Source organism: Homo sapiens, chromosome 16, assembly GCF_000001405.40.
Source record: "Homo sapiens chromosome 16, GRCh38.p14 Primary Assembly".
Lineage (NCBI taxonomy): Eukaryota > Metazoa > Chordata > Mammalia > Primates > Hominidae > Homo > Homo sapiens.
Window position 1 is genome coordinate 11,654,630 of NC_000016.10, and position 981,090 is coordinate 12,635,719.

At 46.5% G+C, this 981,090-nt stretch overlaps 8 protein-coding genes, 7 long non-coding RNA genes, 1 other non-coding gene and 3 pseudogenes across 81 annotated transcripts, besides 93 other annotated features; 6 read left to right on the top strand and 13 right to left on the bottom strand.

Moving 5' to 3' along the window:
- Positions 13,499-13,918: a silencer, noted in NCBI's record as "silent region_7206". NCBI's record gives its function as "represses an Ori minimal core promoter by ATAC-STARR-seq in GM12878 lymphoblastoid cells {active_cell/tissue: GM12878}" and the evidence as "EXISTENCE:reporter gene assay evidence [ECO:0000049][PMID:35858748]".
- Positions 13,826-24,523, top strand: SNN (stannin). 2 transcript variants are annotated; one of them, NM_003498.6, is made up of 2 exons: positions 13,826-13,911; positions 21,346-24,523. In NM_003498.6, exon 2 carries the CDS (start codon positions 21,431-21,433, stop codon positions 21,695-21,697), a length of 267 nt encoding a protein of 88 aa, NP_003489.1. In that variant the 5' UTR covers positions 13,826-13,911; positions 21,346-21,430; the 3' UTR covers positions 21,698-24,523. The 2 variants fall into 2 exon arrangements, with proteins under 2 accessions (NP_003489.1, XP_016879230.1); XM_017023741.2 differs by lacking the exon at positions 13,826-13,911 and adding an exon at positions 18,508-19,056.
- Positions 15,026-15,125: an enhancer, noted in NCBI's record as "active region_10455". NCBI's record gives its function as "activates an Ori minimal core promoter by ATAC-STARR-seq in GM12878 lymphoblastoid cells {active_cell/tissue: GM12878}" and the evidence as "EXISTENCE:reporter gene assay evidence [ECO:0000049][PMID:35858748]".
- Positions 18,050-18,869: an enhancer, noted in NCBI's record as "H3K27ac-H3K4me1 hESC enhancer chr16:11766535-11767354 (GRCh37/hg19 assembly coordinates)". NCBI's record gives its function as "activates a minimal SCP1, AML or CMV promoter by ChIP-STARR-seq in naive and primed H9 embryonic stem cells {active_cell/tissue: H9 hESC(naive and primed)}" and the evidence as "EXISTENCE:reporter gene assay evidence [ECO:0000049][PMID:30033119]".
- Positions 18,408-18,477: a silencer, noted in NCBI's record as "silent region_7207". NCBI's record gives its function as "represses an Ori minimal core promoter by ATAC-STARR-seq in GM12878 lymphoblastoid cells {active_cell/tissue: GM12878}" and the evidence as "EXISTENCE:reporter gene assay evidence [ECO:0000049][PMID:35858748]".
- TXNDC11 (thioredoxin domain containing 11) lies at positions 24,454-88,228 on the bottom strand. 12 transcript variants are annotated; one of them, NM_001303447.2, is made up of 13 exons: positions 87,848-88,228; positions 81,388-81,604; positions 79,353-79,450; positions 76,016-76,145; positions 66,948-67,041; positions 49,041-49,121; positions 45,823-45,935; positions 43,496-43,696; positions 36,661-37,453; positions 33,674-33,816; positions 33,228-33,337; positions 29,536-29,616; positions 24,454-25,208 (listed from the first exon to the last, which is right to left on the bottom strand). In NM_001303447.2, exons 1-13 carry the CDS (start codon positions 88,099-88,101, stop codon positions 24,566-24,568), a joined length of 2,958 nt encoding a protein of 985 aa, NP_001290376.1. In that variant the 5' UTR covers positions 88,102-88,228; the 3' UTR covers positions 24,454-24,565. The 12 variants fall into 12 exon arrangements, 8 of the variants coding, with proteins under 8 accessions (NP_001290376.1, XP_011520817.1, NP_056998.4 ...); XM_011522515.3 differs by lacking the exon at positions 49,041-49,121 and adding an exon at positions 59,725-59,844; NM_015914.7 differs by lacking the exon at positions 49,041-49,121.
- Positions 26,590-26,946: an enhancer, noted in NCBI's record as "nonconserved acetylation island sequence 94". NCBI's record gives its function as "activates a minimal heat-shock promoter by reporter assays in Jurkat T cells {active_cell/tissue: Jurkat}" and the evidence as "EXISTENCE:reporter gene assay evidence [ECO:0000049][PMID:17135569]".
- Positions 73,900-73,959: an enhancer, noted in NCBI's record as "active region_10456". NCBI's record gives its function as "activates an Ori minimal core promoter by ATAC-STARR-seq in GM12878 lymphoblastoid cells {active_cell/tissue: GM12878}" and the evidence as "EXISTENCE:reporter gene assay evidence [ECO:0000049][PMID:35858748]".
- Positions 87,676-88,345: a silencer, noted in NCBI's record as "silent region_7208". NCBI's record gives its function as "represses an Ori minimal core promoter by ATAC-STARR-seq in GM12878 lymphoblastoid cells {active_cell/tissue: GM12878}" and the evidence as "EXISTENCE:reporter gene assay evidence [ECO:0000049][PMID:35858748]".
- Positions 87,676-88,730: a biological region, named in NCBI's record as "ReSE screen-validated silencer GRCh37_chr16:11836693-11837215".
- Positions 88,208-88,730: a silencer, noted in NCBI's record as "fragment chr16:11836693-11837215 (GRCh37/hg19 assembly coordinates)". NCBI's record gives its function as "represses an EF-1alpha promoter that drives an FKBP-Casp9 reporter gene in an ReSE screen in HepG2 liver carcinoma cells {active_cell/tissue: HepG2}" and the evidence as "EXISTENCE:reporter gene assay evidence [ECO:0000049][PMID:32094911]".
- On the top strand, positions 88,385-89,877 carry TXNDC11-AS1 (TXNDC11 antisense RNA 1). The gene has a single exon (NR_186412.1). It is a non-coding gene; the product is annotated as a TXNDC11 antisense RNA 1 (long non-coding RNA).
- Positions 89,878-95,967: 6,090 nt separating this feature from the next.
- ZC3H7A (zinc finger CCCH-type containing 7A) lies at positions 95,968-142,629 on the bottom strand. Of its 8 annotated transcripts, XM_011522463.3 has the most exons (24): positions 142,495-142,629; positions 141,590-141,786; positions 127,658-127,759; positions 126,796-126,835; positions 124,537-124,734; positions 122,122-122,280; positions 121,823-121,903; positions 121,691-121,729; positions 120,351-120,384; positions 119,607-119,890; positions 116,154-116,358; positions 114,402-114,466; positions 113,686-113,872; positions 112,788-112,949; positions 110,860-111,056; positions 110,424-110,524; positions 108,849-109,030; positions 108,042-108,118; positions 107,281-107,414; positions 106,777-106,882; positions 103,802-103,910; positions 101,608-101,741; positions 98,040-98,203; positions 95,968-96,877 (listed from the first exon to the last, which is right to left on the bottom strand). In XM_011522463.3, the coding sequence occupies exons 3-24, from the start codon at positions 127,723-127,725 to the stop codon at positions 96,688-96,690; spliced, it is 2,916 nt and encodes a 971-aa protein (XP_011520765.1). In that variant the 5' UTR covers positions 127,726-127,759; positions 141,590-141,786; positions 142,495-142,629; the 3' UTR covers positions 95,968-96,687. The 8 variants fall into 8 exon arrangements, with proteins under 8 accessions (XP_011520765.1, NP_054872.2, XP_047289952.1 ...); NM_014153.4 differs by lacking the exon at positions 141,590-141,786; XM_047433996.1 differs by lacking the exon at positions 142,495-142,629 and having other exon boundaries at positions 141,590-141,899.
- Positions 114,403-114,512: an enhancer, noted in NCBI's record as "active region_10457". NCBI's record gives its function as "activates an Ori minimal core promoter by ATAC-STARR-seq in GM12878 lymphoblastoid cells {active_cell/tissue: GM12878}" and the evidence as "EXISTENCE:reporter gene assay evidence [ECO:0000049][PMID:35858748]".
- Positions 129,049-129,108: an enhancer, noted in NCBI's record as "active region_10458". NCBI's record gives its function as "activates an Ori minimal core promoter by ATAC-STARR-seq in GM12878 lymphoblastoid cells {active_cell/tissue: GM12878}" and the evidence as "EXISTENCE:reporter gene assay evidence [ECO:0000049][PMID:35858748]".
- Positions 133,555-133,814: an enhancer, noted in NCBI's record as "active region_10459". NCBI's record gives its function as "activates an Ori minimal core promoter by ATAC-STARR-seq in GM12878 lymphoblastoid cells {active_cell/tissue: GM12878}" and the evidence as "EXISTENCE:reporter gene assay evidence [ECO:0000049][PMID:35858748]".
- Positions 141,861-142,020: a silencer, noted in NCBI's record as "silent region_7209". NCBI's record gives its function as "represses an Ori minimal core promoter by ATAC-STARR-seq in GM12878 lymphoblastoid cells {active_cell/tissue: GM12878}" and the evidence as "EXISTENCE:reporter gene assay evidence [ECO:0000049][PMID:35858748]".
- Positions 142,328-142,865: an enhancer, noted in NCBI's record as "H3K27ac hESC enhancer chr16:11890813-11891350 (GRCh37/hg19 assembly coordinates)". NCBI's record gives its function as "activates a minimal SCP1, AML or CMV promoter by ChIP-STARR-seq in primed H9 embryonic stem cells {active_cell/tissue: H9 hESC(primed)}" and the evidence as "EXISTENCE:reporter gene assay evidence [ECO:0000049][PMID:30033119]".
- Positions 142,328-142,912: a biological region, named in NCBI's record as "H3K27ac hESC enhancer GRCh37_chr16:11890813-11891350".
- Positions 142,503-142,912: a silencer, noted in NCBI's record as "silent region_7210". NCBI's record gives its function as "represses an Ori minimal core promoter by ATAC-STARR-seq in GM12878 lymphoblastoid cells {active_cell/tissue: GM12878}" and the evidence as "EXISTENCE:reporter gene assay evidence [ECO:0000049][PMID:35858748]".
- BCAR4 (breast cancer anti-estrogen resistance 4) lies at positions 165,201-174,203 on the bottom strand. Of its 5 annotated transcripts, NR_024049.1 has the most exons (4): positions 173,693-174,203; positions 169,898-170,110; positions 167,005-167,126; positions 165,201-165,668 (listed from the first exon to the last, which is right to left on the bottom strand). It is a non-coding gene; the product is annotated as a breast cancer anti-estrogen resistance 4 (long non-coding RNA). The 5 variants fall into 5 exon arrangements; NR_131222.1 differs by lacking the exon at positions 169,898-170,110 and having other exon boundaries at positions 167,009-167,126; positions 174,070-174,203; NR_024050.1 differs by lacking the exons at positions 167,005-167,126; positions 169,898-170,110 and having other exon boundaries at positions 173,693-173,762; positions 174,070-174,203.
- Positions 167,018-167,518: an enhancer, noted in NCBI's record as "H3K4me1 hESC enhancer chr16:11915504-11916004 (GRCh37/hg19 assembly coordinates)". NCBI's record gives its function as "activates a minimal SCP1, AML or CMV promoter by ChIP-STARR-seq in primed H9 embryonic stem cells {active_cell/tissue: H9 hESC(primed)}" and the evidence as "EXISTENCE:reporter gene assay evidence [ECO:0000049][PMID:30033119]".
- Positions 167,519-168,019: an enhancer, noted in NCBI's record as "H3K4me1 hESC enhancer chr16:11916005-11916505 (GRCh37/hg19 assembly coordinates)". NCBI's record gives its function as "activates a minimal SCP1, AML or CMV promoter by ChIP-STARR-seq in primed H9 embryonic stem cells {active_cell/tissue: H9 hESC(primed)}" and the evidence as "EXISTENCE:reporter gene assay evidence [ECO:0000049][PMID:30033119]".
- A 5,017-nt stretch (positions 174,204-179,220) lies between the features above and the next one.
- RSL1D1 (ribosomal L1 domain containing 1) lies at positions 179,221-196,913 on the bottom strand. Its single transcript, NM_015659.3, has 9 exons — positions 196,779-196,913; positions 195,650-195,789; positions 193,039-193,177; positions 192,066-192,214; positions 191,872-191,973; positions 187,278-187,371; positions 187,066-187,191; positions 185,066-185,356; positions 179,221-183,484 (listed from the first exon to the last, which is right to left on the bottom strand). The coding sequence occupies exons 1-9, from the start codon at positions 196,881-196,883 to the stop codon at positions 183,158-183,160; spliced, it is 1,473 nt and encodes a 490-aa protein (NP_056474.2). The 5' UTR covers positions 196,884-196,913; the 3' UTR covers positions 179,221-183,157.
- Positions 183,808-183,993: a silencer, noted in NCBI's record as "fragment chr16:11932294-11932479 (GRCh37/hg19 assembly coordinates)". NCBI's record gives its function as "represses an EF-1alpha promoter that drives an FKBP-Casp9 reporter gene in an ReSE screen in K562 erythroleukemia cells {active_cell/tissue: K562}" and the evidence as "EXISTENCE:reporter gene assay evidence [ECO:0000049][PMID:32094911]".
- Positions 196,075-197,274: an enhancer, noted in NCBI's record as "BRD4-independent group 4 enhancer chr16:11944561-11945760 (GRCh37/hg19 assembly coordinates)". NCBI's record gives its function as "activates an origin of replication core promoter dependent on BRD2, P300/CBP, MED14 and CDK7 cofactors, and independent of BRD4, by STARR-seq in HCT116 cells {active_cell/tissue: HCT116}" and the evidence as "EXISTENCE:reporter gene assay evidence [ECO:0000049][PMID:35650434]".
- Positions 196,075-197,581: a biological region, named in NCBI's record as "BRD4-independent group 4 enhancer GRCh37_chr16:11944561-11945760".
- Positions 196,843-197,029: a silencer, noted in NCBI's record as "fragment chr16:11945329-11945515 (GRCh37/hg19 assembly coordinates)". NCBI's record gives its function as "represses an EF-1alpha promoter that drives an FKBP-Casp9 reporter gene in an ReSE screen in K562 erythroleukemia cells {active_cell/tissue: K562}" and the evidence as "EXISTENCE:reporter gene assay evidence [ECO:0000049][PMID:32094911]".
- Positions 197,047-197,581: an enhancer, noted in NCBI's record as "NANOG-H3K27ac-H3K4me1 hESC enhancer chr16:11945533-11946067 (GRCh37/hg19 assembly coordinates)". NCBI's record gives its function as "activates a minimal SCP1, AML or CMV promoter by ChIP-STARR-seq in primed H9 embryonic stem cells {active_cell/tissue: H9 hESC(primed)}" and the evidence as "EXISTENCE:reporter gene assay evidence [ECO:0000049][PMID:30033119]".
- Positions 197,582-198,115: an enhancer, noted in NCBI's record as "H3K27ac-H3K4me1 hESC enhancer chr16:11946068-11946601 (GRCh37/hg19 assembly coordinates)". NCBI's record gives its function as "activates a minimal SCP1, AML or CMV promoter by ChIP-STARR-seq in primed H9 embryonic stem cells {active_cell/tissue: H9 hESC(primed)}" and the evidence as "EXISTENCE:reporter gene assay evidence [ECO:0000049][PMID:30033119]".
- Positions 213,499-262,025, bottom strand: GSPT1 (G1 to S phase transition 1). 6 transcript variants are annotated; one of them, NM_001130007.2, is made up of 15 exons: positions 261,413-262,025; positions 243,365-243,406; positions 243,211-243,252; positions 241,929-242,156; positions 240,325-240,358; positions 236,433-236,510; positions 232,941-233,121; positions 232,148-232,302; positions 231,842-231,982; positions 230,552-230,645; positions 228,386-228,466; positions 222,778-222,951; positions 221,457-221,546; positions 221,132-221,300; positions 213,499-218,542 (listed from the first exon to the last, which is right to left on the bottom strand). In NM_001130007.2, the coding sequence occupies exons 3-15, from the start codon at positions 243,230-243,232 to the stop codon at positions 218,490-218,492; spliced, it is 1,500 nt and encodes a 499-aa protein (NP_001123479.1). In that variant the 5' UTR covers positions 243,233-243,252; positions 243,365-243,406; positions 261,413-262,025; the 3' UTR covers positions 213,499-218,489. The 6 variants fall into 6 exon arrangements, with proteins under 6 accessions (NP_001123479.1, NP_001123478.2, NP_002085.3 ...); NM_001130006.2 differs by lacking the exon at positions 261,413-262,025 and adding an exon at positions 260,740-261,327 and having other exon boundaries at positions 241,929-242,153; NM_002094.4 differs by lacking the exon at positions 261,413-262,025 and adding an exon at positions 260,740-261,327.
- COX6CP1 (cytochrome c oxidase subunit 6C pseudogene 1) lies at positions 249,124-249,564 on the bottom strand (annotated as a pseudogene).
- Positions 260,457-260,506: a silencer, noted in NCBI's record as "silent region_7211". NCBI's record gives its function as "represses an Ori minimal core promoter by ATAC-STARR-seq in GM12878 lymphoblastoid cells {active_cell/tissue: GM12878}" and the evidence as "EXISTENCE:reporter gene assay evidence [ECO:0000049][PMID:35858748]".
- Positions 260,547-260,786: a silencer, noted in NCBI's record as "silent region_7212". NCBI's record gives its function as "represses an Ori minimal core promoter by ATAC-STARR-seq in GM12878 lymphoblastoid cells {active_cell/tissue: GM12878}" and the evidence as "EXISTENCE:reporter gene assay evidence [ECO:0000049][PMID:35858748]".
- Positions 260,771-261,708: an enhancer, noted in NCBI's record as "H3K27ac hESC enhancer chr16:12009257-12010194 (GRCh37/hg19 assembly coordinates)". NCBI's record gives its function as "activates a minimal SCP1, AML or CMV promoter by ChIP-STARR-seq in naive H9 embryonic stem cells {active_cell/tissue: H9 hESC(naive)}" and the evidence as "EXISTENCE:reporter gene assay evidence [ECO:0000049][PMID:30033119]".
- Positions 260,771-261,716: a biological region, named in NCBI's record as "H3K27ac hESC enhancer GRCh37_chr16:12009257-12010194".
- Positions 260,877-260,946: a silencer, noted in NCBI's record as "silent region_7213". NCBI's record gives its function as "represses an Ori minimal core promoter by ATAC-STARR-seq in GM12878 lymphoblastoid cells {active_cell/tissue: GM12878}" and the evidence as "EXISTENCE:reporter gene assay evidence [ECO:0000049][PMID:35858748]".
- Positions 261,317-261,466: an enhancer, noted in NCBI's record as "active region_10460". NCBI's record gives its function as "activates an Ori minimal core promoter by ATAC-STARR-seq in GM12878 lymphoblastoid cells {active_cell/tissue: GM12878}" and the evidence as "EXISTENCE:reporter gene assay evidence [ECO:0000049][PMID:35858748]".
- Positions 261,657-261,716: a silencer, noted in NCBI's record as "silent region_7214". NCBI's record gives its function as "represses an Ori minimal core promoter by ATAC-STARR-seq in GM12878 lymphoblastoid cells {active_cell/tissue: GM12878}" and the evidence as "EXISTENCE:reporter gene assay evidence [ECO:0000049][PMID:35858748]".
- Positions 262,767-263,267: an enhancer, noted in NCBI's record as "H3K4me1 hESC enhancer chr16:12011253-12011753 (GRCh37/hg19 assembly coordinates)". NCBI's record gives its function as "activates a minimal SCP1, AML or CMV promoter by ChIP-STARR-seq in naive H9 embryonic stem cells {active_cell/tissue: H9 hESC(naive)}" and the evidence as "EXISTENCE:reporter gene assay evidence [ECO:0000049][PMID:30033119]".
- NPIPB2 (nuclear pore complex interacting protein family member B2) lies at positions 272,634-322,014 on the bottom strand. Of its 11 annotated transcripts, XM_047434581.1 has the most exons (11): positions 321,939-322,014; positions 301,515-301,608; positions 287,354-287,485; positions 282,911-283,039; positions 279,196-279,295; positions 278,888-279,032; positions 276,761-276,766; positions 275,821-275,922; positions 274,756-274,816; positions 274,611-274,646; positions 272,634-273,250 (listed from the first exon to the last, which is right to left on the bottom strand). In XM_047434581.1, the coding sequence occupies exons 3-11, from the start codon at positions 287,414-287,416 to the stop codon at positions 272,744-272,746; spliced, it is 1,149 nt and encodes a 382-aa protein (XP_047290537.1). In that variant the 5' UTR covers positions 287,417-287,485; positions 301,515-301,608; positions 321,939-322,014; the 3' UTR covers positions 272,634-272,743. The 11 variants fall into 11 exon arrangements, with proteins under 11 accessions (XP_047290537.1, XP_047290535.1, NP_001342443.1 ...); NM_001395854.1 differs by lacking the exons at positions 276,761-276,766; positions 287,354-287,485 and adding an exon at positions 309,262-309,397 and having other exon boundaries at positions 272,706-273,250; XM_047434579.1 differs by lacking the exons at positions 275,821-275,922; positions 276,761-276,766.
- Positions 308,448-308,617: a silencer, noted in NCBI's record as "silent region_7215". NCBI's record gives its function as "represses an Ori minimal core promoter by ATAC-STARR-seq in GM12878 lymphoblastoid cells {active_cell/tissue: GM12878}" and the evidence as "EXISTENCE:reporter gene assay evidence [ECO:0000049][PMID:35858748]".
- Positions 310,129-310,248: an enhancer, noted in NCBI's record as "active region_10461". NCBI's record gives its function as "activates an Ori minimal core promoter by ATAC-STARR-seq in GM12878 lymphoblastoid cells {active_cell/tissue: GM12878}" and the evidence as "EXISTENCE:reporter gene assay evidence [ECO:0000049][PMID:35858748]".
- Positions 310,369-310,808: an enhancer, noted in NCBI's record as "active region_10462". NCBI's record gives its function as "activates an Ori minimal core promoter by ATAC-STARR-seq in GM12878 lymphoblastoid cells {active_cell/tissue: GM12878}" and the evidence as "EXISTENCE:reporter gene assay evidence [ECO:0000049][PMID:35858748]".
- Positions 310,581-313,439, top strand: TNFRSF17 (TNF receptor superfamily member 17). The gene is made up of 3 exons (NM_001192.3): positions 310,581-310,825; positions 311,566-311,712; positions 312,941-313,439. The coding sequence occupies exons 1-3, from the start codon at positions 310,696-310,698 to the stop codon at positions 313,216-313,218; spliced, it is 555 nt and encodes a 184-aa protein (NP_001183.2). The 5' UTR covers positions 310,581-310,695; the 3' UTR covers positions 313,219-313,439.
- Positions 313,879-314,114, bottom strand: UBL5P4 (ubiquitin like 5 pseudogene 4; annotated as a pseudogene).
- Positions 318,127-318,627: an enhancer, noted in NCBI's record as "H3K4me1 hESC enhancer chr16:12066613-12067113 (GRCh37/hg19 assembly coordinates)". NCBI's record gives its function as "activates a minimal SCP1, AML or CMV promoter by ChIP-STARR-seq in naive H9 embryonic stem cells {active_cell/tissue: H9 hESC(naive)}" and the evidence as "EXISTENCE:reporter gene assay evidence [ECO:0000049][PMID:30033119]".
- Positions 320,769-321,420: an enhancer, noted in NCBI's record as "H3K27ac-H3K4me1 hESC enhancer chr16:12069255-12069906 (GRCh37/hg19 assembly coordinates)". NCBI's record gives its function as "activates a minimal SCP1, AML or CMV promoter by ChIP-STARR-seq in naive H9 embryonic stem cells {active_cell/tissue: H9 hESC(naive)}" and the evidence as "EXISTENCE:reporter gene assay evidence [ECO:0000049][PMID:30033119]".
- Positions 321,915-322,374: a silencer, noted in NCBI's record as "silent region_7216". NCBI's record gives its function as "represses an Ori minimal core promoter by ATAC-STARR-seq in GM12878 lymphoblastoid cells {active_cell/tissue: GM12878}" and the evidence as "EXISTENCE:reporter gene assay evidence [ECO:0000049][PMID:35858748]".
- Positions 322,105-919,658, top strand: SNX29 (sorting nexin 29). 23 transcript variants are annotated; one of them, XR_001752024.3, is made up of 23 exons: positions 328,767-329,081; positions 344,668-344,729; positions 348,362-348,414; positions 372,691-372,815; positions 388,268-388,448; positions 391,755-391,825; positions 393,743-393,991; positions 397,218-397,593; positions 406,899-407,017; positions 414,428-414,503; positions 424,204-424,286; positions 472,004-472,067; positions 475,001-475,129; positions 544,972-545,054; positions 623,304-623,407; positions 701,534-701,650; positions 743,817-743,872; positions 748,819-748,900; positions 823,090-823,230; positions 860,880-860,990; positions 870,073-870,212; positions 906,292-907,296; positions 908,630-913,674. XR_001752024.3 is itself a non-coding variant. In XM_047434881.1 (22 exons), exons 1-22 carry the CDS (start codon positions 322,178-322,180, stop codon positions 872,735-872,737), a joined length of 2,625 nt encoding a protein of 874 aa, XP_047290837.1. In that variant the 5' UTR covers positions 322,105-322,177; the 3' UTR covers positions 872,738-872,768. The 23 variants fall into 23 exon arrangements, 22 of the variants coding, with proteins under 22 accessions (XP_047290837.1, NP_115543.3, XP_016879363.1 ...); XM_047434881.1 differs by lacking the exons at positions 328,767-329,081; positions 906,292-907,296; positions 908,630-913,674 and adding exons at positions 322,105-322,184; positions 872,542-872,768; XM_011522738.4 differs by having other exon boundaries at positions 906,292-913,674.
- Positions 372,773-372,842: an enhancer, noted in NCBI's record as "active region_10463". NCBI's record gives its function as "activates an Ori minimal core promoter by ATAC-STARR-seq in GM12878 lymphoblastoid cells {active_cell/tissue: GM12878}" and the evidence as "EXISTENCE:reporter gene assay evidence [ECO:0000049][PMID:35858748]".
- Positions 413,243-413,537: a silencer, noted in NCBI's record as "tiled region #15429; HepG2 Repressive non-DNase unmatched - State 12:CtcfO". NCBI's record gives its function as "represses a minimal TATA promoter and a strong SV40 promoter by Sharpr-MPRA in HepG2 cells {active_cell/tissue: HepG2}" and the evidence as "EXISTENCE:reporter gene assay evidence [ECO:0000049][PMID:27701403]".
- Positions 413,432-413,531: an enhancer, noted in NCBI's record as "active region_10464". NCBI's record gives its function as "activates an Ori minimal core promoter by ATAC-STARR-seq in GM12878 lymphoblastoid cells {active_cell/tissue: GM12878}" and the evidence as "EXISTENCE:reporter gene assay evidence [ECO:0000049][PMID:35858748]".
- Positions 420,750-421,300: an enhancer, noted in NCBI's record as "H3K27ac-H3K4me1 hESC enhancer chr16:12169236-12169786 (GRCh37/hg19 assembly coordinates)". NCBI's record gives its function as "activates a minimal SCP1, AML or CMV promoter by ChIP-STARR-seq in naive H9 embryonic stem cells {active_cell/tissue: H9 hESC(naive)}" and the evidence as "EXISTENCE:reporter gene assay evidence [ECO:0000049][PMID:30033119]".
- Positions 426,608-426,903, top strand: RPS23P6 (ribosomal protein S23 pseudogene 6; annotated as a pseudogene).
- LOC642696 (uncharacterized) lies at positions 433,082-435,311 on the bottom strand. Its single transcript, XR_109256.5, has 2 exons — positions 435,140-435,311; positions 433,082-433,556 (listed from the first exon to the last, which is right to left on the bottom strand). It is a non-coding gene; the product is annotated as an uncharacterized LOC642696 (long non-coding RNA).
- Positions 433,484-433,553: an enhancer, noted in NCBI's record as "active region_10465". NCBI's record gives its function as "activates an Ori minimal core promoter by ATAC-STARR-seq in GM12878 lymphoblastoid cells {active_cell/tissue: GM12878}" and the evidence as "EXISTENCE:reporter gene assay evidence [ECO:0000049][PMID:35858748]".
- Positions 435,230-435,279: a silencer, noted in NCBI's record as "silent region_7217". NCBI's record gives its function as "represses an Ori minimal core promoter by ATAC-STARR-seq in GM12878 lymphoblastoid cells {active_cell/tissue: GM12878}" and the evidence as "EXISTENCE:reporter gene assay evidence [ECO:0000049][PMID:35858748]".
- Positions 442,061-442,994: an enhancer, noted in NCBI's record as "H3K4me1 hESC enhancer chr16:12190547-12191480 (GRCh37/hg19 assembly coordinates)". NCBI's record gives its function as "activates a minimal SCP1, AML or CMV promoter by ChIP-STARR-seq in primed H9 embryonic stem cells {active_cell/tissue: H9 hESC(primed)}" and the evidence as "EXISTENCE:reporter gene assay evidence [ECO:0000049][PMID:30033119]".
- Positions 442,061-443,217: a biological region, named in NCBI's record as "Sharpr-MPRA regulatory region 9869".
- Positions 442,923-443,217: an enhancer, noted in NCBI's record as "tiled region #9869; HepG2 Activating DNase matched - State 1:Tss, and K562 Activating DNase unmatched - State 8:EnhW". NCBI's record gives its function as "activates a minimal TATA promoter and a strong SV40 promoter by Sharpr-MPRA in HepG2 cells, with weak activation in K562 cells {active_cell/tissue: HepG2 | K562}" and the evidence as "EXISTENCE:reporter gene assay evidence [ECO:0000049][PMID:27701403]".
- Positions 466,599-467,098: an enhancer, noted in NCBI's record as "H3K4me1 hESC enhancer chr16:12215085-12215584 (GRCh37/hg19 assembly coordinates)". NCBI's record gives its function as "activates a minimal SCP1, AML or CMV promoter by ChIP-STARR-seq in primed H9 embryonic stem cells {active_cell/tissue: H9 hESC(primed)}" and the evidence as "EXISTENCE:reporter gene assay evidence [ECO:0000049][PMID:30033119]".
- Positions 488,103-488,397: an enhancer, noted in NCBI's record as "tiled region #3169; HepG2 Activating DNase matched - State 8:EnhW". NCBI's record gives its function as "activates a minimal TATA promoter and a strong SV40 promoter by Sharpr-MPRA in HepG2 cells {active_cell/tissue: HepG2}" and the evidence as "EXISTENCE:reporter gene assay evidence [ECO:0000049][PMID:27701403]".
- Positions 488,103-488,640: a biological region, named in NCBI's record as "Sharpr-MPRA regulatory region 3169".
- Positions 488,140-488,640: an enhancer, noted in NCBI's record as "H3K4me1 hESC enhancer chr16:12236626-12237126 (GRCh37/hg19 assembly coordinates)". NCBI's record gives its function as "activates a minimal SCP1, AML or CMV promoter by ChIP-STARR-seq in primed H9 embryonic stem cells {active_cell/tissue: H9 hESC(primed)}" and the evidence as "EXISTENCE:reporter gene assay evidence [ECO:0000049][PMID:30033119]".
- Positions 493,356-493,913: an enhancer, noted in NCBI's record as "OCT4-NANOG-H3K27ac hESC enhancer chr16:12241842-12242399 (GRCh37/hg19 assembly coordinates)". NCBI's record gives its function as "activates a minimal SCP1, AML or CMV promoter by ChIP-STARR-seq in primed H9 embryonic stem cells {active_cell/tissue: H9 hESC(primed)}" and the evidence as "EXISTENCE:reporter gene assay evidence [ECO:0000049][PMID:30033119]".
- Positions 493,503-493,797: an enhancer, noted in NCBI's record as "tiled region #497; HepG2 Activating non-DNase unmatched - State 23:Low". NCBI's record gives its function as "activates a minimal TATA promoter and a strong SV40 promoter by Sharpr-MPRA in HepG2 cells {active_cell/tissue: HepG2}" and the evidence as "EXISTENCE:reporter gene assay evidence [ECO:0000049][PMID:27701403]".
- Positions 508,609-509,109: an enhancer, noted in NCBI's record as "H3K4me1 hESC enhancer chr16:12257095-12257595 (GRCh37/hg19 assembly coordinates)". NCBI's record gives its function as "activates a minimal SCP1, AML or CMV promoter by ChIP-STARR-seq in primed H9 embryonic stem cells {active_cell/tissue: H9 hESC(primed)}" and the evidence as "EXISTENCE:reporter gene assay evidence [ECO:0000049][PMID:30033119]".
- Positions 606,724-607,230: an enhancer, noted in NCBI's record as "H3K27ac-H3K4me1 hESC enhancer chr16:12355210-12355716 (GRCh37/hg19 assembly coordinates)". NCBI's record gives its function as "activates a minimal SCP1, AML or CMV promoter by ChIP-STARR-seq in naive H9 embryonic stem cells {active_cell/tissue: H9 hESC(naive)}" and the evidence as "EXISTENCE:reporter gene assay evidence [ECO:0000049][PMID:30033119]".
- Positions 629,667-629,796: an enhancer, noted in NCBI's record as "active region_10466". NCBI's record gives its function as "activates an Ori minimal core promoter by ATAC-STARR-seq in GM12878 lymphoblastoid cells {active_cell/tissue: GM12878}" and the evidence as "EXISTENCE:reporter gene assay evidence [ECO:0000049][PMID:35858748]".
- On the bottom strand, positions 642,568-642,694 carry LOC124900383 (small nucleolar RNA ACA64). The gene has a single exon (XR_007065251.1). It is a non-coding gene; the product is annotated as a small nucleolar RNA ACA64 (small nucleolar RNA).
- Positions 656,383-656,890: an enhancer, noted in NCBI's record as "H3K27ac-H3K4me1 hESC enhancer chr16:12404869-12405376 (GRCh37/hg19 assembly coordinates)". NCBI's record gives its function as "activates a minimal SCP1, AML or CMV promoter by ChIP-STARR-seq in naive H9 embryonic stem cells {active_cell/tissue: H9 hESC(naive)}" and the evidence as "EXISTENCE:reporter gene assay evidence [ECO:0000049][PMID:30033119]".
- Positions 656,891-657,397: an enhancer, noted in NCBI's record as "H3K27ac-H3K4me1 hESC enhancer chr16:12405377-12405883 (GRCh37/hg19 assembly coordinates)". NCBI's record gives its function as "activates a minimal SCP1, AML or CMV promoter by ChIP-STARR-seq in naive H9 embryonic stem cells {active_cell/tissue: H9 hESC(naive)}" and the evidence as "EXISTENCE:reporter gene assay evidence [ECO:0000049][PMID:30033119]".
- Positions 658,697-659,197: an enhancer, noted in NCBI's record as "H3K27ac hESC enhancer chr16:12407183-12407683 (GRCh37/hg19 assembly coordinates)". NCBI's record gives its function as "activates a minimal SCP1, AML or CMV promoter by ChIP-STARR-seq in naive H9 embryonic stem cells {active_cell/tissue: H9 hESC(naive)}" and the evidence as "EXISTENCE:reporter gene assay evidence [ECO:0000049][PMID:30033119]".
- Positions 659,745-660,432: an enhancer, noted in NCBI's record as "H3K27ac hESC enhancer chr16:12408231-12408918 (GRCh37/hg19 assembly coordinates)". NCBI's record gives its function as "activates a minimal SCP1, AML or CMV promoter by ChIP-STARR-seq in primed H9 embryonic stem cells {active_cell/tissue: H9 hESC(primed)}" and the evidence as "EXISTENCE:reporter gene assay evidence [ECO:0000049][PMID:30033119]".
- Positions 660,433-661,118: an enhancer, noted in NCBI's record as "NANOG-H3K27ac hESC enhancer chr16:12408919-12409604 (GRCh37/hg19 assembly coordinates)". NCBI's record gives its function as "activates a minimal SCP1, AML or CMV promoter by ChIP-STARR-seq in primed H9 embryonic stem cells {active_cell/tissue: H9 hESC(primed)}" and the evidence as "EXISTENCE:reporter gene assay evidence [ECO:0000049][PMID:30033119]".
- Positions 660,433-661,157: a biological region, named in NCBI's record as "Sharpr-MPRA regulatory region 2664".
- Positions 660,863-661,157: an enhancer, noted in NCBI's record as "tiled region #2664; HepG2 Activating DNase matched - State 5:Enh". NCBI's record gives its function as "activates a minimal TATA promoter and a strong SV40 promoter by Sharpr-MPRA in HepG2 cells {active_cell/tissue: HepG2}" and the evidence as "EXISTENCE:reporter gene assay evidence [ECO:0000049][PMID:27701403]".
- Positions 662,175-663,106: an enhancer, noted in NCBI's record as "H3K4me1 hESC enhancer chr16:12410661-12411592 (GRCh37/hg19 assembly coordinates)". NCBI's record gives its function as "activates a minimal SCP1, AML or CMV promoter by ChIP-STARR-seq in naive and primed H9 embryonic stem cells {active_cell/tissue: H9 hESC(naive and primed)}" and the evidence as "EXISTENCE:reporter gene assay evidence [ECO:0000049][PMID:30033119]".
- Positions 677,618-678,118: an enhancer, noted in NCBI's record as "H3K4me1 hESC enhancer chr16:12426104-12426604 (GRCh37/hg19 assembly coordinates)". NCBI's record gives its function as "activates a minimal SCP1, AML or CMV promoter by ChIP-STARR-seq in naive H9 embryonic stem cells {active_cell/tissue: H9 hESC(naive)}" and the evidence as "EXISTENCE:reporter gene assay evidence [ECO:0000049][PMID:30033119]".
- Positions 686,693-687,892: an enhancer, noted in NCBI's record as "BRD4-independent group 4 enhancer chr16:12435179-12436378 (GRCh37/hg19 assembly coordinates)". NCBI's record gives its function as "activates an origin of replication core promoter dependent on BRD2, P300/CBP, MED14 and CDK7 cofactors, and independent of BRD4, by STARR-seq in HCT116 cells {active_cell/tissue: HCT116}" and the evidence as "EXISTENCE:reporter gene assay evidence [ECO:0000049][PMID:35650434]".
- Positions 694,031-694,120: an enhancer, noted in NCBI's record as "active region_10467". NCBI's record gives its function as "activates an Ori minimal core promoter by ATAC-STARR-seq in GM12878 lymphoblastoid cells {active_cell/tissue: GM12878}" and the evidence as "EXISTENCE:reporter gene assay evidence [ECO:0000049][PMID:35858748]".
- Positions 694,241-694,290: a silencer, noted in NCBI's record as "silent region_7218". NCBI's record gives its function as "represses an Ori minimal core promoter by ATAC-STARR-seq in GM12878 lymphoblastoid cells {active_cell/tissue: GM12878}" and the evidence as "EXISTENCE:reporter gene assay evidence [ECO:0000049][PMID:35858748]".
- Positions 694,391-694,460: an enhancer, noted in NCBI's record as "active region_10468". NCBI's record gives its function as "activates an Ori minimal core promoter by ATAC-STARR-seq in GM12878 lymphoblastoid cells {active_cell/tissue: GM12878}" and the evidence as "EXISTENCE:reporter gene assay evidence [ECO:0000049][PMID:35858748]".
- On the bottom strand, positions 712,352-717,972 carry SNX29-AS2 (SNX29 antisense RNA 2). The gene is made up of 2 exons (NR_188406.1): positions 717,903-717,972; positions 712,352-712,840 (listed from the first exon to the last, which is right to left on the bottom strand). It is a non-coding gene; the product is annotated as an SNX29 antisense RNA 2 (long non-coding RNA).
- Positions 715,877-721,418, top strand: LOC105371087 (uncharacterized). The gene is made up of 3 exons (XR_933083.4): positions 715,877-718,280; positions 718,373-718,399; positions 719,040-721,418. It is a non-coding gene; the product is annotated as an uncharacterized LOC105371087 (long non-coding RNA).
- Positions 731,359-731,859: an enhancer, noted in NCBI's record as "H3K4me1 hESC enhancer chr16:12479845-12480345 (GRCh37/hg19 assembly coordinates)". NCBI's record gives its function as "activates a minimal SCP1, AML or CMV promoter by ChIP-STARR-seq in naive H9 embryonic stem cells {active_cell/tissue: H9 hESC(naive)}" and the evidence as "EXISTENCE:reporter gene assay evidence [ECO:0000049][PMID:30033119]".
- Positions 732,763-733,057: an enhancer, noted in NCBI's record as "tiled region #12750; K562 Activating DNase matched - State 8:EnhW". NCBI's record gives its function as "activates a minimal TATA promoter and a strong SV40 promoter by Sharpr-MPRA in K562 cells {active_cell/tissue: K562}" and the evidence as "EXISTENCE:reporter gene assay evidence [ECO:0000049][PMID:27701403]".
- Positions 750,787-750,886: an enhancer, noted in NCBI's record as "active region_10469". NCBI's record gives its function as "activates an Ori minimal core promoter by ATAC-STARR-seq in GM12878 lymphoblastoid cells {active_cell/tissue: GM12878}" and the evidence as "EXISTENCE:reporter gene assay evidence [ECO:0000049][PMID:35858748]".
- Positions 752,413-752,542: an enhancer, noted in NCBI's record as "active region_10470". NCBI's record gives its function as "activates an Ori minimal core promoter by ATAC-STARR-seq in GM12878 lymphoblastoid cells {active_cell/tissue: GM12878}" and the evidence as "EXISTENCE:reporter gene assay evidence [ECO:0000049][PMID:35858748]".
- Positions 771,623-771,917: an enhancer, noted in NCBI's record as "tiled region #5052; HepG2 Activating non-DNase unmatched - State 7:EnhWF, and K562 Activating DNase matched - State 8:EnhW". NCBI's record gives its function as "activates a minimal TATA promoter and a strong SV40 promoter by Sharpr-MPRA in HepG2 and K562 cells {active_cell/tissue: HepG2 | K562}" and the evidence as "EXISTENCE:reporter gene assay evidence [ECO:0000049][PMID:27701403]".
- Positions 780,939-781,626: an enhancer, noted in NCBI's record as "H3K4me1 hESC enhancer chr16:12529425-12530112 (GRCh37/hg19 assembly coordinates)". NCBI's record gives its function as "activates a minimal SCP1, AML or CMV promoter by ChIP-STARR-seq in naive H9 embryonic stem cells {active_cell/tissue: H9 hESC(naive)}" and the evidence as "EXISTENCE:reporter gene assay evidence [ECO:0000049][PMID:30033119]".
- Positions 781,627-782,313: an enhancer, noted in NCBI's record as "H3K4me1 hESC enhancer chr16:12530113-12530799 (GRCh37/hg19 assembly coordinates)". NCBI's record gives its function as "activates a minimal SCP1, AML or CMV promoter by ChIP-STARR-seq in naive H9 embryonic stem cells {active_cell/tissue: H9 hESC(naive)}" and the evidence as "EXISTENCE:reporter gene assay evidence [ECO:0000049][PMID:30033119]".
- Positions 784,127-784,628: an enhancer, noted in NCBI's record as "H3K27ac hESC enhancer chr16:12532613-12533114 (GRCh37/hg19 assembly coordinates)". NCBI's record gives its function as "activates a minimal SCP1, AML or CMV promoter by ChIP-STARR-seq in naive H9 embryonic stem cells {active_cell/tissue: H9 hESC(naive)}" and the evidence as "EXISTENCE:reporter gene assay evidence [ECO:0000049][PMID:30033119]".
- Positions 804,821-804,980: an enhancer, noted in NCBI's record as "active region_10471". NCBI's record gives its function as "activates an Ori minimal core promoter by ATAC-STARR-seq in GM12878 lymphoblastoid cells {active_cell/tissue: GM12878}" and the evidence as "EXISTENCE:reporter gene assay evidence [ECO:0000049][PMID:35858748]".
- Positions 813,479-813,980: an enhancer, noted in NCBI's record as "H3K4me1 hESC enhancer chr16:12561965-12562466 (GRCh37/hg19 assembly coordinates)". NCBI's record gives its function as "activates a minimal SCP1, AML or CMV promoter by ChIP-STARR-seq in primed H9 embryonic stem cells {active_cell/tissue: H9 hESC(primed)}" and the evidence as "EXISTENCE:reporter gene assay evidence [ECO:0000049][PMID:30033119]".
- Positions 858,042-860,143, bottom strand: LOC124903644 (uncharacterized). Its single transcript, XR_007064992.1, has 3 exons — positions 860,111-860,143; positions 858,850-858,928; positions 858,042-858,130 (listed from the first exon to the last, which is right to left on the bottom strand). It is a non-coding gene; the product is annotated as an uncharacterized LOC124903644 (long non-coding RNA).
- Positions 863,610-864,269: an enhancer, noted in NCBI's record as "H3K27ac-H3K4me1 hESC enhancer chr16:12612096-12612755 (GRCh37/hg19 assembly coordinates)". NCBI's record gives its function as "activates a minimal SCP1, AML or CMV promoter by ChIP-STARR-seq in primed H9 embryonic stem cells {active_cell/tissue: H9 hESC(primed)}" and the evidence as "EXISTENCE:reporter gene assay evidence [ECO:0000049][PMID:30033119]".
- Positions 868,080-868,580: an enhancer, noted in NCBI's record as "H3K4me1 hESC enhancer chr16:12616566-12617066 (GRCh37/hg19 assembly coordinates)". NCBI's record gives its function as "activates a minimal SCP1, AML or CMV promoter by ChIP-STARR-seq in naive H9 embryonic stem cells {active_cell/tissue: H9 hESC(naive)}" and the evidence as "EXISTENCE:reporter gene assay evidence [ECO:0000049][PMID:30033119]".
- Positions 872,123-872,623: an enhancer, noted in NCBI's record as "H3K4me1 hESC enhancer chr16:12620609-12621109 (GRCh37/hg19 assembly coordinates)". NCBI's record gives its function as "activates a minimal SCP1, AML or CMV promoter by ChIP-STARR-seq in primed H9 embryonic stem cells {active_cell/tissue: H9 hESC(primed)}" and the evidence as "EXISTENCE:reporter gene assay evidence [ECO:0000049][PMID:30033119]".
- On the bottom strand, positions 876,288-956,513 carry SNX29-AS3 (SNX29 antisense RNA 3). 6 transcript variants are annotated; one of them, XR_007064988.1, is made up of 4 exons: positions 956,109-956,513; positions 913,531-913,670; positions 901,724-901,910; positions 891,684-899,837 (listed from the first exon to the last, which is right to left on the bottom strand). It is a non-coding gene; the product is annotated as an SNX29 antisense RNA 3 (long non-coding RNA). The 6 variants fall into 6 exon arrangements; XR_933080.4 differs by lacking the exons at positions 913,531-913,670; positions 956,109-956,513 and adding an exon at positions 906,295-906,517 and having other exon boundaries at positions 891,684-897,978; positions 898,448-898,638; XR_007064991.1 differs by lacking the exons at positions 913,531-913,670; positions 956,109-956,513 and having other exon boundaries at positions 891,950-892,097; positions 892,227-892,280; positions 892,360-899,837; positions 901,724-906,292.
- Positions 891,447-891,506: a silencer, noted in NCBI's record as "silent region_7219". NCBI's record gives its function as "represses an Ori minimal core promoter by ATAC-STARR-seq in GM12878 lymphoblastoid cells {active_cell/tissue: GM12878}" and the evidence as "EXISTENCE:reporter gene assay evidence [ECO:0000049][PMID:35858748]".
- Positions 892,461-892,580: an enhancer, noted in NCBI's record as "active region_10472". NCBI's record gives its function as "activates an Ori minimal core promoter by ATAC-STARR-seq in GM12878 lymphoblastoid cells {active_cell/tissue: GM12878}" and the evidence as "EXISTENCE:reporter gene assay evidence [ECO:0000049][PMID:35858748]".
- Positions 892,671-892,720: an enhancer, noted in NCBI's record as "active region_10473". NCBI's record gives its function as "activates an Ori minimal core promoter by ATAC-STARR-seq in GM12878 lymphoblastoid cells {active_cell/tissue: GM12878}" and the evidence as "EXISTENCE:reporter gene assay evidence [ECO:0000049][PMID:35858748]".
- Positions 893,001-893,070: an enhancer, noted in NCBI's record as "active region_10474". NCBI's record gives its function as "activates an Ori minimal core promoter by ATAC-STARR-seq in GM12878 lymphoblastoid cells {active_cell/tissue: GM12878}" and the evidence as "EXISTENCE:reporter gene assay evidence [ECO:0000049][PMID:35858748]".
- Positions 893,727-894,196: an enhancer, noted in NCBI's record as "active region_10475". NCBI's record gives its function as "activates an Ori minimal core promoter by ATAC-STARR-seq in GM12878 lymphoblastoid cells {active_cell/tissue: GM12878}" and the evidence as "EXISTENCE:reporter gene assay evidence [ECO:0000049][PMID:35858748]".
- Positions 894,307-894,446: an enhancer, noted in NCBI's record as "active region_10476". NCBI's record gives its function as "activates an Ori minimal core promoter by ATAC-STARR-seq in GM12878 lymphoblastoid cells {active_cell/tissue: GM12878}" and the evidence as "EXISTENCE:reporter gene assay evidence [ECO:0000049][PMID:35858748]".
- Positions 937,509-938,028: an enhancer, noted in NCBI's record as "H3K4me1 hESC enhancer chr16:12685995-12686514 (GRCh37/hg19 assembly coordinates)". NCBI's record gives its function as "activates a minimal SCP1, AML or CMV promoter by ChIP-STARR-seq in primed H9 embryonic stem cells {active_cell/tissue: H9 hESC(primed)}" and the evidence as "EXISTENCE:reporter gene assay evidence [ECO:0000049][PMID:30033119]".
- Positions 957,977-958,356: a transcriptional cis regulatory region, noted in NCBI's record as "candidate enhancer chr16.1337 targeted for multiplex CRISPR interference". NCBI's record gives its function as "positively regulates CPPED1 gene expression with high confidence in K562 cells {active_cell/tissue: K562}" and the evidence as "EXISTENCE:mutant phenotype evidence [ECO:0000015][PMID:30612741]".
- Positions 958,517-959,716: an enhancer, noted in NCBI's record as "P300/CBP strongly-dependent group 1 enhancer chr16:12707003-12708202 (GRCh37/hg19 assembly coordinates)". NCBI's record gives its function as "activates an origin of replication core promoter dependent on BRD2, BRD4, P300/CBP, MED14 and CDK7 cofactors, with strong dependence on P300/CBP, by STARR-seq in HCT116 cells {active_cell/tissue: HCT116}" and the evidence as "EXISTENCE:reporter gene assay evidence [ECO:0000049][PMID:35650434]".
- Positions 958,847-958,986: an enhancer, noted in NCBI's record as "active region_10477". NCBI's record gives its function as "activates an Ori minimal core promoter by ATAC-STARR-seq in GM12878 lymphoblastoid cells {active_cell/tissue: GM12878}" and the evidence as "EXISTENCE:reporter gene assay evidence [ECO:0000049][PMID:35858748]".
- Positions 959,167-959,326: an enhancer, noted in NCBI's record as "active region_10478". NCBI's record gives its function as "activates an Ori minimal core promoter by ATAC-STARR-seq in GM12878 lymphoblastoid cells {active_cell/tissue: GM12878}" and the evidence as "EXISTENCE:reporter gene assay evidence [ECO:0000049][PMID:35858748]".

Here is a 981,090-nt window from a genome sequence, read left to right on the forward strand (position 1 = left end):
CCCATCGAGGGCCATTGAGTGACTGGCAGGCCATTGACAGCCCCGGAATAGAGGGCAGCAGAAGAGAGGAATCAAGAATGGCTCTGGTGTCGGCCGGGCGCTGTGGTTCACGCCTGTAATCCTAGCACTTTTGGAGGCCAAGTCGGGTGGATCAGTTGAAGTCAGGAGTTTGAGACCAGCCTGGCCAACATGGTGAAACCCCATCTCTACTAATAATAACAAAAATAGCCAGGCATAGCGGCCACGCCTGTAGTCCCAGCTACGCAGGAGGCAGGAGGCTGAAGTGGGAGGATCTCTGGAACCCAGGAAATGGAGGTTTCAGCGAGCTGAGAGCTCACCGCTGCACTACAGTCTGGGCAACAATGTGAGACTGTGTCTTAAAAAAAAACAAAAACAAAAGCAAAAAAAAACTGGGCACGGTGGCTCATGCCTGTAATCCCAGCACTTTGGGAGGCCGAGGCAGGTGGATCATGAGGTCAAGAGATCAATACCTTCCTGGCCAAAATGGTGAAACCCCATCTCTACCTAAAATACAAAAATTAGCTGGGCGTGGTGGTGCATGCCTGTAGTACCAGCTACTCGGGAGGCTCAGGCAGGAGAATCGCTTGAGCCTGGGAGGCGGAGGTTGCAGTGAGCTGAGATGGTGCCACTATACTTCAGCCTGGTGACAGAGCAAGACTCTGTCTCAAAAAAAAAAAAAAAAAGATTGAGAATGGCTCTGGGGTATCCGGCTCAGCGACCAAGGAGCTGACAGTGCCATTTACCGAAGGGGGCAGGTAGGAAAGGGGCAAGTGAATCCACAGCCCCAATCTTCACAGAGGTGTTGTGAGGCTCGAATGAGATCTCACAGGCCTTTGGGGTCAGATGCAGCTGGGTTCAAATCCTGCCTCCTGCCTTCCGAGCCAGGTAGTCCTGAGTCAGTGACTCTGAGTCTGGGTCTCCCAGTCTGTGAAATGGACCGTGAATCCTGCCTCCGACGGGTGGGCTGTGAGGGGCAGAGGGGCCCAGGCTTCCGGTGCCCCCAGCACAAGACCTGGCGCGTGGTAGGTGGTCCATGCCTGGAGCAGAGTAGGAGGTCCGTGGCCTTAAGGGAGGTGAGTATTCGTATCCCCCACTGGCCACAGATCCTGCTCACACTCCCCTGGGGGAAATTCCAGCTCAAAGAGTACCTGTCTTGGGGCTGGGAGAGGCAGAGACCATGGAAAGACCCCGAGAGACCGGGAACTGCCTGTGAGGGGTTTTCCAGGCTGCAGAGAGAAGAGTCTGACAGGCGAGGGGAGGTGAACACACCACCCCTGCTTGAAACCCTCCATGCCTCCCCAGGGTCACACTCCCCAATGTCACTCACCTTCCAGGCCTGGCCCACACCCTCCAACCCCATCTTCTCACCCTCCCAGCCACCCTAGCCCTCTATGTTCCACCTCAAGCCTTTGCACTGGCTCCTCCCTCCTCCAGGAATGTTCTTTCCCTATTTTTTTCTTTTCTTTATTTATTTATTTTGAGACGGAGTCTTGCTCTGTCACCCAGGCTGAAGTACAGTGCCGCAATCTCGGCTCACGACAACCTCTACCTCCCAGGTTCAAGCAATTCTCTTGCCTCAGCCGCCCGAGTAGCTGGGATTACAGATACAAGCCACCACGCCCAGCTAATTTTTGTATTTTTAGTAGAGATGTGGTTTCACTATGTTGGCCAGGATGGTCTCTAACTCCTGACCTCAAGTGATCCACCCGCCTCAGCCTCCCAAAGTGCTGGGAATACAAGCGTGGGCCACTACACCTGGCCTTTTTTTTTTTCTTTTAATGAGATGGGATTTCACTCTGTTACCCAGGATGGAGTGCAGTGGTGCAGTTATAGCTCACTGTAGCCTTGACTTCCTGGGCTCAAGAGATCCTCCCACCTCAGCCTCCCAAGGACTGGTAGTGCTGGGATTGTGTGCTGGGACTACAGGCACACACTATCATGCTTGGCTAGTTTTTTCTTTCTTTCTTTTTTTTTGGAGGGATAGGGTGTGGGGGTGGTCTCCCTATATTGCCCAGGCTAGTCTCAAACTCTTGGCCTCAAGCAATACTCCTGCCTCAGTCTCCTAAAGTGCTGGGATTACAGGTGTGAGCCTCTTGCTCTGGGCCCCAGGAATGCTCTTTCCATGAGTGGCTTCTTGGTGTACTTTAGGCCTCAGCTCTACGTCCTCAGGGGATCCCACCCTGGCCCCTTCTCTATTGACGTCCCAGCCCCACCCACGAGTTGTCCCTCTCTGAAACTACATTACACAACGTATTAATTAACTTACATGTTCCTATGCTGACGGCTTCCACCGCTAGAAGGTCAGCGCTACGGGGGCTAGAATTTTTCTTGAGACGGAGTCTCACTCTGTCGCCCAGGCTGGAGTGCAGGCACCATCTCAGCTCGTTGCAACCTCCGCCTCCCAGGTTCAAGCAATTCTCCTGCCTCGGCCTCCCGAGTATCTCGGATTACGAGCCCCTGCCACCACACCTGGCTAATTTTTGTATTTTTAGTAGAGACGGGTGTTTCACAATATTGGCCAGGCTGATCACGAACTCCTGAACTCAAGTGATCTGCCTGCCTTGGCCTCCCAAAGTGCTGGGATTATAGGTGTGAGCCACCGCGGTGGGGAAGGGGGTCTGGAATCTTGTCTTGTGCATGGCTCCACCTGTAGGCCTTTTCTTGTGCTTCCCCAGTGGCTGAGCCTGGGCTGGGGCTGCCTGGGAGGAATCCTCCAGGAGCCCCAGGTCCCCAAGGAGGTCTTGGGAGGGCACCCAGGCTCTGAGCCCCCAGAGATGGTCAGTCCACAGCTCCAGGGCAGGGCGGGGCTCAAACCTCTCCTCTCAAAGACTTCCCTGGGCCTATTTCCTGCCTATTTCCAGGAGGGAGAACGGTCTTCATTCCTGGAATATGTTTTCATGTCTTCACCTCCAGTGTCCCCAAGTCCATGGCTCTGCCCATGGCTTCACGGACGGCTGGCCACTGGATAGGACTTGGAGGCTCTTCAGACCCTTTTCCTGGGATCGTCTGCAGCTGGCCTCACCCTGATCCCCTGCTCCTCTCTGCACAGTGACTCCATCACCCGTTCTGTTGGCTCTTTGCTACAAATCCTCCTATATCTATCAGCACCTCTTCATCTCCGCCTCAGTCCAAGGCATCAGCCTTTCTCACTCAGGGACTCCAGGGGCCTCCACCCTGCTCTCCTGGCCTTGCTGTACTATTTTCTATACAGCAATCTCAGCCAGCTCTTTCAGATTTCACGTGGGACTGGCCACAGTGGCTCACTCCCGTAATCCCAGCACTTTGGGAGGCCGAGACAGGGGGATCGCTTGAGCCTAAGAGTTTGAGACTAGCCTGGACAACATAGCAATACCCCATCTCAATTAAAAATAAAAAAGGGGCCAGGCACAGTGGCTCACACCTCCCAGCATTTTGGGAGGCCCAGGTGAGCAGATCACTTGAAGTCAGGAGTTCTACACCAGCCTGGCCAACACGGTAAAACCCTGTCTCTACTAAAAACACAAAAATTAGCCAGGCTTGGTGGCCCACACCTGTAATCCCAGCTACTTGGGAGGCTGAGGCAAGAGAATCGCTTGAACCCAGAAGGCAGAGGCTGCAGTGAGCCGAGATCTCATCACTGCACTCCAGCCTGGGTGACAGAATGAGACTCCGTCTCAAAATAAAATAGAGAGAGAGAATGGGTAGAAAGTCACATCACTGGAGAGGGACCGACTCCCCACACCTACTAAACATGAACCTGCATTTATTGAGCGCCAATTACAGGCATCACCCTGTGTTAGAGAGAGACATGGTCCTTGCCTTCAGAGACAAAGTTTGGGGCTGGGGGGCACCTTCCTTATTTGCTTCCTGTCTGCCTGCCTGCATCCATTCATTCATTTCCTTTCAATAAGCATTTACCAAACAGGCACGATGGCTCACGCCCGTAACCCCATCACTCTGGGAGGCTGAGACAGGCGGATCACTTGAGGTCAGGAGTTGGAGACCAGCCTGGCCAACACAGTGAAACTCCGTCTCTACTAAAACTACAAAACTTAGCTGGATGTGGTGGCATGCATGTGTAATCCCAGCTACTCAGGAGGCTGAGGCAGGAGAATCGCTTGAACCCGGGAGATGGAGGTTACAGTGAGCTATGATCACACCACTGCACTCCAGCTTGGGTGACAGGGTGAGACCTCGTCTCAAAAAAAAATAAAAAATAAAAAATAAAAAAAAGCCTTTACTGAGAATCCACAGTCCCTGGGTTACAGAGCTGGCACAGACTAGCAAACTGGTTCCCTGCCCTCAGGGGTCTCACAGCCTGTTGAGGTCCACAGTGAGATCTGGGCTGGGCTGTGGGAACACAGAGCAGGGTTGCGGGCTGGGCTTTTCCAGGCAGACTCTTGACTGGTGAGAAGGAGCCTGCAAGGAGGGGGCAGGGAATCCCAGGCCTTGGGAGCAGCTTGTGCAAAGGCTGGCAGCCCGAAGGAGACACAAGGAGCGGGTGACCGTGTGGCTGGCATGGAATGAGGAGGCAGGAGGAAGAAGACAGGGCACGAGGGCAGTTGGAAATGCTGTGGGGGCCTCAGCGGCCCCACGAATCTCAGCGGGAAACAGGGACCTGGAGCAGCTTTCCTGGTCCTACCCAGAATCCCAGCCAGGACAGGCCAGGGCCTGCCTGAGACAGCTCACCAGGCTCCAACCCTTCCCTCAGGGGCCGGAGCGGAGGGGACAGGGCTTGGCAGGGGCCCCGAGCAGGGCGGTCAATTTTTCCTGAGTCAGGAATCGCCCTCCTGGGGAGGTCTTGGCTCTGCTTGGAAGGGGTTCTCATTTCCTCCCACGCTCCTCCCCACCAGAGGTGCTCAGTCTGCCCATGCACCAAACCCATGCTAAAGATGGAGAAACTCAGGCTCAGCGGAGTCAAGCTCAGAGCCAGGTGCGGCAGAGCCAGGCTTGAACCCAGAGCCTGTGTGGCTCAGAGCCCAGAAAAATGTTCCCTGGAGAGCTCGTCCCAGGCGGGGCAGTCTGGTTCTAGAGCAAAGGTCCCTCCCTGAGCCTTGCAGGGCCTGGCAGGCTCGTCAGGGCTCAGGAAGACCACAAAAGCATCAGCTCCCTTGCTTTTTCCCGTTTTTTTTTTTTTTTTTTTTTGGTGTTGTTGTTGAGACAGGGTCTTGCTCTGTCACCCAGCTGGAGAGCAGTGGCACAGTCTCAGCTCATTGCAGCCCAACCTCCCAGGCTCAAGCTATCCTCCCACCTCAGCCTCCCGAATAGCTGGGAATACAGGTGCTCAACCACGCCCAGCTAATTTTTTGATTTTTTTTTTTTGTAGAGATGGGGGTCTCGCTATGTTGCCCAGGCTAGTCTCAAACTCCTGGCTTCAAGGAATCCTCCTGCCTCAGCCTCCCAAAGTCCTGGGATCATAGGCGTGAGCCACACACCTGACCTATGTCAGTATTTTAGTATAAAATACTAATTATTTAGTATTAACCGTCAACAAGAGCTCACCTACCATTTGGAAGTGCCAAATTCCAGGGCTTAACATTTCCTTCAAGCTAGTAGTCTTGATTTTTTACTTTTTTGAGACAGGGTCTCTTACTCTGTCACCCGGGCTAGAGTCCAGTGGCACAATGATGGCTCACTGCAGCCTCAGCTTCCCAGGCTTAAGTGATCCTCCTACTTCAGCCTCCCAAGCAGCTGGGACCATGCCCTGCTAATTTTTAAATTTTTTTGTAGAGACCGGGTCTTGCCATATTGCCCAGGCTGGTCTTGAACTCTTGGCCTCAAGCGTTCCTCCCACCATGGCCTCCCAAAGTACTGAGATCACAGGCATGAGCCACCACACCTGGCCCTCAAGCTAGTCATTTTTATTATCCACCTGTTTACAAATGTTGCGTGTGAACCTGAACTGTTTTTTGGAAATGGCCCCCACATCACAGGGTTGTGGCGAGGATCAGATGTTGGTGTAAACTCCGGCTTCTGTTATTCTAGCTCAGCAGTACCGTGTCTTTATATGTTTCCAATTATTTGTTAAAATCAGAAATCTACGTGTGCCGATGGGGAGTAAGCTTCAAGATATATATTCAAGTGAGAAACGGAAGGAATAGAACAGCATGTATGGAACATGGCCATCTGTGTTTTTAAAATTGGAATGTGTATATGTATACATATATATGCCTGTGTTCACGCAGAAGATCTCTGGAAGGATGCACAGAGGAAATGGATCGTGCACCCCCTACCCCCACCCCCATGCCTTCCTCTCCTTCGATCTTCTCCCTCGAATGTATGCAGCATACGATGCATTTTCTTCTTTTTTTTTTTTTTTTTGAGACGGAGTCTTGCTCTGTTGCCCAGGCTGGAGTATAGTGGTGCCATCTAGGCTCACTGCAAGCTCTGCCTCCCGGGTTCACGCCATTCTCCTGCCTCAGCCTCCTGAGTAGCTGGGACTACAGGTGCCCACCATCACATCTGGCTAATTTTTTGTATTTTTAGTAGAGACGGGGTTTCACCGTGTTAGCCAGGATGGTCTCAATCTCCTGACCTCGTGATCCGCGCGCCTCGGCCTCCCAAAGTGCTGGGATTACAGGTGTGAGCCACCGCACCTGGCCTACATTTTCCTCTTTCTTTATTGTCTATCTCCTCCAGGAGAATGGACGCTCCATCAGGGCAGGGGATTTTTAGGGTGTGTTTGCTGCTGACTTCAGCACCTAAACTTGTGCAGCCCGACCCAGCAACCCCAGCCGCAGGTGGTGACCAAGCACCGGAAACGTGGCTGGTCTGAATTGAGAAGGACATAACAGCAAAATGCATATGAGTTTGTTTCAGGTTTTTGTTTTGTTTTGTTTTTTGAGATGGAGTCTCGCTCTGTCGCCCAGGCTGGAGTGCAATGGCGCGATCTCAGCTCACTGCAACCTCCGCCTCCCAGGTTCAAGCGATTCTCCTGCCTCAGCCTCCCAAGTAGCTGGCAATACAGGCATGTGCCACCACACCCAGCTAATTTTTGTAGTTTTAGTAGAGATGGGGCTTTGCCATGTTGGCTAGGCTGGTCTTGAACTCCTGACCTTGTGATCCGCCCGCCTCAGCCTTCCAAAGTGCTGGGACTATAGGCGTCAGCCACCATGCCCAGCCTGTACCCGTAGCTATGTATTTACACATGAATACACAATGTATGTATAAACATATACATATATATATACATATATATATATATATAGAGAGAGAGAGAGAGAGAGAGAGAGAAGTCTAAATACCATATCTGTAAATGTAACCTTATGTGAAATTAGGGGGCCAGGCGTGGTGGCTCATGTCTATAATCCCAGCACTTTGGGAGGCTGAGGTGGGAGGATCACCTGAGTCCAGGAGGAGTTAAGACAAGCCTGGGCAACACAGTGAGATCCATCTCTACAAAAATAAAATAAAATTAGCCGTGCATGGTGGCATGCACCTGTACTCCTAGCTACTTGGGAGGCTGAGGTGGGAGGATCACTTGAGCCAAGGAGTTGGAGGCTACAGTGAGCTATGATGGTGCCATGGCGAGAGAGAGATAGAGAAAGAGAGAGAGAAAAAAGTTACATAAAAAAATAAAAAGATTCCAGCCAGGCACAGTGGCTCATGCCTGTAATCCCAGCACTTTGGGAGGCCGAGGCAGGTGGATCACCTGAGGTCAGGAGTTCCAGACCAGCTGGCCCAACATGGTGAAACCCTGTCTCTACTAAAATACAAAAATTAGCCGGGCGTGGTGAAGCATAGCTATAATCCCAGCTACTCAGGAGGCTGAGGCAGGAGAATCGCTTGAGCCCGGGAGGCGGAGGTTGCAGTGAGCCGAGATCGCGCCACTGCACTCCAGCCTGGGTGAGTGAGACTCCGTGTCCAAAAAAAAAAGTTCCCTGCCCAGGGCCAGCTCATTGTCCATCTACCTCCACACCTGTGAGCTTCTCTGGTTCTGGGACTAGGTTGTATCCATCTGGCGCCTGGCACCTTCTCAGAGAGGCCCTCCCTACTTCCGTCCTGCAAGGGCCCCCCCATCTCTTACCTTACTATTTCCCTTTCTCCATAACATGTACACTTGTTTCTGCATTTATCATCTGTCTTCCCTCAGGAGAATGTAAACCCCACAAGGGCTGGGTTTTGCCTGCCTGGCTCACAGCTGTCTCCCCAGCCCCTAGCACAGTGCTTGGAACATAGTAGTTGCTCAGTTAAAACTGACAGAAAAGGCTGGGTGTGGTGGCTCATGCCTGTAATTCCCACACTTTGGGAGGCTGAGGTGGGAGGACTGCTTGAGCCTAGGAGTCGAGACCAGTATGGGCAACATAGCAAAACGTGTCTCTACAAAAAAAATACAAAAGTTACCTGGGCGTGGTGGCACACACCTGTGGTCCTACTTACTTAGGAGGCTGAGGCAGGAAGATCGCTTGAGTCAGGAGGTGGAGGTTGCAGTGAGCCAAGATAGCGCCACTGCACTCCAGTCTGGAAGACAGAGTGAGACCCTGTCTCAAAAAAAAAAAAAAAAAAAAAAAAAAAGATTGGCAGAAAGGATGAATAACTGAGTGAGTGAATGAATGAATGAACCAGTGGGTAGATGATGAGCAGACACCACTGTTCAGTGAGTTTGTAGGGGGGAAGGCAGAAGGAAACACAGGGCAGGCTGAGGGCAGGCTGGGGGCAGGGAGCACCATGGGCAGGGCATGCTGTTCCCCCTCCCTCGGTCTTCTCCTTATCACATGAACCCCAAAGACCCCAGAGGTGAAGGCCAGAACCAGCCCAGGCCCCGCTCAGACATGACAACCCAGATGGACTTTTCCAGAGGATGCAGGGACCTGTGGGATGGCCCCATGTCCTGACTGAGGCTCTGCTGTGCCCACCAGGAAGCGGACCCTGACTTATTTATTCTTTTCCCAAACACACTGATTTAAAAAGCAGTGGGGTCAGGGTGCAGTGGTTCACACCTGTAGTCTCAGCACTTTGGGAGGCCGAGGCAGGCAGATCACCTGGGGTCAGGAGTTCGAGACCAGCTTGGCCAACATGGGGAAACCCCGTCTCTAGTAAAATTACAAAAATTATCTGGACCTGGTGGCGGGGATCTCTATTCTCTGCTACTTAAAAGGCTGAGGCAGGAGAATCAGCTGAACCCAGGAGGCGGAGGTTGCAGTGAGCCGAGATTGCGCCACTGCACTCCAGCCTGGGCAACGAAGTGAGACTGTCTCAAAAAAAAAAGCAATGGGGGCTGGGCGCCGTACCTCATGCCTGTAATCCCAGCACTTTGGGAGGCTGAGGTGGGCAGGTCGCTGAGCCCAGGAGTTTGAAACCAACCTGGGCAACATAGAGAGATTCCATCTCTGCAGAAAAAAATAATAGCCCAGGCGCGGTGGCTCATGCCTGTAATCCCAGCACTTTGGGAGGCCGAAGAGGGTGGATCACTGAGGTCAGGAGTTCGAGACCAGGATGGCCAACATGGTGAAACCCTGTCTCTACTAAAAATACCAAAAAAATTTAGCTAGGCGTGGTGGCAGGCATCTCTAATCCCACCTACTTGGGAGGCTGAGGCAGGAGAATCGCTTGAACCCGGGACGCAGAGGTTGCAGTGAGGCGAGATTGCGCCATTGCACTCTAGCCTGAGTAACAAGAGCAAGACTCTATGAAAGGAAAGAAAGAAAGAAAAGAAAGAAGAAAGAAACGAGAAAGAAAGAAAGAGAGAGAGAGAAAGGAAGGAAGGAAGGAAAGAGAAAATAATAATAATAAAATTAGCCCAGTGTGGTGGTACATCTGTAGTCCCAGCTACTCGGGAGGCTGAGACGGTAGGATTGTTTGAGCCTAGATGGCAGAGGTTGCAGTGAGCCAAGATCACGCCATTGCATTCCAGCCTGGGTGACAGAGTGAGATCCTGTCTCAAACAAAAACAAAACAAAACAAAAAGCTGAGTGGGGTCACACAAACCTGTGGTCCTAGCTACTTAGGAGGCTGAGGTGGGAGAATCCGGGGAGGTCAAGGCTGCAGTAAGCAGTGATTGTGCCACTGGACTCCAGCCTGAGTGAAAAAATCAAGACCCTGCCTCAAAAACAAAGAAAATAAGAAATAAAAAGCAATGGGTATGTCATTACCATACACAGAAACACAATACCCACATCATACACAGAAGGTAACTAAAACATACACACACAGAAACCCACACATCATTCAGTTCTAGCTGCAGAGTGTCAACTGCCCGGGATTCTGAGCCTGAGGTCTGTGCTCTCTCCTGGACATAAGGGGGCTGAGCCAGCCTTACAGAGATGCTCAGGCCACACTAGCAGCAAAGGAGGCCTTGCCCCTAGAATGGGGAGCTGCTATGGGTTTCAGAGGTGAGTGATGCCCTCTCTGCCTTCCACCTAACCTCACCCTGCAGACCTCACCAGTGGTTCACATCTCACCCTTCAGGAAAAATCCCCTCTGGCCACGCAGTTTTCATTTTGTTCTCAGGCCTGGATCCCTTATAGAGATGCCCCAGGAGCAGAGGCCCGCCCACCCGAGCAGGGAGTCCCAGCTGTAGAGTCTCCCTTGAGGCTGAGGCCTCTCCACCCCGCCGAGCAACCCCCTTCCTTGTCCCAGCCCTTATAGCGGCTGGGGGAGTGGGCAGAGGGCCAGGCTGGTACAGGGCACACCAGCTGGACCCCAGCAAGCCCCAGGGAGCTGGGGTGAGCTCATCCCAAGCCCTCAATTATCCTCCTGGCTAATGAGCATCTGAGAACCTCCATCCCATTCTGTAAGGACGAACCCCGGGGACGTGAGGCCAGATGTCACTACGGAGGGAGGTAGAGGAAATGGGCTTGGGGGAGGGGCGCGATACTTCCTGCCTCCTCTTTGTTGGGGAGAGAAAGGTGGGGCTGCAGCAAGCAGTTAGGGTCGCAGTTAAGCGCAGGATCCTGTAGCCCATCTCATGGGCTCCAGTGCAGGCTTGGAGCCCACTACCTTGTGACTTTCAGCAAGTGAACTCGCCCTTGCTGCTCAAAGTCTGTCCCTGAATCATCAGCACCACTCGGGAACTTTTGAAAAATGCAGGATTTGGGGCTCAGACCTAGTGGGTCAGAAGCTGTATATTTTATTTTATTTTATTTATTTTGAGACAGGGCTCACTGTCACCCAAGCTGGAGTGCAACGGTGTGATCACAGCTCACTGCAGCCTCAACCTCCCAGGCTCAAGCAATCCTCCTACTTCAGCCTCCCCAGTACCCGGGAGTACAGGCGCACAACGCCACGGCCAGCTAACTTTTCTTTTTTAGAGATAGGAGTCTCACTACATTTCCAGGGCTGTTCTCAAACTCCTGAGCTCAAGCCATCCCCCTGCCTTGGCATTCCCCAAAGTGCTGAGATTACAGGTGTGAGCCACCGCACCCGGCCTCATCTCCATTTCTCAGACGAAAAAACTGAGGCACAGAAACGTTCGGCTGTTTTTCCAAAACCACCCAGCAGGAAAGCCTGGAATCTGGCAATCTGACTCCCAGCTTCTATGCCATGCTGAATCTCCCTCACCATTTTCCCCCAAGAATCTTTCCCCTCTAAGTGTCCCTGCCTCCCCTGTCATCGTGTTGCCAGTCCTGGCTCTGGGGTTCTTAGCCTGCCCCTCCCAGGTCCTCACCACTAATGAAGTCTCTGCCAACTTGAGGCGGGGACCACAAAGGCTGCTGGAACTGGCTTTGTGGGAAGAACCTATTTCCTTCCATTCTGGGCTCCTAGGTGTGGCTGATGGGGCAGGATTTGGGCAGATGTGGGGGCGGAGCTGTTCTGAGATGCCCGGCTTTGGCCTGTGGGGCAGCTGGCTGAAGCTGGGCTCTCCTCTGCCTTTCTGTCCTCCCTTCCTGCGCAACTCCCAGCTCACCTCCTGTGCCTGGCTTCCTGACTAGGCTGCCGCTGAACCCGCCCTGGAGTTCTGCAGTCCGATCATTCATTCATTCAACATCCATGTATTCAGCACCCACTGTGTGGCAGGCACTGTTCTGTAGACACAGCAGTGAGTGCAATACACCTAGTCCTGGGAGAGAAGACCAAAAGTTCATCACACAATGTCAAAAATGTACAATTTCACAATGGGTAGGCTGGGCATGGTGGCTCAAGCCTATAATCCCAGCACTTTGGGAGGCCGGGGCAGGAGGATCACCCAGGAGTTTGAGACCAGCTCAGGCAACAACAAGAGACCCTATCTCTACAAAAAATTAAAAAATTAGCCGGGCATGGTGGCATGCACCTGTAGTCTCAGCTACCTGGGAGGCTGAGGTAGGAGGATCGCTTGAGCCCAGGTTACAGTGACCTATGATTGCACCACTGTACTCCAGCCTGGGCGACAGAGCAAGACCTTCTCTCTAAAAAAAAGAAAAAAAATTGCTTCGTCAAATCTGCCCACATTCATAGATATAGGCTGAGTGGGACGATGGCTTGAGCCCAGGAAGGAGTTGGATGGAGGCTGTAGTGAGCTGTGATTGCACCACTGTACTCCAGCCTGAGTGACAGACCAAGACCCCGTCTCAAAAACAAAACAAAAAACCCCAAGGGAGCTACTCTTGGCTGGGCGATCAGGGAGGGCCCTCCTGAGGAAGGGGCACTTAAGCTGAGATCGGGAAGATGAAGTAGAAGAGTTCCAGCTGCAGGGAGCCACATAGGCAAAGGCCTGGCGGTGGGAAAGGCTTGGTGCACTGGGCGCAGGGAAGAAAGCCCAGCGAGGCTGAGTGGAGGGAGTGAGGGCCTGGCCACCTCAGCCTCGTGAGCCCAACCCGCCATGCTCTTCCAGAGGCTTCTGCTTGAGAATGGGAAAGAAGTTTCCAGCAAATAAGGCCCCCGTTCCCAGGAGGAGGTCCCAGCTCGCCCTGCCCCCTCCTGTCTTCTCAAGTCCCCTGGGCCACAGAAGCCTTGAGGGACCCACCCTCACCCCTTCTGTGGGCCCCAGGGCTGGGGTGTCCTCTCGCCGATGGCCTTCTTGGGGTGGATGAGTGGAGATTACTCCAATAACTGGAGCCTCTGTCTTCCCAGGTAGACAGGCCTGGCCTCAAAACCCTCTCTCCATCAGGAGCAGGCTGTGGGACTTCAGCTCTTTGGAGCCTCAGGTTCCTCATCTGTAAAATGGGAAGATTCTTTCTTCCGGAGTCATCTTAATAAAATGTGTTGGGCTGTTTATACAGGGCAGGCATTTGGTGGGGGCCAAACCACCGGGTAATTATGCTAAAAATAACTATGATTATAGGTGGCAGAGGGGTGCAAATGCCTCACAGCCTCATCCCGCAGAGGAATGAGAGCTTCGTCAGGGCCGGGACCTTGTCTGGCTCGTGGCTGCTCCCACGACGACTGGCGTGGCAGGCACGTGGTCAGTGTTCCGCCATCGACTGACTGGGCGGATGAATGATACATAAATGAATTCGCGAACGACTGATGCCCAGCTTCCTCCCGAAGCAAGGTCATTCACCTCAGCGGTCGCGCCTCTCCCCTGCCCCTGCCCCGGATTCCCCGCCGCTCTCAGCTCTCGAGGAGTATGCAGCACTCTTCCGTGCAGCGTGCCTCAGTTTCCTCCGCTGTAAGCAGGCGGGACCAAGGCAGCCTGCCGGGGTCAGGATGAGGCTGGCAGAGGAAGGGCGCCTGTAGTGGGGCCCCGTACCCACGGGCGCCCAATCCGCGCTCGCCAGGGCCGAGCCCGCCCGCCGCGCGCAGCCCCCGCCCCACCGCCTGCCGGCCCCGAGCACACGTGACTCCGCCCCGGCCCGCCCCGCCCCGCCGTCCCAGCGCGGGCTCCCATTGGCCTTTCTGGGAGGCCCCGTCCCCAGCCGGGGAGGAGCCGGGCCCCGCCCGCCGCAGCGCGGGGCTCCTGCGTCCCGAGTGCGCGGCGGCCGGACCGGGCGGGCGGAGCCGGGCCCGCGGGGCTGCTGCGGGGCGATCGGGCCGGGCCGCTGCCGCGCCATGGTGAGCCGGGCGGGGCAGGCCGCGCGCTCGGGCCGGGCGGGGGCGCCGGGGCCCGGGGGCGGGAAGGGGGAGGCCAGGACGAGGAGGGGCGCGCGCGGCGGCGGGGCCGGGCCGGGGTCTGCGGGCGGGGGAGGGGCGGCCCGGCGGGCGCGGCTCGGGGGAGGGTCCGTTCCAGGGGCCGCGCCCGCGGGCTGGGGTTCTTTGTCAGCGGCGCTGCGGCGAGATCCGGACAAAGGAGGCGGCGGGGGGCGGAGGCCGCTTTGTGGGGATCGCGGGGCGCTCGCCCCCGCCCGTGCAGCCCCCGCCCGTCCTCAGCTACGCTCCCGCCTTCCCCCGGCATTTCGGGGTTCTTCAAAATTCTGGGAGCTCCGGGGAGGGCTCCGGGGATAGGGGTCCAGGTGACGTCCGGCGCCCGTCTCGCGGGTAGGGAAACTGAGGCCGGGCCGCAGCGTTCGGCGCCCGGTTCCGTGGGCAGCGGCTGCGCGGCGTGGGCATGCCTAGCTCCCCTGGTCCCCGTCCCACACCCCGCCTCCGTCGGGCCGATTCGAGCTACCTCCCCAGCTGCCGTCCCCTCTCCAGCTGTCGCCCCCTGGGCCGAGCCCCCTCCTCCCTGGAGCCTCGCTTTGCTCCTCCGTGGAGTGGGGGAGACGCCGGCGCCGCCGGGCAGGGTGGAACGGGAGGGTGCGCGGAGCGCGCCTGGCACCGCGCCTGCCACGCCGCCCGCGCTCAGCACTCGGGAGCCGCCGGGGCGCTGTCACCCCTAAGTCCCCAGCACCCAGCCCAGGTCGCCCAGCCCGCCCCAGCGAGGGCCACACTGGGGTTCACCTGTCCGCGGCCCCTCAGGCACGCGGGAGAGGAGGTAGGGAGAATGTGGCATTTTAGAGTCAGGGTCGAAATGCGGGATTTTGGATGCAGGTTGCCTGGGTTTGAATCCCTGCGCGTCTACTTTTGAGCTGTGTGACCTTGGGCAATGGACTTAACTTCTCTGAGCCACCAATTTCTGTATCTGCCAAGAGGGAACAGTAATAGCTCAACTGCCCTGTTGTCTTGAGGCAGAAAGGAGACATCTGCGTGAGCTGTTTATCTCAGTGTCTGGCACATATAATTGCCACCAACTTTCTCCGGCATCTACAAGCAAAGTTGTTTGGCCAAACAGGCCAACCCTGGGGCAGCCTGTGAAAATGACCAGCGGGTGATTCACAGGGTGGGGGCATGAGCCTCTGGCCTGGCCCGAGGAAGACCCCGACTGACCTTGGGGCAGTCCCGGTTCAGAGCTCTGCGGGCTCCCGCTTCCTCTTTTGCCACTGGGGAACCTAGGGGATTCTGGAGCGAGTTTCCTCTTCTGAGGATGGGGGTGTCATGGGTGGGGGTGGAGGATGAGATAACACTGGCCAGAGAGCTGGGCACAGCCCCATCAGTGTCAGTCCCACTGGCATCCGGCCGTTCTTGGTCCTGGCTTCTGGAGGGCTGGGGCCTTGTGTGATGCGTCCTTGTGTCCCACTGGCTGCTGGAGGCCCAGGGCAGAACGGACGTCCCGCCTCGTCCTGGCTGTGTCCAGCAGTGCCCTCTTCTCCCTACAACCCTGTTTTCCCAGTCAGAACCTGGGGCAGGAAACGTTTCTGGTTTGTGACCCGGGGTTCGCTGAAGAGTTTGTTGGCACCCTTGGCAGGTGGCTTTATGGGGGGAGGCAGTACTGAAAGCCCCGTAGGGATGGCTGGTCCCCTGTAAGCAGGGCAGCCCTCCTGGCGTCTGTCAAGGAGCCTCAGGAGGTGGCGGCTGCAAGGCGGGGGTGTTTTGCTGGTGGTGAGCCCGGCAATGCTCATGATGTGCCCGGTTGAGTTAGGAGGAGGCAGCGTGTCCCTGGGGAAGGGGTGTTTGTGGCACTGGGCCTGGGCCAGGCTCTGTGCCCTTCTGGCCCTGGGGGTGGGCTTGGGGATCCCTCGGGCTCAGTGTTCTCCCTTTGTCCCTGCTGTAGCACACAGGAAGGTGTGGCTGGTGACATGCAAACCTGGTGACCTCATGTCCCTTTTGTTTTCACTTTTCTTACCACTTCTCATCCTCCCCACGACCTGGTAGATGAGGTCAGGGACTCGTATCCGCTTTGCGCATTGAGAAACTGAGGCCAAGAGGAGCAGCTTGCTTGGCTGGGCGGAAGCAGGCCGCAAAAGTGAGTGCTGGTCTGGGAGGATGGAGGGGACTCCAGCCTGCTCTACTGCGGTCTGTGGGCCCCCCGGGCCTAGAGCACATGGAGTGGCCTCTGGAGTGGGATCAGGCTCAGACAAGCCGGGGTCCTGGGAGGGAGAGCAGGACAGGAGGATACCCGTCCCCTCTCTGGTAGCTGGGGCAGGGACTGTCCATTTGAATGGCTCTGACGGGGTGGGGTTCACCCCCGGCTCTGCCCCCATGCTCCTTGGGTCCCAGTTACGGATCTCTGTGGGCCTTGGCAAACCCGGCAGGACAGTGTCAGTAACACCTGCAAGCTTGGGCTGCTGGGGAGGAGTGGCCAAGGGCGGTGCAGGCCCCCGCTCACCTGGCATGGCTCAGGCTTGTCTTGCAGTTGTTATTCCTTGGGACATGTGTGGGCTCTGCCGGGAGACAGAGTGTGTCCTGTGCTGCAGTTGACCTCCTTTGGGGTTGTTTGAGGATGCTGGGGCAGGGGGTTCTGGAGAGCCTGGGCCTTGGATCTTGCTTTTATAGTGGGTGGGTGGGATCCGAGAGTCAGGACCCCCTTGGCAGAGGATGGCAAGACTGAAGGCACATGGAGCAGGAGGGTGTGTGTTTGGGGGATCCAGATGGCCTTGGGCTTCAAATGCCAGGCAGAGGGGACACTCCAGCCTGCCCAGAGATGGAAGGCCCAGGCTGTGCTCTGGGTCCTGGCCCCTCTGCACTTGGAAGACCCCTTGGCTCTGCTGGGCTCCCCTCTGGGCTCCCATCCTGCCTTCTGGCTTTTTGCTTCACCTCCCTGCGTGCGCCTCAGTTTCCTCACCTGCCAGATGGAGATGCTAGGGTGAACAAAGGTGGCTGCAGCCTTTCTGGATCAGATGCTGGTGGGAATGAATGTGAGCTGCTGTCATGATGGTTGTTGGGTGGGCCAGGATTCCCATGTGCCAGCCTGGGCATCTCCCCAACCCAAGCTGTGGCCCGTCCCTGTCCCCTGCATCCTGTGGGCTTTACTGGATCAGGGCGAGGGGTTACCCAGCTTGCAAGACACAGCTTTGCTCAGAGGGGCTAGAAAGGAAGAACAGACAGGTGGGGTCCAGCCAGGCACAGGGGCTTGTGGGGACCTGCTGCCCTCCGCGCTTTGAGTTTCCCGGGGCTCTGCTTGGCCACCCCCTTCCCTCCCTGCCTGCCAGCAAGCATGGAGCCAGCTGCCCTTCCATGGGCTCAGGCCTGCCCTAATCCACTGGCACTCGCCGTTCTGTCCCCACACTAGGCCTGCAGCCTTCTCCCATGCAGTCTGCCGGCTTTTTTGAGTCTGTTGGGACAGAACATGGGGACCTGTGCTCAGGGTTCTGGGAGTGCCCTGAGTGTCAGGGACCCCCCCACCTATGATCCCCCTGAGAACAGGGTCTCCTCTAACTCATCACTGTATCTGCAGGGAGGGAACACTCAACAGACCATTCACTGAGCACCTACTGTGTACCCGTGCAGGGCAGGGGTACAGCTGTGGGCGGGACAGACGGTGCCCTCCTTGGACTGCCTTGGAGTCCAGTGCGGGGAGTGAGACAGCAGCCAGGGGACAGCCCCTGAGCCTAGAGAAGGGCAGGTAGCAAGGAGAGCAAATGAAGTAGGGCAAGGCTGTAGTGGTGGGGTGTGGGAGGAGGGGCGCCTGGGTCCAGGGTGGTCTGGGAGGGCAGCCTGCAAGAGGCGCCTTCTGAGAAAGTCCCGAATAGGAAGGTGCCAGCCGTGGGGCGGTCAGGGCAGAGGTGGGAGCGTGGGCTCGCAGCGGAGGGTGTGGGGACGCCTGGGGAGGCAGGGAGCTTGGATTCTCTTTGGTGCTGGGGAGGATTCTGAGTGGGGAGAACGCCATCACATTTTTGCAAAGATCGTTTCTCAGGAAACATTTGCTGAGTGAATGAAGGAACAGATACGCACTCGGGAGGGCCGGACCACAGGCCAGGCGTGACTGTGGCTCAGTCACTGGGCTCTGTGCTCGCGGCGGGGCAGAACCCCACATCTGGCTCTGCCCATGCCTCCTGGCCTGGGTTCAGGGCAGCAGACGGGGTTTTGGGGTCACCACTCCTCTTAGAGAATCCCTTTGAGCTGGGGCCGCCTGTGCCTCAGTTTCCTCATTAGTCCTGGGGCCAGTGGTTGAACTGGGGCCCTTGAACTCAGGTGCCTCCTGGCCTGCCCACCTGGCTTTGCCCCGCCTATCCCAGGTCCTGGTGCCATTGTTTGATTTTCTACTTCCTGTCCCTGAACCACCCCCACCCCCAAACACACACACTTCCCCTTCCGAATTGATACTGACTTGTCTTCCTGTCCAGAAACCCCAGGGGAGGGCAGGCACCCCAGCAGGCCCTGGGAACCAGAGGTGCAGGGGAGAGGGAGGTGGGAGGTGGGAGGCACAGGGCAGGTTGGTGTTCTTCTTGCAGGGAGAGAACACAGAGGTTGGGACGAGTGTAGACAGGCTCACCCAGCCATGGTGGGAAGGCTGTCTGTGGGGTCAGAGGGGTCCCCTGTCCAGTCTGGAGGCGTGAGAGAACAGCTAAGTGGGGTTGTGGAACCGGATGGTGGCAGGGGAGAGGCCAGGGTGGTCTGTACATGCAGGGGACAGAGCAGGGCCACCGTGGAGCTCATGGCCCGCTGGAGGGAGAGGTGGGCGCTAATCAGGTGGCCATGCTCCAGAAGCCAGGGTTGCATGCCAAGGCCACTGCTCCGGAGGGAAGGAGCCCGGCCGGGTTGGGAAAGCTTCCCTGCCAGAGCTGGTATTAACCGGGTCAGGGTGTCTTTCTCCAGCCGGGCCATCTGCGTGGTGGGGGCTGCCCTGTGCACGATAGGTGCCAGCAATATCCATGGTCTCCCTACTTGATGCCAGGAGTGCCACCTGCCCCCAGTTGTGACAACCAGAAGTGGCTCCAGACATGGCCAGATGTCCCCAGGGTGGGGACACAGTGGCCCCCAGTTGAGAACCACTGAACAAGGGTAAGCCGCCAGAACGTTCTGGGCAGGGGCAACTGCCTGGGCCAGGGCCTGGTAGGAGGGTTCGTTGCGGGGGTCAGCGTGGCTGGCGAGCAGGGCATATTGGGGATGTGTAGTGTTCGGTCCTGCAGGTCATTGTGAGGACTTGGAAGGCGTCCTGGCTGCAGTGGCCCCTGAGGGTGGGCAGGGAGATCCTTAGCGCCTGCGGCAGCCTGTCTCCTGGAGTCAGGGGGAAGGCAGTGGAATGGAGGGAGGGCACCTCCTCTGCCCAGGGCCCTCTGCAGAAGCTGCCGGTTTCCCCGGGCCTGGTCCCTGGACAGACGCTGGGGGCGTTGACTTAGCTGCCTTTGTCCTTCAGGCAAACCTGGCTTCTGGGGAAACTCCTGGTTGGGTAAGAATCATTTCTCCTTAAGGGTGCTGTTCCTCAAGGACGCAGCAGGTTCGACCCTATTTGGAGGGAAAACCTCCTTCCAGTGCTGTCTGCCTGTGCTGATGTCAGTCTTATCCAAAGGGAACAAAAAGCCAGACGTGTCGTTCTGAGTGCCGACCGCACGCCCAGTCCTGTGTAGAACGCGTCTCGGGCCTGTCCTCATCCTCACTGACCCCGGGTGCAGCCAGCGTTTGCTCTGTTTGTGGCGAGCGAGGCAGGAGAGGGAAGAAAGTGCAGGGTCTTGGGACTCCAGAGAACCTGCCAGCCTCAGCACTGCGGGGCAGCAGAGGCAAAGCCCTGGCCTCAGCATGCTCTCACTGGCTGTGCCTTGGGTGTCACCTAGAGGGTTGACAGGGTGCCTGGAGCTGGGGACTCTTAGACCTTATGTGCATTCCATAGCCACACTGTCCTCCGCCACTTGGCAGGCCCACCCATGGGTGAACTCCGTGGCTCGGCCAGGTGGAGGTGGTGGTCCCAGCCCTCCAACTTCTGGCGTCATTCTTTCAACATGTGGAGCACAGGCTTGGCCTGGCCTGGGAGGGGCCTCATCCCCGCTCCCACCCAAATCAGCTGGTGCCCCGACTCCTGGCACTTGCCAGGGGGACCCTCTCTGCCTTCAGAGCCTTAGCCCTCACCGTGCCCCCTGCCAGGAACACTATTCCCCATCAGCACCGCCTCCCTGCCTCCCACCTGCCCACCCAGGTTAGCATCTTGGCACCTGGTTGCTGTGTTCCTGACAATGGCACCCTGTATTGTGAGTGACCGGCATTTGGGGTACTAACCAGTTACAGTCTGGCGCCTGCATTAGATGCTAAGCACCATCAGGGAGGGAGCCTCTGTCTCACCCTCCCTGCCTCCCCGAAGCTTTCCCAAGTGCCTGTCTCCATCTCCCGGGACACTCTACCCTGTTGCTTCCTTGGTTGGCCTCCGTCCAAACCACACAAGGGACTCTACCGCCCAGCTTCCTTCTCAGATGGTGTGCCGCGTTCCAGGGGTCTTCCCAGGCCCGATGCAGTGCCTGGTGACAAAGGCTGTTGTCCAGTACACCCTCTCACAGGTGTCCCCAAAGGACCTGCCTGTTCTGTATATGATGTCTGTTTGGGAGAGGGACTGATGTCATTGTCATTTCTTTTTCTTTTTTTTTTCTTTTTTTTTTTTTTTTTTTGAAGAGACTCTTGCTCCTGTCGCCCAGGCTGGAGGGCTAGAGCGCAGTGGTGAGATCTCGGCTCACTGCAACCTCTGCCCCCCAGCTTCAAGCAATTCTCATGCCTTAGCCTCCCAAGTAACTGGGATTACACGCATGTGCCACCATGCCCAGCTAATTATTGTATTTTAGTAGATACGAGGTTTCACTATGTTGGCCAGGCTGGTCTCAAACTCCTGGGCTCAAGTGATCTGCCGGCCTCAGCCTTCCAAAGTGCTGGAATTACAGGCATGAGTCACTGCACCTGGCCATTTATCTGCTTTCAAACCCCCATCTCTGGCCATTAGGAGGCCCCAGTTGCCCTCAGTCCCTGAGTGGTCATGAACACTGAGTTGGGGCTGGGCTTCCCGAAGGCACACCTTCAGCTGAAGAACCAGAACCATGTCTGGCCCTCTGGCATCCTTTGCTGCAGCTGTCGCTGTCGCAGTGTTCCCGGCTCTGCCGCCAGCGAGGGTGACTCACCTGCCTGGTACAGCAGCACTCGGGGTTTCAAAGGTCATGAACAGGAGCTGGGTGAGCGTGGGTGAGCAGACGCCTTCGAACGCCGGCCAGCATGCTTTTTGTCAGGGTGAGGGTGGGATGGGCAGGTCTGAGAACGATTAAAAATAGACCCCGTGGAAGTGCTAACCGCAGCTCGTCAACCTGCTTTGTCTTTCAGGACTCCCGTGTCCAGCCTGAGTTCCAGCCTCACTGAGTGGCCACCCCCAAAGTGCTGCCAGCCGAGGAAGCCCCCAGCACTGACCATGTCTATTATGGACCACAGCCCCACCACGGGCGTGGTCACAGTCATCGTCATCCTCATTGCCATCGCGGCCCTGGGGGCCTTGATCCTGGGCTGCTGGTGCTACCTGCGGCTGCAGCGCATCAGCCAGTCAGAGGACGAGGAGAGCATCGTGGGGGATGGGGAGACCAAGGAACCCTTCCTGCTGGTGCAGTATTCGGCCAAGGGACCGTGCGTGGAGAGAAAGGCCAAGCTGATGACTCCCAACGGCCCGGAAGTCCACGGCTGAGCCAGGATGCAAGGCTCCTGGTCCTGTTTGCAGCCGGCCAAGAGGCGCTGGGAGGGGCAAAACCATACGGATGCGCTGCTGTCTGAGAGGAAGGGCTGACACTTGCTGGCATGGCCTCTGCGGGCTTCGTCATCGCATGCACTGATGCCCGGGGACCTGGCTGTCCTGGGCTTCCCCTCGGCCTCCAGGTGAGGCTGCCCATTGCAGGCACTGGGCAGGCCTGACCTTGCTGGGGCTCATGGCCCTGTAGCGCTTTTGTTACTTGAATGTCTAGCTGAGCCTGTTTTTGATGGAGCTACTACTGTAATGCGTGAACTAACAAACCTGTGAACTGTAAATAGGCCCCTGGAAGCACGTGCTTAAGCCCTTTTGCTGATTTTTAAAAATATCATCTAGCGCACACGGGACTGGTATTCTGGCTGTACTAATGACAAGCTGAGTCAAGACCCTGGAGGGTCATAGGCTTGTAAAGGCCCACGCCACACTCGGCAGGGGTCTCTCATGTGTGTCCATCTGCGTGTATGTCAAGGAAGTGAGATGCCAATTTGGGGTCTTGAGGCTGACCAGTTGGGGTGCTTGGGTGATCTCTGCTTCATTAGTCATGGGTGGAAGAAAAACCACACCCCCCGCACCCCTCCGTTCTTTCTGCATAGACTCACTTGTTAAATAGCAGTTCTGTTGAGAGTGGAGTTACTGCAGGGAAGCTACCGGACCTGCCTGGGAGCCAGTGAAGGGCGAGTCAGGGCACGCGTCCTGGAGGCTGCCAGCGTCCTTGTAGCAGAGCAGTTTCTTGCCGCTTGGGTCTTCAGCACGCCAAGCCCCCCACCAACCCTCCACCCCGAGTGAAGGCTTCGCTGAAATTGCTTTGGTCCTCATAGAGCCTGTGGTGGCTACTTTTGGTCTGAAACCCACTTGGCCCAGGAAAGAGAAAAGGTTGTATGTTTTGTGTTGGTGTTTCCTATTTTCTGCACTGGAGGGGAGGGGACTGTTGAGGTTCTGTCTTTTTTCTTCTTTTCCTCTTCCCTCTTCACATCACTTGGCTTCCTTTCCTCTCTGATGACCGTCCGCCTATGGGGTTCTGACTTCACTTTCCTCAGCGGGTCTCCAGTCCCCTGACCCAGCTCTAAAGGCACTTAGGACCCAGGGAACATTTCTCACGTGCACATTCCCCTAAGAGCCACCAGACTGCTTCCTGCCAGCCTGTGCTTGCGGCAGGGAGCCGGGGCAGGGCAGAGGTGAACTTGAAGTTCAGGACTTGACTCTCCCACAGGTGGTGAGCTGGTGGCTCTCTGGTGAGCTAGTGTCTCCACAGCCTGTCTCCAAGGCCTCCCCTATGTACATTTCAGTGAGCTCACTTTGATTTTTAATCCCACCACAAGCACATACTAATTTTATTTATGATTCAAATGTGACTCGTGCCTGCCCATCCCTGTAATAGATGGAAGGTCAGCCCCGGCTTAACCACAGAGCACTGGCCCTTCATGGCTGAGCTCAGAGCTCTGGCCTCCTGCTCAGACTAAAGGCACCTCCTCTGGCCTCACCCAAGCCTCTTCTAAAAACCATGTTGAATGAATCCACGTTCTGGAACCCCGAGGCGGGAGAAGTAGGGAGCTGTTCGTTTAAGCAGCATACACCTAAATTGGGGGTTTAAACATTAAGTAGGAGCTTGGGGTGGAAGAGGGACAGCCGGCTGGGCCACCTGAGCAGAAGGTGGTAATGAAACACCTCAGCTGGGCTCTTGGGAGACCTTAGGAAGCAGGAGAGGCAACACCTCTGGCTACTGATGGTGTGGCAAGTTCAGAAGAGGTGGTGGTGGGGTAGGCGTGATGTCAGCAGAAGCCCTGCAGGCTGGGTGGGCAGGACACGTGGTGGGGGCCACTGAAACCAGGCCTAGGAGGGAGAACAAGTTCCAAAGGTGCCGACTGGAAGAAGGGGGTAAAAGTTTGCTTTGGTGAGTGAGAAAAGGCTGGGGCGTGTGATCCATCCCCTCACGTTTCAGAACTTCCAGGCTTTCTACCTCGACTCTCACCACAGCCAGCACATACACCTAGGCTGTTTTTCCTTCCTCCACACCTGAGGGACGCAGCAACAGCTAGGATCTGCATTTTCAGGTTCCGAGCCTGACCCCTGGAACTGACCAGCGCTCGATTGTCAGCCTTGGCCTGGGGTTTTGACCTTGCCAGTGAAGTTTCGGTTTTGAAGTGATTAAATGTCACTTCCTCATCAGTTTCACTTCTGGAGGTTTTCTTATCCTACTCCCTGGTGCCAGGGACGTACCTGGGAGTTTGAATCAGGCCCATTTGAGCGTGGCAGCCGTGTTGGGTGAAGGTCCGGGGCTCGGTGAGGCACTGGGGGGGTTTTCGGGAGGAAAATGAAAATGCTTCTAGAATGAGTGAACCACATCATAGCTCTCACTGTTTTTTCAATAGCTACTTTTTTTAGCAGACACCAGAGCCACACTCAAATGGCTAAGTAGGTTATGACCTCTCTGGATTATTTTTGAATGCCCAACTGTTGCATTCAAGTTTTCTGACTAATAAGAAATTAAGCATTCATCCTTCGTATCACTGCAGAAGCAACAGTGGGGGCACAGGGAGGGAACTCTTGACACTGAGCCACTAAAATATGGACTAATTTTTTGGACAAATCTTCAAACGGACTGTGCTACTGTATTTGTCTCAAAGCTACCAAGTTTGTGCAATAAGTGGAAGGGATGTCATCCTTCTTCAATAAATGCTGAATGACATTCAAGCTGATTTTCTAGACCACTGAGAAAATCTTTATTTACAATAAATTTCAATAAAATTTGCATAAATATATTCCCAATGTACAATTTTCACCTCTGATTTCTTCATATCATTTAAAAAGTTAGTCTGTCCTGTTCTCCTTATTCCTTTCAGACACCAGTGTGGCGCTGACATTGGCAGGTGGAGGGGAGCTGCCAGGGAGCTGGGGGGTGGCTGAGGGCTCAGGCTGCTTGGGGTGGACCTCTCTCTGGGCCGCCAGGCTTTCAGCTCCATCCCTGCCCTCCAGTTTCCTCTCCATGGTCGCCACCAGGATCTTGAGCCACGTGTTCTCGGTAAGGAGGTTTTCTGAGGCATCGGCCAGCTCCTGCAGCTTGCGGGCCAGCTCCTGCAGCTCACGTGTCTTCTGCTCATAGAGGGCCTGCAGCTGCTCACTGTGTGCGTGGAGCAGGCTGTGCTGCTCTTCCAGGGCCCGCTGCTGCTGCCGCAGCCGGTGCTCATCTCTGCGGGCACTGGAGAGCTGGGACTCCACCTGCACTTGTGCTCGCTGGAGGCTGCTTATTTCTGCTCTCAGTTTCTGGATCTCTCTCTCCAAGTGGGAGATGTGCCCCCGCTGTAAGACTGCCTCGCTCTGAAGACACTCCTTGGTAGGAGAGTTAGCCACATTCTGGGGGCTGGAAGCAGGGTCTGAGTGATGCAAAATGAACCTCAACAGGTTTGGAAGGGTGATGGGGACGTCTTCGGGGTATTTCACACTTAGGTCCTTTCTGGAGAGAGAGGGAAAGGAAGCAAAGACAGGAGTCACACCAACACAATGAGTCCAAAAGCAGGCTGTACCTGAGGCCAGGCCATCTACTTCTCACCAAGAAAAGACGTTCCGTGGATTTTACTTACTGAAAGTAAGGAAAATGTTGCCTGGGCAAGAAATTCTCTACAAAGCTGAGGCTGTCCCATATGCTCGTTCTGTAATTAAGATGGCTTATCTGTTCCTGAAGCCAGAGCTCAGCTTCACCCACACCCTCCAAGAAAGACAAGAGCTCCTAGGCCCAGGCCTAAAGCCAGTGATGCAGGGCCCCAGGAGTGTGTAGGCATGGGGCCTCTGTGTGCTCGGAGATGCCCAGCGGCTGTGTCAGGAAGAGCGTCCAGGGGAGGCAGGAGTGTCCCACCTATGTCCCTCTTGTGCCCACTGACAGTGCCCGGAGAAAAAGGAAGAACTTGAAAGATACCCAGTCTGTTTCTTCAGCAAGCATTTATTACACATTCTCTAAGGCAGGGGTTCTCAACTGGGGGTGACTGTACCCCCATTCCCCAGGTACATCTGGCTCACACCTGGCAACCTGATAACTGGCAAACAGCCCAACCAAAGGACTATGAATTCAGGCTGCCCAGCCCTGAGAGCACAGAATAAGGAAGGAAGGTGACATAGAAAGGGGTTTTCCCTACAGCTTTGTTCCAGGTCCTGATCTAGAGATCTAGAAAATTCCTCTTCAGAACTTGTCATTTAATCGTCTGATGATGTTTCTCTCACATATCTATTTACCTGTGCCTGTACAGCCTGGCTGCAATTGATCAAAACTACCAGCTTTATGCACTTAGGTATGAGGTGGGCCGGCAGCCGAGTTTGTCTCCCTCAGGTGTTAACAGAATGGAAGTCAACAGCAGGGACTCCAGAGCCTGGCTGCCCAGGGCCACTGGACCCGGCCGTAAATTGTTTTATAATTTTGGGGTAAACATTCAACCATCCCCTCCTTTAAAGCTTAGTTTTCTTAACATATAAGCTTTCTTCAAGTGGGGCCCAGCCATTCAAATGACAAAGCTGGGTGTGGTGCTGTGTGCCTGTAATCCCAGTGCTTTGGGAGGCTGAGGTGGGAGGATCGCTTGAGGCCAGGAGTTTGAGACCAGCCTGGACAATATAGTAAGGCCTCATCTGTATAAAAAGTAAGATAAAAAAATTAGCCAGGCAAGGTGGCACACACCTGTAGATCCAGCTACTTAGGAGCCTGAGGTGGGAGGATCACTTGAGTCCAGGAGTTCAAGACTGCAGTGAGCCGTAATTGCACCACTGCACTCCAGCCTGGGCAACAGAGTCAGACCTTGTCTCAAAAACAGAAAACCAAAAAACCCCACAACAACTGAAAACACATCGTGGCCCTGTCAAGTGGGCCCATGGAAGAATACCAGACGCTGGACCTGCCCCCACGTTCTGCGGCACAAGCCTGGTCTTGTAAGGCAGAGTAAACGTGAATTACTTCCCAGAAAAAGCTGCCAAGATCCCTCAGGATGTCTACCTCCAGACATTTACAGGACAGTGACATCCGTGAGCATGCTATCTGCTAACTAAGAGGTCTTGGTGCACTCTCCATCAATGTCCCTAATGGGCACACTAAAATACTGCCACACTTTGTGAAAGTAGCAGGGACAGAGAATGTCAACAGTCTACTTCCAGGAAAGCAGTCATGTGAAACTATGGTGGGAAGAGGTCCCCATGTCTATGCAACTCTCCTCTAACCCTGAGGGAGTGGCAGGGCACACCTCTAAAAAACTGTGATTCTTCCCCTGGGACACATCAGAGTCTCTTGGTGGACAGGAGCACCCATCTCCCCCTCATCACCCTGGCCCAGGGCCAGGCCAGAGCACCTATATTTTGCAATGTCACACAGAGTCTGACGCAAGTGCTGGCTGGAGGAGCACCTGCTCGGTGGAGCAAGTGGCTCCAAGATGCCTCTGCACAGGAAGGCTATGTCTCCCTCAAGGCCCCACCCCTTCCTCTTCCTCCCAAGGACAGGCTCTTGCATTTTTTTCCTTCATGATTTTTATAAATCAAGACATGCTCTTTGTAGACAATTTGCAAGGGATGTAAAAACATACAAGCAGCACCTTCAAATCACTTGCAATCTCACTCCTCTGAAGTCATCAATGTTAACACCTCAACATTTTCCCCTCTGTGAACATCTCCACCTAGCACATGCACAAGTTTATATTTTATCACAGTAAATATACAATTTCATATTCTTTTCACTAAAAATAGCATAAGCAGGTGGACAATGAAAAAGGTCTTACTACATGTTATCCAACAGCCTTTTTCATTTCCTCTTTTGCAAGCTGTCAGCTCACGCTGCTTGCCCATTTACCTTCTGGCTAAACCAAACACTCGCTTGGGACCAGCTCATGATGAGCATACTTTACTTCTACCATTTATTTTTAGGAAATGAGAAAAATTCCATTCCAAAGCCATAAAGCTTTGGTTTACCAACATCCTTACATTAAAAGAGAAGTGGACAGTCTTCTTATGTTCGATATTTAGAAACGACAAGGGTAAGGGCCTGCAGCAAGTGCCCAGCATGGGGCCGGAGAAATGCGCACATCTTCACGTTTCCCACACCAGGCAGCCTAAGAACGAAGGTCACTCAGCCCAGACGCAGGCCTCCAGATGACGCCCCACCCTGCCACCTGTTCCGCCTGTGTCTCTCTACACAGATGCATTTCTGCCAGCTGCTGAGAACTTCTTCATTAAAAGGCATGTGCTGGGTGCTAAGATTTTCATATTTTTTCAAACTATGCTTGGAATTCAAAAATTATACGTCATTAAACTACATGCCCAACTCCTGGCCCACACAGATGAAAGTGTTAGTGTTACTGTCCGTGATTCCTGGACTATGTGGTAATTTAAACACTTCTTAGAAAGAAAAAGCCTCATCACAACTCAGTCAGCAGTAGAAAAGGGTGAGTCACATTCTGTTTTTAGTGCATGATGTGACAAGACCCTACTACCACAGAAGTACTCCCGCAAAAATTCTTTGAGATACAAAGCAAAAACCAAGGGAATGATTCAATAGATATGAAGGAAACACTCTCCTAGAGAAACATGACAAGCTGAATCGCAAAAGGGAGGCAGGAAATTAAAACAGCAAACGTCATACATGCGAGCCAGGGAACTCCCTAAATGATGCTGCAGACACTTTCCCCTGGAGAGAAGATACTGTCAAAGTCATGTGAGTGGGTCCCCAAAAGGACTCAACTTTCTAAAAACCAAAGGGAATCTATAAAAAGGGAGCAAACATCCAGTGTATTAGGCTCTAAAGGACCAAGAGTTAATTTCTTTTTCCACTAAAACATCTGCATCTACGTTTACTAACTGGAAGTCCGCTCCCCCTTGTTAATGTCCTGCTTGCAGGGGCTTCCGGGGTAGTTGCCGTTAAGAACTGCACCTGGAATACTGATTAGGCAAGTGTGAAAAAATCAAGCGACCATCCCATGGCGGACGTTCACAGCAGTCTGCACGCATGGGAGAAAACCCCTTTGTAGGCCTCCTGGAATCCGAGAAAAGGACGTGCCATGGGTAAGAAAGCCACCCTGTCCTCTGTACGAGAGGGATGAGGAGCTGCTGGGAGGCCAACTGAGAGACAAGCAAGTGGAAGGCTTGGGGCAGGCAGGGCTCCACAGATTCTCTGCTGTTTTGCCCCACACAAACATTGCACCACTGCACTCCAGCCAGGGCAACAGAAGAATCCTGTCAGTCTCTGCGTCCTCCATATGTTCATACAGGCCATGAAAGCTAAGAATTCTCACGGCCACATTCAAGCTCGGGTAAGAGATAGACTGGGAAAAACAACCTTTAAAAGATCCATACCACACATAACATCCTGACACTACAACCCTTTTATGTCCCTAAGGACACTTTTTTTTTTTTTTTTTTTTTGAGGCAGAGCCTCGCTCTGTCACCCAGGTTGGAGTGCAGTGGTGTGATCTTGGCTCACTGCAACCTCCGCATCCCAGGTTCAAGAGATTCTCGTGCCTCAGCCTCAGAGTAGCTGGGATTACAAGCATATGTCACCATGCCTGGCTAATTTTTGTATTTTTTGTACTGATGGGGTTTCACCATGTCGGCCAGGCTGGTCTCAACCTCTTGAGCTCAAGCAATCTGCCTGCCTCAGCCTCCCAAAGTGCTGGGATTACAGGCATGAGCCACCACGCCTGGTTCCTAAGGGAACATTTTTTGAACATAATGAATGATTTACATCTTAAACCCATTTCATTTTCAGACCTCCACAAAAGAATCCCAACTGCCCACCAGTGACAAAAATTTGGCATTACCTGTTGCAGGGAAAAAACAAGACAGTAGGAAGACGATCGACCATAAATTCCCAAGGAAGGTCATTCTGAGACACGTCAATCCTGGTAAAGGGAAAGAACAGAAATGGCAGATGATCAGCCCAAGAAACACCAACTTGAAAGAACCTTCTCAGATAACTTCAAGAACCTGGTGCATTTTTTACACCCCACATTGGGCTAGTCCCTTCTCGATGAATGTACTACCAGGTGTGAGCTGGGCGCTGATACTTCCAAGACATACAACATTCTACTACGTGGACGCTTTCCACTGAGTGGCAATGTGATGTCCTGAAAGTAAAAATGAACTTGCAGAAAATGCCGCACTGACACCTGAGGAGTCATTCACTCCTCACCTGACAGGATCTAGCCAAGTATTTTAATCCCTGAATAGCTCTGGGAAAAGAAAGGAAATCATTGAGCAAAATACATCAAGCCCCTCTGAAGATGGAAAATTATACCCTCTTTATGTTGTAAATCTGGATAGAGACCAAAAACAGCCTATTTTCTTAGCAGATTTGACATTAATTTTCTAATACAGAAAATGACATCTGTACTAACTCACCCAGCCTGTGCTCAATCACTGTGGGAGCTAACCGCAACTGCTCTAGAGGCCTGCCCCGGGCAGCTGGCACAGAGCTGGGCACACAGCTGGGCGCCCACACTCGGGCTAAGCAGACATGGAGCCACAACAGCATCCTTTATGGAAGGGGCTGCATCCTCCTTGCGGAGGGGCTATTCAGCTACTATTCATAAACAGTGCACACAAAAGATGAACATGTTTTCAATCTTTACCTTGACAGAAGTTTTTAGAAAGCATAACTGGGGGGAGTGAGGGTGCGGTAAGTGTCATGTATGTGTCCAAAAGGATGAAATTTGCTTTTCAAAAAATGGCACAACCAGGCTGAGCACAGGGGCTCACGCCTGTAAATCCAACACTTTGGGAGGCCGAGGTGGGTGGACTGTTTGAGCCCAGGAGTTCGAGACTAGCCTGGGCAACATGGGGAAACCCTGTCTCTACAAAAAATTGGCCGGGTATTCTGGCACATGCCTGTAGTCCCAGCTACTTGGGAAGGTGGGAGAATCACCTGAACCTGGGAGGTTGGGGCTGCAGTGAGCTGTGATTGCACCACTGCATTCCAGCCTGGGCAACAGAGTGAGACCCTGTCTCAAAAAAACAACAACGCCGGGCGTGGTGGCTCACGTCTGTAATCCCAGCACTTTAGGAGGCCGAGGCAGGCAGATCACGAGGTCAGGTGATCGAGACCATCCTGGCTAACGCGGTGAAACGCCACCCGTCTCTACTAAAAATACAAAAAATTAGCTGGGCATAATGGCGGGCGCCTGTAGTCCCAGCTACTCGGGAGGCTGAGGCAGGAGAATGGCGTGAACCCGGGAGGCGGAGCTTATAGTGAGCTGAGATTGCACCTCTGCACTCCAGCCTGGGCAACAGAGCAAGACTCCATCTCAAAAAAAAAAACAAAAACAAAAAACAACAACAGCAACAAAAGGCATAACCAAATGAAAACCATTTACCAAAAGTTTACTAACAAAACAGCACTCCTGCCTCACCTGTGCCAGCCTACCTAAAACATTAGTGTTCCTTTCTAAACAAGTGGGAGTGAACACTATATTCCATAATTAAATGCTTTTTCTCACTTGATTCTTACTTCAAAGAAAGCAAACTATAAAATTAAAACATTGTAAAAATCCACTCAGAATTCCATTGGGCTAAATAAGGCCCCCCTTTCTTATGCAGGCTGCAGGCTTGGTCTATATGCTTACTTTTTTTTTTCTGAGACACAGTCTTGCTCTGTCGCCCAGGCTGGAATGCAGTGGTGCAATCTCAGCTCCCTGTAACCTCCGGCTGCTGGATTCAAGTGATTCTCCTGCCTCAGCCTCCTGAGTAGTTGGGACTACAGGCACGTGCCGCCACACTTGGCTAATTTTTTATTTTTAGTAGAGACAGGTTTTCACTATGTTGGCCAGGCTGGTCTCGAACTCCTGGCCTCAGGTGATCCGCCCACCTCGGCCTCCCAACATGCTGGGATTACAGGCATGAGCCACTGCACCTCGCCTATATCCTTACATATTTTTAAGAAGAGTTGTCATATATTTCATACTCTGTTCTTTTCCATTAACTGTATGAAAAGCACTGTTGAAGGATAAAAATTCCATTAAATGCCCAGCCATAATTTACTTAAACATTCATCTCCTGGTGGATGTAAACAATGCTATAATGATGAGCTCATGCTTCTTCGGAATTCCTATTCCATTACTTCTCCAAAGTAAAATTAACTGGGTCAAAAATGTGTTAACTGTTTTTGTTGATTTCTTGTAAATGTTGCCAAAATGCTTTCCAAAAGAGTTATGGCAATGTACTCATTCCATTAGATACATCTGACTGCAGTTTCCATTTTATTTTATCAACACAAGATTCTGTCACTTAAAACCACTGATTACTTTAATATGTTAAATGATACTTTGTTACTGTTTTAATTTACATTTATTAGGTTATAATTTCCCCACTTGTTTATTTACTCTCTCCTCTTAAAAGAAAAACCTGCTCACATCCTTTGTTCAGAATGGAATCGGTCTCAGCCATCTTCTAAACCATTTTAATTTCCGGGGAGGCTGGAGTATGAATGCCTGATTTAATCCTGGCCCCTCATTTGCAGCTTGAAACTCTGGGCAACTTGTCGAATCTTTCTATGTCTCAGTTTCCTCCTCAACACAAATAGCACTTTCTTTTTTTAACTAGAGTGCCTTCACTAAGCGTCGCAAGGACTCAGTCAGGTAATATGTATATCAAAAACTCTCCCAACATAGTAACTCCTCAGATTTGATTCTAATTATTACTTACAGTGCATATAACAGGTGACACAGAGACACTGGAAAATATATTAATGGTCCCCCTTTTTGTCTGCTTTCCCTGTTTTCACTGCACGTATTTCTAGTGGAATCTGTCCATTTTTCTCTCTTTATTTTTCCAACTGCTTCCACTTTGGAAAGTTTCCATCTCCCAGAGGAATCAGCAAATCCTATTTTTTGTTTTGATTTTTTTATATTTAACTCTTATCTATCTGTAGGGTTTTGGGGGAGGTGGGGGGTTAAATGTGAACAGTTTTCCTCACCCAAAACTGCTTACTACCCCATCTAAAGACTCTGTATTTGAGCCTTCTTTTCCCAAAAAATATTTTTAAAAATTTTGTTTACTCAAAAGCGCACATACAGTACCCATGGAATCACAATACCAGAATGTGGATATCTATTGGTCTTTCCTTTTAATTTCACAAATGAGATAAACCAGGGCTGGTGGAGAGATCTGCTTGGGATCCCAGGACCCACTGGCATTGCCTGGGGCAACTGTCCCATGGTATTCCACGGGGCCATCCTGGCAACCAGGTCAGTGCTCTCCCCACAGAACTGCACTCAGCCACCTACGAATCTAGTCAGGGCTAAACATCAACATCATGGAAGGAACACTCAGAATTCATGAGGAAAAGTTCAGTTTCAAAGAGGCTTTGCTCATGGCTTCAACCTGACAATTAAATTCAGCCAAGTCCTACCAAAGGTTAATGGAAAATGGGCAGACCCTCACACACCATATGGCTAAGCTGCAAATAAGAGTGAAAATGGGCATACAGCCCAAAGCGCTGCAGAAGAGGCCTGCTTACCTTGCCACAGTGAATGTGTCCATGGGCAGGTTCCGAGCTAGCTGGATGAAGATGTGATTGAGGGATGGACAGAAGCCGCACCACGGAGCGTAATAGAGCAGGAGAACGTCCTGTGGGAAAGGGAAGACAGATGTTACTTGCACCGGGAAATGGGCTCTTCTTCATTTCTTTCCTCATTGCTTAGAATCCAGCAAGCACCCGAAAAATGCTACCTATGCAAATATTACAGTGAAAATTTTCATCTTTAGGTCTTTCCAATACTGTGCTTTCTGGAGCACTTTTCTGAAATTTAAAAACCACATGTAATTCATTCACGGTCCATAATTGGGCCATCACGTGGTTACTCTTCTATACATCAAAAACAGCTGCTCACCCCAACAACTGTAGTTTGGAAATTATTTTAAGAGGGACAGATGGCTTAACTTTTGCCTCTCATGACTCCATACCTGTTTTTGAAGGACTACTTCCCAAAAGGTATCAGTTGTCACTTCAGTGATTAAATGCTGAGACGGGAACTGGGCAGAGCCACTTCCAATGAGATGCCTTTTCAAGGGACTATAGAGAACGCTGAAGTTTTGAATAAAAGACTCTAAAAATAAAGAGAAAATGAGATCAACTCTCCTCTAGATACAAAGAGAATAGCTGGCCTACTTTTAAACTCCACATTTTAAAAACTCAAATGACTTCATAGGCTCACATTTTTAACATTTCACCTATCAGCAAAACCCCAAACAAAGCTGCCCGGGTGGCATCAGGTTTAGCTCTGGTAGTATTAACTCAGCAGACAGTAATGTGGATAACAAAACACTATGCAATGTTAGATGCTCTAATATTCATAGACTATTCTTTTTTTAAAAGGACTGGTCCACAAATAGACACCAAGTGAGACTGTATAAATCATCAACAAGCCACCATCTTTTCAAGAAATTTCACCCTATAATACTAAGACCTTTAAGCTTAACCACAAATGTGACAACTGCACAAGCTACAGTAGTGTGGAATGTGTTTAAATGCTCATTAATTTGAGGACAAGGAGCTACAGTTTTTTGTTTCCTTTATTAAGGTTCTTTAAGTTTCTTTTTTTAAAGGTTAAGAAAAAATTATATGTAGTGGAAAAATACATAAAACCCATAATAATCAAAAACCTGATTTGAACCAACAGTTTTACCACAAATTCTGCCATCTTCAGAGTCCTTTGCTTCATCTGAAACAATACTAATTTGAATTTCACTTTTTTTTTTTTTTTTAAAGAGACAGGGTCTCACTCTGTTGCCCAGGCTGGAGTACAGTGCTGCAATCATAGCTCACTGTAGCCTTAAACTCCTGGGCTCAAGCGATCCTCCTACCTCAGCCTCCAGAGTAGCTGGGACTACAGGCGTCCACCATTGCACTCAGCTAAAGTTTCAGTTCTTTTTCTTTCTTCTAACTCCCTCCATTTTGAGGTGCAATGGGCAATGCAGCGTGCAGAATGGAAGAGGAAGTGAAGAATGTCATGTGAATACTAAAGAGAATTCATGATCAGCATCTGAGAAACACTTAGTTGGCTATGTTTTTGAAACATGAAACCAAGAATTATTTCCTAATCTGAATAAAGCCTAAATTCTGAAACTAGCCTAGAGACAGCTGATTTATGAGTTAAGTCTCTAAACCAACAATGACACACAGTAGGTGTTTTTTACAAGCTCCCTAAGAATTCTGTCACTAACTGCAGGACAAAGAACAGCTAGGCTAAACATTTCAGAGAAGATACAGAAGATGGAAAGAAATCTAAAGAAGGCTTCTTTCAATTACCCTTAAATTCAAAGTGAACACATTATGAGGTCATTAAACACTTGAGCATTACTGAATGGAATTCAGGAAAATCTAATACAGACTACCTCAAAAATACATGCTTGTAGGAACACTGACCCCATTTCTCTGGAGTCTCTTTCCCATTTAAAAAAAAAATGCTTGTTTCATTTTAAGAAAGCTCAACACATCAAAATGACTTTAGATAACATGAATTGGGAGTAATCTATAATATCGACAGATTTATGCCCTTCAAAAAGTGACTGGTCACAGGGTTCTTTTACACAGTGAGGAACTCTTGGATTTATAATATGTAACTTGATATAGAAAAATCAATATTTACATAAAGCCTTTTCACAAATGTGTCTAATGTAAGAAACAAGCTTCACCTAGATTTGAAAGAGGATGGCTAAAAAGACTCATATGTAGAAGCTCTGAGTCTACTGTTGAGTTCATACTTTAAAACTTGAAATGAAAGGTTTCCTTCCCTACCAAATTCCTCCTTTCTCCATTCGGCATACACTGACCCTCCCTCCCGTTTCCAATGAGGCTGAACTAACGTGGCTTTTGAATTCTCACTTCATTGTGTGTAGTCAAGGGCATCAGCAAATTCCTGGGAACAGGCCAGGGTGGGTCAGCCCAATGTTGCTGCCAAGTCCCAGGGGCAAGCTCTGGGTGCTTTCTCATCATGGAGCCTTACTCCTCAAAAAGTGGGTTTTGCTGGTTTGCGACTGACACTTATTTATTTGCACTTTACACTTGTTACAGTGTAGGTACCCCAGGTCCCAGCAATATTACTCAGTACATTATGAAACAGCAGCAGAACAAATTAGGTCTGGTGGCCTTGATCCTTAGACATTTAAGCCTATGAGACAAAAAGGGAGGCAAGGCGGCTCTACTTCCTTCTTCACTGCTCTCTTTTTTTGGAGACGGAGTCTTGCTCTGTCGCCCAGGCTGGAGTGCAGGGGCGCGATCTCTGCTCACTGCAAGCTCTGCCTCCCAGGTTCACGACATTCTCCTGCCTCAGCCTCCCGAGTAGCTGGGACTACAGGCGCCCGCCAACGCGCCCGGCTAATTTTTTTTTTTTTTGTATTTTTAGTAGAGACGGGGTTTCACCACATTAGCCAGGATAGTCTCGATCTCCTGACCTCGTGATCCACCCGCCTCGGCCTCCCAAAGTGCTGGGATTACAGGCGTGAGCCACTGCGCCCGGCCACTGCTTTCTCTTTAAGCTCCTTTAGAACAAAGCTGCTGTCAAGGCTCACTTTCATCAGCCCCTAGGACATCCCACCAGAATAGCTCTCCACCTCCCTGCCTGTTCTAGTCCCCAAGTCCCCACTGCCTGCAGCTGGTTCTACCTTAGACATGTGACAGAAATCGCCAATTTAGAAAGTGGGACTCTTACCCCCACCATGGGCTAAATGACAAACTTATCCAAAATTCAGAGTGAGGAAGTTTCTGTTCCATTTAATAGACAAAATTAGCTTCTTTGAAAATTATGACTGATGGTGGTCTAAAGACTTAAAATGAGCTACGAAGGTGACATCACCCCACAACTAAATGTAATGAGAGCCATCAATAAAATTTACCCATATGAAGTCAAGCAAAATGTACAATGCTTGGGGAAATAAACTGCCTGCAGTACCTAGGGTGAGCTTCATCAGTGCTTGCTTTGGATCCAAGATGTAATGAGATTCTTCTTTCACGTCAACAATTGCCGCAAATTCTTTCACCTGAGTGGAGCTCGGAGCACCCAGTCTCTCTGCATATAACCAAAACAAATTTGAATCCAAAAGGTAGATGTTGAGAGTCTTGTTGGTTCTGCAGCTCAGGCCTGTGAAGTTTGTGCTAGTCATGTCCACTTCTGGAAAGAGATACCTGTTCTCCTCAATGTGAGGAACGGAGCTTGGGGCATCAACCTCACATTTCTTCTCAAGGGAAGAAAATGCAACAGTAGGGGCTTCAAAGACACCTTGTTCAGAGTCGATGAAGCCTGACACACCCCTGCTTATGGTCCTGCAACATGCAGTGTAGTAGCTGAAGGGGCTATAGGAAGTTAAAAAATTGCTGCATTCTATGCTGTCTGATGCCACATGATAAAAGGTCTGCTCCTTGAGGTAGAAAGAATCCAGAGCTGCTGCCATTTCAAAAAAGCTGCACTGTGGCACGCTGACCGAGCTCGGCTTCATGCCCCCGGAGGTCTGGTTGACACAGAGTTCACAGACGTTGTGGGTCCTGGAGAAGGAGTGCCACTGGGGCAGCACCACAGTGTTGCAGCAGGGGGACGCTGTGATCGTTGGCGGGTCTGGCAGCTGTGCCGGCACTTCCAGGGCCAGGGACTCCAGCACTGGAGCATCCACCCGCCGCAGGTGCTGAAGGAGACGCTCCACCACCTGGTCCCCATGACAGTTGTTGTACTCCAAGGCCACTTCGGTGATCTGAAATACAGGGCAGAGTTGGTGAAGGGCTTGGGGATGACTGAGGGACTAGCACCCCGTTAGCCACGTTTCACTTTCTGTAATTTCAGTTATCCATGGTCAACTCCGGTTCAAAAATACTAAATGGAAAATTCCAGAAATAAACAAGTCGTAAGTTTTAAACTACATGTCGCTCTGAGTAGTGTGATGAAATTTTTGCCATTACAAAAACTGCGAGCCATCCCTTTGTCCAGCGTGTCCATGCTGTGGATGCTGCCAGCCTGTTACTTAGTAGCCAACGCAGTTATCAGATCAACTGTCTCAGTATCACAGTGCTTGTCTTCAAGTAACCCTTTATTTATTAGAAGGGCCCCCAAAGTGTAAGGATAGTGATGCTGGCAATTCAGATATGCCAAAGAGAAGCCAAAAATGCTTCCTTTAAGTGAAACGGCAAAAGTCTCAATAAGGAAAAAAAAAGAGGTAAGGATGTTAAGATCTTCGGTAAGAACGAATCTTCTACCCATGAAATTGTGAAGAAAAGTGAAATTCGTGTGTAGTATATACAGGGTTCAGTACCATCTGTGGTTTCAGGCATTCATTGGGGGTCTTGGAACGTATCACCAAGAATACGCAGCAGGGTAGATGAGAGTGCAGGGGGAGATGGTTACTATATTTTTAAAAATACAACCCCAGGCATGGCACTCCTGGGCCAAATGGTACGCTGCCCATGAGATAAAACCTCCACACAATCTGGCCCGTTTGGCTTTCCAGTCTCACCCTACCCTCTTCAGAACAGACCAGGCCCTCCTGCAATGCCACACCTTTACGGAGTCCTGGCTGGGGACACCGGCTCCTCCATCTGTTCCCAAGGCCCAGCACCAGGGCAGCTGCTTCAGGGAAGCTAGTCCTACTCCCACTCCAGGAAGAGCTAGTTTTTGCACCTCCAGTGTCCCTGAGACCCCTTCTACAGTCTCACAAGCTTCTGCTGAGACATCCCTCTTCCCCACAAACTTACAGAACCTCACAGGCAGAAGCCACATTGGATTTATCCTGCCATCCCCGGGGCCTAGCACAGGGCCAGGCACATAACAAATGCTCAGTAAACCCCTGATGAATGAGTGGCAGCTCAGGGTAATGCACACAATCCTCTGTCTTGGTGAGATTTGCCACTTTACCGTCAAGCCAGTATTGGCAATTTGAATTTATATTTTATTCTAAGATTCTTCCATTTCCAAAAAGAATATTTCGTTACCCACCTCCCATTCTGGTTTCCTGAGAAAGACATGTAAGTTATAATCCAAAGGCATTTACTCTCTAAAACAGAAGAGTCTGTCAACTTGAATCAAATCTCACCACAGTTAGTTACAGGGTGCTGTCACTCAGGATTTTGTTTCGCTGTGTGTGTGTGTGTGTCTGTGTGTCTGCATGTGTAAAACAATTCAATGAGTGTAATTTCCAATTTAAAAACACAAGTTTTATAAAAATAAAAATAAAAAAGTTTTATAACGTAATATTTATAGTTAATTCAAAACATACATATTTGTACACAAAAATAAATTGTTTCAATAGTTCTCGGCATAAAAAAAGTCACTTTATAACCCACCAGAAAACTACTGGGTCAAGAAAAGAAGTCACTTTAGATGATAGGCCAGTGCTTGAAATTTTATTTCCCCTGCACAAAAACATCTCAGTGGTTTTTGGATGAGGCTCTGACAGCATGCAGTACTAACAAGGTCAAGCCTATATAATCCGTGAAGAGCCCAGATGCCCTCTGGCCCCATCCTGGTACTGTTTTAGATTCAAAGACGCAGTAATAGACAACTACTCCCACCCACTCCCGCAAAAACCTCCATAAGACTTCACGATTTACTGTAATCTTTTACAGAAGTCCAAGTAGGAGATCATTAATTATATTATAGAGAAGAAAATTCCTTGAAAAATCTTTCTTCATCTCTTTTAGCTTCAGTATCTCATAAACAAAGCAGCCACGTAAAGAATATTTTTAATTGAAGAAAGTATTCTGTCTACAGCAATGCTTTTTTTTTTTTTTTTTTTTTTTTTTTTTGAGACAGAGTTTCACTCTTGTTGCCCAGGCCGGAGTACAATGGCATGATCTCAGCTCACTGCAACCTCCCACTTCCAGGTTCAAGCAATTCTCCTGCCTTAGCCTCCCAGGTAGCTGGGATTACAGGCATGCATCACGACACCCAGCCAATTTTTTCTATTTTTATTTCGCCTGGTTAATTTTTTGCATTTTTAGGAGAGACGAGATTTCACCATGTTGGCCAGGCTGGTCTCGAACTCCTGACCTCAGGTGATCCACCTGCCTCGGCCTCCCAGGGCTGTAATCCCACTGGGATTGTAAGCATGAGCCACCGCGCCCGACCAGCAATGCTTTTTTTTGAGACGGAGTTTTGCTCCAGTTGCACAGGCTAGAGGGCAGTGGCACCATCTTGACTCACTGCAACCTCTGCCTCCCAGGTTCAAGCGTTTCTCCTGCCTCAGCCTCCCAAGTAGCTGAGACTACAGGCGCACACCACCATGCCTGGCTAATTTTTATATTTTTAGTAGAGACGAGGTTTCACTATGTTGGCCAGGCTGGTCTTGAATTCCTGATCTCAGGTGATGTGATCCACCCTCCTCAGCCTCCCAAAGTGCTGGGATTACAGGCGTGAGCCACTGCGCCCAGCCAGCAATGCTCTTAAAGAGTTAGGCATTATCATTTTTCTCCTATGAAGGGGAATTTATGTTTCTATTCCTTTTACCTAACAGGCAGTTTTGAAAACACAACTCATGTCACATTCTGTGTATCACTTGATGTCATTTATTTCATGTGAATAATTAAGGAAATCTTGGCAAATAACTGTTCGCACAGTAGATGTTTCCTTCTATTTTCTTTAATCAGGGAAATCTGTGAGCCTGAACATGCTAACCACGCCTTTGCTTACCAGATTCAGACGATGTGAATGCCTCAAATAAACACCTTTAAAATAGGAAACAAGTCACGAAGACTCTTTGCTGGCTGAGGTAAGCATTTCCTTTGATTAACAAGTTGTGTAATACACACTGTGATGTCTTATAACCTCTCTAGAACTCTCTAGAGACACCAGGGTGTCAGTGGCCTCACGCCAGTGTCAGGATCTGTACTTTTGCATGTGTGTGTGGGTACACATGCAGGTATGCATGTGTGTAGAAGCAGCTACCCACTATGGGCTTGGTGCGGCCACCATATGGTCACTCCTGACTGGCATCCTACATGCACCACAGCACAACTGTCCAGAATGTTGGTGCTTGGTATGCCCCCAACTCTATTCCACTCACTCTAAGATGACCTCTCTCTTCTCAACAATGCAAGCATCCTCAAAGTTCTGCCCAATATTAGGCCTAAGGTGGTAATGAAAAAGTAAAGCCACCTAACTCTTTCGTGGTCAACAAGCTAATGAATTTACAGCTCATCTTGCGTAAGTACAGCGTTCATCCTTCCCACCTTACCCAAAGGCTTCTTCATCTCTAGTCACTGTGTCACAGTTTCCCCGATCATAGACCCTACTTTCCACCCTCCACCTCTACCACCCAAGTTCAGGTTCTTACTACTTCGCAGTTTTCTGGAACCCTCCTGCCAGAAAAACGTTCGTAATGATAACGCACAGCCCTGGCTGCATCTCTTCACTGTCAGTAAGACTTGTATGGGCCAGGTGCAGTGGCTCATGCCTGTAATCCCAACACTTTAGGAGGCCAAGGAAGACCGATCGCTTGAGCCCAGGGCTTTTGAAACCTGCCTGGGTAACATGGCGAAACCCCATCTCTACAGAAAAATACAAAAATTAGCCAGGCGTAGAGGCGTGCACCTGTAGTCCCAGCTACTTGGGAGGCTGAGGTGGGAGGATCACCCGAGCTCAGGAGGCAGTGAGCCGAGATCATGCCACTGTACTCCAACCTGGGCAACAAAGGAAGACCCTAACTCAAAAAAAAAAAAAAGAGAAGACAAAGACTTGGATGACTATGGTTAATCTTGAAATCCTCAGAGAAGTCCACAAGGCCCTCTCCTCCAAAGGCTTTTTCAAGATCTCTCCCCAGTTAGCCCTTCCTGCAGACCACAAAACCCGGCCTCCTTCCTAACACCTAAACCTGCAGCAACTCCCGTCCCTCATGTCTCTGCTCAGGGTCCTCCTTCCCGTAAGTTTTTCTCAACCCATCAAGATCCTGGCTGCCCCTACAAGTCCGTCTCGAATACTTCACCCATCCAAAGCCTCTGCTAACTCCTCCCCTGCCCGGAACCCCGCTTTCTGAGATGGCACCCTCCCTCCTCTGGTTCCTCCTGACCCTGGGCCTGATCGTCCTCTACTTTGAATTATAGGCAGGCTTTCACTCCCTGTACTGGACAAGCCTCTAAGACCACAGGACAAGATGGTGTCGCATCTATCCTTTCTCCCCTGGAGCTTCCCAGCACAGTGCTCAGTAAACATTTGCCAAACTGACCTGAAACAAAAAGGGAAATGTGCTGGACAGGCACTTTGCTTGTCTGAGTAATTCATAATACGGTGAGATGCCACCTCGTGTTCGGTCATCTCACCCACATGCTGAAGTTAAGGGAACGCACTCACCTCACAGAGACAATGGGAGCCCCAAAGAAAGGAGTCACAGGCAAAACCATGATAAAAAGGAGGCCTGTTGGTAGGTGGAGGATTTGCAGACTGCTGGAGGGGACACTCATTCAGAAACAACAGGCGAGAAAGAGTCTTCCCACCAGGTGCCTAAATCCAACCACAACCCTCTGGGCAGAGGCTGTGGGCTCCTGCCACAAAATACAACCCAGCCAGGACCCTGACACACCCAAACCAGACAGGAGAGAACTCTCCAAATCCACAACCACAGCCACACCACCTTGACCGAAAACCTTCCTTTCCTACAATGAGCTTTAAGGCTCTTAATATTAGATACAGTAAAGGCCTAGTCATTTGAAATGGTGCCTCAGTTCACAAAATATCCATGTAGTGAAAATTTTCTAAAGAAATAGTTTTATTACTTTGAGTCCTCCCTAATTAGAGGGGAAGAAACAAAGCTATTTCATTTCTCTCCTCTTTCTTCCTCTAAACCAAAGAGCAGCATTCATTCAGAATACTCCCCAGAGGGAATCATAACTTGAGCAAAAAGACTCCAGCACAGCAAAGGGAGGGATCCACCTGGGCGAGAAGTCCTGCCTCCCTGTCCCTCCAGGCAGGAGGCCAGGCCAGCGCTGAGGGGCTCAGGTCTGCTTAGCTGGCCAGTGGTACACTGGCTGTCTGAAATTGGTTTTGGCCAATTAAGGGATCCTTGAGGGAGTGAAAAAATAAAAACCTCAGTAAATGCAATTTTGCCACCCCAGGCTCGCTCTGCATACTGTGCCTGCTGTCTCTCCAGGCTCGCTCTGCAAAATGTGCCTGCTGTCTCTGAGCGCCTCCAAATGCTCCGTGTGGAAAATAAACTCACGCCCAGAGCAGGCGCACCAGATGAAGCCGAAGACAGGCAGGAACAGCAGGCTCCGATGGCGCTGCCTCTGAAAACCACTCTGGCTTCTGCACGACAGGGAAGGTTCAGAGAAACAAGGTGTCCCAACATCGCTGCTGCTGCTCGCTCTCCTCTGCTGTCCTGAGGATGGCCAGGGCTGGCAGTCTGGCCAAACCCCCAAGACAATGGCATCTCCTAGGCCACACTAAACTCGGCCTGTGTTCCTGCCACTCCCTGTTTCACCCCCTAAACAGGAAGCTCAACAGCAGCCACATCAGAAGAGGGCATTTGGTCCTTCTCTAGAAGGGCACGGTGTGGCTTCCCTGCCTCTTCCCACTCACTCCAGACACCAACAGCTGTCAATAAATATGGCCAGAGAGGCTGCGGCAGTCCCTGTCCTAGACACGGGCTCTCTCCTGCCCATATGGAGGGGCAAAGAGCAATGCTCAGAGCCACAGCTGCCCCTCGTGGCAGCCATTAGCTGCCAGAGTAAATGACTGAGTGTGGGATGAGAGGAGCCAGGTAGATGAGGCTTTCCTACTCCTCATGAGGTGCTTTTCACATCACAGCTCTTACCTCGTCTATTAAAGGATGACTTTCGGCCAGGGGATTAAAAGGTATGAACAGAAACAGCGCTGGTCCTTTCTTCAGCTCGTTATTCAGCAGGAGACTCTTGCCTCCGTGTGGCCGCAGCCACCGAAAGAGCGTCTCCTGGTTTTCTAAGGCCCACTTACAGATGTTCTCAGCTGTGTAGTTCAGGACCTCCCTGGGGAAGACCTGTGAAGGACAAAGGCACAGAGGATAAAGGAGAGCTCGTGAGGTGGGGCAAGCTCAAGGCACATCAGTGCTGTTCCAACCCCACCACTAAGGGTGAGAAAACCCAGGCGTGGAGCGGGGCCTGGCCCCACTGTGCAGCTAACACCCGCTTCTCCAGAGACAGCATTTCCTCACAAGTGGTTGAAAAAACAAAAGTGGTTGCAGGAGGTGACTTCCATATCGTGTGATTCATCTTTCTGCCTTGAGACAGACCCACCTATCAACAAATAATTCTCCCTGCCAGCTGGTGGCGATAACAACCTCTATCACCCTGTCCAAGGACAGGTATTAAACGTCACTGGGTATTCATAAAAGGACCAAGACATATCTAAGGGAACAGAAACTACAGAGTCAAGGATCATTTAGATTTTGACCTTGGTCCTTCAAATGCTGCCCCCAAGGGCAGCATGGAGCCTCCGTGCGGCACAGGCTGTCTGTTCTGCTCACCTGTATCCTCCGGGCCTAGACGAACACCAGGCACACAGCAGGAACTCAACACATGTCTTCAGCAATCAAAAATGACCTAAACTTGCACAAGGCCACGGATCATATTTTACGTGTACGAATAAATGAAAGAGACACCTAGATTTTTTGCTTTGTTTTGCTATAAACAACCAATGTATGTGAACATAAAATTATTTTTGAAATTCTAACAATTTAAATCACTGGCTTCAAACAGAACTACCAAAGGGGTGCTTCAGAGGGTTCTGAAAAATGAGATATTTAAAACTCCTCAAAACGAAGATTTAAATTGACTCATAACAGAGACTAACCACTGCTTGTGTTTTTAAAAATAATGGTATCCCAGTATTATTTCATTTGATAAAAGGAATTCTACTGCTACACAAACCAACCAACCTTAATCACTACCAAATCGAAGCAGAAACCTGATATATTTTTCCATCTCATAGTCCTACCTTTCTTTCCCCATCTACTTTTAATTTCTTTCTCAGTACCCTTTACTATAAATAAATATATGTAGGCTGTGTAACATGCTAAAAATGAAGGATGTAGGAAAATGACAGATAGCAAAAGCAGATGATGTCAAAGCAGCTTAGGCAGAGGCACAAGGAGCGTAGGTGGGCAGCAGAGAAACAACCACAGCAGTGATTGTCAAGGTGGGACGATGGGAGTTTGAAAAACCATACTCAAACTACACTCAAACATTTCCATTCGGAAAACACAAAAATACATTTGACTTTTGGAATATAAACTGCAAGAAGTAAAGCACAGCATCTGGGCTACGAGAGATATGCAGAAGCCAGGGCGACTGGCAAGCAAGGGGGCACCCCTGGAGTGGGCCCAACAGCCCCTCCGAAGGCACAAGACTTAGACATTGTGCCAAGGGGGGCGCAGGTTTTAAAGGCTGGGTACACTGGGTGCAGGGAAATTGATCTGTATATGACCTGTAAGTTACTGACAGTGATGCGAGAGAGACAGAATACTTCAGGAAAGTCAACTCAGTGATGTGACTTAGGAAGCAGCAACAGAGTAGACGCATAGGACTGAGCAGGACACAGGTCAATGCTCAGAAGCAGCTGAGTTCAGGCTGCTCCACAGAAAGCAAATGAAATCGGGGAACAAAGGCGACAATGGAAAACTGACGCTCTCTGGGATGAGAAGCCATCAACTTCTCACTGTGACTTGACAAGAACTTCAAAAATCCATTACATCAGCTAAGGAGAAAAGCATGTCACATTACTACTCATCATAAAAGAAACAGATAAACACAGAACATCACTCAGTGGAAGCCTAGCTTCTGAAAACACGGGCTCAGAGTAACAATTCTTCAAGAGAGTAACTCTGCAATTTTATCCAAGAAGAAAAACTTTAAAGTCTGTACCAAAATCTAAGAATACAAATAAAGAATTTCTATACATTAATTTCAAGAGCCCTCTAATGCATGGGTTCTTAACCTGGAGCCTGGGCTCTAGGGTGGGGCTGTAAGAACTCTCCATCCATATATAAAATCATATGCGCTTTTCTAGAGAGTGTCCATAGATTTTAACCAATTCTCAAAGGAGTCTGTGACCTAAACAAGGTTAAGAACCACTGCGCTAACATAAACGTGATTTCAAAATACTTACAAGTGATGTGTTGAAATGTCTATGTAAATACACACTTCCAGAGTGTACTAAGGATACCAGTTTCGCAAGATGTTTATTTGTGATAACCCCAAATCGTACTGTTCCTAGGTAATCTGAAACAGAAAATTTTCCTTTATTAAAGAAAAGGCCTGTGCCTTAAAACAACCACAAAACCCAGTGATCAAGTCTTGAAGCACAAACCCCTGCAGCTAAGCTCCTTCTGGTAACCTAGCCTAGAGAGGGAAGGAAGAGGCGCTGAGGAACCTCTCCTCCTGAAACCGACCTCGGCCCCTCAGATGTCAAGCCTGCTTCTGAGAGGATGTCTCTGACTAACGTCTCTGACAATCACTTGTGCTGAGGAGTCCCCTGTGTCCACCTATGATGGTCTGACCTGTCCCCATTGATGACAGGCTGAGGCACATGCTGTTCTCTTTGTCTGGACACTTCTTGTGGCTGGTTCCTTGTCATTACTCATCTCAGCTCCTACTTTCTGTGAGAAGCCTTCCTTGACCACCCCACCTAACAGCTAATATTTAGGGGAGAGAGTTTACAAAGGGAAACTGGGCTCCTGACCCATTCAGGTACTCCCTTTACCAATTACCCTATTTTTTATAGCACTTATTAACATTTGCATAATCTCATTCATTTATTTAGATTTCCTTTGGCCCAATGTCCTCTTTTTTTTTTTTTTTTTTTTTTTTTTGAGATGGAGTCTCGCTCTGTGGCCCAGGTTGGAGTGCAGTGGTGCGATATCGGCTCACTACAACCTCCGTCTCATGGGCTCAAGCAATTCTCCTGCTTCAGCCTCCCAAGTAGCTGCAATTACAGGCGTGTGCCACCACACCCAGCTAATTTTTGTATTTTTAGTAGAGACGGGGTTTCACCATGTTGGCCAGGGCAGTCTCGAACTCCTGACCTCAAGTGATGTGCCTGCCTCTGCCTCCCAAAGTGCCAGAATTACAGGTGTGAGCCACCACACTCGGCCCAATTTCCTCTTCTGACTGTAATTTCTGTGAAATTAGAGACTTTGTTTCATGCTAGTATCCCAGCACCTACAGAAGTGCCGGGGTGTATAGTTAAGAGGTCAAAAAATATTTATTAAATGAACAAATCTAGCATATATAAAGACTTATACAAATCAACAAGGAAAATTGTTAACATGGACAAACCACAGAAAAGGAAATATGTATACATGGCTAATAATTACTGGAAATAAACTCAACCTCACTATCCCAAAAGGAAGCAAATTAAAACAAAAGACTACTTTTGACCCTCAAATTGCCAAGAATTTAAGACAAAGGAAACATCAAGTATTGATGAAAGTAAAGAAATGAGTATTTGATGTGATGCTGGTGGAAAAAGGCAAAACGGCACAGCCACTCAGGAAAGCAGCTGCTGTACCGACTACAAGAATGGACACAGCTGGGATTTCCACTGCTAAGCATCCACATGTTTGTTAGGAGTCACATGCAAGGATATTCACCAAGAAACATTCTGCAAATGTTAAAAACAATGAGGCAGGACTATACACCACAAACAGAGGCTGAAAGAGTAGACTTTTGATGTTAACAAAAAAAAAAAAAGAACTCACACTTATAAAAGTTATGTGTGTGTATGTGTGTGTGTGTATGTATGTATGTGTATATATATATATATATATATGTTTTTTCCCCTACAGGCACATATGTTTAGAAATGTATAAAGAATCTAAAAGGATAATGAAAGTGGTTTGATGTTGGAGAACGAACATCAACAGGGACCTTATCCTTATGTGTGAAGCTTTCATTTTTTTTCATGGAGTATAATATTTGTGTGATTATAAAGTATTTAGTGTTAAAGGAGGGTGAATAAGATACTGCAGAAAAAGGTACATTCTTTCCTATCCCCTTTTTGCTTTATTAGCACATGCTAAATAAAACATCAGTTAAACTACAGGCCAGGCGCAGGGGCTCATGCTCTTAATCCTAGCACTTTGGGAGGCCGAGGTGGGTGGATTGCCTGAGCTCAGAAGTTCAAGACCAGCCTGGCCAACATGGTGAAACCCTGTCTCTACTAAAAATATAAAAATTATCCGGGTGTGTTGTGGTGGGCACCTGTAATCCCAGCTACTTGGGAGGCTGAGGCATGAGAATCACTTGAACCCAGGAGGCAGAGGTTGCCGCGAGCTGAGATCCCAAGATCGTGCCACTGCACTCTAGCCTGGGCAACAGAGTGAGACTCTGCCTCCAAAGTAAATAAATAAATTTTTTTTTAAAAAACAGTTAAACATCAAATATTACCAAATTATACACAAGTAGCTAAGATATAAAAATATTGAGGTGTTAAACCCATAAAGTTTCCAGTTTTATCCCATGACCCCATCTTTCAGTGGTGTGGTCCTCTCTCCCTCAGGTAAGGAGTGGCCGACAAGGATGAGGTCGGAGTGAGTATGTCCCTACTGCCAGAGTCAATAATTTTTCATACAAATCTGATGAGTGTAAAATGGCACAAAACAAAAGAAATACAGGACAAATAAGCCAGGCTGGGGAAAGGGGACTGGAAACGGGAAGGCAGGGCTGAGGAGGCCTGGCACTGAGTAGGCCTTTTTGTATCTGACTCCTAGGGCCACAGTGATGTATCACACACCCTTCACACACTCCAAAATTAAACAATTAGTTAAAACCAAGCGAGATGTGGCAAACCCAACGTGGAATACAGCACGTACAAATAACCCTAACTATTGCAAACGGGTAACACCATGGTGAATGGGACAGGAAGAAAGAACCTAAGTAACTGGAAAACAGTATCTTGACTGGATGCTGTAAAACTAAAGGCAAAAAGAACTGTACATAAATGCTGTAAATCTAGGTAGTAAATGTGTTTCTTAAAGAGGTATAAGTTAGCAATTCTGAAACTATGAACTTATTTACTTCTTTGTGGTAAGTACATTATACATAATTACAGCCAGGACTCTCACTGTTGCAGTAAGAAGTTATATATTAATAAGAGAAGGCTAAAATAAACCCTGTGATGTTAAATTGAAATCAGAGAGAATGAGTATAAACTTAAGGCTTTTGATACACACACACACACACACACACACACACACACACAGAGGGAGAGAGAGGGGATGGATAGAGAAATACAGATATATGCACATGTGTGGGTATAATACACTTCCTAGTTCTATCTACTGAGAAGACCTAGAAGTAATGACATCCTAATACCAAAGAGCATACCTAGCACGTAGATCTTGGTTTCTAAATGCCATTCTCCAGTAAAAGAAACCAGGGCCCTTGGAGAAGAGGTTGATTCCAGAGCTGGGGTGAAGAAAGTACAAGATAAGCCTGAAATATCTTGTATCAGAAGTAAAGAAGTGGGCTGGGCATGGTGGCTCACGCCTGTAATCCCAGCACTTTGGGAGGCCAAGGCGGGTGGATCACCTGAGGTCATGAGTTTGAGACCAGCCTGGCCAACATAGTGAAACCCCATCTCTACTAAAAATACAAGAATTAGCCGGATGTGGTGGCACGCACCTGTAATTCCAGCTATCTGGGAGGCTGAGGCAGCAGAATTGCTTGAACCCGGGAGGTGCAGGTTGCAGTGAGCCGAGATTTTGCCATTGCACTCCAGCCTGGGTGACAAGAGTGAAACTCCGTCTCAAAAAAAATAAATGAAGTAAAGAAGTGCTCATAAAAGGATGGGGGTTTGTCCAAAGGACCCAGGAGCCAAGCTGAAGCCCTCCTAGTAGCCAAAGTTGGAACAATTTGAGCAACAAAATAAACAATGACAGTACACAGAATAAGATAAATACCCATGACTCCATAATAATATTAATGAGAACAGTCAGCTCTTCTTTAAGGGAGAATTCCACTAATAATGAAAAAAGAATGAAAGAAACAGAAAATAACCATTTGAACACCAGAGTAATTGTTGCAGGCAAGATCCACTGATGGAGGCTAAAATTCATGAGCAGAAGTTTGAGGATATATTTACATAGTGTCAAATGATCTTCCCCCAAGGTATTTATTTATTAATTACAAAGGAAGAGATAGTAACTTTTCAGTGGAGAAACACAGCAGACACTACTTTAACCAACTGATCAAAGTTAATGTCACCAGTAGGAGACACACTGACATCATATGAACCCCCTGATAAGAAGTGCTGAGAAGTACCTATTTCTATGGTATTGCTGTCAAAAGACATGACCTATTCCAGTCACAAGAAAACAGACAAAATTGAGCAATTTTCTACAAAATACCTGAGAAATATTCTTCAGAAGTGTCAAGGTTATAAAGGACAAGGAAAGACAGAGGATTTGTCATAGGTTGAAGGAAACTGAGAAAAAAACCAACACATTGCGATATGGGATCCCAGACTGGATCCTGAAACAAAAACAGACACTAGTGGAAACATGGAGACAATTCAAATGAGGTCTGCAGTTTAGTGAATAGGACCGAACCAATGTTAACTTCTTTTTCTTTCTTTTTTTTTTTTGAGACAGATTCTTGTTCTGTCGCCCAGGCTGGAGTACAGTGGTGCATCTCGGCTCACTGCAACCTTAAGTGATTCTCCTGCCTCAGCCTCCCGAGTAGCTGGGATTATAGGCATGCACCCCCATGTCCAGCTAATTTTTCTGTATTTTTAGTAGAGACAAGGTTTCACCATGTTGGCCAGGATGATCTCGAACTCCTAACCTCAAGTGATCCACCTGGCCTCAGCCTCCCAAAGTGCTGAGATTACAGGTGTGAGCCACCACACCCAACTCTAACATTGACTTCTTAGTTTGTACAAAACCACCTAACAATTGGTTATGTAAGATGTTAACAATGGGGGAAACTGGCTAAAGACAGGCAATTATGGAACTCTCTGTTTTATTTTTGCAACTTTTCTCTAAGTATAGAATTAGTTGAAGATTTTTAAAAACTTTGTTTAAAGGGCATGGCATATAAGTCCAGATCCCAAAGCTGTCAGAAGAAACAGACCAAAGAGAGGACGTGATTTAGTAGGACCAAAACACCACTCTCCAGAAGCAGCTGATCTTGGAGGACAGTCACAGTTAAAAGAAGAGAAGGAAAAGCAGCCAGTAAGGAAATTCATTTGATAGCCTGCCAAAGTCACCATCGTGATTTATTAGAGCAGAGAAATAAGAAGTGACAGCCTGACCCAAAAGTTAAAAGGGGCCATTCAAAAACCTGTTTAACTGCCTTAATAAGAATGGACAGTCTGCCCATACAGAACAAATTCTAACATGCTCAAACATATTATAATTTCAAAACTTTATTTTTCACACATAACAGAAATGTACAAAAAACACGCTTCTATTTAAGTTCTAGCATATGGTGGAAATCTTGCTAGAAGCAGCAGCTTAAATTTGCAGTCTCACGTGAACAAAGAATACTTAGATTAGCAGAGGAAGTTTATAGCGTAAAGATGACACAAAAAACCAGCATGTCACATCTCCTTATCCAGAGTGTTTTCTGATAAGCAGAGCTCCAGGGCTTTCTACGACAGAAGTCTTAGTCATTTATAAAATGAATTATTTTGTCCTAAAAGTAATGAATTTTCAATATTTTAATTAAGAACTTGGAATTTGTTGGACAATTAAAAATAAACTAAGACTCATACTCTCCCCTCCTCTACTCAAAAAGGTCTAAAAACTGCAGTATCCCATTCGATTAAAAAAAAAATTCTCCATTAGCCTGGTAATTGGCCAGTTCAAGATCTCTGTTAACCATACAGTGACAACTGGTGTCAATGATCACTGCAAGATGTAATGAAATCTTGAAGGAACATCTGGGTAAAGAATTAGTTACTAACCAGTTTCCACAGCTGCTCATGCAGGTGGCTAAGAAGGTCAAGGTGACCACAGCCAGCATGTCTCTTGGCGCCACTCACCCCTCAGGGAGGGAGGGTGCTCCTTGGCTGCTTGCTACAGAGGGTGCTGAGCCCTGGGCCCTGTGATCGTCGGCTACAAGGCTGTGCACACAGGCACCATCTAGACCCATCACAGCACATCTCCCATGGGCATGGGCTGGGGAACCAGCACTATTATGCTGATGCTAATATTGTTTGCTGTGCTTTGAGCAGAAATGGTCTTGTGCTTTGACTCATGAAATCTTGCCTACTTTTGGCAGGCAGGCAGGTTTACTCCTGGTCATCTCTTGTGAGTGTGGGATTCTTCTCTGCCCCTAACAGAATGTTCTTCTCTTGCTTCCCACACCCTCCCCAAGTATAGCTTTGGCTGCCCTTCTTGTGCCTCCCGTGCACCGCTGTCACCATTCACCTCATGACAGCTACCAAGGGTTCCTGAAAGACCTGAAACTCCATCTGGTTTCCACTCACATTCATCTGGCTCACTATCCTCTAGTTTGGATAAAAGCTTTTTGGTTTTGGACAACGTTTTAATATATGACTACAGCTGACCCTTGAACAACATGGGTTTGAACTGCGTGGGTCCACTTACATGCATATTTTTTTTAACGAAACACAGATCCAAAATACAGTATTTGCAGAATTTAAAACCCACCTATATGGAGAGCCAATTTTCATACAGGCAGGCTCTGAAGGGCCAACTGTGGGACTTGAGTATGCAAATTCTGGTATATTTGGGGATCCTAGAACTAATCCCCAATCTATACCAAGGGAAAACTGTATTTTAGTTTAGTATCATATGACTTAAATTTAATTTTAAATATTAAAATGTCAGTTTAGGGCTGGATGCGGTGGCTCACACCTGTAACCCCAGCACTTTGGGAGGCCAAGGTGGGTGGATCACCTGAGGTCAGGAGTTCGAGACCAGCCTGGCCAACCTGGTGAAACCCCATCTCTACTAAAAATTAGCCAGGCTTAGTGGCAGGCGCCTGTAGTCCCAGCTATTTGGGAGGCTGAGGCAGGAGAATCACTTAAATGTGGGAGGTGAAAAAAAAAAAAACTCCATGATTTTTATACTGATTATATGTTGAAATAATTTGGATACACTGGGTTAAATATTAATTTCACCTGTTTCTTTTATTTTTCCCAATTTTTTTTTTTAAAGACAGAGTCTCACTTTGTCACCCAGCCTGCAGTAAAGTGGCCCAATCTTGGCTCACTGCAACCGCCACCTCCCAGGTTCAAGCGATTCTCCTGCCTCAGCCTCCTGAGTAGCTAGGATTGCAGGCGTGCACCACCATGCCCAGCTAATTTTTATATTTTTAGTACAGACAGAGTTTCACCATGTTGGCCAGGCTGGTCTCGAACTCCTGACCTCAAGTGATCTGCCTGCCTCAGCCTCCCAAAGTGTTGGGATTACAGACCTGAGCCACCGCACCCAGCCTCACCTGCTTCTTTTTAATTTTTAGTGTAGCTACTAGAAAAGTTTAAATTAGGCTGGGTATGGTAGCTCACATCTATAATCTCAACAGTTTTGAGAGGCTGAGGCAGGAGGATCACTTGAGGCCAGGAGGTCAAGACCAGCCTGGGCAAGAGAGTGAGACCCTAGCTCTAAAAAAATTTTTAAAAATTCGCTGAGCGTGATGATGTAAGCCTATAGTCCTAGCTACTTGGGAGGCTGATGCAGGAGGAATGCTTGAGCCCAGGAGGTCAAGGCCGCAGTGAGCTATAATTGCACCACTGCACTCCAGCCTGGACAACAATATGAGATCCTGTCTCAAAAAACAAACTTAAAAAAAGAAAATTTTAAATTAGCTATGTGGTTCATATTGTATTTCCATTAGATTATGCCAGAGTGGTAATGATGAAAAAGCAAGATTCATTTATCTCAGGAAGACAATTAGCCTGAGATGATAAATCCAGCAGCCAGCAAGTCTTAATAATTGGCACTTATCTGGTAAGATCACATGAGACAATGTTTCTTGAATTTTTTTCATGAAAATCCATCCAACAGCAAAGAATAATTATCTTTAAGAACGTGTCCCCTTTTCTTCAAAAAGGAAAAAGTGGGGCTCTAGACCTATGACTCTAGCCTGAGCTTCTGAAATTAATTCTCTCTCAGAGGCCTATAGTAAATAGCACTTGGTGTACTACAAAGTACCCAAGGATACACTGAAAGAACAGAGAGAAACTCCAGGTCTGAACAATGTGGAATTCCTTACATTAGGGAAGGTCATCTGCTATCATGGAGACTTCTGCATGAGCTCATCTCTAAGGCATCATGGAACAAAATGGAATATCGGGTCAAGAAAAATGCTTATAAAGGTAACTGCTAACAAACCAACATATGCTTCAAAACAAAATACCACTGGATTAAGTCACATGGCATTTAATCATCATGGATAAGAAGTCATTTACTCCATGGGGAAATTCTTCTCATTTCTTTAAACTGAAAATAGTGGTATACCAAAAGGCAAACCTGTATCATAGTACCTTCCATCTGTTGGGAAACAATTCTCATTTTAGTCTGTTAATTTTAACTTCTACTTTCCCACTCTTCTTTCCAAAGTCAGAAAAAGGAGAAAAATAGGATTATTTTAAAAAGGGATTAAAACAACCCCTCTAATTTTAATATTTACATAGTGATTCACTTTTCAAGTTCTTCATAACCATTTCCTGGTGATGTTATATATTTCCAATAAAGTGTCCATTAAAATGAAAAAACCTTCGAAGAAATGTAACATTACAGAAATGCTTGTTTTCAATGTATAAACTATCATTACTTGCATTTTCCCCCTAGAAATGAGACAGTGAAATGTGCATAGTTTCAAACTTCTTAATATAAAGCACAAAGCAATTATTTAGAAAAAAAATCTGGCATTTGGACATCACAGATACATTGTGGTGTTTGCCAAGATATTACTAAACTAACATGTAACTTATAAGCTGTGATTCTTTTTTTTTTGAGACAGAGTCTCGCACTGTCGCCCAGGCCTGGAGCGCAATGGCGTGATCTCAGCTCACTGCAACCTCTGCCTCCCAGGTTCAAGTAATTCTCCTGCCTCAGCCTCCCGAGTAGCTGAGATTACACCACCACCATGCGTAGCTAATTTTTTGTATTTTTTTTTTTTTTTTTTTTTTTTTTTTTGAGACGGAGTCTCGCTCTGTTGCCCAGGCTGGAGTGCAGTGGCGCGATCTCGGCTCACTGCAAGCTCCGCCTCCCGGGTTCACGCCATTCTCCTGCCTCAGCCTCCCGAGTAGCTGGGACTACAGGCGCCCGCTACCATGCCCGGCTAATTTTTTTGTATTTTTAGTAGAGACGGGGTTTCACCATGTTAGCCAGGATGGTCTCGATCTCCTGACCTCGTGATCCGCCCGCCTCGGCCTCCCAAAGTGCTGGGATTACAGGCGTGAGCCACCGCGCCTGGCAGCTGTGATTCTTTCTGTATGTGAGCTAGGTAGGAAGGAAAGAGAAATGTAGTTCCAAGTACATGATTTTAGGAGAAAATAAACTGTAGTACTAAATACGCATTGTTACATATACTTAACCTGACAGTAAAATAAACACCCTCACACCAATTGTTCTCATTTAGTAAGTCTAAAGCACCATATTAAAATGATCAATTCAGGCCAGGCACAGTGGCTCACACCACCACGGTGAAACCCCGTCTCTACTAGAAGTACAAACATTAGACAGACGTGGTGGCACATGCCTGTAATCCCAGCTACTCGGGAGGCTGAGGCAGGAGAACCGCTTGAACCCAGGAGGCAGAGACTGCAGCGAGCCAAGATCACACCACTGCACTCTAGACTCAGTGACAGAGCAAGACTCCATCTCAAAAGAAAAAATAAAATGATCAATTGAAAAACTTCCCTTGTATGCACTTCAATTAATTTTTTTTTTTTTTGGTAGCCCTCAGGGGAAGGAAGGACTCTGCAAACTAAATATATCCACTGAGAAACCTCCTCCACCCCATTTCAGGCTGTTCTTAAGGTCTAACACAGGAGTCAGCTAGATGAGGTCTCTGTCACGTTCTCTTTTTCCCCTCCAAACAATGCTTTAAAAATGTAAAAAACATCCTTAGCTCCCAGGCCTACAAAAATAGGCCAAGGGCCATTGCATTTTCAAGATGAAGTGTCCCTTACAGATAACTAGGGCAAAGCTCCCTTATTTAACAGATGGGGAACCTGAAACCTGAAGGCCAGTGAGAAAAGGCCGCTGGGCCATGATTATACCAGGATACTTGCTATTAAAATGACTAGAGCCAGGCGCAGTGGCTCATGCCTGTAATCCCAGCACTTTGGGAGGCCAAGGTGGGTGGACTGCTTGAGCCCAGGAATTCAAGAGCAGCCTAGGCAACATGGCAAAACCTCATCTCTACAAAAATTAACTGGGTGTGATGGCGTGAGCCTGCAGGAAGATCACCTGAGCCTCGGGAGTTTGAAGCTGCAATGAGCCGTGACTGTGCCACTGCACTCTAGCTTGGGCAACAGAGTGAGACCCTGTCAAATAAATAAATAAACATTAAATAAAATAAAATGACTTCAGGACTCATTGGCCCCTGTCTATCTATGCTTATTGTTAGGAAGATACCACTAAAGCCCAGGGAAAACTAGAAACCAAGACAGGCTGCTAAGCGGAAGACATGGCCTATTGTCTATTAGTGCAACAGCAGCTCCAAGAAAGAAGCTGGGGTGATGAAAATCACAGGACGTCCAGTGTGCCGGACGTCATGCTAGATAGTCAAGAGTTATTAATCCATAGAACTTCCCCTAGGCCTTGAAAAATTAGGAAGGCAGACATTAGGCAGGGAAAAACATTACATTTAAAGCAGTATCACAGGCAAAGCCAAGAGGGAATCACCATATCATATCACCTGCTGCACCTCAGTAGAGCAGAGGAGCTGCAGAGAAAACAGAGTAAGGGTGGAGTGAGTGAGCTCTGCACCAGGGTTCTCATCTCAGCTCCTGTATTTACTGGCATGTGACGGTACTGGCTTCGTGTTGTTGCTGTAACAAATAATGGCAGACACACAGATGTATTTTAAAGTTCTGGATGTCAAAAGTCCAAAATGAGTCTCACTAGGCTAAAATCAACCCTGGCCTGTTAGCAAGTCATGTTCCTTTGGGAGGCTCTGGGGGAGAATCCTTGACTTTTCCAGCTCCAAAGGTTACCCACATCCCTTGGTTTGTGGCCCTTTCCTCCTTCAAAGCCAGTGACAACTAGACTGTCCATCTCACATTACACTCTGCTATTTTGCCTCCAATTTTGATTCTTAAGAATCCTTCTGATTACACTGAGCCCACCCCAGTAACACAGGATAACCTCAGTGTCAGCTGATTAGCAATCTAATTCTATTTGCTACCTTAATTCCCCCTTGCCATGTATATAACCTATTCGCAGGTTCTACTGAGTAAGAAGCGGAGCTTTTTAAGGAGCCCTTATGAGCCCTGCCTACCACACTAACCCTGAGCCAGTTAGCAACCCCTCAGAGCTTCGGTTTCTCCATCTGTGAAACTGGAATAAACACTTCCTACTTCAAAGGGTGACAGTGAAGACTGTGTCATTCAGGTAAAGTGCCTGGCTCATGGAAGTGCTCAGTCAAGTATCAGCTTATCTGGTTCAACTGTATATAAAAGGTGGCCAAGGACAGACCAGAACTGGGCTTGTCTGCACGGAGCTGTTTGACTGTAAGTTTGTGACTTTATTATGTCCCTAAGATTATTTTCTAAGATTGTAATGCTTCTAGTTCTTTATCTAGGAGTCTTATCAACTTCCAAACATGAAAAAAACAAACTTGGAGAAACAGGATCAACACCCACACCAATACTCTAAAAGAGTCAATTTAAAAGGGTAGAAAATATCACTACATAATTAGAAAGTGAAGGTGCAATTTTTCAAATACCTGGGATCGAGGGATCAAAATCTCTCTAAATGAACACTAAATTTGGCTCTGAGCTTCCTGAAGCCAAGGCACAAGTGGACACACCTGTTGCTTTCCCCAGCCCCATCAACCTTCCACTCTGCATGCGGTTTCTTCCATACTTAGCTGCAGGCTAAGCCTCCCACCCCCCAGCACCCATCTCCACTGAGCCATCTTCCCGTCTCCACCTAAGGAAGGCTGTCACAGACCCATCACTAAATTCTCATTGTGAGCAACCCTACTTCTTGGCCACACTGGCTGGTGGCTCCTGCTGATGGCAGGAAATGAGATACATTCATCATTATAGCTATATCACATACCAGATCCTCAAATGGTTGTTGAATTATTTAATAAGAAATCGTACTTCTGATTCTAACCTCACGTGCTGAGAGGATCTTTTTTGGCCTTAGTTCTTATTTATAAGACTTAAGAAATAAGTCATTGTGGGGCACAGTGGCTCACCCCTTTAACCACAGCACTTCTGGAGGCTGAGGTGGCTGGACTGCTTGAACCCAGGAGTTCAAGATCAGCCAGGGTAACGTGGTGAAACTACATCTCTACAAAAAAAATAGAAAAATTTGGCCAGGAGTGGTGGACGCCTGTAATCCCGGCACTTTGGAAGGCTGAGGTGGTTGGATCACCTGAGGTCGGGAGTTCAAGACCAGCCTGACCAACATGGAGAAACCCCATTTCCACTTAAAACACACACACACACACACACACACACACAGAAATCAGTTGGGCATGGTGGTGCATGCCTGTAAATCCCAGCTACTTGGGAGGCAGGAGAATCGCTTGAACCCAGGAGGCGGAGGTTGCGGTGAGTCAAGATCGTGCCATTGCACTCCAGCCTGGGCAACAAGAGTGAAACTCTGTCTCAGGAAAAAAAAAAAAAAAAAAAATTGCCAGGTTGCCAGGCGTGGTGGTGCATGCCTGTAGTCCCAGCTCCTTGGGGGGCTGAGGTAGGAGGATCACCTGAGCCTGGGGAGGTTGAGGCTGCAGTGAGCCATGATTGTGCACTCCAGCCTGGGCACAGAGTGAGACTCTGTCTCAAAAAAAAAAAAAAAGAAAAGAAATCATAATGGAAATAAAAGCATCTCTCACAAAATATACAAGGATTCCTTTGCTAAAATAATGTCAACTGAATTAAACAGTCAGTTTTAGGTGTGGGGACATAAAGTATGGAATTTTTTTTCCTTTTTTTTGAGACAGAGTTTTGCTCTTGTTGCCTAGGCTGGAGTGCAATGGCATGATTTTGGCTCACTGCAACCTCCACCTCCCAGGTTCAAGAGATTCTCCTGTCTCAGCCTCCCAAGCAGCTAGGATTACAGTCATGTGCCACCATGCCTGCCTATTTTTGTATTTTTAGTAAACACCGGGTTTCTCCGTGTTGGTCAGACTGGTCTAAAACCCCTTACCTCAGGTGATCCATGCGCCTTGGCCTCCCAAAGTGCTGGGATTACAGGTATGAGCCACAGCGCCCGGCCCAAAGTATGGAATTTTTAATATGTTTATTTTAATCTATATTAGTCAGTACCCAGAAGGGTCTCAATGCAGGCAGATAGTTAGAAAAAGGTCTCCCCCATGAGTGAGTATAGTGACAACAAATGAAATTACCCAAGAAAAAAAAACGATCCTAGAACCCATGCCATTTGCCGAGAACTGTTAAACTCAATGTCTGGTCCAAAGACCCAAGAGTTAGGTCCAAAAACCTGAGAAAATAAAGCAATCTCCAAGCCATCCTTGCTTGTCAGTCCCTTGTTTTTTCAATGCCTTTTAAAATGTCCCATACTGAGCAAGAAAACCCTATCCTTCAGATTTTTTTTTTTTGAGACAAGGTCTCACTTTCGTCACCCAGGCCAGAAAGCAGTGGCATGATCTCAGCTCACTGCAGCCCTGACTTCCTAGGTTCAAACCATCCTCCCACCTCAGCCCCTAAGTAGCTGCAACTACAGGCTAATTTTTAGTATTTTTTGTAGAGACGGGGTTTCGCCACATTGCGAAAGGTTGGTCTCAAACTCCTGAGCTCAAGAGATCCACCTGCCTCAGTCTCGCAAAGTGCTAGGATTACAGGCGTGAGCCACCGTGCCCCGCCAAGATCTTTTGATGCTGTATAAAATCTCACCATCTGGCCGCGCTCGTTGGCTCACGCCTGTAACTCCAGCACTTTGGGAGGCCGAGGTGGGCGGATCACGAGGTCGGGGATCAAGACGATGCTGGCGAAAACGGTGAAACCCCGTCTCTACTAAAAAATACAAAACATTAGCCGGGCGTGGTGGCGGGCGCCTGTAGTCCCAGCTACTCGGGAAGCTGAGGCAGGAAAATGGCGTGAACCCGGGAGGCGGAGGTTGCAGTGAGCCGAGATCGCGCGGCTGCACTCCAGCCTGGGCGACAAAGCAAGACTCCGTCTCAAAAAAAAAAAAAATTTCCAATCTGACAGAACAATACTCCAGAAAAGCTTTCTTCGCTTGGAGGAGGGCACTTTTTATGCGTACCGACTCAGTTCTACAAGCAAATCTCGGCAGCATCAGACGCCACCTGGTGGAGTACAGGGACACTACGCTGGAATCAAAGTTCTTCCTCCATTTAATACCTTTCCTCTAAAACACTATTTCCCAAAGGGAGTTCCTTAGAAAACTAATGCTACTAATGCTACAAGGTTTCCTCATCAACTGAGTTTAGGAATTCCCAAAGGTGGTAGAAGGGAGTGGAAACAATATTTTGGTTAATAGTTTAGTGTGGCCGGGCGTGGTGGCTCACGCCTGTAATCCCAGCACTTTGGGAGGCCAAAGCGGGAGGATTGCCTGAGCTCAGGAGTTCCAGACCAGCCTGGGCAACACAGTGAAACCCCGTCTCTACTAAAATACACAAAAATCAGCCAGGCCTAGTGGCGTGTGCCTGTAGTCCCAGCTACTCGAGAAGCTGAGGCAGGAGAATTGCTTGAACCCGGGAGGCGGAGGTTGCAGTGAGCAGAGAACGGATGTCTCAAAAACAAAACAAAACAAAACAAAACAAAAAAATAGTTTAGTGTATTTCCAAGATGGTATTTAGGTACCATGTGAATTTCAATTTGATCTCTACAAAAAAAAATTGTTGTAACTTGCTGGTGTGTTGGTGCACACCTGTAGTTCTAGCTACTCAGAAGGCTGAGGCAGAATCTGATTGCTTGAGCCCATGAGTTCAAGGTTACCACTGCGTTCCAGCCTGGGCAACAAAGTGAGACCCTGTCACGGCAAAAAAAAAAAAAAAAAGAATGAACCAGGCAGGGAAATTCCTACACTATGGTCTATTGAGCCTGAAGGGCCAGGCACAAGAAGTGGAGAAGGTAGTGAGAGGGGATCCAAAGTGACATTTAAAATCCCGTAGCTAAAATCTTTCTCACGCGTCCTTTACCAGTCATACATTCACCAAGCACGGTGTGGAGCTGTAGGAGCAACAAAACAAAACCCTGCCATCAAGGTCCTCAGTAAATATTATCTGAAAAATTAGCTCCTATTCTGGTGGCAGAGAGATTCAGTCCATTGGACAGGGAGAAAACCATGCGTTACAAATAGAAGCAGGTAGGAGGTGCACGGGAAAGGGGAAGAGAAAGACTGGGCCTGCTGGTCAGTCAATGACATCATTTCTTGTGTGGATTTTTTCACTAGAATAGGTAAAATACTTATCTGAGGTGCTTTCAACCAGATGGCTTAGTTTCTAATTAAGGTATAAAGACTATTATTTTACTTGCACGCAAAGTATTTCTTTACTCGCTTTATTACTTTACTCACACACAAAGTATTTCATGATTTGACCTTATAAAATAAGGATTTATATACTTACCTCTACCCTCCCCAAATTTAAAGATAAACAAACACAAACACAGAAAGGTTAAATATTTTGTTCCAAGTTTACAGACCTCACCAGGAGCAGACAAAGGGTAAGGACCAGGCATTGCTGCCTCCCAGCCCACTGCTTTTCTCCCTAGACTGCACTGCAAGTCCTTTTGTAGATCAGATGAAAAATGGGGTCAAAATTTGCTGCAAATCTTCTCTTTTAAAAAAGCCACTGAATTATAGCAGAGTATGACAAAATGTTACCAGAACACATTTTTACAGCAAATAATGAAATAATCATCAGATTTTTAAAAATCAAGCAAGCAACTTCAGAATATGACCCCTCTACCAAATTTTCTTTTGGCAATAAAGTAGCCTCTCTGCCAAGATCAAATGTAAAAATGTTACAAGAGGAACAGGCTTTGCAGTCCTGGAGGAGTAAAGTACAAGAGAGCTGATTTCCTCCAGGCTTTTGAAACATATACAAAGATTGCCAGCCCACAATTAATCATCTAGCACTGTGAAATGATTAAACATTAATGAGAGATATGTAAGACCTACTATAAAAAATTAAAAGGAAGTTTTGAATAAATGAATAATCATGCTGTGCACCTAGAAAGGAAAGCTAAATGTTATGAACATGTCAATTATCTTCAAGTCAATTTATATATTTAACATAATTTCAACAAAATTCCAGCCAAAGGCACGGATGGACATAAAAGAATATTCCACAAAACACAAGAACTACAAGAAGTCCAGACTTGACCAAGTAATAACAATTTACAAAGTAAGAACTTAGATTATGTTTACTCAGACAAAAATAGGTATCCAGACCAAAAGAAATCACAGAAATAGACCCAAATCCATGGAAAAATATGTTCTGTAGTTAAAGCAGGCATCATCAAGATTAGAAAGAAAGGAAACATCATTTTATAAATGAGAGAGGGAAAAATCAACTGTGCTCTATATTTTAAGCCAAAGTAAAGCCAGGGAGCATAAAGTGCTAAATAATTTTTAAATTTAAAAAAGAAGAAAATAAACTAATATAGTCATCAGATTTTCAGGAAAAAAAAAAAAAAAGCAAGAAAAACTAACCAGAAGGCCAGGCGCAGTGGCTTATGCCTGTAATCCCAGCACTTTAGGAGGCCGAGGCAGGTGGATCACTTGAGGTCAGGAGTTTGAGACCAGCCTGGCCAACATGGCAAAAAGCTGTCTGTACTAACGGTACAAAAATTAGGCGGGCGTGGTAGTGGGCGCAGTAGTGGGCGCCTGTAGTCCTAGCTACTTAGGAGGCTGAGGCATGAGAATCCCTTGAACCTGGGCGGAGGTTGCAGTGAGCTGAGATCATGCCACTGCACTCCAGCCTGGGCAAAAGAGCGAGACTCCAAATGAAAAAAAAAAAAAAAAAAAAAAGAACCAGAGATTTAACTTTTTTTTAAAGAAAATACGAAAGCACTACATAAATAATAATAACAGAAGTAAAAAAGGCTAACACAGGCTGGGCGCAGTGGCTCACGCCTGTAATCCCAGCACTTTGGGAGGCCGAAGCGGGCGGATCATGAGGTCAGGAGTTCAAGAACAGCCTGGCCAACATGGTGAAACCCCGTCTCTACTAAAAATACAAAAAATAAGCTGGGCGTGGTGGCAGGCGCCTGTAATCCCAGCTACTCGGGAGGCTGAGGCAGGAGAATCACCTGAACCTCGGAGGCAGAGGTTGCAGTGAGCAGAGATTTCGCCACTGCACTCCAGCCTGAACGACAGAGAGAGACTCTGTCTCAAAAAAAAAAAAGAAAGGCTAATACAATAATGGACAGAAATATGCACAAGAGTTCCTGTCCACAACACCTTAACAGGTGGACCAAGGTAAACTGACAGATCAGCACTGAGGCCGAGCCCTGGAGAAAAAAGGAAACAGTTAAAACAACAAGAGAAGGCAGTTACTATTAGAGTGCTGAGGTGGTAAGTGAATTTCCTTTCTTTTAATGTGTAAAAATAGCAAATGTTTGACAAGTTGCGTTAAGTGGGGGGTAAAGGACCACAGAACCCGATCTTATAACCCAAGCCTCGCATGCTGGGGGCCAGGAATAAGCTCTCCTCACAGCACACCCTACAGCCCTGTGATGCTTCAGACATGGTACTCTCGCAAATTATTTATGCACTGATGACCAGCTAGCTTCAAAAAACAAATGTAGAACTTTGAAGTGGCCTGGCTATTTCTAAGACAATTTAAAAAAAAATCATTAAGGCAGGGGAAAGGCATGTGTATTGTATAAATGCTGGTAGCCAGCTGAACCAAGGCATCTGCTTTCTACTACAACAGTCTAAACACTTCTTCAGTTCAGTTCTCTATAACTAAATGTTATATGTGTCAAATGTTTCTCCAGCCTTGATCTGTACATACAATCTAAACATGACATTGACCTAGAATTTAATTTGAAACTGTATCTTTTTTTTTTAAATGTGCATGTGTTTCTCCTACCTCTTACTGCACATCTGCTGTTAATAATAAGGAAAACACCATTTGACTTCAGGGTAGAAGAAAGGGAGAAAAACCCCAGATGCCCAAGGCAAGATTTACTTTAGGGAATCCTTCATAGTGCACATATTACAGAAAATCATCATTTCCAATTGTGTGAATTTAGCCACAAAAAAATGGGGTGAAAAGGATTAATTAGAATTAATTAATTAATTAATCTCAGCTCCTGCAAACTTGCATATGCAACAGAATTTTACAAGCTCCAACCAGAATCACAGGATAGGGAAGAGATGTAGAGAAAGTAAATCAGACCACATTTATTATGAAAACAACTAGCACATAAACTTGTCAAAATTAGTGATTTGACCAAGGAGGTTCATTTTGAACCTTTGAGTAATTTTTAACCATTTATCCCTTTCAACCTTATTTTATATCTATTTTATTTATCACTATTTACCCTTCTTTTGCTGAAAGAAAGGAGAAAAAGGCTGCTGCCTCTTATTAGAAGGGTATTCCTAAAAGGAACACCTTTTTAGAAACCTCTGAATGAAAAAATAATTTAAGATGAGTAATGTATTTCTAATACGGCATAGCAGCACACAATATAAGCCAATCAAATAACAAAACATGCTTCTACGACCTTGAAATGGCCTCTTCAGCTCACAAACTTGAATGCTACCATCACTTTAGTGAATGACTCTAGGTTACCCTTTTATATAGTCTTCATTAAGGTCTGTCTTCTGTGAAGGGCTTTATTTAATTTTCCATGAAGAGCTTTGAATGGATGCTTCTTAAGCTTATTTAAGCTGGCAGTATTTTGTTTCCAAAGTTCAAACTTCCATTTGCTAAGTCTGCTTAGTCACTTGAAACTGTGCAGCTCAAAGTCTTTCAATTAGACAGACATACTTATATGACAGCTTTTCTCCCCCTATGTCTCCCAGACAAACAATGTGAATATAGTAGATTCTCTGTCCATAAAACCTTCAAGGTATATATTAAAATTGCCAGTCATATAATTGTTTCATATATACTGTTTTAATATTCCAAAAATAAAAATAATAAAAGAATAGTTACATATTTTTGGTTGATCTCCTGGGGGAAGGTAATAGGGTCATTAATGTGATCACTTGCTTGGCAAAGACTGACTGAGACCCTGCTTTGTGCCAGGCTATACAGAAAGAACACTAACATGAGGAACATGGTCCCTACCCTCAGAAATCTTACAGTCTAGGGAAAAAGACATTAAATAAATCATCTTGTAACCACATACATAAATGCAAACTGTGTTAAGTGCTACAAAAAAACAACAGGGTACCCAAGTTAGACTGGGGTAGTGGTTTCAGTTATTTAATTGTGGAAGCGATATTTGGGCTGGGCCCTGACAGGTGGAGAACTGAGCCCTAGGGGTGGAGGCACATTCCAGGAAGAAGGACTAGCATATGCAAAGGCCACAGTCTGAGGAAGGAGAAGCGAGTGGATACCAGTTATGTGTCCACTGGTCTGGTCCAGGTGTGGGTGAAGGGGCGCAGACTGGAGTGGTAACAAAGGGGATGGAGACAAGCGAGCAGATGAGAATGGATCTGACACAAGTGACAAGCTGTGGAGTCAGGACTGAGAGAGAGCATACAACAACATAAAACAATTGGGAGAATATGACCTTTCACTTAAAAACCAGGACACCAAACAATATACAATTCAACTAAGTCAAAGAAAAATACAGATGTGAGAAGCTGGCAGTAGCCTATGCTGTAATGTGACATGCGTTTTATACCTATAAAAATACTTCTCAGAAGAAATGTATTGCTAAATTACAACCTATCTGACAGATAAAATAACCACTAAAAATGCTGACCAAAACTTTTAACTATACACACAAAAAAAGATTATGATGTAATAATTTTTTTTTTTTTTTTTGAGACAGAGTCTCGCTCTGTCACCCAGGCTGGAGTGCAATGGCGTGATCTTGGCTCACTGCAACCTCCGCCTCCCGGGTTCAATCGATTCTCCTGCCTCAGCCTCCCAAGTAGCTGGGACTACAAGCACGTGCCACCATGTCTGGCTAAATTTTTGTATTTTTAGTAGAGACGGGGTTTCGTCATGTTGGCCAGACTGTTCTCGAACTCCTGACCTCAGGTGATCCACCCGCCTTGACCTTCCAAAGTGTTGGGATTACAGGCGTGAGCCACCGTGCCCGACATTCATATCATATATATATATATGGTTTTTTTTTTTGAGACAGGATCTCACTCTGTCCCCCAGGCTGGAGTGCAGTGGTGCAGTGGCGCGATCTCGGTTTACTGCAACCTCTGCCTCCTACGTTGAAGCAAGTCTCCCACCTCAGCCTCCCAACTAGCTGGGATTACAGGTGTGTACCACCACACGTGCCTAATTTTTGTATTCCTTGTAGAGACGGAGTTTTGCCATGTTGGCCAGGCTGGTCTCAAACTCCTGGACTCAAGCAATCCACCCGCCTAAGCCTCCCAAAGTGCTGGGACTACGGGCATGAGCCACTGCGCCCAGCCTCAAGCTATATTTTTAAAAAGCAAAACATTTGCGAGACTATATGTGAAACAGAACAGTATTTCCTGTTTGCTAATGATGGAACACTAAACAATGTAATTATTAAAAATACACTGACGGCTGGGCGCAGTGGCTCATGCCTGTAATCCCAGCACTTTGGGAACTGAGGCAGGTGGATCACCTGACGTCAGGAGTTCGAGACCAGCCTGGCCAACGTGGCAAAACCCCATATCTACTAAAAATACAAAAATTAGCCAGGCATGGCGGCAGGCACCTATGTAACTCCAGCTACTCAGGAGGCTGAGGCAGGAGAATCGCTTGAACCCGGGAGGCAGATTCCAGTGAGCCAAGATCACGCCACTGCACTCCAGCCTGGGCGGCAGGGCGAGACTCCATCTAAAAAAAAATAAAATAAATAAAAATACGTTGAGAAAAGGAATCAAGCAAATTAGAATATATATTCATAATAACACATGGAAAAGATGTAAGTAACAATTCTACTGAAGTAACAATGTCTTAATATGAATCATTTTTTACCTTTCTTTAATGAATGTAATGCTGAGGTGAAGAAGGTCAAATAACCAGGAGGCTGGGGTGAGCCACTGAACTCAAAGTACCCGAGTACTCCAGGCTGCAGGAAAAAGAGCAGAATTAGGTAACTGAGGCACTGTCAGCCACAGTGTAATGGAGGATATTTTAAAGCAAGACATATTACAATTTGACAATTAATGCATCTTGTTGCCTTTCATTTTTTCAAAAAGCCTAAGCACATGATAAAAATTTCAGGTTGGGGTTGAACATCCCCTCCATTTAAACAACAAACAGGGTAAGGGATGGAGTTGCAGTAGCTTTGACAGGATTGTACAGTGGTCATTCAGGGACATTCAAAGCTGAAATTTCCTTCTGTCCCCATGAGTAGGTCTTTCCACACCCTGTTTGTTGACAGTACAATTCTCCCAGGCTCAAAACTTTATCAGTAAGTTATGTCCTCAATCGCTTTTAACAACTCCAGACAAGCAATGGCAATAATTTTCTTTTAACCTTTCTTAAGTTTCTTCTTGAATCTCTCTCTCTCATTGACTCCAAACATACCTTCACACTTTGCTGGAAATCAGGGTTAATCTTCACCTGTAATCAAGCCCCTTCAACAGGAAACAAACCACAGAACCCCCGCCAAAACCCAGCATTCCACAGTGGCAACTCTCCTTTCCCTCAGATCTGCAGAGGACCCGCCTCTGGCCCTCTGGCTCCTCCACCCTACACATTCATTTCCACCTGCTCATTCCACTTCTCTAAGCTGGGCGTAGAATGCCCCTTCATTCTGCCAAACCAATTAACTGTCCCCTACCAGATATGTTCTGCCTTCCTGTTTACAATCACTTCTTCCTTCTTGGAAGGCCCTGTGGCACTCATTCAGTCAGGTTTTATTCTGTAATAATCGTATCTGTCTTAAAAGTCAAATTTTGAGATCCCTGAGGAAAGAGTGCTGGACTTGGAGTCAGAAGACCTAAGCTCAAGTCTGAGATCTAGTGGCTGAATGAACAGCCTCGGGAGAACCCTTCAATATGAAACCTCAGTTGCCTGATGTGGAAATAGGAACAATTCTTCACAGGGTTAGGCAAAGAGCAAGCCTGATGAACCGTAAAGCACTAGGCAAATGAAAAGAATCCTTTTGAGCCCAAAAGCACTTGGCACTACACTCTATATTAGTAAGTCATTGTGGAAATGAACTTGATCATTGAAACAAAATTGCATCCAAAATTTGGTGGAAATTTGATCTGTTGGTAAAGTTTAAAATCAATATGTTATAAAAAAGAGGAAACTTTTGATCTGTAGTAGAATATACTATCTTTCCAATCTAAACCACTTGCTTGTTGTAAGATTCAACTGTAAATGAATCAATTGGTTTTCATTCTGATAGAAACTTAACATCTAGGCTGGGTGCAGTAGCTCACACTTGTAATCGCAGCACTTTGGGAGACCTAAGAGGGAGGATCATTTGAGGTCAGGAGTTCAAGACCAGCCTGGTCAACATGGTAAAACTCTGTCTCTATTAAAAAATACAAAAATTAGCCAGGTGTGGTGGTACATGCCTGTAGTCCCAAATACTCGGAAAGCTGAGGCAAGAGAATCCCTTGAACCCAGGGGGTGGAGGCTGCAGTGAGCTGAGATCATGCCCCTGCACTCCAGCAGGTGGGGGAGAGAGCAAGAGTCCATCTCAAAAAAAAAGAAAAAAAAGAAAAAAAAAAAGAAACAGATTCTCACTCTGTTGCCCTGGCTCACGCCTGTAATCCCAGCACTTTGGGAGGCTGAGGCAGGTGGATCACTTGAGGTCGGGAGTTCAAGACCAGCCTGGCCGATATGGTGGAACCCTGTCTCTACTGAAAATAAAAAAATTAGCCAGCCATGGTGGTGCACGCCTGTAATTCCAGCTACTCAGGAGGCTGAGGCACAAGAATTGCTTGAACCAGGGAGGTGGAGGTTGCAGTGAGCCAAGATCGTGCCACTGCATTCCAGCCTGGGCAAAAGGGCAAGACTCCATCTTAAAACAAAAAACAAACAAAAAAAAAACCCACAAAACTATGAACTAACAGAAACAGTACCTATGTGCACAACATTCAGAGTAGAATTTTACAAACAATATGACAATGTTGGGTACCAGCATTCTACAATTCTGTCAAAATGCTCATGTTTTCTGTCATCTGGCAATTTTACTTAACTCTCTTCTTCCCCCTAAAAGATTCCCGAGCCTTTCCCCATCCCATCTAAATTTAAAACAATTTTGTTACCAAGCTGTTAGGAATAAATGAATGAATGTATGCTAAATAAGTGTTCTTAAATGGATACAGAAATTCATGGAAAGATTCTTAAAATATTTTGCCTGCAGATAGAAGAGTTTGAAATAATAATACTGTTAGCATTTGGTGAGTAAATTATAAAGTACAAGTCAAATGAATCTGTCAAGTGCTTTAAAAAATAAAAAAGAGGCCAGCAGCACTCACGCCTGTAATCCCCTCAGATCACTTGAGGCCAGGAGTTCAAGATCACCCTTGGCCAGCCTGGTGAAATCCCATCTCTACTAAAAACACAAAAATTAGCCAGGCGTGATGGTGGGCACCTGTAGTTGCAGCTACTTGGGAGGCTGAGGCAGGAGAATTGCTTGAACCTGGGAGGTGGAGGCTACAGTGAGCAGAGATCGCACCACTGCACTCCACCCTGGGCAAGAGAGGGAGACTCTGTCTCAAAAAAACAATCAAACAAACAAATAAATAAGAAAGTAAGCACTACTGATGTAGAAGCTACCAATACCTAACACAAATGATGTCCAAACAATACTGAAATTAGAGGAGCCAGAAAATTAGTCACTGAAAATTAAATGACTATTGCTCAGTCCTATTCCCTTTCCAATCAACTTAATGTCCACTGAAATAAAAATGACACCGGCCAGGTGTGGTGGCTTATGTCTATAATCCCAGGACTTTTGGGGGCTGAGATGGGAGGATCACCTGACCTCAGGAGTTCCAAACTAGCCTGGGCAACATGGCAAGACCTCATCTCTATAAAATAAAAATAAAAATGACACTGGTTCTGTTAGTATACGTTGTCCACAGTAATCGACTTCATTTTCCTCTCTCTATTTAAATTGGCAGGAAGAACATTCAAGGAAGAGGGATTCCACAACTGGAGTAACTGAAGTAAGTAGAATTTCTTTTTCTCTTTTTTGGAGACAGAGTCTTTCTCTGTCGCCAAGGCTGGCGTGCAGTGGCGTGATCTCCGCTCACTGCAACCTCTGACTCACAGGTTAAAGCAATTCTCCTGCCTCAGCCTCCCGAGTAGCTGGGATTACAGGCGCCCGCCACCACATCCGGCTAATTTTTTGTATTTTTAGTAGAGACGAGGTTTCACCATGTTGGCCAGGCTGGTCTTAAACTCCTGACCTCATGATCTGCCCGCCTCGGCCTCCCAAAGTACTGGGATTACAGGTGTGAGCCACGGGGCCCAGTCAAATTTCTTAACATGGTTTGCAAGAAAATTATATAGAGCTCTTAATCTCCCTTTATGGGATCTCCTGGCAAGTTCATTTCAGTTTTTAGCTACATTCATTATTTACAAGGGAAGTATCATTGTAGTGCTTACCTGGGTAGAAAATTATAGACCATACCCTGCCTGAATATTGTGACTATCATACACAAAATAATCCCAGTTCTGCAGAATAAATGTGAATGACCCAATTAATAACAGGAAATGGCAAAACTCTGCTGCTTAAGAGCCATGGCATCATCCTTCATCCATATTTATTCTTTTAAGTATTCATTTAGAAAAAAAAAAAAGCTAACAGCCAAATTAAGGAGCCAACATCGTCAAAATGTTCTACCATAAAAGAAAAAAGTTTCAAAAAATGACATTAAATAAATATTTGAAGTTGTAACCCCTGGGTAGATACTGAAGTTTCAATTCAGGAACCTTAAATATTTCTTTGAGGAAGGAACATGATAGACAAGAATTTGGGGAGCCACAAGGCTGGGCTGTCGTCCAGTCTCCATGTAGGTAAATCACAGCCTCCCTGTACCTTAGCTTCTTAATCTGTTGGAAGGATCCACAGTTTCCATCTACCTCACCCAGCTGTTTGGAACATTTAGAAATAAGCACTTGAAAACTGAAGAGCACTTCACCATGCATAGTTTATGCATTACTTCTTTGCTAATAACAACTGAAGTATTTCAGGGTTTACAAAGTTAAGAATTTTTAGTACTCACCCTTTAATGGCTTTCTGTGATGTTTAAGTAACTTAAAGGCAAAACTGTTGTCCTAGAAATTGTTTCTGGTCTCAGAGTCTTGTCTTTGTTTTGTTTTGAGATGGAGTCTCACTCTGTTGCCCAGGATGGAGTGCAGTGGTGCCATCATAGCTCACTGTAACGCCAAACTCCTGGACTCAAGCAATCCTTCAGCCTCAGCCTCCCAAGTAGAGCTGGGACTACAGGCATGTGCCACCATGCTTGGCTAATTTTTAACATTTTGTTATAGACACAGGGTCTAATTTTGTTGCCCAGGCTGGTCTTGAATTCCTGGCTTCCAGCAATCCTCCACCTTGGCCTCCCAAGTGCTGGGGTTGCAGGCATGAAGCACCTCGCCAGGCCTCTTAGAGTCATAGTTTACAAACATAAAACCATGGTTAATGATTAGCGCAATGTGATATTGGTAGGTCTGAGATATCTAAGCCAAATAAAATATTTTCCATTGGTTAAAAACTTCCACTCTTCGGCCGTGTGCGGTGCCTCACGCCTGCAATCCCAGCACTTTGGGAGGCCGAGGCAGGCAGATCACGAGGTCAAGAGATAGAGACCATCCTAGCTAACAAGGTGAAACTCCATCTCTACTAAAAATACAAAAATTAACCGGGCATGGTGGCACATGCCTGAGTCCCAGCTACTCAGGAGGCTGAGGCAGGAGAATCACTTGAACCTGGCAGGTGGAGGCTGCAGTGAGCCAAGATCACGCCGCTGCACTCCAGCCTGGACAACAGAGCGAGACTCCACCTCAAAAAAAAAAAAAAAAAAAAAATTTCCACTCTAAGCAATTCAGTATCAAATCATCTGAATAGGCCTTTGAAAGGATTCAACTATAGGACTTCTAAAAATTAAAACCAAGATACAATTAGTACATTTCTTTTTCTAACAATAGAATAAGCATACATGAATAGAGTTCCATATACATATAATAAAATTTTACGTCAGCGGGGCACAGTGGCTCACACCTGTAATCCTAGCATTTTGGGAGGCTAAGGTGGGCTGATCACTTGAGGCTAGGAGTTCAAGACCAGCCTGGCCAAATGGTGAAACCCCATCTCTACTAAAAATACAAAAACAGCCAGGCGTGGAGGCACATGCCTGTAATCCCAGCTACTGAGGAGGCTGAGGCACGAGAATCACCTGAACCCAGGAGGTGGAGGTTGCGGTGAGACGAGATTGCGCCACTGCACTCCAGCCTGGGAGACAGAGCGAGACTCTGTCTCAAAAACAAGTTTATGTCAATAGAGAATATTATGTATTTCAGGACATCATCACTTCCCAAGTAATGAATGCTAACTATATAATTTTATAATGGTCCAAAATGCTCACAAATATCTAGATTAGAGACAAATTTATAATTAATCAATTTTTTTTCTTTTTTTTTCCTTCCTTAAAATCCAGATCCTACGCAAGAAATTTTTTTTTAAAACAAGGAGGAAATTATCACACATACTCCTACAAGATGTTACAAACATATCTAACAGACACTAAGTCAAGCAAAAAAAAACCAATCCTTCATTATGTCAAACTTCAGAAGTGCCATGAAAACATTAATTATTTTGACCCAATTTTGATATACTTAAATTTAAACACACTTGATACTGAAATCCATATTGATAAAAAATATAAACTGAGATAAGGCTCTTGACCAAAACAAGTATCTTTCATAGTAAGATGTCTTTAAATTAGCAAGTTCCTTCACATATTTAAACTGTATAGGGTTTTTTTGTTTGTGTTTTTTGGAAAAAGTGAGTAGTTTGAGTAAAAAGTTGAGTATCAGAGACAGCTCTACTGATGACACTCTAACTCACCCCTAGCTATAATTTCCACCCGCCCCCCCCACCCCACCATAACCTTCCACCATTCTCTAGTCAAGGCACTGTTTAATTTTCATCTTCTCTCTACTGCCACCATTATAAGCAGATAAACTTTTAACTATTAAATGAATGCCTTTGAGAGCCCCATGATAAAAGACATGTTTTCTTCCTCTTAAGGCCTTAATTGGGAAAACTCAATTCTTCAGAGCAGTAGTTCTTAATGGGGGAATTTTGCCCCCTGAGGGGTATTTGGCAAGGTCTGCAGATATTTTTGGTTGTCACAAATGAGGGGAGAAAAGGGTGCTACCAACATCTAGTGGGTGGAGGCCAGGGATATTGCTAAATATCCTACAAACCACAGGACAGCCCCCCAAAACACAGAATTATCTGACCTCCAACGTCAACTGCGCCAAGGTTGAGAAACCCTAACTTAGCAGAATATTCAAAAGCTTACTGTGTTCTACTCCAGGGACTCCAAAAATTCCTTAACTTTCCTAATTATTCAACCATCAAAACCATGACAGTGGTTTCATTTCTGGATCTAGAATTCTGTCTCTATCTTATAGGCAGTGTGTGTGAAACTGATACATTTTCTAGGCTGTGCTATTTGGTATATTTTGCAAGACAAATGGTTTCACAAGTGTCACGATGGGCTTGACTAGTGAGTTGTTTCACAATTAATAAAGTACTATCTATCTCTTGCCAATGAGACAATCTCATCTCAGTGACAAGCCCAGCAAAAGATGATACTAACCCGATAAAAGCCACAGCTTTTGGGAGGAAGTCATTTTAAAGGCTGACAGAAGTGATCTAGGGACCCCATCTTGGTAGCACTCTTGTGGTTCCCATTTTAAAGGCAGTCCAGTTTAATCACTGTTGTACATCACTCTAAGTGGGCTGCCAAAAAACTTAATGTAATGTTTTAAATGTCATCAGCAGTAATGTCGTCAGTAGATTAGTGAGTCTAACATGAACTCCACACCAATACTTGGAGGATAGTCTTTTAAAGTACTGCTGGGCTGGGCATGATGGCTCACACCTGTAATCCCAGCACTTTGGGAGGCTGAGGCAGAACGATCGCTTGAGCCGAGTTCATGCCACCACACTCCAGCCTGGGTGACAGAGTGAAACCCTATCTCAAAAAAATAAAATAATCCAGCCTGGCCAACATGGTGAAACCCCATCTCTACTGAAAATACAAAAAATTAGCCAGGTATGATGGTGCATGCCTGTAATCCCAGCTACTTAGGAGGCTGAGGCAGAAGAATCACTTGAACCTGAGAGATGGAGATTGCAGCGAGCCAAGATCATGCCACTGCACTCCAGCCTGGGTAACAGAGTGAGACCATCTCTAAATCAATCAATCAATCAATCAATCAATCAATGGAGTACTGCTAAAAGCAGGTCTGTCTGACTCCTGATTCTTCACCATTTTGCTGTGCCATCCCGAGTGGCTCTGGCTGTAACCCACTGAAGAACCATGTCAAAACCCACTTACCACAACTTTACTGTTAGAAGGAATCTCAAGGATACCCTGGCCCAGGCCCCTGATGCCCAGGAAGTGAGTAACCCGCCCCAAATCACAAACCCAGTGAGTGTGCCAAAGGGATCAGGCCCCAGTACCCTGCCTCTTAATATAGCCCTCACCCACCAGCCTGCCCAGGGAAAATGAGAGGCAGGCCTCTGAGGTGCACAGACATCCATCTGCTATCTATGTAATTAAGGAATATTTACTCTGATGCATAGCTAAGAACTAAAAGCAGAATAACTAGATATACTGCTGCTTGGGGAATCTCTGCTAATAGTTAACACATATGTAGTTTCCAACATGACTGAATAAAGCTATACTGATGTTCTGGTGAAAAAATGTGTATCCAATCTATACAGAATATAAATAGTGCGAACAGTAAAATTCAACTAGCCACAATTCTAAACTGTCAGGAAGGTCTGGATATACATGGTTTTTTAATCTCTGTCAGGTATTTATGGTCTTGATTTTGTTGTACCTAAGTATCATTTTACTTGTACTCAAGTATGATTTTACACTTGCTCCAGTGAATTTTTTGCAGAACTACTTTTATAATTTTTTGAGGCTACATCTTTCAATAATCCCAATACTGGCCTCACAATAAGCCATTCTTAACATGCATTAAAGATCCTACAGGGCTGGGCGTGGCGTCCCACACCTGCAATCCCAGCACTGTGAGGGGAGGCCAACATGGGAAGATCACTTGAGGCCCAGAGTTCAAGACCAGCCTGGTCAACATGGTGAAACCCTCTTTAGTGAAAAATACAAAAATTAGCTGGGCGTGGTGGCACTGCCTGTTATTGCAACTACTTGGGTGGCTGAGGCACAAGAAGCACTTGAACCCAGGAAGTGGAGTTTGCAGTGAGCTGAGATTGCACTCCAGCCTGGGTGTCAGAGCAAGACTCTGTCTCAAAAAAGAAAATACCATAAAAATAATTTACCAGGGGTTGAAGTTGGCAGTGGGGAAGCAGGAAAGAAGCTACATCAGGAAAGTTAGAAAACTTTCTGCAATTAAGACCTTCAAATAGTTATATACTTCATAATATGGAAGGGAACATATTTCCAGTTTTCAAAAAAACCAAACTACAACTGACAAGAGAAACCAGGTATCTCATAGTACAATGCTATGAGAAGTGTCAAGTAATATTCTTAGAAATTTGCAGTTGCACATAAATTGTAAGTTAATTCTCATCTACTCTAAGTTAACTGTAAGGCAAGATGAAAATCTGTTGAAAATTCCCTAACGAAAAACAAAGACTTTGCTAGTACTCTATTCTCTTAAAACTCTCTTGGACAAACCATCCTTATAATCAGTATCTCAAAAAGCATTTAACTGGGGCTGATCTATCACATGACCTTTTACTTGCTGCAATTCAGGAGGTATTTTTTTAAACCCCTTTAAAACAAACAATCCAATACAACCCCGTGAAAGGCCTTGAGTATGGAGGAGGAGATATGAAAGACAAGTACCTCGTAGTTTGAGAGAAAATCTAGTAATTCTGATTGAGATGGGATGTAGAGAAGTGGTTTCATCACCCGGCGGACAAACTTCTCAATGTAAACAGCACTCATGGGGCCTTTGTATTCGATTGGTCCAAAACTAGTACCAAAAAATAAAAATAAAAATAAAAATAATAAAAATAATACACCATGCATTAAGCCTGTAATGTATAACTAAAATCATCACCACCACAAAATGAAAGTGTCTTGCTTTGGGATCCAACCAAGTCACAGATCAGTAGCCTGCTTTGCTCAGGAGGTGACCAGAGAATTAAGAACAAGCATTTTGGGTGAGGAGAGGCACAAGCAGCCCCTACCCTTCTATGATCTTGAATTCAACTGCAAACTGAATTGCCAAACAAGGAACATTTACTCTTATCTCTGAAAAAAAAATTAATTCCCACAGTAGTTCTTTTAAAAACAAAACAGAGAGACAACCCTGGAAATTGACCACATGCTAAGGGATTCCAGGATTTAACTATACAATTCAACGCAGGCGGGCAGACTTTCCTTCTACTAGTCACTGTGAGGTAAGGGACAGGTTGAACAGTCAGCCCTTGGCCTACTAAAAAGAAACAGGCAGACAAAGGATCACTGAATGAACCTTAAACCTATTTGAAGCTTTATTACAACAATAACAAATTATGTGAAGGTCTGAAGTCAGTGACCTGTTTAAATAATCTTTCTTCCTTTCCCCTCCAGTTGTGCCTGGGGACACATAGAATTGGATTCAGTGCCGCTAAGTGATACCACCACTATTCAGTTATCCTCCTAAGCTAATCAGAATTCTCACGTGCCTCTCTTCAGTCTCACACAATACAGACACTGCCCAAATATAATTGGATGGTAGGTGGCAAGGGTTGGGGGGTTATGGTGAAATTCAACAACTGCATAATCGTTCTTTTCTCTAAACAGAAATTGACATTAAGCTTACTGTTAACAGCAACAAGAGCCCAGTGAAGAATTTTATAAAGGCTGTGATTATAATACCATAATACATGGTTACAGAAATTCACACACACACACACACACACACACACACGTGATGGGATAAACACAATTCTTCCATGTGCACTGCAGAATGATGTTAAAGGAATATTAGCATGAAAAAAAGTGAAAAACAGCGTTCTCTACATGTACAGCTGGGACACAGTTAATAATTCTACCAAATCAAGACTTACTACAAATTAGTTCCGTTTAAAAATTACCACCACCACCAACCCCATCAACCACCAATAATTTTTAATTTAAAGGAAGAAATCAAAAAAGCATCTAACTTATTTTGTTCCAGAAAAAGGAGCTACCAATCTGGAAACCTCAACCACTCAGGCCAAGAGGCTTTGATGAGTTTTCCTGTTGTGATGTTACAAGGGTTCTAGTGACTTGTAAAAGCTAACAATGCAAAGACAGGGGTGTGGAGGCGGGCATTTCAAGGTGCGTACCACCTCAAATTCCTCATCTGTAAAATAAGAAGGTTGGACACATTTCTAAAGTTCCTTTGAGGTCCCTTCAATCTTTCTGCAAAAGCTAAGCAAGCAAATAGTATATATATGACAATACTGTATACCTGCATATCCCAAAATGACACTTGTACTTGATTCCATGGAACTCTTCTGATTTTAATGTCACATCACGTTATGTCCACCTCTGAGCAGTCTGAAAGGACTACACCCCCCCACTAGGCTTCCATGCCTTTTTTCAAAGCCAAAAAGAAATGCAAGGACCTCAGCAGGGCAAGCTCACCATCCCGTTACAGAGCACAGAGTTAAGTACACCACCTTACACTTACCTTTAAAACAAAAACAGTAACTCTGAGAAAGTATTCCTGTATCCGAAAAAACCTGTACTTGAACCTTCCATGTAAAGGCAGAACCTCCAAGTTACTGGCCAAAAAGTGGGGAAGAAATCTGAAAATGGTCTTAGTGGTCCCTAAGCAAAAACTGGCTTCTTACTACAAATATTAAAATACAAACATCTAATATCCAGAGGAAAATGTGGGGGTAGAGATGGGGTAGAAAAGTGTGTTTTTGCCCAAATACTACCTAATAGTTCCTGGGAGTCAATACTATGTGCCAGACAACAGTTTATGTTACAGACACGGAAATGGGATGGAATGTGACAGAGAACCCACAAATCACTGTTTGTGCATGTTTGCTATAAATCCCCATTGATTATGGCCCAAGAACTTTAGAAGGAAAAAGGAAAGCTCTCTACTGATCAAATCTCCTTTACCCATTTTACTTTCAACAAACTTCAAGCCAATCACCCTGAACAAAGTCCAAAGTCCTATCTCCTATCTCCAAAACTCTTTGAGTCAGATTTTTAGACATTACTTATCATTCACAGCAGGGTCTGGGCTGTACTCTAGTACAGCCTAGGTCGAGACCAGCCTGGCAACATGGTAAAACCCCGTCTCTACTAAGAATACAAAAATTAGCCGGGCGTGGTGGCAGGCACCTGTAATCCCAGCTACTCGGGAGGCTGAGGCAGGAGAACGGCTTGAACCCTGAGGCGGAGGCTGCAGTGAGCCGAGATTGCACCACTGCACTCCAGCCTGGGCAACAAAAGCTAAACTCTGTCTCAAAATAAAATAAAATAAAATAAGATAAAATAAAACTCTTTCCGTTTTTCAGCCCTCTTTGTGACTTTAGAATTGTGGACATGGGCGGTAAAACCCTGTCTCTACTAAAAATACAAAAAAAATTAGCTGGGCAGGGAGGTGGGTGCCTGTAGTCCCAACTACTTGGGAGGCTGAGGCAGGAGAATGGCGTGAATCCGGGAGGCCGAGCTTGCAGTGAGCGGAGATCGCGCCACTGCACTCCAGCCTGGGCAACAGAGTGAGACTCCGTCTCAAAAAAAAAAAAGAATTGTGGACATGGGACTGTGTACTTGTAGTAATTTTCTTCCCAATAGAATAGATGGTAAGATACACTCTGGACTCTGCTATGCCTCCAGATGAAACGATAAGAAATTTTGTGTATTTTTACAAAACACTCTTACGATATCTGAAATGCATTGGAGTAATTCGTACTTTTAAAAACAATGCTGTAAAATGTGTAATGACATGAAAAGATGCTCAAAAAAGTGAGAAAAGCAGTTTAGGAAATAGTATTACTGCCTGATCCCATGTTTAGCTTTAAAAAGGGGGGTGGATTATCCAGATCTTTCTTTTTTAATTTTTGCTTATCTGTATTATCTGAATTTTCTATAGTGAATATCTAATACTTTAATATAGAAAAAATGCAAAATTCATTTATAAACTGGCAAACTAAACTGGAATGAGAGACGCTATTTAAAAAGTTCTTACCTCCGATGATACAGATATATTACAGGAAAATAAAAGAAGTGTTTCTGTTTTCTGCATTTCCCCTGGTTCCACCAACAGTTAATTGCCACAAACAACACCTGCAGAGCCAAAAAAGGTTTTCAAATGACTATGAATAACAACTGAAAAGTTACCAAGATTTAAAAGATGAAATTTAAAAATAGAATGATTCCTCTCTCACTGAAACAGAAACTATGAAAAAAACTGTTTTGAGTTTTCAAAGGTCATAATTTATCACTAAAACAAAAAAGAAAGACATACTCTTATCTATGATGTCCAGGCAGGACTTGGACCGTGTTTACCAATCTTACCATGCAATACAGTTCAAAAGATTTCTGTGTGTTTCCAAAAATAAACCCACTTTTTTCCCTACTGAGTACATGGAATAGTAAGCTCTCAATTTGGAAGGAGCTGAAATTTTTTTTTTAAAAAAAGCAGCAGTCCCTGGATTGCACTACAACCCCCACCACTACGTGATGGTAAACAAACTGCTTCACCCCTTATGCCTGCAGTCCTGCTTCAGAAAAACAGGGCTGACAGCATCGCCTTGCAAAGTGGTTGAGAATTGGCATGGGGCCTGGCACACCAGAATATCATTATTATTATACTAATGCCATCACTCAGAAGGACATACTGCTTAGGCTGACAGTAAGGTAGCTAATTCACACTTATTAATAAAACACAATAGATATCCCTCTTGTGCCCAACATGGGCAACGTGAACTTTGTTCTCTAAATTTGGAAGGCTCCACAGTTTCTAAGAAAAACCAAATGACAGTTCCAAATGAACTTCTGGAACTCAGCTGCCTACACACGTTACTTCACATCAGTGGTTCTGAGCAGGAGAGTCTTAGAAATCTGTGGGATGCTTTTGGCTTGCTACAATGACTGGGGGAAGCTACAGTGCATACGTAGGGCAGGGGTGTTGGTAGATGTCCTGCTACACTCAAACCTGCTTTGCACACGGAAGAGTCGTCCATAGCATTCCAGAGGAGTTCAAAACGCCTGCCAAACACTGATGTTGGGGAAAACCTGTTATTATCAAAGCCCAGTACCTAGCTCCATTTTACATGTGAATCTAAAGCATGCTTTTTGTGTTCACTGAATTTTTCAGGAATGCAACTTCTATGTAAACTGAGAGCAGAAAGGGCTTTGCATAGTTCAGGATTTTACCAAGACTGTTCACCATTTAGGATAATCAATTACTAAGAGCAATGTCCATGTGGCAGGTAAGTCACCAACATATCACCTTTATCAGTCTACGTTTGTAACTATCCCATTCAGTGATTCTACATAAAGGTATATGGACCTGTTCTGACTGTGCACTTACATACTAAAATATATATCATTTAGTTACAAATTACTTTCTTCCCCCCTCACCTCTATGTTACAATCCGTGCATTAGATTATTTTGAAATTACATGTATAGGAAAACTTTATCATCTATGAATTCCTTTTTAGGAAGAAAAAGGGACATCATAAAATACTTATTTTCTAAAGCACAACTGGGGTCCACTGGGCTGAAAACCACTGCCATAACAGGTGACTTATTTGCCTATATATCTTTCTTACCTAGCCCAAAGGTGGCATTCCTTATCTGCTGAATATAGTTCTGGTCCATATATTAAAAAGGTCGGCCTTGTTACAATGCAGTCATATCATACATACATTTTCTTACCTAAAATACCTAACTAGCAAGTATCAAATGGATATGCAAGAACTAGGATTTTCAGTCCCTCTACCTTTTTCAATGCTGAAACCAAACAGTATGGCACCCCAGGATAAGCATTGGCTTGTGTTATGAGATTCAGAATCTGCTCCCACACTTGCCTTGGAGTACAATCGCCACAATTGGAAATCCTTTCTGTTGCTTTATAGAAAGCTCTGTAACTTAGAAACGACTCCTGGAGTTCACCTTGGCAAAGTCTGCCCGTTGGGCAAGGTGTCTCTGTGGGGACATCCTGCCCTACATATAGGACTGACAGTCATTTGATTCTTAAGCTGAATGTGAGCATTACCTGATCTGAAAGCCGACTTGCTGCTTGCTCAATTTCTGCCCTGGCAGCGATGGACTGTCCACACCAAGGGGCATAGAAGAAGAGCAGTACCACCTCTGAATCCCGTCGAACGTACTCTGCATAATCCAGCTGCCCCTGGAAGAGGTCAAGGACTGGAGACCTCAAGGAGAAAAAGCTGACAGGTGGCTTTGCTGGTATTATCACATCTTTTGCTCGACTAAAAAAGAGCAAACACAGAAAAGATTGCTTAGTTTATCTTCTTCTAAAAATAGCTCTGTGGAAGTAGAATGAAGCTTAAAAGGAAAATCCTCTTTTGAATAAGAAAATGGAGTCCCAAAATCACTGCCCTAGAAAGGCAACATCTGGCTGAGCAAATGCAAGACATGAATAATACGTTGGAAACAATTCTCTGAGATTCTGTCCCCTAGGTGTAGGCTGGAAGGGCAGTGGAGAGCAGAGAAGGATGTCTCTGAATAATCCATATTCCTGCTCCCCACATCCCAAAGACTTCATCCTCCTTTTTCTGCAGCCTGGCTCTCCACAAAAGCCACTTATCTCCAGGGCTTTAGAGCCACCAGCATGCAAGCTCAGAATTACGGTGAGGGAGCATGTAAACTACCATTAACAAGATTTCCACGGGAGATGCTTACAATCAACTCAACTTTGAGAAAACATTAAGCTTATTAGCTGGAGTTGGCTTGTACTTATCCAGGGCATTCAGGTAACAGTAACAATTAAACAATAATATACATTCCTCCAGATATATATCATAATCCTAAGACTAATGAAGATAAGTAACAAAGCAACAGCCTATTTAACTGGAAAATGGGCTTTTTGAACACTTGAGCTTCCCACAAGAAACAGATCAGGAGGAAAAAGAAAAGAACGCTGAACAAACAAGTGGTCAGAAGTAACTTTCCCCATCAAGACCTAAAGATCTAGGCCCAGGCTGCATCCCACCAAGTAGAAGGGCCCTAGTAAACACCCTGAGCTGTCCATGCATCTACACTCACATACCACAAACCATTAGGGCAGCTTTGCTAAGAAACAAATGAGACCCAATTATGCACTATCTAAACGAGATAAATAGAGAACATAAACATGGAAACCTAAAACGCGATGAGATTAACCCCAAAGAAAGTAAAGGAGACCAGGCGTGGTGACTCAGCCTGTAATTCCAGCACTTTGGGAGGCCGAGGCAGGCAAATCTCCTGAGGTCAGGAGTTCAAGACCAGCCTGGCCAACATGGTGAAACCCTGTCTCTACTGAAAATGAAAAAGTAGCTGGGCGTGGTGATGGGCGCCTGTAATCCCAGCTTCTCGGGAAGCTGAGACACAAGAATCGCTTGAACCCGGGAGGCGGAGGTTGCAGTGAGCCGAGATTGCACCATTGCACTCCAGCCTAGGTGACTAGAACAAAACTCCATCTAAAAAAAAAAAAAAGAAAGAAAGTAAGTAAAGGAACAAGAAAAGAACAAAAGCCAGACGGTACAAATGGAAAACAAGGAGCACGAAGGTAGACTTAAACCCAACTACCTCAACAATTACGTTAAATATAAAAGGAGAGGCCGGGCGCGGTGGCTCATGCCTGTAATTCCAGCACTGTGGGAAGCCGAGGCAGGCAGACCACGAGGTCAGGAGATCAAGACCATCCTAGCTAACATGGTGAAACCCCATCTCTACTGAAAAAAATACAAAAAATTAGCCGGGCGTGGTGGCACATACCTGTAGTCTCAGCTACTCGGGAGGCTGAGGCAGGAGAATTGTGTAGGTTGCAGTGAGCCAAGATCATGCCATTGCACTCAGCCTCGGCAACAGAGCGAGACTACGTCTCTCAAAAAAAAAAAAAAAAAAAAAAAGGAAGCAACCTAATTAGGAGGAGCAGACTGCCAGACAGGATAAAGCAAGACCCAATTATGCACTATCTAAACGAGATATATCTTAAATATAAAGACACAGGATAAAGGCATAAGGATGGGAAAAGAAAAACTATGTAAATAGTGAGCATAAGAAATCTGGCATGACTCATGAGGTAAAATGATAAACTGGGGTATATTCTTACCCATTTACTTAAATGTTACTCCACAATAAAAACGAAAAGCAAAACCTATTCATATGTACTATAACTTGGATGAGTCTCAAAATGATTATGCTGAGTGAAAAAAGTGCTAAAGAGTACATGCACTATGACTGCATTTATATGAAATTCCAGAACAGGCAGAAGTATCCAACGGAGCAAGTCACCTATTTATTCACTCAAACTAATATTTTAACCTTCAATCAGAGAGCTTTCAGTCTATGCAGAATGCCTTCATAACCTGAAAAAATCACTTACACAATTATTCAAAAATTCTTTACTGAGCAGCTGTGACTGTGCTTTGGGCACAAGCACTAAGGCTGCGGCAGCTAGCACTGCGTGTTGTCGAGGAGACCACTTTCTAGGGGAGGAAGACAGGAAAAACATCAAATGTGTAAACAATAAAAATATACTAAATGCTCACTATGTGAAAAATTTAACAAGGTGATGTACAGAAGGGCATGGTAGCTCCTCTGATGGAGTGGTGGCTTGGGAGGTGCTATAATTTAAGCTCTGAGACCTGAATGACAAGAAGATAGCCACCTAAGAGGTGGGGAGGGCACTACAGGAAAAAAAAAAAAAAGACACGTTTTCAAGAGATCCAAAATTCTGCTCTTTGGAGAAATTACTTTTCTACCATTCAAACTGCACATGGCCAAGAGTCGTGGCTCACGCCTGTAATCCCAGCACTTTGGGAGACAGAGGCGGGTGGATCACATGAGGTCAGGAGTTTAAGACCAGCCTGACCAACACCGGGAAACCCCATTTCTACTAAAAATACAAAATTAGCTGGGCATGGTGGTGCACACCTGTAATCCCAGCCACTTGGGAGGCTGAGGCAGGAGAATCGCTTGAACACGGGAGGCGGAGTTTGCAGTGAGCCAAGATCACGCCATTGCACTCCAGCCTGGGAAAAAAGAGCAAAACTCCATCTCAAAAGAAAAAAAAAATGCAATGTAAGCATCAAATAATGCAATCTGAGGAAAAATGTAGGTCTGACAGTCAACGAAAGGATAAAGAGCAACTCAGTAATTTTGCTCTGCATATTCAGAAGCATTCCTAAATGAGCCAGATAAAGTACAAGGCCAATCAAAAATCAAATATTGGCCAGGGAGAAGAAACGCTCGCCTCTACTCCATCAGAAACACTGGTGAGTTTCTATTTAACTCATCAATCTGCTTCACGCTTTAGAGAAACTATACATAGAGCAAAGATTTCCTGCAGCTATGAGGGGTATGTCTCGGGTACAAAAAACTCGAGTTGGTTGCAAATAAGAAGGCCTGTTGTTGCTGAGCCAGTAGCATGTGCCTATAGTCCCAGCTACTATACTCAGGAGGCTAAGGCAGGAGAATTACTTGAGCCCAGCAGTTTGAGGCTGCAGCATGCCATAATTGCACCTGTGAATAGCCACTGCACTCCAGCCGGGGCAACATAGAAAAAAGGCCTGTTGAAACCCCAATTTTCCTATGAAATTCACACCCTACATCACTTCCTTGCAAAGACCATTCGAGGCAGCTTTGAAATTACAAAATGGAATAAAGCAAAATAAATACATGTATACATACATATGTATCTACACACAGACAATTTTTTTTCCCTCTAAATCAAGGTAAAAGAAAGGTGAGCAGGATGAAGAGACACAGGTAAGTAAAGATTAGATGCCCAGAAACGCACGATTATTCACTGTGGCTCAACCTCAAATCAACCTTTTCCATATTAGCTGGTTTGAATTCAGCCAAGCCACAGACATTGAAAAGAGCAGACATTTATTTCAAGCCTGGAGCTGTTCATAAAAATTAAATTAAAAAAAAAAATCCTAGGCCAGGCGCGGTGGCTCACACTGTAATCCCAGCACTTTGGGAGGCCGAAGTAGGAGGACCACCTGAAGTCAGGAGTTCGAGACCAGCCTGGTCAACATGGTGAAACCCCGTCTCTACGAAAAATACAAAAATCAGCTGGGCATGGTGGCACGCACCTGTAATCCCAGCTACTCAGGAGGCTGAGGCAGGAGAATCACTTGATCCCAGGAGGCAGAGGTTGCAGTGAGCCAAGATAAAAAAAAAAAAAAAAATCCTATTCTCCCTTAAGCCTATCTCCTTATTAAAGCAAAGATCTTAAAACTGAAAGAGGAAAAGCGGGGGTAGAAATGTTAGCCAGTTGCACAGCAATAAACAGTATCATGACACCATTCAATCAAAGATGACCCTAAAAAAATTAATCCGAGTCTATTAAAAGACTGTCAAATTTGCCAGTGACACAGAAAGAAGATGAAGCAGCAGCCATTTACTGGTTCATTCTCCTTGCCTGAAGCAAGAAAGGATCTCATTCTGCCTACTCTAGTAACTGGATTTACTCTCTTCCTTCCTTTTCAATCTCAAAGGACTTCTGTATCAATTAAGCCATGCTGTCTCAGAACAAACATTAACCATTATTTCTAGACTTTAACAAACCGATGTAAATAAACTTCACCCCTGGAGGGGGAAACCTCTCTTCCTAATTTGAACCTAAATGTCACCTCGCAACACTCTACCTTGTAAAATACTTTGTATACTGTCCTTGTGGGAGACAAGAATAAAGTACAAGGTTAAGAATCTAGGAGGTCCTGACAATAAAGGATTCAAATTCCAGCTCAGCCCCTTATCACGTAGGTGTGATTTGGAGCAGGTTCTGAAACATCACGAAGGCTGGACTCCTTCATCTGTGCACTGGGAAAGATAACAGTATATTCAAACTTTAATGGGGATTGTAAGATTTAAATGACACCCATACTAGGCTCTCAATTATGTACTAAATGAATAAATGCTTCATGGAAACAGTGGTTCCCAAGCAGGCAATTTTGCTCCCAGGGGACATCTAACAATGTCTGAAGCCATTGTAGTTGTTACATCTTGTGGGGTGTGCTACTGGTATCTAGTGGGTAGAGGCCGGGGATGCTGCTAGACATCCTACAGTAGTCAGGGCAGCCCCCACAACACAGAATTATCTGACCCAAAATATCAACAGTGCCAAGACGGAGAAACCCTGCTGACAGTACCTGGCCTATGGAAAATGCTCACTGAGAGTTATTATAATTTATCTTTCCACTAAAATCCCCGATCTTTTGACACCTCTTTGACAACTGGCCACATATCGTGCTAAATAAACTCAAAAATGTTCCGAGGTGAAATCACAGATATCATAGTAGCAATACAGATCTTATAAACTGGAATCCCAAAAGACCCACTGTGGATTTGGGAGACCAGAAGTACACCTGAAATATACAGCAAATTTTGTATGTGTGTACATTCCTGAAAAGACACACATGAACTTTCATGTTCCTACCCCCTACACCCCAGCCTACTGTCAGGCCTTTTTATCAATTCCAGGGAAACACCAAGCTTGCCCAGCCTCAGAAACTCTGCATTTGCTGTTCGCTCTACCGTGGACACGCTCCCCCGGGATCTTCCCAGCGCTGGTCCCTTCTCCTTTTTGTATAAGCTTCAAATGTCACTTCCTTAGGAAGTCTTTCCCCACCGCCATCGTTTCTATGCCCTGCATAGCACTGAAGCTTTAAAAAATTATATTTACTTGTTCACTGTCCCATCCACTCAAGGGAGCAAAAAGTTCACCCGGACGAGCGTCCGGCACATAGTAGGTGCAGATAAATAATCGTTAGATCAGGCCGGGTGCGGGGCTCTCGCCTGTAATCCCAGCACTTTGGGAGGCCGAGACGGGTGGATCACGTGAGGTCAGGAGTTCGAGACCAGCCTGGCCAACGTGGTGAAACTCTGTCTCTACTAAAAATACAAAAATTAGCCAGGCGTGGTGGCGCGCGCCTGTAATCCGAGCTACTCAGGAGCTGAGGCAGAAGAACCCCTTGAACCCGGGAGGCGGAGGTTTCAGTGAGCCGAGATCGCGCCACTGCACTCCTGCCTGGGACACAATGCGTGACTCCGTCTCAAAATAAAAATAATCGTTAGATCAATGAGTGCGGGAATTCTAAAAGGGGTCTGGAACTCTCGCAAGGTTGTGGATCACTACACCTGAAGCTTAAGGGGAATGAAATCGGTGAGAAATGAGGGTCCTACAGCCCGGGCCGAAGTGACAGGTCCACCCCTAGTGACTCCAACAGGTGAGGAGCACCCCCGACCCGCCTCCCTCGGCACTAAAGCGGGACGATAGGGCGCAGGGCTCCACCCGGAAGCCTCGCCATAATGTCCGCGGGCGGGCCGGGGCGAGGAGAAGGTGGGAAGCCGTGGCCGCAGGTTCCGGGAGGGGTCAGCCGTCCTGGGCAAGGTCAGGCCCGACTTCCCCGGCTGAGGCCGCTGCGACCCGGCCCTGCAGGCTCCAGGCGGCAGAGCAAGGGGAGCGCCCTAGCGGGGCCCCAGGGTCCGGGCCGCCTCACCTGCAGGTGAACTTGAGGGCGAGGAGCAGCGCGCAGCCGAGCGCCACGGCCCCGCAGAGCAGCTCCGGCCGCTGGCGCGCCATGAGGAAGGCGCCACGCAGCCCGCGACGGAGCCGGCCCGCCGAGGACGCTGTGGCCAGGGTCGGGCTCGAGCTGAGGCAGTCTGAGCCCGCGGGGCCGCCGCCGCCCCCTCCCTCGTCCTCGGCGTCCTCGCTGCTGCTGCTGCCGCCGCCGCGGCCTCCGCATTCCGACATTACATGCTCCCAGTCGCCGGCTTTATACCGCCGCCGCCGCCTCGGGCCCGAAGGCCCGGCCCGGCCCGTTGCTCCCCAATCCCGCAGCTCGCCGCACCCGCTAACCCGGACGCTCCACGTCAGCCGCGCCGCCGCCGCGGGGTCCGCCCCACCTCACACCCCAGAGCACGCAGCTCCGCCCACCGCTCACGGAGTCCGGGCGGGCACCGACACCGCCCAAATCCCCGCCCCCAACGGGCCACGCCCTGCACCCTACGTAAATGCACGGAAGCCTTCCCCGCCCGCAGCCCAGTCTTGGCCCCACCGGTCACGACCCCGCTCACGGAGTCTGCGCAGGCGCCGTCGCGGGGCGTGGAGAAGCTGCTCCCTTGGGATAAGGCCCGCGGGGAATACTTGGAACCTTGACACCGCTGTAGTCTGCTCTCGCCGCGCTGGGTTTTAGGAGCCGTAACGACAATAATCGTGTCCACCATTCTCACTACAGGCCCCGAAGCACGTAGGTGCCGTTTTTTATCCCAACTTAACTGAAGAAAAAAAAAACACGGCCGGGCGCGGTGGCTCAAGCCTGTAATCCCAGCACGTTGGGAGGCCAAGGCGGGCAGATTACATGAGACCAGGCGTTCAAGACCAGCCTGGCCAACATGGTGAAACCTCGTCTCTACTAAAAATACAAATATATTAGCCGGGCGTGGTGGCGGGCGCCTGTAATCCTAGCTGCTTGGGAGGCTGAGGCAGAGAATTGCTTGAACCCTGGAGGCGGAGGTTGCAGTGAGTGGAGATGGCGCCACTGCACTCCCGTCTGGGGGAGAGAGAGAGAGAGACTCTTGTCTCAAAAAAAAAAAAAGGACTTGTCCTCCAATGTCAATAACAACAAACTAGACAAATAAAACTTCGAGGGCATTAAGGCAATATGGTGTTATGCCACAAACAGAAGGCACAGCTAACGGCCAGTAGCTGAGACGCCACCTCTGCCACAGGTCAGCTATGTGACCCACGTGCAAATCTCATCACTTCCTGTCTGGTTCTGCTTCTGTGGATGTAGAATGGGGCAATCAATGGCTGTCTTGCTCAATTGGCCAGACATTTAATGTGTCAACCACCCAGGCCCAACATGTTGTGAGTTCATGTACACCGACCATTTTGCTATTTCTTTTCTATATGTCACTTTTTTTTTTTTTTTGGTTGTTTTTTGATACAGGGTCTTGTGTCACCCAGGCTGGAGTGCAATGGCGCAATCATAGCACACTGAAGCCTTGACAACCCCAGCTCAAGCGATCCACCCCCGTCAGCCTCCCAAGTAGTAGGCAACACAGATGTGTGCGACTACGCCCAGCTAATTTTTTTTTTTTGTGGAGACAAGGTCTCTCCATGTTGCCTAGGCTGGTCTTGAACTCCTGGGCTCAAGCGATCTTCCCCCTTCGACCTCCCAAAGCGTTAGGATTATGTAAAAGCATGAGTCACTGCGCCCACCTGTCACATCTTTTTGTTTCTTCTATACTGCCTTATTTTGTAGAAAGTAGCTATTTTCTCGTATAACATTAATTCCTTTATTTTTAACTTGTCCCTCATCTCTGTTTTGTGTTATTATTACCCTTATTATCTATGTTACAAACCCAACCATACAGTGTTAATCTTGTTTTAAAAAGCTGAGAAAAAATATATAGTTACAGAGTTTTTTTAACCTTCTAATTTGCCACTTATACTTCTGTTGATTCCTTTGTGTAGATTAGAGTTACACAATTTATTGCTAAAGAAAATAAATATGGTCAAAAGTCACCAGTGTCCTCATTCACTGTAGCTTGCTGCAACAGAATTTACCCTACACTTCCATAAGACATCTGACATTTGCACAGGGCTTCATAAGGTCCAAAGTACTTTCGTTGTCTGTGGTTTAATCTCACAAAACCCATAGTCCTTTGTGAGCAAATGCAAGGCAGTGTCTTACTGACCAGAAAACCACCCTGGATTAACAAAAGAATGCCTCCTTTCCTCTTCACTTTCTGAGCAACTGGGGCCCTGCTCTGGCAGCAGAATGTTCTCTTTTTTATTTTTTGTAGAGATGGGATCTCACTGTGCTGCCCAGGCTGGTCTTGAACTCCTGGCCTCAAGTGATCCTCCTGCTCTGGACTCCGAGAGTCCTGGGATCACAAGTCTGAGCCACTGCAGCTGGCCCAGAACGTTCTTCTGAAACAATTATAAATTTGTTTCAAAATACACTAGGCCTTTCGGGTCAGGCTGTACTACTTTTCATAGGTTAGGTCAGCCCTAACTCGTCCACACCAACTTGTATCTGAGTTTTCCATAGCCACTTTTTTTTTTTTTTTTCTTTGAGATGGAGTCTCACTCTATCGCCCAGGCTGGAGTGCAGTGGCACCAGGTCGGCTCACTGCAACCTCCGTCTCTTGGATTCAAGCAATTCTCCTGCCTCAGCCTCCCAAGTAGCTGGGATTACAGGTGCCCACCACCACGCCTGGCTAATTTTTATATTTTTAGTAGAGATAGGGTTTCACCATGTTGGCCAGGCTGGTCTCAAACTCCTGACCTAAGGTGATCCACCCGCCTCGGCCTCCCAAAGTGCTAGGACTACAGGCATGAGCCACCACGCCCAGCCTCTTGGCCACTTTTTATACCAAGATCAAGTTGCTCGGGGTTTGAGGAGGGAATGGGGCAGAGGAATATATATGTGTCATGTGCTGTGACAGTGGTCCCAGAAAATTATGATACTGTTTTTATTGTACTGTTTCTTTTCTTTGACAGAGTCTTGCCCTGTCACCCAGGCTGGAGTGCAGTGGCACCATCTTGGCTCACTACAACCTCCACCTCCTGGGTTCAAACAATTCTCATGCCTCTGCCTCCCAAGTAGTTGGGATTACAGGCGTGTGCCACCATGTCTGGCTAATTTTTGTATTTTTTGTAGTGATGGGGTTTTCCCATGGTGGCCAGGCTGGTCTCGAACTCCTGACCTCAAGTGATCTGCCTGCCTTGGCCTCCCAAAGTGTTGGGATTAAAGGCGTAAGCCACCAGTCCCGGCCCACTATACTTTTTCTATGTTTGGGTAAATTTAGATACACAAATACCACTGTGTTACAGTTGCCTAAGATATTTAGTATAGTAACATGCTGTACTGGTTTGTAGCCTAGGAGCAATAGGCTATACCATATACTATATAGCAATAGCCTAGGCGTGGTAGTAGGCTATACTGTCTAGGTTTGTGTGAGTGTACGCTATGGATGTTCACACAACACTGGTATCACCTAACAATGTTATTTCTCAGAACGTGTCGCTGTGATGCATGGCCATGTATTTCCTCAATATTAACCCTTCCTTGCAGCCAGAGAGAACTAATGCTTATTAATTTTGATTTTTTTTTTTTTTTTCCGAGACGGAGTCTTGCTCTGTTGCCCAGGCTGGAGTGCAGTGGTGCAACCTCAGCTCACTGCAACCTCTGCCTCCCAGGTTCAAAAGATTCTTCTGCCTCAGTCTCCCAAGTAGCTGGGACTATAGATGTACACCACCATGCCCAGCTAATTTTTGGATTTTTTTTTTCTTGAGACGGAGTTTCACTCTTGTTGCCCAGGCTGGAGTGCAATGGCACGACCTCGGCTCACCGCAACCTCCGCCTCCTGGGTTCAAGCGATTCTCCTGCCTCAGTCTCCCCGAGTAGCTGGGATTACAGGCACATGCCACCACACCTGGCTAGTTTTGTATTTTTAGTAGAGACGGGGTTTCTCCATGTTGGTCAGGCTGGTCTCAAACTCCCAACCTCAGGTGATCTGCCCACCTCAGCCTCCCAAAGTCCTGGGATTACAGGCGTGAGCCACCACATCCAGCCTAATTTTTGTGTTTTTAGTAGAGATGGGGTTTCACCATGTTGGCAGTGCTTATTAATTTTGAAAGCTTGCAAGCTTTTACTTACAAAACAGGACATGCCTAACAACACAAGATAGCAGATTATGCAGAAGAAAAGGGCAGGCCCTTGGCCTGGGTACTCTGGACAGTGGTGTTTCTGTTCTTGGAGACTGTATCATCACCACAGAATGGGCTTTCTAGAAATGGGCATTCATCCCTTGCATCAGATAAAGCAGTGTATATTCTCATCTCCCCAGGCCAGCTAAAGAATGTTCTTGAGGCATCAGGCGCGGTAATTCTCACCTGTAATCCCAGCACTTTGGGAGGCTAAGGTGAGAGGATTGCTTAAGTCCAGGAGTTGGAGATCAGCCTGGGCAACATAGTGAGATGTCAACTCTACAAAAAATAAAATACAAAAAACATTAGCTGGGCATGGTAGTGCATGCCTGTAGTCCTAGCTACTTGGAGGGCTTAGGCAGGAGGATCACTTGAGCCCAGAAGGTTGAGGCTACAGTGATACAGTGAGCTAAGGTTGTGCCACTGTACTCCAGCCTGGGGGACAGAGCAAGACCCTGTCTCTAAAAAAACCAAAAAGAAAAAGAATATTTCAAATCTGCCCTAACTGCTCTCCTTCAGTTTCCCAATTGGTGCAGGTACCTGGAACTAAATCAAAACAAAGGTTGGGGGCTCTATGCAAACAGTCCTCACAGGATAGGAAGCTCCAGGAAGGGTGAGTGATGGAGAGGGGTGGGCACCTCTGGGCAGCAGCCCCCTGCCCAGGGCACCTCAGTCACAGGGTGGGAGCACTGTGCAGAGAAGGGGTCCCTGAGGGTAGGAAAGATTCACCTGCAGCTTCCACACCTTCAGGGCAGATGCGACAGCTCACTACAGCCAAACAAAACTGAGGTCACAACTCTTGCAGAGCACTGTTGATATTCACAATAGCCAAAAAGCAGAAACAACCCAAATGTCCATCAACCGATGAATGGATATTTTAAAAATGTGATCCATCCAAACAGTAGAGTATTATGTGGCTATAAAAAGTAATGAAGCACCACCGGACACGGTGGCTCATGCCTGTAATCCCAGCACTTTGGGAGGCCAAGGCAGGTGGATCACCTGAGGTCAGGAGTTCAAGACCAGCCTGACTAACATGGTGAAACCCCCGTCTCTACCAAAAATACAAAAAAATTAGCTGGGCATGGTGGTGTATGCCTGTAATCCCAGCTACTCGGGAGGCTGAGGCAGGAGAATTGCTTGAACCCAGGATACAGAGGTTGCAGTGAGCCAAGATTGCGCCACTGCACTTCAGCCTGGGAGACGAGCGAAACTCCATGTCAAAAAAAAAAAGTAATGAAGTACTGATACATGCCACGACACAGGTGAGCACTGGAGAATTATGCTAAGGAAAGAAGCCAGTCGTAAAAGGCCACATATTATGATTCCATTTATACGAAATGTCTAGGACAGGAGAATCCCTGGAGACAGAAGGCAGGTTAATGGATGTCCACAGTTTGAGAGGCAGGACAAGTGTGTAGATTCTGGGAGTGATGGCTAAGGCGTGTGGGCTTTATTTAGGGAATGAAAATATTCTAGAATTGATTGTGGTGACGATAGCACAACATTGTGAATATGCTATGCTAAACACCACCGAATTGTATGCTTACAAATGGTGAAGTTTGTCAAGTGAATTGTATCTCAGTCATTTTTTAAACATTAAAAAAGAAATCAGATAACATGCCTGAGCTGACACACTAGTTATTACTTTCCTCTACGAATAAAATGGGATTGGAGTTTGCTTGTTCACTTTTTTTTCTCTTTCCTTTTATCCCCTCCCTGCGCACCATGCTCTTCTCCAAAGCTGCTGCAGTAAACCCAGCACTTGCAGGATGGGGGTGTGATCTCACCAGAGTAATTAACATTGACTTCCTAATGCTGAGACCAAGGCTGTGTGGCAGGCAGGGTTCTTAGCTGCAAACCAGAGCATGAAACTGGCTGAGTTAGCAGAAATGGAATTTACCAAAAAGATGGTTCAGAGCTTAGAGAATTGCTGAGAAGGTGGAAAGCTGAAGCACAGAAAATGCAGGGAGAGTTTGGAAAAAAAATCTCAACACTCATATGATCGTCAAAGGTTGTTTTTAGCCTAGATTCCAAAGGTTAAAGCAACTGGCTTTTTAATCATTAAACAGGCTGGGTGCAGTAGCTCACACCTGTAATCCTAGCACTTTGGGAGGCTGAGGTGGGGTAATCACTTGAGACCAGGAATTCAAGACCTACCTGGTGAAGCCCCCATATCTACCACAAATACAAAAATTAGCCAGGCATGGTGGTGTGTGCCTGTAATCCCGGCTACTCGGGAGACTGAGGTGGGAGGATCGCTTGAGCCCGGTAGGCAAAGGTTGCAGTGAGCCAAGATCATGACATTGCACTCCAGCCTGGGCTACAGAGTGAGACACTGTCTGATCTCAGTAACCTCCACCTCCCGGGTTCAAGCGATTCTCCTTGCCTCAGCCTCCCAAGTAACTGGGATTACAGGCACCCGCCACCACACCCGGCGAATTTTTGTATTTTTAATAGACATGGGGTTTCACCATGTTGACCAGGCTAGTCTTGAACTCCTGACCTAAAGTGAGCCTCCCGTCTCGGCCTCCCAAAATGCTGGGATTACAGGTGTGAGCCATTGTGCCTGGCCCAGAGACAACTTTTTATTATCTATTCTCCCTGGAAGAAGAGGATATAAGGAGTTTGGGAGAAATTACATGGAAGGAAAAAATGTAACAACCATCATCAGACTAGGGAAACTCAGCAGAATAACATTACCATTTCATTCTACAGCAAACATCACCCTAACACACGATTATTTTTGCAGTTAAGATGCACCCCTGAGGCCGGGCGCGGTGGCTCAACGTAGTCCCAGCTACTCGGGAGGCAGGAGAATGGCGTGAGCCCGGGAGGCGGAGCTTGCAGTGAGCCGAGATCGTGCCACTGCACTCCAGCCTGGGCGACAGAGCGAGACTCCATCTCAAAAAAAAAAAAAAAAAAAGAAAGATACACTCCTGGGTCGGGCGCGGTGGCTCACGCCTGTAATCCCAGCACTTTGGGAGGCCGAGGCGGGCAGATCACGAGGTCAGGAGATGGAGACCATCCTGGCTAACGCGGTGAAACCATCTCTACTAAAAATACAAAAAGGAAAAAAAAAATTAGCCGGGCGTGGTGGTAGTCGCCTATAGTTCCAGCTACTCAGGAGGCTGAGGCAGGAGAATGGCATGAACCCGGGAGGCGGAGCTTGCAGTGAGCTGAGATCGTGCCATTGCACTCCAGCCTGGGCGACAGAGCGAGACTCCACCTAAAAAATTAAATAAATAAATAAATAAATAAATAAAAAGATGCACTCCCGATGCCCCTTGTTCAGTGACTGGCCTCCACTGCCCCCGACACATGGAGGGAACCAGACTCTCCTAGTATTTTTAGAGAGTCACACATGGTATCCCATGTCACTCCATTTCTCTCACTCCTTGCAGCCATGCCCTCCTCTCTCCATTGATCGGCTCACCCAGAAAAAAGACCCTTTTCTGTTTCCCCACATCCCACACATTCAACGTTCCCATGAGGAAGTGACTTTGCTCAAGGGTTTAAAGGCTTGCTACATCACAGCCCAGTAGATCCTGACTTTAAAGTCTCTGAGCCCTATCAAAGGTGTTATGCCAAACAGCCGTCTTGGTGGTATTCCAGCCCAAGTCTTACCAGCTGACCATTTTTTCTCCCTGCTCATGTAGCTCATTTGAATGAAACACAGGAGCCCCAGGAAGAGCTACCTAGAAGAGCCGATCAGTAAGAGTCCCGGAGCCCAAATTCGGAGGAGAGGAGGACGAAGTCAAAAGCTGCTTTCATGTCCCAATTTGCATTCTGTCAGTCACTGCCTAAATGAAAATGTTTTTGAAAAAACCATCTTGATTTTTGTACCCAGTTTCAACAATTCTTTGTGGGAAAGGACCACAGGAAAAAATGAAAGGCATCTATATATAAAATCTTTATTACAGGCAGTATTGGTCCATACACTAACACAATACCAACAGTACAGGTTTAATCTTTCAAAATCATCATTTAAACAGCAAAAGACCAAGAAATAAAATTTGAGTCAATTATTTTTCAAAATATTCTCAATGCACATTATCCTTAATTCCCTTATTATAGTGAAACATACAAATACAGAAAAATACCCCATTTAACAAATACTAGTGTTAAATGGTTATTTGGCTTAAAATCTGAGTTAAGAAAATCCTTTTTAGCAACCTACATACAGATAAGTAGCAAACTTTATTATATTAAACAAATTCATTCTGCTAAAACATGTAAAGAATTTCATCCATCATGTATTCTGATCCCAGTACAAGTGTTTATTCTCTTACCGTCACGATTCTTATATGAAGGACCAACTCAAAGAGTTGTCCTAGATATAACCTTATCCTCTTCCCCAACACACTTCATCCAAAAGTCTGTTCAACAGATGGCAACCGGGTAGCAGTCACTTCACCATCTGATGCCAGTGGTTCCGTGAGAGCGTGGCCAGGCCTGTGAAACAGCCCATTTTCCTACCTACTGTGGGTTGCTGCTCAGGAGGAACGATATACGCCAATACAAGCAGGAAATCTGCAGCTCCTCTGCTATGTGCCTCAGAACACTTTCAATTTTTCTGGTCAATGCTCTGATTAGGTATCATACATAAAAGCCAGCATATTAGTTTAAATCTTTAAACAAAAAACTATATTTTCCAAAGTCATTATCATTTGGGCCAATTAAGTGATCTTTTCGTGCTTTGTTGAGCTTCATCTTTAGGGCATCTCTTCTTTCTTCCCATTCATGAAGTTCGGCATTTCCATGTGCAAATTTACAGCTGTTTCCTTCTGGGCAGGTGCCATTCATATACCTGTAAGGAGAAGTCAGCTGCTCAGTGTCCATATAAGTTGTTTCTAAAAATCGTGTCATGATTCTTGAAACTGTATATTTCACTAGCTTTATGATTTGCATACAACTTTTAGTTAGGAATCTCAAGCCTAGAATGGTAAATATTTTATAGCCATGACATCTACAATAGAAAAATCAGTACTTTATTTAAATATACTCTATGAAAAGTACTGACTGATAGGAGAAAAAAGACTATAGTTGTTCCTGAATGTAGTAGAAAGAAATCAGAGGCGGCATCAAGGAAAAAAATGTCTTCAATAGTTTTAAGGATCACATGGATCTAAATTAGGGAATTAAATATTAACAGTGATTTAATAAAATAAGCAATTCAGAATTACTTAGTTTTTCACTGAAAAACCTTTTTTTTTTTTTTTTTTGAGACAGAGTCTCACTGTTTGTTGCCCAGGCTGAAGTGCAGTAACGCAACCTCGGCTCACTACAACCTCCACCTCCTGGGTTCAAGTGATTGTCCTGCCTCAGCCTCCTGAGTAGCTGGGATTACAGGCACCTGCCACCACGCCCGGCTAATTTTTGTAGTTTTAGTAGAGACAGGGTTTCACCATGTTGTCCAGGCTGGTCTCGAACTCCTGGCCTCAAGTGACCCAACCGCCTCAGCCTCCCAAAGTGCTGGGATTACAGGCGTAGCCACCATGCCCGGCTGCGTTGAAAAATTTTCTAAGAAAACTTAAACAAAGGAGTGATACATATTAACATCTTCCTTTGATCTAAGTTCTAGATTTTAAATATAATGTAAAAGCCATTTCAAATCTGATGAACATTTACTGTGAGCAAAGGTTGTGGCAAAGGGTTTGAGAATCACAGCTGTGAACACAAAGGTCATTTGGGCAAATTGGAATGAACATGCTTCTCTATTCAATTATCCTAAGACATTTCAAATTAGTATTGGAAGACTATTAAATCTTTTCATATAACCTAAGAAGAGTGAAAGGAATGGTTTGATGAGCAGCGAAACACTTTGAGCCAAAACCCAAGAATCCTTCAGGGTCTGTCAGAGCACAGCAACATTAGAACTTTAACACCCAGGTATTCCGTGTCAGCTGACATGTCCATGAAAATTTGAGGTCAGCAATTCTGACATGGAAAAATTGTAGAAACCTACATACCTATCACAAATACTGAAATAGCCTGTTGGGAAGCGGTGCTGCCAGCAGTACTGGTCGTCCTCGGTGTGGAAAACCTTCTCTTTGTGCTTCTCGGAGGAGATGTGGCCCTGCCACTGCTTCTCACTGTTGCAGTTTTTCCCACACATCCAGCAGTGAAAGTCCACCTAATGTGCAGCAAAGACACATGTCCCATTAGTCACCTGATGTGAGATCCAGACTCAATTCCAGGGAGCCCAGGCTGGTGGGAGAGCCAGGCAAGACATAAAACTCAGGTTAGAAATAGGGACAAGGAAAGGACCACAGCATGGGGAAGCAAGCCAGCACTCAGGACACAGAGAAGAAGGGTGACAAATGCTGCCAGCTGTCCAGGAAATCTCCGGTAAAGAGGCAATAGGAGCTGGTATGCAAACAAGGATGTTTGCTGGGAGAACAAGAGGCAGGTACAAACAAGGATTCAGGGAAGAACTAACACCATGAGGAAAAGCAGAAAGGATGAGAAAGACCAGGACATGCCAACTCCAAAAGGACGAGCAGCAGCTCCCTTCAGTGTACGTGAACTGAGCCACTGCTGTGGCATCAGGAATTTAAAGACACTGCCCCTGTGGGGAACAGACCTATACAAAAGGAAGTGTTATGAGGGGATTTAAGTGCTACAACAGATGCAAACTATAAGTGTTGGATAGTATTTCCCAAATGTCCTGGGCAATAATTATCTGCAACACTGGGTAAAAACAGATTTGAACTCATTCATTGTGGGGTATAAATGAAGACTTTTTATTACTTTATTTTTTTAGAGACATGGTCTCGCTGTCATCCAGGCTAGAGTATGGTGGTGCGATCATAGCTCACTGCAGCCTTGAACTCCTGGGCTCAAGTGGTCCTCCCACTTCAGCCTCCTGAGTGGCTAGGATTACAGGTGCAAGCCACCACGCCCAGCTCTAAGACTCCTTATTATGAAACACCCCAGGTAGGCCTTATTTATTTATTTGTTTATTTTTGAGACAGAGTCTCACTCTGTTGCTTAGGCTGGAGTGGAGTGATGCGATCTTGGCTCACTGCAACCTCCATCTCCCAGGTTTAAGCAATTCTCCTGCCTCAGCCTCCTAAGTAGCTGGGATTACAGGCACCTGCCACCATGCCCAGCTAATTGTTTGCATTTTTAGTGGAGAAGGGGTTTCACCAAGTTGGCCAAGCTGGTCTTGAACTCCTAACCTTAGGTGATCCACCTGCCTCGGCCTCCCAAATTGCTGGGATTACAGGCATGAACCACCATGCCCGGCCCCAGGTAAGCCTTATGATCCAACAAGTCGAGGTGACCTGCTCTAGAAACACCAAGGAGCAGTTGGGCGCAGTGGCTCATGCCTATAATCACAGCACTTTGGGAGGCCGAGGCAGGAGGAGTGCTTGAGCACAGGAGTTTCAGACTAGCGTGGGCAACATGGCAAAATCCCCATCTCTACAAAAAATACAAAAATTAGCCAGGCATGGTGGAGAGCACCTGCAGTCCTAGCTACTGAGGAGGCTGAGGTCGGAGGATCACCTGAGCCCAGGAGGTAGTGGCTGCAGTGAGCCATAACTGTGCCTCTGTACTCCGGCCTGGATGACAGAGTGAGACCCTGTCTCAAAAAAAAAAAAAAAAAGGAAGAAAAAAAAATATATATATATATATAATAAAATAAACACCAAGGAGCACTTAAGTAAAGGTAGCAAGGGAATCAATGTGACAAAGGTAAACATTCACAGGGCATGTCACAAGCAGAGAGACGCTGGGCAAGGCCAGGCCACACACAAGGCCTGCAATGGGCAATGAAACTGGATCTGACTGAATCAACAGAGAGACGGAGGTGCCAAAAAACAAGAAATAAGGGCAGTAACACATATGCTTATGTAAACTTTTAAAACCACATCAAGTGGAACTATAGATTATTTAAGAATAAATGTAGCTGGGCACGGTGGCTCACGCCTGTAATCCCAGCACTTTGGGAGGCTGAGGCGGGCAGATCACGCAAGGTCAGGAGTTTGAGACCAGCCTGACCAACATGGTGAAACTCCGTCTCTACTAAAAATACAAAAATTAGCCGTGCGTGGTGGCCGGCACCTGTAGTCCCAGCTACACGGGAGGCTGAGGCAGGAGAATTGCTTGAACCTGAGAGGCAGAGGTTGCAGTGAGCCAAGATCACATCATTGCACTCGTGCCTGGGCGACAGAGCGAGACTCCGTCTCACAAAAAAAAAAAAAAAAAAAAAGAATACATGTGTTGGCCGGGCACAGTGGCTCATGCCTGTAATCCCACGGTTTTGGAAGGCTGAGGCGGGTGGATCACAAGCTCAGGAGTTTGAGACCAGCCTGGCCAACATGGTGAAACCCCGTCTCTACCAAAAACACAAAAAATTAGCCGGGCGTGGTGGCAGGCGCCTATAATCCCTTGCTATTTAGAAGGCTGAGGCAGGAGAATCGCTTGAACCCGAGAGGCGGAGGTTGCAGTGAGCCAAGACTACCGCATTGCACTCCAGCCTGGGCAACAGAGTAAGACTCCATCTCAAAAAAAAAAAAAAAAATAGAATAAATGTGTCATCCTTAGGTAAACATGGCCTGGAAAAATACACACTGGATCTGTTCCCCTGGGGAGGGGAACATATGGGGTTCTAACTTTATCTGTGGCATTTATTTATTTTATAATAGGAACTACAACAAATTGTTAACATCAGTTAACTTGCGATGGTGGGCTCAAGATATTTGTTATAGTATCCTCTTCACTTTTTTGAAATTTTTAAAAGAAAACCAAAACAGTTAACAGACCACTGGTAACTTAATGTCCCCAAGAACCATAGAGGGAGAGGCCAGACTGCAGGCGTAAGCGGGGAATGTAAGGTCCAGCGGGGTAGACAGCCCACATTCCTGAGCCACCTGCTGGGGCCTCCCACTAGGGAAGAGTCACAGACTCCTCATACTTCACTAATCCATCAGGACAACCCCACTCGGAGACATAAATAATCTACCCAGGGTGCCAGGCAAGTAAGGAGAGAAACCAGGACTTGGACTTATGATTCTCTGGCTCCAAAGTCAGAAGGATTGAAGAAAGGATTTTTTCACATGAGGAGACTTAAGCTAGTGGCAGGAAACCACTAGAGAGAGAAGATGAAGACACAGAACAGAGAAGGGCAGGCAGTGAGTGACGGAGCCGGGTTTTGGAGAAGATGGGAAAGAAAAGAAAGGCCGGGCATGGTGGCTCACGCTTGTAATCCCAGCACTTTGGGAGGCCGAGGCAGGCAAATCACGAGGTCAGGAGTTCGAGACCATCCTGGCCAACATGGTGAAACTCCATCTCTACTAAAAATACAAAAATTAGCTGGGCGTGGTGGCGCGAGCCTATAATCCCAGCTACTTGGGAGGCTGAGGCAAGAGAATTGCTTGAACCAGGGAGGCGGAGGTTGCAGTGAGCTGAAATCACACCACTGCACTCCAGCCTGGTGACACAACGAGACTCCATCTCAAAAAAAAGAAAAGGGAAAAGAAAGGCTCCATCAATGGCTCGGCAAAGAGAGGGTAAATGACGCACGGTACTCACTGTAACTTCAGCATAATCTGTTGGCATGTGAATTTGTTTTCCATTTTCCTTGTTTGACTGACTGGCTATGTCTTCACTTTTTTCATTTTTTTGACTCTTGAGCCATAGTTCGTAAAATTGCTCCATATCTTGTACTAAAGAAAAATGAATTACTTTCAGCAGCAGCAACTAAACTCCATTTAAATACATGCAACTATGTGCATATTTTGTAGCAGTCAGCATACAGTTCAAAAGAAACTCAAGGGGGCTGAAGGAGACTATTATATTAGACATGGAGAGATCACCCAGTTCAAGCAGCAGGTAAACTCTCACGCATAAGAACTACTTTCAGGACTGTTAGATGGCAAATATTAGTTCTCAGGATTAATTAACCCCTCCCTGCATTTGCACGACACTTTGGGGATGTTTAAAACTCAGAAACCATTATAAACAGTATTGTCACAAAAGCCTCACCACTGCCTCTGTCGCCCTACGTTCCACACTCAGTGTCAGAGCTAGAACCACACAAGGCTACTTACGTGGCTTGGGGGACTTGGAGCTGATACACTCCTCACTGCTTACTGAGAAAGATGAGAAACATACTACTACTGGACCAAGATTCTGACCCTGATGGGAGTCCATCAGTCAAGCCACAGTCCCAGAGGGCGGATATGCTGGGCTGCAACTGACAAGACAACCATGACCAAGTCCTGGGCAGTGGCTGCCAGTTGCTTCCTATGGTAAGAACAGGTGTATTCTGCATTATTGCCAAGTGCTAAAGCTGAGGTTTCTCAGCCTCCATGTGGTTGACATTCTGGCTAGAGAATTCTTTGCTGGGGGTATGCCCTGTGCATTACAGGATGGTGAGTAGCATCCCTGGCCTCTGCCCACTAGATGCCTGAGCAACTTCTGCCAGTCATGACAATGAAAATATCTCCAGACATTGCCAAATGTCCACAGGGAAGGGGAGTGGCAAAATTTGTTCCCAGCCGGGCACGGTGGCTCACGCCTGTAATCCCAGCACTTTGGGAGGCTGAGGCGGGTGGATCACAAGGTCAGGAGATCGAGACCATCCTGGCTAACACGGTGAAACCCCGGCTCTACTAAAAATACAAAAAATTAGCCGGGTGTGGTGGCAGGCGCCTGTAGTCCCAGCTACTCGGGAAGCTGAGGCAGGAGAATGGTGTGAACCCGGGAGGCGGAGCTTGCAGTGACCCGAGATCACGCCACTGCACTCCAGCCTGGGTGACAAAGCGAGACTCTGTCTCAAAAAAAAAAAAAAAAAAAAAAAAAAAAATTTGTTCCCAGTTGAGAACCACTGTGCTAAAAACTCTGGTAATGAGGACCTGGTTAAAACTTGGCTTTGTTGTCTGCCTAATGGTTTCTAACAATGTATCATCAGGCAAAGATTAGAGATAAACTAGAAATGCTTCTTCCTTAAGACCAGTGGTGGCAGGAGTCATTGCAAAAGCCTGGTGCGCAAGGGCATCTTCAGTCAGGCCGGACTACATAGCCTCACTCCCAGCAAGACAGCTAGAGGGAATCCCGTCCACACACCACTGACGATCTATGTGGTTGAAACATGGCAGGCAACAGTCAAATCTGGTTGGTTCTTATAATCCAGAGACTGCAGTCAGTATACCTTTCATCAGTTTACTTAAGATTAAAGAATAATGATCCTTGTAGTAAAACATTTTATGGTCAAAAGTGAAAGGCTGTCTGCGGCTCCTCTCAAAGGCTCCCACAATAAACTTGGAATTTGACCAAAATAAACATTCTTTCCTTGGACCTCTGATTCTGAGCCTGTTTGATTAGTAATGCCTCCCTGAAGAAACTGCCAATTCTAACCTGGTTAATTCAGAGGGCAAACTATTTCCAATACGAGCAGATGATCTGATTTAAACAGTCAAGGGAGTACTGAACTTCCCCAGGCCATTTTTTAGGAATACATCTATTACATGTAAGGATGCATGCAGACCTATATATTTATATCCAAATCTGACCTAACCAAACACAGATCAGACGCCACATTCTACCCCACTGAGGCTGTGCCCACATTTTCCAGGCATCATCGCCAACAGAGCTACTGATGAAACGGGGCAACCGTTTAGAATGCAAACTGCTTTCTGTGTTCACAGGAAGCTGGCATATTTATAGAGAGGAAAAGAACTTTCAGGCAAGCTAGCTCAAGGACACAGCTAAAAGATTAACTTACTCCCATTCTCCTTCATGTAAGTCCAAACTTCTCTTTCCTCAGGACTATGAGCAAAGGAACAGTTTCCAACATATTGACATTTTTTCCCAGAAGCAATATGGTTGCACAGCTGTATAAAAAAATAGGAATATGATTAAGACAAAGTACACCTAGTAAAACGGCCTAATTTTTACATTTAAGCAAAAGAAGCATTATTATCCATGCTAATACTTAGTAATCAAATTCTAAAGTAAGATTAATTTGACTCTACTCAAATTAACTATATGCTCTAAATATATGAAATGATATTAAGGTTTCTATCTCAAAATTTTTCAAAAGAAAATGTCCAAAACAGAGTAAAGCATGGAACATTTTCTTACAAGAAAATGTCTACAAACTCACTTACTCAGAACATTTAATCTCCACAATGAACATCCCTGGCCCTCTCAGTCTGACAGCTCCTGTTTCCCTGCCCAACACTAATGATTCCTCCACATCAGCACTTGAAAGCAGTAAAGAAACTGCAGGCTACTCCAAAGGGTACTGAACAGTGCCCAAAACATTTCAGAAATTTAACTTACTTATAACCAGTACTGGAAACTAACCTCGGCCATAATTCACTACATATGCATTATCAGAAGACAATTATCACACTAGCCATACCATGGAGTTACACAGCTTTCAAATAATACCTCTTCAGGTTATTTGTATTTTTATTTAACAAAGTAAATACAGTGATACTGGTAGGAAAATAAAGTGATCGTGATCAGCAGAACGCAGACTTCCCTAAGAATTATGAGCCAGGAACCAAGAAAACCTCCATCACGGAGAATGCATTCTTGAATACCATCAACCTACTTGTCTGTATGAGGTATAAATCCTAGTACAACTAATTATTAGCTTATCTTAGTTTGTGCTTCAACGGCAGCTGGCCCTACATTATTTAGCTTACGTGGCATTAAATGCTTAGCATCTGTCACGTTTTTCAGAGTTTTGGCTAAAACTCGCTCAGCCCCCTTAACACTGTACATTTCCTCCCTTGGACCAATGTCAGTGACCCCACCCTTAAAATCTTCTGCATAAAGTCAGTACTGGATAAAATAGTCATATTCTTTCCCCCGTCAAACCCCAGTAAGTACTTAGTCATATTACTAGGGAAACATTTACCATAGTCTTTCAAAGCTCAATGATAAGGAGCAGGAAGAAAAGCAGGTAAAGGAGAAGGCCAGGCACTGTGCCAGGTGTTTACATAACACCATCACACATAATTATTCCCAATTACAGGTGAGCAAACTGAGGCTGAATAACTTGACTGGGGCCCTTCTGGCAGACTTTGAAGCCCATTGTCTTTAAGCCTCACCACACTCTCTACACACATACACACATACAGTATAATTTCTTCTTTAAGAAAAAAGGTCCCGGGCCGGGCACGGTGGCTCACGCCTGTAATCCCAACACTTTGGGAGGCCAAGGCGGGTGGGTCACTTGAGGTCAAGAGTCCGAGACCAGCCTGGCCAACATGGTGAAGCTTCGTCTCTACTAAAAAAAAAATTACAAAAATTAGCTGAGCGTGGTGGCACACGCCTGTAATCCCAGCTACTCGGGAGGCTGAGGCAGAAGAATTGCTTGAACCCAGGAGGTGGAGGTGGAGGCTGCGGTGAGCGGAGATCGCAACATTGCACTCCAGCCTGGGTGACAGAGCAAGAAAAAATGAAAAAAAAAAAAAAAAAAAAAAAGAAAAAAAGTCCCTTAGCAATACCTAGTATGGCAGGGGAAAAAAAAGAGGAAATAAGCTACTGTAATGTTGCACAGTAGTACACCATGTTCAAAATTAAAGAATAACCAATACTCTAAGCAGCTGCCTCAGGAACCAGGGTTGTTCTCAGTTGTACTCATTTTATCAAAGTACTTGATATACATATTATCTCCATCATCCTTTAAACCACAGGAAATCAAGGTTCCAAATAAACCCCTTTCCCCCTCCTACATAACCCATTAATAAAATCTGAGTCTAAAACCACTTTGGATAAAACACAAACCTACCAACGCCTTGAAAAGGCTGGCTGTGTTACTTGTGTAAGTTTTACAAAACTGCAAGGTACTGTAGGTGGTGAAAAATACATCTACCTCTTCTTCAACTCCTTCTTGCAGTTCAGAGAGAGGCCTCATTTACACGGGGACTCTACAGTCCATCTGCCCTGCTTCTCTGGGCAAAAGGTTCCCTCCACATTTCCTCCATCCAGGTAGAGAGCTTACTACCTGTAGATGCTCCAAGTGTCCCTGTCTGCTAACGCACGTGTGAAGTGCCTCTAGATGCTCTCCAGACCCTCTCTCTCATGAAGAGGAAAGTCCAGGACAACTCAAGTGGTTTGCTCAGACAATCATCTTCAAGATCAGGTAAGGTGCTACAGTGTACCAAGATGAAATGTGGCACTGTGTGAATGAAATACTGTCCTAACTTTAAGTTAGCCTAGTATTTTCTAGTTTTTGAAGAACATGTTCCTCTAACATTGAACATTTTTCTTTGGGTTACTTTTAGAAAGTCTTATAAAGTTAGGTGTCTTGTAGCTACGTATCCCTTGCTGCAGTGAAAGAGACAAGGCATGATAAAAACAAACTCATCAATAGCATTCATAATACTGAAAACCTGAGGTTTGGTATCAAACCAAAGAAATCACAATTAAATAAAATTTGCTCTCATTCCCTCTCCAAAGTAATTCATCTAAAAAATAAGTTAAATTGTCCCCATAACTTTTCCTCAGATCCACTATCTATTTACTTTTTCCAAGTAACTCATAAAATTCCAATCAATATGAAAACTGCTATGGAACCATACATATACTAAAGGGAAGGAAAACCAAAGAGGAACCATTTAAATAGCATTATTACTGACGAATATTATTTAAAGGGCTTGAGTTTCAATCTGAATTACTACTATTTTCTAATGATTTGAAATGCCTAATTTAAAAAAAGTGGCTTAAAAATTACGTATGTACATCAAACTGTAAAGGCATTTGTTTCTTTGTGGGGAGAGGACGGATGTTCATCCACTTCTTACGTTCAATAGACATCACTCTCATCGCACGCCGGTCTTTGGTCCACCTAAGAAAAATGGAGTTCAGAAAAAAACAAAGACACACGAGCAAAAGACATAACACAAAGGGAGAGGCACAAAGTTTGTACCTGAGGAACCAGAGAATTTTTTTCTCAATGCTTCTAAAAGAAATACCTTATGATTCTGTATTTTCACTTCCTATTGTCATTTACAAACACTCCCTACAAACTCTAAACAAATTGATAAAATACAGGAAAAAAACACTACTTGTGAATTCTTATCTACTAGGTCCTAAAAATCTCTTCCCTTGTGTCTGTAATTATCCTAAATTATCTATTTTTCTCTCCTCTCTTCAAAGCCTTAAACTTTTTGCTTATGTGTATAATTTTATACCTACGAAACAGAAAATTACAAAATAGGAATTGTTTCCACACACAATACTTACGAATGCCTTGCTTTTGCACTACAATATTTTCTGTTTTTGTCTGGTTCAATGACTTGACCGTTTCTCAGACACTGGGCGCACACAAACTTTATCTTCATATTAAGAAATCCAGGCATTATTTGATTACCAAGTACCTTAAACAATTAAAAGATTCGTTTTAATTTTTTTAACAGAAAACCAGTTTTCTGATGACAAAATACTAAATCAAGATGCATTTTTTTCACAATAGTATACAATTTCCCATTTTTATCTGACTTGATTTGACCATTATATCTGATAACTAAATCTCCAATTCTCCCCCCAAATGTAAGAGAATATCATAAAAGTAGATGATAGATGCCAAACTTTAATTTATGAAACTCATCTTTGAAATTGATGACTAGAATTGTTTCATTTGGGTCAGGGGTGTTGAGGGGAGAGCAATGGAAAAACGAGACATGCCAGGTGGAAAGCTAAACTATAAAAATAATCTAACCCCCTTACTCCGAGAACCCGTAAAGCCCAGAACTCCAGTTGTTTTGTCAATTAAACTAAATAAGAAAACAGTGTCCTACACTCTTGGCAAGCATTGTGGGCTGCATAATTTTTTTATGATGATCAACTAAAATGCAAATTGTTTTTTCACATAAGAATGACTCACCTGAATGAATATTAAGAAAGTAACTGGACTGTAAGTGTTAACTGCATCCACCAACAACCAACATCTATTACGCAATTCCAGAAAGGACACCAAATGCAGAAAGTACACAAGAGAAAAATACCTGCGCTCCAGGTACATTTGCTTCCAAATTCTGCCAATATCGTTTAGACTCTTGAGCAATAGCATCATGTGAGATACCTGGGGAATGTACAAGCCTTCCTTTAAATTATATCTATAAGAACAACAGCCCACCAATCTGGGTGCAGTCAGACGTGGAGAACCTTCAGCTTCCAATCTATTCTCATACCTCCTAATCCATCAGCAAGGATGAATACCACGTTTCTCTTTTTTGAAATGGAATATACACAAATACAGCTCTTTGTGCCTTCTGAGGAATCTTTCCTCCCAACAATTGCATGTATCAACTTGTATCAGTAATTAATGACATGAGAACACACTCAAAATAGGCAACTCTAAAAATCAAAAGTTTGAAGCTCAGGACAAAATCAATAGCGTCACCACATCTGGTTGATGGAGAAGGGGAGGTCTCCAAATTCCTTTTTGTTTTTTTTTTTTTTGAGACAGTCTCATGTTATCACCCAGACTGGAGCGTAGTGTTGTGATCCTGGCCCACTGCAACCTCTGCCTCCCAGGTTTAAGCAATTCTCATGCCTCAGCCTCCCAAGTAGCTGGTATTACAGGCGCCCACCACCACGCCCGATTAATTTTTGTATTTTTTGTAGAGATGGGGATTTTGCCGTACTGGCCAGACTGGTCTTGAACTCCTGACCTCAAGTGATCCATCTGCCTCAGCCTCCCAAAGTAGTGGGATTACAGGCATGAGCCACCACGCCAGGCCCAAATTACTGTTTCATTAAACCCTGTCTGCTCTTGAGGAGACATACTTCTCAGTCGCACTCAAACCTACCTGTTTCATTTTGCATTATCCAGACTTTCAGTTCCACAAGACTATGGGCATAAAAGCACTCATCTTCCCTTAAACAGCCATACCGAACTTCATGTCGACATAAATCAAGCTGACACTGACCATGAAAAGAACGTATTTTGGAGTATTTTACTGTTGTCTCTCGCAAAATGTGGACAAGGCACCTAAGATGAAAACAGTGACATTTTAATATTGTTCTGCCATAGATTTTTCAAATATATATATATATATATATATATATATATATATATATATATATATATATATATATATAAAGTTCTACACTGACAATACATTTAAAATTTTTTTTTCTCTTTTTTTTTTTTGAGATGGAGTCTCACTCTATCGCCCAGGCTGGAGTGCAGTGGCGCGATCTCGGCTCACTGCAAGCTCCGCCTTCCGGGTTCACACCATTCTCCTGCCTCAGCCTCCTAAGTAGTTGGGACTACAGGCGCCCACCACCACGCCCAGCTAATTTTTAATAGAGACGGGGTTTCACCGTGTTAGCCAGGATGGTCTCAATCTCCTGACCTCGTGATCCGCCTGCCTCGGCCTCCCAAAGTGCTAGGATTATAGGCGTGAGCCATGGAGCCCAGCCCTACATTTTAAATTTTTATCGGAAAAAAAATCATGGGGGCTGGGCACAGTGGCTCACACCTGTAATCTCAGCACTTTGCGAGGCCAAGACGGGTGGATCACCTGAGGTCAAGAGTTCGAAACCAGCCTGGCCAACATGTTGAAACCCTGTTGCTACTAAAAATACAAAAAATTGTCCAGGCGTGATGGCTCACTCCTATAATCCCAGCACTTTGGGAGGCCAAGGCGGGTGGATCACTTGAGGTCAGGAGTTCAAGACCAGCCCAGCCAACATGGTAAAACCCTGTCTCTACTAAAAATGCAAAAATTAGACGGGTGTGGTGGCACGTGCCTGTAATCCTAGCTACTGGAGAGGCTGAGGCAGGAGAATCGCTTGAACTCGGGAGGCGGAGGTTGCAGTGAGCTGAGATCGCGCCACTGCACTCCAGCCTGGGAAACAGAAAAAGACTTCGTCTCAAAAAAATTAAAAAATACAAAAAATTAGCCAGGCCTAGTGGTGGGTGTCTGTAATCCCAGCTACTCGAGAGGCTGAGGCAGGAGATTCACTTGAATCTGGGAGGCAGAACTTGCAGTGAGCCAAGATCATGCCACTGCACTTCAGCCTGGGTGACAGAGCGAGACTCTGTCTCAAAAAAAACAAACAAAAAAACCAAATCACTACATGCAATTGTTGAATTAATTGGGGGGGGTACTTATATTTTAAGCCATAAAATACCTAAATCCATGTCATGAGAAACTATACATCAATAATGCTTTTCTGTTTTACATAATATATTTAGTTAATTATTCACTTTCCAGCCAAATCTACTAAAAGACATTTTAAAATTTTGTCATTGTTCTTCAAAATAACAACATAACGATGAAAGGGCAATGCCTGGACAGACATTACTACTAGTTTTTATTCAGATCTAGAAAAAGAATCTATTTTGTCATTACAGAAATTAGAAACTATCAACATACTTATTGTCTTCAAACTCATGCTTTGTAACCGGGTGAGAACAAGCAGTAGAATTATCTTTATTTCTTTTACTTATCATTCTAGGCTTATGATCAAAACATTTCTGGAATAGAGAGAGAAAGATTATCAAAAAAAATACAAAATATAAATTTTGTACCCAGAATATTGTCCTAGTTTCAATATCATTACAAAATTAATATTCAATATGAAGTTTTAATATTCTTTTTGGTAACAGTAATAGCCAACATTTACTGAATGAATGTTTTATCACATGGGAGGACCAGAGGAATATTTTATTCATAAATATGATATTATTTATCATATAAATAAATGAATATTTATTCATTTACCAAGTGAATGTTTTATCACATGGCAGGACAATACCACTGGGCTTGCAAATTCAACTTTACAGTGGAAAATAAGTTTTGGAGAACACACCTCACAAAGGAATATAAATTCCCCAAGATGCTCCTGGAGAAGTTTGAACACAGTAAGGTTAATCTTTCCATTGCCGCCAAAGAAAGCCTCCCGGCTGAATGCTCCTTTCCGCTCCAGTGTCCACACATCTATCTCCTCTTGGCAATAAGCAAACGTGCAGTGGCCTGAATATCTACATTCCTCCTCAGCAGCAACATCTAGAAAGACAGGGAATGGACAGACATTGAAAACATGGCAATTGGCCTGTACTCCCAGCTACTTGGGAGGCTGAGGTGGGAGGATCCCTTGAGCCCAGGAGTTCAAGGCTGCGGTGAGCAATGATCTTGCCACTGCACTCCAGCCTGGGCAACAGAGCAAGTCCCAGTGTCAAAATAAACAAACAAACAAAAAAAGATGGTAATTGTTTCCTTAAAGCCAATGAATATAAATAACATTTAGGGCATCATTTGAACTTGTCTAACAATTCATGGACAGCCTCAAACAATGATATGCATATTATCTGGGGATGGATCGTATCAACTCTAAAAAAGAGAAGTACCACAAGCCTTAATTATTTTTATCACAGACTGTGAGAAGAGCCTTGATTCTCTCATGGACCACACCTCAGCTGAAAAAAAAAAAAATCATTTAGGGACATTCTAAGCTCATTCACACAAACTTGTTTGACAAACATGAAAATACCAAGTTCTCTCAAAAGCATCTTAAACACTTTTCAAAGCCTTAGCTCAGTGTTTTGATTCTGTTTAGAGAGAACTTAAGGTTTGAGACAGTCTTCTGTTTAAAATCTGGTCATAGGCCAAGCGTGGTGGCTCACACCTGTAATCCCAACATTTTGGGAGGCCGAGGCAGGCAGATCATTTGAGGCCAGGACTTCAAAACGAGCCTAACCAACATGAAGAAACCCATCTCTACTAAAAAATACAAAAATCAGTGAGGCAGGGCGGCACACGCCTGTAATTCCAGCTATTCGGTAGCTGAGTCATGAGAAAATTGCTTGAACCTGGGAAGCAGAGGTTGCAGTGAGCCGAGATTGTGCCTGTGCACCCCAGCCTGGGAGACAGAGCGAGACTCTGTCACAAAAAATTGAGAAATAAATAAATAAAATAAAACCTTGGCCAGTACAGTGGCTCATGCCTGTAATCCTTACACTCTGGGAAGCCCAGGCAGGCAGATAACTTGAGGCCAGGAATTTGAAACCAGCCTAGGCAACATAGTGAAACCCTGTCTCTACTAAAAATACAAAAATTAGCCAGGTGTACTGGCGCATGCCTGTAATCCCAGCTACTCGGGAGGCTGAGGCAAGAGAATCACTTGAACCCAGAAGGCAGAGGTTGCAGTGAGCCGAGATTGCGCCACTACACTCCAGCCTGGATGACAGAATGAGACTCTGTCTCAAAAAAGAAAAAGTTAAATACAACAGTAAAAATAATATAAAAAATATTAACATCTCAATCCAAGGAACTTGCTATTAGCTCTAAACATTTTTTATAACAGTCAATACTGTTATAATAACATAATGTAATAAATTACATATTAATAGATGTTATAATAAATGTAGCAAGCACAGTCCTACACCACATACTGACATTTCAGTCAACTACAGACTGCATATATAATGGTGGTCCCATAAGATTAATACTGTGTTTTTCCTGTACCTTTCCTATGTTTAGATACACAGATACCATTGTGTTACAGTAGCCTCAGTATTCAGTACAGTAACAAACTGTACAAGTCTGTAGTTTAGGAGCCACTGACTATGTCATGGATAGGCTAGGTGCGTCGTCGGCTACACCATCGAGGTTTGTGTAAGTACTCTGTGATGTTCCCCTAATGATGCATTTCTCACAATGTATCCTGTCATTAAGCTAAGCATGACTGTAGTTCATCACTTATGTAATGTATACTAATTAAGTAATTACAGTACATACCTTTACATATATAATATGGTCCTTCATAATTTGTTTTTGTTGGTCTTGGACGTATTTTTTTCCATGATTTATCTTCAACATTCTTTATCCTACCGATTAAAATATCTTTCTTACACTTATGATCTATGTTAGCATGGTAAGTGAAATCCATTAACTTAGGGCCTGAAAAAGATGTAAAGAGGATTGCTTATATGCACAAAAAATATCATTTCATTTTACAGGTAAATTTACAAGCAGACATGAACAGATGAACATCAATTATTAAATTCCCACAGAAATCCCACTTCCACAACCCTAAAATGTAAGTAGGCTACTAAGGTAGATTTGTGCCTTTTATAATGTATCAGACAACACAATGTTCTATTCAACTCCACTCCTGCCAAAAAAAAATACCCTTACTTAACTTTAGGGAAATAATCTGGAGAGGAATTTTGATGGCTTATAAATCAGAATAAACTGTGTTTATGTCACTTGATTTAACGGTAAACATATGAAACAAGCTAACAGAAAGTATTTAATTTTCATATACATTGTATTGTATACTGGTCTTATAATGCTGTTTTCTAGTTCTTGCTCTACTTGAAAATAATCAACTTCTTAAGCATACACTGAGAACATAAGGAGTTTCATTAAAATTTCAATAAGCTTCCAAAAATAGGTAAATATTCTATTCTACATGATTCTATAAATAAAATGACATCAAATAAGAGCAGAGCCTTATCCTATTATACTCCAAAGGCACTAAATCAGTAACTGCTACTTGTTTAGGAAGAATTCAAAATAGGGATTGAAGAACCATAATAACTGATGTTGTTAACATGTATTTACAAATTCCTAAGAACTTTCAAGGTTATGAGCAAGTAGTTTAATACTCTCTGCGTGTTTGTTTGGTCCTGACCTGATTTTACAAAACAGATCTGGCAAGCTTGTCTCAATTCATGGGTTCCTTCGAGGGGATGTCTTGGAGTCACTGATGAAGATGGTTTGGTAACTGCACTTCCAAAAAAGTTTCCAAAGTCATTTCTAGGCTGACTTGAAATTCCCAGGAAATTCTCTGAAGCAAACAAACTACCTGGTCCATTCATCTGCAAGAAAAATAAGAAGAAAAAAAAAAAAAACAGCCAACAAATATTGCATTATCACTGAAGAAAGGAACTGAATTCATCTGAAAAATAAGATAATCTTCATAAACTGAGGTCAGTACTACTCCATCCTTAATGCTCTTCTATCTTAAAAACTGTCTCTTTCTACATTTTTCTCTCTTTTGGTTTCTAGTCACCCCCCGACTTTTTTGATCCTCCATATTATAAGTAATAAGTTCTACTGCAAAAGTACACACGCTTTACATGCCCCGATCTTATATTTCCTTGATTTGTTTATGCTGTGCTAAAGCCTCTTACATTGTCTGCAATACCGATTAATTTGCTATGACAGATCAAGTCTTAAACACAGAGCCGTTATTACTAGATGTTCCAGAAGTCTTACTTTAACACAATTTCCTGCAGCACACACAAAATTTAAGGGAGACTGTCATGTTCATTCAAATAACTCGGTTACTTAAGTAACTATTTTCAATTCAAGCGATGTATTTACAAAAGAGGAAGTGGCACTTACAAGTAAAAGGGAAGAATTACTGTTGTTAAGCGGTGTTCCCTCTCTAGAAGTTGAGGTGGACAGATCTAAAATAATAAAAAAACTTCAACAGACCTTTTCATTCTGATCACGTAATAAGAACATCAGGGCTTAGTAGCTTACTGGCTATGGCCTCCCACGCTATTCTCCCGTCCCAGTTTCTAGAAATTTTCTTGCTCAAGGTTGACACCCAAAGAGGGCTCTAGAGTCTCTGCTTTCCTCTAGAAACCAAGGGCATAGTCAAACAAATTTAAATAAAAACCTACTTCCAGAAAAATAAGCTAAGGCAGGGCCCACCAACTGCAACTACTAAAAACACCAAGAAAATTCTTTATATTCAAAAATGGGAAAAGAGCCTTTCCTTTTGAAAATATGGGGCCAGGTGCGGTGGCTCACACCTGGCAATCCCAGTACTTTAGGAGGCCAAAGTGGGTAGATCACTTGAGGTCAGGAGTTTGAGACCAGCCTGGCCAACATGGTGAAACCCTGTCTCTACTGAAAATACAAAAAAAATTTGCCAGGTGTGATGGCAGGCGCCTGTAATCCCAGCTACTCAGGAGGCTGAGGCAGGAGAATCGCTTGAACCCAAGAGGCAGAGGTTGCAGTGAGCCAAGATTTCGCCACTGCTTTCCAGCCTGGGCAACAGAGTGAGACTCTGTCTCAAAAAAAAAAAAAAAAAAAGCAGGAACTGACCATAACATTTAAAAAAAAATCAGTAAAGTTTTCAATTGCTTTCTTTTTTTTTTTTTTTTTTTTTTTGAGAAAGGGTCTCATTCTGTCACCCATGCTGGAGTGCAGGGGTGTGATCTTGGCTCACTGCAGCCTCAACCTCCTGGGCTCAAGGAATCCTCCCACCTCCACCTCCCAAGTAACTGGGATCACAGGCACACACCATACCCAGCTAATTTTTATATTTTTTGTAGAGAAAGGGTTTCACCATGTTGCCCAGGCTGGTCTCAAACTCCTGAGCTCAAGTGATCCTCCTGACTCGGCCTCCCAAAGTGCTGGGATTACAGGCATGAGCCACCACACCCAGCCTACTTTCTTTTTCTTAGTCTAGCACTCAATTATTTTCTCTCTGCCCTTCTGTCTCCCATATATTTTAATTTCTTTAAGTCAATCTTTAAGTCAATTATGTAAGATTTTTGCCCTTTTAGCCACGTAACAATGCCTTCAAAAAAATATTTTTCTAGTGATTGTTTGAAGTATATATGTTAAACCTAGGATGACAGAAACAGGAGTCAGACTCCAAACTCAGCAATCTCCTGTAAAGTTAAAGCAGCAGCCACGGTTTGCTGAGCTCCACAGATGAAACCTAAAATAGACACATCTGATTGCTAGCATTCTAAATACTGATCTTAAATTAGTGTTTGCCTAGATCAGAATTTAATAGCATAGCCTGTCTCTCAGACCCTTTAAGATGAGATACACCTTTACGGGAGAATACATTGTCATTTCACCCCCAAAACAATAAACTCCCAGCTTAACAAACTATCCTACAGAAACACCAGTGCCACACACATTTCTCTTCTCATGCCTTTGCTCCTGGGTCTCCAGAATGGCACAGCTAAGTCAAGGTAAATTCAAAACTGAAGGCTTAGTCTTTATATTTTTAGCTACAAAGAAAATAATTCACATGTCTACTACCTAGAGTCAGTTAAATAATTGCCAAACAAACATTTTCATTTTGAGAAAATCAACTGCAATTGTTTACAATTTAGATTTGGTTCTTACCTCGTTTGGATTCACTCATTGAAAATGAATTTAAAGAAGAACAAAAATCTTCTAAGGATGAAGTCAAAGGTGGATAAAATTCTGAGAAGGAGGGTGGAGGAGCATACCTCGCACCAATGGGTAAGGTTCCTAACAGCGATGCCGAAAAGGGCATGCTAGGAGAGACACTGGCTGTCTGAAGGGGTCCTCTGACTAAAGCTGACGGCTGCGGAAGAAAAAAAGATGTGATTAAAATTCATGAAGCTGTCATGGGTTTGGCTGAACTACTTTCAACACCAGCAAATAAAAGCATTATTACACTGGGAGATCACGTTACATAACAAAGTTTAGGCCAGGCATGGTGGCCTGTAATCCTAACACTTTGGGAGGCTACGGCAGGCGGACTGCCTGAGCTCAGGAGTTCAAGACCAGCCTGGGCAACACGGTGAAACTCCATCTCCACTAAAATACAAAACATTGGCTGTGCATGGTGGCATGCGCCTGTAGTCCCAGCTACTCAGGAGGCTGAGGCAGGAGAATTGCTTGAACCCAGGAGGCGGAGCTTGCAGTGAGCCAAGATCACGCAATTGCACTACAGCCTGGGCGACAGAGCAAGACTCCATCTCCAAAAAAATAAAAAAAAAAACAAAGTTTAAATCAGAATCAAGATTCGTTTAAAACAATTTTAGCTACAGAACTTCTTTTCAAGAATAATTTTTAAAAACAATTGAGGTGGGATGTCTAACTTTTTTTTTTTGAGACGGAGTCTCACTCTGTCACCCAGGCTGGAGTACAGTGGCACAATCTCGGCTCACTGCAACCTCCGCCTTCTGAGTTCAAATGATTCTCCTGCCTCAGCCTCCTGTGTAGCTGGGATTACAGGCATGCGCCACCTCGCCCAGCTAATTTTTGTATTTTTAGTAGAGATGGGGTTTTGCCATGTTGGCCAGGCTGGTCTCAAACTCCTGACCTGAAGTGATCCAACCGCCTAGAACTCCCAAAGTGCTGGGATTACAGGTGTGAGCCACTGCACCCAGCTAGATGTCTAACATTATAATCCAAATGTTACATTCATGTTTCATCTGCAAAACTTCCTTATGCTTCCCTGCCCTTACCTGACTACAGGGCTCATAAGAATTTGCATCATATGAGGCTGGGCATGGTGGCTCACACCTGTAATCCTAGCACTGTGGGAGGATGAGGTGGGTGGATCACGAGGTCAGGTGTTCAAGACCAACCTGGCCAAGATGGTGAAACCCCGTCTCTACTAAAAATACACAAAAAATTAGCCGGGCGTGGTAGCGGGCACCTGTAATCTCAGCTACTCGGGAGGTTGAGGCAGATAATTGCTTGAACCTGGGAGGTGGAGGTTGCAGTGAGCCAAGATCGCACCACTGCACACCAGCCTGGGCGACAGAGTGAGACTCTGTCTCAAAAAAAAAAAAAGAATTTGCACCATTAAAGAGGAATTGTGGGATATATGTGGTGTAGCAGGAGGATAGGTGATCCAGAGACGGGAGCTGGAGAAGCCCATGAAGATTGAGACAACCTCTCTGGAGGTGTGAACTTACAACTGGACAAGAACATACAACTCTAACTTCCCCAGGCCCCATCAAAGCTGCAACTCACTGAGAGCTTCCACGCACCTTACGTTATGGTATCATATGCTATCTATTTGGTTCTTAAAACAGCTCTCTCAGATACATCCTACTGTGATCACCATCATACAGATGAGGAAAATGATGCACTATGATGAAGTAACTTGCCCAGTATCACAGAGCTGGTAAGAATCAAAGCCAGCTCTGTCAGTCTTTTGCACACTGACACCATCTATTACACCACCCCTGGAAAACAGCTCGGAATTTCTCCCTATCATCACCATCATCCTACCACTGCTGCTACTGATTTATTTTACTTTATGGGAGGGGTCAGAGAAGTCTTTTTTTTTTTTTTGAGACAGAGTATTGATCTGTCACCCAGGGTGGAGTGCAGTGGCATGATCTTGGTTCACTGCAATCTCCACCTCCCGGGCTCAAGTGATTCTCTTGCCTCAGCCACCCAAGTAGCTGCGATTACAGATATGCACCACCATGCCCAGCTAATTTTTGTGATTTTTGGTAGAGGCAGGGTTTTGCCATACTGGCTAGGCTGGTCTCGAACTCCTGGTGATCTGCCTGCCTCAGCCTCCCAAAGTGCTGTGATTACAGGTGTGCGCCACTGCACCCAGCAGAAAAGGCTTTCTATACAGGGATGGACACTAAGTATTTTAGGCTCTGTAGGCCACACGGTCCCTGTTGCAAGGACTCAACTATGCTGTTGCAGTGCAAAAGCAGCCACAGACAGCACATAAAATGAATAGTCACTGATGTGTTCCAGTAAAACTTTACTTACGGACCCAGAAATTGGAATGTCATATAATTTTATTGATTGACTGATTGAGACAGGGTCTCGCTGTGTTGCCCAGGCTAGAGTGCATGGCACAATCAGTGCTCACTGCAGCCTCAACCTCCTGGGCGCAAGTGATCCTCTACCCTCAGCCTTCCAAGCAGTGGGACCACAGGCACGCACCACTATGCCAGGCTGTTTTTAATTTTTTGTAGAGATGTGCCCTTGCTATGGTTACCCAGGCTAGTTTCATATAATCTCCATATGTCACAAAATATTATTCTCTTTTTTGTTCTTCTCTCAACCATTTAAGAATTGTAAAAAATATTCTTAGTTTGCAAGCCATACAAAAACAGGTAATAGGCCAGATTTAGCCTGTGGGCTACAGTTGGCTGAACCCCGCTTTAAAGTATGTGGTTGCTAGAGGATTATCTTTAAGAATAAGAAGTCCTGAGGCCGGGCATGGTAGCTCACGCTTGTAATCCCAGCACTTTGGGAGGCCGAGGCGGGTGGATCACGAGGTCAGGAGATCAAGACCATTCTGGCTAAGGCAGTGAAACCCCATCTTTACTAAAAATACAAAAAAATTAGCCAGGCGTGGTGGCGGGCGCCTGTAGTCCCAGCTACTCAGGAAGCTGAGGCAGGAGAATGGTGTGAACCCGGGAGGCGGAGCTTACAGTGAGCCAAGACTGCGCCACTGCACTCCAGCCTGGGCAACAGAGCAAGACTCCGTCTCAAAAAAAAATAAATAAATAAAAAGAATAAGAAGTCTTTAATCTATATAATTCATTTTTTCTTAAATATCAAACGCCTATTTTTTATCAGAATGTTATCTTTGCCCTTTCCATAATATGAGATCCCAATATGAATTGGAAAAAAATTGGCTAATTACTAGATAGCATTCTTTTTTTATTTCAAAATGATCAAATTAACCAGTTTCAGTAGAGAAGAAAAAAAGTAACTTTCAAGGTTAAAAAAACCCCCAAATTCAGCCTATATGCAATACTGAAAAAGTCTATCAAGTTATATTACAATTTTTAAAAAGTTAACTCTGTCTTCAGAAGAAACTTGAGTAACACTGAAACTTACCATAACAGTTTCATTAGTTTCAGGTGCAGAATCAAGCAGGTCATCTAGTTCATCTCCAAGGACCATATCTCCATCATCTAGAAAAGCTTCTGGCATAGTGAAGGGCATCTTTCCTCCATTTGCCAGCACTGCAGATGGCAGAGCGCTCTCTTCCACTTGTAGTGGCAAAATAGAAGTTAAGGGCATAACAGGAACTGAGGCCAGCTCACTTCCAACTTCATGAGAAAAACTGGGTGCCGGTAAAGAGACAACAGGAACTGCTTCTTGCCTTGGAGTTAATAAATCTGTAACACAGATGGAAATGTACTCAGTCACTTTCATCGTACTTACATAATAATACCATTAATCCCCAATAATAGAGATACAAAGATGAAAATATGAAGGCAATTATAAAAATAATAAAATTGACAGTATAGTAAAGCAATTCCAAACAGATACAGTCACGTGTGAAAACTTATCCTTCTTTCACAAAATGCCTGTATCTCTCTTTGGGCACAGCTATCAGACAGTGGCAAGGCCACAGTGGGTGTCAGTGATTGCTTACTAACATCCAACACTTTTCAGTCACTCACTGGCACATCCAAAGGCACAAAGGGAGCATTGGAAATCATTTTCACTTTCATATTAATACATTAATATGAATATAACCACACAGCGATATTATTTGACAATACATCACATACAAAGACATCAGGTACAAAGCTGGCACTATTCAAATTGTTAAGATGATATGTGAAAACATACCTGGCTCAATATCTTCCACAGAATGGTTCAAAGCCTAGAAATTAAACCAAACAATGGGTTATAATATTTTCAGGACTCTAAGCCATAAAACAATCAGTAAAACTCACCCTAGGCCGGGCACAGTGGCTCACGCCTGTAATCCCAGCACCTGGGGAGGCCGAGACAGGCAGATCACGAGGTCAGGAGTTTGAGACCAGCCTGGCCAACATGGTGAAACCCTGTCTCTACTAAAAATACAAAAATTAGCCAGGCATGGTGGCAGGCATCTGTAATCCCAGCTACTCAGGAGGCTGAGGCAAGAGAACTGCTTGAACCCGGGAGGTGGAGGCTGCAGTGAGCTGAGATAGCGCCACTGCACTCCAGCCTAGGTGACAGAGCGAGACTCTGTCTTGGAAAAAAAAAAAAAAGAAAAAAAGAAAAAACTCACCCTAAGAGAACAATGCAGGTTTCCACAGAAATTCAACTCCCAATTAAGATCCAAGAAATGAATGGAACACGCAAACCTGTATACATGTGGTGTTAGGTGAGGTGCTGGTCTAGCAGTGCTGCCACTTATTTCTCGTGGACCAGCATTTCTCAAAGGCTATTCAGCAGAATAACAGGGATGAATTTGGCCACCAATCATTGCCCAACTCACAATAGCCATTAGCATCCTATTAGCCCCAAGAAAATTTTAATTTTAAAATTAAAAACAAAAACAAAAAAAAACCCTTTGTTAATTTTATCACAAATGACTCCCAAAACTAGTATTTGGCCCTGAACCACTCTTATTGCACTGAAACCTAACATCTATTAACATCCTATAAAATGCCCCACTGGAGCATTCAGGAAATGCTGGTTACAGCTAAAATATATTACTTGAGTTGTAGATGTTCTTTTGTAAAGTGACTAGAAGAGGCCAGAAGAGATGGCTCACGCCTGTGATCCCAGCATTTGGTGGGAGGCCAAGGCAGGAGGAACACTTGAGCTCAGGAGTTTGAGGCCAGCCTGGGCAACATGGTGAAACCCCATCGCTACAAAAAATACAAAAATTTAACAGGCCATGGTGGTGTGTGCCTGTGGTCCCAGCTACTCGGGAGGCTGAGGTGGGAGGATCACTTGAGCCCAGGAGGTGGAGGTTGCAGTGAGCCAAGATCAGGACACTGCACTCCAGCCTGGGCAACAGAACAAGACTCTGTCTCAAAAAAATAAATAAAGTGACAGGAGGGTATTGCCAATTACGTGTTTGAGGAATTAAAAAGGTTCCAAAAATAAACACACACCAAAAATACTAAAAGTAGAATTGCTCCCATCCTTCCCTTTAAAAAAAAATATAATTTTGACAGAAAAAATAACTTTACCTTGGTAGCCCCATCCCCAGGAACTGATTTTAATGAGAGCTGAAATAAAATAAAGACACTAATTTAAAAACAGAACTGACTCCAAGTTCTAAAACAAAATGAAAACACCTTATGCAGAGAACTCCAGCTTACCTCAGCTCTGACATACGCTTTTCTTATTTTAAATCCCAATTTCTGAGCTAGTTCTTGAGTTAGTTTTATTACATGCTCATCCTGAAAAAAATAAGTATGTATAATTAACAGGGTTATATTTACTAATGGTGAAGAAGAATAGACAAAACAGGGAAGTTTCCCATCAAGACACCTGCTTCATTAGCATTTATACCCAACTGAAGCAGGTTGATGGATGACTGGAAAATTTAACTCTTTAAATGCCATTTATTATGATGTAAATGGTTACGATGTAAACAAATAAACTATAAATTCCATACCTGAGGCACTGCTAAGGAGCACTTTGCTACAGCATCGTAAGCCTTTTTGTATCTTCCTAAATCACTTAAAGCCTTAGATTTCCGATACAGAGCTTTGCAGTTACTGGCATTTAAACTGAGGACTATATTGCAGTCCTCCAAAACTTTATCATGGAAACCCTGGTGTGTAAGACCAAAGAATAAAGTCAGCAATCAAACAATTCATTTCTTGCACTGAGGCCTTCCTGTAATAAAAACAAATTAATACCCCATCCTATTACCCTCCCTCTAAACTCCAAGTTAGCAGTATTACTTTTATTTTTTAAATTATTTTATGAAATTTCAAATACAAAAAAGTAGAAAGAATATCATGAATACCCATGTACACACCATCCAGGTCAGACAAATGCTAATATTTGGTCAGAAAGTCCCCAGATCTTCAAGAAATAAAGCTTTCCAGACCTAACTGATGTCCCCATGTGTCCCTCTCCTATTCGCTCCTCTGTAGTTACCCTTTGCTGGAGCACATTAAGATGTCAAACAGAAACGTAACTCCAAACAGCTAACTGATAAGGAATATATTACCCAAAACAAAATAAATAAACAATGAATGCTCTTTAACAAAGAGCTAGGTGACAACACGGATATTTTTCTTAAATTCATGGTTATATTTTACCGAGTATCCACAGTGAAAATTAAAAGCACTTCAGGTTGGGCACAGTGCCTCACAGCTGTAGTCCCAGCACTTTGGGAGGCCGAGGTGGGTGGATCACCTGAGGTCAGGAGTTCGAGACCAGCCTGGCCAACATGGTAAAAACCCCATCTCTACTAAAAATACAAAAATTAGCCAGGCGTGGTGGCGGGTGCCTATAATCCCAGCACTCGGGAGGCTGAAGCAGGAAAATCACTTGAACCCAGGAGACAGAGGATACAGTAAGCCGAGATTGTGCCACTGCATTACAGCCTGGGCAACAGAGTGACACTCCATCTCAAAAATTTAAAAAAGGTGGCCAGGCGTGGTGGCTCATGCCTGTAATCCCAGCACTTTGGGAGGCTGAGGCGGGCAGATCACCTGAGGTCAGGAGTTCGAGACCAGCCTGACCGACATGGAGACACCCCGTCTCTACTAAAAATACAAAATTAGCCAGGTGTGGTGGTACATGCCTGTAATCTCAGCTACTCGGGAAGCTGAGGCAGGAGAATCTCTTGAACCCGGGAGACGGAGGTTACGGTGAGCCAAGATTGTGCCATTGCACTCCAGCCTGGGCAACAAGAGTGAAACTCTTGTCTCAAAAAAAAAAAAAAAAGTTTTAAAAGGAAAAAAAGAAAAAAAAGCACTTCAAAAGCTTTTAAGCTTAAAAATGTGAAAATCTAGTGTGAATTCCTTTGAAGACTAATTACTATTTCTTGATTTAAAAAAACACTCGCCAGGCACGGTGGCTCACGCCTGTAATCCTAGCACTTTGGGAGGCTGAGGCGGGCAGATTGCCTGAATTCAGGAGATCGAGAACAGCCTGGGCAACACAGTGAAACCCCATCTCTAACAAAATACAAAAAATTTGCTGGGCACGGCGGCATGCGCCTGTAGTCCCAGCTACTCGGGAGGCCGAGGCAGGAAAATTGCTTGAACCCAGGAGGCGGAGGTTGCAGTGAGCCGAGATCGTGCCACTGCACTCCAGCCTGGGTGACAGAGCGAGACACTGTCTCAAAAAAAAAAAAAAAAAAAAAAACACTCGTAAGAGTGTTTTTTACCAAGAGTGTTTTACAAGATCAACTGGATCTTGACTAAGATGTTAACTGTGAACAGGGATACCTGAAAGACACACTGACCTGTGAAGACCTGTATCTTCCCTGGATGACTTTTTTATAAGCAGACACACCTTCAAAAGCCATACTCAAATGGGAATCATCAAGGACCAATAACTAAGAAACAAATTATTTCTTAAATCCCTAACCTTCTGTCCAAAGCTAATTTTTATTTTTTTATTTTATTTTATTTTTTGAGACGGAGTCTTGCTCTGTCGCCCAGGCTGGAGTGCAGTGGCACAATCTCGGCTCACTGCAAGCTTCGCCTCCTGGGTTCAAGCGATTCTCCTGCCTCAGCCTCCCGGGCAGCTGGGACTACATGCACACGCCACCATGCCCAGTTAATTTTTTTATTTTTAGTAGAGACGGGGTTTCACCATATTGGCCAGGCTGGTCTCAAACTCCTAACCTCATGATCCACCCACCTTGGCCTCCCAAAGTGCTGGGATTACAGGCGTGAGCCACCGTGCCCGGCCAATCCAAAGCTAATTTTTAAAAGCCTCAAGCCACTCCAAAAGCAGGTAATATGACTTTCTTAAAAACTTAAGAAATTGACTTTTTATTAATGTACTAAGTCATTGAAAAAATTCTTTTCACTCTAGAAACATCATTTTAAAAATTACAACTCACCATATTAGAATAGCAGGCAATACGATTTATATATAGTTTTTCAATTATTTCTTTGGGGATTAAAATTTCTTCAGATTTTGCATAATCAGCTATATTCAAGGCTTCCGTGTACTGGCTTATCGAGTTGTTCCAATCATGTTCCCGATAAACGTCATTTCCTTCATTAAAAAGATTTCTCACGAGAGCACGCAAATATACCTAAAAAAAAGAAAGTTACCACTTGAAGCCTTTTATCAAACAAGATATGGTATAAGTAAATTTTAATTTTTATACCTAAAACTTCACAGGAAACAATGTGACAGAACAGCAGCATTGCTCTAAGAAATTGTGAGATGCAGCCCAAGTCACTGCTATCTCAGCTAGGGATTGAATCTTGCTTGCTTTTTCAAGGGGAAATTCAATTTCTCACTATTAAGAAAAATGCAGCAAAGTACCTTATAAATATTTGTTCACATCTCCAATTCTGTGCCCGCTAGAGAAACCAAGTGGAAGCCCCAAGTCAAAGAGAATGAATAGTTTAAGGCTTTTGAGCAGTATTTCCAAATTGCCTTCCAAAAAGGCCATGATGAAAAATGTTTCTAGTGGTTTACTTTATAGCACCCATACACACTAGGTAGTGTGTGTGTGTGTACACGTGTGTGGGTACCCGTGCACATATATGTAAAATCTACCAATTTCTAGGTGGAAAATGGTATCGTTTTGTGTTTATTTATTTTTTTTAATGGTATCCTCTTTGTATGTGCATGTCTTTACCAGTGAAGTTGAACTATTCCACATTTTTACGGACCCCTTGTATTTCTTTTTCTGTAAATTGCTCAGGTCATTTACTGATTTGGGGGGAGGGGGATGTTAAACTTTTTTCTTATCAAGTAAGTATACACATTCTTTTAGCATGTATAAAAGTTTGTCATTTTCCTTCATTATTTCTATCACGCTTTAGTTTAGTTCTTTTTTTTCTTTTCTTTTTTTTTTTTGAGACAGAGTCTTACTCTGGCACCCAGGCTGGAGTGCAGTGGCACGATCTCGGCTCTCTGCGACTTCACCTCCTGAGTTCAAGTGATTCTCGTGTCTTAGCCTCCCGAGTAGCTGGGATTACAGGCACCTGCCACCACACTCGGCTAATTTTTGTATTTTTAGTAGAGACAGGGTTTCGCCATGTTGCCCAGGCTGGTCTCAAACTCCTGGTCTCAAGTGATCCGCCTGCTTCAGCCTCCGAAAATGCTGGGATTACAGGTGTGAGCCACCACGCCTGGCCATAATTTAGTATTTTAAAAGCTCTTTTTCATCACAAGATCAGAAAAATATTCAACTTGTTTTGTCTCATTTTATGAATTCCTGTCTAAGCTGATTAAATTATTTTAGCTGATTAAATTATTTTAGAAGACTGGACGGATCAACTATTAACAAAACTCGTGACATGCCACTTAACATCTTTAGACCCCAGGTCCACGTGCAAAATGAAACAACTGTTACAGTTTATTTCTGGCTCTAATACTTTTTTATTCCAAATCTGTTTGTAGAGAGCTAAGGAACAAGAGAGAAGAAAAGGGGAGGAGGGAGAGAGGCAGCAAGAAAGTGACATTTAGAAGCCTCAAAACCCTCAGAGGAAAAAAAACACAGGTGAACCAATAGTTAGTAGAGACAAGAGTCTGCAGTCAAAGTCCCAATAAACTGGGCTTTCTCCCTGTTCCTAAACAGCAGATCACTAGTTCTTCCCTCTTGGTATCCAGTCCCCCTTAGCTGCTGTCAGAACATCTCCTAACAGAAAAAAATGTTCCACACACTCTTTCTCAATAAATTCTGTCCCACTTATTTTCAATGACATGAGAAGTAATTTTCAAGTGGCTCAAAAGATAAATTAATTCAAAACCACCCTAATAGAGGAAAGAAAATACAGGGCAACTGTGCAAGTATGCAAAAAAAGAAAAAGAAAAAGAAAAAAAAAGTCCTATATAGAAGGGGTTGGCAAACTTTTTCTGCAAATGCCCAGACAGTACATGTTTTAGGCTCCATGGGCCATATGGTCTCTGTCAAAACTACCATATGTTGCAAAAGCAGCCACAGATAATACATAAACAAATGAGTGTGGCTGTGTTCCAATAAAGCTTTATTTGCAAAAAAATAAAATAAAATAAAATAAAATAAAAGGACAGCAGGCCAGATTGGGCCCACAAGGCCATCATTTGCCAACCCCTGCTACAAATTACAGTTCACAAGCCACTTGCAGAGCTTTCAAGCAGACCTTCCCGGAGTCATTACCGCATATTGCTCCTGTGTTCCTGGATATGACAGCGGTGACCTAAGAAGAAGAAACAAATTAACTGTAATTATCAAGCTCCTTATCGGGACCTGTTCAGCCAGAAGTCATCTTAAATCTGTGGTTCCATTAGCTTGCCACTGGTTCAAGGCATATTTCAAAGACTTCCTCCTCCTTTACTACCATTATTCACAGATGACTACAGTTATGGGAAAAAAAATACATATACATATATATATATATATATATATACTATTCCTTAGTATTTTTTAAGTACAACACTTTACTTTCAAACCTACTTCTATTTTTTAAAAACCCTAATTCTTCAACTGCCAAAAAAGAGGTTAAAAATAGTACAGAGCCACTAACAATATTTGATCCAATTTACTGCAGTATAGAGAGAATGTCTCCTTCCCAGGAAGGAACAAAGAGGCCCTTCTGCCCGGACATGTCCATCCAAACCACAGCTGTCTCATCATTGACATGCTTCAAGAAGTCCAATTAAACACTGAGCTTCTGAACAGACACGTCTGATCACAGAAGCCCTCTGTGCCGCCAGATGTTCATTTTCAGTCACTTTCCACTCAGCAGCACTGTTCATAGAACAAATTCAAATTTCTCAGTCTAACGTTTTGGGGGAGACTAACAATTGTAGCCCTAAAAGCCAGCAAAAGTAACACTTGCTTCCGAATGCAAGAATGTTCAAATGGACAAAAGAAAAAAATATTGCTAGAATATGGAGTTTCTAACCCAAATTAACTGGACCTATTAAACATGACTAAAGAGTTCTTCCTCTCCACAAAACATACATCCACACCAAAGAATTAGGACGCGGCAAGAACACAAGAACTCTGAAGCTCTTACTGTATAAACTGCAGTCCTTCCTTAATGTTCTGCTGCCTTTTTCTTCTCTCCTCGGACACATTGGACATGTTATCCCACACATCCACTTTCTAAATGAGCAATCTGGAAAGAAACAAGGCAAAAAAGCACATAAGGTACCAGGGTCCCTGGACTCCAATGAAAACACCCACAAATCCAGACCTTGTCACACAATCAGCTGTGGACACATCCATTTCTGACTTGACTCCAGGGTCCTGGACGGCAGGGACCGTACAGGAGTCATCTTTGTGGCTCCCCTGTGGTCCGGCACACCATAAGCACACCGTTTTCATATTCTTTTTTTTTTTTTTTTTTTTTTTTGAGACGGAGTCTCGCTCCATTGCCCAGGCTGGAGTGCAGTGGCGCGATCTCGCGATCTCGGCTCACTGCAAACTTCACCTCCAGGGTTCAAGCAATTCTCCTGTCTCAGCCTCCTGAGTGGCTGGGACTCAGATGCCTGCGACCACGCCTGGCTAATTTTTGTATTTTTAGGAGAGACAGGGTTTCACCTTACTGGTCAAGCTGGTCTCGAACTCGTGACCTCAAGTGATCCACCTACCTCGGCCTCCCAAAGTGTGGGATTATAGGTGTGAGCCACAGCGCCTGGCCAGTTTTCACATTCTTTAAGGCTGAATGGCTATGCAGACTTTGTATACCCCTCCTGAGCAGTCTCCAGGAAAAAGTCATGTCTCCCCTTCCTTTCCTCTTCCCTCCTTTGGCTTCAGGTTTTGTTTTTCCCTGTCTACACGCACGCATAAGCTGTCCCTAGAACAGTTCCAGCCTTGTTTTGCTTCTGGAAGCTCTCCAGAAATAAAAAGGTTTCACATCCGCTTGCCTCCGAGGGAGTCTGACTTCCTTGTAAGCCAAGTTTAAACCTTATACATATTTTGTCCCACAAACTTCCAAAATGATTATTGTTGATACAACAGATAAAATAATGATATAAAGTTACTTCCATTGGAATTTTCTGGATATTAAAATGTTATCCTCAATATAACACTTGCAAATGTCAACACATATCATTCTTTTGGGCCCCACCTCCACTAATCAACGTTCACCGAGCAGTTCCCCAAGTTCAAGGAGAGCCACAGAGAAGAGATCTGAGATAAAACATCATCTCCCAGTGGCCCAAACTAGAGTTCCTCAGGCTTGGCATTCTGGGCTAGCTAATTCCTTGTCTTGTGATTGCAGGACATTGGCAGTATTTCTGCCTCTACCCACTATGCCTGTAGCCCCTCACCCCAACCCCACTCACAACCAAAAGTGTCTCCAGATATCGTTAAATGTCAGGGTGGGGAAAGCACAATCAGCCCCAGTTGAGAACAACTGAGACCTAAAGTTAAGACAACATCTTACACATAAACCACGTATTTGGACCCAGGTGACAGGAAGGGAAATTCCACTCATGTTTGAAGTACATTGCTGAAATTTTTTAGTTTCATTATTGCTTGGCATTTACAGTTTTATTTTTAAATCTCATTTTTTTCAAAGTATAAGGGTGAGATGGGGGTTGGAATGTCCCAAATGCTGATAACTGGTGCTAAACCCTTTCTTCTTTGAAACACCGTCAGTTCTCAATATTTTTGTCCTATAAAGTTGGTACTTTACTGAAGTGTTTACATGGGAAAGGATATGACATAGGGGACTTGCTTTAAAATACTCCAGTAACAACAAAAAAGGGGGGGGCTGTGAGGTGGGGAGGAAACAGCAGAATGCTGATAACCAGGGGAGGGTGAGAAGTGCAGGGGATTCTTCAGTACTATTCTCTGGACTTTGTATGTGTTTGAAACATTACAAAATAAGAAGTTTAAGAAGTCCATGACACTAGAGTAAAATGGCACTATTTCTGGAATGTGCTTTTAAAACAGTTTAGCCAAAAGGGGGGTAGCTGGGTGGAAATAAAACAAGAATGCCAAAAATATGGATAATGGTTCCAGCTGGATGAGGGGCATGGAAGCTCATTCCACCCTTCTAGCTACTTGGACATGTTGGCCCATGTCCTTAATAGAAATGCTTTTTTAAAAAAATTTATATATTTTTTTAATTTATAAATGTTTTCTAAAAATTTATATGTACAAAATAATTTAAGGAAGCACTATTTGTAAAAGAAAAAGATTTTTTAAATTAACTCAGGCCACTCATGGTAGCTCACACCTGTAATCCCAGCACTTTGGGAGGCAAAGGCAGGAAGATCACTTGAGCCTAGGAGTTCAAGACCAACCTGGGCAACACAGGGAGACCCCCTATCTCTACAAAAAATTTTAAAAGAGGCCGGGCGCAGTGGCTCGCGCCTGTAATCCAGCACTTTGAGAGGCCGAGGCGAGTGGATCACCCAAGGTCAGGAGTTCCAGAGCAGCCTGACCAATATGGAGAAACCCCACCTCTACTGAAAATACAAAATTAGCTGGGCATGGTGGTGCATGCCTGTAATCCCAGCTATTTGGGAGGCTGAGGCAGGAGAATCACTTGAACCTGGGAGGCGGAGGTTGCAGTGAGCCAAGATCACGTCATTGCACTCCAGCCTGGGCAACAAGAGTGACACTCCATCTCAAAAAAAAAAAAAAAAAAAATTGGCAGGGCATGGTGGCTCATGCCTGTAATCCCAGCACTTTGGGAGGCTGAGGTGGGCAGATCACCTGAGGTCAGGAGTTCCAGACCAGCCTGGCCAACATGGGGAAACCCCATCTCTACTAAAAATACAGAATTAGCCGGGCGTGGTGGCACATGCCTATAATCCCAGCTACTACGGAGGCTGGGGCAGGAGAATCGCTTCAACCCGGGAGGCGGAGGTTGCAGTGAGCCGAGATGGTGCCACTGCACTCCAGCCTGAGCAACAAGAGTGAAATTCCATCTCAAAATAAATAAATAAACAAAAATAACAAAGATTAGCCAGGCATGGTGGCATGCACCTGTAGTCCCAGCTACTCAGGAGGCTGAGTTGGGAGGACTGATAGAGCCTGTGAGGTCGAGGTTGCAGTGAGCTACAATCATGCCAGTGCACTCCAGCCTGGGTGACAGAGTGAGACCTTGCCTCGAAAAAATAAAAAAAAAAGCAACCGGGTGTGGTGGTGCGTACCAGTAGTCCCAGCTACTCAGATGATGGAGGCAGGAGGATGGCTTGAACCCATGAGGTCAGGGCTGTAGTGAGCTACGATTGTGCCACTGCACTCCCGCCTGGGCAAGAGAGTGAGACCCTGTCTCAAAAATAATATTTTTTTAAAAAAACTAACCCAGTGTCTATCAAAAAGGAAATGCCTGAAGAAATTATAGGAAAAAAAAAAAAGATGAGGCATTTAAGTATCCATATGACCCATTTTGTTTTGTTTTGTTTTTTGAGACAGAGTCTCACTTGTCACGCAGGCTGGAGTGCAGTGGCACGATCTCTGCTCACTGCAACCTCCGCCTCCCGGCATCACACCATTCTCCTGCCTCAGCCTCCCGAGTAGCTGGGACTACAGGCGCCCGCCACCACGCCCGGCTACTTTTTTGTATTTTTAGTAGAGATAGGGTTTCACCGCGTTAGCCAGGATGGTCTCGATCTCCTGACCTCATGATCTGCTCACCTAGGCCTCCCAAAGTGCTGGGATTACAGGCGTGAGCCACCGCGCCTGGCCGTTTTGTGTTTTTTTAAAGTGACGGGTAGGTATATATATTGACATATGCTTGTGTAAACATAAAATAGTCCCAGATGGAATCATGGGAGACTACAGCAGTAGTAGAAGACTGAGGCTGGAAAAGGGGTAGGACGAGGTCTTTTCAATCTATGTGTTCAAAACTTTTGTTTTATTTGGAGCCACGTAAATGAATTACCTCTGTACAAAAATTAAACAAATTTTTAAAGTTTATGTATCCTCTGAGCCCTTCCTTGGAAAGATGACTTAAGGGACCACCGGGCTTTTGTTTGTTTTAGCTAAAACAGGGCAATTTACTTAGAGTTCGAACTTTAGAGTTCAGAGGAACCCAGAGTAGTATGCAGGATGCCAGAGCAGTCAGGCCAGAGGGAGGGAACAAAAGAAAAGGATGTCTGAAACCAGGACGATGGCCACACAGTTCAGTGAATGATGTACCTTTCTCTCAGCCTCTATCTAGCCAAGGTAGGGAATTGGTTTGAGGTTGACTCAAAAAGTTAATCTGCTGGCTAAGAATGGACTCCTGGGTAGTGATATCTGCCAAGTTTATAGCCTTAAAGCTATTTTCCCCAGAAAGTGTTAGAGAACCTTGAACCTCAACCTTATACACAAAAGGCGTGTGGCAAAGAGCTGACACCACAAGTAAGTGATTGAAAGGAAACGGAAAATGGATACAGACGTTTTTAATGCACAAAATACACCCCTTTAGCTGTTTATAGATCTAGGATCACAATATCAGGCAATATTTGAATATAATATGACAGAGTATTTCATGTTCAGTAGTTTTTTAAGTTTCCCCAAAAACTTTTATTTTGAAAGTTCTCAAACACACAGTAAAGTTAAAAACAATTATAATACTGTATGCCCAAACCCACAATTAATATTTTGTGAGATCACATCTGCCCATCTTTATCTATCTGCTCATCCTTCTGTTCATTCATCAGTCCGTCTTACTGTTTTAATAAATTTCAAAGTCAGCTGCAGATACCTAAACATCTCAGCACACACACAATTAAGTAGAGATCAATATTTGTTTACAGTTTTGTTTTTTAAGGTAAAACACGCAAATCTTAATGTGAGTTTTGACAAACTCATGTGACCCAGAGCCCTATCAGGATATAGATCAGCACCTTGGGAGGCCAAGGCAGGAGGATCATTTGAGCCCAGGAGTATGAAACCAGCCTGGGCAAGATGGAGAGACCCCATCTCTACAAAAAATTAAGCCAGGTGTGGTGGTACGTGCCTGTAGTCCTAGCTACTCAGGAGGCTAAGGCAAGAGGACTGATTAAGCCCAGGAGTTGGAGGCTGCAGTGAGCTGCTGACCGCGCCACTACAACCCAACCTGGGCAACAGAACAAGATCTTGTCTCTTAAATAAAGAAAAGATATAGACCATTAACTGTCACTCTACAAAGTTCCTTCATGCCCCTTCCCCAAACCACTACTGTAATTTCTTTTTTCCTCACCATTGATTAGTTTTACCTGTGAAATAATCTCCCCCCAACACACACCCCTTTGTGTGTGTGTTTTTGTTTTGTTTTGTTTTTGACACAAGGTCTTACCCTGTCATCCAGGCTAGAGTACAGTGGTGTGATCACAGCTCATTGCAACCTTAAACTTCCGGTCTCAAGCGATCCTCCCTCATCAGCCTCCTGAGTAGCTGAGACTACAAGTGTGCCACCATGCTCAGCTAATTTTTTTAATTTCACAGGGATTAAAAGCACAGGGACTGGCCAGGCACAGTGGCTCACGTCTGTAATCCCAGCACTTTGGGAGGCCGAGGCGGGCAGATCACCTGAGGTCAGGAGTTCGAGACCAGCCTGGCCAACGTGGTGAAACCCCGTCTCTACTAAAAATACAAACATTAGCCGGGCATGGTGGCAGGTGCCTGTAATCCCAGCTACTCGGAAGGCTGAGGCAGGAGAATCGTTTGAACCCAGGAGGCAGAGGTTGCACTGAGCCAAGATCGCGTCATTGCACTCCAGCCTGGGGGACAAGAGCAAGACTTCGTTTCCAAAGAAAAAAAAAAAAGCACAGGGATTACAGGTGTGAGCCCCCTCGTCCAGCCCCATACTCCTTTTTTTAAAGAAAGAAAAAGACGTTTAAAAATATACTATCTTATTTTTGGATACTGTTAAAATCTAGCCTCAATTTTAAAGAAAGAAAGAATTTTACAAAGTTAACCCAACAGTCTCTTTTCTTACTCAGTCTCAGCAGCACTCCCTCCCAGGGGCCCCTCCCTTCAACTTCCACCTCACAGCCTGGGCTAGGTCTGTCCCCACCTCACAGGCCACTCTGTCTCCTGCAAGCTGAGGCTCCATCTCCACAGACCTCTCACCTTGAGAGCCCTGAGGACCCACTCTTGAGATCTCCCCGAGCCATACTCTCCCATAGAGGTCCTCCCTCCATCAGATGTCAAATGCCCTCATCTAGGGCCCCATGACAACTCTCACGTCCATCCCCAGGCAGACCCTCTGGCCTGTTTGACAGTTCCATTTGAATTTCTCACAGACATCCTAAACTGTTCATTTTAACATGACAGTGAAAAGGAATGTCTCCTTCCCATCCTATCACTTAGCCACCCATTTGCCCTTCCGCCCGTTTGCCCTCCTGGAGGGCCACCAACCACTGTTACCAGTCTCAGAAAAGTCCAGACAAATATATTGCTTTCTTTTTTTTCTTTCTTTTTTTTTTTTTTTGAGACGCAGTCTCCCTCTGTTGCCCAGGCTGGAGTGTAGTGGCGTGATCTCGGCTCAATACAACCTCCGCCTCCTGGGTTCAAGCGATTATCCTGCCTCAGCCGCCCCAGTATCTGGGGTTACAGGTACGCACCAGCACACCCAGCTAATTTTTGTATTTTTAGTAGAGATGGGGTTTCACCATGTTGGTCAGGCTGGTCTCGAACTCCTGACCTCGTGATCTGCCTGCCTCAGCCTCCCAAAGTGCTGGGATTACAGGCGTGAGCCACCACGCTCGGCCTCACAAAGATATTCTATAGAACGATTCTGTATCTTGATTGTGGGAGTGGTTACATGAATTTATGCATGGGATAAAACTGCATAATACTACACACACACACATACACACACAGGCACGCACAACCACACACACACAAGTGCTGCTTAAAACCCAGTGAGGCCCATAGTTTGGTTAACAGTATTATACTAATGTCAATTTCCTGGTTGTGACAGTGTGCTACAGTTATATGTCACCATTGAAGGAAGAGGGGGTGAAGGGTTCATGGGACTCCATGTACTACTTTTGAAACTTCCTGTGAGTCTATAATTATTTCAAAATAAAAAGGTAAAAGTATTCTGTGTATATGTTTGTTTGTTTTTATTTTTTTTTTGAGACAAACTCTCGCTCTGTCACCCAGGCTGGAGTGCAATGGCACAATCTCCAGCCTCCGCTTCCTGGGTTCAAGCAATTCTACTGCCTCAGCCTCCCAAGTAGCTGGGATTACAGGCGCACGTCACCAGGCCTGGCTAATTTTTGTATTTTTGTAGAGATGGGGTTTCACCATGTTGGCCAGGCTGGTCTTGAACTCCTGACCTCAGGTGATCGGCCTGCCTTGGCCTCCCAAAGTGCTGGAATAACAGGCATGAGCCACTGCGCCCGGCCGTGCATATGTTCTTTTTTATTCAAACTGGAGCTACCAGTGAGTTCTGTACCCCACTGTCTTTATGTAGTATCTAATCAGTGTGTTCGTTTTCAAAACACACAGCGTTCCATGATATGGTTGTACCATAATTTTACCAGGCCTCTGGTGATGGACCTTCTGGTTGTTTCCAATCTTTAAAGGTCACCATGTACACAGGGCATTTCATACACATCTAAGTATCCCTTTAAAGAACTTTTATAGGATAGGCCAGCCATGGTGGCTCACACCTGTAATCCCAGCACTTTGGGAGGCCGAGGCAGGCAGATCACTTGAAGTCAGGAGTTCCAGACCAGCCCAGCCAACATGGTGAAACCCCATCTCTACTAAAAATACAAAAATTAACCGGGTGTGGAGGCATACACCTGTAATCCCAGCTACTCGAGACGCTAAGGCAGGAGAATAGCTAGAACCCGGGAGGTGCAGGCTGCAGCGAGCAAAGATCATGCCACTGCATTCCACCTGAACCACAGAGTGAGACTCCATCTCAAAAAAAAAAAAAAAAAAAAAAAGAATTTCTAAAGGATAAAGGGCATATGTATTTGTTTATTTTGCCAGCTATTGACACAATACACCAAATGATTCTCCCACCAACAATGCAGAGGATTCCTGGTTCCCCACTTCACCCAGGCATCAAATGTGTGCATCCTTGTGAACCAAAAAAGTGAGAAACAGTGTGGCAATGTGATGAGGCCATGTTTGTTTTAATCTATCATTAGCAAGGCTCAGCGTCCTTTCAAATTTAAGAATCATCTGTACTTCCTTGTCTGTGAATTGTTTGCTCATACCCTCTGCTCATTTTTCTTCCAGGCTGAGCTTTACTTATTTATGGAAGCTCTTTATATGTTGAGGAAAATAGTCCTTTCTGATGTTATTGGTATTTTTTCCAATTTGATGTCAATCTTTTGACTTTGGTTATTTTTGACAGCAAAGGTGTTGTTGTCGTCGTCGTTATTATTGTTGTTTGAGACGGAGTTTCACTCTTATTGCCCAGGCTGGAGTGCAATGGCACGATCTCGGCTCATTGCAACCTCCGCCTCCCAGGTTCAAGCGATTCTTCTGCCTCAGCCTCCCGAGTAGCTGTGATTACAGGCACACGCCAAAACGCCCGGCTAATTTTGTATTTTTAGTAGAGATGAGGTTTCTTCATGTTGGTCCAGCTGGTCTTGAACTCCCGACCTCAGGTGATCTGCCCACCTCGGTCTCTCCCAGGAGGCAGAGGTTGCAGTGAGCCAAGATTGCGCCACTGCACTCCAGCCTGGGCCACAGAGCAACATTCTGCCTCAAAAATAAATAGATAAATAAAACAAGTAAAAAATAAAAATAAAAATCAGCCCAGACTGGTGGCACCTGCTTGTATGTAGTCTCAGCTACTCAGAGGCTAAGGGAGGAAGATCGCTTAAGCCCAGGTCTTCAAGGCTCAGCAAGCTATAATCACACCACTGCACTCCAGCCTGGGGTACAGAGCAAGACCCTGTCTCTAAAATAAATTTTTAAAACACACACACACACACACACACACACACACACACACACACACATCCCAATGCTTGCACTCTGCTTAAGACCCTTCAGCAGTTGCTTGGGACGCTGGATGAAGCCTTGCCTCCGTACGGTGACCTAGCAGACCCCCATCCCCAAGCCACGCAGCTCCTGCCTCCCCCAGCTTCACACATGAGGCTCCCGTCACACTGACCTTTTAAGAGCTCCCAGAACAAGTCAGGCACTCCATGCTTCTAAGTCACTGTGTTTGTTGTTCCCTCTGCCCAAAATACACTTCCCAGCTCTTCACAGAGCTGCCTCCCTTTCATCCATCCACAAGTGGGCTTAAATAACACTGTTAGGTACCTTCCCTTGCCACCCTAAATTGCTGCCTCACCCCAGTCTCACCCCTCTTATTCACTTCAGCAGGTACCTGCTACTTCTCATGCTTCATTGTAAGAACAAGATCTGGGTCCAGCTCAACAAATACTTGAACAAAGAATGAAGTAAGCAGCCCAGTGTAAAGAGAATGCCTCATACAAAGTTCAGAGGCCCAGGAGATAGAAGCTGGTAAAACCATTCACAAGAAGCAAGCGTGAAGAAGGAGGGTGCCCAGCAGGAAATGACTGCATGCAAACAGAGCTGGTTATAGTGGGGCTTGGCCCCCAACCCTTTGGGGAAACAAGGTGGGAAGTGAATCAATATAGTGGGAACTGCCTGGAGACAGCGACGGAAAAAAACCTGAAACCATAAGGGATTCCTCAAGATATACAATGACAAGTTTCACTGATCCCCTCTTCTCCTAAATAAAAAAGAATTCCAGGGAAGAAGGCACTTTGTTTTTTTGTTTTGTCTTTGAGACAGTGTCTCCCTGTGTTGCCCAGGCTGCAGTACAGTGGCACAACCATAGCTCACTGCAGCCTCAACCTCCAGAGCTCAATCTTCCCATCTCAGCCTCCCAAGTAGCTGGAACTACAAGCACATGCCACTATACCTGAATAATTTTTGTATTTTTTGTAGAGACAGAGTCCCACTATATTGCCCAGGCTGTTCTCAAACTTCCAGGCTCAAGCAATCCACCCACCTTAGCCTCCCAAAGTATTGGGATTACAGGCGTGACCTGTGTCTGGCCCAAGGAGAGATACTTTGAACAGTTCATTTTAAAGCAAGAAACTCAATTAAATAAGAATTTCATTAAATTAACTGAACTCTTACAAACTGGAATATCATCTCTCTGGGATCAGCTGATTTAAAATTTGTTACTAATCTTGAAGTTATGTAAGATCTCAAGGTATCCTGGATCTTCAGAACTCCCTTACTATTTACTCAGTGCCTGGTAGGTTAAACTCATTATCCCAAAGTCTAGTACAATGTTGGTAACTAGACAAATAAATCCACATCCATGAGCTTTTGACCTTACATGGTAACTTTAGAAACTAGCTCACATTAACAGAAGACATCAAGGTAAGGGAAATGTGACTGCAACATACTGAGACAGAAATAGTAGCTCTTACTGGACTCCAGGCACTGTTCTACATGCTTTATACGTATTAAGTCATTTAATCCTCCTGCTAACCTTAAGTGACAGGTACTATAAAGAAACTGAAATACAGATAAGTGACGCAGCTGGCCCAGGATTACACCTAGGAAGTAGCAGAGCTCAATTTCAAAGGCAGACAGCCTGGCTCCAAGCCTGAGAGCCTATCCACCTGGCTCTTCTGCACATTACGTGCCAAAGACGCCTGGAGGGGAGTGAGCATCTGTCTAGGGTGGCCCTGGGCTGGGCTCTGAAAGACAAATATGGCTCTGATGAACAGGTGGGCACTTTAAAGCCATTCAGGAGAAATGAAAGAAACACACGCATGCGTGTGCACTTGTGTACACAAAAAGATATGCTCAACAGACGTCATTTAATGCAACTCAGACAAAGCAGAGGGCTTTCACAGGAATGCAGTAGGCCAGGAGTCTGGACATCACTCCAGGGAAAATCTTTCAAGGGGATCTGCTCCACCCAGAACATAATGTATTTAAATACAAATAATATTAAAACAGCCTTACTTACAAGATGTACTAACACAGGACCAAAGTCTCCCAGTGAAGGCAGTGCAGAGGTCACCTAGCACAGCATTTGTACTTTTGCCTAAAAAGGTATCCCTACATTTCAAGTGAAAAATTACAGGCTGGGTGCAGTGGCTCATGCCTGTAATCCCAACATTTTAGGAGGCTGAGGTGGGAGGATCGCTTCAGGCCAGGAGTTTGAGACCAGCCTAGGCAACATAGGAGACCCCATCTCTATAAAAATGTTTAAAAAATTAAATGGGCATGGTGGTGTACACTGTAGTGCCAGCTACTCGGGAGACTGAGGCAGAAGGATTGCTTGAGGCCAGGAGTTTGAGGTCACAGCAAACTATGACTATGCCACTATACTCCAACCTGGGTGTCAGAGCAAGATCCTGTCTCAAAAAAAAGGGGGTGGGGGGGAGGAAAAATGATACATTCCACTCCATATTCAATTCTATCCCCAGACTGAAGCCTGTGTAATATTAATAGCTTTAAAACAACAACTACAAAGTAGTTAAAGTATCATTATTGTCATCCTTAATTGGCAACAGTATATTAACTGGCTCTTGCAACACTTACAAAAGCACCTGGGGCACAAGGCAAGCCTCAGAAGGCTGCAAACCCAGATGATAAGACATTAAAGTTGTTGAAGCTCCTATTGGATACTTTATGAAACAGTTTCTCCCTTTTACTGAAAAGGAAAATTTCATGAGAGACAGTATGCCAAACAACAGCAGGAAGGTAATGTTACATTTTGGCTGGAGTTCTTCCCCCCACAGGAACTATTCACTTTGAAATTGCTGTCAGATTTCAGATTCAGTAAGATACAAAGTCTGTGAAGAGCCTGAAGAGCCTCCCTCTGCGAAGAGGCTCCGCCTGCCAAGAGCCTCCCTCGGCACCCACGCCCTGCTAAGTGGTGGTTCCCAGGAACATCTCATCTTATCTATGACCTCTGTATGGAAGAACTCAACAGGAATATTTCATGTAAAAGCTTCATGACAAATGATTTGCCTGGGGACACTGATACCACCACGATGTACCCAAGACCGCCAGCCGATGAAGTCTTCCCAACCAAGTAACCCCAACACACTCTCACCTTCTTACCAAATGTGCCAGATTAATGTCCTGCTCCAAATTCAGGCCTTTTCAGAAAACATAAAGCTTCCCGCTTTCTATTTGTGAAAAAGTAACCTCGTTGCTTTACATAAACGAAAATCACCTCATTTAATATGCCTTTTGTGTACATGTAAATTAAAACGTTATCACTAGCAGTAATTTTTAAACTTCTGGATTAATACTTTAATACTTCTCTCCTCCTTAAAAATTATCTAAAATTTCTTCTTGATTTGCCAACACCTCACACTTTAAGTAATTTTCATAAGGATTCTGGAGAAAAATATTTTCACTAGAAAAAAAACAAAACAAAACAGAACACTTCCAGACGTTATCCAGAAGACAAAAGTTTGCTCACATCATACTGTCTCTAGAAAGCCCTTTCTAGGGTATCTGTGGCAACAGGATACAGACGTCTTTTGTTTCTTTCTTCCTTTACTGAAATGCTCAAAACTTTCCAACAGTCACTCTCACCATCCCTGGAGTTGAGAGTTTCTATAATTGATTCTCTTCCACTTACAATGACAATTTAACCCACCCCAACTGGCAGGTTTTAAAATCAGTCAAAACTAAGAATTGTGGAACAATGTGGCTGACAAGCCACCATTCTTATTTGCAAAAACTGACAGAATCTGGGGAATGGGAAGGAAAGAGGGTGTAGGTCTGTGTAAAACCCCCAACGAAAAGTCACAGTAACATGAAGAAAGGCAGGAATTCTCCACTTCGTTTGGATGGCAGAAAATCAACGGGCTCTTTGTAGAATAAACACACACACACAAACACACACGCACAAATATTGATAATATTGAGCCTCAACAACTCATGATCTCATCCTGAGACAAACCTCATACAACTATTTGTAGCCTCCAGCATACAGCAGATAGGGAAAATTTTTCAACAGGGAAAATACTGTCCATTAACTTGAATTATTCTGCAAATTAGGACAAGACCCATTGTGCAATTCAGTTCAACAGTTTGGCTCAGTATGAGAAGGAAGAGGCAGTGGATTCTTTGAGAGCTTAAGGGAAGGAGGCCACATGCCATCAGAGAAGCAGGAAAGATAAGCAGATAGACATGTCTTCTCAGGGCCACCACCCATTCAGATGCCCCAGCTGCGCGCTGTCCAGTCGAAATATTGTACAAAATATATTACACAAAATAAGCCATACGTGTCATTGTATGTATGTATGTATGTACGCATGTATGTGGAGAGGGAGTCTCGCTCTGTTGCCCAGGGAGGAGTGCAGTGGCACAATCTCGGCTCACTGCAACCTCTGCCTCCCGGTTCAAACGATTCTCCTGCCTCAGCCTCCCCAGTAGCTGGGATTACAGGCGCCTGCCACCACGCCTGGCTGATTTTTGTATTTTTACTAGAGACGGGGTTTCTCCATGTTGGCCAGGCTGGTCTCGGAATTCCTGACCTCAGGTGATCCACACACCTCGGCCTCCCAAAGTGCTGGGATTACAGACGTTGAGCCACCCCGCCCGGCCCGTATATGTCATTTTAAATTTCCAAATAGCCACACTAAAAAAAGAGAAAAAGAAAAGCAGTGAGATTAACTTTTGTTTTTTTATTTGTTTGTTTTGAGACAGTGTCCCAGGCTGGAGCACAAAGGCACAATCTCAGCTCACCGAAGCCTCAATCTCCTGGGCTCAAGGGATTCTCCCACCCCAGCCTTCCGAGTAGCAGATTCTCCCACCTCAGCTTCCCGAGTAGCTGACTACCGGCGTGCGCCACCACGCCCAGTTAATTTTTTGTATTTTTTGTAGAGACAGGGGTCTCACTATGTTGCTGAGGCTGGTCTTGAACTCCTGCACTCAAACGATCCTCCTGCCTCAGCCTCCCAAAGTTTTGGGATGACAGGCATGAGCCACTGCATCCTGCCAAGATTAATTTTAATGATCTATTTTCGTTAATCCAATTTGTCCCAAACATGACCATCTCAACATGCATTTAAGTATAAAAGATTACCAATGACATCTTTTACTTTCTTTCTCATCCGAAGTTTTTAAAATCAGATGTACGTTTCACAGCTGGGACCGCAACTGAAACTGGCCCCATTTCGTGGGCTCCATCGTCCCAAACGGCGGGGGGTCAGTGGCCACCGTACTGGGCATGGCAAGGTCCTTCGTGGTTCAATACCGAACACGGGCAACTCCTTTTCATCCCTAGACAGGTGGGGACAGGAAAATACCCAACTCCTGGCAAATCCACCCAGTCCCGACTCAGGCTCGACCTCGGAGGCCCCGGCCGGGCCTCAGGCGGCCCCACCCCTTTGCTGCCCAGGCCTGACCGGAAGCCCCGCTAATGGGAACTGACAGGTCCCGGTCCCGGTCCTCCCGGGCGGCGCCCCCGCCTCCGCGGACCCCAAGGCCTCTCCCCGCCCGGCCCAGGGCTGCACCCCGCGCGAAAAAATAAAAAAATCAGAAAGGGGGGTAAAAAAGACGGATGAGCCCCAAATTAATGCGCCAAGCTCTCCGCCGGCATCCTTCCCGCCCCCAAGCCCAAGACGCTGAATCGGGATCCCCGCGATCACCAGAGCAGACAGAAATAACCAAAAAAAAAATTTTTTTTTAGTGAAATCACCAAAAAGGAGACATTTTGCCGAGGGAATGGCAGGCAGAAGTGGGTCACGTTATTCTCGGTGGGGGAAGGGGACGGCGCGCCCACCCGTCCCTCCGCGCGCACAGGCCCCGGCCCGGCTCCTCTCAGGGTCCTCTCGGGTCCGCGGGCCCCGGACCCCGCCGCCCCTCCCCCGCCCCGCCCGCCGTCCGTTAACGGCCGCGCGCGAGCACGAGGCGGCGGCGCGCGCGGGGGGGGCGGGGGCGCGGGCGCGCGCGTTTCCTTCATGCCCGGCGGCGTCCCCCTACCCCTACCTGTGGGGACGACGCGCCGGCCGGCGGCAGAAGGCAGGCGGAGGCGGGCGGCGGCAGGCGGGCAGCGGTGGCGGCGGCGGCGGCGGGGCCTGGGTGCTCGCTCGCAGCTCTCCCTCGGTTAGCGGCGGCGGCAGCGGCTCGGTTGCGCCCGCGGCGGCGCCCTCTAGCGGCGGGAGGCCGCGCTTGCCGCCCGGGAGACGCCGCCATTGGCTGCGCCGGAGCTACGGGCTGGGGGCGGTGGCGCCACGTCTGACTGGGGGCAGGGACCTGGGCGCGCCGTTCAATCCGGAGCCCCGGCGTCGACGCGCGGCCCACTGGGTGAGCCAATGGGAAGGCCACGTTGCGCACTGGACGCGCTCGGACTCAAGACTGATTAACCAGCACCGGGGTTTTCTGGGGCCTCGCCTGGGCCGCGGCCTGAGCAGAAGCGCTAGGAGGTAGAACAGCGTCCAGCGGGGAGAGGAGCTAGAGTCGGCATCGGGAAGCCCACCCTGGAGCCTGCTTAGCTTGACGAGCCCTCAACCGGGGCGCCCTGCTCTGCGAAGAGTAACCCTGCATCCTCAGAACAACCGTGATTGTCTTCATTCCTACATATGAGGAACGGAGGCGCGGAGCCCCACGGCAGCCGGGGATCCAAAGACAGCCTCCCTCCAGTTCCATCTGCCGGCTCTTGGAAGGCCTGGATCCCTGTCCTTCAGGGCCCAGCCCAAATGCCGCCTCGTCCATCTGCATTTTACGGCCAGGTGCCCCGCTGCGGGCACGGCTTCTTGTAAAATGCTCAGCTCAGCAGTGGGCGAGGCAGGGTCCCTGCCCCATGGGATGGAGGGCGGAGATCAGGACCCACAAGAGCCCAAAGAAGACCATTTTGGTCGGTGAAGACCAAAGAAATTCAAGCAGGAGGATGTGACAGGAGCTTTTGGGAAAGCCTCTGAGGAGGTGACAGCCATGCAACCGTGTTCGGGGAAGTGTGCCGCAGGCAGAGGGGAAATGAGTGCAAAAGCCCTGAAGCTGGAGTTCGGTGTCTGGATAACAGGAAAGGCCTGCATAGCTGATGTGTGCCAGAGGGGAGAAAGATCTGTGACACAGGGGGGCCGCCATGTTTAATTTGGAGTTTTGTGTGGAAGGGGGTCATTCATTGAGTCTGAATTGGGAGTTCCGAGGTCTCATTTATATTTTAGAAAGTTCTCTCCTGCTACTATGCAGAGATTGGGCTGTAGGAGAGACAAGAGGGGAAGTGGGGACTCTAGCTACAGTAGCTCTTCCAGGGGTCTGGGTGACGTAGATTTACAAACCAGAGTATTAGCTCAGGCTGCCATGACAAAATACCCCAGACCAGGCAGCTTAGACAACAGGAATTTATTTTCTCACAGTTTTAGAGGCTGCAAATCTAAGGTCTGGGTGCCGGCAGGGCTGGTTTCTGGTGAGGCCTCTCTCCCTGGCTTGCAAACAGCTGCCTTCTCACTGTGTCCTCCTATGACCTTTTCTCTGTGAGCAGGAATCCCTGGTGTGTCTTCCTTTTTCTTACAAGAACAACAATTTTACTAGATTAGGGCCCCACCCTATGACTTCATTTAACCCCAGTGACTACCTAAAAGGCCGTATTCAAATAGTCGTATTAGGCCAGGCGCAGTGGCTCACGCCTGTAATTCTAGCACTTTGGGAAGCCGAGGCAGATGGATTGCCTGAGCTCAGGAGTTGGAGACCAGCCTGGGCAACACAATGAGACCCCGTCTTTACTAAAATACAAAAAATTAGCCGGGCATGGCGACGTGCACATGTAATCCCAGCTACTCGGGAGGCTGAGGCAGGAGAATCGCTTGAACCTGGGAGGCAGAGGTTGCAGTGAGCTGAGATCGCGCCATTGCACTCCATATTGGGCGAGAGAGAGAGTCTGTACCAAAAAAAAAAAAAAAAGTATAAGGGTCCTATGACTTCATTTAACCCTAATGACTGCCTAATATGCCTAATAGCCATATTAGGGTTAGAGCTTCAACATACGGACTCCGGGGTGGGTATGTGCGGAGCGGGGAGCGTTTCAGTCCGTAACACCAGGTAAGTGCTGCAACAGATATTGGAGAGCTGATGGGCTGTGGTTTTAGGGAAGCTCCTCTAAGAAAGGGGTGGATTATACCGGGCGCACTGGCTCACATCTATAATCCCAGCACTTTGGGAGGCCGAGGCAGGGGGATCACGAGGTCAGAAGTTCAAGACCAGCTTGGCCAACATGGTGAAACCCTGTCTCTACTAAAAATACAAAAATTAGCCAAGCATGGAGGCAGGCGCCTGTAATCCCAGCTCCTGGGGAGGCTGAGGCAGGAGAATCACTTGAACCTGGGAGGTGGAGGTTGTGGTGAGTCGAGATCGCGCCACTGTACTCCAGCCTGGGCGACACAGCGAGACTCCGTCTCAAAACAAAATAAGAAAAAGAAAGGGGTGGATTATTCTCGTGACCAGAGGCTGCTCATCATTCAGGCCTCAACTACAGTAGCCTCTCTTGGAGAGGCCTTCACTGACAGCCCATCTAAAAGTTGCTCACTAACACAGCGCCCTATCTGATCTTCCAAGCAGTCATCATGATCTGAAATGACCTCGTCTAGTCCTGTTGCCAGAAGGCTCAGGAGGTCTCTGGATACTGGTGACACCCCAGCCCCAGCCAGTTTCCAGGTTCTTGACACCTTGGAGAGAAAGAATTCAAGAATGAGTTGAATGAAGCAAAGGGCAAGAAGGTTTTTTTTTGTTGTTTGTTGTTTTTGTTTTTTTTGAGACAGGATCTCAGTCTGTCACCCAGGCTGGAGTACAGAGGCGCAATCATGGCTCACTGCAGTCTTGATCTCCCGGGCTCGGGTGATTCCCGCCACCTCAGCTTCCTGAGCAGCTGGGACTAGTACCACACCGGCTAAGTTTTTGGGGTTTTTTTTGTTTTTGTAGAGACAGGGTTTTGCCATGTTGCCCAGGCTGGTCCCAAACTCCTGGGCTCAAGCAGTCCTCCCACCTTGACCTCCCAAAGTGCTGGCATTACAGTTGTAAGACACTGCACCGAGCTGCAAGAAGCTTTTATTGCAAAGTGAACATACACATTTAAGAGAGAAGTGCAGGCATGCCCGTGAGAATGAGTCTTGCACAATGGAGTTTGGGTTCCTAATTTTATGGGTGTTTCTTTTAGTTACAGGATGGAATTATCGTTAGGCATTCTGGAAAGGGAGGGGATTTCAGGGACCTCCACCTCAATTACTGTCTCCTTTCTTCCTTATCTGGGTTTGCTGGAAGAAGCATGGACATGTCACCCTGGCCAGAGTTTTGGCCATCTTCTCTCCCTTGGGTTTTCTGTTATCCTATGGTTTATTTGCCTAGTTCCTGTTTCAGCTGTTTGGGTTTTTCCATCCTCCTGTGACCACCCAGTGCTGTTCCTGTCTCAGGCATTTGGGCGCTTGTTTGTGGTCGGCCTCCAACCCTACAGGAGAGCAGAGACTCTGCTTTTTTTGTTTTGTTTTGTTTTTGCTTTTTGAGACAGAGTTTTGCTCTTGTTGCCCAGGCTGGAGTGCAATACATAATCTTGGCTCACTGCAACCTCTGCCTCCCAGGTTGAAGCGATTCTCCTGCCTCAGCCTCCCAAGTAGCTTGGATTACAGGCGTGCGCCGCCACCTCACCCGGCTGATTTTTGTATTTTTAGTAGAGACGGGGTTTCTCCATGTTGGTCAGGCTGGTCTTGAACTCCTGACCTCAGGTGATCCACCTACCTCGGCCTTCCAAAGTATTGGGATTACAGGCATGAGCCACCACGCCTGGCCCAAACCAGTTTCTTTTGTCCTATATTCTCAGCCCCTTGATAGTAGGTAGCACCCCTTAAATACTTCTGGAGTGGATGTCTCAAGCAAGCCTGAGGCTAAGATCTGATTAGAAGCGTGAGTAGGAGATATCCTAATGCAGTGGTGCATGTAGAAAAGAAAAAAGCCTGATGCGGTGGCTCCCGCCTGTAATCACAACACTGGGAGGCTGAGGTGGGCGGATCGCTTGAGGCCAGGAGTTCAAGACCTGCCTGGCCAACATGGCGGAACCACATCTGTACTAAAAATACAAAAATTAGCCAGGCGTTGTGGCGGGTGCCTGTAATCCCAGCTACTTGGAAGGCTGAGGCACTCATGCCACTGCACTCCAGCCTGGGTGACAGAGTGAGATTCCATCTCAAAAAAAAAAAAAAAAAAAAAAGCTCTTGTGATTGCATTGGGTCCACCTGGATAACCCAAGATGGTCTCTTCATCTCAAGATTGTAACTTAATCCCAATAGCAAACTCCCTTTTGCTAGGTAACAGGTTACTGGGGTCAGCATGTGGACATCTTTGGGGAACCATTATTCTGCCTACCACAGAGAGCAAAGTAAAGGACATCTGCGTATGGGTGTGCCTGCTTCCTGGAATCCCCATCTCCAGCCCTTGTTGAGGTGATGACACTCCCTATTCCCCCACCCCTGGTAGCACTAGGTGCTGTAGTGCTGAGGAAAATAGACTGACTCATTCCTCAGGCTTCCACTCTAGTGGGAGAAATTTTCAGTTTCTTCATTGGATATTACACTGACAAGTACACTCTCTAAGGACCTATTATGTGCCCCATGCCTGAGGGTACAAAGTTGGATAAGACAGGATTCCTGCCCTCACCCAGCCTACGGTCAGGTCAAGGATTCAGGCTGTGTTCATCAGTGATTCTAGGGGTGGCCAGGGTAGGCGGAGGAGTCTGTGGAGCCACCTAGGAGTGACCTCTTCATTCTCTCCAGAAATACTTACAGAGCACTTACTCTGTGCCAGATACTATTCTAAATTCATGGGATGTGTCAGTACAGAACAAAGATCACTATCCTAATGAAGTTTACATTCCAGGAGAGTGAAACAGACAACAATATAAGTAAATCATAGAGTATGTTAGAGGATGCTAAGTATTATGTTTAAAGAAAAAGCAGGGGTGGGCAGAAGCCGAGCACAGTGGCTCCACCTGTCATCCCAGCACTTTGGGAGACTGAGGCAGAAGTTCGAAACTACTTTGGGCACCATGGTGAGACAGTGTCGCTACAAACAAAAAAGGTGGGGAAAGGGGGAGACGTAGAAGCAACAGTACTTAAAGACACTGATATAGATGCCAGATTGAGAAGTATACAGGGTGGTTATCAATGAATGCTATGAAGATACCATAAAGGAGATGGTGACAGGCTATTCTGGGCACACTGCTTGTGGGGTAGCCCTGCTCTGCAAGAAGCGGGGTTTTGTTTTTTTTGTGTGTGTTTTTTTGGGAAAATTTAATTTTGGGCCAGACATGGTGGTTCATGCCTATAATCCCAGCACTTTGGGACGCTAAGGTGGGCAGATCACCTGAGGTCAGGAGTTTGAGACCAGCCTGGCCAACATGGCAAAACCTCGTCTCTACTAAAAATACAAAAATTAGCCAGGCATGGTGATGCGCACCTGTAATCCCAGCTACTCAGGGAGGCTGAGGCAGGAGAATCACTTGAACCTGGGAGGCGGTGGTTGCAGTGAGCTGAGATCACACCACTGCACTCCAGCCTGGGCGACAGAGTGAGACTCCCATCTCAAATAATAATTTTTTAATTAATTGAAGGAGATGATGGGGAAACCAAGTCATACAAAAGGGGTTGCAGAGTCATTCCTGTAGGGGTCCAGCCGGTAACCTAATGAGCCTGCCCAGGGGTCAGCGTAGACTCAGGAACACCCTGTCCACTCTAGCTAAGGTAACAACTGCTTCCCAGGCCTCTCTGTTCTTGCCATGTGGTCTACAAATGCAGTTTTGCCAGAAACTCCAGGCGTATTTCAAGATTAGCTAGAAATTGGGATTTTATTACAACAAATACTCTACTTTGAAAAGTTAATTAGTAGAAAAAAGAAACACTATGTAATACAAATAAGCCATGTCCATAGGCAGCAGTGAGCCCATGGGCCACCCACTTGCAACATCTGTCGTAAAAACTAAATAAGATATAGATAGATCTTAGGACAGACCTTCTAGATTCATTAATGGGAGTTATGATGTAGTCACCAGATACTGTAGTGAATGCCATAAAAAATACAGATGGGGTTAGGTGGGGTGGCTTATACCTGTAATCTCAGCACTTTGGGAGGCCGAGGGAGGTGAACCACTTGAGGTCAGGGGTTCGAGGCCAGCCTGGGAAACATGGTGAAATGCCGTCTCTACTATAAATACAAAAATTAGCTGGACGTGGTAGTGGGCGCCTGTAATTCCAGCTACTTAGGAGGCTGAGGTGAAAGAATCGCTTGAACCCAGGAGGCAGAGGTTGTAGTGAGCCGAGATCGACCCACTGCACTCCAGCCTGGGTGACAGAGCAAGACTTTGTCTCAAAAAATATACGTGTGTGTATATATATATATATATATATATATATATATATATATATATATATTTGTGTGTATATTGTGTATATACATATGTGTATACACACAAATATATTTGTGTATATATAAAAGATATATTTTGTGTATATTTTTTGGGGAGAGGGGGAAAAAAAGGAAGACAAAGTTATGACCAGACACCTGGTCTTTTTTTCTTCTCTGTCTCTCTTTTTTTTTTTTTTTTTTTTTTTTTTTAGAGACAGGGCCTCTCTCCGTTGCCCAGGCTGGAGTGCAATGGCACAATCACAGCTCACTGCAGCCTCAGTCTCCTGGGTTCAAGCAATCCTCCTACCTCAACCTCCCAAGTAGCTGGGACTGCAGGCTTGTGCCACAGCCTCTTTAATTAAAAAAAAAAAGAGAGAAAGAAAAAGCAAACAAGGGCTGTTCTTTCCTATGCTTTTGGTTTTTCTGAAGTATATTAGTTTGCAATTTCAGCCTTCTTGCTCACCTTGAATCCTCCACCCCTCTGCATGTTGTACCTGTTCTCAGCTGTATTAGGAGTCAGTATAATAGGATTATTTCCGGTTGCCTTGGTTTTCCTTTCAGCTGGGCACCAAATTAAGTATCTCAGTAAAATAACCCATCTCCTAGCACCCACCCAAAAAATTGGGAGTTACTTTTCCTTGGCCCGTGAGGTCTCTGGATACCAGCTTCTACACATAAGCAGCAATAGCAGTAGTAGTTCAGCTTTATATACAAAGTTATCTGAGATTCTCAGCAGGAGCTGGCATGCACACATAGCAAAAGTGTCCACTTTTTAAAAATATATTCACTGGCCGGGCGCAGTGGCTCACGCCTATAATCCCAGCAATTTGGGAGGCCGAGGTGGGCGGATCACTTAAGGTCAGGTGTTCAAGACCAGTCTGGCCAACATGGTGAAACCCCATCTCTACTAAAAATACAAAAATTACCTGGGCATGGTGGCGGATGCCTGTAGTCCCAGCTACATGGAGGCTGAGGCAGGAGAAATGCTTGAACCCAGGAGGGGGAGGTTGCGGTGAGCCAAGATTGTGCCACTGCACTCCAGCCTGGGTGACAGAGCAAAACTCCATCTCAAAAAGAAAAAAAAGAATGCACACAAACACACACAAGTTCCCCCCAAAGGAAAAAGGTACTTTGTATTGTGATAAATATATTGACTCATTTAAGCTCTCCCAAATAAATACAAGGTGAACGTTTAAGATGCTATGAGTAGGTGGCACAGTTGTGGAAAGAGAGGGGCTTTGGAGTCTGGGAAGCATGGAGACAAGTCCTCCTTACCCATCTGGGTGGCCCTAAGCAAGTATCTTTCAGAGCCTCGAGGTCATCTTTAAATGTGGATAATGATCCCCCTGGCACGGTGATGATGAAATAACATATATAAACCACCTGGCACAGAGACTGTTCAATAAATAGCAGATCCTTTTTTTTTTCTCGCCTAGAGTTCAGTGGCAAGATCACGGCTCACTGCAACCTCAGCCTCCCGGAGTTCAAGGAGTCCTCCCACCTCAGCCTTCTGAGTAGCTGGGACTACAGGCATGCGCACCACCACGCCTGGCTAATTTTTGTATTTTTTGGTAGAGACAGGGTTTTGCCATGTTGCCCAGGCTGGTCTCAAACTCCTAGGCTTAAGCAATCTGCCCACCTCGGCCTCCCGAAGTGCTGGGATTATAGGTGTGAGCCACCGTGCCCAGCATAGCAGTTATTATACTTTCCATGATGAATGGAGTAATCTTTCCAGCAGTAATCTTTGGGGTGGGAAGGGGTACTTGCACACACACACACACACACCCCATCCCAGAGATTGTGAGGCATGCTCCCTAGTCCCCCTGGGAGTGACTGCCTTGGAAAAAATTGTTCCTGAAGGGCAGGATGGAGGGTCACAATCCCTCATCCTTTTCCACCATGAGGTGGAAAAATGGTCAAGAGTCTCTGCCTTAAAAATGGAGCTTAGGAGATAAAACCCACCATCTAGGGGCCATTATCACCATGTTACCTACTGAAATGAGTTGACCACAGGACCAACCTCAAATAAGAACAAATAACAAAAATGATCTGTTTGCAAGTATTACAGACCTGTACCAGAAAAGAAGTACCTTCCAATTTCTAGCACTCAAAATATGAAAGAAACATTTAGGAAAACATTTAGAGAAGAAACATTTAGTACTCAAAACATGCTCAATGTTTGCCAAATGGCCCCAGGATACTTTGACAGACCACATGCTTTGAGTTTTGTCAGTACTCCTGGAAATCTGTGATAGAATCTTAATGTGCACCATGCAAAGTTTAATATCACATTTCTGTTGAATAATCACTGTGAGGCCGGGTGCGGTGGCTCATGCCTGTAATCCCAGCACTTCAGGAGGCTGAGGTGGGTGGATCTCTTGAGGTCAAGAGTTTGAGACCAGCCTGACCAATATGGTGAAAACCCGTCTCTACTAAAAATACAAATTTAGCCAGGTGTGGTGGCGCATGCCTGTAATCCCAGCTACTCGGGAGGCTGAGACAGGAGAATCGCTTGAACCCTAGAGGCAGAGGTTGAAGTGAGCCGAGATCGCACCTTTACACTTCAGCCTGGGCAACAAGAGTGAAATGCTGTCTCAAAAAAAAAATTAATTAAAAAAAAATTAAACATGCTCTTTGAGGATCCCCCAAGGTGTGGATCTGGGAAATGAACCATAGAATAGAAAGGAGCAAAAACACAGATTAAGGGAACCTGATACGTTGGGATACAGGAGCCAAGACCTTTGTCATTCAGTATGTGAAAATGTCAGGATGTGCAAGTGAGAAACAACTTAAAACCTTAAAATCAGAAGATCACTCCCCACTGACACTGCAGATTAAAAGATACTAATCACTGGCCGGGCGCGGTGGCTCACGCCTGTAATCCCAGCACTTTAGGAGGCCGAGGCGGGTGGATCACGAGGTCAGGAGATCGAGACCATCCTGGTTAACACAGGGAAACCCCGTCTCTACTAAAAATACAAAAAATTAGCCGGCCGTGGTGGTGGGCGCCTGTAGTCCCAGCTACTCGGGAGGCTGAGGCAAGAGAATGGAGTGAACCCGGGAGGCAGAGCTTGCAGTGAGCGGAGATCGCGCCACTGCATTCCAGCCTGGGGACAGAGCGAGACTCCATCTCGAAAATAAATAAATAAATAAATAAAAAATAAAAGATACTAATCACCTCAAAGGAAGCTGCTGGAGAGCTCCTTTAATTCAACTAATCAACAATATTATGCAACGGCTTTTTTAAAAAACATGTTCAAGGATCATACATTTTACTCAGTCTTTTATATAATTTGGCAGGGAATCAAGGCATATTAGGAAATTCACAGAAACCATAAACATAAAAAAATGCATAAGTCCTCAGTTCAGTAACCACACAAATATTTCCGAGAACACATCCAAAGCCACTTTCCCTTCTGCAAAGCTGTTATAAAATGTACTTAGCGTCGGGCATGGAGGCTCACGCCTGGCTTACAGGCGGGCACCTGTAATCCCAGCTACTTGGGAGGCTGCAGCAGAGAATCGCTTGAAGCTGGGAGGTGGAGGTTGCAGTGAGCCGATATTACACCCTGGCCCTCCAGCCTGAATGACCAAGTGAGACTCTGTCTAAAAAAAAATAATAATAATAAAATAAATAAAAAATGTACTTAGCAAGCCAGGCGTGATGGCTCACTCCTGTAATCCCAGCACTTTGGGAGGCCAAGGCAGGTGGATCACATGTGGTCAGGAGTTTGAGACCAGCCTGGACAACATGGAGAAACCCCGTCTCTGCTAAAAATACAAAATTATCTGGGTGTGGTGGCACATGCCTGTAATCCCAGTTACTTGGGAGGCTGAGGCAGGAGAATCTGTTGAACGTGGGAGGCAGAGGCTGCAGTGAGCCGACATCACGCCACTGCACTCCAGCCTGGGCAACAAAGCGAGACTCTGTCTCAAAAAAACAAAAAAACAAAACAAAAAAAACAAATGTACTTAGCACAGACCTACCTCTTCTGCTCTAGGTGGATTTATAGAAAAATTTTAACAGATTTTTAAGACGTTTGCATAGAAGGAATGAATATGAATGTTAAATCAAAATCCTGGTAATCTGATTGTGCTATAAATGTGAAATATCACAAACAATTAATTGGAAGGACATGCAAACAAAAACAAGAACTGAGCCACCTCTGCTTCCTAACATCATTCATCCTTCAAGTGTAATATTTAAGGTATGTGCCTTCATTACAAAAGGTATTTCTGGCTGGGCATGGTGGCTCATGCCTGTCATCCCAGCACTTTGGGAGGCTGAGGCGGGCAGATCACCTGAGGTCAGGAGTTAGATACCAGCCTGGCCAACATGGTGAAACCACTTCTCTACTAAAAATACAAAAACATTAGCTGGGTGTGGTGGTGGACGCCTGTAATACCAGCTACTTCGGAGGTTGAGGCAGGAGAATCACTTGAACCCGGGAGGCAAAGGTCACAGTGAGCTGAGATGGCGCCATTGCACTCGAGCCTGGGTGACAAGAGCGAGACTCTGTCTCAAAAACAAAAACGAAAGATATTTCTGTAAGCACTCACCACTATAAGTGTATACGTGCAGGCCAGGCGCAGTGGCTCACACCTGTAACCCCAGCACTTTGGGAGGCCGAGGCGTGCGGATCACGAGGTCAGGAGATCAAGACCATCCTGGCTAACACGGTGAAACCCCGTCTCTACTACAAATACAAAAAATTAGCCGGGCGTGGTGGCGGGCGCCTGTAGTCCCAGCTACTCGGGAGGCTGAGGCAGGAGAATGGCGTGAACCTGGGAGGTGGAGCTTGCAGTGAGCCGAGATCGTCCCACTATACTCCAGCCTGGACAACAGAGCAAGACTCCGTCTCAAAAAAAAAAAAAAGTGTATACGTGCAGAGAACTAAATATCTCAGCATGCATGTGTGTGTGTTTGTGCACGTGCATTCCCTTTTGGAAGAAAAAATACAAAATGTTCATATACATATTTCATATAAATTTATTATAGGATGCACTTAGATCTCCTTTTTTTTTTTTTCCCAAAAATATATCTAACTAGGTTTTCAGTACTTTTGGGTTCAGGGTGGCTTTCTTAGTGCTTCTCAGTTCAAATGTTAGTTTCTTCCACCTCTTCTGCAGTATCAGTGAAGTCTTTTTTCCCAGCTTGGATCAGCGAAAGGATTTAAAATCTGCTAATTTGGCCAGGTGTGGTGGTTCACGCCTGTAATCCTAACACTGGGAGGCCAAGGCGGGCAGATCACAAGGTCAGGAGTTCGAGACCAGCCTGACCAACGTGGTGAAACCCCGTCTCTACTAAAAATACAAAAATTAGTCAGGCGTGGTGGCGTGCGCCTGTAATCCCAGCTACTCAGGAGGCTGAGGCAGGAGAATCACTTGAACCCGGGAGGCAGAGGTTGCAGTGAGCTGAGATCGTGCCACTGCATCCCAGCTTGGGCAACAGAGCAAGACACTGTCTCAAAAAAAGATAATAATAAAATATGCAAATGTATCCACAAAACGTATGACAATGGTTTGGCACCTTTTTTGCTAGGATGTCAAAATCCAGCAATAAAGTTGTTCTAACCAGATTCGAACTAGTTTTGGTGTTTTTTTTGTTTTTTTGAGACGGAGTTTCGCTCTGTCACCCACGCTGGAATGCAGTGGCATGATCTCAGCTCACTGCAAGCTCCGCCTCCTGGGTTCACGCCATTCTCCTGCCTCAGCCTCCCGAGTAGCTGGGACTACAGGTACCCGCCACCACACCCGGATAATGTTTTGTATTTTTAGTAGAGATGGGGTTTCACTGTGTTAGCCAGGATGGTCTCGATCTGACCTCGTGATCCGCCTGTCTCGGCCTCCCAAAGTGCTGGGATTACAGGCGTGAGCCACTGCGCCCGGGCCTAGAACTAGAATATCATATATCAAATCTAAGCAGTCAAATCTTGCCCAAGTCTTAGTGATTCAAATACCCTTTGGGGACCAGTTCCCTTTCAAGCACTTCACTGGTATTTTCTTTCAAGGTGTTATGAGTGCATATGTCAAGAATTTTTTGGCTGGGTGCGGTGGCTCACGCCTGTAATCCCAGCACTTTGGGAGGCCAAGGCAGGTGGATCATCTGAGGTCAGGAGTTCAAGACCAGCCTAGCTGACATGGTGAAACACTGTCTCTACTAAAAATACAAAAAATTAGCCAGGCTTGGTGGTGGGCGCCTGTAATCCCAGCTACCAGGGAGGCTGAGGTAGGAGAATCAGTGGAACCCGGAAAGCAGAGGTTGGCGGTGAGCTGAGATTGTACCACTGTACTCCAGCCTGGGCAACAGAGCGAGACTCCATCTGAAAAAAAAAAAAAAAAAGAATTTTTTAGTTGTAAGAGACTGTTAAGTAGTGAACCCTAATTAAACAAGGCTAAGGGGAAGAAAGGAAATTTATGAGCTCATAGAACTTAATTGTCCAGGTAAGGTTCGTGTCAGTATCATCAGAAACTCAGGCACTCTCTCTCCTTCTGTCAGTTCTGCTTTCCATTCTCAGGCAGACTCACCCCTTGCGGCAACGTAACTGCCAGCAGTTCCAGGCTTAGGTGGTCTTTTCTCAGCAACTCCCACAAAGCCTTGCTCTTACAAATACTTCCGTAAAACCTGGACCTGACTCTGGCCAGAACTGTGTCACACTGTTACGGGTGGAGGGTGTCCAGGTTCTTGACGTTTTGAAAAAAGAATTGGACGAAACGCACAAAGCAATGAAAGAAAAGCACAGATTTATTGAAACGAAAGTACACTCCACAGAGTAGGGAGCAGGTTAGAGGAAGTGACTCAACAATGCTGGTTACAGAATTTTCTGGGGTTTAAATACCCTTCAGAGGTTTCCCATTGGTATGCCCTATGTAAATGAAGAGGGTAAGTGAAGTTACAAAGTTATTTACTTGGCATACACCCCATGGAAATGAAGAGGATGTTTCCTGCCATAGCTGAAGTGAAGTTACAAAGTTATTTAGTTGGGCATAGAAAGTTGGGGTTTTGGCCTGGAGGTGGGAGAGCGGGGAGGGCTCATGCCTGTAATCCAAACACTTTCGGAGGCGGAGGTGGGCGGACCTTTGGCCAACATAGTGAAACTCCGTCTCTACTAAAAATACAAAAATTAGCCTAGCATGGTGGGGGGTGCCTGTAATCCCAGCTACTTGGGAGGCTGAGGCAGGAGAATTGCTTGAACCCGGGAGGCGGAAGTTGCAGTGAGCCAAGATCAGGCCACTGAACTCCATCTAGAAAAAAAAAAAGACAGTTAATTGGGGTTTTTCCCTTTTATTGAGTTCTAGGAAGTATGTATGTTTGTTTGTTTATTTATTAAAACAGAGTCTCACTTTGTTGCCCAGGCTGTAGTGCAGTGGTAGGATCTTGGCTCACTGCAACCTCTGCCTCCCAGGTTCAAGCGATTTTCCTGCCTCAGCCTCCCAAGTAGCTGGGATTACAGGTGCTCACCACCACACCAAGCTAATTTTTCTATTTTTAATAGAGATAGAATTTCACCATGTTGGCCAGGGTGGCCTCGAACTCCTGATCTCAGGTGATCCACCGGCCCCGGCATCCCAACGTGCTGGGATTACAGGTGTGAGCCACTGCACTCGGCCTAGTTCTAGGAAGTTTTTAGGTTCCCTGCCTCCAGACCCCATTCTCCTGCATCAACATAAGCATCCTGAATCAATCATCCAGGCAGGACGGGCAGGTTATACAGTTTTGTTGTAAACAGTTATGTTAAGGCCAGGCACGGTGGCTCACACCTGTAATCCCAGCACTTTGGGAGGCCAGGGTGGGCAGATCACTTGAGGCCAGGAGTTCGAGACCAACCTGGCCAACACGGTGTAACCCCATCTCTACCAAAAATACAAAAATTACCCAGGTGTAGTGGCATGCACCTGTAACCTCAGCTACACGGGAGGCTGAGGGAGGAGAATCACTTGAACCCAGGAGGCAGAGGTTGCAGTGAGCTGAGATTGGCCACTGCACTCCAGCCTGGGCAACACAGCCAGACTCTGGATCAAAAAAAAAAAAAAAAAAAAAAAAAAAAAAGAACAATGCTCCTTGATAGCTGCTGTTCTACAACACAGAGACTAAGGGGTATTGAAAGATGATCCTCAAAGATGTCCATGTGGTGGCCAGGCGCAGTGGCTCACTCCTGTAATCCCAGCACTTTGGGAGGCCAAGGCGGGTGGATCACGAGGTCAGGAGATCAAGACCATCCTAGCTAACAGGGTGAAACCCCATCTCTACTAAAAAATACAAAAAATTAGCCGGGTGTGGTGGTGGGTGCCTGTTGTCCCAGCTAGTCGGGAGGCTGAGGCAGGAGAACAGCGTGAACCCGGGAGGCGGAGTTTGCAGTGAGCGGAGATCACGTCACTGCACTCCAGCCTGGGCAACAGAGTGAGACTCCGTCTCAAAAAAAAAAAAAGAAGAAGAATCAAATTCAGGGCTGGGTGCAGTGGCTCATGCCTGTAATCCCAGTACTTTGGGAGGCCGAGGCAGACAGATCACCTGACGTCAGGAGTTCGAGACCAGCCTGGCCAACATGGTGAAACCCCATCTCTACTAAAAATATAAAAATCAGCCGGGCGTGGTGGCTGGCGCCTGTAATCCCAGCTACTTGGGAGGCTGAGGCAGGAGAAGTGCTTGAACCTGGGAGGCAGAGGTTGTAGTGAGCCGAGATTGTGCCATTGTGCTCCAGCCTGGGCGACAAGAGCAAGACACCATCTCACACACACACATACACACACACACCAAAAAGGTGAAGAATCTGGCTGGTCATGGTGGCTCACACCTGTAATCCCTGCACTGGGATTACGCCAAGGCAGGTGGATCACCTGAGGTCAGGAGTTCGAGACCAGCCTGGCCATCATGATAAAACCCCGTATCTACTAAAAATACAGAAGTTAGCCGGGCGTGGTGGCCCACACCTGTAATCCCAGCTACTTGGGAGGCTGAGGCAGGAGAATCACTTGAACCTAGGAGGCAGAGGTTGCATTGAGCCAAAATCACCGCACTGCACTCTGGCCTGGGTAACAGAGTGCGACTCCACCTCAAAAATATAAAAGAAGAAGAATCTAATTTGGTAGGTTTAGGGTGAGGCCTGAGGTTTTGCACTTCTTACAAATTGTTAGGCCCTGCCAGTGCTGCTGCTCCAGGAGCCACACTTTGAGAAGTGACGTTCCTCTAGAGAATGTCTAATTTGCCACCTTTAAACCCTATTCCTGCGGCCAGGTGCAGTGGCTCACACCTGTAATCCCAGCAGTTTGGGAGGCTGAGACTGGTGGATCACGAGGTCAGGAGATTGAGACCATCCTGGCTAACACGGTGAAACCCCGCCTCTATTAAAAAAAATACAAAAAAATCAGCTGGGCGTGGTGGTGAGCACCTGTAGTCCCAGCTACTCGGGAGGCTGAGGCAGGAGAATGGCGTGTACCCGGGAGGCGGAGCTTGCAGTGAGCCGAGATCGCGCCACTGCACCGCAGCCTGGGCGATAGAGGGAGACTCTTGTCTCAAAAACGACAACAAAAAAACCCTATTCCCTTTCTTATGGTTTCTGTATTTTCACCTATAAAAGAATAAGATAAACAGGGCGCGGTGACTAATGCTTGTAATCTCAGCACTTTAGGAGGCCGAGGCAGGTAGATTGCTTGAGGACAGGAGTTCAAGACCAGCCTGACCAACATGGTGAAACTCCGTCCCTACTAAAACTACAAAAATTAGCCGGGTGTAGTGGCAGGCACCTGTAATCCCAGCTACTCGGGAGGCTGAGGCAGGAGAATCACTTGAACCTGGGTGGCAGAGGTTGCATCGCGCCACTGCACTCCAGCCTCGGTGACAGAGCAAGACTCCATCTCAAAAAAAAAAAAAAAAGAATACGATATTGGGATTTTACAGTGCTTCCAAACAGAAAAACAGCAATGGTTAAATATGGCAGTTTAAAAATAGCCACATCCAGCCAGGCGTGGTGCCTCATGCCTGTAATCCCAGCACTTTGGGAGGCCGAGATGGGTGGATCACCTGAGGTCAGGAGTTTGAGACCAGCCTGGCCAACATGGCGAAATCCCATCTCTACTGAAAATAAAAAAATCAGTCGGGCGTTGTGGCATGTACCAGTAATCCAGCTACTCGGGGGCTGAGGCTGGAGGATCACTTGAACCTGGGAGACAGAGGTTGCAGTGAGCCGAGATCGTGGCACTGCACTCCAGCCTGGGCAACAGAGTGAGACTCTGTCTCAAAAAAAAAAAAAAAAAAAAAAAAAAAGTCACGTCCTTTCTTCATCAAAACAATTCTCGTTTTGAGGGTGGCGGGGGGCGTGGCGGGGGGGTGGGTGTTGTGAGTTTCAGAGGGCTATGATAGACCACTAGTGACAACTTGTGGCTAGTTCTTATCATTACAATCACATTTTGCGTTCCCTTTCAAATGTAACACAATTACAAAAATCAACATTGGGTATTCTGTTTCATTTACATAGTTTTGTGAAACTAAAATGTGTTTAACTTTTCATTTTGAGATGATTATAGATTCATCAGAGGGTCCCAAGAAATGTATAGGGAAGTTCCACGGACCCTTCTCTCAGCCTCCCCCAATGTTAACGTATTAAATATCAAAACCAAGAAAGTGACATTGGTACAGTCTATAGATGTAATGCAGTTTTCACAGTTATACCTGCTCTCCTTTGTGACAAAAACACTTTGACATATCAAGGAAGATGTATCAGGCCAACAAGAATCTCTTTCTTTGGTGGTTAAATAATATTAAATTCAACAACCAACTAGAAATTCTTAGTTTTGTAATAAAGCAAAATGAATCTCAGCATTCTACAACTTACAGTTTTGTTGAAACAAATCTTGTTGCCCAGGCTAGAGTGGTGCCATCATGACTCACTGCAGCCTCGACCTCCCAGCTCACAGCTCGAATGATCCTCCCACCTCAGCCTCCTGGGTGGATGGAACTACAGGGACACAACGCAACACCCAATTTTTTTTTTTTTTTTGAGACAGCGTCTCACTCTGTCACCCAGGCTGGAGTCTGGAGTGCAGTGGCGTGATCACGGCTCGCTGCAATCTCTGCCTCCCAGGTTCAAGCAGTTCTCCTGCTTCAGCCTCCTGAGTATCTGGGACTACAGACATGCCACACCTGGCTAATTTTTTTTTTGTATTTTTAGTAGAGACAGGGTTTTGTCATGTTGGCCAGGCTGGTCTCAAACCCCTGACTTCAGGAGATCCACCGGCCTTGGCCTCCTAAAGTGCTGGGATTACAAGCGTGAGCCACCACACCCAGCCCCCAACTGATTTCTTGTACTTTTTTTTGTAGAGATGAGGTTTTGCCAGGCAGGTCTCGAACTCCTGACCTCAAGTGATCTAGCCACCATGGACTCCCAAAATGCTGGGATTACTGGTGTGAGTGACCACATGAGGCCTCTAGCTTTGTGTGTGTGTGTGTGTGTGTCTGTGTGTGTGTGTGTGAGAGAGAGAGAGTTTCACTCTTGTTGCTCAGGGTGGAGTGCAATGGTGCAATCTCGGCTCACCACAACTTCCGCCTTCCAGATTCAAGCAATTCTCCTGCCTCAGTCTCCCAAGTAGCTGGGATTACAGGCATGTGCTGCCACGCCCAGCTAATTTTGTATTTTTAGTAGAAATGGGGTTTCTCAATGTTGGTCAGGCTGGTCTTGAACTACTGACCTCAGGTGATCCATCTGCTTCGGCCCTCCAGAGTGCTGGGATTACAGGCATGAGCCGCTGCATCCAGCCATTTTCTTCTTTTTTTTTTTTTTTGAGACGAAGTCTCGTTCTTGTCATCCAGGCTGGAGTGCAATGGTGCGACCTTGGCTCATTGCAACCTCTGCCTCCCAGGTTCAAGTGATTCTCCTGCCTCAGCCTCCCGAATAGCTGGGATTACAGGCTCCTGCCACCACGCCCAGCTAATTTTAGTATTTTTAGTAGAGACGGGGTTTCGTCATGTTGGCCAGACTGGTCTCAAAGCCCTGACCTCAGGCGATCCACTCGCCTCAGCCTCCCAAAGTGTTGGGATTACAGGCGTGAGCCACCGTGCCCGGCCTAGCTTTCTTCTTTTGCTCAGGATTACTTTGGATATTTGGGCTCACTTTGGTTCCACATGAATTTTAGGATTTTTTTTTCTATCTCTGAAAATGTCATTGGTATTTTGATAGGGATTGAAATGAATCTGTAGATCACTTTGGACAGCGTGGTCACTGAAGGGAAAAACACCACGACAACAATGACACAGAAGACTTCTGTAACCAAATGTGTAGGGATTTCTCCCCACACACCAAGCAACCAATCAATTCTACATCAGACATCTGCTGGGTGTCCTCCGACTTTTTTTTTTTTTTTTGGTTGGGGGGACACAGAGTCTCTGTAGCCCAGGCTGGAGTGCCATGGTGTGATCTCGGCTCACTGCAACATCCGCCTCCCGGGTTGAAGTGATTCTCCTGCCTCAGCCTCCTGAATAGCTGGGATTACAGGTGCCTGCTACCATGCCCGGGTAATTGTTGTATTTTTAGTAGAGACAGGGTTTCACCATGTTGTCCAGGCTGGTCTTGAACTTCTGACCTCACGTGATCCACCCTCCTTGGCCTCCCAAAGTTCTGGGATTACAGGCATGAGCCACTGCACCCGGCATTTTTTTTTTTCCTTTTAAACAAGGTCTAGCTCTGTTGCACAGGCTGGAGTGCAGTGGCTCAATCTCAACCTCTCAGACTCAAAGTGATCCACCCACCTCAGCTTTCCAAGTAGCTGGACCACAGGCAAGTGCTATCATGCCTGGCTGTTTTTGTTTGTTTTGTTTTGTTTTTCTTTTTTTGAGACGGAGTCTTGTTCTGTCACCCAGGCTGGAGTGCAATGGCGCGGTCTAGGTTCACTGCAGCCTCCACATCCCAGGTTCAAGCTATTTTCTTGCCTCTGCCTTCTGAGTAGCTGGGACTACAGGGACACACCGCCATGCTTTGATAATTTTTGTATTTTTAGTAGAGACAGGGTTTCACCATGTTGGCCAGGCTGGTCTGAAACTCCTGAGCGCAAGTGATCTGCCCGCCTCGGCCTCCCAAAGTGCTGGATTACAGGCGTGAGCCACAGCACCTGGCCTGTTTTTGTATTTTTTATAGAGACAGGCTTTTGCCATGTTAACCAGGCTAGTCTCGAACTCCTGAACTCAAGCAATCTACCTGCCTTGGCCTCCCAAAGTGCTGGGATTACAGGCATGAGGCACCACGCCCAGCCTCAATTCTGACAGTATCTACCTCACTGATACAGCATCAGGCCCCACAACTGAGGGCTCACTCCCACCAAGCAGCCCTCTCCCTTCCCACCAGTCACAAATCTGAGCCTCCAGAACTTCTGACTTGTTTCAACTTGGTGTTCCCACAACCCTCTCTTTGGGTTCATTTAATTGCTAATGCAGCTTAGAGAACCCAGGGAAACACATTTACTGGTTTATTATAAAGGATGTTACCGGGCAAGAGATGACGGCTCACGCCTGTAATCCCAGCACTTTGGGAGGCAAAGGCAGGCAGATTACCTGAGGTCAGGAGTTTGAGACCAGCCTGGACAACAAGGCAAAACCTTGTCTCTACTACAAATCCAAACATTAGCCTGGTGTGGGGGCTCACACCTGTAATCCCAGCTACTCAGGAGGCTGAGGCAAGAGAATCCCTTGAACCCAAGAGGCAGAGCCTGAAGTAAGCTGAGATTGCACCACTGCACTCCAGCCTGGGCTACAGAGTGAGACTCTGTCTCAAAAAACAAAACAAAACAAAACAAAAAAACGACACACACACACACACACACACACACACACAAGGATGGCATCGGCTCACACTTTGGGAGGCCAAGGCAGGTGGATCACTTGAGGTCAGGACGTCAAGACCAGCCTGGCCAACATGGTGAAACCCCTTCTCTACTAAAAATCCAAAAAGTAGCCAGGCATGGTGGTGGGCACCTGTAATCCCAGCACTTTGGGAGGCTGAGGTGGGCAGATCACTTGAGATCAGGAGTTCAAGACCAGCCTAGCTAACATGGAGAAATTCTGTCTCTATTAAAAAATACAAAAATTTTGTGTTTTTTGTATTAAATACAAAAAATACAGCCGGGCGTGATAGCACAGTAATCCCAGCTACTTGGGAGGTTGAGTCAGGACAATCACTTGAACCTAGGAAGCAGAGGTTGCAGTGAGCCGAGATTACACCACTGCACTCCAGCCTGGGCGACAGAGCAAGACTGTCTAAAAAAAATTAAAAAAAATAAAAAAGATGTTACCAAGGATACAGATGAAGAGATGCATAGGGTGAGGTGTGGGGAAAGGGGCTCAGAGCTTCCCTGACCTTCTTGGGTCAGCCACCCTCCAGGAACCTCCCCGTGTTCAGCTCTCTGGAAGTTCCCTGAACCCTGTGCTCTTAGGCACTGGATAGTTGTGACGAACAACCAGACAGAAACATGACTGGACACAAAGGCCATGATCTAACAGACGAAGTGGAGAAACAGAGCAAGGCTCCAATTCTTCATGCTTTCTGTGGCCCCTTCTTCCAGGGTATATGGCAGGATCTCCTCTGAAGTAGGGGGTATTGTGACCTGCAATCAAAGTAGGTTAGACGACATTCCTTCTTCCAGGGTATGGGGTAGACCCCTTCTGAAATGGGAGTATTGTCACCTACTGTCAGACAAGGTACGTCACCGAATTTACTTTTTTTTTTTTTTGTGGAGACGGAGTCTCGCTCTGTCGCCAGGCTGGAGTGCAGTGGTGAGATTTCTGCTCGCTGTAACCTCCTCCTCCTGGCTTCAAGCCTCAGCCTCCTGAGTAGCTGGGACTACAGGTACGCGCCACCATGCCCAGCTAATTTTTGTATTTTTAGTAGAAACGGGGTTTCATCATATTGACCAGGTTGGGTCTTGACCTCGTGATCCACCCACCTCGGCCTCCCAAAGTGCTGGGATTACAGGCGTGAGCCACTGTGCCTGGCCACAGAACTTTATAGCCAACTGCAAGAAGAAAGGTGAGAAGATTCCTGCCTTGGGGAGAAAAATGGCAGGAGAAAGACAGGTTGTTTTCCAAGACCTGATTCAGAAATCTTGGCTCACAGCATCCTCTGCATCCCAGGTTCAAGCAATTATTGCACCTCAGCCTCCCAAGTAGCTGAGACTACAGGTGCATGCCACCACGCCTGGCTAGTTTTTGTATTTTCAGTAGAGATGAGGTTTCACCATATTGCTCAGACTGGTCTTGAACTCTTGGCCTCAAGTGATCCAGCCACCTCAACCTCCCAAAATGCTGGGATTACAGGCATGAGTCACCGCACTCGGCCGACTTGGATTTTTTTTTTTTTTTTGAGACGGAGTCTCAATCTGTCGCCCAGGCTGGAGTGCAGTGGCGTGATCTTGGCTCACTGCAAGCTCTGCCTCCCAGGTTCAGGCCATTCTCCTGCCTCAGCCTCCAGAGTAGCTGGGACTACAGGCGCCTGCAACCACACCTGGCTAATTTTTTGTATTTTTAGCAGAGACAGGGTTTCACTGTGTTAGCCAGGATGGTCTCGATCTCCTGCCCTCGTGATCTGTCTGCCACGGCCTCCCAAAGTGCTGGGATTACGGCGTGAGCCACCGCGCCCGGCAACGACATGTAATTTTTTGTTGAGTGGGAGGGGAAGACAGTCTCATTGTGTCATCCAGGCTGGAGTGCAGTGGCACAACCTCGGCTCACTGCAACCTCCGCCTCCTGGGCTCAAGCGATTCTCTTGCCTGAGCCTCCCAAGTAGCTGGAACTATAGACATCCACCACTATGCCCAGGCTAATTTTTGTATTTTGTTTTTTTTAGAGACAGGATTTCACCATGTTGCCCATACTGGCTTCAAACTCCTGGGCTCAAGCGATCCACCCACCTTGGCCTCCCACAGTGCTGGGATTACAGGTGAGTGACACTGTGCCCGGCCAGATGGCATGAATTTGACAGGCATCGTTATGACCTGAAGGTCCTTCTGTAGACAGAATCTTATGTTTTAGGGAATAAGAACATTATAAAATTAGAAGGGTTTTTTTTTTGAGACAGTCTCACCCTGTCGCCCAGGCTGGAGTGCAGTGGCACAATCTCGGCTCACTGCAACCTCCGCCTCCCAGGTTCAAGCGATTCTCCTGCCTCAGCCTCCAGAGTAGCTGGAATTACAGGCGGCTGCCACCACACCTGGCTAATTTTTCCATTTTTAGTAGAGACGGGGTTTCACCATGTTGGCCAGGCTGGTCTCGAACTCCTGACCTTGTGATCCACCCACCTTGGCCTCCCAAACTGCTGGGATTACAAGAGTTTTTTTAAAAGCCAGATTTTATTTCTATTTAAAAACAATGCTCAGGAGACTTAGTTCCAAAGACGAAGATGCCAGGGTTCAATGTACAACTACAGCGAGGTGCTAGCGATTATTGAGTGAGTCATGGAAGGCTCTGTAGTTCCTTGGAGACTTCCGCTTTTTCGTATCACTCCTAGTCTTAGCCTCGTGGTTTTCTGCAAGTTCTCGTCGACTGTAACCGTACACAGGGCTGTCACTCCAGTGAGGACAACAAAAAAAGCACCTATGGCTATCATTGTTAATCCAGTAGAGAAAACCACAGAGTCAGAGGGGTCCTGTAGAACAACAATGAGTCCCAGAATCACAGTCGATAACCCTAAGCAGGTGACAAGCAGACATTCAGAGCAAGACAAGCATCGGAACTCCCGTCTTCTGGATAGATTCATCCATGGATAAGTTTGGATAGGTTGGTACATGGTGATTTTTTGCTGCAGTGGTTAAGGGAAGAAAAAGTCTATGAAAGCTCAAATACAAAAAGTGTAAATAGAATCTTTTCTTCTTTTCTGTGAATTGCATCTACTATGCATTCTTTTTCTTTTTCTTTTTTTTTTAAGATGGAGTCTCACTCTGTTGCCAGGCTGGAGTGCGGTGGCGCGATCTTGGCTCACTTCAAGCTCTGCCTCCCGGGTTCAAATGATGCTCCCGCCTCAGACTCCCTAGTAGCTGGGACTACAGGCGTGCGCCACCACACCCAGCTAATTGTTGTATTTTTAGTAGAGACGGGGTTTCACCATGTTGACCAGGATGGTCTCAATCTCTTGACCTCATGATCTGCCTGCCTCGGCCTCCCAAAGTGCTGGGAGTACAGGCATGAGCCACCGTGCCCGGCCCTTTTTCTTTTTTTTTTTAAATGAGACAGAGTCTCACTCTGTCGCCCAGGCTGGAGTGCAGTGGTGCGATCTTATCTCACTGCAACCTCCACCTCCCGGGTTCAAGCAGTTCGCCTGCCTCAGCCTCCCGAGTAGCTGGGATTACAGGTGCCCGCCACCATGGCTGGCTAATTTTCGTATTTTTAATAGAGACGGGGTTTCATCACGTTGGCCAGGCTGGTCTCGAACTCCTCACCTCAAGTGATATGCCCACCTTGGCCTCCCCAAATGCTGGGTTTACAGACATAAGCACCACCTTGGGCCTACTATGCATTTTCAGTCAGAACTCCCTTCACCCTGTCTCATATCCTGAGGGTAATTTAAAGGGCTGGCCTCTAAGAGGCACCCAAATTCCCCTCTGAGGAGACTCTCAGGAGGTCAGAGTTCTTAATGGTTTAAAATACATCTTTTGGCTGGGTGCGGTGGCTCACTCACAAAAATGCTGGTAATCCCAACATTTTTGGAGGCCAAGATGGGAGGACTGCTTCAGCTTGGAAGTTCAAGACCAGCTTGGGCAACATAGTGAGAACCTGCCTCTACTAAAAATTTTAAGAAAATAGCCGGGCACAGTGGCTCACGTCTGTAATCCCAGCACTTTGGGAGGCCGAGGAGGGCAGATCACAAGGTCAGGAGATCGAGACCATCCTGGCTAACGTGGTGAAACTCCATCTCTACTAAAAATACATAAAAATTAGCCAAGCATGGTAGCGGGCGCCTTTAGTCCCAGCTACTTGGGAGGCTGAGGCAGGAGAATGGCGTGAACCTGGGAGACGGAGCTTGCAGTGAGCCGAGATTGCACCACTGCACTCCAGCCTGGGCGACAGAGCGATATTCCGTCTCAAAAAAAATAATAATAAAAAATAAAAATAAAAAATTTATCCAGTTCTGGTAGTACATGCCTGTAGTCCCAGATACTTGGGAAGCTGAAGCAGGAGAATCACTTGAACCCAGGAGATGGAGGCCGCAGTGAGCTATGATTACGCCATTGTATTCCAGCCAGAGTGACAGGACAAGACCCTGTTTCAAATTTTTTAAAAAAGGAAATAAAAAGATACATCTTTACAGTGTGAAAAGAAAACAAAATCTCAGCCCCAAACTCACTATGCCTAGGGGAAAAGTTAAGCTTGGAAATCGAGTCACACACAACAAAATCTGCCTTTCGTTTTGTTCCTAAACAGATAGCTATAAGATAGAAGGCCACACGCCTCACAACGGGGACTTTCTTACCCTGACAATGTAAATTAATAGCTTATCTTCATAGGTAGGAGACAAGAAGAGACTATAAATTGCTGACCCACCCACGCTGAGACCCATGCGTATTTGATTTTTTTTTTTTTTTTTTTTGAGACGGAGTTTCGCTCTTTTTGCCCAGGCCGGAGTGCAATGGTGCAATCTCGGCTCACCGCGACCTCTGCCTCCCGGGTTCAAGCATTTCTCCTGGCTCAGCCTCCCAAGTAGCTGGGATTACAGGCGCCTGCCACCCCGTCTGGCGAATTTTTTGTATTTTTAGTAGAGACAGGTTTCACCACGTTGGCCTGGATTGTCTCGATCTCCTGACCTCGTGATCCACCCGCCTCGGCCTCCCAAAGTGCTGGGATTACAGGCGTGAGCCACTGCACCCGGCCGCATATTTGATTTCTATGTTTATCTACAGGTCAAGTACAGATTGCCCAAGTTCAAGAGAAAGACTTGATTGTTCTTCCTCTCTTTCCTTTTCACATGCAACACGTGGATTGAGTGAGTGCTGAAAGCCTCATTACAATGCTACCCTATCCTTCTCCATTTTTTCTTTTCACCTCTCCCCTCCTGCCCACTTTTTCCCTTTAAATATTGAAGCCCTTTAAATCCTCTTTGGAAAAAGTGCTGACTCCAGATCCTCTTGTGGCTTCTGTCTATTTCCTGGGCATGTCCTCAATGTTAGCTAAAATAAACCTCTACAGTGATTGAGACCTTCTGAGACTTCTGGTTTACAAGTGAAATTTCATGAAGCTATCTCAAGACATCCAAAAAGACTGCTTCTGAAAATGAATCCTCACGCTTGGGAGGCCGAGGCAGGTGGATCGCTTGAGCCCAGGAGTTCAAGACTAGCCTGGGGAACGTGGCAAAACCCTGTCTCTACAAAAAATAAATAAATAAATTAAATAAAATACAAAAAATTAGCCACGCATGGTGGCACGTGCCTGTAGTACCAGATACCCTGGGAGCTGAGGCTTCAGTAAGCCTTGATTGTGCCACTGCACTCCAGCCTGGGAGATAGAAAGGCCCCATCTCAATTCTAAAAAAAGAAGGCTGGGCACAGTGGCTCATGCCTGTAATCCCAGCACTTTGGGAGGCCAAGGCAAGTGGATTCCCTGAGGTCAGGGGTTCCAGACCAGTCTGGCCAACGTGATGAAACCCTGTCTCTACAAAAAATACTAAAATTAGCTGGGTGTGGTAGCAGAAGCCTGTAATCCCAGCTACTCAGGAGGCTGAGGCAGGAGAATCACTTCAACCCGGGAGGCAGAGATTGCAGTGAGCCAAGATCGCACCATTGCACTCCAGCCTGGGTGACAAGAATGAGACTTCGTCTCAAAAAAAAAATAAAAATAATAAAAAGAAGAAAATGGCTGGGTGCAGTGGCTCATGCCTGTAATCCCAGCACTTTGGGAGGCCAAGACAGGTGGATCACCTGAGGTCGGGAGTTCAAGACCAGCCTGACCAACATTGAGAAACCCCATTTCTACTAAAAATACAAAATTAGCTGGGCGTGGCGGCACATGCCTGTAATCCCAGCTACTTGGGAGGCTGAGGCAGGAGAATCGCTTGAACCCGGGAGGCAGAGGTTGTGGTGAGCCAAGATTGCACCATTGTACTCCAGCTTGGGCAACAAGAGCAAAACTCTGTCTCAAAAACAGAAGAAGAAGAAGAAACTGAAGTACAAGGCCAAAGGTACTTGAAGTAGGCTTAACTTCTTCCTGAAGCACCATTACTATTTGATGGTAAATCTATGTTTTTATACTTTAGGTACAAGTGATGAAATTCAAGGCCAGGCATAGTGACTCATGCTTGCAACCCCAGCACTTTGGGAGGCCGAGGCAGGAGGATCACTTGAGGTCAGGAGTTTGAGACCAGCTTGGCCAACATGGTGAAATCCATTCTCTACTAAAAATACAAAAATTAGGCCAGGTGCATTGGCTCACGCCTGTCATCTCAGCCCTTTGGGAGGCTGAGGCGGGCAGATTACTTGAGGTCAGGAGTTTGAGACCAGCCTGGCCAACATAGTGAAACCCCGTCGCTACTAAAAATATAAAAATTAGCTGGGTGTGGTGGCGCACACCTGTAATCCCAGCTACTCAGGAGGCGGAGGCAGCAAAATCACTTGAACCCAGGAAGCGGAGGTTGCAGTGAGCCAAGATCACGCCATTGCACTCCAGCCTGGGTGACAGAGTGAGACTCCATCTCAAAAAAACAAACAACAACAACAACAAAAACAAAAATTAGCCAGGCATGATGGCCCACATCTGTAGTTGCAGCTACTCAGAAGGCTTGAGGCAGGACAATCTCTTGAACCCCAGAGGCAGAGGTTGCAGTGAGCTGAGATCACACCACTGCACTCCAGCCTGGGCAACATGGCAAGACTCTATCTCAAAAAAAAAAAAATCCCGAAGAAGCAAACAAAAACAAGTGACAAGTGATGAAATCCAAGGTCAAAGATTAAGAACATTGACTTGAAGGAGAGGGGACAGTCACGAGAAGGAAATGTATTTTCTTTTCCACCAGCATGAGGACCCAGTAGGTACAAAGTTTACCAAGGGAGAAGCTTGGGTGGGGATAGTGATTGCCAAACGCTCCCCGCAGCTGTGGTTGCTCTTGCCTTGGGGACAGTTCACTCAAGGTCACTGGTTATTAGAGAACATCAATTGTGGATTGCAGAACTCCATAGCCACCAACATAACTCAAGTCCCGGTTGGGCTTTTCACTGAGAAATGGTTGTGTGGCATTTTATCAACACATCACAGGCCCTGTGGAAAAAGGCTTGGCTTCTAATTAATTGGATTAATAGCCAACTTCCAAATCAATTGTTTTTCTTAATGCACTGGCAAAAGTCATTTACGGAGTGAAAACCTGAGAACATCTACTATTCAATCATCTTTCCTGAAGAGATAAGTGGTAAGAGTAACTCTGCCCAACATAGTATGAAGTCTTAGGTTTTTCAAGCAGTAAATGAATACTGAATGAAAGCTAAGCATAAAGATAATACATTAATGGCCGGGCGTGGTGGCTCATGCCTGTAATCCCAGCACTTTGGGAGGCCGAGGTGGGCGGATCACCTGAGGCGAGGAGTTCGAGACCATCCTGTCCAACATGGTGAAACCCCATTTCTACTAAAAATACAAAAATAAAAATAGCCAGGCATGGTGGCGCATGCCTGTAATCCCAGCTACTCAGGAGGCTGAGGCAGGAGAATCGCTTGAACACTGGAGGCAGAAGTTACAGTGAGCCGAGATCACACCGCTGCATTCCAGCTTGGGCAACAAGAGTAAAACTCTGTCTCAAAAAAAATAAAATAATACTACATTAATATAAAATCATGTGGACAACTGGAGTGAAAAAAAATTCAAAGAGAAAAAATGGTAAAACCTTGCTTTTTTTCTTTTTTTTTGGGACGGAGTCTCACTCTGTCGCCAGTCTGGAGTGCAGTGGTGTGATCTCAGCTCACTGCAATCTCTACCTCCTGGGTTCAAGTGATTCTCCTGCCTCAACCTCCCGAGTAGCTGGGACTACAGGCATGTGCCACCACGCCTGGGTAACTTTTGTATTTTTAATAGAGACAGGGTTTCACCATGTTGGCCAGGATGGTCTTGATCTCTTGACCTCGTGATCTGCCCGCCTCGGCCTTCCAAAGTGCTGAGATTTCAGGCGTGAGCCACCGCGCCCAACCGGTTTTTTTGTTTTGTTTTGTTTTTGAGACAGGGTCTTGCTCTGTTCCCCAGGCTGGAGTGCAGTGGCGCAATGTCAGCTCACTGCAACTGCTGCCTCCCAGACTCAAGTGATCCTCCCACCTCAGCCTCCCACGTAGCTGGGACTACAGGCGCCTGCCACCACCCATGGCTTATTTTTTTTGTATGTTTTTGTAGAGACGGGGTTTCACCTTGTTGCCCAAGCTGGTCTCAAACTTCTAGGGTCAGGCAATCCTCCTGCCTCGGCCTCCTAAACTGCTGGGATTACAGGTGTGAGCCACCACATGTGGCCCAGGTGTTTTCTTTAAGTGGGTGATGGTGACGATCAACTCCCTTAGGTATTTAGAGTCCAACAGATGTATTTGAGAATGGAATAGTTTTAGTTTCAAAGATCACTATTTACACAATGGCAAGTAATTATGTCTTTGCAACTGTATACACTAAACATTTTAGGTGTCAGGTTAAATACTAGGTGGAACAGAATTTGTCACAAAATTTTACAGTATGTAGGAACAAAAAAAACACTAATGAAAACAATGACAAATATTGGCCTTTTAGGTTTGAACTCACCGTTAATGGCACCATTTTATTAATTTGCCATTTCATATGATGTTTTAACCCTAAATTGCTGGTAAGTTTTGTAGCTGAATTTTCTTAGCATTTCTGGCTAACTATGCTGTGTTCTTTAGTTTACTAACAATTTTTGTTTCTGATTCCCTAATGTTTAGCCATCCTTACATTCCTCAGATAAGCTCTCCTAAGCTGTTATTATCCTGGTTAAGCAGTATGTGGTATCTTACATTTATCTTAAGACCAGGTGATAGGAGTTTTTCTGGCGAAGAAAACTACTAGGTTTGAGTACCGAAAAAATTACTTTCGCAGAATGAATTGGGAATCTTTGAATTATAATGGCAACAACTCAAGATTTGTATGCATGATATTATTTTATTTTTCGAGATAGGATCTTGCTTGCTCTGTTATCCAGGCTGGCAGTGCATTGGCGTGGTCTCGGCCCACTGCAACCTCCGCCTTCCACACTCAAGTGATCCTCCTCCCTCAGCCTCCAGAGTGACTGAGACTAAGCCACCTTGCCCAGCTAATTTTTGTATTTTTAGTACACACGGGGTTTGCCACGTTACCCAGGCTGGTCTGAGCTCAGGGGATCCACCCACATCAGCCGTCCAAAGTGCTAGGACTATAGATGTGAGCCAGCGCACCTGGCCCACAATATTAAGTGAAATCTCACTGTCTTTTCTCTTCCAGTTTTTAGGTTTTTGTCTCTTCATTCAGTTTTGGGAACTTATTAGTTCCCATTATCTAGACTTAAGAATGTTGTATGGGCCGGGCGCGGTGGCTCACGCCTGTAATCCCAGCACTTTGGGAGGCTGAGGCGGGCGGATCACGAGGTCAGGAGATCGAGACCATCCTGGCTAACACGGTGAAACTCCGTCTCTAGTAAAAATACAAAAAAATTAGCCTGGGGTGGTGGCGGGCGCCTGTAATCCCAGCTAGTCGGGAGGCTGAGGCAGGAGAATGGCGTGAACCCGGGAGGCGGAGCTTGCAGTGAGCTGAGATCGCGCCACTGCACTCCAGCCTGGGCGACAGAGTGAGACTCCGTCTCAAAAAAAAAAAAAAAGAGAATGTTGGTATGAAATAGGAATAATTCTCTTTGATTTTTTTTAGCTTATCTTTCCTGCCTAGGTTATTAAATAGCAAATGTTTGTTTTTTCCCCCTGCTTTGCAGGGGCGTATTGATCTGCCACCTTTTTCAAGAACCAGTTTAGGGCCAGGCACAGTAGCTTACACCTATAACCCCCGCATTTTGGGAGGCCGAGGCGGGCGGATCACAAGGTCAGGAGATCGAGACCATCCTGGCTAACAGGGTGAAACCCCGTCTCTACTAAAAATACAAAAAATTAGCTGGGCGTGGTGGCAGGCACCTGTAGTCCCAGCTACTCGGGAGGCTGAGGCAGGAGAATGGCGTGAACCCGGGAGGCGGAGCTTGCAGTGAGCCGAGATCCTACCACTGCACTCCAGCCTGGGCGACAGAGTGAGACTCTGTCTCAAAAAAAAAAAAAAAAAAAAAAGAGATCAGCCTGGGCAACTTAGTGAGACCCCTGTCTCTACTAAAAGTCTAAAAATTTTTTAAAAGCCAAGCACAATAGCTCACGTCTGTAATGCTAACACTTTGGGAGGCCAAGGAGGGTAGATCACTTGAGGTCAAGAGTTCAAAACCAGGCTGGCCAACATGGTGAAATCCCGTCTCCAATAAAAATACAAAAATTAGCAGAGCATGGTGGCACATGCCTGTAATCCCAGCTACTCAGGAGGCAGTCAGCTGAGATTATGCCACTGCACTTCAGCCTGAGCAACAGAGACCCTGTCTCAAAAAAAAAAAAAAAAAGAAAAAGAAAATAAAAAGAAAGAAAAAAAGAGAAATCCAACAGCCTAACAGAAAAATAGTCAAGGGAGATCAACAAGAGACTAGATCTCTGAAGAAATATAAATCATAACTTAATATAAAAAAAATATACAGCCCGACTAACAATATTCATATTTAAGTCAGTCTTTTAAGTGACTTTCAAACACACTTAACAAAAAGCAAGCTAAAAGTTTTATAAAAGAAATGATAGCTTCTCTCACCTGGTACAGCAGGCAACTTTTTAGTCAAAATAAGGTCAGGAATAGTTTCCCCAAAACAGCCAGACACCCTCTGTCAAGACAAACCGTCCTTAGATAAAAAGATGAGCAACAAGCTGCTGTGTTTCTTTTATACGAATTAGGCTCTTGATTGGATAATTGAAATAACACGGATTCTCACAAGCAGAAATTTTCACACATCAGGTTAGATTGTTTTCTTAATTCATCCAATAATGTAATACCTCAGTTCTATAAACGTTGAAGAAATTCACTTCTCACAAGGAGAGACTGGGGGCAAATGCATATAGCAGTTCACTTGAATGTCCCCACATAAAAAAAAATAATAATAACAACAACAAGAAATAAAAGATCTGTTTTACCCTGGTTGGCTTTCAGTTGACCATTTCATTTGGTTCACCTGCTGAGAATTCGGTAACGATGTTACTGTGAGGCAGGACGACAGGACGACTTCTAGCCACTGTATCCTTCTTAGCACTGTTTCCCAGCACTAACTGAGCAGAAGAATCACCTGGCCTCTTGGTCAAAACACAGATTCCTAAGTCCCGCATGTATACAGTAATTCCAGTTAAGCAGGTCTGCAGCAGGACCAGGAGTGTGCATTTTTCAGAAATACCACCTGCCCCCACCAGAAATCTTTAAATATTTTTATCATGCTCTCAATAATAGACATTTCAGAGGGATGAGTTGAAGGAGGGCTGGCATTTGTTCACTACAAAATCATATCATTGAAGGAATCTTGGAAAATATAGACCAGAAGGAAACAAAGGGAGAAAAATAAGCACAGGAGCCGGGCGCGGTGGCTCACGCCTGTAATCCCAGCACTTCGGGAGGCCGAGGCGGGTGGATCACAAGGTCAGGAGATCGAGACCATCCTGGCTAACACGGTGAAACCCCAGCTCTACTAAAAATACAAAAAATTATCCGGTCATGGTGGTGGGCGCCTGTAGTCCCAGCTACTCGGGAGGCTGAGGCAGGCGAATGGCGTGAACCCAGGAGGCGGAGCTTGCAGAGAGCTGAGAGCTGAGATCGCGCCACTGCACTCCAGCCTGGGCGACCAAGCGAGACTCTGTTTCAAAAAAAAAAAAAAAAAGAAAGAAAGAAAAGAAAAATAAGCACAGGAAAAAATACTGTAAAAAAATCAAGATATTAAATATTAACTGTGCTTATGCTTGGAAGTGGAACTATATGTATTATTATTATTTACAGGTTTTATTTACAGACTAAAGGGTGCAGAAGGCATGAAAATATTTTGTGATACTAATCCCATTTTGGAGAGAAAAAATAAGCACTGGCCAGGCACAGTAGCTCATGCCTATAATCCCAGCACTTTGGCAGGCTGAGGTGGGAGGATCACTAGAGGCCAGGAGTTCAAACTGGACAACATAATGAGATACTTTTTTTTTTTTTTTTTTTTTACATGGAATCTCCCTCTATCGCCCAGGCTGGAGTGCAGTGGCACCTTCTCGGCTCACTGCAACCTCCGCCTCCTGGGTTCAAGCGATTCTCGTCTCAGGCTCCCAAAATAGCTGGGGCTACAAGTGTGCACCACCACGCCCAGCTAATTTTTTTTTTTTTTTTTTTGAGACAGAGTTTCGCTCTTGTTGCCCGAGATGGAGTGCAATGGCGTGATCTTGGCTCACCGCAACCTCCGCCTCCCAGGTTCAAGCAATTCTCCTGCCTCAGCCTCCCAAGTAGCTGAGATTAGAGGCATGCATCACCACATCCGGCTTATTTTGTATTTTTAGTAGAGACAGGGTTTCTCCGTGTTGGTCAGGCTGGTCGCGAACTCCTGACGTCAGTTGATTTGCCTGCCTTGGCCTCCCAAAGTGCTGGGATTACAGGCGTGAGCCACCACGCCCGGCTAATCAGGCTGAGTCTCGAACTCCTGACCTCAGGTGATCTCCCCACTTCTGCCTCCCTAAGTACTGGCATTACAGGCGTCAGCCACCACGTCCAGCCACTTTCTTTCATTTCTGTTTCTGAGGTCCATTGCTCCATTCAGTAGAAAAGGGGTGGCTTGGAGAGGATTTGCCAACCTTCCCATGATTTCCATCACCACATCCCCCAAAATGCACAACCTAAGTTTAAAAGCATAGCAACTGGTCAGGTGTGGTGGTTTACGCCTGTAATCCCAGCACTGTGGGAGGCTGAGGCAGGCGGATCGCCTGAGGTCAGGAGTTCTAGACAAGCCTGGCCAACATGGTGAAACCCCGTCTCTACTAAAAATATAAAAATTAGCCGGGCGTGGTAGTGTGCACCTATAATCCCAGCTACTCAGGAGGCTGAGGCATGAGAATTGCTTGAACCCAGGAGGCGGAGGTTGCAGTGAGCTGAGATCTCACCATTGTACTCCAGCATGGTTGACAAGAGCAAGACTCCGTCTCAAAAAAAAAAAAATAGAAAAAGAAAAAAGAAAATGACCCAGCTGAGTTATATAAGCAGGTGATACTAATCTTTTATTTATTTTTCTTTCCTTTTTTTTTTTCAGATGGAGTCTGGCTCTGTCACCCAGGCTGGAGTGCAGTGGCACGATCTCGGCTCACTGCAACCTCCGCCTCCTGTGTTCAAGCAATTCTTCTGCCTCAGCCTCCTGAGTAGCTGGGACAACAGGCGCGTGCCACCACACCTGGCTAATTTTTGTGTTTTTATGGGGTTTCACCATATTGGCCACGATGGTCTCGAACTCCTGACCTCGTGATCCACCTGCCTTGGCCTCCCAAAGTGCTGGGATTACAGGTGTGAGCCACCGCGCCCAGCCGATACTAATCATTTTAAGTGCTGGACTGCAGTGTTATAATCTGGGGTTAAGTAGAGCCACCTAAATAATTTGCCATTTTTTCTCTCCAGGACCACTATACTGAAATGATCCCTATAACCAAAATTTTATTCATGGTCTTCGATCAGTTGCACTAATTTCCTTAGGATCCAAGGATTGATGAAGGTTTCTCGTGGCTCATAAAGTCCAAATTGGGAATCTTGGTATTTGAATATTAATACTATCTGTAGGCAAGAAAAATCGTAACAATTTCAGAAAAAAAAATGTAGGGAGTGCAGAACTTTCAAATATTTAACTAAATGGCAAGAATTCTTTGCTCTTAAACACCCATATATGGAAAATAGAGCAAGGGTTTTTTGGCCAGGTGTTACGAATAGGATGACACTTAGCAACTTCTTGGTACCCTCATTTTCGTATTTTCAAGGAGACTGAAATACAATGTGATCCTTTCTTTTTTTTTTCTTTTCTTTTTTTTTTTTTTTTTTTGAGACGGAGTCTCACTCTGTCGCCCAGCCCAGGCTGGAGTGCAGTGGCGCGATCTCGGCTCACTGCAACCTCTGCCTTCTGGGTTCAAGCGATTCTCCTGCGTCAGCCTCTCAAGTAGCTGGGATTACAGGCACACACCACTATGCCTGGCAAATTTTTGTATTTTTAGTAGAGATGGGGTTTCACCATATTAGTCAGGCTGATCTCGAACTCCTGACCTCAAGTGATCTGCCCACCTTGGCCTCTCAAAGTGCTGGGAGTACAGGGGTGACCCACTGTGACTGATCACCCGGCCAGTATTTTAGTTATTTGTAGAGACAAGGGCCGGCTATGTTGCCTAGGCTGTTCCCAAACTTTTGTGCTCAAGTGATCTTCCTGCCTCGAGTTCCCGAAGTGTGGGGATTACAGGCATAAGCCACCATGCCCAGCAGGAGCTCTTAAGGTCTGCTTGAATGGTCCTTGTTTTGCTGGGTACAGTTAGTTACATTTTATCATTTTTTTTTTTTTTGAGATGGAGTCTTGCTGTGTTGTCCAGGCTGCCGTTCAGTGGTGCGATCTTGGCTCACTGCAACCTCCGCCTCCCAGACACAAGCGATTCTCCTGCCTCAGCCTCCTGAGTAGCTGGGACTACAGGCGTGCACAACCAGGCCTGGCTAATTCTTGTGTTTTCAGTAGACATGGGGTTTCGCCATGTTGGCCAGGCTGGTCTCGAACTCCTCATCTCCCCACCTCTGCCTCCCTAAATATTGGGATTACAGGCGTCAGCCACCACTTCCAGCCACGTTCTTTCATTTCTGTTTCTGAGGCCCATTGCTCCATTCAGTAGAAAAGGGGCGGCTTGTAGGAGATTTGCCAGCCTTCCCATTATTTCCATCACCACGTCCCCCAAAATGCACAATCTAAGTTTAAAAGTGTAGCAACTGGTCAGATGTTGTGGCTCACGCCTGTAATCCCAGCACTATGGGAGGCTGAGGCGGGCGGATCGCCTGAGGTCAGAAGTTCTAGACAAGTCTGACTAACATGGTGAAACCCCGTCTCTACTAAAAATACAAAAATTAGCCGGGCGTGGTGGTGTGCGCCTGTAATCCCAACTACTCAGGAGGCTGAGGAACGAGAATCGCTTCAACCCAGGAGGCGGAGGTTGCAGTGAGCTGAGATTGCACCATTGTACTCCAGCCTGGGTGACAAGAGCAAGACTCCATCTCAAAAAAAAAAAAAAAAGAAAAGAAAAGAAAAAAAAGAAAATAAGAAAATGACCCAGCAGAGTTATATAACAGGAGATATTAATCATTTTAAGTGTTGGACTGCTATGTTATAATCTGGGGTTAAGTAGAACCACCTAAATAATTTGCCATTTTTTCTCTCCAGGACCACTATCCTGAAATAATAATCCCCATAACCAAATTTTATTCATGGTCTTTGATCAGTTGCACTAATTTCCTTAGGATTCAAGGATTGATGAAGGTTTCTCATGGCTCATAAAGTCCAAATTGGGAATCTTGGTTTTTGAATATTAATACTATCTGTAGGCAAGAAATACTGCAACAATTTCAGAAAATAAAATGTAGGGAGTGCAGAACTTTCAAATATTTAACTAAATGGGAAGATTTCCTGGCTCTTAAACACCCGTATACGGAAAGTAGAGCAACTTCTTGGTACCCTCATTTTAGTATTTCTCAAGGAGACTGAAATACAATGTGATTATATATATAATTTTTTGAGACGGAGTCTCGCTCTGTCGCCCAGGGTGGAGTGCAGTGGCGTGATCTCGGCTCACTGCAAGCTCCACCTCCCAGGTTCTCACCATTCTTCTGCCTCAGCCTCCCGAATAGCTGGGACTACAGGCACATGCCGCCACGCCCAGCTAATTTTTTGTATCTTTAGTACAGATCGAGCCAGGATGGTCTCGATCTCCTGACCTCGTGATCCACCTGCCTTGGCTTCTCAAAGTGCTGGGATTACAGGTGTAAGCCACCACGCCTGGACTTTTTTTTTTTTTTTTTGAGACGGATCCTGCCTCAGCCTCTTGAGTAGCTGGGATTACAGATGTCCACTACCGTATCGGCTAATTTTTGTATTTTTAGTAGAGACAAGGTTTTGCCATGTTGGGCAGGCTGGTTTTGAACTCCCAACCTCAGGTGATCTGCCCACTTCAGCCTCCCAAATTGCTGGGATTACAGGCGTGAGCCACCGTGCCCAGCCACAATGTGGTGTTTATTATACAGTTGGATTGACTTAAATACATTCATGGCATTTAAAATGAAATTTTAATTATTACGATTCCTAAAAAACAAATGAACTAAAACTCAATTACTTCCTTCAGAACAAAAACGTTACACTCAAATTTCTCCCATCAGATCTCATTTGGTTCATTAAATCTCCCTGGTGAAGAGGATGGATTCCAGAAACCCAGTGCCAACAATGAAATATCACCCTCATACTTGGCCCACGAGAACATCATATACCATAGTAGAGATTTCGCCCTCCTCTTGGCCCCCGGGGGAGACTACTGTTGGCTCCTAGCACTATCAGCTGGCTAGGAATGTGTATGCAACACTTCTGAAGCCTTGGAAACATAGTACAGAATGTACCCATTTTAGGATGATTCAACTTTATGATTTTTCAACTTTTTGATGGTATAAAAGCGATACATAATCAGTACAAACCATATACATACCACCATTTTTCAGTACAGTACTCATTACATGTGTCAACACTTTATTATAAGATAGGTTTTATGTTAGATGATAACACCAGCATCTTGCTCAATAAATTGAAGCCAGCTTTTTCAACAGAGAACATTATTAGAATGAAACTAGATGCAAGAACAGGAAAGTAAACACCTGTGTCATGTTCAACAAGACTGAACTACGGAGCAAAGAATCACACAGTGTTGCAAGATCTTGAACTGACTAGATGATAGGATTACAAAAACCACACAGCTATTGCTGGAAAATTATGTCATGCAGAGAACAGACTGGCACGATTACATATGTGGGTTTGTCCTACACAAACCAGACCTTTAAGTGAAACAAGTCTATCCAACCATCTTCCCATAAAACCTAGTTTCTATGGAAAACAATCAATTAAGCTAAACCCCCACATTTTAGATGTATATTCATTTATAGAAGCCCAAAAGGACAGTGGGGTTACAAATAATTTTATATTTTAGATGCTTTCATAATTTAAAAAGTTAACATTACAATTTGTGTTACTAAAATGCAAAAACAGGATTGGCATGCTGCCTCATGCCTGTAATCTGAACATTTTGGGAGGCTGAGGCAGGAGGACTTGAGCCCAGGAGTTCGAGCCCAGCCTAGGGAACACAGGGAAAACCCATCTCTACGCAAGACGTAAAAACTGGCCAGCTGTGATGGCATGCCCCTGTAGTCTGAGCTACTTGGGAGGCTGAGGTGGGAAGATCGCCTTGAGCCCAGGAAATTGAGGCTGGAGCTGTGATGACACTAGTGCACTCCAGCCTGGGGAACAGAGTAAGACCATCTCCCCCACTGCCCGCTACTCTCGCTACCAAAAAAACAGCAAAAGCAGGCTAGACTCCTCTAATTTCAGGGAGAGCTAGATGTTTTTTTTTTTCTCTTTTTTTCAGTTTTGCTCTGCCGCCCAGGCTGGAGTGCAGTGGTGTGATCTCAGCTCACTGCAACCTCCACCTCCCGGGTTAAAGTGATTCTCCTGCTTCAGCCTCCCAAGTAGCTGGGATTACAGGTGCCTCCCACCATGCCTGGCTAGTTTTTGTATTTTTAGTAGAGATGGGGTTTCACCATGTAAGCCAGGCTGGTCTCAGAACTCCTGGCCTCAAGTGATCTGCCAGCCTTGGCTGGGATTACAGATGTGAGCCACCACGCCCAGCCTCATTTTTTTTGAGACTGGGCCAGGGAAGGGGGCAGTGGGCCAGGGACTGTCTCTCTCTGTTGCCCAGGCTGGAGTGCAGGATCGTGATCATGGCCCATTGCAGCCTCTACCTCCCGGGTTCAAGCAATCCTCCCACCTCAGCCTCCCAAGAAGCTGGGACCACAGGCATGTTCCACCACACCCAGCTTATTTTTGGTAAAGATGGGGTTTTGCCATATTGCCCAGGATGGTCTCGAACTCCTGGGTTCAAGCAATCCACCCAGCGTTCCAAAGTGCTGGGATTATGTTGCGAAAAGCTGAGTGTTGGGAGAAGCTGAGGCAGGGCTTGCATTCTGACATAATGTAAAAGAGTCTTGGAATATGTCCAGGGTCAAGGGTCTAAAACCCCTTGTGGTCTTTGGAACACCAAGCTCTGTGCTAAAGGGTGGAAGGCTGCCCTGACGCACCATAATCTAAGCCCAGGGCATAAAATCCCTCGTGGCTTGGATAAAATCCAGGGCCTGTGGCTCTGGAATGTCTAGACTTGCTGGCTCCTTGCTCTCCCAGGATCGACTGTAACTTGAGTTAAAAGAACCTGCTCTCCATCATCTCAAGTAGCAGAGCAAATGCTAAACCATCACAGCTGTAAATCATGTGCTTAATGCAAGGTGCCCTTCTGACCTTCACATTCTCACCATCTGTTTCTTTGTTGGATTACCAATAAATAGTGTGGGCTCCCAGAGCTCACGGCCTTCACAGCCTCCACCATCCCGATGGTCTGCTGGTCCTACTTCTCTCTCAAACTGTCTTTTTCTCAATCCTTTGACTCCACTGGACTTTGTCACCCCCACGACCTGGTGTTGGGTCTGGTCACCCTAACAGGGTTACAGATGTAAGCCACTGCATCTAGCACCCACATTATCTTTGAAAGCAGTTGAGTCTTTGGCATGCAAGAACATTCCTGCACTGCAGTGAATCTGTGAACTTACTACTACGGATGCATACCAATTCACAACCAGTGAAAGGCCACGTACCTAAAAAGGTGTTTACTGCCTCAGAATATACTTGACAATTGTGGAAACGTTAGCAATCTACTCTTCCAAGATTCCTTGGAGTTGTCATACATAAGCAAATCCATATGGACTGAGGAATAAGGAGGAAGAGGATAAGGCTTATGGAAGATAAATCATGTTCTTGCCTCCGGTAGGTAGGATTCAATTTAGTCCCTGTATAAATGACTCCATGTTAATTTCCCTTCCCATATGGATGCTAATCCAGTGACTCATAAGCTTAGACCAACAAGCTCAGCATGAAAGCCAAGAAACTTCTGTTTCTCCTAAATTCCGTAGCCGACTCTCATACAGCGAGACCCTCACTGGGCCACTCTGGGAATGACTACAAATGAATATGATGGAGTCCATGTGAATAATGGTTGAGCAGGTGAGGAAAAGGGTCACATCACAGACCTCAAGTCAGACCCACTGATTTGGAAAGCCAACAGTATACTCAGAAGCAAAGCAATGTTATACTTTGTTTTTTCTGAGACAGAATCTCACACTGTCACCCAGGCTACAGCACAGTGGGGTGATCGTGGCTCACTGGAGCCTCAACCTCTTGCGCTCACTTGATCCTTCCACCTCAGCCTCGTGAGGAGCTGGGAGCACAGATGCATGCCACCATGCCACACTAATTTTTTTTTTTCTTTTGTAGAGATGGGGTTTTACCAAGTTGCCCAGGCTAGTCTCAAACTCCTGGCCTCAAGCAATCCTCTCACCTTGGCTACCTAAAGTGCTGAACAACCACAGAGAAGCACTCTATTTTTCCCTCTATTACATTAGCAAATACACAGAAGGACAATTTAGAAACAGATTATACCCAGGAACATATGTCAGGATTACTTATGGAGGTTTTATTATTTTTATTTATTTTTGAGACTGAGTCTTGCTCTGTCATCAGGCTGGAGTGCAGTGGCTCACTGCAACCTCCGCCTCCCAGGTTCAAGCAATTCTCCTGCCTCAGCCTCCCTAGTAGCTGGGATTACAGGTGTCCACCACCATGCCCAATTAATTTTTGTATTTTTGGTACAGACAGGGTTTCACCATGTTGGCCAGGATGGTCTCGATCTCGTTGACCTTGTGATCCGCCTGCCTCGGCCTCCCAAAGTGCTGGGATTACAGGCGTGAGCCACCGCCCCTGGACTACTTATGGAGGTTTTAAAAAATCTTTTAAGTCCAGGCCTGACGTTTAGAGAAGGTTACAAAGGCGGCCAGGATCTGAGTATTTCCAAAAAGCTCTGGAGGCAGCATTGAGGTTTCCTTCCAGTTGAATCACTGACTTTAGGTCGACTGGGGTACTTTGGGTTTTTTGGGCCATTTTTTGGGGGTGTGGGAAGCTTTTCTCACAGATTTACTAGGAGTGGTGAAAAACTTGGCCTCTGGCTTTTTTGGAGTCTGTCTCGCATCTTTTTTCCCCAGCGAAGGACTTTTTTCCTTCACTGCCTCTTCTTTGATTTTTGGCTTCTTCTCTGGGCTTTTCCCTGGGGTCTCAGACTCTGCAGCTTTTGGGGTCTCAGATGCTGGCAAAGCCTTTCTTTTCTTCCCACGAGGTGTGCTGGGATTAGGACTCTTTGCTGGAGACTTCTTTCCTGTGGCATGTTTTTGAATCTAAGAAAAAAAAAAGTAAGTTTAATATAGAAAAAGCCACAAAACCTGACACTCTAACTCCAGGAGTTACTGTTTTTATTTGTATTTATTTATTTTTCAGACTGAGTTTCGCTCTTGCTGCCCATGCTAGAGTGCAATGGCACAATCTCAGTTCACTGCAACCTCTGCCTCCCGAGTAGCTGGTATTATAGGTGTGTGCCACCACGCCCGGCTCATTTTTTGTATTTTTAGTAGAAACAGGGTTTCACCATGTTAGCCAGGCTGGTCTCGAACTCCTGACCTCAGGTGATCCACCTGCCTCGGCCTCCCAAAGTGCTAGGATTACAGGCGTGAGCCACTGTGCCCGGCCAAGTTACTGTTTTTCAGCGCATGGCCAAGTTACTGTTTTTATTAGTTAACCCCCAAAAGGTACACCTCAGTATGATGACAGAAATAAGCTGTATTCCACTATTAAGAATGAGGTATAGGTGAGGTGGCTCATGCCTGTAATCCCAGCACTATGGAAGGCTGAGGCAGGTGGATTACTTGAGGCCAGGAGTTCAAGAGTAGCCTGGCCAACATGGCAAAACCCCATCTCTACTAAAAATACAAAAATTAGCCAGGCATGTTGGCACACACCTGTAATCCCAGCTACTCAGGAGGCTGAGGCACGAGAATTGCTTGGGCACGAAAGGTGGAGGTTGCTGTGAGCCGAGATCATGCCACTGCACTCCATCCTGGGCAACAAAGTGAGACCTTGTCTCAAAAAAAAAAAACAAAAAAAAACTGTGAAGACCCAGAGGTCTTCCTGGTCCAATCAGAGGAAAACCACCTTTCCCTATGACTGAGGGGAGGGAATCCTGGAAGCACCATGAGGAGCACAGCAGAGACACATGGGAGCAAATCCTGAGTCTTCCAAATGTAGCTGCACATCCCTGGCACATGGTGTAGGGCAAGGGTTCCCAGATTCTCTGTGTAAAAGCCAACTGGTGGCTGAGTGCGGTGGTTCATGCCTGTAATCCCAGCACTTTGGGAGGACAAGGCGGGCGGATCACCTGAGGCCAGGAGTTCAAGACCAGCCTGGCCAACATGGCAAAACCCCGTCTCTACCAAAAACACAAAAATTAGCTGGGCATGGTAGTGCGCGCCTGTAATCCCAGCTACTCGGGAGGCTGAGGAAGGAGAATTGCTTGAACCAGGGAGGCGGAGGTTGCAGTGAGCTGAGATCATGCCACTGCACTCTAGCCTGGGTGACAGAGTGAGACTCCATCTTCAAAAAAAAGCAAAGCAAAAAAAAAAAAAAAAGCCAACCGGTTGGGACTAGGTGTGGTGGCTCACACTTGTAATCCCAGCACTTTGGGAGGCCAAGGTGGGAAGACTGTTTTGACCCCCGGAGTGTAAGACCGGTCTGGGCAATATAGCAAGATCCCATCTAAAAAAAAAAAAAAAAAAAAGGTACAATAAATCATGATATGATAACCACCTTCACAGTTCTTTGGGTTCACTCTAGTATTTTTCATCATTTATTGCTCAGCACAGTACCTGCCTGACACAGTAGCCACTGAACCAATCCATTATGAACAGTAAATATTAAAACAATACCTCTACTTTTTCATTAGCTGGAGTCTTCTTTCCTATTGGTACCAGCTGTGGGATTTCGTCTTCGGATTCATTTGTTGCTTTAACTTGGGCTTTTCCTCTGCCACGTTTTTTCTTCCCATGCTCTGGGGTCTGTTCCTTCTTTGATTCAGGTTTCTTCACTGTAGTATCACCACTTTCAGGTGCCACATCATCTTTACTAAGAACTGATGCAGTCTTCCTAGCCTGCTGCCTCTTCTTCTTCCTCTCCTTTTGTTTTTCAAAATTTCTTTCTCTTCGTTTTCTCCTTGCCTCCTACCAAAAAACACCATACAAACATTTTAGCAGGAACAGTTCTGTTGGTTAACAAACGGCATAGATGTACCACGTGCAGTTTTGATTATCCATAAGCCCCTAAATGGACCTCGATCTATACAGAGAACAAACTCCCTAACCAGCACTGGAACCTCAACCGCAGTTTTTGACTCACAGCCAAACATGCATTTTATGCAGTAAATTATATACCGGCATTTCAGAATCTGACTATCTAAAGTATACAGTTAAGAGACTTTTGTGAAACACAGTATGGTTTAGAGTGTAAAGAATAATACTCAGCTGGGCGCGGTGGCTCACGCCTGTAATCACAGCACTCAGGGAGGCTGAGGCAGGAGGATCACTTGAGGTCAGGACTTCGAGATCAGCCTGGTAAACATGGTGAAACCCCATCTCTATTAAAACCACAAAAATTAGCTGGGCATGGTGATACGTGCCTGTAGTTCCAACTACTCAGGAGGGTGAGGCACAGAGAATCATTTGAACCTGGAAGGCGGGGGGTTGTAGTGAGCTGAGATCATGCCACTGCACTTCAGCCTGGGCGACAGAGTGAAACTCTGTCTCAAAAACAAAATTAAAAATTCATTGGACACAATTAACATGGCTAAAGAGAGAAACACTAGGAGATCAGTCTAACAAATAGCAAAAAATTAAATTTTCTCTCCTTCCGAAAGCTTCTTTTGCTAGAGTACGAGTAATACTGAAAACCTACAAACCAAGCTCAGGAGGTATCTGTGAGCATAACCTCCGACATCCAAATACGTGCACATTAGGTGAACTGGTGTGTTGAAGTTATCCCAGTCCCAGTCCCAACGAATGTAGGTGTATGAGTTTGTCCTGTGATGAAACAGCGCCTTTTCTAGGGTTGGCTCTTGCCTGTTACCCTTTTCCCTGAGCTATCAGGATTAAACTCCAGCCACCTACAACCGTGGATGGGAATAACTGGGTAAATAATTATGTCAATTCCTTTTATTACTGTTTCAAATGTATATATAGCTCACATTTATTTCAATGTTTAATATTTTAAATGTTTTGGTCTTTATTTAGAAGTATGGTGATGTTTCTATGACCGGAAATATGTGGTAGGAACTTAACTCAGGCCCCCTCAAAAGCCAGTTAATCCAGGCCAGGCATAGTAGCTCATGCCTGTAATCCCAGCACTTTGGGAGCCCAAGGCAGGCGGATCGCTTGAGCTCAAGAATTCAAGATCAGCCTGGGAAACAGGGCGACCATGTGTGTACAAAAAATAATTTAAAAATTAGCTGGGCATGGTGAAGCATGCCTGCAGTGCCAGCTACTCGGGAGGCTGAAACAGGATTGCTTGAGCTCAGGAGGTCAAGGCTGCCGTGAGCCTTGATCACGTCACTGTGCTCCAGCCTGGGGGACAGAGTGAGACCCTGTCTCTCTAAAAAAACCCAGCAAGCACTGGATCTAACAAAAATAAAAAAAAAATCCAATTTATCAATAAATACAAGATATTTCTATCTTAATGCGCATTACTAACATCAACTACCTCATGTAAAGTGACAAAAGCATACCCATTTTACCTCATGTAAAGTGACAAAAGCACAACCACCACAAAACCAGAAGATAACTGAAAAGTCGGGCAGCGATGATGGTCTACTTCTCTCCTAGTGACTGAATTTACACCCTTCATTATTCATTCTGTAAGTATTTAAAATTCTACTAACTTTTTTCTTCTTATTAAGCAAAGATCTTTTGGTGGCTTCATCCCAATTGCTGACAAACGAGGAAAAGATGGGAAGTGCAGCCGATTTCTCAGTTTTCACAAACAGGAGTTTCACGCTCTCCCACTTCTGAAACAAAGAAAAGAGTAACATCGTCTACATATACTTTGTTTCTTTTAAATGAACAATCAATTGATGCACCTGTAATACTGTACCTCTGGCAATTTTTCTGAAAGTCCTTTGGTGACAGCAACAATGTTTTCAATGATGTGCTCAATTTGCATTCCAACGTGACCAATACGTATAGCACTGAAATTTAATATAGTATTAGACAAGATTTTAAAAAACCATTTTTCAAAATAAACCAGGCAGGTATATGAGAAATATAAATACATAATCCTCAAGTTTTTCTTTTTCTTTTAAAAAGGTAGAAATATTAATCCCGGGCAACATGGCAAAATCCTGTCTCTACCACACTAACAAAAATTAACTGGGCATGGTGGTACATGCCTGTAATCCCAGTTACTCAGGAGGCTGAGGCAGAAAAATCACCTGAGCCCAGGAGCTCAAGGCTACATACAGTGAGCCCAGATCTGGCGACTGCACTCCAGCCTGGGTAACAGGGAAAAACACAGTCTGAAAAAAAAAACAAAACAAAAAAACAAACAAAAAAATCCCATTAAAATCTTTAGGTTCTAAATATATTTTATTTCATTTTTGAGACAGGGTTTTCCTGTCGCCCAGGCTGAAATGCAGTGGCACAATCAACGTACTGGGCTTAAGTAATCCTTCCAACTCAGCCTCCGGAGTAGCTGGGACTACAGGTCACCCAGCTGATTTTTGTATTTTTTGTAGAGATGGGTTCTCACTCCTGAGCTCAAGTGATCCACCAGGCTGGTATGGAACTCCTGGGCTCAAGTGATCCTCCTGCCTCAACCTCCCAAAGTGCTGGGATTATACACATGAGTCACCACACCCAGCCTAAATATGTTTTAAAGGAAGATTATCATCTTTCATGTACTAGAAATTCCTTCTACCTAAAGTAAAATGTCACATCATGAAGGGGTGACTTTTTTTTTTTTTGAGATGGAGTTTGCTCTGTCGCCCAGGCTGAAGTGCAGTGACGTGATCTCGGCCCACTGCAACCTTCGCCTCCTGGGTTCAAGCAATTCTCCTGCCTCAGCCTCCCTAGTAGCTGAGATTACAGGCGCATGCCACCACGCCCAGCTAATTTTTTTTTTTTTTTTTTGAGATGCAGTTTCACTCGTTGCCCAGGCTGGAGTGCAATGGCGTGATCTTGGCTCACTGCAACCCCCACCTCCTGGGTTCAAGCGATTCTCCTGCCTCAGCCTCCCGAGTAGCTGGGATTACAGGAATGCGCCACCACGCCCGGCTAATTTTTTGTATTTTTTTTTTTTTTTTTAGTAGAGACGGGGTTTCTCCATGTTGGTCAGGCTGGTCTCAAACTCCCGACCTCAGGTGATCCGCCTGCCTCGGCCTCTCAAAGTGCTGGGATTACAGGCGTGAACCACTGCGCCCGGCCTAATTTGTGTATTTTTAGTAGAGATGGGGTTTCACTGTGTTGGCCAGACTGGTCTCAAACACCTGCCCTCAACTGATCCACCTGCCACGGTCTCCCAAAGTGCTGGGATTACAAGCGTGAGCCACCATGCCCAGCCGAGGCAGTGATTAAAGAGCTGGTAGCACCTGACTGTGAGGTTAGGCGCATTGGGAGGCAGGGCCAGAGGAGGTTCTACCTTTATCTTAGACAACCCCATGTCGCTGAGTCCGCCTTCAAGCTGTTCTAAAGGGACCTACCTCCAGGAGGGTCACCTGCTCTCTCTATAGTTCTACTGCTCTACCCAGCCGCCATGTTCAAGAATAAATAGTTCTGTGGCTGGGCGTGGTGGCTCACGCCTGTAATCCCAGCACGTTGGGAGGCCAAGGTGGGCAGATCACGAGGTCAGGAGACCGAGACCATCCTGGTTAACATGGTAAAACACCGTCTCTACTAAAAAAATACAAAAAAATTAGCTGGGCATTGTGGTGGGCGCCTATAGTCCCAGCTACTTGGGAGGCTGAGGCAGAAGAATGGTGTGAACCCGGCAGGCGGAGCTTGCAGTGAGCTGAGATCAAGCCACTGCACTCTAGCCTGGGCGACAGAGCAAGAACTCTGTCTCAAAAAAAAAAAAAAAAAAAAAAAAGAGTAAATAGTTCTTGTCCCTGGTGGAATAGTGTCTTTCAGCTACGAGCAAGACCATCCCTTCAGGTGAAACAGAGTGCAGGCAGAAGCCCAGTGGGAAGCCTGGAGGGCTCAGCGCTGGGGCCAGAAGGAAGTGAGCCAGAAGGAAGGCTCACTGTCGGCACAGTGTCTGCGGAATGAGGAATGAGACGGACTGTTGCTCCTCTCTCTCTTCAGCCAAAGACTGGGCACTGCCCACTCCCTGTGCCTGTCACCACCTGCCTGCAAGCACACCTGAGCATCCCAGATGGAAAGATGGTGGGGGGGAAGAAGGGAGAGGAACAGAAGTGGAAGAGGAAAATAAATTCTTTTGCTGGGGAAAGGTAAGAGAGGAAATAAAGAATGATTTCTTTTTTTCTCAATTGTCTGCAACTTTCTTTAAGCTGTTGCTTTTGCCTTGGAAAATCCCCAGTGGCAGGAGACTGCTGCTCCTTTACCTGCCTTCATGGTACCATCTTCTTCTCCCAGATACTCATGGGTCCCATAAACAAGGCCTGAACTTCTAGCCAACCACTTCCATGAGCCACTACTTTGACATTAGCCTTTAACCAAAGGGGTAGGGGTCTAGGCTCCGTGACCAACTCTTCTAGGCTACTTCATTACACCTGATGAAGGGATTCCCAGCAGCAGGCTAAAGACAACACCAGAGACCACCTGTCCTGCCCACCAGTACCCTGCTCTGCTCTACCTGGAGACACTCCCCTGGGGTCAGGCCTCCCTGGTGAGCAGAGGCAAGAAGTCTGTGTTGTTTTCTGCCGACTGTGTCCACTGGGTCTGCACGGCTCCTGGGGAATCTCTGGGTGGAAGGGCAGTGGCCTACAGCTCTGCCTTACTGGCAGCTAGCCATCTCCACACCGCAGTCAGCAAGTGCAGTACTTCATAAAATGTATTTTCAATACATTTAAAACCTGCCCTACCTCCCCAAGCTGATACACTGCCAATAATACAAACTTAAGTCACTTCTCAGCCTAATAAAATAGCCTGAACCGCATCCTTTGCTCAGCCAGAGGTTGGAAGCAATCACTGCCCTAAAACATCTGTTCTAGTAGGTAAGACTAGGTGTGGGGGCTCCGCCTAGCTCAGTATCCAGGGTAAGGTTAAACCAATATGACAACACACACACCAAATAGGCAGATGAACAGGATAAGTGCTGAATTCATTTAATAGGAAGTTAAACCAAGAATGAGGTGGATCTTCACGTTAAGGGGTAATATGGTGCTTTTAAAGGACAATCTGAGGCCAGGTGTGGTGGGTCACGCCTATAATCTCAACACTTTTGGAGGCCAGGACAGGAGGACCGGTTTTGTCTAGGGGTTCAAGTCTAGATGGGGCAAAATAGTGAGACCCCGCCGCTACAAAACATTGAAAAATTAGCCAGGTATGGTGATGTGTGTCTGTAGTCCCAGCTACTCAGGAGGCTGAGGTGGAAGGATTGCTTGAGCCAAGGAGTTGGAGGTTGCAGTGAACTGTGACTGCACCACTGAGTGCAGTGGCACGATAAAGGACAAGCTCAAAGCCTAGAACTAGTCATGTTCTCCAAGCATTCATCTTACTCTCCTTGCTTTTCTTAGTATCTGGAGCTGCCCCGTCCAATGCAGTGACCATCAGCCACTAGCCACATGTGCCTATTTTAAATTAACTAAAAATTCAGCTTCTAACACAGTAGCCACATTTCAAGTGCTCAATAGCTACATACAAATAGTGCCTACTGTATGAGACAGCACAGATGCAGGCCATTTCCATCACAGTAGAAAGTGCTATCAGACAACATTGTTCTAGAGAACTGAACTTTTTTTTTTTTTCATTTAAAGACAGTCTTGCTCTGTCATTCAGACTGGAGAACAGTGACAAGAACATGGCTCACTGCAGTCTTGACCTTCTAGGCTCAAGTGATCCTCCTGCCACAGCCTCCTGTGTAGCTGGGAGCACAGGGATGCACCACCACACCTGACTAATGTTCTTGATTTTTCTGTAATTGGCTGGGGGAGAGGGTCTCATTATGTTGCCCAAGCTGGTCTTGCACTCCTGGGCTCAAGCGATCCTCCTGCCTAGGCCTCCCAAAGTGCTGGGATTACAGGCATAAGCCACTGCACCTGACCCGAGAATTGATCACTTCTGAGGAATAGATTTTAGTTTTAAAAAAGGATCTGGAGCCATTAACAAAATCTTTTTAAAAAGGCCAGGTGCAGTGGCTCACGCCTGTAATCCCAGCACTTTGGGAGGCCAAGGCGGGCGGATCATGAGGTCAGGAGATCGAGATCATCCTGGCTAACTCGGTGAAACCCTGTCTCTACTAAAAATACAAAAAGAAATTAGCCGGGCGTGGTGGCAGGCGCCTGTAGTCCCAGCTACTCGGGAGGCTGAGGCAGGAGAATGGCGTGAACCCAGGAGGCGGAGCTTGCAGTGAGTCGAGATGGTGCCACTGCACTCCAGCCTGGCAGACAGAGTAAGACTCCATCTCAAAAAAAAAAAACAAAAACAAAAAACAAAACAAAACGAATAAGTATATATAAAATCATTGTCAAATACAAGATTAAAAGAGGCACACATGAATGCCTTTTACCTACCTGCAAGAACCACTTTTAGAAATGTTTAAGACTGTTCCACCTATACAGTCATTGATCTCTCTTGATAAATTCTTGGACAGAAGGTTTACAGATACTGGAACTCTACAAAATAAACACACAGGCATTCAGAACACAATGCATACACACCTAGAAGCTTCATGCTGCTAAAGTCCAGTCATTACTAAGAAACTTACTTCTTTCTTTGATAGAAATGTCTCCCAATGAGTGAGGGTAAGAGCCGCCTAATTCTGGCATCAGTAAGGAAGAAATCAAAACTGCTCAGAAGGCGGAGCTTGGCTTCATAGGATTTATATTCCTTCTTTAGAGTTTGGAGGGAGATAATCTAGGAAGTATAGAGAAGAATAAAAACAAGAAGTTAGGAATCTAAACAAGGAGAAGAAATACTTAGGCAACAATTTGGATTTGGATTTAAAAATGTCCTAGAGCCATGCCTCTATACTTTAATGAACACTTGAGGGCCTAAAATGTGCCAGGCACTACGCTACATGCTGGGAACACTGAGACAAATGAGAAAAGACCCCAGCTAAAGCAACTTAGATCTAGGTGGGCAACATATATATATTATTATACATATGTTGCTGTATGTGCTTACGCCTGTAATACTAGCCCTTTGGGAGGCCGAGGTGGGTGGATCACCTGAGCTCAGGAATTCAAGACCAGCCTGGCCAACATGGTGAAACCTCGTCTCTATAAAAATATAAAAATTAGCCGGGCATGATGGCAGGTGCCTGTAATCCCAGCTATTCGGTAGGCTGAGGTGGGAGAATAGCTTGAACCTGGGAGGTGGAGGTTGCAGTGAGCCGAGGTCCTGCCATTGAATTCCAGCCTGGGCGACAGAGCGAGACTCCAAACAAACAAAAAAACTTAGATACCTTAGATCCAGAGGGTAATAAAGACAAGTACACCAACTACAAAACAGCAAATCAGAGAAAAACAAGATGCTGTGGAAGTACAGAGGAATGACACGAGCCACCTCTTTTATAATTTGCAAGATATAAAAGCTACTGATGTACACGCCACCACAAATTAAATTAAAAAGAGAAAAGTAGAAGAAAAATACTAGGAAATATAGCAATGTATTTGTGATACCATTTCGCCTGAATTAAATCCTCTAAATAACTTGAAAATATTAACCAGGCTTCCTACCTGAGAAACGGTTTTAATTCCATGCTTGTTTAAAAGCTTTCTATAAAACTGTTCTGTCTTTTCAGGAGTTGAATTGGGTTCATCCTTCGTAAATAAACAGATATCTTCTGAATCTGATCGAATACTATGAGGCAAGGTCCTACAAAATACGTGAAAAGAAACCGAGGAAAGCATTATTACACACATTATGCATGTTTGTATCACACAGAATACGCGATAAACTTAGTGTTATTTAAATAACTTTTAGTCATGCTAGTTAAGCAAATAATGCACCAAGAACAACACTTAAAAATACATTTCATGGCCGGTAGTAGTGGCTCAAGCCTGTAATCCCACACTTTAGGGAGGCCAAGGCAGATGGATCACCTGAGGTCAGGAGTTCAAGACCAGCCTGGCCAACATGGTGAAACCCTGTTTCTACTAAAATTATAAAAAATTAGCCAGGCACGGTGGTAGGTGCCTGTAATCCCAGCTACTTGAGAGTCTGAGGCAGGATAATCGCTTCAACCCGGAAGGTGGAGGTTGCAGTGAGCCAAGATCGCACCACTGGACTCCAGCCTGGGTAACAAGAGGCAAACTCCGTCTCAAAACACAAAAACAAAAAACAAAACTCACTTTCAATGGCAAGTAAATCACAAAAACACACAGGCCCAAATATCAATTAACACTTGGGATACAACAAGAATTAAAATATACTTAAAGACTTCCAAATGCTTGCATATATAATTATTATACATATGTTGCTGTATGTGCACACGTACTGTAATGCGCTATAAAAACCTAGCTTAATCAGGACAAGCCTGGTTCAGAATTTTACCTTCTTTAAAACTCTTAGCTCCATAAACATAATAACTCTTTCTTCTTTTCCTTTTTTTGAGACAGGGTTTTGCTCAGTACCCAAGGCTGCAGTGCAGTGGTGTGATCATAGCTCACGATAGCCTCCAGCATAGCTGAGACTCCAGGCACGTACCAGTTGGGTGTAGGCCCAGCTAATTTTTGTATTTTTCGTAGAGACAGGGTTTCGCCACATAGCCTGGGCTGGTCTTGAATTTGTGGGCTCAAGCAATCCACCTGCCTCAGCCTCCCAAACTGCTGAGATTACAGTGTGAGCCACCACACTCAGCCAACATAACTTTTTTTTTTTTTTTTGAGATGGGAGTCTCACTGTCGCCCAGGCTGGAGTCTCTGCAACCTCTGCCTCCTGGGTTCAAATGATTCTTGCACTTCAGCCTCCCAAACAGCTGGGATTACAGACGCCCACCATCATGTCTGGCTAATTTTTGTATTTTTAGGAGACATGGGATTTCGCCATGTTGGGTCAGGATGATCTCAAACTCCCAGGCCTCAAATGATCCACCCACCTCACCTCCCAAAGTGCTGAGATTACAGGGATGAGTCACCATGCCCAGCATAACATAACTTTTAAGAATTGAAACAGCCCAGGCATGGAGGCTCATGCCTGTAATCCCAACACTTTGGGAGACTGAGAGGGAGGACTGCTTGAGCCTGAGTTCGAGACCAGCCTGGAGAACACAGTGAAACCTCATCTCCACAAAGATTTCAAAATTAGCTAGGCATGGTGGTGTGCACCTGTAGTCCCAGCTACTTGGAAGGCTGAGGTGGGAGGATCACTTGAGTCAGGTCAGGGAGGTTGAGGTTGCAGTGAACACAGATCTCACTATTGTACTCCAGCTGGGCAACAGCGCAAGATCTCGTCTCTTAAAAAAAAAAAAAAAAGGAGAGATAAAAGAATCGAAACCAAAAACATGGACTAAACCAAGAGGGACCAGCAAACACAATTATGCCACATCTTACAGAAAATAAAATACAAGGGTTTAACTCATTTCTTATGCTTACAACCTATGTTCTGAAGAAGCATTCTGTATAATCACCATGGATTTCTTTTCCATAGACAGAAATTCACTGCAGTTTTTAATAGTCTCTGTACAAAGGAATAAATTGTAGCCCCAAAGAATTTTTGCTTGACATGGAAAGATAACAGTTTCTAATAAAAAAATAAAATAAAATAAAGCTGTTTAACTTATTCCACCTTTATTCTTTCGAACACCACGTTTTCGATTCAACAGACCTGATTACGTTAGCTGTCCACCAAGCTCTAAGAAAACTGGTGAAATTTCTAGAAAATTTTAGCACATCTGAATTTCTACGGTTCTTTTATTTTTTATTATTTTTTATTTTTTTGAGACAGAGTCTTGCTCTGTCGCCTAGGCTGGAGTGCAATGGAGACATCTCCGCTCACTGCCACTCTCCTGCCTCAGCCTCCCGAGTAGCTGAGATTACAGGCACCCGCCATCATGCCTGGCTAATTTTTGTATTTTTGGAGAGACAGGGTTTTACCATGTTGGCCAGGCTGGTTTTGAACTCCCGACCTCAGGTGATCCGTCCACCTCGGCCTCCCAAAGTGCTGGGATTACAGGTGTGAGCCACCACATCAAGCCTCTATGGTTCTTTTGGACATAGTTGTTTTACTTCACGTCAGATTTTTATTATAAGTTTGCAAAGTTTCCATTAGTAACCATGATGCAATTGTTCGAGTTACAAAGAATAAACACACAGATAAAAACAGCAAAGGTAGAAAATCACAACTTACAATCTGACCCTCAGTTCTTTACTTGGAATTTTCCATAATACCACCATTAAAAATAAACTTTCATTCTCATTCAAAAGCAACCCATAATTGTTTTTCCTGGACTTGCAATGCGTCAAGAGAGCGTCCACTGCCTTTCTAACCTGCAAAGTGGAAATTAGACAAATAAGTGAAATGTTTTCACAATAACTTACACAAATAAATGAAATGTTCTCAATCTAATTTAGCATTTGCCCCCTCCCACACCTTCTATTTTTTCCCTTCCAACTTCTATTTCAAGGGGTAACCTCCATAACCGTATCTATTAGGATCCTGCAGTTTATATTCACAGAAATCTAAGAATCCATCAAACATGCCTAAGTACCCACTTCCAGTACTGTGTGCAGAAGGGCACCTCTTCTACTTAAAGAGATTGGGCTAGAGGGAAACGTGCCCCTCCTGCCCTCAATGATGAAAGCAGTAATCCCAGGAAAAACGCAAAGCAAAATGCATTTAGCATTTACTGAGAACTCCTGGCAATTCTCCTGCCTCAGCTTCCCGAGTAGCTGAGATTACAGGCGCCCGCCACCACGCCCACCTAATTTTTGTATTTTTAGTAGAGACGGGGTTTCACCATGTTGGCCAGGCTGGTATCGAACTCCTGACCTCAGGTGATCCACCCGCCTCGGCCTCCAAAAGTGCTGGGATTACAGGCGTGAGCCACCGCGCCCGGCCTACTGAGCACCTTCTTACCATGTACCAGGCCAAAGCGCTTTACACTCATTACCTCTCCCGATCCTGGATAACGGGGAGCCGAAGGGCCCACTTTAAATAACGGGTAACAGACCTGCAAAACTAAGCGATTCGGTCAAGCGCTAATGATAGGGAAGCTAAGCCAGGTCGCCAGGTCTATCTCATCTAGCTCCACAGCACACTTGCAACCCAATTCACTAGCGCCAGGCCGCAGGACCAGGGAAAGCAGGCGCCCACCCACGTGTGTAAAGGGGAGAGACAGCTGAGGCACACGGCCCGCCAGCGACCGTCCCACAGCCCCGGGGAAGTCCGCCGAGCACGCACTCGGGTTCCGGCACCCTGCGCCTCACGAGGTAACCGCCACACTGCTTCCAAGCCACCCTCCCCAGGAACCACTCACCTGTTCTTTATCCAGCTGCTTCCGTGCTGTCGGGGCCGCTGGAGTCGAGGTGGAGGTTCCAGTAGCGGCTGCAGAAGACAGCGAGGCCGAGGCCGAATCCTCCATCTTGTTTCCACCTCGTGAAGAGGCGCGTGTGCAACCCCACTGCTGGCTTCTGGTGCGCACGCGCGAGCAAGCCCGGCCCCGGAAGCGAGGGGGCGGGAACCGAGCCTCTGTGCGTCATTTCCGGGAGAGCGTGGGGTTTCGCTCTCCGGGGCAGTGGCTGCTGTCAGAATCCCTTCTTTGAGGAGGCACCTGCTCTTCCGCTTTTCTCCAGCTTTCCATGAGCTGTGGGGAGTAGCTTGGGTGTCCTCTCACTCTTACTAGATAGAAATCAAGAAAGCGCCTTGAGGCGAGAGAAGAGTCCCGTCAGGAGGCCCAGTGGGGTCCTCCACACTCCACGGTCCCCGCCTCCGGGAAGGCCGCGCGTGGCATGGGCAGAGCGCGGAATCCTGGCTCCACTGCCCACCTGCCCGTTGACTTTAGGCGACGCCAACCCCAGGCTGGTGAGGAGTCCCTGAAATATAAGGCACGGGAGCCACCCGGAGCCACCCGACCTGCCACGTTAAGCAGCATGAGGGACCGAAAGATGAGTCTGGGCCAGTCTCTTAGGAGCTTCTGGTCTCGCAGAGAGGCGGGAGGTAAGATCCTGTACAAATAAGCGTGGCTGGTCGTGCGCGTGGCTGGCGTCTGGAATCCCAGCGCTCTGGGAGGCCGAGGCGGAGGGATTCCAGGAGTTGGAGACCAGTCCGTGCATATACGAGACTCCGTCTCTCCAAAAATTATAAACATTAGCCGGCGTGGTGGTGCGCGCCTGTAGTCCCGGCTACTTGGGAGGCGGAGGATGGAGGATCTTGAGGAATTCGAGGCTCGGTGAGTTCTGATCCGCGCCACTGCACTCCAGCGTAGGCAGTAGAGTGAGACCTTGTCGCTAAACAAACAGGTTAGGAGTGGAGGCTGGATAACTGACAAATGGAATACCTTAGAACAGGGGAGTCCAATCTTTTGGCTTCCGTGGGCCACACTGGAAGAAGAATTGCCTGGGCCCATATATAAAACTAATACTAATGATAGCCGACGAGCTTTAAAAAAAAAATCTAAAAAAAATCTCGTAATGCTTTAAGGAAGTTTACGAATTCGTGTTGGGCTGTATTCAAAGCCTGGCCTCCAGGGCCGCACGCGGCCCTTGGGTAGGACAGGTTTGCTTTGTAATGTCTTCCTCCCACTCCACCCGCCTCCCCAGAGGTACCCTTACCAGTGTCTCCTGGAACCTTCCAGAGATGTTCTAGGCATGTTTAGGAGATACTTCTCCTTTCTCTTGTTGGATGGGTTTAATTAATTTTTTTCCTTTTTTTTTTTTTTTTTTTTGTAATGGAGTCTCGCTCTGTCGCACAGGCTGGAGTGCAGTGGCACGATCTGGGCTCACTGTATCCTTCGCTTCCCGGGTTCAAGCAGTTCTCTGCCTCAGCCTCCCGAGTAACTAGGATTACAGGCACGCGCCACAACGCCCGGCTAATTTTTGTATTTTTAGTAAAGATGGGGTTTCACCATCCTGGCCAGGCTGGTCTTGAACTCCTGGACTTCATGATCCACCTGCCTCGGCCTCCCAAAGTGCTAGGATTATAGGCGTGAACCACCACGGCCAATTTTTTTTTAAAGAGGGAGTCTTGCCCTGACGCCCAGGCTGGAGTGCAGTGATCTTGTCTCACTGCAGTCTCTCCCTTTCGGGTTCAAGCAGTTCTCCTGTCTCAGCCTCCCGAGTAGCTGAAACTACAGGCGGACGCCACCATGCCCGGCTACTTTTTTTTTTTTTTTTGAGACAGAGTTTCGCTCTTGTTGCCCAGGCTGGAGTGCAATGGCGAGATCTCAGCCCACCGCAACCTCCGCCTCCTGAGCTCAAGCTATTCTCCTGCCTCAGCCTCCCCAGTAGCTGAGATTACGGGTATGCACCACCATGCCTGGCTAATTTTTTTTTTTTTTTTTTTTGAGACGGAGTCTTGCTCTGTCGCCCAGGCTGGAGTGCAGTGGCGCGATCTTGGCTCACTGCAAGCTTCGCCTCCTGGGTTCACGCCATTCTCCTGCCTCAGCCTCCCGAGTAGCTGGGACTACAGGCGCCCGCCACCACGCCCGGCTAATTTTTTTTTTTTGTATTTTTAGTAGAGACAAGGTTTCACCGTGTTAGCCAGGATGGTCTCGATCTGACCTCTGCCCTCGTGATGCGCCCGCCTCGGACTCCCAAAGTGCTGGGATTACAGGCCTGAGCCACCGCGCCCGGCGTTAATTTTGTATTTTTAGTAGAGACGGGGTTTGTCCATGTTGGCCAGGCTGGTCTGGAACTCCTGACCTCAGGTGATCCACCTTGGCCTCCCAAAATGCTGGGATTACATGTGTGAGCCACTGTGCCCAGCCTTTTTTTTTTTTTTTTTTTTTTTTTTTTTTAAGAAACGGAGTCTGGCTCTGTCACTCAGGTTGGAGTGTAGTGTCATGACTATAGCTTACTGCAGTTTGGAACTGCTGGGTTCAACAGATCCTCCGGCTTCAGCTTCCCGAGTAGGTAGGACTAAAGGTTCAGGTCACCACGTCCTGCTAACTTTTACAATTTTTTTGTAGAGATGAGGACAGGGAGGGGTCTCACCATGTTGCCCAGGTTGGTCTCGAACTCCTGGCCTCAAGGGATCCTCCCACCTCAGCCTCCCAAAGTGCTGGGGTAATATGCATAAACCACTGGACCTGGTCAAACTTTTACTTTTTAGAAAAAGACATATAGTAGCCTAGTATACCCATTGTTCCGCACCTTGCTTTTTCTTCTTAATATACCTTGGAGATTGTTCCAAGTCAGTACACAAAGCTCTGCCTCATCTTTTTAAACGGCTCTGTGGTGTTCCACCATGCAACAACACTACAGTTTATTTAGGAACTTTTTTAGGCGCCTTCAGGTTGGTTTCAGACTTTTTGCAACTAGTTATATAAAGTTTTGAGAGATGGAGGAATGAGAGTAATAGGCTTTCCTTCAATTGCTTTCAAAAGGTGTTCCTTCCATGAAAGGATGTTCTGCTAATCTCTAGTAATAGCCTTGTGTTTAATCAAGTTGTAGAAGAAATGTTCTGAAATCATTGGCACCTGCTTCCCTTTGTGTATTCTAGAATCTATTAGTAAGAGTGGTTTCCTTTTAGCACAGCTTAATGAATTGTTACACTGGGCTTTGTTGATCCATGTTTTGTAGTATTCTTGAGAATATGGAGGCTATCAGATGTTCTTTCACCTGAACTTAAGTTTGAGAACCATACTTGTAGGCCAAGGACACAGCATGAATGCTGGTGAAAGTGTATGGAAGTGTTTGGAAGCAGTACATAGCTAGAGCAGGAATGTGCAGAGGGGAGGAATGGGAGATGCAGTTTGGAAAGTAGGTAAAGGAATGAATTCATTATCAAGCTGAGGGTTTATACTCACTTTGGAGAAATTGTAAAGATAAAAGGTTTTTGAACTGGCAGTAGAGAAGAAAAGGTAGTGATGATTTATGCGTTAGGTAAGTTAATAATCTGGTTGTGATATTGTGGTTTTAAAGATGTGTCCTATCTATGGATTCTTTGATACCTCTCCCCTCAACTAATGAGGCTTCGTTTCCCTCCCCTTGAGTATACACTGAACTTAGTGGCTTGCTTCTATGAAACAATATGGCAGAAGTGATGCTATATCACTTCTGAGATTAGGTTATAAAACGACTGTAGTTTCATGGCCCGGGGAAGGTGGTTCATGCCTGTAATCCCAGCACTTTGGGAGGCCAAGGCGGGCGGATCACAAGGTTAGGAGATCGAGATCATCCTGGCTAACATGGTGAAACCCTGTCTCTACTAAAAATACAAAAAGAAATTAGCCGGGCTTGGTGGCGGGCACCTGTAGTCCCAGCTACTCGGGAGACCGAGGCAGGAGAATGGCGTGAACGGGGGAGGCAGAGCTTGCAGTGAGCCGAGATCTCACCACAGTACTCCAGCTGGGTGACAGAGCGAGACTCCGTCTCAAAAAAAAAAAAAGACCGTAGTTTCATCTTTGATGTTCTTTCTCTCCCTGTTTCCCTCTCTCATTTACTCCCTCCCTCATTACTTGTAAGGCAGCCCTGGAGAGAGGGAAGCCAGCTGCCATGTTGTGAGGACACTTGGGCAGCCACACAAGTGAGGTTGGAAGTGGATCCTCCCCGGGTCCAACCTTGAGATGATTGCAAACTCAAGAGGCCCTGAGCCAGAACCACTCAGCTAGGTTGCTCCCAGATTCCTGACCCATAAAAACTGTAATATCATAAATGTGTGTTCTTTTAAGGCACTAAATTGGGGTAATTTGTTATCCATCAGTAGATAACTAGTACAGATTAGTATACCTCCTGTCTTCAGACTCATAGACATATTCACCTGTCTTGGAAAAGTCCTATTAGGACCTTATCCTCGGCAAGTCCCGTCGTGAATCATCATCTTCTCAAACCTGCTTCTCTTCTTGTGTGTGTGTGTGTTTTTTTTTTTTTTTTTTTTTTTTTTTTTTTTTTTGAGATGGAGTCTTGCTCTGTCGCTCAGGCTGGAGTGTAGTGCAGTGGCACAGTCTCGGCTCACTGCAACCCCTCCCTCCCAGGTTCAAGCGATTCTCATGCCTCAACCTCCCGAGTAGCTGGGATTACAGGCACGCGCCACGGTGCCTGGCAAATTTTTGTATTTTTAGTAGAGACGGGGTTTCACCATGTTGGCCAGGCTGGGCTCGAGCCCCTGACCTCAAGTGATCCACCCACCTCCGGCTCCCAAAGTGCTGGGATTACAGGCATGAACCACCGCTCCCGGCCCCTCTTGTGTTTTCTGTTTCCATCATTGGTACCACCAAGCCAAATATGAGAGTTATTCTTAACTCTTTCCTTCTCATCCCCCAAACATAGTCAATAACAAAGTCTTGCTTGTTCCTTTTTTTTTTTTTTTTGAGATGGAGTCTCACTCTGTAGCCCAGGCTGGAGTGCACTGGCGCAATCTCATCTCACTGCAGCCTCCACCTCATGGGTTCAAGCAATTCTCCTGCCTCAGCCTCCCAAGTAACTGGGATTACAAGCGTGTGCCACCATGCTCCGCTAATTTTTGTATTTTTAGTAGTGATGGGGTTTCACCGTGTTGGCCAGGCTGGTCTTGAACTCCTGACCTCAAGTGATTCTCCTGCCTCTGCCCTCCAAAGTGCTGGGATTACAGGCATGAGCCACTGCACCGAGCCCTTGTTTATTCTTTTTAAATGTCTCTTGCATGTATCCAATTCTTTTTATTCCTGCCACGTTGTGGTAGAGGACATTATCATGTATTTGTTTTTTGTTTTTTGCTTAGATTACTGCAACAACCTCTTAACTTGTCTTCCCACATCTACTTTTGCATCTTTTATTTTTATTTATTTTAGTTTTGGGACAAGGTCTCACTCTGTCGCGCAGGCTGGAGTGTGGTGGGGTGATCACAGCTCACTGCAGCCTCAACCTCCTGGACTCAAGTGATCCTCCCACCTCAGACTCCCAAGTAGCTGAAATTACAGGTGTGTGCCACCATGTCCGCCTAATTTTTTAACTTTTTTGTAGAGATGGGGTTCTCCCTATGTTACCCAGGCTGATCTCGAACTCCTGGGCTCAAGTGATCCTCCCACCTAGGCCTCCCAGAGTGTTGGGATTACAGGTGTGAGCCATCACTTCCAGCCTAATTTTGCATCTTACAGTCCATTCTCTACCCGTCGGATGGCGTAATCTTTTTAAAATTGAAATCTGATCATATCAAACTGTGCTGCATCACCTTCATTGGATTCTTGTCATTAGGATGAGGCATATTCCTTAATTTGCCTTGTATGTATCACAGTTTGCATCTCTTGTCTGGCATCCTGTGTAGTTTAGTATTTGTCCAAGAAAATAGTGTTGCAGTTTGAAAGATAAATCATATGGACTGGGCATGGTGACTCATGCCTGTAATCCTAGCACTTTGGGAGGCCGAGGTAGGATTTCTTGAGCTTAGGAGTTCAAAGCTGCAGTTAGCTATGCTTGTGCTACTGTACTCCAGCTTGGGTGACAGAGTGAGACCCTGTCTAAAAAAAAATAAGTAAAAATTTTTAAAAGATAAGTAACATGGTCACTCTCAACATGGTAGGCACTCTTCATCTGGTCCCTTTCTTTTTATCTCTCTAACTTCATACCCTGCCACTCAACCCTTCAATCTTTAAGTCCTAGTTTCAACTCTGCAGGTTCTACTTTTCTTCATACCTTCCAATGTACTGTCACTTCTTCCTGGAACACTATCACCTTGTACCTCCATATCCCATCCCCACATATATTAACTCATCCTTCTAATTTCTGCTTCAGATTACTTCTGGAGAATTGTAGCTTAGATAATCCTGTCCTTTTACCCCAAAATATTTATAGTTTTCCTACTATAATTGGCTCTCCCCCATTTGACGATAAGCTTTGAGAGGGTAGAAGAGAGCCAGTTAATGGTAGGAAAACTACAAATGGTATCTTCACTATTTTTCCTTATTTATTTATTATAAGTGACATAAATAGTATTTCTTTAGAATGAATAATGCATTAGAATGGCCTGAGACAGGGCTTAAGGGGATGAACATAGGAAACTATTGTGGTATCAAGATCTGATGGTAGGGTGATAGTGAGGACAGGGTACTTATACTGCTTGACCTGAGCTTGGACATAGAAGGAGAGAAATGTAGATTACTCCCTAATTCTAAGAGCCTGAAAAGCTGGGCAAATGGGTGGTATTAATAGAACTGGGGAAGAAAGGAGGAGCAGCAGATTTAGAGGGAAAACATAAGATTCCTTTTCAGTAGAGTGCTGTACCACATAATGATGTTTCTTTCAACAACAGACCCACATACATGGTCACGTAAGATCATAATGGAGCTGAAAAATTCCTGTCACCTAGTGATGTCATAGCCATCATAATGTCAGCGCATTCCTCACGTTTGTGGTGATGCTGGTATAAACAAACCTGCACTGCCCCCAAGTATGGCAAATATAATTATGTACAGTACATAATTACTTGATAATAATAAACAACTATGTTACTGGTTTATGTATGTACTATACTGTATTTTTTTTTTTAGGGATGGGATCTTACTACATTGCCCAGGCTGTTCTTGAACTCCTGAGCTCAAGTGGTCCTCCTGCCTTAGCCTCCTGAAGTGTTGGGCATGAGATTACAGGGGTGAGCCACCATGCCCTGCTATACTGTACTTTTTTTTTTTTTTTTTTTTTTTTTTGAGACAGAGTCTCACTCTGTCACCCAAGGTGGAGTGCAGTGGCACAATCTCAGCTCACTGCAACTTCCACCTCCTGGGCTCAAGCGATTCTCCTGCCTCAGCCTCCCGAGTAGCTGGGATTACAGGCGTCTGCTGCCATACCCAGCTAATTTTTGTATTTTTAATAGAGATGGAGTTTCGCCATGTTGGCCAGGCTGGTCTTGAACTCCTGGCCTCAGGTGATCTGCCTGCCTCAGACTCCCGAGGTGCTGGGATTACAGGCGTGAGCCACCACACCCGGCCTATACTATACTTTTTATAGTTATTTTAGAGTGTATCCCTTCTACTTATAAAAAAAAAGTTAACTGTAAAACAGCCTCAGAGAGGTCCTTCAGGAGATATTCCAGAAGAAGGCATTGTTACCATAGGAGATGACAACTCCATGTGTCAGTGTCAGTGTCCTTGAACACCTTCTAATGGGACAGATAAGATGTGGAAGTAGAAGACAGTTGATATTGATGATCCTGACTCTGTGTAGTCATAGGCCTAGGTGTGTGTTTGTGTCTTCTTTTTATTTTATTTTATTTTATTTTATTTTAGCTTGCTTTCTCTCTCTCTCTCCGCCAACCCCCCCCCTCCCACCGCCCGCCTTCTTTCTTTCTTTTCTTTCTTTTTTAGTAGAGACAAGTTCTCGCTCTGTTGCCCAGGCTGGTCTCAAACTCCTGGGCTCAAGCGATCCTACCGCCTCGACCTCCCAAAGTGCTGGGATTACAGGTGTGAGCCACTGTGCCCAGCCTGTGTTTACTTTTTTTTTTTTTTTTTTTTTTTTTTTTTTGAGACAGAGTCTTGCTCTGTGGCCCAGGCTGGAGTGTAATGGAGCGATCTTGGCTCACTGCAACCTCCACCTCCCGGGTTCAAGCGATTCTCCTGCTTCAGCCTCCTGCGTAGCTGGGATTACAGGCACATGCTACCACGCCTGGCTAATTTTTGTATTTTTAGTGGAGACAGGGTTTCACTGTGTTAGCTGGGATGGTCTCAATCTCCTGACCTCGTGATCTGCCCACCTCCGCCTCTCAAAATGCTGGGATTACAGGCGTGAACTACTGCGCCCAGCCTTTCATTTTTAATAAAAACGCTTTAAAAGGGGCAGGTGCGGTGGCTCACACCTGTAATCCCAGCACTTTGGGAGGCTGAGGCGGGCAGATCACCTAAGGTCAGGAGTTCCGAGACCAGTCTGGCCAACATGATGAAACCCCATCTCTACTAAAAATACAAAACTTAGCCGGGAGTAGTGGCAGGTGCCTGTAATCCCAGCTACTGGGGAGGCTGAGGCAGGAGAATAGCTTGAACCCGGGAGGCGGAGGTTGCAGCAAGCCGAGATCACCCCATTGCACTCCAGCCTGGGTGACAGAGCGAGATTCCATCTAAAAAAAAAAAGTTTAAAAACGAAAAAAAGGCCGGGCATGGATCACGCCTGTAATCCCAGCACTTTGGGAGGCTGAGGCGGGTGGATCACGAGGTCAGGAGATTGAGACCATCCTGGCTAATATGGTGAAACCCCGTCTCTACTAAAAATAAAAATAAAAAAATTAGCCGGGTGTGGTGGCATGCACCTGTAGCCCAGCTACTTGGGAGGCTGAAGCAGGAGAATCGCTTGAACCCGGGAGGTGGAGGTTGCAGTGAGCAGAGATTGCGCCACTGCACTCCAGCCTGGGCGATAGAGTGAGACTCCGTCTCAATAAAGAAAAAAAAGGAAAAAAAAATTAAAAATTTCAAAAATAGAGAAAAGCTTACAGAGTAAGGATATAAAGAAAAATATTTTTGTGCAGCTGTACAAAGTGTTTGTGTTTTAAGCAAAGTGTTAACTACAAAAGAGTCACAAAGTTAAAAATGTAAGTTTATAAAGTAAAAATGTTACAGTAAGCCAAGGTTAATTTATTATTGAAGAAAGAAAAAATTTTTAAAGCCAGGCTCAGTGGTGTGTGCCTGTTGTCGTAACTACTCAGGAGGCTGAGGCAGGAGGATCGCTTGAGCCTGGGAGTTCAAGTTCAGTCTAGACAATATAGTGAGACCCCTGTCTCAAAAAAAAAAGAAAAATAAATCTAGTGTACGTAAGTGTACAGTGTTTGTAAGTCTATAGTGGTGTACAGTAATGTCCTAGGCCTTCGCATTCACTCACTTATTCACCCAGAGCAACTTCCAGTCCTGCAAGCGCCATTCATGATAAGTGCCCTATACAGGTGTGCCATTTTTAATGTTTTATACTGTATTTTTGCTGTATATTTTAGATACAGTTGCCTACAGTATTTAGTACAGTAACATGCTGTACAGGTTTGTAGCCCAGGAGCAATAGGCTGTATCACATAGCATAGGTGTGTAGCAAGCCATACCATTTAGGTTTGTGTGAGTACACCGATATTCCCACAACTATAAAGTCATCCAAAGACGCATGTCTAAGGATGTATCCTCATTAAGCAACCCATGACTGTATTTTGAGTTTGAAGTTCCAATGGTACATCTAAATGGATCTGGAATGTGGAAGAGAATATTCCTGAACTAAAAAGAAGGAAATTAGAAGTCATTTTCATGGAGGTGATGATTAAAGCTTTGTTAATAGGTGAGATTGCAAAAAAAAAGTCTAGACGAATAATAGAGTTGTAAAGAAACCTTCAATAACAAACAAGGAGGAAACAGAGAAATAGTTGAAGATGTAAAAGAAAACCAATTTAGGAGGCTGATGCAGCCGGATTACTTGAGCTCAGGAGTTCAAGACTGCCCTGGGCAACATAATGAGATCCTGTCTCTACAAAAAATAGAAAAATTAGATGGGTACGGTGGCATATGCCTGTGTCCCAAATACTCGTGATGCTGAAATGGGAGGATTGCTTGAGCCCAGGGGGTTGACGCTACATTGAGCCATGATTGCGCCGCTGCACTCCAGCCTAGGCAACAGAGCAAGACTTTGTCTCAAAAAAAAAAAGAAAGAAAGAATGAAGGCCGGGCGCAGTGGCTCAGGCCTGTAATCCCAGCACTCTGGGAGGCCAAGGTGGGCAGATCACGAGGTCAGGAGATTGAGATCATCCTGGCTAACACGACGAAACCCTGTCTCTACTAAAAATACAAAAAATTAGCCGGGGATGGTGGCACGCGCCTGTAGTCCCAGCTACTCAGGAGGCTGAGGCAGGAGAATGGCTTGAACACGGGAGGCAGAGGTTGCAGTGAGCTGAGATTGCGCCACTGCACTCCCACTCCAGCCTGGGCGACAGATCGAGACTCCATCTCAAAAAAAAAAAAAAAAAGAATGCAAACCAAGAGGGTGCCAAGTTACAGAAGCCATGAGGGAGTGGAGATATCTGAAGATGTGTTAACACTGTTAAATATTGAAGGTGAGAAGAATACATAATAATAAAAGACCATATTGTCAGCACCACAAGACAGGGTGAAAAAATTAAAAAATAAATAAATAGGCCAGGCGTGGTGGCTCACACCTGTAATCCCAGCACTTTGGGAGGCTGAGGAAGGAGGATTGCTTGAGGCCAGGAGTTCTAGACTAGTCTGGATAACATAGTGAATCCTCATTTCTACAAAAACCAATGTAATTAATTTCAACATTCGAGTACCCAGGTCTCACTGATACCATGAATACTATTAAGTTGTTTCTCTTGGAAAGTACTGAGATATCTCTCTTCAAACTTCTTGAAAATCTTTTTTGGAGGTACATAAAGTTAATTTTATTAGGGATTTGGTAAATCAACTAATTGTAAAGAACATTCGAATATGTTGCTGAATGCTAAACATAAAGTTTAAGAAACTTCACCCTTAATAATGGAACTCATATTCTAGTTCAAAATAAATATTACAATCAACTAGTAACCTTAGAAAACTATTAGACATCGTTTTTTATATAGCACTATTAAATCAGTGGTAACACATGGCCAACTAACAAAAGAAACGCCACATAGTCAATTGGTGATGTCTGGATTATCTGAAAGCAATTTAATACTCAGCATATTCTTGGTACTGAAATCTGCTAAGTAATATTAACCTAAACATAATTGAATCAAAGGTAAAACAATATTGCCCAAATGTAGAATGTGACATTTTAAGGAAGGTACAAAGGACATGGTGTTTTGGGTCAGAAAGATCAGTCTGAATCCCAACTCCATGATTTACTAATTGTTTAGCCTTGGGCAAGGTGGCTTAATCTCCCAAGCCTCAATGTCTTCATCTGTTAAATGAAGCTGGTTCCCTCGGATTTAAGAGAATCTATCTTCACAGTGTCTGTCATGTTCATGATAGCACAAGGTTAGTTCTCTTCTTCCCTTTGCTGAAAATAATACAATCATTATTAAATGGATTGGAAAATGAAATTGTTCATCTTAGGGGCCAAAAGAGCTTAACTGCATTCAAGCAGGGAAGAAATAGCCAATCAGTAAAGAAACTGATATTTGATTCTGATTTGGGGGCGAGGGGGTGGAAGGCTGGGGAAGAGAAACAAGAGAAATATGATATTGCCAGAGAAAGAAATGTAAAGAGGTTTTCTGTAGAAAACCTGACTTTATTAACTTAGGTTTGCTGTTTATTTTTAACTCTTTGTCCTCATACAATCTATGTGGGTATCACAAGTACACCATTTTGCTGCTAGGTATCATAGTGTACACCAACCCCACTTAATACATGATTAACAAACAGGCTTTTTTTTTTTTTTTTTGAGACGGAGTCTCACTCTGTCGCCCAGGCTGGAGCGCAGTGGCGCAGTCTCGGCTCACTGCAAGCTCTGCCTGCTGGGTTCACGCCATTCTCCTGCCTCAACCTCCCAAGTAGCTGGGAATACAGGTGCCCGCCACTATGCTCGGCTAATTTTTTTTTTTTCGTATATTTAGTAGAGACGGGGTTTCACCGTGTTAGCCAGGATGGTCTCGATCTCCTCACCTTGTGATCCACCCGCCTCGGCCTCCCAAAGTGCTGGGATTACAGGCGTGAGCCACCGCGCCCGGCCAGGAATGGAATATTAAGGCCACTCTTAGAAGTGATTTCTACATTTAAAAAAAATAGGTTAAATAGCACAAGGTTAGTTCTCTTCTCCTGCCCTTTGCTGAAAGGGATGCCATTAGTCTCTTTTTATCATTGACGCGAACCAGCTGACAACTTGCAGGACTGTGTTCTTTTAACCAGTACCAGTATATAACTGGTAAATGTTATGACAACTCAAAGTGCATCTTTGTTCAAACTAGGAAAGTTTTTTTTTTTTTTTTTTGAGATGGAGCCTCTCTCTGTTGCCCAGGCTGGAGTGCAGTGGCGCGATCTCAGCTCACTGCAACCTCTGCCTCCTGGGGTCAAGCAATTCTCCTACCTCAGCCTCCGAGTAGCTGGGATTACAGGCAAGTGCCACCATGCCTGGCTAATTTTTGTATTTTTAGTAGAGACGGAGTTTCACTTTGCTGACCAGGCTGGTCTAGAACTCCCAACCTCAGGCGATCCACCTGCCTCGGCCTCCCAAAGTGCTGTGATTACAGGGGTGAGCCACCGTGCCTGGCAGGAAAGTTTTAAATAGCTACTATGCTATAAAGTATTATGCTACGTCATCAATCAGGGATCTATAAAAGGACTTAGAGAAGTTATTCATGCACAGAATTGAATAAATCTACCAAAAAAGAAAAAGAAAAGGACTTAGAGGAGTTATTCATGCACAGAATTGAATAAATCTACCAAAAAAGAAAAAGAAAAGGACTTAGCCCTGAAGTTTAAAACAGTTATTTAGTAGAGGTGCAAGTCAGGTTAGTTCTGCAAGTTAGCCCTAGCAACATGAAAGTCACAGGGACAATCCAGTTTTAGAATTGGCACATCATTTAGAAATGGCACCTCAGGCCAGGCGCAGTGGCTCATGCCTGTAATCACAGCACTTTTGAGGCCAAGGCCGGTGGATCACCTGAGGTCAGGAGTTAGAGACCAGCCTGGCCAACATGGCAAAACCCTGTCTCTACTAAAAAAAAATACAAAAATTAGCTGGGCATGGTGGCACATGCCTGTCATCCCAGCTACTCGGGAGGCTGAGGCAAGAGAATTGTTTGAACCTGGGAGGTGGAGGTTGCAGTGAGCCAAGATCCCACCACTGCACTCCAGCCTAGGCGACAGAGCGAGACTGGAAAGGAAAGGAAAGAAATGGTACCTCACAGGCAATACAGGGAAGACCCTCTTTAAGATTGGAAAGGGAGATAAGGGAGCTCATGTTATTTCACTACCTATTAGGATCACTACATTATCTGTTTATCCTTGTTAAGTTTTATAAAAGTAGATGAAGAAGAGGTGAGACTTTTCTCTCTGGTTTTACTTCCTTGCATTAGAGAAATTCAGAAGAAAGGTATTTGCATTTGCAACTAACCTGTCAAAGAATGCTAATTGGAAAGCAAAATCAAATCTCCCTTCAAGGATAGATCATTTGAATTAGAGAATATTCATAAAATGGAGTATTAGCAAAAAAAAAAAAAAAAAATGAGCTGCTGATACACACAACATAATCTCTGAAACGTAATGTGCCAAAGATGACAAAGTTGAGTTCAAGCTATGTGATTCCATTTATGCAGAGTTCAAAAACAGACAAAACTGTTATAATAGATGGCAAAACAGTGAATGCCTTGGCAAGAGGGGATTGGTTGGAAAGTAGCAGGAGAGCTTTCTGGGGTGATGTGTTCTGCATGTTGATGGGGTGTTTACACAGTTGTATACACTTGACAAACTCATTGTAAACTTAAGATCTGTACTTCTTACTGTATGCAAATTTTACCTTAATAAAAAATCCTCTCCTTTGTCATACAACATCTGTCTTCCGGAACTTCTTTACAAATCATACTCCTAAGAATCTAAATCTTGAAGATTTATTTTTTATCCTAAAACCTGATGTATTTGCCAGGGAATTAACAAAGATAGTGATACCGACTGCTTTTAAGTAACTTCTGTAGTTTTAAAAAATTAATTCATAATAGAGGTACAGATTTTCAGGGTACATGTGATAATTGACACATTCATACAATGTGTACCAATCAAATCAGGGTAATTGGGATATCCATCACCTATTTATCTCCATGTGGAAACGTTCAAATTATTTTCTTGTATTTGGAAATGTGGAACTTGTGTAGTTGATAAGCAAATACAAAGTCCTTTGGGAGTACTGTGCCCAGTTAAGTGGGAGGAAATCCTCATTAAAAATTTCAAACTAAATATACAAGGTACAAAACAAGTTAAATATGGTTTTTTTTTCCATTATGCCCTCTGAATTATTTTTACCAGTTGAGTTATTACCAGTAGCTTGACTCCTGACTAAGCTCAAACCAGAGAACAGAACTTTTAGTGAAAATGCTTTAAACATGTAAACTAATATTACTGTTTGATGATCATCATTTCCATTGAAGGCAAATGTTAAGGGATCAAATGTGGGCAATGGGATGTTAAGAAAATGTGCAGCTAACAAACATTAAATGTGACTCATTGCAGATAGAGGAAATTTTTGGCCTTTTTTTTTTTTTTTTTTTTTTTGAGATGGAGTCTCACTGCCATTGCGCAGGCTGGAGTGCAGTGGTGCCATCTTGGCTCACTGCAACCTCCACCTCCCGGGTTCAAACGATTCTCTTGCTTCAGCCTCCCAAGTAGCTGGGATTACAGGCTTGCACTACCATGCCTGGCTTATTTTAGTATTTTTAGTAGAGACGGTGTTTCACCCTGTTGGCCAGGCTGGTCTTGAACTCCTGACCTCAGGTGATCCACCCACCTTGGCCTCCCAAAGTGCCAGGATTACAGGCGTGAGCCACTGTGCCTGGCCTGGCCTAATATTTAACAGAAGGATCATATTCCAAATAATTCAAAAAGTACACCCATCAGCTAAAGGAATTTTACTTGTTATAGGCAGTCTCTTATTCCTAGCAGAAAACATACGAAAATATTTCTTGCAAGTAATGTGGGTGCACAAAGCCTTCAGAAACAATTTGAAGGAAAGATTGACAGTAACAAGAATTTCACTTAAAAAAAAAAAAAAAAAGACAGCATCTCACTATGTTGCCCAGGCTAGAGTGCAGTGGCAATTCACACGTGTAACCATAACCCACTGCAGCCTCCAACTCCTAGGCTCAGGTGATCTTGCCAACTCAGGAGTAGCTGGGACTACAGGTTTGTGCCACTGCATCTAGCAAATTTCATTTTTTTTTTTTAAAGACTGTTAACAGGCTGGAGTGCAGTGGCACGATCTCAGCTCACTGCAACCTCTGCCTCCCGGGTTCAAGTGATTCTCCTGCCTCAGCCTCCCAAGTAGCTGGGATTACAGGCGCACGCCACCACACTCAGCTAATTTTTGTATTTTTAGTAGAGATGGGGTTTCACTATATTGGCCAGGATGGTCTCGATCTCTTTTTTTTTTTTTTTTTTTTTTGAGACGGAGTCTCACTCTGTCGCCCAGGCTGGAGTGCTGTGGCGCAATCTCGGCTCACTGCAGGCTCCGCCTCCCAGGTTCACGCCATTGTCCTGCCTCAGCCTCCCAAGTAGCTGGGACTACAGGCCACGCCCGGCTAATTTTTTGTATTTTTAGTAGAGACGGGGTTTCACCGTGTTAGCCAGGATGGTCTCGATCTCCTGACACCGTGATCCACCCACCTCGGCCTCCCAAAAAGTGCTGGCATTACAGGCACACGCCTCCACGCCCAGCTAATTTTTGTGTTTTTTAGCAGAGACTGGGTTTCACCACGTTGGCCAGGCTGGTCTGGAACTCCTGACCTCAAGTGATCTGCCCGCCTCAGCCTCCCAAAGTGCTGGGATTACAGGCATGAGTCACCGTGCCTGGCCTGAACCCCTACTTTAATAGCAAGCTTGGTCCCAAGTTTTAAGCTATGATTGGTTTAATGCCAAATACCTAGAGGCTGACTGCCAAAACCTCAAAGCGATTCACCTAAAGACAGTTCAAACAGGAACTTAGTACACAGGAATGAACTGCTGTCATTCAAGTAGCCACTGTGTATGTTACCTTTATCATTAACTTCTTCTTGCCCTTGCACATTGAATGAAAAGGGCAAGCACTATTTGGTCTCTTGATCTTTATTAAAAATCCTGAATGTAGAGGTTCATAGTTCTAATAATAATTGACGTTTCCCCCAACTCTACTGTTCACATAAAACCACATAACTGTGATCTAGTTATTTATTATTCAGCATCCCTAACTTCCTATAGGGTTCTTATTTTTGTTTCCTAAGGTTGTCGTATACATTATACAAAAGACTTGCATGCCATATGCAAGCAGATGACGTTTGTGAATCCCTTATGTGACAGAGCTTATTAGATCCATCCAACAAACCTTTTGGTAGATGGTTCCAGTACCTGATACAAAAATAAAAGGATTGTACAAAAAAGGGCATGGTTTTTGCTTGTTACAACACAGGTAATTACAAACGACAAATCCTTCAAAAGGGAAGATGACAACTTTTATTGTTATTACAAAAGCAAATTTAATTTGTCATTTGAATAATTGCAAGAGCAGACTAAGGGCTTAATCCTCACACAGGCACCAAGTCAGGCACAGTAGGTAGCTACAAATCGTAAGAAAAAGCTTTCTTTCCTACCTAGAGCACTCTTCCATGCTTTGGAATTAGGCTAAAAAACTCAACAAACCTGATCAGTTCCCTTTAATCCTGTTTTTTTTTTTTTTTTTTAAATGAGATCTAGGTATTAACCTGCTGTCTAGCGAAAACTAGTCACTAAGTCCTGGCCTGAGAGATACCCACATTTCCTTTAGAACAAACAGAACTAATACCTGTGTACATTTCTGAGAGCCTGATGTGTGAGTCCTTAAAATGTAGACCTTGCAGGAGGCTTAGACCTCAGTTTCACCTAATGCATGTGGAGGAAATGGAGGTGAGAATAGTCACCTGAAGAGTGCAAGCGCTCCAGCTCCAGCACACACACTCTTCCCTGGGCAGCAGGAAAAGGAGGTAACAAGGACTTGGGCTGACATCTGAAGCACTAAGCTAATGTGCCTGGTAGAGGGGAGCCTCAGGAAGCACAAGATGTCATTCCACCTGTGCTGTCCACAAACCTGAGGTTTCCACATCGTTTTAAAGGGCACAGTGGCAAATGTGACAAGGCAGAAAACAATAACCATTTCAAGGATCACTTAAGGAATCCTGGTGTTTTCTGCCTAATCAGAAGTAGTACCAACCTGCTTTTCCCTTATATTGGAGAACATAAAGGTTTTAATTAATCTCCACTCCCACACCTTCAGGCCCTTATAATAATCCTTAGTAAACAACTCAGCTAGCATTATTGTTTCAAGGAAGCATAGGATTAGAGGTATGTGAGAAGTGTATTTATTGAAGGGAAGACTCAGTAAGTTCTAGGATATTAAAGTCAAGAATATCCTAGAGCCAAAAACCACCAAAAGTTGAACCAAATCTACCTGAACTGAACTGATAGTAAACTGGGTCAAATGGAATCCACGGAATTACTACTGGAAAATAAAAACACTTCCTATTCTTTCTATTCCTATTCATTTACTATGAAACCTAATCTAACCAACTGACTGCTAAATGTAAAGCTAGTTAAGTCTTTTGTGCATGTGCAATTACACTTACTTAACAAGATGCTGCCATGGCGAGATCTCTCACGAAAGAAACAAGATCAAGGATGTACTAGATGGCATCTGCTAGAATCACTGAAAAAGTTAGCTGCAAGAAATAAAAGCCTATTATTTGGAGATAGATAATTGTCCCCTGAATCCACTGGTTGTTCTCTTCCTTACCTATGTCTGTGAAAGGATTAATGGCACAGTTTGATAAGGTAAGCCAACAATGAATATAACATTTAACCATCCTAAAATCAGAGCTATAGTGCTATAACCACATTTTTCACAAAGGGTTTTAAAGTTGAAAGTTGCCTGATGTTAAGACCTGTAATAAAACTGCGTATTTTCCCCTTGACTACCTTAAATCCCTACCCAAAGCAATGAAGCTATCATCCATGAAGTAGCAGTCCATGAGGAAGTCCATGCCAGTAAGAAAAGGTGCTAGAGTGCTGTTATGTGTAATAGTCATCAAAGATCACGGAGTAATTCCAGTCATTACTAGTGTTCCTGCAGATCGCCAAGGGAGCTTAGCTGATTTTTTTCCAGGTTCATCTTGGGAGCAGTTTTTGATCATAGGTTCAACTTTTTTCTTGGGTTGCAAAACTGCATCTGGCTGCAAGTCTAACCCAAAATATTCGCAGCGTATCAGCTGAGAGGATGCCGGCAACTGTTGAACTACATCACAGTTCAAAGTCCCATATTGTGAGAGCAGTACTTGTAGTTTATGTAACCAGCAAATATGAGTTACCTCGTTACAGTGAACAACCTGCACTGTTAGAGTTTAGGAACTTTTGACATTCGGTTATCACATATTTCAAAGATTTTCAACTCACAAAAAAAAAATACATGGGCTTAATTACTCAGTAACACTTTACTATTTGTCACTTAATCTCAAGACAATACACACTCAGTCCAACTCTTTTGGTTTGATTTTACATAGATTTTCACTTACTTCTGCAAATTAAAAACAAGAAATGAGTGCTGTATTTCCCCCTCTCCCACAGTAAGAAACAAGGGTTTAAAATGGCAATTACTTAGATGTTTATTTCAATATTTCTTAAATTCACTTTATTAATTTAAAAAACTAAATAATCGCATGAAAGTTATATAAAGAACATCATTAATGTGAAAAGATGCAAGAAAAAAATCATTCTAGTAGAGCAACGTTAGAGAACAAATGCTTAGGTAATACCCTAAATATGCAGCCAACTACCCTATTTTTGCACTGTTGACCATATAAGCACGTTTGCATTTGCAGAAAACAGAATGACAGCATAGGAATTTGTATTGCTCTATAACGGTCCAACATCTCCACATAATGCCAAGTTCACCTTAGACATTTTATTTACTTATCCAAATGAACAGCCTGTGTAAGCAGGATTGAAAATGCATCAACTTTAAAAAGATGAGAACAATTTTCAAAGCCCATAGAACTTATGTTGCTGGTTAATTTTAGCACTGAAATTTCTTTTGAATAATCTAATCTTGCAAATATGCAAGAATCCAGTGGAATTTTTACAGTTACATTTGTATTTGTATGACCTGTTACTTTTTAGAGGTAGGCCCTTCACAGTTGATATCCAAGTTACTTAAGAGTCTTGGCAACATGCACATAATAGTCTAACAGTGTAAATGTTTTAGTAGCAAACATAACTTATTTTTTAAAAATGTGTTCTATTTAGAAAGGGAACTCTTATCTCTGGAAGTGATTTCCGTGGCTCTTGAACTTTTAAATATTCATTAAAATTCAAGCAATTGCTAGTATTTGTTTTTATTAACATGGAATTACAAAAAGAACTATTATGTTTTGATTAAAGCTCCTATATTTTCCAGAAAAATAAAAGCCCAGAGATTTGCAGACATAATAAAATCTATTTAAATTTCATGCAATAGCCATAATTATAGTTTTAAGAATCTGTAGGACAATAACTTTGCTCTGTCCATAAGATGTAGCCTCATTCAAGAAATGAATGGGAATTTCACAGTTAAGAAAACACTAGGCCAAGTGCGGCGCCTCATGCCTGTAATCCCAGCACTTTTGAGAGGCTGAGGCGAGTGGATCACTTGAGGTCAGAAGTTTGAGACCAGCCTGACCAATAGGGGGAAACCTCGTCTCCACTAAAGATACAAAAATTAACTGGGCCTCGTGGAGGGCTCCTGTAATCCCAGCTACTCAAGAGGCTGAGGCAGGAAATTGCTTGAATCCGGGAGGTGGAGGCTGCAGTGAGCTGAGATCGAGCCACTGCACTCCAGCCTAGGTGACAGAGTGAGCCTCTGTCTCAAAACAAAACAAAACACCCATTAGATTAAGTTTTATGTTCTGTGACTGGAAATACAGTCTGTCTAGGCTTTTCTTTTCTGAGGAGCAAAATTATAGGGAAGAGACTTGTCATTAAATATACAAAGTATCTTATTTAGAGAGAAATCACAATCTAAAAGAGGCTATCTTTGATCAATGGCAACACTCAACATCAAGGGGGCTTTGGATAAACCCACAAATTGCCTCCATTCCTCATTTATTCTCATGAAAAATTTCAAAGTCATGATAATTATAGCAGAGAGTCATTCAATCTAAAACCCACACAATGCTGCACTGTGGTTCATCAAAAACATGGTTAGCAAATTTCAGCTTTACACTTAAGAAAACTCAGTCAATTTCAAATAATTGAGATAAAACTTATACCCTGCTTGATTCTGCTTATCGCTGATAATTTTAGTCTGTTCAGATTCTGATGATTCTAAATATTTTCATTTAGTTGCTAGGTTGAGATTTAGCTTTAACCAGCAAGGATCATCCAACCTTTAAAGTTACTGATACAAAGAGTAAACTGAGTAACTTGTAGAAGTGGCACTTGCAACTGATACGGTTTTCATACTAGAGGCATGCAGCTCTATTTATAAATACTACCAGAGGAATTTTTGCCAGGTCTCAAACATGCTTTATTTGTTGTTAATTCCACTAATTTAACAAGTTAATGGAATTTTCTCTAGGGGTACAATTTCATTACGCTTTACTTATAAAAACTACAGTATGCTGTTCTTTTATTTTAAAACAACTTACTGTGTTCAAGAAATCATGTTACAATATAAATTGGCAAAAAAAAAAAAAATAAATAAATAACTAAAAGACCTAGTAAAGCAGTGTCACATTTGCATAAAGGGATTTAACTGCATGTATGCATTAACCATCAAAAGAAGGGGTCAAACTAATCCTTTCCTTTAATACAAACTTGAACGCTGTGAATGTCTCATTTATAGTGGGTAGGGAAAGAGTTTATAAAAGTCCAAGTAATAAAATGTATTCAATTACTTGGGAAAGTTAAAAAGCTAATGCAACAATGTTACATCCAGATAAAAAACATTATTCAAAAGCAATTCAAATACCGAAAAGGATTTCAAATTGAATATTTTATTAACATGGTAGTTGCCTTTGTAACATGTGCACACACACTCGCACACTCAGAATGATCTGCCTGGGGGAAAAATACTAAATATGCCTAAGGGGAAAATGAAAAATAAAAAAATTCCTGTAGGTTTTCATTATTGTAGGCAATTATGTCCACATCACTTACAAAGCTATTGCCAAATCTGTCCAAGGAAGCAGAGTTTGAAGTGAGGGCTAGGGACAGGAATCTTGGGAAAAATTCAACAGTGGCATAGCAGAGCTCTCAATATGAGAAAGCTGACATAATGTGGACTTTTGCTGTGAATTTCCTCTTTGCAAAATATGGGGAGAGGTTTATCAATGGGCAGAAAATAAGAGAAGGCGGTGTGAAGTAGGCTTCTGCAGTCAATTTTCCTCACAGTATTGTGCAGGGTCATCAAGAAAATGCTTAGTCTTTCTCTGGAACCAGTTTCAGAACTTTTCCAATTGCAATGGTCTTACCTAGAAATGAAATTTTAAAAAAATCTTTCAGTAGTTAACAGCAAGTCTATATAAGATATTAAAACTTATTATTTTAAATCACAAAAATATTTTTTACAATGTAAGTTACTAATTAACTAGCTTTACTGCCAAACCCATGATACTTCTATTTAGGTAGTCTTAATAAGAGGGTCTTATTTGGGGGGGCTGGTAAAGAGATGGTTCCCTGTATCAAAAACCTATCTCCCCCCGTACCCCCCAAACAATTCTCCTGCCTCATCCTCCCCAGTAGCTGAGATACAGATGCCTGCCACCACGCCCAGCTAATTTTTGTATTTTTAGTTGAGACGGGATTTCACCATGTTGGCCAGGCTGGTCTTGAACTCCTGACCTCAGGTGATCCACCCGCCTCAGCCTCCCAAAGTGCTGGGATTACAGGCATGAGCCACTGCATAAAGACAGAGTCTTACTCTGTCACCCAGGCTGGAGTGCAGTGGTGCGACTTCAGCTGACTGCAACCTCCTCCTTCTGGGTTCAAGTGATTCTCCTGCCTCAGCCTCCTGAGTAGCTGGGAGTATAGGTGCTTGCCACCATGCCCATTCTAATTTTTATATTTTTAGTAGAGGCAGGGTTTCACCATGTTGGCCAGGCTGGTCTTGAACTCTTGGCCTCAGGTGATCCGCCTGCCTCGGCCTCCCAAAGTGCTGGGATTACAGGGGTGAGCCACCACACTGGGCCAAAAAACCTCTTTGGATTAAAAATAAGAAAAGGGAATATCCGTATTTGTGGAATATCCACCCAGTGGAGTACTATTCAGTGATACAAAGGAATAAATAACATGTTACATGGTTGAACCTCAAAATCACACTAAGTAAAATAAACTAGACAAAGGACCACATAATTTATAATTCTATTTATGGAGTGTCTATAAAAGACAAATTGAAAAATGGTTGCCTGGGGTGGAGGTGGGAATAAGGGGTGATTATGAACAGGTGTAAGGTTTCTTTTTAGGTGTTCTAAATGTTCTAATATTAGTATATGGTGATGGTTGTACAATTCTGTAAACATACTAAAATTCATTGAATTACATACTTAAAACAGGTCAATTTCATATTATGGAAATTGTATCTCAATAAAGCTGCTAAAAAAAAAAATCCCAAAACCTATCCTTAAGTAACTGTGAAAAGGCACAGCAATCACCACTGACTACAGTGCAGTGAACACGTCCTTCTGGTAGTAATCCTGTGGACTGAAAGGATACAAAACCCATTGGGTCTTGTGGAAAACCTAAAAGCCAAGTTAGCTTTTTTTTTTTTTTTTTTTTTTTTTTTTTTAAAGCCAAGTTAGCTTTTAGGAAAAAATAATTCTAGGGTTAAGAATTCCTGCTACATTAATTGCTTTTCTTCTGTCTTCCTGATTTTATCAGGTTCTGAGTGGTAAACTAAAACTATCATTTTGTTATATTAATAAGATAAACCCAATAACCAGTTTTACTATCAACCAGAAGAGTTCTGGGCCTTTAAAGTAAAATAAACACTGTCTTTATACAATTTCATCCAATGTAAAGTTCAGGAACTGTATTCATCACCAGGGCTTAGCACAGTTCCTGACACTTTGTAGATACAAAGTAGTTTTTGCTAAATGGAATTGGAATGAACATGTGAAATGACTATTCTGTATTTCAATGGAACTATAAAGTTTTATGTAAAGTCTTCTATAGTCTTAAAATGGTTATCTAAGTTAGAAATATTAACAGCTGGGCCGGGCACGGTGGCTCACGCCTGTAATCCCAGCACTTTGGGAGGCCAAGGCGGGCGGATCACGAGGTCAGGAGATCAAGACCATCCTGGCTAACGTGGTGAAACCCCGTCTCTACAAAAATACAAAAAATTAGCCAGGCATGGTGGCAGCACCTATAGTCCCAGCTACTCGGGAGGCTGAGGCAGGAGAATGGCGTGAACCTGGGAGGTGGAGCTTGCAGTGAGCCAAGATGGTGCCACTGCACTCCAGCCTGGGTGACAGATCGAGACTCCATCTCAAAAAAAGGAAAGGAAAGGGAAGAGGAAAGGGAAAGGGAAAGGGAAAGGAAAAGGACAGGAATATTAAAAGCTCATAAGGAAACGTTTCATAACAATCATTTTGTTTTTATGCCAAAGAACTTCATGACCCCAAGATGGGAATGTTAGTTGTTCTGCGTCACCCAGAGGTAGGCAGAAATGGATGCACACAAAAGGTCACAAAGATTAGACCTCTGAAAAATTAGGTGTAAAAAAAAAAATCAATCTCTATGTTCCTTTTAATCGCTAGACATATTACAAAGGATTACATCATAGAAATATCTTAGTAAACAAAATAGCCCTCCAAATCCACTACTCACAAAACATCAAAATTAAGATTCTTCACGTAGAGCATTACTAGATTTGGCATTACTACTAAAGCACGTGGTCAATTCTGTTCAATACATTCAACTCATAAAACACTCATACGAATAAGAATGTGAATCGAAGTTTTCTGTGAACCTGTTGCAATGTGTACTGTACTGAGATGATGAAGATGACCAAAGCTAGGTATCCTGGATATACTACTAGACGTCAGTTTAAAAGCTCTTACCCTCATCTCTTAAGGTGAAACGACCCATCTGAGGGAAGTCTTTAAAGGTCTCAAGGCAGATGGTTCCTGCTGTCCTTAAGCGAGCAATGCATACTTGATCTTGTTTGACAAAACGGGGTCGGGTCTTACTTTTTTCTCCTGATTTTTTGTCTACCAAGCAGATTAAGGCCTAACCAAGAAAAGAGTATGAGAAAATCAGAATAATGCCAAATAAAATAATCTTTAAGAACAGGTGTAGAAATAAAAGTGCATCACTGTTGCTGATTAGAAATTATGAAGATAAAACAGTATTAAAACAGAAATAAACCAATTATCTTAAACTCACTGTTATTTCCACCTCCTCAATACAGGTATGAATATGCAGCACCGCATTATAGCCTGGGCAGATGATGGATTTGTGCTCTATAATCACTATCTGTCAAACAAACACACACATTCTTATCTTTAGCCTTAGGGTAAATAAGAATTCAATGTTCTCAAGCGCCATATAAATCCCAAGAATTAGTGTTACCATCTCACTAGGACATCAACTTAAGTGATTTTTGTGTTAGAGGTGATAGGTTTGTCTTACTAATTTTGTTCACAGGATGGGTCAGGCTGCTTGAACTCAAAGCATGAATTTCAGTATCTTATCCTGTATTTATCTTCTTGGCAAGTCCCTGGTCAACTTTCAAAATACGGCAGGCTGGCTGGGCGCAGTGGTTCACGCCTGTAATCTCAGCACTTTGGGAGGCCGAGGCGGCAGGGGGGCCGGGGGGATCACCTGAGGCCAGGAGTTCAGGACCAGCCTGGACAACATGGTGAAACCCTGTCTCTACTAAAAATACAAAACAATCAGCCAGGCGTGGTGGTGGGCGCCTAAATCCCAGCTACTCAGGAGGCTGAGGCAGGACAATCGCTTGAATCCCGGAGGTGGAGGTTGCAGTGAGCCAAGATCGCGCCACTGCACTCCAGCCTGGGTGACAGAGCAAGACCCCATCTCCAAACAAAACAAAAGACAGCAGGCCAACTTTCTTATCTGGGAAGACTTTCCTTATATTCCCCAAGGAACTAAGCTAATTTTTACCGCTCAGAAGCTACCTAGATGTAAACTTATCCAGCTTTATCCATTTCTCAATATCCAAGGTCCAGTAAAGTAAACAACCTTACATCTGGCATCAAAATCTAACTTGATTAGTTGTCATACCTTAGAAAAGAACTTTAAAAAATTCTGTTATTCACACCAGTCACTTACTCTGTCATTCTCCCAGGGAGGTTAGATTGTTAATAACAGGGAAACCTGTGTGATTTCTTGTCTGGAAAGCTATGTGCTGTCAATGAGCACATAAACCATGACTTCCACAGTAACTGTGCTCTGGTCAAAGTGAATATTAGATACTGTAGAATGTATCATCAGGAGATCAAACATAAAAAGGAACTTACAAAGAATACTCCTTATCCAGTAAGCACTTGTACCAGCTTGAAGACCTTGTATGAGGTGCCTATTGTGGTTATGATATATAAGTGGCTTATAATATTTCCATTCCCCTTCTCTACACTAAGATGGGTTAACTGGCATGTCACAAATAATCAGGACAAAAGGCACTGATATTCTAATTTCATTTAGACATTAAAACCCACTATGACAACAACAATAATTTGTTTACCTGGGCATCAAATGTGCGTCCAGAATGACAAAGATTATTAGGATCACAAAGTATAAACCCTGGAAGAATCTCCTCTTCTTCAATTCCTTTCAGTCTGATTTTGAGGTTTTCACCTGGGGCTACGGTATCAGTCTCTACATCATCGGAAAGTATTCCAAGAACTTCCACGTTGTGCTTTAAAAGAAAACAAGACTGGAGGTTTTCTGACACATTCACTGCATTACGCAACATAAAATGATCTGAATGTCTGTCTGCTCAATAAAGAGTTGCAAGATTTGACTGTAAACACTTATGTTTGTATGACATAAAATCTTAGCCTAGATATGATCAGCAAAAATCATATCCTAGAAGTATAACTGCCAATTAAAGTATTAACGTGTCACCTTTTAAATATCACATTCTAATCATTTCCAACTAGAACACTGTATACACTAGCATTTGCCTTTTTTTACCTTTTCAAAATCGAAAACACAATTTAATATTTGGATTTCAGTTTTATGGATATAATTTTTATTATTATGGAATTCTATGAAGGATTTAATAAACCTGTCTTCTATTACCTATCAATCTCCAAATATCGGAATTATGCACTACTTAAAAATTATTGAACTAAGCTTTAAAAGTCTATCAACTATTTAATGAATACATCATTTCCTTTTGGTGTAATGAAATGGTCTGGAATTAGATAGTGATGATGGCTGCATAGCATTGTTATTTTTTTATTTTGAGACAGAGTTTTGCTCTTGTTGCCCAGGCTGGAGTGCAGTGGTGCGATCTTGGCTCACTGCAACCTCTGCCTCCTGGGTTCAAGCCATTCTCCTGCCTCAGCCTCCCAAGTAGCTGGGATTACAGGCACCCACCACCATGCCTGGCTAATTTTTTGTATTTTTAGTAGAGACGAGGTTTCACCATGTTGGCCAGGCTGGTCTCAAACTCCTGACCTCAGGTGATCCACCCACCTTGGCCTCCCAAAGTGCTCAGATTACAGGCGTGAGCCACTGTGCCCGGCCTAAACTCTTTGTTTCTAACAAAATAGTCCACGGAGCTGGGTAGTCCACATGCCTTTAGCCCCGCTACTTGGAAGGCTGAGGCATGAGGACTGCTTGAGCCCAGGTGTTTTAAGGCTGCAGTGAGCTATGATCACACTACCGCACTGTAGCCTGAGTGACACAGCGAGACCCTGTCTTTAAAAAAAAAAAAAAAAAAAGTTTTTAATGTAAAAATAAAATAGTTATGGAGCCTCCAGTTCTGATGCCAGTATTGCTCCTCAGTACTGCCAGTGCTGGCTGTGGCAGCAAGGTGAAGCAAAAGAACAAGTGACCTGAGAGGAGATACACGGGAAATTTACCATCAGTGACATTTACTACATCAATAATGCTATGCAGGCCAGGTGCAGTGGCTCACGCCTCAGCATTTTGGGAGGCCGAGGCGGGTGATCACCTGAGATCAGGAGTTTGAGACCAGCCTGGCCAACATGGTGAAACCCTGTCTCTACTAAAAATACAAAAGAAAAAAAACAATTAGCTTGGCGTGGTGGCAGGCACCTGTAATCCCAGCTACTCAGGAGGCTTGGGCAGGAGAATCGCTTGAACCCAGGAGGCAGAGGATGCAGTGAGCCGAGATCGTGCCACTATACTCCAGCCTGGGCAATAAGAGCGAAACTCCATCTCCAAAAAATAAAAAATAATAATAATAATAATAAAAAAAAGGCCGGGCACAGTGGCTCACACCTGTAATCCCAGCACTTTGGGAGGCCAAGGTGGGTGGATCACAAGGTCAGGAGTTCAAGGCCAGCCTAGCCAAGATGGTGAAACCCTGTCTCGACTAAAAATACAAAAATTAGCCAGGCGTGGTGGCAGGCACCTGTAATCCCAGCTACTCGGGAGGCTGAGGCAGAGAACTGCTTGAACCCTGGAGGTGGAGGTTGCAGTGAGCTGAGATGGCGCCACTGTACTCCAGCCTGGGCCACAGAAGGAGACTCCGTCTCAAAAAAAAAAGAAAGAAACAAGAGTTTAGAAGTCACTCACCTAAAAAACAATCTGTATCGGCTGGGCGCAGTGGCTCACGCCTGTAACCCCAGCACTTTGGGAGGCCAAGGCAGGTGGATCACGAGGTCAGAAGTTCAAGACCAGCCTGGCCAACACGGTGAAATCCTGTCTCCATTAAAAATACAAAAATGAGCTGGGCATGGTGGCACGTTCCTGTAATCCCAGCTACTTGGGAGGCTGAGGCAGGAGCATTGCTTGAACCGGGACCTGGGAGGTGGAGGTCGCAGTGAGCCGAGATCACACCACTGCACTCCAGCCTGGGCTACAGAGCGAGACTCCGTCTCAAAAAAAAAAAAAAAAACAAAACAAAAAACAAAAAACAATCTGTATCTCAGAACAGTTTCATAAAATATCAAAGTAAAAAATAACCAATTTTTAATTTAACCCATTAATTACTTACTGTGGTAAAATACATGTAACAAAATTTACCATCATAACCATTTTAGGTGTACATTTCAATAGTACACCTAAATTAAATACATTTAAAATATTGTACAACCAATATTCAGAACTCTGAAATCTTGTTATCTTGCAAAACTGAAACTCCCCGTTCACCCGAACCCTGGCAACCACCATCCTACTTTCAGGTGACAAATGTGACTATTCCAGGTACCTCATTTAAGTAGAATCATACGGTATTTGTCTTTTTGTGACTGTTTTATTTCACATAGCATAATGTCCTCAAGGTTCATTCATGTTGTGGCCTGTGTCAGAACTTCCTTTTTAAGGCTGTGCAATATTCTATTACGTGTATGTAACACGCTTTCTTTATCCATCATCCTTTATGGACACCAGGGTTGCTTCCACCTTCTGGCTACTGTGAATAATACATGTATGAACATGTTTATACAGATATCTGAGACTCTTTTGGGTATATACTCAGAAAGAGTATTGCTGGATTATGTGGGAAATCTATGTTTAATTTTTTGAGGAACTGCTATATTTTTTCACGGCACTTGGCACAATTTTACATGACCAACAGTGCACAAGGGTTCCAAATTCTCCACATCCTTGCCAACACGTGTTACTCTGCTTTCCAAAAAAAAGTTTTTAATTGAGATGGGATCTCACACATAGTGAGAGACCCAGCCTGGTCTCAAAACTCAAGTGATCCTCCTGCCTCAGCTTTTCCGAAAGTGCAGGGATTATAGGCATAAGCCACCATGTCCAGCCCTGTGGATTTGATTTTTATTTCCCTAATAGTTAGCAGTGCTAGGCATTTCTTCATGTACTTTTTGGCTGTTTGTACATCTTCTCTGGAAAAATGTCTATTGCAGTCCTTTGCCCATTTTTGAATTGGGTTGTTCAGGTTTTCTGTTGACTTGTAGGAGTTCTTCATATATTCTAGATATTAACCCCATATTTAGATACATGATTGGCAAATGTTTTCTCTCATTCCGTAGGTTGCCAACCCCATGAATTTTTTATTGTAAAAGTCTGGCCTCTTTTTTATTTGATATTTGAGACGGAGTCTCGCACTGTCGCCTGTGCTGGTGTGCAGTGGCGTGATCTCAGCTCACTGCAACCTCCGCCTCCCGGGTTCAAGCGATTCTCCTGTCTCAGCCTCCTGGGTAGCTAGGATTACAGGCACCCGCTGACACACTTGGCTAATTTTTTGTATTTTTAGTAGAGACGGGGTTTCACTATGTTGGCCAAGCTGGTCTCGAACTCCTGACCTCGTGATCCACCCACCTTGGCCTCCCAAAGTGCTGGGATTACAGGCATGGCCCACCCACCAGCTGCCTCTATGTCTTTTAAACTATTCTAGCTCTGTTCCACTGAGATTCAGGAGGACTAAACTGAAGTGAGTTTTTGAGGCTTGCTCAACTCTAGGACATTCTATACCTGCCTAGTGATTAGTATCAAGTGATAGCTTCCACAGAGAACAGCTACTTTCTCTATACTAGTTACTAAGGCCCCTCACTTGCAAATATGTCTGGGCACTAACTTCACTTATGTTTAGAGAATCATACTTTTTTCTATTCTGGTAAAATATAAGTAATAACATTCAACTTTTAAACCATTTTAGTTTGCAATTCAGTGCCATCTAGTGTATTCACCATGTTGTACAATCAATACCACTATCTAATTCTAAAACTTCATTGTCCCAAAAAGGAAATCCTACACCCGTTAAGCAGTCACTCCTTACTTTCCCTCCTTCAGCCCCTTGCAACCACCAAGCTGCCTTACACTTCCATAGCTTTTTTTTTTTTTTTTTTAGTAAAGGTCTCGTTCTGTTGCCCAGCCTGGAGTGCAGTGGTGTGATCAGAGCTCATAAATCATAGCAACCTTGACTTCCTGGGCTCAAGCAATCCTCCTGCCTCAACCTCCCAAATAGCTACGACCACAGGCACGTATCACCACAAGTGGCTAATTTTATTTTTCACAGAGACAGGGTCTCCCTATGTTGCCCAGTGTGGTCTCCAACTCCTGGGCTCAAGCAATCGGTCCACCTCAAACTTCGAAAGTGCTAGGTGTTAGCCACCATGCCTGGCTCATCTCCATAATTTTTGGGACAACTCTACAGACAAAACTGAGTAAGTAAGGGCTGGGTGTGGTGGCTCAAGCCTGTAATCCCAGCACTTTGGGAGGCCCAGGCGGGCAAATCACGAGGTTAGGAGTTCGAGACCAGCCTGGCCAACAAGGTGAAACCCTGTCTCTACTAAAACCACAAAAATTAGCCAGATATGGTGATGCATGCCTGTAATCCCAGCTACCCGGGAGGCGGAGGTTGCAGTGAGCCAAGAATGTGCCACTGCACTCCAGCCTGGCGACAGGGTGAGACTCCATCTCAAAACAACAACAGCAGCAACAACTAACTAAGAACTCAACCTGAGAATTATTTTCACTCATATGTTAGCCTCCAAGTTGCAAAGATAATAGGAAAAAGTAGGCTTTAAAATGTAAACATTTTAGAAGATACTATATATTCTCATCTCCAATGCACAAGGCATCAAGAAACCAGATAATACAATTTGTAAGGTGCCAATTATGTCTAAATATTACATTTGATAATGGATTCTTTTTCTAATTTACTCTGCCTGGAGTTAGCATGGTAAATAAATTCTCACTGAAATCTAGCAAAATCTCCATCTGAAGGTACTGATGACTCAAGTCTGTGGTCCTGCATAAGCAACATCTTTGGAGCTGTTAGAGAAGCCCTGCCTCAGGTTATCTGCAAATCTCAGCAACTGAACAGTCAAAAATGACACAAAGGAGGCCAGGCATGATGGCTCACGCCCGTAATCCTAGCACTTTGGGAGGCCAAGATGGGAGGATTGTTTGAGGCCAGGAGTTAGAGACTAGTCTGGTCAACATAGTGAGACCCCATCTCAATTTTTATTTAAAAAAAAAAAAAATTAGCCAGGCAGAGTGGCACAAGCCTATAGTCCCAGCTACTTGGGAGGCTCAGGTGGCAGGATTGCTTGAAAGTTTGAGGCTGCAATAAGCTATGAATGCGCCACTGTACTCCTGCCTCGGTGACAGAAGAAGACCCTATCTCTTAAAGAAAAAGAAAAAAAATCAATAAATAGATAGGAAACAGCATAACCGATTCTTACCTTGTTTGGCATCATCACAAGCTGCTGGCCTTTACAAATAGATCCTGATTCCAGCTTTCCCAGGACCACAGTGCCCATATCCTGATCAAATGTAAAATAAAATCCAGTTTCAGACTTCTTGGTGCTGTATAACAGCTCAATAGCCCAAAGTGAAATTCTACACTGCTTATTCATAAAGGAAAATCATTTGCTTAAGTAGAAGGCTTAGGTTCATCTTAAACTCAGTAACAAATACTCTATAATAATTTGTGTCATAAGCATATGTATGATCATATTAATAATTCAGTATGCCTATAATTTAAAAAGAAAATGGCACAAGCTGGATGTGGTGGCTCAAGCCTATAATCCCAACACTTTGGGAGGTGGAGGTGGGTGGACCACCTGAGGTCAGGAGTTGGAGACCAGCCTGGCCAATATGGCGAAACCCCATCTCTACTAAAAATACAAAAAAAAAAAAAATTGCCAGGCACGGTGGAATGCCTGTAATCCCAGCTACTCCAGAGGCTGAAGCAGAAGAATCGCTTGAACTCAGGAGGCAGAGGTTACAGTGAGCCGAGACTGAACCACTCGACTCCAGCTTGGGTAAAAGAGCAAGACTCTGTCTCAAAAAAAAAAAAAGGCTGGGCTCAGTGGCTCACGCCTGTAATCCCAGCACTTTGGGAGGCCGAAGCGGGTGGATCACAAGATCAGGAAATCGAGCCCATCCTGGCCAACATGGTGAAACCCCGTCTTTACTAAAAATACAAAAATTAGCTGGGTGTGGTGGTACCTGCCTATAATCCCAGCTACTCGGAAGGCTGAGGCATGAGAATCGCTTGAACCCAGGAGGCGGAGGTTGCAGTGAGCCGAGATCATGCCACTGCACTCCAGCCTGGTGAAACAGCGAGACTCCATCTCAAAAAAAAAAAAAAAGGTGCAGAAAACAACACAGAAGTTTATGTTGGAAGATCTGAACTGTTTGTACAAATTCAGGTTCTCCTGATCTCTAGGCCTGTTTCCTCATATATAAAATTGGAAAAAGCAATACTTGTTAAAGAAATTTAGAACGGAGCTAATTAAAGAATAATGTATTTGAGGAGGGGAAAACATTACATACATTGATACCGCAAAACTTAAAAATTCAAGTTGGAAATCCAGTTAAAAACAAGGAAGTTTATTTTTTTTAAGACGAACATCCAGTGCTGGTGAGGCTGTGGTAAAACTAACACTCATGCTGCTAGTGGTGACAGAAGTTAGCACAGTATTTTTGCGATGCTATTTACCAATATGCATCAACTTTAATAAGAAAATCCTTTGAGCCCAGCAGTTACATCTATGAGTTTATCACTAAGATATGATCCCTGGCTCATCGGGAAACAGCTAAAATAAACTAAACTTGTTGAATAAATTATGGTCTATCTATACCACTAATATAAAGCCATTAAGAAAAAGACATCAATGTTATGTTGTTAATAAAGTTTTTGGACCGGGCATGGTGGCTCATGCCTGTAAGCCCAGCACTTTGGGAAGCCAAGGCGGGCGGATCACCTGAGGTTAGGAGTTCGAGACCAGCCTGGCCAACATGGTGAAAACCGGTCTCTACTAAAAATACAAAAAACAATTAGCTGGATGCGGTGGCACACGCCTGTAGTCCCAGCTACTCAGGAGGCTGAGGCTGGAGAATCTCTTGAACCTGGGAGGCAGAGGTTGCAGTGAGCTGACATCACACCACTGCACTCTAGCCTGGGTGACAGAGTGAGACTCCGTCTCAAAAAAAAAAAAAAAAAAGAAGGCCAGGTACGGTGGCTCACGCCTGTAATCCCAGCACCTTGGGGGAGGCCGAGGCAGGTGGATCACAAGGTCAGGAGATCGAGACCATCCTGGCTGACACAGTGAAACCCCGTCTCTACTAAAAATATAAAAAATTAGCTGGGCGTGGTGGCGGGAGCCTGTAGTCCTAGCTACTCAGGAGGCTGAGGCAGGAGAATCACTTGAACCAAGGAGGCAGAGCTTGCAGTGAGCTGAGATCGCGCCACTGCACTCCAGCCTGGGGGACAGAGTGCAAGATTCTGTCAAAAAAAAAACAAGAAAGAAAAGAAAAGAAAAAAAGTTTTCAAAACTAGAAACAAAATGCACAACAATGATTTCCCCTCCCAGGAAACCCAATTTCTTTAACATTTTGGGTACCTTGTACTTATCCACAATTGGCAGCCTGATTGGTCCATCAACTGATCTATTGAAGTTCGGCAAATTATCCAGATATGGAATAAACGGTAATCCACTGAGAACATAACAACAAAGCCATTAAAGGAAGTCAACATAAATATCAAAATGTTAAGTTACATGACTATAAACAGCTTCTAATAATATTTTCATTCTACTCATGTATTCTTCCCATTCAACCACTTTATTATCCATTTCATCTCACTTATTCCACAGAAAACTATTATAAAACTGCTCAGTATAAGGCTTCCTCATAAACTTATTAAAATTTAGAGAAATATTTTATAGCAAATAGCCTACATGTAATAAATTGACTATATTACTTTTTATGGACTTTTCCAGCTATGAAACCAAGATTCTATAAAATAATTTCCCCTTTAAACATACAGTATTGGCTGCGTGCAGTGGCTCATGCCTATAATCCCAGCACTTTGGGAGGCCGAAAGGCAGGTGCATCTCTTGAGCCCAGGAGTTCGACACCAGCCTGGGCAACATGGTGAATCTGTCTCTACTAAAAATACAAAAATCAGCCGGGTGCGGTGGCATGTGCCTACAGTCCCTACGACTTGGGAGGCTGAGGTGGGAGGATCTCTTGAGCTGGGAGGCAGAGGTTGCAGTGAGCCGAGATCATGCCACTGCACTCCAGCCTGGTTAACAGAGTGAAAACCTGTTTCAAAAAAACAAACCAAAAAAAAGAAACACGGAGTTCAAGAATAAACTCGTATTTATGGTCATTTGATTTTCAAAGAGGGAGCCAAATCAATTCAATGAAAAAAGAATAGTCTTTTCAACAAATTGTGTGTAAACAATTAATATACAAAAACAAAACAAACCTACACATAGACCTTACATCTTACACAAAAGTTAACTCAAAATCAAATACATATCTAAATGTAAAAAACTTCAAAAATAAAACCTTTTGTGCTTCAAAGGACACCATCGAGAAGTGAAAAAAGGCAATCCATAAAGTGGGAGAAAATACTTGCTATAATCATATTGTAGCTGATAAGGGACTGGTAGCCAGTATTAAAAAGAACTCTTAGGACTCAGTAACAAAATGACAACCCAGTTTAAAAATGGGCAAAGATCTTAGTATTTTTAAAGCCAAGGTTACATTTAATATTTTCTTAAATTACTTATAAAGATATATGCTCAAAAGCATATGTTAACATGTTACTCAGCATATGTCTTTATAAGTAATTTAAGTAATAACATCCTTTTCCTTTTTAAAAAAAGGAAAAAACAGTTACTTACATGTACCAAGGACAGAAATCCGACTGCTCTTTGAGATTTGCTCCAGTAAGTCCTGAGCAGGGCATAAAGTGAATGTCCTTTTTGGGATTGAAGCCAACTTTTTTCAAAAATGGCACTAGTTTCTCCTTACATTCTTCATATCTGCAATTATAATGTAACCAAAATAACTCAATTATAATGTAAACCAAGAACTCTAGTTTCCTAAGTAAACAGATTAAGGTTTAGAAAAACCCTAGAGAAAAAGTCGTACAATAACAAAACCATCCTTAATCCCACTAACATAAAATACCAGACATCTACGCTCACCTCTCATTGCTCCAATTTACTGTTGGATCATCCATCTTATTAATTAGCACAATTAGGTGTTTTACACCTGCTGTCTTTGCCAACATTGCATGTTCTCTTGTCTGTCCTCCTTTTTCAAATCCAGTTTCAAACTCTCCTTTCCTGGCTGAGATTACCTAATTCCAAGAAAGGAAACAGTTTACTCCTTCGCCTTCAGGCATACCCTTATGGCAGTAAAACATCTTTCCTTTCAGTTATATCACGAGTTTTTTTTTTTTTTTTTGCAAGAAAATAGAAGCAAACGAGTTATGACGTACCTGCTTTTGAATGTCACAAATCAAACAATGTCTAGATGCTTCCAATCCCCCACATTCCCAAAATCTAGTATACCTGCATATTTTAAAATTCCAACATTTACTTTCTAGCTATTGTAACTACAAAGGAAAAAAAATTGTGATCTACTACCAGTACATTGTGAAAAGCGCAAAATGACTGAAGACCGTATGAAACAGATGGTTTCCTATTCATTTTTTACCCATGGTGCCTAACGGTGGGCTTGGCATTTAATGGAGACTAAGTTCTGACATGGTAATAGATAATAGCAACAGGAGAGAAAAGGTGAAACGTATTTTCAGAAGTAAATCAAATTTTGAAGATTTCTTGAAGAGAGATTAGTATGATGAAAACTGTGACCGTGTACATCATTATATTTCACTGCAACCTGAATTTGAGCTTTTAGAAGATAAATTCAAATTTAAAGATATAAGCGGGGCTACTAACAAATATACAGATGGACTGGAAATGTCTTTCTTACCAGCACAGCCAAATCAGCTTGAGAGGCACCACCAATCATATTTGGGACAAAACTCTTGTGGCCAGGGGCATCTAGAATTGTGAAATGCTTCTTTTCGGTTTCAAAATAGGCACGACCCACTTCTACTGTTTTACCCTTGTCTCGTTCTTCCTGATTTGTGTCTAAGGCCCAAGACAAGTACCTGAAATAATTTTTAAAAAAAGAACAATATTCCTAAGAACATCAGAGTTTTTAGGATATTCTTCACCATTAAAGATATAATGGATGACACACAACACCTAAATCACGAACAAGATTGGTGAAATGAAAATTGAGCCGGGTGCGGTGGCTCACATCTGTAATCTGAGCACTTTGGGAGGCCAAGGCGGCGGATCACAAGGTCAGGGGTTCGACACCAGCCTGACCAACATGGTGAAGCCCTGTCTCTACCGAAAATACAAAAATTAGCTGGGTGTGGAGGAGCCCACCTGTAGTACTTAGGAGACTGAGGCAGGAGAATCGCTTGAACCTGGGAGGAGGAGGTTGCAGCGAGCCAAGACCGTGCCATTGCACTCCAGCCTGGGCGACAGAGCAAGGCTCCGTCTCAAAAGAAAACAAAGAAATTGAAAGAATAGGGCTGGGCGCAGTGGCTCACGCCTGTAATCCCAGCACTTTGGGAGGCCGAGGCTGGCAGATCACCTGAGGTCAGGAGTTCGAGACTAGCCTGGCTAATATGATGAAACCTCATCTCTACTAAAAATACAAAAGTTGGGCATAGTGGTGCACACCTGTAGTCACAGCTATTTCGAAAGCTGAGGCAGGACAATCGCTTGAAGCTGGGAGGTAGAGGTTGCAGTGAGCCAAGATCGTGCCATCGCACTCCAGGCTGGGCAACAGAGGGAGACTCTGTCTCTCAAAAAAAAAAAAAAAGGGCTAGGTGCAGTGGCTCATGCTTGTAATCCAAGCACTTTGGGAGGCCAAGGCAGGCGGATCACCTGAGGTCAAGAGATTGAGACCATCCTGGCCAACATGGTGAGACCCCATCTCTACTAAAAATACAAAAATTAGCTGGGCATGGTGGCGGGCGCCTGTAGTCCCAGCTACTCGGGAGGCTGAGGCAGGAGAATCGCTTGAACCCAGGAGGCGGAGGTTGCAGTGAGCTGAGATCGCGCCACTGCACTCCAGCCTGGTGACACAGTGAGACTCCGTCTCAAAAAAATAAATAAATAAAATAAAACTGAAAGAATGTATTATTTTGATTCAAACCCTTAGAGCTTTTATATAAACGCAGTCAATTATACCATCTAGAACTTTATGGCAAGTTGACTACACAGAAAGACTAACTACAAATGCCAATATCACTGTGTGTTAAGTGATAATGAGCTCCCTTATTACTTCATTTTTATACTCACATGGCACAAAATACAACACAAATAATGGCTGTCTTGAGAGTTAAAGGGTAATAATAAAACTTTTTTGGATGGATGCTGTGGCTCACGCCTGTAATTTCAGCATTCTAGGAGGCTGAGGCAGGCAGATCACAAGGTCAGGAGATTGAGACCATCGTAGCTAACACGGTGAAACCCTGTCTCTACTAAAAATACAAAAAATTAGCCAGGCGTGGTGGCGGGTGCCTGTAGTCCCAGCTACTTGGGAGGCTGAAGCAGGAGAATGGTGTGAACCCAGGAGGTGGAGCTTGCAGTGAGTGGAGATGGAGCCACTACACTCCAGCCTGGGCAACAGAGCCTAGGTCGTGCCCGGCACCCCCACCCCTCTTCTTCTTTTTTTTTTTTTTTTTTTTTTTTTTTGGAGATGGGAGTCTTGCTCTGGCCAGGTTGGAGTGCAGTGGCACCATCTCGGCTCACTGCAACCTCTGCTTCCCAGGTTCCAGCTATTCTCCTGCCTCAGCCTCCCAAGTAGCTGGGATTACAGGTGCCCACCACCACGCCCGGCTACTTTTTGTATATATATTTTTTGAGATGGAGTTTAGCTCTTGTTGCCCAGGCTGGAGTGCAGCAGCACCATCTCGGCTCACCGCAACCTCCGCCTCCCAGGTTCAAGTGATTCTCCTGCCTCAGCCCCCCGAGTAGCTGGGATTAGAGCATGCGCCACCATGCCCAGCTAATTTTGTATTTTTAGTAGAGACAGGGTTTCTCCATGTTGGTCAGGCTGGTCTCGAACTCCTGACCTCAGGTGATCCGCCTGCCTCGGCCTCCCAAAGCGCTGGGATTACAGGCGTGAGACACTGTGCCCGGCCATTTTTGTAGTTTTAGTAGAGACAGGGTTTCACCATATTGGCCAGGGTGGTCTCGAACTCCTGACCTCAGGTGTGATCTGCCTGCCTTGCCTCCCAAAGTGCTGAGATTACAGGCTTGAGTCACCGCGCCTGGCCCAATAAAAGTTGTTTTCCTTTTTTCTTTTTTTTTTTTTGACATGGTGTCTCACTCTGTTGCCCAGGCTGGAGTGCAGTGGTGCAATCTCGGCTCACTGCAACCTCCGCCTCCCGGGTTCACGCCATTCTCCTGCCTCAGCCTTCCAAGTAGCTGGGACTACAGGTGCCTGCCACCTTGCCCAGCTAATTTTTTGTATTTTTAGTAGAGACGGGGTTTCACCATGTTAGCCAGGATGGTCTCGATCTCCTGACCTCGTGATCCGCCCGTCTTGGCCTCCCAAAGTGCTGAGATTACAGGCTTAAGCCACTGTGCCAGGACTAAAACTTTTTAATAAAATAAAAAATAACTGTCCTCAGATATTTTTGAAAACTGAAAGCCACTAACGCACCATGTGGGAGCAATGGTTACTTGCTAAAAATTGCTTCAATATCACACTGCCAGGCAAAAATTCATATAAATTCAAACCATCCGTAATAGTGGGCATTAATTTAGCTTACCTCATCATCTTCACAGCATGTCCTCAATTTTTTATAACAACACTGACTAGCATTTCTCCCGCTTATTTTAGAGGAATATAATTTTATTTTAAAAAAATGACTGTCAATATCCCATTGAGGTAAGGCTTGCTAACTTTTTAAAAATAAAAGTAACAAGGTTAGAAAACAAAAAAGTTGACTGTCTCACCATTCAAAGGCAACCACTGTCAATAATTCCATTCCATTTTATTTCCAGCATTTATTTATATAATGGTCATATCTTAAGTACAGGGATGTTTCCTGCTTCCCCCCAACTGCCACCACAACGCAAGTTCTATTCATGGTTACTATAAATTATGTAAATGTAAGTTTTCAGTGGTTGCAAAATCACCCAATTAAATGGATGGTTTATAGTATTTTCAACAAGTCTATCACCAGATATATGGATTGTTTCCAAATTTCTCTGTGTAAGTTATTAAAGCATTAGGAACTCATCTACTGTGTATTATGAGGAGAGGGGAAATTTCCTTTGTTGTGATACGATTTTAGACTTCAACAATTTATATTTTAACAGGCTCCAAAAGCACTAAGTGGGCATCGTCTCCTTAAAAGTAATTTATAAGTGTCATAAAAGTTTACTATACCAAGTTTCTCTGTTTTTCTCTTTAGCTTCTCTTTCATACTTTTCAAGCGTCCTTTTGTCAACCATTCCAGTCAAATACCTGAAAACATTTAAAGAAAAAAAAAAGTAAACAATTACTCACAAATTACTCAGTGGAATTAGGAAAACGTGAAAATTGTCGAAAATTTCAACGTCAGAAAATAGTTATTTTATATGTGTGTGTCTGTCTAAAAAAATATAAAATATATATATAACATATATAACATATTTTTATATAAAATATATTACACATTTTTATATAAAATATATATATTACATATATATATATATTTTTTTTTTTGAGACAGAGTTTCGCTCTTGTCATCCACCTGGAGTGCAATGGCACAATCTCGGCTCACTGCAACCTCTGCCTCCTGGGTTCAAGTGATTCTCCTGCCTCAGCCTCCTGAGTAGCTGGGATTACAGGCACCCACCACCAAACCCGGCTAATTTTTGTACTTGTAGTAAAGATGGGGTTTCATTACGTTGGCCAGGCTGGTCTCGAACTCCTGACCTTGGGTGATCCACCTGCCGCAGCCTCCCAAAGTGCTGGGATTACAGGCGTGAGCCACCACGCCTGGCCATATTTTTTTTTTTTTTTTGAGACAGGGTCTCGCTCTGTCGCCTAGGGTGGAGTGCAGTGGCGTGATCTCAGCTCACTGCAACTTCCTCCTCCTGGGTTCAAGCGATTCTCCTGTCTCAGCCTCTCAAGTAGCTGGGATTACAGGCGTGTGCCACCATGCCTGGCTAAGTTTTTGTATTTTTAGTAGAGACTGGGTTTCACCATGGTCAGGCTGGTCTCGAACTCCTGACCTCAAGTGATCTGCCAGCCTCAGCCTCCCAAAGTGCTGGGAATACTGGCATGAGAACCACCACGCCTGGCCAGAAAATAGTTAAAGTAAAGGAACCACTGGTGGATGCTAAAATTATGGAAAGTGTAAGTGGAAAAAGGATATTTACAGTCTCGAATTAACAGACAAAGTGGCCTGGTGTGATGGCTCATGCCCGTAATCCCAGCACTTTGGGAGGCTGAGGTGGGAGGATCCCTTGAGGCCAGGAGTTTGAGACCAGCCAGTGCAACACAGTGAGACCATCTCCACATAAATATTAAAAAATTGGCCTGGTGTGGTGATGCATGCCTGTATTCCTAGCTACTTGGGAGGCTGAAGTGAGAGGATCACCTGAGCCCAGGAGTGTGAGGTTACAGTAAGCTATGATTCCACCACTGCACTCTAGCCTGTGTTTAAGAGCAAGACCCTGTCTCTAAAAAAAACAAAAAATCAGGCCAGGTGTGATGGCTCATGCCTGTAATCTCAGCACTTTGGGAAGCTGAGTTGGGAGGACTGCCTGAGTCCATGAGGTTGAGGCTGCAGTGAGCCATGATTACACAACTGCCCTCCAGCCTAAACAACAGGGAGACCCTTTCTCAAAAAAACAAAAAAAACAAAAAAAACAAAAAATAAAAAATGGCCGGGCACGGTGGCTCAGGCCTATAATCCCAGCACTTTGCGAGGCCAAAGCAGGCGGATCACAAGGTCAGGAGTTCAAGACCAGCCTGACCAACATGGTGAAACCTCATCTCTACTAAAAATACAAAAAAATTAGCCAGACGTGGTGGTGCATGCCTGTAATCCCAGCTACTTGGGAGGCTGAGGCAGGAGAATCATTTGAACCCAGGAGGCGGAGGTTGCAGTGAGCCAAGATCACACCACTGCACTGCACTCCAGCCTGGGCGATAGAGATTCTGTCTCAAAAAAAAAAAAAAAAAAAAAAAAAAGAAAAGAAAAGGGAAAACAATAACCTTATAGTGGACAATCTTGACAGATGACACCTTAACCAAGTAATCATGACTAATTTCACCAGTAATAAGGAAGTTTTGATGAATGACTATGGTTATAAGATGTCAACATCAGGGCAGGATGAATGAAGGGAACTTCCCGTACTGTTTTTGCAACCATTCCGTAAATCTAAAATTATTTCAGAATATAGTAGGTTTTGTTTTTTGTTTTTGTTTGTTTTTTTTAAGTAAATATAAGGTGGGCATGGTGGTGCAAGCGTGTAGTCCCAGCTACTTGGGAGGCTGAGGTAGGAGGATCAGTTGAGCACAGGAATTTGAAGCTATAGTGCGCTATCATCCTCCCCCCTATAAATAGCCACTACCCTCCGGCCTGGGCAACACAGCGAGACCCTGTCTCTTAAAATAAATATAGTTTTATTTTTATTTTTTATAGAAATGAGGGTCTCACTATATTGTCCTGGCTCTTCTTGAAGCCTGGGCTCAAATGATCCTTCCGCCTTGGCCTCCCAAAATGCTAGGATTACAGATATGAGCCACCATGCCCAGCCAAGTAAATTTAAAAATAAAATAACAAGTAAATGTAAATGTAGGTACTATAGAAAAGAAAAAAAAATTGCAACAATGTTGTCTAGGCAAGTAAGTCTTATTACTTGTCAAAATGAGATAATAATTTCAAAATAGTTCGTTAGTAATGCATACTTCCTTGACTCAATCCAATTCAAAGCTCTCCTTTCCCTATAGCTTTCATCTGTGTTCTCCACGTAGACATCTATAGTGCAGTGCACCTAAGCATTTGCATGTAGAAACCCAGTGTGACGCCACCAAAACTTACAGCCCATCAGCAAAAAATATACACTGTCCTGAAACATAACATCATATGGCTGTGACACTTCAACCACAGAGACCTGGGGAAGGACCCCTGTTTAACAGCCTGTCTTAGAGTCTCTGTTGTGGAAATGTTCAAAAGTAACTGGCAAGATTACCAATGATGATTAGCCAGGTGTGGTTAATCACACCTGTATGCCAGCACTTTGGGAGGCAGTAGAGGTGGGCAGACCACTTGACCCCAAGAGGTCAAGACCAGCCTGGGCAATATGATGAAACACCACCTCTACAAAAAAACACAAAAATTAGCCAGGCTTGGTTGCATGCACCTGTGATCCCACCTGCTTGGGAGGCTGAGGTGGAAGGATTGCTTGAGTCCAGGAGGTCGAGGCTGCAGTGAGCCAAAATCATGCCACTGCACTCCAGCCTTGGTGACAGAATGAGACCCTATCTCAAAAAAAAAAAAAAAAAAAAAAAAAAAAAAAAAAAAAAAATTTAACTAGGCAAGATGATGGCAAGCCCTCTAGGTCCTCTGATGACACAGTTCAAAGAAATGGGTCTAATTTAGAGAAGCAATTAAAAATTTAGGACTTTTTAGTTATCAAGATTTGTCAATACTAAAATGCATTACTAAAGGCCAGCCACGGTCATTTCATACCTAGGAAATTTCTATAATACGATCAAAAAATTATCTTAGCATTTTAGCTAGTCTACCTGTCTTTTATTAAATCCATATACATTTAAGGAGCTGATGAATGAGGAAAAAACAGTTCCCCCATTCACCAGATTCAAGAGCTGGTTGTCATTATTCCCATGTATGTTATATGCAAAGGAGACCAAGTTTCCCATAATCTAGAGTTCTGTGTTCATTTTTTATTTTTAAAAAATGTAAAAAGCTTTCAGAAACACATTTAACACTAGTAATAATCACATTACAAAAACTACTACTTTTAAAAAAATTAAAGTAGAGACAGAGTCTCATTGTCTTGCCCAGGCTGGTTTCAAACTCCAGACCTCAAGTCCAGTGATCCTCCCACCTTAGCCTCTCAAAATGCTGGGATTATAGGTGTGTTCCACCACACCAGGCCAAAAATCACTTCTTAACATCAGTATTGTGTCCCAGTAATTTTATTTTTAATTTTTCTTTGGGGGACCTGTTTTATCTCCTTTGTGTGACTGTATGAAGGTTTACAATGCCTAAAATTCATTACATCAATTTAACTCTGTTATTTAACAAAAGATACAGACTTACATTATTTGTCCTCCAATGGTTGACTTGCCAGCATCTAAAAGTAACATCAACATGCAAACCATAGGTTAAAACCAAAAACCAATGGCTAAATATGCAAACAACAGCACCCTTTAACATACATAATTAAATCTTCCATATGAATTTGGGGCATAAATCCTAGTTCATTACCCTTCTCCTTTTGAAAATGAGCCTCAAGGCTGGGCTCGGTGGCTCACGCCTGTAATTCCAGCACTTTGGGAGGCCAGCGAGGGCGGATGACCTCAGGTCAGGAGTTCGAGACCAGCCTGGCCAACATGGTGAAACCCCGTTTCTACTAAAAATACAAAAATTAGCTAGGCGTGGTGGCGGCCGCCTGTAATCCCAGCTACTTGGGAAGCTGAGGCAGGAGAATCGCGTGAACTCGGGAAGCAGAGGTTGCACTAAGCTGAAATCACGCCATTGCACTCCAGCCTGGGCGACAAGAGTGAAACTCCATCTCAAAAAAAAAAAAAAAAACCACTTAAAAACACTTTACTGATAAAGAATTTTTTAACAGATTACTCCGAAAGCACAGCGGCAACAGACTATAAATTCCCCAAGAGAAGTTTCCAAGAGCAAAAGCAGCTGAAGAACTGTGAACTAGATTCAGGTGCTTTTCCTTTCACTTACAGCAAATGAGGTATGTGCTCCTTTACACCTTTTTTTCCCCACGAGACGGAATCTTGCTCCGTTGCCCAGAGCTGGAGTGCAGTGGTGCGATCTCACCTCACTGCAACCTCCACCTTCTGGGTTCAAGCAATTCTCCTGCCTCAGCCTCCGGAGTAGCTGGGATTACAGGCTCATGCCACCACACCTGGCTAATTTTTGTATTTTTAGTAGAGACGGGGTTTCACCATGTTGGCCAGGCTGGTCTTGAACTCCTGACCTCGTGATGTGCCCGCCTTGGCCTCCCAAAGTGCTGGGATTACAGGCGCCAGCCACAGTGCCCAGCCGCTCCTTTACACTTTCAAAAGAGTTCTTGCTACTAAAAGAAGGGGTACAGTGTTTCATATCTGGGGGGAAGGCAGAGATAGCTGAAATGAAAGACACATAATTCTGTATTTTTTTTCTCACAATTCTGGGGATAGGCCAGATAATTAGAGAATATCTGAGTAAATTAAATAAATTTGTTCTTTTGTTTTTTGCTAAACCAGCAACCTGGCAAGCATCCAGAAGTTACTCCAAATTATTGATTTCCTGCTTCACACAAAATTATCTGGTAAGGTCAATCCCATTAAAATTAACAAGTTAACTGAGGTTCACATAAAAAAGGGCACATTTTCTAAGATACTGATATATAATACTATGCTGAACTACCATCAATGGTCAATAGACTAATTATATGTTACGTACAATATACTGAAGTTTTTCTTCCAGCATCTATGCCGTTACAGAATTATTCATTTGCCTAAACTTCAGGAAAAAAGTACTTGCAATTTTTTGCCAGCTAAAAAAAATCAGCAAGTTAAAAATCAAGACATTTTCAATTAATTTCCTTCAGTTTCACTAAACATCTCCAGGTAGCTAAAAAGGATGTTCTATGTTTTATGTATCCAGTAACTTTAATTGCTATGAGAGCAGCTTACCTACGTGCCCAATGAATACTACATTTACATGCTCTTTCTTAGGAGCACCTGGCGGTGCAACCACAGACTTAGGTTTTGGGATTTCCTCTTCCTCCTCCATCATTTCATGGGCACTTTCCTCTGGCGGCCTTCCATCTCCCAAGGAACCACCCCCTGGCTCTGCTTCACTTATTTCTTCTTTGTGCTCCCATGATTCTTCTGGAGACATTTCTGTCTCTCCATTTTCTACTGAAGAAAGACATTTTAACTTAGTATTCTGAAAAAGACTTACAATCTATACTTTAAAATACACTAGCTTTAAAACAACAAATGGAAGTTTGCATATGTAGTTCCATTTCCTAATGCCTAGTGACACATAAGCAGGAAAACCTCTTTCATAGCAGAAATGGGTGACAGCTTTCAAGGCAGACTCACTGCTGGTATCACATCAGAGGGCACTGACTCACAGGCTGAGATTGCTATTTTAGCAAAGCTTCATTTTCATAATGGCAAACAAAATGCAAACAAGAGTTCTAACATTCCCAACAGCCTAGTTATTCCAGTGTTGAGACACCCTGATAGTAAGAAAAAAAGGAAAGTTTAAAATCGTGACACACGAGAAATATGAAAGGATTTAGGAAATATTTTCTTTTTCCTCTTAAACTAATAAAACTTTGGCATCAACTTTAATCACGCTGAGAACGTGAAACCCTTAAGAATAAAGTTATAAAAAGGAAGAACATTTTTCACCAAGAAAACAGAACGTGTGGCCGAGCATGGTGGCTCACACCTGTAATCCCAGCACTTTCGGAGGCCGAGGTGGGTGGATCACGAGGTCAGGAGTTCGAGACCATCCTGATCAACATGGTGAAACCCCGCCTCTACTAAAAATACAAAAATTTGCCAGTTGTGGTGGTGTGCGCCTGTAATCCCAGCTACTCAAGAAGCTGAGGCAGGAGAAGCGCTTGAACCTGGGAGGCGGAGGTTGCAGTGACCCAAGATTGCACCACTACACTCCAGCCTGGGCGACAGAGCAAGACTCCGTCTCAAAAAAAGAAAACAGAACAGGTACAGGTATTTAAATTGACTTGACCATTCCTCCACTCAATTTTATTTGCAATCATTAAGTTTATCAAGGCAGTGTTAGTGCCTAGTTTGTTCTACTTTCTAAATACTAATAGCAAAGACTCAATGTGTCTTAAATGTAGGCATTACAATAATCGTAACTTACATAATGCACCTTAAATCTTGAGAGTGAAAGAGTTTCATATTACTGTATTAATATGGTCAGAAATTTTCTTACCAATAGGTTCTGAAAGTTCCATGCTAACAGCTGAATTTGAACCTAGACAAGAGATTGAAATATAATATATATTTACCAAACAGTATCTAGCTTTACACACCATATAGACAACCTAATGTTTTCTCAAGTAGACTTTCAAAGAGTACATCATTACCTTCACACAATGACTGTTCCTCTTGAGAGGATTCCACAGGTGCTGTTTAACAGAAAGAAGTTCTATTAAAAATTGATACTTATCCATCCATTTCACTTATCTTTTAATATGCAGTAAAAACAGAAGTTCAATAACACGACACAAGCCTCAATCAATAACCCCAGATCAATGGCAGCTAACTCAGGCCTTCAAGTTAGAAGTCTCTGCTTAACCTACTTTTCAAAATTCTACTAATTACAGCCAATTTTGAAACATTTTCAGTAGTTTCAATGTATTCATAAAAACATGCTTATTCTTTTGATTTGCTTTATAAACCTTTTCTTCACAGATACTGTCAAAGTAATTTGCAGCTCAGCACAGATCAAATTAGAGATGTGCTCAACAAATACACATCTACTTCCCGTGATTCTCTCTAGGTAACCCAGCCCAAGAAAGCTGTGATTAGCCCTTTTTTTTTTTTTTTTTTTTTGAGACTGAGTTTCACTCTTGTTGCCCAGGCTGGAGTTGGAGTGCAATGGCACGATCTTGGCTTACCGCAACCTCCATCTCCCCGGTTCAAGCGATTCTCCTGCCTCAGCCTCCTGAGTACCTGGGATCACAGGTGCATGCCACCATGCCCGGCTAATTTTGTATTTTTAGTAGAGATGGGGTTTCGCCACGTTGGTCAGGCTGGTTTTGAACTACGACCTCAGGTGTTCTGCCCACCTCGGCCTCCCAAAGTGCTGGGATTACAGGCTTGAGCCACCGCATCCAGCCTGTGATTAGCCCTTTTTAATATTCCATACTCATGTTATCAAAATCCCTGAATAAATTAGATACCTATAAGATAAATGACATGTGTATAAAGTCCTGAAACATATATAAGCCATTAAAAATATCTGCAGAAAAGGTGATTCCAATGATGCCAGTTTTTTCCTATACTAGAACTCTAAAACCAAGCAACAATCCAGTTTCCAGTTGCCACACTGCAAATTTACTTATGACATTACTGGAAGAGATGTAGGAGAAATACATACTAATAACCAAATATCTAAGTCTGCTTTTTGGATTTTAGTTTGTCAGATACAGACAAACCTAAATTATACTCCAATATGAACGTGCCCCTGCTTTAAAGAATCTCCACGACAGAAAACGATACTAAAGAATTAAATCATATGAATCATGCACAGCAAGTATGAAAAAATAATGAATTTGTAACCTGTAAAATCATTGCCCGGAAAGGATCAATACCTGTAAGAGTCAAGAGAAAGTGTTTTGGGCCCAACCTTCAATAGCATCAAATGTTGAGTAAAGTAATTTCCTGTCCCTGATAGGTAAAGGACAACCAAATTGTTTTCTTTTTTTTTTTAAGTGACAGGCTCAGACTGTCACTTAGGAAGATCTTTTTCTTGCAGCTTAAACTACATGAACTAGAGTGGGCAAGACCCCACAGGCAGGAAGACCCACATCACCACTGCAAGAAAGCATGCCATGGAGACAACCAAGCAATACAACTAGGAGGGGATGGGGGCTACACCTGACAGGAGTTGGGAGAAAGGGAGAGTAAAAGGTCTAAGATGACCCCAAGCTGTGGGATGAGCAGGACATTAACAAACAGGGGGGAAACGCATTTGAACCTGGTTTGGAAGGAGGCAGAAACTGTACTTCAACACAATACAGATTAACTTTTTTTTGCTTTTCCATTTTCAAGAAAAGTTTAAGGATAAGGTAAGGAAAAATTACTCAGTTTTCAGAGGAAGCCAGGTAGTACTGAGAGTATCAAGTTCACAGGCCACCCTAAGAAGGAGGTGACTGCATGGGGTACTTCTCAGAGCCTGGAACTGAGCTGACTCCTAGGTTTAACTCCTGGCTTATTACAAGCTGTGCCTGCACTTATTCCACTGAAATTGTGGAAATGATATACCATCTACCTGAGAGGATTGTTGAGGAGTTTATGGGAGGAAATGGGAGAATAATTTGTTTAGTGTCAGTTAAAGAACTCCTGGCGTATTCAACAAATGTGTCTCCATCTGCTATGTAACTACTCCAACTCAATCCTATCAATATGTATTGAGTATCAGCCAGGCACGGTGGCTCACACCTGTAATCCCAACACTTTGGGAGGCGGAAGCGGGGGGATCATTTGAGTTCGGGAGTTCAAGACCAACCCGGCCAACATGGCAAAACCCTGTCTCTACTGAAAATACAAAACAATTAGCTGGGTGTGGCATACACCTGTAATCCCAGCTACTCGGGAGGCCAAGGCAGGAGAATCGCTTGAACCCGGGAGGTGGAGGTTGCAGTGAGCCAAGATCACGTCACTGCACTCCAGCTTGGACAAGAATGAAACTCCGTCTCAAAAAAAAAAAAATTAATAAAAATGAATACATATATATATGTATTGAGTATCTATTATGGGCCAGACAAGGATAAAAGTACTCACAAATCCATATTGTGTAGGGAGTGGGGGATGGAGGGGGTAGCAATTTGCTTTAACTAATTTTTATTGAGCCCTAAGTGCCGACTGCTAGCTCATTCCCACCAAAAGCCTTAGGAAACAGATCCTGTAATCACTACCATCTAACATACAGGCACATCAGAATCAACTGCAGGCATTTCCAAGTTATGCAAGTGCCATCTTCCCCTTCCTCAGATAGTCCCTGCTGAAAATCAGTGTACAAGTAAACTAAGCTCTGACGGACACACAGTTATGATGTACTGCGTATCTTAAGGCAGGAAAATGACGGGTGTGGTGGGCTTCCTCACCACTCTCAAGTGTATCACTAACTGTAACAGCTTTTCAAAACAAAACAGTACTTACACCTGACCACTTAGTTCCTGGCACCAACTATTAGATTTACAATACAGATGGCTCCTCAACTTACAATGGATTGTAAGTTGCAAATGGGTTGGGCATGGTGGCTCACACCTGTAGTCCTAAACCTCTGGGAGTCCAAGGTGGGAGGATGGCAAGAGTTTGAGACCAGCCTGGGCAACATGGCAAAACCCCACCTGTACCAAAAAAAGAAAAACAAAAAACAAAAAACAAAAAACTGTCGGGAATGGCGGCATGCGCCTGCAGTCCCAGCTGCTCCGGGGGCTGAGCCTGGGAGGGTCAAGGTTGCAATGAGACCTGACTACACCACTGCACTCCAGCCTGGGCGAGAGAGTGACACCCTGTCTCAAAAAATAAAAATAAAACCGATATATTTCTACCCTATCTTCATACATACACAGTAAACCTTTACTTGTTCATTCTACTCTGGTCTTATTCATGACTCACATAACATCCAGATTTTACTGGCTACTAATGAGCCTGGGCTTAGAATTTTCCGAGGTTGAACTGTTCATGGCTAGGAAATAGATGATTAGGGTGTAATTTCTCACATCCTACATGGTTCACAGCTGCTAGTAAAGGAAGTTAGAACCCTCTCAAGGAATGAAATTACAGTTTCAAATTTTCCAGTGTTATCTCTATGTTTAGAAACACACCTTTATTAACTATTTAAAAATGGAACAATTTTTTCTAAGTGGGAAAGCTTTCAGGGTTTACCACTGAGTGCAACTGCCATGCCCCAAATTACAAGGAAAAACTAAGTTTGAGACCAGCCTGGGCAACATGGTGAAACCCCATCTCCACACACAAAAATATATATATATATATATGAATTAGGCTAGACATGGTGGCTCATGCTTGTAGTCCCAGCTACTCAGGAAACTGAGGCAGGAGAATCGCTTGAGCCCAGGTAGCAGAGGTCGCAGTGAGCCAAGATTGCACCACCGCACTCTAGCCTGGGTGAAAGAGTGAGACCCTGTCTCAAAAAAAAAAGAGGAAAAACTAGGCTGGGCATGGTGGCTCACATCTGTAATCCCAGCACTTCTGGAGGTGGAGGCGGGCGGATCACCTGAGGTCAGGAGTTTGAGACCAGTCTGACTAATATGAGGAAACCCCAACTCTACTAAAAACACAAAAATTTGCCGGGCACGGTGTCTTGTGCCTGTAATCCCAGCTACTTGGGAGGCTGAGGCAGGAAGCTACCCGGGAGGCAGAGGTTGCAGTGAGCTGAGATTGCACCATCGCACTCCAGCCTGGGCAACAAGAGCGAAACTCCATCTTAAAAAAAAAAAAGCCAGGCACGGTGGCTCATGCCTATAATCCCAGCACTTTGGGAGGCCGAGGCGGGTGGATCACAAGGTCAGGAGATCGAGACCATCCTGGCTAACATGGTGAAACCCTGTCTCTACTAAAAATACAAAAAATTAGCCGGGCTTGGTGGCGGGCACCTGTAATCCCAGCTACTCGGGAGGCCAAGGCAGGAGAATGGCATGAACCCGGGAGGTGGAGCTGGCAGTGAGCCGAGATCGCACCACTGCACTCCAGCCTGGGTGACACGACTCTGTCTCAAAAACAGACAGAGCAGGACTCTGTCTCAAAAAAAAAAAAAAAAAAAAAAGAGGCAAAACTAATAGTATAATTTATAATAAAGGAAGATTAATGACTTGACTGTGGTACTTGGTACATTACCACAAATTTTAAAACATGAAGTGAAGACTTTACCAGAGAACAGCAGAACACCAGTACTGCCTGTGATACACATGATAAACTGGAACTGGATCTTTTTTTTTTTTTTAAGAGATGGAGTCTCGCTCTGTCGCCCAGGTTGGAGTGCACTATCGCAGTCTCGGCTCACTGCAACCTCCACCTCCTGGGTTCAAGCGATTCTCCTGCTTTAAGTCCCGAGTAGCTGGGACTATAGGCGTGTGCCACCACACCCAGCTAATTTTTGTAGTTTTAGTAGAGACGGGGGTTTCACGATGTTGCCAGGCTGGTCTCAAACTCCTGACCTCATGTGATCTGCCTGCCTCAGCCTCCCAAAGTCCCGGGATTACAGTCATGAGCCACCACACCTGGCCTTAAATTTTTTATAGAGATGGTGTTTCAATAGGTTCCCCAGACTGGTCTCCAACTCCTGAGCTCAAGCAATCCACCCACCTCAGCCTCCCAAAGTGCTGGGATTACACGTGTGAGCCACCGCGCCCGGCTTCCAAGACATTTTAATCACCCCAAAAGGAAACCCGTATTCATTTAGCAGTTACTGCCCATACTCTCTCCTAGCTTCTGGCAGCCAACAGTATGTCTGTTTTCTGTCTCTGTGGATTTACCTCTTCTGAATACTTCATGTCAATGGAATCATAGAATATGTGGTGTTTGTGTTGCTTCACCATAATCAAATTTTAACTATCAATCCAGTTTCAAGCCAGGCACGGTGGCTCATGACTATAATCCCAGCACTTTGGGAGGCTGAGGCAGACGGACCACATGAGGTCAGGAGTTTGAGACCAGCCTGGCCAACATGGTGAAACCCCGTCTCTACTAAAATACAAGAATTAGCCAGGGTGATGACAGGTGCCTATAATCCCAGATACTCAGGAGGCTGAGCCAGGAGAATCTGGCAATCTTGAACCTGCGAGGCGGAGGTTGCAGTGAGCCGAGATTGCACCACTGCACTCCAGCCTGGGCATAACAGTGAGACTCTGTCTCAAAAAAATTAAATAAAATAAAAATTAGCTGGGTGTGGTAGCACATGTCTGTAGTGCCAGCTACTTGGGAGGCTGAGGTGGGAGGATCACTTGAACCCGGGAGGTGGAGGGAGGCTGCAGTGAACCAAGATCGCACCACTGCACTCCAACCTGGACCACGGTGTGAGACCCTGTCTCCAAAAAAAAGGAAATGTTTTAGAACTACATAGAATTGCTGGTTGTACAACACAGTGTGAATGTACTAAATGCCACTGAATTGTTCACTTTAAAATGGCTTTATTTATTTGTTTGTTAATTGTTTATCAAGACGAACTATTAGCCCACATATTCATGTGTCGTAGTTCAGGAACACGAGTCAGTGACAAACTTCTAGGTAATTCAACCTGAAGAAATTCTTTATATTCCAAGATTACTTTAAACTGAAAGATACCAGCCTTCCTCATCTGCTCAAAATCTCATAATTTCTGCAGAAATCTGCATATGCCTTCTTTCTTGGTTCACCCACACCAAACTCATACAAAGCTGCAACCCCCAGGGACACCATGAATGCTCCAAACATTGAAATCGCAGACGCTTGGCCAGAAGGCCACACATCTGAGGTTTTGGCAACACTTCGGGAGCCATGGTAGTTACTGTCCTTGATACGTATGCCAACCTCAACACCAACATCATTCCTGACTCATTTTATTTTATTTTATTTTATTTATTTATTTTGAGTCTTGCTCTGTTGCCAGGCTGGAGTGCAGTGGTGCAATCTCGGCTTACTGCAACCTCCGACTCCTGGGTTCAAGCGATTCCCCTGCCTCAGCCTCCCGAGTAGCTGGGACTACAGGCGCGCGCCACCACGCCTGGGTAATTTTTTGTATTTTTAGTAGAGATGGGGTTTCACCATGTTGGCCAGGATGGTCTCGATCTCCTGACCTTGTGATCCGCCCGCCTTGGCCTCCTAAAGTGCTGGGATTACAAGCGTGAGCCACTGCGCCCAGCCAGTTTTATGTTATGTGGATTTTGCTTCAATTTTTTAAAAGAGTGTACAATTTTTTTTTAAAGCTATGATCATGGGTCAAAGGACTTGAATATGGAGAATCCTACTTGGCCAGCATATCCTCACAGCATACGTCAGTCAAGGCCACAGACATCATGGCAGGTAAAAAAAAAAAGCTACGTTTTGATTCAAGTTACATGTTTTAAACACAAATGTTTGGCTAAGTCTTAAAAAGTGCTTGATGCATGTATTTCATAAATCAGCAATTTAAATTCATACTGCTTTAGATACAAAACTAATCTTCAAGCCGGGTGTAGTGGCTCATGCCTGTAAAACCAACACTCTGGGAAGCAAGGCAGGAGGATCACTTGAGGCCAGGAGTTTGAGACCAGCCTGGGAAACACAAGGAGACTTCGTCCTTACAAAAAATTTAAAAATCAGCCGGGTATAGTGGCACAGGCCTGTAGTCCCACGCAGGAGAATCACTGGAACCTGGGAGGTGGAGGCTGCAGTGAGCGGTGATCACACCACTGCACTCCAGCCTGGGTGACAGAGTAAGACCCTGTATCAAACAATAACAACAAAACACAGGCATCCTGAGTGAAACTGTAGTTTTGTTAGCCAAATGGGTGTTCATTAAAGAAAAATACAACTTCGGATCTGTCACAGAAGTGTCTCACATTGCATGAAAGTAAGAAATATGTGTGACAAAATTCTGTCCAAGTTTCTGTAGTGATGGAAATGTTTTATATCTGTGCTGTGACATGATAGTCACCAGCCACATGTGGTTATTAAGCGCTGGAAACATGGCTATTATGACTGAGGAATTGAATTTTAAATTTAATTTTAATAAATTTAAATAGCCACATGTGGTTCTCGATTACACTTTGGATAACAGTTCTAGCTCAAGGATTCTCCTTAATTGTAGTACACACTTGCCTACCTAATCCCCCATTTCTATCCCATTCCCTGTCCATCCCCTACCCTGAAGGGCTAATGATCACTCCCCTAGGACATGACACCTCTTTAAATTAGAGGCACACATGGGGACCAGGTGCAGTGGCTCACACCTGTACCTGTAATCCCAGCACTTTGGGAGGCCAAGGCGGGCAGATAACTTGAGGTCAGGAATTTGAGACCAGCCTGGCCAACGTGGTGAAACCCCGTCTCTACTAAAAAATTAAAAATTAGCTGGGTCTGCTGGCACACACCTGTAATCCCAGCTACTCAGGAGGCTGTGGCGGGAGAATGGCTTGAACCGGGGAGGTGGAGGTTGCAGTGAGCTGAGATCACTGAGTCACTGCACTCCAGCCTGGGCGACAAGAGCGAGACTCTGTCTCAAAAATAAGTAAGTAAATAAATAAATAAATTATAGGTACACATGTATCTTAGTTCTTGTTCCCTAGATTGTAGACTTCCAGAATGAACTGTGGGTGGATGACTTTTTTCTCTACTTCAGTAGTCTCAACAAGTTGGCATGATGTATTGTATAGAATAAATACACAATCAATTTTTACTGAATTACTGTGTTTTCCTTTGATTTTCACACTGGTTCCTTCCAGTCACATCACTTCATTTTTTCACTTTTCTTTTTTCTTTTTGAAATGGAGTCTCACTCTGTCGCCCAGGCTGGAGTGCAGTGGCACAATCTGGGCTCACTGCAACCTCCACCTCCTGGGTTCAGGCATGAGCCACCACAACTGGCCTCACTTCCCTTTTCTGACCAGGACCCCTAGCCTCCATCTGTACATTCATTGCATTTCCATTAGGGCTCAAGAGAGTGAAAACAATTTTAAATGTGCCAACTTTCTAAGAAGGGGTTAGGGAAACACTACACTCAGGAGATGTTGGGCCAGCTGTGGTGGTTCCCGCCTATAAACCCAGCACTTTGGGAGGCCAAGCTAAGAGGGTTGCTTGAGGCCAAGAGTTCAAGACCAGCCAGGGCAACACAGTGATGCTCTGTCTCTACAAAAAAAAATGTAAAAATGAGCCAGGCGTGGAGGCATACAACTGTAGTCCCAGCTATTTAGGAGGCTGAGGCAGAAGAATCACTTAAGCCCAGGAGGTTGAGGCCACAGTGAGCTATGATTGTGCCAATGAACTCCAGCCTGGGCAACAATGTGAGACCCTGTCTCAAAAAACAAAATTAAAGAAAGAAAATTTTAAATTAACTATGTGGTTCATACTATATTCCCATTGGATTATGCCAGGGTGGTAACGATAAAAAAGCAAGATTCATTTAACTCAGAAAGAAAATTAGGCTAAGATAATAAATCCAGCAGCCAACAAGTCTTAATAATAGGCACTTATCTGGTAAGATCACATGAGACAATATTTCTTGAATTTTTTTAATGTAAATCCCTCCAACAACAAAGAACGATCCCATCTCTGAACAAAAATTTGCAAGCTGAGGTTTTTCTTTTTTTCTCCTGTAGACAATACTGAAAAACAGTAAAAGCAAACACCAGAAAGAAGTCTACAGAACACATAAAACAATGTGGATGGTTTTGCCTTAATTACCTAACACTCTAAAAATAAAAAGGCTCGGTACAGACAGTGGTGAACAGAGCTGTTTTAAAGTATTTTACATCAACACTTGCTAAAATGTAAAAAGAAGTAATTTCAAAATATTGCTTTAAATCAGAGCACTGCCTACTTATGACAAATGTCATTCTGCTACTACTGAGACAGAACACAGAGAAATGCCATGGTCCAAGCTCACAGGTCCAGTTTCTGGAGAGTCTCAGTCTACTTTAATACAAAATCACAAGGAAAGCACTAGCAGTCACTACTAGAATAAACTTTGAAATGACCTCGATTCCAAGCCTCACTCCTCTCATGGATATGACTGACCTAAGTTATTTAGCTTTACTGAGCCTTTATTTTCTCATCTGTAAAATGGGTCAACAGTACCTAACCTCAAGAGAATGTTGTGAAGACTAAATAACTGATAAGGGGTGGTAAATGCTCAATAAATTTATTACAGCAAGCACTTCAAAGCCCCAAAATAATTTCAAAAACCTTTAAGAATGAAACATTAGGCAAATGCCAGGGCCACTCTCAGAAAACTACACGCTAGTTGTAGTAATTAGCTCCAGGCATGCCCTTCCCGCCCCCTGTTATTAAACAGCATGATGTGGCAGATCAAGCACTAAACTAGCAGGTAGCAAATCTGCATTCTAGACTCAATGGTGTCATTAACTCTGTGAGTGACCTTAGGCATTTACTTAGCATTTCTAAGGCTCCAGTTCCTTTATCTGAAAATGAAGAGGCTGTACAACTGCTAGGGTCGTATCCAGCGCTAACATTCTAAGAACCTCTTTATTCGGACACAAAAGCAATGCCACATTATCAACCTGATCAGACTTTGCATAGAGTAACTAAAATTCCATTATGTTTTTCAAACAACCCTGAAAGACAGTCTTATGAGCTACAACCTAACTACTTCAAAAACAATTTGAGGCCAGGCGCGGTGGCTCACACATGTAATCCCAGCACTTTGGGAGGCTGAAGTGGGCAGATCACTTGAGGTCAGGAGTGCGAGACCAGCCTGGCCAGCATGGCAAAGCCCCGTCTCTACTAAAAATACAAAAATTAGCTGGGGATGGTGGTGCACACGTGTAATCCCAGCTACCTGGGAGGCTGAGGCAGGAGAATCGCTTGAACCAGGAAGGCAGAGGTTGCAGTGAGCCAAGATCGTGCCAGTGCACTCCAGCCTGGGCGACATAGAGAGATTCATCTCAAAAACAAAAAAGAAACAAAAAACCATTTAAATAACATTTAAAATACACAAACCAAAACCATTTCAGATACCCTCAAAAAAGTACAAAAATAACAGAAACAGCCGGGTGCGGTGGCTCACACCTGTAATCCCAGCACTTTGGGAGGCCGAGGTGGGTGGCTCACTTGAGGTCAGTAGCCACCAAGACCATCCTGGCCAACATGGTGAAACCCTGTCTCTACTAAAAATACAAAAATTAGGCCGGGCGCGGTGGCTCACGCCTGTAATCCCAGCACTTTGGGAGGCCGAGGCGGGCGGATCACGAGGTCAGGAGATCGAGACCATCCCGGCTAAAACGGTGAAACCCCGTCTCTACTAAAAATACAAAAAATTAGCCGGGCGTAGTGGCGGGCGCCTGTAGTCCCAGCTACTTGGGAGACTGAGGCGGGAGAATGGCGTGAACCCGGGAGGCGGAGCTTGCAGTGAGCCGAGATCCCGCCACTGCACTCCAGCCTGGGCGACAGAGCGAGACTCCGTCTCAAAAAAAAAAAAAAAAAAAAAAAAAAAAAAAAATACAAAAATTAGCCAGGCATGGCGGTGCGCACCTGTCATCCCAGCTACTCAGGAGACTGAGGCAGGAGAATCGCTTGAACCCGGGAGGTGGAGGTTGCAGTGAGCCGAGATCACGCCATTGCACTGCAGCCGGGGCAACAAAGGGAGACTCCATGTCAAAAATAAAAAAATAACCGAAACATTTTTCTGCTACCAAAATTAACCACCTAAAGGCAATGGACAAGTAGTATGGTAACATACTGGAGTTCTACAGAAATATTCAACCAGGAAATTACCCAGTGACATTCTGCAGAATGCGCTTTTTTTTTTTCAAGTGAAGCGACATACAATTACCTAGTGGGAATGTGGTTTGGAAGTGAGTGTCACCACTGTTAGGTCAGGTGCTCGGGAAAGCCTTATTAAGTGTTCTTCTCTCTTTGAAAGTAGAATTATGATGGGAAACTGGTTCAACTTAGAGTACTGTAACAACTAGGTTTCCTTAGAACAAAGCCATTTACGAAGGAGCCATATAAATCTACAGTCTCGGCTCACTTTGTTAAACTCTACTGAAAACAAGGCAGAAACTTCTAAGCCTTGAAATGAATCAACAATCAACAGCTAAAAACTGTCAGTTTTCTTGATTGTTCTGAGGACCTCAGATCCTTCAACTAGTAGCCAAATTCTTGTCTCCCGAAGATATTTTAAAACCAAGGGTAGAATGATGAAATTCTAAACATGCCCCAATAGACACACTAGCCAGACTCATAGTAACTGAACTCACTGCTGTTTAATACGAAATAGACAAGTACTGTAAAAAGATAACCAGTGCTCTACCTTCAGCACTCTCGACAAACTTAAAAATACAAAACTTGGCCAGGCACAGTGGCTCTCGCCTGTAATCCCAGCATTTTGGGAGGCCGAGACGGGTGGATCACTTGAGGTCAAGAGTTCGAGACCAGCCTGGGCAACATGGTGAAACCTCATCTCTACTAAAAATACAAAAATTAGCTGGGCGTGGTGGCGGGCACCTGTAATCTCAGCTACTTGGGAAGCTGAGGCAGAACAATCGCTTGAACCTGGGGAGGCAGAGGTTACGGTGAGCCGAGTTAGGGCCACTGCACTCCAGCCTGTGACAGAGCGAAACTCCATCTCAAAAAACAAAAACAAACAAAAAAACTTAGCCAGGCGTCATGGTGGGTGCCTATAGTCCTAGCTACTCAGGAAGCTGAGGTGAAAGATCACTTGAGCCCAGGGATTTGAAGTTACGATGAGCTATAATCACACAATTATACTCCAGCTTGGGTGACAAAGTAAGATCCCGTCTCTAAAAAATAATAAGTAAAAAGTTTTTTAAAATACACACAACCTTGGTGATCAGGCTTTGGCTGCAACTCTGGCCCAGGAGGCCAGAAAAAAAAATACACACAAGGCATTCGCAAAGAACAGTGAGCAGATAATAGATAAATCTTTAGTTTTATGAGAGTGACAAGACTGAGAGGTTTTACGTAAGGGATTGCTGTTCTCGGCTTTGAAAGCCTTCTCTACACTCTCTGCAGGGCTCACTTACCACACTGTGACTTCCACTAGAGTACACTGGGCATCTGATCCCTTTCTAGATTCCTTCAGGACCACAATTTATTCATCTTGGTGTTATTTCAAGTGCCTAGCATAGCATCTTTCATTCAGTGGACTGGTAAATGTTTGTTAATGAGTCGCTAGTACATATATCTGAGCAAAACCAGAAATTCGCATTTCTGGAAAAAAATTCCATTCCAATACTGCTAACTCAACCCAGAAGGTTATCAAATCTCTTTTTCATTCCTTTCTCTTCAACCAGAAAGAAAATACTATCTGAACACTTTCAGACATTTCTTCCCCAGCAAACCAAAGCAAGCAAATCAAGGCTTAAACTTTGTCGTCTACATTACTTCCTTAACTTGTTCAAACTGAAATTGCTGTCTTTTCACGCTGTGCAACTTCAGAAAAGGTAAAAAATAAAGAACAGAAGAATGCAATAAGATATGTACTGACAGCACTACGTAATACCTGCTCCAAAGAGGGTTTTTACACCAGTCAAAAATTCTAACAGTTTAAACAACTGCTCAACTTGGCACAGCACAGCCCTAGATGATGCCTTCGCTTCTTCCCTAAATCCTCAGTCTCAAGCCATTCATACGTGTAAAACCATGAAACAAGAGACAAAAAGGTCAGCCATGGCAGGAGAAGTAACGAAAGGCAGTGTTTACTACTGTGATACTCCAGGGATACTGTGGGGCCTCTCCTCTACCCCATCTGCTGTCCCACTGAAGCCTAAAAACACCTTTATATGAGCACTGTTCTTGCAGGCACTTCAGTCTCAAAAACACATTCTCAAATACAGAATCTTACCTATTATCTACCTCAACAGATAGAATTTAACATATTAATAAAGTGTAAGGGCCTTTCTGGATTAAACAACCATTACTTTGATTTGGAATCCTCTCTACTCTGGTGGCCCTGAAGAGGTCACTTCTGAGATGTTCCAGCTTAAAACTGAGAATATTCTAAAAAGCATCTGCCAAGTGGTGATGGTTGCATAACCTTACAAATATATTAAAAGCCACTGAACTGTATGTACACTTTACTTTTCTTTTTGGACAGTGTCTCATTTGGTCACCCAGGCTGAGTGCAATGGTGCCATCATAGCTCACTGCAGCCTCCAGCTCCTGGGCTCAAGAGATCCTCCCACCTCAACCTCCCAAGTAGCTGGGACTACAGGTTTGTGCCACCACACCCAGCTATTTTTTTTTTTTTTTTTTTTTGAGACAGAGTGTCAATGTCGCCCAGGCTAGAGTGCAGTGGTGTGATCTCGGCTCACTGCAACCTCCGCCTCCCAGATTCAAGTGATTCTCCTGCCTCAGCCTCCCCAGTAGCTGGGACTACGGGCGCGCACCACCATGCCTGGCTAATTTTTATATTTTTAATAGAGACAGGTTTCGCCACGTTGGCCAGGCTGGTCTCGAACTCCTGACCTCAGGTGATCCGTCCACCTCGGCCTCCCAAAGTGCTGGGATTACAGGCATGAGCCACTGCACCCAGCTGTATTTTTTTTTTTTTTTTTTTTTTTTTTTTTGTGGAGACAGGGTCTCAGTCTCACTATGTTTTATGGAGGCCTCAGGCAATCCTCTCACCTCAGCCTCCCAGAGTGTTGGGTTTATAAGTGTGAGCCAATGCGCCCAGCTTGTACAGTTGAAAAGGGTGAATTTTACAGTGTGTAAGTTAAATGTCAATCATTTAAAAAAAAAAAAAAAAAAGGCCAGGCGCGGTCACACCTGTAATCCCGGCACTTTGGGAGGCCAAGGCGGGCAGATCACCTGAGGTCAAGAGTTCAAGACCAGCCTAGCCAACATGGTGAAACCCCATCCCTGCAAAAACACACACACACAAAATAGCTGGGCATGATGGCAGGTGCCTGTAATCCCAGCTACTCGGGAGGCTGAGGCAGGAGAATTGCTTGAACCTGGGAGGAGGAGGTTGTAGTCAGCCGAGATCGTGCCATTGCACTCCAGCCTGGGCAACAGAGCAAGACTCCGTCTCAAAAAAAAAAAAAAACAAAAAAAAAACCTCCTCTTCCAATAAATAAGGCATTCAGCAAATACGGAACACTACAAAACAGAATGTTTCTCTTTAAAATTCAAGTTCCACAATACAATCTGCTAAGTTTTGGAGACAGTGCCTCCTCCAAGTAAGTACTGAGGGCTGCTGGTTTTATTCCATGCTTGTTTCTTAATGGCAGTGAGTTCTGAGAAGCATTAAAGGTGGGATGATGCAAAGAACACCACATCATTACTTTAGAAGCTCTGGCTGTTCTAAAAAGTTCAAGTAACCCTAAAATTACTAAACCAGTTTCTTATCTAACAATAAAAAAAACTAGGTGCAAATTGCAACTTAAATACATCCTATCAGATAAAATGCTTGTTCTAATATACATTAAGCCTTGTCTTCTATATTTTTATTCACTTGGGGACCTCACTTTTTAAGGAGAATCTCTTGGCCAATTTACTTGGCTCTAGAGAACTGTGCTTAAATGAATTACACTTAATTACACTTAAATGGGTTCCACTTAATTATTTCTTAAGGAACCTATATTCTTTAGTTTTCAAAGAGATCCAAGGTCAATACTGAATCCCAAGGTCTGACTCTCCAGGCTCCTTCAACAGCTTTCCCGGCATGCAGTTTAAAAACACACCCAGCACAAATTTCGGCTATGGCTTAACTAAAGAACAGAACATGCTAGCCCTATTGTCCACTTCCTCGCTATCAAAAAAACCTTGCAAACTTTTTGGTTCCCCCTTTGTAAGTTCCAATCCAGGTGTTATTTCCTATTTATCCCCCTGCTTTTTATAAGCACTGATTGTTCTCCGATGCTGGCTTTTTATGGACTTAATAGTCTGGAACATGCAATCCAACAGTCTCAATATAACCCTGGACCTCAACTTAGAAAATCAGTTCTTTTCCAAATAGACATCCTACATAGGATAATTTTTTAAAAACATGAACTGGCATTTTGGTACAAGCAATTGGTAAAGTCGGTAACACCAAAATAGTTTTTTGATTAAAAACAAGAAAGTTGACCATGCTGTACGGATTCTCTTACTGACAGCTACTTCCCTACAGGTTTTCGCATCTCCAATTTCTAGCACTGTCAAAGAGAAAAAGATTAGGTGTAACTACAAATTAGCAACTATCAGGAAGAGAGAAAGCCCGCATAAGAGGTAATACCTAGTCACCAACAGTGACCATTCTAGACCAAGGTTGGTTATCCCCGGATGACTCGCTGGACAGGCTGTAAATGGAGTCCTGAGTCTAGTCAGAGTGGTGCTGGTGGCTCCACAGAAAGGAGGAAGAGCCAAGAAAGAAAATGGCTGGATAAACGGAATCTGCAAAGTAAGGTAGGGAATGGGCACTTTTAGGAGCTGAGAAGTGAACTAGGTTAGGCAGTCAAAATGGCTTGATGTAAGTCAAGAATTACAAGCTAAGCTTCCTTATTCAAGAGGAAAACATTGTCTAGAGCCGTACCACCCTGAAAGTGCTCGATCTCCTCAAAAGAAAACATCAACCACCCACACAAATAAATGCCACTGTCAACAAAACCACCAAATCAACCGTGCTGACGTACATACGTCATCAGAGTGTTTCTCCAGACACTATCCCTTTACCACGAAAGAGCAAACGGTGACAAAAGTTTCTGTAGAAACCAAACTCCTGGAGCACTTTTATAATGTCCACTTATCTAAGAACCACCACAATACAGAACTTTAAAGAGAGAAATCAACAATATGTTCTCACTTAAAATGCGCTGGATGTCATGACCCACCCCACTAACGTCCTGGCTAAATGATGAAAGGACGTTCAGCCTTTTCCTTCCTTTTTCATTTTCTCTTTAAGGAAACACTGATAGTTCCTAAAATAAGCACCATTAGGAAGAGAATACTTAAGTTCACTCATTTGACATTCCCACAAAATCAGTACCTGAAAGCAAGCTACCTACCACAAAATAAGCACCATTATGAGAATACATAAGTTCACTCACCGGATATTCCTACAACGTCAGCACCTGCAAGCATGCTACCTACGACTTAAGCAACCCCTAAGTACGGGAAGATGTTTAAAAACCAAAGTTAACTCGAAATTTTATGGATTAGAAAATGTATGTCTACTAGCTACGGTCAGAAAGACACGTGAGAACTATTAAATTATAACAAATGCTCAAGTGTCTGAAGAAATAGACTGAACTACTGATGCACGAACACAGTGAGTTATTCCAAGCAATCTGAATAAGGTCAACGATTTTACAGCAATGAAAATTCTCTAAACGTGTCGCTGACAAAGGATAAAAGTGTAAGCTTCACTTTAAAAAGACACAAATCAATATAGTCTCCTATCACACATTAAGTGAGGAATCCTAACTTTGTGGCACTTTGTAAACTTTAGAAGCGTACACAATGCTAAGGGTAAAACAGATCTTGGTATTGATAGCCAAGTTTCTGCCCGATCACAAGGCTGCAATGCATCTTGGGATTCCTTCAGGACGGTTGGGGGCCACGGACAGTTTAAACCGTAATTACAGTTTCAATAGTAGAAAACGCAGCAGAAGACGCTCTCTCGGCTGGGCCTAAGGTGAAAGGAAAACTCGGCCATTCGTCCTCCCCAACTCCTGGGATCTCTAAACGCCCACCCAAATGACTCCTGGCTCCATCTGTCCTCATTCTGCGCCTCGTGGCAGGGATCCGCCGCGGCCCCCACTCCGTTCCATACGGTTCCCATCTCAAGTGGGTAACTGCGGACTCCAGAGCAGGGCAGGGGCGCGGAGGGGCGGCACTCGGGTCCGGGTCTTTGGGCGCGCTGCCCGCTGTCCGCTCCCCGCCCGGCCACCGCCGCGGGCCGCCCCGCGAAGGCCGGCTCCCGGGCTCGGGGCGCCCCACCCAGGCAGACGGCGCCACTGTCAGCGCCCCACGTGCCGACCGGGCCCCAGGGCCGCGCGCCCCCGGACCGCACCCCTACGCCATGTGGGCTCCGGCGCCCGGCCGGACTTCCTCCCGCGTCCCGGGCCTTTACCCGCACGGCCTCCCGCGCCGCTGCCGGCTCCGTGGTTATTGGCGGCGCCGCCAACTGGGGGTGGCGGCGCTGCCGGGCCCCGCAGGAAGGACGGCACGAACTCGGCGGCGTGGACGTTGGGCACGAAGGGCTTGGCGTTGACGTTGAGTTGCCGGCTGAAGGCCGCGCTGAGGTTCTCCCGCTGGGCCTCGGCCGCCGCCGCCAGGGAGCCGCCGCCGCCGCAAGGGCCCGGCCCGGGGGCTTCCATGTCCGCCTGGTCCCAGCAGTCAGGCGCCGAGTCGCTGCTGCTGCTGCCGCTGCTGCTCCCGCCGCCGCCGCCGCCGCCGCCGCCGCCGCCACTGCCCGGATCCATGATCGGGGGGGCCGTGTGTGTGGTGGACAGAGAGCGGGAAATGGAGGCAGGGGCGCCCGGCCGGAGAGGAGTGGGCAACGCTGACTGAGGGAAGGCGGCGGGGCAGAAGGGCCGGGAGCTAGCGACAAAGATCCCCGGCGTCGCCGCGGCAGCAGCTCCAGTCCCGACTCCACACTCGCGACGACGACAGAGGCGGCGGCGGCGGCAGCTCAACCCTCCTCCTCGTGTGTGTGAGCGGATCTCCTCCCACCCAACCACCTCCGACGGCCTCACAGCCAACCCCACCCCCGGCGCGGATTGACCCCTCGCCGCCACCCGTACCTTCGCCTCGGTAGTTCTCTGTTCTGGCCGCCCCCGTTTCCGGCTATTTAGCGCGGCGGGAGGTGGAACTACAAGTTCCGGCAGCGCCCGCGCTACCCCGCTGCGGTTTTCCCGGGGGCCGACGGGAGTCGAAGTTCAGGGACAGGGCGCAACCGGAAGCGGCTCCGGCTCCCGGCAGGCAACGCGAGGAGGCGGAGGTCTGGTGGCCGCTCGGCGGCCCCACCTGTCACCTGGTGGGGGGGCAGCGGCAGGCCCTGGTTGGTGCAGCTCTGTGCTGGGCCGAAGACCGAGAGTATTTTAGCCCATAGGAGGGGTCCACTCTGGCCTGCTGGACACAGGCTGGGGGAAAACGGACAGCATCTATAACATGGGGAAGAAAAATACACTCAGCTCCCGAAAATTCTTGTACTCTCTTTTCACCACCTTTCCTGCGTTCTCTGCCTCACAGTCTCCGTACCTTATTCTCTCTCCACCTTCTTTCTCCTCACCCCCAGCCAGATTTTGCCCTTCATTTCAAAGCCGGTGCAGATTGCAAAGCTGATTTCATTTTATGTAATCATTTCGTGGAAGAAACAATAAAACCGTGAGATATTCCGGCTTAAAACTGCAGTGTGGCTCATAAAGCGCTGGGGCCCAGGCTCTGCCCAGGCAGAAGGGATTGTTAACTGGAAAATTTCAATGACTCACCGTTTGTTTGACTAGTCATATAAAGCCTTCACCCAAATTTTTCCATCCTTTCCTCCTCCCCGCCAAAGGGTTTGCAAATTAAACAGAGGATTGCCGTATTCCATGGTGTATCCGGCTTACCTAACAGGGTTATTTTGGTGAGTCTAGCTTCCTTATGCACCATTACGTGAAGTGGTTTCCTTTTGAATGGTCTGATTTGCTCAAGAATTCCCATAGTACTTTTCATCGACTGCATCTTACACTTACAGATTAGGTAAACCTGGGAAAAGAACAAAAGCAAACGAGAAATACTTAAGAGTTCGCATTTAGGCCCTTCATGAAGTAGGAAAAAATGTTGCTCTGAGTACCTGTTAAGCTTTCCTGTAATTCACCCATGTGGAGCCCAAGACAGAGAAAAACATATTGTTAGTATTTTTCTGAAAGGAGTCTAGACAGGGTGCAACTAATCTGCCTAGAAATTACAGACTAAAGAAGCACATACATAGAATAGATGTTTCTGAACAACCTTAGGTTGTTAAAAAAAAAAAAAACCTAACAAAATCCAGATCTAGATCTGTATTTTAATTTTCTTTTTTCTTTTTTTTGAGACGGAGTCTTGCTCTGTAGCCCAGGCTGGAGTGCAGTGGCGCGATGTCGGCTCGCTGCAAGCCCGCCTCCCGGGTTCACAACATTCTCCTGCCTCAGTCTCCGGAGTAGCTGGGACTAGAGGCGCCCGCCATCACGCCCGGCTAATTTTTTTTGTATTGTTATTAGAGACGAGGTTTACACCGTGTTAGACAGGATGGTCTGGATCTCCTGACCTCGTGATCCGCTCGTCTCGGCCTCCCAAAGTGCTGGGATTACAGGCGTGAGCCACCGCGCCCGGCCGATCTGTATTTTAATTTTAAACATCTGTATTGTAAAGATAAAAGAGAACTCAGCCTAATGAGATAGGTCAAAAACGAAGCTGTCAAGTATTTTTCAAAAGAGTCCTAGGCTACAGTAATTTGAATTTAATATTAAACTACCAAGCTTTAGGGATTAAAAAAACACATACCGGCCAGGCGCAGTGGCTCACACCTGTAATCTCAGCAATTTGGGAGGCCGAGGCAGATGGATCACGTGAGGTCAGGAGTTCGAGACCAGCCTGGCCAACGTGGTGGAACCCCCGTCTCTACTAAAAATACAAGTTAGGCCGGGCGCGGTGGCTCACGCCTGTAATCCCAGCACTTTGGGAGGCCAAGGTGGGCGGATCACGAGATCAGGAGATTGAGACCATCCTGGCTAACACGGTGAAACCCTGTCTCTACTGAAAATACAAAAAATTAGCCGGGCGTGGTGTGCGGGCGTCTGTATTGCCAGCTACTCAGGAGGCTGAGGCAGGAGAATGGCGTGAAACCAGGAGGCGGAGCCTGCAGTGAGCCGAGATCGCGCCACTGCACTCCAGCTTGAGCGACAAAGCGAGACTCTGTCTCAAAAAACAAACAAAAAAAGCGATCCACCTGCCTCAGCTTCCCAAAGTGCTGGGCTTATCGGTGTGAGCCACCACACCCGGCAGAGTTTGCCTCTGCTTAATAGGAAGTTTTGGTTATAGCCTATTATTATACCTGAAGACCTCACTGAATCATACTTAACAATGTCCATTTTAAAGTTGGTATTAAGTGACTGTCAGATTTACAGAGAACTTAACAACTGTTATGAAAATTAGAACTTCATTTATGCGAGACCTGTATTGCTATTGAATAAAAGATTTTCATCTTATATTCACAAGAAAAAATACAATGTGTTCTAAATGAAATGCCTTCTCTTTCCAGATTTTCACTCCCCACCCACCCACCCCTAAGAAAATGTCAACACAATCAGCTGACTCAAATAATGAACTACACATCCTTCTCTAAGCATTTTGTCTTTGAATACTACTCTCCTCCATGTAGCACTCCTACAGCACTGAATGATCACTTTCTCATAGGTTAGTTCTTCACATCTAATTGAATTAGCAGAGTTTCCTTCTGCCTGGTACTTTTTCTAGGGACAAAGGCAGAAACTGCTCAGACTGCTGCTTAGAAAAGCAGTTGATGTCATTAATTTCCTTGTCTCTGAATAGGATAATTATGGATATTCAGGAAAAAATCCACTCCATTGGTTTTCCAAAGCTTTGACCTGCCAAACAGAGCTCCAGCGGAAAAGGGAAAAGTCTTTCTTGTTAGTTGTGCTAAGTTGTGTGTAAGTTGTGCGACTTGAGGGCAGGGTCTTACCTTAATCTTCTTTACATTTCCACTGCCTAGTGTAATGCCCGGTGTATAAAAGGTGCTTAATCAATTTAGCTGGGATGATACTGTCCTTTGATACTCATTTAAGACTGCTGACACATAGGGCTAATAATTTTATTTATTTATTTATTTTTTAAATAACTTGAGACTCTTGAGACAGAGTCTCGCTCTGTCGCCCAGGCTAGAGTGCAGTGGTATGATCTCAGCTCACTGCAACTTCCACCTCCCAGGTTCAAGCGATTCTCCCACCTCAGCCTCCTGAGTAGCTGGGATTACAGGTGTGCACCACCACGCCCAGCTAATTTTTGTATTTTTAACAGAGACGGGGTTTCACCATGTTGGCCAGGATGGTCTCAATTTCTTGACCTTGTGATCTGCCCTCCTTGGCCTCCCAAACTGTTGGGATTACAGGCGTGAGCCACCACGCCTGGCCTGTATTTTTTTTTAGTAGAGACAGGGTTTCACCTTGTTGGCCAGGCTGGTTTCAAACTCCTGATCTCAAGTGATCTGCCTGCCTTGGGCTCCTAAAGTGCTAGGATTACAGATGTGAGCCACCGCACTTAGCTATTTTAATTTAATTTAATTTTATTTTTTGAGATGGAGTCTTGCTCTGTTGCCCAGGCTGGAGTGCAGTGGAGCAATCTTCACGCACTGCAACCTCTACCTCCCAAGTTCAAGCAATTCTCCTGCCTCAGCCTCCTGAGTAGCTGGGATTATAGGTGCCCGCCACCCCCCCTCCCCAACCCCCTGGTAATTTTTCTATTTTTAGTAGAGACAGGGTTTCACCATATTGCCCAGGCTGATCTGGAACTACTGACCTCAAGTGATCCTCCTGCCTCAGCCTCCCAACGTGCTAGGATTACAGGCATGAGCCACCACACCCCACCCCAGGACTAATAATTTAGAAAACTTAGGAAAAATCAGAGTTTTTCCTACTCTCACACACAAGTCACCGCTCAACACAGAGTACAGTCCTCTCTGGGTAGAGGAAGGGGATTAGTTCCAGGAGCCCTTCAGATACAAAAATCCAACCATACTAAAATCCCACAATCTATACTGTGTGTATGAAAGGTCAGCCCTCCCTACACTTGAGTTCCTGCATCCTGAGAATCCCGTCTTTTTGATCCTCATTTGATTGAAAAAAAAAATCCATGTGTAAGTGGGACCCTCGCAGTTCAGGCTCACATTGTTTAAGGGCCAGTTGTACTCCACCAGTAAGTGAGGGAGTTTCTACCCACCACCAACCAATTCTTCAACAGACACCAACAGGATAAGCAATCATTTCACTCAATTCTGACATTAACCAGAGTTAGGACAGATCCCACAAGTTAAGGGATCAGTCCCACAAGACTGCCCCCACTTCCAATGCCAATAACAGGTTCCACATTGTGACCTGTGCTTCTGACCAACTGGCTATGAATTGGGGGTTCCCATGACCCCCTCCATGGGTTCAGGGAATTTGCCAGAGTGGCTCACAGAACTCAAGGAAACAGGGCAAACACGGTGGCTCATGCCTGTAATCCCAGCACTTTGGGAGGCCGAGGCAGGCGAATCACCTGAGGTCAGGAGTTTGAGACCAGCCTGGCCAACATGGTGAAACCCTGTCTCTACCAAAAAAATACAAAAATTAGCCGGTTGTGGTGGTGGGTGCCTGTATTCCCAGCTACTCAGGAAGCTGAAGGCAGGAGAATCGCTCGAACATGGGAGGCAGAGGTTGTAGTGAGCCAAGTGCTCCACCACACTCTAGCCTGGGCAACAGAGCAAGACTCCGTCTCAAAAAAAAGAACTCAAGGAAACACTTTACTTACAGTTACCCATAAAGGACATTACAAAGGATACAGAGGAACAGCCACGTGGAAGAGATGCACAGGGCTGGGAAGGGGCATACAGTTCCTATTCTGTCTCCAGGTGTGCCATCCTCAAGGGTCCTCCACGTGTTCAGCAACCCAGAAGCTCTCTGAACCCTGTCCTTCTGGGTTTCTATGGAGGCTTCCCTACATAGCCATGACTGATTGTATCATTGCCCGTTGCTGATTAACTCAACCTTCAGCCCCTCTGCCCACCGAGAGGTTGGATGTGGGGCTAAAAGTTCCAAGCTTCTAATCATGACTTGGCCTTTCTGGTGACCAGTCGTCTTCTAGGAGCCCATCAAGAGTTGCATCATTAGGCAGGGTGCGGTGGCTGATGCCCAGCACTTTGGGAGGCCGAGGCAGGCAGATCACCTGAGGTCAGGAGTTCGAGAACAGCCTGGTCAACATGGCAAAACCCTGTCTCTACTAAAAATACAAAAATTAGCTGGGCGTGGTGGCACACGCCTGTAATCCCAGCTACTTGGAAGGCTGAGGCAGGAGAATCGCTTGAACCTGGGAGATGGAGTTTGCAGTAAGTTGACATCACCCCACAGCGCTCCAGCCTGAGTAACAGAGTGAGATTTCGTGTCAAAAAAAAAAAAAAAAAAAAAAAAAAACAGAAACAAAAACCAAAACAAAACATATACAAAAGAAACAAAATACATGTAGGCCAGATGCTATTACCTGCTGAAGCCCTCCCTGTTCAAAATGCGGATGAGGAAAGCTTGGAGATGTGTTAAAGATATAATAGCCAGCTGGGCGCTGTGGCTCATGCCTGTAATCCCAGCGCTTTGGAAGGTTGAGGAGAGGGGATCACCTGAGGTCGGGAGTTCGAGACCAGCCTGGCCAACATGGTGAAACCCCGTCTCTCCTAAAAGTACAAAAATTAGGCCGGGCACAGTGGCTCTCACCTGTAATCCCAGCACTTCGGGAGGCCGAGGCGGGCGGATCACTTGAGGTCAGCAGTCTGAGACCAGCCTGGCCAACATGGTGAAACCCTGTCTCTACTAAAAATACAAAAAAATTAGACAGCCATGGTGATGCACACCTGTAACCCCAGCTACTCAGGAGGTTGAGGCACAAGAATCACTTGAACCTGGGAGGTGGAGGTTGCAGTGAGCCAAGATCATTCCACTGCACTCCAGCCTGGGCGACAGAGTGAGACCCTGTCTCAAAAAAAAAAAAAAAAAAAAAATCAGCGGGGCATAGTGGCACCTACCTGTAATCCCAGCTACTTGGGAGGCTGAGGCAGGAGAATCACTTGAACCCGGGAGGTGGAGGTTGCAGTGAGCCGAGATCGTGCCACTGCACTCCAGCCTGGGCAACAAGAGTGAGACTACATCACACACACACAAAAAAAGAGTTGTATGATTAGAACAAAAGACACTCCTTTCACCTAGGAAATGCCAAGGGATTAGGAGCTCTGTGTCAGGAACCCGGGTCAAATACCAAATATTAGAACAAATGATGCACCTAGCACCTCTATTGCTCAGGAAATGTCAAGAGTTTTAGAACCTCTGTGCCAGAAACTGGGGGCAGAGCCCAAGTATATATCTCTTACTATATCACAATAGCACTATGACCTTTTTTGGCAGGCTTCTTTCACTTAGCATAATGTTTTCAAGGTTCATCCATGTTGAAGCAGGCATCAGTACTTCATCCCATTTTTTTTTTTTTGAAACAGAGTCTCGCTCTGTCGCCCAGGCTGCTGTGCAGTGGTGCGACCTTGGCTCACCACAACCTCTGCTTCCCGGATTCAAGAGATTCTCCTGCCTCAGCCTCCCGAGTAGCTGGGACTACAGGCATGAGCCACCATACCTGGCTAATTTTTGTATTTTTAGTAGAGAGGGGGTTTCCCTATGTTGGCCAGGCTGGTCTCGAACTCCTGACCTTGTGATCTGCCTGCCTTGGCCTCCCAGAGTGTTGGGATTACAGGTGTGAGCCACCCCGCCCGGCCACTTACTCCCTTTTAATGGCTGACTAATATTTTATTGTATGGATTTTACCACAATTTGTTTATCCGTTGATGGACAAATTGCTTTTGTAACTTAAAGAAGTCAAAAATAAAAGGTTAAACAAGTGAGATCACAGTAAAGTGTGTAGTCTAGTTAGTTGTGCTGTCTTAATGTCAATGTCCTGAATTTTGATAGTGTACTATAGTTATGGTAGATTTTACTGTTGGGAGAAGCTAGGTGAAGGGTACTTGGGACCTCTCTACCATTTCTGCAACTTTTCGTGAGTCTGTAATTATTTCAAAGTAAAAAGTTAACGCAGGGTGCAACGGCTTATGCCCGTAGTCCCAACTACTCAGGAGGCGGAGGTGGGAGGATCGCTTGAGTACAGGAGGCTGAGGCTGCAGCAGCCCTGTTCATACCACTGCACTCTAGCTTGGATGACAGAGCAAGACCCTGTCTCAGAAAAAAAAAAAAAAAAAAGATCCCATGTGAAATTATTCAGACTTTCAGACTTCAGCCTGGGTTCCCAAGTCTTTACCAAAATATTTTTTCTGTCTTCCTTGATTCAATTTGTTTGGGGCAGGAGTACAGTTGGGAAAGGGGGAATTTTTTTCAGCTTTGAGAATTTAAGGCTGGGTATGGTGGCTCATGCCTGTAATTGCAACACTCTGGGAAACTGAGGCAGGAGGAGTGCTTGAGGCCAGGAGTTCAAGACCAGCCTGGGCAATATAGCAAAACCCTGTCTCTACAAAAGATAAATTAAAAAATAAAAAATATAATTTTGTCCGGGAGCAGTGGCTCACGCCTGTAATCCCAGCACTTTGGGAGGCTGAGGCAGGCAGATCACGAGGTCAGGAGATCGAGACCATCCTGGCTAACACAGTGAAACCCCGTCTCTACCAAAAAAATACAAAAAATTAGCCGGGTGTGGTGGCACGCACCTGTAGCCCCAGCTACTAGGGAGGCTGAGGCGGGAGAATCGCTTGAACCTGGGAGGTGGAGGTTGCAGTGAGCCAAGATTGCATCACTGCACTCCAGCCTGGGCAATAGAGTGAGACTCCATCTCAAAAAAAAAATATATATATACAATTTTATAAATATACAACAGTATAAATATAGAACAGTAAAAAGAATCACCATCACTCACAAACTTACCTGGAATCTCAAGATTGCCTTTTTTTTTTCTTTTTCTGAAACAGGGTGCTGCTCTGTCATGCAGGCTGCAGTGCAGTGGCATGAACTTGACTCACTGCAACCTCCACCTCCTAAGCTCAAGCAATCCTCCCACTTCAGCCCCCCGAGTAGCTGGGATTACAGGCACGAGCTACCACACCTGGCTAGTTTTTTTGTATTTTTTGTAGAGATGGGATTTTGCCATGTTCGCTGATCTCTAACTCCTAGGTCAAGCCATCCGCCCACCCTAGCTTCCCAAAGTACTGGGATTACAGGCGTGAGCCACTGCGCCTGGCCGATTGCCAATTGCCAATGCCTCAACACCTTCTTTCATGTTTTAAATAAACAATTTTTTTATTTAAATAAATAAATGAGAAATAAAACAATCTTTTTTCTTTTGAGATGGCGTCTCACTCTGTCGCCCAGGCTGGAGTGCAGTGGCACAATCTCAGCTCACTGCAACCTCCACCTCCCGGGTTCAAGTGATTCTCCTGTCTCAGCCTCCTGAGTAGCTGGCATTACAGGTGCACGCCACCAAGCCCGGCTCATTTTTGTACTTTTAGTAGAGATGGGGTTTCACCATGTTGACCAGGCTGGTCTCGAACTCCTGACCTCAGGTGATCTGCCTGCCTCGGCCTCTCAAAGTGTTGGGATTACAGGCATGAACCACTGAGCCTGGTCTGGTGAGCCAATTTTTATATTTGTTATAGAGACAAGAGAGACAAGAGTCTCCTTATGTTGCCCAGGCTGGTCTCGACCCCCTGGCCTCAAGTGATCCTCCCACCTCAGCCTCCCAAGTAGCTAGGACTATAGGCATGTGCCATCATGGCGAGTTAATTTTTTGTGTGTTTTTATTGTCTCGAGAGAGAGTCTTGCTCTGTTGCTCAGGCTGGACTGCAATGGCGTGATCTTGGCTCACCGCAACCTCCACCTCCTGGGTTCAAGCGATTCTCCTGCCTCAGCCTCCCGAGTAGCTGGGATTAGAGGTGTGTGCCACCATGCCTGGCTAATTTTGTATTTTTAGTAGAGACAGGGTTTCGCCATGTTGGTCAGGCTGCTCTCGAACTCCTGACCTCGTGATCCACCTGCCTCGGCCTCTCAAAGTGTTGGGATTACAGGCATGAGCCACTGAGCCTGGCCTGGTGAGCTAATTTTTAAATTTGTTATAGAGACAAGAGTCTCTCTTATGTTGCCCAGGCTGGTCTCGACCCCCTGGCCTCAAGTGATCCTCCCACCTCAGCCTCCCAAAGTGCTGGGATTACAGATGGGTGTCACCGCACCTGGCCTCTGAGGAGGATTTCATTATAAACCTGCCATGAAGGGAGGGAATCCAATTTTACGAGAGGGTGTAGCCTGGTGAGGCCTGGATGACCTCCGGAGGCAGGGGCTTGTGCCTGGGCTGAGGCCTAAGGGACAATGGGCAGACATGAAGTTGCCCCAGGCAGAGGGTACAGTGTGGGCAAAGTCAGGAAGTGGCAGGGCTTGGATCACTCCAGGAAGAGAGAGGAGTCATGTGTCACAGGAGCTCGAGACCCAGAGAGGGAGGCAGGCAGGCAGGCAGGGACCAAGCTTGGGCACAGCCAGGAAGGCAGGACAGGGCATGGTGGGGCCAATGGAATCATTACCCAAGACGGGGATTTTCAGGGAAACAGCTTAGATAAGGCCAGGTGTACAGTAGCTCCCACCTGTAATCCCAGCATTTGGGGAGGCTGAGGTAGGAGGACTGCTTGAGCCTGGGAGTTCGAGACCAGCCTAGGCAACATAGTGAGACCCCATATCCACAAAAAATTTAAAAAAGGAGTTTGTGTTCCTGTAGTAGCAGACTTGGGAGGTTGAGGTGGCAGTATCACTTGAGCCCAGGAGTTCAAGGCTAAAGTGAGCTGATTGAGCCATTGCACTCCAGCCTGAGCAACAGAGAGATATGCTGTCTCAAAGGAAATACAAATTAAAAAACCAGCCGGGCATGCTGGCGTGTGCCTGTAGTCTCAGCTACTTGGGACACTGAAGTGGGAGGATCGCTTGAGCCCAGGAGTTCAAGGCTGCCGTGAGCTATGATTGTGCCTCTGCAGTACAGCCTGGGCGACAGAGAAAGACCCTGTCTCTTAAAAAAAAAAAAAAAAAAACTTAGATAAGAGGATGCTGTGCCTCCCTGGGGGTCTTCAGTCACCCATGGTCCTGGCAAGAGAGGAGGGCCAGGAGAGAGCTTCACCCACCTGCTGTCCTGCCCATGTGACATCCGCAGGTGCTGCCATGGCCACGACTGTTGTTACACTCGAGCTGAGGAGGCCGGCTGCAGCCCCAAGACAGAGCGCTACTCCTGGCAGTGCGTCAATCAGAGCGTCCTGTGCGGTGAGTCCCCAGCAGCACCATGCCACCCACCCCGAGTATCCCCTGGGCACCCTGGCATAGCCAGATGACTTCCGTGCCCCTGTTGCAATAACCACTGCCTCCAAGTCTCCATAGACCACCCCTTGGGTATATCTAATGTAAGTGATATTTATTTTATTTATTTTTTGAGTCAGTCTCGCTCTGTCACCCAGGCTAGAGTGTGCTGATGTGATCTTGGCTCACTACAACCTCTGCCTCCTGGGTTCAAGCGATTCTCATGCCTCAGCCTCCCAAGTGGCTAGGACTACAGGCATGCACCATCACGCCCAGCTAATTTTTGTATTTTTTCAGTAGAGGTGGGGTTTCACCAAGTTGGCCGGGCTGGTCTCAAACTCCCCACCTCAAGTGCTCTGCCCGCCTCGGCCTCCCAAAGTGCTGGGATTACAGGCATGAGCCGTGGTGTCTGGCCCTAATGTGAGTGATCTTTAACACTGAGCACTTGAAAAAGAAAACCCTGAAGAAACCTAATTCTTTGATGTCTGGACGACAAGGAAGAAGATAGAAATGGCATCAGATAATAAACAGTGTAAATGTTTATCAGAAAGGGGCTGGTGGTCGGGACAAGTAGGAGGATCGCTTGAGTCCAGGAGTGCATCTCTACAAAAAAGTTAAAGGATTTTTTAACATTGGCCAGGCGTGGTGGCACACATCTGTGATCCCAGCTACTTGGGAGGCTGAGGCAGGAGGATTGCTTAAAGCCCAGGAGGTTGAGGCTGCAGTGAGCTGTGATCGAGCCACTGCACTCCAGCCTGGGTGACACAGCAAAATCCAGTCTCAAAAAAAAAAAAAAAAATAATATTTTACATAACCAACCACTTCTAAAGATTAAAAAAACCCCCTATGATTAACAACCTCAGGTCCCTCAGGCAATCATACCAGATATCAAAACAAAGCAATAACATAAGGACTGCAGTATTTATTTTATTTTTATATTATTTATTTATTCTTTGTTAGTTTGTTTTTGGAGTGTGGGTTTTGTTTTGTTTTTTGATTTTTTTATTTTGTTCTACTCAGTTTTATTCTTATTGCTCAGGCTTGAGTGCAATGGCCTGTTCTCAGCTTACTCAACCTCCGCCTCTTGGGCTCGGGTGATGATGGTTCCACCTCAGCGGCCCTCCGCCTCTTGGGTTCGGGTGGTGATTCCACCTCAGCGGCCCTCCGCCTCTTGGGTTCGGGTGGTGATTCCATCTCAGCCGCTCTCCACCTCTTGGGTTTGGGTGGTTTTTCTGCCTCAGCCTCCTGAGTAGCTAAGGGAGGTGTCTTGAGATTATCATCCGCTGAGGGTGGAGCTGAGGGTGGAAGGGGAGTGAGCAGACACTCGGGAGGTGTCTTGAGATTATCATCCGCTGAGGGTGGAAGGGGAGTGAGCAGACACTCGGGAGGTGTCTTGAGGCTCAGGGAGTTATCAGTTATAGAATGTTGTTGAGTTGGAGGAGGTGGCTGGTGGCCCATCCTGTTTTTTAAAGTTTCAGCTGTGAGGTAGGGCCAGTAGGGCAATCCTGAAGAATGACGATGCTCCGCTGCCGCCATTCTGACCTGTAGGGCCAAAGGAGGGAATGTTTTCACACATATTCATTTGATGGACAAAATTACCGCCACCAACACAGTCTGCACCTTCTGTTGCTGGTGATAGATTTTTGCACCTTTCCATCCTCCAGGTTTCAAAATAGCAGTATCAGTGTCATAATATCACCCTTCCACTGAGTACTGCCAACAGCTGGAGGGTAAAGAAAAGTCACTGGGACACACTGTTGTCTCCACATGCCACTGTGTCTGTCTGCAAATGTAGGCAGGCTGGGGTCCTGCCCCAGGGAAGACAGAGTCATAACAGAGTAATAAAGAAGCATGTTTGAGACACAGGAGTGTCTATGTCTATCCTCATTCCTCCCTCACAGCCATCACCAGAGCATGTTTCTTGCACCAGGTCAACAGACAGTAAGAGACAGTAAGAGAGGCATGAAAAGCCCATTGTCCACACATGTTGCAGCTTCTTTTTGGAGAATGTTTTCCAGGCCTTTTATGTTCTGTCTCTGATTCTCAGAACTCTGCAAGGTCAGTGTGACCACCCTGCTCCAAATCTAAGAAAACAGAGGTTTCCAGAGGAAGGAGAAATTGTGCCCAGGGTCACACAGCTTGCAAGAGGCAGAGTGGAAGTTGATTCCAGCTCTGCCTGCAGGACCCTCTCATTTCCCCTCTGTTTCCCTTCTTGACAAAGGATCTTCTTCACTCTGGAGGTGCCACCCATGAGAACAAAGAGCTCTGGAGAGATGTGGATTCCTGAAGAGCTGCAGGGGAACTGGGAGAGGGTTTTCTGACAGAACAATCTCACCTCAAGAAGTCAGTTAGGCATGGCTGTAATATTTCTTTTCACTCCCAGGTAATACCAAATTGTAAGTGCACTAGGACATAAAGAATACTTTTGTCCATGGAAAAATGAGGTGGGAATTCTAAACAAAGCAAGTTTTAAAACTGTGTTTCACTTCAAGTGTACAAGTCCCATCACGTGTAATCATAGGACTCGGCAGCTTTTGAAGGTACAGAGGCCACACAAGAACCAGCTTAGCTGAGCATCATTTAAGGCCTTCATTTGGAATTGTCCCTGTGGGTAATAAGTTACATTCACTCTTCACTAGTTTACAGTCAGGGCCCATCTGCTATTACAAATACGGAACCTCTGACACTTAGAATATTAGATCAGGGGCCCCACTGGGTGGGGATGAAGGTGTTTTTGCGCAACACGGTTACCAACAGGGATGGGACTGTGATGCTTGTAGGCAGCCTTTCTCTCTGCCATCTCCCTCTGCAGGGCTTGAGCACAGAGCTGTAGGGAGAAAAATGTATCCATGTCCTGACCTGGCAGACTATGTCCAAAAGCAAGGAAAACAAGCAAACTTACCCAGTTGCAAAGAGCCTTTCTTGCAGAAGGGGGGATCTGAAAAAGCCAACACATGAGAAATTGAATGTTGAGAGAGTCTAAGGGCCGTGGCATCATCTGCATCAGCACTGAACTATCCTGCAACTGCAGGGAGGAAGCTCCTTACTTTGCATTTGTGGTAGTCCTCTGCCCGCCGCCGCAACTCTTGCGCACGTTGAAACATTTTCCTATGGATTACAATCACTTTCATCAGATAAAGCACCACTTTCAGGATGATTTTAAATAATCTGCCATGTTTCTGTTATCCTCACAACTGTACCCTTACACAATCTATCTCTACCTAGAAAACGTATTTCAGATGGCTATAAGAGTACAGTCTGAGCCGGTCACGGTGGCTGACGCCTGTAATCCCAGCACTCTGGGAGGGCGGGGCGGATGGATCACGAGGTCAGGAGATTGAGACCATCCTGGCTAATACGGTGAAACCCCGTCTCTACTAAAAATACAAAAAATTAGCCAGGCGTGGTGGCAGGCACCTGTAATCCCAGCTACTCGGGAGGCTGAGGCAGGGGAATCACTTGAACCTGGGAGGCGGAGGTTGCAGTGAGCCAAGATCACGTCATTGCACTCCAGCCTGGGTGACACAGCAAGACTCCATCTCAGAAAAACAAAAACAAAAAACTGTACAGTCTGATCCAAACTGTTGCTGTATTGATTCCTCCTCTTGCTTACTGCCTGCTGACTTCTGAGATGATAGTTTCCTTCCCCATTCTCAGTACATCCCTAATTCATCCTTCATTGAGCATCTTTTATCATAAAGCTGTATTCTCTTTGTATTAATATCTTTACCGTGTTTCACAGGGCAGAAACAGCTGGGCTTATAAACAGGCATAGTCCTTTTGAAGGATGTGGTTGATCCTACAACAACACACTTTCCTAAGGATGACAACAACTCACCCCACCCCTAGAATGGCTGGTATGAACCGAGTTTCCACACAGTCTAGCTGGCAATGGGGTCAGGAGCCGTTTTGCTACTTCACATCTTTTGGTCACTGGTAAATATTAAGGTACTTTGTTTTCTGTTTTGTGAACTCTCTCTCTCTCTCACGATATGTCTTCTGACCATTTGTTTCTATTTCTGCATTTACTGGGTCTAAACATTGTACAAAGGTTAAAAACAACACTCCAATGGGCGTTTCCCAAGAGGGTGGGGTTCAGTTTCTGAACTCACATGTAGGTGTGTATTTCTTTCATATCCAATTTCCCATTTTCCTCTGCCTCTGACACCTGCCTCTCCTTTTCTGCATGCTCACATTCTTTCACGCTTAGTTTCCTCAGATTAGAAGGGAGAGAAATGCACACACATGATCCACCAGCCCGTGTGGGATTCCCTCTGCCCTTCTGGCATCTGAAGGCTGTGATTCAAAGATCCCCCCTGCAACCTTCCCACAAATGAACCAACTGATTCTCACAACCGAAGGGAGAATTGACACCTCCCATTGAGGGACAAAAAAAAGTCACACTCTGGCCTGCTGGCAAGTCACCTGTCATTTCCAGCTCATCTTCATAGTTCCATAGTTAGTCCTATTCTTTAGTAAATATAAAGACTATTAAAAGCTTCTATGAGGTGCACTATGTGTGTCTCTGGGGTCAGTCTTGTGCTTGACACAGCGAAAGCTCATTTTAGTTCAGTGTGAAAAACCAGACCTCACCAATTCATCACAACTAACTCCATCGGAAGCAGAGGATTGCTCCTCATCTGACTCCTCCTGTGTGAGACCTGATTCTCAGTCAGAGGCTGATGCCGGAACTGAGACCATCAGCCATAGAGAGATCCTTCCAGAATAACCCCGCAGTTCACTACTGCACTTTGCCATGATTCAGGACTGGAACTTTTGTCATCGACTTTAAAGATCCTGGTTGAGAGAAAAGGCAATCTGAATGCTGGGCGCATCTATTGAATTAGAAATGATCGGAATGGCTCCTAAGTCAGGGTGTTATGTCCTGAAAATAGGTGACAACGGCAAACCATCCACCCTGGTGTTGACTGACTTTAACAAGGTTCAGTTCACAGAGATTGAGGGCAGAAAAAGGAAACGGCCTAAAAAGGGTAAGTTTGCTGTGTTGCCCTCACACCACTTGATTCATGGTCCTGATCCTAAGGATCTCACCTGATACTTGGTTTTATAGGAAGGATGTGTAAAATTCCCAGAACGCTAGGAAACAGGGGCGAAAACACTTCAAAGAGAAAGTTAATGAACTTGTTTCTGACCACAAGGCATCCTTCAGCACATGCTGTCTGGAGTGGCCTCAAACAAGGTGTGTGTGGTGAGGTGCTGAGAATGCAATGGGAGCAGGGTCCTGTCCCCACGCTAAAGAAGCTCACAGCTTAATGCAAATGAGAAGCCAGTGAGGACATCACTACTCCTGCTGTGCACTTGGGAACTAGAAACACAAAACCTGACTCTGGAGGGAAGCTAAGGAAGCATTCTACTCTTGAGTTGACATAAGTGCATCTGAAGCTTCTGATCTCCGATGAGAACAATGGGGGACACCAAACAGAATATAAAACCCATGATTGAATACATCAAATTGCTAACATGGCAGTAAACAGACAAGAGGTGAAGATGGAGAAGAAGGAAACCCAGGACGAAAGTCAGCTTCGCATTTGGAACCCATTTCCCTGAGTTTCATTGCTGAATTCCAGAAGGAACTACTGAGATGCAAAGAAGCACAGCAGCTTTTGCACACATGCGTGGGATTAGATGGAAAACAAGTGGATTGAGGGTCTGCCAATGAAAGCGACCCATACTGAAGTCCACTGGCTCTGGTTGAGACCCAGAAGAGTCATGCATCAGAATAGAGGTGGACAGGAAATACCCTGGCCTTTGTAGGGACTGAGCCTGCACCGACGACCTCAATTGCAGCCTGTATGGAGGACCCCTGACCATCCCCCAGAAGTAGACTCCCATCTCTTCTGCAGCAAGATAACATGCTACTAGGCCTCAATTCATTGCTAAATATTTTTTAACAAGTATCTCACATTTAACAAAAAAAGATCAGTCATATGGCAGCAAAATACAATGTAATATGACCAAAACATGAAAGACTGTGAAAATGAATCTGGAGGTGACCCAAGCATTGAATTCAACAATCCAGGCTGGGTGCGGTGGCTCACACTGGGAGGCTGAGGTAGGCAGATCACCTGAGGTCAGGAGTTCAAGACTAGCCTGGCCAACATGGTGAACCCCTGTCTCTACTAAAAATGCAAAAATTGGGCTGGGAACGGTGGCTCATGCCTGTAATCTCAGCACATTGGGAGGCCGAGGTGTGCGGATCATGATGTCAGGAGTTCTAGACCAGCTTGGCCAATATGGTGAAACCCCGCCTCTACTAAAAATACAAAAATTATCCGGGCATGGTGGCATATGCCTGTAGTCCCAGCTACTCAAGAGGCTGTGGGATAAGAATCGCTTGAACCTGGGAGGTGGAGGTTGCAGTGAGCCAAGATCATGCCACTGCACTCTAGCCTGGGTGACAGAGTGAGACTCTGTCTCAAAAAAAAAAAAAAAAAAAAAAAAAAAAAAAAAAAATTGGCCAAATGTGGTGGCACACACCTGTAATCCAAGCTACTCAGGAAGCTGAGGCAGAATTGCTTCAAATTGGGAGGCAGAGGTTGCAGTGAGCCAAGATTGCACCATAGCACTCCAGCCTGGGCGACAGAGCGAGACTCTATCTCAAAATTAAAAAAAAAAAAAAAGGCTGGCTGTGGTGGCTCATGCCTCTAATCCCAGCACTTTGGGAGGCTGAGGCAGGTGGATTACCTGAGGTCAGAAGTTCGAGACCAGCCTGGACAACATGGTGAAACCCCATCTCTAGTAAAAATACAAAAATTAGCTGGGCGTGGTGGTGGGCACCTGTAATCCCAGCTACGTGGGAGGCTGAGGCAGGAGAATTGCTTGAACCCAAAAGGCAGTGAGCTGACATTGTGCCATTGCACTACAGCCTGGGCAACAAGAGCAAAGCTCCATCTCAGGAAAAAAAAAAAAAGAGACAGAGAAAGGAAAACCAATGCCAGTACTAGCAACTCCTCTTCCCCTGAAAAAATGACAAACAAGAATGTAGGAAGGGAAAGGAATTATACAGCTTAAACTAATGAAGCAGAAAGGACAAACTCAATTTTGAACCCACTGAATTTGCCACAAATATTGTAGAAAATATTCTCAAGGACTTTACAGTTGTCTACTTTGATTGGCACATGGTTCATACAACAATATTTGTGTCAAGGCACATCTTACTGTTTTTTGGCGGTCTTCCTCTTTCCATTGATTTTGTCATGATGGTTGATTTTCGTTGTCACCTTCATCTTACGGATTTTAGCTCTACCTTTTGTTTCCACATGTCTCCGTAGAGTAATGACGTCTTTCAGGCCAATTTTATTTCCTGGAAAGGAAGAAACTCTTTTCTTTGTGTGCATACAAATGGACCTCAGCCCTTGGTGAGAGTGAGGAGAGGAGAAGGTGAGAAACCTGAGGGCAAGAAGCTGTTCTTTCCCTTTCCAGGGCAAACTCATTTCCACACTATGGGGACTCCAACAGAGCCATACCTTCCTGTCTACGGCGGTTGGACCTCCTGGCTCTCTGCTGTACATCTGTGGATACATCATGTCCATTTTCAGACTGGAAGATAGTCTTCAGGAAAGACAACTAGGAAATAATAATATAAGAATGACGGCTGGGCACGGTGGTTCATGCGTATAATCCCAGTACTTTGGGAGGCCGAGGCAGGTGGATCACGGGGTCAGGAGTTCAAGACCAGCCTGGCCAAGATGGTGAAACCCCGTCTCTACTAAAAATACAAAAATTAGCCGGGCATGGCAGCGGGCGCCTGTAATCCGAGCTACTCGGGAGGCTGAGGCAGAGAACCGTTTGAAGCTGGGAGGCGGAGGTTGCAGTGAGCCGAGATCACACCACTGCACTCCAGCCTGAGAGACAGAATGAGACTCTGTCACACACACACACACACACACACACACACACATAAGAATGACATGAGGCTGGCACGGTGGCTCACTCCTGTAATCCCAGCACTTTGGGAGGCCGAGGCAGGCGGATCACCTGAGGTCGGGAGTTTGAGACCAGCCTCACCAACATGGAGAAACGCTGTCTCTGCTAAAAATACAAAATTAGCCAGGCATGGTGGTGCATGCCTGTAATCCCAGCTAGTCAGGAGGCTGAGGCAGGAGAATCACTTGAACCCAGCAGGAAAAGGTTGTGGTGAGCTGAGATTGTGCCATTGCACTCCAACCTGGGCAACAAAATTGAAACTCTGTCTCAAAAAAAAAAAAAAAAAAAAAAATAGGCCAGGTGCGGTAGCTCACGCCTGTAATCCCAGCACTTTGGGAGGCTGAGGTGGGTGAATCACAAGGTCAAGAGATGGACACCATCTTGGGCAACATGGTGAAACCCCGTCTCTACTAAAAATACAAAAATTAGCTGAGCATGGTGATGCACGCCTGTAGCCCCAGCTACTTGGGAGGCTGAGGCAGGAGAACTGCTTGAACCCAGGAGGCAGAGGTTGCAGTGAGCCAAGATCCCACCACTGCACTCCAGCCTGGTGACAGAGTGAGACTCTGTCTCAAAAAAAAAAAAAAAAAATGACCTGAATATACTTCACACAACTGAACTGTACACTTCAACACGGTTAGATGGTAATTATCATCTTATAAGTATTTTACCACAGGTTAACATGTTTCACAACTTGAAAAGGAAGTAATTACCTTCAGCTCTCTGAGTTCTAGAATTTGTAACATTTCACCCCCTGCTCCTTCCTGATCTGCACTGGAGCATCTTCCTTCTGTCCCTGCTCTACTCAGAGTTCACTTTCCCTTCCCTCACATCAGCTTCATTGAGGCTGGTTTGAACTTAACGCAAAACATTCTCACTAATGACTGAATTCCCACCAAGATTTCCATATTATCACAGTATGCTTTTAATCTTCTAAGATATTAAATATTTGTTCTCATCATAGCTAAAATGCAATGCAAATCCCATCTCAGATGTGGGTCAGATACCTATGAATCTCCTGAGGTAGTCATTGAAATGACTTTTTTCTTGAGACGGAGTGTCACTCTCAACCATGCTGAAGTGCAGTGGCGCTACCTTGGCTCACGGCAACCTCCACCTCCCAGATTCAAGCGATTCTTGTGCCTCAGCCTCCCAAGTAGCTGGGATTACAGGTGTCTGCTACCATGCCTGGCTAATTTTTGTCTTTTTAGTAGAGATGGGGTTTTACCATGTTGGCCCATCTGGTCTTGAACTCCTGACCTCAGATGATCCATCTGCTTCAGCCTCCCAAAGTGCTGGGATTACAGGCATGAGCCACCACATCTGGCCTGAAATAATATCTTTCAAATTCTTTGTAGAATTTGTTTTTTCCTGATTTCTGCACATAGGATAAAAAAAAATCATGTACTAGGATTTCGAGAGAAGCAATGGGTAATCTAAAAAGATGAAAAGAGCAACCACGTCAATCCCACAGCTACTGCTAGATTTCATAGGAAAGGTAGCTGGCCCAGTTTGGAGCTAGGGGAAATTTCAAACACATGAAGAAATGAGAAGCCAAGAAATGCCATCACGCATGAATGCTTCATGGCACCCATGATATCCCTGCTTAGGAGGTAATGGTATAGATGACTAGATGACAAGGACAAAGATGAGAGGTGCGAAGTTGTCCAAGTCCAACAGCTCAACTGAACTTTCCTAAGTGGAATTGTTAAAAAGTGGTAAATTTAAAAACTTCCCCTGGCTCACGTGGTGGCTCACGCTTGTAATCCCAGCACTTGGGGAGGCTGAGGTGGGTGGATCATTTGAGGTCGGGTTTTGAGACTAGCCTGGCCAACATGGTAAAACCCCGACTCTACTAAAAATACAAAAATTAGCTGGGCATGGTGGTGGGCACCTGTAATCCCAGCTACTTGAGAGGCTGAGGCAGGGGAATCACTTGAAGCCAGGAGGTGGAGGTTGCAGTGAGCCGAGGTCACACCATTATACTCCAGCCTGGGCAACAGAGGGAGACTCGTCTTGAGGGTGAGAAAAGAAAAAAAAAAGAAAAAAGCTTCCTCCAATTTATACCGAAAATTCTCTGTTCAGGACTAAGTGGCATAGAGAATGTTAAATGTGCCTAGATATCTTCATAACTCATATATTTTCTGTTTTCTACATATCTTGAAAGGCAGTGCCAAATGACGTGTAATTATCTAGGTGGTAAAACTGAAACATACTTCCTCTTCCCTTGAATATCAAAAAGCATTGTGGTATTAGTACTTTTATCTTGGATCATTGTTCAGAAGGAGGTTCAGCCCCCAGACAACCACATTTTTACTGTCATGAATGGCAAGACAAAATGTAGAGCTCAACTTACCCAAAGGAAAAAAGGCTCAAAAGACAAATTATGGCACAACTTAGCAGCCAAATTCTTACCAAGTACAGACTTTTGACATACTGATCTCTCTCCAGTTGCAAGTGGGAACATGCACTTTGAATGATGTCATTCAAAATTACCCTGCCCAGACACACTTTTCATTGATTCTCTTGGAGGGCAGTTCTAAGAGATTCTCTGGGGCTTTCTCTGCATCATGAGACGCAGTGCAGTTGTGCCCTTCACCTTCTGGCAGTTTGTCACCTCGTCCCTATGACCTCAGAGGAACTTTGTCTCAGGCCAATTGTTTGTTCCTTGGGCTCTTTCATTTCCCCTAAAAATCATTTGCTGCCCCTCTAAATGGCCTACATCTCCATCTATCTCCCTCTCCCCTCAGAAGAGGGTGCTCTTTAAGCATCAACCATCCAGCCCTTCTAGCAGTCTCATTTTTCAGCTGGTTCCCATGTTTATGCCTGTTCTATGTTTTTCTTTTCCTGTTAAGCTGTCTTTTCAGCTCATTTCTGCAGTGAATCTTCAGAGACGAGACTGGAAGCTTTCCTTCCACCCATACGATAGAACTATAAAGCAGAAGAGTTTAGAAAGAATTTCCTATTTAAGTGACGAAACCTCATACTCCATTTGTGACAAATAGCACAAAGGTTAAAAAAACTTATTTTTGACCAAAAGCTCTGTTGACATTCTATTAAACAAACACTGACCTATTTAATTTTCATAATGTAAATGGCAGATATTTTCATAATTCTTATGCTAATAAATCATTTCCCTGATTTTTTGGGTAAAACCACATATTCATAATGAAGTCCAGAAATGTGAATTGTTTTATATAATTTATTCTTATTTGTGATTACAAGTATACCTCTACAGAAAGTTAGTACACTCACCCAAAGGTAAACTGTCCAGAGGGTAAGGACAACTTTATAACTTCTCGGAAATGCAATAATGATACGTAACCAAGGACTTCCACCAAAGTCAGTCCCACGATGATGATGGTCAGCCAGAGTATTGATAACCTGGAATAATAATAGTTGAAATAATGAAAAGGTCAATGACACTGACAATATTTCACTCAGAAAGAATCATCCTTAGAAACCGTCAACCTCCTCCAAAAGGTAACCACATCCCTCAGATATCACCGTGGGATTCCACTGTTACAAAAAAGAACAGAAGTTAGAAGTCACATGTTTTTCAGATGGCTGGTAGTGTTTTTAGGCATTGCAAATGTGGGGTGTTGTCTTTCTTGGTATAAAGCAGGGATATCCAATCTTTTGACTTCCCTGCCTATATTAAAAGAAGCAAAGTTGTCTTGAGCCACACATAACATACACTAACACTAACAATAGCTGATGATCTAAAAAAAACCTCTTTTTGTTTTTGAGACAGAGTTCCGCTCCACTCAGTCGCCCAGGCTGGAGTGCAGTGGTGCAATCTCGGCTCACTGCAACCTCCAGCTCCTGGGCTCAAGCCATTCTCCTCCCTCAGCCTCCCGAGTAGCTGAGATTACAGGTCTCTGCCACCATGCCCGACTAATTTTTGTATTTTTAGTAGAGATGAGGTTTCACCATGTTGGCCAGTCTGGCCTTGAACTCCTGACAGGTGATCTGCCTGCCTCAGCCTCCCAAAGTGCTGGGATTACAGGTGTGAGCCACCGTGCCCGGCCATTTTTTTGTTTTTGTTTTTGTTTGTTGTTTTTGAGATGGGGTCTCACTCTGTCACCCAGGCTGGAGTGCAGTGGTGTGCTCTCGGCTCACTGCAACCTCTGCCTCTCAGGTTCAAGTGATTCTTCTGCCTCAGCCTCCTGAGTAGCTGGGAGTACAGGTGCCTGACAGTGCACTCAGCAAATTTTTGTATTTTCTGTGGAGATGGGGTTTTGCCATGTTGGCCAGGGTGGTCTCAAACTCCTGACCTCAGGTAATCTGCCCGCCTCAGCCTCCCAAAGTGCTGGGATTACAGGCATGAGCCACTGTACCTGGCCAAAATCTCCTAATGTTTTAAGAAAGTTTACAAATTTGTGTTGAACTGCATTCAAAACTGTCCTGGGCCACATGCAGCCCGTCACTCATGGGTAAGACAAGCTAAGTATAAAGTAATTATCTTTTCTTTTTTGTTTTGAGACAAAGTTTTGCTCTGTCACCCAGGCTAGATTGCAGTGGCATGATCTCAGCTCACTGCAACCTCCGCCTCCCGGGTTCAAGCGATTCTCCTGCCTCAGCTACTGAGTAACTGGGATTACAGGCGCCTGCCACCACGCTCGGCTAATTTTTGTATTTTTAGTAGAAACAGGGTTTCACCATCTTGGCCAGGCTGGTCTCCAACTCCTGACCTCGTGATCCACCTGCCTTGGCCTCCCAAAGTGCTGGGAATACAGGTGTGAGCCACTGCACCTGGCCAGTAGTTATCTTTTCTTTAAAGTTATTTACTTGTTTTTTAAATTGATGTATAACATTGGATGCATTTATTATATATCATATGGTAAAAGAATCCCTCTAAATAATACTTCTCTCTTGGATTATATGAATCTTTGTCATTTAAATCTCAGCATAAGTAAAAAAAAAAATACAATGAAGAGATTACTTCATTCACAAATAAGTATCAAATTTTAGTGCTTAAAAATTAACAAGGTGGGCCGGGCGTGGTGGCTCACGCCTGCAATCCCAGCACTTTGGGAAGCCAAGGTGGGTGGACCACGAGATCAGGAGATTGAGACCATCCTAGCTAACACGGTGAAACCCATCTCTACTAAAAATACAAAAAATTAGCAGGGCATGGTGGCACGCGCCTATAGTTCCAGCTACTTGGGAGGCTGAGGCAGAAGAATCACTTGAACCCGGGAGGCAGAGGTTGCAGTGAGCCGAGATTGCACCACTGCACTTCAGCCTGGGTGACAGAGCGAGACTCTGTCTCAAAAAAAAAAAAAAAAAAAAAAATTACCAAGGTGGAGATCATGAAAATGGCATGAATAGTGTGGGATTTCTCTAAGATTGTTGATATTAATTCCATTAGACTCTTATGTGAGTGAAGACGAAGACTTCCCCTGAGTAAGTTCAGACAGCTTGTGATAACATTTCTACATCGATTCCTCAGGATTTAACTATATATTCTTGAAAACATCTCAATTTTAAATGTTTCTTTCAAGATGGTGAATTAAACAGAGATAGCCCTTCAACAGGTTGAACTCAGCATATGCTGAGTCTGAAATGGAAATGATGGAGTTAGAGAACCATACAACAATGGTAATGATTTCAGAAACATGGTGTTGAGCAGAACAAAGCAGACACAAAAGAGTACCTATGGCATGGCATGCATCTGTATACGCGAAATTCCAGAATAAGCAAGCTAACCTATGATAAGAAAGAGACTGGCTGGGAAGAGTGAGAGTTCACTTTCTGGGGTGACATAATAGTGTAGATCTTGGCTGGGCACGGTGGTTCACGCCTGTAATCCCAACGCTTTGGGAGGCCGAGGCAGGCGGATCACCTGAGGTCGGGAGTTCAAAACCAGCCTGACCAACATGGAGAAACCTTATCTCTACTAAAAATACAAAATTAGCTGGGAGTGGTGGCACATGTCTGTAATCCCAGCCACTCGGGAGGCTGAGGCAGGAGAATCGCTCGAACCTGGGAAGCAGAGGTTGCGGTGAGCTGATATTGCCCCATTGCACTCCAGCCTCAGCAACAAGGGAGAAACTGTCTCAAATAAATAAATAAATAAATAAAATAATGTAGATCTTGAAAGGGGGTTGGTTTATGCTGGTGTATGTACTTTCCAAAGTTAGTAAACTTACACTTAAGGTTATATATTTTGGCCAGGCGCGGTGGCTCACGCCTGTAATCCCAGCACTGGGAGGCTGAGGCAGGCGGATCACGAGGTCAAGAGATGGAGACTATCCTGGCGAACATGGTGAAACCCCGTCTCTACTAAAAATACAAAAATTAGCCAGGCGTGGTGGTCTACTAAAAATACAAAAATTAGCCAGGCGTTGTAATCTGAGCTATTCAGGAGGCTGAGGCAGGACAATTGCTTGAACCCCGGAAGCGGAGGTTGCAGTGAGCCGAGATCTTGCCACTGCACTCCAGCCTGGGCGACAGAGTGAGACTCTGTCTAAAAAAAAAAAAAAAAAAAAAAAAAAGTCATCAAACCAGATGACACAAATCAAATGACATTTCACTTTGTTTTGGTCCATTTTGTTTGTTAGAGACAAGAGTGCAGCGGGGCCATCTCGGCTCACTGCAACGTCCAGCTCCTGGGCCCAAGCGATCCTCCCACCTCAGCCTCTCCAGTAACTGGGATAACAGGTACGCACCACCAGGCCCGACTAATCTTTTTTGGAATTTTTTGTAGAGATGGGGTTTCGCTATGATGCCCTGGCTAGTCTTCAACTCCTGGACTCAAGTGATCTGCCCACCTCGGCCCCCTAAAGTGCTGGGATTACAGGCCTGAGCTGTGTAATTTCATGCCGCGTGACACAGCCCAGTAAAAAGGAAGAAACCCCGCGGGTCCAGCGTCTACTCACACAGGTGGACTGATGGCTGATAAATTCCAGCAGGAGCCAAAAGAGGAGCCAAAAGAGCATCCACAGCACCCGCATGTCCTGGTCCTTTCAGGGCGCCCTGAGGCGGCCAGGACAGAGGTGGAGGTGGCTTAGGGCAGGGGGAGGGAAGGGGACAGGGACCGGGCCGGATCTGAGTTGGGGAGGGGGAGGGGAGGGGGAGGGGAAGGGGAGAGGAAGGGGGGAAGTAAGGGAAGGGAAAGGAGGAGAAGGGGGCTGTTGGGCACCTGGAGGAGGTGGAGGAGGAGGAGGAGAAGAAGAAAGGGGTCTGGGAAAGGATCCGGTTCAAATTAAGTTCTCAAGCGCTGGTGGAAGGTTTAGCTACAGGTCACGGAGAAGATCAGGGAAGCAACAGGACACGCGGGGCAAGGGAGCGTGAGGCTTAGGGGCAATTAGAGGGAGACAAAGGTTCTGCTATCCACCAAACCTTCTTCGGTCTGGGCCCTCCCTTACCAACCCTGGGGCTTTATACTCCCTCTCCACCAATCCCTGATGACCCCGGTGGTGCCTCACAATGGACGTGCCTCACAATGGACATGCCAAGTAGCGCCCGCATCATTCCAATGACCCCTCCCCCATCTCAGTCTCCCACTCTCCTCCCAAGGACAGGTCCTCTCTGGAACCTTCACAAACCTGATTTCTGGTCCTCCCCAACCAGCTCCCTGTCCCTGCTTCTGGGCGCTCCTTCCTTCCTGAGCTCCCAGGGTTCCTCAAGGTCACTTTTGGCGACAAAACATAAAAAACAAATGATGGCAGGATGGCAGGAAGAACCTCATACCCAAGCAGAGTGCCAGGTTTTACAGCCTCCGCTCAGCCATTCATATCCTAAGCAACAAAACATCAGCAGGATGCGGAAGGTCCCGATAGTAAACCATCTCCATCACATCCATGTAGCCATCTGTCCATCAACCTGTATCTCAGGAACAAATGTACGTACATTCATTTTAAGCATGCATGGTACATTTACAAAAATTAACCTGACTTATTTTGTTCCAGCAAATCTCAATATATTTGAGAGCAATCAAATCACACAGCATGTTTCTGATCATATAACTGTGCTAGAAGTCAATGATTAAAAGCTAATTCAAAATTATTATTTGCTTGGAAATTCAAAGTGCCCTTATAAGACATAAACATAAGAAAGAATCCAAAATGAAACAAGATTGCCTTTCAACTCAATGATGAGATCATAACATGGCAATAAAATGTCTCCCTCTGGCCTGGGAATTCCTCTTTGTGGCACAAGGTTGCATGATCTCAAATCACCCCTAACCCACCTAGACATTTTAACATCCGAAACCGAGTGATGATGTCCTTATCTATATCATCTTACTGCCCGTGTGTGTGGACTTTAAATTCTGAACCCAAATGAGGGGGAGAAAACCAAGTTGACCTTCATGAATGGCCTCTCAGGGACGTCCAAGGAATCTGTGCATTTCAAGAAACAAAGTTCATCAGCTTCTCTCCTAAGGTATTTGCCCACAATACCCAGAGGGCTTGGCAGCATCATGTGTGATGGGTGGGGAGCTCCAAGCAGGTGGGCAGGACCCAGGGGCCTGGTGACCAGGACAGACCCCCACTGTCCATCACCTTTCCTGGCCCTGTCCTCAGCTAAACTTCCCACAGGCCTTCTGCCCGATCACACAGAGTGTGCCCAAACTCACTCAGGCCTCTGGCAGCTGAAAACCACTGCTTTAAATCCCTTTACCATTTACTATGACATAAGGTTATTGTAAACAGGAAATATTCTATTGATGCTACAAATGGAAAGCCAATGCCTTTACCATAAATAGAAAAACAACCCTAAGAAACAAGCAAAACAAAAACAAAACAGGGGCTGGGTGTGATGGCTCACGCCTGTAATCCCAGCACTTTGGGAGGCCGAGGTGGGCGGATCACAAGGTCAGGAGTTCCAGACCAGCCTGGCCAATATGGTGAAACCCTGTCTCTAATAAAATACAAAAATTAGCTGGGTGTGGTGGTGGGCGCCTGTAGTCCCACCTACTTGGGAGGCTGAGGCAGGAGAATAGTTTGAACCCGGGAGGCAGAGTTTGCAGTGAGCCGAGATTGCACCACTGCACTCCAGCCTAGGCGACAGAGCGAGACTCTGTCTCAAAAACAGCAACAACTACAAACAAACAAACAAAAAACAGGGTTAACAAAACTATGGAATTCAATTCTATTTGTATGCTGCAGCCATGTTCCAGCCCTAGATTTGGCTGGGCATGGTGGCTCACGCCTGTAATCCCAGCACTTTGGGAGGCTGAGGCAGGCGGATCACGAGGTTAGGAGTTCGAGACCAGACTGACCAACATGGTGAAACCCCGTCTCTACTAAAAATACAAAAATTAGCCAGGCATGGTGGCACACGCCTGTAATCCCAGCTACTCAGAAGGCTGAGGCAGGACAATCCCTTGAACCTGGGAGGCAGAGGGTGCAGTGAGCTGAGATCGCGCCATTGTACTCCAGCCTGGGCAACAAGAGCAAAACTCCGTCTTAAAATAAAAAAAAAAGCCAGGCACGGTGGCTCATGCCTGTAATCCCAGCACTTTGGGAGGCCGAGACGGGTGGATCACAAGGTCAGGAGATCGAGACCATCCTGGCTAACATGGTGAAACCCCGTCTCTACTAAAAATACAAAAAATTAGCTGGCCGTGGTGGCGGGCGCCTGTAATCCCAGCTATTTGGGAGGCCGAGGCAGGAGAATGGCGTGAACCTGGGAGGTGGAGCTGGCAGTGAGCCGAGATCGCGCCACTGCACTCCAGCCTGGGTGACAGAGCAAGACTCTGTCTCAAAAAAAAAAAAAAAAAAGAGGCAAAACTAATAGTATAATTTATAAGAGAGGAAGATTAACAAATTGGCTGTGATACTCGGTACATTACCACAAATTTTAAAACATGAGGTGAAGATTTTACCAGAAAACAGCAGAACACCAGTACTGCCTGTGATACAGATGATAAACTGGATTTTTTTTTTTTTTTTGGAGATGGAGTCTTGCTCTGTCGCCCAGGTTGGAATGCACTATTGCGGTCTCGGCTCACTGAAACCTCCACCTCCCAGGTAAGAGATTCTCCTGCTTTAAGTCCCAAGTAGCTGGGACTATAGGCGCGTGCCACCACACCCAGCTAATTTTTGTAGTTTTAGTAGAGACGGGGGTTTCACGATGTTGCCAGGCTGGTCTCAAACTCCTGACCTCGTGTGATCTGCCCACCTCAGCCTCCCAAAGTCCCGGGATTACAGTCATGAGCCACCACACCTGGCCTTAAATTTTTTATAGGCAGAGTGCGGTAGCTCACGCCTGTAATCCCAGCACTTTGGGAGGCCGAGGCGGGTGGATCACCTGAGGTCAGGAGTTTAAGACCAGCCTGACCAACATGGCAAAACCCTGTCTCTACTAAAAATACAAAAATTAGCTGGGCGTGGTGGTGCGCACCTGTAATCCCAGCTACTTGGAAGGCTGAGGCAGGAGAATCGCTTGAACCTGGGAGATGGAGTTTGCAGTAAGCAGAGATGACACAGACTCCGTGTCAAAAAAAAAAAAAAAAAAAAAAAAAAACTGGAACAGAAAACAAAACAAAACATATACAAAAGAAATAAAATACATTTAGGCCAGATGCTGTTACCTGCTGAAGCCCTCTCTGTTCAAAATGGAGATGAGGAAACCTTGGAGATGTGTTAAAGATATAATAGCCAGCCGGGCACGGTGGCTCATGCCTGTAATCCCAGCACTTTGGAAGGTTGAGGTGGGTGGATCACCTGAGGTCGGGAGTTCAAGGCCAGCCTGACCAACATGGAGAAACCCCATCTCTACTAAAAATAAAAAAAAAAAAAAATTAGCCAGGCATGGTGGAGCATGCCTGTAATCCCAGCTACTCAGGAGGCTGAGGCAGAAGAATCGCTTGAACCCGGGAGGCAGAGGTTGCGGTGGCCGAGATCACGCCATTGCACTCCAGCCTGGGCAATAAAAGCAAAACTCTGTCTGAAAAAATAAACAAACTAACAAATAAATAAATATATAAAAAGATATAATAGCCAATGAGATAGTGTGTGCTTATAGTCCCAGCTACTTGGAAGGCTGAGGCAGGGACATCCCTTGAGGCCAGGAGTTCGAGGCTGCAGTGAGCTCTGATGGCACCACTGCAGTCCAGCCTGGGCAACATAGTGAGACCGTGTTTCAAAAATAAATAAGCAGGGTGCAGTAACTCACACCTGTAATCTCAGCACTTTGGGAGGCTGGGGTGGGTGGATCACTTGAGGCCAGGAATTTGAGACCAGGCTGACCACGAAGGTAAAACCCCCATCTCTACTAAAAATACAAAAAAAATTAGCCAGGTGTGGTGGTACGTCCCTGTAGTCCTAGCTACTCAGGAGGCTGAAGCAGGAGAAACGCTTGAACCCGGGAGGTGGATGCTTCACTGAGCTGAAATCGTGCCAGTGCAATCCAGCCTGGGTGACAGAGTGAGACTCTGTCTTAAAAAAAAAACAAAAACAAAAACAAAATGCTGGAGTCATGCTGAGCATAGGGAATGTGAAGGCCCTGGATTAAGACAGGCTGAGGGAAGGACAGCTGTGCCCTCTCCTCCTTCTATTCAGCCCATGGGTTCTATGTTCTTACAGAGTGGAAGGCAGAAACCCCTGCATTATTTAAAGCATTATTCTTTCTGTCTGTCTCATTTCTGTCTCTTTCTTTCTCTGTCTCTCTCACATTCAAACATGCATAGTTGGATTTACCAAGTTAAATACAGGTATATTATGACTCCAGTGTTTGTAGCTTGTCAAACCATCCCCTCATGATTTGTTTCTTCCTGTGGCTTCTACAAAAAAAAAAAAAAGAAAAGAAAAAAAGAAAGAATGAAAGAAGAAAGAAAGAAAGGAAGGAAGGAAGGAAAGAACCCAGAGAGCTGGGCATGGTGGCTTATACCTGTAATCCCAGCACTTTGGGAGGCCAGAGCGGGCAGATCGCCTGAGGTCAGGAGTTCAAGACCAGCCTGACCAACATGTAGAAACCCTGTCTCTACTAAAAATGCAAAATTAGCCAGGCATGGTGGCACATGCCTATAATCCCAGCTACTTGGGAGGCTGAGGCAGGAGAATTGCTTGAACCCGGGAGGTGGAGGTTGTGGTGAGCCGAGATCGTACCGTTGCACTCCAGCCTGGGCAATAAAAGCTAAACTCTATCTCAAAAAAAAAAAAAAAAAAAAAAAGGTAAAAAATTAGCCAGGCGCAGTGGTGTGTGCCTTTAGTCCTAGCCACTAAGGAGGCTGAGGCTGAGGTGGGGGGATAGTTTTAGCCCAGAAGTTTGAGGCTACTGTGAGCTATGATTGTGCCACTGTACTCCAGCCTGGGCAACGGAGTGAGACCATATCTTTAAGAAAAGCAATGCATAATGAGATACTACTTCATATCCACTAGGATGACTAATACTCAAAAAGAGAATAATAAGTGGTGAGGCTATGGAGAAACAGAAACTCTCCCACATTGCCGGTAGGAAAGTAAAATGGGGCCTGCCACTTTGGAAAGCAGTTGGAAAGTTTAATAAAAATGTAAAGATAAATTGATCCAGCAATCTTATTCGTAGGTATCTCTGACTGAGAGGAATGAAAGCATATGTTTACACAAAGTAACATAAACTCGCCTCCTGAGTAGCTGAGATTACAGGCGCCCGCCACCACACCCGGCTAATTTTTGTATTTTTAGTAGAGATGGGGTTTCATCATGTTGGCCAGGCTGATCTCGAACTCCTGACCTGAGGTGTGATCCACCTGCCTCAATCTCCCAAAGTGCTGGGATTACAGGTGTGACCCACCTTGACCAGCCTAAATTCAACTATTTGAATTATATATATATATATATATGGTATATATATAAACATATATATAATATATAAAATAAAATTCAATTATATATATTTTAATTAAACAATTTTTTTTGTTCTGATGGAGTCTCACTATGATGCTCAGGCAGGTCTCAAACTCCTGGGCTCAGGATATCCTCCTGCCTCAGCCTCCCAAACTGCTGGAAGGTGTGAGCCACCATGCCCAGCCAATGGTTGAATGGTGTGTGTGTGTGTGTACATAGGTACATACACATATTTTATTTATTTATTTATTTATTTATTTATATATATATATATTTATTTATTTATTATTTATTTTTGAGAGATGGAGTCTCGCTCTGTCGCCCAGGCTGGAGTGCAGTGGCGCGATCTCGGCTCACTGCAAGCTCCACCTCCCAGGTTCACGCCATTCTCCTGCCTCAGCCTCCCGAGTAGCTAGGACTACAGGCGCACGATGCCACGCCCCGCTAATTTTTTGTACTTTTAGTAGAGACGGGGTTTCACCGTATTAGCCAGGAGGGTCTCAATCTCCTGACCTCGTGATCTGCCCACCTCGGCCTCCCAAAATGCTGGGATTACAGGCGTGAGCCACCGCTCCTGGCCACATATACATATTTTAAAGAGTGATCTTCATCAGAAATTCTAGATGAAAAAAATAAAAGTAAATATAATTTTTTAAAAAAAGAATAAGGAAATGTTTTCCCAAATGCCTCTGACAAATTACCCCTTGTGATTTATTGGCCCAAGGTGTGGCATGGGGACTGGCTTGCACTGACCGGCTTCGTCCTGGGTTCTGGAAGGGAGCAGCTGGTCATGGAAGCTGGGGCTAGCATCAGTGCCCGTGAAGCATGTGGGCTGTGGGTAGGGACCATTACCTAATCAAAAAATCAGGGGATTGCAAGAAGGTGAAAGCGGATACTAGGTGGACAACTACTAAGGTGTCAATTACACCCAAGACTGGCCACTAGATACAGACCCCTCCCCCTGCATTCTCCAGCCCGTTATCCACATCCTGTCTCCTACTTCTCTGCCCACTATGGCAAAGGGAGGCAGAGTGGGGGTGGGAAGAGTCACTGCCTAAAACATGGCTTTCCTGCAGGGTGACCAGCTGTCCTGGGACTGAGTGGTTTCCTGGGCCATGGGACTGAAGGTGCCAAAACGGGGGAAGTTCCAGGTGAACTGGGAAGGGTTGGTGACCTGGTCACCTCACCAAACAGAAATAAAGAAGCACTCCTAATGAACTGTGGATCCTGTCATCAAGCACCAATGGCTGCCGATACCACAAAGAGACAATTGGTCATTGTGCGTCTGTGAGGAAAGCACGCTCAACACCATTTTTGAAATATTTTTTGGCAAAAAGACTGAACATAAATACAAACAAGTCTGTAGATCCAAGTACCAATTCATAGGAAATACAGACTGTGGAGTGTGTAAAATGGAAACTTACTGGGCGCAGTGGCTCACACCTGTAATCCCAGCACTTTGGGAGCCCGAGGCGGATGGATCACGAGGTCAGGAGATCGAGACCATCCCGGCTAAAACGGTGAAACCCCGTCTCTACTAAAAATACAAAAAAATTAGCCGGGCGTAGTGGCGGGCGCCTGTAGTCCCAGCTACTTGGGAGGCTGAGGCAGGAGAATGGCGTGAACCCGGGAGGCAGAGCTTGCAGTGAGCCGAGATCCCGCCACTGCACTCCAGCCTGGGTGACAGAGCGAGACTCCGTCTCAAAAAAAAAAAAAAAAAAAAAAAAAAAGAAAGAAAAGAAATATTAGCTACTTCAGAGGTTTGCTGTGAGCATTGAAAAAGGCAGTGATTTGTTGGGTGTGGTGGCTCATGTCGGTAATCCTAGCACTTCGGGAGGCTGAAGTGGGTGGATTGCTTGAGGCCAGGACTTGGAGACCAGCCTGGGCAACATAGCAAGACACTGTCTCTACAAAAAATTTGAAAATTAGCTGGGTGTGGTGCCTGCCGCATGCCTGTAATCCCAGCTTCTTGTAAGGGAGGCGGCTGAGATGGGAGGATTGCTTGAGCCCAGGAGGTTGAGGCTGCTGTGAGCCATGATGCTGTGATCGGGCCACTCTACTCCAGCCTGGGCAACAGAGCTAGACCCTGTCTCAAAAAAAGAAAAAGAGAGAGAAAGGCTTTGGTAAGGGCTTAGTAAATGTCAGCCACAGTAGTAATGACAGCAATACTTGCGAAGCCTTTTCTATTTTATTACTGTGCACGTCGGTGATCTCATGCAATCAACTCAGCAACCTTGCAAAATAGGTATCATCATCTCCATTTAAAAAGCAAGAAACTGAGGCTTAGCAAGGTGAAGTTGTGTGACCAGCGCTACATAGCTGGTAGGAGGCAAAGCAGATTCCCACCCAGGCTCATGTGACACCAGGGTCCTCCTGAGATGTTAGCCTCAGTGAAGTTTTTAGCCCAGATCTTCATCTCCTCTTGCCAGGATTTCTGCTATTCAAATGCAGCCACAGGAATCCGAGAAGAACCCGGATAACTAAATCAGCAGCAGCTTATTCAGGCTGAGAAAATATACAGCAGCCCTGAGAATGCAGCTTATCTTGCTTTGGGCTTACTTTTGAGTGACAGGCTCTTTTAGCCAAGCCCTGGCCAGTCTCCTCACTTGAGCCCTGGCTCACCTGAGCCAGCCTCTCAGAGCCTTATGGAGCTGGCTGGACAGCATTGGAAGTAAAGGGCAGCCTTGCTCCCTCTTCTTTAACACCGTTTAGGATTTCTGTGTAGTTACCCAGAGCGACATTGGGTGTCACCTTTGAGTCACTTGAAGCCAGTTTCCCCCAGAGGTTGATGAATGCGGCCTTTCCCCAGAGATTCTGGTTGTCTAAGATCTATCTGCTTTGGAGATACAGTATATTCATTGCCAACACTTGTGCCCCCGACTTAACAGGAATATCTGGTTCTCATTTGTCCTCAAAGAAGAGTGTTCTCTGCAACCACATAAGCCTTGAATTTGTTTTTTAATTATTATTTTTTATGTTTTATTTTTTCCGAGATGGAGTCTCGCTCTGTCACCCAGGCTGCAGTGCAGTGGCATGATCTTGGCTCATTGTAGCCACCTCCCGGGTTCAAGGGATTCTCCTGCCTCAGCCTACTGAGTAGGTGGGATTACAGACACCTGCCACCACCCCTGGCTAATTTTTATATTTTTAGTAGTAGTGATGGGGTTTCGTCCTGTTGGCTGGGCTTGTCTTGAACTCCTGACCTCAGGTGATCTGCCCACCTCAGCCTCCCAAGGTGCTGGGATTACAGGCATGAGCCACCACGCCTAGCCTAATTAATTTTTTTCTAAGAGATAGGGTCTTATTATGTTGCCCAGACTGGTCTCGAACTCATGGGCTCAAGCAATCCTCTTGCTGCAGCCCCCCAAAATGCTGAGGTTATAGGCCTGAACCACCATGCCCGCTAAGCCTTGAATTTGAAGATGGGCTTCATGCCTGATGACTTTGCAAATGACTTCTCTTCTGAGGAAAGGAGGACGCTAACATAAGGACGAGAGAGAGTTTATGCAAAGTCCCTACCAACTCAGAGCCCTTTTCTCCCAATGTTCTTTGCACTCTGCCCACACATCTGTTTCCAAGCCTGGCTGTGAATAACAGTGAACAACTTGGGGGCCAGGACTCTTTTCTACCGCTCCCTCCCTCCTCTCATCCTCCCTTCCTTCCTTCTCCCTTCCAGCCCATAAATATTTACCAAGTAGATATCATGTGTCAGACACTGGGAACATAACAGAGAACAAAACAAAAGTTCTCTTTCTTCGTGGAATTTACATTAAAACTTCTTATTTCTCTGTATGTTCTCAGCATCTAACTGAGAAGGTGCTGAGAACATACAGAGAAGTAAGACATTGGATGGCTTGGCTAACACTCTTCTTTCTAGTTTTTCCTATGCATATACTAACATATATACATGATTTTTTTGCATGTAAAATATGTTTTATTGTTCTTTAAAAGGATTCAGGGTTTAGTTTTAAATCAGGCTGCACACCTTTCAAATCAATTTGACATCTCTCTCACTATGTCAAACTGGCTTCAGTTAGCAATACCTCATTAAATCTAAAAGAAAAAAAATTCTTTTAAGAAAATTCAGTTTCGAGAAAAATTAACATTACTCGGCCGGGCGCAGTGGCTCATGCCTGTAATCCCAGCACTTTGAGAGGCCGAGGCGGGTGGATCACAAGGTCAGGAGATCGAGACCATCCTGGCTAACACGGTGAAACCCCGTCTCTACTAAAAAATATATAAAAAAAAAAATTAGCCGGGCATAGTGGCGGGCACCTGTAGTCCCAGCTACTCGGGAGGCTGAGGCAGGAGAATGGCGTGAACCTGGGAAGCGGAGCTTGCAGTGAGCCGAGATCATGCCACTGCACTCCAGCCTGGGCGACAGACAAGACTGTCTCAAAAAAAAAAAAAAAAAGAAAGAAAAGAAAAATTAACATTACTCAGAATTCAAAACAAAGTGAGGGCTAATATTTCATGGTTCTTTATACATCCTTCTCCTCAATACAGAACCAGGAATGTAGCAGGCACTGGCACTGATACAGATGGACACTGCACATACACATACACACACACACACACACACACACACACACACACACACACACCCAGCCCCCAAACAACAAAATTCAGAGTATGTCAAAGGGAAAAGGTTTTTTATGGTATTGATAGAAACCCCTGGAGTAGGCCAGGTGCGGTGGCTCACGCCTGTAATCCCAGCACTTTGGGAGGCCGAGGCGGGCGGATGATGAGGTCAGGAGATCAAGACCATCCTGGCTAACAGGTTGAAACCCCGTCTCTACTAAAAAATACAAAGAGGCTGGGCGCGGTGGCTCACGCCTGTAATCCCAGCACTTTGGGAGGCCGAGGCGGGCGGACCACAAGGTCAGGAGATCGAGACCATTCTGATTAACACGGTGAAACCCCGACTCTACTAAAAATACGAAAAATTAGCCGGGCGTAGTGGCGGGCGCCTGTAGTCCCAGCTACTTGGGAGGCTGAGGCAGGAGAATGGCGTGAACCCAGGAGGCGGCGCTTGCAGTGAGCCAAGCCATTGCACTCCAGCCTGGGCGACAGAGTGAGACTCTGCCTCAAAAAAAAAAACAAAAACAAAACAAAAAAAAAAACAAAGAAAAAAATTAGCTGGGTGTGGTGGCGGGCGTCTGTAGTCCCAGCTACTCGGGAGGCTAAGGCAGGAGAATGGTGTGAACCGGGGAGGTGGAGCTTGAAGTGAGCAGAGATCGCGCCACTGCACTCCAGCCTGGATGATAGAGCAAGACTCCGTCTCAAAAATAAAAAATAAAAATAAATAAAAAAAGAAACCCCTGGAGTCAACAGTCTATCTTAGCAGGTATGCCGTTTTGATCTTGAATCTATATGAAAGAATCTGTTGTCATGTACATGATATTTACATTTCAAATGGAAATAGGACCCACCTTAACAATATTCGATGACTAACCCCTACACCCGAAACTTAGTAGTGTACTACGGCCATCTTTCTTTCTCTTTTTTTTTTTTTTTTTGAGACAGAGTCTTGCTCTGTCACCCAGGCTGAAGTGCAGTGGCACAATCTCGGCTCACTGCAACCTCTGCCTCCAGGATTCAAGCGATTCTCCTTCCTCAGCCTCCTGAGTAGTTGGGACTACAGGCACGTGCCACCATGCCTGGCTAATTTTTGCATTTTTTAGTAGAGATAGGGTTTTGCAATGTTGGCCAGGCTGGTCTCGAATGCCTGACCTCAGGTAATCCACCCGCCTCGGCCTCCCAAAGTGCTGGGATTACAGGTGTCAGCCACCGTGCCTGGCCCTTATCGCCATCTTTCTTTGTTAGAACATAAAAATCTACTTCAATGTTTACATGTGCCCAGATGCTATTTGGGATCTCTCTGCCCCTTGGATTCTAAAAAGACTGACTTGAACCCCAAGTGTATTCCCTGTGGATTCTCAAGGTCAAGAGCACTAGAGTGCTCATGTTCTCATGGTCGCTTCTGGTCCCTGTTCAGGTCTCTGCTGAATTCATTCCATCAAATTTATTTAACCATTTGACGGACTTGGAGGACTTCAGTGCTGCATTGAAAACCCTAATTCATTCTGTATTTTTTTTCAAGGTGGAGTCTCACTTTGTTGCTCAGCCTGGAGTGCAGTGGCGCAATGTTGGCTCACTGCAACCTCCGCTTCCTGGGTTCAAGTGATTCTCCTGCCTCAGCCTCACAAGTAGCTGGGATTACAGGCACCTGCCACCACGCCCGGCTAATTTTTGGGTTTTTTGTTTGTTTGTTTTTGGTTTTGTTTTTGTTTTCTTGAGACGGAGTCTTGCTCTGTTGCTCAGGGTGGAGTGCAGTGGAGCAATCTTGGCTCACTGCAACCTCCGCCTCCCAGGTTCCCAGGTTCAAGCGATTCTCCTGCCTCAGCCTCTCGAGTAGCTGAGACTACAGGTGCATGCCACCATGCCTGGTTAACTTTTTGTATTTTTAATAGAGACGGAGTTTCCCCATGTTAGCCAGGATGGTCTCAATCTCCTGACCTCGTGATTCACCCACCTTGGCTTCTCAAAGTGCCAGGATTACAGGCATGAGCCACTGTGCCTGGCCTGAGATACAACTATTTTTCTTAGTTTATTTTTTGCTTTCAGATCATCCTTTTATTTACTTTAATTTTTTTTTTTTTTTTTTTTTGAGACGGAGCCTTTCTCTGTGGTCTGGGCTGGAATGCAGTGGCACGATTCTCCTGCCTCAACCTCCTGAGTAGCTGGGATTACAGGCGCACACTAACATGCCTGGCTAATTTTTGTATTTTTAGTAGAGACGGGATTTCACCACGTTGGCCAGGCTAGTCTCCAACTCCTGACCTCAAGTGATTTGCCCGCCTTGGCCTCCCAAAGTCCTGGGATTACAGGCATGAGCCACCACGCCCAGCCTCATATCATCTTTTTTTGGTAAACAGTGCCTAGCATTCTATTGAATAGGCATACTATAATTTTAAAATTATAGTATAAATGTTAAGCAGTCTTTTATTAATAGGCATTTTGGTTATTTCCAATTTTTTTTTGCAGTTAAAAACCCAGCTCTTTCTAGTAATCTGCTTTGTATCTCTTTCATGCAAAATTCCTAAACGTGGAATTGCTTGGTTAAAAAATATTAATTTTAGGCCAGGCATGGTGGCTAATGCCTGTAATCCCAACAGTTTGGGAGAGTGAGGTGGGAGGATCACTTGAGACCAGAAGTTTGAGACCAGCCTGGGCAATGTAGCGAGACCCCATCTCTGAAAAAAAATTAGCCGGTCGTGGTTGCAAGCCTATAATCCCAGCTACTGGGGAGGCTGAGGCAGAAGAATCACTTGAACCCAGGAGTTTAAGGTTACAGTGAGTTATGATTGCACCACTGCACTCCAGCCTGGGTGACAGAGTAAGACTCTGTCTTTAAAAAAAAAAAAAAGAAAGAAAAAAAAGAATGTTAACTTTAAAAAGACGCTTTTATGTATAATTGAGAAATAAAATTTTTTTTAAGAAGAAAAAAGACTCGATACATATTGAGTATTGGATATTATATTTAAAATAACTTTTTGCTAGGCTGGCTGTGGTGGCTCACGCCTCTAATCCCAGCACTTTGGGAGGCCGAGGCGGTAGGATCACGAGGTCAGGAGATCAAGACCATCCTGGCTAACACGGTGAAACCCTATCTCTACTAAAAATACAAAAAAATTAGCCAGGTGTGGTGGCAGGAGCCTGTAGTCCCAGCTACTCGGGAGGCTGAGGCAGGAGAATGGTGTGAACCCGGGAGGCAGAGCTTGCAGTGAGCTGAGATCACACCACTGCACTCCAGCCTGGGCAACAGAGCAAGACTCTGTCTCAAAAAAAAAAAAATACTTTTTGCTATTTAAAAACAACAAACTTTTATTGATTAAAAATAAATCCCTCACATATCCATCACCCATCAAATCAGGCTGACCTGGTATAATCTATACACGTACCTACATCTGCCTCTCCTGTATTATTTTGAAGTAATCCATTTCATCTATAAAGATTTCAGAATTTAGGCTGGGCGCGGTGGCTCACACCTATAATCCCAGCATGGTGGATTGAGGCCAGGAGTCCGAGACCAGCCTGGCCAACGTGGTGAAACCCCATCTCTACTAAAAATACAAAAATTAGCTGGCCGTCGTGGCACATGCCTATAATCCCAGCTACTCTGGAGGGTGAGGCATGAGAATCACTTGAACCTGGGAGGCGGGGTTTGCAGTGAACCAAGATGGTACCACTGTACTCTAGCCTAGGTGACCGAGTGAAACTCTGTGTCAAAAAAAAAAAAAAAAAAAAAAAGGTTTCGGGATTTAGAGAGAGACTATCTTTGGATAAGAAATTTGCCATTCTGGCCAGGCGTGGTGGCTCACGCCTGTAATCCCAGCACTTTGGGAGGCTGAGGCAGGTGGATCATAAGGTCAGAAGATCGAAACCACCCTGGCCAACATGGTGAAACCCTGTCTCTACTAAAAATACAAAAAAACCTAAAAATAGCCAGGCATGGTGGCACGCCCCTTTATTCCCAGCTAGCTACTTGGGTGGCTGAGGCAGGAGAATTGCTTGAACCTGAGAGGCAGAGGTTGCAGTGAGCTGAGATCGTACCACTGGACTCCAACCTGGGTGACAGAGCAAGACACTGTCTCAAAAAAAAAAAAAGAAAAGAAAAAAGAAATTTGCCACTCCTCCTCCCACCTCTTGCAGATAGTGGCAATGGAAAGTTACCCAATGATGCTTCTTGGGAAGCCTTCCACTGGGAGGATGCTTGGAGAGAAACGTTTAATCCCACTCCACGTATCCCCTCTGGAACTTGACTCTCGTTTTGCAAACAGGAAAAAACCGGTCACCCACTTAGATGACTCAGCCAGCCCCAGGCCTCCTCTGGTCCACTGCAGAGTTCCCGAAGACCCAAATGTTTTGCCTCAGCCACACGTTTTCACTTATTTTTGATTCATTCCAAAGGCAGGCAGGAAATTGCCGCCAGTCATTAATCATGCATGAATCTTTCCTCTGCGCCTCTTCCATGAACAAGACCCATGTTGATGGGCACCTCCCTCTTGTGATCTTACCTTGATGGGCTCTGACAGCAGGTCGTAGGTGTCTCTCTCTATTTCACAGCACAGGTCACCAACACTCAGGCAGGGAAACTGAATTGCTCAAGCCCTGTAAGTGGGAGAACCAAGCCTTGAACCTGGCTCTGTGGGCTCTTAGTGGAAAGCCCACAGGGTGGGTTAAAGGCCTGGTTCCCACATTGCACTAAAAAATGAACACTCTCTGGAGTCCCGCTCTCAGTAGCCATCTGGATGAGAAATGATCTCTTGCCGGGAGCAGTGGCTCACGCCTGTAATTTCAGCGCTTTGGGAGGCTGAGGCGGGCAGATCACCTGAGGTCAGGAGTTTGAGACCAGCCTGACCAACATGGTGAAACCCCATCTCTATTAAAAATACAAAAATTAGCTGGGCGTGGTGGCAGGCACCTGTAGTCCTAGCTACTTAGGAGGCTGAGGCAGGAGAATCGCTTGAACTCAGGAGGTGGAGGTTGCAGTGAGCTGAGATCGCACCACTGCACTCCAGCCTGGGGAACACAGTGAGACTCTGTCTCAAAAGAAAAGAAAAGAAAAGAAATGATCTCCTGCAGAATGCCCAGGAGGAACACTGACTGAGAACCAGATGCTCATGCTGGCATTGGAACCAGGCTTCTTGAGGTCCCCTCCTGAAAACCTCTTTTGCTCTTGGCAGGCTCTCACTCTCCATGCTCAGTTGGCTTCACCCCAGGGGTACCAGGCACTAGGGGGTGGAGGACAGGTACCCTGCTGACCAGGCCCCCAGGAGGGCTCCACAGCTGGCCCTGCCTCCTCATTTAGGCAGCACCAATTGTTGCCAAGATGGCTATTATTTTTATTTTTAATTAATTAATTAATTCTTCTTCTTCTTTTGAGATGGAGTCTCACTCTGTCACCGAGGCTGGAGTGCATTGGTGCGATCTCAGCTTACTGTAGTCTCCACTGCTTGGGGTTCAAGCGATTCTCCTGCCTCAGCCTCCAAGTGGCTGGGATTACAGGTATGTGCCACCACACCTGTCTAACTTTTTCTTTTTTTTTTTTTTTTTGAGATGGAGTCTCACTCTGTCGCCCAGGCTGGAGTGCAGTGGTGTGATCTCGGTTCACTGCAACCTCCGCCTCTTGGGTTCAAGCGATTCTCCTGCCTCAGCCTCCCGAGTAGCTGGGACTACAGGCGTGTGACACCACGCCCGGCTAAGTTTTATACTTTTAGTAGAGACAGGGTTTCACCACGTTAGCCAGGATGGTCTCCATCTCCTGACCTCGTGACCCACCTGCCTCGGCCTCCCAAAGTGCTGGGACCTTGTGAACCACCGTGCCCTACCAACTTTTGTATTTTTTGTACAGACGGGGTTTCACCATGTTGGCCAGGCTGGTCTTGAACTCCTAACCTCAAATGGTCTGCCCGCCTCAGCCTCCCAAAGTGCTGGGATTACAGACCTGAGCCACCGTGCCTGGCCCTTAAATCAGTAGACTTTGAATAAAGGACACTGCCCTTCATAATGTGCGTGGGCTTCATCCAATCAGTTGAAGGCCTAAAAAGCAAAGACCAAGATTTCCTGAAAAAGAAGGAATTCAGCCTCAAGACTGAAACACAGACACCCTCTCTGAGTGTCTGGCCTGCCTGGCTTGCCCTGTGGATTTCAAACTCAGTACTGCAACATCCACTCTTACGTGGATTTTCAGTCTGCTGGCCTGCCCTGCGGAGTTTGGACTTGCCAGCTCCTACAATTGCATGAAGCAATTCCTTAAAGTAAATCTCTGTCTCTAGCTCTGTATCTCCTTTTGGTTCTATTTCTCTGGAGAATTCTACTGATACTTAGATATTCCCCAATTACAGAATCCCCCACACATCCTGCCAACATCAGCTAAGCCGTGTTTTTGCAAACTCTCCCCAAATAACCTGACACAAATCCAAATCCTATGATGAGAACTTTCTAACATTGTCTTTATTGAGTCACTCAGGACTGACTACTTAACTTGTGGGGCCCAGTACACAGTGAAAATGCTGGCTGGGTGCGGTGGCTCACTCCTGTAATTCCAACACTTTGGGAGACTGTGGCGGGCAGATCACCTGAGGTCAGGAGTTCAAGACTAGCCTGGCCAACATAGCAAAACCTCACCTCTACTAAAAATACAAAATTAAGCTGGGCGTGGTGGGTGGGTGCCTGTAATCCCAGCTACTCAGGAAGGCTGAGGCAGGAGACGTGCTTGAACCCAGGAGGCGGAGGTTGCAGTGAGCCCAGATCACGCCACTACAGTCCAGCCTGGATGACAGAGCGAGACTCCGTTAAAAAAAAAAAAAAAAATCCTAGGCCAGGCATGGTGGCTCATGCCTATAATCCTAGCACTTTGGGAGGCCAAGTGGGGTGGATGGCTTGAGTCTAGGAGTTTGAGACCAGCCTGGGCAACACAGCAAGACCCCCATCTTTGCAAAAAATAAAGTTAAATAAAAAACCTAGCCAGGCAAGATGGCATGTGCCTGCAGTCCCGGCTACTCAGGGGACTGAAGTGGGATGATCACTTGGGCCGGGGAGGTTGAGGCTGCAGTGAGCTTTGATCTCACCACTGCACTCCTGCCTGGGTAACAGAGTGAGACCCTGTCTCAAAAACAAAGTAAAATAAGAAAGCCTGTAGGTTGAAAATATTAAGGTTAAAGAGGTGGTAACAATCAGGGTTGGTTTGGGGAGCTGAGCTACCATGGGTGAGTGTTACGGGATAAGGGAAGGAATGAGACTTTGCACAATTATTGCAGGATCTCGGGAGGTGAAGATCTGGGAGTGGGACCAGAGGAGTCACCAACCAGTGGATCTAGAAGTCAGGAATGTCTGTTTGCCAAAGTGGGGCTCTGCAGGGGGAGCTCGTAGAGGGGTTTAGTTTGCCCCTGTATGGCTCTTGCCTCTGTGAATGGGCAGCCAAGCATTTGGTGCTGGGGCTCGGGCCGTGGCAGAAGCAGCTTTAATGGCTTTGGGAGTTTCCAGCACCACTTTGCTTCCTTAGAGCTGTGAGTGACAAGTGAAGCTTGAGGCTGGTGTGAGTACTGGATTCCTCACTGTTCCTTCTATGTCACGCAAGGGCAAACACAGCACTCTTTTGGTGATGTGATTACATCAGCACCTGTCTCATAAAACTTAAAAAAAAATCTTTGTTTCAAAATCATGCTCCTAGCCAGGCACAGTGGCTCACACCTGTAATCCCAGCACTTTGGGAGGCTGAAGTGGGAGAATAGCTTGAGGCCAGGAATTCAAGACTTGTCTGGGCAGCAGAGCAAGACCCTGCCCTTACAAAAAATTAAAAAGGAAAAAAAATTGCTATGCATGGTGGCGTACTATCGTAGTCCTAGCTACCTGAGAGGCTGAGGCGGGAGGATTGTTTGAGCCTAGGAATTCCAGGCTGCAGTGAGCTGTGATCACCCAACTACCTCTAACCGGGTGACAGAGGGAGACCCCGTCTCAAAAAAAAAAATCATATTATTAAAAAAAAATATTCAAACACTGCTAAAGATTTTTCAATGAAAAGTGAGTCTTTTTCTTTCTTTAGATTTTGTCTATTGCCAGAGACAGTCCATCAGTCTTCTTTCTAGCTTTGCAAAAAAAGTCTCCGTTTATGTCTGTCTATTCAGACACTACCTATTTTATTTTTTTAAATTTTATTTTATTTGAGACAGTCTTGCTCTGTTGCCCAGGCTGAAGTGCAGTAGCACACAACCATGGTTCACTGTAGCCTCAACCTCCTAGGTTCAGGTGATCCTCCTGCCTCAGCCTCCTGAGCAGCTGGGACCACAAGCACGCACTACCACACCTGGCTAATTTTTAAATTATTTGTAGAGATAGGGTTTCCCTGTGTTGCCCAGGCTGTCTCGAACTACTGGGCTCAAGTGATCCTTCTACCTCAGCCTACCAAAATGCTGGCATTACAGGTGTGAGCCACCGTGCCCAGTCTGTACTTTGTGTTTTTCACTTAGTGATTTATCTTTCATATGAGACCACATCTGTCTCATTCTTTCTGATGGCCATAGTCTTCCATTGTGAGGCTCCCAGTGACGAACAGTTCTGTTGCTCTAGGCTCTTATGAATAGATGTGATGTCACAGTAAACTACATTGTACCTGAGATTTTAAGTACCTGAGCAAGTATATCTGTCAGACACAATAGTGTTTTCTTTCCAAAGAGTTAGCAAAGCTTTCTTCCCCTGGCTTCTGGCTTCCCAGGTATGGTTCCCTTTTTTTTTTTTTTTTTTTGAGACAGAGTCTCCCTCTGTCGCCCACGCTGGAGTGTGCAGTGGCATGATCTCAGCTCACTGCAACCTCTGCCTCCCAGGTTCAAGCAATTGCCCTGCCTCAGGCTCCCACGTAGCTAGGATTACAGGTGTGCGCCACCATGCCCGGCTAATTTTTTGTATTTTTGGTGGAGACGGGGTTTCACCATGTTGGCCAGGCTGGTCTCAAACTCCTGACCTCAGGTTATCCGCCCTCCTCAGCCTCCCAAAGTGCTGGGATTACAGGCATGAGCCATGGCGCCTGGCCTCAGGCATGGCTCCTATTGGCTGCCTCCTCTTCCTCACCACTCCTTAAATATCTACCATCTGGCTTGCATCAGGGACACACTCAAAGGCCATCAATGACCTGCTTCTTTAGTGCATCGCCCCTGATCTTCCTGTAGAATTTGACTCCACTCCCTAACTCAGGCTAAAATCTCTCCTTGCTTGACTGTTATGGGAGATTTTTTTTTCTTTCTTTTCTTTTTTTTTTTTGAGACACGGTCTCACTCCGTAGCCCAGACTGCAGTGCAGTGGCGCAATCTTGGCTCACTGCAACCTCTGCCTCCCAGGTTCAAACGATCCTCCTGCCTCAGCCTCCCAAGTAGCTGGGATTATGCACGCCACCACGCTTGGCTAATTTTTGTATTTTTAGTAGAGACTGGGTTTCACCATGTTGGCCAGATTGGCCTCAAACTCCTGACTTCAGGTGATCCACCTGCTTCAGCCTCCCAAAGTGCTGGGATTACAGGTGTGAGCCACTGCACCCAGCCTGGGAGATAATTTTTGTTCTCTCCCTATTTCTCTAATCATGTTTGTCCTGTCTCCTTTGCCTGTCTTCCAAAGGTCAGCAATCTGGCAGAGGCTGAGGGAGTGGAGCCTCCTGGGCCAGCTGCTTCAGCTTCTCCCTGTCCTGCCTAGGCAGCCTCTCCCACTTACCTCACCACCTGGACCCCAGAGGAATTTGACGTTTTGATCAATATCTAAGTTCAAAATCTTTCCTAGGCTCAAGTCCTGCATTTAAAAAAAAAAGTATTTTTTTAAATTTCTGCATTTTATTTTCATGATTTTAGCATTTATTATGGACTACTTTAAAAATACAAAAAGAGGCCAGGCGCAGTGGCTCACGCCTATAATCCTAGCACTTTGGGAGGCCGAGGCGGGCGAATCACTTGAGGTCAGGAGTTCGAGACCAGCCTGGCCAACATACTGAAACCCCGTCTCTACTAAAAATACAAAAATTAGCCAGGCCTGGAGGCACGCACCTGTAATCCCAGCTACTAGGGAGGCTGAGGCAAGAGAATGGCTTGAACCTGGGAGACGGAGGTTGCAGTGAGCTGAAATTTTGCCACCACACTCCAGCCTGGGTGACAGAGTGAGACCCTGTTTAAAAAAAAAAAAAAAAAAGGTATGAGCAGTTGTATAATATGCTCTATCTGCCTCCTGGGTGGATACAAATAAAATAGGTAGGGTCTGAATAGACAGACATAAACAGAGGCTCTATTTGGAAAGACAGAAGACTGACAGTGGCTGGGCACTGTGGCTTACACATGTAATCTCAGTACTTTGGGAGGCTGAGGCAGGAAGATCACTTGAGCCCAGGAGTTCAAGACCAGCCTGGGCAACATGATGAAATCTCATCTCTACAAAAAATACAAAAATTAGCTGGGCATGGTGGCATGTGCGTAGTCCTAGCTACTCAGGAGGCTGAGGTGGGAGGATCGCTTAAGCCCAGAAGGTGGAGGCTGCAGTGAGCCCTGATGGTGCCACTGCACTCCAGCCTGGGCAATAGAGCAACACCCTGTCTTAAAAAAAAAAAAAAAAAAAAAGGCTGGGTGCGGTGGCTTGCACCTGTAATCCCAGCACTTTGGGAGGCCGAGGCGGGTCGATCACGAGGTGAGGGGATTGAGACCATTCTGCCCAACATGGTGAAACCCTGTCTCTACTAAAAATACAAATATTAGCTGGGCATGGTGGCGCATGCCTGTAATCCCGGATCATGAGGTCAGGAGATCGAGACCATCCTGGCTAAGATGGTGAAACCCCATCTCTACTAAAAATACAAAAACAAAATTAGCCAGACATGGTGGTGGGTGCCTGTAGTCCCAGCTACTCTGGAGGCTGAGGCAGGAGAATGGCATGAACCTGGGAGTCGGAGCTTGCAGTGAGCTGAGATAGCGCCCCTGCACTCCAGCCTGGGTGACAGAGCAAGATTCTGTCTCAAAAAAAAAAAAAAAAAACCAAAAAAAAAGAGGAAGACTGACAGTAATTACTGCCTCTGGCAAGAGAGAGGAAATCCAGGGTAGGAAAAAGACTTACTTTTCATTGAAAAATCTTTGGCACTGTTTGAATACTTATTTTTTAATAATATGAATTTTAAAAACAAGAATTATCAGTGGCTGGGCGCGGTGGCTCACACCTGTAATCTCAGCACTTTGGGAGGCCAAGGCAGGTGGATCACGAGGTCAGGAGACTGAGACCATTCTGCCCAATATGGTGAAATCCTGTCTGTACTAAAAATACAAATATTTGCTGGGCATGATGGCGCATGCCTGTAATCCCAGCTATTCCGGAAGCTGAGGCAGGAGAATCACTTGAACCCGGGAGGCAGAGGTTGCAGATCGCACTACTGTACCCCAGCCTGGCAACAGAGGGAGACTCCATCTCAAAACAAACAAACAAACAAACAAACAAATAAATAAAAAATCATCCAGGCTAGGTGGCTCATGCCTGTAATCCCAGCAGTTTGAGAGGCCAAGGCCGGTGGGTCACCTGAGGTCAGGAGTTCGAAACCAGCCTGACCAACACGGTGAAACCCCGTCTCTACCAAAAATACAAAAACTAGCCAGGCGTGGTGGCATGCACCTGTCATCCCAGCTACTCAGGAGGCTGAGGCCAGAGAATCGCTTGAACCTGGGAGGTGGAGGTTGCAGTGAGCCGAGATCGCGCCATTGCACTCCAGCCTGGGCAATAACAGTGAAACTCCAGCTCAAAAAAAAAAAAAAAAAGAATAAGTTTTTAAAGGTTGGGGTGCTTGGAGGATGAAATAAAGTAGAAGGGATGGCAGGTTTCCTTGGCACACTCCTTGGGCCTTAAGAAAGTGTAAAGAATAAGAAAAATACAACAAAAGGAAAACAACAAATATCAATGTATCCACCACTCAGCTTAATAAAGAAAATATAATAAACACAGGTGAAGCCTTTTTTGTGCTCCCCTTCTTCCCCACCACTTACCTCAGAGATAATCACTATACTGAATTAGGAGTTTGCCATTTCCTCAAATTTTAATTGAGTCCTGCATTTTTGACAAACATCTGGACGTCTCTATATGGGTATTTCACTCAGTATGGTTAAAAGCAAATTCAAGCTGGGCTTAGTGGCTCACACCTGTAATCCCAGCGCTTTGGGAGGCCGAGGTGGGTGGATCACTTGACCCCAAGTGTTTGAGAGCAACCTGGGCAACACGGCAAAAACCCATCTCTACAAAAAATACAAAACTTACCAGGCGTGCTGGCGCATGTCTGTAGTCCCAGCTACTTGGAAGGCTGAGGTGGGCAGATCACCTGAACCCAGGAGGTGGAGGCTGCAGTGAGCTGTGATTGTGTCACTGCACTCAGCCTGGGAGACAGAGTGAGACTCTGTCAAAAAAAAAAAAAAAGGCAAATTCAAGTGATCCATTTATGTAAACAGAAAAATGCACTATATAAATGTATCTATCTAGAATTCAGGGATCGGTGAAACAAAAGACATCGCATCGGCAGGTCTGTTTGCAACTTCTGGGATACACCAGGTGTTAGCGGTGATGACTTCTGGATGCTTGGACTGTGGATTTTTAAAATGGTTTTATCTGCTCATCTGTATTTCTAAATTTTCAACAATGGAACATAGATTATTGTATTATTATTATAATACCCCAAACCTATCTTCCTCTCAGCCCTCTTTCCACGAGCTCTTACCCTAAATGTCTCTTTTTCTGTCAGTGGCATTGTGCGTCTTCCTTAGTGCATCACCTCTGATCTTCCTGTAGAATTTTTTTTTTTTTTGAGATAGAGTCTTGCTTTGTCACCCAGGCTGGAGCGCAGTGGCCTGATCTTGGCTTACTGCAAACTCCGCCTCCTGGGTTCAAGCACGTCTCCCTGCCTCAGCCTCCTGAGTAGCTGGGATCATAGGTGCCTGCCACCATGCCTGACTAATTTTTGTATTTTTAGTAGAGACGGGGTTTCACCATGTTGGCCAGGCTGTTCTGGAACTCCTGACCTCAAGTGATCCACCTGCCTCGGCCTCCCAAAGTGCTGGGATTACAGGAGAGCGCCACGGCGCCCAGCTTACACCAGACTACTTTTTAAAATGTTTTTGTAAAGTCAGGGTTTCGCCATGTTGCCCAGGCTGATTTTGAACTCCTGGGCTCAAGCAATCCTTTTGCCTTTTGACTCCCAAAGTCCTGGGATTACAGGTGTGAACCCCTGCAGCTGGCCTCAATGTTAAGATCTTAAGGGGCACAGCACAGACCTTGTCTTGTCTATCTCCCTGGCACCTCTCACAGAGTACAGCTTATTAACAGATGTTCCAGAAACTGTTACTGAACATTCGGCTTGATGCTGTGGGCTTGTCTGCATCTTGCAACTGTCACCTGGCTGAGAAATTTCTTCTATAAATAAGCAGTTTCTGTTTCAGATGTGATATGCCCTGATATTTACACCCTGTCTCTTACCCCATCCAAGACTCAAACTTAGAAACTTGAATTAGATGTGGTATTCAAATCCTTAGCTGCCGCGAAGACACAGACAGCCCCCGTAAGAACCCACGAAGCAGGCGAAGTTCATTGTTCTCAACATTCTAGCTGCTCTTGCTGCATTTGCTCTGGAATTCTTGTAGAGATATTACTTGTCCTTCCAGGCTGTTCTTTCTGTAGCTCCCTTGTTTTCTTTTTGTGATCATGTTGCAGATGGCTGGGCAGTGCTCCCAAAATGAATATTTTGACAGTTTGTTGCATGCTTGCATACCTTGTCAACTTCGATGTTCTTCTAATACTCCTCCTCTAACATGTCAGCGTTATTGTAATGCAAGTAAGTAATATTGCTTGAACGATTATTCATTGGTGTGAACTATTCTGTCTATATGGACTGCTTATTCAGAGAATCAACATAATGGGCATGATGGTGAGTTTTCTTGAATCAAAAAGAGAAAGGAAGCAAGGCAGTGATTTTAATGTTTATGGAAACAAAGTAATTATTTGGAACTGAACTTGATATGATTCAGCACTATTAGCAACATAGATTTTTTTTAAAAATCAGCTCTTCTAATTAAGTGATATTTAGAATTTAAAAGTCAATGTTCATTAATTAAGGTGATTGAATGGAAATAATCCATACTTGATTATTTTGCTATCAAAACAATCCATAATTCATTATTTTAGCAAAATAATCAAGTATGACAGCCGGGTGCGGTGGATGGCTCACACCTGTAATCCCAGCACTTTGGGAGGCCGAGGTGGGTGAATCACCTGAGGTCGGCAGTTTGAGGCCAGCCTGGCCAACCTGGTGAAACCCTGTCTCTACTAAAAATACAAAAAATTAGCTGGGCATGGTGGCACAGGTCTGTAATCCCAGCTACTCGGGAGGCTGAGGCAGGAGAATTGTTTGAACTTGGGAGGTGGAGGTTGCAGTGAGCCGAGATCGCGCCACTGCACTCTAGCCTGGGCAACAGAGCAAGACTTTGTCTCAAAATAAATAAATAAATAATAACAATAAAGTATGTGAATATTATGTTATCAGCTCATTATCTGTCTGATGTTCTTTTCATAAAGGTGTGACCAATTCAGTGAAAGGAACGAATGCGATTCTCTGGACCTGTTTGGGACTGAGCTTAATAATTTCTTTGGCAGTTTTCGTGCTAATGTTTTTGCTAAGGAAGATAAACTCTGAACCATTAAAGGACGAGTTTAAAAACACAGGTTGGTTTGATGGTGAATCTTTGAAATCTATTTCCAGGGGATGGCTATTGTGAGTTTCAGTTCCTTTTCTTTTTTTAGCGTTGACTATTTCACTTCGTTACAGCCCTTTCGAATGTGTTAGAACATTGTTACATTAAATGAACTTGGTAGAGGTGAGCCATCTTCATTCTGATTTTGACACCTTGGCAGATTTTCTACAATGTCAGTCTTCTCCAGGATTCTTCCACTGTTAATTACTCTATTGAAAGTACTAAGGCTTTCTTGGGAAACATCAGTCTCTTTGACTAAAGTTAGCACATCGATTAAATGCCACATTATCAGAAACTCCTAGCCAGGTCTGCTACTGTCAGGAAAAGCATATTTGTCAAGATCTATGGTCATGTTTTTATACAAATATAGGTGTTCTTTGCTTGAGTGAACATTTTACTACTGAAAAATGTTAGAAATGAATAACCAGTTGCTCCTGAATTATTTGAGGAATCATCTAAAAAATAATTATTTTTAAGCAATAGAGAACCAGTCCCAGAAAAATGAATGTTCTACTTAAGTGCCTCTTAAGATAAAAATACTTCTGCAGCACCTTTGCTCATGATTGGATTCCCAAGCATGTACAGCCACTGCCCTATTTCTGTATGCATTTATTTATTTATTTATTTATTTATTTATTTATTTATTTAGAGATGGAGTCTCGCTCTGTGGCCCAGGCTGGAGTGCAGTGGCGTGATCTCAACTCACTGCAGCCTCTGCCTCTTGGGTTCAAACAATTCTCCCATCTCAGCCTCCTGAGTAACTGGGACTATAGGTATGTGCCATCACCTCCGACTAATTTTTGTACTTTTTGGTAGAGACAGGGTTTCATCATGTTGGCCAGGATGGTCTCAAGCTCCTGACCACAAGTGATCTGCCCGCCTCAGCTTCCCAAAGTGCTGGGATTACAGGCGTGAGCCACAGGGCCCAGCACATACTCATTCTTTTTTACTGAAAAGATCTGTTTCAAGCTGGGTGTGGTGGCATGGAGCTGTAGTCCCGACTGCTCTGTAGGCTAACGTGGGAGGATTGCTTGAGCCCAGGAGTTTGAATGCAGCCTGGGCAACACAGTAAGACCCCACCTCTAAAAAATGAAAAAATCTCTCTCACATTGCTTTGAGTCCCGATGTGTACTGCTAAGACTCTCATGACCACATTCTCTGTGAAGTTTGGGTTAATGTTTCCGTTTCTACATAATTAGGATCAGGTCTCCTGGGCATGGCTAACATTGACCTGGAAAAGAGCAGGACTGGTGATGAAATTATTCTTCCGAGAGGCCTCGAGTACACGGTGGAAGAATGCACCTGTGAAGACTGCATCAAGAGCAAACCGAAGGTCGACTCTGACCATTGCTTTCCACTCCCAGCTATGGAGGAAGGCGCAACCATTCTTGTCACCACGAAAACGAATGACTATTGCAAGAGCCTGCCAGCTGCTTTGAGTGCTACGGAGATAGAGAAATCAATTTCTGCTAGGTAATTAACCATTTCGACTCGAGCAGTGCCACTTTAAAAATCTTTTGTCAGAATAGATGATGTGTCAGATCTCTTTAGGATGACTGTATTTTTCAGTTGCCGATACAGCTTTTTGTCCTCTAACTGTGGAAACTCTTTATGTTAGATATATTTCTCTAGGTTACTGTTGGGAGCTTAATGGTAGAAACTTCCTTGGTTTCATGATTAAACTCTTTTTTTTCCTGACATCTAAGTTTTTATTAACGTGAGTTTTTAAAAACAAGCATGTATACCAGTGTGGGGGGTGAGGGTGGGAGAGAAAGGTGGGAGGGGGAAAGAATTCTAACCTATTGATAATAAAGCTCCAGTTTTGGCCAGGCGCGGTGGCTCATGCCTGTAATCCCAGCACTTTGAAAGGCCGAGGCGGGCAGATTACCTGAGGTCAGGAATTTGAGACCAGCCTGGCCAACATGGTGAAACCCTGTCTTTACTAAAAATACAAAAATTAGCTGGGCATGGTGGTAGGCACCTGTAATCCCAGCTACTCAGGAGGCTGAGGCAGGAGAATCGCTTGAACCTGGGAGGTGGAGGTTGCAATGAGCTGAGATAGCATCCCTGCACTCCAGCCTGGGCAAGAGGGTGAGACTCCGTCTCAAAACAAAACAACACAAACAAACAAAAAGACCTCCAGCTTCATCTTCTGCTGGATTTTATAGTGCCCCAAAGATATGTGGTCCTTAAAAATTGTATACCACTTATTCAGGAGTCTTGTTCCTGAAAGGGTTGTTCTTGTTACAGCCCTAGTCTGGGCTGTAATCAGCTTCTTAAGGTCCACAATGGTGTTATCTGTGTAGCATTTAACACAGACCTTCTCCACACTATCCACTCTCCACTGAGGTTGTTGCAAACAACCTCAATCATCCTAGCTGATGCTCATCACCTTGAACATGCTGACATGACAATCTTCTCACTAGAGACCTCTAAACGCTTGACTTACTGAAAAAAACAGCATTCTGTAGATCTCAGTAACCAATTTCTTTTTCTTTTCTTTTTTTTTTTTTTGAAACGGAGTCCTGCTCTGTTGCCCAGGCTGGAGTGCAGTGGCATGATCACAGCTCACTACAACCTCCACCTCTCAGGTTCAAGCGATTCTCTTGCCTCAGCCTCCCGAGTAGCTGGGATTACAGGCACGTGGCACCATGCCCTGCTGATTTTTGTATTTTTAGTAGAGATGGGGTTTCACTGTGTTGGTCAGGCTGGTCTTGAACTCCTGACCTCAGGTGATTCACCTGCCTTGGCCTCCCAAAGTGTTGGGATTACCGGTGTGAGCTATCGCGCCCGGCCCCAGTCATACGCTTCTATGGTTAGGGCGCTTCTCTCCGATATACATACATACAGATTTCAGGAAGGATCGGATGTTTCTCTTGATTTTTGAATTTTATTTATTTATTTTTTGAGACAGTCTCGCTCTGTCGTTGACACGGGAGTGCAGTGGTGCGATCTCAGCTCACTGCAACCTCTGCCTCCCGGGTTCAAGCAATTCTCTGCCTCAGCCACCCGAGTAGCTGGGATTACAGGTGCCCGCCACTGCGCCTGGCTAATTTTTGTATTTTTAGTAGAGACAGGGTTTCACCATCTTCGCCAGACTGGTCTTGAACTCCTGACCTCGTGATCCACCTGTCTTGGCCTCCCAATGTGCTGGGATTACAGGCGTGAGCCACTGTGCCTGGCCTTTTCTCTTTATTGTTAAAGGAAAGCTAACTTATGTACTTCTGCAAACAGGAGAAGCCTAGAATCAACCAGACGAATTCAGTGTGCAGTGCACAGGTGGTTCTTGGCCTTGTGAGCTTCCAGCTTAATGAAAGCATCAGGCATTACTATAATTACACAAGTAAATGTGTAATCGCAAACTGTGATAACGGTGCACGACATACTGTTTTCAGCCCAAAATGTGAGTGGTGCTATAATAATCATATCTAACCCTTATATAGTCTTACTAACGTGCCAGGGACTGTTCTAAGTGCTTCACCTGTACTAGCTCATTTTATTTTTTTGAGACGGGGTCTTGCTCTGTTGCCCAGGCTGGACTGCACTGGCATCATCTTGGCTCACTGCAACCTCTACCTCAAGAGGTAGGTTCAAGAGTCTCCTACCTCAGCCTCCCAAGTAGCTGGGATTACAGGTGCCCGCCACCACACCCGGCCTATACTAACTCATTTTAAGCACACAAAAACTCCTGGGTATGGCCGGGTGTGGTGGCTCATGCCTGTAATCCCAGCACTTTGGGAGGCCGAGACAGGCAGATCACCTGAGGTCAGGAGTTAGAGACCAGCCTGACCAACATGGTGAAAACCTGTCTTGTCCCACATTTCCAGTCTTTATTTTTATTCATTTATTTATTTATTTTTGAGATGAAGTCTCACTCTGTCGCCCAGGCTGGAATGCAGTTGTGCTATCTGAGCTCACTACAACCTCTGCTTCCTGGGTTCAAACAATTCCCCTGTCTCAGCCTCCTGAGTAGCTGGGACTACAGTCGCATGCCACCATGCTCAGCTAGTTTTGGTATTTTTACTACAGATGGGGTTTCACCATATTGGTCAGGCTGGTCTCGGACTCCTGACCTCAGGTGATCCACCCACTTTGGCCTGCCAAAGTGCTAGAATTATAGGTGTGGGCCACTGCACCTGGCCTTCCAGTGTTTAAAATCAGCATTTTTTTTTTCTTTCTTTTGAGACACAGTTTCACTCTTGTTGCCCAGGTTAGAGTGCAGTGGTACGATCTTGGCTCACTGCAACCTCCAACTTCTGGTTTCAAGCGATTCTCCTGCCTCAGCCTCCCGTGTAACTGGGATTACAGGCACCTGCCACCACGCCTGGCTAATTTTTGTATTTTTAATATAGACGGGGTTTCACCTTGTTGGACACGGTGGTCTTGAACTCCTGACCTCGTGATCTACCTGCCTTGGCCTCCCAAAGTGCTGGCATTACAGGCATGAGCCACCGCGCCTGGCCTAAAATCAGCATTTTCTTACTCGTTTCTTTTTTTTTTTTGAGATAGGGTCTTACTCCAATGCCCAGGCTGAGTGCAGTGGCATAATCTTGGCTCACTGCAGCCTCGACCTCTGGGGCTCAGGTGACCCTCCCACCTCAGGCTCCTGTGTAGCTGGGACTACAGGCATGTACCACCATTCTCGGCTAATTTTTTTTATTCTTTTAGTAGAGATGGAGTTTCGCCATGTTGCCAAGGCTGGTCTTGAACTCCTGGGCTCAAGCGATCCTCCGACCTTGGCCTCCCAAAGTGCTGGGATTACAGGCATAAGCCACCACGCCTGGCCTAAAATCAGCATTTTCATCTGCTACATTGTTGTGTGCTAGGTCAGTCATGTTAAAGAAAAGGGTCAAACTCTAAAACATGTGAAGAGATTTATTCTGAACCAAATATGAGTGACCAATGGCCATGACACAGCCCTCAGGAGATTCTGAGAACACATACCCTAGGTGGTTGGGCTACAACTTTGTTTTATACATTTTAGGGAGACAAAAAGCATCAGTCAATACATATAAAATGTACACTGGTTCGGTCCAGAAAGGCAGGCCAACTAGAAGCAGGTATGGGGGAGTGGGGTGGTGGGGGGGTGGGTGGTTCCAAGTCATAGGTAGATTCAGAGATTTTCTTTCTTTTTTATTTTTTTAGACAGAGTCTTGCTCTGTTACCCAGGCTGGAGTGCAGTGGCGCAACCTTGGCTCACTGCAACCTCTGCTTCCCAGGTTCAAGCAATCCTCCAGCCTCAGCCTCTCAAGTAGCTGGGATTACAACTGTGCGGCACCAAGCTCAGCTAATTTTTGTATTTTTAGTAGAGATGGGGTTTTGCCATGTTGGCCAGGCTGGTCTTGAACTCCTCACCTCAAGTGATCTGCTCTCCTCAGCCTCGCAAAGTGCTGGGATTACAGGTGCGAGCTACCGTGCTCCTGGCCTAGATTCAAAGATTTTCTGATTGGCAATTGGTTGAAAGAGTTAAGTTATGGTCTAAAGATTTAGAATCAGCCAGGCGTAGTGGCTCTTGCCTGTAATCCCAGCACTTTGGGAGGCTGAGGTGGGTGGATCACGAGGTCAGGAGTTTGAGACCAGCATCGCCAACATAGTGAAACCCCATCTCTACCAAAAATACAAAAAATTAGCCGGGTGTGGTGGCAGGCACCTGTAATCCCAGCTACTCGGGAGGCTGAGGCAGGAGGATCACTTGAACCTGGGAGACAGAGGTTGCAGTGAGCTGAGATCACGCTATTGCACTCCACAGCCCAGGCGACAATGCGAGACTCTGTCTCAAAAAAACAAAAACAAACCAACAAAAAAATTTCTGTGTTAAGATAAGGGATTGTGGAGACCGTAGTTCTGTCATGCCAATGAAGCCTCCAGGTGGCAGGCTTCAGAAAATAGATTGTAAATGTTTCCTACTAAGGAGTCTGTTCTGGGCTGGATGCCGCGGCTCACGCCCGTAATTCCAGCACTATGGGAGGCCGAGGTGGGCAGATCGTAAGGTCAGGAGTTTGAAACCAGCCTGAACAACATGGGGAAACCCCGTCTCTACAGAAAATACAATAATTAGCCGGGGCTTGGTAGCATGTGCCTGTAATCCCAGCTACTTTGGAGTGTGAGGCACAAGAATCACCTGAACCTGGGAGGCGGAGGTTGCAGTGAGCTGAGATCACACCACTGCACTCCAGCATGAGTAACACAGTGAGACCGCATCTTCAAAAAAAAAGAAAAAAAAGCTAGGTGTGGTGGCTCACGCCTGTAATCCCAGCACTTTGGGAGGCTGAGGCAGGCAGATCATGAAGTCAAGAGATTGAGTCCATCCTGGCCAACATGGTGAAACCCCGTCTCTACTAGAATTAGCTGGACGTGGTGGTGGGCGCCTGTAATCCCAGCTACTTGGGAGGCTGAGGCAGGAGAATTGCTTGAACTCAGGAGATGGAGGTTGCAGTGAGCCGAGATCACGCCAGTGCATTCCAGGCTGGCAACAGAGCGAGATTCGGACTCAAAAAAAAAAAAAAATAGCTGGGCGTGGAGGCTGATGCCTGTAATCCCAGCACTTTGGGAGGCCGAGGCGGGCGGATCACCTGAGGTCAGGAGTTTGAGATCAGCCTGGTCAACACGGAGAAATCCTAACTCTACTAAAAGTATAAAATTAGCCGGGCGCGGTGGCACATGCCTGTAATCCCAGCTACTCAGGAGGCTGAGGCAGGAGACTCGCTTGAACCTGAGAGGCAGAGGCAGAAGTTGCGGTGAGCCGAGATTGTGCCATTGCACTCCAGCCTGGGCAACAAGAGTGAAACTGTCAAAAAAAAAAAAAAAAAAAAAAGACTCTATTCTATCAGTAATTCTAAAAGGGAGGAGTCTATCGTGAGGCATGTCTGGCTCCCATTTCCCATCATGGCCTGAACTAGTTTTTCAGGTTGCCTTTGGAGTGCCCTTGGCCAAGAGGCGGGCTTCATTCAGATGACTGGGGGACTGAGAATTTTATTTTTGGTTTATAGCCATGATTTCCATAGCTGGGATTTGGTTCTTTCCACTGTGGGGGCCAAGGGGAAAACTTCCTCTTAGTCCTTTGAAAGTTGCTGAAAAATCAGCTCAGAAAAGGCAGATAAACTGGAGAAAAGGTAGACAAGTTTTACTGACTTGTACCCTGGGGGAGAACCACAGAGTGAATACCTATCCCTCAACAGAGTTCAGCAGCTTATAAATTATTTATTTTATTTTTTGAGACAGAGTTTTGTTCTTGTTGCCCAGGTTGGAGTGCAGTGGTGCCATCTCGGCTCACTGCAACTTCTACCTCCCGGGTTCAAGCGATTCTCCTGCCTCAGCCTCCCAAGTTAGCTAGGAGTTCCTAGCTGGTCTGGAACTCCTGACCTCAGGTGATCTGCTTGCCTCCCAAAGTGCTGGGATTACAGGTGTGAGCCACCGCACCCAGCCAAATTATCACAAGGCTACAAAAAGAATGAGGGCTTGGAACCCCAGCAAAACAGGTTATGGGACTGGGGAGAAGAGGAATTCTGTTGAGGAGCAATAAAGGATCACTGGAGATGGAATGGATCCTGGAATGGAGATTATGCTGTAAACAGTTCTCTTTGGAATTTGAATGATTCTGAGAGGGTCTTTATCTTGTGAAAGCATTTGTTCAGGTGTGGTTACCTTCTCAGTTTTACAGGGAGGGGAAAAATTGTTATTTTTGGTGGGTCCCAAGTTTAGGCAGATGAAGGAACTTCATCCTGGCTTTGAGAGATTTGCTGTGTTATGGGCGAGGCCAGAGAGACTATGATGCTTCTTCAGTCCAGCAGGTCAAAATGCCATATTTTCGGGTACTGGTTTCTAAGCCCCAACGCCACTTTTTCATTATTACAGAGAATGCTGCAGACTGGGGTTGGTGGCTCATGCCTGTAATCCCAGCACTTTGGGAGGCCGAGGAGGGTGGATCACCTGAGGTCAGGAGTTCAAGGCTGACCAACATGGTGAAAGCCGATCTCTACTAAACACACAAAATACAAAAGTTAGCAGGCATGGTGGCACACCTGTAATCCTACCTACTCGGGAGGCTGAGGCAGGAGAATCACTAGAACCCGGGAAGCGGAGGTTGTAGTGAGCCGAGATCGCGCCATTGCACTCCTGCCTGGGCGACAGAGTGAGACTCCATCTCAAAATAAAAAAAACAAAAATAACAAAGACGTATTATGGATCAATTGAGTAAGTCTCCTTCAGCATTAGAGGAAAAAAAGAAAGTAGAGGAGAATGTACTACCTACAGAATTGTTTTTTAAAACATCTCCTTAAGTGTATGCTTATGTGTACAAGGTTATGATATAAAATACATTTCTTCACTCGGGGTGTGGGCAAAACAAGTTGGGAAAATACTCCTTCAGTCCCTTTTCCCCGATGTGTAAAATGGGACGAAACCCTGGACTTCATAACAATGTGCAGGGCGCGGTGGCTCACGCCTGTAATCCCAGCATTTTGGGAGGCCGAGGTGGGTGAATCACGAGGTCAGGAGATGGAGACCATCCTGGCTAACACGTTGAAACCCCGTCTCTACTAAAAAAATACAAAAAATTAGCCGGGTATGGTGGCAGGAGCCTGTAGTCCCAGCTACTTGGCAGGCTGAGGCAGGAGAATCACTTGAACCCGGGAGGTGGAGGTTGCAGTGAGCCAAGATCGCGCCACTGCACTCCAGCCTGGGCGACAGAGCGAGATGCCGTCTCAAAAACAAAACAAAACAAAAGAACGTTGTGAATGTGTCACACTTGTGTTCACACTCAATCCATCACCTTTTTTTTTTTTTTTTTTTTTTTTGAGACGGAGTCTCGCTCTGTCGCCCAGGCTGGAGTGCAGTGGCGGGATCTCGGCTCACTGCAAGCTCCGCCTCCCGGGTTCACGCCATTCTCCTGCCTCAGCCTCCCAAGTAGCTGGGACTACAGGCGCCCGCCACTACGCCCGGCTAATTTTTTGTATTTTTAGTAGAGACGGGGTTTCACCGTTTTAGCCGGGATGGTCTCGATCTCCTGACCTCGTGATCCGCCCGCCTCGGCCTCCCAAAGTGCTGGGATTACAGGCGTGAGCCACCGCGCCCGGCCAATCCATCACCTTTTCTATCTCCACTGCCACCACTGTAGACAGGCACCATGTCTTGCCTGGACAACTGCAATAACTCCTTAACCACCTGCTCTTTCTCCACCCTGCCCCCATTATAATTCATTCTCATCCCAGGAAGAGCCATTTTTGTTGTTGTTGTTGTTGAGAGGGAGTCTCACTCTGTCACCCAGGCTGGAGTGCAGTGGTGGGATCTCGGCTCACTGAAACCTCTGCCTCCCGGGTTCAAGCAATTCTCCTGTTTCAGCCTCCCCAGTAGCTGGGACTACAGGCGCACGCCACCATGCCTGGCTAATTTTTGTATTTTTAGTAGAGATGGGGTTTCACTATGTTGGCCAGGCTGGAATCGAACTTCTGACCTCAGGTGATTCACCCACCTTGGCCTCCCAATCATGCCTTGGGATTACAGGCATGAGTCACCGCGTCCGGCCTAGGAGCCATATCTTAAAACCTAATTCAGATCGTATCACTCCTCTGCTTGAGTCCTTTTTTTCTTTGGTAGAGAACGGCGTCTCGCTACGTTGCCCAGGCTGCTCTTGAACTGCTGGCCTCAAGCGATCCGCCTGCCTCCGCCCTCCCAAGTGCTGGGACCTTCCTAGAATTAGGCAGAAAAGCCCAAACTCCTTCCTCTGGCCTGCAAGGCCCTCCCTCCACCTCCTCAATCTCCTTTTCTCACTCACCCTCTCGAACTCCTGACCTCAGGTGATCCGCTCGCCTCGGCCTCCCAAAGTGTTGGGATTACAGGCGTGAGCCACCGCACCAGGCCTATTTTCTCACTCATCCCCTCGCTCCTGTCAACCCCTCCAGGCAGGGGCCTTGCAATTGCCCCTCCTTATGGAACACTTTCCCTGGGGATCTTCCCGGACTGGGTTCCTCTCATCATCCAGGTCTGGGCTCAGAAGTCGCCTCCTTAGAGAGGCCCTCCGGGATTGCCCATCCGCCTGTGCCCACGCTTTGTCCCGTTCCTCTATTTTTATTTCCTTTCCCGCTCGCATCCCTCTCTGGGACGAAGTCGCCCCATCACTCGTGGGAACCTCAGGAAGGCAGGGGAGGCGTCTTGGGCACTTGGGGACAGCGACGCCTCCTCGCGGGGTCTCGGGTTTACCCTGAGTCTCCAGCCCGCGTAGCCTCAGCACCGCTCTCCACACCGGGTCCGGCGACTTGGATCTGCGCCGCGGTTTACGTTCCGGGTCGGCGGGCGGGGCCTCGTCGGCGGCCAGGCTCTACTTCCGGGGCGGGGCGGCCGGGGCGGGGCTCCTGTCTCCCGGCCTGTCTGGAGCTCGGCAGCCGCAGAAGCGGCAGCGGCGGCGGCGCGGCGCAGGCACCGGCCCGGGGAGAGGCACCATGAGCGGTGAGTGGCGGCCCCGCCGCTGTCACCTGCCCCGGCCGCCCCGGCTCCCGCCGCTCCAGCTGCACACTCCGGCCCCTGCGTCCTCGCGCCCCGCTCCCTCGCAGACCCCCTCCCAGTCGCTCCCTTTTCCAGACCCCTGGCCCCCAGGACTCCCGGCTCGTGGCCCCTGCTCACCTGCGGGTCTCTGATCTCCCGTGGCGGGGCACTCCTGGTCTCCTGACTCCTGTCCATCCATAAAAACCAGCTCCTAAACCCCTGTCCCCAGTTGTTCCAGTCCTGCGATCCCCTTGCCTAGTGTCCAGACCCCCAGTTCTGAGACCTCCCAGGTCTCAGTCTCTCCTAACTCCTAGACCCGCTGCGTCCCAGCTCCAGTTCCAGGTCCCCCATCCCCAGTCATCCCCGCTACCCAGGCCCCTGGTCTCCAGTCCCTGCAGTTTCCACACAGGCATAGTCTTTCTGGACAGTTAGTTTGCTGACCCCAGTACCCCCGTGTCCCAGGAGCTTCTGGTCCCCAGAGGAGCTCAATTCTGCAACCCGTTTGTCTTCCCCATCCCTCTCATCCCTCCCACCCCTGTTCCCAGTGCTTTGCTCTTCCCATCACCAGTTCTTCCCAGTTACCCACTCGGCTTCCCTCTCCGGTCCTGGCTTTTACATTTCGATGATCCTTGCATATTCCATCCTTGTCCATGTCTTATCCTGGCTCATCATTATCATTTAAGATCTCTCTTGCCTTGTCCTGCAGCCCTTCCCTTCTTGTCCCGTGCCCAGCCCATCTGGGGACCGTCACTTCGTCCTTCTTCTTCCCAGTCCAAACTTCTTCCTCTCACCATCGAGGGGGTGGTGTTGATGGGGATGCTGGAAGTGAGAGGGAGGTGGGTGTGGGCAGCTCGTCCTCAATGTTTTCTGAAGTTTAGTCCCTTGACTCTACCCTCCTTTCCTCTGAGGAGTCTTATTGGTGTTTTGGTGCTAAGTCATTCCTGGGTGTTGTATGTGGAGATGGGAGTGACTCAGGGAAGCCTCTCAGCTCTCCCCTGACTGTCCAGCCACTCTGGGATCTGGATTTATTTAGGAAGCCCCGCCTATCCTCCTAGTGCCTGTTTTCCCCTCACTGTGGAATTGTTTCTGAGGATCCCTGCATCCAGCCGTCCTGGCCGTTGTCTTCCACTCAGGCATTTCTGGAGGTTGAGCGGGGGGCAAGGCCAAGGGATACTGCTGTCTTCAATTTTAACTTTTAAAGTTATCTCTGTGGACCTTTTTTGTTGGTTGGTTGTTTAAACAAGTGATGTGCCTTTTGTTTTTGTTATTCAAGGGCAAGATTTGTGAAATGGACAGTCCTAATAATGAGGGGGCTGGTGAGGGGGAGTTTCCTGGGAGATAATCCACCTTTGGTTGCAAATCAAATGATTTTAAGCCTAAGTATGGTTTCTGATTCGTGAATGTTAGTAATACCTCAGTAAAGATGTTATGAGCTGGCTTCCCCCAGGAGCTGAGGTAGGTTGGTGTAAGTGCAGGCCCTGAGGCCAGACATCCTGGGTTCAAATCTTGGCCCTGCCACATAAACCTGTGTTATTTAAGAGTAAGTTCTCGACCATTCTGGGAGTCCCAGCAAAATGAGGATACCTAGTAGTACCTATCTCCTAGGCTTGTAATGACTAAATAACATTCATCAGTTAAAGTGACTGGTACTGTGAATATCACGAGGTGCATTGTCAGAATCTCAGAGCTGCCTGCTGTTGTTTCTGCAAGAGCTCATGTGGGGTAGGAGTGGGGTTGTTTTTGCCTAGTTATGAGAGGAGGGCTGGGACTAGGCACTGTCTGAAAATCTTTTCCTTTTACTATGACCAAGGAGTCTTTGCCACAAGCTCACAGTTCTGGACCCTTTTCGTTTTACCTTTAGCACAAGAGACAATGAAATTGATAAGCCAATAGAAATTGATCAGTTTATCTTTCAAGGAGAAATAATATGAAAACTCTGGTGGCACGCGCCTGTAATCCCAGCTACTTGGGAGGCTGAGGCAGGAGAATCGCTTAAACCCCGGTGCCAGAGGTTGCAGTGAGCCAAGATCAAGCCACTGCACTCCAGCCTGGGCGACAGAACAAGACTTCGTCTCAAAACAAACAAACAAACAAAAAAACAAAAGAAAGAAAACTTTAAAATTTAATTAAAAAATCATTACGTCTGCTGGGTGTGATGGCTCACACCTGTAATCTCAGCACTTTGGGAGGCAGATGCAGGCTGTCACTTGAGATCAGGAGTTTGAGACCAGCCTGGCCAACATGGTGAAATCCCATCTCTACTAAAAATACAAAAACTAACAGGGCATAGTGGCAGGCGCCTGTAATCGCAGCTACTCGGGAGGCTGAGGGATGAGAATCTCTTGAACCCAGGAGGTGGACATTGCAGTGAGCGGTGATCATGCCACTGCACTCCAGCCTGGGCAACAGAGTGAGACTCAGTCTCCAAAAAAAAAAAAAAAAAAAAAAAATCGTTACATCTAAAGCCAAAGAGAAAAGGAAACCAACAAATGACTTTTTAGGAAAAAGCATTAAGGATGAAAACCTTCTTTTGGAAACATTGTAATTGAGGCAGAAAAAGTGGTCTGTGAAAATGGAAGGGGAAGTCCAACGATATATTTTGTTTCTTGAGAATGCAGTTGAAAGTGGGTTTCCCCACTTGTGGGGTGGGTAACTGGTACACGATAAAATAAAGTGGCATGGAAATATTTCCTCTTTCTTCTGTTCCCCACTTATAATATTTTGTTTATTTATTTATTTTATTTATGTTTTAGAGATGGAGTCACGCTCTGTCACCCAGGCTGGAGTGCAGTGGCAGGATCTTAGCTTACTGCAACCTTCGCCTCCTGGGTTCAAGCAATTCTTCTGCCTCAGGCTCCCAAGTAGCTGGGACTATAGACATGTACCACCATGCCCGGCTGAGTTTTGTATTTTTAGTAGAGATGGAGTTTCGCTGTGTTGGCCAGGCTGGTCTCGAACTCCTGGCTTCATGTGATCCACTTGTGAACTCCTGGCTTCATGTGATCCACTTGTGAACTCCTGGCTTCATATGATCCACCTGCCTCAGCCCCACAAAGTGCTGGGATTACAGGCATGAGCCACTGTGCTCCGGCCATAACATTTTATTTTATAGTGTATTTTAAAAACTCAGAATCTAAGTAAGGTTTAAACAGTGCACATTGGTTTGTGTTTTAAATCTTTTAGGTCTCTCCCTCACCTCCTGTTTATTTTATTTTTATTTTTTGGTATTTTCAGAGCCGTGTAAACATCACCATAGTTAATTTCACAACATTTTAATTACCTTAGAAAGAAACTTTGTACCCATTAGCAGTCATTCATCTTTCCCCCTCCCCTCAGACCCTGGGAACCACTCATCTACTTTCTGTCTCTGGATGTGCCTGTTGTGGGTATTTCATATAAATGAAATCATACAGTATGTGACCTCTCTTATCTGGCTTTTTTCACTCGGTATAATTTTCCTGAGGTTAAACCACATTACAGCATATATCTGTACTTCATTCCTTTTTGTGGCCACATTATATTCCTTTATGTGGATATCATATTTTGTTTATTCATGCATCAAAAATGGGCATTTGAGTTGTTTCTACTTTTTAGCTGTTCTGAATAATAATGCTGCTATGAACGTTCACGCACATGTTTTTGTGGGGGCAAGTCTCTTCATTTCTCTTGGGCATGTTTGTAAGAGTGGAATTGCAGGGTCATATGGTAACTGTTTAACCATTTGAGGAGCTGTGTCAGACTGTTTTCTAAAGTGGCTGCACCATTTTCAGTTCTCACCAGCAGCATATGAGGGTTCTGTTTCTCCACACCTTCCCCAAGAGTCTTTTTAATCATAGACATTCTAGTGAGTGTGAAGTGGTATTTCTTCGTAGTTTTGATTTGCATTTCCCTAGTGACTAGTGATGTTGAGCATCTTATCTTGTGCTTATTGACCAATTGTGTATCCTCCTTGGAGAAATGCCTCTTCAGATCCTTTGGCCATTTTAACATTCGGTGGTCTTTTTATTGCTGATCTATAAGAATCCTCTGTAATTTTTAGATACTAGTCCCTTATCAGGTTTATTGTTTACAAAAATTTTCTCCCCTTCCATGGTTTGTCTTTTCATTTTCATTTTCTTTTTTTTTTTTTGAGTTGGAGTCTTGCTCTATCACCCAGGCTGGAGTGCTGGAGTGCAGTGAGAAATCTCGTCTCACTGCAACCTCTGCCTCCCAGGTTCAAGTGATTCTCCTGCCTCAGCCTCTGGAGTAGCTGGGACTACAGGTGCACACCCCCACACCCAGCTAACTTTTTTGTTGTTTCAGTAGAGATGGGGTTTTGCCATGTTGACTGGGCTGGTCTCGAACTCCTGGCCTCAAGTGGTCCGCCTACCTCAGCCTCCCAAAGTGCTGGGATTACAGGCATGAGCCACCGCACCTGGCCAATTTTTGTATTATTAGTGTTGATGGGGTTTTACCATGCTGGCCAGCTGGTCTCCAGCTCCTGACCTCAATTGATCTGCCTGCCTCAGCCTCCCAAAGTGCTGGGATTACAAGCCTGAGCCACCATGCCTGGGCTCTTTTCACTTTCTTGGTGGTGTTTTTTGAAGCAGTCTTTTTTTAAACTACAGGCTGCCCTTTAATCTCTCTCCTTTTCCCCCTTGCATTTGTTGTTGAAGGAAACAGAGTTATTTATCCCAAGGATCCTTTGCAGGCCTCTGCTGATTGCATCCTTTTGGTGTGGCATAAAGTGTTTTTCAGTCTCTTGTATGTGCTATAAATTGGTAATTAGAGTCTGCTGTATTTTTGAGTTGAAAATATTTGAGTAGAGTCAGAGGAGAGATGGGTGCAAAGCTGAATACATTAAGTACAAATAACCAGGCAGTGGAATGGCGCTAGGTAATATATATATACAAGATAAATGGGTATCATGAGGCCAGAAACAACTAAGATGACCATTAATTGGGGAGTAGGTAAACCTAGTGTGCTGTGGACACCTGACGGAAAGCCTCAGAAATGTTAAAAGGATTGATACGGATTCATACACATCACCGTGGCTGCATCTCAACGTTAATGTTCTGTAAGAAAAGCAGGGTGGGTCTGGCGTGATTGCTCACGCCTGTAATCTGAGCCCTTTGGGAGGCCCAGTTGGGAGGATTGCTTGAGTCCAGGAGTTTGAGACCAGCCTGGGCAACATAACGAGATCTCATCTCAATTAAAAAAAAAAAAAAGCAGGGTGTAGAATTATACCTAAAATATATACCTTGATGCAAATTAAAACATACTGAAGACAATATTTATGGATTCATATATGTATGTAGACCTAAAAAGATTATCAGGAAGAAAGATGCCTGCCAGACATGTGTGGGTGGTTATTGTAGGGTGGTGGTCACAATTTGTTTATTTTTCTTTAAAGAACCCAGTAGATAGGAATACTTGATTGCCCACCTCTTCAGACTATGTAAGGAATGCTGATTTTCAGATATGTGTTTGTTGTTACTGGGAAAGTAGAACTCGTAGAGCCAGAAAGTCATTATACTCAAGTTTTGTCTTTTGTAAGTCTTCATCCTTAAGTTCCTGGATGCTCCTTTCCATCAGTTTTTTTTTTTTTTTTTTTGTTTTGAGATGGAGTCTTGCTCTGTCACCCAGGCTGGAGTGCAGTGATGCGATCTCGGCTCACTGCCAGCTCTGCCTCCTGGGTTCAGGCCATTCTCCTGCCTCAGCCTCCCGAGTAGCTGGGACTACAGGCGCTTGCAACCACGCCCAGCTAATTTTTTGTATTTTTAGTAGAGATGGGGTTTCACCATGTTAGCCAGGACGGTCTCGATCTCCTGACCTCGTGAACCACCTGCCTCGGCCTCCCAAAGTGCTGGGATCACAGGCGTGAGCCACCGTGCCCGGTCTCCATCAGTAAAGGAGACACTGAGATTCCTGTTTCAAGGGTGAGGAAAGCCAGGCCCATAGTGATCAAACAATTTGTGTAACAGATGAGCTCTAAGATTCATCATATATCAGAGTTTTGGGCTTAATGGGTAATTTACTGCTGTTTCTTGCCTGACGTTAATGTATATTTTGGCAGCTTTTTATTAAAAAAAATTTTTTTTAATTAACGAATATTTTTTTGAGACAGATTCTCACTGTGTTGTCCAGGCTGGAGTGCAGTGCCACTATCTTGGCTCACTGCAACCTCTGCCTCCTGGGCTCCAGTGATTCTCTTGCCTCAGCCTCCTGAGTAGCTGGGATTACGGGCGTGCACCACCACGCCTGGCTAATTTTTTGTATTTTTAGCAGAGATGGGTTTTGCCATGTTGTGCAGGCTGATCTCAAAATTCTGAGCTCAGGTGATCCACCTGCCTTGGCCTCCCAAAGTGCTAGGATTACAGGTGTGAGCCACTGCGCCTGGGTTACAATTTTTTTTTTTTTTTTTTTTTTGTAGAGATTGGGTCTTACTACGTTACCCAGGTTTATCTGGTACTCCTGGCCTTAAGCCATCCTGTCTCAACCTTCCAAAGTGCTGAGATTATAGTTGTGAGCCACTGTGCCCAGCTGCTTTTTCTTAGTTTTCTGGAATGTTGAAGGTCACAGTTTTCTCCTCGGCACTGACTGGGCCCTCTCTGACAGTAGCTTGTACTTAGAATAAATAATCAGCTGAAATGAATGAATGAATGAAAAAAGAATATTTGTGGTTTTCATTCAAAGTAGAAAAGTGATGCTATCAACATTTTTTCCCCCTTGTGAAGGCACTGGATTGATCTATGATGGTGGAATGCAAGAAGTACATGTTCTACCATCAGCAAACAGTTGACCCCCACCTCTGCTAGCAACTGGCGATGGACTAGGTCCTACTGATGTTGGCTATCTTGCCTCCTGGTTGCTTGACTCCAGGTAACTGATAGGAACTCAAATGCTTAGAGCTCTTAAAATTTGGAACTAAAATCCAAGATTTTATAGATTTCTCCAAATTGTGGCAATGTGAGCATATTTCCAGATAAAGCACCTTCCATCTGCCACTGTCTTGTCTATACATAGGCCGTATATTTGCAGTGGGGGTGATATCACCCCCAAGGGGGTGAACACTGGTTCTCAGGAGAGAAAAAAAACTTACTTGGATGTATAAAGCACAGATAGGCATATAGTACATAAACAGATGTACATTGTATCTGTGGTATTACTTTTTCATGGAGGGGATGATTAGCAAAAAAGTGTCTAAAAAGTGTCCTTAGGGGGAAAGAATGAAAAAGATTGAGCTGGACACAGTGGCTCACACCTGTAATTCCAGCACTTTAGGAGGCTAAGGTGGGAGGATCGCTTGAGCCCAGGAGTTTGAGACCAGCCTGGGCAACATAGTGGGACCCGTCTGCCGGTCTTTGTACACACACACACAAATTAGCTGGATGTAGTGGTGCATGCCCATGGTCCTAGCCACTCGAGAGGCTGGGCTGACGTGGGAGGATCACTTGAGCCTGGGAGGTTGAGGCTACAGTGAGCCATGAAAGTACCATTGCACTCCAGCCTGGGTGACAGAGCCAGACCCCTCAGACCCTGTCTCAAAAAAAAAAAAAGAAAAGATTGAGACTGATATAGGCTGCAGTAATTGTATTATTATCATACAACTTTGCATCTTGCTTTCACCATTAACATTTCAGGACAAAACTTTACCACATTGCTCCATGGGCTCACTATTGATCACTTTTATGGAATGTACAGTCCATCATTCATCATTTTGCATGTAGTACAACTTTTAACTATTGATTCTAGTTGTAGAAACTTAGCCTATCTTCCTCTCTCCCTCTCCTCCCTCTCTCCCTCTCTCTCTCCCTTCCTCCCTTTCCTCTCTTTTTCTTTTGAGACAGGGTTTTGCTCTGTTGCCCAGGCTGGAATGCAGTGGTGATACAATTATAGCTCACTGCAGCCTTGATCTCCTGGGCTCAAATGACCCTCCCACCTCAGCCTCCTGAGTAGCTAGGACTAAAGGTGCGCCACCACACCCGTCTAACTTTTTCATTTGGTGTAGAGACAGGGTCTCAGTATATTGCCCGAGCTGGTCTTGAACTCCAGACCTCAAGTGATCCTCCTGCTTCAGCCTCCCAAAGTGCCAGGATTACAGGTGTGAACCACTGTACCTGGCTTTCCTTCTTTCTTTTTTGTTTCTGTTATAAGTAATGATGCAGTGAACATTTTTTTTTCAAGGTAGTTTTCCATCCCTTAGATTATGTCTGTAGGGAGATTTTCCAAAAGTAGCATTAACATCGAAGAGTTTATCACTTTTGATTCCTTTTTTTTTTGGCCTATAATTAAACTCAGTTGAATTGATTTGATTTTTTCCAAAGTGGTTGCACTAGTTTCAATGCTGCTAGTAAGAATAAGGGCTCTGGTGGAAGCAGAGGTTGGCCAGAAATTTGGGGTTCAACATTCAGCAAACATTGGATGATAGTTTGGTGCATCCTCTATCACTTATCAAAAGGTTGTTACCACTGGGGTCTGTTGAAGCAAAAGGATGTTGTTGGGACCGTGCTGAGTGTGTTAGCCAGGGCTCTTTTCAGTGGAATGTGGCAGAAGCTGATGAAACTGATTTCAACAGCATGGGAATATATGGTGTCTTGTAATGGAAAAGTCTAGACATAGGGCTGGCTTCAAGCTTAGCTGGATCCACGTGTTAAAGGACTATCAGGATTATCTTTCTGTCTGGCTGTCAACTCGTCTTTTCTCTCTGTTGGCTTCACCCACAGGCAGCCGCTCCTCCATGGAGCGGGCTGGCCATGTGGTCATCCTGCAACCCATCACTGTGATTTTGGTTGGCCAGGTCTGGACCATAAGTCTAGTCTGGAGCCTGTGGCTGGGAGTCCATCCTACTAAATTGTCTGGATGGAGGATGAACTTCAGGGGAAGGGCTGCTGTAATTTTGGATGGGGTGGTTAGGAATGTGATGTGGCAGCAGAGGCTTCCTGAGGCAGGTGGCTCCTAGGTTTTCTTCCTGAGCAGCTGAAAGGGGTTGGAATTGCCTTATCTTTTTTTTTTTTTTTTTGAGATAGAGTCTTGCTCTGTCACCCAGGCTGGACTGTAGTGGCGTGATCTTGGCTCACTGCAACCTCTGTCTCCCATGTTCAAGTGATTCTCCCGCCTCGAGCGCCACCATGCCTGGCTCATTATTGTATTTTTCGTAGAGATGGGGTTTCACCATGTTGGCTAGACTGGTCTCGAACTCCTGACCTCAGGTGATTCACTGACCTCGGGCTCCCAGCGTGCTGGGATGACAGGTGTGAGACACTGTACCTGACCAGAATTGCCTTTTCCTGAGGTGGGAGAGCCAGTAGGGGAGCAGGTTAGGTGGGGGCTGAGCAGTTTGAATCCTGCAAGGGGAGTGAGGACTCTTTTCCTTGCCCTGACTTTTTGCTGTCCGGGAGCCCTTCAGAGACCTGGCACTAGTGTTTCCTCTGCTCACCCAGGCAGTACCCCGCTTCCTCCGAGGAGGGAAACTTGCCCACTCCATCTCATTTTTCTTCGCTTGCATCTGTGTTTCTTGGAATCTGCTCTTTCCTCCTACAACTTAAAAAAAAAAAAAAAAAGCGAAAACCCAAAATGACATTAAAAACTATTGTGAAAACAGAATATACCTTTAAATATACATTCCTGGCACATTTAATATTTAAATTTGTAGGTATTCCTCTTCTGCCTTTGTTCAAAGCATACACTATATATGCATTTTGCATAATTGCATTGTATCTCCGTTTGAGCGTTTCTGCTTACATGATAGCACTTATCCACGTTCCTTCTCTTCACGATTCTTTGAAAAGGCAGCATAGCATTCCACCAAATTGATGTACCGCAGCTATTTAACCTCTCTCCCATTGCAAAAGACAGTCAATTCCATTTATGGTGTTCTAGGATAGGATTGGTAGGCGTTTCCTGTGAAGGGCCAGATAGTAAATATTTTCTACTTTGTGGGCCATCTGGTCTCAGCCTCAAGTATTCATTTCTGCTGTCGTAGTTTGAAGGCAGCCACAGACCATGGGTAAGTGAAAGGACGTGGCTGTGTTCCAATAAAACTTTATTTAGAAAAAGTCAGCAGCTGGATTTGGCTCGGGGGCTATAGTTGACTGACCCCTACACTAGGACACTGCAATACAAATCTTCGTGCCCATTGATGCTCAGGAAGTCATTGTGTTATTACGGAAAAGCTTCGGATACAGACAAGTTCTGGATTTAACTCCCTATTGAAGAAGTTGGGCAGTTTTTTGTTTTCTGTCTTATTTTTTTGAGACAAGGTCTCACTCTGTCACCCAGGCTGGAGTGCAGTGGTGCAGTCATAGCTCACTGCAGCCTCAACCTCCTGGGCTCAAGTGATCCTTCCTCCTCAGCTCCCCAGGAGGCTGGGACTACAGGTGTGTGCCACCATACCTGGCTAATTTTTTTTTTTAAATTTTCATAGAGACGAGGCCTTACTATGTTGCCTAGGGTGGTCTTGAAGTCCTGAGCCCAAGCAGCCCTCCCACCTTGGTGTCCCAAAGTGCTGGAGTTACAAGCGTGAGCCACTGCACCCGGCCTGGGCAGATTTTTGAACTTCTCTGACTTTTACTCTTTTTTTTTTTTTTTTTTGAGACAGAGTCTCACTCTGTCACCCAGGCTGGAGTGCAGCGGTGTGATCACTGCAACCTCCACCTCCTGGGTTCGAGTAATTCTCCTGCCTTAGACTCCCGAGTAGCTGGGACTACAGGTGCGTGCCACCACGCCCAGCTAATTTTTGTATTATTAGTAAAGACGGGGTTTCACCATGTTGGCCAGGCTGGTCTTAAACTCCTGGCCTTGTGATCTGTCTGTCTTGGCTTCCCAAAGTGCTGGGATTACAGGCGTGAGCCAGCATGCCTGATTCTGACTCTTACTCTTAATTCCCTTTTCAGAAAATGGAAATTAAAGCAAGTAATGAATGTATAGTGCGTTTCTCAGGACCTGGAACATAGAGGACCAGGTGAAATTGTTATTTGTATCTTTTCTCATTTCCCCTGTTCCTTTTTAGCTTAATTTCCAAGGTGTGAAAAGGGATTTTGATTTATTTTTGTAGCTTTTGATATGCATTGCCACATCGCTTTTCAGAACTTACTGCACCCATAGATTGTTACCAGTGGTGTGTACTTGATTTATCATAGCTTTACCAGCATTGGGGAATTTCACTTTAAATGTTTCTTGGAGGCTGGGTACGGTGGCTCATGCCTGTAATCCCAGCACTTTGGGAGGCTGAGGCAGGTGGATCACCTGAGGTCAGGAGTTTGAGACCAGCCTGAACAACATGGTGAAACCACACCTCTACTAAAAATACAAAAATTAGCTGGGTGTGGTGGCGGGTGCCTGTAATCCCAGCTACTCAGGAGGCTGAGGCAGGAGAATCACTTGAACCCGGGAGGCAGAGATTGCAGTGAGCCAAGATCATGCCACTGCACTCCAGCCTGGGCGACAGAGTGCGACTCCATCTCAAAAAAAAAAAAAAAAAGTTTATTGGTTAATTTGTAGTTACATAATGGTGCCATGTGGTAGTTATTAATAGGCATATAATTTGCATTTCTCCAACCAGGAGGGAAGATATTCTTTCTTTTTTGAGATAGGATTTTGCTGTGTCACTCAGGTTGGAGTGCAATGGTGTCATCAGTGCTCACTGCAGCCTTGACCTATAGGCTCAAGTGATCCTCACACCTCAGCCTCCCTCATAGCTTGGACTACAGGTGTGTGCCACCACACACGGCTAATTTTTAAAAAACTTTTTGTAGGGACGGGGTGTCACTGTATTGCCCAGGCTGGTCTCAAACTCCTAGGCTCAAGCAATTCCCTTGTCTCTACCTCCCAAAATGCCAAGACTACGGGTGTGAGCCACCATGCTTGGCCTATTGTCTCTTTAAAGTTTTTGTACATTGCCATGCTAGTGTTTTTTTTTTATTTTGTTTTCTACAGCAAGAACTGGTGAACTGGGTTGGCCTCCTGTTTTGCAAATAAAGTTTTATTGGAACAAAGCCATTTCTATTCAATTACTGTTATCTATGGTTGCTTTCAGGCTGCAATGGCAGAATTGAGTAACTGTGACAGAGAGTGTATGGCCTGCAAAGCCTAAAATATTTACTGTTTTGCTCTTTACAGGAAATACTTGCCAATCCCTGCTCTAGAGTAATTTTTTTTTTTGAGATGGAGTCACACTCTGTCGCCCAGGCTGGAGTGTAGTGGTGTAATCTCAGCTTATTGCAACCTTAACCCCTTTGGGTTCAAGCGATTTTCCTGCCTCAGCCTCTCAGTAGCTGGGATTACGGGTGGGTGCCATCATGCCTGGCTAATTTTTGTATTTTCGGTAGAAACGGGGTTTCACCATGTTGTTCAGGCTGGTCTTGAACTCCTGACCTCAAGTGATCTGCCTGCCTTGGCCTCCCAAAGTGCTGGGATTACAGACGTGAGCCATGATGCCCGGCCTGCTCTAGAGTAAATTGATGGTCCCCATTCTTTGCTCATTTATTTTGTCTTTGATCTTAGACACCATAAGCCCACATGGATGGCCCGAGCCCATCTGTCTGCATGCAGAGCCTGTCTCTTTCCATTGTGTGCTGGCAGACAGTCTGTCCTTTTGTCCTGGGCCAGCTGTGCCACTTCACCCTACAATACTGGGAGACAGCGCCCTGACTTTGGGGGAGAACGATTGTCCATTTTATCTGTGCGTATGCTAAGTCTAGAGCAGATAAAACCACCACCGCACTCTGCCCATGACAGGAATGAGGCAGCCGTTGTGCCCTGGCCAGTTCTGGTCCTTTTTATTTAAAGTAGCAACTTGGGGAGCCACAGAAGTGAGCTGCACCAGAATCTAGATTCAACAACTGTTGAGTTCCTTCTGTGATGGGAGAGAGTTCGTGAGGCTTCTGTCTATGTCCGAGAGCTCACAATGCATAATCCCTCCCACGATGGGGATTACATCAGCGCTATGGCAGGACTGCAGGGCCATGGGAGCACTGTGTAGAGGGACAGCAGTGTGTCCCTTGGGGGACCCTCTGCAGGAAGGCTTCTCTGAGAAGGGAACGTTTGAGTCAGCCATCGGGAGGCTGTTTTTTCTTTGGCAGCACTTTGATGATGTAGCCCTTTTTCTGTGCTAAGATTGAGCCATTCAAGGAGTGAGCCTGGTTTTGTGGAGGTTGAAGTGTACAAGGTTTGGGGTAAAATGTCAGGTCTGTCACCTCTGAGCTGTTCCTTGGGTAAATGATCAATGTCTCCAAGTCTCAGTTCCTTTGTTTGTTTCACCAGGGCGGCCAGCCCCCACCTTCCAGGTAGATGTGAGGGTTAAACGTATGTCTCAGTATGGCGGATTGGTGGCGGGCCTGGCCCCAGGTGTGTTGTGTTTGTTTCATGTCGAGTTGGCTGGAACATTGTTCTCACAAGAGTATAATTAGGTGCCAACTAACTGACATAAAAAAGCTGGGTTTTCAGCCTCTCTTGAAAAACCAGGAGATGGGGCAATTGCTGGTATTGCTGTGAGGTACTGTCTGCTAGAGCTGGCTAGCAGCTGCCATCTTGAGAGGGGCACCTGCTCTGTTCTTGCAATCTGTGCCTTGCCAGCCCAACCCGCTCATTTCCATGCCTCACCTGACCCCTTGGGCACTGCGGGGGTCCCTCCTGGTCTTGTATGTGCCCCGGGCATATATTGGGCAGCCCTTTCTGCCCCCCTCCTCCTTTGCTTCTGCTTTCTTTCAGTTTCTTTATTTGGAATGGTTGTGGATTTTGGGGGGTGGGATGGGAGTTAAACAATAGCAGCAACACTAAAGTCATCATTGGGCTGGTAGCGCCGGGCATCCCAGATGCCCGCCAGTGTAACTGAGAATGAATTCTGCAGTGACAACAGGTTGATGATGTCCTTGTTCCCTGCAAGACTCTGTATGTGGGGCCTTGGTTAGAGGGCAAGGGAAGATGGGAGCATGATTATGATGCGGGCCTGGTCTACAGCCTGCTGGGGAACTCTCACGTTTAACCATCTAACCGCACGGTGGCTGTAAGGTCTACAAACTCCGACACTATTGTTTTAATTTTTAACCTGCCAGCCTTCATTATTTCTGCCAGGGCAGTGGGCTGTTAAATCCAGCCCAAGACCTGTTCGTTACATATTATCTATGGCTGTTGTTCACACTGCAGTGGCAGAGTTGGGTAGTGACAGCAACCCTTTGGCCCACAAAGCCTAAAATATTGACTGCGGGACTCTTTCCAGAGAAAGTTTGCTGACCCCCATTCTAGGGTATGCTAAAGGTGTAGGTTCAGTGAAAATCAGAAACAAATCATGTGAGGCAGCCCGCCACAGATGCACACGCAGGGCTTAGAGAAATGCTGTGTTCATTGCAGTTTTGCAGGGCACATTGGATGAATCACATAACATCATTGTGTGTATCCTGTAATACTAGTAAGTCATTTATTGTGTATTCATCTGCCCTTCCCGATGCTCTAGCCACTGCATAGATAATTCAGTGCAGGGTAAAGGAAATGAGAGCAAAAGGGCCAGAGCTAGGAACAGCAACTGAGGCAGGGGTGGCTGTCACAGAGGGCCTTTGCCGTGAGACTTGCCGTCTCATGAAGGAAGAGCCATGCCAGGCAGGGGGAGACAGGGGTGCAGGAGGGGCCCGTGGAAGCAAGGCATGGTTTCTATTACATTTATTCATTTTATTTTATAAAAATATAAATATATGTAAATTTATTTATTTATTTTTTATTTCATTTTATTTTATTTTGAGATGGAGTCTCACTCTGTCGCCCAGGCTGGAGTGCAGCGGTGTGATCTCGGCTCACTGCAACCTCCGCCTCCCAGGTTCAAGTGATTCTCCTGCCTCAGCCTCCCAATTAGCTGAGATTACAGGTGCATGCCACCACCTGAGGCTAATCTTTTTTTTTTTTTTTTTTTTCCAGTAGAGATGGGGTTTCACACGTTGGCCAGGCTGGTCTCAAACTCCTGACCTCAAGTGATCCACCCACTTTGGCCTCCCAAAGTGCTGGGATTACAGGCATGAGCCACCTCACCCAGCTGGGAGTAGCTTTTCTATTGTGTGATTCAATATGGGGACTGGGTTCTCCATGCAGTTGCCTTGTCTAGCCCTTGGGAGAATCCTACTGTAGTTGTTCCTTAGAATAGGAACATTTTCTCAGCCAACATCTACCTGTTGCAGTCCTTCTCATAAAAATATTGGGCCAAGAGTGGTAGCTCACACCTGTAACCTCAGCACATTGAGGGACTGAGGCAGGAGGATCATTTGAGGCCAGGAGTTTGAGACCAGCCCAGGCAACATAGCGAGACCCTGTCTTTACAAAACGTACAAAATTAGCCCAGTGTGGTGGTGCATGCCTGTAGTCCCAGCTACTTGGGAGGCTGAGGTGGGAGGACTGCTTGAGCCCTGGAGTTGGAGGCTGCAGTGAGCTATGATCATGCCACTGTACTTCAGCCTGGTTGACAGAGCCAGACTCCATCTCTTAAATTTTTTTTTTTAATTGAGGTGAAATTCACAAAACAAAGAATTAACTGTTGTTCTAAAGCAAGCAGTTCAGGGGCATTTAGTACAGTTGCATTGTTGAGCAATCAGCCCTCTATCTAGTTTCAAAACATTTTCATCACCCAAAGGAAACTCCATATCCATTAAGCAGTAGCTCCCCATCCCCCTACCACCCCAGCCCCTGGCAACCACCTGTCTGCCTTCTGTCTCTATGAATTTACCTGTTCTGTCCTTCCCAGTTTTGCAAGCACGGCTCAGGTTCCCAATTGTTCAGTGAGCTTGCCCTGGTCCCCACCAGGATGACAGTGTGGTGTGTGGAAGGAACACTTGCCTGAGAGTTAGGGAGAGCAGGGCTCAGCCTCCAATGCAGCACCTGCTTGACTGTGTGCCCTTGGGCAGAATTCCTCGCACACAGTGGGCACTCAAAGAGCATTGCCTTCTTTTTCTTTTCTCGCTTGTACCTGCTTAATGTGTTACAAGGATCTCACCAGGGAAATGTCTAGCATGACGTCACCTCCACCGCTGCATGGAGAGACAGCGAAATACCACTATTTAAATATCTGCAGGGCTGGGCGTGGGGGCTCACGCCTGCAATCCCAGCACTTCAGGAGGCTGAGGTGGGTGGATCACCTGAGGTCAGGAGTTCGAGACCAGCCTGACCAACATGGCGAAACCCCATCTCTACTAAAAATACAAAAAAAATTAGCCAAGCGTGGTGGTGGGCACCCGTAATCCCAGCTACTCAGGAGGCTGAGGTAGGAGAATTGCTTGAACATGGGAGGTGGAGGCCTTAGTGAGAAGAGATGGCGCCACCGTACTCCAGCTTGGGCAACAAAGTGAGACTCTGTCTCATAAATAAATAAATAAATAAATAAATAAATAAATATCTGTGTGGCCTTGATTAAGGGGCTTGACCTCTGTGGAATGGGAACCAGTTTACCTGGAGCTCCAGGGTTGCGAGGGTTAAAGAAGGAATATAGCCGGAGTGCCTGGTTGCCTCCTGCTTGTTTTCTCCTCCCCACGTGCCAGGGGTCCTCTTTCACCCTTTCATCTCCCAGGGCAGCAAACACAGAGGCTTGGATTGAATTGCTTTGCCTGGGCTTTGGAGAGAAGGTAGCTAGTTGAAAGGACTTCTGGGAGCCAGAGGTCTTGATACCTTGGGGTAAGGGTTGCCAACAATGATGATAATGATAGCTAATTTTATTAAATGCTTGGTATATACCAGGCACTGTTCTAGGTGCACAATACAATTTCCCTCATTTTATCGTCCGAAGAGGTAGGTTCTATGATGAGCCTGAAGGAGGGAGGTTAAGTAACTTGCTCATGATCACATGGCTGGTGGAGTAGGATTCTAACCCACACTATCCTGTTCTTAATTTCTGCTCTTTCTCTCCAGGAGGTCACTGTAGCTTGAATGGTGACCCCAGGCAGAAGGCTAGAGATTTGTGGTAAAAATTAATGTAGGATCCAAAGGACTCTAAACATTAAACATTAGATCCTGAGAGTTCTAAACATTGAAGACAAAGGCCGGGCGCGGTGGCTCATGCCTGTAATCCCAACACTTTGGAAGGCCAAGGCAGGCAGATCACCTGAGGTCAGGAGTTTGAGAGCAGCCTGGCCAACATGGTGAAATCCCGTCTCTACTAAAAATACAAAAATTAGCTGGGCATGGTAGCAGGAGCCTGTAATCTCAGCTACTTGGGAGGCTGAGGCAGGATAATCGCTTGAACCCAGGAGGCAGAGGTTGCAGTGAGCTGAGATCGCGCCATTGCACTCCAGCCTGGGTGACAAGAGCAAGACTCCGTCTACAAACAAACAACAACAACAAAACATTAAAGAGAGACCCAACTAGGTGACTGACTTTCCCGTGCACATGAGGATTCTGAGTAGAGTTAGGGAGTGTCAGCTGACTGCATTTCTCAGACAGGTTTGTGGACCCCTGGAGGTATTCCCTTGGGTGCCTTTCCATTTTCTGTTTTCATTTTGATGGTGATCTAAATGAGAAATAAAAAGAAGCCTGTTCTTGTTCACCTGGTTGACTGCTGGCTGGGGGCTGCCCCTGGAGATGAGGAAGCAGGAACATGGGGTTTGATCGCTCCTGTGTGGCAAAGTGTTTGCTGAATTTGCACTGGGCCACTGCTGCAGGTTGTGATGGAGGTCGAGGGTGAGCAGGGCTTAGCAGCTGGCAGCTCCAGGATCCCATGGACTTGGAAATGTATCCCTCCTCGGCCACTTCCCATGAGTCTAGCCCTGGGTAAAGGTCTTTTCCTCTCTGAGTCACAGTGTTCTCTACTGAATGGAACCACTTTTCCTTCTTTGTCAAGGATTAAATAGGTCATTTAATGACTTAGCCTGTGGTTGGGATTCGGTAGGTGGGCACATTGTTCCTACTTCTCTCTGAGTGGCGGCAACATTTGAAGCTGGCAGATTCTTCTGGGCCCTGGCGGAGGTGCTGTACTCTCCACTGGATTCAAAGGGAGAAGGTAAGAAGGAGACTGGTAGCATTGATTGCTCTGCCTGCCTGTCTCTGCAGAGTCTCCATAGACTGTAGAGCTGGAAGGGCATGATCTCATGCAGAAACCAGTGGCCAGACAAGGGAAGTGACTGTCCCTGTCACATGGCTAGCAAGCAGGCCAGGCAGGATGAGAGCTCAGGCCTTGTGACTTCCCGTTCAGTGCTCTCCACTGTTCCTCTCAGTTGATAAGTGGTCCTGAGACCACCTGTGCTCCTTGCAGCCTAGTAAACCCCCTTCTCTCTTATTTATTTATTTTTGAGACACTCTCACTCTGTTGCCCAGGCTGGAGTGCATTGGTGCAATCTTGGCTCACTGTAACCTCCGTCTCCCAGGTTCAAGCGATTCTCCTGCCTCAGCCTTCTGAGTAGCTGGGACTACAGGCGCCCGTCACCACACCTGGCTAATTTTTGTATTTTTAGTAGAGACGGGGTTTTGCCATGTTGGCCAGGCTGGTCTTGAACTCCTGACCTCATGTGATCCGTCCGCTTTGGCCCCCCAAAGTTGCTGGGATTATAGGTGTGAGCCACTGTGCCTGGCTGACCCCTTTCTCTTAAGCTCATTCAGGGCTAAGTTGGCCACAGCTGCCCCTTCTGAGGTCAAGATTATCTCACTTGACAGCTTCTTGCCTGCAGAGAGATCACAGCCAGGAAGTGTGAGCCTCTGGGTTGAGACCTGCACAATCTCGGGTAGTTTTTGTATAAAGAACAGGTTTTTCTTTTCTTCCCCCCCCACCCCATCATGAAAAGAGGCTTTGCAGAGTAAGGCAGAGGAGGCTGCTGACATCTCATCCAGAATAATCAGTAGAGCAAAATACTCTTAAAAAAAAAAAAAAAAAAGACATCGAGGATCATTGTGCATACCAGGAAGGGTAGGTGCTAAACCTTTATTATTCAGGTGTGAAAGGAGCCGGCAGTGTCAGCTCCACTGGAAGCTTACGAGAAACACAGAGTTGGCAGGGCACGGTGGCTCACACCTGTAATCCCAGCACTTTGGGAGGCCGAGGTGGGTGGATCACGAGGTCAGGAGTTTAAGACCAGCCTGGCCAACATGGTGAAACCCTGTCTCTACTGAAAATACAAAAATTAGCCGGGCGTGGTGGTGCGTGCCTGTAATCCCAGCTTTTTGGGAGGCTGAGGCAGGAGAATTGCTTGAACCTGGGAGGTGGAGGTTGCAGGGAGCCGAGACTGGGCCACTGCACTCCAGCCTGGGTGACACAGCAACACTCCGTCTCAGAAAAAAAAAAAAAAGAGTTAGGCCCCATCCTCAACCTCCTGAACCAGAACCTCCCTTTTGGGCTGGGTGTGGTGGCTCACACCTATTATCCCAGCTGTTTGGGAGGCAGAGGCAGGAGGATCGCTTGAGTCTGGGGTGAGACCCCGTCTGTATAAAAAATAAAAATAAATAAATTATCTGTGAGTGGTGCCCTGTGCCTGTAGTCCCAGCTACTCGGAGGGCTGAGGCAGGAGAGTCGATTGAACCCAGGAGGTTGAGACTGTAGAAAGCTATGATTGTGCCACTTACTCTAGCCCATGTGATAGAGATCCTGTCTCAGAAAAAAACGCCAAAAAATAAATTGCTGCTTTTTAACAAGATCTCCAGGAGATCTGTGTGGACATTAAAGTTTGAGAAGCACTGCATTAAAAAATTATCACTAGGGAGATGAAAGAGATTTTTATTTTCTTTGTACATTTTTTCCTGATTTGTTATTATTCTATTTTTTTCCTGCATGAATTGCTTTTATGATGAGAAAAAAATAGCAAAGGCATTTCCAGTGCGGGGAACCCTGTCAAGTTTCCAGTTGGCATTGCTCAAGGGCAGGTAGAGCTGTCGGGCTCACTCATACTTGGAAAAAGGAAGAAAGCAAGCCTAACTTTTTTTCTATTCTGGTGTTAGGGAGGGAAGATCAGAATCCAAACCCTGGATTCTGAAACAAAGAGCGTTTGATTGATAGACACAGGTGTCAAGAGGTGTTGGAGGACCTTGGCCAGATGGGTCTATAGCCATCCTGAGCGATGCCTTGAGATGCCTCATGGCTGGTGGGAATGGTGCCTAGGCTATTCTTGATCGAAACCTCTTCCAGAAAAAAATACTAACGGTACTTTTTGAAGAGTCAGTTGTTTTATTGTGTGTCTCAAAGAATCTGCTGACTGGTTTCATTACCAGGCCTGGGGGTAAGGCAGGATCCTTGGTATTGTGGTCCTAACACAGGCTTTAGAGGTCTTGAGTCAGGATCACTGTTCCACCAATTAGTATTCAAATTTCAACAGTCTAACCCCTTTATCATGGCCCACACGATCCTATGTGACTGACATCTGCCCGCCTGTTTGATCTTTCCTTCCACTTTTTTGCTTTTTGCTCAAGCCACAGCAAACTTCCTTCTGGTCCTGGAAGACCAGAGCCAAGCTTGTCCTACCTCCGAGCCTCTCCCCTTGCTGTTTGCTCTGTCTGGAACACTGGCCTGCCCTGTCTTTCCATAGCTGTTCCTTCTCTTCATAGAGGGCTCAGCTCAAATGTCACCTGTGCAGAGAGGCCCTCAGTGGCTGCCTTGGCTAAAGCAGCCTTCTTGCTTCCTCCCTATCCCATCACTGTGTTTGTTTTGTCTTCCTAGTGTGACTCTCTAACACTTTTTCATTGATTAGTTTACATTTATACTTTTTTTTTTTTTTTGAGATAGGGCCTCACTCTGTCACTCAGGCCAGAGTGCAGTGGCACGATCTCAGCTCACTGCAGCCATTGCCTCCTGGGTTCAAGTGATCCTTCCACTTCTGCCTCATGAACAGCTGGGACCACAGGTGTGTGCCACCACGCCCGGCTAATTTTTTGTGTTTTTGGTAGATACAGGGCTTCATCATGTTGCCCAGGCTGGTCTCAAACTCCTGATGTCAAGCAATCTTCCTGCCTCAGCCTTCCAAAGTGCTGGGATTACAGGTGTGAGCCACTGTACCCGGCCTTCTAGTAGGATTTTAGCTCCATGAGAAGATGGATCTTTTACACCATTTAACTCCGGTGTCCTCAGCTCTTAAAACATTGCCTCACATACACTAGAAGTTAAATAAGTCCTGGGTGGATCAACACACACAATCACTTGACTTCCCCGAGCTTCAGCTTTCCCATCTGTGTTTGGGAACCTGGCTTATAGGGTGAATGTGAAGATGAAGGGAGATGATGCATGCATAGTGCTTAGCTTGGTTCCTGGCATGTAGGATGCGCCCAGCACACGGTGGTGGTTGTTATCAACCAGCTGGCCCTGGCTTGACCTGGAGGAATCACTGACCACCTCTGAGATAATGCCCTGCTGCTACTCTCTGGTGCAGCCCACGTAGAGTTGCCCAAGACAGAAGCAGCCTGATGGCAATTCAACGCCTGCAGTGTGGAGCGTCTGCCCTTAGAAACTGAATTTCAGTATCCTTTGAAGTGAATGTGCTCTGTGTCTGGTGCATCATACTCCGGGCTTTGTATCTTGCTTGGAGTCATTGGGCCTCTTGTGGAGATCAGGTGTGGCTCTACCAACTGTCTGCCTGGTGCTTTCAAGTGCTCTTGCCCCAGACCTTCCTAAATGGAAGTTCAGCATATGTCATGTGTGTCAGTTGGGAATGCTTTTGGATGCAAGTAACAGCCCAATGTGCAGTGGTGTGGACAAATAGGGTTATTTATTTTGTGAGAGTTAGCTTGTTTCTAGTCTTGGCTTACCAACTCAGTGATATCAGGGCTGGTGTCTTTGTGATTCTCTAGGTCTTTCTCTCAGGCTCATGACTTCGTGGTGGCAAAATGCTACTCTGGCTCCACCCAACATGTTTATGATTAAGGCATGAAGGATGGTGGAGGGAGTGATGCTCTGCATAGCTCTTCTTTCTATCAGAAATGAATGACTTTCCCAGAACTTTGGGAGCCACTTCTGCTTTCTTCTCATTGGCCAGACTGCTTAAGTTCAACCTCAGCTGCTGAGAAGAGGAGTAATCAGGTTTCACAGCTTGGATTGCTGAAGGTGGCATGGGAAAAGGATGTTGGAGATGATAGTGAGAACAGCCAGTGAGCAGTTCCTGCTGTACTGGGAAACTTATATTTTATTTTAGGCTGCTGGTTGACAACTGGGGGCAGTTTTGATTCCCAGGGGACATTTGGCATTACATGGAGACATTTTTGTTATAACTCAGGGGTTTGTGTGTGCTAATGCCACGTAGTGTGTAGAGGCCATGGATGCAGCTAAACATCTTACAATGTCAGTAGTGCCAAGGGTTGAGAAACCTTTAGACCATTCTAGACATGTTCAGATTTGGGGAAAATTAGTTTAGCTGTTTTCCTTTGATGCAGTAACAGGCAATAGCCAAACTTCATTGTAATGATACAGATTATTGATACCTAGTTGTGCTACTGATTTTGTTAAAGATCAGTAGGAAAGGACTGATCTAGTTGGGGACAGCCGTGTCCGAGCGTCAGAGAGAACTAATTAAGCCTCATTGCATTTTAGGATCACAGAACAATGACAAAAGACAATTTCTGCTGGAGCGACTGCTGGATGCAGTGAAACAGGTAAGCAGAAAGCACACATTTGCCTTTTTGGTCGAGTAATAGTGTCAGATAATTAATGTAGGTCATTTCTTCCCTATAACATACACAGACTAACTCCCACTTTATACCTGGGAACAGTGAAGTGATCTACTCATTTTTCCCAGGAAATGATAGAGCAGTGAACACGGTCAAGGTTGGGTTGGAGGAAGTCCTGTGTCTTGAATTCCCAAAGCCCTCTAGAGGACCCCATCCGTCAGTGATGTCCCTTCAAGAAAGGCACTGGGCCAGGTGCAGTGGCTCACGCCTGTAATCCTAGCACTTTGGGAGGTCAAGGTGACCGGATCACTTGAGGTCAGGAGTTCCAGACTAACCTGGCCAACATGGTGAAACCCTGTCTCTATAAAAATACAAAAATTAGCAGGGTGTGGTGGCAGGCACCTGTAATCCCAGCTACTTGGGAGGCTGAGGCAGGAGAATTGCTTGAACCTGGTAGGTGGTAGTTGCAGTGAGCTGAGATTGCGCCACTGCACTCCAGCCTGGGCAACAGAGTGAGACTTTGTGTCATTAAAAAAAAAAAAAGTCATTGATGTGGGTTTCAAAGTCTCATTGTCTCATTTCCAAGCAGTTGTGTTTGAGGGCAACTCTGAGGGGTGCAGAGGTGGTGGTTTGGAGTTAGGACCCTCGAGCACAAGAAGGCTAGGACAAGGAGGATGGAGGCCACGCCTGAGGTCCTCTGCTGCTGCCCCCAGCTGTGTGGACGCTCCAGGTAGCTTTGCTGTGATTGATGTGATGCTGTTTGTGATGCTTGACTCCGGCTGGGCTTGGAAGTAAGCTTGGATGTGAGACTGGAATCTGCTTGCCGCATGTACCAGATGCATGCTGCTGTTAGCTGTCACTGATCACACCTCCACTGTGTGCCAGGCTCTCTGCTAAGCACTTTATATTTAATCCTTCTAACAACACTGTGAGATTATAGTTCCTACAATTGGTTTCATTTTACGGATGAAGAGACTGAAGCTCAGAGGGATCCAACAACTTGCTCAGGGCGTCATAGTAAGAGGCAGAGCTAGGATCCAAATCTAGGAATTCTAGGAGCTTGCTTTTTGGAAGGGGCAGTTGACGGTTATAATTATGTGTGTAATTACACTATAGGGAGGTAAGTATTTTAATAGGGGTGTGTGTTAAAATTTTTTTTTTTATTTTCTAGAGACAAGGTCTTGCTGTTGCCTAGGCTAGAGCGCAGTGGTACCATCATAGCTCATTGTAACCTCAAACTCCTGGGCTCAAGCAATCCTCCCACCTTAGCCTCCTAAGTGGCTGGGACTACAGGTGCATGCCACCACATGTGCCGGGGTGTACGTTGAGTATTGAAGTGAGCCCAGAGAATGCAGTATCTACGCAAGCCTTGAGGCATTGTATGGTAGGAAGGTCACAGGCTTTTGGCTCAGACGTAGCTGGAATTAAAGGCCAGCTTTATTACTTCTTTAGCTCTGTGTGTACAGGGACAACTCGTGCACCCTCCCTGAGCAGCTCTCTGCTCTTCTGTAACTGGGTCACTTATCTGTGTATGGCTGCTGAGGGAATTGGATTGTTAAAGTAGGTAAAGGGCCTGGACAGAGCCTGGTCCTCTGTTAACATGGTAACATCTGGAGCCCATGTTATTAGCTGGTTCTTTCTCTGCTGCAGAAATGGAAAATATAATAAGGCGAAGAGGCAAGTTGAACTACTTTAAAGGTAGCAGTTAGAGAGAAATAAAGTGGAGCTTATGCCCAGAGCTGCTGCTGTTTTTTTTTAGATGGAGTCTAGCTCTGTCGCCCGGGCTGGAGTACAGTGGTGCAGTCTCAGCTCACTGCAACCTCTGTCTCCTGGGCTCAAGTGATTCTGCTGCCTCAGCCTCATGAGTAGCTGGGACTACAGGTCCGTGCCATCACACCCGGCTAATTTTTGTATTTTTTAGTAGAGGTGGGGTTTCACCATGTTGGCCAGGCTGGTCTCGAACTCCTGACCTCGGGTGATCCGCCCAACTCGGCCGTCCTAACTGCTGGGATTACAGACGTGAGCCACCGCGCCTAGCCTGCTGTTATTATTATCATTATTATTATTATTGTTATTTTGACGGTTAAAGTGTTGCATATGACTTTTTTTGCATGACTTTCAAAAATAAACTTTATTGATGTATAATTTACATATAATAAAATATAGCCATTTAAGTGTACAGTTTCATGTGTTTTGACAAATATGTCATTTAAAATTATATGTATATACACACACACATATACACATACACACACACAGATACACACACACACATTGTAGTAGTTTTGATAATAAGTTTAGGAACCCTGCAAGCGTGCTACCCATAGCAGAGATACTATACCTTTAAAAGAAAAGACAAGTAGGCCAGGCACGGTGGCTCACACCTGTAATCCCAGTGCTTTGAGAGGTTGGGGCAGGAGGATATCTTGAGGCCAGGGGTGTGAGACCAGCCTGGGCAACATAGTGAGACCCCTGTCTCTACAAAAAATAAAAAATATCAGTTGGACCTGGTGGCACGTTCCTGTAATCCCAGCTACTTGGGAGACTGAGGTGGGAGAATTGCTTGAGCCTAGGTATTCGAGATTACCATGAGCTATGATGGCATCACTCCCCTTCAGCCTCGGTGACAGAGAGAGACCCTATTTTTTTTTTTTTTAAAGAAAATTAGAATAGTGGATAATGGTGATGATTGCTTAACATTGTGAATTGAAATTTACACCTAAAGATGGTTAAAATGGCAATGTTTATGTTATCTATATTTTAATTTTACTAATTCAAAAAGTAGCCTGCAGGGCCGGGCGCATTGGCTCACGCCTGTAATCCCAGCACTTTGGGAGGCCAAGGCGGTCGGATCACCTGAGGTCGGGAGTTCAAGACCAGCCTGACCAACATAGAGAAACCCCATCTCTACTAAGAATACAAAAATTAGCCGGGCATAGTGGCACATGCCTGTAATCCCAGCTACTTGGGTATCTGAGGCAGGAGAATGGCTTGAACCCGGGAGGCAGAGGTTGTGGTGAGCTGAGATCGATATTACACTCCAGCCTGGGCAACAAGAGTGAAACTCCATCTCAAAAAAAAAAAAAAAAAGGAGTAGCCTGCTTCTATTTTTCCCACCCTCAGTAAATTGTCATTCCGCACAACCAGATGACTCATATGAGGCTTGATTTGTGCTGTTGTAACGTCATAGCCAGTCATGACAACTCTGGGGCTCGTCCAAAGGGATCCATTCAGCACAGGCTTATAGAAGTTGTAATTATCGCCCGTGAAGAGCTGTGTGTGGTAGACAGTCAGCTGCCGACAGGCAGGAGCAGCTTCCTGGATAATGCACAGATGGCTGTGTGCTTTTGTTTTTCTGTTAGCAATGTTTTCCCACAAGGCTTGCTTCTGTACAAGTGGGAGATAAGGGTTTCCTTTAAGTGGCAGCTTCAAGGCTGGGGTGCGCACCTTCTTAAGTCTTGTGCTGATACCCAGGGGACAGGGACGTCCTCACTTGGCATGCAGAGCTTCTGGTCCCGTGTCCCCTCCCTGACCCTTAAGCCCTGTGTAGGCTGTTTTATGACGTTTTGAGTGTCCCATCCCAACAGCTGATCTCAGCAGCTTCTTTTTCTGTGCAGTGCCAGATCCGCTTTGGAGGGAGAAAGGAGATTGCCTCGGATTCCGACAGCAGGTAAATATGTCACTTCTAAAACCGTTGACCATCGAGGTTGGAAAGGCGGCAGAAGGTGGCCGGCTTCTAAAACCGTTGACCATCGAGGTTGGAAAGGCGGCAGAAGGCGGCTGGCTTCTGGGCTCTGCCTCTGCAGCCAAGAGGTGCAGCGCTGAAATTTGACTCAACCGTGGACTCTGTGCGGTGACTGCTCATCTCCAACACTCCACATTTTCCATAATTCTCTTTCTAGGAATCTATTCTGAGGGAATTATTCGAGATACCTTTCCATATAAAGTTATTTTCAGGGTAATTAATAATTATGAGAACTTGGATGCCTAAATACCCAAGATTTGGGAAATGGTTAATAAAATATAGTGCATTAATGGGGTGGAATGTTATATAGCCATTAAAAATGATGTTTATGTAGAATTTGTTTTCAACAGAAAAATGCATAGGTAGTGATTTAAAAATTACATATATAGTAAAAAGGCATATGTTATAACAAGAGCAGGATCCGAAATTCTATGCGTATGGAGTGGTCCTAGCTATGTTAGATAGCACCTCTGGCCAGAACACACCGAAACGTGGCCTGAGGTAGCAGTAGGGGTAAGAATACTGGGAATATTGCTTTCTAGTATTTTTCACATTTTTTATTGTGATCATTTGTTCCTTTTATGACAAAAATAATTCCTAAAAATGGGCCGGGTGCGGTGGCTCATGCCAATAATCCCAGCACTTTGCAAGGCTGAGGCAGGTGGATCACTTGAGGTCAGGAGTTCGAGACCAGGCTGGCCAACATGGTGAAACCCCGTCTCTACTGAAAACACAAAAATTAGCTGGGTGTGGTGGTGCACACCTGTAGTCCCAGGGTCTTGGGAGGCTGAGGCAGGAGAATCGCTTGAACCCAGGCTAATTTTGGGGAAAATTAAGGGTTTAGGAGGTGGAGGTTGCAGTGAGCTGAGATCGCGCCACTGTACTCCAGCCTGGGTGACAGAGTGAGACAGGATGAGACTGTGTCTCAAAAAATAAAATTCGGCTGGGCGCAGTGGCTCACGCCTGTAATCCCAGCACTTTGGGAGGTTGAGGCGGGTGGATCACGAGGTCAGGAGTTCGAGTCCAGCCTGGCCAAGATGGTGAAACCCCGTCTCTACTAAAAATACAAAAAATTAGCCAGGCACGGTGGCGGGTGCCTGTAATCCCAGCTACTTGGGAGACTGAGGCAGGAGAATTGCCTAAATCCAGGAGGCAGAGGTTGCAGTGAGCCGAGATTGCGCCACTGTACTCTAGCCTGGGCGACAGAGCAAGATTCCATCTCAAAAAAAAAAAAAAATTCCTAAAAATGGCCATTGACATTCACGACCCAGGAAAGGCTGACATCATTGCATAAGCTGATAACATTGGCTGGAAGGAGACACATAGGGCTTGGTAAAGGTAGGAGACACATAGGCATCCAGTCCTTGCTGCAAATGCGTTGTGAGCTCAGTCAGAGCTGATCCTTGCTCTGTAGCCCCTGGGGTGGCAGGAGGGACATTCCTGTGTGGGAAGGAAAGGGAAGGGAACTTGCTTGCTCAATGTTCATCTCATCCTGGAAACTGTTCATGTCCCCCACCCTCTCACCCTAGCCCACCCTCCTGTGTCCATCGTTCCTCTTTCTGTCCTTTCCTACCCTTGTTCTTTTGTAGAATTTTAACAGCCATGAGAAAGCATGTAGACCTTCCTGGAATAGAGCCACGTGGATGATTTGAAACTGGCACAGATTTAAAATGATGCACCCTATTATCCATTCCTTCTTTGCTTAGGTTTTCTCCATTGCACGTATTACCATCCAACAAACTATATATACATTCGGCTTTTTAATTTTGCCTATTACCTGTCACTATAATGTCGGCTCTGTGCAGGCAGGGATGATTTGCTGTCTTGTTTACAGATGTTTCTCTAGTGCCTAGAAGCATCTAGAAGGTGCTCAGTAAAAATTTGTTATCCGGATGAGCGTGTGTATCACATTGTACTGTAGTCAAGCATTTAAATATGTGTGCCACCACGAAGCCTGTAAGATTTGAAGGCAGAAAGGGTGTTTCTCCATTTATTTTTAAAATTTTACTTCTCAGTGTTGTACACAAGCACTTTGTGCCTGTCGTACATTAGATTCTCAGTATATGTTTGTGGCATTAGATCATTCGACTGATTGATCAATTTAGTCCTTCTTGAGGGCCTACTATGGGGCCTGGCCTTGGTCCACACAGGGATCCAAGGTCTGCTTGCATCAGAATCACCTGGGAGGCTTATTGATTAATGATCCTGTGTCTAAGTCCTGTCCTAGTTGTACTGGAGCAGGATGTGTATATGTGCATGAGTGTGTGTGTGTATGCCTGAAGCCGAGGAGCTTGCTGAGAATTTGCATTTCAACAGGACTCCCAGGTGATTCTGCTGGACACCAAAGCTTCCAGTGCAATCACTGTTCCAGGGTCTGGGATGCAAAGGTAATTAGGAAAGACTCCTCCTTCCTGGCCGGGTTGGTTTGTCTGTGTGTATGGGTGTGTGTGCCGTGTGTGTGTCTAAGTATCCATGACTTCTTGACCACTTTTCTTCATTACCATGCTGTCCACTTCCTGAGAGAGGCAATCCTGCTCTGAATGTTGGGTTAATGTATTCTTACACGGGTGGAGTATCCCTCATCCAAAAACCCGAAATTCAAAATGCTCCAAAATTCAAAACTTTTTGAGTACCAGCATGATGCTCAAAGGAAATGCTCATGGAAGCCAGTTGGATTTTGGAGTTTTGGATTAGGCGTGCCTAACTGTTAAGTATATAATGCAAATATTCCACAGTCAGGAAAAATCTGAAATCCGAAACATTTCTGATCCTAAGCATTTTGGATAAGGAATACTGAACCTATATAATAGAATTTACTACCATAACCTTTGTTATAGAAAATGTTCTATTTTATAGTAGAATTTAAAAAGTTAATTCTTTCTGTGATAACTGTTGTTTATGGCTAAAAGGAGTACGTGGCTTACTATTACTAATAATAGGCCAGGCGCTGTGGCTCATGTCTGTAATCTCATTGCTTTGGGAGGCTGAGGTAGGAGGATTGCTTGAGGCCAGGAGTTCAAGGCTGCGGTGAGCTATGATCGTGCCATTGCATTCTAGCTTGGGCAATAGACAGAGACCCTGTCTCTAAAATAATAATAATAATAATAATAATAATAGCCAGGCATGGTGGCTCACGCCTGTAATCCCAGCACTTTGGGAGGCTGAGGCGGAAGGATCACCTGAAGTCGGGAGTTTGAGACCAGCCTGACCAACGTGGAGAAACCCCGTCTCTACTTAAAATACAAAATTAGCCAGGCATGGTGGCACATGCCTGTAATCCTAGCTAAGCAGGGAGGCTGAGGCAGGAGAAGTGCTTGAACCCAGGAGGCGGAGGTTTTGGTGAGCCGAGATTGCGCCATTGCGTTCCAGCCTGGGCAACAAGAGCGATACTGTCTCAGAAAAAAAAAAAAAAAAAAGCAATAATAATAGTTATAGTTTGTGACTACTTTTGCTACATTTTATTTATGTTGATTCCTAGTCCTCAGAAGGAGCAGAAGTATTACCCTTTCTTTTTTTTTTTGAGACAGGGTCTTGCTCTGTTGCTCAGCCTGGAGTACAGTGGTGTGATCATGGTTCACATCAGCCTCAACCTCCCAGGCTCAAGATCTTCCCATCTCAGCCTCCTGAGTAGCTAAGACTACAGATGCAAGCCACCATACCTGGCTAATTTTTGTATTTTTTGTAGAGATGGGGTCTCACTATGTTGCCCAGGCTGGTCTCAAACTTGTGGACTCAAGTGATCCTCCCACCTTGGCCACCCAAAGTGTTGGTATTACAGGTATGAGCCACACTGTGCCTGGGTTATCCCTTTTTTACTGATGAGAAAACAGATTCAGAGAGGCAAAATGCCATAGCCTACGTTAGACGTTTTGGAACGGCTAGAGTTCCATGACTTGTTCTTTCTCCCTTGTGTGCTATTTAGTGACTAAATGGTTTTTGAGGCTGAGTTTAAAAAAAAAAATTATTCTCCTCTACCTCAGTGGGATTCCTTCTTAATATCAGAGACCTGGTCTTACCTTTGAAATGTATTTGGGTAAAGGTGGCACCACCTTCATGTTGGAAAGGCCACATCATTGTCCCTATTCTGTGAGAAAGTTGAATCTCGGCTGGATGCAGTGGCTCACGCCTATAATCCCAGCCTTTTGGGAGGCTGAGGCAGGCGAATCACTTGAGGTCAGGAGTTCAAGACCAGCCTGGCCAACATGGCAAAACCCCGTCTCTACTAAAAATACAAAAATTAGCCAGGCGTGGTGGTGCCCACCTGTAATCCCAGCTACTCGGGAGGCTGAGACAGGAGAATCGCTTGAACCCAGGAGGCAGAGGTTGCAGTAAGCCGAGATCACACCGTTGCAATGCAGCCTGAGTGAGAGAGTAAGACTCTCTCAAAAAAATAATTAAAAAGAAGAAGAAAGTTGAATCTCAAGAGGGAAAGTCAGCGAACATTTAAAAATAACTTAGGACTGACAAGATAGATGAGTTGCCTCCCTTCCTCACCGCTGATAGCTGGCCCGGCCCTGGAGTTGAGCTCAAATCCACTCACTTCCCTCCAACTCCTCTCCTGGCCCGCGGTCCCCATCACCAGCATCTCACAGCATGGCCGCTGCAGCCTTAGGCTCTTCCCATTCGTTCTTGTCCTGCTTCCACCACATTGAATGCAGAATGCAGATTCCCTCACCTCATGCTCCCTTGAAACCTCCCAGCTGCCTTGTCTTTGCTCTTGGGAGAAAGACCCACGTCCTTAACACAGCCTGGAGGCCTCACATGCCCTGCTCTCTGATCCAGCCATCTGCCCTTTTTCTCCTTTTGTTTTTAAAGCTTTTCACTACTTTTTCTTTCTTTTTTTGAGATGGAGTCTCGCTCTGTCACCCAGGCCGGAGTGCAGTGGCGCTATCTCGGCTCCCTGCAAGCTCTGCCTCCCAGGTTCACGCTGTTCTCCTGCCTCAGCCTCCCATGTAGCTGGGACTACAGACGCCCGCCACCATGCCCAGCTAATTTGTTTGTATTTTTAGTAGAGATGGGGTTTCACCGTGTTAGCCAGGATAGTTTTGATCTCCTGACCTTGTGATCCGCCCGCCTCGGCCTCCCAAAGTGCTGGGATTACAGGCGTGAGCCACTGCGCCTGGCCTGCTTTTCGCTACTTTTTCAAGGAAATTTTTTTTTCTTTTTTTGAGATGGAGTTTCGCTCTTGTTGCCCAGGCTGGACTGCAATGGCGCGATCTTGGCTCACCGCAACCTCTGCCTCCTGGGTTCAAGCGATTCTCTTGCCTCGGCCTTCCAGGTAGCTGGGATTACAGGTGTGTACCACCATGCCTGGCTAATTTTGTATTTTTAGTAGAGACAGTATTTCTCCATGTTGGTCAGGCTGGACCTGAACTCCCGACCTCAGGTGATCCTCCCGCCTCGGCCTCCCAAAGTGCTGGGATTACAGGCATGAGCCACCGCACCCGGCCTGGATCATTTTTGACTTACAAAAATGACAGCTTGTTCAAAATAGTTAAAAACAATATGTTTTTCGTATGCCTCTCTTTTTTAAAAGAGTGTGCAGATATCAGGCTCAGAGCCGTCCTCTGGCCATGGCAGAGAGTCAAAATTTATTACATTAATTGTATTTAGTTTTTTTTTTTTTTTTCTTTTTTAACTTGAGATGGAGCCTTGCTCTGTCGCACAGGCTGGAGTACAGTGGCGCAATCTCAGTTCACTGCAACCTCCACCTCCCGGGTTCAAGCGATTCTCTTGACTCAGCCTCCCTAGTAGCTGGGACTATAGGTGCGCGCCTCCAGGCCTGGGTAATTTTTGTATTTTTAGTAGAGACGGGGTTTCACTATGTTGGTCAGGCTGGTCTTAAACACCTGACCTCAAGTGATCCACCTGCCTCAGCCTCCCAAACTGGTGGGATTACAGGCATGAGCCACTGCGCCCGGCCTATGTTTAGTTTTAAGGCTACTGTTTTTATGTCATATGATGCTAGTTTACCATTTACAACTGTGATGGAGCTTTCCATTTTTTAAATTTTAAAATAATTTTTAAACAGGTGTATGTAACTGAACAAAGTGAGTCAAATTCAAGACAAATAAGTAAATAATAGTACATATCCTTACACCGAAAAAAAGCTGCCAAGGTGTTGGTGGATGAGTAATGTTTCGAGTAGAGACAGTGCTAGCAGGACAGAGCAGACCATTGCTGGATTTGGGAGCCTAAATGGTGCACCGTATTTTGCCAAAATACAAAATCCAAGGTGGATGTGTGTGAGCATGTTTTTGTATGTGTGTGTGGGTATGTGTGTGAGAGATATATATATGTATACATGTATATATATATTTTTATATGTGTGTGTGTATATATGTGTGTGTGTGTGTGTGTGTATATATATATATGTATATTTGATCTTGTGAGAGACGGACACCGTGAGATGCTGCCATCTTCACATGGAACATAAAACAGTATTGACATTAGGGGAAATGCAGGCGAGACTTGTTTTTTCCTTCAGATGGAGTCCTGAGAAGCCTCCCCAGGAGGAAGTGGTGGCAGCCGCTGGGCTCTGAAATGCGCGCTTCTCTTTGTTGGTGGTGTTTTCTAGCTCTGTTTTTCTCTAGGAACAAAGACTCGTTCTTATGGTTCATTGAAATTATTCCATGTTCTTTCAGTCAGACTGGCCTGTGAAGAAGCTTTAAGATATCTTTGGAATATTTTGCCCTCTAGAAATAATGGCCCAGGAGCTTTGTAGGCCCTAGAAGTTACCTCAAAGACTAGAAACGTGATTGTTCCGCCAAGGCGTCTTTGTCCCATACGGAATCAGAGGACGTGATCTGGAAGTTTTCCCTTCAAATTATGAACAGGAATGCTAACGGGGGCAGTGGAATCAGCATGGGCTTTGGAGCTTGGCATTTGAATCCTGGGTTTGCCAGTTCTGGGTTGTGTTGCGATTTTGGGCAAGTTTCTTTCTTGCACCTCAATATCCTCAACTCTGAAATGGGTAGTATAATGGTATTCACTTCAGAGGGTTGTTATGAGTCAGTTCATGTGCAACCCTTAAAACATTGCCTGGCAGGTAGTAAGTTTCCAGTAATTGTTAGCTGTTGTGATTTTCATTATAAGGATATGTAAGGTGTTTTGACACTTGGTAGACATTTACCACACACTCACACACTGGATCTCTTTGCCATATGGGTGGCAGTGAGTTGGCTTCAGGTATTCATCTGCATTTAGAAGTTGTTAATTATGGCCAGGTGCAGTGGCCCGCACTTGTAATCTCAAGCCCTTTGAGAGGCCAAGGTGGGAGGATCACTTGATCCCAGGAGTTCGAGACCAGCCTGGCCAACATGGCGAAACCCCATGTCTACAAAAAAACCAAAAATTAGCTAGCCAGGTGCGGTGGTGCAGGCCTGTGGTCTCAGCTACTCAAGAGGCTGAAGCGGGAGGATCACTTGAGCCTAGGAGGTCGAGGCTGCAGTGAGTCATCAACCCGCCATTGCACTCTAGCCTGGGCGATGTGAGACCTCGTCTCAAAACAAACAAACAAACAAACAAGAAATTGCTCTTTTTAATGAACTTTCAGGTGACTGTCAGAAGAAATCATAGGAGAGCATTTCTTCTCCTTTCAAAGCATGCAGAAAAGAATGATTTGTTTTGGTGATTTTTTTTTTTTTAACCTTTTGAGGAATTAGAATCAGTTTTGGACTTTTCAGGAAGCTAAAAACCAAAACCAGCTGCCCTTTGTTGTTCCTGATGTTATTCTTAATGCAGTTGAAAACTGTCACGTGTATCCCCCAGAGGACTTACGAAACGGAATGGCTTTTTCAGGCTTTTTTTTCTCTTTTAAATATCTCTGAATGTTTGTCATGTGATTTTTATGTTCCCTGCATCACAAGTTTCTTACCAGCCTCTAACTAGTTTGAGGTGTTGACTGGATGTTACGATTCTTGTCATCCTGACCAAAAATCCTGGGGTTCATTAATTGGACTCTCCCCCTCCCTTACCCCAAGTACTTTATTTCCACTTTGAGGCTCTGTAGTAGACAGTCCATATTGCATACTCTTTTATTTTACTGCTTGATTAAATGAATTGCTTGGGGTTTTTTTTTTTTTTTTTTTGAAAAAAGATTATTTCTAGCAATGGGGAACCTCCAGGACGTTTAACAAATCTAAGCCCATTTTTATATCTGATTTTTTTTTTTTTGAGACAGGATCGCACTCTGTCGCCCAGGCTGGAGTGCAGTGGCGTGATCTTGGCTCACTGCAACCTCTGCCTCCCAGGTTCTAGCGATTCTTGTGCCTCAGCCTCCGAGTAGCTGGGATTTTAGGGGTGTGTCACCACACCCAGCTAATTTTTGTGTTTTTAGTAGAGACGGGGTTTAACCATGTTGGCCAGGCTGTTCTCAAACTCCTAACCTCAGGTGATCCACCCTTCTTGGCCTCCCAAAGTGCTGGGATTATAGGCGTGAGTCACTATGCCTGGCCCTGAACCTATTTTTATATCTAAATTTAAATTAATATTTGTCTTACTTATATTGATAGTTGTTGAGAAATACTGCCTAGGCCATAATAAACATTATGTTAGCACCGTCATCTTCGTCATGAACCTGACAGTGGAGAGAGGTGGTGAGCATGGGGTGTGAGCTTTGGTGTCAGATATACTTACCTTCATGCCTCCTTCAGCCACAAATCACCAGTTACCAGCTGTGTAATTTTGGACTGACTTAGCTCCTTTAAACCTCGCATGCACCATCTGGAAAATCAGATAATAATAATGATACTCACTTGCTAGGGTTATAGTCAGGATTAGCTGTAATAATATTTGCTTGGTACACCCAGTTAAAACGTAATAAACTCAAAACTTTTTTTTGTATGACTAGACATACCTGTGTTTTTTGACAATTACTAGTAACTGAAGGTTGGAGGGATTGCCTCATTAATTCCTTCATTCAACAGGTATTTATTTATAGAGTACTATGTTGGCATTGGCGATGCAAATTGGATGAGATGGTTGCTGTCTTCAAGAAATTCAAAACTGAATCTGGGAGTTGGACATGTAAATTGTGGGCAATTATGGTGACCTGTAATAAATATTAGTTGTCATAGGGCGACAGCAGGGTTGTTAGCGGTCAAATAGGTGGGATAGGAATTTTAGGCAGAGGGAATAGCAGATGTGAAAGTGCAGGGATGTGGGGCAAAGTGGTGGGGTGCATGAATGAGTGTTGTTTGGTTTGGGAGATCAGTTGGAAAGTCAGCAGGTTCTTCTCTGCTATCACAGGGAAGTATTGGAATGCCATCAGTTAGGGCAGTATTTCTTTTGTTTATTTTTTATTTTTGAGACAGAGTTTTGCTTTTGTTGTCCAGGCTGGAGTACAGTGGTGCAGTCTTGGCTCACTGCAACCTCCGCCTCCCACGTTCAAGTGATTCTCCTGCCTCAGCCTCCCGAGTAGCTGGGACTACAGGCGCCTGCCCCCATGCCTGGCTAATGTTTGTATTTCTCGTGGAGATGAGGTTTCACCATGTTGGCCAGGCTGGTCTTAAACTCCTGACCTCGTGATCTGCCCGCCTCGGCCTCCCAAAGTGCTGGGATTACAGGCGTGAGCCACCGTGCCTGGCAGGGCATTATTTCTTAAACTTAGGCCATTGTGTACCATTTTCACCATTTTTGCCATTTCTATGTTCCATCTGAGCCAGAGGTTGGCTTGAGGTGGAATTCCAAGGCACTGTCTACTCTGGTCTGGTGCTGGTTATATTTTTTCCTGACACACATAAATGTTTATCTGGGTTTCCCTAAAATCGTGTCATGTACTGTGTACCTACAGCGTAGTATGGTACCAATTGGGAAAAAAGAAAGAAAATGACAAAGTCACATTTGCATTTCAGGTAGATAGCTTCTGCCCAGGATGCATGGGTTGGGGTGGGTGGAGGAGTGGAGGTGGGTGGGGTGAGATGGAATCTGGGAGAACCGGGGTTGGAGGGCAGAGTGAAGCAGGGACTGGGGAAGAGACAGAAGGATTGAGGTTTGGGACTGAGCCTTGATGAGATTCAGTGATTACCCAGATGTGGAGGTTGAGAAATAATGTCATGGCTCTACCATGGAAGCTTTGCATAAAACAGCAAAGCCAAATAGCCAGCAAACATATATTAGGAAAATAAAGACACCGAAATTCACTAGTAGTCAAGGAAATGCAAATTAAAGCAACAGTGAGCTGCCTACTTTTCACCCATCAGACTGACAAAACCTCAAAACAACAGTCAAGATTATTGTTAGTGGCCAGGCACGGTGGTTCACGCCTGTAATCCCAGCACTTTGGGAGGCTGAGTGGGGGACAGATTGCTTGAGGCCAGGAGTTCGAGACCAGCCTGGCCAACATAGTGAAACCCTGTCTCTACTGGGGGAAAAAAAAAAAAATATATATATATATATATATATATATATATATATATATATATCGAGAGAGGAGAAAAGGGTGGTCTCATGCACTGCTGGCCAGAAAGCAGGAATGAAAAGAAATATATATTGGTTTTTAAATTATTTATTTTTATTTATTTATTATTTATGTATTTAATTTTGTGATGGAGTCCCGCTGTGTTGCCCAGCCTGGAGTGCAGTGGCATAATCTTGGCTCACTGCAACCTCTGCCTCCCAGGTTCAAGTGATTCTCCTGTCTCAGCCTCCCGAGTAGCTGGGATTACAGGTACATGCCGCCATACCCGGCTAATTTTTTTTGTTTTGTATTTTAGTAGAGATGGGTTTCACCGTGTTGCCCAGGCTGGTCTTGAACTCCTGAGCTCAGGCAATCTACCCGCTTCGGCCCCCCAAAGTGCTAGGATTACAGGCATAAGCCACCGTGCCTGGCCTTTATTTTTATTTATTAAGAAAATGTTTTTAAAGACGGGTCTTGTTATATTGCCCAGGCTGGCTTTGAACTCCTGGCCTCAAGTGATCCTCCCTCCTCAAACTCCCAAATAGCTGAGACTCCAGGTGCATGCCACTGTGCCTGGCTGAGTTTTTATTTTTTTAAAGCAAGCTTTTGGTTTGAATTTTTTGTTCTCTCAGGCTGTGGACTTTGACCAGACTTGGAGATCCCATTGACTATTGGCTTCATGTGATTTCTCGTGTCTCATTTATTCACGCCTGCATCCAGGGGCTCTTGTTTTTCTCCATTCTCTTTTTCCGTTTTGATTTACTGGCTCCTGCAGCAGATTCCTTCTCAGTGCCAGCACCTGTTCCTGATTTTGTCATTCCTCATCCGCCAAGAGTATCCAGGCAGCATTTGCATCTAGACCAAGAGTTGGAGATCTGTCTATACCAGGGAGGACAATTATTGTTTATATTAGTAACATTTGGAAATTATCAGAGCCGGGCGCGGTGGCTCATGCTTGTAATCCAAGCACTTTGGAAGGCCGAGGAGCACAGATCACCTGAGGTCAGGAGTTGGAGACCCGCCTGACCAACATAGAGAAACCCTGTCTCTACTAAAAATACAAAATTAGTTGGGCGTGGTGGTGCATGCCTGTAATCCTAGCTTCTCAGGAGGCTGAGGCAGAAGAATTGCTTGAACCTGGGAGCCAGAGGTTGTGGTGAGCCGAGATCATGCCATTGTACTCCAGCCTGGGCAACAAGAATGAAGCTCCGTCTCAAAAAAAAAAAAAAAAAAGAAAAGAAAAAGAAAATCATCAGAAATTATGATTTACCATTTAAAGATAGGTTATTTTTCCATTTTCTGGTTCCTCTGTACAAAGATTAATTTGATTATTTGTATGTACCTTTCTGCTATTCTCAAACCTTCACACTTATGGTACCTTGAAAACTGCTGCCTTGTGAGTTATCACTGTTGCAAAGCATGAATTTTTTTCTTTTTACTTTTTGGTCAACTATTTTTTTTGGGGGAGAGGGGGAGGGTCCCGTTTTTTCTGTCCTGTATGTTTTCCTTCCCTTTGGGTTGCTTATGTTAATGACCAAGAATTATTTGTTCTATATTTTTCCATGCGTACACAATTATTTACAGATAAAATAGCCATGTATATATACACATATATGTAGCCTTATTGCCATTGTTTTACAAAAATAGAATCATACATAATGCTGTGCATTTTTATTTTTTATCTTGGTACTCCTGCACTGAAACATTTCCAAGTTATAGTTCTTTTTTTTTAATTTTTTATATTTTTTGGAGATGGTGTCTCACTCTGTCGCCAGATTGGAGTGCTGTAGTGCGATCTCAGCTCACTGAAACTCTCTGGTTCAAGTGATTCTCCTGCCTCAGCGTCCGGAGTAGCTGGGATTACAGGCACGCACCACCATGCCTGGCTAATTTTTGTATTTTAGTAGAGATGTAGTTTCCCTATGTTGGCCAGGATGGTCTTGATCTCCTGACCTCGTGATCTGCCCGCCTCAGCCTCCCAAAGTGCTGGGATTATAGGCGTGAGCCACCGTGCCTGGTCTTTTTTTTTTTTTTCCGAGACGGAGTCTTGCTCTGTCGCCCAGGCTGGAGTGCAGTGATGCGATCTTGGCTCAGTGCAAGCTCCGCCTCCCGGGTTCACACCATTCTCCTGTCTCAGCCTCCTGAGTAGCTGGGACTACACGCGCCCGCCACCGTGCCCGGCTAACTTTTTGTATTTTTAGTAGAGATAGGGTTTCACCGTGTTAGCCAGGATGGTCTCGATCTCCTGACCTCGTGATCTGCCCACCTTGGCCTCCCAAAGTGCTAGGATTACAGGCGCCTGAGCCACTGTGCCCAGCCTCCAAGTTATAGTTCTAATGATTCTTTTTATTTATTTATTTTTTTTGGGACAGAATGTCGCTCTGTCACCCAGGCTGAAGTGCAGTGGTGCAATCTTGGCTCACTGCAACCTCCACTTCCCAGGTTCAAGCAATTCTCCTGTCTCAGCCTCCTGAGTAGCTGGGATTACAGGCGCCCGCCACCACGCCCGGCTAATTTTTGTGTTTTTATTAGAGACGGGATTTCACCATGTTGGCCAGGCTGGTCTCAAATTCCTGACCTCAAGTGATCTGCCCACCTTGGCCTCCCAAAGTGCTGGGATTGCAGGTGGGAGCCACTGCCCCCGCCCGGCTAATAATTCTTTTTAAAAGGCTACATTGCATTGCATGTTGCAGATGTACAAACAGTTGCCTGTGGAATACTGACTTTGTTTCTGATTTTTACTATGATGGACAATGAAGCAATAGACATTCTTAAGCATCATTTTTTTTTTAATATACTGAGGATTTTATATTTCTGGTATAGGTTTCCAGGAGTTGGGTTGCTGAGTCAGAGAGCAGCCTCTGGCTTTCGAAACATTTCTACCAGTAGTTCATAAGTCTACCTTTTTCTTTCTTGCCAACAATAATTTCACTGGCACAAGAGTGTCATTGCTAGGTTGTATGGTATTTGCATAGTTAGTTTTATCTAGAGCGGCTGTACCATTTTGCGTTCCCACCAGTAGTGTGGCAGTGATCCAGTTTCTCTGTGTCCTTGCTAGCATTTGATTTTGTCATGACTTTGTATTTTAGCCATTCTGATAGGTGTGTAGTTGTGTCTTATTGTGGTTTGAATTTGCATTTCCCTAATGACTAATGATGTTGGACATCTTTTCCTGTGCTTGTTGGCCATCTGCATATCCCTTTTGGTGAGCTGTCTGTTCATTTCTTGTTCATTTTCTTGCTGTTAGGGCTTTTATTTTTATAGGGTGATTTCCTAGAAGTGGGATTGCTGGGTCAAAGGGTTATGCACCTTAAAAAAAATTATACTGGCCGAACACAGTGGCTCATACCTATAATTCTAGCACTTTGGGAGGCCAGGGCAGGAGGATTGCTTAAGCCCAGGAGTTACAGACCAGCCTGGGCAACATAGTGAGACCCCTGTCTTTACAAAAAAAAAAATTAAAAAAATTAACTGACCGTGGTAGCGCCTGTGGTCTCAGCTACTTGGGAGGCTGAGGTGGAAGATCACTGGGACCCGGGAGGTCGAGACTGCGGTGAGCCATGATTTTGCCACTGCACTCCAGTGTGGGTGACAGAATGAGACCCTATCTCAACAACAGCAACAAAAATTATACTGCCTGATGTCTTTGCAGAAAGGTATAGCAATTCATATTTCTATTCCTATTGGCAATACCTATTTCCCCATGCTCTTGCTAGCACTATGATTGCTTTTGAAGTCCTTAGTCCTAACCTGGGCCTCAGTGTTACTATACTTTCTTGGGCTATTAGTGAGATTGAGTATCTTTTCTTATATTTATTGGCCAACTGTATTTCACCCTTTTGTGGTTGATTTCTTCACCTTCTGTGCTTTTTATTTTTTGAGTTGCTTGTCTTATCCATTTGTAGAAACAGAGTTTTTGTGAATATTAATTTTTTCAGCTATATGTTCTGTTAATATTTTCTCATCTGTCACTTTAGTTATTGTTTCACTGTATTTATGGTATCTTTTTGCCATGTAGACATTTACAAATTTTATGTAATTAATTCTGTGAACCTTAAAATGTTTTGGTTTTCGAGTACTGCATCTTATCCTCAGATTCTTCAGTATTTTTCTCAGTTATTTTTACTGTAAACGTTTTCATTTTTTACACTTAACATTTTTCTTTGATCTTGACCCATCTGGAATTTCATTCTGTCTGTGGTTTGCATTAGGAATTTATCCTTATGAGACAGGAATTTATCCTTATTTTTTTTTCAGCTGCATGATCCTTTGTGTTAACGACATTGGTTAAGCAGCCCATTCTGCCCATCTGACTGAAGTGCTACCATTATTATAGATAAAATGCTTCCATATGTATTAGGATTTTTTTTGGGTGGGGGGGCTTTCTTTTGTTTTGTTCTTTTTTTTGAGACGAAGTCTCTCTCGTCACCCAGGCAGGAGTGCAATGGCGCGATCTTGGCTCACTGCAACCCCAGCATCCCGGGTTCAAGTGATTCTCCTGCCTCAGCCTCCCAGGTAGCTGGGATTACAGGTACCTGCCACCACGCCTGGCCTGTACCCCAGAACAAGGGGTGCCAAGTCCTTCCTGCATTTGTTATTGGAATTGTATTAAGTTTGTACATTAATTTGGGAAAAATTGATGTTTTGAGTTTAATAAGTCTTCCCATTCAGGAAAATGGTGTTTCTTTTTATCTGTTTGATCTTTATGCCGTTTAACAAAATTTTATGTTTTTCTTCATATAGGGCTTGCCTATTTATTTTTAAAAATGATTTATTTTGGCTGGGCGTGGTGGTTCACACCTGTAGTCCTAGCACTTTGGGAGGCCAAGGCAGGTGGATCACGAGGTCAGGAGTTTGAGACCACCCTGGCCAAGATGGTAAAACCCCATGTCTACTAAAAATTAAAAAAAAAAAAATCAGCCGGGCGTGGTGGTGGGCACCTGTAATCCCAGCCACTCGGGAGGCTGAAGCAGGAGAATCACTTGAACCTGGGAGGCGCAGGTTGCAGTGAGCCGAGATCGTGTCACTGCACTTCAGCCTGGGTGACAGAGTGAGACTCTGTCTCAAGAAAAAAAAAAAAGAAAGATATATTTTATTTTTGTTACTGTTATGCATCAAGTTCCTCTCCTCTAGTTTTGTCTACCTAAAGTCAACTTTTAATGTTATGGTGTCTTTGTTTTTCTTTGTGCAAATTTGTGGGGTATATTATCTTTTACACTTTTTTTTGTCTTTTTTTTTTTTTTCCTTTTTGTGGAGAATGCGGTCTCGCGATATTGCCCATGCAGGTCTCGAACTCCTGGGCTCAAGCTGTTCTCCTGCCGATGCCTCCGTAAGAGCTGGGATTACAGGTGTGAGCCACTGAGCCCGGCCTGGGGTATATTATCTTTTATTGCAGTGTTTTTACATTTGTGGGTTAGAAAGATTTAAATCTTTTTGTAGATCTGTTTTTTTTTATTTAATATTACAATCTAACCTTTTAAAAAATGCTATATCCAAGTTTTCTATAAGCATTTTAAATAATTGCATGATTTTTCCTCACCATAACCTTTAAACCATATTTCTTCATTCCTTATCTGTAGTTCAAGGCAATAATATTTCTGGTTCTTGAAGCCCGAATACTTTTTTAAATGCTTGTTTTAGCAAATGAGTTAGGTTCAGAAAAGTATGAAAGCAAGAAAACCATGACCAGTAATGCTTTTTGTTTTTTTGCGATGGAGTCTCGCTCTGTCACCCAGGCTGGAGTGCAGTGGCACTATCTCGGCTCACGGCAAGCTCCGCCTCCCAGGTTCACGCCATTCTCCTGCTTCAGCCTCCCGAGTAGCTGGGACTACAGGCCCGCCACCATGCCCGGCTACTTTTTTGTATTTTTAGTGGAGACAGGGTTTCACTGTGTTAGCCAGAATGGTCTTGATCTCTTGACCTCGTGATCTGCCCGCCTCGGCCTCCCAAAGTGCTGGGATTACAAGAGTGAGCCACCGCGCCTGGCAACTATGACCAGTAAATCTTTCACCAAGTGGCTCTTAATTTTTTTACATAATTCCCTTTGGAATTGTTATATATGTAAATATATATATATAGATAGATAGATAGATAGATAGATAGATAGATATAGATATATAATTTTTTTTTTTTTTTGAGACGGAGTTTTGCTCTTGTTGCCCAAGCTGGAGTGCAGTGGCGTGATCTTGGCTCACTGCAAACCTCTGCCTCCCGGGTTCAAGCGATTCTCTTGGCTCAGCCTCCCAAGTAGCTGGGATTACAGGCACGTACCACCACACCCGACTTTTTTTTGTATTTTTAGTAGAAACGGGATTTCACCATTTTAGCCAGGCTGGTCTCAAACTCCTGACCTCAGGTGATCTGCCTGCCTTGGCCTCCCAAAGCACTGGGATTACAGGCATGAGCCACTGCACCTGGCCTGTATTGTATTTTTCAAGCATAACTGAGACCATACTTAACATACAGTTACCTATCCTGCTTATTTTTCATCTTATGTTATAAAGATATTGACTTATCAGTATAAGCTCTTGGTAAATATTTTAAAGACCTAAATAGCTATTGTTTATCTAACCAGTTCCCCAAGTGTTAAATATTTAGGCAGTTTCTAAACTTTTTTTTTTTTTAAGACAAGGTCTTGTTCTGTCACCCATGCTAAAGTGCAGTGGTGCGATCCCGGCTCACTGTAGCCTCCGCTTCCTGGGCTCAAGCAACCCTTCTGTCTCAGCTTCCTGAGTAGCTGGGACTACAGGCATGCGCAACCACACCCAGGGCTAATTTTTTTATTTTTTGTAGAGATAGGGTTTCAGGCCACTGTGCCTGTAATCTTAACGCTTTAAAAAAATTATTTATTTATTTATTTTTTAGAATAGAGATGAGGTTTTGCTTTGTTGCCCAGGCTGGTTTCAAACTCCTGGCCTCAAGTGATCTGCCCACCTCGGCCTCCCAAATTGCTGGGATTGCAGGTGTGAGCAACTGCGCCCCACCTGTTCTTAGATTTTTATCTGATTTGTAGATTATAGTCTAGGATTGATTTCTGCTCCTGAAATTCATGGATTAAGCATGTGAACCTTTTTGAAAATTAATTAAACATAAATATAGCTCATGGCTCATTTTTTTTTTTTTTTGAGATGGAGTCTCGCTCTGTCCCCCAGGCTGGAGTGCAGTGGTGCCATCTCGGCTCACTGCAACCTCCCCCTCCTGGGTTCAAGCGATTCTCCTGTCTCAGCCACCTGAGTAGCTGGGATTACAGGCACTCGCCACCATGCTCAGCTAATTTTTGTATTTTTAGTAGAGATGGGGTTTTGCCATGTTGGCCAGGCTGGTCTGGAACTCCTGACCTCAGGTGATCCTCCCATCTCGGCCTCCCAAAGTGCTGGGATTACAGGCGTGAGCCACTGAGCCCAGCCTCATGGCCCATTTCAAATGATTGTCATGTAATGGCCTTGTTCTTACTGTCTTAAATCTGAGATATGGCTCATACTGTTGATTGACTGATTTTCACTGGTACAGCAGACTCCATTCCAGCTAACATTGGAATTTTACAAATGACGATAATCCAGTCCATTTTCATGATTGTAGTTGGTTTTCTCAAAAAGGCTCCAGTAAAGCTGTAACATAGTAAAAGAATTGCCGGTTGTGGTGGTTCATGCCTGGAATCCCAGCACTTTGGGAGGCTGAGGCAGGCGGATCACAATTCAGGAGTTCGAGACCAGCCTGGCCAACACAGTGAAACCCCATCTCTACAAAAAATATAAAAATATTAGCTGGGCATGGTGGTGCACACCTGTAATCCCAGCTCCTTGGGAGGCTGAGGCAGGACAATTGCTTGAACCCAGGAGACAGAGGTTGCAGTGAGCGGAGATCGCGCCACTGCACTCCATTTTGGGCAACAGAGCGAGACTCTGACTCAAAAAAAAAAAATCAAGTAAATAGGTCTTTCTGTCACAAGGTTAATTTGATGCAGTTTATAAAAATGCAGCATTCATGGCTGATCCTGTTGTTTTAATGATTGCCATGCAAAAGTATAGGATTCTTAGGAATCTTTTAATAGATTCGTGTGCAGATTAAGCAGTCTTGAAATATAGGACAGGCTGGGCTTGGTGTCTCACTTCTGTAATCCTAGCACTTTGGGGGGCCAAGGTAGGCGGATCACTTGAGGTCAGCAGTTTGAGATCAGCCTGGCCAACATGGTGAAACCCTGGCTCTACTAAAAATACACACAAAAAATGGCCGGACGTGGTGGCCCGTGGCTGTAATCCCAGCTACTCCAGAGGCTTGAGGCAGGATAATCTCGAACGTGGGTGGCAGAGGTTACAGTGAGCCGAGATCACGTCACTGCACTCCAGCCTGGGGAACAGAGCGAGGCTCCATCTCAAAAAAAAAAAAAAGATAGGACAAAGCTCATGAAAACAAATGCTTGCTGAATCTTCACAGAAAACTAGTTGAGCTGGTGCAGTGTCCAGGTCTGCTGGTCTTGGTGGACAGTTTCAAATGCAGCAGGAGGAAGTTACTTCATTTTCCATTCACAACTCTTTTGCTGCTTTATCAGACTTTTACTGAGCACCTGGGGGGAAGTTTTTTTTTTTTTTTTTTTAAACAGCTTTATTGAGGTCTAGTTTATATACCGTTAAAATTGTAAGTATACAATTCAGTGATTTTTTTTTTTCAATTCAGTGATTTTTGTGCTTTTTTTTTTTCTTTGAGGCAGAGTTTCGCTCTTGTTGCTCAGGCTGGAGTACAGTGGCACAATCTCAGCTCACTGCGACCTCCGCCTCCCGGGTTCAAGCGATTCTCCAGCCTCAGCCTCTGGAGTAGCTGGGATTACAGGAGCCTGCCACCACACCCAGCTAATTTTTGTATTTTTAGTAGAAATGGAGTTTTGCCATGTTGGCCAGGTTGGTCTTGAACTCCTGACCTCAGGTGATCTGCCCACCTCAGCCTCCCAAAGTGTTGGGATTACAGGCATGAGCCACAACGCCCAGCCAATTTTTGTGCTTTTTAATAAATTTATAGTGTTGTGTAACCATCGATCACAATTCAGTTTTAGAGCATTTCCATTATCCCCCCAAATTCCCTTGTGCTAGTTAACACTTAATCCCTAATTTCAACTCCAGCCTTAGAGAACCACTGATTAAATGACTTTCTGTTTCTATATCCAAATGTTCCTTGACTTATGATGGGGTTATGTCCTGATAATCCTATTGTAGAGTCAAAAAGTCATAAATTGAACCATGGTTATGTTAAGGACTGTCTGTATTTACCCTTCTTAGCCGTTTCATGGAATCATACAGTGTGTGGTGTTTTGGATGTGGCTTCCTTCCTCTAGCATAGTATTTTCAATGTTCTTCCATGTTGTAGCATGGATCAGTACCTTATTCCTTTTTTTTTTTTTTTTTTTGAGACCAAGTCTCTCTCTGTTGCCCAAGCTGGAGTGCAGTGATGTGATCTCAGCTCACTGCAACCTATGCCCCCTGGGTCCAAGGAATTCTCCTGCTCCAGCCTTCCCAGTAGCTGGAATTACAGGTGCCTGCTGTAACGCCCAGTGAATTTTTCTGTTTTTAGTAGAGTTGAGATTTCACCCTGTTGGCCAGGCTGGTCTCGAACTCCTGACCTCAAGTGATCTACCTGCCTTGGCCTCCCAAAGTGCTGGTATTATAGGTGTGAGCTACTGCACCCCACCTGACTGGTGCTTTTTAAAAAATTAAAATATTCACTGTTGTTAAGTGACCCACTTATTTAAAATAATATTCCTAGTTCATTAACTTGGAATGGAAGTTTGGTGTGATAAAATGGCAAGGAGGCAGCTGACCTCTCCAGTGAAGCCAGAGTGTCTGCAGTAGAGAGTATTCTGGGAACCCCCCAGCCCTCTCAACAAAGTGAGACTCTGTCTCAAAAAAAAAAAAAAAAAAAAAGTAGCTGCGCATGGTAGTGCATGCCTGTAGTCTCAGTTACTTGGTAGGCTGAGGTGGGAGGATCGTTTGAGCCTGGGAGATTGAGGCTGCAGTGAGCTATGATCACACCACCGCACTCCAGCCTGGGTAACAGAGCAAGACCCTGTCTCAAAAAAAAAAAAGAAAAGAAAAGAAAAGAAAAGAAAGAACTCTACTAAAGCTAGTGCTCCTTTCATTTCGTGGGAATTATCATCTACTGCTTCCCATATAAGATGGTTCATTAACTTAATTAACTTCCCATATAAGATGGGAAGCAGTGGAAAGCCTTAGTGTGACCTCGTGTATGACATAGTGCTTCCAAGATGTGTCCACCAGAAGCTAAAGAGTAGATTCCTGTGCTTGGACAGGTGTGCTCTACTTGATTCACTAGTTTTAACTCACCTGGATTCAAATGACCGTTTATACGAAATCTCCTGAGATGCATCTCCCACCAAAATGTACATCAGGTTCATGATCTTGAGTTCCCTGACTGGAGAGACCATGTCGGTCACATTCTCTGTAGCAACCAGGCATGGTGCTAAGTGCACGGGAGCTCACAGTTAGCAAGAGCAGGCAGCCCTGGAAATCAGACCATTAACAGAGAGTGGCGAGCGCTGCAGTACAAAGAAGCTCAGAATGAGGAAACATTCAGGAAGGCTTCCTGGAGGAGGGAATACGTGAGCTAAGTCTTTTTTTTTTTTTTTCTTTTGAGACTGAGTTTCGCTCTTGTTGCCCAGGCAGGAATATAATGGCACGATCTCGGCTCACGGCAACCTCCGCCTCCCGGATTCATGTGATGCTCCTGCCTCAGCCTCCAGAGTAGCTGGGATTATAAGCATGTGCCGCCACACCCAGCTCATTTTATATATATATTTTTTTAGTAGAAATGGGGTTTCACCATGTTGGCCAGGCTGGTCTTGAACTCCTGACCCCAGGTGATCCACCCGCCTTGGCCTGCCAAAGTGCTGAGATTATAAGTGTGAGCCACCGCACCCAGTCGAGATCTGCCTTGAATGACCAGTAGATACGTGCTCAGATCCAAACTGGAGGTGGAAAGGGCATATGGGGAGGGTGTTAAGTAGAACGGCCTTTGGCGAGGAAGGCATCATAGTGATCTAATTAAAAGACTAGCATCCACCTGGGTATTCGTGCAGTGTTAGGTTAGTTGTGACCTGTGTGCCTCTGTGACACAGTACTGATGATGTAACCCAAACCTTGGGGACTGGATTTGTGCAGTTCGCCTGCATTCCATTCCTCTTAGGGCCCTGGTTTTATCTAGAGCTGGCTGGGCAGTTATTGACTTGTGCATTGGAACCAAGCAAACTAATAGCAATTGTTGAGTTGATTGCTGTATTTGCAGAAGATTCTTTTAAAGATAGAGGCTTTGGTTAATTACAGAGAACTCTCAACATACCCCAGAGTTTTTTTGTTTTTGTTTTTGTTTTTTTCTCTCTGAGACAGACCCCTGATCTAGGTCATTGTTGCTATGTGCCATGGTTTTGGTTTCTGTGGTATTTAGAGAGTTTTGGTGGACGTCCCAGCTTTCAGGAAGCCTTAAAATATGTGCTTATGAGGCTGGGTGCAATGGTTCATTCCTGTAATCCCAGCACTTTGGGAGGCCAAGGCGGGCAGATCACCTGAGTTCAGGAGTTGGAGACCAGCCTGGCCGACATGGTGAAACCCCATCTCTACTAAAAATACAAACATTAGCCAGGCATGGTGGCAGGCGCCTGTATTCCCAGCTACATGGGAGGCTGAGGCAGGAGAATCGCTTGGACCTGGGAGGTGGACGTTGCAGTGAGCCGAGATTGTGCCATTGCACTCCAGCCTGGGCAACAAGAGCAAAACTCCATCTCAAAAAAAAAAAAAAAAAAAAAAGTGCCTGTGTGTACAGAGACTAACGTATGCACATCTATAATAATTAAGAGTGATATCTGCCCAGCAAAGAGGTTTGTTTCAATGTGGGGGAGTATTCTGGGATCTCTGGTTCAAGGTTAATCATTGATTTACCTACCCACTGGAAAAAGATTTGTGGAACACACATTATATACCAGGTGCTGAGCTAGGTGCCAGGAATCCAGCAAAGATAAGATAGAAGGTGAAAACCAAGCAGTATGGTTGAGGGGAAGTATTAGATTTGTGATGCCTAATAGGCTCCCTTCTGTGCAGGGCCAGCTTTGGTCATTTGCCAGTGGTGGCCTACAATGCTGGGATCGATTAGTGATGTCTGTCATGGGCACCGAATACAGTGGAAAGGCATGAATGCTGTGGATTTGCTGATGCTGTGTTAGGGGTGTGTAGTGTAGACAGAATGACGAGTAAAGATTGAGTAAGGTAGCCAGAGGACTTTTATCTTAGAATAAAGGATGTTTTTCGTGATGATATGGGGGATGGAGGAAACTACATTGGATCAGCTTGCGAGGATGGAGTTCAGGTACAGATGTCACTGCTTTTTATGCAGTTTTCAGGAGGTCACGTAAATGTCAGCCTCAGCTTCTTCAAGTGTAAAATGGAGATAATAGTACGTGCCTCATCTATATTAAAGTGTTGATGAGAAGAGTAAAATAATGGGTATGAAAATATTTTACTACCCACAGAGTGATAAACACCTGGAGTATTGTTACCATGGGTGTCGGGATGGGTGGAGCAGCAAATGCCCGAGGCCAGGCAAGGCTGAGCCGGATGGTGGTGGCCTCAAGGCCTTTGCACTGGGCCTGTCTTTCCAGCCTGCTGCCCTTGTCATATCCAGCTCGTAATTCCAAGGCCACCTTCATTCAGCCCACAGAATCTAAGCCTGTCCTTGCCCCATCGCCACCTGCCATCTCATCCTGTCTTATTTTCTTCTAAGTTCTGATTAACTGAAATGGTCTGGTTAACTTATTTGTGTACCTCCCTTTGCTAGAAACATGCACATGAGTGAGGCAGAAACCGTGCCTGTCTCACTCTCACTGTCATCTCCTCAGAGCCTAGAACAGTGCCTGGCATGTGGGAGACATTCAGAATTTCTTAACTTTTGTTGTATGAATGAATGGAAAGGGCTCAGAAGTCCACAGACCCAGTTGGGCAGAGGCTCAGGAGCCCTGAGAAGATTGCTAAGATCAAGTGCAGTTGCTGTGACCTCATCTCTTTGTTCCTGAATCTCCTATTTCTTTGGTTATTGAGAAACAAATTCAATTAAATGCACAGTAATTGTAACTTAATTGAAAATTCCATCAACTCACAATCTGAGTTCACAATGTATTCTCTTACAACAGAATAAAGAACAAGAATCAGAATTCATATTATTATTATTTTTAGAGCATGTAATCTCATATAATCTCTTTAGAGCATGTAATCTCTTATATAAAGAATGAGAATCAGAATTCATATATTCTTTTTAGAGCATGTAACAGGCCATGAAATTACACAATGTTTCCAATTTGGCAGCCTGGTGAATTCAGTCTCCAAAAACATAATCTTGTTCCTTAAACTACATGTAATATGAATTAGAGTTAAAACTTGTGAATTGGATGCAATTAACATCCAACCGCTCCCCACACTGAACTGATTGGTTTTTAACTTTTCCCCCCTCTGCACCCCCGCCAGCTGGCACCCGTCCCTGTTCCCATGTTCCTTGTGAATTGTTACTGTGCCAGTCTGATGCATATGGGTAGACTGTGCTGGGCATCCTGAGCTCTGTGAAATGAACATCAACACGGGAGGTGTGTGGAGTGGCGCAGGTCAGTTACCAAGCCTGCACATCCAGGTGTCTCCTGTCTGCCTTCACGCTGAGGTTTACACCTGGCGGCTTACTCACTTCCTGGAGATGCTGGGGCCGCCCTAGTTGCTACTCCCTTTTCTGGGGGGACTGATGAGTCATTGGTTTTCTCACAGGGTCACCTGTCTGTGTGCCCAGTTTGAAGCCGTCCTGCAGCATGGCTTGAAGAGGAGTCGAGGATTGGCACTCACAGCGGCAGCGATCAAGCAGGCAGCGGGCTTTGCCAGCAAAACCGAAACAGGTACTGCTCTGCCTGGCTGTAGCTTGGAGGAGCTTGTCTTCCTTCTGCTCTTTTTCTTTTTATTTATTTTTTAATAGTGGGCAGGGCAGTGATCGCGTGGGACTTGGTGGGGTGGTGTATGGGCACAGAAATCCATGTCTTAATAGTAGTCAAAACGTAATGGTGTTGTCTGGCATCTTAATTTAAATGAAGTCATCTTTTGTGCAGAATTCTCAGAGCCACATGGTACAGTCTCCTCTGGGTTCGGGGACCTGTAGCACACTGGTTTATTTCACCACTGTGGCGTGCCAGTTGCTGGGAAATTAATAATCTGTTTTAATTTGATGCCTGAGGATAGCATGGCATTTCATAATTAATGTCTTCCATACCAGCAACAGAAACCCCAGAGGTTCTGTTATCATCCAATTTAATGTTGGAAAAACATTTCCATGTGAGTGACAAGCATAATGCTAAATAATAACTATTAATGCTTAGTACTTAGTGCAAGACTTGCACTTTGATGTAAATTAACTCATTCAGTTCGATAGCCCTGTGAGTAGTAGGGACTGTTATTACTGCCACTGTACAGATGAGGAAACTGTTCATAGTGATCTGCTTTGGAGCTGAACCTTGAAGTGGATCATGTCATGTAACAAATGTCCTGTGGTCTCCTCCTCCCCTGAGCTTTCAGTTCCAGCCCTGACCACGGCTGCTGCTGGGAATCCCGGAATCTTTCTTATCACTATGTCAGTGTCGTTGCTGAGTAAAATGTGCTGTCTTTGGCTGGTTCCCCTTTCACAGCCAAAAGTTGGACCTTGTTGCATTTGGTGGCGGTGTGTGGAAATTCTCTGCTAACATAATCCTTAGTCTTTCCCTCTCCTTCATGTTGCTGTATCATCCTTTCTTTTTTCTCAACCCTTCAATAGATCTTTTTATTTATTTACTTATTTATTTTTTAGAGTTGGGGTCTTGCTCTGTTGCCCAGGCTGAAGTGCAGTGGTGTGATCATGGCTCACCAAAGCCTGGAACTACTAGGCTCAAGTGATCCCCTTGCCTGAGCCTCTGAAATAGCTAGGATTGCAGGCTTGCACCACCATGCCCGGCTGGTTTTTAAACTTTTATAGAGACAGAGATCTTGTTCTGTTGGCCAGGCTGGTCTCAAACTCCTAGGCTCAAGTGATCTTCCCACCTCAGCCTGCCAACTAGCTGGGATTACAAATGTGAGACACTGTGCCTGGCTCCAACAGTTCTTTTTTTTAAAAAAATTATTATTAAAATTATTTTATTGGTACATAATATTTGTACATATGTATGGGGTACCTGTGATTTTTTATTTTTTATTGAGATGGAGTCTTGCTCTTGTCGCCCAGGCTGGAGTGCAATGGCACCGTCTTGGCTCAATGCAACCTCCGCTTCCTGGGTTCAGGCGATTCTCCTGCCTGAGCCTCCCGAGTAGCTGGGATTACAGGTGCCCACCACCATGCCTGGCTAGTTTTTGTATTTTTAGTAGAGACAGGTTTCACCATGTTGGCCAGGCTGGTCTCGAACTCCTGACCTTGTGATCTGCTCACTTCGGCCTTCCAGAGTGCTGGGATTATACGTGTAAGCCACTGCGCCTGGCCTTGGTACTTGTGATATTTTGATACATGCCTAGAATGTGTAATCACTTTCAACAGATGTTTGCTTTTTTTTTTTTTCTTTCTTTGGGCAGTCTCCCGGGGCTAGGGTAAGTTCAGAGAGGCTCCTAGATCTTTGTTTCTTGTTTATTTCACCAGTTACTCATTTGTAGAAATGAGTTGTTCAATAAACACACAGTTGTTCAATAAAATTATGTTCACTAAACAAATACATCTTGGTTGGAAGGAAGGGCATTATTCATTGCGTGCAGTACTGTATTTCATGGTTCCTGAGGTACCATATACCAGGATCACTCCAGCTTGCTACAGGGAAAGTGATTAATTTTTGAGGAACAAAGCAAAAATTAATGAAAAGTGACCCAGAGCTCTACACAGACTTGGCTTGCTGTCTTTGTAGCCACTGGAAACCCAAGTAGCCAGTACAGAATACAGTATGGAGAAATGAATTATTTTCCATTCCACTTGGGAAAGGAGAAAGAACCACTGCCGTTATTGGCGTTTGATGCATTTGATGGCATGACCTTGGAATTTGATTTTTTTTTTTTTTTTTAGATGGAGCCTCACTCTGTTGCCCAGTCTGGAGTGCAGTGGCATGATCTCAGCTCACTGCAACCTCTGCCTCCCAGGTGCAAGTGATTCTCCAGCCTCAGCCACCTGAGTAGCTGGGACTATAGGTGTGTGCCACCATGTCTGGCTAATTTTTGTATTTTTAGTAGAGATGGAGTTTCACCATGTTGGCCAGGCTGGTCTCGAACTCCTGACTTCAGGTAATCTGCCCGCCTCGACCTCCCAAAGTGCTGGGATTACAGGCATGAGCCACCACGCCTGGCTGGAATTTGATGTTCTTTTAATCACTGATATATCATCGTCAGGTTATAGGTTGGCAGTCAATTACAAGGTGATCGGGGCCATTCAGAATATACCAGAGACACAGTTACTGTTGCTGAGCTGCCTGTAAAATTGAAGTCTAATCTTCCCTGTCTGTTCGGCAGCCTTGGGCAATGAGGATCTGACTTTGAAACACTGCCTTCCCTTGCTTTCTGCGATGCCATAGCCTCTTGGCACACTTTCTTCTTCTTTTCTGATCCTTGTTGGCATATCACTTCCATACCCTCAAATATTATTCATCCTTGGATTCATTGTTGGCTCTTGTTTCTATGCATACTGTTTGGATTCCTTGGTGAAGTTGCTCTGTATGTGCCTGTTATTCTTAGTCATACCCGCAGCCCAGAGCACTTCCTTGAACTCTGTCTCATGAATGTCTCTATTTGGCGTACAGCACGGGCTTGTCAGTCTCCAAAACTGAATTCTGATCTTCATCCATATGTGTTCCTGTGTTTCTTGCTTAGTAAATGGCTCTGCCTTTTACCCAGGTCCCCTGGACAGCTCTTGGGCTTCCTCCCAGCCTTCTCCTTCTCCCTCTTCTCTGCCCCAAAACCAGTCCCACAAAGAGCATTGTTTTCTGTCTCTCACATGGGTCCCTGAGCCACTCGCGGTTCCTCCATCCTCAGTGAATTCTCTTCTTTCTCCCCGACTTGTGTTTTCCTGCCTTCAGTCTTGATCAGCTCTGACCCACTTTGCACATCATGGAGTGGTCTTCTTTAATGACCATCCCACTCCCCCACTTATTCCCCGTAACCCCACTAACTTAAAGCTCTTCTGTGGGTCTCTTGTAGAATCGGGACAAAGTATCCAGTGCGTGATCTGGCTTCTTGGGCTCTCTTCCCTACTGGCTGTATCTGTCTCTGTTCTACCTCTTATGCCGTGCTGTATGCCAGGGCTGACAGGCAGCGGCAGGTCTGACATCACAACTCTTTCATCCAGTTTGCAAATAAATGATGGCCTGAGTCCCACAAGCTCCCCTCCTGCCACGCCCCTGCCTTGGGACTCTTGAGACCTCTCCATAATTCAGCAGCTGAAGCACTAATGCCAGATCCTGTGTGGGGCAGGGCCTTCAGTGCCGCTGCCTGTGCTTTGCTTGGTGCCTCTCAGTAATTTAGATGATTCAGTTCTGTATTTTTTTTTTTTCTGAGACAATGTCTTGCTCTGTCGCCCAGGCTAGAGTGCAGTGGTGCGATCTCGGCTCACTGCAGCCTCTGCCTTCTGGGTTCAGGTGATTCTCGTGTCTTGGCCTCCTGAGTAGCTGGCACTACAGGTGTGTACCACCACGCTGCCTAATTTTTGTATTTTTGGTAGAGATGGGGTTTCCTCATGTTGGCTAGGCTGGTCTCGAACTCCTGGCCTCATGTGATCCACCTGCCTCAGCCTCCCAAAGTGCTGGGATTACAGGCGTTAGCCACTGTTCCTGGCCCAATCCTGTATTTTGAACAGCTCTCCTAGTTTCTGTTGTCTTGAAACTCTTCAAGTCTGGCAGTTCTTTCCCTTCTGCTACCTTCCTTCCTTCCCCAGCTCTCACCCAAGCTCCTACTGGCGAAACTTCTATTCTCTCTTAAAAAAAAAATATGGCCGGGCGTGGTGGCTCATGCCTGTAATCCCAGCACTTTGGGAGGCTGAGGCGGGCGGATCATGAGGTCAGGAAATCGAGACCATCCTAGCTAACACGGTGAAACCCATTTCTACTAAAAATACAAAAAATTAGCCAGGCGTGGTGGCAGGTGCCTATAGTCCCAGCTACTTGGGAGGCTGAGGCAGGAGAATGGTGTGAACCCGGGAGGCGGAGCTTGCAGTGAGCCGAGATCGCGCCACTGCACTCCAGCCTGGGCAACAGAGTGAGACTCCATCTCAAAACAAAACAAAGCAAAACGAACAAAAAAAAAATTGGTAAAATATACATAATGAAATTTACCATTTCAGCCATTTGAAGTGTACAATTCAGTGTAAGTGTACTTAATGTACATTCACATGTCATACAGTAATCATTACCACCATTCATCTCAGAACCTTTCCATTTTTACAAACCAAAACTGTGTACTTGTTAAACACTAACACTCACTCCCTCCACACCCCTGTCCCTGGCAGCCAGCATTCTACTTTCTGCCTCAGTGCATTCTACTACTTTAGGTTCCTTGTACCAATGGAATCATGCAATATTTGTTCTTTTTTGTCTGGCTTTATTTAGCATAACATCTTCAAGGATCGTCCGTGTTGTAGTATGTGTCAGAATTTCCTTCTTCTTCTTCTTCTTTTTTTTTTTTTTTTTGATGGAGCCTTGCTCTGTTGCCCAGTTTGCTGGAGTACAGTAAGTAGCGCTATCTCAGCTCACCACAACCTCCGCCTCCTGGGTTCAAGCGATTCTCCTGCCTCAGCCTCCCAAGTAGCTGAGATTATAGGCACATGCCACCATGCCCGGCTAATTTTTGTATTTTTAGTAGATACGTGGTTTCACTATGTTGGCCAGGCTGGTCTCGAACCCCTGACCTTGTGATCCACCCACCTCGGCCTCCCAAAGTGCTGTGATTACAGGCATGAGCAACCGCGCCTGGCCCAGAATTTTCTTCTTTTTAAAGGCTGAACAATATTTTTGAGGGTATGTAGAGCCCATATTTTGTTTATTCCCATGACAGTTGGGTGTCTTCCACTTATGGGCTATTGTGAATGGTACTGCTGTGAATATGAAGATACAAATACTTGTTTTTTCCACTTTTAGTTCTTTTGGGGCATACACCCAGAAGGACAATGTTGGATCATATGATAATTCTATGTTTAATTATTTTTTAGAAACCATCAGAGGGTTTTCCATAGAGGCTATACCCTGTTGCATTCCCACTAGCAATGCACACGAGATCCATTTTCTCCACCATCCTTCCACATCCTTGCCAACTCCATAGCCTTGCCAGTGTTGGGTTTTTATTTATTTTGTGAGATAGAATCTCACTTTGTCACCCAGGCTGGAGTGTGATCTTGGCTCACTGTAGCCTCCACCCCCCAGGTTCAAGTGATTCTCCTGCCTCAGTTTCCCAAGTAGCTGGGATTACAGGCGTGCGCCACCATGCCTGGCTAATTTTTGTATTTTTAGTAGAGGCAGGGTTTCACCACGTTGGCCAGGCTGGTCTCGAGCTCCTGGCCTCAAGTGATCTGCCCGCCTTGGCCTCCCAAAGTGCTGGAAGTACAGGTGCGAGCCACTGTGCCCGGCCAATGCTGGCTTTTTAAATTAGAGAAAAGGTATATAGCTTTAATTGTATACATGGGGAGAACCAGAGAGTGATTACCACCCCCTTTTTTCATATATATATATGTATGTATAGTAATTTTATTATTTTTTTGTAGGGACAGTATCTTACTATCTTGCCCAGGCTGGTCTCAAATTCCTTGCCCTAAGTGATCCTCCCACCTTGGCCTCCCAAAGTGCTGGGATTACAGGCCTGAGCCACCGTGCCTGGCCTCCTTTTTTCTGTTTTCATAATTGCCATCCTAATGGGTGGAAATGGTGTCTCATGTGGTTTTGTTCTCTTCTCTTCTGAAGTTTCAGAATTGTTTTCAAAAAGCCATTCATGAGCTCCCTACATGGTTCACCTGGACTGTGCCCCTCCTATAGTCCTGAGTTCTTCTTCCATCAAACCTATGTATGGAACTACCCGTTTTCTTTTTTCTTTTTTTTTTTTTTTGAGATGGAGTCTGATCTGTTGCCCATGCTGGAGTGCAGTGGTGCAATCTTGGCCCACTGCAGCCTATGCCTCCTGGGTTCAAGTGTTTCTCCTGCTTCAGCCTCCTGAGTAGCTGCGATTACAGGTGCACATCACCATGCCTGGTTAAGTTTTATATTTTTAGTAGAGACGGGGTTTCATCATATTGGGCAGGCTGGTCTCGAACTACTGACTTCAGGTGATCCGCCTGCCTTGGCCTCCCAAAGTGTTAGGATTACAGGCTCATCCTTGTAGCTCTAGTGTCTTGCAAGATACCTGGCCACCTACACAGTAGATGCCACCAAAGGACTGCATTCAAAATAACCACTTGAAGACCCTGACTTCAGAACATGCTGCTCATTTTCCCAGGAAGCCAAACCCCTACTCTCAGTGGTCTGTACGCATCTTCAGTCAGTGGGAAGCGGTGGTAATATACCCATAACTGTAAAATGAGAGAGACCGACTTCCTTGATCTTCAGTGGGGATTTTTGAAAATGGTTGATTGCACTCAAAGCAGAATTTGTATTTTGCTTCATTGGGTCACCTTGGGCAACAATTTCATTTCTGTAGAAAATTAATTTTGGAGGAAGCTGCATGTGCCAGGGGAGCCCTGGGTCCATCCTTTTGATGGTGAGGGGAAGTCCAGTTCCTCACTCGCCCATCCCTGCTTTCGGTTCCCTGTTGGTGATTTTCTTTTGTATTCATGCACGTGCCAATCAGCTGCTTTTGGTAAGGGAAGCCTTGGAAGGATGTCTGCTAAAGGTGCAGAGAAAATGCAGAGCTCCATTCAAGGTGAAAAAAGTGGTTGACAACTGGCAGAAAGAAGCTGGCTTTAGGGAGGAAGTCAGAAGCCAGGGTGCTGTACCCGTTGGGCTGTGTGTTATCCTGGGTCACTGGATCATGGGCATGTCCACAGGGTCCCTCAGGGGTGGGTTCTTGACACCCAGGGTGGCATGGACTTGGGCCAGTGGCTATTTACTAAGGGGTATGAATGTGTCTCAGCATGTTAAGATCTAGTGGAGCTGGACTGATACCTATTGGCCGAATGTGACCTCTGCCTGTTTCAAAGGTGTTTAATCCTGATGTCTCATAAATTAAGACTCAGGCTTGTAATCCCAGCACTTTGGGAGGCCGAGGTGGGTGGATCACTTGAGGTCTGGAGTTCGAGACCAGCCTGGCCAACATGGTGAAACCCTGTCTCCATTAAAAATACAAAAATTAGCTGGGCATGGTGGTAGGCACCTGTAATTCCAGCTACTTGGGAGGCTGAGGCAGGAGAATTCCTTGAATCCAGGAGGCGGAGGATTCAGTGAGCCGAGACCGTGCCCTGGCACTCCAGCCTGGGCGACAGAGCAAGACTCCACCTCAAAAAAAAAAAGGTAAAAAAGACTCAGTTTGGCCTCTGAGTTGTCAGTTTTTAGATCACAGTTATCCAGCCTGAGTTCCGTGGGTCCTTTGCTTTGCTCCTTTCAGAATGTAAATGACTCTTCAGCTCATGATGGCGTATGCCCCTAAAAGGAAGTGAGATACAAGCTTTAGAAGTCCGTCTTAGAAATTTCCCTTTTTTTTTTTTTTTTTTTTAAATAAGAGACAGGGTCTTGCTCTGTTGCCAGGCTAGAGTGCAGTGGTGCAATCATGGCTCTCTGCAGCCTTGAACTTCCTGGCTCAAGCGATCCTCCTACTTCGGCCTCTCAAGTAGCTGGGACTGCACATGCACGCCACCATGCCTGGTTAATTTATTTCCTACTCTTTAATAAAGGAGGTGGTATGCTGTAAACTCTTGTAGGATGTGGGTGTATTATGCTGAGCCCTGGTTCTGGAAGGCACTCTTGCGGCTAGATGGAAGTTGGTAGAGTGACAGAGCTCAGCCCCTTGTTGGCACTCTGCTCTGCCAATCCATTTGTGCCTTGTGGTCAGGCTGGTTCAGTTTGGGATGTGACAGATTTGGGAGCACTTGTATTCACTGAGTTCTCAGGCTGGCACATGAGTGAACTTGGTTTACCTTTGTTCCTGGCATGGCTGATACCATGTGTGGCTGATTCTGTTAGAGTGTGCCCTCACATTCATCCCTCTGTCTTCTTTGGCTTTGATAGAACCCAGATTTTGCTTGAGGCTGTGGTATGTAGTCCTTTATCTCGGTGAGGGATTAAGCCAGTTTTGAGTTTTGTTCTTTGCTTTCTCTGCTCCCTTGTGATTTTCTGGGATTACTTGTTCTTTCCTGGTAAAAGGGGTGATAAAGCTGGCTTCATCCCGTTCCCTTTCTTCCTGCTCAATTGTAAATGAGATGTCCAGAGTTAGGACAGTCCTCTGGGACAGCGAGTTCAAAAGGTTGGAGATTTTGGCCTGACATAGCCTTTGTATCTATCACTGGCCTATTTCCAGACTAGCCCAGCTCCGTGGGGTTGGATTTTCTTTGTGTGTGGGTTTTTTTCTTTTTGTTTTGTTTTTAGAGACAGGGCCTTGCTCTGTTAACTAGGCTGGAGTGCAGTGGTGCAATCATAGCTCACTACAGCCTCAAACTCCTGGGGTCCAGCCATCTTCCTGCTTCCGCCTCCCAAGTAGCTGGGACGACAGGTGTGTGCCGCCACACTCGGCTCCTTGTAGTTGGGTTTTCTGTTTCCTTTTTTTAGAGATGGGTTCTTACTATGTTGCCCAGGCTGGTCTTGGGTTTTCTGTGTTTTTCTTTCTTTCTTTTTTTTTTTTTTTTTTGAGACAGAGTCTTGCTCTGTTGCCCAGGCTGGAGTGCAGTGGCACCATCTCGGCTCACTGCCAGCTCCGCCTCCCGGATTCACGCCATTCTTCTGCCTCTGCCTCCCAAGTAGCTGGGACTACAGGTGCCCGCCACCACGCCCAGCTAATTTTTTGTATTTTTAGTAGAGATGGGGTTTCACCGTGTTAGCCAGGATGGTCTCGATCTCCTGACCTCGTGATCCACCTGCCTCGGCCTCCCAAAGTGCTGGGATTACAGGCGTGAGCCACCGCGCCCAGCGGGTTTTCTGTTTTTGTTTTTGTTGTTGTTGTTGTTGAGCAATGCTTTGTTTGTTTTGGGGCAGTGTTGTCACATTGATGAGACACCCCTCACCCCGCATGGCTGTGGAGCACAGGTGTTGCTCAGCACCTGGTGTGTTCTTGGTCTTCTATAGATGATTGTCAGATGACTGAAGAACATGCCCTGTCTCACTGCGTTATTTCCTGTGGTTGCAAATGATAGAAAATTCTTTAGATTGATTTAAGAAAAAAAAGATGAAGGACATTTATTTATTGACTCAAGTAATTAAGAAATCATCTTGGAGTTGAGCTGGATTAAGGGGGTCTGCCTTCTCCCAAATCTGTCTCCATCTGTCGTCCCTCACCACCGCTTCTCTGTGGTTGGGTGTCTTTCCGGGTGGGGTCTCGCTACATTATGGGGTGGAAAATGGCCCCAAGTAGCTCCAGGTTTCCAGGATGATGAGAGATCCTACTTCTAGAACGGGGTCGGCACACTCCCTCCTTACGGGTCATATTATAGGGTTTGTGAGCCATGCGATCTCTATCGCAGTGACTCAGCTCTGCCACTGGAGCAGAAACTCAGCCACAGACCATATGGGAGCAAATGGGTGTGGCTGCGTTCCAGGAACACCATGCTTATAAAAACAGTTTGGAGGCCAAATTTGACTCCCAGGCCATTGTTTGCTGACCTCAGCTCCTGGAGGAGACAAGGCCTCTTTTCTGGTGGCTCTGGTAGAACTTGTGCGAAGAGACCCTGTGGTCCAGGGCTGAGACTGGGGTGAGGTTAGTGAGACACTCACTTTGGCCACAAAATTGAAGGCGGTACCAAAAAACTTATCAATCAAGATAAATACTATTTTTATGTAATATTAAAAAAAACGAAAGTTGCATATGCCATGGTTCCGGCCAGTTAATTGCCTGCCCTGGGTTAGCTGTCCACCCCTGCAGTAGGGGGAGGTTAGGATAGTGCTGAAGGATCCCAGTGGAATGTGTTTCCCGTAGGAAAGCGGGGTGCTCTTACTAGAAGAAAGGGAAAGGGACCAGGCTCAGTGGTTTACGCCTGTAATCCCAGTGCTTTGGGAGGCCGATGCTGGATGATCATTTGATTCTAGGAGTTCAAGACCAGCTTGAGTAACATAGTAAGACCCTCGTCTCTACAGAAAAAAAAAAAAAATTAGCCGTGTATGGTGGTGTACACCTGTAGTCCCAGCTACTCATGAGCCTGAGATGGGAAGATCGCTTGAGCCCAGGAGTTCAAGACTGCAGTAAACTATGATTGTGCCACTGTGCTCTAGCCTGGGCGACAGAGTGAGACCTTGTCCCCACCCCGCCCCTCAAAAACAAAACAAAACAAAACAAAACAAAAAAAACCCCAAACAAGGAAAAGGAATGCTGTTTGGTGCACGTGTAGTAGTGATATTAATAGCTGGTTTTCATTGAGCACCAATTATATGCCAGGTATGTTAATAACTATGGCTAACATTTATTCACTGCATTTATTGGATACACTTTACATGTATTCCTATTTCTCATTTTTCCCTCATAGCAATCCATACACGTAGGTACTGTTCTCCCCACTGTACAGATGAAGAAAGTAGAGGACAAAATAAGTTTCCCAAGGTCACACAGTGCCTGAACTAGAATTTGGGACAAGGTTTTTGTCTTCCTTGTGGTCCCCAAGTCTTGGGCATCGGTGATAGTTAAGGCTTGATAGAAACTTTCCCAAAAGCCTGGTGCTGTTAGTGTCCTCTGTTAACAGGTGCCCCGGGGCAGCTCTTCTCAACACCCCTTCCTGGCACTTGTTCTTGTTGGCATTCGGCTTTCAGGTGTTTGGAGAACCAGAAGCCCTTGCCCGCTTTTTGACTTAACCCCATGTTTCAAAGCAGATCAGTGTATATCCCTAAATTAAATTACGGACACCGCAGGCGCTAATTGGCAGGTGAGCTGCGCTTTAAATAGACCACATTAATTCTGGCAGTGGAAGCGGAACCCTGCTGGGATAATTCTTATCATCATCAGCATCACCCTGACTAGCTTTAAAAGGATTCTGTAGCAGTAAGCAATTTGCAGAATTGAAAGGTGAAAACACACTTTAAAGCGTTCATGTAGATTCAAGGTCGGAGGGAGGTGACTGCATTTTTCAAGACAGGCTGCAGGTGAGAGTCACTTGACTGGAAATGTGATGGACGTACCGACAATGGTCTGGGGTATTTCGAAATACGTTGTTGGCCAGCTGGCCCAGGGTGTTGTTGTCGCCAGATTCCCCGTCCTGGTTTCTTGAGTGAGGCGGAGAATGGAAGGAAGGCTGTTTTGTACAGTTGTGTGGAGTAGACTGATCGGATGAGCTTGGGAAGTGGATTACTTTGACATTTAGGGATTGAGACACAAGATAGTCTCGAGGGACCTGCCCTCTTGCTGGTTTTTGTTATTCCTGGGAAGTTTATTCTAAATGATCCCAGTGATTGGCTTGATCCACAAATACTTATGCACACTCATACAGATGTATACATTTAGATGCTGCTAACACAAAAAGGAACCCACGCGAATGCCCTCTGCTATGAAGGGAATTAATTATTAAGCAAATGCTGATTGGTCATCATGGACTGGGCACTGTGCTCGGTGCTTTCCTTCCCTTTCTAGTTACCCCAGTAACCCTGGGCGATTCTGCACTTTTGTGTTGATTTTATGGGAGAGGATTTTCAGGCTTAGCATGGTTGAGTGACTTGCTCAAGGTCATTTGGTTGAATGGACTTTTTCTCTGTTGTCCTGCCTGCTAGACTGGAAGCCCCTTAGGGACGAGTTCTTGTTGTCTCTAGCTGGTGACACATAGCCTAGTTCGGTTCACAGCTCCCAGGAAGAATGCAGTGGATCCTAGTGAAGTTGAATTGAAACATTAGAGTGAATTTAACTAGCCTGCCATGCAGTTTCTGGAGATGGGTGTACTTGCCTCCTTCTGGAAGGCAGGTTCAAAGCCTTTGTCACATTTCAGAGGGGACTGTGAGCCTGTTTAGGTCCTAGATTGGAAGCCAGGTCTGACTGTAAAGACTCAGCTTCCCCTACTTGGAATATTAAACAGTTGTGAACGTGATCATTTTGAAGAAGGCCAAGTCCCCTCATTTTGCAGGGCAGTGTGATTTAGTGGTTTGCAGTGAGCTCTGGGGTCCCTTTCTGCCATACTGTTTACTAACTGTGTTGCTGGGCGAGTCGCTTCACTTGTCCTGGCTTCAGACCTTGTCTTTCACATGGCGATGGCCTTGGTTGTGATGATGTCAGATGTAAAGTGTTTACTGCAATAGCTGGTGCATAGTTAATGCTCAGTAAATAGTAGTTGCTGTTGCTGCTGTTATTATTACTGCCAGCATGAAAAAATGTTAAAGAGGCAATGTTAAGTGAAGAAAATTGATCACAAAATTATGTATACACTAGCATTACAACTATGAAAATATCTGGGGTTGGGCATGGTGGCTCCCGACTGTAATCCTAGCATTTTGGGAATCTCAGGCAAGAGGATCGCTTGAAGCCAGGAGTTTGGTACCAGCCTGCCAGCCTGCACAACATAGCAGAACCTCATCTCTACAAATAAATAAAAATTAAAAAGTTAGCTGGGCATGGGGGTGCGTGCCTGTGTCTCAGCTACTCGGGAGGCTGAGACAGGAGGATCACTTGAGCCCAGGACGTTGAGGCTGCAGTGAGCTGTCCAGCCTGGGTGACAGAGGGAGAGGCCCTGTCTCAAAAATAAATAAATAATAATTAATTTAAAATGTATATAACAAATTTTAAAAATCTGTGTACATGTGGATAAAAAGTAGTGGGATGTGAGGAGATACAAGTAGTTGTAGGAATGACTGTCTTATGGATAAAAACAAACTTTCTTAGGTTTCCCATAACGCCTTAAATCTGTTCCTATCCTCAGACTGAGTAATTCGACATGTGGAAATCTTTCGTAAGGAACTAGGAATGAGGACAATTATTTATGTATAGGGGTGTTCTTTACTGTACAGAGGGAAAGTTGGCCATGTGCCATGCCCTTAGTAGTAGGGAAATAGTTATGTTTTACTGGAAAGCCATCAAAAATCATCTTTGAAAGACTTTTAATTGTAATAGGAAAATGTTCATGCTCTAGACAAGAAAATAAATGAATCAGGATACAAAATTACACATATAAATATGTATGCATATACACTCATACAATATGATGTGGTTTTATTTATTTATTTTTTGAGACAGAGTGGAGTGTTGTGGCGTGATCTCGGCTCTCTGCAACCTCCGTCTCCTGGGTTCAAGCGATTCTCCTGCCTCAGCCTCCCAAGTAGCTGGGACTACAGGCGTGCGCCACCACACCCAGCTTTTTTGTATTTTTAGTAGAGACAGGGTTTCACCATTTTGGCCAGGATGGTCATCTCTTGACCTCGTGATCTGCCTGCCTTGGCCTCCCAAAGTGCTTGGATTACAGGGGTGAGCTACCGCGCCATCCTGTTTTTTTTGTTTTGTTTTTTTTGAGATAGAGTTTTGCTCTGTCGCCCAGGCTGGAGTACAGTGGTGCGATCTTGGCTCATTGCACCTTCTGCCTACCGGGTTCAAATGATTCTCCTGCCTCAGCCTCCCGTGTAGCTGGGATTACAGGTGCCTGCCACCATGCCTGGCTCATTATTGTATTTTTAGTAGAGATGGGGTTTCAGCATGTTGGCCAGGCTGATCTCGAACCCCTGACCTCAGATGATCCGCTCGCATCGGCCTCCCGGAGTGCTGAGATTACAGATATGGGCCACCGTGCCTGGCCTGATGTGTTCTTTTCTTCTGGCTGCTGTAACAAATTAATACACAGTTGTTGGCTTTTAAACACTATAATTTATTCTCCCACAGTTCTGGAGGTCAGAAGTCCCCAATCAGTTTCACTGGGCTAAAGTCAAGGTGACAGCAGGGCTGCTTCCTTCCAGAGGCTTCAGGGCTGAATCCGTTTCTGGCCCTTCCAGAGTCTGCTCGCTGCCCACCTTCCTTGGCTATGGCTGCCCCATTCTAGTCTTTGCTTCTCTGGCCACATCATGTCCTCCTCTTCTGTGTCAAGTTTCTCTCTGCCTGCCTCTTATGAAGATCTTGTGATTACGTCAGCCTCGCAGGGATTATGCAAGATAACCTCCCAATTTCCAGATCCTAACACAGTTGCATAGACTCTTTTACTATATAAGGTAATATTCAGAGAATTCTGGAGCTTAGGACGTCGATATGTTTGAGGATTATAATTCAGCCTACAGCAAATGTTGATTTTTTTATAAAAAAGAAAAGTGCAGTAAAAAAGACTGAAAACTCTTGAAAATGTCAATATTGGTCTTTTCTGGATGAGAGGTTTTAGAGTCATTTTTATTTTTGATATACTCTTCTGTATCTCCCACCTTTTTTTCTTATTTCATTATTGTTTTTGAGGCTGAGTCTTGTTCTGCCACCAGGCCGGAGTGCAGTGGTGCAATCTCAGCTCACTGCAACCTCCGCCTCCTGGGTTTAAGTGATTCTCCTGCCTCAGCCTGCCCGGTAGGTGGGATTACAGGTGTGCGCCACCATACCCAGCTAATTTTTGCATTTTTAGTAGAGATGGGGTTTTACTGTGTTGGCCAGGCTGGTCTTGAACTCCTAGCCTCAAGTGATCCACCACATCAGCCTCCCAAGTGCTGGGATTACAGGCATGAGCCACCGTTCCCAGCTTCAATTTTTATTTTAGATTCAGCGGGTACATGTGCAGGTTTGTTACCTGGGTACATTGCGTGATGCCGAGGTTTAGGGCACGATTGAACCCATCTCCCAGGCAGTGAACATAGTACCTGGTAGGTAGTTTTTCCGTCTGTGCTCTCCTCCCTCTCTACTCTCTCTAGCAGCCCCCAGTGTCTGTTGTTTGCCATCTTTATGTCTGTGTGTACCCAGGGTTGAGCTTCCATTTATAAGTGAGACTATCCAATATTTCGTTTTCTATTTCTGTGTAATTCGCTTAGGATAATGGCCTCCAGTCATCCATGTTGCTGCATAGGACACAATTTTGTTCTTTTTCATGGCTGCATAGTATTCCATTGTGTAAATGTACCACATTTTGTTTATCCAGTCCACTATTGATGGGTATCTGGGTTGATTCCATGTCTTTGGTGTTATCTCCTACCTTTTCCATGCTAAGGGGATACTCTGTTACAATCTCCAACTTCGCCTAGAGGCTTTGTGTGTTCCTCTCCCAGTGCTGAGTGCCCCAGGCCGAGTGCCAGGCGCCTGTGCCCTCTCTCCGTAGAGCCCGTGTTCTGGTACTACGTGAAGGAGGTCCTCAACAAGCACGAGCTGCAGCGCTTCTACTCCCTGCGCCACATCGCCTCAGACGTGGGCCGGGGTCGCGCCTGGCTGCGCTGTGCCCTCAACGAACACTCCCTGGAGCGCTACCTGCACATGCTCCTGGCCGACCGCTGCAGGCTGAGGTACGTGGCCGGGATGCGAACTGGGATGGGATGGAGCAAGAGGTGAAGATCTTGGAGTCTGGAATCAGACCACCTGGATTTTCATCCTAGTTCCCCGATCTGGGGGAAGTGGGCCTCCCTCTGACAGCTCCGGAGTGTTCTGCTGAGCTGTGGAGAAACTTGGGGGAGAATCATTGAGAGACTGCCTGTAAAGGGCTCGGCATGGCACTTGCATACAGCCAGCTTGGATGTGGAGAGAGCTGTTGTCTTAGGACATAGCTTCCTCTTCACTTTCTGGATTTTTTTTTTTTTTTTAAAGACAGGGTCTTGCTTTGTTGCCCAAGTTGGAGTGCAGTGGCATGAACATGGGTCTTTGCAGCCTGGACCTCCCTGGCTCAAGCAATCCTCCCACCTTAGCCTCCTGAGCAGCTAGGACCCTAAGCGTACGCCACCATGCCTGGCTAATTTAAAAAATTTTTTTGTAGCGATGGGGTCTCAGTGTGTTGCCCAGGCTGGTCTCGAACTCCTAGGTTCAAGTAATCTTCCCACCTCAGCCTCCCAAAGTGCTGGGATTACAGGTATGAGCTACCATGCCAGGTGCAGAATTTTAATTTGGGATTCTTGAATTCATTCAATCCCAAACTGAAAAAAACATGGAAATTTTACATTGGGGAAGGAAGTCATTTTTTTTGTTGTTGTTTGTTTGTTTGTTTTTGAGACGGAGCCTCACTCTTTTGCCCAGGCTGGAGTGCACTGATGCTATCTGGGCTCACTGCAACCTCCGTCTCCTAGTTCGAGCGATTCTCCTGCCTCAGCCTCCTGAGTAGCTGGGATTACAGGCCTGTGCCACCATACTCAGCTAATTTTTTGTATTTTTAGTGGGTACGGGGTTTAATCATGTTGGCCAGGCTGGTCTTGAACTCCAGACCTCAGGTGATCTGCCCGCCTAGGCCTCCCAAAGTCCTGGGGTTACAGGCGTGAGCCACTGTGGCTGGCCATGGCCATTAGTTTTGCTCTGAGAATGGTGGACTAGACATGTTGTTTTGTGTCCTTGAGTGATACGGAGCGACACTGACGAATCCTGTTCTGGTTCCTTAAGTAACTTCCCCATCAGCAACGCCCAGATCGTCAACAGTGAAATTTCACTGAATTCCGTAAGTGGGCAGTTTGTGAGTAGTGTGGCATGTTCCCTTGATTTTATGTCTTGCCCTGTGTTCCCTAGTTCAGGTCTCCTCTTCTGCTTTATCTACTGCTGTGGTCACCTCTCTACTGGTAATGTCTCAGATCTTCTGGGATTGTGCACTGGGGCTCTTAAAAATACTCTTAAAGTTCTCTGTTGCCTGTGGCTCCTTGTTCAATTGTATGGCAAGACTCTATGGGTCCAAAATGGGAGTGCTTGGGAACCAGGAGGACTGACACTGATGACACCTGTGTACTGCTCACGGTCAGAGTTCGGAGGCTGAGAATGTCTGGATCTCTAGGGCATTAACCAGCTTTAGTTAAGGAAAACACACTCCTGTTTCTTTCTTTCCTTTTTTTTGAGAAGAAGTCTCGCTTTTTTGCCTAGGCTGGAGTGTAGTGGCGCGACCTTGGCTCACTGTAACCTCTGCCTCCCGGCTTCAAGCGATTCTCCTGCCTCAGCCTCCCGAGTAGCTGGGTCTGCCAGCGCCTGCCACCATGCCTGGTTAATTTTTTGTATTTTTAGTAGAGACGGGGCTTCACTGTGTTAGCCAGGGTGGTCTTCTTGATCTCCTGACCTCGTGATCCTCCCGCCTCGGCCTCCCGACGTGCTGGGATTACAGGCGTGAGTTACTGTGTCTGGCCTACTCCTTTTTTTCGAAGTGAATTTCTGTGAAGCTCCTTCCAGCATATTATTTACGGGTAGTTCAGAGTTACATACTCAGTCTCAAAGTTGAAGTGACCAACAAGAAGAAATGAGTCCAGCAGGTAAGAATCACAGTTGACCTTACCTGGATCACCAGCCACTTCCCCAGCTGGATGTTGGGAAAACACATTCATTTAGATGCACGAAAACAGGCTCAGATTTTTAAAGGATTATGATTTTAGGAATCAGGTGCAGTCAGAATGTCAGCTTGAGCATGTGGTTTGTACGTCTACTAACATTTTCTGGGGAAGTATATTGGAAATGCGCCTCTTCTTTCTTTCTGTTAGTTGTATTCAGTCACTTCAGTGGCTAATTTTTCCAGTCTCTCACTCAACTACAGGTCATGTATCCCTGACTTTGCTTTAGCGAAATTGACTTTTTCCTTGATTAATTTAGAATTCAATGACCTGGCGGGGAAGTTATGGCATTGGGGATTTTTGGTTGCCATTACTTAACAGGAAGACAGAGAGAGCTTGCAAGTTGGACTCGGGAGACCTGCTTTTAAGCCCTGGCTGGACCATTTATTGGCCAGATGACCTTGGACAGGCCCTGTAGGCTTCCTTGACACCCCTACCCCAACTGCCATCTATATTTGTGGGGCATTTTTAGCCTCCTAGCCTTTTCCAAGGATAATGTGGGCTTTCAGGTCTGTAACCTAGGCAGGCATTATATTATTATTATTATTATTATTATTATTATTATTATTTTGAGGTGGAGTCTTGCTCTTTCGCCCAAGCTGGAGTACAGTGGCGCGATCTCTGCTCACCAAGCCTCCAGGTTCAAGCGATTCTCCTGCCTCAGCCTCCCGAGTAGCTGGGATTACAAGCGCCTGCCACCATGCCTGGCTAATTTTTTATATTTTTAGTAGAGATGGGGTTTCACTGTGTTGGCCAGGCTGGTCTTGAACTCCTGACCTCAAGTGATCCTCCCCCCTGGCCTCCTAAAGTGCTGGGATTACAGGTGTGAGCCACCGTGCCTGGCCAAGGCAGGCATTATATTAAATGCCCTGGTTGATGAAGCCGTAGAGGCTCTGTAATTTCTGTCTGAAATGGTCTCTTCTTGTATTAGGCAAATCAGGCGAGCCCTGTTGGCAGGCTTGGATTTCCTGTCTGTCTCTTGGGGACGTTGCTTGAGTGGAAGTCACCCACCTGACAGCTCCCTTCTACTTTGCTGCTTTATAAATACATTGACATATCATGTCTATTTTAGTACTCTAAAGCTGAGGGTCGGCAGGGGGACCAGTGAGGAAGTTGTAGGATGTAAGTGTTCAGTCTTCTGTTTGTAACCAGAAGCTGTAAACCAGCAGAGACCTCAGACAAATCATATCCCTCTTGGGGTGACCAGGTGCAGATCTTCCAGGGAGCCGTCTAATGGAATTTCCTGGTTAATGGACACAGAGAACCACTGCTAAGAACGATTTCCTTTTCTCTTTCAATCTGCAGCACTTTTTATGAAGACTGGTCTTTTGTGATGGATGAAGAAAGGTCCAGTATGCTTCCTACCATGGCAGCAGGTAAGCCTGGCCCAGACCAGGGTGCAGGGCCTTGTGACACTTGGCAGAGGGGCTGCCTTGGGGCAGTTCCACAGCGCCATGGAGTGTTGTGATTCTTCTGTCCCTCAACAACTCAATGAGTCACTTGCTGCTGTCCTTCTTTTACTAGGACTGAATGTTGGTTTTTTAATTTGTATTCCTTTAAAGAGAGAGCCTCACTCTGTTGCCCAGGCTGGAGTGCAGTGATGCAACCTCGGCTCACTGCAACCTCCGCCTCCTGGGTTCAAGTCATTTTCCTGTCTCAACCTTCCGAGAAGCTGGGATTACGGGCGCCTGCCACCATGACCAGCTAATTTTTGTATTTTAATAGAGATAGAGTTTCACTATGTTGGTCAGGCCGGTCTCGAAATCCTGGGCTCAAGTGATCCACCCGCCTTGGCCTCCCAAAGCATTGGGATTGCAGGTGTGAGCCACCGTGCCCGACCACAGTGTTGGGTCCATTTATCTAGAATGGGAGACCCTGGCAGAGAAAGTGAAGATTTGAAGGTTTTTAGTTGGGCTTTGGAGATGTAATATACATTGCGGGGAATTGGAGGTGGGAGACCTACCTTTGAATCCTGGCTTTACCCCTTGCTACCTGGTGACCTGGGCAGATGCCGTAAGCTTTGCTGCCTTTTCTTTCCTCTCTGTGAGGTGGGAATCATGCTGTCTCAGCAGTCATCTTCATGGGGCTGTGAGAGAATCATGTGAGATCAGGAGTCGCACACATGACGAGTCAACATGGAGAGACCCTGGGTTGATGTTAGTCGGTGGACTGTTACGTTGTTCGCCCTTTGACTCAAAGTGTGAAAGGTGGAATCAGCCGGACTGAAGTGGGCAACTTGCTTCCTCTTTCCAAGTTTTTTGTTGCCTCCTTTTTGTTTTTCCTTGAAAATTTATACTAAATCTCAAATATCTGGGGTTGTTAGTCCTGTCCATTGATGAGAAAAAGAATTTGACCATAATTTCCTTTGTAGATCATAAGATGCCAAGTGTAAGTTTCTGTCCACAGTAATGATGATGATGTTAACCAGTGCACATTTGATGGTTTATGGAGCTGAGTGTTTTGTGAGTGATTGCCTTTAATACTTACAATCCTGTGAGGAAGATAATATTGTCCCCATCTTACAGATAAGGTGACTGGAGTACAGGGAGATGCTAAGTTGCTGGACCAAGGTCTTTTTTTTTTTTTTTTTTTTTTTGAGACGGAGTTTCACTCTCGTTGCCCAGGCTGGAGTGCAATGGCAGGATCTTGGCTCACCACAACCTCTGCCTCCTGGGTTCAAGCGATTCTCCTGCTGCAGCCTCCCGAGTAGCTGGGATTATAGGCATGCACCAACACGCCTGGCTAATTTTGTATTTTTAGTAGATATGGGGTTTCTCCATGTTGGTCAGGCTGGTCTCGAACTCCTGACCTCAGGTGATCCACCTGTCTCAGCCTTCCAAAGTGCCGGGATTACAGGTGTGAGCCACCGTGCCCAGCCTGGATCAAGGTCTTGTAGCTAGTAGGTGGCAGTGCCGGGATTCACTCCCAGGCAGCCTGATCCCGGAACTTGTGCCTTTACCTCCTCCCAGTTGACCTCTTATTCATATTCATTTTCCTGGCTGTTAGGGAGAGAACGTGGCATGACTCAACTCCCATGATAACGGATGTCTGCTGACCCCAGTTTCATGGGAGGTTTTTTTTTTTTTTGAGGCAGAGTCTTGCTTTGTCACCCAGGCTGGAGTGCAGTGGCGCGATTTTCGCTCCCTGCAACGTCCGCATGGGAGGTATTTTTATACCTATTTAAGATCAACGTGCCTCCTCTTCTGTACTCTGTTGTCTGCAGCTGTCTTCTCTTGTTGCTGGTATGACTGCCCATCAGCAAGCACTCCAGACTTTTCCCTTTTTTTGGGCAGGTCTGAACTCCATACTCTTTGCGATTAACATCGACAACAAGGATTTGAACGGGCAGAGTAAGTTTGCTCCCACCGTTTCAGACCTCTTAAAGGAGTCAACGCAGAACGTGACCTCCTTGCTGAAGGAGTCCACGCAAGGAGTGAGCAGCCTGTTCAGGGAGATCACAGCCTCCTCTGCCGTCTCCATCCTCATCAAACCTGAACAGGAGACCGACCCCTTGCCTGTCGTGTCCAGGAATGTCAGTGCTGGTGAGTGGGAACGGGTGCTCGAGGCGGAGCAGAGGGAATCAGAATGTGGCGGATGGGGTGGACATATCTTGTCATCTGAAAGTCATTCCAAGGGGAATGGAGTCCAGTGCACTTGCGTTTTCCATTTGTGTTTCTGTTTCTCATCCTCATTCACTCTGAAAGGGCTCTGACGGCCTTACCTAGATGCGAGAATTGCCGGGTGGAAAAATGAACAGCTCAACCATAGCAAACGGAAAGTGAGAGTGTGAGAGACACCGGGAGCCAGATGACGTTGATCCTCATTCATTAATTCCTTTATTTGTTCCTTCATCGTATTCTGTGTGTTAGGCGGTGAGCCGAATAGGAAAGACAGATTACCAGCAGGTAGCCTGCAGTCTCCTTTGGGATGGGTGTGGGTGGGTAGTTCATGACAAAATATATAATTTATGATCCTTAGGATAAAAGGGATGAAAGCCAAGCATAGACTGCTATGGGGAACATCTGCCATTGGTCTTGCCTCTGACTGGGGATGGCATTTAAGGCCTCAGGAAAGAGAGGAGTTGTCAGGTTTGACTCTAGGCTCTGGGGAAGCAAAAGAGTTGATTCAGGCCGGTCGTGGTGGCTCATGCCTATAATCCTAGCACTTTGGGAGGCCGAGGCAGGAGGATCGCTTGAGTTCAAGGGTTCTAGACCAGCCTGGGCAATGCAGTGAGACCCTGTCTCAATTTTTTAACTTTTTTTTTTTTTTTTTGAGACAGAGTCTCACTCTATTGCCCGGGTTGGAGTGCAGTGGCATGATCTCAGCTCACTGCAACCTCCACTTCCCGGGTTCAAGCAATTCTCCTGCCTCAACCTTCTGAGTAGGTGGGACTATAGGCATGTGCCAACATGCGTGGTTTCTTTTTGTATTTTTAGCAGAGACAGGGTTTCCCCATGTTGGCCAGGCTGGTCTTGAACTCCTGACCTCAGGTGATCTGCCCGCCCTGGCCTCTCAAAGTGCTAGGATTACAGGCGTGAGCCACTGTGCCCAGCCTGTTTTTAAAAAATTTTAATTAAAAAATTAAATATAAAAAAAGAAAGTTGATTCAGTTAAGATTAATTTGGTGAGAAGTTTTCAATACCCTTTGATTCCTTTGGGACATTAAGATGTTACTACAGCAAAATTGGAAATTTTGTTGTAGTATGTATGTGTATATATGTAGAGACAGGGTCTTGCCATGTTGCCCAGGCTGGTCTTGAACTCCTGGCCTCAAGTGATCCTCCTGCCTTGGCCTCCCAAAGTGCTGGGATTACAAGTGTGAGCCACTGCACCTGGTTGAAATTGGAAATTTTGGGCTTAAGTACTTAGTATTCTCAAATCTCTGAAACAAGGCAGTAACTGTGGCCATCCCTTTGGAATTATTCATGGTGAAAGTGTAGAGTCCCATGGTGTCTTTGGTACACAGTGGCCTTGTCTGTCTTGCCCTGTGCTTCTCCAGCAGAGACCCTGCACGAACCTTGTAGAAGATAGGGCTGTTGACAGCTTTGTGTAACAGACACTGAAATTTCTACACCCACAGGAGTAGAAGTTCCACCCATTTTTGGAACTCTGCTTTTGAGGTGATCTCAGAGTTGTGCTATACCAGTGAGGCCTCACCGCATCACACATTGGTTTAGACAGATTGGATTTTTGGAATTGGCTCAAAGTGTCTTACATCCAAGTGTGATGATTAAAATAGGGGCACAAAGTGTCTTCTGTGAGTGCTGGTCACTAAGGCAAGCTTGATTTCTTTTTCAGTTAACATTTGCTATATAACAAGTGATTTAAAAATGTAGCGGCTTAAAACCACTGCAGTTCGTTACTTTTTTGTGTGGGTTGGCATGGTGGCTCTTCTGCTGGGCTCTTTCGGCTCACTCATGGGAGCTGGTGGTTAGATTGGAAGATCCAAGATGGCCCCATCCACGTGTCTGGAATCAGTGCTGGGGCAGCTCGGGTTCTACTCATAGCCTCTCATCCTCCAGTCGGCTGAACTGGCTTCTTTATATATGGGGTCAGGGCCACTGTCCAGGAAAGCAAAGGCAAAGCTGAGACCTTTTAACACCTAGCTACTAGAACTCACACAGTGTTATTTCTGCCACTTTTTTTTTTTGGAGAAAGAGTCTCGCTCTGTCACCCAGACTGGAGTGCAATGGCGCAATCTTGGCTCACTGCAACCTCTGCCTCCCGTGTTCAAGAAATTCTCCTGCCTCAGCCTCCCAAGTAGCTGGGATTACAGGCACCTGCCACCACGCCCAACTAATTTTTTTTTTTTTTGTATTTTTAATACAGACGGGGTTTCACCATGTTTGCCAGGCTGGTCTTGAACTCCTGACCTCAGGTGATCCACCCGCCTTGACCTCCCAAAGTGCTGGGATTATAGGCGTGAGCCACCGCGCCCGGCCCTTTCTGCCACATTCTTTTGGTAGAAGCAGGGCATGGTGGCTCATGCCTATAATCCCAGCAATTTAGGAGGCTGAGGTGGGAGTATTGCTTGAGGCCAGGAGTTTTGAGACTAGCCTGGGCAGCACAGCAAGACCTCATCTCTACAAATAATAATAAAATTAGCTGGGTGTTGTGGCATGCACCTGTAGTCCCAGCTACTCAGGAGGCTGAGGGCAGAGGATTGTTTGATCCCAGGAATTTGAGGTTACAGTGAGCTATGATTGCACCATTGTACTCCAGCCTGGGCAATAGAGCGAGATGCCCCAACTCTTAAAAAAAAAAAAAAAAGCAGAGCACTACGCCAGCCAGATTCAAGAGGGTGCAGAAATAGACATCACCTCTGGCTGGGAGGAGCCACAAAGATCCATTGCAAAGGGGCATTGCACAGGAATGGCAGGAGTTTGAGGCTGCTCAACCCTTGACTACACCCCCCAGCTGGTTCTCCTGGTCTCATCTACCAGCTATGAGAATATTTTCCAAAGTGAAGCATTGAAGATCATTTTGGTAATGGTAGCATCCTTCGCATCAAAGTGACTGCTTAGAAGGAACAGTTTCAAGATGTGCTCTGTGGTGTGTTTATTTAAATCAGAGGCAGAGGCCTGCGTCCATTCTGCTCAATCTTCTGTACACAGATTTTCACTGAGGATTTTAAAAAGTCTGAATTCATGTTACAGTGTATTTCTCACTCGAATAGTATTTTCCATAACCTGGAGGTGAGTTGGTTCCATCATCCTTTTGTCTTGCCTCCTTTTTCTTATACTGTATCTTTTTTTTTTTTTTTGCCAGATGCCAAATGCAAAAAGGAGCGGAAGAAGAAAAAGAAAGTGACCAACATAATCTCATTTGATGATGAGGAAGATGAGCAGAACTCTGGGGACGTGTTTAAAAAGACACCTGGGGCAGGGGAGAGCTCAGAGGACAACTCCGACCGCTCCTCTGTCAATATCATGTCCGCCTTTGAAAGCCCCTTCGGGCCTAACTCCAATGGAAGTCAGAGCAGCAACTCATGGAAAATTGATTCCCTGTCTTTGAACGGGGAGTTTGGGTACCAGAAGCTTGATGTGAAAAGCATCGATGATGAAGATGTGGATGAAAACGAAGATGACGTGTATGGAAACTCATCAGGAAGGAAGCACAGGGGCCACTCGGAGTCGCCCGAGAAGTAAGTTTGTGTGTAAGGTGGAGTCTCACCGTCCCCCAGGCTGGAGTGCCGTGGCGTGATCTCAGCTCACTGCAACCTCCACCTCCCGGGTTCAAGCTATTCTCCTGCCTCAGCCTCCCGAGTAGCTGGGATTACAGGCACCTGTCACCACACCCAGCTAATTTTTGTATTTTTAGTAGAGATGGGGTTTCACCATATTGGCCAGGCTGGTCTCAAACTCCTGACCTCAAGTGATCTGCCTGCCTTGGCCTCCCAAATTGCTAGGTTTACAGGCATGAGCCACCACGCCCAGCCTTCCCTTGCACTTTTAATGAGGGGGTTAAGTTCACTGTTTTCTCTTTCTATGGTATTGGGTAAAATAGGTCTGCAAGCTTTATATTTGCCCAGGGTATCATTCATTCTTCAGGTGTTGATTTAGGAGTGTTATTTGGAAGGAGTATTATTTGCTCTTCCCCTGAGAACTGAAAGAGGGGAAAGGAGTACATTTGAGGGCACTTAATACAAAGTTAATGTCAGAATGTGTGCCTTGAAATTCTTGCTTTATACATACATCTGTCATTTTCATTTCACAGGGTTCACAGGGTTTCACAGTCTGATGAGACTGTGCCTGTTATTGTTTTTTATTTTTACTCTGGATTTTCCTTGCATCTGACTTGCCACTAGCACAGGAAGCTCAGGACGAAGGCAGCGTTAGGAGAATAGTTGTGGTATGGTGACTTCTGTGTTTATCTGCAGGGGTGTGAATAGCCGTAACTTGCCTGCACCTGCTGCCTTAACAGTGGAGTTGGCCAGGCGCAGTGGCTCACACCTGTAATCCCAGCACTTTGGGACACCAAGGTGGGTGGATCACCTGAGGTCAGGAGTTCTAGACCAGCCTGACCAACATGGTGAAACCCCTTCTCTACGTATAAAAAAATACAAAATTAGCCAGGCATGGTGGTGCATGCCTGTAACTCCAGATACTTGGGATGCTGAGGCAGGAGAATCGCTTGAATATGAGAGGCGGAGCCAAGATGATGCCATTGCACTCCAGCCTGGGCAACAAGAGAGAAGGTCCTTCTCAAAAAAAAAAAAAAAAAAAAAGTCCCCCAAATACCCCAAATAAGCTAGTTACCTCTTAGGCTTTGTGGTGCGCAGTGCCCTCCTAATCATGACTACTGCAAAATCCAGTCCATTAAAGTGTAAAATGAGGCCAGGTGCAGTGGTTCATGCCTGTAATCCCGGCACTTTGGGAGGCTGAGTTGGGAGGATTCCTTAAGGCCAGGAGTTTGATACCAGCCTGGGCAACACAGCAAGACTCTGTCTCTACAAAAAAATAAAAAGTATAAAATGAATATACAGAAATGTATCTTTCTATCTGACCTAAATCTTATGGTATTGTTTAGGCTGCAGTATACCCTTAGCCCTAAGATTTTTGTTTTCATGTTGTTACAATATTAGGGTTTTTTTTTTTTTTCTGATGAGACTGTGCCTATTATTGTTTTTTATTTTTACTCTAGTCCTCATCTGCATGGATGCTTGTACTAGTAGTGTTACCTTATTGATCATCTGAGATATGCCAGGTGCTGCAGATGATTTATACCCTATATTGTAAGACGTCTAGCAGCCCTATGAGGTTCATGGGTATCACCTCCATTTTACAGACAGAAGAACAGGATTCCATAGGGAGGCAAGATTTGTGAAAGCCATTGGCTAAATTGAGATTTGGATTCAGGTATGCTGTAATCCAAAGCTTATATTGTCAGTTTTTGTTTTTTTTTTTTGAGACAGAGTCTTGCTCTGTCGCCCAGGCTGGGGTGCAGTGGCGTGATCTCGGCTCACTGCAAACTCCGCCTCCCGGGTTCATGCCATTCTCCTGCCTCAGCCTCCCGAGTAGCTGGGACTGCAAGCGTCCGCCACCACGCCCGGCTAATTTTTGTATTTTTAGTAGAGACAGGGTTTCACCCTGTTAGCCGGGATGGTCTCAAACTCCTGATCTCGTGATCTGCCCGCCTTGGCCTCCCAAAGTGCTGGGATTACAGGCATGAGCCACTGTGCCCAGCTATTCTGTCAAATGTTTTTCATGTTTCTACTTAATTATGAATATTGATTTGTTGATGTAATGGTTAATTTTGTGTGTCAACTTAACTGGGCTGTGGGATGCCCAGATTGAATATTCTGCTTCTGGGTGGATCAGTGGGGATGTTTCTGGGTGAGGGAAGTGTTTGAATTGGTGGACTCAGTAAAGGCGATAGCCCTCCCCAGTGTGGGTGGACCTCATCCAATCCATTGAAGGCCTGAACAGAACAACAAGTGAAGGCAGGGAGGGATTCTTTCCTTTCCGCCTGCTAGCTTCAGCTGGAACATGGCTTTTCGGCCCTGGGCCAGGGACTCCCACTATCTGCTCTCCTGGTTCTCAGGCTTCAGACTTGGACTTCACCACACCCCCAGCTTTCCTGGGTCTTCAGCTTGTGGACTGCGGATCATGGGACTTCTTGGTCCCTGCAGTTGTGTGGAGCAGTTCCTCAATATAAACCTGTATTTGTATCTCTCTGTCTCTCTCTCTTCAGGCACACACCCCTTGGTTCCATTTCTCCGCAGAACCGTGGCTAACGCAGTTGCCTTTCAGTCAGATCAACATATTATGACTTGTGAAATGTTTCCCCTTTTGTTGGGTATTTATGCTGATGGTTTTTGTTTTTGCTTTTTGTTATCAGCGGATCTCAAATGAATATTTTCACACGCAAGATTTTTTTCCTACGAGTGAACTGTTTGTTAGGGCAGCTTTTCAGCAGCCTTGTTCTTGCTCATAGGGTATGAATGTTTTTGTACCTGGCATCCAAGTCTTGTGACCTGCTGTGTTATTCAGGGCTTTCTAGAGAAACAGAACCAGTGTGGTGGGGCTGAGGCGGACGTTCTGTGTGTGGATGTGTGTAGTTCCTTCTCTGTCCTGCTCTATTTTTTCTCAATTTCTACCTCTATCTGTACCTCTAACTCCATTTCTATCTCTGTTTCTGTGTCTCTGTTTCCTTTCTTTTTTTTTTTTTTCTGAGATGGAGTCTTGCTTTGTCACCTAGGCTGGAGTACGGTGGCACGATCTCAGCTCACTGCAACCTTTGTCTCCTGGGTTTAAGTGATTCTTGTGTCTCAGCCTCTCGAGTAGCTGGGATTACAGGTACCTACCACACCCCGCTAACTTTTGTGATTTTAGTAGAGATGGGGTTTTACCCTGTTGGCCAGGCTGGTCTCAAACTCCTGACCTCAAATGATCCACCCACCTCAGCCTCCCAGAGTGCTGGGATTACAGGCATGAGCCACCACGCCTGGTCTTATCTTGATTTATTTTAAGGAATTGGCTCATGTGATTGTGGGGCTGGGAAGTCCAAAATCCACAGGTTAGGTGTGTGGACTGGAGACCCAGGGAAGAGTTGCAGTTCAGGTCCAGAGGCAATCTGCTGGCAGAATTTCTTCTTCCTTTGGAAGGTCTGTCTTTTTCCTATCGAGGCCTTGCACTGCTTGCATGAAGCCCACCCACATTATGCAGCGTAATCTGGTTCACCCAGAATCTACTGATTTAAATGTTAATCTCATCTAATAGAAACAGCTAGAATAATGTTTGACCAAATACCTGGGTATTGTGGCCCAGCAAAATTGACACATACAATTAACCCTCACAAGTGCCTTTATTCTTTTTTTTCTGGAACAGAGTCTTACTCCATGGCCCCGGCTGTAGTGCAGTGGTGCGATCTCAGTTCACTGCAACCTCTGCTCCCAGGTTTAAGCGATTCTCCTGCCTCAGCCTCCAGAGTAGGTGGGACTACAGGAGTGTGCCACTATACCCGGCTAATTTTTGTATTTTTAATAGAGATGGGGTTTCACCATGTTGGCCAGGCCTGTATTGAACTCCTGAGCTCAAGTGATCCACCTGCTTCAGCCTCCCAAAGTGCTGGGATTGCAGGCATGAGCCTCTGCACCTGGCCATGTGCCTTTACTTTGTAATCTGGGCCTTTGAGGAGATGCTGCTTGCTGATGCCACTGAGTGTAGCCCCATGGGTGAGGCTGGTGTGTGAGCCAAGGCAGCCCCCAGCATTGTGTGTAAATGCCCAACACAGTGCAGGGTGACCTTCACTTGGCCTGGGCCCTCTGAAGCCAGAGGGCCTCCTGCAGACTCTGGACAGCTCTCCCCGGCATTAAGAGGGATCTTGACTGACCCTTCCACAGAGCAGCCTGGGGAAGACACAGCGGAGTGATGGGATGGCCTGCTGAGTAATGCTTTGATTTTGATTCTAAGCTAGTGTTCACAGGGAAGGTTGAGGGGGCTGGTGCACAGCAGATGTGTGAGGGGAATGCAGCCAGACCAGGAGAAGCTCACTGTGGATTGCCACAGTGTCTGGCAGAGTCTGCTGCCCTGTTGTCTTTAAGACCCTCTGTTGGTCAAAGTTAGGCTTACTCATTGGTTTACTGGTCATTAACCCATTCTTTGATGTCTGAAGAAGTCTTGTTTCTTCTGCCTCTGTATTTATCATAAGTATTAGCTTTGCGTTTTGTATTTTTCTTTACAAGGGATAGTATTTTTATTACGGTCAGGTTTTGTTCTTTTGTTCTTTTTTTGTTTTGTTTTGTTTCTTTGTTTGTTTTTTTGAGACAGGTCTTGCTCTGTCATCCAGGCTGGAGTGCAGTGGCCTGATCACACCCTCAACTCAGGGAACTCCTAGTGTCAAGTGATCTCCCTGCCTCAGCCTCCTGAGTAGCTAGGACTATAGGTACATGCCACCACGCCCAGCTAATTTTTTATAGAAATGGGGTCTCAAGGCATTGCTCAGGTTGGTCTTGATTTCCTGGCCTGAAGTGATCCTCCTATGTTGGCCTCCCTGAGTGCTGGGATTACAGGCATGGGTCACTGAGCCAGGCCCAGATGGGGCTTTTTAAATCACTTTATATGTGCTCTATGATACCGGTAGGGAAGTAGGGGGAAACATAATTCAGAAAGGACTACAAACATATGCTGTGTCTCGCTATTCTGCATCTCACTAGCAGTTAAGCAAATGCAAAGTGAAACAAGACTCCATATTTTGCCCATCATATTTGCGGAGACCTTGGGTTGGCGCCCTGGTGGAAGGGAAAGATCTTGCTGTCAGTGAGTCCTCAGTTCCTGGCACATCCCATAGCATCCACTTGGTGTCTGTGGGATGAATGAGGCTGCAGGGATGGTGCACAGGGGCTGACCTCATAGACAGCTGGAAGCAGTTGAGCTGGGAGCAGTTGATAGCCATGGGGGAAAGCAGTTTGACAAACTGGCATGAACTTAAGGATGTTTATCCCACTTGGTTTAGCAGTCCCAGTGCGAGAAGCAGCCCAGAGAACATACCCTCGATTCAGGGAAAAGTTGCTACATCTAGATACCAAAGTTCTTATTCAGAGAAGCAGAACACTGGAGTTGACCTAAATGTGCAGCCACAGGGGGACGGTTAACAGCAGAAGATTTTATAGTTTAAGCCTTGACATTTTAACATTTAGGATCTCAAACATCTCAAATGATGTTTAAGAGTGTCTAGTGTTATGAAGCTGAGCTAATGAGTACATATATACATACATATACATATATATATATATTTTATATATATATTTTTTTTTGAGCTGGGTTCTCGCTCTGTCACTCAGGCTGGAGTACAGTGGCACAATCTTGGCTCACTGCAATCCCTGCCTCCTGTGTTCAAGCGATTCTCCTGCCTCAGCCTCCCAAGTAGCTGGGATTATAGGTGACCACCACCACTCCCGGTTAATTTTTTGTATTTTTAGTAGAGATGGGGTTTCACCATGTTGGCCAGGCTGGTCTCAAAACTCCTGACCTCAGGTGATCTGCCCACCTTGGCCTCCCAAAGTGCTGGGATTACAGGTGTGAGCCATCATGCCTGGCCTAATGAGTTAATATTGAATGGAAAAAACAAGATAAAAAACTCAACATTTTGCTTCATTACAACTGTGTAAAGAATAGTCCGCACAGCAGGAAAGAAAAAAAGACATGTGGGAAACTGAGTCTGACACAGTAATGTTTTGGATAATGTGGCTGTTGGGTGGTTTATTTTTTCTCTCTCTTCTTTTGGGCATTTTCTAAGTTTTCAAATAACGTGTGTTAATTGTCTTGCTGAGGAGCAACAGTTGTAATAATGAGTGGTTTTAAGCCAATCAAGGCACCAGATACTGAGGCAGTGTCAGCTTCAGGAATCTTTAATGTCACTCATTTTGAGGCAGTAGCCCTTGGGGCCCACTGGTGTTTTTTTTTTTGGTTTTTGGTTTTTTTTTTTTTTTTGAGATGGAGTCTCGCTCTGTCACCCAGGCTGGAGTGCAGTGGCGGGATCTCAGCTCACTGCAACCTCCGCCTCTCGAGTTCAAGTGATTCTCCTGCCTCACCCTTCCAAGTAGCTGGGATTACAAGCACCCACCACCACGCCCTGCTAAGTTTTGTATTTTTAGTAGAGACGGGGTTTCACCATGTTGGCCAGGCTGGTCTTGAACTCCTGACCTCAGGTGATCTACCCGCCACGGCCTCCCAAAGTGTTGGGATTACAGGTGTGAGCCACAGCACCCGGCCTGGGTTTTTTTTTTTTTTTTTTTTTTTTTTTCTCTGTGGCCCAGGCTGGAGGAAGTGGTATGATCTCAGCTCACTGCAGCCCTCGACCTCCCAGGCTCAAGGGATCCTCCCACCTCAGCCCCTCCAGTAGCTGGGTCTACAGGTGTGCAATACCATACCTGGCTAATTTTTAAATTTTTTGTAGAGACAGGGCTCGAACTCTTGGGCTCAAGTGATCCTTCTGCCTCGGCCTCCCAAAGTACCGGAATTATAAATGTGAGCCACTGGCCTGGCCAGCAATCTTTAATGTAACTCATTTTGAGGCGGTGGTCCTTGGGGCTCACTTCTCGGGTTTGGAACCTCATCCTCTTGGGGCCTGGCTTCACCTTGTACTTGCATATGTTGCGGGGAAGGGTCAAGAATTATCTTAGAAACCAGCAGAACATCGCACCTGCCCTGAGGCAGTGGAGTGGCCTAGAAAGGACTGTCTGCTTTTGCTGCCTTCTCCTGAAAGGGCGCCCCTGACCACCTCTGGGTGCCGGCTCCGTGGTCACCAGTGGCCAGGTCAGAGCCTCAGGAGGGCGCCTCTTGACAGATTCCAGAGGCACAGCCAAGGTCATCTGGTTCTCCCCCAGGTTGGGCTCCTGCCAGGACAGTCGCGGGAGCGGCTCTTCTTTTGCCCCCACCCTGCTGTCTGAAAGCCTCATTGTGGTATGGGCATGGTTGAATGATCTGTCTTGCAAAATTCTGCTAGGATTATTTCCTCCTGTGCTTCTCACTCTGTGCCACATGTCTGGCCAAAAGCTAGAGAGGGCTGAAAGGAGACTTCTACCTGACAAGCCTCTAAAATAGGAGCTGGCAATCCCTGCCTGCGGACCAAACCCGCCCCCAAGCAGTGAACAGTTGTTACATTTTTAAAGAGTTATTAAGAGACACCAAGAAAGAAGACTGTGTCATGAAGCCTGAAATATGTACTCTCTGGTCTATTACAGAAAATATTTGTTGATTTTAGAGTAGCTCTAACATAAAGACAAACTATATAAGTAATGTCACTTGTGGGCAGGAGACGACTCGGTGCACTTGAGTTTGGAAGACCTGGGCTCCAGTCCCACAGCCTTGGTTCTGTTGCTTAGTGCTGATGGCCTTGGACAAGCCACACACTTTTTCTTCTTTTGCCTCCCTTCCCTTTGTCTGCCCCCGCACTTCCCTTCTTAAGTAGGTATGATTATGATCTGCTTTGGTCTTCTTTATCTACTGAGATACAGAATGATGTTTAAACCTTACAGTACAGCTGGCTCTCTGCATCCATGGACTCTGCATCCGTGAGTTCCGCATCTATGGTTTCAACCAACTGTGGATCAAAAATATTACCAAAAAAAAACCAATAAAAATAATACAATAAAAATACAGTATAACAACTATTTACATAGCATTTGGATTGTATTAGGTATCATAAGCAATCTAGAGATGATGTAAAGTACATATGTGGGAGGATGTGCTTATGCAAATACTACACCGTTTTACATCAGGGACTTCAGGCTAGGCGAGGTGTCTTATGCCTGTAATCCTAGCACTTGGGGAGGCTGAAGCAGGAGGATCGCTTGAGGCTAGGATTTTGAGACCAGCCTGGACAACATAGGGAGACCCTGTTTTCACAAAAAAACAAAACAAAACAAAAAATTAGCCGGGTATGGTGGCTCACACCTGTAGTCCAAACTCCTCGGGATGCTGAGGCAGGAGGCTCTGCCAAATCCCAAGAGCTCAAGGTTGCAGTGAACTATGATTGTGCCACTGTACTCCAGTGTGGACAACAGAGCAAGACTCCAACTCTAAAACAAAACAAGGGACTTTGAGCATCCTCAGATTTGCAGGGGTTTTTTGAAACGGTTGATACAGATGTAATGCAGATACTGGGGGACGGCTATACTGCAAAAATACCTCCAGGTATTTATTAACATTTCTTGATTGCTCAGAGGCAAGTGCTGCAGGGGCAATTACTCCCAAACAAACCCAACCACACTGCCTGGCGTTTCGAAGATGGCACGCATTAGAGATTTGTACTTTGTGGGTAAGGTGACAGTATAACAGATCATATGAGCATGGTTAATAATTGAGCCGACTCCCTTTCTTGGAAGGGACCCAGACGTGACTGGTCTGATTCTGTCCTTTTACCCACGAGGGGCTCAGATGCAGCGAGGCGGAGCAACGCTAGCCCTAGGTCAGGTGGCTGCTGTCATTTCGGAACGTGGAGCAGATGGCCTGTGATGCATGTGCTGTCCCCTTCCCCAAGCCTTTGTCCCTCCTCTTCACTCGGTGGCTTGGGCTTCCTCCAGCTCCCCTCCTCAAGCCCTGCTTCTTCCAGGCAGCCTTCCATGACCTTCCTGGAATGAGCTTTCTCCACAATCTGAGATGCCATTTACAGCTTCTTGCAGGATTATTTGGTTCATGTTCATGCCCCCCAACAGACTGCAGGCTCCCTCAGGGCAGGATCAACAGTATTCACTGGCTCTTTTGCCACCAGTAGGGAGCACAGTGCCTGGCATATAATAGGTGCTCAGTAAACACTGGTTGAGAGAACAAATGCAAGAGGTCTGGATCTGGACTCCACGCTCTACCTCCCAGCCCACACCTCCTTCTGTTCTCAGCCCTGCCTTGGCCTGGTTAGTTCTCAGGAGGGTGCTGTGGATGCTTGTTGGTGAGTCATGCGGCCTGTGGGCTCTTTGGCCTGTCCTGCAGCTGTATTCTTTCACCTTAGGCCACTGGAAGGGAACACCTGCCTCTCCCAGATGCACAGCTGGGCTCCGCTGAAGGTGCTGCACAATGACTCCGACATCCTCTTCCCTGTCAGTGGCGTGGGCTCCTACAGCCCAGCAGGTGGGTGTCTCCCGATTACTCCTTTCCTCCAATAAGAGCTTTGGCTTCGAGAACCAGCAGGAATGTCTGAGTTCCCTGGACAGGTAGGAATGGGAGCCGGGAGGCACGGGAGTCGGGGTGTGGTTCAGGGCCAGGGGGAGCTCACTGAGATGCAGAAGTGAGAGAGGGCTTGGCTTCTCTCCCTGAACCTGGGTATCCTGAGGTGCTCTCCGTGGAGTGAGTGTTGGGCTGAACCAGCTGGCAAGTCACCAGGGCCTGCAGGCCTGTTTTTCTCCCTTACCAGTGGCCCGTTGAACTTGGTCGTTTAAAAGCTGACCACAAATAGTGACCACGATTTTGCCTCTTTGGAGATGCAAGAAGGTAACTGAACCCCTGTCTGTAAAGGCCCTGCCACCCTGTGCAGAAAAGTGCTTGGGGATCAGGAAGTAGCTTGGTTAAAAGCTGTTTCTGGGCTGGGTGCGATATCTCATGCCTGTAATCCCAGCACTTTGTGAAGCCGAGGCGGGTGGATCACCTGAGGTCAGGAGTTTGAGACCAGCCTGGCCAACATGGTGAAGCCCTGTCTCTACTAAAAATACAAAAATTAGCTGGGTATGGTGGTGTGTGCCTGTAGTCCCAGCTACTCACGAGGCTGAGGCAGGAGAATTGCTTGAACCCGGGAGGTGGAGGTTGCAGTGAGCCGATATCGTGGCACTGTACACCACCCTGTGTGACAGTGAGACTCTGTCTCAAAATAAATAAATAAATAAATAAATAAATAAATAAATAAATAAATATGTCTCTGGTATGGGTAAGCATTTTTGCACCATTCCACACGGTTGAGCACGTGCCCGTGTGGTTTGTTATTGTTTTCTTTAGTGCAGGTCATGGGGAGGACGTGGTTGATCCCAGCTGGCCTGTGGGGTGCAGTGTAATGCAGCTGGCACAGCATCTGGCTCAGAGAAGTGCCCAGTTGCTGTCCCTGCCCTCAGAACACCGCTGGGTCAGAGAAGACTTGGCCCAACCTTCTTAGGCGCCTCCTCGTTTTCTTAGGAAGTGAATGTGCCTTCTCTGGGCCCAGATTTAGGAAATTATGACTGGAGCCCACTAATCACTCAGGAAGCTGTTGAAATTCTGAACTGGGGTGTAGATTCTTCCTGTCACTTGGCAGGGAGCATAAACCTACTCAAACTAGCTGAAGCACAGAGGCAGGGCGGGGACAGTCACTGGCAGCAGGACGGGGCCAGTCAGATGCAGTACTAGCTCTAGAAAGTTGAGTAAGCCTGAGTGCATTACTGCTCTGAGCGTCAGCATTCCTGGCTGTTAAATGAGGCTGAGTGCTTCCTGTCTGTCAGTTGCTGTGTCCTCATCTGGAAAATGGGGATGACAGTGACAATGAGAGCCAGCATTTGCAAAGCCAAAGGAGCCCTGCACTGCAGTGTGGCTGACCCTGATGAACTCATCTGCTCTTGAGCACAGTCCTGTGAGAGTGGGGGGTGTGATTATATCAGCTACCTTTGAGATCCACAGTGAAGGCGCCTTGAGTTAATCTGGGGAAGGTGCCAGGCACATGCCAAGGCCCCTGGTGAGAGCTTCAGGGACATCTTGTCCATGGCCCAGGAGCTGGGGCGTTGGCATGGAGGGGGCTTTCCTGACTTGGTGGGGTGCTGTCATCTTTCTTATGTGGCCTCCCTCCACTTCCTGATGGGGGTCTGCCCACCTCTTCTTTTCCTAGTCCATCTTTTTTTTTTTTTTTTTTTTTTTTTTGAGGTGGAGTCTCACTCTGTCACCCAGGCTGGAGTGCAATGGCATGATCTTGGCTCACTGCAACCTCCGCCTTCTGGGTTCAAGTGATTCTCCTGCCTCAGCTTCCAGATTAGCTGGGATTACAGGCATGCACCACCATGCCCGGCTAAATTCTTTTTGTATTTTTAGTAGAGATGGCGTTTCGCCATGTTGGCCAGACTGATCTCAAACTCCTGACCTCACGTGATCCACCTCCTTGGCCTCCCACAGTTGCTGGGATTATAGGCATGAGCCACCGTGCCCGGCCTTTTCTAGTCCGTCTTTGCTCCCTGTTCATTCTCATGCCCTCCTTGGCCCACACCATGCCTCAGTCACATGACCTTCCATACCAACTGGAATTTCTCATGGGTCTCAGTTGAGGTCCCCTAAAAGTGACAATCTCGTAGGCCTAGCTCATGTTTGCAGGCCAGGCCACCGAAGTCCTGCATTTCTAGACCATCCATGGTCCAAATAGCCAAAGGTTACGGGGTTGGTGACCTTGCTGATGCCTGTTCAGCGGCAGTGTAGATGCAGGCAGGTCATCTGAGGAGGGGCAGGGGCTGGGAGAGAGCAGGTGGTCCCAGGATGTGTCTAGGACCCCTGGGGAGTTTTGAATGTGTGTTCACAGGCTCTGTCTCATGAATCAATTTCCTGCTCACCTTGTCCCGTTCCCCATGGAGGGGTCTTGTAGTTGGGTTCTTGAATTATTGTGGAACCGTGAGGTGCTTGCAGTAGGTGGTCTGATTGTTTTGGCAGCTCCTTTGCCGCTTAGCTGGGCCCCCTGAACCATCAGACATCCGGGTCAGCTCCTTTGCCGCTTAGCTGGGCCTCCTGAACCATCAGACATCCGGGTCTCCTTTTTCGTGCATGTTGGGCTTTGGTCTTAGAGAACCCAGAGCTCTTCCTGCTCTTCTGGGCTTTCTGTAGCAAGTGTGTCCAGGGAACGTAGCTCCCCATCAGCCTCTAGAGTCCTTGCAGATTTCCTGTGGTCCCACACCCGGCTGTCAGCTCGCAGAGTCAGCTCCATCTTCTCACTGCTGATGGGACCCGAGCTCCAGCTGATGTCGAATGCACTCTCTGGAGATGACGTGTGCCGGCGTCAGCCAGCATTTCCCTTCTCTGCAGTAACGATGCTGTCAGGGGGCTTGTGAGCTGGGACAGCCCAGGGGCTGCGCACAGGGGCAGGACATGGCATAGGGAGAAACATTATTCCAGGACTGTGTCAGGATGTTGGACTCAGAGCCAGGGGAATGGGTAGCCTGATTGGGACGCCAGGTTGCATCAAGTCCCTTCTGTCCTGATGCCCCATTTCCATGGGAGGTGTGGGGCCGACTGGTGCCAAGACTCTGCCTGCCTGCCCAGGTGGCCACCGCCACCATTTCTCCTGAGACTCCATTCCTTTTGCTCTGTTTCTGCCTTTTGTCCCTTCTGAGGGACATCTTCCTTCCTTAGAGATATTCTGACATTCCCTCTCATTCTGGAGCCACTTCGTCTTTTAATGGAGACTTCCCACATGGAGGGCTCCTCACCTTAGGAGACTTTTGTCATCTTTGAACACGCTGGTGCCTTTGCAGTCACTGACAGTGGGGATAGTTAGAGAAGGCAAAGGCACTGGCTGGGAGAGGATGCTTTCTGCAGCTGAGTGTTGGGAGGGAGAAAGGAGCAAAGAAGGGGGAACCCTGAAAGGAGTTCTCTTGAATCTTGGAAGAGATAACTCTGTGGTTTAGGGAGGAGTTTTGGAGTTGCTTTTCTTGGGTGACAGAGCCATTCACAGAAGGGGACAGCACCCCAGGTTGCAAGAGGAGACCCCAGACAAGCAAATGAGGACTGGGGACCATGCGTGGTTCCTCTGGGAGTATGTGGTGTCTATACCTGAGCAAAGCAAATTCACCAGCATTGCTTTCCAGTTGCAAGGAAGGGAGAGCTACCCAGGTTTATTTTGAGTGGGAATAGTAAACGGGTGAAAAATCACCTGTCAGTACAAGGTGATATGACTGCTCATCCCTTCATTGAGGGTCCTGTGTTTAGTATTGGGTTTTAGGAAATGCACAATTTCCAAGGGCTTTCTTAGGTTCCTTTGAAACCTTGGGTCCTCAAACCCTTTGTTTCCCCATCAAGTCTAAAGTTCTATTTCTCCTTGTCCTCACGTTGGATCTTGGAAGTTGTTTGTTGAGGTTGAGGACAGACTGTGGTGGCTCTGCCATAATCTGATGTGATTGGTTTTAGCACTTAGCTCTTAGTGGGCAGTTTTACTGTTTTGGTTGTCAGTGTTGCGGTGGCTGGGCGGACACTGCCCTGGTTGTGCTTCCCAGTCAGCTTATACGGGTTGTGTGCTGTTTGGGGTTCCTGGTTTTCTTTATTCAGTCTTCCCACTGGATCACTGGATGCAGGCCTGTATGCTAAAGTGGGTACAGGCTCAGCTCTGCCATTGGACGGACCAGGGTTCAAACCTTTGCACTTGTTAGTTCTGTGATCTTGAACAAGTTGCTTAAATTTTCGGGATCCATTTCCTCATCCGTAAAATTAGATAATGGTATCTGTCTTGGGGGCCTTAAGGATGAGACGGTCTATGCTGTGTGCACCCCAGAGCGTCAGGCCCACAACAAGTACAAGCCATTCGCGGTTGTGCATCGTGAAGGGGCCCGTGGGCAATCACCTGGGACCGTGTGGACATTGTATCCTCACTGAGCGCTCTCATTGAAGGCTGGGTGGGTCCATGCCTTTGCCCCAGCTGTGGATTTCCACTCTGCATGTTGAGTCCCTGTCTTTGCTTCAGGGAATGTAGTCTGACTCTGCATGAGTTAGATTAGCAAGGATGACAGGGAACTGGGGCGTCTGCTGTAGAAGGCCTCTTAGATGGTATGGAGCCTTTGGACCACGGGGCAGTGGACACGACTTGTGAGCCAAGAGGAGGAGGTCATTTTGGGGGCACTGAGCAGTCTTGGATCCCCCTGGCTCTGTGATGGGATGGAGGGTGGGTGCCGTGCTCTTGTGAGCTTACAGCCTAGTGCGACATAAGATGGGGTTGTGAGGGTCAGGATCTGTTGGTAGGCACAGCGGGGTATCCCAGTAGAGTTTTCTAGAAGGCAGTTAGAGATGTGGGACTGAGATTCAAGACAGGTCTGGGCTAGAGGTGAGGGCTTGAGCACTGTCGTCTTCACGGAGGTGAGAACTGTAGCCAAGACCTTGCCAGATGTGCCGAGGGTGACAGAGGGCCTTGGGGCCATGATTCAGGGCCACCTTCACTCAGGAATCAGAGAAAAGATGGTGGGGAGGAGGGCCGGAGATTAGTGTTGGGAAGGTTGAGAGAGGGGAGCGCCAAGTAGGAGGGGATGGTGGGGTGGGGGCTGAGGGAGGGGTTCCTTGGGCCATTCCAGTTGACCAGGTGGGAGGATGAATGCCCGAGGTAGCCAGGATCTGTTATGGGGTGAGTTGATGCCACCCTCACTGAGCATTCTCATTGAGTTTTACATGCGTTAAGATGTAACATTCGGGAGTCTGAGGCAGGAGGATTGCTTGAGGCCAGGAGTTTGAGACTGGTCTGGGCAACATAGTGAGACCGTGTCTCTAAAATAAATAAATAAATAAATAAATAAATAAATAAATAAATAAATAAATAAATAAGCAGGCCAGTCATGAGGGTGCATGCCTGCAGTCCTAGCTACTCAGGAGGCTGAGGTGGGAGGCTCTCTTGAGTCCAGGAGTTTGAGGCTGCAGTGAGCTATAATCGTGCCACTGCTCTCCAGCCTGGGTGACAGGAAAACCCTGCCTCTAAAAAAAGCGGGAGGGGAAGTGGACTTGAACTTCTTGAGAATTTGGAGTCAGTAAATAACTTGATGGAGACAGCAAGGTAGAAGAAAAGGTTAAAACAATTTTTTTTTTCCTGGTAAGTTTCCCTGAAGTTCAGCCCCTACAGAGCTGGGGGTTCTTGGGGCACCTTGAGTAAGCCAAGCAAAGATGGAGGGAATGGCATGGAGGATGGATGAGGAAGGCACCGAGGCGTGCTCTCTCCAGCACCATGTTCCTTGTCCCCGATGCACGGCTGGTTCCATAGTGGTCATTCACTAATAAGTTTCTTTTTCTTTTTCTCTTTTTGAGACGGAGTCTCACTCTGTCTCCCAGGCTGGAGTGCAGTGACGTAATCTCAGCTCACTGCAACCTCCACCTTCTGGGTTCAAGCAATTCTTCCACCTCAGTTTTCCAAGTAGCTGGGATTACAGGCGTGCACTACCTCGCACAGCTAATTTTTGTATTTTTAGTAGAGACGGGGTTTTGCCATGTTAGCCAGGCTGGTCTCGAACTCCTGACCTCAAGTAATCCACCTGCCTTGGCTTCCCAAAGTGGTGGGATTACAGGCGTGAGCCACCGCGCCTGGCCCAAGAAGTTTCTTGAGTGAGCAAGGTTTCTCCTGGGTGATACTGGCCTTAATGTCACCATGCAGCCCAAGGCTTATGGATTTGCATGTTTTCCTGGAAGGAGACTTGAGCATTTATGAAAATTGTTCAGGTCCCTAGCCCGTTAGTTCCAGAGACTACTTATGGCCCCAGCTCTTGTGAATGCCTTTCCTAAATGCACTTAATGCAGGGAAAATTGGCCTTTTTAGAAAGCCGCAGACATTGTCAGGAATTAGACCATGCTGCCCTCTACTGTCTGATTCAAGGCACTACAAGCAGGAGCAGTTTTGTCTTAACAGCAAGCTGATTCATTATACCCGGTTTCTGGCCCTGGTTCTGAATATGGACTTCATGCATAATTCCAGGTGGCTCAAGGTCGAAAATGTCACAGGCCAGGCACAGTTGCTCACATCTGTAATCCCAGCACTTTGGGAGGCCAGGGCGGAAGGATTGCTTGAGCCCAGGAGTTTGAGACCAGCCTGGGCAACATAGTGGGACCCCCATCTCTACAAAAAAAAATAAAAAATAAATTAGCTCGGCATGGTGGCACACACCTGTAGTCCCTCCCAGGTACTTGAGAGGCTGAGGTGGGAGGACCACTGGAGCCTGGGAGGTTGAAGCTGCAGTGAGCCGTGATCACACACCACCACTGCACTCCATCTCAGCCTGGGTGACACAGTGAGACCCTGTCTCAAAAAAAAAAAAAAAAAAAAAGTCACAGGTTAAGGGGAAGTATAGGGCTTTTAAAAAAAAATTTTTAATGGAGCTTCGCTCTTGTTGCCCAGGCTGGAGTGCAATGGCACGATCTCGGCTCACTGCAACCTCTACCTCCAGGGTTCAAGCGATTCTCCTGCCTCAGCCTCCCGAGTAGTTGGGATTACAGTCGTGCACCAACACGCCCAGCTAATTTTTGTATTTTTAGTAGAGATGGGGTTTCACCATGTTGGCCAGGCCGGTCTCGAACTCCTGACCTCAGGTGATCCACCTCCCAAAGTGCTGGGATTACAGGAGTGAGCCGCCATGCCCGGCCAAGTATAGGGCTTTCTGCTTCTACAGTGACTGATGCCAAGTCTGAGATTATCTCTGAACAACAGGAAACAGCTGATTAAAATCCAGCTTGCAGGAGAGATGGAGAAAAATTTCTTAGTCAAGTGATGTAGCAGATGAGCCAATGTCTGCATTGTGTCTTTGTCTTATGGAGAACATGTAGTGAGAAAAGTGACCTCTTTCTGTGATTGCTCTCTCTGCACAGATGCCCCCCTCGGAAGCCTGGAGAACGGGACAGGACCAGAGGACCACGTTCTCCCAGATCCTGGACTTCGGTACAGGTTAATATTGAGAAACCCAGTTGCCTGTGGCATTAAAACATCCTATTCACAGCTGTGCATTTTATTCTTTTTTAAAGATAGGAGTGCACCTGCTAGGATTAAAGGGCAAGGGTTTACTTCACATTTATGTTCAGATTTAGTCTTTTTTTTTGAGATGGAGCCCGGTTCTGTTGCCCAGGCTAGAGTGCAGTGGCGCAGTCTCGGCTCACTGCAAACTCCGCCTCCCGAGATCAAGCGATTCTCTTGCCTGAGCCTCCCAAGTAGTTGGAATTACAGGCACACACCACCATGCCTAGCTGATTTTTTTGTATTTTTAGTGGAGATAGGGTTTCACCACGTTGGCCAGGCTGGTCTCCAACTCCTGACCTCAGGTGATCTGCCCACCTCGGCCTCCCAAAGTGCTGGGATTACTGATGTGAGCAGATTTAGTCTTTACATCACAGAAGATGCAGTTGCCAAGGGTCTTAGATCATTACTGCCTCAGAGAGACTGTATAAGAGATGGTAGATGACGAATGTCAACACCTTTTGGGGCATATCTGGGTGCCTCCTCTATTGTTATTTTCTTTTTTTCTTTTTGAGACAGTCTCGCTGTGTTGCCCAGGCTGGAGTGCGGTGGCGCAATCTCGGCTCACCGCAAGCTCTGCCTGCTGTGTTCACGCCATTCTCCTGCCTCAGCCTCCTGAGTAGCTGGGACTACAGGCGCCCGCCACTGCGCCCGGCTAACTTTTTGTATTTTCAGTAGAGATGGGGTTTCACCGTGGTCTCGATCTCCTGACCTCGTGATCCGCCCGCCTCGGCCTCCCAAAGTGCTGGGATTACAGGCCACCGTGCCCGGCCTGTTATTTTCTTAATTTAAATATTTGTTGATATTTGATAACAAGATTTGACCATCCTAGTGTTGTATATTTAAGCCATTTAGATATTACATAGTATTTGTGAAGGGCTTAGTATGCTGTCTGGCATGTATTAAGCACTATATAGGTTTTCTTTTTGTTTTTTCAAATAAAGTATCTCAAGGGGAAATTGAGTTCTCCCAAGTTGTTGGATGCTTTTTTTTTATTATTTAAGTTTTAGGGTACATGTGCACAATGTTCAGGTTAGTTACATATGTATACATGTGCCATGCTGGTGTGCTGCACCCATTAACTCGTCATTTAGCATTAGCTATATCTCCTAATGCTATCCCTCCCCCCTCCCCCCACCCCACAACAGTCCCCAGAGTGTGATGTTCCCCTTCCTGTGTCCATGTGTTCTCATTGTTCAATTCCTATCTATGAGTGAGAACATGTGGTGTTTGGTTTTTTGTCCTTGCGATAGTTTACCGAGAATGATGATTTCCAGTTTCATCCATGTCCCTACAAAGGACATGAACTCATCATTTTTTATGGCTGCATAGTATTCCATGGTGTATATGTGCCACATTTTCTTAATCCAGTCTATCTTTGTTGGACATTCGGGTTGGTTCCAAGTCTTTGCTATTGTGAATAGTGCCACAATAAACATATGTGTGCATGTGTCTTTATAGCAGCATGATTTATAGTCCTTTGGGTATATACCCAGTAATGGGATGGCTGGGTCAAATGGTATTTCTAGTTCTAGATCCCTGAGGAATCGCCACACTGACTTCCACAATGGTTGAATTAGTTTACAGTCCCACCAACAGTGTAAAAGTGTTCCTATTTCTCCACATCCAGCACCTTTTGTTTCCTGACTTTTTAATGATTGCCATTCTAACTGGTGTGAGATGGTATCTCATTGTGGTTTTGATTTGCATTTCTCTGATGGCCAGCGATGATGAGCATTTTTTCATGTGTCTTTTGGCTGCATAAATGTCTTCTTTTGAGAAGTGTCTGTTCATATCCTTTGCCCACTTTTTGATGGGGTTGTTTTTTTCTTGTAAATTTGTTTGAGTTCATTGTAGATTCTGGATATTAGCCCTTTGTCAGATGAGTAGGTTGCGAAAATTTTCTCCCATTCTGTAGGTTGCCTGTTCACTCTGATGGTAGTTTCTTTTGCTGTGCAGAAGCTCTTTAGTTTAATTAGATCCCATTTGTCAATTTTGGCTTTTGTTGCCATTGCTTTTGGTGTTTTAGACATGAAGTCCTTGCCCATGCCTATGTTCTGAATGGTAATGCCTAGGTTTTCTTATAGGGTTTTTATGGTTTTAGGTCTAACATGTAAGTCTTTAATCCATCTTGAATTAATTTTTGTATAAGGTGTAAGGAAGGGATCCAGTTTCAGCTTTCTACATATGGCTAGCCAGTTTTCCCAGCACCATTTATTAAATAGGGAATCCTTTCCCCAATGCTTGTTTTTCTCAGGTTTGTCAAAGATCAGATAGTTGTAGGTATGCGGCATTATTTCTGAGGGCTCTGTTCTGTTCCATTGATCTATATTTCTGTTTTGGTACCAGTACCATGCTGTTTTGGTTACTGTAGCCTTGTAGTATAGTTTGAAGTCCGGTAGCGTGATGCCTCCAGCTTTGTTCTTTTTGGCTTAGGATTGACTTGGCAATGCGGCCTCTTTTTTGGTTCCATATGAACTTTAAAGTAGTTTTTTTCCAATTTGTGAAGAAAGTCATTGGTAGCTTGATGGGGATGGCATTGAATCTATAAATTACCTTGGGCAGTATGGCCATTTTCACGATATTGATTCTTCCTACCCATGAGCATGGAATGTTCTTCCATTCGTTTGTATACTCTTTTATTTCATTGAGCAGTGGTTTGTAGTTCTCCTTGAAGAGGTCCTTCACGTCCCTTGTAAGTTGGATTCGTAAGTATTTTATTCTCTTTGAAGCAATTGTGAATGGGAGTTCACTCATGATTTGGCTGTTTGTCTGTGATTGTTGTGTAAGAATGCTTGTGATTTTTGTACATTGATTTTGTATCCTGAGACTTTGCTGAAGTTGCTTATCAGCTTAATGAGATTTTGGGCTGAGACAATGGGGTTTTCTAGATATACAGTCACATCGTCTGCAAACAGGGACAATTTGACTTCCTCTTTTCCTAACTGAATACCCTTTATTTCCTTCTCCTGCCTAATTGCCCTGGCCAAAACTTTCAACACTATGTTGAATAGGAGTTGTGAGAGAAGGCATCCCTGTCTTGTGCCAGTTTTCAAAGGGAATGCTTTCAGTTTTTGCCCATTCAGTATGATATTGGCTGTGGGTTTGTCATAGATAGCTCTTATTATTTTGAGATACGTCCCATCAATACCTAATTTATTGAGAGTTTTTAGCATGAAGCGTTGTTGAATTTTGTCAAAGGCCTTTTCTGCATCTACTGAGATAATCATGTGGTTTTTGTCTTTGGTTCTGTTTATATGCTGGATTACATTTATTGATTTGTGTATGTTGAACCAGCCTTTCATCCCAGGGATGAAGCCCACTCGATCATGGTAGATAAGCTTTTTGATGTGCTGCTGGATTCGGTTTGCCAGTATTTTATTGAGGATTTTTGCATCAATGTTCATCAAGGATATTGGTCTAAAATTCTCTTTTTTGGTTGTGTCTCTGCCCGGCTTTGGTATCAAGATGATGCTGGCCTCATAAAATGAGTTAGGGAGGATTCCCTCTTTTTCTATTGATTGGAATAGTTTCAGAAGGAATGGTACCAGTTCCTCCTTGTACCTGTCGTAGAATTCGGCTGTGAATCCATCTGGTCCTGGACTCTTTTTGGTTGGTAAGCTATTGATTATTGCCACAATTTCAGATCCTGTTATTGGTCTATTCAGAGATTCAACTTCTTCCTGGTTTAGTCTTGGGAGAGTGTATGTTTCGAGGAATTTATCCATTTCTTCTAGATTTTCTAGTTTATTTGCGTAGAGGTGTTTGTAGTATACTCTGATGGTAGTTTGTATTTCTGTGGGATCGGTGGTGATATCCCCTTTATCATTTTTTATTGCGTCTATTTGATTCTTCTCTCTTTTTTTCTTTATTAGTCTTGCTAACGGTCTATCAATTTTGTTGATCCTTTCAAAAAACCAGCTCCTGGATTCATTAATTTTTTGAAGGGTTTTTTGTGTCTCTATTTCCTTCAGTTCTGCTCTGATTTTAGTTATTTCTTGCCTTCTGCTAGCTTTTGAATGTGTTTGCTCTTGCTTTTTTTCTAGTTCTTTTAATTGTGATGTTAGGGTGTGAATTTTGGATCTTTCCTGCTTTCTCTTGTGGGCATTTAGTGCTATAAATTTCCCTCTACACACTGCTTCAAATGTGTCCCAGAGATTCTGGTATGTTGTGTCTTTGTTCTCGTTGGTTTCAAAGAACATCTTTATTTCTGCCTTCATTTCGTTATGTACCCAGTAGTCATTCAGGAGCGGGTTGTTCAGTTTCCATGTAGTGGAGCGGTTTTGAGTGAGTTTCTTAATCCTGAGTTCTAGTTTGATTGCACTGTGGTCTGAGAGACTGTTATAATTTCTGTTCTTTTACATTTGCTGAGGAGAGCTTTACTTCCAACTATGTGGTCAATTTTGGAATAGATGTGGTGTGGTGCTGAAAAAAATATATATTCTGTTGATTTGGGGTGGAAAGTTCTGTAGATGTCTATTAGATCTGCTTGGTGCAGAGCTGAGTTCAATTCCTGGGTATCCTTGTTGACTTTCTGTCTCGTTGATCTGTCTAATGTTGACAGTGGGGTGTTAAAGTCTCTCATTATTATTGTGTGGGAGTCTAAGTCTCTTTGTAGGTCACTCAGGACTTGCTTTATGAATCTGGGTGCTCCTGTATTGGGTGCATATATATTTAGGATAGTTAGCTCTTCTTGTTGAATTGATCCCTTTACCATTATGTAATGGCCTTCTTTGTCTCTTTTGATCTTTGTTGGTTTAAAGTCTCTTTTATCAGAGACTAGGATTGCAACCCCTGCCTTTTTTTTGTTTTCCATTTGCTTGGTGGCTCTTCCTCCATCCTTTTATTTTGAGCCTATGTGTGTCTCTGCACGTGAGATGGGTTTCCTGAATACAGCACACTGATGGGTCTTGACTCTTTATCCAATTTGCCAGTCTGTGTCTTTTAATTGGAGCATTTAGTCCATTTACATTTAAAGTTAATATTGTTATGTGTGAATTTGATCCTGTCATTATGATGTTAGCTGGTTATTTTGCTTGTTAGTTGATGCAGTTTCTTTCTAGTCTCGATGGTCTTTACATTTTGGCATGATTTTGCAGTGGCTGGTACCGGTTGTGCCTTTCCATGTTTAGTGCCTCCTTCAGGAGCTCTTTTAGGGCAGGCCTGGTGGTGACAAAATCTCTCAGCATTTGCTTGTCTGTAAAGTATTTTATTTCTCCTTCACTTATGAAGCTTAGTTTGGCTGGATATGAAATTCTGGGTTGAAAATTCTTTAAGAATGTTGAATATTGGCCCCCACTCTCTTCTGGCTTGTAAAGTTTCTGTCGAGAGATCCACTGTTAGTCTGATGGGCTTCCTTTTGTGGGTAACCCGACCTTTCTCTCTGGCTGCCCTTAACATTTTTTCCTTCATTTCAACTTTGGTGAATCTGACAATTATGTGTCTTGGAGTTGCTCTTCTCCAGGAGTATCTTTGTGGCGTTCTCTGTATTTCCTGAATCTGAATGTTGGCCTGCCTTGCTAGATTGGGGACGTTCTCCTGGATAATATCCTGTAGAGTGTTTTCCAACTTGGTTCCATTCTCCCCGTCACTTTCAGGTACACCAATCAGATGCAGATTTGGTCTTTTCATATAGTCCCATATTTCTTGGAGGCTTTGTTCGTTTCTTTTTATTCTTTTTTCTCTCAAATTCCCTTCTCACTTCATTTCATTCATTTCATCTTCCATCACTGATACCCTTTCTTCCAGTTGATCGCATCGGCTCCTGAGGCTTCTGCATTCTTCACCTAGTTGTCGAGCCTTGGCTTTCAGCTCCATCAGCTCCTTTAAGCACTTCTCTATATTGGTTATTCTAGTTATACATTCGTCTAAATTTTTTCAAAGTTTTCAACTTCTTTGCCTTTGGTTTGAATTTCCTCCTGTAGCTCAGAGTAGTTTGATCATCTGAAGCCTTCTTCTCTCAACTCGTCAAAGTCATTCTCCGTCCAGCTTTGTTCCGTTGCTGGTGAGGAACCGTGTTCCTTTGGAGGAGGAGAGGTGCTCTGCTTTTTAGAGTTTGCAGTTTTTCTGCTCTGTTTTTTCCCCATCTTTGTGGTTTCATCTACTTTTGGTCTTTGATGATGGTGATGTACAGATGGGTTTTTGGTGTGGATGTCTTTTCTGTTTGTTAGTTTTCCTTCTAACAGACAGGACCCTCAGCTGCAGTCTGTTGGAGTTTGCTAGAGGTCCACTCCAGACCCTGTTTGCATGGGTATCAGCAGCGGTGTCTGCAGAACCAGGGATTTTCGTGATCCGCGAATGCTGCTGTCTGATCGTTCCTCTGGAAGTTTTGTCTCAGAGGAGTACCCAGCCGTGTGAGGTGTCAGTCTGCCCCTACTGGGGGATGCCTCCGAGTTAGGCTGCTCAGGGGTCAGGGGTCAGGGACCCACTTGAGGAGGCAGTCTGCCCGTTCTCAGATTTCCAGCTGCGTGCTGGGAGAACTACTGCTCTCCTCAAAGCTGTCAGACAGGGACATTTAAGTCTGCAGAGGTTACTGCTGTCTTTTTGTTTGTCTGTGCCCTGCCCCCAGAGGTGGAGCCTACAGAGGCAGGCAGGCCTCCTTGAGCTGTGGTGAGCTCCACCCAGTTCGAGCTTCCTGGCTGCTTTGTTTACCTAAGGGAGCCTGGGCAATGGTGGGTGCCCCTCCACCAGCCTCGCTGCCGCCTTGCAGTTTGATCTCAGACTGCTGTGCTAGCAATCAGCGAGACTCCATGGGTGTAGGACCCTCCGAGCCAGGTGCGGGATATAATCTCCTCACGCGCTGTTTCCTAAGCCCTTCGGAAAAGCGCAGTATTTGGGTGGGAGTGGCCCGATATTCCAGGTGCCGTCTGTCACCCCTTTCCTTGAACAGGAAAGGGAACTCCCTGACCCCTTGCGCTTCCCGAGTGAGGCAATGCCTCACCCTGCTTTGGCTGGTGCATGGTGCGCTGCACCCACTGTCTGGCACTCCGTAGTGAGATGAACCCAGTGCCTCAGATGCAAATGCAGAAATCACCCATCTTCTGCGTCACTCACGCTGGGAGCTGTAGACTGGAGCTGTTCCTATTCGGCCATCTTGGCTCCTCCCTTTTTTTTTTTTTTTTTGAGACAGTCTTACTCTGTCGCCCAGGCTGGAGTGCAGTGGCACCATCTTGGCTCACTGCAACATCCGCCTCCTGGGTTCAAGTGATTCTCCTGCCTCAGCCTCCCAAGTACCTGGGATTACACATGTCCACCACCATGCCCGGCTAATTTTTGTATTTTTCAGTAGAGACGGAGTTTCGCCATGTTGGCTAGGCTGGTCTCGACCTCCTGACCTCATGTGATCCGCCTGCCTTGGCCTCCCAAAGTGCTGGGATTCCAGGCGTGAGCCACCACGCCCAGCCTGGTCATAACATTTTTATGTAGCCTGGGTGACAAAGCGAGACCCTGGATGCTTGGTGGCAGAACTGAAATGGACACCAAAGTCTTATGCCACTGCCATCCTTGCTGCTATTACCGTTTTCTTCTTCTGTCTCTCCTCTTGGCTGTAATTTGGGGTCCCAGGGTGCTATTACATCCTTATTTTCAAACCTAGCTCTAGAGTGGAACTTCCTGACTACCGTAAACCATATTAGATGCCATGGTCTTACCTGGAACAGTCAAGGGTTCTGCTCTCTCAAAATGACATTGCTTGTAGGAAGCTTGTCGCAGTTAGTTCAGTGTCAGAAGGAATTGGTGTTGCCAGACCCTTCCAGGGGGTGGAGTCTTTTTTTGCTATTTATTTTAGAAAATGTGACTAGGCATGGTGGCCCATGCCTGTAATCTCAGCACTTTGGGAGGCCAAGGTGGGAGGATTACTTGAGGCCGGGAGTTCAACACCACCAGTCTGGGCAAGTGAGACCCTGTCTTTACAAATAAAACAACAACAAAAATTATCCAGATGTGGTGGTGCATGCCTGTAGTGTCAGCTACTTGGGAGACTGATGTGGGAAGATCACTTGAACCCAGGAGTTCAAGCCTTCAGCGAGCTGAGATTGCACCACTGCACTCCAGCCTAGTTAACGGAGTGAGAACCTGTCTTAAAAAAAAAAAAATTGGAAAATGCAACAGTAAATGAAAAAAGAAAATCAGTCTTAACCCTCAACTTCATTATGTTGTTGATGTTTTGGTACTTTTCCTCCTAGTCATGGTGTGTGTGTGTGTGTGTGTGTGTGTGTGTGTGTGTGTGTGTATCTCTGTTAACCATGTGATGACCGTGCTGTTCTCACCAAAGACACTAAACTTTATTTTTCATGTTGTAAATTATTTGTAAACATACAGTTGATTCTTATTATTCCCAGTAGTTGTATTCTATAAAGTTGCTATGAAGACTGAACCAGTGCTCCTAGGGGAAGTACATGGTTAAGTTGCTTTGAGGCTCTGGTCACACATTTTGTTTTTGAGATGAACTGTTGCTCTTTTGCCCGGGGCTGGAGTGCAGTGGCGTGATCTTGGCTCACTGCAACCTCTGTTTCCTGGGTTGAAGTGATTCTCCTGCCTCAGCCTCCCAAGTAGCTGGGATTACAGGCATGTGCTACCACACCCAGATAATTTTTGTATTTTTAGTAGAGAAGGGGTTTTGCCATGTTCGCCAGGCTGGTCTCGAACTCCTGACCTCATGTGATCCACCCGCCTCGGCCTCCCAAAGTATTGCGATTACAGGCATGAGCCACCACACCTGGCCTGGTCACAGCATTTTTATCAACTGATCAACACATAACCTGGTTTTATGTCTGTTCCTGTTTAAAGACACCTTGTTTAATGTATGCAGTTGATTCATTAACATTGAATTCACAGCCAGCAGCACTGTAAGCCATGCCTGAATGAAGCATCTCTAACTCACAAATTATCTCCATACGGCACATCACAGCCTTCCTGTGCTTAGGAACTGTCGGCAGTACCACTTCAGCACTGTGCTTGGGGACATTTTAAACAATAAAATCAAGTGGAAAAAAAGGCCGGGTGTGGTGGGTCATGCCTGTAATCCCAGCACTTTGGGAGGCTGAGGCAGGTGGATCACTTGAGGTCAGGACTTTGAGACCAGTCTGGCCAACTTGGCGAAACCCCATTTCTAGTAAAAATACAAGAATTAGTCGGGTGTGGTGGTGCGGGCCTGTAATCCCAGCTACTTGGGAGGCTGAGGCACAAGAATCGCTTGAACCCAGGAGGTGGAGGTTACAGTGAGCCGAGATCACGCAAAAGAAAGAAAAGTGGAAAAAAAAATGCTAAAAACATGGCAGTAAATAGACAGCAAAGAGGATGCTTGTTTACGGTGTGAGATCTGAGGTCCCAGCTGTTCGACTTCAGCTGAGATTATGCACATTAGGGAGTGAAATTATTGGCCTCTGCACGTGTTCATGAATGATTGTGAAAGCACCTCAAGTATTGACTTTGGGGTTACAAATAAATTTTAGTGCGTAGATGAATTTCCAAATACGGAATCTGCAGATAACGAGGCCTGACTAATTTCCAATGACTGCCTCTATCCCTTCTAGTAGAGGTACCGGAGTAAACCGACCTCTGCTAGTTTTTGGAATGGTGAGGGTGTGTACTTTCAGTGGCCGAGTGTAACTTCCTCCTGCCTGCTTTTTCCTAGTGTGGAAGCCAGCTCTCCAGGCCACGGAAGTCCTCTGAGCAGCCTGTTACCTTCTGCCTCAGTGCCAGAGTCCATGACAATTAGTAAGTACTTTCGCAGCCCCCTCCACCAGCTCTGGGATGACTTCTGGCCCACGTCTCATGGCGGTGCCTTTGTGCTTCTAACCCTGTGACTGTGGGTTCACGTCAGGTGTGTACGTCCCTGGTTGTAGACTGGAGGTGTGGTACGTGCTTGTGGATATCCAGAACCGTGGTTAATGCGTGGCGCTTGGGCGTGTGCGCGCTAAAGGGCGTGCCTCAGGATGGAGCAGCCTTGCCGTAGACTTCTGTGGTTCCAGGTTTTGGGGTTTGCCTCCCATAATGCAGTTAGCTACAGAGGACCTATTCTAGTTGGATTTCCTTTGTAACTCTGAAGGACTCATTTTTGTAAGTGAAGAAGAATATGTCTCTCCAAGATGATTAAACTTTGCTAATGATCAGGCTTCAACTGTTTCCAACTTTACTACCTAGAAAAAGTATTAGAGATATAGCAAGGAAGACTAGGTTTGAATGGCTTTGTATAACAAAGAATAAACCAACTGTTATGTAAACTGACGGGTGCTCCTGGTATCTCACTGGTGGCTTGAGCCAGCATTTGTCCCATGGCCTCCCCTGGAGGCAGAGGGGGCACTTGTTCCCAATTAAAAAAAAAAATTAGCTTTTGTTGCTAAGGAAGGAAGAAGGCGTTTGGGAGGCACCTAGCATTTTCTGATTCAAGGGTGAAGCAGGAAGTGAGCAGACACTATGTAAACCAACAGTTGGTTTATTTTTTGTACACAAAGCCATTCAGACCTACTCTTCTTGAAGTTCCGGTGGTTAAGGAGATGTGATGGAAATTTCTCTCTATCCAGAGGTAGATGGGCTGGGGCTGGTATGTGGCTCCACGGCCATCAGAGACCGGGACTCCTCCTGTCTTGCCTTGTAGACCAAAATAGCCATTTTAGCTCCAGCCATTTCATTCTCATTCCAGGCGGCAGGAAGGAGGAGAGAGCAGAGAGACTTCGTCTATTTCTACATATAGGATTCAGGGGCCTGAGCTTGGATAGGGAAAAAAATTACAATGTTTTTCATTTAGCTCTGGGTGAAATATAGTATTTTCTTCAATCATGATCATTCTATTTTGATGTAATTGGTTTCCTTTGTGATATGGTATGTTTTATATATTTTAATACATTTTCCTGAATAGGAGCCCATGGTTATTCCTAGATTACAAAATGGGCTCTTGGTACAAAAACGTTGAAGCTCCCCCGACCTTCACTAGAAGGTGCTTACAGTATACCACTCGTGTCTTGGGCCAGCATTCATGTCATGGTCCCCCTTGGCTGCAGAGGGGGCAATTGTTCTTGATAAAAAGGAAATTAGTTTTTGTTGCTAAGGAAGGAAGAAAGAGTTTGGGAGGCACCCAGCATTCTTTGATTCAAGGGTGAAGCAGGAAGTGAGCAGACACCGTAAGGCTGCTGCGTGGGAACGGCTGGCCGCACTTTTTGTATGTGAGCATGTGTGGTTTACTGTGGCGCTGCTCAGCCCTGAACTCCGCTGAGCAGGTGTTAATAGATCACTCAGTCCATGGGACACAGGGTGGGTGAGTATGTAGCTGGCTGCTTTTCACCTGTCAATCTTTTGTTTACCACAGTACTGTTACTTACCCTATAGTTTACTTTATTATTCATTTTTATTTATTTATTTTTTTGTAGAGTTGAGGTCTCACCATGCTGTCCAGGCTGGTCTTGAACTCCTAGGATCAAGCGATCCACCCGCCTCAGCCTTCCAAAGCGCTGGGATGACAGGCATGAGCCACCGTGCCCGGCCTACTACAGTTTACTTTTTTTTTTTTTTTTGAGACAGAGTCTTGCTCTTGTCTCCCAGGCTGGAGTGCAATGGCACGATCTCAGCTTACTGCAACCTCCACCTCCTGGGTTCAAGCGATTCTCCTGCGTCAGCCTCCCAAGTAGCTGGGATTACAGGCCCACGCCCGGCTAATTTTTGTATTTTTAGTAGAGATGGGGTTTCGCCATGTTGGCCGGGCTGGTCTTGAACTCCTGACCTCATGATCTGCCGGTCTCAGCCTCCCAAAGTGCTGGGATTACAGGTGTGAGCCACCGTGCCCAGACTGTAGTTTACTTTTAATGATGCACTTAAACAAATTGAATTCCTTTATTTTTTGAAAAAGGAAGCTTTATCTCACTACTGTAAATGGAGAGTCACTATGAGTTAACGAAACCAGCAGGTCGCTGTAAAATGAAGACAGTGGAAGGAAACTATTACTAAGTGTGCCTGGCGTGGTTGCCTGCCCTGGGTTCCGATTGATACCCACTCTTGTTGTTCAAAAGAGAGATGAGTGCTGCTTCTTTTTGGCCCCGGCCTGTGGCAAGTATCTCAGTCTTCATACTGCTGGGAAGCTCTGTAACCACCAGCAAGACCAGAAGTGGGGTGATCAGCAGTGCAGGAAAGCCCATTTGGGTGCAGTCCCCGCACCTAGCCCTTTTGGAAGTGCTTCTCCAAAAGGGAATTGTGCCGGAAAAGTAGGGATTGAAACCAAACAGCCACATCCTGCCATCAGGATGCTCTTTATGGCCCCACTGACCAAGAAATCACAGCTTCTGTACTCAGTGATGACTGCTTGACTTCAGTTGAGGACAACAATGAAGTTCTGTAGCCAGGCGTGGTGGCAGATGTCTGTAATCCCAGCTACTCGGGAGGCTGAGGCAAGAGAATTGCTTAAACCCCGGGAGGTGGAGGTTGCAGTGAGCCGAGATGGCGACACTGCACTCCAGCCTGGGTGCCAGAGCGAGACTCTTTGTCTCAAAAAAAAAAAAAAAAAAAAAGAAAAGAAAAGAAAAGAAAAAAAAAGCTAAAATAAAAATTTCGGGGAAAAAAATTTAGGGATAAAACCTTGGTGAAGTTCTGATTGCTGGATTTGGTCACAAAGATCATGCTGTTGGTGACATCCCTGGGGTCCGAGTTAAGGTTCTCAGAGTAGTCAGTGTAGCTCTCCCTTGGTCCTATGCAAAGGCAAGAAGGAAAGACCAAGATAATACATTTTGATGGTGAAAACACAGTAGAAATATATTTTTATAAGCCAAAGGCAAAGAGATGTGTCAGCGAGTCACATTAGGTGTTGAGGCTATCCTGTTACTGAACTGATGGTAATGGAGAGGACTGAGGATGAGAAAAGAAGCCACTCCTGTGACTTGCTGGGATCTAACGCCACATCGCTTCCCAGCACCTATGATTCTGTCTCTGTGTGGGTGGCACCGTGGTGTAGATGGACAAGACTTGACTCTGGCTGTGAGGCACAGCTACTGTAAAGAACACTGCGTTTTGATTTATGGGCATTTTTTTTTTTTAAAGGACAGCAGCCCCGAGATCATGCCTGCGAGCCTTTGTAGGCACCGTAAGTAGGGCTGCAGGCATCCCTGTGTGCCCTGGCAGGTGTCTGACATTCTGTTTCCCAAGAGTTCCTGCGGCCGGGGCTGAGGTCCCAGCATCTCAGATAAACACGGTTTGCTTTGTCAGCTGCGTCTCAGGTCCACATAGAGCATGGTGTCTGGGCCTTCCTCAGCCGCTTTCTGTCTTTGAGGAAGTCACTGGCCTTGCCTGTGCATTTTCAGTGATGACATACATGCCCTTAAACATGCTCGAGTTAGGCCAGTGACAGAGGCGTAGATTGTTTTTCTTGTTTTGACTCAGACAATTTTTTAGAAACTATATCATTTTATTATTTGGCATTTTGAGCAAGTTTGGGACATATCCAGAGCTTATACCTTGAATCTCTGAAGAAAAAAATGTCACCATGTCTGCATTTGAGCCTTGATACTTGGTAGAAACGTGGTCTGTGGTTAGGATTGTGTGTGGGTGGCTGGGACAAGGGGCTTCTGTCTTCTGCGGTGCCTGTACCTTTAGGAGTCTTCAAGGACAGTGCTGTTGTCTACCCTGGATGTCATCCAGCACAGATGAGGGGTCAGGAATCCTAGAAATTTTGAGCGAAGGGTGGTTTTCACTTGTGTTTTCCCACCCTGCCATCACCTCCTGTGTCACATGCAAGAGGAGTAAGAAGAGTGGGTCTGTCTGGGTGTCCGGGGTATTTGCTTGGGCTACCATAACAAGGGGCCACAGATAGGGTGGCTTCAACAACAAAAACTTATTTTCTCGGCCGGGCACGGTGGCTCATGCCTGTAATCCTAGCACTTTGGGAGGCCGAGGTGGGGGGAATCACTTGAGGTCAGGAGTTCAAAACCAGCCTGGCCAACATGGTGAAACCCTGTCTCTACTAAAAATACAAAAAATTAGCATGGTGTGGTGGCTGGCACCTGTAATCTCGGCTACTCGGGATGCAGAGGCAGGAGAATCGCTTGAACCTGGGAGGCAAAGGCTGCAGTGAGCTGAGATTGCACCACTGCACTCCAGCCTGGGCGACAGAGCAAGACTATGTCTCAAAAAAAAAAAAAACCCCTCAAAACTTATTTTCTTACAGTTCTGGAGGCTGAAAGACCAAGATCAAGGTGCCAGCAGGGTTGATTTCTGGTAAGGCCTCTTTCCTTGGCTTGCAGACAGCCACCTTCTCTCTGTCCTTATGTGGCCTTTCCTCTGCAGGCACATCCTGGTGTCCCTTATCTCTTCTTATAAGGGCACCGGTCCTGTGGGATCAGAGCCCCATGCTTATGACCTTATTAACTTTGATTACCTCATTAAGGCCTTGTCTCCATATAAACTCCGATTGGGAGTTAGGTCTTCCACTGGTTCATTAGGGAAGGGATGCAATTCAGTCCATAGCATGAGTTGTCCCAGGAGTGAGTGTCGCAAATGCCGTCCCAGTTCAGATGGAGCATCCCATTGCTGCATGTGAAGCACCTGAGATTCTCCTCTAGAGCAGTCACTGGACTCTTGGAAACCCCAGAGGAGCTTGGCAAAGAAACTCATCAGCTCTGCCCCACAAAGCAGCGAATGCTTCACTCACATCCCGCCAAGTGGCTTCCCTGGCTTCGTGTAATAATCTGTGGAGGTGGCTGCCTCTGTACTGTAATTGAGCTAGAGCTAGGTAATTTAATCCTCAGTGCCTGCGGATAATTGTGAAGTCTTCTATCGAGCAACCTTTCCCTCTCAGGTATCTCTGAAATTGCAAAGGGTGTTTTGTCCTGAGGCATTCAGAGGGACTGTATTCTTGTGGTTATTTACTACTGAAGAGAAGATGGTGTATCCAGACCCACATGATTGTTCTCCTACTGCAAGGCCCTCTGGTACTTCAGAAAATACAAAAGCCTGTTATGAAAAAGTTAATTTTTTTTTTTTTTTGAGACGGAGTGTTGCTCTTATCGCCCAGGCTGGAGTGCAGTGGCACGATCTCGGGTCACTGAAACCTCCGCCTCCCGGATTCAGGCTATTCTCCTGCCTCAGCCTCATGAGTAGCTGGGATTACAGATGCCCGCCACCACACCCAGCTAATTTTTGTACTTTTAGTAGAGGCAGGGTTTCACCATGTTGGCCAGGCTGGTCTCGAACTCCTGACCTTGTGATCCGCCCACCTCGGCTTTCCAAAGTGAAAAAGTTAATTATTTAGCAAAGCAGTAAAGACAGTTTGGAGCAAACTAAAACACCCATAATTCTGCCTCAGGGATGCCTTGCATTTCTGCAGGTAGGTTCCCAGTTCTTGTTTCGGGCACACGGAGCTGTACCTGGGGTTGGAGTTGCAGCTGTGCCTGTTGCTCTCGGGAGGCCATGTGCCCTCAGGGCCGGGAGGGCACACTCGGAAGCTCAGCTGCCTGGGCTCAGGTTCCAGCTGAGTGGCCCCAGCCCCCTCAGTACCGTGTCCTTATCAAGATAGAGTGACAGGATCAACACCCAAATCATGGGCGGCCATGAAGATAACTGTGATGTGCTTAGAACAGCATCAGGATCAGAGTTAAGAGTCAATAAATAGGCCGGGTGCAGTGGCGCACACCTGTAATCCCAGCACTTTGGGAGGCCAAGGTGGGCAGATCACTTGAGGGCAGGAGTTTGAGACTAGCCAGGCCAACATAGTGAGACTCTGTCTCTATAAAAAATAAAAAAAATTACCTGGATATGGTGGTGCGTACCTGTATTCCCAGCTAATTGGGAGGCTGAGGCAGGAGGATTCTTTGAGCCCAGGAGGTCAAGGCTGCAGTGAGTTATGATTACACCACTGCACTCCAGCCTGGGTGACAGGGCTAGACCCGTCTCAAAAAGAAAAAGAAAAAAAAAAGAAATCCCCAGGGCAGTGAGTGTCTTCTGTCCCCTCTGGGCCCTTTCCCCTTGTCTGAAGTCACCCGCATGGCCAGTGGCTTTGCTTTTCTGCCTCCTCTTCTGTCAGCTCTTACCACCAGTTCCTGACAAACCCTCAAAGCAAACTTCTGGAATGCTATGGGCTTGTTAAGAACACAGCAGGTCCGAGGAGAGTGGCATTTGATTTGTTTTGGAGGCCCCATATTCCTTCTCCACTCTTCTTCCCTTTCCTTTTGGACGGCGTCTCGCTCTGTTGGCCAGGCTGGAATGCACTGGTGTAATCTCGGCTCACTGCAACCTCCGCCTCCCAGGTTCAAGTGATTCTACTGCCTCTGCCTTCGGAGTAGCTGGGATTAAAGGCACGCGCCACCACACCCAGCTAATTTTTGTATTTTTAGTAGAGGTGGGGTTTTGCCATGTTGGCTAGGCTGGTCTCAAACTCCTGACTTCAGGTGATCCTCCTGCCTCGGCCTCCCAAAGTGGTGGGATTATAGGCGTGAGCCACCGTGCCCAGCCCCCACCCTACTTCTCTAATAAAATGTGTCTGTTTATTATTCTAGTTCTGACTAGAATAATAATCTATCAAAATAGAAGCTAGTAAAAGTAACAGTATATTCTGGTAAAACTGACTGTATGCCATGTATGGTGCTGAAGCATTTTTATTTATGTTTTCTCATTGAATCCCCCAGCAGCCTTCTGAGGTGTAGGTTATATTATTCTCTTTTGTATAAGAAAATGAGGCTTAGGAGGGTAAGTACCTGCCCAAGGCCTCATGGCTAGTAGAACAGATAGTTACTGAGCACCTACTGTGTGCCAGACATGGTGTCTAGCTATAGTAAGTGGTGAATCTGTGAGAGACCCAGGTGTTCTTACTCCAAAACCTACACTCTTGCCAATTCTTTTTTTTTTTTTTTTTTTTGAGATGGAGTCTCGCTCTGGCTGGAGGGCAGTGGCGTGATCTCGGCTCAGTGCAAGCTCCGCCTCCCGGGCTCACGCCATTCTCCTGCCTCAGCCTCCCAAGTAGCTGGGACTACAGGCGCCCGCCACCACGCCTGGCTAATTTTTTGTAATTTTTAGTAGAGACGGGATTTCACTGTGTTAGCCAGGATGGTCTCAATCTCCTTTCCTTGTGATCTGCCCGCCTCGGCGTCTCAAAGTGTTGGGATTACAGGCGTGAGCCACCGCGCCTGGCCACGCTCTTGCCAATTCTACATTACCTAAGGAGACACGTTTCATTGTCACCAGCCAGGGCAAGCAGCAGTGGACTAGTCATATGTAGGCATCCAGGTCTGAGAGCCTTAAGCTTATCATTACTATTTTTGGAGGCAGGGTCTCTGTTGCCCAGGCTGGAGTGCAGTGGTGCATTCCTGGCTTACTGCAGCCTTGAACTCCTGGGCTTAAGCGATCCTCCTGCCTCAGCTTCCCAAGTAGCTGGGACTGAAGGTGCATGCCACCCCGCCCGGCTGTGTTTTAATGCTTATTTTGTAGAGATGGGAGTCTTGCTATGTTGCCTAGGCTGGTCTTGAACTCCTGGTCTCAGATAATCCTCCCGCCTCAGCCTCTCAAAGTGCGGGGGTTACGACATGACCTACTATGCCTGGCCAAACACCAAATTTTAAAATGAAGAAAAATTTTCTTTTTACCAGTTTAATTTAACTATTGTCATTTTTAAAAAACTTAATTTGCGGCAACAATGTTTCAATAAAATTTTGGATTAAATAGTCCCATGGGTCCCAATCTGGGGGACCAGGAGGTACAAATAGAAGATGCGGGTGAGAGAGAAACATTGTGAACCAGAGTAATGGAGGCTGACACAGATGCAGAGCAGTTGGGTCTTTCTGGAATAGCACGTGTCTCTGCCTTTGGCTGCGATATTTCAGCTCTGTTATTGGCAGGCTTTAATAACAAGCAGGGTAACCATCATAACACTTAAAACTGATAGACAAATGTGGTTCATGAGTGTGGAATGAGAGGCATTCTTGGTGGTAAGTAATGATTACGGGGCCGGGCATGGTGGCTCATGTCTGTAATCTCAGCACTGTGGGAGGCTGAGGTGGGTAGATCACCTGAGGTCAAGAGTTTGAGACCAGCCTGGCCAACATAGTGAAACCCATCTCTACTAAACATACAGAAAACAATTAGCTGGGTATGGTGGTGGGTGCCTGTAATCCCAGCTACTCAGGAGGCTGAGGCAGGAGAATCGCTTGGAGGCAGGCGAATCGCTTGAACCCAGGAGGCGGAGGTTGCAATGAGCCGAGATCGTGCCACTGCACTCCAGCCTGGGCAACAGAGTGAGACTCTATCTCAAAATAAACAGATTAATAAAGTAAATAAAAATTAGCTGGTCATGGTGGCACATGTCTGTGGACTCAGCTTCTTGGGAGAATGAGGCAGGAGGATTGCTTGAGCCCAGGAGTTCGAGGCTGCATTGAGCAGTGATCATGACACTGTACCCCAGCCTGGGCAACAGAGCAAGACCTGCCTCTTAAACATTTAAGGTAATGATTAGTACTCATTAGATGGTAAAGCAGCCGTCATTATGCGAGATGCCTCTCTGAAGTTATCCTGGGCTTTACAGCAACCCAGAAGGTACAGGCATTACTGGTCCATTGTACAGATGAGAAAGTCACTGAGGCAGAGGCCAAATACAGTGCTCAGAGTCACACAGCCAAACTTCTGGGGCTGCAGCTTCCATATCCAGCTGTATCCTCTTTCCCTCTTCCTCCTGGTTGACGTGGCTGGGAAGCAGCAGTGTTTTGTGTTCGATAGGCTAAGCTGGCAACCTGATTCCTGCTGGTGGAGCTGCTGCCGCCTCTGCAATACGCTTTTGAAGGAGGACCTGTTGGGCAGTGGGTCCTCATGGCTAGACCCTGTGCAGGGGGCCATGGTCCTTTGGGGGGTATGAGCACTGCCCTGTCTCGTTCTGGCTTTGCTTGTGTCTCTAGGCTAGGCTGCATGACTGGGAAGGATGGGTGCTCTCCACACAGGTCCTGCCGTGGGTGTCTGAGGCTGCAGGGCACCAGCTCAGTCTCTGCAGCAGGCCTCACAGTGTCACTGTTTGGGCCAGGCAGAAAGCTAGAGAGAGACAGGAGAGGCAGGAACAGATCTGGTCAGCTGATCCAGCACCTGCAGAAGGCTGCAGCGGGACCGGCTCTGCGGGGTCAGAGCAGGGGCGGGTGTTGGGTGGGTGTTTTCATGTTGCTAGGGGGAGGTGCCACGTTGCCAGGTGTCCCTTGTAAGCTCTGCAGGGTGCTTTTAGGACATGGGTGCTGACTTGTGCTGTTTGACAGACATAGACTCTGTTCCCACTTGTTCTTATACTTAGAAAGGATTTTTAGCTATCCCTCCCCAGCCCTCATTTATATGGGAAGGCTTGGCTCAGGGAGCGTAAGGACATTGTGGTCATGCTATGTGAAAATGGCAGAGGAATGGCGTTTCGAGTGTTGACAGGAGTGCTTTTCTTTTTGAAGAAAAAAGAGAGATTTCTTTCTTTGTATTTTCTTCTGTTCTTTTACTGTTTGCTGGATCCCTTTTTCCATTCAAACACAATTTATGGCCGGGGCAGTGGCGCACGCCTGTAATCCCAGCACTTTGGGAGGCTGAGGTGGGAAGATGGCTCGAATGCAGGAGTTCAAGACCAGCCTGGGCAACATAGCAAGACCCTTCCTCTACAAATAAAAACATTTAAAAATTGGCCAGGTGCAGTGGCCCATGCCTATAATCCCAGCACTTTGGGAGGCTGAGGCGGGCGGATTACTCTTGAGGTCAGGAGTTCGAGACCAGCCTGGCCAACACAGCGAAACCCCATCTCTACTGACAGTACAAAAATTAGCTGGGCATAGTGGTGGGCACCTGTGGTCCCAGGTACTAGGGGGCTGAGGCAGAGAATTGCTTAAACCTGGGAGGCAGAGGCTACAGTGAGCCAAGATCATACCACTGCATTACAGCCTAGGAGGCAGAGTGAGACTTTGTCTCAAAAAGAAAGAAAGAAAGAGAGGAGAGAGAGAGAGAGAGAAAAGAGAGAGAGAGAGAGAAAAGAGAAAGAGAAAGAAAGAAAGAAAGAAAAAGTGTGTGGTGGTGGCACCTGGCATCTGCCTGTAGTTCCAGCTACTTGGGAGGCTGAGGTGGGAAGATTGTTCGAGCCTAGGAGGTCGAGGCTTTAGTGAATAATGATTATGACCCTGCACTCCAGCCTGGGTGACAGAGCAAGACCGTCTCAAAAAATAAAATAAAAAAATTAAAAAAACCCAATAGAAAAAAACCTGCAACTATTTCTGCCCAGTGTCCATAGTATAATATGATCGCCACACTGCTACTCTTGGTTTATATACTGATGAACAAGAAGCAAAGGTCCTGCCCTCAGAAGCTGTCAGAACTGTGGGGAAGACAAGCAGCAAGCATTAGAAAGGCAAAGCCTATGCCCTGTTTTAAGGCATGTTTCAGGAAAGGGCTTCTCTCAGATGTCAGCGGGGCTGAGGTCTCAGGATGGGGGGTTTGGCCTGTTTTGGTGGCGGGTGGTACCGCTGGCATTGCGCTGCCAGAAGTGAGGGGGAGAGTGAGTTGGAGGATGCTGGAGAGGGTGGCTCGTGTAGATTTTATCCCACGTACAATGGGAAGCCAGTGGAGGACTTGAAGCAGGGGCGATAGGATTTACTCACTTCCTCTTGCGAAGAGCAGGCTCTGAAGCCTGCTTGCCACGCAGAGCACACTCAGCAGTGCGTTCCTTCCGTCCTTCACTGCTCCTTCCCTCCGCCCTCCCTTGTACAGGCAGTGCTGAGGGCTCCCCTGTGTCTCGGGGTAGGGAGTCCTGAGTTGACTTAGCGGCCATACTCTCAGGCTGCTGACAGTCCTGTCACTGCCCTAAGCACGGTGCCCTAACACCCGTGAGTCATAGAGCTGTGCTAGGTGCAGCAGGAGAGACGCGTCCCAGCGGGGAGTTCTGGAGCCAGGATGCGGGGTGGGGCGGTGCGCGGGCCGGTATCAGAGTCCTGGCTTCCAGCCTCAGCTCCACCACTTCCTAACTAGATTTCTCTTTCTTTTTTCCTTAAAGACTCTCTGGTCCCCTGTCCTCATTTGTGAAATGAGGACATTCTCACCGGCGTCTCAGGGGTGTTCTGAGGTCCAAACGTACTAGCTTAGTAAGGCATTAGACTTGAGTGTGGAACCGGGCATCCTTTGTGATTGGAGCCTTCTCAGCTACCTGGAAGCTTTTACGGTGGGGAGCGGCGGGGCTCTAGTTCTTCCGGGTTAGGACTTTGCGCAGGAATGCAGAGGCAGTGGGAGGGAATGGGGGTAAATGTTCCGTGCCGCCTCACGCGGTTATTGATGGTAGGTGGTGGCGTTGCTCCAGGGAGGCCAGTTCCTCTTGAAGTCACATCTGGAGACCCCCTTGGGACCAATTTTTAAGCCCATTTGGTAGCTCCCCAAGGGTTCAAGTGCCAGCTCCAAACCCTAGTCCCGGGGTTTAGGGTTTGAATTCTAGGATGCTGCCTGGTTTCCCATTTCCATCCTGGTTTCTCTCCAGATGGCCTCTGCCAGTCTTCACATATCAAATCCATCCGTAAGTTCATTCCTATTTCTGGGGCAATTCTAGATTTTCCTTCAAAGAGTGCCTGGAAGGCCAGGTATGGAGGCTCACACCTGTAATCCCAGCACTTTGGGAGGCTGAAGCAGGCAGATCAATCACCTGAGGCCAGGAGTTCAAGACCAGCCTGGCCAACATGGTGAAACCCTGTCTCTACTAAAAATACAAAAATTAGCCAGGTGTGGTGGTGCATGCCTGTAATCCCAGCTACTCGAGAGGCTGAGGCAGGAGAATCACTTGAACCCAGGAAGTGGAGGTCGCAGTGAGACAAGATCACACCACTGCACTCCAGCGTGGGCGACAGAGTGAGACTTCATCTCAAAAAAAAAAAAAAAAAAAAAAAAGAAAGAAAAAGAAAAAAGAGCGCCTGGAAAATAGTAATAATACAAATACTTTCTTATTCATTTTACCTACCATAAACCAGGCTTTACCTTCACTAATGCTTAATCTTCATAGCATCCGTGTAAAATAGGAGTGCTAGACTTGTTCTGTAGTTGAAGAAACTGAGAGGCTTTGCTGAAGGTCATACTGCTATTGGGTGGTGGAGGCAGGGTTCACACCCGCTCCCCCTCCTTGCCGTTCCTGGAGACCCACAAGCTTGTGTAATGCCCCACCTTCAGAGAAAAGCACCCAGGTCTCAGGATGTCCCCTTTGCTATAGACTGAATGTTTGTGTGCCCCTAAAATTCCTAGGTTGGAATCCTAACCCCCAGTGTGATGGTGTTAGGAGGTGGGCGTTTGGGAGTTGATTAGGTCATGAGGCTGGAGCCCTCATGAGTGGGATTAGTGCCCTTAAAAAAGGGACCCCAGAGGTTGGGTATCATGGCTTATGCCTGCAATCCCAGCACTTTGGGAGGCTGAGGCAGGAGGATTGCTTGATCCCAGAACTCGAGACCAGCCTGAGTAGCACAGATAGACCCTGTCTCTACACACACACAAAAATTAGACTTGGTGGTGCGTGCCTGTTGTCCCAGCTACTTGGAAGTGAGCCCACTTTGAGGTGAGCCCAGGAGTTTGAGGCTGCGGTGAGCCAAGATCATGCTACTGCACTCCAGCCTGGGCAACAGAGCAAGATCCTTCTCAAAAAAAAAAAAAAAAAAGGGACCCCAGAGACCTTGTTTACCCTTTCTGCCATGTAATGATGACACAGCAAGAAGGCGCCATCAGTGAACCAAGAAGAGGACCCTCACCAGATCCCGAATCTGTCGGTGCCTTGATCTTGGACTTCCAGCTGCCAGAACTGTGAGAAAATCAGTCCCTGTCGTTCACAGTGCACCGGGTCCATGGTGTTTTGTTTTCGCAGCCCTACTCGGCGGAGGTGCTCCTGCAAGAGGCCCTCTTTCCCTGGCCGTCCATCTAGAAGAGCGCAGCACAGGCAATCTCATCCCATCCCCCCAAGTGCAGCACTTCCCTGGCTGCTGACTTCAGGTTTCAGAGCCCCCTGTAACCTCACTCCCCTCTTTAGTTTCTTTCCTGTAGCCCCCACTGGGATACAAGCTCCCTGAGTAGACACACTTTGTCTGCTAGTTAATTGCCATTTTCCTCCTCCCCCAAATCCTGCCTGACAAGTAGTTGTTCAAGAGACATTTAAAGAAGGAAGGAAGGAAGGAAGGAACAAAGGAACTAATGTTTATTTTAGTTCTAACAAGCATGGAGAGTTAAAAGTGCATTCTGCAGGAATGAATTGAAACCGAGTTCCCAGAGGGCGGGCTCCAGTCTGTTATAATCACCATTGTGTCTCTATCTCGGGATGCAGTAAAGGCCTGGTAATATGAGTTGCTCAAGGGAGTGGATTTTCACCTTTTTTCCTCTTGTGTCAGGGAGATGCAGCTGGTTGTAGTGGAATGATGCATTACAAACTATTTGCTCTCAGTGAATGGGAACACTTGGTTTTGATCCTGGCTCTGAGAGTAGTAGGTCGCTTGACCTCTCTGTGCCTCAGTTTCGCAAGCTATGAAGTGGAGGAGGCTTCCCTCAAGGATTCTTTGTGGTGCTGACCATCTGTTCTGGGAAAGGAGCCAGAATATCCACATTCTCATTTGCGGTGATTAAAGAACCACTCTGCTGAAGTTTCTCATGACTTGCCTGACCTCGTTAGTTTCTTTGATACCAAAGACAGGTGTCTTCCTTTCCCCCTTGCCTACTGTCTCCTTTACACATGTGGTGACATTCAGGTGAATTTGAATGGCTTTTGGCTAGGCAAGCCAGTATCAGTAAACACACTGGCTTGGACATTTGGCCCATAACTTTTTATACCCGAGGCCAGGTGTTGGCCGATGTGGGAAGAGGGCTGGAAAGAGGCAGAATGGTATTTGTGTGAGTGCCAGACCCCTGTGGACTGTTTTGCTGAGATGCTGTCTTATGGAGTTTGTAGAGGTGAATCAACAACTGTCTTTGTGAAAGGCAAATGTCACCTTCAGGTTTTAATTCTGAGTGGCCAGCAGCCCTTACATTGCCACTGTATATCATCAGAGCCACTAGAATATTAGATATGTAAATCCTTTCTGCACTTTACACATCCTTTAGTTTTGTAGGGCCCTGATGTCAGTGATCACGGCAAGTTGAGAAGCAATGTGTTGGGATGGAAAGAACATGGGTCAGGCAGACCACAGCACTGCTGTTCAAGAGCTGTGTGGCTACGTGCAGTGGTTCCTGGCTGTAATCCCAACACTTTGGGAGGACAAGGCAGGAGGATTGCTTGAGGCCAGGAGTTCAAAACCAGCCTGGGCAACATAGTGAGACCCCCTCTCTTTACAAAAGAAGAAGACAGAAAAGCCAGACATGGTGGCACGTGCCTGTAATCCCAGCTACTCGGAAGGTTGAGGCAGGAGGATCTCTTGAACCCAGGAGTTGTAGGCTACTGTGAGCCTTGATCGCACCACAGCCTGGGTGACAGAGTGAGACCGTGTCTTAAAGAGAAAGATCTATGTGACCCCGGGCAAATGCTTTAATTTCTCTGAACTCGTTTTCCCAGTCCTTGAAATGGTGGTAATATTATCCCCTTGGTGGATTCCTGGGAGTTATATGAAGTGTCTGTTGTATCTGGGAACCTCATTGGAGGCTCATAGATAGTTTTAGAGATTTCAGATACCTCTTGCAATTGTGTGCAAAATCGTGCTTGTGTGTTTGTGCACATACGTGGATTTTCCTGGGGAGAAGTTCCTTTGCTTTCACGACTCTCCTTCAGAGTGTTCCAGGCTTTAGAAAAAAGTAAGAAACACGAAACACTTCAGGTAGTTAGCAGGTGGTAATTGCACATAGTGTCTGGGGCAACACTGGCAATCGTGGTATCATTATTTTTGTTTTTACTGTTCTGCTTGCTGATGTTAAACCAGCTACACTGGCTGTGTTCTTACGCACATCCCTACATGTATTAGCAGTGGGAACCTGGGCAAGTTATTTAAGCTAACTGTGCCTCAGCGTTCTCGTCTATAAAATGGGGCTATCATAGTACCCCTCTGACACAGTTGTGAGGATTAAATGAACTAACAGATGGAAGATACTCAGAAGATACACTATGTAAATTACCACCTGAGCTATCGAAGGGTGTTATATGCTATGTAAATTATACCTTGATAAGAAAAATTGGAAAAAAAATCCAAGAGAGTATCTGGCATCTTAAAGACTGAATAACTGGTAGGTGTGATCATTAACAACACCCTCAAAGGGTACGTTGCTGACGAATCTTCCTGAAAACAACATCTGGGCCTTATTGTTGAACTGCAAATAGGTTGACCTGATTTTCCATCTTACTGAAACCATCCCTCCTGCAGAGGCCCTGAAGTTCCCTTTAGCTGGTATCTACCCCTCAATCCTCCCTCTGGTTAAGAGGACATAAACCAGGCTACTCTTTCTATGAGGCCTGAAAATTGGAAGTGATCACGCAGGATGGTGGTTCTTAGCTGGGGGTGATTGCAACCCCCAGGGGACATTTAGCCATGTCTGGGACATATATGGTTGTCACACCTGGGATGAGGGTCCTTCCGGCATCTGCTAAGTAGAGCCCAGGGATGCTGCTGAACGTCCTGTGGTGGACAGGACAGGTCCTCCCAACAGGACAGCTCCTCCCAACACAGCATTATCTAGTCCCAAACGACAGTACTTGAGAAACCCCAAGACAGAAGGAAGCAGCAGGGCCGTTTTCCAGGAACCGTATTTTGTCTTAGGCTTTTTTTTTAAAACCTCTCGCCTCCTGCATAGGTCAAGGAATGAAACTTAGGAAAAAATGAGCCTAAAGAAAATGATAGATCCCAGGGAGCATTTGTTTGTGTGTGTGCGCATGCATGTGTGTGTGTATGTTTGGGAGCTTTTTCGTGCCATCACTCCTGCAATGAAGATGATGATTTAGGAAGGCAGTAGATGCATAATGATACAGACCTGTGGAATGCACCAGACTAAGTGATCCTGACTCCGTAGCTGCGGAAGTACCGTCACTGCTGCGGAAACCAGCTCACTGGTACTACTTTACTAGATCTTAATCAAAATTCATTCAGTTGATATTTGTTGGTGTTTACAACAGCCTTGTCTCCCTTCACCTCCTTTTTAACAACAAAGTTTCTACTCTTGAGTTAATTTCGTTTGAATATATGGTTATTTGGGAGCTGGAGGTTGCAAGAAAGCGGCTCAGGCTTTATTCCTGCCAATTTCAGGAAGAGCCACATTGGAGCCACCAGGGGGCGCCCTAGTCTTTTCTCTGCCGCTTTCCTTCCGCAGCTGCGGGTGGTGGTTATCTGAATTTTTCATGTCCAGCGCGGTACCCCTTTCAGTGGTGAGGTCGCGAGTGGTGGTGGTGTTGAGAGCAGTGGTCTTTTCTAGTTGAAAAACATCAAGCATGCATGCAGCTTTCTGTTCACCATCAGTATAGCACAGTCATGCATTGCCAGTCACTTTGTGGTCCTGTTCTAAAAGGGAATTTGCAGCTCATCAGAAAACATTTCCCCTGTGTCATTGCTTTTCATGAGATATAATTGATTAGCTGTGGGTATTCAGCTTTTGAATCCCGATTGTTGCCTTCTTGCCCCTTTTTTTGGGGCTGGGGAGTGAAGGTGATAGAGTCAGGTGAGCCCAGACCATCCGGCCCATTTGTTTCCTTTTAATTTGTTAGAGCTTTTGATTGTGAGCCAGGGCAGAGAGGGCAAGAAAAACATCCTTACTTGTCAATAGGCTGTGTTGAGGGGGTCCTTTTTTTTCCTCTTGGCTATTATTGGAAGAGATTCTCAACGCTAGTGAGGCGTTCTGGCTCATCGCCTAGCAACACAATTCCAAACATTCGGCAGCTCCAGAAATGAAGTTGAGGAGTGCTGTAGTAACATCAGAGAGAGATGCGAGGCCCCGCAGCCAGCTGCTTGCTTGGCTAAGGGCTTCATGATAAAATTTTAGGATGAGATGGTGGGGCAGTGGCCGTTAAATCGGCTGCAGTCTGAGCCCCCTGCCCCTTAACTGCCGAGAAGTGAACCTAGGTGACGTGGCCAACACAGATCCCTCACGCTGGGCATCTTTCTTTAAAGGGGAAACTTCCCACTGAATTTTGTGTATTAGCCCTTCAGTGACTGTCTTAGTGTCTTAGTAATTGGAAGGTTCCAGATGGCATTTAGACATGCCTCACTTCTTTATCATCTGTTTATTCATTCACCAAACATTTACCAAACATCTCTCATGTGCTGGGCGCAGTTCTAGGTGCTGAGGAGCCAGAGGTGGGGATCCAGCTTGGCCATGCACAAGCTCTGTGTCACATGTTAAAATTTCCCCATCATTATAATGCAGATTTAAGAGTGCCAGCACCATGGGCTGTTGTGAGGACTAAATGAGTTCATACACAGAGAGTGCTTTGACATTGCGCTCAGCACTCAGGAGATGTTAGCTCTTCTCACATGGGCCCTGCCCACAGAGCATTCTAGTGGAGTTTTATGGTAATAAAGAAATGATGAATGATTGGATGGGGCAAAACGGGAGGCAATGGGGTCATGTGGGAGTGATGTACTCTTTGTTATCTGTGGCACTGAACAACCGCCACTCGATCCACCCATGGGAACGAGTTCCCCGTGAAGTGGGAAATTCCTAATGGAAGTTTTAGGTTATGCAGTACAGCTCCCAACTCCTTACCTGGAAAAAGACCAGTGCTGGATGCTGGTCACTCATATAGACCCTGGATTCCTTGCTCCCAGGAGGGGAAGGAGGAACCGATGACAGCAGGATGAATGTAGCAAGGATAGGGTGGCTGAGGTCCAGAGGGTCACAGGAGGGAAAGGTTAAGGGCTCGGTGCAGGGGAGGTCAGGAGGTCTTGCACAGATGGGGATGCTGGGCCAGAAGGGAACCTCCCTGCAGTGTGCAAAGGGGGCTGACAGTGATCTTCCAGGCTGCACCTCTGGTTCCGTCACTAAGCACTGCAGGATGTCGGGATGGGCTTGAGGAGCTGTTGTCGCCATTATGAAGCCCTTGAGGAAGCATTGGTGATGGTGCTGCCGAGTACTGAGTCTGTCCTTGTCACCCGTTAACTCACGCATGTCTGCGATCCTGTGAGAGCTTGCGGTGATCCCCATTTCACAGAGGAGACGGGAGTGCTTAGCGGTAGATAAACCTAGCCAGCATCACACAGCCAGTGGCCGGTGGAGCTGGGTTGCACAGCTAGGCTCTTACTCCGGGAAGAATATGTTTTAGCTTCACCTGGAGACCCTGCACCAAGCCAGAGGGCATTTTGAAGGGGCTGTATTTCAGGCCGACTTCCCGCATCTGGCTGGTTGTTCCCTGCCTCACCAGGCTCTCACTTGTCTGTGGTTAATGATCCAGGCTGCAGTGAGTACACAAGGTCTCAGTATCATTTCTGTGCTCTTGGTTTGGGCCACACATGATTTTTTTTTTTGGTCTTTTTTAGCATTTGTTCATTTTATTTGAGGTCTGCTGCATTCCTCCTGACCTCCCTAACAGCTCAGACTCTTAATTTGTTTACAGACTTTCAGGAAGGGCTGTCCCTGAACTCTAAGCTAGGATCAACTTTTGGTCTGGAGGTTTCTAGCCGGCTATCTCAGCTGGGCCAGGCAGCAGCTTATGTAACCGTTTGATGCAATTCAGAGCCAATCCAAAATGGGCCTCTCGCTCAGGGGATGAGACGCGGTCAGACTTGTTTGAAATGTCAGCTTTGTTTGAGCTGGGACAGCTCAGTTTGTAAAGTTGGAAGGCGGGGGTGGTGGGGAGGCAGCTGGGTGTGAGTTTATTGGGAAGGAGTAGCCTGACTGGGCTGCTTCATTAAAGTTGGGGGAGCTGCACCGCCCTGGAGGAGAGCACCCCAGGCTCCTGCAGTCCCACATGAAGGGCTCACGTCCTGGCTTTGCCATTTACTTTGTCCGTTTCCTTATTTCCAAAAGGAGGTGAATAGCACTTGCCATGTGCAGTGCCCGCACACGCTGGGCCCAGAGGACGCTCAGTACGTGGCCGGGGTGCTTACGTTTTGGTTGCAGCCCAGCAGTTCTAACCCTTCCCCTGCCCCCTCCTTCAACTCCTTTTCCTCCTCCTCTTCTCCCTCCTGCCCTAGACCTTAAATATTAATGTTAAAAATTTGTATTTAAATTTTTGTTTTGCATAAGTATATATTTACATGGAACAAAACTCAAAAGGTACGTATGGGATACCGTAAAGGATTTCTCTTCCACTCCCACATCAGCCACCTTGCTCCCCGTCCAGGACTCTAACCATTGGAGTTCACCTTCTGGAAGAACGTCGCTGCCCAGTTGAATAGGGGGTTGGGCATACTGGAGCTCCCACTTGCAGTGGCCACCGCGTGCCCTTTGATGGGACGTTACATTGCATTTCAGCAGCACCCAGCTGCTTCCAGGTGTCTGTACACACCGTCGGTTTCATGTGCGCAGACGATTCAGTTTCATGCGCGCCCGATTCAGTTTCATGCTCTTCCGTCTGCCGGGACACCCTCCCCTCTCCTCCTCTTTTGCCTGGGTCGTGCTTATTCATCCTGTAAGACACAGCTTAGGCGTCACCTCCTCCAGACAGACAGACACGTGAAGATCAAGAGGCTAGCTTTGTCATCAGTAAAGCTGGTTGGAAAACAGAGCTTTGAACCTGTGGGAAGGTGGGCTTACAAAACCTCGTCCCTGAGTCTAACAGTCAGAGGTAGAGACCCCCCTCAGGGCAGTTCCTGAGCACACCTTGTGGGGAGGTGAACAGGTGGGTGGGCTCTGAGAGAACCCACAGGAGCTGAGCTGAGGAAGAGCGCCTCCTGTCTGGCCCAAGTGGGCCAGGTCACTCCCTGCATTGTGGGAGCAGAGAGTACGGGACAGAAAGAGTGAGGGTGGGAACTGGGGAGTGGGGACCTACTTCATGTGAAAATGGGAGGTCAGAGAACTGGTGGCTCCCCTCCAGCACAGAGCACTTCATGAGGAAAGAGACACTTAGGTTTCAGGCTGTTGTTAGATACATGGCTGTGGCTGGTGACTTTGCTGAGGTTCTGTTTTCTCTTCTGCAGAATGGGACTAATTACCTGTCTTTCACATGTTTGCTGTGAACATTGGCTAAAATAAAGTAGGTAGAGAGTGGTGTCTGAGTCTGCGAGGTGGTCAGCTCAGCACTAAACCCAGGGCCCTTGGTTCCGTTTTCTTGTACTGCCCTTCTCCCTGATTCTTCTCGAACCTCCCATCTCCTCTTCCACTGAAGGAAGGAAGAGGCACCGTGATTTTTGAATGGGGTTGTGTAGCTCGTAGGGGAGTTGGGTATGTGTGAGGAAGGGCCAGTGAGTTGGTGCTGCATTGTTCCTGGGTAGTTAGGTGACAGCTGGCAGCTCAGTATTTAGTGACCTAAACAGGGAGGCTCCAGGGACAGGAGCAGATGCAGCCTGTCTGAGGGCGGCTCTGCCCTTGGCTCTTGGGTCCCCCACAGCGTTCTGGCCCGGACTCCCGGTGAGGGTGGAGTCCTGTCGGCCTCCAGAAGGAAGCCCAGTTCTGACCATGCCCTCTACCCTTTTGTATTCAGACTCCCACCAGCATCTGGGAGGACTTGCACCAGCCTGCTGTGCCCTTTTGATTCGTGGAGTGTGGATCCCTGGGCTGAGGGACGGAGCAGAATGCCTATTGTGCCTATGTTCCTGGGGTGCTAGCCCACCTCCCTCTGTGGTGCAGTGCCCTCATGACTGCCTGGCTCTGAGATGGAAGGACCCTAAATGCAAATCCATCTCTGGAGTGGCACTCTCCTGTGAGCGCTAGGCATGATGAACCCGGGATGATGGTACTTGATCAGTGTGCAGGCACTGTGCTCAGTACTGGACATGGATTTCCCCTGTCTAGTCCTTGCAGCGACCCCATGCAGCGGCTACTGTTATCGCCTCTCTCTCATTGAGCAGAATCAAGGCTCAGCGATGGAGGAACTTGTCCAGCATAGGGAGTCCTTGGTGGGAGAGCATGGGACTTCAAAGCCCACCTCTTAAACTGTGAGCCCAATACCTTCTGGCTTTTCATCCTTCAGTCATTCATTCACCAAATGTTTACAAAGGCCTGCTGTGTGTCAGGTGCTGTGCTGGCTCTAGGCAGGGTGTCTCCACTGCGGCACTGTCGACCTTTGGATTGGATCATCCTTGGCTGTCCTGTGCATTGTAGGAAATTTTGCGGTGTCTCTGGCCTCTACGCACTAGTTGCTGGTAGCACCACCACCAGTTGTGACAGGCAAGTGTCTGTGGACAGTGCCCAGCGTCCTCCAGGGGAGCGGGGTAGGTAAAACTGCCCTTGGTTGAAACCCGCTGCTCTAGGAATCCATAAGCAGAAGAGACATGTCAGGTGGGGCTCTGTCCTCTACGGTAAAGTAAAGATGGACAAGAGGAAGGACGGTGCATGCTGGAGGGGCTGCTGTGTCCAGATCGGGCTGTCTGCAGAGGCCTGTCTGACAAGGTGACTTTTGAGTAGGGGCCTGAATAAAGTGAGGAAGAGATCATGGGGATGTGGAAGGAAGAGTGTGCTTGGCAGAGGGAACGGCCAGGACAGAGGCCCTGGGTGGGGGTGCTGGGTGTGGCTGGGGCAGGAGGAGATGAGGCAGAGAAGTTGGGGATGGGGTGGGTGGGGTGGCCTCAGCTTTCACCCTGAGTGAGTAGGGGTGCTGCTGGGGGCATTAGAGCAGAGGTGGTGAGACAGGTCATCTGGCCCCTGGGTGGACTGGGGGACAGCAGGGAGGGCAGCTGGCAGGTGGGGGTCACAATGTAGGCAGCAGATGCTGGCCACCTGGGGGAGGGCTGGGGACTTTTTGATTAGGAGGATGACCTTTGGGTTTTCTCCACATTGAAACGATCAGTGCAACACCTGCCCACGGTGAAAACACCCATCCATGGCCCATCTCTTCTCAATTCCCAGGACGAAGAGTGCCACGAAGAGTGCCTCTCCAGTCTTTCAGCTGTTACTTCATTGGAGGGACACTCTTCTTCTACCACCATTTCTTGAATTGGCACGTTTTAGACATTACCAGTTTCCTGCTGGAATAGGTAGAGGTTGTGCGTGCGCATCCTGAGCATCCTGCTGGGCTGAAGGGAGCAGCCTATTTTGTTCTCTCCTTTCTCAGGGCTCTGCATTATTTTCTTCTTCATCTGGGTGTCCTAATGTACCTTTGTGGCCCCCCCCAACTTTTTTTTTTTTTTTGCCTTGCAGAACCTTTAGCATCTCTCTCATTCTGTTCTTCCTCCTACTAAATGGTTGACCCCCAATTTTATTTTTTTTTTTTTTTGAGACAGAGACTCGCTCTGTTGCCCAGGCTGGAGTACAGTGGCGTGATCTTGGCTCACTGCAACCTCCACCTCCCGGGTTCAAGCGATTTTCCTGCCTCAGCCTCCTGGGTAGCTGGGATTACAGGCATGCACCACCATGCCTGGCCAATTTTTGTATTTTTACTAGAGACAGAGTTTCACCATGTTGGCCAGGCTGATCTTGAACTCCTGACCTCAAGTGATCTGCCTGCCTTGGCTTCCCAAAGTGCTGGGATTGCTGGCACGAGTCGCTGTGCCTGGCCTGACCCCCAGTTTTAATCATCTTATGTTGGCAGCTGTAGTTTTAGTCATAGCTGTCTCTTGGTAATAATGAAAAAGGAAAGTATCTTTTTAATTTAAATATACTTTAAGTTCTGGGATCCATGTGCAGAATGTGCATGCTTATTACATAGGTATACTTGTGCCACGGTTTTTTGCTGCACCCATCAGCCCGTCATCTACATTAGGTATTTCTCCTAATGTTCTCCCTCCCCTAGCCCCCTACCCTCAGACAGGCCCCAGTGTGTGATGTTCCCCTCCCTGTGTCCATGTGTTCTCATTGTTCAACTCCCACCTATGAGTGAGAACATGCGGTGTTTGGTCTTTTGTCCTTGTGATAATTTGCTGAGAATGATGGTTTCCAGCTTCATCCATGTCCCTGCAAAGAACACGAACTCATCCTTTTTTATGGCTGCATAGTATTCCATGGTGTATATGTGCCGCATTTTCTTTATCCAGTCTATCATTGATGGGCATTTGGGTTGGTTCTAAGTCTTTGCTATTGTGAATAGTGCCGCAGTAAACATCCGTGTGCATGTGTCTTTATAGTAGCATGATTTATAAACCTTTGGGTATATACCCAGTAATGGGATTGCTGGGTCAAATGATATTTCTGGTTCTAGATCCTTGAGGAATTGCCACACTGTCTTCCACAATGGTTGAACTAATTTACACTGCCACTAACAGTGTAAAAGCATTTCTATTACTCCACATCCTCTCCAGTGTCTGTTGTTTCCTGACTTTTTAATGATCGCCATTCTAACTGGCGTGAGATGGTATCTCATTGTGGTTTTGATTTGCATTTCTCTAATGGCCAGTGATGATGAGCTTTTTTTCATATGTTTGTTGGCCACATAAATGTCTTCTTTGGAGAAGTGTCTGCTCATATCCTTCACCCACTTTTTGATGGGGTTGTCAAAAGCTGGAAGCATTCCCTTTGAAAACCGGCACAAGACAAGGATGCCCTCTCTCGCCACTCCTATTCAACATAGTATTGCAAATTCTGGCCAGAGCAATCAGGCAAGAAAAAGAAATAAAGGGTATTCAGATAGGAAGAGTAGAAGTCAAATTGTCTCTGTTTGCAGATGACATGATTGTATATTTAGAAAACCCCATTGTCTCAGCCCAAGATCTCCTTAAGCTGATAAGCAACTTCAGTAAAGTCTCTGGATATAAAATCAATGTGCAAAAATCACAAGCATTCCTATACACTAATAATAGAGAGCCAAATCACGAGTGAACTCCCATTCATAATTGCTACAAAGAAAATAACATACCTAGGAATAAAACTTACAAGGGATGTGAAGGACCTCTTCAAGGAGAACTACAAACCACTGCTCAAGGAAATAAGAGAGGATACAAACAAATGGAAAAACATTCCATGCTCATGCATAGGTAGAATCAATATTGTGAAAATGGCCATACTGCCTAAAGTAATTTATAGATTCAATGCTATTCCCATCAAGCTACCATGCACTTTCTTCACAGAATTAGAAAAAAACTGCTTTAAATTTCATATGGAACCAAAAAAGAGCCCATATAGCCAAGCTAATCCTAAGCAAAAAGAACAAAGCTGGAGGCTTCATGTTACCTGACTTCAAACTGTATTACAAGGCTACAGTAACCAAAGCAGCATGGTACTGGTACCAGAACAGATATATAGACCAGTGGAACAGAACAGAGGCCTCAGAAATAATGCCACAAATGATCTTTGACAAACCTGACAAAATAAGCAATGGGGAAAGGATTCCCTATTTAATAAATGGTGCTGGGAAAACTGGCTAGCCATATTCAGAAAACTGAAACTGGACCCCTTCCTTACACCTTATACAAAAATTAACTCAAGATGGATTAAAGACTTAAATGTAAGATCTAAAACCATAACAATTCTGGAAGAAAACCTAGGTAATACCATTCAGGACATAGGCATGGGCAAAGACTTCATGACTAAAACACCAAAAGAAATGGCAACAAAAACCAAAATTGACAAATGGGATCTAATTAAACTACAGAGCTTCTGCACAGCAAAAGAAACTATCATCAGAGTGAACAGGCAACCCACAGAATGGGAGAAAATTTTTGCAATCTATCCATCTGACAAAGGGCTAATATCCAGACTCTACAAGGAACTTAAACAACTTTGCGAGAGAAAAACAAGGAAAGTGTATTCTTAATGTTTCCTTGTCTCCATGATCATCCTTCTGTGATGTTTTTGTAATCATCAATTTATTCTTCATTCCTAGAGTCCTAATTATGTGATTAGAACCTTTCTAGAATTCGCTGCTAAAAAAGATGAACTACACTTGCAAAAATGACCTATACTCGATTCAGTTTCCTGGAATTGGAAGCCTGCATTCCAGATGAGGCAGCAGAAAAAGTCAGAGTTTGTTTCCTTGAAACGGTGGCTACCACTTGATCCCATACCATCTGGCAGTTGTGTGTGTTGTTTGAAAATCAAGGCATAGTTTGATGCTTGTGGGTACTGAGCTGCCAGGAGAATCTTCTCAAGAAAAATCAGGCACAGAGATCACCCAGGCTATGGTTCTTTGAGGTCAGCGCTTTTAAAAAACTTGTGTCCAGGTGTGGTGGCTCATGCCTGTAATCCCAGCACTTTGGGAGGCCGAGATGGGCAGATCACCTGAGGTCAGGAGTTCGAGACCAGCCTGGCCAACTTGGTGAAACCCCATCTCTACTAAAAATACAAAAATTAGCTGGGCGTGGTGGTGCATGCCTGTAATCCCAGCTATACAGGAGGCTGAGGCAGGAGAATCTCTTGAACCCGGGAGGCAGAGGTTGCAGTGAGCTGAGATTGCACCACTGCACTCCAGCCTGGGTGACAGAGCGAGACTCCATCTCAAACAAACAAACAAATAAACAAAAAAAAAAAACCCAAACCAAGAAACTTGTTGCCACTTTTTCTTTGACCTTCAGGTTCTCCAGATCTCCAGGATCATTCCCAGGATTAGCTGTGGGTTGGGGCCATTATTTTCATAAAGTGTAGTTGGAAGTTTCCTTAAATAGTGGGTGTACCTGTCACTGTGAATACTGGAAACCTCTTGTTATGTTTATCCATGCAAATCTTTGTTAAAAATAGTTGGCAACCCTTGTCTTTATTGTTGTGCATTGTATGCAGAACTTTCTTTGCTTTCCAGACATAAGATCCAAAAGACAAATTGTACTGAAGAAAGCGAACTGGAAAGAATGTCAAAGACTTGCCTTCTAGGGCTGGGTCTGAATGTCTGCTGGGAATGGCGGTGTGATTTGAAGAGTTGGCTCCAAATGCAGATCCACTCGGGTTTTATTAATGCTTCCTTCTGCAGGGTCCCTGCTCATCCACATAGGAAGGAGATTGAGGCTTACTTTGGAATTCCAGGGAAGTCAGCCTCAGTCTTCAGAGCATGAGGCAACACCGTGAGCAGTTTCTTAATGGTGAGGGTCACAGTTAACCCAAAAATGAGGCCAGACTGTGCTGAGAGTCTAATTTATTTCCTTCCTTCCTCCCTTCCTCCCTCCCTCCCTCCCTCCCTCCCTTCCTTCCTTCCTTCCTTCATTGTCTCACTCTGTCGCTAGGCTGGAGTGCAGGGTCATGATCTCAGCTCACTGCAACCTCTGCCTCCTGGGTTCAAGCGATTCTTGTGCCTCAGCCACCCGAGTAGCTGGGATTACAGGCACACACCACCACACCTAGCTAGTTTTTTGTTTTTTTCTTTTAATAGAGGTGGGTTTTTACCATGTTGGCCAGGTAAAAACCTGACCTTGTGATCTGCCTATTTCAGCCTCCCAAAGTGCTGGGATTACAGGCGTGAGCCACCACACCCGGCCAGGAATCTAATTTCTAAAGTGCATTTTGGGAAAAAAAAAATCCACCCACAAATCTTTATTAAAGAGTGACCCTTATTAGTCTATATGTGATTTTCTTCTTTTCTAAGTAGCACTGGTGACTCAGGTGATGCATTTTAGTGATGGAAAAACTCAAAACACAGAGACAATGCTGTGTTTCCAGGGTCTCCTAGCCCTTCTCTCCTCCTGCCCCAGAAGCCTTCAGGCCCAGCAGTGCGGTGTGTGGTCCTGCTGCACAGGTGAGCCACAGTCCTTGGAGTGGAGAGATTAGCTTGGAAAGAAGAGATCTGCAAAGCTCTTTTTGGGCGAATATTAAGTTTGGTGAATGAGTGGAGAAGTTGGGTGGGGGACTGCGACCATATTTACCAGCGAGCTCAGCGGTGGGCGTCCTGGCTGGCCCAGCATGAGAGGAGATGAAGAGTGATTGCTTCCTGGAGGAGTCTGTACTAATCCATCTTCATAAGCCTCAGCCGTGGCTCCTCTGGAGGGACAGAGCCAACGTTTCCATCTAAGTAACGCGAGGGAGGAGGGAGAGATGCTGAAGCAAGATTGTCACAGCTTAATGATACGAAATGCTCTCACCGGGGACTCTAGAAACTTGGCTTCTGTGAGTTTCATCTGCTCACCCCTGCCCTGTGTGGGCTGAGGGAGGGACTGAAAAGCTCCCCTCCTAATGTGTCAATGGCTTTGCCAGGAATTGCATCGGTGGTGTGTCAGGCGGGCTGTTGTCTGGTTTCTGTGACAGAGACCCTGAGCAACACTGGTTTAGACAAGGTAGAATTTTCTTTCTTCCCACTTGACAGTTTGAAGCCCAGTCCACTCTTCTTGGTGGTGCCATTACATTTCAGATGTTGCCCTTGTCCACGTGTCCATCACATGCACATTTCTGCCAGAGCGGAGATAAGGCCCCCTCCTCGGCCCCCTCCTTTTCTGCTGCTGCTTGTTTTTCTTTTTCAGACAGGGCCTTGCAGTCACCCAGGCTGCAGCGCAGTGGAATGATGATACCTTATGGCAGCATCCACTTCCCGGTCTCAATTGATCCTCCTGCCTCAGCCTCCTGAGTAGCTGGGACTACAGGCACGTGCCACCATGCCTGGCTCATTTTTCTATTTTTTTTTTTTGGTAGAGACAGGGTCTCACTGTGTTGCCTAGGCTTATCTATGACTCCTGGGCTTAAGCGATTCTCCTGCCTTGGCCTCTGAAAGTGCTGGGAGTACACGTGTGAGCCACCATGCCTCGCCCCTTTTATTTAAGGGTATACCCCCAACTTCCAGTAGTGCTTCCTTTTTTTTTTGAGACCGGGTCTCACTCTGTCACCCAGGCTGCAGTGCAGTGGCACGATTATGGCTCCCTGCTGCCTTGTACTCCTGGACTCAAGCAGTCTTCCCACTTTAGCCTCCCAAGTAGCTGGGACTACAGGTGCATGTCACCATGCCCAGCTAATTTTGAAATTTTTTTTGTAGAGATGAGGTCTCACTGTGTTGCCCAGGCTGGTCTTGAACTCCTGGGCTAAAGCAATCCTCCCTCCTCGGCGTCCCAGAGTGCTGGGATTCCAGGTGCGGGCCACGGCACATGGCCCTGCATCACTTCCTATTAACCTCACCTTGGCTGGAATTAGTTAAACGGCCACAGCTGCAAGGCTGCACGTGAAGGCGAGAGATGTCTTTATTCTGAGTGGTCACCTGGCCAGCCAAGGCGCTTCAGTTACTACAGAAGAAGAAAATGGGTGTGGGGACAGCTGGCATCTGCTCCAGGTGGAAGACAGCACGGGCCAATCTGACTGACCACAGCACTGTGGGTTTTTTTTTTTTTTTTTTAAAACGTTTTTGCTTCGAAAGAATTTAAGACCTGGTGCGGTGGCTGATGCTTGTAATCCCAGCACTGTAGGAGGTTGAGGCAGGAGGATCACCTGAGGTCAGGAGTTCAAGACCAGCCTGGCCAACATGCCGAAACCCCGTCTCTACTGAAAAATACAAAAATTAGCCAGGCATGGTGACTGAGGCAGGAGAATCTCTTGAACCTGGGAGACAGAGGTTGCAGTGAGCTGAGATGCGTTCCTTCATTCCGGCCTGGGCAACAGAGTGAGACTCTGCCTCAAAAAACAAAAACAAAAACAAAAAAAAGAGGAGTTGCTGGTTATGTGGATAGAAGAGAATCGAGGTGACGAGTGGGTGGTGGGCACCGTGGATGTGATGACTGCCTGCCCTGTCCAGGCATCTGCTTGTTCTGGAGTTTCATTCTCAGACATCCTCCCCAGGCCCAGAAGCAGGTGTTCTGCTACCCGTCCATAGGAATTCTTCATTAGGAATGAAGAAACTGTGTGCCACAGGGATTGATTAACAATCGTGTTTTAAGTGATAGAATTAGGTACTGTTGAAGCTATGAAATGAATTAGGCTGTGAGCTTTTTTTTTTAAGGCCAAAGATTGATTGACGGTAGTGGAATGAGACTTCGAAATTTATTAGGAGTTGCTAGAAAAATAAGGAGGGGAAAGGTCCATGTTGAACCATAGAGATTTTCCATTTGACATCAATTGCTCTTTGCTGTTCCAAGGAGGATAATTATGCTACCCGAGCTGAGATGCAGATGGGCCAGGCTCTTTTTGGACAATCTTTAGGGTAGGAGAAGCCCTCCCAGTGGTAGAGGAAGTTGACTTTTACTAGCCTTGTCTGGCATTCTTTGATGAGCTATGGTAGAGGTTAGGAAGGGCCAGGACTGAGGTGGGGGAGAATGCCACCTGGCTCTTGAGGCTGGGACCCCAGGCCTGATGCCCTCCTTATGGAAGTTCCATGCCAGGCCAGGGGGAGACTCCATGATGGTGAGTGGCTTCCATGAGAAAAAGACAACTGGGCTGGACTTGACCATGGGAGAACCAAGTCAGCAGGTGCACCAGAAGGTGTCACGGCACCTGGAGGCTGGTTCTGGCTCCAGACTTGAACCTTTTGAGTCTTGGAGGTGCTGTGTTTTCTCTTTTAGGAGAGGGGTCAGAGGCATCCAAGCTTGTTGGGTGACTACTATATCTGGGCAGTGTGCATGCGGGAACCTCCATAGCCTGTAGCTCTCTTAATACCTACAACAGCCCTGTGAGTTGAGTGATCATGTCCCTGTGCCCCGATGCCACAGCTGGCCATCAGGGAGGTTCAGTCCATTACGTAGAGTTATGCTGGTGGTGGCCAGTGCAAGGGTTTGAACCCAGCCTGAGCCCTGAAGCCTCTGCTCCATCCATACACACGAAGCTGTCCCTGTCTTGTTCGTTTTCTGTTGCTTATAACAGAGTACTTGAAGTTGGGTAATTAATAAAGAAAAGGAGGCTGGGCACAGTGGCTCACGCCTGTAATCCCAGCACTTTGGGAGGCCGAGGCAGGTGGATCACACGGCAGGAGTTCAAGAGCAGCCTGGCCAAGATGGTAAAATCCCGTCTCTACTAAAAATACAAAAATTAGCTGGGTGCTGTGACAGGCTCCTGTAACCCCAGCTACTTGGGAGGCTAAGGCAGGATAATCACTTGAACCTGGGGAGCAGAGGTTGCAGTGATCCCAGATCATGCCATTGCACTCCAGCCTGGGCAATAGAGTGAGGCGCTGTCTCAAAAAAAAAAAAAAAAAAAAAAAAAAAAGAAAAGGAATTTATTTCTTAGAGTTGTGCAGGCTGAGAAGTCTAGAGTTGAGAGTTTGTATCTGGTGAGGACCTTCTTGCTGGTGGGGACTCTCTGCAGGGTCCTGAACTGGCATAGAGCAGCAGATGGGGAGGGGACTGAGTGTGTGAGCTCAGGTCTCTCTTCCTCTTCTTAAAAAGCCACCACTCCAAAAATGGGCCCACTCCCGTGGTACCCCATGCATCCATTAACTCATTCATCCATGAGTGCATGAATGGTTCAATACACTCATGATTGCCAAGCTCTCATGACACAGTCACCTCTTAAAGGCCCCACGTCTCAGTACTGCTACTGGGGCTTAAATTTCACTGTGAGTTTTCGAGGGGACAAACATTGAAACCACAGCAGCCCCCTGTCAGTGGCCTCACTACAGCACTAGTCCTAATTGTCTACATCCGGGACCCTCATGCATGCACCACGAAGCTGCTGTCATCTGGAGCAAGGAGGGACATGGTGAGTAGGGGATGCCCAGCCGTGCAGACTCTGGAAAGCTCCTGCAAGAAGGCTCAAGGGTTAACCTGTTGAGCTTCCATTGCCCTCATCTTTTTTTTTTTGACACGGAATCCCGCTCTGTCACCCAGGCTGGAGTGCAGTGGCGCAATCTTGGCTCACTGCAACCTCCGCCTCACAGGTTCAAGCAGTTCTCCTGCCTCAGCCTCCCAAGTATCTGGGATTACAGGTGTGCACTACCACGCCCACCTAATTTTTGTATTTTTAGTAGAGACAGAGTTTCACCACGTTGGCCAGGCTGGTCTTGAACTCCTGCCCTCGTGATCCACCCGCCTTGGCCTCTCAGAGTGCTGGGATTATAAGTGTGAGCCACCGTGCCCGGCCCTCGTCTTTAAAATGAGTGTGATCTCACTGTCCTGCCGTCTGCACTGGGCAAAGTGAATACGGAGGCTCCGACCCTAAGCTGGACCTGTCACTGGATGCTGAGCTTGCGGGGAGGTGTTTCAGAACTGCAGCTCACGTGTCTAAAGCTGCAAATGGCTCTCAGATGACTCTCTTCCTGCATCCCTGCTTGGAGATACTTTCCCCTGAAGCTCCTGAGGCAGGAGAGAGGTGGAAGCATCCTTTATTTCCTGGGGTGAGGCAGCCCTTCCTCCCATGTGTCTAACGTCTCCTGCAGCCCAGCATGTCGTTCCCCACTTAGTCTGATTAAAGACTAATTTTCTAGCTCTGAAGGTGGAACTTAGAACAGACTTTTTCCTTTTCTCCAGGTGAGTGGGTTTTGCACAGATGACTCAGACCATAGACTGTGATGAACACAGAAGCAAGAGTCCAGCTTTTAGGGCCACCTTTTGGCCTGCTGAGCCCTGTGACGAGGAAGGGACGGCCTTTTGCTAGGGAAGAGCAGGTGTGGTGGCTGGGCTGCTTGACTCCCTTTGGTTTCTGAAGGCTTAGTGGTTGGGCTTGCGGTGAGACAAACGCCCAGGCTTTTAAAAACACCCTGCTCCAGGGTGGTCAATGTCACTTCACACAATGCCTTGGTATCTAAACCAACCTCTGGACTACAGCAGTTGTATCATCCAGTTTTCTGTTGACAGTCTGTGGACCTGAGCCCTTTTAAGACAGTGTGGTGGCCTGAGGAAACAAACCTGATTATTAACAAAAAATGGTGTTTTTCTTTTTTAATTTTTTTTTTTTGAGAAAGGGTCTTGCTCTGTTGCCCAGGCTGGAGTGCAGTGGTGCGATCATAGCCCACTGTAGCCTCAAACTCCTGGGCTCAAGCGACCCTCCTGGCTCAGAGTAGCTGAGATCACAGGTGCACGCTACCACGCCTGGCTAATTTCTTATTTTTTGTAAAGATAGGGTCTGTAGTGAGCTATGTTGCCTCAAACTCCTAGCCTCAAGTGATCCTCCCACCTTGGCTTCTCAAAGTACTGCGATTACACGTGTGGGCCAGAAAGCAGTGTTTTTCTGAGGGGGCCAAGGTCTTAATACAATGGCATGTTCACAAGGGCTACTGAGGCGATCTGCTGCATGCCCCTGCACCCCAGCAGGATGGTGGTTTATCTTGACAGGTGCATGCACACACCTGTACCCTTCCACCCCTGCACCAGTCAGCTCACTTCCCTGCCCAGCACCCTGCTGTGGCCTCGTTCTGCACTTTAGCACAAAATCCATGTTTTTGCTGTGGCCTGCAAAGCCTGCGTGATGTGACCCCTGCTGCCCTTTGCCTTCCATGACCTGTGCTTGTCACTTGCCAGCCACACTGGCCTTTGAGCCGTTCCTCAGACTTGCCAAGTTCCTTCTTACCTCAGAGACTTGAGGCAGGCTCCTCCTTCCCTCCCTGCGCAGGAGTCCACTTAGCAGACTTCCCTTTACGTCTCAGTGACACAGTGGGGAGGTTCCCGGCCCCTTCCCACTGCAAGGAAAGCAAGTGCCTGCTTCCAGCCTCCAAGATGGCAGGCAGCAAGGAGAATGGGTTGGGAATGGCTTTGGGCATAGCCACCCAGCAGAGCTTGTTTAGTTGAGTGTGATGGAGAGATCACCTAGACTGAATGGTGTGGGTAGCAGGTGGCAGGAGGCATGAGAGTCATTTCAGATGGTTTAGGAAAGCCTGAGTGAGAGCGAGAGATCTTCAGGAGGCTGCTGGGGTAAAGCAAAATCATGGGAGTACGGAGAGGTGAGATTTGAGAGTGTGTGTGGGTTGCTTCCCCAGATCCGTGTCGCCTGCTTCTCTGAAGATCTGAGATGGGGTGTGTGGTGGGGGGTCTAGGAAGCACTCACTGCATAGCAGTGAAATGCACAGTCTTCATTCCGGAGCAGGGCGTCCGCAGACACACCCACCCCGTGGTCATCGTTCCCAGGGCTCTGCTGGCAGAGGATGCACACAGAGGTTGTGCGCAGAGGTTGCAGTGGTTTGCAAAGGTCCAAAGCTATGTGACTGCTGAACTCTGGGAGCTCTTGGAGTTTACTGCTGGGTGAAGCTGGGTCAACTGCCCAACTGTACCTTCACCTCCCTTCGTAGAAGACAGGGTCGGGGTGGAGGAAGGGGAGCTGCCAGCTGCCAGTCTGTCCTGAGAGTGCCCAGTCACGAGCCACAGGTGCTTCCTTAAGTTTGGAGCTCTGTTCTGGAAGCAGCAGTGTGCTCCTGCCCCTACCTCCCCTCCCTCTTAAGTTTGAATCAGAACAAAGGCAGTTCTTGGTGAGGAGGCAACTCAGAAACAGGGGGCAGGGCAGACTTCGGGCACCTCCAGTGTCATCTCTGCGTGGCTGCTGAGGTGGAGATCTGGGGCTGATTTAGTCCCATCCACGTGTATTCATGAAGGTGCTGCCATCAGGCAATGTACTAGGCTGCATGCGTGAGGGAAACGCAGAAGGCATGGGTGGAATCCTGCTCACAAGGGACTCGCCATTTAGCTGGGGAGGCTGTGAAGTGAATGCCGAAGACGACAGCAGCCCCAAGCGGGAGAAGTGGCTTTGTCTCGTGAGGTCCAGGTCTCTTCTGGCAAGACAGCTTGTCTGAGCTGGGTTTTCAGTGTGAGTTTCGAGTGAAAGGGTGCTAAATCCTTGAATGTCAAAACCCACTGATTGTTCAGTTTCCAGTTATATTTTTGCTCCAACATCACTGGTCCTCAATAGCCTACTGTCCTTAGCTTAGAAGTGCAGGTACCTGCACTGGGTACAGCTGGATGTATAATTGCCATTCTCTTCCTGCCGGAGGAGGATGGAATGGAGAATATTTCCCCTGTATTCCACATGTTAAGAGATCACCTCTGCACTGGATTCATTGGAGCACCTGGAAGGAGGCCTGATGGAAACCACGCTGCCTGGGACAGCGTGGTGGACTCTGAGTCTCAGGAGATCCACATGATTCCCATTGTGTTTGTCCAGTTATGCTCTGAGTGTCTCTTGTTGCTCCGCATTTCTGGGCCTTGCTTGCCTTGACTCCAAGACTGGGCAGCATCCTCTGCTTCCCTTCCCTGCTCTCCAGGACTGAGGAAGTGGATTGAGCAGTCACTCCTTAGGCAGGCATTAGCACGGCATCTTTCATTTTGCAGATGCCTAATCTCTTTTCCCCATTGAATCACCTCCATAATTTGGGAGGTTGTCAGGAGGTGCCGTCATGCCCATTTCAGAGGTGGGGAAACTGAGCCTCAGAGCAGACAAGCCACACATCCATGGCTGCAAGGGAGGTAGAGTCGCCGAGCCGGGCTGGAACCTGGCCCCTCCTGACTACATGGCTCCTGTGTTCTGTCTAAGGATGTTCTGGTTATTTCTCAAAGTGTCAGGTGCAGAGTAGGATGGTGCAGAGTTGGTGAGATTCACTCCGGGTGTGAGATCTGCCTGCACCCTCTCAGTGGCTGGCTGCATCTAATTAATTGCAGATTATGTGTGAGAGTCTGTTTGAGAATTGCCCGTGCATATGATACCACAGCCTGAAGGGGAAGGAAGCTGTGCAGCTCCGCATCCTCATTATTTATGAGTATTTCGCATGCAATTAATCTTCCTTGCCACCAGTTAACCCCACCACTCCACTGTGCATGAGGCCAGTGACAACAGATGTTGGCCTCGCAGCCCCAGGGGCCATGGCAGACTCAGGGCTTTAGACGGGTCGGGGTCATATCTCTGCTGGTTGCATTTGGCCGGCGAGCGGCCAGCGGACAGGAACAGATGACGAGGACAGCTAATGTGCCACATTCACTTGCAGGAGCCAGAAACTGGTAGGGCTCATCTGCTATTCCTGATGAATCACAGCATCTGAGAGCTAGAAGGATTCTAGAAGATGAGCTTGTGTAACCTCCGCATTTTGTAGATGTAACATCTGAGACCCAAAGTGGGTTTGAAATGCCATGCCAGTTAGAGGCTGGGCCCACAGTCCTTGTCTGTTACTTGCCGTGACATCACATGTCTTTGCTTATAATGTCATTTTTCTCATCCTGTATATCTCCCACCTTGCTGGCCACGTTGCCTCCCGTGCCAACTCAGTGTAGGTTCCACATAGCATATGAGCTGTGACTCATTTGGTTACAAGGGACAGAAACCAGCTCAAGCCAGCTTAAGTAAAATAAGGGAATAATATCGTTCCCCTAACTCCAGCATCCAGAGGTACAGCTGCAAGTAGGCGTCCCTGGATCCCAGGGTTGGATGGTTTTCAGGTCTACCCCTGAAGGGCTCTGTTAGGAGGAGAGAGGTGCAGAGAAGCACACGTCCATGACCTGTGGCCATGCTGGCTTTGCCCCAATCCTGTTGAGGCTCTGTCTCTAAAATGACATGATGGTCTTGAGAATGTTGATTTGTGCAGAACCAACATGAAGCCCTGGCCTCCTCATTCTGAGATCCCATTCGGGAGACAGTGAGTATCACTGTGGTTATGGGTTCCAGTGTCAGATGGCCCGTGTTTCAGTCCCGGTTCTGTATCGTCATTCCTTTTTTTTTTTTTAATTTTGTTTTTGTTCTTCTTGAGACGGAGTTTTGCTCTGCTGCCTAGGCTGGAGTGCAGTGGCATGATCTCAGCTCACTGCAACCTCCGCCTCCTGGGTTCAAGCGATTCTCCTGCCTCAGCCTCCCGAGTAGCTGGGATTACAGGTGCCCCCCACCATGCCTGGCTAATTTTTTTGTATTTTTAGTAGAGACGGGGTTTCAGCATGTTGGCCAGGCTGGTCTCAAATGCATCATAATTCCTTTGTAATTTAGGGCAAATCACTTCATATGTCTCAGTTTCCTAATCTATAAAATGGGTTTGATTCTAAACACCTGCTTCGTGGCGTGATTTGGAGGGTCGAATGAGATAATTGACACATAGTTTCACCCTGTGCCTGGCACTCGGCTGGTGCCCTGCTAGCAGTTGCTATTAGGAACACTTAACTTCTCTCGGTCTTTCCATCTGTGAAATGGGGGATGACACCACCAGTTCCATCAAATAAGGGACTCGCTGGTTCCTTTAGTACAGTCAAGCCCAGACCTAGCCTTCAAGGTTGGCAGTGGATGAAAAATTGCCCCTGGCAGAAGCTGAAGTCCGTCCCTCCCCCTCCGTTGCTTTTTCCTTCAGCCCCCCTCGCTGCTTTCACTGCTGCTGGTGTTGTCTTCTTCTTGGCTGGGAATCCCATCCTATCTGTGGTAGGGACTGGATTCTCCTCCACAAGTACCGAAGGAAGAAAGTGGGTTTCTCAGTCTCCCTAGGGTTTATAGACTCATGCAGCTTTGAGAGCCAGGCCAGTGAAACCCCAGGCAGGGATGGGACACAGCAGGGTCAGACATGCTCTGACCAGAGAAATTCAGGGGAGTTTTTGCTGCCTCTACTGTATAGCCCAGGCCTTGCCCCTGGGTTGCTCCACCTTGATTTGTGTGTGTGTGTGTGTGTGTGTGTGTGTGTGTGTGTGGTGCTGGGTACTAAGTGGAATCACTCTGTAAAGGCACATAGAACAGCCTGTTATTCACAAGAGCTCATGTGAATATCTTTGCAGAATGTGCCATCTCTTCTTGCAGACCTACTGATTTTGTGTTTTGCAGTGAAGAATGGGTAGGCTCCACTATGCACGGTTTCACATTTATCTGGAGCCATCTAATTAACACCTGTACTCCACTTGTCACCTGAACCTGGTCCTTTGGCGGGTTTCTGCAATATGTTCCTCCTCGAGGCCTTTCTTTGTGAAACACATGTGTACCTCGCTTGCAGCTCTCTGCCCACTGACGGAGAAGTGAGTGAGCCTCTTGTGTAATTGATGGATAAGCCCTCCACTGCACCCCGCAAGAGGAGTATTCTTAGGGGAGCAGCTGTCTTCCTTTCCACCCTCGTCCCACTCTCCCTAACTGCTTTTTCAACTGGATCAGTAAGGATTTAGTGTTAAACAATATTTGGATTCATTGTGGTGAAATAATCCAAATTGACCGTGCCAGGTGATGGAGACAAAGATATCTGCCATACTAATTTCCAAACTCTCCTGTAAGTGCAATATAGTGATTTTGAAAAACTCTCTCTCCTAATTGTGGGAAACAGTTTGGTGGATCCTTAAAACGTTAGTGGAATTACCGCATGTCCCTGTAATTCCACTTCTAGGTACACATCCAAAAGAACTGAAAGTAGAGACTCAAACAGGTAACTATGCACAAAGGTTGATGGCAACATGATCACAATCTCCAAAAGGTGGAAACAGCTCAGTATAAATGTCCATTATCTGAAGAATGGATTAACAAATTGTGGCATATCCATACAGTGGAACATGATTCAGCTATAAAAGGAATGAGGGGCCGGGCGCAGTGGCTCATGCCTGTGATCTTACCACTTTGGGAGGCCAAGGCGGGGTGGATCACTTGAGGTCAGGAGTTTGAGACCAGCCTGGCCAACATGGTGAACGTCATCTCTACTTAAAAAATACAAAAATTAGCCGGGTGTGGTGGCGGGCACTTGTGGCCCCAGGTACTTGGGAGGCTGAGGCATGAGAATCACTTGAACCCGGGAGGCAGAGGTTGCAGTGAGCCAGGATCACGCCACCATACTCCAGCCTGGGCCACGGAGTGAGACTCCTTCTCAAAAAAAGAAGGAATGAGGCACTGATACATGCTTCAACGTGGATGAACTGTGGAAACAGGCTTAGTCAATACATGCTTCAACACAGATGAACCGTGGAAACAGGCTTAGTCAATACCTGCTTCAACGCGGACGAACCGTGGAAACAGGCTTAGTCAATACGTGCTTCAACGAGGACGAACCATGGAAACAGGCTTAGTCAATACCTGCTTCAACGCGGACGAACCGTGGAAACAGGCACGGTCAATACGTGCTTCAACGAGGACGAACCATGGAAACAGGAGTGGTCAATACGTGCTTCAATGCGGATGAACCATGGAAACAGGCGTGGTCAATACGTGCTTCAGTGCGGACGAACCATGGAAACAGGCGTGTTCAATACGTGCTTCAATGCGGACGAACCATGGAAACAGGCGTGGTCAATACGTGCTTCAGTGCGGACGAACCATGGAAACAGGCGTGGTCAATACGTGCTTCAGTGCGGACGAACCATGGAAACAGGCACGGTCAATACGTGCTTCAACGCGGATGAACCGTGGAAACAGGCATGGTCAATACGTGCTTCAATGCGGACGAACCGTGGAAACAGGCGTGGTCAATACGTGCTTCAACGCGGACGAACCGTGGAAACAGGCGTGGTCAATACGTGCTTCAATGCGGACGAACCGTGGAAACAGGCGTGGTCAATACGTGCTTCAGTGCGGACGAACCGTGGAAACAGGCGTGGTCAATACGTGCTTCAATGCGGACGAACCGTGGAAACAGGCGTGGTCAATACGTGCTTCAACGCGGACGAACCGTGGAAACAGGCTTAGTCAAAGGAGCCAGGCAAAAAGACTCTATTAAAAAAGAAGACCACATAAGAGATGATTCCGTTTCTGTGAAGCATTGGAGTACGTAAATTCATAGAGACGCAATGTGGATCAGAGGTTGCCAGGGAGGAGGATGAAATGGGAAGAAATTGCTTAATGGGTAAGAGGTTTTGCTTTGGCGTGGTAGAAACGTTCTAGAACTGGATAGTAGTGATGGTTGCACAACATTTTGAACGTACTAAAGGCCACTGAATTGTTCACTTTCAAATGGTTAATTTTATGTGATATGAATCGTACCTCAGTACATGATTTTTAAAAAACCTTCAGTTTGGCGGGGCACGGTGGCTCACAGCTGTAATCCCAGCACTTTGAGAGGCTGAGGCGGGCGGATCACAAGGTCAGGAGATTGAGACCACCCTGGCTAACACAGTGAAACCCTGTCCCTACTAAAAATACAAAAAAACTTAGCCGGGTGTGGTGGCATGTGCCTGTAGTCCTAGCTCCTTGGGAGGCTGAGGCAGGAGGATTGCTTCAACACGGGAGGCGGAGGTTGCAGTGAGCCGAGATCCCACCACTGTACTTCAGCCTGGGCGACAGAGCGAGACTCTGTCTCAAAAATAAAAACAAAGAAAAAAAACTTTCAGCTGTGCCACCGCTCCCCACCCGCTTCTCACTAGCCAAGTAAGCCTTTCGCTTAGTTCCATTGCTTCTACTGCTGGAAGCAACCTCTGCAACTTTGTGCTTTTAATTCTGGTGAGTACTCCTTTAAAGCTAAAGTGCTCATGATGCCTTTTAAAAGAAGACTGTAGATAGTAGATATACAGACCACCTTTTTTTTTTTTTTTTTTTTTTTATGAGATGGAGTCTTGCTCTGTCACCCAGGCTGGAGTGCAGTGGCACCATGTCGGCTCACTGCAACCTCCGTCTCCTGGGTTCAAGTCATCCCCTGCCTCAGCCTCCCGAGTAGCTGGGATTACAGGTGCCTGCCACCATGCCCGGCTGATTTTTGTGTTTTTAGTAGAGATGGGATTTCACTGTGTTGGCCTGGTATCAAATTCCTGACCTGACGTGATCCGCCCACCTCGGCCTCCCAAAGTGTTGGTATGACAGGTGTGAGCCACCGTGCCCGCCCTAGAGACCACCTTTTGATGCCTTGATATGAAATGAGAACATATATGTGGAAAGGTATAAAATTAAGAGACACCCTCGACCCTCACCTGAGTTACTGCTCCTAATAAATTCACGCATACCTGAGTGCTGTGTTTTCTAGCCTTCTGTGAGTGGGACAGGCAGGGTAGGGATGCTCGGACTGTCTGTGGTCTCTGATTTAGTCACTTCGAGGCTGCTGTGGGAGTTCCTCTGGGGTGTCCATTCACTGTCCCCTGTCTGCCTCCATTAGATCCCATCTCAGGCCCCTTCCAACTCTACACTTCTGACATTCACTGATGTGGGTGGAATGCTGCTTTGTAAAAATGGCGGTGCAAATGTGTGCTAATTACCTTGACATTTCCAAGCTGCTTGGTGCTCAGAACTCATACTTTAGGACATGAGGCTCACAATAGTGATCCACAGCTTGATCTCTTGGACCTGTGTGGTAAGAACCTCAGTTTACAGTGTTTAAAAATCAGATCTGTGTAAAAATGTGACTCCTGGCTTCTCTCAACAACTCAGGACTGGTGGCAGCCATGTCCCCGCATAGACAGTGGATTGGAGGCAGGGACTGCTCCTTAGCCGGGGTCCTCTCGTCCCACTGTACCCTGTGAGGACTTTGCTCCCTGGAGGCCCTGTCTGTATCCGCTTTTGGGATGCCTGCCTTAAGGATTCGTAGTACAAATCTTTATAAACGCTCACTGTGTGTGTTTGTGTTTGAGAGTGCGCACATGAACAAGAGAGAGAAAACCAAAAAATTACAAATCTGGAAAAGTTAATAAAGATCTAGAACCTTATCAAGATTTTGCAAGGGGTTTTTCTTCTGTACCTTGTGACTTTCTTCCATTTTCCATCCCATTCCCATGAGTGCCTCACATTTGTGTTTTCTGTTTTGAGATTATAATTATGTAGAAACCATAGTTCTAAAACTGGAAAGGGCCAGAATTTAATCACACTTTTGATTTTCCAAAAGAGGACAGAGAAAGACTGGGAGAACTGCCAGAGGCCACACCCTGGGAACTGGTGTGAGTCCTGAGGCTGTGCGCTGCCTCCCAGGAGCCGGGCTGGGCCTGGCACTGCCCGCTTGGGGGGACAGGCCTTCAAGCAAGCTGGACCAGGTGTGGGTCCTTGCCTGGCCACTTCCTGGCTGTGTGGCCTGAGGCAAGTCACTTCCCTTCTCCTGGTCTCTGTTGCCTCATTCAGACAGCAAGTGTAATCATGCTTGCTTCTCAGAAACCTTGTGAGAATTACATGAGATCGTGTATTTCAGGTGCCTCTCGCATTGCTGGGTGTGTATGAAACAGGCAGTGTGTGGTAACCACTGGCCATCTGAGCCCTGCGAAGGGGTCTTGGGACATTTTTTCCTCCTTTATCTTAACAAATTGAAAAGAATAGAAACTCTGGGTGGGCTAGGGGAGGAGGGTGGCAGGAGAGAGAAACAGAACGAAAAGTTAGAATGGGCCTGAGTAATTTAAAAGTTACATTTTAGAGCTCGATATAGTTTATCCTTTCTTTTGGAGATAAAAGGAAAGGGAGTGGGTAGGCAGACAAAGATATAAAAAGCAGGATGTTAAGTTTGAAAAATGATGATGTAGGTTAAGTCCATCCCTGTAGAGGAACATTCTTTATTTGTGCATGTGCCCTCATGAGCTCTGTCTTTAAAGATAGCTGAGTATGGGCCGCAGGGGAGTGTTTGTAAAGGCTCTTTGAGGTCTTTGGAAAAAGATGCTATATAAAGCCAGGGAGTTATTGCACAGATCTATGTATATATGTGAGAGAGTGTGTGTGCGCACACATGCGTCCACACGTCACCCTGTCTAGTCATCGCAGTCAGCAGTCTCTTCCCTTTTTAATTTTGAAAAGGCAGTTGAAGATCAATGAGTCTCAGGATAATTCCCCCCCTGGGGGCCTTTAGTGGCTGAAGAAGAGACGCCTCTCACCCCTCCCTTGGTGTCACTGTTTCATTGCTTTATATAGCAGCCTCCGAGGCCGTAATCATTTGTGTGAATGGGCCTGTGCGTCATCTGGCTGTGTGTCTGTGTTTATGTTTGGGTCCCTGGGGACTGGAGGCTGGTCCCTGCTCCACTGTTGTTTTTGAAATTGAGCATTCATGTGGTCACTGCCGAGAAAGGAGGGGAACGGTTTTGTAGGCTCGTCCTGTTTGAGGTCATGGTAATGATGTATGGGACCGTGTCCCCTCCTCCCCATGCCTGTCGCATTCCCGAGATGCATAATGGAAAAAGCTCAACGGGAGCCTGAATCTCTGTCACTGGGGCAAGAAATTACAGCTGTGAACCTGCTGGTTAGTGTTCTGTGCCGAGGCCTTGAACTTATGATTAACGTGGTTGACGTTTCTGTCCAGCTCATCCCATGCTCAGTTCCTGGAGCTGAGGGTGGCGTTTTAGCAGTGGGCGACTGTCAGTCATTCATTTGTTTATCAATTCACTTACGCATCTTACCTTTGATCATTCACCAGGTCTCACGTGTGTTCTGTGCTGGGCACTGGGGCCCCGGTACTCAAGTGACCCACAGGCTTGGGGGTGGGGCTTTGGTGGGCAGAGGTGCAGATGGGCACCTCTAGCCCAGGGGACAGTGTGCTTTCGTGGAGGTGCATATGAAGAGCAATGGGAATCACTGAACTCTACTTGGATTGTTTGGCTGTGAGGACACAGAACCCATGCCAATTTAGAACACAAGGGCACAGAACCCCATAGGGGCTCCCCCAGAGCCTGGGAGCCGAGAGTCCTGCAGAAGCCAGCATGGCCATTTGTGCATGACTGCTTTATTCCCTGTGGCCATGCGGTCACTGCAGGTCGGCCCGCACTTCTCCCGCTGGCCCTTGGGTAGCCGCCTTGGCTGTGGTGGTGCAGCAGGAGACGAAGGCAGGAATGAGGAGTTCACTGAGTCACCTTAGGCTACAGGGCTCTGTAGTAGCGCTTGACATTTCCAACACCTGCCGCTTTGCCAGACTCGGCACTTTCTCTGTGGCTGAGTGGGCTTGCCTTGAAGGGCTTTGCTGGCTCCCCTTTTTGGTGGCCCTCTGCCTTGTGGCTGCATCTGCATTTGTCTCTGTCCAGGCCTCTGTACATGGCGACAGAGGAGCCTCCAGCCAGGGGTCCTGGGCCCAGTTTAGGGTTTCATTTAAGGGTGGGTTTGTTTATTTATTCATTTATTGTTTATTTTTTGAGATGGAGTCTCACTCTGTTGCCAGGCTGGAATGCAGTGGCGCGATCTTGGCTCACTGCAACCTCCACCTCCCTGCAACCTCTGCCTCCCGGGTTCAAGTGATTCTCCTGCCTCAACCTCCCGAGTACCCAGGACTACAGGCACGCACCATCACGCCTGGCTAATTTTTGTGTTTTTAGTAGAGACGGGATTTCACCATGTTGGCTGGGATGGTCTTCATCTCCTGACCTGAAGTGATCTGCCTGCCTCAGCCTCCCAAAGTGCTGGCATCACAGGCGTGAGCCACTGTGCCCGGCCAGGATGGGTTTATTAAACTGGTCTTTTGAGCACTTGGCTTTCGGCAAGTCACTATTTCAGTGTGTCTCCACAGTCACCGTGGTGGAGTGACTTGGAACTCTTTGCTCTTGGGCCAGATGCCTCTGTCGCCACCTTCCTTCGCGTCTCTTGTCAGCCTGTGGCACATCTGAACTTCTGGAAGACTCTACATGATGGGCTTGGTTTGAGTCAGTAGGTACCCTTGGTCTCACTGATTACAAGTGGGGTGGGTGGGACTGGAGGCCTGTGGAGGCTGAGTCTCTGAGCGGAGGCAAGAGTAAGACAGGGCAGGCCCACGGACTCCCACGACTGCTATAGCCAGCAAGCCCCAGATGCTCAGAAAAGGCGCTCCCCAAGCAGAAGCTTGAAGGACAACCTGGAGTGAGGGAGGGGGCCAGGCCTTCCAGACACTGGGAAACAGCCTGTGCCAAGACACAGAGGCACGAGAGAAGGAGAGTGTGTTCAGTATGGTTGGAGTCTAACCAAGGGGGAGCAAAGGAGATGGGCAGAGGCTGGAGCGGCAGAGAGGACATGGGTCTGGAGCTCAGGAGAGGGCCTAGGTGGAGATGTGGGTGTGTGCAGGGTGGAAGCGGTGACTGAACCCTCGGCATAGATATAGCCTTATATTCACATAGCACCACTGAGGCCGGGCTCCAACTTTTTCATTGCCTATCATCTCTGTTATTAATAATTTAAAAAAAATTTTTTTTCTAGGCGGAGTCTCACTCTGTCACCCAGACTGGAGTGTGGTGGCATAATCTCGGCTCACTGCAATCTCTGCCTCCCAGGTTCAAGCAATTCTCCCGCCTCAGCCTCCCAAGTAGCTGGAATTAGAGGCGCCTGCCACCACACCCAGCTAATTTTTGTATTTTTAGTAGAGATGAGGTTTCACCATGTTGGCCAGGCTGGTCTTGAACTCCTGACCTCAAGTGATCTGCCTGCCTCAGCCTCCAAAGGGCTGGGATTACAGGCATGAGCCACCGTGCCCAGCCTAATTTTTAAAAAATTTTAACTATATGACAAAAATTGTATGTATTCAGGGCATACAACATGATGATTTGATGTATCTCTGTATTTCGTTATGACTACCACAATCAGATGAACATATACGCCACCTCCCCGAGTGAACATTTTTTTGTGTTAATGTGTGTGATGAGGACACTCAAAGTCTGCTCTCTCTTCAGATTTCAAGTAAACAGTACCATAGTATTGTTAGCCAGAGTCCCCGTTGCTGTCATGAGATCTGCAGAACTTACTCATCTTCTAACAGAAAATTATAAGAGGTACATTTTGGCCAACATCACCCATCTCTCTCACATCCTCATGTACATACATATACATATACATCATATACATATATATCATATACATATACATCATATACATAATACATATATATCATATACATATACATCTATGCAGGGGAATAATATTCAGCCGTAAAAAGAGAAGGAGTCTGAGGCAGCAGTGGCCCTCCTGCTGTTCCGTTTCTCTCCGTCTGCAGTGTCCTGTGTGGGTACAGCCAGCGGCCCCAACTGATTGGCACAGTGTCACAGCTGCTGCAGAGCTGCCTTCAGCCCTGAATGAAGAAGGCTGAGAGTGGGGCATGGAGGGAAGAACTTGCGATGTTCTCCTAAGATGGGCTGGCAAATGTTTTCTGGAAAGGGCTGGACAGTAGATATTTCAGGCTGTGTGGGCCCCATGGTCTCTGTCAAAACAACTCATCAAAGCAGACTTGAACAGTACAGAAGTGGGTGGGTGTGGCCGTGTTTGGGGAAAGCTTTACTGGTCCCTGCTTTATCCTATGAGGTTGGTGATACCAGCAACCTTTTCCAGTGGAAGGAGCTGAGAAGCAAGGATGATATCATTTGCTGGGATCTCAAACCGAAGTGTGAGGGACATGATATTCAAAGGTAGATCTGATTAGAAAACTGGTGTTCAAGCCCGGGCGCGGGGGCTCACGCCTGTAATCCCAGCACTTTGGGAGGCCGAGGCATGTGGATCATGAGGTCAGGAGTTCAAGACCAACCTGGCCAACATGGTGAAACCCCATCTCTACTAAAAATACAAAAATTAGCCAGGCGTGGTGGCAGGCGCCTGTAATCTCAGGTACGTGGGAGACTGAGGCAGGAGAATCACTTGAACCCTGGAGGCAGAGATTGCAGTGAGCCGAGATCATACCACTGCACTCCATCCTGGGTGACAGAGTGGGACTCCGTCTCAAAAAAAAAAAAAAACTGATATTCTTTCTACACTGCCAGTTTACTGCCCTGAGGAGCTTAAAGTTCCACAAACAATGGACCAGTTTTTTCTTGCGTGTGTGTTAGATGTGCCCTTGATGTGCAGATACTATAGCAAAATTATTATTTCCTTAGCGGAGTTGGTCTTTTGTTTCATGTTAAGAAAGATGGCATATATGTTTGTTCAGATACTTATGTAGTTTTTATTGCTTCATTTCACATATTTAAACATTATTGTACCAGAAATGTATTTCAGTACATTACAGGAGCAGAGATTCATTGAAATCTGGTGTCTTACTTCCTAAATGGTTCCTTGCTCAGCTGCATTTGTGGATGAATCCATCCTGTCCACAGCATTTTCAATGCTGCTTTTTATCTTAGATCAGTTTCCATTGGTTGAAATTGACATTCCCCTGTGCTCTTGCCTGGTTTTGTGGTTCTGTCTTCTGAAGCCAAGCAAGGAACCAATGTTGAGATGGATGGTTGTTTGCCTTTCAGCGGTAGGAGAGGGGACCCCGCAGCATGGCCAGGCTCTGCAGAGGCCACAGTGCAGGAGCGCTGCTCTGTTTCACTCGAAATGTGAGCTGTGGCAGGTCATAAAGAGGAAGGAAATCACAATGATAGAGACTAAACAAATCATGGGCTGCGCGGCTCAGGGGAGAGGAGAGAAAATTACATGTTCGGGAGCTCCTCTGCTCGTGTGTGTCACTCGTACTTGGCGAAGTATAATATTTACCTGATCTGTGGAAATCACCCCGATGTTACCTACCAGCTTTACTGCCCAAAAAGAGTCACAAAACAGCCAATGAGGCAGCGAAAGTGAATGTGTGTTCAGGTTCAAGCCCGTTGAAAGAACATTTTGGGGGGCATGCCAGCTCTCGGTCCCTTTCTTTCTTCTCCACCGTTAACCTGAACATGATGTCATAGCTGTGTGGGGAAGGCGGAAGGTCTGACAGCTCGTCTTTCTATGATGGATTTTTAAAAGATTCCCACTACCAGAGTACTGCTTTGGCTGCACTTGTGATATCAGTCATTTTGATGTTGATAAAAACACAGGTGCCTCGTCCAAGAGGCTGGAGATGCACGGTGTATGGGACCTGGGAGGGTAGGGAAGGGTGAGGCTAGGGTGATACAGTGGATCGGGTCGGCATCCATCGTCCTCTGTTTCTCACAGGTGGTTGCTATGCAGTGATTTGGGCTCCTGCAAGGGGGGCTTGTGGCTGAGATCTCTCTTTTTTTTTTTTTTTTTTTTTTTTTTTTTTTTTTTTGAGATGAGGTCTCACTATGTCGACCAGGCTGGTCCTGAACTCCTGGGCTCAAATGAACTCCTACCTTGGTCTCCCACAGTGTTGGGACTGCAAGCATGAGCCACCGTGCCCGGCCTACATCTCTTAAGGCTACTTGAGGCAGTACTTGCCAGGCAAGCATTGCTGTCTCTCAAACTTCCTGGGAAACAGTTTTTTCCTCCTAGAATTTCCTCCTGGAATATAACATTTTCAGCTATGAGGTCTGAGTAGCAGCACTGGGGACCCCCTTCTCCCATGCCTGCAAGGCCCAGAACCCAGATACCTGCTCTTCCAAATGCCACATCGCTGTCTGGGGCTGATTTCCCATATTGCCGGTGGTGATCTTGTTTCACACTTCAGAAAATTCTACTATCTAGTCTGCTGCTCTAGGGCATAGATCATTTAAAAAATCTTTTTTATTTCTCAAGGTTGAGGTATACAGGAGCTCAGTAAATCCCCTAACTCTTGAAAATATGCCCAGTTTAACCCACTTGGGCTTGTGAACCATACGGCTACCTTATCTCCATCTTCCTATCTTCTGCTGTTGCATTTCTGCAAAGACTTGTAGTGATACTGATCAGTAGTACTTGCTAAATGCTATTCTGTGCTGGGCACCATTCCTAAGCATCTCACTTACATATTGTCTTACTGAATTCTTACAACACTTCTAGGAGATAGTAACTGTTAAGATCTCATTTTATAGATAAGGGAGGTGGTGCTCAGAGGGGGTTGCTAACTTGCCCGAGCTGCAGAGGCAGGATTTGAACCTGGGACCTGACTTCAGAGACTGTGCTCTAAAATCCAGGACCCTGATCAGCCGAGTCTCTTAGACTGTTATAGGAGTTATTTTTGAAAGGGAAAAGGGAACTTATCTAGACAAGTCATCCTTAATAGCATATAATCCAGAGAGGTGAGGGCATGCTGTAACAGGCAAGACCTGCCAATTAATCTTGACTTTGTTTTCTTCCCTTAGGTGAACTGCGCCAGGCCACTGTGGCCATGATGAACAGGAAGGATGAGCTGGAGGAGGAGAACAGGTACCGTGATTTTCAGGCTTGAGGAATAGCCTCTTTCTTTGACATTCTGCCTCTGGGGAAGACAGAATATAACAGATGAGGGACATTTTGCTTTCTTGGCAAAAATTGTGACTGGCTATTTCTTATCGTCAGGGATATGCCACTGTGGTATCTCTCTTTACTGTGGTATCTCTCTTTTGCCTGATATGTAAGAAAGAAGTGAGAACCTTATGATAATGGCACCTTCATAGAACAAGCTAAGAATTTGGTAGAGTGATCATTAATTCTTTTTTAAAAAACAGCCTTTATTGATATTTAATTCACATACACTATAATTCACTCATTTAAAGTGTATGGCCAAGGCAGGTGGATCACAAGGTCAGGAGTTCAAGACCAGCCTTGGTGAAACCCCGTCTCTACTAAAAATACAAAAATTAGCTGGGCGTGGTGCTGCGTGCCTGTAATCCCAGCTACTCAGGAGGCTGAGGCAGGAGAATTGCTTGAACCCGGGAGGCGGAGGTTGCAGTGAGCCGAGATTACGCCATTGCACTCCAGCCTGGGTGACAGAGCGAGCCTCTGTCTCAAAAAAAAAAAATAAAATAAAATAAAAAAATAAATGAAGTGTGTAATTCAGTAGTTTTTACTATATTCACAGGAGTTAACATCAACACAGTCAATTTTAGAACATTTCATCACCCCCGAAAGAAGTCCTATACCCTTTAATTATCACCTCCTTAGCCTAGGCAGTCTTTTTTTTTTTTTTTTGAGATAGTTCTGGCTCTGTCACCCAGGCTGGAATGCAGTGGCGCGATCTCTGCTCACTGCAACCTCCACCTCCCGGGCTCAAGTGATCCTCCAGCGTCAGCCTTCTGAGTGGCTGAGACTACAGGCGCATGCCACCATGCCCGGCTAATTTTGGTATTTTTAGTAGAGTTGGGGTTTTGACAGGTTGCCTAGGCTGGTCTTGAACTTCTGAGCTTCAGTAATCTGCCCACCTTGGCCTCCCAAAGTGCTAAGATTATAGACGTGAGCCACTGTGCCTGGCCTCTAGGCAGCTGTTAGTCATCATTAATCAAAGGCCTGTCTATCTACCATGTTGCAGGCATCTGAGCACTTATCTTAAAGTTTGCCCAAATCAGGGATACTTAGGGCAAGATGAAATTCTGGCTCCCATCTGACTTATCTTGACTGTGGGGTGGTCATAGAGGGCTTACCTGCAGTTACCCCCTGAACTTCTGCAAGCATGATTCAACTGCCTCCCTGGGACGTGGGGAGAGGGGGGTGTGTGTTCACGTCACCCTTTCTTACTCACACGCTCTTTTACACACAGTCATGATTCTCCTTCAAACCTCATTTTTGGTCCTGCTTGACAAGCTTCTCTCTTGTCCTTTCTGGAAACATATAAAAGCAAACAAACATGATTTCTAAAACAAAAGAGGATGTCTTCAAAAGGAATCTTTAGACCGCACCATTTTCCAAGTAGAATAAACTTTCAATAGAGGGCTTGCGCCATTGAGGGATTCTTTGTCCATGCTCCAGCTGGGGCTGTTATCTTGGAAGAAGCCATAGATTTTGTCTTACCTTGTGAAGAACAATAGTCACTGTCTGTTACTTTTTTGTACTTCCCAGAAAGAAAAGAAAAATTATACCATGTTTTTGTCAGGGAGCCCCAGGCCCCAAGAGGGGAATTTCCTCAAAGCTCTCAAGGAACACAAGTCTTGGAGATTTCAGTGAATGATCAGAGTGTGGTGGGGGTCAGATGTTTTTGATTATATTCTTTTTTTTTTTTTTTTTTGAGACGGAGTCTTGTTCTTTCTCCCAGGCTGGAGTGCAGTGGTGTGATCTCGGCTCACTGCAACCTCTGCCTCCCGGGTTCAAGCAATTCTCCTGCCTCAGCCCCCCGAATAGCTGGCATTACAGGTGTGTACTACCACACCTGAGTAATTTTTGTATTTTTAGTAGAGATAGGGTTTCATCATGTTGGCCAGGCTGGTCTCAAACTCCTGACCTCAAGTGATCCACCCGCCTTGGCCTCCCTAAGTGCTGGATTACAGGCGTGAGCCACCCTGCCCGGCCTTGTTTTTGCTTATATCCTGATGTCACGTGGCAAGTGTCCTCTGGATTTAGTATGTAGATGTACCATGGTTGGTAATTGTTTTCCAGAAACAGCCAGGTAGAATGAAGTAAATGGTTAGCAGCACCATGGTTGGCTCTCTCCTAGGCGGTCACTGGTGATGGTTTCTAGAAGACCTGCTGTCTTCTCCTTTATTTAAGACCAGGGATGACAAATACACAGGTGAATCCTGTGCTGGCTGCCAGCCCCCTGTTGGAGGGTTAACAAACTTGGGAATGTAAAATGCTATCTCTGCTATCTCAGATGCTTTAGTGATATAAGATATTTTTTATATATGCTTGTTTCACCTGAAGTTGGCAATGAAACAGGCTCATAGTGTGTTTTATAGGCACAGGTGGAAATGAGACTAGACGTTTATGAGATAATCTGAGTATATATTCTATTTTTATGCCTCAGATTATTGTTTTGGCCTCTCCTGGCATCCTTTCCTTGGTTAAATCTCTGACCTGGTGTAGCTGTGACAAAATGGTCTCATTGTAATGTGCTACACCTTTGAGTGGGGTATCTGTAAAGGGACTTGGCTGGAATTTGCTCACCTCATTGTTTTCCCTTGATTTAAGCTGTCAGAAGGCTGGCCTGCTCGCAGGCAATCAGGGACATGGAGCCCAGGCCATAGATGACTGTCCCTTAATTCTTACTCTAAGGCTATCAATTAGAGTTTGCTATCTCCAGTTCACATGAGATAGACTTGAATTATGGTTTATGCAGAGCCTTGTGGAAAACGCATGGCTTAGGACTTGACTTATGTTAGGAACTGTGTCCTGGGCTCAGTGGGGTCTGGGTTGACAGCTTCTGAACAGATGGGTCCCTCTCTTCCCAGATCACTGCGAAACCTGCTCGACGGTGAGATGGAGCACTCAGCCGCGCTCCGGCAAGAGGTGGACACCTTGAAAAGGAAGGTGGCTGAACAGGAGGAGCGGCAGGGCATGAAGGTCCAGGCGCTGGCCAGGTAGGAGAGGGTGAGGGATGGAGAGGTAAGCACGTGGGGGCTTCATTAAAACCTGAGCATACTGGGCCGGGCACGGTGGCTCATGCCTGTAATCCCAGCACTTTGGGAGGCCAAGGCGGGTGGATCATAAGGTCAGGAGATCGAGACCATCCTGGCTAACACAGTGAAACCCCGTCTCTACTAAAAATACAAAAAATTAGCTGGGTGTGGTGGCGGGTGCCTGTAGTCCCAGCTACTTGGGAGGCTGAGGCAGGAGAATTGCTTGAACCCGGGAGGCAGAGGTTGCAGTGAGCCGAAATCACACCACTGCATTCCAGCCTGGGTGACAGAGCAAGACTCTGTCTCAAAAACAAAAACAAACAACAACCAACCAAACAACAACAAAAAAAAACCTGAGCACACGTTCACCTGGACTTTTTAGTTAAAAAAAAAAAAAAGCCGGGCATGATGGCTGACACCTGTAATCCCAACACTTTGGGAGGCCGAGGTGGGTGGATCACGAGGTCAGGAGATCGAGACCATCCTGGCTAACACGGTGAAACCCCGTCTCTACTAAAAATACAAAAATTAGCCGGGAGTGGTGACGGACGCCTGTAGTCCCAGCTACGCGGGAGGCTGAGGCAGGAGAATGGCGTGAACCTGGGAGGTGGAGCTTGCAGTGAGCTGAGATCACGCCACTGCACTCCAGCCTGGGCGACAGAGCGAGACTCCGTCTCAAAAAAAAAAAAAAAAAAAAAAAAGATAGCGACTAAAGCAAAAAAAGTGTGTATTTTAATTTAACTTATTTCATTGAGTAAATAGTATATATGCACGTGGTTCAAAATACAAAAGGTGAACCTGTGCAAGTCCCCTTCTCTTATCCCAGCCACCCAGTTTGCTCCCTAGAGGGGGTCATTGTTACTGTTCCCAGAGATATTCCCTGTACACACAAGCAGATAGGTGTGCATATACTTTTTTTCCTTTTCTTTCCCTTCTCCTCCTCTCTTTCTTCCTTAATGTGAAGTGGTAGCCTGTCCTATGCAGCATTCACTTGACATCTCAGAGATTGCTCTCGTTGGTCTGCGTGGGGCTGCCCTCTGCTTTTTAAGAGCTCCTGACATTTCCTTGTCTGACTGCATCAGAATTCGTTTAACCAGCCTGCTGACAGCGAGGCACCGAGATGGTTTCCAGTCTTTTGCTGCTACTAATAATGCCACAGTGAACAACCTTTGCATTGGTTGTTTTTTTCCTGTATGAGTATATATTTTGGAAATATTCCTGGAAGTAGGATTGCTGGGTCAAAGTGCAGCGCATTTGTAAGTCGGACAGGGACCATCAACTCGCCTGGCACGGGTGTGAGCCGCATGTTCTGCAGCAGTGTGGGAGAGGGCCTGCTGCGACGCAGCTGTGCTCTCACAGCCATGGGATCCAACTTCTGGGTCTCTGATAATGCCAGGGGTGGAAATGGTGCTGGCAGAAAATTTTTCATTACCATTTCTCTAATTAAGAGTATGGTTGAGCCTCCTTTTATTTAAAAGCCATTTTATTTCCTTTTCTGTCACTTTGTTTATATACTATTAAAGAAAGCTGCAAAGTAAACCACCCCAGATCCCAACTTACATGCATCTTTACTGAATTTGTTCATATACTAACATTTTTCTTTAACTATACATGTAATCTATGCCTGTGATTGTTTAGTCTACCTTCTAGCACTGCTTAGGAGTGCAAAAGCAGCTTTTATTGTTTCCATATAGGCCTCATGTTAACCATTTTTATGTACCTGGATGTGGTATTTGATTGAGTGAACCCGCCATATTAAATTGCCCATTCCAGATTGGAATGATGAATTTAATATGGTCAATTTAGCATTCAGGTTGTTTCCAGTTTGTCCTCATTTTAGGAAAGATAAGCAGTTTATTGCTTGTTCTGTAAATCTACTTTAAAATAAGACCACGAGATAAACACGTCTTGTGGATGTGCAAGGGAGCCCAGAGTTAAGTCAGTTTATAGCAGCAGCATTTACCTCTCTGTGCTGTTAGATGCTGTGAATGGCTCTAATGTAATTGTTTTGTATGTCTTATTGAATGTTGGCGCTATGATCCTATGTTGGATTTCCAATCTTTGAGCTTTTCCCCTTTCGTCACATTTTAAAATGATAGCTCAAGAGCATCAAAGACAGTTTAATGACTGTTATAAATAGTGTAAAATGTGCCTAGTTCGGCATTTTCTCACCTGGACCACCCTTTTGCCTGGCCATGCTAGAGTTTTGCCGCATAATTGCATTTAATGTTCACAATAAAGTCTGAAGTCTTTAGAGGTTCTGGTTCTTAGTCAGCAAAGAGAGACAGAATTATATGCCCTGTCTTTTTTTTTTTTTTGGATGGATTCTTGCCCTGTCGTGCCCAGGCTGGAGTGCAGTGGCATGATCTCGGCTCACTGCAACCTCTGCCTCCCGGGTTCAGGTGATTCTCCGGCCTCAACCTCCCAAGTAGCTGGTATTACAGGTGCCCGCCACTATGCCCGGCTAATTTTTTATATTTTTAGTAGAGATGGGGTTTCACTATGTTGGCCAGGCTGGTCTTGAGCTCCTGACCTCAGGTGATCCTCCTGCCTCAGCCTTCCAAAGTGCTTGGATTACAGGCGTGAGCCACCATGCCTGGCCTCCGTGTCATTTAATGGCTTGTATTAGCAGTCAGCGTAGTCTTGAGTCTTTGCATCATTACTTGCAAATTGTGTGTTTCTGGGTGAATTGCTCAACTTCTGCACATATGTGCTTCCTCATCTCAGGGATGGAGAGGATGATCTCATCTAGCTGAAGGGGCTGAATGAGGAGGAAAAGATGTGAGGGTGCATATGGCAGTGGACATGAGTGAGGCGTCTTAAGTGTATTCCACAGGAAGCGTGTTTTAGTGCATGACAATTGTTGGGAAAATTTTATCCCATAGATGGGGTAGATAAAATCAATGTCCTAACCAGGCAGTTTTATAATCCCTATTTAAGCAGTGGGTTGCTAAGAGTTTAAGGTGTCTGAAAGTTTGCAGTCTGTAGGCAGAAGGAACAGATATCTGTAAAACAGACCAGTATTTCAAAAGGAAAAACTAGAAGCAGGGAAACCGATCAGCTGGGTATGTAAGTTTTGAAAAATTCCATTGCTGACATGTTCCAGATAGAGTTAACCTCTGCCAGTGGTCAGAACTTTCTTCTTGCTTCTGGCCAGAGTAAAAGCAACTGTCAGTGTTGGCTGACAGTGGCTTGCTCGGGCAGTTGTTGCCTGGGGGTGGGGATGCCGTAGCTGCTGGGGCACAGGGCAGGGCAGTGGAGTGTCGCAGGCTGGAAGGTGAGGCTCATTGCGCCGGCGCCATGCTTTCCTCAGGTGTGTGTGTGTTTAGGTGCAGGTTTCACAGTGCAGGTGGATACAGCTAGGGCTTTATGGTCCAGGTGCCTGCCTTGTACTGACGGGGTCAGACCATGGCTCTCCTGCTTACTAGTTGTGTGACCTTGGATGAATTACTTAACTTCTCTGTTTCTGTTTCCTTAGTGTGGGTTTTTTTTTTTTTTTTTTTTTTTTTTTAAGATAGTATCTCACTCTGTCACCCAGGCTGGAGTGCAGTGATGCGATCTCAGCTCACTGCATCCTCCGCCTCCTGGGCTCAAGCAATTCTCCCACTTCAGCCTCTGAGTAGCTGGGACTACAGGCATGCACCACCATAGCCAGCTAATTTTTGTATCTTTTTGTACAGACGGGGTTTTGCCATGTTGCCCAGGCTGGTTTCAAACTCCTGGGCTCAAGTGATCTACCCACCTAGGCCTCCTGAAGTGCTAGGATTACAGGCATGAGCCACTGCTCTTGGCATGTTTCCTTAGTTTTAAAATGGTAATAAGTAAACTCTTTACCTCATAGAGTTTTGTTGAATAAATAAAACGAGAGACCATGTATTGGCTCAATGTGCTTGATAAATACTCAGTAAATGTTAACTATCATTATCGTTTTTCTTAAATATAATAATTATGGCACCTTACTTCATCAAAAGTTCTATTTTAACAGCGATAGTGCAGAAAGAATTAGGAGCTAGTCTATCTCCTACTCAGAAAAGTGAGATATTCGAATGCTAAGTATGCGCTTGTGTATATGTGTGTTTCACTGGCTCTGAGTTCATGGTTGTAAAACTGAGCATCACTGAGCAAACCCAGCATTTGATTACACATTCCTTTTGCTAAGAATTACTGGCTTTCCTAGAACAAGGTCATGTAACTAGCCTGGTGCTTTTTGGCCCTGGGCAGCTGCGAGTTCCTGAGGCAGAGGCATAATAATCATTTGCAATTAAGGCTCTGTAAGTCACATTCCTTGAAATAATCGATTGCCTTGTTTCCTTTTGAATTAAGAAAGCTCAAGCTATGAGACATATGTTAAAAAAGACACACATTTACAGGAGGAAAAGTGGCTTTGAAGGAAGCAAGTAAATGGGTTCTTGAATTATTGTGGGGGGTCATTTTCCAATTCTTGTCATCGTATTATGGCAGTGTTAGCTCTTGCTGTGTAACAAATTATCCTCAAACTTGGTTGCTGAGAACAACAAATATTTATGATTCCCCACAATTTCTGTGAATTAGGACTCTGAGGATGGCTTAGCCAGGGCATCAGGGTCTCTCATGAGGTTGCAGTCAAGCTGTTGGCCAGAGTTGCTGTCATCTGAAGGCTTGACTGGGGATGGAGGGTCCACTTGCAAGCTTCATCCTGTGGCTGTTGGCAGGAGGCTTCAGCTCGTTGCCACGTGGGCCTCTCCGTGGGGCTGCTCCCAACACAGTAGCTGACTTCCCAGGGTGCGTAACCCAGGAGCAGGAGAAGAGAGCGCACCCAAGATGGAAGCCACCATGTTTTTAACAACTTGGCCTTGGAGGTGACACATGATTGCTTCTGCTATATTCTGTAGTCACAGTCAACCTTGGTTCAGTGTTGAGGGAAACACACAGTGGTGTGACTAGCAGGAGGCAGGGGTCACTGAGGCCACCTTGAAGGCTGCCTGCTACACTCATCAGGTATCTGCTTCCTCCTGGGGCAGATACTACTTGTATTAATGTTAGGGTCATCCAGAGAAACAGACCAATAGGATGTATGTATATCTCTAGAAAGGGGTTTATCGTAAGGTATTGGCTCATATAATTATGGGGGCCAAGAAGTCTCACAAGCTGCCCTCTGCAGGCTGGAGAGCCAGAAAAGCTCATGGTGTAGTTCAAAGGCCCAAGAGCCAGAGAACCTGTGGTGTAGGTTCCAGTCTGAGTCTGAAGGCATGAGAGCCAGGAGTGCCGAGGGCAGGGGAAGAGCCATGTCCCAGCTCAAGCATAGGCAGGGAGAGAACTCACCTTCTTTTTCTTCTACTCAGGCCCTGCTTGGAATGGATGATGCTTGCCCACATTGGTGAGGGCCATTTGTTTCACTCAGTCCACAAATTCACATGCTAATCTCTTCCAGAAACATCATCACAGGCACACTGAGAAATTGTGTTGATCTAGCTATCTGGGCATCCGGTGGCCCACACACATGGATATGCAAAATTAACCATCACACTCCCCCAATTTTCCTTGGTGGATCTTTGCTCCTTCCTTTGTGTCCATGTGGTTTGATGGGGCTGTCCCTGCCCTCTGCCCCTACAGGGCTCCAGAGGATGGCAGCCCACCCAGGCCTGGACAGTTGGGTTGCTCCATCCATGAGGGCTTTACAGGAGGGCATGTGACCAGGATGGTCTGATAAGAGCCAGTTACTGCATTCTTGAGAGGATGGTGCCAGCCAGTTCTCTTTGCTATTTTGTTGGCAGCTATCTTTGCTATTTTGTGAGGAGATTCTAACCCCACGTGAGAACCATGTGGTGGAGAAATGGAGGGAGAGAGAAATCAACAGTTCCTGATAGTCTCATTTGAGCTCCTGGATCCAGTCTTTCCTGAAGCTGTGTTTCCTCTGGACTTTTCATGTATGTGAGCCAATAAATTGCTTTCATTCCTTGAGCCATTTGTGGTGGTTTTTCTCCATTATACTCATAAGAGTCCTGACTGAAGAGGCCTCTTGTTTGGTTATTAGAGATTGGAGCACGTGTATTTTCTCTGCACCTAAGTAGACATGTCATCTCAACAATCAACCTGCCAGGTCCAGGAAGGGGCTTCTGGTTGGTTGAGAGTCACCAAGGTGGTGGAGAAAGTGTTCCTCGGGGGGAGCCCCTTGGACTGCTTCTCAGAGCACCGCTCCAGACTTCCCTTCGTGTATGTCACTGGGACCGGCCTCGCAGTTACTCTTCTGTCGTGACTCAGAGTGCCGCTGCAGACTTCGCTTCTTGTGTCTCACTGGGGCCAGCCTTGCGGTTACTCTCCTGTTGTGACTTTTCCCTCCTTCTGTGCAGTTCTGCTGCACTCACATGAACATGTTGTCAGTGGTATGGCCGGGGCCATTCTCTTCATGCTTCTGAGCCTCTCTGGTTCTTTAACTATTTAGAAACTTAAAGTGGGGCTGGGGTGGCATGGAACACTCTCCCTCCTTCCTCCCGTGCAGTGGCATAAAGCACCCTGTTGATGCGTCACGGTCACTGCTGGCTTTGGAGGGCCGTGTCCGACCCTTACCTAGGGAAGCAGCACAGCACAGTGATTCTGGTCTTGGCTCTGCCACTTGGTAACTTCTTAATTCTCAGTTTCCCCACTGATGCTAACATGCCTTTGATGGCAGAAACCCACACCAAATTAGCTTGGGTCACCAGGGGATTTTTTTCTTGCAGTAGCTGGGAAATCCAAGGACAGGTCACTTTCTTCAAGCACTGTGGGACCCAGGTCCCCCAATGACACCAGTGCACTCTCCATCTTCCCTTGGCGCCGCCCTCTGCGCACTGGTGTCATGCTTAGGAAGGCCCTCTGCATAGAGCAAAGATGGCCTCTGGTAGCACTGAGACTCGCACAGGATCCAAAGGGAAGAGACTCTTTCCTAATGTCTGTATATAACATTTTAGGAAAGGTTTTTGTTGTTATTGTTGTTGTTGTTTTGAGACAGAGTCTCGCTCTGTCACCCAGGCTAGAGTGCAGTGGTGTGATCTCAGCTCACTGCAACCTCCACCTCCTGGGTTCAAGCAATTCTCCTGCTTCAGTCTCCTGAGTAGCTGGGATTACAGGTGCCCGCCATCACGCCTGGCTAATTTTTATATTTTTAGTAGAGATGGGGTTTCACCATGTTGGCCAGGCTGCTATTGAATTCCTGACCTCAAATGATCCACCTGCTTCAGCCTCCCAAAGTGCTGGTATTACAGGCGTGAGCCACGGTGCCCAGCCTAGGAAAGACTTTTTAGCGGGCATGTTATGGCTAAGAGTCAGCAGAGGGCCATGATTGACAGTCTTACCAGGTCCCCAAGGCAAGCAGCGGGCAGCAAAAGCATGTCTCTTGCATTTTTTCCTAGGATTGTTGGGACGGTTACATCAGCTGAGGCTCCTAAGCACTCAGCATAGCTCCAGGCCCTCAGTAAGCGCTCAGTGAATGTCACCTAATTTCTTCTTCTTGGCTGGTGTCTTGGCTGTAGGTGGCTGGGGATGCTGAGGCGAGGCCAGAATCTCTTGGGCCCTTTCCTTGTCCAAGCCTCCCCTGCAGTGAGCATCTTAGAGCCCTTGGCCCCTGGCCTTCACTTGACCTTCAGCTCCTCCTGGTGTTATTTTTCCAGCCCTGCCTGCCCAGTGTGTGTCCCTTTGTTTATTTGTCCCTGCTGGGCTGCTGAGCAGTGAGAACTTCCTTGACAGTGTTGTGCATGTGAGATTGAGAACTGTACTGTACATCCTGGAATGGCCTTGGGAGCCCTGCTCAGATCATGCTGTCCTGCACCCCAGGCGACCTTTATTGGCTTTCTATGAAGGCTTTAAATCTCACACTCCACCCTGAGGGTCAGCCTCTGCCTTCCTTTGCTTTTAAATCATTGGAGAAATATGAAGACTATGTCCTTTGTAAAAAAGGACAGTACATTTCTTCAGTGTCCATTCAAAGGCACTGATTATATTTTTATCACAAGAGTCAAATGGTGGGAATTGAGAAGGTCAGGCATACTGATTTGAATTATGGGGAATACTGGCTTGAATTCCAGCCCAGCTTGGGCTAGGGATGGCCTTTGGAATCAAGGGTGTGGGCCGTTTCATTGCTATCTCCCCAGTTCAGAACACCTGCTCTGGCGGGAAAAGCCAGTAGGCTTCATCCTGCTGCCAACTCTGGTAGTCGCTGCCTGGGATTCTGGCTGAGAAGGACTGGAGTGCTGTCAGGACTCAACAGAAAAGAGTGTTGTTATTGATTAGCAATGTCTGCCATGCCCATGGGAAGGGGATGTGGTAGCAAGCCTGCCAAGAATTTGCCATCCATATGCTAGCACTTCTGGAGTCTTGGAAACTGCTTGAGATGAGGTCCCCAGGCCAAGATGGCAGCATTGTACACGAGACTGAAAAAAAAAGAATTTGTCACTCTTTTTTTTTTTTTTTTTTTGAGGTGGAGTCTCACTCTGTCTCCCAGGCTGGAGTGCAGTGGTGCGATCTCGGCTCACTGCAACCTCCGCTTCCCAGGTTCAAGCAATTCTCCTGCCTCAGCCTCCTGAGGAGCTGGGACTACAGGCATGTGCCACCATGCCCAGCTCATTTGTATATTTTTAGTAGAGATGGGGTTTCACCATGTTGTCTAGGCTGGTCTCGAACTCCTGACCTCAAGTAATCTGCCTGCCTTGGCCTCCTAAAGTGCTGGGCTTATAGGCGTGAGCCACCATGCCCAACCTGTCACTGTTTTATGAAGCCCACATTATTATATTCTGTTTGGTAAAAGAAACATGCTTTGGAGGAATATCTTAAATTCATAATGTAAAATAAAACAAAACTTTGCTCTTAGGCTTAGTAGAGACCAGAAATAAGACCCAGTTTTTGTTACATGTCTTTCAAAAATTAACATTTGCTTTGTTACCTGATTTAGGAAGCCTGTGTTTATGGATGAGAGGAGGGGAGGAAGAGAGGGGTTCTTTCACTAGAAGAAGAGTTGCTGTAGTGGACATGGTATTATCACTAGGCTGCTGGCAAAAGGCACCAGAGCTGCCTCTTGACTTTCTAGGTATGTAGGTGAGTAAACTTTTTTTGTTCAAGAGAGTTTGAGTGGGGCTTTCTGTTTCTGACTACAGGAATACAGAAGGCTTTGTTGGTCAGGCACGGTGGCTCACGCCTGTAATCCCAACACTTTGGGAGGCCGAGGTAGGTGGATCACTGAGGTCAGGAGTTAGAGGCCAGCCTGGACAACCTGGTGAAACCTTGTCTCTACCAAAAATACAAAAATTAGCTGGGTGTTGTGGTGTGTACCTGTAATCCCAGCTACTCCAGAAGAATAAGAGAATCACTTGGGCCCAGGAGGCAGAGGCTGCGGTGAGCTGAGATCGGCCACTGTACTCCAGAGCCTGGGCGATAGAGCGAGACTCTAAAAAAAAAAAAAAAAAAAAAAAAAAAAAGGGAGGAAGGCTTTGTGCAGCATCTCCTGCCTGATCGTGAGACCGATCAGGTCCCTCTGAGATACGCTTCATGGGAGTAGGTATTCCTGAATAGCGTTATTACTGACAGTCACAGTCCGGGTTGTCATCCACGCACTGCCTGTCTTCCCTTTTAGACTGTGCGATCCATGAGGGCAGTGGCCCGTCCTTGCACCTAGCACAGTGCCTGGCATTGCTCAGTCATATTGGCTAAATGAGGGATTGAAGGGACCGTGGGGCCAGTGACTGTCACTTGGTATGAGTGTCACTGAGAAATGTCAATTCTTCCAGCACCTTAATTGTTCTCCTCCTGTTGGCATCTTCTCTTGGCACAAAGCAGCCAGTTAGGCTGGGCTTTAGACCTGTGGATGGTCGTTTGCCCCAAGATGTATTTTTAGTCATTTTCTGGGAATTGGGGCTTTCTGGAAGCCCCTCAGCCATTCATTGAAATCTTACCATATAGAGGCCAGGTGCAGTGGCTCACGCCTATAATCCCAGTCCTTTGGGAGGCCAAGGTGGGCAGATAGCTTGAGCCCAGGAGACCAGCCTGGGCAACACGGTGAGACCCTGTCTACACAAAAATTACAAAAATTAGCGGTGCGTGGTGGTGCATGCCTGTGGTCCCAGCTACTCAGGAGGCTGAGGTGGGAGAATCACCTGAGCCCAGGAGGTCAAGGCTGCAGTGAGCTGAGATTGTACCACTGTACTCCAGCCTGGGAGACAGAGAGATACCCTGTCTCAAAAAAAAAAAAAAAAAAAAAAAAGGAAAAGGAATCTTACCACTTAGAGTCAGTAGTAGGTGACAGAAACCCACCCTAAACTGCCTAAGAAAAAGAGCAGTTGATTCGCTCATGAAACTTAAACCTACAGGAGAAGAGCTAGCTTTTTGCTGGGCTGGATCAAAGCTCTCAGGGGGTATCACGCATATCATGCAGTCCCCATGACTTTCCATGTCTCCTCTCTCTTTCCCTCGGTCTTGGCTTCATTCTTAGGTAACTCTTCTCTTGTGGTGACAAGAGGGCCCCCAGGGGCCCCAGCCTAAATCCCATCAGTTTAACAATGCCAGTGGGAGGAGAAGACTTTTTTCCAGTAGCTCTGGAGAAGTCTTGGGATTCACTCTCTCATTTCCCGGGCCAGCTGTGTTACTTTTCCTGCCCAAGCCTGGGTCCCATTCCCCCTGGAGCTGGGGGTGGCTGGCTTTCCCTCACCTGAACTCCGTGGAGCAGGAACAAGGATGGAGGAGAGTTTGCTTAAAAGGAAAACCAGGATGTTCCTCCCATCAGATTGGGGGTGCATGCGGTGAGGTGCAGCCTGCAGATGTCCCTGACAGTGGGTTGCTTCCACAGAGGGCTTGTGACGCTTGGATTCTGTCCATTTTCCAGAGTGACACTACCGTGCTGTCACTCTTGTGCCAGCTGTCTTGCGCACCCTGTCTTGGTGGGTGAAATCTGGGCTCAGCCATTCTAAGCGGTAGCCCGAAGGTCTCTGTGCTGTGTTCTCCATTGTGCTTTTCCTTGGCTAGATATTTCGGTCTGATATAATCTGACATTATTAGCAAACCGCTGGTCCAGCTACTTTGGCATATTTGGACTTGATCTTAGAAGACTCAATATCTGTTTTAAATAAAAATATTTGGTAATGCCCCCTTCTGAAATGAAATTTATAGCGAATATAACCTACTTATACAAGTAATTTAAAAAATCAGTATAACACTCTAATATGAAAGAGAAATGAAAGGAATTTATAATACAAAATAGATTTCAGTACATATTGGTCTGGCGCAACTGTGCTAGAAAACATGCTGACGCTAAGTGCTTGCACCTCCTTCTCATGGATGAGTTTTGATTTTAAGAAGTTAAGAAGATCAGAAGTCATTCTTTAGAAGGAGTCCAGAAAAAGAGCAGAGAGTGGGTGAACCGTAAAGTAAACCTGGCATAGTCAGTATATATGAAAGGCATTCCTTTCTAGGCTCAGATTATGAGTAAGGTTTCCGCCTACATGAATGGCCACAGGACGATTGAAGTGTTGCAGGAAGTAGGCTGATCTTGGTTGTGTGGTACTGCCTTGGCCTTTCAGGACAGTTAGTATCCTCGGCTCTATGCTGTAAATGCTGGTAGTGCTAATGGAAAGGGGTCTTGATTCAGATCCCAAGAGAGGGTTGTTGGATCTTGTGCAAGAAAGAATTCAGGGCAAGTGCTTAAAGTGAAGGCAAGTTTATTAGAGAAAGTAAAGAAGCAAAAGAAGGGCTACTCCGCAGACAGAGCAGCGGCATGGACCAACTGACTTAGAGTACTTATGGTTATTTCTTGATTATATGCTAAACAAAAGGCAGATTATTCATGAGTTTTCCAGGCTCGGGGCAGGATTTCCTGGAAGTGACGGTTCCTCCCACTTTTAGACCATGTAGGATAACTTACGGACATTGCCGTGGCATTTGTAAACTGTCATGGTGCTGGTGGGAATGTCCTTAGCATGCTTATGCATTCTAATTAGCACATAATGAGCAGTGAGGACGACCAGAGGTCACTTTTATCACCATCTTGGTTTTGCTGGGTTTTGGCTGGCTTCCTTACAGCATCCTGTTTTATCGTCATGGTCTTTGTGACCTGTATCTAATGACACCAGTCCTCCTGACCTCCCATCTCATCCTGTGACTAGGAATGCTTCACTTCCTGGGAATGCAGCTCAGTGGGTCTCAGCCTCATTTTAACCAGCTCCTATTCCAGATGGAGCTGTTATGGTTCAAACACCTCCAACAATAGCACTCATCATCCTCGTGATGACCCAGACTGTCCCCACGGCCCCCAGTGAGAATCTCTGCTTTAGCTCTTTCCCAAGTGTTCTCTTTTTCAAGACCATTTACAAATGTATTGGAATTTTGTGTGCAAGGTCCCTTTCAGTTGCCCCGATCTTTTTGAGTCCTTGTCTAGAGACTGGATCCAGTCCACACTGAACCCACTGTTGAGCACCTGCTGCATATGTGACCCACTCTGGCTCTCCCACCTCTCGCCTCTCCTTGGGCATGAAGCTTGCTTCCCCAAGGTCGCTGGCTTTTTCCCTTGGCTGAGTCTCCTGAGCTGAGTGAGTTGTGCCCTTCGCCATTGTTAAGCACATGCTTGTCAGCAGCTGGCTGGTCTCATGATGTACCCCAGAGCAGCCAAGGAGCGTTGAGTGCATGGGGTGGGTGGGGCTGGTGTTGGGGGCTGGGGGTGAGTACAAGATACACATGTCAGTCAAGAGGGAATATGGCTTAGGAGGAGCTGTTTTCCTGCAGTTTGATGCTACTGATGAAATTCAGTCAAGATGAACGATTGATATTGTTTGTTTGTTTGTTTGTTTTTGAGACGGAGTTTTGTTCTTGTTGCCCAGGCTGGAGTGCAGTGGGGCGATCTCAGATCACTGCAACCTCTGCCTCCCGGGTTCAAGCGATTCTCCTGCTCAGCCTCCCAAGTAGCTGGGATTACAGGCGCCTGCCACCACGCCTGGCTAATTTTTTTGTATTTTTAGTAGAGACGGGGTTTCATGTTGACCAGGCTGATCTCAAACTCCTGACCTCAGGTGACCACTGCCTCGGCCTCCCAAAGTGCTGGGATTACAGACCTGAGCCACCGCTTCTGGCCGATATTGTTTATTTGTTGATTCACTCTTCAAACATTTACTGTTCCGTGTGAAGCTTAGTCAATCAGAGAGAAACACAATACAGCTGATTCTGTCCTGTGGGTGCTAGAAATTGAAGGGAAGGATATGCAAGCAAAGAAAATTTTTTTTTTTTTTGAGGCAGAGTTTCGCTCTTGTTGCCCAGGCTGGAGTCCAGTGGTGCGATCTCAGCTCATTGCAACCTCTGCCTCCTGGGTGCAAGCGATTCTCCTGCCTCAGCCTCCTGAGTACCTGGGATTACAGGCATGCGCCACCATGCCCGGCTAATTTTTATATTTTTAGTAGAGGTGGGTTTCTCCATGTTGGTCAGGCTGGTCTCGAACTCCCGACCTCAGGTGATCCGTCCACCTCGGCCTCCCAAAGTGCTGGGATTACAGGCATGAGCCACTGCGCCTGGCCGGCCACAAGCAAAGATTTTAACCTTCAGTCTGACAGCTCCAGGAGTTCCATTTTCGTGGGGCTACTCTGAGCAGGAAGTGTCGTATGGGGCAGGTGTGGACTTGAGTCCTGCTTCTCAGGGTTAGGGCAAGGGTGAGACAAGTGAGGCACCTACGCTGCTTAATTTAAGGCGGTGCTCGTCCTTAGTGTCATGCAAGGGCTTCCACCGCTCCTAGATGTGGGATCTGAGATGGCCATTTTACCTCTCAGGCTCCCTATCTAGAAAACCACGGTGGTAACAGACCCTCCCTTAGAGAGAGGATGAAGAGAGATTGCATGTCAAGGGTTAAGCACATTGAATACCCTGCGTAAGTACTGAGTAACAGACAGCCATGGTGATTACTGTTGGTTTCATGGAAGTAAATTATGCCTCCATTTCAAGCCTGCAAAAAGTCATTCTCTGCAGTTAATCTAGCCTGCTGTTGCTCAGATGTAACTAGCTTCCTAATAAAGAATTCTCTGGGTTGAAGAGCGAAATATGTTGCTTAAACTTTGCTGAACATCATAGTCACCTGGGGAGCTTTTAAAATGGTTATGTCCAGGCTGCCCTCCAGACCAATTAAATCAGAATCTCTGGAGCTGAGGCCCAGACTCTCAGGTAATTCCAGTGTGCAGTCAAGGTTGACAACTGGTGGCTTAGAGCAGAGTTTCTCAAACCTTAATGTACCCACGAAACACCCGGGGCTCAGGTTAGAGATTAAATTCTCATTGAGCAGGTCTGGAGTGGGGCCTGCTATCCTGGAGTTCTAATAAGCTCCCAGGTGACACTGATGCTGCTGGTTCCTAGACCACACATTTTAAGTAGCAAGGACTTAAGAGAGGATGCCAGCAATGATCTGAACGGATAAGCTCATTGAAAACCTTAGAAAGGCTGATTTTTAGCTCAGAACCAAGTTGGGAGCTAATTTTTTGTTGCTTGGCTGGTTTGAAAAATATAAAGAATAGTATGACCCACTGCAACAATTAGCACTACTAACATTTGTCATTTTTGTTTTAGATTTTATTTTTAAGTAAACCATAAACAACATGTAGGTTTGTGCTATGGTTAGAAGGTTGTCCCTCTAAAACTCATGTTGAAACTTAATTACCAAGCAACAGTATAAAAAGGTGGTACCACCTGAGAGGTGATTAGACCATGAGCGCTCCACCCCCCATGGAGGGGAGGTGCGATTCATGCTGTTATAAAAGGGCTAGCTGGGCTCCTTTTTCCGTTACTGCCTTCTGACCTATGATGACGCAGCAAAGGTCCTCGCCAGACGCCAGCCCCTTGATCGTGGACTTCCCAGCTTCCAGAACTGTGAGAAAAGAAATTTCTGTTCATTATAAATTACCCAGCCTCAGGTATTCGGTTATAGCAGCACAAAACAGACTGAGACGGCTTGCTTTGTGGGTATTTATTTTTTTGAGACGGAGTCTCGCTGTGTTACCCAGGCTGGACTGCAATGGCGCGATCTCTGCTCGCTGGAAGCTCCTCCTCCCGGATTCACACCATTCTCCTGCCTCAGCCTCCCCAGTAGCTGGGACTACAGGCGCCTGCCACCACACCCGGCAAAGTTTTTGTATTTTTAGTAGAGACGGGGTTTCACCGGGTTAGCCAGGATGGTCTCTATCTCCTGACCTCGTGATCCGCCCGCCTCGGCCTCCCAAAGTGCTGGGATTACAGGCGTGAGCCGCTGCGCCCGGCCTCTTTGTGGGTTTTTAAGGATCTGCCTCTGAGCTTTCAACGTGCGCCCACTGTTCTGCAACTTGGTTTGCTCACCCAATGTAAAGCTGAATGGTTTCAGATTAAGATATACACAAGTGGGATTCTACCATGGAATTCTGCCATACCTGAGATTTCTTGAGGGAACTCTTGTTTTCATACTTAAAAAAAAAAAAAAATTACCTTTAAATTGTGAAAGCAGCATAACAACTCAAAATGGGGAAAAGAGTCCCAAATCCCATGACTGTAGCGTGATAATTATTTCCATTCTTAGTCCACTTAAGTATATTTTTACATAGTTACACCACTGTTTGTTGTGTACATGCAATTTACATTCTGTTTATTTTATTCTGTTGCTATGTAGATTTCAAATTATGTTTAAATACAAGATTTTTTTTCCCTGTTCATAAATGTAATGTGTACGTTCGAATCCTTAAGGTTTTTCCCTTAAGTTAGGGTATTTTTCCCCCCTGCATATGAAAGTAATTTGCAAGTTAGAATTCTTAAGTCCGGGAATACCAGAAAAGTTTAAAGAGGAAAATCACCTGAACACAATTACCATCAATGAATTTATTATTTATGGGGCATTTTATTCCAGTTTATTTTTATGCATATATGTATTTTATATAATTCAGGTCATTCTGAATCTATAAATTGAGGGTCTACTTTGAAAAGTTTTTTATTACAATAATACAGTAAACAACAGACATTGTCTCATGTTATTCAGTTCCATGGATGTCACTTGATGGCTTTGTGGAGTTCTGTGTTTGGATATGTCCTTGTTTCTCACATCATTTTTCTTAACCATTTTTTTCCCTTGTAGGATTAGTATTTCTATGAACTTGTATTTTTATAAACCTATTCCGCCTTTTAAAAATCATTTCCTTCAGCTAGATTCCAAAAAGTGAAATTCCCATGTTAGAAGGTAAGCATGTTTGTAAAGGCTCTTGATCTTGTGTTACTAAAATCCTTTCCAAGAAAGCGGCCTCTCTTTTACCCCTACAGCGGTGAGTGAGAGAGCCTGACCAGCTGTGATTTGTAACGGCTGTGTAGCATTCCTTAGGGTACTTGGTGGTTTCCACCTCGATTTGCATTGCAGCTGCTTCCAGTGTGAGCTTATAGATAAAGGCTGCAGTGACTATCTCAGTATCTGTGTGTATTTCTCTGTCCGTTTCTTTCCTTAATGTGTATTTCCCCAAGTGGGATCTCAGGGCAAAGTATATGATTTTTTTTTTTTTTCTTTTTGAAGGCAGAGTGTTTCCCTCTTGCCCAGGCTAGAGTGCAGTGGCACAATCTCAGCTCACTGCAACCCCCACCTTCCAGGTTCAAGTGATTCTCCTGCCTCAGCCTCCCGAGTAGCTGGGATTATAGGCACGCACCATCATGCCCAGCTAATTTTTGTATTTTTAATAGAGATGGGGTTTTGCCATGTTGGCCAGGCTGGTCTCGAACTCTTGACCTCAAGTGATCCACCCGCCTTGGCCTCCCAAAGTGCTGAGATTACAGGTGTGAGCCACTGCACCCAGCCAAGAGATATGAATGTTTTCATGGCCCAAGTTCTTGGCGGCAGGCTGAGGTGGGAGGGCCTGCTCATCAGAAATGGAGCTAGTTCTACTACCATTCATCACTGCTTGGCTCCTGCATCTGTGGCTGTGGAAGGTGAAGGTATCCTTGGCATGAATGATTTCTCAGCTCGTTTTTCTTTTGGGATTAATGATGTGGGACTCCCAAAGGTGGGAGAATGGAAATGCCAAATGCTTTAATGTTGAAATTTAAAATAATGGGAGCACCTTCTCAAACATGACCAACAGTGGAAAGCCATATAAATTTCTTCATGAGCCTTTCAGAATTTTGTAACCAGTATAGGTTTCCTAGATAGTTTTTTAAAATATAAAATGGTAGAGACAGCATAATGGGAGAGGAACAGAAGCTTGGTGGCATCTCAGAGCAATCACGTACAAGGGAGAAAGCCATGTGCTTGTTTATTTTCTCTAATGCTTCTAGAATCCAATCAAAGACTCAGGTTTTGTTGACGAACTCAACTTTTTAGGGAGCAAGCAGCAAGGTATATTTGCATGAACATCTGTGTTTTGAAGCGCGTGCCCGCGTTGAATGGTTGAGCGTCAGAGTCATTAGTACCCAATGCCAGATGTTCCCTGAAAAATCTGCACCAAACACAGACTTGGGCAGTTCATCAAGATGTGAAAAACATGCAGCTGTTAAGGGAAAAGGGAGAAGGTTGTGTCTGAAATGTTGCTCCAGCCCATCGCTTTCCCCCATCAAAGGACAGAAGCAGGAGGAAATAAAAAAAAATTACCAAAACCCATAAATATGACAGAACTCTTATGAAAAGGTTACGGTAATTATTCACCGGGGAGGGAAATGCTTTTCCCATTCATTAATGCTTCATTTCTTGTCTTTTCTAATGAGAAGTAGGTAGAGGTGTCTAGAGAGAAAGAAAAATAGCAGAATGGTTTTGAGGGATACCAAAAGAGCCCAGGAAAGGTGAACAATGGGAAGAGAGGTGTGGCCACTAAGTAAATGCTGGTGTTTGAGTTACTTCCGAGAAATGGTTGGAATGAAACAGCTGGATGTAGCCGATCCAAGGAGCCGCAGCCCGTGGCTCAGTTTAACCCCCTTGACTTTCCCTCTTTGCCTCCGGAGAGGCAGAATTTGCAGCCTGATTATTCGTAGAAATAATTTTTCAAATCTTGCCTTTCCGGTACGGTTCACAAGGTGGCAATTTCCATGTCACTGAACATGAAGCCTGGGTCTTAAATATAGCCAGGATGTGAATGCCCTGCAGGCGGTGACAGTGGCAATGTGACATCACTGCCAAGCAACTTCTTTTTATTTTGGAGCCTGGGAGGGGAACAACAGGAAGCTGGGCAGAGGGGAGATATTCTTGGCAGCAGCAGCAGCGATGCAGTTTAAAGAGAGACAACTGTCAAGGCTAGTGACTGAGCAAACCAGAGTTCGCTGAATTCGTACTGGTGCCAAACATAGCCGAAGCAAAGATGTGTGAGACTCGTACCTGCTGCTGCTCAGCTCCAGCCACCAAGTAGCCATCATGAAAATGTTTTATTTTAAGCAGAAGAACTTTCCTTCAAATGCATTCTTACTTGGAAGCTCTCTGAGACCCGAGAGAGCTCCCTGAGAGCTGAGCCACACAGGTTAAAGTGGAGAGGTGGGGTCCTGGAATGCCACCCATGGAGCTACAAAATGCCCTTTGTTATCCATGTTGAAAAGGCCACTTAAAAATGGCGACCTAGCGTGGGATAGGCTTGCCTTTGAGCACATTCCCTCTTGTTTCTGGTAATGTGAGCTAAGGAGCTGTTAGGGCTGAACTAAATCCACAGATGGTCTCTGCCTCTCTTTCTGTATCTGGCAAGGCTCTTTCCCAAGTTTGTTAGGGAGTTGACGTTAGCTACATCTTAGTAGATCTTGTTTTTCTTGTTTTTCACTCATTTGTACCTCAGATTTTCTTGTCCAATCTCCCCCTCCCCTGCATGATTAGTCCCTCTTATTTTGCTTAACTTTTTCTTATTTCCATAGCATTTCTTGTTTTCTAATACATCACTTCTTAGATTCATGATTTATCACTGCCTTTTGGTCTTAAGTTTTAAGCCTCATGAGGGCAGGAGCCTTTGTCTTGTTTTATTTTATTTTATTTTTCTGAGGTGGCATCTCGCTCTTGTTGCCCAGGCTGGAGTACAATGGCACGATCTTGGCTCACCGCAACCTCCACCTCCCGGGTTCAAGTGATTCTGCTGCCTCAACCTCCTGAGTAGCTGGGATTACAGGCATGTGGCACCATGCTCAGCTAATTTTTTTTTGTATTTTTAGTAGAGACAGGGTTTCTCCATGTTTGTCAGGCTGGTCTCGAACTCCTGACCTCAGGTGATCCACCTGCCTCAGCCTCCCAAAGTGCTGGGATTACAGGTGTGAGCCACCACGCCCGGCCTGCCTTCGTCTCATTAGTTCACCGATAGATCTATTCCAAGGAGCCTGGACAATGCCTGGCACATAATAGAGCTCAGTGGATGTTTGTTGAATGAATAAATGAGCATTTGTCAGTTACTTCTAAGTTGTTGTTCTGCTGTGTTTGGCTTATGTTTCCAAGGTGATTTCATTTCATGGTCTAAAGTGGCTGCTGGAGCCCCAGCCCTGACACCTGTGTTCTTGGCAGCAGGAAGGGTAAAGCAGGAGAAGGGGAGAAAGTGTGTGCCAACTTCTCGTACAGAGGTTACCGCAAGTCACTCAAACACTTTCTCTTACTTCTCACTGGCCTGAACTTACTCTGCTAGGGATGCTGAGAAATGTGATTTCTGTTTTTTAGTGGAGCACATTGTCACTCCAAATAAAACAGAAGGCAAGTAGTGGTCTGTGCTTAGTGCCTGGTACATAGTAATCTCTCATGAGGAAAATTCACTTGTTTTGTTACCCGGGGTCATGAGGGAGTATATGCTCTGTTCTGTAGTCGTCAGTAGATCAGATTGTCCCTATAGTGATTAACAAATGACCTTTTGATTCACAAAGACCTTGACTCTAATCCCTGCAGTAAGCACTTGCTAGCATTGTGACCTTGGGCAAGTTACTGTACCTCTGTGAGCCTCCGTGTTTAAAAATCATGAAAATGGGAAAAATAATAGAACCTACCTCATGGGTATTGGTGAGGATTGAATTACATAATGCAGGTAAAGAAGTGTGGGGCTGCTGTCTGAGACACAGGAAGCTAATAAATGAAGGCAGTTCTATATCATCCTATGATCTTTACCAGCCTCAGTCAAGTATGGTTTCTAGGTGCTCAGGACTCAAGGATCACAGAGACATCCTTCTGGAAGTTCCCAGAGTGCACTCCAGTTAGAACAGTTTGTGCCAAGGGGGAGAGGCATGAAGGAAGATGCTGTGTCAAGGAAGCTTCAGGTTGCTCCCTGTGGCTGTATCCTGGAATTCTGGAGTCCAGAGTACGTTTGGGGAACGATTGAGGGTGGGGTTTCTGCAAGGGTGGCCTGGGAACAGATTCCCAAGGTCCCAATGAGGAGTTTGGCCTCGGTTCTGTGGATAGTGGGCAACTATTGAAGGCCTTTAAGGAGGGGGAGTAATTGATCAGATCTGTTCGAGGGACAGAGCCATAATCCCCTCCTGGGCATTGTGGAGAAGTGGATAGGAGGAGGCCAGGGTCGGAGGGGCTGGAAGTTCTTTGAGCTATTCAGGCGAGAGATGATGATGGTCAGATCCAAAGCAGGGTGAATGCTTCTAGAGAGAGAGACTGGGTAGATCAACCATGATAAGTATGATTCCAGTTGTTTGGTTCTTGGATTAGAGTCTGTCTTCCCGGTAGACTTTGCTACCAGGGGTTAAGGATGGATAAACAAGATGTGAATGAATTATTTGCCTAGCTCCTCAAGGTACGAGGCCAGACCTAACCCAGGCCTTCACCAGCACTGGCGTCTTCAGTGAGATTGTGCCGCCTTTGTTAACCTGAGTCATTGAGGAGCAGACCTTTTGAAGAGTGAGTCTGCATCACAGCTTTAACAACCTGAGCCCTGTGGCAGGTAATTGTGACCAGGAACAGCGTCTAATGAGCTAATTTTTGTCCAGTGATCACATCTTGAGATAGTGTGCGTGAGCTGCATCCCTTTGTAATTGCCACGGTCACAGTATCGGGAGGCCCCAAGTCCGTGAGGAGGAAGTTGTCTTTGGGTCACCAGCAAGGTCACAGCCTGTGGTTTGGGTTCATTTGTGCAGATTGGGGCTAATTTGTTTTTGCTCTTTTATCTGAATTGGAAATTGCTCAGCCAGGCAAGAGATACGGTCATTTAACAGACAGAAGCGCTCAGATGGAGGAGGGTATGAGGCCGGATAGGACCCCTGTTTTCCTCCAAAGTTCATGGTTACTGGGGATGTGACCTTGGCTTTCAGAGGACCTTCCCAGCAAAGATACCTTTCCCCTGTCTGCTGTATGGCCACAGAGTCAAAATGTTAATATGTTTGTTTCTGCTTTTTATTTAAAAATTTTTAAATTATGGAATTTTTCAAACATGAACAAAAATAGATGGAATAGTGTAACAGCCCCTGTGTACCCATCCCCCAGTCTTCGCAGTTACTCACTTGTTATTACTCTTGCTTTGCTGAGCCTGTTACACTCTCTGCTTTGTTTTTTGCTTAACAACTTACAGCAAGTCCTAGATGTTACATCAGCTATAAATACTTGCTTATATATGAATCTCTTACAGTAAGACAAAAAAATTATCACCACACACACACTATTACACAATAAAATTAGCAACAGTCTCTTAATATCTAAGTTCAAAGTTCCTTGATGGTCGTTTACAGTGGCTTTGTTTGAGTGGGTTCTGATTTTACTTTTCAAAGTGTTAAGTCAGCTCATGCCATTCTTATGTGTACAACACTCCACTGTACTCAGAAAAAAAAGAATATCCACCCTTCTTTCCCTGGCCTGCATGTTCTGCGTGATCTGACCGGGGCCTGCCTGCTTCCTGTTAAGCATCTTCACTGTTTGTTCTGCCCGGGACTCGTACCCCACAGATCTTCAGATCTTTGCAGGACGGTTTCTTTTCAATTCCTCTGAAGAGAGGGTGGTCCTCCACCTCAGTCATTTCCCCTCCTCATTATGGTTTTACATTTTCTCACACAACCTACTCTTCTACATTTATTTGTGTTTTTTTGTTTGTTTGTTTGTTTTGTTTTTTGAGACAGAGCCTCACTCTGACACCCAGGCTGGAGTGCAGTGGCACGATCTCGTCTCACTGCAACCTCTGCCTCCCGGGTTCAAGTGATTCTCCTGCCTCAGCCTCCTGTGTAGCTGGGATTACAGGTGCACATCACCATGCCTGGCCAATTTTTGTATTTTTAGTAGAGATGAAGTTTTGCCTGTTGGCCAGACTAGTCTGAAACTCCTGACCTCAGGTGATCCTGAGGCCGAGGCAGGCAGATTGCTTGAGCTCAGGAGTTTGAGACCAGCCTGGGCAATGTGGTGAAACCGCATCTCTACAAAAAATATAAAGAAATTAGCTAGGTGTGGTGGTATGCGCCTGTAGTCACGGCTACTTTGGAGGCTGAGGTGGGAAGATTGCTTGGGCCCGCGAGGTGAAGGTTGCAGTAAGCTGAGACTGTGCCGTTGCACTCCAGCCTGGGCAGCAAAGCAAGACCCTATCTTAAAAAAAAAATGCATGCAATAATACACATGAAAAGATTCACATCGTAGAATCTTTGGTTTCTGTGATACTTTTCTGTTAAGAGGTGGTACCAAGCACATGTTGGAATTATTACCTCCCACATCCAGACCAGGTAACTGGTTTACAGATTGGGAAGATGGGACACCTGCAGATGGTCATTTCAAGGTTTGGCCTCAGATGGGCATGTGGGGAGCAGGAGACAGTGTGGCTTCATGGAAACTGCCCTGGGCTTTGCATTGGGGTCTTTGGAAACCCTGCCCTATCTTAGCTCTGTAACCTGGAACGCGTTGCTTTCCTTCTCTGAACCCCAGATTCACCCATCAAATGGGGCAAACCACCATCTTCAAACCAGTGAGAGACACGGTGTTTCTGAGGCTCTTTCCATTTTCCTGCAGAAAAAGACTGACCTGTACTAGTAGCAACTTTGCTGACCAGTCAGGCTGAGAGATGAACGCAGTACATACACCACAGGTCCCTGGAACAGATGCCACTAATTCATTATTGACAAAACATAATAGCTCTATTATTTTTTACATTTTCCGGGTGTTTTCTGAACACCAGTAATGGTTCTGTCTCACATAGGTCAGCTAAGTTAATCGTCGTGGTTGCCAGTGAGCAAGGTCCTTTTGTGTTCTCAGTTCACAAGAGGGTGACAGGCTAAGAAGCTTGCTCAGGACCCCGCACACAGTGGCAGGGCTGGAATTTGAATGCAGACTCTGCTAGAACGTCCCCTGCCATCCATCCATCATGGTCATTAGGGTGGTTTTTATACTTGGTGATTGTCAGAGTGTCTCTGTAGTCGTGTCTATTACTATAGCTTTCTTTTGTGCCCCAGCCTTGGCTGTTTTTAGTCAAGGATAATAATTGTTTAAAAAGAGCTGGGCACTGTGGCTCATGCCTATAATCCCATTGCTTTGGGAGGCCAAGGCAGGAAGATCGCTTGAGCCCAGGAGTTCGAGGTTGCAGTGAGCTGTGATTGTGCCACTGCACTCCAGCCTGGGCAACAGAGCAAGACCCTGTCTCTGAATGAATGAATGGCACATCCTTTATTTTTAGCTGTACAGAGGGTCATGACATCTTCCAAAATATCGTCTAATTCAGAGCCTTCCATGTTGGTACCCACTCTGGATCTCTTGGCCGGTCTTGTGTACAGTCTGGAGGCCCCTGGGGAGATCCCCCCATGTTTTTTCTTTCTCTCACGCTCCCTCTGAATCTTTGTCTCAAAAAAAAAAACAAAAAACAAAAAACAAAAAACCAAACCTCTGGCTCTGTTGCCCAGGCTGGAGTGCAGTGGCATGACCTCACCTCACTGCAGCCTCTGCCTCCTGGGTTCAAGACATTCTCCTGCCTCAGCCTCCCAAGTAGCTGGGATTACAGGCGTGCACCACCACACCTGGCTAATTTTTTTTTTTTTTTTTAGTAGAGATGGGGTTTCAGGATGTTGCTCAGGCTGGTCTCGAACTCATGGCCTGAAGTGATCCATCCATCTCAGCCTCCCAAAGTGCTGGGATTATGGGAGTGAACCACTGTGCACAGCCACTCCTCCTAATCTTTATGGTGAGCTTTTTGAATGCAGCTTTTTCCAGAAAGTTTTATGTAGCAAGCCGGTGTGACAGGAAGACAAATTGTTGAGCTTTAAATTGAAGAAAAACAGAAGGCAGTTTGTCTGATGTGTTCCAGTTCTGTTCTTCTACCTTCTTCAAGTTTGAATTATGGAGACGGTGTCCTCCCGCTTTGAAAGTTAAACTGCTGGGAGGTATTTTATTGGGGAATGTTCTATTAAAGCATTAAGAACAATTAGATGTAAAGTCCTCTTTTATTTTTATGGAGTTTGACATACAAATAATTAGAAGTTTGGGTTTTCCCTCTCTCCCTACCTTCCTTCTCTTTCCTTCTCCCTCCCCACCGACCCCACCTCTTTTTTCCCTTTCTTCCTTAAGGGAATTCTAAAACCCTGGAATGAAGTGCATTTTGGGAAGAATTTGGTAGCAGGCTTTCTGTAATTGCCCACAGAAGGAGAAAAAACACATTTACCTATTTTTAGAGGTGAAAACTGCTCCTCCAGGCTTGAGGGCTTTTCTAGGGCAGGCTGTCCCCCGTTCTGAGACCCCCCACAGTGGGAGCTGGCTTCCCTCTCCCCTCTGACACCCCTGAGGTGGAAGCAGGCTGTTTTTTTTGGAGATTCTGGCAGGCTTTTCTACCTGTCACAGCACTGGCTGTGGTTCCTAATTACATACGTGTGTGTCTGATTAGGGTCTGTCGCCCCTATTAGACTCAGAATCCCATGAGAAAGGGTGTTCTGGCATTTCCCCCGTCTCCAACTCTTCATCCTCAGGCCTGAACTCTGTCTTTCACCCACAGCAGGTGACCGGCAGGTGCCTTAGTCCATCCGGGCTACTATAACAAAACAAAAAGTACCAGAAACTGGGTGGCTTATAAACAACAAATAGATCTCTCATGGTTGTGGAGGCTGGAAGTCCAAGATCAAGGTGCCAGCAGATGTGGTATCTGGGGAGGGCCTGTTTGCTGGTTCATAGATGGCACCTTCTCCCTGTGTCCTTACATGGTGGAAGAGGTGAGGCTGCTCTCTGGGGCCTCTCTTACAAAGGCACGAATCCCATTCATAAAGGGCTCCACCCTCATAACCATAGGCTCTTTAAAATGCCGCACCTCCTAATATCATCATCTTGGAGGTTAGCATTTCAGCATATGAATTTGGCAGTGGGGAGAGGACACAAACATTGAGACCACAGTAGCAAGCATTTAGGCATGAAGAATGTCACGGGAACAAGGCTTGGCTTCTCATTCTGCCTCCCACCCCCCTTGCCCTTCTGCCAGTGGCTGCCTCTGCTGGATGCCTTGTTCTGGACTTCTTGCTTGTCCTGCCCCCGTTGGTTGCCCCACCACCCCTTCCGCGCCCAGGGGACTCTGGCTCTTGTTGCTACTCTGCAGACCAGGAGAGAAAACTCCATCCCAGGAGGAAATGTATTTGGTTAGAAGGTTTGTAACAATGTAATTATGCAGCTGAGTGTGCTCAGGTATATTCTATGTATTAAGCTGATAGAAAAATCCTGTGTTAAGTCGGTGGATTCAGAAGAACAGGCGCAATTTAGCAAGCCACTGGGAGGAGCAGCTCACGTGAAGAGCCACAGAATGTTTCTCTTCTTGAGAGCACGGGGATGAGGTGAGCCAGGGACATGGTCATTAACAAGTGGAGGAGGGGATTTGGCTTGGTTAAAGGACCCTGGACTCTTTCCATTGCCTCAGTTACAGGCCGTTTTCTCAGGGCAATGATGTTTTCATTAGAAAAGCCACAGACACACTGAGCCAACTATAACTGGGGACCAAATGAGAGGCCGCTTTTCTATGCTAGCTGCCTCTTGAGGGCAGACTGTGGAGTTGGAGATGCGTTTGAGTAGAGGGTGGTGGCATGCCGAGATGGAAAATGAAAGGGGTAGATGCAGCTGGGAGTGTGAGAGCAGGGAGGGCCCAGAACCTTCTGCAGTTCATCCTCCTGGAGAGTCTACAACCACCATGGGTTCACTAAGTGATCGTGAGTCCCAGGGCCTGTCTTGTTCCAGTGACACTGCTGCAAGGAAGGGTCCCATGCTAGAGATGGCTGGGCCCATCCTCATGAGATCACTCCTCTGCTCAAGATCCTGCAGTGGCTCCCCACTTCCTTCGAAGTAAAGCCAAAGCTGGTGAGTGGTATAAAAGGACTTGACATGATGCAGTGCTCCCATCATCTCTCTCTGCTCCTCCGACTCCTCCTCGTGTTCATCTGCTCTGGGCATATTGGTCTCTTTGCTGTTCCTTAACGTGCGTGGCGCACACCCCCCCACATCTCCTTGAAGCCTTGGCTCTAACGTTTCTCTCTACCAAGACCCTCTTCCCCCAGAGAGCTTCTTGGTTAACTCCCTTGTCTCTTTCTAATCTATTTTATTTTATTTTTGAGATGGAGTCTTGCTCTGTCGCCCAGGCTGGAGTGCAGAGGCGCGATCTTGGCTCACTGCAACCTCTGCCTCCCAGATTCAAGCGATTCTCCTGCCTCAGTCTCCTGAGTAGCTGGGACTACAGGCACCCACCACCACACCCGGTGAATTTTTGTATGTTTGGTAGAGATGGTGTTTTGCCATGTTGGCCAGGATGGTCTCATCCTGACCTCAGGTGATCCGCCCACCTCAGCCTCCCAAAGTACTGGGATTACAGGCGTGAGCCTTGTTGGCCCAGCCCTCTTGGAGTCTTAGGAAGGGGCGCAGGTTGCCTGGGTTTCCCTCCTTGCCTCTTCCTGCCCCCAGAGAGCACCATGAAGCCCAATGAAGGTGGATATGGGGCAGGAGCTCGCTGGGGCTCTGGTGTGCAGGAAGGTTTCCCTGTTTGTCTTCAAAACTGATTTTGTAAGTGCTGAGAGCCGTGTTTTGTTTCTCTACCTCTATGGCCTCATCTGCAAGGCAGGCCTCTCTAGGTCCTTAGCAAATGGCTGTCCAGCCGACTTGGCCAAATGAATGAATTGATTCTCAGGGCTGTCTGTTTATCCAACGTCAGGAGAATGGGAGTGCAGGAGCCCAGGGCATGGTCCCTCTGGGCACTGAGTTTCCTCGTGCCCCCCTCCCCTGGAGCTCGGGTGTGTGTAGATGCATGACCAAGGACCAGGGGGCATTTTCACTTCTGTGGGGTGGGCCTGCCGGGTGGCTGGGCAGGGAGGCCCCTGTTTTAGTCGTGTTTCTCCTGGGAGCAGAGCCTGTGTCAGGGGCTTGGATTTAGGTGCTTCTCTGGGAGCTGATCCTAGGAAGCTACAGTGAGGGAGCCGGAGGGTGAGAAGGGAAGGAACGGCAGTCAGGAAAGGGGATTTCTTGAGATGGCTGCAGGTGGGCAGCCGGAGAGTCCCCCGAGGAGTGTGGAGAACATGCCTCGCAGTCGCCTCGGAAGGATGGGGCATTCATCCACCAACATCCACCCCCCATAGGCTGATGGTTGTCCCCTCAAGGTGCTGGCTGTCTCCACCCTGCTTCCACACTATCCAGCAGGGCTGGTCCCCTTCTCTGGCTCTGGAGAAGGTCCTGAGGGCAGCACAGGGCAGACCTCATGGTTATGGAGGTGGGAGTGAGTAGGCGATGTGCACACACTGGCCCTCCACAGCATGAGGGCGAGAGGTGAGCCGAGGGCAGGGGACGTGGGGTCATGATGTCTCCTAAAGGAACTTCTCTTATTGCCCAGGGCGGGAGGTTTCACAGCAGCCGTTTCCTGGGTGTCCTGCTCTCCCAGAGTGCTCTGCAGTATTATCCTTTTACCTCAGGCCACTGTGTAGCACCATGTAAAGGGTCTTATGCCTTTACATTGACACGATTGGAGCCTTTGAAACGTGGTTATGAAGCAGGCTTGATTTTCTGCATTTTTCAGATGAAAAAGCAGAGACTGGAGGTTTCCTATCTTGGTCAAGTTCATGTGAGCTCGTAAGTGAAGAATCCAGGAACTGAATTCCTGTCCCTGACCCCAAATTCCTTGCTGGGAGGGCTTGAGTGGTGCCCTATTCCCTACACTATGAAGTGGAGACAGTGTGCAGGGCCATTCTCTGAAAGCCCTTTGTGCCTCTGGGCCTTTGCATGTGCTTGTCTCCGTCTGCCCGAGGGCTGGCTTCTGTTCATGCATCAGGAGCCAGCTGCAGTGTCACCACCTCTGTGAAGGCGCCGTGATTCCCTCCAGTGCTTCATCCTTTGTGTTTTCCCAGCATCCCAGACTTGTATTATAATTCACATTACATCACAGCATCTGGTATAAGTTCTCAGGTGCTAGGTACAGTGACCAACTCCAGCTGACCGTGCATGAGTTAAAGCGTTGCTGCTGCTTTTTTTTTTTTAGAGACAGTTCTCACTCTGTTGCCCAGGCTTGATTGCAGTGGCGCCATCATGGCTCACTGCAGCCTCTACCTCCCAGGTAGAGCACTTTTAATTTTTTTAATTTTTTTATTTTTATTTTTTGAGAGAGGGTCTCGCTCTGGCACCCAGGCTGGAGTGCAGTGGCGCAATCTCGGCTTACTGCAATCTCCGCCTCCAGGGTTCAAGTAATTCTCCTGCCTCAGCCTGCCGAGTAGCTGGGATTACAGACGTGCGCCACCACACCCGGCTAATTTTTGTATTTTTAGTAGAGATGAGGGTTCACCATGTTGGCCAGGCTGGTCTCGAACTCCTGACCTCAAGTGATCCACCCACCTCGGCCTCCCAAAGTGCTGGGATAACAGGCGTGAGCCAGTGCACCCAGCCGGTTTTAATTGTCACAGATGTGGGCACCCAGTAGTCCTGCTTGAGCATTCTCACATATTTTGTGGTCCATTTGCCTAATGATTCATAAGTGCCTCACAGGCCAAGCTCACATTAGTTCTTTTCTTGAACATTGATATGATGCCTCACCCAGGCTGTGGGCCAAAAGGACAGCGTGGCATGATGAAAAGAACATGCAACGTGCACCGGAGACTCGGGGTAGCCCGAGTGGAACCCTGCTCCCTCATTTCCTGCCGTGTGACCTCAGGCAACTTTGAGCCTGTTTCCTTATTTGTGAAATGCGGATATGGGGATTGAGTGAAATGGGGGAACCCTTAGCTCAGTGCTTGTCTGTTTAAGTATTGACTTCTGTCCCACTTTCTCTAGTTAGTGCCCAGTAAATTGTTGACTTGATCTCAACTCAGAACGAGGATCTTTGCCTGTGGCGTGGAATCATTTCTCCAATCATGGAGAATGGGCGGAGAATGAGATTTGTAACACACCTGCCTGTTAGTTTTAGATGAGCCCTTCTGGAATTAATATGGTGTAGGCTTGGGTAGAAAGCACATCTTGTGCATAACTGCATTATCTTAGCAATTAGCTGGAATGAAGGTTCCATGTGCCCTCTACTGAGGACACCCGTCTAACAAAGGGTTTCTTTGGCTCCCAGCAAGGCTGGCACCCCTGCAGATGTATGACGATACCCAGCCAAGTTGATCTCTCTGCCTAATCCCTAGTTCCAGGGATAGCCTGTGGAGCATTGTAGGGAGTTGGCTTCATTCCTCACCCTTCCATTCTTTCAGAGACGATGGCTCAGCACACTGTATGTTGGGCTGCTTCTCAAGAACTAATTCCCAGTAACTAGCAATCCCAGTATTGAGTAGATGCAAGATGATTTTGAGAACTCTCGCTGTTCTGTTTCTAGGCTTCAACTTCGGATATCTTGGACCAGGCGTTTCTCCCTAAAGCTTTTGCTGAAGTTTCACCAAAGGATTTTATGAGACTGTAGGTTCCATGGACCACATCTGCATAGAGACATGGCTGTGTATTTCACAAGTAGGAGAATAGAAATCCCCACTGGGGCTGGGCACGGTAGCTCACACCTGTAATCCTAACACTTTGGGGAGCCGAAGCAGGAGAATCACTTGAGCCCAGAAGTTTGAGACCAGCCTGGGCAACATAAGGAGACCCTGTCTCTATTAAAAATAAGTACATTTAGAAATAAAAATATAAAAAGGAAAGGAAATCCCCAGTAGGACTGGGAGAACTCATACCTCATGGGTAGTGGGCTCAGTGGCCTTGGTGAACACTTAAGAGAGGGACAGGAAGTACAAGGTCCTTTGCTGCTACTCCCTTATCCCGTGCTTTTGCAGACATTACTAATCAATCACTGCACTCTTTGTAGCCCTAGAATCTTAGAATCCAGTGCATCTAGGCAGCCACTTCCAGTCATAGGCACCAATTTTCTTTACTGAAAATCTATTCTTCACCTCTCTTGTCTCTGGGAACTCTAAGTAAGTCCCTTTCCAAAAGCGCAGGCTAGTCAGATGTCTCTAACAAATGGTTCTAGGGCCAAGTGGGAATGATGAGATTTGCCACAGCAGGGAATAGCACCGTGACTCTGATGTTGCCAGGTGTGGAAATGATGCTGGTGAGGCCTGGGTGGTGGTCTGGATGCCCACTGTTTGCCCCATTGCTGGGTCTGCTGGACCCCACGAACTGCCTCCACTCCACTTTCTGACTGTATTCATGTTGCTGAGGGGCGTCAGGGGGCATGGTAGGAGTAGATGTTAGGTTTTTAACATGAGGAATCTTCATTTTAGTTTAGATTCAGGATCTTTCAGCCCTCTGAGTCTATCCCCTTGGTTACATAGCAGAGAGGCTTATGTGCTCTGCCAATTAGCCCACCAACTTTAGAAGGTCACAGCCAGAAAAATAGTCTTGTGCTAATGATTTAAAAATAACTTGGTGTTATTATATCATTCCATTCCTGTGAAACATCTAGGATAAGCAAATTTCTAGAGACAGAAACGAGATTAGTGGTTGTCAGGGGCCGTGGTTGGGGTGTGGGTGGTTGGGAGTGACTGCTAATGGATATAGGTTTTCTTTTTGGGGTGATGAAAATGATCTCTTCATAGAATTGTTGTTGTTGTTGTACAGTCTTGCAAATATGCTAAAAACCACTGGACATGCACTTTAAAAGGGTGAATTATATCTTAAGGAAGATTAGAAAAAAGTAAGGAGATTTTGTACAAAATAAAATCAAGTGTTAATAACAGCTACTACTGAGCACTTAAAAACGTAACTTCATGGCAGAAGTGTTAGTGCTGTCCCCCATTTCTTGATGGCATTATAGCATCAATGTCTGGACTGTGGGAGCTTTCTCTTTTGGGTCTGAAATATTGAGATCTTGACTGCTTTCACTTCTGGCCTTGTGCCGGGAGTAGCGACTGTATGTGTGATTTCGAGATATGCAAATCATCCTCTTCTTGCTTTCCTGATTTTTCTCAGGATTGCTGACATGCTACAGCTGATCAAAACCCACACCCGAGTACATTTTTGACAGAGATACAGTGATGATTTCATCTTTCATTTTCACCTCCCTCTATCAGTCCCGCAATGATTTCCAGTGTCTGATACCTCGTCACGTTCTGCGGTTGATAATACTATCTCAATTCATGGCCCTTGAAGCCATGTTGACCACCTTTCTGACCTTTGGATAGACAGGGAATACCAGATGGGCTGCGTTTTCCCCTCGGATTTTCTTTCCAGCCTTTTCCCTTTCCACTCTCTTCTTTGCCCCGAGGCGCAGCTTGGTGGACTCCATCACGAGGTTCCCCGACCTCTGACTTATGGTTGGCTTTGGCCCATGTGGTCACTGGGAAGCTCTGCCAGGAATGACTTGAGGCTGGGGCAGTTACTCTCTCGTCTTCCTCTCTGCTGGAGGCTGCAGCTTCTTTAAGTGGCATGGCATCACTGCCCAATTGATGCTGGGCTCCAGTAGCCACTGTCTACCTTACCCTTCAGGCCTGAAGGAGCGTAGGGTGGGCATCTGATACGGTTTGGATGTTTGTTCCCTCCAAATCTTACGTTAAAATGTGATTCCTAATGTCAGAGGTGGTGTCTGATGGGAAGTATTGGGTCACGGGGACAGGTGGGTCCCTCATGAATGGCTTAGCACACTCCCCCTTGGTCATGAGTGAGTTCTTGCTCTATTAGTTAATGCCAGAACTGGTTACTTAAAAAGAGCCTGGCACTTCCACCCTCCCTGCCCGCCCTTCTTCTCTTGCCTGTGGCACGCCAGTTCCCTATGCCTTCTGCCATGACTGAAAGCTTTCTGAGGCTTCACTAGAAGCAGGTGCTGGACCGCGTTTCTTACACAGTCTGCAGAACTGTGAACCAAATAGACCTCCCTTCCATATAAATTACCCAGCCTCAGGTATTCCTGATGAGCAATGCAAAATGGACTAATACAGTCTTTCCACAATTGTCGGCCCCCGAATCCCTCACCACCCCTGTTGGTTTCTTTTCACCTTGCTCCTCTGTAAATGGTCTATTAAACCTCACCATCAACCCCTTTGATGGTGCCATGTACTTACTTCCTGCCGGGCTTTGACTGAAACACCAGGCTTGTTCCAACTGGATGGCTTTGCACGTGATGGCTCCCTTCTTGAACACTCTTCCCTCAGATCTCAGCACGGTCGGCTCCTTCTGAGGGTGTCCAGCCTCAGCACACATGTCAGCGCCTCCGAGGGGCCTCGTCTGTTTACCCTCTCATCGTCCATCCTAGTACCATGCGTCATTTTCTTTATATCACTTTGACCCTCTGAAATGATCAATACTTGGTTGGCTGACTGGGCTTGTCCAGGGCATCCACACCCTCCTAAGTAGATGAGGAGTTGGCAAATATATTCTGTTGAGGGGCAGAGGGTAAATATTTTTGGCTTTGCAGGCCATATGGTCTCTGTCACAACTACTGAAGTCTGCTGTTGTAGCAAGAAAGCTGCCAGAGACATTACATAAATGAGTGGACATGCCTGTGTTCCACTAAAACTTCATTCACAGAAACAGAGCAGAAATGTGTGGTAGGCACATTCTATTCAATAAAGCTATTTAAGAAGCCACAAAAAATACACAACAGGCTGGATTTGTCCTGTGGGCCATAGTTGATGACCTTGAGCTAGCCTGAAGGCAGTGGGGTCTTGTGTGTCCTGTTCACTTTGGGTCCAGTGCTTTGAACGGGGCCTGGCTCGTAGGAGGTGCGTAGTAACTGTTCCCTGAATGCAGACCCAGGAATGCCTGTTCCATGCAGGTCATGGTGCTGGGCAGCGGCAACACCCTGGAGGGCCGGCAAGCACGTGTTTATCACACAACATAGTTGTTGCTTTGTTTTTCTTTTTTTTTTGAGACAGTCTCACTCTGTTGCCAAAGCTAGAGTGCAGTGGTACGCTCTTGGCTCACTGCAACCTCCGCCTCCAGGGTTTAAGTGATTCTCTCACCTCAGCCTCCCAAGTAGCTGGGGCTACAGGCATGTACCACCATGCCCAGCTAATTTTTGTATTTTTAGTAGAGATGGGGTTTCACCATGTTGGCCAGGCTGGTCTCGAACTCCTGACCTCAGGTGATACGCCCACCTTGGCCTCCCAAAGTCCTGGGATTACAGGCGTGAGCCACTGCGTCTGGCCAGTTGTTGCTTCTGATGGTAGATAGGAATGTCCTTTGCGGAGCCCCCAGGGTGAATTGGGTCACCCTGCTGAGAAAGGCGGGACTGGCCTCCCTGAGGAGGGAACACTGGAGCTGCGTCTGGAAGGCTGATTAGGGGTTTGGCAGGTGGGTGAGGTGGGGTAGCAGGGAGGAGGGCTTTACGAGAAGCTTGAGAGGGCCTGGTGTGTTTGACGGACTAGACTCTGCTACCCAGGGTGTTGAGGGTGACTGGAGAGGAGCTCAAGTGGACAGAGGCCAGACCAGAGGCCTGCACACCATGCCTGGTGGTGGGTCATTATCCTCTAGGCGATGGAGCAGCACTGAGGATGCAGCACCGATGAATTCACATGGTTAGAGAGGCGTTTCCATTGAGAGCAGTGTGGAGAGTCATGGAGGGGCTGGTGGCAACAGGAGACTAGAAATCTCCTGTAGAAGCTTCCCTCTATAGAAGCTTCTTGCCCCACATGGGTCTTGGTCTAGGGTGGGGTCTTGGGAGGATTTGTATTTGTTAAACCGAACCTTTTGTTCAGCCAGGGCTGAGGACTGTTCCCTGCCTCGGCACATCCTGCGGTCTCTGTTGGAGAGAACGGACCATAAGCTGATGCAGGCTCTGTTTCTGGCTTGCTCGATGGTGGTACTGTTCCGTGGTGCAGAGGATGAGCAGGTGTAGGTGAGGAGAGGGTGTGTCCAGATTTGGACATTCTACAGGAGTGGGGTGGGGAGAACTGAGATGTTAACAAGTAATTGAAAAATGAGGTCACAGGTAGTACAGCTCTCAAGAAGACAGTACAAGATGATGATGTGAATCTGCAAAGGACCTATGGAGTGGGAATATCTTTTGGTTGGGAGGGTTTGCTTTCTTAGTTGGGGAAAGCATTTTGGAGGTGCGGTGTGTGTGTAGGGGCACAAAGGAGCCAAGACTGGAAGGATGAGGAGGAACCAGCTCTCCCAGTGTCTGGGGGAAGACAGGGAAGGGCATATGCAAAGGCCCTGGGGTAGGGATGAGTGTGGGGTATGGAAGAAATGTCAAGAGGGGCGCAGAGCAGAATGTGAGAGGGCAATGAGGTACGAAATAAGGCATTTGAGTGGAGTTTGGAAAACAGAATTTCCAGTTGACCAAGATTTCTGGTTAATAGAGTACTAGTTATGCTGGTTTAAGAAAACCCGTGCGATAGTGAATGACTGTAATAAGGATTTATAAGATGTACTTGGGAATCCTTGATCCTGTAGGTTCGTGATTTTGAGAAGTTCAACTGCTACATTTTTGCCCCTGGCCTAGCATTACAACCTTGAGAAGATTGAGTACTGTTTACAAGTATGTACTTTTTTGGTTGATAATATTTCTTGAAACTTCTCACTTTGAAAGGGGCCATACAGCATTTGGAAGCTGTATGGGCAGCCTGAGCATTTGGCTTGGATTTAATCATGGGATTTTCTTACTTTGGGCAGCAGAATTCATATAAGTGTGTTTATTCATGCCTTTTTTTTTTTTTTTTTTTTTGAGATGAAGTTTTTTGGCTCTTGTTGTCCAGGCTGGAGTGCGGTGGTATGATCTTAGCTCACTGCAACATCCGCCTCCCGGGTTCAAGCAGCTCTCCTGCCTCAGCCTCCTGAGTAGCTGGGATTACAGGTGCCCACCACCATGCCCAGCTAATTTTTGTATTTTTAGTAGAGACAGGGTTTTACCATGTTTGTCAGGCTGGTCTTGAACTCCTGACCTCAGGTGATCTGCCCACCTTGATCTCCCAAAGTGCTGGGGTTACAGGTGTGAGCCACCGCACCCGGCCTTATTCATGCCTTTTTGACTCACTTCTCCTGTGGCTGTTCTTGAATTTGCATTTGCCATCATGTGAGTGAATCAAGAGTTTGTCGTGTTCGGCCTTTTGAGGAACAGGATAAGGACCACTTAGCAGAACTTTTGGAGACATACTGGCATCTTATTAAGTGGGAAATACATGGTTTCACATGGAAGTGAGTATAAATCGAGTAGGCCTGTGTTTTTGCTTTGGAATCTCTGTTGCTCATGTGTTTCCTGCGTAATTGTCCTGAAGAAGAGAGGAGCTTGAGTGACATGCATTCTGCAAACATCTTGCTCCCTTTTGCAGTGTGCTTTCTAGTTATTATGTGGTGCATATACAGCTTGTGAAGTTGTTCAGCAATTTAGTGGCATAAAAAGATAACCTGCTTGTCAATTTTTGTCTCAGGTCAAGTCACTTATGCCTAAGAAAAGATGAAAAATGATACATGTAGGCAAAATAGTCAATCCTTTAGTTTGAGTCTGTATCAGCTAAACATTTTTTGTAAGCCTCCTTTTACAGGTTTGTTTTTTACCATTCAAATATTAAATATAAACTTTACTTATTTTTATTTTATATTTTGAGACAGAGTCTTGCTCTGTCACCCAGACTGGAGTGCAGTGTTGCAATCTTGGCCCACTGCAACCTCTGCCTCCCAGGTTCAAGCAGTTCTTCTGCCTCAGCCTCCCGAGTAGCTGGGATTACAGGCGCACGCCGCCACCATGCCTGGCAAATTTTTGTGTGTTCAGTGGAGACGGTGTTTTGCCATGTTGTCCAGGTTGGTCTCGAACTCCTGGCCTCAACTGATCCACCTGCCTCGGCCTCCCAAAGTGTTGGGATTACTGGCGTGAGCCACCACACCCGGCCAGACTTTGATTCCCTTCTGACTGATGAGAGTCAGCCAGCTCTGCTGCACACTAGCCATGTGACCTTGGATCTACCACCTCACCTCTCTAGGCCGTGTTTGACCCTGTCTAATGGGGCTACCTTAGGGGGTTGTCGAGAGTTGTTTGAAGTCCTTATCCTGGTGTTTAATGCATGGAAGCATTTAATCCATGTCATCTATTCATGGTAGTAGTATTAACAGTAGTAGTCATTGCCGTTATCGTAATAATAGTAGCAGCAGTCTTGGTTAAAAATGTGATTTGGTGGTTTGCCAAAGTGGATACATTAATTCATTGATGAAACAAACATTTATTGAGCATCTCCTGTGTGTCAGGCACTGAGCAAAATACTTGGGATACAGAGATAAGTGGGTAGGGCTCTTGTGGAAGAGCAGCCAGGCAAATGGGAGAGACAAATGAGGGGGCCATGATGGGCATTCAGAGCAGTGAGCGCTGGAAGCAAATTAAACAGAGGGTGGTTTGGGAGCACAGAGGAAGAAATCTATCCATGGGCTGTGGTCAGGCAAGGCTGAGCCTTGAAACTGGAGGGCTAGCCAGGTTAACATGGTGAAGGAAGGGCTCTCCACTTGGAGGAGCTGGCGAGCAGGAAGGCGGGGGGCATAGGCAGCCGAGTCTTGTAGTGTGCAGGGGAGCGTGGCGCTCAGTTCACTTGGAGCTGATTATGGTATTGGGCCATTTCCTTACCAGAGCCTTTCCCCACCTACTTCTCAGGTGGCTGGACCAAGAAGGATATGAATTGTTATGTAGACACAGCTCCTGGAAAACCCAAAGATCCCGTGTACCCACCCTCCTTTAGAGGCCCCGTATTTATTTGTTTGATGATTGCCACCAGCAGCTTCAGGCATCAGAGTTGGGTGTGTGTGGCTGTTGAAAACCAGGAAGTCATGATCCACTTTCATTCAGTGCTTCCAGCAGATCTCGTGTCCAACTTAATATTGTGAATTTAATAACTGTTGGTTTGTTTGGACTATTTATATGCTTATTTTGCAAAGCAAAACTCAAGCCCTACTAGGAAGAAGAAAATGCTCCGTCTTTGCTTTGGGTTGCTGCATGGAGCTCTCCTTACGTGGATCAGCCAGTGGTTAAGGAAGGTGGTAAACTGGGGACTTTCTGTTACAGTCTTCCACATGGCCCATTTGCTCAATGCATGTCTTTTTTGCTTCCAAAGGAATTTTGACTTTGTGGGGCATGCTATGATGAAGTCTTGGCTTTGCTGGCTGAACCGAGTATATTGCCTTCCTGGCCATCTCATAGCTGGTGAGGTCGTTCTTCCCATTTGGAAACTGTTTTTTCTTTGTTTCCCTCATGAGAAGTCTGGTTCCAGTGGCCTATGACTGCACCAGCTGGTTGTCTGGCCCAGAGCTGGAGTCACCTGATGGTCCTTGTCTGAGCTCTGCCGCCGATGCAGATGAGGTTGCAGAGAGGTGGCTGTGGGGGCCACCTGTCTGGCCCTCCAGACTGTCCAGGTGTCAGATGTCACAGAGCCTCTGTGGGTCCAGGTAGAGCTCTTGATATTTCTTGTTCCTTCCCTGAGCTCACCTGGTTGCCCTTCTTTTTGTCAGGGTTGACTTCTCCACCCACCACCACCACCATCATCAATATGATCATCATCATAGTAGCCACCATTAATTGCCCAGGGTTGGGAGGTGCAATCATTGATTCCATTATCGCCACCATTAAGTAATGATGATTATGATGACTGCAGCTCACATTTATTGAGTGTTTAGTGTGTTTCAGACATTCTTTTAATCCTCCCAATGAGGTAGGTAGAAGTACCACTGCCCTCTTAGAGATGTGGGACCAAGGCACAAAGAAGTCATCACTTGTTGAAGGTAACAAGCCGGGGAGTGAATGAGCCAGGATCCAGTTTCAGTGTGATTCTACATCAGGGGTTGGCAAACTGTCACCTGCAGGGCCACCGTTTATTTCGTGAATAAGGTGTTATTGTAACCCATTTGTTTAGGAATGGTCCTTGGCAGCTTGCATGTGGCAGCAGCAGAGGTGAGTAGTTACAAAGGAGACTGCGTGGCTCACAGGCCTGACCCTTTACCAAAAGAGCTCACCTGGCACCCTGTTCTGGAACCCAAGCTCTCAGCCAGCACGCTGCGCTGGCTCTCAAGGAAAGACAAAATCACCAGGTTTCCACAGTGTCCCAGGCACTGGGAGACAGTCATGAAGTGGCGTATTCTGGTGAGGAGGCAGACAGTAATGATATACTCACTTTAGTACAAAGAGAGAATTGCTCTGAAGGAAAAGTGTAGGCTGTCAAGAAAGCAGCAAACACAGGCAGCGAGTGCTTGCATGTCTATGCTGGAGGGCGGGGATCCAGGCAGTTTCGCTGGTGGAAGTGACATTTGAGCAGATGAGGGTGGAGGGAGGAGCCTTTGGGGGAAGGAAAGGATGTGCAAAAGCCCAGAAGTGAGCAACCATGACCTAGAGGAAAGCGTGATTCCCCTTTGCATGTGAGGAAACTGGAAGCTTAAGGAACCCTTGTCACGGGTCACATGGCAAGCTGAATGGTTGCTCAGAGAATCGAACCAACTTTGTTTGAATCTAAGCCCCATGTTGTTGCTCCTATTCTAGGTTCCTCTGCTCCTAGGTCCCCACCTCGTTACATACCTCGCCCCAGCTAGCATCTTCCCATAACTGAACAGGCTGACGGGTGCCCTCGTGACCTTGGAATGTGCCTTGGCCGTAGCACAGGGGCATTGGCGTGGTTTCTGGAGCCAGCCTACTGTACATTCCTGGTTTTTCCCTTTGCTTCATCTCTCATCACACAGAGGCGCTTCAGCCACATTTCTGGTTCACCTTTGCTGCTAGAATCTTCTTAACAATAACGTATTGAGTTATTATTAGATCGTTACATAAATTTCTATCAACGCATTCTGGTAGATTTGCCCTCTAGAGAGCTCCTTCAGGAGAAAAGCTCTTAGAAGAGTGATGTGAGGGAGTGAGTTCTTTGCATGCCGGTTTCTTCTTGCCCCAGATCATCCGGAGAGAGGGCAGAACCTTGGCACCTGGGTTGTGGGGTGAGGAGGGTGGTGGTCCCCTTCTGACCTGCACGTGCTGGGGAGAGCTTTTACCAGAAAGGGTTTTCCGTCACAGCTGAAGGATGGCTTTGGAGGTGATCTCAAGACTTGGCCTCACTGCTGAGGGGTGTGAGGTTTCTTGTGCAGGTGATGCAGTGTTCTACGATAACATTGTCGGGATAGCTGCACAGCTCTGTGAATATGCTGAAAACCACTGAATCGTATGCTTGAACTGGGTGAATTGTTTGGTATGTGAATTGTATCTCACAGCTGTTCTTTTAAGAAGGAGAAGCCTGACAAAGCTTCAGGGAGGCTGTCCGGGAGCCCCAGTTCTAGGGAGGGTGCCCTGTAGGCTCAAAGCGCAAGTGACGCCGCCTGGTTTGTTCATGGCCCCGTGAGGCTGTGACACTGAAACAAGCCAAAATGTAGCTCTCGTGGGTGGGAGCTGATCACGGGCTTCCTTTTCAGAAATGACCCCAGGAGGCCATGTGGGTCTTGTCAGTGGGCACGGACTTGGCTGGAGGGCCTGGGCTGGGGATGGTCCTTTGCCGCCTACTGCCTTGGTGAAGTGGCTTTGTCTTCGGGCAAGGCAACATGGACGTACTGTGTGAACAGGAGGGGATGGCAGACATTTAAAATGCATTCATGGCCAGGCGTTGTGGCTCACGCCTGTAATCCCAGCACTCTGGGAGGCCAAGATGGGTGGATCACCTGAGGTCAGTAGTTCGAGACCAGCCTGGCCAACATGGTGAAATGCTATCTGTACTAAAAATACAAAAAATTAGCCGGGAATGGTTGTGTGTGCCTGTAATGCCAGCTACTTTGGGAGGCTGAGGCAGGAGAATCACTTGAACCCCAGAGGCGGAGGTTGCAGTGAGCTGAGATCATGCCACTGCACTCCAGCCTGGGGACCATCCAGGGTTCAACAGCCGCCTCCTGGGTTCAAGTGATTATCCTGCCTCGGCCTCCCAAAGTGCTGGGATTACAGGGGTGAGCCACCGTACCTGGCCACATTCATTTATTAAATATTGGTGCTGCAGGAAATGGTAAAGAAGGTGGATAAGAAGCTCAAGTTCTAGATCGGGTTTCTTGCTCTCCGTGCCGACACTTGGGCTGGATAATCCTTTGTAGTGGGGGCTGTCCTGTGCACCTCTGACTTCTAGATGCCAGGAGTGCTCCTCCCTTCCCCGTTATGAGAACTAAAGAAGTCTCCAGATGTTGCCCAGTGTCCCCTGGGGTTGAAATTGCCCCAGTTGAGAAGCCTGGCTCTAGATGGTGGGGGCAGATCCTGTGGCGGAGGAGCCATGGAGAACACATGGTGTGAGAGTGGCAGCGCATGTGATGGTGTGTGGGTGACAGGGAGCGGGTTCCTTAGTGAATCTCAGTGAACGTGTGTATGTGAGCTGGCGACTGGGGAGGCCGTGTAGCGTTTGTGGCAGTTGAGAGCACTGGATCCAGACCCATGGAGCAAAGCCAGCTCTGGGTCTCCTCTGTTACGTGGGGGAGACCACTTAGCCCTGAGGTCATCAGTGGGGGAGGCGTGTGGATGGGTGTGCCTGCCTGCTGGTATGCGTGTATCAGAACAGAGAGGAAAAGCTCAGGCAGAAGGAGGAGGGTAGATGGGCTGTTCGTGGGGCTGTGGGGGTGGAGAAGAATGCTCTGACATGGGACGGAGGCTTCTGGGACTTCTCACGGATTGGTTACAGAGGGAGCTGTGGAGGGCGACAGCCAGGATTCTGGTTTAAGTGGCTGAGTGGGTGGTAGACACGGTCCCAGAGAAGGGGTTCTGTGGGAGAGGAGGCTGTGTGAGTGAGTGAGTGTGTGTGTGTGAGAGGAGTGTGAGTGTGTGTGTGAGAGTGAGAGCACGTGTGTGTGTATGGGGTGTGTGACTAAGGAGTATGAGAGTGTGAGTGTATGAGGAGTGTCTGTGCGCGCGCGCGTGCTGTTTACAGGGCCTCCGAGACATCCCGGAGGCCCTGATGGCTGGAGAGAGAGCCGTAGGATTTACTGACGACCTGGAGCCCAGGAGAAAAATCCCGGCCAGCGTGTTTAGGGTGTTAGGGGCGCAGCGTGATTTTACATATCTTAGATCACATAGCAGCTTGGAGGAGAGCTTGGAGGGACCTTTCACTAGGCCCGGTGCTTGTTTGCGGTCTATAATTCCTTCTCTAGCTCCTCATGGACCCTGTGGGACAGCCTCACCCTCCTGCCTGGTTGACACGGGCTCTTTGAGAGCTGAGAGGTTCCTACTGACCTGTATTATTCCTGCTGCTAATTGGAGGTTTTAGAAAGCTGCCCACACTATCTTCACGTGATGACTAAGAGCGCCAAATGGAACCCAGGTCTGGGGTCTGCCGTTGCATCCCTAAACCTTTCTGAAAAGGCTTACTTTTTTTTTTTGAAGGGAGGGAGGGAGAAAACACGCACAGTTAGTCCCATCTTTTGGATCATCCTGAGTCAGATAGCAGCAAATGTGTGGTTTTGAAGTCATACCAGAGCATGGGCTTTTTCAGCAGAAGATTCTCACGTTTTGAGCCTGTGCTTCAGAGGGAGGGCTCTAGGGAGGGCAGGAGGTCTGCTGAGCACCCAGCTCTGGCTGTAGCTGTGTTCCACAGGCCGTGGGTGGGTTTCTGCCTTTACAGTGGAGAGGCTGGTTCAGGGCTTAGCCCTCTTCTGGGGTAGCGTTGCCCTCCCTGGGGAACCTTGGCAAGTGCCAAGAGCCACAGGCAGCCCAGATTTCAGGACAGGGAACTGAAGAGTAGATGGATTTCTCCTGACCGAAAGGATAGGGAGGCCTTAGCTTGGGCATTGTACAGTATTTGCTTGCGTTCCTGTTTCACTAATGATTGTTATATGTACTCAGCCTCTAATGTCTTGTGGTGTGGTGGTATGGCCCAATTGTTAGATTTGGTAGAAGACCTAGTTTTGATCATCAGTTCTGCTGCTTTCTGGCTGTGCACTGTCAGGCAATTCCCTGACCTCTCTGGGCCCCAGTGTCCAGTGAATCCCAAGCCTCACAGGACATTGACGAGGATGCGGTGAGAATTCTGAGATTGCCAGCAGACATCCCCGCTGCTGCTTATTAGTGGTGGTGTTCTACGTTACCACTTATTTTTCTAAATTACACCAAAAGCTTTGAGTCTTTATTCTGGAAGTGTTACTCTCTGTTTTAGCAGTGTTTTTATAGACTTAACAACATGAAGTGTTGCCTAAGAATGAAATGCAAATCGGTACCTGGTGGCTCTCATTGTGGCTTTGCTTGTCAGCTGAGAAGTAGGCCACGTATGTTTCTGAAAAGGAAGATGGCAAACTCTTCTTGGGAATTCAAGATGGGAAGAAAAAGAAGGGAGGAGGAAAGGGGCGAGGCTGGAGGGAAAAGGTGGAGACAGGCCAGAGGGTGGCAAGGTGTCAGTGCAGGGCTGAGATCTGTCATTTTACTCTTCTGCTGGGTGGTACCTCCAATATCTCTGAGTCCCCCAGGGCCAGGAAGAGAAGAGGATGCTGGATGGAGGAAAAGCTTGGGTGGGATCCCACCTCTACCATCTGGCAGAGGGGTCATCTTGGTCACCATCCTTCACCTCTCCTTCACCTCACCATCATTCACCTCTCTGGATCTCAGTGTTCTCATCTATAAAATGGGTTTATAATATTCTCTTCCTTTCAGCAATGTTGAAGGATTAAATGAAATCAGGCAAGGTGCTTAGAATACTGCCTGACAGATATTAAGGGCTCAAAGAATTGTCATTGTCATTAACATGATATTATGATAAACGGACTTGACTTTTATAATCCCTCGAGATAGGAAGGACAGATGATCATGCCATTCTCGATTTAAGGGACATGGGCACTGAGATTCAAAGAGGTAAAGTAATGGATGTGAAGTGGCACACAGGGCAGGGGTCAGTCAGTGTTCTATGTGAAGATGGGAAATACTTTCAGCTTTGTGGGCCGTATGGTCTTCGTCGCAGCTGCTCAACTCTGCCATTGTAGTGTGAAAGCAGTGTTGAAGTCAGGTGAAATATGGAGATGAATCTACATTTAAAACGTTTATTTGGGAAGCAAGAATTGGAATTCAGGGTGTACACACAGACCAGGTGGTCTCTGGTAGGTCCAAAGAACAAAGAGAGGGTTGGAGGTTTTCTAAACAGGAAAAATGTTCCACATTGCTCTGCAAGGAAGTCAATTGGCGCCGGTAAGTTCTGTGGAACCGACAACCTCTGATTGGTGAGTGACTGCCGGAGATAAAGCTGGTCTTAGAATTGCAGCCAGTTTCAGTAGCTATTAGATAAAAGTGGGTTCTGGTTCCAACAGGCGGTTCCAACAGCCAGGCTTGCAGAGAGTTACATTCGTGGAGCAATGTTATATTCCCTGAGTGCTTTTCCCTACTGGCCACTTGACTCTGTTTTAGTTGGGTGTGACAAGAATGACCCAGTTTGTGTGATCAGCTTTCACAAGCAGGCACAGATACTGTATGCTCTAATGGCATGCCTGTGTTTCAATAAAACTTTATTTACAAAAAACAGATGCTGGCTGGGTTTGGCCTGTGGGCTCTAGTTTTTGACCCCCTGACTTCAGTGCCCAAGTGCTGAGTGAGGTCTTGAATCTGTATCTTTTGGCTCCAAATTCTAGCTCTCTCTCATTCTGTCATGTAGCTTCCTCTACGTCCCAATCAGGAGAAGCTTATATCTGTTAACCAGGAGCCAAACACCTTCTGCTTCTGGAGCCAATGCTAATGTTTGGGAGAAGGGAAGGCTTCATTTTCCAACCTCTGTGATGCCTGCAGAGATGTTTCCTTGCTTATAACTTAATGCGATTTGATCCCCTTGACTTTTGGATGGGTGCTGCTGCCCCTCTGCTTCTTATTTATTTATTTAGAGACAGAGTCTCACTCTGTTGCCCAGGCTGGAGTGCAGTGGTGCGATCTCAGCTCACTCTGCCTCCCGGCTTCAAGCAATTTTCCTGCCTCAGCCTCCTAAGTAACTGGGATTACAAGTATGCCCCACCATGCTGGGCTAATTTTTGTATTTTTAGTAGAGATGGGGTTTCACCATACTGGCCAGGCTGGTTTCGAAATCTTGACCTTAAGTGGTCCCCCCCAACCTTGGCCTCCCAAAGTGTTGGGATTACAGACATGAGCCACTGCCCCCGGCCCCCTGTGCTTCTTATTAGTGGTTCTGCAGAAGCAAGTCTGAATAACCCAAGGTCATTATTGGGAACTGCATGTTCCTGTTAACTCCCCCTCTAGAGGGCAGATAGATGCTTCCCTGGTGCACTACTGGTATTACAGAGCAGTGTCTCCTGGGACATGTAGCTAGAGCGTCTCCCCTGTGCTTCTGAGCTGTAGGAATTATGATGTGGGAAGTTTGGTGCAGTGAAACTCATCAAGAGAGCAGGTGGTGGGTACACAGTTAGCCTAGTGACCTCTTTGACTGCAGAAACTCAGGGCAAGAAGACAGTGGTCCCATCTTGGCAAGATACATCGTTTGAGATTTTCAGCCTTGACCTCTGCCCAAAGGAAAGGGCGAGAGAATCTAGCTGTTGCTGCCCATTTGAGCTCTGGGCAGATGGGAGGTAGGGAGATTTATCATGGGATTTTGGCCAACTCTGCAGCGGCATTAGCTCCTTTGTTGACCCAAGCTGGGCTGGAAGAGGAATTAACAATGACAGACAAACCAACCTCTTGTGGCGTTCACCAGTTTTCAAGGCAGCATTTGAGCCAGCACAAAAGAATTCTCAAAGCTTGTTCAAGGGAATAGGTTTATTTTCCACGTGATAATGCTGTTGGTGCTTTATAAATGATGAACAATAAAAAGATTAGGAGGTTATCAAATGACATGGATGTGGGATCTGTGCCATGTGGCTTGTTTGAAAGTTGCTAAGCTCTCCCCTCCTCTTAGTAATAAACAGCATGTTGAAGGAGGTTTTATGTTTGGCATTTTTGCTCTTTGGATTTTTAGGGGGAAGAAAGTGGTCCTATAAATGGAAAGTATTATTACTATTAAAAAAAAAACAACCAATTATCTTGTCCCTGAGGTAAGAGGGCTAGTAAACAGCTTAGTGTCCTCTCCTGAGAGGTCTCACAAGCAATGCTAATTATATTTCATTTACTGCTTAGGTGGCTTCTAAAGGGAGATTGACTTGGGAATAATTATTTGGGGATTATTCTGTTTTTAGGGTTTATGTTCAGGGATTATCTAAATTTTTACTGATCTATTACTAGGTTGCATTTTTATAAACTTCCTCTATTATAAATTTGTAGCAGGCAAATTTGGCCCCTGGCCAGAAGTGGGTCACTCTTGGTCATGGAGTGAATTATGTCCGCCTACCCCCCGAATATATATGTTAAGCCCTAACTCCCAATGTGATTGTATCTGGAGATAGGGCTTTTAAGGATGTAATTGAAGTGAAATGAGGTCATAAGTGGGGGGCTGGCCGGGCATGGTGGATCATGCCTTTGGGAGACCATGGCAGGTGGATCACTTGAGGTCAGGAGTTCGAGCCCAGCCTGGCCAAAAAGATGAAACCCCTTCTCTGCTAAAAATACAAAACAAACAAACAAACAAACAAAAAATTAGCCAGGGATGGTGGTACACACCTGTAATCCCAGCTACTTGAGAGGTAGAGGCACAAGAATCTCTTGAACCTGGGAGGCAGAGGTTTCAGTGAGCCGAGATGGTGCCCCTGCACTCCGGCCTGGGTGGACACAGCAAGACTCCGTCTCAAAAAAAAAAAAAAAGTACGGGGCTGTAATACGATAGGACCGATACCCTTATAAGAAGAGGGGAGGTTGGGTGTGGTATAATAGCTCACACCCATAATCCCAGCACTTTGGGAGGCTGAGGCAGGAGGATCACTTGAGGATCTCTTGGAGTTTGAGACTAGCTTGGGACACATAGGAAGACCATGTTTCTACAAAAATAATTAAAAAAAAAATTAGCCATGGACTACCCTTGTAGTCCTAGCTACTTGGAAGGCTGAGGCAGGGAGATTGCTTGAGCCCAGAAGTTGGAGGTTACAGTGAGCTATGATTGTGTCATTGCGGTCCAGCCTGGGCAATAGAGCAAGACCTTGTCTAAAACAACAACAACAACAACAAAACAAAGAAGAAAAATGATATCAGGGGACACACTGGCAGAGAGAAGATCATGTGAGGAGTGGGGGGAAAAGGCAGCCATCTACAAATCAAGGAGAGAGACCTCAGAAGAAACCAACTCTGCCAACACCTCAGTGTTAGACTTCCAGCCTCCAGAACTGTGAGAAATACATTTCTGTGGTTTCAACTGCCCAGTCTCTGGTATTTTGTTATGGCAGCCCTGGCAGACTGATAGACATTAGTGATGTCTCTTCTCCCAGCTTTTGACAGGTGCAGGTTCAAATCTTGGTTCTGCTGCTTAGCAGCTTGAGTCTTTAGACAAGCTGATAACCTTTCCGTGCCCCGGTTTCCATTTATGTGAAATGGGAATAGTGAATGTTCCAGAAACTATGTCTAGTCAGTCCTCAGTATCTGTGGGTTTTACATCCATAGATTCAACCAACTGCAGATTGAAAATATTCAGGAAGAACATACAAAATATCAATACAATAATAGAAAACAACACAAATAAAAATCCAAAATAGTATACCAATTATTTATATAGCATTTGCATTATATTAGGTATTATAAGTAATCTAGAGGTGATTTAAAGTCTACCGGGGGATGTGTTTAGGCTATTTACAAATACTGTGCCATTTCATATAAGGGACTTGAGCACCCTTGGACTGTGGTATGTGAGGTGGGTCCTGGAGCCAATACCCCATGGATACCAAAGGATGTGTCTGTGTGTTGTTTTAGTGTGAATTGTGAAAGAGATTGGCTACATCTGAGTGTTGCTATCAAATGTTGATTCTCATTTGTTCTCAGTGATTTGAATTTGACAACCTGGGGATACACATTTTACTAGGGTTTATGACTGAGGCAGTGTGGTGTGGGGGAAAATTTGCAGGTCCTGGGGTCGGGCTGTTCAGGGTTTTTTTTTGTTTCTGTTTTTTGTTTTCTGTGATGGAGTCTCAATTTGTCATCCAGGCTGGAGTGTAGTGGCTCAATCATAGCTTACTGTAGCTTCCAACTCCTGGGATCAAGCAATCCTCCTACCTCAGCCTCCTGAATAGCAGAGACTAGAGGTACACACCACTACACCCGGCTAATCATTTTACTTTTTGTAGAGACATGGTCTCCTTGTGTTTTCTGGGCTGGTCTTGAACTCCAAGAGATCCTCAAGCGATCCTCCCACCTCAGCCTCCCAAAGTGCTGGGATTATGGGTGTGAGCCACCATGCCTGGCTGAGTTCAGGTTTTTCTCTGTTTTACTTCTGTGTCGGTGTGTCTAGCTGCTTTCCTACTCACAGCCTCAGTTTACTTAGCTGTAAAGTAGTAGGAGGAGAGTGGAATTGGGCTGGATCGTTAGCATTCTTGTATGTGATGCCAGTTATATGATTTTTATGGCTCCATTTTAATTATCGAGATGTGACTAGGTCCTCATGACCCTCCTGTGGTCTTTGTCCCCACGTGTGTGTGTTTATCTGTGTAGGTCTTAATGAAAGTTACACCTATCATCTTCACAAGCAGACTGTCATATTCTCTCACAGCTGCAGTGCTTGTCTCAATGCCTGGTATATAATAGATGCTTAATTATTGTGAATTTTTTAATAGCTGTATTAAGATGGGATTTACATCTCTTACAATTCACCCACCCACCTATGCAATTCAGTGGTTTTTTATATATTAACAGTATACAATTATTTTTTTCCAGTCTTTTAAAATGAGTGAATGAATTCTGTATCTGGTGCTTTGTCTGTAACAGTGTTAACTTCAATCAGTCAATATTTGCCAAATGCCTGCTGTGGGCGGGGTGCTGGTCTCAACACTGGGGAGATAGCAGTCCGACAATCAGATGAAATTCCCCCTGCCCTCACGGAGCTTAGGTTCTTGTTGGGAGAACACTCTGTGCCTAGATATGATAGTTTTTTGGCATCTGTTTTTTGTCTAGCTTTTCTCCAGCTGTTGTGCAGAGATGGTTAGCTGGCTAGTGATAACCCGTAGTCTACTTTGTCTTAGACCTCGTTGTCCTCACTGTTTCAGACATTGCTGGTAAATGCTCTATGTCATCTTAGTTTTCATATGATCAATAGTCACTAGACATGGGGGAGGGAGCCAGGGCAGGAAATGCCAGGCTGGAGGTTACAGATGCTGCAGGCTCAAGGGGACAAGACGCACAGGGACCCTGGCAGGATGAGCATCTCGTGGTTACAGGGACCGGGGCATGGGCTGATGGGTTCCTCTGGGCTCCCTTGCTTATGTTCCTTCCATTTGCTATGATGTGGGGGTGGTGGTTATGTTGGAAGGGCGCCGGTGCTGGGAGAGGCATGTAAACTGTTAGCAGCCAGAAGAGGTGGGAGGTTTAAGTCATGCTCATTGGAGTGTGATGCTGGAGACGTATTGCTTTCTGTTCCATGGAATGCAACCCTCAGTCAGGACGGCACCCAGCTGTCCCCAGATTTCGCAAAACCAGCCTGGCTTTTGTCTTCTGTTGAGTCAGCCCAGGACACAAGGGGCCAGATGTCCTGAATGTTCCGTCATGGTCCTGGAAAAAACATGGAACCCCCAACAGTTGGGAAGCTCGCTTGATAGGCCTTCTGACTTTTTGTATAGGAGATCAGAGATGAGTCAAAACAGGACCTTCCAGGGTATGGCCCGGGCCCTCTCTGTTATCGTGCATACGCAATGCTCTTAGTGGTGGTCGCCTGTCTTCAGCATCCAAAGTATCAGACAGTGTGTGTAGTTTTCCGACTTGAGTAGTATTTTCTTTTCTTTGTACAGTTGTGCATGTGTGACTTGGAAGGAGCATATTTGACTAGATGACACATGGGCTTCTCTGGAGTTCCTGCTCTGATCGTAATAGTGTATTATTTTTCTGAGGCTGTGTCTGTATTGTGCTAGAAAGCAAATGAGTTATTATGGATCATTCCAAGTGTATTATCCCATGTATCCCTGAGATGCTTTGTATGTGAATGCTTTGTATATGGGTTAAATATAAAATAGCATAAATAAATAACCCTGTAATACTGAGTTTGAATGGGAAATTTCAGTGTGAAATGATGAGGTATTTTAAAATTGTGTTTGTGTGTCTGTGTGTGTGTATATATATATTCCTATGTGTAGATATCTATAAGGTTTTAGAATAACACTACTACAACAATATAATTGCCAAGAACATATAAAAATATTGGCTTGTGAGGGCCGGGCACAGTTGCTCACACCTGTACTCTTAGCTTTGGGAGGCTGAGATGGGAGGATCACTTGAGTTCAGGAGTTCGAGATCAGACTGGGCAACGTGGCGAAGCCCCATCTCTATACAAAATAGAAAAAGTTAGCCAGGTGTGGGGGTGCACACCTGTAGGCCTAGCTACTCGGGAGGCCGAGGCAAGAGGATCGCCTGAGCCCAGGAGTTGGAGGCTGAATGAGCCATGATGGCGCCACTGTACTCCAGCTTTGGTGACAGAGTGAGACCCTGTCTCAAAAACAGACAAACTGGCATATGTTTCCCTGTTTTCTTCCATTTTAAGAAAATATTCATTTTAAATCTACTTTACCTGAGCCTATGGCCAGTATATACTTTACTCATTCCTTTTGAATCCTGGTCTCATCTTGAGTTTATGTTTAATGCTTTCCACCAGTTCTCTGTTGGTATGTTGCTAGTCGTTTAGGTTATTGCAAGCTTCATCTGTGACGGATTCTGCAAGGGACTGTTGATGGTTACAGTATTCCCAGAGTTGTTACACGTTGTTACTAGTTTGTGCTCTTTATACTTACAAATCAGTATTGTGGATCCAAAAATTTGTAGGTCACATTTTCTGAGAGTCTTAAATATGTTACTACATTTTCTTGAGGCATTGCTGTCAAAGTCTTCTCCTTAGAAGACTTGCCCAAAGGAACTCTTCTTTCTCTAAACGTCAGCGATTTTACTAGACTATATCTAGGTGTTAGTCATTCCGTCAGTATTTTCAGGTACATGGCATGTTCTTTCAGTCTCTTTCAATGTGGAACTTCGGGTCTCTTTATTCCAACAAAGTGTTTTTGAATTGAGTTTTTAGTACCTGTTATTTTGGTTTCTTCTCCAGGGGCTTCTGTTTTCTGTTCATCTTATTTACCTGTCTTCAGTATTTGTCACTTCCTCTCAAATCTATCCCTTTCTTCATATCCTTTTCTTTTTCTAAAAAAAACAAACAAAAAACAAACTTGCTCTTTTCATCTTCTAGGTGTTCCTTCTAGGTTGGTCTTCATTTCTGAAATACTTTCTTTAATGTTCTGAGTTTGGTTACCTCGCTGCATTTTTCTGGTTCTGGCGTACGTTGTTCTTTTATGTCATTTTTGTATTGTCTCCAGCTTGTTTTGCAGTAGGTCAAAGTCACTTGAGAATTTCTGGCGCATCTTTATCTGCAGCTATATTCTATTACTTATTCTGTTTCTCCTCATAATATTGTGTATGGTTTTATTGGATACTTCTTTGTTGCTTCTCTGTCTCTTTTTTTTTTTGAGATGGAGTCTTGCTCTGTCGCCCAGGCTGGAGTGCAGTGGCGCGATCTCGGCTCACTGCAAGCTACGCCTCCCGGGTTCACGCCATTCTCCTGCCTCAGCCTCCCGAGTAGCTGGGACTACAGGCGCCCGCCACCACGTCCGGCTAATTTTTTAAATATTTTTAGTAGAGACGGGGTTTCACCGTGTAAGCCAGGATGGTCTCGATCTCTTGACCTCATGATCCACCGGCCTCGGCCTCCCAAAGTGCTGGGATTACAGGTGTGAGCCACCTCGCCTGGCCCGTTGCTTCTCTTTATGTGTAGTTAGGAAGTGAAACTTTAGGAGAGAGGCGTGGTAGAGGGAGCAGAGCTCTCTCTCCTGTGGATTTCGTGTGGTGTTAGGCATACTGCAGCTTGTTTTCTGAGCTTTCCTGGCTCTTATCCCCCATTTCATCTGGATCTTCTTTTTCCCTCTTCTCTAATGTCTCGCTCCTGCTAAACTGTGATTCTGCTTCTGTAGCTTTTTCCCTCACTGCAGGGCCCAGTCCTGGAAGGGAGTCCTGACAGTACAGATTTGAGAGTCAGTGGAGGTGGGCCTGGGTTACCGTGGATCTCCTTGCGCTCACCTGCTAGGGGAGAGGAAGAATCTCCTGGCTTTACTGCACTTCTCAACGTGGCCCACCACGCTTTTATGAACCCCGAATATCTGAGACAGGCCTCAGTTAATTTAGAAAGTTTATTTTGCTAAGGTTGAGGGCGTGCCCATGACACAGCCTCCGGAGGTCCCGAGGACATGTGCCCAAGGTGGTCAGAGCATGGTTGGGTTTTATACGTTCTAGGGAGACATGAGGCATCAATCAACATATGCAAGATGAACATTGGTTCGGTCTGGAAGGCGGGACAACTCGAAGCAGGGCTTCCAGGTCCTAGGTAGATTAGAGACAAATAGTTGCATTCTTTTGAGTTTCTGATTAGCCTCTCCAAAGGAGGCAACCAGATAGGCATTCAGCTCAGTGAGTAGAGGGGTGACTTTGAATAGAATGGGAGGCAGGTTTGCCCTAAGCAGTTCCCAGCTTGACTTTTCCCTTTAGCTTAGTGATATGGGGGCCCCAAGATTTCTTTTCCTTTCACTTTCCTTCCAAGGAGCACCTGTTGGTGATTTGCGGGGAGGGGGCTGCCGGTGATTTGGGGGCCTGTTGGTGATTTTGGGAGGTCTGTTGGTGATTGAGGGGGGGTCCTCCTCAGGGCTTTTCATCAGATCTGTCGCTTGCCTCTGTGTTCTACGCAGATACCATGTAGGCCTTGTGGCTGTGACTTTATCCTTGCCTGCTTATATTTTGGGGTTTATGGGGGTACCTTGTCACCTAGCGTTGTTGTAAATGCTGTCTGTGGGCTTCTGCCTTTTTTTTTTTTTTTCTGGAGACGGAGTCTCACTCTGTCACGCAGGCTGAAGTGCAGTGGCACGATCTCAGCTCAATGCAACCTGTGCCTCTGGGGTTCAAGCGATTCTCCTGCCTCACTGTTCTAAGTAGCTAGGACTACAGGCATGCGCCACCACGCCTGGTTAATTTTTTTGTATTTTTAGTAGAGATGGGGTTTTTGCCATGTTGACCAGACTGGTCTTGAACTCCTGACCTCAGGTGACCTACCTGTTTCGGTCTCCCAAAGTGCTGGGATAACAGGCATGAGCCACTGTGCCCGGCCTAGTTTTTTTTTTTTTTTTTTTTTAATGGGGATTTTGAGAGATTAAAAAATTATTCTGCTGTCACTGTCGTCTTTCCAGAATCTATTTCTAAACGGGCATTTAAAATAATACTAATCCCCCTTTGATAATAATCCCACTGGACAAAGCACAAAGGAAGGAAGCTGCCAGCAAGGGTGAAATTAAAGGCGAACAGGCAGCTGGTAATAGGCCAATTGATTACGGTGGATTAGAGCTCATTTTGCTTCACAAAAGTAATTACTCTGATGGCTGCTAACGCTTGCTCATTCAGAGCAGAGCTTCCCAGCCACTGTGCTGCAGTTGGTTCTTGGGAGGGCTGAGATAGTGATTCCTTCAGCACTCAGGGTAGTACTGAGGTGGCAGGAGCTCCGCACCCCTGCCAACCAGTTACCTCTAGCCTGAGTTTCATCTGTTTACCCTCAATGGGACATAGAAATGTCATCCTGAGGCCCGATGCAGTGGCTTACACCTCCCAGCACTTTGGGACGCTGAGGCGGGTGGATCACTTGAGGTCAGGAGTTCGAGACCAGCCTGACCAACATGGTGAAACCCCATCTCTACTAGAAATGCAAAAAAAAATTAGCCAGGTGTGGTGGTGGGCACCTGTAGTCCCAGCTAGTCAGAAGGCTGAGGCAGGAGACTCCCTTGAACCTGGGAGGCGGAGGTTGCAGTGAGCTGAGATTACACCACTGCACTCCAGCCTGGACGACAGAGCGAGACTCTGTCTCAAAAAAAAAAAAAAAAAAAAAAAAGGACATCATGAGCTTTGCAATATGGATTTATTTATTCATCACTCTTTTTTCATGGTTGGGGGTAGAGACAGGGTCTCACTTTGTCACCCAGGTTGGAGTGCAGTAGATCATAGCTCACTGCAGCTGCAGCCTCCTGGGATCAAGCAATCCTCCTGCCTCAGACTCCCAAGTAGCTGGGAGCACGGGCGTGCGCCACCACACTGGGCTAATTTTAAATTTTTGTTTTAGAGGTGGAGTCTCCCTATGTTGCTCAGGCTGGTCTTGAACTCCTGGGCTCAAGCGATCCTCCCGCCTTAGCCTCCCAAAGTGCTGAGATTACAGGTATGAGCCATGGCACCTAGACAAATACTTTGTATTTTTTTTAAATTTCCTTTTTATTTTGAGAAATTTCAAACCTGCTGAAAAGTCCTAGTACTATAAACTTGGATGTACCTACCGTCCACCTAGATTTACCAACTTTTTTTTTTGCATATTTCTCAGTGTTTTTCTAAATAAATGAATAAACACAAACATACAGAGATACATACTGTGTATAGATATGTATGTGTGTATGTAAATATACTTTTCCTAAGCAATGTGAAAGTTGTTTCAGACATTGTGATTCTTTTTCCCTGAACTCTTCTGCACTTCTTTCCGAAGAACAAGGATATTCTCCTACATTACCCCATAGGAATGTCAGAGGCATTTGAACCAGAACAACTCCATCTGGAATAGGGGCTGGGTAGAATGAGGCTGAAACTACTAGGCTGCATTCCCAGATGGTTAAGGCATTCTAAGTCACTGGATGAGATAGGAGGTCGGCACAAGATACAGGTCCCAAAGACCTTGCTGATAGAACAGTTTGCAGTAAAGAAGCCGGCTGAATCCCACCAAAACCACGATGACGATGAGAGTGACCTCTAGTCATCATCACTGCTATGTGACAGTCCACTAGTGCCATGACAGTTTACAAATGCCATGGCAACATCAAGAAGTTACCCTGTATGGTCTAAAAGGGGGGTATGCACCCTGTGTTTAGCACGTTATCAAAAAATAACCATGACAATGGGCCACCGGCATCCCTCGGGGCTGCTCTGTTGATGGAGTAGCCATGCTTTTATTCCTTTACTTTCTTAATAAACTTGATTTCACTTTATGGACTCACCCTAATTTCTTTCTTGCGTGAGATCCAAGAACCCTCTCTTGGGGTCTGGATCAGAACTCCTTTTCTGTAATAGTATTATGCTGGAGAAAAAGGACAGTAACTCCACAGTATCTAACATACGGTTCATATTCACGGTTCCCTGATTGTTCCTAAAGTGTCTTTTATAGCCATTTCTTCCCAAGTCAGGATCCAAACAAGGTTTGTATGTTAGCTTCAGCTGGATGTCATCAGATGGTCCTTGAGGCTGAGTTGCGTGCCATGCACCGTGCTGAATGTTGGGCTGTAGAAACTAGGCAGGCCCAGAGTTGTTGGTTTTCAGGAGGTCATGGCTGAGGAACAGCCTTGTTACAAACAAAAGCAATAAAGGTTCAGATCTCCTAGAGCCTCCTGCTGGTAGCCTTATTTCCAAGAGTTCCGATTTACCTTGTAAATAAATGGCATCCAGTTCCCTCATGGTCTTCAAACTCTCCATGCCTTGTTAGCTTCCTGGAATCCACAGAATCCTTTCACGCTTGGGCACTGACCTGTAAAAAGCCATCTTAAAAGGCTTCCAGGTACATTGTCTTGGCTCTCTTGAGTTTTGAACTGGGAGCCTGGAGGCCAGAGAACAGACACTCCCTAGAAATGCCTTCTGTAGTTCTCATGTAATTCATCCCCAAGGCATGGGCTGGAATGGAACATAGCAGAAACATGTTTTACTCAAGCGTAGACTAGCAGCAGTGACAGACAGCTTGAGGGAGTCTTGTTTTCCTTTTGCTGTATCAACTCTTGCAGTCATTAGCTGTCAAGGGGAAAATCATTGTGTTTCCTCAGAAATGTGGTTTATTTGGCTAGATCCTTTGGGACTGGTTTGTGTCAAGGGCAAGGTGTGTGTTTGAGGGGCCAACAGCAGTTCTGCTGTGGATGCTGAACCATCAGCTGTCACAAGAAAGGCTGTTTGTATGAACCTGGACTTAGAATCCTGTGGCCACCTTATTTTTATACCATGTTCTTGCTTTGGTTCTGAGATTCCCAGTCCACAGCTGCCTGTAGAATTTGTAGGATTCCCAGAGTTCGTATGCAGTAGGGGGTCTCAAACTGGAATTCCTACAGGGGCCAGGTAGATAACGGAAGTGAATAAATCAGCCACATGTGAGAGACTAGGGAGTGGGGAGGGATCTTTGGGGGAACTGGAGGGTACTTGGCTGGTCTAAAGGGGCATCAAGTCCTTAGTGCCAGCCCTGGTTGCTCTGAGGGTGCCCAGGCCCCTTGTGGTCGGACACTTGGCTTTTTCAAGAGAAACCTAGATTTTTAAGGGAAATGTCCTGAATTTTAATTATTTGCACAGAATTTAAAAGCCACCTTCTTTCCCTCCCTCCTCTCTGTCTTCCTCCTACTCGCCCTGCAAACGTGTGTTTCAGTCAGCCAGGCCAGTGGGGTGTGGTTCTCCTGTTGGATACGTGGTGATGGTCCCCCTCCTTCAATCACCTTTCTCTCTCCCTCTGTCTCTGCTGCATGGCCCACATCGTTGTATTTTGTTGTTAACTTTTTATCCTTACTGCATTCGCAGTCCATGTTTCTGCCTGTAGTCTCAAGAGGCCGAGATTTGTTGAGACGACTGTGACTTGTGCAAGAGCCAGATTGAGTTTTCAGCTTGGTATTCAGATTCGGGACATCTCACCCTCCAGCTGTTATCAGCAACAACAACTGCAACTGTGCAGCAGTCGCAGTCCCCAGATGCTATGCCTCTGCATTGTAGGAAAGGGACTCATTTGAGGTCAGATGCTCAGATGCAAGTTGCAAGATAATAGCGATTGTACCTCCTTGTTCCCAAATGTCACTCAAAGTGTTTCCTAGGTTCTGTCACTGCCTCTGCTGGAATTGTCACAGAGGAGACAGGTGAACTGCACCCCTTAAAACCCCAGTATTTATCAAAGTAATAATAGTAGGTGGGTCTTGTTATTCCCAGATACTGTTTATTATTTAATATGCTGTTTTTATATTGACCAAACAAATGTTCTTGGCTTTATAGTACCAGTTATGAGCTATTCAGTTAACCCTTTTAACCCTTACCACGTGGGCCATTACTGTAAATCTATATATATATTTGTTGTTGGGAGCTTTTCAGTTTCTAAAGGAACTTCTTTTTTTAAAAAATCTTTATTTTGAAGTAATCTGAGATTTGCTCAAGAATTGCAGGGACAAAAAAAGAACTCCCATGTGCTCTTCCTGCAGAGCGACTAGTTAATATTTTGCTCTATTGGAGACAGATTTATCTGTATCTATATCTCTGTGTATCCATACAAACTTTTTTCCTGATCTATTTAAGAATTAGTTGCAAACATCATGACCATTTGCCCCTAAATACTCAAGCAGATAATTTTCTAAGAACAAGGATACTTCCTTACACGACCGCAGTGTGATGATAAAATGCAGGAAATGTAACACTGGTGCAGTATTATGACGTGATATTTAGGCTATATTCATATTTCACCAATGGGGCCAATTTAACCTTTCATGGCTAATCTCTCTGACTGAGTTGGGATCCAGTCCAGGATCAGGCATTGCACTGAAGGGTCCTGTCTCTTTAATCTGGGGAACACCTCCACAGCTTCTTTGTCTTTCATGACCTTGACTTTTTTTTCTGGGTCCCTCTTCTGGCCAGTTGCTTGATAGAACATCCCTCAATTTGGGTTTGTCAGCTGTTTCCTCATGATTAGGTTCAGGTTATGTGTTTTTGACAGGAACTCAAGGCTTTTAATCCATCTCCTTTTGGCCTAATAAAGAGACACTATAGCAAGTAGACTTCTGGTCTCACAGATGGCAAAACTCAATGCCAAGAGGTCAAAGTCAAGAGAGATGTAGCACTCAGTGGCCGGGGCTGACTGTGGCTCACAGCTGTGTTTTGTTTGGCACTTGAGATGTTTGAAAAATGAGTCAATCACTGGTTAAAGACCTGATGGGTCCCGGAGGAATCCGGACTTCCACCTGCTCTTGAAGAGTTGGAAGATCTGGCCACACAGGGCCATATTCCTGTCTGCCTGGTTTTGAGTCCTGGACAATGGGCACACATTCTCTACTTTGCTGTGGCCTCCACCATTCACAAGATGCCCCTGTGCATGTCCCCTGGGCATGCTTCATTCTTCTGTTACCTGCACTGCCCCTCTATGCCTGGGACTCTGAAAGATATGTTATAGAGCTGGGCGCGGTGGCCCACTCCTGGAATCCCAGCACTTTGGGAGGCCAAGGCGGGTAGATCGTGTGAGGCCAGGAGTTTCAGTCTGGCCAGCGGGGCAAAACCCTGTCTCTACTAAAAGTACAAAATTAGCCGGGTGTGCACGCCTGTAATCCCAGCTACTTGGGAGGCTGAGGCAGGAGAATTGCTTGAACCCAGGAGGCGGAGGTTGCTGTGAGCCGAGATCATGCCACTGCACTCCAGCCTGGGTGACAGAGTGAGACTCTGTTTAAAAAAAAAAAAAAAATCCAGGATAGGCTCCCAGTTGTGTTCTCTCCATCTGCTGCTCTGTAGTCTTCTTGGGGCCTGTCGGGAAACAATTTTCTATTTCATAGTAGTTTCTCTTGCCTGTTCTCCCCCCAACCCCCTTTTTTTGAAGGTGTTTATTTGGGTTGCCAGACTTGTGTTTATGTACCTCTTCATGCAGTGGTACTGTTGGCATTCACTCCTCCAAAAGGTGAGTTGTCACATTGGTACATTAGGGTATTCCACACTGGCTTCCATGGAAGCCCAGTTGAGTCCATGAGAGGCTCCCTCACCTTCCCATTATTTAGGGAAATCCTGCATCCCTCGAGGGACCTGATGCAGCTGAGGGAAATCGGATAATCATTTTCTGAAGTGGTGAGGTTGAATCCACCATGCCCTAGGAGTTAGCTAGGGGATGAGCTGGGGAAGAGGACTCAGTCGTTTGATGCCTGACCTTGAAATATGTCCAGGTGATAATTTGAGCATTATTCCAAGTGTTTCCCTAGTCCTCACTCCCTAGGAGAAAATAGTCCTCCTTGATTTGGAATATGATGACACTGGAGCCCTGGTTTGCAATTTATGAGTAATAATGATGATGACAATGAATTACTAACCGCTAACATTTATTTAATAATTACCATATGCCAGACACTTTATTTATACACACACATACTTATTTTAATTCTGTCTGTAGTTTCTGAAGGTAGATACTTTCATCATCCCATTTTATAAATGCTAAACTGGGGCTCAGAGAGGTTAAGCAACTTGCCCAAGGTCATACAGAGGTAGAGCAAGCATTCCCGTCAGGGCTGTCTGACCTGAAAGCAAACACTTTTTAATGGCACAAAGTGCTGAAATGAGCTGCCTTCTTGGTGCCAGAGGAGTAGCTTATGTAAGTTTTGAGTGAGGGACTGACAAGTATGATTCCGGCTGTTAAGTTTGGAACCCTGTGATTTTCCCATTGCACCCAGGATATTTTGGGTGTGTGTCATCTGTAATTAATTACCTTCTTGAGTGACGAGTTGTTTGGGCTGTTTCTCTGGCTCTGGATATGCAATACAGGGGCCAGTGTGCCATTCTGAGTGGGATTTACCAGGTGGCTAATGAGATGGGCTTTATAAAATAAATAGTGCAAGGATGGTTACGGGGGAGAGAGCACTAAAAATCAAACAAGCTTTTTACAGCTCCATTTTCCACCCCCTCCAGCTGGCAGAAATGAGATGCCACACAGCTTAATCCAGAGAACAGCCAAGGAGGAATGCAGACATCCTGGAATTTGAGTCCCCTGGCAGCAGCCCTTGCCCTGTCTTATTAGAGAAAACTGGAAGGAAAGGAAAAGTTACCCAGACTTCTTGTACGTGGGAGGTACCACTGTTTTCTGAACAGGGTTATGAGCAATAATCGTTATGATTGTGATATGGCAGGAGGGCACATGGCAGGGAGTGGCTCCCAGGTGCCAGAGTGGCCCAGAAGTGTCCTGGAGGCTTGCCAAAATACAGATTCCAGGCTTCACCCCAAGAGGGTGATTACAGAGAGGGCCTGGGAATCTGCTTTTTACTTTTTAATTTTTCACCCCTGAGTCTGTTAATGTGTTTCCTACAAGCAAAACATTCTCCTTTGTAATAACAATATAACAATCAGAATTAGAAAATTAACATTGACACATTTCTGCTGTCTAATCTTCACATTATGCTCAACTTTAACCAGTAGTCCCAGCAATGTCTTTTCTTGCAAAATGGTTGAGTCCGGAATGACACATGGCATGTGATTTTCATGTCTGTTCGGGCTAGAACAGTTGTCTCTTTTCTTGACTTTCATGACCTTGACGTTTTTGAAGATGATAGGCCAGTTTATTGTGCAGAATGTCCGTGCCTTTGGTTTGCTTGATGTTTCCTTTTGATTAGATTCGGTTTATGCATCTTCGTAGGAATGTTGCAGAGGCGATGCATCTTTTTAGTGCATCCTGGCAGGTGGTGCATGGCTTCAATTTGTTCCATTCCTGATGTTAACTTTGATCCTCTGATTAAAATGATGTCTGTTATGCTCCTTCACTGTGGAGTTTCCCCTTTACAATTAATACATATTTTGTAGGGAGGTTTTTGAGCTCGAAATACCCTATTATGCATTAAATTTTCCATTAATTAATTTTGGATTGTTCAGTTTCTATTTTATTCAGCTTATAATGCATTACTATCACTGTTTTGATGCCCGGATCGTCTCAGAGCGTCCGAGCATCAAAACAGTGATAATAATGGATTATAAGCTGAATCCGTCCCATCCATCCCATTTATCAGTGGGAACTTTTATGAGCTGGCTTCTGTGTCCTTTTAAAGTGGGCCTGTAAGTTCACATTGATGTCTTTAATCCCAGTCCAACATCACCATTGACTTCTCACTTTCTTGACGTATTTGTTATTCTCTTCTCCAATAACAAGATACCTGGCTCCAGTTATCAGTAATATATTCAGTTATTGATCCATCCCCTTGTAAGTTAACTAATCTCTGATAGCTTTGGGCTGAATTGCTTGGGAATAGAAAGTCAGGGTTATGGGGAGATTTGCTTTCTGGAGAAGCTCCTCTGCTCTCTTCATTATAGAGATCCTCCATCCTCTGACCACATCTGGAAGGACCCTGGCCTAGTGCTGGAGGGTAGAGGCTTTGGAGTTGCCCTGATGTCAGTTCCACTTCCACTCCTGATTGACCTTGGCCGGTCACTGACCACACCGAGACTCCATTTCCTTATGGATGAGGGCAATATTTCATGGTACAGAGAAAAATAAGACATGGCCACTGTCTTCAAGGATCTCATACTCTAGATAGGGGAAGATGAGCACAGGCCAGGGGTATTAAAGTATGAGACTTGTTAAGAGAGAAGCTTGTCTAGAATACGCTGGGGGCAGAGGAGGGAGCTGTCACAAGCCCCATGTGGTGGAGGCAGGGTTGGCAGGAAGGACTTCAGAGAGAAGAGGGCCTTTGAGGAGACACTTGCAAAATGTGTAGCTGTTCACCAGGGGCCTGGGGCAGATGGGAGAGTTGCAGACAGAGAATCAGATCAACCTTAGCAAAGACACATGGGGCAGAAAGAGCTTGGCTGGTATGGGCAACAGGGAAGAGCTGTGATTGGCCAAATCCCAGAGTGGAGGTCTGAGGCTGTATTAGGTGGATGTCTCAGCTGCTCTGGGAGCCCTGACAGCTGCAAGAGGAGGGGAGGGGGTCGGGTCTAGCTTAGAGAGCATGGTGTATTGGGTAGCGGGGCAGCAGCCTGGGTAGAACCCGGGAGGAGCCTTTCCAAGATGACGCTGGGGGAAAGTGCTCTGGAAGGTATCTTTTGCTTTCCCTCTTGCCCTGATGACCTCAGTGCCAGAGGCGCTGGCTGGCTGGGTTTATTCCTTCAGACCTCTTAGGATTGATTGTTTCACAAAGATGGTGTAGAGCAGCGGTCCCCAACTTTTTTGGCACCAGGGACTGGTTGCGTGGAAGACAATTTTTCCATGGGGATGGGTTGGTGGAATGGTTTTGGGATAAAACCGTTCCATCTCAGATCCTCAGACATTAGATTTTTATAGGGAGTGTGCAACCTAGATCTTGCATGCCCAGTTCACAATAGGGTTCGTGCTCCTATGAGAATCTAAGGCTGCTGCTGATCTGACAGGAGAGAGAGTTCAGGTGGTAATGCTTGCTCACCGCTCACTCACCGCTCCATCACCTCCTGCTGTGCGGCTTGGTTCCTGACAGCCACGGTGATGGATGACCCCTGGTGTAGAGGACTGGTCCAGTTTTCACTCTGGAGTTGCACTGTCTGCTTGTGAGTCCCAGCTCTGCCACTTGTCAGCTTGTCACTTGCCAGGAACATGACTTACCTCCTCTGTAGGTATCTCAGCCTGCAGCCGTCTAAAAAGCTTTGCTTACACCTTTCCCCTTCTCTCCTCCCCCACTCAGTGCTGGACAGGTGGTAGCTACTAGCATCATTGTCATGGTGACAATTACTCGAGGGTGTGAGGGCAAAAGTGTTCTGTAAAGGGCAGTGTAAGAATGCATGTTGGGCTCAGTGCAGCAACAGGCTAAAGGAGTTCTGATGCCTTAGAAAAGGTGGCGGGGTTGGAGTTAGGGTCAGAAGAGACTTAACAGGAATATGTACAGTTAGGGAAAAATGGTTTTTCAACATTGGTTGTTTTATTTTGCAGTGAACTTGACCTTTGAAGATTTAGGATGTGGCTGCAAACACCACAAAGCCAGGCGATTTATGCCTCCCTTCTTGCCTTTTATTGGTGCCTATTCTGGGGGAGTCCTCATGGTCTTGGATAGCCTTGCCACTGGGCCACCTTCTTCTTGTAGTTGGGTGTGGTTATGGTTGATGCCTACTCAGTACCTGCTGGACGGTAGGCATGAGGTCCCCTCGAGCTGTGCTTTTTTACATCTAGGGAAAGTATAATTCCCATAGGTGTATCTTAGTGTGGTGTTTTGATGCCTGAGAATTACCAAATGTACTTACCAGGTTCGTTAGTTTTGTTGTGAGTAATTTTCCTTTGAGTAGTGCTGTCTGGGGTTGCTGGTTGTTTACTCTGACATTGGGGCAGGCCTAATTGCTTTGACTTACAAACATTAATTATTGCAGTCGTTGGAAGCTGTTTGAGAGGTACTTGCCACCTACTCAATGATTTGCTTTCGTTCCCATGCTTTTAAAGAAATCTGCAGGGTAGCCAGCAGGCTTGTTTGGGGCTGGGAGTGGGAAGGAGTTGGCAAGGCTTTCTAGAATTGGACAGGCGAATATTTGAATACTTGTCTCCATGTGCACGGCTACCTCTTCGGTCCTCTCAGTTCTGGCCACCATCGTTTCTTGCCTGGATGACCGTAATGGCCTCCTATCTTCCGGCTTCTTCTGTTTCCACCCCTCATTCCATTTGCTTTTTCCACATAGCAAGTCTGCATTCCCTTGCTTGACACCTTTTTAATTTATTTTTTTGTTTGTGAATTGCAGTCTCACTCTGTTGCCCAGGCTGGAGTGCAATGGTGCGATCACAGCTCACTGCAGCCTGCAACTCCTGTGCTCAAGTGATCCTCCTGCCTCAGCCTCTGGAGAAGCTGGGACTACAGGCACATGTCACCGTGTCCAGCTAATTTTTAAATTAATTTTATTTCATTTATTTATTTATTTATTTATTGAGACAAGGTCTCACTTTCACCCAGGCTGGAGTTCAATGGCACGATCTCGGCTCACTGCAACCTCTGCCTCCCGGGTTCAAGCAGTTTTCCTGCCTCAGCTCCCAAGTAGCTGGGATTACAGGTGCCTGCTACCATGCCCAGATAATTTTTGTATATTTAGTAGAGGCAGGGTTTCACCATGTTGGCCAGGCTGGTCTTGAACTCCTGACCTCAGGTGATCCACCTGCCTCGGCCTCCCAAAGTGCTGGGATTACAGGCGTAAGCCACTGTGCTCAGTCTAAAAAATTTTTTTGTAGAGATGTGATCTTGCTGTATTGCCCAGGCTAGTCTCAAACTTCTAGGCTCAGGTGATCCTCCTGCCTCAGCCTTCCTAAGTGCTGCAATTACAGGAATGTGCCACTGCGCCCAAAACATTTATCATAATGTTTTTGGAGTTTCATCCAAGTTGTTGCATGTATCAATAGTGCATTCCTTTTTATTGATGAGTAAGCATTCCATTACTTACATTCCACTACAGGAGTTTGTAATTCCATTACAAGAGTTTGATACCAGCCTGACCAACATGGCAAAACCCCGTCCCTACTGAAAATAAAACAATTAGCCGGGCCTAGTGGTGGGTGCCGGTAATCCCAGCTACTTGGGATCTGAGGCAGGAGAATCACTTGAAGCCAGGAGGTGAAGGTTGTAGTGAGCCGAGATCGCACCACTGCACTCCAGCCTGGGCAACAAGAGTGAAACTCCATCTTCAAAAAAAAAAAAGAAAAAGTCTTTCACATAGCAAATCCAGTTAAACTCTTTTTTCTACTCTGGACGATGCTTTTAGTATTATATCTAAGAAATCTTCTTTGTCTAACTCAGGTTAGGTATGATTTTCTCCAACATTTTCTTCTAAACCTTTTATAGTTTTAAATTACATTTGTTTGTGGTCCAGTTTTACTTAATATTTGTATAAGGTGTGAGTATTGGTTGAAGTTTATTTTTTTTGCATATGAATGTCTTGTTGTTCCAAAATCATGTGTGGAAAAGATTGTCCTTTCTCCAGAAGCGCCTTCCTACCTTCGTCACATTGCTTGATTGTGTGTATGGGTTTATTCCCTGATTCTTTGGTCTGTCTTGTTGGTGTGTGTCTGTCATTTTGCCCATATGACATTGGCTTGAGGGCTGTAGCTTTACAGGAAGTTCTAAAATTGGGCAATGTGAGTCTTCCTGCTTTGTGCTGCTTTTTCAAAAATGATTTTGGCTATTTTAGTTTCTTTGTCTTTCCATATGAATGTTACAATCTGCTAGTCTATATCTATAAGAAATCCTGCTGGGATTTTGATTGGGCTTTCATTAAATTTATAGATCAATTTTGGGGAAATTGACATCTTAATTCTTTTGAGTCTTCTAAGCCATGAACCTGGTATCTCCAGGTAGTTAGCTCTTCTTTGATTTCTTTTGTTAGTATTTTGTAGTTTTCAGCATGCAGATCCTGGACACATTTTGTTAGATTTATATGAATGTATTTCATCTTTTGGAGCTGTTATAAATGATTCTTTTTAAAAGTAATTTGCCTTCTCATTGTTCATTGTTAGTGTATAGAAATACAGTTGATGTTTACATTTGACCCTGTGTTCTGTGACCTTGAAAAACTCGGTTATTCTGTGACCATTTTTGTCAGTTCTTGGGATTTCCTTTGTAGATGGTCATGTCTCTTGTGAAGAGGGAAAGTTTTAGTCCTTCCTTCCTAACCTGTATGTTTTTTTGGGTGGGGAGGGCCTTATTTCACCAGCTAGAATCTACTGTGCTGAACAGGAGTGGTGAGGGAAGAATTGCTTGACTCATTTTCAGTCTTTGGAGGAAAATATTCAGCCTTTAATCATTATGTGTGATGTTACTATAGGATTTGGGGGTGGGTAGTTTTTTTTTTTTTTTTTTTTAAGAAGGAATCGCAGACTCTGTCACCTAGGCTGGAGTGCAGTGGTGTGATCTTGGCTCAGTGCAACCTCCGCCTCCCAGGTTCAAGCAATTCTTGTGTCTCAGCCTCCCGACCAGCTGGGATTACAGGCATGCACCACCAGGCCCAGCTCATTTTTGTATTTTTAGTAGAGATGGGGTTTCACCATGTTGGCCAAGCTGGTCTCGAACTCCCGACCTCAGATGATCCACTCACCTCGGTCTCCCAAAGTGCTGGGATTACAGGCATGAGCCACTGCATCTGGCCTGGGGGTATTTCTAACCTCTTCATACATTTTAAAAAGTGCTCTAGTAAAGTGCATTGTTGAAAAATTAAAGAAAAATTTCCAATTAATTTTATCATATAGAAATGAGCACTGTTAACGTTGTGGTCTATACATTTCCAGTGCAAATATATCCATGTAAATAGATATAAGGGGTTAGAGTAAATACACTCTGTACTCTGCTGCATTCAGTTAATGGTATATCAGTGTGAGTATATATGTGTGTGTGTGTATATACGTAATATTCATCCCTGGGGATAAACATACATATTTATCATAGCTTTGACAGTCCTATAGCGTCCTATTATAGGAGGATGCACCATAACTTTCCACCCACTCTTACATTATCAGACAATTAATTTGCAGCCAGCTTCTTTCTTTTATATTCAAAGCATCCTCATGCATATGGTTTTGAGACTTCTCTTTCTTTTCTAAATACAGTTTCTTAGAAGTAGACTTGCTGGGTCAGAAGGTTACAGTTCTTGAAGCTGTTGATTCATATTTCCTAAAGCTCACCTGTCACCAACTGCTTACATTTATGAGATGCCTAAGGGGGTTGGCAGCAGAAGCTTGAGCTCCATAACTCGAGGAAAGTTCCTTAGCCTCTCTTAGCAAAGCTGGCTGGTCAGGAGGATCCTGTTCACATCTGTGCAGGAGTCTTAACCGCCCAAGAGATTCTGCAGACCTGTGCTCGTTTTCTCACGCAATTTTTCAAGGCCTTACGTTTTCAATGTTGCCCTGTTCACTTAATTCGCTAAACGTGTATAATGTAATAGGAGACTTTGAAGTTAAAGGATATGGGTTTAAATCCCAAGTTGGAGTGTGTGTTAGACTCTCTGGGCCTCAAATTTCTCATCTGTAAAATGGGCACAGTAAAACCAACCTCGTGATGTGTTGCTGGTGGTCTAATGAGACACCAAGTGTGTGGCAGAGAGGAGAGGGACATAGGCATGGAGAGGCTGAAGTGAACTGTGGCTCTGCCTTTGCTGGTTGTGAGTTTTTGGATAGTTCAATTAGCCTCATTGAGCCTCAGTTTCTTTTCCTTTTTTTTTTTTTTTTTTTTTTGAGACAAGGTCTTACTCTGTCACCCAGGCTGGATCTTTGTTCACTGCAACCTCCACCTCCCCGGCTCAAACGATCCTCCCACCTCAGCCTCCCAAGTAGATGGGACAACAGGTGCATGCCACCACACCCAGCTAATCTTTGCATTTTTTGTAGAGATGGGGTTTCACCATGTTGCCCAGGCTGTTGTCCTGGGCTCAAGTAATTGGCCTGTCTCAGCCTCCCCAGGTGGGTAGCATGAGCCACCACGCCTGGTCTTCAGTTTTTTCATGTGTAAAATGAAGGCAGTAAGAAAAATGGCAGCAATAATAACCTGTTTTGTAGGGTTACTGTGTAGATAAAATGTGAGCATGTCTGCCACACCTCGAATATTAAGTGCCCTACTCAGAGGCAGGTGTTCATGTGTTGCAGATTGAAAAGCATATTTCCCACTACATACGTATGGATCTCTGGGAATGAGGCACAGCTTTTACCTGTAAGGGGGTCTTGCTACTGTGCTGCTTCCCACTTCATAGCTAGCAAGGAGGGATTTCAAGGAAGGTGCAAACATCTCAAATGTCCAACTCTGCCACAGTCCACATTGGCAACACTTTTTTTACTTTTCTTTTTTCTTTTTTCTTTTTTTTTTTTTTTTGGAGACGGAGTCTCACTCTGTTGCGAGGCTGGAGTGCAGTGGCATGATCTTGGCTCACTGCAAGCTCCGCCTCCCAGGTTCAAGCAATTCTTCTGCCTCAGCCTCTTTAGTAGCTGGGATTACAGGCACATGCCACCATGCCCAGCTAATTTTTGTATTTTCAGTAGAGACAGGGTTTCACCATGTTGGCCAGGCTGATCTCAAACTCTTGGCCTCACGTGATCCACCCACCTCAGCCTCCCAGCGTGCTGGGATTCCAGGTGTGAGCCACTGCACCCAGCCAGGTGTGATTTTTAGGTGGAATCTTAACACAGTATTGAAAGATTTCTTCAAACTAGAAGAAAAGCAGGTATCTGAAACATTTTAGTGCTGGCCACAGAGTTGGAGATGAACAGGGAAGCTGAGGATCGGCCCGACGGCTGGCAGCAAATGAGAGGAGACCTGACCGCCAAACACTGACATGACTTCTGTTGGTCATGCGGCCTCTTGGAAAATGTTTTTCCATGAACTGTTGTTTAGAAATGTCTATAACTGCCTTTCTTTCCCTGATTTTAAGATATGTGACTTGAATTCACATGTGAAGATTGGGAGTAGGCTGGGCTGGGCAATGAGGCTCTGGCTAAAGGAATCCTAGAAAACATGCTCTACAGGCTGGGCGTGGTGGCTCACACCTGTAATCCCAGCACTTGGGGAGGCTGAGGTGGGCGGATCACTTAAGGTCAGGAGTTCAAGACCAGCCTGGCCAACATGGTGAAACCCCCATCTCTACTAAAAATAAAAAAATTAGCCGGTCATGGTGGTGGGCGCCTATAATCCCAGATACTTGGGAGGCTGAGGCAGGAGAATTGCTTGAACCCAGGAGGCAGAGGTTGCAGTGAGCCGAGATCATGCTACTGCACTCCAGCCTGGGCGACAGAGTGAGACTGCATCTCAAAAACAAAAGAAACAAAAAAACACATGCTGTACAATCCCCATCAGGGAAGATTTTGTCTCCCACAAACATTTTAAGGACTTGTTATTTTGTGTCAAACATTTGTGATTCATGTCACAGATGGAGAAAGTGCAGACACCTGTGGAGGCATCCATGACAGGCTTTGTCTAGGACGAGGGGATAACTAAGGGACTCCCTTGTGGTTTACTTTCTCCAGAGCTTTGGAGATGAACGTCGAGTTCTCAGGTGATGCCTGAGTCTATGGTAGTGTCTGAGTTTGATCCTTTTTTTTTTTTTCTGCCACAATACAGCACAGAGAAGCAAAATACAAAGAAAGTGCTGTTGCCGTGGGCTGAGAAGTAGTCAGCTGCATTGAAAACAGACGCTCGGCACCAGGGATGAGCAGTCTCAAGTTTTTCAACTAAGTCAGTGTTTGGCGTATCTATAGTAGTGGGTGGTATTTCCATCCGTAAATAGACTGAGTGAGAGGCTTACTGTGGTGCATTATTAAGTGAGACGACCAGTCTCAGAAACATTTATACTATCCTGTCATAGAGACTCTGAGTGTTTTGGGTTGGTAGTGATTGTCAAAGCATGGAGGAAGGCCTGAAAGGTATATACTAGGTTTTTGCCATTGGTTACCATGGGAAAGTGTTGAGTGGAACAGTAAACAAGGGAAAAAAGCCTTCAGACATTCACACAAAAATTAAAGCATTGTGAAGGGTGTATCATCCCCCTAAAATTATTAGGATGTGTGTGTGCACCTAGAGAAATAATAGGATGGATATAAAAATGTTAATAGGGTTTATTTCAAGGTATTGGGGTCTTACCATGTTTTTTGCATTTCTTCTTAAATGTGTTCTGATGGAGTATTTTGCAATGAGCATTTTTTATTTTTATAATCACAGAAAAAACCCAGTCTTCAGCTCTTCTCGTTGCAAGGAAAGAAAAAATATTCTAGCACATTTAAAGGCACTTAGACTCAAGACCTGAGGTGTAGGGGGTGGGGCAGAAATAGAAAACGTGTAAGAGGCACCTCCCTCTGGTAGAGCTGGTCAGAAACCAAGTCTGAATCTCAAAGCAGATGGCGAAGAGTCCTTGTGGGCCTTGGGGGCAGGGAAACCTGGGTTCAGATCTTACCAGTGAGTTTTACTGGCGACCTTGGTCAAACACCGTATTTGTCCAACTCTTCTCCTGTAAAATGTGGAGAATACTGCAGGCTATTGTGCATTTTTCTACTGAATGAAGCATCTTTCCGCTGAATGACGGATGGATGAATGAATGAGTGGATGCATGCTTGGTTCAAAGAGACATATGTAAAGTCTAAATACTCAACAAATGGCAGTTTTTCCCCCTTTGTCCTCATGTTCTGTTGTCACCCAGTGTACCTGGGGAGTGAGTTCAGCAGGTGGGGTCCTGTCATACCCTGGGTTCTGTGTTCCTTAGTGTAATCTTACATGGGGGTGGATGTGGAGTTGGTCCAACTGCTTGTCTTTATGCCACAATCTCCTTATCTGTAAAATGAGGGTTGTGTTAGTGCTTTGGAAGGATTCAAGGAGATTCTATACAGACACTTGACATGATGCCTGGCAAATAATAAATGTTTAGTACAAGTCACAGTTGATAAAAGTATTAAGAGCATTCCCCAGGGTGAATGCACAGTAGTCAGTACATGCTTCTGCAAATGGAGAGAAGACTAGAGTTCCTGACACTGAATAGGCACCTGATAGGTGGGTAGCTCCAAACAGCCTAAGCACAGCCTGTGTCTGTGTTCTGAATTTGTGGACACTGGAACCGATTGGTGCTTATCTGTCTCATGAAAGAATAGTTCTTAAAGGCACTCTGCAGACATGCCCAAGGTAACACAACCATCTCCCGTGATGATATCTAAACCATGAGAATATATTAACATTTATAAGATGCAAATTGTGCTTTTCTTTACACAAATTCACCACCCACCCCTGCCCCCTCCTGTGGGTCCACATTGTCACTTTTTAAATATATATTTTTTTAACATTCTTGTACCTGCAGAGAGAACGAGGTGCTCAAAGTCCAACTGAAGAAATATGTAGGAGCTGTCCAGATGCTGAAAAGAGAAGGTCAAACAGCTGAAGGTGAGGGGGAGCCTGAGCCCGGGTTGGGAGGGGCCGGGCTTTTCCATTAACACCTGTACGTGGCACGCAATAGACACTCAATGTGTGACGAGTGCATATGTGGATGGATTAGAATAATGGTGCTGCTCAGCGTTCCAGAAAATTAATCAGGTGGAAAACCTGATGCGTATCCCTGCAACATGCATAACTAGTATTGTAAGACTCACTTGCTAGACTATTAGCAACAGTCTTATTGGTTTGTGTACTTAGAGAATTTTATGTCCAGAGTCTTGAGACAGTTGCATGGCAGTGAACCTTGTGGTATGATGAAGTCACAGCAGGCCACGGGTGCAAGCAACAGAAAGGCAAGATGGCAGAGAATCAGAGCGCTGGACTTAGGCTGATCAGGTTCCAATTCCAGCTCTGGTTAAGTTTTCTAATCTCTTTGCACCTCAGTTTTTTCATCTGTACAATGAGGTTGGTTGACAGCACCTACCTCATGAGGCAATCCATGTAGACGTCTTAGCATAATGCCTACCATAGAATAAATGCTGAATAAATTTTAGCTATTATTATTATTATTAATCAGAAATTCCAGCAGATAGAAGAACAGTCATGAAGATCTTGCCAAATGAGGTGGGGCCATCTGCTGCTTCTAAAATCTCCTAAAATATTTCTCAGGGCAGCCTGAAGAAAGGATATTTAACTCTGGCTGATGTGTCTTGCAGCCCTCAGCCAAAAGACCGTAACAAAATTTCCTTAAAGACAAGCTCATAGAGTGTGGACATTTTAACAAACAGTGGGTGTTCCCCACATTCACGTGTCTTTTTTTTTTTTTGAGACAGAGCCTCACTCTACCGCCCAGGATGGAGTGCAGTGGCACAATCTTGGCTCACTGCAACTTCCGCTTCCTGGGTTCAAGCGATTCTCCTGCCTCAGCCTCCCAAATAGCTGGGATTACAGGTATCTGCCACCATGCCCAGCTAATTTTTGTATTTTTAGTAGAGATGGGGGATTTCACCATGTTGGCCAGTCTTGTCTTGAACTCCTGACTCCAGGTGATCCGTCCGCCTCGGCCTCCCAAAGAGCTGGGATTACAGGCATGAGCCACCGCTCCCAGCCCACATGTCTTCAGAGTCAACCAAACCTGCACTGAATTCATGCTCACCCACGACCACCTGACCCCTTTGAATTATTTTACTATACGTACCAGGACATCACACCAGTGTCATGAGAGCATTGTGAGGATTTTCCAAAACAATGAATTCAGAGTTTCTAGTATGGTACCTGGCATATAATAAATGGTGGTGGTTTTTTTGTGTGATGGAGACAGGATTAGAATCTGGCTATGGCTTATTTAGTAATAGTATAAAGATGTGAATGTTTTTGAAGCTTGTATATTTCTTTTGGTTACTGTTTGATCAGGATCAGCTTATTGGTGATGCTATTTGATAACATGCCTTGCTTTATTCATATTTGGGTCAGTAACTGTGGTCATTCTGGAGTTATCAGTGCAGAATTAATCATCTTTCTCTGTGGCCTCATGCCCTTTTCATACAGATATTGCTATTATGGCCCTGAATTCATCTCATTATACAGAATTATTTATATGTTGGTCTCCCAAGTTTTTACATCTCATCTCTGTTTCTCCAGCAACTGGCTTTTTAGTCATTCACTACATTCATTACATACTTGGAATGAATAGTATTTGTCTAGCCCTTTACAGCCTTTCCAAGCAAGCTCAAATGTACTCTGATTTGACTCAGTAACCTTGTGATGAGTAGGTATTTTTCTGTTATTTTAAAGTTTGTTATTAGAGGCTTAGGAGAGCTTAAGGGGCTGGTATATGTGTCTGTGGTGGAAATGAACTCACGCATTTTTCTCCAAACCTCTGGTTCTTTGCATTATAAAATGCTTTTAACTTTACTGTGCAGAGGAATTGCCTGGGGAGCCCATTAAATATACCTCTTTCCAGGACACTGCCGCTGGGAGTTACTCCAGTGGACTTAGGATGAGGCTGTAGATTTGCACGTCTAGATAATGTGACTCTAATGCAGGTGACCTGTGGACAGCACCACCACCTTTTGTGAAATCTACAAGTTACTTACACAGAACTTGGATTCAGTACAAAAAGACCATTAAAGTCGGGTTAAAAAGAAGCACCACTGGGCTTGCTTTTGATTTGAAAACCTCAGCGCTACACAATGCATTTCTAAGTAGGAAAATTTTGAACCTAATTTGCAGGTTCCATATGCCCATTCTCCCCAAATGGGCCTATGGAACCTACAGTGTACAGAATGGTTTTTCATAGCAGCTGAAGGTCCATTTCCCCAGACCGATCCTGAGTGCCCTGAGCCACAGCTGGATATGAGCCATTTCAGGATGTAGTTGCGGCAGCTCTTACATGAATTAGAGCGGTTACGTACGTACGGCGACTCCACCTAGCAGCAGTCTCTTACTTCTGCATTATTACATTCTTGTGTAAAAAGCCTCCAGGATTTAAACAAAACAACTTAAAATGAACTTTTAGAATAAACATTGGCAACCTTTAATTTTACAGGTATCAAATTTCAGATTCCCACCCTTTTTTTTCTCTCTCCAAGAGAATCATTATTTAAGCACCAAAATAAGGACTGGAATTTGGGTGGCTTCATTATCTAATGGAAAGTTTTTTTTGTTTTATTTTTCTTCCCCGAATGTGGTCCAGAAGTGAGGTTGGGTTATTTGCCTCTCAAGTGCTGTTTTTCCTTGGTGATGTCAGATTTGCCGGAAGTTTACACTTTTATTTGCGCTTTTGAATCTCTCACCTCAGGGCAAATTCTTCATGCTCTTCCTCCAGCATTAGAACCTTGGTGCAAGGGCTGCCATATCTACCAGGAACTTGCCTGGCAATTCCACTTCGTTGTAACTCTTACTGGTCATTTGATTAATTCTGTTGTTAATGGCGTTGGACACCCTTTCTCCTCGCCACGGAGCCAGTGTAGGGAAGTTTCACTTATGAAAGTAGGAAATCACTTAAAAGAGGAGGCGATCCTCCTCCTCTCCTTTCACTTACGAGAGCAGGAGATCCCTCTGAAAACTCATGCTTTCATTTTGGGCTTATTGCTGAAATGTGAAACAAGATGTTTGCAAGTTGGCTTCCTGCCTGCAGAGAGGCCCCTTGGCAGCTCACTGAGGGGTCTGGGGAGAGCAGGTGCATCACTTCAACCTTAGGGTTGTGTGGACAAGACTGGCTCATTAGGAGTGGGCTCACATTAGCCACTGTCAGGTGGACTGGTGGCGTGGGAGGTGACATTTCTGAAGTTGTGTAGCATGGCCCCGCTGTCAGGTGGACTGGTGGCATTGGAGGTGACAGCTCTGAAGTTGCGTAGCATGGCCCTGCTGTGAGGTGGACTGGTGGCATTGGAGGTGACAGCTCTCAAGTTGTGTAGTGTGGCCCCATTCTCAGGTGGACTGGTGGCATTGGAGGTGACAGCTCTGAAGTTGTATATCGTGGCCCCACTCTCAGGTGGACTGGTGGCGTTGGAGGTGACAGCTCTGAAGTTGTATAGCGTGGCCCCACTCTCGGGTGGACTGGTGGTATTGGAGGTGACATTTCTGAAGTTGCGTAGTGTGGCCCCACTCTCAGGTGGACTGGTGGTATTGGAGGTGACAGCTCTGAAGTTGCGTAGTGTGGCCCTGCTGTCAGGTGGACTGGTGGCATTGGAGGTGACAACTCTGAAGTTGTATAGTGTGGCCCTGATGTCAGATGGACTGGTGGCATTGGAGGTGACGTCTCTGAAGTTGTGTAGTGTGGCCTTGCTGTCAGGTGGACTGGTGGCATTGGAGGTGACGTCTCTGAAGTTGTGTAGTGTGGCCTCGCTGTCAGTTGGACTGGTGGCATTGGAGGTGACGTCTCTGAAGTTGTGTAGTGTGGCCTTGCTGTCAGGTGGACTGGTGGTATCATTCTTTGGGTGTGGTCAGTGGCTGCATGTTCAGCTGGGAGGCTGGCCACTCTGATGTTTCCACAACAGGGTTGTTCTTGTGGAGGTCTTTGCTGTAAGACAACCATCCTAGGCAGTGGGCTTCTCTTGGACTCTTCCCAGGAGCATTTGCCTGACGTGAGAGCTTGCTCTGTGTACTGAAGAAGAGATTCCCCTGCTAGGATTGGCCACACGTGACTCCAGAGAGACATGGGTCTGTCCGTGTCACATGGCTTGAGTGACTTCCCCATCCACATGTGGGTAGTGAACATCTGTGTCCTCTGTACTTGCTCCAGTTTTCACTTGACCAGCGTCCTCCCTCACTGTCAGTCCTGTGATGTCGGTGGCTTCATCCTTGGCCTGGCACCTTACCTGGATGGCTCTGGCTAGATCTCAGGGCGTTAGTACACAATCAACAAGAATTCTTGCTTTCCTGTTAGGCTGGGAGACTGGGGCCGCTGTAGTCAGCTTGTTTCCACATAGAGATTGGGAATGAGGCCATCGCACAGAAAGAGCAGCTGAGCTGAAAGGCAGAGAGAAAGCGAACTCTGATCCTGTCTTTAGAGCCCCTGAATCCAGCTGTGCCTGGCGTGACAGTCCTACCCTGGACTTTTTGGTAATAGGGGCAGTCATTCCGCCAGCCTCCCCTGCTCCTGTTATCAAGCTTGATTAGTTTTCTATAGCTCATGTGTTCTATGGCAAATTATTATGTCTTTCCTGGATACAGGCCTGTTCGTCCTTGTAAAGGGCGATTATTTCTGTGGAATTGTCTTTCCAAGTACAGTGTCTGCTCCTGTGCTGTAAAGCTTTTCCTCCTACCTCCCCTCTTACTGGATGCTCCACTGTCATAACTGTTCATGGCCACCATAGCGTAGTCCTGTTCAATAGCAATGGATTTTAAAGCCACGAGCTCTCCTCGGCATCCCCATTTAATTAATCTGCAGTCAGCCCAGGGAGAGAGGGAAAAGGAATAGACCATTGCTGGTGGCCATCAAAATAATCAGCAGCAAGGGCAGGAGACTGAGTGGGAGGAACTTGACAGATGAGGGAGGCTTGGGAGCAATTTAAAAAGTTTGTTCTCAGAAACAAGCAAAAAATTGGGAAGTCATCAGCCTGTCTGGTGTGTCGTGTCTTTGCTGCTGTGTGATGTGCTCAGGGATTCCTGGCTCCACACCCACATGTGCTTCGTGCTCTCACTGGGGTGTCAGTTTCCCTGGGGTGAGTGCAGCGATTCCCGATTCCACTCCTGCGTGTGCTTTGTGCTCTGGGGTGTTAGTTGCCCTGGGGTGAGCCCAGTGATTCCCAGCTCCACACCCATGTGCGCTTTGTGCTCTCACTGGGGTGTCAGTTTCCCTGGGATGAGTCCAGCAATCCCCGATTCCACACCTGCGTGTGTTTTGTGCTCTGGCTGGGATGTCAGTTTCCCCGGCCTTCCAAAGAATGGGGCAGGGCATTTTCGAAGGCTGATTCAGTGAAGATGGAGAGTCGTGGGCTAAATGATTCCTAGAGCCCACAGTGTTTCAGGGGAGCTTGCAGGGTAACTTTTTATTCTTTTTTTCTGAACCATTGCAGGCTTCTGAACCATTGCAGGCATCCCTATGTGCACGGCCTGCTGTTTCCACTCCCACTGTGCACAGAGGCAAAGATGTCTCGTTTGAGGCAGTCTTCGGTTGCAAGGAATAACAATCCACCAAAGCTGGCTCTGTGTGTGTATGTGTCCCAAGTGGAATAAACATGGAACCTCATAAATCCCGTCACTCTGCTGTTTACCGTTCATGGTTTTCCAGTCCTGACTTTTTGATGATGGCCTTCAGTGCTTGTGATCTGGCTCTTCCCTAAGTTCCAACCTCATCTCCCACCACCCTCCCTCTTGCTGTCTCCACCCCACCCACGCTGGCCTTTAGGCTGATCCTCAAACATGCCAGGCTGGCTCCTGCCTCAGGCTCTTTGCACGTGCTGCCCCTATGCAGGGACGCTCTTCCCTGGTCTCTGTGTGGCTGGTTCCACCTTGCCATGCCTGTCTCCATTCAGATACCACCTCCTCTTGACTGCCCTGTCTTACCTTGTGCTGCCTCCCTCATTCTATCTCCGACTTTTCATCACAGCACTTATCAGGCCCTCAAGGTATCTTGGTCATTGATTTTCTTGCTTGTTTCTTCCCGGTGTTCCACCTTGCACTGTACAGCCCACAAGAGCAGGGATGTTGGCATGTCTTTTCCCCTGCTGTGTTGAAAGTGCCTGCACAGTGCTTGATCCATGACACGTGCTCTATAAATGTTTATAACATAAATGAATATAAATAAAATAGGAGCTGTTGGATCTCATGGCCTTGAGTTGATTCCAGATCTGTTGCAGCTGTGGAGAGCCTAGTAGTGGACAAATTCATAGACCTTTCTTCTAGTGCCACCCAAATAATGTGCATCACCCCCATGTAACTGCATCTTTCAGTTGTGCCTCCAGCTGGATTCTCCTGATCGTGTGTGGTTTTTGCTTTTAGTGACCACGATTATCATGTGACCTTGACCCTGCCCTGGTTGTGTCATTCAGAGCTCTTGTGATGACAGGAGTCATACAATCTGATTTAATCTGTCTTAAGCCAAATACAAGAGAAGTCCAGGAGTATCTGCCTTCAGGGATGGTTTGATCCAGGGGCTGCAACAATATCATGGGAAGTTTTTTCTTTCTTTCTTCAGTTTCTCAACTCCAATTTTTTTCATTGCTGGGAGTGATGTGCTGGTAAATGTCTAACAAATAGCTTTCAAAAAAAAAAAAAAAAAAAGCCCTGATTTAGAATGTTTGCAGATTTCCGTGGTGTTGTAAATCCTCCTTCTATGTCTGATTTCAGACTCTGCCAACACGATGTCACTGTTTGCAGAGTTGGAAAGAGATGCACGCAGTTAGCTCCCATGAGTCAGTACACGGGCGCTCCCATCCCTCACTGTGTGCTGGCCGCCTTCTCAGCCAGGTGTTCTCCTTGGGCTGGCAAGAGGTTGCCAGCAGCTGTAGCTTTAGTCTTTCTAGCAGGCCCAGCAGGAGAGGAGCTTCTCTCACTGTCCCGTCTTTCCATCTCTTCACCCCACAGAGCAATGGTTCCTAGTATTGGCTTTTAATGGAGTCACCTGGGAAATTTTTAAAAATCCCAATGCTTGGCCCCACCCAGACCCAAAAATCAGTAGTGGGAATGAGGTGGTTTTTTTTTTTTTTTTTTTTAAAGCTTCCCAAATGATTCCAGTGTGCAGGTTGGAGTACAGCGTTTGGAACCACTGCCTTGGAGGATATCACTTTCCAATTAATGAAGTTCAGGGTCAGCAAATATGCTACAAATGTGCTGACACTCTCTGATTCTTGGCCAGTAGCTGACACTGTAAATTAATCAAGGTGCACTTTTCTTCTTGAATCCAGATTTAGCCTCAGAATTTGTCGCTTCATGTAGGTACCATTGAGTTAAGACCTGGGAGGCTAGGCCAAGCGCGGTTGCTCACGCCTGTAATCCCAGCATTTCGGGAGGCCAAGACGGGTGGATCACCAGAGGTCAGGAGTTCAAAACCAGCCAGACCAACATGGTGAAACCCCATCTCTACTAAAAATACAAAAATTAGCTAGGTGTGGTGGCAGGCGCCTGTAATCCTAGTTACTTGGGAGGCTGAGGCAGGAGAATTGCTTGAACCTGGGAGGCAGAGGCTGCAGTGAGCCAAGATCGCACCACTTCACTCCGGCCTAGGTGAAAGAGTGAAACTTTGTCAAAAAATAAAATAAAATAAAAAACAAAAACCAGGGAGGCTCAATGGGAGCTGTTCACCACCACTGTGTGAGTTAACCCAGTGCCTTTACTGTGCCCCAATCCCTGCTCCCGCAAGAATCCGCTGTGGGTGTTAATTGTATTTCATCTCCGTTCCCGACCCTTCCTGTTCCACCGCAGTGTCTCGCTCTCACTGCTCATCACAGAGCTGCTTTGCTGTTACGTTTGTCTCATGTGCCCCCATCACAAACACTTTACGACCCCACTCTTGGCTCATCCAGTCTCCTTTCCTAGAAACTCCGCTTCCCTTATGCTTGCTCAGGCCAGATGTTGCATTTGTGGTACGATCCAGCTCTTCTCCTGTCACCTGAAAGAAATCTAATTACTTGGATCTTTCAGTTTCCTAAACCCCTGTGGTGCTTGCTACGAGCAGTAAGCAGAGTCTGGCATTTGCTTTTTGCTATTATGGGTTATTCTGTGGTCACGTCTTGTGTGTGTGCTCTGTCTACTCTGCTAGACCTTGTGACCACATAAGGGGTAGGGTCTGGGACTTAGAAACATGCAGGTTTTTTCTTCTTTTATTAATCAAGTACACAACAGGTGCTTAATAAAAATTTGTTACTGGGGTCCATCCAAGTGACTTTCAGGAATGATTTCAGAGTCACAGAGATGTTGATGTAGATGGAAAGAGCATTCCCTGAGAAGGGAAACAAGTTTGGGGAAGCAACATTCCATACCACTTAAGAGCGGGGAGATGATTATCATTCTCCTTTCTGCCCGAAGTGACCACACCACTCTGCTCACATTCCATGGGTGAGGGCTAGTCATACAGGCCCACCTGGGTGCGGAGGGTCTCGGAAGTGTTCTCTCTGGCCGGGCAGCTGCTTTGCACAAGAACTCTACCCACTGCAAGTGGGGAGCATTGAGTTTTGGTGGCTGGTCGGCCAGCTCTGCTGTCCCTGCTGGGGCACTCAGAGGTGTGTGGTCTCCATCTTCTCACTCATTTGTGTGGCTCTTCAGAAACAGCTTACTTTGGGGTTTGTAAGCTCTCAGAAGGAATGCCTGATAGGTTGTGAGGATCTATGGTAGGAAGGGTGTCCAAGAATGTGCTAGCAACATGTCTCTCAGATATACTGAGTCACTTGGCTGGGTGTGGTGGCTCACGCCTATAACCCCAGCACTTTGGGAGGCTGAGTCAGGATGATTGCTTGAGCCCAGGAGTTCAAGATCAGCCTGGGCAAGAGCCTTCAGGGAGCCATGACTGTGCCACTGCACTGTAGTCTGGATGACGGAGCAAGAGGTCGTCTCTGCAAACAGTTAAAAAAAAATTGGCCAGGTGTGCTGGTGCGTGCCTGTAGTCCCAGCTCTTTGGGAGGCTGAGGTGGGAGGATCACTTGAGCCCAGAAGGTTGAGACTGCACTGAGCCATGATCATGCTACTGCACTCTAGCTTGGGCGGTAGAGTGAGACCATGTCTCTTTAAAAAAAAAAAAAAAAGACTGAGTCACTTGTTACTCGTTTATTTCTCCATTTATGGAGATCCTTGCACTACTAGGTTGCACCTTGGAAATGTACTTAGCTTTGTTAGGGGCTGGTAGAAGGTCTGTTCTGCACGGGTACATTGTGGTGTCATTTACATTGGAGGCACCAGTTGCGATAGAGGGACCATGTTGTAGCTGCCTCTTTCTGTAAGGTGCTTTTGGCTTCTCCTGAAAATCTCGGTTTACTAATGGGAAAAAGAGGGCTTTAGATAAATTTAGTTGTTTACTGACAAATGGGGCAAGCAGGTATTCCCTGTGAAACTCACGGGTTGCAGGGGGGTAAAGTATAATGTCCTAACTCTGTGACGGTTTGGAGCCTGGAGAGATGATGGGCAGATTGTGGTAGGATGATCTCAGCTCATTGTAACCTCTGCCTCCTGAGTTCAAGCGATTCTCTTACCTTAGCCTCCCAGATAGCTGGGATTACAGGCGTGTGCCACCATGCCTGGCTCATTTTTGTATTTTTAGTAGAGACGGGGTTTTGCCATGTTGGCCAGACTGGTTTCAAACTCCTGGCCTCAAGTAATCTGCCCACCTTGGCCTCCCAAAGTGCTGGGATTACAGGCATGAGCCACTGTGCCTGGCTTTGAATGTTCAAGAGTTTGAGTGACCACCTGCTGTCCTCTCACTCTCCAGCTCGAGACCCCTCATTTCTGTTTGGACCAGATCCTGGTGGGGCTCAACGGCTCCATGGCTGGGACCTGTAGGTGGCTGAAGGGATGCTCCTGGGCCACCAGCTGCGTGTTTGACTGCTCTATAGTCTCATCAGGACCACTTAGGAGACGTGAGACCAGCAGTGGCCCCAACTGTCTGCTGCTCAGCCCTCCTCGGTCAATAGCAGGAGTTAGACCTTGCCTACCTGCTGCTCTGCACTTAAGTCAGGCATTGCTTATTTGTGTGTTGTCCTTAACAAGGTGGCATGACTTTAGGACACTGGCCCTCTGTTGTTGTCGAGCCTGAAGACTCGCTTCATAAGAGCCTGCCCATCTGACTCTGCGTGGGGCTGAGAAGGGTAGCAGGTGCTGGCGGAAAGAGTGTGGGCTCTGGAGACGAATTCGTTTGGGTTGAAGTCCTGGTTCAGTTTCTGTCTGTGTGCACGTGGAACCTTCAACATCGGGTACCTATTGTCTAATCAGTATCCATTCCCCCTTTCCTGGTAATCTGTTTTTTCTTTGGGGAACCCTCTGTCCAGCCCTCAATCCATGTGGTTTATGTGGGCCTGTCATCCCACTACGTCGGCTACTTTCCAGGCACACTGGTTCAGGGTGTGTGTGTGTCTTGGTCAGGGCCAGCCACTGCTGTCACAGTGCTGCTGGGGTCTCAGAGCAGGAGGCACATGCCTTTACTTGCTGGATTTGGACTGGAGAGGCTGGGGCTGGGGCTCCTCGTTTTGCACTCAAGGGACTCAGACGTTCCCTCCACTTTTTTTTTTTTTTTTTAAAGACACAGGGTCTTGCTGTGTTGCCCAGGCTGGAGCGCAGCTGGACGATCATAGTTCACTGCAGCCTCAACCTTCTGGGCTCAAGCAATCCCTCCTGCCTCGGCCTCCTGAGGAGCTGGGAGCACTGGTGTCCACCATCACTCTCGGTGGGACTGAGAAGTCTTGCCTGAGAATGGAGTCGATGCAGAGGAAGGTAGAGCCAAGAGACAGAGAAAGTGAATCCAGCCAGGCCTGAAGCTCCCTCTCCCTCTGGACTCCTCCACTGCCGAGCTTCCACCACCTTTCTGGTCCCCCTGGGCTTGTCTTCTTTTTTCCAGCTGCATCCTTGCTTCAGGTTGTAGCCAAGGTGTCCTCACCTGCTGGCCATTTTCTCTCACATGTTCCCTCCCTCCCTCATTCCCTCCCTACCTCCTCTTTTCCCCTATCTCCTCCCCTCCTCTCTCCCTTCTCTCTTGTTTCACTCTGCTCCGGTCTATTTTGTATTTGTTTGATGGGCTGAATCTCAAGTGGCCTTTACCTTTTCAGATACTAAGTTTGTAAACAGGAGACCTCATCGTTGCTCTCCCCACTGCTTGAAATAACTGCCTTCTGGGCACTGTTTTCACCTGCAACCCTGTTTTGAGGAGTAATTGAGAGAATTAGATGTAAAGTTCCCAGCACAGCCTTTAGTGCAGAGTGAGGCTTCATAAGCTGTTTTTCCCACCACCTCCCTCACTTTTTACACAGACTCCAAAACCCCTGGGTGGTTTGGGAAGTTAGGTTATTTGATTTGTGCAGAGTACAAGGTCAGGGCACCGTTTCATTCATTCAGCCAACATTGATTGAATACTCCTTGAGTACCAGGCACAGTTCTGGGTATACTTCAGGCCCAAGGAGACTCCTCAGGTTTAGTGGGAGAGATGGACACTAAACATATAAGCAAGCAGGTAATTTCGAATACATATTCTGATACAGCCCAACCTTTTCCCACAAGGCCTTGTAACCATCTAGAGAAATCCCTGGCTGACAGATAACAGAAGCTCTGTTCATTGGGTACCTGTAACGTGCTGGGCCCCGGGGTAGCTTTCCCTGCAGCTTTTTTCCTTCTAACAGCTCTGTGAGGATGGGACTGTTGCCTCCATTTTACAGATGTGAGAAACCAAGGCTCTGAGAGGTGGATGTGCTGAAGCTCACTGTATTAGTCAGGGTTCTCCACAAAAGTGGACCAATAGGGGTGTGTGTGTGTGTGTCTGTGTGTGTAGACAGATTGAGATTGATCGATATTTTAAGGAATTGACCCATGTTATGGTGGCATCTGTCAACTCCAGAATCTGCAGGGTGGGCCTCTAGGCTGGAGTCCAGAGAGAAACTGATGTTGCAACTCAAGTCCAAAGGCCGTCTGGGGGCAGAATTCGTACTTCCTTATGAAACCTCCGTTTTTTGTTTGTTTGTTTGTTTTTTCTTCTTAAAGCCTTCAGCTGATTGGATGAGGCCCACTCTCATTATGGAAGATAATGTGCTTTACTGATTAAACTGTTAATCTCATTTAAAAAATACCTTTACAATGACATTTAGACTGGTGTTGGGTGAAATATCTGGGTACTGTGACCTAGCCACATTGACACATGAAGTTAATCATTACAGTCATCCACCTAGAAAGTAGTAGAGCCGAGATTCCTACCCAGATCTGTCTGTTAAACCCATGCTTTCCCCAGTGCTTCTGAAGTTTATTCTCTCAGACGTGTTCTAGGGATAGTGTATGTTGCCTCTCCTGGGCCTCGGTGGTGGTGTGTGACGAGCTAGCCCAGAGACGCCTGCCTATGTGGGGCAGCCTCTGTGTGACTGGCTAGCATTTACCATGTACTTTGTCCTGAGAAAAAATGCGCCATGTTCGCCTTTCCCCCCGGAGACTGAAAACTGATTGTGTGCCATGAGTCACATGGGGAGCCAGGTTAGAGTGGGAGGGACTCGGAAGTGGACATCAGGGTTGGCGGAAAGCAGAACCATTGACTTTCCGCTTCTCAGGAGCAGGGCTGTGTGTAGACTGGACCTGCTCTTTGTCCTTGAAGGCTACTTCGTCCATGGTAGACAGAAGCCATTGCCTGGAAGAGGAGCCTGGGGAAGTGTTAATAGAACTGGAGCGGGAAAGGCAGGCACAGAGCTTCTGGTTGGAGGAACCTGTCCAATCCCAGCCCTGTCATTTACTAGCTCTGAGCTCACGGAATAAGTTGCCATCTCTGAGCTTCAGTATTTCCATTTGAGGAGTAAAGATAATATATATTTTATATATGTTTGTAGGCCGTTTGTATATCTTCTTTTGAAAAATGTCTGTTCTTGTTTGCTTACTTTTTAATGAGATTATTCATTTTTTTCATGACTGATGTGTTTGAGTTCCTTGTAGATTCTGGGTATTAACCCCTTATCGGATGTGTACTTTGCAAATACTTTCTTGAGTGGAGAAAGAAAACGTGGTATGTATACATCATACAATACTACTCAGTCATAAAGGGCTGGGCGCTGTGGCTCATGCCGGTAATCCCAGCACTTTGGGAGGCCGAGGTGGTTGAATCACCTGCGGTCAGGAATTTGAGACGAGCCTGGCCAATATAGTGAAACCCCATCTCTACTAAAAATACAAAAATTAGCTGGGCATGGTGGCATGCACCTGTAATCCCAGCTACTCGGGAGGCTGAGGCAGGAGAATAGCTTGAATCCAGGAGGTGGAGGTTGCAGTGAGCCGAGATCGTGCCACTGCACTCCAGCCTGGGTGACAGAGTGAGACTCTGTCTCAAAAAAAGAAAAACACAAACAAACAAAAAAAACTACTCGGACATAAAGAATGGAATACTGTCTTTTGCAGCCACTTGGATGGAACTAGAGGCCATCATCCTAAGTGAAGTAACTCAGGAACAGAAAAATAGCACATCCTCTAACTTAGAAGTGGGAGCCAAGCTGTGGGCACACAGGGGCATATAGAGAAACATAAGGGACATTAGAAACTCTGAGCAGGAGGGGAGGCGAGGGATGAAAAACTACCTATTGGGTCTAGAGTACATGTTGTTTGAGTGACAGGTACACTGAAAGCCCAGACTTTGCCGCTACACAGTTCATTCAAGTCACCAAAAGCCATTTATACCCTTAAAACTGTTGAAATAAAGGAAAAAAATAAAATTAAAAACAACATTGACTTTATAGAATTGTTTGCAGTTTAAAAGTGATGACACACGCAAAGTAGCAGGCAGTGGTTGGTGTTGTGGGTTGGAAATGCATTTAGGAGAGTGTCCAGGCTGTGGAAGGTCACAGCACATTAGCAGACACCTGTAAGTTAGTTTCTCCAAGTGGATAAATAATTAAGATGAGAATTATAGAGCAAACCTTTTCAAAAGCTTTTCCATCCATTACCCTGACAAAACAGTATTTGTGTGATTAGCCAGTTTCCCGACCTTTAAGTAAACCCTGAACAGGTAAGCCCCAGTACCCAGCTATGTGGCCACCCCAAATTGCAAGGTGGGCTGGGAGACGTGGGGCTTATTTGGCAGATAAGGAAGGAGCGATGAATACTGGGTAGGCAGCCAGGAGTCCCTGCTGCTTCTGGTGGCCTTGTGGGAGGATGAGGCTGTTGGAGTCAGGGATGGAGGGTGCTAAAGTCCCATCAAGCCACCCCTTTTTGCCCCACTCCTTGGGAAAACGTCATCAAATGTTGGGTCATAGCTGCAAGAGGATCCAGTCCCAGGTTCTAAAAGTGGCCCTCGTCTCTCTGGCGACCTCCATTAAGGGGTAACGTTTTATTTGTTCGACCTGATTTCCTCCCTGGCAGGGGCTTTCTTCTCCCAAATCACTGCAAATGGAATTGCCTGGAAATATCAAGTATCGATTCACGATTGTTGTTCATTTCATTTTTATTGTTTGGTAGGAAACAAAGACCCAGAAACACAACAGGAACAATTGGAGTGCCTCAGCTCCCTCCTCGGAAGGAGGCCAGACGTATATTTATTGTTGTCGTCATTAACTTTTTGGGGCTGTCTCAGCATTGTGTTTATTGGTGTAGTTTGTCAGTCAGCTTTTGTTTTCAACTGCTTTCTGTCCTGGGAGCTGACAGGTGGCTTGTTTTGTAAAAAGCCACTTTGATTTTGAAAACTGCTCTATTTTAAGTTTCTAATTGCAGCTTTTGTAAGGAAACTGGTCATTTTGTTTTGCTCGAGTGGGTAATGATGCCGTGGACCTTGGTTGAGAGTGACTTGCCTGAATATTTTTTTTTTTCTCAGACTGAATGGAAGAATCGATACCCTGCACAGAGAGAGAGCCTCTCTCCTGGTCTGGGCTTAATTCACTGGTTTATGGCTTCACTTGCATTCTTTGCATTTCCGTAGAAATAGACTCCCTCCTTGTCTTCCCTGTGGGGTGCCTTCTATTTACTCTGCAGTCTCCCTGATGCCTGGCACACCACACTGACCTCCAGATACCCCTGCTCCAGGAAGCCATCCATGATTTCCCTGCCATCATTTTTGCTAGTTGGTCACTCCCAGGTCTATTGCTGCCTATTTTATACTTTAAAAATGTAATCTCTTTATTTCTGTGGTGACAGATTCAAGAAACATTAGCCAGGATATAAGGTCATGAGAGTAGGGACTGAGTTGATGTTGATACTGTTGTGCACCTAGCTTCCAAAACAGTGCCTGGTCCCTGGTGGGTTATCAGTAGACATTTGATGAATAAATGAGTGAGTGAATGCATGAATGAGTTTGCTGAGCACCCAGTAATAATAGCCAACATGCATTAAGCACCATTGCTAGACCCTGTGCTAACTGCTTCATGGCAACTGTCCTGTGAGGTGGGTACTATTATCCCCATTTACACGGGAGAACTGAAGCTTAGAAAGGTCAGAGACCGGCTGGGCACGGCGGCTTCCACCTGTAATCCCAGCACTTTGAGAGGCTGAGGTAGGAGGAGGGTTGCTTAAGGCCAGGAGTTTGAGACGCAATCTCTACAGAAAAAAAAAAAAAAAATCAGAAGGTGTATAATGGGGCCAGACTCTCTGGGCTAAAGTCCCCTCCATGCACTCTATGTAAGTATTAGATTGTTATCATCAAGCGCTTTGCCCCAGGTGCACAGCTGGGGAGTGGCAGGGCCTGGATCTCTGATGTCCTGATACAGAAGTGAGTAATACTCTATATCTACCCACCTGGGGCTCATAGACTGGGGTGACTGGGTAGGCACAGGAACCTGGGCTCCAGAGGGGGGTGCCTGGTCTTTTTAGTTCAAGATTTCTGCCAGGCAGTGGAACAGGCAGGCAGGTGGACCTTGAGTCCTATGATGCCCTAGTTGGGTGCACTTAATTAGAGTCACTGGGAGGCATTTGAGGTACGTGCTGTACCCAGAATTCCTCAGCTTGCACAGCTTCCCCTTACCCTTTGTTTCTGATTTTGTCCTCGTAATCTCACTGTTTTGGGGAATGAATTCCTCCAAAAACACCCCGTTTCCTGCCTGTGGAGCCAATTAAGCCAAGCAAGGCTGTACCTTTAATTACTGCTGCCCTCATTTGCATCTGGCTGCCCTCATTATAGTGCTATTAGCAGAGTGCAGGGGTCCTCCTGCTGGCCCATCAGGAGTGGTGCGTGCACAGTTGTGGGGCCTTGCTTTGGTGGTCTTTGCTGCCTTCTGGGCAAAATGAAGGATTTGGAGTAGACAGCAAGCAGGCATACATCCTGGGCCAGAAGCAGCCTGCGGAGCTCATCGTGGCTTGCCTTAAATTGTTTCTCAACAATAAAGTTGTTGAAAAACAATTTGTGTTTTCTTTCTCCTTATTAAAAACCCAAAATTATATTCATTATAGAAAATTAAAGAAGATAGACACAAGAGAAAAAGGAGAAAATAAAATATCATTGATAAACCCTCAAGCACTGTTAATATTTTGGAATATATTTTTCCGAGTAGGTATGGCACTTTGCCACAAACAGTCTTGGGAGAAGCATTCTCTGCCTGAAGGGCTTTGTGACCCCTCCCCTGACCCTTTCCTTGACACATGGACTTTTTATGGGCTCAGAAGAAATATGATGGCACAAAAAGCAATAAATCATTGGTAGGGAGTTTGGGAAAATCAGATGAAGGTACAATGTGAGTGTACATAACATCAAGCACCTGCCAGCAGCCAGCCACACGTGTGTCCGAGATGACAAGAAGTCGGGTTTGATGGGCATGCAAGCTGACCACTGGTCTTGTCTGCTCCTTCATGTCTTCCTAAGGAAGGTGAGACAGCATTCATTATGCAGCCTGTACTGGGAAGCCTTATAGCATGAAGACTTAGATTGTGGGTGTTGGCCGAGAAAGTTCTAGCTCTGCCCTTTGCTAGCAGTGTGACCTTGGGCACATTGCCTGCCCATGTGCCCTCCCCACCCCACCCACCCCTACATCTCGTTTTGGATCATTTCTGTTGCTGAGTCTTCAAATTCACTCGCTTTCTCCATTTCTGTTGCTAAGTCTTCAAGTTCATTCATCTTCTCCATTTCTAGTGCTGAGTCTTCAAGTTCACTTGTCTTCTCTTCTGCAGTTTGCCCACGACACTTTCATGAGGCCACAGCTAGCTGCAAGGGATGCTGGGAAACATAGTCTCTTTGTTTTCCACCTAGGTGGCCAAGCACCCAGCAAAAATTGCTGATTTTCTTGCTAAACACAAAAAGAATGGGTATTAGGGGACACCTGCTGGGTTTCTTTTGTTTTTGTTTTGAGACAGGGTGTCCCTTCATTGCCCAGGCTGGAGTGCAGTGGTGTGATCATGGCTTACCTCATCCTTGACTTCCCAGGCTCAGGTGATTCTCCCATCTCAGCCTCTGAAGTAGCTGGGACTATAGCACACCTGGATAATTTTTTTGTATTTTTTGTAGAGACAGGGTCTCACGATGTTTCCCAGGCTGGTCTTGAACTCCTGGGCTTGAGCAGTCCTCCTGCCTTGGCCTCCCAAAGTTCTGGGATTATAGGCGTGAGCCACCATGCCCAGCCCCCAACACCTGCTGTTTCTGCCACACTTGTTTGTTAGCAGCCACTGTGCTTTTGATGAGCCATCTGGGAGGAGGTTCTGGCTTTGCTAGAGATACGGTGATGGGGTCAGTTCAGTGGAGACATGTGAAATATGGTCTCTACTCAATACTTTGAAACCTACAGGTGGTAGTGTGTCTAACACCTGTAGACAGGTAGTACAGGTAGTATATCTACCACCTGTAGTATGTCTGCCACCCGTAGGTGAGGCAGTGACTCATCCCTGTTTGGGTGAAACAGGATTGATCCTTCTCTTAATGTTTCAGCAGTAAGATGGCCAGCTGCTTTTAGTCCCATGCTTATTTCCCCTGTAAATCTAGGGTGTTCTTGGAGCATGAATGATTGGATTTACCATGGGCATATGTGCTGTTTATCTGCTATTGATCAGTGCCAAGTGAATTTCATTCAACTGGAATTCAGACCCAGGTCTAAATCTTGGCTTCATGCTCATGTCATTTGGGGATGGCATAACTCAGCCTCATCCTCCATCTATAAAACGTGGATGGTAACTGCCTGGCTTACTGAACAGTAGATCCAGGCTTGTGAGTGTAAGTTTTAAACTACTCTTTCTGTATAATTTGGTTCCTCATTGGGAGACAATAAAATTTTTCTTGGTTTCCCATGACTTGTTATCACTTTTCCCACCTTTTGGGGACAATTTTTAGCTGGAGAGTTCCAATTATGACAGTTGACATCCAATTAAATATGAATTATGGAAGGCTCTATTATTTGCAATGATAAAAAAATTGTTTGGATATATTACAGAGAATTGATTTCAGTGGAAGTAGACACTGGAGCTTGTACTTCATACTTTGATTTTTTAAATAATTTAATACTTTATTAGATTTTTAAAAATGAGTAATATATGCCCTTTATAACAAGTCTAGCAGTGCAGAGGTACGTAAAGAAGTTAATCTCTCCCGATGCTACCCTTTTTAGATCACCAGAGGTAATCACACAAATCTACTCCACAAACAAACGTATATCTATTCTTCCTATTTCTTTTCCAAAAATGGAATTACAGTCTATGTCAGGAGTTGGGAAACCATGGCCCATGGGCATGCCACCTTTTTAAATAAAGTTTTATTGGATCATGGCCATATTCATTCATTATTTCCATCTCCGCTTTTGAGCTATAACACAAGAGTTGAATAGTTCTTGCAGAGACCTGTGGCCTGCAAACCCCAAAATATTTACCATCTGGCCCGCTGAAGAAAATGTGTGCTGATCCCTGGTCAACCTTGCTTTTTTCAGGTAAGAGTGTATCACTGAACAGTCAGGAATTTTCCTCCTGATCAAAAGATGTATAGCTAAATCATTAATATCTGCATATTAGAGTCCATCATGTGGCTATGCTATAATTTTTCAAATCATTTCCTCATAGATGGAATTTAGGTTGTTTCCAGGTTTTTATTTATTATATATTATTTATTTTTTTAGACACAGTCTCGCTTTGTTGCCCAGTCTGGAGTGCAGTGGCGCGACCTCGGCTCACTGCAAGCTCCACCTGCCGGGTTCACGCCATTCTCCTGCCTCAGCCTCCCAAGTAGCTGGGACTAAAGGCACCTGCCACCAGTCCTGGCTAATTTTTTGTATTTTTAGTAGAGACGGGGTTTCACTGTGTTAGCCAGGTTGGTCTCGATCTCCTGACCTTGTGATCTGCCCGCCTTGGCCTCCCAAAGTGCTGGGATTACAGGTGTGAGCCACCGCGCCTGGCCCTGTTTCCAGGTTTTTGCTACTACAAAGAGGATTGTAGTAAGCTGTCTCCTTATATCCTGGGGCCTTTTGGCAGGAAGGAGGTTCAGAAGTGCTGTTGCTGATTCAAAGCGTGGGTGCAGCGTCCATCATTTGGTTTGCAAACCACATGTTATATCGTCAGTTGTCATCTTTGATCTACATCATCTTTTTTTTTTTTTTGATGTAACATCTTCTATAAAAGTGGTTTTCAGTCCTTTTTGACTGTGGCCCACAGTAAGAAATACTCTTTTAAGCATACACATATGTGTATATAGTCATTGAGACACAACCTTCTGGGAACAATACTTAACCTTTATTACGTGCAGAACGTTCTCATGTTTTATGTCCTGTTCTACTCTGTTTTAGCAAACGCCACTTGTGACTTACTGATTATTTTCGCTACCTTGCTAATGACATACAACCTGTAGTGTGAAGGCAGTTGTTGTGTAGAAAGGGGTAATATTCTGGAATGCCGTGGTGTACTTAAGTTTGATGTTCTTGTCTGTTCGTGAAGACCATTCTTCCCTTTCTCTCTTCCTTATTGAATGTATAAACATGTTTTCTCTTATTGAAAATTCATGCGTATTTTAACACATAATGTTTTTCTAATTGCAAAGTGACGCACAGACCAGTTTCCTCTGGAAATGAGGATTGTCCTGTGGTTTTTGTGTTTCACTGAAAAGAGTGGATTTAGGGGCTTTGCTACCACCATGCAGTGTAGACATACCTCTTGGCCAAGCCACCTTATAGGTGATTTGTCCTATCTTGGGTCTGGCTCAATCACTCGTACATTGATCCGGGTACCCCTCACTCCACAGCCCCCCAGCGCACACACGTGTACACACACGTGCACGTGCACGCACACACACCCCACCGGTACCTGTCCCGGCCTCAACTCTCTCTGTGTCCCTGACTGAGTGTCCTGCTTTGTTGGCTTTGGCCCAGACAAGCCTTGAAAACTGATTCTGCTGTTACTCCAGGGTCTCTTGCGACCTGCAGCCTTATTTTAGTAAGAAGAACCCCCACCCTTTCGCCACCGCGCTGTGAGTTGGAGGTAACAAGAATGTGTGTTATTTCACAGAGCTGAGAAGCTTGGGGTGCAGGTGTGGCTGGATCCAGGTGCTCAAACAGTTTACCAGGAAGATGCATCACTTTTTGTGTTGGTTCTGCTTCCAGTGTAGGCTTATTTCATTTTCAGTCAGGTTTTCTTTATGGGAGGGAGGGAGGGAGGAAGGGAGGGAGGGAGGGAGGGAGAGCAACAGATTCACAGGCACAAAAGCCCTGGGAGGTTAGGGGCCTGCATAGGACCCAGGGTGGCAGGAGGAAGAGGTGAGAGATGAACTGGAGAGACAGGCAGGGGTCAAGCAGGCAGACTCTGCGTGACCTGCTATGAGGCTGTGATTTTATCCTCAGGCTAGGGGGACCTGGTGAAAAATGGAAAGAGTGAAATGACCTGAGCCAATTTGCATGTTTCTTCCCTGCTCGTGCTGATCTCCCCTGCATGTTGCGTTGTTTCTGTGCACATCAGAGACTGGATTCTGCCTTTAAAGGGATGGTTACTTTTAGGCACCTAAAATATTTTTCTTTTCTTTTCCTTTTAATTTCTGACATTGTTTGAATTTAATGATTCATATTACGAATTATTCATGAAAATGATCTTTTAAGCTTCTTATAATAGCTGAAATTATCCGTCATTAGATGCTGACAGTTCCTGTGATGGGTGTAATTATAAAAACATATTCTTAGGCTGGCTATATTCTGCAGTGTTAAAATTACGCAAATGAGCAAGGGATAAGAATAGCAGCTGAGTAGGATGGTCAGGTTTTATGGGAGAAGGGGGGTGGTAGCGCTGCACATTTTCTAAAAATGAATAAATATGTGCTGTACACATTAAGTACGTCTTTATTACAGTCTGCCTCGATGCTCACCCTCTCTTCATTGGCAGGGGAGCAAATTAATTTTAGCGCCCTGAATTGTTTGTAGTTCTTGCCCATATATGAATCGTATGATGAAGTTTTTTTTTCTTCTTCTTCTTCATTCCACTCGGCATTTTCTGCGAGGCACACGTAGTAATCTCTGGTACTTCTGAAGAATGGCAAACTTGGCACTGATACGCAGCAGGCTGAGTGGGGAGGGGAGAGATTGGAGGGTGGGGGCAGAAAGCCGGGGGTCACTATCTAGATCACTGAGCCTGGGAAATCAGGCCCTCGTCTTGTTCCTGTCCAAAGGGTGACCAGATGGACCAGGTGTGGTGGCTCAGCCCCGTAATCCCAGCACTTCGGGAGGCCGAGGTGGGTGGATTACCTGAGGTCAGGAGTTTGAGATCAGCCTGGCCATCATGGTAAAACCCCATCTCTACTAAAAATACAAAATTAGCTGGGCATGGTGGCACACATCTGTAATTGCAGCTACTTGGGAGGCTGAGGCAGGAGAATCACTTGAACCCGGGAGGTGGAGGTTGCAGTAAGCCAAGATGGCGCCACTGCACACCAGCCTGGGCAACAGAGCAAGACTGTCTCAAAAATGAACAAACAAAAAAAGGATGAACAGATGGGCTATTCATGGCTTATAGTGACCAGCAACTTGGGTTTAACTTTGGTGGCTTTGTGGGGAAGTATTGGGAAGGGAAGGACTGAACATCCGTCGCATTTGCTGGAAAATTGTGGCGCCCAGGGCCCTGCATGCGTTGGTCCTGTCTGCCTGCTCTCCAGCGTGTCTGTTGAAAATGCCCCAACTGCCTCTTCCCCGCATGATCCCGTGCTTCCTTGGGTGCACTAAGGAACTCCCAAGAGAGGGGTTGTTTATTCCAGGGCACTGTCACTGACCGTACCATCTCATTTCAACTCATCAGCAGTGACGAGCAAGTGAGCTCTCCCTTCTCCCTGCCTTGGAACTGGACCTTTCCACGTTAGGTAGAGAGGATGATAAAGAATAAAAGCTAAAATTTAAGTAGTGCTAACTCCATGCCGGGCACTGTTTGAAGATCTGTACATTGACTCATTGAATCGTCACATAAGCCTACATAGGTAGGTGCTATTACGATCTTCATTCTGCAGATGCAGAAACACAGAGAGCTTAAGTCACTTGCCCAAGGTCACAGAGCAAATTAGGAAACAGAAACAAGCCTGGTAAAGTTACATTGATTTCTGATGGGTGCAGGGGTGAGGGTGGGTTGAGGGGGTTGTATAGTGGGAGAAATGGTTGATCTGCCCACTGAAACATTCTCAAACAAGCGGGCTTGAAATTGATGTCAGCCCATCCTCTAAGCCTCTCCTTTCCTTGTTAGCTCTTCCACAGTGGACATGCATTGTTTTTATAAGGGAAAAAGACCACTTGATAAAAGACAACCACCAGCTTGTATGTTTACATCGAATGGACATTCAGTTGGGGCAGCTTCCCGCTGGGCTTCTGGTGCAGGCAGGAAGAAGAGTGGGGCTGGCTACTTCATATCTGGGTGAAGCTTCACAGTTTGCAGAGTGCTGTCTTTTTTCTTTGAGACAGAGTCTCTCTCTGTCACCCAGGCTGGAGTGCAATGGTGCAATCTTGGCTCCCTGCAACTTCTGTCTCCTGGGTTCCAGCAATTCTTCTGCCTCAGCCTCTTGGGTAGCTAGGACTACAGGCACCCGCCACCATGCCCAGCTAATTTTTGTATTTTTAGTAGAGATGAGGTTTTGCCATGTTGGCCAGTCTGTTCTCAAACTCCCGACCTCAGGTGATCCGCCCACCTCAGACTCCCAAAGTGCTGGGATTACAGGTGTAAGCCACGACGCCCAGCCTGCAGAGTGCTGTTTTCATTTGGATGCTTTGACAGCCCTTTGAGGCCACAGGTGTAGATATTATTCTCACTTTGAAAGTGGCTAAACTGAGGCTCAATGCAGGGCTCTGCAACTGGCAAGTGGCGGAGTGGGCAACTGAGTTTAGGTCTTTGGATTCTAAATTTGGGACTCTGGCTCTTGTCTCCTTTTGACACTAGTGATCTGAAATGCGTTTCCTCAGTGTGAGTTGTCATTATGAGTAGGGTTTCTGGAGTCAGACCATGTAAGGGTGAACCCCAATGCTACCACTCAGCAGCTGTGTGATGCTGGGCAAGTTACATACCCTCCCTGGGCCTCAGTTTACTTATGTGTAAAATCGAGATTATACTAGTATTAGGCTGGGCATAGTGGCTCACACCTGTAATCCCAGAACTTTGGGAGGCCGAGGCTGGAGGATTACCTGAGGCCAGGAGTTTGAGACCATCGTGGCCAACATGGCAAAACCCTATCTCTATTAAAAATACAAAAATTAGGCTTCGCACGGTGGCTTATGCCTGTAATCCCAGCACTTTGGGAGGCTGAGGAGGGTGGATCACCTGAAGTCAGGAGTTTGAGACCAGCCTGGCCAACATGGTGAAACCCTGTCTCTACCAAAAATACAAAAATTAGCAGGGCGTGGGGGCATGTGCGCCTGTAGTCCCAGCTACTCGGGAGGCTGAGGCAGGAGAATCGCTTGAACCCAGGAGATGGAGGTTGCAGTGAGCCAGGATGGCGCCATTGCACTCCAGCCTGGGTGACAAGAGAAGAAAAAAAATTCAGGTGAGAGTCATGTGTACTTGACTGAATTGAAATCTGTTGACTGTGCTGCTGCTTTGCCCTGTGGGTGGGCCCAGCGCTTCTGCATGTGATGAGGCATTGAGACCTAGAGGGGACCTTTTCATCTGTCATCATGGTGGCTGCCATGTATTGAGGGCTTACTTTTTGCCAGGCTGTTGGCAAGCATTTCATGGCCAGTGGCTCGTGGAATCCACGCCACAGTACTTTATGATACGTTCTGATCCTTATCCTGTTGGACATACGAAGAAACGTAGCCTCGGAGGGGTTCAGCAGCTCATTGAAGCCCATGTGGATAATGGAGGCGAGAGTTCAGGTGGATGCCCAGGTCTCCTCACTCCAGAGCCACGGCTTCTACCTCTTGCCTTGCCCGTGGTAGCCTTCCTCCCCTAGCCAGCATGCAGTTGGTATTGCAGAGCTGGGTGGAACTCTTTTTCCTTTTGTTTCTTTCTCAGCATGTAAAATACTACTCTACTTGAGTAGTAGGTTATTGGGGCACCTGGCATCAGCCTTCAGGAGTCGAGTAGATGTGGTAAATTCTACATCTCCCTTGCTCCCTGCATTCCTCCCTCTCCTCTTCCCTTTTTCCTTTCCTCTCCTTCCTCCCTCCTTCTTTCTCTCTCCCTCTCAATCCTTATTGCTTTCTCCGACAACTGTTTTTAGAGGGCCTGCCATAGGCCAGGCCCCGGTGGATGCCATGATGCAGACCTGAGACATGGTCACTCCCCCTGGGGCTCCCAGCCTGGAGAGGAGGGAGTGGTGACTACACCACAGGACGTGTTTCTTAACACGGTGCTGAGGACATCCAGGTGCAGCTGGAGCACCGTGTGGAGCTCCTCACCCATTCTAGATCAAGGAAGGGTTCTTGGAGAAAGTGACATTTGATCAGAGGGTTGAAGGTTGAGTATGAGTTCTTCAGGTCAAAACAGGGAAGTGAGATGGCCAAAGCTCACTGAAGAATTCTAAAGAGCCTACATGTGCAAAAGCAGGGAGTATTGTTGAATTTACCGGTGGATCTTTGTCTAGGCAAGGGTTTGTTTTTTTGTTTGGATAGTAAGCAGGCACAAAACCAGATAGTCCACCAAGACAAGCCTGATGGAGTCCCAGCTCTGTGTCCTTTTGCATGTGTTTACAGTAATGAGCCCAGGCAAACGTGACAGGGTTCTAGGAGCAGGATCAGTTCTCATGAACTGTGGATTCAGATCTGTGGCTGTACATAGGGCCAGCTCAGAACCAAACCTGAGCATTCTCCCATCAAAGGGTGAAGACTCTTGGCTTCATAGATGCTCTGCTCTGTTCCAGCAAGGGTGGGATAGTTGATAACCTTGCAAACCAGCCTGTGGATCTTGACCTCCTCTTACTTTAGTCAGAAATCTTTCTAACATCTGTTATTCTAACAAACAGTGCCTTTGGTATTGATTAATATTGATTAATATCAAAGGCATTGATATTAATAACAGTATCAGTGATATTAATATCACTGCCTTTGATATTATCTTTTGATCAGAGGTAAAGACAGCTGAACTCTTAATGTATCTACCTTTAAGGGACATCTTTTTTACTTGGCTCTAGGTGTATCATAAACTTTGTAGTAGGCATCTGGTAACGGCTTGGCTGTGTCCCCATCCAAATCTCATCTTGGATTGTAACTCCCACAAGTCCCACGTGTTGTGGGAGGATCCCGGTGGGAGGTAATAGAATCATGGGAGCGGGTCTTTCCCATGCTCTTCTCATGATGGTGAATAAGTCTCATGAGATCTGATGGCTTTAAAAACGGGACTTTCCCTGCACAAGCTCTCTCTCTTTGATGTCTGCCATCCACGTAAGATATGATTTGCTCCTCCTTCTGCCATGATTGTGAGGCCTCTCCAGCCATGTGGAACTATAAGTCCATTAGACCTCTCTCTTTTGTAAGTTGCCCAGTCTTGGGTATGTCTTTATCAGCATTGTGAAAACGGACTAATACAGCATCCAGGTCAGCCCAGGTACAAGTTGTAAGGTAGAGGCAGCATGGAAAGTTAAAGGCCTTTCTGGCATCGCATGAAGATTTGAGGAGCTGATACAGGGATTTGACCAGATCTCAGCAAAGCCCAAACAAGTCTTGTTCTTCCTCATGTGTTAAAAAAATGTGTTGACTTTCTAGCATCCAGCCCACATTGACTTGGGCACCCTCAATGTAGTTAACTCCACAATAATACACTAGAGTTACTGAAGAGGCTCTCCTGCCTTTTAACTAACCCCAGTAAGACAGATGAAGCAATTGAGTTCTGTGTTTTACACTGGGAAACTAGCCAGCATCCAGCCCTCATCCTCCGGCATTCTAGCAAGGGGCAAATTCATACAAGGTACTAAACCCCTCGCATACAAATGACTTCTCTGTTGTTCCACTCTTTCCTAATAATTAATCCTAGTGATGATTAATCTTTTCGAACTTACATCATCTGAAGAACGGTCGTGTTCGACATTCTGGAGATCTGAAAAGTGCTCTATGTGTTTAATGTTAATAGGCAGCCACTAGAAAGGTGCAGAATAAATCGAATTAATATTGTCTGGGAGTTTGGGATGTCGTAACCAGCAGAGGCCCAAAAATGAAGTGGATGCTGGCAGAAGGCATGAATCACCTCCCTGCAACAGGAGAATGTTCTTATGATTTTTTAATGACCCCCTGAAAATGAATGTGCACTATTAAGGTAAACTGTTTAAAAATTAAGGCTTTTGTAATTCTGTGAGTTTAAAAGGAGGAGAGAGAGGGAAAGAGAATCTATAGACTGTATGGTTGATAGGAGGCAGCTTGTGGAGCTGAAGGGGTCTGCATGGAGCCCCAGGTTCTCTGTTTATTCTAGAAAGAGGGTTTGGGTTTCCAGGGGAGCTGAAGGGCGTGGACTGAGCCTTCTTTTTTTTTTTTTTTTGGAGACAGAGTCTTGCTCTGTCACCCAGGCTAGAGTACACTGGTGCAATCTTGGCTCACTGCAACCTCTGCCTCCTGGGTTCAAGCAATTCTCCTGCCTCAGCCTCCCGAGTAGCCGGGATTACAGGTGTGTGTCATCATACCCAGCTAATTTTTTGTGTGTATTTTTAGTAGAGACGGGTTTCACTGTATTGGCTAGGCTGGTCTCGAACTCCCGACCTTAGATTATCTGCCCACCTTGGCCTCCCAAAGTGCTGGGATTACAGGCATGAGCCACCACGCCCCACTGAGCCTTCAGGTTTTGGTGGCATTTATGTAACACGTCTACTGGCTAGCTGATTCCATCTTCAGGCGGCAGGGTCTGGCTACCATCCCTAATCGAGACCGGATTTGAATCTATCTTTGAAAGGGAAATTTGGACTTGGCCAATGCTCAGATAAGTTGGGATTATGGGCTGGGACTGTGGTGAAGTGTAGGATGAGGCTGGAGACTCCCTGTTGGGGCTTTTGTACAAGCCAGCATTGCTGTTGTCATGCAGTGCATCTGGGGGTCTGGCGGATTGGGTGCTGCTTTTCTGGGGACATAGCAGTAGCTCTTCCTTTCTCCCCATTTTACTTCCCTTGTCATCCCACAGAGCTGAATGTTCCGATCATGACCGTGTGGTTAGGAACAGCCCTGTTTAGCGCATTTCTCACCTTTTCCTTTTCCTCACTTCTTCTCTTGGACTCCTTCCCCCAACCCAAATGATCTGCACCCCAGTGACAACGTGGAGTGGCTCCGCGGAAGATGGATGATACACACTTGTGATGTTGCTCATGTTTTATGGTTAACTGCCTGGAATTCTTCAGAGTTCTTTTCATAGCAGTTGAAGGCTGAAAGGCACACAGAAATGACCAACTCAATTCTGTCAACATTTGCTGAGTGTTCTTTTTCTGTGTCAGGCCCTGGGAACTGGAGCTTATCTTACACAAATCTATGGGGGGAAAGTAAGTTCTCTAGATTCTTGCTATTCAAAATGAGGTCTCTGAGGCCGGGCGCGGTGGCTCATGCCTGTAATCCCAGCACTTTGGCGGGCTGAGACAGGCAGATCACCTGAGATCAGGAGTTCAAGACCATCTTAGCCAACATGGCGAAACCCAGTCTCTACTATAAATACAAAAAGTAGCCAGGCATGGTGGCTCGTGCTTGTAATCCCAGCTACTCGGGAGGCTGAGACAGGAGAATTGCTTAAACCCAGGTGGTGGAGGTTGCAGTGAGCTGAGATCCAGCCAGTGCACTGCAGCCTGGGCAACAGAGCGAGACTCTGTCTTAAAAAAAAAAAAAAAAAAAAAAAAAAAGACCGAAGTGAGGTCTCTGGACCAGCAGTAGTGGACTCGTCACCTGGGAGCATGTTAGAGAGGCAGGATGTTGCTGGGCTGGCCCACGCCTGTAATCTCAGCACTTCCAGAGACTTAGGTAGGAGGATCACTTCAGCCCAGGAGTTCAAGACCAGACTGGGCAACACAGTTGAGACCCTGTCAGGAAAAGAAAAGGAGAATGTCAGACCTTACCGTCTCAGAGTCTGCACTTTAACAAGGCCCCCAGCCGAGCTGTAGACACATTAGTGTTAGAGGCACTGAAATGTTCTCGGTCTCTGTAGAGAGATGGACAGATATTGACACCATACTGCTATTCTCCCTTCCACACCCATGGCAGGCATCATTAATCAAACAGGATACTTTTCCCCAATGATCCCTGTCTAAACTTCCAGCACGTTCTCAGCACAGTGTTATAGATGGCCACTTCCAGTTGGTCCGAGTTGGCACTCGAGGTCAGGTTCAGCTGCTTTACCTTGCCTCCAGCACAGTCCATGACAGCAGCAGCATCCTGCTCTCTCTGCCTCTGCTCTGGTCACTCTTACCCCTTTCTTTACAACACAGAGCTTTCTTTTAAAACTACAAATATGCTCAAGATATTTTCCTGCTTAAAACCCTTCAGTGACTTCCCGTTGCAATTAAAATGAAATCCAGATGCCTTACCATGACTTGCAAAACCCTGCCTGACTTGGCCCTGCCCACCTTTTCAACCCTGTCTGGTGCGCAGCTCCCCAACCTATGCTGTTCTCTGCCTGTATCACCTCATTTCAGTTCCTGGAACAAGCCGTGTTTTTCCCGCCTCAGGGCTGGGCTGACCAAAGTCACCGTCTCTTGAGTTTTCCCACTGTCCACGTGAAAAAGCTAGGGGCACAGAGACTTGATTTGCCTGAGGCCACATGGCGAGTCAAGAGCCAGAGGGACTTCATTGCAAAGCTGGTGATGCGGGGCAGGCTGCCTCCCTGCAGTGACCACACGAGGGAGCCTCCACCGAGTCTTCTGACTCCTGCTGCTCTCCCTAAGTGAGTGTCTAGAATGCGCTTTTCTCCCCCACTCCCAAATGCCTTGCAGGGCTTGCTTGCCCTCATTCCTTCACACAGACCTTGGACTTGCCACCTCCTCAGAGAGCCATTCCCTGGCCTGCCAGGATGTACCTTGCCCCCTTCAGCATTCCAGCTATGTTTTATGGAGCACTTGTGACAATTTGCAGTATGTCTTATTTATTCCTGGTTTGAACTTGTTTTCGGTTTCTCCACTAGTCTGTAAGCTCCCTGGTAGCAGGATTCCTGTTTGTGTTATTGGCCTCCATAACTAAAGCACCAGCATAGTACCTGGCACATAGTAGGTGTTCAGTAAATATGATTTGGATGTGTGCATGAATGAATAATGGAAATGGTCAGGCCAGTCCTAGGATTTTAGGCCTGGTCTGGATCTAAATGAACATCTAACCAATTTCCATGTCGTGTATGCGGCTAAGCGAAGAAAAAGAGTGGTTTCATCTCCCTGATGTCAAATGGCCAGTTGGACCCAGCATGAGTTTTTGCCAATGTAGAGATACTTTTGTGACTTATGTCCAGTGGACCACATCAGATGGCCCCAAATAAACCTTCTTCCTACCATTTTTCATCTTTTACAATTCCCTTTGAAGAATGGTGGGGTTTTTTTTTTTTGACTGTCACATGATGTTTAAAGAAAAATCAAGGAAGATAAGTTCCTGCATTCTTCAAAGATCTACCGTCAAAGGGATTTACCTAACAATTGAAGTAGTGTAGAGGGTTGCTGTTCTTGGGGTAGTGCCTTCAGCCAAGTCAAAAGGGATGAACTGAGCTGACGCTGAGGTTACCTCTGCAGTCCGACCTGTACTGGTCAACTGTGCTTGGACCTAGATCACTCAGGTAGCTCAGCTCTGTCTCATACTGGTCTGGTTGGACTTACGAGATAATTCAGAGGAACTGCTTTCATTCTTTCTAGGACAGGGTTCAGCAAACTTTTTCTATAAAAGGCTGGATAGTAAATATTTTTGGCTTTGTTGTCCAGATGGGTCTCTGTCACAACTGCTCAGCTCTGCTGTTGTAGCAGCCGCAGACATTGTGTAGATGAGTGGGCTTGGCTGTATGCCAATAAAACTTTATTTACAAAACTTGCATCAGCCCGGATTTAGCCTCAGGGCCATAGTTTGTACACGTCTGTTCTAGGAGTGTTTAAACGAAAACAAAGAAAATGTAAAAGACAGCTTTCATTAGTTGTCAAAGTTTGCCTGCAAACTGTCTTGAAAGCTTCTGAAGCTGGTCCTTGGACTCAGGAGCTTGTTCTTAAACTTGAGAAACATCATTGTCTGACTTCCCGTTTGGGCAAAGAGTCAAGCCATGATTTATCAGTTGCAATAAATAGCTTGTATTTTTCCAAATAGACAATCACGTTCTCTTCATTAGCAACCCATCTGCTGGACCTGCAGTAGTACTGAGGAAAGATGCCTTGGTAAACACAGTAGCAGGATTGCAAAGTGCAAACGAACCCTCTTGCTTTGGTGACAGCTTGTTTGTGGAAACTGGACCATTCTGCAAATGAGTTCATCGATCTTGCCTAAATACTGGAAGGGCCTGTTCAACATTAGGGGAAATGCCAATGTATTTTGAGACAGATCAAACAAAGCTGCAAGTGGACAAATTTTAGCATTTGTTTTTTAACGAATGAGCAGATGGTAGGCCTTGAATGCCCCAAATGCTTATCTTTGAGTTAGGTTGGGGGGAAAATAGGGAAACCAAATCCAAAGTGAATACGTTAATACTGTGCCATCACCTAGAAACTATTTGGGCTGCACGTTGGAGTTGCAATTGTGACTCTTAAGAATAAAAATGTTTCTCCCTTGTAATAAGTCGTATGTATGTATGTATGTATGTATGTATATATGTATGTACTTACTGAGATGGAGTCTCTCTCTGTCACCCAGGCTGGAGTGCAGTGCCATGATCTCGGCTCACTGCAACTTACGCCTCTTGGGTTCAAGCGATTCTCCTGCCTCAGCCTCCCGAGTAGCTGGGACTATCTGTAGGCATGTACCACCACACCCGGCTAATTTTAATATTTTTTTATTACAGATGGGATTTCACCATGTTGGCCAGGCTGGTCCCGAACTCCTGACCTAAGGTGATCCTCCCACCTCGGCCTCCCAAAGTGCTGGAATTACAGATGTTAGCCAATGTGCCCTGCCGGTAATAAGTCATTTAAACATTAAACTGTCTGATTAGGAAACAGAGGCACAGGTTGATTAAATAGGATGTAAAGGTCCCTGGATTGGGTTGTAAAACTTAGTCCCTTTCCACCATACCATCCAGCTCACTAGGGAAAATGAGGAAAACAGAACTTCGTTTAAAGTATTTTCCCTCTCTGTAGACACTTTCTTAAAAACATAATTGAACTCCTGCTGTGCATACAATTTTGTTTGTTGCTTTTTACCCCACTTAATCGTCTATCACAAAGCCTTTTCTATCATTATGTTGACTGCATTGCTGTAATTTGTAACAACTGTGTGATATTCCAGCTAGTGGATAGACCAGAGTTTTAGTCAATTTCCAATTGTTGGGCCTTTTTAAAAAAAAAACAAAAAACAAAAAACAAAAACAAAACTTTTACTATACTGTAAAATGCTGCAGGGAATGCCTTTTGTGTACAGAATTTCCCCATGTTTCTAGTTATTTTGGAGGATGTGGTCTCATAGGCAGAATTGTTGAATGAAGTGCTAAGGTTTTTCTGACTTCTGTTTCGGGTTTCCATATTGCTCCCCAGGATTGTGGCCATTTTAAAGTGTCACCAGCAAACAGGCCCTCTTGGCCACTCTCACCAGCATTCATAACTGTTGCCATTGGAACTCCAGTAGGCAAAAACCTAGCTCCTTATATTTGTAATTCATGAGTCACTGTGGAGATGGAATACTTACTTTTTTCTGTGTTTATGAATTGAATTTCTTTTTGGTGAATAATCAGCTCATTTCCTTGGCCTATGTGTTTCAGGGGTTTTTCCTCTGGGTTATGTGAGGACTTGGTATCAATAAAGATGCTGGCCCTTTGTTTTAATGGATTCGTAAGTTCTCATGTCTGGGAATTGTCATGAATTGTCCTGCCCTTCTGGTTGTGTGCCCCAGTTTAGGTTTTTAGCAGTTGTTGTGATTTAGGCACTTGGACAGCCCATATTTTGAGGATGAAACCTTCAAGTCTGTTTGAGGATACTTTAAAGGGCTTATGGCCATTAAGGGGGAAGATGCATTTGTAGGCCATGTTAGTAGATGTGGTTTAAATGCTTGAATTGGCTGGGAAGGTGGCTCACACCTGTAATCTTTGAACTTTGGGAGGCCGAGGTGGGCAAATCACTTGAGTCCAGGAGTTCATGACCAGCCTGACCAACGTGGTGAAACCCCGTCTCTACTAAAAATACAAAAATTAGCTGGACATAGTGGCGTGCGCCTGTAATCCTTCGGAGACTGAGGCACAAGAATCGCTTGAACCCAGGAGGGTGGAGGTTGCAGTGAGCCAAGATCGTGCCACTGCACTCCAGGCTGGGCCACATAGTGAGACTCGGCCAGAAACAAACAAATAAATGCTTGAATCGTGGCTTTTGTTTGCTTTGGTAAACAAAGGAAGAGTTTTCGTTTTTAATCTTTCAGTGGGCTTCACGGTGGAGTAGTGGAAACGTTGGGGAATCTGGCTATTCATGAGAGTGTGATTCTCCCCAAAGCCAACAAGGACCCTTTTCCTTTTCTTTTTGAGACAGAGTCTCACTCTGTCACCCAGGATGGCTGCAGCCTAGAGGGTGACTGTGGGCAGAAGATGTCCCCTGAGAGGGCTGGAAAGGAGATGACACACAGAAGTCAGCACACATTGGTCCTTCAAAGTATCCTATGGAGACACCTCTGTACTCACTATCAGCCTCAATGCTGAGTTCACAGCCCACCCAGCATGGGCTTGGAGGGGCATGGAGGCTGGTTGGGGGAGGTGGTCCACCCGGAACTTGTCCTCCCAAGCCCCAGCCTGGCAAGTTGTAGTCTTGGGAGACTGAAACCCTGACCCTCACATGCAAGTCACCACAGTTCTGGATGAGAGATGGAAGAGCAGCTTGATTTGCTGGAAATGCCTTCCTCTTTGTCTTCATCTTCTTTGTCTTCTTTGTCTTTGTCTTCCTCCTCCTCCTCCTCCCCCTATTCTTCCTCCTCCTCCTTCCTCCCTCCTCCCTGCAAAAACATGTAGTCAGTCCAGGTACCCATCAATGGTAGACTGGATAAAGAAAATGTGGTACATATACACTATGGGATACTATACAGCCTTAAAAAGAATGAAATCTTGCCCTTTGCAGCAGTATGAATGCAGCTGGAGGCTGTTATCCTAAGCAAATTAGTGCCCCAACAGAAAACCAGATATTGCATGTTCTGACTTATAAGTGGGAGCTAAACAGTGGGTACTCCTGGACAGGAAGATGCTAACAATAGACACTGGGGGCTACAAGAAGGGGAGGAAGGGAGGAGCAAGGGTTGAAAAACTACCAGTTGGATACTATGCTTACTGCCTGGGTGATGGGATCATTTTTACCCCAAACCTTGGCATTATGCAATATACCCATGTAACAAACCTTCACTTGTACCCCCGAATCTGAAATGAAAGGTGAAAAAAACCACACAAACAACTTTATTGAGATATAATTCACATGCCATACAATTCATCTATTTAGTGTATGATTTAATGATTTTTAGTATATTCATAGAGTTGTGCATTCACAACATTTTAGAACATTTTCACTCCCTCACAAAGAAGCCCATTTTCCTGAGCAGTCACTCTCCACCCCAGGGCCTGGCAAGCACCATTCTCCTTCCTGTCTCTGTGGATGTGCCTGTTCTGGACACTTCATATCAGTGGAATGATACAGTGTATGGCGGTTTGTGATAGGTTTCCTTCATTTAGCATAAGGTTTTCAAGGTTTATCTACATTGTAGCATGTATCAGGATGGCATTCTCTTTTATGGCTAAAACAGATTTTACTATAAGGATATGCCATATTTTGTTTACCCTTTCGTTAGTCGATGGACATTTGGGTTTCACTTTTTGGCTGTGATAAATAATGTTGCAATGAACATTCACGTACAAGTTGTGTGGACGTGTTTTTCATTTCTCTCGGGTATAACCTAGGAGTGGGATTGCTGGGTCAAAGCGGCTGTACCTTCCCACCAGCAGTGAATGAAGGTTCCAGTTATTCTACCATGTCCTCACCAAACACTTGTTATTGTCTGTCTTTTTTTTATTGTAGCCATCGAGTGGATGTGAAGTGGCACCTTCACGTTTGCAAATCAGTGGTTTCAATTTGCATTTCCCTGATGGTTGATGGTGTTGAGTATCTTTTCATTCTACAAATGGCTTACTGGCCATTTGTAGATCTTCAAAGGGTGTCTTTTCAAATCTTCTGTCCATTGCTTAATTTGTTTAGTTGTCTTTTTTATTGTTGAGTTGTATGAGTTCTTTGTGTATTGTGGATACTAGACCCGTATCAGAGATACGTGATTTGCATACCTTTTCTACCATTCTGCAAGTTTCTTTTCATTTTCTCGATGGTGTCCTTGAGGCATACCTGTTTTTAATTCTGATGAAGTTGAATTCATCTATTTTTTCTTTTGTCATGTACTTTTGGCATCATATCTAAGTTTGTCTTTAAAGCAGTGTTTCTGTTAATTTTAGGCTTCAAAATGATTTGATGTTAGAGCTGAGATGCTGTCGGCTTCAGCCCAGAGGTTTTGGGGGTTGTTGGTTGGAGAGTTGTTCATTCCCTCTCTGGACTTAGCACTGCATTGTGTGTTTCCCCACCTGAAATTACTTAGGGCTATGTCCGTCTGCCTACTGGCATCATAGGCACTCAGAAGATACCCGCTGAATGGATGGATGATGGGATGATGACTTCCTGTTTGGGTCTCAGCTCCCTACCTTACACGTGGCTCTCATTCTTTGCCTTTATGTTTCTCTCTCCTTTTCACCCATCCTTCTCTTCTCTGAGTGTGTGTATGTGTACTTTTCTCCCTCATTCCTTCCTTCCTCCTTTCCCTGTCTCTCTCTGTCTTTGGCTTTGTCTCTTTCTCTTGGAATCTGTCTCTGTCCTGCCCTTATTCTGTCCCTCTGTGTCTTTTTTTTCATTTTTCTTTAACTTTTTCTTCTAAGCTGTTGACCTTATCAGATGAACTTTGCAGTCAGTTGGAAACAGGCTCACTTGCTCACTCTTTCTTTCCTTTCTCTCTCTGTCCCTGGTGTTCAGTAAGTTTAGAGAAGAAATGCACAAACTATTGAGTTCCCCTTCACCAACGTGCCCCAGAGTTGGCAGAAGTCAGAGACCAGCTGGCACCAGGCATCCCGCAGTGCTCGTGTTTTCAGCTTGCTGTGTATGAGGCTGTCCCCTGGGCCTGCGGTACTTAATTTGAAATTTGGTTAGGAAGCGGCAGTGATCCATTTTCACATTTGGAGGTACATATTTGGCATGTCAGATGGGAGCAGTACAGACAGATTTTTTTTTGTGCACTACTGCTTGAGTTTGTCAGGAGTTTTATTATGGAAATCACTATTTCTGCCTTTCCATTTTCCCAAGTTACTTTCCTATATTGATATATTTTCACCTGCCTAACATTGGCATATTTTTCAGGGTTCTTGCTTTACGATTCAGTAGCAAGACTCAAAATAACACAGAGGAAAGAAGTGAAAAAACCTCTGGGTAAAAAAAAGACTTGCATCCACATTTTTTTTATTGAAAGGAAACTTCATCAGTGTTTTGAACAGAAAACTTAAACACAATAAAGGTGGATGAAAACATGGGTTGTAAATTGTGTGTGTGTGTGTGTGTGTGTGTATGTGTATGTGTGTGTGTGCTTGGAGTGTAGATTCTGACATAAAAATCACAGTTCTTTTGGCAGTGTATAGAAACCTTAGGAAACTGAATGGTAACAGGTAAAGATTCAGAAATGAATAGCAACTTAGGGATTACTGGAAAAGTACAATTTTCTGTTTCTGTAGGACTTCTTTCTGCTAGGGTAGGGGACGGAATAAATGTTATTTAAAACTCTCTGTTTCCTTCCTGTCCTCTCTGTCTCATATATGCTGCTCCTGGTTGCATAGATAGCCCAGAACTGCTTTACGTACTTATTTCCCAATACTATGGGCTTTGATTTTATATCTGTTTTCCCACATCAATCTGACATAAATCTCATCAAATACCCATCCACTGTTGCCCCAACAGTTAATACATCATCTGGTTGAACCAAAAGATCAAACTGGAGAAGGGAATGCGGTCACTGTTAGTCTTCTAGTGTCTATTTTCAAAGCCTTCATTTGAAGACCCATGGGGAGTCTGAGGAGGGCATGGGGCAGGGGAGAAGCCAGGGGTCTTGACCCTTCTGTTGAGGGTGACCTCTTTTTGTACTTTCATTTCTCGCTATTCTTCTTCTTGTACTTTATACCACAGCAATGCTGAACTACTTGGGATTAAGCAAGGCTATTATTTACTGCAATGGTTGGTGCCTAGAAGCCCTTTTCCCACTACGTCTTCTCTGTTGCATGACTTTCCGCATCCCTGAAGACTTAGTTCGAGGTGTCACCTACTCTGGAAAGACTCTGTGGGTCCATTGAATGCTATTCTTCCTCCTGTCATGCTGACTGCTGTCACTACCGCCATCTGTCCCACTGTGTTGGAAAACCAGCCACAGGCTACCACTGATTGAAGACTCCCTATGTGCCAGGTACCACAGTGAACACTTTGAGATGCTGGCGTTCCTCTTTCGCATCTCCCTTGGCCCTGTGCTGACATTAGTCTGAGCACTCGTCACATGCTTCGGTGATCAAGCATTTGGTCATCCGTCCTCCCCTAGTGGATTCTGAGTTGCTTGGAGGAAATGCTTTGTACCTTCTTCCTGCCTTGGGAACTGTGCTTGACACGTGGTGAAGGTCAGCAAGTCGGTGCTGCATGAATGGATGGAGAAAGCCGGGTGGGGAGTAAAGGCACTGGGCAGCATGAGGGCTTTCCTGGAACTTGAAGGTTGGTGCAGGCTTGGACCTCCGGCTGGCTGGGTCATTCTTATAGAATATCTTGGGAAACTGACTCTCAGTCTCACAGTAACTTCTCAGGAATGTGTTGGCTGTTTGCAGCAGTTGTACCTGGGGGCAGGCAGATGCCGTGCCCCAGTCTCCAGAGTAGGCAGGTGGGACGTAGGACAGGAGGGTGCGAAGCTCTGTCCACCCCCGACTCCTCACCCCCACCAGCATAAAACAGAAAAAGGGAGTTTCTGAAGCCCAGCGGTGTTTCCTCTCATGCACAGCGAGAATCACAAAGTGTGTCCACTGAAGGGCCTTTGGGGAGGTGGGGAGCTGTGCCTCTGTCTGGGAGTGGGCAGTTTCCCCTGCTTTATGCGCTTATCTCTAAGCCTCCCAGATTTTGCAATTAAGGACATTTCACGTTTTTCGTGTCTCTCTGACCATCATGTTGCTGTTCTGTTGTGACAGCCATGCCCCTGGATAGGATTTAGATGGGGCCTGGCCGGGTGCAGTGGCTCACGCCTGTAATCCCAGCACTTTGGGAGGCTGAGGTGGGTGGATCACCTGAGGTCAGGAGTTTGAGACCAGACTGGGCAACATGGTGAAACCCCCGTCTCTACTAAAAATACAAAAATTACTGGGAAGTGGTGGCAGGTGCCTGTAATCCCAGCACTTTGGGAGGCTGAGGTGGATGGATCACCTGAGGTCAGGAGTTTGAGACCAGACTGGGCAACTTGGTGAAACCCCCGTCTCTACTAAAAATACAAAAATTAGTGGGAAGTGGTGGCAGGTGCCTGTAATCCCAGCTACTTGGGAGGCTGAGGCAGGAGAATCACTTGAACCCGGGAGATGGAGGTTGCAGTGAGCTGAGATCATGCCACTGCACTCCAGCCTGGGCAACAAGAGTGAAAACTCCTTTTCTAAATAAATAAATAAATAAAAGATGGGGCCTGAGGTGGGGTCAGATTTCATGATGCAGTGGCCACAGAAGCAACGACGCTGGCAGGCTTTTGTGACATGCATAGCAGCTGAGGAGAAAGTAACTGGGTGTGGGGGTTGAGGTTGGATAAGGGTGAGACCTACAAGCCAGAGAAGGGAGATGAACCTCGGTGGAGGGGCAGTGGGCAGGCCAGTGGCCTTTAGACCTTTTAAAAATCATTGTGGTAAAACATATGAAACCTAAGATTTACATAAGATTTATAACTGTAACAGTTGTAAAAAAAAAATACCCAGAACCTTATTTGTGAAAGGGAGGAAATTAAGGGGTAAGAAGGCCTTGGCCTCTCCATTCCATGGCAGCCTTTTGGATGGGCACTTTTTTTTTTTTTTTTGAGACGGAGTCTCGCTCTATCACGTAGGCTGGAGTGTACTCTGGGAGGATCGCTTGACCACCCAGGCATGATCTCGGCTCACTGCAGCCTCCGCCCCCCGAGTTCAAGCGATTCTCCCGCATCAGCCTCCCGAGTAGCTGGGATTACAGCCACGTGCCACCATGCCGGCCAATTTTTGTATTTTTGTAGAGATGGGGTTTTACCATGTTGGCCAGGCTGGTCTCAAACTCCTGACCTCAAGTGATCCGCCCGCCTTGGCCTCCCAGAATGCTGGGATTACAGGCTTGAGCCACCGCGTCCGGCCTTGAATAGGTACTTGTGAGGAACGTCAGTGGGGACCGCAAACCGCTGCATTGCAAACCATGCCAATAATAGTGTTACTGGTTCTTTGGGTTTGGAATTGTGCTTGGCTGCTGGTAACAGAGATATGGCCCTGGTGGCTTAAATGAACAACGTATCTTTCCTAGAAGGTCACACTTAGGCAGTGCAGAGCTGTCGAGTGTCTCTGCCACAGTCTAGTGTCCTGGTCCACTTTATCTTTCTGCTCTACCATCCTTAGCTGTGGCTCTTATCCTCAGGTTGGTCTAAGATGCCTGTTGAAGCTCTAGCCAGCATGTCTGTGTTGTAGGTAGCAAACAGGAGAAAACAGGAAGGCCAAAAGGACTCTCCCCCGCTAACTGTCCTTCCTTTAAGGAGCTTTCTCAGGAGTCTCATCTCACAACTTGAGTTTACATCTCACTGGCCAGAACTTAGTCGGTGGCACCACTTTGATGGAAGGGGCGTGTGAAGTGTAGTCTTTTAGCTTGGCACATGGCCTTTCTGAATAGGGCTTCTGTGATGAAGGAAGAAGGAGGGGATGGATGCCAGGCAATCTGTCCTGGTTGTAGAGGTAGTGCTGGAGGTAGCTGATGTTCATTGCGTTCATTGTTTGTTGCCAGGAAGTGCATTCTGTACCTGACATGTATTAGAGGTGGTGTGTAGTGACCAGCTGGAGCCCACGTCTCTAGCACCAGTGAGGATTTGGCTGATGAGCAGAGTTTTTCAGTGGTCAGAACCCTCTTTGCTGGGTCGTATGTAGCCTACTGGACCGTGAACTCCTTGAGGACAGGAGTATTTACTTTTGTCTCCCAAAGCACCTGGCTCAGTACCAAGGAAATGTCACCAAATGTTGGCTTATTTAAACCAAAGCTATTTCTATTGAAAACTACAATTAAAAAATATTTTTTGGCAGGGCATGGTGGCTCACTCCTGTAATCCCAGCGCTTTGGGAGTCCAAAGCTGGAGAATCACTTGAGGCAAGGAGTGAGACCCTGTTTCTACAAAAAAAAAAAAAAAAAAAAAAAAAAAAAATTAGTCCGGTGTGGTGATGTGCACAATGTGGTCCCAGCTACTCGGGAGGCTGAGGCAGGAGGATTGCTTGAACCCAGGAGATCAGGGCTACCGTGAGCTGGTGTCATGCCACTGCACTCCAGCATGAGCAATAGACTGACACCCTGTCTCAAAAAAAAAAATCCTGATTATAAAGAAATATAAGTCTATTAGAATTTTTTAAAGTAGCACCAGGACAGAAAAAGAAAAATCACTTGTAATCTCATCACCCAAAAATAGCCACTATTGAAGAGATTTGAAGTACCTCTTCCCAGTCTTTTTTATTTGTATTTAGAGTGTCTGTGTAAAACACATTTAGATCATTCTAGGTAAATCATTTTGCATTCTCTCGTTTCACTTGGTATCATATCACGAGCAGTTTTGTGTCTTTAAATATTATCTCTGAATGGCCTTAACGGCCGCATGATGTCTCTGTTAACTTCCCACGGCTAGGCACTGAAGTTATTTGTTGTTATTACTGCCATGGTGATCTTTATATCCACATTTTAGTGTAGGATTCTGATTATTTCTCTAGGGTCAGCTCCTGTGAAGAGAATTGCTGGGCCCTTTAAGATTCTTGGCAAAGACTGTCAACATGCTTCCCAGAAAAACATGTATTGACGCCAGCTGTGTATGAGTATGCCTGTCAGGCCTCACCCTCCTTGGTACGGGGTATTGTCATTTTAGTTGCTAATTTGATTGCAAGTTTTATTTTGTATTTCTACTGTGTTTCAATTTTTCCAGGACTATTGACCATTTGTTGTTTTGTTTGCTGTCAGTTTTTTAGTATTGAGTCTATAACGATCTTGATTTTTTTTCTGTCGGTTTTTGTTTCTTTTAGATGTTTTTTGATGCGGCTGTGCTTCTTACTTATAAAATAGCATTTCTTTGTCATTTCTTTTTTTTTTTTTTTTTTTTTTTTTTTGTGAGACGGAGTCTCGCTCTGTCACCCAGGCTGGAGTGCAGCGGCATGATCTCAGCTTACTGCAACCTCTGCCTCCTCCCAGGTTCAGGTGATCCTCCCTCTTCAGCCTTCCAAGTAGCTGGGATTACAAGTGTGTGTGTGTGCCACCATACTGGACTAATATTTGTATTTCTAGTGGAGATGGTCTTTCACCATGTTGGCCAGGCTGGTCTCCATCTGCTGACCTCAAGTGATCCACCCACCTTGGCCTGTCAAAGTGCTGGGATTACAGGCGTTACCCACCGCACCTTGCCATCTTTGTCATTCTTGTGGTAAATCTTTTTCTTTTACTTTTTCTGCATAATTATTTTGACCCATAGTGGTTTTTAATTTTTACCTAATCAAATCCGGTGACTTTTTTTGTGTGGAATTTCTTCCGTTTGTAGTATGCGTGATTGTGGGAACAAGTTTCTGCTTGCTTTTCTTGAAAAAATTAGCTATTTGTGTTTGCTCATTTTCTAGATAAGCTTTAAACCTCGATTCCAGTAGAAAAATAATTAACCGGGATTCCAATTATAATTTTTTAAGCTGCCTAGGTTGCTTTTAAGAGGAGTAATGAGTATTGAGTAAAATTCTTGTCTGGCATTGGCCTGGTAGTCTCTTAGAATTCATTGTTGTGAACAAAAAAAGAAAACTGGCTTAAAATTGAAGCAAGAAGCCCTGAAAATCACTGTTTTACGTTAAAAGGGGGTTTATTGATTGAATTAACAAAAGTTTTGTCTTGATCAGACAATGGCATGATCAAGGACTTGGTGTTATGTGGACCTAGTCTGTCTCTGTGTTGGTCTGTCTGTATTTCTCTCCCTGGTCTATCTTTTTTTTTTTGGAGATGGAGTCTCTCTCTGTTGCCCAGGCTGGAGTGCAGTGGCATGATCTTAGCTCACTGCAACCTCCACCTCCTGGGTTCAAGTGATCTTCCTGCCTGTCAGTCTCCTGGGTAGCGGGGATTACAGGCACCTGCCACCACACCTGGCTAATTTTTGTATTTTTAGTAGAGATGGGGTTTCACCATGTTGGCCAGGCTAGTCTCAAACTCCTGACCTCAAGTGATCCGCCTGCCTTGGCCTCCCAAAGTGCTGGGATTACAGGCATGAGCCACCAGGCCCAGCCTCCCTGGCCTATCTTTGTTTCCCCATCTCTTTCTCTCAACACTAGTTTCATCCATGATGGGTCCATCATCAGACTGTTTTCTCTCTCCTTATGGCTAGAGGATGATTGCAGCAGTTCCAGAACTTTCTAGTTCATGTTCAGTGTGGAAAGGGGGCTCCTGCCTCTGTGCCAGGAGGCTGTGCTCAGGTTCCTGGGGTTGCGCCGACTCCAGCATGCTCATCTAAGAACCCATAGCTGGCCAAGGAGGTTGCCCAGCTCTGAGTGGCCAGGCCCAAGTCACATGCCACTCCTGAAGCTGGGTTGGAGTCAGGCCTGGGGTAAAGTCAGTGGAATGTGAGAGCTGGGGAGAATTGGCTTCCCCAGCCAAAAATGGGTGCTCTTTCCCAGAAGTTGGGTGTATGGGGGTTTAGGTTTCTGATATACAGTAAATGTTAATAATAATTGCTTGTGAGCGGTGGACTACAGCCTTGAACCCAACTTGTTTGACTTCTTGGGAGGAGAAGGAAGCTACCAGTGCCCTGATTTTATTTATTTATTTATTTATTTATAGTGGCATTAGATTCTCATAGGAGAATCTAATTATATATAATAATATATATATATATATTTTTTTTTTTTTTTTAAGAAGAGGAGTTACATTCAATCCTCATCTTGAATCCTGTGAGTCTTGATGTTCATAGTCCACTTGTCTTTTATCTGGAAAGTGGCCATCTCTGTCTGTGAGTGGTCGGAGAATTAGTCGGCTAAGTTTCCTAGAGAAGAGCATCCCTCCCAGGGGTTCAGCTGTGTCTGATTTGGCCGGCTCTTTTCTTCTTCTTTTCTTCTTCTCTTCTTCTTCTCTTCTTCTTCTCTTCTTCCTCTCTTCTTCTCTTCTTCTTTTCTTCTTGTCTTCTCTTCTCTTTTTTTTTTTGAGGCAGGGTCTTACTGTGTCACCCAGGCTGGAGTACAATGACGCAATCACAGCTCACTGCAGCCTCAACCTACCAGGCTCCAGCAATCCTCCCACCTCAGCCCCACCCTGAGTAGCTGGGACTGCAGGTGCCCACCACCACGCCTTGCTGGGTTTTTTTTTGTATTTTTGGTAGTGACAGGGTTTTGCCACATAGCCCAGGCTGGACTCAAGCAGTGCTTCCACCTCAGCCTCCCAAAGTGCTAGGATTGCAGGTGTGGGCCACCATACCCAACCATTCCCCACCCCCAAAACCCTACCGCATCTCTCAGTTCAGCAGGAGCCTCATCTTTGGAGAGGCCCCTGGCTGTGGAGGCTCCTGGGGAGTGGCAGTTCACATGTCCGTCTTTCACGTGTCCTGGCCTGTGGGCTGGAATAATGGAACTGTGGGTGGCACACAGCAGAGACACTATTTGTCTTCTCGCTCTTTCTGTATCTTTCAGTGCAGGCCTGGCATCTCTTGGGCACACACCGATTCGTGCATGTAGTTGACAGTGAATAAGCTAAATGTGCATTTGATGCCACTCTAGGGCGTATGCCAGATACTGGGTTAGGCTTCATGTGCTCCAGGTGACCAAAGTCTGACCCCCTAGCCTGGACAGGTTTCCTGTCTGGCCCTCGCTGATCTCTGAACCTGTGCCACTTTTGTTCTGCTGCCCTGCCATTCCTCTCTTACACACCTGATGTCTCCTGCAGTTGGTAAGTATTTGATGTCTCTATGATGAATTTATTAATAGTTTAATAAGAACACATTAGGCTCAGGGACTCAGTACCGTGTGAGATTGTTAGCTAACTTTTACTAGATCCTGCTGGTTATTCTTGATCTGTTAGGACAGCAGCCTCCAACCTTTTGGGCAACAGGGACCTGTTTCATGGAAGACAATTTTTTCATGGACCAGTCTGATACCCTATTTTGGCCCAGACATTTTGGGGCATGTAATTGGGTTGAATAGTTGTATGATTGGGCTTCAGGTCCATCCATTTAGAAGACATCAGAGGCTGGATTGCAGGCCTGGTTCTACCCTCATGGGGGCCTGGTGGGCTCATTCACCCTCTCAGAGCACCAGGTGGCTTCTCTGCTCAGACAGAAGCACCTCCTGGTGCACCTGCATCAGAGACTCATGCGGATTAAGTAGGGTAATAACTGTTAAAACTTTGTATCTTTGCATAAGTCCATTCAGCATGTCTGGAACCATTGTCAAATGTCATGGAGTCCTTTGTGGCTCTGGTAGAGGTTAGGTTCTCACCAATAAAATTACTCTACTGGTGGTGGGGGTGGTGGTTTCAAGATAAAACTGTTCCACCTCAGATCATCAGGCATTAGATTTTCACAAGGAGTGCTCAGCCTAGATCCCATGGGTGCGCAGCTCACAATACGGTTCATGCACCTCTGAGATTCTAATGCCACCTCTGATCTGACAGGAGGTGGAGCTCAGGCGGTGATGCTCACTCACCCGCCACTCAACTCCTGCTGTGTGGCCTGGTTCCTAACAGGCCACAACCATTACAGGTCTGTGGCCTTGGGGGTTGGAGACCCCTGCCTTAGGGTGCCAAAGTGGAGTCTAGAATTCTGAGAGTGGAAGAAAGGACTGTTTTTTCCTTGATAAAATCATACAAGCCAGGCACGATGGTTCACATCTGTAATCCCAGCACTTTGGGAAGCTGAGATGGGAAGATCACTTGCAGTCAGGAGTTTGAGACCAGCCTGGCCAACATGGAGAAACACTGTCTCTACCAAAAATACAAAAATTAGCTGGGCATGGTGGTGCATGCCTGTAATCCCAGCTGCTCTGGAGGCTGTGGCAGGAGAATTGCTTGAAACCTGGGAGGCAGCGGTTGCAGTGAGCCGAGATCATGCCATTGCACTCCAGCCTAGGTGACAGAGACTCCATCTCAAAGAAAAAAAAAAAATCATCCAAATCACCTATGCAGAATGGAGGGTTTCTTGTGTGCTTCCTGGAAGCAAAATTATCTTTTCAGTACTGATCAGAGCCCTGGTATCTAAATGAAGGATGGTTTGCCACTGTTTGAGAAACACTTCAGCATCTTTAAGCTGGAGGGAGTGGTGTGGATGCTTAAGAAGAAGATCCCTGGTTAATGCTCAAACACAGATGTGCGTTGCTGGCAGAGTCACATTTCTCACCATTTGTTACTGCTACTTAATTTGAAATGACAGTTTTGTGTTCTCAAAAGAACAGTCATGTTTCTCCTTTCAGATTTGTTTTGGCAATTTATTAGCAGATCTAATTATAATATTTGTTTGATGAAGCGTCAGGTAGGAGCCACCTAAGTGGTGGTAGCATCGCTTTAAAAATAAGTCTGAAAGGGCATAGTTTTCTTACAGTGATAGAAAACATTGATTCCCCGCCCCCCTAACAAAAATTACTCCTAAATGGTATATTTAAATTGAACAATGGGAAGATTTTTGTTGTTGGATTCCTTAAGTAGTGGTTGAGAGCATATGCTCTGAAATTGGTCGTTCTTACAGCGGAATCCTGGCATTGCTCCCTATGAGCTGTGTGACCTCAGCTGAGTTATTTAACATCCCCCAGTCTCAGTATTTTCATCTGTTAAATGGGGTAATGAGAAGCTCCCTCACAAGTTTGTTGAGGTGTTACGTACATGATCCATATATTTAACATGCGGTGACAGGTTATGTAAAGCGCTCAGTAACTGTGACTGCTACTTTCATTTTTGACAAACATGTCAAAGATGACATGTTTGAATTCATGTCATCTGCTTGGGTTTTGAATTATAGTGACAACTGCCTAGATTTTTTTTTTTGTAATGTAGGAGATGCTGACTTCTTCTAGTTATATTTATGGGGCAGAAGTCTGTTAAACATCTTTAAAATTAGAGTGATTGTAGTTTATTTATTTATTTTTTCCTTTTTGACCAAACAAAAACCCGTCGTTGTGATTTAGCCTCCCTTGCTACCACTCCTCCTCCTGGTTTATAGAACTAGTCACAGGCCTTGGTCAGTGAATTCTGAAACAAGGATTTTTCCTGCAGGAGTGGCATCTGTTTCCTTGGCTGGAAACACACTTGTGTTGGCAGCTCTGGGGCAGGCAGCTTTGTGGTTGATGGTGAGGGTAGGGAGAGATGAAGTGCTTGAGACACAGAGTTTCTGCTGCAGGAACTGGGTTGTTAGGAAGGCACTGGGGCTGCAGGTTACGTGTTTGGACCTATCAGTCATTTGACTGTGGGAGAGTAACTTGCTTAAGCCCCAGAATCATCTTCTGTGAAATAGGGATATTAACAATGCTTAATGAGTAGGTTTTTGAACAGAGTGGATAAGTCAACAAAAGGTTAACATCCTACCTGGTGTGTGGGAAGCACTCCATAAACAGCAGCTGCTGTGTTTCTATCTCTGTTATTACTTCCCACATAAAGCACAGGTGATGACCAAGAGGGTGTCAACCTATGTCAACTTTGTTATCCTTCCGTTGGAGTCTGTAATTGAGGCTGATGTATATTAACATGGAAATAAGGTCTCAGGAAGCAAGAGGGTGCAGCTGACAGGCAGCGCTGCAGGCAGACAGCTCATAATTTTCTCCTCCTTTCTGGGTGGGTCACAGTTGGGACTAGTCTCTGGATTAAAAACAGTGCTAATGCCCTCAATGTCTGCATGAAAAAAAAAGAAACATTGGCCAGGCATGGTGGCTCACGCTTGTAATCCCAGCACTTTGGGAGGCTGGGGCAGGCAGATCACTTCAGGTCAGGAGTTTGAGACCAGCCTGGCCAATGTGGTGAAACCCCATCTCTCTTAAAAATACTAAAATTAGCTGGGTGTAGTGGCACACTCCTGTAATCCCAGCTACTCAGGAGGCTGAGGCAGGAGAATTGCTTGGACCTGGGAGGCGAAGTTGTAGTGAGCCGAGATCGTGCCACTGGGTGACAGAGCGAGACTCCATCTCCATAAAAAAGAAATAACAACAAAAAAACCCAGTGTTAACCCTGATCTTTCATGGTTGACTCCCTGAGTCAAAGGTCAGGCTTTATATGTGACCAGCACAGAAGGGCCAATTGGTGGTATTCTTAGAACAATGACCCGGGCCCACAGCAGTCACTGGCAATAGTAACAGCTGCATAGGGTCTGCTTAGGTCTGGATGTTGGGGATGGATCTGGCATGGCTTTTTGTGGAAGACATGTTGGAACTCAGGTCTGTGGGAGAGGAAGGTGTCCCCTCCCCTCGGCAGGTTTGTCTCCTTGCCTTGGATATGGGGAAGGCCAGAGGCACAAGGGGAAACAGGGTGTCAGGAGGTTGAGAAGAGGCCTGTGTTGCTAGAACTCAGAGAGTGAGGGGAGCAGGGCCTTGTAGGTCCCTGGAAAGGTTTGATCTTTATCCTAAGAAAGATAGAAAACCTTTGAAGAGTCCTAAACTGAGGGCTGGTGGTATCAGCCCTGCATTTTAAATTGATCACCTTCCCTATACGACGGGGAGAGAATTCAGGAAGGCAGAGGCCGGTATGGGGTGACCATTTGGCCGTTATAGCAGTCATCTTAGCAAGGGATGGAGGCTGGCTCTTCAGGTGGAGATGATGGGAATTAAAATAAGTTCAAAGGGTATGGGAGATAAAGTGGACAAGACCAGGAGTCCATGGCTTGCATTTTTCGACAAAACTCTATTATCAGGATATATTCCTCCTGTAGCCTTTCTTCCTTTACTTAATTTTCTTATGGCCCGCACAGTCTATCTCCTCCTGTTTTTCCCTCAAAATCATTCTATGGGTAAAAATAAATACCTTCCGACTTACAGCAGCTCCTCTTCCAGATGATGTAAATGAGTGAGTGACTGCAGTGAGCAGTGACTTGTCACGAGAAAGGAACTGGGCACCTGTGATTGACATGGGCACAGAGTTTCTTCCTGGAGAGCCATCAGGTCCATGTTCCATTTACCAAGTGCTCAGCAGGGCCTGCATTTCGTAGTGGCATGACCCAGTGGAGGATTTCAATGTGGTTTAGTTTATTTTCAGCCTCAAGGTTTAAAAAGTCCCACTTCCCAGCGGCCTCCAGACTAGTTTTTAATTTTTTTAAATGTTAAGGTTGGGTTCCTTACATGGCATTCTCAGGAAGTACTGTTGGAGAGTCTTCCAAAAGTAAACCAGTTATGACCACATGTGCTTCTTAGTCCAACCCTGCAGTTGTACAAGAGTGACAGTAAATCTAACTTTTATCCCAGAGAAAGGAAGATAATGCGTGGTGTGTTGTTTACCACACACTGTGTAGAATTACCATGGAACAAGGGCAGGGCTGACCCCTCTTCCCCTCCACTGCAGCCCTCCCACCTCCCCAGGCCCACCGTAATCAGATGCTGAGATTGTCACAGCAGCTTCCCCGCTGCCCTCCCTGCTTTCATTCTGGTGATGCCCCTCTCCTGTGAGGCTTCTCTGTAGCCAGGTGATCCTTTGAAAATAGAAGTTGGCTCATGTCACTGTTGGGCCCTCTGAGGGAACCCTTTAAGGCTTCCCTTCCTACCTGGAACACAATCATATCCTGAGCCTGGCCCTCATCCCCACAGGATCCAGCCCTGGCCTCTTCCTCCTCCCTCAGACATGCCCAATCGTTGTTCTTCATCGTGTTGCATCTTGGGTGGTCCCTTGCTCTTGCTTCCCCTGTTTCCTGGAGTTCTTCCTCTCCATCTTTACATGGCTCTCTTCCTCTCCCCATCCAGATCTCTGCTTTTTTTTTTTTTTCTTTTTTTGAGACAGTCTCACTCTATCACCCAGGCTGGAGTACAGTGGTGCAATCTCAGCTCACTGCAACGTCTGCCTCCTGGGTTCAAGTGATTCTCCTGCCTCAGCCTCCTGAGCGATTACAGGCGTGCACCACCATGCCTGGCTAGTTTTTGTATTTTTAGTAGAGTAGTAGTTTTTGTATTTTTAGTGGCGAGGGGGTCTCGCCAGATTGGCCAGGCTGGTCTTGAACTCCTGATCTCAAGTGATCCGCCTCCCTCTGCCCCCAAAGTGCTGGGATTACAGGCATGAGCCACCGCACCCAGCCAGGTTTCTGCTTAAATGTCACTTTATCAGGAGGTCATTTTATCTAGAATGGCACTTCTGGCACTGCTTTATTTTTCTGTGCAGCTTTTAGCAGCACATGATAGAAAAATGCATTCATCTTTTGGTCTGTCTGACTCCCCCAGTAGAATCTAAGCTCCTTAAGAGTAAGGACTGTTCTATTCTCTGCCGAGTCTTAGTGTCCAGAACAGTGAGTAGTGTGGAGCATGCTGTAGTAATGTTTGTTGCTTGCATGAGTACCTGGGAAGTGCGGTGCTGGGTCCACATGATTCTGTCTCTGATAGTAAGGAGATGTTTTCTTTAAATACTTTTGCTTAACAAACCATTCCCAAAATGAGTGGCTTAAAACAACTCCGATTTTGGTTACTAACAATTGGGTGAGTTAGGGGTTCAGTCAGGGTGTGATGATTGAGGCAGCTGTGATGGGGACAGCTCATCTCTGCTCCATGATGTCTGAGGCCTCAGCTCATGGCGGAAATGATTGGAAGGGCCTGGGCCAACTCAATGAAGGCCAAGGTGTCTGGGTCCTTGGCTCTGGCTGCTGGCCGAGTCCTGCCATTTTCCTTCACATTGCATCCCCACATGGCTGGCTTGGGCTTATTCATACCACAGTGGTCTCAGAGTTCTAAGAGGGAACATCCTGAAAGACAAGCCCACGTGCAAGGCTCATCAAGCCTCTGCTAGGCTCACATTTGCGAATACTCCACTGACCAGAGTAAGTCACATGGCCAGGCCCAGAGTCAGTCCAGGACGGGACTGCACAAGCGTGTGGATCCCAGGAGGTGGGGTTCATTCCAGGCCACTGGTCTAACCACTGGCATTACCATAGGTAGATGAAAGGACAGATTGTAGAACCAGCCTGCCGGGTCTGAATCTTCATGTAACCACTCTCTATTGATAGGACCCCAGGGAAATTGCTGAGCTTTTCTGTGTCTCTGTTTTTCTCATGGGCAAAATGAGGTGGAGAGTATTTCACAGGGAGATCATTGAGAATTAGGTGAATAATACATGTAAAAGTTCTTAGACTACTTCTTGGTGCATAGGGAACACTGTATACGCTACTGGGTGACCAAAACCCACCTGTGTGCTGAGCTGTCCCGGCCCCATTAACTCATGTATTCCTTTACTTACTCTTTCACACTGTTCCTGTTCTTATTTAATGTTAAACACCTGCAGGTCCCAGCCCTCTGCTAGGTTCTGTGATACAGGAGAATCCCTTCCTGGAGTTGGCAGGTGGGGAGGGCAGATCGACAGGTCAAGGAGCAATCTCAATGAAGTGTGGGCTCTCCCGGGTTGGGGAGCTCCAGTGCCAGGGGAGCCCAGAGCAGGAGCCCATCACCAGGACTGTGGTGGGGACAGGCAGGGAGAGCTTCCTGCAGGAACCAACATAAAACCAGCCTTGAAGGGTTAGACAGACTTAGGTGGCCAAAGGGTTCCAGGCAGGTGGAGGAGCATGTGCAAAGGCCCAGAGACAAGAGCGGGCACGGGAGTTGAAAGCCTTGTGCATAGAAACACACAGAAGGTAGCAGAGCCCCTGCCCAGCTCTCATGGGGAGCCAAAATATATAGTGGTCCTTTTGCAATTTTCAGTCTGTAGAAATGAGTGTCAGGCAAAGAGATACAAGTCAGAGCCCCAGGAGAGAAGCCACAGGTGGGAGCCGGGCAGAGGGCCATTCGGCCTCATGTTGCAATGGCCTGTCAGGCAGAAGAGGGTTTTAAGGTAGGTGTTAGCTGACCAGAAGCACAGCTATGGATCAAGGTGTTGGGAGCTTTTTCTGCAGGGCTCATGAGCCTCTTACCCACTTACCTCTCACTTGCTCCACTGGGTACTGGCTCGAAGCACAATGCAGAGCTTGATGCAGTCCTCGGGTTGTGTTTTGGGAGAAGGCTATTATTTGTTTCCATTCTTTAAGCACTCATTTTTGTGCCAGAGATGAAAAGCAGGCAGATCTGTGCACAGGTGGTTGAAGCACTGGGTTGTAACTGCCCCATGTGTGAGGTCCAGAGAGCAGGGCTGTCCTGGGTGGCTCAGGGCTGGCTTCCTGAAGGAGGTAGCATCTGAGCTCAGTGCAGAAAGACAAACGGGTTTTCTAGAAGAGCGACTGGGCTGGTGGCTTCGTCTCTTCCCAGAGAGCTCCAGTCGCCTGAAGTCCCCCTGGGCTGGTGCCTGGATCCCTGACCCCGGTACTGCAGTTACTCCTGCAGGCCGCGAGGTACTGGGAAGGATGGCGAAATAGACAGCTGCTGGCTGCTCCTCAGAGCTCCACGATGGCCCCCTTCTTCACCTTCAGGGCCCTGCCCTCTGGGCTGCGGGCCATGTGGCCAGGCTGCGCAGGACATCACCAAGATCCTGCTTTGTTGGGAGCATAGGCGCAAGGCAAACTTCCTGGGTTGGGGTCTTGACTGTGCCATTTGCTGGCTTCCTGTCCTTGAGCAAAGTGCTTGTAAAGTCTGTGCCTCACTTGGTTCATCTGTAAAGTGGACGTGATAATAGCTCCTGCCTCAGAAGAGCTTTTCTCAGCTTTAAATGAGCTAATGTGTGGCAAGGACTTAGAACAGCAGAAAAAACTGCTGAAGAAATGTCATCGCCATTATGTTCATTAATATTATTGACCCTCAGTGGACCATTATTGAGGATTTTTAATGACCTTACCTTTATGATGCACAAGCCAGCAATATAAGAATTCATAGGCTGGGTACAGTGGCTCATGCCTGTAATCCCAACACTTTGGGGGGCCAAGGTGGGTGGATCACCTGAGGTCAGGAGTTCGAGACAATCCTGGCCAACATGGTAAAACCCCGTCTCTACTACAAATACAAAAATTAGCCGGGCATGGTGGCACGCGCCTGTAGTCCCAGCTACTCGGGAGGCTGAGGCAGGAGAATTGCTTGAACCTGGGAGGCGGAGGTTGCAGTGAGCTGAGATCGTGCCATTGCACTCCAGCCTGGGCAACAGAGTAAGACTCTGTCTCCAAAACAAAAGCAAAAACAAAAACCAAACACAAATTCATAACTAATTTTATTTGTTTTAATTTTTTTTTTCTTTAGAGACAGTGTCTTGCTCTGTCACCCAGGCTGGAGTGTGGTGGCACGATCACGGCTCACTGCAGCCTCGAGCTTCTGGACTCAGGCAGTCCTCTTGACTCAGCCTCCCCAGTAGCTAGAACTATAGGTGTGTGCCACCATGTCAAGTAATTTTTTAAAAACTTTGTTAGAGATGAGGTCCTGCTATGTTGCTCAGGCTGGTGTCGAACTCCTGGCCTCAAGCAGTCCTCTCACCTTGGCCTCCTGAATAGTGGGATTACGGATATGAGCCACCACGCCTGGGTCCCATAACTAATTTCCTTGCAAGAAAATCACAGTATTCTCCCAAGCCCAGTTTACTCCCAGAAATCATCTCTTCTGCTCTTACCAGCTTTCCCCAAATCCACAAGGGTTTCTGCATACAGAATTGAGTGACAAAGGAAACAGTCCACAAGCTACATCCACAAACTTCAAAGTGACAGATTTAAATGAAACTCTTCCTCTTCCTCTATCCTCCTGTCTAAAAGCTTTTGAATCCCCTGGCTGGAAGCTGGAAAGCTGGAGTTGCCAGAGAAGTCTGGTCTGGCCTCCCACCTGGCGGCTACCTCTCATCTCCTCTGGGTCCTCTGAGCCCCTGCCCCACTTCTTTAGCAACTGGCTTCTTGACCTTTCAGGAATTCAGTTTTCCTGTCTCTAAGATGGGGGAACACACATGCTTCCTTGGACTGATGGAACTCAGTAAGGCAGTGTGCCATTCTAAGTTCGTAGGAAGTGCTTGCTGAAATCATCATCATCACCCAATAATAATCACATTATTTAGGCTTTGCCTCCCTGAACGTGTGTGCATTTCCCGGTTCCATCAGTGCCCTTTCTCGCTCCTGTCTGCACCAGGTGACCTCCTGTCACCACAGCATTGCCTCCTTCTGGTCCTGGCAGCCCCGTTGCGGTGCCGAGGTGCCTGGTGCCTGTTCCGCTTCCCTGGCTCACACCCCTAAGAGGCAGCCGCCATTGGAGGGGCTCTGGGCACCCAGCCATGGGGAGCCTTTGGTGGGCCGCCAGCTGTGTCTCCAAGCAGCACGGTGCCCACAGTGAGGGAGCAGCTGGCTCTTCCAGCTGTCTAATTGCTCATCAGACCCACTTTAGCACCAGCTTAACAAATTCCACTCCTTCATCGCAAGCCATCTTTTTTTGTGACCTGGACTGGCAGCTGGGATAGGAGTGGGGGAGGGTTCTTGCGTTGGGTTTGAGAAATTTCCAGACCCAGATAGAGAAGCTATTGGTATTTAGGTCTTTGGGTCATTTTTGTGGGTCTAGCGGTTCTAGAGGCATGTTCAAGGGTTCATTCACGAGCTGTTCCCTAACCCTCCTGCCCCTCAGCAGCATGTGCCAGGCAAGTGCTTGAGATGAGAACAGCAGAGGTGGCGAGACAGTCATTCGGGCCATTACCTGTTGGTGACCATGCATTCGCCTTGATGTAGATCTTTCATTCATTCATAGCACCTTTCAATACTGTGTTTATTGAGTGCCTGTCATGGGCCAGGTCCTGTACTAGGCCCTTGGGCTGAAAGTGAATAAAACAGATAAAAATTCCTGCTATGTGGAGTTGCATTCTAGTTAGGGGGAGACAGAAGATAATCAACAAATAGGATAAACTAAGGATGTATAGCGTGTCAGAAGCTGATAATTGATATGGAACAAAAGTCAAAATAGAGAAGGTTAAGGGGGCTCAGGAGTGTGGGGAGATCATGACTTTAAGTGAGTCGGGATGAACTTTGTTGAGAAGGCGTTGCCTGAGCACAGAGTTGCCAAGGGGGCACTGGCCATGTGAACACAGGCAGGGGGATGGTGGCGGTGTGCCTGTTGCGTCCAAGGAACACCAAGGAGGCAGCAAGGCAGAGAGGAGGCGGAGAAGCCACAGAGGCTTCAGACAGTCACATCCCCTGGGGCCTGGTGAGGTTGGTAGGCAGGGAGGCTGGCCGCAGGTGGGAATGAGAAGGGGGCCACTGGAGGACTGTGAGCAAAGGAGGGGTGGCCTCTGAGTTAGGGTTTTGGAAGTTTGCTGTGTGGAGACTGGAGTGTGGGAGCAGGGGTGGAGGCAGAGAAGAGCTGGCAGGTGGTTATAGGAGCTCAGGCACAAGGCGGTGGTGGCTGGGACCAGTTGGGGAAGTGAGAATGGTAAGAAGTGGCCTGCCCCTGGCCTTATGTGGATGCTGGAGCTGGAAGGATTTCCAGGAACACGGGCTGTGAGGTGTGAGTGAGAGCAGTACCAGATGCCTCCAGGGCATTGTCCTGAGCAGCCAGAAGGATGTGGAGGGAGGCTGCTAACCAGGATGGGGATGGCTTTGTGGGGGCCGAGCAGGAGCTTGGGTACAGGCATGTTGAGTGTGAGCTATCTGAACATCTACGGAGAGACAGAAGGAACGTGGGTATCAAGAGTTCAGTTAGTATGCCGGGGCCCACAATACCGAATGGAACACATTGAGGGTATTGAAAGCCCCAAAACTGGATAACGTTTCTGAGAGAGTGAGTGTAGGTGGGCCAGGACTGAGCTCTGTGGCCCTCCCACATTAAGATGTGGAAAAAAGGAGATACCAGCAAAAGAGATGGAGAAGGAGGCCAGGCGCAGTGGCTCACGCCTGTAATGCAGCACTTTGGGAGGCCAAGGCGGGCAGATCACTTGGGGTCAGGAGTTTGAGACCAGCCTGGCCATCCCCGTCTCTACTGAAAATACGAAAAATGAGTCAGGCGTGGTGGTGCGCACCTGTAATCCCAGCTACTCGGGAGGCTAAGGCAGGAGAATCGCTTGAACCCGGGAGGCAGAGGTTGCAGTGAGCTGAGATTGCGCCACTGTATTCCAGCCTGGGTGACAGAGCACCAGAGACTCCATCTCCAAAAAAAAAAAAGGTGAAGGACTGACCAGGGAGGAGACAAGACTCTCCTAGAGTCCTAGAAGCCACGTGAGAGTGTGCTTGCAGGAGGGGAGAGCCCAGCTGTGTTGTGGCTGCCGATGGGGCAAATGAGGCAAGCGCAGTTGGTCCCCTGAGTCATCTGGTGGCAGCCATTGGTGGCATTGTCAAGACCTAGCCAGTGGACTGCAGGGGTGAGAGCCTGAGTTGCAGAGCATTGATGAGAGAGTAGGAGAGGGGCTGGAGAGGGCGAGTGGAGACAGCTCTTTCCAGGAGGTTGGCTGCAGACAGGAGTAAGGAAATGCAGCAGTAATGGCAGGGACGTGCAGCAGGAATTGTTTCTTCCCATCAGCTGTATTGAAGTATCATTGACAACAACTGTGTATCTTTATGGTGTACAATGTGCTGTTTTGATCTGTACGTTGTGAAATGATTAAATCAAGTTAATAAACATATTCATCACTTCACATACTTTTTTTTGGTGTTGAGACCATTTAGGATATAATCTCTTCACAATTTTCAAGGAAACAATCCTGTATTTTTTTATTTTTTTGAGACTGAGTCTTGGTGCGACGCCCAGGCTGGAGCGCAATGGCGTGATCTCGGCTCACTGCCACCTCTGCTTCCCGGGTTCAAGTGATTCTCCTGCCTCAGCCTCCCGAGTAGCTGGGATTACAGGCACCCACCACCATGCCTGGCTAATTTTTTTTTAGTAGAGACAGGGTTTCGCCATATTAACCAGGCTAGTGTGAGCCACTTTGTTCTGCTAACAGTCCAGTATTCTTAACTACAGCCACCATGCTGTCCCCTAACCCGCCAGAACTCATTCATCCTGTCCAACTGAAGCTTTGTACTTTTTGACCAGCATCCCCCCATCTCTCCCCTGCCCCGACCCCAACCTCTGGTAATCACCATTCTGCTCTCTGCTTCTATGCTCATAAGATTCCATATGAGTGAGATCATGTGGTATTTTGTCTTTGTGTGCCTGGTTGAGTTCACTTAGCATAATATCCTCCACGTTTATCCGTGTCATCACAAATGACAGGATTTTCTTCTTTTTTAAGGCTGAGTAGCTTTCCATTGTGTATATACGTCACGTTTTGTTTATTCATCTGTTGATGGACACAGGTTGATTCTGTATCTTGGCTATTGTGAATAGTGCTGCAATAAACATGAGAGTGCAGATAAATAACTCTTCGACATACTGGTTTCATTTCCTTTGGATAAATATGCAGTAGTGGGATTGCTGGATCATATGGCAGCTCTATTTTTAGTTTTTTGAGGACCCTCCATGCTGTTTTCCATAACGGCTGTACTAATTTACGTTCCTACCCACAGTGTACAAGGGTTCCCTTTTCCCAGTCCTCACCAACATTTATCTTTCTTCTATTTTATAACAGCCATCTTAACAGGTGTGAGGTGCTATCTCATTGTGGTTTTGATTTGCATTTCTCCGATGATTGGTAATGTTGAGCAGCTGGTCATACACCTGTTGGCCGTTTGGATGTCTTCCTTGAGAAATGTCTATTTGCATCCTGTGTCCATTTTTTAATCAGGTTATATTTTCCTGCTATTGAGTTGTTTGAGTTCCTTGTATATTTTGGATATTAACCCCTTATCAGACCTATTTTGCAAACAGTTTCTTCCATTTGGTAAGTTGTCTCTTCACTCTGTTGATGGTTTCCTGAGAATTTTTGTTTTTTGGAGGTGGAGTCTCATTCTGTCATGCAGATCTTGGCTCACTGCAACCTCTGCCTCCCTGGTTCAGGCGATTCTCCTGCCTCAGCTTCCTGAATAGCTGGAATTACAGGCGTGTACCATCATGCCCGGCTAGTTTTTGTATTTGTAGCAGAGACGAGGTTTCACCATGTAGGCCAGGCTGGTCTTGAACTCCTGACCTCAAGTGATCCGCCTGCTTCGGCCCCCAAAGTGTTGGGATTACAGGTGTGAGCCACTGCGCCCGGCCTCCTGAGAATTTTTTTTGAAGAGAGACAATCAGCATTCAGCAGTTGTTTATGAAGTGCCTGCTATGTGCCAGGTACCAGGCTACTATCTGACTTAAAATGGGGAACAAGACAGAGTTCCTGGGTACGTGGGATTTCCATTTTACTGGGAATCACGGTGAAAGAGGCAGGAATGGCCACTGATGGCTCTGCTTAGTTCCACATGCTCACAACCATTGGTCTACTGGCCTCCTCCACTTGGACTTATGATAGCTAAAGCAGAACATCTGCTTTTCCCACCAAAACTTCAATTTCTCCACCGTCTTCCCCACTGTATTAGTTTTCTTTTGGTGTGGCAACAAATGGCTGATAACAAATTATCTTACAGATTTGGAGGTCAGAAGCCGTGGATTTCAATGGGCTGAATGAGGTGGTGGCAGGGTTGTATTTGTTTCCATAGACTCTAGGGGAGAATTCCTTTCCTTGCTCATTCCGTTGTTGACAGAATCCAGTTCCGAGTAGCTGAATGACTAAGGTTCCCGCTTCTGGTTGGCTCTCAGCTGGGGGCTGCCCTGAGCTCTGGAGGCCCCCAGAACCCAGAACAAGCAATGGCATGTTGAGTCCTTTTCATTCTTGGAATCCGACTTCCTGTTCTCCTGCTTCTCCTCTGTGGTTGTCTTCTGCCATCCCTCTCTTCTGCTTTCGACTGGAGGGCATTCTCTGCTTTTAAGGGCTCACGTCATTAGATTGGGCTCACACAGGTAATCCAGTATACTCTCCTATCTCAAGGTCTGTAACTCTAATTATATCTGCAAAGTCTCTTGCTATGTGCAGCAACATATTCACAGCATCTTTGGGGCATGGGCATCTTTGGGGGCCATTCTGCCTACCACTAGCATCTCTCTCTCTCTCTCTCTTTAAGAGAGACAGGGTCTTGCTCTGCCATCCAGCCTGGAGTGCAATGGCACATCTATAGCTCACTGAAGCCTTTAACTCTTGGGATCAAGCGATCCTCCTGCCTCAGCCTCCTGAGTAGTTGGGAAGTTGGAACTACAGGCACGCACCACCATGCCCGGCTTATTTAAAATTTTTTTTTTTTTTTTTTGTAGCATCAGGGTTTCTCTGCATTGCCTAGGCTGGTCTCGAACTCCTGATCTCAAGTAGTCCTCCCACCTCAGCCTCCCAAAGTGCTAGGATTACAGATGTGAGCCACCGCACCCAGCACCCACTCATAAATGCCACCTCTTGGTTGCTCAAACCAGAAATCTGGGAGTCATCCTGTGTTTTTCCGCAGACTTTGTCTCTGATTTACAATCTATAGCCAGTCCTGCCAGTTCCAAAATATACCCTGGAGATGAATGGCCATTTGTGACTGTCCTCACTGCTATCGCCTGGGTCAGGCCCCCAGAGTCTCTTTGCCTGGGATGCTATTGTAGCTCTGAGCTGGTCACCTGCTTTCCATCCTGGCTCCTGTGCAGTCTGCTCTTCACACAGCAGCCAGAGTGGTTTAGCAATCAGCAAACAGGTCACAGCTCCCAGCTCCCCTGATGAAAGGCCTCCAACAGCTTTGCCTCATCCTGAGAATAAGATATGAAGTTTCCCCTGCAGCCTCCAGCCCCGTGTCATCTGCCGCCACCTGCCGTCCTGCTCTGACCTGTCACCTCGTCTCTGTGTGTACCTTCTTTCAGTCACAGTGGCCTTTCTGTTCCCGGAAGAAGTCCCGCGTTCCCATGTCATCGCACTTGCCATTCCCTTTGCCAGAACATTCCCCCCGTGATAGCCCCATGATGGAGCTTCGAGTCAGTCAGTTCTCTGTGTGGTTGAGGTCTCCCCACAGAGGCCCAGCCTCCATGTCTGCAGGAGCTCTCCTGAGGCACCCTCTCCAGTGTATGTTTTGCATAGAAATTGTTACTCCCGGAAATTCTCCTTACTTATCTGCTCATTTGCTGCAAGCCAGATGTAAGTGCTCAGCAGAACTGTCTCTCATGTTCCACTCCCCACAGGTCCCAGGGCCCTGACCCATGGCAGTCGCTCACAATGTATATACTGGGGCAGCAAATGCAGTGGTGGCATCAGAATTCCAGAGCCTTCTTGGAGAGTGAATGGTACTTCGCTGCCTTTCCATCTTAGTAGCTCAGAGGAAACGTGGAACTTGTAAGGGTTTGTGAGGTAGTTCCTGAATCAGACGTCTCCTCTGTTAAAGGTGCCCAGTGTGGAGAGCGTTGTTATTTTTTATCTAATATATAATGAGACACCAAGGAGGACTTCCAGCCTCCCTTGGGAAATTTCCCTGAGTCTCTGTCGGAGGAGGACTTGTGTCTTGTGTCATTCTCTCTCACTATGATAGCCTGGTACAAAGAGATCCTCCGTAGACAAGAGTTGTTCCATCAGCAGACAGAGAGCTGGATTCAGCCCTCTGGCAGGAGTGCCACGCCTCCCTCCCCAGATTCCCCCTCCTCTCTCTCCTGCCCTCTGCTTCCCCAGAGCTTCCTTGCTTTGGCTTCCTAGACATAATTAAGATTTTCCGGGAAGTTGTCTAGGCTGTACATCATCTCCGTGGGCTTTTGAAATAGCCTCTGGTTTGTCATTTATTATATCGTTCCGATTTGTCAAGGTCTCCTTCTCAACGTGGGGAAAAAAAATGCACTCCGCTTCCAGGTGTACATGGGAATCGTTTAAAATACAGCGTGATTACAGCTGGGCCACCTGGCTGCTCGTTCTACCCCGTCTTTGAGAGGAGGCAGCATTGGCTGTGCTGGCTTGGTGTAGCCACTGGCTAAGAAGGTGTCCTCCTCCTCTCTGCCCCTGCCTCCAGCCTGAGCAAGCCCTAGTTCTGCTGGGTGAGGGGGATGCTGGGATGTTTCTCTGCCTCCTCCAGCCCGCAGCCCCCACCTGGCTCCCCGCAGCTTTTATGAGAGCTGTGGCGCAGAGGACTGAGGAGCGGATTGAAGCCAGCCCAGGGTCACGTGTGGCTTTATGGATGAGAGCCCTTGAATATGATTGTCTTCCTATTTTCTAGTTTTTCTTACCTTTGGGACATTTTCTCATCACCTAATGCTAGTCTTCAAACTGTAAGGTACATCAAAATCACCCTGGATAGTTATTAAAATGCAGATTCCTGGCCCTCGTCTCCGATCCACGGAATTCGTTTCTGGGAACCGAGACCCACGAATCTGCATTGTAACAAGTTTCCCCTTCCCTCCCAGCCCTCCCCATGTGACTTTGATGAGCGTGGTTCAGGGTCCCCCTTTGAGCCCTGCTGATATAATGGACCTCTCTGCTCAGATCACCGCCACATCCAAAGTGCCCTGCCACCCCCTAATCCCCCGCTGCCTCTGCCTCTGCCCCATGAATGCAGCCGCTCAGGTCTTTGCTCCTGCTGATGCGCGGCCACGTTCCTCCAGTCTTCTCTTCTGTTCCTGCAGGAGACAGCTGCCACATTGAGGCTTCACAGGCACTTCTCTGTGACCCCTTTTTTCTCTCCATTGTGACCTGACCCTATGGCATTCTTCAGAATTCATAAGGGAAGTGAGCTTTCAACGTGATTTCTTTTTTAAACCTATCTTTTTTATCCCCTTGAAACATGAGACTTTGCCTTGACCTTGGGTTTCAGGGATGATGAGTCCTCTTCTGCTGGTGCTACAGGCGTCCTTGTTCCAGCCTTGACATTGTTTTCCTTGTAGGTTCCTGGAGCAGGGATACATTCTGGATTTCCAACATGAATTGTGTGAGATTTTTGTTGTTCTTTTAACCTCCCTGTTACCGTCTTCCTTCTCATCCTTCATCTGTTGTGCGCCTGGTGCTCCTTGAGGACTTTGTATTCTTGGCTTTGGGCTTCCTTCCCATGCGGCTTGAGGCGCTGGCCCATGTTATCTGTTGTTGTCTAGAAGTCTCTCCACAAAGCCCAGCCCCTTGCAGATGATTTGTCTTTGCCTTCTGAGCTTCTCTTTTCTCTCATGTGGGGTGGGGGCATCCATGTCCTCCTGGTCTCTTGGAGTGCGTTCCACCTTCTCCGTCTGCTTGCTCTCCAGGGCTTTCTTAGCCAGGTCCCCGGCTGGAGTGGATGTTTGCTATGAGCTTGGGTCTGTGCACGCGTCCCCGGCTGGAGTGAGTGAGTGTTGAGCTCAGGTCAGTTCACACGCCCCCAGCTGGAGTGAGTGTTCGCTGAGCTCCAGTCTGTGCATGCGCCCCCGGCTGGAGGGAGTGTTTGCTGAGCTCAGATCTGTGTGCGTGTGCCCGGCTGGAGTGAATGTTTGCTCTGAGCTTGGGTCTGTGCATGCGTCCCCAGCTGGAGTGAGTGTTTGTTGAGCTCAGGTCAGTGCACGCGCCCCCGGCTGGAGTGAGTATTTGCTGAGCTCGGGTCTGTGTGCGCGCCCCCGGCTGGAGTGAGTGTTTGTTGAGCTCGGGTCTGTGCACGTGTCCCCGGCTGGAGTGAGTGTGTGCTGAGCTGGGGTCTGCGCATGAGTCCCTGGCTGGAGTGAGTGTTTGCTGAGGTGGGATCTGTGCATGAGTCCCCGGCTGGAGTGAGTGGTTCCTGAGCTCCAGTCTGTGCACGTGTCCCCGGCTGGAGTGAGTGTTTGCTGAGCTCCGGTCTGTGCGTGCGTCCCTGGCTGGAGTGAGTGTTTGCTGAGCTCGGGTCTGTGTGCGCACCCCCGGGTGAAGTGAGTGTTTGCTGAGCTCGGGTCTGTGCGCGCGTCCCCGGCTGGAGTAAGTGTTTGCTCTGAGCTCCGGTCTGTGCGTGCGTCCCTGGCTGGAGTGAGTGTTTGCTGAGCTCGGGTCTGTGCACGTGTCCCCGGCTGGAGTAAGTGTTTGCTCTGAGCTCCGGTCTGTGCACGTGTCCCCCGCTGGAGTGAGTGTTGGCTGAGCTCGGGTCTGTGTGCGCGCCCCCGGCTGGAGTGAGTGTTTGCTGAGCTCGGGTCTGTGCACGTGTCCCCGGCTGGAGTAAGTGTTTGCTCTGAGCTTCGGTCTGTGTGTGCATCCCTGGCTGGAGTGAGTGTTTGCTGAGCTCGGGTCTGTGCATGCGTCCCCGGCTGGAGTGAGTGGTTCCTGAGCTCGGGTCTGCACGTGTCCCCGGCTGGAGTGAGTGTTTGCTGAGCTCGGGTCTGTGCGTGCGTCCCCGGCTGGAGTGAGTGTTTGCTGAGCTCGGGTCTGTGCGTGCGTCCCCGGCTGGAGTGAGTGTTTGCTGAGCTCGGGTCTGTGCACGTGTCCCCGGCTGGAGTAAGTGTTTGCTCTGAGCTCCGGTCTGTGCGTGCATCCCTGGCTGGAGTGAGTGTTTGCTGAGCTCGGGTCTGTGCATGCGTCCCCGGCTGGAGTGAGTGGTTCCTGAGCCCAGGTCTGCACGTGTCCCCGGCTGGAGTGAGTGTTTGCTGAGCTCGGGTCTGTGTGCACGTCCCCGGCTGGAGTGAGTGTTTGCTGAGCTCGGGTCTGTGTGCACGTCCCCGGCTGGAGTGAGTGTTTGCTGAGCTCGGGTCTGTGCGCGCGTCCCCGGCTGAAGTAAGTGTTTGCTCTGAGCTCTGGTCTGTGCGCGCGTCCCCAGCTGAAGTGAGTGGTTGTTGAGCTCGGGTCTGTGCACGTGTCCCAGCTCTGCTTTGCTGTTTGTCGTTCATCCTCTGGATCTTGTTTAAAAAGTGAATGTTAGAACTGAAATTGACTCAAAGTCTTCCCCTTGGTTTGATAAATGAGGAGACCCAGGCTCTAGGAAGTGAGGTGACTGTTCAGGGTCACAGAACACTCCCTGGGAATTTGTCAGCTATCAAAATTTAAACTGCATCCCCTTTGACTCAGCAGCTTCATTTCTAGACATTCATCCCAAAGAGATACTTAAGCACATGCACAAAGAGACAGGCACGAGGCTGTAGATGGTGGTGTTATTTGAATTGGGATCAATAAAAGGCTGGTGGAATAGATCGTTGGTTCGATCCTAAAATGCAGCGATGACAAAGAACGGGGCTGGTCTGTGTACACCGGCGGGATGAGAGCGCAGGCCTGTCGCGGAGTAAGAGGTAGCAACACGGCAAGCTGTGCCATTTGTCTGATAGAAAACAAAACCAGTAAGAGTACATAAACCTGTGACAGTGGTAAGGAGACCAGGGCAGTGATGAAGGGTGACCTGCACTTTCTGTGCTCTGGACTTAGGCATTTGAATTGTTTTAATGCAGATGGCATTCACAAACCATGCAGTTCACGTGTTCTAAGTGTATAATTCATTGGTTTTCCGTGTATTCACAGAGTTGTGCAACCATCACCACTGTCCAACTCCAGAACATTTTGATGAGATCCTGTTCCTATTTGCAGTCACTCACCTCTCCCTGCAGCCCTTGGCAACTATGAAACTACCTTTTGTTTCTGTGTATTATCTTTTGAATGCAGTAGACTCAGCTCCTTCATGTGCAGAATGGGAAGCCAGATGAACTGGATCAGAGCATGTAAAGTGCTTGCCGTGGTGCTGGGCACTTAGCCAGCCTCCAGTGAAATATTAACTGACATTGTTATTATTGTCATGTCCTCTCTTCTTGGACTGTTGTCCACCTTTTTTTTTTTTTTTTTGAGACAGGATCTCACTCTGTCACCCAAGCTGGAGTGCAGTGGCATGATCTCGGCTCACTGCAACCTCTGCCTCCTGGGTTCAAGTGATTCTTCTGCCTCAGCCTCCTGAGTAGCTGGTATTATAGCCACCAACATAGCCAGCTAATTTTTATATTTTTAGTAGAGACGGGGTTCTGCCATGTTGGCCAGGCTAGTCTCAAACTCCTGACCTCAGGTGGCCCGCCCGCCTTGGCCTACAAAAGTGCTGGAATTACAGGTGTGAGCCACCGTGCCTGGCCCCAACATCTTGAATAGTTGTATGGACCCGATGAGAGAGAATGAGCTCTCTAGAAATCTAACAGATTATCATACAACTTGTTGGCCTGGTTGGGATTTATACTCTATCCCTATTCCTTGACATGCAGGGGTCTGGCATGTGTACAACAGGGCCATACACATTTAAAAATGGACATATATTTTCCCTGCAGTGAACATATGTTACTTATATAATTTGAGAAAATAAACTTTTTAAAGAAACAAAGAGAAAACATTATAAAGCCATGTTAAATGTACCTTGTTAGTTGGATGGCATCCCTAGTGAGAGTGACAAATTTTGTCTTTGTTGACTGATACATATATATATATTTTTTGCTAAGTTTTTACAGTCAGGCTCAAGTGAGGTATTGGTCAGTAATTCAGTCAGGAAGGAATGAGAGTCCAATTTGTGGATGTTTCATGGGTTCTGAGAAGCTAGATGGAGTCTTTGCCCTTTTGAAGCTTCTAATCTAGGTAGACGGTCAAGGTCATGATCTGATGTTCTATTAATGACTTCAATGACCTCCACCACCATTGCCATCCATGGAGCATGCTTTCCGGACCAGGCACCCTTCTGATTGATTCAGCTCTTCCTTGATGCCTCCTCTGATGTTAACCTACGAGAAAGGTGTGATTATTCTCTTTGTTCTGGGCAGGAGACTGTGTGCCGGCCAGCTGAGCCCCTTGCAGAAAGTGGCTGAGCCATGATTTGAGCCCAGGTCTGTCTGGCCCCAGCCCCTGTGCCTTTTGCAGTGTTGTGTCCTCACTCTGTTGACGTGCATCGTTTTTTAGCTGCCCCATATCTAACTGCCTGTGGTATGGCATAGAGTCCTAGCATTGAGGCAGTTCTGTGAAATCCTCTGCATGGGCTTTTGAAATTCCAAGGTTCTCTTCTTAAGGGCAGGCTGCACAGTAATTTCCCGAGGAAGGCTTTGTTCCATAAACCCAGGCCTTACAAACAACAGTTTCCGCCTCTGATATGTATAACTCTGCTGCTTTAAGAATGAATTGCAGAAGTCACATGTGCTTATTGCACCAAATAGAAATGCTCCACAGGGCCGGGTGCTGTGGCTCACGTTTGTAATCCCAGCACTTTGGGAGGCTAAAGCCAGAGGATTGCCTGCAGTCAGGAGCTTGAGACGAGCCTGGCTAACAAGGTGAAACCCTGTCTCTACTGAAAATACAAAAATTAGCCGGACGTGATAGCAAGTGCCTGTAGTTCCACCTACTTGGGAGGCTGAGGGAGGAGGATCTCTTGAACCCGGGAGGCATAGGTTGCAGTGAGCCGAGATCATGCCACTGCACTCCAACGAGACTCTGTTTCAAAAAAAAAAAAAAGCTTCACAGGTTTAGGATGAAAACACTTATTATCTATTGATCTATTGCCCTCCATATCCCAGGGCACAACAGTTAACAGCCTGAGTGTGTCCTTTGTGCTCAGACCTCCGTGTACATACCTGGATGATACCTTTCCACTCTCACCAAAATAGAACCATACTACATGCATTTCTGTTACTAGTTTAATTTTTGAACCCAGATACATCTGCTGTTTGGAATGAGCTGTTTTCTGTTTTTGTTTTTGTTTCTGTTTGGAATGAGCTGGTTTAAAAACAGCATTTGGGGTGATCCATGATACCCTGTCCCTTTGCTGACAAGCTGACACTTCCTTTTTTGGGTCTGTAGAGTGCAGTTAGGGCCCAGAGTTCTTTCGAGCAAATACTTTTGCACCACTTGTTTCAGGGCAGGAAATCACTCTGTCTGGCACAGCTGTCCGCATGTTTTATTCCAGCAAAGAAGTTTTCACTGTCAAACTGCTTTTCACTTGGGGGGGAGAAACATGAGTCTAAAGTTTCCATCGAAGCCTCTGCTGGGCTCCATCACATGAGCAGGTGGGACTGTGGCTGGGGAAGGGTGTGATAACAGCTTTGATTTTATGCAACAGCCATTCCCAGCTGTCCCCGTGGATGCGTTATATATTTAGCTGATCTCTTGGAAGCGAGACGCAGCTTCGAAACAGGTGAGCAGATTTCTTAGGAAAGACACATGAGACATGAAACTTAATGGACAGGTGTTCTGATTTTAAAAAGAGGGCAGGCTCTCACTCTTGTATTTGGCTTTTAAAAAATTCTCACGTCGGCCAGGCACAGTGGCTCATGCCTATAATCCTAGCACACTGGGAGGCTGAGGTGGGTGGATCAATTGTGCCTAGGAGTTTGAGACCAGCCTAGGAAACATGGCAAAACCTCAACTCTACCAAAAAAAAAAAAAAAAAAAAAAAAAAAAAGTTGCAAAATTAATTATCTGGGTTTGATGGCACACGCCTGTAGTCCCAGCTACTTGGGAGGCCGAGGTGGAGGATCACCTGAGCCTGGGGAGGTCGAGACTGCAGTAAGCCATGATTGTATCATTGCACTCCAGTCAGGGTGACAGTGAGACACCCTGTCTCAAAAAAAGAAAACTCTCATATCTTTGACACTTGGCATGAGAATAGAAAGTAATTTCTATTTTTCTCATGTTTAATTCTCACAAGAGTTACCATTATCCCCATTTTACAAATGAGGAAACTGAGGTTCAGAGAAAGGAAGTAATGAGTCCAAGAGCTGCTAGTTAGTGACACCTATAGGGAAAAACAAATTGTGTTTTTCTTTTTTCTTTTTTTAAGATAGAGACAGGGTCTCACCATGTTGCCCAGGTTGGTCTTGAACTACTGGGCTCAAGCGATCCTCCCGCCTCAGCCTCCCAAAGTGCTGGGGTTGCAGGTGTGAGCTGCCGTGTCCAGCTTCAGGTTGTTTTTCCGTTTATACTCACACCGCTCTCAACACACCATTTTTGCCGCCACACGTATGGGGGTTTCTTCCACACTAGGCAATTCTCCAACACCAGCCGGGCTCCCTACAGTTGAATTCTGACAGGACGTCATAGGGTAAGGGCTTAGTGCCCCAGGACTGCCCCTATTGCGGATTTCAGTTGCAAGTCCATGTTGTCACCTGTGCTTCCAACCAACCAGCCCCTCTGGAGACCGTGGTCTACCAGTCATCTCAGTAGCTTACAGAACAACACCTGTCACTTAGGAGATTCCAAGGGACTTCAGAGCTGTATGCCAGGAAATGTTGCAAAATGAAATAATATATATTTGCTATTATGAATTATAGTGTCACTGTGATAGAGCCAAAATTTGAACCCAGAGATGGCGTGTGTCTCTGCCCACACTACTGATCATCTGCAATTCCCCATCTATTATTGAAAAAAAAAAAAAAAAGAATATCCCACTCAGACAACGTGGTTCTTGGTCTTGTTCTTGAGGGATGCAGTCAAGTATGTAAATTTTTTTTTTCTTTGAGATGGAGTCTTGCTCTGCCACCCAGGCTGAAGTGCAGTGGCACAATCTCAGCTCACTCCAACCTCTGCCCCCTGGGTTCAAGTGATTCTCCTGCCTCAGCCTCCTGAGTAGCTGGGATTACAGACACCCGCCACCACGCCTGGCTAATTTTGTATTTTTAGTGGAGATGGGGTTTTACCGTGTTGGCCAGGCTGGTCTCGAACTCTTGATCTCAAGTGATCCGCCTGCCTCAGCCTCCCAAAGTGCTGGGATCACAGTGAGCCACTCTGCGCAGCCCAGTCTGTACTTTTTGGGTAGTGTTTCCTTGGCTTGGGTATCACTGGAACCCCTTGCTTTTTAGTGGAGAATCCATTACCTGGGAAGTAGGTTCGTATAATGTGTTTTTAAAGCATTTGGAAAGGTTAAAATTTATAGTTTTCTTAAATTATGAGTAGACAACCAAAAATGTTAGCATGGGTGCGAGTGTGTGTGTGTGTGTATGTGTGGCATGCAGGGGAGTAGGCTCCCTTTGGTGTTTAACACACGGCCTTGGATGTTCCCAAGCGGGGGATTTTGAAATTAAGCAGGCTGGGGTTTTCATCACTGGGTTCATCATTGACAGCATTTTCTAAAATCCAGCCCTCCGTTTTCTCAGCTCTGAAATAGAGATTTCATGCCGTGGTGTTTGAATTCTCAAGTGGGATGGTTAAATTGTCCAGGCTGTGATGTGCTCCTGGGGTCCTTTAGGCAGTAGCCCCTTAGCACCTTTATTGCTGCCTGTGGATTTGTGTTTGTGCTGGAGCCCAAGACCATGGCAGGGCACTGGAACCTCCCTCATCCTGCAGGAGCAGCCATGTGTGCTCAGCTGTTGACCAGGGCTGTCCGGAAAGAGCAGCGCCTCTGGAAGGTGCTGTAGCTGGAGGCTGTTGGGTAACCGCATTCCTCGCAATGGAACGGCAAGTTATCTTTTGGAGGGAGATCTGAGCTGTTTACTCCCTGGCTTCTACCTCCCAGCCTCTGCACTGCATATACCCTGTGGAGTGATCCCTAAAAACGTCCAATCATCGCACTTCTTCTGAATCCTCCAGGGGCTGCTTGTTTTGCTCAGAATAAAATACCATAGCCTGCAAACCCTTACTGTCCCCTCTCTGGTCTCATTTCCTACCAATGTCTCCCTCCTCCATTATCCTTTAGCCACATGGGGCCTCCTCACTGTTGGTAGAACATGTGGGTGCCCGCCCCAGGCCCTTTGCATTTGCGGTTCCCGGGAACGTTCTCTGCAGGGCTGTGCGGAGCTCACTCCCCTGCCTTATCCCAGTCTCTGCTCAGACAGCTCCTCACTAGCGAGGGCTTTCTTCGAACCTTATTTAACTAGCACTTGCAACCATCATTTTCTCACACTTTAACTTCCTCTAGCCCTTCCTCTGGCCTGGCATATTAAATAGTCACTTCTTGGGTCTCTGAGTCTCCTCACTGGAACAGAAGCTTCATATTGGCACTCACTTTTACCCCCCTTGATACATCCCTGTATCTCTAGTGCCTGGTACCTGGCAGGTAATGAACCTTCAGTAGCTAGTTGTGTAGGAACTAAATGAAATACTTGCCCAGAGTCACCCCTGCTAAGCGGTAGAGCCAGACTTTGACTCCCAGGGTCTGTTTCATCGCAGAGCTCCGGGGTCTTGTTGCCCGTGTTTCTCCCTTTGCTACAGTGAGCACTTGAAGATGGTGGATGTTACTGTTAGGAAGACCATTTCCTTTGTTGGAACACTGTGGGTAACCGGTGTCTTGTAGACATCATTGGCATCTCACCTGGAAGGGTCCTTTCTCCTTCGGAACTGTAAAGTGTCCCAAATTTCCTAAGACACAGAACCTTGCCCGTTGTTATGGGACCTGGGCATACCTCATTTTATGCATTTGAATGTCCTGGAAAACCATCTCTGAATTTAAAATGATTCTTTATTTTCGTCATCAGCATCTCACACTGTTTGCATCTGGGTCATGCTCAGCTTGTTCACATTGAAAGCAAAACAGTAACCTCATCATACTGTTTGCCATGCCGCTCTCCATGGTATCAGAAGTTTCACTTAATTTAGACAGAAAACCCTATGTGTTCTCTGGTGCCTGCTAGCAAGCTCAGCACAGTTTCTACCTATTTTAGACGACTTAACACAGATACCCCCAAACAGATGTGGCCGGCTGCGATGAGATGAAAAGTTATGAATGTTCTCTAAGTTTAGATGACCTGCTGATGGTACTGACTAACCCACAGCTTTTCTGGAACATGAAAATTAGTTCTTGTTGAACATAAATGTCTATATACTTCTACCAAACACAGTCTCCCTGTCTATTTGAATATAAGGAGAGAAGGCTTCTTGTTTTTGCCAAATCATTATTTTCCCATTTGGAGTGGAACTTCTATAATTATGCCATCAGGGAGACACAGGAGAAAGTTGCTGACTATTCAGAGTATAGGCAGGTAAGTAGACTGCGGATTTTTCCCGTGAATAAGGTAGATGTTAACTAGGTTGATTGGCTCAATGGGAAATCCCAGTTAATAGCATCACCATCTTCACATTTGGCACGAGATTAAAATGGCCAGACTGAATCCTGCTTGGAGGCTCCAGTGAGATTTTGATGTGAAAATACTGTGTAATCTGCAGTGCTATGTAAATTGAAGCAGTATCATTATTTTGATTTCTGTGACAATAAGATAGGTCTTACTGACCTATCTTTCTACATTGTGCTTAAAGCACAATGTAAGTTTCTGATTGAACATGGAAGTATCCAGCCATGTAGATAAAAGCTTCTGTCTTCTTGGATTCCAGCAGGTGTACTTTTCATGCGGTCCTTGACCAGGGCAAAATACAAATTTCTGAACACTGTCAAGGTAACTCAGAATATGGGCAGAAATTGTTAATGCATTTCAGATTGCATTGCTAACCAATGTCTTGAAGCCTTCTATTTTTGAAGTCAGTGTGAGCTATCATCGACATGAATAGAGAAGTATGTTTTTCTCTTGGGGTATTAAATTGTCATTCTTTCCATTTTACTTTACATCATCATCATCATCATCACCATCATCATCATCATCATCATCATTATTATTATTATTATTTGAGATGGGGTCTCACTCTGTTGCCCAGGCTGGAGTGCAGTGGTGCGATCTTGGGTCGCTGCAGTTTCCATCTCCCAGGTTCAAGCGATTCTCCTGCCTCAGCCTTCCGAGTAGCTGGGACTGCAGGCACGCACCACCACGCCCAGCTAATTTTTGTATTTTAAGTAGAGATGGGGTTTCACCATGTTGGCCAGGCTGGTCTCAAATTCCTGACCTCAAGTGATCCACCCACCTTGGCCTCCCAAAGTCCTAGAGATTACAGATGTGAGCCACCACGTCCAGCCCCGTTCTTTCAGTTTTAAAACCCATAAATCACCCTCAGGAAAGATGCGACTTAGAAAAGTTGTAGTTTGATCAGTTGCAAATGTTTGTATTTATTGTTTAGGTTTGACTTTCAGAATTCAGTCACAATTGATTCTTTACGAATTGATTGGTTTATTGGGGGGATGTGCAAAGAGTGTAGAATGGTGTTGTCATCTGTTATTTTTGCCTCTCAAATGACTTGACGTTACTCAGACTTTAATTGTGCTGCCTTCCTTAATACCCAGATGTTCTTTTACTCCCAAGGCAAATTGAACCTTCTCGACTTGAAAGTAAATCCGATGTTGTGCTTGCATGAACTTAGCCTCATGGGATGAATGGTCTCTCATGCCTTGACCCCACATACTCACCTTTGGCAGTTGAGAGATGGGAGATGTCTAACCTGTTCAGTCGATTCCCTCACTTTGTAAATATTAATCCTTATGCTGTGGAGCAACATGGCACATTTACCTCTTATTTATATTTATATTTTTATTTTTTTGTGCATGTCATCTACATGAAATGATATCACCATCTCCGTCACTTCATGGTCTAACTCAGTCTAATTTAAAGTGGTCTCTCGGCTGGGCACAGTGGCTCATGTCAGTAATCCCAGCACTTTGGGAGGGCAAGGCGGGTAGATCGCCTGCGGTCAGGCATTCGAGACCCACCTGGTCAATGTGGTGAAATGCCATCTCTACTAAAAATACAAAAAATTAGCTGGGCGTGGTGGTGTGTGCCTGTAATCCCAGCTACTCAAGAGGCTGAGGCAGGAGAATGGCTTGAACTGGGGAGGTGGAGGTTGCAGTGAGTCAAGATCGCGCCACTGCACTCCAGCCTGGGTAACAGAACGAGACTCTCAAAAAAATCAATCAATAAATAAAGTGGTCTCTCAAGAAGTAACTATGGAATGATTAAAGACTCTACGTTGGTTAACTATTGTTGTGTAACAAATTACCTCACAGTTAGATGGCTTAAAACAACAAACATTTACAATCTTTGTGTGGGATAGACAGCCTGGGTGTGGCTTAGCCACATGCCTGGCTCAGGGTCTCCCCTAAGGCTCTGTCATGGTGTCAGTTGGAGGCTGCGGTTGTCCCAAGGCTCCACTGGAGGAGTGTGCACTGCCCTCATGTGGCTCATGGGGGCTGTTGGCTGCGTGCATCAGTTCCTTGCCATGAGGTTCTCTCCGTAGGAAGCTCGTAAGAATAAATGAACAAGAAAGGCAACCTCACACAGAAGCTGCAGTCTTTATAACTTAATCTCAGTGGTGAAACCCCATCACTTCTGCCATAGTCTGTTTATTGGAGGTGAGTCAATAAACATAGTCTGTTTATTGGAGGTAAGTCCAGCCTATGCTCAAGGGGTAGGGATTATATAAGAATGTGAATACCAAGGGGCAGGGGGAATTGGAACCATCTTTGTTGAATGTAATATATTGGAACCATCTTTTTTTTTTTTTTGAGACAGAGTCCCACTCTGTTGCTCAGGCTGGAGTGCAGTGGCGTGATCTCAGCTCACTGCAACCTCCGCCTCCTGGGTTCAAGTGATTCTCCTGCCTAAGCCTCCTGAGTAGCTGGGATTACAGGCATGTGCCACCATGCCCGACTAATTTTTGTATTTTTAGTGGAGACCAGGGTTTCACCTGTTGGGCAGGCTGGTGTTGAACTCCTAACCTCAAGTGATCCGCCTGCCTTAGCCTCCCGAAGTGCTGGGATTTCAGGTGTGAACCACTGTGCCCTGCCTGGGGTCCATCTTCGAAGCTGCTTACTGATGGGAAAAGTATGATATAGTTAGGCTTAATTTTGTATTATTTCATACATGGAATTGAAATTTTTGGCATGCTTGCTAAAACTGAACCAGGGCAGCAAGGAAGTCAGGTAGTTGCAGGGGAAGGTTGACTGGCTAGTTGCTGAGAGAACTTATGTAAATTCATGACTGTCCAGGGTCTTTCCCCAAGCCTTTAAGGTCAAAAAGCTTATTTCTGCACCTCTGCCCCCACCAGTGTTGAAGGTTGCTGATTCTTCTTAAATATAGTCCTAGAGGGGCTGGTGCCTTGGGGACGGGGCTAGTGCCTTGGGGACAGGAGGCCAGTGGCGTGATTGCTAATGAGATGTGTGGACTTGAAGCGGGTTGAATGAATTGTGATGAGCAGGACCTCCTTGCAGAGGGCAGCAGCCTGGGCCTGGGCAAGATGAAGAGATCATTTGGAGTCACGGGTAGAGCAGGGCTGTGAGTTCGCCATTTTGCGTATGTATTAGCACCAGGCTCTGCTGAGCAGCTGCAGCCAGCTTCATGCTGCGGTGCCTGCCAAGGTATCTGTGTCCTGGTTGCCCTGCCGACGGGCTCCACTGCTCTCTTACCTGACTTTTCTAAGTCCCATGGCTAAGTGCAGGCTCCCCTCAAATTCTGATTACATAGTTTACATATCACTAACATATAATCATAGTTTACACATAATTTTGTTTGTGTCTTTAAATCAAAACTTTGCAGGTACATAGATAAAGTCATTGGTTCTCTTAGCTTTATTACAAAAGACAGGAGGCCTCTGGCTGTCACTGTCTCCCACTTGCCACCCTTCAGAAGCCCCTCTTGGAAGCTTTTCCACTCATGCTTTGGGTTGTTGCCTCCATATCTCTGATCAACACGCCTGTTGCCGCTTTTTTATTTTTCAGTTTTTGGAATTACTTATTTCTCATCGTGGAAGAGGAAGGGTAACTGTCTTTGACTGCTCCACCTCCAGAAAACACACGCAACACGCAGCTCCCCATCCTCTGGCACAGTCATATCATCATTTTGGTTAGATCAGTATTCAGTGATTACATTATTATAACTGGAAATGCTATCTACAGCTGTGAAGTGCATGATCGTTTTTCCTGCACGATCTCTTGATTTCTCTGGTGTTAATACTTAATTCAACTCCAAGTTCATCCTCAGTGTGTTAATCCCCCTGGTGCCTTCAGGCACTGTAGGCCGCCTCCCGCTTGCACCCAAGGCAGTCTCTCCTGGTGCCTTCTGGCCTACTCTAGCCAGAAGCCTGCTGCTGGTGGGCCCACACTCTCCAACTCACTTTTTTTCTTAACAGCTTTCTTGAGATATAATGCACATAACATACTGTTCAGCCTTTGAGAGTGCATAATTTTAGTGGTGGTTTTTTGTTTTTTGTTTTTTTTTTTTTGTTGTTGTTTGTTTGTTTTTGAGATGGAGTTTTCCTCTTGTTGCTCAGGCTGTAGTGCAATGGTGGGATCTCGGCTCACTGCAACCTCTGCCTCCCGGATTCAAGTGATTGTCATGCCTCAGCCTCCCGAGTAGTTGGGGTTACAGGCGCACACCACCATGCCCGGCTAATTTTTGTATTTTTAGTAGAGACAGGGTTTCACCATGTTGGCCAGCTGGTCTCGAACACTTGACCTCAGGTGATCTGCCCACCTCAACCTCCCAATGTGCTGGGATTACAGGCGTGAGCCACCAAGCCCGACCCTCAGTGGTTTTTATATTCACAAATTGTGCAACCATCGCCACTCTCTAATTCCAGAACATTTTTGTCATGCCCCAAAGAAGCCTGATACCCTTTAGCAGTAGGGTCTTCATCCCTCCTTCCCCCAGACCCTGGCAACTAAGACCTTCTCTGGACATTTCGTGTACGTGGGCTCAGGTAATCTGCAGCCTTTCGGATCTGGCTTCTTTCCCCTGGCTGAATGCTCTCACGGTCTATCTGTGTTGCAGCGTGAGTCTGCTCTTCATTCCTCTCATGGCTGAATAGTACAACCCTGCATGGCTAGACCGCATCTTGTTCACTTACCAGGTGATGGCCATTTGGGTTGTTTATGCTTTTTTGTTACTATGAAGTATTCTCTGGCTCCCTTTTGTGTTGCATCCCCTATATCTTGGGATCTATGTATTACGATTGCTAGAATTCTTCCCTTCTTTATGTGCGGGGTAAAGTTTCTGCACGGTCACATGTCTGAAAATGCCTTTATCCTGCCTCTCACGTGGCTTGCCTGGGTGTATAAGGCTCAAAATAATTTTTCTTCAGAATGTTGAAGAGGTTTCTTCATTGTTTTCTAGCTTTCCATGTTGCTGTTTAGAAACCCTATGCCATTTCTAGTTTTTATCCTTTGTAAAAATTCTTCTTCCACTTCAGAAGTTGGTAGCCTGTCTTCTCTGTCCCCTGTGTTCTCAAGTCTGTGAGTGAGGCTTGCTTTTGTCCATTTTGCTGGACATTCATTGAACTCTTCCATCCTGCCCCTCGTGTCTGTTGGCTCTGAATTATATCTTTGATTTCCTCTTCTGTGTGTTATCTTTTTCTCCTTTCTTGATCTCTTCTCCATTTGGACTTGTAGTTCTCTATTCTCCCCACCTCTTTTTTTTTTTTTTGAGACAGAGTCTTGCTCTGTGGCCCAGGACGGAGTGCAGCTATGCCATCTCAGTTCACTGCAACCTCTGCCTCCGAGGCTCAAGCGATCCTTCCACCTCAGCCTCCCGAGTACCTGGGACTACAGGCATGTGGCACCACACCATACTAATTTTTGTGGTTTTTGCAGAGGTGGGGCTTCACCATGTTGCCCAGGCTTGTATTCTATTTTGTTATTCGTTGCCTCTATTTTCTGGAAATTTTGCTACCCTTTCCTTTACAGTCCCTGTTCTATTTCTGCTGTTATAGTTTCACTCTGTAAAAGGGCTTTTGTGTGCTTTGTGTTTTTCTTTTTCTCCTTTTTAAATATCTCCGTATTCTTATTTCATGACTACACTGTCTCCTCCTCTCTCTCTGGAAATATTACCCACAGTTTGCTTTTGAAGTGTTTTCCCTAAATAGTCTCTCTTTCCTGCAAGTTGCTTTTCTCTGTTTATTCCTGTCTCAGTCTTTCATCTTAGGTGCTTTTCTCAAATGGGATGTGATTTCTAGATGTCTACTCAGGTGTTGGAATGGGGTTAGAAATTGATCCAAAGCTCCGTGAACTTTGACTTTGGGCCTCTTGGGGTGATCTGGCTGTGCCATTCCACTGGAGAACTACCCCTGGTCTCCAAAGTTTTTTTAGATTCCTGGGAGAATACCTTTCCATTCCCTGGCTTAGAGGCACATGCTGTCTGCCTGCTCTTCTGGGAATGAGTGGGGCTGGGGAGAGGGAAGAAGAATGGGAGAAACTCAGAAGTTCAGTGTGTGTTACTTTTATGTCTCCATTAAAAAAATGGAATACCCTAACCTCAACTCAGTCCAGACCTACTGCGTTTTCTCCAGAGAATAAACATGTATATTTTGCTAATCGCTTCTTAAACAGACTTTTAAAACCTTTCTTTTGCTTTCTAGTCCTGTGTTCACCGTCATTTCCAGAGGTGTCTTGTGCTAACAGTTCATTAGCGTTTTATGAATCATTCCATTCTCATCAGATATTATTTTGGTGGCATCCATGTCTGTTTAGGAATGAAATTTTCTCAGGTCTGTCAAGTTATTTATCAGTCATCTACCTGATTCTTAGCTTCTGTAATTTTGTTTTTTTTGTTTCCTCTCCAATTCTTTTTTTTTTTTTGTGAGCGATGTCTTTATAAAAACCTTTTTTTGCTTTTATTGTTATTTTTGACACATAATAAATTGTGCATATGTATGAGGTAGTGTGTGATATTATGATAGATGTATACAAAATTTAATGATCAAATCTGGGTACTTACCATATTCATCATCACCTCATAGGAAACATTTTAATTGTTTTTTTTTTTTTTTTTTTTTGGGGGGCGTGGTCAGAGTCTTGCTCTGTTGCCCAGGCTGGAGTGCAGTGGCACCATCTCGGCTCGCTGCAATCTCCGTCTCCCTGGTTTAAGTGACTCTTCTGCTTCAGCCCTCCGAGTAGCTGGGATTGCAGGAGCATGCCACCATGTCCAGCTGATTTTTGTATTTTTAGTAGAGACAGGGTTTCTCCATGTTGGCCAGGCTGGTTTCGGACTCCTGACCTCAAGTGATCCACCCGCCTTGGCCTCCCAAAAGTGCTGGCATTACAGGTGTGAGCCACCGCACCTGGCCTTAATTGACATTTTAATGGGATTTTGAGAGGATGTGAGTGTAAATTACTGTGTTCAGGCTCTCATCTTTACAGAGTTCTTCACAGTTTTTCTTTCCATAACTGTTTGGGGTTATCTGTTGTGATTGGGTCACTCCCTGCATTCGTGGCCCAGGACTCAGGGCTTCTTTCTGCGTGTTTCCTGCTGTCACTCAGGGTCTTGAGCCTTCGGCGGGCTCTAACAGTGTGGTCTGAGGAGGCTTAGCCACCTGGCTTAGTTGCATCAGTTTTGACTCCTGGTTTTGCTCAGCCTTCCTGACTTTCACCTTCTTCCTGAAGGCTACCCGCATCACTGGGGGGCTAGTCTCAGATCCTTGTTTAGCCTCACTGCCCCTCCATACAGCTGATAGGGCATCCAAGGGATTTCTTGTCCCAGAACACACAGGAAACTGATCCTGCATCATTGATGCTTGTTTTGAGGCTTGAGGCTAATCCACATTCTTAAACATGCTGTGGATGTTTTTCTTTGCCCTTGGTGTGGGAGGTCTTCCCTGTTCTTGTTTTCTGCTTTTCTTGGAACTATCTGGTTCATTCTCAGCTTTTCTTTATTTGTTTTTCCCTGCAGAGTGGGCATATATGGGCATATACATAATCATGGAAACACTACTCAGAGCCGTTTGTGTGCATGCTTGCTCTGACCTGGGAGCCAGTCTCTTTAACATGTCTTTTGCATTGACGTTCTGTGTTGGTTTCCGAGTTTTTCTAAAGGTTTTCTTGCTGTCATCCTAAGTATGGTTTATAAATACCAATCCTTGGTTTTACACATACTCTGACCCCCATTAGTGCTCCACAGCTGGCTGTCAGCAGGCCCTACCTCACTGGATCACTTTTTTGTTGTAGAAAAAGGAACTTGGCAAATATAAAAGATGTAAGTGGACTGAATGCAGTGGTTCACACCTGTAGTCTCAGCACTTTGGGAAGCTGAGGAGGGAGGATCACTTGAGGCCAGGAGTTTGAGACTAGCCTGGTCAACATGGTGAGACCTTGTCTCTACAAAAACTAAAAAAACAAAAAAAGAACTAGCCTGCTGCAGCAGGGTTATGCCTACAGTCCCAGTGACTCAGGAGGCTGAGGCAGGAGGATCGTTTGAGCCCAGGAGTTCGAGGCTGTAGTGAGCTAAATGATTGATTGTGCCACTATACTCCAGCCTGGGTGACAGAGGAGACCCCATCTCAAAAAAACAAACAAAACCTCCACCCCCCAAAACAACCAGCTCTTATGTCTTGCCAAACCTGCCAAAACATTGCCTGTTTTCTCCTGAAATGGAAAGTAGTGACAAGATTATTTCTTGACTCCTGTGCTTCTGTCTCATGACAGTTCTTGCATTTTAAAAATACAGCTTATCGCTTTTTATTTTTTTAAGTGACAAAGTCTAGTTATGTCACCTAGGCTGGATGACAGTGGCACAATCATAGCTCATGGCAGCCTCGACCTCCTGGGCTCAAGCGATCCTCTCAACTCAGCCTCCTGAGCAGCTGACACTACAGGCGCACACCACCATTCCTGGCCTTGTCACTCGTTTTATTGTACTTAGGTGAAAATGTCCCATTGTTGAAGTAGTTAGTAAGTGTGTGTGTGTGTTTTTCTTGAGAGCTTTTTCAGTCTGAAGTCATCTGAGAAAGAAGAATTTTTTCTTTTTTTACTGGGAGAATAATTTTCGATACTGTTGAAATATTTATGACATGTCTCTCTTTCTCTAAAGTGCCAAATCTTTGGAGTGTTGATGGAGAAGTTACAGTAGCTGAACAGAAGCCGGGAGAAATTGCTGAAGAACTCGCAAGCTCCTACGAAAGAAAGCTCATCGAGGTAAGGCCGGTGGAGTCTGTGTGTCTTTGTTTCTGATGTTGGCTGCGTTGGAGACTTTCCAGGGTAGGTCCAGCCTATTCTAAAGACACGTGAGCAAAACGACCAAGCAACTCCTCAGCCCCACAAAACAAAGCAAGACCAAATCAGTGTGCTTTATAAAAAGAAGTATGAGCTGATCCTTTGAAAAATGTCACTTAAATATTGGAACTTTTTGGCACTTATGATAAGGACATAAGAGAAAACATATATGTGTAACATTAAAAATAAAACAATTGTAAGATTTGGAGATGAAAACAGAGAATATCACATGCACCTTTGTGCTGTTAAATGTGAAAATATGGATGAGGTGAACTATTTTTCAGAAAAACATTCATTATCAGAATTAATTGAAGATGAGGCAAACTGGTCGAAGGGACCCCCTCACCCTCAAAAGAAAAGAAAAAAAAAACCAAAACATTTTGGAATAAAGTTGTACAAATTACTGAAGAACTGCTTCCTTAGAAGACAGCAAGCCTAGAGGGTTTCATGGTGATTTCTAGGAAACTCTTCAAGGTAATACACAAAGAGCCCTTTGCTATTTATATTTCCTGAGAGGGTTTTTATACGTCTCTATCTTGGTTCAGGTATGCATTACTGTGATATAAAAAAATCCTGACAAAGATAGCATAAAAAAGAAAACTATCAAATAGAATCATTTGTGTATAAGATGTACAAAAATTCTAGAAAGTCATTACTCAAATTCAGTCGCATATTAAAAGAACAGTGCACATAAAACATAGGGTTTATTTAGGATTGCAAGGATGGCTGCATGTTGGGAAATTCATCCATGTAAGTCATCTCATTAGTAGCCTCAAAGAGGACAACCAGATAATTATCTTGGTAGGAAATGAAAAATCATTTTATAACCTTATTGATACCTGATTAAAAAAAGGGTAATTCTTGGATATGATAAAGAGGTTTTTCAAAAACCATTGATTTATTACCATATTCAATGGTAAAGTTGAGAAGCTATGTTTTTGATGAGGTGTGTGTACATGTTGTAATGGTCCCTTGGTGGTAGTATTGTAAGTCATGTCTGTATGTACATACATACACATGCTAAGTATACAAGCAAACTTTCGGTTCTTTCTAAATCTTCTACAGTGAGTTTTATTTTGATAATCAAGAAGACACTCGCTCATTGCTGTGTAGACATACCTGAGCTTGGGTGGGTTTCAGAGGCCCAGGGCCTTGGAGGGTGTTCCCCTAAGTTCATTGCTGGTGCAGGCTGCCATTCTTACCATCTGTTTTGTCTGGTCTCTAAATTGCCTCTAAAGAAGGAAGGTGGCTTTAGAAACAGCTTGCATTCTAACTCAGGTGAGCTCAAGGGAAGGCAAGCTGAGGCCTTAACACACAGGTTGGTGGGGATGAGTCAAAAGCCAGGCTGGGGAGGCCTGGGGACAGGGCACTCCTGTGTGCTCTCTGCCCAGTGCTCTGCCCTTCCTTGGGAGCTCCCTCAGTGGGGCTGTGAGACTCAGACTTGGCTGGTGGCAGTGCCAGGGTTCTGGGCCATGAGTCTGTGCCCGGAAGTCCCAAGTGGAGAGGGAAGCAGGGCCCCAATCTCAGGATTGGGACGACTTGTGTCAGGATTCGAACCCCTGAAAGGTAGGACTGTGTCTTTGCCACCTCTGTACGTTCCACAGCCACTTATTGGCAAATGGTAGGTGCTGCGTAACCCTTGAATTTTTAAGTTCTCCTGGGATGGGGATGTCTGGATTTACTGAATGAATGAATGAAGGCCTGATGAGCTAGAGAAGGTGAAAGGGTTCTCAGAATGAAAGTGCAGGATGAAAGGTTCTGTTCCTCTGGGGGAACAAGGGTGCTGTGGTGAGGACTCCATCAGACCAGTGCAGCTCAGTGAGGGTGCCTACTTCGCAGGGTCCACAAAGGCATTGAGTGCTGGGTCCAGGCAGCGCTCTCCGTGGAGATTCTCCACCTGTGGGGCTGCTGGGCAGCGTGTAGGGGTGGGGTGGGGGTGTTTGACCCTCTGATTGATTGGGTGTTTGACCCTCTGAGCCAAGTGCCACTAGTTCATTCGTGGGCCGGGTGGTTGGATGATTTATTTCAGTGTTTATGAGATGCCTGCTTTCTGCATCAGAAACAGCAAGAACAGAGGCTGAGTACAAGGAAAGCATTGGCAGGAACTGAAAGGAGACTCACGGGTCGGGAACAGAGTAGATGAGGGGAGAAAGGTGATGCTGTGGCTGTGTCCTGGCCGTGTCACCACCCGCTTTGCTTTGACCATGTGAAAATCTCATCCCCTGCTGTGCTGACCTGAGCTGAGATGTGTGGAGAGGATCAGGTCATGTGGGGAGTTACTGCAGGGTCCACCTGCCTGGCCGTTCTGGCCAGCTGTGAGAGGGTGAGTGTGGAACCACCAAACGGGAGGGCTCAAGGTTGAGGCATGAAGGTTCGTCTTACTGGCCTCAAGCTTCCTTTCTTTTCCTTCTTGTTTGTTTTTTTTATCCCGGGAGCAGTAGAGATGCTGGCTGTGGTCAACGAGCTGAGAGAAGTGTGAGGTTGAAGCAGACATGTCCTCAAACGGCATTTACTGCACCGGATTGATTTTTCCTTCTTTTTTGGTTGCAAAGACAGGTTCTGCCGGTGATCTTTCATCTGTGAATAGCATTAGCATTTCACTACACCAATACTTTTGCTGTTAATCGAGACCCTCAGAACGTTCTTTGTGATGCTTCTGTCATTCTGTTAATGGGTTGATTTTTACCAAAATAGTTGTAAAGACTTGTTAGAGTAATGAACGAATGTGAGGGGAAAAGTTGATATAGTTTCTTTCCGTGTCAGAAGGGCAAAGGAAGAAGAAGAAACATTGTATTTATTTAGTTATTTATGGAGACAGGGTCTCAGTCTGTCGCCTAGGCTGGAGTGCAGTGGTACAGCCTTGGCTCACTGCAGCCTCAACCTCCCCGGCTCAACGGATCTTCCTACCTCAGCCTCCCAAGTAGCTGAGACTACAGGCATGTGCCACTATTCCCAGCTAATTTTTTTAAATTTACTTTTTCTAGAGATGGGATCTTGCTATGCTGCCCAAGTTGGTCTCAAACTTGTGACCTCCAACAATACTCTCACCTCGGCCTCTCAAAGTGCTGGGATCACAAGTGTATGCCATTGTGCCCAGTCCATCTCATTTTAGATAATAAGGATATTTGGAACACCTTAAACATGGTGATTCATCCCAGTGCGAAGGGAGTTTCTGAGAATTTTTTTATCTAGGTGTCTTTGAGAGCATGAAAGCCAACTCATCTATCTGCACATACACACTACACATTTGTGCTTGGTGACCTGGAATCCAGTGTCCTGGACAGCACAGAACCTAAAGTCGGTGCCATAAAGCCCTCTTTAAATGGCTGGTGGGCATCTTGTGCCAAGGACTGGAGGTATAAAAATTGTTCCTGACACCCTGTGGTTGTTAACTCAGGAAAACAAGGAGGACAGGAGAATTCTGGCAGGTATACATTAATCTGGCAAGGGTAAAAGCACTAGTAGTATCACAGCCCCTGTAATACTAGCAGCAGCTGTCAGGTGAGTACTGTTAGATCCAGGCACTGTGCTGGGGTTTTTACGTAGATGAACATATGTGATCCTGAGAAGAGTTCTTTGAGGAGGACACTCTTGCTGCCTCCAGTTCACAGACAAAGCTTTGGGAAGTTTAGTAACTTTCCCAAGAGTCCTTAGCTGCTAAGAAGCAGAGCTGGGGCTGGGCGTGGTGGCTCAAACCTGTAATCCCAGCACTTTGAGAGAACGAGGCGGGTGGATCACTTCAGACTAGGAGTTCGAGAGTAGCCTGGCCAACACGGGGAAACTATGTCTGCCAGATAGAATCTGTTTCCATTCTCAAAAATTAGCCGGTCATGGTGGCATATGTCTATAGTCCCCAGCTACTTGGGAGGCTGAGGCAGAGAATCACTTGAACCCGAGAAGAGGAAGTTGCAGTGAGCTGGGATCATGGCTCTGCACTCCAACCTGGGCGACAGAGTGAGACTCCATCTCAAAAAAAAAAAAAAAAAAAAAAAAATGCAGAGCTGGATTTGAATCCTCACAGTTGAGCACCAGAGTGCAAACCCACAACTCTCTGCCGTGCTTTGGAAGGCTGAGCTCATTGAAGAAGAAGGTTAACTTGACGGAAGAGACGATCACTACCGATGTTCAAGAGAATGAATGGCAGGACACAAGGGGGAAAACTAGTAGTAGATAACAGCAACTGCAGCAATATCAGCCATTTGAGATGGCGCTGGTGGTGGGGACATCACAAACCCTTTGTTACTGGAGAAGAAAGGGGAAAAGCACATCTTGTCTGTGCCAAGGATTACCTGCTTCCAAAGCAACTTGTAGCAGAACAGCAGAGTGAGAGTTCCTCGAGGGCAGTGCGGACATTGTCTTTTAAATTGTATCTTCATTGCCCAACCCATCTCCAGCATATAGTAGGAGAAACATAACATTGAATAGAAGGCCAGCCTGTTGAGTGGCTTCAGTCATCTTGTGTAATGCGTAAAGAATGATAAATGTGAGTCCTAGAACCTCAGATTGGGAGTGAATTGTCTAAGGCATCACAATTAAGTATTTTTTTGTTTTGTTTTTTGAGATGGAGTTTTGCTCTTTTTGCCCGGGCTGGAGTGCAATTGCCTGATCTCAGCTCACTGCAACCTCCCCCTCCCAGGTTCAAGCGATTCTTCTGCCTCAGCCTCCTGAGTAGCTGGAATTACAGGTGCCCACCACAATGCCTGGCTAATTTTTTGTATTTTTAGTAGAGACAGGGTTTCATCGTGTTGGCCAGGCTGGTCTCGAACACCTAACCTTAGGTGATCCGCCTGCCTTGGCCTCTCAAAGTGCTGGGATTACAGGCGTGAGCCACTGCACTCGGCCCACAGTTAAGTCTTAACTAGAGCTCAGAGCAACCTGGTAGAAAGGATTAGATAGCTAATAAGAGCACATGGGTTCTGGAGAGGAGGCACACTTTACTCTGGCCCTTAATGTTAGCAGGAGGCATAGCTTGGAGAGCCTGGGGACACCATTGAGTAATAGATGGTGCCAACTCAATTTGTGCACATCCATTGAGCGCCTTCTCAGTGTCCAGCCCTTAGCTTCCTTTCTCCTCCCTTTGTGGCTTTTCTTACCCTGGGAGCAGCAGTGTTGATGGTTGTAGGAGATGAGCCAAGGAAGTTGTGAGGTTGAAACAGAGACATCCCTGAAATGGCATTGACTACCCTAGATGGAGTTGTTTTTTTTTTTTTTCTTTTTCTTTTTTGAGACAGAGCCTCACTCTGTCACCAGGCTGGAGTGTAGTGGCGTGATCTTGGCTCACTGCAAGCTCCACCTCCTGGGTTCAAGCGCTTCTTCTGTCTCAGGCTCCTGAGTAGCTGGGACTACAGGCACGCATCACCATGCCCAGCTAATTTTTGTATTTTTAGTAGAGATGGGGATTTCACCATGTTGGTCAGGATGGTCTTGATCTCTTGACTTCGTGATCCACCCACCTCAGCCTCCCAAAGTGCTGGGATTACAGGCATGAGCCACTTGCAGAGCGACTTCTGTTGCAAAGTCATTGGTGTTTCATCTGTGAGTTGCATTAGCTCTTCCTCATGCCAAGAGTGGTCCTAAGTTACAAAAATGAATGGGACGCAGTGCCTGTGTTTAGGGAGCTTGCATTCTTGTGGGTGAGGCAGACGTGCCTGTTCTAATTGTCAGGACAGATAATTGAAGTGCAGAGGTAGGGTTATACCCACAGGCCTGGAGCTGTGTCTTTGACGGCAGTTCTGCAGAGGTTGGCACCTAACCACAGCTTCTTTAGATAATTCCTCCCCACTTCTTAGGGACTGTTAGTGGTGATGCTCAGAATTTCTTCTGTAAACTTCCCCATGCTTCTTGAAATTCTAAGACACCAGAACAGAAACAACCAAGGTTTTGAAGATAAGATATTGGACACATCCAAGATTGATCTCTTCTGAGACTCTTGCTTCTTTACCTCTTTTAAGTACATTTCCTTTGGTTTGGACTCATCTTCAGAGATGTTCTATTCTTTTTCAGCAGTTGTCTTCACAACAATGTGAAGTGTTGGCGACATTCGGACTTTGGGCCTGCATCACTTTGTCGCTGCCTTCTGCAGCCTGGTGACTTGGAAAGCACATGTATCGCGTGTCAGACTGAGTTCAGATTTGCCACTTACTGCCGTATGTTCCTGGGCACGCCCCCTAACCTCTCTAAGCCTCAAGTTCTCTGTTAGTGAAATGCAGCCAGTCATACCTGTGAGTGGGTTTGTTTTGGGAATGACACATAAGAACCCAGCTGAGTGCCTGCAGTAGACAGGAGGTGTCTCTGTGCTTCCTCTTCTCCCCTCCATCCTGACTTTCTTTGGAGGGCTTCCCTCTCCACCATAGCGTGCTGTCTGGGTGGGACAGTATGTCCAAATGCTTTGCCCTGGTTTTGGTTCAGGGCTGGGTACATGACCTGAGCTAGGCCCATGGGGGCTTTAACTCTGGAGTTGTATAAGAATGCAGCAATGCTTGGGAGGCCGTTTATTCAATAGCAATTAACAGTAAGCATTTATTCAATAGACTAATAGCAATGAGTCTGATAAGACTCTAATTGTTTTCTGTGTTGAACTTGCCAGAACTGCTTTGGTTTCGGTTCCTTTTTTTTTTTTCTTTTTTTTGAGACAGAGTCTCATTCTGTCACCCAGGCTGGAGGGCAATGGCACAATCTCAGCTCACTGCAACCTCTGCCTCCCAGGTTCAAGCAATTCTCCTGCCTCAGCCTCCCGAGTAGCTGAGATTACAGATGCGTGCCACCACACCCAGCTAATTTTTTATATTTTTAACAGAGATGGGGTTTCGCCGTGTTGGCCAGGCTGGTCTCGAACTCCTGACCTCAGGTGATCCACCCACCTTGGCCTCCCAAAGTGATGGGACGGATTATAGGCATGAGCCACTGTGCCTGGCCTCAGTTACTTTTCTGAGCCTGATTTCCCCACTTTTCTGCCTGTTTATAGTGAATTCTATTTTAGCTTAGGTTAGAATCTGTTTATTTTGCTTACCAGCGGTGCTCTCACTTAGGTAAAGCTTTGTATCCGTATGTAATCAGTAGATGCCGTTTCCCTTCAGTTCTCCTTCCACTCACTGTTTAGCAGGGCTTAGCTCCCTCATGTTGTCTTCGGGCTCTCCCAGCTCTTGCTTGCCGGCACCGTTTTCTAGCTGTTTGCCCCACTTGTGTATCTTCTGCTTCAATATTGCCAGTCCATCCTCTGCAAACAGAACTTTACTCCCTTCCATATGGCAGGGCTCAGCTAGCTGATGATTGATTTTTAAAATTATAAGACACTTATCGTTTACTGTCTGAGTGTGGTTAGTCCCTGAATTTTTCTTGTGGGTAAAATAAATGGTGTATTAGCAACATTTGTTCTCATTATAATGGCAGAGTCGCTATTAATGGAAAAGTAAGCTTGAACATCAAGCTGGTAAAAAATACACTCATAATCACACGCTGTAGATAACTGTGAATGTGATCATCATTTTAATAAAGTGTAAAAATTCCGGAAGCAGCCAGGACCTTGGGAGCAGTTACACCACCAGTGCCTGCCTCATAAATTGGCACCAATGGGTTCCAACACTTCTCATGCGTGTCCAGGAGTCATTTTTGTATAAGAGCAGCATGGGCTTTTCAATAAAATACTGGATTTTTTATAAGGACTCAGGATAAAAAACTCTGAGCTGAGATCTACATTAAACTGATACTCAAAATGAAAGGTATGATGTTAGGTTTATTTATTTATTTATTTTTTATTTTTCTGATGGAGTTTCACTCTGTTGCCCAGGCTGGAGTGCAGTGGTACGATCTCAGCTCACTACAACCTCCGCCTCCTGGGTTCAAGTGATTCTCCTGCTTCCCCCTCCACAGTAGCATACGCTACCATGCTCAGCTAATTTTTGTATTTTTAGTAGAGACAGGGTTTCACCGTATTGGCCAGGCTAGTCTCAAACTCCTGACCTCAAGTGATCCTCCCACCTCGGCCTCCCAAAGTGCTGGGATTACAGGTGTGAGCCACTATGCCTGTCCTGTTTGTTTTTTTTTTTAATCACATGAAGCTGAGTGGATTGAGACCAGGCTCTTACCTCATATAGTTTGATTACCAAGCAAAATGGAGTGTTTAAGTGTCTCCTATATATCAGTGAAAAAGGGTAAGAAGTTATAGTTTCTAGCAGGATAGGTGTAATTCCCACTGAAGTGTGAATGACTAACAGGGCTAAACCTCCAAGGATTTTTTTTTTTTTTTTTTTGAGATGGAGCTTTGCTGTATTGCCCAGGCTGGAGTGCAGTGGTGTGATCTCGGTTCACTGCAAGCTCTGCCTCCCGGGTTCATGCCATTCTTCTGCCTCAGCCTCCCAAGTAGCTGGGACTACAGGCCCCACCACCATGTGAGGTTAATTTTTTTGTATTTTTAGTAGAGATGGGGTTTCACCGTGTAAGCCAGGATGGTCTCGATCTCCTCACCTCATGATCCACCCGCCTTGGCCTCCCAAAGTGCTGGGATTACAGGTGTGAGCCACTGTACCCGGCCCCAAGGTGTCCTTAAAATTTTTTTATTATGTAAAAGTTGAAACATATACAGAAATAAAAGTGTAATGAGCCTCTATGTACCCATCACCTGGCTGTAGCTGTTAGTACCTCTTGGCCAGTCTTGCTTCATCTGTATCCCGTCCCACCCATCAAACCTCAGCCTCTCATGGTATTTTGAAGAAAATCCCAGGTTCCATATTATTACATTCCTGAGTATTTCAGAATCTATCTTTAAAAGATAAGAGGTCTTTTAAAAACCCCACATTACTGCAATACCATAGTCATACTTTAAAAAGCCTGTTAAAAGAGGCTCGTGCTAGTCCCATTGATTCTTGGGTTGGAGTATCAGGGAGAGGAGCTTCTTTAAGAACGTCTTTTAGGGGGCCCCTGGCTCACTCTTTCTCCTTCCCAGCTTCCCGAACAAGGAACTGGAGCATCTCATTTATGCAAGATGGCTAAGCTCGGAGCTTTTCTGTCTTTTGGATGTGCCCTTTGCTTGGCTCTCTGCCTTGACTTCAGTTAACAACACACATAGTCATGTCAGCAGCACACTACACAGGCCCTGGGAAAGTGAGGGATTTGGAGATGAGGAGGTGTGACCACAGCCTGCAGGCTCCACCAGCGTATGGGTTTCCAGCCTCCAGCATGGTCTCCTTTACAAACAGACTCCTTCCCTAAGGAAGGTCTCTGAAGGAAGAGGAGGCAGGCTGTATCTCACAGGTGTCTCTCTGTTTTTTTTAAATTTTTTTTTTAACTGGTAAAAAGTAGGCAAAAGAGCATAAAGAACTTCCATATACTCATCACCCTACTTCAATAGTTATCAACTCTTGTCCAGTCTTGTTTCATCCACTTACCCTCCTGTTTCCCCAGCATCAAGTAGTGTTTGGAAGGAAATCCAAAGCACAACGTTGATTTCACCCATAAGTAGTTAGGAATATATTGGTAGTAAACTACAAGGACTGTCTTTTTAAAACAGAAAAAACTCTGTAGTATCATTATCACACCCTAAAGTTAGCAGTAATTCCTTAGTATTGTCAAATATCTGGTGAGTGTTCAAATTTGTAGTTTAAACAGGTGTTTGAATCAGGATCCCAGTAAGGTCCCCACCTCGTGATTGGTGATGGATCTCTTCAGTGTCTTTTAATCCATATGTTCTGTCACCTGTGTCTCCCTGCCTCTCCCTTTCTTCCTTACGTGTCATTTATTAGTTGAAGAACCTGGGTTGTTGATCCTAGAGAATTTCTCCTACCAGTGTTTTTTGAGGGTGTATTACATGTGTGGTACTTGGTGACCTGTTAGGTTTTTCATGGCATTTTATGAAAAGCAGCTATAGATATTGATGTCACAGCCTGGGCAATGTAGTGAGACCCTGTAATTACAAAAAAAAATTTTTTTAACTAGCTGGGTACATCAGCATGCCTGTGGTCCCAGCCACTCAGGAAGTTGAGGTGGGAAGATTGCTTGAGTCCAGAAGGTCAAGGCTGCAGTGAGCTATTGAAGTAGGAGGTGGGACTTGACTCCAGAGGCGGGACTCAGACACTGGACCAAACTGACTACTAGCTAAAACAGGACTGGGTGGAAGCAGCTTTCCATCAGACATGCCCGTGGGTGCCATGTCAGTTTACCATTATCATGGCAACATCCAGGAGTTACGGCCCCTTTCCATGGCAATGACCCAATGACTCAAAAGTTAATACTTCCTCTCTAGAAATTTCTGCATAAACGACCCCTTAATCTACACATAAGTAAAAGTACCTACAAATGTGACTGCAAAACTGCCCTGAGCTGCCACCCTCTGTTTGCGGGGTCACCCTGCTCTGCAGCAGCAGTCCCGGAGCTGTAACTCCACTGGAGCTGTGACACCGCCACTTCAATAAAGCTGTTTTCTTCTACCTCCAGCTTGCCCTTGAATTCTTTCCTGGACAAAGCCAAGAACCCTTGCAGGCTAAGCCCTTCTTTGGGGGCTTATCTGTCCTGCATCACTATGATGGCACCACTGCTTTCCAGCCTAGGTGACAGAGCGAGACATCTGGGGAAAAAAAAAAAAAAAAAAAAGATAATGAAGGTAATAGCAGTTAGTGCAAATTGAGGGGCTATTCTATTTTTAGGCACTGTGTTAATTGCATTACATGGACTGTTTGATTCATTGTTCTCTGCATACCTACAGATGATGAAGCCGAGGCTTGGAAGGGTTAAGTCACCTGCCCGAGGTCATGGGGCTAGCATAGGTAGAAGCAAGATTTGACCCCCTGACTGACCCCAGAGTTGGTACTCTTCCCATCGCCCTCTGTGGCCTTCTCTGTATCTGACTAGAAACAGGAATCAGGCCTGCCTTGCCTACTAGCTCTAACTTTTAGTTCTAAGTGGAGCCAGGAAAATGAATGCAGTGACAAACATGCTGGCTATTAGCTTGTCAAGAACTAGAACGATGGAAGAGATAAGGAGGGAGGATGGAAACAGATTCTAGCTGGCGACACGGTTTCTGATGTGAGCACTTACTGGGTAAACAGCCGTGTGTGCTGCCTTGGATGGCAGGCCCCTTCTGATGCCTCTTGTGCTCACTGGATGTTCCCATCTGTTCCTGTGTGCTGGGGTTATCCGCCCATGCAGCAGGAGGAGAAGGGTCCACTACTGGCACTGTCTTCTTCTCAAGGGCTCTTCCTTCTTCCCTCCTCTCCCTTGGCCTCTCAGTTACTGTTTGCATTTGCCTGGGGCATGTTCAGGTGCAGGTCACAATTGTGCCTCTGTGCAGGCATGCTTGCGCCCCTAGCCTTCTAGTGTTTATCCTTGCTGATCTTTTGATTTCTCTCACAGAACCTTGGATACCTCGTTTCCCATTTCCTGGTGAGGTCACCACCCTCTCCGGTGGTGGCGCTGGGCCCTGATCTTTGCTGTTTCTCCACCCCATGTGTTCTGTTTCGCTTCCATTTCTGCTGAAGCCTCATTTCCAGTTGTGCCTCTGATCTGGAAGTCTGGAGTACTTGCGAACGAACAGATGAACTTCCTTAGAGAAACACTTGGAAAATGATCCAATACTCCTTTTTGGGCGATAGATAAAAATACTTGTAATTATAGTGGCTGGTTTTCAGCTTTTCAGACCCACACTATTTTGGGCCTGTTTTATATTTGCCTTCCTCTTTGAGGCGGGAAGTGGCTTCAAGAAGCCACTTCTGGGTCCCCAGAAGGAGTCGTGTGGCCTTGATGGACGCGAGTGAAAGAGATGTAGTCCTGTCAAGGTTGGGCTCAGAGTTCAGTATACACCCGGCGAAGGGGCAGGGCTGTCCTGAATGCTGCATGAGCTCAGCCTGCAGGCAACATAAAGGGCTCGTCACTGGCAGTGTGGAGCTGGAGAAACGGGATACAGCGGGAGTGGAGAACGCTGAGACAGGGCGGAGGGAGGGACTTGTTGCATTTAATGCATGTAGACGGGCAATGACAAACTACTCTGGGCCCAGTCTACTTGGGCCATTTCTTTTTCTGCTTAAAACTTACCAGTGGCTCACTTTAGCATTTAGGTTCCTGTAAAAGTAACATGTTCACATGTTAAAGTAAGCCTTTTTGCTATACTCTTGCCTTCCTCTTCAGTCATGCTTCTTACCTTGCTCTGAGCATGTTTTCCTTTCTCAAATGCACGTGTTCTCACTGCAGACCTTCACACAGGCAGGTGTAAGGTCCCACCTGGAACCCTGTTCTTTTTTTATGAACCCTTTCCTGTCCGTTTTCGCTGGCTGACTTCTGATCTTTCAGATCTCATCCTGGAAGCCTTCTCAAATCACCCCACTGCACTCTTGAAGACTGATTCAGTTTGCCCCAGGTGTCCTGCACGTCCTTTGTGTCACCTCTCCTAATCCTCCTAGTACGGTGTCGTGAATGTGTCCCATTTACCTGTGTTCATCCTTCATGACCTCTGGTACCTGGTTGATGCTTGTATGATTTAATAATTTTTTTGGTTGCAGAATAAAAAAACTTGGCTCAAGCTGTCTGTGACAAAGACTGTGTGATTTATCAAGGTCTGTCTCATTTTTCTTTTTGTAGACACATAGGACAGATGCATTTCCTAGTCTCCTTTATGGGTAGCTTGGGACTGTGTGACTAGTTTTGGCCAGTGGGTTGAAAGTAGAGGTAATGAGTGTTATGCTAGACTGAGGCATAGGAGAGTGGGGATGAGTTTTCTTGGTTCTTGCTCCCCTGCCATGGTGATTCTGGAAGCTTTGTGTTCCATGATGCATAGCTAGAAAATGATACTGACCTGGATCCCTGAGTCACTGCTTGGAGGAGAGTTTCTCTGTTGTGTTGCTGGATCCACTATAGACTTTTTAAGAGCAAGAATTGAATGGTATCTATTCAGCTTGTTATTTACCACTGAGTCGAGCCTGTCGTGGTAATCTCGAGGAAGGTAATCCTTTGGCCTCAGGAAAAGTCTGGCTTTAGCTGTGGCAAATGCTTGATACTTGAGCTGTGTTACGAGGCTCCTGTTTCTCTCTCTTTAGTGCTTTCCTCTTCCCTTTCTGGGTTGACATCATTTTTGGTAGCTGTTATTAGTCCATTGTCACGGTGCTGATAAAGACATGCCCAAGACCGGGAAGAAAAAGAGGCTTAATGGACTCACAGTTCCACATGGCTGGGGAGACCTCACAATCATGGCAGAAGGCAAGGAGGAGCAAGTCATGTCTAACATGGATGGTGGCAGCAAAGAGAAAGAGCTTGTGCAGCCCCTTATACAACTGTCAGATCTCGTGAGACTTGCTCACTGTCACGAGAACAGCACGGGAAAGACCCGCCCCCATCATTCAGTTACCTCCCACTGGGTCTCTCCCACGACACGTGGGAATTGTGGGAGCTACAATTCAAGGTGAGATTTGGGTGGGGACAAAGGCAAACCATATCAGTAGGTTTTCCTCCTCAGGGTCACAGATGGCTGTGATCACCCCTGGGCACATAGTTTTTCTTCCAGGTTCACATTCATAGGAAACAGCAAGAGTCTCTCCATTCTTGTCAAAAACCTTATGTTTACTCTGTAGAGTTAACTTAGGTTCCATTCTCTCTTTTCAGCTGATCACAGGATCTGGCTTGTGCTAAGACAGGGAAGAGCTCCATTGAGACATGGAGAAGGGAGATTGGGGAGAGGGATGGATCCCCAGATGAAAACTGGGACTGTTGCTAGGGGAAGCGGATGCCATGGTGGCAGAAAACCAAGGTTCACTTCAGTGCTCAGTGCATGAATGAATGGATGAGTGAGTGAAGAGTGAGTGAGAGCCAGATCAGTGGATATATTGAAGAATCAGCCCTCTCCCTTGCCTTCGGGTGCTCACAGCCTACTAGTAGAGTTAGCGTCATAAAACAGTAATTTTTAGCAGCAAGCAATCAGTGAATCAAAAGAAGAGGGAAATTGGCGCTGTCAGATCTGCTGGTGGAGGGGTTGTGGTTTGGGGTGTATTAGACAAGATAGTGCAGAAATGTTCATTTCGAAGCTGGGCTTTGCAGGTAGAATAGGACCTTGCCAGTGAGACAGGGTGGGGAAGGGCAGTCCAGATGGCAGGAACAGCAGGTGCGAAGGTTTGGCCACCTGGGCGTGTCAGGTGGCAACTGACTGATAGACCGTAGAGTGAGACAGAGGCAAGACGCCTCCATAGTTCCTTTTTTAGCACTGTTTGTCATTCCTACTAGAGAGAGTCTTTTAGGTTTCAGATGCTACAATTAATGTTTCTTTTTCTGAAAGTGGTAGGATTGGAAAGTTCTCCCTTTTCCTCGTTTTTTCTGTGTCTTGATTCTCCCTAACACAGGTGCATGTGGAGAGCTGCACCTTCCTCCCGTGGCCGCTCTTGGCCTTTGGATAGGAATTTCCTCTTAAGTCCCCAGCCAGTCATTTCAGACCCATTGAGGAAGATAGAGTTTTGTCAGGTCAGTGGTGCTGAGAGGCTTCTGTTTCTTAAAGGTGCTCTTCTAGTTGATTGTAAGGGGCACTGCCAGAAGACTTTCAGCTTGAATGGCTTGTAGCAGTTTGGCTTGGAAGACATCTTGTAAAAAGCGTTGACTCCAGGTGCCCCGCCATTTTAGAAACATCCCCCGATATGTAATAGTGAGACTTAGGACTTTGCTTCTAATAGTGTGATATTCTTGTTTGTTTAATTTGAAGGATCTAAAACCTTCTGTTGCCTCCCTGTTCTCTTCCTCTGTGAGGCTGATACAAGGCACAGTGGCTCTAGTGTTAGTTAAGCTTGTAAGGATCAGAGATTTTACTAACCTTGTTTAAGTTCTTACAGAAGAATTTTTGCTAACGTCCAGCTGAGGAACTTTCTTATGTAGAATAAATCAAAATTTTCACCAGAGTAGTTCACTCTTATTAATGAATGAATAATGAATAGACAAATTATTTAAATCTAAATTAATATAATTGACACCATTTAATAAGCATGTACTATGTGTCAAACATTGCAGGGGCATCATATACATCTTTTTATTACTATACATATATTTTCAAAGAGATGCGGTCTTGCTATGTTGGCCAGGCCAGTCTTGAACTCCTGGCCTCAAGTGATCCTCCCACCTTGGCCTCCGAAAGTGCTGGGGTTATAGGTGTGAGTCACCACGCCTGACCCCATCATATGCATCGTGTCATTTAATCTTCACGACAACCTTGCAAGGTAGGCGGTGGTGGATGCTGAGGCTCAGAAAGGTTGAGTAGAATATCCCGAGTTGCATAGTCAGCAAGTGGCAGAGCTGACGTCTGGACCCAGTTCTGATAACAGCAGTGACTGTGATCCTGCTTTCCTGCTGTTCAGACAGTGTGTTTGTTTCCGAAGATTAGCCAGCCTGCGGTAGAGGTTAAGCTCATCGTTTCTGTTTCCTGACACATTTTATGACTGTCTTCTGGTGGAAGACGTTTCTAAAGCCTGAAAGAGACTTGAAATTGGACTTGGAATGACTTTGAGGTTTTGTAGCTTCTCCTGATTGATTACAGTGCAAATTAACTAAATGAATTATTTAGCTCAACTAATAGCGTGCTTTCATCCAATAGCTTGGTAGAAAGAACATATTGAACATTTTTTACTTAATCCACTTTGGGGGAATATTTGAACAGATTAAAAAAATAAAGTACAAAGGATCTTTTTTATCAATTAATTTTGAGCCATTCTGTTCTTTTGGAAAGCTGCAGATATCTTTCTCAATGATTGTTAAAATCCTTATCAGGCTGGCAAGCTTGCATTCATTCAGTGCTTATACGGTGCCAGGCATATTCCTAAGCACTTTATTTATCTCATGTGATCCTTATAGCTACTCTGTGTGGCGGTATTACTCTCATCCTCGCTATACAGAGGAGGAAACTGAGGTGTGGTGTGCTTACTGATGGTCAGGGTCATGTAGGTGCTCAGATTCCAGACCTGAAGCTCACAGCCACTCTCCGGGGAGGAGAACTTTGAATCCAAACACCAGGAGATGACGGTCAGTCCCCACTGCTGGTCAGAATGTGAGAATCGAAATCCTAGCTCTAGGCGCATGCCTGGGCCCTGTCACCTGACCTCTGTGAGCCTCAGATGTCTGCGTCTATGGCCTGGGAATCATCATTTCCAATGTGTAGCATTTATAGATCAAGTAGGGAGTTGTATGCATGGCTCCTGTCACCCGTCATCTCTTGGGTGAGGTGCCTGCTGTGATGGGGAACCCTCTTGTCTCATTTGCCTGTTTTGGGGACAGACAGTGTCACTCTCAGTGGAACAGCCCTCAGCCCTGTCATGTACAGGGTCACTGGACATCTTCTCTCGTTCCTCCCTCCGATGGGCTGAGAATGGCCCGGCATGCTTACTCAGGGAGAATGAGTCTTCTTGGTTTCTAAAGACTCACCCTGTCTACTCCCAGGCCTGGGAAGTCCATAGGCACCCGCCTCCCTCTGCTGTCTGTCTGTAGCATTCTGGATGGCTGTGGGCTCATGCTGCCGCCATCATGGTTCCCTGTTAGCTGGTCCCGCCTCCCTGCCCTTTGCCTATGCTCAGCGGGGAGCACAGTTCCTCTCTGGGTAGGTTCAGGTCCTTTCAGTAACAGCTCAGACCTGCCTATGTCCCCAGGCTGGCTCCTTGCCTCCCTACTGGCTGTCTGTCACTTGGCTGAGAACTAGAGCTGCCCTGGACCTCTCTGGGCCTTTGTGTTCAGGCCTAACACAGCTGGAGCTCCCGGGAAGAGATGACTGTCCCTTCCTGTATTAGCCTGTTTTCACGCTGCTGATAAAGACATATCTGAGACTGGGTAATTTATTTAAAAAAAAAAGGCTTAATGGAGTCACAGTTTTACATGGCTGGGGAGGCCTCACAATCATGGCAGAAGGTGAAAGACACGTCTTACATGGCGTCAGGCAAAGAGAGAATGAGAACCAAGTGAAAGGGATTTCTCCCTATAAAACCAACACATCTCGTGAGACTTATTCTCTACCACAAGAACAGTATGGGGGAAACTGCCCCAGTGATTCAATTATCCCCCCACTGGTTCTTCCCACAACACATGGGAATTATGGGAGCTACAAGTCAAGATGAGATTTGGGCCGGGGCACACCTAAACCATATCCCTTCCCATGTCCTTGCTTCTCCACTTCTACTCGTCCCAGGGTTGACTTTCCTAGGATGACAGGCAGCGGGGTCACCGGTTCCCTTTAAGGATACGCACACCCCACCATGGGGCAGTGAAGCCAGCCTCCCAGGAGAAGTTGCCAGAATTCCTGAACATTCCTTCTCTTCCTACCAACCCAAGGACTTTTTCTTGCCAAGTCGCCCACCACTTTCTTAGTTTTGTTTTTGAGAAAACAACTCTCACAACTTCCTTTGTGGCTAATTTTTTCCCATCAGTATCCTGCTTTTTCTGCAGCTTCCGTTGACGAAGGTACATTTTACCTCTGGAACCGGTGGAGCAGAGAGCTGAATATACCCTGTTTCCTCGGGCTTCCTTGGAGTGACTCACAGGTTCCATTTTCAGTACCAAAAACTCAGCTTTGCCAGGGCAAGCTCTCAGCAACTCTTTTACAGTGACAAGTACTTTAGAAAAGTTTCAATTCACTTATTTCTCTGGGTCACACAGGCAACTCTCTGCCCTGCTTTGAGCAAAGACTATTTCTTTAGCAAAGGATATTGAAATTGGGTTCTTTTTTTTTTTCCTCACTCCCTTCAAGTAGATTTTTTTTTTAATCCATTTTTAAGGTAGAGAAGGGAGATGAGTCTTATAAAAACTTGAAAACTGTCTTTTGACAAAGACCAACTTCTGCGCCCAGCGCTTTCATCTCCAGGTGCCTGAGATTAACGTTTCCAAAAATGAGTCTTTTAAACAGTTCTTCTCCTCAAAATGAAATATGTTCTGTGGTAACAACCCAGTTCCTACTATGTAATATGTAGAAATCATTTTCCCTTTGTGAAGAAAACTAGATTTAAATGCTAACATATTATCTTTTTGTCTTCCTGAAAAATTTTTCTTCCTTCGGTGGTAAAAAGCTTTTAAAGTTAATGGAAAATTCTCCCCTTCCTGTGCTCTGGCTCGGGAGGAGAGGGAGATAACAGATCTCAGTTTCTCTGTAAATATCATAATGACTGCCTTCCTGGTGTTAGAGGTTTGAACTGCTGTGATGGCATGTATTTTAAAGCAAAGTGGTGGTCAATTTTGATGAAAAGTGATAAAATCGAGTGGATAAAATTGGCTTTCAGCAAGTAGAATGCTCTGCACCTGTAAGTTTGTGCCCATGGCCCTTATATATGGGGAGAAGAAAGAAATTTCCTACAATTTTTTTGACACATCAGAATTATAACAATTTGTTTTTGGTGTAGCACTTCACATGTCTTGATCATTACTAGGCCAGCAGACTTTTTTATATAAAGGGATCAATAGTAAAATCTTTCGGTGTTGTGGGCCATGTGATCCCCTGCCATTGGAGCACTGAAACAGCCCAAGACAATTTGTAAACATGGTTGTGTGTCAATAAAACTTTATTTACCAAAACAGGCAGGGGGCCTGCAGGTCACATTGTGCCAATCCCTAATGCAGGTACTTCTCCTACTTAGTGATGGTGGTGATGCTGACAGGGATGGTTATACCATTAGTATCAGCTGCTGTTTTGAGTGCCAGTCATGGGCCAGGCAATAGATACATTTACTGCTCATAAACACTTTAATGAAGGGTAAACGTGGTTATCGCCACTTAACAAAGGACTAAAGCGAGGCCCACCTAGGTCAGGTGACTTGCTCTATGCCAGGGTTCTCAACCCCAACACTATTGACATTTTGGACCACATAATCGTTTGTCATGGGGGCTTTCCTGTGTGTAGTAGGATGTTTCACGGCATGCCTGGCTGCTGCCCGCTAGATGCTGGTGGCACCCCCTTCCCCACAACTGTGATAATCACAAATGTCTCCAGACATGGCCACATGTCTCTGGGATCAAAATCCCTGCTGGTTGAGAACCACTCCTCTAGGATATACCACTTTTTTCCCCCCGCTGCAGAAAGAAGACAGGGTTAGGGGTCGGAGGCTGGAGACAAGGGCAGACCACACCAGCAGCTGCACTGGGGCGGAGGCCACGGCACCTGTTGGGGTCTGGGTTTCCCCACCACACACGGGGCAGTGTGCGGTGAGCTGAGGCCCTGGAGGCTCTGGGCCTTGAATCTCACCTGCTGCCATGGCCAAAGCCTGGGAGTGATTTTCAAGTAATGCCAGTAGGATGTACCACTTCTTAATGTCAAAATCTGGGCTGGAAAGATGGTCTTTATGATTTTGTTTTTTTGTTTATTGGTTTGTTTTGTGTTGTTCTACACAGAAATAATGACTGCCCCCAAGCCAAAGCTCTTTTCCTCGGTGTGTGTATTCACTTCTCTCCTCCTCCGCATCCCTGGCTTCCTTCCCTTCTCCTGGCCTCTCCTACTTGAAATTTGCTAAGAGAGATCTGAGGTGTCCTCAGCACCCCCTGTTGTGTTATAAAGATCACAGAGTTAAAAAATGATAACCGTGGGTGGTGATGGATGTGTTAATTTAATTGCATTCGTCATAACACAGTGTACACATACTTCAGATCATTTCTCTGTACATCTCCAATATATTCCATTTTTATTTGTCATTTGCACCTCAGTAAAGCTGGGGGAAATGTGAGCTGCGGAATATCGTTGATTGGCTTCCACGTCTGGCTCCACCTGTCTCACTGAACAACTGTCGAAACCTTCCCAGCTTTGCTGAACCTCACTTTTCCCCTCCAGGAAGTGGAACAATAATAGCACTTATGGGCCAGGCGCTGTGGCTCATACCTGTAATCCCAGCACTTTAGGAGGCCCAGGTGGGCAGATCACTTGAGGCCAAGAGTTCAAGAACAGCCTGGCCAACATGGCAAAAGCCTGTCTCTACTAAAAATACAAAAAATAGCTTGGCATGGTGGTGTGCGTCTGCGATCCCAGCTACTTGGGAGGCTGAGGCAGGAGAATTGCTTGAACCCAGGAATTGGAGGTTGCAGTGAGCTGTGATTGTGCCACTGCACTCCAGCCTGGGCAACAGAGCGAGACTCTGTTTCAGAAAGAAAAGAAATAATAATAGCACTTCAGTCATGGCATAATTGATGTGGAATGATCAATTCAATGCTCAGTGAATAACTGAGCAATGCAATTCATAATGCAATGAATAACTGGTATGATGATGATGACAGTGACAAAAATGATAACACAGATAATTTCCTTAGACTCCTCATCCCCTGGATGGTTTTCTGCAGGGCTGATGTTTATCACCTTCTTCAAGGTTTCATACTTTGCAGAATCTTGAACAAGCCTGTGCAGATTATACCTTTCTTTGCCATGAACAAGTCTATGATCATGAGAAAGTTATTAACCTCTCTGAGCCTCAGTTTTCTCATCTGTAAAATGGGAATGGTAATAGTTCCTACCTCCTAGTGTTACTGTGAAGAATAAGTTAACATGTGTCTAACATTTAGAAGAATGTCTGGCCCTTAAATATATATGCATGTTGTGTGTTTTTAGATTTTCCTGCCAATGAGAGACAGAAAATACTCTCTTACTTTCCTCTCTAGAATAGGCCAGGCATCCTCTGCTGCCTCCCATGGCTGGGAGGACCCTTGCTGTCTCTCACCGGCCAAGGAAGGTTAGATGTGGGTGTCCCCAGGGGCCCAGGGGTGACGATGTGGGTATAGTGACAACAGTTAGAGTTGCTTTCACATGTGGCGTGATTCCTATGTGCCTGATGGTATTACCAGTTGTTACCTACATTAACCTTATCATAATGGAATGAGGAAGCCAGAGGAACCAAGGCTTTGATTCTTTTATTTATCCATTTTCATAATAATGAGTTGGTTCCTTTCCCTCCTCCAGAGAGGACCAATGAGTCTTTAAAAAAAAAAAAAAAAAATAGGGCTGGGCACGGTGGCTCATGCCTGTAATCCCAGCCCTTTGGGAGGTCAAGGTAGGTGAATCACTTGAGGTCAGGAGTTCGAGACCCACCTGGCCAACATGGCGAGACCCTATCTCTACTAAAAATACAAAAATTAGTTGGGTATGGTGGCACATGCTTGTAATCTCAGCTACTGAGGAGGCTGAGGCAGGAGAATCGCTGGCACCCAGGAGACGGAGGTTGCAGTGAGCTGAGATCATGCTACTGTACTCCAGCCTGGGTGACACAGTGAGACTCCGTCTCAAAAAAAAAAAATTACAAATTTATGTATTTAAGCCTATTTGATGTTTTCCAGTTCATCACAGTAATTTTTCTTTGTGATATTCAAGTTGTCCTATCTTCAGCCCATGGACGGTGTTTAGTTTGATTCCTGAGTCCTCAAGAGTAGTTTTTGCCATTACACTGGACATCAAAGCAAGGAAGCTGAGGTGTTCTAGGCCCTTCTTGTACTTCATGCCCCAGACCTGGAAACACCTGTTCCTCCAGGGGGCCCTGGCTCTTTGACTGGGAAAAGGTATTTATACAGCATAATCTAGGTAGTGGGGAGTGCTCGTTGCTACTGGGTTGGCTATTGTTTCTAGGCCTTTTCAGTGTTCAGAGCTAGAAAATCTTTCCCTTTCTTCTTCCCCACCTGCCTCTTCCCTCCCTTTCCCCCACCCCATCCCTTCTTTTTTAGTAGACTATATATTATGATCCATAGATACTTCTAATTCAAATTTCGAATTTTTTTTTTTTTTTTTTTACTTAACTACCTTGATTTAATATTTGTATCTTTTTTCTTACACTAGAAATCTCTTAATGGCATAAATAAAATTTCTTTTTTTCTTTCTTTGAGATCGAGTCTTGCTCTGTCACGCAGGCTGGAGTGCAGTCGCGCAATCTTGGCTCACTGCAACCTCCACCTCCCTGGTTCAAGCGATTCTCCTGCCTCAGCCTCCTGAGTAGCTGGGACCACAGGTGCCTGCCACCACGCCTGGCTAATTTTTTGTATTTTTAGTAGAGACAGGGCTGCGCCATGTTGGCCAGGCTCGTCTTGAACTCCTGACTTCAGGTGATCTGCCTGCCTCGGCCTCCCAAAGTGCTGAGGTTACACGTGTGAGCCCCTGCAGCTGGCCGGGATAAATACAATTTCTTATGAGGTTTTGCTAATCTGGTAGCCAAGTAACGTAATCTCCATGTAGTTTTAATTTGCATTTCTCTAATATGAATGAAAAGAACCCTTTTTTGCCTCCTGTCTTCCACCACTTTCTCCAACCAAGGCAGAGTTGATCACATTTTCCTTCCTGTCCCCATAATGCCTTGGAGACAGCGCTCTGATAGCATCGATCATCAGTGATCAGCTTGGTGGTTTCTCCAAGCTGTATATTTTACTCTGTATATTTTACTGTCTTTTTATCTTCCATTGTTTGGCATTGTGTTTTGCCTTAGTGTTTATGAACGACTTAATAGTTCTGACAGTTTTTACTTAGATCTGTTAACCTCAGTCCCTTTTTAATTCCTATGTAACTGCTTTTCCCCAGCAGAGCAGCTAAAAAAAGAATGATGAGAGAGAATAGCAACACAAGAAAAACAAGCTGTTGAGAAAAACCAGATGCATACTTGTAACCCTGACTTCTCTTTGAGTTCCAGGCACACGTTGCTCCAGCGGCCGTCGTGACATCTCCGTGGATTGTCTAAAGTAGGGTTTCTCAAACTCAGCCTTGATGACATTTTGGACTGCGTAGCTGTTTGCTGTGGGAGGCTGTTCCGCATGTTGCAGGGTGTTTAGTGACATTGCCCCACTAGCCTTACCTACTAGATGCTGGTGACATCTCCCTATCCCAGTTGTGATCACCAAAAATGTCTCTCGACATTCCGTACTCTGCCCTTGGAAGCAAAAATACCCTCCTTTGAGGACCACTGGTTTAAAGGCATCTCACACTGAATAAGGCCAGTGCAGAACTCTGTTCTTCCTCCTGACTTGTGCGTCTGCGGTTTTCTCCATCTTCCTAAATGGCACCACTTTCCATTCAGCTAGCTAATCAAGTTAAACAGCCTGAGTCATCCTTGATTTCTCTCTTTCCCTCACTGTCTACATCTAGTCACTCAATGAGTTACAGTCCCTTCTAAAATATCTCATAAAGCCAACCATTGTTTTCTATCTGTGTTGCTACCACAAATCTAACTTGCCATTTTCTCTTGCCGGGAGTACTACCAGTAGACTCCTTCCTGTACTCTGCAAGCTGATTCCAAATCCGCCCACGCTCTGGCGTGTGCCCACATCTCCTGCCTTACCTGTCACCACACTCCTCGTTCTACTCTCCAGCCCCCTCAGCCTGCCCCTAGGAAGGGCCAGGGTTACTCCACCCTCCAGGGTCTTGTGTTTCCTATACTCCCTCTCCCCCAAATCTCCACATGGCTGGCTTCGTGTCCTCCCAGTCTCCATTCAGTGTCACCGCCTCAGTGAGGCCTTCCCTGGCAGTCCAGTCTGATCCAATGGTGCCTTCTGTCTGACTAATCCATTGTATTGCCCAGTTTTATTTTCCTGATTGAAATATCAGGATCCCCAGTCTTCTCGATTACGTCGTTGTTGGCTCTTTATGGTCCATCTCCCCTCTAGAATGTAACTTCCAGGAAGGCAGGGATCAAGCTTACCTTGCTTCCCTTTGAATCCTGGCTCGGAGGATGGACTCTGCATGAGATAGGCACTAAAAGACTGTGACATTAACATTCTGGTGTTTCTCTGAGAGGACTCTAGTCGCGGTTTGCCTTGCCCTATGGACAGAGAAAGAAAGATTTTAATCCTTCTCAGAGTCGAAGCTCTTTTACAGGCATCATCCCGAATACACTTGATAGTCACACTATCACTTTCCTCCTTACCTAACATTGCGGCTGCTGGTCCTCATCCCTTGTACCATGTTTAAAGAATATTGATCCTGAAGGTAAATTTCAGTTATATACAAAAGAAAGATAATTACTTAGAATCTGGTTCTGTCTCAATTCACAATGAAGGAAATGAACCAGTGCCTACGGTCCTTTCTTTATCAGAATCTAGAATGTGTGTGTGACCCAGTGATCTAAGACAGAGATGGGAAAACCTCTTTTGTAAAGGGCCAGAGGGTGGATGTGTTGGTGGGATGGACGTCGTAACTATTCACCTCCGTCAAAGCGGCATGGAAACAGATGAATATAAGCAAATGGCTGTGGCCACGTTCCGTCAAACTTTATGAAACTGATTTCCAAAAAGTAAAAGTCAGTTTCTACAGTTACAGCAGGCACACTTCTATGTTTTTTGCACTGACGCTGTAATTTTCTGTTTATCATTATTGATTGTGTTATCTACTGTCTTAGTGTGTTCAGGCTATTTTAACAAAATACCATAAACTGAGAAACTTATAAACAACAAAAATGTATTTCTCACAGTTCTGAAGGCCAAGGTCAAGGCAGATGTGGGGTCTGGTGAGGGCCCACTTTGTGGTTCATAGAGGGCATGTTCTTGCCATGTTCTCACATCGTGGAAGGACAGGGGGTCTCTGGGGCCTTTTTTATAAGGGCATAAATCCCATTCGTGAGGGCTCTGCCCTCATGACCTAAGCGCCTCCCAAAGGCCCTGCTCTTCTAATACATTACCTTGGGGGTTAGAATTTCATTGCGCTTTTGAGGGAACACAAACATTCAGACCATAGTTTCTCCTGTTCTTTCACTTTGGAAACTTCCTGCTAGGTAATACCTTTTATAAAACGCCATGGAGTGACTTGGGGCCACACTGTTAGGGTGAATGCATTTTAAAAGACATCTCATCAGTGCACATTTTCTAAAAGCACTTCTAGTTTAAGAGGATCAATCTTGGCTCTTGAGGAGCTTCTGGGCTCGTGTTAGTGAGGATAAGCCCAAGCTTGTCACCGTTCAAAAGTTTTAAAGATAATTTTCAAGAAATGATGTTTATAAACACCTGCCCAAAGGTCATGTGATCTGGCTATGTGAGACCCTTTTGTTCTTGAAGTAAGCTAGATAAAAGGCAGAAACAAATGCAGCCCAAACCATTTTACTGCTCAGAGAATCTTCTTTTGCAATTTACCGTGAAGCTGTCTGTCTGTTGCAGGCTGTAGACTGGCAGTCGATAGAGGTATGGAGTTGGTCCACATAGTTGCTTTTGTTTTTTTTAAAAAATAATTAGTTTGACCAATATTAAAACATAGATGAATTTTAGCCCCACCCTAGTGAAACACTTGCCCACGAACACCAGGAGAAACACAGCCATGTTCACAGCATCGCTCACGATGGCAAAACATTCCACACAACTTAGATATCCATCGATAAGAGAGTCGATTTTTAAAAAGTGTGTTACAGCATAGAAATCAACACAGCAAGGAAAATGGATGAACCTCAGCTGTGCACATCAGTTTGGATGGATCTAATGAAAATTGTGTGGCTCGAAGAAAGCGAGTTACAGCCAAACACATTCGTAAGAATATGAGAAAAGTGTAGAATGGAACAGGAGGTAGGTTAAGAATTCACACTTGTGGGAAGCTATACGGAAAGGCAAGGGCATGGTAACCATAAAAATTAGGGTTGTGATCATGGGAGAGGGCCAGCATTGGAGAGAGGTTCTCAAAAGTTCCAGAGGTTCTGTACCTTAAGGTGGTACACAGGTATATGTCTTGTTATGGTTCCTCATTTCCTATATGTAGATATGCATTAGTTATTCTCTTGCATGCTTGAAGTGTTTTGTAATTTAAAAAATTAGATGTTCTGGAAGCATTGGGCTGATGATTTCCACATAGCAGCGGTTCACTGGGCGGAGTCACAGCTGAGTCCTTGAGAATGACGTGCACCTTCTGGTTTATCACAGTACTTAGCTGTACTCTCCCTCCTATTCCCCCAGCTGAGCCTGTCTTGCCCATTTTCAGTGGCGTTTGAGGTTTGGATGTCTGGCCCTGGGATGTTAGGGGATACAGCCTGTTGAAAATGGTCATAGTGTTTTCTGTTAACACATTGGTAAGGCAGTTGTTGCCTATGCATATCGTGTGTAATAAGAATGATTTCTACCTGAGAGAAATTTTTCCCAGGCCTAAGTAGCAGGAATGAGTCCCTTGACCAAGTGGTCAGATCTTTTGGAGGCTGTGAATCCTATCACTGTTTTTTGTTTTTTTTTTTTGCCTTGACTTCTAAGAAGCTTGACAGAAATGTGAGCTCATCTTTAGCAAAAGTGGAGACCTTGTGGCATGTGGTTTTTGGTTCGGAACTTACTGTTGGCTTTTTTGTTGTTGTTGCACTCCCAGGCTGGAGCGCAATGGCGAGATCTTGGCTCACTGCAGCCTCTGCCTCCCAGGTTCAAGCGATTCTCCTGCCTTAGCCTCCTGAGTAGTTGGGACTACAGGTGCACGCCACCATGTCTGCTGTTCAGATTTAAAACAGACATTTAATTCATTTTGCAGTTTGTTGAAATAGAATCTTTGGCTGGAGAATTAGCATATTACAGAGGCTTTGAAATCTTTGTCCTTTTCTGGCCAGGGCTGAGCATGTAAATGTCTTTGAATAGAGATGGGGTTTCACCATGTTGGCCAGGCTGGTCTTGAACGCCTGACCTCAAGTGATCCACCTGCCTTGGCCTCCCAAAGTGTTGGGATTACAGGTGTGAGCCACCACACCTGGCCAGCTTCACTTATTTTCTTGCTTCTCCTCCTATTTTATTTCCTCACTTAAGAATATTACTCCATAATTCACTTGTTTATATAAGTGGCCATATTTTTTTAAAAAGAGAGGATATGAACTATAAACTCTCATTTACCTAGCATGATGGCAGAATATGATTTTACGAGAACATTCTGGAAAGCTGAGCTTTATTCAGAATGTTTTATTCACAAAGCTGCCTTGATCATCTATTTCAGCTGTGCATGTTACTAATTTTCCAAGAATGAGAATATAATTAAAATACACTTAATGCTAAAATGCAACTGAACATAATTTGATCTTCGATAATTTAGAAGGCAGTTAAAGAGCGTGCTGTGCCTCAAGGCTGTAATTAGGAACATCAATTATCATAGTGTGACACTATAAAAATCTGGTTATTTCGGCTTTCTAATGATTTGAAATCTGTGGGAACTAGAATTTCGAGTCTGTGCATGCAGTCTGTGTATATATAGGTCTTTTGAGCCCCTCATATGAGCAGTTCATACATGTTTTCATAGCTGATGAGTGTGAGAAAGGAGAGGCCACCTGACAAGTCTTGGCAGAGGTGTGACGAGGTTAGACTCAGGTGTTGCGAAGATCCCCCCCGGCCACGGAGTGGTATCAGGACTGGAGCAGGGCAAGGCTAAGGCAGTAATCCCTGCCCAAGGTGACAGGGACCAAAGGGCACAGCGCCGAGGGCGTCAAGCCCTAGGCATTTTAGCTGCCAGTGACTGTGACACTGGCAGGTCCCTTCACTTCTCTGGGCACACTTGACCATCTTCAGAAGGAGCAGGAGTGTGGAGCCATAGGCCAGAGGAAAAATCAGTGGTCCTGAGCCTGTCCTCATGCCTGATTTAAAATTTTGCTATTTTGTTCTCCATAGATTTATTTTTTTGGCATTAATTTTGATATTTCAAAACATTGCATGGAAATATTATTTATCATGATTACTGAGCTTTTTGCCACCTCCTTAAATTTTGCACCTAGATGCCTGGGTGTTGTGTATCCAGACTCCGAAAACTTCTGAATGGTGCCATTCCTAATTACAATTTTTAATTATAATTCTCTGGGCTTTGAATACAGAAAGACTGTGTTTCCACTTAGAATTTGGTCAAAGCCCTTGTCCTTTTCTGTACATCAGGGTGGAGTACCGACGAGCTGTAACCTGTTCGGATTTAAAAGGCTCTGTAATATGCCAATTCTCCAGCCAAAGATTCTATTTCAACAAACTGCAAAATGAATTGAATGTCTGTTTAATTCATTTTAAATAGTCCTCGTTTTATACTGGAGGACACGGTTCTCTCTGTGGCCTTAACAACCTGACTCACCATCTGTCTCACACCCTCCCTCAGCCAGGCACCTGCATGTAAAACCATTCATCCTCATGATCATATGAGGGGCCCTCTCCTCTGAACCTCCATTTCCCTCTTCTTAAACAGTTTGTGAACAGACTATTTTATTTTAGCAATGGATTTCAGAATAGTGCTCTGTCAACTGGAATGGCTTTGATATAGAAAGAGTTGCATCGAAATTCTGTGTACTCTTAACCACTGTGGGTCTACATTTTCTCCTCACTCACACGGCATGGTGATGCCAACTGCATATGGTCATGAGGATGAATGGTTTTACATGCAGGTGCCTGGCCGAGGGAGGGTATGGGATAGACGGTGAGTCAGGTTGTTAAGGCCACAGAGAGAACAATGTCCTCCAGTATAAAACGAGGTCTGTTTAAAATGAATTAAACAGACATTTAATTCATTTTGTAGTTTGTTGAAATAGAATCTTTGGCTGGAGAATTAGCGTATTACAGAGCCTTTGAAATCTTTGTCCTTTCCTGGCCAGGGCTGAGCGTGTAAATGCCTTTGAATACGTGTTTCGCTGTCTTTGTAACTACATTCCCTCCAGCGGAAATTGAAGGCAACTTTCAAGTTTAATGATGATTACACTGAGTTAGGCCCCTGCTGATGGCAGCACTCCTGCTGCAGCGGCATGGTCTTTGGGGATAATATTCAATATTGCTTCCCCAGCACTTTAGAAATTCTTCAGAAAAGTTACTAGGGATCCGATAGCAAAGGACAACCTTGTCAGCCGAGCTGTCCTGTGTAACTCCCTGGTGGCCAGCCCCTAGTTTGGGCAGAAGCTTTGTCTTTTGGGGAGGTGGGTAGAGTGACTGTTCTTCAAGGGTTTGCCATAAGAGAGGGCTTCGGTGATCGCAGGAACACAAGCTTCAGGGCTGCCTGCACCCCCTTGTGCAGGGAAAGGGTGTGAGGGAAGTAGAGTCATCCTTTGGAGGGACCCGGAGTAGATGCTTAGTATGGGCCTTACAAGGGAGGGGAGTTCCCTGAATTGGGCCCCTCTCCTCTGAACCTCTGTTTCCTTCTTCTTAAACAGTTTGTGAACAGGCTATTTTATTTTAGCAATGGATTTCAGAATAGTGCTCTGTCAACTGGAATGGCTTTGATATAGAAAGAGTTGAGTTGAAATTCTGTGTACTCTTAACCACTCTTGGTCTACATTTTTTCCTCGCTCACATGGCATGGTGATGCCATCTGCATATGATCACGAGGATGAATGGTTTTACATGCAGGTGCCTGGCCGAGGGAGGTTGTGGGATAGATGGTGAGTGCGGTTGTTAAGGCCACAGAGAGAACTGTATCCTCCAGTATAAAATGAGAAATGCAATTCCTGTCATTAAATGAGGTGATGTCACTAACATCATGAGGACAGTGCCAGGCGTGTGGAATTCTCACATTTGTGAATGTTGAATGGGGTATGGATGCTTTCATGCAGGGCTGGTCTGGGTACAATTTTGTCCCCACTTTATTCTGTGTCTGGACAGAGTTGGGAAGCTTAATAGGTGTCAAACATTTGCCTGCTTAATGCCTAGGCCAAGAAGAGGGGAGAAGTTGTCAGCAGTAGAATGTAGAGGCTACACAGGGTCATGAATGGTCTTGGATTTGCCGAAGCCTGGAATGGCGTGGAGAATCTGTCTTGAGGGCCTGCCTGTCTGCACAGTGGTCAAGGCCTAGATGCCTTTGCTAGGCTCGGCCTTGGCTGGTAGGCACCAATGTAGCCATCAATGGCAAAACACACCTCCATCGGTCAGCAAAGTCCTGCTACCCTGAGATCCTCTCATGGTGACGTTCACTTCCCCAATGACCCTGACCTTCTGAACTCCTGGCCCACCAAGAGATGGGAGAGAAGAGGTGGGCTTCCTCTGCAATCAGGGTCTGTTTGAGTTGTCTTCAGGACAAACAACGTTTGGTGTAGACAGAGTGCTGTGTTAGCCACTGAACCCATCCCTCATTCTGCCTTCATGGTGCTCATATGGGAGAGATGCACAGACAGGGTCTACCTCAGCTCTGGCCTCCCAGTGTAACAGTAGCCTACAGCCTGCGAGGGCTCACTGCTGAAGGTGATGCATGGTCTCTGCTCTGAGGGTTTTTCCCCAACCAACAGCAGAGATGGCACCTCGCTGGTGGTGCTGACACCCGGCAGGCAGGCACATTTATGCCTACTGCTCATCTGTCCCCACCAGGTGGCATTCCACAGAATCACCTGCTCATGGTGGCTTCTGGGTCCCACAGCCTCTACTGTGTATCATTCTGATTGTCCAGTAATGTGAACGTTTCCCTCATGGGGTGTGGGGTATTTACGGATTTCATCCAGGCTTTGGGTGGCATGTTATCCCTTCTGCAGGGATCAACCTCTTAGTAGCGGCCACATCCTGGATTGTTGCTGTAGCCTGGCACTTCTGGGGCCCTCTGCAGATACTGTCATTAATCCTCAGGTCACTCATGCCAGGTGGGTGCCATCGTCATCCCTCCTTCATGTTTGTCAACTTGTTGTGCACTCCTCCGGAGTGCCTTCCGTGTGCTAGTCACGGCTTCGAGTGCCAGGGATAAACAGGAAACAAGACAGAAAAAATCCTCGACTTCTAAGGTATAAGGCAGACTCTTGCAATGCCTGTGTAATATTTTCTACTGCTATTTACACATAAATGGTATTTCTAGATGGGTACAAATTAAACACGAGTCCATCAGTTTCTCAGCTGGAGAGTCTTGACAACATGTAAGGATTTATTTATCTAATGAGCAAAAGAAACAAGAACGCCTGCCTGCAAGTCCCGGTGGCTGCAAGTGTGATTATGTAAGCTGTCCGTTATATCGAAAAGTGCTAGAAGACTCTTAAGCCTGTTGCATGTAGGAAGGAGAGAATGAGTCGGGGAAATGCAGGTCACAACCAGCTGGGGCTAATGGGACAAACATAAATGGTTATGGCAGAGACTGTTACAAAGGAAACCTCACTTTGAGAGAGGCAATGGAAAGGTTGTCTCTCTTTGGGCCATTAGCATTGACAGAACCTGCTCTCAGATTACCCACCAAGTGTGTTTCGGAGTTATTTGGGGGTTCTGCAACCCTGCTGTGATTTCTATATACAGCAAGAGATGGGAGAGAAGAGGTGGGCTTCCTCTGCAATCAGGGTCTGTTTGAGTTGGGTTCAGGACAAACAGCCTTTGGTGTGGACAGAACGCTGTGTTAGCCCATCCCTCATTTTGCCTTTTTGGTGCTCAAGTTGGGGAGATGCACAGATAGGGGCTACCTATCTAGCCTCCCAATGCAACAGTAGCCTAAAACCTGCGAGGGCTCACTGCTGAAGGCAGTGCATGGTCTCTGCTCAGTTATTTATCCCTCTGGAAGCCCTTCTTCCCTGATCCCCCCACAAGTAACCTGTCCCCTCCCATCTGTTGCTCTCTTGGCCCCTCTGTCTCATTTTTCTTGGTAGCACCCAGCAGAGACATTTATTTGTGTCCTGTCTGGCTTCTCCATTAGCTTGTCCACTCTTTGACGGCAGAGACTGACTTGTTCACCATGGTGTCCCAGAGCCCAATGTGGCACCTGTCGTCACATAGTAGGTCTTTTCTGAGCATGTGGTGAAGGAATGGGTGCCCACAGTGATTCTCAGAGGGAGGTGGGTTCTCACTCGTTACTTGAAGTGAATGTGTTCAACACTCTTAAATCGCTCCCGCCAGTTAGTATCTGGCTGCAGGTATTGAGTGGTTTGGAGGAATTGGAAGGGTTTCCTTTAGAAAGGGCAGTGGAGTTGAAGGCACCTGCGTAGGTGTCATGCAGTGCCTTTGACCATCCCCTACCCTTGGTCTGAAGTCTGTGTGTATCCCCTCAACTCTGCAGCTGAAGTTCCAGCTTGGTGCGAGTTTGTATTTTGTCTTGATACTTCTTGAGCTAAATATGCAGCAGAGTTCAATCAGAAGCAGGATCACCAAGATAAACACAGACGTGTGCACGCACGCTTGCACACATGGATGTGTGCACACATATGTACACACACGCATGCACGCACATACATACACATGTGCACACATGCACACACATGCACACATACACGTGCACGCACACATGCATGCACATACACACTGCATAGTTGACATATGGTGTTTACCGCTGCACCAGCTAAAGTTCTCTCATGTCAGAGATCATACATGCATTGCATTAGGAGAGACTCACCGAAATGCTACTTGACCCTGAAAAAAGGATGTAACAATGAGATAATACTCCAGCTTCAAAGGCAAGGTTCTCATTCCCCTCCTAGGTTTTTATCCTAGAGAAAAGGAAATACACGTTCACACAAGGACTTGTGCACAAATGTTCAGAGCAACTTTGTGTTAGCCAACTAGAAAAGGCCAAATGGCCATTGGCAGTGAAAAGATACACAAGTTGTGTCAAGGAGGAATGAACCATTGGCACGCGTAACAGCATGGATGAATCTCAAAATAACTGTGTGCCAAGTGAAAAAAAAAAAAGACCATAAGGAGCATATGCTGTATGATTCCATTTATAGAAAACTCTGGAAAATGCAAACTAATCTATAGGGACAGAAAGCAGATCACTGGCGTCTGGCGACGGGATGGGAGGGTGGCATTACCAGGAGTCTGAAGGAACCTTTGGGGGTGGTGGACATGTTCTGTGTCTTGTGATGGGGGTTTCACAAACGTAAACATATGTCAAAACTTGTCAGAAGGTATTCTTTAAATATGTGCACTCTGCTGTCTGCTGGTTAAACCTCAGTGAAGCTTAAAAAAAAAATAAAGGCAAGGTGGGAACTGCCCAGGGCATCCTGGCACATAGGAGCAGTGCCCTGCTGCAGGAAAAAACGTCTCAAAATCCATCAATTCAGGGCAAAATAACGAAGAAGTAGCACATCCCCCACAGGGGAGGTTTGTTCTTTCCTAAATAACAGCTGTGGGAGAAGGGAAGGAGGTAAGTGATGAGATGGGGCTTTCCTGGGAGGACCATAACTTAGTTATAAATTATAATAAAAAGACAGTGAATAAGGTTTCTTGTAAAAAGAAAGTTATAAGTGAGGGCTGGTCCTTCCTAATCAACTCGATAGGGCAGAGCTGCATTGCTAAAAAATTAAGCTCTTCATTTGAAACCCTGTTGGGAACTTCAGGGAGTTTTTTTCTGAACCCCCCGCCCCCTACCCTAGGTAAAGAAACTTCTTTCTAACCTTTCAGTGCCTCTCTCCCAGAGCTTGCTGGATTGAGTAGAGATCTTTCCTACCAGGTTCCATTACAAAGGGGACAGGAATTGAAGCCCTTGCTCCAAACACAGCCTCTCACCCCATGACATTATTTGCACCCCTGTCCAGGTGTTAGTTTCTCTGGGCAGCCCATAGGGACCTCCCAGGCAGGGCTCACACCCTCCTCCGTCCTCCTTTCCTGGCTCCTGGCTTCCTCTGCTGGCTGGACTGCACCATGCTGGCCGCCTCCCATTTCCTCCAGGAGATGCAGGGCGGTTGAGCTTGCAGCTCCCTCTGCCTGAAATGCTCTTCCCAAGGCCGATGGCCCGTCCGCCTTTAGGTCTGAGCCCTCCCTTCCTTGAGATGGCGTGGCTGGCCATGCCTAGATTCATCTCCAACCCTTCACCCGGCTTATTTCCTTCGGAAAAACACAGTCTGTTACTTGTTTCTTTGTATGTTGTCTGTCGCCAATTCCAGTGTGAGCTGCTGGAGGCAGAGAGCTTGGCCATCTCTGTACATCTCTGCTGTATCTATGGCACCTGGAGCAGGATGGCAGCCTAAAACTGGGGCTTGTTTTAGTGAGAGTGTTGGTTTAACTTAACATAGCTTATCATTGGGTTAAATAAGATAGAGTTATCTCTATCTTTGCATAAAAGTATGAAGTGGTAGGTGTGGGGTGGGTAGGCAGCTCTTTTCCATGAGGAACCGGGGCCCAGGTTTCTTCTGCTTTGTTACTCCACTGGCCTGTGGGAAGGGTGTGTGATCCAGAAGTTGCTCACATCACTAATTTCCACATCCTGCTGGGCAGAGTTTAGCTACTCAGGTGGCTGCTCTGAGCTGCAAGGGAAGCTGGGAAATGTAGTCTTTATCTTGCAGCCTTGTGTCCAGCTACAACTTGGTGGGTTTTTTAACTCAAAGGCAAAAAGGATATTGGGGGCTATTTAGCAGCTGCAGTGCTTGATCTGTATTTGATGAATGAATGAATGTCCCCATCCCAGCCCCCTGCACTTCCATCTAGCACAGCACTTGCTGCGCTGTCGTTTAGTCAGGGCTTGCTCCTCTCTGAATTTCCAGCGCTCAGCCAGAGCCTGGGTATAATAGACACTTAGCAGAGGTTGAGTTGAAAAACTGGCAACTGCACTGTAGAGACTTTACCTTAACTCTGGGCCATTGGTGAGAGTGAGGGTCTGTTTTTGAGAAAACCCTGTTCGTCTGCAGGAAGAGCTTTCCTTGTAAATGTAGATGAAAATGAAGTGTCCCATTGAGGCAGGTTTTACCCGGAAATAAGCTCCACGAGCCAGAAGCAGAGGTGAGGCGTGAGGGCAGGGGAGGCCAGGGGGTCTCGCATTTCTTGGGAGCTTAAGATCTCGTACTTCATCTCCCCCTCCTCAAGAACCTTCTTTGCTGAGTGTCAGATGTTTCTGCTTGGCTTTGGGACAGAGGGGGAAGAGCTTCCAAGTGGTCCTATTGCTTAAACAATTTATAGGCCAAATAACTTCCATGGTAAGGGAGAAACTGATATTCGTGATGTATTATTTACTGTTAGGCAATGGAGATAGAGGATGTTTTACTGAGTTCACACTCAGACATTCCTGTGACCATTCTAAAACAACCAGTTCTACCTCATCCTGAGACTGCTTTAAAAGCCCTTTCACAGAAGGCTGTGTGGCTTGCCAGAGGTGGGATGGCCTTCCGAGTCAGGGGGATCTGGCTTTTCAGGTCTAGCATTGTCATAAAGGAGCTTCGGACCCTGGGGAGACTTTTTGTTTTCTGTTTTTTTTTTTTAGACGGAGTATCACTCTGTCACCCAGGGTGGAGTGAGTGGGGCGATCTCGGCTTACTACAACCTCCGCCTCCTGGGGTCAAGTGATTCTCCTGCCTCAGCCTCCTGAGTAGCTGGGACTATAGGCGCCCACCACCATGCCCGGCTAATTTTTGTATTTTTAGTAGAGACGGGGTTTCACCATGTTGGCCAGGCTGGTCTTGAACTCCCAACCTTAGATGATCCACCTGCCTCGGCCTCCCGAAGTGCTGGGATTACAGGCGTGAGCCACTGCGCCTGGCCTGGGTTTTTTTAAACCTCTGAGAAGCTTGGTTGATGTGTCTGTGAAGTAAGGATAATTATGCCTACACCCTGAGTTGTAGAAGGGGTAAAATGGGGTTGCCTAACTACAGGATCACCCCAGGGCCTTTATACCTGCCCTTCTCTCTTCCGGGAAAGTCCCTGCCACCATGGCTTGATAAGTTCCTGCCAGATGAGAAGTGCCCTTCCATGACCTGCCAGTATGAACTGGGGCAGCCTCCGTCAGCCCTCTTGTGGAATTCCATCTATCCCTTGCAGCATCGTCCCAGCTCTGAATTCGGTGGTTCTTCTTGTGAGCGTTTGTTTCATGTGTGTTATAGCAGCTGACTCAGGGCCCCATGAGGGCAGGGAAGTCTCAGTTCTGCTCATTGTTGCATCCCCCACACCTCACCCCATGCCGGGTATGGAGTCTTAATTGCCCCATTGGTATCAGTTGAGTCAGTGATTCTGTATGTGACAGATGATCAGTAAATTAGAGCCAATCCAGTTGAATCCTATGACAATGGCTTCCTATAACATAGAGGGTATTTATGATCCTTGCTTTACAGCAAATGAGACTGAGGCTCAAAAACAACCATCTGGCTGTTAAGTGGAGGGCCTAGGACTCAAGTCCAGTTCTTTGGTTTCTAAGCTAATCATTCTTTTGCTTATGTTTATTTTTAATTATTTATAGAGTCAAGGTCTCACTCTCTTGCTCAGCCTGGAGCATAGTCGTGCACTCACAGCTCACTGCAGCCTCCAACTGTTGGGCTCAGGTGATCCTCCCACCTCAGCCTCCTGAGTAGCTGGGAGGTCACAGGTGCATGCCACCAGCAGGCCTGGCTATTTTTTTATTTTTTTTAACCTTTGTACAGCTGGGGTCTTTCTGTGTTGCCCAGGCTGGTCCCAAACTCCTGGTCTCAAACGATTCTCCTGCCTTGGCCTCCCAAAGTACTGGCATTACAGGCATGAGCCACTGTACCCAGCTTGTTAATTGTAGAAGTACCTGTTGGATGAATGGTCTGCAGATGTAACATATGCACATAGTTTATACCTGAAAGAGAAGCAGCACAGAGTGGTGGTTGCGAGTGGACTCTGGAGCCAGACAGCTCAGGCTGGACTCTTGGCTCCGTGACTTCCTAGCCGTGTGGCCTCAGCCGAGTTCCCTAGCCTTTCTCTGTCTCATTTTACTCATCTGTAACATGAAGGTCTTAATAGTGGTTTGTTGTGAGGACTAAATGAGTTAGTGTTTATGAATAGGCTGGAATGGATCCTGATATGCAAGATATACCACTTAAGTCTTTATTTTAAAAACTTAAAGCTGTTTCTTCAGCATCTTCTTTCCTGTGAGCTTTTGCAACTGAGGTTCTTTGATTCTACAGCTTGGTGGATTTTATAACACTAAATCAAAAAGAATGTTGGGGGATAGTCAGCAGTTGCAGTGTTCACTTGAATTGGTTCTGATTGAAACTGTGGTTGAGCAGAAAGAAGCAGCAGGAAGAATAAAAGCCATCATGTCCTTGCCCTTGATAGATTTTGGTGGCTAAAACATGACACACACGATGTTATTCTGTCTCCTACCGGGAGGCCTGTGGCACCAAATTCTCGTCTTCTCAATAATCCTTGAGTGGTTTCTGAATTATTAATGGATGTGGTATTAGCAAACCACAAGTTCCACAAAATTGCTCTAGGGCTGGCATTTGACAGGCAATTCTGTTCCCTAATTTTCTGCACATATCTTAATTATGACTTCATGGGCTTGTACCTTTTAATCTCTGGTTTCATCCTCTGGAATCATGGGAGGCCTCACTGTCTCCTTTTGTCTCAGGGGAATGATAGAACCCCTGGTGACTGTGAAGCAGAAGAAGAGTGGCCAGGTGCATTGGACCGGGCTTCAGTGGGGCCTCCCAGTTGAGAGTGATGCAGAAAATTATTGTTGTTGTGATATGTCAAACAGTAGGGGCCTTGCTCCGGACCAGGGATGAGTATTTTTCTTCCATAAAGGGTGGCCAGAGAGTAAATTCTTTACACCTTGTGGATCTAACGCCTCTGCTTCCAGCCCTCAACTTGGCTGTCATTCCAGGAAAGCAGCCAGAGATGCTATGTAAACAGAACACAGCAATGCTCATTTGTTATGTGGATGGAATTGTGTTGCCCCCATCATTTACATATTGAATCCCTAACCCCCAGTGTGAATGTATATGGAGATAGGGCCATTAAGGAGGTAATTAAGATAAAACGTCATTAGGGTGGGGCCTGTGTGCGTGCAGAGATGAGACAGTGTAAAGACACCACAAAAAAGATGGTCATCTGCAAGCCGTGGAGTGGCCTCAGGAGAAACCAACCCTGCTGGCACCTTGATCTTGGACTTTGCCCCTCTACAACTGTGGGAAGTAGATTTCTGTTGTTTGAACAACCGTCTGTGGTATTTTGTTACCACAGCCCTAACAGACTAATACAGTTCCAATAAAACTTATTTACAAAAATGGATGATGGGCTGGATTTGACTCATGGTAGAGAGTTTGTCACCCCTGCTCTATAGGACTGTCAATATTGTTATTAAATCAGGAGGCATCTCTTCTGGGTCAGGGGCTGGAGATGTAATGGGGTGAACTGCATCAGGCCTCTGCTCCCATGGAAGATCCTTTCTAGTGAGTGAGATAGACACTCAACAGATACACAACTGCGTAGCCAGGCTGTTCTCAGATACAGCTGAGTGCTCCGAAGAAGGCACGGGGTGATGTGATTGGGTGAATGCTGGCTGGGGAAGGGAGATGTTGCTTGAAGTACAAAGATCTAGGAGGGGAGCATCCCAGGCAGAGAGACAGCAAAGGTGAAGGCCAGAAGCAGGAGAGCTTGGCAGATTGGAGGGACTGGCTGTAGCCAGTGGGGCGGGAAGAATTTGGGATAGGTTCCACAGGGACAGGGCTGACTTGTCTAAACTAGCATCAGATTCAAAAGGCCTCTTCTGGGAGGCCAGGGTGGGTGGATCACAAGGCCGAGGTGGGTGGATCACGAGGTCAAGAGATTGAGATCATCCTGGCCAACATGGGGAAACCCCGTCTCTATTAAAAATACAAAAATTAGCTGGGCGTGGTGGCAGGCACCTGTAATCCCTGCTACTCTGGAGGCTGAGGCAAGAGAATTGCTTGAATCCAGGAGGCGGAGGTTGCAGTGAGCCGAGATTGTGCCACTGCACTCCAACCTGGGAGACAGAGCGAAACTCCATTTCAAAAAACAACAAAAAAAGTCCTCTTCTTACCCAAATCGGGATCTTGCTCTCTCTCACCTCAGGGGCCTCCCTCCCACTCCTTCTGTGCCCCCCAAGGTCTTTGTTATGCTCCCCCTGCCCCGTTCCACATCTTAAGGTCCCGCTCACTGGGCTTGGTTAGGGCAGGCACACTTCCTTCTCTCCCATCCCTCCTTCCTGCCCCTGGCTTCTCTGCATCCTCTTCCCTCCTGGCTCTTTCTGCAGCCCTCCCAGGGATGGAACCATGAGCTCCAGGTTGCTGCACAGTGATCCTTGAAGGTGGTGGAAAGTGAAATCTTCTGAGGCCTTTGGGAAGGTATGGAGGGGATTGAGTAGAGAGACAGGTTTTCAGTCTCATTCTGGTTATTGGATTCAAAATTGATCATACAGTGGTGGCTAGGGCAGGAGCCCATCACAGAGGGCTAGAAACCTCACATTCAGTGATTCCTTTATTAAATGGAATGTAACTTGAATTGTTCTTTTCCAGTTTGCCTCCTACCTGCCCAGGTGAGAGGAAATTCGGTTACAGTGTTTCTCCCAGAAGTTTTCTCTTTCCACTTTCCTATTGTACAGGCACCCAGGACCTTGGAGAAGGGAGTGGCGGACTGTCTTTAGGTTAACAATCCATGGGGCAGCTGCTCCAGTGCCCATGCATGGGCCTGTGAAGGCTTGGCTGCTGGCTGTCACTCCCTCCAGAGACACACTTGGGTGCAGGGACCTTCGCAGGCCCCAGATGCGCAGGACTCAGTCTGAACAGGTGGCTCCCCTCGTCTTCCCCCTGGCTTCTGTGTGTCCTTCTCTGTCTTGGCTCTTCCGTGAAGCCCTCACAAATAAGCTGTCCTTACAATGGGGCTTAATGACTCATTGAGAGATGCTGGGAGTTTGGGCAGCTGGGCCCCACATCCTAGGGTGACTTGAGAACCTGGTGGCCCTTCCTGTGCCTTTAGAGCCACAGTGGCCTCAAGGATGGGAACGTGCTGCTTGTAAAGCCATAAAGAACAAATAACATGGCTTAGATTTCTGTGTGCTGCCACCTAACACTCTCACTTCCTCACCCTGTGAGCAATTCATTGTGCATTTAATTAACACCTGACATCAGCTTCACAGGGACTAAGTGTGTCTTATGCACCGTCTTGTGCCTAGTGGCCAGCAGACACAAGCTGTGAAATGAGTGTAAAATGAATTAAATGAACATTGTTAACTGGGTGACCCTGGATATGTTCCCTAACCTCTCCAAGCCTCAGTCTCTTCATCTGCAAAATGGTGATGCTAATGACTCCCCGTGCCGGGGTGGGGGGTCGAAATGAGATAATGCAAGTAAAGCATTCAGCCCAGGACCCGACTGAGAGCTGAAAGGTATCAGCACCTGCCATTTCTACCGGCCTGGGGGAAACACGCTTAGTTTGGATGGGAGTGGTAATAACAGCCTTGGCTGAGGCGGTGGTTGTCATCACGCCACCGATGGAGGACTGACCTTGTGTTCGGCCCCACGCTGGCTCTTGGTGTTCTTCGCTGTCAGCGGTGCTGTGACTGAGACATCCTTGGCCCATTTCACATGTGAGCCCCCACGGCTGCAAGAGAGTGAGCTTCTTCCAGAGAGGGCGGCAGAGCCAGGATTGAAATTCACATCTTGCTCCGAGCTCATGCACACCTGGGAGCCTGCATGTTCTTGCTAGATTTTACAGCCAGCAGGCCTTTGTTGAACCGTAAGCAGCAGCGGCCTTGATCAGGCTGGTTTTTCTGCCCAGAGGCCCCTTTGGCATCGTGACTCAAAATTTTCTCTGGGTATTTTGCCTTCTTGCTGATGCATCGTTTGCCGGATGGGAACCAGCAGGTAGAGAGTGTTGGCTTTCTGCCTCCGGTCAGAGTCGGGAACGTGACTTGGATACAAACTCAGCATGGAGGGAGGCATGACTTGGGAGGGCAGAACCCGGCAGCTTCATTCCCATCCTCTGTTGGTGGGGAAGAGTGAGCAACTCACAGGTAGAACCAGGACAGTAGTCAGGGCTGTTTAAAAATTTAGGGCTCCTGGCTGGACGCGGTGGCTTATGCCTGTAATCCTGTTCCTGGACCAAACCGAGGGTTGCGCTGCTTGTTCTTATGGCCCAATAACAAGATGCAGATGAACTGGGAAGAGAAGAATTTTTTTTTTTTCTGTAACGAGGTACAGGGAGAAGGCTTAGAAATTATCTGCAGACCAACTCAAAATTACAAAGTTTCCCGGAGCTTACATACCTTCTAAGCTACGTGTCCACGTGTAAGTGTGCATTCCTCTAGAGACCTAAGTGATCAGCTTCTTCTAGTCTATGACTAAGGTCTGAGTCCTGAAGACCTTCCTCTAGAGCTTCAGTAAATTTACTTAATCTAAATGGGTCCAGGTGTGGGCGTGATTACCCTTATCTTGTCTCCTGCTAAATCATGGAGGTTTGGGGAGTCCCTTCAGACCCCCAGTAAACTTGTTTGTGGAGGCCTGGGGAGTTTCTTCACATCCCCAGTAAAACTTGTTTAATCCTTCGTTATCTTGTCATGCTTCAAGGCCCAGGAAAGGCCTGGGCACAACTAGGGGTGGGCTTTTGTTACATTCCAGCCCTTGTATAAGGGCAGTAGCTCTCTCAGCTTTTAATATTTAACTTAACCACTCAGTCAGTGCTGACACAATTGTTATAGAGGCCTGTGTTAGTGAGAACTGGCCTGCCACAATCCCAGCACTGTGGGAGGATCATTTGCGGCCAGGAGTTCGAGACCAGCCCAAGCAACATAGACCGTCTCTACAAAAGTAAAAAGTTAGTTGGGCATGATGGTGCATACCTGTAGTTCCAGCTACTGGGGAGGCTGAGGTGAGAGGATTGCATGAGTCCAGGATACTGAGGCTATAATGAGCTATGATCACCCCAGCCTGGGTGACAGAGCGAGACCCTGTCTTAAGAAAAAATTAGGACTCCTATCCCACCTCTTCAGAGACACTCATATAAAAATACAGTGTTTCCAGCTGCCATTTGTTGAGTACCTGTTGGCGGTGAGCCAGACTGTTGATCTGTGATGTTGTGTTAAATCATCCTGGCAAGGAGTGAGGTAGTGATGAGGAGGGCTGGTTTCACAGACCAGGAAACTGACCCGCCAGGAGGAGAGAAGATTGTCTCGGCCATAGCTCTCTGTAGTGTGCTCTGGGCTCTGTGTGCCCAGAGCAGCTCAGCCCAGATCCACACCACAGCCCCAGGTGGTCAGTATCACTGCAGCTTTGTTAACTATGGAGACTTCAAAGCAGGAAGGGGGAGGGATGCACACCCTTTCTCTTGGAAATTTCCTGGAAGGCAAGAACTGCTCGGGCTCAGCCATAATTAGTTCCTTGGTGGCAGGTTTCTTCAGCCTCCCACATGGGAAGAAACCCGAGTAGGTTGTGGAAATGCGGGTTCCAGGAAGCCTTGCCTGACAGCTCCTGGCTGGACGTGGCTGCATCTCGTCACTGGTCTCCCTGCTCCTGGGGAGCTGCCACCTCTCTGCAGTCACCTTCCAGTGGGGCAGACACAGATGGGTCCTAAGGAGAGAGATGAACAAAGTAATCACTACTGTGCTAAGACATAGTACGCTTGAGAGACAGAGTAAAGGGCCGACCCTGACTTCCCAGGGGGAGGTCTCCCTCTGTGCAGGTGTCCTTCCAGGATGAGAAGGGGCCAGGCAGCTGGAGACTTGGGCAGGAGCATAGCAGGCAGAGAGGGCACAGCCTGTGCACCAGCCCTGCCATTGGAAGGGGCTTGGAAGGAACTGCAGGAGAGTCACCGAGAGCCAGAACCATGCCTGTCTTCCTGCCGCAATGCCTGTGCCCAGCATGGGGGCTGGTGCGTAGCAGGTATTTATTTTTGTCCTGAATGAATGTGAAGACAGGAAGCGCTCAGCCACCATCATCAGCCCCAAGCTGTGGGAAGCAGAGGTCAGAGGCTGGGAACCGTGACACGTTACTGGTGCTTTTTTGGTGACCTCACTGGAGAATACTTAAGATTAACCATGTGTGTGTTTGTGTATGGATGTGAGTGATCCCTCACTCATCCCTTCTAGAATGTTCTGAATTGCCCACTGTGTTCCAGGCAGTGTGTCATGTGCTGGGGAAACTAAGATCACTCCAGCATAGACCAATTTCAGGGAACTCAGTTTAGATAAATGAGGCCGATAAGAGAACAACATCACCATGCATTGTGACAAAATGACACTGACTCTTCCTTCCAAACTCAAGAGTTGTGATCTAATCAGAATCGTGTTCCAATTCTTTAGATGAAAAGGCAATTGGGAGTTTAAGCAAATCTGGGACCTGAGGTTGCCTTAGGTCCCACATTTGGGTGCTTAAAAGGATGGCGGCAGTGTTTAAATGTTGATAAACAAGAACAGAAAAAAGCAACACGTTTGTTTTTCGTTATCTGTCCATAGAGCAAATCAGGACTGAGGCGATAAGGCCTGAGCACAACCTGTTGAAGAAAATCCTCACCCTCCTCATCTAGCCTCCTCCAGGAGGTCCTTACCACCATCCCGGTTCCCTCCGCTGCCTCCTCCAGGTCTCAGCTTCCCCATGACTTCCAGAGTGTCCCTTCTGTCAGCTGCCACACTGCTCTGTTCCTACCACATCCCAGTCTCACCCCACCACAGTTACCACTCCTGCTCAGACCTCATAGTCCCCCTTAGTTCCCCACGCAGGGACCAAAGCCACCTTGTCTTCTCCAGCGGCCACCCTCCCCCTCAGAACAGGGACACTCCATTGGAGTAGGTTCACTGTGTCCTGGAGGAATGACTTCCCAAACCCAGTCCGACCTAGCTAGAGAAAAACATCTCAGCCTTTCAGAATTTAGCCCCCACACTTCCACCTCTGGAATCACAGTGATTCCCAGGCCAGGCCTGGGAGTGAGGACAGGTGACCTGTGTCAAGGGCATATGACGTCATCTGTCATAGCTATTTCTTTCTTCCGTGGAACATTGTTGCAGAGCCTTTGAGAGAGCGGGGGGAGGAGTGCTTTGTTTTTGGAGCTGTGCAGGTGGTTGAGAGATTAGGGGATGAGCTCCAGTGAGCAGATGAGCTCAAAGAGGGCGCTGAGAGCTGGGCTGAAAGCGCACGCTGGAGTGAGTGTGTAAGTGGGCCTCCAACCAGCCTGTGGATACCCAGGTCTTATGAGGGCCCCGGGGAGAAGAAACTTGGGCCCAAACAGATGGCAGGTGTAAGAGTCATAGATCTAGTTCTCAGAGGACAAACACATGCTACCACCCACTCAAAGAGCACAGGTCCTGATGGGACTTCCTTGGTGGGGTGGGGAAGACAGAGAGCCGGGGATATCACAGCTGTGCCAGGGAGGTGGCCCAGCGTGGATGAGCTTTGGGATTTGTGTTAGTTAGGGCCCCGATTCTGGCTGACTCAAACATCAAAGCACCTGTCGTGGTTCACGTGATGGTGAAGTCCAGGTAAGGGGGGATTCCAGAGGAGGTTCAGGCTGTCGTCGGGGTCCCGGTCCTGTGTCTGCGTGACACAGTCCTACCTGGTTCCCTTCACTGGAGGAAAAATGGCTCCAACAGTGCCAGGCTTCTCCCTACCTGCAGGTTGAGAACAAATGCTTGTCCCTGCGTCCTAAGCAGGGGACCTAGGGTAGAACCCATAAGGCCAGTCACGCTAGTGATGGGAGTGGGGAGAACTCCCTGAGTGGCCTAACCTACATCCTGTGTTCCACGCTGGAGCTGGGCGAGGAGTCAGCTTGCCCAGAACTGCATAGGGTCTCTGGTGGAAATCAGGGGCTATCGCAAGAGAGGGCAGGGAGGGGACCCTGGACTCCAGCACCTAGTGTTCATGACAGTTCTCTTGGGATTCTGTCCCATGTAAAGTACAGAGTCTAGTCCTGGATTTGAGAAACTTCTCTGATCACATATCCAATTGTTAAAAAGAATTGTGGGTTACTGCAATATACATTTGTTTGTTTGTAGTGTACATAGATTCTTTATAATATACAAAACAAAAATCAGGAACTTATTAAAGATGATGAATAGAAACTAAGGTGGAGTTCTAATACTCCTTTGGGTAACTTGGGGATCATCTCAAGCATCCTGTGCTGGAGACCTCTATTAGGATGCAGTCACTGGGGACTACCATTAGGACGCGGTCGCTGGGGACCACCGTCAGGACTTGGTCACTGGAGACCACCGTCAGGATGCAGTCACTGGAGTTACTGGGGGACCACCGTCAGGATGCAGTCAGTAGGGGGCCACTGTCAGGATATGGTCACTGGAATCACTGATGACCACTGTCAGGATGCGGTCACTAGGGGACCACTGTCAGGATGCGGTCACTGGAGTCACTGGGGACCACTGTCAGGATGCGGTCACTGGAGTCACCGGGGACCACTGTCAGGATGCGGTCACTGGAGTCACCGGGGACCACTGTCAGGATGCGGTCACTGGAGTCACCGGGGACCACTGTCAGGATGCGGTCACTGGAGTCACTGGGGACCACTGTCAGGATGCGGTCACTGGAGTCACCGGGGACCACTGTCAGGATGCGGTCACTGGAGTCACCGGGGACCACTGTCAGGATGTGGTCACTGGAGTCACTGGGGACCACTGTCAGGATGTGGTCACTGGAGTCACTGGAGTCACCGGGGACCACTGTCAGGATGTGGTCACTGGAGTCACCGGGGACCACTGTCAGGATGTGGTCACTGGAGTCACTAGAGTCATTTCTGTGCTGTGGCATTTTAATGTCGTTACTTTGAGTCATTCCTTTTCTCCAGTCGTGAGTTGTGCTGTCTGCCCACCACTACTGATTTAATATTTTCTTTAAATTTTCTCTCACTTTTTACCTAAAGTAAACTCATTTGTAAAGAAAACGAGCATCATTTGCCATCAATAGAAAAATAACTTCAAAAGTACCATGATGAATACAAAACAGTAGGTTAGTGTCTAGTCAGCCACTGTAGTCTGCCTAGAGGTTTTAAAAAAAAAAAAAAATGGTGAACAAAGGTTAGCAGGCAAAGGCAGATGAGCCTCGACTTGAAAGACTGAGAAGGCATGAGAAAGGGAAAAGCTTTGTCTGGCATCCAGCATTGTTCACTGTCGTATCCAGGCACCACAGAAAACCATCTTGGTTTCCGAGTTCCATGCTTGGGGAGACACTGGTGGGGTGATTAAGGGTGTGGGCACTGAAGCCAGGTGGCCTGGAGTTTGAGTGCCATTTTTATCCCTTCCCTGTGCCTCGTCTTCTTCATCTGTGATGTGGACCTCCCTCCCAGAGATGTTGGGACTAGATGGAGCAGTATTTTCAAATGTCTTCATGTATGACATGCAGTTGTTAAGTACTAACTTTTATTATTACTGGTTTAAGTTGTTGTTTAAACTGTTCCAGACTTTTTAAGGAATATTTTCAATTTGAAAATATAGAGATTGATTGTAAGTGTTCTGTGATCAAACTGATCCTAGAGAAGAATATGACGTACTCCCTCAATTTATCCATGGGGCCTGAGATCCAGCCAGTCTGCAGAGACCCAGATTGGACCATCGCAGTGTGCTGGGGTTTGTTTCCTCATGTGATTATAAACTTTCACATGAGACTGGGACCTGTTCTAGGCATTTTTGGGGGTCATTCCATGGGCTTTTGGGGGGGTCCCATGAGTTTACATTGAGGACAGCATCCTTGGAGCCTCAGAAAACTGAGCAGCCCATCACCACTGGTCTCTCGGTGCTGCAGAGGCAACTTGGATGCCAGCAAGTTCCAGGCCAGTGGTATAATGAGGCATGAAGTCCCAGGAGGACTGGGAGGAAGACAGGAGTGTCCAAACAGGATGACCTTTCTCCTCTCCAGCTGATTCTCGCCCTGTGGAAATGCTCTTGGCATTTCAGTGCTGGCATCTGTTTTTTGTTTGTTTGTTTGTTTGTGGAGATGGAGTCAGGCCATGTTGCCCAGGCTGTTCTCAAATTCCTGGGCTCAGGCGATCCTCTGCCTCAGCCTCCCAAAGTGTTGAGATTCTAGGCCTGAGCCACTGTGCCTGTCAATGTTTTCTTTTTTAAAATTGTACTGGGTGAGCAAAACCTGTTTGCAACCTCTGGTCTAAGCCCATTTGTGAATTGATCCCCTTCCCCTCTCCTGCTACCTGCATTGTTGACTTTAAAGCTCTATTCTCGGCCCCCAGCCCATCTCCTAGTCCCTTTGATGATAAACAGTGCCATGAACACAGCTCAGAGCTGACAAACGGGCCTCCTGACCCAGCAATCCATCTATCTGGGAGGTTGCTGAAAACCGAAACCTCCCAGGCTACCCAAACACCCACTTCTGAAGCCCCCAAACTCCACTAGGTAATGAAAGATACCCAGGGAAATTAGAACAATGACAATAAAAACAGCGTTTCAACCGGGACGCAAGCTCTTGGGTGGCTTTACTCAGGAGGGTTTTTTCTCCCACTGGCCCTTTATATAATTCTCCACAGTGATGGGTATATTACAGCAATCTTGTAGAACGACAGCCTTGTGAAAGACAGAAAACAATGTAACTGCCCCCAGTTTTTAACTGACTTTCCTTTGCAAAATTTTGCCCTTCGCTAGCAATGTATCCCATCTCTACTTCTGCAGGCCCCTCCCTAATGGCAAGAAAGAATAGAAATCTGAAATGTCTGCATTTTGACTATAGCCCTTCCAGTGTGACCCTCTGAAAGGCATTTTTAAGAAAGAGCAGAAATGTTGGAATGTCACAGACATTTATTTGCATGGTATCATAACAGATTTTAATTTGACAAGGAAACCGCCTAAGAGGAAGGATTGAAAAGCCAATGCCAGGTAGAAGAGGTTTCCTTTGCGAAAATTATTTAAATGCATTCTGGCAGCTCTTATTTGAAGGTTAATTGTGATTCCGACTGTTAGGGAAAACCTAATTAACAATAATGGGAAAAAACTACATTTAAGTAATATTAAGGTTGTGACAAGCATTTTATAAAAGCAAGAACTCATTGCTGAAGTTTAGACTTGCTCTTCCAACCTGTGGCCCATTGTTCTCAGGTAGTGAAGCAGATAAAATGCATTAATTAAATATTTGGAAGCACTTTGCTGGTTCTTCTTATTTATTATCTTGTGTGAGGTTGACATCTTGGCAATTTCTGAGAACAAAAGAATATACAGAGAAGTAGATTTGCTCCTTATTTTATCAGCGGGATTATATTTAAATATAATTTTTGGCCAGGCACAGGGGGTTATGCCTGTGATCCCAATGTTTTGAGGGTCCAAGGCAGGAGAATTGCTTAAGGCCAGGAGTTCAAGACCAGCCTGGACAACACAACAAGATCCTGTCTCTAAAAATTTTTTAAAGCTATTAGTTGGGTGTGGGGGCATGTACCCGTAGTTTCGACTGTTCAGGGAGACTGAGGCAGGAAGATTGCTTGAGCCCAGGAGGTCGAGGTTGCAGTGAGCTGTAATCACACACTGCATTCCAGCCTGGGCACCAGAGGGAGACCCTGTCTTTTTTTCTTGTTTTTTGAGATGGAGCCTCACTCTGGTGCCCAGGCTGGAGTGCAGTGGTGCGATCTTGGCTCACTGCAACCTCTGCCTCCCGGGTTCAAGCGATTCTCGTGCCTGGGACTACATGCACGTGCCACCACGTCTGGCTAATTTTTGTATATTTTTTAGTAGAGATGGGGTTTCGCCATGTTGGCCAGGCTGGTCTTGAACTCCTGACCTCTCAGGTGATCTGCCCGCCTTGGCCCCACAAAGTGCTGGTATTACAGGTGTGAGCCCAGCCAAATAAATATATAGCTTTTTTGTCTTTTTTTTTTTTTCCCTGTCCAGGTGTGAGGGGCAGTCAGGTTGGGAGGGGCCCTGGAAGGGTTGAACCAGGTGGGCATGGCATGGAGGCATGAGTACTGGGCAAGTTGGCAAACTTTCTGTAAAGGGCTGTGTCGGAAACATGTCCGGTGTGATGGCCATGTGGTCTCTGTCACATCTGCTCAGCTCTGCCGGTGTGTCTCACAGGCAGTCATAGGTGATACATAAATGAATGGGTGGGATTGTGTTCCAAGAAAACTTTATGTGCAAAAACGGGCACTGGGGCTGGCTTTGGCCCGGGGCTGTAACTTGCTGGCCCCTGTGTGGAGTCTGGAATCTGGTGACCTAGGTTTGGATTTAAGTCACTCCCAAGTCTCCAATCCTGGACAAGTTTCTCTGTGCTGTTGTTTTCTTGGAGTACAGTGGATATTATACTAGCTTGTGGTACTGTGGTGCAGGTGGCACTGAGGCTGGGGCAGTGTGGTAGGGCATGGGCCACTGGGCCTTGCGGGAGGTGTGAGGTGGGGGCAACCCCATTTGGTTGGAACGTGGTGCTTTTTATTACTGTGGGCCAAGGTCCGAGGCATTTGGGAAAGACTGGATTAGGAATGGGGGCAGCTGCTGCAGTTGGAGAGAAACACTGAAGGCTTTGGGGGCGTGGCTGATGATGGGGTTGACCGATGGGGCTGATGGGCTGCTGGGTTGCTCTGTGAGAATCGGAGGTGTCATCCTATAGGAACCACATGACCCCTCTTCGTGGGTCCCTTTATATCCTGTTGGACAACCTCTGTCTTCCCCCTGTAAGTCAATAAAACAGTCCCCCTGGCTTAATTTCATGTTTTTTGTGTCAGTCATGTTACTGTCTTGGTCAGTATCAGTGAAATCGCAGCCCCCATAAAGCTTCCTTTCTAGTGATGGGGTCTTTTTAAGCTTCTGAGTGACATCAGCCTTTGTAGCAGGATGGGCGTCCTGTAGTTTGAGGAGATTGGATGGTGTATTAATTAGCTAGAGCTGCCCTAACAGAGTACCATGGGTTGGGTGTCATCACAGAAATGTATCTTCTCACCTTCCGGAGGCTGGAAGGCTGAGATCAAGGTGTCGGCAGGGTTGTTTTCTGAGGCCTCTCTCCTTGGTTTATAGACGGCCGTCTTCCCACTGTGGTCTTTCTTCTCTGCATGACTCTGTCTTGTCCTTCTAAGAAGAGGAGATTAACAGTCGTGTTGGGTTAGGGCCCACCTTAATGACCTCATTTACCCTTAGTTACCTCCTTAAAGCCTCTGTCTGCAGGTATAGTCACATTCTCAAGTACTGGGGGTTTGGATTTGAACATGTGAATTACGGGGTGACACAGTTCAGCCTATAATAGATGGAGTTGCTTGGCACATGGAAACAGAGCCGGAGAGAGACAGAGAGAGGAAACCAGAAGTCAGGCTGTTGATGCTTGCAGGGAGGACAGGCAGGAAGGGTCCTAAATTGGGTCCCCTGTTGAGGTCACTCCCATGAGGTGACCATTTGGGATTAGGTCTGAGCATCATTCTACTGAGGGCCAGGTGGACAGGGCCCTTCCTGCCACCATCCTGCTCATGGCACCGTCCTGTGGATTTCCGCATAATCTCCGTGTGGAGTTGAACCCCACCCGGAGACCATATTCAGACACTGTCAGCTGGTGGCATGAGCAGTGTCACAAAGTCAGACTGTTGTGGGTTTCTAAAGCCAGCTTAGGCAGGACACCACTTTCCAGAGCCTCGGGTTGCCCATTGGTAAAATGGAGCTGCACATACCTCTCCCTTGTAGTCGTGGGAAGATTGAGAATCTGCATATGGCACGTTTGGCACAGTGCCTCCCGCAGAGTAGACCTCAATAAACTCTAGTTGTTCTTTTATCCTAGCTGTTGCTTTTATTATTTTACTACTACTGTTTGTATTACCCTCAGCCAGCGATGTTTCTAGCTTGTTGATATCTCTTGGCCTTTCAGCTATAGATTATTTATTGTAGCAACTAACTTGAAAAGTGATGCATTTGTGGTTTCATGTATCTTAGAAGTAAAGAAAATTCTTCTACAAGCCAAACAGAAAGCCCTTGGCTGCCTCACATCCCCAGTGACAATATTTTTCACAGTGTTAACAACTCTTAGAAGCACAGGCTATGACCTCTGCCCCAAAGCACTTGACTCTCAGCCAGGGTGAGGCTGTGGGCAGGAGGACTTCTGGAACATGAGTGATACCTGTGTGCCCAGATTCCTCGTTCTCTGTCCCCAGAGGCCTTGGTTCTCTGACTTCTCGGTCAGCTCCACTGTCTTACCACATTCAAACCTTTCTTGGAAAAGAATCGTTCATCCTTTCACTTGGATGCCCTCTAAATTTGAACACATTTCTATCACAGTCTGCTAAGTCTTATTTTCATCTGTGTATCTCTCCCTGTTTTACTCAGACTTTTTTTTCATTATTGCCACAAATGCTTCTTTAAATGATTTAGGCAAAGATGGAGTTGATTGGCTCATGTAACAGACAATTCTGAGAATGCTGGCTGAAGGTATGGCTGGATGTGGGAGCTGAAGCGATGTGATGTCGGGACACTGTCTCCCTGGTTCCCTGGGCTCAGTTTCCTATCTTGGCTTCATCCTTGGTGGGCTTTTCATCTACAGTGACAAAATAACCCCCTGGCCAGGCATGATGGCTCACACCTGTAATCCCAACACTTTGGGAGGCTGAGGCAGGAGGATGGCTTGAGGTCAGGAGTTCAAGACCAGCTTAGGCAACATCAGGAGACCCAGTCTCTACAAAAAATAGAAAACAAAATTGAGCTGGGCATGGTGGTGCGTACCTGTGGTCCCAGCTACTCAGGAGGCTGAGGCAGGAGGATCTCTTGAGCCCAGGAGTTCAAGGCTGCAGTGAGCTATGATTATGCCACTGCACTCCAGCCTGAGCAACATGGTGAGACCTTGTCTCAAAAAAAAAAAAAAAAAAAGTGAAAAAATACCCCCAGTAGCTCTAGGCGTCCATCTCAGCAGCTTAGCAACTGTAGGCAAAGACCTGGGATGGATACTGGGTTGCTACTAGCAGCTGTGTCCAGTTGAACTCTCCACAGGCAGGTGCTGGCTTACTGGGTTTTGTCATCCCAGCCACTTGCATGGTGCCTGGCACATAAACCGCAGGACTGACCAGTGTTGTCTGGTAAAGATAATTTGGTTCCTAGCTGGGAACTAGCCCTCCTCTTAATGGTTTTTATGATTGTATTTTTCAGTGGCATAAATGATTGGAGAGTGATTTGTACCCCACACAGCCCTATGCAATAAACAGGAGTGTGTATTACCTTCGTGTCTATCCATGCCAGCTGCTAAGCATGTTTTTCTGCTATGCGTTGGCTCACAGTTCACTGGCAACGAGTCCTCTGCTTCAGATCACTCAGGTGGGATTGAGGTGTTGGCACACATGCCAAGTGGCCCTTCTCTTTTCAGCTTCTGTTGAATGACTTGACTTGTATTTTTCAGACCTGTTCTTTGAATAGCACAAAGATCACTGTTCCTCTTTGACAAGAGCTGTTTTTTTCTGAAGGGACTAAGACGCGTTAACAGTTATTTATACCCTGTCTTGTTCCAAAAGGCATTTGAGTGGCATATCTTACAGATAGGTGCAGGAGCTTGGGCTGTTGCGTCTGAGACACTATCCTGATGGGCACACTCCTCAACATCTCTGAACCTCATTTTCCCTGTCTGTGAAATGGGGATAATGAAGACCCATTGCAGAATGTTGTTTTGAGAATTAAATAATTTACAGCTTAAGTATTAGTCACTTTTGTTGTTGTTGCGGGAGGCTCAGGATCAGTGATGTGAAACAGTTGGCCTGGTGCCTGGGACAGAGATGTGCTCAGGAAATGGTGGTCCCCTTGTGGCCTTGAGTAAACGACTTAACCTCTCTGTGCCTGTTTCCTCACCTGGCGACCAGCCTGACCAACATGGCGAAACCCCATTTCCAGTAAAAATAGAGAAATTAGCCAAGCATGGTGGCGGACGCCTCTAATCCCAGCTACTCGGGAGGCTGAGGCAGGAGAATCGCATGAACCCAGGAGGCAGAGGTTGCAGTGAGCTGAGATCACACCACGGCACTCCAGCCTGAAATGGGCTTGACGGTCATAAGTAATGATAGTTAACACTCACGCAATGCATCTGTGAGCCACGCTTTCACTGCGAACTGTTTAATCCTCCCGACAGCTCTGGACGACAGGTGGTCACCATTGTCACCTTTTTACAGAATATGGAAACTGAGTCCCAGTGGGTTGAAATAGTAGCCTGAGGTGACATCTTTGCAGGCAGCGGAGCCAGGCGGCTGGACCCCAGAGCCCTGGTTCTTAACCAGCACGCGAGTCCTGGCGGCGCTTGTGGCAGGTTTCAGGGCTGAGGGTGGCATCCTTGCTCCCAGAAAATCACTTCAGATATTTTTAGGCCTGGATTCTATTTGGTCACTCAGCAGCCCAGTGTAGGTCTGGCGGATGGAGGAGTTTGGGTGCAGCTTCACGTTCAGATGGAAAAGCTGGTCTTCCCTGCACTTGCCTGCAAAGGCTCCTGGGGCAGAGCCCTGACACAGAATGTGGTTGGCCACTCCAGGCATGCTAGCCCCCTGGCTTATAGGCTGCAGAAGGCTTCCTTGACTGTTGTCCACACACTGGGAGCAATTCAGTTTCTCATCTTCTTTGGGCCTCTGTAGCCAACTACAGTTCCTTGCTTCAGAGCCTGTGTCTGTGTTTGGAAGGGGGCTGTGGATTGCACCCCATGGGCTCCTACCTTGAATCCTCTGCTGGTATGAGCTTGGCAGGCCTGACTGGCCCTTCTCCAGAGAGAGCTTTGGCCTCAGCTGCTGAGCCCAACTTTCCAGGCTGCTGGGCTTGGCTGCCCGGTTTCACTCCTAGAAACTCCTACACAGAGATCATGAGATTTACAGGACAGAGCCTTCTCTACGTGCTCCAAGTGGGTCCCTTGGTCATGCATTTCTTGGGCCTAGCTTGGTACCAGAAAAAGACACAGAAGCTGTCTAAACTTTGATTTAATTTTTATTCATTTTTACCTGGTCTTATTCCAAAAAGCATTTGAAGCAGCATAGCGTACGTATAGGTGCTGAGAGCATGAGGTGTTGTATCTGACACACTGTGTCATTGTGGGCATGTTCCTTAATGTCTCTGAGCCTCAGTTTCCCCACCTGTGAAATGAGAACACAGAAGACCTGTTCCAGAATTTTTTTGTTTTTGAGATGAAGTCTCACTCTGTTGCCCAGGCTGGAGTGCAGTGGCAGCGATCTTGGCTCACTGCAGCCTCTGCCTCCTGGGTTCATGCAAATCTCCTGCCTCAGTCTCTGAAGTAGCTGGGACTACAGGCGCCCGCCTCCACACCTGGCTAACTTTTGTATTTTTAGTAGAGATGTCGTTTCACCATGTTGGCCAGGCTGGTCTTGAACTCCTGACCTCAGGTGATCTGCCTGCCTCAGCCTCCCAATGTGCTGGGATTACAAGTGTGAGCCACCATGCCTGGCCAGAATATTGTTTTAAGAATTAAACAATTTGGCCAAGCACAGTGAATGCCCCAGGAACCTTAGCAGGCAAGTGGTGGCGCACGCCTGTAGTCCCAGCTACTTGGGAGGCTGACACAGGAGGATCGCTTGAACCTAGTAGGTGGAGCCTGCAGTGAGCCAAGATCATGCCACTGCACTGGAGCCTGGGTGACAGAGCGAAACTCCATCTCAAAAAAATAATAATAATAAAGAAATAATTTACAATGTGAGCATTACTTACTTTTGCTGTTACTGATGCTGTTATTAACATTATTACTATTATCCTCATCCTAGAAGAAAATTGATGGTCAGGGAAAATGAACTTTCACCTGACTCAGAGCCAGGTGTGCGTGCGGTGTGTGCACTTGCGTCCTTGTGTGTGTTTGTGTGTGTGTGCACGGGCATATGCATGCACAAGTGCGTGTCTTCAGCTCGTTGCCAAATGGTTGCATCTGGCTTTCCCCTGCATGAAGCTCCGTCATTTTCCATAGTTTCTGAGCAAATTAACTTTGGCATCTAGCTGGGTTGCTCATTTGCTAGTCGTGCCTGTTAGGAAAGGCTTGTTAAAGCTGTGTTATTGGTGGCGTTTTAAAAATGTGTTACTCTCTTTGTGCGCCTTTTGCCTGTTAAAGTGATGACTCTATCCTCCCCCGTCCTCGTCATATTGAAGGCCATGATCACAAAGCTTGAGGAAGACCCAGTGCTGCATGGTGGAGTGGTTGTGAGCTCCCCCGAGGTCCATGGGCAGGTGCTTTTGACGCTCAAGAACCCCGTCCTTAGGCCCACCTTCCAGGTCCACCTGCATCCCAGCCCCTGGCCGCCACCAGGGTTGGGCACCTCTGTCTTTCTCTTATCCTCCCAGCCTGATCTCTAGCACTTCCCCATTCCTGCCCTTGGTTCTTCTGGCCTCTGGTCTCCTCGTCAGTCCTCACGGTCCTGTCTGCTCCTCTTTCATTTCGTCTTGGCTGCTGTTGCCCGCCTGCTTCGTCACTCCATGTGCCCTCGTCCTTCAAGCCTCACCTCCAAGCTCACTTCTCTCCTGGGCCCGCTTTGAGACCCTCATGGCCACCCCTGCTCGTGCGGTTAGTGTGCATGTACAGACGCTCCGCAGGCAGTATTTCAGAGGGGAGGAAATGGAAGAAGGGAGGAAAGAATGAAGGGAATGGAGTATTTAGCATCCTGGATATTTAGCAGTGTGCATTTGTTCATTCACAAATGTTTTGCAGGCAATCAGTTAATTTTTTTTTTTTTTTTTGAGGCAGAGTCTTGTTCTGTTGTCCAGGCTGGAGTGCAGTGGTGCGATCTTGGCTCACTGCAACTTCCGCCTACCAAGTTCAAGTGATTGTCCTGCCTCAGCCTCCCAAGTAACTGGGACTACAGGTGCGTGCCACCATGCCCGGCTAATTTTTGTGTATTTTAGTAGAGATGGGATTTCACCATATTGGTCAGGCTCGTCTTGAACTCCTGACCTCGTGATCTGCCTGCCTCGGCCTCCCAAAGTGTTGGGATTACAGACGTGAGCCACCGCACCTGGCCGCAATCAGTTAATTTTTACAACTCTTAGGATGTTGGTAGAGTTTTCCCTGTTTGAGAGAGAAGAAAGCTGAAGCTCAGAGATTAAGTAATTTGATCAATTACATCTGATCAATGATCAGTATGGGTGTGCTGAATTCAGTGTACCTTTGTTCATTCAACAACATTTATCAAGCACCTGTGATGGGCCTGGTGCTGTCTAGGTGTTGGGCTTGTAGCTGTGATGAAGAGGGTGTGATTTCCTCTTCCCCAGGGCTCCCAGTCCGGACTCTCTAATCTTTTCATGGCTCCTGATAAGAATTTCTTCCCAAGCAGGTGAGAAGGTCTTATTACTTCAGCCATTATCTGTATCTCTCACAGAGCCTATGTCCTGGGGACTGGGCAGGAAGGAGGGTCCTACCCTGTAGGATGGCTGAGGTAGAAAAGGCCATGTTTAGCCAGGTCCATTCCAGTTATTCTCAGAGACCCGAATGGAGAATGACAGGTGTGGCTGCCAGGCAGATGCATCCCGCGTTTCCGTGCCCTGCATTTATCTTTGCCATCTCACTGAAATGAATGTAACCTCATGGGGATGTTCCTTGTCTTCCCCTGTGGCTGATGGGTGTGTTTGTTAAATATCTGGGATGTTTAATTTTTAGACGGCCTTGTAGGGAAGCGAAAACATGGCTCATCCCTTTCAGCTAGACGTAGGGAAACACTTCAAAGACACTGTCACCTCTGAAGCCATCCACTTTAGGTCTTTGAGGTTTTGAGTAAAGACAAGTGCAGCAAAATGACAAATGTTGGTTTAAAAACCTAAGCAGTCTGGAGATCTTTGGGATGGCATGTTTTGAAACAAAGCACACCGCCAAGGAACTCGCTTAGCTTGGGGCAACTTTCACAGCAACTGTTTGTTGGTGGGTCCTTTGGTAGAGAAACATGAGAGACTTTGAGGTCTGGGGCTTCGCTTTTGTGAAGCTCTGTCTTCCTGTGTAGGTGAGTCCCACCTTGGGGAAAAAAATCATCCCCGGGTGCATTCGAATGTTCTTTTGTGTTCGGCACCGTGCAAACCACTTTGCATGAATGATTTCACTTAATCTTGATGCATAAAACAGGGACACAGGGATGCTATTCTGATGACAAAGTATCCTTCCCCGCAAACATTATGGGACCCCTTTAAATCAAAGATAAGAATCTGGCATCCTGGGCTGCATATAGCCCATAGATCTGTTTGATTTGGCTAATTCGGTTTTTAGGATTGAATTTATTGACAATGCTGAACATTCGGGCCATTTCCCATAAAGCTCACTATTTCCAATTTCCCTTGAGAAAATGGAAAGCTCCCACATAGGTGGGTGTGTTCACTTGGGGCTCAGTAGTGGTGGCCCTGTTTTCAAGAGGGCAGTCCTCACCATGTCACCCCATCCCCACCTAGCCTGCTTCTCTCAATTATTTTACCTGCCTGGTCCCTATAGGCATTTGTGTCAGCCCCTTTTGCTTTAAGTTATCAGCCCCAGAGCCTTTTTTTTTTTTTTTTTTTTAAAAAGCAACAGTCTTTCAAATTTGATGTCATACACAAACCTTTGGGCCTGTCATCGACTGAGCATTCCGTCAGCGAATATGCGTCAGAAAACAAACCCTGCCAAGATGCATGTGAGGGGAGGTTGACTGTCGCTTCACTACCGTTCCTGTGGGAAATGACATCATCTGCAGCAGGGGAGCAGGACACTTAGCAGCACTTCCCAGAGTGGTGTCCCAGGACAGAGGGGCTGCAATCTCCAGGAAGGTGGATCATCATCTCGCTATTGTCTTAAATGTCTGAGTTATAGATCTTTGAGGGCCTTGAACTCCAGGACAGCAGGGAGGTAGGGGGAGGAGTCATCCAGACTTGGAAAAGATTCTTTAATTTTACTTGAAGTGAAACTCTTGCTGCTGGGAGTATAAGAATTCATTTCATCAAGCAAAAAAAGCTCAAATCAGTGATGTTTAGTGGTGACTATAAGGCCAGGTGCAGTGGCTCACACCTGTAATCCCAGCACTTTGAGAGGCCAAGATGGAAGGATCTCTTCAGGTCAAGAGTTCAAGACCAGCCTGGGCAACATAGGGAGGACCCCTCCCACCCCATCTCTACAAAACATTAAAAAAATTAGCTGGGCATGGTTGCATGTGCCTGTATTCCCAGCTACTCAGGAGGCTGAGGTGGGAGGATCTCTTGAGCCTAGGCATTTGAGGCTGCAGTGAGCTACGATGGTGCTGCTGCACTCCAGACGGGGTGACGGAGTGAGACCGTGTCAGCGTTGGGGGTTTGGGGGAAGCTGGTGGTCATGATGAGAGCAGCCAATGCTCTTTGCATTTCTTTATGTGCTAGACAGTGTGTTAAGTGCCTTCCCCAGATTATTTCAGTGAATTTTTCACAATAACTCAGTGAACTGGGTACCATAGTTATCCTTCCCGTTTACTAATGAGGACGCCAAGGCCCAGGCAGGATCACCACATGCTCAAGCTCATGTGGCTCATCACTGGCAGGATCAGGATTTGAACCCAGGCAGTTGGACTCCACCTCCACCGCTACCCTCTCCTGCTTCCTGTGGGTCAAGGCACATCCGGGAAGACAGTCTGTCTGGGTCTGTGTTTGTGACAACGGCCCAGCACTTGATATCTTTATGAAACCCTTATTAAATCAAAGAAGAAGAACCAGCTGGCATTTTGGGACATAGAGAAATATAATATTTACATTTTAAATAAATTAGGCCATCACCACAGACCCAGAGACATTGATTATTCTCAGAGTAGCTAACAGGAGGTTGAAATGGCTTCATATTGCGGGTCTTCCAGCCTGTAGGGAGAAAGCTTTGGTTTGGCGCTCACTGTAACACAGTTAAAGCCAAGGTATTCAGAATAGACTCTCTGCTCAGCATCCTGCGTTGACACAGAAGCCGTAAATAAATTTGATGGCAGAGCAGTTCTTGGCAAGAATTTAACAACAAATCTTGACATGAAACTGTGTCCCTGCTGCCCTGTGTCTGTCACCGTGTTGTTGAGATTGGCCTGGACGTGTTGGCACGTTTCACTGGATGGTTTGTGTTGCAGTCATGCCCATAGCTTAAAATTTTTTCCCCTCAGAGAAAAGATATTGGAATACTGTGTTTTCTCTTTACTCAGGGTTTGCATTTGGAGTGGTGAAATTTGCACTTCATTGTATATTCTGAAGGGTTGGCAAGTGACAAGTCACCTGTCCTTCCATTTTAGAGATGGAACATCAAGGTATGAGAGAACTCTGTTGGCTGAGTACAGTAGCTCATGCTTGTAATCCCAGCACTTTGGGAGGCCGAAGCAGGAGGATCGCTTGAGTCCAGGAGTTGGAGACCATACTGGCCAACATGGTGAAACTCCGTCTCTACTAAAATTGAAAAAAATTAGCCAGGTGTGGTGATGTGTACCTGTAATCCCAGCTACGCAGAAGGCTAATATGGGAGGATCACTTGAGTCCAGGAAGTTGTGGCTGCAGTGAGCTATGATGGTGCCACCATACTCCAGCTTGGGCAACAAAGTAAGACCCTGTCTCAAAAACAAACAAACAAACAAAAAACAGACACCACAAGAAGCCTTGGAAGGCAGAGGGACTGGGCATCATTGAGCACCAGAGTTGGCCAGGCCTGGGAGATGTTTTCTCAGTTTGATCTTAACCATCTTGGGCAGCAGGTAGTGCTAAACTCTTTTACAGACAAGGAACTGAGTTTGCATAAAGCATGTCACCTTCTGAAGGCCACCCAGCTGGCAGGTGATGGGGCTGGGAGGCAGCAGTAGGTTTGTCTTCCCTCCAGAGGTTCCTTTTATGTCACACTGTCTCCACAGTTGCTGGAGATAGGTATATTAATTTTTTTTTTTTACTTAGCTATATTGAGGTATAAATGGTAACGGGAAATTATGTGGATTTAAGGTATGCAATGCGATGGGTGTTTTGTTGTTGTTGTTGTTCAAGACAGGGTCTTGCTGTGCTACCCAGGCTGGAGTGCAGTGGTGCGATCTCGGTTCACCACAGCCTCGACCTCCTGGGCTCAAGTGATCCTCCCACCTCAGCTTCCCCAGTAGCTGGGACTACAGGCACGTACCATCATGCCCGGCTAACTTTTATATTTTCTGTAGAGACGAGGTTTTGCCATATTGTCCAGGCTGGTCCTAAACTCCTGGGTTCAAGCGATCCTCCCACCTCGGCCTGCGAAAGTGCTAGGATTACAGGTGTGAGCCACTTCACCTAGTCACATATCTCACTTTGAAGAAGAATACTTGCAAACATGTGACCCATTTGCCCCAGATTTTATGGACGAAGGGAAGGATTGTCATTCAGTGACGGTGATGGCGTGGTTTCCCTGGCCGAGTGAGGACAATGGCCTCATGGAGAAACCCTGAGATTTTGCTGCCATTGTCAGCATCTTCCCTCATCATCTCAAGTCTGGGACAGTCCTCTTTATGTCCTGGGTATAAAAGCTCCGAAGAAGAAAACAGGTTGCAAGTGGAAGTTTCTGCAGCCGAGGAACGGTCGGGTGACACTTCCATGGCCCTCTCACAGCCGCTTCACCTTGAAAGTGCTGCGGTCTTTGGGTTGAATCCAGGTTCTCTTCACAGCGACTGCCAGAGGAGCCGAGGAAGCACCTGCATTTGGAGCTATTCAGTGCATCCTGGAACCGGTGTTTGGCTTATTTTCTTAGCATAAGTAGATTTCTACCTAATGGGTCATCAGTGTTTTCTGGGGCTGAGTCATTAGGGAGGTGGGAGGCGGATCAATTGTTTAGACCAGACATCGCCTCTGCAGTTTGCCGAAACCACGGCTTTTGTTTTCTTTGAAAAGGAAAATGTTGGAGTCCAGTAGACTTTCTTAAGCAGTGTGGAGGCAACTCATGAGCCGTGGGGTTGGGCGAGGAAGGGAAGTACACTCTGTTCAGAACCCTGGGGATGTTCAGAACCCTGGGGGTAAATAAGGAAGCTCATCGGGGATCAGACCAGCAGAGGGACTGCCTTCCTTGGCTGCCTTCCCCCCGGGAGGTATTCCCGGGAACAAGGAAGCTCATCCCCTCTTAGGTTCTCACCGTGCATCAGGCGTTGTGCACAGGTTCCCACAAGGGGTGTCACGTTCTCCTCACAGCTTCAGGAAATCTGTATCATTAAAGTTTCCACTTGTAGATGAGAAAACTGAGTCTCAGAAAGGCTGTGTAATTTGTGTGAGGTCACACAGCAGCATTCACACCAGGTCTCCCAGAACACACAGCCCATACTATATCCCCATAGGCAAATCAGAAATGGCTAGCTTGATAAGGGACATCATCCTTGACCTGTTGCCTTCCTGGGTGGCAGGGGCCTGGGAGATGAGACTCTATGGAATCTCTCCCTGCAGACCCCTACCCCATCCCCACCCCCAGACCCACCTTCCATGTGGGAGGCGCTTGTGGAATATTTATTGATTGAAAGAGGTTGAAAGAAACATGTTTAACAACATATGGCCCAAAATCATAACAGTGTTTCCAGATGGAGGATTCATGATGCTGCCCTGCAGCTTAGAGTCCCCCAGATTAGGAGTGTCACATGGAGGGAGAGGTTAAACTTGTTCCACCTGTGGCCGTCATGGGCTGTCCTAGGACTACACACAGACAACTTTGAATTCAGTGGAAAGAGACCTGCGCCATCATGACTGTTTCATAATAAGTGGCAGCCGGGCATGGTGGCTCACACCTGTAATTCCAGCATTTTGGGAGGCTGAGGCAGGTGGATCACCTGAGGTCAGGAGTTCAAGACCAGCCTGGCCAACATGGTGAAACCCCGTCTCTACTAAAAATATAAAAACAATTAGCCAGGCGTGGTGGCGCATGCCTGTAATCCCAGCTACTTGTGTGGCTGAGGCAGAAGAATCTCTTGAACCTGGGAGGCAGAGGTTGTGGTAACCTGAGATCGTGCCATTGCACTCCAGCCTGGGCGACAGAGTGAGATTCTGTCTCAAAAAAAAAAAAAAAAAAAAAAAAGATTATGGGTAGTGAGTTTCTTGTGAGTGGAGGTGTTGAAGCAGAAACTGGGCAGTTACTTGGTGGCTCTGTGAGTCAGGACTCTAATCCAAATGACAGAAAACTCAAACTGGGCTTAACAAGAAATGAAGCTTTTTGAGTGATGAAAACTGGACATCCAAGGATTGGTGTAACCTTTGGCAGGGTTGCATCCAGAGGTCAGATGAGCAAATGTGGATGTTCTCTTCCTGCTGTTGCTCTCTGCTTTCTTTTTTGTGGTCTTCATTCTTAGGAAGGCTTTCTCTATATGTGATGGATCCTAGCAGCTCCAAGCTTATGTCCTATGAGCTTAGCAATTCTTGTCATGAAGAGAGGGTTTCTCTCCCAGTAGCTCTAACAAGATTCTTGGAATTGACTCTTATTGGCCTGACTTGAGTCTTCTGCCATCCCTGAACCAGTCACTGTGGCTAAAGGATGAAATACACTCATTGGCAGGGCCAGGGCACGTGGCCAACAGTCAGTGGGGGCGTTTGGTCAGCTTCCCCAGATCACTAGGAAGAGAGGTGGTTTCTTAAGAAAAAGCAGGATTCCATTAGCCAAAAAAGAGGGGAATTCATCTTGGGCAGAGAGAAAAAGAGAGATGTTCACCATGAGGGTCACTGAAAAAGGGTCTTTTAGCATCAAATGAGGAATTGGAGACGATCACTTTTTAGATTTAAATCCAAGACATAATGATCAGGTTTAGTTTCTTAGCCAAAAATTGTTTTCTTTTTCATCTTTGTTTTCATCATCGTCATCTTCTCCATCCTCCTCCCCTTCTTCTCCTTCCCTGGAGAAACTAACTAGAATGGAATGCAGCTGTAGAAATCCTGGTTAATTTCTCAGATGCAGAATCTGGTCTCTGCAAAGGAAGGAGAATTTCTATTGAAGCCCAACCTTTTGTTTGAAGTCCTATTCTCTGTAACGGGGCATAAAGACAATGTTCCTCAGTCAGTAAGCATTCCTAACCTTGAGCTCTAGGATGTAAGCTCAGAGGAGGAAGGAGCTTTTATCTGTTTGTTCCCTGTTGTATCCCCAGTGTCTAGACAGTGCTTGGCATGTAATAGTAAGGATGGATGGATGTGGGAGACAGAATGGGAAGAGCATGGTTTTGCATTGAACAGATTTGTGTTTGGAGTTCTGGAAACGTTGGTCTGTGAGTCATCTGGAGCAGAGTGACCACTTGGGGGCAGTGTGAGGTTATTATCAGTAACTTGCACCTGGTGGCCAGGTAGACAAGAGGCTAGAACTGCGAGAACAGTCGGGAGGGACCAGAAGGGACGATCTCCCCTGTCTCTCTTTCACAACCCCGGCAGCAAACATCTCTAAGAGTCTGATTAGGTCACCCGGAGCATGTGGTATCTTGGGCATTGAAGCATCTTTGTGGGTTCTTGAAGGTCTGAGATCCTCCAGTGGAGAGTGTTCCTCAGTGTCCCGCTTTATAGCCTTTTACGTGGAGTCTTTGCCTTCCATCCACTAAAGGGGCCCCTATCCTTTGTCTGTCACCACTGGCATCTTTCCTCTATTTACTTCACCATGAGGTTATGAGAACTCATCCTACAGTCTCTTCTAAGCCCCTATTTCCTTACCTGTAGAATGGGCATAATGCCTTGAAGAGACGTGATGATTACAGTGAAGGAATATTGATAAAGGACCAAGAAGAGTGTCTGGCCTGTGGAACGCATCCAACCTATGGTTACTATTATTATTGGAGCCCAAGGAGAGATTTGAATTGTATTTGGGGCTTTCACAGACAAACTCATTAGAAAGTACTGCCTGGGCCCATATAGCAGACAGAATACAAGTCTTGTGATGGATAGACCTGGGTTCAAATTCTGACTTCACCACTTGTGATTTGTATGACCTTGAACAAATGATTTAATGTGTCTGAGACCAGTTTCTTCTTGGGTAAAAGGATATCATGATACCTACTTCCTGTGGCTGTTGCAAAGCTGCCTTTAACAAATGTCTTTGGCCTCTGTGCCTTTCCTCAGACTTTCAGGCCCATTGTGAGAGAGCTAGGAAGATACAGGGTTGTCAAGTTGACACATGTCAGAATAGGATTGGTTCTGCCACAGTAACAAATGATCCTCAATCTCGGTCTTTAACAAAATAAAAGCTTATTTCCTGTTCGTATGTGTCCAACATGGGTTGCCCAAGGGCAACAGTGGGACTGTTCTGCTCCACATAATGACTCAGAAATCTAGGTGGACAGAGGCTCCCATCTTGTGGCCACACCATGGCTTTCTCACTTAGTGTTACAGGGAAGGGATGGTGCAGGGTCACACGCCAGCAGTCCTATGCTATGACTCAGAAGAAACATTTGTCACTTCCACCTGGAACTCGTTGGCCCTAAGTCAGAAGCTTGTGCCCTGTTGTGCAGAGGGGGCTGGGAAGCTTGGGGAGCAGGTAGGGTGCATGGTGAGCACCAGTATCTCTGCCACAAGGACCCACTTGTTGTCTTCATGACATTCCCATTGTAGGGATTAGAGCAGCTGTGGGCTAGTGACTCCGTAGCTGCCAGGTCATTTCCAGCACAGTGCTTCGTGCCAGGAAGTAAAGAAATTTAGGCTTGAGACCCCAGCTTCATAGATGCTGCTGAGAACGTGAACTCTTTTACCTCTCCCAGATTCTGGGAGGTAGATGTGGTCTTGTAATGCTGACTGTTGAATAGAAAACAGAAGAAGATCACATTTGATGAGCCACTCTGTTGGGGGTGGCCTAGGCAGGGAAGCATTGTGATACTTTTGCACTTACCTTCACTGCGTATATCATGGGGATATGAGTCACCCAGAGAAAAAGTTTTATTGCCTGTTGCCCTCTGCAAGGGAAGAAAAGTCACAGATGTCTGCTGCATGCCTCCTGAGGGCAAGAGTGTATGCTTGGCATTTTAACATACAAGATCTCGGTCATATCTTCAGTGTCCCATGGAGAGAAGAGATTACAGTCTCCATGTTGCTGATGAAACCATGAGGCTTAGGGGTGTTCAGAGCTGTGTAGAAACAATGGCTGCCCCGTTCATGGGACACAGCCAGTGAAGTGTGGTCCCAGATTCAAGCCCTTAAATTCCATGTTGTTGTTTTAAACTATACCATCTCGTCTTTCCATTGTAATGTCTGTGGGGCTTAAGGAAGTTGTAGGGATGTGCCCAGTTCTGTGTGTCAATCAAAGCTGTAAGAATCAGAATCTTGTGTCTTTTACGAAGCTTGAGTTGTATATTGGCTCATTTAGTCCTCATAACAACGCTATCATGTAAGAGCTCCTATGGCCACCATTTTTCAGATGCAGAAACTGAGGTCCAGAGAGGTTGAATGATTTACCCAAGGTCACCCAGCAAGTTACTGGCAGACTGGGACAGAATCCTGGCCGTCCAGCTCCAAGTTCATCCCCCAGACCAGTACCCCACAGTGCTCGCTCACATTTGAGCACAGTCTTCCCTCTGTCCAGGTGCTGGTGTTCATGAATTACTGCTTGGCACAAATGAATGGCTGCATACCCCTTCCTGGGAGGAGCAAGCCAGCCTTTACCTGAAGGAGGCTCTTGGCAGCTTTACGGGAGTGCTGTTGGGTGTGAGAAAGAGACTCTCAAAGGAAAACAACATTTTGATGCTCATAAAATTTAATGTTCTTTCATTTACTGTCTTTCTCTTGAAACTTGGACATAATTTATTGAGCCCGTGGTTGAAATATTCAGGAGGTCTCTGTGTGCTACTTCGAAGGGAATATGATTAAAAACGCACACCAGCCTCCACTGATTTCTCAAGACATGAGAACACGACAAAGAGCCACATAATTTCAGAATTCACATCTTTATGTGAAAGCCTGTGCTTTCCAGCACCTTGCAGAATGAATGGAAAAGCAGCACTTCAGGGTGAAATGTTTTCCAGAAAACTTCTGACTTGGTGTGCTAGTGTTAGCTTCACGGTACTAAATAACTTCTGTGTCCAGCAACCTATTCTCGGAGATAAAGAGAAGCTGCCCCAGGCCCTGTGCCAGGCTGGCTGCTCTGAAGTCACATCTTAACCATGTTTAAAATCCTGCTCGATACGATGGAGCCCCACTTTATAGCCGAGGAAATGGGAGCAGATGAATGATGGGGCTTGGGTGTGAACCTGTTCTCATGCCTCCTGCCAGCTGACCTCTTCCTGCCTTTGGCCTCAGCTTAGTATCACAAGCCCTAGGACGGGTAGCTGCCTCCCCTTCCTGTTCCCAGGGACCGTAGTCTTCCTGCTGTGCCACTGGCCACTTTGTCTGAGAACCGTTGACCACCTAGATCCCCACGAGATAGGGAGCTCTGTGAGGGCAGGGGCAGGGGCAGGGGCAGGGTCCTTGTCACACTGATGCCCAGAGCTCAGATCAGTGCCTGGCACACCGTTGCTCAATAAATGTTTGTTGAATGAATGAAGAAACGTGAATGAATGACTGAATAAGTAAATGAATTAGTGCTTCCAGGCCTGTGCAGGGAGGTGCATTTGACCTCTTCTGTGGTTTAGCTGTGTCCCCACCTAAATCTCATCTTGAATTGTAGCTCCCATAATTCCCACATGTTGTGGGAGGGACCCAGTGTGAGATAATTGAATCACAGAGGTTGTTCCCCTCTCCTGTTCTTGTGGTAGTGAGTCTCATGAGATCTGATGGTTTTATGAGAGGTTTCCTCTTTCTCTTGGCTCTCATTCACTCTCTTGTCTGCCGCCATATAAGACATGCCTTTCGCCTTCTGCCAGATTGGGAGGCCTCCCCAGTCATGTGGAACTTGTGAGTCCATTAAACCTCTTTTTCTTTATAAATTACCCAGTCTTGGGTATGTCTTTGTCAGCAGCATGAGAACAGACTAATACAACCTCACAAAGGGAGAGGGTTTATAAAATAACCCAAAGCAGAGAGAGATTGTCCAGCATGGTGGTGTGAGAAAGGACTCTGGTTCCAATCCCACGGCCTTTAGTGTTAGCTTTGCCTAGGACTAAACCTCCGTGAGCCTCCATTTCCTCAATCTGTAGATGGAACCACTAGCTAGAATATAGAAACCATGAGGGCAAGAGTCTCTCTTGTTTGCTGCTGTATCCATAGTGTTTAAAACAGGGTTTGGCAAATGGTAGATGCTCAGTAGATGTTTGTGGAATGAATGAATAAATGAATGAAAGAATCTGAGAATTTTCAGATATTGAAGATAAGTTTCTTAAGAAGGAGCCATGGACAGGCCTTGTATGGATAAGTTAACACAAGGATGGGGCTTAGGGTTGGGTCTGGCGTCCAATACATGCTCAGTAAATGTTTGCTCTTAATGACAGTGGCCTCACTGTATCCTCCTCTTCCTCTTTCTCCTCCTGGGCTGCCTGCCCAGCAGGCTGGAGAAGGCTTTCTGTGCTGGGGAGGAGAGGAGGCCAACGCTGCGCTGCCTTCTAACTCCCAGGTCTTGGGAAATCAATAGCCGTCCTCTGCAAGCCAGCCTGTAACCACTGTGCTTTTGAAAGGAGAGGCCAGCAGAGCCTTTTTAAAGTAATTCCGGCCCCATTTTCACAGGCCTAGCCGAGCACCATGTTTTGTGCTTGTGATGGAACTATAATTACACCCATTGTGTGGCGCCAAGTAAACCACCTCATATGCTACGTTTAAGGAAAGAGGCCTCTGCCCCTTTTTCCGCTGACCCTCCCATAATCCATGCAGCAGAAATAAGCCCTACAAGTGTCTGGTGTTGTCAGTGGCTTTGGCAGTGATCTCCAGTAACACACGTGGAGTTGGGTAAGATCCTGTGCTCTGCGCTAGAGCTGTGAACTGCCCAGGAGACATTACCATCTGCAGAAGTGCATGCTACACCTTCTTCTGGGGGAGCCTCATGTAACAGATAGAACATGGGTCTGGGCGTTAGCTACTGCAGCCATCTCCATGTGACCATGGGCAAGTGTTCTAGTCCCTGTGGGCCTCAGTTTCCTCCCATATAAAATAGGGACAACACCAGCACCTAGTATGATGTCTAAGACTTCTGTGTGCGGTTGTGCAGGTTGTACACTGCACAACAGCTTATGGCTCTGGGGGGACCAGTGGGAGCTCTATCTAGCCGTGCTCCACTCACCGAACTCAGATATCATGGGTCTGTGGCCAGTTGGAGCACTTCCTTTTATTGCATGAAAGAGCCTTTATGTCATACATGACGTACTTGACATTTAGTAAGTGCTCAGAAAACAGTAACTGTTGTTGCCACTACTACTGGGGGATGATCTGTGGAGGAGGTGGATGAATGGATCGAAGGCGTTGGGCAAGGAGATCAACTGAGATTTGAGTGACGTTGTGAAGGGTGGATAGCATTTTAGGATGTGGGCACAGTGGGAAGGTGGGGGTGCAGCCGTATTCTCGTTCCATCCATGTCGGTCCTTCTCTTGAAATGTTTTCTGCCCTCTCCTCCCACCTCCTCTCCCACCAGTTGCTTTTATGCCATGCCAAGAAAATTAGTGGAAAGCCATTGAAGAATTTTTTTTTAAGTTTGGATTGTGGACAAATGTGAATGTGGACAGAATAGTAGAATGCACCTCTGTGTGCCCAGCACACAGTCCCGTCAGCTTCAGCAGCCACCAACCCAAGCCAGTCCCACTCCCCCCTCCCCACCGCCATTCCTAGTATTATTTTGAAGCAAATTGCAGACATCATGCAATCTAGTTTGTAAATGTTATTGAAGGATTTTAAGCAGTAAAGGGGTGTGATCCTGGGTTTTAGAAAGATCATTTGAGCGTCAGCTGGTGGCGGGGGCAGCAGGGAGGCGGTGGTGTTTGTCTAGGTGGGAGGGGGCTTCTGAACCTAGGTTTGGCCACAGGATGGAGGAGCGGGGACAGACCTTGGAGAGATGAAGGATGTAGATTCTACAGGACCAGTGGTACTGGACACTTCTGCTGGTGCCTCTTTAATGGATAATCATGGTAATTAACATTTATGGAGTACTTTACGTAACCCTAAGTAAAGCACCTCTTTCTTTTATTATTTAAACCTCACAAAAGCCCTTTGACATTTGCATCGTTGTTAATGTGATTTTATGGATGAGAAACTGAGGCCCAGAGAGGTGGAGGTAAGTTGCCCAAAGTCACATCTAGGGAGTCAGGAATGGTGGGTTTTAATCCCAAATGGCCTGCCTCTGGCGTTCGCACCACGCCGCACACCCTCTCCCGTACTGCTCTCACAGGACAGGTGTGAATTGGGGAACCCGCTTAAAGACCCTCACAGCTGCATGAGTGCCTCTTGTGTGTTCTTCTTAAAGGAACACACCTTTCAGCAGAGGGCTGGGGCTCCAGGTTTTGTTTTTTGCTTTCTTTCCCCTGTCATTGCTCACCAACCACCAGGAAGGTGTTGGCTGCTATTGTAACATGGTCATTTCTGTGGATTCTGCCTTGGCTCTTGGAGGGCTGTTGTAGGGGCCAGGAGAGCATCATTGTCTCCAGGGGGGTAGCAGCTGCTGCTCTATGAAGCCTCCCTCCCTGGCTTGCCTGTGTATATTCTGAAAGGCCACATGTCGGGAGAAATGATGACCAACATTGGGGCCTGAGACCTGGCAGCCCCGTGGCCAAGCGATGACGGTCACCTAAACCTCTGCTTCTCAGAGGCGTCCCCTTACTAACTGAGCTGTTTTTAGTGATGGGTGTTGTCCCTCTTTAAACTGTAATCCCATCCTGATGTGTGTAAGCATTACCTCTTGCTATCTCAGTGTTCTGAGTGCTGAGGGGCTTGTTGCAGAGGTGATCAAGGGAACCTTTGAAATGTGAAGTTATCACCAGGGTTACTTAAAAGCCTCTGCTTAGTGACTCTGCAGACAGAGCCTACACAGCACTGTCTCGGTGGCACTTCAGGATGATCTGCCCCACAGGTCTCAGTTGAATTTATTACATGGTGGCTTTATGGTGCGGCATTGAGGAGGATGAGTCCCGAGATTCCAGAGCACCTGGCTCATCAGGGCAAGCCTGAATAACTTCCTGGGGCCAGCCGTCCCCACAGCAGAACCAAAGCAAAATGTGTATTGGAAGGAAGAAAGAAACAGGAGAGACTCCAAAGATGGGAGATGCAGGACCATGAGCCTCCATGCAGGCTCTGGAGCCAGACTGACCACCTCCCTCCCTTCCAGACTGCATGACTTGGGACATTCGAGTCACCCTTCTGAGCCTCAGTTTTCCTTATCTGTAAAATGGGGGTAAATATACACCTCCCAGGCTTGTAGTGTCTGCTAATATGTAAAACACTTAGAGTGCTATCAGACCCATAGCAGGTGCTCATTCTGTTACATCCTGTCCACATCATGGCAGGTACTGGTGACTGCCCGAGAACTCTTTCATCCCTTTGTACCTCGTGACAAACCTGTACAATAGGTGACAATAACCTCATTTGACAAATAAGATACCAGGAATCAGAGCTGGGTGTGGTGGGTCATGCCTATAATCGTAGCACTTCGGGAGGCTGAGGCAGGAGGATTCCTTGAGTCCAGGAGTTCAAGACCAGCCTGAGAAACGTAGCCATATCCTGTCTTTACAAAAAAAAAAAAAAAATAGGTGAGCATGGTGGCACATGGCTGTAGTCCCAGCTACTTGGGAGGCTGAGACAGGAGGATTGCTTGAACCCAGGAGGTCGAGGCTGCATGAGCTGTGATTGCACCACTGTACTCCAGCCTGGGCAACAGAATAAGACCTTGTCTCTGGAAAACAAAATTAAAAAAATAGGGTACCAGGAATCAAAGACGTGTGATTCTTTACACAAGGTCATCCAGCAGTGAGTAGACAGGACCTGGATTTGACCTCCAGGGCCTCATTTTTCTCCTTGACATGGAACATCTGGAAGTCATGTCTGCCAGTCTCCTGGAATGTCTTCATGCTGGGATTTTCGTTTGAAGCTGTTGTCGGTGTTGCCTTCACCTGAAGCAGAAACCATTTTGGAGAAGGCTTACCCTAGCTGCTGGGGAGCTCCTAGACTCTTCTCTGGGAGTCTCCTTTGGCCTTGCATTGGCCGAGGTTCTTACTTACTCTAGGTGCCCCTTCCCTTACTGCTAGGGTCCCCCTGAGGGGGATGTGGGAGCAGCCAGAGCCCACATGGCTTTTCCCCTCTGCCTGCTGATGGCAGCCATTCACTGTGGCGTTGACAGCGCCTTTCCCCGGCTCTGTGTGTGTGTACATGTGTGTGTGTGTGACAGTGTCCCTTACCTTTGAGATGCTCCCAGCCCTCCATCCCTGGCTCAGCACCCTTCCAGGTCCTCTGCTCTTCACTGGTACCTTGAGATGCTAGCTCAGCATCACAGTGATGGCGTATGCTGAGAGGGAGGAGAGAGGAGTGTGGCCACAAACACAGGCTGGGGAATCCGAATCCCAGTTCTGCTGCTTACTTCCTGTGTGGTCTTGGACAAGTTGCACACCCTTTCTGTGCCTCAGTTTTCTTAGCTACAAAATTAGGGACGGTAACACCACTCACCTCCCAGGGGAGTTGTAGGGTACAGGTGAGTACTGCTCGGAGAGGAAGTGGAACATTCCTCGTGCGCAGGGAGTGCCCCCTGAGTCTGCCCACCCCTCCACACTGTCACCATCGCCCCTCTGGGAAGACAGCGCCCTTAGTTTACAGAACACTTCCCCATTCCTCAGCTTGTTTAAAAGTCTTGTGGCCTCCCGGTAGAGGAGCAGAGAGCGCTGAATTAAAAGCAGGAAGCTTGGTGTGTAGTTGTGGCTCTGTTAGGGAGTAAAATAAACTGTGTAGCTTTAGACAGGCCACTTGCCCCCCGCCAAGCCTACATTTCCTCAAATAGGCACAGTGTTTCTCTTCCTGGGTTATTTATTTGTTGCCTGAAAGGCCATGTGACCAGAACAGCATGGGCTTTGGAGCCCTAATAACTGGGATTCAGATTTCACTGTCACTCCCTGGACCCACCGTGCCAAGGTCAAAGAGAGCTATGGCTACTAGAATTCCCTGAGGATTTCCTGTGACTCTGTGTCTAGTGCTAGATCTGGACACCCATTATTTCAATGAACATTTCTAGTTTTCTTAGTTTTCAAGGCTAAATGGACACTGTAAGACAATGTACAGGTTGAGCATCCCAAATCCCAAAATCCCAAATTCAAAATATTCCGGAAGTCAGCATATTTTGAGTGCTGACATAATGCTCAAAGGAAATGCTCATTGGAGCATTTGGATTTCAGATTTTCAGATTTGGGATGCTCATCCTGTAAGTATAATGCAAATACTCCAAAATCCAAAAAATTCAAAATCCAAAATACTTCTGGTCCTGAGCATTTTGGATAAGGGATACTTGTATAGGCATCTAAAAGAATGACAGGCGTTGATAGCATTGGTTTTATCTCATTTTTCTTTTCAACTCTCTTGAATTTTATCCAAATGTGTCTGCAGTTTGGCTTTTTTTCATTATTTTTTATACTTGTTTTTCATAATTATTAATGCAAGAAATTGCTTCAGACACAGCACTTATAGGTCAATGCTTCTAAAACTATGGGAACCAGTTTTCTTTTTTAAAAAACTTTCAATTCATTGCAGAATGATATTTTGCTAAATCACCAAAAAACAGTCTAGAAAAACCCTGAAGCTCCTGTTTCACAGCAATATGAAATTGCTTGAAACATTTCTAAATGCTTGCTTCCAGTTTCTTTCCTCCTCTGATGTTATACTGGTAGAAAACAGGTGGCACACCCACACCAGTTTGTGGGCCACCCTGTGCATGTCACTGTCATAGAGTCACTTGCCGTGTGTGTGTGGCACTTGCTGTGTCATTATTGAGGTAGCAACACTGCATGTGACAGTTACAGTTGGCCCTCTGTATCTGCGACTCTGCATCTGTGATTCAACCAACTGGGGAGCAAAAATACCGGGCGGGGAGAATGCATCTGTACTGAACGTGTACAGACTTTTTTCCTTCTCTTTATTCCCTAAACAATATGGTAGAACAATTATTTACATAGCACTTACATCATATCAGGTACTGTAAGTAATTTAGAGATGATTTAGAGTATACAGGAGGAGGTGTGTAGGTTCTATTGCAGATACTAAAACATCATTTAATAGAAGGTACTGGAGTGCCCATGGATTTTGCTATCCGTGTGGAGTCCTGGGACCAATCCGCCACCCATACCGAGGGATGACTGTACCGCCATCCGCTGTGGGCAGGCAGGGTTCATGCCATTTTCTTCTGGCTTGTGGCTTTGTTCACATCAGCGAGAGTTCAGAGGTGGAGAGGTGACAAGTGGAGGAGCTTCTGCAACGTCCCCGTTTTACAAATGAGGAAGAGGAAAACTGTTTCCTACAAGTAGGGAATGGCCCAACTGCCGTTCAAAGCTGAGTCTGTGAAATGCTCCTTTTGTGTTTACCAGTGGCTCTCAACTCTGACTGATCATTACAGTCACCGTGGGCTTTAAAAAGTACTTCTTTGAGGTCCTTCCCCTCAGTCTACTGAATCAGAATTTCAGGGGCCAAGACCCAGAAATCCGCATTTTTCAGAAGCCCTCCCAGTGACTAGTGATCAGCTTGGGTTGGGAGCCACGAGTCTAAACTATGTCACTTCCCTCTACTCTGCAGTACAAATGAATTGTCCTTAACCACCAAAGGGATCATCTTCCTACCATATCCCAAGAGGGAGTGCAAAGAGCACAGATAGTAGGGCCATTAAGGTGGAGGTTCAAATCCCCACTCTGTCACTTCCTTGTCCTGACATTTGAGGCTTATAAGCCAACCTCCCTTTGCCTCATTGGTAAGGAAAGCATGCCAGCCCTGCAGGGGGATTGTAGGAATTACATGAGCTGGTGCACCTAATGCCTATAAGAGGCCTGACACTTAGTTGGTGCTCCGGAGTGTGTGAACGCAAAGTGGGGACTGTCTAGGTTCACTTTTTAACAAAACAGGTGCAATGCCATCATCACAGAAAGAGGCTTCAGGCCCCTCCCCACAACCAGAGTAAACTGGGCCTGAAAACGGGTTGTGAGTTTTATAAAACGTAACAGATTCTAAGGCATCGAAGTGAATAATCTTGGAGAGTTTTGAGTATGTGACCCCCAAAGAGCCTCAGTTGCTATTGAAATTTTGGGGGGTGTCTTGATCTAATTAATCAAGAAGCATCTAATTTGTTAGCTGGAGGAGGGTGAAGCATGATTTACTTGAATGTGATTAGATGGAGGGAACATTCTGATATGAAAGGAAATGCCAGAGGCGTTTTTGAAAAATTTGTAATCCTTTTCTGATTTGGCAGGTAATTATGATAATTCCTGGTATTTTTACAGACTTAAAAGTTTTCTCACAGCCACATTATTTTTGGAGATCATCTTTCCTGATACTCCAGCTGGAAGGAATTACTCCATCTCCTAAAGCTCTGAAGGCATCATTTTCCAAAGCCCAACTCAAATGTCACTTTCTTGGTGGTGCTTTCCCCCATCTTTTAGGCCAGGGCTACCAAATAGGCATCATCTTGCTGGGCAACACACTGATTGGTTATGACTGCCTAGGTATCTTCTTGAGGAACAGTGATTGATTAGTGCTGTCTGCCAAGGGAACAGCGGGCAGGGGAGTAGTGGCATCCTGAGATACTTACCCAGTCCCCTTTGATAGGCATTGAGGTGGATCCCAGCCATTTGGAGTTAAACTTGTATTTTGAGCTCACATGCAAGTAGAGAGGCAGGATTTCTGCCCAGCCATGATTTGTTAAATCGAAGGTGAGTGATTTAAAAAATTTGATAGACTTGGAACCCACCCAAATGTCCAACAATGATAGACTGGATTAAAGAAATGTGGCACATATAGACCATGGAATACTATGCAGCCATAAAAAATGATGAGTTCATGTCCTTTGTACGGACATGGATGAAGCTGGAAACCATCATTCTCAGCAAACTATGGCAAGGACAAAAAACCAAACACCGCATGTTCTCACTCATAGGTGGGAGTTGAACAATGAGAACACATGGACACAGGAAGGGGAACATCACACACCGGGGACTGTTGTGCGGTGGGGGAAGGGGGGAGGGATAGCATTAGGAGGTATACCTAATGCTAAATGATGAGTTAATGGGTGCAGCACACCAACATGGCACATGTATACATACGTAACAAACCTGCACGTTGTGCACACGTACCCTAAAACTTAAAGTATAAAAAAAAAAATTTGATAGATGTTGCCAAATAGGCAAGTTACTTAAACTTCTTGAATCTTCTACCTTCTCTCCAGCCCAAAAGATGAAACCCAGATGATGACTCATAGTCTTTGCACCTCGTTAACTGATAAGTTGTGCACCTTGCAAGCACAAGTTCAGAACCACAACTTCTGCTGGCTAGGTGGTGTCCTTGGGCCTTTTGGAGAATCAAGGCTTCATTCCTGGTCCTCTGTCCCTTGCTGGGCTGGGTTTGTGGCTGTGTCAGCCCTGGTCTTTGTATCTCCACCTGGCATTTACTTTTGATTTGTCACTGTCATAGTGTTGTCAAATGGCATCTCCTCCTTAACTACCTGCAGATGGATTAATTTTCATGAAATACAACAACTGAGGATAGAAGGAAGCACATCAGACTCTCAAACTGATGATGTCAGGACACAAGTGCCTGGTGGGGATATAGGCGTGGGATATAGGCGTTGGATATGGCATGGGAGGCTGCCTGGCATGTCCCAAGGCTCATTAGATAGGTGACTCCCGAATGTTAACTCTTGGAGGGGTGGGCCTTCCCTGACACCCTGTCTTCTCTCCGAGTCACTCTAGCATAATTTACCAAATGTCAAAGGATGTGAACTGTGTGGCTCTCCTTTCTCCTCCCTAAGATCCTAGCACTGTGCCTGGAAGATGGCTAGCAACTCTGTGGTGCTCTTGCTTCGGGGCACACTGAGTGCTCCCCACAGCATTTCTATCTCCTTGGTGTGGCACATCATGGCCTTTCTCCATCTGGCCCCTGGACACCTACTTGTCTGCCACTTCCTCCATGTCTCCTGTCATGATCACCCATGTCATAAAACCAGCTCTCATCCACTGGGAACTTATCCTGCCCCAGATGTGCTGCCAAGCCTGCTAAGTGCGGCATCTCTTGCCATCCTCACAGTGGCCTGGTGAAATGGGTGTGGTTTTTAATGCCCATTTCATAGACGCACAGCCACAGGCTCATACCAGAACACACACACTGTCAGTAACTGATCAAGCCCAGGCCCATCTTGCACCAAGGCCCGATGCCTGAACCACCTCTCTCCGCCTCCTCCCTGCCAGCCTCTGGTGCCGGCATTTGCACCTGTAGTTTCCTCCACTGGTCATACCTTTCTCTTCCTTGTCTCCAGGGTGACCTCTTATTGCTCAACATGTTTATGGAGCAGAGAAGGCCTGTGGGGACTGAGTGAGTTAGTGAGACCCCAAGAGGGAGAAGGGGGATTGGAGAGAAAGGCTGGGGCTGCATCTTGAAGGAGTTTGGGTTTTACTCTTAAAGCAGTGGAAGCACTGAAAGTATTAAACAGCAGGTGACAACATTAGATGTTACTTTGGGAAGATCATTGTGCCTGCTTGGAGGAGAATGGATTGGAGGGCACCTGTTCTCTCTCTGTCCTATTTTCTGTGGGTGTTGAAAAATAAGAAGGTCAGATGAGAACCCATAAGTGCCCTCAAAGCCTAATAAAAATTCCAAGAGGCAGTGGTTGTGCAGCCTACTTTTATTTTTGTGATAACAGGAACTCTTTGTGATCTCACATTCTCTCTTCTGAGGCTCTTTCTGAGTCTTGAATTTATTTCTAGTTATACTGGAGTTTGGAAATAGTTATTCGAGGAACAGTAAGCTCAGTGTGGTTTATGTAAGATGAAAGCTGTTGATACCAATGGCTGTAGGTAGGGATATGTGATATAAAAACTCAGAGTTTCAGAGGTTAGCTTAGTAACAATGAACATCATAGTTTTAATGGTTGCTGGAAATTATTTGATCAAATTTTGTCTCTTAAGTTGCATGGGATTTTTCCTTTTCATTCCCTAGTGAAATGAAAGATTTGCCTGATGTGGTCAAGTTCTGCTCTTCTGGCTGTGGAAGAGCACCAGGGTTTTGACAGCTTATGGTAAACACAACTTGGATCTGGGACGTTTCGGTGTTTCCTGCATTTATGGAAAATTGCAGTAACACTCTGGCTCCCACTGCAAAACAAAACAGAAACAAAACACAAAACCCTGCTTGGCTTTGGAAATGGCAGTGGCATTTATTTAAGGCTCACATTTTGTGGGGGCACATTGGCAGGTATTTAGCAGTAATATCGGCAGCTGTGGATTTCTGGTTTGCTGCGTGGTGAATGGATTCACAGCCCAGAGGAAGCTCGTGGGGGGTTTATGTGATTTCTGTGTGGAGGAGGCACAAAGGCATTATTAGCAGTACTGTGTTTGTTTGTTAAAGGCCCAAAGACGATCGACTCAACCTTTTCTTATCCAAAAGGAATAAGGTAACAAAGGAATATTAATTTTACATCTGTACAAAGAAAAAAGCTGGCAGAAAGGCTCAGTGACTTATTCTGCCTTTGTTAATTGCATGGTTCTTGCAGTATCTTTTGTGTCATTTTCACTTACTATTTCATATTTCACACTGGTTTGAAAGCGTCTGTACCTCAGGGACAGAAGGGGGTACCTTTGGAGGGGAACTCACAGAGCAAGTTACTGGAAGCCTGATATATTTCATGTTGATTGCACAGTGGCTCCCTTGTATTTCAGATGAAGAATTTTAATTCTTTATAAAGGGTCTAAGTGGCTTCTCTCACTGATGAAGGGGAGCTCAAATAAAAGTAGAAAGAATGAGAAGGAAACATACCCCTTTGGCTATCATTCATATCTTGGCGGATTCTCTTCTGTGAGTTACCCTTCATACAACAACAAAAAAAGAGGGCTCCCTTTTATTCCTCCTCAGATACGACACACATTTAGCGACCCCTGTTTTTTCCACAGAGCTTCTCCCTGTATCCCTCCTTTACTCTGACAGTGTCTTCTGTAGCTCATGTAAAGTACTTACTGCAAATGGCCTGGTATTGTTTTCGCACTGCATACAGTGTAGTTAGTGCTTAGGTGAGTCCTGGGGCGTTGGAGGGGTGATCTCTTGGGAAGGTTAGGGAGCTAGGGGTCTAGATAAGGATCTGCCTGACCTCGCATTCTGGGGACTTCTCTTAAAGATGCTTGCAGGATTCTTCCTTCAGGGTTCTTGGAGAGTGTAGCAGGATTACATCTCACATTTCTCTAAAAGGCTTAAGTAAATTATAGTTGAATAGTCTGTACATTGACTATAGACCATCTGTAGTCACCTCCAGTTTTATTTATTGGGGATCAGCTGAGAATATCGAATAATTCAATTTGGAAAAATTCAGCAGCTTACAGCTGGCCCAAATGGGTTGCATGTGGGCAGAGTGGAGTGGCAGGACCACAGCGCATAGCCAGGGCTCTGGTGTCAGTTCCTTGTTAGATGTCTGACCTTGACAGAGCGAGATCTTATTAAAAAAAAAAAAAAAAAAAAAAAAAAAAAAAAAGAGAGAGGAAAAAAAAAGCCCAAGGTCCAAACATGATCTGATACCATCCTATTTGGACCATAACTTCATACTGTTGACTCTGAAGTGTCGGTATGAAGCAGGTCAAGACACATTGAGCTTATGGGTGGATTGCATGGTTCACAGGTAAGCAGTGTCATTGACTCCAGCCCCAACAGCCTACAGATGTTTTGCTGACAGGTGTCAGGAAGGAGAGTCCAGAGAAGGCGGGATTGGTCCCTGGGGAATGTCTGCCTCTAAGCCTCACCTTTCCGTGCTTGTGTTCCAGGTGGCAGAGATGCATGGCGAGCTGATTGAGTTCAACGAGCGCCTGCACAGGGCCCTGGTAGCCAAGGAAGCCCTCGTGTCCCAGATGAGGCAGGAGCTCATCGATCTCCGGGGACCGGTGAGTGTTTCCCCAACCCTGTGTGTCTGTCAAGCCTCTGCTGCCCACAGCCCAGTAGAAAAGCACAGAGACTCACAGAGCAAGCAACCATGCATCCACTGGCCAGATTTGCCCACATTCACCTCTGCCACATTTGCTTTTTATTTTTTATGGGGAGGGGGTAGAATAAGTAAAATGTTACAAGTTCTGTTGAAGCAACATTTCCTGTTTCTCCTTCTAGTCATCTATAGTTAAAATTGGCATATAGTCCCCTCCCCCCGCAAACCCATCTTTCCATACTTTACTACATGGGTAAATTTCCATGAGCAGTAAACAGTCTTGGTTTTGTGTTGTTAACTTTTACCTACATGGTATTACTGTTGTATGTATCTGTTTGCCACTTGTTTTTGCTTATTTGTTTTTAATTGAATATTGTGGTTTGAGGAGTAATCCACGTACATCAGGTACAGGGCTTTTCAACCACAGCACTGCTGATATTTTGGATCATGTGATTCTTTATTGTGAGGGCTGTTCTGAGCATTGTGGGATGTCTAGCAGCGTCCCTGGGTTCCACCCACTAGAGGCCAGTAGCTTCACCTCGCCAGGTTTTGACAACCACAAATGTCTCCAGATATCGCCAGATGTCCTCTGCATTTCAGAACCTGGCAGAATCACCCCTGGTTGAGATTCGCTGATCTAGATCACCTACTTGCTTGGTTCTGTAGTTCTCTGTTGAATGAAATAGCACAATATTTTGGATTCAGTAGTGTCTTTGTAAACATTTAGGATGTCTCCAGTATTTTGCTATTACAAACCACAATGCCGTGAGCATCTAACACTTGTCCTTTTGTGCAGACATATAATAGCTTCCTCATTTTACAACTTCTTTATTATGTAAAATGCCCACATTCAGGCAGGCTGTGTAATGCACGCTCATATATCCTTTGTCAGGGTGAACAATTATCCGTCACGGCCAATTGTGTTTCAGGTTATCTACATCTGCTTCCTCCTCCTATATCATTTCAATCAAATTCTGGGTATTATTTCATGTATAGACATCTTTGTATTTATCTCTAAAAATACAAAAAAAAATACAATATCCTTATCACCCCCATTACCAGTAATTGCTTTGTGTCATCACAGTCAGTGTTCAAATTTCCAATTGCCTCATACCTTTGAATAGTTTTTTTGATTCAGGATCCATGTGAGACCCATGCATTGTAATTGGTTAATATGTCTCTATGTTGCTTTTCCTTTAAATTTTAAAAATTAGGGTAAAATATACCTAACATAACTTGTACCATTTTAACCATCGTTAAGTGTACAGTTGAGTGGCATTAAGTACGTTCACACATTTTGAGGCCATCGCCACCACCCCTCTCCAGAACTTTTCCATCTTCCCCGACTGAAGCTGTCCCCTTTAAACAGTCAGTGCCTGCTCCCCACTCCCCCTAGCCCTTGGCGACCATTCTACTTTGTTCCTCTATGAATCCACTACTGTCTTAGGTTTCTTTTCTTCAACAGAGTCTTCTCTCATCTCTCTCTCTCCCCTTCTCTCTCATAATTTGTTTACTGAAGACACTGGATTTGCCTTACAGAGGTTTTCAACCCCTCAGCTTTGCTGATGGTATCTCTGTAGTGTGATTCGATATGCTTCTTCATTTCCTGTATTTCCTTAAATTAGAGGCTTGGATTCAGGTTTAATTTTGCTGATTATATGACTGTGTCGTTGGGTGGTGTTTTCTGTCAGGAGATGCCTAATGTTTGCTATCTTTTTGTGATATTAACAGCCATCTCTTATCACTTCCTGGGTCCATTACACAAACGTTTCTTTAAGGTCAGTACCTAAGTGTGAAATTGCGGCGTTTTAGTGTATGGCGTCTTAAACTTTACTGAGTTTTGCCATTTTATAAAGTAAAAGCACCTATTTATTAACCCCCTGTTTGTGTGCAAAAGTTCCTGCTGACGCTTTTACATCCCTGCTGTGATATTTTATATATTTGTGTTTTCATCCGCTGTTCCTGGCCCATAATTCCCGTAGCCCTTGTTGTAATGTTGGAGGCACTTTAGGCCTCAGAAGAAGGGCAGATCACTTGAGATCAGGAGTTCGAGACCAGCCTGGTCAAAATGGTGAAACCCCGTCTCTACTAAAAATACAAAAATTAGCCAGGCATGTGGTGGGCGCCTGTAATCCCAGCTACTCAGGAGGCTGAGGCATGAGAATTGCTTGAACCCAGGTCAGAATCTCTCTGACCTTCTCCTGCTCTCTTTTCACCTCTTCCTTTTTCTACCCAAGGCAGGACTCTAATCTTCCCCTGCTATCCATAAAGAAATTGACCCCTATTGTCTGATTGTAGGTCACAAGACCCCCATTTCAGAAGGGGTCCAGCCCCGCACCCTGGAGGAAAGAATACTGCACAGAGAAGCCAGGAAGCATCTGGACAGACAGGCCTTGCAGGGTCTCCCCACTCAGTCTGTTCGTCTTAGACCATACCCTTTTTATCCAATCACGTTGTTAATCTTGATTATCCAGTGATGTCTCCATAAAAGGCCCAGGAAGACAGGATTCAGGGAGCTTCCAGGTAGCTGAATAAGTGGAGATTCCTGGAGGTTGATACATGGGGAGAGCATGGAAGCTCCGCACCGCTTCCCATACCTTGGCCTGTGCATGTCTTCACTGTATCCTTTGTAATATCCTTTATAATCACCAGAAAATGTGTTTCTCTGAGTTCTGTGAGCTGCTCTAGCAAATTAATGGAACCCAAGAAGGGGGTTGTGAGATCCGCATTTTATTGCTAGTGAGTCAGAAGTACAGGTAAAATAACCTGGGGCTTGTGGTTGGCATCAGAAGTGAGGGGCGGTCTTGTGGGACTGAGCCTCACCCTGTGGGATCTGATGCTGTCTCCAGGTAGATGTGTCAGAATTGAATCAGAGGACACCCAGCTGGTGTCCGCTGCAGAACTGATTGTTTGGTGGTAGGGAGAAACCCCCACACATTTTGTCCCAAGAAGTCGTCTTTGTTGATGGTTGTGGTATGACAGCAGAAGGAAAATGGTTCATGTTTTCCCACTTGTACCTACCAATACCTTTTTGCATGAGATGGGTTTAACTTGCATTTCCCTGACCACAGATGAGGTTGCCTATCTTTTCATTTGCCTGTTCCCCATTCTGGGTTTCACATATGACTTCTCACAGCCTTTGTCCATTTTTCTACTGCACAGTATTTGGTTTTCTTGCTTTCTCACTGTTTTTATATCTCCTTTTCAGTTACATGTATTTTACATATCTGCTCCTAGTCTTTGGCTTAATCATTCACTTTAAAAGTAGAAAATTTAAAACATACGTAAAAGCAGAGGGAATGATGTAACAAAAACCCATGTCCCTATCACTCGGCCTCAGTAATAATCAACTCAAGGTCATTCTTGCTTTGCTCATACTCTACTCATTACTTCTCAACTCACATTATTTGGATGTATATCCAATCCATCTTATGCTTTCATTCATAAATACCCAATATTTACTGCTAAAATATATTCACAATACCATTATCACACCTATTTTTATTTTATTTATTTATTTTTTTGAGACTGAATCATGCTGTATCGCCCAGGCTGGAGTGCAGTGGTGCGATCTCAGCTCAATGCAACCTCCGCCTCCTGGGTTCAAGCAATTCTCATGCCTCAGCCTCCTGAGTAGCTGGGATTACAGGCGCCCACCATTATGCCTGGCTAATTTTTGTATTTTTAGTAGAGACGGGGTTTCTCCATTTTGGCCAGGCTGGTCTCGAACTCCTGATCTCGAGTGATCTGCCCGCCTCGGCCTCCCAGAGTGCTGGGATTACTGGCGTGAGCCACCGCACCTGGCCTAACACCTATTGTTAACAGTAATTTCATGATATCATGAAATACCCAGTCAGTGTTCAATATTCTCCAGTTAGCTCAAAAGAGTTTTCCATGTCTTTGTGTTGATCAGGACCCTGATAAAGTTCATATAGTGCAGTTGGTTGGTGTGCCTCTTCAGGCTCTGTTAATTTGTAGATTCCCTTGCTGTCACTCTCTTTTTTCCCTTGTCTTTTTTGTCATTATTGTGGAAGACACTTGGCTCCTTGAACTGTAGGTTTTCCCAGTTAGGATTTTGCTAATTGCAATCCTATGGTGATGTTTGTCATGTTCCTCTGTCCCTTACCTTGCCTTTAAATTGGTCATTCACTCTGGAGGCTTGATGAGTTTCAGGTTTGGTTTTTTGCCCCAACGATGTCACAGGTGGTGGTGTGTGTTTCCATCAGGAGGCTCATAAATGTTGGTCTAGGAAAGCACTATTGGAGGTGCGAGTTCACACCAGACCCCATTTGTTTCAGTGGGGCCAGTATACAAATGTAATCCCCATCCCCCCACCCCCTACCGTATTGAAAGCCTAATAGTGCAGTCCCTGACTGAGTTTGCTTCCCTAATTCCTGACAGCTCCAAGACTTTGTACATGTTTTTGTGGATTTCTTTAAGTAGGTAGTTAGGAGTTTCCTTAAGAGGAAGCATATTTAGGAAGGACCTGTTGTATACTAAGAACCCTTTCAGGGAGGTGATATCATCTCCATTTTACAGGTTTACTGAGGTTCAGAGAAGCCTCCAGTCATTCTGTGAGTGTGTATGTAATAGAGCCTGGATTCAGACTCCGGTTTAATTACAAAGCCCATTTTCTTTCTCCAAGCTACACCAGCTCTAGAGAATTGCAGGAACGGGTATGGGAGAGGGGGTCCCCTTACGGTACCCATTTCCACCAGCCAAGGTTCCAGCATCCCTGCAGTGGCCCTGCCACCCGTGTTGCACATTAGAGACTTGGGCAGCATCTAATCTACCTCCTCTGAGAAAGGACAATGGGATGTGGGGATGGAGGCCTGGCTGTGACCTGTCTCCCAGTGTGAGTGGGGTAGGTCTTGAAGGTGGGCCAGCCTCTCTGTTGTCCCTGCCCAACACCAGGGGTCCCAGCCTACTCCAAGGCTAGCCTTGCAAGAGAGGGGCTCAGTGGGCAGTCAGGAACCAGGCAGTGGTCCCATTTCTTAGGACAGGTTCAGTGTCAGGTGGTAAATGGTAGGTGACTGTTGTCACTGTAGATAAATTTTTGGAGAGCAACGTCAGTGCATCATTCTCATTGTGGATAATAAAACCCGATTAACCTGTACAAATGAATAACTGCTGATATTAATAGCTAATATTTATTAATTGATATCAGTCAAAAATTTGGCTTCCCTCTTGTATATTAGTAATTCATTTAATCCTCACGTGGCCTAATAGTAATTAATATTATGATGGCCATTTTGCAGAAGACAAAGCTGAGACTCAGAAATGATGCAACTCTCCCAGCATCCCACACTGAGAAGTGGCACTTCTGGATCTGACTTAAAAAATTAAATTTTTGGTTTTTTAAATTTATTTTTTTCTTAAACTTTTTTTCATATTATACAATATGATATACTAATGGTAATATTTTTGCTTTTAACAGTTGGGAAGTATCAAAATTTTTAGACTCATGACAAACCTTAGCATCCCCATGCTAAGAAGTTAAGTAGTAAAAAAGGGTGAAATAAATTTCTTCCTTTCTCTTACCCCCTGATTTTCCTACCTGGAATCTGTAACTGTTACCAGTCTTGGGTTTCTCTTTCTAGGTATGAGTGATGCCTCAGTACACCGCTTTATTGCGCCTATACATGTTAATAACGAGCACATGCCTATACATGTTAATAACGAGCACATGCCTATACATGTTAATAACGAGTAGCCTGCTGAATTCCTTGTTCTGTGTCCTACCTTTCCTCATTTAACAGTGTGCTTTAGAGATCTTCTAATTTTACTTCACGAGTAGAATTGTTGTTCATTTTAAGAACCGTGTCTTGTTCCCTTGAACTGACAAAACCGTAATGGATTTCCCCAGGTCCCTGTTGGATGTTGCATAGTTTCCCGTTTTTGTTTTTACAGTAATGTTGGGATAGCATCCTGGGTGGAAATCCTCAGTGTAGATGAAATCCTCCCTTTAGCCTGGAAGGCTGGCTGGCAGTCCACAGGGCTCAGTTAGACTGGGTGAAAACCCAGAGATCTTGCCCTGCAGGACTCTTGGGGCTTTGGAAAGGGTGACCACCTCCTCCCAGCCTCCTCCACCTGCTGCAGGAATATCCCTTTTGAGGCTCAAAATCCTTTCAGAGGTCACGATGTAGTTCCAACAACGCGTTGGGCATCCAAATTAAGTATTTTCCCTTTTTATGAATTTGACAACTGAGTTGCAGAAGGATTTTGGCTGCTGCACTCCCCCCCCACCCCCCCCCCCACCAGTTTCTCCTCATGCTCCCCCAGGGTGCTGGACCTCCTGCCCTGTGCTGCCCCCCACCCAGGGCCTTTGTTCCTAGTGTTCCCTCGCCTGGAACACTGCCCAGTGCCAGGGCTGCATATCAGCTCAACGCTTCCTCAGGAATCCTCCCTGAAGCCCTGACAAGGTCACACTTTCCAAGTTGACTATGATGCTGACATGTGTCTCTCCCTTCCTGTCTTAATGTCATGTTACATTGATTTATCACTGATCAGTGTTATCTTTCCCGCGTCCACAAGGGCAAGTTTTTGTTTCTTTCTGCTCCCTTTGGGTTTCAGTGATTCACATGGTAGGTGTTCAGTAAATGTGGGTCAACTCATTGAGTGAATGAATGAATGTCACCAGTGGGCCCCCATGCCATGCCAGCCCATCTCTCCTCTGTGCCATGCTCCCTCTGCCCAAGTCTGATGCCCTGCAGGACAGAGACAGCCATTTACACAGAGGCAGCTCTCATCATCAGATCCTTTCCTCTGGCAGGCTGTGATGGCCAGAAGGGAGGAGCAAGTAAAACGGTCACTAAGGGCCTGAAGGCTGTCAGAAGAGCTTGCCATTTGGACCGGGTCCCCAGGGGATACCCCATTATTGCCTCAGGCCTGCTTTGGTCGTCATCTCAGAGTCAGACAGCCAGGGCAGAAGAAAGAAGGCCGTTTCCAGCTCAGTTTTCCTCCTGGAGTCGTCTTTTGTTTTTTTCTCTGGCTTTTCACTGTAAGAGGCATCTATTTATGGGAATCTCAGCCACTTCCCTCTTCCTTTCCATGGGGCCTGGATCCCTGACCACACTGGATTAGGCTTCCTCCCAGACACCAGGGTGTTCGAGTGACTCAGGGTCAGGACTGTCTACTTTAGGTGGAAACCCAAATCTCCTCTTCTATCTGCTGGGAATAAACATAGTGCTGACCATAGTGCGAGGTTCTGTGAGATTCTGCCAGTGAAACAGTGCTCTCTGTGCTGGCCCTCATGTCCCATTTCCGACTCCGATCCCCTGTGCCTAGCACCATTCCCAGCATGTAGTAGGTGCTCAGTAAATGTTTGCTACATGATGACTTCATTTTCATAGGGCAGAGGCTGAGTGCATAGACCAAATGATAATTCGGAAAAAAGAGATGAGCAGGGTTAGTTTCCTTTCAGTGGTATCTTTTTATAATGCAGGTTGAGTAGCTCTTTTCTGAAATACTTGGGACCACAAGTGTTTCAGATTTCTTTACATTTTGGAATATTTGCATTATACTTGTGGGTTGAGCATCCCTAATCCAAAAATCTGAAATCTGAGGTACTCCAAAATCCAAAATTTTTTGGGTGCCAACAGGATGCTCAAATGAGATTGGAACATTTTGGATTTCAGATTTTAGGATTAGGAATGCTTAACTTGTATCACTATATATACTTTACTTTTTTTTAGAGACAGGGTCTTGCTGTGTTGCCCAGGCTGGAGTGCAGTGGCACCATCATAGCTCGGTGTAACCTCAAACTCCTAGACTTAAGCAATCCTCCTGCCTCAGTCTCTGGAGTAGCTAGGACTACAGGTGTGCGCCACCAAGCCTGGCTTGTTTGTTATGTTATGTTATGTTATGTTATGTTATGTTATGTTATGTTATGTTATGTTATTTTTGTAGAGGCAGGCTCTCACTATATTGCCCAGACTGGTTTTGAACACCTGGCATCAAGCGATCCTCCTGCTTTGGCCTCCCAAATTGCTGGGATTATAGGTGTGAGCCACCAAACTTGGCCTGTGTATCCTTTTAAGCTAAGACACTTTTAAGGAACAGGAGTTTGGGATTAAGGATTGAATTTTTCTCTCTTCTTCTTTTTTTTTTTTTTTACTGTGAGTATTTTTAGGACTCTTATTATGTTTTTCCCCTTTGGTATAAGATGTGAATGAATGCTGGAGATTTTTACCTTTTAGCGGGATTTGATTACACTCTGGGAGAAGAGCTCCCGGTTTGAGTAAGAAATGGAGACAGGGAAATAGAACCTTGTAAGACTGCAAGTTATAGAGGTCAATTAAAGACACAGCGCGGTGAAAGCTAAAGGTGAAGCCACTCATTAAATGCAGTTTGTTCCCATGGTGGATGCAAACACGAGCTCACTTCATATAATGGACATTGGATTCCTCTTTATTTTGGTCCCACTGGCAAGGCTCTGTTTCTCTGTCCCGTTTCTGATCACCTCCACTTAAGCAGAAAAGATGGCCTGGCTTGGTAAGACTTGCTGCCTGTGGAACCACTGCCCTGACTCCAAGCATCCATGCTGTCGGCTCCTTCCCCACCACCTCCGCTCTCTCACTTGTCCCTTCCCTTGTCTGTTTGATGAGGGAACCACCCTTTGGCAGAGCTTTGCTGTGTGTTTGGTGTGCATTTTTTTCCTTGCACCCTCTAGGCAGTCCTTATAATTTTCTTATTAGGCCCATTTTTCAGCTGAGCAAATTGAGGTACAGAGAGGTTTTGTGACTCACCCAAAGGCACACAGCTTCATGGTAGCACCTGAATGTAAACCCAGGACTCTTTTGTTCCATACCACCACACTGCTCACTCTTTATTTTATGTTTTCCAATTTCAAGCAAAATATGGTGTCTGTTGTGCTCCAGGCACAGCACTCTGGATGGTTTTAAACATTCAGATACTTCTGTGGTGAAGCTCTTAAACATGCCCATTCTTCATCTGCGAAGTGAATCTCTCCCTTTCTTATCTCTCCTTCTCACTTCATACATCAGGATTTGTGTGTGTGTGTGTGTGTGTGTGTGTGTGTGTGTGTGTTTAGCATACTCATCACATGGTGTTTATGTCAGGCTCTTCGGAGGCCGGGCGTGGTGGCTCATGCCTGTAATCTCAGCACTTTGGGAGGCCGAGGCAGGAGGATCACTTGAGGTCAGGAGTTCGAGACCGGCCTGGCCAACATGGTGAAACCCCATCTCTACTCAAAATACAAAAATTAGCCATGCATGGTGGTGCGTGCCTGTAATCACGGCTGCTTGGGAGGCTGAGGCAGGAGAATCGCTTGAACCCGGGTGGCGGAGGTTGCAATTGAGCCGAGATCACGCAACTACACTCCAGCCTGGGTGACAGAGCAAGACTCCATCTCCAAAAAAAAAAAAGGCTCTTTGGAAACTTGTAATCTAGAGAAGGCAGAGTTGCCCAAAAGCAGAACAGTGGGCCGGGCGCGGTGGCTCACGCCTGTAATCCCAGCACTTTGGGAGGCCGAGGCAGGCGGATCATGAGGTCAGGAGATCGAGACCATCCTGGCTAACATGGTGAAACCCCGTCTCTACTAAAAATACAAAAAATTAGCCATGCGTGGTGGCGGGCGCTTGTAGTCCCAGCTACTCGGGAGGCTGAGGCAGGACAATGGCATGAACCCGGGAGGTGGAGGTTGCAGTGAGCAGAGATCGTGCCACTGCACTCCAGCCTGGGCGTCAGAGTGAGACTCTTGTCTCAAAAAAAAAAAAAAAAAAAAAAAAAAAATCAGAACAATGATTGAGTGGGGGGTTTGCATAGTTGCTTCATATATTTTTAAAAAAGGACCTGGGGTTCTGTGATGCAGTAAGCCTGAAAACTGTTGGATTAGAGATAGTTTGATAGTCTTCCTTACTGTGGGATTTCCCTCAAGGGTCACACACGGGGGTGCTCCGTGCTTCTCCAAAGGGATGGGCTAGGTACAGCAGCATTTCCCAAAATTATTTCCCCAAGGAACACTATTGCAGTCATTATGTTCCAGAATTATTTCCCTGAGGAACATCTTCTCTAAGAAGATGGTCATGGAGCTATTTTCCGACGAGTGCATCTGGGAAAGGTAGGGCCATTAAATGTCATGTTTTTTTATTGATGTACTAGCTAGCAGGGAGCTCATCAGAGCCTGCCTTATCTCATGAGCCTGCCCTGGCATGGAGTCTGCAGGGCCCGGAGGAGAGGAAGTGACATAGCGTGGCTGTGGGGTGCAGTGGGCCTGCCTGTGTTTAGTCCCAGGTCCAACTGGCCTCCCACCCACTCACCAGCCTGGTCAGAGTTTGGTCTAGAACAGCACTGCCTTTCCCAGGAACTTTGGGCCTCTGCCACCTGGGCTGTCTCTTATATTCTGCATTTTCTCCCACTCTCTCCATTTCTCCTCCTGTTTTCGTGTCTTTGTTTCTTCTTTGGTCTCTGTGTGCTTCTCTTTTTGTTTTTCTTTTGTGTCTTTCTCTCCCTCTCTCTCCTTTTGTTTCTCTCTCTGCTCCTTTCTTTGTCTCTGCCTCTGTCTCTCTCTCTCTCTTTCTTTTCCTCTGTCTGTCTCTTCCCCCTGCCTGACTCTCTCTCTCTGTGGTTGCAATCCTCTCCCTCTCCCTTCCCTTCCACTCTCCCATTGTCTCCAGTTTAATAAAGATTTACATTGCTGTATGTTACCATGATAATTGCCATTCATTACAATTGCCCTGAAAAACTACAAAGCCTTTCCATCTCCCCTTCATCATCCAAGCCTTGTGTGTTTTGTGAGGGTCCCTGTGGAGTGGGCCATTGCCTGCCTTCCAGCATATGGCTGACCCCTGATGAGTGTTTCTGGAGCACTTTGTGCTGTGTTGTTTGCCACTCTGCAGTACCACTTGGCGTTGACTTCCATTTTCCCCTGTGGACCTGGAGCTTCCCTGAGACAGAGACTGTTGTCTTCATTTTCCTACCCTCAGAGCCTGGAACACGTAATCACTCAGGGAGCATATGACGTATACATCTGAGTGTACACCTGGAGTATCTCTGGCAACACTCTGTTCACTAGCACGTTCGATTATCCAGAAAGCTGCCTTCCTGTCTTGCTCAATAACACCTCATGTGGGTCCTCGCTGTGAGCCGTCTGTGTTACCTGGGGCACCTTGCTTCCTCTGAGATGACTGAGCTGATGGGAGAGAAAGATGAGTAATTTCATATCCAGGGATGAGATAGATGGAAAAACCCCATCCCAAGTTTTGTAATAAGATTCACTATACAATAAAATGCTCCCTGGGACTTTCTTGGTTTCTTTAAAACCTTCGGAGGGAGTGATCTCATTTGAGGGCTGATGCGATTTAAGTATGAAAGCTTAATAAGAAATCTATTTTTCTGCCGGGTGGCACTTGCCGCATAGCTAATGATCAAGTACCAAACTGTCTCCTGTCCCACGGCAATGTTAAACTTCGTGTTCCAAATTATAAGAGGCTTTTTAACTCAGCGCTTGGACATCCCTGTTTTAATCATCTGCCGTCTTGAAGGAGATTATTTTTAAAAGTGCCATTTAAGAGGGGCTACTAAAAATATATCTCACATAGAGGCTTAACTCAGAAATATTAGCCTTTGACACAAAATTATTTGGAAAGATGCTTGTGGAACCCACTTTAAACCTCTAGATCGAGAGAAGAAAAGCATCTCTTTGGGCCTAGCTGTGTTTTCCTGACCATGGCCAAATACCCCAAGTGATCACATGCTCCTTGCTGTTCATGCAGGTGCTTCTTGCACCTGGGGGGAGTTGGAAGTATTAATATCACAGAGCTTTCTTTTCTGATGCACTTGTGTGAAACTCATCTTTTACATGGCTTGCTCATCACCATGGGTGGTCAGTTTCCCCTGGGGACCCATGAGGGGCTGGACTCTAGGGTTTGAGTGGAGGAGTTTGGTTGTCCAAGGCATCCAGCTGTGGAACTTTACACTTCCCTGAAGATCAAAGTTTCGTGTCAGCTGGCAAATGCAGTGTATGCAAGCTTATCTTTAAAGCTGGTCCTATGTTGATGCAAATAGAAAGCATTGGCAAGGTGCAAAATAATCAAGATTTAGAAACTTGGTACTCTATAATGACTTCAGCTGTGAGTCAAGAGAGGCATTTTCCACACTGGCTTACATCGCCTGTCGGTCACTGTGTTTTGTGTGGCCACTTTACCCAATGTGAGGAAGACTACGGAGATGTAGCAGACGTGGAAAATACAGTCCCTGCCTTTGAGAAGGTCAAAGCCCAGAATATATTTTGTGTGACTTGTGTCTCTCTGGCTTCACTTCATGGTTATTTGGCATGGAGACAGAGGTCCTGCTTGGATAATGCTGAGATCTTTCCTGCCACTGATCCTGAAGGAATAGAAGCTGGGATTGGAAGGCAGCTTTTTACCCCTCCGTTCTACCTGTCCTGTCTTCTCTTCTCCAGCATATGTTTGTGAATGCATGGTTTGAGTTTGCCGCTCACAACGTCACCTGCAGGAGAAGTGACAGGCAGCGGCCACCAGGATTCTCCTGGGGCTCACGTGCCCCTTGTTCTCATTTTAGTTACCACCCATTCCTTCTTGAAATGGCCTCTCTGTTCTTTGAATTTCATCTGAACCGGGTGCACAGATATGGATTCATCAAAATCCTGAGCTCATGACCCACATTCATTATTGGTGCAGGAAGGCCTGCTCTGATTGAATAAGTAAGCTTCCTCTGATCTCATTCTTGGTCTCTTATAGAAACTGCCCCCAGACTCCACTCACCTCTCCCACAGGGAGTAATCTCAAGACCCTGGTTCTTTGCTCCTGCCTGGTATGCATGTTATTAGCATGTTCATATCTTTTTTTTTTTTTGAGACGGAGTTTTGCTCTGTCACTCAGACTGGAGTGCAGTGGCTCGATCTCGGCTCACTACAACCTCCGCCTCCTAGGTTCAAGCAATTCTCCTGCCTTAGCCTCCCGAGTAGCTGGGATTACAGGTGTGTGCCACCGTGCCCAGCTAATTTTTGTATTTTTAGTAAAGATGGGGTTTCACCATGTTGGCCAGGCTGGTCTTGAACTCCTGGCCTCAAGTGATCGACCCACCTTGGCCTCCCAAAGTGCTGGGATTACAGGCGTGAGCCACCGTGCCCGGCCGCATGTTCATATCTTAATATGATGTCATGAGCATGGGAAAGGGGTTCCTGTGCCTGGGGCAACCGCGTGGGACTCCTCTAGAAGCTGGTCTGGGCCAGGTCCTCTCCTGTACATGGTCAGGTGATGACACTGTCCTTGACCATTTCATTTCTGTCATCCTAAAAATGTGGACCCTCCCAGTGCTTTCCATTCTGTCTCAGTGCCACCTTGTAAATCTCACTGGCTATGACGCATCCCTCTAGATACTAAGTTAATTTGTTCAATTTCTGCTAAATTAACACACACAGTATTTCCAGGGATACATAATAACCACATGATTATGTTAATAGTTGTACAAGTCTTCTAACTAAATACATTATACTTATTCCTTAATTTAATATATTTATTTCCCTGCATTGAGGGTTCACTTCTTGTTAGTCACACCTTCCGCACAAGTTGCATCTGATGTTCTATGTATTTTTTGAACGATTTCTTCTTATTTGAAAAAATCTTTCTTTGAGGCCAGGCACAGTGGCTGATGCCTGTAATCCCAGCACTTTGGGAGGCTGAGGTGGGCTGATCACCTGAGGTCAGGCAGGAGTTTGAGACCAGCCTGGCCAACGTGGTGAAACCCTGTCTCTACTAAAAATACGAAAAAGTAACTGGGCGTGGTAGCATGTGCCCTTAATCCCAGCTACTCGGGAGGCTGAAGCAGAAGAATCGCTTAAATCCGGGAGGTGGAGACTGCAGTGAGCCAAGATGGTGCCATTGCACTCTAGCCTGAGAGACAGAGCAAGACTCCATCTCAGAAACAAAACAAAACAAAAACAAAAACAAAAAACAATCAACAACAAAAATAAAGGTGGCTGGGTGCGGTGGCTCACACCTGTAATCCCAGCATTTGGGAGGCCAAGGCGAGCGGATCACCTGAGGTCAGGAGTTCGAGACCAGCCTGGCCAACGTGGTGAAAACCCATCTCTACTAAAAATACAAAAATTAGCTGGGTTTGATGGCAAGTGCCTGTAATCCCAGCTACTTGGGAGGGTGAGGCAGGATAATTGCTTGAACCTGGGAGGTGGAGGTTGCAGCAAGTGGAGATTGTGCCATTATACTTCAGCCTGGGTGACAGAGCGAAACTCCGTCTCAAAACAAATAAATGAAGGTACATCTCTGCTTCCTTGTCTCTTGGGCCATCAGTCACGTAGGCACTTTGGGCGAGGCACTGAGCAGCACCAAGGGCATCTTCCGGCGTGTTCTGGGAGGCTTCCCCATCTCCCTGAAATGAGTTTATATAATCTCCTAGTAAAAGTCAATGCTGTTTCGCTGTGTGTTTCATGGAGTTTGGTTCCCTGGCCAGCTGGTCTGTGGGAACCAGAGCAGTTTGTGCCTAGATTCATTGCTGTCTCTTTTCTGGGCGACCAGCACGTTATGTGATTAGATGGGAATAGATATGTTTTGGTAAAGGGATCCCTGATTTAGTTGCAAAAAGCCAAGCCATTGGCTCCCTTTGACCTGTTCTTCTGGAAATAACCTCTTCTTGAGGGGTGGGCACCACCTTGGTATTACCTACACCCCAGTGTTCTTGGGCCACAGCTTTCTTGCCCATGAGGTCTGCAGAGCTGCCGTCCTGGTTTCTGAGGAAGGTGATTTTGTTGATCAGAGTTCAGATGGTGTTCTCCCAGATATTCGAAAATGGAGGGCCTTGTCCATCTCAAAGCGGTGGTTGGGGATGCAACTGATGTTGCCAGCCAGGCGTTGGGGATCAGCCAAGGCTTTTGATAAAGTTGGAAGAACTTCAAGCTCCTTTGGACCAACCTTCCTTCCTTCCTTCCTTTCTTTCTCTCTTCCCTCCTCCCTCCCTCCCTTCCTTCCCTCTTTCCTTCCTTTCCTCTTTCCTAAATAGAGACAGGGTCTTTCTCTGTCCCTCAGGCTGGAGGGCAGTGGTGTACTTATAGCTCACTGCAGCCTCAAACTCCTGGGCTCAGCGATCCTTGCACTTCAGGCTCCGGAGAAGCTGGCACTATAGGTGCATACCACCATGCCTGGCTAATTTTGTTATTTTTAAAATTTTTTTGTAGAGACAGGGTCTTTCTATGTTGCCCATACTGGTCTCGAACTTCTGGGCTCAAGCAATCCTGCCTCAGCCTCCCAAAGTGCTGGGATTATAGGCGTGAGCCACTGCACCCAGCCAGATTTTTATTTCTGTTCGGGGAGAGTGGCTTCCTTTCGTTTCTCCTGTCCAGGGTGTCATTGCCTATGCCAGCCTGAGTGTGTGGGCCTCCTGTGGGAATCGCCACACTGTCCTGTTAGAGCAAAGCTTGCAGCCAACTCTTGCCCCCAGTGCTGCAATGCAACGCAGATATTTTTTAGCTTTGTTTTAAAAATAATATGGCAGATGGCGAAGCAGGACCTGACTCTCGCCTTCGCCCTATGTCTTTTCGTCTGCTCTTTCTCCACCGAGTCCTGTCCCTCAGCATTTGCTCCTCCTGTTCCTTCTACTTCCATCGCTCTGCATTTTCACCATTTGTCTTTTAGAAGACATGGTTTAACATTTTTTCTAAGTTATATAAATAATATAAAAATACATTTCTGAAAGAATATAAATAATGCACAACTATCTAGAGTACAAAAGACAAGTGTTCCCTCCTAGCGATCCTGCTGTGAAGCGTTTGGTATATACCCTTCCAGGTATTTTTTATGCATTTGCATATAGGCAGGCATATATATACACACACACATGCCTAACGCACATCTATTTTTAACACAAATGGGATAATTTATACTGTTCAGATTGTTTTGAGACTTTGCATTCTTCAGTCATGAATATATGTCGACTTCCTCCTCTTTCACACTCTTCCAAATCTTCCCCATCCTTCAAGGTGTCATTCATTCTTTGAGAAAGCCCCTAGTGGCGCTGTCAATAGTGAGTTTTGGTAGGTACGTTTCTAATGTTCTTTAAATTCCTGTAATCCTCTTCCCCTCTGGACCGCTCACTTTGTCTAATCTTATGTTGTTCTTTGTTTATTCATTAGTTAATTAATTCCGTTGAGCTACACTCAGTTATTTGGCCCCCAAGAAGTTTGTCGTCGGTGGAAGACACAGACATACTAAACATACCTTGCCCTGGAGGTTCATGAGGGGGTGGTAGATGGCAGGCTGTTGATGCACAGTAGTTGAATGAAAGAATGAGCAATGAGTAAGAAATAGAATTCTGTAGGTATCAAGTATAATGATGGCACAATGGTGGGGTTAGTTACCTGCTGGGGTATGTCATGGAAGGTTTCAAAGAGGAGACGTTTGACTTGAGTTTTTAAGGATGAGTTGAAGTTGATCAGGAAGATGGGCCTGTTAGGCAGCGGGAATGGTGGTATCAATCGACATGGTTTGCTCACAATATTCTCATTGCTAGTTTCATGGATGTATCCTGTGGCTTCTCCATGAGATAATGAAGTTCTTGAAAGTGGGAGTGTCATTTACACTCCTACCTGCAGACAGGTATACTGGCACTTATTACATACCAAATCCTATTCCATGAGCTGTGCATGTAGTAGCAAGCACTGATGTAGGTTCTCATGTCTCCATTTTAGAGATGACAAGACTAAGGCACAGATAAGGTAGGCAATATCCCCAAGTCTCCATGTCCCCATGATTAGTAGGAGATGGAGCTGTAAGTCTCTTTTTAGAGTCTTCATGTCCTCACCTTTATTTCTTTACATTTTGTATTTTTAATTTTTTTAAGAGACAGTCTCGCTGTGTTGCCCAGACTGGAGTGCAGTGGTGCAGTCATAGCTCGCTGCAGCCTCCGACTTGTGGGCTCAAGCAGTCCTCCCACCTCAGCCTCCTGAGTAGCTGGGATTACAGGCATGCACCACCACACTTGGCTAACTCAAATTTTTATAGAGATGGGGTTTCACTATATGGCCCAGGCTGGTCTCAAACTCCTGGGCTCAAGTGATCCTCCTGCCTCGGCCTCCCATAGTGCTGGGATTACAAGTATATGAGCTGCTATGCCTGGCCCATATCCTCATCTTTAAATGGGTCTAGGAATGCCCACCAAAGAGAGTTGTATGAGGTTTTAAACAGTAAATGCCTCTAAATCATCCAAAGTAGGGAATAAAATATCAGCTTATATCATAAACTTGGTTAAAATAGCACTCTCCTGCTTTATTTTTCCTCATAATACTAATGCTACTTGGCATAGAGTTGTTTATTTGCTCTCTCCTTTGTCCATTTTATGTATGGCTGTGTCCCCAGCACCTGATACAGAGTATAAAGCATTGGCTGAATGCGTGAATCTTAGTTCCCGCTTTTCACCTTAGCATCCTGACTACCGATGCCCTGAACACACATGGTGAATTTGGCTGAAATGAAGCATTCTGTGCCTGCCCCACAAACCACCAAGGGACTGTGGGTTTATTTGTCTCAAGATGGTCAACACTGCTGTTTTCACATTTTACTTGCTGTCAAATATAAAGAGATATCATATGTTGCCCGCCTCTGGTTTTCCTGATGTCTCAATTTAAGTGGTTTCCAATTTGGGTATGAAATTATCCATCAGTCACAGAGAGAACTGGTGCCTTCAGCAGTGGCTGTTGGAATAAGCCAGGGCTTAACTGGGGAAGCTAATGGTGGAGGAGCAAGGGCTGGCTAGCAGAGGTTTGGCCCTGCTCCTCCAGGTCCCCTCTGGAATACCACTTCTCCCCACTGGATGGTGGGCTGTGTCTAGCCCATTCCCCAAGATCCAGTTTGGATGACACTTCACCTATTTATTCATTGGATGCTAATAGTGTCTTCCCTACGCCAGGGACTGACCTAGGCATCAGGGATGCAGAGAGCAGGCCTTGGTCACTGTCCCCTGGACTCACACAGTCTGCAGCCTGGTGGAGGAGACACCATGTGAGCTGAGCTATAATGACTGAATCCAGTCCCTCACCAGATGCAGTAACCTACAAGTGTCTGTTGCTCAGAATGTCTTTATTTTGATCAGTCACTTCCACAGAGGACTGCCCAAAGAGACGCCTCTGTCCAGCTCTCGGGTCTGTCTGTGTGGAGTACGAGGCGTGTAGCCCTGGTGATCGTAGAGTGATGTTAGATGTCTCAGGGTCAGGTGTTGAATAATATGGGCTCTGCTTGGGAAGGTGTTCCCCTTTTCCTTTTGGCCATGCTGGTGAGGTCTGAGGTTGATGCTAGCCCGGCTTTAACTCTTGGAGACCCTGACAAAGTGAGTGTGGGCCTCTGGGTCATGGTGCCGTCGGCCACTGGGAAGTTCCGAGCTCTCAGATGCGGCTGCAGTAGACTCCGCTCAGAAAGTCCAGACGCCTTGAGGCCAAGGCTCACCCCCAGATCAGCTGCAGGAGAATCTCTTCAATGGGACCTGGGCACCTCTCACTGTTTTGCATGATTCTGATGCTCCTGAGGTTGAGAACCACTAACACTTAGGATTTAATGACATTTGGCTTTCATCAGATCCAGTTGCCTTCTAGTGATACTGGCTTTCTGTTTGCTAGAGTGATACATACTTTCCTTTTTAAGTAAATGTTATAAGTGAAAAAAGATGAATGGTGTAATCCCACCCCAGGGTCACTTGAGCCCAGGAGCTCCAGACTAGCCTGGGCAACATAGTGAGACCCTGTCTTAAAAAAAAATGCATGGATTGAAAAGGCAACGTTATTCAGCAACAGTGCAAGTGGGAGGCGAGTGTAGCAAGAATCCTGGTGGTGCTTTGTGATGCACCGGGGTTTGGGGAACACTCCTCTAGATTTTATCCATGGATTGCAGTTTTAGCCCCCATTATTTTGGCGCCCATAGACTCATTGGGAATGATTTGACATTATGCCAATGACTCATTAAGTGCAAACAGCAGAAATAGCTAAATGAAACAATTTAGAAATAGCTAAAAGGTACAATTTAGTGATTGTATCTTTCTCTGTGTAACAAATTGTCCCAACACTGAGAGGAAAAAGGACATTTGGCAGTGACAGCATTTACCATCTCACAGTTTCTGTGGGCCTGGAGTCCTCGTGCCACTCAGCTGGTTCTCTCTCCAGGGTCTCTCCCAGGCTGCAACCACAGCCTCAGCCGGTGACTGCAGACACCTCAGGGCTCTCCTAGGGAAGGATCTGCGTCCAAGCTAACCCGTGTGGTTGTTGGCAGGATTCAGTTTCTTACGGACTCTTGGACTGAGGGCCTCAGTTACTCTCCAGCTGTTGACTGGAGGCCACCCTCGGTTTCTTGCCTATCCAGGCCTCTTCACTGCGGCCAAAGAAAGCAAAAGAGAGAGACCAACTAAATGGGAATCAGGGTGTTTTGTAGTCTAAGCTTTAGAGGTAGCATTCTGGCCGGGAGCAGTGGCTCACGCCTGTAATTCTAGCATTTTGGGAGGCTAAGGTGGGGGTGCATTTGAGGTCAGGAGTTCGAGACCAGCCTGGCCAACATGGTGAAGCCCCATCTCTACTAAAAACACAAAAATTAGCCAGGCGGTAGTTACACACGCCTGTGATCCCAGCTACTCAGGAGGCTGAGGCAGGAGAATCACTTGAGCCCGGGAGGCGGAGGTTGCAGTGAGCCAAGATCGACCCACTACATTCCAGTCTGGGTGACAGAGCGAGACTCCGTCTCAAAAAAAAAAAAAAAAAAAAAGTGGCATTCCATGATTTCTACTATATTCTACTCTAATCTGTTCATTAGGACAGAGGCAAGTCACTAGGGCCAAGCCACACTCAGGGGATTACCCAGGAGGTGAGGACCAGGAACCGGAGCCACGGGGTCTGTTTTAGAAGGCTGCACACCACAGGAATATCACTGAAGACAGCCCCCACGCCACGTCCCTGGCACCTTTACTGGCCCCCCGGGAGCGAGTTGTCACAGGCTGAATGCCAGGTGAAGCCGAGCAATCGCTAGTTATTTTATGGACGAAGTGAGTCTTACAACCGTGTTTGCACTGTACTTTGGTCACAAATCATCTGAGCCAAAATTACTGCTTCCCTGTAATTGATTATGTAGGAATGATTGATTGGTCGTATTGAAAATCTGTGGCAGGGGCCAGGCATGGTGGCTCATACCTGTAATCTCAACACTTTGGGAGGCCGAGGCAGGTGGATCATTTGAGGTCAGGAGTTTGAGACTAGTCTGGCCAACATGGAGAAACCCCATCTCTACTAAAAATACAAAAATTAGCTGGGCATGGCGGCTGGCACCTATAATCCCAGCTACTCAGGAGGCGGAGGCAGGGAGAATTGCTTGAACCTGGGAGGCAGAGGTTGCAGTGAGCCGAGATCGCACCACTGCACTCCAGCCTGGGCAACAAACCAAGACTCTGTCTCAAAAAAAAAAAAAAAAAAAAAAGAACAATTCTATGGCAGGAGTTTCTGCAGACTGACTCACCCTGGCCTCTTCTTCAATAACGTACTTTGTTTCCCTTCTCTTTCCTCTGTCTCTTTGCCCCGTTCTATCCTACATTGTATATTGTCTCACATGTCTGTAATTTCATGTCTTGAGGGTTGGTTTGGGGAACTTGGTTTCTGTGAATTTTACTCTGTCTTGGCTGTTGGTTTCTGAGGTCCAGAGGTTTTTCTGGTTCTGGGGTTTTCTAACCAGGAGAATGTGGGCAAGGCTTCCATTGAAAGCCCCAAATCAGCTGGGGTGAAGACGGGGATCAAGGACCTGGGAAAGAATGGCCAGACTTTCTGTGTTCTCCAGGCCTATACAAGCCTTTCTGCTGCAGTAACTATGTGGTTTCAGGCAAGGAGCTTTACGTCTCTGAGCCTCAGTTTTCACAGCTGTAAAACAGGGTGTAGTATATTAGTCAACGTAGGTTCAGTTGCACTGCAGTAAGAATCCCGTAATGTCCTGAACAGAAAACACATAGATTTCTGTCTCTTTCATGTCACTTGTCCTTCGTGAAGTTGGCTGGGCCACTGCTCTGTGTTGTCACCATCCTCACCTGCAGACCCAGGTTGTGGCAGAGGGGCAGGAGACATTGGCCAAGCACATTCTGACTCTTAAAGCTTCCACCCAGAAATTACATGTCACATCTCTCTTATTTCAATGGTAAAGCAAGTTCCACAGACACATCTAACTGCAGGTGGGTGGGGAGGGGCAGTCTCCCAGGCTCCTGGAAAGAGAGAGCATAGTTACTTGTGAGCGGTCTTGATCACTCAACGGGTAGGTTATGAGGCTTCAGGCAGGTAATAGATGCAGAGATGTGTGCGCCCGGTACGTAGTAGGCAATCAACAGATAGTAGTGCTGATGGTGGTTACGGTGGTGATGGGAATGATGCTGATTAGAGAACTAAAGCTTATCTCGGGCCTGCAGTTTACAAAACCTTTGTCTTCCTGAGCCACTCATTTAGCCCATGTGTGTTGAGTTTTTCAGTTTCCTGAGTTGTAGGTACCGTGCTTTGAACTCAGGATCAAAGAGAAGACTGCCATGGTCTGTGGCCTTAAATAGTCCACAATCTCTCCTTGGCAACAGGGATTGAGGGTTTTCCTTTGGGTTTTCATTTTCAGGCCTTGGCATGGTTAGGAAATCTTACAAATAAAATAAATGCTGGAGCTGGATGAGGCCTTTGGGATCATGGTTTTTGTATTAGGATGATTCCAGTGGAAGAAACAGAGAAGCCAGTACAAACTGGCCTCTGCAAAACAAGGAATTTTTTATATTAGATACTAAGAAAGTCCAGAGGTAGGTGAGTGCCTCATTGTGTTTTGTGTTGCTGCAAAGGAATGCCTGACACTGGGTAATTTATGAGGAAAAGTTTTATTTGGCTCACGATTCTGATGACTGGAAAGTTCAAGATTGGGTATCTGCATCTGGTGAGGGTGTTTCCACTCGTGGCAGCAGAAGGCAGAGGGGAGCTGGTATGTGCAGAGATCACATCGATAAGAGTGAAAGCAAGAGAGTGGGGAGGTGCCAGGTTCTTTAAAACAACCAGCTCTTGGAGAAATAAATAGAGGCCAGGTGCGGTGGCTCATGCCTGTAATCCCAGCGCTTTAGGAGGCTGAGGCAGGCGGATTACCTGAGGTCAGGAGTTCAAGACCAGCCTAGCCAATATGGTGAACCTTGTTTCTACTAAAAATACAAAAATTAGCCGGGTGTGGTGATGTGTGCCTGTAGTCCCAGCTACTCAAGAGGGTGAGTCAGGAGAATCATTTGAACCTGAGAGGTGGAGGTTGCAGTGAGCCGAGAGGGCTCGGTCCCCAGCACCCAAACACCTCTCATGTGGCCCCACTTCCAACATTGGGGGATGAATTTCAACATGAGGTTTGGAGGGAGCAGGCATGCCAACCATAGCAGCAAGTGTCAGCTTCACGGTGACCCAGAGACCTGGGATATCATGGAAACCTGGTACATTTCTGCCTGACTCCGTTCTCACTGCTCCCTTCCGCTCCCCCAGCCCAGTCCGTCTCCCCTCATGGAAACAGCAGTCGCTGCAGTGTTCTCAGGCTGTTTAGACTCAAGAGAAAGAGCAAGTCTCTGCCCAGGGTTGCCAGCAGAAACCCCCAGATTCACTCTGAACCATGTTAGTTAATTGACCCATCCTGAACCAGTTACTACGGCCAGAAGGACAAGATATGCTGATTGACTGAAGTCAGTTAGTGCTCACCCTTGGATCACATCTCTTGGAAGGATGGTTTCCCAACAGGAGAGTGGAGGTGGGGGCAGCAGACAGCCATACTCCACTCCTGTTTCCTGCCCCTTCTTTTCTTCCTTTTCTTAAAAAAATAGATAATGAACTTATTTATTTTTGAGACAAGGTCTTGCTCTTTTTCTCAAGCAGGGGTGTAGTGGTGAGTCCCTGCAGCCTCACCCTCCTGGGGTAAAATTATCCTCCCACTTCAGGCTCCTAAATAGCTGTGACCATGCCTGGCTAATTAAAAATTTTTTTGTAGAGTTGGGGGTCTCCGTATGTTGCCCAGGTTGATCTTTAACTCCTGGGCTTAAGCGATCTACCTGCCTTGGCCTCCTAAAAGTATTGGGATTACAGGCGTGAGCCACTATTCCCAGCCATTTTCCTTTCTTTAGGGAAGAAATTGAAGCTCAGAGCAGGGAAATGACTTGGCTGCTGCCACTCAGCTTGTTAGAAGCAGGGCAGGCCATGGGTCCAGGACTGTGCCCTTTAGCCACTTTGACTCAGTTCCAAAAACATCTTCTCAAAGAGTCATCAGTTTCAAAAGGGTATTGGGGAAGCAGTGATAAAGGGAGGTGATTATAAAAGGGATGTTAATTGCACTATGCCTGGCATTTTCAATGAGCAGAACTTTGTTGTTTATTGCTTATTGACAGAAGAGATGAGAAATGAGGCTGATTTCTCTCTGGCAGGGCTGCTGCTTGGGTTTGATCACTGTGAGCAACAGGTCAGGGCTCTAATTGAGGGTTTTGGTGATTGGCTTCCTAAGTCATCGATCCCGGTGAGTGGGGCCTGCCCAGCAGTGATGAGACTGTTGTTTAGCTGCTGATGGGAGGCACTGGTGTGTGTGTTTGGGGGCATGTGTTAACTTTTCCATATGAATATTTCTGGAAGGTACTTTTTTGGAATTACTGCTAGGCTTCAGTATTGAATGTCACAGAGCAAGTTGTCCAGGAGGCAGATTCTGGTATATGACCTCTTGGTGTTTGAAGACAGAACTCCTAAGAATTCCCTCTTACTTTCTGCTGCCAATGCCCTAATTTCTTAACCTTGCAGAATGGAATTATCTGGAAGCTGCACCAGCACATGAGACCCCAGGAAGAGTCCTTAGCTGACCTAAGGGCTGATCAGAATGACCTTGGTCTCGGTTCCAGGGGTTCAGAAATGTAACTGGATCAGGAGGGTACAGGCTTAGACAATCTGAGGTTGAGGAAGGCCACTTACCTGTCCAGACTGTTCTCATCTACCCCCCAACACCCAACCACCCACCTATCATCCACCCACCCATACCCCCCACCCACCCATCCCTTCACCTGTCATCCCTCCACTTATCCACCCACCCACCCACCCCTCATCCATCCACCCACCCACCCACCCCTCATCCATCCACCTAGCTACCTACCACCCACCATCCATCCACCCACCATCCATCCACCCACCCACCATCCATCCACCTATCCACCTACCCACCCCTCATCCATCCACCTGTCCACCTACCACCCACCATCCATCCATCCACCCACCATCCATCCATCCACCCACCCACCATCCATCCACCCATCCACCATCCATCCATCCACCCACCCACCATCCATCCATCCACCCACCATCCATCCACCCACCCACCATCCATCCATCCACCATCCACCCATCCACCCACCAACCATCAATTCCATCCACCCGCCATCCATCCATCCATCCACCCACCATCCATCCACCCACCCACCATCCATCCATCCACCCATCCACCCACACACCATCCATCCATCCACCCGCCATCCATCCACCCACCCACCCACCCACCATCTATCCATCCACCCACCATCTATCCATCCACCCACCATCCATCCACCTACCCACCATCCATCCATCCACCCACCATCCATCCATCCACCATCCATCCATCCACCCATCCATCAATTTCATCCACCCACCATCCATCCATCCACCCACCCACCATCCATCCACCCACCCACCATCCACCCACCCACCATCCATCCACCCACCTACCATCCATCTACCCACCTACCATCCATCCACCCACCCACCATCCATCCACCCACCCACCCACCATCCATCCACCCACCCACCCACCCACCATCCATCCATCCACCCACCATCCATCCATCCACCCACCCACCATCCACCCACCGACCCACCTACCATCCACCCACCCACCCACCCCTCATCCATCTACCTATCCACCTACCACCCACCATCCATCCACGCATCTGCCCACCACCCATCCACCCACCCATTATCCATCTACCCACCCACCCATCGTTCATCTCACCAACCAACCCATCATCCAGCCACCCACCCACCGACCCATCATCCACCCACCCACTCATCATCCATCCACTCACCCACCCATCATCCACCCACCCACCCATCCATCATTCATCTACCCACCCATCATCCATCCACCTATCCACCTAGCCACCCACCCACTCATCCACCCACCCACCCATCATTCATCCACCAACCCCCCATCATCCATCCACCTATCCACCCAGCCACCCACCCATCATCCACCCACCCACTCACTCATCCATCCACCCATCCATCATCCATCCACCCACCCACCCATCATTCATCCACCTATCCACCCACCCACCCACCCCACCCATCATCTATCATCCATCCCCCCACCACCCACCCACCCATCGTCCATCCACCTATCCACCCAGCAACCCACCCCACCCATCATCCATCCATGCACCCATCATCCAGCCACCCACCCACCCATCATCTACCATCTGTCATCCATCCACCCACCCATCATCCATCCACTCACCCATTATCCATCCACTCACCCACTCACCCATCATGCATCCTCCCATTCACCCCCACTCCCGTCATCCATCTACCCACCCCACCCACACATCCGGCATTTCTAAGAGCTCATAGAGTAGTGGATACAGTTGTGCAAATGAATTTAGAAAATGATTTGTACCTAAAGTCATCACGTTCATCATGAGGAATATGTCTTCAAGCAGCTTCCAAAACCCAGCCATCTGAAATGACCACCCCTGCCAATGAATAACACCCGGGTTCCACATCAAGGGAGGCAGCAACCCTATTTGACCCCTACCTCTCATTCATTCAGGAGGTATTTGCCGAGCGCCATGAGGACCTGCGATAGACGACACCAAACTCAATTTTCATTACTCCACCAGCAGGGAAGTCGTATTTCCCTGTTTTCTAACTGAGAAAAGCGAAGGTTAGAGAGGTCAGGTGCTTTTGTTAAGATAGCAGAGTCATGGTGTGAACCTTGCTCCGTCGGACCCCACAGCCATGGTCTTGTAAGTTGAGTTATAACCTAGTGCGTGGACTCTGGAGCCCACACTGCCTGCTTCCAGTCCTCACTGTGCCACTTAGAGCCCTGTGCCCTTGAGCAAGTTAAGTCAACTCTCTGAGTCTATTTCCCCATCAGTAAAATGAGAATGATCATGATATCTACTCCTTAGGAGGATGATGTATAGAAAAATGCGTAACGCAGGGCCTGGTGCTGAGCATGCGGTTACCTGATGTTAGCTGCCAGTGTTAGTTTCTTAGAGCTGCTGTAACCAATTACCATAAACGTGCTGGCTTAAAACAACATACGTTTATTTGCTCGCAGTTCTGGAGGCCAGAGTCGGCAATCACGGTGCCAGCAGTGGCAGGGCTGTGTTCCCCCTGGAGGCTCTAGGGGAAGATCCTTCCCTGTCTCTTCTAGCCTCGGGTGGCTCCAGGCATCCCTTGGTTTATGGCCGTGTCACACCAATCTCTGCCTTTGTCTTTACTTGGCCTTCTCCTGCTTCTCTCTGGTGCCTCTCTGTATCTCTCTTATAAGGACACCTGCCATGGGATTTAGGGCCTACCTGGATAATCTAGGATGTTCTCATCTCAAGAGTCTGAATTACATCTGCAAAGACACCTTTTTCCACATTTACAAGTCACATTTATAGGTTCTGAGGCTTAGGATGTGGACATATCTTTTTGGAGGACACCGTTCGACCTACTACAGCTGCTATTATTTAAAAAATTTTTTAGAAGATACAAGTAATACATGAAGACATTCTCAATATAAGCCTTTAGACATTAAGTTAAGCATCTCTTTGGCCATCGCTGTCACCTCCATTCCCATCCCCTGAGGTCACCATTGTGATGAGCTTGGAGCTTATCCTTCCAGACCTTCCTGTTAGGGTGGAAAGATACATGCAATCTTTACATACAGGGATTATTGTCCTGTTGCCAAGCACTGGGATAGGTCTTGGGTATTCTGAGATAAGACATAGCATTATAAGAATATTATTTAAAAAAGCATCTTAAACACTTCACTATATACATTACAGTTCGGTGACCACCGAATTAACACTGTTAATAGTGTAGCTGATGAGTCACTTTCTTTTTTTTCTTTTTTCTTTTTGGGACAGAGTCTCGCTCTCTTGCCCAGGCTGGAGTGCAGTGGTGCGATCTTGGCTCACTACAACCTCTGCCTCCTGGGTTCAAGCGATTCTTCTGCCTCAGCCTCCCGAGTAGCTGGGATTACAGGCGCCCACCACCACGCCCAGGTAATTTTTGTGTTTTTAGTAAAGACGGGTTTCACCACGTTGGCCAGGCTGGTCTCGAATTCCTGACCTTAGGTGATCTCTCCACCTCAGCCTCTCAAAGTGCTAGGATTACAGGCGTGAGCCAGCACGCCCAGCCTGATGTAACATTAAAAAAAAAAGATACGTCAACTTTCTTTTTTTTTTTTTTTTTTTGCTATCAAATACCATATCTTATTCATTCTTGCTATTTTTTGTACCCATTAGCCATCCCTTCCTCCGCCCTCCTCCCTCCACTACCCTTCTCAGCCTCTGGTAACTATCATTCTACTCTCTGTCTCCATGAGTTCAATTGTTTTCATTTTTAGCTCCCACAAATAAGTGAGAACATGAGATGTTTGTCTTTCTGTGCTTGTTGTATTTCACTTAACATAGTGGCCTCCAGTTCCATCCATGTTGTTGCAAATGACAGGCTCTTTTCTTATTAATGGCTGAATAGTACCCCACTGTGTATATGTACCACATTTTCTATACCCATTCATCTGTTGGTGGACATTTAGGTTGCTTCCAAATCTTGGTTGTTGCAAATAGCACTGCAGTAAACGTGGGAGTGTGGATCTCTCTTCAATATACTGATTTTCTTTCTTTCGGGTATATACCCAGCAGTGGGATTGCTGGATCATATGGTAGCTCTATTTTTAGTTTTTTGAGAAACGTCCAAATTTTCTCCACAGTGGTTGTGTGAATTTACATTCCCATCAACAGTGTACAAGGCTTCCCTTTTCTCCATATCCTCGCCAGCATTTGTTACTGCCTGTCTTTTGGATTAAAACCATTTGAACTGGGGTGACACGATATCTCATTGTAGTTTTGATCTGCGTTTCTGTGATCAGTGATTGGAGCACCTTTTCATAGACCTGTTAGCCATTTGTATGTCTACTTTTGAGAAATGTCGTTTCAGATCTTTTGCCTGGTTTTTAATTGGATTATTAGATTTTTTTCTTGTTGAGTTGTTTGAGTTTCTGATATAGTCTGTTTATTAATTCCTTGCCAGATGTGTAGTTTGCAGATATTTTCTCCCATTCTGTGGGTTGTTTCTTCACTTTGCTCATTGTTTTCTTTGCTGTGCAGAAGCTTTTGAACTTGATGTGATCCCATTTGTCCATTTTTGCTTTGGTTGCCTGCTGGGGTTTAAGTAACTTTCTTAGAAAGTCTGCATGACCCACAGACTTCTGGGGCAGTAGGAAATAAACCCATCATCTCCATGCAGTGTAGGCGGTGGTGTAATGGACACATATAAAAAGTGCTGTGGAGGCCGGGCATGGTGGCTCCTGCCTATAATCCCAGCACTTTGGGAGGCCGAGGCAGGTGGATCACCTGAGGTCAGGAGTTCAAGACCAGCCTGACCAACATGGTGAAACCCCATCTCCACTAAAAATACAAAAGTAGCTGGGCATGGCGGCGCACGCCTATAGTACTAGCTACTTGGGAGGCAGAGGCAGGAGAATCGCTTGAACCCGGGAGGCAGAGGTTGCAATGAGCCTGAGATCGCGCCACTGCACTCCAGCCTGGCAACAAGAGCGAAACTCCATCTCAAAAAAGAAAAAAGAAAAGTTCTGTGGGGACACGGGAGAAGGGATTATCATTTCTAAAGTCTTTGCTTATTGGGGGACACCTGAGCCTTGTTGGCTTTGAAAGAATAAACCTTGACAGACCCACGTCTGGGGACTTGTGGAAGGAAAGAACCCGGAAGGGATGTTGCCTGCAGCAGGAAGTGAATCCTGAGACAACTTGTTCATAGAGGATCTTGATTGTCATCCTCAAAGAGTTGGAATTTTTTTCATGGGGCGGTGGAATTCACATTGTGTCCCGCAGGGCTCTAGGGCTCTGAGAAGAGACCACCAGGCCAAGGCAGGGAGAAGTGAAGGAAGGAGGAGGCCAGCACTCAGGGCCCTCACCCGGACTGTGTCCCTGCAGCCTCTGCTCTCTGCCAGGTGACATTTGCAGGAGCTAATGAGTGGCTTGAGGGGGCTGTAGTTACCTCCCACCCTGTGTGCATCAGCTGTCCCCAAACCTTCCCAAATAAACATGCAAACAAAGGAAAAGCGTGTGTGCTCTAGGCCACTTAGCTATATCGACAACTGACAATAATAGGCATAGAGTGACAGAAAGACCTGACGAGATGCCACTTGGCTTCCTTTTTCAAGTAACTCTGTAGGGTTTTCCCACATAACAGATACAGAAAGAATTTATTGTTGGAAAACGGGGCGGCAAGATGGACAACATTCTCTGGGACCAACGGGATGTGCAGCCTCCTGGGCTCAGGCCTCACCAGCTCCTGCACAGTGGTGGGGGTGAGGACTGAGGGACACATCACATCTCCTGGGAGCAGAAGACGATGTCTGCGAACCCAGCTCAATATGCATGGCCTTGTCCCCAGGCAGGGGCGGCCTCAGCTGGCCAGGTGTCCCCGTCACTGCAGAGTTCTGGTCTTAGACTGGCTGCACACGGAGACTCCAGGGCAGCAAAACATCTTCTTTCCTCACCCTCAGGCTCTCTGAGCCAGCACCTCCTGATCCAGATCCATTTCTGAACTCCTGGATCCAAGACCAAGGTCATTCTCATCAACCCTTAAGCCAGTGAAAGACTCTTCCTGGGGCCTCGTGTGCTGGTGCGGCTTCCAGATAATGATAGCCAAGGTCACACTTGCCGAGAGCCCTGGTGATTCAGGCACTCTTCTTAGTACTTTATGCAAATTATCTCATTGAATCCTTACAACAAACCTCTGAGGGAGCTGGAATTACCATATTCTTTCCATGGAGGAGGAAGCGAAGGGCAGAGAGGTGGAGCCACTTGCCCTGCTCACAGAGCTAGGAGGAGGCAATTCGCAATGTGAACTGGGTGGCTGCGTCTCCCTCCACGCTCTTCACTGCTCTGCCCACCTGTTCTCAGTCCACTGGCCAACCAGAATACTGTCCCAGATAGCAAGTGTGACACTGTTGCCAATAGCAGGGTTCTTGGTAAGATGCCATTCCAGAGAAGGAGTCTGCTAAAAAAGAAAATAATAAAAAATAAACCTGCGACTGCAGGGAATGGAAAACACATGGATGCATTTTTTTAATGTGAGATGAATCTTTCCTGAACAGTTCAAAGTGCCTATGCCTGCTCACTGTTAATAAGAAAAGAGTTGAAGGGTGAAAAATTAAACAAAAAAAGGCCTTCTTTTCCAGAAGAGAGGGAAGAAGAAATAAGAGAGAGCCACACCTAGGTCGGGCGTGGTGACTCACGCCTGTAATCCCAGCAGTTTGGGAGGCCAAGGCGGGTGGATCACTTGAGGTCAGGAATTCAAGACTAGCCTGGCTGACATGGTGAAACCTCATCTGTACTAAAAATAGAAAAATTAGCTGGGCATGGTGGCATACGCCTGTCATCCCAGCTACTCTGGAGGCCAAGGCAGGAGAATCACTTGAACCTGGGAGGCAGAGGCTGCAGTGAGCCGAGATTGTGCCACTGTATTCCAGCCTGGGCGACAGAGTGAGACTCAGTCTCATTAAAAAAATAAAAAAAAAAGAGAGAGCCACACCTAGATTCCCATTACTGATCCAAAGAAACCAAGTTAGCGGTTCCATTCCTGCTGCTTCTGCACTGATTGGGAGGGAAGCAGGACTGCGGCAGTCCTCCTTGTTCCTCATCACACAACCGAATGGTCCTAGGAGAGGCCGAGAGAGAAGGCTACAGCTTGCTCCGGTGCCCCATTCTTCCCAGGGCTGCAGTCTACTGGTCTACTTGGGATAGCACTCGAGCCTTGGGAGAGCAATGAGGAGAATCGTTGGCGTCTCAGAAGTGGAGAACAGGTTCCCATCCAAGCTGAGCTGAGGGGACGATGGCTCAGGTCAGAGCTGGCTACACTCCCCTTGCCATTTGTTATCTTTTTAGTGCAGGGATGTGAAAGGGAGGGGCTGGGGTGGGAGGGTGAGAAAGGCCATTTTGTTGAGTGCTTATTATTGTGCAGCCAGCAGGATGCTGGGCATTTTAAAATAGGATGTCGCAGGCGTCGTGGTGGGTGAGTACTGGCTCTGTTTTACAGATGAGGAAACTGAGGCTCAAGATTTTCTGTTAATAAGTGTTGAGGCCCGAGTCTACTTGACCTTAAGCCATCTGACCTTAAGACCCTTAAGGTCTTTTCCGGGAGACCTTGGTAGCCAAAACTAATCAGTGAAGAGCTTCATGAGAACATTCTTCCCCTACTTCCATGCCTCCATGCCTGAAGCAGCCTCTGGGATGTGGCATTCTTTCTTGTGACTGGTGGAAATTAAACTCTAAGGAAGAACCCTGGAAGAAACATTCCAGAGTTGTTTTGCTTTTATCTGCAAATTAGCAGCAAACAGAGAGCCTCTTCATCCACAGATTTCATCATTGTGCTTATAATGTTAAAAATACACTCCATGCGTGTGGTTAACAGCAAATGGCCCAGTCATACACATGCTCGGATTGCCAGAGCATCTTCTCTTCCCTTTCGAGGCACCGCCTTTTGCACGTGCCGAGCTTTAGGGCTTCCTTCTTTCGGAGGAGATGAGCCCGAATTCTTTTTCCGCACCCATGTTTCTTCTGGGGGAGACAGCAGGTGTTATAGAAGGAGCACAACTTGGGATTCAGCCAAAGTTGGCTTTGAATTATTGCTGTGTCTGTGGGCATGTCACTTAGCTTCTCTGAGCCTCTGTAGAATACGGGAAACAGGTTACTCAAAGAATTACATGAGTGGGTACAAATAAATGTCTCAGTCCTTAACGTCTTGACATTCCTTCTCTACCTGGAGCCAGGGGCCTCTTTTGATTCTCAAGCCCTTGACATTTTATAAAGCTATGGAGATCAAAGATTTATTCCTCCCTACCTAGACAAATGAGATTTCCCTGAAATTACAAATGATTTTTCTGCATCTTTCCAGCTATCAGTTAGGAATTGGCAAACATTTTCCGTAAATGCCCACATAGTACATGACTGTGCGGGTCACGCTGTCTCTCTCACTGTTACTCCACTTTGCTGATGCAGCCTGAAAGCGGTCATAGATGATACATAACTGGCTGAGTGGGACTGTGTTCCCATAAAACTTCGTTTACAAAAACGGGCTGGATTTGGCCCAGGAGCCATAGTTGCTGACCCCTGATGTAGAGTATGGAGAGGTACTGGGTTTAGGTGCTGGAAATGCAAAAATGAATGAGAGTCCTTGACCTGGAGGGTTCTGCCTGTAACACACTTGCACGTAGTGTTGGTAAGGGATATTCTATTTGCAAGAGGACATTTAAGGTAACAGGAAAGGCAGGTGCCTTTGGTTGTTCTTACAGGCTGGTGTCACTAGAGGATCAACCCAGGTGTATCTAAATCTGCTCCTGCCTGCAAGGGTGAGCTCCTCAGACCTGCCGCTTAAACATCCTTGATATCTCTCAGTGCTATTAAATACTGCTCAGTGGTCCCAGGCCAATTTTTACATCATAGTTTTCCTTGGGATTGTAGCGTATCTTAGGAAATCCTACATCCACTCCCCATGTTACTGTAACACTAGCGCGAGCCAGTTCAGATTCTCGGTTTTGGACAGCTGCCTTTCTTTGGCATCATCTGGTTGACCTGTGCCTCAGTTTCCCTGGCTGTTAAATTGGAGTTAAGGATGAAATAGTGCATGAGAACTGATATGGATTGGCTGTGTCCCCACCCAAATTTCATCTTGAATTGTAGCCCCCACCATTCCCACATGTTGTGGAAGGGACCTGGTGGGAAATAATCGAATCACGGGGGCGGTTTCCTCCCATACTGTTCTCATGGTAGTGATTAAGTCTCATGAGATCTGAGGGTTTTATAAGGAGTTTCCGCTTTCGCTTGGCTCTCATTCTCCTGCCTGCCACCATGTAAGATGTGACTTGCTCTTCCTTGCCTTCCACCGTGATTGTGAGGCCTCCCTGGCCATGTGGAACTGTGAGTCCATTAAACCTCTTTCCTTTATAATTACCTTTATTAGCAGTGTGAGAACAGATTAATACAAGAACATTTGTTCCCTGTTTTCTAAACTTAAAAAAAAAATCATGTTTGTGTAACCCTTTAAGAAGAACTCCTCCTTAGCAACTCAGTAGGGGTAATGGGTCAAAGTAGAACCTACCCTCATAGGAGAACACAGGGAGGGCTCTGGCCAATGAGCCTTGAAACATCTCCTGGAAACCCTGGGACCTGGGAGGAGAGGCTAAAAACAACCACAGATGTAGGGCAGAGCAGGAGAAGTCTGCAGCCCAGGGACCCAGCCACTGTAAGGCTGCTCATTGACTCTTCAAACCTTGTTTCCCTCATCTGAAGCAGGAGCGAGTTTGGGTTAGTTGAATACTTTCCACTCATTGCAGTAGGTCTGAGTGTTTCACCAATTGGTTGAAAATTCATAACTTAAGAATAGTTCTATATTGGTAGCTTCAGCCTGGAGGAATTCTAGGCAGTTGTTGATTTGTGCTTTTCTTATAGGTGATCCTTAAAAGTCTGTTGATATAAAGAGGATGGCAGAGAGTTTGGCATGTTACCCCGTGCGTGCAATTGAGGGGTGTGTGTGTGTGTGTGTGTGTGTGTGTGTGTATGTATATGTATATGTGTGCACGCACAGCCTCTTGGCAGTTTGCCTCTTGCCTCCCATCTCTGCTCTGCAGCCAGAGTGACTGAAGTGTGAGCTGGACCAGCCTCTCTCTTGCTTAAATCCCTCATAGGTTTCCCCCGTCGGAGCACAGACCAAAGCCGTGCTCATCTCCCTTATGCTTCAGGCTCCTCCCAGATGCCTCATCCATCCCTGTCCTCCGTGGACTTTTCACAGCCTTAACTGTCTAATGAATTGTGCTGACTGCTGTGTGGAGACTGTCTCTCCTGGTGGATTGTATGCTCTGCAAGCCCCGGGACTTCCTCTCCCCCTGTCACCTGCAGAGAGTCTGACTACTCAATGGAATGTAGTGCAAATCTGTGGAATAAACGTATGCATAACTAGTGTGCATTTGTGGAATGGAGCAGTCAGCCCCTCATTCTGGGCGAGGGCTGCCAAACCCCAAAACCACCATGCCCTCAGCGGGTTTTCCACAGAGCCCAGAATGTTTCTCTGCCAGGTGCTGGGCTGGGATGGTTCTTGCAGGATCCTATTGGAGCTTCCTAACAACCCCACCAGGGCAGCTTCTGTTGTCCCCATTTTCCAGGAGGGAAGTAAGGCCCAGAGAAGTGGAGTGGCTTATTCTCGGCCACGCAGCTGAGTCAGAGCTCAGGCCCAGCTGACTCAAGTCTTGTTCAGTCTTTAAAAAAAAAAAAAAAGAAAAGAAAAAAACACTTACTTAGAATGAGGAAATAAATCGCAACAAATTGTCTTTATTTATTGTTTCGAGATGGGGTCTCACTCTGTCACCATGGCTGGGGTGCAGTGGCGCAATCAGGTCTCACTGCAGCCTCTGCCTCCTGGGATCAGGCAATCCTTCCACTTCAGCCTTAAGAGTAGTTGGGACTATAGGAGCATGCCACCACACCCAGCTACTTTTTAAATATTCTGTTGAGATGGGGTCTCCCTGTGTTGCCCAGACTGGCCTTAGACTCCTGGGCCCAAGCGATCCTCCTGCATTGGCCTCCTGAATTACTGGGATTACAAGCATGAGCCACCATGCCCAGCCTTACAAATTATCATTGTTAAAGAGCTGATACATACCACAAATACCACAGAATCCAGACAAACATCATAGGTTAATTAATTAACCATCGGGTACTCTTCTCTGATCCCTTTTCTCCTACATTTTTAAGCTGCATACTCTGATAGCCTGTTCAGAAGACAGTACTGTTACATCATTTTCTGTACAGAGAGTAGAAGGATAATTCAGTCGTTCTTCCAGCATGGTGGAACAAAAACTTTCCAGGATTTTGCTTGAAATTTTAAAAGCAATTATATGAAAGAATTTTACAGTGAACACATGTATACCTACCACTTAGAGTCTACCATTAACATTTTGCTGTACTTTATCATCTGTTTTTTTATCCATCCATCTATGCGTGCATCCATCCATCCATTCATTCATTCATCTGTCCATCATTTTATCTTTTTTGGGATGCATTTCATAGTAAATTGCAGATGTCGGTATATGTTTCTCCCAAAATACTTCAGTAGGCACATAGAACTTTACCATCGCCCCAGAATGTCCCTTCATGCCATTTCCTGGTGTTTCCCACTCCACTCTCCCTGAGGTATTCACTGTTCTGATTTTCTTTCCACCATAGACATGATAGTTTCTTTCTTTCGATTTAAAATTGCGTGATTGTTACGTTGATTTTTTGAAAGGTTAACAAGTCATGTACATGGTAAAAATCTACAAGGTGTAAAGTTTTACAGATAGGAATAGATCATCGTCTCTCCTCTGACGCTTGCTTCTCAGTGCCTTCCCTCAAAGGCACCCATGGCTAGCAGGTTCTTACGTGTCTTTATAGAAATGGTTCATGCATATAGACACGTGTGTCTCCCAACACGCTAATACTTCAAGAGGATAGTAGCTCACCTGACACTTTGTTTTGTGTCTAGCTTTTGTCATTTGACATTATATCTTAGAGATCTCCTCCTCTTTAGAGGAGATGCCTGCTGTTCTTTTCATAGCTGCGCAGCCTGGCTATGAGTGTGCTGTGTTTTATATAACCATTTCATTCCTTGTTTCCAGGCTTTTATTACCCTAAGTGGTATTGCAACAAATGTCTTTGTATCCTTGTCTCTGTGCTTATGTTGTCCATCACTCTTTATTTCTTGGAAAGAAAGTAGATGTCCATTCTTAGTGAAGTAGTAAGTTCGATCATTTCCCCATGCCCTTTGCCTCCCACCCTTTCCCTGCTCCAGCCATTCATCCATCCATCTGTCCATTTTTACATCTGCCTGTCTGTCCATCCAGTGGGAACATTCACTGAGCGATCAGATGTGCCTGCCTACCACGTTGGACTCTGAGAATATTGTCCTCTACACCCTTGTTATCTTTTGGGAAAAACAAATGTGTCAAAAACTGATTCACAGAAGTGTGATAGTCTATGTTTGTGTGAGGTTTCAGTGCTGCCCAGAGGATAAAATAAAAATTCTTTAAAGCTCTTATTTGCCAAGTTTTTACTCCTAGCAAAGAATCCTTGACCTCAGCTGTTTTTAAAAACCACAGAGAACAAAAACAACAACAAAAGCCACAGAGATATGATGCCTCTAGTGGTATGTTTGTAAAGCAAATGAAAAAACTAACAGAGAACCCTGAAAGTGCTCCAGAACTGGGGGGCTTTGTCCTGAAGGCGTGGATAGCCCAGGCTGACTTTATGATCAGATCATCAGGCCTGAGCCTGTTGCTTGGCTTGACCAACCAAGCTGAGAGACAGAACCATGCCATTTCACATTCTGTTCCTTATTAAAAGATGAGATGAGAAAGCAAGCGCATTGGTGGGATGGAAAACAGTTGTCATTTTTTGGCAGTGAAAAGGGAGAGCTAATTGCATAAGGGCAGGCTATTTGAAAATAGGGATGAGTGAGAAAGTGACTCTGGAAAACAAATTATGGCTGCCATTTCATGATTGGAACAAAGGTTTGCTGCCTCCATAGGATCTTCCTTGTTGCTTTTCTTTGGAGCAGTGAATCTGAGAACCTGGTAATTAGAAGAAAGAAATAAGATTCTCTTTCTTTGGTTCTTTTTTTGTCTCCAAACTAACTTATCCTTCCCATGCATCAAGATTTTGAATTTGCTACAAAGCAATCTAAAAATCTGTTGGCATTTCAGGGTGGAAACATAGCATATCTTATGATTCATTCATTCATGCATGCATGCATGCATGCATTCATTCATTCATTCATTCAGTGTGTTAGTTCGTGCCTACATGTGCTGGGTTCTTGGCCAGGCTGCAGTGTGTCATGGTGAACAGGTGGGTGTGGTAAGCACATATAGAGCTCTCTGAGCTCACAAGGAGGGTTCCAATCCACAGATAACCAGCGTGGAGTCATTACAAGCTGAAGAATGTGAACCGTAGAGGGTTACAGTGGAGACACTGTTTAGTTCTGGTGGTCTGGGAAGGTGCCTCCTAGGAATTCATATTTTGGCTGAGTCTTAGATGAGAAGAGCTAACCTTACAGAGAGGCTGAGGAAGAGGAGAAGGGAGCAGTAGCTTACAATAATACTTGCTTCGCAGATTGTTTGAAGATTAACTGTGAGACCATGAAGTCCTTGGCACATAGTAATTGTTCAGCACATGCTGGCCTCTCCCTTTACCTTTGTTGATTTTTTCTAATAGGGCAATCAGAGGCTGGTTGTCATGAGGTAGGCAAGGAAGAAACCAAGGTTTACGGAAGCCAAGTGACTTCTCACATCATCAGAGGAAGCCCAGGATTAGAACTCAAAACATGTGCATTTCTGTCTGTTCCTGAGAGCTTATGTACTTGGCTCAGAGTCTGGAGGCTGACCTGTGTTCCCAGAGATGGAAAAGGACCTGGGACTTCCTAGGGGCAAAGCCTCCTAAGTCTTCCTGCAGCAGCAACAGCAAAATAAAATCAGAAAACCCCCAAGCTTTAAGGAGGCTCAAGGTTTTAGACCCAGTTGTGCATCTGTATATGTCTACTCTGGAGCTATTGAGTCCTTTCAGATTTTCTTCACCCATCAGAGGTCCGTTTACCAGCTAAGGCTCTTGAGTATGAATTTGGGTTACTTGATCTTCTGGGCATCCCAGAGGCAAGATGCGAAGAACGGATACTTTGTAGTGGGAGGCAGTATAGCTTAGCAGTTAGAAGAGCAGGCTCTGGAGCCAGACCACCTGTGTTTGAATTCCACCTATGCTACTTACTACCTGAAGGACCTTGGGCAAGTTACTTTTATGGATTATATGTCTCTGTATGTGAAACCACCCCAAAACTTAATGGCTTTTTAAAAAAACTTGGCTATTTTTTTATCTCTCATGATTCTGTGGGCCGACTGGGCTCAGCTGGGTGGTTCTTTTACGTCATGTGGTGTCGACCAGGGCTTGACTGAGCTGGACATCCAAGATGGTGCTCTCATTTATCTGGTAGTTGGTGCTGGCTATCCACTGGGACTTCAGATGGGATTATTGATCAGAATACCTCATGTGGCTTCTCCACCTGGAGAAAGCCCGAGCACCTGAAGGCACTGAGGCTGAGTGAGAGGCTGCTGAGTAGACTAAGAGATTTGGCTTGGGCTCCTGATATCTTTACTTCCTCTGTGTTTATTCACAGTGATCTCTCTTGTCCTTGCCCATGAAATCGGAAGCACACCTCTGCCCACCTGCTGTGGAAGAGCTTTGTGGAGTGGGCAGCCTTTGATGATACTGGGTGGTGGTGGTGTCATGCTTGCACACCCCTCAGGACTAGAAGTGAGGGTAGCTCCAATGACAGAAGGGTTCCCTGTTCATCTTTACCACCGCCTTACCTGGGGGTGTGGTAATTTTTTTTACCACAATGGGAGGAGGTGTAATTTTTCTTCTACGGCTTTGGCAAATTGGCTGATTTTCTTTTTCTCTCCCTCTTCTGTCTTTCCTTTTTATTTAAATAAACATTTATTCAGGACATAGTGGATACTTTTCATTCTTTTTGGCAGAACCTCTAGTGTCTTCCCAGGTTTGAGGACTTGCCAGTCAAAGTGGCAGGGTGGGCCTGTGTCAGAGTTCCACGCTGGCACTGGGGTCAGAGTTTCATGACTAGGGAGAAGAGACTTCTTGTCTCTGTTCTGTCCCTGCTCCCCATCTGCCCCAAACAACCCAGGAAATCCTGAGTCAGAGGAGATGATGGAAACTTCTTTGCTGATGCAGCCCAGAAGTGGATTCCCCGTTGGTCTCATCTACCATTTCACATCCTTGTGTGTACAGCACCGAGGGTGTTTGCTCCAGCATGATTCAGGAATCCTGGCTGCTCTGTTGCTCTAGTAACGGGCTTTGCCTTTCCTTGCACCTGAAGACTGCCGCGTGAGTGCCCAGACCACAGGCAGAGTGTGAGCTGCCTTCTCTGCAGGGTCAGGGAGAGGTGAATAGAGATAGCCATGTTGCTGATGGCTGGTTTGTGCCCCATATTGAGGGTAAACTAAAGAGAAATCTGCATCCCAGGGATGTGTTCTCCAAGATTCCCCAGACTTCAGACAAACAGGGGATGTTTGTGGCCAGTGTCAGTAGAAAGTTGATTTTTCTTACAAAATAATCTCTGCTCCACACTCTTTATTGCCAGAATATAAAATAGAATCAGCTCTCTAAAGGGCTGCTGTCAAGTCTAGCTAATATCTGGCTCCAGTCTTGAAAGACAGCAAGAAAAGACAAAATTTGATGTTGAGTAAGCTCGGCCTTTAATTATCATCATGCATTTGCTACAGTGCCTGGCCTTGTTATCAAGTTATGTTCCTAACGGAGGTTAGAAAGTTCCCAAATTCTTTTTCGAAGCAGCCTCCCTGGTACTCATGTAGACACACAAAATCTCCGGGTTTACTGATCCTAATAATGCCATGTAATTAGAAGAAAAGCCTCTAAGTCAGAAGGATTGAACCACTCCTGGGTACGCATATCCCCTGTTCAAAATGTTCCCTGAAAATCCCCACCCCTCAGGGGAAACTTACCTACCCAAAAAATACCTTGTTCCAGAATTAGTCATTTTTGAAGAAGCCCTTTGTTTTCGATAATTGTAGAGTAATGTCTGTCCTTAAAAAATCTGCCTTGTCTTTCACCTTGGTCCTTTTGGTTGCCTTCTGCCTGTGCTCTGTGGGGTAGATACAGCCAGATGTTCTTGTGATTGAGGTTCCTGGGTGCAAACTCTGTTCACTTCCAGTTGGAAATGAGGCTGCATCTAAAGGCGGTGGCGATTGTGTGTAGCAGTGGAGCTGGTGTCCTGATGGCTTGTGAGTCCCCCTCTGGTCTGCCCACTTGATCCCCATAGCGTGCCCAGAAGAGCTTTTCCCAGCCTCAGTGCTGAGTGGGAAACCCAGAAAAGAGGAGTGGCCAAGAGCAGCCCTACAGTGTCTGCCAGAGAAGATACTGGCGTCCTCCACATGGATGAAAAGAGGAGAATGGGTGTTGTCTAGAACGGGGCGTGGCCTTAGAACCCTTTCTTTGCCCTTTTCCATCCATGATGCGTAACTGTTAGGAAGGCACCATCTCTGACACCTTGCTTTCTGGATTTGAGTGAAATGCATGGAGTGGGATGAGGTGGAAAGGGTATTTGATTACTTAGTAATGTGATACACACTTAAATTGATATATAATGTATCTGCTTATGGTTATGCAGTTAATACGTCTTCATTGTAGAAAGTACAAAAAAGTTCAAAATAGAAAATACAAATTCTCTTAACTTTCTTTATTTTTTTGAAACAGGGTCATGCTCTGTCACCCAGGTTAGGTCACTGCAGCCTTGAACTCCAGGACTCAAGTGATGCTCCCACGTCAGCCTCTGGAGTAGGTGGAACTACAGGCTTCTGCCGCCATGCCTGGCTAATGTTTTTTTCCATTATTTTTAGGAGAGACAAGGTCTTGCTGTGTTGCCCAGGCTGGTCTTGAACTCCTGGGCTCAAGCAATCTGCCCACCTTGACCTCCCAAAGTGCTGGAGTTACAGGCATGAGCCGCTTCACCCAGTCTCCACTGTTGATTTAAGGAGAGCCTTCTAATGTGTCCTAACCTTCAAGTTTCTTCATTTCTTCTTGAAGCCTTCAAGACTACTTCAGTCTTTCTTTTTTCACCTTTTAGCTGACTTTTCCTGTTTGCTGAGGGTTTATAGCAGAAAAGCTTTGAAGTTGGACAGATCCATTTCCTAGATGTGTGACCTTGGGCAAGTTTTACAGCCTCCCTGAGCCTCGGTTTCCTCATCTGTAAAGTGGGGAGAATGATACCTGTCCTCAGGTTCACTGTGAAGCTTGCTGGGGATTGTGGGGAGTGTGGAAACCCTGAGAGGTAAAAGGTGTAAATTCAGTGTTCTCTTTTTTCACTTCACTACCCCTCACCCTTCTCTGTTCCACTTGGTTTCTCATAGTCTTGATCCTCCTTCTTAAAATTTTAGCCAATTTAGTTTCTAGCAGATCAAAAAAAGAAGCTCATTCCCTGGGTATGAGAAAAATATCAACATTTATTGAACATCTACCACTACTGGGCATTTTGTTGTCTGCTTTACATAATAATTGCAATACTTGTGACAGCTGTGAGAATCAGTTTCCTATCTGACAGGGAGCTGAGGATAGGTAGCTTACTGGGGGTCACGTGCACCTTTGAATGCTTGCTTGCCCTCACCCCCACCTCCACAGTGTGGGGTCAGGACCCCTAAGCAGTACTGGTGGTGGGGTCCACCATGCCACACAGTTTAGTTTCTCTCCCCTAGTCATCATCTCATGTGGCCCTTCTGAGTCAGGAGAAGCCATATTCTGCTGCCTCAAATTGCTCGTACATTATGAGGGGAAAGGATGGAGCCCTTGTGGGGGTGACATTGGCCTTTTGTGTTTACCTACTGGGTGTGTCTGTGTGTGTGATGTTCATCATGGTAACAATGGATATTTTTTCCATTGCACATCTGATAACTTGCATCTCAGATCCTAATTAGGCCTTTATCGCTCCAAAATTACATGCTCTTACATGCCTGTGATTATCTCAATAGGATTAACAGTCCCTTGGCCATAAAGATAATTGAGATCCCTCATGGTGGCATATTTTTATTGCTGCAACATCCTCTCCAACCATCCCTCCACACAATCTCTTACCGTTTTCCAGTGACTGCTTTTTCACTTCATTCTGAATAGGAAATGTTCAGGGATCTCTGAGAGGCAGAATTCTTCTGTGATTATGCAAACCATGGTAACCATTATGCATTTTTTCTCCCCTCTCCCCCTTCTCCTGATGGTAGGTGCCTGGAGATTTGAGTCAAACGTCCGAAGACCAGAGTTTGTCGGATTTTGAAATGTAAGTCCACAGCCTGTGCTCACAAGGGGTCCTTTAGAAACTGGACTCTGTTGTTGGCTTCTGTCCCAGAAGACCACAGGGGGAAACAGAAATCACTGTTGAGACCCACACAAGGTTGATGTGGTTCTTGTAGAGCTGGTAGGAGTCGCTCTCCTACAGCCTCAGTCTCGCCCTCAGATGTGTTTTTTCTCACCCTTGGGTATTTAAAAACATTTTTTTTTTTTTTGGCTGACATTTAGAATTTGGAAGCTATCACATAACACAAATTTCCTTTATTTTCTTTAAAAATGAGACGCTTGTCCCTGTGAGGCCACAGTCTGCTGGAGCTGAGTAAAAGCTATCCCCTTTGCACAGGGGCATGTGCCGTCCAATTGACCACAGTTCCCGCTCTTTGCTGTTGCCTGGAAGTGACCGACTTCACTCATTTTATGATCTGTGTGGCCCCTGGGTTATTGGAAACAACAGTAGTCCATGCCTTGGTCGGATTTTTGATTGGGTTCAATTCTATTTGGCACCTCTGCTGAGCCACCCATAGGGAGAGATTAGTTGGTCATCAGACTTTTTTATTTTTGAGATAGAATCTCTGTCGCCCAGGCTGGAGTGCAGTGGCACGATCTCGGCTCATTGCACCCTCCGCCTACCGGGTTTAAGTGATTCTCCTGCCTCAGCCTTCCAAGTAGCTGGGATTACAGGCACACACCACCACGCCTGGCTAATTTTTATATTTTTTACTAGAGATGGGGTTTCTTCCTGTTGACCAGGCTGGTCTCGAACTCCTGACCTCAGGTGATCCACCCACCTCGGCCTCCCAAAGTGCTGGGATTACAGTTGGGAGCCACCGTGCCCAGCCGATTTTTGTTCAGGATTTCTTGGGCTTTGGACAAATAGATCCCTTAGGCTGGTAAAGGAAATGGATAAGTTGTCTCCTCTCTCATTCATCTCTGGCGAGTTTAAGGTTCAGCACCCGTTGGGAAGAAAAGCCCGGGAAAAGTCCCTTTTAGAGCAGGCAGGGCTGGGCCTTGGAAAGAGCATCTCTTCAGAGGCAGGCTGGCCTGCGTTGAAATCTCAGGCATCAGTCCAGCCATTTGACCTCACTGGGCCTCACTTTCCTAATTTGTGAGGCGAAGGTCCTGATGCGAACCTTGCAGAGCTTGTGGTGGCGATGAGTGAGATTATGAAAGGCATGAGGGCATCACGGGGCTATTCATGTTGGGGCAGCTGCTGGGGTCGGGGGTGGCGGTGGCTGTTAGGCTGATAGGGTGGAGAGGCTGAGGTGGGTGAGAGGTGAAGGATGAAAATCAAAGGTGAATTTGCCTGCTGTGGGCTTGTGGGCAGGGGGAGCATGGCATGAAGAGGCTCCTGGAACGGCAGAGTCCGGCGGAGGGCAGCTGTGGGAAGAAACTGGGAAGACAAGAGAGAGCCACAGAGGGGAGTCCCAGACACGAGGCTGGAAGCACTCATTATTAAAGCAAGAATTCACCCATGTCCTGCTGCAGGCTGGTGTCCGGGCAGGTCCCTAATAGAGAGGATGAATTAGCCATGGTCCCTGCCCTCAAGTGGTCTCTGCCTGATCCAGGCCACATTGTCTCTCCCCAGAGATTTGGAACCTCCCCCAACCAGTTTACTCATCTACACTAAAGCCAGAGGCAGCAATGGCACCATTCCCCTCTCAGCATGGAGACTGAAATCCTTTGTGGAGCTTACGAAGAAGGCCCTCACTCACCTCTGGCTTCGTTCCCAGCCTTTCCCACTCCTCTCCCTGCACCAGCCATCCTGGCAGTTCCGCTCCTCTAACCCACTTGGTCCTCTCCCTTTAGGATTATTATTTTACCCACTTAAACCACTTGTACACAGCATTGCCTCTGTGCTGGACACTGTTCTAACTCACTCAGTCCCTACAACAACCTTCAGAGATGGGTGTCTCCTCACGGATGATGAAATTGAGCCGGGTTTCAAACCCAGGCAGTGCTGGTCTAGACTCAGTGCTCTCCACAAATGCTTATTCCCCTGCCTGAAGCACCTTTCTCATCCTCAACTTGGCCAACTCTAAATATCCCTTAAAGCCTGGCCGAAACATTGCTTCTTCAAAGAAGCCTTCTCTGGTGTCCCAGACCAAAGCAGGCCCTGGAAGTCACTCTCCTTAGATCCAGTGTTCCTTTGTGGCACTTACAATAATAGTAAATAATTTATCTGTAACAACTATTGGCATATATACACCTGACAACAAAGCTTCAGAACATGTGATGTAAAAAATCAACAGAAATGAAAGGAGAAACAAACAGCTCTACAATAAGACTTGACTTCAGTACCTCACTTTCATTTATTTATTTATTTATTTAGAGACGGAGTCTTGCTCTGTCACCCAGGTTGGAGTGCAGTGGCACTATCTCTGCTCACTGCAAGCTCCGCCTCCTGGGTTCATGCCATTCTCCTGCTTCAGCCTCCCGAGTAGCTGGGATTACAGGTGCCTGCCACCACACCCGGCTATGATTTTTTTTGTTTGTATTTTTTAGTAGAGACAGGGTTTCACCATGTTAGCCAGGATGGTCTCGATCTCCTGACCTCGTGATCCGCCTACCTCGGCCTCCCAAAGTGTTGAGATTACAGGCGTGAGCCACAGCCCCCGGCCTCAGTACCCCACTTTTAATAATGGATAGGATAACTAGACAGATCAGTAAGGGGTTAGAAGATTTGAACAACATGAGAAACCAATTAGATTTAACAGCAGAATGCACATTCTTCTCAAGTGCCTGTAACTTTCCAGGAAAGACTGTATGTTAGGCCACAAAACCAGTCTCAATTAATTTTTAAAAATTGAAATCATCCAAAGTATCTTCCTTGACCACAATAGAGTTAAATTTTTTTTTTTTTTTTTTTTTTTGAGATGGAGTCTCACTCTGTTGCCCAGGCTGGAGTGCAGTGGTGTGACCTTGGCTCACTGCAACCTCTGCCTCCGGGTTCAAGTGATTCTCCTGCCTCAGCCTCCCAAGTAGCTGGGACTACAGGCGCGTGCCACCATGCCCAGCTAATTTTTGTATTTTTAGTAGAGACAGGGTTTCACCATCTTGGCCAGGCTGGTCTCGAACTCCTGACCTCAGATGATCCACCTTCCTCAGCCTCCCAAAGTGCTGGGATTACAGGTGTGAGCCCCTGCACCCAGCCCACAACAGAGTAAATTTTATGGAGATTTGTCTCTCTCCCATGTTAAAACTGAATGCTCCAGAAGAAAGGGCTGTCTGCTTCTTTTATTGCTCTATCTCCAGTACCCAGAGTAGTGGCTTCTCAGTAAAACTTGTTTAATGAGTGAGTGAAGGAACAAAAGGATGAACAAATGAACTAACATCTAGGAGGGAGATGGGTCACTTAAACAATCAATTTCTGATACAGTGTGGTCAATGCACTGAAAGAGAGAACCATTTAACCCAGGCTGGGGTAACCTCGCTCTAACCCTGGGAGGTTGTCCACTCCTCACCAATCCAGAAAAGTTAATAAAAACCAGAGTGCTACTTATATTTCTGCCTTGTAGCCTGACACAGAAATGAAAGGAGAATGTTCTAGGCACTAATACAATTTCAGGGACCTTTCCAGGAGGAAAGTGATTAGATACACAAACCAGTTTTGATGGCTCAGAATTGCAATGTACAAATTGCCTTGAGCCCTGGGGAAGTGATCAATGGGGTTTAATTTACCCCTCAAAGGAGGTCAGCTCCTCTGCTCAGAGATGAGAAGAAATGCTATTTCAGGAGAGACCCATTACCTGAAGGGTTATTGTCATTGTGAAAATGAAATGGTCTTTACTCTAGAGGTTGTGAGAACATTGAGTCGTGGAATCTTCCATCACCGGTGTCTCAAATTGTGTTCCAAGCCCAGAAGGCTGGCGAGTTTTTATGAGCTGCTCTTGAGAGAGAAGGAGAGCTCAGGAGAAAGCATTTAGCCCTGGAACAGCTCTAATTAGAGGCGAAGGCCGGGACCTTACAGCCCTTCCAGAATGGTGCAGCACCGTTTTGATAATTATTACAATTGATCTTGAAGTTTCAGGGACAGTCAGCTTATTCGCTCTGTGTAATTTGGATCCAGCCGGGTACAAATGTGACAGTGACTTACGAGTTAAGTTTAAAGTCATCACAGAAGACAAAACAATCACATAACCAAAATATCTGTTAAACATGCCTCACCTGGCCCACGCGAGGTGAGAAATAAATGATTTGACCATAGGTAAAAGCATGGAGCTGTGCGTGGTAGGTGCTCAGTAAATTATTTTGCATTTGAATTTAAACCTTGGTGTATTGGACCCATATACACAGTGTTTTTGGAAAAGCTGAAAGAGAGGTATTTGTACCCATCAGCCTGGTTTTCTAACTTGTCATTTTCTCTGGTCCCTCCCTCCTCCCATCCTAAACAGCTGTCACCCTTGTTGCCATGAGTGTTGGTCTCCTGAGCTCGTTTGTGGAGTCTGATCTTAAAATGGGCTCAGGGTCAGGGTCTAAAGTCAGCTCAGTGAGGAGGCAGCGTGACTGCTGGGTGCTCCAGAAACGCTGGGCATTGCTGTGTGTGACCTCCTGTGATCGCGTCCTTGGGGCTTCCGGTTATTATCTTCATTTTCAGATGTGGAGACTGAGGTTCAGATACATTATGGGCCAGATCACTCCATAAGAACTGAAGGGAGCTCTTTCACATTCCGGAGTACAGATTGTGTGTGTATGTGTGTGTGTGTGTGTGTGTGTGTGTGTGTGTGTGTGTGTGTGTGTGTGTGTAGAGAGAGACAGACTGAGTGATGACTTAAACTTGTCCTTTAGCTTGCCATCAGGTGTGATGTAAGTTGTCATAAATTGCTTGTGCATAATACCTCTTGGAGTAGAAAATTGTCTCCTTTCCTCTTTTTTATTTTTTATTTTTTTGTAAGTTAAAATGTCTAATGTTGGTCTCTCTCTCTTCCTTTTGGTTAGATCAAACCGGGCGCTGATCAACGTCTGGATCCCCTCAGTGTTTCTCCGGGGCAAAGCAGCAAATGCATTCCACGTGTATCAGGTGAGTGCCTGGTTTTCAGGTGGACATCACAGCTGGGTGGAAAAACGCCCATTTGTCATGCTGTGGTGCTTTTTGCCTCTTGGTGGTGGGGCGCTATGATTAGGAGGCTATGGCCTTCCAGACACCCACATCTTAACTGCCCAGAGGCCTTGCCGAAGAAGTCTGTGGCTTTCAGTTGGGCAGGGGGATACGGTGGGCCTCTTCGTGCCAGTCAGGCTCTTAGTGTGGCTGCTGTGGAATCTCAGCTCAGACTGCATGAGCAGAAACGGAGATGTGTGTTTGCTTGTTTTGCATCTGAAAAGTCCAGTGGTAGGTCGGGCCTTGGGCATGGCTGGACCTGCCATCAGGAACCTGCTGCCATATCCTGTGTCTGCTGCTTGGTGACCCTCTCAGGCCAGCTGTCCGTGGGTTGACAGGATGACCCCAGCAGCGCCAGGTTCTCAGCCTGGAAGGGCGGGTCTCACTGGTGTGTCCTGGATCTTGAGCCTCTTCCTACACCTTGGGGTTGGGTGACGGACTCTGTGACTGGCCTGATTCAGCTCATGTGACCACCACTGTCGCCAGGGTGGGTGTTTACCTCACCTGACCACATGTCTGAGAGTGGGGAAAGGAGATTCCCCAAATGAGAGCCAGAGAATTCTTTCCAAAAGAAGGGGCAATGGATACTGGACAAGCGGGACCTGTAGACATCGCCTCTGCTTCCTTGGGGTACGGATAGCCGCACCCAGGTGGGCATTGAGTGTCTGGGGCAGCGAAATGTGTGTCTGCTTAGGAGGTGATTTTACCCAATCAAGGGGACTCCAGTTCTCCGTCTCCTCTCTGATTTTCTGAAGCCTCTTTTAGCCCTGCCCACAGCTCGTCTGCATGTCTGTCTTCCTTCTCCTCCTCTCTCTTACCACGGACTCTGATTTCCAGGCTTTGGTGTGCCCTTGTTCTGGGACTGCTTTGTTCTCAGTGCTGAGCCCCAGCTGCTTCCTGCTTCTCCTGTCTGCTTGTGCTAAAATAATTGTCGTTAGGTTTTGTTTTATTCCCCATGAGCTCTCTGCAAACCCTTGGATTTTGTTGCCATTTTTCTTAGTGAGAAATTGACTTATTGAAGAAATTTTCTTGTCTATTAAGATATTTTTCCCCAAAGAGTGGGGTGTTGAAGAAAGGACACTGAACTTGAAAGCGGAATCCCTGGTTTAAATCCTGTGACCTTAGATGAGTCTTAGTTTCTTCAGCTGTAAAATGGAGACAGTAATCTATCTTGTAAAACTGTTTTGAGATTAGAAATACCTGGCCTGCAGTAGACACTCTATTCATTTCTCACCTTCCCAAATGACCGCTGTGCTTGGTCTCAGGTCTAAGCATAATATGCACATCTTACTGGAAATCTTAGGGACAGATGAGCTAGACTTTGGCATGAGAAGTTTGTTTTAGTTTGACACCTTCAGCTGGGCAACAGTCATAGGAGAATCTTGAGTGTTCATGTTGTTCCCAGCTCCGGTTTAAAGGGAGAATTAGATATTATGGATTTTCAAAAATCCTCTTCTCTTTGTTTCTCCTTTTGTCCCCCACAAACCCAACTTTCTTATTTGACCCTTCAAGTTCTGCATTGTGGTCATCAGAGAGCTGGAAGGTGCAGCCTGGAGGATGAAAAAAGTACAGCAGACAGCTCTATTTTAGAGCAAAATTAAAACATGTTATCACTTGAGAGGTTTCCTTGACCTTTCAGTTTTGACTTTTCCCCCTGTTTACCCCATGAAGCAACTTGGCAATTTTTAGCTCCTGAAAGCTATGAATTGAGACGGACCTTAGCAAATATGCCGTTGCCTGGGAGATTGTTTCCACAGTGGCCACTGTGGCAGTGAAGCCACTCTCTCCCCGTCCTTTACGGTGTGAAGCTCTCATGGGTTCAGCCCTGCTTCCAGCCAGCCTCAGGCCTGGCCGCTCTGCATCGCTGGGAGCAACTTCACTCCACGCCTTTGGCCTTCTGCAGCCTTCCTGATGCTGGGGTGTGTGAAGTGGTGTCTCTTGCATGCAATTATTTTTCTCTTTTTAGCAAATGATGCTTCTGATTGGTGCCTGCAGAGCAAAATCAGAGCATGTGTTTGGAAGCATTTTAGAAATCCTTTATTGCCATGTTTTTACTTTATATAAATGATATTGCATAGAAGGTGACTCATTTAAAATACTGGTACTGTTGAAGAGTACTTATTTTAGAATTAAAAAAGTATGCTGGCCAAGCATGGTGGCTCACGCCTGTAATCCCAGCACTTTGGGAGGCTGAGGCGGGTGGATCGCCTGAGATCAGTAGTTTGAGACCAGCCTGGCCAACATAGTGAAACCCCATCTCTACTAAAAATACAAATTAGCCAGGCGTGGTGGTGGGCGCCTGTAATCCCAGCTACTTGGGAGGCTGAGGCAGGAGAACGGCTTGAACCCAGGAGGCAGAGATTGCAGTGAGCCGAGATCGCACCATTGCACTCCAGACTGGGTGACAAGAATGAGACTCTGCCTCAAAAAAAGAAAACAAGTATGCTATTTAATTCCACAAAAGATTTGACATAATTTCTAGAGAAACGTCTAAAAAAGAATGATAAAAGAGAGGTTAAAAAAAATACATCAGGGTCAATGAAAATGTAAACTAAGGGTTTAAAAGGAAAAAGCGGAAAGCATATATATGTGTCATGAGATTCTACACAGTTGCACTCATTGATTTATGAATTTCCTGTGGGCTTCCTGGCAGCCATTGTGAAAGGGAAATGTGGTTATTTGGATAATTCTGTTGCTAATGATAAGAAAATATGTTAATTCTTTAAAAGAAGCTGTAAAAGAAATTTCCACACAGGATTTGAGATTAAACAATAAAAAAGGATAGAGTAGACAATCCCCATCTACATTCCCGTGACAGCCACTGTCTGGTTTTCTTAAGATTTCCCTTGAAGGAAACCAAGGGCATAACCCCAAAGTGAACATAAATTCGACTGGAGAGCCAAGACATGTAGCTTTCTCAGGAGAGCGGTGCTCCCTGGTACTGGAGCTGCGCTGTCTGTACCAGAGCTCCTAGCCATGTGTGGCTCTTGAGATTTATATTAATTAAAATGAGATTTATATCAATTAAAATGGCTCATGCCTATAATCCCAGCACTTTGGGAGGCCGAGATGGGTGGATCACTTGAGGTCAGGAGTTCAAGACCATCCTGGCCAACATGGTGAAACCCCATCTCTACTAAAAATACAAAAATTAGCTGAGCGTTGCTGTTGCATGCCTGTAATCCCAGCTACTTGGGAGGCTGAGACAGGACAATCGCTTGAACCTGGGAGGCAGAGGTTGCAGTGAGCTGAGATCGCGCCACTACACTCAAGCCTGGGCGACAGAGCGAGACTCTGTCTCAAAAAGAAAGAAAGAAAATGAAAGATTCGGCTCCTCAGTTGCACCACATTTCACATGCTGAGCAGCCAGACGTGGCTGATGGCTCCTGTTCTGGACAGCACAGATCTGGAACATTTACCCCACACACAGAGGTCTGCAGGGCGGCTGCCTTGGAACAAGCTCTCCTAGCGTGTGGGATGGCAAGATGGTGGTGTATGTGCCAAGTCAGGATTTAGAAGGACCACACTGGCCATGAAAGGCCACATCCTGCGGGGAGAAGGGCCCCCGCTTTTTCAGCCCTTCATGGCTTCCAGCTCCTTGGAAGAGGAAGTCTCTGTGTCACTCTCTTACCTCTCATGTCCCTCTGATCTTTCTTAGGAAAAACAGCAAGGCTGGGGTCATTGCCTTTGGCAGGTGACAAGCTTAAGGTTAATTAGATTGTTTTTTTTTTTTCTGTATTCATTTTTACATTTGCCTCCTAGTTATGTCACAGAATTCTATTTTTCCATTTACCATGGTGATGTACAGTCCCCCTTTAAAATATATTTTAGGTAAAAAGGAAATGAGTCAGCTTAAAGAAAGCTACTAAATAAACAATCGTGAAAACAGTCCAAAGTTTAGCATGATGCTCTATGAATGATTGATATTTGGGTAGCACTATAAAGGAACAGATAGACTGTGATTAACAAATACCAGTATAATAATTAGTAGCCACCTCTCACTGGTTTGTGTGTTGTGTAATAGCTCATTCAATCCTTGTAGCCATCCTGTGGGGTAAGAAACTCTTACCCCATTTTATAGGTGAAGAATCAAAGGCACAGAGAAGCATCTCATTTACTGACATGTTTTTCAGCCCCCAAAGCAGTCTCTGACAAGGTCCTGGTCTTTAGAGATTCTGTGTTACTGAAGGAGGGCTGAATCAAGCTCTTTAAAAATCCTAAAAGCAGCTGTGCATGATGGCATGTGCCTGTAGTCCCAGCAGCTCCAGAGGCTGAGATAGGAGAATTGCTTGAGCCCAGCAGTTTGAGCCTGCAGGGAGCTACGATTGCATCTGTGAATAGCCCCTGTATTTCAGCCTACGCAACACAGTGAGACCCTGTCTCTCCAAAAGAATGTAAAAATTAACTGGGCATGGTGGTGCATACTTACAGTCCCAGCTACTGGGGAGGCTGAGGCAGGAGGATTGCCTGAGCCCAGGAGTTTGAGATTGCACTGAGCTGTTATAATGCCACTGCCACTCCGGCCTGGGTGGCAGAGCAGGACCCTTCTCAAAAAAACAAACAAACAAACAAAAAAAAAACTAGAAGCAGCTGGGACAGTCACCCTCATTCCAAAAGGCAAGGCCCAGCTCAACGAAGATCTCACCTGCATGGGCAGCCACCTACACCCCTGAGATGGTAGGCTAAGGGCAGGCCTGCAGCCAAGCCAGGACTTTTCCATAGGACCTCTCTGGGTCCACTGTGGTGCACACATTATCCAGCAAGCCCTCCACATCCAAGAGCCAGGCTGAGATGGTTTGCTTTGGAAAGTTGTCAGAGCAGTTGCTGGTCCACAATAACTTCTGTGGCCGTCCAGTATCTCAGGACATCTTGTTTGAGCAATGTCAGGGTCCCAGAACCTGCCTCGGGGTGGCTGCTTGAAAAAGTCCTCCGGCCAGGTGCAGTGGCCCATGCCTGTAATCCCAGCACTTTGGGAAGCCAAGGCGGGTGGATCACCTGAGGTCAGGAGTTCAAGACCAGCCTGGTCAACATGGTGAAACCCCATCTCTACTAAAAATACAAAAATTAGCTGGGCATGGTGGCACACGCTGTAATCCCAGCCACTCGAGAGGCTGAGGCAGGAGACTCACTTAAACCTGGGAGGCGGAGGTTGCAGTGAGCCAAGATTGCGCCATTGCACTCCAGCCTGGGGGACAGGAACAAAACTTCTAAAGGAAATAAAATGTCATCCTACATGCCAAAGAAATTAAGGTAATTCCCCTGCTATGTGCAGTCACAGAGCCCCCACTACTTCTATTGTGGAAAAATCTGGAATTATATTTGGCACAGAGGATTCTAGCAAGAAGTGCTGTGCATTGCCAAGGTTGAATGCAAATTATTGCAAAAAGTTTGTGTTCCTGTGTCCTGAGAGGGAGCTGAGGTGTGTTATGCCACTGAAAATAAGAAATGGCGGCATTTGACTACTTTTCAGGACAAAGTAATATCTGGAGAGTTCCTGATTTTAAGTTTTTCATCCGTGAGTACTTCTTACACGGTAGGCTGTGCTGATGCGTGGCTGCTGGCAGGCACTAGCCGGAGACAAAATGATTAAGGAGTGTCAAATAAAATGGAAAACAAAATTAAACTCAATCCAGTACCTTGTTTTGCTGGGTTTTTCTCTTTCTCTTGTTAACACACATTTTGGTTTGATTTTTCTGGCACTTCCATATGACAGAGTTAAATTTGTTGTTAATTAATTTCTAGTTTATACCTTTGCAGATGTTTGATCTTATTCCCCAAATTCCCTGACTCCAAACGGGTTTGAGATTCACTGTCTTTTTTTTTTTTTTTTTTTTTTTTTGAGACGGAGTCTCGCTCTGTTACCCAGGCTGGAGTGAAGTGGCGCAATCTTGGTTCACTGCAAGCTCCACCTCCCGGGTTCATGCCATTCTCCTGCCTCAGCCTCCCGAGTAGCTGGGACTACAGGTGCCTGTCACCACGCCTGGCTAATTTTTTTGTATTTTTAGTAGAGACGGTGTTTCACCGTGTTAGCCAGGATGGTCTCAATGAGATTCACTGTCTTAATATCCCACTCAAGTGTCTCTAAAGGTATGTTAGGCCTTAAAAAAGCTCACCTATTTGTTTTCTTCAACTATTACAGCCATCAGATTGGTATGAAGTAATACATCAGTGTACTTACCTGAGATCTTAGGTCTTTCCCTTTGAAAAATACCTTCAGTGTAAGTACATTTGGAATCAGTCTTCCATGTGGGATAAATTTCAGCCTTTGCGTCTAGCGACCACAAATGCTGGCTGTTGTACAATATTTCATTTGCGCAACAGAACCGATTAGATCTTCTTTGTAAAGAGGGTTGCTTTGTTTCAGCAAAGCGTTTTTTTTGTTGTTGTTTTGTTTTGTTTTTTTCTGAGAGGGAGTCTCGCTCTGTCACCCAGGCTGGAGTGCAGTAGCGCAATCTCGGTTCACTGCAAGCTCCACCTCCCGGGTTCAAGTGATTCTCCTGCCTCAGCCTCCTGAGTAGCTGGGAGTACAGGCACCCATCACCACGCCTGGCTAATTTTTTGTAGTTTTAGTAGAGACAGGGTTTCGCTGTGTTAGCCAGGGTGGTCTTGATCTTCTGACCTCGTGATCCACCTGCCTCGACCTCCCAAAGTGCTGGGATTATAGGTGTGAGCCACTGCGCCTGGCCGCGTTTTTTTCTTCTAGAATAAGTTCTGTTTCCTAGAGGCCACAGGGTGTTGTCTTGGCCTGAGGAATGTTGGTATCCCAGGAAAACTTGTTCAGTATCTGAACTCTTCCCATCTCCCATCCTGCAGAACAAAATCACATAGCCTGAGTGGTTATTATTATTACTTTGTTGGAGACAGGGTCTCGCTTTGTCACTCAGGCTGGGGTGCAGTGGCACAATCATGGCTCATTTCAGCCTTGAATTTCCAGGTCAAGCAATCCTCCTGCCTCAGCCTCCTAAGTATCTGGAACTGTAGGCATGTACCACAATGCCCATATTTTTGAAGAGACAGGGTCTCACTGTGCTGCCTAGGCTGGTCTGTAACTCCTGGTCTCAAGTGATCTTCCCACTTGGGCCTCCCAAAGTGCTGGGATTACAGGTGCAAGCCACTGTGCCTGGCCTCTGGGGACTTTTAAAGGTTTAATCCAGCTAAGCATATTTATATATGTAATGCAGGGAAAGCGTATTATTTTTATATTAATAATAGATCACGGCATCTTGGCAGGCTGCATGAGCTTCAGGTGGTTTGGAGGATGGTGATGTTTTTGGACTTCAGGCTTTGCGTTTCTCAGCTCTTCCTTTTCATCCTCTCTTAAGATAGCTTACCCCTTGGGCCCTCAAGTTCTCTTTTACCCACAGCTCTGTCTTTATGCTTGCTTCCTGTGTAGCTATGCAGAGAGGGAAGAATTCATTAAGTAGAGAAAGATGAAATGGTTGGACCGAGTACAGAAATGGGAACTGCAGCTGCAGTGATGTGGGCTCTGAGAAGCCTCTGCCTTAGCAGATACCATTCCAAATTTAGGGGAGAGAAGGACCCGTTCTAAGGCTGAAGCATTTCTCTCTTGCTCACACCTGGTCCTTCCTGTCACACCTGTTGTATACCAGGTAGACAGGAGAGCCGGCCGTGGACTGAGGCAGCCGTTTGCTGTTTGATTTGTGAGTTTCATCCCAGCCAGTGTGGGCTCCTGTGTTGCAGGCCAAGCCAGACCAGGGGAGCACTTGCCCTTGTTCTTGCTGTGTCTCTCCTTGAGAGCTTTCCACCCCGGCGTTCTGAGGATCATAGCACATGAACCCCTAGCTGTTCCTGGAATGCTCAGGGCTCCCAGGAAAGCCTGATGTAGGTGAAAACAGAAAGCCAAAGGCAAAATGCTCTCCCCTTCCTGCTGGACATATGTGTCACTGCTGTCCTCTTTCTGCTTTATCTTTCCAAATAGGAAGAATTTTTAAAATTTCCCTTCCAGTATAAAGCCTTTATTCGTCCCAAAGCTGTTGATCAAGGTTCTGCTATATGCCCAGCATGTGCCAAACCTGCAGAACCAGTGGGAGCCAAACTTGACATTGAGCTGACCGTCACCAGTCTCACTAGTTTAGCAAGAAGGCAGGCTGTGTGGGGTAAAGGTAGCCTCGCTCTGCAGAGAAAGGAACAAGGAGGAGGGACGGGACACCACTCACCTTGCAGCATGGATGTGACCGTGTGTGATGACATATGAAATGCTTGGGCCATAGCTACTCTGTGAATGTTACCTTTGTGATCTGATAACCACTTGACTTGTGATAAGCAATTAAGCCTGGAAGGAAACGGAAAAAGATTTTCCCCTTGTTGAATCAAATGTCTCTGGGCATGTCCCCGTGTTCAAAAAAACTGTATGGAGCATCTCCTTCACCAAGGGCTTTACATGGGCTGCAAAGAGCAAGACAGCATTTTCCTAAGGTACCTGGCACCTGGTGGGGAGACAGGACCTCCATGAAAGCAACCGAAGTTCAAGGGCGGTTACATGAGGCTTTGCGGAGGGGTGGGAGAGCCGGCCATCGGGTAGGACGCCCCAGCCTCTGCTGCAGACTGTTTAATGCACATTGCTGCTTAATTCTTACAGCAACCTATGGGGTAGGCACTGTTTTCATGATCCCCATCTTATAGATGAAGCAGCTGTGACTCTGGGTTGAATGAGTCCCTCTGGGTCATGCACAAGATCTGCCTCATGCCTCTGTCTGCTCCACGTTGCTCCTCACCCAACCACCAAGGCGTGTGCTTCACAAATTTGTCTCAGTGAAATGAACCTGTTTCCATAACATGTTTCCTGAAAGGAATTCTGTCACTCTCTCATTGACCCATCACTCATTGTCACAGCTGCCGTGGGCAGCTGATACTGGTGACAAGGTAATATTTTTCACACGGGAGAGAGCGCTGCAAAGACGAGAGTGTGGAATTGATGGGTCCCTGGGAATGTGACAAGTCTGTTAAGGTGGAGACCTTTTCAGCCTCATATGCATAAAGTCTTCGCGTGTTAGGCTTTGAAGAAAACTTAGAGCTCACCTGTGTGTGCGTGCATACGTGTGCATGTGTTTTTGTGTGTGTTTTGAAAGGTACATTCAGAATTATAATTTTTTACTTGGAAAGCTAAAGACATGGGCTTTGTAAATAGTCTATAGGTAGAGGTGGACACACCCTCTTGGCAGGTGAACTGTCTGAATTTTTATATTTACTTTTTATATGAGAAAATCAAAAGAAGTGTTTTGCACTAGATCATACTCTCAGTAGCAAACAGAGTGGAGGAATTGGTGACACTTTCTAGCCACTCATGTTTCTGCTGTGTCTCAGGGCTACCTGGCTCTCTCTCCCTTTCCTGACTCCTTCTGCGCCCAGAAGTAACCCATCCGGAGAGCTACCCAGTGTGTTTATCAGGCAAGGGCTGGGGAGGTTAGAGCATGTTGTCACGTTTGCTCATCATGGAGATTGGCAGCTTTTGTTTTGTTTTGTTTCTGTTCTGTGGCCACAGTTGTCACTGAGTATTTGGTTTTGGTTAGGAAGGGAGTGTTGGGCCTGGGCAAGGTTCATCTCATTAGCTAAGTTCTAATGGAGAAGGGGAATGTGAAATAATCATTACAAGTGTGGGGAATGTCTCAAAACGGGAGATAAAAACAGTGAAGGGCATAGCCAGGTCACTCTTGCTGAAGTGGTGGGATCTCCTAACTGCAGGCAAAATACGTTAGCAGTAATAACTGTCCTTCCTGGAAATGAAAGTGCTGGGGAAGAGACAGGTGGCAGAGGGTGGGGTACAGGGTGGATATGGGAGCGAATAACAGGGTCCTGACTTACCGAATGGCAGCCAGGGTGCAGTGATCTCTCAGAAGAGGCCTGAGGCTACAGAGAAGGGAGCCAGGTGAGGTGGAGACAGCAGGAAGGATACTGTGGAGAAGGAAGCTGAGGTGTGAACACAGAGGAGTGGCTCTGTGAGAAGTGACAGGGCCCTCGAGACAATGGCACCTCGGAAGCAACGAAGTGACGTGAGTGTTCAGTGGTACGCTGCTGTGCAGGGGAGACAGCTTGTTCATCCTCTCTCCTGTTGAGTCGTCTTGGAGGTGGGCAGCATGTTGAGCATACGCAGGCGCTGGACGATCCTCACGCCAGGCGCCCTGCCCCGCACTTCCTGCATCAGCCTGTGGCTTTGAGAGCCGCCTTGCTGAGAGTGGCCTTACTCACTTACCGCTCCTAAATGGTGGTGTCCATTGTTCTAAATGAGGCGGGATGTAAATTACCATACAGTCATCCCTTGCTTGTCTGGGGGGGATTGGTTCCGGGACCCCCCATGGACACCCAAATCTGAGGGTGCTCAAGTCCCTCATATAAAATGCCATAGTATTTGCATATAACCTAAGTGCATCCTCCTGTAGATGCTAAGTCATCTCTAGATTACTTACAATACCTAGTACAATGCAAATATCATGTAAATATTTGTTACATGGTATTGCTTAGGGAATAATGACAAGATAAAAGTGTGTGCATGTTCAGTAGAGATGCACTTTTTTGAGTATTTGTAATCTGTGGTCGGTTGAATCTGTGGATGCAGAACCCACTGATACGGAGGGCTGACTGTATTAAAAATTAAAAATTTGAGCCAGGTGTGGTGGCTTGTGCCTGTAAACACAGCTACTCAGCAGACTGAGGTAAGAGAATTGCTTGAGCCCAGGAGATCGAGGCTGCAGTGAGCTATGATCACACCGCTGCACTCCAGCCTGGGTGACAGCAAGACCTCAACTCTAAAAGTACAAGTAAAAAAGTAAGAGAGGTGTTTGGAAATCATCCTCTTTTCACCAAGTCATATTAACCGTGGCTTAAGTGGGACCTTCTAAGTGTGGTCTCCATATCCCATCTTCACCTCCACGGTTACAGAAACAAAAACATGAAGAAGAGGAACTTGCTAAGCTACTGATCTGTGATTCCCCCGGTCTCTTTCCTTTTCCAAGTTCCCTGGTTGTAGCCAGCTGGTCTTTTCTGCTCCCTCACCTGAAGGGAGATTTCTGGTAAAAGTAGAAGTCCTGCAAAGACATTTTCCTGCCTGGCCGTTGTTTTTCAAAAGCTTGGGACGATTTTGTTTGTTTATTTGTTGGTATGTATGTATGTATGTATTTAGAGACAGACTCTGTGTCTCCAAGGCTGGAGTGGAGTGGCACACTCTTGGCTTATAGCAACCTTCGCCTCCGGGGTTCAAGCAATTCTCCCACCTGAGCCTTCTGAGTAGCTGGGATTACGTGTGCCCACCAGCATGCCCGGCTAATTTTTTGTGTTTTTAGTAGAGATGGGGTTTCACCATGTTGGCTAGGCTGGTCTCGAACTCCTAACCTCAAATGATCCACCTGCCTCAGCCTCCCAAAGTGCTGGAATTACAGGCATGAGCCACTGCACCCGGCCTGTTGTCTTTTTAAAGAGACTCCTTTGAGAAGACAGCTAGGGGCTAAGGGCTCCATGGCAGGCCCCAGAACAAGAGAGACCTCCCAGGGAGGCAAGGCTCCAAGTCCGGGCAAAAATTCCAGCTTGCTTGTGTGCCCTGGGAGCAGAAAACCAGGACCCACAAACTGGCAGTGAGTGGGCCACTGTCTGCAGGTTGGAAGTCCTTTCTGCAAGGTATAAGCGCTGTACAAGCGCCACACTGTCCTGAAGGCTGGGGAGTGGGCAGGACCCCAATAATGGCTGAGACAGCCTTGCTGCCCACTCGGCAGGATTGCCTTGGAGTCTTGATCAAGATGCACTCAGCAGCTCCTTCTGGCACCATTGAGTTTCATACTCACACACAGCATTTCTGATGTATTTGGATGAGGCCTTGTAATTACACAGCAAGGACAGGTTGTCCATTTGCCCTCACCTACTGCCTGGACAGAGTATAAACTTAAAAAACTTTCTAAAATGAATTAATCCACCCATGAAGTTCTCCTCGCAGGCAGGTTGGTATTGATGTCTTGGGGTCCTGCACTATGCCAGGCCCAGCGTCTGCCTCCGTCAGACCTTCCATCCCACCTGATGATTGGGGCTGGTCTAGGATGTTACCTCCCACATCCAGGGGAGGAAGTGAGGCCTGGTGAGCGGACTTGGTCAGGCTGACAGGTAGATGGACTCTCCTCCCCAGCGGGTCTCCATGGGGAACAGTTGGCACCTGCCCTGAACTGCCACACCACACACTCCCTGTGCTCCCCAACCCAGGCTGGGAATGCCCACTCTCTCCTATATCCAAAATAGTTATATTTATTTTTAGGGATGTTGGAAAGGGATGCCTCTTAAACCCCATCTCCCCTGGGGAGATCATCTTGTCGGGAAGAAATGGCAGGACCTCTTCCCTGTACAGCTCGTCCTGGGAGCATTGTTGGAGTGGGGGCCGTCTTCTGAATGTGGCCAGGGCCGTACTGTCAGACACATGCATCTGCCTCAGTTAAACAGGCTCTGAGGATGGCCGCCTGGCTTGTCCTCTGGTTTGAAAAAGACAACTACAGCCCCTTTGCATCAGCCTGTAGGAGGTAAGGAACCCAGAACTGGGCAGGCTGTGCTCTGTTCGGTTTCTGACCCCAGAGACTGCTCATGGGCCCTCCTCCTTAAACGTCGAGTCCCTCTCAGCTTTTCTTAAACTGCCCCTCAAATGCACTTAGCACAGACGCAAGCAGAGCCCCGGGGCTTGTCTCGGGGCACCGCCCAGTCACTCATTGGTCATTGCAGAGTCACAGTTAGACAGGAGGAAGAAGTTCTGGTGATCTGTTGCGCAGCAGGGTGACTATGGTTAACAATGACGTATATTTCAAAATAGCTGGAAGAGAGGGTTCTGAATGTTTCCACCACAAAGAAATGAGAAGTATTTGAGGTGATGGATCTGCTCATTACCCTGATTTGATTACAAAACAGATACATGTAGCAAAACACCACATCATGCCCCTGAGTTCGTTTGTTTTGTGTGGCTGTGAAGGAACACCTGACGCTGGGTAGTTGATAAAGAGAAGAGGTTTCTTTGGCTCCCAGTTCTGCAGGCTGTACAAGAAGCATGGTGTCAGCATCTGCTCGGCTTCTGGGAAGGCCTTGGAGGCTTTTAGTCATGGTGGAAGGTGCAGGGGGAGCAGGCATGTCACATGGCAAGAGAAGGAGCAAGAGAGAGGAGGAGGTGTTACTCTATCCCAACCACCAGCCCTCACATGGACTAACAGAACAAGAAGTCACTCATTCTCATGGGCAGGGCACCAAGCCATTCATGAGGCATCTGCCCCATGCCCCAGACACCTCCCACTAGGCCCACCTCCAGCTTCAGGGGTGACATTGCAACATGATTTGGAGGGGACAAACATATCAACCCCATAACTGTGTATAATTATTATGTGCCAATTAAAAGTAAAACAAAACTGAACATTTATGGAGCCCCTGCTGTGTGCCAGGCACTGCGCCTAGTGAGATACGCTTGAGTAAGGGGAAGGGCCTCCCAGGTGCAGCCAGGGTGCCAGCCACCTCAGGCACAGTACTTCTTGGGAGCCTACCATTCCATGAGACAATCAGGGGCGGTTTGCATTCTACTCCATAATCCATCCGTATCTTACTGTTTATGAAACTTGCATTTCCCTCAGGCTAGTCTGCAGTGAAAATGCTTTGTGTTTCTTCTGCGTAGCCAGGCTGTGTGTACCTCTTGGCACACTGGGCTTCCTGTGTTCAGCATCTAGAGTGCTCTGGTTCCAGAAGTGAGCTTCCATGGAAGCCGCCTCTGTCCAGGTGTCTTTCCTTGTTTCAGGCTGTCTGGCTCACCTGGTCTCCCAGCATCTGTCTATGAGGGCCAGGGGCAATGAGGACATTCCTGTGGCACATCAGGGAGGGAGATGAGCTAGTGGGTCAGAGGGGGTGGGTGGTTCTCCTTTCCTTCCTTCTCTTTGCTCCCCGCTTTGCACACTCTACATCCCTCCCCTGGTCTTTTCCTTTTCTCTTTCTGTTTCCCTCTTTCCTCCTCCTTCTCATTCCTTTTCCCTATTCCTCATCATTCCTTTTCCCTGTTCCTTGTCATTCCTTTTCCCTGTCATTTCCCTCTTCCCTTCCTCCTCTTACTGCCTCTCTCCTGTTCTGTGTCCTCTCTTCTCTTTCCTCTCTTCTCTTTCCTTCCTCCCACTTCTTGTCTCCTCACCCTCCTCACCCTTTCCCTTCCCCTTTCCTTCTTTCTCTTTGTTCCTTCTTAGTCCTTGATGTGGAGAGGAAATTCATAATTTCCTGCCTCTCCCTGTTTTTCTTGAGCCCTGGGAAGAGAAGCGCTGTATGCCGACAGCGAGTGAGCTTTCTCTGCCTGCAGTAATTGGATGGCTTCTTGGTACTCCGCACTGTCTGTCTTTGGCCGCAGCATTGAGTCTCTGAGCTCCTGGGAAGGGGAAGGGAATAGATAAAGCCGCAGGGCACGTTTTTCTCTGGGAACCACATGCAAATGCATGTGGGATTTGTCTTACATTGGAGGATTCCCACGTGTCGGGAAAGTGCTTCCCTGACATGACTACCGAGTCACTCCTGATAGTATTCACCCAGAACTTTTAATGACCAATTATTGTTGTAGTACAGATTTAAAATTGATGTTAATTGGCTGGTGATATTTCATATTTAAGACAGCCTTAACTCTAAATACCACTTTTCACCAATTGCCGCAAAACCGTTTGCTAGCGTCCTTCCTCCAGATTAACCTGATCAGGAGAGAAAACAGTCTGGAGCCACAACACACATCAGATGTAGGATGTTCATGTTGACGATGAGGATTGTATTTATTTTTTTTTTGCTAGAAAGCTGTTTTTCTAGTGGAGTGGGTGAGAAGGAGAAAGGGACCTGTTCAGTCTGGCTGTGGTCTTAGGGTTTCTGGGCATGGTGTGGTCATTTGCACCAGTTTCTGTCCTTCTGTGTTTCTGGGTTTTCTTTTCTTTTTTTTTTGAGATGGAGTCTCACTCTGTTGTCCAGGCTGGAGTGCGGTGGCACGATCTTGGCTCACTGCAACCTCCACCTCCCGGATTCAAGTGATTCTCCTGCCTCAGCCTTCTGAGTAGCTGGGATTACAGGTGCCTGCCACCGTGCCCAGCTAATTTTTGTATTTTTAGTAGAGACGGGGTTTTGCCCTGTTGGTTAGGCTGGTCTCGACCTCCTAACCTCAAGTGATCCACCCACCTTGGCCTCCCAAAGTGCTGGGATTACAGATGTGAGCCACAGCACCTGGCCATGTTTCCAAGTTTTCTTCACATGCCTGGTGTCAGTTCCCATCTTGCAGTTTCCTACACAGTCAGCCCAGAAGTCCCCTTCTCCATGAAGCTTTCTCTCCTTGCCAGGAGCGGCAGTTATACATCTGCCTAAACCTGTCTGATGCCTCCCTTGCTAGACTGAGTGGAAAGAAGGGGCTGCTGGCTTGTAGTGGGCAGGGCCGGGGGTGCTGCTCAACATCCTACAGTGCACAGGACATCCCTCCACAACAGAGAATATCCTATCCCAAAATGTCTACAGCGCCACCGTTGAGAAACCCTTGTCTCTAGTCAACAGTGTAAGCATTGTTTAGTTCCGATGTTTCTCCCTGTCCTTGTGCTTGATTCTTTGTAGGCAGGTTTATGTGAGGAGCTGCATCTTGGTCCGAGGGCTGGTGGTAGGGGTTGAATCTGTGCCTGCCCAGATACTTGTGTGACAGCATCCTCTCAATGCAGCCATCTCCTCAGCAGGACCCGGCCTGCCCCTGTAATGTGATTCCTGTTCCTATTTAAGGCAGGGCTCCTCCAATGGGGACAGTGTGGGAGACAGCTGACCACCTCATTCTTCTCATCAAGACACTCATTCCCCATTGACACTTGCACGCTCTTGGTTGCGGGAGGAGGAAATCCAGCTCAGATTGACAGGAAACAGATGACATTCATTGACTTGCCTGATGGAAAAGACCAAGGGTACAGCTTGAATTTTAGGGGCTTAGTGTCATCAGACTCAGCCCCCCCCCCCATCTTTCTGTCGATTTGCGTTGCTCTGTGTTGGCTGTGTTCACGCCCAGGCTGTGGTGGCAGGGGTGGTGGGTTGCAGCTCCAGGCCTGCATCGTCTTGGAAATGTCCATGCTGCCCCCAGGGGAAAGGCCCCTGTTTCTTCTGAGGCTGACAACAGTCCTGGAAGTGACTGTCTTTGACTCTCAATGGTCTAGGCCATACCACGTGTCTGCTGACCCCAGTGCCTGGGTAGGTGTGATACTGGGTCGGTGTCGTGTACCTACTCCTAAAGCCATAGGTCGGTGGGAGAAAGATGTTTTCCCCAAAAGAAAATGAGGGTGCTCTGACTAGCAGAAGGGAGATGGTGTTTAACTGGCCAAAATCAGCCCACGTCCACTGAAGCCTGCAGGCTGCCCACAGCTCAGGCTCGGCTTAGGGCCAGTTTGGTGAAATATGTGCATCTCCACACCAGGGTTTTTTAACTGCAGCACAGCTGACATTTTGGGCCAGGTAATTCTGGGTTACAAGGGGTCCCCTGTGCATTATGGGATGTTGAACAGCCTCCTGGCCTCTACCCAGCAGCAGCCACATCCACTCCCTAGTTGTGACAAGCTAAGATGTCTCCAGCATTGACACATGTCACCTGGGAGGCAAAACTGCCTTCTTGCGAAGTTTCACATTAATACTTACTGATGAATAGACAACTGAAATGAATAAAGAAATGAATGAGTTGATAGCCCATTATTTCCAATATTTCACAGAATCGAAGACACCGTCAAGTGTTAGACCCATCCTGATTTCAGAGATGTCACATGTGAAGATAATGCCTGTCTCAGAATCAGTAAAATCAGGGTGTTTCATCTTCTCTTCCAGAGGCCTGGGAGGTGAGGGTGGTGGGAAGCCCGTGGGTCTGCTGGAGGAATCAAACCTCTGCAGTGAGGCACATCCTGGTGTTGGCAAGTGTTTGACATGGATTCTCAAGATGGAGTATGGTGTTGAGTCGACTGAAACCCGAGTTCACACCTGTATGTGCTGTGAAGTTTCTTAACATCTCTGCATGTCAGTTTCTGTCTCCATACAAGGAGATAATCATAGCACTGACCTCACAGAGTTGATATAAGGATTAAATGAGATGATAGAGGTAAAGCCACTTAGTAGGACTGGCCCCTACTGAGTACTCAGTCAAGGTGAGATGAGATGAAGAGGCAGCCTCAGGGAAATGATGGACGCATGAGTCACCAAGCTCATGCTTCAGGGTGAACACTGATAGTCTCGCCCACAAGGCCCCATGTCCGCCCTGGGGGAAGTGATGAGCGAGGGAAGGAGGGAGCCACCAGCGCTGCTGAGAGCACCACCTTCTTGTCTCCTCCGCAGTTTGACAGCAAGATGGGAACACAGATGAGATAATGCCTGTTAGTCCTGTGTACTAGGTGCTATGCGGGGTACTTTTTCTGCGATACCTCACTTAATCCTCATGCCAGCCCGAGACATGAGGTGGTCAGTAGCTGCATTTTACAGATAAGGAAACTACGGCACAGGAAGGTTAAGTGCCTTGCCTAAGGTCATAGCTGGGAAATAATAGAGCTGGGCTTTGCACTCTGATCCACAATCTTTCGAAACCCAAGGTGTTGAAAACACAGACTGAGAAGCCAAGCCAGCAGCCACTGCTTTATTCTTCATGCTAAGAGTTAGAAGCCAAAAGTAATGGAGGCTACTCCTAAGAGCCAAGGAGGTGGAAATTCAGAGTAGGCTGCTCTGCCCTTTAACAAGTCCAGACAAAGATTTAGCCAGGGAGAGAGTAAAAACCAAGGTCTCAAAGGAGGTTTGGAGACCAAATGGGGCTTCAGTTCCCCAGGCTCTGCCAGGCCCTTGACCATGAATACTTAAAAGCCAGCTGTGTTGTAAACAGTGGAAATATTCCTAGATCTTTCTTGATTTGATTTCCCTTAACACATATAGGGTGTTCAAGGAAAACACTGGCCTCTTACTCTGTAACTGCAGCCGTAACTAGAATTTTCCTATCAGAGTGCTGTTAGATTTAAGGAGGTAAAGAATGGAGAGAACTTGACGCAATGTCTGACACATGGGAAGTTCTTAGGAAACATTATAGCTGCTGCCACTGCTGTCATCAACCATGATCACCATTGTCATCATTAGTTCCCCTCCTCCTTCCTCCTCAATCAGAAGCATCACCATCATTATCATCATCACCATCATTACCAGTTATCATCATCATCACCAACCATCACCATTATTAACCATCCATCACCATCACTAGCCATGCATCACCATCACCAGCCATCCATCACCATCACCAGCCGTCCATCACCATCACCAGCCGTCCATCACCATCACCAGCCGTCCATCACCATCATCATCCGTCCATCATCCATCACCATCATCAACCACCCATCACAGGCATCATCTATCCATCACCATCATCAGCCATCCATCCCTTTCATCGTCAGCCATCCATAGCATCATCACCTATCATCCATATCCTCACCATCATCAAACATTGTCATCAACAGTATTTCATCTTCTCTCTCCTTTCTTAGGGAAACTCATTTAAGAAAGAGGCAGCATTTTTCTCCTTAAAAACATACAGCTGGCAGGCTGTCTAGACCTAGGTTTGCAGCTTCCTCTGCCACTCAATGGCTGTGTGACCTTGGGAAGGTTATTGCACCTGTTGGGCCTCAGGTTACCCATCTGCAAACAGAGATGAAAATACCTCCCCTCATGAGGTGGCAGAGAGGAATCAGAGCTGTAATATGAAAGGCTCAGTAAATAGCCATGCTTCCTGTTACCACAGCCCTTGTGTATCTGTTTCCCCTGGTGTTTTTAATTAATGCAAAATTAGGCGGGGTGGGGCAGACTTGGTAACATAACTGTTACTTCGACAGTCTAGCAAGTAACTTCTTCCAAATCCCCTGCTGCAAAAAGCAGCTTGTTTCCCTCTCAGCTTCTTCTGGCAAGTGAGATGCTTGAACTTTGCTTCCCTCCTCGTCTTCCCTGGGCTCCTTGTCCCAACACCCACCTCCTGTTGTCTGGGCCAAGTCAGTCCAGCAGCAGAGTTGAGATTCCTCGTCCCATCTCCACTGTCCCATGCTCTCAAGGTTATAATACCATCCTCAGGGACTTCCTGAGAACCCAATCAGCAAACTACACTTTCACACACCTCTCTCTCCCAGCCCCTGAGAAGAGGCCTCCACATGGCCGCCAGCTCAGCTGCTTCCTTCAGCCCCCGACAGAGCAGTCTGACAATTTCACTTTTGTGAAGCCTGGCATGGAGCTGGGATTCACAGTCTCTCAGGATGAGGCTGCTGGTGGTGTACGGAGATAGGCTTTAAAGGTTGGACTGGAAATGCATTTCTGTATCTGGAACAGGTAGGAAAGAAACATCCGAAGCTTAAAGGAACAGCCCCACCCTGTCTACTTCATTATAAGACTCAGGCTTCTCAAAGCCCAGCTCAGGAAGAAACAAACACACACACAAAAACCCAGCCTCATAGTGTCATGCAGCAGTTGAGGTGAATACGAGGTGATACCAAGCCTTCATGCTACAGGCACAATGCAAGTTCCAAAGATGGACCCTCGGCTCGCTAAAGCCAGGAGAAGCATTTACTCACCAATGCATGGGGTTGTTTTTTTTTTTTAAACACAGAAATAAAATGCTTATTATTCCCATGCCGCAGGCCCTGGGAAAACATTCATCACATAAACGTAGATCATAAGAGCTGATGACTGAACAGCTGCCTGATGGCTCACAGACCGTCTCTACCCACTGCCTCCCGTCAACCTCAGGATGAACATCGGGCATGAGCAATGGCATCACTTCCAGATGAGGAAGCTGCAGCCGGCATCACTCAGCTCAGAGCCTCCCCTCCAGCTCAGGGCTTTGGGGCTCAGGCAAACCCTACGAGCACAGAGGGACAGGCAGATAACTGTATCCAAATGTGAAACCTTTGGAACGAAGGCTGGGGTAACAGGTGCCAAGTGCATTTGGGACATGCTTTTTTTTCTTCTTCTTCTTCTCGAGATGGAGTCTGGCTCTGTCGCCCAGGCTGGAGTGCAGTGGCGCCATCTTGGCTCACTGCAAACTCTGCCTCCCGTGTTCAAACCATTCTCCTGTCTCAGCCTCCCGAATAGCTGGGGTTACAGGCGCGCACCACCAAGCCTGGCTAAGTTTTTGTATTTTTAATAGAGATGGGGTTTCGCTATGTTGGCCAGGCTGGTCTTGAATTCCTGACCTGAAGTGATCCACCAGCCTCAGCTTCCCAAAGTGTTGGGATTACAGGCGTGAGCTACCGTGCCCAGCCTACAAGTTTTTGTAAGAAGAGTGCATGTCAGGGCCTGTGGCCAAAAGGTGATACTGTTGAGGTGGACAAGGGGCCTGGTGTCGGGGATAGTCCTGTTTCTCACCAGAGAGTGTGAGGTCCATGAAGTGAAGTTCTAAGCATATTCTGAGCTGGTTGGCCAGAGGGAATCAGGGCTACTGGCAGCCTTAGCTTTGCACATGTCTACGTTAGAGCCTCAGAGGCGTGATCAGAAAGATTTAGTTTTAAGAGGATGACTTTGTACTTTTCAGATTTCAGAAGCCAATTTCTCTTCCCAGGTAGCAGTGCAGCGACTTTCTCTTGTCGATCTCTATCACGGGTAAAATGAAGAGCCCTTCAAGAGCAGAGTGTGGGTCTGTCTAGGGTGTGGCCATTGCCCAAGGCCAGAGTCTTTGACCAGGAGGCCCCATGGTCAGTTTCTGTTCTTTTCCTTGCATAAGAGTTTTGATTTTGCTGTTTCTTTTCTCTTCCACTGCATACTTTATATGGAAAATTGAAGAGATAATTGAATAGGGAGGTTTTATCTCTTGAATGTGCTAATATCATGGAGATGATAATATTCTGTCTTAGGGCCCTTCCTTGGGCGACTAGAACCATGGTAAGCAACCTGCTTTGAGAGAGCTGGAGACTGCTGGTACCTGCAAATTATTACTAATTACATCTAAAAATCTTTATTAGCAGTAAGAGGCAGAAATAGCTTCAGAGCCTAGGGGCTTAATTAAATGTGAAATATGCAGGAGAGAAGTAGCTTATGAAGCAAGCAGGAATCAGGCTATTATTTATTTTGATTGTTGAAATAGACCTTGTTGTTCCGAGTGGAGTTCTATCTGGGGGGATACCTGTAACAGACAGTATCTTCTCCTCCGTCTCTCCCCTCTCTATACCTTCCTTCCCTCAGTTATTATGGATCAGACACTGTGTTAAGGATTAGGTTATAGTAATGAGAGAGTAGACTAGCTTCTTGTCATCATGGAATTACAGTCTGTAGTGAGGAGAAAATTAATACTAATCAACCACATCAATAAATGGAGGATAACCCTAACATGCCCGTCCATAGACAAATGGATAAATAAATTGGGGTACATTCACACAGTGGAACCTTGGGCTGCAAGGAGATTAAAGATGTGTAACTACAGGCAACAGTATGGCTGGATCTCATAAACAATGTTGAGTGAAAGAAACTAGGTACAAAAAGATACAAACAAAACACACCCAGGTGATTGCATTAATCTAAACGCAAAAGCGGGTGAGACCGATCTGTGCTCTTGGAGGTTGTCCTCTGGGGGTATGGTGCAGCTCGGCTGATGTGGGTCACTTAGGTTTTCAGTGCTCAGGGTGAAAGTGAGGGGTCAGGAGAGAGCAGAAAGCTGGATCACCCCGCACATGCTAAGAAACCAGGATGGCAACGTGGATGTGGCGGGTTAAGCAAATTGAAACTGTGGATAATCATTAGCTCAACAGATGCCATAAGATCAGAGTGCCCCTGAGGCCTCTGGTCTCTGGATGATGCCCATGTATTTATCACTTAGTCACCGGAGCACAGATCTTAGAAGGAGGCCCAGGAGCCCTGGCTGCACACGTAATTCCATTGCACGCTGATTCAGTTTGGTCAAGTCCACACTACCCAAATGACCAGAGTTAAAAAAAAAAAAAAATAAAAAAAATAAAAAGAGGGAATAGAAAACAGAGGCAGGGTGGGAAGTAGAGAAGAGGCAGATAGAGACAAGGGGAAAAAAATCCAACACGGATGGACAGACGTATCTGGTTTAAATCCCAGGGCAGCCTGGGCCAGTTCTACTCAAATAGAGTGTGTCCTGGAGTTTGCACAGATGATTTGGGCGGCCAGGGTCTGCTCTTCCCCAGCCAGGAATTCATTTCTGAATTCCTCTCGGAATTCCTCTCCTATTGTGAGCATCTTGTGCTGAGAGCTACATGTTTTTTCATGCTGCTTTTTTCTACCCTTGGGCACTGTTGACAGAAATAACCATTTCTGCTGTACCCACAAAACTTGGTGTGTTTTCTGCAGGGCTAACCTGGACTCTCTTGCAGGCAGACAGAACCATCACCCAGCCACAGCCTGCCAAGACCTTCAGGGATAGGCCTTGGGCATTGGCCAGAGACCTTTTAAAATTATTTTATAGGAGTACTAAAGGCTTACTGGGACAAAAAAAATATTTGGTTTTTTAGTTATCTTATTTTTTTTTTTTAAAAAGATACAGTACTGTTTTAATACTTTGGTATATCAGGTAGCTTGGGCTAAGTTATACTGTTGTGACAAACAGTCCTCAAACCTTGGCAGCTTACAACAGTAAGTTTATTATTCATCTGTTTCCCACTCATGCCACACATCCATCATGGGTCAGCTGTGGCCTGTGCTCACGCTGTCTCTATGCCAGGATCCAGGAAGAAGCAACAGCCTTTAGCCGGGGCTTGCAGCTCTCCTGGCAGGGGGGTAAGAGACAGTGGCAGGCCTTGCTCTGATCCTGAAAGCTTCTGCTCAGAAGTGACACGTCACTCCCTCAAAACACATGGTCAGGCCTGAAGATAATGAGCCGGAAAGTATAATCCTCTCACAGGGAGGAGCCCTGCAGGAGGGTAATGGGAACATCTGGTAGAATAGAAATATAATGTGCCTTCACAAGTAATACTCACTATAGAAAACCCCAGGAAGGATAGATATGTGTTACGTAGCCAATAAAAATGGTGATGTAGATCTAATTTTTAAAATTCTTTTTAAGGTGAATTTTATGGTATGTGAATTGTATCTCAATTTTTAAAAATTATTTATTTTTTTGAGACAGAATCTCACTCTGTCGCCCAGGCTGGAGTGCAGTGGCGCGATCTCAGCTCACTGCAGCCTCTGCCTCCCGGGTTCAAGCGATTCTTGTGCCTTGGCTACCTATGTAGCTGGGATTACAGGTGCATGCTACCATGCCCAGCTAATTTTTGTATTTTTAGTAGAGATGGGGTTTTGCCATGTTGACCAGGCTGGTCTTGAACTTGTGACCTCAAGTGATCCACCTGCCTCGGCCTCCCAAAGTGCTGGGATTACAGGGCCCGAGCCACCATGCCTGGCCAGTATTGTAGATCTAATATGTCAGCTTGGAAAGCTATTTATTATATATGCCAGAATGGGGGAGGGAGAAGCAGGTAACAAAAGAGAATGGATAGTTTAGGCTCATTTTTAAAAATTATAATTAAAATGTATATATTAGCATAGGAAAAGACATGGAAAGATCTAGGCCAGATGTAGCACCCCTTGGGGTCTGCAGAGCCTAGCTGGGAAATGACTCAAGGTGGTTTCTTCTCGGTGCCAACCCTCTGTCACCATGCAGGGTTTCAGACTCTGTGTTCCCTCATCTTCCAGGTTTGTTTGTCGTTGCTGTTGTTTTTTTTTGTGATGAAAATCTTGATTTCAATGTTAAAACCTCTTATTTTTAAATGTTGGCAACCAATTAGATGTTTTAACCTGCGTGAATTACCAGTTTGCCACCTCTGATAGGAACCAACAATGGCTTTCTCTGGGTAGTGAGATTTTGTATGTTTTGTTTTTCTTTTTTTTATTTATCTGTATTTTCTCAGTTTACCTTGAAGCCAGGTATTTCCTTTTGACAAATAGTAATTGGGGAACTGATAAAAGAAAAAAAATACTTTAGGTATAGGAATTGCTCTTGACTTTGTAATTCTCTATTCGGTTGTTGGTATTTAATCAAACAACAGTGACCCAAAGCATCGGCCATGCTTGGAGGTTAATAAAACGGCCAGAGACAATGCCTGTGCCAGGACAGGCTGAACCCCAAGAGGAAGTCACAGTGGGAAGAGGGTGCAGAGCGCCCTTGATGTCTTGCTGACCTTGAACATCAGGATTCTCTATGTTGGCTTCTGTTGACACAGAGCCCTGATGTGTCTTCTTGAAAATGACCCCATGACTGGGAAGATGCCAGCTGACTTGGTGGGAGAAAGGAGAAACCTTCTGAGGGCAAGTTCCCAGAGCAGTTGCTAAATAAGATCAGACAAAGCACTTAAACTCCAATTTAGCAGTTACCCGAAGCACAGCTCCCTGCAGCAGCTTCATTTGCCAAATGTGCCTTTTGCCTTTAAAGACACAGGAGATTGCATGAAGCAGAGAAAGATAATTTGTTGGATATAAATGTGAATGTAAGAGTAGGCCTTAGATTCAATACACACTGTTGAATATTCAGGGTTTTATTTTATTTTATTTTTCCCCCAACTGTAATTCCCTGCCTCATCACCCATCATGCAAATGTGATTCTTAGACATTTTCTAATGTTACTCTTTCCCTAAACAAGTAATCAAAACAGGGCTTTAAGCTGCATTTGGACTGCAAATAAGTTTAGTATAAAATGTAATTATTCTCCTTAAAAAATCAACAGAGACAATTTGGACATTGGAATGGCTTGAATTATCCTTAAACAGAACTCAGGGTGGTGTCCATTCCAAAGATTAAAATAAGGTAAGACCAGTCTTAGCTGGTAGTAGCCAGTTTCTTAAAAAATAAATAAATAAATAACTTTAAAAAATGCTAAAAGTAGTACATCTTCTTTATAGAAAATTCAGAAAATAAAGTTAGAAAGAAGGAAAACAAAGGACTCACATAGATACAGTTGCAATTAATATCTCCTTCTAGTTAATCCCACCACACAGATATGATTGCAATTAATATCTCCTCCTAGTTAGTCCCAATACATAGATATTTGATTGCAATTTATATCTCCTAGTTAATCCCAATACATAGATATTTGATTGCAATTAATATCTCCTTCTAGTTAGTCCCACCACACAGATACGATTGCAATTAATATCTCTTTCTAGTTAATCACACCACATAGATACTATTGCAATTAATATCTCCTCCTAGTTAGCCCAATACATAGATACGATGGCAATTATTATTATCTCCTTCTAGTTAATTCCAACACATAATATATGAGTGCAATTAATATTTCCTTCTAGTTAGTCTCACCACACAGATACGATTGCAATTAATATCTCCTAGTTAATCCCAACACACAGATACGATTGCAACTAATATCTCCTAGTTAATTACAACACACAGATACGATTGCGATTAATAGTTCTTTCTAGTTAGTCCCAACACATAGATACGATTGCAATTAATATCTCCTAGTTAATCCCAACACACAGATACGATTGCAACTAATATCTCCTAGTTAATTACAACACACAGATACGATTGCGATTAATAGCTCTTTCTAGTTAGTCCCAACACATAGATACGATTGCAATTAATATCTCTTCCTAGTTAGTCCCACCACACAGATATGATTGCAAGTAATATCTCCTTCTAGTTAGTAACAACACACAGATATGATTACAATTAATATCTCCTTCTAGTTAGTCCCACCACACAGACACAACTGAAATTAATATCTCCTTGTAGTTAATCCCAACACATAGATACGATTGCAGTTGATATCTCCTTCTAGCTTTTCTTCTGTGCATTTTTTTCTTTAGTTGGAATCGTGTCACATGTAAACGTCTGTGTTCTGCTTTTCTTTTTCCTCTAAGAGACAGTGTCTCATTCTGTCACCCAGACTGGAGTGCAATGACAAGATCATAGCTCACTGAAGCCTCAAATGCTTGGGCTTAAGCTGCCCAAAGCCCTGGGATTACAGATGTGAGCCACTGTACTTGGCCCTGCATCTGCTTTTTAATTTAACGTGAGATTTTTCTCATGTTACTCTACACTTTACACCAAAACCATCTCTTGCGGTGCACAGTGTTCCACCATCACGCTGTCATATCATTTCTCTGATTGTTCCTTTTGCTCAACATTTAAGTTTTTTTCTAATTTCTCCTTGTCAAACAGTTGTAGGGAACCATGTTGCTCTTCAGGCTTGTTTTGTATGTTACATTCTTTTCCTGAATAGGTTTGTGGTTAGAGGAGCCGGTAGCAGTGTGCTGTCTTAGAAAGGGCATGGACTTTTGTAGTAGATGGATACAGATTGCAATCTTGACTATTGTTTTCTTGCTCTCTGACCACAGGCAGCTTACTGAACTGCTGTGCTTTATTCAAGGGTCCTAAACTGGTATTGGGCTGTTGCCTGTTAGGAACCGGGCCACACAGCAGGAGGTGAGCCGTGGGCCAGCAAGCATTACTGCCTGAGCTCCGCCTCCTGTCAGATCAGCAGTGGCATCAGATTCTCATAGGGGCACAAACCCCATTGTGAACTGTGCATACAAGGGATCTAGGTTTCATGCTCCTTATGAGAATCTAATGCCCAAAGATCTGAGGGGAACCCTCAGTTCATCCCCAAACCATCAGTTCCCCCCCCAGCCCCAGTCCATGGAAAAATTGTCTTCCACGAAATTGGTCCCTGGTGCCAAAATGGTTGGGAACTGCTGCTTTATTTTCTTTGTCTGCACAGTGGGGGCAATGCCACCCAACTTGGAGGGTGGTTGTGAAGTGAAGGATAATGACTGTGAGGTTCCCGGCCTTGTGGGGGACACTTACATCAGTTGCTGTGTTTTCTTCTCCAAGAACAGACCTGAGGGGCAGTGACCTTGGGATCAGGCACACCTGCTTTGGAATTGGTCATTCCTGAGTTTGCATCCCAGCTCTGCCCTCAGAGATCTATAGCCTTGGGCAAGTTAACATTCCTAACCTCAGTTTATTCATTTGTAAAATGAGCATAGTGCATCAAAGCTTATAAAGTAGTTATTAGGATCAAATGAAATTAATAAAGTGTTATTACTTGTAAAGCACTTATATAGTCCCAGTAATATAGCTCATTCTGAATACATGACAGGCTTTATTGTTATGACTGTTACTATTACTTTTGTTGTCCTCATTGTTCTTATCCATGCTGGAAGCGGGCTGTAGAGAAGCTGCGGTGGGAGAATAAAGAGAGACACCTTAGTCCACTTGTAAGTGGTGACAGTCATAAAAGCTTCCAGGAGGGGGTGATTCTTGACGCAGTCTTTTTTTTTTTTTTTTGAGATGGAATCTCACTCTGTCGTGCCCAGGCTGGAGTGCAGTGGCACAATCTCTGCTCACTGCAACCTCTGCCTCCTGGGTTCAAATGATTCTCCTGCCTCAGCCTCCCGAGTAGCAGGGATTAGAGGCACCTGCCACCACACCCGGCTATTTTTGTATTTTTAGTAGAGACGGAGTTTCACCGTGTTGGTCAGGCTGGTCTCGAACTCCTGATCTCAGGTGATCCACCCACCTCGGCCTCCCAAAGTGCTGGGATTACAGGCGTGAGCCACTGCGCCTGGCCTGAAGCAGTCTTAAATGTGGAGTTGGGAGTGAGTGGGGTGGGGGCCCTGTGAGCTCTCCCAGGCCCCAAGACGAGATGTCTGGGCAAAGGGGGAAGAGGGGAAGAGCGGGCAGGTAGGAGAAATGGCCCCCTGCTGTGAAGGTCGAAACAGTGCAGATCCTGAGAACATCCCTCCAATTAACAGCCCCAGGGGTCTGTGAGGAGGAGAGTATTAGATTTATTATATTGTGATGTCTTTTGCTTTTTCATTTAGGGGCTTGAGCTTTTCTTCTTCTTCTTCTTCTTTTTTTTTTTTTGTTTTTGTTTTTTTGTTTTTTTTGCATTGAAGTTATTGATCCACAGTGTACGAATGATGCTCTCCTGCTCTGTGGTCTAATGAAAAAAGTCAGCTCTGATAGAACACATCAAAAAGTGAAATAAACTCATTCCCTTAAAAAAAAAAGTTGACCTTTTGCAAAAAGTGTCAGAAAATGGGTCCATCTGTGTTACGTAAAGTGTGAGTTTTCTCTCTGAGTTGAATGAAGTCAGGAAATGATCATGAAGAAAACTTCTGCTTCAGAGTGTCAAGAATTGAGGGGTGTTGCTCTTGGTCACAGCATCTTCTGAGCTGTTACCTAAACCCACAGCCGGTGCTGTGAGGTCGGGTAATGCTCACGACATAGCTTTAGCTCACAAGCTGCTTTCTGAAGTCTTGTTCCTTCATTCATTTGTTCTTTCATTCATTCTTTCTTTCAGCTAACCAGGCAACCAGTGAACCCACGAACAAAGACTTACGGGGAACCTTCTGTGCAGGCCTCTTCTGTGCCCTGGGGATATACTCAGGAGGCCAGAGAGATAAGATGGCTGCTCCCAAGGAGTGCAGGCTTAATAAACAGTTCAGCAAATAGCACTTTACTTTTATTCAGCAATGAGTGCTGGGAAGGAAATAAGACCTGGTGATGGTGGAGGGGACGAGGACACAGGGGTGGAGGCTGCTTTATCTTGGGTCATTGGGAAGGCCTTTCTTCATTTTTCTTCATTGATTGGGGCAGGAATAGTCCTTGGGCTTTTTGGCAGCCCAGACTGAACAGATCGGTCCTCCGCATTTACGCATTCGCCAATTACCGTTAGTCATGGCTGTTTGTATATCTTGTATTCTAAGACTTGACCCTGGTTCTCCAGAAACCTTGTGGTGTGGTGGAGGAAACAGATGCATTTTTGGGGTCCAGGCTGTCACTGTAAATATTCATGATGAGTAAGGGGCACACACCAGGACTGTAGAAGTCCAGGGTTTGGGCACTTAGCCCAGGCTGGTATGGGGAGTGCTCAGGAAGACACATCTTCTGGAGAAAAGGTGGCCTGGGCTGGTGGCAGGAGGATCAGGCAGAGAAGGCTGGGCAGGGCATCCTAAGAAGGGGGATGGCAGGAAGCAGAGCCAGGGAACAGCACGCTATGTATAAGAGCAGCAACGCCACACACGTGCCGCGCGTCACCTCCTGTAGGCCCAGGGGCAGACCCTGCCTTAACTGTGATGTCCGAGTACAGGGCTGTCTAGGTCCATGCCTTCACTTGACAGTGACAGGAGCTTGGCTAGTTTATGTGGGAGGGAAAAAAAGTTGACGAGAGGAGAGGCGCTCATTCTGCTAGAATTCAATGGCAGCTCACAGAATGAAGTGTAGGGGTGAGAGGCTGGGTCTTGCAGCCGGGGAGCAGGGCTCCCCACTATGCAACTGCCAGGGGCAGAAGACTTTCTCCCCATGTGTTGACTGTGCATTGGTTTTAGGGAAGGGCTTTGGTGGACCGGACCTGGTGCATGGGGTAGTGTGATGCCGGGCCTGGGCCATGGCATGGGGGTGAGGGTGTGGGTAGAGGTGGGTTCTGTGGCAGAGCCACTAGGAATATGCAGAATGTGGAGCGGGTTCCTGAGTGGAAGGAGCCCCAGGGAAACAAAACCAATCACATGCTTCTGAAAAGTTGTGTGTGTCCCGTTCCTTTCAGACCCTGTGGAGGTCCACTCCCACCACGAGTCATTACATTTGTCTACATCTTGGTTAGCCACAGTTCTGGGCAGCTTTTGTCACCTTGAAAACAGAGAAAAGAAATGTCTTGAGGGGAGATAATGTCGATGTAACGAGCCTTCTTCCTCTGCCTTAACGTCCACTGATTGGAACACCCCATTTAGAAACTCGGCTCACAGGATCATAAAACTGTAACGATTGGCCGGGCGCAGTGGCTCACACTTGTCAGCCCAGCACTTTGGGAGGCTGAGGTGGGTGGACCACCTGAGGTCAGGAGTTTGAGACCAGCCTGGCCAGTATGGTGAAACCCCGTCTCTACTAAAAATAGAACAATTAGCCTGGCGTGGTGGCATATGCCTGTAGTCCCAGCTACTAAAGAGGCTGAGGCAGAAGAATCGCTTGAACCCGGGAGGTGGAGGTTGCAGTGAGCCGAGATCATGCCACTGCACTCCAGCCTGGGCAACAGAGCAAGACTGCGTCTCAAAAAAAAAAAAAAAAAAAAGGAAACTTAGCTGGGCGTGGTGGGCGTGGTGGGCATGGTGGTGCGTGCCTGTAATCCCAGGTACTTCGGAGGCTGAGACACAAGTATCGCTTGAACCTGGGGGGCGGAGGTTGCAGTGAGCTGAGATTGTGCCACTGCACTCCAGCCCAGGCGACAGAGTGAGACCATGTCTCAAAACAAAACAAAAACCCAGAAAACTAATGATCAAAGGCCCTATTCAGCTTTCTCTGGACCCATTCCAGTTCATAGCTGTTTTCATTCCTGATGCTTATGCCAGTGCTTAAGGGTCAGTCTCCTCTGCTTAACTTGCTGGCCAGAGTATCTGTCCCCTGCCCCCTGTTTTGAGGTCCTCACATGGGGCATCCTTCTTAAAACCTCCCATGCTTGTTCTCTTGCCCAGACCTAGATCAAGGTTGATGGGCAAGTTTACTGGGTGGTGTTTATTTCATGCCATTTGACATGCTGGGGTGGAGAGTTTGGACTATGGATTGAAACATGCTTCTGCCTGGCCTCAGGCAACTTAATTGACCTTTCTGGGCCTCAGTTTCCTTCTCTGTGAAATGGGGATAATATTATAACAGGAACAAATCGGTAAGATAATACTCATTATTGACCAGAGTGTGTACAAAGTAGTAAGCTCTCAGTGGCTGTTTTTGTTTCTCTGTTTGCCTGAAATAGGAAGTAGCTGATCTGTGAGCTCTAAGATCAGAAACCTGGGCCCTGGGGACAGGCCTGTACCCTGAAAACTGCAAAGCAGGGTGTTTGGTGGGGTGGGAGGCAGCAGAAGGGGGAGCAGGGCGAGGGAGCCGATGTTCATCCATTTTTTGTGTGTCCTGTCTCAGAGCCAGAGTGATATGCCTGGAAGTGCTAGTCGGGGGTAATATGTATCTAAACCACTGTTTTCTAAACTGTGTCCTGAAACAGCCTTGTGTACCCTGCAACCCCCAAAGCAGGGCCTTCCCATAACCCACCCAAAGACAGTTCCTCCAAGTGCTAGGGACCCGCCAACACCCCTGCACAACGGCTGGGGGCTTTCTTAACTTCCTGCATCTGACACCGAAGGCCCTGCTGACCTCATCCAGGACAGTACAGGTCAGACAGGCCTTTGCTCCAGTCCCATGAGCACACTGATGTTAACCTGTAAGGAAAGGCTAGAACGGGGGGATGCCAGGCCTGACATCTAGCATGGGAAGTCCCTCCATGCTGCCACTTTGTAACAGACGTTACAGACGTCTGTTACAAAGTATAAATTCAGCCTTCTGGGGTCCCAGAGAAAAGGGAACTGGCACTTGGTGTCTTTGGTGTCAGTCCTGTTATGGGGGGCGGTGGGGGGGGTTTGGTCATCTCTTCATGGGGAAGAGGCTGTGATCTGTGACCAGGTCATATACCAGGAGCTTGACCTTGGGCCAGTCTGTCCATCCCCAGGCCCAGGAGAGGGTTGGAGGGATCACATCACTTTGCCATTTGCAGCTGTTCTTCAGTTGCAGAGAATGTGTGCACCCTGCTGCCCTCTGCCTCTCCGTCTTTCTTCCTCTGTCTCCTCCCGTTTCCCTCTATTCCTCCCATCCCAAGAAATCAGCACAAGCATCAGCTGATAGGACCCATCTGGTCTTAGCCAGTATTGAGAATAAAGGCATTTTGCAGGGACACACTTCTGCCTTACAACTGTTTCTTAAAATTCTGAAGTGTTCTCTAGATCAGAAAAAGATCCCATTTATTAAACTGATGACCAGCGAGGAGACGGTCAGGTAGTTTAGTTGAAGGGAGCAGCTCCTCCTTAGGGCACCTAAGACTCAGGCCACAGGCAGGCGGGTACGAGGCTCTGAGAACCTGCCCTGCTTGAGGGGTCCTGGGCATGGCTTTGGCTACTTCCATTTTTATGAATCCTTCTAGACATCTCTTGGGACATAGCTGTTTCAGGACACAGTCTAGAAAACACCAGAGGACGCAGTTTAGAAAACACCAGTTTAGATATGTATTTCCTCCTTGATGAGCATAGTTCTCAGCAGCTGCATCCAGTAGCCCAGTCTGGGTCCTCAGCCTTGTGGGGTTCTTTTGCTTTGCTCCTAGAAGGCCCCAGCTGGAATGTTGTTACCCATGATCCTGGGTCTCCTTGCAGCAGAGCCAGCCACTCCATGGTGAGGATGCACTTTGTTGGTTCCCCTGGCTTCTGGGCCTTGGGCAGGTTGAAATGGCAGGTGTAGTCCCAGCTGGGCAGGGCATCCTGAGAGAGGGGATGGCAGGAAGCAGAGCTAGGGAGCAGCACGCTATCTGTGGGAACAGCGACGCCACACACGTGCCGCGCGTTACTTCCCGTAGGCCCAGGGTCTGGGCCTTGGGGTTGGATTTTGGGTCTGCCTTGCTCCTGGGGCAGCTGCTAGGATCAAATGTTGTGGGGGCGGGTGTCAATGGCACTCAATTGGGGCGCCGCACACACCGTGAGTTTTATGTTGGTGATGCAGACGTAGCTGAAGGTTGATTTTCCAAAGGGGATTAAAGCTCTTTTCCTGGCGATGCCCGAGACCCCTGCTATGCTCTGCTGCAGCCCCCGGAACAGTATTGGCACAGGTGAGGGCCACGCCTCCTCCCTGGGCCCAGGCATCAGGCGCTGGCTCTCCACAGGAGGCCGCAGCTTAAGGAGCTCACAGACGTTTCTATTCGGAGAGAGGGGAAGGAACGAAGACAGGAACACAGCACCGTTTTTAGTACCAGGAGACAGCGACAGCTTGGCGTCAGTGCGATGCGTGACATTTCCGTGTGTAAGGTGTGCTGCTGCCTGGTGGAGTGGCGCGCGAGCACCTGGCTGCTTTCCTCCCTGCCAGATGCCATTTCAGGAAATCGCCTTTGTTGCTCAGGCATTCATACCCCTGACTGCTCAGGCGCAGCCTGGCTTGGGATTCAGGAGGGCTGAGGGGCCTCTCTGAGCTCCCCTGGTGCCTGGAAGGACTCTTCAGGGTCCTAGCCCCTGGCCTGCCATGAGGGCCATCATCTTTAGGCACTTTCTGACCGGGGGACTTTGGCTGTGTCCTTTTGAGACACAGTGTTGCCCTGTGGCCCAGGCTGGAGTACAGTGGCTCACTGCAACCTCCGCCTCCCGGGTTCAAGCAATTGTACTGCCTCAGCCTCCCTAGTAGCTGGGATTACAGGTGCCTGCCACCATGCCCGGCTAATTTTTGTATTTTAGTAGAGATGGGGTTTTGCCATAGTGGCTAGGCTGGTTTCGAACTACTGGCCTCAAGTGGTCTGCCTGCCTCGGCCTCCCAAAGTGCTGGGATTACAGGCATGAGCCACCACGCCCGGCCTCTTTCCTTGTCTTTGAACTTGAGGTATCGCTAGGGTATTTCCAGTGTCCCAGTCCAGGCCTGACATCTCTGAATACATGAAAGGAAAGTAGCAAACCTGAGATTCTGAAAGACAGTTTGTGTTCCAGCTTAGAATGAGAGACAGAGAAAGCAACAGCGTGTGCATAAAGAATCATGGGGGTTTAAAACTGTTACTGAAATCCTGTAATTTTTCAGGGTAGCCCAAATGAATGTGGTATGTTTCTTTCTCTTTGCTTTTCCTCCTATTTTTCATGCTTTCTCTCTCACTTTGCTTTTCTTCCTTTCTTGGTCTGTTTCTTTTCTCTTTCTCTCTTTCACCTGAGTCCTGGCAAGGTGTCACACACTGTGCTCTCAGCTCAGGATGGAGTGGATGGGCCTGAGGCCCTGCCCACCGCATTCCCTGTCTCATAGCGGGGAGAGTCAGGTTCAGATGGCTGTGAGGCAATGGGTCAGGGGGTAGTGTGAGAGGAGGGTTGCCTGTGCCAGGCATGGGAGATGGTGGCCTTTGCGGAGGACAGGTGACATCTGAACTGAGTCTCAGGACATACATATGAAGTACATCAAGGGGCAGAATGGGGCTGGCAGGTAGACAACATCTCTGTCTCCCCGAATTGCTGGTTAGCTGTTCTGAGTCCTTTCCCCTCTTGACCCTGGCTCCTTCCCCACCCATAGCTGCCCTCTCCTCCTTCATAGCCCCAGGACCCAGAGTCCCTGGGAGGGGTCAGGAGCACACCGGCACCCAGATTTATCTCCACCATCTTCCCCTTGTTGCTTCAGGTGAAATCTCAAAAATGCACGCTGGCTGCTGGCACTTAATGTCTTTTTCGGCTGCACCATCAGTGAAGCAGGGCTGGCCTTCCAAACCACTCTGGGGGGTGCCCTTCCCCCCAGCCCAGGGCCACTGCCTGGCATCTTCATGCTGGGCTTGCTGCAGCTGCCCACAGCCCAGGGCCCCAGCGGTCCATCTGCACTGCCAGGCCCAGCTCTGCCTGGTGTGGGCTCCTCACCCCATGTGGCACAGATGCAGAACCTTGGACTTGGACTTGGGAGCACACGTCCACTCTTGGCCAGGGGCTGCTGGCTTACTGAGAGTTTCCTGTTGACCTTTCCAAGCAGCCTCAGAGATTCACCTCTTGGCCTAGCTTGGGCAGGAGTGGGGAGGTGAGGGGGCAGGAGTAGGGGGGCATCTCTGGACTATCTTTATTCTGACCTACTTGATGCATCAGGTGACTTGAAGGCAGCCACCAGTCCCATGAGGCCAGGCAGGCAGTTCACTGCAGGCGTCCCAGCCCCACCTGGTTTCTAGCCAAGGCATCAGCCCTCCTTGGGAAACTTTGACCTAATTTGAGAGCTCAGCTGGGTTCAGCGCTCTCCCCTCTCCCTTTATTTTCTTTCTGCTGGTGTCCTTCTCCTTTCCCCCTTACCACCCAGTTTACCTCTCCCCTTCTTCATTTACCCGCTCACTCCAGCCCAGGACCCCTTTACTCTGGCAGACCCTGTCTTTTCAGTGATCATTTGATCTCAACCTCTGTCCAAGCAGGAAAAGGTAGCAGCCTAGATTTGGACATTCTTTTAACACAGACCAGCATTGAGGCTGCGCCTTGCTGGGTGCCAGGTAGAGGCAGTGAGGCTGCCTGGTCTGTGGTGGCAAGGATAGCCAGACTCACAGACTTTCAGAACTTCAGCTCAGAGGTAAGAGCTTGTTGTTGAAGAAATGACCATAATCATGAATGAACAGTCAGAAAGCCCAGGGACTTTTGAGCACATTAAAATCAGAAGAGGTCACATTTGAACTGAGATCTGATGACTGAGTTGGAGCTAACCAGGTGTAGGGGTGGAAGGAACGTTCTAGACTCAGGGAAGGTTCTGGGCTGAGGGCCTGGGATGGACAGGAGCCGGGCCTGTTGGAAGAACTGGAAGATCTACCTGGCTGCAGAGAGGGAAACACAGCAGGGAAGGGGGAGAATGATGTAAGGTGAGGGTAGAGAGGAAGGCACCGGACAGGATTGTCCACCTGCCATGTAGACCATTGTCTTCCATCGTGGTTGCACATGGCAGCCCGGGCTTCCAAGGCAGGGCTCAGAGCACGTGAGAAGGAAGGCTTCCCTTCCCCAGCCTCCCTCATCAGTGAAGCCAGTCTTTCCCAGAGGCCCTCCACCTGCTCTTGTCCTGGTTGCAGGGGCACCTGAGAAAGTGTCATTTGCCAGCCTTGCAATGGGAAGCAGCCTCTGTAGGCAGGGAAGAGAGCTGAGAGACGGCTAGTGGGCCAGCAGCTGCATGTCTACCATGACCTGGTGACAAGATAGTGACACCTAAGAGCCACTGGAAGTCACCAGAGAGGCCAGCGGGGAGTAGTGGGTCCTGATTTTCCGGTGTGGAGTCAGGGCTTGGCTTCTGAGTTAGCCACTATATTAGTTTGTTTTTACACTTGTGATAAAGACATACCAGAGACCGGGCAATTTACAAAAGAGGTTGAATGGACTCACAGTTCCCATGACTGGGGAGGCCTCACAATCATGGCGGAAGGTGAAAGTCCCATCTCACATGGTGGCAGACAAGAGAATGAGAGCCAAGCGAAAGGGGTTTCCCCTCATAAAAGCATCAGATCTCGTGAGACTCATTCACTACCACGAGAACAGTATAGGGGAAATTACCCCCATGATTCAGTTATTTCCCACTGGGTCCCTCCCACAACATGAAGGAGTTATGGCAGCTACAATTCAAGATGAGATTGGGGTGGGGACACAGCTAAACCATACCAGTCACATACTAGCCATGTGACCTTGGTACACTTACTTTGCCTCTCTGAGACTCAGTTTCCCACTTTTCTGCTAGGGCAGTAGTACACCTTCACCCCTGCAGTGGGGGAAGAGCACTAACATGCTTGGTGCAGGGTGGGTGCTCCCCAGATGCCAAGTGGTATTTTCCTGGCTCTCCCTGAGTATCTGGTGGGGTTCAGCTGGCTGGCCAAACCGTCCAGCTGGTGTGTGGGTGCAGGGGACGTGGGGATGCAGCCCAACTCTGCCTCCTGGAATTGCGTGGCCTTGGGCCAGCCTCGCCTCTTAGAGTCTCATGTATAAAATGGGAATGTCACCCACCCCACCGGATTGACTCGAGACTGAAAGAAGCTGTGCTCGCAAAGGGCATAAATTGGAACACGGCCCAGAGCAGGAGTCAGCACCTGTCACATCCTCCCTCCCCTTGCCTTGAGCTTCAGCCTTCTCTCTTTCTCCTGTCCTTAAAAACAAAAGAAAAGAGATATTCACAAACCATAAAACTCACCTTTTCAAAGTGTACGATTCAGTCACTTTTTAGGATATTCACAAGATTACGCAACCATCACCACTCTAATTCCAGAAGGTTTTCATCACCCTGGAGAAACTCTGTGGCTGTTAGCAGGCAGTCTCCATCACCCCCACAACCCTTCCCCTCCTAGCCCTTGGAAGCCAGTAATCGACTTTCTTTTCTTTTTTAAGTTTTATTTGAAGTTCAGGAGTACAAGTGCAGGTTTGTTACGTAGGTGAACTTGTGCCATGGGGGTTAGCTGTACACATTATTTCTTCACTCAGGTATTAAGCCGAGTCCTCATTAGTTATTTTTCCTGATCCTCTCCCTCCTCCCACCCTCCACCCACCAGAAGGCCCCAGTGTGTGGTGTTTCCCTCTGTGTCACGTGTTCTCATCCTTTAGCTCCCACTTCTAAGTGAGAACATGCAATACTTGATTTTCTGTTTCTGTGTTAGTTTGATAAGGATAATGGCCTCTACCCCCATCCATGTCCCTGCAAAGGACATGATCTCGTTCTGTTTTTGGCTGCATAGTATTCCATGGTGTATATGTACCACGTTTTCTTTAACCAGCGTATCATCGATGGGCATTGAGGTGGATTCCACGTCTTTGCTATTGTGAATAGTACTGCAGTGAATATGTGCTAAGCATGTGTCTTTATAATAGAATGATTTATATTTTTCTCTGCAGATTTTTCTCTAGATCTGCCTTTTGTGACTTAGAATCGTAGAAATCATACAATACGTGGCCTTCTATGCTTGGCTTCTTTCACTTAGCGTAATATCCTCAAGTTTCATCTGTGTTGTAGCATGCATCGCTACTTCATTCCTTTTTTTTTTTTTTTTTTTTGTGATGGAGTTTCTGTCGCCCAGGCTAGAGTGCAGTGGCGCTATCTCGGCTCACTGCAAGCTCCGCCTCCTGGGTTCCCGCCATTCTCCTGACTCAGCCTCCCGAGTAGTTGGGACTACAGGCGCCTGCCACTGCACCCGGCTGATTTTTTTTTATTTTTGGTAGAGACGGGGTTTCACTGTGTTAGTCAGGATGGTACCAATCTCCTGACCTTGTGATCCACCCACCTCGGCCTCCCAAAGTGCTGGGATTACATGTGTGAGCCACCACGCCTGGCCTACTTCATTCCTTTTAATGGCTGAATAATATTTCATTGTTTGGGTAGATCACATTTTTCTTATCCATTCATCTCCTGATGGCCATTTGGGTTGTTCCCCATTTATGGCTGTTACGAATTATGTAGCTATGAACATTCCTATACTAGTCTCTGTGTGAACGTTTGTCTTCAGTTCTCCCGTTTTGTGGTTGTCCTTCCATTTTGATAGTGTCCTTTGAAGCACAAAAGTTTTTAATGTCGGTAAAGTCCAATTTATCTGTTTTTTCTTTTGTTGCTTGTGCTTCTGATATCATGTCTAAGAATCCTTTGCCTACTTGAGGACACACAGATTTAGCCCTGTGTTTTCTTCTGAGAGTTTTATAGTTTCAACTCTTAAATTTAGTTATTTGATCCATTTTGACTTTTGTTTTGTTTTGTTTTGAGTTAGATTCTCACTCTGTCACCCAGGCTGGCGTGCAGTGGCGTGATCTCAGATCCCTGCAACCTCCGCCTCCTGGATTCAGGCTATTCTCCTGTCTCAGCCTCCCAAGTAGCTGGAATTAAAGACACCTGCCATTATGCCTGGCTAATTTTTGTAGAGATGGGGCTTCACCTTGTTGGCCAGGCTGGTCTTGAACTCCTGACCTCAGGTGATCTGGCCACCTCAGCCTCCCAAAGTGCTGGGATTACAGGTGTGAGCCACCACGCCTGGCTTTGACTTAATTTTTATATATGGTATGAGGTAAGGATCCAGCTTCATTTTATTGTGGATACCCAGTTGTCCCAGCACAGTTTGTTTAAAAAAAAAACTGTTCTTTCCTCACTGAATGATCTTGGCACTCTTGTCAAAAACAAGTTGACTATAGATGAATGGGTTTGTTTCTGGACTCTTGACTCTGTCCCTTGCATCTCTATGCCTGTCCTTCTGACAGTGTCACTCAGTCTTGATTACTCTGGCTTATTAGGACGTCTTGGAATCAGGAAGTGTCTATTCACTCTCCTAACCCTGTTTCTTCTTTTCTCTCTTCTTCCCTTCTCTCCTTTTATCTTTTGTGCAATCTTTAGGGCAAGAGATTACAAGTGTTTGTTGTAAAGGGCCAGATAGTAAATATTTTATGTCTTTGTAGGCCGTGCAGCCTCCATCTCAGATGCAACTCTGTTCTTACAGAGTCAAGGCAGCCATAGGCTATATGTAATGAATGGATGTGACTGTGTGTTTTTTTGTTTTTTTTTTTTTGATATAGGGTCTCAGGCTGTCACCCAGACCCAGGCTGGAGCGCAGTGGCACAATCATGGCTCAGTGTAGCTGCTACCACCTGGACTCAAGTGATCCTCCCACCTCAACCTCTCGAGTAGCTGGGACTATAGGCACTTGACACCACACCTGGCTAATTTTTTCTTTATTATTTGCAGAGACAAGGTCTCACTATGTTGCCCAGGCTGGTCTCCAACTCCTGGGCTCAAGCCGTCCTCCCATCTCAGCCTCACAAGTCCTGGGATTTTAGGTGTCAGCCACCATACCTGGCTGTGTTCAAAAAAAACTTTTTTTTCTGGTTTGACACTGAACTTTGAATTTCATATACTTTGCCCATGCTAAAGAATACTACTTTTCTTTTGATTTTTTTCCAGCTATTTAAAAATGTGAAAATCATTCTTAGTCTGTGGGCCGTATGAAAACAGCCAGCAGGCCAGGCGTCCAGCCTGGTTTGAGAGGAGTGCGTCTGGAGGGAACAGTGTGTCAGAGGAAGATGGAGCATCTGCCTAAATCCTGCCGGGCCTAGGGCCTGCGTGGGCTTTCTCTGTCATGCTCCTTCCTATGGAAGCTGCTCAGTAGATCCTGCTGGGGACATGGCATTGCGGCACTGAGACATCAGAGCAGGGTCACCTGTGTGCTACTAGAGGGGCCCACGCTGTTCCTCCCTGACTACTCTACCAACCCCTGGCCAAGGCAGCAGAGAGAGTCTTTGCGCAGATACTCTGATAAATCAAACTACAATGGATGCCAGCCACATGTTTTACCTTTTCTTCTGGAAAAACACACAATCCTCACTGCACCCCAAAACATCAGCTCTAAATCTTTCTAAGAGGAGCATGGCTTTTTTTTTGAGATAGGGTCTTGCTCTGTCGCCCAGGCAGGAGTGCAGTGGTGCTATCTTGGTTCACTACAATCTCTGCCTCCCCTTCAAGCGATTCTCCTGCCTCAGCCTCCCAATTAGCTGGAACTACAGACATGGACCGCCATGACTGGCTAACTTTTGTGTTTTCATTAGAGACAGGTTTTCACTATGTTGACCAGGCTGGTCTCAAACTCCCGACCTCAGATAATCTACCTGCCTTGGCCTCCCAAAGTGCTGGAATTCCAGGCATGAGCCACCGCACCCGGCCAAGCACGACTTTTAAAGCCAGTCCAAACTCTGCCGGATGGCTGTCATGTGTGACTTTGGTCTAGTAAGTTAGTCTGTCTGAGCCTCAGTTTCTTCACTTGCAAAAAGGGTATGGGATGAGTGAGTACCTTCTTCACTGGGGAATGTGAGCATTCGAAACTTGCATAGCACCTAGCATGTAATAAGCACTCAGTATAGCATCTAGCACGTAATAAGCACTCAGTATAGCACCTAGCATGTAGTAAACACTCAGTATAGCACCTAGCACGTAGTAAGCACTCAGTATAGCACCTAGCACGTAGTAAGCACTCAGTATAAGACCTAGCACATACTAAGCACTCAGTATAGCACCTAGCACGTAGTAAGCACTCAGTATAGCACCTAGCACGTAGTAAGCACTCAGTATAGCACCTAGCATGTAATAAGCACTCAATATAGCACCTAGGACATAGTAAGCACTCAGTATAGCCCCTAGCATGTGGTAAGCACTCAATATAGCACCGAGCACGTAGTAAGCACTCAGTATAGCACCTAGCATGTAGTAAGCACTCAGTATAGCACCTAGCATGTAGTAAGCACTCAGTCAAAGCTATTTGCTGCTGTGCTGCTGTTTCTTCCCACTGCATCCCTTATTGCACTGGATGCTGAGGGAGATGCAGGTGGCTGCTTCCAGCCCATGGTGGTTCCCTGAGCCTGCAGCCTCATCTGCAGCATAGGAATAGACACAGATACTCAAGTACTGGCCCCAGATCCTGGTACATAGTAGATGTTGACTTTTCTTCTTTGCCTGAGCTGGATTAGGTGGGTGTAGGGGGAATTCTTGTTCCATACCAGAGTAAGCATTTGTGGCCTGTTTCTGGCACAGGTACCTGAGTCATTTTCCTGGACTTTTTGAACAAGGGAGAGCGTTTTTCTCCATGGCCTCCAAGCCTCACTCCCCAGGCTACAGGTCCTTCCCTCTGTCTCTTCCTTGTAGGCCCCACCCCATTTACAGGTCATATTCATCACATCTCCAGAACCCCTTCCTCTAGATCAGGGGTGAGCAAACTGTGGCTTGTGGGCCACATTGTCCCCTCGACAGTGTTTTTTTTTGTTTTTTTTTTTTTTTGAGACAGAGTCTCACTCTGACAGAGTCTCAGTCATCCAGGCTGGAGTGCAGTGGCACGACCTCAGCTCACTGCAACCCCTGCCTCCTGAGTTCAAGGGGTTCTCCTGCGTCAGCCTCCCAAGTAGCTGGACTATAGACATCTGCCACCACGCCCAGCTAATTTTGGTATTTTTAGTAGAGATGGGGTTTCACCATGTTGGCCAGGCTGATCTTGAACTCCTGACCTGAAGTGATCTACCCACCTCGGCCTCTCAAAGTGCTGGGATTATAGAAGTGAGCCACTGTGCCTGGCTGACAGTTTTTTTTTGTTTTTGAATAAAGTTTTATTGTAGTGCAGCCATGTCCATTCATTAATTTAATGTCTGTGGCTGCTTTTATACAACAAAGACAAAGGTGAGTCTTTAGGACAGAGCCCGTATTATCCACAAAGCCTAAAACATTTATCATCTGGCTGGCTGCAGAAGACGTTTGCTGAGGCCTTATCGAGATGCCCCCGCTTCAGGGCTCCTGTATGCTGAGCCGTCCTCCATTCTACGCTGTTCATTCTGTACACTGAGCAACTCTCCTGTGTGCATCTCCCCAGGAGGCTGGGGCTCCCTGAGGGTAGGGCTCTCTCATCCTAGGTGCCCACCTTGCTCACAACACAGGCACATAGTAGGTGCTCAATACCTATGAAGTGATAGATGACTGGCTGGCTGAATGAATGAAAGAATGAAATAAACATGAAATAGTAAATCAAGATGGAGTTCTTCCCAGGTCCACCTAAGCTAAGCTTTTTCACTTACAAAAAAATAGCCTCAGTGTACAGTGGGTTCAGAACTTCTCTTTCTGCAGCCCATCAGCTTCCTCTCCAACCTCACAAGTAGGTGTCACCAGTAAAAATGGCTGACACTCAGCATGGCGTCTACTGTATGCCAGGCCCTGGATTGAGTGCTTTACAGATATTAACCAATTCAAGCCTCGGGACAACGCTAGGAAGAAACTCCTGCTGCTGCCCCCATTCTACAGATGAGGAAATCGAACACCTGAGAGGCTAAGCCACTTCCCCAAGGACACTAAGCTAGTAAATGTGTGTGAAAAGGGAGTGCATTCAAACCCAAGAGGTGGAGCTCCCGAGTCCACGCTTTCGCGCTGCACACCTGCTTCCATGCAGCTCCTGGACGTGCAGTTGAAACAGTAGCTTCTCATTCTTTTTTTTTTTTTTTTTTTTTTTTTTGAGACAGAGCCTTGCTGTGTTGCCCAGCCTGGAGTGCAGCGGTGCAATCTCGGCTCACTGCAGCCTCCACCTCTTGGGCTCAAGCAGTTGTTCAGCTTCTGCCTCCTGAGTAGCTGGGACTAGAGTCGTGCACCACCATGCCCGGCTAATTTTTGTATTTTTAGTAGAGACGGGGTTTCACCATGTTGGCCAGGCTGGTCTCGAACTCCTGACCTCAAGTGATCCACCCGCCTTGGCCTCCCAAAGTGCTGGGATTACAGGCGTGAGCCACTGTGCCTGGCCCCATTTGTTTTTGAGACAAGGAAACTCCTTTCAGAGTCTCTGCCTAGAATCTTAAAAGCTCAGCAGAGTCATTAATTGTTCTTTATCATCTGGTGGGATATTTAATGTAGTAACTGCCTCTAATTGAGTGGGTAATTCAGGATTGATCTAGCACTCCAAGAGGGACCCACTGTGTGCTCAATGAATAGAGAGGAGTCAGAGGAGCTTATCAAGAACATTGCTCAGAATAGGAGCCAGTATCGATGTTTTAGTTGGAAAGAGTTGGCCCTGTGGAGGGGATTCCTTGCAGAGTTTCATGGCAGTGGAGCTCCTGTTGACTTTCCTCTGTGCCTTGTTAGGTATACTCAACACTTAACATGGATGAGGATTAAATGATTTAACCTATAGGAAACACTTAGAATCGGCTCCAGTATGTACTAAGCTCTCAATATGAAATGGCCGTTATTCACCTGTTTTATTAACTGGATCCCAACGAGCTGCCTCATGTTCTTTATTTTCTAAGGGCAGGATTGACATATGTAAAATAGGAGCCAGGTGTGGTGACTCACATGGTAATCCCAGAACTTTGGGAGGTCAAGGTGGGCGGATCATTTGAGGTCAGGGGTTCAAGACCAGCCTGACCAACATGGTGAGACCCCGTCTCTACTATAATATAAAAAAAATTAGCAGGGTGTGGTGGCACGCATCTGTAGTCCCAGCTACTTGGGAGGCTGAGGCAGCAGAATCACTTGAAGTTGGGAGGTGGAGGTTGCAGTGAGCCGAGATGGTGCCACTGCACTCCAGCCTGGCGACAGAGGGAGACTCTGTCTCAAAAAAAAAAAAAAAAAAAAAAAAAAAAAAAAGTAAAATAAATGCTACAGACCAGCACCATTTCTTAAATACAAACTTTGATTCTGAAAGCATCCAGGCAATTGAAGAAGTCCCATCGGCTTAGCATGAGCTTTGGGCACCTTTCTGTCTTACCTTTTTCTGCAGATGGACAAAAGTATACATGATGGATTTTTGTTGTTAGCGGAATTCTAAAAATCAAAACTAAAAACTATCCTGGTGTCCAGCCTAATCCTGGATACCCCCAAAGATTCTCAATCAGTACTTTCTGGATCAATTTTCACCTTTCTAAACCTCATTTTTAATCTGTAATAACAAAAGTCCAGAGAAACCACCCGGACAGAGCCGAGATTTCATAAATGGGAAGAAGACAGTGTAAACCAGCAGCCTGTTCTCCTAGGTCTTACAGCAAAATCAATATTCCCTTGCTGTGAGACCCGAATGGTGGAAACCAGTTGGCTGAGGGGACTAATTGGAGCCTTTTGAAAATTCCCTGGCTGGAATTGAGATGCAGGTTAACAGATAAGATTGCCAGCTCGTGTGTTATTTTTCAAAGCTCTCTCCTGAGATTGTGTTTGTCACTTGGCGAGAGTGCTTCATGTGTCCCACAAAAGCGGGAACAGCCCCACCACTCAGAGAGCCCTCTCTTCCCTGTACCCTGCCCCTCTCAACACACATCTGAGTGTCTCCATTGCTGGCACGGTTGTCAGGAAGACACTAGGGAAGGGCTTTTATCCAATGGGATAAAAACCTCCCCCAAATCAGCTGATGGTAGCTGAGATCATTCACATCTAGCACCGGGAAGGCCTAGGATTGGGGCTTGGGAATGATGATGATGGTGGCGTTCCCGGGATTGTGCTGATTGTGGATGTATGAGGCCTGTGTCTCGCAGTGGCCCCACCAGGGCAACAGCAAAAATGACGTTATTATCTCCCCATTTATGGATGAGCATTGAAGTTCAGAGGGGTTAAGCAAGGTGACCAAGGACACATAGCTTGTAAGTGACAAAACCAAGGCTTGCGTCCGGGTCTGTCTCACTTCAAAGCCTGTGAGTTTCCAGCTGACCACCTTTCCATGTCCTCCTTGCAACCCCAGTGAACTTCCCTGAATCCCCTTCCTCAGATCCCTGTCTTTGGTCAAGGATGGTGGTGATGGTGACAGACACCAGCTGAGTATTGGACAGCGTTTTTACCTGATTCCCATGATACATTGCCATATCTTCAATTGCTGGTGAACATGTTTTTCATAAAGTGCAGATTATTAAATTGTTCAAGGCAATTGGGAACTCTTTTTTTTTTTTTAGGCCACCAAGTCAGTGATCCTGTTTGACTGCAGTTATTTTTCATGGTGACACCTCCTGCTTATGTACAGCCCAACATCTGGTGGCATACTAAAGGTTCTGAGAAGTTGATGAGAAAAGAGCAGATGACTTCTTTTTTTTCCAGAAAATCCTCTTGCCCTCATTGTTGGCTGGAAAAGCCTGACTTTATCGCATTCCACCCTGCTAATTATGGGAGTGGCTGCCCAGTGCTCAGAGACAGAACTGAGACTTTCCCTGAAGTGTCTGGCTCATAGTCATGTCTGTCAGTCTTTCTCCAAGACAACAAGCTGTCCTGATCAGGTGCATCAAACTGCCTTGCATCCAGCTCTACCCATTTTCTTCTAACTAAGCATCTTTCTTTGCCTTTTGGACGGTAGTGATTTGCTTTGGTTTTCGCATTCACTAGGCTCTACCCATAGGTACCAGGTTGACTCCCAGTGATTATCTCTCCAAGCTAGGGGAAGAGTTGCTGGCTGCAGGGCAGGTTTGCATTGAGGAAGAAGACTCAGTTTAGTTTCAACGTACATGTACTACGCAACCTAATTTCTGCTGGATATGGTGCCCAAAACTGGGGATAGAGAGATGAGACATAGCTCCTTACCCTCAGGTGGTGCTCAGTCTAGTTGGGGTGGTTAGGGAAGGCAGGCACAGCAGCAGGGGATAGGGAGGAGGAATAGTGATAGACCTTGGTCTAGGGCATTGGAGGAACACAGAAGTTGGGTAGAATTGAGGAGAGGAGAAGAGACCAGGGAAGGATGTTGCAGGGTGAAGATGCTGGAGGCAAGCCCTCCAAGATAAGTAGAACTTAGCCAGGCAAAGAAGGCACGGTGGGGACAAGCAGAGGGAACAGGCTTGAGAATAGGCACGGCAAGGACAGGGATCATGGCATATGTGTGAGCTTGGAGTGAGCTGGTTTAGGTGGATTATGCAGTGCAAAGCAGGTAATGATGTTTGTATTTGGCATCTTAACTCACAAGTGACAGAAAACCCAAACCAAACTGGCTTACAGAAAAAGGGAATTTGTTACTCTCTGTAAGTCAGTAGTCTTGGGGTAACCTGGCTGCAGGCACGGGTTGATCAGGGGCTCAAATGCAGCACCTCCCGTGCTCCAGCTGTGCATCTCCCTGCTCTGTTTTCTGCATTTAGAAGTCACAATCACTTCAGAAGCTATTTGTCTGAGGTTACGCAGGTTGCATCCAGGCCTGTCTCACTTCAGAGCCTGTGGGTTTCCTGCTGACCACTATCCCTTCTCTTCCTTGCAACTCCAGTGAACTTTCCTAAATCCCATTGCTGAAATCCCTGTCTTTGGTCACAGATGGTGGTGACAGGGGCAGACAACAGCTGTACATTTGACAATGTTTTTACATGATTTCTGATATGATTTGGCTGTGTCCCCACCCATATCTCATCTTGAGTTGTAGCTTCCATAATTCCCCACGTGTTGTGGGAGGGACCCGGTGGGAGACAACTGAATCATGGGGGGCGGTTCCCCCATACTGTTGTTATGATGGTGAGTAATTCTCAGGAGAGCTGATGGTTTTATAAGGGAAAACCCCTTTTGCTTATTCTTGTTCTCTCTTGCCTGCCACCATGTAAGAGGTGGCTTTGCTCTTCCTTTGTCTTCTGCCATGATTCTGAGGCCTCCCCAGCCATGTAGAACTGTGAGTCCATTAAACCTGTTTTTCTTTATAAATTACCCAGTCTCAGTATGTCCTTATTAGCAGTGAGAACAGACTAATACAATTCCCATGATATATGGAGACACTCAGTTGTGTGTTGAGAGGGGCAGGGTGCAGGGAAGAGAGGGCTCTTGAGTGGTGGGGCTGTTCTAGCTTTTGTTTGGGCACATTCTCAAACAGCCTTTCTTCTCATGGGCAGGAGTCAACTGTGGAAGCTGCAAATGGGATCAACTTGACTTCAAGTCAGTGAGAAAAGGGTACAGCTCTCTATCCCATTAATTGGAAAAGCTGCACCCAATCATAGGCAATGATGTGCCCATTCCTGAACCGCTTGCTGTGGCCAAGGGAATGAGGTGCTCTGATTGGCTGAGGCCCGAATCATAGGCTCTGTCCAGCACACACGGTGTGAGAGAAGGGAAGACGGAGGCTTCCCGGAGAGTGGTCAGGCCACGGTTACCAAAGAGGGTGCAATATGAACCAGGTGGCCCAAAGGATGAGCTAGTCAGATGGGCTTTGTCTGCTTGCTGAAGAGCTTGGGCATTGACCCAGAGAATTTAAGTGGAGGAGTGACATGGTATGATTGGAGCTTTAGGCCAATCATTGTGGTGGCACTGGGGAACCTAGGGTCGATCAGGGACCATTTGGAGGTCCTGGCAAGTACAGCTGATGAAGGACCAAGGGCAGGAGTGGAGAAAACCCAGAACACATGAGGAGGTAGAAGTGCCTGGACTTGATACAGCATCCCCCTGCTTGCCCAGTAAGCAAACCGAGATGAGCTCCACCAAGCAGTTGAGTCAGGGACCCAGTACTAGGGAATAACAAGGCTTCTGACCATGGCTCTGCACAGAATATGCACCTTCTACAAGCAAGGGAGAAAGTACGTCTCCTGCCCCCAAAGTAGCCACTTTTGTCCTTGAACAGAAGAGCCGCAGAGGTACTTACTGCTATTTTTATTGATTCAACAATCTGCTACTCGCTGGCCTCCAAACTCCTGAGAGTTATGAGCTCATTACTGCCAACCACATTCCTCTAAAGTACACATTAGGTTCATAAACACAATTTCAGGGCTCTGTGCGAAATGGAGATGCTCTGTAATAGAAAATTAGCTTCTTCCCCACCAGCTCCACCAAGTTTATGTTTCGTCTCCTTGGATGGCAGTATTCTTGGTAGGGGAGAGAAAGCAATCCATGGAGCTGGGAGTATTAGAGGCTGATTGCCGAGTAGGAGCCTCCTCTTGTCCCCAACCATTTAATGATCCGGTGGCTGCCCAATGTGTGGGATGACCTGTGACCTGCTCTGTTCTATTTACCAACCAAAGAGATTCCATGCAGCAGCCTTTTAGCATTAACAGAAATAGGAAAGGCTGCCATGCACTGGTTGCATTCAAGAAACGGATGGGGCCGGGTGCGGTGGCTCACGCCTGTAATCCCAGCACTTTGGGAGGCTGAGGCGGGTGGACCATGAGGTCAGGAGATCAAGACCATCCTGGCTAATGGGGTGAAATCCCCATCTCTACTAAAAATACAAAAAATTAGCCGGGCATGGTGATGCACACCTGTAGTCCCAGCTACTAGGGAGGCTGAGGCAGCAGAATCGCTTGAACCTGGAAGGCAGAAGTTGCAGTGAGCCCAGATCGCGCCACTGCATTCTAGCCTGGGTGACAGAGCAAGACTTCATCTAAAAATAAATAAACAAACAGATGGTTTCTAACCAAACTGGCCTTACCGGATACCTCCAGTTCTCTCTTTCTTAAAATAAGGGAGTGATGTCTTTGGCCTGGATAAGCAGCTTGAGCCATATGGTTCTTCTGGATTCAGCTCTAGAAAGGGCCCATGCTCAGCTGTTTAGCTTTGGACAGTTATTGAGCCCCACTGAAGCTCAGACCTGTCATCTGTGGGATAGGGTGCTGGACCCACCCTGAGGGATTATCATGAGGCTTAAATGAGGTAGAACAGCTGTAGGGAGCTCAGTGCAAGTTCTAGCTGAGTGGCCCTGGGCAACTCTGAGATAATGCCCTTCAGTGATTCTTGGCCAGGGGTGGTTTTGTTTTGTCCCTACGGGGACATTTGGCAATGCCTGAAAGCATTTTTTATTGTCACAACTGGGGTGGCTGCTACTGGCATCTCATGGGTGCAGGCTAGGGATGCAGTGGAATGTCTCACAATGCACAGGACAGCTCCCATACAAGACTGTGTTCTCAATAGCGGGTAGCCGTCAAATGGTAAGTGCTCTGTGCCAGGGACTGTGCTAAATGCAGAAAGTCAGAGATCAGAGGCAGATGCCCACCGCTGAGTACACCGCTCCGTAGAGACCAGAGGAGTTCAGAGGAGAGTTGCCTCATACAGCCTGGAGGCAGGATGGGGTGAGGGGGTGAAGGATGGCTTTGTGGATGGGGAGGGCATCTGAGCTGAGTCTGGAAGTTGCTCCAATCATTTTCTCTCCTTCTTCAGTGGATGTGAGGGAGGGTCACCAGCCCTGGGGACTGGTGTCGGGAAGAGGTAGCTTGCATCTGTGACTGCCAGACCCCTCCAAATGTGAGGTCACATGGGCCCATGGGTGTGAGGAGAGGAGCCGGGTGGTGAAGGTGTCGGCAGGCATGGTGCTGTGGGACAGGAACTGTCACCTCTGCTCCGACATGAGATCACAGGTCTATCTATCCTGTTCAAGTTGGGTTTTAAAATAAAATTGCTCCTTGTTCTGACTGCAGCTGTCATTTCTTTTGTTATTTCTGAGGCCGTTTGTTAGTAAGAGGAATAATTTAGAGCTTGGAGGTGGACTTCGTCTTGGCTAGTTGCTAGGCACCCACTTTCTCAAGGCACGGGGCCCTAGATGCAAAAAGGATCCCCAGCAGTAAGACCTGGGGCTGTCTCACTTGGTGGCAGCATGTGCCTCCCCTCCCACCCTTCATTCTCCCAGGCGTATAGACAGCAGAGTGCCAGTGTGGCATTTCCACAGACGAACCAACTGCTGTAAGCCTCTGAAACAGGAATGTTACATATATGGCTCTCATGCCACCTGGCCCTATTCACCTGTCCATGGCAGACGTGGCCAATCAATCACAGACTTTCTCATCGAACTCAGATGCATTCTCAGAATCATCCCCCACATGACCACCATCTTCCCCAGGCAACCACCACTGTACACTAGAGTAGGCAGGTAGCTCTAGACTTGGCAGGTTTGCCATCCTTGCTGGAAATCCTTACTGGCGGTGTGACCCTGGGCACATCATATAACCCCAATTTATTTCCTCTTAAACAAAATGCAGATGCCTAATGCCTACTTTGCAGGGTTGTTGTGAAAACGAAGAGAAGTAAAAACAAACAAAGTGGCTGTCATGGAGTCCAGCTGGAGTAAGGGCTCAGTAATTTTTTTTTTTTTTAAGAAATGGGGTCTCACTGTGTTGCCCAGGCTGGTCTTGAACTCCTGGTCTCAAGCAGTCCTTGTGCCTCAGCCTCCCAAATTGCTGGGATTAGAGGCATGAGCCACCTCGCTGGCCCTCAGTAATTGTTCCTTTTCTTGCTTTTTGCATAAAAGTTACCCTTCAAAGACTGCAGTGGGACTTGTGGTTCATTTAATTCTGCTTGATATTGTCATTTATCTTTTCAGCTGTATTTGTTTGAGTCCTCAATAAGACTGTAGGCATTTAGATGGCAGGGAAGGTATCTTTGGAATTTTTTTTGTCCCCTGGCCTTCCATCAAGATGTGGTAATTGGATGTATAGGAGTGTGGCAGACACTGCTAGTTGCTTGCTGAAAATAGCCATGGGTTTTTTTTGTTGTTGTTTTTTTCCTTATCTCTTAGTAACAGAGCCCTGGGCATTATGCCCACATAGAAAATAGTAAATTTCTCAGCTTCCCTTGCAGCTACATATGGCCATGTAACTAAGATCTGGCCAGTAAGATATAGGTAGATGTATTGGTTGTGGCTTCCCAGAAAGGCTGCTTATACCTCATCTGCGTGGTACATGCCTTGCCTTTCTGCTTCTTGTTGCCTAGAATTGAGATATGATAGGTGGAACTCCAGCAGCCGCCTTGGGCCATGTGGTAACCTGGGGGATGGCAACTCTGCAGCTAAGATCGCAGAGCAGAAAGATGGACGGCCTCAGTCCCTGATGACTAAGGAGAGCAGCCATCCCAATTCTGGACTGCCTCCCTGCAGACTGCTTGTCCATCAGAAAAGAAGCCCCAAGTGATTAGACCCCAGCTATTTTGGAACCAAATGCGATTCCTACCTGATGCAAAGAGCTCTTTGAGTAGAGGCTGAGAGAACTGCTGCCCAGAACTCTAGAGGTGACATAGCACATGGCGTTTAGGGACTTATAGTCAACAGCTAGTTATGAGTTTCCATGGGCCACAGGTGCTGCTGGCGAATGTGGCTTGCTGCTCAGTTGAAGAGCGAACATCGAAAATAACCCGAAGAGAGAGGTGAGGAAGAACAGATCAGGCAGGGCCCTGCAAGCCACGTCTGGGAATTTAGACTTGAGCTTGAGTGCAGTGGCGCATCATTGGAGGAATGAATTTATTTATTTATTTTTATTTTTTATTTTTATTTTTTGAGATGGAGTCTCACCCTGTCACCCAGGCTGGAGTGCAGTGGCGTGATCTCGGCTCACTGCAACCTCTGCCTCCCAGGTTCAGGCACTTCTGCCTCAGCCTCCCAGGTTCAGGCACTTCTGCCTCAGCCTCCCGAGTAACTGGGACTATAGGCATGCACCACCATGCCTGGCTAATTATTTCGTGTTTTTAGCAGAGATGGGGTTTCACCATTTTGGCCAAAGTGGTCTCGAACTCCTGACCTCAAGTGATCCACCCGCCTCGGCCTCCCAAAGTGCTGAGATTACAGGCATGAGCCATCACGCCTGGCCCGTTGGAGGACTTTAATTTACACTTGGGAACCATTGCTCTGGCTGTGGTGTGGAAAAGGAGTAGGAGGCAAGATAGCTGGTTTTGTCCCTCCTGACAAAGGTTTCCTCCTCCTTCTAGACGACCTGAGTCTGTTAGCCAGCTCCAAGACGCCCTTCTCCTTGGTAGAACCCCACCGAGTCTGATTTGGGTGGCAAGTTAGAGCTTGGTCTACGCCTGGGGTTTCTAAAGCCCCCACACCTCGTGGCCCTTTTGGCTGGGACTTCCAGACCCTGGGTCTACCCCATCAAGGACTTTTTTTTTGAGAACCTCCAGCATTCCTGGTCAGCCACACACCAGGCAAGCCCTGCATACCGGCTTGGCCAGCACCCGCCGTGGCTGTAACTGACCTCTAGGTGGCGGTGGCCACCTGCTGCCACTCTGGCTCCCAGAGCCCTGGCCAAGGAAGTCCTCTTTCTCCCCACATTAGCCAGTGTTCCTTGTCTCTTCCCTCCCTGAGTTGTGGATCCCGGGACCTACCTGTTTCTTCCTCTGTCTTAGGTGAGACTTTTCTGACTTCCCAGTTTTCGCTGCTATGAGTGTCGGTAACTTCATCCAGTAGGCTTTGCAAAGTCTTTATTTGTGCAGAAGGCTGGAGGAGGTGTCACAGTGCCACACACAGAGACTTGCATATGCAGACCTTGGTCTTGACTGTCAGAAGCGTCCATCCTTTGCTCACTGCCAGATGCTTATAAGCAAGGATAGATGAGATGTAGGTGGCCCGGTATGGAGGGTAAGCCCTCCCTCCTTCCTTCTTTCCTGCTTGCCTTCTTGTTTCCTTCTCTTCCTTCCATTTATCCATCCATCTACCTACCCACCCATCTAGCACCCGTTGGGCATCTCCAGGAACTGAGGGCTCCTAGGGGTTTCCATCTTGGTTCTTGCCCTCAAGGAATTCATTGCATAGTAAAGATGAAGACTTGTAAAGGTACAATTGCAAGTAAATGTTCAGGTGATGTTCATTTATTCATCTGTTCATTTGTTTGTTCATTCATTCATTCATAGTATTGAATATCCATTATTTCCAGGCACTGGTCTGGGTACTAGGGCATAGTGAATAAGACTCTGGTCATGTACTCCCAAGAATATGTATAATTAGTATTTGTCAATTAAAAGAATAAAATCTTAAAATGTGCAGAGCTTACGTTCAGTGGAGAGAGGACAGCAAGCCATCAATAAATAAAGTCTTGATATGTACCACAGATTGAGGTCAGCAGCTGCGATTGCCTGCCATTTCAAATGATTCATCTTGTAAACAGACAGTGTCAACCTATGGCATCAATAAATACAGCACGATACTGGAAAAAACTAGGCAAGATAATTGCTCATTATACCAAATGCTGTGAAGAAGCAGAGAGAGAATGATGGTAGAGGATAGTTTTGGGGTGGGGTAAGGGTGTATACTGGGTGGCATGTGTGCACGTGTGTGTGTGTGTGTGTGTGTGTATGTGCATCTGGCGAAAGTGATGTATACCTGGTGGGGCAGTGTGTGAGTACTTGGTAGTGTGTGCACCTGGTAGTGTGTGCATGGATGAGCATCTGATGGGGTGTGTGCATGTGTGCCTGAAGGGATACGTGTGTGAGTACTTGATAGTGTGTGCACCCGGTAGCATGTGTATGTATATGTATCTGGTGGAGTATGTGCATGTGTGCCTGGGGGGATGTGTGAAATTGCCTCCTTTCAGGGAGAGGATGCATTGGGATTGTGAGCTTTTCCAAAGGTGGAAAGGTTCTGAGCTGCTGGCCTTCACAGAGACGTACCTAGGTTGATGGGAGCTGCTCAGGAGCACCCTCTGAACTCCCAGAAGGCCCGGGGCATTAGCATCTTGTCTGCCGATGGCCTCCAGAGAGAACACTGTGCATCTCAGGACCAAAGCAGTGTTTGAGTTGCATTGACAGAGTTGATTGTGATACTCGAGGCTTCCTTTGCCATAATGCCACCCTCTTCTAGTGGGCAGTAAGCTGTGATGTCAGACCAGACCCCTTTACCCTTTTCTTCTCCTTACTAAGTAGCAATACATTCAGGGCAGGTCAAGTCACATTGTGTGTTCATGTAGCATTTAAGGAGAGTTCAACCCCTTTCCAGAATTGCTAATAACAGTACAATAAACACCGGTCATGCTTTATGCATGTGTTATGTCACAACCCTCTTAGGTGGGTGCTAATACTATCCCCGCTCTATAGATGCTAAAACTGATGCTCAGAAAGGTAAGGTAGGTTGGCCAGGGTTGTCCAGCTGGCAGGTGGTGGAGTCGGGGGTTAATTGAGGCAGCAGTTCCCACAGCCTGCACTTTAACCTCTGTTCTCTGGAGTGGGGCCTCCCCACTCTTAGTGATTGGGAGGCATCTGTCTGTGTTTTGCAGAGATACGGCAGGTCTCAAGAATGGCCCACACTATACCTCAATGCCTTGTCTAGAGCCTGAGCTCTTTCTCTACTGCTTCAGGACAGGGTGGTCTGGAGGAAGAACACAGATTAGGTGGGGGAAAAGACAAAGGTTCAAATCACGTCTCCACCACTCACTCTGGGTCTTTGGGCAAGGCCCTGTTCACACCTCATTTACCCATCATAAAAAGACTTGGACCAGGCAAAATGGCACACGTTAGCCTCTGCCGTGGTGCTTTGCAAGCCTGCAAGATGGAAAAATGTTCATCCCAGCCCCATCTTGTATGTGAGGAAATTTTAAAACAAAATTGAATGCTATCTTACGGGCATTGTTATGAGAGAGAAATGAGTACATTGGGTAAATTAACTGTATTACGATGTTTGTGGTCTGCATACGGGTGCAATTTGATTGCGTGGGGAGACAAAAGAGGGTTCCTCGTGATGACTAATACATCTCTTTAAACATACATTAGAGAGAGGTGCAGAGAGTGTGCCTATCACATCTGAAATGTTCTATTGTTCTGTTTGTTTTTCATTACTCTGAAATGATTACTGCAAAAATTCCTAAATTGGATGCTTTTCAAAGAGGAAGATTAAAGACCATAAGCACAGTCTTGCAGCTGTGCAAAAAAGACTGTGCATCTGTAGATGGATGGAGAGCCTTAACAGCTTCACCTTGGGCTCTGCACTGCACGTGGAGAAACCTCAGGCCCATTGGGAAGTGGCAGCCACGTTCCATCTGTGAGCCCAGAGGGACCTTAGTTGGCATTTTGTAGCATATCTGCCCCGAGCTGACCACCATCTGCTTGGCATTATTTAAAACCTCTTAAATGCATTTCGGCGGGGGACAGGTCTCCATAACACTGGGACAGGGAGGCAGAAGTCTTCTGGAGAAACCAGACGGAAACCTTGCCTGGTTGCAGAGGAGGAAGAAGCATCAAACGCGAGCCCTATGCAGACACTGAGTGGTCTTGCTTCTGTGGCTGCCTGAGAAGTTGCAGCTCTTTGATTAAAGATCAGTAGTTATTTGAGGGTTTTGTATTTATTATGTACATTTTGTTGTTAGACAGCTATCACTGGTCCTGTTTCTAGAGGGAGAAAGGAAGTATTTATACTCTTGGTGTTGGCTGCAAGGTTGTCCCAGCCAACAATTCCCAGTCACGGCGAAGGATACAGGAAGGAGCTTTGAATTGTGTAGATGAGTTAGAAGGCCAGTTAAACCCAGAAAGGGCAATGCTGTGAGCACCAAGGAGGAGGTAGCCTTTGGAGTGTGTCGCAATCCACTCCCCTTCTCTTCCTGCACACGCCGCACACATGCGCAGAGGCAGGCTCTGGCCACAGCTCATTGGCCCAGAGTGAGCACTCACACAGGAGAAAACTACCCAGATACTGGCCCAATCAGATTCTCTGTTGGTCTCAGGTCTTTTCACTACAAGTGGCAAAATCTTACCTTGAGCTGGCTAAAACAAAACAATTTTTTGCCTTATATAAGTAAAACATTCTGTTGTAGCTTGATCTAGGGTCTCAGCTATTCTCCTTCCTCCTCCCTTTCTCCCTTCCTCCTCCTCCGCCCCCTCCTGCTGTCTTCTTCCCCCACCTCCTCCTCCCCGGTCCACTCCCCCCTCCTCCCACCGTTTCACTCTCCCCTCCTCCTCCCATTTCACTCCCCCCTCCTCCCCCTCTCCACTTCCCCTCCTCCCCTATCCTCCTACCCGCCTTTTCCCCCTTAGGTTCTGCGTCTCTGTACTGTGTTCTCTAGTAGGTTCCTCTCCTGTGGGGCTCACCAGCAGCTCTGAGCTTAGATCCTCACAGGCCAAGAAATGTGGCTATGAAACCCCTCAGCTCTCTCCCTGTCATACAGGCTCCTGATGGGCCTGGATGGGGTGGAACACCCTCACGGTGGTGCATGCAGGACTTTGATTTTCCCAGCCTTGATCTCATGCCTACTCTAGGGTCAGAGCTGGAGCGGGACCCATAGGGAGCCCAGAGACAGGCTGGGTGGAGAGTGGGTCCCTAAAGGAGAACTGAAGAAGAGGAAGTGGATGGCAGGCAGAGAAAGACAACCACTGTTCGCACGGAGGCTTCCTCCTGGACCATGCGGGATTATGCCTCAGAGCCTGGGTCAGTCTGCATGCACGTGGGGCTGGGTGGAGGGAGTGTCATATCTAGACCCTGAGCTCGGGAGGTGGAGAAAGCAAACTTGCAGGGAGGAAGCAGGATCCCTTGGGTGTGCAGAGGAGCAGAGCAGCATGGCCTCGCAGCTAACCTTGGACTTGGGTGGCTTTCTGGTCACTGGTCCTGCCCCTCAGGAGGCCCAGCAGTCTTTCCAGCTCTTGCTTTTTTTGAGATACCCTTGTACCCGTCCAGTAATACCCCATTTCCCCAAAGCCATAGTGAACTGGCCTTTCTTCCTGGTAATCAAAGAGTCTGTGACTAAGAAGATAGAAGGACCAGCGACACCATCGGCCTAGCTCACAGAGTTCCTCTCCAGAAGAGAAGTGCCTGGCTCCCAGTGTGGTTGGAAATATACCGAACAGAAGCATGGCTCAGCTTCCATGCAGCCAGAGAAGCTCCTGATTCTGTAAAGCATAGTTAGCTGTGGCAGGAGGGAGAGGGCCATTCAGGATCACATCAGAAGGTGACATGCTAGTGGCCGTCCTGGCTGAATCACGACCTCCCCAGCCCATTCCTTCTCACAAGAGCTGTTTTGCCGAATGAGACTTCATCACCCAACCACGGCTCGCAGCCAGACGCAGCCGAACAGGCCTAGTGCGGCTGAAACTTTCCTTCAGAGGGGGAAACCCTAAAACTGTCTGCTGGGCATAGTGATTTCTTTAGTATTTTCAGAGTTGAGTGCCTTGCTTGTTCAAATGCCAAGATTATTTTTAAGTCCATTATATTCTCACTGATTTCCTATTGTCAAGAACATTTTATTTGGAAAGGTCTTAGTGTAACCAAAGTAGAAAACTCCTTCTATATTTTTAGCTTGGTCTTCCCTCTTGTTACCTCCTCCTCCCCCTGGCCAGCTCCTCTTCATCCTTCAAGGCTTTGCTCAGCCATCACCTCCTCCAGGAAACTGCATTCCATGTCACCTCTCCTTCTGGCCTCCTGTGCATCCCTATGCCATAACACTTATTCCACTGGACTATAACTTTTTGGCTGGCTGGCTGCCTCACAAATGTGTGAACTCTTTTTTTTTTTTTTTTTTGAGACAGAGTCTAGCTCTGTTGCCTAGGCTGGAGTGCAGTGGTGCGATCTCAGCTCAATGCAACCTCCGCCTCCCGGGTTCAAGCAATTCTCCAGCCTCAACCTCCTGAGTAGCTGGGACTACTCAGGGTGCATGCCACCATGCCCGGCTAATTTTTGTACTTTTAGTAGAGAGAATTTCGCCATGTTGGCCAGGCTGGTCTCGAACGCCTGACCTCAGCCTTCCAAAGTGCTGGTATTACAGGCGTGAGCCACCGTACCCAGCCAAATGTGTGAACTTCTTTAGAACAGGCACATTGCTTTTGCTAATAATAGCCGACTTTTGTTAAATATTTAAATGTTAAGCAAAGTAGTTGATTTTCAAACACAGTCCTAGAAGTTAGATGCGATAATTGCCCACATTTTACATTAAGAAATTGAAGCATGTGTGGAGAGCTTTAGCAAATTACTGAAGGTCATACAACTAATGAGAATATGAAATCAAGATTCTATCTCAGGCAGCCTTAGTCTTATTGTGTCCATAACCACTGCTCCAAACTATTGGCTCAGCTCAGTATCTCTCCTTGGAGCCACCACAAGTCTGGTGCCTAGTAGGTGCTCAATAAACATTGGGTGAACTTCAAGAGATTGGATACCTGTGAATGTGCAGCTGGGCTGACTTGGAAGGAATTTCCAGAGGTGGTTTTGCTGCTTCTATTACTGTGACGAGGGGTAGAGGCACGTTTGGCTTCCTGCCTGCATGGAATTTTGCAGTCAGAGCAAGTTCTAACCGCAGCCCTTCACTCCTTCTCTCCAAGACAAATGGAAACTTATTCTGTTCTTAAAACTCGTCTCCTCTATCAGAAGCTTTTTCAGAGGCTCTGGTGCTGAGGCTGCAGGGTGAAAAGTAACCTCCCATCCGTCACAGCAATTCTGCTTCGGGTTGGAAAACAATTTGAAGCATCGCGTCTTCCAAGAGGAGTTTTCCTTTAAATTTTTTATGATAGAAAATATTCAGGCTGGCCAGGTGCCATTGCTCACACCTGTAATCCCAGCACTTTGGGAGGCTAAGGCGAGCAGATCACTTGAGGTCGGAAGTTCAAGACCAGCTTGGCTAACATGGTGAAACCCTGTCTCTACTAAAAATACAAAATTAGCCGGGCATGGTGGCAGGTGCCTGTAATCCCAGCTACTGTGGAGGCTGAGGCAGGAGAATCACTTGAACATGGGAGGCGGAGGTTGCAGTGAGCTGAGATTGCGCCACTGCACTCCAACCTGGGTGACAGAGCGAGACTCTGTCTCAAAAAAAAAAAAAAAAAAAAAAAATATATATATATATATATATATATATATATATATGTATACACACACACACACACACACACACACACTCTTATATATGAGAAAATATCCAGACCAGTGTGGAGATCAATATCTCAAACACCCTGAACACCCTGGGCCTCAGCTGTGGCTTCGCTCTGGGTGCTGGGCTCGATCTCTTGCCATAGGTCTAGTCCCCAGCGAGCTCTCAGTCCTGGCCCTGCAGCCTGGGCTGGACCCTGCTTCCATGGTCAGCTTCACTTTCCGCCATTCACTCTTGGACATTGCCTCTTTTTTCCTGAAGGATAGAGACGTGCCTTTCATTTTGGGATGTGACTTGCCTTTTCAAGTACCTCTACAGTTTAGTCTTCATCCAATTGTATCTGGGGAGAAGAGGGAGGATTGGAGGTGTGTTGTCTTCACAGTGCCAACCAGGAGTCCCACTTAACTTGAAAAATAGCATTTAATTTTTCTGTTACCAAAGTCTGTTCAGTAGAAGAAAGAAATCTGGAAATCTTGAAAGAAGATAAACAAAATAAAAATCTATCACCATTCAGAAATAGCAGCCACTGTTAATGTTTTAATTTGTATCCCAGTCTTATTTCTGGGGATTTCATTATACACACACACACACACACGTGACTGGAGTCATACTTATCAATATATCATAAGCAGTGTCTTAATTCCATGATTTCAGAATAAACAAGGGTCCAGCTTCTATTCCTCACTGCCTCCCCCAAACCCAGGAAGACTTGGCAGGTGTTTGTATCTATGAAGAGAGAAGCAGAAGCCTGCTCTACCTTCACAGGGAAATAAAAAGCTCTATGCAGAATATCAGTGCCGCAAATGGAGCAGCCTGTTTAGCAATGCACATGGCTAAGGGGGGATCATGTGCATGACTCAAATATCCAGACTGCAACATGTGACTGCAGGATGAAGTCATACTTCCTTTTACATCCCCCTGCTATGATCGCTGGATCCCCCAGCAGCTTGATTGCCGGAAATTAGCTCCCATAGCAGTGACTCCAGCTATTTCTGAGTTTCCCAGGAGCTGCCTCACGTGGACTCAGGGACTCGCCCCTTGTGATTTTCTCTGTGGCCCCTGCTGCTGCTGCCCATGCTGAAGATGCCCCTTATTAGGACGCCAGGCTCCTGGGCACTGCTGCCCGTCAGCGGTCGTTGTCGCTCTGACTTGGGGTGGAGGCGGAGGCACTTTCTCTGCATTGCTACTCAAACCCAGATGTGACAGCTGGGCCTGTGCCGTATATCCACACAACACAACTGAGGTGAGGCTAGAAGTTTTTCATTGCCTAATCACCTCTGTATTAGTCGGTTTTCATGCTGCTGATAAAGACATACCCGAGACTGGGCAGTTTACAAAAGAAAGAGCTTTAATTGGACTCACAGTTCCACATGGCTAAGGAGGCCTCACAATCATGGTTGAAGGCAAGGAGGAGCAACTCACATCTTACATGGATGGCGGCAGGCAAAGAAAGCTTGTGCAGAGAAACTCTGCCTTATACAGACATCAGATCTCATGAGACTTATTCACTAACAAGGGAACAGCATGAGAAAGACCTGCCCCTGTGATTCAATTATCTCCCACCGGGCCCCTCCCACAACACGTGGGAATTATGGGAGCTACAATTCAAGATGAGATTTGGGTGGGGATACAGAACCAAACCATAGCAACCTCTATTATTAAAAATTGTTTTTAAATTTTTAAATATTGACAAATAAAAATTGTATATATTCAAGGCATACAACATGATGGTTTGATGTACATATACATCGTGTAATGACTGCCACAATCAGATTAACATATCCACCACCTCCCGAAGTGAGTGTGTGTGTGTGTGTGTGTGTGTGTGTGTGTGTGTGAGAGATGACACTTAAAGTTGGCTTTCTCATCACATTTTGAGTAAACAGTACCATGGTATTGTTAGCCAGAGTCCCCATGCTGTCATCAGATCCACAGAACTTATCTTCTAAGAGAAAGTTATAAGATGTACCCTTTGACCAACATCACCTATCTCCCCTATCCATCCCCCCAGCCCCTGGCAACCCCCGTCTGTTCTCTGCTTCTATGAGTTTATCCATAGAACTTCACTCACGTCCGCCTGTAAGTGAAGTCAGGCAATATTTGTCTTTCTGTGTCTGGCTTATTTGGTGTAATACGATCCCCTCCAGGTTTATCCATGTTGTCACAAATGACAGAATTCCCTTCTTTTTTATGGCTGAATATTATTCCATGGCGTGTGTGTGTGTGTGTACCACATATATTCCATATGTGGCATGTTTATGTGTGTGTATATAAATATATAGACACACCACATTTTCTTTATCCATTCATCTGTTGACAGACACCTAGTTTGTTTCCATATCTTGTGAATAATAATACTGCAGTGAATATGCGGGTCCACATAGCTCTTGAGGGTACTAATTTAATTTCCTTTTTTATTTTAAAGTTTCATTTTATTTTTCAGTTAGTTAATTTGAGACAGGGTCTCAGCTCTGACACCCAGGCTGGAGTGCAGTGATGCGATCACAGCTCACTGCAGCCTCCACCTCCTGGGCTCAAGCGATCCTCCCACCCTAGCCTCCTGAGTAGCTGGGACTTACAGGCATGTACCACCACACCTGGCTAATTTTTAAACTTTTTTTGTAGAGACAGTCTCACTGTGTTGCCCAGGTTGGTCTTGAACTCCTGGCCTCAAGGGATCCTCCCACCTCAGCCTCCGAAAGAGTTGGGATTATAGGCCTGAGCCATCACACCCTGTCTTATTTTCTTTAGATATATATCCAGAAGTAGGATTGCTGGATTCTGTATGGTAGTGCTATTTTTATTTGTTGGAGGTGCCTTCATACTATTTTCTATGATTTACTTTCCTGCCAATAGCGTACAAGAGTTTCCTTTTCTCGATACCCTCACCAACACTTGTCTCTTATCTTTTGGAGAAGGGCCATCCTAACAGGTGTGCAGTGGTATCTCATTGTGGTTCCGATTTACACTTCTCTGATGAGTGGTGATGTGAGCACCTTTTCATCTACTTGTAGGCTATGTGTGTCTTCTTTGGAAAAATGTCTGTTTACATCCTTTGCCCATTTTAAAATCAGATTATTTGGGATTTCTGTATATATTTTGGATATTAACCCCTTATCAGATATGGGGGTTGCAAATATCTTCTACTTTGTAGGTTCTTTTCATTTTGTTGTTTCCTTTGCTGCACAGAAGCTCTTTAGTTTGATGTAGTCCAACTTATTTTGTTTTTGCTTATATTGCCTGTGCTTTGGTAACATATTCAAAAAAATTACTGCCAAGACTAGTGTCTACAAGCTCATTCCCTATGTCTTCTTCTAGGAGTTTTACAGATCTTACACTTAAGTCTTTAATCTATTTCATGATAATTTTTATATGGTGTAAGACAAGGCTCTAATTTCATTATTTTGAAGGTAGATATTCCGTTTGCCCAGCACCATTTATTGAAAAGACAGTCTTTTCCCCATTGTGTTTTCTTGGTGGCTGTGTCACAGATTAGTTGACCATATATGTGTGGATTTACTTCTGGGCTTTGTTCTGTTCTCATGGTCTATGTGTCTGTTTTTAATGACAGCAGCAAACGATTACTGTCGTTTTGTAGTATAGTTTGAAATCAGGGACTGTGATACCTCCAGCTTTGTTCTTTCTCAATATTGCTTTGGCTATTCAAGGTCTTCTGTGTTTCCATATGAGTTTTAAGGTTGTTCTTGTATTTATGTGAAATGTCATTGGAATTTTGATAGAGATTACATTATGTAGTATGGACGTTTTAACAATATTATTTCTTCTAGTCCATAAACTTGGGATATCTTCCATTTGTTTGTGTTTTTTTTTTTCAGTTTATTTCATCAATGTCTGATACTTTTAAGCATATAGATATTTCACTTCCTTAGTTAAGTTTATTCCTAAGTATTTTATTTGACAAAATTCAACATCCTTTCATGATAACCCCCCAATGAATGAGGTATAGAAGGATGTACCTCAGCATAAGAAAACTGTATGTGACAAGCCTACAGCTAACATCATACTCAACAGTGAAAAGCTGAAAGCGTTTGCTCTAGGATGAAGAACAAAACAACGATGTGTACTCCTGCCGCTTTGGTTCAATATAGTACTGGAAGTCCCATTCAGAGCAATTAGACAAGAAAAAGAAATAAAAGGCATCCAAATTGGAAAAGCAGAAGTTAAATTCTCTCTATTTGCAGATGATATCATGTCATATAGAAAACCTTAAAGATGCCACCAAAACAAAACAAAACCCACAACTGCCAGAACTAATAAGTAAATTGAGTAAAGTTGTCAGATACAAAGTCAGCATACAGAATCTGGTGTGTTTATATACACTAACAATGAACCATCTGAAAACACAAATTTAGAAAAGTCCCATTTATAATAACATCAGGCTAGAACTTTTAATAAAACTTTATATACAGCAGCATAGTGATCATGGGAGAGAGATACAGCAGGGGGACAACTTTTAGTGGCTACTACCAGATGAACCTGCCGTCAGATGTGGCACCCCCCCTTCCAGAGTCGCGGCCTGTCTTCAGAGCGTCTTTGAAAGGGGCCTTCATGCCTTGCTTGTGTCCACCACTCCCTTGAAAAGGCCAGCTTCCTACCTCACCATGATCTACCTGGAGCCCCAGCCCAACAGCCATGAACCAAAGCATGGATAGTTTCATGCTTAAGTTGTGTCCTCCTTAGTTTTCTGGCAGGGGCTGGTGTTGGCAGCAGTTGGGACTGAAAGAGGCCATAGCAGTTGGCTGCCTGGGCTCTTGGGTCCTCGGTGGGCTCCGAGGGGATTGGAAAGTCCATTAACTTAGCAGGGTGACATAAAGTGGAGACTGTTCCATGAGTCCTCTAACAGAGGCCATTTGCATCTTCCTTTGGTGGAAATGGTCCAGTCCATGGCATATCTACTCATAGACTTTGTTTTAGAGCCAAAGGGTGGGCACCTGGACCAGAAATTCAGTGAGTTAGGGGAACAAGAGTGCCCACCTTTTCCCCTGGCTTTCCTAGGTGTGAAGGAAAAGGCAGTGGCCAGTGATGCGAAGATGTGGGCCATGAAGTCGGGCAGACCTGGGCTTCAGTCCTTGTTTCACTTCTAACTAGCTCTTTGCTAGACCAGTGGCTCAGACTCAGTAAGGGAGAGTTGCAAATTCTTCTCCATCAGGGCTTATGGCAAGTAAAAGTGAATGGGCCAACCATGGTCCATGGCCAGTAGTGCTAAAAATATTTCCTTTTCTCTTAGAGACATACATCTGTGTTCTCTCTCCAGTAATCTAAAAGTGAGTGAAAGAAAACCCATTTGTATATAAATGGCTATCGCTCACTAGGGCGAAGATCCATGCTCTCCTTTTCCTTTTCCAAATCCATAAGAGCTGTAGATGACAGTCCCATGCTCTGAGCAGCCCCCGGTTATTGTATTTGACATGTATCCATCAGGCACATGCACAGACACACGGGTGACTTCCTGCTTCTGTGGGATTGAGAGGGGCAGGACCTGTCAGTAAGACACTCCCTGGCAGTGCTCTCATGGACGGGCAAATACACTGCCTGCATCCACTCTGACCTGTTCGTTCATTCGTTTGTTCGTTTGTTCGTTCGTTAGTTCGTTCGTTCGTTCATTCATTCATTCATTCCATTCACTCATTCATTCATTCATTCTGTCCTTCTTAAAAGTTTAGTCCTGGGAATATATACTGAGTGTTTCTTTTGTACTTCCTGTGGATAAAATTGACCAGATCCATGTCCTCATGGAGCTGTTCCTCTGGTTGAAGGAGAAAGACAACAAACAGGTCTACCTAGCATGCCAGATGGTGGTCGTGCTGGGGTCAGCACTGACAGTTGAGCCAGAAACCTCACGGAGTGAGGGGATAGGCATCGAGGCTGTCCAGGGACAGGGCACTCCAGGCAGAGGGAACAGCCACAGCTCCAGCTCCGGCTCTGTGGCTCCACCCACTTCATCATCCTCTAACATCCCGGACCGGGCCCTGGTCACCTCCAGTATCGTCTTGGATCCCTCGTCCTCCCTGCCCCAGCTGCCCCAGCCTCCTTTCACTTGTCCCCTGTTACACGAGCCCCTGCCACATGTTCCCTCTGCCCTGCCCTTTGCCCTACAGCTGTTCCCCTTCCAGGACTGTCTACTCTGACTCCTTTTTTTTTTTTTTTTTTTTTTTTTTAGGGGGAGTTTTACTGTTTCCCAGGCTGGAGTGCAGTGGTGTGATCTCAGCTCACTGTAACCTCTGCCTCCCAGTTTCAGGCAGTTCTCATGTCTCAGCCTCCCGAGTACCTGGGATTATAGGCACCCGCCACCATGCCCCGCTAATTTTTGTATTATTAGTAGAGACGGGGTTTCACCATGTTGTCCAGGCTGGTCTCAAACTCCTGACCTCAAGTGATCTGCCTGCCTTAGCCTGGGATTACAGGTGTGAGCCACCACGCGCAACCTCCAACTCAATATTTTGGTTGCAGATCAAACATCAAAGCTCAGCTAATCCAACCCCACTCCCAGGCGTGGTGCCCCTGGCAGAACCAGGCCCCCTCCCGCAGCCCTCATCTCCCTTTGAAAGCCTGTGTTTCTATGGGTGATTATTGGCATCAGGTCAGCTGAGGTCCCCAAGGACTGAGCCCTGGGAGGCTGGGATCCTGCCTGGTTTTGTTCTCCATGATAGCCCCAGGGCCCAGCCCGGAGCTTGGTATACAACAGGCCACCTGGTGGTGACTGAGGAGGGAACACGCAGTTCTGCCTGGGGGACAGCGGGGTTTGGGAAAATTGAGGAGGGTCTTGAAGGAGGAGTACACACCCTCAACCTAGCATCCAGTTCTCATCATGTCTAAAAACTAATAAAACAGCACAGGCAGTGTCAGCGGGGTGGGAAGGCTGGTCTTTGGGCACTTCCGGCCATGCCAGTTTCAGAAGCATTGAGTCAAATGTCCAGAGACAGTAGAGCATGGGCTGAAATGGAGTGAACGTAATCTGTGCACCTCAGTTCTCTCCGAGACACAGGGGCTGCTCTTCAGCTACAGTTACGGTACCACGGTTCCAGGTAAAGCACAGACTGGCTGGGTCTCTGCCACATCCAGACCTTTATGCTACATCCTTCTTTCAAAGATCTGTGGAATGGTGCTGGCAATTCTTAGTAAATAATGCATTTCCTCTTGTACTAGGCTGCCTCATTTACATAACCCAGTGAACTGAAAAGTCGTTTTTCTTGGGCCAAGTTATTCATCTTATTCTTGGCATTTGGCTGCAATAATATCCGTCTATCGGCATGGCCATACAATAATTCAGGCATTTTGTTCTAGCAGTGAGGACACTTATAGTTAATAACACATGAAGCCATTTCATTAAAAGGAAAGTTTTGTTAGGATACATTAACACAGGCCTTGAACCAAAACACAAATCATTTCATTCCCTGGCTATTGAGGAAGCAAAATGAATTGGGAACCTGAAGCCATTTTTTGAAGAATCGTTGTTATCCTCATGTCATCTGATTCTCTCTGCATTCAACAGTCAGCATAAAGGGGATCAGGGTTTTAAGGAGTTGATAACACTTGTTTTTCTCTGAGGTGGAAAAGATGTGGTATAGGCTTTAGGGGCAGCATTCACTGAAGGCCCGGTGCTAGTTCCGCTGCTCACTCCTCGGGCAATAGAGAGCGCATTTCTTAGTTGCTCCAGGTTTGTTTTAAGGCATACAAAACTGCAGGGCTGGCTGGGCGCAGGGTGGCTCACGCCTGTAATCTCAGCACTTTTGGAGGCCAAGGCAGGTGGATCACCTGAGGTCAGGAGTTCAAGACCAGCCTGGCCAACATGGTGAAACCCCGTCTCTACTAACAATACAAAATTAACCAGGCATGGTGGCTTGTGCCTGTAATCCCACCTACTTAGGAGGCTGAGGCAGGCTGAGAATCACTTGAACCCGGGAGGCGGAGGTTGCAGTGAGCTGAGATCGCGCCATTGCACTCCAGCCTGGGCAACAAGGGCAAAACTCCGTCTCAAAAAAATAAAATAAATAAATAAATAAATCGCAGGGCTTTTGTGAACATTGTGCGTAACATGTCTGGCACCTGACAGGTGCTGTGAAATGGTACAGCTTTTTCTGTACGTCCAAGAAAGTTCCAGCTAATACTAGTTTTCACTCTTGAATATTACAACATGCAGAAAAAAGTATTTAGTTTTGAGATGCAGGACTTTGGATCATTAAGGAGTTAGTGAAGTTTGAAATGGAGAGGGAGGCATTTGGTCTATGCTGCAGGAAGCAGGGGCAGCCTGACATGTTGGTTCCACGTTCGCTGTGTGTCAGTGAATGTTTATTTCTGAGTTCTCACCGCCTTCATGTCAGCGGGTTTCTCTGTGGGGTCTGATCCTTGCAGGGGTTTGTAACATCCATCAAGTATCTCCTACGAGGTCCTCCTCCTAAAATAGCACTCTTGCCCGGGAACCTGGGGGCTTGCGTGGCAGGGACTGGATAAATGCCCAGGCCGGCCTGCAGCCAGCAGAGAGGTGCACCGAGCTTGTTCTGAGTCAGAAGCCCGGGGAACGCTTCCCGGGTTTTGTTTTAGCACTCAGAAACCCACTCGAGAAGGTCATTTCCTGAACTCTGCTGTTTCTGTTGAGTTTTCTGAAAGCGGAGGGGATGCTTAGCTGTCCAATCCACAGAGCACGCTTTATGTTTGTGTTTCCCCGCCTGCCTAGCATTTGACAATTAATTAGCCATGGTAATTACCTGCTTTAATTTCATGATTGCACATCCTATAATTAGCCCTAATTCTGTAATAGGGAAGTTCATATACACAAAGGCAGCCGATGATGAAGGTGATAAGGGTTACAATATTAACAGCTGCCATTGCTTATTGCCTGCCAGGCATGGGCGAGGCACGACACCTCACAACCACCCAGTGACATTGGCATTGGCCTGCCTTACAGATGAAGAAGCTGAGTCTCAATGTGGGGTGTCATCCCCAGGGTCACAGCAGCCGAAAAGGATAACTGTGGGGACGTGAACCCAGGCCTCCCTCCCTATGTAGCTGTGCGCCTTCACACTGCCGTTCTGCCTCTTGCAGGAGCACCCGAGATCTGACATGCTTTGGGCTAAAGACGCCCGTTCCTATGCTTGGCACACCCTTAAACCAGATTGAGGGCTTCAGCCACTTAAAGGAAGCTTTTACATCTTCATTCTTTCTGTCTGTCTGCCTGACTCCCTCCCCACATCTTCTTTTCCACCCGCTTATGGGAGTGCATGTTTGTGTGTGTGTCTGAGATAAATTTTACCCTGGAATGTTGACTGCTTGGTGGTTAGATGTTTTAGTACGTGTACAAAATGTTGTCCTGAATATAATTGCTTAATTCTCCTCCTCTTCCAAAGACTTAGCCTCTAGCACTATCTTCATTTATCCAAATAGAGACTCAGGGCTTGAAGAGGTGAATTAACTTACCTAGGATCACTTGGCTGGCAAGGGGTGCAGCTGGAATTCGAACCCATTTCTCACTGAGGCCAGAATCCAGTGTCTGGGCTCCCTCCCGATGCTGACGTATGACGATGTGTCAGGTCCACGTGGATGTGTACCCACAGAGCCTTGGCACTACCTCCTGCCCCATCTACGGCCTGGCTTAGACATCCCTGCCCCACAAGTTAGGGTGAAAGCTCACTCTCCCGAGGACAGCGAAGGCAGGGCTATGTTTTGTTTTTGCTTTTAAATTCAGGATTAACATAAAATACAATCAGGTGTATCAATCTTAAGTTTATGGTTCAATTAATTTTACTTCTGTATAGACCTTTATAACCACTGCCCAGATATAGATCCTGGATGTTTCCAGCACCCAGAAGACTCCTTTGTGCCCTGCACAAGAATCCTTTCTCCCGCCCAAGGTCATGAAGACATTCTACCATGTTTTCTCCTCCTCGCTTTATGATTTCACTTTTCACACTGAGGTCTATGACTGCAAAAGACACAAGTGCAAAAGCCACACACGCAAATGTTCATAGTTGCTTTATTCATGAAAGTCTCAACTTGAAACAACCTAAATGTCCACCCCAGCAGAACAGGTGGATACAAACAGGGAAATATTCATACAGTGGAATACTATTCATTAGTGCAAAGCAACATGAGGGCCATACACAGAAACACAGCTGCATCTCACGTCCACAGTACTGAGTGAAAGAAACTAGACCCAGAGGAGCACACACTGGTTCCGTTTAGGTCAAGTTCAAAAACAGGGGAAGGCTGGGGGTGGTGGCTCACGCCTGTAATCCCAGCACTTTGGGAGGCCGAGGTGGGTAGATCACCTGAGGCCAGGAGTTCAAGACCAGCCTGGCCAACATGGTGAAACCCCGTCTCTACAAAAATACAAAAATTAGCCAGGCGTGTGGCAGGCACCTGTAATCCCAGCTACTCAGGAAGCTGAGGCGGGAGAATCACTTGAACCTGGGAGGTGGAGGTTGCAGTGAGCTGAGATCATGCCACTGCACTTCAGCCTGGGTGACAGAGCGAGTCTAAATCTCAAAAAAAAACCAAAAAAAAAAAAAACAAAAAAAAAAAGAAAAAAACAGGGAGGAAATCTAGGGGATAGTGCTTAGCATTGCGGGAGAGCACTATTGATTAGAACAGGGCACAGTCAAGTCTCATAGGAACACTCTGGTAGACGCTCTTCATCTTCTAAAAGAAAGCGTCTCCTTGAGACCTTATCTCTACTAGAGCTTGTTTTGGATTCTGTTCATTGACGGACTGAGGTTTTTGCATTTTTTTCTCCCCTTAACCTTCCTTTACCTCCACTGTTATTACAGACATCATGAGGGTAATTCTTCTCAGTGGAAAAGAAATCTTCAGATTTGAACTTCCTCTTAAAATGAAGAAGAAAGGGTTTGCCCCGATGCCCGATTACAGATATTACCCTCCTATTTAATCTTCTTTTGCTGAGTCAAGGAGATCCGACATAAAGTGGCTTTTTATTGCTTGTTTTAAAAGGAAACTTGGTTGTGTCAGAAGAGGTCAACTCTTTTTATCCCTCCAAGGAATTATTATCTTTATGGCTCAAGCAGAAGGAATTGGAGCTGATCGAACTTAATTTGGAGGGGAGAGGCTTTTAAAATAACAAACAAAACAAAAAATTCTAACAATTTTGGGCCTAAGCCCTCTGAAATCCTTAGTGAAATAAGTCCATGATTTAGTTAAGTATATGTAATTCAAGGACAACTTAATTTGCAGAGAAAGTTTCCTAACTTTGGATGTTTGAAGCACTGTTGTTGTGGATCAGCCATTTGGGTAATTTTGAGTAATTTTGAGTAATTTTAATGGCATTAGACTAGCTTCGATTAGATCCAAAGGGAGAGGCACAAATGAGGTGAGACTGGAATGTCTGACAGCAAGGAGACCTTTCTGAGAACACAGGATCTGCAAAGAGGTGCCTGGGCTTCAGGGGAACGAGGCAAGGGCTTCTGGTCCCAGCTACCCACATTGCTGGCCTGGGGTTCCTGGTGCCTTCAGGATTCTGGGTCACTGCAGCAGAGCAGCCTGCTGTTGTCAGAGGTGTTTGAACCAGAGCAACTCCATCTTGAATAGGGGCTGGGTAAAGTGAGGCTGAGACCTACTGGGCTGCATTTTCGGACGGTTAGGCATTCTAAGTCATAGGATGAGATGCGAAGTTGGCACAAAATACAGGTCATAAAGACCTTGCTGATTAAACAGGTTGCAGTAAAGAAGACGGCTAAAACCCACCAAAACCAAGATGGCTACTAGAGTGACCTCTGGGTGTCCTCTCTGCTACACTTCCACCAGTACCGTGGCAGTTTGTAAATGCCATGGCAACATCAGGAAGTTACTCTATATGGTCTGAAAAAGGGAGGCATGAATAATCCATTTCTTGTTTAGCATATAGTCAGGAAATAACCATAAAAATGGGCAACCAGCAGCTCTCGGGGCTGCTCTGTCTATGGAGTAGCGATTCTTTATTCCTTTACTTTCCTAATCAACTTGCTTTCATTTTACTCTACAGACTCGCCGTAAATTCTTTCTTGCTTGAGATCCGAGAACCTTCTCTTGGGGTCTGGATTGGAGCCCCTGTCTGGTAACACTGTGATAGAAAGTGTTAGAGGGCAGAGGGCAGGTAGCCGTGGGTTCAAATTCCTTATCTCCCCACCTGCCCTGGGCAAGTGATCTGACCTCTCTGAGCCCATTACTTCAGCTGAAAAGGGAGTGTTCGTACCATCTGCCTTGCAGATTAACTTGCGGCTGGGCAGTGAGGTGCGTAGTGCCTGGGATAGGACTCAACACATAATAGGTGGGCGGATCCTGGGTGCAGATTTAGGCCTCATGAGTTTTAGGTACCTAGGGAATATCACGTCCTGGTCTGGAGTTTGTATCAGAGGTCCAGACTAGAGATACAGATTTTGGAGTCATTGGCCTAAACATGAAACATGCAGGCCTGGGATTGCGCATGTGTGTTCCGGGGAGAGGCAGGGCGTGGGCAGGAGAGGAGGTGCCCATGTGGAAGGTGGAGAGAGAGCAGTTGGAGAAGAGGGAGACTGAGGCCTCCAGGGAGCAAAAACAGTGGGCTCTTGCATATACATTATGAAAAATGTAGAGTCAGAATTTATCACTCACAGGAGAGAGACTTGTATTTATTATTACATTAACGAGGTTTTAAAGATGTGTATTGGTATTCACTGATTCAAATTACGATGGCAATTTATCATTGGAGGCTTTACCCTGTGGGCTGTTCTTAACTCGGGTAATTTTTTTAAAGTGCATTGATCTCTCTCCCACTTCCGTGGTTTCCCTTGTGATGTATTATAGTTGCTGTGTATCCTTGGAAGGTGCTAGGGCCTGTAAAAGGCTGGTGAAGCAGTGCTCATGTTTTCTCTACTTGGTTAAAATAAAGAAGGAGTACGCCCACGTGTGCTGGTACGCCCATCTGGATGTGACCTTTTGTTCAGTTGAGCTGGTAATTGCAAGTCCGGATCTTGACCTCAGCCTACTCATTCCTAACCCAAGTCCAGTTCCTCTCCATCTGTGGGGTGGTCCATGTGATCCTGGCATAGCTGCGCTATTCGTAGACCTGAATTCTCTCCATATCACTTTGGGTGGGAGATGCTGCTCTCAGCTCCATTTTGTAGATGAGGAAATGAATGGCCAGAAAGGTTGCACTGCTTGTCTGATGGGTGAGTTTGTGCATTACATCAGGGGTTCCTGAAATTGCCCACTCGTCAGAATCACTGGAGAAGCTTTGGTTGCATTCGGGATTCCTGGGCCTCAGATGGTTAATGCCACCCACCCAGTGGTTGGTAAGATTTGGAAAGGACTACCTTCTCCACACCAGATCTTGGATATGTTGGTGGAAAAATAACAATAATGACTTCTTGATTATTTAGATCAGGGGTTATCAAACTCTTTTTGTAAAGGCCAGAAAAAATACTTGTAGCTTTGCAGGCTGTATGGTCTATTTCAGCTTCTTAACTCTGCTGTACAGAAGCTCCTTGACTTATGATGGGGTTATGTCCCGGTAAGCCCATTGTGAGTTGAAAATATCGTAAGTTGAAAATGCATTTAATAGGCTTCATGTAGTGAACATCATAGCTCAGCCTAGTCTACCTTCAACCTGTTCAGAACACTTACATTCACCTATAGTTAGGCACAATCATCTAACACAAAGCCTATTCTATAATAAAGTGTTGAACAGCTCATGTAAAGTATCATACTGCACATCACTAGCCTGGAAAAAACATCAAAATTTGAAGTGTGGTTTCTACTGAATGCTTATTGCTTTTGTACCATTATAAACTTGAAAAATTGCAAGACAATTACCAGCCTAAGTGAGGGACTGTCTGTATTTCAAAAGCGGCCAAAACAAATGAATGTGGCTGAATTTGGCCCATGGGCCATAGTTTGCCCACCCCGATCTAGATAATTAGTATTATGTATGATGATCAGAGAAGTGATTGTACTTGCCACTCTCCAAGGGAAGTTTGGACTTTTATAAGAATATATCATAAGCAGGTATGGGCCAGTCAAGATATATAGGGTGACAGCCAGGCGTGGTGGGTCACGCCTATAATCCCAGTACTTTGTGAGGCCAAGGCAGGCAGATCATCTGAGGCCAGGAGTTCAAGACCAGCCTGACCAACATGGCAAAACCTTGTCTCTACTAAAAATACAAAAAATTAGCCAGGTGTGGTGGTGGGCATCTGTAATCCCAGCTACTCGGGAGGCTGAGGCAGGAGAATCGCTTGAACTTGGAGGTGGAGGTTGCTGAGATCGTGCCACTGCCCTCCAGCCTGGGCAACAGAGTGAGACTTCGTCTCAAAAAAAAAAGTGAGCAAAGGACACAGCGACATTTCTCAAAAAAAAAAAAAAAAAAAAAAAAAAAAAAAAATATATATATATATATATATATATATATACATATATATATATATATATATATATATATATGATGAGAATTGCATTCAGTTGCTCATAAAAGACCCCTAAAACATTAGCTTGAACAAATTAGAGATGGGTATTTCTCGTTTGTTGAAGAAGCCTTGAGTAACTGATCTGATTATAGGTTTGGTGATGTGACGTCAGCAATAATGGAATGACATTATTGCTCCTTAAGGTCATCAGAGACCCCGGGACTTCTGTAAACTTGATAGGCATTCTGTTTCTCCATCTCACTCCATCGGAAACATCTATCCATTCGCTAATTGAAATGTCGTGGTTTTAGTCTCTAGTCCTTCCTCCTGTTCACAGAATAATGTGAGACATTCTATGGTCGCCATACTAGAGTTTGAACACATAATGTCTGTGTTTGGGGTTGATGGGTGGCTTTCACGTAGGAACAGAATTTATCACTCACATTAGAGATGCCTGTTTTCATGGTCATAGAGGTTTTAAAGATGTGTATTGACACTCATGGAGTGTAAATTACAACAGCCCTTTATCCTTGGGGACTTTTCTCTCTGGGCTGTTCTTAACTCATGTAATTTTAAAAAGTGGATTGATGTCTCTCCTGCTTCTCTGTTTTTCCTTGTGATGAAGTTGCTACTTGCCCCTGGAAGGTGCTAAGGCCTGCAAAAAGCTGATGAAACAGCCCTTACATTCTGTATCCCCAGAGTATTCTCTAAGGAGTCATAACTTGATTAAAATAAAGAAATTCTATGTCCCAGTTATGCTTATCCCATCTGGACACGGCATTCGGTCTAGTGGGGCAGATCTCAGCTCTTGCCCCCTCCCTTCTTTCTGAAACTGAATTCCACCTCATCTGTGTGGTGGTCGGTGTGGTCCCAGGCACCACCACATTGCCCTCCAAACCACCTTTGGAGCGAGGTGCTCCTCTCAGCTCTGTTTTACAGATGAGGAAACAAGTGTCCAGAAAGGTTGACTAGCCTCTCACCAGCACGCTGTTAGTGCTGCAATACACACATGACAGCAACATGAAACATGCATCTCTGCTATTAATTGGGCTGTGGATCTCTGTTGATGTTGGGAAAATAGCATACAGTATGTTCTTCCCATAACTTGCCTGATTTAGTCATTCTTGCCTGTACCCATCTGTTCAGCTAGCACTAATAAATCCCTGCTCTATGCCAGGAACTGGGCATCCAGTGGTGTGTGACACAGATGTGACTCTTGCTGCAGTTGGTTTTCATGGGGAAAGCATAGCCGAAATCCTACTCCTTTATAATAAGGGTTTAAGAGGAATTCACATTTTCTCTTTCTTGACAGGTCTACATCCGGATAAAAGACGATGAATGGAATATTTATCGCCGGTATACAGAGTTCAGGAGTTTGCACCACAAGTTACAAAACAAGTACCCTCAAGTGAGGGCCTACAACTTCCCACCCAAAAAGGCCATTGGAAACAAGGTACCATCCCGTGCTGGGAAGCCCACTTGTCACTGCCTGCGTTAAAATGGATTATTTATTCTTCTTCTTTAGTCCGTTGCTTAAAAACACATGCTCCTTAAAGAAAAGTTGGTGGAGATAAGAAAAAAATAGAGAAAAGAAATAGCCATTCATAATTCCACCACCTAAAGATGGTCACCATTACGTCATGTGTGTGTGTATGTCCTCTTATTTCTCTAGGGCAAGAAGTTGGAAAACTTTTTCTTTAAAGGGCCAGAGAGTAAATATGTTTGGCTTTGGGGACTTTACCATTTCAGTGGCAAATACTCACCTCTGCTGGGGTCCTGTGTAAGCAACCGTAGACAGTACAGACACAAATGAGTATGGCTATGTGCCAATAGCATTTTATTTTTAAGAATAGACAGCAGCTGGATTTGGCCTATAGGTTAGTTTGCCAACCCCTGTTCTGGACCAAAAAATGCTTTTCTAGTTTTCATCCGTAGTTGTCATGATGTTCACTTCAACTTGTGACTGTGGAGTAGAACTTTCTCAGAGGAGTTTGTTGTTGTTGTTGTTATATGGTTATTCACCTCATGAAGGTTAATGATTTATGATGACCCAATTTGTCGCTGTTTATTCATCCCGGTTCCCTTGAGGAAGGAGGTGCTAGCCCTCTGCAAGCTCATTGGTTGATTAATATTATTCACTCAGCAGTCATTAATTGGGCTCCAATTGTGTGTCATTGTGCAAGGGGCTGGGTTCAGCCCTGGAGAAGACAGACCTGGGTCTAGACCGGGCTTGGAGCCCTGTCAAATGGTCAGCTTCAGCCAGGCGGCATCATGATGTCACTCCTCATGTTTGTTTAGGAAGCAGTTCTCTGTCATGGCCGTGCTTTGGATCCCCTGGGGAGCTTTGAAAACCACTGAGGACTGCCTGTGCCCTACCTCCATCCCCATTCTGATTGAATCGATCTGAAGGGAGGCCTGGGCATGGAGGGGATGAATAGTTCTCTAAGTGATTGCACTCTGCGACCAAACTGGAGAATCTTTGGCTTAGAGTCAAGAAGGAGACAGGGGCACTTCATCAATTTCGGTATGTGTTCAATAGCTTGGCAGGGACAGTCTGATTGGAAGGTAGAGCCATGACCTTTCTCAGGATGTGTAAGACATCGGGCATTGTATTGAGCATGATCTCTCTGCCATGGTTGTTCTCAAAGTGTGACCCCAGCTAGCAGCAGCAGGAGCCCTTGGGAGCTGGTTAGAAATGCACATTCTTGGGCTCACCGTAGACATGCTGATTCACACGCTCTGGGGCTGAGACCCAGCAGTCTGGGTTTAACAAGCCCTCTAGGTGATGCTGTTCATGAGGAAGTATGAGGACTGCCGTTCTATCTTTTGACAAAGCCATGTGGCAGATGCCATATGGGGCGAATCCCTAGTTTCTGTCTTCAGGAGGTACCGTGCTAGCATTTCCTTGACCTTTATCACAGAAACACAGAGCAAGAGTTTCCATAACCCACTCCTGGCACTTGGGAATTTCATAGGGAAATCTATTCCCAACCCTTACATTTACATGTGTGTAGATTTCTATGTATAAAACAGATTGAAACCTGATCACGCCAAGGTCTGCTCGATTTGAACATAAACAGTTACAAAGCAGGTTTATCCCAGGCCCAGAATACATTTGTCCTTCATTTTTCTGTTGAGGAAAAGTAGAGCTGAACCACTACACGTGGCAGACAGAAACTCTATACTTGTTCATAGCAAAGAGTACAAGAATTCTTTTGAAAAGAGGGGAAAATTATATATTGATTTAATCTAATGACCCATAGGCTCATACAAATCTTGGGAGTTATTCAGAATGTCCTAAAATGTCACAAAACAACATGCTGCTAACCAGCGTATTATCAAATTATAAGACATTCTTATGTGCAAGAAACACAATCCTGGAGTGGCCCTTCCGTGACAGCTTCTTCACGGAATCTGCCTGTGTCTTGTGCTAAGGGAAAGCCATTGTAGCACAAGGTGGAAATGAGGGGATTTGGAAGGGGAAAACTCTTAGGTTGTGGCTTAACATTGTCCTGACTTAACATTGTCTGGGGTGAGTCGTGACTTAACATTATCCAGGGGTGCCTGGGAACTGCAGCTTTAAGCAAAATGACATATTGTGTTATGAAATGAACTTTACCATGGACAAATGGATACAAACAAGAGTTCAGTTCCTAGGGCATACAGTACTGTATTTAGCTTAAAGTCTTAGTTAGAACCTGTCAACAACATTAAGTCAACACTTGCTGTGTTAGTTTCCTCTTACTGCTGTCACAAATCCCCACAAATGCAGGGACTAAAACAAATTCATTATCTTACAATTCGAGAGGTCAGAAGTCCAAAATGAGCGTCACAGAGCTAAAATCAAGACGTCACCCAGGCCTCTTCCTTCTGGAGCCCCAGGAGAGAGTTTGCTCCTTGCTTTTTCAGCTTCTCAAGGCCACCCTCATTTTTGCCTTATGGCCTTCTGTCTTCAGAGACATCACTCAGCCCTCTGCTTCCATCATCATAGTCACATTTTTCTCTGGTTCTGACCCTCTTCCTCTTAGAATTCCCCTTAGATTCCCTGTGATCACACTGGGCTCACCCAGATCATCCAAATTAATCCCCCGACCCCACCCTTTGTCTCAAGATCCCTAACTTAACCACATCTGCTGAGTCCCTTTGGTCATGTGAGGTTCTGGGGATTTGGGTGTGGACATCTGTGGGGGCCATTATTGCGCCCACCACATGTTAGACATTGCTCCATGCTTTCTCTGCAGCCTCAAACAACTCCCTTCCCACCTCCTGCCTCCTCAAGCCCCCCAGTTACACAAAACTTAAGACAAAATAAATCTCATCAGTCCTGAAAACACTGGATTTGAGTTTAGTGAGATGAGGCTGAGCTCTGAGGAGTGGGAGGGTTTTTCTGGTGTTGCATCCTGTAGAAAGAGGGCATGAAGCTGTCCTGGGTCTCTGCTGTGCAGGAGCTGGGAACTGTTTTGTTGTTGTTGTTTGTTTGGTTTTTTGGAGGCAAAGTCTTACTCTGTTCCCAGGCTGGAGTGCAGTGACGCTGTGTCAACTCACTACAACCTGTGCTTCTGGAGGAGAGAACTGAGTCTGCTTCATGCTCTCCACCCTCATCCCCAGGCTAGAGAGACAATCTGTCCCTGCTCATCCCGAGGCTGATTCCTCACAGCAGCAAACCTTTCTCCTATGAAGCCTGTGTCAGCCAAGCAATGTGCTTTTATCCCCCCAACATAACCCTATTTGCAAATAGACAAGCTTGAGAATAAAAGACACCATCTTAGTGGGCCTGGCCCAGTAATGATCAGCTGGTACAAGTGCACCAGCTGGTTCTTAACCAGATTTGTGGTCCTGCTCCCACTGGTGGGGGTGGATCTGACCACCCAGTTCGTGAGCAGTCTTGGGGCCACAGCTCCATTTCTCGCCTGTGCAGCTTTTAACTTTTAATTAACTTTTAATAAGCTGGTTGAACTGTGATTGTCTTTTATACATATATATATATATACACACACACACACACATATACATACACACATATACACATATATACACACACATATATACATATATATATACACATATATACACACATATATATACACATATGTACATATACATATAGACACACACACACACACACACACACACACACACACACACACACCCCAAATGTCACCCTGTCGCCCAGGGTGGAGTGCAGTGGCACAATTTCACCTCACAGCAACCTCCGTCTCCTGGGTTCAAGTGATTATCCTGCCTCAGCCTCCCGAGTAGCTGGGACTATAGGCACCCACCACCACACTCAGCTAATTTTTGTATTTTTAGTAAAGGCAGGGTTTTGCCATGTTGGCCAGGCTGTTCTCAAACTCCTGATCTCAAGTGATCCTCCCACCTCGGCCTCACAAAGTGCTGGGATTACAGGTGTGAGTAACAGGAGGGGCCATACCCGGCCCCATGATTGTCCTTTGATTCCTTCTTTCTTTTTCTGTGCATTTGGCTAAGACATACCCACTTCCCTGAAATCCACCTTGGCTGCTGCTGAGGACACATCTTAGTGATTCTTCCCATTTCCAAAGGAGGATTGAGTCAAGATTCAGAACCTTCAACACCCAACAGGGGCCACTGGTGAATTCATTTCAAGGCCAAGCTTATGCTGGCCTCACTGGGCCTAATAACTCAGGACACCTGCTTTAATATCCCAAGAGCAAAATTTTTGGAGTGTGTTGATTCTACATTGGCCCAGAAAAATCCGCCACGTCAGAATCTTTTCTTTGATTGGGTTACTTCAAGGATAACTCACTTGTCCGCCTGGACCATTGTGGCACACGTCTAGACAAGACGTGTTTGGGTTGATTTAATTAATTTCTTTCTCCTTTTCCTTTTTCTTTTTCCTTTTTCCTTTTCCTTTTCCTTTTCCCTTCCTTTCCTTTCACAGAGTCCTGCTGTGTCACCCAGACTAGAGTTCTGTGATGCAATTGTAGCTCACCGCAGCCTCAAACTCCTGGGTTCAAGTGACCCTCTTGCTTCAGCCTCCCAAGTAGCTGGGACCACAGGCATGCAGCACCATGCCTGTCTGATATTTCAGTTTTTTGCAGAGACAGGGTTTCACCATGTTCGCCAGGCTGGTCTCAAACTCCTGGGCTCAAGAACTACTCCCACCTCAGCCACCCAAAGTGCTGGGATTACAGGCATGAGCCACTGCTCCTGGCCAGGGTTGATTGAATTTTGCATGCCTTGTTACTCTTAAGCCTTGAACCCATTAAATGACTCACTGCAGAATCCATAGACCTAGACATTATTCAAGGAAATAGCAAGCGTAGTTTAGCCTTTCTCATTTGTCAGATGAGTATCCTTCTAGCCTGAATGTCTATATATTTCCCCTACAATGCCATCATTGGTGATTGTCTGACAGTTTTATAGTTGAAAGTGATCTTAATCCCAATTTGAATCTTTTTTAATTGACAAAATTAGCATGTTGTATAGTGTGTGGACCCAGCATTTGTCTTTACCAAAGAATCTGTTGCTTTAATATGCCATGCATGTGTGTAATTATATATTCACAGGATACCCAGAGCTCTCCCTGGAGGTGTCCATGCCTTCACATACTGTATCAAGTTCAAATCATGTTGAAATAGTTGGCCTGAATATCAGTTCACCATTCGATGAAGTTTATTCTTTCATAGCTGAGTCAAGCCACAATAGATACATATTGAAGTTATTAAGTTTTTTTTTTTTTTTTTTTTTTTTTTTTTGGAGACAGCACCTGCCATCATGCCTGGCTAATTTTTGTGTGTTTTTGTAGAGATGGCATTTCACCATGTTGGCCAGGCTGGTCTTGAACTCATGACCTCAGGTGATCCGCCCACCTTGGCCTCCCAAAGTGGTGAGATTACAGGTGTGAGCCACTGCACCTGGCCATTTACTTTTCTTTTTTTTTTTTTTTCCAGACGGAGTCTTGCTCTATCACCCAGGCTGGAGTGCAGTGGTGTGATCTCAGCTCACTGCAATCTCCGCCTCCCAGGTTCAAGTGATTCTGCTGCCTCAGCCTCCTGAGTAGCTGGGATTACAGGTGTGTGCCACCACGCCTGGTAATTTTTGTATTTTTTGTAGAGACGGGGTTTCACCATGTTGGTCAGGCTGGTCTCGAACTCCTGAGCTCGTGATCCACCCACCTCAGCCTCCCAAAGTGCTGGGATTACAGGCGTGAGCCACCACATCTGGCCCATTAACTTTTATATATCACAGGTGTGGGGTTTGTTTAGGCCAAGGTAACAATTCCAAGATCTTGGTGACTTAAGCCAACAAGGGTATATCTTTGGCTCATGTTCTCTGTCCATCGTGGGTTGGCTCTGGGCTCTGCTCATCACAGTGCTGGGTTCCAGGCTGCTGGAGGCTCCATCTGCATGCATGTGGCAACAAGAACAAGGAGTAGGGGCAAGTCAGGTGGTGGCTTCTAAAGCTGCTGCCTGGAAGTGATACATGGAAATTCCACTTGCATTTCATTGGCCAGAGCAAGTTCCTTGGCCATGCCTAATGCCCAGGGAGCAAAGGAGTCACTCCAGATGTTAGTGACCAGCTCTAATGACGCAAGCTGGGATGACGTTTCTGTTGAATGACATTGTTCAGCGGGACTGAGATAGTAAGAGCACAGCTTCACCCATCCAAAACTATACATGCCTGTCCCATGGACTCCACTTTCAAAGGAGTCGCAGTTCACCTGCTTCCTGCATCCCTGCTTAAGTCATTCTCTCTTTCTCCCTCTCTCTTTTTTGCTTGAGACAGGGTCTCTCTCTGTCACCCAGGCTGGAGTGTAGCGGTGCGATCATGGCTCACTGCAGCCTCGAACTCCCCGGCTCCAGCCATCCTTCCACCTCAGCCTCCCAAAGTGCTGGGATTACAGACATGAACCACTGCCCCTGGCTCCTGTTTAGATTATTCTAACTCCAAGCCACTGTCACCGCAGTGTGGACACCTGCAGTGGCTGGCCTTTTTCTCTTTTGCCTCCCTGTAGCCTATTTTCCACGCTGTAGCAAGAGTGAGATTTGTACAACATAAATCTGATTGTGTCAGCTGTAGATTAAGACCCTCCAGTGACACCCCTGGTACTTACAATGGGGACTCGTTACTGTGGCCTCAGAGGTGTCCCCTGGTAGCTCCCTCACCTCCCTCTCCTACCTTATCTCATGCCCTGCCCCCACCCTCTCCACTCAGCCACACTGGTGTCCTAAGACATCTACACTGATCTCACCTCGGGGCCTTTGCACCTGTCACACCCTGTACCTGGAATGGCCATTCCCAGATTCCTACATGGACGGCTCCTCCCATTCACCAGATGTCAGTTCAGATTTGCCCTCCTTAGGCAGAGGCCTTTCCTGACACCCCTCACTCTGCTGCCCTCAGTCACTCTCTGGCCCTTTCCTCTGCTTTAATTTTCTTCCCAGTGTATACCATTGATTGAAATGACTTATTTGTGCACTTCAATATGATCTGTCTCTCTGCACCAGCATGGAAGCTCATGAACCAGGACTGGAGTCTGTTTCTGTTCACTGCTCTGTCCCCAGCTCCTAGAATAGCACCTGACATACCAAGATACTCACGGTCTAAATTAATGAACAAACAAACAGAAATTCAGTGGAAGAGTTTCCCTTTTATTTTCTTCTTCGCTTTGCTGGGTGTTGGCACACATTCAAAAAATCTCAATTCCAAAAGTGAGTACATAAACTTTCAAGGTGACTCGGGAGGTTGTTCTCACCCGACTTTTGGCTGAATATTTTTTGCAGAGTGGGCATGAGGCCAAGCAGGCTTTTGGAGACCGGAAAGGTGGCTTTCTAATGGTCTGAGGGAGTTGACCGGTGAGCTGCCTGTCCAAATGGGCTTTAGCAGCATGAGGGCTTAGGTAAAGGACTCGTTTTTGATGATGTTACTAAAGTCTGCATTATGGCTCAGGGAGCGAATGAGAATAGAGAGACTGTCATTCCTTCTTAGGATAATAGATTCCGTCTCCAAAAGTTCATTTGGCATTAAGGCAAGGCAAATCACTTTCCCTGGAGCCACAGATAATTCAACTTGTTGGAGAAATTATGCATTAAAATCCTCATTAAAAACACATACACCCGTGTGTGGTAGAGGAACCGACTGGTACTCGCCGAGCCGTGGGAAGCCCCTTTGCAACTTCTTGGGAGGTGCCATTGGAAACACAGCCCTCGAGACGGCAGGGTCAGTGGAGAGGTGGGAGCGAGTGGACCTCATGCAGGAACCAGAGGCAAATGTGTACCGAGTGCAGGGCTGTTGTGCTGGGTGCAGGGGCATTGAAGGCGAATTAAGGTTCGGTCTCTGTCCTTAAGAAGCTGGCAGTCTTGTAGGGAGGATGACATGTAAATGAGTCCTCAGGAGCTATATGAGCTGCAGGGAACCTGGTGCAATCTGCAGATAGAGGAGAGAGAAGCAGAGAAGGCTTCCTGCAGGAGGCGAAATGCTTGAGGGGCCACAGGGCTCCCAGCCAGAAATCTAGGAGAGGGAGTAGGTGGGCCAGCAGAATCAATGCAAGGCATCCTTTCTGTACATCCCGGATCAGTTTCCTGTGGCTTACAACAACACACATTTATTCTAGTACAGTTCAGGAGGCCAGACATTCCATATGAGCCTCATTAGGTTAAAATGAAGGCGTCAGCGAGGCTGCATTTCTTTCTAGAGACTCCAGGGGATAATCCTTCTCCTTGCCTTTTCCAGCTTAGAGGCTGCTTGCATTTCTTGGCTCGTGGCCCCTTCCTCTGTCTTCCGTGTTGCCTCTCTCCCACCATTCTTCTGTTCTCAGATCTTCCCCCGATCACAGCAGGGAAGAGTTCTCCACTTTGCAGTAATGTGATTAGATTGGGCCCACCCAGATTATCCAGGGTAATGTCCCTGTGTCAGGGCCCTTAATTTCACCTCCTCTGCAGTGGCCCCTGTACAGTAGCATATTCACAGGTTCTGGGGATTGAGGCATAGACACTTTGGGAGAGGGTGGGCCTCATCCTGCCTACCGTACACCTCTTCTTCCTTCTTCCTTCTTCCTTGTCCTGGGTAGACAACTCTTACTGTTAGCCCACTTTACAAATGGGGCAGCAGAGGTACAGGGATGTGAAGTGACTTGCTTGGGCCATCTCGCTTGGCAGCGTCAAGGCTGATATCTGGGCCCAGGCAGGTGATCTGCCTTCAGCCTCTGTGAGCACAGCCTATCCCACAAGAAGGTCGGCTGTAGAGGATCCTGGAGGCTGGACGGGCAGAATCAGTCAGCCGTTGCCCATTTGATGGACATTCACATTAACTCCCTAAGTCAACTCCTCAACCTCAGTGCCGTGGAGAGCAGGGGGCGGGTGAGGAGGGGCTCTGATGGCCTGTCTCTCCGCCCACACCCACCGCTCCACCCTTGCTTAGGGGCCATTTTTAGAGTTGGGAGTGCTGCCCTCATAGTTCATCCACAGGCTTGTAAGAACTTCCCTGTTAATCCTAAACTTGTGGGGTGACAGTTACTCGTTCATTTATTTGTGCATTTATTCTTTCAATGTGACTTTACCAACTCTATAAGTAAGAGGCTGTAATAAGCACTGAGAGTCAAAGAAAAAGAAAAAGATCCTTAAGGCTGTACTATCTGTGTGGCCTCGGGCACGTTATTTGACCTCTCTGTGCCTGTTTCCCCTTTTATATACTAGGAATACTCATGCCACTTCTAGTATTGTGTTTATGAGGATTGAAGGTGGTTACATCTGTAAAGTGCTCAGAACAGTGTCTGGCACATGGTAAGATCTGTGTTCAGGTTTGTTAGGTAAGGGGCATTGGGCTGGTAGTGAAGTGGGGCGAGCAGACACACACGTGCGTTCTCATCCCCAGCGATGCCAGGACCCTGAACCTGTGCAGTGGGTGAGCCCGACATGGATGGTCCCGCCGAAAACCTCAAAGCCAGTGTTTCCATGTACACTAACACCAGCCACCATATGCCGGCTTGCCAGACACACCGGGAACTTTGCATTTATTTTCTCATCATGCAGTTCTTATCAGGCTCCATATAAAGTGTTTATAGATGAGGAAACTGGGGCTGAGGGGCAATAAGCATCTTGCCCAAGCTCCCGTAGCTTGTAAGTGCCGGAGCCAGGAATTGAGCCGAACTCTGCAAATGCCGCCGCACCACCCAGCCCTCCGTGGAGAAGCCAGCCGCACACGTCCATGCCCAAATCTAGGAGCTGGTGATGCAGAGAGTCACCTACTACAGGTTTCAGCCGTAAAGTTCGTCATGTGAAGACAATTCAGAAGATGGTGGGACTCCCCCCACCTGTTCGCAGCAGAGATGCAGGGAGTTCACACACCATCCCCCGCAACTGCTAGGGCTCCACAGAGAAATTTGGGAGCGAAAAGCAGCTCTGAGTGAATGAAGCCATAAACTCAAGCCTGTGTCTCATTTGACACTCTGCCAACCACCATGTAAATATTCCTAGTACTTAATGTATTAATCGAGAAGAAGAGAGAAACTGGGCTCATTATACATCCCACATTTGTGTTTCTCTTTAATACAGTAAAAGCCTCTTAAGATATTTTCCAGGAGAGCAACCACTAACGTCATCTTGCCAGAAAAAAAACATCTCAGGGGAGAGACCTTGGTGAGCTTCAGACTCAGAATATGTATGTGGAGGCCTATGCATAGGTATATATATGTTTAATTAGTGTGGTTTCTTGGGAGGACTTTTCTATAATATCAAATTAAAATCCAGTAAGAAAAAAAATTAAGGTCATTTATAGACAAAAGAATCCAGAGCCAGCCACTGAAAGCATATTTGCTGTTCTGTTCCCATCCTGCATATTTTCTAGGTATAGCACACAGAGAAGCTGAATTGAAGAGACTCCTCTTGGTGGTCTCAAGTTGTAGAACTTGCTGGTCCCACCCTCCATTGTGGCCTTCATACCTCCACCAGGAAGTCTTCCCTGACTTCAAAAACATGAGCCGCCCTTCCCTGGGTTCATTTCTCATACTCCATCGCATCACGGTTGCCTGATTGACAGTTCTTCCTTCCCGCAGTCCCCCCCGTCCCCGCACCCATGACACCATAGAATTAGAGGGCAGAGCCTGGTCTTACTTGAGTCTTTGCCTTCTTGGGATCTGTCACAGTGCCGGGTACAGAGTCGAACCTGTTTGTTGAATAACGAACTGAAGCTGTGTGGAAGTCATTGTGTAGCACCGGCTTTGCTGGGTGGTTAATTTCCTTTCTCCCTCGTCCTATGTCCCTTCACTTCCAGGACACTGTCATTCATGGTCGTTCATAGATGCTCAGTTCCCATGTGGCGCCATCTCACCTGCCCGCTGGACATTGACCAGCTGATACTTGCAGGAATTTCCATGAAGACTCTGCCTTAGTTGTTCCTGGTGACAAAGAAAATTTGTTTGACACTTCTGGGGTCTGGTGTTCTCAGTGAACCCACCAGAATTGGCCAGCTTGCCCCACTTCACTCATTTCAGGCTGAGTTCGAGGACCCTATTTCTAGGTAGAACGCATTGGTTTTGTGATTGAATGAATTATAAGACAACTTGACTCCGTTGGGCATTAAACGTTGGCCAAAGTATTTCTGGGGCTGTGAGTTTCCTTGTATATCCTTATTTAGTCTCTCCTTCCAGCTCTAAAAGCCTTCTGAAAAGACTTAACCCGTATTCTATCTGCTTTTGTTCCTCACATTTTCAGACAACTGATTAAAATCACAACTTAGAAGAGTATTTCTTGGCTCTTACCCTTTTGAGTAGTTGGAGAATAATTGCTACCTTTCCCTTCAGTATTCTCATTAATATTTGAGAACTTCAAACGGCAGAAAAACACAAAAAACAAATTGAGAACTGTGTATTGCAATCTTGGTTCATCTCTAACACGCTGGAAAAAAAAAAAAAATTCAGCCTCTCAAGTTGCCACCAGTTGGTTATTTCCTGAAGCCACCTTTTTGGAGTTCACAACCCCAGGCTGGAGGAATCCTCTCCCTTTCTCTCGTCCTTCTCTGCAGTGTCATGGGCCACTTGCATCTTTAGAAACCATGCAACACAGGGAAAGAGCTTGGGCTGTGGATTCAGATCCTGCCCCCTCCCACACTGGCTGTGTGACCCTGGACAAGTCCTCAGCCTTTGTGGCACTCAGCTGTCACATGGTGGTGAGCACACTGACAGCATGGGCTGTGGTGAAGAGTGAACAAGCTTATGCCAGTCAAGTATTTCCCATGGTGCGGTGTGTCCTTAGCCCTCAAACGCCAGCATAAAAACCAGGTCTACAGGGAGGAAGCACTCATTTGATTTCTTTTCTTTTGTGATTGGTGACAACTCCCACATAGGCATGCTTGCTTTTCCTTTCTTTCATTCTCTCTTCTTCCTCCCCCGTTCACTTCTCTACTTCTTGTTGTGGGTTTTGGCTTTTTCTTTTTTTTCGAGATTGCGTCTCACTCTGTCACCCAAGCTGGAATGCAGTGGTGTGATCTTGGCTCACCGCAACCTCTACCTCCTGGGTTCAAACAATTCTTGTGCCTCAGCCTCCTGAGTAGCTGGGACTATAGGCATGCACCACCATGCATGGCTAATTTCTGTATTTTTAGTAGAGATGGGGTTTCTCCATGTTGGCCAGGCTGGTCTCAAACTCCTGGCCTCAAGTGATCTGCCCACCTCAGCCTCCCAAAGTGCTGGGATTACAGGCGTGAGCCACAACGCCAGGGCTTTTTTGGCTGTTTTTTAAGTTGAGGTATAGCATACCTCCAATTTTAAGGTACAGTTTGATGGATTTTCACAAAATGAACACACCTAGGCAAACAGCAATAGACCAAGAAATAGACCATTATCAGATCTCCAGAGCCTTGTCTTGTTAAAGGGCCACTGTGCTGCTTTCTGATACCATAGTGTGCTTTTGCCTGTATGTACTCCTTTGTATCTGGCTTCTTTCTCTCAGCATCACATCTGTGAGCTTCCTCCATGTTGTTGCAAGTAGCAATTGTTGGTTCATTTTCATTGCTCTGTAATAGTCCATTGTGTGAATACACCACAGTTTATTTATCTTTTACTATTAATGAATAGTTCAATGTTTTCTGGTCTGGCTCAATTACAAATAGTGCTGTAATTAACAATTCTTACATACTTCTTCTGCTGGCTCTGAGCCCTGGTTTCTGTGGGATGAAATCCTTAGGAATGGACTTGCTGGTCACAGGGTATGTTTATACTCCACTGTAGTGCATACTGCCACACAGTGTCCCAAAGCAGCCATACGGTGATGATTTTTTAAAGAAAGAGAAAAAGAATACAAAGAATAGGATACCAGGCACCTGTGTTCCCACCACACCAAATTAACAGCTGTTCACATTTTATCATATTTGCTTCCAAGCACCTAAAAAATTATTAGGAAATGTTTCAGGTGTGCCCTGGAATACACAGGAAAATGTAATGAACACACACGTATAACCATCCAGATTAATCAATGTTAACATTTAGAAATTAAACACTGTAAATACAGCTAAACCCTCTTTGCACCTTTTCTCCCAGAAGGGAACCACTCTGCGGAATCATTCTGTGTCCTTATATTACATATGATTATGAGAGGGTTTTCTTTTTACAGCTTCACATCAATGATACTTATTCTTTATGTAGCCTTTCACAACTGCTGTTCTTCACCAATATCACATTTCTTGAGATGTATTCATTTAGATGCAGGGCATTCTAATGCATTAACTGCTACACTTGCCGATAGTCTATGGTGTGACTACTCAGTGTTGCATTTATGTACTCTCTCTTTGATGAACATTTAGGTCGTTTGCAATTTTTCCCTATTTGGTCATTGTGGCATTAGCATCCTTGTACACGTCTTGGTATACATGTTTGAGACTCGGTTTCTCTAGGTTGTGTGCCCATGAATGAGGTTCCTGGCTTATAAGGTATGCTTGTCATCAACTTGCCTAGCTCTTGCCAAATTGTACTCCAAGATGGCAGCACCAGTGGTTCACTCTCAATCATGGGTGAGAATTCCCATTGTTTCACATTCACAACAGCACTTGGCTTTGTTCAACTTAAATTTTATTTATATTTCACCAACACAATGGGTATAAAATGGTATCTCATTTTGTTGCTGCTGTTGTTTTTTTTTATGTGACTTATTTTTTTTTATTATTATACTTTAAGTTTTAGGGTACATGTGCACAACGTGCAGGTTTGTTACATATGTATACATGTGCCATGTTGGTGTGCTGCACCCATTAACTCCTCATTTAGCATTAGGTATATCTCCTAATGCTATCCCTCCCCCTTCCCCCAACCCCACAACAGTCCCCGGTGTGTGATGTTCCCCTTCCTGTGTCCATGTGTTCTCATTGTTCAATTCCCACCTATAAGTGAGAACATGCGGTGTTTGGTTTTCTGTCCTTGTGATAGTTTGCTGAGAATGGTGGTTTCCAGCTTCATCCATGTCTGTACAAAGGACACGAACTCATCATTTTTTATGGCTGCATAGTATTCCGTGGTGTATATGTGCCACATTTTCTTAATCCAGTCTATCGTTGTTGGACATTCGGGTTGGTTCCAAGTCTTTGCTATTGTGAATAGTGCCGCAATAAACATACGTGTGCGTGTGTCTTTATAGCAGCATGATTTATAATCCTTTGGGTATATACCCAGTAATGGGATGGCTGGGTCAGATGGTATTTCCAGTTCTAGATCCCTGAGGAATCGCCACACTGACTTCCACAATGGTTGAACTAGTTTACAGTCCCACCAACAGTGTAAAAGTGTTCCTGTTTCTCCACATCCTCGCCAGCACCTGTTGTTTCCTGACTTTTTAATGATCGCCATTCTAAATGGTGTGAGATGGTATCTCATTGTGGTTTTGATTTGCATTTCTCTCATGGCCAGTGATGATGAGCATTTTTTCATGTGTTTTTTGGCTGCATAAATGTCTTCTTTTGAGAAGTGTCTGTTCATATCCTTCGCCCACTTTTTGATGGGGTTGTTTGTTTTTTTCTTGTAAATTTGTTTGAGTTCATTGTAGATACTGGATATTAGCCCTTTGTCAGATGAGTAGGTTGCAAAAATTTTCTCCCATTTTGCAGGTTGCCTGTTCACTCTGATGGTAGTTTCTTTTGCTGTGCAGAAGCTCTTTAGTTTAATTAGATCCCATTTGTCAATTTTGGCTTTTGTTGCCATTGCTTTTGGTGTTTTAGACATGAAGTCCTTGCCCATGCCTATGTCCTGAATGGTAATGGCTAGGTTTTCTTCTAGGGTTTTTATGGTTTTAGGTCTAACATGTAAGTCTTTAATGCATCTTGAATTAATTTTTGTATAAGGTGTAAGGAAGGGATCCAGTTTCAGCTTTCTACATATGGCTAGCCAGTTTTCCCAGCACCATTTATTAAATAGGGAATCCTTTCCCCATTGCTTGTTTTTGTCAGGTTTGCCAAAGATCAGATGGTTGTAGATATGCAGCATTATTTCTGAGGGCTCTGTTGTGTTCCATTGATCTATATTTCTGTTTTGGTACCAGTAAAATGCTGTTTTGGTTACTGTAGCCTTGTAGTATAGTTTGAAGTCAGGTAGGGTGATGCCTCCAGCTTTGTTCTTTTTGGCTTAGGATTGACTTGGCAATGCGGGCTCTTTTTTGGTTCCATATGAACTTTAAAGTAGTTTTTTCCAATTCTGTGAAGAAAGTCATTGGTAGCTTGATGGGGATGGCATTGCATCTATAAATTACCTTGGGCAGTATGGCCGTTTTCATGATACTGATTCTTCCTACCCATGAGGATGGAATGTTCTTCCATTTGATGGAATGTTCCTCTTTTATTTCCTTGAGCAGTGGTTTGTAGTTCTCCTTGAAGAGGTCCTTCACATCCCTTGTAAGTTGGATTCCTAGGTATTTTATTCTCTTTGAAGCAATTGTGAATGGGAGTTCACTCATGATTTGGCTCTCTGTTTGTCTGTTATTGGTATATAAGAATGCTTGTGATTTTTGCACATTGATTTTGTATCCTGAGACTTTGCTGAAGTTGCTTATCAGCTTAAGGAGATTTTGGGCTGAGACGATGGGGTTTTCTAGATATACAATCATGTCATCTGCAAACAGGGACAATTTGACTTCTTCTTTTCCTAATTGAATACCCTTTATTTCCTTCTCCTGCCTGATTGCCCTGGCCAGAACTTCCAACACTATGTTGAATAGGAGTGGTGAGAGAGGGCGTTGTTGTTGTTTTGAGACAAGGTCTCACTCTTGCCCAGGCTGGACTGCAGTGGCACGATCTCGGCTCACTGCAACCTCCGCTTCCTGGGTTCAAATGATTGTCCTGCCTCAGCCTCCCAAGTAGCTGGGACTATAGGCGCATGCCACCACGCCCAACTAATTTTTGTATTTTTAGTAGAGACGGGGTTTCACCATGTTGGCCAGACTGGTTGCAAACTCCTGACCTCAGATGATCCACCCGCCTCGGCCTCCCAAAATGCTGGGGTTACAGGCGTGAGCCACCGCACCCAGCCCTCATTTTGTTTTTGATTCACATTTTCCCAGTTACCGATAAGACTGATGATCTGCTCGTGATTTTTAGCCATTTGGATTTCTTCTTCCCTTTCTTGCCTTTGTGTGTCCTTTGGCTATTTTTCTTCTGGGGTATTTTTCTTATTTGTTTCTAGGATCATTTTATGTTTTCTGGATGCCATCCTTTGTCTACAAAGATAGAGCTCCCAGTGCTATGCGAGGCTCAGGTGGGAAGATCCCTTGATGCCCGGAGTTCAAGACCAGCCTGGGCAAGACAGTGAGTTCCTGTCTCAACAACAACAGCGAACTCTTGCTGTCCCCTCATTGGAGTAGCAACTCTGGCTCCATTCACACTAGACCCCACCATCTCTGCGTCCTCCCTGTGCCTCCTGCGTGCCTGGCCCCCGTTCCCTTTGCAGCCCCCAAAGCATTGGTGCACACGCTTGTTTAATTGTCTCCTTCCTCGCTGGACTTGTTTTCTGGGGGAGCAGTTCCGCATCAGACTCCGCGCACTGAGAGACGGGCATGGCCTCTTGCGTCAGTGGAGGCTGGATTTGTGGGTATTGGCATGAAGGAACGTTGGGCCGCAGATTGCATTCTTTCACTTGCATCCAGAGTAAACCCACTCCAAAGCTCCTCTCTCCAAAACGGGGTCCAGCAAGCTTTAAGTGTCCTGGCAGTACAGGGCCCAATCTCACTTGCTGAGGAGCCCATCTTCTCTACCAGCTCACAGCCACGTTCAGCTTAACCACCCCCTTGGAACTTTCTCATCATTTAATTTTTCAGCTCTTCTGCCTTCTGAGGGAAAGTGAAGTTCTTTTTTGTAATGAGTTTTGAAGCTTTTTTGAGTTAACTGCCTGATCCTCATAAGCTGGTGAAAATGGGAAGTGTTTTGTGTCACAGAGGAGCCTTTGATGCTGGCTCTTAGCTCTCCGCTGTGAGCTGGGCCGCCTTTTTCCTATCCGCAGAAAATAAACTAGCCCTGCTTCACATCAGTGGCACCATCTTAATAAGAATGGTGGCTATTTATTGAGTGCTAACTGCATGCCAGGCAGGGTGCCAAGGACTGCCTGCGCATTCTCATTTAATCTCGTCAGTATCCCTGGGGCCGAGGAGTTAGCATCCCTGCCTCACCTCATGTGACCCCTGAAGCCTTCAAGCTCTTTCTTGCCTCAGGACCTTTGCACATGCAGTTCCTTTAGGATACTCCATCCCTCACCCTTCCTGGTTTTCTCCTCTGGCAGGTCTCAATGGCAATTCTTTCGTTTTCTTTTTTCTTTTTTTTGAGTCTTGCTCTGTTGCTCAGGCCTGGAGCACAGTGGCATGGTCTCGGCTCACTGCACCCTCTACCTCCCAGGTTCAAGCAATCCTCCTGCCTCATCCTCCCAAGTAGTTGGGATTACAGACGTGCACCACCACGTCCAGCTAGTTTATGTATTTTTAGTAGAGACAGGGTTTCACCATGTTGTCCAGGTCTCGAACTCCTGACCTCAAGTGATCCACCCGCCTCAACTTCCCCAAGTGCTGGGATTACAGGTGTGAGCCACCATGCCTGGCGTCATCTGGAATTCTGTCTCCTGGAAGAACTGTTTCTCAGCTACCCAGAATAAGTTAGTTCCCTCCATTACATGCTTTCTTTCTTTGCCCCTTATTTTTTTGTTTTATAGCATTAGCACATTTTATGAACATAGTTATTTGCTTAAACATGGTAAGTGTGTTTGTGTGCTGGCCGGCGGAGCCATTGAAGGATTTTAAACAGGGTAGTGACAAAATCCAGTTTGTATTTTGGAGATATCACTGCCCTGTAGAGGACAGCTGGATGGGGTCAGTGTGGCTGGGAGTCTCCTGTGAGGGGAATGTGAGAGACAGAATGTCTGCAGCTGGTTGGGCGTGGTGGCTCACGCCTGTAATCCCAGCACTTTGGGAGACCAAGGCAGGTGGATCACTTGAGGTCAGGTGTTTGAACTGGCCTGGCAAACATGGTAAAACCCCATGTCTACTAAAAATACAAAAATTAGACAGATACGGTGTCAGGTGCCTGTAATCCCAGCTGGAGGCTGAGGCAGTAGAATCTCATGAACTCAGGAGGTGAAGGTTTTAGTGAGCCGAGATCATGCCACTGCACTCCAGCCTGGGCGACAGGATGAGACTCTGTCAAAAAAAAAATGTCTGCAGGTTTCAGTGAGCGCAGAGGTACTGAGAACTGAGAGGGGAATCAGCAGACATGGAGACGTGGAGCCTGACTTGGCAGAGATGGGGACTTGCAGAAAGGTCACACTCATTTGTAGGTGACTATACTATGCAGTGTGAGCGCCCTAAAATTGTGCCTTGCACAAAGTTGTGACACAGGGGTAGTCAGCTGGCAACTCACAGGTCACATTCCACCCAAGTCAGGGGTTGTGTTTCCGTGGTGGTGGTGATGATAAGTACGATAAACCCATGCCTGCAGCTCAGGGTACACGGCCTCCCCAGCAAGCGAGGCTGGTCTTCCTCTTTATCTCACGCTTCCTCGTTGCAACCATTGTGAGGCACTCAATGGAGGCTGGGCCCTTCGCTGGAGCACATGGTCCCAAGTCACCAGCCTGCCCTGCTTCTCACACCTCCTTGGCTCTCATGGCTTTTTTTTTTTTTTTTTTTTTTAAACCTAGTCTTGCTCTGTTTCCCAGGCTAGAGTGCAGTGGTGCAATCTGAGTTCACTGCAACCTCTGCCTCCTGGGTTCAAACAGTTCTCCTGCGTCAGCCTCCAGAGTTGCTAGGATTACAGGCACCTGCCACCATGCCTGGCTAATTTTTGTATTTTTAGTAGAGACAGGGTTTCACCATGTTGGCCAGGCCGATCTCGAACTCCTAACCTCAAGTGATCCGCCCGCCTCGGCCTTCTGATGGCTTTTGAATTTGGTTCCCTGCAGGGTTCGGGGAAGACATTTTGGAGCAGGTGATTTTTTTTCCTCTGAGCTTTGAATAATTAAGTAGACAAGGGAAGAGCGTTTCAGGGAGGGGAAAGCATGAGCAAAGCTGCAGAAGCATGGGTAATGGACAGGTTCAGGCATGCACTCGATTCTTGATGTCCAGGTGCTCCTGCCCCTCACCACTGTTGGGAAGGGGTCCGGAGATGAGTGTGGCCTTGGGTGAAGCCCAAGTGAACAGGTAGCATGGTAATGGTAGGATCCGGGGCCCTGGACTTTCTCAGCAGTCGGGACCTGCCCTCCCTGTTATCTCCAGGACCAATGACTTCAGAGGACTGAACAACAAGGGCTCTGGGGAGGACAGCCACCTGGCTGCAACCAAGATCCTAAGGCATCTTAAGAGTTCTTGGCAGAAAGGCCCTGAAGTAAAAAAGTAAACGAAAAGCTTCATTAATTTCTAGATAAACATTCCTTCATTTTTTATTTCACAAACCTGTATTGAATATCTATCATACACCAAGTCTCGTGGCCTTGGAGACGAATAAGATACATTTCCTGCCCTCAGAGAGTTCACAGTCTCATAGGGCCTCCGAGTCAGTGCTATGGAGGAGGTTAAATTAGGGTGTGGGAGCACACGGGAGAGTGTATCATCGTGGATGCTTTCTACGGCAAGTGGCAACACCAAAGTCAAACTATTTTTAATCTAACAAGATCATGTATTGGCTTGTGTAACGAGAGGCTTAGGAATGACTTCAGGAGTGGCTGGAGTCGGGAGCTCAGTATCATCAGACATCTCTATCTTGACCAGTCTCCTTCTCTTGTATTTGCTGACATGAGAAATCAGCTGAGTCTTGCCTGTTGTATCTGTTCCTGTTTTTTTCTCTGCCTGCTTTTTCTCAATTGGCTTCCTTCTTAGGCAGCCACCTCTCTCAAGGCAAAGATGATCAGCTGCCTCAAGGCTTCCATTGTATCCACTAGGCGCCTCAGGCAGAAAGAGCATATTGTTTTCCCAGTAGTTTCAGTCTCAGCACTGATGCTCTGTGGCCTAGCTTGAGTCTCCTGCCTGTCCCAGGACCAATCACAGCGACTGTGATTGGCCAGGTCATTGGTTCATCCCTGGATGGAGGGGTGGATAATTTCTGTCCACTCTCAGACAAGGTTGATTCCCCAAGGAAAGGCTGTAGCACTGTCACCAGGAGAAAAGGACATGGGTAGCAAGCAGGCAAAATATCAAGGGGAGACAGCCTGTGGGGAGAAGGGAAAGAGAGACTGGGGAAGGGTCAGAACTGAGGTGCCACCAGAATTGAGTCTTGAGGGATAAGCAGCATTCAGCTATTGAAGCAGATAGACGAATTCCAGGCAGAGGAAACAGCACTTCTGAGAGCTGAGTTTATGGAACAACGCAACTTCCTCTGGCCCATGAGGCCCACTGAGAAGTCAGCATGTCCCACTAGCAGCAGGTACACGTGGCAGAGCATGTGCACGTTAGCAGGTGAGGCAAAACAGCAAGGCAGGGCCAGTTACCTTGTATGCTTAGCTAAGGAGTTTGGAATTTTATCCTGAAAGCAAAAAAAGTGGCATGGTTTTTAAAACTGGTTTGGCATTTAAAAAAAAAATGCTTGCTTGGGAAGCAGTGTAGGGGATGACCAGTAGCAGGAGACGCTGGGCTAGTAAATAAGTAAATACAGAGAGGGCTGCGTGCATATCAAGGAGAACACCATTTATTCATCCATTCTGCACATCTTTCATGAGCACCTACTATGTGCCAGCCACTGAAAATACAGTGGGAAATTAAACAGTTAAGGGCTCTGTTTGCATAGGCTTACAATTTTTGAGTGGGAAGGAGAACAGATAATGCACACATAAGCAAACATGTAGGTAGTCTCTAGTAATCTCTGAATAGCATAAAAGAGATTCAACTCTACATCTGTCTCTAAGTCAGGTCATAGGAGGCATTAACTTATAAACCAAACAGCATAGAATTTTTTCAATTTGCAAATTAAAACAATTTTTGGCCACTGTTGCCAACAAAAGTAAAATTGCTCAGTTCTGCTTGAAAGATGAGGATGTAAGTAGAGAGATGGTAGGTTTTTCAGAAGCTAGCAGTGAACTATCATCTAGGATTGATCTGCTACTTGATAGCAGAAGGGGCTTTGTATGCTGGGTAATGGAGCCATAGCTCCTTTTGGACAGCTGCATAAATCTTTTTAGGGAGCTGGAAAAATGAGCCACCCAGGCAGACCTGGCATTCTGCTTAATTCTCATTTCCACCTTTCATTCCTTCCCCTTATGCCCTCCGCTCATTCCCTCCTCCTGCAGTGGGAAATCGCAGTAGAAGGCACAAGTTAGGGTTCTATATGGGCATTCTTCAAACTGGAACAACCAATAAAAAATGTGTTTGCTCTCTGGGGCATTTCCCTCAGCAGTACTGTTGGTGGCAGGCAGGTCATGCATTTCACATTGTTTTGGAGACTTTTGCAGATGCCCCCAATGCACTGATTTTGGAAATAATTGAACATCACTGTTTTTTGTTTGTGGTGGATTAGGCTTCACTGCTAAGTTCCAGGTGACTGACGGGGGTGCCAGTAATGCCAGCACCCGAGCAGGGCAAGACATAGCTGCATCTTTTCCAGATTCTCAAGGCAAGTGGTAAAATGAAGGCGTCTTGGGGATCCTCCCTTAGTCTGTGCTTAGGCCACATAGCTCTGCACTGGTCAGCACCAAAGACAGGTCCACCGCAGCTGTCATTTGCCTGATGGTTTCCCACTCTGGGTGTGATCTGAATCACTGGGGGTTAAGCATATTCACAGGATCAGACCACACCCCAGACCCGGTGAATTAGAATCTCTACAGTGAAACCCCACAATCTGCATTCATTTACTTCTTTATTTATTTAGAGATGGGATCTCACTCTGTCGCCCAGGCTGGAGTTCGGTGGCACAATCACGGCTCACTTGCAGCCTTGACCTCCCTGTGCTCAGGTGATTCTCCCAACTCAACCTCCTGAGTACCTGGGGCCACAGTTACGCACAACCATGCCTGGCTAATTTTTGTATTTTTTTGTAGAGACAGGGCTTTGCTATGTTGCCCAGGCTGGTCTCAAACTCCTGGGCTCAAGGGATCCACCTGCCTCAGTCTCACAAAGTGCTAGGATTACAGGTATGAGCCATGGTGCCCAGCCTGCATTTATTTTATTTTAATTTTAAATTTTTTACAGATAGGATCTTGCACTGTCACCCAGGTAGGAGTACAGTGGCGTGATCATAGCACACTGCAGCCTCAAACTCCTGGGCTTAAGGGATCCTCCTACCTCAGCCTCCTGAGCAGCTGGGGCTACAGGCACATGCCACCACACCTAGCTAATTTTTTTTCTGTTAATTTATGCAGCGACAAGGTCTGGCTGTGTTGCACAGGCTGGTCTTGAACTTCTGGACTCAAGCAAACCTCGTGCCTCAGTCTCCCAAAGTGCTAGGATTATAGGCATGAGCCACTTCTCCTGGCCCTGCATTTGTGAAAGGTCCTTAGATAATGCTGATGGAGCTTGCCTGCAGACCAATAACTGAGGACCACCCAGAAGGCGGAAATAACTGGCCCCAGGTACACAGTGAGGTACATAGGTACTCAGAAAGCCAGGGCTGGGACTTCTGACAGGAGTCCGCCTCTCTGTAACCTCCACGGGCTCCTTTTGCTGTCAACCCCATGCCGTTATGTGGATGAGCAAAGAACACAGTGGTGAATATTTTCATGCATTGGTGCCAGGCTTTCCAGCCAAAATGTGGCTTGAGATGAACAGTATCAAATAAGACCTCAAAGAATGATTCTACAATTTTATCATCTGTCTATTCTTTCTCAATATCTTACCACTTAAAATGTGGTCTGTGTACCAGTGACATCAGCCTCATCTGAGAGCTTGTCGGATGTGCAGATTTCAGGCCCCATCCCAGACCTGCTGCATGAGAATCTGCATGTTCACAGGCCCCCAGGTGGGTTGCATACACAAGCAAGTTTGAGAAGCACTGTTGTGTGTCATTTTTGCAGTTGCTATCAGATTGGACCCTTCCAATGAGACCCTTTCCTGTCTCCTTCCTCCCCGCCTCACCTTGGTCCCCTCAGTGGAGGGCACCTGTTGCTCACTTGTCAGATTGTCAGGCTCTGAGCCACGCCTGTCATGGGCAGAGTGACTGTGTGTTATGTTGTCATATTGGGGTGTGGCTGTGTGCTGTGTTGCCCTCTCAGGATGAAACAGGAAGCTCCCAGCTGCAGGCAAGGCTCCAGGCTCTCACCGCTTCTGCCTCTTCCTATGGGCTCTTCATTCAGATTTATTCAAGAATTGTGTTCAACTATAACCCCAGCACTTTGGGAGATCAAGACAAGAGGATTGGTAGAGGCTAAGATTTCAAAACCAGCCTGGGCAACATAGTGAGACCCCATCCCTACAAAAACATTAAAAATACAAAAATTAGCTGGGTGTGGTGGTGTGCCCCTGTACCTTCAGCTACTTAGAAGGCTGAGGCAGAAGGATTGCTTGAGATTAGGAGTTCAAGGCTTCAGTGAGCTAGGGTTGCACCACTACACTCCAGCCTGGGTGACAGAGTGAAACGCTATCTCTTTAAAAACAAACAAATTATGTTTAAGACAGTGGTAGGCCAGACGCGGTGGCTCACACCTGTAATCCCAGCACTTTGGGAGGCTGAGGTGAGTGGATCACCTGAGGTCAGGAGTTCAAGACCAGCCTGGCCAACGTGAGGAAACGTCATCTCTACTAAAAATACAAAAATTAGCTGAGCATGGTGATGCATGCCTGTAGTCCCAGCTACTTGGGAGGCTGAGGCAGGAGAATCACTTGAACCCGAGAGGCAGAGGTTCCAGTGGGCTAAGATCACACCACTGTACTACTCCAGCCTGGGTGGCAGAGCAAGACACTGTCTCAAAAAAAAAAAAAAAAAAAAAAAAAAAGGCAGTGGTAAAAGATCTACATGGTTCCTGCCCTCATGGAATTTTCAGCCTAGCAGAGAATTTTATGGTTTTATTTGTTTACTTATTAAACAAATAACCTGATTTAGTCCCAGGGTCAGTTAGGGCCCTTTACATTGAGATGTGGAGGCTGTGATCCAGTTAAGCTAAGAAGCAACAGGCAGAGTGGATACCAGGGGACATGCAGGCCTGCACCAGGCCAACACTAGTTATAGGGTCAGGGACCTTCTCTCTCTGACTCATGCAGGTTTTACTGCCACTGCAATGGAAAGGTTCTAGTTCTTGGTGAGAACATGGGACCTGCTTAGTGTCCAGGCTCAGGACTGCCTCCGAGCTGGGCAGGCAACATGCTCCGTCCAGATGTGCGAGACTTGGAAGTGAAGCTGCAACTCAAACTAGGGTCTGATGAGGCCTCCTCTGGGCATTTACCTCCTTTGGGACAGTGGCAGTGAGGGGCGGTGGAGGAGGGCATGGGTTCTGGGGTCAGAGTACTTGGGTTTGAATCTTGAGCTAGTGTAGACCAGCATGTCACCTCGCTGTGCCTCAGTGTCTTCAAGTTTCAAGACGGTGGCATCTCCCTTACGAGGGCGCTGTGAGGATTGAGTGATTCGGGGAATGGCTTCAGAATGTGGCCGGGCCCACAGGGAATGCTTCACAGCCGCCGGTGGTGGTGGTTGCTAGGCTGAGGTAACATTTGAGATTTCCTGACCAAAATGCCCTTTGAATGCCACCCCCCAACTCTGACTCTCATCAGCTTCCCCACGGTGGCCGGGGCCTCATTCCCAGCCCTGTTTTACAGATAGGGAAACTGAGGTTCAGAGTGGCCTGCTCTAGGGCTCAGCCTGATCTTCTAGCCAAGGAATTCTTATCCTGGGGTCTGAGGATGAAATTCAAGTGATTAATGGAAAAGATTTACACTTTTGTTCTCAGTACCCTCTACGTGAAACATGAACTTTAAATGTGAACTTAGATGACAAATTATAATAGGAGTAATGGTACCTCCTCCTTTGTCCCCAGTGGAAAGCAATCACAGGTATTTTCGTATCACATTGCGGTTGCTGCGATGTTTCCAGCCATCATTAAAGCTCATGGTTAAAGGTCACTACTTTAGAATTACAGGAGCGATTAGAGCTGCCAGTAGATCTTGTTATTGAATGTGCCTGCAAAGAAGCACTCACGTTGCTGCATGGCAGTTCTGATACCTGTGTTTAAGACTATGTGCCTTTCTGCCTTTTTTCCCTAATCCCATGTATCTTGTTTTGTGAACTTAAAAACATCATTCTGACAAGGGGCCAGTAGGCTTCATTACAGCCACAGGGAGGACCCTCCCATCCACCACCCCCACCCCCAGGGTCGCCTCAACTGCACACCCCCCTGCCCATACCCTGCTGGGTGCTGCCACCCACCACTGCTGCTCTGAGCTGCCTCACTCCTTCCAGTTCGTCCTCCTTTTCCTTCCCTGCGACGTTCCTTTTTGTGAAGCAGGTGCTGGATAAATAATTAATAGGGTGGGAAGAATGTGGAGAGAATAACATAGCTCGTGTTTATTTTTAAGCAGCTGCTCCAGGTGCAGTCTAGGTGGGGAAAGTGGTTGAGGGGAGGCTGCTGCCGAGTGGTGGGAAGAGGCTTTGCAGATAAGCCCGTGCACTGAGAAGTCAGGGTGTTGGGGGGCAGAATGGGGCTCCAGGATGGGCAGCCCAGGGAAGGAGGGTCTGTGACCAGAACAATAAGTGGGGGATGCCCAGGGAGTATCAACATTTCAGTGAGAAGCTGAGGAAAACTCCTAGACTAGCAAAGTCGTGAGAGGAATTTGATTTCTGTGATTGAAAAGAGCAGAAATGGTGCAGCTTAAAGCTGGCTCCAGGGCTGGAGCGATCCCAGCAGAACGGGGTCTCCTCTTCCTTCTTTCCCTCCTTCCCTCTCTCCGTCACTTTTTTTCTGTGTAGGATTCACTGTCAGAGAGGCTTTCTTCAAGGCAGAGCCTCTGGCAGGCCCAGACTTATTATGGCAATACCCGCTGCAGAAAGAGAGCTTCTCCTTTCTAATAGTCCCAGAAACGTCCTAAGATTAGATTCCATTGTTCTGTTTGAGCCATGTGTCCATTCTTTTTTTAAAAAAAGTTTTATTAAGATAAAATTCACACACCATACGATTTAACCATTTAAAATGCACAAGTCAGTGGCTCTTAGTATATTCAGAGTTGTGCAGCCATCACCCCAAGTTTTAGAAAATTTCATCACCACCAGAAGAAACCCTCTACCACTTGGTAGTCACCCCATCCTCTCCTGCCAAACCCCAGACCTCAGCCCCTAGCAACCACTCATCTGTTTTCTGCATCTAAGGATCTCCCTGTTCTGAACATTTCCTATCGATGGAATAGTATAATATGTAGTCTTTTGTGAGTGGCTTCTTAGCATAATATTTTCAAGGGTCTGTCCTGTTATAGCACATAACGGAACTTCATTCCTTTTTTAAAAGATATAATTCATGTACCAGGTGATTCACCCCTTTAAAGTCTCAAATTCAGTGGTTTTTAGTATATTTCCAGAATTGTGCAGTTATCACTAGGAGCAATTTTAGAATGTTTTCATCACCCGGAAAGAAACTCTATATCCATACGCAGCCTCTCCCCATTTCTCCCCAACCCCCAGCCCTAGGCAACCACTCATCTGCTTTCCGTGTCTGTAGGATTGCTTGTTCTGGAAATGTTGTATACATGGAATCATGCACTGTGAACTCTTGTGTGTCACAGAAGGATCATGTTTCCATGGTGCGTCTGTGTCATAGCATGTATCAGTGCAGTAACCCCCCTTATCCAAGGTTTTACTTTCTGCAGTTTCAGTTACCCACAGTACAGTACAGTAAGATATTTTGAGAGAGAGACCACACTCACATTACTTTTATTGTAATATATCGTTATAATTGTTCTATTTGATTATTGTTGTTAATCTCTTACTGTGCCTTATTTAGAAGTTAGACTTTGTCATAAGTATGTATGTATAGGAGAAAAGATAGTATATATAAGGTTTGGTGCTATCCACAGTTTCGGACATCCCCTGGGGGTCTTGGAATGTATCCTGTGGATAAGCGGGACCACTGTACTTCATTCCTTTTTATTGTCAAATAATATTTCATTGTGTGGCTATGCCATATTTTGCCTATTCATTCGTCAGTTGGTAGACATTTGAGGTGTTTCCATTTTTTGGCTTTTGTGAAGAATCCTAGGCCGGGCACAGTGGCTCATACTCCTGGGACCTTGGGAGGCCAAGACGGGACGATCACTTGAGCTCAGGAATTTAAGACCAGCCTGGGCAACATAGTGAGACTCTGTCTCTACAAAAAATATAGAGGAAAAAACAAAAAGAGACTCCTACTGTGAATGTTTTTGGGTGGACAAACGTTTATCTTCTTTATTTCATTCCATCTAGGAGTGGAACTGCCAGGTCATGTGGTGTCTTAGTCTGTTCAGGCTGCTGTGAGAGAATATCACAAACTGGGTGGTTTACAAATAACAGAAACTTTTCATTCTTCTGGAGACTGGGAATTCCAAGATAAAGGTGCTAGCATATTCGGTGTCTGGTGAGGGCCTATTTGAAAAAAAACCATTGTTTCCACATTGAATTTTCTTGGCATCCTTGTGGAAAATCAATTGACTATAAATGTGAGAGTTTATTTCTAGAATTTCAGTTCTTTTTCATTGATCTAAACATCCTTATGCCAGTTCCTTTTTTAAAAAAACAAATCTTATTTTGTATATTCGAGGTTTGCAACATGATGCTGTGGGATATGTAGAGATAGGAAAATGGTCACTATAGTGAAGCAGATTCGCATAGTTAGCTCACGTGCTTCCTTGATTACTGTGGCTTTGTACAGGTAGTAGCTGTTGGAATTGAAAAGTATGAGTCCTCCAGCTTTGTTCTTTTTCAACATTAGTTTGGCTTCTCTGGGTTCCTTAGTTTTTATATGAATTTTTGGATCACCTTGTCAATTCTGCAAAAAAAAAAAAAAAAAAAAGGCAACTGGGATTTTGAGAAGGAATGACGTTGAATCTGCCAGTCAATTTGAGGAGTATCAGCATCTTCATGATATTAAGTCTTCCCAGCCATGACCATGGAATTTTTTCTATTTAGGCCTTCTTTATTTCTTTTGATCATATTTTGTAGTTTTTCTATAGAGTACAGGTTTCAGATTTCATTTGTTTGTTTGTTTGAGACAGAGTCTCGCTCTGTCACCCAGGCTGGAGTACAGAGGTGTGATCTCGCCTCACTGCAACCTCCGCCTCCCAGGCTCAAGTGATTCTCATGCCTCAGCCTTCTGAGTAGCTGAGACTACAGGTATGTGCCAGCACACCTGGCTAGTTTTTGTATTTTTAGTAGAGACGGAGTTTCACCATGTTGACCAGGCTGGTCTTGAACTCCTGACCTCAGGTGATGCGCCTGCCTCGGCCTCCCAAAGTGCTGGGATTACAGGCGTGAGCCACCAGCGCCTGGCTAGTGTGTCCATTCTCAAACCAATCACTGTATCCAGGGGGACAACACCCTAAAAAAAAAGCTGGGCTTGAATCCTGCGCCTGTCCCTGTAACTGGAGGGCGGAGTACTCTGTCCCCAACTACTTGGTCTGGAAATGGGAAGTGGGAGATGTTTGAAAGGATTATTCTAGTGCTCCTGACAAGGCCATGAAGGGGATGTATGCTGGACAGGCAAGAGTTAGAAGAAGAAAAGTTATCTATTATAAATTGTGAGCACCAAAGCTTCATTAAAGGCACCTCACGTGATACGGAGGGAATAGCATCAGACTTGAAAAGGCTTTTGGCTATTTGATTGCCCAAAAAGAAAGAAAAGAAAGATGAAAGAAATCACTGAGCTTTCTAGCATTTTATCTAGAGGTGATTTCTTAGAATCGTGTTCAGCAAAGGCAGCATATCAAGGGCTTAAGACAAGTCAGGCTTGAGAACATCAACTATGGTCAGGGAATGGTGGTAAAGAAGACAGCTGAGGAGGTGGAATCTGTCTGCCTGGCCTGGAAAGGTTATACTAACCACACTTCCCTCCCAACCCACCCACCAAATCCAGCTGAAACCTTCTCATCTTTCAAATCTCTTTCCTCAGGCTTGTCCTTAACGCAGTGTGTATCTGTTTTCCGATCACCACTCATTTTTGCATTCGTTTGTCTGACAAAGCTCTGAACTGCAGAGCAAAGACCATGTCTTGTATGCTTATCTTGTGGTGGGGAAAATTATTGTACTGAACCTGTAGATTATTGTGAGAATTAAATGACCTGACAAAGATGATGATGATAGCTAAGGTGAGCTAAGTGCTCACTTTGTGTTGGGCACTGCAACTATTGTTATCATCCCTCTTTCAGAGGTGATGAGACCGAAATGCTTTCTGAGGCTGTAGACCTGGTAAGTGGTGCAGCCAGGATTGAAGCACAGAGGGTCTGACTCCTGGCCTGGGTCCTTTCCCATCACATCAAAGCACTTAGCACGGTGCCTGGCATTGAGCAGGCCCTCAGTAGATGCGAGCTGCTGTTTATAGTCAGAGAAGGAGAAGCTTGACTCCTGTCTGGCGTTGCTGGTATTTGTGTGCTAGCCCTGTGGTCCCAGGTCTGGACAGTCAATGGCTAATGCAGAATCGAACCCTCCCCAATTCCGTTTTCCATACATGTTGGAATTGAGCTAGCTGCTGTAACAGATTTCAATGCCAGACTCTGTTTCTTGTTGATGTTACTGTTTGGATGCTTGTGGTTGATGAGTGGCTTGTGTGTAGATCCCAGATCTTTCCATAGTGAGCCTTCACCATCCCCTGGGGCAAGAGTTAACAAACTTTTTCTGCAAAGGGCCAGATAGTAAGCTAAGAGCCTGAGTTGGGACATGTCTGGACTGAAGCTGGAATGATTCCTTTTTCGGCCCTGATTTTTTACTTTCCTTCTTATGAGAAAACTCCAGAACCTTTGTCTAGAGTATATAGTGCTCTGAAGTAGAACGTTAAAATAACCCCTTTACCTTCCCTCCCTCCCCTTATCCATGTGGTTTGCATTAAACTCAAAGGTCTTGACAGGTGGCGCTTCTGTGCTCTGCTGTCTCCTTTCTCCAGTTCCCAGCATGGCACCAGGCACACGGTCAAGGCCAAGTCAAGGGCTTTTAATTGAATGGAGCTTTTGCAGACCTCTCCTGTGTAAACAAAGGTGCAAATGGGACAGCAGAGTAGCTGGGCCTGGAAGCCGTGTGGACCTGGGTTCAAATCCCAGCTCTGACGCTAGTTAACGTGGCCAAGGGCAAGCTAATTGATCTCTGTGAGTTTCAGTGTTCTTACCTGTAAAAGGGAGGTACCGCTACCTTCTTGGGAAGAGTGTTTTTGAAGATACAGTAGCTGCCGTATTTTGAGTGGTGCCTGGTGGGCTGTGGCGGGTGGCTATTCTGTCTGTAGCCGTTGTATTCACAGGGAGGAGTCCAGAGAATCGGCAAGGTCACGCATCCCCGGCCCTGCTCCGGAGGGCGAGCTGGGCCCCATGCTTCCCAGCGTGTCTGGATTGTTTCTGTAGATAGGTGCTTGGCCTTCAGAAGCATGGACCGGTGTCACCTCTCAGTAGCACAGCTCGATGAACTGTAGCAGCGGGGCCGCAACAAGCTTGCAGACTGTTTTTGATGGCCCATTGATTTCTTTTTTCTGTTGCTTCTGGATGGCCTGTAGATATATTTTGTTTGATCTGCACTGTGATATTCAGGCATTTGAATTAGCTGCTAGCTGATTTGAGAATGGAGAGATCTTGCCTAATGATCTGGATTTGCAGCTTCCCTTAAAAAGCAGACAGAGCTGGCCCTGCGAGCTCCTGCTCTCAAAGGGCTGTGGTCCGCCAGAGCGTCCCTCCCGCTTTACCAACGTTCCTGGTGCCCTCTGTTAAGCCTGTGGCCATTGCAGTATGGAATTGTCTTTGGGGTGTTTGATTCACTCCAGGTTTCTTTTATCTCCACCAGCTCCAGGGCGGGGTATAAATGCCACGCCACCTTCTCTCTCCTGGCTGGCTCTGAAGGGTACCTGTTCCTCCCCAGCCATGTCCTACCCTGAGGGAGCTTTCTTGGGGACACACAATGGCCAAGCAGAGTGGAAAGAACATGGCCCTGGAGTCCCTACACTGTGGGGTCCTGGCCATAATACTTATCTCCTTTGAGCCTCATCTGTGAAATGTCGTTCAGGTTGGAGATAGTGTCCATAAGTCCCTCCGCTCAGTTCCCGGCATCCAGCACACGTTGGCTGGTGCTAACATTTTGTCTCCATTATGGTCTCTCTGCCCACTGAGACATTTCAGCCTGTGGCCTCTGCAGTGAAGAATTTATGCTGGTTGTAGAGGCTACAATTAAGGCAGTTAGAGGTAGTCCCACCTAATGCCACCACTGCTGCCATTAAAGCCTCTGAGAATCTCTAATCCAGACCCTGGGTGACCGTCACAGTTGGAATCGAGTGTGAAGGGATTCAGGGCATGGGGAGGGCATTCACTCGGTGATCACAAGGGAAGGGCACCAGGCATGCCATCTGTCAGCCCAGCGAGCCCCTCAGCTGGTCCAGGGCCCACACCACCCAAGCAGTTGCTTAGAGGGCTGGGGAGGCACGGGGAGCGGATCCCAGGGAAGACTGAAATGTAGAGTGTCTGAGAGCACTGGGAATTCCTGGTTGGAATTCCACAGCTCAGTCTTGGCTTCTGAAATTATTGGCCTTGGGAGCTCTTTCAGGGCAGAACATGTCGGAACCCCGTATCCTGTCTTTGGGTCCCATGGAGGGGTGTCCTGGCAGTAAACAGGTGTGGGCAAGAAAATATCTTTCCTTTTTGTTTTTTCTCTTTGGACCTCAGATACAAAAATGTGAGTGAAACCAAGGGTAGTGGCTTACACCTGTAATCGCAGCACTTTGGGAGGCCAAGGTGGGAGGATGGCTTCAGCCCAGGAGTTTGAGACCAACCTGAGCAACATAGTGAGAGCTTGCCTCTCAAAATCCATGAACCAATGAATGAATAGATCCACCCCTCCATTCCGCCACATGAGTGAATGCCGTTCCCAGCTCCTGGCATGCTGTCCTCACTGGTCACTCTAAAGCCCTGTATTTATTCCCTCATGTCCCTGTTCTCCCTGCCACAGGCAGCTGCTCCAATAGCCTCAGCATGTATCTGTAAATTTGTTTCCTTCCAGAATATGTTGGGTGATTGCATGTATTTTTCATTTACTTCATGGCATTGTGCCGTAGTCCTCATTCTTTGGCTTGGTTCGCCCAGTGCCATGTTGCAGCTCCAGCCATGTGACAGTGCATCCCTGCACTCTGCCTCCGGGACTGTTGATTCTGTTTTTGGAGTGTGCATTGGTGACATCTCCTTTGATGTAGCCCATACCGCCCAGGACGAGAATTCCTCTGGGAGAGATCCTCTAGGTGGAATTACAGGGTCATGTATTCTACTGTGTTTAATTTGACCAAATATTGATAGATTGCTCCAAAATATGGTAGTTTTACTGAGGGGTGTGTGCCTTGTGCTGAAGATGGATACAGGGATGAGGTGGACCGTGGAGGCCCTGGCAGCAGATGAGAGAGAGTCAGGGACATCTCAACAGATGAGGCCAAACTGCATAAGGAAGAGGCTGGGTGTGGTGGCTTAGGCCTATACAACCAGCACTTTGGGAGGCTGAGGCGGGTGGATCACTTGAGGTCAGAGTTCGAGACCAGCCTGACCAACATGGCGAAACCCTGTCTCTACTAAAAAGACAAAAATTAGCTGGGCGTTATGGCACCGGCCTGTAGTCCCAGCTACTTGGGAGGTTGAGGCAGGAGAATCGCTGGAACCCCGGAGGCAGAGGTTGCAGTGAGCCGAGATGGCCCCACTGCACTCCAGCCTGGGCGACAGAGTGAGACTCTGTCTCAAAAAAAAGAAAACAAAACAAAACAAGCATGAACTAGCCTTTTTCCTCCTCTCCTCCCCCACCCCCCAGCTGTCCAGCCTGCAGTTTGCGTTGGCTGCAAAGTCAAAAGCAAAGAAAAAATAGGCTTTAGCTACAATAGAGCCCACAGCTTTCCTGCCATGGGAATCATTTGTTGTGTCCTGCTGAGGGCCCATCCAGCCTGTGCCAAGCACCGTGGAGGGTAGAAGGAGTCATCGCAGGTGGGGTCCTTCCTGTGGGGAGACAGGCTGCCATATCCAGCCCTTCTTGAGCAAAAGCACTCCCCCACAGAGTCTCACTCTGTCGCCCAGGCTGGAATGCAGTGGTGCCATTTCGGCTCACTGCAACCTCTGCGTCCCGGGTTCAAGGCTGGGGTTCTGTTGAGACATAAAGATGAGATTTCATCCAACCACAGATTTCTCACTGTGCCAGGAGGAAAGTTTTTGGAACTCTGGTATTTTGGTTCACCCTATGTGAACTGCGGGACTAGTTCATTTTTTTATTTCTGTTTTTAGCAAAGCCGCAGGTCTCCTGTGGTCATGAATGCATGGGTCTTAAGAGGCAGGACAGCCTCATACTCCTGAGCTCAGGTGTGGAACTCAAGCAGACGTGGCTCTAAGCTCAGCTGGGTCACCTTAGAGAAGCCACTGAATCTCTTGGAGCCTCAGTTTATGCTTTGCCAAATGGGGATATTACTGTCTATTTCCCAAAGCTGTTGCAGGGGTATGCTGAGATAATGGAAGCAAACACTCCACATCGTGCTTGGCATGTAGGAATCTGGTGATAAAGGTCCTATTATTGTTACGAGAAACACGTGTGAGGAGAGTGTAACTGGGCCTTCAGCTCCGTGTGGAGCCCTTGTTCCTTTCCTGAAATAGAGACATGCTTTCCTCCCTGTGTTTGCAGTGAAGTTTTGATTTAGGCACATCGTCATTGTAGATGCGCGATCAGGTTTTATTTTCTGTTCTAACATTTAGCAGTTTAATGATACCGCGTGAATGCTGTGGTGTAGTCTCCGAGCTCTTTCATGGGTATTCCTCTCTTGAGCTGCCCAGGGATTGGGGCTATGATCTGTCATCCCCCCTCCCCCGCAACTTTAGAGTAAGATCTCGAAAGCAATGGGGCTGAGCTCAAAACCTCGGGCTGTCCCACAGCCTCCTATGGGACTTGAGAACTTCAGAGTTCATTCTAGGTGGACCAGGAAACCACTGGACGGCGTTGGGCAGGGCAGAGGAAGTGGTCGGGCCGCATAGAAGCGACTCGGTTCACAGTAGCTGTGACCGTTCACTGAGGGGTGTGTGCTTTGTGCTGGGCACTGAAGATGGATACAGCCGTGAGGAGGACCCTGGAGGGCCTTGCAGCGGATGGGATGGGGGAGAGTCAGGGATGTCTCAACAGATGAGGCCAAACTGCAGCTGGTTCTGGCTTCGTGGTACAGGCAGCAACCAGCTGTCCCCCAGGGGATGTAGGGAGGCATTTGCATTGGCCCCTAAGATTAAGTTTGGGGTGTGAGCATCTCCTTGGTGGTGTGAAAGTGCCCAGGGAGTGGAGCCGTGCCAGGTGAGAGGGTGCGGCTGGAGAGGCAGGTGGGAGCTGGATGGTGAGGGCCCTTGAGTGCTCTGCAGGGAGCTTGAATCTCCCCATCACTGTTTACGTCCATCATGGAAGGCCCAGGGAAAATATATATATATATATATATATATATATATATATATATATATATATATAGTTTTCGGTTTTTGAGACAGGGTCTCCCTCTGTTGCCCAGGCTGGAGTGCAGTGGTGCGATCTCAGCTCACTGCAGCCTTGACCTCCCATGCTCAAGTGATCTTTCCACCTCCCATGGGGTTGTTTTGGAGTTTGCCATTGCTTCTTCACTTGACTGGCCCCTTCTCTTCCGTGGGACTCATGAGCAGTACTCGAGGGAGACGAGCATCCCATGGATACGCAGGCGGTTGATGGATTCTCTCTACCATGGGTGCCTGATGGAGGCTGGAGTACGTGCATGAACCATAGACCGTCCGTGCTTTCAGGGACAACTAGGTGCTGTTCACTTCTCCTCACAGGGCCTGGCACAGAAGTGAAGTCAAAGAGATGTCTGCTTAGATGGAGAACTGAATCCGATCCCATGGACTCAATCAATGCCTGGGGAGTGAGGGCGAGATGGCCTCTGCAGGGCGAGGCCTGTTTCCTCCCCTCCTCCCTCCTTCCCAGTCCGTCACCAAAGCACTTGTTTGGGAAGTGGTGGCAGAGCGGAGTTGCTGGGGTGAAAGAGTCGATGGGGCCTTGCTTCCCTTGTCCCCCCAGAGGGCAGTGGCCCTGGCCTCCAAGGCAGTGTGTCCGCAGAGGCTTATGGGAGGGGAGTCCCACCAAGGGTGTCTTTGACATGCATCCTGCCCTGCGTACCCCTTCCTCAGTTCTCTCTTCTCCTCTCTGACCCTGCCCTCCCTCATCCTCCCTTCCTCTGAACTCCTCTCCCCTCCCTCCCATACCTTTCCTCCCTCTCCCTTGCCCTGCCCTACTGTGCCTGCCTTTCTCCTGCCCTGCTTGTTTTCTGTCCTCCTCTCCCCTCCCCTTCCTAGTGCTCCCTCCCCAGCCCTCCTGCCTTGCCCTCCTCTCCCCTTCTCTCCCTTCCCCTGCCTGCCCTGCCCTGCCCTGCTCTCTTCTCCTCAGCCTTCCTCTGCCCTGCCCTGCTCTCCCTTCCCCTCCCCTCTACTCAGTTCTCTTTCCTCCTACCCTCTCCTCTTCCCTGCGCTGCCTTCCTCTGCTCTCTCCTTCCCTTCCGTACCCTTGCAAAACACCTTCAGCTAAAGACTTCATCTCTCCCCTCTTCTGTCCATGCCTGGTGCGTTCCAGGTGGTGATCACCTAGAAAAAGGCCTGATGAACAAGCTGCAGGACCTGTTCCAGCCTCTCAGCCACGCCGTTGCCCCGCTGATTGGCCCAGATGGGAGCCTCAGGACCTTCCTCATGAATATTTGGGGCCAAGTCCCAGTATAAAGATTAGAACAGTTTTCTTTTCTAAATTTGCAATTGTATTATTTTCCCCAAATTAATCAGGGGAGGCCACTTCGTGAAGCTTTGCTAACAGCGCCCAGTCAGCAGCTGATAAAAGGAGCTCTGTGACATTTGGGAAGCCACCGCTATGAGGGCCACCATGCCCGACTATTTGTTGCTCTCAGATGTCTCTGTGGAGAGTTTTTAAGTGGCAATAACAGGAATTGCTCTCGTCAGCTTCCCAATTAGCAACCGCACAGTGGGCTCCCCAGAAACAACTGCTCAGGCCTGGGTGCTGGGAGCCCAGGCGTCCCCCGTTATAAAGCAGAGTTCACAGGTTGGCATGGATTTGCCGTGGATTGCGGCTTGCTCCCTGCATCCCAGGGTGGCAGGATTGGGCCTGTGGTTTTGATGAGTTCCACACCTCCCAGCTGGCTAATGCTTGAAAGAAGAAAGGCAGATTTTCAATGCTCCAGGGATAAAACAGAGGGGCTTTTTAAAATTGAAGACTCAGAGCTGTTTTCAGTCTCATAGAAGGAATAGCTGATTCTCACTCTCTGGCTTAAAATGCCTGTCACTCCTTGGGGAAAGTCCAGATTCTCTCATGTGGCTTCCTAGGGCTGCCCTAGCTCCCCCTACCTCAGGCGCCTCTGCTCCTGAATCTTGTGGTCCCCCTAAGCTACTGTCTTTGGCATCTTCAGGCTCCTCCCTGCCCTGGAGCTGCCTTTCTCTCCCACTGTCGTAGAGCAGAGTGGATATAAGGGCACTGGCTCAGGAATCAGGCCTCTTGGGGCCAATTCTTGTTTCTACCCCCCAACTAAGGAGTTGTGGACCTGGGCGCCTCTGAGTATCAGCTTCATTCTTCTGAAATGGGAACATGAAAAAGCCCCTCTCTTGGCCAGACATGGTGGCTCATGCCTGTGATCCCAGCACTTTGGGAGGCCAAGACGGGCAAATCACTTGAGGCCAGGAGTTCGAGACCAGCCTGGCCAACATGGTGAAACCCCGTCTCTAGTAAAAATAGAAAGATTAGCTGGGCGTGGTGGCATGTACCTGTAATCCCTCCTACTCGGGAGGCTGAGGCAGGAGAATCACTTGAACCGGGGAGGTGGAGGTTGCAGTGAGCCGAGATTGTGCCACTGCACTCTAGCCTGGACAACAGAGCAAAATTAGGTCTCTAAAAAACAAAGAAAGAAAGAAAGAGAGAGAGAGAGGGAGAGAGAAAGAAAGAGAGAAAGAAAGAAAGAAAGAAAGAGAGAAAGAAAGAAAAAAGCCCCTCTCTCGATGGGCTGCTGAGAATAAATGAAATGATGCTTAAGCATAGGTGTGCCTAGCCCAGTGCCTGGCAGAGAAAGCACTCCAAAAATGTTGCTAGTGACGGCTCCTCCTGCTGCTGCTACTAATAATGATGATGGTCATTATTATGTCACATAGTCCTGTGGGAGGGCTCCCTAACCCCCATTCAGATCAGGCACCCTGTCCTCATTCTCCCCTATGGAAGACCTTGTGTAGCCCTTCATCAGGCGTGTGTTGTGGCTTTGTCACACTGTTTTGTAATGATCGCTTTGCATGTCTTTTCCAGCTGACTGTAAGTTCCACGAAGGCGGGATCCACAGGTCTCATTTATCTTTTAACTGGAAGTGCCTGGCTCACAGTAGGCCCCCAAAGAATGCATGCTGAATGAATCAACAAACGAATATATGTGACTGGAGAGCTGAATGAGAGGATGAATGATTGCACCCCATCCGCAAGTCACCCCTGAAATAGATCAGTCAGCTCTGAAATAGAACTGAAACCCATTCGCTTCTCCTTGCCTCCCCAGCCGCCACCATCTCCTGCCTGGATGACTGCAGCAGCATCCTTGCTGGCCTCTCTGCTTCCTGCATTGCCTCCTCTGAATCTTCAGGTGACCTCCGAAGTCACCTCCTCCCAGGTGCCTTCCTGTCCTAGCCACCCAAGCCAAGTCCATCTCTGTGCCAGCACTCTTTATGATGTATTCACGTATCTGCTTGTTGGCTCTACTGGATCTAAGCTCCGGAGGGCAGGGGTCACATCTGTTTGCCAATACGTTCCTTCAAGGCACGGTGCCTTGGACATATGCAGGCATGCGGCAGATAGTCACTGAGTGAACCATGCAGGAGCCAGCACAATTAACGCGAGTGCCAGTAACCAGCCTGGGCGTAAATCTGTAACTCGATGGTGCACCACGAGTTAACTTCTCATTCATGTCACAGTCCACTGCAGATCAGGCAGCCCCTCCTTTCTCCACGTGTGGGCTACATGCTCCCAGAGAAAGGGGAAGGGGAAGCAGGGGAGGGGAGGATGGCAGGGAATTTCCTTTTCTCGGCTAGGCCTAGACGTGGCCTGCCCCAACTCCCATTACCTTACATTAACCATAAGTCAGCCGATGGCTCTCGTCTAATTGCAAGGCATGCTGGGAAGCCTGGTCTGTCTTTGTGCCCAGAAAGAAGAAACGGGGTTGGTGAGCCAGTCTCATCAGAATGGGTACGAGACCAGGCGTGGTGGCTCACACCTGTGATCTCAGCACTCTAGGAGGCTGAGGAGGGAGGCTCGCTTAAGCCCAGGAGTTCAAGACCTGCCTGGGCAACATAGTGAGACCCCGTCTCTACAAAAACTTTAAAAATTAGCCAGACGTGGTGGTGTGCACCTGTAGTCCCAGCTACACTGGAGGCTGAGGCAGGAGGATTGCTTGAGCCTGGGAGGTCAGGGCTGCAGTGAGCCATGATTGTACCACTGCACTTCAGTCTTGGCAACAGAGAGATATCCCGTCTCAGAAAAAAAAAAAAAAAAAAAGGTGCAGGATGGAATCTCATAGCCAGGAGGCCTTGTTGCTGGAGTCCTTAGTAGTCTAGTCAACATTCTAGAATTCTCTAGCCAGTGACAAGTTCCTATATCAGCTGACTCCAAAGCAGATATCTCTTAAGGGGGCTGAGCTGCCTGCTACTCCCGATAGACAAGACCTTTTTATTTTACAAAATACCTTGATGTTCCTTGATGAAAAGAAAAAGAACTTTGGAAATGCAAAATCACCTCTGTCTGTCACGTAGCTGACACGAGGTGCGGCTCCTGGGGAGGGGCCCACTGGGGAGCGGGACATGCGTTGCAAAGACACACTTGTCAGAAACAAACCAGGAAACAAAATTCAGGGAAATACAGGGGGCGGGGCCTGAGCATTGCTTCCAGGAGCCTCGTTGTCTTGTTCACAGCATTCCATCGTTTTAAAAATAGCTATTCTTCATTTGATGATAACTTTATCTTCTTGAAGCTCAAAATAAAATTAACCTTTTCTGGAGGGAAGAAAAATATTCCTATTAAAATTGTCTCGAGTGTTCTTTTTGAAAGCGAGGCCCAACTCCCAGTGCCGTCTATGAATAGCTCTCAGGCATCATTGACGATGGCGTTATGGTAGGAATACCACACAGAGTGACAGCAGAGCCACGGGTGGGTGGCAAGGACTCATTAGGCAGCCCCTAGAGAAGTCTGGCAGGTTCCATACGCTGGGTTTGCCTCCAGTCCTGTGGCTTCTCATCTGAATTTTGGCTGCCACCCTAGGAGCCCAACCAGAAAACTCACAGATCCCTCATGGCCCTTTAAGAGCTGGACATTCCTCAGGGGGTCAGGGCCCTTCCTGGATGCCCTGTCTCCTCCTGGGAGCCCCATGTGACAGATGGGGCCTCTGAAGGCCTAGTTCCCTGTCTTCACTCACTTGCTCCCTGGTGTTCGGCTCTCTTTGGAATCAGGGAGCTGGCTTCCAGGCCAGTCTGTCCACTCCACCACCAGGGATCTTTGTTCTCTCTCTCTGGACTTTCGCAACATCCTCCAGGCCATTCTTCCTATGGTCTGCCTGGCCTTCCCTAATTTTATCCCAACAGGTATTTGTTCTCTCAACAAATGTGTATGGAGCCTCTTGGGATCTCCAGGCGCTGTGATAGGCTCCGGCGATAAAGGGATGAACCAGACAGATAAGGTGCCTGCCTTGGTGGAATTACCATCTAGCAAGGGAGGTGGGGGAGTTAGCAAGAGTCCTGCAGTGAAGGAATGAGACTATCCCAGGAAGCAACGAGTGCTTTGAAGAAAGGAGAATGAGGACTGGATCAGAGAGGGCCTGGGCGACCTCCACTGGCATGTCCCGAGAGGTCTCTCGGAGGTATTGGCACAGGAGCGAAGACCAAAATGGCAAGGCCTTCTGGGACATCCCAGATGAAGACAGGAGACATCAGGAGACTGTGTGCTGGACATGAGAAGAAACTTGGGGCTGCTAACATATTACAATGTTGGTGAGGGTCGGGGTGGGAGGTACTGGGGAGAAGGTGACGTGAAGAGAGGTTAGCAAGGCGTGCTGCGGCCACGCGGCAAGGTTCCCATGAGCCACGCTAGTTTAGTCGTGTGTGCTGGGAGGTGGACAGAGTTCATGGGAGCCATTGAAGAATTCCAACTGCAGAGGGTCGTGATGGAGTTTTGAGAGCTCTCTCTGCCTAAGCTTCCTACACCCTACTGTCCCCCAGCATTGCTTCTCAGTGTTGATCAGATCAGCTACCTGATGCCTCCCACCTCCCGTTGGCTTTGTTCACTGGTCTACGTGGCTCTGCACGGTTTTACTGCTGCTCACACTGCAGTCTTACACCTCTGGAGCCGCTAAACCCAGCCACACCGGCTGCCTCCTGTTCCAGCAAGCCAAGCTCCTTCTGCCTGGGGGTTTCTTCTTGCATTTGCTGTTCTTTCCACTTGGCATGCCCTTCCCCCACCCTCAGGGCACCACCTTGACCACCTGATGGCCACACGCCTTTCCTCCAGGAGCCAGCTAAAGCACCAGCTTCAGGGGCTGCTTCCTTGCAGTGACACGCTCTCTCCAGCCCTCCTGCAAACGTAGATATTCCTCCCTGCGAGGTTCCCTGAGCACCTGTGGGTTCCATCGCAGCACTTGCCCCAGCCTGTCCCTACCCCCTCCTGCACATTTAAACTCCTCGAGGAAAAGGATCCCAGCTAAACATCTGTGGATCATCAGCACCTGTCACAGGCCTGGTGGGCCATGTCAGCTACCAGGTGCTGAGCCTGGGTTATCACCAATGGGGTAGGAGCTACCCCATCGCTGTCTTGCAGATGAGAAACAGAGATTGCAGGGGATTTCGCTGCATTCCCACAGAGCCGGTAAATGGTACTGCAGGTCTCTGACAGCCTCAGGGAATGTCACCTTGTGATGTGAAGTAGATGCAGTGTAGCCTCTGGGATGCATTTCTGGGGCCTCGGCTGGTCATACTGCCTGTGCAAGGGGTATAAATCAGGGCTTGCAAATGCACTGGCCCACGGAGGCTGCCAGGACGGGGAGCAGGCTGTCCTGGGGAGTGACGGTGCTATGTGGTCCGCTAATCAGGCACTCCCGGCTTAGCCCCTACCCACTGGCAGGGCTGCTCATTATTTAAAGGGAAGCCAGAAATCTGGGTTTTATGCAGAAATCTCCCGGTTTTAATGTTTCAGAACATTGCTCAGGCCATACAAAACATACCTGTGGGTCACAGTTAGTCTGTGGACCTCCGTGAACAGCTTGTGGTGAAAATGGTGGCACCATGTCCCCCAAAAGGTCAGAACCCAGGTGATCGCAGGGGGAGTCCAGTCTGAACAGTATTGCATTCAACCTATTAAAGAATGGATAAAGAGGTGCACTGTAACTCGTCTTTTAAAATTCCAGAAGCAGCAGGCACATTTGAAAACTCAAACGTTTAAACACAGGCTAGGTCTTAGATAACACCAATGACTCATCATTAATTTTGTTACAGGTGATTATGCCATTGTGGTCAAATGGGAAAATGTTGTTAATTTTTCAGAAATACACACTGAAGTATTTAGGAGTAAAATGTCATGACTATAATTTACCTTAAAACACCTTAGCGAAAAGGTAAAAATGATGACACAAATATGGAAAAGAGTTAAGACTTTTTAGACAAAGTATTGTGGAGATTCATTAAAATTTGTGCTGCTTTTTGTCTTATTTAAAATTTTTCAGCAATCCGTGATGTCTCACACCTGTAATTCCAGCACTTTGGGAGGCCGAGGCAGGTGGATCACCTGAGGGCAGGAGTATCACCTGAGGGCAGGAGTTCGAGACCAGCCTGGCCAACATGGCGAAACCCTGTCTCTGTTAAAAATACAAAAATTAGCTAGGCATGGTGGTGTGCCCCTGTAGTCCCAGCTACTTGGGAGGCTGAGGCAGGAGAATCTCTTGAACCAGGGATTGCACCACTGCACTCCAGCCTGGGCGACAGAGCGAGACTCTGTCCCGCCTGCAAAAAATAAAAATAAAAATAATAATAATAATAATAAAAAAGTAAGAAAACAAAACACAGTCACAGGCAGGAATATAGCCTTCCATGAATTATTCTGGGATCTTCCACACCTCTCAGGTCACATTCTACCGAGTCCTGTGCCGCGATTCAGGCCAGGGTGTCTGCACCTCTAGGGTCAGAGTGAGACCTGAGGGAAAAGTGCCTGGGGCAGAGGATGAGTCATGCAGCCCCACCTGCCCCTGCACCCAGGTGTCAGGCTTCCTCCTCTTCACAAGGCAGATGGCTTCTCCTAAAGCCAACCTGGAAGTAGAATCTCAAAGAACTGAACCCCGCTTTGGGGAAGCCTGGTGTAGAGGAACCCATGGGCTTTTATTTGGAAGGCTGAAAGTTGTCTTCTGTACTGGGGAGGCTGTCCCTGCTGCCTGATGGAAGGCCCTGCTCAGCCACCTCCTAGTCTTGACCCTTTGTGCAAGTTCCTCACCTTTCTGAAATTCAGTGACCAGCCTTGGCTGTGCTGTAGGGACACAGGGCAGGGAAATCTCTGAGAAACGAGCATGAGTGAAGATGTCACAGACATCAATGGATAAAGAAAATATGGTTTATATACACCATGGAATACTATCAGCCATAAAAAAGGAACGAAATCATGTCTTTTGCGGCAACTTGGATGAAGCAAAAGGCCATTATTCTAAGTGAAGTAACTCAGGAATGGAAAACCGAATCCCGTGTGTTCTCACTTATAAGCGGGAGCGAAGCTATGGGCATGCAAATACATACAGAGTGATAATAATGGACTTTGGGGACTCAGGCGTGGGGGAGGTTGGGAGGGAGGTGAGGGATAAATGACCGCATATTTGAGTACAGTGCACACTGCTCAGGTGAAGGGGGCACTAGAGTTTCAGAATTCACCACTAAAGAACTCGTTCAAGGCCGGGTGCAGTAGCTCATGCCTGTAATCCCAGTACTTTGGGACACTGAGGTGGGCGGATCACTTGAAGTCAGGAGTTCGAGAACAGTCGTCACTAGTAAAAATACAAAAATTAGCCAGACATGGCTGTGTGTGTGCCTGTAATCCCAGCTACTTGGGAGGCTGAGGTAGGAGGACTGCTTGAACCTGGGAGGCGGAGGTTGCAGTGAGCTGAGATCGTGTCACTGCACTGCACCCTGGGCGACAGAGTGAGACACTGTCTCAAAAAAACAAAAAACAAAAACAAATAAAACACTCGTTCATGTAACCAGAAATCACCTGTACCCGCAAAAATTATTGAAAGAAATCAGATTTTTTTTTTAATTCCAATTGCTGCCATATTGGACATTCCTAGAGCAGAACCTGGCTTAGGTTTCCAGGAAGCAGCTATTGTGAGGAGTGAGCACTTGGGAGGGACTTGGGATTTCTCCAGGGGCCTCTGGGACCTGGGTGAGAGAGGCAGATTAGACTCATGGATGGAATTCTCTAACCTTCATTTTGGGGGTGGGGGGTTCACTTTCCTTGGGCTCTGTAGCACCACCCCACATATAGTAGGAAGGACCATCTCTGATCTCTCCTTATTGCTTTAGAGTGTTTTGAGCATTTCCCTTCCAAAAAAAGAAAAATCTTCACAAGTTTTTGCAGGGCTGATGAGCTCCTTTCTTGTCTTCCTGTAGCAGAGTCTATCAAGCTGCCTTGAGGGTTTCTTGTGCAGATTAAAAACTAGGCTTCATGAGCTCCGTTGGGCACTAGCCAGGCATCTTAACCACCTTCCCAAGGAAAAGCATCTCATTGTTTAATGGCGGGTTGAAACTTGGCAACCAAGGAGCAGAACCAGCATTCAGACTGGGTGAGCAGAGGCTCCAGCTTGGGTTGGAGGACCCTGGGACAACCTTGTCTAAATATCTTCTCTCATTCGCACATAGCCCGCCTCCTGCCAGGGTGTGAGATGTTAGCCACCAGCTGGACTGATGGTGACATTGGAGTGGCTCTCAGCAGTGTTTGAGAGCTGCCACCCCTCTGGAGGAAGGTCCCCCACCGAGGCCGCTCATCGGAGGTGGCTTTGGAGAAGAAGACTTTGTTGTGACTTTGGAGTGGCCCCGAGGGGCCCCTGCTGGCACAGATGCTCCACGCTTCCATCTCCCACCTGGTGCTTGCAAGAGGCTTGCTAGAGAAAATATAAGGATGCCCAGTGAAATTGGAAGTTCAGATAAACCAATAATTTTGTAGTCTAAGTGTATCGCAAATACTGCATGGAAAGGTTTCGTTGTATAGAACATACTTTTTGCTGAAAAATTGTTCATTGTTTATTTGAAGTTCAAATTTCACTGGGTGCCGTGTATTCTCATTCGCTCAGTCTGCCAGCCCTGGCTCAAAGGTGCCTCTCAAGAAAGACTCTTCTTGCCATGCTCGGGGCCTTGGCAAGGCTTTGTGGGAACTCTTCTCTTCTTTTTATTCTGATTTTGATTTTTGATTTGTTTTTATTTTTTAGAGGCAGTGATGTGGTTTGGATCTGTGTTCCTACCCAAATCTCCTGTCGAATTGTAATCCGCAGTGTTAGAGGTGGGGCCTGGTGGGAGGTGACTGGATCATGGGGGTGGATTTCCTCCTTGCTGTTCTCATGACAGTGAGTTCTCATGAGATCTGGTTGTTTAAAAGTATGTGGCACCTCCCGCTTCACTGTCTTCCTCCTGCTCCGGCCACGTAAGATGTGCCTGAGTCCCCTTTGCCTTCCACCATGATTGTAAGTTACTGAGGCATCCCCCACCATGTTTCCTGTACAGCCTGCGAAACCATGAGCCAGTTAAACCTCTTTTCTGTATAAATTACCCAGTCTCAGGTAGTTCCTTATAGCAGTGTGAGAATGGACTAATATAGTCAGGGTCTAACTGTCTCCCAGGGTGGAATGCGGTGGTGTGATCATAGTGCACCGTGCACTCTACCTCTCGGGCTTAAGCAGTCCTCCTGCTGCAGCCACCCATGTAGCTGGGACTACAGGTGCACACCACCGTGCCCGGCTACTTTTTTCAATTTTTTATAGAGATTGGGCCTTGTTATGTTACCCAGGCTGGTCTCAAACTCCTGGGCTCAAGCGATGCTCCTGCCTCAGCTTCCTAAGGTGCTGGGATTAAAGGTGTGTGAGCCACCACACCTGGCCTGTGGGAGCTCTTCACCGGGGACCAGGGCACGTGATGCTAGGTGGTTTTTCTCGTTGCTGACAGATTGTGACTGAGCCCCTGCCTTGGGCCAGCTCTGTGCCTGCACAGGGAGAGCAGAGACGAGTGCCCCACCTGATGTATGGGGCCTCCTGGGCGAGGTACCGAGGCCCACTGCAGACAGCAGTTTCCTCATCTGTTACGCGCCGTCGTCATAGAACATTCCTCCTCGTGTTCTGTGAGGTTGGAATGACCCCGTTCCTCCACTGCCTTCTCTCAGCTCTTTGTTTCTTCACCTTGCTTGGTCTTCGGTCCAGAAGGAGCATGACGGTCTCAGAGAAAGCCTTGTCCCGGCCCCGATGCTCACTGCCCAGGGTGTCTTTGTTACAAGCCAGGGGCTACTAGCACAGATACACGGAGCAGGATTGGCTATGGAATGTGTGGGGCCCAGGCCAACGTGACAGTGTGGAGCCCCTGGTTCCAAATTAATGAGAATGGTGGGCAGTAGCTCACCACGCAGTCCCAGTGTGGACCCTCTGTGACAGCTTGGGTTGCACACCAAGCAAGCTGGCCCTGCCCACAAACACCAACCAGACACAGGGGTGGGGTGGGGTCTGTAGGATGAGTGAGGGGGTTCTGGATCACAGAGCCCCTGATCACTGAGTGGTGGAAACTGCTCAGACCTGGGGACCTGTGCCTGCCTTCTGGGGCCACGCTGCACAGCCCAGCCTGGTATGGCCCTATGGGTGGGGCCATGCTACCATGCATCCTAGGTTTTTTTTGTGTGTGTGTGAGATGGAGTTTCGCTCTTGTTGCCCGGGCTGGAGTGCAATGGTGCCATCTTGGCTCACCACAGCCTCTGCCTCCCGGGTTCAAGTGATTGTCCTGCCTCAGCCAAGTAGCTGGGATTACAGGAACGTGCCACTACGCCTGGCTAATTTTGTATTTTTAGTAGAGAAACGTGGGGTTTCTCCAGGTTGGTTAGGCTGGTCTCAAACTCCCAGCCTCAGGTGATCCGCCCGCGTCTGCATCGTGGCCCACGCGTCCTAGTTTTTCAAGAGAATACGGAAATTGTTTATTAATAAAACCTCTTTCTTAATCAGTGGCAGTTGTTTTGTATTTCGAGAAACTCCCCTGAAGGCAAAATTAAGCCGGTGCTCTGGAGTGGCATTTGGTGTGATTGATAATTACCCGCTGACCTGTGTGGTCACTGGATTGATTTGTGTCTCCCTCGCTGGCCTGTGAACTCCACGAAGGCCACAGCAGTGTGTTCATTGTTCTACCCTGACCCCCAGCACCACATTCGGCACATTTTGGTGCCCCATAAATAACTGTCCCATTTGAATAGGAACACACCAGATAGAGGTCTTGGACCTGCTTTTCCTCCACTTAATAATAATATCGTGAGCATCTTTCTTGTTATTACATGTGATACTACATGTAAGGGCTTAGGGACCATTCATACGAGATAGTTGCTCAATCAGTGTTGGTTGCCTGGATGGCGCTGATGGGTGATCGCCTGTTCTATAGGGTCATTTCTGACCAGGTGAGGAAGACGTACCAAAGCGAAGATGTTTTGTGTTTCCTCAGGATGCCAAGTTTGTGGAGGAACGGAGAAAGCAGCTCCAGAATTACCTGCGCAGCGTCATGAACAAAGTCATCCAGATGGTCCCCGAGTTCGCTGCCAGCCCCAAGAAGGAGACCCTCATCCAGCTGATGCCCTTCTTCGTGTAAGTACTGCTCCCACGGACATGGGCCGCCAGCCCTGCCAGCATTTTTTTCTCGGTCGTTTTGGAAGGTCAGGGAGCACAGCGGCTCTCCGTGATGCCCTGATCGCCATGGGACCCAGGCGAACTCCAGGGGCTGTTCCAGGTGCCAAAGTGGAGGTTGGGTCTCAGCGCTTTGGAGCTTCTAAAGGGATGGGAAGAGAGCAGGCCTGCAAATGAGCATTGTTGACTTGAGGCTCACAAAGAAACTTGGGGCTCTGTGATTTTGTACTTTCACACATTTCGATCAAGGGAAGATTAATTTTCTGTACAGCCCACGGGTGCTCCAAAACTGAAACAAATTGTGTCAGTGTTTCTCAAGCTTGGGTAATGAACCCAAGGAAAGTTCTCCCAGACTCCTACCAGTATTGACTTAAATTATTTTTATATGAGTTTTACTTAAAAATGAACATTAATATTATTTAAATGCCTTCTTCTCTCTTGAAAAAAGTAAAAAAAAAAAAAAATTAAAAGAGTTTACATATTATGCACTTAGAAAATCATTACACTTCAGGCTGGGCACGGTGGCTCACGCCTGTAATCCCAGCACTCTGGGAGGCTGAGGCGGGTGGATCACCTGAGGTCGGGAGTTCGAGACCAGCATGGCCAACATGTTGAAATCCTGTCTCTACTAAAAATACAAAAATTAGCCAGCCGTGCAAAAATTAGCTGGGCATGGTGGCAGGCGCCTGTAGTCCCAGCTACTTGGGAGGCTGAGGCAGGAGAATCACTTGAACCCAGGAGGCAGAGGTTGCAGTGAGCTGAGATTGTGCCGCTGCACTCCAGCCTGGGTGACAGAGCAAGACTCCACGCCCCCCCCACCCCCCCCCCCAAAAAAAAGAAAAAATCATTACACTTCAAAATTGTCAATTAACCCAACGGATGCTGCTGTTTTCAAGAAAGCTAATCTTGGCTCGAAATGTCATGCAGTGACTTCTTTTCGCCTGCCACATGCCAGGCGTGCTGACTTCATCCACCCCTTTGCTCTGGTCCCATTGCTGGGAAACGTCAGGCTGTCCTTTTGACGTCCCTGCCTTGCCACTGATTAGTCCACTCTGTTGTCATAACCTGGGAATGCTGACATTTACATCCTTGGAATTAGGGGAACCAAAACCATCAAGCCCGACTTGGTTTTTATGGTCTTCAGATGCTACAGAATGTAATTGTATTATTTCTAAAATCTTACCGTGATAGAAACACAAAACGTAAAAATCCATAGAGAAGACCTGTGGGATTGGGACTTATTCGAGAAGCACTGTTCTGGGTCGGTGTGATTTGTATGAAATGCTGGGGTAATATAAGAGTTTCCTGTCACTGTAGCTGTTTAACGGTTGTTCTAATGGTGTTGCTGGGTTCAAAACAGAGGGTGCATTTCTGCTCCCCTCTGTGGGGTGCACCTTTGGGAGCCGGCTTCTGTGGGGTGTGCTCCTGTCTGTGGGGTGTGCCCAGCGGTACCATCCAGATCGACATGAGCAGCTGCCTGTCTTCCCTGCCTAGGCCCTTTGAAATTGTCTCCAAGATGGTTGCTTAGATTTTCTAATTGTTCCGGGGTTTTTGTGAGAAGACATTATAGTATCCTGCTGCCTGTGATAAGAGGTGCCTTTTTGTCCTGAATAGAAAACAGTTTCTAGAACGCTTTATTTTTCTTTTCTTCTTTTATTTGTAATGCCAGGGACTGGATCTCACTGTTTGGAAATGGCCGCGATAGTTCACGTGAGGAGTTCTCATCCTCTTAGCGGCATCCCCATGGCCCAGGGTGCACGGGGGAATTAGCCTCTCGCGGAGTCATCACGCATCGACTGAATTCCCTGGTGAAAACTGAGTTAGCCAGTTGTTCCTAAGATACTCCTGATGCTGAGAGTGTGAGCAGGAGGCGCTGCCCCATCCGCAAGTCAGTGTCCCCCACCCCCTGCGGGGTCCACAGCCCAGGCATCTCCGGTCCAGTGTTTCCCAAACATTCGCGTGCCGAATTGTAAAAAGTGCACGTTAATGCGAGCCTGTCGGTGTGACATGAATCTCAGCCATGCTGGTTGCCATCAGTCAGCACGGAGAGAGAAACCTTTTGTGCCTAATTAGCACGCAGAACAGAACACAGGGTTCGATTTATGGACTTTTCAAAACGAGAATTTCAGTGGGAGACTGTGGCAAATGACACAGTGTTGACACTGGAATTTTGACTACATGTTGGTCTAGACCCCAGTTGAAATTAAACAGCTCTTTTAATAAAAGCTCTTTGGCTTTCCTCACTGTTCCAAATCCCACAGCCCCCTTCTCCTTCTTCCTTTTTGAGCAGGATGGGATTACAGGTCGGAATGTACGGATTGTTTCATTTTGGGGTAATGATGGATCAGCCACAGCCAAGCCTTACCCGTGCTGACGAATCTCCATGTGATCGTGTCCTTTCTCCATGTGCTGCCCACAGAAAGCAGCGAGACTGCTGTCTCAGCTGGAAAGCTGAGCCTGAGAGATTTCTGGTTAAAAAAAAATAAAAAATAAAAATCTCCTGCCTAAGGAAATAAACCCCCAAAGCATAATTATTCTTATAAATTTTGACAGATTTTCTCCTTGGTTCTTTCAAATGTTGATTTAGGATCCAAAAAGTCCATTTGAGTTACTGAACGTAACCGGATTGTTCACTAAAGAGAGGGCCCCCCATTTTCCTGTGGATGTCAGCTTTGTGTTTCACAGCACCCATCTCATCTCGTCTTCTGGAGAGCCAATGAAATCTATTTCATAGTGTTGAGGAAAGTGAGGCTCAAAGGGGCGAACTGGCTGGTCCCGGGGTCCCCACCCAGCACGTGGGGATCCTAGGGTGTTTGGCACCATAGCCCGTGTTTTTGGGATGGAGGTGGGAAGCCTGCACCCTGTGGACTGAGCCTGATTCTCCAACTTATTTTATTTAGCCAGTATAGTGGGGTTTTGTTTTGTTATTTATTTTTCTTCTTCTTCTTTTTTTTTTTTTTTTGAGATGAAGTCTCGCTCTGTCGGCCAAACTGGAGTCCAGTGGCATGATCTCGGCTCACTGTAAGCTCTGCCTCCCAGGTTCACGCCATTCTCCTGCTTCAGCCTCCCGAGTAGCTGGGACTACATGTGCCCACCACCATGCCTGGCTATTTTTTTTTTATTTTTAGTAGAGATGGGGTTTCACCGTGTTAGCCAGGATGGTCTCGATCTCCTGACCCCGTTATTCCCCCACCTTGGCCTCCCAAAGTGCTGGGATTACAGGTGTGAGCCACCGCACCTGGCCTGTTATTTATTTTTCTTAATTCAAGTACTTGCCAACATCAAAAAATTAGAAGGTGTCAGATAAAAAAATCCAGACGTCAAGCTTCTTTATTTTGAGACAAGTTCTCACTCTGTTGCACAGGCTGGAGTGCAGTGGCACAATCTTGGCTCACTGCAACCTCTACCTCCGGTTCAAGTGATTTTCCCGCCTCAGCCTCTGAGTAGCTGGGATTACAGGCATGTGTCACCACGCTCAGCTAATTTTTGTATTTTTTATAGTAGAGATGGGGTTTTGCCATGTTGGCCAGGCTGGTCTCAGACTCCTGACCTCAGGTGATCCGCGTACCTCGACCTCCGAAAGTGCTGCAATTACAGGTGTGAGCCACCACCCCCAGCCTAGCTTCTCTTGAAAAATCAGAAGAATTGGTCACAGCACCATTCCCCCACTCTCCCACACTTGGATGCCCCGTGTCCACTGAACCCCCATCTCCTGTTGTCTCCTGGGCACTGAGCCAGCATCCCCTCCATGCTGTTTGCCTGGTTATGTCATACATTTGGGTGGATCACCTGCCTGCATGACTACCTGGCTCTGGAGTTTGCAGTCCTGGCTCTTCTCCACTGCTCCCACGGCCCCTCCATTTGAATCTGTGGACATCCACGTTACTCATGATGCATTCGGTTTGCACACTGTGCCACTGTGTGTTCTGTGAACAGGGCCACTGATCAGCTTCAGGAATGGTGGTCCCATTCTGGTTTGGGAACTGAGAAGGTGGGCAGGAAAGATAAAAACCAGTGGGTAGAAATTGCTTGTGTTTTTCCTCACAAATATTACTTAAAACTTTCAGTCCAGTATTAGATGGAACCTGCTTTCACACACACTCTTCCATTTTTAAATTCCATTTGACGTGTCCATATTTCACTGTGTTCTGTAAGAGGCATCATGACTTCTAAGTAATCTGCCATCTGCACAAATCTGAGTTGAAGAATCGGGAGGTTGAGTTTTTCCTCCCAGTCTCTGTGCCTCCCGTTGCCTCCCTTGCTAATGCCAGCTCTGAATTGGAAAGTAGGCCGGTGGGAAGTGGGGCATTTCTTTTCTATTTTGAACTCTGTATATCAGTGTGGCCCAGGGGGGACCAGAGTCTACTCCCCAAGACAAGGAACAGATGAGTGCCAGCCTCCCAACACCCACATCTTTGGGAAGCCCCGTGCTGTGTTCGTCGTCTGACATTTGGGGAAGGGGTGGTTACTAAGAGACGTGACACTTTGCAGATGGCAGAGATCCCCGGGGAGATGTGAGGTACCGTTCGTGGAGGGAGGCTCGGACTCCAAGAATTCGCTCAGTGAGACTGGACCGCAAATCGGTGACAGCTTCAGTGATTTGCCGTGCTGTCATTTAGCGCATTATTAAAATGGTTTTCTGCAGAGTAATTTAACTTTGGGAAATACATTATGTTCTCCTGCTCCTTGAGGAGAGAGAAAGTTAGGGGGCTGGAAGGTGGCAGAGTAATGTAGGTCACAGCACAAATTCCCAACTGGATTTTCAGCAGAAAACCCAGTCTGGGTTTCCCCCGCCGCCGCCCCCATTTGCTGCTGCATTCTCTCTTAGGGTTGTGAAATATATCCATTTTTTGCTGAAATATGAGCTGCCTTGTTCTCCCAGTGAGCAGGTTACGTTTAGCTCAGCGATGCCACACCCTGACCTGTGCACTGCCAGGGGTCACTTGAACCTAAGCTGCTTTGCAAGTCACTGCTAACAGGAAGTAGCAACTTTTGACTTCCCTTGTTTTGTGGACTGGCCAGAACCTTCCAGACTCCAAAGTCCTCAGCGTTACCCAGTTGCCAGTAAGGAGTGGTGATGCCATGCAAGAGATCTCAAAGCTGCAGGCATATTGGTTAGGTGTGTGTTCAGTAAAGTGTCCATGCATGTGACTTTCCATGGGCAAGTGTGTCCCAGTTCGGCACCGTTCCAACTACTCCCTCTTGCTTTTCCCCTTGGCCTGCTCTGCTGACTTACATCAACCACTTGGCCCTCTAAGGCAGGTGAGTTTGAGACCCCTGGTAGCCACATAGAAAGTGCGGTGTTGATTTTGGAGTTGCTGATAGTCTTTGGCTCTTCCACTGAGGAGGAAAGTGGTCTTTTAGGAGCTTTTAGAACAGCGCATCACACATAGTAAGCACTGTATGTGTGTCACTGTTTGTACCAACAGACAGGGAGCCTCGGGGAAGGAGATTGTGGGGAGCAGATATTTTAGGGAAAGTGATGAAGTTCTAGTGTGGAAAAACCCTAAAACACTACAGAAAGAAGATGAGGAAGTAAACAGCACCCACCCCATGCACACCTACCCTTGCACTCACTGTCAAGTCTTTTGTGTAACTGCAGAAATCATCAATATTTATGTAAGTCAAATAGAAACTCCACTGTTCTGAAATTTGCCTTCGTTTTTTTTTTTTGTTTTTTGTTTTTTTTGGTGGGGAACAGTTGCGCTCTTGTCGCCCAGGCTAGAGTGCAGTGGCGCAATCTCAGCTCACTGCAATTTCCCTCTTCTGGGTTCAAGCGATTCTCCTGCCTCAGCTTTCTGAGTAGCTGGAATTACAAGTGGCCGCTACCATGCCCAGCTAATTTTTGTATTTTTAGTAGAGACGGGGTTTCTTCATGTTGGCCAGGAGTGTCTCAAACTCCTGACCTCCAGTGATCCACCCGCCTTGGCCTCCCAAAGTGCTGGGATTACAGGCGTGAGCCACCGTGCCTGGCCACCTTTCTTAATTTAATAAAACTGGCTCAGTCCTTCTGAAAGGTAATAGTATCCACCGTAATGGCTGTTTCATAATTTATTTCACCCTTGCTCTACTTGAACAGTTAAGAGGTTTCCAGATTTTTCTCCCCCAGACTGTAGTCTGGAACATCTCGATGGATACACATTTTGGCAGGTAGAGCTACAGGCTTGATGTGTAGAAGCCATTCTGGCTTAGAGGGTATGTGCATTTTAAATTTTTCCTGACATCACTAAAGCCCACCCTCTCATACCAATTTGATATGCAGGGTTTGATCTGGATCGAAGGGGAAGCCACTCTTCCCAGGTGTGCAGAACAGCTGCAAGAAGCAGGGAGCCCCAAGTCATCCCCTGTGCCTGGAGAACAGGGCACTTGGCCCTATGGTCAGGGCGCACTGGGACCTGGGGTGGAAGTCTTGGTCTCTGGGGGCTGGAGCCCTGGCAGGTGTGTGAACTCAGGGCTGTGCTTTCCGAAGAGCACGCCAGGACTGGGTATAGTGGATGGATTGGGCGATGGGCTAGGGTGCCCTCAAAATGTTGCAGACAGAAGGCAGGGAGGGCCTGACCCAGATGGCCAAGAGGAAAGGGGGACATGGGTTTGGAAGGCCCTACCAAGAGGGGACGTGGGGCCCCACTGTCTCAGGTGTGCAGCACCATCTGCCCCGTGGTCCTCATGGCAAGGGGGCAGCAGCGGCATTGCCATTCTCTGGGATGAGGACGGTGAGAGTTGAGTAGGTGACTAGGCTGCCTGCTGGGGCAATGGAAGGGGAGCAGCAGAAGATGCCGAGTTTTGAGGCTGAATATCTGGGTGCAGAGAGGTCAAGGGGACAAGGAGGGGAAGCCCGCTTGGGAGCAGATGAGATGAAAAGGAAGCATTGGGGTCAGAAACTGGTCTACGTGCATCCTGAAGGCAGGCCCAGAGCCAGGCGAGGGCAGAGTGAACGTCTTCTAGGATGGCCGCCTGTGAGCTGCCTTCAGGTAGCAGTTTCTCCCAGGCATGCCTCAGGAAATGTATGTCTTCTCCCCTCTCACGTCACAAGAAAAACCAGTCAAGAGGTCGGAGAGTGTGTTATAACCGTCCTGCTGAAAATTAAGATGTAGCAATCACAGTTTGGAGGAATCCACAGCGACAGAGGAGAGGCAGGAGCAGGAGGTGTCACCACATGGAGCTGCAGGTCTGGGTCGCCGTTTACAGGAACCAGGACAGGAACATGTGGGAGAGACGTGGTCACGATCTCATTAGTCAGGATTGCCTTGCACTGATGCCATGCTGTAACTGTGTGTTCCTGGCTCTGTCTACTGCAAACAATGAATCATTCTTGCAAATAAATACTAATATGTTTATGTAAATTGTGTACTTTCTGTGAGTGGCATTCCAAGAAGTAAAAAGTTTTGGAAGCACAATAAGTCCTTAAATTGGCATTCTGGACACCAGACTCTGTAGCGTCATGAGCCTTGCTAGCAGGTGCCTGTGTTGTGTGGTTCTTTCAGCAGCTCCCAGCAGCGTTCACTTGTGTTTCCCAGCGTTTGTATATTCATTCTAGGCTGTCGTGTTTTGTAAATCCTACTAAGCTCAATATTATTAAGCAAACAGTTTTAGATGTCTATGATAATGGATAAGTAGTGGGAAGGATGTTAGTAATAGTTTAAGAATAACTTATGATTTGGAGAATTCCTAAGAACTTGCAGGAATTCTGACTTCACCATCTGAAATCCCAGTCTGTCTGAGGTATTTGGAAACACTCTTTGGGATGCGATTTCCTGATATAAAACGTGGAATTGGCTGACATATGGGGGATCACAGAGGTTACGAAGTCAGGGTCAGGTGCCCAGGGAAAGAGAGGGCAGGAAGAGGTGTTGGCCTTGGATGGAAGCTGGGGACAGGGCAGGAGCCTGGAGTCCATGGGGCAGAGGCAGGAGGAGGTGCGAAAGCTGAAGACAGCCTGGTCAGCCTAGCGAGGGGAGCCAGTGTCTCCCAGAGAAGCCTTCCCCTGCGTGAGAGAGCTGCAGAATCAACACCTAGCCCCAGAGCGTTAAGAACAGCAGGCCGTCCTCCTCTGCTGCCAAGTTGGCTGCGGACCCAGGGAGCGGGTGGCGCAGCACGGCTGTGGTGGCATCCCTGAGCCCCTCGTCTGTGGGGAGAGTGCCACCAACAAGTCATCAAGGGCAGGAAGGGGAAACGATGGTGCCTTTGCAAGCCACAGCCCACATCACACCTCCGGGGAGGGACAGGTTCAACTCGACAGCTCTGCTTAGAAACACGGCCGCCTTTGCCAGGCAGGGCCTCTCTCTGAACAAACTGGATTCTGGAACCAGCAGCCATCTGAGGCCACAGAGGACACTTTGCTGCTGTTTTGCCCAAAGGGCAGCTGATTCTCCTGTGGAGTGCTTTGCAGAATCCGTAGCAGCTTCCTGGAAAGTCAGCCCTAGTCACTGTTCGTGGGCTGGTACCTGTGGCCCTGTGGGTCCTGGGATAGCTTAGATGCTAAGAGGCTGTTTGAGGTCATGGAGTCTTTCGCCCCTTTTGTGATGTGTTGATGCATATTTCCACCCCACAGGAGGTGAGACACTAATGTTGCACCTCCCCACCCCCATCCCCAGCAGTGGGGTTCCTGGACAGACTTGTCACATCAGAGAGCAGCCCGTCAGCCACTGCAGCCTTTTGTCCTCATTTCTTACTTTCTTAGCCTCGTCATTATCAACCAGGTATATTATTTGGAGGGAGGAGACACCCCGCTACCTGGACTGACACCCCAAATTGGGGCCTTGGTTCTGTGATCTTCCAGCATCAATAGGCACCCCAAATTTACCTCTGTCGACTGGATGCCTTGGCAAACTCAGGTGCCTGTAGGTCTGGGTGGGTCATATAAGTGAATTAAGCCATTGAGTTGTCAGCAGGGAGTGGTGTGGAGTGCAGCTCATAGGCCCCATCAAAAGGGATCAGCCACTCCTCACCAGGCTGATTCCTGTTATATAGGACTGCAGCTAGCTGGATAGAAGTCCTTGACCTTTTCAAGACGTGGCAGAAATGCACATCTTCATATAAAATCTGATGTTTAAGTTGGTTGGAAACTCCTTTGTTTGCTTAAAACATCTGTGGGCCACATGGGGTCCACTGTACCTTAAAAGCCTTCCAGGGCAAAAGGGGACTTTGGTGCATAAGTCTGTTTAACATGTGAAGCAGTGCAGAGTGAGGGCAGCAGGGGATCCCACTTGACCCCAGGGGATCGCGATGACAAGGTGCTAACCAGGACAGCTCCAACACCAGGCCTCAGGGCAGCGCGGCCTCTGCGGTTCTGACTGAGGTCTTCATAAGAGTGTGGGCTCCATGAGAAAGGGTCCATTGGAGTAATCGTCGGGCTAGAGATGTCTGCTCAGTGCCCAAGCACCGCCGGCACACCTGCCGTCTTTCTCCGTGTGGGAGACGTGCTCCTAATGAGGGCCTCTGTGCCCAGCCAAATGTCCTGGTCTTTGGAGAGGTTTCCTGCACCTCTCACACCTTCTCTGTGGCAGCTTCTTTTGCTTCTTGTCCTCTGTGTAGCCAGCGGCTGCACTCGGTTGCCTGTAGAAAGAACGCAGATTAGGGAGGCTTTGGTTTTTGTTTTCGGGGTTTGTTTTGCTTTTAGCAGCTCAGCAAGAAAAGTGGGTCTTTGGAGGGCAGTTGTGTCAGTTCAGGGAAATTGGTCACAGGTTATTAGGGTTGAAAAAGAAGTCTGGTATTGTCACCTGTTAAATTCAAAAAGCAAATTCCATTCATGGGTAAAATTCACCTGAAGGAGTTCCCTGCAGACGGGCTGTCGGAGGATCTTTGATTCTGCTTTTCTTGGCGTTGCCACTCCCCTGTCACTCACTGCCCCTTGCCCTACTAAACCCAAGTGGCTTTCTTTCTGCGTCTACCCCTCTGGTTTTTAACTAAGGGCAATTTTGCCTTACTCCCCAGTTCCAGGCACAGCTGGGAGTGAATGCAGACATTTTTGATTGTCCCAACCATGGGGGACAGTGCCACGAGAATCTAGTGGGTAGAGGCAAGGGATGTACTGAGCATCCTACACCTCACAGGATGGCCTCCTCCCTGCACAGCAGAGTTATCTGACCTGAACGTCATTAGTGTGAAGGTTGAGAAGCCCAGACCTGGCCTGAGAAGCTGGCTCGTTGGGTCTTATAAAACCAGCTACAAAGCACTGGGACTCCACAGTCAAGAAAAAGAGAGAGGGAGGAGAAACCAACATGTATTTAGCACCCGCCAGGGTCCAGGTATTAGGCCAGGAGCTTTTCATTTCTTTGAGACAGAGTCTCACTCTGTCACCAAGGCTGGAGTGCAGTGGTGTGATTTCAGCTCACTGCAACCTCTGCCTCCTGGGCTCAAGCGACTTTTGTGCTTCAGCCTCCCAAGTAGCTGGGATTACAGGCATGTGCCACCATGCCCAGCTAATTTTTGTATTTTTAGTAGAGATGAGGTTTCGTGTTGGCCAGGCTGGTCTCGAACTCCTGGCCTCAAGTGATTCACCCATCTCGGCCTCCCAAAGTGCTGGGATTACATGAGCCACTGCGCCTGGCCAGCTTTTCATTTATTAACACATCCTTTCTTTGAGGTTAGTGTTACTGTCCCTTTTTTCCAGATGAGGAAACTGAGTCTCACAGAGTGAAGTGGCCAAGCCATAGTCTCACAGCTGGGACGTGGCAGCATGGGGAGTGTGAGCTGGGTATGCACGATTGGCAAGCCTCTACCCTTTGTCACTGTCAGTCACACCAACATGAAGCACTTACAGAGCAGTCTTGAATATCTTCAGGGCTGGGGCTTTCCAGGTCCTGCATTGTAACTGTGGGTCCTCTGTGCCCCTTGTAAACAAAGCCAGGCTTGGTCACGCTCGTCTTCCACCACTGTGTGTCTCCTCTGGAGGTCCTCAGAGTATAGAGGCCGCAGCCACTGTGTAAGCCTTGCCGCCACTTTGGCCTCTCAGTGCTTAGATCGGCCATGGGAGCCCTATTGGTGCTGTCCAAGGTCCTACCCATCTCCCCTTCTTTGAGGTTAATTGAAGAAAGGGCTAGAAAATGGGGCTGGGGAGGGTTAAGGAACTTCTGAGAGCTTTGACCCCGGCTGAGAAAAGGGGTCTTTGATACCTGTTCGACACGCACTCGGAGCTATCCCGTTCCTAATTTGATTGCCCATGAGCTGAGCCCTTTGTCTTCATTCATCTAACACACCCAGGATGTTTTGCCTGGACCAGAGAGAAGGGTGAACACAGCCCAGCTTTGGTGCTGGCACTCGCCTGTGAGCGCAGAATCTCCTGGCTTAGCACACATCACTCAGAAGATAAAGGAGGTTACGGCTTGCTGAGTAAGAACAGGATTTCATGTTTTTTTCTTTTTTATGCATGAGAACTTGCTGTGACAGAGTTGAGGATGTTTTTCTCACTAGCTCGTTCTGGGAAGACAGGTTGAGAAATTACTAATGCAGCAGGAAACAAGCCGTACTGTCAGGGTTGGGGGTAAAGCTTGTTTATGACTTTCACATTAAAGGTACAAGCAGAATGGCCTCATCAGTAAGGAGGGCGGCAGTTGTGCAGGCTTGGGTTTGACTCAAGGCTATGCCGTTTACTTTATCAGTGATCCTGGATTAGAACCTTTAGGGACTTCATGCCTCTATTTTCCCCTCTGTAAAATGGGACTAATTATAGCCCCTACCTCAGAAAGTTGCAGAGTTCACACCTAGCACAGAGAACGCACTAACTAGTTTGGCTGTGGCTGCAGCAGGGGTGTATACAGCTAATTTCTGGGTTCCTTAGATCCAGGGAAGAGCTGGTATTAAGAGGTGTTCAGGGGGCTGGACGTGGTGGCTCACGCCTGTAATCTCAACACTTTGGGAGGTCAAGGCAGGCGGATCAGGAGGCCAGGAGTTTCAGACCAGCCTGGCCAACATGGTAAAACCCCATCTCTATTAAAACTGCAAAAATTAGCCAGGCATGGTGGTGCACACCTGTAATTGTAGCTACTTGGGAGGCTGAGGCAAGATAATCGCTTGAGCCCGGGAGGTGGAGGTTGCAGTGAGCCGAGATCACAGCACTGCACTCCAGCCTAGGCGACAGAGTGAGAGAGAACCCGTCTTAAAAAAATAAAATAAAAAGAGTTGTTCAGGGCATGGGGGCCGGGGGAGCACACAGCAAGCACATTCACTGAGCATATTTAGGAGACGATGTAGATTTATCCATGTATCTCCACCCACGGTCAGTCCCTTTCCTCCCAGCTGTTGGTGAAATGGATCTCAGAGGCTGGGACTCTGGGATCTTGTTAGCATAAAGATGCCATCCCCCTGGCCAGCCCCTAAATTGCTGAGCTTAGAGACCAGACTGCAAGGTGCCAGGCACACCCAAAATAATGTACCTTCTTTTCACCTCAGGAAACTGGTTAGTGTGGTACATGTTTGGATTTTAGTATAGTGGCTAAGCCAAAGCTCTGTTAGTAAATTCCTACAGGAGCTCATTGGCAACTTGGTGCATGACAGAAAGAGCAAGACTTTGAGCCAAACAGACCTGGGCTCAAATTCCAGCTCAACTACATAGCAGCCTTGTGAACTTCACCTCTGCCTCAGCATCCTCATCTATAAAATTGGTGATAGTGGCAGAGATTTCACAGGCTTGTTGGGAGGATTAAAGGAAATATTACCTACTATGGAGCTTCTCGAAGGGAAGCAATTTTGACTTTGTTTTTACTTCTTTGTTCAAACTCTCACTTCAGTCCCAAAATGATTGAGTTGGCAGCTTAGATATTATTACAGTTGTTTGCCCTACTTCATGTCTTTTTTAAACATTGGAGCATCTGAAACTTCACTTTGGAAAAAGGGAAGCAGAGTAGGTATTTTTGGCACAATGACCTCTATCCTATGTGGGGTTTGTTTAAACAAAAAAAAGTAATAAAATATCTCCTATATCAGAGAGGTGTGTCCACAGCATATAAGAAGTTGTCTGGCTGGGCATGGTGGCTCACGCTTATAGTCCCAGCTTTTTGGGACGCTAAGGCAGGAGAGTCACTGGAACCCAGGAGGCAGAGGTTGCAGTGAGCTGAGATCGTGCCACTGCACTCCAGCCTGGGCAATAGAGCAAAACTCCGTTTCAAAAAAAAAAAAAAAAAAATTGTCTGCCATTTATAGACCAAAATCGTCCTGTCCTGCTAAAGTATAATCGATCTTGGTGACAGCTTTCTTCTCAGTGGGCTAAGCAAATTCACAGCTTTCTGCATTTCCCCTTGCATTTTTTTATTTTTGAGACGGAGTCTCACTCTGTCACCCAGAATAGAGTGCAGTGGTGTGATCTAGGCTCACCGCAAGCTCTGTGTTCTGGGTTCATGCCATTCTTGTGCCTCAGTCTCCCTAGTAGCTGGGATTACAGGGATCTGCCACCACACCTGGCTAATTTTGTATTTTTGTTTTTTAGTAGAGAGGGGGTTTCACCATGTTAGCCAGGATGGTCTCGGTCTTCCAAAGTGCTGACATTACAGGCGTGAGCCACCGCGCCCGGCCTCCCCTTGCACTTTTAAAATGATGTCTGGGAGTAATAACTGAGAATGGTTACTTGGTTTGGTTATCACGTATCTCCTATGTTGATGCTGTGTAACATACATCTATGATACTTTGTTGGTATGTGATAACATATTGCTTATGCGTGAGGTGATGGGCTAGGAGGCTTAACTGGTCTTAGCTGAGCTGGCTTCTGTGTCTGGGAATCAGTAGGTGGATGCAGGAGGGCCTTGACTAGGAAGAATGGAAAAACTGGGCTGTGAAACAGAAAGATCCACAGATCTTTCATCCTCCTCCCAGGACCAGTGGGCGAGCCTGGGCATGTACATCAGGGAGCACAGACAGGAGAAGCACACCCATATGGGTATCATCCAAGCTGTGAGCATGTCACATCGCCAAGGGGGATTACAAGGCAGAAACCAGAGTCAGTGGGAGGGCACTGCAAAGTCACGTGGCAAAGAGGGGCACAGAGAACGGTAGATGGGGCCATTTGTACACTTGCACAGATTAATGACCTGTTCTAAGTGGGAGAAAGGGTGGCTGTGGGCATGTAGCAGTGCTGTGAAATGCTAAGGCAAGTGATATAAATAGGGAGAAGATAGAACAGACCAGTAATTCGAGCCAAAACCATCCATGAATCCAGAATGGGGCCCAGAAAGACATCACTGTGTATTCTGGGATAGGGCCAAGTTTAATAGATTGCCCAGAGTCCTACTTGCCTTTACTTTCACAAAAAATTTTTAATTTACACAGTGCAATTGACTTTTGCTCTTGTTCATGTCTGTGAATTTAAACACATGCATAGATTTGAGTAACCACCATCACCGTCAAGATATAGACCAGTTCCTTCACCCTAAAAAGCTGTTTTCCCCTCATTTCCTTTCTAGCTGCACCCTCCCCCACCTCTAAGCCCTTGTCCCTCCCCCTCTAGTTTTGTCTTTTCAAGAATGTCACATAAATGGAATCATACTGTAAGCAACCTCTTGAGGCTGGCGTCTTTCAGCATGTGTGAGAACCGTCAAGTCGTTGGGTGAGTCAGCAGTGTTTTTATTACTGAGCAGAGTTTGGTTAAATGGATATACCACGGTTTATCTAGTCATAAAGGAATAAAGTTGCGTTGGTTCCAGTTGTTGGCAATTTTGAATAGAGCTAGTGGAAACATTCAAGTGCAGCTTTTTGTGTGAACAAAAGTTTTCATTTCTGTGCGGCAAATACCTAAGAGTTGAGGACTGGATCCTATGCTAAATGTAAGAAACTGCATTCCCACAGCGTATGAGGGGCCCAGTTGCTCTGCACCCTGGGCAGCATGTCATACTGTCATGATTCTTTACTGTGGCTGTTCACAAGGATGCAGAATATTTCATCATGGTCTTAATTTGCATTTTCCTAATGAGTAATGATGTTGAGCATATTTTCATGTGGATGTTTTCCTTTAACACATCCTCTTTGGGGAAGTAAGTAAGTGTCCAAGTATTTTGCCTGTTCTTAGAAACTAGGCTGTTTGTGGTTTTACAAAGATTTGAGTTTTGGGAGTTCTTTGTATATGTTAGATGCAAGACCTTTGTCGAACATGTGAGTTGCACATATTTTCTTCTAGTCTTCAGCTTCTTTTCAGTGTCTTTTGCATGACACCTTTTTAATTTTGATGAAATTTACTTTTTGTGTCCCAGATCATGCTTTTGGTGTCATGTCTACCAATTGTTAGCCTAAACCCAGGTCATAAAGATTTTCTCCTAGGTTTTCCTCAAAGTTTTATAGCTTTACATTTTAGATCTGCGATTCATTTTGAGTGGACTTTTGTGTCAGGTCCAAGGATTGGGTCAAGGTTAACCTACTTCCTGTGGCTGACCCGCTCCCCCCACCCCCAGCGTAAGGTCAAGTGGAGGGAGGACAGGACTAGAGGCATTACGGGGTGGCCCCACCCTCTTGGGACCACAGCTCTTATGATTAAAGAGGAACGTTATCCCCTGTATTAATTTCTTATTGTTGCCCTACCAAATTGGCACAAAGTTAGTGGCTAAAAACTACAGATTTATTCTCCAGCTGCTGTGGAGGCCAGAAGTCCGAGATCCGTCTTACTAGGCTACAGTCAAGGTGTCGGCAGGGCTGGCGCCTTCTCGAGGTTGTGGGGCAGAATTTGTTTCGCGGCTTCCTGGCAGCCACCCTATGCCATGGCCCCTTCTTTGCTTCCCAGCAATTACTCTGGGACCCTGAGATTCCATGGGGTGGACCTAAAGAGTCCAGGATCATCTCCCCATCTCAAAAGCCTGAATGTAACCACAGCTGCTGGTCCCTCTTGTTGTAGAAGCTCACATATGAAGACGCTCCAGGGATGAAGAGCTGGGCATCCTTGGGGCACCATTGATCTTACCGCCACCTCCCCTAGAGTGTCAGGTGCTTGAGGACTGCTCAAGGCTGAGGCATGAGAGAAGGGGCAAAAAGAAACAAGATCGCCTCCACCCTTTCTGAGCAGGAGTGCCCTTTTCCACTTCTGGACCCAGAGCTGGAGGGCTTCTCTGACAGCCCTGTCTGTTCACCCCCTGCCCACTTTTGGGGTCAGGCTGCCTGTAGTTCAGGCTGGAGGATGCTACAGGGGAAAAATGGTGAGCTCACTGCGGGTTTCCTGGGACAGCAACAACTGGTCATCTCTGTAGTCTGGCTGCTATTTAGTTTCCTGAGTTATTGACTAGCTGCCTCATGCATCCACTCCAGGTTTGAAAGCTGACTTGGAGGGGAGACACAGGGGGAGGTGACCTTACTACATCATACCCAGACCTGGAACCTCTTCCTCAGTATTGTCTATCCTGAAGTATTATGGAATATTGGTGCATGGAGAGAAGGACTATGGAACCATGTATCATATCTTATCAGGGAGAGAATGACAGGAGCAGGGGAATACCACTAACAGTGGGGATGGTCAGCCCTGATGGAGGACTTCTGAGTGCCAGAATTACCTTCTTCATTCTTCACAGAATTCCCTATGAGGGCAGTTACCATGTGCAGGCTCATTGTACAGATAAAGAAACTGAGGCTCATGGAAGGTCATCAATGTCTCAAAGGACCCACGCTTAGTGCTTGATGGAGCCAGGATCTCAGACCCAGACCTCTGTGATCTGAGTCCCAAGTCATAACCATTTCAGCATGTAGTTGTTCATCAGCCTCCCTTTTCAAGCTGCCAAATTGCTCTCCATGCCAGACCTCAACCCTGAGGTCACACTCTGGGCCACATCTCTGTCGGGGTCCATCGCATCTTCGTTCAGCCAGCTCCTAATGCAGCCGTGCTGACACCCGTTTACCACTACCCTGGGGCGGGAGTGGGTTCCTGATTCCTGTCACCTCCTGTCTTTTCCGTACTGTGCCAGCCAGTGCCTGATACTGACCTGCGTTTCCAACCCCCTGGAATGGAAAGGTTCAGAGGGCAGGAACCAAGCTCGCCTCTTCCCCTCTTCTCCCAGCTTTGTAGCACATGCCTGGAAACCAGTCAATGCTTGATGAATGTTTATGATGATGCAACAGATGTTTTCCACTGATTGCCCACGGTACATCCTGGGCCCACACAAGAGGACGCTGGATCCACTTCAGAGACTTGGCTTGTCTTATGAGTCCAGAAGGGCTCACGTTTGCAGCACCGCTCTGTTTTTTCTTTTTTTAATTAGTTTGGCAAAGATATTCCTAGTCACCAGTTAGTCCAAATCCTGCAATATTGTCTCTTCCCAACGGATCCCTAAATTGAGCCAGCATTTCCAATTCAGCCCACGCTACCTGGGCTCCTGCTGGGTGTCAGGCCCTGTGCTAAGCCTTTTCCACACAGGGTGTCAAGGAATCTGCAACTCAGAGGGATAGGACCTAGTGTTATTCCCTTTATAGATGAGGAAATTGAGGCATGGAGAAATGGAGGAACTTGCCCAAGATCACAGCTAGTAAGTTTTAGAGCTGCTGTTAGAGCAAGAGATTGTCTCAAAAGAAAAAGTTAGACCCAAGTTCTATCACCCAGGGTGGAGTACAGTGGCACAGTCTCCCCTCACTACAGCCTTCGCCTCCCAAGTTCAATTTTGTTTCCTCAGCTTCCCAAGTAGCTGGGATTACAGGGACCCACTACCACACCTGGCTCATTTTTGTATTTTTAGGAGAGGCAGGGTTTCACCACGTTGGCCAGGCTGATCTTGAACTCCTGACCTCAAGTGATCCACCCGCCTCAGCCTCCCAAAGTGCTGGGATTACAGGCGTGAGCCACGGCACCCAGTGTGGGTCTAACACTTAAACTTGTGTTTGAAGGCAGCGTGTTGGGAACATGGACTTTGGGGCCAGGCTGGTGTTGGTCCCAGTCTTTTACTCTTAAATCTTGTGCATATAAGCACTAGACTATCACTGCCTTTTTTTTTTTTTTAAACAAAGTATTAGTTAAATCAGCAAGTAAGTGAAGTTAAAGCATCCTGTAAGGTGTGTGGACCCATGAGCAGTACTCAGAAATGCTAAATGTCTGAGTCTCTAGAGGTCCCAGAAACATGATTTGAGTAGGGAATCTTTGCTTAGCAAAACTATAGAGCCCTACTTCAAATTAGCTTGAAGCAGAAAAGAAGTACTTACTACTCCTGTAACTATGAAGTCCAGGGACTTGGCTAGCTTCAGGAATGGCTGGATCCAGAGGCTCAAAAAGTGTCACCAGGACCCTGTTGGTTTCACCCTCAAGCATGTTCTGTCTGGTGGAAAGATGGATCCTGGCAGCTGCGTATCTTATAGATGGTTTAGATCCAGGCCCTGAAGCATAAGTGTTCTCATCAGCTCCTGTAGAAGTCCTAGGAAAAATCATATTCATCACGTTGCTCCTGATAGCTGTAGCGGAAATTCTAGAGATTCTGAATGATGCAGCTCTGGGTCATCAGCGCATGCATCTGGGTCCGTGCCTGTGGCCCGGGGAATGGAGCACCTTGATTAGCCAAATCTGGGGCAGAGGAGCAGGGTGTTCAGCCCACCTAAGCTCATGGACTGAACATGATTATCCAGAAGGAGGGGGCCCGATTCACTGAAAGGAGAGAAAGTGGGTGGGCAAACATATGTTCATGCTGCGGGGTCTGGTGAACAGCTGTCAGTAAAGCCACAGCCACCTGTGCTGGCGAGTCATTGTGTAAGAAGCTTGTGACACCTTTGGCCCAGACTTCCACGCCCACTGAGCCACGAGATCACGCTTCCGTGGTGCGTCCCAGTTCATCCTCCCCGATGGAGTGGGCAGTGCCCCAGTGCTCCGCAGCTGGTGCCGTCTGTCTCCAGACGCTCTTCCAGCCTGCATTCAACAAGCCAGTCGTATCAGAAAATATTAACCACGGGAATTAATGAATTTTGGCATTGCAGTGGAGTTGACTGGGGGAGATTTTCCAAGTTTATTTTCCAAGATGTATCTGGTGCTCTAGAGATTTCTCCCAGCCCATGAGACAGGGACACCTTCGTATTTGGAAGAGAGAAGCCAGTGGTGGAACATCCTCTTACCACACTACAAGAGCTTGCGTATTCCTTCATCCTGGATTGCCGAAGGTGGAATCCGGCACCCTCTCGTTCTAAGCGAGGAGCCTATCTGCTGGGAGAAATGGTCTCAGCCAAGGTCACACCATGGGTTAAATGCAAAAGCCCTGGACTCTAGACCCCGTTGACTCATCACATTGCAAAGCCACAGGAATCACATTGGTAGGGGTAGAGGTCTTTCTGCAGACTTGGTTGTGGAAGGCTGTTAAGGAAAACAAGTCCATAACCCTATATTCACCGGCATCATTCCTAAGAACACGGGATGGGAATCGGTGGTGTGCACATCAGCCAAGGCTTCAGAACCGTGACAGCCGGTTCCTCACCACACCAAGATTGAAACTAACTTACCCAGATTGCAACTCAGGACTTTACACTCTCAGTACGGCATCCAGGCCACAGGGGAAGGTGGACCCCAAAGTCATGAGGCAGGAAAAGTCAGTACTGTTGGAAAGGAGAAGTGATGCTGGGGAGTGGAAGGCGTTGTGAGGTGGTTCTGCTAAAACATTATGTCAGCTGGTGGGATTTGGACGTTTCTCTTTCTCTACCCTATCTCATTCTGAAGAGGCCGATTTTATGATTGGGGTCGGCTGGGGTCTAGATGGCATTTTTCTGTGGGGAATTGTGTGGCCTAGGAACATTCTCTGGAATGTTACAGTGATGGATTCATTGTTCTGCAGGCATTTCTTAATGAGTTGTCACTCCTGACTCTGCGTCATGCCTTGGGATCGGCAGGTTCATGTCAGACTGTTTACTTCTCATGAAGCCTTTGAGAGCGCTGTCACTCGAATTCTCTTCCTCCACCATCCCTTTAATAGGAGGGGAAACCTCGGCCCAGAGAGGTGAAGGGACGTGCTCTGGGTCGCACAGCTGGTAAACTGCAGAGCCAGGATTCTAGAGACCAAACTCTTGACCACTGCTTCAGCAAGAACTCCTTGGGGAAATGCCCACATGCAGCCAGTGTCAACACAGCCCCTGGCCTGTGGTCAGTGGGCCAGTAATCAATAGTCATTAGATGTTATCATCATCCCTTGTTCACTGTATTTCCAGATGAGGAAACAGGCTCAGAGAGATTGAGTAACTTGTCCTAGGTGGCACAGCTAGGAAGCAGCAGATGTCGGCTTCAGTAGCCAGGTCTGTGATGCCCTGCTCCTGTAGCATAGCCACGAAATGCACTGTGCCAGCCATCAGACCCAGGCTGCAGTAGCCAGCTCTGTGAGGCCCCACTTACCTAGCACAGCTATGAAGTACAGACACTCTGCCAGCCGTCAGAGAAACAAATATGGTCAATACAAAAAAGGAAGGGGTGGGGCAGGCAATGACAGGGAAAGGGCCTCTGTTCTCAAGTGGCTCCAAAGAGTACTGTTGAGAAATTGGTTTGCCACTTCGCCCTCTTTACATCTGGAAGACTCGCATCCACCAGAGAAAGGGTGTCACATAGTTCCAAGTACATACAGAGTGACAACCCATTGTCACACAATAGGTGTATTGTCCGCTTCCTAACCGGGTCCTGCCTGGCCCCACCCCTAGGATTGTTCCTTCCAGGGCTTGTGGACGGATAGGATGCCAGTGACTCTCCTCCTGCAACTGTGGCAAGACCGTGTGTCCTGTCAGAGTGGGTGACCAGGGCCTTTGCCAGCAGACGACTTATGGAGAAACGTTTGAGTAGATGGAGGAACCCATTTCCTCTGGAATCCAGAGGTACAGAAAGCAAGGGTCTGGCTCTTTTCTTCTGTTCTGAGTCTACACTATGGCCCTTCCCAGCTTCTAGGCTCCAGGTTAAGGGGAGTGGCTGGTGCAAGGTGGGTGGCCAGAGACGAGGTCACCATGAAGCCTTCAGATTTTAACCTGAGATGGAGAGGCAGCTTTTAAACAGTACCTTTCACCACTAGGCATACAGGGGCCTCCCTACTGACTCTCCAGACCTGTGGGGGAGGGGAGCAGATCACCTCTCCTTGAGAGGGTGAGCCTAAGCCGTGGGCATTGGGGTGGGGTACCTGGAGCATTCTAGGTGTTCGGGGCTATTAATATTTATGTATTATCCTGACAACTAAGGGCAGGATGTGTGCTTCAGTGGGCACTGTAGTTTGAACACCTGGATGCCAAAAACAGAAAACAAAAAAACCCACACCCTTGAGTACACATGATGGGAGTGAAGCAGTCCTGGGTTTGAGTCCCCAGTCTCTCACTTCACTGTGTGACTTTGGACAATGTATTCTCCCCATCCACAAAACAGAGCTAATAACCTCCACCTGGTAACATAGGGATGGGCACTGGTGCAGGGAATGTAAAGTAACGAGGGACGTAGGAGGTACTCATTGCTGTAGAGGTAAACTTGACCTCTTTTCGACCCTTCGTACAACTGTATTAGTCCGTTTTCACAGTGCTGATAAAGACATACCTGAGACTGTGCAATTTACAGAAAGAAGGTTTAATGGACTCACAGTTCCATGTGGCTGGGGAGGCCTCACAATCACCGTGGAAGGCAAGGAGCAAGTCACTTCTTAAGCTCTTTGCATGGCACCATCGATGTGAGCTAGGAAACTCTTCCTTATGAAACCATCACATTCACTGTCAGAAGAACAGCACAGGAAAGACTCGCCCCTGTGATTCAATTATCTCCCAATGGGTCCCTCCCATGATACATGGGAATTCAAGATGACACATGGTTTGGCTGTGTCCCCACCCAAGGATAATACAGGTGGAACATAAATGCCAGATTGATCTATTGATAATTATAAACAATTACCAAGAAGAGTGGATAAATCTTCCTTTTTGAATCCATCTAGACCCACTGTGATTAAAGCTATTATTTTGACTAGAAAACTAAGAAGATAGGAGAAAATTAGACATTTAAACAGCTACCTTCCATGCAACAAAGGAAATTTTAAATACAGACAATTAGGATTGCTTTCAAAATATATGAAAATAAAGGGATTAAGATTATACAGTCACCAGTAAGATCAGGCTGGTTTGGTTTTTCCAGGGCTAGGAGTGCAGCTGGAAGCCCTAGGAGGATGAGAGCAGGGATGAAGAGAAAATAAATTCCCCACCCCTCCATCCACCCATTCCTCCAATTAGTACTTACAGTGCACCATTTCAGATCCTGATAGTTCAACAGCAGATAAAGCATCTGTTTTCATGGGGGACACAGACATTGAATAGTGAGGCAGACATGCCTATGTGAGGTGGCGATTTCCAGTGAAAAGACAGGAAATGACATCACAGTCATCACAGAGGGAAAGAAGCCTGCTGGGGATGTGCTGTTTATGGTCTAGGAAGATGACAGGGATAGTTTGACCCGAAGTGGAGACCTGAGGCAGGGAGCCAGGCAGTGGACACAGCAGGTGCAAAGGTCCTGCAGCCTTGAAGAGTTGGCCCCTGGGAGAAACAGCAAGGAAGCCAGGGTAGCCCAGGAACAGAGAGGCCTTGCAGCCAAGGGAACTCTAGCTGCCATGTGGAGTCAGCAAAGGGTAGAGCTTTGTTATGGGTGATAGAACAGGTAGTTAGGGGACCATGTGGGCACCCCGGGGAGAGGGGATGGTGCCTCAGGCAGCCTGGGAAGGGGTATTCTCAAAGTAGAACTACCAGAACTTGCTGGTTTCAATGTGGGTGTGAGAGAAAGAGGAACTGGAAGAACAGAGTCCTGAGCTGTGGTTAACATCCCCCTCCCTCACGAGGATTAAATACACCCCCACGAAGTCAGCCTCAGCACCACTAAGCTGTCCCATGGGATGGAGATATGATTCCCACCCCAAGCACCATCTCCTGTAATAAAACCTGGCCCCCGCGTTCCTGTCTGGGATCTGCATAGCATGGCACCCATCACTGCCCCTCTAAGCCTCCTCCTGTGAAGCTGCAGCTGCTCACACTTGCCTGGCTACCGAACAGAATGGGCTCAAGAATGCTCTGCAGGGACAGCCTTACTGAGCCCCAGATTCCAAACTGGAGTTTAGCAAAATGAGCCACTTCCTTCAGCAGCAGTTCTAGGGCTGTATAGGAGCTGCTCTTAGGGGTTCAGGGATACCTCAATTCCCAGTCTGCCCTCAAGGTGCTCAGTCTTTTGGGAGACAGCATGGCACAGGGGTCTCGAGTGAACGTGGCATCCTGGACTTTTGCACTGCTCATATTGGTAAGGCAAGCACCACCCCTGGCACACACACGGTCAGGCATGACATAAAAAGATGTTGCTAAGGGACATTGAGGTCTATTTCTTGGGACAAGTAGGAATTTTCTATCCCTGTTCATTCTTCATCTTGGCCACACACATTTGCTCTCTTGCTCATCCCACAGCGCCTCCCACAAGGCCACGCTGGATCCTGCCACAGTGTTAGGTTACATTTCCTTCCTTCTGGCTCACCAGATGTGGACCTGACTGGGAAGGCTGGAAGCTACTGTCCCTGGAGCCCTACTCTCCTGGCTTGGTGCCTCCATGGGGAATGACAGTGGGCACTCTGCACCCACATGGAAGGGAGTCCCACACCTTCTAAGGTCTCCTTTGTAACCTACCTCTGGCTCCCCACTGTGCCACATCCCTGTACCATGGCATCTGTGTCTTTTGGACAGCACCGGGCTTTCAGGATGACTAGTCAGGGTTGTCTTGTCTGGACCAGATGCTTTGAGGGTGCAGCCTTCTGGGAATTCCCTCTAGGGATTTTCTATGATGCTGGCTTCCCTGTAAGTCCCACTCCAGGCCCGGGTACTCTGTCCAAGCCCCACAGCAGAAGAGGCTCTTCAGGGGCCTCATTTGGTGTCAACTCAGCAAGAAGTGAAGTTTAAAGCCCAGAGCACTGCAGGGCATTGTACTGGTGTAGGAGGGGTACATCCAGGGCTCCAAGGTGTTTTCTGTGCTGAGCTCATCTCTCATCCCCCAGCCACCACAGTGCTGGGTCATAGCTGGGCTGTTGTTTTCCTATGGCAGGCCCAGCCCTGTCTAGCTCTCAGTTCCTCTGCTCTGCAGCCAGGGCCCTTGGCCTGAACCCTACACATAGCAGCACTCACTCGGGCTGTAGGTATTCTTCAGTACCTGCTATGGCCTGGCATTTAGGGAACTCTCAAGCAACAGCACAAGTGAGGCCCCTGCTCTCCCGTGCTTTGGGTCCGTTGTAACAGCATAAAAAGCTTGTGGAGTATCTTAGGTGAGTCCACTCTTGCAGCTGGGCAGGCATCATAGTGTTCGGCTCCCTGTTACAGTGTCATTTCTTGGGGACATAGCAGATGGAAAATTCTGGGGTAGTTTTGATTTAGCAGTTATCACATTTGCTGTTCATGGAGTGTCTGCAGGGGCTAGGCACCCCTCACGATGCTTGTGTCTGCCAGCCATGGTGGCTCATCCCTGTAATCCCAGCACTTTGGGAGGCTGAGGTGGTAGATCACTCAGGGTCAGAAGTTGGAAACCAGCCTGGTCAATATGACAAAACCCCATGTCTACCAAAAATACAAAAATTAGCCATGGGTGGTGGTGTGCACCTGTAGTCCCAGCTACTCAGAAGGCTGAGGCAGGAGAATCTCTTGAACCTGGGAGGTGGAGGTTGCAGTGACCTAAGATTGCACCATTGAACTCCAGCGTGGGCAACAGGAAGATCCTCACACATACAAAGATGTTCATGCCATTTTTCATCCTCTATCTCAAATAGCCAGTAAGGCATGGAGTGGGCTTCCACCCTGGGACCCCAGCCCTAAGACCTGCACCTTTTTCTACTCCAGAGTCCTTGCCCTCCACACGCTCTGTAAAGAGCATAGCTGCCGAAACCAGCTTGAGGCAGTCCCAAGGCCCGGCATCTTGATGTCGCAGATGCTGCTTGGGGCCAGGAGAGTCACCCTACAAAGTGTGTTCCAGCATTTACTTTGAGACCTGTTGGTGATTAGCAGGTGATTTCTACTTGCAGACAAGGCCCATCATGGCTTCTGTGCCCTGTGTGGCCAGGCCTTGCCTCCTTGGCCGCATGACTGTGGTGAAACAGCCAAAGATGGTTCAGACTAGAACAGAGATCAGAAAATGATGGCCCACAGGCCAAATCTTACCCTCCACCTGTTTTTTATAAGTAAAGTTTTATTGGAACATGCCCAGTCATTCACACTTCATGTATAGCTTCTTATTATAAGGGCAAAGTTGAGTTGTAACTGAGATGGAATGCCTCCCTGGAGCCTAGTATGTTTAGTCTCACCCTTTATAGGAAGTTTGCCAACCTATGGGCTAGAATACTGAGGCTGATGTACACTCACATGTAAAGGGAATACCTTCCATACCGCATGTAGTGATATGGAAAAAATCTCCATGACATTATTACTAAGAGGATAAAGCATGGAAGAGTACCACACAATACCTTTCTAATTTTAGAAATAGCAAATATGGGCCAGACACAGAGGCTTATACCTGTAATCCCAGTACTGTGGGAGGCCAAGGTGGTTGGGTCACCTGAGGTCGAGTGTGAGACCAGCCTAGCCAACAAGAGGAAAACCCATCTCTACTAAAAATCCAAAAATTAGCCAGGCATGGTGGTGCACGCCTGTACTCCCACCTACTTGGGAGGCTGAGGCAGGAGAATCACTTAAACCCGGGAGGTGGAGGTTGGAGTGAGCTGACATTGTGTCATTACATTCCAGTCTGGGAGACACAGTCTCAATCTACAAAAAAAAAAAAAAAACCAAACACCAAATATGAGGATATATACTTCCACCGGTGCATACATACGTGCTTCTATGTGTAATGTATACCTGTAGAAAGACACATTAAAAAGTAACCGTCACTTAGTGGAGGACCAAGGTGGGAAGACTCACTTTTTCATGTATTCACCCCCCTCATGCTCTTATTCTACACTCCTGTGTTGCCTATTTAAAAAAGGTGATAAAATAGTTGAAAAAGTGTAGAGGCTGAATAGCTGAGATAAGGAAGAGGGAGCCAAGAATATGTGTTAATTTACCTTTTTACAGATGATTTTTGAGCAGTATTTTCATGATAGACTTTCTGGGAGGAAACCTGTGACGGGAGGGGAAGCTCAGAATTGCTGGTTTTATTTAAGTGGAAATAAATTTTTAGTTGAATCATAAAGGTAGAATGGGCTTAGGGCACAACAAAAAGCTGTTTCTCAATCTAAATATTTCTTCTCTGGCCGAGTGATGGGCTTCTAAACAAGGTGTCATCCAGATGAAGGAAGTGGGGTGTTTTCATCTCCATGTGATCCTCTCTTTGCTTGGATGAAATCTGGTGTGAAATAATGGAACAGTGGTCCACAGCTGCCAGGAGAATCTCAGAAAACCCTCAGTACCATCGTGCAGACTTCCCCACAGAGAGCCTTTAGGAACACACTGCACTCAGATTTGCCATCTTCTGAGGACAGTCTAAAAATCACTGCTCCGGAGGTTCAGACACCGTCAAATGTTTAACCAGTTTGTCAGCCCACCAAAAAGCCACTTGTAACCTCAGAGATATGTGGAATCATTCTTTTGGGGGCTAGTCTTTCCATTTGCAGAACTTCCCCAACAGTAGGATTGCTTTCAAGTTGGGGTCTCAGCCACAGCTTGCACATTCGATCACCCAGCATGCTTTTAAAAATACAGAGGCCAGGCCCTGCCTGGTTAATGCAACATTAATCTTTGGGCCTCAGCATCAGGATCTTTTTAAAGTTCCCCAGGTAATTCTAAGGTGCATGCAAAGTTGAGAAGCCCTGCTTTCAAAAGGCTGGAACAAATTCTGGTGTTACAATTAGATCTGAGTCTGAGGCATCAACCCAGCAAGTATTTTCTGAGCTTTGGTTTCCGTTCCTGTGCAGTAGGATAAAAGTACCACCCTCCTTTCAGGTGGTGAGCCAACTTGTGAATGGGGACAGCTGACAAGAAATACTTCCTGGCTGCCTTGTACACATACCAGGGGCCCGCTTCAGAAGCACATGGGCATCAAACTTCTGTATCCCCGCCTCAGTTTTGTCACTTAGCTGCTGCTGGGGACACAGGAGCAGGCAGGTGATATTTCTAGCCTGTCTGCTCATCTGTAAGGTAGGGATCTCTATACCCTACCACACAGAGCCACTGTGAGGATCCAGTGAGATTCCCCAGCCAGGCTGTGCCCAACACAGTGCCATGTCAAAGTAGCTCCTGCTGGTCCCTGTCTCTAAAAAACGTGGCAAGTCCAGGCTCAGATGGGAAGGATTTTTGGGGCACTGAATCTCTGTCTCAATCACTCAACTGTGCTATCCTCAGTGAGTGTAACCATGGCTGATACGGAAATGCCTGAGAGGCCACATTCCAGTACAGCTTAATCTACTAATCCTGCAGAAAGGGAAACAACGGCAGATAAGGCAGGGGAGGGCCGTGGAGTCAGACATCCAGCACCATGCCCCAGCTTTGCCTCCTAGGGGCTCGTAAGCCCTGGCCAGTTAACTTCTGTGCCTCAGTTTCCTCTTCTAGAAGAGGTGATAATGGAACTCCTCTCCTGGCTTCTGTGAGGGTTTAATAAGCCAATACACGTGTAAGACAGCAAGCATGGTACCTGGCGCAGAGCAGTGGTGAGGACGTGGTCAGTTCTTTTGGCTCGAGAGCTGGAGTGAAATACCTCGGGTCCATCTCATCACCCAACGATTGGGCCTCAGGAATCTTGCTCAAAAATAGCCTGCCAAATGGGCCTTCATTTCTCAGTGATGTCCCCAGCACTGGCACACAGGCCAGCCAAGTTGCTGCCCTCATGGAGTTTATATTCTCATGGGGATGACTAAAAAAGCAAAAACCAAACACCAAACAAATGGAAGGATTGCAATGGGAGACCCAGGCCATGCAGGGCGTTTACAAGGGTCGGGGGAAGATTTAGATTGGGGGACTGATAGAAGAGACATGGTATCTCCAGTGAAATCACTTCTGATTTAAGGTATGAATTCATCTCAGCTCTGGGCTTTCAGTCATCCTGGAGGAGAGAACAGCCAACAGTGTGACACCTGACCTGCCAGAGAGGAGAGGGTGTGGCAGATGGCAGGGCCTGGGGAGACATGGACATGGAGGCAGGAGATAGGCAAGGGCAGCAGAGCTGATTGCTCCTGGCCTTATATGCCACGTCATCAGGAACATGGATTGTATTGAGTGCAGCAGGCACTGTCTGAGGGGCTGAAATCAGGAGAGTGGGATTAGATCAGCTTTAAGAGGCTGGGGACACTAATTGGAGATGGTAACTGCAAAGCAACACTCACCTGCATATAGTTCAGGCTTGGCCTGGGGCTTTCAGGCTGGGAGGGCCTTGGGCTTCTGGCTCACAGCTCTGGGGTCCTTCCTGGGATTTTTGGATCTTTAAGTCAGTATACAGCTGCAGTTATTTCCAGTAGCCATGCTCGCAGATGGGGACTTGAGAATACAGAGAGAGATTGTACAAGACCACTGCCGCCTAGGGGCACAGAGTAAGAGGAAAATGAGTGGGCACCTGGCCCTGGGAAACGCCCTAACAAGGCAGGCAGAGAAACCAGCTCGTCTTCTCAGAGCTTGCCAGACATGCTCTCAAGTTGAACATATAAGTAGTTCTGGTGGTTGAAAACCAGGTCTGACACACTCCAACCTGCTGAGCATGGTGTAGACCAGCTCAGACCAGCCCCAGCTGCTTAGACCAGGCAGGGCAGGTGCACACTTGCCATCACAGTGCTGGAGGAGGGACCCCACAGAGCACTGCAGGGAGCTAAGCAGGAGCTGTGGGCTCTGAGGATGCTTTGTTCCCCACCCCCCACCCCTGCAAGATGGAATTTTGTGCTTGTTGCCCAGGCTGGAGTGCAATGACGTGATCTTGGCTCACTGCAACCTCCGCCTCCTGGGTTCAAACAATTCTGCCTCAGCCTACCACGCAGCTGGGATTATATGCACATGCCACCACCCCCAGCCTAGTTTTTTTCCTTAAGTACAGACAGGGTTTCACCATGTTGGTCAGGCTAGTCTCGAACTCCTGACCTTGTGATCCACCCACCTAGGTCTACCGAAAGTGCTGGGATTTCAGATGGAGTCTCACTCTTTTGCCTAGGCTGGAGTGCAGTGGCATGATCTCCGCCTCCTGGGTTCAAGCAATTCTCCTGCCTCAGCCACCCAAGTAGCTGGGACTACAGGCATCCACCACATTTGGCTAATTTTTGTATTTTTAGTAGAGACAGCGTTTTAACCATGTTGCCCAGGCTGGTCTGTAAATCCTGACCTCAAATGATCCTCTCACCTTGGCCTCCCAAAAGCACTTGGGATTACAGGTCTAAGCCACCATGCCCAGCCTGGATGCTTTGCTCTTTACTGTGTTTAAGTAAATGAGCAATGTGTGAATAAGTTCTGGCTTAAACCATTTGAACGATGAGCATATATAGAGCAAAACGTGAACATCTCCCTCGGCTGCATCGTCTCTGCCTTTTGGTGCATCTGTGTATACATGGGTGCTTGCTTCATATGAGGTTTCAGTTTTAACTAAAATGGGACCAGATGTCTTTTGTTCTGTAGCTTTTCCCTTACCTGTGTCTTGAAGGTGTTTCTGTGCCCCGTGCATGGGTGTGCATCGTCTTCTGTAATGTCAGCGTGTCCTGCTGTTTCCGCACACCTGCCATGCCAGGTCCATGGGTCCTGCACATAGGCATGGAGTGGTTTCCAAGCTTCCTCCGCAGCAGGATGCTGCATTGAACATTCTCGCCCACGTTTTTGTGAACTTGTTCAACAATTTCTTAAAGCTGACACCAAGACTTGGAGCTCCCAAGCCAGAGGAGCTCACTCACACATACCTGCCTCAGTTTCCCCAGGTTTCACCAGTTTGTGCATTTGCTAACCACAGGGATGCCAATTCTCAGCATCCCTGCCCATGCCTGGTGACAGCTGTCTTTCAGTCTTTCAGTTTGCATTTTCCTTAAGTGTATTAGAACGTGCTCTCTCCCCCGCCATAGAATGCAATTGTTTATTCTAGAAATTTGTATTGAGCACCTGCTCTGTGCCATTCTTTCCGTAGGTGCCAGGGTGCTCAGGAAAGAGGACAAAGATATGTCAGCATGCCATACAGGACAGGCAGTGCAGGGGAGAGGGGCTGAGGAGGGCAGCAAGCACGGCCTCTGGAGAAAACAATGGAGGTGGTGAGGGGGGTCAGTCAGCCGGAGCACCTTTCTTTCTTGCAGAGGCAGGCAGGAGTGTGCCTGCCTGGTGCCACCGAGCAGCCTCAAGAGGCTGGTTGGAGTTGTGGGGAGGTGGAGGAAAAGTGAAAGGGCCAATCAGGGACAATCTCAGAGTATCAAAAGGCTTATTCTCAGACTTGGTCCAGGAGTGACAGGGTCTGGCATCAGTGGGGTTACTCAGGTGTGGCATGCAGACTGGACTATGGGCAGCTGCTGGGTACAGGGAGAAATGGAGGTGAGAGATGAGGGTGCTCAAACCCAGGGTATGACCTCCCAGAGAGCAGGGGTGCTGTCCAGTCAATCCCTCTCATAGCCCCAGTGTTTCTTGGCACCTGAGAAACATGTTGGTTAACTTTTCTCCCATGAGGCGCTCCCTGTCTTTCCCTGCGTGTCTGCTGGGCTGCTGGCCCCTCAGGTTGCTTTGTAGGAGACACTCATGTACGCAGGGTGTTTCCCTAGTTGACATGTCTGAGGACGTCTTTCGTTGTGGGGAGTCACGCAGGGATTGACTGGACAGCGCCCCTGCTCTCTGGGAGGTCATACCGTGGGTTTGAGCACCCTCATCTCTCACCTCCATTTCTCCCTGTACCCAGCAGCTGCCCTTAGTCCAGTGTGCATGCCACACCTGAGTAACCCCACTGATGCCAGACCCTGTCACTCCTGCACGAAGTCTGAGAATAAGCCTTCCGATACTCTACGAGATTCTCCCTGATTGGCCCTTTCACTTTTCCTTCCACCTCCCCACAACTCCAACTAGCCTTCAGGCTGCTCAGTGGCACCAGGCAGGCACACTCCTGCCTGCCTCTGCAAGAAAGGTGCTCCAGCTGACTGACCAACCCCCCTCACCACCTCCATCATTTTCTCCAGAGGCCGTGCTTTCTGCCCTCCTGTTCTTGGTCTCAAACCTTATTTTTGCGTATGGTGTCAGGTCTGTTTACATCACACCAACTTGTAACACCATCTGCGTGGCTTTCAATTTTCAAGTGTTTTTTTTGTTCACTTGTCCTGTGGACTCATGCCATGCCACCGTAGTGCTGAGTGACGCTTAAAGGGTGCTTTTCTTATTAATCTTATAGAATTAATTTCTGCTTTCATTGAGAAGTATGGGTTATTACTCTTATGTTCTCAAAGTGATGGTTGGAGTGGTTAAATCGCTTTGTCGCCATGACACATCCCAGATGTTGCTGAGTCTGAAATGCAACCTAGGGTCTTCCAATTGTGAGGTTGGTTTCATGGCGTCACACCCCACCTCACTAAAGCTGGCAAGAAATCCGAGGTCCTGTGGGGCCAGCGGGCATTGGTCTGCTATAGACGAGCTAGACCAGGACAGACCACTTGGACTTCACTCACCTGGTTGAGTATACCAGTCGTAATTGTAGGCACTGGCAATATAGTACAGAAGATGACACTTCAGATGGCTACAGATGCTGTGAAGAAACTCCAAGGAACTCTTAGGCGAAGGCCAAAAGCACAAGGAGGAGTTAGGGCATGGCAGGCAGTCCCCGTGTTGCCAGAGGAAGTGACGATGGGATTACAGCTGTGGGAAACATTTGCATTTGATTCTGAACACAGTGGGAAGCTATGGAAGGGTTTGGGGTCTGAGGAAGGGTCAAGGCAAGAAGGGACGGTGTCTGGGTTTAGGAGACACAGCAGAGACAGAAGTGGAAGCAGTAGTCATGTGTCTGGAGGCAGAAGCCAAAGGCCAGTGGGTCTTGGATTTTGTTTGGAATGTGAATAAAGAAAAATTAAGGCACCCCCAGAGTTCTGGTTTGAGCATTGGAGTCAACAGTTGCCCCCTTTACTAAAGTACAGAAGCCCAGAGGAGGAACAGAAGTTTGATGGTGGAAAAAATTGAATTTTTTTTTTTTGAGATAGGGTCTCCGTCTGTCTCCTCACCTTGAGTGTAGTGGCATGATCTCGGCTCACTACAGCCTCTGCCGCTCAGGCTCAGTCTTCCCACTTCTGCCTCATGAGTAGCTGGACAACAGGTACACACCACATCTGGCTAATTTACCCCCCCCCCGCCCCAAGATGAGGTCTTGCTATGTGGCCCAGGCTGGCCTCAGAGTCTGCCAGGCTCAAGCCATCTAGCTGCCTCAACCTCCGAAAGTGCTGAGATTAGACACAGGAGTCACTGCCCCTGGTCACAATTTCCATTTTGGCTATGTTCAAGGTAGATATACTGACTCCAGGGCTCCAGAGGGAAAGGCTGACATACGAATTTGGGAAGCTTTACCATTTGGATCTATGGAAAGATAAGTGGGGAGTGCAGGCAGAAGAGACCTGGGACCCTGTACAATTTAGTGGCAAAGTCACCTTCAGAGAGATGGGAAGAACCTCAGAAGAGGGTGGAGATGCTGAATGGTTGAGGGCTTGCGAATAGAAACAAGCCACCTTTGGCTTTTGAGACTGAGTTTGGCATGATGTTGGCTCACTGCAACCTCCTCCTCCTGGGTTCAAGCAATTCTCCTGCTTCAGCCTCTTAAGTAGCTGGGATTACAGGAACACACCACCTCTCCCAACTAATTTTTGCATTTTCAGTAGAGACAGCATTTCACTATGTTGGCTAGGCTGATCTTGAACTCCTGACCTCAAATGACCCATTCTCCTTGGCATCCCAGAATGCTGGGATTGCAGGTGTGAGCCACTACACCCAGCCCAAAAAATCTTTTTGATGAGTGGCAGTGCAGTAGGCTCGTTTGATACCAGCATCACCTCAGATGCAGGAGTAGTGCACTGCATTGTGATGTCACTAAGCAACAGATATTTTTCAGCTCCATCACGATCTTACAGGATCACTATCATATCTGCAGTCTGTTGTTCACCAAAACATCATCAATGTGACATGACCATAGCCATTCCAGCGAGTGGAGGAGGGCCTCTGCAGGCAACTGGAGGATTCTCAAGTCGTCAGGGCAGGCAGGCTGCTATTTTCATTCACCGCTTGCCCTGTCTTCCTGTGGGTCTTCTGCTTAAGATTTTAGCCACGGTTGGTTGGGCTGGGTGCTGCAGTGGGGAGAGCACTGTGAGGTAATTGGCCGGGATTACAACAGAGACATGATTGTGCTCTGAACATCCCATGCAAAGTGGGGACGGGGCAACTGAGAATTAGAAGACCAGCAGCATTCAGGGATAATCCTTTCCATCCTTAGCAAGTTAGGCGTAATGCATCTCAGTTTTTAATAATTACGGTTTACTCCAGCAGAACCATCACAGAGCCTCTCTTCAGCCCCCCCAGTAGATGGTATCTGAGGTCTTCTGAAATGTCAGGCTGAGCCAGCTCTGAAACGCGAGATGGCCCCTGGTCACCTCAAGTGGCTATCAACAAAGAGACAAAGAGGCCCCCTCAGCATCACAGCCATTGGTAACCATCGGAATTTTACATAGAGTGATATGTTAGCCTTGAAGTGGTGAAAGCTGACATCTAGAAAGCATTGGTAGACTTCTGTATGAACTTAATGCCATCCTTTAAAGTTAAGCACAGTGCATCTTTAGTTTTTAATGAGCACTGTTTACCCCAGGGATGCACACACCCCACAGTGCCATGCCTCTCAGTACCCCGTCCATGGTGGATCCATACACCTGTCACTCTCTGCCACAGCTGCTCACACAGTGCAGGCCCCGAGCTTAAAAGAAACCTATTCTCCATCCCACCCAATCCTGCTGGTCCTTGTGGCTGGGATTTGAATCCACCCCCATCCCGTTTCTACGGGGGGCTGCACAAGCCTCACCACTAGGCTGTCCCAGGCCCATTGGGTGATCATCCCGCATTGTACAACCTGAAGCAGTTTATCTGCCTGATAAGGGCTCCCTAGGGGCAGGGCCACAGTCACCAAGAGCCACAAGAGGGCCACAGGCAGCCCATTTGCAGAAAATGTGCCTGAGTTTGCTTCAGGGCCTGAAAGCATTGTCTTGTTTAATCTCATAGGTGGGTTGATATCGGCCCCATGTTTCAGGTAACAGAGGGATTCAGAGACTTTAAAGAAATTTACACAGTTATGGGGGAGAGAGACAAAAGACTCCTTTTAAGTAAATTCACACATCGTAACTGCAATGTAGAGGTCTACCGCTGTGTCCCCGTGCTCCTTAGTCTAGGATGAGTAGTAGTCAAATCAGGCTTGGATCCCTCTTCTGGTCCCCAACCCCTGGCCCAGTACCAGTCCATAGCCTGTTAGGTACTGGGCTACACAGTGGGTGAGCAGCGCTTCGTCTGTATTTACAGCCACTCCCCATCACTCGCATCACCGCCTGAGCTCTGCCTGTCAGATCAGCAGCAGCACTGCATTCTGAAAGGCATGCAAACCCTATTGTGAACTGCCCATGTGAGGGATCTAGGCTGCATGCTACTTACGAGAATCTCATGCCTGATGATCTCTCACCCTCTCCCATCGCCCCCTGAAGGGACCATCTAGTTGCAGGAAAACAAGCTCAGGGCTCCCAATGATTCTACATTATGGTGAGTTGTGTAATTTTTTCCATGTAGTAATAATAGAATGTACAAATGTAACACACTTTGTATCTCAAAAGCATCCCCACCCCCTACATCTGTGGAAAATTTTTCTTATACATAACTCATCCCTGGTGCCAAAAAGGTTGGGGACTGCTGCCACGTGACCTTGCACATGGCCCTGTATCCAAATGTAAGCCACATTCTGCTTCTCTACCATGGGCCTGGGGCAGTAACTTCTCGAGCTTCCCATCTCCCATGGTGAGAACACCAAGAAATAGATGAAATAGTGATGCCCAGCCTGACAGCAGTCACTCTGAAAGCATTACACAGCACCTTCGTCCTTACTATCTTCCAGGCCATTTCCATCATCATCTCTGGCATTCTAATGCCAGACTGCTTTGATTTAAAATACCAGATTTCAGAGGCTGAGGCAGGAGAATGGCATGAATGCAGGAGGTGGAGCTTGCAGTGAGTCGAGATTACATCACTGCACTCCAGCCTGGGCAACAGAGCAAGACTCCACCACGAAAAAAAGATTTTGCAAGCAACTTCACTTACATTTTGGAAGACTTAGTATGACAAATACACAAAGAAAAATGACTAGAAAACTATGTAACTACTGTCCTAACAGTGGTTATCCACAAAGGATGAGTTGACAAGCTATTCTAGTTCTGTGTTCCCCTCCCCCCCCCAACAAACAGTAAAGCCTTTCTCACTTTTTTTTAATTCACCATTTAACTTGTGCTTGTAGAAGAGCAACTACACAGCCAGAGCTTGCAGAAGAAAAGCCTGAAGCTTAAAAATATCAGGAACACAGCAGCAATGTCACAGTGTTATTGAAAGCACACTCAAAATGTCATGAAAAAATAATGCTGGGTTTACCGAAGGGGGATTTACATTCATCTGGTGACAGGTTGTGCGCTCAGTATTTTGAGTTCTTTAATCCCCAAAAGCCACAGTGTCTGTCCTGTAGGCATCCATGTCCCCAGCCCCGAGTCTTTTGGGTTCTTGCCTGGGAGTCACACTTACCTCCTGCTTTTCTGGGCACGCCTGTCCTGCCCTCCACCTTCCAAGACCATTTCTATTTCTGGTTGAAACGTTGCTCAGTGTGATTCCTTGGGGTCTGTCCATCTGTACCTCTCATAAAGCAGCAAGCAACAGCTGCCTTGTCACATCCCCACCTTGTGCCACCACCTAACTAGCATCTTGGGGGCTGGGCTTGGATGCATTTATATCTAGTCATCGACTCTGGGCTCAGAGTGCACACATTCAACATCAAAACCAACCTCTGCTCCTGATTAGCCATAGGATTTACCCTCTGTGCTTTATTTTCCATGCCCTTAAGATTAGGATGGTAATTACAGCACCCATTTCACATGGCCGGCTTAAGGATGTTATGAGAATTGGTGTTAGTCCTTTAGTTCAAGATTTGACAAGCAGTGGCTTTTTTAATCCTTTTAAAATAAAGTACCTCGTGGTGTTGGGATCCGGAGAACCAGACCCAGACCTGCCTTCAAGGAACCCTTGGGTACTGCCAGAGCCATTTCTGGATCAGTTGTGGATGGTGGAAGTCTTGGAGACCCATTTCAAACCAAGAGGTAGGAGGTAAAGGCCTTGATGGATGTCAGCATAGTTCACAGTGGAATTAGATTTCACGGGGCACCCATCACGCAGTCCTGAGGCCCAGGTGTTGCCTAGGAATGAATTCAAAGGCTATTCAGCCTGGCATGCTCTGATACTGCCCATCAGGACCCCCGCAGCCATGCAGTACAGAAGGCAGAGCAAGGCCACTCCCTCCCACTCCACAGATCCAAGGGGCTAAGACACAGGGAGAACATTCTCCATGATCTTCACATCCTGGAGGCAGAACTGGGTTTTCAAAGTGGTGAGACTCACAGACTTATGAGGGAGCTAGGTCGTGGAAGATGCTGGCCACATCCCCGCCACACACACAGATCAGTCCTAGCTGGGTTGCAGGGATCCAGCCCTCTAAGCTTCAAAGGCAGCTCCTAGTAAGTGGAGTATTGACCGGCTCGCCAGACCCAGATCACAGGTGAAACAAAGTGAAAAGTTAGTCTCTCCTCGCAGCCATTTTCACTGATGAGCAGTTGAGGCTGTCCGATTAATGTCAGCCGCATGCTGGTGACAGGACACAACGCAGTGTACCCCAAGAGGCTTATTAAAAAGAACAGCCACTCCTGGGGCCCTCTGAGGGTGCCCTCACACACAGACCCCCTTTTCCCCAACTCCCCAGTGCTGTGTTAAGTTGCTAGCAGCAGGGAGGATGGAGATGGAGTTTCTGAAATGAACACCAAAGCACATGTCAGGACCACGCGTGGCCTGGCAGGGGGCTCATTACCGCAGCTTACATCCTTCTCCCTGCAGGGGAGGGGAGGCAGTGCCCTGGGGACTTATGGGCTGTCTCCTAGGTGACCGTGGCATCCCAGGAGTTCCTTCTCCAGTTGCCTTCCAGGTGAGCTTAGAGCCAGGTGCATCCCTGGGGGCATGATGTCCCCAGAGTGTCTACCAGCTTGGTGACAATGGACCCTGCAACCCAGGAGGCCTGGCCCCTCATGGATTTAGGGATGGAATCATCTGTGCCGTTTTCCTTCCCGTGTTTTCTGCCCAGTAGTTTGAACCGCATTTCTAAGGCCGTTCACTCTCCTGTGTGACCCCAAAATGGCTCTGGCAATACCAGGTCTGTGGAGTAAGATTGAGGTCTGACCTGAGCATAGGGTTCACAGAGGAGTGAACCCTGCTGGAGGTGGCCAAGTTCAGAAGTGAAGGGCGAGGGCATTCACTAAGCAGCATCCCCATGGGCCACGCTCTATCCCAGCATCAAACGTTATCGTTGGCTTTGTCCCAAGAACCTGCAGGGCAGATTCTGTGATTTCCCCCTTTATTTTTGCTTGCACCATTTTTTAAAACAGCTCAAGAGACAGATCACATACCATACAATTTACCCACTTAAAGTGCACACAGCTTGCTAGTTTGACTTTGATCCCCCTTCATAGGCTAGGAACTCGAGTCCTAGAAAGGAGCATCGTGAGCAGCCCAAGTACACCTGCTGGTGAATGACACAGCCAGGAGTCATCTAAGACACTGTCCCCGTGGTCCCTAGTTTTTACCCAGAGACGGGGACAAAGGTCGCTGGCTCTTGAGAGCTACAGGCTATCAGGGTCTTCCCTGAGGGGCTGTTTTATGTCGGGAAAGTCTAGATTTACAGGCACTGCCTTCTTTGGAGTCGAGATTGAAGCCTACCGTGGTACTGTTTCTCGCTTTTATGGCATAGTTCCTTGAGTTTTCACAAAGGCTTGGAGTCCTTTAGCCATCACCATCAAGATGTGGAACAACTCCTTTCCCCCCAAATTTCCTAGCATTCCCCTATAGGCAACCCGACAGCTCCCGGTCTGTGCTTTGTCATTTCTAGTTTTGGGAATTTGACGATGTGCTTGAGATTCGTCCATGTTGCCAAAAACCTGCATAGTAAGAAGCAAACATTCACCCAACACAAGGGGTGAGGGCTGATGCGTAAGAAAAACTGCTTCAATGCGCCTTTCAAACCGTGTTTACATCATTGCAAGGGCCAAGGTCACCTCGAAATGTAGGTACTGGAAGAGAAATCCAGAATGTTACATAGAAGACGCACGCTAACAACAGAGCCTAGGAAAGGTCGCCACACGTCCTCATCCCAGCTCCAGGGGGGGCAACTCTGGGCTCAGGGATGTCACTTCCCACAGTCAACATGCTGGGATTGAGGCTCATACCCTGAAAGTGGCCTCCCCATCATCACTGACCCCGCCCAGGTAGCAGAGGAACGTCGGGTTCTGGATCCACAGCTCGGAAAGTCTGCTTTGTGACTGGAGAGAGTCACCGTCGAGGAGTGGCCATTATCCTGAGCCTGTCTTTTATCGCCACGTTGATATTTTACCCGTAACCATGAAAATAGATGGCGACTGGATTTTGTTCCTTGCGGTATGTCCTTTGCAGGTAAATTTAGGAAACCTAATAGGGTAAAAGGCTCAAGGAATAGGGCTATTAAAACGGGGAGACTCCTCCCCGCATGTGAAAAATTGAGTTGTCTCCCACCACTACCTGAGGGGTCTACCCCACCCCTTTGGGTGGTGGCTTAGGCCTCCATGTCTGTATCACCACATCTCACAGACGAGACTGTCCTGGCCCCAGAAGGTAGGAACTGAGTCTTTTCAATTCCCCGAGAGCCCATGATGGGGTCTGGCCTCATGTAAGAGGAACATGAGGAAAGCCAGAGATGGCACTGTCATTCTTTACCCAACAGCCACAACTTCTCCACCCTTGTCTGCCGACCTGTCTGAAGACTGCAACACCCACCCATTTGCTGCTTTTTATTTATTCAGGCTGCCTGTAAATATCCCTGCTGAATAGCCATCTCTCCCCATCTCTAGCCCCTTGGGCCTCTGCCGTCTCTGGAGCAGGCAGCCGAAGACCTACAATACCTAGACGCTGATCTTGTTCAAGAAAGACGAGGAAGGGCTTTTCAGATAAGGTTCCCTCTGCCCCTGCAGCACCCTCTTCCCCCAGGGTAGGGAGTTGAGGAGTTGCACCGGTAAAAGGTTGTGGTTTGGCAACGATGCTGTATTTTGGGAGTTTGTAATATCTTTGTAAAATCCTCCTTGATTGGGTGTGGTGGATCGTGCCTATAATCCCAGCACTTGGGAGGCCTGAGGTAGAGGATTGCTTGAGTTCAGGAGTTTGAGACCGTCCTGGGCACCATAGGGAGACCCCCACATCTCTAAGAGAAAAAAATCTCTACTCAGTTCCTTTGGTATATTAGATGCCTCTACCAGTAAAAGTTCCTATGAAGTTGCTGGCTAGACTTCACTAGTGTCTCTTACCTTATTTCAGTCATTTCAGGATGTCAAAGGAGCCAAATCTATTTCTAATCACCACCAACTGCATAAATATGCATCAATGATGTATGATTGGCACTATTATCCTCATTTCACAGATCAGAAAGCTGTGTTTTGGGGAGGTTATGGATCTTTCTCCAAGGTCTAGAGTGTCTTAACAGAAGGAACTCAAGTTTTCTGACTCTGAATATGGAGTTAAGGCCTTTGGCAACCCATTCTTATGGATTGCCATCCAGACGCCCCTTTTTCTTGTTTGTGAAACTGTAACAGACCTAGTCCCAGCATTAACAGAGTCCCTGCTGGGGAGCAGGAATGGAACATATCTTGTCCACACATTCCTCTGTTGCTTAGGCCCCAGAGCTGCAAGCCCACTTTGTTATAAAAATGCAGTTGTGCCTAACAACTGTCTGCTTCTTGGTGATTGGCTTTATGATTGCAGCCAGCTAAGAAATGGTGTTGTCATTCCAGAAGTCTCGGTGGTACACAACGCTGAAGTCGGCAGCTAACAAGGGCTATGAGAGATGAGAATTTCACTCTGAGGATCCTGTGGGGAGGAGGCATCTGCAGCAGGGACTGGAGGGAACCTTGGTGTTAAAAAAAAAAAAAAAAAGGCTGTCATTGTAAATGTGAGGCGTTTCAGCTTCCGACTACAGCCCATGTCTCTACTGTTGGACGCCAGTCCTGGGATGAGCCTGGCACTGGCTTCATTCCCCTGTAGCAAAGGGGCCCAGTGGGGACACATGGGGTCGTCTTCTCTTCTGAGTACTGGCCCTAGTCTCTTATCCACATTAGCCCCCACTTCCTTTGCCAGTTTACATACTCCCAGTCCTACCCAACCCCCCACCTTCAGATTCTGCTATTCAGCCAGACAGCATTACCAGTATTAGGCTGTTCTCAATCTATAAAGATGGCAGTTGCAAGAGGTTCAGCCTCACATACGCCAGCAGCCACCAGCACTCTCCATTCAAGTCCACTGTGCTCAGCAGTCTGGGTTTTCCATCTGTCACGCACTCACTGAAGCCCCTGGTCTAGCCAGATTTCCGCAGGTGTCATCCACTCAACTTGTCCCAAATGAAGCCCATCCTCCCGTGGCCTCACCTGCCCCCTCCTCATCCTGGGTTCTCTCAAACCATCACAGCACCCCTGCCTCCAAGCCTGTGTCCCGAGACATGGCTCTGCTCCACATGGCCTCGAGGATTGAACCATCCCTGTGTCACAGAAGCCTACTGTCACACCCTCAACCACAGCAGCCTACACTCACTGGGACTTCCCAGGTGCCAGGCACAGACATGTGACACATATAGCCTCGTGACAGCTCAGTGCACGTCCCGAGCTAACCCTGCCTTCCAGGAAGGGGAAGCAGCTGGGCCGGGTCTGCCCGGCTACAAGTCCACCCCCTCCCCATGGGCCTGCCACCTTCACCTTTTTTCATTTTCACATCTAGAGGGCCCTTTACACAGCAACCCTCAGCTCACTTCTGGTCACCCTCCACACCTCTGCCTCCTCCGGGAAGCCCTCTGTGCCCTGCTCAGAACAACCTGAGTTCCCTCTCATTGGGGCATCCACCGTGATCCACCACAGCCATCTGTCCAGTGTCTGCCCTCCCCATCCTCAATGACACTGTGGCTTTCCAAACCTGAGACCACTTCTGCACCCCTTCATGCCCAGCCCAGCATGGTGGTGACACAGGTCATGTGTTTGAATGTTCACTGTTGCCCATTGTCTCTCTAGGCACTTGATCCCCATGATGCTTAAAACCACCCCACCTTTATTCTGTCCAAGGCTCAGAGGGCAGGCATTTGCCTACAGAAACACAGCTAGTTGGTGGCTTTAGGTAGCCCTTGAATCCTTACCACCACAGTACTAGGATATGCTTATGGTTGTCATCCCCAAATGACAGACAAGGAAACCAAGGGTCAGACAGCACTGCCCACAGCAGGACTGGACAGAGACACGTGCCTCCAAGCTATGTCCTCTCCCTACCCCTTCATAACAGTCACCCCACCGACTGCTACCTCTCCTCTCCCAACCAACAAGGCACTGGCCTCTCCCAGGCACTCTCAGAGCCTGTTACCTCCAGGGCCTCTCCCCCCAAGCTCTGGTCATTGCAGGGCAGGGCTCATCCTGGCTGTGCTGAATGATGATGGTGGTTGCAGGCTAAGTGGCTGCTCAGACCCCGCATCTGAAGAGCATGACAGGAGGGGGTTGTGAGGGCATGGCTTTAAACTGACTTTTACATCCAAGCCTTCCTGTATCTAAGAATCAGTTCCCCTACACTGCAAGCAAAGACCTCCTTCCAGCATCTTTGAACCATCCTCTAAGGAGCATTCAGGGATAAAGAGGCTCTTCGTAAGTGGGGTCCCCCATCCTTTGAAGAGAGGATCATGTTTGCTTTGGGCCTGCAGCCAGACACCCACCTAAAGGAGGAAAGCACAGCACACGCCAGGCTGGTTGGGCTCAGAGATGATTCAGAGCAGCTCCGGCTTTGTTCAAGGTCAAATGTTTCTTTTTCATCCATGCACAGAAGGCAAAGCAACAACTTGACTTACAGGAAAAGACAATCATTAAAAGGGGTCTTCATTTTGTTAGCTTATCAGGGTGTCAAACTTGAAACGAGGGATCTCACTCGCACAGTGGCCATGTCCCTGGAAAGGTGCAACGCAAAGTAGATCATTGTGAAGAGATTCACTCCTGAGATACATGAAGATGCTAGGCTGTTTCAGGGAACCCTGCAGGGATCCTCGAGGGGAATGATTTCTTTATGAATGCAAGTCTCTTAACTCACATGATTTGTGAAACTGGGCTTGGATACAGCTGGGGGTGGATGTTCCTGATCTGACATTCTCACTTGGCATCTTTGGTCCTTTCTAAACCACAGATAAGGCAGAGCTAGCTGTGGACACAGTCCTGTCTTCCCTTGTAGGGTCCAGTGGATCCAGGACTTACATCCAGCAAGCCACAGCAGCACAGAGGTGCTGCGGACGCAGGAGTGGACATGGATCCTGTTAGGTTTTTGCCTTGTTTTAAAACATTTTATCCCAGTGAGGTATTTACTTCCTATTCAAATAGCGTATAGTAGGCAGAGTAAGAACATTCCTAGCCCCAGAATTTATGTGTCCCCTTATCTAGCAAAAGGGACTTTACAGATGTGATTAAGGATTGGCCAGGCACAGTGGCTCACACCTGTAATCCCAGCACTTTAGGAGGCTGAGCAAGAGGATCACTTGAGACCAGCCTGGACAAGAGCAAGACCCCATCTCTACAAAAAATTACACTCAGGTATGGTGGCTAGTACCTATAGTCCCAGCTGCTCAGGAGGCTGAGGTGAGAGGATCACTTGAGCCCAGGAGATCGAGGCTGCAGCAAGTTATCATTACACGATTGCACTGTAAAACCTGGGCAAGAGTCGAGACTGTCTCCAGAAAATACAATTTTGAAAAAATGCAACCACATCACAGGACTTCCTGCTGAGCACCCTCTGCTCTCACGGTGAAGCCTCCCAGCCTCTACCCTATCCCCTAAAAAATGTGCCGAGGGCCTCCCACACAACCCAGACCCATGCCCTGGGACCCACACACGCTGTGTGTTCGCGTTGCTTCAGAACCAGGATCAGTGTCCCCCTCTTGGTGTTATCTTCCACTGTTCCTGGCTCTTAAACACAATACCATGCCAAACAACCTTTTAACTAGCCCCTAGCCTAGGGCCTGATTATTTTCTTAGGATTAATTCCACAGGAAGTCCGTCTCCTGTGTTTTGCTACGCATCTTGTGTGGCTTTATGTAGTGTTCTCCAAAGTTGCCTTGGACTTAGAAGCGTACCTTTGCTGGAAAATCAAGGAAAATGTGGGGAAGAAAGCTGTGCCTAGAACATTCTTTCATAGCCTTAAAATGTAGACCGGAACGGTGGTACCATGAGCTAGCTCAGACTCACAGCCAAGCTTGGTTGGAGCCTCGGAGTGCTGTTAAAAAAAAAAAAATGGAAAGGTTTACGTGACAATAGGGGTTTCTCATTTCTTCAGGTGGCACCAGTTAGAGGCAGATCCAATGAGCCAGTCACAGTTGCCAATCAGATCCCTCCTGCCCTCACACCTGGCTCCCCTTCCTGGCCTGTGGTCATTTGCTTTTCATCCCCAGACTTAACCCGATTCTCTCCCTGCTCTTTCAGCGACATCACCCCGCCCGGAGAGCCTGTGAACAGCCGGCCCAAAGCAGCTTCCCGCTTCCCCAAACTGTCCCGGGGTCAGCCCCGGGAGACCCGCAACGTGGAGCCCCAGAGCGGTGACCTCTGACCTCGACAAAACCGCAGCCACGGGCCCTGTGCGTGGCACCAGCTGCGTCCACCCCAGCCACTGCCGCTGGCCCCTCACCTCAGCGTGACAACCACGTCCACCTGGTGATCCTGAGAGCACACGATTCCCAACAGTTACACAACACCCCGATTAAACTAATCAGTCTTCGAGCCGCATGATACCGTGACCCGAGAGACCAAGGCAGCACCTCGCTGGAGAGACTGGGACACACAGTCCTTCTGCTTCTGGGGTCTACCCTGGGCTGCAAGGGCTGTTCCTCCACCTTTCTGTAGTTCAGGGCTGGCAGGAGGGTGGGCACCAGGTCAGGCTGGGTGCGCCATGGTTGAGAGGCAAAGGTGATCCCCTATATAGGAAGGTTCATGCAGAGCCAGCCTCTCCACTCTTTCCCACGTGGGGACTAGAATGACTATTAGCCTCTCCTTTTGCTTTTTAAGGTTATTACCTGGCCTAACCTAGGGATGGCTGGCTTTGCGGGGGGGGGGGGGGGGGGGGGCATGGTTCCTTTCACTGCATTTTCCACCAACAGTCATTAGACACCTGGCACTGTCACAGCTCACTTTTCCAGAGGGATATTCCTGTGGCTTTGGCAAGGAGCCATTAGTGATGTGCAACTTGAGTTCAGAGAACTTCCCCTACCTCCCCCATGGCTGGCTTCAGGAAGGACCAGTGCCCTCCATAGCCTGAGGCCACCTAGGCCCTCGCCAGGCTTGGAGTGGGGGGACTCAGACATCTGGCCCAGCCATCAGCAGCAACCTAGTAACCCGGCGTCATCCAGCGTGTCCAAAGTAGCATTGGCCCTACAGTCATGAGAGACTTGGGTCAGGGAACCACTGCAGAAGGTTCCAGGGTTTTCAAACCAGGCTCCATGACTATGAAGTTGGACCCAGTGTGGACACTTAACAGATCATGTGTCTCTCCACTAAAAACATTTTCCATCCCGTCTGCCCCCGACATTGTCCTTGATAACAGAACTCTGCATCCCCTAAGACAGAGTCCTCTGTTCCTCCCATGTCAGGTGGCTCTCAGAGTACAGGGACCTTGGCAGGTGGAGAGGAGGATGGGGACCAGCAGCTGGGCAGCCCCCAGGGCTCCTCCTCCAGTGAGCTCACATCAGAGCACCTCACAGAGCAATAGCCGTCCTCAGATGCTCAGCAAAGTTGTGGCAGTTTGCATTTCTAGGGTAAACTAACTAGGAAGGATGTCGTGAAATGGACTATGCAAGAGTAAGTTTGTGTGTTTCGCCTTAATCTGAGGCAGAGACACAGCAGAACCTGAGGAGAAAAGCAGGTGGAAGGTGACGGTTAGATGGTAAGCCATGGGCTTGTCCTGGAACTGCTTCAACTCAGTGGCTTAAAATGAGAACTGCCCAGGTGAGCATGGAGCATCTCCTAGGCTCGAGGACATCTCTGGAGAATCATCTGGAAGGTTTATACTGTGCCTTCCCCTCGTAGCAAAAAGGAAGATTGTTCATGGCCTTTAAGGAAGGCTGAGATCACTCACACACAGCGCCCCCCCACCCCAGAGAAACCGAGTCAGCCTACATGACTTCCAAGGGGACCTGGGGCCAGATAAGCCCTGCCCCGGTGAGACCAAATGAGCTGGAGCATGTATGGAGGTGCGGACCCTGCAGTCAGTTTGCGAGTGTGGAGGACCCGAGACATCCTGTAAAGGCAACTTGGTCTCCCTCCCACTCACCTGCCAACATTGCTGCAATACACATGGTTTATCTGAAATTCCAAGGCCAGAGTGCACATCAGCTCACATGACTGGCAACTCTAAATAGAGAGCCCTAATGGACTGAGGCAGGAAACGTCTAAAAGCTCAATCTGCTGTATGTCATGACCCCTTAGGTTGGGTTTATGCCACATCGGTCATTTTGAAGTAGGTGTTTGATGCCAGCTCAGAGACTGTCTCAGGAGTGCCTCCCTGGCCTGGGTAGCTACCCTGGAGGTCATCTCCCTGTTCTCTGTTGGATAAAGGAACCTCCCCCATCTGTGACATTCCCTTGGGCCCAGGCTTATGACCTGCACCTTTTCTGACACCTGCCCCCAAAGCACAGGATGTGAATTGGTCTCTCTCCAGATACCCCACGAGGAAGCACCTTGGACATTCTGCACATGATAATAATGCAACAGTCCCCCATTGCTGAGAGATACTAACCCGTGAGAAACAAGTATGCTCTCAGCTGGTATTGAACTGGTGGGAGAAACTGCCTCCTACTTTTATAATACTGAATTATTCACAAAAAACCTGGTCTGCTCTCCAAAATGAGAGCATGTTCCTGGGAGCCACATGGGGACCATCCCCAGCTGCCTGCTCCTGGTACCTCCCCCATGATCATGCACAGACCGTAGAGTCGAGTCATCTCGCAGATCCAGACCATCTCCTCTCATTCTCACTCTAAAAATGCTGGTGGCCCGCACATGACAGCAACTCCCCGAAGCCTTCCCTTTGGAATCCCATAGAATGTTCTGCAATGATTGGGTCCATCTTGCTGCTCAGAAGAATCCCGTCCTGCTCTCTAGTGTGGTGGGATGAACTTCAGGCAACAAACAACTGGCAGGGTTCCCAGTTCCTGGAGTTATGGAGCAGAAACACCCAGGCCTAGCAGAATTGTGGCTGAAACCTGGTGCCCAAATTCCACACCCTGGAAATGTGTCAACTGCCTGTCAGCCTGGATTCAATTCTGAGGGCTAAGCCACGACCTTATCCATGAGTGGCGAAGACACCCCTGAGGAAAGGATTGCTTGCACCTCACATCTGTCTTCTTCTAAGATTACTCGGAGATTTTCAAACAACATCTGAGAACAGAAGCCCCCTCCCCTACTCAGAGAGGAACGAGGGTGGCCCACCTCTCAAGGGCCTTGGATTCCTGGGACCACCCTTTGCTGGGAGGAAGAATCCACACCGAATCCTTCTGTCTTCATGGCCTGCTGTGCTGAAACAGAACAGCAGGTTCCATCTTTCACATCTTTTTTTCTCCCCCAGATGAAAGACGACTCAGGAACGGTAGGGCTGGGCAGAGGTGTCTCTCCTTGAGAGACAACAAAAGCTTCTAAGGGAGGGAGCTTAAAGGCTGCTAGAAACCTAGCCCAACCATCCACTCCTGATCTGAGACAGAACCTTCTCCGCCACTCTTCCTGCAATCAGTGTGAAATTCCAGCTTCTTTGATTCCCACTTAGCAGTATGCTCCAATCACGTTGCTGGCAAGGCATTTTAGAGTTTGGAGCTGAGGTTCAAAGCCCCCTGCATTTCTCTACTGGCAGGCCCTGGTGAAGGAAGACACTTTCAGGGAAGAGGCTCTTACAGTCTATGGTGGTAGCCATCTTCACATCCAGTCACCAGTTGCATCTAGGGAGCTGCTGGCTATAAAAGGGATCATCCAGTGGAGTTGTAAACAAGGGAACCATCTTGCAAGATCTAGGAAGAGGAAGGGGAGGGATGTGGACTGGGTCTGATCACAGCCCTTGGCCCTGCTTCATACTTTGGAGCTTATTAAGATCAATTTTGATAACCATGTAATTTCTTAGAACCATGGCAGGTAGTATTGTGCTTTAAAAACCAGAGGCTCCTGAAAGTCGTTTACACCAGGTGGATTGATACCATGGCTGTAGCTGATGCAACTAACAAGTACTGGGGCCAGTGATCACAATCCAGGTTGGAAACAGGAGTGAAGCCCACCAGCCTGCCTGGTTGATGGACAGCAGGCTCTGCCTTCTGGAGGCGGCTTATATCCCAACAGCCTGAGGCAGGGCTCTGTGGCCCAGGCCGGCAGTGGCTGCCTCTCTTGGTTCTGCATGGTACATTTTGCCAACCCTGAGGACCAGTTCTTGGGGTTCCAGGCCTCGGCCTTCCTGCTCCACGTGCTCAAGCCCCCACAGGGGGCTGCGACACCATCTGGCTCCTCACAGGGAGGTCCAGCCATGTTCTCTGGGCTCCCAGTGAGCCCCCTCCCCTCCGGCTACCCCCAGAATCCATCCTTCATTCCTCCACCAAGCTCCTGTGTGAGCTGCAGCACCCACACGGGGGAAGCCCTGCACTCCAGCAGCATCTTCCAGCCTTGGCACAGAACTGATGGCAAAGGAAGGGCTGGGTTTTCAGCTTCTGGGACCCGAGGAAGACCCCACCTCACTCCTCCTTCCCCAGTACATCAGACTGGTTAGGAGGCATCCCAGAAGGGGCAGCCTCATGCCCAGGTTTCAGCCCTAAAGGTAATGATTGTCTTGACTCTGCCTTGGCATTTCGCTCGGAATCACGGCAGACTTGGAGTGTTTCTTCAAGGCAGGCATCTGCTTATGAGCAAGGTCAAAGATTTTTCAAAATATTGTGCATTAATTCATTAAAGCTACTGTTAAATATTTGCTGTTTTTAGATTGGCGTCCGTGCTAATTCTGCAGTTGTAGCACTGTATATTTTATCTCATTTCTGTGCCAAGAAAGTTCATCTTTATGTTTTTCTAATACACAATCTTGATCTTGTTTCCAAAATAAAGCTTCAGCTCCTTGGTCAATAGAAGTAAGGGTGTAGCCATCCAGGGTCTCCCGGCTCTAGGCAGACCGGATCCCGCAGTTCATCCCATGGTTGTTGAAATGTACCTCGATCAGTCATCTCTGGTATTCCTCACTCTAGCCATGAGCCATTGCCATCTTATGGGCCCGATTTGGGTACTCTGAATTATGTCATGGAGTAGACAGTTACTTCTAAATCCCAGCAACCAAGTTGCGTATCCTTCCTTATAGCTAGTTTCTATAGAGAAGTGAAAAAGAAATCTGGCTTCCTTAATAAGATAGTTGAGCCTATGACATTAAGGAGCAGCGCTGCTGGCGGAAGATTCTAGATTCACTGGTGGTTTAAGAGGCCCAGGGATTTAGTTCTTACTGGTGCGTAAGTGTTTTCCCATCCTAACCGGAAAACCACTCACCCAGGCTTCCCCCACTTCCCCTCAAATTTTCTCAGCTCTGCCGCTGGTCTCCATGAACGGCAAGGGGAACCACCACTCATTCACTGTCAGTGTAGGTAAGACAGAGGATGCCCTTGCAAAAATTGGGACTGAGGACAGTAGCACACGGAATGGTGGATCGTACATTTGCACCCAGAGCTACTAAACGCTCAGTGACCCCAGAGACCATTAATTTCCCGGAGTGAAGGGGATGGGGGTAGAGCTAATTGGAATTTTTATTATCCAGGACTCATCCTAAGAAGAATGTTGGCCTCTCTTCATCCCTGGCTTAGCCGTCAGGTAGAACGCTTACTCACCTGACACCGACTTCTTAGAGAAGCGAGTCTTTTTTGAATGGAGGAGCGATGGTAACCCCACTAGGGGGCGCCCATGATCGGCTCCCAGTGCACCCCCTTAAGGGTAAGCAGGCCACATATCTAGAGTCTGATAGTCTGTGTGTACATAAGGTCTAGAAGTCTGTGGAAACGCCCTGAAACCTGTAGTATTATCTTAACTACCCTCTTATGTTAAGGTTTACATAATAGGATTTTTAAACAAATGTGTTTAATTTTTTAAGATCTCTTGTATTAAAATTTTCTTTTGGAATAAGCTGTGGAAATTTTGTTACAACCTGGTTGAGATCAACCTCTTTACAATGACACAAATTGTGACATTTTATAAATTAGATACTTCAGTGGATGGTCTCTGTCTCAGTTCTTTTTCAACAACTGGAGATTGAGGTGAACTTAATACACGTGGATCAACTGAATTGAAATGGAGCAGAATCTCATTTTGAGTTAATTAGGCAGATTTGGATAAACTGGCAATGCAGCATTAAAATTTCATACAGAAAACACTCCTCATTACAGGTACCTATGTATTCACTTCTAGAAGAAACAATTATTAGGCGGCTACTGTATACCAGGTGCTTGGCATACAGCAGTAAGACAGGTAAGGTGTACTGTTGGAGTCGCACTGGACATGAAGCAGACAGATTTTTAAGAAGTCAACCATCCGGATAATTTCAGACCACAGTAAATATTGCAAGAGTGACAGGAATTAGAAATTCTTGGTCCCAACCAAGAATCTACGTTCAACAGCCTAGGCACTGCTGTCATTGGGGACTGGATGATTCTGTTGTGGGGGGCCGTCCCGTACATTGTAGGATGCCTCCACCTGTTAGAGGCCAGGGGCACCCCTTTAGTTGTAACAGACAGATGTCCAGACATGGCCAGAGGTCCCCTGGGGGGAGGGGGGCCAGTGGAGAGCCATGGGGCTAAGGCCAAGGGGTCCTCTTGGCTAAAGTGGCTTTTTTTTTTGGAGACAGTTTTTTACTCTTGTTGCCCAGGCTGGAGTGCAAAGGTGCCATCTCCGCTCACCACAACCTCCGCCTCCCGGGTTCAAGCAATTCTCCTGCCTCAAGCCTCCTGCGTAGCTGGGATTACATGCATGGGCCAGCACTCCTGGCTAAAGTTTTATGTTTTAGTAGAGACAGGGTTTTTCCATGTTGGTCAGGCTTGTCTCGAACTCAGACCTCAAGTGATCCACCCACCTCAGCTTCCAAAAGTGCTGGGATTACATGTGTGAGCCACCACACCTGGCTGGCTAAAGTGACTTTTAAGCTGAGACCTAAAGGATGAAAAGAAACTCTGCACTGCCCCCACACCTCCCAAATAATTTACACTGGCTTAAGTACTCAGACCCTGCAACAAAATAGGCAACATTTTTAACCCAGTTATGGTAACAGAGAAAAGAAAGGCTCCTGGGATGAGAATCCAGGCATAAAGTCAGTTCCCACCAGGGCCGCATGAAGGGCATTGTTGCAGGTGGCTCTTAAAGCCCGGCTGCGCAAAGGCTGCTGTGGGCTGTCACAGATGGAGGCGATGCGTAACCATTTCTGTCTGGGGGTGGGGGTGATGTGGGCACTATGCCAGGCACCCCACAGCTGCGTTGCCATGGGCATTAAGTCAGGAGGCCGCACTTAGGGGAATGCAGAGGGACGTCAAGGCAGTCTTCAGGCTGCTGCTCCTGTCCTGCACCATCCTAAGTGACCCTCCCAATGCCACCTCCATCAGCGCTGTCCAGCAGAAATACCATGTGAGCCATGTATGCCATTTAAAATTTTCAGCCAGGTGCAATGGCTCAGGCCTGTAATCCCAGCACTTTGGGAGGCCGAAACAGGAGGACAGCTTGAGGCCAGGTATTCAAGACCAGCCTGGGCAGCATAGCAAAACCCTGTCTCTAACAAGGTTTTTTTGTTTTTTTTGTTTTTGTTTTTATTTTTTTTATTTTTTTTTTTTTTTTTGAGACGGAGTCTTGCTCTGTCGCCCAGGCTGGAGTACAGTGGCACCAATCTCAGCTCACTGCAACCTCTGCCTTCTGGGTTCACGCCATTCTCCTGCCTCAGCCTCCCAGGTAGCTGGGACCTACAGGCAAATGCCTCCATGCCTGGCTAATTTTTTTTTTTTTTTTTAAAGTAGAGATGGGGTTTCACCATGTTAGCCAGGATGGTCTGGATTTCCTAAACCTCGTGATCCACCCATCTCGGCCTCGCAAAGTGCTGGGATTACAGCAGTGAGCCACCGTGCCCGGCCCAGTTTTTTTTTTTTTTTTTTTTTTTTTTTTAATTAGCCACATATGGTAGCATGCTCCTGTCTTCCCAGCTACTCAGGAGGCCAGGACAGGTAGATCGCTTGAGCCCAGGAGTTCAAGTCTGCAGTGAGCAGTGATCATAGCACTACATTCCAGCCTGGGCAACAGAGTGAGATCCTGTTTCACAAAAACAAATTCTAGTAGCCCCATTAAAAATATTTTTAAAACGCAGGTGATAATTGTAATAGTTTATTTCATTTAACCCAATACATCCAAGACATTGCCATTTCAACACGCAATCCTTTTGAATCTTACTGATTTATTTTCCATTTTTGGGTACTAAGTCTGCCAAACTGGTGTGTTATTTTATGCACTGCACAGCTCTGCTCAGACGAACTGCATCTCAAGGACTCAGTGTCCTGTATGACTGGTGTCTTCCCGTATTGGGCAACAGAGCTCTGTGGACCCAACTCCCAAACCTATGTCAGCCTCATCTCTGACTGCCTAACCAACACTCCATTTGCATCACTTCATGAGCATCTCAAACCAAACTAAAAGGCATCTTTTGTTTTCTGCCCCAAAAGTGCTCCTACCCGTGACTCCCCAGCTCAGGAAGTAGAGGTTCCATCTCAGCAGCTGTGGAGGCCACCAGTCCTTGCCTCTTCCTGTCCCCTACCTCGTAATTGACCAGGTTCCTATTTATTCACTTCCTTAAGAAACAAGCACCTACTGTATACCAGTTGCCGGGCACACGGCAGTGAGCAAGACAGGTAAGGTGCACTACTGCCCTTGGTTCCACCCCTGAAATAGATCTAGATCCGACTGCTTCCAGCACCCTCCACGCCTCACCACCACCATGGTCAAAGCTGCCATTGCCTCTCATGATGTGGGTGCCACACTGTCCTCCCCAGTCACCCCCCGTGCCATCACACTGCCATTCAGGCTCCTCTCCACGCAGCAACCACTGCGACCTTTAACATTGGTTTGGATCAGTCACTCGACCACAATCCTCCGTAGGACTCCTGCCCTGCTCTGCTCCTGGTGACCTCTGCCGTGGCAGACAGTGCTTTAAAAAGTATTGGCTGGGTGCAGTGGCTCACACCTGCAATCCCAACACTTTTAGAGGCCAAGATGGGTTGGATCAGTTGAGCCCAGGAATTTTGACCAGCCTAGTCAACACAGTAACAATTCCATCTCTACAAAAAAACACAACCACATGTACACACACACACACACACACACACACACACACACACGCCAGGTGTGGTTGCATATGCCTGTGTCTCAGCTCCTCAGGAGACAGATGGGAGGATCGCTTGAGCCTAGGAGGCAGAGGCTGCCATGAGCTGTGATCACACCACTGTATTCTAGCCTGAGCAACAAAGCAAGCCCGTCTCAAAACAAAACCGAACCCTAAAATCTGCTATGAAGGGGCAGGGATGTGGGGGGCTGTCATAGAAACTTGCCCTGAGAGTGGCCTCAAAGCCTGCGCTAATGCCCCACCATCTATAGCTGAGGATTCTGAGGATTCTTTCCGACATGCATGTAAGTGATGGGTAATTGAGGCATCATTGTGTGTGAAGCGGGACCTCTGAGAACCTTGATGACTGACTGACAGGCCGAGGCAGCCTGGATTCTCCACACGGAGTGTTCCTCCTAGAGTCTGCATACATCTGTGACATGCCATCTGTGACAGACCCAACAATGGCCCCAAAGACACCCACACCCAAATCCCCGAAACCTGTGAATGTATGACCTTACAAGGGGCAGGGGGTTGAACAGTGTCCCCCAAAACTCATGCCTGCCTAGAACCTGAGTGTGGCCTTACTTGGACACAGAGGGTCTTTGCAAATGTCATCAAGATGAGGTCACACTGTATTTGAGTGAGTGCCAATCCAGTGACTGGTGTCCCTGCCAGGAGGGGGAAATCTGGACAGAGGGAAAACAGCTTGTGAAGACAGGCAGGGACTGGCGTGTGGCAGCTACAACCCAAGGTGCGTCCAGGAGTGCCGGCAACCATGACAGGCCAGGAGAGGGGCACGGGGCACCCGCCCTCAGAGGCCCCAGGAGGAGCCAGCACTGCCAACACCTGGAATTCAGACCCCTGGCCTTCAGAAGTAGAAATACATTTGTTTGTTTTGAGCCACCATCTTATGGTCACTCATGACAGCACCTCCAGGAAGCAATACACATGGTGCAAGGGCCTTTGCAGATGGGAATAACTGGAGGATCTGCAGATGGGGAGATGCCGCCGATCATCTAAGCAGCCCAGTGGCATCAGAAGAGTCCTTGGAAGAGTCAGGAGAGGAGACGTGATGGTGGAAGGAGAGAGACAAGGGACAGTATGAGACTTGAAGATGCCACCCTGCTAGCTTAGAAGATGGTGGAAGGGCCTTCACAGCTAGGGAATGCAGGCAGCCTCGGGAAACCAGAAAAGGCAGGGAACTAATGCTCCTCCTAGATGTCACCCTTTAAGTGCCAACCCCAGGGCTAACACAGGCATCCAGTGACTCCTCAAAAGCAGCCACCAGTGGTCGGCTGAGGGAGGCAGTGTGGCCAGCATCATAGCAGCAGGTGTTCCACGCCCCCTACCACCCCTGCTCCATGCCAGCCCTACACTGAGCCCTGGGATCCAGAAACAATGAGATAGGCCTGGGGAGGGGCAATTAGGAAAGGTGTTTCAAATACCTACAACAAAGTGCACTATTGGGAGACGTGTGTCATCTGTGATGCTGCTGAGGGCACCTAAAGAATTTATAACAGCAAAGACAAGGAATCAAGCTAGGTTCCCATCAATGGATTGGATAAAAACTATATGGCACGTAGAAAATGTGGTACCACGGAATACTATGCAGCCATAAAAAAACAATCACTTCGTGTGCAGCAACATGAACACAACTAGAGGCTGTTATTCCTAAGAGAATTAATGCAGGAACAGAAAACCAAATACATGTTCTCACAAGTGGAAGCTAAACATCAAGTACACATGGACACAAGCGAACAACAGACAGTGGGGCCTCCTTGTAGGTTGTAAAACCACCTAACGGAGTAGGCTTCTTACCTGGGTGACAAAATAATCCCTACACCAAACCCCCGACACCCAATTTACCCACGTAACAAACCTGCACCTCTCAACCTACAAGTTGAAGGAAAAAAAAGAATTCACAGTTTGAGGTTATCCTAAAGGATTTAGATTACATTTTCTACAGCAAAAACAGGACATAGCATCTCGTCCTAAAAATCATCCTCCTGATGAATGGGTCAACAACACCGGCTCTTTCCACACAAGGGAGGAGTGCTCAGCCTTAAAAATTAAGGCAATGCTGACACATGGATAAGGCTTGAGGACTGGTATGGTTTGGCTCTGTGTGCCTACCCAAATCTCAGGTTAAATTGTAATGCCCAGTGTTGGGGGAGGGAGGTGATTGGATCATGGGAGCAGATTTCCCCCTTGCTATTCTTTCAATAGCAAGAGTTCTCACGAGATCTGGTCATTTAAAAGTGTGTAGCACCTCCCGCTTTGCTGTTTCTCCCAACTCCACCATGATGAGATGTGCCTGCTTCCCCTTCGACTTCTGCCATGATTTTAAGTTTCCTGAGGCCTTCCAGCCACGCTTCCTGTACAGCCTGCAGAACTGTGGTCAATTACATCTCTTTTCTCTATGAATTACCCAGTCTCAGGTAGTTGGGGTTTTCAGACTGAGTCTCACTGTTGCCGAGGCTGGAGTGCAGTGGCACAATCTCAGCTCTCTGCAACCTCTATCTGCTGGGTTCAAACGATTCTACTGCCTCAGCCTCCCGAGTAGCAGAGATTACAGGTGCATGCCACCATGTCCAGCTAATTTTTTGTATTTAGTACACACAGGGTTTCACCATGTTGGTCAAACTGCTGTGCAACTCCTGACCTCAGGTGATCCACCCACCATGGCCTCCCAAATTGCTGAGATTACAGGTGTGGAGCCACCGTGCCCGGCCTCAGGCAGTTCTTTATAGCAATGAGAGAACGGACTAATGCGAGGACATTATGCTGACGGAAATAAACCAGTCACAAAGAATGAGCGATTCTGTATGATTACACATATGGCATTTCCTAGAAGAGCCAAATTCAAAGGGAGAGAAGGTAGAGTGCCAGTGGCCAGGGGTTGGAGGAAAGGTAGATAAGAAGTTCGTGTTTAATGTGTGTAGAGTTTGTTTGGGAAGATGGAGTAGTTCTGGAGATGGACGACAGTGTCAGCTGCATAATGACTTCAATGTACCGAATACCACACAACAGCACCCTCACCAGATAGGTAACATGAGACAGTTTATGTTACGTGTATTTTACCACAGTGAAATCCCTAGTCATCACCCCGATTTCTCAGATGAGATTGAAGCCCAGAGGGGCAAGAAGCTTGCCCACGTGCCCACAGCTTTGACGCAGCATTACTGCCGATTCAAACCCAAGCTTTTCCATCCCAAAATCTTAGCCCTGACCACTGAGTGAAAGGGCAGCTAGGAGGATGGTGAAAGAAACGTGGGATTGTTTTCCTATCCTGTGCTGTTAACTGGGTCTGACACCAGTTGGGACGGCCAACCAAGTTTGCTGGAGATTTTAAGTCAAACAAGGTTAACATTTATCACAGGCCTGTTCAGCAGCTTATGGCAAGAGGTCAACTTTTTGATCACACAGAATAGATGGGAGTTACCACCCAAGACAGGGCTGGACCACGTGACTTCTGATGTGCTGCCAGCCATGAGGAGGTCGATTAAGTACCCTGGGGAGGTGGCAGGACTCCTCCGTAAAACCAGCCCACTGCAAAGGGGGTTTCCCTCTGATGACACAGCCAGCGCTTCACAGTTCCCCATGGCCACCCTCTCAAACATTATGTTCAGACCAGAAAAATCAGATTAAAGAATGGAACCCCTTGCAAGCCCACGCATGAGAAGGCTCATGACTAGCTGGACGTGATGGCTCACACCTGTAACCACAGCACCTTTGGAAGGCAGAGGTAGGCAGATCACCTGAGGTCAGGAGTTGGAAACCAGCCTGGCCAACATGGTGAAACCCTTTGTTCTACTCAAAATAAAAAAGTTAGCCAGGCACGGCGTTGCACATTTGTAATCCTAGCTACTTAGGAGGCTGAGGCAGGAGAATTGCTTGAACCCAGGAGGCAGAGGTTGCAGTGAGCCAAGAGCATGCCATTGTACTCCAGCCTGGGCAACAGAGTGAGACTGTCTCAAAAAACAAACAGGCACTGACTGTGGCAAGGGAGTCAAGGGCTTGAGGTGGGGGTCTCCTACCAAGGCCTGGCTCTGCCCCACCTGGCTATGGGAGCTGAGCCTTGTCTATCAACCTCTCCAGGCCTCAATGTCTTCAATCTGGAAAATGACCTTCCTGCTGGTCATTGTATTAAATGAGTAAGATGTAGAGAGTGCTCAGAACACCGTTTGTCTCTAAGCAAGCGTTTCTGAAGGGTCTTCTCACATCTGTGAACACAGCTGTTGTTCAATGCCTCACACTCTTCCCCTAGCTCATTCTTCCACTTTCTCTGCTCTGACCCCAATCCTGGTCCATGGCAAGATGCCTGGGGCACAACCCGGGAGCCAGAAACATCTCAGACAGTGAACGCACCAGTGAGCCGCTGGCCACCTTTTCTTATTTAAAACCCTCAGTCCCACGAGGCAGGAATTCTCGACCCCCATTTTCCCCAACGGGGGAACTGAGCCTTGGAGAAGGTAAATTACATAGAAACCAAAAAACCCTAAAAGCAGCTGAAAGACTCAAGAACGACATGGAGAATGGCTCGAGCAGGGACGCTATCCTTCGAGGCCTGTTTGTCAGATGGGACCAACAGCATTACTCACCTCATGCGGTTGTCGGGAGGAACAAATGAGGCAATGGAGCATCAAGCATACAGTAAGTGCTCAATGGATGGTCAGTCCGATCCTCTTTGGTGTGGAGACTGGATAGTCCCATTAAGTCGTTCCACCGCAGCAGACAAAGGCCCATAGACTTATTTCAGGACACCCTGTATTGCTAATGATTATTTTTATTTATTGAGCACTTACTGTGTGTCAGATCCTGGGCTACTAAGCCCTTGATGTTTACCCTTCAAAGCCGTTACAAGACTTACAGCAATGCTGGAAGGAATCTGAGGCCTAGAGAGGTGGTGAAACGTGCTCAAAACCACACAGCACTGAATGGTGGACTTAAGTGCAAGGACAGCGTGTTGTGGGGTTGGGGTTGGGGTTGGGGTTGGGGTTGGGGTTGGGGGGAATCGAGACTGCTGTATCCCAGCCTCACCACTGCCCCCCAGGACACCTGACTCACTCCCCAAGGTATTATGGGCACAGAGAGATGAGCAGCTCAACGAAGACATGCCTTTTCTAGGAAAAAAACTAGTTTCTTCTAATATTCATTTTATGTCGCGGACGTCCTTACTTCTCCATGAGACGCCCAACTGCCAGGTCTGCCTGTTCCGTTTCCCGCCCTTTCTCCTAAAAGGAGCAGTATTACTCCGTGTTCTTGCTCTTTACAGAACCAGGAGTTCTGGGAAACAGTAAGGTGAGTCCTGTGTGCACAGGCTTTGGAATTTGTCAGTCCCCCTGCAGTGACCTGCCAAGCTGTCACCCCGGGACACAAGTGCAGCCTGCAGCTCAGGGAGGCCACCTTCTGCCTCGCAAACATCAGCATCATCACCATGGGTGACAGAGGCACTGAGTATGGTAAAACCCAGTCACCAGAGGTTGACAACCCTGCGTCCCTCCGCCACCCTCCTCCAACTCTGGTGAGGCTGTCTGGGTGGCAGCAGCTCTCCATGCCTTCAGCCCGGCCAGCTTTGCTTCCTCAGCTCCTAGTCTCCCAGAGTGACACTAAAAACCCACCCAGCTCAGTTCCTTGGTGGGCTGTACACTTGACCACACCCCAGCATCACCCAAAGGACTGGAGAGGGAGGGGACCGTGTTGGTTTTATTCACCATTGTCGGAACATAATAGACACTCAGTTAAGTGAATGAATAATTCAGTGAATGAATGAACTAAGTAACGATTACTTGCTGTTAGGCTCCTCTCCCTCTCTCCTGGTGAAAAAGCATAATTATCCCACCGCCATCCACGAGATTTCCGACAGGCTGGCTGTGAAAACACCAACTAGACCCTATGCCCTCAGCTGTTACAGCTCAGAGCCAAGACCCTGACCCACTGTGTCTCAGTGATGGCTGCATGTGCCTCATGTCTGGTCGGGAGCAGCTGCTCTGTGGAAGGGGGTGACATGTTGGTCTTCCAAGCCTCTGCCATGTGTAGACAACCCAGCTCAGGTGGCTACAAACCCTGAACCAGGACTGGAACCAGGGGATGGGGGTTTATCTGGATCTCAAAAGCCTCCTTGGGGTAGGGTGCAGTGGCTCACATCTGTAAATCCCAGCACTTTAGGAGGCCAAGGCAGGATTGCTTGAGCCCAGAAGTTCAAGACCAACCTGGACAACATAGTGAGACTCCATCTCTACAAAATAATAAGTAAACAGCTGGGTGTGGTGGTACATGCCTGTAGTCCCAGGTACTTGTGAGGCTGAGTTAGGATTACCTGGGCCCTGGGAGGTTGAGGCTGCAGTGAACCATAATCACACCACGGCAGTCCAACTTGTGTGACAAAGCAAGACTTAAAAAAAAAAAAAAAAAGCAAGAAAGCCTCCTTGGATCATGGGATCTCAGCTTGCCCTCATCCCTGAAAAGCATCCCAGAGACTGCCTCCAAGGACACAGACGGCCTCCAAGGACAAGGGTTCATAGTAGCAGAAATCTAGGACACCCCTGTATCCTGTGCCAGGGGAATCCTGTGTTCTCTGAAGAGGGGCTTTCCCTAAGTGTCCCTCCTGTGGTTACTTAACCCTGAGGAGGAAGAGCAAGAGCAACATCCCAATCCACCCAAGGCTCAAAATGTTCTGAGACTGAATATCGTAATTTTTTTTTTTTTTTTTTTTTTGAGACGGAATCTCACTGTCACCCAGGCTGGAGTGCAGTGTAGCAGTCTCGGCTCACGGCTACCTCTGTCTCCCGGGTTCAAGCAATTTTCCTGCTTCAGCCCCTCAGTAGCCATAACAGCTTTTTCATTCTTTGAAAACCAGAAGTGTTTCCCTATTCTGCATGAAATGAGTTAGTTGAATTCGAGTAGGCTGCTTCATCAAGATACATGAACCCATGGAAAGTGATTTTGATTTCTCTGCAGTGCAACTGCAATGTCTTAAAAAAAAAAAAAAAAAGAAAAGAAAAGTTAGGACTGAATCTCACTGTCACCCAGGCTGGAGTGCAGTAGGCGCCATCTCAGCTCACTGCAACCTCCACCTCCCGGTTCGAGCAATTCTTGTGCTTCAGCCTCCCAATTACAGGCACATGCCATCACGCCTGGCTAATTTTTGTTTTTTCGTAGAGACTGGGCTTTGCCACGTTTACCAGTCTGGTCTTGAACTTCTGACCTCCGGTCATCCAACCACCTCAGCCACCCAAAATGCTGGGATCACAGGCCTGAGTCACCACGGCAGGCCTTATCTGCCTTTTTTCTTTGACTATTGTTACTGTAGCTTGCATTTGTTTCTGTTTGAAGGATCACAAACGCTGCTGTACTTCCGTGTCTCCCTCTATTTGGCAACCTCTCAAGGGTAAGGACTGAAGGCTGGGTGTTTGGCCCCTTTGTCTACATCCTTTCCCAGTTTTATCTGCTGCTTTCAACACTGCCCATACACTTGAGACTCTCCCATGTAGATATCTCCTAGGCATCTCAGATGTAACATGGCTCAAGTAGAAACCCTGAGGCCTCCCCCACCCTGCTCCTTCAGTCTCTCATGATGGTACAGGCACCTCCACCCAGCATTTCAAGCTCACACCTGAGTCATACCTGACTCTTCTGCCTTCACCGACTTCCCACAATACCCAACACATCAGCAAGTCCCATCTGCTCTACATGCAATACCTGTCATGTGTTGATGAATATCCCCATAAGATCCAGGGGTCCTCCCGGAACCTCAGAATTTTACCTTATTTGGAAATAGATAAATAGGTCTTTGTAGATATAGTTACATTAAAGTCAAGTCATACTAAATTCGAGTGGGTCCTCCATCTAATGCTCAGAGCCCTTCTAAGAAGGCAGAACATGGAAATAGAGATGACCAAGGCTCCGTAAAAAGACAGACCCTGCGGAAATAGAGATGACCAAGTCTTGGTAAAGAGACAGATAGAACCTGGAGCCACACATCCTTGCACTGAGAAATGCCTAGGACTGGCAGAAACCACAGGAAGCCAAAGAAGGGGTCTTCACAGAAAGGAGGGCCCCGCCCACAACGCAATTCCAGCCTTCTCACCTCCAGAATTGCTGGGGAACAAACTTCCACTAAGCCACCAAGTCCATGGCCATGCGTTACAACAGCCCTAAAAAGAAACTAACTTGGCCAGGCATGGTGGCTCACACCTGTAATCCCAGCACTTTAGGAGGCTGAGGCAGGTGGATTAGCTGAGGTCAGGTGTTAAGAGACCAGGCTCTCCAATGTGGTGAAACCTCATCTCTATTAAAAACACAAAAATTAGCCAGGCATGGTGGTGGACGCCTGTAGTCTCAGGCACTTGGGAGGCAGAGGTGACACAATTGGTTAAACCCGGGAGGTGGAGGTTGCAGTGAGCTGAAATTGCGCCACTGCACTCCAGCCTGAGTGACAGTCAGACTCTATTCCAAGGAAAAAAAAAACCCCAACACACTTCTCCACCCACACCCATCTACATCACTCCATCTCTGCTGCCATGCTCTCTTCTAGGTCACCGTGAGCATCTGCTGAGACACGCTAAAAGCCTTCTGCTGATCTCTGCCCTATCCCCGTACCTTTATTTCCCCATCAGACACCACATATTTTATATGCACACATATACCTCCATACGATGTAAATTTAACATGCAAACACATAAGCACTATACACACATGTATATACATGTGTGTATATGTATGTGTGTATTAGGACAGTCTTACTCCTGTAACTCAGCCTGGAGTGCAATGGTGCTATCAACTTCCAGGCTCAAGCAATCCTCCCATCTTGGCCTCCTGAGTAGCTGGGATTACAAGCACACACCACCACGCTGGACTAATTTTTTGTATTTTTAGTGGACTTGGGGTTTTGCCATGTTGCCCAAGCTGGTCTCGAGCTCCTGGGCTCACACGATCCTCCCCGCCTCTGCCTCTCAAAGTACTCGGATTACAGGCCTAAGCCAATGGGCCCACCCCATAAGCTGTAGGTTAAATAGGTATAGGTATGTATATGTCATCTGTACATACATATGCTTGCGACTTCCTCCAAATACAGCATCCTCCACCGTAGAATGTTCCCTGCCGCCCCTTTCCAGCTAATTCCCACTCTGAACTCAGCAAGGCAGCTGCTTCCTGATTTCTGTCACCATGGAGGAGTTGGCCTATTCCCGGATGTCATGTAAATCACATCGCATAGTGTGCAAACAGTCCCGTCTGGCCTCTCTTACTCAACATAATCTTTGAGATTCGTCCACAGTGTTGTATGTATCAATAATTCATTCTCTTATCACACTTATATTCCACTGTAGCCAGTGATGTTTGTAAAACAATCAGAGGCTGGGGGCAGTGGCTCACACCTGTAATCGCAGCACACTTTGGGAGGCCGAGGCACGTGGATCACCTGAGGTCAGGAGTTCGAGAACAGCCTAGCCAACATGGCAAAACCCTGTCTCTACTAAAAAATAGAAAAACTAGCCGGGTGTGGTGGCGCACGCCTGTAAGTCCCAGCTATTCGGGAGGCTGGGGCACGAGAATCACTTGAACCTGGGACATGGAGATTGCAGTGAGGCAAGATGGTGCACTGCACTCCAGCATGAGTAACCGAGCAAGACTGCATCTCAAAAAAAAAAAAAAAAAAAAAAAAGTATCAGAGATCATTCCCTGTGCTGAAAACTCAAAGCTGCCTGCAGGGTTGGACTGAAACATTAGCCCACCACTGCAGCCCACTGGTGTTAGGTGGTCCCGGTTCCTGCCCACCACGACCATCTCTCCTCCTCCCCAGACCCAGCATGTCCCAGGCTCAAGGTGACGCTTACCTAAACACTTGTGCCTATGGAATCCTCCTCACCCTGTTCAACTCATCACAGGGAGGTTTTCCCTCATCATTCTGTCTGAAACCACCACACGCACTGCTGTATTCCCAAATAGCTAAGTGGGAGTTAGAGTGATGACTTCACCTTACTCTGTGCTGCCCTCTCAGCTCCTAGAATAACTTCCTGGCAGAGCAGTTCACCCTCAAATATTTCAGTGAATGATCTGCAGAAAGCTTCAAGCATAGGTTATGCCTTTTGTATCATTCACGAGTGCCATTTGTTGATACCTCCGGTTTTCTTCTAAGCACCCTGTGAGGTTAGAAGTAGTCAGGCATCCTGGTTTGGCCAATAACATTTGAAAGGAAGTCATCTATGTCCATTCCAGGTGTGAGCTCAGAAGGCTGGTGTGGGATCTACCTTCCCTTCCCTCTGCTGTGGGTGATGATCACCAAGCTCATGTGGAGACCCTCCACCAGCCTCCTCCCAGGGGAGCCACAGTGCCCAAAGCCCCCCAAGCTGGCCTGTACTGAATGGATACCTCAAGCAAGGAACAAATTTATTATGTGAAAACAATGCCCTTTGGGGGTGTTTGTTATTGCAACATAACCTACAGTATCCTCAGTTTTTTCCATATACACCCTCCACATTCCCCTCCTGCCTTTTTTCTGGGGGGTGATAGTCTGTCACCCAGACTGCAGTGCAGTGATGCAATCTCAGCTCCCTGCAACCTTCACCTCCTGAGTTGAAGAGATTCTCATACCTCAGCCTCTGGAGTAGATGGGGCTGCAGGTGAAGGCCACCACGCCGAGACAGTATTGTATGGGTGTGTATTTTAGTAGAGACAAGGTTTCACCACGTTGGCCAGGCTGGTCTCTAACTCCTGACCTCAGGCAATCCACCAATCCACCTGCCTCGGCCTGCCAAAGCACTAGGATTACAGGTGTGAGCCACTGCGCCTGACTTCAGCCTCCTGCTTTTAACTTAAGGCCACAACCTATTGATCCCCAAATTCACACGGGTTATCCCTGTTGTTCTTCACACAACTACTGACCTGTATTTTCATTGCTCACTTGACACTGCTGCCTGGCATCTCAACCTCTCAAAGTTCGTATTTCCAAAGGGAGCTCCTAGTCCTGCTCTCAAACCTGTTCCACCTCCAATCTTCCCCTCCCAGAGTCCCTGAGTAACTGCAGTGAGTAGGCCAGAAACTGGAGTTGGCTTTCAGTCCTTCCTTTCACACCTCACACACCTGATTTGTCAGCAATTCCTATCAAAATACATCCAGATCCAGCCAGGCATGGTGGCTCATGCCTGTAATTCCAGAGTTTGAGAGTCCAAGACGGGAGGACCACTTGAGACCTAGAGTTTGAGACCAGCCTGGACAATATAGCAAGACCTCATTTCTGCAAAAAGGTTTTAAAAATTATGTTAGCCAGGCATGGAGACCTGTGCTCCTAGCTACCCGGAAGGCTGAAGCAAGAGGACTGCTTGAGCTCAGGAGGTCAAGGCTGCAATGAGCTATGATCATGCCACTGTACTCCAGGCGTGTGTCACAGAGTGCGACCCTGTGTTCAACAAAACAAGGCAGGGTGCAGTGGCTCATGCCTGTAATCCTAGCACTTTCAGAGGCTGAGGCAGGCAGATCATCTGAGATCACGAGTTCAAGACTAGCCTGGCCAACATATAGTGAAACCCCATCTCTATGAAAAATTAAATGAAAAGATAAAATACCAACATTAGCTGGGCATGGTGGCACACGCCTATAGTCCCAGCTACTTGGGAAGCTGAGGCAGGAGAATCACTTGAACCTGGGAGGTAGAGGTTGTAGTGAGCCAAGATAGCACAATTTCACTTCGAGTCTTTGTGACATAGCAAGACTCCATCTCTCAAAATAAATCTTGGAACCCCAAACTCATTCAGCCAAAGGGAAAAGTCAAGCTGGAAACTGGGTCACGCAAACCTGTCTCCCCTTTTCCTTCTTAAACAAGATGGTGACAAGATTAAGAGCTACAAGCCTCTTCCGTATTTTACCCATGAAGAAATTATGAGCTCCAAGATCCTTAACCCTAAGGTCTTTCTGTTAAAATGTCCCCACGGCAATGTAAATTGATAGCTCATCTTCAGAGGTGCAGTCACCCAGGGCCCACCAGGAACAAATGCGTATCTGATTGTTCCCTGCCCCATTTTGTCTGTTATCTTATGTAAACATGTAGATTCCCTGTATTTTTCCTCTGCCCCAATTATCTGCCATCTTATGTAAAAAACGCAGATTGACTGAGCCAAAGGCACAAATGACTTTTTCCCTTCCCAGCTCTTACATGACAACTGTGTGCTTCTTAATATCCTCTAAATTTGGAGCCTTCAAAATCATCTTCAGAGAAAGGCATAGACTTGTCTCCTAGGCACACATCCTTATCTTTGGCAAATAAACCTCCTAAAATGATTGAGACCTGTCTCATCATTTTTCTTGACTGACAGCCCAATGGATGCTCTAGAGTGAGCTGAACCTGATGGGATTCCTGTGATTATGTTACCTTATGTGGAAGCAAAAGGGATTTCACTGATGTAATTAAGGTTACTAATCAGTTGACTTTGAGCTAATCCAGAAGGAGATTATCTGGGGGACCTGGCGTACTTGCCTGAGCCAAGGGCTCACAGATTGAAGTGGCCAAAATCTCAAAGTGTGGGAAGGATTTGAAGTCCCATTGCTGGTTTAGCAGATGGAGGGTGCTGTATGTAAAGGAACATGGGTAACATTAAGGTGCTAATTGCCACCCCAACTGATGACCAGCAAGGCAACAGGGACCATGGTTGTTGGCTCCAAGGAACAGAACCCTGCAAGTGGCAAGAAAGAGCTTGGCTATAATCCCAGCACTTGGGGAGGCTGAGGAAAGTGGGTCACTTAAGGTCAGGAGTTTGATACCAGCCTAAGACAGTGAAACCCCATCTCTACTAAAAATACAAAGATTAGCCAGGCATGGTAGTGCACACCTGTAATCCCAGCCACTCAGGAGGCTGAGGCAGGAGAATCACTTCAACCCGGGAGGTGGAGGTTGCAATGAGTCAAGATTGTGCCACTGTACTCCAGCCTGGGCAGCAAAGGGATATTCCTTCTCCCACAAAAAAAAAAAAAAGCTTAGAAGTTTGCTCCTTATATCCTCCGGGTGAGGATTCAGTTCAGCTTTATAATACCTTGAGCAGAGAACCTAGGCACACTCTGATAAACTGAGTCTACACAGCTATACATGTAGGCTGTTTCTATCTGCTATGTTTGTGGTAATTCTTAATGCAGCAACAGAAAGCAAATACAAATAACGACCTTCAATCCCAAGGGCAGGGAAATATGTTCGCAATATCCTATTGCATAAACAACTTAGGTCCAGGAAATAAAGAACTCCTGCAAAGCAATGAGGACAACAACCACCTGATAGAAAAATGAGCAAAAGACCTGAAGACACACTTCATTAAAAAATAGCTAATAGGCCAGGCACAGTGGCTCATGCCTGTAATCCCAACACTTTGGGAGGCCGAGACAGGTAGATCATTTGAAGTCAGGAGTTGAAGAACAGGCTGGCTAACACGGTAAGACCCCTTCTCTCCTGAAAACACAAAAATCAGCCAAGTGTGGTAGCAGGCATCTATAGTCCCAGTTACTCAGGAGACTGAGGCAGGAGAATCACTTGAGCCTGGGAGTCAGAGGTTGCAGTGAGCCAAGATTATGCCACTGCATACCATCGTGGCAAACAGTGAGACTGTCACCAAAAAAAAAAAAAAAAAAAAAAAAAAAAAGGGCTAATAAACATGTGAAAAAGCATTGAGTCATTAGTCATCAGGAAAATGCAAATTAAAACAGCACTTCATACTCATCAAAATCTGAAAATGAAGAAAGGCAGGAAATAGTAAGTTTTGGTCTGGATATGATGAAACTGCAATTCTCATACACCCCTGGCAGGAGATCTTAGGAAGACTGATCTGTCTCCTGAGGTTGAATAGATGCCTATCCTATGATCCAGTGATCCACCTGTCAGGTATATAGCCAATAAAATTTAGCTCACATGTCCAAGACAAGACATCCACAGGAATATTTAAATGTGCATAATGCCCATCAATGATATACTGGATAAAGAAAATGTGGTATATGAACACAATACTAAGCAGCCATAAAAAGGAACAAGATCATGTGCTTTGCAAAGATGGATGGAACTGGAGCCCATTATCCTCAGCAAACTAACACAGAACAGAAAACCAAATACCACATATCCTCACTTATAAGTGAAAGCTCCACAATGGTAACATATAAACACATTGGAGGAACAACTCACACTTTGGGGCCTGTGGTGGGGGTGGGGGAGGGAGAGCATAAGAATAGCTAATGCAGGCTGGGCACAGTGGCTCACACCTGTAATCGCAGCACTTCAGGAGGGCGAAGCAGACCTATCACCTCAGTTTGGGAGTTTGAGACCAGCCTGGGAAACATGGTAAAACCCTGTCTCTATTAAAAATACAAAGAGGACAACCAAGATGGCCCAACAGGAACAGCTCTGATCTACAGCTCCCAGCATGAGTGACACAGAAGACACAATTTCTCCATTTCCATCTGAAGTACTGGGTTCATCTCACTAGGGAGTGCCAGATAGTGGGCACAGGACAGTGGGTGAAGTGCACCCTGCGCAAGCCAAAGCAGGGCAAGGCATTGCCTCACTCAGGCAGCACAAGGGGTCAGGGAGCTCCCTTTCCTAGTCAAAGAAAGGGTTGACAAACGGCACCTGGAAAATCAGGTCACTCCCACCTGAATACTGCGCTTTTCCAAAGCAGCGCACCAGGAGATTACATCCCACACATGGCTCGGAGGGTCCTATGCCCACTTGAGTGTCGCTGATTGCTAGCACAGCAGTCTGACATCAAACTGCAAGGCGGCAGTGAGGCTGGGGGAGGGGCACCCGCCATTGCCCAGGCTCACTTAGGTAAACAAAGCAGCCGGGAAGCTCGAACTGGGTGGAGCCCACCACAGCTCAAGGAGACCTGCCTGCTTCTGTAGGCTCCACCTGTGGGGGCAGGGCACAAACAAGAAGACAGCAGTAACCTCCGCAGACTTAAATGTCCCTGTCTGACAGCTTTGAAGAGAGCAGTGGTTCTCCCAGCACGCAGCTAAATATCTGAGAACGGGCAGACTGCCTCCTCAAGTGGGTCCCTGACCCCCAAGCAGCCTAACTGGAAAGCACCCCCCCGTAGGGGCAGACTGACACCTCACAAGGCCGGGTACTCCTGAGACAAAACTTCCAGAGGAACGGATCAGACAGCAACATTCGCAGATCATGAAAATCCGGGGTTCTGCAGCCACCACTTCTGGTACCCAGGCAAACAGGGTCTGGAGTGGACCTCTAGCAAAATCCAACAGACCAGCAGCTGAGGGTCCTGTCTGTTAGAAGGAAAACAAAGGACATCGACACCAAAAACCCATCTGTACATCACCATCAAAGACCAAAAGTAGATAAAACCACAAAGATGGGGAAAAAAACAGCAGAAAAACTGGAAACTCTAAAAAGCAGAGCACTTGTCCTCCAAAGGAATGCAGTTCCTCACCAGCAATGGAACAAAGCTGGACAGAGAATGACTGACGAGTTCAGAGAAGTCGGCTTCAGATGATCAAACTACTCCGAGCTACAGGAGGAAATTCAAACCCAAGGCAAAGAAGTTAAAACCTGAAAAAAGATTTAGATGAATATATAACTAGAATAACCAATACAGAGAAGTGCTTAAAGGAGCTGATAGGGCTGAAAGCCAAGCCTCAAGAACGATGTAAAGAATGCAGAAGCCTCAGGAGCCGATTCACTCAACTGGAAGAAAGGGTATCAGTGATGGAAGATCATATGAAATCAAGCAAGAAGGGAAGTTGAGAGAAAAAAAAGAAAAAAAGAACAAAAAAGGAGAAAAGCCTCCAAGAAATATGAGACTGTGAAAAGACCCAATCTACGCCTGATTGCTGTACCTTAAAGTGACGGGGAGAATAGAACCAAGTTGGAAAACACTCTGCAGGATATTATCCAGGAGAACTTCCCCAATCTAGTAATGCAGGCCAACATTCAGATTCAGGAAACACAGAGAATGCCGCTAAGATACTCCTGGAGAAGAGCAACTCCCAGACACGTAATTGTCAGATTCACCAAAGTTGAAATGATGGAAAAAACGTTAAGGGCAGCCAGAGAGAAACGTCAGGTTACCCACAAAGGGAAGCCCATCAGACTAACAGCTGATCTCTCAGCAGAAACTCTACAAGCCAGAAGAGTAGGGGCCAGTATTCAACATTCTTAAATAATTTTCAACCCAGAATTTCATATCCAGCCAAACTAAGCTTCATAAGTGAAGGAGAAATAAAATACTTTACAGACAAGCAAATGCTGAGAGATTTTGTCACCACCAGGCCTGCCCTGAAAGAGCTCCTGAAGGAGGCAGTAAACATGGAAAGGCGCAACAGGTACCAGCCACTGCAAAACCATGCCGAAATGTAAAGACCATCAAGACTACAAAGAAACTGCATCAACTAACGAGCAAAATAACCAGCTATCATAATGACAGGATCAAATTCACCCATAACAATATTAACTTCAAATGTAAATGGACTAAATGCCCCAATTAAAAGACACAGACTGGCAAATTGGATAAAGAGTGAAGACCCGACAGTATGCTGTATTCAGGAAACCCATCTCATGTGCAGAGACACAGATAGGCTCAAAATAAAAGGATGGAGGAAGATCCACCAAGCAAATGGAAAACAAAAAAAGGCAGGGGTTGCAATCCTAGTCTCTGATAAAAGACTTTAAACCAACCAAGATCAAAAGAGAGAAAAAAGGCCATTACATAATGGTGAAGGGATCAATTCAACAAGAGCTAGCTATCCTAAATATATATGCACCCAATACAGGAGCACCCAGATTCATAAAGCAAGTCCTGAGTGACGTATAGACAGTCTACCATTATTATTGTGTGGGAGTCTAACACCCCACTGTCAACATTCCACAGATCAACGAGACAGAAAGTTAAGATACCCAGGAATTTAACCCAGCTCTGAACCAAGCAGACCTAATAGACATCTACAGAACTCTCCACCCCAAATCAACAGAATATTTTTTTTTCAGCACCACACCACACCTATTGCAAAATTGACCACATAGTTGGAAGTAAAGCACTCCTCAGCAAATGTAACAAACTCTCTCAGACCACAGTGCAATCCAACTAGAACTCAGGATTAAGAAACTCACTCAAAACCACTCAACTACATGGAAACTGAACGACCTGCTCCTGAATGACTACTGGGTACATAACGAAATGAAGGCAGAAATAAAGATTATCTTTGAAACCAACGAGCACAATGACAAGATACCAGAACCTCTGGGACACATTCAAAGCAGTGTGTAGAGGGAAATTTACAGCACTAAATGCCCACAAGAGAAAGCAGGAAAGATCCAAAATTGACACCCTCACATCACAATTAAAAGAACTAGAAAAAAAGCAAGAGCAAACACATTCAAAAGCTAGAAGGCAAGAAATAACTAAAATCAGAGCAGAACTGAAGGAAATAGACACAAAAAACCCTTCAAAAAAAATGAATCCAGGAGCTGGTTTTTTGAAAGGATCAACAAAATTGATAGACCAATAGCAAGACTAAAAGAAAAAAAGAATCAAATAGATGCAATAAAAAATGATAAAGGGGATATCACCACTGATCCAACAGAAATACAAACTACCATCAGAATACAACAAACACCTCTACACAAACTACGCAAATAAGCTAAAAAATCTAGAAGAAATGGATAAATTCCTTGACACATACACCCTCACAAGACTAAACCAGGAAGAAGGTGAATCTCTGAATAGATCAATAACAGGCTCTGAAATGGTGGCAATCATCAATAGCTTACCAACCAAAAAGAGTCCAGGACCAGATGGATTCACAGCCAAATTCTACCAGAGGTACAAGGAGGAGCTGGTACCATTCCTTCTGAAACTATTCCAATCAATAGAAAAAGAGGGAATCCTCCCTAACTCATTTTATGAGACCAGCATCATCCTGATACCAAAGCCAGGCAGAGACAACCAAAGAAAATTTTAAGTCCAATATCCTTGATGAACATTGATACAAAAATCCTCAATAAAATACTGGCAAACCTAATCCAGCAGCACATCAAAAAGCTTATCCACCATGATCAAGTGGGCTTCATCCCTGGGATGCAAGGCTGGTTCAATATACAGAAATCAATACATGTAATCCAGCATATGAACAGAAGCAAAGACAAAAACCACATTATCTCAATAGATGCAGAAAAGGCCTTTGACAAAATTCAACAACCTTTATGGTAAAACTCTCAATGAATTAGGTATTGATGGGACGTATCTCACAATAATAAGAGCTATCTATGACAAACCCACAGCCAGTATCATACTGAATGGGCAAAAACTGGAAGCATTCCCTTTGAAAACTGGCACAAGACAGGGATGCCCTCTCTCACCACTCCTATTCAACACAGTGTTGGAAGTTTTAGCCAGGGCAATTAGACAGGAGAAGGAAATAAAGGGTATTCAATTAGGAAAAGAGGAAGTCAAATTGTCCCTGTTTGCAGACGACATGATTGTGTATCTAGAAAACCCAATTGTCTCAGCCCAAAATCTCAAGCTGATCTGAGACTTTGCTGAAGTTGCTTGATACAAAATCAGTGTACAAAAATCACAAGCATTCTTGTACACCAATAATAGACAGAGCCAAATCATGAGTGAACTCCCATTCACAATTGCTTCAGAGAATAAAATACCTAGGAATCCAACTTACAAGGGATGTGAAGGACCTCTTCAACGAGAACTACACAAACCACTGTTCAATGAAATAAAAAGATACAAATAAATGGAAAACTATTGCATGCTCATGGGTAGGAAGAATATTGTGAAAATGGCCATACTGCCCAAGGTAATTTATAGATTCAATGCCATCCCCATCAAGCTACCAATGACTTTTTTCACACAATTAGCAAAAACTACTTTAAAGTTCATATGGAACCAAAAAAGAGCCCGCTTAGCCAAGTCAATCCTAAGCCAAAACAACAAAGTTGGAGTCATCACACTACCTGACTTGAAACTATCCTCCAAGCCTACAGTAACCAAAACACCATGGTACTGGTACCAAAACAGATACATAGACCAATGGATCAGAACAGAGCCCTCAGAAATAAAGCCGGATATCTACAACTATCTGATCCTTGACAAACCTGAGAAAAACAAGCAATGGGGAAAGGATTCCCTATTTAATAAATGGTGCTGGGAAAACTGGCTAGCCAGATGTAGAAAGCTGAAACTGGATCCCTTCCTTACACCTTAAACGAAAATTAATTCAAGATGGATTAAAGACTTAAACTTTAGACCTAAAAACCATAAAAACCCTAGAAGAAAACCTAGGCATTACCATTCAGTACATAGGCATGGGCAAGGACTTCATGTCGAAAACACCAAAAGCAATGGTAACCAAAGCCAAAATTGACCAATGGGATCTAATTAAACTAAAGAGCTTCTGCACAGCAAAAGAAACTACCATCAGAGTGAACAGGCAACCTACAGAATGGGAGGAAATTTTCACAACCTACTCATCTGACAAAGGGCTAATATCCAGAATCTACAGTGAACTCAAATTTACAAGAAAAAAACAACCCCATCAAAAAGTGGGCAAAGGATATGAACACACACTTCTCAAAAGACATTTAAGAAGCCCAAAGACACATGAAAAAATGCTCACCATCACTGGCCAGAGAAATGCAAATCAAAACCACAATGAGATACCATCTCACACCAGTTAGAATAGCAATCATTACAAAGTCAGGACACAGGTGCTGGAGAGGATGTGGAGAAATAGCAACACTTTTACACTGTTGGTGGGACTGTAAACTAATTCAACCATCGTGGAAGTCAGTGTGGCAATTCCTCAGGGATTTAGAATTAGAAATACCATTTGACCCAGCCATCCCATTACTGGGTATATAGCCAAAGGACTATAAATCATGCTGCTATAAAGAGACATGCACACATATGTTTATTGCGGCACTATTCACAATAAGCAGACTTGGAACCAACCCAAATGTCTAACAATGATAGACTGGATTAAGAAAATGTGGCACATTTACATCAGGGAATACTATGCAGCCATAAAAAATGATGAGTTCATGTCCTTTGTACAGACATGGATGAAGCTGGAAACCACCATTCTCAGCCACCACACCTGGCTTTTTTTTTTTTTTTTTTGAGGGGGTAGAGAGGAGATCTTACTAGGTTGTCCAGGCTGGTCTCAAACTCCTGGGCTCAAGCCATCCTGCCGCCTTGGCCTCCAAAAGTGCTCGGATTATAGGCTGAACCACCACCCCCAGCCGTGATTCCAACGCATGAGTTTTAGGGAAGGGGGCTGGTCCAAATGGACAGGAAGTTCGCAGCTCCAGAAGGGGCCTCGATTTGAAGGGGACTGCTGTGATGGAACCTCTCTGGGTGCAGTGCTTTCAATTGTCGTCACATGCCTTTGTCAGCAAACATTGAGCATGAACAGGTTTTTTCAGCTCAGAAATTAACTGTATTCTAATATGCTGTATTACAACAGATACCCCAAAGGAAAATTTTGAAGTAAGATTTTCTAAAGTTGACTCTTAGGTTTATACATCTACCCAACGACTTGTTTTATGCGTCCCCTAGGGCACACAGACCCCATCGCAGCAACCTCGGCATTAGATGGAGTTTGTACGATTCTTCTCAACCAGCTCCCGAAGTACAATGGTAACAAATGAATTCAAGTCCAGCAGCCAAACCTTCTGTCCCAGGACAGTCATTATCTTCACAGCAGTCACCAGCCACGTTCCTCTTAAGGAACAGCCTTGGGACTCAGGCTGAGAGAATGGGACAAAAGGCACCTGGGGCCATTTCCATCGTTTCAGCTTCCTGTCCTTTTCTTCTACCTCTTTCTAGAGGTTTCCATCAAAGAGTACCGAATTGGGCTGCGCTGTGTGAAGTATGTAACTGTCTACATGCATATCACGAGAACTTCCCCAGTAGCCGGAGTATTTCTGGAAGCCACTGTGGTGGACAGCCCTTAAGACCCCAATATCTATTCCTCCTCCTTTATAGAAGGACAGAACATCCAGTTTTCAATGGGACACATGGCCACCCAGAATAAAAGCTGTTTCCCAGCCTCTTGGAAGTTACGAATGGCCATGGGACTTTGTCTCAAAAAAGAAAAGTCTTGCTCTGTCAGCCAGGCTGGAGCACAGTGACATGATCTTGGGCTCATTGTACCCTCTACCTCCTGGTTTCAAGTGTATCTCCTGCCTCAGCCTCCCAAGTAGCTGGGGTTACACGTTTGCACCCCAACCACGCCTGGCTGAGTTTTGTGTTTTTAGTAGAGATGGGGTTTTCACCATGTTGGCCAGGCTGGTCTCAAACTCCTGACCTCAGATGATCCACCTCCCTCGGCCTCCCAAAGTGCTGGGATTACAGGCATGAGTCACCAGGCCTGGCCCATGCCACTAATTTCTGGCCGTGTCCCATTCATAAGACGTCTTCCTTGCTGATGCGCTATATCCCTCACCATCCTCCCACAATCAGCCCACAAAAGATAAACCTTTTTAGACTGTCATGGAAGGAACACAGAAGAACCCTTAAGTCCCATGATAAACATGTAACCTTTGTTTGTTAGGTAACATGAATGAGAAAATGGAGACCTTCATTCTGAAGCTGTCCATCAGCGTCTGTCCATCACCACATAGGGCCCAAAAGTAAGACCCACGGTGCGTTACAAGCTGTTGTGTAGACATGACCCAAGCTTGATTTCTAGGTTTCTGGTGGCAATCCGGAACAATCCACCTCTCACTGTCCCCAATCCATAAAGAGTCCTTCAGTTGAATATCACCAGGAACAAAGTTGCTGTTAATTCTTAAGTTGCCTCTGCACAAATCACCAAAGTATTTATTCTCCTAGACAGATGCAGTCCTACACTTAGCTTCACAGGCTTGGCGAGTGGGGCACCGGTCAGGCTTCAACTCCTACAGGCTCCATCAGAGGACATCCTGGAATTGTGTGCAACCTGTTCAACTGCACATGGCAGCCTTAAAGAGGTCCAGGATTTCCATCTGAGGTATTAAGAAAAGCAATCATAACTCTTCCTTCCACTCCCCGAAAGCATCACAAGGTCTTACCCACAGAGCTCAGCTTTAGTGAGCAAACTTCTTATACCTCAAATAAGAATCCTGTTTGGACAATGAAGAATCTGCCTTTGGCTAAGTGTTGGCTGCTGTGTAGATAATGTGCATATTGCCTAAACAGTCAGGCTCTGAAAATTGGGGAACTTCATCCCATTGCAATGGAAATAGTCAAGGTAAGGGAAGGCCTGGAGATGCAGGTTGGCCTTTGTTTTCTGGGGTTCTCAGACTCAGTACCTTCACAGTTCAGGAAGCCTCTGTCCTCCTCCTCACATAGCAGATACCACCTTGATCCTGCTCATCTTCCCTGGTTTCAGTAGAAGTCATTTTTTTGAGCATCTGTTACTCACAAGGACAGGTGGCTAACACATTTTAGAGCTACCATGTTAGGTGGGAATTGACACCCAGAGCAAGGCCACACAACTAGAGTGAGCCACACTCACACTCAGGGTAGCCAACTCCCAAAGCTAGCGATCCTTGGTGAAAGTCCAAATACCAACATCAATAACACTTAAGAGCGTGTTAATGCTTATCAGTTTCTAAGCCCCAAAGTCACTACTGTTCCTTATACAAAAAACATGCCTCCAATGAATGCAAATTAAGACCACAGTGATTTGTCATTTTAGAAATACCAGGCTGGCAAAAATGTCAAAACCTAATACGTTATAGTAGGCAGAGAAATGGCCCCGTGCAAGCATCCATCTCCTCCTGTCATGGGACACATCGTGGGTCATGGCAATGGCAAGGGCAGCCCATGTGGAGCAGCTACTGCAGGATGCCAGTTGCAGAGGCGGCAGCATGGCCAGGGCTGCGCAATTCAGAGCCAGCAAGACCTGGGAACATGCATGAGCCCCACCCTCCTGGGCACAACTGCAGCCACCCGGCTGTGGTTCTGGACCCGGGCATCCCTGTGCTCTCAGGGGGCTGGGAAGCCTCCCCTCCTACCGCAGGCTCCGAAGTGCCTGTTCCCACTTCCCTGGCCTGTCCCTGGATCCGGTGCCCACTTCAATTTCAAAGCAAAGTTGTGGCCAAGCCTAGACACTTTAGTAACCCACCTGGGGGGTACATGTGCTTCGGGCAGGATTCAAACACCAGCATATACACCACCACCCCCAACCACTACCTTGGCCCCCTCTGGACTTTGGGTGGCACTAAGTGTGGGAGGGAGGTCGGGGTGGCTGAGGGCAGCTCAGCATGGGCCTGCAAGAATCCCTAGGCCCAAACAGCCTGGGTGCTGTGGACAGCATGTTGATGGCGGGAGGCAGACACGTTTCTGGACAGAAAGGGGTAGGTCCCTGGTGAAACCTCACCTTCAAAGCCAGGGATGGCCTGAAGCCCGGGCTGTCTGTTCCAGGTGGAGTGAGAACTTATACTGCTTTCACTGGGCCCACTCATGGACCAATCAGCATGTACTTCCTTTCTTCTGAGCCTCTAACAACCCCAGACTCAGCCAGACTAACACAAGTCGGGACTACCAGCTACAGGAAGGAGTTACCCACTTCGGGTCTCCTCTCTGGTGAAAGCTGGACAGTCATCAGGACAACCTGCCTTTGGGAAGAAGCTACCCTCCGCAAGCCTCCTGAGAGCTGTTCCGTCACTCAGTGAAGCTCTTCTCTACCTTGCTCACCCTCCAGTTGTCCGTGTACCTCATTCTTCTAGGAAGGAGGACAAGTACTTGGGACCCGCCAAATGGTGGGACTGAAAGAGCTGTAACAAACAGGGCTGAAACACACCCACACACACTAACTTGCCACATTGCATGTATTGAGAAGGAAAGAGTTGCAGTCCTCCAGGGAACCCAGATCTAGGGGGCTCCCCAAGCCAGGACTGTAACACCCTCTTTGGGGATCAGGAGTTCCTGGCATCTCCAAGCTTCCAGCTGCCAGCACATACCCCTTGTTCAGACAAGGGTACCCACAGAAACAGCCACATGTGGTACGTCTGGTCCAGTCAGCCTTGCAGAGTCAGCACCTGTGCCAGTACCCAGAGCTGCCTGCCCTGTTGTAGCACCCAGCACACCTGGCCATACACAGCAGCCAGGCCCCACGCTTGTCACCCACACACCCGTCGTCACTTCGTGCCTGGCTCACCCTTGGAAGGTATGGGGTTCTGGGCCAGTGGCATGAGCCAAGTGCAGCCTGCTTAGCCAGGTGAGCACAATGAGCCCAGCAGGTGTGAGCAATGCTCAGGCAGAAGGTCCCACTGACCACAGGGGTTTCCAGTTGCAAAGCAACACCCTAAGGATCTTGTGATGATGGCAAGGGGGCATGAAGGATACAGATGGGATCAAGGTTGCTAACCAGCTGAGTGTGATGGCAAGATTATCCTGGATTAGCTGGGTGTGCCCAGTGTCATTCACAGGGGTCCTTAGAAGTGGAAGCGGAGAGCAGAGAAGGTCACTGCCAAGAGATGCTCTTCGAGGATGGAAGGGGCCACAGGCCAAAGGAACACAGGTGGCCTCTAAAAGCTGGAAAAAGGAAACAGTCACCTCTAGGAGCTTCCTGAAGGGATGCAATGGACACCTTCATTTTATCCCAGAGACTCATCTCACTTTTGACGGAGATCGATGTGATCCTGTCTAGAGAAATGAACATGTGTACGCCCTGTTGCCCTATTCCCTGAAGACTCCACCCCTAGGTTAAACACTATTAGGGGCCTATTGCTCCTGTAACAGGTGACCAGAGTTAGTAGCTTAAGACATTCCTTGGGGTGTGGCCTTTTTCCTTCATCTCCAAAGCCAGATGAAGTTAGCCCCTCTCACTTCAGATCTCTCATCTTCCACTTAGTTTCACTTCTCAAGTCCTTGTAGCATCTCTCTCAACACAGCCAGGATAGGCTCTCTGCTTTTAAGAGCTTATGGAAATAAGGCCAAGGCAGCCACATCACCTGAGGTCAGGAGCTCAAGACCAGCCTGGTCAACATGGCAAAACCCCATCTCTACTAAAAATACAAAAACTAGCCTGGCATGGTGGTGCACACCTGTAATCCCAACTACTCAGGAGGCTGAGGGAGGAGTATCAGTTGAACCTTGGAGGCAGAGGTTGCAGTAAGCCGAAATCGTGCCAATGCACTCCAGCCTTGATGACAGAGCAAGCCTCAGAAAGAACTTATATTGGATGCACCTGGGTAATTCAGCATAATCTCCCCCATCTCTGTTGCTTTAATCACAGCTGCTAAGTCCCTTCTGTCCTACAAGGTAATACCCGTAGGTTCCAAGGATTATGAGGTAGACGCCTTTAAAGGACTTTGGCAGTGCCCAAGGTGTAGGGAGAGCTGATCAGCCATGGCTGCCTTCCACGTAGAGGGAGGTGCATGGTAAACAGTGTCAGGGACTAGGAGCTACTGGACACAGTGGGGCTTGGCCTCAAGGCCGCCTTCCATAAAAGCCCACTACTCTGTTGCTGTGGGGTTGAGTGAAGCACAAACAGCAACGCAAGCAGCCCCGACGGGAGGCTCCTGCAACATCCATGCAGGCGGTTCCAGAAGCCCAGCCCAGGGCTCCCATGTAGGAAGAGACCCCCCAGTGGACTGATTCAAGGGGTGCCCACAGTGGCCTGCCGTCTCAGACTCGGGGTAGGGGACAGGATGAAGGAGGTATGTCGGTAGCACATCCCTTCCACCACCTCCTCCCATAAACAGACTGCAAAAACTGCTGACACTCCCTGAAGTTCCTCCTCTGTCCCCGGAGGAACATTTGACGTGAAACACGGTCGTCATTTGCCATGTGCTGAGAGAGGCCCTGGCGGAAGAAGACGCATGTTAATGAGGAGGGAGTTGAAGGGGAATGGAAGAAAATGACCACCATCTGCTCCAGGGCTTTGGGGAAAGGGAGAGACTAGGACAGATGTAGAGTCAGTGACCCCAATTTAGTCTCAACTGCAGCTGTCTCAAGGTCTGGGCTGTAAGGGCCCAGGTGTCCTTGGTGATGCCCTTAGCAGGCAGAGGCCATTTCCATGGTTCCCACCTAGAAAGGGCCCTTCATCTTCTCAATGACAACATGGTCACCCATTGTAGTCGGTCAGCACTGGGGGTCTGTGGGAGGGGTTCTCCAGGCAGAGGCACAGCCAGAGGACAATAAGTTAGCCAGAGCAAGAGGTTTGGGTAGGGAGAAGGCACTGAGGCAGGAAGGCTGGCACCAGGACAGATGGATCTGAAGTGGGGTCAGTCATGTCTTTCTATGGGTGATCACATTTTCTAGGCAAAGTTGGGAGTGCAGGTGAAGAGGTCATATATCCCCCAAATGCTGTTCAAATCAAGAACTTCTAAAACAAAAATATTTCAGTTTTTGCAGTGACGGCATCAGGTGTAGAAGGGTAGGTCCTATTATTGCCATCTGGGGGGAGGAGCCAAGATGGCCGAATAGGAATAGCTCCAGTCTACAGCTCCCAGAGTGAGCAATGCAGAAGAGACAGCTGATTTCTCCATTTCCAACTGAGGTACCGGGTTCATCTCACTGAGGGGCGCAGGTCAGTGGGCACAGTGCACCAAGCCTGAGCCAAAGGAGGGCAAGGCATTGCCTCACCTGTGAAGTGCAAGGGGTCAGGGAATTCCCTTTCCTAGCCAAGCAAAGCTGTGACAGAAGGCACCTGCAAAATTGGGTCACTCCCACGCTAATACTGTGCTTTTCCAATGGTCTTAGCAAATGACACACCAGGAGAGTATATCCCACGCCTGGCTCAGAGGGTCTTATGCCCATGGAGCCTCACTCATTTCTGGCACAGCAGTCTGAGATCAAACTGCAAGGCAGCAGTGAGGCTGGGGGACAGCCACCCGCCATTGCTGAGGGTTGAGTAGGTAAACAAAGCAGCCGGGCAGCTTGAGCTCAGTGGAGCCCACTGCAGCTCAAGGAGGCCCACCTGCCTCTGTAGGCTCCACCTCTAGGGGCAGGGCATAGCCAAAGGAAAGGCAGCAGAAACCTCTGCAGACTTTTAAACGTCCCTGTCTGACAGCTTTGAAGAGAGCAGTGGTTCTCCCAGCACTCAGCTTGGGATCTGAGAATCGACAGTCTCAAGTGGGTCCCTCACCGCCGAGTAGCCTAACTGGGAGGCACCCCCCAGTACAGGCAGACTTACACCTCACATGGCCAGGTAGTTCTGAGACAAAACTTCCAAAGGATCAGGCAGCAACATTTGCTGTTCACCAGTATCCACTGTTCTGCAGCTTCTGCTGCTAATACCCAGGCAAACAGGGTCTGGAGTAGACCTCCAGCAAACTCCAACAGACCTGAAGCTGAGGGTCCTGTCTGTCAGAAGGAAAACTAAAGAGAAAGGACATCCACACCAAAACCCCATCTGCACATCAAAGACCAAAGGTAGATAAAAACCACAAAGATGGGAAAAAAGCAGAGCAGAAAAACAAAAAATCTAAAAATCAGAGTGCCTCTCCCCCCCTCCAAAGGAATGCAGCTCCTCACCAGCAATGGAACAAAGCTGGACAGAGAATGACTGACGAGTTTAGAGAAGGTTTCAGACAAACTACTGTGAGGTAAAGGAGGAAGTTCGAACCTATGGCAAAGAATTTTAAAACCTTGAAAAAAAATTAGATGAATGACTAGGATAACCAAAGCAGAGAAGTCCTTAAAGGACCTGTAGGAGATGAAAACCAAGGCACAAGAACTACGTGACGAATGCACAAGCCTCAGAAGCCGACTCAAATCAACTGGAAGAAACGGTATCAGTGATGGAAGATCAAATGAAATGAAGTTTAGAGAAAAAAAAAATTAAAAGAAATGAACAAAGCCTCCAAGAAATATGGCACTATGTGAGAAGACCAAATCTACGTCTGATTGGTGTACCTGCAAGTGACAGGGAGAATGGAACCAAGTTGGAAAACACTCTGCAGGGTATTATCCAGGAGAACCTCCCCCATCTAGCAAGGCAGGCCAATATTCAAATTTAGGAAATACAGAGAACACCACAAAGATACTCCTGGAGAAGAGCAACTCCAATACACATAATTGTCAGATTCACCAAAGTTGAAATGAAGGAAAAAATGTTAAGGGCAGCCAGAGAAAGGTCGGGTTACCCACAAAGAGAAGCCCATCAGACTAACAGCTGATCTCTCAGCAGAAACTAAAAGCCAAAAGACAGTGGGGGCCAATATTCAACATTCTTAAAGAATATTCAACCCAGAATTTCATATCCAGCCAAACTAAGCTTCATTAATGAAGGAGAAATAAAATACAGACAAGCAAATGCTGAGAGATTTTGTCACTACCAGGCCTGCCCTAAAAGAGCTCCTGAAGGAGACACTAAACATTGAAAGTAACAACCAGTACCGGCCACTGCAACAACATGCCAAATTTTAAACACCATCGAGGCTAGGAAGAAACTGCATCAACTAACAAGCAAAATAACCAGCTAACATCTATAATGACAGGACCAAATTCACACATAATATTAACTAAATGTGAATGGACTAAATGCTCCAATTAAAGACACAAACTGGCAAATTGGATAAAGAGTCAAGACCCATCAGTGTGCTGTATTCAGGAAACCCATCTCACATGCAGAGATACAACATAGGCTCAAGATAAAGGGATGGAGGAAGATCTACCAAGCAAATGGCAAACAAAAAAAGCCAGGGGTTGGAATCCTAGTCTCTGATAAAACAGACTTTAAACCAACAAAGATCCGAACAGACAAAGGCAGCCATTACATAATGGTAAAGGTATCAATTCAACCAGAAGAGCTAACTATCCTAAATATATGTGCACCCAATACAGGAGCACCGAGATTCATAAAGCAAGTCCTGAGTGACCTACAAAGAGACTTAGACTCCCACACAATAATAATGGGAGACTTTAACACCCCACTGTCAACATTAGATCGAGACAAAGTTAATAAGGATATCCAGTAACTGAACTCAGCTCTGCAGCAAGCAGACCTAATAGACATCTACAGAACTCCCCACCCCAAATCAACAGAATATACATTCTTCAGCACACCACACATATTCCAAAATTGACCACATAGTTGGAAGTAAAGCACTCCTCAGCAAATGTAAAAATATAAATTATAACAAACTGTCTCTCAGACCACAGTACAAACTAGAACTCAGGATTAAACTCACTCAAAACCACTCAACTACATGGAAAGTGAACAACCTGCTCCTGAATGACCACTGAGTACGTAACAAAATGAAGGCAGAAAATAAAATGTTCTTTGAAACCAACGAGAACAAAGACAACATACAAGAATCTCTGGGACACATTCAAAGCTGTGTGTAGAGGAAAATTTATACCACTAAATACCCATAAGAGAAAGCAGGGAAGATCTAAAATTGACACCCTAACATCACGAAAGAACTAGAAAAGCAAGAGCAAACACATTCAGAAGCTAGCAGAAGGCAAGTAGTAAGGTCAGAGCAGAACTGAAGGAAAGAGACCCAAAAAAAAAAAAAAAAAAAAAAAAAAAAAAAAAAAAAAAAGAATCCAGGAGCTGTTTTTTTTTTTTAAAAGATCAAAACTGATCGGCCACTAGCAAGACTAAGAGAAGAATCAAATACATGCAATAAAAAAATCATAAAGGGGTTGTCACCACTGATCCCACAGAAATACAGACTACCATCAGAGAATACTATGAACACCTCCATACAAATAAACTAGAAAATCCAGGAGAAATGGATAAATTCCTCAACACATACACACTACCAAAACTAAACCAGGAAGTTGAATCTCTGAATAGACCAATAACAGGCTCTGAAATTGAGGCAGTAATAGCTTACCAACCAAAAAAAGTCCAGGACCAGATAGATTCACAGCCGAATTCTACCAGAGATACAAGGAGGAGCTGGTACCATTCCTTCTGAAACTATTCCAATCAATAGAAAAAGAGGGAATCCTCCCTAACTCATTTTATGAGGCCAGCATCATCCTGATACCAAAGCCCGGCAGAGACAACAAAAAAAGAATTTTAGACCAATATCCCTGATGAACATGAATGCAAAAATCCTCAATAAAATACTGGCAAACCGAATGCAGCAGCACATCAAAAACTTATCCACCATGATCAAGTGGGCTTCATCCCTGGGATGCAAGGCTGATTCAACATACACAAATCAAACATAATCCAGCACATAAACAGAACAGCAAAAACCACATGATTATCTCAATAGATGCAGAAAAGGCCTTTGACAAAATTTGGACAACCTTCATGCTAAAAACTCTCAAATTAGGTATCGATGGGACTTGTCTCAAAATAACAAGAGCTATCTATGACAAACTCAGAGCCAATATGATACTGAATGGGCAAAAACTGGAAGCATTCCCTTTGAAAACTGGCACAAGACAGGGATGACCTCTCTCACCACTGCTACTCAACAGTGTTGGAAGTTCTGGCCGGGGCCATCAGGCAGGAGAAAGAAATAAAGGGTATTCAATTAGGAAAAGAGGAAGTCAAATTGTCCCTATTTGCAGATGACATGATTGTGTATCTAGAAAACCCCACTGTCCCAGCCCAAAATCTCCTTAAGCTGATAGGCAACTTCAGCAAAGTCTCAGGATACAAAAGTCAATGTGCAAAAATCACAAGCATTCCTATACACCAGTAACAGACAGCCAAATTATGAGTGAACTCCCATTCACAACTGCTTCAAAGAGAATAATACACCTAGAAATCCAACTTACAAGGGATGTGAAAGACCTCTTCAAGGAGAACTATAAACCACTGCTCAATGAAATAGAAGGATACAAACAAATGGAAGAACATTCCATGCTCATGGGTAGGAAGAATCAGTATCATGAAAATGGCCATACCGCCCAGGGTAATTTACAGATTCAATGCCATCCCCATCAAGCTACCAATGACTTTCTTCACTAAATTGGAAAAAACCTTAAAGTTCATATGGAACCAAAGAAGAGCCCACATTGCCAAATCAATCCTAAGGCAAAAAACAAAGCTGTAGGCATCACACTACCTGACTTGAAACTATACTACAAGGCTACAGTAACCAAAACAGCATGGTACTGGTACCAAAACAGATATAGATAAATGGAACAGAACAGAGCCCTCAGTTGTAGATATGTGGCTTTATTTCTATCTGATCTTGGACAAACCTGAGAAAAACAATGGGGAAAGGATTCCCCATTTAATAAATGGTGCTGGGAAAACTGGCTAGCCATATGTAGAAAGCTGAAACTGGATCCCTTCCTTACACCTCATACAAAAATTCAAGATGGATTAAAGACTTCAACTTTAGACCTAAAACCATAAAAACCCTAGAAGAAAACCTAGGCATTACCATTCAGGACATAGACATGGGCAAGGACTTCATGTCTTAAACACCAAAAGCAATGGCAACCAAACCAAAATTGACAAATGGGATCTAATTAAAGTAAAGAGCTTCTGCACAGCAAAACAAACTACCATCAGAGTGAACAGGCAACCTACAGAATGGGAGAAAATTTTTGCCAGCTACCCATCTGACAAAGGGCTAATATCCAGAATCTACAGAGAACTCAAAATTTACAAGAAAAAAAAGTCCCCATCAAAAAGTGGGCAAAGGATATGAACAGACACTTCTCAGGAGACATTTATGCAGCCAACAGACATGAAAAAATGCTCATCACTGGCCATCAAATGCAAATCAAAACCACAATGAGATACCATCTCACCAGTTAGAATGGCAATCATTAAAAAGTCAGGAAACAACAGGTGCTGGGGAGGATATGGAGAAATAGGAACACTTACACTGTTGGTGGGACTGTAAAGTAGTTCAACCATTGTGGAAGTCAGTGTGGCGATTCCTCAGGGATCTAGAACTAAAGATACCATTTGACCCAGCTATCCCAATTACTGGGTATATACCCAAAGAACTATAAAACATGCTGCCATAAAGACACATGCACAGATATTTATCGCAGCACTATTCACAATAGCAAAGACTTGGAACTAACCCAAACGTCCAACAATGATAGACTGGATTAAGAAAACGTGGCACATATACACCATGGAATACTATGCAGCCATAAAAAATGATGAGTTCATGTCCTTTGTAGGGATGTGGATGAAGCTGGAAACAATCATTCTCAGCAAACTATGGCAAGGACAAAAAACCAAACACAGCATATTCTCACTTATAGGTGGGAGTTGAACAATGAGAACACATGGACACAGGAAGGGGAACATCACACACTGGGGCCTGTTGTGGGGTGGAGGGAGGGGGAGGCATAACATTAGGAGATACACCTAATGTTAAGCAAGTTAATGGGTACAGCACAGCAACATGGCACATGTGTATTTATGTAACAAACCTGCATGTTATGCACATGTACCGTAAAACTTAAAATTATTGCCATTTAATGGATGGGGGAACTGAGGCCCAGATAGATTAAAAGGTTGAAGCTAATCCGTATACAAGTTTGGGTTAAAGTTCTGGCCTGTGGCTCACATGGCTTTTTTATATTTTGTTTGTATTTTTGAGACAGGTTCTTGCTCTGTTACACAGGCTGCAGTGCAACGGCACAATCATAGTACACTCCAGCCCCTACCTCCTGGGCTCAAGCCATCCTCCCTCAGCCTCCCAAGTAGTTGGGATTACAGGCACATATTGCCACACCCCATTAATTTTTGTGTTTTTAGTGGAGACAGGGTTTTGCCTTGTTTCCCAGGATGGTATCAAACTCCTGAGCTGAAGCCATCCTCTTGCCTCGGCCTCCCAAAGTGCAGGTGTTGTGTGAGCTACTGTGCCCAGCTATGCGTGCCTTGTTTATCCACAGAAGTGGTCAGAAAGCTTCCTGGGAGCAGGGCTGTGGGTTAAGGCTCTGACCAACCCACGCACATTCCCCATCTCCAAACACAATGAGCCCGTAGCAATGAACCCTTGTTAGCCGATTTCATCAACTGAATGCACTTTCCTCAGATCTGATTAGACAAACAGGCTAGCCTGAATCCCAGCTGGGGTGGGAAAGAGACACAGGGAAACAAAACACAACCGGCTATAAGCCAGGGGATGGCCAAGTATTTCTGTAAAGGGCCAAATATTTTTAGGTGCAGATCATGAGATTCCCATTGCCAACTATTCAACTGATGCGTGGACAAGGCTGTGTTCCAACTCACCTTTATTTACTAAACAGGTGGGCCAAAGTTTGCTGACCTCTGCACACTATGATCAATCTATTGAAAGCCAGTCATGGGGATGGGGGTACCTGTTAGATCTGAAAAAATGAGATCTGTCTCTGTTCTTTATAAAGTGGGGGAGGAAGGGCGGTATGGTAAGAAAATGAACAAATTCTGTGCTGAAGACTGAATAATGGTATTTACCTTTGATTTCTTGTTTACTGCATGTCAGGTGCCGTACATTATTCGCTGTAAGCCTCAAAAACTCAGGAAGATTTAGCCCCATTCTCCAGATAAATGAAGTGGCTCAGAGATGTTAAGTTGCTGGAGATCACATAGGCAGGATTCTAACACGAAAGCTTATTCTCATTTCGCTATGTTCCACTGGGCCTGATCCAGTCTCAGCCTCAATTCTCCTGTTTGGGTGGTGCTATGTTATCCAGCAAGATGACCCTGCAAAGTCAATGCTGTGTATTCAAGGCACAATAGACAGTCTTCTAGAGGCAGTAGCCTCCACCTAGCACAATATGGTGACAAGGTAGCCCAAGCTGTCTGACCACTTCAGCCCAAATAATTTCACACAAGCATGAAAATTAGAGAAGATGTCATAATGGTGTCAGAGGGATTTGAACCAGAGCAACTCCATCTTGGGTAGGAGCTGGATAAAATGAGGCTGAAACTATTGGGCTGCATTCCCAGACGCTTAAGACACTTAGTCACAGGATGAGATAGCTGTATCTTGTGCCGACCTGTTTGCTGATAAAACAGGTTGCAGTAAAGAAGCCGGCCAAAACCCACCAAAACCAAGATGGTGCTTAAAGTGGCCTCTGACCGTCCTCACTGCTACACTCCCACCACTGCCATGACAGCTTACAAATGCCATGGCAACATCTGGAAGTTACCCTATATGGTCTAAAGAGGGGAGGTATGAATAATCCACCCCTTGTTTAGCATGTCAAGAAATAGCCATAAAAAAAGGCAACCAGCAGCCCTCAGGGCTGCTCTGTCTATTGAGTAGCCATTCTTTATTCCTTGATTTTCTTAATCACCTTGCTTTCACTTTACAGACTTGTGCTTTCTTTCTTTCTTGCAGGAGATCCAAGAACCATCTCTCTCGGGACTGCATCAGGAACCCTTTCATGTAACAATAATGGTAGAAGCACCTGGGATTTGGGAAAATCTTGGAGAGTACTTTGAATTTCTAAAAACCCATGAAAAGGGAGATTTTAAAAATTCACCAAGTGTTACCTAGATCTTTAGGGGTCCAGAGATGCCAACTAGTTTTGGGGCTCCACACCACAATGCAATAAAAAAAATGAGGCTGCTTTGGTCGAAAAGGGAGGTAACAATGTTACAGGCAAGGGGTCCTGATCCAGACCCCCAAGAGAGGCTTCTTGGATCTCGTGCACAAAAGAATTCAGGGGCAAGTCCACAGTGCAAAGCAAAAGTATGTTTATTAAGGAAGTAGCCTAAGTACTGTTAGCCATAGAGTAGGGCATTCCCAAAAGAAAGGGGAATGCATCCACTCTAGGTACAATGCTTGTTTATAGAGAATAAAAAAGATCATGAGGGGCCGGGCATGGTGATTCACGCCTGTAATCCCAGCACTTTGTGAGGCTGAGGTGGGGGGGATCACTTGAGGTCATGCGTTTGAGACTAGCCTACACAACATGGTCAAACAGTCTGTACTAAAAAATACAAAAATTAGCCAGGGGTGGTGGCACGTGCCTGTGCGCCCAGCTACTTGGGAGGCTAAGGCAGGAGAATTGCTTGAACCCGGGAGGTAGAGGTTGCAATGAGCTGAGACTGCACCATTGTACTCCAATCTGGACAACAGAGCAAGACTGCATCAAAAAACAAAACATCTTGATGAGAGACATGCTCTGCTACAAGGATTTGTAATAATTCTTAATTACTACATTTTACAAGAATCAGTATTATCTTCGAAGCGAAATTACGAATCCTTCTGTTCAAGGTATCAGGATAACATGACACTCCCACATCTGGGTCTCTTTAGTAAGCATTGAAGGATGTAATACCTCTTCCAAGATTTTAGCCTGTCAATTGTTAAGTACAATGAGTTCTGACATCCCATCCAAAGAGCCAATCTATCAGTACACGTTCGGCTCCCGTTTTGTCCATTTTAAAGTTTAACTTCCTCGTTCTCATCTCCTTGCCCCTAGTTTCAGTAAACAAGCTTTTCCACCAGTTCTAATCAGTAGGTCACATGTGTTGCCCTGGTCACCTACTCCATCCTGAGTCAACGCTGGTTACCTGCTCTGACTTCAATCATCGTGAGTCACCGGTTCTGTAGCAGTCATTCCTGCTTCTCAGACTTGTACCCACTGCTCTTTAAAATAGCCATTCGGAATTAGCTTACACTGTGGTCCAACCCTAGCCAATAGGGGAATGACAGCAGTAGAGGCTACCTGTCTCAGAAATAAGAACCCCTTCCTCTCCCTTGGTTCAGCTGTGCTCTCGCCATTGCTCCATCTGTAAGTCACCCTTCTATAGAAGTAAAATTGCCTTGAGGAAATTTTCAAGTGCTATTTCTTTTGTGGCATCAATAATTTTTAAGTGTTATTAATCTGTTCCCTTAACCAGAAACATCTAGAGGCCAAGAATAGCTACCAGTCCAGAATGCCGCCTCCCAAGTTCCAGCCTCATTTTCCTAGCCCTCATTCAGGACGGAGTTGCTCTGGTTCGAATGCCTCTGATAACAGACCCAAGAAGTTTCTTACTCATTCCCCCGTCTCCCCAAAGCCCACCCCCGCTGCTTAAAAAAAAAAAAAATTCACTGGGCTACTACATGGTGCTTGAGGTTGAAGTCTTTGAGCCTTGAGATTGTCATTTCAATGCAAATGTTTGTAAATTAGATGAAAGTCACAGATCAAGCCAGATAGAGGGGGAAGAATAGGGGATGTAGACCTTGGCCATGCTCCCAAGGAGAACGGCGGCAGACCAGCAGATGTTAATCATTAATCCGACAAACATTTCGATGCCTCTGCCCTTTGAACTCAAGGGCTGAAGGACAGGGACCAAGACAGGATGCTTGTTCCTTTTCTTTCCACGCCTTCCACCACCTCTTTGTTAAATATAGTGAACTCCAAGTTTCTCTTCAAAGAATCATTATGTCAGTATGTTCAGCTCTCTCATTCTTTGTTCTCCATTTTAACGTTTTTTGTGGTTTTCCTTCACCCCCTTGCCTCTAGATTCAGTGAGCAACTTTCCCACCAGTTCTAATCAGTAGTTCACATCTGTTCCACTGGTCACCTGCTTTGACCTGAGTCACCCTGGTCACCTGCTGTGTCCTGACTCATCCTTAGTCACCTGTTCTGTAACCGTCTTTCCTGCCAAGCTACTCACCCCCACCACTCCGACTCATACCCCTGGCTTTCTTTAAAATAGGCAATCGGAATTAGCTTAGACTGTGTGGTCCGACCTTAGCCAATAGGGGAATGACACAGCAGTAGGGGCTACCTACATCAGGAATAAAAACCCCTTCCCATCCCTTGTTCAGGTATGCCCTCAGTATTGCTCCACTCACGAGTTGCACCCTTCTATAGAAGTAAAAGCTGCAGAAAGTTAAATTTACATTTCAGTGCTATTTCTTTTATGGCACCGATTATTTATAACATCTTGGTCCATGAGAAGCCTTGTGACAGCCACTGTGTTTGGAATCCACTCTCCAAAAAGAAAAGCATCGTGCTCAGGGCCAAAGCTGCAATCATGCACGTGTGCTCTCCTTGGGCACATCGTCTCTTTTCAGACAAGGTTATGCATTATCAGTTTATAACTTGAAATCACAGAAAGAGAACGTTGATTCTGCAGTAACAGTAAGTGTTTAACCGTGTATACTAAAATCTTCATGTGAGAGTCGCAGTTCTCTCATGAATATACCTTGCATTTCACAGTCAGCCAAGTTGGCTCAAGACTCAGGGTAATAAACTCTAAATTACGGTAAGTCTTTAAGTTACATTGAAAAAACCACCAAAAAAAAGAACTTAAAGTCAGAAGAATGGAACCATTTGTCTCTTATCTACCTAGGACCTGGAAGCCCACCCCGCCCCTCCCCCACCGCGCCGTCGAGTCCTCCCAGCTTTGCTTCAAGTTGTCTTGCCTTTCTAGACCTGCCCCGTCTTTCCAGACCGAACCAATGTTCATCCAGCACGTATTGATGGATGTGTTATGTCTCCCTAGGAAGTGTAAAAGCCAGTTGTGTTCTGACCACCTCGGGCACAGGTCGTCAGGAACTCCTGAGAGTGTCACAGACAGGTGTGTTCAACTTTGGCAAAATAAACTTTCTGGATTAACTGCAACCTGTCTCAGATTTTCAGCATTTACAGATGTACACATGCTCACTCTAGAGCCTTTGCTCTTGACCCCTGGGTGCCCCTGCCTTTCACAGACACCTGTGTGCTTTCTGTAGGCAGATCTAGGGAATTCTCTGGCAAGAAAGCATTTAGGAACCTGCCCAGGCAATTCAGTGGTCAGCCAATATGGGGACTGGGAGTTAAATACTAGCTCTCTGCTTTTACCTACTAGTTACAACATTAAGTCGCTACAGAACACCCTCAGTTCACCTCTTAGTGTATCCTTTGAAAAAGGATACACTAATCTCTTTAAATGCATGACTGGTAATCAAATCAGATAATGCGTGTCAAAGCCTTTGAGTTATGATATGCACATATAATCCATTATCATAGTTCTAACAAGTACTTATCACTGGAAAATAGTAAGAAATCTTATTTTTGCCTAAATGGGGCCATCCCCCAAAGTATAAGAGAACCTTGTTACAGAAGATTTAACTACATTGAACGAGTCAGACCAGGCCTGGTGGCTCATGCCTATAATCCCAGCAATTTCGGAGGCCAAGGCACGAGGATTGCTCCAGTTGAGGAGTTTGAGACCATCCCCGACAAGATAGCAAGACCTTGTCTCTACGAAAGTTTAAAAATTAGCCAGGAGTGGTGGCATGCACTAGTAGTCCCCAGATACTTGTGGAGGATCACTCGAGCCCAGGAGATCGAGGCTATGATCTTACCACTACACTCCAGCCTAAAGCATAGGGTGAGACCGTGTGTTTAAAAAAAAAAAAAAAGTTGGGGGGTGGGGGGGTAACTCAGCATTGGAGATACCAAATGACTTCAGAAAATCCTTTTCTCCCATAAAGCAGAAGGGCCAAAGACCAGAAAAACATTAAAGGAGAAGAACCAGAAAACTAATAATACGGAGGACAAAAAAGAATGACGAAACCAATCCTTTCCCTAGTAATTGAAACAATTAACAAGGATATAGCTGAAGTAACTTGGAGCTGAAAATACTCATTTCATGGATCAGAAAGCATCAACAGAACAGGTGAAAGGAGATCTCTAGCTTGGCAAAGTTCTTATATAATCCTGCATATATCCAGGATAATAAAATGTTAACCACAATAGGCCGCAGTTTTTTTTAAAAAAATCCAGAATAGAACAAAGTTTAAAGGATTGAGCCATGACCTAACAATTTTATGCCACACGAAGCTACTGGTCTCATGTTTAAACAAGACATCATACAAGAAAGAAGAAAAAGTGACACTAACTCAGCCCTCTATATTAAAATGTGACATAAAGCTTGAATAGATATACTAATATCACCCTGCTCTAAGAATTAACCTCCGGTCAATAGCAACTGTATTAATAGCCTTAAGATGTCCCCAAGTATAAAGAACAAGAGACTCATGCTATCGTTTTTGGGTGGTGGGGATAGGGGAAAGACAGGGTCTCCTCTGTTAGCCAGGCTGGAGTACAGTGGCACGATCATGGCTCACTGCACCCTCAACCTCCCTCAACTCAAGGGATCCTCCTACGTTGACCTCCCCAGGCTTGAAAGATCCTCCTCTACACCTCAGCGTCCTGAGTAGCTGGGACTACAAGGCTGGTCTTGAACTCCTGGGCTCAAGCCATCTTCTCTCCCAAAGTGCTAGGATTACAGGTCTGAGCCCCTGCACCCCTCCCATTGCTACTTTTCAAAATTGCACTTGAGGTTGTAGCTTATGTAATAAGAATTTTAAGTAGCAGGGCGATACAAAATTGCAGTTGTTTACACATTATTCTCCAAGCTAGAAAATGGTCAGGAAACTGACATTTACTTTGAGCAGGGTAGTCCCATACTGTATCAACGTAAAAACGAACAAGTCAAATATACAACACAAAGCTTTTTAGAAACAATAGCCGCAAAGCTAAATCTTATTTTAAACGATCTATATAAAACTAAATTTTCACTAAATGACAGACTTGTATCACCCTCAAAGACTGTCAGTCAATTCTTCCCAAATTTTATGAACGTAATGCATCACAACCCTTGTTCCGTATGTCAATTCTTTGTAGAATTTGACCAACTTATTCTGAAACGCAGAAGAGCTAGGGCAGTTTTGGGAAGGGAAAAATAAAGGGAAACTTTGACCACTACAAACAAGAATCATATTACAAAGCTCTATGAAACCAGGGCAGGAATACATAAACCAAAGAATCAACACCCAAGTAGAGACAAAGGTTTGACAGAGGTTAAAGCGGGTATTTTCACATGAGCAGAGCAAGACTCAGTCTTAAAACAACTGCCTGTGCATCCAGAAAAACAGTACATTGGAACACTTGTCACACACAAAAGTGAACTTTAGCAAATCCTCGAACTATTTGAATAATGAAATACAATTTATAGACCTTGCACTATTAGACTTACAAATAAGTTTTTCAAAAACTATAGAAGAAATGACTGATGACCACAGTGAAGTGTTGAGGTTCTGCATGACAAAAATATGAACAAAGTAACACCAACATTCCAGAAGGTATTTGTAACTTACAGCAAATTGTTAATGACAAGGGTCCCCAAACCCCAGGCCACAGACCAAGAAACGTTCGTGGCCCATTAGGAGCAGGTGACACAGCAGAAGGTAAGCAGCTGGCGAACAAAGCGTCTGTATTTACAGCTTCTTCCCATTGGTCACATCACCACCTGAGCTCTGCCTGTCCATCAGTGGCAGCATTAGATTCTCACAGGAGAATGAACCCCTATTGTGAACTGCGCGTGTGAGGGATCTAGATTGCGTGCTCCTTCTGACAAGGTAACTAATGCCAAATGATCTGTCACTGTCTCCCACCTCCCACCTCCAGATGGGGCCGTCTAGTTTCAGGAAAACAAGGTCAGGGCTCCCACTGATTCTACATTATGGTGAGTTGTGTAGTTTCATTATTATGTCATAATTTTAAAGTACACGAGAAATGTAAGGTGCCTGAACCATCTCCCAAACTGTCCTCCCCTCCCACCAACCCCATCTGTGGAAAAACTGTCCTCCACACAACCGGTTTCCTGTTGCCAGAGTTTGCTGACTGCCAATCTACAATGTATGTGCTTTAGAGAACACCCCTTTTGTTTTTTACATTGGCTGAAACTGGTCAAGAAAATAGGCTTCTCTCCCCAAGGCCTCCCCATTTCCCAAGAAAATGAGATACTAATCAAAAAGTGGATATAAATAAGCAATTCACAGAAAATGCACTCACTGACCATATGAAAAGATGTTCACCTCATCAGCAATCAGGGGGCTATAGGTTAATGAAGTATTTCTAGCTATTAAATCACCAAAAGCTTAAATATGATCAGGTGTTCTCACACCTCACTTGTGGTCCAATTCCTATAACCGTTTTGGAGAAAATTTTGACAAAGAAATATGTGCATGCCCCAAGATGGAGCCACCATCAGTATCTCCGCTTGAAAAGCATTTACCCAAACATCAAGATGGCCTGGCCAGGGGCCTGAGCTGTGTGTAGTAAAGAAAAACAACAGGAAACCACCCAGATCGCGTCCAATTGATAGGATGGTTGTGTAAACTTTTATATATTTGGACCATAATAAACCAAGCAGTTAGAAAATTTCTCCGAGTATACTGATACAGCTGAGCTGCAAGCAGCGAAAAAACCAAGTTGCTGAATGATATGTACATGATACAGTTTATACCTAACAGTTGCTGAAAGCATAGATGTTAACGCATAGGAAAGGCCTGGGAAAGTGCACATGAAACTGAACAAGATCTGCCCCAGGGAAGGGGGAAGGAGACTGAGTCCTAGAATCATGGTAGGTGGTCATGGTACAGTGGGTAGCTAGTCAGACATGAGCAGGGAAGCAGCAGCCCCCATCCCCCCACCACCACCAGGAATGCCAGGGCACTACCAGGTCATGTTCTGGCAGTTGTTAATGGTCTGAAATAATTGGTCTCAGCCAGTGCCAGGGAAAGGCAGGCTTACAACAGATAGACACACCTGAGGGCGAGCACAGTTGCTCATGCCTGTAATCCCAGTTTGGGAGGCCGAGGTGGGTGGATCATGAGATCAAGGGTTTGAGACCAGCTTGGCCAACATAGTGAAACCCCGTCTCTGCTATAAATACAAAAATTAGCCAGGCATGGTGATGAACTCCTGTAGTCCCAACTACTCGGGAAGCTGAGGCAGGAGACTCGCTTGAACCCAGGAGGCAGAGGTTGAGGTGAGCTGAGATTGTGCCACTGCACTCCAGCCTGGGAAACAGAGCAAGAATTCGTCTCAAGAAAAAAAAAAAAAAAAAAAAAAAAAAAAAAAAAAAGACACCCTAAACTGGTCATCAACAGCTTACCAGTAAGATCTCAGGAGCTGGGCAAGTGGGCTCAAACATGCAGAGAGGCAAAATAGCAGAGTTTTAAACACTCGACTGGTAAGAGAAGAACACCTCAAGTGGGCTTGTGCACAGCTTCAGTAAGCACACTGGGCATGCTCCACTCCTAAGTGCTGACAGGCCCTGCACATGTGGACAGCCCACCCCAAGGGAAAAAAAAAATCAGGAAAGGGACCCAAGACCCCAGAAGCATGCCAACATACAAACCCATGTCAAAGATCAGCCAGTGCCCATCATCTCTCAAGTCACCCACTTGGCCTCCTTCCAAGTATACTTTACCTTCCTTTCATTCCTGCTCTAAAACTTGCCTTGGGCTTTCCTTCCACCATATGCCCCCTGGGTCAAATTCTTCTGGCTAGGTGCTGTCTCATGCCTGTAATCCCAGCACTTTGAGAGGCGGGTGGATCACTTGAGGCGAGGAGTTTGAGACCAGCCTGGCCAACCTGATGAAACCGTCTCTACTAAAAATACAAAAAATTAGCCAGGCACAGTGGCATGCACCTGTAGTCCCAGCTGCTGAGGCGGCTGAGGCAAAAGAATCGCTTGAACCGGGGAGGCAGAGGTTACAGTGAGCTAAGATCACGCCACTGCACTCCAGCCTGGGCAACAGGCTGGACTTTTTTTTTTTTTTTTTTTTTTTTTGACTCCTACCACCTCCCCCCACCCAAAACAAAAAAAAAAACCAAACACCTTCTGCAGGTGTTTACATTTGCTGCTATTAAAAGACTTTAGTCACACCAACAATCTTAAAAATCAAGACAAAGGATGAACCAACTGAGTAAAAACCCATTTAAAATAGAAATCTGTTTTGTCCCCCAGCTTTCCCATTAGTTGGATACTTACTTTACACTGCATTCTAAAAGCCCAGATGAGATCATCACCCAAGCAGTAAAAATGAAAGCATCAAAAAGGGTTCCTGAACATAGAGAAAATAGTTTATCTTTAATAAAAACCTTAACTTCTTTGTATCAAATAACAGAAGCCAAAAACCCAAAGGCAGAGAAATCTAGAAGAGCATTAAGTACATATGTAATATAGAAAGTTCTACAAACCAAGGTAGAAAAGACCAAGAATACTGTAATAAAATAGGCACACAATTTCCAGAATTAAACCAATAGACCCAAGAACATGTCTGACCTCACGTGGCAGGGAGAGAAATTAAAACAAATGGTAGAACATTTTTTTGGCTACCAAAATGGTCCAAATGAAAAAATAATGTTGACAAAGTAGGATGAACCATTCCCAGCAGTACTGTCCAAAGAAAATAGATACAAACCATATGTGTATCTTCTAACACTACCAGAACCCATTGCAGAAAGAAAAAGGTGCAATTTTAGTACTATATTTAAACACTATATCAGAAGTATTTCGAGTCACTATAAACATTTACGAGCTATTCACTTTTGGAGGGGTACTAATTCTTTCAAATTTGCCATGTGTCTTAGGCTCCTACTATATCTCAATCCAGATGCAAAATTTTACTACAAATTTAAGTTTCATAAAATTTTCCATTGAGAAGGACATTCATATACTTAAGTTGTTTCCAACATATTTAAGCTTCCCAGTAACAGAATGAGTAACAGGTCTTACAATTTATTCCAGAGTGGTTGAAATACAATTCAATCCAGTTACCTCGGTCACACCAACCTTTTTTGGGAGGTGGTGGTGGTTGTGAAGACAGGGTCTCACTGTCACGCACGCTGTAGTGGCAGGATCACAGCTCACTGCAACCTCCGCCTCCTAGGCTCAAATGGTTCTCCCACCTCAGCCTCTTGGAGTAGCTAAGACCATATGCATGTGCCACCATGCTTGGCTAATTTTTTAATTTTTGGTAGAGATGGGGTTTCGCCATGTTGCCCAGACTGATCTCAAACTCCTGAGCTCAAGTGAATATCCAATCTCAGCCTCCCAAAGTGCTCGGATTACAGGCTTGAGCCACCACACCTAGCCTTGACAACTCTTCAAGTGTATGAAAGCCACCTGTGGCTGGTGGCTGCCATACTGAAGGCTACAGTTCTAGAATAAGTGCACCCGCCCAACCCAGGTCCCGGCTACAAGTGGAGGCAGCTCTTTCCAGAGTTTCCCAAACCCTGATATCACCGTGCTGTCTGATCAACATTCCCTGCGATTTCCAGACTCAACCGTCCTGGCCTCATCCACAGGTGCCTTCCAGGCTGCCCTGTTCTTGCTGTGACTTTTGCCATGAGGCACATAGAGCAGTTTAGTCAATTGCTACCCTCTTCAGTTCTCACGCTGTAAATTGTAAACTATGGGAATAAGAATGATACTTAAAGCAACAGGCTCCTTTTACCAAGTAGACTGCATGCTAAATGCTTTGCATCCTTTGTCATTTGTACCCCTTTCTACTTATATGCAGGAAACAAGCTTAGAAAAGGACATCTTAGGGCCTCATTAGTAAGCAAAGAACCACTTGTCCTTGGAACTGGAGCGAACTGGCCCCAAACCCCATGCTCTCCCCCCTTCCTCACAGTTCTGGCCTAATTGGGTGTGCAATCTCCCTCCCCCAGTCACCCACAGTGGCTCCCAGCACTCCTTGGGGATTTGGGTCAGCGGGACACCGCCTAGGACACTGCTTCTCAGACATTAGGCCAAGATAGCACCAAGAAAAAGGAAACCCCCACATGGGAACCTACCCTTCTCTAGGTAAAGAGCTATTGTGCGCGATGCCTTAAATAGATGCTCATTTAATTATCACAGCTATTTCTCAAGTCAGAACTGTCATCACCATTTTACAGAAAACAAGTGAGTCAAAGGCAAACATCTGGGAAGCTGTGGGGCTAGGATTTGGTGGACTGCTACCCCAGCAGAAAACTGGGGATGCAGGGGTGAGTCCCACGAGGCAGGGTTCACCCCATGCCCCTCTTCCCGAGATGATCACAGTACTTGTCTCCAGGGTCTGTGGTCCTACCAGAGTCTAATCCACAGTATGTAAAGCAAGTTTTTTTTTTTTTTTTGGAGAAGGAGTCTCATTCTGTGGCCCAGGCTGGAGTGCAGTGGTACGATCTTAGCTCACTGCAAACTGCACCTCCTGGATTCAAGCAATTCTACCTCAGCCTCCTGAGTAGCTAGGATTACAGGCACCCACCACCACGCCTGGCTTTTTTGTGTTTTTGGTAGAGATGGGGTTTCACCATGTTGGCCAGGCTGGTCTCCAACTCCTGACCTCAGCAGATCCACCCACCTCAGCCTCCCAAAGCGCTGGAATTACAGGTGTGAGCTACCGTGCCCGGCCAAGAGCCCTTTCATTATCATGCACTTGACCCATGATGAGCCATTCTGGAAGCCACTGTGTTGGGATCATTCGGCCCCCACCTTGCTCTAGCAGTGCAGGAAGACCATCTCTATTTCCACACGCAAATCTCTTACAAGCCTATGGCCAAGGTGTTATCATTTCCATTTCACAGATTAAAACAATAACCAAGGTTACCATCGCATGTCTAAAACCACCAAGCAAGTCACCCGCAGAGTTGGGGCACTAAACCACACCCTGAAGCTGGGGTTTACTCTGAACACTTTTTAGGGGGAGGGGGGAAGGACATGGAGTCTCGTTCTGTCAGGAGGCTGGAGTGTACTGGCTGCAATCTCGGCTCACTGCAACCTCTACCTCCTGGGTTCAAACAATTCCCCTGCCTCAGCCTGAGTAGCTGGGACTACAAGTGCCTGCCACTACGCCAAGCAAATTTTTGTAGTTTTACTAGACACAAGGTTTCACCATATTGGCCAGACTGGTCTCAAATTTCTGACCTTGTGATCCTCCCACCTGGGCCTCCCAAAGTGCTGGGATTACAGGCATGAGCCACTGTGCCCGGCCTATTCCTTCATTCTTACAGGTGAACACCATTATCGGACACCTCCTGGGTACTGAGGCAACTGGGACACAGAAATGAATCAGACACGAACTTGTCAGAAAAAAACCTGAAAGCTTAAAAAGCAGCCCAAGATGGCTGTAGGTTGGACATACAGATAATAGAAACTAAGCCTATGAACGAAATCTGAACGCTGGCCACCGAGGCTGGAGTTCCTCAGCTACTTCACTGCTGTGCAACGGGTGCCTATCAGATGAAGGGCAAAAGCAGGAGACTCAGTCCTCCCTCTGCAGACCCTAAGAGGCCTTCGTACTTTTTATCATATATACTGTGAAAGGAAAATAAATCTCGGGGCCCCCAAATCACTGGAGAGAAAAGTCAACCTGCAAGCTGCTTAGGGCCAACCTGCCTCCCTCTCTATGTAAAGTCACACCTCTGCTCACCAAGATAAACGTGTATCTGATTGCCTACTTTGGAAAGATTAATCAGAAACTCAAAATGCAGCCAAGCAGGCAGTACAGTGGCTCACACCTGTAATCCCAGCACTTTGGGAGGCCAAAGTGGGAGGATCACCTAAGCTCAGGAGTTTGAGACCAGACTGGCCAACATGATGAAACCCCGTCTCTACTAAAAATACGGAAATTAGCCAGGTGTGGTGGCAGGCACCTGTAACCCCAGCTACTTGGGAGGCTGAGGCAGGAAAAATTGCTTGAACTTGGAGGCAGAGGTTGCAGTGAGCTTAGATTATACCACTGTACTCGAGCCTGAACAAGTGAGACTCCGTGTCAAAAAAAAAAACCACACACACACAACACACACACACAAGAGAACGCAACTGTGTCTTATCTAGGACCTGGAAGCCCCCTCCCTTCTTTGAGTTGGCCCACCTTTCCATTCAGTTTTAAGAAAATCACCTTCACTTCATTGCCCAGTGCAGGTTTCTCGGTTTCCACTAAGTCTGTGTTCCTGGCCTATCGTCCTCAAACTTGCCTCAGGATAGTTAACTTTCGTTTTTATCTATATATTGCCTGTTATGTTAACCTCTTGGTTTGAAGGTTCTGACTCCCAGGAAGTAAATCCCTAGCTGGCGACAGCTGGAAACATTCACTCATCACCAAGTTCCCAGGTGCTGCCTCCCTCACCTGCCACTTCCCAGGTGCTCAGTCCCAAACGGCAGTAACAGGTATCCTCTCCAGGTTGAAGCACTTAGGAGCTGGGGCATGACTCTCAGCCCCTCCTTGGGGGCCACAAACTGAGCTAGTGCAATCAGAAGGTGGCATCAGCCTGGATCCTGAGTCACCACATGGAGGGCTGTGTAGTCAGTGGATTGAGAGTCAAGAGGCAGCTTGCCTGGGTCCAGCCACTAGAATGTTGCCATTTGTTACTGCAGCATAGCCTAATATATTCTGATTAAACCAATGCAACATAAGCTCATCACATACTGTAGACAGTTGAAAGTTTTTTTTTTTTTTTTTTTTTTGGAGACGGGTCTCACTCTGTGGCCCAGTCTGGAGTTCAGTGGTTCACTATCTCACTGCAGCATTGACCTCCCGGGCTCAAGCCATCCTCCCACCTCAGCCTCTCGCATAGCTGGGACCACGGGTGCACCTCTACCATGCCTTTTTTTTTTTTTTTTTTAGGGGGATAGAGATGGAGTCCTACTATGTTAGGTTGCCGAGACTGGTCTCACTCTTGGGTTCAAGTGATTCTCCTGCCTTGGACTACCAAGGTGCTGAGATTACAGGCACAAGCCATTACACCAGGCGGAAAATGGTAAGAAAAAAAAACAGCAGAGCAAGGTGCTGAGATTACAGGCACGAGCCATTACACCAGGCTGAAAATGCTAAGAAAAAAAAAAAAACAAATTTTAAGAGACCTGATTGATTTGGTCTTCAGGGGAAGGTGAGGGTTGGAAAGAGCCGAGATCTGGCAGGTAATGAAGGCAGGTTAACATTTGTCAAACACTGTGCCACGTGCCGGGCACTGGGCTAATGTTTATAGACATCCAAGCAAAAGCCACACTCAAAAAAAGCCTGTAGCATGGTGACTAGATCAGCCAGTGAAGACCTCTCTCCGATTAGCCGCTGGGCACTGAGGATCCCTTTGCCCTGCTTTGTGGGGCAAAGCAAAGACAAGGACATCCGAGCAGGGACGTTCAGAGGGAACTACAGTGGCACAGCCCTCAAGGCTGGGATGCCTAGTGCCTTTGAGAACCAGCAAGAGGCGTGAGGGGGCGCTGGCAGATGACTCAGCCCAGGTGTTACTCTGAGTGAGACCGAAGTCTTAGGAGGGTTCTGAGCAGACATGATTTCTCTTTTCAGGGCTCAGGAGGATCCCCCCTGGCTAGCTTGGTGGCTCATGCCTGTAATCCCAGCACTTTGGGAGACCCAGGCAGGTGCATCACTTGAGCTGAGTTGGAGACCAGACTGGGCAACATGGATAAACCTCATTTCTACCAAAAAGTACAAAAAAGTTAGCTGGGTGTGGTGATGTGCTTGTAGTCCCAGGTACTTGGTAGGGGGTCGGGGTGAGTCGAGGTAGGAGGATTGCTGGAGCCTGGGAGGTGGGGGCTACAGCGAGCTGAGGTAGTGCCACTGCACTGCAGCCTGGGTGACAGAGTGAGACCCCATCTCGGGGGGAAAAATATCTTTCTAGGGCCAGCGGTTTCAGCTAGGGTTGTGTCCCCCAGGGCACACCTGCCAACGACTGGAGACACTTTCATTGTCACCACTCAGGGGCGGCTACGAAGTTCTAGTGGGTGGAAGCCAGGGATACGGCTGATGCCAGGGCACTCCTCCCCTCCCCCCACCCCAATTGCTGGGGGGTGCAGTCCTCTACTTCGAGATGCTTCCAATGCCAGGGCCCGCCCCACTCCCAAACAGACTTTTATGCTAAGGCCATACTAGATGTTTTCCTCAAGACTCGCTGGAGGGAGCAGCACGGGCCTGTGCCAGGGGAGCCAGTGAAAGCACAGGCACTGCCAGAGCCTGGACAGACTCTCGGGTCTCCTGGGATGAATGATGACCCGGGAAGTGGTGGGGACTCCCCTGATACAGCAGTCTCTGCAGTTGCCTCCGAGTTAAGTCATTGCCTGCAGAGAAGGGGAGCGGGTGTCGTGCTTTCTGTACGCCCACCCTGTCTCCAAGAACGGTGCTCAAAGTGTATAGCCCCCACTTTTAGAAAGCCTTCTTCCAGGCTAGGCACCGTGGCTCACGGCTATAATCCCACCACTTTGGAAATCTGAGGCAGGCGGATCACCTGACGTCAACCTGGTCAACATGGCAAAACCCTGTCTCTACTAAAAATTAGCTAGGCTTGGTGGCAGACACCTGTAATCCCAGCTACTTGGGAGGCTGAGGCAGGAGAATTGCTTGAACCTGGGAAGCAGAGGTTGCAGCCAGCAGATATTAAGATCACACCACTGCACTCTAGCCTGGGTGACACAGCATGACTGTCCCCACCCCCCCCCAAAAAGGGGGCTTCTTCCTGCCCTTGTCACTGGCTTCTGTTCGTCCCTGCTGCACTGTGACCAGGACCATCCAGCTTCCCCCTGGCCCTCATCCCCTTAGACACTCCGCCTCTGCCTCATCCTGCCACACCAAGCTTTTCTCAAGCAGCCCCCTCACTCCTCCTCCTGAACTTCAGTGGCCAAGTGAGTCCCCCGAATGAGTGGCAGCTCAGGGTCCTGCTCCAGGGCTGGGTCACCAGTGAAATGGACAGTTTGTCTGAGGTGTGTGGGAACGGGAAAAAGGGACCACTTACCTCTAACTTCTAGGAACGTTCTCCTGGGGCTGTGGCAGATCTAAGGAGGTACAGCTGGGCCTGAGCCTGGAAAATTACTAAGGGACTGGTTAATACGATCCACACCTGCTCCAAGCTTGTACAAGCCCATGGCAAACTCAGGTCCCAAGACAGAGCCTGGGTCTCCCACCACCTGCGTTAGCTTCACCCAGGGTGCTTAACACTCCCTGGTCCCACCCCAGAACCAGCGCTGCTGCTGGTAGGACCTGGGACCCTACATTTTCATGGGCATCGAATATCATCTCCCACCCTGACAGAGACCACCTCCACCCTCCTAGATCCACGTCTTGGTGTGTCTACTTCCAAGCTCTATTACTTTAGAGAGCTCTCAGCTGTGACAGGTTTTGTGTTTTATCCTATTGTCTTAAGCCAAGGGAGGATCTCGGTCCTCACTTCCAACCATGAGGCAGACATTCGTACAGGGACCAATGCTTTATCATCGCACATCAAGCCATTTGAACACAGCAGCTCCCCTCTGTACTCAAGTCTTACATGCCCATTATGGGGATTGGAAAACTACAGCCAATTATAAAAATAAAGATGATAGTGGCCAGGTGTGGTGGCTCTCGACTGTAATCCCACTTTCAGGCTGAGGTGAGAGGATTGCTTGAGACCAGGAGTTTGAGACCAGCCTCGGCAACATAAAACCCCATCTCTCCAAAAAATAAAATTAGTCAGGTGTGGTGGCATGCACCTGTAGTCTCAGCGGCTCTGGAGGCTGGGGCAGGAAGATGACTCAAACCCAGGACTTCAAGGCTGTAGTGAGCTATGATTGTACCACTACATTCCAGCCTGACTGGCAGAGATAAGCTGTCCCTACTAAAATAAAAATTACAGTCACCAGTAATTCTACTAGCCACAGACAACAGCATCCATTAACACTTTTTTTATCCAGTTTCTATTTCCTATGCATATCTTTAGCATAATTAGGAGCTTACCAAATACAGCATTTTTTTAAAAACCCTATTAGAGTGTTATTGACTTAAAAGGGATAATTGACAATTAAACAGCACATGTTTCATCTGTATAATAGAATCTTTTCACACTTGTGTACACACATGACAAGAAAATGAACATTGCCAGGTACAGTGGCTCACACCTGTAATCCCAGCACTTTGGGAGGCTGAGGGAGACAGATCACTTGAGCTCAGGAATTCGAGATCAGCCTGGCCAACATGGTTAAACCCCGTCTCCACAAGTAGATAAGTTAGCTGGGTGGTGGCAGGTACCTCTAATCCCAGCTACTCGGGAGGCTGAGGTAGAATTGCTTGAACCTGGGAGCCAAGCAGAGGTTGCAGTGAGCCAAGATCACACCAATGCACTCCAGCCTGGGAGACAACGAGACTCCATCTAAAAAAAGATAATGAACATTTCCAACACTAAGTTTTTAATGAATTTTGAAATAATTTTAAGTTTACAGAAAACTTACATAGTAGAGACAATTCTTTATTTCAGTCGCCTGAATATTAAAATCTTACATGCTTATATTTATTAAAGCCCAAGAAATATTGGCACATTACTATTAACCAAACTATGGGCTTTTTTGAATTTTATCAGCTTTTCCACTTACATCCTTTTTCGGTTCCACCATCCAATCCAACATCTCACACTGTATTTACCCAAATACGGTTTAATATCTTGCCATTACCACATTACTAAGCATTGTGTGGTGGAAATCTCTTCAAAAACATTGTTTTAAAGGTTGCTTCATTTTTCTTGATATCAATTCACTTTATTGCTTAACTTGGAGATTATTCCCAAGTTTTGCTCTTATAAGCACTGCTGCTATGAAATTCTTTGTATCTACGTCTTTCTTTATATCTCATTGTTTCCTTGGTATCTCCTCCTTGAAATAAAGCCAGGTCAAACGTCCTTTGATAATGCTTGCTTTAAATCTTAAAGAATGCAGAAACACTTGGCAACCATCCCAAGAATACTTTTCTAGTGAAAAATCATTCATGGAAGCAAAAATTAAAGGATGGAAGTTTAATGATAAACAGGATATTTACATGATCTCAAAATATCTCCCTGCATATTACTTGTCAACTACCAAGAAATGAGTACCAACTTTACATTGGAGAAAACTGGCAGAACAGTTAATGTCAGAACAAGGCCAATCAACATCATGGGCTTCACCTGGCATGCTAAGGCAAAAAACGATCAGCCTGTGATCATCTTGCCAAAGATGCAAAACCTGAACTGAATAACGACAACATGCCAAGCAAACAGCATCGAGGGACATGTACCTAATAATGGGCTTGCACTCTTCGAAACCTTCAATGTCGTGAAAGTCTGAGGAACATTCTAGGTGAAAAGAGATTAAAGGGACCTGACCACTAAATGCAAAGCATGATCCTGGATGGAATCCTGAGCCAGAAAGATTCCTAAAAATTATGATGTAAGATACATTTTTGGGCAAATTGATCCGTATATTAGATCATAGTACCATATCAACGTCTTTTTTTTTTTTTTTTTTTAAAGACAGTGTCTCACTCTGTCACCCAAGCTGGGCATGGTGGTTCATGCCTGGAATCTCAGCACTTTGGGAGACCTGCTCAAGGGGAGCTGGCAAAAGTACAGAGGCTGACAGAGCTCAGACTTAGACTCTTGGGTCCTTCGGGATGAATCATGACCCGGGAAGCAGTGGGCACTCCCCTAATACAGCGGTCTCTGGAGCTGCCTTCTAGTTAAATCATTGCCTGCAGCGGGGAGGAGTAACGGGGTTGCCGCTCTTTCTGCACGCCCACCGTCTCCCAGAACAGTGCTCAGAATGAGTAGCCCCCACTTTTAAGAAAGCTTCTCCCAGGGCTGGGCACTGTGGCTCACACCTGTAATCCCAGCACTTTAGAAAGCCGAGGCAGGTGGAGCAACTGAAATCAACCTGACCAATATGGCAAAACCCCATCTCTACTAAAAATCTAAGAACTAGCCAGGCGTGGTGATGGGCACCTGTAATCCCAGCTACTCGGGAGACCGAAGGAGGAGAATCGCTTGAACCCGCGAGGCGGAGGTTGCAACCAGCAGACACTGAGATCACACCACTGCACTCCTACCTGGGTGATACAGCATGACTATCTGAACAAAAAAAGGGCCTCTTGGCCAGGCGTAGTAGCTCACACCTCTAACCCCAGCACTTTGGGAAGCCAAGGCGGGTGGATCACGAGATTAGGAAATAGACCATCCCAGCAAACACAGTGAAACACTTTCTACTAAAAAAACAAAAAAATTAGCCGGGCATGGTGGCGGGCACCCGTGGTCCCAACTACTCCGGAGACTGAGGTAGGAGTACGGTGTGAACTCAGGAGGCAGAGATTGCAGTGAGCCAAGATTGCACCACTGCAGTCCAGGCTGGATGACAGAGTAAAACTCCGCCTTAAAAAAAGAAAAAAAGAAGAAAAAAGGCTTCCTTGGGCCCCTACTGCCGATTTCTGTCCGTCCCTGCTGTACTATGACCAAGCCCATCCAGCCTCCCCCTAGCCTTAATTCCCTCAGACTTTCTGCCTCTACCTACCACACCAAGCTTCTCTCAAGCAATCCCCTCGCTCCTCCCTCCTGAACTTCAGTGGCCAACTGAGTCCCCCTAATGACTGGCAGTTCAGGAGCCTACTCCATGACCGGGTCACGCAGACAAATGGACACAGCTTACCTAAAACCTGCAGGAAAGAGAAAGATAACTACTTACCACTCTGACTTACAGGAACGTACTACCGAAGCCGTGGATAATCCAGCGAGAAACGACGGGGCATGGGCCTGCAGTATTTATAAGGGGCTGGTTAATACAATCTACACCTGTTCCAGGCTTCTGCAAGCCCGTGACAAACTCGGGTCCCAGGGCAGAGCCTGGATCTCCACCACCTGTGTCGGCTTCACCCAGGGTGCTTAAACACTCCCTGAGTCCCCCGAATGAGTGGCAGCTCAGAAGCCTGCTCCAGGGCTGGGTCACCGGAGAAATGCACACAGCTTGTCTGAGGTCTGCGGGGAGAGGGAGAAAGGGACTATTTACCTCTCTGACTTCCAAGGAACCTACTCTTGGGGCTGTGGGGAATCCAGGGAGGTGCAGCTGGGCCTTAACCTGGAAGATTTAGAAGGGGCTGGTTAATACGATCCACACCTGCCCCAGGCTTGTGCAAGTCCGTGGCAAACTTGGGTCCCAGGACAGAGCCTGGATCTCCACCACCTGTGTTGGCTTTACCCAGGGTGGTTAAGAAACATTCCCTGGCCCCACCCCAGAGCCAGCGCTGCTGCTGGTGGGGCCTGGGACTCTGCATTTTCACGAGCATCGAATACCGTCTCCTCCCACCGTGACACACACAGAGGCCTCCTCCTCCTGGATCCAGGTCTTGGTGTGTCTACTTCCAAGCTCTTTATTACCAGGAGATGAGAGAGGTCTCATCTATGAGGGGTGTTCTTTCTTTGTGTTTTATCTCATTGTCTTAACAAGCCAAGGGAGGATCTCAGTTCTCACTTCCAACCTTGAGGCAGACACATTACGTACACGGAAGCAACGGTTTATTATCGCACATCAGGCTGTTTGAACACAGTGGCTCCCGTCTGTATTCAAGTCTTGCATGCCTATTATGCAGAATTTGAAAACTACATCCAATTGTAAAAATAAAAATGATAGTGGCCAGGTGTGGTAGCTCACGACTATAATCCCAGTTTGAGGCTGAGGTGAGCGGATCCCTCGAGACCAGGAGTTTAACACCAGCCCAGGCAACATAGTGAAACCCCATCACTACAAAAAAATAAAAAATAAAAAAATTAGTCAGGTGTGGTGGCATGCACCTGCAGTCTCGGCTACTCTGGAGGCTGGGGCAGGAGGATGACTTGAGCCCAGGACTTCAAGGCTGTAGTGAGCTATGATTGTACTACTGCACTCCAGCCTGACTGGCAGAGAGAAACTCTGTCTCTATAAAAACAAAAAAATAAGAATTAGAATCACCTGTAATCCTACTAGCCACAGACACCAGCATCCATTAACACTGATATTTTTTCAGCTGGTTTTTATTTCCTATGCATATACTTTAGCATAATTAGGAGCTTACCAAATACAGCATTTTTCTCCTTTTTTAAGAAAACACCTATTCAGCTATAATTGACTTAAAAGGGATAATTGACATAATTAAACAGCACATATTTCATCTGTATAATAGAATATGTTTTCACACTTGTATACACCCATGACAGTCAACATAATGAACATGGCCGCGTGCAGTGGCTTACACCTGTAATCCCAGCACTTTGGGAGGCTGAGGCATGCGGATCACTTGAGCTCAGGAGTTTGAGATCAGCCTGGCCAAAATGGTGAAACCCTGTCTCTACTACAAGTACATAAATTAGCCGGTGTGGTGGCAGGTGCCTGTAATCCCAGCTAATCGGGAGGCTGAGGTAGAAAAATTGCTTGAACCTCGGAGGCAGAGGTTGCAGTGAGCCAAGATCGCACTAATTCACTCCAGCCTGGGAGACACAGCGAGACTCCATCTCGAAAAAAAAAAAAAAAAAAAAAAAAAAAGATAATGAACATTTCCAACACTCAACACTTCCAGGTTAAGTTTTTAATGACATTTTTATTTTGGAATAATTCTACGTTTACAGAAAACTTACAAAGATAGTAGAGACAATTCTTTATCTCTCAGTCCCCTGAATATTAATATCTTACATGCCTATGGTATATTTATTAAATAAAACACAAGAAATTAATATTGGCACATTACTATTAACCAAACTATGGGCTTTATTTGAATTTTATCAGCTTTTCCACTGATGTCCTTTTTCTGTTCCACCATCCAATCCAGCATCTCACATTGCATTTAGCCAAATGTGGTTTAATATCTTGCCATTACTTACCACCTTACTAAGCATTACGTGGTGGAAATCTCTTCAAAAACATTGTTTTAAAGGTTACTTCGTATTTGTTGATATCAATTTACCGTATTGCTTCACTTAGGTTATTCCCAAGTTTTACTCTTATAAGCACTGTTGCAATGAAATTCTTTATATCTAAATCTTTCTTTACATCTCATATTGTTTCCTTGAGATATCCTCCTTGAAATAAAGCCAGTATGTCAAAGGTCCTTTCATACATGCTTGCTTTAAATCTTCAAGAATGCAGAAACACTTTGCAACCATCCTAAGAATACTTTTTTTCCAGTGGAGAATCATTGATGGAGGCAAAAATTAAAGGATGGAAGTTTAATGAGAAACAGGGTATTTACATGATCTCAAAATATCTCCCTGCATATTACTTGTCGATTACCAAGAAACGAGTACCAACTTTACATTGGAGAAATCTGGCAGTACTGTTAATTGAGTAATCAAAGTTAACAACATCAAAACAAGGCAAACCGACATCATGGGCTTCACCTGGCATGCGAAGGCAAAACAAAATCAGCCTGTGATCATCTTGCCAAAGATGCAAAACCTGAACTGAATAACGAGAACATGCCAGGCAAACAGCATCGAGGGACATGTACCTAATAATGGGCTTGCGCTCTTCAAAACCTTCAATGTCGTGAAAGGCTGAGGAACATTCTAGGTGAAAGGAGATTAAAGGCACATGACCACTAAATGCAATGGATGATCCTGGATGGAATCCTGAGCCAGAAAAATTCTTAAAATTTTGATATAAGATACATTCTTGGGAAAATTAATCCGTGGATTAGATCGTAATACGATGACAACGTCAATTTCTTTTCTCTTCTTTTCTTTTTTTTTTGAGACAGTGTCTCACTCTGTCACCCAAGCTGGGCGTGGTGGCTCATGCCTGGAATCTCAGCAGTTTGGGAGGCTGAGGTGGGTGGATCACTTGAGGTCAATAGTTCGAGACCAGCATGGCCAACATGGTGAAACCCCATCTCCACTAAAAAATACAAAAACTAGCCAGGCATGGTGGTGCACGCCTGTAATCCCAGCTACTTGGGAGCTCACAGCAACCTCCACCTCCCGGGCTCAAGCCATCCTCCCACCTCAGCCTCTTGAGTAACTGGAACTACAGGTGCATGCCACCACATCCAGCTAATTTTTGTATTTTTGGTAGAGATGGAGTCTTCCTGTGTTGCTCAGGCTGGTCTCAAACTCCTAACCTCAAGTGATTCTCCCACCTTGGCCTCCCATAGGGCTGGGATTACAGGCGTGAGCGACAGTGCCCAACCAGAAAACTCTTAGCAAAGTGATGGTGAGATGCTTCCATAAAGCCTTGAAGCTTCCAACTTACAGAAAAACTGTGATATTAGAACAAAGAACTTCCATATACCTCTCACCTGGAGACCTTATTCAAGTTTTGATAATTGTCCCAGTGATGCTCTTTAGAGCAAAGGGACACAGCTCAGGATCGCATGCTCTCATCAATCTTCCTGTCTCTTTCGTCTCCAGTCTGGACTGAACTAGAAACGATGGGCTGGGTGTGGTGGCTCACACCTGTAATCCCAGCCCTTTGGGAGGTTGAGGTAGGCAGATCACCTGAGGTCAGGAGTTTGAGACTAGCCTGGCCAACATGGTGAAACCCCATCTCTACTAAAAATACGAAAATTAGCCGGGCATAGTAGCACATGCCTGTAGTCCCAGCTACTTGGGAGGCTGAGGCAGGAGAATCGCTTAAATCCAGGAGGCAGAGGTTGCTGTGAGCCGAGATCACACCACTGCACTCCAGCCTGGGCGACAGAGTGAAACTCTGTATAAAAAGGAAAAGAAAAGACAAAAATGAAAGAAAGATGGGAAAGAGGGAAGAGGGAAGGAAGGAAAGGAAAAAAAAAAAAGGAAAGGAGAGAGGGAGGGAGCCTCCACATTTTTAGAACATCCTTTTATTGTCTGAACATCAACATTTCTCAGCAGGAAAATTTGGAAAACCATAGCAAAACCCAGAGGAAAAATCTCACTACAGAATCACCAAGCCCAGTAAAGCATTGTTTACTCTTGGACGGGTTCCTCGATTTTTGTTCTTTGATCACATTTGAGATTATAGTGAATACATAACATTTTGTGGGTACGTAGCCTCTCACGGCAAGCTTATAAAAATACTGACTTTTGCCCTTGCTCTTTCTATCCCAAGCCTACTGAACAGAATCCCCAGGGCTGGGGATCTCAGCATCCATATTTTCCAATAGTTCTCAGGTGTGCTGGTATACCCACTCAAGATTAAGAACCACTCTTTGCATTCTGCCTTTGTCATTTAATATTATTTCCTAAACATTTCCCTTCACCACTGGAAGCTCTTGTCAATTACTTATATGAGCATGCATTATTTATATTATGCAAATAATTTTTTAAAAGATCTTTTACCAGCCAGACTCATAATTCTGCTTTATAACTTGTGTGAGAGGATTTGCCTAGAGTCGGGCGCTTGGCTGGAGTGAGGGGAACGTTTGTGGAATCTCCATGAGACAAATTGGACCCAAAAATCAGGAAACAGAGTGAAGTGGAATCTGTCCTAGAGACTCACACGTTTTTAGGAAATCATGAATTGGTGACATTACACTGGATGGTAATATCTAGTCAAATTTAAAATACACATCCAGGCCAGGCGCGGTGGCTCATGCCTGTAATCCCAGCACTTTGAGAGGCTGAGGTGGGTGGACCATCTGAGGTCAGGAGTTCAAGATCAGCCTGGCAGTGAAACCCCGTCTCTACTAAAAATCCAAAAATTAGGCGGGCGTGGTGGTGGGCGCCTGTAATCCTAGCTACTTGGGAGGCTGAGGCAGGGTAACTGCTTGAACCTGGGAAGAGGAAGTTGCAGTGAGCTGAGATCGCGCCATTGCACTCCAGCCTGGATGACAGAGCGAGACTCTATCTCAAAAAAAAAAAAAAATACACATCCAGCTGGGGAACACAGCGAGACCCCTTCTCTACAAAAAAAAATAAAAGATTAGCCAGGTGTAGTG

Excerpts from the sequence above, each read along its gene's own strand:
- SNN (XM_017023741.2), top strand. The coding sequence starts at position 19,004 with ATGTCCCCAGGGTGGGGACACAGTGGCCCCCAGTTGAGAACCACTGAA. Across the intron at positions 19,057-21,345 it reads TTGAGAACCACTGAACAAGG|GACTCCCGTGTCCAGCCTGA; the intron begins GTAAGCCGCCAG and ends TTTGTCTTTCAG.
- TXNDC11 (XM_011522515.3), bottom strand. The coding sequence starts at position 88,101 with ATGTCGGAATGCGGAGGCCGCGGCGGCGGCAGCAGCAGCAGCGAGGAC. Across the intron at positions 81,605-87,847 it reads GCCCTCAAGTTCACCTGCAG|TCGAGCAAAAGATGTGATAA; the intron begins GTGAGGCGGCCC and ends GCTCTTTTTTAG. Across the intron at positions 59,845-66,947 it reads ATTACATTCATTAAAGAAAG|TAGAGACGGGGTTTCACCGT; the intron begins GTAAAAAATGAT and ends TGTATTTTTTAG.
- ZC3H7A (NM_014153.4), bottom strand. The coding sequence starts at position 127,725 with ATGTCCAATGTGTCCGAGGAGAGAAGAAAAAGGCAGCAGAACATTAAG. Across the intron at positions 108,119-108,848 it reads GATAATGCAAAATGAAACAG|GTATCTCACATGATGCTATT; the intron begins GTAGGTTTGAGT and ends TACATTCCCCAG. Across the intron at positions 107,415-108,041 it reads CAAATGTACCTGGAGCGCAG|GTACTTGGTAATCAAATAAT; the intron begins GTATTTTTCTCT and ends TAATTGTTTAAG.
- RSL1D1 (NM_015659.3), bottom strand. The coding sequence starts at position 196,883 with ATGGAGGATTCGGCCTCGGCCTCGCTGTCTTCTGCAGCCGCTACTGGA. Across the intron at positions 187,192-187,277 it reads TTTCAGAAAAATTGCCAGAG|AAGTGGGAGAGCGTGAAACT; the intron begins GTACAGTATTAC and ends TCTTTGTTTCAG. Across the intron at positions 183,485-185,065 it reads CAGCTAATGAAAAAGTAGAG|ATTCAAAAACATGCCACAGG; the intron begins GTATTGTTTTAA and ends TTTTTTTCTTAG.
- GSPT1 (NM_002094.4), bottom strand. The coding sequence starts at position 261,091 with ATGGATCCGGGCAGTGGCGGCGGCGGCGGCGGCGGCGGCGGCGGCGGG. Across the intron at positions 233,122-236,432 it reads GAGAAAAACAGAGAAACTTG|GTACTTGTCTTGGGCCTTAG; the intron begins GTATAGTAAACT and ends AAATTATTTCAG. Across the intron at positions 230,646-231,841 it reads GATTTCTGTCCTTGGTACAT|TGGATTACCGTTTATTCCAT; the intron begins GTAAGTAACTGT and ends TTATGTTCTCAG.
- NPIPB2 (NM_001396485.1), bottom strand. The coding sequence starts at position 287,416 with ATGTTTTGTTGCTTAGGATATGAATGGCTGAGCGGAGGCTGTAAAACC. Across the intron at positions 279,296-282,910 it reads TCTGGACAGTTTACCTTTGG|TTGTCTTTCCTGAAGACTAT; the intron begins GTGAGTGTACTA and ends ATTATTTCCTAG. Across the intron at positions 274,817-275,820 it reads AAAGAAATACACACCTACAT|GAAAATGTTTCAACGTGCGC; the intron begins GTGAGTTCAGAA and ends TGTAATCCATAG.
- TNFRSF17 (NM_001192.3), top strand. The coding sequence starts at position 310,696 with ATGTTGCAGATGGCTGGGCAGTGCTCCCAAAATGAATATTTTGACAGT. Across the intron at positions 310,826-311,565 it reads TCAGCGTTATTGTAATGCAA|GTGTGACCAATTCAGTGAAA; the intron begins GTAAGTAATATT and ends CTTTTCATAAAG. Across the intron at positions 311,713-312,940 it reads GGACGAGTTTAAAAACACAG|GATCAGGTCTCCTGGGCATG; the intron begins GTTGGTTTGATG and ends CTACATAATTAG.
- SNX29 (XM_047434879.1), top strand. The coding sequence starts at position 329,045 with ATGTTGGCTATCTTGCCTCCTGGTTGCTTGACTCCAG. Across the intron at positions 344,730-348,361 it reads TGCTGGATGCAGTGAAACAG|TGCCAGATCCGCTTTGGAGG; the intron begins GTAAGCAGAAAG and ends TTTTCTGTGCAG. Across the intron at positions 393,992-397,217 it reads GTCCAGGAATGTCAGTGCTG|ATGCCAAATGCAAAAAGGAG; the intron begins GTGAGTGGGAAC and ends TTTTTTTGCCAG.